The sequence below is a fragment of the Scyliorhinus canicula genome, chromosome 3 (assembly GCF_902713615.1).
Source record: "Scyliorhinus canicula chromosome 3, sScyCan1.1, whole genome shotgun sequence".
NCBI lineage: Eukaryota > Metazoa > Chordata > Chondrichthyes > Carcharhiniformes > Scyliorhinidae > Scyliorhinus > Scyliorhinus canicula.
In genome coordinates, this window is record NC_052148.1 from 194,030,426 (window position 1) to 195,029,723 (window position 999,298).

The 999,298-nt window shown below is 48.4% G+C and overlaps 2 protein-coding genes across 6 annotated transcripts; one reads left to right on the forward strand and one right to left on the reverse strand.

The window, feature by feature from the left end:
- The first annotated feature begins 204,103 nt into the window (after positions 1-204,103).
- On the forward strand, positions 204,104-207,030 carry pou4f2 (POU class 4 homeobox 2). The gene is made up of 2 exons (XM_038791949.1): positions 204,104-204,738; positions 205,026-207,030. The coding sequence occupies exons 1-2, from the start codon at positions 204,553-204,555 to the stop codon at positions 205,962-205,964; spliced, it is 1,125 nt and encodes a 374-aa protein (XP_038647877.1). The 5' UTR covers positions 204,104-204,552; the 3' UTR covers positions 205,965-207,030.
- A 53,323-nt stretch (positions 207,031-260,353) lies between these two features.
- Positions 260,354-926,511, reverse strand: ttc29 (tetratricopeptide repeat domain 29). 5 transcript variants are annotated; one of them, XM_038791952.1, is made up of 15 exons: positions 926,382-926,511; positions 910,891-911,048; positions 890,275-890,364; positions 835,019-835,242; positions 833,910-834,095; positions 761,200-761,412; positions 669,076-669,161; positions 584,819-584,910; positions 549,078-549,201; positions 532,048-532,279; positions 326,556-326,594; positions 304,129-304,176; positions 301,167-301,214; positions 297,858-297,905; positions 260,354-260,673 (listed from the first exon to the last, which is right to left on the reverse strand). In XM_038791952.1, exons 2-15 carry the CDS (start codon positions 910,998-911,000, stop codon positions 260,597-260,599), a joined length of 1,617 nt encoding a protein of 538 aa, XP_038647880.1. In that variant the 5' UTR covers positions 911,001-911,048; positions 926,382-926,511; the 3' UTR covers positions 260,354-260,596. The 5 variants fall into 5 exon arrangements, with proteins under 5 accessions (XP_038647880.1, XP_038647881.1, XP_038647879.1 ...); XM_038791953.1 differs by lacking the exon at positions 926,382-926,511 and adding an exon at positions 925,934-926,337; XM_038791951.1 differs by lacking the exon at positions 926,382-926,511 and adding an exon at positions 925,922-926,337.
- Positions 926,512-999,298: the final 72,787 nt, after the last annotated feature.

A 999,298-nucleotide genomic window follows, 5' to 3' on the forward strand; every position in this document is an offset into this window, starting at 1 on the left:
AAGTCTTACAACACCAGGTTAAAGTTCAACAGGTTTATTTGGAATCACTAGCTTTCGGAGCACAGCTCCTTCCTCAGGTGAGCGCTCCCACGTATTATTGATCTTGTATTCTAAGCATGTGTGCAGGCTTCTTTTGTCTTGTTGTTCCCAAAAGTTCAAAACAATCACGTGTCTTACACCCCAAAATGCTGGAACTTTCATCAAGTGTATTTCTGTGCATCCTTCCATGTGGCTAATGAGACATTAATACTGCACACACCAACAGTGGGTACAACTGAGAGGTACATTCTCACAAGTAGTCCCTAATTATTTAGAAATAATATAACAGCCCTCTTTAAAAATATACAATGCCTCTGTAAATATTACTGTTACAATGATTAACTTTTTTCTAAATTAAAGATTAACAATCAACTTCTGAACACATTAAAGATACTTTTATTGCATGTTTTCTTTTTTTATAAATATTATTCACTGTATCGCTGCAGTGGTAGGATGTTCTCAGGGTGACTGACTATCCCAGATTTTCTGGGATTGTCCCAGAATTTGGTTTGCTGTCCCATCACCCAGGCGTGGGTATCCCTGGATGCCATTTGGCCCAGATTCCTCCATTGAGACCATTCCAGGATTCTATGTGCACACACTGTGATGCTGCACCTGAGCAGTCCAGAGCCTGATGCCTAAGCTCCACCAAGCAATGAGATCATCTCACCAAGCTGCAAATTAATTAACTCGCCAGGGAATCAATTCCCCCTAAATCGGAACAAAATTGCATTAGCCCAAGCTTTTCCGATTGTTAATTGCACCTCAGGCTCCTAAAAGCTTTGCTGGCTTTCATACCAAGATTCTCTTAAAAACATGATTGCAGCAGTCAAACACACTTGAGCCATGGCTTTTAACCCTTACTTCTCCGAATACTTATACAATATATCTGAAATGTTTACATTCGTCACATTGCATTCTTGTCCAGCTTTGGCAGGCGGAGACTAGTTGGGGTGGGGGGGAAACCAGCTAGGGGTTCAGCAGGGGTAGCACTCAAACTGCATTCCGGGTGTCTGAACATTGGAGTCCAAAGTCTGGGTCCAACATAGGCCCAGGCACATATGTGGCATGTGGGGGGGGTAGAGAGGTTGCGATATGGGTGCGCCCAAGTTGGAAGATGCTCCAGGATGGCCTTTCCAGCCATCTCCTAGAATCCCCGACCGTGCAGAAGGAGGTCATTCAGCCCATCGAGCCTGCACCGACCCTCCAAAAGGGTCGCCTACCTAGGCCCAATTAAGAATCATTGATACATATCATAGAATTGACAAAGCAGAAGGATGCCATTCGGCCCATCGAGTCTGCATTGGCTTTTGGAAAGCCCAAACTCGTGTCTCCACCCTATCCCCGTAACCCTACCCAACCTTTTTGGACACCAAGGGCACTTTATCATGGCCAATCCCTCTAACCTGCACATCTTTGGACTGTGGGAGGAAACCCATGCAGACACAGGAAGAACGTGCAGACTCCGCACAAACAGTGACCCAAGGGAATTCGAACTTGGAACCCTGGAGCTGTGAAGCAACTGTGCTAACCACTATGCTACTGTGCTGCCCATCCCACCCCATCGCCATAACCCCACCTAGGAACAATTTTGAATCGCCAATCCACCTAAACTGCACATCGTTGGACTGTGGGAGGAAACCGGAGCACACGTAGGAAACCCATGCAGACATGGGAAGAATGTGCAAACTCCACACAGTCACCTGAAGTCTAATCAAGCCCAAGTCCCTGGCTTGTGAGGCATCAGTGCTAATTATCGTGCTGCCGTCTCACCAGAACCTCGCCCCCATTCGCTGGCCTTTTTCATAAAACCGCCACCTCACACTACTCCAGTTTTATCAACATCCCCACCCCCCATTCCTCCGCTTTTCCTTCACGAAGCGATCATTGATGGGGGAAGTGGCCCTCGGAGTGGGAGTGAAAATGAGGTTAGGGCGCAGGGCAAATGGGGATCACCAGCATGTGAGAGAAGGTTTGTGTGTGTGTAAAAGAGAGGGAAGTGAGTTTGTCAGTGTAGTGAGTGTGTCAGTGTATGTGTGAGAGAGAATTAGAACTGAAGAAATTGGAAAAGAAAGGAAAGCAGAGAATGGCTATGGCAGAAGAAAAGAACAGAGCTTTTTAGCAGGAAATGAAAATGAGGAACGTTGAGGTAGAAATGAAAAGATTGGCAAAAGAAGAAAGATATTAGATAAAGGAGAGATTGTCAATGGCAGAAGGAAAGGAAAAGGAGAGAGAATTTGAACTTCGGAAACTGGAACTGCAAAGAGAACATCAACAGAAATTGTTGATAATTGAGTTAAAGGTAGAAGCTGAGGAAAGTTTAGAGGAAGGAGAAACACTTCCTAGTCAAAAGCATAATAGGGCTACAACGGGTTTGATCTTGGATCGTAATAGCGTATCGAGGGAGATAAATGTGCGGGGAGACTTGGGTGTGTACGCAGAGGGGGGTGAGTGCGTGTGTATGCGGAGGGGGGGTGAGTGCGTCTGTATGCGGAGAGGGGTGTGAGTGCGTGTGTATGCGGAGGGGGGGTGAGTGCGTGCGTATGCGGAGGGGGGTGAGTGCGTGTGTATGCGGAGAGGGGTGTGAGTGCGTGTGTATGCGGAGAGGGGTGTGAGTGCATGTGTATGCGGAGGGGGGGTGAGTGTGTGTGTATGCGGAGAGGGGTGTGAGTGCGTGTGTATGCAGAGGGGGGGTGAGTGCGTGTGTATGTGGATGGGGGTAAGTGCGTGTATGCGGAGGGGGGTTGAGTGTGTGTGTATGCGGAGGGGGGTGAGTGCGTGTTTATGCGGAGGGGGGGTGAGTGCATGTCTTTGCGGAGGGAAGGTGAGCGCGTGTGCATGCGGAGGGGGGTGAGTGCTTGTGTATGCGGAGGGGGGGTGAGTGTGCGTGTATGCGGAGGGGGGGGTGTGTGTGTATGCGGAGGGGAGGTGAGTGTGTGTGTATGCGGAGGTGGGGTAAGTGTGTGTATGCGGAGGTGGGGGTGAATGCGTTGCATGCGGAGGGGGGGTGAGTGCGTGTGTATGTGGGGGGGTGAGTGCGTGTGTATGCGGAGGGGGGGGTGAGTGCGTTTGTATGCGGGGGGGTCAATGCGTTTGTATGCGGAGGGGGGGTGAATGCGTTTGTATGCGGAGGGGGGTGAGTGCATGTGTATGCGGGCGGGGGTGAGTGCGTGTGTATGCGGAGGGGGGTGTGTGGGGGTGTGTGCGTGTGGGAGGTATGGGGGAGAGTGCAAGTGGGGGGATAGGGGTTGAGTGCAAGTGGGGAGATAGGGGGTGAGTGTGTATGTTGGGCGTATGTTTGTGTGAGGGTTGAGTGTGTGTTTCATGGAGATGTACAACACCGAAAAGGCCCTTCGGTCCATTGCATTTGCACTGGTCAAAAACTGGGCGGCACAGTGTTTAGTCTGCTGCCTCACAACGCCATGACCCGGCTTCAATTCCGGCCTCGAGTTACTGTCTGTGGAATTTGCACTTCCTCCCCGTGTCTACGTGGGTTTCCTCCGGGTGATTTTTGGTTTCCTCCCACAGTTTGAAGATGTGCAGGTTAGTGGATTAGAACAAGAACATAGAACATACAGTGTAGAAGGAGGCCATTCGGCCCATCTAATCTGCACCGACCCACTTAAGCACTCACTTCCACCCTATCCCCACAACCCAATAATCCCTCCGAACCTTTTTGGCCACTAAGGGCAATTTATCATGGCCAATCCACCTAACCTGCACGTCTTTGGACAGTGGGAGGAAACCGGAGCTCCCGGAGGAAACCCACGCAGACACGGGGAGAACGTGCAAACTCCGCACAGACAGTGACCCAGCTGGGAATCGAACCTGGGACCCTGGCGCTGTGAAGCCACAGTGCTAGTCACTTGTGCTGCCCAGCAATTTAGCATTGGAAATGCTAAATTAGCCCTTGGTTCAGGGGATAAGGCATTGTTATGGGGATAGGGCAGGAGGAATGGGCCTCGGTAGGGTATTCGTTTGGCGGGTCGATGGGCCGAATGGCCTCTTTCTGAACTGTCAGGATTGTTTGATGAACAACCACCTAACTATTCTGATCCCATTTTCCAGCACTTGACCCATAACTTTGAATGCCTTGGCATCGTAAATGCATACCTTAATACTTAGTAAATGTTACAAGGGTTTCTGCCTTCACCACCCTCTTTAGGCAGCAGGTTCCAAACTCCCACCACCCTCTGGGCGAAAAAGTTTTTGTCACATCCTCACTAAACCTTCTGCACCTTACCTTAAATCTGGGCACCCTGGTAATTGATCCCTCCACCAAGGAGAAATGTTTCTTCCTGTCTACTCTATCTATGCCCCTCATACTTTTATGCATCTCAATCATGCCCCCCCAGTCTCCTCTGCTCCAAGGAAAACAACTATTCCAATATCCTTTCACAACTAAAACTCTCAAACCCAGGCAAATCTCCTTTGCACCTTTTACAATGCTATCACATCCCTTCTATAATGTGGATTCCAGAACTGCACACAATACTCTAGCTGTGGCCCAACTAACATTTTATACAGTTCCAGCACAGCCTCCCTGCTCTTAAACTCTTTGCTTCGACTAATAAAGGCAAATATACCATATGCTTTCTTTACCACTGTATCTACCTGCCCTGCTATCTTAAGGGATCGATGTACATACACACCAAGGTGCCTCTGATCCTCGGTGTTTCCCAGGATCTTGCTGTTCATCATGTGTTCCCTTGCCTTGTTTGTCCTGCCCAAGTGCATCACCTTACACTTATCCGCATTGAATTCCATTTGCCACTGATCAGCCCGTCTTTATCCTCCTATGATCTAAGGCTATCCTCCCCACTGTTTATCACCCCACCAATTTTCATATCATCCATGAACTTACAGATGTATCCTCCTACATCCTTGTCTAAATCATTTATATAAACCACAAGCAGCAAGGGCCCGAACTCTGATCCCTACATGACCCCACTGGACACAGGCTTCCAGTCAGACAAACTCCCCTCAACTATCACCCTATGATTAATGCCACTCAGCCAATTATGGATCCAATTTGCCAAATTTCCTTGGATCCCATGGGCTTTTACCTTCGCTATCCGTCTCCCATGTGGGACCTTATCAAAAGCCTTGCTGAAATCCAAATAGACTACATCAAATGCATTCCCCTCATCTTCACACCTAGTCACCTCTTCGAAAAATTCAATCAGGTTGTCCAGGCATGACTTCCCCTTAACAAAACCATGCTGACTGACCTGCCCTTCTACATACCTTTGTATCATCTGCAAACTCAGCAACAATGCATGGTAGAGGATTGGCAAAAGGCAGAGAATGGGAATAATGGTGTCCTTTTCAGGATGGCAGCTGGTGACTAGTGATGTTTCACAGGGGTCAGTTGGGACCACAGCTATTCATGATATACCTTAATGATCTGGAAGAAGGAACTATCTCCTGATTTATTTTCTGCCCCACATCCAGACTACTGCTAGGGGCCTGTACATAACACACATAAGGGACTTTTTTCTTTTGCGATCCCTCAACTCTACCCACACAGATTCTATGTCTTCCGACCCTGTATTGTTTCTTGCTATCGATTTAAGTTAATTTCTTACTAACGATGGAACTGTACCCCCTCTGCCCATCTGCCTTTCGATAGGACACATATCCTTGGATATTTAGATCCCAGCCTTGACCCCCTTGCAGCCACGTCTCTGTGATGCCCACAAAATCATACCCTCCTCCCGCCCCATCTCATAGATGTCTCCTTTTTTGCTGTGTCTGAAGTTAGATTCCTGCTGCTTTCTATACTCTGTTCTATTACATGTTCTGGAAACTAAACTATCCTGAGCCCTCGGCCCCTTTAACTTATCCTCATCATTAACCTGCACTCTCACCTCCTTTAACTTTGATTTTCTAATTTTCCATATAACTGAATCCTTCCCCCCCAATATTTAATTTAAAGCCCTATCTATAACCCTAGTTATGTAATTTGCCGGGACTCTGGTCCCAACTTGATTCAGGTGAAGATCGTCCCAACGGAACAGCTCCCTCCTTTCACATTACTGGTGCCAATGCCCCATGAATTCAAACCCATTTCTCCCACACCAACCTTTTGAGTCATGCATTTACCTCTTTAATTGAGCCAATTAGTTTGTGGCTCAAGTAGTAATCCAGAGATTATTAGCTTCTTGGTTCTGCTTTTTAATTTGGCCCCTAGCTGCTCATATTCCTTCAGCAGATTCTTGTTCTACCTGTGTCATTGGTACCTACATGGACCATGACAACTGTTACTTTACCCTCCCACTCCAGGTTCCTCTACAGCCCAGATGAAATATCCCGAACCTGAGCACCAGGCAGGCAACACAACCTTCGGGACTCTCGATCCTGGTCACAGAGAACAGTGTCTATGCCCCTAACTATACTAGCCCCAATTACGACTACATTTCTTTTCCCTCCCCCCACTTGAATGGCTCCCTGCACCATGGTGCTGTGGTCAGTTTGCTCATCCTCCCCACAGCCCCCGCTCCCATCTGTACAGGGAGCACAAACCTCAAACATGTTGGACAAGGGCTGAGGCTCTTGCAATCCTACCTCTACCTCACTCGCAGCCACACTCTCCTGTCTCTGACCACTGGCCAAGTTAACCTAAGGGGCATGACCGCCTCCTGAAACACAGTGTCCACGTAACTCTCTCCCTCCCTGATGTGTCGCAGCGTCCGAAGCTCAGACTCCAGCTCATCAACTCTGAGTTGAGGTCCTCAAGCAATCTACACTTGCTACGTCTGTGTTCACTAGGAACCACAATGGGGTCCACCAGCTCCCACATTATGCAGGAACAACACATCGCCCGGCGCTGATTCTCTATTTTGTTTAATTTGGTTCTTTAATTTAAATTTCCAGCCTTTTTTTAGTCTTTCTAACCTGTAAAATATTTCTTTTTTTTACCTCTAACTGAAAGTAAATCAAAATAGGTAATGCAAGTTAGCAGTTACTTACCAGCAATGAACGTACCTATTTTCCTATGATTCTACTTTTTGTTTTTCCCACTCTGTATGGTGAGCTCCTTCCCTTTTCCCGCTGTTTTAACTGGCCGGGTCCACCTCTGTCTGCACTGTTTCTCACACTGAAGTGAATTAAGCTTTAATTTGTGTATTTTCCTGAGATCTTTAACCTTTGACTGTTCCATTGAGTTACAGGCACCAGATTTAAAGTAAAACATTACCAAACTGTTTATTTAAAACAAGAATAAAAGATGGACATATAATGGATCAATGGTCTATGAGTCTAGCTATTCCCAAAACCCCACCCCACTCTCCACCCAGATACACACAAGACAGACACACTGCGAATGGGGTGGGAAAGGTTTTAAAAGAAAACAGGGATTAAGAGGTATGAGAGATTTGAGGATCTCCACTGTTGAGATTGTGGTTTTTTGTGGTCCACGATCTTCGAAGGAAACGAAGGGCTGAACTCAGGCTGATTTACTCTTCCTAATGGTTGACTTTGATTAGAACATGGAGACAGTAGAATTCCCTCCAGAGAGTCACTTTCATTTGTAGGACCTCTGCCAGTCTAATCCTCACTGAGAGAATTTAGAATTCTTCACCTGAGGATTTCACTAGATTTCTAAACAACCCCCTGGCGCTGGACTAGGTCCTTCCGCAGGTTGACCTGACTACAGAGAAAAAGGTCTTTAACCACATGCCATCAGTTGAGAAAAGTCAGTTTTAGTTCCCTGCGCTTTTACTCAGAAGTGGAACATTCATAGACCGGCTGGAGGGTACCTTAATTGCCAACCTCAGCTGATAGAAAGAGTATTTCATATCGCCAGCCTCCCAAATAGAGATTTAAAATTGCCACAGATCTGACAACTGCCTGCAAGCTTTTAAACAGGAGGGTCTTCCCAGGCTTGGCTAGAACCAATTTAAATCGATGAACTGATAGAGAGATTTACTTTAAGCTGCCTTCCAGCCTAAACCCCAAAAGTGAAAACTAAAGTAAAATGATTTGCCTGTGATCTCCAGTGGAAATAGGCAATGGTGAGGAATTCCAGTAGAGGTGATTGGCTGGTAGCCGAGTCCATCAAAATGACATCACAGGCTATGCCACTGAGCAGACTGAATCAGAGGGGATCTGCTGGATCAATCCACATAGCAGTTCAAAACGAAATGTCTGTGATTTTTAAAACCAACCAACTGGACAGGCATGAAATGAGAAACAGGAAACAGCAAGGATTTCAGCAAGTTCCTTTCAAGTGTAGTATTCTCTCAGTACTGTACTGAAATGTCGGTCTTGAAGTGGGACTTGAACCCAGAAACTTGTGACTCGTGCGATATTCTTGGAGTAACAATGCAACACTTTGGAAAAACATGCTGGTCAGTAGCAGATGGTGTACATTGTTGAAAGTATTTCTCAATTTATACTTTTTTGGAAAAATTGTGCAACCTGAAACTAATGATCAGTTGAAAGCTTTGATTGGAATTTAGAATCATGGAATCATTGAGGCATGGAAGGAGACCATTCAATCCATCAAATCCAAGCCAGCTTAGCAAGAGCAAAGCTCGGCTCACTTCCTACACCCTGCAATTTCATCATCTTTCAGTCCATACCCATTTCTCTATTGAAAACCTCAACTGAATTTGTCTACAACAGACTCAGGCAGTGCACACCAGACCACTCGGTGTGAAAAAATGTTTTCCGGTGCCACCTTTGAGCCTCCCCCAATCAACTAAAATCTGCGTCCTCTGATTTTCCACACCTTCTCCAAAGCAAACAGTTTCTCTATCCACTCTGCCTAGACTCCCCATGACCCTGGACACTTCCACTGAATCCCAGTTCAACCCTCTCTCCAAGGAGAACAGTCAAGCTTCCACAAAATATACAAAAGCAAAATAAAAATGCTGCAGATGTTTGAAGTCTGAAATAAGAACTGAAAATACCACTGGGCTAAATCGCTGGCTTTTAAAGCAGACCAAGGCAGGCCAGCAGCACGGTTCAATTCCCGTACCAGCTTCCCCGAACAGGCGGCGGAATGTGGCGACTAGGGGCTTTTCACAGTAACTTCATTGAAGCCTACTCGTGACAATAAGCGATTTTCATTCATTTTTCATTTTCATTTCAAACAGGTCTGGCATCATCTGTGTAGTGAGAAACAGACAGTGGGCCAGATTTTCCATTTCAGCGGCTAAGTGCCGGCTCAAACGGAGAATTTGTGGGTGTTTTACGACGCCAAAATCAGCGCTGAACCCTCAACGATTCCGTGACCAGTGAGGTGCTAGCAACCGCGTTACGTTACCTGCCGATACGGACATAGAGTGGGTGGGTCCATGGCCACGCATGCACACGGCGGCCGCGCCGTACAACATGGTGCCGGCCTCCCGTGGACCTGGCCTGCCAAAGGCTGTCCCCCCTGTAACACTCCCCCAGACTACCCTCCGCCAGGTTTACGAGAAGTGAGAGGTCATGTGTCCTATGCTGTCGGGAAGTCGGCCCTTTGGGGACAGAGCAACGGGGGAGGGCCTCAGGTGATGTCCTGAGGCTGTCCCGACGGTGTGCGGCATGCTCTTAGAGTATTCCATTTTTGAGGGACGGAGAATCGTCAAAACGGCACCGCCCGATTTTGGCATAAAAATGGATTCTCCGGCCAAACACAATTTGTCCGCCGGCGGTCAGAGAATCCTGTCCAGTGTTCCAAATCAGTGACTCCCCAAATCAGCCATTCTGATGAAAGATCACATAGTAACTCTGCACCTCTTCCCTCAAACTTGCCAACATCCACAGCAATCCTCACCTTTATCCCAGCTTCTCCAATCCATTCCAGTAACGTAAGTCCCTCATTGTCCAATTTGTTTTCAGTTAGTGAAAATCAGAAACAATACATTTTTAAAGAAATTAAGCTCAGAATGTTGAGTTTGATATGTAATGTAATGCATTGAAGTATCAGCTGATGAGCAGTGTATTGCCCACAAACAAAGCCCTTTCCTGAATAGTCTGTGCAGTGAGATCTTTATCTTGGTATTCCTGTAATATGCTCCACACTATCACTCGTGATAGCGTGAGCCTCTTTATATCTACAAAATTCTGCAGTGTTGCTATTTCTAAATGGGTTTCGAAATGTATTTGTCAACCTAATAGGGATAATACAAAGGGAACTTTGGTATCACAGCTGAGTTTTCTCAAAAGCATAAAATAACCCAGGCTTCAGGGACTACTGGGTATTAAGGACAGGATGGCTGCTCCTTGGAAAATTGGCAGTAATTTGCAATATTAAATTTCTGTGGTATAAAATCACCTATTCATTTATGTGGTAATTTTTAAAATTAATGCCCGAATTTGTAGTTGATGTGGAACCCCAGTGACCAGATATGTTCCATCTAAAGTGCCCTCAATTCTTTGGAAGTCTACTTGGCCATAATGGTTCTGTGTCCGCCCTATTGGTCATCTATTGGAAAAGTGATTATAAAGATGTTTCACCTGGCAATAACTTCCTTGGAGTGGCATCAGCGTCAGATTGCCACTCCATGCCCAATTCCCTCCACCAAATCTCTTCCGTGCTTGTTTTGCCCGACATCCCGACTCAGACTAGGCGACATCTAGGCACCGCAGAGTCGGATTGAAGAAGGACATGTTCCTTTTCATGGCACTAGCTGCTGTAAAGCTGGTAAGTTTAAAAGTCTAATTAAAGTTGACAGGCCAGGGGAAGGCACGTGTGTAAGGTAAGTGGATAGAATTTGGGGGATGGAGCGATTGGAGGCCGGTGGGAGGGTGAGCGGGTTGAACATCATAATCTTTATTGTTGTCACAAGCAGGCTTACATTAACACTTCAGTGAAGTATGAAAATCCCCTAGACACCGCACTCAAGCGCCTGTTCGGGTACACAGAGGGCGAATTCAGAATATCCATTTCACCTAACAGCATGTCTTTCAGGATTTGTGGGAAGAAACCGGAGCACCTGGAGTAAACCCACGCAGACATGGGGAGAACATGCAGACTTTGCAAACCTGGGACCCTGGTGCTGTGAAGCAACAGTGCTAATCACTGTGCTACCTGCCGAGAAGGAGGGGGTTGCACTTTGAGGGAGGGGTATGACATGGACCTCGGGGGCGGGGGTGAGTTCCGTTCAAGGATTTAGGTCAGGCCAGAAGTTGGGGGTCGGCTCAGAGGGGAAGGGGAGTCCAATTACGAAGTAGGGCAGGGGTTGGGCATCCAGTCACAGTTGAGAGATGCGAGTTGGGCCCACAATGGGGGAAACGGGTGGAGAGTCCTATGCGGATGGATGGAGTCCCCCCAGGGCGTCAGTTGTGGGGAATACCACGATGTGGCTAATTGGGTGGTGTGGGGGTGTTCCTTGGGGTGACCATCTCAGTGTTTGCAATAATTAGACATGAGAAGACGTTTTCATCTTCTAACTTTTCCTGAGTAACTATTTGTGCAACACAGTTGCAACCATCTGAATTTGCAATTTAAATCACATTTTCGGGTGGTTTGCAGCACCATTGCCTCAAAGAAGTTTGCACTTCTGGGCTATTACCATGCAAATGCTTACCTGTGAAGTTCCAAGAGGGATTCCTTAGCGCATCTTTGGGCTAAGCCTCTCAATTTGACACTGGGGCCACGGAGGTTACAGCTGATGGTATCAGCCACTTGCTGAATATTGGAAAGAATTATTGATTAGCACCCAGAAGTTTGCCTGGGAAGGTATTTTGCGTAAAGCATAATGTTCAATAGCTTCCACAGCTACAGCAGGAGACATCCAAATCGTTGAGATTTTGTGCAAATAAGCCTTCTGCAATGAAGCAGAATGTTGAAGAAAAGTCTCCTGTGACATTCAGGTAGGAGTGACATGGTGTGTAAACACAAGCCATTGGATATTAATTGCAGCAAACATAACCTCTTGAGTTATTGCAGCAATAATTGCCAACACTCGCAAAATGTGGCTTTGTAAACTGATGGCTGAAAAAAAGACAAAAATATAAAGGGACATAAAAATGCGCCAGGTGTTCAGTGCACATATAAATAAGTGTTGTTTAAAAAATGGATTTCAGCATTTCATGAGTAACAGCTTAAGAGACATTCTGCAGTGGACAAGGCCCATTTCCCTATTTTATTTTTTTATTTTAGAGTACCCAATTCATTTTTTCGAAGTAAGTGACAATTTAGCGTGGCCAATCCACCTACCCTGCACATCTTTGGGTTGTGGGGGCGAAACCCACACAGACATGGGGAGAATGTGCAAACTCCACATGGACAATGACCCAGAGCCGGGATCGAACCTGAGACCTTGGTGCCTTGAGGCAGCAGTGCTACTCACTGCCACCATGCTGCCCTCCATTTCCCTATTATTATATTCCCACTTTGCATGGATGAGTTGCATACTATGGCAGTTTCACTGCACTTATAATTCAGTCCAGAATCTGTTTTAAGTAAATTACAGAATTGTAAATGTGGGTCTTGCACTTGCTGGTGACAATGACACTTTGCTCTGCCCAAAATTGCAAATCAGAAATTGAGTGCACTGTGAATTGGTTGCAAAAGATCTGCGGCGAAATTCTCCCAGCGGGAGACTAAGTGCCGACGCCGGAGTGAAAACCAGAGTGTTTCACTCCGGCGTTGGAGGCCGCTCCTCGCCCCCTATTCTCCCACCCCCAGGGGGCGAGGAGCGGCGCCGCGTCAATTACCACGCCGGGCCTTGGCGGCGCGTAAATTACGCGGCCGGCGGCACATACATGACGTCACCCGCGCATACGCAGGTAGGCCGACGCCAACCCGCGCATGCGCGGTTGCCGTCCTCCCCACGTGAGCCCCGCAAGACATGGAGGATTGATCTTGCGGGGCGGCGGAGGAAAAGAGTGCGTCCTTTAGAGACGCTGGCCCGCCGATTGGAGGGCACCGATCGCGGGCCAGACCCCTACTGAGCCCCCCCTGGTGCTCGACCCCCCGCGCCCCCCCCCCCCCAGAGGCCGCACACGCAGCGTTCGCGCGCTGTTCACGCCGGCAGCGACCAGGTGTGGTTGGCGCCGGTGTGAACCCATCGAATTGGGCAGGCCGCTCGGCCCATCCGGGCCGGAGAATCGGCGCTCGACCGTTAGAAATGGCGAGCGGCGATTCTCCGAGCGGCCTGTCGTGAAACGCGCACGCTGTTTTGGGGGGGGTGGGAGAATCGCGTGCGGGTGCCAGGGCAGCGTGGTGGGAATCGCCCGGCACTCCCGCGATTATCCCACCCGGTGTGGGGGTCGGAGAATTGCGCCCCTGTTGTTCTGCTTCACAATTCATGCGACATACATGAGAACACAGGAAAATTTGGTCTTTTAAATTTCTAAAATGCAGAGACAGAAGATACAGCCAATCAGATTTTTTCCCAATTTATTGTAGCCAAATAAGTATGACTATAAATAAATCAAAAAGAGAAAAAATGTTGAGACAGAATATGACTTTAGTGGTTATATGAGTAAGAGGTTAAAAAATGTTCTGTCAGAATTAACACATTTATTTTCGTAAGAACAATCATTGACGAGTTGCCATGACAATCACCTTTTTGATATAAAAGGTTGTGGACAAAGTTTGGTTTGCACTCCCCTTAAATTCTTTGAATGATTTAATCTCCGAACAAAAATAACTATTCTCAGAATGGAGCATTGGAAGCATTTGAAAATGATTCAGAGATACGAACCACCAAAGAAAACTAAACACTAAAAATAACAGTAAATGTTTTCAAATGTCTTCAATTAATTGTATCTCTGGTATAAAATGGGATTAAATGGCACTACCTATTAAGAATTAATGTTTTGGAATCTGGGGGCAGTGGAGGCAGCCAGGGGGGAGTTGGGGGCCTCGGTGTGGACCCCGATACGGGGAAATCATTGGTTTGTCCCGGGGAGGGTAGATGGAGGGTTTGCGGGGTGGCACGGCAGGGATAAGGATGTTGGGGGACCTATTTGTGGATGGGAATTTTACGAGCCTGAGTGAGCTGGAGGAGAGGTACGGGCTCCCCCCGGGAAATGCCTTTAGGTACCTACAGGTAAGGGCGTTTGTTAGGCGGCAAGTGGTGGGATTTCCGCTGCTGCCGCGACGCACGGTACAGGATAGGGTGCTCTCGGGGGTGTGGGTTGGAGAGGGGAAGACCTCGGAAATATCCAGGTGATGCAGGAGGAGGAGGCCTCGGTGGAGGTGATCGAGCAGGGGACTTGGGCAGATGCCCTAGGGAGATTCAACTCTTCCTCTTCATGTGCGAGGCTCAGCCTCATACAGTGCAAGGTGTTGCATAGGGCATACATGACCGGGACAAGGATGAGCCAGTTTTTTGGGGGTGAGGACAGGTGTGTTAGGTGCTCAGGGAGCCCAGCAAACCACACCCATATGTTCTGGGCATGCCCAGCGCTGGAGGAATTTTGGAAGGACGTAGCGAGGACGGTGTCGAGGGTGGTAGGGTCCAGGGTCAAACCGGGCTGGGGGTTCGCAATATTTGGGGTTGCAGAGGAGCCGGGAGTGCAGGAGGCGAAAGAGGCCGGTATTCTGGCCTTTGCGTCCCTGGTAGCCCAGCAGAGGATTCTTCAGTGGAGGGATGCGAGGCCCCCAAACGTTGATGCCTGGATCAATGACATGGCAGGGTTTATCAAATTGGAAAGGGTGAAATTTGCTTTGAGGGGGGTCAGTGCAGGGGTTTTTCAAGCGGTGGCAACCGTTCCTAGACTTCCTGGCAGAACGGTAGACAACGATCAGAGGCGGCAGCAGCAACCCGGCGGGCGAGGGGAGGGGACTTTATTTCAGTTTTGTTTCTATATATTGGAGGTTTTGTCTGGGTGTGTATATATTTGCTATGTGTTTGGGCGGGTGTTAATTTATTATTTTTGTTACTGAGTTTCCTTTACTTTTTTTGCATTTTGTACTTTATAATTTTGTTGTTGATATTTTGTGAAAACTTTAATAAAAATTTTTTTTTTTTAAATTAATGTTTTGGGGCTTTATTTGCCACTATAAATAGTTTTTTTTTTCTCAGCTATTGGGACAATGGCAAGGCTGCATGTATTGCCTGGTTAGTTTCCCAAGAAGGTTCTTTATCAACCTCTAATCCCATTGTTGGTATGCTCACAATGGTATCAGGTGGAAATACGTAGTCACTAAAGGGATGAACAAAGAGGAAATTATACCATGGCATGGTGGCACAGTGGTTAGCACTGCTGCTTCAGTGCCAGGGACCTGGGTTCAATTTAGGCCTTGGGAGACAGTGTGGAGTTTGCACTTGCTCCCCTTGTCTGCGGGAATTTCCTCTGGGTGCTCCGATTTCCTCGCACAGTCCAACGATGTGGAGGTTAGGTGGATCGCCATGCTAAATTGCCCCTTACTGCCCAGGGATGTGCAGGTGAGGTGGATTCATGGGGTTACGTGGATAAGGAGTGGAAGTGGGCCTGAGGTGGCCACATCCCGATTCCAAAATGGATACTCGCAAAGAGTGCAGGGAAAAATGGACAGCACTAGAGAAACAAGCAGTTGCAAGGTTTCCTGTGTATTCGGACTTGCAGAACCCAGACAGAACTGAAACTACTAGCCATTAGAATAGTAATGAGCTATCTCCGGGGACAAAAAGAAACATTGAAACAATCGGTGCTAGGACAGACTTCCCGGCGCCAGTGGAAGCTAAAACAAAGGCAGGCCAACGGTTACATAGGGCCCGCCCAACGATCAAGGAACAACCCCGTTATTGGAGAAAATCAATACGAACGATTGGGACATGGTCCAATTAATTGGGACCAAGTCCAGGGTCCGCCCAGAAGGGCACAAAATTCCTGGGGGCTATAAAACAGAGTCCCCAAGGTCAGTTCGCTCTCTTAGAAGCTCTTGGAAGATCTCTTACTCCTCTTCGTCACCTTCACCTTGGCATTTGGCTCTCAGCAATGAGAGGCCGCCAAACACCAGCCAAGTAAGTCTAAGGTCAACGCACGCTACGAGATAGATGCTCCTAGCTGCTATTCTATACCAGTTCGAAGCCAGCAGTATCAGAACCGGACAACGGCCATTGTTCCTCTGACTGAGTGGGCCACTCGAAGCATAAGTATAGGCTTTTAGTAGTAGTTGTAGTTTAGCGAGTAGAGTTTATGCATGAGTAATAATTGACTGTGTGTGTAAGTAAACGTGTATTGATTTCAAACTTATTAACTGGTGTATCGAGTCATTGATCAGTATTCGGCTTTGAACCCTGTGGTGGTATCAGAAAGATACCTGGCGACTCTTGAGCAAAGGTAATTAAAATAGAGCAAATTAAGGGAAAGCATAACGAGCAACATTTACTGGCGACCTCTGACGGGACTCGACTTAGAAGTGGCCCCCCCACTCAGAGAGAACCCAAAATTTGAATTAGAAATCCAATTGGAAACAGAAGAACCACAAGAGTTTAAGCAGTACTGATCAATCCCCCAGAATTCGGAAGTGTGTTAATGCATGCGTACTAACAGGGATATAAGGTAAATCTAAGAGATTTTGTTGCGTAAAACTGTCAGGAGTTTTGTAGGCCGGAAATTAGAGTAAGCCGTACCCGTGTTTACATCACCGCTTTATCACCCCCCTGTTCCAAATTTAATAGAGAATCCACAGATATAGGAAAAATGACAATGGAACGCCTTATGAACCCCCAGGAATTCGAGGTCGCAGCGACCAACAGAGTTGGACAGTGTCCCGTTTGGGAAGATGAAATAAGGAAGTACCTCAAAGGGAAAGGATGGCCCCTTTGGAGCGAATTTTGCACGAATGAAGAAACAGGTCCCGGGAGTATAGGACATACTTGGTGGGAGAACCTGTCAGAGATTCACAAGAAGAGCTTGGAAAAAGCTCGCAAGCCGATGGCAATCGTGTCCTGTCTGACACAATTGCGAGGCACAGAGGAGGTCGTTAGGATGCTCCGTAGAGAGATAGAGGAGAGAGATAGAACGAGTAAGGTAGATGTGAGCGAGATAGAGAGAACAGAGAGTTAAGAGGGAAGTTAGCTGCAAAAGACAGAGATGTGGCTGATGCCAAGAGGGCACACCAGTCTTGTCTGGTGCACTTAAGCAGCTTCCACACCCAGTATGACAAGGCCTACCAAGACACACAACGTGCGGTTTTGGTAAGACAAGAAACATAACAGCAGGTAGAGGCATTGCAGAAACAGTGCAATGATTTAAAAGCAGCCCTACGAGCACTCCATGCTTCCACAACGGAACAAAGGCAGAGCTCCGTAGACCACGCAAAGTGCCAGAAGCAAATTGCAGAATTGCAATCCCTGCTTTCAGTTCAAAATGGCTTTCAGAGCACATTCAGACCCCAACTAGATCAGGAAAACAGCCCAGATTGGCAAGAATTAAACGAAACAGCCCACAGATACGTACATGGAGCATGTGTGCAGGAGAAGCCCCAGAAAAGGAGAGCACCCCAACCCCCCACTGAACAGGCAGAACACACCCCCATGAATCCAGTCACCACACACCGCAGGGCCACGGTGGAAGGAGACACGGATTTCCTGTATACAACCCCCTTAACCGTGACCCAATTACGGGACGCGTGCGAGAAAATCACACCGTTCCTCCCCACTTCAGACCCCCACCAATTCTTCACGAAAGTTAAACAGCAGGCCACTATGTACGGCCTGGACGAGAGAGAGCAGGTAAAGCTCACAGTTTTGAGTCTCGATCCTTCAGTCGTAGCAGCCCTTCCCGACCCACAGAATGTAGGAGGAGGCACCCTAGCAGAGATGCACACACGATCCTTGATGCGATCGGCTATAACAGAGGAGACCCGGTAGAAGGGAGAAAACAGCAAAGACAAAGGTATCCATAACTTTAAAAAATCAATAGAAAAATATTTGTGGCACAGGACTAGCAGAGAACAAAAGCCATTTTTATCTTCAAAATCCAGGGACAAATAGGCTAATTAACCTATTATTGATGGTTGGAAAGATGTCTTTGCAAAATATGAAGAATATAATTTTTAAAAGTTGGTTTGAATTTCTAAAAGGAATGGTCATGTTTAACCACTCTTACTCAATTTCTTCGGCGTACAGATTACAGAAAAGCATTATAGTGGATGTGATATACATAGGCTTTCAGAAGGAGTTCACTAGTGTGCCACAATACAATCTTGTTACACTGGTCCTCCCCCTGTGTGCGTGGGTTTCTTCCGGGTGCTCCGGTTTCCTCCCACAGTCCGAAGATGTGCGGGTTAGGTGGATTGGCCATGCTAAATTTCCCGTAGTATCCTAATAAAAGTGGGGTTGGGGTGGGGGGGGGGGGGGGGGGGGGGGTTGTTGGGTTGCGGGTGTGGGGTGGATACGTGGGTTTGAGTGGGGTGATCATGGCTCGGCACAACATTGAGGGCCGAAGGGCCTGTTCTGTGCTGTACTGTTCTATGTTCTATGGTCGCAGCATCTGCAGTTAGGAACCAGACAGCAGATTGGATCAAAGTGAGCAGAGAAGGCAGGAGATCAGTAACGTTTCTCAGATTGGGAACACTTATTTTTAGATCAATAAAAAATGGATTCAGGAATTGCAGGTTTTTGCAAATAGTCAAATTGGTGTGTATACCTGATAATGTAGAAGATTGTGCAAAACTCCAAAGGATAGAAACAGGCATGAATGGCAAATTAAATTCAATATGACCTGATTTATCTTAGTTGGAGGATTTACAAGGGCACTTATTTCTTGGAAGTTAAGAAACTAAATGGATTAAAGGAGCAAAGAGATCTGAGAATATAGATATTAAATAGTTAAGTGTAGCAACACAAGTTGATAAGACTGCAGAGAGTGCAAACAAAGTACTTGGGTTCAGTTATAGAAGAATAAGCTTACATTTACAAAGAATCCTGGTTAGACCACTATTGAGGTAGTGTGCTGGGTTCTGGGGCTCGATTTCCACGAAGGTCCACCTGAATACCGGGGTCCCGCAAGGTTGCATACTTAGCCCCCTACTATATTCCTTATACGTACAGGACTGTGTGGCAAAATTTTCTCGAACTTGATCTGCACGTTTGCTGATGACACAACCGTAGTGAGTCGGATGTCGAACAATGTACAGGAGGGAGATAGAGAGCCTAGTGAAGTGGTGTAACGATAACAATTATCCCTTAATGTCAGCAAAACTAAAGAGCCGGTCATTGACTTCAGGAAGCAAAGCATCATACACACCCCTATCTGCATCAATGGTGCCGAGGTAGGGATGGTTTACAGCTTCAAATTCCTAGGTGTGCACATAACCAACATTCTGTCCTGGTTCACCCACATCGACACTATGACCAAGAAAGCACAACAGCACACATACTTTCTCAGGATACTAAGGAAATTTGGCATATCAACATTGACTCTTACCAATTTTTACAGGTGCACCATAGAAAGCATTATGGGCTGGATTCACCATGCCACATTTCTGCCCCGACCCGCCGGCGGTATTCTCCGTTACGCCAGCTGGTCAATGGGGTTTCCCATTGTAGGGCAGCCCCAAGCCGTCGGGAAACCCCGGGCACTGGCAAAACGGAGAATTACGCCCCTATCTGGCTGCATTACAGCCTGGTATGGCAACTACTCAGCCCCAAGACCATAAGAAATTACAGAGAGTCATGAACACAGCCCAGTCCATCATGCGAACCCGCCTCCCATCCATTGACTTTGTCTACACCCCAGCTGCCTTGGGAAAGCAGGCAGCATAATCAAAGACCCATCCCACCGGGGTATTCACTCTTCCAACTTCTTCCATCAGACAGGAGATACAAAAGTCTGAGAACACGCACTAACATTCAAAAATAGCTTCTTCCCCGATTGTGGGAGGAAACCAAAGCACTCAGAGGAAACCCACGCAGACACGGGGAAAATATGCAGACGCCGCACATAGAATGACCCAAGCCAGGAATCAAACTTGGGACCTTGGGGCTGTGAAGCGTCGGTGTTACCCACTGTGCTATATTGTGTATTTATGTATGCCCGATGTTTTCTGTTTCCCCATGTATGGAATTATCTGGACTGTACGCAGAACAATAGTATTCACCACCTTGGTGCATGTGACAATAAAAAAAAATCCAATCCAATTTTCAGTATCAGTGGTAGTGCCTGATTTCCGTCAACTGATAGTTCTGGCTGTTTTAAAAACACTGCTTTTGAAAGTATAAAAAATCTTCTGCTCCTCTCCATTGATTCCTGAGGCATTCTGTTTTGAAATGGAAATGGAACACTCTTTTTGTGAGTTTCAGACAATGTAGCTGGAAACTTTTGTTATGACAGCTGTAGTCATTATGAATGCTTGGCTGGGTTTCAAAAACTAATAACATCAACTCAGCAGCTGGCTTGTTTATCCTAGAATGAGTCACACTTTTAAGAAATTGTACTAACAGAATATAATTTGATGTGGAGTTTTTTGTTTCTTAACAAACCTGATGGGCACTTAGGATTACAATTTTCTTTTACACTGGAGTATTTTTTTTCAATTGATTTCAGGGTTTTATAGATTGTTAGAGGTTTATTTTTTTAAATTCCCATTGCTATTGCATGCCTGCTGAGGTCTGGACATAGTTGATATTAGCAACTGTGGAGGGTGCACGGGGGACTTGTAAGTGGAAAACAAGTGATTTTTCAAAAGTGTTTTTCAAACTTTTTTTTTCCGGGACCCACTTTTACCAACCGGCCAACCTTCGCGGCCCACGCCGCCTGACATCCTCGGCCCACGCCAGCCGACCTCCGCGGCCCACACCAGCCGACCTTTGCGGCCCACACCGGCCGACCTTCGCAGCCCATCATTTTCTTTTACCTAATCTATTCTTAGCTGATCTGTTCTGTTGGAGAACTGAGACGAGCCTCTAACCACCCTTCCTCAACATTCACACTCTTCATGCACTCGCAAAATGAACTGTGAATCTGACCCCTGTGTAAAAAGACAAAATCCTATGAAAAGTCACACAAAGTGCATTTCACAAAGCAGAGAAATGTGCAGGTCAGGTTTTTCGAGGCCCATGGGAAAATCAGGCCTCTGGTCTTCGTAATACAAAAAGGATATTGAAGTACTGGAGAAAGGATTATGATCAGCATTGAGGGATTTCAACTATTAGGCGTAAAAAGGAACATACTGGGGCTTCTTACACTGGAAAAGGGAAGATTAAGTGGAGACCTACAAGTAACTTGCATTATCTACATATTACAACATATTGTGTGATGACATTATTCAAGCAAAATATGCACACATCACAGAGCACATTCTAAAATAACAAGTGATGACTTCTGGTTAGTTTAGCATTAGGCCAAATTCAAAATCAATAAATCATACTGGGAGAAATCAACTTACAGTCAGTTCCTTTCTATTTTTATTTAGACCTTTCAGGAAAATCCTGATGTATTCATTGCATTTAAAGCTACAATGAAAATTTGAGTTTATTGACAGCATTGGTACATGGAATAAAATAAGTTCACATTTAAGAAAAAAATCACCAAGTGTTGCAAAATGTTGTTTACTAAATTTAATTTAATTAATAGCAGGACATAATATTTGATGGGGTCCAGTGGGTCAAATATTTGCCTTGAATAAACTGTAATACATTAATTGTGAGGGTTGACAATGACACAGATGTGCATGGTGGGCAACCTCTGGGAAAAATATTTCTGTAAGATAATTCCATAGTGTCACTACTTAAGTTCACAACATAAATTAGGTCAAAGTTTCTGATAATGGAAGTCTTTAGCTTTCCTTTGCAAACAACATTTAGCTGTAAATAAAGTTTTATAAAATAAATTGCAGGAGAGCCTGAATTGTAACATCCATTAACTGAAGAAAATACAGTTCTGCACTAAACCTTACACGCCACGAATGATCAGCTACCTTTTAAAGGAATTCTAGCCTGGAACACAAACTACCTACAATTCCCAAGAGATAGTGTAGAACAAAAATTTCCATTCCAATCCATCTCCTTGAATAGCCAACATCTGTGGACCCAAAGAGATTCGAAGGAACCTGAAAATATTCTATGGATATACAAAAATCTTCAGTCTGGAGAATCAATTGTTTGTTGAGAGAATGTCTCTGCATGCACAGTAGTCTCAAACTGGGGGCAAGTTTTAAAAATTAGGAGTGACCCATTTAAGATTGATTTAAGTAAAACGTTCCCTCTCAGAGGCTGTTAGCCTTTGGAACTTTCCACCCAAAAGAGAGCAATGGAGGCTCGGTCATTGAATATCTTCAAGGCTGAGATAGATAGTTTTTTGGATTGACGAGGGAGTCGAGGGTTATGGGGACAAAACAAGAAAGTGGAGCTGAGGCCCCTGTCAGATCGGCTATGATTTTATTGAATGGCAGAGCAGGCTCAAGGGGCTTAATATCCTACTCCTGCTCCTAATTCTCATGTGTTCTTGTGTCGCTAAATTAATTGCTTTTGTCATAGAATCCCGACAGTGCAGAATAAGGCCATTCAGCCCATCAAGTCTGCACCGACCCTCCGAAAGAGCACCCCAAACTCTGCCCACTCCCCCACCCTATCCCCGTAACCCCATCTAAACTTTGAACACTAAGGGCAATTTAATATAGCCAATCCACCTAACCTGCACATCTTTGGACTGTGGAAGGAAACCGGGGAGCCCGGAGGAAACCCACACAGACACGGGGAGAACGTGCAAACCCCACACAAACAGTCACCCATGGTTGGAATCAAACCTGGGTCCCTGGCGCTGTGAGGCAGCTGTGCTAACCCCCTGTGCATTTGCTTCTGAGCTTTGGACTTTGGAAGCCCATTTCACTTCCATGAGTATTGAGACTGCATTTTCTTATGACAAATGGAAAGCTCTGGATGTCATATTTCTAGGTAATTTATCTTTTGCATCTTCTATCTTAAGATCAGTCTCCGAGGTGACTTCCATCTTCCAGTGTCATTGCATATGTCTTAACAACATGACTATTAAGATAAATTATTTGGTAATCCTGGGCAGTGAACTGAAAACTTAACTGTCAGTTCTTTTCAAACCACTAAAATGATTTTTCTTGCACATTTTCTGTCTTCAAAAAATGTGACATCATGTCCATCTCAATTTAGCTATAAACATATTAAATGAACAAGAAAATGCAAAATAACAATTTAACTTATATAATGGCCCATTTTGTATGGTTGCTGGAGAGTCAGAGACTGGATATACCTCGGAAGATGCACAAAGTGAGACTTGCAAGTCCCAACTCAAGGACTCCATAGAAATTGTCCAGGAACTTTGAACTTCTGATGGGCAATTCCCCTAGACTCCGGGGCCTGCCACAAATGTATCCAACTCTGAGTTAGGGTCAGAGAGTTTGGAGGTTCCAACTCAGTCACCTGAATAGTTTTGTGGAAAAAAAGCTGGTCTAGCCTGGGTAACTAAACAACTGACTGCCCCCCACGTCCCCCCCCCCCCCCCCCCCCCCCCCGAGCTGATTTCACTAGCCCAACCATTCAACTCCTTCCCCCACTCCCCTGCCGGACCCAACCTGACTAGCCCCCAACCCTGAGTCCCCACCTACACCCTACTCACCTACCTTAGCTGAGATAAATGTAGGAATTTCAGATGGGGCAGCACGGTAGCATGGTGGTTAGCATAAATGCTTCACAGCTCCAGGGTCCCAGGTTCGATTCCCGGCTGGGTCACTGTCTGTGTGGAGTCTGCACGTCCTCCCCGTGTGTGCGTGGGTTTCCTCCGGGTGCTCCGGTTTCCTCCCACAGTCCAAAGATGTGCGGGTTAGGTGGATTGGCCATGCTAAATTGCCCGTAGTGTCCTAAAAAGTAAGGTTAAGGGGGGGTTGTTGGGTTACGGGTATAGGGTGGATACGTGGGTTTGAGTAGGGTGATCATTGCTCGGCACAACATCGAGGGCCGAAGGGCCTGTTCTGTGCTGTACTGTTCTATGTTCTATATGTTGTATTTTATGTATGGTAAGGGTTAAAAGCTTGGTTAAGTGTGTGCCTGCTGCAGTCATGTTTTTAGAAATCCTGTTTTGAAAGACAGCTGGACCTTTGGAGACATAGGTGCAATTTAAGCATCATAAAAGTTTGGGCCAATGGACTTTTGTTTATATCAAGAGATTTCCACGGGAAGTAGATAATTAGAGACATTGTGCTCAGCTTAGAAGATTGGGGAGGTGGTATTGTCACTGCACTACTAAACCAGAGATCCAGGGTAATGTTCTGGGGACCCAGGTTCAAATTCCACCACTGCAGATGGTGAAATTTGAATTCAATAAAAATCTTGAATTAAAAGTCGAATGATGACCATGAAATCATTGTTGATTGTTGTAAAACCCCATTTGGTTCACTAATGTCCTTTAGAGAAGGAAATCTGTTGTCCTTAACTGGTCAGGCCTACATGTGTCATTGTGGTTGACTCTGAACGGGATCCCCTCAAGGACAATTAGGGATGGGCAATAAATGCTGGCATAGTCAGAGACGCCCATGTCCCATGAATAAAAATAATATATAGTTAATGGAAGATGCCGGGGTTGAAGCAGTTTCTCGAGTTTGAGTTTAGTTTTAGATTGATGTAACAGACAAGAAGCAATGCTCAATACAGTTCAGTTAAAGATTTGACTGGGGACAAACCAGTAGTAGCTGTTCTCAAGACAGTGAGTTAAAGATTTGCCTGTGAACAGGATAGGAGCTGGCAGTTTAAACAATAAGTTGAGATGAGCAAGAATCTGCAGCTAATTCCTGAAGGATCTCTCTTTCTCAAAGTGGTTTCTCCAAGTCATCTCTGCAGCAAGTATTCTTTTTTTAAAATTTAGAGTAACCAATTTTTTTTGGTCCAATTAAGAAACAATTTAGTGTGGCCAAATTGACCTACTCTGCACATCTTTAGGTTGTGGGAGTGATCCGGTGCCGGGATCGAACCCGGGTCCTCAGCGCCATGAGGCAATAGTGCTGACCATTGCGCCACCATGCCACCCTCACAGCAAGCATTCCTCAGTCTGCTAACTGTATTTAACAGTGGACTGTGACCTGGGATGGAGTTATTGATAGCAATTAGGATTGCTTCATTGCATTGGTAAGCGTAGTTTAACTGGTAATTGAAAACTATTTGTCTTCATGATGTTAAAGTTAATAATACTGTATCAGAAATCAAGTTTGTTTTAATATACCATCTCTATTTGTGCATGAAATCATTCCTGGAATGAATTATCCTTTCCTCATAGTCTTCGAAATTAAATGAAATACTGGGGTTTCTGTCAAATATCCTAGCAACTATTGAGGCCTGGTCCGGGATCATAATAACCCACCTTACCTCGCCCACTCTATTCCCTTACCCACTCTACTTCTTACACACTACTGTCCATAGCTGTTGTCAATGCAGCCATTCACTCTCTGGAATACGCCAGCTAGTGCCATAAAAATGGGCCTGGTTTCAATGGATTCTCTGCGTATCTCCCTCCAAAGTTTGTTGTACTGGGTCAGATGTGAAGGATCCTCCATTGAAAGACTCCTCAAATATTGGTGGAAGTTAAGTGTGCATCTGTATGATCAACATTGGAAATAAGGGGCAGAAAATTCTCCCATTCCACAGCAGGTTGGTGGCATGTGGAAGTGGAGAATCTAGCAGGAGCCTAATATTCAGGAACCCACTGGCATAAAAACATTTTGAAATTCTCCAAATGGTGGGTCGGTTTTCTCACTGACAGATGGCATGAATGCTATATGCATTAATTTGCATGAATGCTCATTAAAATACCTGCTCACCAATATCTCATCAGGCCTTCCAATCTTGTGTCACGCCCGTGGGAAATCACATCAGCCTCAACCCATTTGGAAAAGAATGACGTACACAAGGCAGAGCTCAGTTCACTGGAGACTTCAAGGTGAGTGTAAAATACAGAGCTAACCTGCCATGATGCTGCACTGAGTGTCACTACTGGGGCAGATGGTCCATGCCCTCTAGCTTTATGCCGAGCTCGTCCTTGTGGACAGCATTGTGCTGTGGGACCCTCCATTCTTACGGGCTGAAGTTCGACTGGAGGTGGGGTGTGGGGGGGGGGAATGGAAGGCTGATAAAGACAAGGGGGGGCAAAGTAGATGGAGGGCTGTCAAGAGCAGGGAAACGTCAAGGGGGCTTAATGACTGCTGCGAGGAGGTGTATGTGGATGAGAAACAATAGAAGCAGAGAGAAGACTGAGGGGAGGGAAGCCGCACCCTGACAAGGCTCCGTGAAACACTCTTTTTTAAAAAGGGGTCAAAGGGATACTGGAAGGGGATACACACTTGAGTTCAGTTGGGGTTGGTAAAGAACCATTTGGGACATGGGCACCTCACAGGTGATGGGTTCAGGGGGAGGGTGGAAATGTTCACCACAACGATGACTGGATCCAGAATGACTGCAGGGATGGTTGCTGGGAGATGAGGGCTGCTTACTTCAACATTGGCTGATGACTCCAGTGCATCGTCCTCACTCAGACAGAGGGGTAAAATGCTCCTCGAAACTTCATACTCCCCCTCTTAGAGCAGACCACAGGACTTCAGTTATCTGGACTGCTCAGATAGCTCTCTGTAATATGCAATGGAGATGGTTCCCTGCATGATCAGAGTTTGCTGTGCCCTTTACAATCTTGCTTTGGTAAGAGGTGAGCCCTTCCCAGCGGATGTTGTATGAGCAACTTGACAGATGGGATGGTGATGATGTGAGAGTGTTGGTGAGAGAATATGTCTCCATCAGGAATGGATGGTTGAGATCTGTGAAGAAAGTTGACCTTGAGTATATGATGTCACAATGAGAGTTTGATAGTGGAGGGAGCTGAGAGAGGACTTTCACGGGCAGAGCGGATAAGGTCTTTCATCTGCTTCCTGCACCGCACAGTACTTCTGGTGCCATTGCCAGGCATGCTGACCTCCTGGGCAACAGCCTCCCTGGCTGGAGAGGTGAGGTTTGTGTGCTTCCTGTCACCTTCCCTTTGATGGAGGACTTGTAACCACCTGGGTTGGCCACTTCCTCACACAAAATGGAAGAACGCAAAGATTGCAGGGTAAAATGAACATTGGCAAAGAAACCAGCAGTCTGCAGAATCCCCTGAATTCTAGCTGCCACAGAAACCCGACAGAATTGTAACAAGCTGCGCATATTAATGAAGCGATTTACGGTGATTCCCAGGCACAATGGACACAACAGTTAAACATTCTATGGAAGGCCAGACATTCCGGCACCAGTAGAGTCTAAGACAAAGGACACCAATAAGGTGTAAGGAACCGCCCGGTGATCGAGGAACGGCCCCGTTATTGGGGAAATTCAAATAAATCGATTGGGAAGAGACCCAATCGATTGCAGGCTTATAGAGGGTCCGCGCTGAAGGATGCGAAGCCCCTGGGACCTGTAAAAGTCAGGTCCCAGGACTGATTCGCTCTCTTGACCAGCTTCTCTTGACCAGCGCTCTTAGCCGGCCCTCCCAGCAGAACATCTTAGCAGCTCTCGAAGAACCTTGAGAAGGAGAGGCCTGTTCAGCAGCTGCCATCAAGTAAGTGTCATACAACGCACGCTACGAGAGTAGACACTCCTGACCCCTTTAGTCCACACCGACTGGAAGCCTGCGGGTGCAGGACAAAGCAAGAGGCCATTGTTCCCTGATCCGGCAGTTCCCTTATTCCAGATAAGTATTGGCTTGTTAGCGGTAGGATTAGCCTAGTCTTGTAGTTTTATATGCATAATAAGTAGAGAACTATTATAATAAACGTGTCTTGTTTGAACTTACTAACTGGTGTATTAAGTTATTGGTTTGAACTTGAAACTTGTGGCGGTATCTTAACGATACCTGGCGACTCTAGAGCTAAGGAACAAAACAGAGCCAAATTGAGTGTAAAGCACACTCACCCAGAACGAGCAACATTTAGTGGCAGACTCTGACGGGACGCGACTAGAAGTGGCCCCCCCACTCCGAGAGAACCCAGCAATTTGAATCAGAAATCCAATTGGGAAAAGGAAAAAAATCACAAGTGTTCAAGTAGTTCAAATCAATCCTCATAATTCGGAAGTGTGTTTTTGCATGCGTAACTAACAGGGTTATAAGGTAAAATCGAGAGATTTTTGTAGCGACAAACTGTCGGGAGTTTATAATTCGGAAAATAGCGAAAGCCGTACCCGAATTTTATAGTACTGCCTTATTATCCCCCGTTCCAAATTCAAAAGAGCATAAGATAGAAGAAATGGCCATGCAGGCGATGGAACGCCTCATGAACCCAGAGCAGTTCATAGTCGCCGCGACCAACAGCAGCAGAGTAGGTCAGTGTCCCGTTTGGGAGCTGGAACTCAGGAACTACCTCAAAGGGAAAGGATGGCCCCTTTGGAGTGAGTTTTGTTTGAATGAGGAGACAGGTCCCGGGAGTATAGGGCATACTTGGTGGGAGAACCTGTCTGAAATTCATAAGAAAAGTTTGAGTAAAGCACGTAAGCCGATGGCAATTGTGTCCTGCTTGGCAAAATTGCGAGGCACAGAGGAGGTCGTCAGGACGCTCCGAGCAGAGTTAGAGGAGAGAAATAGATGAGCAAAGTGGATGTCAGGGGCATCGAAAGAGAGAATTTAGAATTAAGGCAAAAGTTGGCAGATAAGGATAGACAGGTGGATGATGCCAAGAGGGCACACCAATCTTGTCTAGCCCATCTGAGCAGCTCCCAGGTACAATACGAAAAAGCCTATCAAGAGGTGTAGCGTGCAGTCTTGATAAGAGAAGAATCAGAGAAGCAGGTAGAGACACTGAAGAAGCAGTGCAGCGACCTGAAGGCAGCTTTAAGGGCACTCTATGCTGCCACCACTGAGCAAAGGCAAAGCACAGTGGACCATGCAAAATGTAGGAAGCAGATTGCGGAGCTGCAATCTCTCCTTTCTGTGCAGAATGGCTTCCAAGAAACCTTTGGAACGCAATTAGAGGAAGAGAATGCACCAGATTGGCAGGAGTTAAGCGAGACAGCGCAGCGATATGTTCAGGGAACATGTGCGCTAGCAACGCAGCAGAAAAGGAAAGCGCCCCAACCCCCCACAGATCAGATAGCACCCGCACCAATGAACCCAGTCACCACCCAACGAAAAGCAACCGCAGACGGCGCACCCAAGATCACTTACACCACCCCCTTAACCGTGACTCAACTAAGGGACGCGTGTGAGAAAATCACCCCGTTTCTCCCCACTTCAGACCCCCACCAATTCTTTGCAAGAGTTAAGCAACAGGCGACCATGTACGGCCTTGATGCACGAGAGCAGGTTAAGCTCACAGTTTTGAGTTTAGACTCATCGGTAGTAGCAGCCCTCCCCGACCCACAGAACGTTGGAGGAAGCACCCTCGAATAAGTGCATACAGCTATTTTGGATGCGATAGGGTATAACAGGGGAGCCAGTTGAAGGCCTAAACAAGTGTAGGCAGAAAAAGACCGAACACCCCACAGCATTTGCTGGAAGGTTGTGGATTCACTTCACTGCAGTTTTCGGTGAATTAGACCGCGCACAGATGCAGGACAGAAAGTCTGCTCTAATTACGGCCCTTCAGAAGAGGCCCATAATGAAAAGTGGGTCTTGAAAAGATTGTCCCGCGCTTGGGAGCAATCTGTGCACAACAAGACAGCATTTAAGAATCCAGAGGAGGCACAAACCGAGGTAGATATCCAAGCAGTAAGAACGCACCAAAACCCCGCATGGGTAAATGAGGGACAGAACAGCCCCCCACAGAAGTCACAGGAATGTTTTAACTGCGGACAGTTAGGGCATTTTGCTAGGGAATACAACGCCCCGCAGAAATCTCAGAGAGGCCAGCAGACAGGCACTCTTAACAGGAACAGAGCGAAGCCTATTCACAGTATAGGGATGCATTCAGGACAGACCAACGTGGACGGAACGGACTGATGGTGTTCGGACTCCCCCCACTTGGGTCTGTGACACCCTCTGGGACAGATCCGGAAGACCGGTAGTCACAACGAAAATTCGGGGAAAGCCAGTAGAATTACTCTGGAACACAGGAGGGTCATGCACGACCATTAATTCCTCCACTACACCACAGGCAAACACGTGGTCCACTACAGCCACAATAACACTCATCGGATTTACAGGACACTCACAGCAGGGAACCATTACAGCCCCTGTGCCAATTCAGCAGGGAATATCTCCACCAGACACCCCATTGTTTTAGTTAATCTGCCCCACTCAGCAGAACACATACTCGGCATTGATTTTATGAATGCACACAGCCTGTCGTTCGACCCAGTCAATCACTGTGTCTGGCGAATGGCAAAATCAGACAGAGCACCCGCAACGCTCACAGTAGGTGAATACGAACATAGGATTAGCGCAGTCGCCGACTATTGTTTTGACCCGAGCACGGACAAACAGGTTAGGGCAGTTTTAAACAAACATAGGACAGCATTTGCCAGTCACCGGCACGACTGCGGCAGAATGACTGGACAAGCTCAGATTACAGGACCTGACCCGAGACCACAAAGACAGTATAGATTTCCCCTGGAAGCGGAGGGAGAAATTGGAACGGTTATAGAGACCTTATTAGAGCAGGGCGTACTAAGGACAGTAGCCTCGACTAATAATGCCCCTATTTGGCCAGTGAGGAAGCCCGACGGATCATGGCGTCTGACCATTGATTATCGGGAACTCAACAAAGTTACCCCAGCAGTAACCCCCACGGTAGCAACAAGTCCCGAGACCATGCTCGAGCAGGGACTCACCTCCAAGTATTTCAAGGTATTGGACATTAGCAACGGCTTTTGGTCAATTCCATTGGCAAAGGCGTGCCAGTACAAATTTTCCTTCACTTTTAATGGTCAGCAGTACACGTGGACATGCCTCCCACAAGGATTCCACAACTCCCCCTCCATTTTCCACCGACAGCTGGCAAATGGACTAGCAAATGTTTCCCGACCTGAATGTCTGGTACAGTATGTGGACGACCTATTACTGCAGACAGACACCAAGGCAGAGCACATCACGCTTCTGTCTGAACTCCTACAACTCTTACAGTCAATCGGATGTAAAGTTAACCCCAGAAAGGCCCAACTATTGGAGAATAAAGTGATGTATTTGGGTACAATCATCACACACAGCAAACGCGAGATCTAGTTCAAAAGAATTGACTCGATCGTCAAATTGCTCCTTCCCCAAGATGTTTCAGCCCTCCGGTCGTTTTTAGGACTGGTTGCATATTGTCGGAACCATATCGATGGTTTTGCGACCAAGGCAGCCCCACTTTCAGACCTCCTTAAGAAGGGAATGGGAATGGCTTCCGCAGCATACAGAGGCTGTGGAAGATTTAAAGAAAGCCCTTAGCGCAGCACCTGCACTACAAGTTCCAGACCCGCTCTCCCCCTATGCAATTGAGGTAGCAAGCACAGATCTGACCCTCTTGGCCGTGCTCCTTCAGGAACGGCACGAGCAGCTACGACCAGTGGCTTATGCCTCCAGACTGTTGGACCCAGTAGAGCAAAGATTTTCAGCCTGCGAAAGGCACCTACTCGCAGTATTCTGGGCAGTACAGTACTTTTCGTACATTACCGGACTAAACCCCATAACGATTCTGACCGAACACACCCCCACACAGCTTCTACTGGACGGACGACTGAAGGACGGTTCAGTTAGCCAGATTAGAGCAGCTAGGTGGACACTTCTTTTACAAGGACGGGACATCACAGTGAACCGGACGAAGACACACACCTTTTTAGCAGACAACCTCCAATACCCAGGACAACCCCATGATTGCGAGATAGTAGCCCCCCTCCACAACACAGGACCCTTCATTGCAAAGACGCCCCCCAGGAACATAGGAAGTTCAACTCAAAGCCCCCAGCACACAGACACGTGTGCCCGCTTGAAGATTTATGTGGATGGTTCATCCACTGTTTTAAATGGTGAGTGCATTACGGGATGTGGCATCTATGTAGAGGATGCGCAGGGACGCGCATTAGAGGAGATATCGTTAAAGTTACCCGGTCACTTAGGCGCGCAGGCAGCAGAGCTCGCAGCCATAGCTTACATAGTGGACTACCCAGATTCGTTCCCCAGCCCAGCAGATATATATTCGGATAGTTTATATGTCTGCAACAGTTTAACGGATTTTCTACCCCTGTGGAAGACAAGAGGTTTTGTTTCCGCGGATGGAAAGCCCCTTCCATCAGCCCCGTTGTTCTGCAATATCCTAGAACAGGCAAAGGACAGGACTTATGGCATCATTAAAGTGAGAAGTCACCATCGGTCATCCCCCCCGGAAATGTGAAAGCCATCGCACTGGCAAAAGCAGGTTCCAGGCACGGACATTTTTGGACACCCCCAGCTAGCGCACCAGCTAGCGCCCCTGTGAGTTCAGTTCAGGTCCCGCAGACAGACATTGAGGACCTAGTACAGGCACAAAGACAGGACAGCAATCTCAGAGAGATTAATAGAGGAAAGTTTTTGGCCCTGTACGTCAAGTTTAAACACGCTCTGACCACACACGAGGGTGTGGTTATCAAAGATAAACTGTATGTGGTTCCTGAGAAAGGCAGGAATCAAATGATTGCCTTATTCCATGACAGTCATGGACATCAAGGGATAGACCCCACCACAGCCCACCTGAGACAGCTCTGTTGGTGGCCCAATTTGAGAGAGGATATAACGCACTACATCGAAAATTGTTTGATTTGTGCTCAGAATAACCCGGACAGGTATTCGAAGAAGGCACAGCTCAGTCACACTCACCCCGTTAATGGCCCCTGGACAAATCTCCAGATCGATTTTATAGGTCCATTGCCCCCTTGCAGGAATGGCTATAAATACATACTGGTGGTCATTGATACGTTCACGAAATGGGTAGAGGCATTCCCATCTCGAACAAACACAGCCAAAACAACCGCAAAGATCCTGACACACCACATCTTTACTAGATGGGGACTCCCCAGAAGTATTGAGTCGGACCAGGGATCTCATTTTACAGGACGGGTCATGAAGAACATCCTGACCATATTCGGCATTAAACAAAATTTCCACATTGCGTATAACCCCCAGTCAAGCGGAATAGTGGAACGCATGAATCGGACTCTAAAATCGACCCTTAGAAAGATGGTCCAGGAAAACAATACCACTTGGGATTTAGTGCTCCCATTCGCACTTATGTTTTTAAGAAATACTGTTTCAGCATCAACAGGTTTCACCCCACACACACTCATGACCGGACGCCCCATGAAAGGTTCTGAATTCCTTTTAGGACTCGACATGACCAGCCCAGAAGTGACGGCCCTCACACACGAGTAAGCAGTAAAGCAATTAGTGGAAACCGTAAGATCGGCTCAGTTAGCAGCCGCAGTTAAATTGGGAAAGAAAAGAAAACAGAGCAAGGCTTGTTTCGACAGAACAGTACATTCCACAGAGTTTCAGGTTGGACAACAGGTAATGTTATCTGTTTATAACCCCCGCATGTTTTTGGCCCCAAAATTTTCAGGCCCGTACTCAATTGCGGACAAAATCAGCCCTTCAGTTTATAAGATAAAATACCCCAATGGGAAGACTGCCTGGTTCCATATCAACCAGTTAAAGGCATATGGAACACAGTCCAACCACACACACCATGTCCTGCTAGACGCAGCAGAACACCACGCCCCGCCCACAAGAGACGCATTTCCACCCTCCCCCTCACAGACCAGCACCTCATCGGACTCAACCTCGACTCCGCCCATTGACTTCAGACCACGCCCCGAAACGCCCACAAGCTGCCACAGCAGAGACAGCGACTGTGACTTTGACGACAGCCACAGCACGCCTCTCTACTGCCCTGAAACACCAGACCCCACACACACCAACTACGACCCCGACTACAGTGATTTGGAGATCACTTATATTAAGGCACCAGACCCACCGCCCAACTATGACGACCCCGACAACATTCACACAAATTTGGACACGACCATTTGGCACCGAGACAACTCTTACAGGCTCGTCCGGAATGACGAGAGAGACCCTGGGTCACACAACGCACTCATAGCATGCCTGATCCATACAAGGGTATGGGATCCGGGAGAAGAGGATGACTTTAAGTCTGACTCCCGACACGGCAACCCCTTTGCGACCCTGTTCGCAGAGGATGAAGACAATTGAGGCGTCCAGATGATGTAAAAAGAGGAACCGCTTGAGAGATAAATGGTGTCCTTTTCTATTGGAACCTGCAGTATGTTTGTTTCATGTTTGTTTGTTTTCTGTTTGTTTTTTGGATCAGTTCAGACTAGGAGGATTGGCCACAAGACTTTCAGCTGAAAAGTTTGTGACCATCTCACATTTCGTCACTGTTCTTCTGTAGTGAAGATGTTTTGTTCCCGAGACCATTTCATAACTGCCCTTCTGATTCGACGGAAGTTTTGTCCGCCGATACGTTTGAGAACTTGTAAGACACCAGATCAGCTGAAATGTCTGAAGCCCAGCTAAAGGCTTCTCCCTTGAATCCACTGGGAGCTCCCTAGCTCCAGTTTCATAACTGCACTACTGTTTGGAGGATAGAAGAGGCAACCCCCATGATGACTACATTCTTGCCCGTTCGTTTCAGGTCGCTCAGGCAGTGGAGAAACGGCATTGAGGACCCGCCCTGTCTGAGGACCACCCCACTGGTCAACTAAGCTCGTGTACAGCACAGCATGCCCTACCCAGGGATTCCACCCAATTCTTACCCGTCGTGGCCCATACGCAACTCATTCGAAAGTCTTATTTCTAAAAAGTTTGTTTTTGTTTCCTTTGTTTAGGTAGCCCTTTGGTTGCCTTTCCAAATGCTATTTACATCCAGAAACAGTGGGATGGTAAACTGCAAAGCCTGCAAGACGGCTCGCAGTGATACAGTATTTTGAGTATATGCGTGGTCCTAAATTTCGTTTTGAAAAAAAAAAATGAGGGGAGTCACAGGGAGTGACTTGACCAATCATAAAGGGAAAATTGGCACAAGAGGACAGATATACTATCATTCAAGGTATTAAGCAGAACACTAACAGATACTATGCTTGATCCCCTAGCTTTCGGACGTTCGAAGGAGGGACCAAAGTAGGATCAGAGCAAGATCAACAAGAAAGAAAACAGAAGGAAGAGAAGAGAGAAGGAAGATGACCGCCGCGATTGTATTTTTCATCATCGCTTTTGTACATTTGCGCGCGACCGCAAATCCCCTTACCCCCACCCCGGCTGTTAATGTTTCCCAGACACAGACCACTCCAAGCCCAGTAGACGGCAACAGTACCCCGACCTGGTGTATCAGATTCATGACTTGGTACTCCGTGTCTTATGTGATAGAATCGCTTTTGGCACTAGCGATTGTCTGCATCCTAGTTCAGACCCTTAGGATGAGGAAATGGCGAAGGAGACCATACCGCTCCCGTACCTCGACGGTATATAGGATGAGATCCCCTATCTTCGGTTTCCATCAGTCCCCCGAACCCCTTGAAATGTGAATAAAGGATTTTCTTTTTGTTGCTGCCATGCCATGTAAATAAAGGAACTTTTAAATGTTTGTACCTCTGAGCTCGACTGCCGAGTCAGAGAAATGTACCATGAATGCTGCTGTAAGTTTGTATTGATAGGAAGTTTAGAATGATTGAATGTAAGTGAGTGTAGTTTATTTAAGGATAGTTAGAGGTTCCCGTTGTGATTTTGGTCATGCATGTCCCCTATGACATAGCGCCAAGTAGAGATTGTGGTTAAAATTTTTCTGCATAGTTGAGGAAAGTGCAGAGGCCATGGAACTCGCTGAGGTCAGGGAACAGAGACACCGTACTTAGGTGATCCTTCACGCTTTCGCGTTAAGATCACAAGGAGGGAGTGTAGCCACCTGGGTTGGCCACTTCCTCACACAAAATGGAAGAACGCAAAGATTGCAGGGTAAAATGGACATTGGCAAAGAAACCAGCAGTCTGCAGAATCCCCTGTATTCTAGCTGCCACAGAAACCCGACAGAATTGTAACTAACAAGCTGCGCATATTAATGAAGCGATTTACGGTGATTCCCAGGCACAATGGATACAACAGTTAAACATTCTATGGAAGGCCAGACATTCCGGCACCAGTAGAGTCTAAGACAAAGGACACCAATAAGGTGTAAGGAACCGCCCGGTGATCGAGGAACGGCCCCGTTATTGGGGAAATTCAAATTAATCGATTGGGAAGAGACCCAATCGATTGCAGGCTTATGGAGGGTCTGCCCTGAAGGATGCGAAGCCCCTGGGACCTATAAAAGTCAGGTCCCAGGACTGATTCGCTCTCTTGACCAGCGCTCTTAGCTGGCCCTCCCAGCAGAACATCTTAACAGCTCTCGAAGAACCTTGAGAAGGAGAGGCCTGTTCAGCAGCTGCCATCAAGTAAGTGTCATACAACGCACGCTACGAGAGTAGACACTCCTGACCCCTTTAGTCCACACCGACTGGAAGCCTGCGGGTGCAGGACAAAGCAAGAGGCCATTGTTCCCTGATCCGGCAGTTCCCTTATTCCAGATAAGTATTGGCCTGTTAGTGGTAGGATTAGCCTAGTCTTGTAGTTTTATATGCATAATAAGTAGAGAACTATTATAATAAACGTGTCTTGTTTGAACTTACTAACTGGTGTATTGAGTTATGGGTCTGAACTTGAAACTTGTGGCGGTATCTTAACGATACCTGGCGACTCTAGAGCTAAGGAACAAAACAGAGCCAAATTGAATGTAAAGCGCAGTCACCCAGAACGAGCAACAGACTCTGCGCCGAAGCTCCTTGAATCAAGGCCACGAGGGAATAGTGGTTGAATTGGGTTATTGACTTCTTGAGTTTGCTTTCCCTTTGTCTCTGGCTATCCTGCACAATCTCATTTGGACAGGTGGACTGGAGAGTGTGATGTGAGTGTGCTGGATTGGCATTTACATATGGCGCCCAGACTTTCAAAGCCGCTGGCCGATGGTGGCCGAACGAATCCCTTCTCAACCTACCAGGTTATCCTGAGAGATGCTCGCTCGTGCCCAATTAGTGAAGCTTTGAGTGTGGAATCAAGCATGTGTTCATGCTATTTTGGCCAGCGGGAATGATGCCGCTGGAACTGCCCGTTGCCCACTTTTTTTTAAAAATGGAGACTTTCGCCCAAGGTTTCTGATCCTGACCCAAAGATCTCCGGCGGGATTCTCCGTTCCTGAGACTAAGGCTTGATGCCAAAGCGGAATTTGTGGACTTTCATGTCAGCAAAAATGGCACCACACCTGGACCGATTCTGCTACGGTTAAGGGGCTAGCACCGGTGCCACGTGAACACAATCGATTCCAATGGAAAACGGTGTGGGATTCGCCGGGTCCATGATTGATACTCAGGAGCCACAAGCTGCAGCCACATATACACGTTACAATCGTCACACACACTCATCCCAGCCAACAAGATGGCACTGGTTGTGCTGGAGCACACCCGTACAGCCAATGGGTCGGCTGGAGCCAGAGGGCTGCCAGAGGGGTGGCCTGAGTGAACACCTATATTAACGTGGCCCTATGTTCACAGTGGGCTGCCAGCAACGTGCGCATCTGCATGGCTGTCATGCCGGCTGCAGCAATGGTTTTCCATGCCTGTCCACTCCGACCCCACAGCCCACCTCCTGGCCATTCCTCGCTACTCCCCCCGGCTCTGGCAGAAGCCCCCCCCCCCGGCCAGCGGCACAACTATCAGCAAACTATGATGATGTTGCATACTTTCTGTAACCTCGCTCTCTCCCTCAGCAGCCACCATGCTGGTTTACGATTTTTAAAAGCGCAAGTGAACTGCTCCATCGGGAACTTGGTCCATCGGAGGCGGAGCATTGTGCAGGCACCGGAGAATACCGGGTCAGTCCGCTAATGATATGCAAACAGTGTTCACTGTTCGTGCGTTCCAGTACGCATTGCCGCCTCTGTTGAGGTGATGGAGAATCTCGATTTGACATTAAATCAGCGCCCGCTGCGATTTTGGCATCAGAATCTATTCTCCGCCCAATCGCATTTTGCGATTATGAAGTCGGTAAATGGAGAATCTCATTCCTGGACTAATGGGATGAAATTTCAGCCTATGGGAAGGCAGTTGGATTAATGAGACAAAGTTGCATGGGCCATTTTAACTGCCCAATTGTCTGCCAGGGCAGACAGGCAGGGTTAAAATTGTCAATAGTATGTTCAGGAACATCACATAAAATATTCAGAAGACGGGGAATAAATTTCAGGTCCTGCACAGAAATTATGAGCAATCTCTGGATGTAGATAACCTGGCAATATGTTGGTGCAGCATAACATTTTATGTTGACTTTCCTGTAAATGATTATAAAGTAGTATTGTGGTAAATATGAAGGAGTTCTGTCTTGCTTTGGTCTGACAGCTGTATTTTGAATTCTAGCACAATACATCAAATTTCATAAAGCTATCCATAACCTGAACCTATTTCTGTACATATGTTGCCAATTTATTTATAATTTCTCTGTTGAAAACTTGAAAGGTTATCTAACATGATTTTCAAAGATATAGACCATGATTGATCCAGTTATAAACTGGTAGCTTGCTGCTTTTTGAATGAGGTTGGCAATTGTTAATTTTTAATGAGCTTTGGCAATAGATCAGGAGACACAAAAGGAAGGAATGGAGAACAGTCCTCTGAGTGTGTAGTTGATCGAACACTTAGATCAAACAAACTAAGCTACCACAGCTTGTAACAGGGCAAGGAAGAGGAGAGTTGTGTACAGAACAGTTTCTAGAAACACAGGCTAGTATTTAGATTCACAATATTTTATTATTTTCTCCATTAAGCAGATAGATCATAGTATTTCCACATTCTTACAAGCAGAGTAGAAGTCACCTACTGGTTGTAAATCAGGCTGCAATGACAGCAATTATGACCTCACTGCCAGACCATCTTGGCAGGAAGAGAAGCTTGGATCAATAAGGAAACATCAGGCTTCCTCTGACCTGGCCTTCCCTTCCTTGAATCCAAGAGCCTCCAAATCACCCATCCTAAACTATTTACCCAAGTGTTGGGGGCTGTGCTTGTGAGTCGTTGTTGGTAACCTGCTGACGACAATACCACACCTGCCTGCCAAATATCAAGGACTGGATTCTCGGTTCCTAAGACTAAGTGTTGACGCCGGGGCAGGATTGGTGGAGTTACATGACAGCAAATTTGCACTGCACCTGGACCAATTCACTGACTGTTAGGGGGCTAGCACCGACGCCACGTGGAACACGAATGATTCCAATGTGAAATGGTGCCGGATTCACTGGGTTCAGGATTGATACTCAGGCGGCTAACAAGCTGCAGCCGCATATACACACTTCAGTCCCACACACAACCATCCCAGCCAACAAGATGGCAGCTAGAAGAGCAGTACCACATTTCACGGTCACGCTGAACTCGGGTCCCTGTTGGAGGCCACTGGGAAACGTGTGATCCTGTACCCCAGGGTGGGAAGGGGGCTGCCAGCTACTGCCGTTAGCCATACCTGGACGCAGGTGACAAAGGTCATCAGCGACGTGGGCAACACTGCAAGAACCAGCCAGCAGAGCCGAAAAACAACCTCCTCAGGTCGGCCAGGGTGAGTGGACAGCACTGTTCTCCTAGCACCAACCCCTGTCCCACACAACCATAACAACCCCCCCTCCCCCCCCCCCCCCACCAGCAGGGCAGCCGAAACCCCTCCCCACCCACACATGCCAGCGCACAGACACTCCCCCCCCACACACACACACATGCCAGCACCCATACCAGCCACCATGACCACTGAAGCCACCAGCTACCCATCCCCTGGGCTGCATGAGTCGGACTGTCGAACACTGCGTTTTCTGTTTCACCCGCCCCAGGAAAAGGCTGCACACAATCGGCAAGAGAGGGAGAAGAATGGAGGGGGGCCGCCAGAGCTGCGGCCCATTACCCAACAGAACAGAGGGCACTGGACGTGGTCATTGGGCCCGAAGAATGGACAGTCACCGAGGCGGAAGTTGGCACCAGGCGAGGAAGTGAGATCCTGCTGAGTTGTGCACGTGTGTCATCCCTCCCACAACCACCCTCACCACCAGCTCTACACCTCTCCCCCCATATCCCTGCTCCACTTCCACACACCCTCTCCCTCACCACCCCAACCACCCCTCCCCCACTAGCCCCGCTCTCCCCTCCTCACACACTCCCCCACCGCCCCCATTCTGTCCCTGGACTGCAATGCTTGTGATGGCGTGAGGCCTTCTGGTGCCCCTGACCCCAACCACAACCTGAACCACAAGTGGAGAGCAGTGATGACGAGGACACAAACACGGACAGGAGTCATCGACCTGCACCCGTGACACCCCAGAACTCAAATCCGGAGAAGACACCAACTTTTCGTCACAGCTGTCTCCAACACCCTCCATCATCCCAGAGACACTCACCTCGGTTGGCCACTTTAGTGAAGAGACCCCTAGGACACTATCTGCTGCGCACCACATTCATGCTGCAGTACATCAGGTGGAGGTAGGAACCCCCGAGGGGGCGAACGGTTGGAGGGCGGGCTGACCCCAGGGACTAGCTGCCGCACAGACGGGTTTCGGGCTTCTGGAATGATCCCTCCATCAATTGTGGAGATGTAGTCACAGGGGTTGTCGACAAACATCCAGCACCTGCAGGTGCAAATCATACCCATTTGCGAGTGATCACTGCAATCTATCGAGTGGAACATCCTCATGGCAAATCATTCTTTCACCTTCTGTGACTTCAAACTCACTTTATACAGTAAAGTACCCTTTTAATGGAACGAGCATCTTCATGACAAACCAAAGTTTAAAAAGAAATATATCTTCCTTTCGTTTTATTGCATTTTCAACATACTAATAAACGCTGGACACAAATAATATAAAACTTTAACCTACAAAAAAAAATCTCCCAATATCTCCTGCCTCTGCTCGACTGAAATATTTTCATGTAAATAAAAAAGTGTAAAAACCCATTAAGCATCCAGGTACATGGCCCAAGTTAGCGCTGTGGCTGGATTTTCCATTCAGCTGCTCCAGCGCAGCGCAGAGCTTCAAGCTGTCAAAAATAACCGGGCGAGAGTTTAAAAGCCACGTCTTCCAGCACACATGCCTGAACACCCTCACTTCCAGGTCGCCACCCCGTGCTTTTGCGGCGCATCAGCGAATTAATTTGCGAATCAAGCAGCATGTTACAGGCCAAACAGTAAGGGTCTGAACACCGAGCCCTTTGGAGCACCACTTGAAACAACTTTCTATTGGCAAGGGCAGCCATCGGCCATTACCCTTTGTTTCCTGTTACTAAGCCAACATTTTATCCAGTTTGCCACATTGCCTTGACCCCATGGGCTTTTACTTTTTTGACCACACTGCCATATCGAATCTTGTCAAACGTCTTGCTAAAATCTACGTACACAACATCCACTGCACTACCTTCATCAACCTTTCTTATCACTTCCTCAAAGAATTCAATCAAATTTGTGAGGCAAGACCGTCCTTTAACAAATCCATGCTGATTATTCCTGACAAGTCCATGCCTTTCTATGTGACAGTTAATCCCATCTCTCAGGATTGATACTAATTTGCCCACCATTGACATAACTAACTGGCCTGTAATTGTTTGGCATTTCCTTCAATACCTTTTTAAACACTGGAACCACATTTGTATTTCTCCAGCCTTCCAGTACCTCCCTTGTATTTAGTGAAGGTTGGAAAATCATCTTCAGAGCATCGTCTGTCTCCAGCATGACCTCCTGCAGTAACCTTGGAAACAATCCATCTGGCACTGGCGACTTATCAACTTTCAAGGATTCCAACCCTTTGAGTACTTCCTCTCGCTTTATGATTATCCCATCTAATATCTCAGTGTTCCTCCTGGACTACTATATATGCATCATCCATTTCCTTTGTAAACACAGAAAGCATGTTAATTTAAAAGCACAGCCTCTGCATCTACACACAGGTTTTCTTAAAAAGAACATAAAGAAGCACCTGTACACTTCAGGCCTTCTGTAGCCGGTGAGCCGATTTCGGGGGCTTTGAGTCCCTCCAAGCTAATAATATCCGTCTCCGGGCTACCAGGGAAACAAAGACCAGAACTTCTGCCTCTTTCTCCTCCTGGAAGCCCGGGTCTTCCGACACTCTGAAAATCGCCACCTCTGGACTCGGCGCTACCCTTGTTTTCAATACTTTGGACATGACATCCGCAAACCCCTGCCAGAATCCCCGAAGCTTCGGGCATGTCCAGAACATATGAACATGGTTCGCTGGCCCCCCCCGCCCACCTTGTGCACCTGTCTTCCACCCCAAAGAACCTGCTCATCTGGGCCACTGTCATGTGAACCCGGTGAACGATCTTAAACTATATCAGGCTGTGCCTGGCACATGTTGTGGACACGTTGATTCTACTCAACGCGTCTCCCCACCCCCCGAGACCGTCCTCTAACTCTCCACCTAACTCCTCTTCCCATTTGTGTTTCAGCTCCTCAGTGTGCGTCTCCTCTGACCCCATAAGCTCCTTATAAATGTCAGAGACCCTCCCTTCTCCCACCCACCCTCTGGAAACTACCCTGTCCTGTATCCCCCTTGGTGGTAGGAGCGGGAAGGTTGAGATCTGCCTGCGTAGGATGTCTTGCGCCTACAGGTACCTAAATTCATTCCCTCCTGTCAGTTCAAATTTCACCTCCAGTTTCCTCAAGCTGGGAAAGCTCCCCTCTATAAACATGTCACCCATCCTCTCGATGCCTGCTCTCTGCCATCTCCAGAACCCTCCATCAAACGGGGCAACCGGAGATTATCGCAAATTGGGGACCAGACCGATGCTCCCTCTGCTCCCACATGTCTCCTCCATTGTCCCCAGACTCTCAGGGCCGCGACCACCACGGGGCTGGTGAAGTAGCATGCCGACGGGAACAGCAGAGACGCCGTTACCAATGCCCCCAAATTAGTGCCCTTACAAGATGCCGCCTCTACTCGCTCCCACCACCATCCACTTCCGAATCATGGCTATAGTCGCTGCCCAGTAATAATGACTAAAGTTCGGGAGTGCCAGCCGGCCCTCCCCCTGGCTGCTCCAACATCCGCTTTTTAACACGCAGGGTCTTACCCGCCCATGCAAAGCCCGAGACCACCTTGTTGACCCGTTTAAAAAAGGACCGAGGAATAAGGATGGGAGACACTGAAACACAAACAGGAATCTCGGGAGAACCGTCATTTTCACTGCCTGTACCCACCCAGCCAGTGACAACGGGAGGACGTTCCACCTCCGAATATCCTCCTTCGTTTGGTCTACTAATCGGGCCAGATTAAGCTTGTGCAGCCGTTCCCATTCCCGCGCCACCTGGATGCCTAGGTATCGGAAAGCTTCCCCCTACCATTCTAATCGGCAGCTCCTCGAATCGCCTCTCCTGCCCCCTTGCCTGGATCGTTGAACATCTCGCTGTTCCCCATATTCAATTTGTAACCCGAAAACTGTCTAAAATCCCCCAGAATCCCCATAATTTCTTCCATCCCTTCCAATGGGTCCGACACATATAGGAGCAGATCGTCCGCATACAGCGAGATTGTGTTCCACCCCCACCCCCCACATCCAGACCAGTCCCTTCCAGCCCTTTGAGTCTCTCAACGCAATTGCCAGCGGATCTATGGCCAGTGCGAACAACAGCGGGGAGTGGGGGAATCCCAGCCTTGTCCCCCGGTGCAGCCTAAAATAGCCCGATATCAGCCTGTTCGTCCGAACACTTGCCATGAGCACCTGATACAGCAGCCTGACCCAGTCAATGAAGCCCCGCCCAAATCCAAACCGCCCCACTACCTCCCACAGATAATCCCATTCCACCCGGTCAAATACCTTCTCTGTATCCATTACGACCACTACGTCCCTACCCTCTGGGGGCATCATGATAACATTCAACAGCCTTCTTACATTGGCCGCCAACTGCCTCCCCTTAACAAATCCCGTCTGGTCCTCCCCAATCACATCCGGAACACAGTCTTCAATCCTTGAGGACAAGATCTTAGCCAACAATTTGGCGTCTACATTTAGTAGGGAGATCGGTCCGTAGGACCTGCATAACTCCGGGTCCTTATCCCGCTTCAGGATCAATGAGTTAGTGGCCTGTGACATCCTCGGACGCAGTCCAACTCTCTCCCTTGCCTCATTGAATGTCCTCATCAGCAGTGGATCAGCATCCCAGAGAACTGTTTGTAAAACTCCACAGGGTATCCATCCGGTCCCGGGGCTTTACCCGACTGCATGGCCTTCAGCCCATCCGCTATCTCTTCCAACCCTATCGGGGCCCCCAGCCTTTCTACCAAGTCTTCATCAACCTTCGGGAACTTCAGCCTCCCTAACAATTGTCTCATCCCCTCCGGCCCAGCTGGGGGTTCCAGTCTGCTGTAGAATTCCATGAACGCCCAGCTGAATCCCTGACCAGGTTCCCATCTCTGTTCCTTACTTTCCCAATCTCCCTGGCTGCCACCCGCTTTCTCAGCTGCCGTGCAAGCATTCTACTGGCCTTCTCCCCTCGCCTTCCTCAGCTGCTCTACCGCCTTCCCTGTAGTTAACAAGCCAAACTCTGCCTGAAGTCTCTGTCGTTCCCTTAGAAACCCTGTCTCTGGGGTCTCCGCATACCTCCTGTCAACCTGTAGTATTTCCTTTATCAATCGGTCTGTCTCTGCTCTGTCTGCCTTCTCCCTGTGGGCCAGTATCGATATCAGCTCCCCTCTAACCACCGCCTTCAGTGCCTCCCAGACCACCGCAGCCGAAACTTCCCCTGTGTCGTTGACTTCCAGATAGTTCTGGAAACATTTAGTCAGCCGCCCACACATCTCCTCATCCGCTAAAAGTCTCACGTCCAGCCTCCAGTGCGGGCGCTGACTACTCTCCTTGCTCACCTGTCAGTTAACCCAGTGCGGGGCATGATCCGAGATTGTGATCGCTGAATACTCAGTGTCCACTAACCCCATCAGTAAAGCCCTGTTCAGGATAAAAAAAGTCAATCCGGGAGTACACTTTGTGCATGTGCGAGTAGAAGGAAAACTCCTTCACTCTTGGCCGCCCAAATCTCCATGGGTCCACACCCCCCATCTGCTCCATAAATCCCTTTAGCTCCTTTGCCATTGCCGGCACCCTGCCTGTCCTTGAGCTAGATCGGTCTAGACCTGGTTTAATGACTGTGTTGAAATGCCCCGCCACGACCAGCTTATGCGAATCCAGGTCCGGGATATTCCCCAACATCCTCCTTATGAACTTCACATCATCCCAATTCGGCATGTACATATTCACAAGTACCACCGGCAGCCCCTCCAGCTTCCCACTGACCATAATGTACCGACCCCCCACATCTGCAACTATTCCTCCCACTTCGAATGACATTTGCTTATTAATCAGGATCGCGACCCCTCTAGTCTTAGAGTCCAGCCTCGAGAGGAAAACCTGTCCGACCCATCCCTTCCTTAGTCTGACCTGGTCAGCTACTCTAAGGTGCATCTCCTGCAACATTGCAACGTCCGCCTTCAGTCCCCTCAAATGCGCAAACACGCATGCCCTCTTAACCGGCCCATTTAGCCCTCTTACGTTACATGTGATCAGCCTGGTTGGGGGGCTTCCCACCCCCCCCCAGCCGATCAGCCATCCCCTTTCTTGGGCCAGTCTCCAGCTCGTGCCCCTTCCATTCGTAGGCCCACCCCCAGGCAGGCTCCGTCCCCGACCTCTCTATTGTCCCACAGCAAAAGTCCCTCACCCATCAGCAGAACATTTCCCCCGCCCCCCTAGTAACAGCACTATACTCACAGCCCCCTCCAACAAGCATACCATCTGCTCACCCCCCACAGTGCTTCCGTGAGCTAGCCCGCTCAGCTATTTTGGTGGCCCCCGCCCATGACGCTAGACATTTTCCCACCTATTGATCCCTCCCCTCCCTCCTCCCCACACATATGCAAACGAAAACAATCTCAACCCAATTGCACAAAAGAAACAGGCAAAGAAAATCAAAAAGAAGATCAAACATCTAACATCTAACATTCACACCTCCATCCCCATCAGTGCAAATGCAAATTTTAACTCAAGCAGCTCGTCCACAGACCCTAACTCAATACAAAAGGCATTACAAGTAACGTCCAACGACCAAAACTTTTCTTTTTTTTTTAAATAACTGAAGAGAAAAAAGAAAAAAAAAACACATGAGCGCTGCAGCAAAGTTCAGTCCAAACACCTCAGTCCGATACCAGCCCTTTCCTTCTCACCAAGTCCATCGCTTCTTCGGGCGACTCGAAGTAGAAACGTTGCTCTTGGTGCGTAACCCAAAGACGGGCCGGGTACCGAAGTCCAAATTTTACCTTCTTCGATTTTATCTGGTTATTGATCTTTTCTTAATTTATTGATATGGCCACTGTGGGGACTGGGACATTTTATCAACCTGTCAATCAAATTTCCGTTTCATGTTTTAAGTTCCATTTGCAACATTTTTTTGTTTGATGCAATATCCCTTTAACTGGGCTGTTCTTTTGATTTGTCCCTTAGTTTGTTTAATTTAGATTAATTGGTTGAACCTAAAAGAATATAAAGAGGTACTTGCACAGTCAAGGCTTTCTGCAATCAGTGGGCACTGGGTGGACTGGAGTGTATTGTCAGCCAAGTAATAACATTTTAATTTGACTTTGTACGATTCCTTTGGACTTTTTGATTTTTTGTTACAATGTCCCACATGGGGCTGTCACCACTCTCATTTATTGATCTTTAGTTTAATTTATTGATTTTTGGTTTATTAAAAGAGAATATAAATTCGCTAATAATTGGTTGCACTCAAGCCCCTCCTGATCTTTGGGTACCTGCTGCGGAGATGGGCAGGCAGATGGGAGGTCCTCTTTATGGGTCTGCTCCTGGGCCATGTGACCATAATCAGGTCCAGGCAACGAGCTGTGGAGGGGGTCATTGCAGCCGACTGCATGCCTCTCTACTGGGGTTAAATCCATGCCTGAGTGTCCTTAGAGAGGGAGCAGAAGGTGTCCCCCAGCATGCTTGAGGCCTGACTGTCTGCCCCTCTTCCATGGCATTTTTAATGGCCGGGTTGCGCTGGAGAGGGAGAACACAGTGCGCGCTGGTACACTTGTAGCCATCTGCGACTGGTGGGCACCATCTGGCTGGAGTGCATCATCAGCGCCAGGAACACCATTTTGATTTAATTAGTTACCGTAAGTCTTTCTTAAATTTTATTTTGTTACCTCCTGGAGAGGGAGTACGCATTGTCTCCTGGTACGCTTGAGGCATTCCGTAATCGATTGGCACCCATGGGGACTGGAGTGTACCATCAGCACCAGGCACACCATTTTGATTTATTTCATTGTTTCCTTTTGCAACTTTTATTTTAGTTATAAAGAACAAAGAATAAGGAACAATACAGCGCAGGAACAGGCCCTTCAGCCCTTCAAGATACCGGTCATGATACCAACCATTGCAAAAAGCCTCAGCACTTCCTTGTGCCGTATTCCTCTATACCCATCCTATCCATGTGTTTGTCAAAATGCCTTATAGTTCCCCTTTAGGGAGCTGTCACCCCCATTAATTTGTTATTTATTGATTTTTGGTTTATTTAAAAGAGCATAGGAAGAGACACTTGAAGCCTTGAGCGATGGTCACAGCAAGGGCTGGGGTGCATCATCAGCCCAGGGAATTACATTTTTATTTGAATAGCTGAGTTTCCTTTCGAAGTTTGATTTTTGTTGCAATGCCCCACCAGGAGCTGTGACACCTTTGATTGGTTTATTTTACTGATTTACGTTTTTTTTAGATGAGCATAGAAAATAGACTCCTGTCCTCGGAATTTATCGTGAACATACAGAAGAAGCTCACCAAATTCTTCTGGAACAATTAGCACCCTGGACACTTTGTTTCAGGAGGCAGTCACACCTGGGAGATTAAGTAATTCACATTCAGTAAGTGATCAGGGACTTCAGAGTGTGACTGTTAGTGAGGCAGGCATGGGGAACCTGAGTTCAGGAGTGCAGGAGCCTCAGCCCTTGACCTTGTCCAACAGGTATGAGACTCTTGCTCCCTGTATGGATGAGGAAAAGGGCTCTGGACAGGATGAGCCAGCTGACCACGGTACCATGGTGCAGAAGGCCATTCAAGAGGGGGGAGTAAAAAGACAAGTAGTTGTTATAGGGGATTCTTTAATTAGGGGGACAGATAGTATCCTATGCAAGTCGGATCGGGAGTCTCGCATGGTGTGTTGCCTGCCCGGTGCCAGGGTGCGGGACATCTCTGACCGGCTTGAAAGGATATTGGAGCGGGAGGGGGAGGATCCAGTTGTTGTGGTCCACGTTGGGACTAACAACATAGGTAAAGCTAGGGTGGAGGACCTGTTCGGGGACTATCAAGCACTAGGAAGAAAATTGAAATACAGGTCCTCAAGGGTCATAATCTCCGGATTACTGCCCGAGCCACGTGCCAATTGGCATAGGGACAAGAAAATTAGGGAAGTAAACACGTGGCTAAGGGATTGGTGTGGGAAAGAGGGATTCCACTTCATGGGACATTGGCATCAGTTTTGGAACCGGGGGGATCTGTACCGTTGGGACGGTCTCCACCTGAACCGATCTGGAACCAGTGTTCTAGCGAAGAGGATAAATAGGGTGGTCAGTAGGACTTTAAACTTCTGAGTTGGGGGAAGGGAAAGTGAAAGCGACAGGGAGCATGGAGTTAAATGGCAAGATACGCAGGAGGATAACATGTAGGCAGGTGGATTTAAGCTTGAGGCAGACTAGGAATTCAACAAAAAGGAAGGATAACTTTGGACATCTTAGGACTTCCAATATCTGTAATGATAAGAAAGTTAGCATTAAGGTACTTTACCTGAATGCTCGTAGCATTTGTAACAAAGTAGACGAACTAATGGCACAGATCATCGTGAATGATTATGATGTGGTAGGCATCACAGAGACATGGCTGCAGGGGGTTCAGGACTGGCAGTTAAACATCCAAGGATATACAACCTATCGAAAAGACAGGGAGGTGGGCCGAGGGGGTGGGGTTGCCTTGTTAGTTAAGAACAAAATTAAATCTATGGCACTAAACGACATAGGGTCGGATGATGTGGAGTCTGTGTGGGTAGAATTGAGGAACCACAAAGGCAAAAAAACCATAATGGGAGTTATGTACAGACCTCCTAACAGTGGTCAAGACCAGGGGCGCAACATGTACCGGGAAATAGAAAAGGCATGTCAGAAAGGCAAGGTCACGGTGATCAGGGGGGACTTCAATATGCAGGTGGATTGGGTAAATAACGTAGCCAGTGGATCCAAAGAAAAGGAATTCATGGAATGCTTACAAGATGGCTTTTTGGAACAGCTTGTCATGGAGCCCACAAGGGAGCAGGCTATTCTGGACTTAGTGCTATGTAATGAACCAGACTTTATAAAAGATCTTAAAGTAAGGGAACACTTAGGAAGCAGTGATCATAATATGGTTGAGTTCAGTCTGCAGTTTGAAAGAGAGAAGGCAAAATCGGATGTAATGGTGTTACAGTTAAATAAAGGTAATTACGAGGGCATGAGAGAGGAACTGGCGAAAATCGACTGGAAGCAGACCCTAGTGGGGAAGACAGCAGAGCAAAAATGGCAGGAGTTTGTATGCATAATTGAGGACACTGTACAGAGGTTCATCCCCAAGAAAAGAAAGATTATCCGGGGAGGGATTAGACAGCCATGGCTGACAAAGGAGGTCAGGAAATGTATCAAAGAAAAAGAGAGATCCTATAAAGTGGCCAAAAGCACTGGGAAATCAGAAGATTGGGAAGGCTACAAAAACAAACAGTGGTTAACAAAGAGACAAATAAGGAAGGAGAGGATCAATTATGAAGGCAGGCTAGCCAGTAATATAAGAAATGATAGTAAAAGTTTCTTTCAATACATAAGAAACAAACGACAGGCCAAAGTAGACATTGGGCCAAATCAAACTGATTCCGGAAGGCTAGTGATGGGAGACAAGGAAATGGCTGGAGAATTTAATAAGTATTTTGCGTCTGTCTTCACAGTGGAAGACATGAGTAATATCCCCAAAATTATAGAGGGTCAGGGGGCTGAGTTGAGTATGGTTGCCACTACAAAACAGATGGTGCTAAAAAAGCTAAAAGGTCTTAAAATTGACAAATCTCCTGGCCCCGATGGGCTACACCCTAGAGTTCTGAGGGAGGTGGCTGAAGAAATAGCGGAAGCGTTGGTTGAGATCTTTCAAAAATCACTGGAGTCAGGGAAAGTCCCGAACGATTGGAAGATCGCTGTTGTAACCCCCTTGTTCAAGAAAGGATCAAGACAAAAGATGGAAAATTATAGGCCAATTAGCCTAACCTTGGTTGTTGGTAAAATTCTAGAATCGATCGTTAAGGATGAGATTTCTAAATTCTTGGAAGAGCAGGGTCGGATTAGAACAAGTCAACATGGATTTAGTAAGGGGAGGTCGTGCTTGACGAACCTGTTAGAATTCTTTGAGGAGGTGACAAGTAGGTTAGACCAGGGAAACCCAGTGGATGTGGTCTATCTGGATTTCCAAAAGGCCTTTGATAAGGTGCCACACAGGAGGCTGCTGAGTAAGGTGACGGCCCATGGTGTTCGAGGTGAGCTATTGGCATGGGTTGAGGATTGGCTGTCTGACAGAAGGCAGAGAGTTGGGATAAAAGGTTCTTTTTCGGAATGGCAGCCGGTGACCAGCGGTGTCCCACAGGGTTCAGTGTTGGGGCCGCAGCTGTTCACCATATATATTAATGATCTGGATGAAGGGACTGGGGGCATTCTAGTGAAGTTTGCCGATGATACAAAGTTAGGTGGTCAGGCAGGTAGTGCTGAGGAAGTGGGGAGGCTGCAGAAGGATCTAGACAGTTTAGGAGAGTGGTGCAGGAAATGGCTGATGCAATTCAACATGAGAAAATGTGAGGTCTTGCACTTTGGAAAAAAGAATCCAAGCATAGACTACTTTCTAAACGGTGAGAAAATTCATAATGCCAAAGTACAAAGGGATCTGGGAGTGCTAGTCGAGGATTCCCTAAAGGTAAACATGCAGGTTGAATCTGTGATTAAGAAAGCGAATGCAATGTTGTCATTTATCTCAAGAGGGTTGGAATATAAAAGCAGCGATGTGCTACTGAGCCTTTATAAGGCTCTGGTTAGGCCCCATTTGGAGTACTGTGTCCAGTTTTGGGCCCCACATCTCAGGAAGGACATACTGGCACTGGAGCGTGTCCAGCGGAGATTCACACGGATGATCCCTGGAATGGCGGGTCTAACATATGATGAACGGCTGAGGATCCTGGGATTGTATTCATTGGAGTTTAGAAGGTTAAGGGGAGATCTAATAGAAACTTACAAGATAATACATGGCTTAGAAAGGGTGGACGCAAAGAAACTGTTTCCGTTAGGCGAGGAGACGAGGACCCGTGGGCACAGCCTTAGAATTAGAGGGGGTAAATACAGAACAGAAATGCGGAGACATTTCTTCAGCCAGAGAGTGGTGGGCCTGTTGAATTCATTGCCGCGGAGTGCAGTGGAGGCCGGGACGCTAAACGGGCCTTACTTCCACTCCTATGTCTTATGGTCTTATGGTCTTAAAAGCATGCACTGGGTCACTGCTGAGGTTCTGAGTCTCCCATTTAAGGAAGGCAGTCAAGAACCTGTGTGTTTTCACACCCAGATGGTGATTTCCTACATTTAGAACCTGCACTGATACCTTTACATTGAGCCACCGTGGTGGTGTGCTCTGGCAGCGTATTTTTTCTTTTATTTAAAATATTTTTTTATTCTCCTCCTTTTTCACATTTTCTCCCAAACTTACACCCACCAACAATAAACAATAATCAGCAACAAATATGTCAATCCCAATAACACCGATCCCATCCTCCCACCAACCCCCAAACAGTAGCCCGCATGTTTACATAAAGAAATGACAAAAAGGAATCAGGGATTACCTTTAATACCTTTAATAATAGTCACCCTTAATACACACAGCCCCCCTCCCCCCAACCCTCCCATCCATCCCTCCCAACTAATGTTCAATGTTATCCAGTTCTTGAAAGTGCAGAATTAATAATGCCCATGACTTGTAGAACCCCTCCGTCCTTCCCCTCAGTTCAAACTTAACCTTCTCAAGGGTCAAGTATTCCAACAGGCCCCCCCCCCCCCGCCACGCCAGGGCACAGGGTGGAGAGGCTGCTCTCCATCCCAGCAGGATCCGCCTTTGGGCGATCAACGAGACGAAGGCTACGATATCTGCCTCCGCACCTGTTTCCAACCCTGGCTGGCCCGATACCCCGAATATGGCCTCCAGGGGACCCGGGTCCAGTTTCACGTGCACCACCTTGGAAATTACTCTAAAAACCTCCTTCCGGTAATCCTCCATCTTTGGACAGGACCAAAACATATGAACGTGATTAGCAGGACCGCCCCCCCCCCCCCCAGCAACGCTCACACACATCTTCTACTCCTTCAAAGAATCATCTCATCCTCGCCCTCGTGAGGTGCGCTCTTCAACCCCCGAACATTAGCCCGCATGTTTAAATAAAGAAATGGCAAAAAGGAATCTGGGATTACCCATAGTCACCCTTAATACACACAGCCCCCCTCCCCCCCAACCCTCCCACCGATCTCCCCCAACTAATGTTCAACTGAGGTACCACCTTCAGCTGTATCAGCCCCAACCTTGCACATGAGGTGGAGGCATTTACTCACACCTCACACCAGACCCCCTCCTCTATAACCTCTCCCAACTCTTCCTCCCACTTTGCTTTCATCCCTTCCAGTGGTGCCTTATCCTAGTCCAAAATAGCTCCGTACACCGCTGACACTACCCCCTTCTCCAGTCCCCTTGTCAGCACCTCCTACAGCAATGTGGAGGCCGGTTCCTTGGGGAAGCTCTGTATCTCCTTCCTAGCAAAATCTTGAACCTTCATGTATCTAAACATTTCTCCCTGCTCCAGCCCATACTTCTCTTCGAGCTCCCTCAATCCTGCAAACCTACCCCGAAGAAACAGATCTTTTAGCGTCTTAATCCCCTTCTCTTCCCATTTCTGAAAACTTCCATCCCACCTCCCTGGCTGAAATCTGTGGTTCCCCCGAATCGGCATTTCCCTTGACCCTGTCCCCAACCCGAAGTGTTGGCGAAACTGCCTCCAGATTTTCAATGCAGCTGTTATTACCTGGACTCCCTGAGTATTTCCCCGGAGATATCGGGAGCGGCGCTGTTGCTAGTGCTTTCAGTCTCGACACCCTGCACAAACTCTCCTCCATTCTGACCCACTGGGAATCAACCCCTCTGACCCAGCTCCACACCTTCTCCACATTCGCCGCCCAGTAGTAGTACATCAGGTTCGGGAGACCCAAACCCCCTGCCTGCCTTCCCCTCTGTAGCAGCACCTTTCTCACTCTGGCCACCTTCCCTCCCCATATGAACGACGTAATCCTTCCCTCAATCACCGTGAAAAAAGCCTTTGGCATGAAAATCGGTAGCCATTGAAAAATAAACAGAAACCGCGGCAACACATTCATTTTAACCGCCTGTACCCGACCCGCCAGTGACAGAGGGAGACCATCCCACCTTGCCAGATCGGCTTTCACTCTCCCCACCAAACTAGTGATATTGTACCTGTGAAGCTTCCCCCACTCCCGGGAAACCTGCACCCCCAGATACCTAAAGTGAGTCCCTGCCCTACGGAATGGCAACCACCCCGCCCCCCCCACCCCTGCCCCCACCCCTGGCCGAGACACCACAAAATACTCACTCTTGTCTAGGTTCAGCTTGTACCCCGAGAACGACCCAAATACTCGCAGTAGCTCCAACATTCCCCCTATCGACACACTCGGCTCTGACACATACAGCAGCAAGTCGTCAGCATATAAGGACGCCCTATGCTCTACCACCCCCCCCCCCCCCCCCCCCCCCCCACCGCACTATTCCTTTCCATGCTCGCGAACTTCTTAATGCGATGGCCAATGGCTCAATCGCAAGTGCAAACAGCAGGGGGAACATAGGACATACCTGCCTAGTCCCACGGTGGAGAGAAAAGTATCTCGAGCTGATGTTGTTTGTGCGGACACTCGCCCTCGGCTCCTTATATAGTAGCTTTACCCAGTTCACAAATCTTGGTCCAATCGCAGACTGCTCCAGAACTGCCATCAAGTACCCCCATTCTACCCGGTCAAACGCCTTCTCGGCGTCCAATGCCACAACCACCTCTGTTTCCTTCCCTTCCGCCGGTGCCATAACGACATTCAAAACTCTCCTAATGTTCAAAAAAGCTGCCTCCTTCTCACGAACCCCATCTGATCCTCGTCTATCACCCTCTCCTCCAGCCTATCTGCCAGTACCTTCGCCAATACTTTTGCGTCCACATTCAGAAGTGATATGGGCCTATACGACCCACATTCCGTCGGATCCTTATTTTTTTTAGCAACAGTGAAATCAATGCCTGCCCCAAGGTTTGTGGCAACACCCCCTTCCCTATCGCCTCTTCAACCATCTCCACCATCAGGGGTGCCAGCTTATCCTTGAATTTTTTATAATATTCCACCGGAAACCCATCTAGCCCTGCCACCTTCCCTGACTGCATCCTCCCAATCGTATCCTTTATCTCCTGCTCCACTATTGCTCCTTCTAATGTAGCCCTGTCCCCCTCCCCTAGCCTCGGGTACGCCAACCCATCTAGAAATTCCTGCATCTCACGGTCTCCCCTGCGTGGCTCTGACCTGTACAACCTCTCATAAAACTCCTCAAAAACCTTGTTAATCAGCTCCAGAGCCACCACCAACTTCTCTGCCCAATCCCCACCTGAAGAATTTCCCTTGCCGCTGCTTCCCTCTGGAGCTGACCTGCTAACATACACCTTATCTCCATGTTCATAAAGTGCATCCCTTGCTCGTCTCAGTAGGCGCACCACCTTCCTGGTAGACAGTCGGTCGAAGCTCGTCTGTCCTTCCTCCTTTCCAACTTCGCTGGTCCCCACCCTCTGCGTAACCCCTATCTACCTCCAACATCTCGTCTATTACCCTCTGCCGCTCCAACCTCTCCTCTTTGTCCACCCTGGCCTTAAACGATATTACCTCACCCCTCACCACCGCCTTTGGAGCCTCCCAGACCACTGCCCTCGACACCTCACCCATACAGTTGAAACCTACATATTCCTTAATTACCTTTTCAATTTTGTCACAGAACACTTGGTTCCCCAAAAGCCCCACATCCAGCTTCCACCCCGGCCTCTGCGCTACCCCTTTCTCCAGTACCATATCCACCCAATGCGGAGCATGATCTGACACTCCAATTGCCGAATATTCCAACCCCTTAACCCCAGCCAGCAAAGCCTTCCTCACCACAAAAAAGTTGATCCGCGAGCATACCTTATGGACTGCTGAGAAAAACGAGTACTCCCGTTCCCTTGGGTGCAGGACCCTCCAAGGGTCCACTCCTCCTATTTCCACCATTATTCCAGCCAGCACCCCCCCCCCCCCCCCCCCCCCCCCCGCCCGCGATGGGACCAGACCAGTGAGCGCGGCTGTGATCTATCCAACTTTGGCTCCTGCACCAAGTTCCAGTCGCCCCCCCCCCCCCCCCCCCCCCCACACAATCAGTTTGTGTGTCCAAGTCAGGGATGGTCCCAAACACCTTCGCGAATCCCACATTGTCCCAATTGGGACCCTATACACTTAACAGCGCCACTAATCTCCCCTCCAGCGCCCCTGTCACAATCACATATCTACCCCCCTGAGCTGCCACCACCTTCTCCATCTGGAAGCGTACCCTTTTGCTGACCAGCATCGCTACCCCTCGAGCCCTTCCATCAAATCCAGAGTGAAACACTTGACTAACCCAGCCCTTCTTAAGTCTCACCTGGTCCTTCACCCTCAAGTGAGTCTCCTGCATCATTGCCACATCGCCCCCACCCTTCTTATCCACCACCATCTTACCACCGGGCCCTATCCCATAAACCTGACCCGCCCCTGTCCATTGTTAACATCGAACCCCTTCCCCCCCTCTCAAGAACCCCCCCCCTACATTTCCCCTTGAAAAAACATCTCCCAGCGTCAACCCCTTCCCCCCTCTTGCTCGCCTCGTAGGCCATTGAAGCCTGCTATCCAGGCTCCAACGTCCGCAGCCCTCCTCTCACCTCACCTCCGTTCACTAGCTGACTTTAGTTAGCTAGCGCGGGTGGCTCCCCCCGCTAAGATATATCATCCCCTTCCACCCAGTCCTAGAGAAAGAAAAAACAAAACCAACAATCCAACCCATACAATTCACTAACATAAGATTTAACCGTCACAACACAGAACGCCAATCCACCCAACCATTAACTTGAACTCTGTTACAATGCAAAGAGAAGTAAATTACAATACACATCAGTAAAAAAAAAGTTGCAGCATTGAAACATTTTCCAACTGCCTAAACAGTCCACAGTCTCTCTTCCAGTTCCGCTCCTCACGTCTGTCCCAAGCCTTCTGCCCTCACGAAAGCCTCAGCTGCCTCCGATGTCTCAAAATAAAAGTCTTTGGCGTTACACGTTACCCTCAGCTTCGCCAGGTACACCATACCAAATCGCACCCCCTTCTTGTACAGTGCCGCTTTCACCCGCCCAAACGCCGCTTGTCTCTTTGCCAACTCAACCATCAAGTCCTGATAGATCCGAACTCCAGCACCGTCCCACTGCACCTCGCGCTTCTGCTTCACCCAGCTTAACACCTTCTCCTTCATGCAGTACTTATGGAAGCAGATAATTACTGCTCTTGGCAGCTCATTCACCTTGGGTTTCGGCCTTAATGATCGATGAGCTCGGTCCAGCTTGTACTGGGAGGAGTTCTCACCCTTCCCATCAGCTCCGCCAACTTCTTTGCAAAGTACTCTGTTGGCCCTCTGTACCTTCGGGCAAGCCCACAATTCTCAGATTGTGCCGTCTCGAGCGGTTTTCCAAGTCCTCGAGCTTTGCTCAGAGTTCTCTGTTGACCTCCACCGCTCTCCACAGCTCGTTCCCCATCGAGGTGAGCTGGTCGCTGTGCTGCAACACGGCTTCCTCCACTTCCTTCATCTTCTCGCCCTGCTCTCTCACCTCGGCCGATGTCTTTGCCACCTCCACCGAGGCGATTGCCTCCTCCACCAACGATTTCAATACGACCGCCGTCTCCTACCTCACAGCCTCCATATGCCTCGCAAACTGCTTTTCCAGCTCCACCTCCATCACCTCGGTCATCTTCTGCACCATAAGTAGTGCGGCCCCACCATGCGGTCCGGCTATCGCCATCTTGTCAGCGCTTTTGCTGGCCGCCTCATTCAACAGCGAACCCGGGTTTTCTTCCTTCTTATGACTTCTTATTTCTTCTTTCTTTCTTCAATCCGAAAATAACAAAGTAATTATGTTCATAAATTTATTTCCCCAAAATTTCCATAGTCAGGAAATCTCTTCCTCCGGGGACCGGACTTCAAACTCCTCAAAGATCCATTTGAAGTGGGAGCCACCCAGTGTGCTCTAGTCCCCCTCTACATTGCGTTCTCGACTCAGGCCTGCCACCTTGATTTCCTCGCCTCGTGTCACGCTCCGCCCACGCATTCGACCTCTGGGTCGATGCCTCCCTCCCCGACCGCTGGACAATCCTGCGGGGCTCCTCACCGGCTCCAAACCGGATCGACTCGACGCCCATCCCTCAGGCCTCAAAGGCCGAAGAAACTCTTCCCCTTTCGTGGGAAGAAAGAACCACGGGGAAACCCCGAAAAAGTCTGACAAATTGCGGACCGGCGGGAGCCTCTGCACGACGCAGCCACTCCACTCGCGAGCATCCGCAGTGTATTTTTTCTGACAAATACATGCCTTCAATTATGACCTGCAGCACTTTTTCATAAACCTGGGATGAGTCTCCTGTCTTTCTAAGGAACTGATCAAAGTCTGGAAAATGATTGCCTCGTGTCTCTCCAATCAAAGCCATTACACAGGAATCCACACCTCCACCATTACAGGTTCAGGTATCTGGTGGAAGAGAGGGCTGGGTGTTGGGTGTCCAGATTTTGGGACATACTGGATGGTGGAGTTATGGGCCCAATGATGCCACAGCAGTCCACAGCAGCCAAAGCCATCCACAACGCTAAATGTGGTGCTTGGATCTGACTGCACTCAAGGTGACAAGGCAGCTCAAGCGTGGGGTGGACTCTTGTCTGAATTGATCCCCATTTGGATGGAATTTCACCCCTCTCTTGGGAGCCGCAGCTCCACAATTTAAGCCACCTCACAGAAGCTCCTTCTGTGCCTCTTCATTCCGCACGGACGTGTTTCTTGTACGTGGGCTGCTATACACCCCTTGTCAACCATCCGGACACGCCATTGTGTTCTGTCCTGCCATCCAGTGGTGGCAGGTGTCCCCAATGGGCGACTCCCTACCTGAGAGTCTGCCCCTTTTCTATCAGGGAGCTGATGTGCAGGGAGTTACATGGACTAGTAGCGTGCAATAGGATGCCCAGTATTTTCTTTTTTTTTTTTAAATTTAGTGTATCCAATTATTTATTTTTTCAATTAAGGGGCAATTTAGAATGGCCAATCCACCTACCCTGCCCAGTATTTTCTGAGGACTTGAGGAATCTGTGCTCCATGTGTATGCAGATTGCCAGAGGTCACAGCCCCTAATCAACTGTTGGAGGGGGCTTCTCCTGAAATCTTGGTTGCACTTCAGCCCATACTGCTAATCTTTGGTCATTCAGTACGGAGGGGGCGAGGAAGGAGGAGGACCTCCTTGTATGCCTCATCCTGGAGCTGGCCAAGGTGACCAATAACAGGTCCAGGCATTGAGTGGTCATGGTTGCTATCCGGCATGACTGTCTGCCCCTCTCCCATGCTATGTTCACAGCCGTGTGTCCCAGATGAGGGAGCATCCAGTGTCAATTGGTATGGTTGAAGTTTTCTGCAATCAGTGGGTACCGCAGAGGTCGGGGTGCATTGTTAGCCCCGAGAACACCATTTTTCTTTAATATAAAAGCAGATTAAATTAGATTCAATTAGATTTATTGTTACGTGCACTGAGGTACAGTGAAAAATATGGTTCTGCATACAGTCCAGGCAGATTGCTCCATACATGAAAACATAGAATATATAATAAATGCATGAAGATACACAATGAAAATACAAAATACATAAACAGAAGGCACCGGGTGAAGTTTACGTTATATAGTGCTACAACTGTAGAGAGAGAGAATGTGTAGAGCATTCATTCAGTTCATAAGATCAGTTCAGTCCATAAGAGCGTCATTCAGGAATCTGGTAACAGCCGGGAAGAAGCTGTTTTTGAATCTAATGGTGCCTGTTCTCAAACTTTTGTACCTTTTCTACCTTCTTCTCAATGGTAGAGGTTGAAAGAGTGAATAACCCGGGTGGGAGGGGTCTTTGATTGTGCTTCCCACTTTCCCAAGGCAGCAGGAGGTGTAGACAGTCAATGGATGGGAGGCGGGTTCGCGTGATGGACTGGGCTGTGTTCACAGCTCTCTGTCATTTCTTACGGTCTTGGGCCAAACAGTTGCCATGCCAGGCTGTGATGCAGCCAGAGAGGATTTCCTTTAATTTCCTGAGGAAGTAGAGGTGCATTTTGCTTTTTGTCGTAGCATTAACGTGGGTGGACCAAGACAGATTGTTGATGATTTTTAACAGCTAGGAATTTGGAGCTGTCAACCACCTCCACCTCGGCACCTTTGATGCAGACAGGGGCATGGGCAACACTTTGCTTCCTGAAGTCAATGACCAGCACCTTAGTTTTGCTAACATTGAGGGAGAGATTGTTGTCGTTACACCATGCCATGGGGTTCTCTATCTCCCTCCTGTATTCTGACTCATCATTGTTTGAGATCTGACCCACAATGGTCATGTCACCAGCAAACTTGTAGATGGTGTTGGAGCCGAATATTGCCACACAGTCATGTGTTTAGAAGGGGGCTAAGTACGCATCCTTGCATGGCCATGGGTATTGAGGGCTATCGTGAAAGAGGTGTCATTGTTTATCCTTACAGATTACAGTCTGAGGGTAAGGAAGTCAAGGATCCAGTTGCAGAGGCAGGAGCCAAGTCCTAGGTTTCGGAGTTTGGTTATGAGCTTGGCTGGGATTATGGAGCTGTAGTGAATGAACAGAAGCCTGATGTAAGTATTCTTGTTGTCGAGATGCTCCAGAGTTGAGTGTAGGGAGTTTGCATCTTCTGTGAACTGGTTGTGGCGGTTAGTAAACTGCAGTGGAGCAAGGCAATCTGGAAGTTTGGAGCTGATGTGTTTCATGACTGACCTCTCAAAGCACTTAATAATAATAGATGTCAGGGCCATCGGTCGGTAATCATTGAGCTACTTTACCTGGTTCTTCTTTGGAACTTGTATGATGGTGGTCTTCTTGAAAAAGGTGGGAACCTTGGAACAGAGTAGGGAGAGGTTAAAGATGTCCGCGAACACACCCGCCAGTTGGTTCGCGCAGGATCTGAGTGCACAACCAGGGATTCCGTCGGGTCCCGTTGCTTTCGAGAAGCCGATCTAACTTCTGAGACTGCGAAGATGGATATGTCCGAGGCTATTGGGGCAGGTGACACCAATTCGTTGGCTTCCTGCTCAAAACTAGCATAGAATGCATTGAGTTCATCAGGGCGGGGTCCAGATTATTGCAGATGCTGAAATCTGAAAGAAAAACTGAAAATGCTGGAAATTCTCTAACAGCATCTGTGGAGAGAGAACAGAGCTAACATTTCGAGTCTGGATGACTCTTCATTAGAGCTAGAGAGATCTGGGAATAGGATGGGATTTATACTGTTGTGGGGCCAGGGGATGGGTGTACCAGTAGGGCTAGATAGAGGGCCAGCGATAGATGGAGGCTAGGGAGAGATTGACAAAGATGTCTTAGACAAAAACACAAAGGGAATGTAAATGGTGGTGATCATGGCTAAGAAGGGTGCTGATAGTGGCACATTAAGAGATCAGAATGTGTTAATGACAGAACAGTGTGGCAGAGGACAACCTAGAACAGGGAACACATGGGTGAGGTAGTGGGAGGAGAGACACTGGTAAGGAAAAACAAGGTGGGAAGATGGATAAGTAGGGGGATGGAAAAATGAATCAATGGGAGAAATTGAAATATGGACATTGATGAGGCGCACCAGAGCGTGGCCCAATCACAATGGGCAGTGGCTGCGGGCGTCGAGAGTATTGGTCCGACGCTGGCTGACCTGAGCCAGTCCCTGAGTAATGTGGCACCGTCCCTATACTCCATGACCCTGAACATGGTTCAGTCGAGAGCGGGCCTCCAGGACTAGCAGTGTTTGGTGACGGATGCACCTCAGCTTAGAGGTCTGGGAGATTCCGGAAAGGTCCCCGGATCAGCGCCTGGAACGACTCCATGGCATAAATGTTCAGGGCAACCGTCACCTTGACGGACACTGGGAGCGAGTGTCCTCCCCCACATTCCTGCGGTTCCAGATGTGCCATTATACTGCACAGATGTCGCATGGTCTGTCTGCTCAGCCCCAGTTGACAGAGGCACGTTCAGTCCGGGAGATCCTCATACAACAGATGCTGCCAGTATACACAAGGACTGATGCAACGCCTTCCTTCCTCCTCGGCCTGCTGGGTGGCCAGCTCTCCATTGTTACAGGCTGACTCCTGCTCCTCTGGGGCAAGCTTAACCGCTGCAGGGTCCACCCTGAGCAGCTCCTGCTCAGGCAGCCTCAGTAAGTCTGCCAGGCTGTGGCATATGTCAACCACATCCGAATGTACATCAAAACCCATTTTCTGCAGGGTGCAAAGGGGCAGACATGTTAACATAGTGCGTACTCCCATGCCCAACCAGGTCCAATGGCTGCAGGGTGGCTTCTCTGCCCCCGCATTTCCCCTCCCCCCATTGCCCCGACACTGCTCCCCGCACCGTGCCCCTGGACCTGCCGGTGCCTGTCACCGGGGGACCTCCTGCCCCGCCACTCGTCCCTGCAACTTGACAGCCAATGTCCTGCACATTCCTGTGGGGTCTACCATGGGTGCTCTTCTTGGGTGGGCCACATGTTACCCCACCAGCAGGGAGCCATCTGGTTGCAGGGAGGCACCGCGTGCCACTTTCCGGTGCTATGCGCATGAGCAGGGGCCACGGACAGGGCTGGGCAAGGGTGTCCTGGGCAAGGGGACCATAGCTGTAGTGTGCCGTGAGTCGTCTGTGTGACGCACGCGCGATTGTGCCTACCTATCCGGGGCAGGATGGATGAGGAACAGGGGCGCAGTGCACAGGACAGGCTTGGTACCGGCCGGTGTTCTTGCGGGTTGGGTTGGCTGATGTTGCCACTGGTAGGGCATCCGCCCTGGGAGGGGCAGTGTGCCAGGGAGGGTGGCAAGGGCCATGGTGCATGCATCCACTGTTCGGGGTGCGCTCTGTGCTGCTCCCTCTGCAGTAGTGCAGCAAGGGATGGGTGCACTGAGGAGTGCAAACACCTGGTGGGCCATATGTTGTGCTGGGCCTCGCACATCCTGCTGATGGGTCGGCTGGGGTCTGGGGGTTCCTGGGGGATGGCCTGGTTGGGGGGGAGGGACATCCACACAGCTGGTGCAATGTTCCAGGTGTGGTCTCGCCAAGACCCTATATATCTGCAGAAAGACACCCCTGCTCCTGTACTTGAATCCTCTCGCTATGAAGGCCAGCACTGCCTGCTTCACCTAAATACTTACTTTCAGTGACTGGTGCACATGATCACCCAGGTCTTGTTGCACATTCCCCCCCCCCCCCCCCCCCCCTCTTAATCTATAGCCATTTAGATAATAATCTGCCTTCATGTTTTTGCTACCAAAATGGATAACCTACCAACCTTTCCCATTTTATTTTTGCGCCAGACAAAAATGAACAATTGATGCAGTTCACTCATATTCTGTTTGAGTGTTTGCCACAGCCTATCTACCAGCATTCTATTTTTTTTAAATATTTTTCATTTTATATAACACATATTAAAAAACCCATACAAACTAAATACCATTTACAAACCCCTACTCTTGAAGAGAGAAATAATCCCAACCATAAACCCCTCCCTTGCTTCCGCCGCCCCCCGACCCACCGGCTGTGACTAATTCCTAAAGATAAAAGACAAAGGATCGCTACCTCCAGCAGGCCTGGGTCCAGGATCCACCCAAGGTGGCCCCCAACCCTGCCCCTTGGAGAATACACATAAAATCCCTTAGTCACAGTCAGATCCCCACCCCCAGACCCCCTCTCCCTCCCCCCCCCCCTCCATAACCCTGAAAAGAGCTTTCCAGAAAAACTACTCCATCCTCTCTCTCTCCCTGCTCCCCCAGCAAACAAATTAGCTAGGTTCAATGAATCTTACTCAAGCAGGTCCAACAAGTTGCAGCCCCTCCACCCATCTCACCCATTGGGGCAGCACGGTAGCATTGTGGATAGCACAATCGCTTCACAGGTCCAGGGTCCCAGGTTCGATTCCAGCTTGGGTCACTTTCTGTGCGGAGTCTGCACATCCTCCCCGTGTGTGCGTGGGTTTCCTCCTGGTGCTCCGGTTTCCTCCCACGGTCCAAAGATGTACAGGTTAGGTGGATTGGCCATGATAAATTGCCCTTAGTGTCCAAAATTGCCCTTAGTGTTGGGTGGGGTTACTGCATTATGGGGTTATGGGGTGGAGGTGTTGACCTTGGGTAGGGTGCTCTTTCCAAGAGCCGTTGCAGACTTGATGGGCCGAATGGCCTCCTTCTGCACTGTAAAAAAAAATCTCACTCATTCACCAGCTGAAACTTTACAGCTACCAAAGGTATCCCCCACCCAGGGTGTATGCTTGAAGAACAAAGAAAAATGATGCTCCCCAGCCCACACTGGCTACGGAAGAGTAACCAAATCTCAATACCCTTACAATAATTAAACCCCCCCCCCCCAGGGGACCATATATTCCCCATTCTGTTGCCCTGACCTTTACCCCCGACAACCGTAGCCCCCTCAATCCCAAATATACAACAAATAAAACCACAACTCCTCTCAAACCAATCCCTCCCAAAAATCCCCATTAAAGTCCAAATTGAATCCATTTAATCAAGCCCAAGTCCATGCTCCTCGACAAAAGCCTCTACCTCTTCCAATGTATTGAACAAGTGATCTTTCAAGCAAAAAGTCACTTTAAGCCTCGCTGGGTACTTCACTCCAAACCTGATTCCACTCCTGAACCGCGCTGACTTTGCCTTATTAAAAGCCGCTTGCCGCTACGCTCCAACATCTTGGTATATCCTGATGATGCTTCCTTCTCACCTTGAGTCACGATTTACTTTGGCTCATTGCCGAACCCGCTCCTTCTCCTGGAAACTGTGGAATCCAATAATCACCAGCCACGGCAGCTCATTCCCCCAGGTCTCCGCCGGAGCACTCAGTGGGTCCGATCCAACTCTGGAGAGGACAATCCCCACCAAAGGCTTGGCAAACATCTGAGAAAAGTACTCAGTTGGTTTTAGGCCCTCCATCCCCTCCGGCAACCCACAATTCTGAGGTTGTCTCCTTGGCATGTTCTCCAAGTCATTCACCTTGGTCCTCAGAGGCTTGTTCCTCTCCTCCAACACCAGCATCTCTGCTTCCAACGAGGTGATTTGATCATCATGCTGCGACAAGCCCACCTCCACACCCTTCAGCACCTCTAAATGCTCCTTCACCAGCCTCCGAGGTTTTTTCCAGGTTCTCCGGGATTGGGCCAAGTGACTCCTCAATTGACTGTTTAAGGGTTTCCATCATCACCCTGCCCTGCTCCTCAAAATGCTTCGCAAACTGTTTTTCAAACTCCTGCTCCATCACCTCAGTCAGCGTTTCTACCATGATATGAGCAGCCACACTTAAGGCCGGGTCCGCCACCTTCCCTCCTGCTGAACTTTGTGGACTTTCTGGCTTTGTCAAAGGATTACCCCCTGCAGTAATCTTGCCACCAACCTTCTTCATAGATTTCAACATATTTTCACCGACAAATACCGTACCGCATGCATGGCCTGGTTTTGGTAAGGTCCACCACATCAGGTACACATTTGGTAATATGTGTTGTGAACCCTGAGTATCAGTCAATACAAATGTAGCCTTTCAAAGTGTAGGACTTTGTGAAGGACAAGGGGGATAGATGTGTGATTGTCAAGGGATTTTTAGGTGTGGAATTTGGCTTGATAATGAATGTGTATGTTATTCTCCTGACTTTGTTACTAAAGTCTTCACGGACTTTGCTGATTTAGCATTGGTTAATTCCTTGATAGGTGGGGGACTTCAATTGTCACTTAAACCCACTGGTGAGCAAACGTCCAGTACCACAAAACCCCCACACAACTGGTAAGAACACTAGCATTGGTCTGCGAGAAGATGGGGTTCTGTGGATGTGTGGAGACCACTATATCATAAGGATAAAGAATTCATGTTTTTTTCTGTTCCTCATCAATATCATACTAGAATTGACTATTTCTTCATGCCAAGAGCAATCTTACACTTGGTGGCCTTCTGCTCTATAGGTAGTATTGTGATCTCCGACCATGCTCCTGTTTTTCTTGAGTTTTATTCAAGGGTCCTGCCCCCACGATCTAGGTCATGGCAATTTGATATGTCTTTGCTTAAGCATAATCCCTTAACTTCATACTTTAAGCCTAAATTTGATCTCTTCTACTCAGTCAATTCCCTCTCTGATGTAATCCCCTCTATCCTGTGGGAAACTTGTAAGCTTTCTGACAAGTATTTATTTCATATACGGTCGACAAAAGGCATAAAGTGCTGGAGCAGGAGCACAAGTTGGAAATGAAATTGGTTGAAGCAGGGAGGGAATATGGCAGAAGCCCTAACCTCTTGTTGCTGAAAGAAGTTAATGCAATTTATACGGCTCTGGACTCCTTGCTGAATCAGTGAGCTGAGAGGAGTTTAAAGTTTGTTCATCAAAATTTATGTGAGATTGGAAATAAACCGGGTCTTCCTTTCTTTAAATATATTTTTATTAGACTTTACATTTTTTACAAATAACACAAAATTTTCAATGCAGAACAGGTACATTACAGAACAAGAATTATTGCAAATATAAGAACCAACAAGATAGGATGACTTTAGAATAACAGACTTTATGAACTTGTACCTCCAGTTTTAATATTAGATCAATCAGAAAAAAATAAGATGGATAACACCTCCGGCCACACACCTTTGTGTATTGCAAGATCAAGACTTACGATATGTTCCAGGGAAACCTAACAGTAGGTCAGGCAACGCAAAGCCTATAAATTTGAGATAGAGGTCCCATACCCTATGGAATGCATCAGACTTAGAACAGATGACAGGCACAGGATTTCCATAGGAATACACTCCATGACTAATTTATGCCAACTTTGAATTGAAGGGTTCTTGTCACTAATCCAGGAGCAGAGGATATTTTTGTTTTTGAAAAACATTTTATTGAAAGTATTTTCCACACATACAAAATCACAAAAATACAAAAGCCAACCGCGGCAACAGGTAACCAACAACCCGTCCTCCCCACCCTTCAATCCCACTCACCCTCCCTGTCACCCCAGAGCCTTCCTATGTTTTTAAGTCCACCCCCCTCCCCCCAGCAAAACAATGTTGTAATCCTTCCCTTGCTGATGAAGCAATATTCCTTAAAGAAGTCAATAAACATTTTTGAACTCCTCCTCCACCCCACGAATGGTGAACTTAACTTTTTCCAGGTGCAGAAATTCTGCCAGGTCACTCAACCATACCCCTGCCTTTGGCACCCCGAGTCCGGCCAACCCAACAGTATCCGCCTCTGGGCAATCAGGGAGGCAAAGGCCAAGATGTTGGCCTCTGTCCCCACATGAAGTCCTGGATTTTCCGACACTCCAAATATTGTCACCTCCGGACTTGAAAACACCTCCATCTCCAGGCATCCGAAAATCCCTTCCAAAACTCCCTCAACCTCAACATGCCCAGAATATGTACACATGAGTCGCCGGCCCTCCTACACATCACCCACACCTATCCTCCACCCCCAAGAGGAACTGACTCACCCTGGATACTGTCATGTGGATTCTATGCACCACCTTAAATTGGATGAGGCTTAACCTCGCGAACGACGAGCAAGTATTCACCCTCTGCATGGCATCCCTCCACACTCAAGCCCCCAAGGCCGCCTCCAGCTCCTCCTCTCACTTGCGCCAAATTTCCTCCATGGGAGCCCCCTCCCTCTTCATCAACTCCCCATACACATCCGGCCCTCTACCCTCCCCAGTATTTTCCTCGGACAATAACCTATCCCGCAACACTGGGGCCGGCAGCGCCTGAAAGGACGACATCTCCTTCCGAACAAAGTCCCTAACCTGCAGATACCTGAACCTATTACCCTTTGGTAGCTGGAACGTCTCCTCGAGTTCCTCCAGGCCCGCAAAATTTTCTCCCACAAAATTCCCTGAATACTCTACCCCTGCCTGCTGCCACCCCTGGAACCTCGGATTCAACCCCGCTGGCCCAAACCTATGATTGTCGCAAATTGGCACCCAGAGCAACACACCTTCCAATCTAAAGTGCTGCCTACACTGGTTCCAAACTCTCAATGTTGATACCACCACCAGACTCATGGAGCACCGAACTAGCGAGAATGGAAGGGGCGCCAAAACAGTGTCCCCCAGCTGATCCCCCTACATGAGGCCACGTCCATCTGCCCTCAAACCGACCCCTCTACCACCATCTATTTCCTAACAATTGTGATCTTTGCTGCCCAGTAGTAATTCAATAAGCCCGGCAACCACACCGTTCCCCCCCCCCCCCCCCCCCCCCCCCTCATCGACCTCTCTCCAGAAACCCTCCTCCCTGTGGAGCCTTCCCCGCCCAAACAATACTCAAAATCAGCCCAATCACCTTTCATAAAAGGATTTCGGAACAAAGATGGGGAGGTTCTGCAATGTGAAACAGGAACTTGGCCAGCACCATCATCTTCACCGTCTGCATCCGCCCCACCAAAGACAATGGCAGCTCATCCCACCTCCTGAAATCCGTCTTCATTCCCTCCATCAGCTGCGTCATGTTCAGTTTATGCAGCTGGGCCCAACTCTGTGCCACCTGTATCGCAAGATAGCAAAAGCTCACCCCTACCACCCGAAATGGCAATTCCCCCAGCCTCCTTTCCTGTCCCCTAGCATTAACTGGGAACACCTCTCTTTTTTCACCGATATTCGATTTATAACCCGAAAAGCGGCCGAACTCACCCAGGATCCCCATGATCCTATCAAATATACAACGACCCCAATTAAAGCGGCCATGCTGAGAAAGTGGGCCCAGCTGAGACAACACTTCGGGATAACTAAAATGGCCCCCATCTGCGGCAATCACAGATTCCCCCAGCCATGTTAGGTATCACCTTCAAAGGATGGACGTGGGACGGGGGCACACTGACGATCGGGGACTTCTACGTAGGGCACATGTTGCTCTGTTTACTTGCTATAAATGTAGCAATCAATATGGTCGCCTTCCTTAATCCTAATTATGTTTGCTTTAGAGTCGCCAGGTATCTCTCGATACCGCCACAAGGTTCAAACCCGAATACTGATCAAAGAGCCGATACACCAGTTAGTTAGTTCAAAGTCAATACTATTTATTTACACACACAGTAAGATCTACACTTGCACAAGGTACTACAAACGAAACTATCTCTAACGCTAACTCCTATACTTAATTTCAGGTGCCCACTCAGTCAGAGGAACAATGGCCGTTTGGATCTGAGGCTGTTGGGTTTGAAGAGGTACAAGAGAGCAGCTGAGGTCGTCCGTCTGGTAGCGAGCGTTGACCTTGATCTTAATCGCACACCGGAGAATCCTGCTCGGCTGGCGATCTGCGGCACCACCCACAGCTGCAGACTGGCTCGCTGACCTTTCGGAATTTCTCCACCTGGAGAAGATTAAATACGCTATCCGAGGGTCAGAGGAAGGCTTCCTGGATACTTGGGGGCAGTTTGTCAGCCTGTTCCAAAACCTGTTCGAGGCCAGCAACAAGGAGTAAGTTAAGAATAAAAAACAAGATAGATGAGGAACCAAAGGACTGTGCAACCCAGGGGATGAGGCGGAATGAAAGTGGGGAAACCACAAAAGAAGAGAAGAGGAGGGAAGAACTATAGACCGATCCAGAGGGCGGAGAAATGTATATAGGGTCAATTAAATGAAAGACAAAATAAACCTCTCTGTACAATAAAGAAAATTAACGCGGGTAAGAAAAATGTGATGTATATATACAATTGTTTATAAATATGAGAAATGCCAATAAAAGATATTTTTTTAATGATCCGATCAAAACTCCCTGTCTCATGCAGGGTCCTGATGCAGCACCTTCCAAACCCATGACCACTATCATGTAAGATAAGAGAGCAGATTGGTAGCATGGTGGTTAGCACAATTGCTTCACAGCTCCAGGGTCCCAGGTTCGATTCCCGGCTTGGTTCACTGTCTGTGCGGAGTTTGAACATTCTCCCCATGTGTGCGTGGGTTTCCTCCGGGTGCTCCGGTTTCCTCCCGCAGTCCAAAGATGTGCAGGTTAGGTGGATTGGTCATGTTAAATTGCCCTCAGTGTCCAAAATTGCCCTTAGTGTTGGGTTGGGTTACTGCGTTATGGGGATAGGGTGGAGGTGTGGGCTTGGGTAGGGTGCTCTTTTAAAGAGCCGGTGCAGACTCGATGGGCCGAGTGGCCTCCTTCTGCACTGTAAATTCTATGATCTTGTAGCAGATACCTGGAAACACCGCCATCTGCAAGTTCCCCTCCAAGTCACTCACCATCCTTACTTGGAAATATATCACTGATAATTCACTGTCATTGAGAGTCCCTTTGTAACAGCACTGAGGGTCTACCTGCTCCACAAGGACTGCAGTAGTTCAAGAAGGCAACTCACCACCACCTTCTCAAGGGTATCTAAGGATGAGCAATTAAAGCTGGCCTAACCAATGATACCCATATTCCGTAAATGAATAAGAGATAAATTTGAATCCCCCATTATCAACATCCTGGGGTCACCATTGCTCAAAAGCTTAATTGGCACAGCCATATCAATGCTATTGACGCGATATACCCGAATGGGGAAAGAGTCCCGTAGCACAAGATTAGCCGGGAGTTTCCTGGTGCTCGGAGTGCCGAAAAACACCCCGCTATCTAACATCCACCTCGGTAGATTGGGGGCTTCAGTGGGGAACTCCACGACGAGGCTGCACCTCGCTCCATTTTCTGCACTGAGGAGCTCCTCAGTGCATCATTCTTGTCTCTCAACCCCCCCCCCCCTCCCTCAGCCCCAACTCACTGTAAGGAAGTCTCTGGGTACCTCGCACACCCCCACACCCATGCAGGTCACACCCCAGCCCTATCATCGCCGCACAAAAACTGCCAGCTTGGCAATGCCAGCCTTGCACACTGGCAGTGCCTCTGCCAGCTGGCTGCGCCATTTTGGCAGTGCCTGGCTAGCACACGGGGGCACTGCCAGGTTTCCAGGTTGGCAGTGCTAGGGTGCCCAGATGGCAGTAGCAGGGTACCATCCTGCCCAGAGGGCTTGCACTTGGGGGCCTCCAATCCCCTGGAAGACCCTCACAACCGCTATTCTGTCTGTTCCCTGTTTGTGAAGACCAATATTGAACGGCACTCGCACAAGGTCTCCAAGACAAGAGAGTTAGATCCCAAGCCTTGGTTAGATCATGGGAACGTATATTAGAGTAAGACTAGCTGTCTCACTCTAATATGCAGATTTGCCAGAAAGTGACCCCGCTCACAATGGACAGGATTCATACTGTGACGTCTCTCGAGATCTAACGTGATTTCACGAGGCATAGCGAGCTAGGTAGATCCAGGATCTCCCGGAATCTACTGGTCACGTTCTACCTCACCACGCTCCTTTTCAGCACAACGCAACCGGTATAAGCCCGCTCTATGGCTACAAAAGGAGGTAAGAGCCTGTGAATTCTGCAGTGAGTAACTCACCTCCCAGCTTCCCAAAGCCAGTCCATCCACAAGGCATAAGTCAGGAGTGTGGTGGAATACTGCCCACTTACCCAGTTGAGTGCAGCTCCAATAATACTCAACATCCCCAAACAAAACAGTCCTCTTGATTGGCACCCAACTGACGACCTTAAAAGTGCACACCCTCCACCTTTTGTTGTACCTTGGGGGCAATGTGCACCACCAGCTTGATGCACTGCAACAATTTATCAAGGTTCTTAGCACAGTATCTTCCAATCCCATGACTTCTATGACCTGGAAGAACAAGGGCAGCAGGTGTTTAGGAACAACACTATCTACAAGTTCCCCTTTAAGTCACCCAACATTCTGACTTGGAAATATATTGTCATTCATTCACTGTCGTGTCAAAATCCTGGAACTTCCTCACTAATGACATCATAAGGACTGCCGTAGTTCAAGAGCACAGCTCACTAACACCTTCAAAAGGGCAAAAAATGTTTGCGTTGCTAACAACAACTACATCTCAGGAATTGTCTGTTTCCACCACAGCTCTGAGGAAATTCACAGCCAATGTTTCTCCAATAGCTAAATTGAATGATATACAATTTAGTCACTTGGATTTAATCCCATTCAATTATATATATGTTAACAATTTTCTCATAAATTAGAAACATAGTTGGCCTTTCATCTCTCCAATCCTAAATTACTGAGGCCGACCATATTCCCTCATCGAAATTAAAAAATCTCTGGGCACAGATATTTATCTAATGTACCATGGGAAGAATTGAGTTGTTTTTCAATTTTAAAGTGGAGTATAGAGCTGTTAATATCCCATTGGAAGTCCCGGGATCAGACCATACAGGTTCCCATGACCTCTGCAGAATATGGACTTCCTCGTTTAGGGGGCGGAACATTCCCTTAGCTGGTATAAAAACCCTAGGCTGGTTACAGATTGGGAAGGAGACCCTTAGGGAATTGGAGGAATACTGGAATTGTGTTGTAGTATTGTATTGTAGTGTTGTTTTTATGGTTGGTATTGTATCTAATGAGCCTTGTTGGTTAATTTTTTACTATCGTCTATGCGTTCTACTTACTGCGGATTCACAAAAGCCTTTTTTTTTCTATTGCTTTGATGATAAGAATGTTTGCCTATGATATTGGGAATTCACAGACTAGGATGTAGACTGGCCTGTGTTGAATTCCAATTATTAAGTTAGGCAGCAACAGGAGTACTGTAGTTGAACTCCAGAGGCCCCTAGAACCTCTTTTTACTTATTGTTATTGCACACTCCTTGCGATAAATTCCATATGGGCACCAAGGATCGGTAGGATCAGCTTGGCTGTGATTTCCTTTATGGTTGAACAATTTGCTGCTGTACAGCATGTAGGCTCCTACCTCTAGCACAGCCACTTAATTAACATACAGGGGAACAGCAGCACTTATGAAACTGTAGTCTTGTCATGTATCAGTGCCTTCAGCTGAGGAGAGAAAGAAATTGTAATTTTTTTTTAGTCACATTAGACAAGACTTTCTAAGCATTCTGTGCAGAATAGTTAATGATTATGCTGAATTCATTCAATTGCCTGAGGGATACTGATTCTTCATAAAATAATCGGTTGCAACAACATCCCTGGCTGCAGATCCTGCACATGTCCAATACTGTGCTCAGATCTATCTAGAGTTCTGCAGATGCCTCCTCTTGTAGGCTCACAGGGAGCTCCTTGTAATGATTTAACCACAATCGCTTTGGCTTGTTGACTGAGGTTCTAGCTGGTGCTTCAAAATATCTGACAGAGATGTGTCCACTTTGGTGATTTAAGTGCCTCTGTTTTCTTCTTTTGTAAGGCTGAAACTACAAACCGTTTAAACTCAACTATTGTCAGAACTAATACTAATAGACAGTATTGATGCTGGAACTAGCATGAATTTGCACTGGTCCACCCTGAACAAGTTCCCAAGGCTTAATAAATGAAAGCTACGTGTCTTCCTTCTAGAGGGCTAAAATTGAAAAGTTATGTTAAATTTGTATTGAACACATTTGGAACATAGAATCCTTTTAACAGTTTTGGTCATGTGGTGAATGTATTGCAATAACCATTAACCATATCTGAACTGTACCATGCTGTTGCCCATGAGGGCTCCACCTATGGACCATTGTAAGGTATTACCTGTGATGTATCATGTTGGTGCCTTTGTGGGCTCCGCCCCGGCTCCTCCCCTTGAGGGGAGGTATAAAGCCACCTTGCAGACGGCTCTCAGTAGCAGAGCAGTCACAGGCAGGCACTGTTCTAGTCGATTAAAGCCACAGTTTACATCTACTCTCTGTCTGGCGGGGGCCGCCATCTTGGCTATCCTCGCCCACGCAGCCCACCATGTGCAACTCGTGGGGGCGCCATCTTTGTTGCCAGCTTCCTCGCCACCCAACACGTGCGACCGACGGGGGCAGCCATCTTGGGACTACCCCAGCACCTCCGACCACGCCGCTACCCGCAACTCAGCGCGGTGACCCTGGATCAGTCACGACCCAAACACCTCGGAGCTCCATGATGACCGTCTGGGTAAATGGACACGAAACACCTTAGCTCTTCGACTCCTGGAGCACGGAGAGCTTTATTCGTCCAGACATGGTAAGACGCTGCTCGCTCCCAATCTTCCCGGCGCACCAAACCATCTCCCTCACTTCTGGGTCGCACTTGGTGCAGATCTGGGGGTGCACAACCGCAACCCTAGCAATACAGGCGCCAAGTACGCCGATTTTAAGTTATATGTACTCCCCAACCTCTGCGCTCCTCTCCTGTTGGGACTGGATTTCCAGTGTAACCTCAAGAGCCTAACTGTGAAATTCGGCGGGCCCCTACCCTCACTCACCGTATGTAGCCTCGCAACACTAAATATCCACCCTCTCCCGCTCTTCACAAATCTCACCGCTGATTGTAAGCCAGTCGCCACCAGAAGCAGGCGGTATAGCATTCAGGACAGGACTTTTATCAGGTCCGAGGTCCAGCGACTCTTGTGGACCTGGAGAGCTCAGGTGGTGGTCGTCAGGACTGGGGAAAAGAACCGGATGGTTGTAGATTACAGCCAAACCATAAACCAGTACACGCACCTTGATGCGTATCCCCTTCCCTGGATCGCAGACATGGTTAACCAGATTGCACACTACCGGGTGTTCTCCACGGTGGATCTGAAGTCTGGGTACCACCAGCTCCCAATCCGCCAGGAGGACCGCCACGACACGGCCATTGAGGCAGACAGCCGCCTCTTCCACTTCCTCCAGGTCCCCTTCGGCGTCACAAACGGGGTTTTGGTCTTTCAAAGAACCATGGACCGAATGGTGGACCAGTATGGGATGCAGGCCACATTTCCGTACTTGGACGACGTCACCATCTGCGGCCATGATCAGCAGGACCACGATGCCAACAACCATAGATTTCTACTAAAACTGGCCCAACCCTAACCTCATTACAACAAGGAGAAATGCGTTTTCCCCGCACAACCAGACTAGCCATCCTCAGCTAATTCATGGAAACTGGGTCCTGGGACCCGACCCTGACCGTATGCGCCCCTCCTGCAACTCCCCCTTCCCCACTGCCCCAAGGCCCTGAAAGGTGCCTGGGGTTCCTTTCCTATTACGCCCAGTGGGTCCCCAACTGTGCGGACAAAGCCTGCCCACTAATCAAGGCCACCACCTTCCCACTGGCGGCCAAGGCCCGCCAAGCCTTCAGCTGCATTAAGGTGGACATCACCAAAGCCGCAATGTGCGCGGTGGATGAGTCCGTCCCCTTCCAGGTGGAGAGCGAGGTGTCAGAGGTCGCCCTTGCCGCTACCCTCAATCAGGCAGGCAGGCCACTAGCATTTTTTTTACGCACCCTCACCGCCTCTGAAATTCGACACTCCTCGGTCGAAAAAGAAGCCCAAGCCATCGTGGAAGCCATGCGGCACTGGAGACCTCGCTGGTATGAGGTTTACCCTCATCACCGACTAACGATCGGTAGCCTTCATGTTTGATAATATGCAGCGGGGCAAAATCAAGAATGATAAGATCTTGAGGTGGAGGATTGAACTCTCCACCTATAATTACGATATAGTATATCGTCCTGGGAAGCTCAACGAGCCCCCAGATGCCCTGTCCCGCGGCACGTGCACCAGCGCGCAAGATGACCAACTACGGGCCATCCACGATGATCTCTGCAACCCGGGGGTCACCCAGCTTCTCCACTACATCAAGGCCCACAACCTGCCCTACTCCACTGAGGAGGTCAGAGCCATGACCAGAACTGCCCGATCTGCGTGGCGTGCAAGCCGCACTTCTATCGACCGGATAAGGCCCACCTGGTAAAGCAATCCCGTCCCTTTGAGCGCCTCAGTATCGATTTCAAAGGGCCCCTCCCCTCCACCAACCCCAACCATATTTCCTCAACGTCATTGACGAATTCTCCCGCTTCCCCTTTGCAATCCCCTGCCCCAACATGACCGCTGCCACCGTCATTAAAGCCCTACATAGTGTCTTCACCCTGTTTGGTTTCCCGACGTACGTTCACAGTGACCGGGGCTCGTCGTTCATGAGCGACAAACTGCGTCAGTACCTGCTCGGTTAAGGGAATCGCCTCGAGCAGGACTACCAGTTAAAACCCACGGGGAAACGGGCAGGTGGAGAGGGAGAACGTGACGGTCTGGAAGGCCGTCTCCTGGCCCTACGGTCGAGGAATCTTCCAGTCTCCCACTGAAAGGAGGTGCTCCCCGATGCACTCCACTCTATTAAGTCCCTCCTTTGCATGGCCACAAACAAGACCCCTCATGACCGCCTGTTTGTTTTCCCCAGGAAATTCACCTCCGGGGCCTTGCTTCCGTCCTGGCTGAAGACACCGGGGCCCGTCTTACTCCGCAAACAAGCCAGGAGCCATAAGTCCGACCCCCTGGTCGAGAGGGTCCTACACACCAACCCCCAGTACGCATACATAGAACACCCCGACAGCCGACAGGATACGGTTTCCCTCTGGGACCTAGCGCCCGCAGGTTCCACTACCACCGCCACCCCAACTTACCCTGCTCAACATACGCTGACCAGCGCCCCCGCCCCTAGATGGCTCCTGCCCCCCCATTCCCCCTTCACCGATCCACAGGAACGAAGCTCCAGAAGACACGCTCCCAGAGTCCATGTCTGTACACTCTTTCGCGTGAATTGATGGTCACATCAGGTCATTATATTATAAAAAGGATACAGAAGCACTGGAGAAAATGCAAAGAAAGATTCATGAATCCTTCAATATATAAAAGGTAAGAAAGAGGCAAAAATAGACATTGGACAAATGTAAAATGTGGCTGCAGAAGGAATAATAGGAAACAAAGAAATGGCAGAGGAACTGAATAGTTACTTTGCATCAGTCTTCACAATGGAAGACACCAGTGGAATGCCAGAGCTTCAGGAGAATCAGGGGGCAAACGTGAGTGCAGTGGCCATCACTAAGGAGAAGGTTCTCGGGAAACTGAAAGGTCTGAAGGTGGATAAATTACCTGGACTGGATGGACTACACCCCAGGGTTCTAAAGAGATAGCTCAGGAGATTATGGAGGCATTGGTGGTGATCTTTCAGGGGTCACTGGAGACAGGAAGGGTCCCAGAGGACTGGAAAGTGGCTAACGTAACACCGCTGTTTAAGAAAGGAGGGAGGCAGAAGACGGAAAAAGTATAGGCCGGTTAGCTAACTTTGGTCATTGGCAAGATTTTAGAGTCCACTATTAAAGATGTAATGGCAGAGTACTTGGAAGTGCGCGATAAAATAGGACTGGGCACAGCTTCGTAAAGGGGAGGTTAGAGTCATTTGAAGAGCTAACAGGAAGTTAGACAAAGGACAACCAGTGGATGTGATTTATTTAGATTTCCAGAAGGCCTTTGACAAGGTGCCACATAGGAGGCTGTTAAATAAGGGTTGAGCCATGGTGTTAAGGGTAGATGCTGGCATGGATCGGCTGACTGGCAGAGGCAGAGAGTGGGGATAATGAGGTCTTTTTCAGGATGGCAACCGGTGACTAGTGGTGTGCCACAGGGGTCTGTGCTGGGGACACAACTTTTCACAATATACATTAATGATCTGGAGGAAGGAACTGAAGGCACTGTTGCTACGTTTACAGATGATACAAAGATCTGTGGAGGGACAGGTAGTATTGAGGAAGCAGGCAAGCTGCAGAAGGACTTGGACAGGCTAGGAGAGTGGGCAAAGAAGTGGCAGATGGAATACAATGTGGAAAAGTGTGAGGCTATGCACTTTGGAAGGAGGAATGGAGGCATGGACTATTTTCCAAATGGGGAAATGTTAGGAAATCAGAAGCACAAAGGGACTTGGTGAATCCTTGTTCATGATTCTCTTAATGTGCAGGTTCAGTTGGCAGCTCAGAAGGCAAATGAAATGTTAGCATTCATGTCGAGGGGGCTAGATTACAAAACCAGGGATGTACTTCTGAGGCTGTATAAGGCTCTGGTCTGACCCCATTTAGAGTATTGTGAGTGGTTTTGGGCCTTGTATCTAAGGAAAGATGTGCAGGCATTGGAAAGGTCGGGAAGAGTTCAGAAGAATGATCCCTGGAACGAAGAGCTCATTGTATGAGACACGGTTGAGGACTCTATGTCTGCACTCAATGAAGTTTAGAAGGATGAGGGGAGATCTTATTGAAACTTACAGGATACTGCGAGGCCTGGATAGAGTTGACGTGGAGAGGATGCTTCCACTTGTAGGAAAAAACAGAACCAGAGGACACAATCTCAGACGAAAGGGACAATCCTTTAAAACAGAGATGAAGAAGAATTTCTTCAGCCATTGGATGATGAATCTGTGGAACTCTTTGCTCCAGAAGGCTGTGGAGGCCAAATCACTGAGTCTTTAAGACAGAGATACATAAGTTCTTGATGAATAAGGGGATCATTGGTAATGGGGAGAAGGCAGGAGAATGGGCATGAGGAAAATATCAGCAATGATTGAATGGCGGAGCAGACTCAATGGGCCGAGTGCTCTATTCAGTTCTTATGTCTCCTGGTCTTATGAAGGATAATACCAGACCTGAGTGGATAGAATTACCAAAAAAGACTGAAGAGATTAGGGATCTTTTTTCTAGAAAAGAGATGACTGAGAGGGTGACCGAATCGAGCTTAAATTTGAATGCAATTTATGGGGTAGATATGGAGAATATGGCGCGATTCTCCCAAACAATTTCTAACTTAATTTGTGGCGGGTTTCCAGCGAGTTCCCACTGCTATCCAATGACACTTAATCACTTTTTTGGGCCCTGGGGAGTTTCTCATGGGTTTAGCAAACACTGGAATTTCTTTTAGCACTGGGGAGCTGAACTCCAAGATCAGGCCGCCATTTTGAAAGGGTGCCCCGATCTCTACATGAGCTTGTGGGTCCCCCACACTCCCCACACATGGGAAATGTCCTCCCCCCCCCATGCACATGGACACTACCCCACACCCCCAAGTGAGGACCCCCCACTATGGGGACACTGGGGGCATCCCCCCTTCTGCCCCCCCCCCCCCAAGCTCCCTTACAGCACCCCCTCCCTTTCAGGACCTCCACCGTTACTCTCCAACTTTCAGGAAGCCCCTACTTAACTGCCCTGCACGGCCCCACGCTTCAGACCCTGCGACCGCGTACACCAGTGTTCTTCAAAGTCGGGGGCGTGACCGCAGGTGGGTCACGGGCAGGTGTCGGGAGGGTCGCGGAGCCATTGTCCGCAGCACTCAGTACGCGCAAATCCCCGCGCAGCAGCCAGCTTTTCATAACGCCGGCTGCAAGCGGCCGTGAACATGTGAAAAAAAAATTTGGCCGCATTGCGCAGGCGCGCTCAATGATCGCGTCCATGTCGTATTCCGCGAACATGTTTTTAAAAATTTGGCCGCATTGTGCATGCGCGCTCAATGATCGGCGTCCATAGCGCATGCCGCGAACATGTTTTTAAAAAATTTGGCCGCATTGCACATGCACGCCGATGATCGGGTCGCATGTGCACCAATAATCGGGCACACGTGCACAGTGCGGCCGCTTTTTTTAACGTTTGCAGCTTTTTGTTTTTACAAGTTCTGTAGTGTTTTTTATTCATTATTTTATTCATTAATTTTTATTTTTTCAATTATTTTTTTTTACAAGTTTGGGGGGGGTTTTATTCATTTTTTCATTTATTTATCATTTTATTTTTTTACACAAGTTTTGGAGGGGTTTATTTCATTTTTATCATTTATTTAACTCATTTTATTTATTTTTTTTACAAATTCGGGGGGGGGGAGCAGTTTATTTGATAAAATTTTAGAGGAACAAAATTCAGAACTTTGGACAGATGGAGACTCCATACTTTCCGACACTGGAAGGCTTCACCTTCATCCAACAGGTTCCATTGGAGGAGCGTGTACAAGGGCCAAAGGGACCCAAAACCATTTCCTCCATTTTTGTCAGCAGGAAACAAGGTAAGAGAAAATGGTGGGTCGCGCAGGTCGGCCGGCGTGGGTCACAAAGGTCGGACTGCGTGGGTCGCGAAGTTCGGCCGGGTTGGGTCCCGAAGGTTGGCCGGTTGGTAGAAATGGGCCCACAGACAAAAAGTTTGAAGAACACTGGTGTACACTCCCGCCTAGCGTCTTCCCAATCTTTCACAACCCGAAAACATGTGTGCGTGATTTGGTGCCCCCCGCCCACACCTCTCACACTCATCTACTACCCCCTGAAAGAACCCACTCATTCTCACCCGAGTCATATGCACCCTGTGCACCACCTTAAACTGTATCAGGTTCATCCTTGCACACAAGAGGAGGTCCCATTTACCCCACGCAGTGCCTCACTCCATACTTCCCAATTGATCTCCCCTCCCAACTCAGCTTCCCGTTTCTCCTTGATCTTCACCACCTGCTCGCCTCACTACTCCCCCAGCCACTCGTATATATCCCCAATTGTTCCCTCCCCTTCCACATCCGGAAGCAGCAGTCGCTCCAGCATGGTGTATCCCGGAACCTAGGGAACCCCCTCCCAGACCTTTCGTGCAATGTCCCTAACCTGCAGATCCCTGAACTCACTCCCCCTCGGCAGCTCTACCCTCTCCCTTAGCTCCTCCAAACCCTTCCTCCAAATACAGATCCCTCACCTTGACCAACCCCACTTCCCTACACCTCCTGTATATGCTGTCCATCCACCCCCCCCCCCCCCACCCTCCAGCTCAAACTCATGATTCTCGCACAGCGGCGTGAACACCGACATCCATTCCACCCTAAAATGCCCCCTCAACTGATTCCATATCTTCACCGTGGACTGCACCACTGGGTTCCCTGGATACCTACTCAGAACCATTGGCAACACTCCCATCACCATAGCTCAAAAACTGGACCCCTTACAAGATTCCTCCTCCATACTAACCCACTCTACCCCTTCTCCTTCCCACCACCGCCGCACCTTGTCCACATTCGTCACCCAATAATAATGAAGCAAGTTTGGCAACGCCAACCCCCCCTGCTGCCTCTGCCTCTGTAGCTGGCTCCTCCTCACCCTCAGCACCTTCCCACTATTACAACGTCCAAAATGATCGTGTCCACTTTCTGAAAAAAGGACTTTGGCATAAAGGTCGGGAGAGCTTGAAAAATAAACAAGAATCTCGGCAAAATATTCATTTTCACCACTTGGACCCTCCCCGTCAATGTTAAGTGCAGTGTACCCCATCTCTTAAGATCCTCCCTGGCCTCCACCACTAGCTTCGTTAAGTTCCACTTTTGGAGCCCCGTGCATTCCCTCGCTACCTGAATCCCCAAATACCTAAACCTATCCCTCGCTACCGTAAATGGCACCCCCTCTAAATTAGCCTGCTGTCCCAGCTCATTCATGAGGAAAACCTCGCTTTTCTCTACATTCAATTTGAACCCTGAGAACCCTCCAAACCTCCCCAGCAGGTCCATAATCCTTCCCATACTCTCCAACAGACCCGAAACATACAGCAAGAGGTCATCGGCATAGAGCTCCCTCTGTCCCCTCAGAATCCCCCGCCACTACGCCAACCCCCTAAGAGCCATTGCCAACGGCTCTGTGGCCAGTGCAAACACCAACGGTGACAGCGGGCATCCCTGACTCGTATCCTGTGTAAGTCAAAGCTTTGTGAGCTCATATCATTCATCCTCACCCTCACCCTTGGTGCCACATACAGCAACCGCACCCATGCCACAAATCTCGGCCTAAACCCAAACCTTCCCAAAACCTCGAGCAAGTACCGTCACTCCACACGATTAAATGCCTTCTCCGCGTCCATGGACACCACCATCTCCAATACCAGAGCCCCTGACGGATTCAACACCACATTCAACAGCTATCTTATATTACTCGCAAGCTTATTGTCCTTTACAAAGCCTGTTTGATCTTCTGCAGCCACCCCTGGGACACAATCCTCTATCCTCACCGCCAACAACTTAGCCAATAATTTCACATCCGTGTTCAATAGTGATATGGGCCTACGCGACCCACATTCCACCTTTTTTGGAATTAGCGTGATCACTGCCTGGATCGTCGTCTCCGGCTATTCCCCCTTCTCCAGTACTTAATTAAACACCCGCAACAGATGTGGTGCCAAGTCCATCGCAAATTCCTTATACAATTACGCCGGGTACCCATCCAGCCCAGGGTCCTTCCCCGACTTCATATCCCTGATAGTATCCAGCACCTCCCTCAGCCCCAGGGGCTCCTCCAATGCCTGCCTCTTTGCTTCATCCACCTGCAGAAATTACAGCTCGTCCAGAAACCGCCCCATGTACCCCTCAGTTCCCCACGGGTCTGCCTCGTAAAGTCCATGGTAGCACTCCCTAAACGCCTCGTTTATCTTGCCTGACTTCAACGCTGCTGCAATTTCCAGGTGGCTCTGGCACATGGTTGCCTGTGAGGTGGCAACCTTGTCCTGGGCCTCAGCCAGTACCTGCACAGAATGCCCCAGACCTTGAACATGCTGATCCATAGCCAAAGCTCTTGCCCCAATTACTCCATCTCGGACGCCACCCATGTGGTATTGGCCTGGGTTGCACGCATGGTCAACACCTCCTCCTGCCTGCACGTGATTGGACTCCTCCAACTGCTGCAGCTGGGGGTGAGGGTGGAGTAGAGGTGAGGGTGGGAGTGAGGATGAGGATGGTGTGAGGCTGAGGTTGACGGTGGTGTGGGTGAGGGTTGTGTGGGGTTGGTGTTGGGGGGGTTTAGACACGTAGCATGGGGAACCGCAGATAAGCGGGGTCTCACTTCCTCGCCCGTGGCCGAACTGCAACCCGGTGACTTGTCTTATCTTGGGCCGCCGACCATGTCTACGGCACTCTGCTCAGCGGCGGAAAGGAACTGCAGCTCCAGCAGTCCCCCTCCAGCTTTCTCCCACTCCCAGCGGTTATGGATGGCCTTCTCCAGGGTTAGGGAGTAACTGAAAATGACAGTGTTAGACAGTCCGACGCAAGCAGCCCAGGGGTGGGTAGTTGGTGGCCTCAGTGGCCAGGGCACCCAGCCATGGCAGCCAGGATGGGTACCGGCATGTGATGCAGGCCTGCAGTGCCGTAAAAACTGAATGTTCCCCTCAGGGTGGCCAGGATGAGTAAGCAACACAGTAGCCCACTGTCAGGTTACGGGCGTGTGGGATGGGGTTAGTGCTCGGGACCTTTTGGACACTGAGGAGCAATTTTAGCATGGCCAATCCGCCTAACCTGCACATCTTTGGACTGTGGGAGGAAACCAGAGTACCCAGAAGAAATCCACGCAGACACTGGGAAAAAGTGCAAACTACACAGAGTCACCCAAGGCTGGAATTGAACCTGGGCCCCTGGAGTTGTGAGACAGCAGTGCTAACCACTGTGCCACCATGCCGCCCTGAAAATAGGTTAAAAGGTAGGACAGTGGATAAGCAGTGGCAGAAACTTAAGGAGATAATATAACTCTCAACAAAGACATATTTCACTCAGAATTTTGAGAAGGATGTACCATCCATGGATAACAGGAATTTAGCGATGATATAAAATTGAAAGGAAAGGTGTGCAATGATGCAAAAATTAATGGTAGGCCAAAATGTTGGGAGAATTTTAGAAACCAGCAAACAATTAGCAAACATTAATAAAAAGGGAGAAACTGGAATATGGGGTAATCTAACAAGAAATATAAAAACAGACAATAATATAAAAAAGAGAGTAGCAAAAGTAAGCATTGGTCTCTTGGAAGCTGAGGTTGGGGAATTAATAATGGGAAACAAAGAAATGTCAAACAGGTATTATGTATCCATCTACATGTAAAAGACCAAAAAGTATCCAAAGAATAGTATTAAAAAATCACGTGGAAAATGGGAGGAAGGAACTTAAAACAATCACTATTACTCAAGGAAAAAGTGCTAAGAAGCCAAATGGGACTAAGGTACGCATCCCAGGGTATTAAAGTAAGTAGGTGCACAGATAATGGATGCATGGGTTGCAATCTTCCAATCCCCAGATTCTTGAAAGATACCATTGGATTGTGTTGCACGTTTTACTTGAGTGTATTACGCGTTTATTGGAGTGTATTAACACGCCTCCGTTTAAAGGCCGTGTGCTTAACACTACTACAGCTCTGTGTATGTAATTCTGCTCGGAGTCGCCAGGTGCCGTATTTAGACACCTCACAAGTATATCAAGGTCAGGTTCAAAGTAATAAAACTATACACCGATTAGTAAGTTCAAACGATTGATATTTATTATACAAATATAATAAATACGCATGCATACGCTAAAGACTAATACTTATTTCTACTATTAAACGACTAAATACTTATCTAAGTAGGAACCAGCAAGGTCAGGGGACAAGGCCTTTGTTCCTTTCTGGACTGCACCTTCTGTTCACTAATAGTCGGATAGAGTATAAGCAATGCCGGGTTCACGTAGCGAGCGTCGTTTTGGCACTTACTGAACGATGGCTGGTGCTCAACGGCCGGTGATGAAAGACAGGATCTGGAGGCTGGAGTCGGAGTCAGAAGCGGAGCCGGAGCAAAACAGCAGATCTGGGCCGGAGTCAAAAACAGACAGAACCATGTGCGGGGTCTACCTTTATAGGTCCCCCAATGTCCGTGCCTCTTCGGGGCGGGCCTTTACCTGCCACGTATCGATTGGGTCATTTCCCAATCGATATTTTACAAATCCCCCAATCTGAGGGTTTCTTCTCAATGGGTGGGGCGGTCTCTATGGGTCTCTGTGATGGATACTTATGGCGCCGTTTCGTCTGGGCCTCTCTCAAAAGTATCTATTCATATCTAAATGTATCTATTGTGCTGGCCTGGATCTTGATCGCCTCTTTATTGCCTCATTACTATGCAAATCGTTGTTGCCATTTACACCTTTGGTTGAGATCTTGCACCTGGCCATAAACTGGTTTCGATACGTGCAGAATGCTAATTAGCCTTTTGCAAACTGCTTGTCCTGGCTAAAACTGTTTTCTCCCTACATCCCTTGAGACTGCTCCACCATTCAATACCATCATGACTGATCTCCCTCAGCTCCACTCCCCGTCCTCTTTCCAGATTCCTTGACTCCCTGAGAGACCAGAAATCTGTCTAGCTCAGCCTTAAACATACTCAATAATGAAGCATCTGCAAAGCCTTGGGATAGACAATTCCAAAGATTCACAATCTTTTCAGTGATGAAATTGGTCCTCAACTTCGACCTAAAAGGCCAATGACTACCATCTGGTGGCCTTGACATCTATCATTATGAAGTGCTTCAAGAGGTGGTCAGACGGCACATCAACGCCACATTACCACAATTTGCATACCACCGCAACCGGTCCACAGCAGATACCACCTCCCTGGCCCTACACTCATCCCCGGAGCATCTCGACAACAAGGACGCCTACATTAGGCTCCTACTTATTGACTACAGCTCCACCTTCATCACCATAATCCCAGCCTACCTCATAGCAAAGCTCCAAAAGCTAAGACTTCACTCTGCAACTAGATCCTTGACTTTCTGACCCACAGACCACAATCAGTAAGGATAAACAACAACACGTGCTACATGATAGTCCTCAATACCAGGGCCCCACAAAGCTATATACTTAGCTCACTATTATACTCACTATTCACACACGACTGCGCGGCAAAATATGGCGGCAACTCCATTTACAAGTTTGCTGACGACATGACTGTAGTGGGACGGATCTCGAACAACGATGAGTCAAAATACAGGAGGGAGATAGAGAACCTAGTGAGTGGTGTAACAACATTTGCTCCCTCAATGTCAGCAAAACTAAAGAGCTGGTCATTGACCTCAGGAAGCAAAGTATTGTACACACCCCTGTCTATCAATGGGACTAAGGTTGAGATAGTTGACAGCTTCAAATTCCGAGGTGTGCACATTACTAAAAATCTGTCCTGTTCCACCTACATTGACGGTGCGACCAAGAAAGCACAACAGCGCCTATACATCCTCAGGAAACGAAGGAAATTTGGCCATATTGACACTTGCCTTCTTTTACAGGTGCACCATAGAAAGTGTCCTATCGGGCTGCATCATAGCCTGGTATGGCAACTGCTCGTCCCAAGATCGCAAGAAACTTCAGAGAGTTGTGAACACCGGCCAGTCCATCACGCAACCCCATCCATTGATTCTGTCTACACCTCCTGCTGCCTGTGGAAAGTGGGCAGCATAATCAAAGACCCCTCCCACATGGCTTACTCACTCTTCCAACTTCTTCCATCAGGCAGGGGATACAAATGTCTGAAAACACACACTGACAGATTCAAAAGCAGCTTCTTCCCCACTGTTACCAGACTCCTGAATGACCCTCTTATGGCCTGATCTGATCTCTTCACACATCTTCTCTACTGAGTAGTACGGCACTCCTGTATGCTTCACCTGGTGCCTGTGTATATGTATTTACATTTTATGTTTGCCCTATTCTGTATTTTCTTTTCATGTACAGAATTATCTGTCTGAGCTGCACGCAGAACAATACTTTTCACTGTACCATCAATCCAATCCAATCCCTGACGCTGTGACTGTGTCCCTATGTTCTAGGTTCCCTTGTGAGGAGAAAAATCTGTCAAGACCCTTCAAAATCTTAATGTTTGAATGAGATCACCTATCATTTTTTTAGTCTCCAGAATATAGGCCCAATTAACTCAATCTCTCATCATAGGATAGCCCTCTTGTTATAACCTCCATGAGGATCATGAGACAACAATTGCTGATCTTCCAATGACACTTCTTGAATATGAGCTCCCAAGGTAGGGGCCGGAGACCCACTGCCTGGGATTAGTCAGACTAGAGGATAAAAGCAGGCCCCAGTAAGGGCCTGGTCAGATCTACCTTCCCGGTAGGGTCTATAGCGGGGGTGAGGTACAAGAATAACTTGTATATATGTAAATAGATTCAGTTAAGTTTCTGACAGTTTTCTTTGGAGTTACTACATTGGCTATGAGGAGATACAGAGGCTCTGGACTCGCCCGTTGTTTCGCCTTGGCCGCCTGAAGTTCATAATGGCTTCCATACATTGTATCGTAAAGATGCCATTGTCCGGTAACTTGGATGCGTTTGATCCAGGGCTGGAGGATTGGAATCATTACGCAGAGCGCGTGCAGAATACCTCTTCCAAGCAAATGGTATATGAACAGAGGACCAGCAGAAAGTTCTCCTTCTGACTGCCTGTGGGGCCCAGACATTTGGGATCATCAAAAGTTTGACCAACCAGTTGCACTGGATTCCAGGTCGTTTGATAGACTCGTGGCAATGGTTGCAGACCACTACAAACCCAAGCTGTCTGTGATATACTGGTTTGACATAGTGGTAGGCTCCTCTGGTGTGTCACGGGCAGCACAGTAGCATAGTGGTTAGCACAATTGCTTCACAGCTCCAGGGTCCCAGGTTCGATTCCGGCTTGGGTCACTGTCTGTGCAGAGTCTGCACATTCTCCCCGTGTGTGCGTGGGTTTCCTCCGGGTGCTCCAGTTTCCTCCCACAGTCCAAAGATGTGCATGTTAGATGGATTGGCTAAGCTAAATTGCCCTTAGTGTCCAAAATTGCCCTCAGTGTCAGGTGGGGTTAATGGGTTATGGGGGTAGGGTGGAGGTGTGGGCTTGGGTAGGGTGCTGTTTCCAAAGAGCCGGTGCAGACTCGATGGGCCGAACGGCCTCCTTCTGCACTGTAAATTCTCTGATTCTATGATCAGTGATGAACCTTTTGACTCATTTGCAGTGTTTGGCTGCACACTTCAAATTCGGGTCGTCCCTTCTGGAAATCCAGAACATTGCTGGATTTAAAGCGGCTCATTGAACTTACTCTTTCTCACAAACACGTGGCGAAGGTGTTCAGGAGCTACAAGGGTCCATTGATTATAACATGCATTGCTTGGGTTGCCTTTCCATTCAGGCTCCATATTAGTCATGGGATGGTGCGCGAGTGTCTAGAATTCCCTTGGAACAATCCCCGAGGCAAGCTTGTGGTGGAGTTTGGTTTTCGGATCCTGCTACATGCTGGAAGGATGCTTCTCCCGAGGATGATGGTCAGAGCCAGCCACTGTGCCACCATTGTGATTGTGGCTCTCCGGAAGGTGAGGGCTGCCCGGTGCAGCCTGACGACAACCGAGTTCGCCCTGGACTTATCCCAGAAACCAATCATGTGAACCTTCAGTGGACAACCTCCAAAGAAAATATATTCATCCTTAAATATAAAGACCAAAACTGTGCACAATACTCCACGTACTGGGTTCACCAAAGTCCTGTACAATTGTAGCAAGTCATCCTTATTTTTGTACACCTATCCTCTTGCAATGAAAGCCAACCTGCCACCTCTCTTCCTAATTGCTTGCAGTACCTGCACACTCACTTTCTGTGTTTGTGTTGCGAGCATACACAAGCATCTCTCAATATTAATAGTTAGAAGTGACTTTAAAAATATTTTTCTTTTCAGTTCTCCAGTCCATTTGCTACCATATTGCACACTCATTTAACCTGTATATCACTTTGCAGCATCACGGTTTACATCATACCTAGCTTAGTATCATCAGCAAACATGGATGTATTACCTTGCTTTTGGAATCATTACGCTTGGTCTCTCCATCTAAGCAATGAATATAGATTGCGAATATCTGAGGCCCCAGCACTGATCCTTGCAACATTCCAATTGTTGAAGCCTGCCAGCTTCAAAATGCCCCACTTATCCCGACTTTCTGCTTTTTGTCTATTGTCCAATTCACTATTTGTGTTAATATATTAGCTCCTAACTCCACGAGCCTTTTCTTGTGTATTAATCTTTTCTAGGGCAACTTATCAAATATATTTTGGAAATCCAAATATACTACACCTCTTGGTTCCCCTTTATTTACCCTACTAGTAATACCCTCAAAAAACTTCAAAATTTGTTGAAATTAATTTTGTTAAACCACATTGACTTTGTCTGATCATGCAATGATTTTCTAACTGCACTGTTAAGATTTCCTTCAGCGATTCCAGCATTTTCCCAGCTGGCCTGTAACTCCTAGTTTCCTCTTCCTCCTTTCTTGAATACCGTTATATTTGCTAACTCCAATCAGCTTGAATGTAGGGGATTTTGGAAAACCCAGTACATCCATTATCTCTAAGCTACCTCTTTGAAAACTCTAGGATATAAGCCATCAGGTCCTGAGGATTTGTTAAATGTTAGGCCCTTGTGTTTCTCCAGTACTTTTACTCTACTGGCATTTATTACATTAAATTCCTCATTCTTATTCGTCCCCTGGTTACCCTCTGTGGCTTGATGTAATTTGTATTTCTACTGGAAAAATGGACACAAAGGACAGGATATTTGGGCCCAAACCCTCCATCTAGTTCAAGAATTGGTGCCTACAAATACTGGGGCCAGTGCATTCAACGGTTTCCTGAAAATGTTCAGAACGTTGCATTTTGGGGGAGGTGAGTTCGGGGCCAACAAATCTGTTCACCCCCATGTGGAGGGTTGTCAATTAAGCTCATGAAGAATCTTGTTAACAGTAAGAGAAAGAGGCAGACTGGAATTTTCCAGTCAGCCTCCAGTTTCCTGATTCAACAGCAGGGGCATTTCAACTTCAGGAGTCAAGCGCCTAATATAAATTGCCCTCCCTCCCTGTTTCCCCGGTTGTGGCGTACAGCCAAAGGTCACCCTGATGTGGGCAAGGGATTACCCCCTTGCCCCAACCCCATCCCCATACCCTTCCCCACCACACTAGTGGCCTGGCCACTTTTTCTATTCATTAGTTCAATTTAAAAAAAAATCTTGCTGGACATCTTCATGTTTGTCTTGCTTATTGCTGCAGCCAGTTGCTTCTTTGGAGCTGGAAGGCCTCTGATGGTCCCAGCAGTTTTGACCCATTGCGCCCCGAATTTGACAGGGAAACTTTCTCCATGCCAATTAAGGGGCCACCCTGATTAAAATCTAAAAGAGTTTGGGACTCGGAAACAGTCCTGCCTTCTGCTCCCACCCCAAGTAAAAATTCTGTCCAGAGTATTTGCTCAATGTTCTTCAATCCAGACGATAACTTCTCCTCTCTCTGCCTCTAAATTACTGATTATTACTTTAGCTACTTTCTCTTTTCTCATACTTTGAAAAACTCTTACGATGTATTTTTAAGTTCTTGGTTAGTTTGCTCTCATGTACCATTTTTCCACTGTAATAAGCTTTTTGGTGGCGCTTTGCTGCTTTCTAAATCTCTCCCAATGCTTGGGCATACTATTATTCTTTGGAACATTATAAGCTCTTCTTTTAATCTAATACTAGCTAGTAAGCCACAGATTGATCTTTCCAATTAAATTATGTTTTTTTCTTAATAGAATGTATTTTTGACCTGTGTGATAGGCTTTGTTTAAGTCTAAGCATCTTGATTTAGACGGGGATATGTTGCTGTCAAATTTAGTATGGAATTAATTATATTTTGATCACTTTTTGAGCGCAGTTTTTTATGAGATTAAAAAATAAACCTGCCTCATTACATAACACTAGATCTCAAATATCTATTCCTATTCCATTCGGCAACGTATTGGGTTTGGGCAGCACGGTAGAACAAGTGGATAGCACTGTGGCTTCACAGCGGCAGGGTTCCAGGTTCAATTCCCCATTGGGTCACTGTCTGCATGTTCTCCACGTGTCTGCGTGGGTTTCCTCCAGGTGCTCCGGTTTCCTCCCCACAGTCCAAAGACGTGCAGGTTAGGTGGATTGTCCATGATAGAATTGTCCTCAGTGACCAAAAATGTCCGGCGGGGTTATTGGGTTATGGGGATAGGGTGGAAGGAGGCTTAAGTAGGTTGGTGCAGACACGATGGGCTGAATAGCCTCCTGCACTGTATGTCCTATGTTCCTATGTTCCTAAGGGGCCTCACGGTAGCATGGTGGTTAGCATCAATGCTTCACAGCTCCAGGGTCCCAGGTTCGATTCCCGGCTGGGTCACTGTCTGTGTGGAGTCTGCACGTCCTCCCCGTGTGTGCGTGGGTTTCCTCCGGGTGCTCCGGTTTCCTCCCACAGTCCAAAGATGTGCGGGTTAGGTGGATTGGCCATGCTAAATTGCCCGTAGTGTAAGGTTAATGGGGGGGATTGTTGGGTTACGGTATACGGGTTACGTGGGTTTAAGTGGGGTGATCATTGTTCGGCACAACATCGAGGGCTGAAGGGCCTGTTCTGTGCTGTACTGTTCTATGTTCTATGTTCTATTGTTGCTAGAAACTGTCACGAGAGCATTCTACTAATCATTATTCCAGACTACTTTTGCCAATTTGATTTGTCCATCCATGTGAAGATTAGAGTTCTCCAGGATTATTATATTTCTTTGGTGCAGCTCCAATAGCTTCCAGCTTAGTACGCTGTCAAAATCCGTAACTTCTGTTAAGGGGGCTAGAAACTACTCCCACTAGCATTTTCTGACCTTGTTATTCCTAAACTCCACCCATACTGATTCTACTTTATGATCAAAGAACTTTCTTACTACCAAACTTATTTATCCTTTATTATTAGGGCTACCCCAGCTCATTTTCCATTCTGCCTGCCCTTTCATATTGCTATATACCCAAGAATATTGATTTTGGGTGGCACAGTGGTAAGCACTACTGCACAGTGGTTAGCACGGCTGCCTCACGATGCCAGGGACCCAGGTTCAATCCGGCCTTGGGTGACTGTCTGTGTGGAGGTTGTACATTTTCCCCGTGTCTGTGTGGGATTTCTCCGGGTGCTCTGGTTTCCTCCCACAATCCAAAGATGTGCAGGTTAGGTGGATTGGCCATGCCAAAGTGCCCCTTAGTGTTCATAGGTTAGGTGGGGTTATGGGGATAGGATGGGGGAGTGGGCCTGGATGGGGAGCTCTTTCAGAGGGTCACTGCAGACATGATAGGCTAAATGGCCTCCTTCTGCACTTTAGGGATCCTATGAGTTCTATTACTTCTAGGCCATCGTCACCTTGTAACCATGGGCAGAATTTCTGTCTTTATACGGGGGGGGGGGGGGGGGGGGGGGGGGGGGGAGAACAGAGGTGGACGGGTTGGCAATTTTGCACCACTAGCAGGAGTGCTGGTTCGCCAGCGCCATCCTCCTTCTAGCCATTGTTCACAAGATTGCCTTGTACTGAGCTTGGGAACCGGCGGCTTTTCTGTGAGAGCTAATCCCATGGTGCAACACTGGCCATCTGCACTTCTTCCATCTCTCGCGTGCTGCAGTCGGCAAGGATACCCAAAACAATCCATAGAGAGCGCAGCAGTTTCAATCTGGCTCTGGGCACCACCATCTTTATCAGATGTAAAACCGGAGCTCTTCAACATCCAGTGACAGTCAACCCCACCAGACAGAAGTTCCAACTGCCTGCCAACCCCATCCACTCATTCACTTTATCAATATCCATTAACATTTCACATATCCTAAATCTCTCCGATTGCTTACAATGGTGTCTGGGAGATAGATGCCGATTCTGGTAGATTCCTATACAATCAGGGAGGCTTGGCAACCCTACAGATACATAGCAACACTCATGCCATGTATAGACTTCACCATCATACAAATATGGGAGCAGAAAACCTCTGGAAATTCTGACAGATATCTATAAAATTCACACTGCTGCTCTGATGTGTCTGCCACTTGTGATGGTCATATTATGCCCCTAAAAATAATTAGGGAGCTCACCCTCTTTTTAAAGATAAGAAAGCAACATGGAATGATGGATGTTGTAGCCTCACAAGATGAATTCCAGGAAGTCAGGTGATTTCTGTTTGTGGTTTCTGTACAGACAGGATTGGATTGGACTGGATTTGTTTATTGTCACGTGTACTGAGGTACAGTGAGGAGTAATTGTTCTGTGTGCAGCTCAAACAGATCATTCCGTACTTGGAAAAAAAATACATATAGGGCAGCATAAAATACACAATGTAATACATAGACACAGGCATCGGGTGAAGATGTATGAAGGAGATCAGATCAGTCCATAAGTCCATCAGTCCACAAGAGGGTCATTTAAGATTCATGGTAATAGCAGAGGAGAAGCTGTTTGAATCTGTTAGCGTGTGTCTTCAGACTTTTCTATCTACCTGCCCGATGGAAGAAGTTGCAAGAGTGAATAACCAGATGGGAGGGGCCTTTGCTTATGCTGCCCACTCTCCCAAGGCAGTAGGAGGTGGGTTCACATGATGGACTGTGCTGTGTTCACGACTCTGTAGTTTTTTACGGTCTTGGGCCGAGCAGTTGCCATACCAGCTGTGATGCAGCCGGATAAGATGCTTTCTGTGGTATGCCTGTAGAAGATGGTAAGAGTCAATGTGGACATGCCAAATTTCCTTAGTTTTCTGAGGATGTATAGGCGCTGTTGTGCTTTCTTGGTCGTAGCGTCGACGGGAGTGGACAGGATAGATTTTGAAGCTGTCAACCATCTCCATCTCCACCTCAGCCCCATTGATGCTGACAGGGGTGTGTACAGCGCTTTGCTTCTTGAAGTGAATGACCAGCTCTTTATTTTTCTGGCATTGAGGGAGAGATTGTTGTCGCTGCACCTCTCCCCTAGGTTCTCTATCTTCTCCCTCCTATTCTACCTCATCGTTGTTCGAGATCTGACTCACTACGGTCGTGTCGTCAGCAAACTTGTAGATGGAGCTGGAGCCAAATTTTGCAACGCAGTCATGTTTGTATGGGGAGTATAGTAGTGGCTAAGTATGTAGCCTTGCGGAAGCTCCGGTTTTGAGGAATATCGTGGAGGAGGGTTGTTGTTTATCCTTACTGATTGTGGTCTATGGTCAGAACGTCGAGGATCCAGCTGCAGAGTGAAGAGCTAAGTCCTACGTTTTGGAGCTTGAGCTTGGCTGGGATAATGATGTTGAAGATGGAGCTGTAGTCAGAGACAATGGGCAGCATATTATGGGGGTGCAAACAGATTTGCCTCCTCCACCCACCCCGGAAGCAAAGTCGGCATGGAGCTGACCCAATCAATGCCATCCCGCCCTGCAGCCATAGCACCCTATAGACCTAGCAGCATCCAAAACATGCTTTAGAGATGCGAGGCTGATGGAGCTCCCATGTTCAATAACGGTCGATCATAACCTGTTACTCCATCGTGTTCTGCGTATTTTTTTTCTGTGTGTCTTTCTTTATCCCTTCATGTTCCATTGAGGTGGGCCGTCATATAGACATTCACACCTCAATCTTTGCTTTTTTTTAAAAACTCATTACCACTCTCTTTGGCTTTTGCATCATTCAATCTTTTTATCAATTAATCTTTCCTGCCCTCCACCCTATCACAGACCCTCCCTTTTGTCCTTCCTGCCCCCTCCTCCCTTCTACTGGTTTAAAAACTCTTACATTCCTATCTTTCTTATGTTGTGAAAGATTATCGGCCAGAAATGTTAACACTGTTTCTCACCACATATGCTGCCTGCCCTGCTGGTATTTCCAGCAATTTTGTGTTTTGTTTTAGGAACTCACTACATGGGAATGGAGAACTACTGTCTTTCTATTCCATGAGAACAAGTAAATTCCTTCTTTTTCTATTTTATAATAATAATAATCGCGACTATCACAAGTAGGCTTCAATGAAGTTACTGTGAAAGTCCCTAGTCGCCAAATTCCAGCGCCTGTTCAGGGAGGACCGGTACAGGAATTGAACCCGCGTGCTTGCATTGTTCTGCATTACAAGCCGGACTATTTAGCCCACTGTGCTAAACCAGGATGTCCTTTGTCATGGCAATAATAGAGTCAAAAGTAACAGTGTGTAGTTGGTAAGTGTGGTTTGTATTCAAACTAGGTAATTCTCTTTGAATCCTTGCTACCACAAAGCTTTTGATTATACAGTGCAAGTAAAGCATAATTTTAAGTAGACAAATGACTGTAATTAGGGCTCTTAGCCTGAAAATTAAGATCCAGCAACAGATATCATCACTGTATTTTCAGTATGTTTTGATTTATTGCAAGTGATAGTCTAGGGGATTGAATGATGATGTAGTGGGTTAGCTTACTGTGCTTTCACTTCTGGGAGCCTGATTTGAATGCAGCCCATACCCATGGGATGAAAATCTTTTCACTCCTTAGATTGTGAAAGTGCTGTGTGAAATTAGATTGAACAGTCTCAACCCAGTTCCCAAGAGCTGTGGTCTCCAAGCACAAACTCCTATATGTGGGATCATTGAGCAGAAAACAAACCACCAACATCTTTTCATATTAAAAGAATTAGAATATAGTAATTAAATAAAGTAATCCTTCAATTACTACATGAATCACTAGTTGCATAAAATTACCCACAAGAATGAAAAGCAATACTGTCTGATTTGTTTCTGTAAAATTCTACTTTTCCTTTGTAACGGTTCTTCAAAAATGTAACTGCATTTAAATTTATTGCATGTAAAGTTTAATTTACCAGGTTACCTTCTGTCATTATCAGGGAGCGAGGTTTGAATTTATATGTTGTTCTGCCATTCCAAAATCTGTTTGGCTGAGTTTTGATGGCGAGGCAGGAATTCGTGGAATTCTACGAACAGCACCTGCGCCACATAGAACACAATTGATTCCAATGAGAAACGGTGCCAGATTTGCCGTGTCTGGGATTGGCACTCAGGAGGCTGACAGGCTGCAGCTGCGTTTACACACTTCACTCCCCCACCACACCATCCCAGCCAACAACATGGCAGCAAGGCATGTGGCCTCCAAGGTTCACCGGTGCGGAACTGGAAGACCCTGCTAGATGCCGTGGAAGAGAGGCGGGCAGCCATATACACCAGGAGGGAAGGAGGGCTGCCAGAACCTGCCGTTCGCCGTGCCTGGATGCAGATGGCAGAAAGTGGTCAGCGCCGTGGGCAAAACCGGCCAGCAATGCAGGAAAAAAAACTGCACAATCTCCTCAGGGCGGCCAGGATTGAGTACGCAGCATTATGCCCCAGGCTCCAACACCCGCCCCACATCTGTAACACCCCCACAGGATGGCGGGCCGTATCCCCACCCTGCACCACACGCCAGCCCCAATATCAGGTGCCCTGGCCACTGAAGCCACTAACTACCCACTCCCTAGGCTACATACTTTGGACTGTCTAACACTGCAATTCTGCATACCCCCCCAGGAGTAGGTCGGCTACTGCTGACAGCAGGCAAGATTGGAGGGGTACTGCCGGAATTGCGACCACTCGCTGCAACAGAGCAGAGGGAACTGGAGATAGTTGGTGGTTCCAAGGAAAGGGCAGTCGCCGTAATGGAGGTTGGGGGAGGAAGTGAGATCTTGCTGAATTGCCTGAGCTCTGTTCCCCATTGCATGTAGCCCTCACCCCCCCTGCAATCATGCGTCTTGTGTTGTGTCCAGCAGATGCTGCTGGTGATGGCTGGGGCCTTCTGGTGTCCCCTGACGCTAGCATAGCCAGAACCTCAGGTCCCGAGCTGTGATGAAGACGACACCAACACAGACAGGTGCCATCGACCACATCCCAGGAAAACTCCAGAACTCAAGTCCCTGGGATGACACTGATTTCCCATCACTCTGTCTCCAACACCCTCACCACCCCAGTGAAACTCTCCTAAGTGGGCACTTTAGTGAAGAGGCTCCTGGGTCACTATCTGGTGCGCACCACTACTACATGCTGTGGTACAGCAGATGGAGGTAGGAACTTACGAGGCGCATAGACAGTCGGTGGGAGGGCCGACCAGACGGGTTTTCAGGCTTCTGGAATGGATGGTCCCATCGATTGTGGAGATGCAGTCGCAGAACCAGGGACTGCATGGGGGATTGCCAGCGAGCATCCCAGCACCTGCAGACGCAGTTGGAGGAGTCCACCGCATACAGGAGGTGGTGCCGAACATGGGTGCCACTAGGCCAACAACTCACGGGTGGCTGTCTGCGGTGAGGATTGAGGGTGAAGGATTCTGCCATGGGTGAAGACATCCAAGGCCTGGGCGGGTGTTGCCCAAGGCCCAGGACGGGGTTGCCTCTCGAAGGCAGCCCATGTGCCAGGACCACCTGGACATTGCAGTAGCACTCCTGAGCGAGGCCCAGTCACAGCGGTCCATGGTTCAGAATGGCGGTGGCATTGCCCAGGTGCTGGCTGACTTGGCCCAGACACAGAGGGAGGTGGCCCAGTCCCAGAGGGAGATGGCACAGTCACTAGCTGATGTGGCACAGACCCAGAAGGTGGTGGCACAGTCACAGCGTGATGTGGCATGAGCATGCAGACCTTGGTCGAGATGGCAGCAAACCTGCAGAACTGGCAGCACCAGGTGGCGGGGTGCATCCAGGATTAGCTCCGCTCACACCCTTGTTTCATGGAGTACCCCAGGGGCTACTCGGCACCCCAAGGGAGTAGGTGGTGATAGGTCCTGTGTCGGTGAGGTGCCGGAACACAACAGCACCTCAAACTCTTTCTTCCCCCGTCCTGGCGTCAGCAGGCCGAACAGGGTGGCACCATGTCACCTGGGACAACCTAGCAGCAGCCTTACCCATCCAGGTCCAGTTGCCCCAGAAGACAGCCGCGAAAGAGGACCCGGGTTGTCATGATATGCACTCTTGTACATAATGAGATACAAACAGGCAGTGAAAGACACCTAGTACAGCCAATCAACACACTGGACAGAACACAACCAACCACCAGGCAGAACACTAGAGGGTGGTCTCCTACTATAAACACACGAGGCATCAGCACTCTGCCTCTCTCCACTGGTGACAACTATAGTGACAGTCAAGGTGTATATATCAGTTAGCACCTTCTACACATGGCTCAGAGCTAGGTCTTGTCTAGTTAGTTATAAACAAGCACGCTTAGATTAGTAGAGTGTCAAACCCACAGTTGAACTGTGTGCACTGCTGAACAAGTTCAGTAAAGCGTATTGAACCAAGATCACAGTTTGGAGTCTACTTTCAGGTAGAACTTCATCGAGTTGCAGTCTGTGTTACCCCAGGGTGAATAACACGACACAGGTTACAGGGGGGAATCACAGCAGTCTGTTACTACTACTGAAGTACCATCTAGGTACCCACCCAGGCGTACCAATAGGGCCCGTAAGGTCAGAAAAGTACACACAGTTGGCACGGGTGCAGGGCACAGTTTAGTGCAGAGGCTAGGGCACAAGTCTATAAATATGTTTGCACATTAAACACCTGTGCATCATGTCACAACTTGCCTCGGTGCTGTGTCGTGGGTGGTCTTGGCCCAGGGACGGTGGTTCAGCCAGCACACACCACTCCATGTCCCATCCTCTCCCCCGCCTCCCCCCCATTCCTCACCTCTGCCACCCCAGGGGTTCGGTGGGACTGAGTAATGGAATGGCCAGCTCGCAAGCAGGGATCACCCAGGTGGACGATGGGAGGTGCTAACTTGGGCTGGACATTGTCGAATGATGCGGAGCACCAGAGTTCATCCCAGAGTGGGTTGTCATTACCATGGACCATGCCCGTTGCTAGTGCCGGCCCTGGGCCAACACCCCATAGTCGACAGGTATGAATCATGGAGGGAGTTACAGGCAGTGGGGGGGTTAGAGGGTCCCTTGTGCGTCAGCCCAGGCGCATACGTTGTATGGCCTCCCATGTCCTACCCATCCATGTAGCCTCACCTTGGATGAGGACTGGTTTTCATCCTCCTCTTCTAGCACGTCGCCCCTCTGTTGTGCGATGTTGTGAAGGATGCAGCAGGCTGCCACAGTGCGGCCACCACTCCCAGCGCTACACCACGGCGGAATTCTCCGCAACGGCCGACGCCGTCGTGAAACCCGGAGTGTTTTACGACAGCGTCGGAGGGCAGCTCCTCGCCCCCCTAGTCGCCCCCCCCCAAGCCCCCCCCCCCGCCCCCCCCCCCCACCCCCCCAACGCAAAATGCGACACCCCATTTTGGGGGGGGGGGAGAATCGCGGGGGGTGCCAGAGCAGCCCTCCCGCGATTCTCCCACCCGGCCTGGGGAGCGGAGAATCGCGCCCCACATCTTCAGGATACCATTCCCTTTAGGTGAAAGAATTTCCCAGAGCGAGCTTGCTTTGAAGAAAAGTATATCTAACAGCACGGTTAGTCAGGAAGAGGACCGTAGCGACTATGATATGATACCAAGCGAGCGGCTGGTTGACCCACATCCATTTGAAGATTTACAGCGCCTCTTTGAGATAACTGAAGCAGATAACAAGGGAGGTGAAGTAATTGCCAATCAATCCCTTTCGAGAGTTAAGGGGATGGTGAATGGAGAAACCTCTCTCATCTCAGTGAGACTGATGGTTAATATGGTGGGGGCAAGTCAACATTAAACACACATGAGATGGATCTTCTGTGTGAAGGCTCAGGTGAAACAAATTGAAGTGACTCCCCAGAGGGTATCACACAGCCTGAGAGTCCTGCCTGAATGTTTCAGCCAGAAGAATTTTGTTAGCAATCCAACTGGTGGTTTCAACACTCCATGTTCTGGGAAGGTAGCCGGCTACAATGATTTCAATATCAGCAACAAGGATACTCATCTCTCTTTCTTACATTTAATCCATATTATTTTACCTCTTTCCCTCCACCTGTATGAGTCTGGGTAGAGTGTGGGACAGAAAAGGGGAGGGGTAAGAGGCTAGCTGGCTGATATTCTATTCTAAGTATTGCATGTCTTATCTCTCCTGTTATATACAGTTTTTGTTTGTGTTTCACTTACAACTCTGGTGCCTCTAAGTCATCGGAGCAGTCAAGGGTCAAGGATCTCAGAAATTATATACAAATTATTGGCTATTTTACTTGTGTTAGGACTCTGGGCCTGTGGTGCTCGAATTGACCGTGCACTCATCCAGAACGTTGTAACATAAATTCAAGGCTCGTATGGGATTTGAAGCATGAGATGACAAATTTGGGTTACAGAGTAAATTATAAAGAAACATCAAGTTTGTAGTGAAATAGCAGAATGGCTGTGGAAGCTGCTAAGCATTTCTTTCAGGTTAACTCTGGTTTATTTGGAGAAGCTTCAGAAAGACCCACTTGTTGAATTGGCAAGGCAATTAAAACTGGCTATACCAGCTAGTGCTAAGAAGGTGGACGTACTTGAAGCGATTTCTCCACATTTAGATATGAAGGAAATATAGGCAATACAACCTAGGTAAGATCAACAATCAGTAGAATTGGCTAAAATCCAGTTACAAATGAAACAGTTAGAGCATAAAACGTAATTAAAATAAATAGAAATACAGCAAAATCAGAAAGAGATGGAAATGCGGCAAAAGCAAAAAGAGAAATAAATGGAGATGTAAGTGATGAGGCTTGAAAGAAAGAGAGAAGGAAAAGAAAGGGTGAGAGATATCCAGCTTAGGGGACTGGAAATAGAAGGGAAGCTGCCAAAACATAGAGGGGAGCTTAGTCCTAGAATAGAACTCCATGGTGATATGTTTAAATTTATACAGGTTCTCCCAAAATTTGAAGAGAAGGAAGTAGAAACTTTCTTTAGACTTTTAAGAAAATAGCAACCCAAATGGACTGGCTTAAAGCAAAGTGGACATTACCCCTGCAGAGTAAATTGATGGGGTGGGCACAGGAGGTTTATGCTGCCTTGCCAGAGCAGAATCTCAGGATTATGAGACGGCAAAAAAGGCTATTCTGGGTGCATATGAATTGGTTCCTGAAGCATATAGGCAAAAATTTCAGAATTTGAGGAGACAGACGTATGCAGAATTTGAAGGGGTAAAGCAGAATAATTTTAATAGATTGGTACAAGCATTTGGGAGTCAACGCTACCTGTGAGACTCTGAGAGAGGTATTCCCTTCGAGGATTTTAAGAATTCCTTACCTTCTATCATAAGAACCCATGTTGAAGATCAGAGGGTACAAACTGCTAGGCAAGCAGAAATTATGGCTGACAGTTATGAGCTAATCCATAAATTTAAATCTTTGTTCCATTACCCCACAGTTTTGAAAAGGATAGGAAGTGGGATAAAAGAAGGAAGGCAGGTAGTGTTGCTCGTTATGCTCTCTCCTTAATTGCTCTGTTTTAATTATGCTAGCTCAAGAGTCGCCAGGTATCCTTTCGATACCCCCACAAGGTTCTAAACCGAATACTGATCAAAGACTCAATACACCAGTTAGTAAGTTTGAAATCAATGCATATTTATTTACACACACAGTCAATTATACTCATGCACAAACTCTACTCACTAAACTCCTACTAAAAGCCTATACTTAGCTTCAGGTGCCCACTCAGTCAGAGGAACAATGGCCGTTGTCCGGTTCTGAGGCTGCTGGCATCAAACTTGTATAGAATAGTAGTTAGGAGCGCCTATCTCGTAGCGTGCATTGACTTTAGACTTACTTGTCTGGTGCTTGGCGGGTCTCTCGTCGCTGAGAGCCAAGGCCAAGATGAAGAAGAAGAAGCAGAGAGATCTGTCTTGGGGGCTCCTCTTTATACACCAAAGGGGCTTTGCGCTCTTTTGGGCGGGCCTTGAACTTGGCCCCAATTAATTGGACCATGTCCTAATCACCTGTATTGATTTTCTCCAATAAAGGGGTGGTTGCTTGATCGCTGGGCGGGCCCTAGGTGACCGTTGGCCTGCCTTTGTTTTAGTCTCCACTGGCGCCGGGGAGTCTGATCTGGTATCGTTTGCTTAAATGTTTCTCTTTTGCCCCTGGAGATAGCTCATTACTATGCTAATGGCTTGTAGTATCGGTTTTGTCTGGGAGCTGCAAACTCCAGTCCACAGACAAACCTTGCACCTGCTTGTTTTCTTAGCATTATCCAATTTTCCCTTCATTCTCTGCAAGTGTCCATTTTGAAATCGGGACGTGGCCACCCCAGGTGGCTACAGTAGCCAAGGTAGAGAATGGACAGCTGGGAAGGCCCTGAGATCTCTTCCTCAGACCAGGAAGGAAGGTACTGCAGGTGGAGGTGAGACTTGGAAACCTAGGTGTTACCATTATAATAAGGTGGGACATGTTCACTCAGCATGTTGGAAGTTGCAGAGAAAGCCCATGGGACTTGTGGAGGTTCATTTGGAGGATTGCAAAAAGGGAATGAAAGTGGAGAATACTACAGTGCAGATTAGTGTTAACTGGACTTGGGAGATCTGAGGTAAACGCTGCCGCTGGAGCAGGCGTGAGAAATGAAGTGGTTGAGAGATATGCGGGTTTTGTGTCTATGGGGAAGGTCTCCCAATTTCCTCATCTGATGTAGCCAAACCCATAAAAATTTTAAGGGATATGGGCTACTGGAGAAGGATTTGTTTTTTCTTCCAGAGAGCTCGGTGAAAGCTGAGGTATTTGTGAATGGGATAGGTGGAAGTTGTATCCCAGTTCCATTGTATAAAGTATGATTTAGTATCAGGTCCGGCAGTTGTCGGAGTGGTTAAGGAATTTCCTGTGGAAGGAATAGACTTACTTTTGGGGACGGACTTAGTGGGAGTGAAGTTTGCAGCTTCACCCATGATTACAGACAGTTCAAAGGAAATACTGCAGTTAGCACCTGAGATCCTAACAGTTGGGCATGTGGGATTTAGGAAAACTCATTGGGCAGTAGACGACTCGGAGAAAGAGACATCAACAGCTGTTGATCACACATCAAATGGCAGTGATAGTAAACCAGATCCTTCCTCAGCATTTTCAGACCGAAAGTGACCATAAGCATAAAGAGTCAGATGCAGGCCTTGACTTTGATTTCAATTCTTATTATGAGGTACTGGTAAAAAATTGTTATAAGAGTGTCAGCAGGGAGGAAGAGTCAGACCAGAGTCATGTCTTTAATTTTGGGTCTCACTATGAAGTGATGATAAATAGTTGTTACCGAATAGATCATCACTATTTGAACTTAAACCATTGGCAACTAACTCTTCCAAAGCTAGTGAAGGTGATCACAACCTGGAAGAAGAAAGTGAATTGGACTTTTTTGAATGTAATTTTTTTACAGCTTCTTGAGGTAAACCCATTACCATTCCCTTTAGGTGAAAGAATTTCCCAGAGCGAGCTTGCTTTGAAGAAAAGTATATCTAACAGCACGGTTAGTCAGGAAGAGGACCGTAGCGACTATGATATGATACCAAGCGAGCGGCTGGTTGACCCACATCCATTTGAAGATTTACAGCGCCTCTTTGAGATAACTGAAGCAGATAACAAGGGAGGTGAAGTAATTGCCAATCAATCCCTTTCGAGAGTTAAGGGGATGGTGAATGGAGAAACCTTTACTGGTTCTGTGCCCACATATCTGAGCAAGAACCAAAAGGTTCATAGAGCCAATAATATACCATGCTTTGATTCTTGTCATTCTGTATTATTAATTGGAGTTAAAGGTAGTGATTATGAAAACTCCGATGAGGAGGTAAAAGCTGTCACTCAGGAAATAGGGCCTTTCAAGTCAACCAACCCTGAGAAGATTTAACCTTCCTCTGTACTTGTTGCTGAAGGTAGCCACGTGAAGGTCAAGTGAGAATGTAAAGCTGGAGGGGTTGAAAAAACTCTGTTGGTTAAAAGTGAACCCAATACTTCTCTCAACACTGACAATCCTACTTGTAGTTTAGTTGTAGGAGATCCTTGAAATTTGATTAAATGTTCCTTGAATAATCAGGAAAAACATGAGGGACAACAAGGGACAGGTAAAGATCAGGTACACAAGGAGCATAGATGGAGTTATAGGGAAGCATCGGGGTACTCTGATAACTACTCATGGTGTGGGCCTTAGAAACCTTGAACCATTAAAGCTACCCCTTCTCGACTGAAACCTAAACTGCAGAGAACGGCTCAGTTAGAGACTGAGGAACAATGCACGTTGGACATGTTGCAGAAACAAGCAAAACCGCTATGGTCCACGGAATGACAAGGAGATTCTGGGAGATCGATTGCCATGTTGGAGGACAACTGAGTGCCTGCTACCCAGAACATTTAGAAAACCTTTACCACTTGCGATTATAGAGACATTTAAACCACAGAATGCAAGATTGTTCTGTTGGAGTTTGATGTTGAAACTGTACATATTTTCTGGAAACTATTATGAGATTGCACGTACTTTATCATGTGCTTAAATGCTAACACATTACTAATGTTGAAACTGGGCAAGGGACTTGTATAATGGAGCTGGTTTAGATAGATATGTGTTGGGGTTGTATGTCTTACATACTTCATAACATTTGACATTTCATTCTTTTGGGGCAGTGGCGGGGGGTGGGGGGGGGGGCGCTCTGCCTTTAAGATGGATTTCTCCTCAATATAAAAAAAGGAATTCCCAGTAAGATGTGCTGCTTGGTCTGGCCTCAGTGATGATGCCTTTTGATGGACTTGGTTAGCAGCCAACAAGCTACTCTAAATTCCCTGTCTTATGATGCTGATTGGTGTTGGTGGTTCCAGAATGTTCTGCAAAGTCTTGTATTCTCAGGTGTTTTAGTTTTGCTTTGAACATATAGCTGAAGAAAGTTCTTTCAGAATCTCTCTCAGAGAGTAACTTCTCCAAAAACACCCCAGTTGGAGGCTTTGTTTTCCCCTCAGCCGAGCTGGTAGACATTCTAGGGAAACTGGACACCAAGTATGATTAAAAATTCAAGCTGAGAGTTGTGTTTGAGTGGAGGCAAGAATTTTAAGAATCTAACACAGCCACCAGCTGTAGACAGGATGGGTTGTTTGATCATCCTTTTTAGACACTCATGTGGAGAACTCTAATATCATCTCAGTGAGGCTTATAGTTAATCTGGTGGGGACAAGTCAGAATTAAACAGTCCTGAAGTGAATCTTCTGCATGAAGGCCCAGTGAATACAAGTTAAAGTGATTCCCTGGAGGGAATCCCACAGCCTGAGAATCCTGCTTGAATATTTAGCCAGCTGAACTTTGTTAGCAATCCAACTGGTGGTTTCAATACTCTGTGTCCTGGGGAGATAGCTGCCTGCAATAATTTCCATGCCAGCAACATGGAAACTCATCTCTCCATTTTAATCCCCATCATTTTACCTCTTTCCCTTCTCCTTGTGTGTGTCTGGGTTGAGGGTGGGTGTGCTGGTAAAAAGGGAGTAATGGTTTAGCTAGTCGGTATTCTATTATAATTATTGCATGTCTTATATCACTTGTTATTATCAATAAAGTTTCATTTACAAATCTAGGGCGGGATTCACCGCAGTCGGCAAATTGGCCCGACACCGGTGCCAAGCACGGCGCGAACCACTCTGGCGTTGGGCCAACCAAAAGTTGCGGAATTCTCCGCACTTCCAGGGGCTAGGCCAGCGCCGGTGCAGCGCCAGCCGGTGCTGAACGGACTGCGTGAGTTAGCACATGTTCAGAACCGCCGCATGGTTTAGCGCATGCGCAGACCAGCCGGCATACTCTGGCACATGCGTAGGGGGATGTCTTCTCTGCGCCGGCCATGGCGGAGCCCTACATGGGCCAGCGCGGAAGGAAGGAGTGACCCCACGGCACAGACCCGCCCGCATGATCGGTGGGCTCCGATCGCAGATCGGTGGGCCCCAATCGCGGGCCAGGCCACCGTGGGCCCCCCTCCCCCAGGATCCGGATCCCCCCGCCCCACCCCCCGCCCATAGGACCGCACCAGCCGACCTACCAGCCAGGTCCTGCCATGTGGGACCATGTCCAATCCACGCTGGCGGGAATGGCCAGAAACCAACGGGTGCTCGGCCCATCGGGGCCCGGAGAATTGCTGGGGGGGCTGCTGCCAACGGCCCCCGACTGACGTGGCGTGATCCCCGCCTCCGCCCAAAAACCGGCGCCAGAGAATACAGCAGCCGGCATCGGAGTGGCGGGGCGGGATTCGCGCCACCCCCCGGGGATTCTCCGACCCGGCGGTGAGTCGGAGAATCCTGCCCCTCGTGTCTATTGGAGCAGAAGCAATATACAAATTATTGGTTAATTAACATGTTGGGTATCTGGGGCCTGTGGGGCTGGAATTAACTGTCGTTAAATTGGAGTTTGCTCCCACAATTCAAAAATATGTAGTTTTGGATTGTAGGATTGACCATGCTGACTTGCCCCTTAGTGTCCAGCGATGTGCAGGTTAGGTGGGGTTATGGGGTGATGGGGATTGGGTGGGGGTGTGGGACTAGGCCTAGGTAAGGTGATCTTTCAGAAGGTTGTACAGACTTTATTGGCCCAAATGGCCTCCTTCTGCCCTGTAGGGACTCGATGGATTCTGATTCCACCACTTTTTCAGGAAGAGATTCAACCTTTCTGCTAACATGTCTATCTCCCCTGAAGACCTCTTGTTTTGGTTTAATCAGAAAATTTAGATATTTTGCTCCTTATGCCCAAATCAATAACATCAATATGTAGAGAACAAAAATGAACCTAGCAATGATTGTGGAAATCATCTCTTTCCAAATCTTCTCCAAGCTGAGTAACACATATTTAGATCAATGTTGCCTTCCTTGGCCTCCTGTTAATGAGGGGGTAGCAGTCTCAAAATGGGTTCTGTAATCTTGATGCTCCACTAACACTGATAAAGAGGCCAGCACATTTTAAAAGGGATCCACTGCAGGGCAGCTGAAGTGCTTACCTGGGAAAAAAAAATATGCGTCATTAATTATCAGAGTGCCTAATAATGTTAAAAGTTTGGTTACATTTTGAGGGGCAGAGCTTATGACATAAACACTTATTGCCCATCTCTATTTACCCTTTGGTGGTTGGTGCTGAGCTGCTTTCTTGAACTGTTGCAGTCGATGTGGTGTAGGTGCACCCACAGCACTGTTAGGAAGACAGCTCCAGGATTTTGACCGAGCGACGTGAAGGAATGGCAACATATTCCCAAATCAGGATGGCGGGTGGCTTAGAAGGGAACTTACAGGCAGTGGAGTTTGCACGTGCCTGTGCTGCCCTTGTCCTTCTCGATGGTAGTGGCCATGGGTTTGGAAGATACTGTCGAAAGAACCTTGGTGAGTTCCTGCAGTGCATCTTACAAATACACTGTTGCTACTGTCCGCCGGTGGTAGAGGGAGTAAATGCTTGTGGATGGGGTGCCCATCAAGCGGGTGGCTTTGTCCTGGATGATGGCACTAATGTGGCACACATGTTAATTGCTACTTGTCAGCCCAAGCCTGGATATTGTCCGTTTTTGCTGCATTTGGGCATGGACTGCTTCAGTACCTAATGAACTGCGAATGGTCCTGAGTAATGTGCAATCATCAGTGTGCATGTGTACTGGTATTATAATCCCCACAGAGGCCATGGGGGAGTATACCATTCATTTCCTCATGACCTTCAATGGATATGAAATTCCCCGGTAATGTGACAGGACTTCCCCTGTAATGAGGGGAGCCCTCACAGTAGGAGGGGAGGGACACTGTTGGGGGAGAAGATTTGTGTATTGTAATAAAAGTATCGTTTTGCATCCTACTTACCATTCATGCTTATTCTCTTGCCATGGATACTACAACTGGCATTTAAAAACAATACATTTTTTGTGATGCTAGCAGGAACGATTCCCCTGGCCCTACAGAAATGATGCAGGCTGCTGCTGGCCTGGACTTGAGCTGCTTCAGCATCGCAAATCCATCTGTACCTTCCTGTAGGCCTCCGTCAGAGTCACAGCTGGCCAACATTCCTGAGGCAGAGGTGACGTGAGCTGGATCAAGATTACCCATTCACATCCACAGCTTGCTGCCAAATTCAAACAAGACTGGTTCCTCCAAGTCGTCTCTGCATCAACGGAACTGGAAACTCCCCAAAAGTCAACATCAATCCTATTTACTCTAACCCTTTGTTATTTGTCATTCCAAAGTACTGCTAGACATTGAGGGCTTGATTTTCCCTCTGGAAAAAGGAAACAGAGTTTGGGATTCATCCTGGGTCCCTCTACCACATTCCCCACCCCCAGGCTCTCCAACCCCTTCCAGGGTAGCAGACATTAATTTGGATTTCCAAAGGGGGGGAACCCTCTCAATTGACTTGGAGATAGGTTCACTGTCTAATTAAGGGTGGTGGGCAGGATATCCAAGGTGGAGAGGAGCAGCATGCATAAGGTATCTTCAGAGGGTGTTTCAAAAATGCCCAATCTCCAATTTAAAAAAAAATATTAATTAAAAATTAGATTCAACAACCAGGACAAGGAAGGAGGGGCAGGCCCCTCTACAGGACAGCCTGTGTCTGCTTTTGCACCCAGATGGACAGGAAGGACATCCAGACCTACCTGTAGCATTGGCACTCCAGCTTGCCACCGGCTTCCCACTTCCAGGCAACTAAATAGGTGTGGGAACCTGGAGGCCAGCCAGAAATTTCAAATGGCTTCCTTTAATTGGACTGAATAAAATTGTTAATGAGCCTAATAATGATCAGCTATCAACTGTGTGTGGGAGAGTCATCCTGCTGACTCCCTATCCTGCCTCCGCTGAAATAGCTGGGAACCAGCATGCTGGCCAATGGGGCTAATTTTCACCCCCCCCCCCCCCCCCCCCCCCCCCCCCGTCCAACTCCATCTAAGCAGCCAAACATTCAGCCCCAAGTCCCCACCCTCAAACTGCCAGAACCCAAGCTCCTTTCCTTGGGCTCTCAGGTTGTAAGAATAACCCCATGCTGCCAAATTAGTATCACTGATAATACAACATGGTACCAACATTCCAGTTATTTTAAAACCTCTGCTTTATTCTTAGTGATGGCATAGGACATTGGCTAGTAGGTTGCAAGATAGCAGATCTGTAATGGAGCTCACATGGAAATCGAATGAGTTCATCATAACTAAGCTGAAGATAAAAGTTAATAAATTCAGTTAAAATTTTCATTCACTGTTGTGTGAAATTTGTTGAATTATGAAATGTGTTCAAAGCATAAATGGACTCTTACATTTTGTGATTAAATTTATTATTAAATGCTGGTAGGTTAACTAATTATTGAGGGAGCAGATAAATTAATTATTTATAGTGAGTAATTCTGAATTTCAGTGAGTAAGTTAATTCAATTTAGTATGTAATTTAGTCATTAAATGTGGTGAACTGTGTTGTGGATTATAACGCTTAGTTACCAATTTAATTACAAAAATGAGACTGTAACTTAATTATACATTTAAGTTTTAGATTCAGTGATGATAAGATGGGCTTCCAATTTCAGATGACTAGCAGCAGTAGTTTAAAATAGATGTATTTAAGAAATTTTTTTTTAAAAATGGTATCAAATAACTGAATTATAAATTGCATGAGTCATTTAATTATGAAATGGATTGAGTAAATTCCTGAATGGTAAGATCCCAATTGAACTGTTGCTGGATAAAGCTGTTGGAACTCAATGGCAATTATCTTACTGGGTTTGGCATTAGGGTCAGCATCTGATCTGTTGCTGCCTTCTGTTTGATTGTACATGTGAAAAATGCTGCTCGGTTTAATATGCCAGTGAAGAAGGAGTGGGATCACTGAGATGGGAAAATAAGTTTTTGATAGATCCCAAGAATAGATGTCAATTTGGCATCATCTTTTTGACTCATCTCTTGAGTACAAAGCTTGTGGGTTCAGCTCCCACTCAAGCAACTTCAGGTAAGTGACGCATGAAAGAAATTGAGCTGCAAAAATATCCAGAAAATTGACTGCGGAAGAAAATTACATGAACTCATTGGGTAGTGGATATGCTCGGACAGCATTTATGATCTAAACTAACAAATAGTAGCCTAATCTCTTCTCTCCAACTCATTATTCCTTTAAGTTTACTTTCTAGTGGTACTTACTTTTCTTGCTCAGAACAAAGTGCCAAACCATTCTGTTACCACCATCTGCATGCTGCAGATGCCCACCTTTCCAATACCTGAAGGCATTTTCACACATTGGGTTGAGCAATTCCTTGTCCTTTCTTTTGGAGAAGGAATCGGTGCACAACAGAAAACAACTATGTGCATCCCACTGAGGCCCCCGATCTACCCCGATGGGCGTTAGATAGCACAAGTGACAAAATCATAAATCAAAAAATCATCTTTATAATATCCATCTCAATACACTGTCCTTAACCATGCACTTTAATTTTACATGGCAATTTCTTCTGCAGAACTTTGTCAAAAGCCTTTTGAAAGGCCAAATATACCACATCCACTGCCTCCCATTCTTCAACTCTACTAAATTACATCCTCGAAGAATTCTAGTAGATTTGTCAAGCCTGATTTCCCCTTCATAAATCCATGCTGACTCTGTCTGATGCTGCCACTATTTTCTAACAGCTCTGCTATTAAATCTTTGATAATGGATTCTAGAATTTTCCCCACTACCAACATCAGGCTTTCTGGTCTATAATTCCCTGTTTTCTCTCTACCTCCCTTTTTAGATAGTGGAGTTACATTAGCTACCCTCCAATCTGCAGGAACTATTCCAGAGTCAATAGAATCATGGAAGATGACCACCAATGCATCCACTATTTCTAGAGCCACTTCCTTAAGTACTGTGGGACGTAGATTATCAGGCCCTGGGGATTTATCAGCCTTCAATCCCTTACATTTCCCCAATGCCATTTCTCTACTAATAACAATATCCTTCAGTTCCTCTCTCATTAAACCCTGCGTTCACCAACATTTCTGGTATTTGATTTGTGTCATTTGTGGAAACAGAACCAAAGTATGTATTCAGTTGTTCAGCCATTTCTTTGTGCCCAATTATACATTCCCCTGTTTCTGACTGTAAGAGACCTACATTTGTCTTCAATCTTTTTCTCGTCATGTATCTTTTTAAAATAAATTTAGAGTACCCAATTATTTTTTTGCAATTAAGGGGCAATTTAGCATGGCCAATCCACCTACCCTGCACATCTTTGAATTGTGGGGACAAAACCCACGCAAACACGAGGAGAATGTGCAAACTCTACACGGACAGTGACCCAGAGCCGGGATCAAACCTGGGACCTCGGCGCCGTGAGGCAGCAGCACTAACCATGTGCCACCGTGCCGCCCTTCTTGTCACGTATCTATAGTTTTTTACAGTCAATTTTTATGTTCCCTGCAAGTGCACACTCGAGCTCTATTTTCCCCTTCTTAATCAATCCATTGGTCCTTCTTTGCTGAATTCTAAACTGCTCCCATTCTTCAGACCTATTGTTTTTCTTGGCCAATTTCTATGCTTCTTCCTTGGATTGAATACTATCTCTAATTGCCCTGTAAAGCCATGGTATGGCCACCTTTCCCCTTTTACTTTTGTACCAGATAGGAATAAACAATTGTTGCAGTTCACCCATGCGCTCTTTGAATGTTTGCCATTGTCTATCCACTGTCATCTCCTTAAGTAACGTTCCCCAATTGATCAAAGCCAACTCACAACTCATATCATTGTAGTTTCCTTTGTTAAAATTCAGGAGCCTAGCCTCATGATCAACTACTTCACTGTCCATCGTGATGAAAAATTCTGTCATATTATGGTCCCTCATCCCCAAGGGTCTCACACAACTAGATTGCCAGTGAGTCTGTTTTTATAACACAGTGTCCAGTCTAGGATGGCCTGTTCTCTAGTTGGTTCCTCAACATATTAGACCAGAAAACTATCTCATATATACTCCAGGAATTCCTCGCTATGGTATTGTGACTAATTTGATTTGCCAAATTTATATGCAGATTAAAATCAGCCATAATTACAGATGTTCCTCAATCGCATGTGTCTCTAATTTCCTGCTTAATGCCATTCCCAACATCACCACTGCAGTTTGGGGTCGAAATACGACGCAAACTATCATTTTATACCCCTTGGTGTTTCTCAGCTCTACCCATACAGATTCCACATTATCAGAGCTAATATCCTTCCTCACTATTGCGTTAATTTCTTCTTTAACCAGCACTGCCACTCCACCGCCTTTTCCTTTTTGTCTGTTCTTTCTCAATACTGAATACTCCTGGACATTCAGTTCCCATCCCTGGTCACCCTGCAGCCATGTCTCCATAATCCCGACTATAGCATACCTGGTTATATCTATTTACACGATTAGTTCATCCACTTTATTGCAAATGCTCCGTGCGTTAAGGCGCAAAGCCTTTAAATTTAAATTATTAACCTTACTTGCCTCACTCCTAATATTTTTCACTGTGGCCCTTTTTGAATCTGGCCCTCGTTTTCTCCGCCTATCGCTTTTCTTATTCCCCTTTCAGTCTTTTGTTTTTTGCCCTTGTTTACTCCTCCTCTGACTCCTTGCATAGATTCCCATCCCCCTGCCATTTTAGTCATGGTCTTTGTCCTGCCAATGACATAGGCAGGACAAGGAAGCAAGTTCTGCATAGTCAGTATGAGGAGCTAGGTACCAAGTTAAGAAGCAGAACCTCAAAGGTAATAATCTCTGGATTATTACCTGAGCCATGTGCATATTGGCGAAGGGCAAATAAGATTAGAGAAACTAAAGACAGGTGTGGGAGAAATGGATTCCAGTTTGTGGGTCACTTGGTACTGGGAAATGTGAGAACTGTATCATTAGGACTGTCTACACCTGAACCGTGCTGGTGTCATTGTGAGCCACAAAACTAGGGAAGTAGAGAAGCTTTTAGACTAATTAGTGATGGCAAAGGATCAAATTTGGGAAGATGTATTAAACCAAAGAGTGGAGACAAGACAAGAGAAAAAGGTATTAATATGGGAAATGGTAAACAGCACATGAGAGGAAGGCACAGATGGTAGAAATCTAAGAGTAAAACATCAGTCAAAGCTGGAGGTTATAAAAATAATAAAAGGACAAAATGAATGCCTCTGTATTAGAATGCACGTAGCATTCATAACAAAACAGATAAACTGATAGGGCAAATAGAAATAAACAAATATGATCCGATAGCCATTGAAGAGACATGGCTGCAGGATGATATAGATTGGCACCTGAAAATTGAAGAGTAGATGACTTTTAGAAAGGGTAGAAACCAGGAAAAGGTGGAAGGGTGGCTCTGTTAATTAGTGATGGTATTAGCATGTTAGAGACGGATTATCTAAATTCAGGACATCAAGGTGTAGAAACTGTTTGGGTTCAGATGAGAAATGCTAAAGACAAAATGCCATTGTGGGACCAGCATACAGGCCCCCTAATTGTAACTACAAAGTAGGACAGATTATAAAGGAAGAGATAATGGGAGCTTGTTGGAATCACGGGGGAATTTAATCTACATGTAGGGCAGACTTTTACGGTCTCTCCCGCTGACAGGATTTTCCTTTCAATTAGGTCAATGGACCTTTGAATGGCTAGTCGAATTTTCTGGCCCTGCCCTGCAAGTCTAGAAAATCAGATGGTTAAAGATAGCCTAGATGTGGGGTTTTCGGAATAGTTTCTTAGAGCAGCACGCTCTGGAGCTCATCAGAATGCACGATATGTTAGACCTGGAATTGTGCCATGAGATTGGATTAATTAATTACTTCATAGTGAAGACACTCCTAGATAGCAACGATCATAATGATTGAATTTAACATTTAGTTTGAGGGAGAGAAGAGTGGGTCAAAGACTAGTATTTTAAAAGCAAAATTGGTGTTTCAGTCTGCGAGTAGTCTTCCTTCCTTGGTGAGCTGAGCTTGACAGTGCAGGAAATGTTGTAAACGCAGCCTCAACAGGACATTCCTCGCCGAGGCCAAAAAAGCAGCAAAGTGCCGTTAAATAATGGTGTCATTCTCGGCACTACAGGCGCTGAGAAATGCCCCACTAAATGCGCCCTAAACGGGAATCTGTTCCTCTCCTATTAAATCGCGGCCATTGAAATGAATTGATTTGAAGTCTACAAAGAGAATTTCAGGAATAAGGAGCTAAAGTGCTGGATCTTGAAGGTACTAATGTCAGGTTTAATCCTGATATCATGAGTTAGAGGGAAGAGGTTAAGCTAATATTGGTTAGCTCAGAGCATGAATAAGAAGTGATGCTGTCGCAGCAGACTCACCCAGTCATTTTCTTCTGCTGGCATATTTTTTGTGTATTACTGTAGTTTAATTTCTTTTAGACATCACCTACCATGTTCTTCTATTAACCAACTCTGAAATCTCATGATCTTAAGATGGTATAAAAAATGCTTCTCTGCTCTGTTCCACTTTCAGCAGCAAGAACTCTGTACTCGCATTCTCGATGTATTACAGTCCTGATATATCCCCTTTCCCTCCAATTCTGTCAGATATGACAAACTACTTCCTCAGCTTCAGAGTGCAGCTATAAAACAATGACTTCTTAAATTTGTACGACACAATAATCACAGTGTCATTGCATCTTTAAGGCATACTCAATTCTGTGTAGTCCTTCTTCTGTGTTGGAAGATGGAGGTAAATTAAAGGCAGACAGTTTTTGACATTGGTGTGGACATATACTACAGCATGGTCCCATGGGTTCAGAACACCCTCTGGTACCACACCCAATGAACTATTCTTAGCTGTGATGGTGAGTATCTGTGGAATATTCTTCAATGGGTGTCATCACAGCCAAACCTGATTCATTTCTCATCAGATATGCAGGGAGCAGCATTTTCAGTAGATGACAATCAGGTTCACTCGGGCTCATTTCTCAACCCCTTGCAATTCAGTATACCCGAGCTCTGAGGATCAACAAATGACTTGCTCAAGATGCTGTATTCAGATTTCTGGGGCATTGGGATCTGTTCCGGGACAGAAGCAGCCAGTCCTGAAAAGAAATACTTCAACAGAAGAGGACTTGCTTCTCCTTGTGAGACTAAGCTGTGCTGCACAACAGAGATTATGGGATAAAAATAGATAGTTCTTCAGAGAGCTGGTGCATAGCAGGATGGTAAGCACATGTATCAGGTTTAAGGCTTGACCTGGAGTTTCCACATGATTTCTGCCAAATTACAACAAAATATGGAGAGATGAAATGAGCCACTGCAGAAGATGGTGGAATTTTAAGTATAACTGAGTTTCACATTTAATCACTTTACATTTGGGTATCTGTGATCTTTTATGCTGATTTAAAGGTCCCTTCATCCAAAGCGTTCTGCCCCACAAAATTGGTCAGACCGCCAGCTCAGTAAAAAGAGGGTACATTGTTTATGAGCCACTTTCTTGAACTCCTTCTGTCCATTTGGTGGAAGTACTCCCACGGTATTGTTAGGTTGGGAATTCCAGGATGTTGACTCATCAACAATGAAGGAATGGTTATATGTTTCAAGGTCAGAATGCTCAGTGACTTGGAGGATAGACGATGTTATTGCTATATGCCTACTACCTTTGTCCTTCTGGTAGTAAAGGGCTCACGTTTAGCAGTCACTATTGAAGAAGTCTTGGTGAATTGCTGTGTCTACAGTGCACAGTTAGTGGAGGGAGTATATGTTTGTTGTGACAGTGGATGGATTTAAAATCAAATGTGTTTCAATGTCCTGAATGGTGTCATGTTTCTTGAGTGTTGTTGGATCTGCAGTCATCCTTGTATATGAAGAGTATTCCATCACATTCCTGACTTATACCTTGTAGATGGTGGAAAGGCTTTGTGGATTCAGAGGTGAGTTTCTTGCTGGAGAATACACAGGCTCTGACCTATAATCACAGTATTTATCTGGCTGGTTAAGTTTCTGATTAGTGGTGACCACCAAGAGGTTTTTTTTTTAAATAATTTTTATTGAAAATTTTTTTTACATGAAAATATTTACCCCAACTAACTATAGAATATTACAAAATATTCCCTCTTAACAAATATTCCCCCCCCCGCCCGAACTCGCGCGCGTTGTCCCTCCCCCCTCCCCAAAAACAAACAAAGCAACAATCAACATCAAACATGAACCGCGAACAAATTTGCCCGCCTTACAACCGTAAATAACCCACCCCACCCGTTGTTGCCACCTCCCCCCCCCCCCCCCCCCCCCCCCCCCCCCCCCCGGGTTGCTGCTGCTGCGACCTCTGTACCCTATCTCTGATCCAAAAAGTCGAGGAAAGGCTGCCACCGCCTGAAGAACCCTTGTACCGACCCTCTCAGGGCGAACTTGACCCTTTCCAACTGAATAAAGCTTGCCATGTCATTAATCCAAGTTTCCACGCTTGGAGGCCTCGCGTCCTTCCACTGTATTAATATCCTTCTTCGAGCAATTAGGGACGCAAAGGCCAGTACTCCGGCCTCTCTCGCCTCCTGTACCCCCGGCTCCACCCCAACCCCAAAGATCGCAAGTCCCCATCCTGGTTTGACCCTGGATCCCACCACCCTCGACACCGTCCTTGCCACCCCCTTCCAGAACTCCTCCAGTGCCGGACATGCCCAAAACATATGGACATGGTTCGCTGGACTTCCCGAACACCTGACACATTTGTCCTCACCCCCAAAGAACCGACTCATCCTTGTCCCCGTCATATGGGCTCTATGTAGCACCTTAAATTGAATGAGGCTAAGCCTCGCACACGAGGAGGAAGAATTAACCCTCTCCAGGGCATCAGCCCATGTCCCATCCTCTATCTGTTCTCCCAGCTCCCCCTCCCACTTGGCTTTCAGCTCCTCTACTGATGCCTCCTCCGCCTCCTGCATTACTTTGTAGATGTCCGATATCCTCCCCCCTCCGACCCAGACCCCCGAGAGCACCCTATCGCTCGCCCCCCTACTGGGGAGCAAGGGAAACCCTTCCACCTGGCGTCTAGCAAATGCCTTCACCTGCAAATGTCTAAACATGTTTCCCGGGGGGAGCCCGAATTTCTCCTCCAGCTCTCTCAGGCTCGCAAACCTCCCGTCTACAAACAGATCCTTCAGCTGCCTGATGCCCACCCTGTGCCAGCTCTGGAATCCCCCGTCCATGTTCCCCGGGATGAATCTATGGTTCCCTCTTAACGGTGCCTCCATCAGACCTCTCACTTCCCCCCTGTGTCGCCTCCACTGCCCCCAGATCTTGAGGGTGGCCGCCACCACCGGGCTCGTGGTGTACCTCGTGGGAGGGAGCGGCCATGGCGCCGTTACTAGGGCCCCCAGGCTTATGTTGCCACAGGACGCCCTCTCCATTCGTTTCCAAGCTGCCCCCTCACCTTCCATCATCCACTTGCGCACCATCGATACATTAGCCGCCCAGTAATACCCCGAAAGATTGGGTAATGCCAGCCCTCCACTATCCCTACTCCGCTCCAAGAAGACCCTCCTCACCCTTGGGGTGCCGTGCGCCCACACGTAGCTCATGATGCTGCTCGTTACCTTTTTAAAAAAGGCCCTAGGGAGGAAGATGGGCAAGCACTGAAATAAAAACAAAAACCTCGGGAGGACCGTCATCTTAACGGACTGCACTCTGCCCGCCAGCGACAGCGGCACCATGTCCCACCTTTTAAATTCCTCCTCCATCTGTTCCACCAGCCTGGAGAAGTTCAACTTGTGGAGAGTCCCCCAGTTCCTTGCCACCTGCACCCCTAAATATCTAAAACTCTTTCCTGCTCTCTTCAACGGGAGTCTCCCGATTCCCTCTTCCTGGTCCCCTGGGTGTATCACAAATACCTCACTCTTGCCCAAGTTTAGCTTGTACCCCGAAAAGTCCCCGAATTCTGCTAGCAGTTCCATCACCTCCGGCATTCCCCCTTCTGGGTCTGCCACGTATAGCAACAGGTCGTCCGCGTATAGCGATACCCGGTGCTCCTCCCCGCCCCTTGTCAGCCCTCTCCACCCCCCTGAGCCCCTTAGTGCCATCGCCAACGGTTCAATTGCCAGTGCGAAGAGCAGGGGGGACAAGGGGCACCCGTGTCTGGTCCCCCGGTGGAGCCCAAAATACTCCGATCTCCTACCATTCGTCACTACACTTGCCGTCGGGGCCGAATAGAGCAGCTTCACCCATTTAATAAACCCCTCCCCAAATCCAAACCGTTCCAGCGTCTCCCACAGGTACTTCCACTCCACCCTATCAAATGCTTTCTCCGCGTCCAATGCCACCACTATCTCCGCCTCCCCCTCCACTGCCGGCATCATGATGACGTTTAGCAGTCTCCGCATGTTCGTATTATGCTGCCGCCCTTTCACAAAACCCGTCTGGTCCTCGTGTATCACCCCTGGCACACAATCCTCTATCCTGGTAGCCAGGATCTTTGCCAGCAGCTTGGCGTCCACATTCAGGAGCGAGATAGGCCTACATGACCCACACTGCACGGGGTCCTTGTCCCGCTTCAAGATCAGAGAGATCAGTGCCTGCGACATTGTCGGGGGCAGAGCCACCCCCTCCCATGCCTCGTTGAAGGCTCGTACCAGCACAGGGCCCACCAAATCCGCATATTTTTTGTAAAATTCCACCGGGAACCCGTCTGGCCCCGGCGCCTTCCCCGACTGCATATGCCCAATCCCCTTGACTAGCTCCTCTAACCCTATCGGCGCCCCCAACCCCTCTACCAGCTCCTCTTGGACCTTGGGGAACCTCAATTTGTTCAAGAAGCCCTCCATCCCCCCTCCCCTCGTCGGCGGCTCTGACCGATACAGCTCCTTATAGAAGTCTCTGAAAACCCCATTTACTTCTGGCCCCTTCTGCACTACGTTCCCACCCCTCTCCCTCACTCCCCCAATTTCTCTAGCCGCATCCCGCTTGCGGAGCTGATGGGCCAACATCCTACTCGCCTTCTCCCCATACTCATAAATCACGCCCTGCGCCCTTCTCCACTGTGTCTCCGCCTTTCTGGTGGTCAACAGGTCAAACTTAGCCTGCAAACTGCGCCGTTCCCCCAACAGCCCCTCCTCTGGTGCCTCCGCATATTTCCTATCCACGTCCAGAAGCTCCCCCACCAGCCTCTCCCTCTCCTGTCTCTCCCTCCTTTCCCTATGTGCCCGTATGGAGATCAGCTCCCCCCGGATCACCGCCTTCAGGGCCTCCCATACCATCCCCACCTGCACCTCCCCCGTGTCATTAATGTCCAGATATCTTTCAATGCTCTTCCGGACCCTCTTACACACCTCCTCATCCGCCAGCAACCCCACATCCAGGCGCCACAGCGGACGCTGGTCTCGCGCCTCCCCCATTTCCAAATCTACCCAGTGTGGCGCGTGGTCTGAGACCGCTATGGCCGAGTACTCCACTTCCCGTACTTTCGGGATCAGTCCCCTGCTCAATACAAAAAAGTCAATTCTAGAATAGACTCTGTGGACATGGGAGAAAAAGGAATACTCCCTCGCCCTCGGCCTCCCAAACCTCCAGGGGTCCACCCCTCCCATCTGCTCCATAAACCCCTTTAACACTTCTGCCGCTGCTGGCCTCCTACTCGTCCTTGAGCTCGATCTGTCCAGCACGGGGTCCAGCACTGTGTTGAAGTCCCCCCCCATGATCAGGCCCCCTGCCTCCAGGTCCGGAATGAGGCCCAGTAGGCGCCTCATGAAGCCAGCGTCGTCCCAATTCGGGGCATACACATTAACCAGCACCACTTTCTCCCCCTGTAGCCTACCCTTCACCATGACATATCTACCCTCTTTATCCGCCACCACCTCCGCCGCCACGAACGACACCCTCTTCCCTACCAGGATCGCCACCCCCCCCCCGTTCTTTGCGTCCAGTCCTGAGTGGAACACCTGTACCACCCACCCCCTTCTCAGGCGGTCCTGGTCCGCCACCTTCAAATGGGTCTCTTGTAGCATTGCTACATCCGCCTTCAGTCCCTTCAAATGCGAGATTACTCTCGTTCTCTTGACCGGCCCATTCAGCCCCCTCACATTCCAAGTGATCAGCCGGGTCGAAGGGCAGCCCGCCCCTTTCCCCTGCCGACTAGCCATATCCTGTCACCTGCTCGCCCCGAGTCAGCCCTCCCTTTCTGACCCGCTCCCCATGGCGATGGCGCCCCCCCCCCCCCCCCCCCCCCCCACCCCCCCGGTCCTCAACTTCTCCTCCCTGGCCTTTTCACCAGCAACCCGGTCGCCCCCCCCTTCCCCCCTCCCCCTCCCCCCCCACCCCCCTCCCCCCCCAGGCTAGGACCCTTCCTAGCCGCGATGCACCCTCCATAGTACTTCCGTAAGTCAGCTGGTTTACGCTGACCCGGCTGCCCCTGCCACACTCCGACTCCTCCCGGCATGGGGGACATCCCCCCCCTTACAACCCCTCCTTGACCCGCTCCAGCACGGGAAAGGGAGCCATTGCTGACCACGCCCCTTACTCCCACCCCCCTCCCTCCTCTGCCCCGTGCGCGGGAAACCAGAGGAAAGCCCGCGCTTTCGCCCTGCCCCTCCCCGCCCCTCCATCTTCAGTTCCACCCCCGCCCCCGATCTCACACTGATAAATACAAAACAACCAACAACCCCACAAAAAACACATACCCCCGGCACTCCCCCCCCACCCCGCCCCCCCAACATAACATTATAAATAACAGAAAAAAGAAAGAAAAAACTGGTAGAGAGAAAAAAAAGGGTCCAAAAATACAGCCAAGTGAAAATCCAACCAAAAGAAAGCCACGTGTCCAGCTTAAAGTACCAGAGCGGCAACGACCGCCAAGTATCCCCTGGTTCTAGTTCGAGTCCAGCTTTTCTTCCTGGACAAAGGCCCACGCCTCCTCCGGGGACTCGAAATAGTAGTGCTGGTCCTTATAGGTCACCCACAAACGCGCTGGCTGCAGCATCCCGAATCTGATTCTCTTGGCATGCAGCACCGCCTTCGTCCGGTTGAACCGGGCCCGCCGCTTTGCCACCTCCGCACTCCAGTCCTGAAAGATCATCACCGTCGAGTTCTCCCATTTGCTGCTCCTCTCTCTCTTGGCCCACCTCAGCACCCTCTCCCGGTCACTGAATCGCTGGAACCGAACCAGCACCGCCCTCGGGGGTTCGTTTGCTCTTGGCTTCCTGGCCATTACTCTGTAGGCCTCCTCCAGTTCCAGGGGCGCAGGGACGGCCCCTGCCCCCATCAGTGAGCCCAGCATTTCTGCCACATACCTCGGGAGGTCCGACCCCTCCAGCCCTTCTGCCAGGCCCAGGATCCTCAGGTTTTTCCGCCTCATGCGGGTGTCCATCTCCTCCAGTCGGTTTTGCCATCTCAGGTGGAGTGCCTCGTGCACCTCCACCTTTCCCACGAGGACCGTGGCCTCCTCCTCCCTCACAGCCATCTCCTGCTGCAGCTCCCGAATTGACGCCTCTTGGGTCGCCTGTGCCCCCATCAGCCTGGTGGTCGTCGCGTTCATCGACTCCAGCAGCTCTACTTTCAGCTCCGTGAAGAGGCGCAGGAGAACGGCCTGCTGCTCCTCCGCCCATTTCCTCCAATCCTCGGGTGCGCCGCCGGCCGCCATTTTGGATTACTTCCCCCGCTTTTTTCGGGGAGCTGCTGCCGCTTTTTTTCCTGCCCCACTTCGGGTAACGACCATAAATGTTTCAGGGTTCTCCTCTGGGAACCTTCCCCCACCGGGAATCGCCGTTCCAGCGCCGTTAGGGGCCCTCCAATCGGCCCGAAAACACCTTCCTCGCAGGAGCAGCCAAACGTGCGACTTAGCTGGTCATAGCCGCAACCGGAAGTCATCGACCACCAAGAGGTTAATGGTGGAGCATAGTCCTGCTGTTGAAGTGATTAGATTCTCTCTTGAGCGTCTTGCCTGGCATTTGTGCGGAACTAATGTTACTTGCTACTTGTCCACACAAGGTACAGTATGTGGGCATGCATGGACTTACTGCATTATCTGGCGAGTTGTAAATGGAACTGAGCACAGCAACCGATAGTGAACATCTCCACTTCTGGCCTTATGTTGAAGAGAAAGTCATTGATGAAACAATTGAAATGTTTACATTTTGAATGCTGCCCTCAGAAACTCCTACATCAATATTCTGGAGCTGGGATGTGTTGTATCTTTGGACTAAAAATACAAAGAGATAGATTGCTGATGCACGTGGGTTGAATGCAAGATCAACAGAGATTTATTGGCTGGGTCTTCATTGTACAAGGATTGGTGATAGACTAAGGAAAAAAGCCCGCAAAGTAGCTAATGATGTCACACATGTCACGTGACTCCCTTCTTAAAAATATATTGCACACAACTAGAATAACTCACGTATATAACAGGGTGATTTACCTCCAATAACAGGAACCATCTTCCTTTGTTCTAGTAATGGTGGCCAGGTTGAGCCAGAGGAAATGGGTGAGGTGCTAAATGAGTAATTTGCCTTAGTGTTCACCAAAGGAAAGGACTTTGTGGAAGATGATTCTTTGGTAGGGTGTGTGGACAATCTGGGTCATGCTGACATCAAAAAGGAGGAGGTAGCAGCAGCAGGGTAGCATGGTGGTTAGCATAAATGCTTCACAGCTCCAGGGTCCCAGGTTCGATTCCCGGCTGGGTCACTGTCTGTGTGGAGTCTGCACGTCCTCCCCCTGTGTGCGTGGGTTTCCTCCGGGTGCTCCGGTTTCCTCCCACAGTCCAAAGATGTGCGGGTTAGGTGGATTGGCCATGCTAAATTGCCCGTAGTGTCCTAATAAAAGTAAGGTTAAGGGGGGGGTTGTTGGGTTACGGGTATAGGGTGGATACGTGGGTTTGTGTAGGGTGATCATGGCTCGGCACAACATTGAGGGCCGAAGGGCCTGTTCTGTGCTGTACTGTTCTATGCTCTATGTTCTATGTTCTAGGTATTGGGTGTTTTAAAAGATATTTAAAAGATATGTTCTATATTAAGGTAGATATTGGGCCAGATAGGATTTACCCCAGAATACTAAGGGAAGCAAGGGAGGAAATTGCTGGGGCCTTAACTGACATATTTGTATGCTCATTGACAGGTGAGATCCCAGAGGACTGGAGAACAGCTAATGTGGTACTGCTGTTTAAGAAAGGTAGCAGGGATAATCCAGGAAACTATAGATCGGTGTGCCTCTCGTCGGTAGCAGGTAAATTATTGGAGAGAATTCTCAAGGACAGGATTTATATTAATTTGGAAACAAATGGACTCATTAGCGATAGACAGCATGGTTTTGTGAAGGGGAGGTCGTGCCGCACTATCTTGATCGAGTTTTTTGAGGAGGTCACAAAGATATTTGATGGGGAGAAGGCGGTGGATGTTGTTTACATGGACTTCAGTAGACAAGGTGCCTCATGGCAGACTGGTAAAAAGGTGAAGTCACAGAGGTGAGGTGGCAAGATGGATACAGAACTGGCTTGGTCACAGAAGGCAAAGAGTAGCAGTAGAAGGGTGTTTTTCTGAATGGAAGGTATTCTTACGAGTGGTAATACGAGTGGTATTCCACAGGGATCTGTTTTTTTTTTAGAACAGTACAGCACAGAACAGGCCCTTCGGCCCTCGATGTTGTGCCGAGCAATGATCACCCTACTTAAACCCACGTAACCCGTATACCCGTAACCCAACAATCCCCCCATTAACCTTACACTACGGGCAATTTAGCATGGCCAATCCACCTAACCCGCACATCTTTGGACTGTGGGAGGAAACCGGAGCACCCGGAGGAAACCCACGCACACACAGGGAGGACGTGCAGACTCCACACAGACAGTAACCCAGCCGGGAATCGAACCTGGGACCCTGGAGCTGTGAAGCATTGATGCTAACCACCATGCTACCGTGAGGCCCCTGTTCTGGGGCCTCTGCTGTTTGTAGTAGACATAAACGATTTGGAGGAAAATGTAGCTGGTCTGATTAGTAAGTTCGCGGGTGACACCAAGGTTGGTGGAGTGGCAGATAGTGTTGAGGATTGTCAGAAGATACAGCAGGACAAAGATGGGTTCGAGGCTTGGGCAGAGAAATGGCAAATGGAGTTTAATCCTGTCAATTGTGAGGTAATGCATTTTGTAGGTCTAAAATAGAGAGGAAATATACAGTAAATCGTAAAACTCTTAGGAATATAGAAAATCAGAGAGATCTAGGCTTGCAGGTCCACAGATCTTTGAAAGTGGCAACTGATGCGCGATCAGTAACTACTGAAAAGAAGGAGTAGTCCGAATTGAAGGCTTTAATCGACAAGATGTTTCCCCAGCAGCTCGAGTACAGAAAGAAGGATGGCCGCTGGGAAACATGGGTTCTTATACCCCGCCTCATTGGGCGGAGCTACCTTACGTCTTGACCAATGAAAAGGCAAACACTTGGGCCAATGAGCAGCAAGCCTTCTCCACCAATGGTAGCTCACATTCCCAGGTACCGTAGTACCTCTAGTCATACTACCACAGCAACACAAGTGTGCAACGTAGTCAAGAAATCATAAGGAATGTTTGCCTTCATTGGATGGGGCAGTGAGTATAAAAGTGGCAAGTCATGCTACAGTTGTATAGAACATTGGTAAGGCCGCATTTGGAATATTGCGCACAATTCTAGTCACACTACCAGAAGGATGTGAAAACTTTGGAGAGGGTGCAGAGGAGGTTTACCAGGATGTTTGCCTGGGCTGGAGGCTGTTAGCTATATGGAGAGGCTGAATATAAAGATATTGAGAAGGAAAGGGGCAGCACGGTAGCATTGTGGCTAGCACAATTGCTTCACAGCTCCAGGGTCCCAGGTTCGATTCCAGCTTAGGTCACTGTCTGTGCGGAGTCTGCACGTCCTCCCCGTGTGTGCGTGGGTTTCCTCCGGGTGCTCCGGTTTCCTCCCACAGTCCAAAGATGTGTAGGTTAGGTAGATTGGCCAGGATAAATTGCCCTTAGTGTCCAAAATTGCCCTTAGTGTTGGGTGGGGTTACTGGGTTATGGGGATAGGGTGGAGGTATTGACCTTGGGTAGGGTGCTCTTTCCAAGAGCCGGTGCAGACTCGATGGGCCAAATGGCCTCCTTCTGCACTATAAATTTGATGATAATCTATGAAAGAGATGAAAGCATATGGGATGAGGCTAGCAAAAGACACAGAGTGGAATTTCACGGCCCTGCCATGACGTGGGCGGGATGGAAAATGCAGCGAGCATTTCAAAACTCCATTCACTACAGCGGGACCGGAATATACCGCCGGCCTGAGAGGTCATAAAATTTCAGCCTGAGAAACAAATTGTCAGCGTTTCAGTCGGTACTGTAAAAAGAGCAATAAATTAATGAGAGAAAACATGGGCCCATTACAGAAACAAGTGAAAGTACAATGGGAAATAAGGAAATGTTGGAGAAATTAAACAAAAAGCGAACCTATCTTCATGGTGTGAGACACAAACAGTGCTGGAAATAATAGGGTATCAGAGTTCTTGGTCAAATGAGGAACTTAAAGAAATCAATATAAGTAAAGACAAAGAGGCATCCAGACTCGAAATGTTAGCTCCCTTCTCTCTCCACAGATGCTGTCAGACCTGCTGAGGTTGTCCAGTTATTTTCTGTTTTTGTTTCGATGCCAGCATCTCATTAATTTGCTTTTATTAAAGTAAAGATACTTGGGAATGGAACTAATCATGGGATTTACAGTGCAGAAGGAGGCTTTTCGGCCCATCGAGTCTGCACCGGCCCTTGGAAAGCGCACTCCACTTAAGTCCGTGCCTCCACACTATCCCCATAACCCATCAACCCCACCTAACCTTTTAGAACATTAACGGCAATTTATCATGGCCAATCCACCTGACCTGCACATCTTTGGACTGTGGAAGGAAACCGGAGCACCCGGAGGAAACCCACACAGACACGGGGAGAAGGTGCAGACTCTGCACAGTCACCCAAGCCGGGAATTGAACCTGGGACCCAAGAGCTATGAAGCAACAGTGCTAACCACTGTGCTACTGTATCGCTCCTAAGTGACAATAAATCCCCAAGATTTGCCAACCTGCACCCTTGGGTTTTAAAAGTGGTAGCTGCAGTAATAGTGGGTGCATTGGTTTGGATCTTCTAGAATTTCTAAAATCATAGTACAAAGACTGGAAAGTGGCAAACATAATCCTGCTATTTAAGGAAGGAGGAAGAAAGAAAACAGAGAACTATAGACCAATTAGGGACAGCGGGCCCAACTTCTAATTTATCCACCCCGCCAGAATTAAAATCTGATCTTCCCAACCTCTTTTTCCCGGGTCAAGTTCGCAGAACTGGGAAACGTCCCATCTCTGGGAGTCAAAATCCAGGCCAGTGTGATGAAGTGTGAAGTTATTCACTTTCATAAGAAAACTAAAAACACAGAATATTTTTGAATAGTAAGATCTGGGAAATGTTTGCACTCAGAGGAGCCCGAGATCCTTGTACATAAATCACAGATGTGGAGATCCCGGCGTTGGACTGGGGTGGGCACAGTAAGATGTCTTACGACACCAGATTAATGTCCAACCGGTTATTTGGAATCACGAGCTTTCGGAGCGCAGCTCCTTCATCAGGTGAGTGACTCACCCGATGGGGCTGCTTTAGCTGACTGGGCTAAAACGCTGGCCTTTAAAGCAGACCAAGGCAGGCCAGCAGCACGGTTTGATTCCCGTACCAGCCTCCCCGGACAGGCGCCGGAATGTGGCGACTAGGGGCTTTTCACAGTAACTTCATTGAAGCCTACTTGTGACAATAAGCAATTTTCATTTTTCATGAAGGAGCTGCGCTTCGAAAGCTTGTGATTCCAAATAAACCTGTTGGACTTTACCCTAGTCTTGTAAGACTTCTCACTATAAACCACAGAAGGTTAACATGCAAGTACAACAAGCATTTAGGAAAGTAAATGGGGTGTCAGCGATTGTTGCAATGGAATTGTGGTGCGTGTAAAGAAATCTTACTACAATTATACAGGACATTTGTGGGACCACACCTGGAGAACTGTGTACAGTTCTGGTCTTACCTAAGGAAGGATATGCAACAAAGGTTCACTACACTGATTCCCAGGATGAAGGAATTGTTCTGTAAGGAGAGATTGAGTACATTAGGCCCATATTTGCCACAGTTCAAAAGAATAAGAGGTGATTTAACTGAAACATATAAAATTCTTTGGGGCTTTGGCAGGGTATATGCTAAGATGATTTTTCCCTTGGCTGTGGAATCTAGAACAGGGAGCACAGTGTCAGAACAAAGGGCGAGCCATTTGGGACTGAGTTGAGGAAAAATGTCTTAATTCAAGAAATTGTGAATCTTCTGAATTCTCCAGTCCCAAGAGCTGTGGATTCTCAGTTTTTGGGTAGCAGTTAATGGATTCTTTGGTACGAAGGGAATTAAGGCGTAGTATGGGAAGGTGAACTTCAGGTAGAAGATCAGCCAAGATCCTGTTGAATGGTGGAGCAAACTCAAAGGGCTAAGTGGGCTACTCCTGTTCCTATTACTTATGTTTTTATGATATCCAGAAGTTCAAAAATGGGCATCAATGAGGCACTGTTGGCCATCAGCAGTGGCAGATGAGAAAGGCACACCCAGAAAACATTGCAAAGTCCTCTGGAGATTTGTTCCAAACTTGAGAGAACTATCTGTAATCAAGTAACAAGAGAAAAATGCCTGCTTGGCCTCATCCTCATCAATTTATCTGCTGCAGATGTATCTGTCTGCAAAAATATTGATAAGAGAGAATACCTCAAAGTCCTTGTGGAGAACTCAACTTCATATTGAAGACACCCTGCAGATATTGTACAAAATAGTAAAGGGGATAGATTCAGACCAGACCAAGCAGCTGAAAACTGGACTTCCATGAGGCACTCTGGGCCATCAACTGCAGAAGAATTGTATTCCATCATAATCTGTTAGCTGAGTATATCCCTCATTCTACCATCATTATTAAGCCACATTCTCATTCAATAAGAAGTGTAGAACAGCATGTCAGGAACAGCAACATGATTATCGAAATATGAGGTATCAACGTAGTGAAACTACAACACAGGACTACACCCATGCTGAACAATGGAAACAGCGTACCATAGATGGAGCTAAATGATTCCAGAACCAATGGATCACATAAAGCTCTGCACATCTAGTTATACATTATGGTGGACATAAACAACTAACGGAAGGAGCATGCTCCATAAATATCCCATCCTCAATAGTGAGGAGCCAAGAGTGACAGTCCAAATGACATGGCTGAAACATTTGCAACCATTACCACTGCCTCACAGCGCCAGGGACCCAATTCCGGCCTCAGGTGACTGTGCGAAGTTTGCACTTTTTCCCCGCATCTGTGTGGGTTTCGTCCGGATGTCCAGTTTCCTCCCACAGTCCAAAGATGTGTAGGGTGTGGTGAATGTATAGTACTAGTAATTCACCAATGTATTAGTATCATGTTCTGCCATTGTGTTACAGCTATGTTATGTTGTTGACCTTGTGGGGTCCACCTATGGCCATTGTGTGGCTTCACCAACAGGGGGAATATGTTGGGGCATGTACGGGCTCCGCCCATGGCTCCTCCCCTTGACAGGAAGTATAAAGAGCAGTTGACCTGTAGGAGGTTCACAGTATTGTACTAGTTGCAGGCAGGCACTGTTCTAAGCTTATTAAAAATCGGTTTGCTTCTACTCGTGTCTTTGAGTGAATTGATGGGTGCATCATAGGGTAGGCGGATTTGCCATGCTAAATTGCACCTTAGTATCCGAAGGTTATGTGGGGTAACAGGGATAGGGTGTGGGCCTAGCGAGGTGTTCTTTCAGAGGGTTGGTGCAGACTCCTTTTTATAAATATTTTTTTAATTGGGTTTTTGAACTAAGCGTATTTACCGTTATGTACACAGAATAAGATATATATATATATATATAGGAGAAGGGCACACACAAACATACCACAAAAAAGTAATGAGAAAAAATAAAACAAAAGGGTAAAATAAAACAAAATAACTGGTAGGATATTATGCACCAGCTCAACAGCAGCAACTCTGTGCAACTGGCAAAATTATTTACAACACATAAGTAGGTAACTGTTTGTGTGTGGGGGAATGGGGGGGGGGGGGGGGGGGGGGTGGAGACTGGGGAGGTAGATATACATTTGGGTGCCGGAGAAACAATTACAGAGGGCAATTCTCAAATGGGTCTGGTGTTGGTGTTGTCAGTTGCTTCTCCCGGGCGGATTTCGCTGCCGTTGACGTCTCGCGCTCACCTCCGCTTCAGCCGTTCCTCCCGTCTTTCACCTGTATTCTCCTTGTTCTCTGTTTCTGTAGATGCCAAATTTGTTATCGTTTCCCGTGCCCTCCTTCCGGCTCTCATTTCCCTGCCACACACCCACCCCCCCCCCCCCCCCCCCAACCTCCCTGGTTCTCCTCTTTTGTTCCCTGTCTCTTCCCTCGTCCCCACGCCCTCCCACTTCTGCCCCCTACCCCCTCCTGTGGTTCGCCTTTTTTTCCTCTTATATTTAGCTCCCCCCCCCCCGCACTCTCCCGGTCTATCTCTCCCTTTCATGCTTTGGCTACTTTCCCCTGATTCTTGGCTACCTGGCTATTCTTTTGCTTGTTCGTTGGCCACAAACAGGTCCCGGAACAATTGGGTGAATGGCTCCCACGTTCTGTGGAAGCCGTCGTCTGACCCTCCGTGTGGGGCAGTGGGCCCTGCCCGTCTCCAGCCTCACGACCATGCAGTGTGGAGCGTGGTCTGATATAACAATTGTGGAGTATTCCAATTTGTCTATCCCCGGTAGCACCTTTTTCCCCCATCGCAAAGAAGTCAATTCTGGTGTATACGTTGTGCACTGGGGAGAAGAAGGAAAACTCCTTCTCCCCTGGGTGGGTGAACCTCCAGGGGGTCCACCACTCCCATCTGTTCCATAAAGTGGCTGAGTTCCCTTGCCATGATTGATGTTTTTCCCTTTTTGGGGTTTGATCTGTCAGTCGTTGGATCCTTAACACAGTTAAGGTCCCCCCCCCCCCCATGATTAGTTGGTGTGCCGCTATGTCAGGGATTTCTGCCATGGTCTTCTTGATGAAGCTCGTGTCATCCCAGTTGGGTGCGTACACATTAACTAGTGCTACTGGTGCCCCATCCAGGGTCCCGCTGACCATGACGTACCATCCCCCTAGGTCTGTTACCATCTTTTTCGCCCTCAAAAACGTCCTCTTGCTGATCAGTATTGCCATCCCCCGGCCCTCGTCCCATAGCAGGAATAGTAGGTTTGTCCCACCCAGCCCTTTCTTACCCGCAGTCGGTCCTGCTCTCTCAGGTGTGTCTCTTGGAGGAAGACTATGTCGGCCTTCATATTTCTTAGGTGGGTGAGGACATTGGATTTTTTCACTGGGCCGTTGAGTCCCCTTACGTTCCAGGTGACTATCCTGGTGGAGGGCTTCTGTCCCCTTGCTCCTGTGGGATTAACCATACTTACCTGGTGGGCGCGCTCCTGCCCTCCGGGGTTTCCCTTCGTTAGGAGGCCGTCCAGGATGGCCGCTGTCACTGCTCTCTCCATGCGGTCCGGTCCCTGTGCTCCGGGGTTTCCCTTTGTCCAGGGGGCACCCGACATGGCCACCCACTGTGTGTCCACCACGTGGGTAGTCCCCTGCACTCTGGGGTCTCCTTTCACCCAGAGACCATACTGGGTGGGTGCTTGCAGCGATTCCTTGTTTCAAGCCCTTGGTTGTGGCACTTTGTAGCCGTTTTGCTATTCCTTTTCTAACCTTGCCTGTCCCTCCTTCCCTGCTTCCCCCCCTGGTCTCTCCCACCCCGTGTCCTCCCCCCCCCCCAGTCCCTCCCTTTCCACCCCTTTTCCCCCCCTCTCCCATATACTTTGTCCCTCTTTCCCCTGTTCCTATCCCCGATTGCTCTCCCGCCTCTGTTGAGTGGTGTCCCCCCCCCCCCCCCCCCCCCCCCCCCCCGCCCCCCAACCCCCCAGCGGCGTGTTGTTGCCCCTTGCCTGGGGGCCCTTATTTCTACCCTAACTGTTCCTCAACAAACCTGTTTGCTTCGGCGGGGGCTGTGAAGAAGTATTCTCTTTCTTGGTATGTGACCCAGAGTTTCACTGGGTACAGCATACCAAAACACACTTTGTTCTTGTGAAGAGCTGCTTTCGCTCTATTGAATTCGGCCCGTCTCCTAGCTAGGTCTGCCCCAATGTCCTCGTAAACTCTAATGAAGCGTCCTTCCCATTTGCAGGTTCTGTTTTGCCTAGCTCAACGCAGGATTGTTTCCCTGTCTTGGTACCGGTGCAGTTTAGCTATGACTGCTCTCGGGTGGTCTCCTGCCTTGGGCTTCGGGCGCAGCGACCGGTGTGCTCTGTCCATTTCTGGTGGGTTGGGGAAAGTTTTCCTCCCCACTAAGTTGCCCAGCATCTCGGCCACGTATGCCGTGGGGTTTCTACCCTCGATCCCCTCTGCTAGGCCCACTATCCTGATATTTTGCCTTCTCGAGCGGTTTTCCTGATCGTCCACTCTGCCCTTCAGGCTCCCCTGTGTTGTGCCCAGTCTCGCCACCTCCTTCTCCAGGGCCGTGATCCGATCGCTCATGTCAGTCGCGGCTTTTTCCAGTTCCTTAATGGTTGCCTCTTGGGCTTCCAGTTTCTCCTCTTGGGCTTCCAGTTTCTCCTCTTGGGCTTCCAGTTTCTCCTCTGCTCTGGCCAGAGCGAGCTGCACCTCCGTCAGGGCCTTGGCCATTGCTGCCTGTACTGCGGCCTCTATGTCAGCTCTGGCCCCTGCCTTGTTTTCCTGCTGGTGTTCCCTCAGCGCCTTGGCAAAGGCTGCCTTCCAGTTCCAGTTCCCCCCGGCCCAGGGGGAAAATGCTCCTGTCTGCCCAATTCTTTCTGTTGCAGCGAACCTTCCGTTCCACCGCTTTGTGCGCTGATTGGCTTGTCTGAACGGGCTCACACATTGCCCTGAGCTTTTGGTGCCCTTTCTCCCACATCTTTGGCTCCCTTCAGTTTTTTTAAAAAAAGGGAAAGTCCTGTTTTCTTTTCCCTCACTCACCCAGGGTCGAGAGAGAGAGAGAGGCTTCTGGTCGGGCCAGGAGCACCTCTTTGTTCCGCGCGCCTGCCTCGTGGTGGTCACCGCTGGGGGGTCCCTGCTCAGTCCCTGCTGCTGGCTTGGTCCCCACTTTGGTCCGGGCCGCCGCTCGTCTTACCCCGCGCTCTCCTGCGGGGGGGTAATCAGTCGTTCCTGCTGGCTCGGTCCCCGCTTTGGTCCGGGCCGCCGCTCGTCCTGCCTTGCACTCTGCTGCCGTGCGTGGGGGGGGGGGGGGGGGGAGGAGGCTGGAGCTCCTCCACCCGCGACCCCTCTCCTGGTGCAGACTCAATGGGCCTAATGGCATCCTTTTGCGCTGTAGGGATTCTATGATTCCATGATCTTCAGCCAGATGCACTGAGTGCGAGATCAATCATGGCCTTCTCTCTCATCATCACAGATGCCAGTCTTCAGCCAATTCAATTCACACGACATGATGTGAAGCGGTAGTTGAGCGCACTAGATACAGCAAATGCTATGGGTCTCAACAGCATTCTGGTTGTAGTGCTGAAGATTGATGCTCTAGAAATAGCCACTCCCCTTGCCATGTTGTTCCAGTTCAGCTACAACATTGGCATTTACCTGACAAAGTGAAAAATTGGCCTGGTGTGTCCTGTCCACAAAAAGCAGGACAATTCAAATCCAATCAATTAATGCCTCTTCAGCCTACTGTCAATAATCAGCAAGATAATGGAACATTTTGTCAACAGTGCTATCAAACGTAACTTAAACGCCAAACTAATCTGCTCACTCATACTCAGCTTGGGTTCTTCCAGCACCACTTGGCCACAGGTCACATTTGCACATTGGCCCTAACGTGGACAAAAATAGCCGAATTTCAGAGAGGAGGTGAGATTGCTTTTGCACGAAGACAGAAATTCAAGTGTAGCATCAAGAAGTTTTAATAAAAAATTGAAGTCAATGGGGATCAGAGAAAGTGAAGTGTGAGATCATTTTTTTTCTCCAAAAGCTTTACTCTAACTTTTACACAGTTCTAAAACAGATTTAGTCTTGACAATCTGTACTCACTGCTCAGCTCTTGCTCATTAAAAACATCTTATGACATTTGTGTGTCTAAAGATTCTTCCTATTCAAATTTGAAACATGGTTTTATTTGCAGCAAGTTTAAGCCCAAGCTTTCATATGAAATGCAAACAGATTGTACCATCAAAAATAAAGAATTGTTATTTTATTCCATTTGTGAAGAAGTATAAAAATCACGTGAAGTTGTCACTCTCCGGTTAAGGAGCCTTCTTCACTTCTGCAATAAATTATATCCATTATGCATCTTCATTATTCTAAACCTGTGTATGTAGCAGTATTGCTATTGACTACTAAACTTACTATTAGATACCTTGTCAAAATCTCTCACAGGGGACTTTAGCAACAGAGGCAGTCTTTGAAATGGAAGGAGCTTCTCTTTTACAAGCAACAGCAGGAATAATTGACGAGAACCACAGACATACGTCAAAGAACTGTCTTCGATAATGAGGTGGGTGTTGTTTTTATATTTTAATCTGTATTTTTCACAAAATATATCTAAGACCTTTGAAAGAACATCAAATTGCTTATCTTATCAAGATATTCAATCAAAGTATGGATACAGTTAAACAGTAGCTGAACTTTACAGAATCCCATTATTGTATAGGGAAACACTAGGGACAGACTTGGGTCATCAAAGTGGGACAAGGGGTTCGTGTCCCAGTTCACGTTTTGGGATGACAAAAATATAGGCTTTATAGTAACTATGCTGGTGACTAAAGCCTCAAAAGAATATTTAATCTGGCCCCACACTGGCTTCCCTTTCCTTTATCATTAATAATGTTGTTCAACTATTAATATATGGTGATGTGTTGACTGCATGGTACATAAGTGTGAATATATTTCAATTATTTTTGCTTATGGTATTACTTTCTTGGCATTCTAATTAGTATATTTATTACTCTTTTGACTTTGCAAGACTTTTATGGCTAACTCAATTTCCCATATTATATCTTCCTTCTAATTTGCGATTTCACTTGTAACAATGAAAGTGGACAGAATAAGAACCTTTTATGGGGGCTGCAATGGTACTTCTACATTTGGAGGGAGAACAGCTCTTGAGGGTTCGAGAACAATAGGCATGAGTATATATTTCACACACCCTAGACACTCCCATGACCAGGAAACACAAGCTTCCTGGCTTTCATTTAAAAACAGAATTGCTACACCGCTGAAGCGAAAGCAACATACTCTGGATTCTGGAAATCTTAAATAAAAACAGAAAATGGTGAAAATACTCATCAGATCAGATGGCATCTCTGCAAAGAGAAATTAATTCCTAATGAAAAGTTATCACCTAAAATATCTACTCAGTTTTTCTCTCCACAGTTATCACCTAACCCATTGAGTGTATCCAGCATTTTCTGTTTGTATTTGCAACATAACCATGGTGTCTCCTGGAGACCACAGAGAAGATATTGCCTTTCTCCAATTCACAACCATGTTGAAATTTTAAGAAAGATACTGTTGTAATGCAGGGAAGCATGGTGGCCAATTTTCGCTAGGTCCCATCAACGGCAATTAAACAATGACTGGATAATCTGCAAACAATATTGGCTAGAACACCAGGGAATATCAAACCCACCTCATTTACAAATAATGCCATGGGATCTTTTGTATTTCCCTGAGAAGGCATACAATACCTTTGTTTGGTCTTTCATCCAAAAGATAAAGGGTGTGATTCAACCAAAAATCTTCTAAGGGCACGATTCAATGAAAAGGTTTCTAAGTGTGGTAACGAACGGGAACTGCCGTGTGCTTCCCGACACTCGGCCCAGCAAGGCTGTCACTGCAATCCAATGTTAATTGGTCCAATTAAGGAGGCTCCACGGGCTTCATGCCGCAAATCATGGCTCGCCAGCTGTTTTTCTGGGACCTCACTCACCAGCCCCCCGCTAACAAGGTCAAGCAGCACTTAACTCGCACTTGCACAGCCAACCCCATTCAGCTCACAGCCATGGCACCGAGACGATCGGCCCCACGATTCGGAGATGCAGACCTTGGGAGACCGCAAGAGGTGGTTGAGGCCAGAAGGGATGCCCTGTTCCCCGAGGGTCCTGGAGAGTCAGCCACAGGGCGGTCAGTGCCTCCTGGGAAGAAGTGGTAGTGGCCGTCAGCCCGGGCAGTGGCAGAGTCTGGCTGGGAATAACATCCCAAATCACACCCCACTTTTGTAGAGTGCTGATTTTGCTCTGTTGAACTCAGCCCTTCTTTTTGCCAGGTCCGCCCCAATGTCCTGGTACATCCTTATATTCTTCCCTTCCCACGTGCACGATTTCGCCTGGCAGGCCTACCTTAGGATTTTTTTCCGGTCCTGGGACTGGTGCAGCTTTGCGATAATCGCTCTGGGGTGCTCCCCGGCATTGGGCTTGGGTTGAAGCAACCTGTCCGCCATGTCCATTTCCGGGGGATTTGGAAATCCCTCCCTTCCCACTAGCTTGCCCAACATTTGGGCGATGTAGCCCATTGGATCTCTGCCTTCTATCCCCCCTGGTAGACCCACTATTCTGACGTTCTGACATTTGGACCTGTTTTCCTGGTCCTCTTAGTCTCCCCTGGGTCGTTACCAACCTTCTCACCTCGGTTTCCAGAGCTACAATCCTGTCGCTCTGTTCCGAGGCGGCCTTCTCCAACTCCAGGTTCGTTTTCTCCTGCGCCTCCACCTTCCTTCCCAGGCCTTTGATGGTTCGCTGCATTTTGTCTGTCGAACTCCGACAGCACCACCTTCATCATCGTGTGGAGCTCTGCCCTGATTGCCTCCTTTATGGCGTTTAGCTCCCTTTTCAGCATGGTTCACCACTCTTCCCCTTGTGTGGTGGGGTGATGGTCATTGCGTCCTGTTCTTGCTCCGCTGTTTGGTTCGCCAGCTTTTCCCCTTCCTGGTTCGCCTGAACCTCTGTCCTGTCTCTTGGGGCCGCCTCGTTGCTGCTCCTTACTTCTCACCGCCCCTTCGATTTGTTCACTGATAATCCTTTTATGTGCCTTTCGCCTCTGTCTGGATTTTGGTGGGCTATTTAAGCCGAAATTTGTGATAAATTGCCTCTGCTAGGTTTGTTTGGGAGGCCAGCCACCTGATGTGCGTCTGCTCAGCACATCGTCGTCACCAGAACAATGTGAATATATTTTAACTTGAAAAATTACTGCATCAAGCAGGAGCAATGTGGCGTCTGTGAGGAAAGTTAATTTACAAAAAAAATATTGAACAATGAAGTTTAATCATTCAAAAATCTTCAGAGAGGTGGTGTAGTGGTTAGAACTATTGTCTCATGGCGCCGTGGTCTCAGGTTCGATCGCGGCTCTGGGTCATTGTCCGTGTGGAGTTTGCACATTCTCCCCGTGTTTGGGTGGGTTTTGCCCCCACAACCCAAAAATGTGCAAGGTAGGTGGATTGGCCACACTAAAATTGCCCCTTAATTGGAAAAATGAACTGGGTACTCTAAATTGATTTTTAAAAAATCTTCAGAGTGTCATTTAAGTGCATTTCTTCCTGTTTACTGCACCTGCAAACAACAAGGTTTCATTTATGTCAATGTTCCTTTGGGGAGGCTGTCAATAAGGGAAGAAATTAGAATATCCAGAGCAAGCAGTTTTTACAGGAACGAGAGCTCACTTAGACCAGGGGAGGATAGAAGAGCAGCAACAGCACTGAGAGAAAGAGCTCAGCGAGGCTGGTGGTAGGATAACAGTGCAGGCAGAAACACTGCGAGTGAGAGCACAGCAAGACCGATGGGAGGATTGAAGAGCTAGGATATACGGATCGAGAGCTGACTGACTGCATTCAGAAAAAATGTGATGTCATAGGAAAACAGGTAATTGGTTATCTATATTCCTTTTTTTTGTCTCTCTAATTTAGGGCATTTGTTTAAATTAGAAGCTGGGAAATTAAAAACATCAATTGGGCTAAGTATATCAGTAAGTGAATTAATAAGAGTATTAGCACAGAGCCGGCCTAGAGGCATTAATTAAAATTAATAGTTTGTGCAAGGTACTAACTAGATTGTGAGATGGAATAAAGGTATTTTTTTAGATCTTGGATGGGAGGTCTTGTGCCTCATTCGGTAGAGTCCCTACTTCTGAGCTGGAAGCTCTGGGTTCAAGTTCCATTCCAAAACTTGTTGACCAGGGAAGAGGCATTTGTGATATGGTTCAACAGTTTTATAATCAGTCTAGTATCCTTCTAACACTTCCCAAAGGGAAAGAAGTGTGCGCGAAGAGACAAACATAGATGGGCATCTGAGACCTGTTGCTTTTAATTCCCATGTCACGTGGGAATGTTAGGATGCATCATGTGTCTTGGGAAACCATGTGTGTTGGAAGTCAAGTCAGCTTGAGCTCTGGATTTCTAAGCTTGAAGGGTAGCTGGAGTCACTACAGTGGGTAAGAGATGATGAGTATTTCCTGGCTTGTACATTCCAGGAATTGGCGACTCCAGTCAGAGTTCAGGACAGAAAGTTGTTGTCAGCCACAAAACTAGGAAGAGTAGGAAGTACAGGAGTCGTTGTGTACTGTTAAGAATTGGGGAAAATTAAAATTTCAAAAATGAATTTCAGATAAGAGGAAATATAACAGAGAGATGTCTTTCTGAAGAGATGTTGAGATACAAATTAGCACATCAGCTTGCACTTTTCAAGGAGACACAGCCGGAGTGAAGCACATCCAGAGTGGGAATTGCAACTTGGTAATTTGGTGCAGTGAGGTAATCAGGAAAGGTAAGTGGTAAATCTAATTCTGCAGTTTTTCAGTTAAAAGTGCAGTGTGTAGCTTAGTGTCTGATTGGCTGAAGCTGCCCCCACCCTAATTGCGGAGAGGCAGTTATCTGTCAGTCACCTGAGGCCTGTTTAGGGGCACAACGGGCACATTGTATTCTTCTCTTTGAAGTTTAGGTATTTTTTGAGTCATTGGTTAGCTGAGGTCTGCATAAAAGACAGACAGAAAGCGCACTCAGTAAGCTTGCGCTTTTCAAGGAGACACAGCCTGAGTGAGGCACATCCAGAGTGGGAATTGCAACTTGGTAATTTGGTGCAGTGAGGTAATTCGGAGCAGAGTGAGAGAAGGTGCTTTTTCGGAGGTGCTTTTTAACCCTGGTAAGTGACTGGTAAGTAGTTTTTGTTTTCATTGTCTAATTTATTTATTTTTATTTTGAAATTGTAGTTGCATAAGTTTACCTAAGGTTAAGACATGCCAGGAGATCCCAGACCCGTGTCATGCTCCTTGTGTGCGATGTGAGAGCTGAGGGACACGTCCACTGTCCCTGGCTCTTTCACATGCAGGAGGTGTGTTCAGTTGCAGCTCCTGTTAGACCGCTTGACGGCTCTGGAGCTGCGGATGGACTCACTATGGAGCATCCGCGATGCTGAGGAGGTCGTGGATAGCACGTTTAACGAGTTGGTCACACCGTAGGTGGAGGTTACTGAGGGAGATAGCAAATGGGTGACCAAAAGACAGAGCAAGATTAGGAAGGCAGTGAAGGTGTCCCCTGCGGTCATCTCCCTGCAAAACCGATATACCGCTTTGGATACTGATGGGGGAGATGGATCACCAGGGGAAGGCAGCAGCAAGGTTCATGGCACCGTGGCTGGCTCTGCTGCGCAGCAGGGCAGGAAGAAAAATGGCAGAGATAGAGTGATAGGGGACTTGATCGTAAGGGGAATAGACAGGTGGTTCTGTTGACGCAATCGAGACTCCAGGATGGTATGTTGCCTCCCTGGTGCAAGGGTCAAGGATGTCTCGGAGCGGCTGCAGGACATTCTGGGGGGGAGGGATCAGCCAGCTGTCGTGGTGCACATAGGCACCAACGATATAGGTACAAAATGGGATGAGGTCCTACAAGCGGAATTCAGGGAGTTAGGAGTTAAACTAAAAAGTAGGACCTCATAGGTAGTAATCTCAGGATTGCTACCAGTGTCACGAGCTAGTCAGAGTAGGAATGTCAGGATAGATAGGATGAATGCGTGGCTCGAGAGATGGTGCAAGAGGGAGGGATTCAAATTCCTGAGGCATTGGGACCGGTTCTGGGGGAGGTGGGACCAGTACAAACCGGACGGTCTGCACCTGGGCAGGACTGGAACCGTGTTTGCTAGAGCTGTTGGGGAGGGTTTAAACTAATGTGGCAGGGGGATGGGAATCGATGCAGGAAGTTGGAAGGTAGTAAAACAGGAACAGAAGCAAAAGGAAGTAAGGGGAAAAGTGCAAGGCAGAGAAGACATAGTCAAAAATAAAAAAGGGCGACAGTACAAGGTACAGTGACTGAGGGGAGCTCAGTGAATAGGCCCAGTAATACTAAAAGGAATAAAACTGGAGATGTTAAGATTCAAAACAGAGGTAAAAAAAACCCAACATAAGTGTACTTTACCTGAATGCTCGTAGTATTCAGAATAAAGTAAATGAGTTGATGGCACAAATCATCGTGAATGACTATGATTTAGTGGCCATTACTGAAACATGGTTAAAGGATGGTCACGACTGGGAGTTAAATATCCGAGGGTATCAAACTATTCGGAAGGACAGAGTGGATGGTAAGGGAGGTGGTGTTGCTCTGTTATTTAAGAATGACATCCGGGCAATAGTAAGGGATGACATCGGTGCTATGGAGGATAAGGTTGAATCCATTTGGGTGGAAATCAGGAATAGTAAGGCGAAAAAGTCACTGATAGGAGTAGTCTATCGGCCACCAAATAGTAACGTTATGGTGGGGCAGGCAATAAACAAAGAAATAACTGATGCATGTAAAAATGGTAACAGCAGTTATCATGGGGGATTTTAATCTACATGTCGATTGGTTTAACCAGGTCGGTCAAGGCAACCTTGAGGAGGAGTTTATAGAATGTATCCGCGATAGTTTCCTAGAACAGTATGTAATGGAACCTACGAGGGAACAAGCGGTCCTAGATCTTGTCCTGTGTAATGAGACAGGATTGATTCATGATCCCATAGTTAGGGATCCTCTTGGAAGGAGCGATCACAATATGGTGGAATTTAAAATACAGATGGAGGGTAAGAAAGTAAAATCAAATACTAGTGTTTTGTGTTTAAACAAAGGAGATTACAATGGGATGAGATAAGAACTAGCTAAGGTAGACTGGGAGCAAAGACTATATGGTGGAACAGTTGAGGAACAGTGGAGAACCTTCCAAGCGATTTTTCACAGTGCTCAGCAAAGGTTTATACCAACAAAAAGGAAGGATGGTAGAAAGAGGGAAAATCGACAGTGGATATCTAAGGAAATAAGGGAGAGTATCAAATTGAAGGAAAACGCATATAAAGTGGCAAAGATTGGTAGGAGACTAGAGGACTGGGAAATATTTAGGGGGCAACAGAAAGCTACTAAAAAAAGCTATAAAGAAGACTAAGATAGAGTATGAGAGTAAACTTGCTCAGAATATAAAAACAGACAGTAAAGGTTTTTACAAATATATAAAACAAAAAAGAGTGGCTAAGGTAAATATTGGTCCTTTAGAGGGTGAGAAGGGAGTTTTAATAATGGGAGATGAGGAAATGGCTGAGGAACAGAACAGGTTTTTTGGGTCAGTCTTCACAGTGGAAGACACAAATAACATGCCAGCGACTGATAGAAATGAGGCTATGACAGGTGAGGACCTTGAGAGGATTGTTATCACTAAGGAGGTAGTGATGGGCAAGCTAATGGGGCTGAAGGTAGACAAGTCTCCTGGCCCTGATGGAATGCATCCCAGAGTGCTAAAAGAGATGGCTAGGGAAATTGCAGATGCACTAGTGATGATTTACCAAAATTCACTAGACTCTGGGGTGGTCCCGGTAGATTGGAAATTAGCAAACGTGACACCACTGTTTAAAAAAGGGGATAGGCAGAGAGCAGGAAATTATAGGCCAGTGACCTTAACTTCGGTAGTAAGGAAGATGCTGGAATCTATCATCAAGGAAGAAATAGCGAGGCATCTGGATAGAAATTGTCCTATTGGGCAGACGCAGCATGGGTTCATAAAGGGCAGGTCGTGCCTAACTAATTTAGTGGAATTTTTTGAGGACATTACCAGTGCAGTAGATAATGGGGAGCCAATGGATGTGGTATATCTGGATTTCCAGAAAGCCTTTGACAAGGTGCCACACAAAAGGTTGCTGCATAAGATAAAGATGCATGGCATTAAGGGTAAAGTAGTAGCATGGATAGAGGATTGGTTAATTAATAGAAAGCAAAGAGTGGGGATTAATGGGTGTTTCTCTAGTTGGCAATCAGTAGCTAGTGGTGTCCCTCAGGATCCGTGTTGGGCCCACAATTGTTCACAATTTACATAGATGATTTGGAGTTGGGGACCAAGGGCAATGTGTCCGAGTTTGCAGATGACACTAAGATGAGTGGTAAAGCGAAAAGTGCAGAGGATACTGGAAGTCTGCAGAGGGATTTGGATAGGTTAAGTGAATGGGCTAGGGTCTGGCAGATGGAATACAATGTTGACAAATGTGAGGAGGTTTCCAGGCTTCCGGATATCAGAAGGCACAAATTTAAAAACAAATGTCATGCAGCGATCTGACACAGCCAATCAATTCATTGAGAGCTGAATATCATCAGACTTTGAATCTAGAGTGCAAAATATTTCTGTGTGAAAAGATTTTAATCATCAGTGACTGGAAAAGCACCGAGATACACACACACGCTCAAGCGAGAGTGTTCCAGTGAACTGACTGTGGAAAGAGCTTCAACCAGTTACACAGCCTGAAGAAACATCACACCATTCACAGCGAGGAGAAATCATACACATGTTCCATGTGTATACAATGCTACAACTGATTGTCAAACCTGGAGAGACACAAGGACACCCACATGATTGCGGGCAGCACGGTAGCATTGTGGATAGCACAATCACTTCACAGCTCCAGGGTCCCAGGTTCGATTCCAGCTTGGGGCACTGTCTGTGCGGCGTCTGCACATCCTCCCCGTGTGTGCGTGGGTTTCCTCCGGGTGCTCCGGTTTCCTCCCACAGTCCAAAGATGTGCAGGTTAGGTGGATTGGCCATGATAAATTGCCCTTAGTGTCCCAAATTTTCCCTTAGTGTTGGGTGGGGTTACTGGGTTATGGGGATAGGGTGGAGGTGTTAACCTTGGGTAGGGTGCTCTTTCCAGGAGCCGGTGCAGACTCGATGGGCCGAATGGCCTCCTTCTGCACTGTAAATTCTATGTTATCCATTTTGGTAGGAATAACAGCAAACGGGATTATTATTTAAACAATAAAATATTAAAGCATGCCGCTGTGCTAGTGCATGAGTCACAGAAAGTTGGTTTACAGGTGTAACAGGTGATTAAGAAGGCAAATGGAATTTTGTCCTTCATTGCTAGAGGGATGGAGTTTAAGACTAGGGAGGATATGTTGCAATTGTATAAGGTGTTAGTGAGGCCACACCTGGAGTATTGTGTTCAGTTTTGGTCTCCTTTCTTGCGAAAGGACATACTGGCACTGGAGGGTGTGCAGAGGAGATTCACTAGGTTAATCCCAGAGCTGAAGGGGTTGGATTATGAGGAGAGGTTGAGTAGACTGGGACTGTACTTGTTGGAATTTAGAAGGATGAGGGGGGATCTTATAGAAACATTTAAAAGTATGAAGGGAACAGATTGGATAGATGTGGGCAGGTTGTTTCCACTGCCGGGTGAAAGCAGAACTAGGGGACATAGCCTCAAAATAAGGGGAAGTAGATTTAGGACTGAGTTTAGAACATAGAACATAGAACAGTACAGCACAGAACAGGCCCTTCGGCCCTCAATGTTGTGCCGAGCCATGATCACCCTACTCAAACCCACATATCCACCCTATACCCGTAACCCAACAACCCCCCCCCCCTTAACCTTACATTTATTAGGACACTACGGGCAATTTATCACGGCCAATCCACCTAACCCGCACATCTTTGGACTGTGGGAGGAACCCGGAGCACCCGGAGGAAACCCACGCACACAGGGGGAGGACGTGCAGACTCCACACAGACAGTGACCCAGCCGGGAATCGAACCTGGGACCCTGGAGCTGTGAAGCATTTATGCTAACCACCATGCTACCCTGCTGCCCCAACTTCTTCATCAAAGGGTTGTGAATCTATGGAATTCCTTGCCCAGTGAAGCAGTTGAGGCTCCTTCATGTTTTTAAGGTAAAGATAGATAGTTTTTTGAAGAATAAAGGGATTAAGGGTTATGATGTTCAGGCCGGAAAGTGGAGCTGAGTCCACAAAAGATCAGCCATGATCTCATTGAATGGCGGAGCAGGCTCGAGGGGCCAGATGGCCTACTCCTGCTCCCAGTGGCGGACTGGGTCTAAAAATATTTGTTGCCAGGAGACAAAGGGGGCCCACCCACAACTACAATGCTATCATTTAATTTTCATAACGAATAAATAACATTTTCAAGAAATACATATGGAAAAAAGGGTACAATTAAATTTTTTGTGGAAAAAATGTGTATTTCTTAGTAATTACAGTGTACATGTACTGTACATATTATTGGCAGTAGATACCAAATGTAAATACAGAATGTTATAATTGAATTTTTTATTTATTTTTTTAAAAGTAATTGGTTGATATTTTTAAATAGTTTACTGCACAATTTACACATTAACAGATAGTTCAAAAGCACAATAGAGCATTACATGCAGTCCACTATATTAAGAGCAATCGTTTGTGTTCGCTAGATGATTGTGCGAATCTGCCAATAATTGCTTCTGCATCCAATTCATCTAACAATTCCTTTTCAATGGATAGCAACATGTATGATTCCAAATTCTCCTCAGACAGCGAATTTCTTAACCTTGTCTTTATGATCTTTAGCTTTGAAAATGTCCTCTCACATTGGACTTGAGTAACTGATAGTGTGCAGATGACTTTATAAAGTTCATAAAGGTTATCATATGCCTTGTCATGAAGTCTGTTGGATGCCAGAATTTTTAGTACACACGATGGGCAAGTGCTGTAAATTTTACAATTGTTGCAACTGGAATCCATATTCTCACCATCATTAAGCAATAGCTTTAATACATCAAAGTTTGAAGCAAAAGAAAACAATTCCAATATTACTTGAGCTTTGCTGATTTGTGGAAACAGCTTAATAATGCCTTCCAATGCTTCATCTTCAAGGCCCTACTCTGCAATAGTTTTAAACTTTGCTCGGTCCAAGCAGGACAAATCTTTATACAACTGGTTGTGTTGTACAAAGCGTGATTCTAGTGACTGGACAATGCGATCCATTATTAGGTTAAACACATTTACTCGAAAACCAGCTAGAGAATTTGAGGAATTTCTTTCATCATCAATAAGCTCATCTGCCATTCTTTTCTTCTTCTTCTGCCTCTTAACTGGCAATGCTGTTTCCAACGCATCAATTTCCAATGTTTGATTTTCATCCATATTCATCTGTGAAATCCTGTCATTACATTTATTTACAAATTCCAAAGCCTTGCTGTGAACGTTATCAAATGTTCTTGTCTGTTCCTTCAACTTTGTTGTAGCTGAATCTACCAAACTCCATGCAGTAAACATATCTAAACCACTTGTCTGTAGATAACTTAGACTTAGACTTAGAACAGTACAGCACAGAACAGGCCCTTCGGCCCTCGATGTTGTGCTGAGCAATGATCACCCTACTTAAACCCACGTAACCCGTAACCCAACAATCCCCCCATTAACCTTACACTACGGGCAATTTAGCATGGCCAATCCACCTAACCCGCACATCTTTGGACTGTGGGAGGAAACCGGAGCACCCGGAGGAAACCCACGCACTTGATAACGGGGTTGTAGTTTCAAATATATACAAGTAAGTAAATGCTGTCAATATGGTTTCAAAGTTTAGAAGACTTTGAAGTAAAACATTTGCTTCATGTTTTGTTTTTGCATCAAACTTTTCTGAATCTTGTATCATTGATAAGCATGTCAATAGATTTACGAAAGTACTGGCAGCGGCATCATCAAAACGTCCAAATATAGTTGTTGCTGCATTGGATTTTCCTGACCATCTGGTCTCACCAATTAGCTTTAATCGTTTAATTTTTTCTTGTCCTAGATGTTTTCCAACAACTTCTATCCATACAGCCATTCTCTTATAGACATAGAACAGTACAGCACAGAACAGGCCCTTCGGCCCTCGATGTTGTGCCGAGCAATGATCACCCTACTTAAACCCACGTAACCCATATACCCGTATCCCAACAATCCCCCATTAACCTTACACTACGGGCAATTTAGCATGGCCAATCCACCTAACCCGCACATCTTTGGACTGTGGGAGGAAACCAGAGCACCCGGAGGAAACCCACGCACACACGGGGAGGACGTGCAGACTCCACACAGACAGTGACCCAGCCGGGAATCGAACCTGGGACCCTGGAGCTGTGAAGCATTGATGCTAACCACCATGCTACCGGTCTTGTATGATGCTTTCACAAAAGTTGCTATATTCTGGAGCAAATTGAAAAAAGAAACTGCAGGCACACAACATTTTGTTGTTTCAGTTATCACCAAATTCAAGACATGGGCATAGCACCGTATATGAACATGTTGATCAGCCACATCAGCAATTTTACTTTGTAAACCATTATACTGGTCATGGTAGCTTGCAGCGTCATCTGTGCTATCAGATAAACATTTTTGGGGGTCAATTTTAAGATGCTGTAATGTTTCAATCAATAGATCAAAAAGTCCCTGTCCTGTACCATCATTACTTGGCACAACTGAAAGTAGTCGCTCACAGATAATACCTTTAAGCACATACCGAATAATAATGCTAAACTGATCGATGGATGAATTATCTTGTGCTGAATCAACCTGAATAGAATAATATTTTGCTTGAGAAACTTCATGACTAATTCTTTCTTGTATCATATTCTTCATAATTATGATTAACATGTTTATAGTTGTTTTACTCAGGTATGTAACAAGTCCACCACGGCCTTTACTTTGAGCCTTTCCTTGTTGCTCTAATCGTTTGATTCTTTGTTTAGACTTGTTTTGCACTGCAGAAACGTGAGCTGCCATAATGGGGTCATATTTTGCCATCAACTGCCCTGTAGCTAAAAAATTGCCATGATTCAGAACACTCATTATCTAGAGTGTAGGCCGATTCATTTCTGTGACCTCGAAAAGGAAGTGCTTGCTTGCCTAACATCTTTATGATGTCTATAATCCTCATGACAATACTTCTCTGCTTCAATACTTCTTCTTTCCTTTTAATTAGTGATGCTGCAAAAAATTTATCTAAGGTACCATCATTAACCACACTGATATATTGCTGAGCATTTCTGACATGTGTTGTTGTCGATTCGTGTAAAGTCAAGCTCTGGCTAATACGGCTGTAGTCACTAAAGCCACGTACAAAGGGTGATGGATTACAAGTGTTGGGAAACTCAAAGGCTAAGCAGTATGAACAATATAAGCATCTATTTTCTTCGTTATATGTTAGCCATTTTCTTGGGACTGAGTCATTCATAATTTTCCTCTCATACAAACGAGCATCAAATGGCAGATCATCAAGTGGCTGAAGTGAATGTTCAGCAAAAAACTGTTTTAGCTTTGCTCGTGATGGATATTGGAAGATTCCAGAAATTGATCTTTCATTTTCTTGCGTAGGTTCATTTACAGGATGTGCTTCAGAAACCAAGTCATTTATGCTTGAAGGAATATCTGATTCCCTGTCACTAGTTGAAGCTATGTGTTCAGATGTTGCAACTACAGGCAGTACAGATACCGGAACAAGGAATCTAGAAGAAATATTGGGCCTGGGTTGATTAGTAATGGATGCACTTGTATTTGTCTCTACATTCAAAGTAGCTCTTCTCTGTTCTTGTAACTCGCATGTCATTGCATCATCACCATGAGCATTGTTTCTTGCTTCTTGATTATTTGTTGCAGAACTGGATATTGATGTGGATTGTGCTTGTGGTATTATAAACTCTGTAATAGGCCTGCATCGCTTGGCTGATTCCTTCCTTTCTGCTTCTTTTTGTTCTTTGCGTTTTAGTGACCCAGATTTATGCTTTTTCTTTTCCATGCTGGTAGGGGTAATATTCCTGAAATAAAAACTTAATTAAAAATAGCCCACATTGGAAAAAATGAATATTGATGATTGCAAGAATAACTTGAAGGAATGCCAGATAAACCCCTACTTGATAAAAAATATAAAATAACTTACTTACACTTCAATAGGCTATGTTCATTAGTCAATACTACTGTGGCCTATGCAGCTTCAGAAGAGGAGACAATCCACTGTCCAGTGTTCACACCAGCAAGCAACTGAGACAACTGTTGAAACTTAGAAGTTTGTCCGACTATAGTAAGACATTAAGAATGGTCCCACGACCAAAGTTAATATGTCCAGTTTGATACCAGTGTAGTGTTACAAGTCGCAACCCTTTGAGTTTACCGATCATGGCTTATCACTTCAATATCTTTGGCCTCATGATTCACGGTCAAAGGTACCGCTTCTCCTTTTCGGTGACCTCATGACCCTATGTACTGCTTGAAATCCTTTCAAGTTGCCGACCATCTCAAATCACGAACTGTAACTTTATCTTTAAATTCACACACTCTTGCTGAAAACGTGGATTTCCAACTATGTCCGACCCGGGAGAACCAGCCCCCCCCCCCCCCCCCACTCCTTTTCACATCCGTTTAACACTGCTTCATTCCTTCATACACTGAGTGATTATTTGTTTGTTTCTTTATTGCATTTTTATTTGGTATTGCTCTTTTTAAAAACAATTATATTTTATTAAGTTAGAATACAAATCTCAGGAAAGAAGTTGGAGATTTATTTATCTAATTAATTATAATTTTTAAGGGCCCTTCAGAGATTCACGGGCCCCTTCTTGACTCTCCGGGCCCCGGGCCGATGTACTGGCTGAACCAAGACTACTGCTTGATATCCTTTGAAGTTGCCGACCATCTCAAATCACAAATTGTAACTTTATCTTTAAATTCACACACTCTTGCTGAAAACATGGAATTTCCTTAATTATGCCCGACCCGGGCCCCCCTATTCCACATCCTTCCACTACCTCCCCTGCTTCGTTCCTTTCCATGCACTGCTTATTTGTGTCCTGTTCTCTTTTTTTTTCTTATTCCTTTTTATTACTAAAACAGTTGTCTGTGTTTGTTTCTTTATTGCATTTTTATTTGATATAGGGGGCCCACTTCATCAGGGGCCCACTTTCCATCGGGCAAGCTGACACCCTGGCCAGTCTGCCACTGCCTGCTCCTAGTTCTTATGTTCTTATGTAAAACCAAGTGTTTACCTCGGTGACTAGAGGAAAACAATGGATAAAAGCAAATTACTGCGGATGCTGGAATCTGAAACGAAAGAGAAAATGCTGGAAAATCTCAGCAAGTCTGGCAGCATCTGTAGGGCGAGAAAAGAGCTAACGTTTCAAGTCCAATGACTCTTTGTCAAAGCTTCAACGTTATCTCTTTTCTCTCCCTACAGATGCTGTCAGACTTGCTGAGATTTTCCAGCATTTTCTCTTTTGTTAGAGGAAAACAATGGGGGCATGAAGATGTAACTTCAAAGTGGAGAGATTTGGGACGGCATGGTGGCTTGCACCTCAGTCCCCCAGCGCCACGGACCCAGGTTCATTTCCAGACTGTGTGTAGTTTGTACGTTCTCTTCGTGTCTGCGTGGGTTTCCTCTGGGTGCTCCAGTTTCCTCCCACAGTCCAAAGAAGTGCACATTTTGGCCATGCTAAACTGCCCCTTAGTGACCAAAGATGTGTGGGTTAGGTGGGGTTCTGGAGCTATGGGAATAGTGTGGGGAAGTGGGCCTCAGTGGGGTACCCGTTCAGAGGGTCAGTGCAGACTCGAGGGCCAAATGGCCTCCTTCTGTACTGTAGGACATCTATGATTCTATGATAAAGAAATTAACACATTTATGCAAAAAGCCAACTTCACAGGGTGGATAACATCAAAGGGAAAAATTGGTATATCATCATCATAATAATAATAATCGCTTATTGTCACAAGTAGGCTTCAATGAAGTTAAGAGCAGCTAGTCGCCACATTCCGGCGCCTGTTCGGGGAGACCGGTAAGGGAATTGAACCCACTGAACAATGACTGAGGAAAAAGCGAGACAGAGACAAACACAGGCACAGTGACCATCATCCACATCCAGCTGCAGAAAGTCTCCCAAAAATAAGTTATTGCTAAATAGGCAGCTGGTAAGATCAAATCTTGACCTGAGCAGATTTCAGTTTCGCTGAAACTGGACATGGTTTTCCCAAACGTGGCCACATAACCTGTGTGTGGTAATTATTTGCTGGATTTAGCTCATAGCATTACATAATATTGGATGCTGTTTGGAAGCAAAGGAGCATCTTAGAGTTCAGTGAACGTTGGTAGTTGCAACCAAGGGGTAATTTATTTTAATACTGTGCGTGTAACCATCAGTGTACTTACATGTTGAAGTGTATCATACTCTTTCTTGTAGTGTGTTTTTTTCTTTTTTGAGCTAATAAAAACTAAGCTAATTGTTCACACAGCGACTGGACTATTCCTACCTGGTTCACATATATCTCTCACAGTATACCAAATTGAAAACATACACCACTAAGAGCCGGTGTTCCAAGTTATCCTTCTGGGTTTTGGGATACGTTTGCATTTAACGTCAGAGGGACTCTTAACAGTATGCGGCATTCAACATTGCAGAATCCTGGGAATGACAATGCATTGAACATGTACAGTTCAGATCTTGACTTTAATGAGCAAGGGACTACGCAGGAAGCAACAGCAAAGAGTAGAAATGAAGTTTTTATTGAGATTCCATAGTCAAGGATTTTTATAACTTTTATCATGACAGTGTGTTGCCTACCTTCTGCCAGGTTAAAAAACATCATGGTGAAGGAGCTGAATCCCCTGTAAGGAAAGGGAATAAGCCAAATATTGTGGTACATGTTGGTAACTACGATATAGTGAGATCATGTATTGAGGCCCTAAAGTCAAAGTTTCAGGAGGTAGGGAGGAAGGTAAAAAATAGGACCTTGAGGATAGTAATCTCTGAATTGTTCCCAGTGTCACGTGCTGGTGAGAGTAGAAGCAGGAAAATAAGGAGGAGCAATGCATGGCTCAAGGCATGGTTCAGGAGCGAGGGTTGCAGATTCCTGGACACAGGGACCACTTCTGGGTCAGGAAACACCTATTCAAAAGGGATAGGCTGCACCTCAACAGGACAACCAGTATCTTTGCAGGGGGGTTCACTAGTGTGGTTTCGGAAGCTTTAAACTAAATTGACAGGTGGGGCTAGAACTGCTATAGAGTCACAGAAAAAGGCAGTTAGGCACTTCAAGTGGGAGTGTTGGACAGCACTAGAGAAAGTAACAGTACCATATTAGATCAGAGAGGGATATAAATAATACAAAGTCAAGTTTGTAATTGCACAAAGAGTGGTGAACAAGCATGGCACAAGCGCAACTAGCCATATGAAAATATGCTGCACTAGAAACAGTTAAAAATATTGAGGACTGGGTGCTTAATATTCAAGGCTATAAAGCCTATCCCCAGCCTACGGGTTTCCCGATGGCATAGGTTGCTTCAATGGGAAAGTCCCTGACAAGCGATGGAAATAGAGAATCCTACTACCAGTGAATCGTGCGTTGCCGCGAAACATGCCGCTGGGGAACTGGAGAATCCTGCTCTAAGAGTTTCGAAAAGGTAGGGAAGGAAGAATACGAGGTGGGGTAGCAGTGTATTATTGAATAGGAGGATATCCTGGAGGGGGAAAATACAGTTCTATTTGGTTAGTGTTGAAAAACAAAAGGAATATGATCATACTACTGTAGATATTCTCTAAGCTTCTAGAAAACGAGGCAGAGCTGGCAGAGCAAATCTATGGGGAAATCATAGAGATGTACAAGACCTATAGATGGCGATATTGGGGGAGTTTAAATACCCAAATATTGATTAGGATAGTGTTTGAATAAAGTTTAAGAATGCAGAGGAATTTATGAAATGAATTCAAGAGAATTTCCTTGTCCAGTATGATCTCGGTCCAGCTAGAAAGGAGATGCTGCTGGATCTGGTGCTAGAGAAGGAGGAGGGCCAAGTGGAGCATGTGTCAGTGGATGAGCACTTGGCCAAGAATGATCATCATGTCATAAGGTTTAGACTAGTAATGCAGAAGAGCAAGGACCAATCTAAAGTAGGATGTCTAAATTGGAGAAGGGCTAATTTCAATGGAATGAAAAAGGATAAAGCCCAGGTAAAATGGAATGACAGGAAAATCTAGAATGGAACAATAGGTGATCTTTATAGAGTAGATGCTTTTGTATACAGTTTAAGTAAATTCCAACAAGGGCAAAGGGTAGAGGAACCAAAGCTAAGGCACCTTGGATGACAGAGATAGAGAATATGATGAAACAATTGTGCAGGGTCATGGGGACCTTAAGGTAGGTTTGCATCAATCTATGAAAGTGGTATGACATAAATTAAGTGTGGAGTTAGCAAAGCATATGGGATTTTGGACTTCATAAATAGAGGTTAAGTTGGAGAAGCTGGGGTTGTTCTCTTTGAAGCAAAGGAGATCAAGGGGAGATTTGTTAGAGGTATAGAAGATTATGTCAGGTTTGGATAAAATAGGGAAGAAAAAATGTTCCCATTGACTGATGATACAAGGACCAGGCGACACTGATTTAAGGTTTTGGGCAAAGGATGCAGAGGGGAAATGTGAGGAAGACCTTTTTTATACAGTGAGTAGTAATTGCCTGTGATTTGTTGGCCACCAAGGTAGTGGAAACAATGACAATCAATAATTTCAAAAGGAAATTGGCGAATGCTTGAAGGAAATAAACTTGCAGGGCTGCGGGGAGTGGAACAGATTGATTTGTTCTACAGGGAACTAGCCGGATTCAAGTAGCTGAATGGCCTCCTTCTGTGCTGACTCTTCAAATCTAATCTAATAGGTAGTCCAGATTGCTGTTGGCTGTCCACTTCATTAGTGGAGGAAAATGTCAAGCAGTTTTTTTGTTGGTGTAAATTCAACACGAGGCCTCGCTGGCCCAGTTTCCTCTTGGAAATCGAACCCAGCAAATGTAAATATCACTTAATGTGCCTTAAATAATTATCTTATATTCTGTCAACAGGGAATACTTTCTATTAAACTAAAGTTTGGATTTGTGCACATGGAATGATAAATGACTGGAGGGGTAAATATTCAAGACTCAACAATATTTACATTAAATAAGAATAGGAAATATTATGAATTAAATCAGACTTTTTGCATTAATTCAAAATTGATACTCAGTTCTTTGGCAGAAATTTGTGGACATAATAAACGCTGGCTATCAAAAAATGTTCATTCAAGTCTCACTGCAAATTTTTAATAGGTGCCTGCCTCAGTTCAGTAGTGAACAAAGGATTGGAGTTCAATTTTCACAGTCCGAGGAAACTGGGTTGAAGGCAGGAAATTAAGGGAACCATGTCCAGAGGGTTTGCCGATATGTTGCTGCCTCTGGGGAGCTTTCCCAGGTGTTCACCGGCTTGGTTGTTGCTCAACTGAGGCAAAGAACCAATTAAGGCACATAAGACACTATTTTCTGAAGATGCTGTTCTGTTCCCAATGTTGCAGAGGTATCCTGCCAAAGTTTGCTACCTGGTGGCAGGTGGTTGGCCTTCAGAACCAGAGTCTCCATGTCCCAAAGATGAAATTGCAGGGGTAAAATGCTGAAACTGCATCTGTCTCTACTCTTATGTGAAGGCTTACCCTCCGACCCAATGGCGTTATCACCTTTAGGCCTCTTCATTTGTTGACTTCAATGCAGTCAACCAAAGGTGCCTCACCTGCCTGCCTCAGCACTGCCCACCTCTCCCAGTTAGGCTGCCATTACTGCAGGCCTTGTGAATGAGCCTCAAATCTCAGAAAACTAACCATCATCCTGAATAGGCTGGTGAGTGCAGAGGCAGCCAATTAAGAGGTCTTCTCCTGGAAGGCGTGGTGAATAATAGGTGGACTCAGGACTCTCATGCGGGCTTGAAATTGGGGTCATGCCACCCGGCAGAAAATCGAGCTGGTGAAGTTTTGTAGTATTGGAAATTTGGATGTTCATTATTATGGTCAATGGGCAATAAAATGTCAGATTGAGATTTGTCTGGCTAGGCTAACAGTCCTTTTGAGACACGGTATTCTAGTCAATCCCATCTGGCGTTGCATCAAGACCAAGTGCGGCATTGAATTGGATTGGATTTGTTTATTGTCACGTGTACCGAGGTACACTGAAAAGTAATTTTCTGCGAGCAGCTCAACAGATCACTAAGTACATGAAAAGAAAAGGAAATAAAAGAAAATACATAATAGGGCAACACATGGTACACAATGTAACTACATAAACACCGGCATCAGGTGAAGCATACAGAGGGGTAGTGTTAATGAGGACAGTCCATAAGAGAGTCATTTAGGAGTCTGGTAACAACGAGGAAGAAGCTGTTTTTGAGTCTGTTTGTCCGTGTTTTCAGACTTCTGTATCTCCTGCCCGATGGAAGAAGGTGAAAGAGTGAGTAAGCCGGGTGGCAGGGATCCTTGATTATGCTGCCCACTTTCGACAGGCAGCGGGAGGTGTAAATTAAGTCAATGGATGGGAGACAGGTTCGTGTGATGGACTCGGCTGTGTTCATGACTCTCTGAAGTTTCTTGCGGTCCTGGGCCGAGCAGTTGCCATACCAGGCTGTGATGCAGCCAGATAGGATGCTTTCTATGGTGCATCTGTAAAAGTTGGTAAGAGTTAATGTGGACATGCCGAATTTCCTTAGTTTCATGAGGAAGTATAGGCGCTGTTGTGCTTTTGTGGTGGTAGCGTCGACGTGGGTGGACCAGGACATATTTTTGGAGATGTGTACCCCTCGGAATTTGAAACTGCTAACCATCTCCACCTCAGCCCCATTGATGCTGACAGGGGTGTGTACAGTACTTTGCTTCCTGAAGTTAATGACCAGCTCTTTAGTTTTGCTGGCATTGAGGGAGAGATTGTTGTCGCGGCACCACTCCACTAGGTTCTCTATCTCCCTCCTGTATTCTGACTCGTCGTTATTCAAGATCCAGCCCACTATGCTCGTATCGTCAGCAAACTTGTAGATGCAGTTGGAACCAAATTTTTCCATGCAGTCGTGTGTGTACAGGGAGTAGAGTAGGGGGCTAAGTACGCAGCCTTGCGGGGCCCCGGTATTGAGGACTATTGTGGAGGAGATGTTGTTGTTTATTCTTACTGATTGTGATCTACAGGTCAGAAAGTCGAGGATCCAGTTGCAGAGTGAGGAGCCAAGTCCTAGGTTTGGAGCTTTGATATCAGCTTGGCTGGGATTATAGTGTTGAAAGCGGAGCTGTAGCCAATAAATAGGAGTCTGATGTAGGAGTCCTTGTTGTCGAGATGCTCTCGGGATGAATGTAGGGCCAGGGAGATGGCGTCTGCTGTGGACCGATTGTGACTATATGTGAACTGCAGTGGATCAAGACGTCTAGGAGCATGGAGGTGATGCACTACATGACCAACCTCTCAAAGCATTTAATTACAACTAAAGTCAGGGCCACTGGATGGTAGTCATTGAGACACATTGCCTGGTTCTTCTTTGGCACCAATATGATGGTGGGTGTGGTGATCACAAGTTAACCAGATGCAACACAACTGAGCGACCACTAGAGGGAGCACGGGAGAGCCATATAAATACATCAGGACAGGAAGTGAGGACACACTCTTCACAGCAGGGGGGCTGGTAAGCAGGACACAGCAAGCAAAGCTGGTAGTTAGCACTGGAAGGTAGTTCTAGGTCGAGCTCTGGAAACTGAACGAACCCACAATAAAGCATCTTCTCCACACTTGAGACTGCGAGCTTTATTAAGACACGAGGAACAACACATGGTACCCAGGAGTGATTTCAGACGCTTATGACAGGACAACTCAGCTGCAGATACAGAAAACAAAAGCTCAAAATGGCATGGAAATCTCCTACTGGACATTTGACTCAGGAAGACATCGCTAATGCGAGGAAGTGCCATGGATACCCACCTCAGCTGGACACGACTGGTAATGTAAGAAATGTCTGGAAAAGGTTTAAACAAATGTTCGATTTTTATCTCATAGCTAATGATGTTGCAGAAGCCTCAGACAAAATTAAAATAGCAATTCTCATCGAAGGGCCTGTCAATAGGAAAGTGTATAATGGATTTAAATACTCAAAAGGTGAAGACAGGAACAGCTTACAAACGTTACTAAACAAATTTGAAGAGTACTGTGAGAAATTTGAACAGCAAGGCATGCTCACAGTCCAACCTGCACAGAGACTGAGTGATGCAAAACTTAAAAAATCACAAAAAGATCAGGAAATCGCGAATGCACAGTACAGATCAAAAAGAAGAAATAACAGGAATTTTTCACAAAGCCAAAACGCTGAAATCCAGTCCAGATCGGAAAGAAAAGGTAACTTACAACTTTTAGAAAGAAAAAACGCTGAAATCCACGATAAAATGGCGTCGGAGCACATTTTGCAGTCTATGGTAAACAAAGAACTACAAATCGCGTCTGCGCATGCGCCGGAACCGGAAGTCGCGCATGCGCCGGAACCGGAAGTCGCGCATGCGCCGGAACCGGAAGTCGCGCATGCGCAGTTTACAAAAGATCGCGGCGCCGATCGTTATGCGCATGCGCAAGCCGCGCATGCGCAGTCAAAAAAAGTCTTCGTCGCGGACCGTCATGCGCATGCGCAAGCCGCGCATGCGCAATGGACACCAAACCGCACAAGGAAAGAAAGCCGATTTGCGCATGTGCAAGTCGTTCCTACGCGTGACGTCATGACGTCTCAGAATCCTGACCACGCCCACTTAAAAGAGAAATGCCCGAAAATTGAAACCAAGACACTTAAAGTGGTAAAACCAAATTTTCTTGCCTCAGAACACAGAAAAACGCCTGAACTTAAACCAACAGTGAAAAACAACTTGCACAAAACCTTGGAAAAAGCTGCCTTCACCACACACAGTGAAGCGAACAAAAAGAATTCCGAAACAACAAAAGATGATTTGTTTTTCGACGATTACCTCTCAGACCTGACTGGGTCAGTCGGATATGCTTATCACAGCATCAGCGACACGGTCGCAAAGTACAACACGAACCAACTCGTGGTAGATGAATCCAACCAAAATGCTTTGGTTTTCGAAGAATACTACTCAGACATGGCTGAGTCAGTCGGATATGCTTATCACAGCATCAGCGACACGGTCGCAAAGTTCAACACGAATCAACTCGTGGTAGAAGAATCCAACCAGGATGATTTGGTTTTCGGAGAATACTACTCAGACACAGCTGAGTCAGTCGGATATGCTTATCACAGCATCAGCGAAACGGTCGCAAAGTTCAACACGAATCAACTCGTGGTAGAAGAAGCCAACGAAGATGAAATGGGTTTCAAAGAATACTACTCAGACATGGAGGAGTTATTTGGACATGCTGATCACAGCATCAGCGACACCGTTGCAAAGCTCAACACGACTCTACTCATGGTGGATGAATCCAACACCATGGTGCCATGGCAGCTCGTCGATACATTGGATGACAGCAATACCCAAGACGAAGACGACGCCACACAGAGAGCACAGGAAGACTCCACGGAGCGAGCGATGACAGGCTCCACAGTGCGAGTGATGAAAGACGCCAACAGGGATGCAAGCAAACACTCCCGGGCGGACACCAAGCATGAACAAGACCATGAAGGTAAACCCGCTGTACCTGAGCAACCGCAAGCAGACTATGAAAGTCTACCAAGCTCACAGGAACAAGAAGAAAGAGCGGACTATGAAAGTCCAACACGCTCACAGGAACAAGAAGAAAAAGCAGACTATGAAAGTCCAACACGCTCACAGGAACAAGAAGAAAGAGCAGACTATGAAAGTCCAACACGCTCACAGGAACAAGAAGAAAGAGCGGACTATGAAAGTCCAACACGCTCACAGGAACAAGAAGAAGACAATGCACCTCTGCCCACTGCATGCGAAGACAGTGACAAGGTGCTCGCACTCGACGTACAAGATCACAGTGAGACTGACAGTTCTCAGCTTGTCTGTACAGAAGCACAGAGTCGGGCCACCCAACAGTCCAGAGAGACAACGCCAAAAGAAAACATGCAGATTTTGACTCCAGAAGAGGAGCACCTGGAGTCCACAGAGACAACGCCGAAAGAAACCATGCAGATTCTGACTCCAGAAGAGGAGCACCTGGAGTCCAGAGACATCAAACAAAAAGAAACCGTGCAGATTTTGACTCCAGAAGAGGAGCACCTGGAGTCCAGTGAGATAACATCAACAGAAATCATGAAGATTTTAACTCCAGAAGCGGAGCACCAAGAGTCTAGAGAAACCACGTCAACTGAAATCATGCAGATTTGGACTCCAGAAGAGGAGCGCCGAGAGTCCACAGACACCGCGTCAAATGTAATCAAGAAGACTTTGACTCCGGAAGACGAGCACCAAGAAAGCAAAGATGCGGAATCCAATTCTCCACAACTGATTGATGTCACCTGCACCGATGCAACATCAGATCATTCGCACCACTCGCGAGACGGAATGCTCAATGACTCAAATTATCCACTCGGGACACTCATAGAGTATAACAAAAAAAACAAAAGTCAAAAGAAACACAGCAAGAACAAAAACAACATGAAGCGCGACAAGACCAACAACAATAGCAAGAAGCACAGCAGAAACGAGAACGACAACAGCAAGAAGAAAAGCAACATGAAGCGCGACAAGACAAACAACAATAGCAAGAAGCACAGCAGAAACGAGAACGACAACAGCAAGAATAAAAGCAACATGACGCGCAACAAGACAAACAACAACGTCAGGCACAAAGATAGCGACAACGACAGAGGCAGAAACAACAAGAATGGCAACAAACACAACAAAGTCAGGAGCAAAGATAGCGACAACAACAAAGACGGAAACGACAAAAACAGCGACAAGTACGGCAACGGAAACAACAAAAACAGGAACGACAGAAACAACAGCAATGAAACAACGACTTGTACACAATGGCACTACTTGGCACATGATGGACGATGCCACAGCACACTGCAAAACGATAACAAGACTACAAACATGTCATGGGATGACAACGAATCGCACAAACTCACGTCTGCTCCAGAACAAGCAAGCACACCAGCATCCAAGGCGGATGAGACAATAAATCAACACCACAAGCACAAAAAAAAAGTCCATGCCAGTCAACATCAGTGATGTGACCATGCAAACACCTCGGGATGACGCATTGGGTACTTAAGATAACAAGGAACACCAACAACATTCACAGCGGACTTGCAATATCGATATCACCACGTCATCAACAACAAAAAGAAAAAAAAGCTCTGAACAAATTCATCAAGTTTGGACTCATAAATGTGTTTATTAAGTTTGGACATATAAATACATTGGCTTTGTTAACTAAGGCAATAGCATCATCACTTGTATAGATACGCATATCATAAGTTACTGTTTTGTATAATTTTCCTTAATGATGTACAGAAACTATGTAATGAGAAAGAGGGGGATGTGATGATCGTAGATTGACCAGATACAAAAACAACAGAGCAAACACGAGCGGGAGAGCTATAAATACACTGGGACAGGATATACAATTTTCTTTAACGATGTTCAGAAAATATGTTAAGAGAAAAAGGGGGATGTGGTGATCACAAGTTAACCAGATGCAACACAACTGAGCGACCACTAGAGGGAGCACGGGAGAGCCATATAAATACATCAGGACAGGAAGTGAGGACACACTCTTCACAGCAGGGGGGCTGGTAAGCAGGACACAGCAAGCAAAGCTGGTAGTTAGCACTGGAAGGTAGTTCTAGGTCGAGCTCTGGAAACTGAACGAACCCACAATAAAGCATCTTCTCCACACTTGAGACTGCGAGCTTTATTAAGACACGAGGAACAACACAGTGGGCTTCTTGAAGCAGGTGGGGACCTCGGAGCGGAGTTGGGGCAGGTTAAAGATGTCCGTGAACACATTTGCCAGCTGGTCCGTGCAGGCTCTGAGTGCACGACCAGGGATCCCGTCCAGACCGTCGCCTTCTGAGGGTTCATTTTGAGGAAGGCCGATCTGACTTTCGAAGCTGTGATGGTGGGTATGGGTTTGTTATGGGTTGCTGGGGTACTCGACAGCGGATCGTTGGTTTCCTGCTCGAACCGAGAATAGAATGCATTGAGTTCATCGGGGTGGGGTGTGCTGCTGCTGGAGATACTGCTCAGCTTCGCTTTGTAGCTCGTTATGTTATTTAGGCCTTGCAACATCTACCGAGAGTCTGTAACGCTAGTCTGTGACTCTAGCTTGGTCTGACAGTCCCTCTTGGCACCTCGGATGGCTTTGCGGAGGTTGTACCTGGATTTCTTGTCTAGGTCAGGGTCACCTAACTTGAACGCCTCAGATCTGTCCTTCAGTAGGGAGTCAATCTCGCGATTGAGCCGTGGTTTCCGGTTGGGGAATGTACGTACTGCTTTCTTTGGCACACAGTCGTCCGCACATTGAGATTAAATAAAGTGAGATGAGTGAAGTTACAAAGTAGAAAAAGGGTGAAAGCCTTCTATCCCTTCATTAGTGTTCTTTTTCTTCTAACAAACTCCTGAGACATGGAAACTCCCATTAGGAAACTTGTTTGCTGATGCTGTAAAAATTCTGGTGGATAATTAGGAGGGCAGACAATTTGAACATGCATAATAGAAATTCCACTGTAACACCAAAGTGAATACTGTATTTTAAAACAAAATTTGGTTTTCATTTTGATAGAGGCATGTGAAAAATAAAACGTTAGCCTTTATATATTTTATTAAATAGGCCCTGATATTCCACAAATGTTTTCTCTATCTTCCACAGTATCTTCAATGGGAGATTGTTGGAGCCTCCGGAGCAACTGCTGAAAATGACCTGATTGCAAATACAAAATGCTGATGTGATTCAGTGAAGTTATCAGAGGCAAATTTTTAGCTCACTCAAAACCCGTTCACTTACACGGAGTAAAAGCGGGAGCACTGTGTTGATTCAGGTTGTGAATCCTGGAACAAACTAATACAGGCTGGTTAGGTGCTGTTTGGTGCCTGAAAAAATCAGTTTATGTAACTGTGTTTCTGCTTGAGATCATGAATCATCCCACACCCATGCTAGACTCCTTACCTTGAACTTGATTAATTTGTATATTTAGTGTTTTCAAAAGCACTAAAGTTGGAAAGCTATTTTAAATTGACAGAATATTGACTTTGCCACAAGTTGTTCAGCAACCTTTTCTTCAGTAAAAGAGCCACAAGAACAATGCTGAAATTTCACTACAATGTACAAACAGTTGGATGATGCACTTTAATATATTAACGTAACTGCATTGCATAGGAGTAAACAAATGGCAGAAACACTATTTGATGCACATTGCCCACCTTAAAATGTCCTTTGTTCACAAATAACATTACTACTTCTTATAAAACAATGGAACCATCACATACTTCTACACTGTAAGATGAGGGTAGTAGAATCGCATCCTCAGTGTACTTTCCAGTGTGAAAGGAATGCAAAATCTATAGAAACAAATTAGAGATTAAATCAATGTCACAGGTTCTAAACAACACAGTTGATGTAGCAGTTTATTTTTTTTAATTGTGTTTCCGATTACAGAAATGTATACCTAGACTCCCTAGGCTCCAAGCAGAATTGGGTGTCACTTCATGTCAGTCTGCTTCATTTTTCAGCGCCACAACAGGCTGAAGGACAAAAGTAACATTGCAGTAAATCCTTGGGCCTGATAAACTCTACCCAAGAAATTAACATAATATAAGCTAAGTTTGTACTAATGATATTACTGTATTGTTACTAAGCTATAGTGGCACAGCTACATCATGTATCATTATTGTCATGTAACATTTTGAGGGGATGATATAATCAGTGACTCATGCCATTACCTAGACCATTATTGGCCGGGACCTTCGTGCAGCTCAATGGAAAGCCCAGCCGAATATGTTGAACAGCTAATTATCATAGCTCAACATCCTTCAATAAAATCAATGGTGAGAGCAAATTTGTTGAATTAGCACCAATGGTTGCCACAGGCAATTAGAGCATTCCAGAATGGAGCTGGAGAGTTGAAACAGTGAAGTATTTAATCGCTCAGCAGGTTTTGAAATAGTTTGAATGAAGTTCTTACTAAATAAAATTCCCTGCGTCTCAGATGTTGAAAGAAAGTTATGCCAAATGCAGCTACATCGGAATTACTTTACATGTCAAGAGAGTATACTGATATACTATTAGGAAATGCCTTCCTGACATTGTTCAGTGAGGTTTTTAGAGTAATCTTCTTTGACATTGGTCCATCTTTTAGCAGGAAAGGAAATGTAAACAGTTTCATTAAATATACTTAATCTTTTTTAAAAATGGAGTTTATGAACAATTGAACGTGTCACCCCTCTCCAGCATCAGACCAATAAAAGGTTCTTCTTCCATCGAACAGGAGAATACTCACGAACAGACTCAAAAACAGCTTCTTCCCCGCTGTCACCAGACTCCTAAACAACCCTCTTATGGACTAACCTGATTTACACTGCACCCCTGTATGCTTCACCCGATGCTCGTGTTTATGTAGTTACATTGTGTACTTTGTGTTTCCCTATTGTATATTTTCTTTTTATTTTTGTCCTTTTCATGTACTTAATGATCTGTTGAGCTGCTCGCTAGAAAATTACTTTTCACTGTACCTCCATACACGTGACAATAAACCTAACCAAACCAAACCAAAGGTCTGGCACAATATAGCCCAAGAGATAGGTCAATACAATAATCCCTGTATGGGATAGAATGGGAGTGAAATAATCTATGCAAGCATTTACAGAAAATTTATTAATGAATTGGAATCAAAAAGTAGGTATAAATGGAGCATTTTAAAGTTGGCGGGTTGTAATATTGAAGTGATGCATGGATCAGTGCTGGGGTCTCAACTATTTACAATTAAAATTAAAATGACTTTGACAAATACACAAAGGATAATGTATATAGGTTCATAGATGATACAAAGCCAGGTGGGAATGCAAGCTGTGAGGAGGATACACAAAGTCCTTGGGTGACTGTGGAGTTTGCACTTTCTCCCCGTGTCTGCATAGGTTTCCTCCGGGTGCTCCAGTTTCCTCCCACAATACAAAGGTGTGCAGCTTAGGTGGATTGGCCATGATCAAATTGTCCCTTAGTGTTCAAAGATGTGTAGGTTAGGTGGCATTACAGGGATAGGGCGGGTAAGTGGGTCAAGGTATTCTTTCAGAGGGTTGGTGCAGACTTGATGGGCCGAATGGCCTCCTTCTGCACTGTCGGGATTCTATGAATAAAGAAACCTTCCTGCAATTGAACAGGGGGTGGTCAAGATCACACCTGGAATATTGTGGGCAGTTTTGGACTCCATATTTAAAGAAGGATTGGAAGAGAAGAAGCAAACGTTCACTAAATTAGTCCTTGGAATGACAGAATTGTTTGATGATGAGATTGAATAAATTGGGTCTACGTTTTTTGGAGTTTAGAAGAATGATAGATGACCACATTGAAACATACAAGATCCTGAAGGGGTGTGACACAGAATACATTGAGAGGTTGTTTCCCTGGCTTAGGAATCTAGAACATGAGGGCACAGTCTTAGAATAAAGAATCGCTCATTTAGGACTGTAACAAAATGATGGACGCAGTCTTAGCAGAAATTGGCAGTGTCAGGTCAGGTGAGAAAAACAGTATTAACCATTTTGAACTTCTTAAACAAAAGTTATTTTCTCCACATGATTGAGAGACTGAACCCCAGTCCTGGCCCCGAGTCAAACTTATTTGTGTCCCCCAGGTCTTCTCTGGTACACCCTGGGCAGTGAAGACTCTGGAGATTCATGGCTGCCTGAGCGCTCATCTCCAAAATCCCCCCCATAAATTGCACCGACGTATATCATGCCGGTGACTGGTGAATATTCCGTGACGGGGAAGGTCTGGAGAGAGTGCTTGTTAATCACATGCTGTTGTATTAAAGTGAAGTTCCCGGATTCCCGCGACTTGATTCACACTACTCGACCGATGAGGGTGAAAATTGCAAATCCCAATCATGCTGGAGAGAATCTCGTTTTTCAAATCTCTCCGGAGAGTGGGGGCTCAAAATCGCCCTCAATATTTCTTCGCTCAAAGAGTTGTGAATCTTTGGAATTCTCTACCACAAGGGTTGAGGACGTTCCGTCATTGATTATGTTTAGTGCTGAGATAGGCAGATCTCAGGGAATCAGGAGGTATGGGGAGCAATTGGGAAAGTGAAGGCGAGATCCAGATCTGCATATTTAAATGACCCATTAAGCTAATTTAAATATGTATTCCCCGGATTCTTCCCGGGAACACCGGCTGCACCAAGGAGACCTCGCCAGAGCACAGTTTCGTACTGGTCCACACAAACGTGGAACAGCCAGAATGGCACCAGGGGGTATCTCCCAGGCCATTGGAGATGCCCAGATTGTCTGACATTGGGCAGTGCTGCATTCCTGCTGGCACCTGAGCATCTTGTCACTGCCAACCTGGAACCTTGGCACTGCCAACTGAGCACCCTGGCAATGGAACCCTGGCACGACCTGGGTGGCACTGCCATGCTGGTAGGGGCACTGCCAGGGTGCCACGCTGTCAAGGTATTGGGTCCTGAGGGAGGCCATGCCCGAGAAAGGGGGGGGTGAGGGGAGTATGAAGAGCAGGGGGTTGAAGGAGCCTCAGAAATGTATGAAGGGGCCTCATAAAGGTTAGGGAGTGAAGGGAGATCCTGAAAGGGGGGGAAAAGAATGGTGGAGGTGCCTGAAAAGGAGGGCCCTCAGTGACCCCATAGCAGGGTGTCCACACATGGGCAGGTAATACCCATGTCTGTGGCGAGTGGCATTGCCCATTGGTAGGGGGTGTAGGTGACCCTCAAGTGCACCTCAAAATGGCACCCTGATCTCTGAGCAGCCGGTCTCACCGGTGGGGTCAGCTCCTCACTGCTGAAAGAATGAGCTAGACTGGGGAGAAACTCCCCAAGGCCCAAAAAATGATTACATGTGGGTGAATACTGGTGTGGATCTCGCCCAAAAAGCCAGCAGGAAACACGCCGTCAAACTCTCCCAGAACTACACATCGGGCATGACTCTCCCAAAAAGTAAGTTAATTTGTGGCCGTTTTTCAGGGAGTTTCCCGTTGGCTCTGCTGGCGAGTTCCCCACAGCTACTCAATGACACAGCCATTTTGGGGGGGCCCTGGGGAGTTTCTCATTGGTTTAGCCCACACTTATTAGCCCTGGGGAGCTGAACAAAGAGATCGGGCCACCATTTTGATCTCTAAGTGAGCTTGACACCTTGGCAGTGTCAGGATGGCAGTGCCAAGGTGCCCATGTTCAAGGGGGAGGACCAGGGAGCCATCCTGAACTTACCATGACCACTCAATGGCCTGGGAGACCCCCAGGTGCCGTTCTGTCTGGGCCATGTTTGTTTGGAGCAGCACTGATCGGCACCTGGCTGCAGCCTCCCTGGGGAGGCCGGAGAATTGAGGGAAGCCGGTGGATCCTGGGCAGGTAAGTCGGAAATAGGTTTACGACCTACTTCTGTGAACGTCATTTGGTCCCGCACCTCTTGAGCAAGTTCCGACTCCAAAGTACTGCGGGACTTGGGTGAATCCCACAAGGAGCGAAGGCTGTCATGAGGTCCGCTGGAGGGCTCTGCCGGGATGCTCCAGGTGCGTTGTGCTCCCGCCTGAGCTCAACATGGCAAGAGAATCGCACCCTAGAAGTTTTCTTGTTGAATCCCGCCCCAAAACATTGGCCAGAATCCTCTGGTCATTGGGATTCTCTATTCCCGGCAGCAGCGCACTCACACATTCCCGGCGGCGTCGGGAAATCCTGTAGATAAGCAGCGGGAAGATAGAATCCAGCCTCCAGTGAATGGCGAGCAGCTGAGAAACACGTGGCTGGGGGTCTACAGAATCCAGCCCAATATCTCCACACCCTTCATGTGATAGTTTAAGAATCATATTCCAACCTAACCTTCTATATGGATTCACTAAAATGTAGCTTTAGCACCCCAAGTCCTTTATATTACCTTTATCTCCTCATGTCCAAGATTTCACTAAGTCCACATGGCTTGTTAAGAACATTAAAGAGGTTGTTTCTACATATCTTCTCTAACGCCCTCCTGTGAATAAATAGTGGCCCTTTTAAACATACATTGTCTGCTGCTTCAAAAATAATCATGTGGACTTCCGGCGGTGGCTACGAAGGAGTAAGTCGCACATTTGGTGGCTCCCGCTCTGGTTGGACATTTGGACCTTTTCCCCCGATTTTCTACTGGATTTGAATTGTAAAACTGATGACAGAGGCAATTGTGTACTGAATTCCCACATCGGTGCATGGAGAGAAGGATTAGAAGTGCTCGTAAAGGCAGAAACAGAAAGCCAGGGAAGGCTTGGCTGAAGCTGCAGCAGGAGACAGCATGGCGGAGGACCAGACCTCTGGTTAGTCATCCCAGCGGTCAACGGAGCAGCTGATGCAAGTTATTCAGGAAGGCTTTGCTGAGCAGAAACGGGACTGCTTAGACCTGTTTAAAGAGTCAACTGATTGGCTGGAGGTTAGATTGGATGCCCAAGATCGGGCGATCCAGAAGGTAGAGAAGGCGCTGGCCGAGCAGGAGGAACATCAAACTGCAGTGGAGTTGGAGGTGGGGATGCTGAGAGACCAGCAGAAGAAGCTCCTGTAGAAGGTGGAGAACCTAGAGAATAGGTCCCGCCGGCAAAACTTGAGAATCGTTGGGCTCCCGGAGGGTCCGAAGGGGCAGACGCTTGTTTATAGGTGGGCAGCACAGTAGCACAAGCGAATAGCACTGTGGCTTCACAGCGCCAGGTCGATTCCCCGCTGGATCACTGTCTGCGGAGTCTGCACATGCTCCCTGTGTCTGCATGGGTTTCCTTCGTGTGCTCGGTTTCCTCCCACTGTCCAAAGATGTGCAGGTTAGGTGGATTGGCCGTGCTAAATTGCTCTTAGTGACCAAAAAGGTTAGGAGGGGTTATTGGGTTACGGGAGTAGGGTGGAAGTAAGGGCTTAAGTGGGTCGGTGCAGACTCGATGGCCCGAATCGCCTCCTTCTGCACTGTATGTTCTATGTCTATGTCTATACATCGCAGACATGTTTGCAAAGCTGCTGGGGGATGGAGCATTTTCCCGGCCCTTGGAGGTGGATACGGCTCACAGAGCACTCGCGAGGAAGCCGTGAATGGGAAAGCCCCCGAGGGCAATGGTGGTGAGATTCCACAAGTACTTGGATAAGGAGCACATTCTACAGTTGGCCAAGCAGACACGGAGCTGTAAGTGGGGCAACCTGCGGGTTTACCAAGACCTTAGTGTGGACATGGCCAGGAGAAGAGCAGACTTCAACCAAATTAGGTCGATCCTTTTTAAGAAAAAGGTGAAGTTCAGACTGTTGTACCCAGCCTGTCTCTGGGTCATGCACGAGGAACAGCACTTTTATTTTGAGTTGCCTGAGGACGCGCTTGACTTCGTGAAAAGGAAAGAACTGGTGGTGGACTGAGAACTTTTGAACTTTGCTGCAACGTTCATGGTTTTTTTTTTTTCTGTGCAGCCCCCCAATGAACAAGCGTTCCTCGTTTTTAATTTTGTGGAAGCTGTTTGTAATGCCTTTTGCATTGATTTGGGACCAGCTGTAGAGCTGAGTGAGTTAAGGTTTTCATTTTCACTGTTGGGAGGTGGACGTGTGTTTGTTTAGATCTTGATGTTTTTCTGTCAGGCAATTGTGTGGGTTTGCTTGATGTTGGAGTATGTTTGTATGAGCGGGGGGAAACAATAGGTGGGAGACTATCCGGTGCCAGGGATGAGGGCCACCAGGTTAGCTGGGCGGGCTAGCTCTTGGAAGCGCAGTGGGGGGTGTACATATGTTCGATTTATTAAAGGGGTTGGGATACAGAGTGTTGTTACTGGGGGGGAGGGGGGGTAAATGTTCTGCTGACGAGGGAGGGACTTGGGCTAAGGGACAGAGAGGAGGTTGGGGGCGGAGGCTGCCTGGGAGCGGACTGGTGGAGCGCGGAGCATGGGCTGGAGGCGGGCCTAAAAAAAGGGATGGCTGATTGGGGGGGGGGGGGGGGCAATGAGCCTCCCAACTAGGCTGATCACCTGGAATGTTCGAGGGTTAAATGGGCCGGTCAAGAGTCCACGTGTGTTCACGCATCTAAGGGGACTGAAGGCAGACATGGTAATGTTGCAAGAGACGCACCTTAGAGTAACTGACCAGATTAGATTGAGGAAAGGCTGGGTCAGTCAGGTCTTTCACTCAGGACTAGACTCAAAGACTTAAGGGGTCGCGATCCTGATCAATAAGCGGGTGGTGTTTGAGGCGTGTAGAAGTTTCGGACGTGGGAGGTCGGTACATTATGGTCAGTGGGAAACTGGAGGGGGTACAGGTGGTATTAGTAAATGTGTATGCGCCAAATTGGTATGATGTGGAATTTATAAAGAGGATGCTGGGGAAGATTGCGGACCTGGATTCACAGTTATTGACCCTGGCTTGCACTGGTCAAGCTCGAAAACAGGCAGGGTGCCAGCAATGGCAAAGGAACTAAAAGGATTCATGGAGCAGATGGGGGGCGGATTCATGGAGATTTGGGCAGCCGAGGGTGAAGGAGTTCTCCTTCTACTCACACCTGCATAAAGTGTACTCCCTGATTGATTTCTTTATTTTGAGCAGGGCCTAACTGGCAGGGGTGGTGGACATGGGGTACTCGGCGATCACAATCTCAGACCATGCTCCGTACTGGGTTGACCTGCAGGTTAGTAAAGACAGTAACCAGCGCCCGCACTGGAGGTTGGATGTGGGACTTTTGGCGGATGAAGGGGTGTGCGAGCGGCTGAGGAAATGTATTCAGAGCTACTGCAGGTCAATGACACAGGGGAAATTTCAACAGCGGTGGTCTGTGAAGCACTAAAGGCGGTGGTCAGAGAGGAGCTTATCTCAATATGGGCCCATAGGGAGAAGGTGGACAGGGCAGAGACAGACCGAACGGTAAAGGAGATACTACAGATCGATAGGAGGTATGCGGAGACCCCAGAGGCAGGGCTTTTCAGGGAACTACGGAGGCTACAGGCGGATTTTGGCGTGTTAATCACAAGAAGGGTGGTGGAGCAGCTGCGAGAGGCGAGGGGGACGATCTATGAGCATGGAGAGAAGGCCAGCAGAATACTGGCACATCAGCTCAGAAAGAGGGAGGCAGCCAGGGAGATAGGGAAAGTAAATGATGGAGATGGGAACCTGGTTGGAGATTCAGCAGGGGTGAATAAGGCGTTTAGGGATTTCTAAAGTAGGCTGTACAGATCAGAACCCCCTACGGGGACGGAGGGGATGAGGCACTTCTTGGAGGGGCTGAATTTCCCTAAAGTAGACCAGGAGCTGGTAGGAGGGCTAGGGGCCCCGATCGGGTTGGAAGAGATAGTGGAGGGTCTGAAGACCATGCAGTCGGATAAAGCCCAGGGGCCGACGGGTACCCAGTGGAGTTTTATAAAACGTTCTCTGGGATACTGGGGCCAGTGTTGTTGAGGATGTTCAATGAGGCAAGGGAAAGAGGGGTGCTGCCCCCGACGATGTCACAGACCACGATTTCACTGATTCTGAAGTGGGACAAGAACACAGAGCTGTGTGGGTCCTACAGGCCAATATTCCTGTTGAATGTAGATGCCAAATTGCTGTCCAAAATTTTGTCCTCCACGATTGAGGATTGTGCTCCAGACTTATTGGGGAGGTCCAGACGGGGTTTGTTAAGGGTAGGCAGTTGGTGGCCAATGTAAGAAGGTTGTTAAACGTGATGATGATGCCCCTGGAAGGTAGGGAGGTGGAGGTAGTGATCGCAATGGATGCAGAAAAGGCTTTTGATCGGGTAGAGCCGTTGGCAGAGAACTTCATGGGGTTGGAAGGGGCTGGTTCAGAGGGTGGTGAAGGAGGGGGGGGGCGCGGTGGTGGAGCACAGAGTCTCGCTCTATGCAGATGACCTGCTTCTGTATGTATCGGACCCAATAGAGGTAATGGAAGAAATCATGAGGACTCTAGGGGAATTTGGCTGGTTTTCGGGGTATAAGCTCAATATGGGGAAAAGTGAGATGTTTGCGGCCCAGGCGAGGGGACAGGAGAGGCGATTGGGGGAGCTGCTGTTTAGATTAGTAGGGGGAAGATTTAGGTACCTAGGCATTCAAATGGCGCGGGAATGGGACCAGCTGCATAAATTAAATCTTGCCCGGCTAGTCGACCAAATGAAGGACGGAGATTGGAAGGCGCTTCTATTGTCACTGGCTGGGAGGGTGCAGACGACGGTCCTCCCGAGATTCCTGTTTGTATTTCAGTGTCTCCTCATCTTTATTCCCTGGTCCTTTTTTAAACGGGTCAACAAAGTGATCACTGGCTTCGTTTGGGTGGGCAAGACCCCGGGGAGAGGGCGGGCTGGCGCTGCCAAATTTTAGTAACTATTACTGGGCGGCGAATATAGCCATGATCAGGAAGTGGGTGATGGGGAGGGATCGGCATGGGAGCGTTTAGAGGCGGCTTCATGTAAGGACACCAGTCTGGGGGCGTTGGTAACTGCGCCTCTGCCGTTCCCGCAGGCAGGGTACTCCACCAGCCCCGTGGTGGTGGCGGCATTGAGAGTCTGGGGGCAACGGAGGAGACATGTGGGAGCATCGGTCTGGTCCCCAATCTGTAATAATCACCGGTTTGCCCCGGGAGGTATGGATGGGGGCTTCCGGATATGGCGGAGAGCAGGGATTAAGAGGATGGGGGATATGTTTATAGAGGGGAGCTTTCCGAGTATGAGGGTGCAGGAGGAGACGTTTGGGTTGGCGAGGGGAAATTAATTCAGGTATCTGCAGGTGCGGGACTTCCTACGTAAACAGGTGTCAACTTTCCTGTTCCTACTGCTAAGGAGGATTCAGGACAAGGTAGTTTCCAGAGCGTGGGTAGGAGAAGGGAGCGACTCTGACATTTACAAGGAACTTATGGGGTTGGAGGAGACGCAGACCGAGGAGCTGAAGCACAAGTGGGAAGAGGAGCTGGGAGGAGAGATAGAGGATGGTCTATGGGTGGACGCATTGAGTAGAGTCAACCCATCCGCAACATCTGCCAGGCTCAGCCTGGTACAATTCAAGGTCTTTCATCAGGCTCACATGACAGTGGCCCAGATGAGCAGATTCTTTGGGGTGGAAGACAGGTGCGCAAAATGTGCGGGAGAACCAGCGAACCATGTCCACGTGTTCTGGACATGCCCGAAGCTGAGGGGATTTTGGCAGGGATTTGCAGATGTCATGTCCACGGTGTTGAAAACAAGGATGGCGCTGAGTCCAGAGGTGGCGATTTTCGGGGTGTCGGAAGACCCGGGAACCTGGGAGGAGAAAGAGGCAGACGTTCTAGCCTTTGCTTCCCTGATAGCCCGGAGATGGATATTATTAGCTTGGAGGGACTCAAAGCCCCCAAAGTCGGAGACCTGGCTATCGGACATGGCTAGCTTTCTCTGTTTGGAGAAAATCAAGTTCGCCTTGAGAGGGTCACTGTTAGGGCTCGCCCGGAGGTGGCAACCGTTCGTCGATTTCTTCGCGGAAGATTGATCGTCAGCAGAAGGGGGGGGGGGGGGGGGGGTTTAGTTTAGCTTAGAATAGGGGGTTAATAAAGGTGGGACCTGTACATTGTTTATTTGTTGTTGTTACAATACCACAAATACCGCAATAAAATGTTTATTAAAAAAATAATCATGTGAAACACTTTTGAGATATTCCAACAGTGCTATTTAAATGCATAATGTGTAGTTATGTGTTTACTTAACTTTCAATGTTCCAGAAAGGTACTCTGAGCAGTTATCAGAGAATATGGACATTCTGCGCATTGGCAGTCAAACAGGTCTTGTGTGGCACTCTAGACATTGAAGAAATATGGATTATTTTGGTTCATATAAGTATGTTGGATGCAAGTGAGTACCAGTGATACAGAAGTGTTGAAAATTGAATGGATTTTGTTTTGCTGCTTCGCGATCGACTGAGTCCTTGGAAAACTTATTGAGTCCCTTTACATTCTGGTGTAGATTGCTAACACACTTGGATACATCTGGATACGTTTGCCAGAGGCACAATAAATAGTTGTCTATGCTCCCTGTAATGCCAGATACATAATACCCCAGGGCTATGAAAGGCCTGGATGTCCAACGAAAACAAACAGGTCCCACACAAAAAAATTAAAATTCCTGTCTAAAGTCCTCCAGGACTACCCCCAGGCAAAGCAAATTGGTGTTAGAGACTCCTAAAGGTTTTTTTTGTTCAAACGCACACACACGCACAAAGAATTAAATGTAGGTGTCGGATGCTAGTTCTTATTTTGTTTAGGGAATGTAGTGTCTAACAAGGTAAATGAAAAGTAGCACAGGTAAATTTATCACAGAGAGAATAGAAAGGACAGCAGTATAAATAAGCAGCAATAAACAATATGTTCAGGGCTCCATTTGAGGAATCAATAATAATGGCACAAATTGCACTTAAAATTGTTCTCGTTTTCCAAAGTAAAATTATGGCTCAAATCGCCCCTCAAACTCATCAGCATAACCATAAACTTAACTGAAACGGTGCAACCAGGAAGTTTAAAAGGATTTAATTGTTACTTTTTACCTTGTATTAAAAAAATCATTGATATATTTAAGAGTATTAACCTGGTACACCTTTGTCAATACAGCAGAAAATGGACATACCGTATCACAAAAGATAAGCATTATTAATCAGAGTGTCTAGTCTTACATAGTGAGTACCTGATTTTAAATAACTGAAAATAACTTTTAAAAATCTATGCCAATGATTTACTAGTTTCATTGGTCTCCACTAGTCAATATCTTATCAAATGAAATGTTTTTTCAAATATAATATGTTCTTAAAAGGTGCCTATTAATGTCTTTGTGCCTAAATAAAACAATTTCATTTGAAGAGACTCCAACGACTTGAAAGACTGCGGATGGTTGAAACTTGAAATGCTGTTTAAGTCAATCTGGGAACATGTCCAGTTTTCTAGGCGAGGCCAGCTTCCAGCGCAACTTTTAAAAATCAACTCAAAAACATCATGTCAATTCAATTTCCATCAGTTGTAACATCCATTTGAATTTTCTTGATCTTTTACACTTTAAAGTCAACTTTAGCTGAATTGCATTGCCTGACAGAAAGTCTGGGCTGTACTCTCCATAGCTAAAGGCCTTAAGGTAATTGGCAAAAGAACCTAGGAAGATGATAATTCTTTAATGCAGCAAGTTATGTTCTGGAATCCACTGCTCAAAATAATAGCGAAAGCAGATTTAATATCTGGTTTTAAAAGGGAATTTGATACATACATGAAAAGGAGAATTTGCAGAGCTATGACTAAAGAGCAGGGTAATGGGTCTAATTGGATCACTTTTTTAATAGCTGACACAGGCATGATGAGTCTAAGTAACTCCTTCAGTGTGATATGATTCTATGAATCCACACTGCCAGCAGCGGAATTACAATCATTTTTGCACAGTCTTATTTAAGAATAATACCTGCAATACTTTATATATACACGAATGATTGATTTTGTTTTATAGCTGAATATGATTTATTTTATCAAATCCTCTGAGTGATTAACTTAAAATGATGAAATACACCAATTTAAACCATTTGAATTATATTCTAAATTTCGGCTTGGACGCAATATTAATTCAAGGTAAATTTGTGGTTCCTCATCTGCGTATGTTTATAGCATTACTCAAAGGTAGAGGTATCTAATCTCCTGAGTTGTAATGAGGATAAACAGAGAACATCAACACCATGGAAAAATAAAACACCACAGATGCTGAAATTCTGAAGCAGAAAACCTCAAAATGCCCATCAAGCCAGGCAGCATCCGTGGAGAGAGAAAAAGAGATGACATTTCAGGTCAATGACATTCAGTATTGCTGAATATTTACAACATTTTCTGTTTTTTTACATCTACATTGTTCAGTATTTGAAAAGATATTGAGCTAAAATTAACACCTAACAATGGTGTAAATAGGATCTGTGGACTGTTAACCTCAAAAAGGAAGGTCTGTGTCTCCTTTACTTTAGGGTGATGTTAAGAGGTTAACTACTCTGAATAACATCCAACATCGAATAAGTATAAATCTCTAATTAATATTGGGAATACCATAGTCATCGTATTTGGTGCTCACCACAACCTTGGTTACTTTGCTATCAACTCCATCCCTCTCTCTGGCCAGTGTCTGAAGCTGAACCAGACCTTGATGTCCCGTTTGACAAAGTTGAGCTTCTGAAACCATATATCTTCTCCATCATGGGCAGCACGGTAGCATTGTGGATAGCACAAATGCTTCACAGCGCCAGGGTCCCAGGTTCGATTCCCTGCTGGGTCACTGTCTGTGTGGAGTCTGCACGTCCTCCCCGTGTGTGCGTGGGTTTCCTCCGGGTGCTCCGGTTTCCTCCCACAGTCCAAAGATGTGCAGGTTAGGTGGATTGGCCATGATAAAATGCCCTCAGGGTCCAAATTGCCCCTTAGTGTTAGGTGGGGTTTCTGGGTTATGGGGCTAGGGTGGAGGTATGGGCAGGTATGGGCTTTGGTAGGGTGCTCGTTCCAAGAGCCAGTGCAGACTCGATGGGCCGAATGGCCTCCTTCTGCACTGTAAATTCTATGAAACATCACGGGGCCTCACGGTAGCATGGTGGTTAGCATCAATGCTTCACAGCTCCAGGGTCCCAGGTTCGATTCCCGGCTGGGTCACTGTCTGTGTGGAGTCTGCACGTCCTCCCCGTGTGTGCGTGGGTTTCCTCCGGGTGCTCCAGTTTCCTCCCACAGTCCAAAGATGTGCGGGTTAGGTGGATTGGCCATGCTAAGTTGCCCGTAGTGTAAGGTTAATGGGTGGATTGTTTGGGTTATGGGTATGCGGGTTACGTGGGTTTAAGTAGGGTGATCATTGTTCGGCACAACATCGAGGGCCGAAGGGCCTGTTCTGTGCTGTACTGTTCTAAAACCACCTTCTTCCATCTCCATAACATTTTCCCTTCTCCGTCCCACAGCTTATCAGCTTATCTGTTGTTGAAAACCTCACAAAACGTTTGTTACCTATAGATTCAACTGTGCTAATGTTCTCTTGGTCGGCCCTCCAATTAGCACTCTCTTTAAATATGAACTCCTCCAAACCTTTATTACCATTATCCTAAACTTCACCAGTTCCCATTCATCTAATATCCAGTGTTTCTGACTTACACCAGCTGCACCTCCATTTTAAAGCTGTCATCCTTTTATCAAAAGATATCCATGGCTACCGCCCCACCCTATCTCTGTAACCTCTACCAACCTTACAACTCTCCGAGATCTCCACACTCCTCAAATTCTGGCCTCTTACACATCCTGCTTTCATCATTCCATTGTTATCATCGATACCTGCAGCTGCCTCGACAGTAAGTTCAGGGTTATCTTCCTAAACTTCTCCACCTCTCTACAATTTTAAGATGTTCCCTATCTATCTCTTTGACCAAGCTTTTGATAATTTGATCTAATGTCCGCTTATGAAGATTGAGGGGCGACCTGATAGAGGTCTACAAAATTATGAGGGCACAGACAGAGTGGATAGTCAGAGGCTTTTTCCCAGGGGAGAGGGGTCAATTACTAGGGGGCATAGGTCTAAGGTGCAAGGGGCAAGGTTTAGAGGAGATATACGAGACAAGTTTTTTACACAGAGCGTAGTGGGTGCCTGGAACTTGCTGCCGGAGGGGGTGGTGGAAGCAGGGACGATAGTGACGTTTAAGGGGTGTCTTGACAAATACATGAATAGGATGGGAATAGAGGGATACGGACCCCGGAAGAGTAGAAGATTTTAGTTTAGACGGGCAGCATGGTCGGCACAGGCTTAGCACCAAAGGGCCTGTTCCTGTGCTGTACTTTTCTTTGTTCTTTGTTCTTTGTTCTATGCTGTCTGCTGGTAAATTTTGTTTGGTAGCACTCCTGTGAATCACCTCGTGTCTGCTTACTATATTGGAAATGCTTTGTAAATGCAATTTATTGTTGTTTAACAACTTGAAACATGGTGCATAATGCTACTGAACAGTCCCTGTGAGCAAGCAAAGGATGTTTAATAATAATCTTTATTAGTGTCACAAGTAGGCTTACATTAACACTGCAATGAAGTTACTGTGAAAATCCCCCAGTCGCCACACTCCGATGCCTGTTCGGATACAGAGGGAGAATTCAGAATGTCCAATTCACCTAACAAGCATGTCACTCGGGACTTGTGGGAGGAAACTGGAGCACCCGGAGGAAACCCATGCAGACATGGGCCGAATGTGCAGACTCCGCACATATAGCCAACCAAGTGGGAATTGAACCCGGGACCCTGGCGCCGGAGTGGGTCACTGTGCCATTGACTAACCACTGTGCTACCGTGCCACCTCAAGTAGACTTAAGAGGCAGGGACATCAATAAGCAGATATTTGGAGTGACCAACATTGTTAACAATATTTAGTCAGCTCTGGGATTCTCTACAAAATGTCATGGAGAGCGTGAGCATTAAAGTTGGGATATACTGCTGTCTCAATACCACAACCTCAGTTTGTTGTTGAACTAACGTTTAGAGAGGATACCACCAAAAAAAGTATCCTTCTCTTCACTATTTTCTGCACCAGGACCTCCATGGATAGAAGGATGATTTTTATCATTGAGCTGGGGAAATTCTACTCTCTTGTATTGTGACTGGCCTTGAAGTACTGACACTCAGCAAAACTAGACAAAAATTGTTACTTTTTTGTTCCAAGCTCTTACATTTGGAATATGCTTCTTTGCTTCAAACACTCGGGAGTTTTTAGTTTGGATGACTCTGTAAACTGTATGGTATCAGCTCAGCCACTTCTTTAAGAATTGCTTCTAATTTTCATTTCCATGGACTTAAATCTAAACAACATTCGGGAGAGGTGTTTTTTTCTCTCTCACAGTCCCTCAGAGCAAGGAGGACACCTGCCGTGGAATATAGCCCATGGCAGGAGCTTTTATGTGGAGTATTTTAACATGGGGAAGTGTTGCAATGCAGCTATCACACATTTCTGACTGACCAGGAAACCCTCCCACACTTGCTGCCTGCCATGGGCATATTTATAGGTTGATAATCAACATGTTAAGCTGCATTATGAACACATCTTCCCTGGCCATCACGTCCCGGTGCAGAACTTGAATGTGGAGCTTCTGGCGAGGTGGGGACGCACCATTGCACCACAAGACTTCCCAGGAGAAGTGCTTAACAGACGACTGAGCCATCATTGCTTGTTTTAAACCAAAGACAAATATTTACCAGTCTGTGCTGAACCTCTAAAAGTAACTTTGTCAACTGTTTTGTTTAACTTTGTTGCTATTAATACAATATGATGCATGCAGTGGAGGGATGTTTTGAGAGCGGGGTAGTGAATGCGATTTTAAAAAAGCACCATTGTAACCCCCTAAATAGCTTAAGCCCACTTGATTCCCCTAACCGCAAATATGTAATGGATACTATCTATACGTCTTTGTTTTAAAACGCATTTTATTCAAACTTCTTTCAAAGTAGGTTACAACAAATAAACACCCCGGGAAACGTTCTTCCCAACAATCAACTATACAGTTTGTACAGATTTTTCTCCTTTTTCTCCCTCCCCATCACCCCCCCACCCCCCACGACAAACAGCCCCTCAAACACGGTAACAGACATCCCTCACCTTTTCTCGAACTCCCCTGCTGAGCCCTTTAACTCATACTTTATCTTCTCTAACCGCAGGAAGTCTACAGGTCACCCAACCATGCTGCTACCCACGATGGCAATGCCGACCGCCACTCCAGCAAAGTTTGTCGCCGTACAATCAGAGAGGCGAAGGCCATGACATCAGCCTTCCTCCTCTCCATGAGCTCCGGCTTCTCTGAAACCCCAAATATCGCTACCAAAGGGCCCTCCTCCTCCACTATCCTGGCTAAGACCGCAAACACACTCGCCCAGAATCTTCCCAATTTTTCACAACCCCAAAACATGTGGGCATGATTTGCTGGCCCCCGCCCACACCTCTCACACTGATCTGCTATCCCCTGCAAGAACCCACTCATTCTCGCCAGAGTCATATGCTTCCTGTGCACCACCTTGAACTGTATCAGGCTCATCCTTTACCCTTCGCAGTGCCTCACTCCATACTCCCCAATTGATCTCCATTCCTCACTCTGCTTCCCACTTCTCCTTGATCTTCACCACCCATCCGCCACCCTGCTCCCCCAGCCACTTATATATATCCCCAATTCTTCCCTCCCGTTCCACATCCAGAAGCAGCAGTCCCTTCCAGACCTTTTGTGCAAAGTCCCTAACCTGTAGATACCTGAACTCATTACCCCTCGGCAGCTCTACCCTCTCCCTTAGCTCCTCCAGATTGGCAAACCCTTCCTCCAAATACAAATCCTTCACCTTCACCAGTCCCACTTCCCTCCACCTCCTGTATACACTATCCATCCCCCCGGCTCAAACCCATGATTCTCGCAAGGCGGCGTTAGCACCGACATCCCTTCCACCCTAAAATGCCTCCTCAGCTGATTCCATATCTTCACTGTGGACTGCACCACTGGCAATGCTGCTGTCACCATAGCCCTCAAACTAGACCCCTTACAAGATTCCTCCTCCATCCTAACCCACTCTACCCCTTCTCCTTCCCACCACCGCCGCACCTTGTCCACATTCGCCGCCCAATAATAATGAAGCAAGTTTGTCAATGCCAACCCCCCCCCCCCCCCCCCCCCCCCCGCTGCCTCTGCCTCTGTAGCAGGGCCCTCCCCAACCTCGGCACCTTCCCCGCCCATACAAAGTCAGAAATGATTGTGTCGACTTTCTGAAAAAAGGCCTTTGGTATAAAGATCGGGAGAGCCTGAAAGATAAACAAGAACCTCGGCAGAATATTCATTTTCACCACTTGGACCCTCCCCGCCAACGTTAAGTGAGTGTATCCCACCTCTTAAGATCCTCCCTGGCCTCCTCCACCAGCTTCATTAAGTTCCACTTATGGAGCCCCGTCCATTCCCTCGCTACCTGAATCCCCAAGTACCTAAACCTATCCCTCGCTACTGTAAATGGCATCCCCCCTAAATTAGCCCGCTATGCCCTGCCACTTTGTCGACCCCCTGGGAGCCATCGCCAATGGCTCTATGGCCAGCGCAAACAGCAACAGCGACAGCGAGCACCCCTGCCTTGTACCCCTGTGTAGGTCAAAGCTTTGTGAGCTCATATCATTCATCCTCACCCTCGCTCTTGGCGCCATATACAGCAACCGTACCCATGCCACAAATCTCGGTCCAAACCCAAACCTTCCAAAAACTTCGAACAAGTACCGCCACTCCACCTGATCAAATGCTTTCTCTGCGTCCATGGACACCACCACCTCCAGTACCAGAGCTCTCGATGGATTCATTACCACATTCAACAGCCGTCTTATATTACCCGCAAATTGTCTGCCTTTCACGAAGCCTGTTTGATCTTCTGCAACCACTCCCGAGACACAATCCTCCATTCTTCACGCCAACAACTTAGCCAATACTTTCACATCCATGTTCAGTAGTGATATGGGTCTATACAACCCACATTCCACCGGATCCTTCCCTTTTTTGGGGATTAGTATGATTACTGCCTGCTTCATTGTCCCCGGCAACTCCCCCTTCTCCAGTGCTTCATTAAACGCACCCAACAGATGTGGTGCCAGGTCCGCTACAAATTCCTTATAAAATTCTGCCAGGTACCCGTTCGGCCCAGGGACCTTCTCCGACTCCGTAACCCTTATACTATCCAGCACCTCCCTCAGCCCTCGGGGCTCCTCCAAGGCCTGCCTCTTTGCTTCCACCACCTGGGGAAATTCCAGCTTGTCCAGAAACCATCCCATGTTACAGCACGGTAGCATGGTGGTTAGCATAAATGCTTCACAGCTCCAGGGCTCCCAGGTTCGATTCCCGGCTGGGTCACTGTCTGTGCGGAGTCTGCACGTCCTCCCCGTGTGTGCGTGGGTTTCCTCCGGGTGCTCCGGTTTCCTCCCACAGTCCAAAGATGTGTGGGTTAGGTGGATTGGCCATGCTAAATTGCCCGTAGTGTCCTTAAAAGTAAGGTTAAGGGGGGGGTTGTTGGGTTAGGGGTATAGGGTGGATACGTGGGTTTGAGTAGGATGATCATTGTTCGGCACAACATTGAGGGCCGAAGGGCCTGTTCTGCACTGTACTGTTCTATGTTCTATGTCCCCCTCTTCTCCTCCTGGGTCTGCCTCATAAAAGTCCCTGGTAATACTCTCTAACTGCCTCATTTATCTTCCCTGGCTCAGACACCACATCCCCAGCCCAGTGCGGATCTTCAATATTTCCCTGGACGCAGCCTGCCTCCGCAGTTGGTGTGCCAGCATGCGGCTCACCTTCTCCCCATACTCGTATTGCACCCCTCTTGCCCTACGCAGTTGCCCTACCGCCCTCCACATTGTCAGCCTGTCAAATTGCCCCTGCAACATTTTCCTCCTCGCCAATCCCTCCACGGTGGGCACCCCCGAATATTCCCTGTCCACCTCCACTATCTCGCTCACTAAACGGTCATGTTCTGCCCTCCTTTCCTTATTCGCACGAACCGTAAATGAGATAATTTCTCCCCGGACCACTGCCTTCAGTGCTTCCCAAAAAATGCCCGCCGACACCTCCCCATTTTGATTGAACTCCACATAATCCCTAATCGCCAACTGCACCTTATCACAAAAACCTCCATCCGCCAACAACCCCGAGTCAAACCTCCACCCCACCTCTGCTCTTGACCCGGACTGAACCGAATATCCAGCCAGTGGGGTGCATGGTCCGGGATAACTATCCCCGCATACTCTGACCCTTCCACCCCAACCAAAATCTCCCGACTCACTACAAAGTAATCAATCCTCGAATAGACCTTATAGACCTGTGAAAAGAAGGAATATGCCCTCCCCCGGGTTCTGAAAGCACATGGATCCACCATACCCATCCTCTCCATAAACCCCCCCAGCTCCCTTGCCCTACCCATCGATCTGGAGCTCGATCTATCCACCTCGGCTCCAGGACACAGTTAAAATCTCCTCCCATGATCAACTGGTATGTGGCCAAATCTGGGATTGCTGCCAGCAACCCCCTCATAAAACCCACAACATCCCAATTTGAGGCATACACATTTACCAAAACTACCAGTGACCCTTCCAATATCCCACTCACAATCACATATCTCCCACCTGGATCCCTCACCTCCTTCGCACTCACGAATCCCATTTTTTTGCTCATTAAAATTGCCACACCCCTCGATTTCGAATCAAACCCTGAGTGAAAAACCTGCCCAACCCACCCCTTCCTTAACCTAACCTGGTCCTTCACACGGAGGTCTGTCTCCTGCAAAAAGACCACCCCCGCTTTCAAGCTCCTGAGGTGCGTGAACACCCGCGACCTTTTAACCGGCCCATTCAGTCCCTGGACGTTCCACGTTACCACCTTTTCCGGAGGCTTGCGCCTCCAATCCCCTCTACCGTCCGTCATCTTCCCCACTTAACTCCTGCCCCTTTAATTCCACTCTGTACCTAGCCCATCCCAGATGGCCCCTTTCTTCGCCCTTGACCATGTCATCTCTCACCCCCTGCCGTGTCGCAAACCCCCCCCCCCCGCTTTTCCCCTTCCCCTTCTTCCCCCCCACTTCCCCTTTCACCCCTTCCCCGGCCACCCCTCTTGGCCTCCTCCCCCACCACCTCACTTCCGTTCACCAGCATAACCTGCTAGCGCAGCTGCCCCTGCCCAAAGGCACATCCTAATGACCTTCCCCTCCCTCTCCCTCTCCCCCACTCCTCAGCTCAAAGAAGAAGGCCTCCTGCTGACCTTACCCTCCCCCACCCAAACAAGGACTTCTCCTGAACTCCAGGTAGCCTTCTCCAAAAGCAAACAAACAGGTTAAACACAAACAGTCCCATAAAACAGGAGGGGGGTTGGGAACATCCATCCCCACATAAACGTTTCACCCCTATAACTCCTTACAATCTCAACATTGAACAGAACCCCTCCCCACAAAAAAAGGCGAAAATTCCCCAATCCCTACACCCACTTCAAACATGCTCCGGACCATTAAATAGTGCAAGCACCCAGCTGCCCAAGCATTGTCCACTCAGTTCTCTCCCAGTTTATGCTCCTTAAGAAAGTCTTCCGCCACTTTCGGGGTCTCAAAATAATACTCCTGGCCTCCGAACGTCACCCATAATTTCACTGGGTAGAGCACCCCAAACCCGATCTGCCGCCGGTACAGCACCGCCTTGGCCTTGTTGAAACCTGCCTGCCGTTTTGCCAACTCGGCTCCGATGTCCTGATAAATACGGACGTTATTTCCCTCCCAGTCGCAGCTACGCTTCTCCCTGGCCCACCATAGAATTTTCTCTTTCTCCACAAATTTATGGAGCCTCAGGATCACCGCCTACGGTGGGTCCCCAGCTCTAAGCTTCTGCCTGAGAGACCTATGCACTCAGTCCACTTCAGGTACCTTATCCAGCACCCCTTCTGCCACCAGCCCCGCCAGCATCCTCGAGACGTACCTCATAGCAGCCACACCTTACACTCCTTCAGGCAGGCCCACTATTCGCAGGTTCTGTCTTCTCGTGGTATTTTCCTGCTCCTCAACCTTTGCCCTCAACGTCTTACAAAGGTCTCCTAGGAGCCCCACCTCCACCTTCAGAGCCATCACACGATCGCTGTGGTCCGAGATCACTCCTTCAATCTCCCGAATCTGTGTCCGCTGCACCTCCAGACACCTCTCCATCCGCTCCAAAGTACTCTTCAGTGGTGCCACAGCTTCTGCAATGGCCTTTGCATGATCCTCACACATTTCTTTCCTCTGCTTATGTAATTTCTCCTTGATAAAAGTCATCAGTTCCTGTATCTGGGGCTTTCCAGCTTGCCCCTCCCCTGCCTGCATGCTGGAAGAGGCTGTTGCTGCAGCACCAGACTGTTTCAACTTTCCAGCCAAATTTCTCACTGTTTTCTGCCGGGTCTGGCGATCAGGAGACATACCATTCCAGGGGTAAACTACTCCTCTAACATTCACCTACGCTTTTTCATCAAAATTCCACCCGGATCTGTGTGAAAAGAGCCCTTTTCTGTGACTTTAAGCAGGAACAGCCCTGTATGTGACCACTCACTCCATGGTTACAACCGGAAGTCAGTATCTATATACCTGTGCAGGGGCCACAGTTAACGTGCAGTTGTTGTTGGGATGAAAAATACATTTTAAAATTTAACAAACAAGCATGTGTTTGAAATATGATACAAATATGTATGTGGCTGTTATTTTTATTCATTCATTGCCCAAATCATTTCTGCAATCACTGTGGAAGCTTTGTGCAGATTTTACATATAAGCAATGATGAAACTGCTGCATTACCCATGCAGACAGATATAGGGAAACTTCATTCACTCAGGGCATTTGGGGCCGTAATGATTTGGTAACTTACTGAAAAGTGTGGAGGAAGTGGGACCTTAGAGTACATATACACAGTTCCCTGAAGGTGGCAGGCCAGATAGGTAAGGTGCTTAAAGAGGCATACTGCGTGCTTTTCTTTATTAGCCAAGGCATAGAATGCAAGAGCAGGGAGATTATCTATGTACATAGCACAATTACAAAACAAACATTTTTTAGGAAGGATGTGGAAGCTTTGGAAAAGGTGCAAAGGTGATTTACCAGGATGTTGCCTGGAATGGAGAGTGGGTCTTACGAGGAAAGGTTGAGAGTGCTCGGCCTTTTCTCATCAGAGCGAAGAAGGATGAGGGGCGACTTGATAGAGGTTTATAAGATGATCAGCGGAATAGATAGACAGTCAGAGACTTTTTCCCCGGGTGGAACAAATCATTACAAGGGGACATAAATTTAAGGTGAATGGTGAAAGATATAGGGGGGATGTCAGAGGTAGGTTCTTTACCCAGAGAGTAGTGGGGGCATGGAATGCACTGCCTGTGGAAGTAGTTGAGTCGGAAACATTAGGGGCCTTCAAGCGGCTATTGGATAGGTACATGGATTATGGTAGAATGATGGGGTGTAGATTAATTTGTTCTTAATCTAGGACAAAAGTTCAGCATAACATCGTGGGCTGAAGGGCCTGCTCTGTGCTGTATTTTTCTATGTTCTATGTTCTAATTAAGGCCATAGCCACACTGTGTACAATTCTGGTCACCTCGTTACAGGAAGGATGTGATTTCACCGTGAAGATCTTTGTGAGGGGTTTCCAGGATGGAAGGCATAGTTATCACAAAGACATACAACGCTCTTTTGAAGAACTAAACTAATTTTATTAACACTACTAAATTTGAGTTTGACACTTATTCTGAATAGCAAACATACATGTAAGAATTAAACTATACTAACACTATCTCTATCTACTAATTATAACTATTATATCTTAACTAACTCTGCAATACATTATGAATCTTATCTTCTTGAGCTCTATCTAAACTCCTCCCCTTAGCTTAAGAGCCAGTGCAATTTATAGTACTATTCCTTACCTCCCTCTAATGGCTCGGCTTAACATAACATTTACTCTTCACACGGTATACATTTGTATAATGTCACTTTCACGAGAGAGAGTACAGCGGTTATCTATGAGGAATTTGCGAGGATTTGAGAATTTTGGATAAGAGGAAAGCATATTGTCTGGTCCACTGTTGAGGATTTGTTTTGGATTGCGCTTTGTCTGGTTCTGCCCACCAACCTTACCATCATAGGTAACCCTGCCACTATTCCAATACTCCATTATATATTTGCAGTCAGGGAAATCAAATGGGCCTAAGCTATTTAGGGTGTTACAACCATGCTGTTTTTTAAACCGCATTTACTATCCTGCAAGCAAAACATCCTTCTATTGCAAACATCATACTGTATTAATAGCACCAAAGTAAAATCCTTCCCTTGGTGTTATAACCCGCCTGTGGCCTCACCGCAGTATGATTTCCCTACATGAGGGGGGTGGAGCTACACCCGTAAGCCAAGGACCTCGGGGAGATAAATACCCCAGCCCTAATGTGGGCAGGGTGTGAGGGACCTTTTGGAGAATAGGAGGTGTAATATAATAGATAAAATAAACTTGTGTTTTTCTTACAGTCATGGCTTCCGCGTGATCACTCTCCTGAAACTTTACACTGGCGACGAGGGTAAACTGGAACTGCAGGAGATGCCATTTCCTCCAGGCCAAGCTCACCTTGACTAGGCCTCTGGAGGAATCCAGGCTGCAGGAATGCCACTAATTGGAAAGTTAGAGGTGTTCAACGCCAAGATGTGTGACTGGACCCAATATATTAAGTCAATGCACTCCTTCTTTCGGCTCAACAATATTATCAGCGACGGAAGACGAATGATGACCCTCATCATGGTCTGCGGGACAGACACCTATAGCATCATCAAAAGTTTAACTTTCCAGGATTCGCCCAACACCCGCCAGTTTGCAGAGTTGGTTTTCTTGGTAAACAACCATTTTGATCCTAACCTGCCACTGATAGTCTGCTGTTTTCATTTTCACATAGCCACCCAAAGCCAGGGAGAGAGTCCATGACTGACTTCTTGGCCCGTTTATAAAAATTCGCCGAGTTTTGCGGGTTCAGCCCAACCTTGTCCGAGACACCAGTTGGTCTGTGACATCTGTGCTTCAGTGACCCAAGAATGCTTGCTGGGGGAAACACATCTTGATTTACAAAAGGCGAGCAACATGGATTTGTCCTGGGAAGGTGCAGAGCGCAGTGTCCAGGAGCGTCGTGGAACGGCCATCCTCAGCCTAGGGTGCCGAGCTGGATACAGAGCACCCACTCCACATGCTGTAGTTCAGGACTCCCGCCATTGGGGATGCACTTCAAGGCCAGTACCAGTGTCAGCATTTTCCTGATGAAAGACACCGGCATACCCCCACACCGGAGACACCCGACCTGCGGGATGGATGCACCAGTACCCTGGGAAAACTACGGAGCAGGTGCCAGTGGGGAAGTCCACCTGCTCGTTACAATTGGCAGGAACACTCCAAAATATGACGTCCCAGACCCATCAGGGAGATTTTAGTAGCCGATGTGGTCTACGCCTGAAATCTCGGCAACGAGGCATTATGGATTCCAGGGACGGTGGTAAAACATATTCCATACAAGAACAGGAAAATAATTGAACAGGTGTGTGGATCACCTTCGCAGCCAAACCTTACGGGTCCTCAAGGAAAAATCAACGCCCCATGACTGGTGATGCCACTTCCTCCAGAACTCCGGAGCAGAAACCTTTGATACCCAGGGTGAGCCCCTCGACTTGGAAATGCAGGTGCTCAACTCATCTGACCCAGAATCGGACATGGAGACTTTTCCAACAGCAGTCGAAATGGATCCGGTGACAGCCGCCGGGCCAAGCATGGTGGAACCACCCAGTCGGTCGTCCACAAAAGTCGCTCCCCGGCACGTTACACCCCTCCGGACCCAGAACAGCGGATGTTAGAGAGACAGCCCCAAACAAAGCGGGCGAAGGAACTCCCCTCTCCTGCGATTGAGATGGAAGACGTGTCGATCATTGGGGGGAGGGGTGGAGGGATGTTATAACCCGTCCAGAGGCCACGGGAACTGCAACATCAAAATCCCTGTGGCCTCACCTGAATATGATCTCCCTGGATGATGGGGCGGAGCTACACCCTGAAGCCAAGGGCCTCATGAGATATAAATACCCCAGCCCTAGTGTAGGCCGGGCACTGGAGACCCTTCGAAGAGTAGGAGTTGTAACAAAATAGGTCAAATTAAACTTGAGTTTTTCTTACAGTCGTCGCTTCTGCGTGGCTGCTCGCCTGGAAATTTGCACTTGGATTGCCAACTTGCTGTGATGGAGAGACTTGAATGTTCCATTGATTCCAAGAGCAATGTGGTCAGGAGTCTTAAGCTTCTGGCAGAGTCACCCATGATGGTATGGTCGCAGGGGAGGAACCAGACAAAGCACAATCCAAAACAAGTCCTTAATGGTGAATAAGATAGAGGATATTCATATGATATTAACAGCTGCGATGGCAGCAGTGGGGAGATAGAACATAGAACAGTACAGCACAGAACAGGCCCTTCGGCCCTCAATGTTGTGCCGAGCAATGATTACCCTACTCAAACCCACGTATCCACCCTATACCCGTAACCCAACAACCCCCCCTCCCCTCCCTTAACCTTACTTTTTAGGACACTACGGGCAATTTAGCATGGCCAATCCACCTAACCCGCACATCTTTGGACTGTGGGAGGAAACTGGAGCACCCGGAGGAAACCCATGCACACACGGGGAGGACGTGCAGACTCCGCACAGACAGTGACCCAGCCGGGAATCGAACCTAGGACCCTGGAGCTGTGAAGCATTTATGCTAACCACCATGCTACCGTGCTGCCCTAATGGAGATGCTAAGTCATTGAGGTTCCCTTGCCACTGGAACTGATCCTACCCTCTGTCGAGGACTGTGTGTCTGCTGATGTGCAACAGCATACCCACGTTAAAAGATATTGCCACCATACGTCTACCGAGTGGAACCCTGTGGTGTTATAGCTATCAGCATTACAATAGTTAATGTAGTACCATGAATAGCCACTAGAGGGAGCTGCAGATACTTTGAAATAAAGCGGTAATGCTAGACCTTAGGGGAGGAGTGTAAAATGAAATGAAATGAAAATCGCTTATTATCACAAGTAGGCTTCAAATGAAGTTACTGTGAAAAGCCCCTAGTCGCCACATTCTGGTGCCTGTTCGGGGAGACCGGTACAGGAATTGAACCTGCGCTGCTTAGCCTGCTTGGTCTGCTTTAAAAGCCAGCTCTTTAGCCCTGTGCTAAACCAGCCCCTAGAGTTTATGCAGGAGACAGCTACTGAAGGTCATAAGAGCAGTTGGTGTGAGAAGGTTAGATTATGGTTTATACCAGTAGTGAGATTAGCAATAGATGAGTGTAGTGAGATGTTATTGATCAATTCTGTATTCTAAAGGACAAAGTGTTGAAACCCAGTTCAGTAGTGTAAATAAAATAATAGCTTTGTTTAAGTCAAAGCTTTTCTGTGGTCTTTGTGGAACATTATGCCAACCATCGTAAATAAGCAACCATCGTAAATAATCGTACAAAGAACACCACAAACCCCACATAGACAAGACCGGCGGCAATCAGCGAGAAGTGAATGCGACATGATCGTAAGATCTGGAAGTGACTGGCTTCGGACCAGCTTGTAGGTGGTGGAGTTTGATTCCATTGTTTTGCTCTTATAAGAACAGAAGCTTTTTGGCAGCTTTCTTCACTACTGAATAGCCCTCTTCAAGATCCACTCTGCTTACCTTGCTTGAGGAAAGGGCCAGGAAAATGCCCTAAAAATAGTTTGCTCCATCCCCAACCTGGCTGGGAAACTGTATCCAGCAGGCTCAACTACTTGCGGTCAGAAAATCAAAGTTTAACTTAATTTTGGAACCTGCAATGTACAAACCCTCATTGATAATGAGCAAAACACTTGACCAGAACAGAGAACTGCTCTCGTCGCCAGTGAACTCAGGCACTCCAACATTGATGTTGCTGTCTTATGAGAGACCCCAAGAGAAGGCAAAGGGCAGCTCAGGAAAGATGGCGGTGGTTATACCTTTCATGGAATTGATTTCGCTATCAAGAATTAACTCGTCAACCGACTCTCAGAGATTCCTGTCAATATCAAGCAGCGCCTCTACAACTTATCAAGAACCAGCAGGCAACAATCTTTTGATGCCAATTATGAGTCCAAAGAAGGCTTCTACACCACCCTGGAGTCCATACTCTCCCACATATCTAAGGGAGATAAGATCATTCTCTTGTGACTTCATCATTTGGGTTGGAAAGGACTCCAAAATCTGGAACAGAATCATCGGAAAGGAAAGAGTTGGGAATTGCAATTCAAATGGGGTTCTCCTGCTCGCCAAATGTGTAGAACACCAACTTGTTATCACTAACACACTGTTCCGCCAAAAAAGACAAGTTCAAGACTTCCTGCAGTCACCCACGATCAAAGAACTGGCACATGATTGACTTCATCGTCATCCGATCCCAAGACCAAAGGGATGCCTTCATCATCAAAGTGATGACCAGTGCAGATGACAGATGAGCAGACTACTGGCTCATCCACTCCTCTACATCCATCAAATCCCACCAGAAGCAGCGGAAGATGAAGAAACAGTTCAGGTAAAAGATCAATGTTGAACGGCTTCAAGGGCCAAGCATGGTAGTGAACTTCCAGCCATATCTCCTCCAAAATCTCTAAAGTGTCCATTCTAATGGAGTGGAGGAAAACTGGAACAGCTGAGGACAGCCATCATCTCAAGCTGTGAAGAAACTTTCGGCTACAAGACCGGGAAATATCAAGACCGGTTCGACGAGAATGACCACACCATCCAAGACCTCATCGACAGGAAGGGGAAAGCTCTCCGCACCTGTCAAAATGATATAACCAGCATGGCAAAGAGTACAGTTCATCAATTAGCCATGGTGGTGGTACAAAGAAGATCTAGGGAAATCAAGAACCAATGGTGAAAAGCTAAGGAGCTGCAACTTCTCGCTGACAAACATGACACTCGGGGATTCTTCAGTGTCACCAAGGCAATATATGGACTCAATACCCTGAGCCTCAATGGACTCAAAGGTGCAGAGTAAGCATGGAACCCTCTTGAGAGACAGATTGGCATTCGATGGAAAGAACACTTCAGAAAACTCCTAAACCATAATACAACCATTGATGAAGACGTGTTTCAGCAATTCCCCCAACTCCCCATCAAAGATGATCTGGGACTCGTATAAAGCATAGACGAAATCAAAGTTGTCATTAAACACATGAAGAATGGAAAAGCCGCAGGAGTGAACGGGATCTCTGTGGAGATTTGCAAACTTTGAGAAGAGATCATGCGTCATCCCCAACAGCTGTTGCTGAAAATCTGGGACAGGGAAGAAATTCTTGCTGACCTCATGGCTGCTGTCATTGCCACCATCTTCAAGAAAGGAGACAAGGCGGATTGTGGGAACTACCTTGGAATCTCCCTACTCTCCACCGCCGGGAAGATCATCTCCCGAATCCTTGCTAGCAGCCTTCTCCAATCACCAAGAAGATCATCGCCCGAATCCTCGCTGGCCGCCTTCTCCCATCGGCGGGATGATCATCACCCGAATCGTTGCTACCGCCTTCCCCCATCGGCGGGAAGATCATCACCTGAATCCTTGCTAGCCACCTTCTCTGAGTCGGTGAAGAAATCCTCCAGAAAGCCAGTGTGGTTTCTGACCAAATTGTGGAATGGTGGACATGATTTTTTTCTGCTCGGTAACTTCAAGACAAATGCCAGGAGCAACATCAATCACTCTATGATCTGACCAAGGCTTTTGACTCAGTCAATCGCAAAGTGTTAATGAAGAACCTGTCAAAGGCTTGCTGTCCAGAGAAATTCATCAACATCTTCCGAGTCCTCCACGACAAGCTGTGGCTGACAGTCCTCACCGGCGGAAATAAGACAGAAGCTATCAAGATCAAGAGTGGTGTTAAGCAGGGATGTGTCATCGCCCCCACCCTTTTTTCATCTCCATGTCCACCGACCTTCGCCCTGTCAAGAACAAGCTTCCCAGTGGAGTGGACACAGTCTACAGATGGACGGAAACCTCAACCGGTTGAAATGCAAGAAAACAACAACAGTGACATAGATCGTGGAATGTCAGTTTGCGGATTACATCGCTATTTCCACTCTCTCAGAATAGAATCTTCAAGCCATGCTTGCCACCTTTGCAGAAGCATAGCGAAGAATCGATCTCAGCCTCAACCTCAGGAAGACTCACGTCCTTTACCAACACGTCCCAGGGCAAGATCCGGTTTCTCTCTCCATTAAGATCAATGGAAGGAGTGGCGTAGTGGTTAGAACTGCTGCCTCATGGTGCCGAGGACCCGGGTTAGATACCGGCCCATGGTCACTGTCCGTGTGGTGTTTGCACATTCTCCCTGTGTCGGCGTGGGTCTCACCCCCACAGCAGACAATTTTGAGAACCATCAACATGCAGCCATGGTGCAAACCTAACGTGAATTAACTTTCTACCATAATTTATCCCCCATGATGCACTATTGCCATCTCACCTCCCTTGCAGATCAATCAGTCAACCAGTCCAGATCATCATTGTGCCCTCTAGACAGAACAGACCTGAGCATCTCCGAGGAAGACAACTCAGAGACAAGCATCTAGGAGGCATTACAGCAGTCACCCGCACCCTCCACCAGCACAGAGATTCATACCTTGGTGGAATTAACTAGTAGGCATTGACTGGTGAGTACCTTAGAGCTGAAGATCCGCAGCAGGCTGAGGAAGGGACGTGCCAGTGAACTGGCACTCGGAGGGAGAGCCCGTACTCAGCTGAGACCCAGGCCTATGACGTGCCTCTGGGCCAAGTCAGCCCAAAGCTGCTGCAACTACAGAGACAGAGTTATGAGCATCAGGAAGGGATGACAGCATTCTTCCTCGGACTACAAGGCCGAATGGAAGAGTCCCATCGGCTTCTGTCCAAGGAGATGTTGCAGTCGCTCCAACGCAAATATGCCAACATTGCGGTCTGCACTGAAGACCTTGGTGCAGCAAGTGTACTTCATGGTGGGGAATTTCCGCTCCATGGTTCAACTCATGACCGCTCATGGCTGAGGACATGAATGTCAGGCCTTCTGCATCTCACTTCAGTTGCCCCTCTATCCGATGGATGAACCCAGGGGCCACTGAGCATCCTAAGGGAAGAGGATGAGCAGGAGCGCAGCCTGGGCTCTCCACCCTTCAGACCCTAGGGATGTCCAGTCCACCAGACATCCCCTCCCTGTGAGAACACAGTATAGCTACGGACACCGAGGAGTCATCATTGTAACATCCATGCAGCCTGAAAGTTGGCCTGGAATCTCAAGATTCTGGTCCTCCAGGGGATGCCAGCCAAGGTCATCTCAAGAAACAGCCCATGGAAGGCAACAGACTGCCTCAACCTCAATTGTGGATCCTGGGGGTACACTGAGACATAGCGGGAGGGTGAGGAACAGTAAGTAACTGTAGGCACCTACTGGGCACAGGTGAACCTAGGCACTAGTAGAGATAATTCACCATTGTAATATTGCTCTTGTATTAAAGATCACTTTGTTCACCCACATAGACTCTCCATACTGCCATTTTATGGTGGCATGCTCTGTAAACCCCCAGCTCGCGCTCAACGCTTCATCCCTGTGGAGTGTGAGAATGGCAGTGCTATGTCCCTCATACCTCTCATACTGACAAGCCAGTAAAGACGCTCTGCTGCTGGCATGGGCCCACCCCAACAACCCACTCTCCCAACTTCCCAACATTGGAAGGTTAACCCCCCCACCCCCCTCCCCCCACCATTCCCTCCCCCACCCACCCCCACAACACCAACGCTCATGCATATAATGTCTGCCTCTTTTCTTTAGTGATGAGGATGTCAAGGATTGGCAAAGTGTTGACAGCCTCCACACCTTCTATATAAGGTGGAAAAAAACCACCAGGTCCCCTGACATCTAAGGGGGCAGTGGTAGCCCATGATATGCCTGTTCATTGTCAGCGTTCAGCTCTCTGTCAGACAGGAGTCAGACATATCACTGAGAATGAGAGGGGCATATCTCTGTACTCAATGCAAGTCATCATCATTCTCCTGCAGTGTGCGGTCAATGGCTTTAGAGCCCTGCCCATTAATGAAGGAACCATCATGAGAGCCTCCCGCAAGCACCACATTAGTCAGTTGATGTCAGACCTCAATTTGGGAGAGCTCTTCACTCCCTAATCCTTGTCGTCCCAAACCGAGATGCAATGAGGGCATCCTTAGTCCTATACACTATGTGCACCCAAACCATTGGCCAAGGTCCTCCCTCCTCCGTGTTTTGACCCTCGCCACCCTCCTTGACCTCCTCCTCATCCGAGGGGATGTGGTGCTCCTCCGGCTCCAACTGCTCCAGCTGCTCTCCCCACTTCAGTGCCAGATTGTGCAGAGAGTAGCAGACCACAATGATGCAGAACACCCTCTGGGGCTGTATTGAAGGGCTTCCCCTGACCAGTCCACCTACCAGAACTGCAAGTTGAGCAGACCAATTGCCTGCTCGACCAGCGTGCATGTTGACGCATGAGCCTAGTTGTAGCGAGTCTCAGTGGATGTTTATGACTTCCGCGCTGGCATCATCAGTCACCTCCTGAATGGAGACCTTTATCCCCGAGCTGCCAACCGTCCAGCCGCTGTTTTCCCGCACACTCGGCTGGGATCTGCCAAGTGCTGCAAGATGTAACTATCATCGGCACTCTCCGGGAAGTGGACACGCACCTGCATGATGCACATCACATGGTCACAGATGAGCTGGATATTGAGGGAATAGTATCCCTTGCGGTTGATACCATGGCAGTCCATGCTGCCTTGGAGACTGCAGATCCATGTTGGTGCAGTGGATTACACCTTGCACCTGGGGTATGCCTGCTATGTGGGTGAAGCCCATGGCCCTGACCCCCTGGCATGCCTGGTCCCAGTCCAAATTGATGTACATGTGGGCACCCGTGAATGGCGCATCTCTGACCTCCCTTATATACTTGTGCACGGTTGACTGGGATTTGCTGCACTGGTCACCCGCTTTGCCCTGAAATGAGCCGCTGGCATAGAGGTTCAGATTGACAGTAACTTGAAGGGCCAAGGCAATGTGTGACCTCCCAGTCCATGTGGTGCCAACTCTTGCATCAGCTGGCACAAGTGATCCACTGTACCCCAGGACAGACCACTAGAGCTCTGGCATCTTGAGGTACGGAGTTCAACATTGGAATACCCTTGGGCTGTAGTGTCTCCAGTGAGGATCCACCATATGTAGCCCTGCTCTCAGAAGCGCATCGGGCCCAGCATCCCTCTCCTCTGCAGGGAACTGTTCCTGGCTGCGTGCTGCAACATGTCGATGTTACTGATGCTGGTCCATCACAATCAATAGAATTGTCACCTCGACTGGCTCCATAATTCTCCAGAATCATAAACTGAAAGGAAGAGAACATCAAATTGAGCAATGAGGAATCCTGACAGTGCCCTGATCTTCTGCCCTCTCAGCACCTGGGACATGTTCCGATGTGCAGCCCTATGTGAGTGCCTTTCCACTAAACTTCACTCCCTCCCCTGACACACAATAGCCACTTCCTCACAGTTGTCCCCCTCAACTCCACTTGAATAAAGCACTTCGACCCGTGAGAGTCTTAGTGGTCCCTGACTGTGCCTCCCTGCCAAACCCCCCCCCCCCCCCCCACCCCCCCACCCCTGCACCCTCCAAATACACGTGAGGTGTAAGGACAGCTAAGTGTATTCAATGGACCAGTGTTCTAACCTCTCGGGGGACCTGGATGATGCTCCACATCAATACCTTGAATGAGGTGAGTGATGAGAGACTTGACCATAATGCCTTACATGGGGGCCCATTTATGTGTAACCTCTCTGTTATGTCAACATGATTATGAGTCTTAGAATTCAAAGTGGAATTGGGGAGTAGGAGTAGAATGTCTTAAAATGATAATCCTCTGTTTTTCCATTGCTCTGAAAATTGTTCCTCTGTGAGAATTAATTTGTAAAATACTGTATAACTTATTGCATCTTGCGAAAGGTCAATCATGAGCAACTGATGCAGAATTACATAGGATCATTGAAAAATGTGTGTTAAACAGTAGGTCTGCTAGCAGCTTAGATATATTTGAAATGTTAATATATCAACACAGCAGCAATAAAAGTGACCATTCTGAAAGCAAAGGCAATCAGTGTCCACTCCCAGTTATTCAGCTGTTTCAGACCCATACTTGCCTTCTAGATTGCATTTGTATTTATTGCACTTCAGGGGCACTATCACATTAAAATTATGTTTGGAACATAGGATGAAACCACTTATGTTAATAAAATTATAATATGAATTGATAAGTTTTTTAACTGAAGGAAGCAGGGAAAGCAGGACCATTCCAGAGTACAGGTATATTCTAGCCCTTGATTCAAGGCAGCACCTTAAGTGAAAATTCATCTTTCTGCCAAAGCACAAGATCACAAAAGACCAAAGATATCAATCTTACAAAATCGTCCAGCGGAACTATCCCCTGGAGGATATGCAAAATATAATAATAGTGAGGGCTATAATTGTCCTTAATCGTTTTTAACATTATTTGCTATGACAAGTTTTAAAGTGGAAATCTTGACCTAATGGTTAATTAAAAAACCCTCCCAATAACATCAATCAAATCTGCAAGAACTTAAAAATAATAAAACTTCCTTGCCGGCTAAATGTGCCATAATAATCTTTATTATTGTTGCAAGTAGGCTTACATTAACACTGCAATAAGTTATTGTGAAAATCCCCTAGTCGTCACATTTGGCGCCTCTTCGGGTAGACAGAGGGAGAATTCAGAATGTCCAACTCACCTAACAAGCATGTCTTTTGGGACTTGTGGGAGAAAACCGGAGCACCCACGCAGACACGGGAATAACGTGCAGATTCCACACAGTGACCCAAGTGGGAATTGAACCTGTGACCCTGGCACTGTGAAGCAACATTGTTAACCATTGTGTTACCGTGCCGCCCACATGGTGTGCACTGTGGGATTATCATACCAATGCTCTGTGTTGGGACATTGTAATGAAAAGTTTTCTTCCTCCTGATGTGCCCCAAGCCTGGTCCCAGATTCAGCTGAGTTGAGACGATTGGCATTGCCAACAGGAGAGCTGGGTCCTCATTGGCACATCTCAAAGCTGGACTCAGGAAGCAAGTTATCCCTCTCCACTGTGATGGAGAAAAGTATTTAAAGGTAAAAGAAAATCATAATTGCGGGTAAATTATACTTTACTTCCCGGTCAAAAATCATTGGGGCGGGAATAAAGACTGAAATGAACAATATTAAGGATCAGTGCCGGTTTGGGACTATACTTTTTTTGTTCACAGCTTGTTTTGGAAATCTCTTCTTTAGTGGCGAGAAAATTCAAAGGCAAGGGGTGTTTTCCCAAAAGTTTCATATCCATATCAACAAACTTCTCCAACATTCACCTTGCGATCATTTAGATTGGGGGGGGGGGGGGGTTCCGCCCCGATGCCAACTTAGTTAACTTGGATGGACAGAAATGCTGAATGGGCCTCTTTCTTTCATATAACATATAACACAATCTCGTGATTCCCTCCGCATCGAAAACTCGCTGTATCGCAGGTACTTTTCAAAAGACGTCCTACCTTTAGCTGAAAAGGGAAATACACCATTCCACAAACAACAATCTTTAAAACTCCTGTGTGTTGGAAAGTGGTCAGGGGCGAATAAATAAATATAAAACCAACATTAGAGCCAGGGTGGAAAGGTGTACAGTTTTGTCTTGGTGTACATCACGTCTTCGTTTTTCATAATGTAATTATCTTCGATCCAACTCTATCGTAGGACAAAGTGCATTCGTCCAATATTCGTCCAGAAATAGCAAGCTTGCAAAATGCTACCTTAAAGCACGACCTGTAATGGACAAAAGGTTACAGCTCTGAGATCAATATCATTTTTTTTGAACTGGGTTGTCTGGAACTCTGCTTAATAAATGTTGCTAGATCAAAATGCTGTTTTAATATTTGCTTTGTAATTTTGTGTTACAATATAAATTCATGTTTTTGCTGAAAATTTTGTTTAAACTGTTAGCTTTAATATTATTTTGTATATTGCGAACAATTTAAATATTAATGCTGAAGCCCATGGCCAACTTAACTCACCGAAAACAAGTGAATCAAAAGTGAATCGGAATTAATCAGGTCATAAACTTTCAACATTGAACCCAAAGTTCATGTTGACACATCTGTGTCCAATCTAAGAACCTAAAATATATCAACAAACTGGGTTTTAAAAGAGCCTGAACTTGGATATAAACTTGTTTGTAAATTTTGGTTGTGGCTTTACATTGTTGCTATAATTTCTAATCCATGATGTATCATCAAATGACAAAAGTATGTTGTTATTTTTATGTCAATGGCTGTCCTCAGATAGAACAACACTGGGATATATCTGGGATCTCAATTCTAGAACTATTCACAGACTGGAAAAACTTGACTTCACTATATGTCGCGAGACTGTTCTGTGGAATTGATAATAACTCCACATGTTAATTTTTTAAAATTTGTTCGCGGGATGTCGTGGCACTGGCATTTATTGTCCAATCTTAATTGCCCTTGAGAAGGTGATGGTGAGCTCCGTTTTTGAACCACTGCAGTCCATGCGCTGAAGGTGCACCCACAGTGCTGTTCAGAAGGGAGTTCCAACCTTTTGGCTCACGGACAGTTATGGAACAGTTCCAAGTCAGGATGTCGTGTGGCTTGGAGGTACATTTGCAGATGATGGTGTTCCCATGTATCTGCTGCCCTTGTCCTTCTGGATAGTAGAGGTCACAGGTTTGAAAGATGCTGTTGAAGTGAGTTGCTGCAGTGTATGCTGAATATGGTACATACTGCTGCCACTGTGCAGTTGTGGTGGAGGAACGGAATATTGAAAGTGGTGAATGAGATGCCAATCAAGCGGGCTGCTTTGTCGGGATGGTGTTGAGCTTCTTGAGTGTTGTTGGAGCTGCACTCGTTCATCAAGTGGAGAGTATTCAATCCCACTCCTGACTTGTGCCTTGGACAGACCTTGAGGTGTCAGGAAGTGAGTTCCCCACTGCAACATTCAAAGCATCTATGAAATGAAATGAATATCGCTTATTGTCAAAAGTAGGCTTCAAATGAAGTTACTGTAAAAAGCCCCTAATCGCCACATTCCGGCGTCTGTTCGGGGAGGCTGGTACGGGAATTGAACCGTGCTGCTGGCCTGCCTTGGTCTGCTTTCAAAGCCAGCAATTTAGCCCTGTGCTAAACCTGCTCTTGTAACCACAGTATTTATGCGGCTGGTTCATCTGATCAATGGTACCACTAGGATGTTAATAGTGGGGGGATTCAGCGATGGTAATGACATTGAAAGTGATGGGGAGATGGTTAGATTCTTCCTTGTTTGAGATGGTCATTGTCTGACACTTTTGTGGCACAAATGTTACTTTCCACTTTTCTGCCCAAGCTTGAATGATATCCAGGTCTTGCTGCAGATTGACACATACTGCTTCAGTAGCTGTGGAGCTTCAAATGGTGATGAACATTGTGCAATCTTTAGGAAATATCCCCACTTCTGACATTATGATGGAGGGAAGGTCATTGGTGAAACAGCTGAAGATGTTTGAGCCTCAGACACTACCATGAGGAACTCCTGCATTGATGCCCTGAACAGAGATGATTGACCTCCAGCCACCACAATCTTAATGTGTCTCCACCCAGTGGACAGTTTTCCCCTTAATTGAAAATGAAATGAAAATCGCTTATTGTCACGAGTAGGCTTCAATTAAGTTACTGTGAAAAGCCCCTAGTCACCACATTCCGGCGCCTGTTCAGGGAGGCTGGTACGGGAATTGAACTGTGCTGCTGGCCTGCCTTGGTCTGCTTTAAAAGCCAGCGATTTAGCCCAGTGTGCTAAACCAGTCCCTATTCCTATTGACTGCAGTTTTGCTCAGGCTGCTTGAGGCCACACCCAATCAAATGCTGCTTTGATATCAAGGGCAGTCATTTCCATCTCATCTCTTGAACTCAGCTCTTTTGCCCGTGGTTGGACCAAGGCTGCAATGGGGTCAAGAGCCAAGTGGATCCCAAACAGCATTAGTGAACAGGCAATTGCTGAGTAAGTGTTGCTTAATAGCACTGTTGATGACCCCTTCTATCACTTTGCTGCTGATCAGGAGTAGACTAATTGGCTAGTAGTATCTTGAGGAGGTGGCTCACTACCCAGAAAGCACAAGCCAGGTCTATAAAGTGGAGAAAACTAATGAATGTGACAGTCGAACTGTCCTTTTGTTTTGAGAAAATGAGATAGGGGTCCACTTGGACCAAAAATGGCTGCTCCTCAAGGTCAAATCCTGACCTAACTCCCAAGCACCCTAAAGGCAGTCGGTGCGATCCTCCATCCAGATGGTTATTTGCCATTAACTTGAGTTTGCGCCGGTTGTTTTAAAATAGTGTATACAGCACACAAGCAGCCATTTTTAAAAATAGAATCCCGACAGTGCACAAGGAGGCCATTTGGCCCATCAAGTCAGCATCGACCTTCCGAAAGAGCACCCTACCTTGGCACACTCCCCCGCCCTATCCCCATAGTCCCACTTAACTTGCACATATTTGGTAACTAAGGAGCAATTTAGCATGGCCAGTCCACCTAACCTGCACATCTTTGGATTATGGGAGGAAACTGGAGCACCCAGAAGAAGCCCATGCAGACATGGGGAGAATGTGCAAACTCCACATAGATAATCAGCCAAGGCCAGAATTGAAACCAGTTCCATGGCACAGTGAGGCAGCAGTGCTAACCACTGTGTCATTATGCCACCCCCACCGTTGGCCCAACCAGTCCATGCCTACACTTGTGCTTCACTTTCTATCATCATAACCCTGCATTCGTTCCCCACCCTATGCTTCTGTGGGCAGCACGGTAGCACAAGTGGATATCACTGTGGCTTCACAGGCAGGGTCTCAGGTTCGATTCCCCACTGGGTCACTGTCTGTGCGGAGTCTGCATGTTCTCCCTGTGTCTGCGTGGGTTTCTTCCGGGTGATCCGCTTTCCTCCCACAGTCCAAAGATGTGCAGGTTAGGTGGATTGGCCATGATAAATTGCCCTTAGTGACCAAAAAAAAGGTTAGAAGGGCTTATTGGGTTACGGGGATAGGGTGGAAGTGAGGGCTTAAGTGGGTCGGTGCAGACTCGATGGGCCGAATGGCCTCCTTCTGCACTGTATGCTCTATGTTCTCCAGCTTTCCCTTAAATGCATGAATACTATTCTCTTCACCTTCACTCTATGGTAACCAGTTTCATATTCTTTGGGAAAAGAAGATTGGCCTGAATTCCCTACTCTATGTCTGATGACTATCTTTTATTGGTGGCCTTTAGCTTTGCTCTTGCCCACAAGTGGAAACATTCTCTTTGCATCCATTCTCTTAAAAAGCTTTGATCATTTTAAAGATCTCTATTAGGTCTGCCCTCAGCCTTCCTTTTCTTTTTACAAGAGAAAGGAGAGTCAGCCTGTTCATCCTTTCAAATTGTTGTAGAATCCAGCCCAGAATTAAACCACTTTAGAAATGCTGAAATAGTCAACTGCTCGTTCAGGGCAGTTAATAAATTTATTTTTCAATGTGTCTAATATTTGGAGGAAGTGAATGTTGATGAAGAATGGAGGCATTTGGGGAGGGGGTATTGTAGTTGTATTGTAACTGGACTAGTAATCCAGAGACCAGGATAATGCTCCAGGGAAATGGGTTTGAATCCCGCCAGAGCAGATGGTGGAATTTCAATTCAATAAAAATCTGGAATTAAAAGTCTAATGAAACCATTGTCGATTGTTGTAAAAACCCTATAGGGAAGGAAATTTATCATTCTTACCTGGCCTGGCCTACATGTGACTCCAGACCCGCTGCAATGTGGTTGACTCTTAAATGCCTTCTGCGATGGGCAACAAATGCTGGCCCAGCCAGCGACGCCCACATCCCATGAGCGAATAAAGAGAAAAAATTTGGCCCATCATGTCTGTGAAAAGAGATATCCAAACCTCATCAGACTTTCCAACTCTTGATTCATAACCCTCTAGGTTACAACACTTCAAGTGCATTGACAATGTATTTTTACATGTGATTTCTATCTCTACTATTCATCCAGGCAATGAGTTCCAGACCCCATCCTGTGAGTGAAGAAAAATATTTTGAATCCTCCTCCAATTCTTCTACCAATTACATTAAAGTCATGCCCTCTGGTTATTGACCTCCCTGTCAATGGAAATAAAGTCCTTCCTATCCAATCTATTAATGCCCCTCGTAATTTTTACACCTCAATTAAATCTCTCCTCAGCCTCCTGCCTATCCAATCGTGCCTCGTAGCTAACATTTTCCGTTCCCGCCCGACAGCATCTGAGTAAATATTCTGTAACCTTCCTGTATTGTGGCAACCGAATCCGTGCAGTCCGGTGACCTAAGTACTGGTGCTAAAAATTAGCTTTAAGATTGGGAACTCTGCGCACCTATCTGAGAAGAGCTCTTTCACCGTTGGATCTGAGTGTGAGCCACAGTTAAGAGTATAATTCGGGTTCTGTCTGACCCCATTACACAGATACCAATCTGCATCCGCTGTCTGTATTGACGTGTGAAAAGTCAAGCTACTAATTGGCAGTAATCTAAGGAAAATAAAAATACTTGCGTGCACTCCTAAGACTTCCATCTCACCATGATTTAATGTTGCGAGGATGGACAGGTGGGATTCTTTAAATTAACACTTACGTGTGAATTGATAAAGTGCCCAGAAGACCCAGACAGACCAGATCAAGCTCGTATTGCAACAGGCTAGAATCATCCTGCACCCAGAACCGAACCCAGGCCATGCTGTATCCCCCAGTTCGGGTGATCTTACAGAGATTGGCGAGTGTGCTGGGAAGTAAGGCTGCAACAACAACACGTTATTCCGATGCCTTCAGGTCGAAGCGGCAAAATAACTGTGTGGGTGATGGCATCTTCAAGCTTCGTCTGCGTCACGAGATGTCTATCGCACCGGAATCCAACAATTCAGAGTACTTTAAAACCTTTACACTTCCCAAGATTAAATAAATCGCCTGCTTTCAGGGTTAGGTGTGGCACTTGACTGTCGCTGGGGATGGGTTGGGGTAGTTAACATCAGTGAACTGTTAGTAACAGAGAAAGGCGACTGACCATAGGATGATAGCATGGGTGCCAGATACAAGAATCCGGCGCAATGTGTTATTTTGAAGAGCAGGGTTTCCTGACATTGGTATTGTTGTCAGCCCAGTGAAAAGTCCATTAAAAGTACAACGAAGACATTTGAACGTTAAAATTGAGGGTGCTGTAGATTTTATAACTGGTAATTGAACATTAGCTGAGAACTATTCCGCGAGGTTTGAAATCTGCTTCAATGCTGCAGTTTTATTTGCTCTTGCATAAAATGTGGGGTTTTATCACGGAATCAAAACTTAAAAGCCAAGAGCAATCAATGGAGGTTGTTCGCAAATTTATTGCAACAATTACTTCTCGGCAGAAGAATAAACGCTGCAAATCGAAACTTAATTACTGGGAAGGAATCAAGAAATCACATCCCATCATTTGCCAGTCATTCGTGACTTCACTTGACCAAACCATATTTCAGCTCAAGGGAACTAAGCATCCCGCACATTGGAGTTTGCATTTGCATTTTATTCAACTGATAGAGACAAAGGTTGACATACGGAAACAACACAATATCAAGTCCTCACCACATGTAAGGTCAACCGAGTATTAATAATAGTACCATTTTCAGTCAATGGAGCACAGCATTTCTGAATTCCCAGCTCCATTGAAAAGGTCGACTTACACGAACATTTGGAAAAATCTACTTTTAATCGTTTGGTAGTACGGAACTTGAAAATTGTTGAAAAAAGACACATGTCGTTGAAGCTTTTTGGTCTTGCACTCATTGGGACAATTCGCAAGAATACCAAGTGTTAAAGAAACAACAATTTATCCCTGGAAATGCCTTTACCAAAGTCCACTTGCCAACCAATCAGCACTCTTTTCTCATGAAGTACACGTTGTTGTTCCCTTTACATTTGGTATTCCTGCGTGTACAAGACCAAATGTTTTGACAACATGACCTTTTTCAGCAATACTCAAAATCTACTTTGTTTTTGCATTTAGCCGTAAACTTAAAGCAATAGATTAATTTTGCGTTCGTGCAAAATTTTGCATGCTGAGTTGAATGTTTTATGCCCTTGTTATGTCCCTTGTTTTATGTTTTGTGCAAATAAATATCTATGCATTCTAAAGCAAATGTTTTTGGAATGTTACCTTCATGATAAAGATTATTATTATAATAATAATTATTAAGTGGATTTCAAACCCCTTAGCAATGTTATTTGTATAATTTGATGATGGAAAAGGTATATTTTCGTATAACATATATGTCATCGTGGATAAAATATTGATGTAGCGATTTAGACTCTCTGAAATATAAATGATTTCGTTAAACTTTTATAATAAATCAGAACATGCGTCTATGCGAGGAGACAGTGATTTCCCTCCTGGTGTCTATGGACCTAATTCCAAAGGCTGCTCAAATGTTAAGCAGTCCATTTGTGTGCTGAAGCTGGGTGAAGACTGATGGCATGTTGCATGATAGTGAATGCACTGCACTTTTACCAGCAGTTTGCCATTGCTTTGGGACATCTAAGAACGTCTCGGTGCATCCAGATATAGGGACGGTGACAAAAGCTATTATAAAATAAAGAGGTTGACTTGCCATCTTGAGTTGCTCTCCGGATCCCTTCTTCTCTTCGCTTTCTCCCCTCGCTGTCTCCTTCAGTCTGTTTTTAAATGCTAATTCACATGGGTGTGCTTTTCACTTCACTCTCACATTTATTTTCACCTCTCGAAACTACACGTACCCCCCCCCCCCCCCCCCCCCCCGGCCCGTCACTTTGCCCTGTGTTCTTTCTCGTTCCCACTTTCTGCACTCATTAAATCTGATAGAAGACCATCTCCTCCCCAATTCTCCATTACATGTTGTTTCTTATCATTCTTCGTTTTTCTTTCTGTTCGCTGTTACTTCCCCCCCCCCCCCCCCCCCCCCATACTTTCCGCGTGTGCGCGTTCAATTCCCCGTTACTGCTGCTGTCTCAATCATACGGTCCAAAAAAACTCATCCACTTTTGTTGATGTTTATTTTACCCTTTCCTTTCTCTACTCCCAGTGATCCTCTCTTCGGCGTCTAAACTGCTGCTCTGGGGGTGGGCTTAACAAACTACAATGAGGAGATTGAAACTGCTAAACATGTAGAGAATGCATTTGTATTGATCCTGTTGAATCAAACTAGTTCTTTGAAGCAGCAGTTAAATGCATTTGGATTTTTTTTTACACACTGCACATGTCAACATCGGCATTCACAAGATCCTGTTAAAATATTGAACTACGATTCATGATCACATCATATCATCACTTCAACCAACGTTGTTGTCACTCATTTTCATTTGAAGAATTGTTTGCATCTCTTTAATGAGTGTAAATATAGATCCAAGAGCCCGGTTACCCCGAGATACACTAGTTGCATGTTATTGATGTGTATAGAGCAGTGAGAGAAATTAACTCATAACAACTGACAGCTCGGTTCGATTTGCTTATTCCTACATAAAATTTTAATTTAATCGTTTATTTCAGGTTTAAAATGCAACAACCTACCTAGTCCGCAAACGATTTAAGTCACTTGGATACTTCAGCCTGGTGCCTATAACAAGAGAAATGGTTTTGTAGCGGCTTTCTACCATTCTTATTAAGCAGGTGTAACCTTAAAGTATACTTACTTGCCCCATTAACTTTGCATTTTCACAAGAATAAACTTCTTGTACCTGGGGGTTACCAGTTGTAAATGAACAGGCTTTAGAGGATTTTAAAAAGAAATTCTGCTGCTATATCGACTGAACTCATACAGCATGGACGTTTCAAAGTTTCGTGTCATATAACAGTTTTCCAAGTCCCAATCTTCTATGAATCTGAACGTTGAACTAAATATGCAAATTGATCTTGTACAGGAGGGAGCATTTGCGCGGGTAGGGAACAGTTTTGCTCCTATATATCACATTCTGAACAGTGACTGCTGAAATAAAACATGAGCTGGAATCACCATTCTGCAAGAACTTGTCCATATAAAAATATTGGTCTTTTATCGCCTACTAAAAATGAAAATCAAAGTAGATATCATAATTAAATAACAACAGATAGAAACTAATGAAGATCCAACTTTCAGAGACAGTTAGAGTAACTCGCCCGACTGTGTTGTTTTTCTCTTATATATCTTATACAGAAAATCGTTTCCTTCCAATAATTTAAGATCCTGAAGAAATGTTGTCAGCACATTATTTCGGACACACAGAAACCAATTTATAATTGTAACAACTCGAGGCACTGTAATGTTCTGCCATGCTGTACTATAAATATATCAGAATTTAGTCCTAAACTTTGATTCCAAGATCAGCCCTAGTTAGCCAGTATAATTACTGCCACTTTAAAGATCTAATGTAACATCTGTTCCTGGGAACTGATGCATTGCATACTGAAGGGCGCTGTGAACAGTCCCAAAGAAGAATAAATCAACCCTGTTGAAATTTTATAATAGATTAAACAAATTGGACAATCCTCGTTAATTAGTACATAATTCCAGTGTTTAATTACCTCTCTGATGAGGTATCAAAAGTAGTATTACGTTCGTGTTAATAACCTTCTGCGAGAGCTACCTTCTACATTGCACCGTTCTTTATCAGATACTAAAGGGGAGGGAATATCCACTTCAAATTGCCATAAGTATTAGACTTCATGTAGACAAGCTTTCATGAATGACACATGTACAATTTATAGAAACAAGATATTAGCCCGCTGCTTCTCAATTTTTTCACTATTATGAAAACTAATAAATTTGTCAACTGGAATTACGCATACAAATCAGATGAGGCACAGCAGATTACATATTGAAGTTCTGTGTCTCTCGAGCCTAAATGAAATTTCAATCTAATAATTCCTCTCTGCCCAGGTCATAATTTGCTTAGAGATGTTGCTCCACTTCTTTCCGGGTCCAATGAAAGCGCAATTCGCTCGATAATTAAATGATAGTCAGGCTTTTAAGTCTGATTTATTTTGTTTCGTCGTGCGTTAAGAGTGGTGGAGCAAGTGGTGCAATATCATTTCTTGATTCCCACTCAAATTGCATGGAGGAATGTTACAAAAAGTCAAAACCCTCAACAGCTTAACAGGCAACACGGAAGATAGATGCAAAATTTGGTAAATATTTTGCAAGGTTTGGAGTTCTGAGCATTTAAATATCAAACATTATATATATAAAATATATGCTATTTCCCTTATTTAAAAATGTTTTAGAGTCCATTCTGTTGCCATAAATTGGAAATTCAGCAATATTGAAAGATATTATTGAAGTCCCTGCACCACAGGTACATAAAACCAAAGCAACATCATGTCGTGAGCTTGCCAAAAAATAAAACAAAACATGAATGCTGCGGCTGATGTTACTTGCGATGAACATCTACGAGCTGATAATCCACTGACGGTATCTATAGATCGGCAATTCTGCAGGGAAAACAGAATTGGTGTGGGGCGATCATCAAGCTTTATTTAGGGGCTGCTAACCATCGTGCGCGTGCGGCTAATTGGGCGAGGAGGGAGGGAGAGCATCCTCCCGCATGCGTGTCATTCCGGAGGGGCAATGCTAATGGAGAGAGGTGCAGGCTCTGAGGGGGTTTGTTTCTTTTCTGGTTCCCACCAGGTGGGGAAAGCCGCGACAGGCTGGAGCGCGAGCGCCTTCCCGCCACTTGAGCCCCCAGTGCAGCCAAGGCGTCGCGCGGACCAATAGGCGCTCAGCATCGGCACAGGGCACCACGCGCACACTGACATATACACACACACCACACACACAGATACACACAGACACGCGCGCACACACACACACATAGCAAGAAGCAAAAGTCCCTTCATGTCTTTCCACGAGCTACCTGCTCAAGCAAGGTGTGCAGCAGCAGGGCCAGCGGCGCGAGACTCGCTCACCTCCGCGCCACATTCCAAACAGGCGCCCCGCGCCAGCCGGGTGGCAGCAGCAGCGACGGCGGCGGCGCGAACCTCGTCCCCGGTCCCCGCGCGAGCGCCCCGCGCCCAGCGAGCCGCCGCAAGATGATGATGATGATGCCGCTGAACGGGAAACAGGCGTTCGGCATGCCGCCGCCCCCCTCGTCCAGCCTGGCAGAGCCCAAGTACTCCAGCCTGCACGCCTCGCCTCCCTCCAACTCGTCCTCCACACCGACCAGCAACAGCGGCGGCTCCGAGACGATGTGCCGAGTGTGCCTGCCAACAGCACCGGTATGTATCTGCATAATCACCGCTTAAAGGCACAGTCTGACAGCCCCCCTCTCCCTCTCTGTCTGCTTGATGTTTTTTTCATGTCTGCACAGCAAATCACCCAACACCTCGGATACTTTCAACTTATGTATTCAAACTGTCTTGCCTTTCATATTAATTTTTATGACCTGGGTGGCGTGTGTGTGTGTGTGTGTGTGTGTGTTTTTAGCATTCTGGAAATGTTTTAATCCTGGAGTGGAGAGAATTCCCTGCTGACAGGAATGTCTGCATTCTATTTGCAATTGCAGAGCAATATATTCGGCGGGCTGGATGAAACTTTGGTGGGCCGAGCGGAGGCGCTGGCGGCTGTGGAGATTGGAGCTCAGAGCAGCAAGAACCAGCCGTTCAAGCCGGACGCCACCTACCACAACATGAACAGCATCCCGTGCAGCTCGAACTCGTCCTCGGGGCCCATCAGTCACCCTCCCCCCCATCACCATCACCACCATCACCACCACCACCATCACCCGCACCACCAGCACCCGCACCAGCCTCACCAGAACCTGGATGGCGAGCTGCTGGAGCATATCTCCCCCGGCCTGGGGCTGCCCACCATCACGGCTCCGGATGGCAGCGTGGTGTCTCCGCCGCCGCCCCCCGGCCCCCCTCACATGGCCGCCATCAACCACATGCACCAGGCCATGAGCATGGCGGCTCACGGCCACGGCCTGGCCGCCTCGCACCCGGGCCTGGGCTGCATGGGCGAGGTGGACGCCGACCCCCGCGACCTGGAGGCTTTCGCCGAGCGCTTCAAGCAGAGGAGGATCAAACTGGGGGTGACCCAGGCGGACGTGGGCTCGGCCCTGGCCAACCTGAAGATCCCCGGGGTGGGCTCGCTCAGCCAGAGCACCATCTGCAGGTTCGAGTCGCTCACCCTGTCCCACAACAACATGATCGCCCTCAAGCCCATCCTGCAAGCTTGGCTGGAAGAAGCCGAGAAGTCTCACCGGGAGAAGCTCAGTAAACCCGAGCTCTTCAACGGCACCGACAAGAAGAGGAAGCGCACGTCCATCGCCGCGCCGGAGAAGAGGTCCCTGGAAGCTTACTTCGCCATCCAGCCCCGGCCATCCTCCGAGAAGATCGCCGCCATCGCCGAGAAGCTGGACCTCAAAAAGAACGTGGTCAGAGTCTGGTTTTGTAACCAGAGGCAGAAACAGAAACGGATGAAATACTCTGCAGGTCACTAGTCTGACTTCAAGGGGCAAAAGAGCGAGAGACACAGACTGGAACTTTTCCCCCTACCTGATGTATAGTTCAACTGGACTTCCTGAATCTACAAGGACCTTGTTCTGGGCCGTGAACAAGTAAGATAATTTTCTTTCTTTCTTAATGCCACCCACTGCCACCGAAACAGGACAAGTCGAAGCCCGATTGTGAATGGGTGTAAACTGAGAATTGCAGTTTGCAGATGCGAACAAATGAAACAATTTCTTTTTTAATCGTAACTCACACCGTTTACAAACACAAAACTGAATGAGGACCCACTGAGCTGAAATGACAGTGTTTGCAGAATTGCTGTTACATTGATTTGAGCTTCATGTTTTGGATTGTGTTCGTTCTTTTATTCTTCCAACTATCACCTTTTCTACACCCACGTTCCCTCTGTGCCCTGAAACGAACGGGGGAAGACCAATCTGAGTGGTTAAGCTGCAGTACTGTTCCCCCTCGCATTTGATGGAGGATCTCGTGCAATCGATTGTTTAGGGATTGCACAAATGCTTTTTCCCCCACAGAGCTCTTCCATCATCATAGGAAACCTACAACCTTGTCACAATTTTGTTGGGAAATTGTATCTCTGTGCTCAGCATTCCTCAGCCTCCTACTGTATCATTGGGGGCGATCGCCCCCAAATTTCCCGTTAAATATCACTCTGAAACCCCTTTCCCACTCAACACAAATGCTCTCCGCCATACACGGAGATGGCTGTTGTGAGCAGCCAGGAAATCTCTCCGTGTCTGAAGGCTATTATTAGATTAGTGCCAAACAACCTAAGCCTGAATTATTCATTCAGACCGTCTACAAAGTTAATTTCGTGTTCACTTGAATTAATTCCGCCTGTTTAATTCAAGTTGTGATAACAGCAGGGTAAATAAAAGGATTATTTAATTATTTAATGTTTAATACAGTATGTTGGTTGATAGAGTGTAAGAAAAATCGATTGGAAAATAAGAAGTGTCCGTGTATCTTAAGGGCATACCGGTAATAAAGAATAATGAAACGCCATTCTATGATTTTTGGTTGAAAACGTGTCACACCCCCCCCCCCCCCCCCCCCAAAGAAGGCAAATAAAAATGATTCATCATGTATATATTTGTATAAAATTTAATATTATTTATTTCGTCAAATTTTTTGTTCCTGGGGATTCCCTCTTGCATTTCTGTGACAACGCACAAAAAAGGATCAAGTCTTGGCTGTAAAGATTTGATCAAAGTAACTAATCTTTGTCGATCGATCATTAAAAATGCAACATAGATGTAACCGTCGTGGGGTCTGTTTTGATTCTGAATGGGGTTTATTTTTAATTCATGCTTTTTGTTTTGTTTACTGGAGGGAAGAGGATGTAGAGGTGCATTTATAGAAGTTAAAATAAAACTGCACATTTTAATGACCATGGGCGATTGATGCACTGCTGAAATACCTTGTTGTTTGGTACTGGCCTATCTTTTTAAAATAAATATTAAATAAAGGTACATGTATATTGTAAATATCATTCGATGGACTTGATGCACATATAGATATATTCTTACAAATTTGGATGTGTTGCTGTTATAGCAGAAACATTTTTACGTGACGAGCGCACGATTTCTGTATGGCGTATGGCGTTTTAAACATTTTGTTTCTTTGTTTGCTCTATAGAGGTTTTTCCATTTCATTTATTGGTGTAATTTAATGTTAAGTTATTGACATTCCCGTTATTAAAATGACTTATTTCATTAAGCAATTCCTTTGACTATTCTTTCGAAGTTGAGTTATTTTAGTAAAATATGTTGTATGTTTTCATCGCAGATGTGTTCCTGAGTATTTGTTTAACTATCTTTTTGGATGTAGGTAGTTTTACCAGTAAAATAAATAAATTGACTTTTGATTTCTTCGCATGAAATAAACATCGTGTTTTTGAAATAAAACCCATAGGCTCCTAACTGTATTTTTAAAATAATATGCAGTTTTCATAGATTTAAAAAAAATCACTGTACCTTTTACTTTACATGTAAGATTCCGCACAGTCTTTAAAATAAAAAAAAGTGATCTATTGACTTTATTGTTGATTTTTATTGCTGAATAAGTGGCATAATAGAAAAGGTTAAAACCTTTACAGCAAACCCTGAATGTGATTTCATTCGATATTGTCCCTTCCATATGAATATTATATTTTATGATATGTAAAGTGGCGGTTCAAGGCACCAACTAAACTTTTGCTTTGACTAACGGATGTATTTGTATTGTGAAAATAACAAATAAAACGTGCTCCACTAATGCACGTGCATTATCTGATACAAGTTATTTTAACCCACAAACTAAAGCGTCTTTGCTTAGTAGTTATAGAGACATGATCCTGTTGTTAATGCTTTGGCAGTTAATGCTTGGATTGCCAGTGAGGGGTAAAAGGTACCTCGGAGAGATTGCAAATATTCTATTAGACTCCAATCAGAGAGTCTGTGGAGAGTAGGATCTGTCCCAGGAGCTCCAGGCTGCCAGATGTCAAAGCTCGGCGCTCTCAGACTGCCGGCAAGCGGGCCTCTTTCACAACGTCCACATAACCTGTTTTGCAACGGATCAGTTGTCCAAGAGAGGAATGCTTTAATGATAAAACAACACCTACAAAAATCTAACGCGTGTGGGTGAGTGCACGATTGGAATTTTTAGACAATGGCTGGTTGTTAACAGCAAAATACTGGGGACTGGGGAATTAATGCCACCTAGAGTCAGCTATGAAAAAGCCTTTGTGGTTTTAACTCAACGTGCAACATATTTCTAATAAACACACACACCAGTAGAAACCAAATGGTCTTCCAGTTTTGAGGATTAAACTCAATTCAGAATTATCCAGTGGGTAACTGGAGCCTTGTTGAAACTAGATGTTCACTATCGTTGGCAATCATTGGAATACCCACATTGGTCTTTTATAGAAATACAGCAGTTACTACAGTATTCATGTCGAAATGATAGCTAATAATAATAGGATTAGTGCCTTCAGTTCAGAGTTACTTTATTTATCCTTTCCCCCTGTAGACTAATTAAACAGTGACCCACATCAGAGTGCATAATTCCCCATAGCTGCATCACAAGACTCTATTAGCACCTGTAAATTTATTATTATCTGCATGGAATTAGTAGAAATATTGAACCCGCTCATCATTCAAGTCTAAATAAATTATGTCAAGTTATAGTTGTATTTGAAGGCAACAGAAAAGTTGCTCACTGAACAACAGAATTGTTCTGAAGGATTACAGACAGCGAGCGAGTTCACGGAGGCGGCTCCCCAAAGTCAATATTATTTCAAATGGAATGTGCCCCCAAAGCCTGTCAAAAATAGATCGTCCTTATTTTACAGCAGATTCCTTCGTTGTTTTTATTAAGCAAATCTGTAACGAAACGCAAGGTTGTTAACATTAAAGCCAGTAGCAATGTGGTATGCTCTCATTTGTTAGCTTGAGCTGTTTCATCGGCCATTTACACTGCATTGCTCAAATATGCTAATATTCGTACTGATATACGTTCAGTACCAACCCAACCTGATCTTACAGCTATAGCCATACAAGGTGATATATAAACGCAAACAGGTATAAGTCATTTCATAAACCCTAAACAAACGATGATTCATTTATTTTGCATTACCACTTACCATTCCTCCCTACCAGTTTTGGACTTGTGTATTCGGCTCACGTTTCCCTTGTTATGCCTTGTGCACATTGCTGCATTTGTTGATTGATGCGAGGCCAGCCATAAATACAAACACACACTGATCACGTTTTATGAGGTCAATGTTTTGTCCTGTTTGGGGAAAGCTTACGGCAGAGTTAGCAAACAATCGTCCAACTTTAACAGATCTTTATCAATTTCAGTTTTACGAACTCGGTTTTCTTCTGCTTATTCCATTATTTCATGTGCTTTGGAAATATTGGAGCATGGGTGGCGAACGATCATTTTTAATCGTCCACCTCCACGTAAACTCACCGTTCATCTCGTGACTGATATGATGTTGTCATCCCTCCTCCGGTCTCATAAATGTTGATATGGACGAGGCAAAATACAAACATGCACATCAGTTAATCTTTAAAGGACTATCTGATTTGGACTATCTGAGTTGGAAAGGAGGTGAAAAACATATTGAGTGTAAAACTACATCATTTGCTGGCTTTTATTAAGAGACCTAGACGCGATTATCAGCGAAATGTAATGATTCAAGCCTGAAATCCACGCAGATCTTAACAAGTGACAGCTGTTAGTATGAAGCAGACCATGCAACTGGACATTTGCACCCGGAGACAAGCACGTTTACTCAAAGCTGTAAAGTTGCCTATTTAAGGAATATGAATCGTAACTGCAGTTATCCTTCCGCGATTAATTACTGAAGAGATTACAGATCTCGTCAATTACCATAGAGGATCATAAATATCGCACATCACACATATCGGGAAATACTGAACAACAGTGGCCAGCTCACGTTATCACTATTTCTGAGTCTAGCTCTCTTTAGAGGGTACCTCGAGATTCTGAACTGTTAATAGTAATTACAAATACATTTTGCGATCGTGGGAACCGTATTCATTTTGAACCTTATGGTTTTAGGAAGATATCTTTCATAATGCCTCCTGTAGGTGATCCATTTTCTTATGATTTGATTTCCTAATACTGCACATAGCCGCATATAAGTACACGGCCTTCTGAGGCTTTTCGGCCAAGACAAACCCCTGGACTAAATGGACGGAGGATTTCTGAAGTTCTGATTATTAAGGTTCGAAGTTAAATATTATAACTTCTTTATGCCACCAACTATTTTGAGACGACACATGTTATTTACTCTCTCCGGTTACTGGTTTCTTAATTTACATTTGATTGTAATTATTGTATCGTGCCTCGTGCTTATGTTTAGCGAGGAAAGTAGGAGTAACCTGCGCTTTAACAATGAGCTGGTAGTACTTAGTAATTACTGTTCTAAAGACGTCTGAAAGGACAAGTCTGAATGTAGCAATGGTGCCAGTAAAATATTACAGATTAATCAGATCATTATAAGCATCACCAAGAGAGAGAGGAGTTTGTGTCAAATTAACCAATGTAACAAGGACCCGGAGAAGAATCTAAACTTTGCATCGCCCTCTAAATGAGTCATTCACTAAAAGGCTATTACGGGAATTAATAAATTACACAGCGAATTGCGGAATCCAGATAATTACAACGAATAAGTAAGTAATCATTAGTTATCTCAGCTAATTACTCTGGGTCACAGAGAGTTGGAATGTGAAATCCTCACCGGGAATTAAAATTAACTTTGCATAGTGCTCGTCTTTGCTTGACATCCCCAATCTAGTCACATGTCAGCTCCCGAGTGAGGAAATACTCCGTTAATTTAAGAGCGGAGGAAGGAATCTCAATGCGAAAATACGAATTGAGATTGACTTTATTGAATATTTCCATTTTTTTAACATTCAGGCACGTTTCCTTAATGTAAAACATTTCTAAACGTATTTTTAATAATGTACCGAGTTTTCAGTGTAATTATTTGCAAACTCTTCATTTTTAATGTAAACTCGTATAAATCCAACATCTATATGCTTAAAATGTTCAATTATCCCCCATTTGAGTAATTTCATTGTCCCACAGAAGGAATATCTTATACTTTCAATCTCCCTCATATCATAAAATATTCTTGAATACTTTCACACTAACAATTATAATACCGAATTCATATATTTACTCTTGTGTGAGTTTGTTTACCCTTAATTAGGCAAGGTACTTTTTTATGAACGAAGGATTTAAAAAAAAAAATACATTTCGTGCTATTCTTTGGTGCTGATAAAATTTTAATGAAGTCTGGGACCAGTGGAGCACTGCCTTGGGACTGGCAGAGAATATTTTAACTGTACATTTACAACAACTGTCTGCCGACAAAGACACGACTGCTTTTAATCTCGAATTAACAAAACTACAGAATAAAAGTTGAATTTTACAGACCCCTCCTATCCCAAAAAACGCATCATTTTGCAAATGAAACCAGATCCTATTTTCTCAATGTTTTTCTCAAACAGCTCTAAACCACGCATAGAGGTCTCCAATTACCTTTTCGTTAATAATAGATGGTTTTGGTATAGAGGTGGCATTATATTGTGCTTTTGGACGTTTTTTTAAAAATACGGTTAATGTAATATTAATCGGTTGTAGTGGTATAAGAATGCCTGGTGTTTTTTTTCCAACCAGAAATCAACGGAGACGGGACGTGAGTGAAGGCAAAAAAAAAATGCCGCGTGTGTAATTGTATTTCTAAACAATGCTTTAGGTGAGTAAATGAAAATATTCTGTATATGTTAAACCTGAGTTCGTGTGTGATCAGCTCAGTGGTATTTAATGTTAATGTATGCCTTCCATGCGCTCATTAAGATAGAGGATTTAACGTTCTGGGAATAAATACGGATCACCCTTCAAGATAAACTCATTTATAAATAGTGAATACGAATGGGTGAAAAGGCAACCAATATTGCAGCCGAATCAATGTATATTTAAACTGACAGGCTGCCCGCAATGAATGACTATGCAAACATATAAGGTAACATTGGTGGAGCATCATCTCAGCCATTCAATGTAAACACAAAATAGTCGAAGAGGGAGATACATTAAGGTGAAATTATAATAGCGAACCTTTTGAGATGCAAAATATAAAACAATATATTCCTAAATCGCAATATGTAGGAATGTTCCCAGTTGCTAACCTAAAAGAACGACATTCCCCACTAATTTTAATTGATAATTCAATGAATAGGTGATTGTAAATCACTGATTCCGCTATTTGTAGTACAGTTGTAAGGAAATAAAGTTGTAAAGCTACATTCTCCCCGTGTTTACATGGGTTTCGCCCACACAACCAAAAGATGTGCAGGGTAGGTGGATTGGCCATGCTAAATTGCCCCTTAATTGGAAAAAATGAATTGGATACTCTAAATTTGTTTTTTAAAAAGTTGTAACGCTGATACTTCTCCATCGTTATAGCGTTTTACGTTTCAAAAGAAAGCAACTGGATTCTTGTTGTTTTGGTTCGTATGGAAAGAATAAACAGAAAGTACACAATCCACGTTAATGTTAAATGCATATTTATATATCGTTCACAATACACGCAAGGGCGCTCTATTTCAGTTCTGAAAACCTACGATTTAGCAACCCAAGAATTTCACATATTATATTTTTTTCAACCTGTAGCCAAGAATAAGCTATATTAATGAACTAATCCAATGATTTCAGGCTCTTGCTCTATTTAGCTTGTCGATATTTAGAAGGACCCTGTTAGCATTTAGTTCTTGGGTTTCCCACAGTCCTAATGAGACCAGCATGTCCTCGGTATCTATCTATCTATCTATCTATCTATCTATCTATCTATCTATCTATCTATCTATCTATCTGTCTGTCTGTCTGTCTGTCTGTCTGTCTGTCTGTCTGTCTGTCTGTCTGTCTGTCTGTCTGTCTGTCTGTCTAACTATCTATCTATCTATCTATCTATCTATCTATCTATCTATCTATCTATCTATCTATCTATCTGTCTGTCTGTCTGTCTGTCTGTCTGTCTGTCTGTCTGTCTGTCTGTCTGTCTTTATCTATCTATCTATCTATCTGTCTTTATCTATCTATCTATCTATCTATCTATCTATCTATCTATCTATCTATCTATCTATCTATCTATCTATCTATCTATCTATCTATCTATCTATCTATCTATCTATCTATCTATCCATCTATCTTCAGTGTATCTTTGTATATTTCCCACCATTTCCCCTGTGTATTTTCCATACTGTGTCCACGTGCCCTTTATCTGATACCCTCCATGTAGTCTGCTGGTATTCTGTTTATGACAGAATAACATATTTCCACTTTTACAACACTGCTCACATCAGTTACTTTCATGTTAGCATTGCTTCCCCGAAATTATACGGAAGTAAACACATGGAGCAAAATATTTAAAAGCCACAGCAGAGACGCGCGCCTTTCCAATCTTTAACTGTAATGCTATCTGGTAGTATATCTGTAGGACCTATCGCACATTTGTCTTTTAAAGTTTCCATGTATTGGTTATTTATATTAAATGATCTGAATTAGTTATAGTAATGTAAAATGTAACCGTTGGCACCGAACAGAAAGAACATTTTCAAATTAGAGCAGCCGAATAAAGAATAAGAGGGAATCTATATCTGAGCGAATATAGTTTATTATAACAGGAGATAATGGTCGCTACATAGGCGCCATCAGATTTGTAACAATATAAAGAACAAATATCAGAGTTTTTACACTTAAACAATAACTGATGTTTATATCTAACACACATTAGATCTTAAGGCCCATAATAACGCTGTATGTCTTAACAGTGGGGAATAAAGATGATTTTTACAATTACGTTTAAAAGTAACACACCATTAATACAATCTGATCAATTTAAAAATGAAAATTAATCGGAAACATGGCATTAACAGCAGTAAAGAAGCGACATTAATTGTTGCAAACATATTTCATGATCTCATTAAATGTCACATTCAATATTTGGGGTATAAGCACCTTATCTAATCAACAAGTCCATTATAATTTTGGTAGCGAGAAACGCTATTTTTGATGTTAGGTTAAGCGAGGCAAGGCTGTCATCTCAGTACACAGGTACAATGTCATTCAAATCCTTCATCTGGAAAAGGCACCGTCAGACTTGAGTCCATGACGAATCCGAATTGGAATGTTAGAAGAGACAATGCATTGGGGCTACCTTTTAAAACGATACGTACCGAAATGCATGTCAAAACCAGCACCAACATCGACAAATAACAACGCATTCCCACATTTATACGTCAGAATGACTGAACAGAGCACATTTTCTCAAATGTCCCAATACATCATTGTAATAATTTGACAAATATTAATAATAAACAACCAACCAACGGAAAGCCTGTTATCCCCCACATTCATTTCTGAAGGGATGATATCCCCATGTTTTATTTCATATGATATGACCTTTCCACTAATGTGAATATATGTTTAATAGACCGTCACTTGAAAGATGAAAAGAATTATTTTGTAGATCATGGGTCTCCCTTTTGCATACCTCATTCACCAATGGGTAGCCCTTTATCTTCTACCTCAGACTGGACTGCAGCATTAATAACCACGAGCCTCGAAACATATTCTTGCTCATTAATATTATTTCGCACCAAAAATCTGAGCTGATACATAAGACTGTAATAGCATACATTCAGTGTAACAACTGCATCCATAAAGAATGCATGGAGTGATATGCAGACTTCAGTTTCAAAATAATAAGCAGACACCTCCGGGATTACCTCAGTGCTTCAGCAACATCCATGTTCAAAGCATGAGCTAGGCTGGGCTACTTAGGGCTGCATTTGAAAATAACATGGATGGGATCATCATAATTTGAATTAGGGTTTGATCTAAGAATAGATGCATATTCTATATTGGATGTATATTGTGCAGCCCCTTGTCAGCTACATTCTGCCGCAGATCTATTAATCATTTCCACAAGGAGTGCCAGTATGTCAGGGCTTTACTCGCTCCTCAGTTTATACAGAACGGAATCATTTACATAAAGTCCTTTAGGCAAATAACTGTTGGGGCTCTAATTTATATCTGATCGAAAATTAGCCGTCATTATGCGCTCCATTAGCACTGTCTTTAATGTGGTTCTAAGCACCATTTGTCAAGGCGCTTGTTAATATCCTTCAAGTCTTTAAACTTGAGAGCTCATTAAAGTGTGGGCCCCATTATTGATGTCATTTAGATGAGAGTTTGGAAGAAATACTCGAAACGCTGCCTCTTCTTGAACCTCCACTGCACATACAGGTCATACCCAGGAAAACAGCAGCGAAAATCGCTGCCAGATTATTAAAAAATGTAATTTAAAAACACATGAATGCGCATTTAGCTTTTTAATTTCCTTAGACGCCAACAATAATTTTAAACAACGACTCAGACTGCAGCAACAGGTATTAAAATCCAACCAGAATTCACTTGATATCCGCAAATAATTTGTTGACCGCCAGAATTCCTGATAAATTATAGCAGGACTTTAAGGTTTACTGAAGAGATTTCGGGGAAGGCTGAAAAAGAACAGAACTTTTTTTTGTGACACGCTTCATAGTGTCCAAAGGGTGCACTATATGATTCAGATCATGGATTATTTAAGCGAAAGACACTCATAGTACCTTCACAGATGATGCCAAATATTATTGGACGTTAATCTGTTCATTACAACACCACTGCCATTAAATTCTCAAAGCAAATAAACAATCCTCAAATTCATTTGATATGAATTTAATCTTCCCAGGTTGATCTGAATTTGCAGCCTATTTTCCAGTTGGGTCTATGTTCTTCATGAGTAAGTATTAATATTGGTGAAGACACAGCTCCCGCCTTCCCGGCCTCCCTTTGTTATTTCCAGGTGTTCCACCCATTTCTTTTTGTAATATGCCGCAGCGGGGCTGTTGCTGGCTGTAAGTGGGAAATTGTCCCTGGATGTTTGTTGGCTGCACAGCGATCACTCAACATGGATCAGCACAGAGAACTATGGGACAGACAGCAAAACTGCTCTCATTTCATGATTAAGTTGCGCTCGCTTAATTACGTGGATATTATTGCATTATCTATCAGTTTGTTCATATGGCAACACAAAGGACAATAAATTATCACTAAAATCTGGAACCAATCCATACATTAATTTGCATCTTGGTCCTACTATGCAGTATGCTGAATATACTGACATACACATTATCCCAATAGAACAATCTACACCCTTTCATCTGTAGCCGAAGGGACGCGTGACCACTTCCGTACAATCACTCAGAACAGTCAAGCATAGATGCGATAAACACCTCGTTAAGATAATACAATTAAAACTCGCATAGTAGAAAGATATTTTATAATCTAAAGATTAAACCTTCTGATCAAACATTAATTCATAAAACACCTTGCGGAAATATATATTCTGAGCAGAGATGCCTTTAATTTCTGGGGGTTGCTTAATTTTACAGATTTTTACACAGAGACGCATGTTTTCCAGTACATAGTTGGCACAACATAATTGTGTGGCGGCTCACAGTTACCAAACAGAATTAGAGAAATGAATGGAATTCTGCTAAATTCCGGGGTTGGTTAATTAATCCACCGTGCAAATTGAGCTGTTTCATTTTTTTGTTGCATTACTATTAAGACATTTAGAACAGAGCAAAAAAGCATGAGAGCGAATTCTCTTCGCCATACAACGACCACGTGGGTGCGATTTTCCTCTGTGAGCTGCAGGTAGCGAAACCATAACGGTATTCTTTATAAATGGGTTCAAGTTTTTGGTACATCTAGGATACAGGGGTAGCGCTCCACTGGAACACAGATACTCCTCATTAAATGAAACATTTCTGACGGTGTCATTAAGATGAAGTGAGCCACATTTAGTACAGAATTATCTCAATATATGGCCCCGTAGACCAACAGGAATCTTGACATTTTAACCTAAATTCTACTAAAAGCAATGTAATTTCACATAGAAAGAATGTGAAAGCCATAGAGATAAATCCCTAAGAAAGATAAAATTGCGGACACATCGGACACTCAGTTTCATGTTACTCCTTAGTTATTTTCAAAATACGACAATTCCTCTTAACCAGATTACGTATATAATATATTCCTTATATAATTCTATGCGTAGTCAATGACCTGACGGCACAATGTGACTTTTGATGGTTAATTTCTTGAAAGGACACCCATAGGTCATTACAGCAGCAAACACTGGAAATCAGCAAATATGAGATTCTTTATTGTTATGGAAATCTCCATTCGCCTTGTCTTTACGGGTTCCTTTAGGCTATAGTAATAAACAGAGTAATTAGAATGCTAAAGACAGATGTAAATAAAAGAAACGACACTGTGCTGATAGATGAGTCGCTGGGTCAGGCCCGCATCAAACAGCCCAGTTGGTAGCAAATGATTCTTTCCATGCCAGTGGCCTTGGGCAAAAACAGAGGACAGAGAGGAATACTGGGCAGAGCTTTCAGGCAATAATTACATCAAAATGTCACCGCATCTGAGCAGCAGGCAGAAGCGCAACCAGACGCGGTCACAAACGGGCTCTAAAGTGTTATTTATTATTTTGACAGGATTTTCACCTCTTGTAACTCACAGTCGCCTCTTACCCGCTCACTAATTGGTCCGGAAAATATCTCTGTATACGGCTTTCACTTATTGTCCTGAAACGTGTCGCCACTATTTATTGCTACCTTGACAATTCCATTCACTGGAACACCATTTGTTCTTGCGCTTATCTAATAAACAGATTTTGTACTATCTGCTACTTTTATTCAACACAGTGTGTTGATGGCCAATCATGCGTTATTGTCATGTTCTGGTCGGACCCATCTTAATGCAAATATTGATTATCTTTCTGGTTGATCGAGGTGATCAAACTACCCAAATCACCGCAGTGAGAAATGATCAGACTTGCTTAAAGATGACCCCCCCCCCCCCCCCCCCCACCCCCTCAAAGTATCTTCAGCGATTCTCTACGGATAAGTATTCCATTGGAACGTGGCCCCGATACTGGGGGCAATGTTAGGGGTGCACAATATAACATAATTAGACTGATTTACAAGGTTCAAGCTATTTTCAATCATCACTTGGGCTGGTTTAATAATTTTCAGCACGTAAGAAGTTGACAAGCTAATCAGCTTCAGTCAGACTTGTTCATACTGTATAAGTGCAACCACTTAAAACTTCCTTGAAAAGGTTGGAGAGAGTTCTGTTCTACGAGCTAAAGCATACCTAACGGTTCCAAGAAGTTGTGTGGACTCTGTAGAACCAGTCGCACGAACTTAATATCCTAACATCCAGCACGTATATATTGTCAGAAACTGTTACAGAAACGAACTCTATCGGGGCACTGAGCCTGTCAATTAAAACTTCCAAGGCCTTTTCCATGCTATTTGATTAATAGCCGGTGATAACGTTTTTCTTTAAACAGATCCATGTTTCTGTGCGAACAACCCACCTTACAATTCTAACCATTTGAAATTATATATTTTGAAGGATACATCATAGAGCATACTTTGAAAAAATTAACTTGAATTGCAACGTTAGTGTTAAAAAATACTGCTTCCATGATATGTGAACAAATTGATGGATTGATAATAATTTATTTTTGCTATGCTGGTCAATAGGATTACTCGTTTTAAGAGCAAATCTCAGCGTTATTTCTTCTTGTTCACATCACATGTAAAAAGTGCGTAACTTTAATTGAACCGGTTCTGACCTCCTATCTATACATCTAGAATGGCATTAGAACCATAAGCAATAAAGCAGTCCCAACCTTTCAGTAAAATAGTTGCAAATGAATATAAATAGATATGAACAGATACTATATTTTGAAGTACAGTGGATCTTCTACCAAAGTCTTTCTTAGTTTTGCGCACATCTCCAACACTTTCCTTTTCTTTTTATATCACACTAGAAAGGAATATAAAGTACGCAGCTAAAGTTTGCCACAAAGCTTTGAAATGACGACATAACAGTCGCGTGTTGCTGCAATTGTTACCAGATAGCAAACGGAGAAAGAATCAAAAACTGATGATGTGACGGCACAGAACTGGGTACCCAGTTCTGAAAACCCCATGGTGTCAATACTTTACCAAATCACCAGCTCACCCACAATTAGCGACTTTGTGTCAGTGGACTGTGAATTAATTCCTCCAATTATATGCGTAAATAAGATATGGGATCCCATTACTGGCATTCTCGATATATTAATAATGTACTTGCTATGAACTTAAAAAAAATACATTTACTGTACATCCACTTTTCTATCCCGAATGGATTTTTTTTGCCAGTCCTAATGTCAGAGCAAGTTTTATTCTTGGATATCCCAGAAGATAGGTCCACTGAAAGAATGGTCAACCTTTCGGTTGTAAAGGTATTCCAATGTTAGAATTGGTAATCCGCCTACAAACGCCCATTTAACCTATTTACACTGTCTTAGCTATCTATAAACCTCATTATTTTCATAAAACCACACAAGACTGTGCAGAATTCGCTATCGTGATTTAACATTTTGCTTTCAATTGACTCAATTTGGCAATACGTTAAATCCTTTTGCTGAAAAAGCGACATCATGTTCGGGTTTTGCACTCTATTTACACTGCAATATTCTACTCAGTTTATTAAGTTGAAGCAATTTTATCACAGTTATTTTAAAATTACACGTTGTAAAATCATGTTTATTACAAGTAATTGGACATCACGTCTCCGAAAATTCTAGAGTTGTTTTTTTAAAAAATTATGATTTCCTTTGGTGCGTTGTGCATTTGACAGGGTCAAAAGATCATGGCCAAAGGTCTTGGCTGGTCAATACTTTTTAAGTGAGCCGACTGCTGTGATGGGGCTACGTGACCTTGTAGGAATCAAGCACCTTGAAATTCATGAAGAAACTCATCAGTAAATGTTGAAAACACGTAGGTGGTTTTATCTTGTACTGAATCCACATAATCATGTATCCTCCAATTATATTGCAGAATTACAGTACAACATGGACAGGAAAGGCTATCAGTGGCAGCAACCTTTGCCTAGATTTGATGTAAACGGAGCAAGAAGCATTGCTGCAAATGTGTAATAATTCAAGTCGAAAAGTCAACTTCATGGTCAAAGGATGAAATGATGCGGAAGCTCATCAATATAACTTAAAATTATCTTTGGTGAACCTTATGTTCTAATGAGCACACTTGTTTGGCCAGCAACACAGCACCCGGTTTAAACCCTGACCAGCACTGAATAAAAGAAACAAACAATATAACAGATTTAACAAACCGAAAAATAAAGGTAAAATGCTAAAGCAATTAGAGGGAAGAACATGCAAGGAAATAAGACATTAAGTGAGGGGACATAAAGACCGAGGATGAAGGAAACGGAAAAGCAGAGAAATTGAGGTTGAAAGTTGAATACAAGTGAAAAAAGAATAACCAGGAGCAATGTGACAGTTTCTATGAAATTCATGTGAAACACTGCCTTTGCTTTCCAAATGAAAGCAGCTAGGGCTCCTCTTCCCATTTGTTTCATCACACCTGACTCTGATTCTGCGGGAAAAAACAAAGGACGTGCCAGCATTACAGAGACATAACTTCAAATTCAAAAAGATCTGAAGCCTCAGGTATTTGCCTAGGAATTTAAATGTTTGACTTCCCATCGCTTTGAATTTTGACTACACTCTGATGATTTCTGTTGTAGGCTGGGATTTTAGCGCCTCTGATAACAAGGCATCTGGCAATGAAACCGCGTTGGACAAGTGGGAGTGATTATGGAAGGCATGATGTTGCCATTGCAAGCTCCGAACTTTGGTCATTTCTGTCCGTTTTCAGGTATAGTTCCCTTTGTACTTACAAGTAGAAATACACGAAGATGTTCGGGCGACTGTGGCTGATTTTAGTCTTTTGCAGTTCTCCCGCCATTAACGATCTCCAAAGAAGAAATCCGTTTCGGAAAATCTGAAGTTCAGCAGATCCACCTAGTTATTCGGCCAGCTTCTTGGTCAATTCCAGAGGCACCATAACTGCTCCTGTGCACTACTCTTTGTCATCAGGATAGAAACACCAGCTGTACCCACCCATCTTCGGATCCACTGGCTGTGTCTGTCTGCTGTTAACAACGGCAGTAAAAATCTACAGGCAAATACAATGGGCCAAACCTGAACAGGAGTCATTCAGAGTGTTTGTAGGCTAGCATATCATTCGGGTTAAAATGATCCCATGAGCTTTGTGGCTGCAGGATGTGAGCCTCCATCTTTCACAAGCATCATGGACATGGGCAAAGTATGAGTTCATGGTTGTGAAACATCAGAGTTAGAGGTTATTATGGGCGAGCAAAATGTTGAGCTCCTTTGAGATGTCAGATTCTTGCATTCCGGAATCCCAACGGAAATGTTTCTTTCCCACAATGTTCATCCCTTTCGTTCAGTCTGTGTGTGTATCGGCCTTGGCAGAACTCCCGGTTCTGCGTCAGGATGTTAGGGGGGAAAGTCCCATTGCAGACATTTCATCCTATATTCTAGACTAGCACTTGTGTAGAAGTGAGATAATGTTGCAAAGTCGGAGGCGCTGTTCCTACATCGAAGGTCCACTGCCCTCTCACTGCCCCACTATTTCGAAGTTTTGCCAATGCCAGGGCCAACATTGATTTCACAACCAACGCTGCTAAAACCGCTATTATCATATTGCTGTTTGTGAGAGCGCCTTGTGCACACTTTGTGACCGGGATTTTTGTTTCGGAGACGAAGTGTTGACGCCAACGCAGGAGAATCCGTGGATATTTAGGACAGAAAAACCGACACGGCCCCTGGACCAATTCGGCTTCCGTGGAGGGGCTAGCCCCTGTGGCACGTGGAACACAATCCATCCCAATGAAAAATGGCGTGGCATTTGTCAGGTCTGTGATTGCCACTCAGGAGGCTGACAAGTTGCAGCTGCATATACACATTACAGTCCCCACAGACACCATTCCAGCCAAGGAGTCGTGCTGGAGCATGCCCATACCGCTGATGGGTCGGCTGGGGCCAGAGGGCACCTGGGGCTGCTCTGGAGGGACACCTATATGACCCGTGGCACTAAGTTCAAAGGGAGCTGTTAGTGGTGCGCATAGCTGCAGCCATGGTGTTCCCTGCCCATCCACCCCGACCCCACAGCCCACTTCCTGCCCCCCCCCCCCCACCCCCCCCAGTACTTCCCCTGGCCCTGGCAGAATCCCCCCGGCCAGCGGTACAACAGTCAGCAAACTACGGCAATATTGGACACTTTCCGGACCCCCTCTCTCTCCCCCAGAAGCCGCCACGCTGGTTTCACAATTTTTAAAAGCTGAAGTGAACCACACCATCTGCAACTCGGCCCATTGGAGGCAGGGAATGGCAGAAACCCGAGAGAATACAGGGTCAGGCCCTCTAATATATGCAAACGGTGTTCACTGTATGCGCGTTCCGGACTTCATTGACACTGCTGTCGAGGTGCTGGGGCATTGCGATTTGGCGTCCAATCGGTGCCTGCCACGATTTCAGTGTTAGAACCAATTCTCCGCCCAATAGCTTTTCCCAATTTCGGCATTGGCTAATGGAGAATTAGCGCCCTGGATGTTACATTTCCTGCATTACAAGAGTGAATCAACTTCAAAACTAAACTGGCTGTGAAGGACTTTTGGAAATCTTAAAATTAGTTCCATAAATTTAGGTTTTCCTTCGCTTGCATCAGCACAGCCACTGGTCTGCACTTGACTTCCTGTCATTTCACCCGCACTTTTTGGTCTTAACATTTTTCATGGTAAAGTCTGATGTCCACATTTTGAATTAAAAAGACTCTTGTATTTTCACGATTCTCAGGCAGGTTTTATGGACCAGCTCATCGATTTCCTGTGCGCCGTTGCTCATTTTTGGTTGCCTAACCTGCTCATTGGGTTGGGGTGGTTGATTTACAGGTCCAGACTCGGTGGTGCATGACCAGCACATGTCTGAAGCAGGGTCTCATTTGCAGACTTGGCATTGGGCCTATTTCAACTCGCAACTTAAAATCATCAATTGTAGGGCCATTTGCCTCCCTGATGGAGGCCCTCAGGATGGGGAATAGGAGTGGATGACAAGAACAGAGGCTTGACAATGAAGTCAGTGAAACACCACTGTGGAATATATCTGCCATTGACGGTTGCTGGGGCTGCCAAACTATTTTAAATGATGCAGGCCCCCGTGTCATTCGCCGTTGTTGGCCCATTATTCACACATTAAAAGGGTTGAATGCTTGTTTTTGCCACCTATGATGACCGGAAGTAGGGCCTCATGAATGTAACAATTGGACTAATGTCTGCACAGGTCGGCTGAAGGCTACCTGAAAAATCATCACAAAGCCTACCAATTCCTATCCCAGTGTTCCCACAATTCTCCGAACATGCTTCATTTTTCTTTCAGGGTCTCAAATTTATGGGGCGGGATTCTCCATTTCTGAGACCTAAGCGATCATCTGGAAAAGTTTCCCAGTGTTGTAGCGAGTGGGATTTGCCACGGATTTCCCGGTGCTCAGCCCAGCGAAACCGGAAACGCAATTCAATGTTAATTGGCCCACGTGAGGAGGCCTCACAGGCTTCTCGATGCCAATGATGCCTCACCAGCCGATTCACCAGGACCGCGCTCGCCAGACCCTCGCTAACAAGGTTGAGCAGCACTTAAACTACACTTGCTCAGCCAACCCCAGCCAGCTCGCAGTAATAGCACCGAGAAGACCAGCCCCAAGATTCGGGGGGTGCTGACTTGGGGAGGCTACTGGATGCGGTGGAGATCAGGAGGGATGTTTTGTTCTCTGGGACTCCTGGAGGGTGAGCCATAAGGCAGCCAGTGCTGCCTGGGATGAGGTGGCTGTAGCCATTAGTTCCAACAGTATGATCAGGAGGACTGGCCAGCAGTGCAGGAAGAAGGTCAAAGACCTACACCAGGCATGAGTGAGTAGGCACCAATGCTCCCATGGCCCCTAAGGGACCACCCACCTCCCAACTCTCCAAGTGACCCCCAGCACTCCCTCCCCCTTCCCCCCCAGCCATGCATTCACACCCCTTCTCCTGAACCATGCGTGTGGCTAATGATGCTCTCTCTTCAGGAAAAGCTCTCCCACAATTGGCGGGAGAGGTCTCAAACTGGCAGACGGGTGCCGGACTTGAGAATCCTCACTTCCTTGGAGGAGCGGGCCCTGGAGGTGACTGATGTGGCTGAGGACAGGGCGGTCAATGACAGGGAGGCTGGCAGACACCATAGAGATGAGAAACCACCAGGATCCACCCAGAGGATCTGTGAAACGTGATTGTTATTGCCTCACTGACTGACCCATCCATCCCACTGACCACATGTCAATTCTCTTGCAGGTACTCCAGCTGACAACGCTGGCTCTTCCCAAGTGGGCCCCCTACTCCTGACTCTGAGGAGAATATCTCTTAGCGGAACTCCGAGGATGCAGCTATTATAGTCGCGGCACCGCTGTCAACTCACCCTCCACCAGCGCTGACACACACATCTCGGTGGGACATCTTAGTGGTCAGGTTCCTGGGGTACAATCTGGTGATGGTGTACATCAGGTGGAGGAAGGAACTCCAAACAAGACAGCAGTCAGACATCTGCTGGATCCCAGGAGCCAGCTGTGTCCCAGCCTGCCGCTGAGCCTCTGGAAGTGGGTGATCCGGATCTGGCGAAGATGATAGGGAGCGGCAGGGACATTCAGAGGGAGATGTCAACGTCACTCCAGCAGATCCATAGCCACTTAGAGGAGTCCCAGAGACTACCAGTGCAGGAGATGGTGCAGGCAATGAGTGGCACTGAGGCCAACACTGCTAGGGTGGTGACCGCAATGTAGGACCACTCTTTGTCAATTCATCGTCTGAGCCTGCTTCTCAAACGTCAATGACTCATATCCTGGCCACCATATTGATGCGCAGTCCTTACTTCACATTCTGCTCTGGTAAGATCCCATACCAGCCTTATCCCAAGTGTCCGAGTGTCTACAGCGTAGGCGACTCTACTGCATCCTGAGCTCTCATCTCATGTTCAGGCATTATCCAATGCTTCATTCGAAGGCCTTGCACCCAACCTGGTCTATGAGGGCACTTGTCAATACACACCTCAGCATGCAGCCAAGGAATCATGAACACTCTCCTCAGGCAATGTACCATTGCCAACTCTCTAAGGGGATATAGTTGCTTGGCCAGTCAGCTATTGGTACAGGCACACCATGGCAGTCAGAGATTTTCGAAGTCACTGCACCAGTGGCTCGATGTGAAGAGCTGCAACGGGATAAAGATCACTGACATGTCTTTCCATTAGCCTTACCATCATCAACATCTGATCTCCAGCAGCCCCCCTTACCATCCCCCAGTTTGAATGGAACCAGCAATCCATGATGACTCCCACCTACCAACCCACAGCAATGCCTCAGGCTTCGCTTTCCTCTGTGAGGTCATTCCAAGATGCCTGTGGCACCCTCAGGAAATGCAATTTTTACACTTGACAGTCTTCCCCCGATATTCCCCCTGCTAGCCCAAATTCCCAGTACCCCCGAGTCTATCACCCAGGCTAATCCCCTGATCCCCTGGTACCGCCTGTGTCAAAACCCCACCCCACTCCCCGGTACATTGGACTAACACCGGGAGTCAACTCTCGAGACCCCAGTCGTCCCCGAGACAGGCCTGTAACCCCTGGATCAAAGTCAGGTCACCCCTAAATCAGAGCCGGTACCCTTGGGTCAAAAGCTAGTCACCCCGAGTCAAAGGTTGGTTCCCCCAAGTCAGAGCCATATCTCCGAGTCTAAATCGCAGAATAATAGTGTAGAAGTGGCCCTTCAGCCAATCAAATCTGCACTAAGGGCAGCACGGTAGCATGGTGGTTAGCATAAATGCTTCACAGCTCCAGGGTCCCAGGTTCGATTCCCGGCTGGGTCACTGCCTGTGCGGAGTCTGCACGTCCTCCCCGTGTGTGCGTGGGTTTCCTCCGGGTGCTCCGGTTTCCTCCCACAGTCCAAAGATGTGTGGGTTAGGTGGATTGGCTATGCTAAATTGCCCGTAGTGTCCTAAAAAGTAAGGTTAAGGGGGGGTTGTTGGGTTACGGGTATAGGGTGGATACGTGGGTTTGAGTAGGGTGATCATTGCTCGGCACAACATCGAGGGCCGAAGGGCCTGTTCTGTGCTGTACTGTTCTAGTCTAGTTAATGCCTGAAACGCTCCTGACTTGCCTACCATAATCCCATTTGCCAGCACTTGGCCCATACCTTTGAATGTTATGACATGCCAAGTGCTCATCCAGGTACTTTTTAAAGGATGTGAGGCAACCCCTCTCGATCACTCTCCCAGGCAGTGCATTCCAGACCGTCACCACCCTCTGGTAAAATAGTTTTTCCTCAAATCCAGCTTGAAACTCCTACCCTTCAGCTTGAAATTGTGTCCCCTCGTAAACAACCCTTCAACTAAGGGGAAGAGCTGCTCTCTATCCACCTTGTCCATGTCACTCGTAATCTTGTACACCTCGACCAGGTCGCCCCTCAGTCTTCTCTGTGCCAGCGAAAACAACCCAAGCCAATCCAACCACTCTTCATAACTTAAACACTCCATCCCAGGGAACCTCTTTTTTTTTTAGAACAGTACAGCACAGAACAGGCCCTTCGGCCCTCGATGTTGTGCCGAGCAATGATCACCCTACTTAAACCCACGTAACCCGTATACCCGTAACCCAACAATCCCCCCATTAACCTTACACTACGGGCAATTTAACATGGCCAATCCACCTAACCCGCACATCTTTGGACTGTGGGAGGAAACCGGAGCACCCGGAGGAAACCCACGCACACACGGGGAGGACGTGCAGACTCCACACAGACAGTGACCCAGCCGGGAATCGAACCTGGGACCCTGGAGCTGTGAAGCATTGATGCTAACCACCATGCTACCGTGAGGCCCCTCTTGGTGAATCGCCTCTGCACCTCCTCCTCTGCACCTCCTCCAGTGCAATCACATCCTTCCAATATTGTTGCGACCAGATTTGCCCACAGTACTCCATCTGTGGCTTTGTCAAAGTTCGATACAACTCCAACATGAGTCAGAGCCGGGAACCCTGGTGCCTGGTCACCCCCCAGGTCAGAGCCGGTACCCCTGGGTCAGAGCCGGTGCCCCCGAGTCAGAGCCGGTTCCCCCCCCGGGTCAGAGCCAGTAACCCCGGGTCAGAGCCGGTACCCCCGGGTCAGAGCCAGTAACCCCGGGTCAGAGCCGGTACCCCCGGGTCAGAGCCAGTACCCCCGGGTCAGAGCCAGTAACCCCAGGTCAGAGCCGGTTCCCCCGGGTCAGGGCCTGGTCACCCCCCGGGTCAGAGCCGGTACCCCCGGGTCAGAGCCGGTACCCCCCGAGTCGGAGCCGGTACCCCCGGGTCAGAGCCGATACCCCCGAGTCGGAGCCGGTACCCCCGGGTCAGAGCCGGTACCCCCGGGTCAGGGCCTGGTCACCCCCCGGGTCAGAGCCGGTACCCCCGGGTCAGAGCCAGTAACCCCAGGTCAGAGCCAGTTCCCCCGGGTCAGGGCCTGGTCACCCCCCGGGTCAGAGCCGGTACCCCCGGGTCAGAGCCGGTACCCCCGAGTCGGAGCCGGTACCCCCGGGTCAGAGCCGGTACCCCCGAGTCGGAGCCGGTACCCCCGGGTCAGAGCCGGTACCCCCGAGTCGGAGCCGGTACCCCCGGGTCAGAGCCAGTAACCCCGGGTCAGAGCCGGTACCCCCGGGTCAGGGCCAGTAACCCCGGGTCAGAGCCGGTGCCCCCGAGTCAGAGCCGGTACCACCGGGTCAGAGCCGGTTCCCCCGGGCCAGGGCCTGGTCACTCCCCGGGTCAGAGCCGGTACCACCGGGTCAGAGCCGGAACCCCCTGGTCAGAGCCGGTACCCCCGGGACAGAGCTGGTACCCCCGAGTCAGAGAGGTACCCCCGGGACAGAGCTGGTACCCCCGGGTCAGAGCCGGTACCCCCGAGTGAGAGCCGGTACCCCCGGGTCAGAGCCGGTACCCCCGGGTCAGAGAGGTACCCCCGGGACAGAGCCTGGTCACCCCCGGGTCAGAGCCGGTACCCCGGGTTACAGCCAGTTCCCCCATGGGTCAGGGCTTGGTCACCCCCGGGTCAGAGCCGGTACCCCCGAGTCAGGGCCGATACCCCCGGGTCAGGTCCTGATCACCCCCCCGGGACAGAGCTGGTACCCCCGGGTCAGAGCTGGTACCGCCGGGTCAGAGCCGGTACCCCCGGGTCAGAGCTGGTACCCCCGAGTCAGAGAGGTACCCCCGGGACAGAGCCTGGTCACCCCCGGGTCAGAGCCGGTACCCCCGGGTCAGAGCCGGTACCCCCGGAATCAAGCCTAGTAGACCCAGAGTGAATCTGTTTAATATGCAGAGCCGCTCTGAGAGTGCTGGATTCACCTGTAAGCTCATCTTCGAGGTGTCTTAATCAGGTACAAATTGTTTGAAATTTGTCATGATTCGTGCCGTTAAGACATCTTGACTTGAGCATTTGATTCTGGCATATGGGCCCGATAATGAAATGCAAATGTATTATAATGATATTCCTAATGTTGAATGGCATGAAACGCAGCCTGGCCCCGATGCGGGGAGGGCTCGATCATGGCAAGCTTTCATGCCAATATAAAACAAGACTTTGGACTTCTGGTGATATTTTCCGTTCTTGTCGCTGAGCCCACCTGCTGAGAATGGATGTGGAAAATCCCAGCCCGTGTTTCCTTTACTTGGTGAATCTGCAATAAATTTCCACCTATGGCGTCATCTGTGATTCTGCTTATGGGAGAGGGTTCAGATGGTCGATATGCAAACAAACAACTAGACTTCATGCACTAAACGTCATGAGCAGTCACTGCGGTTTGTGTTGGCTTGGGTCATGTTGGCTCGGATTGTGTTATCTCAGGTGAAGGACTTCCCGTGCTGAAGGTCCTGATGTTCAAAAGAAGAGTTGTTTTTGGTTGTGTTTGGTTTCACGGACAAAGGATATTTGACCTGTAAGGGTAGAGCACAAAAGCAAGGTGTTGAGGTTAAACTTGTATAAACCACTATTTTAGCCTCAAATGGATTATTGCATCCGATTCTGGGTACAACACTTCAGGAAAGTTGTGAAGGCATTTGAGAGATTACAGAAAGGACAGGGCACAGGTTTAAGGTCATTGTCAAAAGAAGCAATCGAGACACGAGGAGAAATGTTTTTAACGTAGCGAATGGTTAAGATCTGCAATGTGCTGCCTGAGAGTGTGGTGGCGGCACGTTCAATCAAGACATTCGAGAATGAATTGGATTATTTTCTGCAAAGGAAGATTGTGGAGGGTTATGGGGAGACCATGAGAAAATGACACTCGATGTACTGCTCATTCGGAGAGCTGGTGCAGATACAATGGACCAATGGCCTCCTTTTATGCTGCAACAATTTTGTGATTCAGTGATAATTACTCTTGACTTAGGGAGGCACAGTAGCACAGTTGCTTCACAGCTCCAGGGTCTCAGGTTTGATTCCCGGCTTGGGTCAGTGTCTGTGTAGAGTCTGCATGTTCTCCCCGTGTCTGCTGAGTTTCCTCCGGGTGCTCTGGTTTCCTCCCACAGTTCAAAGGTGCGCAGGATAGGTGGGGTTACAGGGATAGGGCAGGTGAGTGGGCCTAGGTAGGGTGTTCTTTTGCCTTATGGTTAGGAACATGGAATCCTTTGATCAAAATCTAATAGGGATGAAATTAGTCTTACTGAATTGGGTATACTGAATTTACTGTCACAAAAGACCAACTTTATCCCATTCTGTACATTTTAGGGGACTCATTCGGCAAAGATAAATGTTAAAGACCCTATGAAAATATATACTTGTAGGAAACCCTTGATTGTATCTACTTTTAACACAGGATCAGGTCATACATAATTGGAAGACCTGCAAGTTGGAGCTTTCTGAAATAGTGTTTTTCAACCTTTTTTTCCCAGGACTCACTTTTGCCAGTTGGTCGACCTTCAGGATCCACACTGGCCAATCTTCACGACACATTCCACATTCACTTACTTTTAATGTGACAGATGAACCTGCTTGGTCCTCACAATCTCACTCTAAACAGGTTCGCAGGAGGAGAGGGTAATGCACATATCAGGTGCAGAGTTCAACCGGTTCCTTTGTGCCGACTTCAACTTTGTGAGAACGGAAAATTCAACCTTGCACATGTAGGTCATCCTGAAGGGCAATTGCAACAAAATGCTTGTTTTACTCAGCACAGATACACCTGGGAGATGCAACTCCAGAATGCTGACAACCTCATGGACTTGTGGCATATTCTTAATCTGCTGTCACAAGTCAGGTGCAGCAACTCAGTCTCCATATTTGGAGTCAGCTGTAAATTAATAACTGACTCTGGGGTGTCAAATTTAAAGGGATTTATTTTTAACTTACCTCTTCTCTATCAAAATCTGAAACTTCTCCTCTGGAAAGTAGTGACAAGACTGTTATTTAACACAGCCAGATGTGACCGAATGCGTTTTGCCAGTCTATTGACAGTTCCTTTCCTAACACTATTTTCTTTGATGTAGCAGTGTGGGGAACATGTAGTAGTTTTAGTTTTGTACTCACATTTGCCAAACTTCTTTGTAGGTTGTTCACCAGAGGCCCTGGAGCTGGGTACACTCACAGAGCTAACACTAGCACTGCTCTGTCCTGCCATGGTCTCTCCTGTGCAGCTCTCCCCAGCAGGTTCAGATGAGAGATCCTGGCCAGTAAGTACTTTGCCTATTTCTGGCCATTTGTTTCATTTAACAAAATGGTCCATCTTCACAGTTGTCTTGCCAGCAGCTAGGAAATGGAAGCTCAACTCCATGATCCTGAGGCTAAGTGTTGACGCTGTCGTAAATGCCGTCGGGAAACGCGGCCTCAGGATCAGCAATTCTGGCCCCCACAGGAGGCCAGCACGGCACTGGAGCTGCCGATCCTGGCATCAACTGGGTGCCGCGGGGTCCACACATGTGCAGTGGCACCGGCACCAACGCTTGCATGTGCAGTGGCTCCCTTCTCCGCACCAGCCCAGACGCAACATAGCGTAGGGCTACGGGGTCCGGCGCGGAAGGGAGGAGGCCCCCAGCCCGAGAGGCCAGCCCACCAATCGGTGGGGCCCGATCACAGGCCAGGCCACAGTGGAGGCCCCTCCTGGGTTGGAATCCCTCTCCCCCCCACAGGCCGACCCGGACCCTTTCACGCCGAGGTCCCGCCGGGTAAGACCAGGTTAGAACAGCGCCAGCGGCACTCGGGTTTATTGGTACGGCTGCTCGGCCCATCCCAGGCCGAGAATCGCTGGGTGGGCCCCATAGAGCGGCTCCCGACCGGCGCCGCACTGACCATGCCGGTGCCAATGGCGCCGATTCTCTGCTCTGCGGAGAATCGCACCTCAGTGTCGGAGCAGCGTGGCGCAATTTGCGCCAGTCATGGCGAGTCTCCGGCCCAGCCTGGGCTGAGAGAATCCCGCCCCCTGAACCTACAGTGCACTTGGCATAAAGGGCGCATGACCTGCTCACTGTTGCCTTTTGGTTGGAAGACTGCATGGCTGATAATGCAACAATTTGAAATGCTAGTAGTGGCGGTTGGATGCTTCTTTTGGGACTGGGAACACCACAGCCAATTGGTCCGTGACCCTTCCGACTCCTGCCCGTGACCCACCCGTGGGTCGTGACCCCCATTTTGAAAAATCCTGATCTAAAACTACAAGGGATGGGAGGGGGAAAAAGTGAAACAGCAAGAAAATAAGGGAGGGAATACCAGGGAAAAAGTGAAACAAATAATTTGAAGATGGTCCACTCTCCCTTCGAACAAAAAAGTGTCATGAAACCAACATTTCAATCATGAATAATGGATTGGGGAAAATAATCTGGAGAGGGTCGGTAATGAAGGAAGGTCCTCAGATTGGAGCCTAGTAATATACATTCACACAGGTGATGATTTCTGGATTTAGCCCTTTTGACAAACAGTGTGTTTTATGAAAGATAATCCCGAGGGCATTGTAGCGCTGTAGATCACATACAAATACTCATATTTCTTTACCAGCTCCATGTTCTTATATTTAGGAAACCTAATTTCTTTACTGGCAAATTGTTTCCTTTTCTATTGATGATGAAAAAAGTATGCCAGAGAGAACATGAAATTAATAGATTTGACAGACATATTTTTCTGGGGATGTATGCTGTGTTATCAAACCTATGTTCACATTTTTTAAAGGATAATTTAGATGTGCCTAGCAATTTAGTAAAATGTATTTCCTGACCTGGGACATCGGTTCAAAGTCCTAACATATGGCCAGTATTCTGATATGAAAAATTAATAGGCACACAATAAATGTATAGTAACATTAAAAATATATGGCAGGCACAATACTTTAGGATACCAGATAATCCCCCAGAAACAAGAATTCAAATCCTATCACTGCATCTGGGGGAATTTAAATTCAATTAATTAATAAAATAGGGAATAAAAATGTTACTTTCATTCATAATGATCTTGAAGCTACCAGATTGTTATAATAGTTCACTAATGTTCTGCAGTGAAGGAAGCTTGCTGTATAATCTGGTCCTACATATGACCCAGAGCACTGTGGTTGATTCTTAACAGCCCTCTGAAATTTACTAGCAACTTACAGAAAAGTTTAAAAAGAATAAAATTGGACGGGCCATTAGGCAATCACATAGGCACCGGAAACAACAAATGCACACCCTGGCCAGCTGACTCTGCAACACTTTCCTCACTGACATCTGGCGACTTGTGTCATAATTGGGGGAGCTGTCCCACAGTCTAGTCAAGCCTGGAGACGGTCATATTGCAGAATATCATGCCCTCCCCCATGGTGAGTTTGGTGGCGGGGGGGCATATAATCAGGCACGAGGACAGCACCCGGGGACCCCGTTACTTCCCACGTTTACCCTGTTAAAGTCTGGGACAGGAAGGCCTGTTAATGATTTTTCCATCCCACTGTCAATCAATGCAAATGGTGTTTACTGTACGTGTGTTTCGGAATGCATTGAAGCCACTGTCGAGGTGCTGGAGCATTGCAACTTGGCGTCAATCAGTGCCTGCCGCGATTTTGGAGTCGGAACCGAATCTCCACCCAATCGCCTTTCCCGATTTTGGCACGGCAACGGAGAATCCTGCCCAAGGTGTTCAGCATTCTTTTTTTTTTTCTTCTCTTTTTTAGATAAATTTTAGTGTACCCAATTAATTTTTTTTCAATTAAGGGGCAATTTAATGCGGCCAATCCACCTACCCTGCACATCTTTTGGTTGTGGGGGTGAAACCTACGCAAACATGAGGAGAAGCCCGGATCGAACCTGGGACCTCGGCGCCACGAGGCAGCTGTGCTAACCACTGCACCACCGTGCTGCTCTGTGTTCAGCATTCTTGATGTGAAAAGTGAGTTTTCGCAGACCCTGTCAGATGAGGAATCCTCAAAACTAATGCCATTCATGTTTCCGGTCGGCATATATAGTTTTCTTCTTATGTCCTATGGGATCTCCACAGCCAGGATGATTTCCCAGTGGTGCATGGAGCAACTCTTTGCAGGGTAACCCTGAAAAATCGTTGTTGATGACATTCTAGTTCGGGGTCGTACTGTGCAAGAACATGATGTACGTTTTTGTTTCATCCTCGACAGAATCAGGACCATCCAATTAAAGGTTAACCCTGCAAAATGCAGCTTCCGGGTCAACCAGATCCCTTATGTGGTTCCATTTACTCACAGCTGATGATGTAAAGTCCAATCCAGACAAGACAAAGACTATACAATAGATGGCCATCCTCGTGGACAAGCACACCTTTCAGTGCTTTCTGGTATGAGAAATTATCTTTCTAAGTTTATAGTGAACCCATGACCTCTACCACCTATTGGGACAAGAGCAAAAGTTGCATGGAAAGACTATCACTTACAAGTTCTGCTCCAAGTTACTCACTTTCCTGACTTGAAACCATGGGGTTAATTTTACAAGGACTGGACCTCTTCATATACTTCTCCACCAGGACGTGAAATGGCATTGGCAAGAGCACTACACAATGGTCTTCAACAGACTCAAACAAGCGCTTGCAGCCCCACTGGTATGAAAATACTTTTACTTTCGAGCACACATACACATATCAGCAGATGCCTCCCAGCATGGACCGCATCTGCACCCAGAATGGCGGACCACTAGCCTTTGCATCAAGGGCCCTCTCTGACACCGAGATCCGTTAGGCTCAGATCGAAAAGGAACTCCTCGCTTGAGTCATAGAACATAGAACATAGAACAGTACAGCACAGAACAGGCCCTTCGGCCCTCAATGTTGTGCCGAGCCATGATCACCCTACTCAAACCCACGTATCCACCCTATACCTGTAACCCAACAACCCCCCCTCCCCTTAACCTTACTTTTTTATTAGGACACTACGGGCAATTTAGAATGGCCAATCCACCTAACCCGCACATCTTTGGACTGTGGGAGGAAACCGGAGCACCCGGAGGAAACCCACGCACACAGGGGGAGGACGTGCAGACTCCACACAGACAGTGACCCAGCCGGGAATCGAACCTGGGACCCTGGAGCTGTGAAGCATTTATGCTAACCACCATGCTACCCTGCTGCCCACTTTGTCAATAAATGTGATGTTGAAGCTACAATAAAATGACCTCTACCACCTACTGGGATAAGAGCAAAAGATGCATGGAAAGACTATCACTTACAAGTTCTGCTCCAAGTCACTCACTTTCCTGACTTGAAACTATAGGGTTAATTTTACAAAGGAATGGATTATCTGCTCCCCCAACTTCACTGTTCGAAAAGCTCGTCAGCAGCTCGCTGACTTTCAATGTATTGCCCTGCATCAATAATACACTGGGTGTGGCCTGGCCTTTATTAGTTGAGTGATGGACTTCTACCTCTCACAAACAGGAGGTCTGATTGGCTGGCAGCTCTGTAGACACAGCAGTGCCTGAAGACACTGCTGGCCACTGCGGAGACGAGAAGCAGTCCCCAGGAAGGAAGCTGTCTCCTGAACTTGAAGATAAGCCTGGAATCTTGGAATAGCAGGGATTGCAGACCCCAGCGAAAAGTGGGAGTGGGGTGGTGGGTCAGGTTTTTGAAGGGGGGTACCATCTTGAGGTGGGTGCCCCTCATGGGCAGAGGGCCATCCCAAAAGCGGTCAACTCCTTCCGTCCTGACAGCAGCCCATGCTGTCAAAGCTGCAAGCCTGCTCACAATTCCTTCACTGTCTCCAACCAGATGGAAAATTGGAGTGGCAGTTCACCATCACCTTCTGAAAGCAATTAGGAACGGGGAACATATTCTGGCCTTACCAATGATCTCACATAACAAGTAGGAATAAAACATGTCCAGTTTGATACCAGTGTAGTGTTACAAGTCGCAACCCTTTGAGTTTACCGATCATGGCTTATCACTTCAATATCTTTGACCTCATGATTCATGGTCAAAGGTACCGTAAGGGGCAGCACGGTAGCATTGTGGATAGCACAAATGCTTCACAGCTCCAGGGTCCCAGGTTCGATTCCGGCTTGGGTCACTGTCTGTGCGGAGTCTGCACATCCTCCCCGTGTGTGCGTGGGTTTCCTCCAGGTCCTCCGGTTTCCTCCCACAGTCCAAAGATGTGCAGGTTAGGTGGATTAGCCATGATAAATTGCCCTTAGTGTCCAAAATTGCCCTTAGTGTTGGGTGGGGTTACTGGGTTATGGGAATAGGGTGGAGGTGTTGACCTTGGGTAGGGTGCTCTTTCCAAGAGCCAGTGCAGACTCGATGGGCTGAATGGCCTCCTTCTGCACTGTAAATTCTATGAAAGCTTCTCCTTTTCGGTGACCTCACGACCCTATGTACTGTTTGATATCCTTTCAAGTTGCCGACCATCTCAAATCACGAACTGTAACTTTATCTTTAAATTCACACACTCTTGCTGAAAACGTGGATTTCCAACTATGTCCGACCCGGGTGAGCCAGCCCCCCCCCCCGCCCTCCACTCCTTTTCACATCCGTCTAACACTGCTTCGTTCCTTCATACACTGAGTGATTATTTGTTTGTTTCTTTATTGCATTTTTATTTGGTATTGCTCTTTTTAAAAACAATTATATTTTATTAAGTTAGAATACAAATCTCAGGAAAGAAGTTGGAGATTTATTTATCTAATTAATTATAATTTTTAAGGGCCCTTCAGAGATTCACGGGCCCCTTCTTGGCTCTCCGGGCCCCGGACCGATGTACCGGCTGAACCAAGACGACTGCCTGATATCCTTTGAAGTTGCCGACCATCTCAAATCACGAATTATAACTTTATCTTTAAATTCACACACTCTTGCTGAAAACATGGAATTTCCTTAATTATGCCCGACCCGGGCCCCCCTATTCCACATCCTTCCACTACCTCCCCTGCTTCGTTCCTTTTCATGCACAGCTTATTTGTGTCCTGTTCTCTTTTGTTTCTTATTCCTTTTTATTACTAAAACAGTTGTCTGTGTTTGTTTCTTTATTGCATTTTTATTTGATATAGGGGGCCCACTTCATCAGGGGCCCACTTGCCATCGGGCAAGCTGACACCCTGGCCAGTTCGCTACTGACTCTCACCAACTTTTACAGATGCACCATTGAAAGCATTCTTTCTAGTTTTAAAAAAAATGTTTTTTATTGAGTTTTCATATTTTATATCCAACAAATTACAAATTATTAGAAAAAAAAACATGTATATTTACAGGTAAGCATCTTCATAATAACAACTGTGGCCGCCTCCTTTAGCCGGCATACATATTTTACATTCCCCAATATGGCCGAGGCACATGATTATAGACATTTATTTACAGTTTGGTTTTGGGCCTTAGCTTGCCATCAAACCCTCATATCGAACCCGTAGCCCCCCCCCCCCCCCCCCACCTTCCCCCGATTCCCGTCCATTTTCCCCTGATTCTTTTTTTTTTTAAATAATTTTTATTGAAAGAGTTTTTCCATACAGACATTTACCCCTCCTAATTTTTAAATTATTTACAACACAATCCCTCTAGGCAAATGTCCCTCCCTCGCCCGCCCTCTCGCGCGCACCAGTCCTCCCCCCCCCCCCCCCCCCCAGGCAACCTTAACAACCAAGGCAGCCTACAGTTTCAGACATGAGCAGCGAGCAGACTTGCCCGCATTACAGTCGTGCATGTCCCCCCACGACCCTTGCTGCCCCCCCCCTCCCCTCCCCTCCCCCCCCTCCCTCCCCCCCCCTCCCTCCCCCCCCCCTCCCCCCCCTCCCTCCCCCCCCTCCCCCCCCCTCCCCCCCCCCCCCTCCCCCCCCTCCCCCCCCCCCCCCCCCCCCCCCCCCGGGTTGCTGCTGCCACGACCCCGAACGTCTATCTCTGATCTAAAAAGTCAAGGAAAGGTTGCCACCACCTGGCGAATCCCTGTACCGACCCTCTCAGGGCAAATTTGATCCTTTCTAGCTGAATATAGCTAGCCATATCGTTAATCCAAGTTTCAACGCTTGGAGGCCTCGCGTCCTTCCATTGAATTAATATCCTTCGTCGAGCCACTAGGGACGCAAAGGCCAGTATTCCGGCCTCCCTAGCCTCCTGTACCCCCGGTTCTACCCCGACCCCAAAGATCGCAAGCCCCCATCCTGGTTTGACCCTGGACCCCACCACCTTCGACACCGTCCTTGCCACCCCCTTCCAGAACCCTTCCAGCACCGGACATGCCCAGAACATATGCACATGGTTCGCTGGGCTTCCCAGACATCTGACACACCTGTCCTCACCCCCAAAGAACCGGCTCATCCTTGTCCCCGTCATGTGAGCTCTATGCAGCACCTTAAATTGAATGAGGCTCAGTCTCGCACACGAGGAGGAAGAGTTGACCTTCTCCAGTGCATCCGCCCACGTCCCGTCTTCTATCTGCTCTCCCAGCTCCCCTTCCCACTTGGCTTTCAGCTCCTCCCCTGATGCTGCTTCCGCCTCCTGCATTATCTTGTAGATGTCTGATATCTTCCCCCCTCCGACCCAGACCCCCGAGAGCACCCTATCACTCGCCCCCTTACTGGGGAGCAGGGGAAACCCCTCCACCTGCCGCCTAGCAAATGCCTTCACTTGTAAATATCTGAACATGTTTCCCGGGGGGAGCTCAAACTTCTCCTCCAGCCCTCCCAGGCTCGCAAACATTTTCCCCTGATTCTTGGCCACCCGACTATTCTTCCTCTTGTACGTTGGCCACAAACAGGTCCCGGAACATATATGAATGGCTCCCACGTTCTGTGGAAGCCGTCGTCTGACCCTCGGATGGCGAATTTGATTTTCTCCATTTGGAGAGATTCCGGACAGCTAGTCTGCAGCTCTGGGCGGTGCTGCTGACCGCCAGCCAAACAGGATTCTACGGCGGGCGATCAGGGAGGCAAAGGCAAGGGCGTCCGCCCTCCTCCCCAGGAATAGATCTGGCTGGTCTGAAACCCCGAAGACCGCCACTATCGGGCATGGCTCCACCCTCACCTCCACCACTTTGGACATAGCCTCGAAGAAGGCTGTCCAGTACTCCGCAAGTCTGGGGCAAGACCAGAACACGTGGGCGTGGTTGGCCGGGCCTCTTTGGCACCGTTCACATCAGTCCTCCACCTCCGGGAAGAACCTACTCATACGGTTTCTTGATAAGTGGGCTCTATGTACCACTTTTAGTTGCGTCAGGCTGAGCCTTGCACACGTGGAGTTGACCCTATGCAGTGCTTTGCTCCAGAGTCCCCACCCTATCTCAATCCCCAGGCCGTCCTCCCATTTCATTCTTGTTGCGTCCAGTACGGTGTCGTCCCTTTCTACCAGTTGGTCATACATGTCGCTACAGTTCCCTTTCTCTAGGATACTTGTGTCCAGTAGGACTTCCAGTAGTGTCTGTCGTGGCGGTTGTGGGTATGTCCTTGTCTCCTTTCGTAAGAAGTTTTTGAGCTGCAGGTACCATAGCTCGTTCCTCCCGGCTAGCCGAAATTTCTCTGTCAGTTCGTCCAGTGTTGCGATCCTGTCGTCCGTGTATAGGTCCCTGACTGTCAGTGTCCCCCCGTCCTGCCTCCACCTTTTGAAGGTGGCGTCAGTCAGTGCTGGTGTGAAGCATTCTTTCTAGTTGTACCACAGCTTGGTATGGAGCCTGCTCTGCCCAAGACTGCAGGAAACTCCAAAAGGTCGCGAATGTAGCCCAGTCCATCACGCAAACCAGCCTCCCATCCATTGACTCTATCTATAATTCCCGCTACCTCGGAAAGGCAACCAGCATAATAAAGGACCCCACGCACCCTGGACATACTCTCTTCCACCTTCTTCCGTCAGGAAAAAGATACAAAAGTTTGAGGTCACGTACAAACTGACTCAAGAACAGCTTCTTCCCTACTGCCATCAGACGTTTGAATGGACCTACCTTGTATTAAGTTGATCTTTTCTCTACATCCCAGTTATGACTGTAACATTATATTCTGCAGTCTCTCCTTCCTTCCCTATGTACGGGATGCGTTGTCTGTACAGCATGCAAGAAACAACACTTTTCAGTGTATACTTACACATGTGACAATAATAAATCAAATCAAATCAAAATATATCTTTTCTTATTTTTCAACAAGAGATACTTTTTTGTACTGTCACCATTGATGCTTTGGCAGAGAACATAGAGTTAAAACAGTGGAAAATCCATCAAAAATGCTTTTCACTTATAATATGGACGATAAGCACAGACCGTATAGCTGGTGAGTGTAATTATCACCCAAAATAAATATACATTGAGGTGGATTTTCTGTGACATTGCGCCAAAATCACGAAACGCGATCGGACGGAGAATTGGCTCCGACGCTGAAATTGGGTTTGATGCTGATTTCGCGCTGATTTTAGATTCTGTGGACCCCCCCAACACGATGAAATTGTGGCACCCACTGTGTGGCCAGGCAGGACAGTACGCACCTCATTATCTGCCTTGATGACCGATTCTTCAGCCTCATCGATTCTGCGGACTGGATGGGTCGATTTCCTGACGGCGTGGTTCTAACCACCTTTTAAAAATCGTGGAGCTGTCGTGTTGGTTGAGGCGGCTGCAAGAGGAGGTAGGAGTTGGCGTGGGAGGACCGCGGGTTCCCGTAGCGGACACCGGCCGTGCTTTCTGAAGGGTGGGGGGGGGGTGCTGCCAGGGTCCGGGGAGGGGAGGGGAAGGAGGGGGACAGGCCGAGCAGTCAGGGAGCCCCAAACATGAGAGGGCGGTGCTCACACACCGAGCCCCATTTCGGCGGCCATCTTGTTGGACACCCACCCGGGCCCCTGGGCGAACACAGGGTTAATGGCTGTATGGGTGGGTGCCGCACCCCCCTCTCCCCAGCCACCCCACTCAACCAGCAACAGCCACTGGGGAACCACCCAGGGCCACACCGACGGTAGCCCCCAGTGAGGGCAATGCCATCAAATGGTGACCCTGGCAGCAGAGACGGGTGCCAGGAGGGGGGCACCAAGAGGGCGGGGCTAGGGGGCATGCAGAGCTGGGGCACGCAGTACCAACCGGGGTGACCATGTAGCCCATGGTACGTAGTTAGGCACGGGTGTATGTGCCCTGGTGACATGTTTCCCCTCACCCCCTGCAGATTATCATGTTTGGTCACCAACCAGCGATGTTGGTCGCTGTGGTGGGGGCCGCTGCCCTGCATGCAGCCCCGTGGCAGCGTCAGCTGAGGCAGCGCAGAGAGGAGGCTGCAGCAGAGGAGCGGGCTTCAGAGGGGCAGGTGGCAGCTGCGCAAGCTGGAGGGTCGCCCGCCTGACAGACTGAGGAGGAGGAGGAGGGGGACAGGGTGAGGAGGAGGAGGAGGGGGACAGGGTGAGGAGGAGGAGGAGGGGGACAGGGTGAGGAGGAGGAGGAGGGGGACAGGGTGAGGAGGAGGAGGGGGACAGGGTGAGGAGGAGGTAGTGCCAAGGAGGCGCCGGGTGAGGCCCCGCATGTACCGGCGCCGCATATCCTTTGAGAAATTCTCGGACCGGGCATGCAGGTGGCATGTGGGTGAGCCGTGAGACTGCCAGACATATCTGCCACATGATGGCACACCTGGTACCGCGTGGGAATGGGGGAGGACACCTGTTTCCGGTCGCCGTCACAGTGACGGTCGTTTGAACCTTTATGTGACGGGGTTTTTCCAGTCACTGAGTGGGGACCCGTTCGGCATCTCACAGGTATCACAGGTGTACCCGTGCAGTCACTGACGCCCAGTATGCCCTTGTGGGCCGTGCCCACCAGGATGCCCGGGCAGCGGGCTTCACCCCCATCACCGGGATGCCCCGGGTGCAGGGGGTAATCGATGGAGTGCATTTTGCCCTGCGGCCACTGGCGGCTATCAGGCCGCTGTTCACCAAAGGTAGGGCTACCACTCCATGAACATTCAAGTGGTTTGTGACCATCAGATGAGGATCCTGCACGCCTGCGCCTGATACCCGGGCAGTGTACATGACTCCTTTATACTGGCGCTATCTGTGATCGCCGGCATATTCGAGGGACACCCCCCTGGCTGAGGGGCTGGTTGCTGGGCGCCGGGGTTACCCGTTGCGGTCGTGACTGATGACGCCTATACGGAGGCCATAGAGTGACGCGGAGACCCGCTACAAAGTTGCCCATTGTGCGACCAGGGGTGTGGTAGAGAGGTGCTTCAGGGTGCTGAAGATGCCCTTCAGATGCCTGGACCGCTCTGGAGGGGCCTTCCAGTACAAGGCAAGTAGGGTCGGCCGCATTGTGGTGGTCCGCTGCGTCCTCCACAATATAGCCCAGCAGAGGGGAGGCGTTCTGGAGGAGGATGAGGAGCAAGGGCAGGCCTCGTTAGACGAGGAGGATGAGGGGGGGTGGGTACAATGAGCGGGATATGGGGGCTGGCCAGGAACGGGAGGCCTCACTATGCTATCGCCAGGGCCAGAATGCACGGGACACATTAGTCGACACACGTTTCACCAATTAGGGAGTGGAGTTACTCGGCAGGGGCACGGCGACCAGAATACCACACCCCTTCATCAACGGGCACCCTCACCACCCACACCACCGAACACCCTCACCTCCAACACCACCAAACCACCCGCATACACACCCCACTCCATTATTTATACCTGCGGCACCAAGAGCCGGGGCACTGGGTTGGCAGTGACAGCGGGTTTGATCCATGGGATGGAGGATGGTGACAGCCCGCTCGGCGATGAGCTCCATGCTCCACATCATTACACAATGTCTGACTCATGCTCACAGTAGCACCTTCCACCTGTGTGATCCCCGCATGCGAGCTGGCCAGTCCACACGGCCACGTCGAATCGCTGGGGACAGGATGATATGGATGGTCGGGGGAGGGGGGTCTGCACGGTCCACCCACTGGAGGAGGGGGGTGGCTGCACGGTCCACCCACTGGAGAAGGGGGGTGGCTGCACGGTCCACCCACTGGAGAAGGGGGGGTGGCTGCACGGTCCACCCACTGGAGAAGGGGGGTGGCTGCACGATCCAACCACTGGGCCTCATTCATCCACCACCCCTCACTCCTAGTGGCCATCATTGACCGCCTCACCCCCCACACCCATCAGACAGAGCACAGAGGCAGGTTTCAAAGGTGTTAACAGGTGTTTAATGTGAAGAGGTACATACAGTCTGTGCCTGAGCCCCGATAACTATCCTGTGCCCTGCACCCGTGCCAACTTAACTGGTTTCTAACTTTCTGGCTTTACGGGCCCTACCATTACGTCTTTCTGGTTCCCCAGACGGTACAGCAGGCGTGGAGGCGGACTTCTGAGATTCCTGCCCTGCAACTAGGGTCCCCATTGGTGCATATCTCCATGGGCGCAAGAATCGGTGGGCCTGGCTGCTCCTTGGGCATCCCAGCCGGTGTGGTGCCGCCCTGTTCTGCCCACTGCCCACCAGATGCACCAGGACAGAAGGGCGGAGTCCAAGGTGCTGCGGTGTTCTGGGACCTCCCCCGCAGGAGTCACCGGCACGGGCCTCAGCACCTCCTCCTCTCTCGGGGTTCCCGATGGCCCCTGGGCTTCTCCATGGGACGGGGGTGCGAACGGAGCCAAACTCTGCAGCCCCCTCTGGTATCGACAAGGGTCTGAAAGTTAGCGGCCATGGAGCACAGGGAGTGGGCCACCTCCCTCTGGGACTGGGCCACCTCCCTCTAGGACTGGGCCATCTCCGTCTGGGACTGGGGCATCTCCCTCTGGGACTGGGCCACCTCCCTCTGGGACTGGGCCATCTCCGTCTGGGACTGGGGCATCTCCCTCTGGGACTGGGCCACCTCCCTCTGGGACTGGGCCATCTCCCTCTGGGACTGGGCCATCTCCCTCTGGGACTGGGGCATCTCCCTCTAGGACTGGGCCACCTCCCTCTGGGACTGGGCCACCTCCCTCTGGGACTGGGCCATCTCCCTCTGGGACTGTGGCATCTCCCTCTAGGACTGGGCCACCTCCCTCTGGGACTGGGCCATCTCCCTCTAGGACTGGGGCATCTCCCTCTGGGACTGGGCCACCTCTCTCTAGGACTGGACCATCTCCCTCTGGGACTGGGCCACCTCCCTCTAGGACTGGGCCACCTCTCTTTAGGACTGGACCATCCCTCTGGGACTGGGCCACCTCCCTCTAGGACTGGACCATCTCCCTCTGGGACTGAGCCATCTCCCTCTGGGACTGGGCCATCTCCCTCTGGGACTGGGCCATCTCCCTCTGGGACTGGGCCATCTCCCTCTAGGACTGGGCCATCTCCCTCTGGGACTGGGCCATCTCCCTCTGGGACTGGGCCATCTCCCTCTGGGACTGGGCTATCTCCCTCTGGGACTGGGCCATCTCCCTCTGGGACTGGGCCATCTCCCTCTGGCACCTGGGCAATGCCGCCGATGTTCTCAGCCATGGTGTGCCATGATTCGACCACACTGAGGAGTGCCGCTGCAATCTCCAGATGGCTCTGGCATCTGGTTGCCTGTGAATGGGCAGCCCTGCCCTGGGCCACGGCCCCCGCCTGCACAGAATGCCCCAGGCCTTGGATAACCTGATCCATGTCCGACATCGTCGCCCCCATTGCCTCCACTGCGGACGCCACCCGTGCGGTTTTGGCCTGGGTGGCACGTATGACCAGCACCACTCCCTGCTCCTGCAGGTTGACGGCTTCCTCCACCTGCCCCTGCAAGTTCTGGAAGCTGGCCCATCTCCTCCTCTAGTCCACGGGTCTCTGCCTGCAACTGCACTGTGGGTGGGACTGGATATTCCAGGAGCCCAGGATCATTCTGGGCGGCAGCTGGTTGCTGGGGCTGGGCTGCCCTCCACCCGTCCGACCCCTCGGCTGATTCTACCTCCACCTGCTGTACCGGAACGGCTGTGTGGTGCACACCAGTGAGTGTCCCAGAAGCCTCTTCACTAATTTGCACAACCGAGTCACAGAGGTGGTGCGTGTTTGTCCCGTGTGTCTGTCCCCTGTGTGTCTGTCCACTGTGTGTCTGTCCACTGTGTGTCTGTCCCCTGTGTGTCTGTCCACTGTGTGTCTGTCCACTGTGTGTCTGTCCCCTGTGTGTCTGTCCCCTGTGTGTCTGTCCCCTGTGTTTGTCCCTGTGTGTTTGTCCCGTGTGTCTGTCCCTGTGTGTCTGTCCCTGTGTATCTGTCCCCTGTGTGTCTGTCCCCTGTGTGTCTGTCCCGTGTGTCTGTCCCCTGTGTGTCTGTCCCTGCGTATCAGTCTCCTGTGTGTCTGTCCCTGTGTGTCGGTCTCCTGTGTCTGTCCCCTGTGTGTGTGTCCCCTGTGTGTCTGTCCCCTGTGTGTCTGTCCCGTGTGTGTCTGTCCCCTGTGTGTCTGTCCCCTGTGTGTCTGTCCACTGTGTGTCTGTCCCCTGTGTGTCTGTCCCCTGTGTTTGTCCCTGTGTGTTTGTCCCGTGTGTCTGTCCCTGTGTGTCTGTCCCCGTGTGTCTGTCCCCTGTGTTTGTCCCTGTGTGTTTGTCCCATGTGTCTGTCCCTGTGTGTCTGTCCCTGTGTATCTGTCCCCTGTGTGTCTGTCCCCTGTGTGTCTGTCCCGTGTGTCTGTCTCCTGTGTGTCTGTCCCTGCGTATCAGTCTCCTGTGTGTCTCTCCCTGTGTGTCGGTCTCCTGTGTCTGTCTCCTGTGTGTCTGTCCCCTGTGTGTGTGTCCCCTGTGTGTCTGTCCCCTATGTGTCTGTCCCGTGTGTGTCTGTCCCCTGTGTGTTTGTCTCCTGTGTGTCTGTCCCCTGTGTGTCTGTCCCCTGTGTGTCTGTCCCTGTGTGTCTGTCCCCTGTGTCTGTCCCCTGTGTGTCTGTCCCGTGTGTGTCTGTCCCCTGTGTGTTTGTCTCCTGTGTGTCTGTCCCCTGTTTGTCTGTCCCCTGTGTGTCTGTCCTGTGTGTCTGTCCCCTGTGTGTCTGTCCTGTGTGTTTGTCCCCTGTGTTTCTGTCCCCTGTGTGTCTGTCCCGTGTGTCTGTCCCCTGTGTGTCTGTCCCCCGTGTGTCTGTCCCTGCGTGTCAGTCCCCTGTGTGTCTGTCCCTGTGTGTCAGTCCCCTGTGTGTCTGTCCCCTGTGTGTCTGTCCCCTGTGTGTCTGTCCTGTGTGTCTGTCCCGTGTGTCTGTCCCCTGTGTGTCTGTCCCCTGTGTGTCTGTCCCCTGTGTGTCTGTCCCTGTGTGTCTGTCCCCTGTGTCTGTCTCCTGTGTGTCTGTCTCCTGTGTGTCTGTCCCCTGTGTCTGTCCCCTGTGTGTCTGTCCCCTGTGTGTCTGTCCCCTGTGTGTCTGTCCCCTGTGTGTCTGTCTCCTGTGTGTCTGTCTCCTGTGTGTCTGTCTCCTGTGTGTCTGTCCCCTGTGTGTCTGTCCCCTGTGTGTCTGTCCCTGTGTGTCTGTCCCTGTGTATCTGTCCCCTGTGTGTTTGTCTCCTGTGTGTCTGTCCCTGTGTGTCTGTCCCCTGTGTGTCTGTCCCTGTGTGTCGGTCTCCTGTGTGTCTGTCCCCTGTGTGTCTGTCCCTGTGTGTCTGTCCCCTGTGTGTCTTGTCCTGTGTGTCTGTCCCCTGTGTGTCTCTCCCTGTGTGTCTGTCCCCTGTGTGTCTGTCCCTGTGCGTCTGACTCCTGTGTGTCTGTCCCTGTGTGTCTGTCCCCTGTGTGTCTGTCCCTGTGTGTCTGTCCCCTGTGTGTCTCTCCCTGTGTGTCGGTCTCCTGTGTGTCTGTCCCGTGTGTTTGTCCGCTGTGTGTCTGTCCCTTGAGTGTTTACCCCTGTGTGTCTGTCCCTGTGTGTCTGTCCCCTGTTTGTCTGTCTCCTGTGTTTCTGTCCCCTGGGTTGTGGTCTCCTGTGTTGTCCCGGGCAGAGGGCTGGTGTTCCGACTGCTCTCCCCGTCAGTGCTTGGGTTCATGGGGGCCATCGGCCCTGGCACTGACTGGGGGCGGGGTGACCCGGATATGCCGAGCCCATCGCCGGCTGGTCCTGTAATACACAAGACAGTATGTATGGTTAGACAGCGGGCTGTTGGTGAGGCGTGAGGTTGTGAGGGCTGTTGGGGTGGGGTTGGCGTGGGCATATATTTGTTGTGAGGACCCGCAACCAGGCAGGCGTTCTCACTTTGTGGGGTACCTCCGACCTCTGCATCAGCGACCTCCCTCTCCTCTGGACCGCCGTCCATGTCTATGCCCTCTGCCCGGGCACGATGAGGGGACACAGGTCGCGTGGCCCCCATCCGGTATTCTCCTGCTCCCGGCGGTTATGCGCGGAACTGTCCTGGGGAGGGGGGGGGGGGGGGAAGCAAACACAATCGGCAACAGTGTTGGTCCGACGCATGCAGCCCAGGAGTTGGGTCTCTGATGGCATCAGTGGCCAGGACACACGCCCATTGCGTCTGGCATGGATGGGTGCAGCCATGAGGGCCAGGGTGGGGGTCCGACCATCCACCGGGAGGGGGTCACATATGTGTGAGGGAGTAGGTGGTTGGTGCCGGGGCACAGTGCTGAGTACTCACCCGGGCTGCCCTGAGGAGGTTGTGCAGTTTCTTCCTGCATTGGTCTGAAGTCTGGGCCACCTCCGCCCAAGCACAGCGAACGATGGCACCTGCTGACCTCTGTCCCGACGCGGGGGACGACACCAGCCTCCTCTCCTCCATGGCGTCCAGGAGGGTCTCCAGTTCGGTGTCCCGGAAGCGCAGCGCTGCCCTCTTTGCGGCCATCTTGCCTGTGACGCTGTGTGTGAGGGGGAGAATAATTAAGGGCAGCTGCAGCGTCGCGTCAATGGCGGAACCAGCGAATCGGCTGCCGGGCCATCGGGCCTTTCATGATCCGCCCGTGCTAGCCTCTTGGGAGCGGTTGAACACTTGTGGACCCGATCATACCGTCGTGAAACTCCCACGTTTTTACAAAGGCGTCAACACTTAGCCTCAGGAACGGAGAATTCAGGCCATTGTGCATTTTAATGGTGTATCTCAAAAAACACAATTAATAATACAAAATATTTGGAGTACATATCAATAAATATGGATGTTGACAGTTTAATGTATGTATCAAACTCCTGAAAAATGCTAGGGGCAATTTTAATTCCACCCAATTGGCTGAAACTGGGTTGCAGTTCTATTCACCCACAGGACAGATCTAATGAGGTTCTGCTGCCTTCTCGCAGGCCCCAATCTGAACCTGACCTTCTGAGCCAGTAAGAGGAGTGAGACAGTCACCAGGAGCAGGCAGGAGCCTTCTTTAAATATGCAGATCGGCTTCTGATTAATGTCATTGGGACCTGACTGTTATTTAATCCAGAGACCTGCACGGGGAAGCCTGTGAAGATTAGGAAATCTGTTGCTTGTTTTGTCCCTTGGCACTGGCCCACAACACTGCTGCCCCAGTTAAAACCAAGGCTGTTATTAATGGTGATAACATTGAACAAAAAATGTTATGAATATTTCAATTAGGAGGTTTGGATGGAGATAAAGAGATTCCTTCAATTTGATAAAATTCCATTAGTTCAAAGAAAAAACTTGTTCAGTTCAGTCACAACACAAATCGGACAAATTGCCAACTGGTGCATTAGAACTAATTTGCTCTAATATTTTTACTGATTTAAAGTGTAGTCTTGTCACTGCACTCACTCTGGGCACAGGTACAGATTCTAATAACAGATAGAACAATAACAGTTCAGTAGATAATACACTGACGTCAAATGGCAGTCGGAAATACTTTCCCCTGAGGGTAGAAAACCATTTTTTAAAACAATTGTATTTCCCTTTCTCTGTCCTTGGCAATTACTAAATGTGGTGATACTCATCAGACACTGTCAATATTGGTAAGAGAAACAGTCCATCCCTAAAACACTGGAGAGCAGGATGGCTGCACCGTGGCAGCATTGACATATAATCTGAGACAAGAAGGGCATTAAATTCAATTGTGTCGCAATACTAGAAGCAAACTTTAATTTCATTAATTTCATCAGGTGACAGGCAACACCATGGGCCACTACTTGTACGTTCTGCATAGCATCCATCATTAGGACCTTGCTGTGTGTGCGCAATATGTGAAAATGGCAGAATCCTCACGTGACATTACCCAACTGGCTGATGTGGTGCCAGGTTACCAGATTTGGACAATGAAAGCCCTGGCAACACCTGCATTGTTCAATCTTAAAATAAGCCGCATTGGGCTGGACACCCTGATTGCAGGTCAGTATAACTTATTGAATTTCTTCACTGGAATGTGTCTGAAAGTATTGGGGAATGTTTGTAGAGGAGGTTGATTTTTTTTTATTCATTCACGGCATGTGGGCATCATTGGCTGGGCAAGCATTTGCTGATTGCCTTGCTAGACCATTTAAGATTCAACCACATTGTTGTGGGAGTGGACTCACCTGCAGCCCAGACCAGGCAAGGGTGGCATATTTCCTCTGCTAAACGGCATTAGTGAATTGGATCAGGGGGTCTTTACAACAATGGTTTCATGGTCATCATCAGACCTTTAATTCTAGATTCTCATTGAATTCACATTTGATCCTCTTCCACAGTAGTATTCGAACATGGTCCCCTAGAATATTACCCTGAGTCTCTGGATTACGAGTCCAGTGACAATACCACTAGACCACTGCCTTCCCTGAGACTGCTGGGGACTATTACAGCATCCTCACAGGGTCAGCAGAGGGATAGGCGGCCCGTCCTCAAGGAGGCTGTAAAAGATTTGGGGGACAGCCTGAGATTTTCCAGTCCTGTTCACAGTGGGCAGGAATAGAAGGTATCGAGAGAAGGTCAAAAATTGGTTTTAGTTGCCTTAAAACCAGTTTGTGATTGTGGCCTTCGGCCATCAATGGCGGACTGAATTTCCCTCCACTGCATGTTGGGAATGTGATTTAAATACACTTGCATCTCATTATAAGGGCTCCTTGCTGGGGTCAACCCCACCCACACATTGGATCATGTGGGCATGTCAGCGGGCTATTAAGCGATGAGCACCTCATGACCTGCACTTTGCCTGTGACTTTGAGGTCAGTTCGCTACCATTCATCGCACAGCATATTGTGGTCGCAACATCATGCTTTCGGTCCATTGGGCTCCTGTCATCATAATGGGCTACAGCTGGCACACTCAGTCTGGTGAAGCAACTGCAGCCCTTCAGATGGGGAAAAGGCATTTTTGGGGTATCTGAGGGTATGCGGGATATATATTTAATTGCGTAAGTGGGCTCAAGGTGGGGAGTGACGAGGCCCAAAATGGGCAGAGGCACATCCACGCCGAATGTTCAAGGGCTAATAAATGGGCATGCTGCACAAACACAATGAGATCAAGGAATACAGGGGGAGAATCAGAGGTCCATTAGGGAGGGAAACCTAAGCATTAAGCTCATTTGGGATGAGGGGAGGGATTTCCACACTCACACAGCAAGGGTTTAAGCTGGTCTAGCAGTGAGAGCTCCGCGTCACCATCTTCCAAGTTGTAGAGGTAGCCCAGTACAAAATTATAATGCGGAGAAGCTCTTTTGAGGGCTCTGAGAGCAGACTTGTAAGCACCAGTTACAGTTTACAAAAATCCAACATCGGAGTTAGCCTCCTAACCTCAACTCCCGCTACTTCCCCGAGATCCCCTCCCCTATAGAGACGCCTAAGTTACATCATGGTAGGTTGTTCTTGTTTAGTTCCTTGTATTTACAAACTTTCGGTGCAGGGGAGGGGCGGTACGGGGTGTGGTCAGTTTATGTGCCTCCCTATTCTCTCCCCCTCCCTCCCTCTCCCTTTTTTGTTGGTGTTTGTGGTCCCGTTGTGGGCCCCACCTCTCCTTGGTCTATTGGCTATTGGCTGCAAACAGATCCTGGAACCTGGAACAGATTGGATTGGTGAATTGCCTCCACATCTTGTAGAAGCCCTCTTCCGACCCCCGGATGGTGAATTTGATTTTATTTAGTTAGAGAAATTCCGACAGGCCCGCCAGCCAGTCTGCACCTTTAGGTGGTGCTGCTGGTCGCCAGCTGAACAGAATTCTTGGGTGGGCGATTAGGGAGGCAAAGGCTAGGGAGTCAGCCCTCCTCTCCATGAAGTTATGGCTGGTCTGATACTCTGAAGACCACCACTTTCGGGCACAGCTCAATCCTCATCCCTACAACCTTGGACATTGCCTCAAAGAAGGTGATCCAGAATCTGACAAGTAACATGTTGTGGTTGGCTGGGCCTCCCTGGCACCTTTCACATTTGTCCTCCACCTCCGTGAAGAACCTGCTCATTTGGGTTCTGGTTAGGTGTGCTCTGTGCATCACTTTCAGCTACATTAGCAATCTCCTTGTTTTAACCCCTTGTTCACAGCTTGTGGAAGCCCTTCCTCAGAGTAATAACAAGCTCCAGGGCAACTGGGCGACAGGACGAGTTTCAGAAGCCTTTTAGAAAGTTTGCATGGCATAATCATATAAGAGAAGCTTCAAGACCCCTCAAACAATATAATTTTCTGACTAAACATTTACCCTCATATTTATTCCAAAGAGTGGTGTAGTATTAGAGTGCAGTGAATGAGGGTCACAGCATGTGGGCAGAATACAGCACTTCCAAATGCCTGGCCAAAGAAATGTCATAGCAGTCAGTAATGTCTGGAGAGACCTTGATACACAACCATTACTGACCATCCTTTCAAGGTTGTGTGCTTTCCAACTTGGGAAAAAAGCCCTTGAACCCACATTCACTGACAAGTCATTGACAGATCTATACCAAGGACATCACGCTTACTTGAAGTGGTGCGAATGAATGTGTCACAAGCCTCATTTTACCATCTCGCCATGGTTCTTGCCTCTGGCCTAATCTTTCTGCCCTGCCTCCTCTGCCCCTTCCACCGCATCCTCATCAGATGAGGAGTGAATTTCCTACAGATCCTCTCTGCTGCTGTGCTGGGTTGTGTAGAGGACAGCAGATGACTATGATTTGGGAAACTCTCACTTGGACTTATGGCAATGCACGACCAGGAAAGTCGAAGCAACAAATTCTTATCTCCAGCAGGCTAATCATCTGCTCAACTGTGGTCTGGGTTAACCCGTGGCAGGCATTATAATGTTACACATCTGCTGTGCAGGGGATCCCACCAATGTCATCAGCCATGTCTTGTGTGGGCATCCCTTGCTCCCCAATGATTCATTCCTGGAGGGGTGCATGGACTGGTACAGTTGCACACTTAATTTGCAAGACGCTATTAAAACCTATTCAATGGCAGAATGGTGGTGCAGGGGTTAGCATTGCTGCCTCACGACGCCGAGGTCCCAGGTTCGATCCCGGCTCTGGGTCACTGTCCGTGTGGAGTTTGCACATTCTCCTCATGTTTGCGTGGGTTTCGCCCCCACAACCCAAAAAATGTGTAGGGTAAGTTGATTGGCTAAATTTCCCCCTAATTGAAAAAAAAATTAATTGGGTACTCTGAAGTTAAAAATAAACCTATTCAATTACATGAAAAAGAGACATAAGTACGGTTATGATCCCAGTTGGTTTTATAAATGGATGGGAAGATCTGAGAATGGAACCCTGGTTCAAAAATTGTAACATTATATCTTGAAAGACTGGTGACCACCAAGCAGATTAATGAATTAATGGTTTATTAAAGCTAATACCTAGAGGAGGTGGTGGCGCAGTGGTATTGAGCCAGAGTTAGGCTCTGGCGATTCAGGTTCAAATCCCACCTCTGCAGATGGTGAAATTTGAATTCAATTAAAATCTGGAATTAAGAGTCTCATGGTGACCACAAAACCATTAATAAAGCTAATACTTATTTACAGAGAATGAGATAAAGGCTCCAAACACCTAACCAACCCTAAAATCTGTGCTCAGTTCATGATTTGTGTGCTCTGGCCTGATTGGCCCTATGGTTCACATGTCCTTCCAAGAACTCACTCCCTTAAAGGGCACGACATCCCTCCCCCTGTAGTCCCTGAATAACACTTTACAACTACAATGGATCTATTTACAATTTTATACAACAAATGGATCTCAACACATTATAAGGTCAGTTGGTCCAAGGACTTCCTGATCCTTTGGGAGCTCCAGCAGTATAGGTAACTTCGGTTTGACTCTCAATGGGTTGACTCTTAACTTGCGAAGGTGCATCCATGCCGATAACTTCCCCAGTTTCTCCTGGAACATTACTAGGCTCTTCCACGGGGTAGCTTGCTGCTGCATTACTTTCATCCGTAATGATATCATTGGCAGGCACACTGGGGGTGGGCTGCTGCACTGGTTCAATGGGCAATTCTTTCCTTCTCAAATGATCCAGGTGTTCCTTAACCCCTTTTTTTTGGACGTCTATCTCAAACAACACTGGTCTTTTTCTGGCCACAGCAGTTCCAGGGATTCAATTTGGACCAGCACCAAAATTCTTTAGGGATACCAAGTCGTCCACCTCACATGTATCTCAGGTTTTCTTGAGTTGTGATGTTTCTTCCGTGCGTTCTGTTTTACCGCCACCCTCCCCGCTAAAATTCTGAAATATCAGATTCACCCGTGTTTTAATGTTAGCAACTTGGTGGGTGTAAAACCTGCGGTGACATGAAGTGTTGTTCCACCAGTGAGTAGGAAACAACCCAGTCTGGTTTGCAGAGAGGTTGGTGACTGTGTTTCTTCATGGCGGGATTGAATGTTTGGATAGATACCTCAGTCAGTCCATTTGAAGTAAGGTGGCGGGGAGCGGATTGAATATATTGAATGCCGTTGGTTCTCATGAAATTTTTGAACTCTTCATTGTAAAAGCAGTCCCATTAACTGAGACCAGCACCTCTGGCAAACCGCGGGTGGCGAAGGTCTGTCTAAATTTTCCTGCCGTTGCTGATGAGGTCATAGTCTCCATTTCGCATCTGTCGAACCACTTGGAATGAGCATCTACAATGAGCAACAACTTGAAGCCCATGAATGGGCCTGAAAAACCGACGTGTCGTCACATCCATGATTGACCACTCCCAAAGCTGCATTAAGGTCACAGACAGCAGGTTTGGCTGCATTTGACACTGGCCACATTGTTTTACCAGATTCTCTATGTCGCTATCTATTCTGGGCCACCACACAGCATGTGAGCATTTTCATCTTTGTCATCCCAGGATGGGCACGGTGTAGCTCTAGTAATAACAGCTGTCCAGTGGGTGTGGGAACGGCCATCCTTGGTCCCCATAATAATATGCCATCTTCACATCTTAATTCGACTTTTCTTACCTGAAAGGATTGCAGCTGCTCAGACCTGTTATCATGATGCAAGCCTTGGAGGACCATATGCTTGACTTGAGATAATATGGGATCTTTTTGGGTCCAAAACTTGACCTGTCTTGGCGACACTGGCAACATATCGAGAGAGTTGAAAGCAAAAACGATTTCCGTTGGTACTGGCGAGGTGGTACACTTTTGGATAGGGAAAGGTTGCTTAAAGTGTCCGTACTTGAAATGTCTGTGCCCAGCCGCATAGGCTGCTAACAATAGTGCCCAGCATTGGACCCTAGCTGAAACTTTGGGGGCACTTGCCTCATCTTTCCTACATAAGCTCAATAGGAGTGTGTGGTCGGCATGAAATATCATCCATAGTTGTATTGATGGAACTTTTTCACTACAAAGTTAAGGGCTAGTCCCTCTTTTTTTATTTGCAAATAAGCTTGTTCAGCATCAGTCAAAGTCCTTGAGCATAGGCCACAGGCCTTTCTGCACCATCTTCAATCTTGTGTAATAAAGCCACTCCGATTGCATAAGGCGCCACATCACAGGTAAGAATGATCTCTTTTCAGGGGTCAAAATGAACCAAGAGACTCGATAACTGCAAAGCTAGTTTGACCTGTTCATAGGCTTCTTTCTGATGCTCTCTCCAAAGCCATATTTCTGGTGCTTCTTGAGTAGTGTTTGTAGTGGTGCCAACATTGTGGAAAGGTTAGGAATAAATCTGCTGCAATAGTTCAGCATGCCAAAAGAGAACTTCAATTCTGATTTATTTTTAGGGGATGGTGCTTCCTTAATCGCTTTGATCTTCTCCTCCATAGGTGCAGCCCTTGGGCGTCTACCCTAAATCCGAAGTACAACAGTTCATGAGCTTGGAGCATACAGTTTTCTCTTTTCAGCCCTACTCAGACTTCACAAATCTTTCAAAATTTTCTTTGAGATTTGTTAGGTGCTCCTCTTCAGAGGCTTGTGTTAGCAGTACATTGTCTAGATAGACAAGCGCCTTGGATAGGTCCTGTAATAGGCTTTCCATTGTGCGCTGGAAAATTGCACACGTTGACGAGACTCTGAGGGGCAGCCGGATATACTGGCACCGGTCTTTGTTGGTATTTATAGTAACAAATTCTCTAGGAGCCTTGTCTAATTCTAGTTGCTGGTATGAATGGCTCATACCAAGCTTAGTGTGAGTTAAACCTCCTGCTAATTTAAAGTTTAAATCTTCAATTCTTGGTACAGGGCATCAGTCCAATTTTGCTGCTGATTCACTGTTAATTTGTCGTCCCCATATATCCTGATGGTTCCATCTGACTTAATTACTGGCACACTGGAGACCACCCACTCTGGAAACTTGATGATGCCTAATTCTTCTAACCGCTTGAGTCCAGTACTAATTTTCTCATGTAAGGCATAGGAGCAGGTCGGGCTCTGTAAACTTGTGTATGGCCCCAGGATCCACATGATTCTTTGCTTTCAGGCCCTGTATTTTCCCAGCTCATCATGGAAAACCTGGGGAGGGGGGGGGATGGGGATTCTCCAACCCCGGGTTGGGTCAGAGAATCGCTGGGGGTGGGGGGGCACGATTCATGCAACGACACCCCGGTCACTGAGAGAGTCGGCACCGGCGTAGTCGGCACGGTGCAGGTCGGGGGCCGCTCTACGCGGCCCCACCCCCGCGGCGATTCTCCGCGCGTGATGGACTGAGTTCACCTGTGGTTCTACCCGGCGGGACCTCGAAGTTCATGTTGTGGGGGACTGCCTGGTGGGGGGTAGGGGGGATCCGACCCCGGGTGGGGGGGGGAGGGGGGGGGGGAGGGGGGGGGTCTCCATGGTGGCCTGGCCCGCAATCAGGGCCTACTGATTAGAGAGCGGGCTTCTCCTCATGGGGGCCTATGTTCCTCCGTGCCGGGTCCCTGTGGCTCTCCGCCATGTTGCGTCATTGCCAGCATGAAGAAGGCAACTAGCGAGCATGCGTGAATTTGTGCTGGCCGTAGCGCGCATGCCCGAATTTGCACTGGCCGTAGCGCGCATGCCCGAATTTGCACCGGCCGTAGCGCATGCGCGGACCTGCGGTGCCCATTCTGACGCCCGTATCAGCAGCTGGAGCAGCTCCAGTGTCGTGCTGGCCCCCCTGTGTGGTGCAGGATCGCAGCTCCTAGGGGCCTGTTTACGACGGCGTTTACAATGGCGTCAACACTTGGCCTCAGGATCAGAGAATCCTGCCCCTGGTATTTTTTTTAAGATGTTGCGAAAGTCTCCTTATCTAATTTTGAAGATTTCGCGCCAATTTAATATAATTTGGCACAGCCAATCGCAGCCCATCAGACTTGGCCCTTGGCCCCCCACCACTATTAGAGGCAGTTGAGCTGACTGGTGCCATTGGTTCACGGGCATTGTGGTTGTTCTCAGGATTCTTAAAGCTTCTCCAGTACACCTGATTAGCCTGGTTATCGTGCTTCATAACTTCAGGGGTGAGCCCCACCTTGTAAATAATGATACATTTGCTCACCTACAACTGTAGTGGAGGCACCGATGTCGACCTCCATTCTAAGTGGGCTGATCGTTTACCATTAACATATAATCGGGCTGTCTTGCCCACCTTAACGTTGTTTAAACTGTAGATCTGTTTTCAGGGTTATTCTCAACACTGTGTACTGGAGTTGGAGTTTTTTTTGTTGGCCCCTTGTAAGCTCTGCCTAGCCTTGCACTTTCTCTTAATGTGCGTCCTCCTACTGCATGTAGCTTCCCTGAATTTTCATCTCTCCTGGGGATGATCTCCCCAATTCCGGTTGCATTCTTCACAACTCTTGGTCTGTGGGCCAAACTCCCGATACCTCCGCAATCACTTTTCTCCGAGCCTCTTTGCTCATTATTTCTTGTGCCTTCATCCCTGGCATCACGACTGCCAGCAGCTTCCCACCAAAGTTGGTGGGCATCGGCTGCTTGCAAGCTTTGAATTTCCATTGTTCCCCCCCTTTCAGCACTTCCAAGGCCTGGGTGAGATCTAATGCCTTCTTTAAGGTAGTCTCTGCCTCTGCTACCAATTTATTTTGTATGGCTGTGTCATTAACACCACAGACTAGCCTGTCTCCTAATCTGGTGTTGAGTGTAGTCCTGAACCTGCAATGCTCATCTGTTTGTCTGAGGTGTGCCATCTCTTGTCATCGAATTAAATTTGTATCCTAGCATTATCACTGAGAGCTTTGGGTGATAATGTCCCTTGACTAATCCCACAAGCTCCTCAAATGTTTTGGAGTTGGGACATCTGGAGAAGTCAGTCTCCCACTCAGGTATAGGTCAGGGTCCCGCAGGTTATTAATAGGATTACCCGCTGCTTCGCTTTCCTTCCAATTTCATTGGCCTTTAAGAAATAGCTCAGGCTTTCAACATACAACACACTGCTCTGTGTTAGGATCGAATGGCTCAGGTTTCCCAAAAAAGGGCATTTTGTCACTCACAGACATCTCAATGAGATTGCTTCAAAGGAAAGGATTCCACATGAGGTCTGCTCTCCTGATTTCTGTAGCAGTAGGAAGGAAATCTGATTGATCATCGTCGGCAAATGTAGTATCTTGAAAGACTGGCGAACACCAAGTAGATTAATGAATATATGGTTTATTAAAGCAAATAACTGGCGGCACGGTTGCGCAGTGGTTAGCACTGCTGACTCATGGTGCCGAGGTTCCAGGTTCAATCACGGCCCTGGGTCACTGTCCGTGTGGAGTTTGCACATTCTCTCCATGACTGCCTGGGTTTCACCCCCACAACCCCCAAGATGTGCAGGTTAGGTGGATTGGCCACTCTAAATTGCCCCTTAATTGGAAAAAAAAAATTGGATACTCTAAATTTATTTTAAAAAATATTAAAGCAAAAAACTATTTACAGAGAGTGAGATAAAGGCGACCATGCTCCCCGACTCCAAACTCCTAACAGTAAAACCCGCGCTCAGCCCCAGGATTCACGCACTCCGGCCTGATTGGCTTTGCAGTGTCACATGACCCTCTGAGACCTCGCCCCCCCTTAAAGGGGCATGCTACCATAGTAACTTTTACTTTTTTTTTAGAAGATGTGGAAGAACAGAGTCACAGGACAACTAATTTGTTTTAATAAAGAAAAAAACATTTATCAGGACAAAAGTTGGATAATAATACAATACTCCTTTACTCCCCCTTATCTTAACAAAGATTAGCATGATTACAAAGTATATTTTAAGCTACAATGGTCTCAGTAACACAACGTCCCTTTAAGCACACAAGACAATTGTGGTCACACGCACTTTGTTCTGAACCCAAGTTAGAGTCTATGGATTTCTCAGAATCCCTCCAGATGATTATTAGGAGAAAACTTCCACCCCAAAAACACGCTTTCAAATTCTCTTTCACAAGAATACTTTCCATTAAAGGTTTGCATTCTGAAGTTAATAGTTCTTTTAAACAAAGCTTTTGCTGCACTTTTAACAACAAATCCAATATCCAGGTTTTACAGCTCCTCCTTCAGACTTTTTTTGTCTTGACTATGTTCAGAATTGCTTTAACTCTCGATTCCAAGACTGTACTAAGATGGTATAAAACGTTTAATTTACCTCACTTTAAATCTGGTTACTGCAATTGTCCCTTTAACTCATAACAATTTATTTACTCTTCCTTGAATTCTCCTGAACAATACCTTGGTCTCTGTTCTCTTTCCTTCAGTCATCTTTGGACATTATTTCCGTCCCAATTCCCTGGTTATCTGGACTGTAACTGGTTCTTCGGGAAGCATGCCTCTCTGCAGCAGCCACCCTGTCCAGTCTTTCTTCTGGCAGAGTTGAGAGACGTTCACTCCCAGGTGTCCTCCTTTAACTGCAATGTATCCAGCTAAAACTAAAAACTAATAGCTTCTCTAACTTACAAGGCCCATAGTTGCCAAGCAACCACTGAGTTTAATTTTTCTTCCAGCTGTAGCCCTCTCTAAACACAGTTGGATCTAACTATAGGTTTTACCCTTCCTTCCATTGAAACATTAAATTAAACCCACTTAAAATTATACAGTAGCCAGGATTCTCTGTTTGGGAGACTAAGGGGTGAATTCACCGCCTCCCCAGAACGTGTTCATCGACGGCGTGTTGTCGCCGGCAGCGGAATTCTCAGTTCCCACCGCTGGCAAATGTGAGCCATTGTAGCCACCCCATGTCACTGGGAAACCCACTGGCAGGGTGCGTTGCCGGCGGAACAGAGAATCCCGCTGATGGAGAATTCAGGGGTAAGTGTTCCCACCAAGAACGAACAGTGTACAATTCATATTTTCATTGGTGGTGCTACTTGGTAAGTGAGTCAGGACTTGCAAATTGGCCAGCACTCTGCACACATGAATTGAGAGCAATTCCCATTGTCACTGGTGTCTGGTTCGCTGGGGCCGGAATAAGCACTGGAGAGCCTGACAAGCTAGAGCTGCTTTTAATTGTTCCATGCCACACACTCATTCCAGCCAGGAATATGGCTCCAAAGAGACCTGCCCTCTGCTTTCTAGGAAAGAGATCCAACCTGGATGCTGGATGCAGTGGAAGACAAGAGGGCCACCATCTTCCCAGGAGGAGGCCACAAACTCATGCCAGCTGAATGGATTATGTTAAGAATGTAGAGGTCAGAACAACAATGGTGTATCTGGCAATATATTCACGTTTGTTTTCAGGACAAGAAGGCTCAAGCTCTACAGCACCAATTCAAAGCAGAGCTATTTTTATGGAGTTCTTAATTTATTTCTATTGAAAGCATGAAAACTCTTTTTCAGATCTATACTTATTGACTGAGGCATCAGCTGATTAACAGTACACATTATTTTCACTAACAACACCAGAGTAGTTCAAATTCTAAACTGATTTGAAAACAGATATTTTAACAGCATATGGCAAGAGAGAGCCACACACAACATATTGCAATTGGTTAGAAATACAGATAACTGTGGTTGAAAAATATCCAAGGAGGAACCGGTTCCTAAACTTATTCGTGCAACTCATTACTTTTGGTTGTGTAATCAATTTGAAGGTTCTCGTCTCAAAATTATTCTGGAGCAATTTGTTGACAATGATACATGATATTTAATTTATGATTCATACATGGAAAACATTTAAGATTGCTGCATTGATAAAAGTATATCTTCAACAATAATCTGTGCAAATTAGAACACCATAAGATATTAATTGAAAACAAATACATACACAGGCTTAAAACAGAAATATTTGGGTCTATCAATCATGATTTCACTTGGTAAAAACTTTGGAATATAAGACAACATTTGAGCACATTCATTACCATGAATACAATTGCTGGTAAAATTAAAGAATCCTTATAGTTGTTTCGGTTCTCCTAATGATACTTTAACTGATTCCTTATGAATTGTCTGAAAAAGAGTGTTGCTACTGAGAAGAACATGAATTTGTTTTATAGTTTTTGCAGGTTTTCCTTTATTTAGGGCTGATTTTCATCACTGTTTATCTCCACGTCCTCAATTGGTTCTTTGAAAATTTGCTTGACTGTTGCAACATCTGTTGAGAAAATCAATATAGTTCAGAAGCGCTTCACGGTGCTTGAACACAAACAAAGATTCTAACATTATACACATAAGAGGCAACTTCAACCTTTGAAAGCAGATCGGCTTGGGTTGGGTGGAATACAAGAATAGAAGGAAAACCTGAAACCGAATCCCAGCCTGCCTCATCCTGCCCACTTTCAGTTTCAACAGAGGCAGGGCGGGGTGTGGGCAGCCAGTCATATTCAGGAGGTGAGTTGGCCATTTAAATAGAAAAATGATGCAGCATGGCTCAGATTATGTCTCTTCAAAACCAGCAATTCTTGCCAGCTGGGTTTCCCAGGCCTCAGGAAATCTGGACCGAAAGGGAAGCCAGGCGGCCACACGGAAGAGATAAGTGCCTTCCTAGCACTGCTTATGGGGGCCGGGGAAGTAAGAGTGTTTCTCTGTGATCTACTACCTTAAGGGACTGGTGAACATGCACACCAAGGTTCCTCTGATCCTCAGTGCTTCCCAATATCTTGCCGATTATTGTGTATTCCCTTGTCTTGTTTATCCTGCCCAAGTGCATCACCTCACACTTATCCCGGTTGAATTCCATTTGCCACTGATCAGCCCATCTGACCAGTCCATCTAAATCCCCCTGTAATCTAAGGCTATCCTCCTCACTATTTATCACCCCACCAATTATTGTATCATCCACAAACTTGCTGATCAACCCTCCTGCATTCATGTCTAAATCATCTGTACGAAGCACAAGCAGCAAGGGCCCAGCACTGATCCCTGTGGGACCCCACTGGACATAGGCTTCCAGTCAGAAAAACACACCTTGACCCTCACCCTCTGCTTCCTGCCACTCAGCCAATTCTGCATCCAATTTGCCAAATTTCCTTGATCCCATGGGCTCTTACCTTTGCTATCCGTCTCTCATGTGGGACCTTATCAAAAGCCTTGCTGAAGTCTCAATAGAGTATGTCAAATGTATTGCCCTCATCTGCACACCTGGTCACCTCTTCGAAAAATTCAATCAGGTTGGTCAGTTATGACCTCCCCTTAACAAAACCAGGCTGCCTGTTCTTGATTAATCCCCGGCTCTTCAAATGCAGATTCATTCTGTCTCGCAGAATTGCTTCAAATAATTTCTCCACCAGTGAGGTTAGACTGACTGGCCTGTAGTTTCCTGGTTTATCCTTTCCTCCCTTCTTGAATAATGGTACCACATTGGCTACCCTCCAGTCCTCCAGCCCCTCCTGTGGCCAGAGAGGGATTGAAAATTACTGCCAGCACCCCTGCTATTTCCTCCCTTGCCTCACTCAACATCCTGGGATACATTTCATCTGGCCCTGGAAGCTTGTCTACTTTTAAGCAGAACAGATCATTCAGAACCTCCTCTCTGTCTATGTTAATTTCTTTAATTTTATTACAGCCCTTCTCCCTGATTATTATACCCACACTGTCCCTCTCGCTAGTGAACACTGACACAAAGTATTCATTTGAAATGAAAATGAAATGAAATGAAAATCGCTTATTGTCACGAGTAGGCTTCAATGAAGTTACTGTGAAAAGCCCCTAGTCGCCACATTCCGGCGCCTGTCCGGGGAGGCTGGTACGGGAATCGAACCGTGCTGCTGGCCTGCTTGGTCTGCTTTAAAAGCCAGCGATTTAGCTTTGTGAGCTAAACCAGCCCCATTTAGAACCCTACCTATGTCCTCCAGCTCCACACACAAATTTCCACTGTGGTCCTGAATGGGACCTACTCCTCTAGTTATCCTTTTATCCCTCACGTACTTGTAAAATAATTTAGGATTTTCCTTTATTTTGCCTGCCAGCATCCCTTCACGTCTCCTTTATTTTTTCTAATTTCCTTTTTGGGTTTCCTCTTGCATTTTCTCTGCGCCTCTAGGGCTTTTTGCTGTTTTGAGCCCTCGATATGTGCCACAAGTCTCCCTTTTTCTCCTTATCCAATGCTGTATATCCCTCGATATCCAGGGTTCACTGGATTTGTTAGTCCCAACCTTTTTCTTGATTGGAACATGTTGGCCCTGCACTCTCCCTATTTCCTTCTTGAATGAGTCTCACTGTTCCATCACAGGTTAACCTAAAAGTGGCTGTTTCCAGTCCACTCTGGCCAATTTATATCTGATCTTATTAAAATTAGCCTTCCCCCAGTTTAGAACTTGGATTTCAGGCCCATCCTTGCCGTTTCCCATAACAATCTTGAATCTAATGGTTATGATCACTGTCTGCAAATTGCTTCCCCACTGATATTTCAACCACCTGCCTGACTTTGTTAACTAAAATTAAGTCCAGGACCTCTTTTATAGGACCTTTTCCGTACTGGTTTAAAAATTTCTCCTGAATGCATTTTAAGAATTCCGCTCCCTCCAAACATTTCAGAGTATGATTACTCCAATTAATGTTGGAGAAGTTGAAATCCCCCACTATCACTTCCCTATTACTTTTACACTTCTCTGCAATTTGCCCACATACCTGCTGTTCTATTCTTCTCGGAATGTTAGAGGGCCTATAGAACACTCCCAGCAATGTGATTGCTCCTTTTTGATTTTTTAGTTCGATCCATATGACTTTATTTGAAGAGCCTTCAAAGATGTCGTCCCTCCTTACTGCTATAATTGATCCCTTGATCAAAATTGCAACACCCTTTTACCTCCTTCCCTGACGATCCTATATCCTGGAATATTGAGCTGCCAATCTTGCTCCTCTCTCAACCATGTCCCCAGTGACAGCAATGGCATCTTACTTCCATGTTTCAATTTGTGCCCTCAACTCATCTGCCTTGTTCGTCAGACTCCTTGCATTAAACTAAATACCATCCAATCTTCCCAAACTCCCTTGTGACTTAACGGGTCGAGAAATTCTATGCATTCCTGACTCACTTGATGTCTTCTAGTTTGACTGTGCATCTTTCCTTGCTGAACCTTCTTTCAGGATCTCAGCCCCCTGCCAAGTTAGTTTAAACCCTCCCCAACAGCACTAGCTGCAAGGACACTGATCCCATTTTGGTTCAGGTGTAAACTGTCCACCTTATACAGGTTCCACCGTCCCCAAAACTGGTCCCAGATATCTAAAGCCCTCCCTCCTGCACTATTTCTCCAGCCATGCACTCATCTGGACTAACCTCCTATTTCTGTACACACTAGCATGTGGAACCGGAAATAATCCAAAGATTACTAACTTCTGGGTCCTGTTTTTTTAATCTACTTCCTAGCTCCTTAAATTCTGCTTGCTGGACCTCATCCCTTTTTCTGCCGATATCGTTGGCACCAATGTGTACCACCAGCGGAAGCTACAGTGGGTATTTCGGTGGCCATTACTTCATTCATAACTACTACTACTATTTTATGGACCCACTTCAGGAACTGAAATCATGCCCTGCAGATAGGTATAAATGTGGCTCGAAACGTCATTGAATGCATCAGATTATCAGTTCCAAATACAACCATCACAGTCTTTGGATGGCTCACAAGCAATTTCATTGACAGAATCAACTGGTATTTTATGTAAAAACAACAATAATAGCAATAGAACCAAAGTCTTTAGCATGTTAATGCTGTATTTTAATTTATCAACAACTTATACTCGCGACATCGGCCTTCCTTCTCTCCATGAGCTCTGGCTTCTCTGAAACCGAGGGAACCTCCACCAGACTTTTCGCGCAAAGTCCCTGACCTGCAGATACCTGAACTCACTCCCCTTGGCAGCTCTACCTTAGATCCCCCAGACTGGCGAACCCTTCCTCCAAATACAGGTCACTCACCTTGACCGGCCCCACTTCCCTCCACCTCTTATAAGCACTGTCCATCCCCCCTGGCTCAAACCCATGATTCTCGCACAATGGAATTAGCACCGACATCCCTTCCACCTTAACATGCCTCCTCAACTGATTCCATGGGCTGGATTCTCCACACCCCGACGCCGAAATCTCATTCAGCGATGGAACGGAGAATCCAGTTTCCCACATGAAATTGGGACCGCCGCCGGTTCATTGATTCTCTGCCCCCCGAAAAGCTGCGTACGCAGCGATTATCCATCTCCTAAGGCCATTGCCGGAGGCCCGACCCGCTATTCTCCGCCCCTGACTGGGCGAATTCCCAACGGTGTAGATCATGGTCCCACCGTCTGTGCTACTCGCGTGGCGACTGCGGACTCAGTCCGGGGCCGCACAGCCAGGGGAGGGTCTATCGGAGGGTGGGGGGCTCATTCGGGACCGGGGTTTTTTCGTGCAGGCGGTCCGGATTGGGCAAGCGGCTGATCGAGGGCATGGCCTCTGACCTGGAGGTGCGGGGGGCCGTATCAGCAGCTGGAGCTGCGAGCTCCACGACAGCTGCCTGTTAGCCCCCTGCAAAAGGCCACAAAGGCTCTGAATTTGTGGCCTTTAGATGGCAGTTTTTCAGGTGTAAAAGACCGGATGTCACAACGGCATGGGGATGTAGCTCCTGAAACGGAGAATCCAGCCCCATATCTTCACCATGGACTGCACCACCGGGCTCCCTGAATACCTACTCGGAGCCATTGGCAATGCTGCCGTCACCATAGCCCTCAAACTAGACCCCTCACAAGATTCCTCCTCCATCCTAACACATCCTACCCGTCTCCTTCTCACCATCACCGCCCCTTGTCCACATTCGTCACCCAATAATAATGAAGCAAGTTCGGCAACGCCAACCCTCCCTGCTGCCTCTGCCGTGAAATAAGTATCTCAGTGGCGAGCTCACATTCTCTGATTTTGCCCACCCCTCTCAGGGGACATAACGAGGTTCCCTCCCAGAAAAGACGGGGGCCTCATTTAAATCCATTTAAATAAATTTCCATCTACTTAAGGGGCTTCCCTGCCATATGTTCGCCCCACATTAAGAATTCCCCTCTTGCCGAATGATGTCACATCGGTGAGGTTTACAACTGCTTTTGTAACACATGAAGCAGTTAAGTGGAACATGTCAGGGCGCAAAGGTAAGCATAGCCCCAGGGGAAGAGGGCCATGCCTGGGCAGTACTCTGGCACTGCTCCCTGGCACCCTAGTGCCAATCCAGCAGTGCCAACTTGGCACTGCTCTATGGAGAACTCCGTTCTGGGGTGGGTTCCCCTTATGTGTGTGTGGGAAGGTTGTTTATGGGGATGGGGCGGGGGGGTGTGGAAAATTGCCCTTGTGTTTCTGGGAATGGGGTTTCCTGGTGCTTTTAGGAGTATCAGTGAAGGGGGTGTTCTTTGAAAAGAGTACTCTGATCTCTATGAGGTCCCATCACGCCCCACCCCCGCCAGCATGAGTACCCGCCAGTACCGTACCAGCCTCCCCGGACAGGCGCCAGAATGTGGCGACTAGGGGCTTTTCACAGTAACTTCATTGAAGCCTACTCGTGACAATAAGCGATTTTCATTTCATTTCAGCATGACGGGAAAAAACATGCATCCAGATTTTCTCTGCAGAGTGCCAGAATATCTGGAGATAATACCCAGCTATGCAGCTGGAGAACTGCACGCAGGCTTTGTCGTCTCAGCCAGCGCTCTGTGCACAGAGTACAACATTCAGTCCAACAAGTTGAATGACCTCCATCTGTGCTCCAGCTATGCTACGATTTGACAAAACTTATGAGGGCCTCACAAAGAAGACTTATCTTCCCATGCAGCAGGCGACCTATACCTGCCATCTTTGATAAATCCTGTGCCCCATCCTCATCCCTACTGCTGGTGGCTAGCTGCAAAACCCCCTCTCACACCCCATCACCAATCCCTGCCAGGGTCTTCCATCCTCCACTGACTTTCCAGGAGCGTTCACACAGATCCTGCCACGGGATGCTCACACTCTCACTGGTCAGGCAGTTACTTGGATTCATTGTCGGGAGGTCTCTGTAAAGATTCATTTAAATTACGCCATTACTTTAAGATGGGTAGAGTAGTCCTGCTAGGTTTGCCATCCACTGCCATACATCCTTCCAGCCCCTGTCTGTAATATCAAGACCATTGATTCATTTTAGACACAACCACAACTGATATCTTATATATATCAGCACAAAGACAAAAAAGCATGGCATTGAAAGGGATAACCAATTTCTCTATTGATGATTTAGACCTGTCAATAATATTTACCCGCACATATATGCAAATAATATTTTAACTAAAGCATTAGAGTTAAATATAACAAATGAGATTTATAAAGAAAAGATTATTCCACATTCTATTCAACTTCCCCCTTTAGGGCCTCAGGCAGTATTTATTTGGTTTCTACTGTACTCTGCCTGAGGCATTGCGTGGAGAAATCCAATCTCACATTTCCCACGGGAGAAAGTGGCTAATAAGTGAGATAAGCTATATTCCCATTCATCAATGTACTTAGGACCTGCAGCTCAACACAATCTTTCTAAGTGCAAAAAACTTGAAAATATGACAGAACACCAGAAAGCACACATCCATTTTTTAAAGGACTGCATGCAAATTATTCTTAATGTCATAGCAGTACGCTGAACATTAATATAAAAATGTCAAATTAGGAAGTTCTCTTTAAAAATGTCGCCACAATTGTGAGTCTGAATCGTACAAAAAGTGGTAATAATTGTCGGATTGACACTCCACTCCTATTTTCTTATCTTGCACCAGACCTCTGCATTTCAGCCCCTGGACTTGCAAACTGGGCCTCTTCAGCAATGCCTGTTCTGAGAGTTCTTCCTTCATAATTGCAGGATCGTCGGGGAAAGATCAGGCACACCCCCTTTCTATGGCACGAGCTGCCTTATTCTGCTATGTAGAGTTTTATGGTCCCAAAGCCACTTTGAGAAGCTACAGGCAAAAGGTAAATAGATCCTGGACTTCCTGACCCATAGACGACAATCAGTAAAGATTTAACACACCTCCTCCACGATAATCTTCAACACGGGGCCCCGCAAGGCTGCGTACTTAGCCCCTTACTATACTTCCTATGCACACACAACTGTGTGGCAAATTTTGACTCCAACTCCATCGGGGCTGGTTTAGCTCACTGGGCTAAATCGCTGGCTTTTAAAGTAGACCAAGGCAGGCCAGCAGCACGGTTCAATTTCCATACCAGCCTCCCCGGACAGGCGCCGGAATGCGGCGACTAGGGGCTTTTCACAGTAACTTCATTGAAGTCTACTCGTGACAATAAGCGATTTTCATTTCATTTCATTTAATTTAATTTCATCAAAAAGTTTGCTGATGACACGACCATAATGGGTCGGATCTCGAACAACAGCGAGCACAGAAGAGAAGTAGAGAACCTAGTGGCATGGTGCAATGAAAACAATATTTCCCTTATTGTCAGCAAAACTAAGGAGCTGGTCATTGACTTCAGGAAGTGAAATGTCGTACACACCTCTGTCTGCAACAATGGTGCCATGGTGAAAGTGGTTGACAGCTTCAAATTCCGAGGTGCGCCAGCGATCTGTTCTGGTCCACCCACGTTGACACTCCGACCAAGAAAGCACAACAGTGCCTATTCTGCCTCAGGGAAACTAAGGAAATTGGGCATATCCACATTGACTCTTACCAATTTTTACAGATGGACTATAGAAAGTATCCTATCTGGCTGCATCACAGTTTGGTATGGCAACTGCTTGGCCCAAGACCATAAGAAACTACAGAGAGTAGCGACCATAACCCAGTCCATCACATGAACCCGCCTCCCATCCATTGACTCTGTCGATATCTCCCGCTGCCTTGGGAAAGCGGGCAGCATAATCAAAGACCCCTCCCATTCAGGTTACTATCTGACTGGACTGTACGCAAAACAATACTTTTCACGATACCTCAGTACACATGACAATAAATCTTAATTTGTATGGTGGGTGGATGAAACAGTAGGGTGGCAGGTGGATGAGGAGGTAGGGTAGAAGGTTGGTGGGTGCCAGTGGCAGATGGGTGGGAAAAACGGTAGGGTGGCAGATGGATGAGGGGGTAGGGCAGAAGGTGGGTGTGTGACATTGGCAGGTGGGTGGCTGGGGGGATAGAGAGGCAAATGGGTGTATGAGGGGATTGGATAGAAGGTGGATGGTTGAGGGGTTACTGTGGCAAATGGGTGGGTGAGGGGATGGGGTGGAAGGTGGGTGAAGGTGTAGGGTGGTGAGTGGGTGAGGGGATAGAGTAGAATATGGGTGGGTGAGGGGGTAGGCTGACAGTGGGTAGGGGGTGGGGTAAGGTGAGGATACAGTAGCTGGTGAGTGGGTCGTGACACAGATGGGTGGGTGAGGGGATAGAGTATCATAGAATCTCAGCATTGCAGAAGGAGGTCATTCAGCCCAACAAGTTTGTACCAAGTCTCTGAAAGAACACCTTACCTCGGCCCACCCCCTCCCTATTCCCATAACCCCACCTAACTTGCACATCTTTGGACACTAAGAGGCAATTTTGCATAGCCAATCCACCTAACCTTCACATCTTTTGACTGTGGGAGGAAACTGGAAGATCCAGAGGAAAACAAGTTCTTACTCCTAGGTAACTATTCTACTAAACTCCCAACTCCCCATTGCACCGTCCAACACCACCAACCAATCATCCCACGACTCACCCCACTCCCTCACCCATCCGTAGAATAGTTATCCAGAGGAAACCCATGGAGAAACGGAAAGAATGTGCAAACTCCACTTGGGTGAGACCCAAGGCCGGATTTGAACCCGAGTCCCTGCTTCTGTGAGGCAGCACTGTTAACCACTATGCCATCCAAGATGGCAGATGGGTGAGGGAGTGGGGGTGAGTCGGGGGGGGGGGGGGGGATGATCTGTGTTGGGAGGGGGGTGGGGGGTGTTGGACGGTGCAGTGGGGAGTTGGGGGTTTAAGAGAATAGTTACCCAGGAGTAAGAACTTGTTTTAATCTTTCTGACCTTTCCTGGATAACTATTCTGCTCAGTGAGTCAGAATCGATTCCTGGCTGGGTCACTATCTGTGCAGAGTCTGCATGTTCTCTCCGGGTCTGCGTGGGTTTCCTCCGGGTGCTCCGGTTTCCTCCCACTAGTCCCGAAAGTCCCGAAAGACGTGCTGTTAGGTAATTTGGACATTGTGAATTCTCCCTCTGTGTACCCGAACAGATGCCGGAATGTGGCGACTAGGGGCTTTTCACGCTAACTTCATTGCAATGTAAGCCTACTTGTTACAATGACAATTATTAAATTAAAAGTCTCCAACTGTAAATTAGAGTTTAAAAGATTCCAGACACATGTGAATTGTCTGTTGGAAGTTCAAACTTCCTGGGCAACTTCCGAGGGGTCTGCAATGCATTTGAAATGAAAATCGCTTATTGTCACGAGTAGACTTCAATGAAGTTACTGTGAAAAGCCCCTAGTCGCCACATTCCGGCGCCTGTCCGGGGAGGCTGGTACGGGAATCAAACCGTGCTGCTGGCCTGCTTGGTCTGCTTTAAAAGCCAGCGATTTAGCCAAGTGAGCTAAACCAGCCCCTTTTGAGGGGTATCTCCAAGATACAACCATCTGGGGATCAGAAGTTCTGGGCCAAAGTTCCAATACTTCCTCACTGAGAATTTAATGTGTTAGTGAGATCAATCTCCTACTATAACATCATTATGTGCCAATGTTATCCACTGAAAGCATGCTTGACGAATGGTTAGTGCAATGCTTCCATCGGCATAAAGGCTTTTAACATTATCTTCAAAGTCATCATGATTCCCCACTTTCCAACTATTTTGTACTCATGGGGCTGGAATTTTAGGCCCTAATGAGGATGAGCACAGAGGGGGGAAGACATGCAATTTTTTACCACCCACCGTTGTGCCAGTTTTCTGGCATCATCTCATCCATGGCAATTTTCTCAGCGGCAGGATGCAGGGTGTGCGTGTGTGGGGTGGGTGGTGGTGGTGGTGGTGTGGGGGGCGGGGGGGGGGGGGGGGATGCTAAGGGATGTTGGTGACAAATCTTTTAGATAGTAATACAAAAACCAGTTTTCCAAAACAGGACTGGAGTTAAGTTAAATGTCCAATACAGGCATTATATGACATTATTTTATACGGACTACCAGGACCTGGGGCGGGATTCTCCGACCCACCCCGCCGGGCCGGAGCATTGCCGGGGGGCGGCGTGAATCCCGCCCCCGCCGGCTGCCGAATTCTCCGGCACCGGGGGCGGGAAAGGCGCCATGCCGGTCGGCGGCTGCTGGCAGCACCCCCCCCCCCCCCCCCCCCCCCACCCCCCCAGTGATTCTACGGCCCGCGATGGGCCGAGCAGCCGCCCGTTTTAGGCCGCTCCCACCGACGTAAATTAGACCTGGTACTTATCGGCGGGACCTGGCTCTGCGGGCGGCCTCCGGGGTGTGGCACCGGGGGGGGGGTGCTCCCACGGTGGCTTGGCCGCAATCGGGGCCCATAGATCTGCCGGCGCGCCTGTGCCGTGGGGGCACTATTTCCCTCCGCACCGGCTGCTGTGGACCTCCACCATGGCCAGTACGGAGATGAACCCCCCTGCGCTTGCGCTGGGATGACGCCAGAACATGCTGGCGCTCCCATGCATGTGCCAACAGCACCAGCCAGCGGAGGCCCTTCGGTGCGGTTGGCGTGGTGCCAAGCCCCTTCCGCGCCGGTTGACGTGGCGCCAACCATGCCGCCGCCGGCCTAGCCCCTGAAGGTGCAGAGGATTCCGCACCTTCCAGGTGGCCCGACGCCGGAGTGGTTCACGTCACTACTTGGCACCGGGTCCGCCCACCCCGCCAGGTAGGGGAGAATCCCGCCCATGGTTCTCGAGAATTCAAATCTGTGAAAGGCTTCAAATCCCCTGACACCCTTTGAAATGCGAAACATTCACTCAATTTTGCAGAGCAATACCTTCTCCTGTGATTCCACACACCTGAGGAAGGAGCTGCGCTCCAAAAGCTAGTGATTCCAAACAAATCTGTTGGACTTTAACCTGGTGTTGTAACCCCAGTCCAACGCCGGCATCTCCACATCAGGTTCTCCTGTGATTGACAGCTTAATGGTTCAGACACAGCTGCTTAGTGGGATTGTGTATTATCTTTCTCTTCACATTTGAATGGATCTCAGGCACTCTACTTCGATGCCAACCACAATGTTTATAAACACTCTTGCTATGATTGACAGCTCCTGACCACATCAAGGCAGCTAAGTGCTTTCTTCTGTTAGAAAAGTGGAAGTGAAACCATGGACTGACCCCTTGACCCGCCTCGGCATCCACCATACCAAGCATGGGTGTTACTGCCTGGAAGCAGGTGCCATGGTGCTAGGGCCGTGCACCATTCGAAATGCCGGAGGTGGGGACTGAAGGGATGGCTGAAGGGGACGGGGCTGAAAGGGTGGCTGATGGGGTGGCTGAAGGCAATGCAGGTGGGAGGGCTGAGGGTGTGGTTGAGGCGGGACACTGGGGGGGGGGGGGGGGGCGAGTGGGCGGGCATCACCCTCATGTGTGCGTGGTGTATGTGGGGTGGTGACCTTGATTTCCCCTCCTAGTATAACTGTTCAATTTGATAATTGAGAACATCAATGAATGCCCCATACAGAATTGAATGCAATTTCGCCTTTAAGGTTGAAAAGATAGAGGTAGAGCTTCTAATTTCTACTGATGCTTGACCAGCAACATACAGCAACTATAACTAGCACTGCAATATATTGATAAAATCCTCAAGGAATTTAAAATCACCCTTTGGAATTAATATTTTGTTTAGGGAAATCCTCTTCAAATTGGCTCAATAATCCAGAAGATCTTTCATAATCCATTTGGAAAGTTTAAATGTACTTTATAGAAAAACGTTATTTCTCCAAATGTTCTTGTCTCTCTTCCTGATGATGCTGGGTCATGGGGGTAATCTTCAACTTTGCTGCCTGTGTGGTAATCTGGTCGAGCAGATCACCCACCCATTGTAAAGCCTGCCTTATTTTCATGCCATTGAAATCAATAGTGGGAAAACTGTATGCTCCATAAAGGCCATGTGGTATACTCCACCAGGTTATCGCACAAAGTTGAAATTACCTTTCATTGTTGGTACAGTTTCACAGCTGGCAAAAATACATATGTACATCTTCCAAGTGATCATTCTTCATGGGTTGTGAATCTATGGAATTCCTTGCCCAGTGAAACAGTTGAGGCTCCTTCATTAAATGTTTTTAAGGTAAAGATAGATAGTTTTTTGAAGAATAAAGGGATTAAGGGTTATGGTGTTCGGGCCGGAAAGTGGAGCTGAGTCCACAAAAGATCAGCCATGATCTCATTGAATGGTGGAGCAGGCTCGAGGGGCCAGATGGCCTACTCCTGCTCCTAGTTCTTATGTTCTTATGTGTAAACCTAAGCAGTGAGTGTTGGGAGTCTATTTGACTATGAAAGGATTCAAGGCAAAACACAATCCTATCCTCATTTGACGACCAGATATAAACAATTTGTATTTGTGTTGCAAACCATCCTATCTTACTTTTCCCTTCTTTGCTTTTAGTGATCCAATTGTTGCCTCTGTCTAAAACAGAAGAAAAAGGACATGGAATAGACCATTCGGCCCCTTGAACCAGCTCCTCTTTTCAATACGATCATGGCAGATCTGGTGTGGTCTTAACTCTATTTTCCTGCCTGGCCCATGTAACCTTTGACCCTCTTGTCAATCAAAAATCTATCTCAGCCTTGAATACCTTAGCAAAGATATTAGGTCAAACTTGATATTTTCTGGTTTGTATGTTTAATACAGATTCGATTCTGTATGGTATTTTTACTCAATAGGCTAATGAGGGAACTATTTACATCAATTTTAATGGTGTAGGTAATATACAGTATTCCAACCCCTGGAAATAAGATTTGTCAATAGCTCACTTTGTGCTGCAGCTGTAATGAATGAAAACAATAAAAGCAAGAGGCCAAATTATCTGCAGCTGACGCTCAATAAAACGCAATCAAGAGTCAGTCAGAATATCAGTATCGTGTACGAATATGGGGAGAAGGCGTGTAGGATGCTGGCGCATCAGCTTCGTAAGCGTGACGCGGTCAGGGAGATTGGTGGAGTGACGGATAGGGGAGGCAATGTGGTGCGAAGGGGGCTGGACATTAATGGGGTCTTCAGGGACTTTTATGGGGAACTGTACCGGGCCAAGCCCCCGGTGGAGACAGGGGGAATGGGGCGCTTTTTGGACAGGCTGAGATTTCCGAAGGTGGAGGAGGGACAGGTGGAGGGGCTGGGGGCGCCGATTGAGCTGGAGGAGCTGGCCAAAGGGATAGGTAGCATGCAGTCGGGGAAGGAGCCTGGGCCGGATGGGTTTCCGGTCAAATTTTACAATATGTATGCAGACCTGCTGGGCCCCCCTGTTGGTTAGGACCTTTAACGAGGCAAGGGAGGGGGGGGGGGGGCTTTGCCCCGACTATGTCACGGGCGCTGATTTCCTTGATCCTTAAACGGGACAAGGACCCCCTGCAGTGTGGATCATATAGGCCGATCTCGTTGTTAAATGTGGATGCCAAGCTGTTGGCGAAGATCTTGGCCACAAGGATAGAGGACTGTGTGCCGGGGGTCATTCATGAGGACCAGATGGGGTTTGTGAAGGGAAGGCAGCTGAACACCAATATACGTAGGCTTCTGAATGTCATCATGATGTCGGCGGTAGAAGGAGAGGCGGCGATAGTGGTAGCATTAGACGCGGAGAAGGCCTTTGATAGGGTTGAGTGGGGGTACTTGTGGGAGGTGCTGGAAAGGTTTGGGTTCGGGGAGGGGTTTGTCAGTTGGGTGAGGCTGTTATATGAGGCCCCGATGGAGAGCATAGCCACGAATAGGAGGAGATCGGAGTACTTTTGGTTGTACCGGGGGACGAGGCAGGGGTGTCCCCTTTGCTCTTTGCGTTGGCAATTGAGCCCCTGGCCATGGCGTTGAGGGAGTCGAGGAATTGGAGGGGTCTGGTGCGGGGTGGGGAGGAGCACCGAGTGTCATTATACGCAGATGACTTGTTTCTATATTGTGGCGGACCCAGTGGGGGGAATGCCGGAGGTGATGAAGATCCTTAGGGAATTTGGGGGCTTTTCTGGGTACAAGCTCGACCTGGGTAAGAGTGAGCTGTTCGTTGTGCACCCGGGGGATCAAGAGGAGGGGATTGGTAGGCTCCCACTGAAAAGGACAGGAGGAGCTTTCAGTACCTGGGAGTCCAGGTGGCTAGGCGCTGGGGGGGGGGGCCTTCACAAACTTAACTTCACTAGGCTGGTGGAACAAATGGAGGAGGAGTTTAAGAGATGGGACATGTTGCCGCTGTCACTGGCGGGCAGGGTGCAGTCAGTCAAGATGACGGTGCTCCCGAGGTTTTTGTTCCTGTTCCAGTGCCTCCCCATCCTTATCCCGAAGGCCTTTTTTAGGAGGGTCAATAGGAGTATTACGGGATTTGTATGGGCGCATGGGACTCCGAGGGTGAGAAGGGTGTTTTTGGAGTGGGGCAGGGATAGGTGGGGGCTGGCGTTGCCCAACCTCTGTGGGTACTATTGGGCTGCCAATGCAGTGATGGTGCGTAAGTGGGTAATGGACGGGGCAGGGGCAGCATGAAAGAGGATGGAGATGGCGTCCTGCGTGGACACGAGCCTGGAGGCGCTGGTAATGGCGCCGCTGCCGCTCCATCCAACGAGGTATACCATGGGCCCGGTGGTGGCGGCTACCCTCAAAATTTGGGGGCAATGGAGACGGCACAGGGGGGAGGTGGGAGCTGGGACGAGGATGAGTAGGTTTTTCGGGGGCGAAGACAGGTGTGCTAGGTGCTCGGGGAGCCCAGCGAACCACGGCCATATGTTTTGGGCATGCCCAGCGCTGGGGGAGTTCTGGAAGGGGGTAGCAAGGACGGTGTCGAGGCTGGTAGGATACAGGGTCAAGCCAGGCTGGGGACTCGCAATTTGTGGGGTTGCAGTGGAGCCGGGAGTGCAAGAGGCGAAAGAGGCCGGTGTTCTGGCCTTTGCGTCCCTAGTAGCCCGGCGGAGGATTTTGCTTCAATGGGAGGATGCGAGACCCCCAAGCGTGGAGGCCTGGATCAATGATATGGCGGGGGTCATCAAATTGGAGAAGGTGAAATTTGCCCTGAGGGGATCAGTACAGGGGTTCTTTAGGCGGTGGCAGCCTTTCCTGGACTTTCTGGCAGAACGGTAGGAGTGTAGGCCGGCAGCAGCAGCAACCGGGGGGGGGGGGGGAGGGAGGGAAGGAGGGGGGGGAGGGAGGGAGGAGGGGGGGGGGTTTGTTGCGGGGGAAGGGAGAAATGTGTATATGTGTTTATTGAATATGCCGGGTTTTATCTATTTCTTCTTTTTGTAGTTACTGGGGTGAGGGGCGGGTTTGGTTTTGGGGGTTATTGTGTTTTTTCTTTTTGTTGTTGTTACTACGGTTTTCTTGCTGTTATTTTATGTTTTTGATATGTTTTTGAAAATCTTAATAAAAATTATTTTAAAAAAAGAATATCAGTATCAACTTAGCCAACATTACACCATCAATATCTGTCACATAGCATAATATACTGCACAAAGACGAATGCTGTAAAACTTACTAAACACATTTTTGTTGAATACCAGAACACTGGGGTAATAAAAGTTAACATTAGACTATCAGTATCAATTCATAGAAACAGGAGATTTATTACATACAAATACTTCTTGTATTCAACATATTATCCTTAACTGTCAATTGCACATGTCCAGATTTTCTGTCACCAGCAGCTCAATAAGCAAAGGCCATGGGCAAATAATCTGTTGAAATAATTATTTCCCCTCTGGGCATTCATGAGAAAAGGGACATCTTGCAATACACAATAATGGCCCTGGAATTCACCATTCTCCGCTGCTGCGATTAGGAATCCCTATTGGGGGGGTGGGGGGAAGGGAATGGAGTGGCGGCAGAAAAACTGGATTGGCACCAGGCGTCAGATCCGTTCCTATTCACTGCTCATCTGCCGCTGGCCGAAGCAGGCTAATCACCCCGTGCCAACGGGAAAATGCGAAATGGTGATCTCAGGCAGCCTCCTGCCCAATAGCATCCTCTTGGTCTGACTTTCTAAACTCTGAAGTGACCTCCTCACCCTGAACTGCTCTGCCTGATAGCTGATGAGCAGTCCTGGCAGTTCAGTAAAGAGTCAATGCAGGAACACTTTCCTTTTCCTCACATCTGCTCCCTCAGACAAATGCCTTTAAATCTCCAGCTTTTACAAATGTCAGAGGCTTCCTCAGAAGCCCACGGGCGGGATTCTCTGACCCCCCCCCCCCCCCCCCCCCCCCCCCCCCGCTGGGCCGGAGAATTCTCGGCGGGGGCGGGAATCGTGCTGCGCCGGTCGGTGGCCGCTCGCAGCGCCCCCCCCCCCCCGGCGATTCTCCAGCCCGTGATGGGCCGAAGTCCCGTTGGTTCTTTGCCAGTCCCGCCGGCGTAAATTAGACGAGGTCCCTTACCAGCGGGACCAGGCGTTGTGGGCAGGCTCCGGGGTCCTGGGGGGGCGTGGGGCGATCTGGCCCTGGGGGGTGCTCCCACGGTGGCCTGGCCCGCGATCGGGGCCCACCGATCTGCAGGCGGGCCTGTGCCATGGGGACAATCTTTTCCTACGCCCGACACGTAGTGTCAGCCTCCGCGATGGCCAACGCGTAGGTGAAACCCCACCCTGCGCATGCGTGGGAATGATGTCAGCAGCTGCTGACGCTCCCGCGCATGAGCGGACTCGTGCCGCCGGCAGAGTCCCTTCGGCTTGGCTGGCATGGCGCCAAAGGCCTTCCACGCCGGAGGATTCCGCACCTTAGGGGCGAGCCGGCGCCAGAGTGGTTCACGCCACTCCATCCCGTCGGGACCCCCTACCCCGCCGGGTATGGGAGAATCCCGCCCCACAACACTGGGAAAGGCTCAAATCCCCTGCCACTCTTTGAAATGCGAAACATTCACTCAATTTTGCAGAGCAATACCTTCTCCTGTGATTCCACTCACCTGAGGAAGGAAGCTAGTGATTCCAAACACTTTAACCTGGTGTTGTAAGACTTCTTACTGTGCCCACCACAGTCCAACGCCGGCATCTCTACATCAGGTTCTCCTGTGATTGGCAGCTTAATGGTTCGGACACAGCTGATTAGGAGGGTTGTTTATTATCTTTCTCTTCACACTTGAATGGATCTCAGGCACTCTACTTTGATGCCAACCACAATGTTTATAAACACTCTTGTTATGATTGACAGCTCCTGACCACATCAAGGCAGCTAAGTGCTTTCTTCTGTTAGAAAAGAGGAAGTGAAACCATGGACTGATCCCCTTAACCCACCTCAGCATCCAGTATGCCAGGCATGGGTGTTACTGCCTGGCAGCAGGTGCCATGGTGCTCGAGGCGTGCGCCATTCGCAATGCCGGAGGTGGGGACTGAAGCGGGTGGCTAAGGGGGCCCTGGCTGAAAGGGTGGCTGATGGGGTTGCTGAAGGCGATGCTGATGGGATGGCTGAGGGTGTGGTTGAGGCGGGACACTGGGGGGGGGGGTCAGGTGGGGGGCACCACCCTCATGTGTGTGTGGTGTACGTGGGGGGTGGCCTTGATTTCCCTCCTTGATGAGGAGTTGGAGTTGCCTTTCTTGTCAGCAAGGGTTCAAAATTTGCAATGTGTGAGGTGGGGGGCTTGCTGCTGAATGCGGGGATCGGGCTGCCCACTCAAAATGGCGGCCCGATACCGGAATTTGAATAGACTCTGATGTAGTTTCCACCATGCATAAATATGCAAGGCCAAGGACTGTGACTCAGTCCTGTGTGCTGCTCCTAGCGCAAACGGAGACTGGTCCTGATTCTCCGCTGACAGGAGCACTTAGACTCTGGAATCCGAGTCCCCCCACTCACCCCCACCCTTGCCAGTGAGAACAGAGAATTTGATGCTCAGCCAAAACTCGATTCACTCCAACGGGACCAGAGAATCCTGTTGGCGTGAGTGGATGGAGAATTCCAGTCAACATCTATCGCAGTATTTTCTGTCTTTGGAACAAGAGCTTTTCACTATTTCTCTTTTCTGTAAGATGAATGTGCCATGTTTCTTGCAGTGCCCTCTCTCATTTTGTTCACATCAGTTTTTTCCTGCAGCTTTTGCAGCAAATGTTGGTGTCAAAAGCTGTTCTTTCTTCCTGTCTTTACTTGTTTTTTCCTTTATTGTGTAACACCTTTCCATTTGTTTTTACAAATGCCAAGAGCATAACTATCATTGTTAACAATGATAATAGATGCTGACCTCAAAATAGTCTGTCCCTGCTAGCACTATTTGATCAGCTAGCTATATTGCTGCCTTTGAGTGAAGTCCAGTGTTAAACTCAATTGCTCTGAGTTGTGATAGATTAAATCATTCTCTCTGCATACCTTTTTAACTTAGAATCCTTTGCAGGCATGCTATACAAATAGTTAGAACAGCGCTGCTAACCCGATCTTGAAGAATTAAGCAGCGTTACATATTCTGTACATGATTTATTTTAGTGGATCAGGAACAACTTCTCGAATGGGAAAAGGAAATCATTTAATTTAATGCTTTTAAGATCTCGATTGATACTTTAAACATGAGTGAACCAAGTTCAGATATTACTGATAGTTGTATCTTTATTTCTTTCTGCAGACTGATAAAAACAAAGATAAAATGTGCCTCATTTTTCACCATTCTCAACAACTATTAACTGGATGGACAATTATTGCTTTTATGGTTAGAATGATGCTAGAGTCGCAACATAAATGACATATAATCAGATAGTTGGGAAGTATTGTAAGATATCATATCGGGATAAAAATATGTTGGTTAGTGTAAGCAGTTTGGTTAAAATTTTATTAACTGATCAGATCTTGCTAGTTCAACTATGAGTGTTGCTCAAACTATTGCATTATGCATGGTATGAGAGCCTATTCTTGAGATGTACCTTTTCATTATTCAAAGGATTTGTATGCAATGACTGCCACTGTTTTCCTTTGCAGAAAAAAAGACTGCTAAACAAATGGGAGAGTCAAATGTGTTGACTGTGGCAAGCAGCAATTCAAAGTATTTACCAATTACAAAAATCTCCAGGAAAGGAGATCATAAAGAGCCGATGTCAGAGAGCTTGATGGTACCCCTAGTTTGTACAACTACCATAGTATGAGTGAGGCTAAATTAGCATGTTAAGCAGCTTGTAAAGTGTTTGTATAGCATCAAAATATAACACATAAACACGAGGTGGAAGAAATTGGAGCTTATTGTCTCCGGTTTCCAGGTGACAAACGGGGGAAAAAATAGACAGATTTGGCCTTGCACCCCGGACACCTGCAAGACATATGACTCCATATTGGATTAGGTCTCATGGGCTCATGGTGGCTGCCAAAACAGAGAAAAAAAGACTTGCATTTGCAGAGAGCTTTTCACAACAAAAGGACACTTCAAAGCACTTTACAGCCAATGGAGCACCTTTGAAGTGCAGTCAATGTTGTAATGTAGGAACACATCAGCCAATCTATGCACAGCAAGCTTCCGCAAACAGAAATGCGATAATGACATGGCCAGGTAATCTGTGATGTTGATTAAGGGATAAACATTGGCCAGGACATCAGTGATAGTGCCATTGGAGCTTCCACGTCCTTCTGAGAGGGCAGACAGGGCCTCAGTTTAATGCCTCATCTGAAAGATGGCAGCTTTGACTGTGGAACAGGGAGGGGCAAGCCCAATTTTGTCTAGCTTCTGTGCTGCCTTCTTCTGGCAGGTGCAGGAATTCAGCAGGGAGCAGGATCAAACAAATCTGTCTTCCAACATTCCATGGATACTCCAAACAGTAACCAAGTGTCACTTTTCACATTGCAAGTTACATGTAGTAAGTGTGAGCTCAGAGATACCCACTTCAAAGAAATGGAAGTGAGGGCTTTAAACTAAATAGAAGGGGGATGGTTCTGGAGAGGGAATACATAGGCTTACAAAGCAAAAGGATCTGGTAGATTTAAAAGGCAGTTATTTCGGTAATGACACCCAGAGTGTGATAGGAAGGGATTGAATGTACAAGCATTTTTTAAAAAAGTACAAAACAGGGTCAAGAAAGGAAAAAAATGTTAACAAGGCAAAATGAATGTCTCTTTACTTAAATACACTGTATTAAGCACAAAATAAATGAATTAACGGCACAAATTGAGGTTAGTAGGTTGATCTGATAGCCATTACAGAGACGTGGTCACAAGGACATCAAAACTGAGAATGTGACCTTTTTGTAAGGACAGGCAAGAAGGGAAGGGTGGTGGGGTACCTTTGTTAGTAAGAGATGGAGTAAGTACGATAGCAACAAATGAACTTGGATCGGAAGATGTAGTATACATATGGGTGGAGGTAAGAAATAAAAAGGGATAAAGTCCTTGGGAGGAATTGTCTATAGGCCCTGGCTGTAGCTATACTGTAGGACGGAGAATAAATCAGGAGATAATGATGGCATGTAAAAAAGGCAATATTTTAATCATGGGTGAGTTTAATTTTCTTATGGATTGGGAAAATCAAATTGGTAGAGGTAGCCATGAGGAAGAATTTGTAGAGTATGTTCAGGACAGTTTCCCAGAACAATATGTTGTTGATCCAACCGAGGAAGCAGTGGCCACAACATAGTAACATTTCACAATCAGTTTGAGAGTGAGAAACTTGGGTCAGAAACAATAGTACTAAACTTAAATAGGTTAATTATAAATGACTGAAGGTAGAGAAGGCAGTAGACAGGGAAAGGGGTTTAGAAGAAAAGATGGTTGATCAGCAATGGCAGACATTTAAGAAAACAGTTCATGACTCTCAAAAAAGATACATCCCAGTGAAGAATAAGGATTCTTGGAGGGGATAAATCAACAATGATTAACCAAAGAAGTTAAAGATAGTATTGAACTGAAATAAAAAAACATACAATGTGGCAAAGATTCGTAGTAAGCCAGAGGATTGGGAAAGTTTTTTAAAAACAACAAAAAATTACCAAAAGAAAGAGGAAGATAAACTCTGAGGATGAACTAGCAAATAATATAAAAATGGAGAGCAAGAGCTTCCTTAAATATAGAGACCAAAGTGAACATAGACCTCGTAGAGACTGAGACTGAGGAAATAATATTGGGGAACCAGGAAATGACAGGGGAGTTAAACAAAAACTTTGCATCACTTACTAATAACATTCCAGAAATACTATAAATAAGCAAGGGAAAAAATATACATCCCCTGGACCTGATGGGTTGCATCCTAGGATATTAAAGGAAGTAGTTACAGAGAAAGTAGATGCATTGGTAGTAATTTTATAAGAATCCTTACATTCTGGAAAAATCCCAGAAGATTGGAAAAATGCCAAAGTAGCACTCATTCAAAAAGGGAGGGAAACACACAAACAGGTAACTATAGGCCAATTAGCTTCAAAGGATGTAATAGCAGAGCATTTAGAAATACCTAATATAAGAAAGCAGAGTCAGCATAGCTTCATGAAGGAGAAACCATGCTTAACAAATGTATCAGAATTCTCTGAGCTGTAATGAGAAGGATAAAGGAGAACTAGTAAATGTAATGTACTTGGATTTCCAAAAAGCATTCGATAGGGTACCGCTCAAAAGGCTACTTAATAAGATAAGAGCCCATGGTGTTGGGGGTAGTATATTAGCATGGATAGAGGATTAGCTAACTAATAGAAGACAAAGCATTGGGATAAGAGGTGCATTTAAAATAGATGGCAACCTGTATCTAGTGGAGTGCCACAGGGATCACTGCTCGGGCCATTGTTATTTACAATATATGTTAATGACTTGGATTATAATAAATGTACTATTGCCAAGTTTGTGGATGACACAAAAATAGATGGGAAGGCAAGTGGTGAGGATGACACAGAGTCTATAGGGGATATAGACAGGTTAAATGAGTGGGCAAAAACTTGGCTCTACCTCCCGCTGCCTTGGGAAAACGGGCAGCATAATCAAAGACCCCTCTCACCCAGCTTACTCACTCTTCTAACTTCTTCCATCGGGCAGTAGATACAAAAGTCTGAGAACACGTACAGATTCAAAAACAGCTTCTTCCCGCTGTTACCAGATTCCTAAACGATCCTCTTATGGACTGACCTGATTAACACTACAACACTGTATGCTTCATCCGATGCCGGTGTCTATGTAGTTACATTGTGTACTTTGTGTTGCCCTATTATGTATTTTCTTTTCATATACTAAATGATCTATTTGAGCTGCTCGCAGAAAAATACTTCTCACTGTACCTTGGTACACGTGACGATAAACAAGTTCAATTAAGTACATTTAAGGTTGAGATATACATGTTTAATCACTAAGGGAATCCAGGGTAATGCAATAAGGTGAGAAAGTGGAATTGAGGATTATAATATTAGGTCAGTCATGATCTCATTGAATGGCAGAGCAGACTAGGTGGCCAAAGGCCTACTTCTGCTCCTACATCTTATGAACTTACATGGTGAGACACATCATGGGTGAGAAAAGGTTGAAACGGATGGTTAATGAAGGAGGAGTGTGCTGCTACGTAAAGGTAACATGCCAAATGACCCTGATGAATCTCTTTTGGATTTAGAACTCATGGGGGGGTGCGGTGGACAGGGTGGTGCTGCATGGTGGTGGCTGTTGCATGGTGGGGAGAGTGTTCTATTGTGCTGGTGGTGGGGGAGGGGAAGTTCTGTGTGGAAAGTGGTGGGTGCAAGGGAGGGTGGGTATTTATTGTGGGGGGTTTCCCTGGGTGGGGCTGGGGGGCTGTGGTGGCAGGGACCCTCCCATAATCCTTCCGGGCTGTGGGAGAGGTCGGGGATTATTTCGGGGGCCTCGGAGATCGGGACGCCACTTCTCGCTACAATGGTGAGTTTCGCCGAGCAGAACTTCCCACTGTACAAAACAGAGCTATGTACGGTCTCAGCTGTGCATTCCCCATTCAGGCCCCTTAGTCAACTCGATTCATGTTGAATAGCCATGTGTTTCCCTGCACTGCGAGCGCCCGGCTAAACGCGCTCGCTCGGGAACTTTGTTCCCTTTTGGGAGAATCGCACCCACTGTCCTCGAACCTTGTGTTTGATTTACTCATGCACCCTGAGCAAGTAATTGCGCCAGTTAGCAGTCCTCTCGGGTGAGTATCCTCAGTGTGGAAAGTAGCAGCATCCTTTTGGTGTACCCAGTGGCTGCAGGGCTTGCTGCGTTGGCCTCTGAAGAGACTCCATTTCCATTGGCGTGGGGACAGGATTGCAAGCTGGAGATATGGGGTACTGTGGTTGTTGATGGTGCTGGTTCAGATACCTGCAATAGGTGACGCCAGTTTCATATGTATAGATCATAAGACCATAAGGCCATAAGACATAGGAGCAGAATCAGGCCACTCGGCCCATCACATCTGCCCTGCCATTCAATCATGGCTGATATTTTCTCATCCCCAATATAGAACATAGAACGATACAGCGCAGTACAGGCCCTTCGGCCCACGATGTTGCACCGACATGGGAAGTCAAAAACTAAAGGCCATCTAACCTACACTATGCCATTATCATCCATATGCTTATCCAATAAACTTTTAAATGCCCTCAATGTTGGCGAGTTCACTACTGTTGCAGGTAGGGCATTCCACGGCCTCACAACTCTTTGCGTAAAAAAACCCACCTCTGACGTCTGTCCTATATCTATTACCCCTCAATTTAAGGCTATGTCCCCTCGTGCTAGCCACCTCCATCCGCGGGAGAAGGCTCTCACTGTCCACCCTATCTAACCCTCTGATCATTTTGTATGCCTCTATTAAGTCACCTCTTAACCTTCTTCTCTCTAACAAAAACAACCTCAAGTCCATCAGCCTTTCCTCATAAGATTTTCCCTCCATACCAGGCAACATCCTGGTAAATCTCCTCTGCACCCGTTCCAAAGCTTCCACGTCCTTCCTATAATGAGGCGACCAGAACTGTACGCAATACTCCAAATGCGGCCGTACCAGAGTTTTGTACAGCTGCAACATGACCTCATGGCTCCGGAACTCAATCCCTCTACCAATAAAGGCCAACACACCATAGGCCTTCTTCACACCCTATCAACCTGGGTGACAACTTTCAGGGATCTATGTACATGGACACCGAGATCCCTCTGCTCATCCACACTGCTAAGAATTTTACCATTAGCCAAATATTCCGCATTCCTGTTATTCTTTCCAAAGTGAATCACCTCACACTTCTCTACATTAAACTCCATTTGCCACCTCTCAGCCCAGCTCTGCAGCTTATCTATGTCCCTCTGTAACCTGCAACATCCTTCCACACTGTCTACAACTCCACCGACTTTAGTGTCGTCTGCAAATTTACTCACCCAACCTTCTGTGCCCTCCTCTAGGTCATTTATAAAAATGACAAACAGCAACGGCCCCAGAACAGATCCTTGTAGTACGCCACTCGTAACTGAACTCCATTCTGAACATTTGCCATCAACCACCACCCTCTGTCTTCTTTCAACTAGCCAATTTCTGATCCACATCTCTAAATCACCCTCAATCCCCAGCCTCCATATTTTCTGCAATAGACGACCGTGGGGAACCTTATCAAACGCTTTACTGAAATCCATATACATCACATCAACTGCTCTACCCTCGTCTACCTGTTCAGTCACCTTCTCAAAGAACTCGGTAAGGTTTGTGAGGCATGACCTACCCTTCACAAAACCATGCTGACTATCCCTAATCATATTATTCCTATCTAGATGATTATAAATCGTATCTCTTATAATCCTCTCCAAGACTTTACCCACAACAGACGTGAGGCTCACCGGCCTATAGTTACCGGGGTTATCTCTACTCCCCTTCTTGAACAAAGGGACCACATTTGCTATCCTCCAGTCCTCTTGCACTATTCCTGTAGCCAATAATGACATAAAAATCAAAGCCAAAGGCTCAGCAATCTCTTCCCTGGCTTCCCAGAGAATCCTAGGATAAATCCCATCAGGCCCCGGGGACTTATCTATTTTCACCTTGTCCAGAATTGCCAACACTTCTTCCCTACGCACCTCAATGCCATCTATTCTAATAGCCTGGGTCTCAGCATTCTCCTCCACAACATTATCTTTTTCCTGAGTGAATACTGACGAAAAGTATTCATTTAGTATCTCGCTTATCTCCTCAGCCTCCACACACAACTTCCCACCACTGTCCTTGACTGGCCCAACTCTTACCCTAGTCATTCTTTTATTCCTGACATACCTATAGAAAGCTTTTGGGTTTTCCTTGATCCTACCTGCCAAAGACTTCTCATGTACCCTCCTTGCTCGTCTTAGCTCTCTCTTTAGATCCTTCCTCGCTTCCTTGTAACTATCAAGCGCCCCAACTGAAACTTCACGCCTCCTTCTTCCTCTTAACAAGAGATTCCACTTCTTTGGTAAACCACGGTTCACTCGCTCGACCCCTTCCTCCCTGCCTGACTGGTACGTACTTATCAAGAACATGCAATAGCTGTTCCTTCAACAAGCGCCACATATCCAGTGTGCCCAACCCTTGCAGCCTACTTCTCCAACCTACACATCCTAAGTCATGTCTAATGGCATCATAATTGCCCTTCCCCCAGCTATAACTCTTGCCCTGCGGGGTATCCTTAACCCTTTCCATCACTAACGTAAAGGTCACCGAATTGTGGTCACTGTTTCCAAAGTGCTCACCTACCTCCAGATCTAACACCTGGCCTGGTTCATTACCCAAAACCAAATCCAATGTGGCCTCGCCTCTTGTTGGCCTGTCAACATATTGTGTCAGGAAACCCTCCTGCACACATTGTACAAAGAACGACCCATCTAATGTACTCGAACTATATTTTTTCCAGTCAATATTTGGAAAGTTAAAGTCTCCCATAACAACTACCCTGTTACTTTCGCTCTTTTCCAGAATCATCTTCGCCATCCTCTCCTCTACATCCCTAGAACTATTAGGTGGCCTATAGAAAACTCCCAACAGGGTGACCTCTCCTTTCCTGTTTCTAACCTCAGCCCATACTACCTTGGAAGAAGAGTCCCCATCTAGCATCCTTTCCGCCATCGTAATACTGTCCTTGACTAGCAGCGCCACACCTCCCCCTCTTTTGCCCCCTTCTCTGAGCTTACTAAAACACCTAAACCCCGGAACCTGCAACAACCATTCCTGTCCCTGCTCTATCCATGTCTCTGAAATGGCCACAACATCGAAGTCCAGGTACCAACCCATGCTGCCAGTTCCCCTACCTTATTTCGTATACTCCTGGCTTTGAAGTAGACACACTTCAAACCACCTACCTGAACACTGGCACCCTCCTGCGAAGTCAAATCTGTGCTCCTGACCTCTATACTCTCAATCTCCCGTACCCCAAAACTACAATCCAGGTTCCCATGCCCCTGCTGAATTAGTTTAAACCCCCCCAAAGAGCACTAACAAATCTCCCCCCCAGGATATTGGTGCCCCTCAGGTTCAGATGTAGACCATCCTGTCTATAGAGGTCCCACCTTCCCCAGAAAGAGCCCCAGTTATCAAGAAATCTGAATCCCTCCCGCCTGCACCATCCCTGTAGCCACGTGTTTAATTGCTCTCTCTCCCTATTCCTCATCTCACTATCACGTGGCACGGGCAACAACCCAGAGATAACAACTCTGTTTGTTCTCGCTCTGAGCTTCCATCCTAGCTCCCTAAAGGCCTGCCTGACATCCTTGTCCCCTTTCCTACCTATGTCGTTAGTGCCAATGTGGACTACGACTTGGGGCTGCTCCCCCTCCCCCTTAAGGACCCGGAAAACACGATCTGAGACACCACATACCCTTGCACCTGGGAGGCAACATACCAAACGTGAGTCTGTCTCGCTCCCACAAAATCTCCTATCTGTGCCCCTGACTATTGAGTCCCCAACTACTAATGTTCTACTCCTTTCCCCCCTTCCCTTCTGAGCAACAGGGACAGACTCCGTGCCAGAGGCCCGTACCCCATGGCTTACCCCTGGTAAGTCCCCCCCCCACAAGTATCCAAAACGGTATACTTGTTACTCAGGGGAACGACCGCAGGGGGTCCCTGCACTGACTGCTTCTTCCCAGTCCCTCTTACAGTTACCCATCTATCTGCAGTCTTTGGTGTAACTACTTCCCTGAAGCTCCTATCTATGACCCCCTCTGCCTCCCGAATGATCCGAAGTTCATCCAGCTCAAGCTCCAGGTCCCTAACACGGTTTTTGAGGAGCTGGAGTTTGGTGCACTTCCCACAGATGAAATCAGCAGGGACACTGACGGTGTCCCTCACCTCAAACATTCTGCAGGAGGAGCATTGTACTGCCTTCCCTGACATCACCTCTAGATTTTTAAAAAAACAAGAAAAATAAAAATAAAGGAAGAGCTTACCTGATATTCCCTCAAACCCTGCTCCCGCTGAAAGGTAAGCAAATTTAAAGGCACTCACTCACCTTCACGACAGGCCCCTGCTCCCGCTTCCCAACGACCGTGTCACTTGACGACAGCCCCTCCACAAACCACCTTCAAATTAGGCTGACCGTACTGCACGTGTGCAAATTTCCCCAGAACAGCTGATCAGTAGCTCTGCTCTGCTGCCCTCTGCTGGATTCTCCTGCCTTCTCCCCATAACCCCTGATCCACATATTAATCAAGAACCTATCTAACTCTGTCTTAAAGACACTCCATGATTTGGCCTCCACAGCCTTCTGCGGTAAAGAGTTCCACAGATTCACCACCCTCTGGCTGAAGAAATTTCTCCTCATCTCAATTTTAAAAGATCGTCCCTTTAGTCTGAGATGGTGTCCTCTGGTTCTAGTTTTTCCTACAAGTGGAAACATCCTCTCCACGTCCACTCTATTCAGACCTCGCAGTATCCTGTAAGTTTCAATAAGATCCCCCCTCATCCTTCTAAACTCAGAGTACAGACCCAGAGTCCTCAACCTTTCCTCATATGACAAGTTCTTCATTCCAGGGATCATTCTTGTGAACTTCCTCTGGACCCTTTCCAAGGCCAGCACTTCCTTCCTTAGATACGGGATCCAAATCAGCTCACAATGCTCCAAATGGGGTCCGACCAGAGCCTTATACAGCCTCAGACGTACATCCCTGGTCCTGTATTCTGGCCCTCTTGACATGAATGCTAAAATTGCATTTGCCTTCTTAACTGAAGACTGAACCTGCACATTAACCTTAAGAGAATCATGAACAAGGACTCCCAAATCCCTTTGTGCTTCTGATTTCCTAAGCATTTCCCCATTTAGAAAATAGTCCATACCTAAATTCCTCCTTCCAATGTGCATAACCTCACACTTTTCCACATTGTATTTCATTTGCCACTTCATTGCCCACTCTCCTAGCTTGTCCAAATCCTTCTGCAGCCCCCTTGCTTCCTCAATACTACCTGTCTCTCTACAGGGGCGGGATTCTCCCCGACCTGGCGGGGCGGGCGCTCCCGGCGCTGAGGAGTGGCATGAACCACTCTGGCGTCGGGCGCCCGGAAGGTGCGGAATCCTCCCAACCGGCGCGGAAGGGGCTTGGCGCCGTGCCAACTGGTGCAAAAGGGCCTCTGCTGGTCGGCGCGAGTTGGCACATTCGAGGGAGTGCCAGCGTGTGCTGCTGTCATCCAGCGCATGTGCAGGGAGGTTTCGCCTCCTCACCGGCCATGGCAGAGGTCCACAGCAACCGGTGCAGAGGGAAAGAGTGCCCCCATGGGGGGGGGGGGGGGGGGGGGGGGGGGGGTCGGAGAATCCCTCCCCAGATCTTTTGTATCATCTGCAAACTTAGCAACAGTACCTTCAGTTCCTTCTCAGATCATTAATATATATTGTGAAAAGTTGTGGTCCCAGCACAGATCCCTGAGGCACAGCACTAGTCACCGGCTGCCATCCTGAAAATGGCATATAGAGTGCGCATATAAACCACAGGCTGAGGCAACCATATAGATATTTAGCTTGCGGGATGGCTGTTGTGCCACTGCCAGTTTGCCATGGCTGTATGTGGTTTTGATCCTGCCCATTTGACCAAGTTCTAAAGGGCAGCGTGTCTGAGCATTTTGATCGTAATACCTCTTTCTCCTTTGTCACTGCCTCACAAGGGCACAACACATGTTGGTTTTGGCATCAGTTGCAAGAGGGCCTTGTCGATGGGCATTGTGGTCCTGGTGTGCCTGGAGAACAGCCGCTGTGCCAATGAGGGTAAACCATGTCTTGTCAAATTTTTCAGCCTGAGGAGTGCGGCACAGAACTTTTTGTGGTCTCTGGCACATTTCGCAAGTAGGTATTCAGCTGGGCATACTGCCCATTCAGCTAGGCCATTGGACTGTGGGTACAAGGGACCACTTGAAATGTGGTCCAAGGCTGTACTGGGACGCACGTACTGATAGGAACACAGGTGCTTGAACGCTGAAGTATTGTAGCCAGGGTGGGCTTATAGTGCTTGCTTGAGCTTGTTGAATGCAACAATATGGTGCCCTGCCAACACATTCAACATCTTGGTGGAGGAGCTGACAAAGGGACCTCACCGTAGAAAGGAATAAACTTGGGAACATAATTCGTCACCCCAAGGAAGCACTGTAAAGCGTGTTTGTCCTCGGGAATGGACATCTGTCATAAAGCCATTGTCTTGTCTGGATCAGGCTTCACACCATCGGCTGTGAGCAAGTGACCCATGTGGGGAATCTGGTTGACCCTGAATCTGCGTTGAGCAGGGCTGAGCTTTAACTGTATGCTAAACAAAGGCGTGCATCATGTTCTTGCATTGTACGATCCCGGACTAGGATGTCATTGACTACAATTTTGCAGGCTTATCCTGAAAAGAGTTATTCCATGCACCTTTGGAAGATTTTACTGCCAGTGAAGATCCTATAGGGCATGCGGAGGAAACTGTATCTGCCCACTGGAGACATGAATATAGTATATTTCAAGGATTCTTCATACAATGGGATACATCAGAACCCACACTCTGCATCCAAGATGCTGAAAACCTTGGCACTGAGCATGTCAGCTATAAACTGTTCAACCATCTTCATAGGGTGATGAGGTCTGAGCAGTGCCTTGTTTAAGTGAAGTAGGTTGAAGCAGGCTGTAACCATACCATCTTTCTTTACTGCAACCACCACTGCTGAAACCCGCTCTGTAGCCTCGTCTATGGGGACTAGGACACCAGTGTTGTCATCCATTCCAACTCATCAACCATTTTCTGCTTCATCGCTAGGAGTACTCTTCCCAAAGCACAGACTATTGGTGGTACCGAGTCATCTAGCCTTGTGTGGTATATTACAGGTAGCTTACCAATGATGTCACAGTTGACTAGGTCTTTATATTTGATTAGTTTGAGGGCCTGGTGCTGCAGAACGTGTAAATCTGGACCAAGATGGATTTGCCCCATTGTGATTAGCCTCTGACAACTACAACCATCTTCCTTTGTGCCAGGCATGACTCCAACCAGTGGAGAGTCTTCCCCTTGATTCTCATTGACTTCAATTTTGCTAGACTCCTTGATGCCATACGCATTCAAATGCTGCCTTGATGTCAAAGGAAGCATTTACCTCACATTTGCAATTCAGCTCTGTTGCCCATATTGTAACCAATGCCTCAATAAAGTCTACAGCTGAGAAGTTTGGAAGAAACCAAACTGATCATTTGTCTCTGATCAATTCTAGCAATCACAGTTCTTATTGCTACTAGACTTATTTCATCCTCAAATGTTCTGTGCGCTACTTTTGTCGTGGCCTCAACCTAATAACCTAGTCACCTAGCAATGCTAGATGGCAAGCAAATTTTACAGCAAGTAGTTCTGGGATTATAATTCAACATCATTTGGCTCAGGTGTCAGAAATGCAATCTTTGTTGGTTGGGTTCGGTTGGACTATAAGATGGTAAAATTGTCTTTTTTTTGCTCAAAATTTGATTTAACTCCAGCCACTCCTATGTAAACGTTGTTCATTAATTTCATTGTAATATGTTGATAAGCACCTCCAGTGGCAGTCATAGGAGGATTTTTTAATATCGTTTTTTCTTGTTAAAATATCTGCTGTGGTTGAATGCCAAAGGGATACTTTTGAATAGTCATCACAAAGGTTGATTATATTCGTATATCATTTAGTTTTTGCACTGAAGGTTATTATATTGTGTATTCAGGCATGTACTGTCAAATACTAGTCATGTGATTTTGTAATGACAGTTTTCTGTTAACCTCCACAAACTGATTCAAAAGGACATTTCAGCATGCAATGCCTATTTACAATATTTATTCCTGAGTGGGAAATCATTAAATACTGACAGCTAGGTGTATTTGCTTTTTTGCCAAAAATTAAAAATCTTCCTGTTTGTGAAATCTTACTCATCCAGGTATTGTGAAAATGCAAACTATATTTCATATTATTTTCTCATTTTAGATGCAGTGACTGGAATTCTACGATTTACGGCGGGATGCTGTTTGCTGGCTGTGGGAATCTCTCTTCCCACTGTTTATCAATGGGGTTTTCCATTGAAGCCACTCCACCCCGCCGGGAAACCCATGGGTGGGGGTGTGCTACCAGCAGGAAAAGTGAATCACAAAAGTGGCATGGTGGCGCAGTGGTTAGCACTGCTGTCTCACAGCTCCGAGGACCCGGGTTGGATCCTAACCCCGGCTCCCTGTCCGAGTGGAGTTTGCACATTCTCCCTGTGTCTGTGAGGGTCTCACCCCCACAACCCAAAGAGATGCAGGGTAGGTGAATTGGCCATGCTAAATTGTCCCTTAATTGAAAAAAAAAAGAATTGGGCACTCTAAATTTTAAAAACAAAAGAAAAACAAGGAAACGTGAATCCCAACAGCTGGAGAATTCTGGCCTTTATGTTTCCACTTTGCATAATAGTTGCAATTAAAGTATTATCAGTAAGATAACAACAAACTCAAAGTGGTGGATTTTCTGTCGCTGTTTTCAACGGAGGGCAATGGTGGCAGGGGTGGAGAATCGAGGAGGTGGTCCAAAGTGGCTTTCACGCCAGTGGGATTTCCCCGCTCGATTGTTCCCACCTCAGCCAATCATGTAATGGGGTTCCCGTCATGAAACCCAGGAACCTCATTACCATATATTTAAATTATTAGTGGGCTTTGCCGTTGTATTACCCCCCACATAAGGATTTCACCACTTCCTCCAGCGTGACATCATGTCAGCGAGGTTTACAACAGGGCTTGACAGACAGGGACCTGCCAAACAGCGGTCCCACCAGGAGCGCACACAGGTAAATATAGGGGTGGGGAGTGGGGGGGTTAGAGTCATGACCCAGCTGGCCATTTCTGGGGTCAGCGCCAGGGGGAATTGCTGGAGGGGGTGAGGGGGGGGGGTCAATTAGACAGGCTTGGGATGGGGAGGGTTCCCGAATGTGCGGGAGGTTCGGGGTGGAGAGAGTCGTGGGTTGGCCCTAAAAGGGGTATGGTTGATCGGCAGGTTAAGGGGGCCGGGGACCAGGCTAGTCACGTACAATGCGAGGAGTTGAATGGGCTGGTTAAACGGTCACGTGTGTTCACACATCTGAGGAGTCTGAAGGCGGACGTGGCCTTTTTGCAGGAGATGTACTTGAAGATAGGGGACCAGAGTAGGCTGAGAAAGGAATAGGTGGGGCCGGTGCTTCATTCGGGGCTGGATATGAAGAAGAGGGGGTGGCGGTGCTGGTGAATAAGCGGGTAGTGTTCGAAACGGGGGGTATTGTGGCCGATCCCAGGGGGTGATGGTGAGTGGAAAGTTGAAGGGAATGCCGGTGGTTCTGCCAAATGTCAATGCCTGAATTAGGATGACGTGGACTTTATGAGGTGGGTGTTAGGGAAGATTGCAGACTTGGACTCTTATCGGCTAGTTAATGGGGGGGATTTTAATACTGTCATAGATCTGAGCTTGGACCGGTTGAGTCCCAAGTCGTCAAATGTGTCGGCAGTGGCAAAGGAGCTGAGGGGGTTTATGGAGCGCATGGCGGGGGTGGGGGGGTAACCCGTGGAGGCTGTAGTCAAAGGAGTTTTCATAGCTCTGTCTTGTGCACGGGTGTACTCCTGCATTGATTCTTCGAGAAGGCGCTGCCGGACCAGGTGGCTGACTCGGAATATTCGGCGATTGTGGTTTCTGAAAAAGCACCACAATGGGTGGCTCTGTGGGTGGCCCGGGAGGGGGGTTCCCTTTGCCTGCAATGGAGGCTGGTTGTGGGGTTGTTGGCGGATGAGGAGGTGCGCGAGCGGTTGCGGGCTGCCATTCGGGGATATGTGGAGCTAAATTATGCGGGGAGGCCACAGCCACCACACTGTGGGAAGTACTCAAGGTGGTGGTTGGGTGAGAGTTTATATCACTTCGGGAGCATAGTCAGAAAATGAAGTGGGTAGAGAGGGCAAGGCTGGTGGACGAGATTTTGAGGGAGGACAGGAGGTACTTGGAGGCGCTGGAGGCAGGACTATTGAAGGAGAGGCAGAGGCTCCTGATGGAGTTTGGACTAGTTTCTATGAGAAAGGCAGTGGGGCCAGTTATGGGGGGCCAGAGGGACAGTGTATGAGGACAGGGAGAAGGTGAGTAGAATGTTGGCCCATCAGTTGAGAAAGCAAGAGTTAGCGAGGGAGATTGGCAGAGTGAGGGATGGCAAGGTAGTGATGCACCCTGAGGGGGTGAAATGGGTGTTTGAGATATTTGATAGAAGGTTATAACGAGTTGGATCCCCCAACCAGGGAGGAGGGAATGTAGCGGTTTCTGCATGAGTTGGAGTTTCCCAATGGAGAGGAGGAGCTGGTTCAGGGACTGGGGGCCCAATTGGGTTGAGGGAGGTGATGGAGAGTATGGGGGTGATGCAGGCAGGGAAGGCCCCGGTGCCGGATGGGTTCCTGGTAGAGGTCTATAAAATGTTTGGGGCGGACCTGGAAGCAAGGGAGAGGGGGGATTTCCCCCCTACTTTGTCGCAGGCTTCCATCCAACTAATATTAACGAGGGATAAGGATCCGGAGCAGTGCTGTCGTACCGCCCGATATAACTACTGAAAGGAGACGCCAAGCGGTTAACGAAGACGTTGGCTGCGCAAATCAAGGACTGCATCCCGGGGGTGATAGGTAAAAATCAAACGGATTTTATGAAGGGGAGGCAGTTGTCGGCAAACATGAGGAGGTTGATTAATGTATTCATGATGCCTTTGGAGGGGCAGGAGGATGAAGTACTGGTGGTGATGGATGCGGGGAAGGGGTTTGATCAGGTGGAGTGTGCGTATCTGCTGGAGTTGCAAGGGTGGTTTGGGTTCGGGCAGGAGTTTGTGGACTGGGTCCGGCTGCTTTATAAGATGCCGGTCACAAGCGTGCGGATGAATCGAGTGAGTTTGGGGTACTTCGGGCTGCATCATGGGGCGAGGCTTCGGTGCCCGTTCGCCCCGTTCCTCTGCGCCTTGGTGGCACATCATGGACATCTGCACCCGATACTCGGGCAGTGTGCATGATGCCTTCAACCTGGCACATTCAATGATTTCTGACATGTTCGAGATGCCCCCCAGGCTGGGGGGGTTTGACTCTTGGGTGACAAGGGTTACCTCTGCGGTCATGGCTGATGATGCCTATCCGGAGGCCAAAGACCGATGCGGAGACCCACTACAACGACGCCCATGCAGCGACCAGGTCCGTGATCAAGCGGTGCTTCAGCCTCCTGAAGATGAAGATGGGGGGAGCCTGAGGTGCTGTGGTGTTCAGGCACTTCCCCTGTGGGAGTCACCGGCACCATCACCTCTTGGGGTGCCTGATGGCCCCAGGGCTGCTCCATGGGATGGGGGTGCGAGCGAAGCCATCCCCTGAGGTTCCCCCGCCACCTGGCACTGCCAGCCCTGGAGGCCCGCTCTGGTCTCGACCAAGGTCTGCATGCTCACGGCCATGGGGCACAAGAGTGGACTATCTCCATCTGGGATTGCGCCACATCACCCATTGACTGTGCCACCACCTTCTGGGTCTGTGTCACATCAGCCAGTGACTGCGCCATCTCCTTTTGGGACTGGGCCATTTCCCTCTGTGTCTGCATCACATCAGCCAGAGCCTGGGCAATGCCGTCGACGTTCCCAGCCAAGGCCTGCTGTGACATGCTCAGGCGTGCTGCTGCAATATCCAGGTGGCTCTGGGACATGGTTGCCTGTAAGACGTCAACCCTGTCCTGGAACTCGGCCAGTGCCTGCACAGAATACCTCAGGCCTTGGACATGCTCTATAGTCACGATCGTTGCAACTAAGCGGGGTCTTACTTCCTTGCCCATGGCTTAGCTACACTTCGGCAATCTCCCTTTCCTCTGGGTCGCCAGCCATATCCGGGGACCTCTGCTCAGCCATGGTGAGGGGCCACAAGTGAAATCGCCACCACCTACTCTCTTCTCCAGCTCCTGTTGATTGTGCGTGGCCATCTCCTGGAGGGGGGGGGGGGGGGGGGGGGGGGGGGGGGGAGCAGGGGGAACAGCACAGAAGGCAACAAGGTTAGACAGTACGATGCATGCAGCCCAGGGGGTGGGTAGCTGGTGGCCTCAGTGGCCAGGGCCCCCAGCCACGGTAATCAGTGTGGGTACCGGCATGTGGTGCAGGATGAGGGATCGGCTTCCCTCCGGGTGGGGGGGGGCAGGGTTCGGATTACGGGTGTGTGGGACAGGGCAGCACAGACCTGCCTTCTCACCATGGCTGCCCTGAGGAGGTCATGCAGTTTTTTGTCTGCTGGCCGGTCCAAACAACATTGCCTACGGTACTGACCGGCTCTGCCACCTGCGCCCAGGCACGACTAACGGTGCCAACTGGCAGCCTCCTTCCCTGGCCAGCGTATAGGGTCACCCTCTTCTCCTACACAGCCTCCATAAGGGTCTCCAGCTTGGTTTTCTAGAGCTCTACCTGCAAAGACGAGATATGGCTGCATATCTCGCACCATAGGGTAATGGTGTCCTTGCTCTTTGTTCAATTTCCTGTTTAGTAACACCTCAAGCCACCCATTATAATCGCAACATTTTCTGGCCCAGTTTTTATGACTTGTTTTTGGTAGACCCTTCCTTGGTCACTATCAATCCCACCCATGCCCTGGTCATTCACCTTTGCTGATTAAGTTAACTGGTACTCGTCCTCTTGACACTCTGTCCCACTCACTGAACTGACAGCCTATGTTCTACAATTGCACCATGTCTGATCCATCTGCTTTAATTGAGCACTCTCTTGGCACTCTGTCTTCAAAGTGTTGCTTCGCAGTCACCAATTGTGTTTCTTCAAGTTACAACTTCAATGTGGTCTGACCAAAATGTCAAGGGTTTGCTGATGCATGCAGCATGATCTCAGGCTGTTCACCAGGTCATACCTGTAATTAATATTGCTGCCATTGGTCTTACCACCACTGATCACCATGTTGTGTTACTATAATGCTATGGGCACCAATTGCTCATACGGGATTGAGTGGACAGGTTGTGGGTTCATTTATTAAGGCGAGGCACAGAAGAACAGTTATACATAGATATATGGCTTGAAGATATCAGAGCTGTGGGTTGTGCCCTGCTCAAAGTAAAAGTGAAACTATGACTGAATCTTATGGCACATTTCCCTTCTCGTGATGTAATGCAGCTGTGTCTGAAAGGCATATGACAATTGTCACTACTTTAAAATACATGCTTATATGGATTGATTTTCACAATACATACTGGAGAATGCCGGCACTTGCTATTTAATGAACATCAGACAAAACTAAAAGGCTGTGACCTCTGAGCACCAGTGAAGTGTATCTGAGGGAACCGCAAAGATTCCCTTGGATTGTTCCAGGTATGAATTGCGCAGCAATTGCCCGGGAAGTTCACATTTCCTTTGGACAATTGCCCTGCCCCGGGAACCATCCGAAAATGTGATTTAAATCACAAGCTTCAGGTGGTTCCGACTGTCCTCCAGCAGGAGTTACCCAGAAAAAGTTAGAAGTATTAACCCACTTCTAGCTTCGAGGTAACCATAATACTGACCAGCACGGATTCCCCCTCTCCATGGGACATCCCCCACAAACCTCTCCACCACCCCCATTACCACCCTCACCCCTTCCACACCACGGGACTCATCCCATCCCCAGGACCTGCAAGTGACTCCAGCCACCTCCCCAAAGACTCCTCCACCCCCTCAATCCTCTCCCAATACTCTCCTCAATCCTCACTAACATGTCCTAAACACTACTCCTCAATATCCCAGAATACCCTCCACCCAGATCCAACTCGACCTGAATCCATCCCTCCCCCAGGGTCAACCCAACTAGTGCAACCCTCGGGCTTCAGCCAACATGACCCCACCCCCCTGTCCCAACCAAAACCCAGCCTAACGCAGCCCCACATACTCCCAATCTTACCCCAATCTTATCTTACCTTCTTCATGGCTTGTCAAAGTGGGAATATGCTGCACATGATGGCGTTCTGAAATAAAACAGAAAATACTGAAGAAACTTAAATAATGCACGCTCACAAATGCTTTAGAAACATGAAAGGTATTTATGAATAAGAGAACCTGTACGGAGGCCAGCAGCCACATGGCTGCCCTGGAGCAGCCACACCTCACTGCCCCAGTCTCTACAAGTCTTCTGCCGAAGAGAGGCCTCCAGCCCAACAGGTGACTATGCACTCTCAGTCCGTCAATGCCAGGTGACCCGCTTCTGCTGTGTTGCCCCTAAAGGGACAGTCAGCACAAACGTTTGCAGGGGGTGGGGGCGAGGGCGTCGCTGGGGGTGGGGGGGCTGCGGAGGCGAGGAGGGCAGTACAATGGTTAGCCAGAAGCTAGTAAGGTGGCATGGTGGCACAGTAGTTAGCACTGCTGTCCCACAGCACCAGGGACCAGGGTTTGATTCCAGCCTTGGGTGACTGTGTGGAATTTGCACATTCTCCCCGTGTCTCTGTGGGTTTTCTCCAGGTGCTCTGGTTTCTTCGCTCAGTCCAAAAATGTGCAGATTAGCTGGACTGACCATGATCAATGAGCAGGGTTACGGGATAATAATAATCATAACAATAATCGCTTATTGTCATAAGTAGGCTTCAATTAAGTTAATGTGAAAAGCCCCTAGTCGCCACATTCTGGCGCCTGTTCGGGAGGCTGGTACGGGAATTGAACCCGCGCTGCTGGCCTTGTTCTACATTACAAGCTAGCCGTTTAGCCCATTGTGCTAAATCAGACCCATAGGGCGGGGGAGTTGTCCTTGGTAGAGTGTTCTTTCAGAGGGTCAGTGCAGATTTGAAGAGTTAAATGGCCTCCTTCTGTACTGTAGGGATTCTATGGACTAATGGAAGGGGATTAAATTCTTCTACCTTTTGCTGCCCTGCTGGGCGGTCCGGTCTACATTGCCCACAGTGCTGACCGCCTCCGCCACCGGCGCCCAGTCATGACTAATGGCGCCCGCTGACAGCCTCCTTCCTGGGCCAGGGTACAGGGTCAACCTCCTCTCCTCCACGGCATCAAGAAGGGTCTCCAGCTCGGTGTCTGCCAAATGTGGGGCTGCGTGTCTTGCTGCCGTGTTGTTGACTGGCATGGTGTGTGTGGGGAGTGAGGTGTGTATATGTGGCTGCAGCTGGTCAACATCCTGACTGTCGATCGCAAAACCAGCGAATCCGGCACCGTTTCTCATTGGACCCCAGCCCCTTAACTGTACCAGAATCGGTCCAGGTGTGGCGCCAGTTTAGCTGTCGGGGAACTCCACGAATTCTGCATTGGCGTCAACACTAGTCTCAGAAATGGTGAATTCCGCCGCCCAGCTCTGTATGCTGTATAAACATTTTGACTGCATCCCAATTCAAATATGGGAATTTGTGGACATTCTGACAATATCTTTGATCTTGCTTCTTCTGTAGTGCCTGGAATGAGTGCCGCTGTAGCCTCTTTCGCATGCTTTTCTAAAGCTCTGCCTGCAAAGACGACATATGGTCGCATATCTCGCACCACAGGATAATGGTGTCCTTGCTCTTTTTTCAACTTCCCAGGTTCGATTCCCGGCTGGGTAACTGTCTGTGTGGAGTCTGAACGTCCTCCCCATTTGTGCGTGGGTTTCCTACGGGTGCTCCGGTTTCCTCCCACAGTCCAAAGATGTGCGGGTTAGGTGGATTGGCCATGCTAAATTGCCCGTAGTGTCCTAATAGTAATGTTAAGGGAGGGAGTTGTTGGGTTACGGGTATAGTGTGGATACGTGGGTTTGAGTAGGGTGATCATTGCTCGGCACAACATCGAGGGCCGAAGGGCCTGTTCTGTGCTGTACTGTTCTATGTTCTATGTTCCTGGTCAGTAACACCTCAAGCCACCCATTATAATCGCAACATTTTCTGGCCCAGTTTTTATGACTTGTTTTTGGTAGACCCTCCCTTGCTCACTATCAATCCCACCCATGCCCTGGTCATTCACCTTTGTTGATTAAGTTAACTGGTACTAGTCCTCTTGACACTCTGTCCCACTCACTGAACTGACAGCCTATGTTCTACAATTGCACCATGTCTGATCCATCCACTTTCTTTGATCACTCTCTTGGCACTCTGTCTTCAACGCGTTTCTTCGCAGTCACCAACTGTGTATCTCCAAGTTGCGACTTCAATGTGGTCTGATCAAAATGTCAAGGGTTTGCTGATGCATGCAGCATGATCTCAGGCTGTTCACCAGGTCATACCTGTAATTAATATTGCTACCATTGGTCTTACCACCACTGATCACCATGTTGTGTTACTATAATGCTATGGGCACCAATTGCTCATACGGGATTGAGTGGACAGGTTGTGGGTTCATTTATTAAGGCGAGGCACAGAAGAACAGTTATACATAGATATATGGCTTGAAGATATCAGAGCTGTGGGTTGTGCCCTGCTCAAAGTAAAAGTGAAACTATGACTGAATCTTATGGCACATTTCCCTTCTCGTGATGTAATGCAGCTGTGTCTGAAAGGCATATGACAATTGTCACTACTTTAAAATACATGCTTATATGGATTGATTTTCACAATACATACTGGAGAATGCCGGCACTTGCTATTTAATGAACATCAGACAAAACTAAAAGGCTGTGACCTCTGAGCACCAGTGAAGTGTATCTGAGGGAACCGCAAAGATTCCCTTGGATTGTTCCAGGTATGAATTGCGCAGCAATTGCCCGGGAAGTTCACATTTCCTTTGGACAATTGCCCTGCCCCGGGAACCATCCGAAAATGTGATTTAAATCACAAGCTTCAGGTGGTTCCGACTGTCCTCCAGCAGGGGTTACCCAGAAAAAGTTAGAAGTATTAACCCACTTCTAGCTTCGAGGTAACCATAATACTGACCAGCACGGATTCCCCCTCTCCATGGGACATCCCCCACAAACCTCTCCACCACCCCCATTACCACCCTCACCCCTTCCACACCACGGGACTCATCCCATCCCCAGGACCTGCAAGTGACTCCAGCCACCTCCCCGAAGACTCCTCCACCCCCTCAATCCTCTCCCAATACTCTCCTCAATCCTCACTAACATGTCCTAAACACTACTCCTCAATATCCCAGAATACCCTCCACCCAGATCCAACTCGACCTGAATCCATCCCTCCCCCAGGGTCAACCCAACTAGTGCAACCCTCGGGCTTCAGCCAACATGACCCCACCCCCCTGTCCCAACCAAAACCCAGCCTAACGCAGCCCCACATACTCCCAATCTTACCCCAATCTTATCTTACCTTCTTCATGGCTTGTCAAAGTGGGAATATGCTGCACATGATGGCGTTCTGAAATAAAACAGAAAATACTGAAGAAACTTAAAATAATGCACGCTCACAAATGCTTTAGAAACATGAAAGGTATTTATGAATAAGAGAACCTGTACGGAGGCCAGCAGCCACATGGCTGCCCTGGAGCAGCCACACCTCACTGCCCCAGTCTCTACAAGTCTTCTGCCTAAGAGAGGCCTCCAGCCCAACAGGTGACTATGCACTCTCAGTCCGTCAATGCCAGGTGACCTGCTTCTGCTGTGTTGCCCCTAAAGGGACAGTCAGCACAAACGTTTGTAGGGGAGTGGGGGCGAGGGCGTCGCTGGGGGTGGGGGGGCTGCGGAGGCGAGGAGGGCAGTACAATGGTTAGCCAGAAGCTAGTAAGGTGGCATGGTGGCACAGTAGTTAGCACTGCTGTCCCACAGCACCAGGGACCAGGGTTTGATTCCAGCCTTGGGTGACTGTGTGGAATTTGCACATTCTCCCCGTGTCTCTGTGGGTTTTCTCCAGGTGCTCTGGTTTCTTCGCTCAGTCCAAAAATGTGCAGATTAGCTGGACTGACCATGATCAATGAGCAGGGTTACGGGATAATAATAATCATAACAATAATCGCTTATTGTCATAAGTAGGCTTCAATTAAGTTAATGTGAAAAGCCCCTAGTCGCCACATTCTGGCGCCTGTTCGGGAGGCTGGTACGGGAATTGAACCCGCGCTGCTGGCCTTGTTCTACATTACAAGCTAGCCGTTTAGCCCATTGTGCTAAATCAGACCCATAGGGCGGGGGAGTTGTCCTTGGTAGAGTGTTCTTTCAGAGGGTCAGTGCAGATTTGAAGAGTTAAATGGCCTCCTTCTGTACTGTAGGGATTCTATGGACTAATGGAAGGGGATTAAATTCTTCTACCTTTTGCTGCCCTGCTGGGCGGTCCGGTCTACATTGCCCACAGTGCTGACCGCCTCCGCCACCGGCGCCCAGTCATGACTAATGGCGCCCGCTGACAGCCTCCTTCCTGGGCCAGGGTACAGGGTCACCCTCCTCTCCTCCACGGCATCAAGAAGGGTCTCCAGCTCGGTGTCTGCCAAATGTGGGGCTGCGTGTCTTGCTGCCGTGTTGTTGACTGGCATGGTGTGTGTGGGGAATGAGGTGTGTATATGTGGCTGCAGCTGGTCAACATCCTGACTGTCGATCGCAAAACCAGCGAATCCGGCACGTTTCTCATTGGACCCCAGCCCCTTAACTGTACCAGAATCGGTCCAGGTGTGGCGCCAGTTTAGCTGTCGGGGAACTCCACGAATTCTGCATTGGCGTCAACACTAGTCTCAGAAATGGTGAATTCCGCCGCCCAGCTCTGTATGCTGTATAAACATTTTGACTGCATCCCAATTCAAATATGGGAATTTGTGGACATTCTGACAATATCTTTGATCTTGCTTCTTCTGTAGTGCCTGGAATGAGTGCCGCTGTAGCCTCTTTCGCATGCTTTTCTAAAGCTCTGCCTGCAAAGACGACATATGGTCGCATATCTCGCACCACAGGATAATGGTGTCCTTGCTCTTTTTTCAACTTCCCAGGTTCGATTCCCGGCTGGGTAACTGTCTGTGTGGAGTCTGAACGTCCTCCCCATTTGTGCGTGGGTTTCCTACGGGTGCTCCGGTTTCCTCCCACAGTCCAAAGATTTGCGGGTTAGGTGGATTGGCCATGCTAAATTGCCCGTAGTGTCCTAATAGTAATGTTAAGGGGGGGAGTTGTTGGGTTACGGGTATAGTGTGGATACGTGGGTTTGAGTAGGGTGATCATTGCTCGGCACAACATCGAGGGCCGAAGGGCCTGTTCTGTGCTGTACTGTTCTATGTTCTATGTTCCTGGTCAGTAACACCTCAAGCCACCCATTATAATCGCAACATTTTCTGGCCCAGTTTTTATGACTTGTTTTTGGTAGACCCTCCCTTGCTCACTATCAATCCCACCCATGCCTGGTCATTCACCTTTGTTGATTAAGTTAACTGGTACTAGTCCTCTTGACACTCTGTCCCACTCACTGAACTGACAGCCTATGTCTACAATTGCACCATGTCTGATCCATCCACTTTCTTTGATCACTCTCTTGGCACTCTGTCTTCAACGCGTTTCTTCGCAGTCACCAACTGTGTTTCTCCAAGTTGCGACTTCAATGTGGTCTGATCAAAATGTCAAGGGTTTGCTGATGCATGCAGCATGATCTCAGGCTGTTCACCAGGTCATACCTGTAATTAATATTGCTACCATTGGTCTTACCACCACTGATCACCATGTTGTGTTACTATAATGCTATGGGCACCAATTGCTCATACGGGATTGAGTGGACAGGTTGTGGGTTCATTTATTAAGGCGAGGCACAGAAGAACAGTTATACATAGATATATGGCTTGAAGATATCAGAGATGTGGGTTGTGCCCTGCTCAAAGTAAAAGTGAAACTATGACTGAATCTTATGGCACATTTCCCTTCTCGTGATGTAATGCAGCTGTGTCTGAAAGGCATATGACAATTGTCACTACTTTAAAATACATGCTTATATGGATTGATTTTCACAATACATACTGGAGAATGCCGGCACTTGCTATTTAATGAACATCAGACAAAACTAAAAGGCTGTGACCTCTGAGCATCAGGAAAGTGTATCTGAGGGAACCTCAAAGATTCCCTTGGATTGTTCCAGGTATGAATTGCGCAGCAATTGCCCGGGAAGTTCACATTTCCTTTGGACAATTGCCCTGCCCCGGGAACCATCCGAAAATGTGATTTAAATCACAAGCTTCAGGTGGTTCCGACTGTCCTCCAGCAGGAGTTACCCAGAAAAACCCCACCCCCCTCATCCCGACCAAAACCCTTCCCAGGCCTAACGCAACCCCACATCCTCCCAATCGTATCACAATCTTATCTTATACACTTACCTCCGTCATGGCTTGTCAAAGAGGAAATATGTTGCAGAAGATGGAGATCTGAAATAAAACAGAAAATACTGAAGAAACTTAAAATGACGCACTCTCACAAACGCTTTAGAAACATGACAGGTATTTATGAATAAGAAAACCTGTACGGAGGCCAGCAGCCACACGTCGCTGCCCCCAGTCTCCTCAAATCTTCTAAAGTCTTCTGCCTAAGTGAGGCCTCCAGCCCAACAGGTGACTATGCACTCACAGTCCCTCAATGCCAAATGACATGCTTCTGCTGTGTTGCCCCGAAAGGGACAGTCAGCACAAACGTTTGCATGGGGAGTCGGGCTGGGGGTTGGGTGGAGCGGAGGCGAGGAGGCGAGTACAATGGTTAGCCAGAAACCAGAAAGGTGGCATGGTGTCACAGTAGTTAGCACTGCTGTCTCACAGCACCAGGGACCAGGGTTTGATTCCAGCCTCCGACAGAGCACTGAGCCACAGACAGAGCACTGAGCCTCAGACAGAGCACGGAGACTCCGACACAGCACTGAGCCTCAGACAGACACTGAGCCTCCGACAGAGCACCGAGCCTCCGACAGAGCACTGAGCCTCCGACAGGGAACGGAGCCTCCGACAGAGCACCGAGCCTCCAACAGAGCACTGAGCCTCCGACAGAGCACTGAGCCTCCGACAGAGCACTGAGCCTTCGACAGAGCACTGAGCCTCAGACAGAGCACTGAGCCTCCGACAGGGAACGGAGCCTCCGACAGAGCACTGAGCCTCTGACAGAGCACTGAGCCTCCGACAGAGCACTGAGCCTCCGACAGTGAACGGAGCCTCCGACAGAGCACTGAGCCTCAGACAGAGCACTGAGCCTCCAACAGAGCACCGAGCCTCCGACAGAGCACCGAGCCTCCGACAGAGCACTGAGCCTCCGACAGAGCACCGAGCCTCAGACAGAGCATCAAGCCTCAGACAGAGCACTGAGCCTCATACAGAGCACTGAGCCTCCGACAGAGCAGTGAGCCTCCGACAGAGCACTGAGCCTCCGACAGAGCACTGAGCCTCCGACAGAGCACTGAGCCTCAGACACAGCACTGAGCCTCAGACAGAGCACCAAGCCTCAGACAGAGCACTGAGCCTCCAACAGAGCACCGAGCCTCCGACAGAGCACCGAGCCTCCGACAGAGCACTGAGCCTCCGACAGAGCACCGAGCCTCAGACAGAGCATCAAGCCTCAGACAGAGCACTGAGCCTCATACAGAGCACTGAGCCTCCGACAGAGCACTGAGCCTCCGACAGAGCACTGAGCCTCCGACAGAGCACTGAGCCTCAGACAGAGCACTGAGCCTCCAACAGAGCACCGAGCCTCCGACAGAGCACCGAGCCTCCGACAGAGCACTGAGCCTCCGACAGAGCACCGAGCCTCAGACAGGGAACGGAGCCTCCGACAGAGCACTGAGCCTCCAACAGAGCACTGAGTCTCAGACAGAGCACCAAGCCTCCGACAGAGCACCAAGCCTCAGACAGAGCACTGAGCCTCAGACAGAGCACCAAGCCTCCGACAGAGCACCAAGCCTCAGACAGAGCACTGAGCCTCAGACAGAGCACTGAGCCTCCAACAGAGCACTGAGCCTCATACAGAGCACTGAGCCTCCGACAGAGCACTGAGCCTCCGGCAGAGCACTGAGCCTCAGACAGAGCACTGAGCCTCCAACAGGGCACCGAGCCTCCGACAGAGCACCGAGCCTCCGACAGAGCACTGAGCCACCGACAGAGCACCGAGTCTCAGACAGGGAACGGAGCCTCCGACAGAGCACTGAGCCTCCAACAGAGCACTGAGTCTCAGACAGAGCACTGAGCCTCAGACAGAGCACCAAGCCTCAGACAGAGCTCCAAGCCTCAGACAGAGCACTGAGCCTCCAACAGAGCACTGAGCCTCAGACAGAGCACTGAGCATCAGACAGAGCACTGAGCCTCCGACAGAGCAGTGAGCCTCCGACAGAGCACTGAGCCTCCGACAGGGAACGGAGCCTCCGACAGACCACCGAGCCTCCGACAGAGCACCGAGCCTCCGACAGAGCACTGAGCCTCAGACAGAGCACCGAGCCTCCAACAGAGCACTGAGCCTCCGACAGAGCACTGAGCATCGGACAGAGCACTGAGCCTCCAACAGAGCACTGAGCCTCCGACAGAGCACTGAGCCTTCGACAGAGCACTGAGCCCCCGACAGAGCACTGAGCCTCCGACAGAGCACTGAGCCTCAGACAGAGCACTGAGCCTCCGACAGGGAACGGAGCCTCCGACAGAGCACTGAGCCTCTGACAGAGCACTGAGCCACAGACAGAGCACCGAGCCTCCAACAGAGCACAGAGCCTCCGACAGAGCACTGAGCCCCCGACAGAGCACTGAGCCTCCGAAGAGCACCGAGACTCCGACAGAGCACTGAGCCTCCGACAGAGCACCGAGCCTCAGACAGAGCACTGAGCCTCCGACAGAGCACCAAGCCTCCGACAGAGCATCGAGCGTCAGACAGAGCACTGAGCCTCCGACAGAGCAGTGAGCCTCCGACAGAGCACTGAGCCTCCGACAGAGCAGTGAGCCTCCGACAGAGCACTGAGCCTTCGACAGAGCACCGAGGCTCCGACAGAGCACCGAGCCTCCGACAGAGCACCGAGCCTCCGACAGAGCACTGAGCCTCCGACAGAGCACCGAGCCTCAGACAGAGCACTGAGCCTCAGACAGAGCATCGAGCGTCAGACAGAGCACTGTGCCTCCGACAGAGCACTGAGCCTCCGACAGAGCATCGAGCCTCAGACAGAGCACTGAGCCTCAGACAGAGCACTGAGCCTCAGACAGAGCACTGAGCCTCCAACAGAGCACTGAGCCTCCGACAGAGCACTGAGCATCGGACAGAGCACTGAGCCTCCGACAGAGCAGTGAGCCTCAGACAGAGCACTGAGCCTCCGACAGGGAACGGAGCCTCCGACAGACCACCGAGCCTCCGACAGAGCACCGAGCCTCCGACAGAGCACCAAGCCTCAGACAGAGCACTGAGCCTCAGACAGAGTACTGAGCCTCCAACAGAGCACTGAGCCTCCGACAGAGCACTGAGCCTTCGACAGGGAACTGAGACTTAGACAGAGCACTGAGCCTCCGACAGAGCACTGAGGCTCAGACAGAGCACCGAGCCTCCGACAGAGCACCGAGCCTCAGACAGAGCACTGAGCCACCGACAGAGCACCGAGTCTCAGGCAGGGAACGGAGCCTCCGACAGAGCATCGAGCCTCAGACAGAGCACTGAGCCTCAGACAGAGCACTGAGCCTCCAACAGAGCACTGAGTCTCAGACAGAGCACTGAGCCTCAGACAGAGCACCAAGCCTCAGACAGAGCACTGAGCCTCCGACAGAGCACCGAGCCTCCGACAGAGCACCGAGCCTCCGACAGAGCACTGAGCCTCAGACAGAGTACTGAGCCTCCAACAGAGCACTGAGCCTCCGACAGAGCACTGAGCATCAGACAGAGCACTGAGCCTCCGACAGAGCAGTGAGCCTCCGACAGAGCACTGAGCCTCCGACAGGGAACGGAGCCTCCGACAGAGCACCGAGCCTCCGACAGAGCACCGAGCCTCCGACAGAGCACTGAACCTCAGACAGAGTACTGAGCCTCCAACAGAGCACTGAGCCTCCGACAGAGCACTGAGCCTCTGACAGAGCACTGAGCCTCCGACAGAGTACTGAGCCTCCAACAGAGCACTGAGCCTCCGACAGAGCACTGAGCCTCCGACAGAGTACTGAGCCTCCAACAGAGCACTGAGCCACAGACAGAGCACTGAGCCTCCGACAGAGCACTGAGCCTCCGACAGGGAACGGAGCCTCTGACAGAGCACTGAGCCTCCAACAGAGCACTGAGCATCAGACAGAGCACTGAGCCTCCGACAGAGCAGTGAGCCTCCGACAGAGCACTGAGCCTCCGACAGGGAACGGAGCCTCCGACAGAGCACCGAGCCTCCGACAGAGCACCGAGCCTCCGACAGAGCACTGAGCCTCTTACAGAGCTTCCAACTAGAGCACTGAGCCTCAGACAGAGTACTGAGCCTCCGACAGAGCACTGAGCCTCAGACAGAGCCTCCAACTAGAGCACTGAGCCTCAGACAGAGCCTCCGACAGAGCACTGAGCCTCCGACAGAGCACTGAGCATCAGACAGAGCACTGAGCCTCCGACAGAGCACTGAGCCTCAGACAGAGCACCGAGCCTCAGACAGAGCACTGAGCCTCAGACAGAGCCTCCAACTAGAGCACTGAGCCTCAGACAGAGCCTCCGACAGAGCACTGAGCCTCCGACAGAGCACTGAGCATCAGACAGAGCACTGAGCCTCCGACAGAGCACTGAGCCTCCGACAGAACACTGAGCCTCCGACAGAGCACTGAGCCTCAGACAGAGCACCGAGCCTCCGACAGAGCACGGAGCCTCAGACAGAGCACCGAGCCTCCGACAGAGCACTGAGCCTCAGACAGAGCACTGAGCCTCCGACAGAGCACGGAGCCTCAGACAGAGCACCGAGCCTCCGACAGAGCACTGAGCCTCAGACAGAGCACTGAGCCTCCGACAGAGCACTGAGCCTCAGACAGAGCACCGAGCCTCCGACAGAGCACGGAGCCTCAGACAGAGCACCGAGCCTCCGACAGAGCACTGAGCCTCAGACAGAGCACTGAGCCTCCGACAGAGCACGGAGCCTCAGACAGAGCACCGAGCCTCCGACAGAGCACTGAGCATCGGACAGAGCACCGAGCCTCCGACAGAGCACCGAACCTCCGACACGGAACGGAGCCTCCGACAGAGCACTGAGCCTCAGACAGAGCACTGAGCCTCCGTCAGAGCACTGAGCCTCAGACAGAATCTCCGACAGAGCACTGAGCCTCCATCAGGGAACTGAGCCTCAGACAGAGCAGCGAGCCTCAGACAGAGCACTGAGCATCGGACAGAGCACTGAGCCTCCGACAGAGCACCGAGCCTCCGACAGAGCACTGAGCCTCCGACAGAGCACTGGGCCTCAGATGGAGCCTCCGACAGAACACTGAGGCTCAGAGAGAGCACTGAGCCTCAGACAGAGCCCCCGACAGAGCACTGAGCCTCAGACAGAGCAGTGAGCCTCCGACAGAGCACTGAGCTCCGACAGAGCACCGAGCCTCAGACAGAACACTGAGCCTCCGACAGAGCAGTGAGCGTCAGACAGAGCACTGAGCCTCCGACAGAGCACTGAGCCTCAGACAGAGCACTGAGCCTCCGACAGGGAACGGAGCCTCCGACAGAGCACTGAGCCTCTGACAGAGCACTGAGCCTCCGACAGTGAACGGAGCCTCCGACAGAGCACCGAGCCTCAGACAGAGCACTGAGCCTCAGACAGAGCACTGAGCCTCCAACAGAGCACCGAGCCTCCGACAGAGCACCGAGCCTCCGACAGAGCACTGAGCCTCCGACAGAGCAGTGAGCCTCCGACAGAGCACTGAGCCTCCGACAGAGCACTGAGCCTCCGACAGAGCACTGAGCCTCAGACACAGCACTGAGCCTCAGACAGAGCACCAAGCCTCAGACGGAGCACTGAGCCTCCAACAGAGCACCGAGCCTCCGACAGAGCACTGAGCCTCCGACAGAGCACTGAGCCTCCGACAGAGCACCGAGCCTCAGACAGAGCATCAAGCCTCAGACAGAGCACTGAGCCTCATACAGAGCACTGAGCCTCCGACAGAGCACTGAGCCTCCGACAGAGCACTGAGCCTCAGACAGAGCACTGAGCCTCCAACAGAGCACCGAGCCTCCGACAGAGCACCGAGCCTCCGACAGAGCACTGAGCCTCCGACAGAGCACCGAGCCTCAGACAGGGAACGGAGCCTCCGACAGGGAACGGAGCCTCCGACAGAGCACTGAGCCTCTGACAGAGCACTGAGCCTCCGACAGAGCACTGAGCCTCCGACAGTGAACGGAGCCTCCGACAGAGCACTGAGCCTCAGACAGAGCACTGAGCCTCCGACAGAGCACCGAGCCTCCGACACAGCACTGAGCCTCAGACAGACACTGAGCCTCCGACAGAGCACCGAGCCTCCGACAGAGCACTGAGCCTCCGACAGGGAACGGAGCCTCCGACAGAGCACCGAGCCTCCGACAGAGCACTGAGCCTCCGACAGAGCACTGAGCCTCCGACAGAGCACTGAGCCTTCGACAGAGCACTGAGCCTCAGACAGAGCACTGAGCCTCCGACAGGGAACGGAGCCTCCGACAGAGCACTGAGCCTCTGACAGAGCACTGAGCCTCCGACAGAGCACTGAGCCTCCGACAGTGAACGGAGCCTCCGACAGAGCACTGAGCCTCAGACAGAGCACTGAGCCTCCAACAGAGCACCGAGCCTCCGACAGAGCACCGAGCCTCCGACAGAGCACTGAGCCTCCGACAGAGCACCGAGCCTCAGACAGAGCATCAAGCCTCAGACAGAGCACTGAGCCTCATACAGAGCACTGAGCCTCCGACAGAGCAGTGAGCCTCCGACAGAGCACTGAGCCTCCGACAGAGCACTGAGCCTCCGACAGAGCACTGAGCCTCAGACACAGCACTGAGCCTCAGACAGAGCACCAAGCCTCAGACAGAGCACTGAGCCTCCAACAGAGCACCGAGCCTCCGACAGAGCACCGAGCCTCCGACAGAGCACTGAGCCTCCGACAGAGCACCGAGCCTCAGACAGAGCATCAAGCCTCAGACAGAGCACTGAGCCTCATACAGAGCACTGAGCCTCCGACAGAGCACTGAGCCTCCGACAGAGCACTGAGCCTCAGACAGAGCACTGAGCCTCCAACAGAGCACCGAGCCTCCGACAGAGCACCGAGCCTCCGACAGAGCACTGAGCCTCCGACAGGGAACCGAGCCTCCGACAGAGCACTGAGCCTCCAACAGAGCACTGAGTCTCAGACAGAGCACTGAGCCTCAGACACAGCACTGAGCCTCAGACAGAGCACCAAGCCTCAGACAGAGCACTGAGCCTCAGACAGAGCACCAAGCCTCAGACAGAGCACTGAGCCTCCAACAGAGCACCGAGCCTCCGACAGAGCACTGAGCCTCATACAGAGCACTGAGCCTCCGACAGAGCACTGAGCCTCCGGCAGAGCACTGAGCCTCAGACAGAGCACTGAGCCTCCAACAGGGCACCGAGCCTCCGACAGAGCACCGAGCCTCCGACAGAGCACTGAGCCACCGACAGAGCACCGAGTCTCAGACAGGGAACGGAGCCCCCGACAGAGCACTGAGCCTCCAACAGAGCACTGAGTCTCAGACAGAGCACTGAGCCTCAGACAGAGCACCAAGCCTCAGACAGAGCACTGAGCATCAGACAGAGCACTGAGCCTCCGACAGAGCACTGAGCCTCCGACAGAGCACCGAGCCTCCGACAGAGCACCGAGCCTCCGACAGAGCACTGAGCCTCCGACAGGGAACAGAGCCTCCGACAGAGCACTGAGCCTCCAATAGAGCACTGAGTCTCAGACAGAGCACTGAGCCTCCGACAGGGAACGGAGCCTCCGACAGAGCACTGAGCCTCAGACAGAGCACTGAGCCTCCGACAGAGCACCGAGCCTCAGACAGAGCACTGAGCCTCCGACAGAGCACTGAGCCTCAGACAGAGCACTGAGCCTCCGACGGAGCAGTGAGCCTCCGACAGAGCACTGAGCCTCCGACAGGGAACGGAGCCTCCGACAGACCACCGAGCCTCCGACAGAGCACTGAGCCTCCGACAGGGAACGGAGCCTCCGACAGACCACCGAGCCTCCGACAGAGCACTGAGCCTCAGACAGAGTACTGAGCCTCCAACAGAGCACTGAGCCTCCGAGAGAGCACTGAGCCTTCGACAGAGCACTGAGCCCCCGACACAGCACTGAGCCTCCGACAGAGCACTGAGCCTCAGTCAGAGCACTGAGCCTCCGACAGGGAACGGAGCCTCCGACAGAGCACTGAGCCTCTGACAGAGCACTGAGCCACAGACAGAGCACCGAGCCTCCGACAGAGCACTGAGCCTCAGACAGAGTACTGAGCCTCCAACAGAGCACTGAGCCTCCGACAGAGCACTGAGCCCCCGACAGAGCACTGAGCCTCCGAAGAGCACCGAGACTCCGACAGAGCACTGAGCCTCCGACAGAGCACCGAGCCTCAGACAGAGCACTGAGCCTCCGACAGAGCACCAAGCCTCCGACAGAGCATCGAGCGTCAGACAGAGCACTGAGCCTCCGACAGAGCAGTGAGCCTCCGACAGAGCACTGAGCCTCCGACAGAGCAGTGAGCCTCCGACAGAGCACTGAGCCTTCGACAGAGCACCGAGGCTCCGACAGAGCACCGAGCCTCCGACAGAGCACCGAGCCTCCGACAGAGCACTGAGCCTCCGACAGAGCACCAAGCCTCCGACAGAGCATCGAGCGTCAGACAGAGCACTGTGCCTCCGACAGAGCACGGAGCCTCCGACAGAGCATCGAGCCTCAGACAGAGCACTGAGCCTCAGACAGAGCACTGAGCCTCCGACAGGGAACGGAGCCTCCGACAGGGAACTGAGACTTAGACAGAGCACTGAGCCTCCGACAGAACACTGAGCCTCCGACAGAGCACTGAGGCTCAGACAGAGCACCGAGCCTCCGACAGAGCACTGAGCCACCGACAGAGCACCGAGTCTCAGGCAGGGAACGGAGCCTCCGACAGAGCACTGAGCCTCCAACAGAGCACTGAGTCTCAGACAGAGCACTGAGCCTCAGACAGAGCACCAAGCCTCAGACAGAGCACTGAGCATCAGACAGAGCACTGAGCCTCCGACAGAGCAGTGAGCCTCCGACAGAGCACTGAGCCTCCGACAGGGAACGGAGCCTCCGACAGAGCACCGAGCCTCCGACAGAGCACCGAGCCTCCGACAGAGCACTGAGCCTCAGACAGAGTACTGAGCCTCCAACAGAGCACTGAGCCTCCGACAGAGCACTGAGCATCAGACAGAGCACCGAGCCTCAGACAGAGCACCGAGCCTCCGACAGAGCACCGAGCCTCCGACAGAGCACCGAGCATCTGACAGGGAACCGAGCCACCAACAGAGCACTGAGCCTCCGACAGAGCACTGAGCCTCCGACAGGGAACGGAGCCTCCGACAGAGCACTGAGCCTCTGACAGAGCACTGAGCCACAGACAGAGCACCGAGCCTCCGACAGAGAACGGAGCCTCCGACAGAGCACTGAGCCTCCGACAGAGCACTGAGCCTCAGACAGAGCACTGAGCCTCCAACAGAGCACCGAGCCTCCGAAGAGCACCGAGACTCCGACAGAGCACTGAGCCTCCGACAGAGCACCGAGCCTCAGACAGAGCACTGAGCCTCCGACAGAGCACCAAGCCTCCGACAGAGCATCGAGCGTCAGACAGAGCACTGTGCCTCCGACAGAGCACTGAGCCTCCGACAGAGCATCGAGCCTCAGACAGAGCACTGAGCCTCAGACAGAGCACTGAGCCTCAGACAGAGCACTGAGCCTCCGACAGAGCACTGAGCCTCCGACAGAGCACTGAGCCTCCAACAGAGCACTGAGCCTCCGACAGAGCACCGAGCCTCCGACAGAGCACCGAGCCTCCGACAGAGTACTGAGCCTCCGACAGAGCAGTGAGCCTCCGACAGAGCACTGAGCCTCAGACAGAGCACTGAGCCTCAGACAGAGCACTGTGCCTCCGACAGAGCACTGAGCCTCCGACAGAGCACTGAGCCTCCGACAGAGCACCGAGCCTCAGACAGAGCACTGAGCCTCCGACAGAGCAGTGAGCCTCCGACAGAGCACCGAGCCTCAGACAGAGCACTGAGCCTCCGACAGAGCACCGAGCCTCAGACAGAGCACTGAGCCTCCGACAGAGCACTGAGCCTCAGACAGAGCACTGAGCATCGGACAGAGCACTGAGCCTCCGACAGAGCACTGAGCCTCCGACAGAGCATCGAGCCTCAGACAGAGCACTGAGCCTCAGACAGAGCACTGAGCCTCCGACAGGGAACTGAGACTTAGACAGAGCACTGAGCCTCCGACAGAGCATTGAGCCTCCGACAGAGCACTGAGCCTCAGACAGAGCACTGAGCCTCCGACAGAGCACTGAGCCTCCGACAGGGAACGGAGCCTCTGACAGAGCTCCAAGCCTCAGACAGAGCACTGAGCATCAGACAGAGCACTGAGCCTCCGACAGAGCAGTGAGCCTCCGACAGAGCACTGAGCCTCCGACAGGGAACGGAGCCTCCGACAGAGCACCGAGCCTCCAACTAGAGCACTGAGCCTCAGACAGAGTACTGAGCCTCCGACAGAGCACTGAGCCTCAGACAGAGCCTCCAACTAGAGCACTGAGCCTCAGACAGAGCCTCCGACAGAGCACTGAGCCTCCGACAGAGCACTGAGCCTCCGACAGAGCACTGAGCCTCCGACAGAGCACTGAGCCTCAGACAGAGCACCGAGCCTCAGACAGAGCACTGAGCCTCAGACAGAGCCTCCAACTAGAGCAGTGAGCCTCAGACAGAGCCTCCGACAGAGCACTGAGCCTCCGACAGAGCACTGAGCCTCAGACAGAGCACTGAGCATCTGACAGAGCACTGAGCATCAGACAGAGCACTGAGCCTCCGACAGAGCACTGAGCCTCCGACAGAGCACTGAGCATCAGACAGAGCACTGAGCCTCAGACAGAGCCTCCAACTAGAGCACTGAGCCTCAGACAGAGCCTCCGACAGAGCACTGAGCCTCCGACAGAGCACTGAGCATCAGACAGAGCACTGAGCCTCCGACAGAGCACTGAGCCTCCGACAGAACACTGAGCCTCCGACAGAGCACTGAGCCTCAGACAGAGCACCGAGCCTCAGACAGAGCACTGAGCCTCAGACAGAGCACTGAGCCTCAGACAGAGCACTGAGCCTCCGACAGAGCACTGAGCCTCAGACAGAGCACTGAGCCTCAGACAGAGCACTGAGCCTCCATCAGGGAACTGAGCCTCCGACAGAGCACCGAGCCTCAGACAGAGCACCGAGCCTCAGACAGAGCACCGAGCCTCAGACAGAGCACTGAGCCTCCGACAGAGCACCGAGCCTCAGACAGAGCACGGAGCCTCAGACAGAGCACCGAGCCTCCGACAGAGCACTGAGCATCGGACAGAGCACCGAGCCTCCGACAGAGCACCGAGCCTCCGACAGAGCACTGAGCCTCCGACAGAGCACTGAGCCTCCGACACGGAACGGAGCCTCCGACAGAGCACTGAGCATCGGACAGAGCACCGAGCCTCCGACAGAGCACTGAGCCTCAGAAAGAGTACTGAGCCTCCGACAGAGCACCGAGCCTCCGACAGAGCACTGAGCATCGGACAGAGCACTGAGCCACCGACAGAGCACTGAGCCTCAGACAGAGCACCGAACCTCCGACACGGAACGGAGCCTCCGACAGAGCACTGAGCCTCAGACAGAGCACTGAGCCTCCGTCAGAGCACTGAGCCTCAGACAGAATCTCCGGCAGAGCACTGAGCCTCCATCAGGGAACTGAGCCTCAGACAGAGCAGCGAGCCTCAGACAGAGCACTGAGCATCGGACAGAGCACTGAGCCTCCGACAGAGCACCGAGCCTCCGACAGAGCACTGAGCCTCCGACAGAGCACTGGGCCTCAGATGGAGCCTCCGACAGAGCACTGAGGCTCAGAGAGAGCACTGAGCCTCAGACAGAGCCCCCGACAGAGCACTGAGCCTCAGACAGAGCAGTGAGCCTCCGACAGAGCACTGAGCTCCGACAGAGCACCGAGCCTCAGACAGAACACTGAGCCTCCGACAGAGCAGTGAGCGTCAGACAGAGCACTGAGCCTCCGACAGAGCACTGAGCCTCAGACAGAGCACTGAGCCTCCGACAGGGAACGGAGCCTCCGACAGAGCACTGAGCCTCTGACAGAGCACTGAGCCTCCGACAGAGCACTGAGCCTCCGACAGTGAACGGAGCCTCCGACAGAGCACTGAGCCTCAGACAGAGCACTGAGCCTCCAACAGAGCACCGAGCCTCCGACAGAGCACCGAGCCTCCGACAGAGCACTGAGCCTCCGACAGAGCACCGAGCCTCAGACAGAGCATCAAGCCTCAGACAGAGCACTGAGCCTCATACAGAGCACTGAGCCTCCGACAGAGCAGTGAGCCTCCGACAGAGCACTGAGCCTCCGACAGAGCACTGAGCCTCCGACAGAGCACTGAGCCTCCGACAGAGCACTGAGCCTCAGACACAGCACTGAGCCTCAGACAGAGCACCAAGCCTCAGACGGAGCACTGAGCCTCCAACAGAGCACCGAGCCTCCGACAGAGCACCGAGCCTCCGACAGAGCACTGAGCCTCCGACAGAGCACCGAGCCTCAGACAGAGCATCAAGCCTCAGACAGAGCACTGAGCCTCATACAGAGCACTGAGCCTCCGACAGAGCACTGAGCCTCCGACAGAGCACTGAGCCTCAGACAGAGCACTGAGCCTCCAACAGAGCACCGAGCCTCCGACAGAGCACCGAGCCTCCGACAGAGCACTGAGCCTCCGACAGAGCACCGAGCCTCAGACAGGGAACGGAGCCTCCGACAGGGAACGGAGCCTCCGACAGAGCACTGAGCCTCTGACAGAGCACTGAGCCTCCGACAGAGCACTGAGCCTCCGACAGTGAACGGAGCCTCCGACAGAGCACTGAGCCTCAGACAGAGCACTGAGCCTCCGACAGAGCACCGAGCCTCCGACAGAGCACTGAGCCTCCGACAGGGAACGGAGCCTCCGACAGAGCACCGAGCCTCCGACAGAGCACTGAGCCTCCGACAGAGCACTGAGCCTCCGACAGAGCACTGAGCCTCAGACAGAGCACTGAGCCTCCGACAGGGAACGGAGCCTCCGACAGAGCACTGAGCCTCTGACAGAGCACTGAGCCTCCGACAGAGCACTGAGCCTCCGACAGTGAACGGAGCCTCCGACAGAGCACTGAGCCTCAGACAGAGCACTGAGCCTCCAACAGAGCACCGAGCCTCCGACAGAGCACCGAGCCTCCGACAGAGCACTGAGCCTCCGACAGAGCACCGAGCCTCAGACAGAGCATCAAGCCTCAGACAGAGCACTGAGCCTCATACAGAGCACTGAGCCTCCGACAGAGCAGTGAGCCTCCGACAGAGCACTGAGCCTCCGACAGAGCACTGAGCCTCAGACACAGCACTGAGCCTCAGACAGAGCACCAAGCCTCAGACAGAGCACTGAGCCTCCAACAGAGCACCGAGCCTCCGACAGAGCACCGAGCCTCCGACAGAGCACCGAGCCTCAGACAGAGCATCAAGCCTCAGACAGAGCACTGAGCCTCATACAGAGCACTGAGCCTCCGACAGAGCACTGAGCCTCCGACAGAGCACTGAGCCTCAGACAGAGCACTGAGCCTCCAACAGAGCACCGAGCCTCCGACAGAGCACCGAGCCTCCGACAGAGCACTGAGCCTCCGACAGAGCACCGAGCCTCAGACAGGGAACGGAGCCTCCGACAGAGCACTGAGCCTCCAACAGAGCACTGAGTCTCAGACAGAGCACTGAGCCTCAGACACAGCACTGAGCCTCAGACAGAGCACCAACCCTCAGACAGAGCACTGAGCCTCAGACAGAGCACCAAGCCTCAGACAGAGCACTGAGCCTCCAACAGAGCACCGAGCCTCCGACAGAGCACTGAGCCACCGACAGAGCACCGAGTCTCAGACAGGGAACGGAGCCTCCGACAGAGCACTGAGCCTCCAACAGAGCACTGAGTCTCAGACAGAGCACTGAGCCTCAGACAGAGCACCAAGCCTTAGACAGAGCACTGAGCATCAGACAGAGCACTGAGCCTCCGACAGAGCAGTGAGCCTCCGACAGAGCACTGAGCCTCCGACAGGGAACGGAGCCTCCGACAGACCACCGAGCCTCCGACAGAGCACCGAGCCTCCGACAGAGCACTGAGCCTCAGACAGAGTACTGAGCCTCCAACAGAGCACTGAGCCTCCGACAGAGCACTGAGCCTTCGACAGAGCACTGAGCCCCCGACAGAGCACTGAGCCTCCGACAGAGCACTGAGCCTCAGACAGAGCACTGAGCCTCCGACAGGGAACGGAGCCTCCGACAGAGCACTGAGCCTCTGACAGAGCACTGAGCCACAGACAGAGCACCGAGCCTCCGACAGAGCACTGAGCCTCAGACAGAGTACTGAGCCTCCAACAGAGCACTGAGCCTCCGACAGAGCACTGAGCCCCCGACAGAGCACTGAGCCTCCGAAGAGCACCGAGACTCCGACAGAGCACTGAGCCTCCGACAGAGCACCGAGCCTCAGACAGAGCACTGAGCCTCCGACAGAGCACCAAGCCTCCGACAGAGCATCGAGCGTCAGACAGAGCACTGAGCCTCCGACAGAGCAGTGAGCCTCCGACAGAGCACTGAGCCTCCGACAGAGCAGTGAGCCTCCGACAGAGCACTGAGCCTTCGACAGAGCACCGAGGCTCCGACAGAGCACCGAGCCTCCGACAGAGCACCAAGCCTCCGACAGAGCATCGAGCGTCAGACAGAGCACTGTGCCTCCGACAGAGCACTGAGCCTCCGACAGAGCATCGAGCCTCAGACAGAGCACTGAGCCTCAGACAGAGCACTGAGCCTCAGACAGAGCACTGAGCCTCCAACAGAGCACTGAGCCTCCGACAGAGCACCGAGCCTCAGACAGAGCACTGAGCCTCCGACAGAGCACTGAGCCTCAGACAGAGCACTGAGCATCGGACAGAGCACTGAGCCTCCGACAGAGCAGTGAGCCTCAGACAGAGCACTGAGCCTCCGACAGGGAACTGAGACTTAGACAGAGCACTGAGCCTCCGACAGAACACTGAGCCTCCGACAGAGCACTGAGGCTCAGACAGAGCACCGAGCCTCCGACAGAGCACTGAGCCACCGACAGAGCACCGAGTCTCAGGCAGGGAACGGAGCCTCCGACAGAGCACTGAGCCTCCAACAGAGCACTGAGTCTCAGACAGAGCACTGAGCCTCAGACAGAGCACCAAGCCTCAGACAGAGCACTGAGCCTCCGACAGAGCAGTGAGCCTCCGACAGAGCACTGAGCCTCCGACAGGGAACGGAGCCTCCGACAGAGCACCGAGCCTCCGACAGAGCACCGAGCCTCCAACAGAGCACTGAGCCTCCGACAGAGCACTGAGCATCAGACAGAGCACTGAGCCTCCGACAGAGCAGTGAGCCTCCGACAGAGCACTGAGCCTCCGACAGGGAACGGAGCCTCCGACAGACCACCGAGCCTCCGACAGAGCACCGAGCCTCCGACAGAGCACTGAGCCTCAGACAGAGTACTGAGCCTCCAACAGAGCACTGAGCCTCCGACAGAGCACTGAGCCTTCGACAGAGCACTGAGCCCCCGACAGAGCACTGAGCCTCCGACAGAGCACTGAGCCTCAGACAGAGCACTGAGCCTCCGACAGGGAACGGAGCCTCCGACAGAGCACTGAGCCTCTGACAGAGCACTGAGCCACAGACAGAGCACCGAGCCTCCGACAGAGCACCGAGCCTCTGACAGAGCACTGAGCCCCCGACAGAGCACTGAGCCTCCGAAGAGCACCGAGACTCCGACAGAGCACTGAGCCTCCGACAGAGCACCGAGCCTCAGACAGAGCACTGAGCCTCCGACAGAGCACCAAGCCTCCGACAGAGCATCGAGCGTCAGACAGAGCACTGAGCCTCCGACAGAGCAGTGAGCCTCCGACAGAGCACTGAGCCTCCGACAGAGCAGTGAGCCTCCGACAGAGCACTGAGCCTTCGACAGAGCACCGAGGCTCCGACAGAGCACCGAGCCTCCGACAGAGCACCGAGCCTCCGACAGAGCACTGAGCCTCCGACAGAGCACCAAGCCTCCGACAGAGCATCGAGCGTCAGACAGAGCACTGAGCCTCAGACAGAGCACTGAGCCTCAGACAGAGCACTGAGCCTCCAACAGAGCACTGAGCCTCCGACAGAGCACCGAGCCTCAGACAGAGCACTGAGCCTCCGACAGAGCACTGAGCCTCAGACAGAGCACTGAGCATCGGACAGAGCACTGAGCCTCCGACAGAGCAGTGAGCCTCAGACAGAGCACTGAGCCTCCGACAGGGAACTGAGACTTAGACAGAGCACTGAGCCTCCGACAGAACACTGAGCCTCCGACAGAGCACCGAGTCTCAGGCAGGGAACGGAGCCTCCGACAGAGCACTGAGCCACCGACAGAGCACCGAGTCTCAGGCAGGGAACGGAGCCTCCGACAGAGCACTGAGCCTCCAACAGAGCACTGAGTCTCAGACAGAGCACTGAGCCTCAGACAGAGCACCAAGCCTCAGACAGAGCACCAAGCCTCAGACAGAGCACTGAGCCTCCGACAGAGCACTGAGCCTCCGACAGGGAACGGAGCCTCCGACAGAGCACCGAGCCTCCGACAGAGCACCGAGCCTCCGACAGAGCACTGAGCCTCAGACAGAGTACTGAGCCTCCAACAGAGCACTGAGCCTCCGACAGAGCACTGAGCATCAGACAGAGCACTGAGCCTCCGACAGAGCAGTGAGCCTCCGACAGAGCACTGAGCCTCCGACAGGGAACGGAGCCTCCGACAGAGCACCGAGCCTCCGACAGAGCACCGAGCCTCCGACAGAGCACTGAACCTCAGACAGAGTACTGAGCCTCCAACAGAGCACTGAGCCTCCGACAGGGAACGGAGCCTCCGACAGAGCACTGAGCCTCTGACAGAGCACTGAGCCACAGACAGAGCACTGAGCCTCCGACAGGGAACGGAGCCTCCGACAGAGCACTGAGCCTCCGACAGAGCACTGAGCCTCAGACAGAGCACTGAGCCTCCAACAGAGCACCGAGCCTCCGAAGAGCACCGAGACTCCGACAGAGCACTGAGCCTCCGACAGAGCACCGAGCCTCAGACAGAGCACTGAGCCTCCGACAGAGCACCAAGCCTCCGACAGAGCATCGAGCGTCAGACAGAGCACTGTGCCTCCGACAGAGCACTGAGCCTCCGACAGAGCATCGAGCCTCAGACAGAGCACTGAGCCTCAGACAGAGCACTGAGCCTCAGACAGAGCACTGAGCCTCCGACAGAGCACTGAGCCTCCGACAGAGCACTGAGCCTCCAACAGAGCACTGAGCCTCCGACAGAGCACCGAGCCTCCGACAGAGTACTGAGCCTCCGACAGAGCAGTGAGCCTCCGACAGAGCACTGAGCCTCAGACAGAGCACTGAGCCTCAGACAGAGCACTGTGCCTCCGACAGAGCACTGAGCCTCCGACAGAGCACTGAGCCTCCGACAGAGCACCGAGCCTCAGACAGAGCACTGAGCCTCCGACAGAGCAGTGAGCCTCCGACAGAGCACCGAGCCTCAGACAGAGCACTGAGCCTCCGACAGAGCACCGAGCCTCAGACAGAGCACTGAGCCTCCGACAGAGCACTGAGCCTCCGACAGAGCACTGAGCCTCCGACAGAGCATCGAGCCTCAGACAGAGCACTGAGCCTCAGACAGAGCAGTGAGCCTCAGACAGAGCACTGAGCCTCCGACAGGGAACTGAGACTTAGACAGAGCACTGAGCCTCCGACAGAGCACTGAGCCTCCGACAGAGCACTGAGCCTCAGACAGAGCACTGAGCCTCCGACAGAGCACTGAGCCTCCGACAGAGCAGTGAGCCTCCGACAGGGAACGGAGCCTCTGACAGAGCTCCAAGCCTCAGACAGAGCACTGAGCATCAGACAGAGCACTGAGCCTCCGACAGAGCAGTGAGCCTCCGACAGAGCACTGAGCCTCCGACAGGGAACGGAGCCTCCGACAGAGCACCGAGCCTCCGACAGAGCACTGAGCCTCTTACAGAGCCTCCAGCTAGAGCACTGAGCCTCAGACAGAGTACTGAGCCTCCGACAGAGCACTGAGCCTCAGACAGAGCCTCCGACAGAGCACTGAGCCTCCGACAGAGCACTGAGCCTCAGACAGAGCACCGAGCCTCAGACAGAGCACTGAGCCTCAGACAGAGCCTCCAACTAGAGCACTGAGCCTCAGACAGAGCCTCCGACAGAGCACTGAGCCTCCGACAGAGCACTGAGCATCAGACAGAGCACTGAGCCTCCGACAGAGCACTGAGCCTCCGACAGAGCACTGAGCCTCAGACAGAGCACTGAGCCTCCGACAGAGCACGGAGCCTCAGACAGAGCACCGAGCCTCCGACAGAGCACTGAGCATCGGACAGAGCACCGAGCCTCCGACAGAGCACCGAGCCACCGACAGAGCACTGAGCCTCAGACAGAGCACCGAACCTCCGACACGGAACGGAGCCTCCGACAGAGCACTGAGCCTCAGACAGAGCACTGAGCCTCCGTCAGAGCACTGAGCCTCAGACAGAATCTCCGACAGAGCACTGAGCCTCCATCAGGGAACTGAGCCTCAGACAGAGCAGCGAGCCTCAGACAGAGCACTGAGCATCGGACAGAGCACTGAGCCTCCGACAGAGCAGTGAGCCTCCGACAGAGCACCGAGCCTCCGACAGAGCACCGAGCCTCAGACAGAGCACCGAGCCTCCGACAGAGCACCGAGCCTCCGACAGAGCACTGAGCCTCCGACAGAGCACTGGGCCTCAGATGGAGCCTCCGACAGAGCACTGAGGCTCAGACAGAGCACTGAGCCTCAGACAGAGCCCCCGACAGAGCACTGAGCCTCAGACAGAGCAGTGAGCCTCCGACAGAGCACTGAGCTCCGACAGAGCACCGAGCCTCAGACAGAACACTGAGCCTCCGACAGAGCAGTGAGCGTCAGACAGAGCACTGAGCCTCCGACAGAGCACTGAGCCTCCGACAGAGCACCGAGCCTCAGACAGAGCACCGAGCCTCCGACAGAGCACCGAGCCTCAGACAGAGCACCGAGCCTCCGACAGGGAACCGAGCCTCCGACAGAGCACCGAGCCTCCGACAGAGCACTGAGCCTCCGACAGGGAACGGAGCCTCCGACAGAGCACCGAGCCTTCGACAGAGCACTGAGCCTCAGACAGAGCCTCCGACAGACCACTGAGCCTCCATCAGGGAACTGAGCCTCAAACAGAGCACCGAGCCTCAGACAGAGCACTGAGCCTCCGACAGAGCACCGAGCCTCCGACAGAGCACTGAGCCTCAGACAGAGCACTGAGTCTCAGACAGAGCACCGAGCCTCCGACAGAGCACTGAGCCTCCGACAGAGCACTGAGTCTCAGACAGAGCACTGAGTCTCAGACAGAGCACCGAGCCTCAGACAGAGCACCGAGCCTCCGACAGAGCACCGAGCCTCAGACAGAGCACTGAGCCTCCGACAGAGCACCGAGCCTCCGACAGAGCACTGAGCCTCCGACAGAGCACTGAGCCTTCGACAGAGCACTGAGCCTCAGACAGAGCAGTGAGCCTCAGACAGAGCACCGAGCCTCCATCAGGGAACTGAGCCTCAAACAGAGCACCGAGCCTCAGACAGAGCACTGAGTCTCAGACAGAGCACTGAGCCTCCGACAGAGCACTGAGCCTCCGACAGGGAACAGAGCCTCCGACAGAGCACTGAGCCTCCGACAGGGAACGGAGCCTCCAATAGAGCACCGAGCCTCAGACTGAGCACCGAGCCTCCGACAGAGCACTGAGCCTCAGACAGAGCACTGAGCCTCAGACAGAGCACTGAGCCTCAGACAGAGCACTGAGCCTCAGACAGAGCACTGAGCCTCAGACAGAGCACTGAGCCTCAAACAGAGCACCGAGCCTCAGACAGAGCACTGAGCATCGGACAGAGCACTGAGCCTCCGACAGAGCACCGAGCCTCAGACAGAGCACTGAGCCTCCGACAGAGCAGTGAGCCTCAGACAGAGCACTGAGCCTCAGACAGAGCACTGAGCCTCCGACAGAGCACTGAGCCTCCGACAGAGCACTGAGCATCGGACAGAGCACTGAGCCTCCGACAGAGCAGTGAGCCTCAGACAGAGCACTGAGCCTCAGACAGAGCACTGAGCCTCCGACAGAGCACTGAGCCTCCGACAGAGCACTGAGCCTCTGACAGAGCACTGAGCCTCCGACAGAGCACTGAGCCTCCGACAGAGCACCAAGCCTCCGACATAGCATCGAGCCTCAGACAGAGCACTGAGCCTCAGACAGAGCACTGAGCCTCCGACAGAGCACCGAGCCTCCGACAGAGCACTGAGCCTCCATCAGGGAACTGAGCCTCAGACAGAGCACCGAGCCTCCGACAGAGCACTGAGCCTCAGACAGAGCACTGAGCCTCAGACAGAGCACTGAGCCTCCGACAGAGCACCGAGCCTCCGACAGAGCACCGAGCCTCAGACAGAGCACTGAGCCTCCGACCGAGCACTGAGTCTCAGACAGAGCACCGAGCCTCAGACAGAGCACTGAGCCTCCGACAGAGCTCCAAGCCTCCGACAGAGCATCGAGCCTCCGACATAGCAGTGAGCCTCAGACAGAGCAGTGAGCCTCAGACAGAGCACCGAGCCTCCATCAGGGAACTGAGCCTCAAACAGAGCACCGAGCCTCAGACAGAGCACTGAGTCTCAGACAGAGCACTGAGCCTCCGACAGAGCACTGAGCCTCCGACAGGGAACAGAGCCTCCGACAGAGCACTGAGCCTCCAATAGAGCACTGAGTCTCAGACAGAGCACTGAGCCTCAGACAGAGCACTGAGCCTCAGACAGAGCACCAAGCCTCAGACAGAGCACTGAGCCTCCGACAGAGCACTGAGCCTCAGACAGAGCACTGAGCCTCCGACCGAGCACCGAGCCTCCGACAGAGCACCGAGCCTCAGACAGAGCACTGAGCCTCCGACAGAGCTCCAAGCCTCAGACAGAGCACTGAGCATCGGACAGAGCACTGAGCCTCCGACAGAGCAGTGAGCCTCAGACAGAGCACTGAGCCTCCGACAGAGCACCGAGCCTCAGACAGAGCACTGAGCCTCCGACAGAGCACCGAGCCTCAGATAGAGCACCGAGCCTCCGACAGAGCACCGAGCCTCCGACAGAGCACCGAGCCTCAGACAGAGCACTGAGCCTCCGACAGAGCACCGAGCCTCCGACAGAGCACTGAGCCTCCGACAGAGCACCGAGCCTCCGACAGAGCACCGAGCCTCCGACAGAGCACTGAGCCTCAGACAGAGCACTGAGCCTCTGACAGGGCACTGAGCCTCAGACAGAGTCTCCGACAGAGCACTGAGCCTCCATCAGGGAACTGAGCCTCAGACAGAGCACCGAGCCTCAGACAGAGCACTGAGCATCGGACAGAGCACCGAGCCTCAGACAGAGCACTGAGCATCGGACAGAGCACTGAGCCTCCGACAGAGCACCGAGCCTCCGACAGAGCACCGAGCATCTGACAGGGAACCGAGCCTCCAACAGAGCACTGAGCCTCAGACAGAGCACCGAGCCTCCGACAGAGCACCGAGCCTCAGACAGAGCACCGAGCCTCCGACAGAGCACCGAGCCTCAGACAGAGCACTGAGCTTCAGACAGAGCACCGAGCCTCAGACAGAGCACTGAGCCTCCGACACAGCACTGAGCCTCAGGCAGAGCACCGAGCCTCCGACAGAGCACCGAGCATCCGACAGGGAACCGAGCCTCCGACAGAGCACGAGCCTCCGACAGGGAAACGAGCCTCAGAGAGAACACCGAGCCTCCAACAGAGCACCGAGCCTCAGAGAGAACACCGAGCCTCCAACAGAGCACCGAGCCTCAGAGGGAACACCGAGCCTCCAACAGAGCTCTACATGATTTCTGTCGTCCTTTTTTGGTGTTTGCACTGTGGATCAACCACCTCATCGCCAGTTTCTGTGTGGTATTTTTAAAAGTAGGCTTGCAGACCACAAGGGCACAAATAAAGAAGAGCTTTATTGGAACGGTATCTTCTTTAGTGGCTGCTAGACTAGACTGACTGTTAGCCAGCCCAACTGTTGATGCACCGTCAGTACGTCATGCAATTAAACTCTGACACTGACCTTGCTCCAGCTTGGAACAATCATGAATACACAGCATTTATGTATTGTTATCCTGTTCAATCTGAATGTTATAAAATGGTTTGCACAGGTATTGTTCACGCATGCCTTTGCATCTTAGTACCACTAAGTACTTAGTAACACATCTTAGTCCAAACGTAAATGGGGAAGATGTAGACTGAGTGGTCATGGGATGATGTGGCTAGTTAAAGGGTTACTTGATGGAAGTGCGCAAAAGTTGCTCAGAGTACTGAATATTGTCCTTGGTCGTCAGTCATTGGACTCTAGAACTTCTACACAATCCATACCTAGAAACGTCTTATGTGACATGGCCCAATCCCAACACCCCCAACACTCCCCAGGCCCGACCTCACCTCCCCAAAATCTTATCTTATACACTTACCCTTCTCATGACTTGCCAAATACGACAGATGGTGTAAACCTGAAATAAAACAGAAAATACTGAAAAAGGGTAGTTCATGGGTAGTGCGGTTCACTGTCTGCACCTGTCTGTATTGCCCAGCCCTAATTTCCCTTGAATTGAGTGGCTTGACAGACCATTTCAGAGGGCATTTGCTGGAGATCTGGAGTCATGTGTAGGGAGACTAGGTAAAGATGGCAGATTTCCTTCCCTGAAGGACATCAGTGAACCAGATGGGTTTTCATGACAATCGACAATAGTTTCATTGTCATCATCAAACTTTTAATTGCAGATTTTGATTGAATACACATTTCACCATCTGCCATGGTGGGACTTGAACCCCAGTCCTTGGAGCACTACTCTGGGTCTCTGGATTACTAATCCAGTGACAATACCACTACACCATCACCTCCCCGTCTGGCAGCATCTGTGGAGAAAGAAACAGTCTGTTCTTCAGAGCCTACAGGACTTTTTAACTTACCTAGTTTACGTCAGTTAGTGCCATAATAAAGGGGCTTATCTTCCTTTGCTCCGATGCTGCAGCCCTGGAAAGAAGACTGTGGGAACTCACTGCACTACACAGATCTTGCCTGGTCTGAGTCAGAAGGTCCGGCAAGATAAGAGTGGCTGGCTTTCAAGGTAGGAAGCTATGAGCAGGATGGCAATCCAAGTCGTTTGTCACTCTACTGGAAGTTATAGGCCTTTACCATTCTCAGCTAGCAGGCAGCCCTTATGCAATTTACATTGCAGCTATAAATGAAGCATGTACATCATGCTGCAATGATACATTTTACTGATGCTAAAAGGAAGCAACATTCTTTCCATTAGTAAACTGTAGTGATTGGTAATTAAATATTCAATTGTCGTAAAAAATCATCTAGTTCACTGATGTGCTTTCAGGAAGGAGATCTGCCGTCCTCATCTGGTCTGTCCTACATGTGACTCCAGACCCACAGCATCGTGATAGAATTTTAACTGCCCTCTGATAATGTCAAGCCACACAATTCAAGGGAATTTAGGGATGGGCAACAAAATTGGAATTCCATGACATCCCAAGAAAGAATAAAGAAAACAAAATAAGGGCCAAACTTCAAATATGAAATAGCCCCAAGTTTGTTTTTGACACTCCAATCCTGTTAAATTGCCACAAATCATTGAACAAAATATTAATTTAGACAATTAACTTTTCTATTATATGACCATGAGTATGTCCCATCCAGGAGGCGTGAAGAAGAATATTTATTTTGTTATGACACCCTAGGCTAGTGTGCAGTCAATTCCAGACCCACTTGACCTGGAGTCACGAAGCAATTGAAATTAACTATTCATTTTTAAAACTGCCCAAAAGTCTTTGGTCTTTGCTTGCCCAATGACTACAGTTACAAGGTTTGTAAATTTAAACACAATAGATTTTTATTAATAACAATAAGTATAATTAAATACAACGGGTTAAGTATTATCTAATTCCTAACCTCCCTTCCTAAACTCACCCCACCATCTACACACACACACAAGACAAACACAGAATGGAAAGAGGAATGTAAAAATAAATATGAACCGTGAAAGGATAAAAGTCTCTCTTTCAATGGCCGTTTTCCAGTTTTATTTTTCTGCAGTCTACATTTTCAGTTGCATGAGGTCTTTGCTTTCAGTCTGTAATGGTTTCCACTGTAGATTCACCAAGATTCCATGACCTCGCTGAAATTCAGAAACAACAGGCAGGAAATCTTTTTGGGAGAGAGAGAGCAACCCACAGCTCCTTCTCTCAGCGTCCAGGCGCATTCTATCTCTCCAGGTTCTCTGAAAACATCCCACCAGACTGAACCCAATCACTGTCTGTCACCGGGCAGAATACAGTCTTTGGCTAATCCATTGGCCACAGCCAACCAATTGAAGCAAATACCGCTGATCTCTCGGGTGCCATAAAGTCTGAGTTCTTCTGTTCAAAATCTGAATCTTCATAGCACAGTGCACTATTTTGAAACTTTTGAGCTCCTCACTTCCTCCTTTTGACTTAAAGGTATATGTCCATTAACTATCCATGGATCAAAAATGTTCATGACAAAGTAAAATAAATGAAAATAAAGCAATCAACAGAAAGCGTCCTTACATGCTACCCTCCCTAAAAGGAATGAAACATCAGAGCAAGGATGTTTCATTAAGAGGTATGCAAAACCTAAATCGCAAACATGTATCCATTCATCCTTCCTCGTTATATAGGACCCCCCCCCCCAAAGGAGGGTCATTCTGTGAACTGTTAACTTCTTCTCCTACCTCAGTCTTCCTATCTCTGTCCTCTTCCACGACTTCTATCACCCGACACACTTGTTCCTTCCTATCCTCTTACCTACGTTGATATTACTTCAACATATTTATGTGGCATACTCAGACTGGTGTATCTATTAGCTAAGTAATCTCACTCATCCTACTAACTACCTTATAGGGACTGCCGAATTTTGCTTTCTGAGGTTCACCATGCAATGGCAACAATACCAGTACCTATAATAGTAATAACCTTTATTAGTTTCACAGGTAGGCTTACATTGACATTGCAATGAAGTTACTGTGAAAATCCCTGAGTCGCCACACTATGGCACCTGTTCGGGTACACAGAGGGAGAATTCAGAATGTCCAATTTACCTAACAAGCACGTCGTTTAGGACTTGTGGGAGGAAACCGGAGCACCTGAGGAAACGCGTGCAGATACAGGGAGACCGTGCAGATAGTGAACCAAGCCGGGAATTGAACCCGAATCCCTGGCATTGTGAAACAACAGTGCCAACCACGATGCCACCACTCATCTCCAGCTTGGAATGATCTGGACCTGGCACATTTGTCTGCCCACATTTTCATTCTTGCTCCTGAAATCTTTAAATGCTCTCGGGCTACTTGAAGATCTCTAGTGAGTTTTCCAGAAATATGGACACAAATTCAACATTGAGGATTTGTCTCGTTTTTTTAGAAACTTTTCTTTCATCAAGTTAAAATGGGGTAAACCAGTAGGTTTGTTCAGAGAATCGCTAGTGGCAAATAATAACAAATCCAATCCCTTGTCCGAATCTCTTGACTATTCATGGCAACGGACCCCAATCATGATTCTGATAGTCTGATATCTCTCCAAAGATTCCTGAGTTTGTGGGTGATAGGCAATCAATTTTAATTGTTTGATACAAATTAAGCCCTGGAAAATTTTATACGTACAGTTAAAACCCTGATCAGATTGTACTTCTAAGGGTAAGCCATAGCGTGTGAAAAACTGCATCAATGTTTTACGACTACCTTAGCTGTAACTGTTCACAAAGGTAAGGGCACGATTTAACCACCCCATCTGAGAGAAGGTGGGATACGTAAGGGTGTGGAAAGCTTGGGGGGATTTGAGGTTCCCAGGATGGAAGCCCTAACTGATTGCCAGACTCTCTCATTCTCCAATTGCTTCCAGCTCAAACATCGCTTCCTGGTGGCGATCCCGTGGAGGCTGCCCTCGCGTTGGTGGTGGCAGCCGAAGCAGGCAGACACCAAAGAAGGCAGCAGCAGCAATGCAGGAAGGGGTTCTCCTCTTTGAATGTTCAAATTGTTTGTGATCACTGCCTCTGTATTATGCATGTGTGTGCCCGCAACCCTGGGAGCGAGAATGGCAGCTACATTCTGGGGCACTCGGAGATTGCCGGTGGCTTTGAGGATCACCCCAGGTTGATGGGCTGGTTCATGGGGACAAGGGAAACCCACTGAGTTCATGGCGAACGATGCCGGTGTAGAGGCCTGAGACCGAGGCAGGGGCCCGATACAATGAGGCCAAGGTTGCCAGACATGCGGTTATTGAGCGGTGCATCGGACTGCTGAAAATATGGTTCTGATTTCTGGACCGCTCTGGTGGTGCCCTGCAGGACACCCCCCAGAGGGTCTCCAGCTTTTTGGTGGTCTGCTGTGCCCTCCGCAACCTGGCACAGTTATGGGTGACATGTTGGAGTAGGAGGAACATGGGGCCTTGTCTCAGGATCAGAAGAGGCTGGAGGAGGAGCCCTATGAAGAGCCAGAGGATGGAGGATAAGCGGCGGCAAGGATCCGACTTGCCAGGAGGAGCAAATATGGCCTCAGCGTCTCCAGAATCTCATAAGACAAGGCTGTGTTCATCAACTCAACTGCCGGGAGCAGAGGGCAACAGGGAGTGGGGGTGCAGGCAGGCCCGTTGTGAAGATTAACATGACAGAGGTCTCACAAGTATCAGGTTTCACGTGTTTCAATAGTGAATATTTTACATTTCCATTCCCCCCAGCTACAGATAATGAACCTCCCTGTGCCCATTCAGTGCTCCTTACTCTTCTTGATCTTTCATGGTCTAGTGCTACATCTAAGTGTGTCCCCAGAATGCATATCAGAAATAGAGGCAGCCTGCTTCTTTCCATGCCCTGTGGCCTTTGATGCCTCCTCTGGAGGGCCAGGAGCCAGAGGGCCCCAGCCAATTTACCGGTTTCACTGGCATCGCCATGCCACCCTGTTCTGCCCGCTGCCGGTGTCAGGAGGGGGGATTCAGAAGAACAAGACCCCTGTCATCTCTTTCGTGGCAGGCTCCATGTTGGCCTCCAGCGCTTCCTCCTCGCTGATGATGCCCATAGGGCTGAGGGAGATTCCATGGAAGGGTAGCTGGAGTGGGCTCCAAAAGCCTCTGAGTCACCTGGCTCTGCCAGTCCTGGAGGCTCCCCATAGACTGCACCATATGACAACGCCCTCAGTGATGAGCCTCAGTGACTGGGCCATGTTCTGCAGTATCTCGACAATGTCCACTTGCGTCTAGGATATGTCCCCCATAGCCTGGGACATGATGTAGAGGCCCTCAGCCATGGCTGACACAGACTGAACCATGTCTGCGGCATTACCACTTAAGGTGCGGTTGTTAAGTTCCAGGGGCGAAATTCTCCGCCCCCCACGACGGGTGGGAGAATAGCGGGAGGGCCTTCCCGACATTTTTCCCGCCCTCCCGCTATTCTCCCACCCCCCCCCGCCGAAGTCCCGACCCGAATCGCTGCCGCCGTTTTTTTACGGCCGGCAGCGATTCTCAGCTGTTGGATGGGCCGAAGTCCCAGCCCTTTCCGCCGTTTTCACGAACGGCAAACACACCTGGTCTTGCCGTTCGTAAAAACGGCGTCACCAACTCGCTTTTTATAACCATGGCACCGATTGGCATGGCAGTACCACGGCCGTGCCAAGGGTGCCATGGACCCGCGATCGGTGGGCACCGATCGCGGGCAGCGGGCCCGATGCCCGCGCACTACTTGTCCTTCCCCCGCCCCGCAGTATCCATTCGCGGGGCGGCTGAGGGGCAACCCGGCCCGCGCATGCGTGGGTTTCGCGCAAAAACGCGATGACGTCACCCGCGCATGCGCGGGTTGGAGTCTTCCAAACTGCGCATGCGCAGCTGACGTCATATGACGCGTCAGCCGGCGCTAACTCCGGTAAGCGGGCTTAACGATTTTCGTTAAGCCCGTCTTGCCGGAGCCTACGGCGTCGGGCTGCTAGCCCCGACCGGGGACCAGAATCGGTCCCCCGTCGGGAAGGGGCGCGCTGCCGTAAAACCCGCCCGGGTTTTACGGCAGCTTTACGATTTCTCCCGTTTTGGGAGAATCTCGCCCCAGGTTTTTCACTGCGGTTACCATCCTAATAGTGTTATCCATTTTGGCTGAAAAAATAGAAAGACAAATTATTATCTAAATGGAAAGCAGATTCAAGATGCGCCTGGGCAGAGGGATCTGGGTGTCTTTGTTCATGAATCACAGAAAGTCGGTATGCAGGTACACCATGTAATTAAAAAGGCAAATAGAAGTTAGCATGAATTGCAAAAGGAATGTAGTATAAAAGTAAGGAGGTGTTGTTGCAATTGTATACGGTGTTGGTGAGATCACATTTGGAGTATTGTGTCCAGTTTTGGTCTCCTTATTTGAGGAAGGATGTGTTGGAATTGGAGGCAGTTTAGAGGAGGTTAATTCCAGGGATGAAAGGTTGACGTATTGAAGAGAGATTAAACAGTTTGGGCTTAAATGCTCTGGAACTTAGAAGCGTGAGGGAGACCTAATCGAGGGGTATAAGATACTAAATGGGACTGATAAAGTAAATGTAGAGCAAATTTTCCCCCTTGTGGGGCAATCTAGAACGAGAGGTCATGGATATAGGTTGAGAGGCGGCGGATCCTGATGCTGCTCTCTGACTTCCCCCCACAAGTCCCGAAAGACATGCTGTTAGGTAATTTGGACATTCTGAATTCTCCCTCTGTGTATCCGAACAGGCGCCGGAATGTGGCGACTAGGGGCTTTTCACAGTAACAATATTGTAAGCCTACTTGTGACAATAAAAGATTATTATTATCAGGCAACATTGAATGTCAGGATTTCCATTATGTGATTGGTGGTTTTGGGGGGGGGGGGGGGGGGGGGGGGGTGGAGACAATTTGAATGGGAAATCGCACTGGCATAAACCACACTTTGGGACTCCTGCAGGACTTTCCACTCCTGCTGCTGATCCCGCCCCCATGAAAACGTAAGTGCACAATCCCCTCCCTTGCATTCTATAAACATTCCAGCCAAGCTAACACAATGCATTAACAGAAAGGATGCCTGCACTAGCCAGCGATGAACAAAGACAGAGCTATATGTGACACTTCATCTCCAATGTTGTGTTAATGGTTAGCTGCTCAAAGCACAATGGGTTTGAACAAGGGGCCTTGCTAGTTGACTGGCTCGACCTGAAACCACACTGTCACAAGAGCTGTTTGAAAATCTTTAAATACACAGCTTTTGAATTTCATCTTCAGTTGTGGTTTAATCTCCGAAGGGAACTTGATTCCAGGCTAACAGCTTGCCTTTGACCTCCATCTCCCTCCAAGTCTGATTTCATGGAACCATGACCCCATGAATAAGATTAAATACATTTAATACATGACAAATATTTCATAATGAGTTGTAGAAAATGCTTAATAATTTATATATTACTAGAACGATCATCAACTTTAAATAGTAAAAACAAAACAAATATTTGTAATTTGTACACAGACGCAGTGAATGACTCTCACAGTCAATGCTGTGTGCCATCAGCATGCACCTAACTTCACTTGCCCTGGCTGCACATGCGTCTCACTTTAGCCATACCGGTAGGAAAAAAAATTACACGGACAGAAATCAGCTGAATGTGTCAACCCTGCGCATGGGCAGCAGTCAACAAAATGTCTCATGAGCCACACTCAGAACCCAGATGAGCCGCATGTTGCCCCCGGGCAGTAGGTTGCCCACCACTGGCTTATAATATTTGGATTTCCCTATCTGCTGCTGAAGGTTAATTCCCCACTATTCAATGCAACAGTCAGAATTTTTCAAATCGATATAAATATGCCATAGGAAAGTTACCTAGACACAATGAACCAACTTGATTTTTTCTGCCTTTTTAAGGCAGCACGGTAGCACAGTGGTTAGCACAATTGCTTCACAGCTCCAGGGTCCCAGGTTCGATTCCCGGTTTGGGTCACTGTCTGTGCGGAGTCTGCATGTTCTCCCCGTGTGCGCGTGGGTTTCCTCCGGGTGCTCCGATTTCCTCCCACAGTCCAAAGATGTGCAGGTTAGGTGGATTGGCCATGCTAAATTGCCCTTAGTGTCCGAAATTGCCCTTAGTGTTGGGTGGGGTACTGAGTTATGGGGATAGGGTGGAGATGTGGGCTTGGGTAGGGTGATCTTTCCAAGAGCCGGTGCAGACTCGATGGGCTGAATGGCCTCCTTCTGCACTGTAAATTCTATGAAATTCTATGAAATTTGACTAGAACTTTCCCTTATGGAACACTGCATTGTGAACAGAGTGTAAAAGTTGGAAATTTGGTGCACAGGGGGAGAGAGGTGCTGCTTTTTGTTTTCAATATTCAGAGTGGTCTATGCATACAGTAAGCAGTCAAAATATTTTTGCATTGTTTTGGCACTGTGTGAAAGTTAGTGTGTCGCAAAAGAAAACTGACAACAAATTTAAAAATACCTATGAATGATAGCTAGATTAAGATTTGGCAGGACAGGTTCTGTGCCTGGATTGCAGGTTTGTGGGAGCTTAGGGATAATGAAACTGTCCAGAGTGAACACATTTACAGTGGATGCCTCTGTCTTTCATCTCTCTGCCTCAGAGCCATTGAGTTGGAGTGTAAGTCAGAGACATTCTGAAAGATGGGGATGGAGAAGTATCTGCACAGTTTACTCCAGACCTTTATCACATGTTGCGGAGAGGTTCAGGATCAGAATGGGGTTGGGGTGACCAAACATGTGCAGAGTAAGGGGAACATGGGTGTGATAGAGAATGAGTGAAGTGGTGGAAAGGAAGGCCCGTAATCAACCCGTCCCTCCACCCCAAGCAGCCGACATCTGACAGAAATCAAAGTGTGGTATCACAGGAAAGCAGATAAGTGGTTGATGGATATTTAACATTCTCCTTCGGGGAGCAGGGAGAACCAGACCTGCAGGAGACTTCTCTTCTTGGGAGCAGATAAGAGAGGGCAAGGCCTGGAGCCTTAGCTTACTTTTGGGGAGCAGAGTGAACCAGACATGACCTACTGAGGAGAGGGCTGAGTTAAAAAAAAATCAGTGATATCGCAGGAAACCCATAAGTTCATTGGCTGGTGAGAAATTGCTGTTCGGGAGTGTCTTTAAATGGCTGCAAATTAGAAAATTCATATTTCTTTAAAGAGATAACTACTTAGATTTAAGTAAGAAACACAGGCAAGAGGGAAGTTAAGTCAAGGCCAAATAAAATCAAGTGATACAAGTAAACTAAGGTAAAATAAGGTTAACGTAAGTGGAGTGAAGTTTAGGCATGGTAGGGCAGCTTGGTTATGTGGCAAGTGTGTCCTAGAGTATGGTAGATATCGTGGAATCTGTCGGTGGCCTAAATGACCACATATGCAGGAAGTATCTCCAGTTGCAGAAATCTGAGCTCCTGGTTTTGGAGCTGGTGCAGCGGCTGGAGTCACTGTGGCACATCGGTGAGGCTGACAGCTACGTGAATTAACATTAGGAGAGGTGGTGATCTGCAGCTTTGGAGCATGGAGGCAGAAACGGAATGGGTGACCACCAGGCAGTCCAACAGGACTTGGCAGGTAGTGCAGGAATCCCCTAGGCCCTGCTCACTAGTTAGTATTCCATTTTGGATACTGGTCTATTTGGATACTTTTCCATTTTGGTTCCTCAAAGGAGCGCAGTCAGAGACAAGTTTGTGGCACCATGGGTAGCTTAGCTGTACAAGAGGAGAGGAAGAAGAAAGGAAGAGCAGTAGTGATAGGGGGTTTATTAATAATAAGAATCTTTATTATTGCCACAAGTAGGCTTACATTGACACTGCAATGAGGTTACTGTGAAAAGTCCCTAGTCGCCACATTCCTGCGCCTGTTCCGGTGCACTGAAGGAGAATTCAGAATGTCCAAATTACCTAACAGCACATCTTTTGGGACTTGTGGGAGGAAACCAGAGCACCCGGAGGAACCAGGGAGAATGTGCAGACTCCATACAGACAGTGACCCAAGCCAGGAATCGAACCTGGGACCCTGGAGCTGTGAAGTGACAGTGCTAACCACTGTGCTACCTTGCCGCAGGCGGGTGTTTCTGTGGCAATAGATGTGACACCAGAATGGTATGTTGCCTCCCTGGTGCCAGGGTCAAGGATGTTATGGAGTGGCTGCAGCCTGCAGGCTATTCTTGTGGAGCAGGATGAACAGCCAGAGGTCATGGTTCACATTGCTACCAATGACTTAGGTAGGAAAGGAGACAAGGTCCTGAAAGCAGATTTTTAGGAGCTAGGAAGGGGGTTGAAAAGCAGGTCCTCTAAACCAGTAATCTCAGGATTACTCCCAGTCCCACATTTGAGTGAGCAGAACAATAGGACGACTGAGAATTGATCATCTGGCTGGAAAGCTGGTGCAGGAAGGAGGGCATATTCCTGAGGCATTGAGATTGGTCCTGGGGAAGGTAGGTGCGGTAATGCAGCCCCTTTACAGGAAAAGAGTAGAGCAACAATCGGAAATGGTCGGCTGAATCTTTCACTCCTGCCAGCAGGAGGAATCATTGTGAATAGGGCATCTTAATTTGGTGTGAATGAAAATAAGTTTCCCGTCAGCAGAAAATGTTTCGGATTTTGTTCTACCGACTTTCAAGGTGGGTGAAAGGTGGGTTGAGTGTCACACTGACCGATGTTTGGAAACACATATGAATACAAACACATATGAATCATGTATGTGACTTCTGCAGTCATGTTTTAAATAAATCCTGGTTTGCAAGGCAGTCAAGCTTTGTGACTACAAGTGATAATTAAAGCGTCGTAAAAGGTTGGTTAATGGAGTTTGTTTATAGAGAGAGTGTTCCCTGGGCAGTAGATAATTAGAGGCATGGGGCTGGATTCTCCAAAAATGGGGTTATGTCCCTACACCGGCGTAAAAATACTGGCGTTTCACACCAGACTTTCCTTAAAAACATTTACAGCTATTCGCCTACATTGAGGGGGCTGGCAGGGCCCCAGGGTGCTTCTCGCAACTTCAGCTGCAGATTTGGACCCCCGCACGTCTGGTTACAAGTCCGCGCATGCGCAGCCGGTGGCCTGCAGTGGCTGAGCCAAACGCGATGGCGGACTCAGCCAGCGGATCTGGACCAACAAAGAAGGCCCCAATGATCTGCCCCGCACCGCTCTATCAAACCTGCCCCGGCCACCCATAAGGTTCCCCCGAACTTGATCCCCCCCCCCCCCACCCATCCACCAGGACTTAATCCGCAGCTTCCGCGCAAGAGTCCCAACCGGCCAGAGCTGGTTAGAACCACGCCGTCGGGAATTTGGACGGTCGAGACCGGAGTATCGCTGGGAGGGCCTCTGGCAATGGCCCCCCAGCCACGCCGCATAATTCGCGCGTGAACGATTCTCCGGGGATTCTCGCGTAAAGGTCAATTCCCTGCGCCAAACGTGATTTTGGTGCGGGAGAGGAGAATCCAGCCCATTGTGATTTTGCTCAGTGAGATGATGTAGTTAATGGAAGGCCTATGGACAGAGCAGAGGTTTCTGAACAGGCTGGCAGTTTAATTGGTAGTTTGACTAAGGCACGAATCTGTAAGATGTTTCCTGGCTTATGTCTCTCGCAAAGTGGTTTATCCAAGACGTCTCAATAAACCATGTATTCCTGGGTTGGCTAATTGTGTTTAAAAGTGGATTTTGACCTAAGATGGGCTTTGCTTGAGTGGAAATAAAAGACAGAATTTTGGAGTTAATGTTTGTTATTGTTAAGCATAGTTTAACTGGAGATTGTAAGCTGCTTTTCTGTATGAGGTTAAAATTAGTAATACTATGTCAGCAGTAAAGTTTGTTTTAATATACCTATGCCTATTTGTGCATGGAATCATTCCTGGAGCAAAGTATTAACATAGAACATAGAACAGTACAGCACAGAACAGGCCCTTCGGCCCTCGATGTTGTGCCGAGCAATGATCACCCTACTTAAACCCACGTAACCCGTATACCCGTAACCCAACAATCCCCCCATTAACCTTACACTACGGGCAATTTAGCATGGCCAATCCACCTAACCCGCACATCTTTGGACTGTGGGAGGAAACCGGAGCACCCGAAGGAAACCCACGCACACACGGGGAGGACGTGCAGACTCCACACAGACAGTGACCCAGCCGGGAATCGAACCTGAGACCACTAGAGCTGTGAAGCATTGATGCTAACCACCATGCTACCGTGAGGCCCTCGCAGTCTTTCCTCACAGTCTTACAAGTCAAACAAAATATTGGGGTTTCAGTCTGGTATTCTTGCAAATGTTGGTATCTGGTTCAGGTTCTTAATATTCCTCTGCAAAAGTGGGTCCCAGGAAATAAAGTTTGAAAAATACTGCCATAGAGGATATGGGAGGAACATTGTGAGTGACAGGGTGAGGTTGGAAATGGGTGGTCGCGCTCACATAGGTAAGACGCATCATGTTCATCTTTAGTGATCAATGACCCAGGAGGAAAAACAAACTTGAAAATATTATAAGGGAGTTCTCAAGGCATTTAGGAGGAGTTCAGCTCTCCTATTTTGGGCCAATTGAAATGGTACCAATTAATTAACTGCTCAAGGCATGGAGAGCAAAGCTCAGATGAGTATTTGGTCAAAGGTCCACTGAAGGAACTTTGCTCCTATACTAGTGGTGTGCATTTATGTGAGAATACATTAAGTGAATCCATTTCATTTGGTCTGAATGGCCCTCTGTTCCTGACGGAAGCATATTAAAAGGGAAGGAGAATCAAACAACAAAGAACGACGCTGTTGGACAGAAGCTACGAGAACAATACAAACCTCAATATTCCCAAGGCATCATGTTTACCGTCATGACATTAGTACAGGCTATTGTGGCGATAGTGACTGTCTACATTAATGGAGCCAAGTTGACAATGGCCCGGCTGAGTATTCATCCTAATCAAAATTCTCGTTTTGAATGACTAGTCATGTTTGTACAGGAAACCCATAGTTAACAGTAGAAATGGCAATGAAGGCTTATGAACCCCCAGGAATTTGAGGTCGCAGTGACCAATAGAGCAGGGCAGTGTCCCATTGGGAAGAGGAAATTCGGAAATATGGAGCGAATTTTGTGCAAATGACGAAACAGGTCCCGGAAGTATAGGGCATACTTAGTGGGAGAACCTGACTGAGATTCATAAGAAAAGCTTAGGAAAAGCTTGTAAGCCGATGGCAATCGTGTCCTGCTTGGCACAATTGCGAGGCACTGAGGAGGTCATGAAGACGCTCCGTAGAGAGATCCAGGAGAAAGAGAAGAATAGTGAGAGAGACGTTAGTGAGTACGATAAAGTTAACAGGCAACTGAGAGAGCAGTTAGCGGCGAAGGACAAGGAGATGGCTGATGTCAAACGGGCACACCAATCTTGTCTCGCTCACCTAAGCAGCTTTCAGTCACAATATGATAAGGCCTACCAAGACACGCAACGCGCGGTGTTGGTACGAGAAGAGACAGAACACCAAGTCGAGCAATTAAAGAAACAATGTCATAATTTAAAAGCAATCATACGAGCACTCCACAGTTGTATGACGGAACAAAGGCAGACCACGCCAAATGCCGAAAGCAAATTGCAGACCTGCAATCCCTGCTTTCTATACAAAATGGTTTCCAGAATACATTTCATAGAATTTACAGTGCAGAAGGAGGCCATTCGGCCCATCGACTCTCCACCGGCTCCCGGAAAGAGCACCCCACCCAAGGTCAACACCTCCACCCTATCCCCACAACCCAGTAACCCCACCCAACACCAAGGGCAATTTTGGACACTAAGGGCAATTTATCATGGCCAATCCACCTAACCTGCACATCTTTGGACTGTGGGAGGAAACCGGAGCACCCGGAGGAAACCCACGCACACACGGGGAGAACGTGCAGACTCCGCACAGACAGTGACCCAAGCCGGAATCGAACATGGGACCCTGGAGCTGTGAAGCAATTGTGCTATCAACAATGCTACCTGGCTGCCCCCAGTTTGGACCCCAGTTAGATCAGGAAAATGGCCCCGATTGGCAGGAGTTAAATGAAACTGCCCATCGATATGTACATGGAACATGTACTCAGGATAAACCTCAGAAAAGAAAAGCACCCCCACCCCCGACTGCACAGGTAGAGCACAATCCTATGAACCCTGTCACCACACAGCGCAGGGCCAGAACAGACGGAGACCCCAATTTTCTGTACACCACCCCATTAACTGTCACTCAATTAAGAGACGCGTGTGATAAGATAACACAATTCCAACCCACATCGGACCCACACCATTACTTTGCAAGAGTCAAAAAACAGGCGACCATGTACGGCCTGGATGAAAGAGAGCAAGTGAAGCTCACAGTTTTGAGCCTCGATCCCTCAGTCGTGGCAGCCCTTCCCAACCCACAGAATGTAGGAGGAGGCACCCCCAAGAAATGCATGCTGCGATCCTAGATGCGATCAGCTACAATAAGGGAGATCCCGTAAAGGCCTCACTATATGTAGGCAGAAAATAACCGAGCACCCAACAGCGTTTGCTGGATGCCTTTGGACTCATTTCACAGCGGTATTTGGAGAGTTAGCCTGCGCCCATTTGACCCCAGAGAATATGGCTAAATGGACTCGAATCCTAGTCTCTCATGCGACCGAAGCAGGACAGAGCTTACGCCAATTATGACCCTTCAGACGAGACCCACAATGAGAAATGGGTACTAAAGTGATTATCCCGAACTTGGGAACAGTCCATTCAGGGAAAATCAGATTACGGCAAAGCAGAGAAAGAGCAGGCAGATGCTAACATGCATCCAGTCAGGACGCATCAGAAACAAGGGAAGAAATAGCCCACAGCAGCCTCAATCCCACGAGTGTTACAATTGCGGACAGTTAGGACATTACGCCCGAGAGTGCAATGCCCCCCAGAAACAGCAGCGAAACCAGCAGGCAAATACCCTGAATAAGAATAGAGCCAAGCCCATTCATAGTGTTAGTGCCTGTTGCGAGAATGCAGACATGAACGGCACCGATTGACGGTGTTCAGACTCCCCAACTTGGGTCTGCGGCACCCTTTGGGACAAGTTCGGAAGACCGGTAGTAGCAGGCGCAGTCCAGGGACACCCCGTAGAATTTCTTTGGGACACAGGAGGGTCCCATACCACGCTAAATTCCTCCACAATGTTCCAACGGGATACATGGCCCACCACGGACACCATTACTCTCAGCGGCTTCACAGGGCATTTGCAGTAGGGACACATTACAGCCCCTGTAGCGATTCAGATAGGAAACATTAAAACTAAACACCCCATCGTTCTCATAGATCTACCCCAGACAGCCAAACACATTTTGGGATAGGCTTTATGAGCTCCCACAATCTTTCGTTTGACCTCGTAAATAAATGTGTGTGGAGAATGACAAAGACAGCACGAGCCCTCGCCACGCTCACAGTTGGAGACTACGCACACAGGATTAGCGCAGTAGGAGACCTCTGGTTCGATCCATGAGCCATTAGTCAGGACAAAGACATTAGAGATGTTTTGCAGCGACACAAAGCTTCTTTTGCCCAGCACAAGCACGACCGCGGCAAGATAGCAGGTTTAGTAAACATTACAGGACCCGACCCCAAACCCCAAAAACAGTACGGTTTTCCCCAACAAGCAGAGGGAGAAATTGCAAAGCTTATCCATAGTTTGCTTGACAAAGGCATATTTTGTTCAGTAGCCTCAACTAACAATGCCCCAATTTGGCCTGTAAGGAAACCCAATGGCTCATGGTGACTGACCATCGATTATAGGGCACTAAACAAAGTAACCCCAGTAGCAGCCCACACCGTAGCCATGAGTCCCGAGACAATGCTGAAACAGGGACTCCAGTCAAAGTTTCTTTCGGTTTTGGACATCAGCAACGGCTTTTGGTCCATTCCATTGGATAAAGCGTGCCAATATAAATTTGCTTTCACCTTCCAGGGCCAGCAATACACGTGGACGTGCCTACCACAAGGCTTCCACAACTCCCCCTCCATTTTTCACCAACAGCTGGCGAATGGATTAGCTAAATGTTCCTGACCCGATTGCCTTGTCCAGTATGTAGATGACTTGCTTCTACAGACAGACACTAAGGGAGAGCACATTTCGCTTCTCACCAAATTATTAGGACTCCTTCACGAAATTGGATGTAAGGTAAACCCCAAAAAGGCCCAGATTCTCCAAGAAAAAGTAATTTATTTAGGCACAGTCATCACCCATGGAAAATGTGATATCAAGGACTGGTTGGCTGCTGCAGGAATCACATAGACGGTTTTGCCACAAAGGCAGCCCCTCTTTCTGAACTCCACAAAAAACAAGCCCCATGGGATTGGCTTCCACAGCACACAGATGCTGTGGATGCATTAAAACAAGCCCTCAGCACAGCTCCCACATTACAGGTCCCAGATCCACATCTCCCCATACGCAATTGAGGTTGCGACCATCGACCAAACCCTTTCGGCTGTGCTCCTCCAAGACAGACACGATCGTTAAGGCCCCGTAGCATACACCTCACGAGTTCGCGATCCAGTAGAGCAAGGATTTTCTGCCTGCAAAAGGCATTTGCTTGCAGTTTTTTGGGCTGTTCAGTACTTTGCGTACATAACAGGACTCAACCCCATAACCATTTTAACAGAGCACACCCCAACCCAACTTCTACTAGACGGTAGACTAAAGGACAGCACAGACCGTTAAATTTGCGCCACACGACGGACCCTACTCTTACAAGGATGGGCCATTACAGTAAAAAGAACTAAAACACACACGTTCCTCGCAGATAATTTACATTACGCAGGCACCCCACATGAGTGTGAAATCATCACCACCAGGCACAATACAGGACCCTTTGTTCCCAAATCAGCACCCCTGAAACCAGGCACTACACCCCAGAGACCCCAGCCCACAGACACAGACGCATCCCTTGAGATTTATGTGGATGGCTCCTCCACAGTTTTAGATGGTAAACACATCACTGGTTGTGGCATTTATTTAGAGGACGTGCAAGGATGCGCGTTAGAGGTGATATCATTGAAATTGCCTAGGTTCTCAGGCAGCAGAATTAGCAGCCATAGCATATATTGTAGAGCACCCCGACTCGTTCCCGACCCCAGCCGACATATACTCCGACTGCCTATATGTCTGCAATAGTTTAACGGAATTCCTTCCCCTGTGGGAATCTAGAGGTTTTGTTTCCACAGATGGAAAACCCCTACCCTCAGCCCCATTACTCCAGCATAGTCTCAGGGCAGCTAAAAACCGTAAATACGTATCATTGAAGTTCGTAGCCACCATCGTTCTTCCCCCTGGTAACGTAAAGGCAGACGCCCAAGCAAAGGCAGGTTCCAGACAGCGCCCCAGTACATGAGTACTGGTAGGAATAACAGCAAACGGGATTATTATTTAAACGATAAAATATTAAAGCATGCCGCTGTTCAGAGAGACTTGGGTGTGCTAGTGCATGAGTCACAGAAGGTTGGTTTACAAGTGCAACAGGTGATTAAGAAGGCAAATGGAATTTTGTCCTTCATTGCTAGAGGGATGGAGTTTAAGACTAGGGAGGTTATGTTGCAATTGTATAAGGTGTTAGTGCGGCCACACCTGGAGTATTGTGTTCAGTTTTGGTCTCCTTACTTGAGAAAGGACGTACTGGCGCTGGAGGGTGTGCAGAGGAGATTCACTAGGTTAATCTCAGAGCTGAAGGGGTTGGATTATGAGGAGAGGTTGAGTAGACTGGGACTGTACTCGTTGGAATTTAGAAGGATGAGGGGGGATCTTATAGAAACATTTAAAATTATGAAGGGAATAGATGCGGGCAGGTTGTTTCCACTGGCGGGTGACAGCAGAACTAGGGGGCATAGCCTCAAAATAAGGGGAAGTAGATTTAGGAGTGAGTTTAGGAGGAACTTCTTCACCCAAAGGGTTGTGAATCTATGGAATTCCTTGCCCAGTGAAGCAGTTGAGGCTCCTTCATTACATGTTTTTAAGGTAAAGATAGATAGTTTTTTGAAGAATAAAGGGATTAAGGGTTATGGTGTTCGGGCCGGAAAGTGGAGCTGAGTCCACAAAAGATCAGCCATGATCTAATTGAATGGCGGAGCAGGCTCGAGGGGCCAGATGGCCTACTCCTGCTCCTAGTTCTTATGTTCTTATGTTCTTATGAGGTCCAGGTCTCACAGACTAATATTCAAGATTTAGCTCAAGCCCAAAAGGAAGACGCACAGCTCAGGGAAGTTTTAAAAGGTAACTTCCCAGCCCCCTACATTAAGTACAGAAACACTTTAACGACATATGATGGCATAATTTTAAAGGATGGTATTTATGTGGTCCCCACCCAAGGCAGAAACCAAATTATCTGCCAATTCCACGACAACCATGGACACCAAGGGATAGATGCAACTCTTGCCGACCTCAGACCTCTCTGCTGGTGGCCCGATTTGAAATCCAATGTAATGCATTACATTGAAAATTGTTTAATTTGTGCCCAGAACAATCCAGACAGATATGCAAGGAAAGGTCAGCTCAATCACACCCGCCCTGTTAATGGGCCCCTGGACGAATTTGCAGATTGATTACATAGGACCCCTACCCCCCCTGCAAGAATGGTTTTAAGTATGTGTTGGGAAGGACATGTGGGGGGAAGGGAAAGTCAGGGAACCAAGAGGTGAAGGAATAAGTGGGAAGCGTAGCTGCTTAGGATTACAAAAAATCACGAAAAGACAGAGCTCAGGAGAGGTTACGATAGTCCCCATCTCACAAAATATGACACAGTGTATGGAAAGGCTCAGTAAACCAAGGTCCACCACACTAAGAAAACAAAAAGGGACAGTCAATAGGGAATTAAAGGTGCTATATTTAAATGCCCGCAGTGTACGGAACAAGGTAGATGAGCTTGTGGCCCAGATTGTGACTGGCAGGTATGATGTGGTAGGCATCACAGAGACGTGGTTGCAGGGGGTTCAGGACTGGCAGTTAAACATCCAGGGATTTACAACCTATCGAAAAGACAGAGAGGTGGGTAGAGGGGGCGGGGTTGCCTTGTTAATTAGAAATGAAATTAAATCAATAGCACTAAACGACATAGGGTCAGACGATGTGGAGTCTGTGTGGGTAGAGTTGAGGAACCACAAAGGCAAAAAAAACCATAATGGGAGTTATGTACAGGCCTCCTGACAGTGGTCAGGACCAGGGGCACAAAATGCACCACGAAATAGAAAGGGCATGTCAGAAAGGCAAGGTCACAGTGATCATGGGGGACTTCAATATGCAGGTGGACTGGGTAAATAATGTTGCCAGTGGACCCAAAGAAAGGGAATTCATTGAATATTTACAGGATGGCTTTTTGGAACAGCTTGTGATGGAGCCCACGAGGAAACAGGCTATTCTGGACTTAGTGTTATGTAATGAGTCAGAATTGATAAAAGACCTTAAAGTAAGGGAACACTTAGGAAACAGTGATCATAATATGGTAGAATTCAGTCTGCAATTTGAAAGAAAGAAGGTAGAATCAGATGTAAAGGTTTTACAGTTAAATAAAGGTAATTACAGGCGCATGAGGGAGGAACTGACGAAAATTGACTGGAAGCAGAGCCTAGTGGGAAAGACAGTAGAACAGCAATGGCAGGAGTTTCTGGGAGTAATTGAGGACACAGTGCAGAGGTTCATCCCAAAGAAAAGAAAGGTTATCAGAGGGAGGATTAGGCAGCCATGGCTGACAAAGGAAGTCAGGGAATGCATCAAGGCAAAAGAGAGAGCCTATAATGTGGCAAAGAGTAGTGGGAAGTCAGAAGATTGGGAAGGCTACAAAAACAAACAGAGGATAACAAAGAGAGAAATAAGGAAGGAGAGGATCAAATATGAAGGTAGGCTAGCCAGTAACATTAGGAATGATAGTAAAAGTTTCTTTAAATACATTAAAAACAAACGGGAGGCAAAAGTAGACATTGGGCCGCTCCAAAATGACGCTGGTAATCTAGTGATGGGAGACAAGGAAATAGCTGAGGAACTTAATAAGTACTTTGCGTCAGTCTTCACAGTAGAAGACATGAGTAATATCCCAACAATTTAGGAAAGTCAGGGGGCAGAGTTGAATATGGTTGCCATCACAAAGGAGAAGGTGCTAGAGAAACTAAAAGGTCTGAAAATTGATAAATCTCCGGGCCCAGATGGGCTACATCCTAGAGTTCTAAAGAAGATAGCTGAAGAAATAGTGGAGGCGTTAGTTATGATCTTTCAAAAGTCACTGGAATCAGGGAAAGTCCCAGAGGATTGGAAAATCGCTTTTGTAACCCCCCTGTTCAAGAAGGGAACAAGAAAAAAGATGGAAAATTATAGGCCAATTAGCCTAACCTCGGTTGTTGGCAAAATTCTAGAATCCATCGTTAAGGATGAGATTTCTAAATTCTTGGAAGTGCAGGGTTGGATTAGGACAAGTCAGCATGGATTTAGTAAGGGGAGGTCGTGCCTGACAAACCTGTTAGAGTTCTTTGAAGAGATAACAAATAGGTTAGACCAAGGAGAGCCAATGGATGTTATCTATCTTGACTTCCAAAAGGCCTTTGACAAGGTGCCTCACGGGAGACTGCTGAGTAAAATAAGGGCCCATGGTATTCGAGGCAAGGTACTAACATGGATTGACGATTGGCTGTCAGACAGAAGGCAGAGAGTTGGGATAAAAGGTTCTTTTTCGGAATGGCAACCGGTGACAAGTGGTGTCCCGCAGGGTTCAGTGTTGGGGCCACAGCTGTTCTCTTTATATATTAACGATCTAGATGACGGGACTGGGGGCATTCTGGCCAAGTTTGCCGATGATACAAAGATAGGTGGAGGGGCAGGTAGTATTGAGGAGGTGGGGAGGCTGCAGAAAGATTTAGACAGTTTAGGAGAATGGTCCAAGAAGTGGCTGATGAAATTCAACGTGGGCAAGTGCGAGGTCTTGCACTTTGGAAAAAAGAATAGAGGCATGGACTATTTTCTAAACGGTGACAAAATTCATAATGCTAAAGTGCAAAGGGACTTGGGACTCCTAGTCCAGGATTCTCTAAAGGTAAACTTGCAGGTTGAGTCCGTAATTAAGAAAGCAAATGTAATGTTGTCATTTATCTCAAGAGGCTTGGAATATAAAAGCAGGGATGTACTTCTGAGGCTTTATAAAGCGCTAGTTAGGCCCCATTTAGAATACTGTGAGCAATTTTGGGCCCCATACCTCAGGAAGGACATACTGGCACTGGAGCGGGTCCAGCGGAGATTCACACGGATGATCCCAGGAATGGTAGGCCTAACATACGATGAACGTCTGAGGATCGTGGGATTATATTCATTGGAGTTTAGGAGGTTGAGGGGAGATCTAATAGAAACGTACAAGATAATGAATGGCTTGGATAGGATGGACGTAGGGAAGTTGTTTCCATTAGCAGGGGAGACTAGGACGTGGGGGCACAGCCTTAGAATAAAAGGGAGTCACTTTAGAACAGAGATGAGGAGAAATTTCTTCAGCCAGAGAGTGGTAGGTCTGTGGAATTCATTGCCACAGAGGGCGGTGGAGGCCGGGACATTGAGTGTCTTTAAGACAGAAATTGATAAATTCTTGATTTCTCGAGGAATTAAGGGCTATGGGGAGAGAGCGGGTAAATGGAGTTGAAATCAACCATGATTGAATGGTGGAGTGGACTCGATGGGCCGAATGGCCTTACTTCCACTCCTATGTCTTATGGTCTTATGGTCATCGCCATCTTCATGAAATGGGTGGAAGCTTTTCCATCTAGAACTAACACGGCAAAAACAACAGCCAAGATCATAGCGCAGCACATCTTTACAAGATGGAGACTTCCCCGTAGTATAGAGTCCGACCAAGGCTCACATTTCACAGGACACGTCATGAAAAATGTCCTCAGAATTTTCAGCATCCGCCAAAAAATTTCACATTGCCTATCACCCCCAATCAAGCGGAATCGTAGACTGAATAAATAGAACCCTCAAAGCAACCCTCAGGAAAATGGTGCAACAGCACAATACCACATGGGACACAGTTCTCACCGTTGCACTAATGTTTATAAGGAACACGGTATCCACTTCGACCGGATACACACCAAACACCCTCATAACTGGACAACCCATGAAAGGGACAGAATACTTGTTAGGGCTTGATTTGGCCAGCCCCACAGTCACCGCCCTCACCCATGAGAAAGCAGTACAGCAGTTTATCGATAATGTTAAAGCAGCCCAGCTCGCCGCAGCTGTTAGGCTTGGTACACGAAAGAAGCAAAGTAAGGTATGTTTTGACAAAACGGTACATGCCACAGAATTTTCAGTAGGACAGCAGGTCATGCTCTCCCTATACAACCCCAGTTCATTTCTTTCCCCAAAATTCGCAGGACCCTACTCCATTTCAGATAAAGTCAGCCCCTCTGTTTACAAGATCACTTATCCCATATGCTATTTACATCCTCAAACACTTGGATGGAACTCTTTACTGCTGGATGGAGCCAGTTGGGGTGGCCACGTCCTGATTTCAAAATGGACACTTGCAAAGAGTATAGGGAACATTGGACAGTGCTAAGGAAACAAGCAGGTGCAAGGTTTGCCTGTGGATTGGAATTTGCAGCTCCCAGACAGAACTGATACTACAAGCCATTAGCATAGTAATGAGTTATCTCCGGGGATAAAAGAGAAACATTTAAGCAATCGGTACCAGGGCAGACTCCCTGGCACCAGAGGAGACTAAAACAAAGGCAGGCCAACGGTCACCTCGGACCCACCCAGTGATCAAGCATTGACCCCTTTATTGGAGAGAATCAATACAAATGATTGGGACATGGTCCAATTAATTGGGGCCAAGTTCAAGGCCCGCCCAGAAGGACGCGAAACCCTTTGAGGTATAAAGAGGATTCCCCAAGACAGGTCGCTCTCTTCTTCTTCACCTTCATCTTGGCCTTGGCTCTCAGCGACGAGAGACCCGCCAAGCACCAGCCAAGTAAGTCTAAAGTCAACGCACGCTATGGGATAGGCGCTCCTAGCTACTATTCTATATCAGTTCGAAGCCAGCAGCCCCAGAATCGGACAACGGCCATTGTTCCTCCTACTGAGTGGGCACCCGAAGCTAAGTATAGGCTTTTAATAGTAGTTGTAGTTTAGTAAGTAGAGTTTGTGCATGAGTAATAATTGACTGTGTGTGTAAATAAATGTGCATTGATTTCAAACTTACTAACTGTGTATCGAGTCTTTGATCAGCATTCGGTTTTGAACCCTGTGGTGGTGTCAGAAAGATACCTGGCGACTCTTGAGCAAAGGTAATTAAAACAGAGCAAATGAAGAAAAGCATAACGAGCAACACTGGTCCCCAAAATATTTGGTTTAAAAAAAAATGAGGGAGTCACATATGGTGACAATTCTAATGGGCAATTGATAATAAAAGGACAGACAGACAGACATACGAGATCTTAAACAAGGTAATAACAGATATTATGCTTGTGTCCACAGGAAATCCAGAAAAACAGAAGACAAACGAAGACCAAGAAGGAAAAAGAGAACATGAAGACAGACATCATGATCTACATTTGGATCTTCATGGGATCACTACAGTTGCGCGTGGACGCCTGACCCCTACCCCACAGGCCGAGAATGTTTCCCATCCTTGCCATACACCACACCCAGATACAGCCACTGATACACCAAACTGGTGTGACAAATTTATCAAATGGTATTCCCTGTCATCCATCGTGGAAGCACTGTTACTCATAGCGATACTCTGTAGTGTCATCGAGACACTGAGACTTCGGAAATGGCGAAGGAAAGCCTCCCGCACTCCGGTATATACACTCAGACCCCCTATTTTCAGACTTCAGCAAACCCCCCACTCCCTCTAAGTAAATAAAGTGCGTTGACTAATTTTTTTGTTTGTTCTAATAAAAGATGTAAAATTCTGTACTTGACTGCCAAGATACAGAGACATGTAATGCTGCTATTGTATAGTTTATACTGTTGTAAATTCTTTTAATTGACTAAGGATAGTTTAGAGATGAATAGTTAGAGGTTCCCGTGTTTTAAATGAAAAATAAATGCAATGCATGCCTGAATGTCCCTTAGGATGTTATAACAATGTGATGTACACAAAGCAATTTAGGTAAAAGTTCCAATCCATAGGGCAGAGTAGAGTAGAGCCTGTCCTTGATTGCGGGTGCTCGACTTAGGCAGAGAACAATGAACAATGAGGATCACATGGAGGGAGTGTAGTCATCTGGGATGGCCACTTCCAGTATATAAAATGGACACTCGCAGAGCCTATAGGGAAAAATGGACAATACAAAGCAACAAGTAGGCACAGAGCCTGAATGTATATTTGGAAGGCAACCGAAACTCTGGGCCGATTTACATATTGATGGCCCATCTCCGGGAAACAAAGAACGAGTTCTCAGGTAGCCGACACTGTTCCAGACAGTCCGGCGCCACTACCCCAACCAGAAGACACAAATAAAGCAACGCCAACGGCCACCTCGGACACGCCCAGCCATCAAGGCACCCGCCCCTTTATTGGTTTAGATCGATGACAATGATCAAGAATCATGATCAAGAATCTGCCCAATTAATTGGGACCAAGTTTAAGGCCCGCCTAAAAGCGCGCAAAGCCCCTCCAAGTATAAGAAGGAACCCCTGCCAAAGGTTCGGACTCTTGGATTCAGCTCTCAAGCGGAGAGACCCTTCCACCAGCACCACCAGAAGCAGTAACTTCAAGTTCAACGCTCGCTATCAGACGGACGACCTTAGCTGTACTCCTGTTACCTCTTCAAACCCAACAGTCTCAGATCCGAACAACGGCCATTGTTGCTCTGACCTAAGTGGGCACCCAAAGTTAAGTATAGGCGTTAGTGATAGATATAGTTTAGCCTGTAGAGTTATTGTGCATGAGTAGATCTTACAGTTTGTAAATAAAACAGTATTGACTTTGAACTAACTAACTGGTGTATTGGCTCTTGATCGGTATTCGGGTTGAACCTTGTGGCGGTATCGAGAGATACCTGGCGACTCTGAAAGCATATTCATAATTAGGATTAAGAAAGGCGACCTTATTAACTGCCACATTTATAGCAAATAAACAGAGCAGCACCTACCCCTGGCATTACCAATGGTGCACTGCCCCCAGCACCATGGCAGTGACACCCTACCCTTCCTGAGCATGAACCCTATTGCGTCAGCAGAAGGTGGGGGAGGAAGATCCCAAACCAAAATCCCACCAGCGCAATTACCATTTTGGGCCTCTTGTGAGATTTAGCGGCTTTTACAGGATTTGTGTCCACGGCTATCATGGCTGCGAGATCACCGCCCTGACTCTTTTTCTCTTGAGAAATGGCTGAGGGCTGACCTTATAGAGATCTTTAAAATTCTGAAAGGTTTTTGATAGAGAGGGTGCAGAGGGAATACTTTCTCTGGTAAGAAACAGCACCAACTAGAGGGTATCAATGTAAGATCAGCAGTAAGAAATCCAGCACGGAATTCAGAAGAAATATATTTCCCTAAAGAGTGGTGAGAATGTGAAACTTCGTATCACAGGGACTGTTTGAAGCGAATAGTATAATAGTATAATAGTATAATAGTTTAAGAGGACCCGAGACAAATATTTGTTGGAGATGAAAATGATAGATTTAGATGAGAAAAGATGGGCGGAGGCTTGAGTGCAAAAAAAGTCTGTGCTGCATTTACCCTATGTAAAAAATCATTACGCTACTGTATGCATTGGGGGCAGCTCTGCTCTTCCTGGCTCCACCAATTTTAAAAATCAAAATACACCTTTCTGAACAGGTTTCATCAGGATCAATAGTTAAGCCTCTCAATGCTCAATAAATTGGGACTGCCATGCCTTGCTCATTTCTCTTCGAAAGTTGCAATCATAATCTTACAAGTTTTGGACCTCAACCTGCACATGTAAATTACCTCCTGCCGAATTTGTTGGGAGTATCAGTTGCTGATCTACAAGAAATTGATTCAGGTTGTAGCCATCTGGGATGGCCACTTACAACTAGGTACAGAGAAACGCGCAAAGCCGAGCGGGTAAAATGGACAAGGCAAGACTCAGGCAGGCTCAGAGCCTGAAATGTATATTTGTCAGCAAGAAGTCCAGACGGTATCAAAACTCCGTTCCATTAGCATTTTAATGGGGCTGATTAGCATTTGATGGCCCATCTTCACCAAAACAAAGGACTAGTACTCGAGCGACTGGTACAGTCCCAGACATTTCGGTGCCACTCCCTGTTCAAGGGAAACGCAAACAACAGAGTCAGTGACCGCTTGGGACACACCCCAGCCATCCAGTTCCCCGCCTACTTATTGGTTAGGAATCGAACAGAGTGATCAGGGATCATCCAATTAGTAGGGCCCAAACCGGAGGACCGCCCAAAAGAGCACGAAAACCCCCAAGTATAAGAAGAAGAGTTCGCCACATGTTCGTCCTCTCTTGGACCTGGTACCTCGGTCACGGCCATCTCCAATTGCAGCAACACCAGAAGCAAGTCCAAGTTCAACTCTCGCTACCAGACGAATGAGCCTAGCTGAGCAGCAGTTACTCCTTCAGACTCGATAGATCCAGAATCGAACAGTGGCCACTGTTCCCCTGACCTAAGCCGGGTACAGGTTGAGTACAGGTTGTCTTAGTCGATAGGTGTAGTAAACTAGTAGCGTTTATGTTGCATGACTAATTATGTGTAAATAAAGTACCCTTGACCTTGAACTAACTAACTGGTGTTTGGCTCTTTGATCGATAGTCAGTTGGACCTTGTGGTGGTATCATCTGATACCTGGCGACTCTGAGCATGAGAACATAGATATCAAAAGAAATGAGAGCAAACTCACTGATTGCCATAATTGGAAGAGCCACAGAAAGGACAGAGTAAAAGAAGAAAAAGGCAACAAGGTGGACAGATGGGTGCACAAAGTCCCCATTAGATTTTCAAATGCTTATTATTCAGGTGAGGAACACCTGAAAGTCTCCTCCAAGTAAATTGAGAAAAAAGTATTTTTACAGAACTAGAACTATGGCCGATAAAAATTGGGATTGCCGTTGTGAAATCGGTCGAGCTTCATGCGGCCTCGGGGCCCGCTTCCCGCACCTAATTCACCCCCACCCAGGGGGCTAGGAGCGGGCCCCCGTCGTTCCTGGCTGCGACCTCGTCGCGCCGGAAATGATGCGGAAATGGCGCATGCGCGGGTTGCTAGTTCCAACCCGCGCATGCGCGGATGACATCAGCGCACAGACGGCACAAACCCGCGCATGCGCGGTGCCATCTTTCTCCACCGCCGTCCGGCAAGATGTGGCGGCTTGATCTTGCCGGGCGGCGGACGGGAAAGAGTGCGTCCGTTTTGGACGCTGGCCCGATGATCGGTGGGCACCGATCGCGGGCCCGTCCACTCCCGAGCACAGTCGCGGTACTCCCGTCCCAATCGGGCCCCTAGATGCCCCAAACGGGCATCTGGCGCCCATTTCACGAATGCAGCAACCAGGTGTGGTTGCTGCCGTGGTGAAACGGGCGTGAAGGGCCGGCCGCTCCGCGCATCGGGCTCGGAGAATCGCCATTCGCTGATTTTTCCGAGCCGGTGGGGGGGGGGGCGGGGTAAAAAATGTCGGTAGGCCCTCCCACAATTCTCCCACGCCACGTGGGGAGCAGAGAATTCCGCCCTATTTACTTTCCTTTACAATTGATTAGATTTAAATTGCCTTCTGCGCCATGGCTCTGGTGTGAAGATATAGGCTTCACAATTATATAGGTGTGTCAGTGGTGGCTCAGTTATGAGGCTCCAGGTTCGAGTTCCACATTAGGATTTGAGCACAAATAAATTAAGGCTGACATTCCAACGCGGTACTGAGGAAGCCCTATCCTGTCCGAGGTGCTGTCTTTCATATGAGATGTGAAACCAAGGCCCTGTCTACTCTCTCAACTGGATGTAAAAGATCCATAGCACTATTTCAAAGAAGAACAGGAGAATTATCCCAAGTCCCCATGTCAATATTTACCCCAGAATCAGAATCACACAAACGGATTATTTCGTCATTATAACATTGTTGTTGTGGGAGTTTGCTGCTGTATTTTTAAAATTGGAACAGTAACTACACTTCAACAAAAGAGAAAGCACTGAGGCACTTTAAAAGAGCAGACAAACTCTGACAATGGAGTAATCACCTGCTGACATTTGAGGCCCTATCCAAAATTAAATGCTGAGGCTGGATTATGGGAGTGGAAGCCTCTAATAGGTACTTTTGCCTGGATTTTCACCACCAAGGCATGAGGTGGAAACATTTTTAGCTTGGTCCATTCCTCCTTGTGAAGAAGTGCCTGCAAGGACATGATTTTCATTGTTGGGGGCTGGGTGCGAGCTGCAGGCAGGTAAGTCATCCCGAAAAAATGTTTGGAGGCAACCACAGGGGATGCCAAGTGCTGTTTAAAAGGCCTGCCTGAGTGCAGAAAGGCCTTCATCCCTCACACCCACACATTCCTTACACACCACCCAGACCAGGGTTTTACAAACTGTGGGTTGGGTTGCGGATGGGTTTTAGGAGAGTCGTGAGGTGATTGGTTGTGCTGTTCCCAATCGCGGGAGAAGTGCCGAATGACTCCGACAGGCTTTTAAATTGAAAATGCCGGCCGCGACCAGCTTTTAAATTGAGAATGTTGGCTGCAACTGGTATAGGCATGAAACAATGTAGTCTTCCGGCCAGAAGCGGCGCCAGAGAGCAGGTTTGCCTATTGACAGTTCCCTTGCCCGGCATGTATACTGATGTCAGTGCCTTGTGCATCCGTGCTTTTGCCGTGAAATCATGGAGGAGAGATTCCTTCATTTTCTAGCTGTGAGCAAACGAGGCAACAGGACTGTGACGAACTGAAGATGGATAGTTTTGTTATAAGGAAGAGAAGGTCAGAGACAAAAACAGGCCAGGATCTCACAACTGAATCTGCTGGAGTGAGCTGCACAGGAGAGTCCACGGCACGACAAAACTGTGCTAGTGTTAGCTCCGCACAGAGCTCCAGGACATAGAACATAGAACATAGAACAGTACAGCACAGAACAGGCCCTTCGGCCCTCGATGTTGTGCCGAGCAATGATCACCCTACTTAAACCCACGTAACCCGTATACCCGTAACCCAACAATCCCCCCATTAACCTTACACTACAGGCAATTTAGCATGGCCAATCCACCTAACCTGCACATCTTTGGACTGTGGGAGGAAACCGGAGCACCCGGAGGAAACCCACGCACACACGGGGAGGACGTGCAGACTCCACACAGACAGTGACCCAGCCGGGAATCGAACCTGGGACCCTGGAGCTGTGAAGCATTGATGCTAACCACCATGCTACCGTGAGGTAAACATCTGGTAAACAGCCAACAAAGAAAGAACTGAAATAGGAAACTAAGTACTATACAGATGATTTGTTGAGGAACGGCTTTATTATTTTTTTCAATTTGTTAATCTTTCAATTCTAAAAGAACTGAACCTCAAATTGCAAGGAAACGATGATGATTGCTTTCGGCACTGTGAAGAAACAGATGCTTTCCAAAAACAGATGCTTTCCAAAAGCTTTACAAAGCAAAAACTACTACATGTTCCCACACTGCTACGACACATCAAAGAAAACAGTGTTAGTAAGGAATGCGTCATTAGGCTGGCAAACCTTATTATTCCTCATACGGCTGCGCTGATCAACACTTTTTGTCGCTACTTTCCAGAGGAAATGTTTCAGATTTTGGAGAGGAGGTGGATTAAAAATCATTTTAAGTTTGAGACCCCAGAGTTAATTAACTTACAGCTAACTCCAAATGAAGAGACTGAACTTTTGCGCCTCACCTGTGACAACACATTAAAACACGCCACAAGTCCATGAGGCTGTCAACATTCTGGAGTAGCACCTCCGAGAATATCCAGTGCTGAATGAAACAAGTATTTGCAATTGCCCTTCAAAATGACCTACAAGAAGGCTGCACTCTGCGCCTGATATGCGCATTGCCCTCTCCTCCTATGAAACAGATTGGAGTGAGATTGCGAGGATTAAGCAGGCTCACCTGCTGTATTAGGGTAAGTGAAAATGGTATGTTGCCAAGGTCATTGGGCATGGGTCACAAAGGTTGGCAAGTATGGTTGGTTGGTTGGCCGGCTGGTTGGTAAAAATGGGTCCCGCAAAAACAGCTTGAAAAACACTGCTTCAGACTACACCCTGAATATAATGTCACCAAGAAACATTCAAGTGCTGGAAGTAATGCAGAAAAAAGACATAAGCCTGACCTCCTGTGTCATGGGTCTTTAATTTGAGAAAATACCAGAGACTTGTTGCATGATCCTCCCAAAAAGGAACAAAATCCCATAGTGAGCACGTTTAGCCACATGTTTCCCGGCACACGCAGTGCTGAGAAACACATGGCTATTCAACATGACTTGTATTGTTATCATGGACCGAGGCCGCACATAGCTCGTTTTGTAAAGAGGGGAACTCCGCTCGCCAAAACTCCCCATTTTTAAATGGTGCCACAATCTTCAAGGCCCCCGAAACAATCCCTGACCTCCCCCCTGTGGAGCACCCCCCCCCCCCCCCCCCCCCGTCACCCATGCTGGGCACCCCGGCTGATCATGCACAAAAACTGCCCGCTTGGCCCCCTCGCCTTGGAGATCTTGGGCGAACACTGTATAGCGCTGGTCCCCACGGAACTCCACTTGTCAGGATCCCCCGGGGGTTGGGGCTGGAGGGAGATTGGGGGGGGGTAGAGATCTGGACGCCATGTCTCCCTGCACTGAGGAGTTCCGCCGAGTGGAGCTCCTCAGGGCACAAACAGGACTAAGTGCGGCCTTGGCTGCATGTTCCCAGCTGAGGCCCCAGCAATAGTGCGTCACAGGACTCTGTTCCCATTCGGGTAGATCACGTCAAAGATTATTACAAATCAGTGCTATAAGATCACACACTGTTGGAGTCATTTTAATGGCTAAATAAACAAGCATGCTCCTTCCTTCAGAGGGGTCTGGGATAGTGATGGGACATAATCAAAAGAGCTAACATGTATTGTATGGTTGATGTAACCTTAGTCTCTTGGTACAGACCCTTGGGGCTATATCATAGAACCACTACAGTGCAGAAGGCCATTCAGCCCATCGAGTTGCACTGACCCTTCGAATGAACACTCTATCCATGCTCACTCCTGCATCCACCCTGTTCTATCCTTGTAACCCCTAATCTGCACATCCCTGGGCACTGAGGGCAACTTATGGCCAATCCACCTAAAATGCACATCTTTGGACTGTGGGAGCACTTGAAGGAAATCCACGCAGACATAGAGAGAACGGACAAACTCCACACCCAAGGCTTGAATTGAACCTGGGTCCCTGGCGCTGCAAGGTAGCAAAGCTAACCACTATGCCATCATGCTTTCCCAGTGTAACCAAGGTAAGCCACATGGCGGAACTGGTGACAGAATAATTTTTTCCTATTCTGACTATAAAATGTGTCTCTCAGGTGGCACACATTCAGTGGTTGATAATGTCTGATGATAGAACTTTCTCCTGCACCTCATCAGAATCATTCTCCAAAATTTATCATTAGATTTAGGTGCAGTAAAACTGGATGAATGTGTCTCATCTATTGAACATTCCATTCATGACTTTGGACGGCATTTGAACTGTAAACATCAAAGATACATTGAATAATTTCTTGGAGTTCATTACAGCTGAGGAATATGGAAAGAGAACTTTGTAAACTGGTATTAATAAGCTAATTAAGGTGGAGGTTGTAAATAATTCTCCTAAAGAACTTATACCATCCAGAGCGCTTGATTGAAATGGCTCTTGCATTTCATTTTTAGAGTATATTCTCAGTCTTCTCAATTAAATGACATTGCTTGTGATCAAGGGAAAGTTTTAATCCTTCCCATGACGGTGGGAGAGATGGTTAAATCTGTAAAAATGTGAAACCTGACCCCACCACAAACACATGGGGCGCGATTCTCCGCTCCCCACACCGGGTGGGAGAATCGCGGGAGGGCCCCCCGACTAATTTCACGACCCCCTGGCGTCCCCCACGATTCTCCCACCCCCTGCTCGGAAGAATCACCTGCCGTTCACGACCGTTTCACGACGGCGGTAACCACACCTGGTCGCTGCCATCGTGAAATCACCGTGAGATGCCCGTTTTCGGGGCTTGTAGGGGGCCTGGTGGGGAATGAGCACCACGACTGTGCTCGGGAGGGGACAGGCCCGCGATCGGTGCCCACCGACCGTCGGGCCGGCATCTCAATCGGACGCACTATTTCCCCTCCGCCGCCCCGCAAGATCAAGCCGCCACGTCTTGCGGGGCGGCTGAAGGGAAGACGGCCACCGCGCATGCGCGGGTTTGAGCTGTCAGCCGTCGTGACGTCAGCCGCGCATGCGCGGGTTGGAGCCGGCCAACCTGCGCATGCGCGGCTGACGTCACATAGGTGCTGCCGTCGCGTCACTCTTGGCGTGCTGCCCGGCGGCCGAGAGTTACGGAGCACTGCTCCTAGCCCCGCCGGGAGGAGAGAATAGGGGGCGAGGAGCGGCCTCCGAGGTCGTCGTGAAACTCGGCCGAGTTCACGACGGCCCTTTCGATTTTTCCCGGGAGCGGAGAATTCCGCCCACTTTCTTTCAGTGGCATGTGGCAGAAGCCCATGGTGTCAATGGCAGGATCCTGGCATGGATAGAGGATTGGCTGACTGACAGAAGGTCGAGAGTGGGGATTAAGGGGTCTTTTTCAGGATGGCAGCCGGTGACTAGTGGTGTGCCTCAGGGGTCTGTCCCAGGGCTAGGACCACAACTTTTCACAACATATATTAGTGAACTCGAAGAAGGAACTAAAGGCACTGTTACTAAGTAACAGCTCCGAAAGCTCGTGTTTGAATCAAACCTGTTGGACTTTAACCTGGTGTTGTAGGACTTCTTGCTGTGCTCACCCCAGTCCAATGTCGGCATCTCCACATCATTCTTTTACTTCTCACATAAGAGTAAAAAGCCTTGGGGTTTTCCTTGATCCGACCCGCCAAGGATTTCTCATGCTCCTCCCAGCTCTCCGAAGCCCTTTTTTTTAAGCTCATTCCTTGCTACCTTCTAACCCTCAAGCGACCCAACTGAACCTTGTTTTCTCATCCTTACATACCTTCCTTTTTCCTCTTGACAAGACATTTAACCTGTTTTGTGAATCATGTTTCCTCACACGGCCATTTCCTCCCTGCCTGACAGGGACATACCTATCAAGGATACGCAGGTTTTGTTCCTTGAACAGGCTCCACTTTTCATTTGTGCCTTTCCCTGACAGTTGCTGTTCCCATCTTATGCTCCCTAATTCTTGCTTAATCGCATCATAATTACCCCTCCCGCAATTAAGAACCTTGCCCTGCCGTATGGCCCAATCCCTCTTCATTGCAATAGTGAAAGACACCGAATTGTGGTCACTATCTCCAAAATGCTCTCCCACAAACAAATCTAACACTTGGCCCGATTCATTACCCAGTACCAAATCCAATGTGGCCCCACCTCTTGTCGGCCTAGCCACATATTGTGTCAGGAAACCCTCCTGTACACACTGTACAAAAACTGCCCCATCCGAACTGTTCGACCTATAGAGGTTCCAATCAATATTTGGAAAGTTAAAGTCATCCCTGACAACTACCCTGAGACCTCCACACCTATCCATAATCTGCTTTGCAATTTCTTCCTCCACATCTCTATTACTATTTGGGGGCCTACAGAAAACTCCTAACAACGTGACCGCTCCTTTCCTATTTCTAACTTCAGCCCAGATTACCTCAGTAGGCAGATCCCCCTCAAACTGCCTTTCTGCAGCTGTTAAACTATCCTTGATTAATAATGCTACTCCTCCACCTCTTTTACCATCTTCCCTACTCTTACTGAAACACCTATACCCCGGAACTTCCAACAACCATTCCTGTCCCTGTTCTAGCCATGTCTCCGTAATCGCCACAACATCATAGTCCCAAGTACCAATCCACGCTCCAAGTTCACCTACCTTATTCGAAATGCTCCATGCATTGAAGTAGACACACTTCAACCCACCTTCCTGCCTGCCGGTATACTCCTGCAACCTTGATACCCTCCTCAGTACTTCACTACTCTCAACACTGGCTTCTGGACTACAGCTCGTTTTCCCATCCCCGTCAAATTAGTTTAAACCGATTGGGGACTTCCGGTCGGCAAGCGGAGCGGTCGCACGGAGAGAGGCTCCCGCAGGGTAACAAAGTCAGGGCCTTTCCCTCCGCAGCGGCAAGGAGCAGGGAAGGGAAGACGCGCCGCCCCCCCCCCAACACCTCGGCGGCGGCAGCAGGAGCGGTTCGGCGGCGGAAGCAGCGGCGGCAGGTCCACCCCCCCCCCCCCCCCCCAACGCAGGCCAGGAGCGGTGCGGCAGCGGCCAGGACCGAAGCGGGGCACAGCCGGCGGCAGCGACCAGCGACCTAACCACCCCCCCACTGGGAGGACGCGGGGTGCGAAGTGAGGGAGCCCGAACGGAGCAGCGGGGACCGACCCAACCCCCCCCCCCCCCCCCCCCAAACCAGCAGCGACCACCACGAGGCAAGGCCAAAGAGACTGGGCAAAAGCCTCTCGCTCTCTCTCCTGGGTGAGTGGGGAAAGGAAGAAAAATAAAAAGGACTTTTATTAAAAAAAACAAAAGAAAACTGTTAAAGAGAGAGGAGGAGGGGGATATATACTATTTTCTCTCTTTTTACACTCTCTCCCATCCAAAGTAAGCCCACCTGAGAAGAGTTGCATGAAATAGGGGGGGAATTTTTAAAAAAAAATAAATAAATAAATAAATACAGTGGTAAAGGAAAGAAGGGAAGAGAGGAGGGGGGGGGGGGTTAAAAAAAAGAGACAAAAATAAATAAATAAATAAATATAGGGTGCGGAAAAGGGGGGAAAAGAAAAACAAGGGGAGAAGAAAAGATGAAAGTGAAGGGGGATAAAAAAACGCCAGAAGGGAGCCAAGGGAGAGGGGGCACCAGAAGCAGACGGGACAAGGGGCAAGCCAGCTCAGGTGAGCGAATCAGCGCACGAAGCAGCGGAACGGATGTATCGCCGCATCAAAAAGAGCTGGACAGACAGGTGCCCTCTCCCCCGGGGCTAGAGGGGGGCTGGAATTGGAAGGCAGCCTTTACCGAGGTGCTGAGGGAGCAGCTGCAGGCAATCAAGGCAGAGGGGAAAGCAGACACTGAGGCCGCAGCACAGGCAGCAGTGGCCAGGGCCATGTCAGGGGTGCAGCAGGCTCTGACCAGATTGGAGGTGAAATTGGATGCCCAAGGGGAGAAACTGGAAGCCCAGAAGGCGACCATTAAGGAGCTGGAGAAAGCAGCGACCGACATGAGCGACCGGATCACGGCCCTGGAGAGGGAAGTGGCGAGACTGGGCGCAACACAGGGGAGCCTGAAGGGCAGGGTAGATGACCAGGAAAACCACTCGAGAAGGCAAAATGTAAGGATAGTGGGCCTGCCAGAGGGGATCGAGGGTAGAAACCCCACAGCATACGTGGCTGTGATGCTGGGCAACTTAGTGGGGAGGAACACTTTCCCCATCCCACCGGAAATGGACAGAGCACATCGGTCGCTGCGCCCGAAGCCCAAGGCAGGGGAACAACCGAGAGCAGTCATAGCCAAACTGCACCGGTACCGGGATAGGGACACAATCCTGCGCTGGGCCAAGGAAAATAGAGCTTGCAATTGGGAAGGGCACGCCGTCCGAATCTATGAGGATCTTGGAGCGGACATAACTAAGAGACGGGCTGAGTTTAACAGAGCGAAAGCAGCTCTCCACAGGAGCAGAGTGCGTTTTGGTATGCTGTACCCAGCAAAACTCTGGGTCACATACCGAAACAGGGAATATTTCTTTACAGCCCCCGCTGAGGCGAATAGGTTCGTCGAGGAACACGGGCTGGAAAACAACCAGCGGGGGTAGGGACGAGGGGCCCCTGGTAAGGGGCAACGACACGTCGACGGGGGGGGGGGGGGGGTGGGGAAGGGCGAGGCAATGCCAGCCCCCCTCCCCCGGCAGGAACACCCAGAGCAAAAAGCAAACCACTGCCCAAGGGACCGCTCCAGGTGGGAGGCCAGGCCCCAGCACGAGGGAACGAGAGCAATGGAGAAGGGAGAGCAGGCAAGAGGGGTGCAGGGTAGGATGGGGGAAGAGCGGGCAGAAAACAGTAGAGGCCAGGCAGGGGAGAAGCGAGACAACAACCCCCGAGAGGGGAGCCACCGTACTAGCGGGCAAGCTAGCGCCGGGGGCACGGAACAAAGCAACGCCGCAGCGCACCCCCAACAGGGGGAAGGCGCCAGGCAGGGGAGGGGGGGACACCCGTCAAAGTCGGGAGAGCAAACGGGGACAGGAATAGGGGATAGAGGGGCAAAGGAGTGGTATACGGGGAGGAGGGAAAAGGGAGAGAGCCGGGGGGGGGGGGGGGGCACACAGGGAGCGAGAGACCGGGGAGGGGAAATGCAGGGACGAAGGGACAAAAGAGGCCACAAAAGGAACAGGGCCACAAAGTGCCACAACCAAGGGCTCGAAACAGGGAACCGCTGCAAGCACCCACCCAGTACGGTCTGTGGGTGAAGGGGCCCCCCGGAGTGCAGGGGACTACCCGCGTGGCGGACACACAGTGGACGGCCATGGCGGGTGCCCCCGGGACAAGGGGAAACCCCGGAGCGCAGAGACCCGACCGCATGGGGAGAGCAGTGATAGTGGCCATCCTGGACGGCCCCCTAACAAAGGGAAACCCCGGAGGGCAGGGGCGCGTCCACCAGATAAATATGGTTAATCCCACAGGAATGAGGGGGCAGAAGCCCCCCACCAGGATAATCACCTGGAACGTATGGGGACTTAACGGCCCAGTGAAGAGATCTAGAGTCCTCACCCACCTCAGAAACATGAGGGCCGACATAGTCTTCCTCCAAGAGACACACCTGAGGGAGCAGGACCAACTGCGGGTAAGAAAGGGCTGGGTGGGACAAACCTACCATTCCTGCTATGGGACAAGGGCCAGGGGGGTGGCGATCCTGATCGGCAAGAGGACAAGGTTTAGGGCGACAAAGACGGTCACAGACCCAGGGGGGGGCGGTATGTCATGGTCAGCGGGGCCCTAGATGGGGCACCAGTAGCTCTAGTCAACGTGTATGCGCCCAACTGGGACGACACGAGTTTCATCAAAAAGACCATGGCAGAAATCCCGGACATAGCGACGCATCGACTAATCATGGGGGGGGGGACTTCAACTGTGTACAGGATCCAAAGACGGACAGATCAAACCCCAAAACGGGAGAAAACCTCAAGCATGACAAGGGAACTCAGTCACTTTATGGAGCAGATGGGAGCAGTGGACCCTGGAGGTTCGCCCACCCGGGGGAGAAAGAATTCTCCTTCTTCACCCCAATACATAACGTGTTCACCAGAATTGACTTCTTTGTGGTGGGGAAAACGGTGCTTCCAGGGATAGACAAAGTGGAATACTCCGCAATTGTGATATCAGACCACGCTCCACACTACGTGGACGTGCGGCTGGAGACGGGAATGGCCCAGTGCCCCACATGGACGGTGCCTTGGACGGCCATAGCCGAGTACACGGAGAACAACCAAAACGGGGAAGGTCTCACCCTCCACGTTCTGGGAAGCGCTTAAGGCCGTACTAGGAGGGGAAATCATTGCCTTCAAGCACGAAGATAGGGAGGAAAGGGTGGCTAGGCAGAAGCTGGTCGACTCCATACTGGAGGTAGACCGTAAATACTCCGAGGCCCCGACCGTTAGAGCTCCTGGCAGGAGAGGAAAGAACTACAAAGGAACTTTGACCTGCTCTCCACCAGGAAAGCAGTGCACCAACTCCGCCAGGCGTGCGGGACCCTGTACGAACACGGAGACAAAGCCAGCCGCCTGTTGGCACACCAGCTGAGAAAGCAGGCAGCCACCAGAGAAATTGCGCAAATCAGGGGTACCGGAGGCACGTTGGAAACAGAACCAGAGAGGATTATCTAAACCTTCAAGGCCTTCTACCAAGAGCTGTACACCTCAGAGCCCCCAACGGGGAAGGCTGGGATGAACCGGTTTCCTTGATGGACTGGACATACCAGTCGTGGGAGAGGGCAGAAAACGGGATCTGGAAGCACCACTAGCACTGGGAGAGATCATGGAGAGCATTAGCTCCATGCAGGCGGGGAAGGCGCCGGGACCGGACGGATTCCCGGCGGACTTCTACAAATAATTTGCGACAGCGCTGGCCCCACACCTGCGGGAGATGTTCACAGACTCGCTAGCTAGGGGCACACTGCCACCCACGTTAGCACAGGCCTCAATCTCGCTGATACCTAAGAAAGACAAAGACCCAACGGAATGTGGGTCATACAGACCCATATCTCTGCTGAACGCAGACGCCAAAATACTGGCCAAAATCCTAGCCAAGAGGCTAGAAGACTGTGTACCTGAGGTGGTCACAGGGGACCAGACAGGCTTCGTCAAAGGTAGACAGCTTACCTCGAACATCAGGCGCCTGCTGAACGTGATAATGACCCCCTCCGGGGAGAGAACACAAGAGGTGATCGTCTCCCTGGACGCAGAAAAGGCCTTCGACAGAGTCGAATGGAAATACCTCATAGAGGTACTGGAGCGGTTCGAGCTTGGAACAGGGTTCACCGCTTGGGTAAAGCTCCTATACAACGCTCCCATGGCGAGTGTACGGACCAACAATACCAACTCCCAATACTTCCAGCTGCACAGGGGCACCAGACAAGGATGCCCACTGTCCCCGCTGCTGTTCGCACTAGCAATCGAACCGCTAGCAATCGCGCTCAGGGCAGCAAAAAATTGGAGGGGGATCCGAAGGGGAGGTAGAGAGCACAGAGTCTCACTCTATGCAGATGATCTGCTCCTCTACATCTCGGACCCACAAAGCAGCATGGACGGAATTATCGCACTTCTGAAAGAGTTTGGAGCCTTCTTGGGCTACAAACTCAACATGACCAAAGCGAGATCTTCCCAGTACATCCGCGAGGGGGGGGGCATCACTAAAGGAGCTGCCATTCAAACAAGCCCGACACAAATTCCGCTACCTGGGGATCCAAATAGCCCATGACTGGAAAGGGATCCATAAATGGAACCTCACCAGCCTGACGGAGGAAGTAAAAAAGGACCTGCAAAGATGGAACACACTCCCACTGTTCCAGACGATCAAAATGAACGTACTGCCCAGGTTCCTCTTCCTGTTTAGATCCATTCCGATCTACATCCCCAAGGCCTTTTTCAAAGCGCTGGACAAACTTATCATGGCGTTCGTATGGGGGGGGGGTAAAAATGCTAGGATCCCAAAGAAGGTCCTACAAAAAACAAAATCCAGGGGGGGCTAGCCCTCCCGAACCTACAATTCTACCACTGGGCAGCAACAGCCGAGCGAGTAAGTGGATGGATCCAGGAGCCAGAAGCCGAGTGGGTGCGTGCGGAGGAGGCCTCCTGCATGGGGACCTCCCTCCGGGCCCTCGCCACGGCAGCACTCCCATCCCCAGCCACAAAACACTCCAGCAGCCCAGTAGTGACAGCCACCCTCCAATCCTGGAACCAACTGCGGCAGCAATTTGGCCTGACCAAAATGTCGGACAAGGCTCCCATCTGCAACAACCATAGGTTCATACCAGCACTAACTGACGCCACCTTCAGAAGGTGGAGGCAGGACGGGGGGACACTGACAGTCAGGGACCTATACACGGACGACAGGATCGCAACACTGGACGAACTGACAGAGAAATTTAGGCTTGCCGGGGGGAACGAGCTACGGTATCTGCAGCTCAAAAACTTCTTACGAAAGGAGACAAGGACGGACCCACAACCGCCACGACAGACACTACTGGAAGACCTACTGGACGCAAGTATCCTAGAGAAAGGGAACTGTAGCGACATGTATGGCCGACTGGTAGAAAGGGACGACACCGTACTGGACGCAACAAGAATGAAATGGGAGGATGACCTGGGGATTGAGATAGGGTGGGGACTCTGGAGCGAAGCACTGCATAGGGTCAATTCCACCTCCACGAGCGCAAGGCTCAGCCTGACGCAACTAAAAGTGGTACATAGAGCCCACTCAACAAGAAACCGTATGAGTTGGTTCTTCCCGGAGGTGGAGGACAGATGTGAGCGGTGCCAGAGAGGCCCGGCCAACCACGCCCACATGTTCTAGTCTTGCCCCAGATTTGTGGAGTACTGGACAGCCTTCTTCGAGGCTATGTCGAAAGTGGTGGGGGTGAGGGTGGAGCCATGCCCGATAGTGGCGGTCTTCGGGGTTTCAGACCAGCCAGATCTATTCCTGGGGAGGAGGGCGGACGCCCTTGCCTTTGCCTCCCTGATCGCCCGCCGTAGAATCCTGTTTGACTGGCGGTCAGCAGCACCGCCCAGAGCTGCAGACTAGCTGTCCGGAATCTCTCCAAATGGAGAAAATCAAATTCGCCATCCGAGAGTCAGACGACGGCTTCCACAGAACGTGGGAGCCATTCATGCAATTGTTCCGGGACCTGTTTGTGGCCAACGAACAAGAGGAAGAATAGTCGGGTGGCCAAGAATCAGGGGAAAATGGACGGGAATCGGGGGATGGTAGCCGGGGGGGAGAGGGCTACGGGTTCTTTATGGGGGTTTGTTCGCATGGTTTTACGCTTATTTCTTTTTCTTGTTAATTTATTGTTTTTGTATTGGAGGGGAGGGGTTACTGTTTTTCTCTGTTGTGATAAAAATTTGTTGTTGAAAACTTGAATAAAAATTATTCCAAAAAAAATTAGTTTAAATCCCCCCCCTCCCCCCGAAGAGCCGTAGCAAATTTTCCCTCCCAGGATATTGGGGCCCCTCTGGTTCAGGTGCAAACCGTTCTGTTTGTACGGGTCCCACCTTCCCCAGAATGTGCTCCGATTATCCAAGTAACTGAAACCCTCCATCCTACACCATCCCTGCAGCCACGTGTTTATCTGCATTCTCTTCCTGTTCCTCAATTCACTAGCACGTGGCACCGGCAACACACCAGAGATGACAACATGGTTTGTCCTGGCTCTCAGCTTCCACCCTAGTTCCCTAAATTCCTGTTTTAAATCCCTGTCCCTACTCTTACCTATGTCATTGGTACTGATGTGTACCACGACTTGTGACTGTTCCCCCTCCCCCTTAAGGATTCTGAAAACACGGTCTGAGGCGTCACGGACCCTGGCACCCAGGAGGCAACATACCATCCATGAGTCTCTTTCGTTGCCACAGAACAGTCTATATGGCCCTCTAACCATCGAGTCCCCAATAACTATTGCTCTCCTGCTCTTCCCCCTTCCCTCTGGACAGACTCAGTGCTGGAGATCCAGTCACTTAGTGTTGTATTCTTTGGGGGTTGTATTTGAATTAATGGTTGCTGAGATGTTCACTGTATGTTTTAAAAGGTTAACTTAAGTTCATAGAAGAAACATTGTTTTGCTTTAAAAAATACTTTTCCACTTCTGCTGTACCACACCTGTAGAGTGGGCCGTGTGCTCCCCATACCACAATCTAGTAAACGTGGGTCAGATGAACTCCATAATACACTTTGCGGATCTCTAAACCCTGGCCCATAACACTACTCATTGGAGTTTAGAAGGATGAGGGGGGATCTTATTGAAACTTACAGGGTACTGCGAGGCCTGGATAGAGTGGATGTGGAGAGGATGTTTCCACTTATTGGAAAAACTAGAACCTGAGTACACAATCTCAGACTAAAGGGACGATCCTTTAAAACAGAGGGTGGTGAATCTGTGGAACTCTTTGCCGCAGAAGGCTGTGGAGGCCAAATCGCTGAGTGTTTTTAAGGCAGAGATAGATAGGTTCTTGATTAATAAAGGGATCAGGGGTTATGGGGAGAATGCAGGAGAATTGGGATGAGAAAAATATCAGCCATGATTGAATGGCGCAGCAGACTCAATGGGCCGAGTGGCCTAATTCTGCTCCTATGTCTTATGGTCTTAATGTCTAAGGGTGTCTGAATAAACTGCTTTTTTTTGTATTCATTGGATGTGGGCATTGCTGGCTGGGTCAGCATTTGTTGCCCTTGAACTGATTAGTTTGCTAGGCCATTTCAGAAGGCATTTAAGATGGTCTGGAGTCACATGTAGATCAGACTGGGTAAGGAAGGCAAATTTCCTTCCCTAAAGGACATTAGTGAACCAGATGGGTTTTTACAACAATTGACAATGGTTTCATGGTCATCAGCAGACTTTTAATTCCAGATTTTTATTGAATTCAAATATTACCATCTGCCATGGCGGGATTTGAACTTGTGTCGCCAGAGCATTACCTTGAGTCCCTGGATTACTAGCCCAGTTACAATACCACTGCACCACTGCCCTTTTCCCCAAATAGAAAACTGTGCCAAAATAGAGAACACAGGATGGGCGGCACACCCCTAGCTGAAACCGACATGGCTGCACCTACCCATGCAGGCTGCATTGGCAGGATGGGCTGTGGATCTATGCCAACATACACACACCGCTGGTCTGCAAGTATATGCCTGTCTAACACTGTTGCCCTTTATCTCTGTCACCCCTCTCTCCCCCCACCCCCCCTCAGAAGGGCGGCCATAACAACCGGGAGCATGACAGGACCGGATGGGGTCCACCTGAATTGCGCCCCCTCACCGTTCATGAAGAGAGGGCCATGGACCTTGCAGGCAGACCCGAGGGCCAGGAGGTTGTGGAAGCAGAGGTCGGGGGCGCAGCACCAAGTGAGACACCCCAATGCCTGACCCCCTTCCTCCTATCCCCCCATCCCCCCATGGGGTGCCTCACTTGGTGCTGCGCCCCCGAACTCTGCTTCCGCAACCTCCCGGTCCTTGTGTCAGCCTGCATCCCCCATCCCCCCCCCCCCCCCCCCCCCGCGTCTGCATGTCTAACCATGCATGCTGTATTGCGTATTGCAGGACCCAAACGTTGACCCACCAGTCCCTGCGGATGCCGACCGCCCCCAAGACGTACCAGGGCACCCACAAGACAGAGACCAACCTGGGTCATCAGGCATATGACGTCCCCACCCAGTGCCGAGGCGCCCACAAGATAGGGATAGACCCGGACCATCAGGTGTACGCTGCCCCCATCTGTTGTCAGTGCAGTGACGCCGTGGGCCACATCCAGCGACGGGGAGGGCAGCCACACCAACAGGCCCCCGTCCCGGTCGACCCAGGACACCCACACACAGGACACATCCACCCAGGACACCCAAAGGCAGGGGACGGACAGACAGGAAACACCACCCCAGGGGATCCCGGACTTCGGGTCCAATGAGGACCTCGACATGGTGCCACTGGTATCTCCTACACCCTCCACCATCGCAGAGACACTCACCTCGGTTGGTCACTTTAGCAATGAGGCTTCTGGTACACTCACTGGTGTGCACCATGCAGCCGTCCCAGTACAGGAGGTGGAGGTAGGAGCAGCTGAGGGGCCGAACGGTTGGAGGACAGCCCGGCCCCAGCAACCAGCTGCCGCCCAGACAGTCCCGGGTTCCTGGAGTTGCCACACCTACCCATAGACCCGATGCAGTCATGGACCCAGGAACGATGGAAGGGGGTGATGGCTGGCTTGCAGCACCTGCAGCCTCAGGTGGAGGAGTTCACCCGTTGTTGGAACCAACAATTCTATGGACACGTGCTTGAAGGATTAGAATAGCGGTTTTAATATACTCACAACAGAGCCAGCCTATTAGCCATTGAACTTTCTGTGAACTGGCCGGCTGACCATGTGGCACTGATCTTATACAGCAGCTTCCGGGGGAGGAGTCCTGGGCAGAGCCAAGGGAGAAGCCCCGTACAACTCGAGCATTCCCAGAGCTACTCCCCCTGGAGGACTGGTAGTGCAACTGCACTTACAATACAGACACATGTATATGCAGATTATAATCCGGTGTGAATCACATTCACCACATTCACCCCCTGTGAAAAAAATCGAGTCCAGCGGGGGTGGTGGCTCACAGAGTTAGTCTGTCCGGTGGATTAATTGTTCTTTTCGATCTGCGGAGCACCGGGGTTGCAGCCTCTTGCGGTGGCTGTGTGGGTGTTGAGAGCTGGGGTACGATGGCAGACTCCGGGGCGGGTCTCGTCCGAACTTTATACACCTTTGGCTCGACCGGAGACTGGGGGCGCTGGGGGCAGGCTGGTTCTGGCGCGTGGAACCGGTGGGGTAAGCTTGCGGAATCGGGGGCGCGAGGGGGCGGCAGCATAGGGAACGGGGTAAGGGGTTCCTCAGTGGGGGTAGGGGGGGGGCTGGATCCAGTGGGTGCCAGGTCCCGAAGGGATACTGTGTCCTGGCGACCGTCCGGGAACTCCACAAATGCGTACTGGGGGTTGGAATGGAGGAGGTGCACCTTTTCAACAAGGGGGTCAGTTTTGTGCCCCCTGACGAGCTTCCTCAGGAGGACTGGGCCTGGTGTCCTCAGCCACGGCGGAAGTGAGATTCCCGTGGTAGTGCCCCTAGAAAAAAATGAAGAGTCGCTCGTGAGGGGTTTGATTTGTAGCTGTACAGAGGAGGGATCTGATTGCGTGGAGCGCGTCTGGGAGGACTTCTTGCCATTGGGAGACTTGGAGTTTTCTAGACCGGAGGGTCAGTAGGACGGTCTTCCAGACCGTCGCGTTCTCCCTCTCCACCTGCCCGTTCCCCCTGGGGTTGTAACTGGTAGTCCTGCTCAAGGCAATGCCCTTGTCGAGCAGGTACTGACGCAGCTCGTCGCTCATAAAGGACGAACCCCGGTTCTGTGCACGTAGCTGGGGAAACCGAACAGGGTGAAGACACTATGCAGGGCCCTAATGACTGTGTGGGAGGTCATATCAGGGCATGGAATGGCAAAAGGGAATCGGGAGAACTCGTCGATGATGTTAAGGAAATAAATGTTCTTGTTAGTGGAGGGGAGTGGCCCTTTGAAATCGATCGCAAGGCGTTCAAAGGGCCTAGAAGCCTTGACCAGGTGGGCCCTGTCTGGTCTATAGAAGTGCGGTTTGCACTCTGCACAGATTGGGAAGTCCCTGGTGACCGCTTTTACCTCCTCGTTGGAGAAAGGCAGATTTCGGGCTCTGATGTAGTGGGCGAGCCGGGTAAGCCCTGGATGGCAGAGGTCAACGTGGATGGCTTTCAGACGGCTGATCTGCGCGCTGGCGCATGTCCTGCGGGATAGGGCATCCGAGGGCTCGTTGAGCTTCCCCGGTTGATATTTACATATCGTAACTATAGGTGGAGAGTTCGATCCTCCACCGAAGGATTTTATCATTTTTTATTTTGCCCCTTTGCGAGTTGTCAAACATAAAGGCAACCGATCGTTGGTCGGTGATGAGGGTGAACCTCCTACCTGCGAGGTAGTGCCTCCAGTGACGAACAGCCTCCACGATGGCTTGTGCTTCCTTCTCGACTGAGGAGTGTCGGAGTTCTGAAGCGGATAGGGTATGGGAGAAAAATGCAACGGGCCTCCCTGCCTGATTTAAAGTGGCTGCTAGAGCTACCTCTGAGGCGTCGCTCTCAACCTGAAAGGGAGTGGATTCATCCACCGCCCGCATGGCTGCTTTGGTGATGTCCTCCTTGATGCAGCTGAAGGCCTGGTGCGCCTCAGCTGACAGGGGAAATCGTGTGGCCTTAAAGAGTGGGCGGGCTTTGTCCGCCTATCGAGGGACCGACTGGGCGTAGTATGAGAAGAACCCCAAACACCGTTTGAGGGCCTTGGGGCAATGAGGGAGGGGGAGTTCTAAGAGGGGGCGCATGCGGTCCGGGTCTGGGCCCAGGACTCCGTTCTCCACGACAAATCCGAGGATGGCCAGTCTATTTGTGCGGAAAACGCATTTCTCCTTGTTATAAGTGAGATTTAATTTCTGTGCCGTTTGGAGAAAACGGTGGAGGTTGGCGTCGTGGTCCTGCTGTTCATAGCCGCAGATGGTAAAATTGTCCAGATACGGAAACGTGGCCCGCAGCCCGTACTGGTCTACCATTCGGTCCATTGCTCGTTGGAACACCGAAACCCCGTTAGTGACGCCGAAAGGGACCCGGAGGAAATGGAAGAGGCGGCCATTGGCCTCGAATGCCGTGTAGTGGCGGTCCTCCGGGCGGATTGGGAGCTGGTGGTATGCAGAATTCAGATCCACCGTGGAAAATAGCCGATATTGGGCAATCTGATTAACCATGTCTGCAATTCTGGGGAGGGGATACGCGTCTAGGAGCGTAAAGCGATTTATGGTCTGGCTATAGTCAACGACCATGCAAAATTTTCCCCCGGTCTTGATGACCACCACCTGAGCTCTCCAGGGACTATTACTGGCCTCTATGATCCCCTCACTGAGCAGCCGTCGGACCTCCGATCGGATAAAGACCCTATCCTGTAGGCTGTATCGCCTGCTGCGAGTAGCTACTGGCTTGCAATCTGGAGTGAGATTGGCGAAAAGCGGAGGGGGGTTGATGCGCAGCGTGGTTAGGCTGCAGATAGTGAGTGGGGGCAGGGGCCTGCCGAAGCTGAGGGTGAGGCTCTTGAGGTTGCACTGGAAATCCAGGCCTAATAAGAATGGCGCGCAGAGGTCGGGCAGGACATAATGTTTAAATTTAGAATAACTAGCGCCTCGAATTGTGAGCGTAGCAATGGTGCGTCCTTGGATTTGGACTGATTGGGAGCCCGAAGCGAGGGCGATAGTTTGGCTCACCGGAAAAATAGAAAGCGAACAGCGTCTTACCAGCTCTGGATGTATAAAGCTCTCGGTGCTCCCGGAGTCAAAGGGGCATGGCGTGCTGTACCCGTTGATCTGGACCTCCGCCATCGAACTTCGTAGGTGCTTGGGGCGGGATTGATCCAGGGTGACTGCGCTGAGTTGCAGGTAGTCGGCGGCTCGATCAGCTGTGCTGGAGTGGCCCCGTGATGACTGCCCTCTGAGTTCGTAGTCGTCGAGGTGAGTTTCAGAGTTTGAAGGGGATGGATCCCAAGATGGCCGCCCCCATGAGTCGCACATGGCCGGCCGCATGGAGGAGGATTGCCAAGATGGCTGCCCCCATGAGTCGCACATGGCCGGCCGCATAGAGGAGGATTGCCAAGATGGCCGCCCCCATAAGTCGCACATGTCGGGTGGGGGCGGAGTCGGCATACAGGCTGCAGCATTTCGGGGCCTGCAGGTCTGTGAATTCAGGGAACGAGTGCTTTGAGCTGTGGGAGGGTTAGAGGCTGGGGCTTTCTTCGCCAGACACACTCTGGCATAGTGTACTTTTCGCCCGCAGCTGCTGCAGGTCGCGTTATGGGCCGGGCAGTGTTGCTCGGCCCGTACTTCGTAGGTGCTTGGGGCGGGATTGGCCACAGAAATGGCAGGCTGGAGCAGCCGAGTAGCTGGCTGGGGCAGCAGAGTAACTGGCTGGGGCAGCAGAGTAACTGGCTTTGGCAGCGCGGTAGCTGGGGGGCCGTGCGGCACAGGCTTGGGGGGGACTGTTGGTCGGGGGTCGAAGATGAGGTCGCGGGGTCCGCGGGAAATGAGGTGAGGCTGCGGAAGGAAACTTCCATAGTGGTAGCAGCCTCCACAGTAGTGTCTAAGTCCTGGGCCCCTTTTTCTAGCAGTCTTTGGCGCACATAGTTAGACCTAAGGCCCGCCACGAAAACGTCCCGCACAGCAAGCTCCCTATGTTCAGCCGCGGTAATGGCTTGATAATTAGTCATTGGAAAGATTGTTCAATTCCCTTACAAACTCGGCTAGCGTTTCTGTAGGCCGCTGACGGCGGGTCGTAAACACGTGGCGTGCATAAACCTCGTTAATGGGCCTCACGTACATTTTGTCCAATATTGCCAGCGCTGCGGTGTAAGAACCAGCCGGATTCAGCTGTGTGGATATTCTGTGGCTTACCCTCGCGTGCAGTAGGCTGAGTTTTTGTTCCTCCATTGTTCCGGCGGTGCTGGCATCTGCCAGGTAGGCTTTAAAACATCTAAGCCAGTGGGAAAAAATTTCCTTAGCCTCTGCATCCTCTGGGTCAAGTTCTAGGCGCCCGGGCTTGAGGGCTGCTTCCATGATTTCTTCGACTGTTTCCTGAGTATATTAAATTGTTGGAACCAACAATTCTACGGACACGTGCTTGTAGGATTAGAATAGCGGTTTTAATATACTCACAACAGAGCCAGCCTATTAGCCATTGAACCTTCGGTGAACTGGCCGGCTGACCATGTGGCACTGATCTTTATACAGCAGCTTCCGGGGGAGGAGTCCTGGGCAGAGCCAAGGGATAAGCCCCATACAACAAGGGGCCTTGTTGCATGGTGGTTAGCATCAATGCTTCACAGCTCCAGGGTCCCAGGTTCGATTCCCGGCTGGGTCACTGTCTGTGTGGAGTCTGCACGTCCTCCCCGTGTGTGCGTGGGTTTCCTCCGGGTGCTCCGGTTTCCTCCCACAGTCCAAAGATTTGCGGGTTAGGTGGATTGGCCATGCTAAATTGCCCGTAGTGTAAGGTTAATGGGGGGATTGTTGGGTTACGGGTATACGGGTTACGTGGGTTTAAGTAGGGTGATCATTGCTCGGCACAACATCGAGGGCCGAAGGGCCTGTTCTGTGCTGTACTGTTCTATGTTCTATGTTCTAACTCGAGCATTCCCAGAGCTACTCCCCCTGGAGGACAGGTAGTGCAACTGCACTTACAATACAGACACATGTACATACAGATTATAATCCGGTGTGAATCACATTCACCACACCCGTGTCCAGGAGCAGGGAGTGGTGCCAGTCATGCGTGCACCCAGGCCGAATCCGCACGGGTGGCGTCCGCGGTGGAGGCAATGGGTGCGACGGTGTCAAACATGGGGAGCAGTGTGCAAGGCCTGGGGCTTTCCGTGCAGGCGCCGTCTGTGGCCCAGAACATGGCTGCCCTCTCACAGGAAGCCATGAGCCAGAGCCAGCTGCAGATCGCAGCGGCACTTAATGCCGTGGCCCAGTCTCAGCAGGCCATCGCTGAGGGCATCGCCGCCATTGCCCAGGTGCCGGGCGGCGTCACCCAGATTTAGACAAGGATGGCTAACTCCCTGAGCTCCATGGCTGCAAACTTGCAGAACCATGTCGATACCAGAGCGTGCCTCCAGGGCTGGCAGCGCCAGGAGCAGGGTGTGCGTCGGGTGCTGGATCCGTTCGCATCTCCGACCCATGGAGAGGCCCGGGGGCCATCGGGCACCTGAGGGAGGAGCAGGTGCTGGGGCCCGTGCCGGTGCCTCCTGCAGGGGAGGTCCCGGAACACTGCAACACCTCGGACACCCCTCCCCCCTTCCGTCCCAGGAGCATCTGGTGGACAATGTGCAGAACAGGCTGGCAGGTTGCCATCTCGCTTGCTCGAGGTGCAGCCTGGCCCATCTAGGCTGGGCCGCCCCAGGAAATGGCCGCCAAAGGGATCTTAGTCACAGGGCAGGAATCACAGGAGTCCGCCTCCAGTTCTGCTGTACCGTCTGGGGAAGCACCTAGACGTAGTCATAGGCCCATAAGGCCAAAAAATTAGACACTGAGTAAGTTGGCACGGTTGCAGGACACAGATTAGTTATGGAGGCTAGGGCACGTGTATGAACTTGTTTGTAATTAAAATCACTTTCACACCAACAGGAGCCGCCTCTGTGCTCTGTCCGATGCATGCGGGAATGGGGTGTGAGATGAGCGCCAGTGTGTGTGTGTGAGGTGTGATAGGATGTCAAGCTCAGATGAGTGTGCCCACCCCCCCACCCCTCCCCGGGCAGAGGATGGGACTGTGCGCTGCAGTGTCCAGGCCGATGCATGGTTGGTCCAGGTGGAGGGTGTTACTGTGGCCTTGAGTCAGACATTGTCTAACAATGTAGAGCCTAGAGCTCATCGCAGAGCAGGTTGTCATCATCCTTCATGGCCTGCAATAGACCCGCTTCCACTGGCGACCGTGTCAACCCGGCCCATTGTGCAATGGAGGGGTGGTGTACATGCGGGTGATGCCGTGGTGGGCGGGGTGAGGGTGGTGGGCTGGTGCCGTGGTGTGCAGTCTGTGCCCATACCCGGCGATTCCCATGCCCCCCCCTAGTCTGTGAACCGTGCGGCTATCAACCCGTCCCGTATGCACTGGCCCAGCTGGTGACGGTGGGCAGCCTCCAGTCCCTGTCCAGTCCATCTGCCCTGTATACTGCCACCATCCTCCTCATCTGGGGAGGCCTGCCCTTCGTTATGTTGCTCCTCCCCCTCCCCCTCCTCTGCCTCCAGCGCATCGCCCCTCTGCTGGGCTATATTGGTCTGGACGCAGCTGACCACAACGATGCGGCCGACCCTATCTGACGGGTGCTGGAGGGCCCCTCCAGAGTAGTCCAGGTACCTAAAGCGCATCTTTAGCAGCCCAAAGCACCTCTCGACCACACCCCTGGTCGCTGCATGGACATCGTTGTAGTGGGTCTCCGCGTCAGTCTGTGGCCTCCATATAGGCGCCATCAGCCACAACTGCAACGGGTAACCCTTGTTGCCCAGCAACCAGCCCCTCAGCCCGGGGCGTGGGGGGGGGGGGGGGGGGAGTTGTCCCTCAAACATGGCGGGGATGAAGGATTGTGCCAAGATGAACGAGTCATGCACACTGCTTGGGTACCAGGCGCAGACATGCAGGATCTTCATGTAGAGGTCACAGACCACCTGAATGTTCATGGAGTAATAACCCTTCCTGTTCATGAACACCGTCCTGTTATCCGCTGGTGGCCGCATGGCGTTTACCCCATCGATCGCCCCCTGGACCATGGGTCTCCTGGCAACGGCAGTAAAGTCTGCTGCCCGGGCATTCTGGTGGGCGCGGTCCACAGGATGCAGCGGTCCGCGATGTCGTACAGGGCATCCGTCACTGCACGGATGCACCTGTGCGCCGATGCCTGGGAGATACCGGACAGGTTAGATACCGAGATACCGGACAGGTCCCCACTCAGTGACTGGAACGAACCTGTCGTGTGAACCTTCAGGGCCACCAACACCTTGATGTCCACAGGTAGAGGGTGTCCACCCCCCAGTCCCACCCAGTGCCATCAGGTGTTAGATATGGACGAGTTTCCAGGCTCATCCTGAGTCTCCTCCTGCATGCCCGGTCTGTGAGGTCCTGGTAAGACGAGCGGCGCCGGTACACACGGGGCCTCATCGGGCGCCTCCGTCGCTGTGGCACCACCTCGTTCTGTCGGGCGGGCGGCTCTCCAGCCTGGGCAGCGGGCGGCTGCCACCTGCCCCTCTGCGGCAGCCTCTGCCGCCTCCCAGGCATGTCCCTGCTCCAGCTCCCATGGGGCAACATGTAGAAGAGTTGGCCCTGCTATGGCGGACATCGCTGGGTGATGCCCAAATATAACGGTCTGCAGGGGGTGGGGGTAGACGACATGTCATCATTGCCCATATCCCCCTCTGCAGCCTGGTGCTATGGGCTACATGGTCGCCACTGTTGCCAACTGGCCAGGCAAACCCCCCCCCCCCCCCCATAACCCTCAGCCACAGTCGTGCCGTCTCCTCTCCAGTGGCCGCCCCACGCCAACCCCTACCTCCTTGGTCTGGCTGACGCATGACTGATTGACGTAGTTTAAAACTTACTTTGATTTACACTGCCGTGACCTGTGGTCATGTAAGCGGGACTAGATTTGCAGCAGCCCTGGTGACCATCGCGTCGCGCCGATTCTCGTCAGTCTGCGAGGCACGCGTTGTGATTCCCGTCGGCGGGCTTTTTCGCGGGCCAGAGAATACAGCAGCCGGCGTCGGAGCGGGATTCGCGCCGCCCCCCGGGAATTCTCCAACCCGGCGGGGGGGTCGGAGAATCCCGCCTTACATCTGCATTCACCTAATTCTGGCTTCTCGAACTTTCTCGATTTTAATAACCCTGTCATGGTAGTCCTGCATTCAGTCGCTGCCCTAAGCAATGAAATCCCCTACTTAAATTGCTTACTCCTCTGAGATATTCCTTTAAACCTACCTCTTTGACACAGGTTATTGGTCATCTGCTCAATGTGGTTTGGGGTCAAATTTAGTTTAAAAATACTACTACTTTAAAATACTAATGAGAAGTTCCTTGAGATGTTTTATTACATGAAAGATGCTTTATAAATACAAGTAGTCATTGTTATTCAATGTTGATTTATCAGAAACCTGCCGGTTGCATAATATTTGTAAGTTTTAGGCTGTAGGCATAAGTAGGGATGCTAAAATCGGAGAATACAGATATTCTGATTTCCATATAGATTCCTTTGGAATATTCATGGCAAATTATTAGCTTTTTGTGAACAAAATAAATTGCTCTGGACAAGTTGTGGACACCAGACATAGGTTTCTAAAACTTCAGCAGGAAATCGTTCGAACACTGGGTGCAATCCATAAGCAGTGGGATGTGAGAGGTCCTATTGAAGTTCTGAATTACTGTCAATAAACACATATGGATAGATAGGCAGATAGATGTTCATTTTGATAGTCTTTTGTTTTGGAACTTCAATCAAAAAATTTTGCTGAACCAATTCATACATTCAGCAAAGTGAAATAAATGTTTCTTGGGACGACAAGAAAAAACACTGTATGGTATTTTTATGGACCTGTTTCATGAAGATAAAACATGGCTGATGAGCTAATGACATACTTGCTTTTAGAATCATAGAATCCCTACAGTGCATAAGGAGGTCATTCAACCCATCGAGTCGAGAGCGACCCCCCAAAAGAGCACTGCACTAGGTCTGTCCCCTTCATTCACCCTGCCCTATCCCTGTAACCCCTTAAACTAACCTGCACATCTCCAGACACTAAGGGGCAATTTAGCATGGCCAATCCACCTAATACGCACATCTTTGAACTGTGGGAGGAAACCAGAGCACCCGGAGGAAACCTACACAGACACGAAGAGAGCGTGTAAACGCCACACAAAGCCAGAATTGAATGCAGGCGCTGTGAGGCAACAATGCTAACCACTGTACCAACGCGCCACCCATGGAGAGATTTTGTAACTTAGGTTTTATTAAAAATAAATGAGAAATATTAAAACTCAACAACAACTTGCATGTTTAGCACAGTAAAATACCGTAATCGCAATGCTTGATTGCAACACTGCCCCGTTAAAACCTATGTTTCAATCTCTATCCTTGCAAGTTAAGTCTCACCTACTTTAAACACCATTCTGATCTTTCAGCTCAGTGTGGCCCAAAACGTATCCACAAGCCTTTGCCCATACTGCTGGAACTAGGCCAGGGAGTATTTTAGCAGTTTAATAGCCTGGCCTCCACCCTTTCCCTCAGGGAAAATATCTTTCTAACACTTCTCCAGATGAGATCAAGAACTTAATTGTGTAAGAAATAGTGAGATCCAACTAATGTTTTACAGCTCTGCAGTTCCACACATCAACTCTGTGCATATCGCATTATCAGGGCTAATTACATTGCAATTAACCTATCAAATTAGTATATTTTACAGCATTAGTTAAGCGATTACGCTGCAGGTCGCTTCCTTTTTGCGGTTGAGAAAATGCTTTACCAGTTTATCCTGTAATGTTCTGACATCTTTCATTATCACATGTTCAACATGAGCTTTATAGAGCTGCATTGGAGGCACTTTTGTGGTGGAACGAGTATGCTGTTAAGCATGTTATAGGCAGTTTGAACTGTTTCAATTTCAGCAATCTGTGCTACTTTTATTTAAATATTTCTTGCAACTCGGGAGATGTTTTCCATCCTAGCAGTGAGAATAGTATCCAGAGGCACTCAAGGCCTCCCAAAGGACCCTTAACTTGACACAGAGGCCATAATAGCTGAGCTCAGGCTGGTCTGAAAACTAATCCAGGGTTTCCATCATGTCAGTTATTGCCTTCATTTCATTACACACAGAGTTAGCCCCTAATGGATTCAGCTGTCTGCTGTCTGCTGTCTGCTATATAAAAAGAAAGAGAAAAAAAGCAATTTATTCACATTTTCACGAGAGCTGACTCTGGTCATGAAATTTCTCTGAAAATGCAAATCGCTTAGTGCCATACTATTGAGCCCAGTGGTTAATGCTCTCAGTGGCAGCTTTTTTCCCAGGGCTAATGTTTTTATACCCAATGATTGAATGAATCGATCACTATATCATATTATCTCTATCACTCCATTTCTTTTTCTGAAGAAGTACGACCCATGATACTAAAACAACCAGCTTTAGTCTCTGGACAATTGATTATCTGCAATAATTTGCTCCTTCTATTGAATATAACAGAAAAGGAATTATTTTTTCAATTATTCAGAATGAAAACATATGTACAGGAAATCAATCGGACCATGGATGATATCACATCACAATTAGAGAAAGATTTGGCAAGTACTATAGAAAGGAAGTAACATTATGGAGGTTAACATGTTCTCTGAAAGCTTCTGTATGTTTACATCTTTATTTAAGAATAACATTTTAAAAGATAAAACCTGCAGCTAGGAAATAAAACTGATTGTTTTAATACTTTTGATTATAGTTATTCATAAAGAGTAATGCAAAAACTGATACTGTACTGTTGTAGACCTGATTGCATCTGATGAAATTACAGACACTTGAAAATTCTATGCAATATCAAACATTCAAATATTGATACAATTTTGAGAGAATGTTGATTCAATTACACCTGCATAATTGTTTAATTTGCATTTTAAATCTCAGCAGAGACAATAAAATCGGCTGTAAAATTTACGTAACAGCAGCAATTATTTTTCAGAAGAATCATTTTATGATTTCCCAGTTGTGATTTTGGATATAACAGAAGTAGTTCCAATACAGTGAGCATTTAACAGTAACACTTTTTATGCACGAGTGCTTTTTACAATTCACAATACAAATACATGTCGGACCTCGAAATACATGAAAAAAAATCTGATTATTGAGACAGCTTTGTGTCTGAGATAAGTGTTCTGCTCAGCATCTAATAGATGGTTCATGGAGTTTAAATCTCAACAATTTGGGCAGCTTTTATTTAAATATTTCTTGCAATGTGGAATTTTATTTCCACGTTGACAGTGAGAATGGTATCCAGACATTACAAATGCAATTCACAGACGTACACATATACATACAGAAATATGTCATCCTGAATGATTCTTTTTAAAAACTGAATGCAGGTAAATCTTGTCACTGTCAGGAGGGTCACCTAGGCGATAAAAGAAAACTAGCCAGGAGCAGTAACGAGTGCACCATAGTAGTTCTTCAATAGCACTGACAGCATTAACAGCAACGGGAAAAACAAGCACATCTGTGAAACTGTTTGAAAGTTGCAATTATAGTTACCAGCTCAATGGCTGGGGAAGTTCTATATAGGCCAGAAAGCAAAAAAATGTATAGCTAACATGTAATAAGAGCTGAGTGATTCACCCATGATGGCCAGAAAAAAAAGGTTGACTACCAAAAGCATTGCTCATCTCACTGTTTTGTGTTGCCGCAGGGAAAACCTAGCATGTCCCAAACGGTAACAGATTTGGTATTCTTCTGTGTAACATCATGGGAAGCTTTTCTATGTTAATGGTACTAAATGGAATGAGAATAGTAACACTGAAATTGTGAGTTGGTATTTCACCGTGGTAAGTTCTGAAACTGAATTTAACAGCTTCAGAAAGTGACCAAGGTAACAATTGGCCTTTTACGAAAGTCCTTTAATCCCCCGTGAGGAAGAAAAACGACATAAACTTGATATCAATTCCAAATTATCCACTTGACTCTTAATACACTGAATGCAATGAGTGATAGACAATATCAGTTTGGGGTGTCGGCACAATCAAAGAATAAAATTGTGAAGCTTTCTGCATATTAACAATCTAACAAGAGTTATCACTGGCATCAAGTGAATAATGCAGCATTAGAAGTGAAAAGAAGGCAGAATGTGGGGGGTGCGGGGTGGGGGGGGGGGGGGGGGGGGGGGGGGGAGGGGAGAGAGGTTCATAGAGAAAACAAAAATTATCACAGCATTTCTCCCAAAGTGACAACAATTCTGATACTTAAGTGCAATAACAACAGAAAATTGTATTTATATGGTGCCATAGTATAATAAAATGCCCCAAGATGCTTTACGTTATTAAAAAAAATATGACATCGAGCCATATAGAAAGATAAAAGGGTGGTAAAGCAAAAGCTTGAATAAGGGGGTAAGTTTTAAACAGCGTTTTAAAGTAAGAAGCAAGGTACAAAGGCAGAGAGATTTGGAGTGACTTGGAGGGTACAGTACTGAGGCAACTGAAGACATGGCCACCAATGATGGAGTGATTAAAACTGGGGATACTCAAGATTTAGATGAGCATGCATATCTTAGAAGGTTGTGGGGTTGGAGGAGATTACAGGGAAAAGGAGCGGTGAAGACATAGAGAGATTAGAAAACAAGGATGAGAATCTTAAAATTGAGGCTTTGCTTGACCGGAACCCACTAAGCCCACTGTAGGTTAGTGAGGGATGAATGGGGTTTGGCTTTGTCTATGTTAAAGATACAATATAAATGCAAGTTGTTATTCCACAGATATCTGGTTATGGTCTTCAAAGGAAGTCCTCTTTGGACACAAAACTTTGTTGCAATTTTTCTTATTTGTTATGAAAGCAACAGTTCAGCTAACCTGTGAAACAAAAATGAAACAAGTGAAAAGCATGTCTCAACAGGAATACAGAAAACTTTACAGGAACCACAACTCTTTCCTGGATGTGGCTTGGGTAACAGATATCTGCTATCAGATTCCTATATCTACAACTCTATATAAAGGTATATTGCTAATATACTGGTTTGTAAATAACACATACACATATATAGAGAGAATGAGAGGCAGAAGCTTATATCATCTCAGCAAGTAGTAATTTTGGAAAGTCAGTAAAGGCTGATCCTTTATACAGATATCTGACTACCCTTCAAGTTTAAATCATAGTAGGGACAGACATAATCAAATGTACACCAAAGCAGCAACAACATAAATTATGTCCCTGTGTATAATGTTAACATGAATAAACCATGACCAGGTAAACAAACATTATTTACTGTATATCAAGTTCTTCTCAGTAATCAAAGCATACCCTTTGTCAGACCTTGTGATCTTAAAACAGAACTTGATCAAATCTTGTTCCCACTAGTCATTATTGGTAATTTTTCTAAAACAAACACAAGTACAGTCCTCTGAGGAAAGCTGCTCTCACACTTGTGCACTGCATGCATAATCAGTGTTTAACTCTGAGCTGCACATGGCTATCTGCTAATTCATGGATTATATTATTTAAACAGGGGTCAAAGCTACCTTGTATTCCTTTGGGTAAGATCTATGAGTTAGAGGGGTATTTCATTGAAGCATTATCCTGCATTGGCTTTCATAGACTTATATCTGTTGTTTCCCTTTCATTTACTTTACCATTGCTGTAGTTTAATATACATAATTTAAATAACAAGGGAATGTCTCTGGGCCAAAAACCACCTGCTGGTTTTTATTAGCTAATTAATGATAATTTATCTGAGTTACTCAATTGAGTAGAGCTATTAGCCTTTAGGAATCTCCGTACGTTGTAAGAATTTTGATTATAATCGTGCTGATTTCATAAAGAGAATCTTTAAAGAAAGTTCCTTGTCATAGATATCTGCAAGAAAAAAATTGATACTATCTTTTGACCTGATGTTGTTTTCCCGTTAAAAGCTTCTGTCTGAGCATTCCCCTAACTTAAATGTTAACCTATTTTCTCTGCCAGTTTCTAAAGCACAACAAAGGTTGAATTTTACATTACGCTGTATTCAGAAACATTACCAAAAGGTAAACTTAATAGCCCCAGGAAGTGGGCTTGAGCATCTCAATGATCATGCTGGCTAGTCTTTACCACAACTGTGGTGCACAGCCAGTGCTAAGCTTGCTGAGTGTCTGCATATTTCAGCAGGGGTTCCAAGTTTGTACAAGCCTAGCACCACTTAAATTTAGTCTGTACTTTTAAAGGGAATTGCATACTAGCTGGATCAGTTGATGGATGTGGTTGGAGAGGAGTTTCAGAGTTGAAAGAATCTGAATAATGGCACAAAATGGCAGAGATAATGCTCTAAGGTTCTCTAATGCAGCGTTGAAGGCCTTGGTTGAGGAGATGGAGAGTGGTCCTCTATTCACAGGAGAATAGAAGGCCCTCCAGACTGACACTGAGAGAGCAGGGGGAACAGACAGCTGTCACAGTTAATGTCAGTGTGTCGCCCTAGTGCCACAAAAAGTTCAATAATCTCACACAAGGGCTGAAGATCAGTGAATGCACATTCAAATTCTGTATCCTTACAACTGAACTATTGTTTCACCCACTGCTCAATTCACCACTCCCCTTCACTCACATACCAACCATTTTATCAACTATGACACACATGCGCCATTTCAACTCAGCCTTGCCCCTTCAAGCCTCCCATCCACATTTCACTCCTTACACATATTGCTAACTCTCTCTTCTTCTTTTGTATGGCTTTAGAAGCAGAAACTGTTGTCACAGTTTTAATGTCATGTTCCTGAACCAGTCCAATGCCCTGCTGAAGAGCAAGTACCAGCCTCCCCAAACAGGCACCGGAATGTGGCGACTAGGGGCTTTTCACAGTAACTTCATTGAAGCCTACTTGTGACAATAAGCGACTATTCTTATTATTATTAAGTATAACTCTCAGATGTTACCCTCAAACATGAGTTGGGCAAGATGCTATTTATGTGTCCCATGGTTTTGGTAGTGTTTCAATAATTGCAACCAGGTGTGGTATCAAAGTGCTACTTGTACATAAGTTGGTCACATCATTCATGTGTTGTCTGTGTTCTATTGAGGGCTGTCCACATTCTCGGAGGAAGATTGAAGTTCGGTTGCTGAGATGTTGGGTTGGAGACAAAGGGCGGGATTTTCAAACCGTGATACTAGTCGGCATTGTCCTTAAAACGTAAAAGTCACCGGCTCTCCAAATGATCCTGTCCCACCCGTGACGATGCCTGCTGGTGGTGGGAACAGAAAGTCTAGGCCAATGTGTTTATTTGTGAGGATGTTTTCTGCCCAAGATTTCCTCCAGGCTTTATCAGTATTATGCTGTTGGAGATGTTTGATTCATGTCCAAAGGGGGTTTCATAGAGCTATGTGACAATTTTGGGGGTCTTGGAGGTCTCTGTGAACAGGAGGGTCCAGGTTGCTGCTGATATGAGTTATTTCCCTGCATGTTGCTGCATCCTGTTGAATGGAGGGAGGGACATTTGAGAGGACTGGTAACCACTGAACTGGAGTTGATCTCAGAGTTCCAGAGATTATCCTCATTACTGAGGGAAACTGTAAATTAAGTTTGGTGTGATCCATACAGGTTCAAAAAAAGAAATACTGTCTGCTTTCAACCATGACAATCACAGCACAAACACAGATTGCACCACACTCTGACATACTTCCTTTTCTCTTGCCGGACCCATTGGTGCACAATCGCAGACAGCAGCACCAAAACGGCAGAGGACAGGCATGGATGCATTCCCTCAACACAATGGAAGAGACAGTGCTCTTCATCATTGGACCAGTTACATAGAGGCTGAGGCCAGTGGCAGGGCTGAGAGTTTTGAGAATGATGGTATGTTCATACCTAATCCATTTTACGTCCCACTTTCCCCTCATCCCACAATCCCTTCTAATTTACAAGCTGGATAGTCTATGCATGCATCATATGCCTCCCTTCCTATCCCATCTCTTTTCAGTTACCCAAAAAATGCAACCTGTCCAGGCAGTGGTGTAGGAGCAAGAAGTGGAAGAGCAAGAAGGTAATGATGGTGAAGAAACACTGTCAATCGCTTCCACACTTGCAACCACCAGCTCGGATACAGAGCGCACAATTACACGAGTTTTGATACAGAGATCTCAGATAAGGGGTATTAAATAGCATTGGTGGACGATCTTGCATTTTGAGCAATGCACCAGAAGTGGGTAGGCGGTGTGCACACCACTTTGGATGCAAAAGGACACCTTCAGAGCTTTAAATATGGGTAATATGAAACCAAATGTTATGGCCCAAGACTTTTCAGAAAAATAGACATGAATAAAGAATAATATCAGCAAAAAGTGCAAATGGGCTCTTCATGTTTGGCACCACTATAATTGTGTCTGACTCTTTACAAATGAACTAATCAAATTCGTGCTCATAAAGGGTTGTCAAGTTCGTTAATGATGAATTCATGCAGCGTTATGCTGCTGAACCGTTAAATCAAAAAATGAGTATTTTACTCCAGGTCAAACTTAACATTCATTAGTTTAAGAAATGAAATATTTTGAAACATCTCTTCAACAAAGTGAGGAGGGACTGTTTCAAATTAACTTCTTAAATTAAATATAGCTCATGTGGGAAAGAGGTGGTAGCCAACAGAGAAAGGTAGAAGGAACTAACCCATGCAAATATGTGCAATTGCGAACTTGGCAATCATGCTCCATCAGACTTACAGAATCTTTGAACTTGGCAATGTTCTGGAATTGAGGGAAGTTCACTAATTTCCTTCCCATTGCTGGGCTTTCCTGATATTATGGTCACCACTAGTATGTCTGTCATTAGGTAAATGCCAGAAAGACCGGTGGAGGCGTCTGAAACTTCCCCAGATGCTTCTTCAGTTACAAGTGTGTCTGGACAACCAGATGAGCTCTGTAGAATGCCTGGTCAAGAAACAACAATACTTCCCCAGGACCCATAAGGATAGCTTAGGGTCCCTTCCGATCTGAAAGTTAACTCAGTTGGAGGTAGCCCTGCAAGCTGATTGAATCAACTCTCTAGTTTTTCCCTGCTGCCCACCTATTCCAGGCGGGAGGCTTGACTGGATTTAAAGGGAGCTTGAGAGTGAAAATAATCCAGACTTCTCTTCTGTGCAAAAGGTGAGTTTCCAACTTCCCTCCAGAAACAACTGTCCAAAATCCTCTTTTAGTTATATCCAGATCATAAAATTAAAACCATGGCCGAGATTTACTGCTCCCGTTCGCGTTGGGTGGGTTTGGCAGCGAGAACGGAAAGTATTGTGAGAAAGCCAAAGTCGCGTTTCAGACTGCCACAAAAATAGGAAGCAATCGTCCCTTCCTCCCAACAGTGGTGCACTATGTTTCCTGCTGTTCAATGCCAGGAACCTTGGCCGAGATTCTCCCTTCTGGGGACTAAGTCCCCTCGCCGGTGGAAAAACCGGCGCTAACCACTCCGGCGTCAACAGCCCCCGAAAGTGAGGAATTCTCCGAACTTTCAGGGTCTGGGTGGATGCCGGAGGGGTTGGCGGCGCTCCAGCCAGCGGCAAGGGCCGGTGCGAGTTCACACATGCGTGGAACGGCCAGCGTGATCTCGCGCATGCGTGGACCAGCCGGTGTTTTTCCGCGCATGTGCAGACCAACCGCCGTATTTCCGCACATGTGCGGGGCTTCTCTTCTTTGCGCTGGCCCCCGGGCAATATGGCGGAGCCCTACAGGGGCCCGGCGTGGAGGTAAGAAGTTTCCCCACAGAACAAGCCCACCCGCAGATCGGCAGGCCCTGATCGTGGGCCAGGCCACCGTGGGGGCACCCCCCGTGGTCGGATCCCCCCCCGCACTTCTCCGAGGACCGCCCCCACACACTCACATGCCAGGTCCAGCCATGCGTGAGGTGAGTAATTCACGTCGGCGGGACTGGCCAAAACTGGACGGCCACTCGGCCCAACGGGTCCCGGAGAATCGCCGGGGGGACGCTGTCAACAGCCCCCGACCGGCATGGCGGGAATCCCGCCACCGCCTGAAAAAGGCGCCGGAGAATAGGGCAGCCGGCGTCGGGGCGGGACTCGCGGGGATTCTCTGACCCGACCCCGGTGGAGGGGTGGGTCGGAGAATCCCAGCCCTTATTGTAATATATTAGCATACCATTAACGAGCCCATATCCCGGTGTGAAAAAATGCAACCACGGTGGCGTGATGTCAGAACGGCGCGAAGCACAACTGGTTTCAAAAGGTGTGCACCTGGTGAGCATAACTGTGAGGGGTGCTTGGTGAGCTCAGTGCTCGCAGAGCAGCTTCACATTTCTGGGGGTGGGGACAGTAGTTGAATCAGAGGCCACATGGGTTAGATTGCGGGAGGACACGGACTGAGTCGGAGGACAGGGGCTTGAGTCAAAGGTTACGAGATTTTAATCAGGGGCCACATGGGTTGATTTGGGGAGGCAGGGGTTGAGTTAGGGGATACGGAGGTTGAGTCAGGGACTATGAAGATAGAGTCGGGGGACAGGGGTACACAGGCAATTCTGAACAGCAGTATTTTGTAGGATGCCTTCTGCTGCTGGGAGAAGGGTTTCTTGGGAGGGCTGTGCAGAGGGAAGGGAAAGGAAGTTGGGGCATGGGCTTCAATGCAATGGGAGGGTGGAGAGTATGCTCTGACTGATGGCTCCACACAATCAGGAGGGGGGGTGAGTGCTTCCAGAGGTGGGACAAGACAAGGCTAATGGAAAAACATGTCAATGATCAGTATCCCATTGCAGCTGAGGCTGTTCAGCTTGAATTCAATTGACATGCTTGGATTCAATCTAGTCACCCAATTATGTCCATTAAAGTAGCACTTATGTATGCGAGTGCTACTGATTTCTCCTCAGGATTTAACTCTTGGTGCACAGACTTCCAAAATCGATGACTACCATTGTGTGCCTGTACTATTGCCCGCCTATAGCAAGCAACTATATCCCCTTTGGAAGGTGACAATGGCACACTGGCCAAGGAGAACCTTTCTAATTCTTGGCTGTGTGCTGAAGTGCCTAATGACAAATGGTTCCCATTGACCAAGTTGAGTGCAATGTCTTGGAATGTGGCTTAGACCAATTCCTGTGTCTTGAGATGAGAGCTCAGAATGCAGGAAAGTGGCCAAATCTCTTGCCAATTGGCCATGCAGTGTGGGACAGTTATAATGTGGGGTCTTGCCCAACCAGCTTGCGAACTAAGGAGTGGGTATCAATGTTTTGGCCACAACATGAATCAGTGGGCCTTGAGAGGTAGCTGAAGATGATGAATGGACAAACACTGGCCCTTAGGATACAAATACGAACAGTCAAATCTCTCTCTTCGCTACTACAGTGTGGAAGCCATGAAGAACATGAAGACTGGTGATCTTGCTGTCATTCTTCTCTCTTATAGGCAGGAGAAAAGAAGATGTCAATAGCAGCGCTTGACTTGCCAAAGGCAGGAGCAGAACCATCATTTTTTTTTAAAATTTAGAGTACTCAATTATGTCCAGTTTTTCTGCAACCACACCAAATGCATCCTGCAGGTGTACCCTTGATTCCCATGGAGTGAGCATAACCCCTTAATTTTGAGCCACTCTCAGATCCGACATGTTTCAGGGTCCACAGCGGCTGCAGGGTTAGCTCCTTGTGCACAAGGGCTATCTACTGAGGATATGGCTGATGGTGACTGTGCAGAAGCCACACAGTGCAGCTGAGACAGGATACATTGTGATTCATGCTGTAGCTTGTATTTTAGTGGAGTAGATAGACCACACAGATGTTGAAGATAAGGTCAGGTGCCTGGATCAGTCTGATGAAGCCCTACAATATAATCCACAAAGGGGGTCAAGCATCATCATTGTCTGCTGTTTCCTTCACAATCTGGTGCTGCAACAGGGGGAGGAACTGCCTAAGGAGGAATTGGAATAATGCTATGTCTCCTCCGATGAGGAGGACGTAGAAGGGGATGAGGCTGAGGAGGCTCTCGAGGCAGAGGATGTTGGCAATGAGGAATAGGCAATGTCCACATGAGGCAGACATGCTTGGGACACGATCACTGCTGCTAGATTCATGGAAAGTGATGAAGACATCCAGTGACAACATCCCATTATCTTTACATGGCATCTGTGAGCATTACTCTCCCTTCTGATTGATGGCAGTGCACACTCTCTGTGAGAAGGCACATGTCATAGAGACACAGCGGATGCTGTGGATCGAACATTGTAAAGTGCTCACCAATTTGTGACCCCGAGGCTGCTCTAAACATTGGTCCCACCAAGGTATATGTCTATGCGCTGGTGGAGGCTATGGGTGTGCGCTTTGATGGGTCGGTCACTGAGGGCTCTGAAAAATCATTGTCAATGCTGCTTTCTGAGCTGGTGTCCAGCAGAACCCGGTCGGTGGATCCCTGAGGCTGTTGCCCAGATGAGCTGCAAGAAAAGGGGATGTCATTCAGGCATGGCAGTGGCCTGAGAAACAGGAGACATGACTCACAGTATGGTGGTCTGATGAATGTTGCGGTGCTGGACGTCACTGAGTTTATCGCCACCAACCTTACAGTTAGCAGACAAATGGTCTACGGCCTTGCTGGCCAGCTGAAGTATCGCTTCTCAAAGTTTATGAGGACCTTCAGTTCGGGCAGCCTATTACAAATCTGGGATCTCTCCCTCTTGCTGTGTGCCAGCTTGTCTTACATGAAGATCGATGGAGAGTGTAAGCAGGACACCTGCCAGACCAGATAATGTGTGGCACATGTGGGTGGTGAATGGGGCAATCGACAGGATAAGGGCACAACCCACAGGGGAGATAAAGGTGTATGCAGGAGAGCATGTGGTGGTGTCCCTTGAACTGGCAGATGTGTGATGGGCCTGTGATTTTAGAGTGATGAGAAGAGTGACTTACCCTGGCAGAAGTGAGGAGATGATTCATTCTCTTCTGCTACTGGATGGCTGTGCTCTTCTGAATGGAGTTGGCACTCACAATTTAGATTTAGAACAGTACAGCACAGAACAGGCCCTTCGGCCCTCGATGTTGTGCCGAGCAATGATCATCCCACTCAAACTCACGTATCCACCCTATACCCGTAACCCAATAACTCCCCCTTAACCTTACTTTTTAGGACACTACGGGCAATTTAGCATGGCCAATCCACCTAACCCGCACATCTTTGGACTGTGGGAGGAAACCGGAGCACCCGGAGGAAACCCATGCACACACGGGGAGGACGTGCAGACTCCGCACAGACAGTGACCCAGCCGGGAACCGAACCTGGGACCCTGGAGCTGTGAAGCATTGATGCTAACCACTATGCTACCGTGCTGCCCATAAATTGCTGCCATCATCTCCTCTTGCTGGGTTTGTGACTTTGCTGCTAGGTTTTCATCTGAAGTGCAGATAGATGCTATCATGGTGGCCCTCCACAACGTTGAGCAGGCTCTCTATGGGAGGCATTGGAGAACTTTGGGGTAGATTTCCTGGCAACCTGCGAGGTGTGGCTACTGTGCGGTGGGGAGGCCTTTAAATATGGCACCACGATCAGTAAAATGCTGAGGTGATGTCGGAGCGGGTAAATCAGAGATGACGTGCCTGCCATATGACATGGAACTTGGGCATGTAAATCTTTGGCACTAAGTACTGCACTATATAGTGGTGTAAAAAACTGTCACTGTCATTGGCTTACTCAATGCCACTTTTACCACCTGACATCGGCCTTTGCAGGTATGGGAGAAAGTCCCGCCCGATGACTGCAAAAACAAGACTCTATAAGACTTTTTAACAATACCCTTGAATTCTCACAGTAAAATGTGAATCTGTAAAAAATACACAGTGTTGAAAATAAATCGGGGATGCAAATCAGTGAGCTTTCTTGTTAATTAGCTTTTGTAACAAAACTTTGCCTGAACAAATTGGTTTATGCTTCTACAGCTTTGATCCTTTGATCTGATTAGGTGTTGTATATTAGGAACAGAAAATTTAAAAAAGTTTCAGAACAAAAAGTCAAGCCAGATCTCCAGCCACACAAAAAGACCAATCAAGACATAATTTATATTTTGGGGTATTTACTCCATGACCATGACTTTTCGGATGGCGGGGTTTCCCTTAGCTCCATCCAAGGAGTTGGCGGATAACATATTCCACTGATACTTCAATCCTCACAGTCATTTAATGCTTCAACAAGCCACTCCCTTGGAAGGAAGTTCCACCTCAGAGGGCTGACAGACAAATCTAATTGACCAGCAGCTCTTTCTCATCCTACTAGTGTTACAAGCTACAGGGGCCAGGGACTGGGATTGCAAGCAGACCCCAGGCCTACGTCCTGGGATTCCAGGACCAAGTTAGTTTTAGGGGTCTCAGGGAGAAGAGGAGAGGGTGAGGCACAGGAGGCAGGCAGAGGGGGCTAGAAATGTTGATGGAGAGGCCAGAGGTGGGGGGGAGGAACTGAAGCGGTCGGACGTTCCCGGCGTTGTTGGGAGGGTGTCCCGATATTAAAAGGAGGCTGCTTTTGTAGGTTTTCAGCACCCCCTTCCTGCCTGAGGCCTGAATATGATTGGCTTTTGGGCTTACTTCCTGCCCCTGAACTCCTTGCAGGCAGCAGAATGTTAAATTCTGCCAAAATATTTATTGAGGCTGAGCATTTCACTTCTTTGGTATCATTTCATCTGCTTAATACCTGGAAATGCCACAGTGAGCCCCAGCGATCAAACCCAAAATTAACATTACTGGTGCCTTCAAATTATCTTCCTTGACTTTGCAAGCAGTAGATAGGACTTCCCAAACTTTGGATCAGGGTGTCATGAGATTATATTTTGTGCTTTCAAGCTCTGAGGCAGCAATGGCTGTGGAGTTCTGACTAAATGAAAACTGCTGCAAGGCCCCTTTAAAAGATTATTGGTGGAATTCTCCTGTGTGGGGACAAATCCCCACGTTTGGCGGGAAAAACGGTGCAAACCACTTCGGCGTCAACAGCCCAAGAAAGTGCGGACTTCTCCGCACTTCCGGGGGCTAGGTGGACAAGCATCACGCCAGCCGGCACTGAAGGGACTGCGCGAGTTAGCACATGCACCAAAGGGCCGGTGTGATCTCACGCATGCGCAGACCGGCCGGCATATTCTGGCGCATGCACAGGGGGTTGTCTTCTCTGCGCTGGCCATGGCGGAGCTCTACAGGGGCCGGCACGGAAGAAAGGAGTCCCCCCACGGCACAGGCCGCCTGTAGATCAGTGGGCCCCGTTAGCGGGCCAGGCCACCTTGGGGGCCCCCCCGGTGTCGGATCCGCCCGCGCCCCCCCCGAGGACCCCACCAGCCGACTTACCTGCCAGGTCCCGCTGTGTGAGAGCATGTCTAAGAAACGGATGGCCGCTCGGCCCACCAGGGCCCGGAGAATTGCTTGGGGGGGGAGGGGGGGGGGCACTGTCAATGGCCCCCGACAGGTGTGGTGTGAGAACTGGCGCCGGAGAATATGGCAGCCGGCATTGGGACAGCGGAGCGGGGTTCACGCTGCACCCCGGGATTTTCCGACCCGGCAGGGGGTTGGAGAATCCCGCCCATTAAGGGATATGGGCCAAAGGCAGGGTGGAGTTGGGCCACAGCAACTGTGATCATTAAATGACAGGGCAGGCTCGAGGGCTGACTGGCCTTTTCCTGTTCCAATGTTTATAAATCCTGGTATTTATTTAATGGTAGGCATGGGCCAAGTCAGTGTTTTTCAAACTTTTTCCCGGGACCCACTTTTACCAACTGGATAACCTTCGCGACTCACGCCAGCTGACCTTTGAGGCCCACTACGGCTGGCCTTTGAGACCCATGACGACTGACCTTCAATTACCTTTAATGTGACAGGAGAGCCTGCTTGGTCCTCATGATATCACTCCAATTAGGTCACAGGAGAAGCGGTCAATGCACACATTAGGTACAGAGATCAGCGGGTTCCTTTGTGGTGTCTTTATCTTTGGGATGGAAAAATCCAACCTCGCACATGTAGGTCGTTGTGAGGGGCAAAAGAAACAAAATGCTTGTCTAACTCAGCACTGGATACTCCTCAGAGTTGCTACTCCAGAATGCTGACAGCCTCGTCTACTTTTGGTGTGTTTTTAATGTGCTGTCACAGGTGAGGCACAGTCTCTTCATTTGGAGTTAGCTGTAAGTTAATTGACTCTGGGGTCTCAAACTCAAAAGGATTTTTCACCTACCTCTTCTCTCTCAAAATCTGAAACTTGTCCTTTGGAAAGGAGCGAGAAAAACTGTTGGTCAGTGCAACCAGATGTGACTGAATAAAGCTTGCCAGCCTACTGACATTGCTAACCCTTACTAACACTGTTTTCTTCGAAGTGTCGTTACTGTGTGAAGAATATCTAGTAGTTTTGGTTTTGTACTCGCACTTGCCAAACTTTTAATGACTTTTGGAAAGCATCGATTTCTTCACAGTGCTGAAAGCAATCATGCTTCCCTTGCAATTTGAGGTTCAGTTCATTTAGAATTGAAAAGTTGTCTGCAAGGTAAGACATAATTAGCATCCAACTTTCATCACCAAATGAATCAGCCAGAGGGGACGATTTCTCAATGAGGAAGGCGTGGATTTCATACCACATTTCGTAAACTCTGACAAGCACCTGACCCCTTGACAGCCAACGTACCTCTGTGTGGAACAATAAACGTGTGTGTTCGGTCCCCATATCGGAACACAGCCTTAAAGGCCTAATATTGAGTGTGCTGCATTTAATAAAATTCAGAATTTACACAATTCCTTTCAACACCACTTCATGATCTAATGGAATTATTTTCAATACCAATACGTCATGGTGAATAAATGATTCCAAACAATGTTCTACCAGCTGCCTCCTTAATCCTTATAACTCCTCTGTTTTTCCTGTCCTTCCCTTGTGAATCCTCTGCAATGAATCCAGTCGTGCCCGCATTCTCCAATCACATAACTATTCAATGCTTCAAAAATGTTTGCGCTAGTCATGTTGGTTGCTAATGTCAGGCAACACAGCAATTCATTGTGCCAAACATATCTAACGTAAACTAGGAAGGTTGCACCATCTGAAATGTCTGTACTTTCATCAAGTTGTATCAAGAACTCCTGTTCTGACTTGAAAAAATAAATAAGCTGGGCTTCTAAATTCTCAGTAATATCACAAATTTGGCGAGCTACTGTGGGATGCATTTCAGTTTCTCAGCTGACCTCTCATCTAGGACCGTGCAAGCCATGTCTAATGCTGCAGTGAGAATTAATCTCTCTGCTACAGTGTGGGGCATTTTCACTTTAGCTGCATAGTAAGCTACTGTGCTTATTGAGGCTAATTGTGCTTGCCATTCAATATTACATTTCTGCTAAGGACTTCAGCTGACGATTTGAGTTCTCATTGCATCCTTTGAAAAAAGTCAAGAGGTTTGTCCTCGAACTTGCCATGCTTAGTCTTCAAATGCTTTTGAAGTTTTGAGGGTTTTAAACTTCCATTTGTAATAATAATAATAGTTCTTGCTGCACCCTTCGAAAAATATCGAGGTTTGTCCTCAAACTCACCATGCTTAGTCTTCAAATGCTTTTGAAGTTTCGAAGGTTTTAAACTTTCATTTGCCAGTACTTCCCTGCATATCACACACATGGGCTTTGCATCCTGATTTGCATTGGCATAATTAACAAAGCTATACCAGGAAATCATCTTTTTACTGCTTTGTTCCTGATTTCTTCTTAATGGATTGTTCCCCAGAGGCCCTGGAGCTCTGTATACAGCTCACTCCAGCCACAAGAGAGATGTGGGAAGAGACCAGATCAGGGGATCATCCAGGAATCTGGTAACAGCAGGGAAGAAACTGGGCTGGATTCTCCGTCCTGCCATGTGTTATGGGCCAGGGTTTAGAGAACCACAAAGTGTATCATGGTGTTCACCTGACCCACAACTTTTAATAGATTATGGTATTGGGAGCACACAGCCCACTCCACAGGTTGGTACAGCAGAAATGGAAAAGTATTTTTTAAAGCAAAACAATGTTTATTCTATGAACTCAAGTTAACCTTTTTAAAACAAACAGTGAACATCTTGGCAACCATTAATTCAAATACAATCCGCAAAGACTACAACTCTAAGTAAACCTTTAAGGTTTCCTTTTTAACATCTTAAAGTACAACTTAAAAACAAAACCTTTATCAGCAGCACATCAGGTTAAAGTCACTACTGAAAACATTTATAATTCTGAATTCACCAAATGATCAAGAGATAGTCTTTTGATGGCAGAGAAAACAGTAGTACACCTGTTTGGTCTGGCTTCAGCTCCAACACTGAAAATGAAACTAAAACACACCGTGCTGCCTGCTCAAAAACGAAAGTAAAAAGCTGACAGACAACCCAGCTCCACCCACACTCTGACATCATTGCAGTAGTAAACACCTATTTCTTAAAGGTACTCTCACATGACACCTCCCGCTAAGAAAAAAAAACATCAACTTCAAGATGGTTTCATTTTTCACCCGTTCACTATCCTTTAAGAAATGCACACAGTAAATACACTTTTGAGAAATCCTTCTCAATTGACAGTCTCTTTGAACAAGAAAGTCTCTGCACGATCCGTCCATTTCTCTATGCCTCGGCATTTCTCTTTAAAGTCAGATACTTTCGTTCAATCTGATCTCAGAGTCCCTTGTAATTCTCCAACATAGGAGCATTGGTTATCACAGCTTTCAGGCAGTCAAATGCCTGTTGACAGTCTGCTGACAACTGAAATTTTCGACATTTCGTGAACAAGTCCATCAGTGGAGCAATCACGCGACAAAACCTTTGCACAATTGTTCGATCAAATCCACTCATGCCAAAAAATCGCACTATTTCCCTTCGACTTGAGGGTATTGAAAACTCCTCAATAACTGTTGGTTTCACATCCCGTGTGACCATTCGACCCTGTCCGATGGTATGGCCAAGGAAAGTGACTTGGGCTTTTCCAACTTCATTTTTGGCTAGGTTTATCACCAAACCCGCCTCCTGAAGTCGATCGAATAACTCCATCGATGTTTCAAATGTTCTGTCCATGTCTGGCTGAAAATTACCAGATCATCGATGTATACTGCACAATTGGGTAATCCTGAAACAACTTTGTTAGTTAACCATTGAAATGTGACTGGGGCGTTTTTCATACCAAATGGCATAACGTTGAATTGTTATACCATCTGGAATCACAAAAGCTGAAATCTCCTTCGTCCTTTTGGATAAAGGTACCTGCCAGTAACCTTTAAGTAAATCCAATTTGTAAATAAAAGCTGATTGTCCCACTTTCTCAATGCAATCCTCCAAACGTGGGATAGGATAAGAGTCCATTCTTGTAACTGCATTAACCTTTCTATAGTCCACACACAATCATTGGGTACCATCTGGTTTAGGTACCATCACTATGGGTGAGCTCCATTGGCTGCAACCCATTTCAATTATGCCATTTTTAAGAATACTCTCAAACTCTTTGTTAACCTGTGCCAATTTTAAAGGGTTCAGTCCATATGGATGTTGTTTTATCGGAACAACATTTCCCACATCTACATCATGTATACCTATTTTAGTACTTCCCAATTTATCTCCACAAACTTGCCCATGTGATATCAATAACTCTTTCAGGTCAGTTTGTTTTTCCTCTGGAAAGTAACTCAACAATTCATCCCAATTTTGAAGAATATCCTAGTTTTCTAATTTAATTTGAGGTATGTCAAATTCCTAGCCATCTCGTGTTGGCTCGTCACTTTGAGTTAGAATCATTAAAACCTCCTCCTTTTTCTCTTCTGCCCTTTCAAAGTACCTTTGAAGCATATTCACTTGACAAACTCGGTGAGTTTTCCTTCTATCCGGCGTTTTTACCACATAATTCACCTCACTTAATTTCCTTCCAATCTGATAAGGTCCAAAAAGCCTTGCTTTTAAAGGTTCACCTACCACTGGTAACAATACTAAAACTTTATCTTCACTGGCAAAACAACGAACTTTGGATTTCTTGTCCGCTACTTGTTTCATCACATTTTGTGCAACTTTTAAATGTTGTCTCGTCAATTCACCTGCTCTATTTATTCGTTCCCTAAAATTTGACACGTAATCCAATAATGTAATTTCCGATTTTTCACTCATCAATTTTTCCTTAATCAATTTAAGTGGTCCTCTTACCTCATGACCAAACATTTAGTTCAAAAGGACTAGTTCATTAGGTGCATCCCCAATTGCAAACAGTACGAATGGAATTCCTTTATCCCAATCCTCTGGATAATCTTGACAATAAGCCCTCAACATTTAATGTCTGATGCCACCTTTCTAACGCTCCCTACGATCCTGGATGGTACACAGTTGATTTAAATTATTTCATTCCTGAGCTGTCCATAACTTCTTTGAATAACCTTGAGGTAAAATTTGATCCTTGATCCAATTGTATTTCTGTGGGTAGTCCATATCTAGTAAAGAATTGAAGTGACTCCTCCACAATCTTTTTAGCTGTAATATTACGTACTGGAATGGCCTCTGTAAACCTAGTAGATTATTCCATTACAGTCAAAAGATATTGATTCCGACTTTTTGTTTTAGGAAGCGGTCCTCCACAATCAATTAGGACCCTTGTAAAAGGTTCCTCAAATGCTGGAATGGGTATTAAGGGCGCTGATTTTATCACTGCTTGAGGTTTCCCTATCACTTGACACGTGTGTCATGATTGACAAAATTTAACTACATCATCTTTATGTAGTCCAGGCCAATAAAAATGTTTCTGGATTTTAGCTTGAGTTTTCCTTATTCCCAAATGACTCCCACTGGTATCTATGTGCAACTCGCAACACCTCCTTTCTATACCCTACCGGCACGGTAGCATTGTGGATAGCACAATCGCTTCACAGCTCCAGGGTCCCAGGTTCGATTCCGGCTTGGGTCACTGTCTGTGTGGAGTCTGCACATCCTCCCCGTGTGTGCGTGGGTTTCCTCCGGGTGCTCGGTTTCCTCCCACAGTCCAAAGATGTGCAGGTTAGGTGGATTGGCCATGATAAATTGCCCTTAGTGTCCAAAATTGCCCTTAGTGTTGGGTGGGGTTACTGGGTTATGGGGATGGGGTGGAGGTGTTGATCTTGGGTAGGGTGCTCTTTCCAAGAGCCAGTGCAGATTCGATGGGCCGAATGGCCTCCTTCTGCACTGTAAATTCTATGAATACTACTTGATGAACTTCTGCCCACTTTTCATCCGCCTGCATATGTAAAGATCTCCATTTTCTCATCAAGACATCACGTTTTAGGTAATAACACTCTGGTACATTCAGATTCCTCTTCTGTGTATGCTTTTTGATACATCCGTTTTATTTCTATATCTTTTTGTTGTAACTCCACCAATTTTCCTGAACTAAAAATATCTGCCTCATCCTCCACCTGTTGTTGTTCTTTTTCAACCATCTGATCAAAAATCATTTCTGATAATTGCACTTCAACTTCATCTTCACTCTTTGATTTCTCCTCTTGTCTTAACCTGTGACTTTGCGACCTTGTTGCTACACAATCTGGAAAAATCCCACGATATTCGTCCTTCAACACTTCAGTTGTCTGATTTTCTACTGGCTTATTAACCACAGCAGGCATCACTCCCACTTGTGATCCAGCTATATCATTACCCAAGATAAACTGTATTCATTGTCAAGATAGTTTCTCTATTACTCCTGCTACCACTTCACCACTCTTCACTGGACTTTCCAACCTTACCTTATATAATTGAACACTACTCTTCTCACCCTGAATTCCACATATACCACTTTTTCTGGCAATGTTCTTCCCAAACTACATAGATCCTCATCTCATACCATTAAAAACTGACTAGCTCCCGTATCTCTTAAAATTGTGACTTCTTTACCTGTTCCTCCTGATACAGATGAGTAAACTTTACCCACAGAAGTAAATTCTTTAAAGAGATCTGGCACCTTCTTATCAATCACCTCTTGATCAGGCTATACAATCTTTTTGCACCTCCTTTGCTTCACTTGGGCTTTCCTTTGCCACTTTATCAAACTCCACTGTCTTATCCTGTTTTGCCACATAAACCTTCCCAGTGCTTTTCTTCAACCACCAACACTATGACTTTACGTGGCCTAGTTTATTACAGTGAAAACATTTGAAACTTTTCATTTCTTTTCCACCCTCCTGGATTTATTTTTTAATCTGAGGTACACTCTCCTTATTATCTCCTATCAGATCACCTTTACCTTTACCACAAGTATTTCTCATGTTCCCAGTTTCTGACCCTCACAGGCTGAAACTGATGTTGAAACCAAGCTTTGATTTATGAACTAATTCATAATCATAGAACATAGAACATAGAACAGTACAGCACAGAACAGGCCCTTCGGCCCTCGATGTTGTGCCGAGCAATGATCACCCTACCTAAACCCACGTAACCCGTATACCCGTAACCCAACAATCCCCCCATTAACCTTACACTACGGGCAATTTAGCATGGCCAATCCACCTAACCCGCACATCTTTGGACTGTGGGAGGAAACCGGAGCACCCGGAGGAAACCCACGCACACACGGGGAGGACGTGCAGACTCCACACAGACAGTGACCCAGCCGGGAATCGAACCTGGGACCCTGGAGCTGTGAAGCATTGATGCTAACCACCATGCTACCGTGAGGCCCCATCTGCCATTTCTGCTGCTAACCTCTCAGTTTTAACCCTCTGCTCTTCCACATGAGTTCTCACTACATCAGGAATTGAATTTTTAAACTCCCCCAAACCATACTTTCTCGGGCAGCACGGTGGCCTAGTGGTTAGCACAACCGCCTCACGGCGCTGAGGTCCCAGGTTCGATCCCGGCTCTGGGTCACTGTCCGTGTGGAGTTTGCACATTCTCCCCGTGTCTGCGTGGGTTTCGCCCCCACAACCCAAAAATGTGCAGAGTAGGTGGATTGGCCACGCTAAATTGCCCCTTAATTGGAAAAAATAATTGGGTAATCTAAATTTATAAAAAAAAAGAAAAAAAAAAAAACCATACTTTCTCTGAGAGCTTCATACGTTTGATCTATTTTCAAAGCCCTTAGCCACCGATCAAAATTACTCTGTTTGAGCCTTTCAAACTCCATGTATGTTTGACCAAATTCTTTCCTTCAATTTCTAAACCTTTATCTGTAGGCTTCAGGCACTAGTTCATCTGCACCTAAGATGGATTTCTTCACCTCCTTATATGACCCAGATACCTCCTCCGATAGTGATGCAAACACTTCACTAGCCCTACCTACCAGCTTTGTTTGAATCAGTAATACCCACATGTCCTGTGGCCATTTAGTTTGTTTAGCTACCTTCTCAAATGAAATGAAAAAGGCTTCCACCTCCTCCTCATCAAACTTTGGCAGTGCTTGGACATATTTAAATAGATTCCCACCAAGCCTTCGACTATGACGCTCTTTCTCACTATCCTCATCATTATCATCCAACTGTATGCTTCCCTTTACGTCTGCCAATTCTAACTGACTGTCATGTTTCATGGCCAGTTTCCGAAGTTCAAACTCACTCTCTTTATCTTTTTCCCTGATCTGTATCTCCCTTTCTCTTTCTTTTTGTTCTACACGGGCAATTCTTAATTTTCTCTTTTCTTCAGCTCCTTTTATTTTTCCTCTCTCTCTCTTTCTTTTTTCTCTCTTTCATATTCAAGCTGCTTTAATTCTTTCTCGTGTTCCATTTGTATAATTTGTAACTGAATTTATGCCATTTCCAATGAGTCAAACTGTATCTCCGGCAACTTTAAATACTTAGCCACCACCATAATTATCTCACCTTTTCACATTTTGTCAGGTTTTGTCAATGTTTTTGCTAAATCTAACAGTCTGCTTTTAGTCTCTGTCCGTAAAGTACTGCGCGTGACCGTCTCCACCCCCAAAAACTTCTGAGCCTCTGAAAGAGCCATTGTCCACAACACACTCCCCACTTAAACTAAAATACCACATCTGAAAAGCAACCACAATATGCTCACCCCTCACTGTTTTTAAGTTCACTCAGCCAATCCAATAGATAGACTTTTATCCCGGACGAGCCACCAATTTGCTACTGGCCAGGGTTTAGAGAACCCCAAAGTGTATCAAGGAGTTCACCTGACCCACAACTTTTAATAGATTGTGGTATGGGGAACAAACGGCCCACTCCACAGGCATGGTACAGCAGAAATGGAAACATATTTTTAAAAGCAGAACAATGTTTATTCTATGAACTCAAGTTAACCTTTTTAAAACAAACAGTGAACAACTTAGCAACCATTAATTCAAGTACAATCCCCAAAGACTACAACACTAAGTAAAACTTTAAGCTTTCCTTTTTAACATCCATACGACTTAAAAACAAAACCTTTATCTTTTTTTTTTTTTTTTTTTTTTTTTTTTTTAGTTTTTTTTTTTATTTTTTAATTGGAATTTTTTGCAGAAAATATAACAAAAAGTATAGCAAAAAGCAGTAATATGCAACTAACAGCCCCATAACACCCACAATTCCCCCCATACCGTAACATCACATGTATCACATTCCCCCACCCCCCCCCCCCAAACAAGAGAACTTAACCATAAATTAAAATTAGATAAATCAAATTTAAATAAAATAAGCTAACATAATCAACGCCCCCCCCCCCCCTCCACCCACCCACCCCCCCCCCCCCCCCCCCCCCCCCCCCCCCGGGTTGCTGCTGCTACTGTCCCAGTACCCTATCGTTGAGCCAGAAAGTCGAGGAAAGGTTGCCACCGTTTAAAGAACCCTTGCACCGATCCTCTCAGGGCGAATTTAACCTTCTCAAGCTTAATAAAGCCCGCCATGTCATTGATCCAGGTCTCCAGGCTTGGGGGCCTCGCGTCCTTCCACTGTAGCAAAATCCTTCGCCGGGCTACTAGGGACGCAAAGGCCAGCACACCGGCCTCTTTCGCCTCCTGCACTCCCGGCTCTACCCCAACCCCAAAGATCGCGAGTCCCCATCCTGGCTTGACCCTGGATCCCACCACCCTTGACACCGTCCTCGCCACCCCCTTCCAGAACTCCTCCAATGCCGGGCATGCCCAGAGCATATGGGCATGGTTCGCTGGACTCCCCGAGCACCTGGCACACCTATCTTCACACCCAAAGAACCTATTCATCCTCGTCCCAGTCATGTGGGCCCTATGCAGCACCTTGAATTGGATGAGGCTAAGCCGCGCACACGAGGAGGAAGAATTTACCCTCTCCAGGGCATCAGCCCATGTACCGTCTTCGATCTGTTCCCCCAGTTCCCCCTCCCACTTCGTTTTCAGCTCCTCTACTGACGCCTCTTCCTTCTCCTGCATAAGCTTGTAGATATCGGATATCTTCCCCTCCCCGACCCAGACCCCCGAGAGCACCCTGTCACTCACCCCCTTCGCGGGGAGCGCAGGGAATCCCTCCACCTGCCGTCTAGCAAATGCCTTTACCTGCAGATATCTAAACATGTTTCCCGGCGGGAGCCCAAATTTCTCTTCCAACTCCCCCAGGCTCGCAAACCTTCCGTCGATAAACAGGTCCTTCAGCTGTCTAATGCCCGCTCTATACCATCCCCGAAATCCCCCATCCATGTTCCCCGGGACGAACCTATGGTTCCCCCTTAACGGAGCCTCCATCGAGCCCCCCACTTCTCCCCTATGTCGCCTCCACTGCCCCCAAATCTTGAGGGTAGCCGCCACCACCGGACTCGTGGTATACCTCGTGGGAGGGAGCGGCCACGGCGCCGTTACCAGGGCCCCCAGGCTTGTATCCCCACAGGACGCTCTCTCCATCCGTTTCCATGCTGCCCCCTCCCCCTCCATCACCCACTTACGCACCATCGACACGTTGGCCGCCCAGTAATACCCCGAGAGGTTGGGCAACGCCAGCCCCCCCCCATCCCTACTCCGCTCCAAGAAGACCCTCTTCACCCTTGGGGTGCCATGCGCCCAAACAAATCCCATGATGCTGCTGGTCACTCTCTTAAAAAAGGCCCTAGGGATAAAGATGGGCAAGCACTGGAAGAGGAACAAGAACCTCGGGAGAACCGTCATTTTGACGGATTGCACTCTGCCCGCCAGCGATAGCGGCACCATGTCCCACCTTTTAAATTCCTCCTCCATCTGTTCCACTAGTCTGGTGAAGTTAAGCTTATGAAGAGCCCCCCAACTCCTGGCCACCTGCACCCCCAGGTACCTGAAACTCTTCACTGCCCTCCTGAAGGGGAGCCTCCCAATTCCCTCCTCCTGATCTCCCGGGTGCACTACAAATACCTCGCTCTTTCCTAAGTTCAGCTTATAGCCCGAGAAGCCCCCAAATTCCGCTAACAGTTCCATCACCCCCGGCATTCCCCCCTCTGGGTCCGCCACATATAACAGCAGGTCGTCTGCAAAACAAAACCTTTATCAGTAGCACATCAGGTAAAGTCACTACTGAAAGCATTTATAATTCTGAATTCACCAAATGATCAAGTGATAGTCTTTTGATGGCAGAGAGAACAGCAGTACAGCTGCTTGCTCTGGCTTCTGCTCCAACAATGAAAACAAAAAACACACCCTGCAGCCTGCCCAAAAATGAAAGTAAAAAACTGACAGACAGCCCAGCTCCACCCACTCTCTGACATCACTGCAGTAGTAAACACCCATGTCTTAAAGGTACTCTCACTACAGATATTTATATTCACACCCATTTATAAACACACATTTACAAACACCCATTTCTTAAAGGTATTCACATGATACATGCCATATTTCTGGTTCAGCACACTGGCGGGTTGCTCCGTTTCGGCGGCTGGTCAATGGGGTTTCCCATTGTGGGGCAGCCCCATGCCATCGGGAAACGGGCTGCCAGCAAAACTGAGCATCCTGACAGCGGAGTATGAAGCCCGTTGTTTTTGAACCAGTTAATGCGTGTTCTCAGACTTTTGTATCTCCTGCCCAATGGAAGAAGTTGGAGAGAGAATAACCCGGATGGAAGGGGTCTTTAATTATACTGTCCACTTTTGGGAGGTGGATTCACGTGGTGGACTGGGCTGTGTTCATGACTCTGTAGTTTCTTACGGTCTTGGAGCTGAGGAGTTGCCATACCAGGCTGTGATGCAGCCAGATAGGACTCATTCTATGGTGCATCTGTAAAAATTTGAGAGTCAATGTGGACATGCTGAATTTCCTTCGTTTCCTGAGGAAGTATAGGCGCTGTTGTACTTTCTTGGTCGTAGCATCGACGAGAGTGGATCAGGACAGATTGTTGGTGATTTGCACTCTTCGGAATTTGAAGCTGTCAACCAATTCCATTTCGGCACCATTGATGCAGACAGGGGTGTGTATGATACTTTGCTCCCTGAAGTCAATGACCAGCTCTTTAGTTTTGCTGGCGGCGAGGGAGAGATTGTTGTTCTGCTCCAGCTTTCCTGAGGTTCTGGGTTTTTTCATTAGCTGCCACTATGTTGCATATTATATGTTTAGTCAATCTCATGAAGAGGTTTTGAGTCTTGTATGGTTGAACATTAAATGTTAATTGGTAACAGGTAACTATGTACATACCTGAAGGGTATAGCCCAAACTAGGAGATAACTCTTATTTCTGCACAGGTCTCTGTCCAGTCTGCAACTCTTTTTAATATTAGGTCATGTGTCCCTGTATATCACATTGTGGGCGGTACTGTTTCTCAGTCCCACATTAACCCTTGCTATGCCAGATTACCTTACACAAACATTTCTTTTCTTCATTTTATCCCAGCAGCACAATAGCACAGTTGCTTCACAGAGCCAGGGTCCCAGATTTGATTCCGGCTTGGGTCACTGTCTGTGCGGAGTCTGCACTTTCTCCCTGTGCTTGCGTGGGTTTCCTCCGGGTGCTCCGGTTTCCTCCCACTGACCAAAGATGTGCAGGTTAGGTGGATTGTCGTTAGTGTCCAAAAACGGTTAGGTGGAGTTACGGGGATAGGGTGGAAGTGTGGACTTCGGTAGGGTGCTCTTTCCAAGGGCTGGTGCAGACTCGATGGGCCGAATGGCCTCCTTCTGCACTGTAAATTCTATGATGACTTCATTCTGTGGCAGCCTGTTTTCTTAGCTGCAACTGAGCCACCACGGCAAACCAAAATATAATATTTGATCAACAAGGGCTAGCTGTTGGCTACATGACTGATGGCTCTAGTGCATACTGTAAGGGTCCTTCCGGTTTATTCCCTTATTTCCACTTTCTTTTATTATTGCCATTACATTTCATCCATGAATGATTAATGGACATCTCACTTTAAGGCAAGTAGCCTGTACCTTTAATTCAAACAGAAGAATCCAAAGGGATTTGCTGGTTTATACTGGAGATTTATCAGTGACAGAGGGATGGATGGCGTCTCAGCTTTATTGATTGGCTGATGGCCAGTAGATTGGCCCAAAAGGCTGAGCTCTGTCCAGTAACTGGTGATGATTGGACCCTATTTCACTGGGATATTTTCAGAGTACCGTGATTTCATTTTGGTTTCAGTTTGACTCCTGGCAGCCCCAGGGAAGGTCTGCGATCCTTTCCTCTCTGTTTCCCTCCAGAAAGGTGTGTTTCTGAACTGGCAGTGAGCCTGGATGAATCTATATACAGACAGAATACAGGACCGGCAAACCCTCTCACCTGAAAGTCAAAGGCAGAATCGACTAACTCTGTCTCTTAAAGGGCAAAAGCGGAATCAACAAACTCTCTCTACTGAAAGATAGAGGCCTGAATGTGAACCTCGAACTGAAAACAAAGTTGAACAGCAATAGGGTCTCTTACCAGAAGGCCTGATGCCTGTGTGTACTGCATTTTCTAAACTACAGAGACCCTGATTGATTAAATGAATCTACAACAAAGATCATTACAGACTGTAAAACAAAGACTTGCTGTGAAGAAAGTGTGCTAACGGCTCACCATCTGAAGCAAAGACTCTTAACTTTTGACTTTCATCCTTACTATTTTTCACCTCTTCCCCCCCACCCCCGTGTTTGTCTGTTTTGTGTGTATAGGTAGTAGGACAGGTAAAACAGGGTAGTAGTTATTGGCTTGTTGTTATCCAGTTGTATTTACCTCATATTTCACTAAAGTTCTTGGTATAAATAAACAATAATTGTGTTTAAACCTACAAACCTGGTGACTGTAATTATTGGCCAGCCAAGGGCCAAAGATTTTATAAGAATTATTGGTTAATTCACTTGTGTTGTTACTCCGGGATGGGTGGGGTTGGAATTGACTGCGCTCTAGCCCAGGGGTGTCGTAACAATACATACATGCAATGAAAGTCATGCTGCCACACACATGTAATATTTTAGGTGATAGGAAACAAACATGTATCAGTGAGGATGGGACTGATGGGTGATGTGAGATTCCGTATGAGACTGGATATAAGCACCTGAATTTCAAACAAATTGTGGTTTATGAAAAAGGTAGAGATTGGATGTTGGCAAGAGGGAAACTGGGGAAACAGGTCTGGAAGTAATAAAAGCTTGGTTAAAGGGTTTAATTGGCAGCAAGTTTAAGCAGGAGTGGAGATGGGTAATATTGGCTAGAAAAAAATAACTCATATTGGTGATGAATAGAATAAAAGCTCAGCAGATCATCAAGGCATTTCAGAGCCTGGTTCTGTCCCAGAAGATGCACAGAGAGAGTAGAGTCAGTAGAAGGGGAATGTAGGGTCAGCACGGTGGCACAGTGGGTTAGCCCTGCTGCCTCATGGCACTGAGGTCCCAGGTTCGATCCTGGCTCTGGGTCACTGTCCATGTGGAGTTTTCACATTCCAGCCATGTTTGTGTGGGTTCGCCCCCACAACCCAAAAGATGTGCAGGATGGGTGGATTGGCCATGCTAAATTGCCCCTTAATTGGAAAAAATGAATTGTGTGCTCTAAATTTATTTGATAAAAAAGAAAGGGGATGTAGGTAATGCTGCATTTATAATGGGGATTAAGATCTGACTGTAAGGATGTTAATAATTCTTGAGTTTGTAAATAATGGGTCAAGATTCCCTCTCCATGTAGCAAAAGAAAGATATAGCGAAATCACCAGCATCCTCACAAACATCTGTATGATATGTCTGCAGTTTTAAGACCATGGGAGCTATCCCCCAATATATTTATAACATATTTGTCAAATATTCTTTTTTTTTTAAAGTGACTTTCAACTCTTTACAATTTTAGCTCATGATCACTGGATTTAATTCTAAATTCACAATGAAAGGCGTAAACATAACTTTAATTATTCTGGTAAAAATGCTCCAGAAAATAAGGTAAACATTCTCAATCAATGGCCTGTACATTTATGCTGCAAAGGGTTTAGATATAATTTAATATTACACAAAAGCAAACACAAGTAACCATGTGAATGTACAGGTAGTGAGAGAAATATTTTGGTACTTAATTAATCTTATCATTGAAATTAATTAAACAACAATTAGTTGCCTCTTATATCAGATTCCGCCTTAGGTGAGATAGGTCACACAAGAAAGAATACAGCAAATGAGCCTGAATACTTGTGTAACATTTCAAATCAATCTTTGATATAAAACAGAAATGACCACCACACTCCATCTTCTGCTGATTACCGGGAGCTATTAAAAATGATGTTGGAAACAACGAATAAGTGGGAAAATTCACATTCATCTTGTTTATGATGAAATTACTGGGAAGAGCTCAACTGTGAAGTTGTTTATGGCTTAAAAATATTCAAACCATAGTGCTTTAAATATTGCCATTATCATTTTCAGTCTTCCTGTCTTCACATGCTCCAGGGATTTAAGAGATGAATAGGAGCAATAAGTTCACTTTGCAGAATTAATGCAGTAATTCTTTATCATAACAACAGAGCATTACCTTAGACTGAATTTTATGTGAAATGGTTTGAAGCCTCTTTTTTTAATGATGGGCCTAATTTGTTAACTCCTTCTAAATTATTAATTCCCTTTATATTCAAGTAGTTATTACATGTCATAACAGTATATCTATGAGGTGAAATTTAATAGCATCTACTGAACCTCAGGAATGGGTTTGGGAAGTGAAAAGCTATTAAAAAATTGATAATGAGCTAAATGTTTGCTTCAACAGATTCACAGAAATGACAATTTAAATCAGCTTGGGTCTTGTCTTAGCCACCGTTAAGGACACAAGGTTTAAATAAACATTTATTCTGTCAGATTTTTATCATGATTTCGCAAAAATGATTTGCAAAGTCTATGCAATTAGACTGTAAAAGCAAAATTTCAATTTGGACAACTTTACTTTTACTTTAGTTCAACAGCATTTCTTTGTCATATCAATTTGCAATTTTTAAAGCTGTGAGCAAAGTTTGAGTGATTTTGCTGCCTGTGCTTTATGGAAATAACATCATGCCTGATATTTTCATTGGTACATTTTTGCAGCTTGACTTGTTGTTGAAAACTGCCTTACAGATTGCCAATAAAAACAGAATATTACATTTATTTATGGCTTTAAATCACATTAATGTCTTTGCAGTAAGAATACTGCAGTCTGACTCCCATCCTTTGCCGTTCACTGTGAAAAAAGAACTCAGTTCTACAAAATCCTAATTTTGTTCTATATCAACCTTGAAACATAATGTATTATGCGAGATTTTTTTCAGACGTGCAAGAAAAGCTGTTAATATTTTAGAATCTTTCGTTTGATTGAGGAAGGTTTCAAAAGACAAATTAGCCCCATATCACAGATATCAAATTCCCTCTTTAACATGGTTACTCGCATATGATGATGAGACGTTTTCTCGTATTCTGTTGCAATTAAAGAGTGGGAAATCCTCAAGCACATAGACGATACATGTCTTGCAAATGCAAAACTCAGGGATATAATTAGGAATTTTCCAAACTGTCTACGGAACTGCTGAGCATGTTGCATTCCCAACCAAAATAATGTAAATATTTTGAATAATTGGCCCTGATATGAATGGAAAAATGGGTAGTGAATGGGGGTTGGGTGGGGGGCAGGGGCAGCTTGCAGACAGAAACTCAGGAGAATAGGTTTCCCTTGGGCCCTGCCAGACTTAATGACAGCACTTGATTACCATTTTTGAAATCTGTTTCTTGACTGCAGCCAGCTATATTCAGAAGCTGCTGGCACCTGGCTACAGCTGGAGAGCTGAGAGGAGGGGATGAGAAGGAATAAAAACAGAGAGTGCTAGAAAAACTCAGTAGGTCCGGCAGCATCTGTAGGGAGAGAAAACAGTGTTATCGTTTCAAGTCCAACATGACTTGAGTCCCTTATGGAGAAAGAAGAATGTGGCCCAGGAAGATCAAGAATCAGGGAAAAATGGACAAATCATGGGAGGTGGGGAGAAGATTGTGAAGAGACCGTGGATGTTGGCGGCAGGCGTTGGGGGAAGAGATTGTTAGCCATGGTGGAGAGCAGATGAGCATATGTACAATTCTGGAAGCTATATATAAACAATATAGGTACTGGACAGGTTGCAAAATAATTATACATGAATTATAACAGAAATGTTAATTCTACCTATCAGGAAAGAATGAAAATGCTGGGTCTCTTTTGTTTTAAAAATAAAAGGCTAAGGGCTGACCAAAAAGAGGTTTTTAAAAGTACAAAATATTTTGATAGACTAGACATGGAGAGCACAATTTTTCGATCCCGCTCATTTAAAGTCAGCACAGGAGTTCTCAATACAACTAGATGAAAGTACAGAATTTTTCAGATTGTGTAGCTTTGCTAGTTTACATTAGGTATGTTTGGCACAATGAATTTGTTGAGGATTTGCTACGCCACCTGACATTACCAACCAACACAACTGGTGCAGAGATTTTTGAAGCATTGAATAATTATGTGGTTGGAAAGTGCAGGCTCAACAGAGTTCATTGTAGAGGAATCACAAGCAATGGGGCAGCCAACATGATTAGAAAAAACAGTGGAGTTATGATAAGGATTAAGGAGGCAACTGGTCAGGACATTGTTTGGAATCATTGTTTTATTCACCGTGAAGCATTGGCATCAAAAGGAATTCCATCCGGTCTTGAAATGGTGTTGAAAGGAATTGTGAAAGTTGTAAATTTAATCAAATGCAGCCCACTCAATACCAGACTTTTTAAGCTCCGAAATGGGGGCCGAGCACACACATTTATTGGTCCACACAAGGGTACATTGGCTGTCAAGGGGTCGGGTGCTTGTCAGAGTATACAAACCGAGAGATGATTTTCTTGAGAAATCATCCGCTCTGGTTGGTTGTTTGATGATGAAACCTGGATGCTAACTATGTCATATCTTGCAGACATCTTTTCAATTCTAAACAAACTGAACTTCAAATGGCAAGGCAAGGATGATGATTGCTTTCGGTACTGTGAATAAATAGATGCTTTCCAAAAGTCATTGAAAGTTTGACAAGTGCAAGTACAAAGCTAAAACTACTAGATATTCCTCACTCTGCTATGAGTACAAACTAAATTTGGAAAAAGCAAATGTTTTCGGTTACTCCACTGGGGAAGGGGGTTAACTTGGGGGTACTGCTGTTTCGTTTGACGAGCTCTTATTTTAGATACTTAGGGGTGTAAATGGCTTGGAATTCGGGACGGCTCTGGAAATTAAATTTTCTGAGTTTAGTGAGCCAGGTTAAGGTGGATATACAGAGGTGGTACAGTCTCTCTCTGTCTCTTGCTGGGCGAGTGCAATTGACGAAGAAGAATATTTTGCCATGGTTTTTGTTTTTATTCCAGTACCTGCTGTGTTTCGACCAAAGGCATTTTTTGTGGGGGTGGAAGGTTTGAACTCGTTGTTTATATGGACGAGGGTTCAGAAACAGGTCCTACAGAAGGACCGGCAGTCTCAGCGCTGCCAAACCTTATGCACTATTACTGGGCGGCGAACATGGAGAAGGTATTGGGTTGGTGCAGGATCAGGAAGCAGTCTGGGTGAGGATGGAGGCTAGGTAATGTAAGGGGACAGACTGTGGGTGTTAGTCACGACTCTGCTGCTGTTTTCTCCAGAAAGAAATTCAGGCAATCCAGTTTAGAATATGGAAGCAATTACAGCTACATTTTAAGGCTGGGGGACTCTGATTCGGGACAATCACATTTTTGAACCAGCTAGATTGGATGCCAGGTTTGGAGGTTGGGAGGAGAACGGATGGCAGTAATGGGAGATTTATTCCTGGAGGGGCAGTTTGCGAGTCTGGAGGAATTAGCGAAGACGTATGGATTAGCACAGTCGGAGGGATTCTCATACTTGCAGGTTTGGAATTTTGCTTGGAAGATTTTTTCGAACTTCCCGGTGGTGTTGCCGTCGTTGTTGGTGGAGAGGGTGCTCTCATTGGTGGGGTCAGAGGGGGCAGTACTTCTGGAATTCATGGGAGGATTCTGGTGGAGAACACAGTGCCGCTGGAGGGGACAGGAGGAAGAATTGGGGGGAAGTGGAGGAGGCAGTTTGGTGTCAAGCTCTGCAGAGGGTGAATGGCTCAGGCTCATACAACTAAAGGTGATGCATCGGGCAAATTTCACAAGGGCTAGAATGGTTTGAATGTTTGAGGGGGTAGAAGATAGGTGTGGGCAGTGTGGGAGGGGCGCACCAAATCATGTACATATATTCTAGGCATATCTTAAACTAGCGAATCTTTGAATTTCCTTCTTCAGAACTATGTCGCCAATCTTACAAAGGGAATTGGATCCTGGTCCCTTAGAGCAGGCATTTGCGCAATTCAGGCGCAATAGCCGCAGCAGCCTGCTTTTAAAAATGCCGGCTGCGAGCGGCTTTAAAAATGACGGCAACGACCGACTTTAAAGACGTGGTTGCGCTGCGCATGCGTGCCCGCTCATCAGCGCGCATGCCCGGAGTCCAGAGAGAAAGACCGCCTCCTCCAGACGTCAGCGTGCTGACCCAGGAGAAGAGTTTTTTTAAAAATTCAATTCAGGCTTCCTGCATCTGTCTTAAATATGGTCAATGGCTGAGCCTGCAGAACTCTCTGTGATAGTGAATTTTAGAGATTAAAAAGATTCACAATACGTTGAGTTAAGTAATACCTCCTCATCTATGTCTAAAATCGTCGCATTGTAATTTGCAGACTATATCGCCAGGCTGTAAACCACACATCTGAGGAAAACCTACATTTTGCATCTGCACTGTAGAGTCCTGAGAGAATAATGCCTGTTTCAATGAGGTCATCTCTCATTCTTTGCTACTCGAGACTATAGAATATAAGCCCAGGCTCATCTCTCGCATTAAAGGTAAGAGAAAATGGTGGATTGCGAAGGTTGGCCGTCGTGGGTCCCAAAGGTTGGCCAGTCTGGGTCCCGAAGGATGGCTGGTTGGTAAAAATGGGTCCCGGGCAAAAAAGTTTGAAAAGCACTGCCCTAGAAGCTGAGCTTAGACAAAGAGTCATTGGACTCGAAACGTTAGCTCTCTTCTCTCCCTACAGATGCTGCCAGACCTGCTAAGATTTTCCCGCATTTTATCTTTCGCCCTAGAGGCATGTTGGACCTGCCGTTGCTGCAGACGGGGGCGGCGGCAGATGCCTTAGCCTTCTTGCTGACTGCTCGCAGGCATGTTCTGTTGGAGTGGAGGTCTGTTTCTCCACCCAGTGCCTTGGCGTGGCTGGGGGATCTCATAAAGTTTGGAGTTTTTGTACCTTGAGAAAATTAAATATATGCTGAGCGGATCGAGGTTTTATATAAGATGGCAGCCATTTGACATGCATTGCAAGGAACTGGTCACTGTCAAAAGCGAAGGAGGGATTGGGGGTTTGTTTTTTGGGGGTTCTTTATCTGTTTCAAATTTTTGTACTTATATATTAAAAAAATGTTCAATAAAAATATTTTTTTAAAGAAGGGAACCTTTAAATGGATTTTCAAAAGACATTTGAAGCTGTGCCATATCGCAGGTTACTTCACTAAGTAAGAGCTCATGGGAGGCGTAACATATCATGAATAGAGGATTGGTTGGCAACAGGAAGCTGAGAGTAGGGATAAATAAACAGATCGTTTTTGTGTTGGCAAGTTGTTAGGGCAAAAGGGATCTGCTTTGGGGCCTTAACTCTTTACAATCCATATCAATGACTTGGAAGAAGGGATTCAGTATATAGTAGCTAAATCTGCTGAGCACAAAGATAGATTGGAAAGTAGATTGTCAAGGGAACATAAAGAGCTGGACTTACCGGTAGTTCATGCAGGCGGGCAATTCCGGTCCCACACCGGCGCACGGGTTTCCCGGCAGCGAGGGGTGCTGCCAATGGGAAATCTAGTTGACAGTGGCGAGACCGGTTGATCCTGCTGGCAGGCCACCTCCTCCGGCGAGAAACACACAGCGGGGTAGTTGGTAATCCTGCCCGACTTGTCTTTGGAGGGATTTAGATAGGTTGAATGAATGGGCAACATTTTGGCAGATTGAGTATAATCTTGGGAAATGTGAATTTGTCCACTTTGACAGGGAGGAAACAAAAGGGGTGTATTATTTGAATGGACAGAAACTGCATAACTTTACAGTGCAGATCGATCCCGTTGTCCTGCTGCATGCAATACAAAACATTGGTATGCAGATGAAGCAAGATTAGGAAGGCAAATGGGATGTTCACACTTATTGCAAGGGCAATAAAGTATAAAAGAATGGAATTCATGCAATAGCTGTACAGTCATCAGTGAGCCCACGGGTGCAAGAGTCCCTAATCAGGCTCCACGCCCCACCGATTACAAGTCACCCAACTCACTCCGACTGGCGCGATCTGGATCTCCCCCTCGATGGGCGAGATCCAGATCAACACTTAAATGAGAAACTCCCTGAAGCAAAGTAAAATGGCAAAGTGCCACTGAATAGCGGTGTGATTCTCGGTGTTGCAGGCTCTGGGAAACACCCCGCCAAACACACCCAAAAGTGAACTTTAACTTCTGCTGAATCGTGCCCCATATCTGGATTCATGTGTACAGTTTTGGTCTGCTTATTTACGGAAGGGTATGACAGCATTAAAACAGTTCAAAGAAAGTTTACTTGGCTTATTCTATGACGTCTCATGAAAAAAGATTGAGCAGGTTTGGCCTTTTAACATTGTAATTTTGAAGAATGAGGGATGATCTGATTAAAACATACAGGGCGTGATTCTCTGGCCTTGTTACGCTGTTGCTCGAGCAAAGTGAAGCCGGTGAATAGCGGGAGAGGCTGAAAATTAGAAAGGCTCCGAACAGTTTGCGATGCAATCAGCCCGCTCCCTTAGGCGAAATCGGGATATCGCCGTTGCGTGGCATGAAGCCAATTATCATCACTTAAGTCCTATTTCCATACAATTAACGGGAGCCATCCAATATCCAACTGTCTCCTGTCATTCATCGGCATCCCCAGCAAGTGGACATGCTGCCGCCGATTAGGACTCCTTTTGGAAAAAATGTGAACCTGGCAGAAGGGCTCCTGTCGGGAGCAGAGTAGCCATCTTTGTTCACAGGCAAAGAGCCCAGTGCTTGGAGGGGAGTGGGTGACACCTCGGCTGGAGGTGGGCCGCCATGGGAGGGTGGAGGGGGCACTGGGGGGACAACCAGGGGGGCAACTGCTCGCGGCACCACCATGGCAACTCTTGGATTGTGTGTACCTGTTTTGGGGGCAACCCTTGTTCCTGCCCGTCTTCCCCACCGACCACCCATAACCCCCACAACAGACTGCCGAGGCCTCTGGCCGTGCGGCTGAAGGCTACTGCTAATCGGAAATTTGCAACCGTGGTTAGGTGAGCACTCTACACAACCCAAGTGGATTCCCGTAGGTACGCAGGCCATGTAGCATATGGAAGTCATTGCCTAGCATCCTAATCAGACCTTGATGCCTTGACACTGTGCCTGAAAATTGCGGGAGGCAATACCACACACGCAGCAGCCAACATCCGAACACCCTGGATGTTCGGATGGGATACAGCTCCGGGAACATGTCCACGGCCGGAGAGTGGGTGAGTGCCACGGGGAGGGGGGGATGCCTGGAGAGATGTGTCAAGGATTCGGAGGTTGGCCCGCATTGGGGAAGAAAATGACAGAGGCATCATACTGGTTGTGCACAAGGATGTTAATTGTATTCAACAATTCCCCAGTCTCCTGATGGTGTCGCCCCCTCCCCCTTCCCGTACCAGCCTCCCTGAACAGGTGCCAGAATGTGGCGACTAGGGGCTTTTCACAGTAACCTCATTGAAGCCTACTCGTGACAATAAGCGATTTTCATTTTTCATTTCATTTTTCCCTCCACGCCCTCCCCCTACACCCTACCTAAATCACCCCACCACCCCGCTCTCCCGGTGCCCTTAGTAACCCTCGATGTGCTTTGCACACCCAGCTCTACTGCTACATCTAGGTGTGTCCCCAGAATGCACATCAGAGGTGGAAGCAGCCAGCTGCTCACCATGTCCCGTGGCCTTCGATGCCCCTGGAGAGCGTCCTCTGAGGGCCCCAGCTCACTTGTTGGCGGCACATGCAGAGCCGTGCTGCCCTGTTCTGGTTGCTGGCTGCGAGATGCGGCCTCATCAGAGCGGTGGAATCCGGGGGAGCTGGTAGCTGCTGTGGCCATCTAAAATGGCCACCCGCAAAGGATATTGGGAATTGTGGTCAGGCTGGGACACAGACAAGACACATCTTGTGTGTATTGGCAATTGCAACCCATGACCTATACAGAAACTTGCACCTGCTAGAGGTCAATCACAGATCTCCCCAGGACAATGAGACTCAGATTGAAACATAACAGTAGTAACAGACTCGGGGCGCCTATTCACCTTATTTGGGAGTGCATATGTGCCTTGGGACAATAACAACCAGGATCCACCCAACTATCAAGGTACCCGTCCCTAATTGGCCAGAATCGATTAGAGTGATCAAAATCCTATCGATCTATTGGATCCCGAGTTGTGACCGCCCAAAAGAGCGCGAAAGATCGGAGGCTAAGAGGAACTGCGCGACCAACGCTCTGCCCCACCAACTACAGCATATTTACCAGCAAAGTTCAAGGACCCGCGATCGCTACCTGAAGGACGAACCTCAGCCCAGACGTACCTGACAACTTCCAGCCGCCACACGTGGGGAACTAGATAAAGGCCTTATCTAACCAGCACAGAGCCAGTCACTTGAAAGTTAAGTAAAGGTCATTTAAGCTGTTAGATATAGTCTAATGTGTACTAGCGTGTAAGTTATTAAGTATAGAACCAATGCTATGTTTAATAATAAACTAGAATTAAACTAATATACTCGTTTGGTCATTTGTCCAATATACGGAACGTACTCGCATCTTGTGGTATTAATAAAGATAGAAGTCAACATAATTGGCGACTCTGATGAGATTCGACTAGAAGTGACTTTGTTACTCGGAGGGATCCCACAACTTTGATTAAACTGGAAAAAGGAAAAAACGCACCACAAGCGCGAGTTCCATATTGGCCAAATAACCGAATTTTGGAAGTGTGCAATCACCCCATGAGAAGCTAACAGGGAAAGATAGGGTAAACTCTGGAGACTGGCACACAAATCCAGAGGGATTGTGAACCGGAATATCGCCATAAGCCATACCAGTTGTTCGATCGACTCCCTATTCCCTTGTTCCAAACTAAATAGTGAGGAAATGGCAGCGCAATTGAGAGAGAGGAAGATGAATCCACAGCAAACCAAGGTAGAAGTAGTCGACAAGTCAGAGAAGTGCCCCATATGGGAGGATGTACTAAGGAAATACTTAAAGGGGAAGGGATAGCCCCTATGGGCAAAGGTTTGTGCGAACACCAAGTCAGGTCCAGGGAAGATAGAACAAATGTGGTGGGAGGATTTATGTAAAATTTATAAGAAGAATGTAACAAAGTTTAAAAAGCCAATGACGTAGTGTGCTGCTTGGCTTAGTTAAGAGGAACCGAGGAGGTCTTGGAGACGCTCCACGGTCAATTAATAGAGAAGGAGGAGGAAAGTAAGAAAAACGATGAGGAACTCTGGGAGAAATTAGCCGCTAAGGACAGGGAAATCGCGGATATTAAACTTGCCCACTGGTCCAGTATGATCCACCTTAGCAGCTTCCAAAACCAGTATGACAAGGCCTACCAGGTCACACAACGTGCTATCTTGGTAAGAGAGGAGGCCGAACAGAAGGTCACACACTTAGAGAATAGGCAGCTTTAAGAGCGCTCCACCAGTCCACTAAGGAGCAAAGGCAAAGCCACACCAAGTGCCAGCGAGAAATAGAGAGATTACATGCATTACTTTCAATTCAAGACGGATTTATGTGTACCTTCGGGAATTAGGGACAGAGGAAGAAGAGATGGCTGATTGGGAAGAGTTACAGGAAAGCGTGTAGATGTATGTAATTAGAACTGAAAGTCAAAAGCAACCGCCACCATCCCCAATAATAAATGTACTAGCCGCACCAGCAGGCCCAGTTGCACAGGTCACATCAGCCCCATTGAGTATTGAAACTGCCCCGGCACCCATGAATCCGGTCACGACGGAAAGAAGGACAGGGAATACTCCAGATCCTCCTATTACCTACATCACCACACTCATGGTAACGCAGTTAAGGGACGCATGTAACAAAATTGCAACATTTGAGCCCACTGTGGACCCGCGTTACTTCTTTGAAGAGGTGCGGCAACAGAAAATCATGTATGGGTTGGATGAATGGGAAGAGATGAAATTAATAGTTATGAGCCTTGGCCAATCTGTACAATCAGCTCTACCTGAGCCCCAAAATGTAGAAGGGGGAACCCTAGACAAAATGAAAATGAAATGAAAATCGCTTATTGTCATGAATAGGCTTCAATGAAGTTACTGTGAAAAGCCTCTAGTCGCCACATTCTGGTGCCTGTCCGGGGAGGCTGTTACGGGAATCGAACCGTGCTGCTGGCCTGCTTGGTCTACTTTAAAAACCAGTGATTTAGCCCAGTGAGCTAAACCAGCCCGCCATATTAACTATCAGTTACAATAGAGGGAATCCCGTAGATGGTTTAACAGAGGAAAGGGGAACATCCGACTGCCTTTGCCGGTCACCTCTGGATATATTTTAAGGCAGTATTTGGAGACTTCAACCGTGCTAACTTAGATGATGCAGACACTACCAAATGGGCCCGCACTTTAGTTTCACATGCCACAGAAGCAGGTAGAAAGGCTTGAGCAAACTTTGACCAACAGAGCCGACACATAATGAAGCATGGGTACTCAGACGTCTATCTGGCATACGACAAGACGGCTTGGAAGGTGCCATGCACCCAGTTACGACTAGTCAGAGACCCACATGGACAAATGAGGGCAGAGGAGAGGTCCACTATCCAAGGGAACAATATCCCAGGGAACAATACCGCAAAGAGCAATACAACAGAGCACCGGGTCCACCTTAGGCGACCCGAGGGTCATGTTACAACTGTGGGCAATCGGGACACTTCCCCCCCGAATGTAGACAAAATCCGCCACCTTATAACCGATACCAAAGACCACAGGGACACACTAAACCTCCTGCCAAGAAACACTAGGCCTAACCGCGATTGCCCACCACGCCAGCTAGAAGGCAACATTTGCTCCATGCACACCGTAAACGCCCGCGTAGGTGGTGTTGCATATAATTCCCTCAATTGACGGTGTCCGGCCTTTTCCAACATGGGTCTGTGATACATGATAGGATAATGTTGGGAGGCCGGTAGTCACAAGCAAAGTCTGGGAACATTCAGTTGATTTTCTCTGGGACGCAGGAGGCTCCCGGACCACACTAAATTAATCCGCCCTGTTCCTCAAAACCCCATGGCCAATTCCAGACACCTATCACTGAGCGGATTTACTGGGCACATGCAGGAAAGTTACATTACAGCCCCTATACCTGTGCATGTTGGAACTATAGCCACTAATCACCCTGTCGTTCTGGTCGAAGTACCCCCCACCGCACAGCACATTTTAGGAATGGATTTCATGAACTCTAATAACCTCTCATGCGACGCCGTAATTAGATGTGTATGGCAGATGTCTACCACAACAAGGGCTTCTGTAACACTATCAGTAGGTGATTATGTAAATAGGATCAGTTCAGTGAGAAAATACTGGTTTAATCTCTTAACAATTAGCATTGACACAACCATTAGGGAGGCGATCACCAAACATAGAAGGGTCTTTGCCATGCATAAACACGATTGTCGGCAGATACCAGGAGAAGTCATGATCACAGGTCTAGACCCCAAACCATACAAACAATATGGCTTTCCCCAGCAGGCTGAGAACGAAATTTCAAAGGTGATCGACAGCCTAATATAGGAAGGTGTAATTCGACCCGTAGCATCCACCAACAATGCTCCGATTTGGCCAGTTAAGAAACCAGATGGCTCATGGCGGCTCACAATTGATTATCGGGAACTGAATAAAGTAACCCCTTTAACAGCCCCCATCATTGCCACAGGTCCCGCGACCATGCTTAAACAGGGACTGCAAGCAAAATATTTCACCGTGCTAGATATCAGCAATGGTTTCTGGTCCATTTCTTTAGACCGAGCTTGCCAATATAAATTTGCTTTTACGTTCCAAGGTCAGGAGTACACTTGGACATGTCACCCACCAGCCACAACTCTCCGTCCATTTTCCACAGACAGTTAGTGATGAGACCATCAATTCACAAGACACGTGATTGGAAGTGAACAGTGGTTTTAATAGTTTTACAACTGAGCCTGCCTGCGACGAGATGAACTGGCAGCAGGCTCACGACTGCAGAGATTTATACTTCCGGTTAGTGGGAGGAGCCATGGGCGGAGCCAAGGGTGGAGCCCAGTAAAAACTCCTCATCACCCCCTATGGGCAGAGCCGTGCAACGGCTCGTATACAGAGCCCACAAGGACACAATACATATAATACAACACAGTGTGAATTACTAGGTTTATAATTCACCACATTCACCCCCTGTAAAAAAATAAAGTCCGGCGGGGATGATGGGTCTACAAATTGAGCCGGTCCAGCGGCCGAGTCATCCTTTGGGATCGGCAGAGCACCGGGGTTGCAGCCTCTTCGGGTGGCTGGGTGGGGGCGGTCAGCGAGTGTACGATAGTGGACTCCGGGGGTAATTCGGTCCGAGCTTCGTAACTGACTGGTTCGATGGGCAGCGCCGGAAACCTATAGGCGCGGAGCACGGGCAGTGAACCTGTAGGTGCGGGGGCGCAGGGCGCGGAGGGTTGGGTGGGGTGTAGTGTGAGGGGTACCTCGGCGATAGTGGTGGTGGAGTTGGATCCTGCAGACGCCAGGTCCCGGAGGGAAACAGTGTCCTGACGGCTGTCAGGGTATTCGATGAAAACGTATTGGGGGTTCGAGTGGAGTAGGAGCACTCTTTCTACGAGTGAGTCAGTTTTGTGTGCCCGGACGTGCTTTCGGAGGAGAACTGGGCCCGGTGTCTTCAACCATGCTGGGAGCGAAACTCCCGTGGTAGTGCCCCTAGAAAAAACAAATAGCCGTTTGTGAGGGGTCTGGTTGGTAGCTGTGCATAGGAGGGACCTAATAGGATGGAGCGTGTCGGGGAGGACCTCCTGCCAATGGGAGGTCTGGAGATTCCTGGAGATTCGCATTCTCCCTCTCCACCTGCCCGTTCCCCCTGGGGTTGTAGCTGGTAGTCCTGCTCGAGGCGATGCCCTTGTCGAGCAGGTACTGACGCAGCTCGTCGCCCATAAAGGACGAACCCCGGTCGCTGTGCACGTAGCTGGGGAACCCGAACAGGGTGAAGATACTGCGCAGAGCTCTGATGACTGTGTGGGAGGTCATATCGGGACACGGGATAGCAAAGGGGAAGCGGGAGAACTCATCGATGACATTCAGGAAGTACACATTTCGATTGGTCGAGGGGAGTGGCCCCTTGAAATCGATGCTCAGGTGTTCAAAGGGCGGGGATGCCTTTACCAGGTGGGCCTTGTCTGGTCTATAGAAGTGTGGTTTGCAATCTGCGCAGATCGGGCAATCCCTGGTGATGGCTTTTACCTCCTCGGTGGAGAAAGGCAGATTTCGGGCTTTGATGGAGTGGGCGAGCCGGGTGACCCCTGTGCGGCGATAGCTTTCAGGCGGTCGTCTTGCGCGCTGGCGCACGTGCCGTGGGACAGGGCATCTGGGGGCTCATTGAGCTTCCCCGGTCGGTACATAATATCGTACATGTAGGTGGAGAGTTCGATCCTCCACCGCAGGATTTTATCATTTTTAATTTTGCCCCTTTGTGAGTTGTTTTTTGTGATCTTTGGTCGGTGATGAGGGTGAACCACCTACCTGCGAGGTAGTGCCTCCAGTGTCGTATAGCTTCCACGATGGGTTGTGCTTCTTTTTCGACTGAGGAGTGTCGAAGTTCCGAAGCGGAGAGGGTTCGGAAGAAAAAGGCGACTGGTCTCCCTGCCTGATTTAGAGTGGCTGTGAGAGCGACCACTGAGGCGTCGCTCTCCACCTGGAAGGGGACGAATTAATCCACCGCCCGCATGGCCGCTTTGGCGATGTCCTCCTTGATGCAGGTGAAGGCCTGGCGAGCCTCAGCTGACAGAGGAAAGAGTGTGGCCTTAAATAGTGGGCGGCTTTGTCCGCATACTGAGGGACCCACTGGGCATAATACGAGAAGAATCCCAGGCACCTCTTGAGGGCCCTGGGACAATGAGGGAGAGGGAGTTGTAAGAGTCCGGGGCGGGGCCCAGGACTCCGTTTTCCACGACATAGCCTGGTCGTGCGGAAAACGCATTTCTCTGTGTTTTACGTGAGGTTAAGTTTCTGGGCAGTTTGGAGAAATCGATGGAGGTTAGCGTCATGGTCCTGCTGATTATGGCCGCAGATGGTGACGTTATCCAAGTACGGAAACGTGGCCCGCAGCCCGTACTGGTCCACCATTCGGTCCATTGCTCGTTGGAACACCGAGACCCCATTCGTGACGCCAAAGGGAACCCGGAGGAAATGGAAGAGGCAGCCATCTGCCTCGAATGCTGTGTAGTGGCGGTCCTCCGGGCGAATTGGGAGCTGGTGGTATGCAGACTTCAGATCCACCGTGGAGAATATGCGGTACTGGGCGATCTGATTCACCATGTCTGCAATTCTGGGGAGGGGGTACGCATCAAGGAGCGTGAACTGATTAATGGTTTGGCTATGGTCCACTACCATTCGGAATTTTTCCCCAGTCTTGACGACCACCACCTGAGCTCTCCAGGGGCTGTTACTGGCCTCTATGACACCCTCACGTAGGAGCCTATGGTATGGACCTCGGTTCTGATAAACACCCTGTCCTGCAGGCTGTACCGCCTGCTCCGAGTGGCTACGGGTTAGCAAAGAGTGGAGGGGGGTCGATTTTTAGCGTCGCTAGACTGCAGATAGTGAGTGGGGGTAGAAGCCCGCCGAAGCTGAGTGTGAGGCTTTTGAGGTTACACTGGAAGTCGAGTCCCAGTAAGAGTGGGGCGCAGAGTTCGGGGAGTACGTACAGCTGGAAGTTCAAGTAGCTGGCGCCCTGAATCGTCAGTGTCGTGACGGTGCGCCCTTGGAGGTGAACAGAGTGTGAGCCTGAAGCGAGGGAGATAGTTTGCCGTGCAGGGAAAATAGGGAGCGAACAGCGTCTTACCAGATCAGGGTGTATGAAGCTCTCGGTGCTCCCGGAGTCGAAGAGACACGGTGTACTGTACCCGTTGATTTTAACGGTCATCATAGAGTTGCGGAGGTGTTTCGGACGCGACTGGTCCAACGTGACCGCGCTGAGTTGCGGGGAGTTGGCGGCTCGATCAGCTGTGCTGGAGTGGCCCCGTGATGACTGTCCGCTGAGGTCGTAGTCTTCGAGATGAGTTTCAGAGGTTGAAGAGGATGGATCCCAAAATGGCCACCCCCGTGGATCACACGTGGTGGGCGGCGAGGATGATGGCGTCCAAGATGACGACCCCATGAGTCGCACATGGCCGGCCGCGTGGAGGAGAATTGCCAAGATGGCGGCCCCCATGAGTCGCACGTGTCGGGTGGGGGCAGAGTCGGCATACAGGCTGCAGCATTACGGGGCTGTGAGTTTGGGAAGGAAGTGTTCTGGGCTGCGGGAGAGCTTGGGGTATGAGTTTTCTTCGCCACGCAGACCCGGGAATAGTGTCCTTTGCGACCGCAGCTGCTGCAAGACGTGTTGTGGGCTGGGCAGTGCTGCCGTGGGTGTTGGGGCTGCCCACAAAAATGGCACACTGGAGCTGCATAGTCGGTGGGTGGCCGCACGGCGCAGGCCTGGGGCAGTCGCTGGTCGGGGGCCCATGATGGGGTCGCTTGGTCCACGGGGAACGAGTTGAGGCTACGGAACGAGACCTCCATGGTTGTAGCTAACTCTACAGTGTCCTCCAAGTTTCTCAAGCAACTGCTGGCGCACATAGTTGGACCTGAGCCCTGCCACGTATACATCTCGGACAGAGAGCTCCATATGTTGGGCGGCTGATACCGCTTGATAATTGCAGTTCCGAGCTAAAGCTTTTAAATCACGCAGGAATTCGTCCAGTGACTCCACGGGGGGCTGGCGGTGGGTCGTAAAAATGTGACGCGCGTAGACCTCGTTGATGGGCCTCACGTACATTCGATCGAGCATGGCCAGGGCCTCCGTATACGAGGTAGTACTGTTAAGTTGAGTAGAGATACGGTGGCTCACCCTTGCGTTCAGTAGGCTGAGTTTCTGCTTCTCCGTAGTTTCTGAAGTGCTTGATTCAGCCTGGTAGGCCTTGAAACATCTGAGCCAGTGTAGAAATATTTCTTTCACCTCTGCAGCCTGCGGGTCGAGTTCTAGTCGGTCAGGTTTGAGGGCTGATTCCATAGTAGTTTTCTTCAAGTTTCCTAAGACTATTAAATTGATGAGACCATCAATTCACAAGACACGTGACTGGAAGTGAACAGTGGTTTTAATAGTCTTACAACTGAGCCTGTCTGCGACGAGATGAACTGGCAGCAGGCTCACGACTGCAGAGCGTTATACTTCCGGTTAGTGGGAGGAGCCATGGGCGGAGCCAAGGATGGAGCCCAGTACAAACTCCTCATCTCCCCCTATGGGCAGAGCCGCGCAACGGCTCGTATACAGAGCCCACAAGGACACAATGCATATAATACAACACAGTGTGAATTACTAGGTTTATAATTCACCACAGTTAGCTGCTGGTCTCTCCAAATTCTCCTGCCCTGAATGCCTAGTACAATATGTGGACAACCTGCTTTTGCAAACCGACACCAAGGAAGAGCATGTGGCTCTGCTAGCCAAACTGCTCGTCCTGTTCCACTCTATCGGATGTAAGGTCAACCCCAAGAAAGCTCAAGTAATGAAAGATAAAGTACTTTATGTTGTGTTATGCTGCTTCAGATAACACAGGCTGCTACTTGGTGCAGTCTTAACGAAAGGATGCTACAGACTCTGAAATGAGTTCAACGTGTTTATTGAACTATTAACACAGTTCTCAAATGAGTTAGACTCACTGCTAATCTAACTGTAGTAAGTCAGTCTAACTGTACCAGCTTGTTCTAAGCCACATGCTGGGGTGTGATGCGGCTGATCAACCCTGTCTAACTCTCTAGATGTCTGCCAGTGGCAAGAGGCAGGATGTGAGTGCCTCATCCCTTTTATAGTGTTTATGTCATTCCCCCCTTGTGGTGGTGCCACCTTTGAGTGTCCTGACTGCCCATTGGTTGTGTCCTATTCTGAGTGTTCATTGGTTGCATGTTTGCATATCATGACTCTTTATTTAGGGACAATCGTCACCCATGGCAAAAGGGAGATTGAGCAGAAGCGTATTGACATAATTGTAAAATTGCCCCAGCCCCGTAATGTAAATGCATTCCTTTCATTCTTAGGTTTGGTAGGATACTGCAGGAATCAAATTGATGGTTTTGCCACTAAAGCCGCCCCGCTCTCAGAACTTCTGAAAAAGAACGCCCCCTGGAATCACAGCACACAGACGCAGTAAACGATTTAAAGCGCACCTTAGCGACAGCCTCTGCTTTACAAGTTCCTGACCCTGACTTGCCATATGCCATAGAGGTAGTAGTAACTGAGCAAACCCTTTCAGCAGTACTCCTACAAGAACAACATGACAGATTAGGACGTGTAGCATATGCTTTAGACCCCGCAGAACAAGGATTTTCTGGCTGCGAACGGCACCTGCTTGCAGTCTTTTGGGCAGTTCAATACTTTGCATTCATTACGGGGCTCAACCCGGTCACAATCTTTACTGAGCACACCCCGACTCAACTTCTGTTACATGGCAGACTTAAGGACTGTTGAGTTAGCCAGGTTAGAGAGGCGCACTGGACACGACAGCTACAAAGCAGGGACATCTCTGAAAATTGCACCAAGGTCCCCACATTTTTAGTAGACAACCTACAATAGGCAGGAACCCCACATGAGTGCCAGATCATTACAGCCAAACAGCACACAGGACCCTTTATTCCCAAGTCACTACAGCCACGAGCAGGCAGCAAGAAACCAGATCCCCAACAATCAGGGGACACGTTTAAAATCTATGTAGATGGCTCCTTCACTATTGAGGACAGTATTAGGATAACTGGATGTGAAAATGAAATGAAAATCGCTTATTGTCACGAGTAAGCTTCAATGAAGTTACTGTGAAAAGCCCCTAGTCGCCACATTCCGGCGCCTGTCCGGGGAGGCTGGTACGGGAATCGAACCGTGTTGCTGGCCTGCTTGGTCTGCTTTAAAAGCCAGCGATTTAGCTCAGTGAGCTAAACCAGCCTGTATATATATATATATATATATATATGGTATATATATGGAGTATGTGGTATATATATGGTATATATGTGGTATAAATGTGGTATATATATGGAGGATTCACAGGGACGTTCACTGGAAGAAGTAGCTTTAAAATTGCCAGGACATCTTGGAGCCCAAGCAGCAGAACCTGCAGCCATAGCTTATGCAGTCGCCCACCCGGAGTCTTTCCCAATGCCTCCGGACATACACTCAAACAGCATGTATGTCTGCAATAGTTTGACCGAATTCCTCCCCCTATGGTTAGCTCGTGGTTTTGTGTGTGCCGACGGAAAACCCCTACCCTCAGCCCCTTTATTGAAAAACGTCCTCAAGGAAGCCACTGGCCGCACATACGGCATAATTAAAGATGAAAGCCATCACCGCACCTCCCCACCCGGCAACTGCAAGGCAGATGCCTTAGCTAAAGCTGGAGCCTGCAATGGTCACTTTTGGCAGCCACCCGAAGGTGAGCAAATACATGCAATCCAGGTGTCCCAAACAAACATCGCAGATCTATTTCAAGCCCAAAATTCAGACGAGTCCCTCAAACGAGTTTTAAACGGCACCTACCCAGCCCCTGATGATAAATGGAAGAACACACTCACTATTGAGGATGGCATAATTTTAAAGGAAGTAATTTATATGGTCCCCACCCAGGACAGAAACCAGCTGATATACCACGTCAAGTTCCATGACGGCTCGGACATCAGGGAATAGACACTACCGTTGCCTTTTAAAAACTTTGTACTGGTGGCCTGAATTGAAAAATGAAGTCACCCATTATGTTGAGAGCTGCCTCATTTGTGCTCAAAACAATCCCAAACTTTATGCAAAGAAGGGACAAATAAGACACACCTGTCCTGTAGAGCAGTGTTTTTCAAACTTTTTATCCAGGGTTCCATTTTTACCAACTGGCCAACCTTCGGGACCCACGCGGCTGACCTTTGGGACGCACGTGGACCGACCTTCGTGACTCACGCCGGCCGACCTTCGCGACCCACCGCAGCCGACCTTCGCGGCCCATGCCGGCCTTCGTGACCCACCATTTTCTCTTCCCTTGTTTGCTGCTGACAAAATGGAGGAATCGCAATTGCGGCCAAAGCACGTGATGGTGGCGTTTGGGGGCCGTGACCTGCTCTCTGCCTCCCTCAGGCAGGAAGATTACATAGTAATAAAAGAAAAAATCTCCTGCATCTCCGGTTGCGCAAATTCGCAGACTTCAGCCGCAGCAGCCGGCTTTTATATTCAATTGTTATTTATTTTTTGTAAATTGTAACAATGTTGTTGTACGGCACCTGTTTCTTCTCTTCCTTTTTCTCTTCAGCAGCAACAGGGGCAGCGGTGGAAACAACTGCTGCAGCAGCTGGGGCACTGCTACCAGCACTAACGTTGCAGATCAGATTATTGACGTCAATATTAGCCATTGCCTTGGTAAACAGACTAGGCCAGAAAGACTCAATGGTCACACCAGCTGTTTTAATCAGGCATTGAGTTTGTCTTCGGTGATAGTGATCTTGTTGTCGTGCAGGATGAGCGTACTGTAGATACAGGCGAGTTCCGAGGCGGAGGCCATGGCGCTGGATCTCTGCGGATGGGTCCGATGGTGCTAGTCACCGAGGGGAAACTCGGCCTTAGCTTCGTTCAGAAGAACCGAGCACTTCTGAACCGGGCAGTGCGAGCAGCAGCCAGCTCTTAACTATGCTGTCTGCGAGCGGCTTTTTTACCATATAAAAAAAATGCGACTGCACCGCGCATGCATGCCTGCTGTAGCCACCTGGGGTGGCCACTTCCCGATTCCAAAATGGATGCCCGCAAAGAATACAGGGAAAATTGGCCAGCCACAGAAAAACAAGCAGGTGCAAGGTTTCCTGTGTATTAAGATTTGCAGAACCCAGACAGAACCAAAACCAATAGCCATCTACATACTAATGAGCGATCCCCAGGAACAATTAGAAACATTGAATCAATCGGGACCAAACCAGACTTCCCGGCGCCAGCGGGAGCCAGGACAAAGGCAGGCCAACGGACACATAGGGCCCGCCCAACGATCAGGGAACAGCTCCAGTATTGGAGAAATCGATAGAAACGATTGGGACATGGTCCAATTAATTGGGACCAAGTCCGGGTTCCGCCCACAAAGGCGCAAAACCACTGGGGACTATAAAGTAGAGTCCCCAAGTTCAGTTCGCTCTCTTGGCCTTGGCTCTCAGTGAGGAGAGACCTGCCTAACAGCTCTTGGCAGTTCTCGAAGAACTCTTGACCGTGACTCTCAGCAAGGAGAGACCTGCCTAGCAGCTGCACCAACCAAGTAAGTCTCCAGTCAACGCACGCTACGAGATAGATGCTCCTAGCTACTATTCCATACCAGCTTGAAGCCAGCAGATTCAGAACCGGACAAAGGCCATTGTTCCTCTGACCTGGTGGGCCATTTGAAAGCTAAGTATAGGCCTTTAGTAGTAGTGATAGTTTAGTAAGTAGAGTTTTATGCATGAGTAGTGATCGACTGTGTGTATAATAAATGTGTTTTGATTTGAAACTTACTAACTGGTGTATTGAGTTATTGATCAGCACTTGGCTTTGAACCTCGTGGTGGTATCAGAAAGATACCTGGCGACTCTAGAGCAAAGGTTATTAAAACAGAGCAATTAAGTAAAAGCAACACTTAGCAACACCGCTCACCGGTGCGCACGCACAAAGCTCTGCGCATGCGCATCGATGAGCGGGCACGCACACACAGTGTGGCCGCATTTTTTTTAAATGGTAAAAAGGCCGCTCGCAGCCGGCATTGTTAAAAGCCAGCTGCTGCGGCTGGTGCGCGCGAATTTGCGCAATCGTGAGCGCCGCGACAGACGGCTCTGCGACCCTCCCGACACCCCGCCCATGACCCGCCCGCGGGTCGCGCCCCTGACTTTGAAGATCACTGCTGTAGAGAGCCCCTGGACAAATCTTCAAATCGATTACATTGGTCCCCTGCCACCCTGCCGAAATGGTTTCAAATATGTTCTGGTCGTTATTGATACGTTTACTAAATGGGTAGAAGCCTTTCTCACCCGCTCCAACACAGCCACAGCTACAGCTAAAATCCTGACCCATCAAATATTCACGCGCTGGGGTCTTCCACGCAGCATTGAGTCAGATCTTCACCGGCAGGAAAATGTAATGGCTATCTTTAATATCAAACAGAATTTCCACATAGCATACCACCCCAGTCCAGTGGCATCGTTGAGCGCATGAACCGCACTTTAAAATCAATTATCAGGAAGACAGTGTAGCAAAACAACTCTATTTGGGACACAGTAATTCCCTTCGCCCTCATGTTCATTCGGAACACGATTTCCAGCTCCACAGGCTTTACCCCTCACAACCCCGCAGTAACTGTCCTCACCCATGAAAAAGCAGTACAACAGATTACTGAGGCCATTAAAGCAGCACAACTGGCTGCTGTTGTCTGACTCGGCGCAAGGCAAAGGCAAAGCTGACTTTGACAAAAAGGACCACCCCACAGAATATACAGTTGGCCAGCAAGTTATGATCTTCCTGCATGAGAGTAGGTTAGCTTAGAAATGAACAGTTTTTAAAATGAATTTAAGTTAGAAATGCTTTAAATGAATGTAATTTAGAAATGAAAGGAATTAATTTTATGAACTGTATGTAATAATGAATTAGGTAAAACTGTGCAATACATTTAGGTTAGAGTAGAGTAGGACCTGAATTGACTGACAAGTGACTGGGGAAGACAGGGCAGGTATTGGTTCGAGTCTGTGATCCACCACGCTTCGCGTTCAGGATCAAGAGGATGGATATGTGGCCATCTAAAATGGCTGCCCGCAAAGGATAATGGGAATTGTGGTCTGGCTGGAACACAGACAAGACACAGCTTGTGTGTATTGGCAAACAGCAACCCAGACCTCTACAGAAACCTGCACCTGCTAGAGATCACAGATCCCCCCAGGACAATGGGACTCAGATTGAAACATAACAGTAGCTCAGGGGCACCTATTCTCCTTATTTGGGAGTGCATACGTGCCTTGGACAATAACATCCAGGACCCGCCCAGCTAACAACTCTGTAGTGATATGCAAATACTTTCTATGCCACTTCAAATCGGTGGAATTATTTGACTTTGAGTGGGTTGAAACATTAGTTTTCTTTTTGTTTACCATCACCTGCCATCAAGTATGTGGACTAATGTGCTTGCATCAAATCAGCAAAGTGACCTCAGCATTTCAGTATTCAATGCAGGTAGTGCATGTAATTCAGGATGAAGGCCATATGATCATGATCTTGCTGGATTATGTGAAGTGAAGTCAAGTACTACAGCAGTCATCTACTGCCCTTGCCTTTCTAAATGGTAGAGGTCACAAGTTTGCAAAGTGGTGTCGAAGGATCTTGGTGAGTTGCTGCAGTGCATATTTTAGGTGGTACACAAGGCTGTCAGTGTGCATTAGTGGTGGAGGGAATAAATGTTTAAGGTTGTGGATGAGGTGCCAATCAGCAGACTGCTTTGTTCTGCATAGTGTCAAGAGCATTGTTGGAGCTGCACTCATTCAGACAAGTGGAGATATTCCATCATACTCCTTACGCCTTGGAGATGGTGGACAGATTTTGGGGAGTCAAGAGGTGAGTTACTCTCCATAATTCGCAGCTTGCTCTTGTAGCCACAGTATTTATATGACTGATCAGCTCAGTTTCTGGTTTATGGTAACCCCCAATATTTTGATAGTGGAAGGTTTGGCAATGGTAAGGCCATTGAGTGTCAAGGGGAGATGATTAGAATCTCTCTTGTTGGAGATGGTCTTTGCCTGGCATTTGTGCCATTTGCCACTTATCAGCCCAAGCCTGAATATTGTCCAGATCTGGTGCTGAGCACAGTGCAATCATGAGTAAATATCCCCACTTGTTGTTTGGACTGGCCAGAAAAGACAGCTGTGAAACCAGTGAGTTTCACACAGCCTTTCATACCTTATCCAGCTCTCTGCAACTTTTGGAAAATTCCACCCAAAGTTAGGGTTTTGAGTTCAACCAGTTCCAAAGAAGAGTCATATAATACTTGAAATCTTAACACTGTTTTTCTCTCTCCACAGATGCTGCCAAACCTGCTGGGTTTTCCAGCACATTTTGTTTTTATTCAGATATTCAGCATCTACAGTATTTTGCTATTTTATTCAAGAAAGAAGACTGTTGGTTTCACCATGGAGGCTAGCATATTTCCTATAAAAATGGTGGTAGTCCAGCCATCCATGATAAGGGAACCCTGGTGCCTCCTGCATATGGTCAACTTTGACGGACCTTATGGTAGGTGCAGAAATGACAGATATGTCAGAGGCAGCAGGAGCATTTGGGGCAGCAGGGTAGCATGGTGGTTAGCATAAATGCTTCACAGCTCCAGGGTCCCAGGTTCGATTCCCGGCTGGGTCACTGTCTGTGTGGAGTCTGCACGTCCTCCCCCGTGTGCGTGGGTTTCCTCCGGGTGCTCCGGTTTCCTCCCACAGTCCAAAGATGTGTGGGTTAGGTGGATTGGCCATGCTAAATTGCCCGTAGTGTCCTAATAAAAGTAAGGTTAAGGGGGGGGCGTTGTTGGGTTATGGGTATAGGGTGGATACGTGGGTTTGAGTAGGGTGATCATGGCTCGGCACAACATTGAGGGCCGAAGGGCCTGTTCTGTGCTGTACTGTTCTATGTTCTATGTGCTGCACTATGATCCAGCAGCAGCAGTTGCTTCCTGACCCCTTTGTCACCAACTGGGTGGTTGCTTCCTCCTCACTAAACACAACCTCTCACATTGCTACATGGAAGTTCAAAGGGAAAGAGGAAAAAGTATTCACTTTTGGCGATTGATGTGCTTGTGACATTGGATCCAAGTTCTCTGGGTGACCTTGCAGCTGCTGATCTTTTTGGAAATCTCCTTGCAGATCTTTTTGGTCAGGCAGGCTAGTCTCCTCTTCCCATCCCTGGGAAGAGAATCTCTTGCCTTGTTCTTGTAGCCTAGAGGAAACTGCAGGAAGGCATTGTGGAATCGCATGGTCATCTGGGTCTTTCTTCTGCCGATATTAGTTCCTTGGTTGGATGCAGTAGTCAGGCAGAGGCTGAATTGAATGCAGGGCTGGAGGCAAAGTCCTCCTTACTAACATCTGGGGACTTTGCCATCTGTGCCAAAATTGGGAGAGCTGTCTCACAGACTAGCCGAGCAACAATCTGACATCGTCATGCTCACAGAATATCTTACAGATAACATTCCAGGCACCACTAACACCATTCCTGGGTATGTCCTACCCCACCAGTAGGACAGACCCAATAGAGGTGGCAGCACAGTGGTATACAGTCAGGAGGAATTTGCCTTGGGAGTCCTCAACATTGATTAAGGACGCCATAAAGTCTCATGGCTTTAGGTCAAATGTGGGCAAGGAAACCTAGATTCATGGAATTCTGATTCTATCTCCTGCAGATTACCAAGTACCATCACCATTAGCTGATTAATCAATATTCCTCCATGTTGAACACAATTTGGAGGACGCACTGAGAATACCAAAGGTACAGAATATACTCTGGGTGGGGGAATTCAATGTCCACCATCAAGAGTGGCTCTGTAGCATTGCTACTGATCGAGCTGCCTGAGTCCTAAAGGCCATAGCTGCTGGACTGGGTTTGTGAAAGGTGGTGAGGGAACCAACAAGAGGGAAAAACATACTCACCAACAAGCCCACCACAGACGCATCTGTCCATGACAGTATCGGTAGGAGTAACCACTGCACAGTTCTTTTGGGGATAAGTCCTGTCTTCACATTGAGGATACCCTACCTCGTGTTGCGTAGCGCTGCCATTGTACTAAATGGGTTGGATTCAGAAGAAATCTAGCAACTCAAAACTGGGCAAACATGAGGCGTTTTGGGCCATCAGCAGCAGCAGAATTGTACTCAGCCAAAATCTATAACCTCATGGCCTGGCATATCCCCCACTCTACCATTGCCACTAAGTCAGGGAATCAACTCTGGTTCAATGAAGAGTGCAAGTCAGCATGCCAGGAGCAGCACTAGGCATACCGGAAAAATGAGGTGTCAGCCTGCTGAAGCTAGAACACAGGATTACTTGCATGCCAAACAACATAAACAGCAAGTGATAGACAGAGCTAAACAATTCCGCAACTAATGGGTCAGATCTAAACCTGCAATCCTGTCACATCCAGCCGTGAATGGTGGTGGACAATTAAACAATTCACTGGAGGAGGAGGCTCCACAAATTTCTCCGGCCTCAATGATGGAGGAGACAAACACATCAGTGCAAAAGGCAATACTGAAGCATTCGCAATAATCTTCATCCAGAGCGCCGAGTGACTGATCTATCCTGGTCTCCACCAGAGGCCCAAGCATCGCAGATGCCAATATTCACCCAATTCAATTCACCTCACGTTATGAAGAAATGGCTGAAGGTATTGGATTCTGCAAAGGCTACATAGATTACATCGAACATACAGTGCAGAAGGAGGCCATTCGGCCCATCGAGTATGCACTGACCCACTTCCACCCTATCCCCATAACCCTCCTGAACGTTTTGGATACTAAGGGCAATTTAGCACGGCAAAACCACCTAACCTGCACATCTTTGGACTGTGGGAGGAAACCGGAGCACCCGGAGGAAACCCACGCAGACACGGGGAGAACGTGAAGACTCCTCACAGACAGTGACCCAGTGGGGAATCGAACCTGGGACCCTGGCGCTGTGAAGACACAATGCTATCCACTGTGCTACCGTACAGGCCCTGACAATATTCCGGCAATAATACTGAAGACTTGTGCTCGAGAACTTGCCGCAACCCAACTCTACTGTTCAATTAAATGGCCCCTGCACCTTCCCTGAATTCATTGGGCTTACTGCAGAATAGAACCCACAACCTTCATTTCCTTCCTTTGTAGGAACACATTTTCTTCATGGCACATCTTACAAAGGATTACATAAAATATAAGGCACAGAAACAAGTCATTCAGCTCAACCAGTCCACATGGGCATTTACTGAGTTTGGAAACTCATTGTGTGGTAATATAGTTTTTTGAGTACAATCAACAAAAGTTCAAGCTAACAAACTAAACAAATCAAATTGCGTTGATAGTCCCTTAAAGGGGGTCTGCAACAAGACAATTATCTCAAAGGAAACTTATCGAAATCAAAGTAAAATGTCATTTTTGTGGTCAATAACACACCCTGGCTAGGGCGGCAAGTGGTGCAGTGGTTAGCATTGCTGCTTCACGGCGCCGAGGACCTGGGTTCGATCCCGGCCATGGGTCAATGTCCGTGTGGAATTTACACATTCTGCCCGTGTCTGCATGGGTCTCACCCCCACAACCCAAAAGATGTGCAGGGTAGATGGATTGACCACACTAAATTGCCCCACAATTGGAAAAATTAGAAAAATAAAATAAAATAATGCACCCCAGTCCCTGCCATGCCGTCCAGCCACGAAAGGCCTCAAGCAGGTGGAGACTGTATACTCCTCTCCAAGGACTCCTAACTGCAAGCACAGCTGTGGAAGAGGAGCCGACAGTTGGGCTGGACAACGCTCTCGACTGCATGCTGCCTGGATCTGTTAATGGGCAGTTTGGGTAGGCCCAGGAGCAGGTTTACATTGAATTAGTATATAGTGTATCAGTGCCCTACTTATCCAGGCCAATAACAGTCAGCCAATTTGTATGTTAGTTCCCTCTAAATTTCCACATCCAGATCATGAAAGCTTGCAATGCAATAGCACAAATTAAATTATGCATTTTAACTAATAGTTTAAAAAAAGGATATGCTACAAATAAAGGGACTAATACTGATGATAGTATTGGTCACAACAAAATATATGTTGCTGTAATTCAGGAGTGTCAAACTCATATATTTAAGTATTATGATCAGTGATTACTCGGACAGCACCTTTCTTTGTCACACAGCCTGCTCTTTGAAGTATTTAATGCCCGTGAAGTGCACCATCTGAGTCAACCGTCTAAATTTCATGGGTGCTACAGAATCCTAGAAAGAACAAAGAGCTGCAAAAGCGATATATGCAAAACCTGTGAATATGTGGAATCATCTGGTAACATCATGCATTGCCTCAGGGGTCAATTGCATATTTGTTGCTAGTTTAGAGCTTAATTAGGTGATACGATTTTGAGCTTTATGTGCAAGGGGAACACTGTTAAATTCCAGGATTAGACAATATTTTGAGATTGTCTGCATCTACGAAGTAGGCAAAAATGCTGTCAATAAACCTGGTGTTATAAGCAAATAGGACAGCTAGTTAGCAGCTCACATTAGTTAGCTATGTACACAATAGGTAATTTTGGGAGGTGCAGATTTTAATTTGTGCTGCAATCATTTACTATCAAATACAGTAATTCTTCACTTAACATTGATTTGGTCAGTGTTGTTTTGTTATAATGTCGCTGATACAATTGGCAAAATATATCCTTTAAGGTTTGCTATTACATTGTTTGCCAGAAGCTCCTGGTCCATGGCTTGCGCATCCCAGGCTGAAGATCTGAAATTTACCTTCACCAGTAACCTCAGTGAATAAACAGCTCACAATTTCAGAGCTGATTAAAGGTGATTCCCCACTTCCTTGCAACACTATCATGTACCATGACTGTGATCATAAATCTCATGCCCTAACCGCCATCCACAACCCCACAAACCAGGTTGGGGTAAGGTGCAGCTCAGAGACCCAGACTCGAGGAGCTCACGTCCTGGGGGTGGCATGGAGATCACTGCCCACCCCCAGCTCCCCTCCCCTCCCTTCCCCCTCTACTCTCTCTGGTGTCTGCCACCATCATCACCACTGCTGTGAAATCCTTCAGCTGTATCAACACTGATGCCATCTTCTCCGACTAGGCAGTCGAGTCACATTCTGCCATGTTTCCAGCGGACGGATGGCTGAGTTTATTAGAAGGGTGGAGTGAGGCAGGAGTCTGTAGATGATTAGTCCTAGCCAATGAAATCCGGAACCAGGCAGCTGAGCAAACAAGCTCCATATCCACCACTGGTGAATGTTATCTCTCCAGGGTCCCAGGTTCGATTCCCAGCTTGGGTCACTGTCTGTGCGTTCTCCCCGTGTCTGCATGTGTTTCCTCCGGGTGTTAAGGTTTCCTCCCACAATCCAAAAATGTGCAGATTAGGTGGATTGGCCATTCTAAAGTGCCCTCAGTGTCCAAAAAGGTTGGGTGGGGTTAGTGAATTACGGGGATAGGGTGGAGACAGGGGCTTAAATGGGGTGCTCTTTCCAAGGGCTGGTGCAGACTCGATGGGCCAAATGGCCCCCTTCTGCACTGTAAATTCTATGATCTATGATCTTATTTACATTTTTTGTTCTTTTATATTTAGAAATTTATTTGATAGTAAATCTTCACTGAAAATTGTAGTTCATATCCTGAAAATAGCACTTTAAAATGAAGCAATGTTAAATGAATCACATTTTCCCCTAACAACCAATGCAAAAGCTGTAGTTAGGACTTTCTTATAAAAAAACAAACCTGTAAGTTGAAATACTTTACATTATTAAATTCCTATATATGTAAATGGAATAACGTTTGAAACAAAATATATTAAGAAATATAAGAAAAATGCTGACTCCCTCTAATTACCTTTAGCTTACACCTCTCCTGGTTACTGACTCACCAGTTTGCTGCCTCTCCAGCTTATCACTTCTTCTACCTCAAAACTCTCCCACCTTGTTGCCTCTCCCACTCCCCAATCCTCTTGTTTCACTGCCTCTCCCACTCCCCAATCCTCTGATTCACCACCTCTCCACATCACTATCTGTCTAGCTCCCTGAAGTGGAGGTGGTGTAGCATGGATTCTGCAAGAAGGCTGGCTGTAGCTGCAAAACGTATGAGGAATGTCTTCCCCTTGAATTTGAATAGGCCCATTCCAAGATAATCCTCAGATCTCGATGGAAATGATGATACCATGAAATGTCCCTTCCGTTCTTGGCAATGGATTGCACATGTGAAGCAGTACAAAACCTTGTCCTCTCGTGATTTTGTAATTCCTAGCCACCAAACCTAGTTTTATGCTCTGGCACCACATTGTAATAACTTGGTGTCCCTGGTATATTCTTTGGAGGATTTCGAGTCTGAGGACTCTTAATGTGACCAACCTCTAATTGTAGATTAATAGCCATGATGTGGAGATGCCGGTGTTGGACTGGGGTGAGCACAGTAAGAAGTCTTACAACATCAGGTTAAAGTCCAACATGTTTGTTTCAAATCAGCAGCTTTCAGAGCATCGCTCCTTCCTCAGGTGAATGAAGAGGTATGTTCCAGAAACATATATATAGACAAAGTCAAAGATGCAAGACAATGCTTTAAATGCGAGCATTTGCAGGTAATTAAGTCTTTACAGATCCAGAGATGGGGTAACCCCAAGTTAAAGAGGTGTGAATTGTCTCAAACCAGGACAGTTGGTAGGAGTTTGCAAGCCCAGGCCACATGGTGGGGGATGAACGTAATGCAACATGAATCCAAGGATCCGGTTGAGGCCATACTCACGTGCGTGGAACTTGGCTATAAGTTTCTGCTTGCTGATTTTGCGTTGTCGCGAGTCCTGAAGGCCGCCTTGGAGGACGCTTACCTGGACATGAATGCCCTTGACTGCTGAAGTGTTCTCCGGCTGGAAGGGAACATTCCTGCCTGGCAATTGTCGCACAATGTCCGTTCATCCGTTGTCGCAGCGTCTGCATGGTCTCGCCAATGTACCACGCTTCGGGACATCCTATCCTGCAGCGCATGAAGTAGACAACGTTGGCCGAGTCGCACGACTATGTACAGCAAACCTGATAGGTGGTGTTCTCACGTGTAAAGGGAGCAGGAGTTGCCCATTTGGCCTTTTGAGCATGCTCCGCTATTCATTGTGATCACTGCTGATTATCCAGCTCAATAGCCTTTGATGTTCTTCGCCCCAAGTGCTATATCTAACTGCTTCTTGAAAATATATGTTTTGGCCTCAACTGCTCTCTGTGGTAGTGAATTCCACAGGCTGACCACTCTCTGGGTGAAGAAATTACAGATCTGCACCCTGCTGCACTGAATTCAATATTTATGAATACATAGTAAGAAGTCTTACAACACCAGGTTAAAGTCCAACAGGTTTGTTTCAAACACGAGCTTTCGGAGCACGGCTCCTTCTTCAGGTGAATGAAGAAGGAGCCGTGCTCCGAAAGCTCGTGTTTGAAACAAACCTGTTGGACTTTAACCTGGTGTTGTAAGACTTCTTACTGTGCTCACCCCAGTCCAACGCCGGCATCTCCACATTATGAATACATAGCCATCTTTGTGTAGAATTTACAACATCATGATGTAGCCATCTGGGATGGCCCCTTATAAGGGAAATATGGCCACTTACAAAGGGAAATATGGCCACTTGCAAGGAATCACGGGAAATATGGCCAATGTAGGATCCAGACGAACTCAGAGGTTAAGTGTATATTTGCCACTAGATAACCAGACACTATCGAAACCCCCAGCCAATTTGCATTCTAATGGCCCGTTTCCCCAGAACAAAAGACTTGTACTCAGGTATCAGATATAGATACAGACTCATCGGTGCCACTCACTTCACTCAGGGAGCCCAAACAGCCAAGGTCAATGACCGCTCAGGACAAGCCCAGCCATCAAGGCACCCGCCCCTTTATTGGCTAAAATCGAAGGCAGTAATCGAAGCCTGCCAAATTATTGGGTCCAAAGCTAAGGACCGCCCAAAAGAACGCGAAACCCCCGAAGGATAAAAAGAGACACTGCCATGTGTTCAGTCTCTTTTGGCCCCGGCGCACTGGCACTCTCTTGGCCCCGGCTTGTGCCCAAAACCAATTGCAGCACCACGACCAGAAGCAAGTTCAAGACCAATGATCGCTACCAGACGGATGAGCCCAGCAGAAACAAAGTCACTTCTCCAGACCCAGCCATGCAAGTGCCAAACAAAGGCCTTGTTCCTCTGCATAAAGCCGGGTGCCTGAAGTTAAGTACAGGTTGTTGTAGTGTTAGGTGTAATTTAGCTTGTAGTGTTTTATGTTGCATGTCGAAGTAATTCTTGTGTGTAAATAAACTATCATTGAACTTGAACTACCTAACTGGTTGTTTGGTCTTTGATCGCTATCTGGTAAAGCCTTGTGGCTTTTCCTGGTGACTCTGAAAAGCAGTATCATCATTAATAACTGTCATATCCGAGCCAAATTGGCAACATTATTGGTGACTCTGGTGGGACTCGACCTCAAAGTGATTTTGTCACTCCGAGAGAACCCACAAAACATTGAATAGGGCAGCACGGTGGCCTAGTGGTTAGCACAACCGCCTCACGACGCTGAGGTCCCAGGTTCGATCCCGGCTCTGGGTCACTGTCCGTGTGGAGTTTGCACATTCTCCCCGTGTCTGCGTGGGTTTCGCCCCCACAACCCAAAAAATGTGCAGAGTAGGTGGATTGGCCACGCTAAATTGCCCCTTAATAGAAAAAATAATTGGGTAATCTAAATTTATTAAAAAAAAGAAAAAAAAAAAGAATTAGAAATCCATTGTGAAAAGTGAAAGAAATCACAAGTGTAAGGACCGTATCGATCAAATCTCCAAGATTCGGAAGTGTGTATTAACTTGCATGCGTACTAACAGGGATATAAGATAAACTCATTAGATTTTGTTGCGTAAAACTATTGGGAGAATTGTGAACCAGAAAATAGTCTGGGCCATAGCTGCTATTCGAATTGCCGCCTTATTCCCCCTGTCTCAAATTTACTGTAGAGAAACATAGATTATGGTAGGAAAAGAGATACGAGTAACAATGGTAGCAAAGGCAATGGAATGCCTAATGAACCCGCAGGAACCTGAGATCGCAGCGACCAATATAGCAGAGCAGTGCCCCATATGGGAAGAGGAATTATGGAAGTATTTGAAGGGGAAAGGATGGCCCCTTTCATCCAAATTTTGTTCGAATGAAGAGTCAGGTCCAGGTAGTATAGGACAAACCTGGTGGGATAACCTAACCAAGATACATAAAAAGGAGGTAGGAAAAGTTCGTAAGCCGATGGCAATCGTGTCCTGTCTGGCACAATTACAAGGCACAGAGGAGGTCATGAGGACGCTCCGCTGACAGATTGGAGAGAAAGAGGAGAAGCGTGAGAGAAATGTTCGTGAATGTGAGAAAGTTAATGAGCAACTCCGAGGGCAGCTCGCAGCTAAAGACAAGGAGATGGCTAATGTCAAACGGGCACATCAATCTTGTATAGTTCACCTAAGTAGCTTTCAGACACAATATGAGAAGGCCTACCAAGATACACAACGCGCAGTTTTGGTACGAGAAGAGACTGAGCAGCAGGTAGAACAGCTAAAGAAATAATGCGCAGATTTGAAGGCAGCTTTACGAGCACTCCATAGTTCCAGAACGGAACAAAGGTAAAGTTCAGTAGATCACGCCAAATGTAGACGACAAATAGAGAAGTTGCAGTCACTGCTCTCAGTGCACAACGGATTCAGAGACACCTTTGGACCGAATTTAGATCAGGAAAATGGCCCCGATTGGCAGGAACTCAATGAAACCGCCCATAGATATGTATGGCCCATAGATATAAGGCACTGAGAATCAGAATAGAGCCCCCCAGGCCCCGAAAGGGAAAGAGCCCGCACCACCGACTGCACAGGCAGCACACAACCACATGAATCCAGTCACCACGCAGCGCAAGTCACCGATTGACGATGAGCCCGATTTTGTGCTCACCACCCCACTAACAGTCACAGATTTGAGAGAGGTGTGCGACAAAATAGAACCTTCCAACCCACAGAAGACCCGCATCATTTCTTTGAGCGAGTAAGACAACAGACAGTTATGTACGGTCTGGACAAACCGGAGGACGTGAAGCTTATAGTAATGAGCCTTGACCCATCCGTTAGCTCAGCATTACCAGGACCCCAGAATGTAAAAGGAGGAAGACTCCAGGAGATGAAGGCAGCTATATTAGACGCGATTGGTTACAACAGAGGAGATTCTGTAGAAGGTCTAAACCATTAGAGACAAAAGAAGGGAGAGCATCCAACTGCATACAGATCGCCTTTGGATACACTTTAAAGCGGTATTTGGGGATTTAGTCCGCGCACACTTACATAACGACAACACAATCAACACTTTAGTCTCTCACACTACAGAAGCAGGTCAAAAAGCCTGTGTGAATTATGACCCCGCAGACGCCACACATAATGAAGTGTGGGTTTTAAAGAGACTCTCCAGAGTTTGGGAACAATCCCCACATAGAAAGGCAGATCAGAAGAAGGCAGAAGCCAATATGAACCCAGTAAGGACACATCAGCACCCCGCATGGGTAAATGAGGGTAGAAATGAATGACAGCACCTTGGAGCACAGGTACCACGAGGATTCTATAATTGTGGACAGCAGGGACATTACGCCCGCGAATGCAACACCGAACCAGCCACGGAGCCAGCAATCGAACACCCCACCTATGAACAATGTTAGGCCCATACATAGCATTAGCGCTCGATCAGGTAATGCCGCGACCAATAGCACAGATTGACGGTGCTCGGACTCCCCAACATGGGTCTGCGACACACTCTGGGACAACTCAGTCAGACCAGTAGTCACAGGCACAGTCCGAGGACATTCAGTAGAGTTCCTTTGGGACACAGGAGGGTCCCGCACCACTTTAAACTCCTCCACAATGTTTCAGCGTGACAAATGGCCCACCACAGACACCATCACTCTTAGTGGATTTACAGGACATGTACAGCAGGGTTACATTACGGCCCCCATAGATATTCAACTTGGAAACATGAATATCAAGCACCCCTTTGTTTTAGTGGATTTGCCCCAAACGACAGAGCACATTTTAGGGCTCGACTTCATGAGCTCACACAACCTTTCCTTTGACCCCGTGAATAAGTGTGTTTGGAAAATGGCCGAACAGCAAGAGCCCCCGCCACGCTTACAGCAGGAGACTACGAACACAGAATATACTCAGTGGGAGATTATTGGTGTGACCCACAAGTGATTACCACAGATAAGACGATTAGAGAGGTCCTAAGAAATCATAAAACATCCTTAGTCCAGCACAAGCACGATTGCAGAAAAATTCCGGGAACAGTCATCATTACAGGTCCCGATCCCAAGCCCCAGAATCAATACGGTTTCCCACAGCAAGCCGAGGGCGATATTGCAAAAGTAATACAAAGCTTGCTAGATCAAGGCATAATTCGGCCCGTAGCCTCAACAAACAATGCCTCAATTGGGCCTGTAAGAAAACCAGACGGTTCATGGAGAATAACCATAGATTACAGAGAAATCAATAAAGTAACTCCATTAGCACCCCCCACCATTGCCACGGGTACCGAAACAATGCTAAAGCAGGGACTACAGTCAAAGTATTCTACGGTACTGGACATTAGCAATGGCTTTTGGTCCATTCCTTTAAATAAGAACTGACGCCCTCCCGAATCTACAATTCTACCACTGGGCAGCAACAGCCGAGCGAGTAAGGGGATGGATCCAGGAGCCAGAAGCTGAGTGGGTGCGTGCGGAGGAGGCCTCCTGCATGGGAACCTCCCTCCGGGCCCTCGCCACGGCAGCACTCCCATCCCCACCCAAAAAACACTCCAGCAGCCCAGTGGTGACAGCCACCCTCCAATCCTGGAACCAACTGCGGCAGCAACTTGGCCTGACCAAAATGTCGAACAGGGCTCCCATCTGCAACAACCATAGGTTCAAACCAGCACTGACCGACGTCACCTTCAAAAGGTGGAGGCAGGACGGGGGGACACTGACAGTCAGGGACCTATACACGGACGACAGGATCGCAACACTGGACGAACTGACAGAGAAATTTCAGCTAGCTGGGGGGAACGAGCTACGGTACCTGCAGCTCAAAAACTTCCTACGAAAGGAGACAAGGACGTACCCACAACCGCCACGACAGACACTACTGGAAGACCTACTGGACGCAAGTATCCTAGAGAAAGGGAACTGTAGTGACATGTATGACCGACTGGTAGATAGGGACGACACCGTACTGGACGCAACAAGGAGGAAATGGGAGGACGACCTGGGGATGGAGATAGGGTGGGGACTCTGGAGCGAAGCACTGCATAGGGTCAACTCCACCTCCACGTGCGCAAGGCTCAGCCTGACGCAACTAAAAGTGGTACATAGAGCCCACTTAACAAGAACCCGTATGAGTAGGTTCTTCCCGGAGGTGGAAGACAGATGTGAACGGTGCCAAAGAGGCCCGGCCAACCACGCCCACATGTTCTGGTCTTGCCCCAGACTCGTGGAGTACTGGACAGCCTTCTTCGAGGTTATGTCCAAAGTGGTGGGAGTGAGGGTGGAGCCATGCCCGATAGTGGCGGTCTTCGGGGTTTCAGAACAGCCAGATCTATTCCTGGGGAGGAGGGCGGACGCCCTTGCCTTTGCCTCCCTGATCGCCCGCCGTAGAATCCTGTTTGGCTGGCGGTCAGCAGCACCGCCCAGAGCTGCGGACTGGCGGTCCGACCTCTCGGAATCTCTCCAAATGGAGAAAATCAAATTTGCCATCCGAGGGTCGGACGACGGCTTCCACAGAACGTGATGGCCATTCATGCAACTGTTCCAGGACCTATTTGTGGCCAATGTACAAGAGGAAGAATAGTCGGGGGAAGGTAGCGGGAGGGGGGGGGGGGGGCTACAGGTTCGTTACGGGGGTTCGATGGCTAGCTAAGGCCCAAAACCAAACTAAATAAACATGTTGAGGGGGGGGGGGGGGGGGGGGGGGGGGGGGGCGCAGTTACTACTACGAAGATGCTTACCTGTAAATATGTATGTTAATTTTTGCGTGTTTGTTTTTTTTTTCTCTCTCCTAACAATTTGTAATTTGTTCAATATAAAATATGAAAACTGAATAAAAACATTTATAAAAAAAAAAAATAAGAACTGACAATACAAATTTGCCTTCACGTTCCAAGGACAGCAATATACATGGACATCCCATCCGCAAGGTTTCCACAACTCCCCCTCCATTTTTCACCGCTAATTGGCAAACGGACTATCCAAAGTTTACCGACCTGAATGCCTCATTCAGTATTTGGACGACTTGCACCTACAAACTGACACGAAGGATGAGTACGTTAAGCTTCTATCCGAATTACTAGGTCAATTGGATGTAAAGTTAACCCGTAAAAAGCCCAGATCTTAAAAGATAAGGTCCTTTACTTCGGCACCATTATCACACATGGAAAAAGAGACAGAACAGAAACGGATTAGAACATAGAACAGTACAGCACAGAACAGGCCCTTCGGCCCTCAATGTTGTGCCGAGCCATGATCACCCCACTCAAACCCATGTATCCCCCCTATACCCATAACCCAACAACCTCCCCCTTAACCTTACTTTTATTAGGACACTACGGGCAATTTAGCATGGCCAATCCACCTAACCCGCACATCTTTGGACTGTGGGAGGAAACCGGAGCACCCGGAGGAAACCCACGCACACAGAGGGAGGACTTGCAGACTCCACACAGACAGTGACCCAGCCGGGAATCGAACCTGGGACCCTGGAGCTGTGAAGCATTTATGCTAACCACCATGCTACCCTGCTGCCCCTTGCTACCCTGCTGCCCCATTGAATCGATAGTTTTTTTTTTTTTAATAATTTTTATTGAAAGAGTTTTTCCATACAAACATTTACCCCTACTAATTTTTTTTAATTATTTACAACACAATCCCTCTAGGCAAATATCCCTCCCTCGCCCGCCCTCTCGCGCGCACCAGTCCTCCTCCCCCCCCCCCCCCCAAGCAACAACTTAACAAACAAGGCAGCCTACAGTTTCAGACATGAGCAGCGAGCAGACTTGCCCGCGTTACAGTCGTGCATGTCCCCCACGACCCTTGCTGCCCCCTCCCCTCCCCCCCCCTCCCCTCCCCCCCTCCCCCCCCTCCCTCCCCTCCCCCCCTCCCTCCCCTCCCCCCCCTCCCCTCCCTCCCCTCCCCCCACTCCCCTCCCCCCCCTCCCCCCCCCTCCCCTCCCCCCCCTCCCCTCCCCTCCCCCCCCCTCCCCTCCCCCCCTCCCCTCCCTCCCCTCCCCCTCCCCTCCCTCCCCTCCCCCCCCTCCCCCTCCCCTCCCCCCCCCCTCCCCTCCCCCCCCCTCCCTCCCCCCTCCCCTCCCTCCCCTCCCCCTCCCCTCCCTCCCCTCCCCCTCCCCTCCCTCCCCTCCCCCTCCCCTCCCCTCCCTCCCCTCCCCCTCCCCTCCCCTCCCTCCCTCCCCTCCCTCCCTCCCCTCCCCCTCCCCTCCCCTCCCTCCCCTCCCCCTCCCCTCCCCCTCCCCTCCCCCTCCCCTCCCTCCCCTCCCCCCCCCCCCGGGTTGCTGCTGCCACGACCCCGAACGTCTATCTCTGATCCAAAAAGTCAAGGAAAGGTTGCCACCGCCTGGAGAATCCCTGTACCGACCCTCTCAGGGCAAATTTGATCCTTTCTAGCTGAATATAGCTAGCCATATCGTTAATCCAAGTTTCAACGCTTGGAGGCCTCGCGTCCTTCCATTGAATTAATATCCTTCGTCGAGCCACTAGGGACGCAAAGGCCAGTATTCCGGCCTCCCTAGCCTCCTGTACCCCCGGTTCTACCCCGACCCCAAAGATCGCAAGCCCCCATCCTGGTTTGACCCTGGACCCCACCACCTTCGACACCGTCCTTGCCACCCCCTTCCAGAACCCTTCCAGCACCGGGCATGCCCAGAACATATGCACATGGTTCGCTGGGCTTCCCAGACATCTGACACACCTGTCCTCACCCCCAAAGAACCGGCTCATCCTTGTCCCCGTCATGTGAGCTCTATGCAGCACCTTAAATTGAATGAGGCTCAGCCTCGCACACGAGGAGGAAGAATTGACCTTCTCCAGTGCATCCGCCCACGTCCCGTCTTCTATCTGCTCTCCCAGCTCCCCTTCCCACTTGGCTTTCAGATCCTCCCCTGATGCTTCTTCCGCCTCCTGCATTATCTTGTAGATGTCTGATATCTTCCCCCCTCCGACCCAGACCCCCGAGAGCACCCTATCACTCGCCCCCTTACTGGGGAGCAGGGGGAACCCCTCCACCTGCCGCCTAGCAAATGCCTTCACTTGTAAATATCTGAACATGTTTCCCGGGGGGAGCTCAAACTTCTCCTCCAGCCCTCCCAGGCTCGCAAACCTCCCCTCTATAAACAGGTCCTTCAGCTGCCGTATGCCCACCCTGTACCAGCTCTGAAATCCCCCGTCGATGTTCCCCGGGATGAATCTATGGTTCCCTCTTATTGGCGCCGCCAACAGACCTCCCATTTCCCCCCTGTGTCGCCTCCACTGCCCCCATATCTTGAGGGTGGCCGCCACCACCGGGCTCGTGGTGTACCTCGTGGGGGGGAAGCGGCCATGGTGCCGTTACTAGGGCCCCCAGGCTTGTGTTGCCACAGGACGCCCTCTCCATTCGTTTCCAAGCTGCCCCCTCCCCTTCCATCATCCACTTGCGCACCATTGACACATTTGCCGCCCAGTAATACCCCGAGAGATTGGGTAGTGCCAGCCCTCCACTGTCCCTACTCCGCTCCAAAAAGACCCTCCTCACCCTTGGGGTGCCGTGCGCCCACACGTAGCTCATGATGCTACTCGTCACCTTTTTGAAGAAGGCCCTAGGGAGGAAGATGGGCAAGCACTGAAATAAAAACAGGAACCTTGGGAGGACCGTCATTTTGATTGACTGCACCCTCCCCGCCAGCGACAGCGGTACCATGTCCCACCTCTTAAATTCCTCCTCCATCTGTTCCACCAGCCTGGAAAAGTTCAACTTGTGGAGGGTCCCCCAGTTCCTTGCCACCTGCACCCCTAAGTACCTAAAGCTCTTTCCTGCTCGCTTGAAGGGGAGTCTCCCAATACCCTCTCCCTGGTCCCCCGGGTGTATCACAAAAACCTCGCTTTTGCCCAAATTTAGTTTTTACCCCGAAAAGTCCCCAAACTCTGCTAATAGTTCCATTATCTCCGGCATTCCCCCTTCTGGGTCTGCCACGTACAGCAGTAGATCATCCGCATACAGCGATACTCGATGTTCCTCCCCTCCCCTAGTCAGTCCTCTCCACCCCCCTGAACCCCTCAGTGCCATCGCCAACGGTTCAATCGCCAGTGCGAAAAGTAGGGGGGATAGGGGACATCCCTGCCTGGTCCCTCGGTGGAGCCCGAAATACTCCGACCTCCTCCCGTTTGTCACTACACTCGCCGTCGGGGCCGAGTAGAGCAACTTCACCCACTTAATAAACCCTTCCCCAAACCCAAACCGTTCCAACGTCTCCCACAGGTACTCCCACTCCACCCTATCGAATGCCTTCTCCGCGTCCAGCGCTACCACTATCTCAGCCTCCCCCTCCACTGCCGGCATCATAATTACATTCAGCAATCTCCGCACGTTCGTGTTGAGCTGCCGCCCCTTCACGAACCCCGTCTGGTCCTCATGGATTACCCCTGGCACACAATCCTCTATTCTAGCTGCCAGGATCTTTGCCAGCAACTTGGCATCCACGTTCAGAAGCGAGATAGGCCTGTAGGACCCGCACTGCACGGGGTCTTTATCCCGCTTCAATATCAGGGAGATCAGAGCCTGCGACATTGTCGGGGGCAGAACCCCCCCCTCTCGCGCCTCATTAAAGGCTCGTACCAGTACCGGTCCCACCAAGTCCACATTTTTCTTGTAGAATTCCACCGGGAACCCATCTGGCCCCGGCGCCTTCCCCGCTTGCATCTGACCTATTCCCTTGACTAGCTCCTCTAGCCCTATTGGCGCCCCCAGCCCTTCTACCAGCCCCTCCTGGACCCTTGGGAACCTCAATTTGTTTAGGAAGTCCTCCATTCCCCCTCTCCTCGTCGGCGGCTCAGACCGATACAACTCCTTGTAAAAAATCCCTGAAGACCCCATTCACTTCTTGCCCCTTCTGCACTACCTTCCCGCCCCTCTCCTTCACTCCCCCAATCTCCCTAGCCGCATCTCGTTTGCGAAGCTGGTGTGCCAGCATCCTGCTCGCCTTTTCCCCATACTCATAGACCGCGCCCTGTGCCCTTCTCCACTGCGTCTCTGCCTTCCTGGTGGTCAGCAGGTCGAACTTGACCTGCAGGCTGCGCCGTTCTCCCAGCAGCCCCTCCTCTGGTGCCTCCGCATATCTCCTATCCACTTCCAAAAGCTCCCCCACCAGCCTCTCCCTCTCCTGCCTCTCCTTTCTTTCTCTGTGTGCCCTTATGGAGATCAGCTCTCCCCTGATCACTGCCTTCAGGGCCTCCCAGACCATCCCCACCTGCACCTCACCCGTGTCATTCAAATCCAGATAGCTCTCAATGCTCTTCCGGACCCTTTTACACACCTCGTCGTCCGCTAACAGCCCCACATCCAGCCGCCACAGCGGGCGCTGGTCCCGCGCCTCCCCCATTTCCACATCCACCCAATGTGGTGCATGATCAGAGATCGCAATGGCCGAGTACTCAGCTTCCCGTACCCTCGGGATCAGCCCCCTGCTCAACACGAAGAAATCGATTCTGGAGTACACTCTATGGACGTGGGAGAAAAAGGAATACTCCCTCGCCCTCGGCCTACCAAACCTCCATGGGTCTACTCCTCCCATCTGCTCCATGTACCCCCTCAGCACTTCTGCCGCTGCCGGCCTCCTATTGGTCCTTGAGCTCGATCTGTCTAGCCCGGGGTCCAGCACTGTGTTAAAGTCCCCCCCCATGATCAAGCCCCCTGCCTCCAGTCCCGGAATGAGGCCCAATAGGCGCCTCATAAAACCCGCGTCATCCCAGTTCGGGGCATATACGTTGACCATCACCACTTTCTCCCCCTGCAGCTTACCCTTCACCATCACATACCTACCCTCCTTGTCCGCCACCACCTCCTCCGCCACGAATGACACCCTCTTTCCCACCAGAATCGCCACCCCCCGGTTCTTTGCGTCCAATCCAGAGTGGAACACCTGTCCCACCCACCCCCTTCTCAGGCGAACCTGGTCCACTACCTTCAAATGGGTCTCCTGTAACATTGCTACATCAGCCTTCAGTCCCTTCAGGTGTGAGAATACCCTTGATCTCTTGACCGGCCCATTCAGCCCCCTCACGTTCCAAGTGATCAGCCGGGTCGTGGGACGACCCGCCCCCTTCCCCTGCCGATTAGCCATGTCCTGTTCCCTGCTCGCCCCGGGTCGACCCTCCCCTTCTGAACCGCTCCCCATGGCGATGGCCCCCTCCCCCCACCTCTCCAGTCCTCCAATTCCCGTTTCTGGTCTTTCCAGCAGCAACCCGGTGTCCCTCCCTAACCCCCCTCCCCCCCCCCCCCCCCCCCCCGGCTAGGACCCCTCCTAGCCGCGATGTACCCTCCATCGTACTCCCGTAAGTCAGCTGGTTTACGCTGACCCGGCTGCTCCTGCCACACTCCGACTCCCCCCGGCTCGGGGGGGGGGGGGGGGGGGGGGGGGGCCTCCCCCCCCTTGCCACTCCTCCCTGGCCCCGCTCCAACGCGGGAAAGGTCGCCATTGCTAACCACGCCCCGCACTCCTCCCCTCCCCCCTCCTCTGCCCCGCGCGCGGGAAAACAGAGGAAAGCCCGCGCTTTCGCCCTGCCACACCCCACCCCGCCATCTTCAGTTCCACCCCCGTCCCCGTCCATGCCTGTAAAGAACCCTCCCTAGGAGCCCATATCCCTGATCTGCTCTCCCCTCCCGTCCCGCCTCCCCAACTTAACATTATAAATAACAGATAGATAACAAATAACAATGTACTTAACAGTCGCCCTCTACCAAACAGTATAAATAACCATAAATAACCATGAATAACCACAATAACAATAACTAAGGGAAGTTGGCAAAGGGGGGAAAAAACATCAGAAGAAAAACCCAAAGCAAGAGTTCAAGATCCAAACAAGGAAAGAAGAAAAAAAAAAGGAAACTGTTCCAATAAGAGTTGCCCAGTTCCGACCCAGCCGAAAAAAAAACCGCTTGTTCAGCTGAAAGTACCCGAGCGGCTACGGCCACCAAGTATCCCCTGGGTCTAATTCGAGTCCAGTTTCTCTTCCTGTACAAAGGCCCACGCCTCCTCTGGGGACTCAAAATAGTGGTGTTGGTTCCTGTAGGTGACCCACAAGCGCGCTGGCTGCAGCATTCCGAACCTGATCCGTTTTTCATGTAGCACCGCCTTCGTCCGGTTGTACCGGGCCCGCCGCTTAGCCACCTCCGCACTCCAGTCCTGGTAGACCCTCACCGTCGAATTCTCCCACTTGCTGCTCCTTTCCCTCTTGGCCCACTCCAGCACTCTCTCACGATCGCTGAGTCGCTGGAACCGCACCAGCACCGCCCTCGGGGTCTCATTTGCTCTTGGCTTCCTAGCCATGACCCTGTAGGCCTCTTCCAGCTCCAGGGGCGAAGGGACGGCCCCTGCCCCCATCAGGGAGCTCAGCATTTCTGCTACGTATCCCGGGAGGTCTGACCCCTCCAGGCCTTCTGCCAGGCCCAAGATCCTCAGGTTCTTCCGCCTCATTCGGGTATCCAGCTCCTCAAAACGGCTCTGCCATTTCAGGTGGAGTGCCTCGTGCACCTCTACCTTTCCCACGAGGACCGTGGCCTCCTCCTCCCTCACAGTCATCTCCTGCTGCAGCTCCCGAATCGACGCCTCTTGGGTCGCCTGGGCTCCCATCAGCCTGGTGGTCGTCGCATTCATTGACTCCAAGAGCTCCATTTTCAGCTCCGTAAAGAAGCGCAGGAGAGCGGCCTGCTGCTCCTCCGCCCATTTCCTTCATTCCTCGGGTGCGCCACCGGCCGCCATTTTGGTCTTCTTCCCCCGCTTTTTTTTGAGGAGCTGCTGTTGCTTTCTTTACCACCCCACTCCGGGTACCGACCATAAAGTTGGTCTGGTTCTCCTCAGGGAGCCTTCCCCCACCGGGATTTGTCCTTACAGCGCCGTTGGGGCCCTCCAATCGGCCCGAAAACACCTTTGTAGCAGGAGCCGCCAAACGTGCGACTTAGCTGGTCATAGCCGCAACCGGAAGTGTTGAATCGATAGTTAAATTGCCCTTGCCCCACAATGTCACTGCACTCCGGTCATTTTTAGGATTAGTTAGGTATTGTAGGAACCATATAGATGGTTTTGCCATGAAGGCAGCCCCACTTTCCGAACTCCTTAAAAAGAACGCCCCAAGGGAATGGCTTCCACAGTACACGGACGCCATTGATGCATTAAACCGCAGCCTAGGTACATGCCCAGCTTTGCAGCTACCAGACCCACACTCTCCATACACCCTAGCGGTAGTACTACTCCAAGAAGGACACGATCGTTTAGGACCTGTAGCCTACGCCTCACGAGTTTTAGATCCCGTGCAGCATGGATTTACAGCCTGCGAACGGCACTTGCTGGCAGTTTTTTGGGCAGTTTAATACTTCGCATATATCACCGGCCTCAACCCCGTAGCGATTTTAACTGAACAGACCCCAACGCAGCTACTGTTAGACAGAACATAGCAAAATACAGCACAGAACAGGCCCTTCGGCCCATGATGTTGTGCCGAACGTTTGTCCTAGATTAAGAACAAATTAATCTACACCCCATCATTCTACCGTAATCCATGTACCTATCCAATAGCCGCTTGAAGGTCCCTAATGTTTCTGACTCAACTGATGTGGAAGCTTTGGAAAAGGTGCAAAGGAGATTTACCAGGATGTTGCCTGGAACGGAGAGTAGGTCTTACGAGGAAAGGTTGAGGGTGCTCGGCCTTTTCTTATTAGAACGGAGAAGGATGAGGGGCGACTTGATAATGGTTTATAAGATGATCAGGGGAATAGATAGAGTAGACAGTCAGAGACTTTTTCCCCGGGTAGAACAAACCATTACAAGGGGACATAAATTTAAGGTGAATGGCGGGAGATATAGGGGGGATGCCAGAGGTAGGTTCTTTACCCAGAGAGTAGTGGGGGCATGGCATGCACTGCCTGATGGTAGGTTAAAAGACGGTTCAGTTAGCCAGATCAGAGCAGCTCGCTGGACCCTGCTCCTACAAGGAAGGTACAACACAGTTAAATAGACAAAGACCCACACATTTTTAGTGGGTAATTTACAGTATGAAGAAAGCCCACATGAGTGCCAGATCATTGCAGCCAAACACCACACAGGACCCTTTATTCCAAAATCGCTACACCCACGTGTAGGTAGTAAAGCACAGAATCCCCCGACAACATAAAACTCTTTAAGAATTTATGTAGATGGTTCCTCCACCATTGATAATGGAAAAAGAATAACAGGATACGGTATTTATGTGGAAGACGCACACGGACGTGCATTCGAGGAGATATCGCTAAAATTGCCAGGTCACTTAAGATCGCAGGCAGCCGAATTAGCCGCAATTGCACATGTAGTGCAGCACCCAAATTCTTTCCCGACCCCCGCAGATATTTATTCGGACAGTTTATATGTCTGTAACATTTGACGGAATTCCTGCCTCTATGGGAATCTCGAGGATTCATATCCAATGACGGTAAACCCCTACCCTCAGCCCCATTATTGAAGCACATTCTTGAGACAGCAAAAGACCGCACATATGTGTTGCTAGTGATCGACACCTTCACAAAATGGGTGGAAGCATTTCCCTCCAGGACAAACACGGCTAAGGCAACAGCCAAGATTTTAACGCAGCAGATATTTACACGATGGGGACTCCCCCGCAGCATTGAATCGGACCAAGGTTCTCAATTTTACAGGCAGAGTTATGCAGAATGTCATGAAAATTTTCGGCATAAAACAGAAGTTCCAAATTGATTATCACCCACAATCCAGTGGCATTGTAGAACGTATGAATCGGACCCTGAAAGCTACAATTTGGAAAATGGTGCAACAGCACAACACCACATGGGACACGGTTCTCCCATTCGCCCTTATGTTTATTAGGAACACAATGTCAAGCTCCACAGGATTCACTCCCACACCCTCATGACCGGACGACCCATGAAAGGAACTGAATATTTATTTGGACCTGATTTGGGCAGCCCCACAGCCCTCACGCACGAAAAAGTAGTCCAACAGGTCACGGAAAATATTAAAGCAGTCCAGCTCGCTGTAGCTGTCTGACTAGGCGCGAGGAAAAAGCAGAGTAAGGCCTGCTTTGATAAAACAGTCCACCCAGTAGAGTATACAGTCGGTCAGTAAGTGATGGATTCCCTGTACAATCCAAGTTCGTTCCTCTCCTTAAATTTGCAGAACCTTACTCCATTTCGGATAAAGTGAGCCCCTCTGTGTACAAAATAACGTACCCGAATGGAAAATCAGGTTGGTTCCATATCAACCAGCTGTCAAGATATGCAAACATGAAGCTAATGAACACTTAGAATAGGACACGACCAATGAAGAAGAAATCGCTTATTGTCACAAGTAGGATTCAAATGAAGTTACTGTGAAAAGCCCCTAGTCGCCACATTCCAGTGCCTGTTCAGGGAGGCTGGTACGGGAATTGAACCATGCTGATGGCCTGCCTTGGTCTGCTTTCAAGCCAGTGATTTAGCCCTGTGCTAAACCAGCCAGCAGTCAGGACACTCAGGGGTGGTATCTCACTATAAAAGGGATGAGGCACTCATACCCCACCTCTTTCCACAGACCAACATCTGCAGAGTGAGACAGGGTGTGTTTTCAGCATCACACGCCAGCACGTGGCGCTAGAGCAGGTTGGTTCAGTTAGACTGAGTTACTACAATTAGATTAGCAGAGAGTCAAACTCATTGAGAACTGTGCTAATAGTTCAATAAACACATTGAACTCATTTCAAAGTCTGGAGCATCTTTTACTTAAAACTGCACCAAGTGGCAGCCTGTGTTATTCCAAACTACATAACACAATATGGTACCAGAAGTCTGTTCAATCTAGTTAGTACAACTCAGCAAGATCTGTGACGACCAGTGACCACATACCGACACAATGGAAAAGATTCAGGCTCCTTACCATCTCAGGACCACCGCCAATCTCAGTGCCAACTGGCGGACATTCAAACAGAAATTTCAGCTTAACGTCGAAGCATCAGACCTCAATGGTGCGTCTGATACACGGAAGATAGCTCTTCTTCTCACCACAGCGGGTGATCATGCCATAGAAATATTCAACTCCTTTCACTTCACCGAAGACCAGGACAAGACAAAGTACGAGATCATCCTGGACAAATTTGACAGCCACTGGGGCACCAACAAAATCTTTGAGTGCTATATATTCAAGCAGCGATTGCAAGGTAAAGACAAACCCTTCAACTCCTAAATAACTAACCTTAAACTGCTAGCACAATCCTGCAACTTTGGTGATATCACTGATTCCATGATCAGACACCAAATCGTTTTTGGAGTTCACTCTGATCCTCTGCTGGAGCAGTTACTGAAGATCAAGCATATGGCCCTGCCAGTCGCGATTGAAACATGCACTGTGCATGAGCACGCTAAAAATCCCTATTCCCAGTACAAAACGGCAGAAAGTGAAAAACTAGCCTCCCACCAGGCGGAGTGTGTGCAGCCATCTCCCGGATGCAGCGCCTCAACATTGCCGAAAGCGGCCATTTTGCGCGCTCTTCCTGAGGCCCGACGCATGCGCGATGCAATCGGGATAACGAAGCGGCCGAAACACGCACTGCGCAGGTGCAGATGTCCGACAAACGTATTGCGCATGCGCAATGACGCACTGAGCATCATGCCGCCGACGTCATAACGTGTGCGAACTGTGGCACCGGCCATTTAAAGAAACACTGCCCTGCAAGAGGCAGATGCTGTTTAAACTGCAGGAAACCAAACCACTATGCAGCCTTGTGCAGATCTTCACCACCAGTCACGAGCCAGCGCTCCCAATTCCGACAACTGCGCATCCGGAGTGTGCAACACCGCCGACACAATTCTGATCCCGGCAGTGCATCGGATCCAGATGATGAATGCCTAGACAACATTTACCGTGTGGGCATTATTACAAAGTGTGAGTATGCCACACCAGACACCTCGCAAGTCCAATCAATCCTAGCTGTGGATTCCGAGGACGAATAGCATGCAGTGATGAAGGTCAACCACTGCCCCATCCAGTTCAAGCCGGACACAGGTGCCTCTGCCAACCTACTCTCACAGGCGGACTTTAAAAGAATCAAGAAGTTCCCCACGGTCCTTCCAGCTGCCTGTAAGCTCCCGGATTACAATGGGAATGCCATTACGGCACTGGGGTCCTGCCATCTGAAAGTATCCAACAAGCACGGTTAGGCTTCAAAATTGTTAAGCCAGACAGGGCATCCCTACTAGGTGTGCACGCCTGCAAGCAGCTGACCCTCATTCAAAGGGTTTACACTACGACGTCCTCCCATTTGGATTTTCAGGCCAGCATCGACAACATCCTCGCCCAGTATCCAGATGTGTTCAATGGGATGGGCACGCTGCCATATTGATACAAGATTCTGCTACAACCTGATGCCAAGCCAGTGGTCCACGCACCACGACGAATCCCTGCTCCACTGAGAGAGCGCCTGAAGGCAGAGCTCAAGAACCTTCAGCAAAAAGGCATCATATCCAAGGTCACCAAACCGACTGACTGGGTCAGCTCGATGGTGTGTGTAAAGAAGCCTTCGGGGGACCTGCGCATCTGCATTGATCCCAAGAATCTCAATAAGAACATGATGCGGGAACATTATCCCATCCCGAAGCAGGAGGAACTGACGAGTGAGATGGCACAAAATTGGACACATCCCAGGGATGCTGGCAAATCCAACTGGAAGAGTCCAGCAGAAGGCTCTGCACCTTCAACATGCCTTTTGGCAGATACTGCTACAATCTCATGCCATTTGGCATCATCCTGGCATCGGAGATATCCCATCGCATCATGGAACAGATGATGGAGGGCATTGAAGGGGTTCGTGTGTACGTGGACGATATCATCATCTGGTCCACGACCCCTGAAGAACATGTGTCCCGTCTCCAGAAGATATTCCGCCATATGCATGACTATGGCCTAATGTTAAACAGGTCCAAGTGCTGTTTCGGAACATCCACGCTCAAGTTCCTAGGCAACCAGATCTTGCAACATGGTGTGTGCCCGGACACAGACAAAATCAAAGCCATCGAGGCAATGAAAGTCCCTGAGGACAAGAAGGCGGTACTGCGCTTCCTGGGTATGGTCAATTGCCTTGGCAAGTTCATCCCGAACTTGGCCACACACACTACGGCAACCTGGGAAAACAATCAACTGCCTTTGAGTGGAAGGCGGAACACCAGACAGAGTGGCTGGTGCTGAAAGCCAAGCTCACCACTGCACCTGTCCCAGTATTCTTCGACCCAGACCGGGAGACACAGATATCCACAGATGCGAGTCAGGATGGCATTGGTGCGATGTTGCTTCAACGAGATGACACATCCACTGAAACCAGATATGCACAGATTGAGGAGTGTTTAGGTCTTCTCACCGGCATCCTCAAATTTCATGATTATGTCTACGGCCTGCTGACATTCACTGTCGAGATGGATCATAGGCCTCTGGTCCACATCATCCATAAGGACCTGAACGACATGACACCTCGGTTGCAGAGAATCATGCTTAAACTTAGGAGGTATGACTTCAACTTGGTGTACACACCTGGCAAGGAGCTCATCATCGCTGATGCATTGTCCTGCTCTGTCAACTCGCCCAGTGAGCCGCTGGAGATCATCCAGCACATCAATCGCAGGTGCAACTGTATGCAAGCACTCTCCCGGCGTCAGATGAGAAGATCGTTCTCATCCGTGATGAGACAGCCAAAGACCCCCTGTTGCAGAGTCATCCACAACCTCACCAATGGCTGGCAGAAAGGGCAATGCCCACAATTTTACAATGTTAAGGACAATCTGACGGTGATCGATGGCATCCTACTCAAGCTGGACAGGATTGTCATTCCACTCAGTCTCTAGAGCTTGGTGCTGCGCCAGATTCAGTAGGGACACCTGGGCGTTGAGAAGTGCAGACGCAGAGCCCGGCAAGCTGTCTACTGGCCTGGCATCAGCCAGGATATCACAAACATGGTCCTGAACTGTGCTACCTGTCAGCGGTTCCAGCCAGCGCAGAGCAAGGAGACACTCCAACCGCATGACCTAGAGACCTCTACAAGGTTGGCATCGACCTCTTCCATGCGAATGGTCGCGACTACATATTGATCATCGACTACTTCTCAAACTACCCTGAGGTGCTGAAGCTACCAGACCTCACCTCATGGACCGTCATTAAAGCCTTTAAGGAGACGTTCTCAAGGCATGGCATCCCATTCACCGTCATGAGCGACAATGGCCCCTGCTTTCACAATCGAGAATGATCCACGTTTGCCAGGTCATACAATTTCAAGCATGTCACCTCCAATCCACACTATCCGCAGTCCAATGGAAAAGTCGAGAAAGGGGTGCACATTGTTAAACAGCTCATCTGCAAAGCCGCGCACTCTGCTTCCGACGTACACCTCGCACTGCTCGCATACATGGCGACTCCATTGTCTCCTGGCATGTCGCTGGCTCAACTCTTGATGAACAGGGACCTGCGGACGACGCTTCTAGCCATACACCTGCCCAACCTAGATCACCTCCCGGTGCTGCAGACGATGCAGCAGCTTCAAGACTGTCAAAAGCAGGGCTATGATGCCCATGTTACCGATCTGGCCGTGCTATCCCCGGCAGACACTGTCAGGATCAAGATACCGGATGGTGTGTGGTCTGTTCCGGCTGTCGTTGTTCGACAGGCCGCGCCCCACTCTTATGTTGTACATATGGCTGATGGCTCCATCGTGCGAAGGAATCGATGGGCACTGCGCAAAGTTGCTTGCCCAGAGCTACTTTCCCCTCCATTTCCATATGTTGAATTGCCACCTCCAGTTACCTCGAACCACGAGGCCACCAGTCAGTCTTCCATCCCGCCTGTCAAGGCGCCGTCATCCCCTCCACCACCTCTCCGGCGGTTAACCAGGAAAAGACGCAAGCCTCACAGACTGGACTTATGAACATGTTTTGTTTGCTCTGTTCTGTATTCCTCAGTCAGACTCATTCATATGTACATACATTCACATGCACCAATAAAACAGAAAAAAGGGGAGATGTCATGCAAACATGCGGCCAATGAACACTTAGAATAGGACACGACCAATGAGCAGTCAGGACTGTCAAGGGTGGTATCTCACTATAAAAGGGATGAGGCACTCAAAGCCCGCCTATTTCCACAGACCAACATCTACAGAGTAAGACAGGGTGTAACTTCAGCATCACACCCCAGCACATGGCTTAGTGCAGGCTGGTTCAGTTAGACTGAATTACTACAATTAGATTAGCAGAGAGTCAAACTCATTGAGAACTGTGCTAATAGTTCAATAAACACATTGAACTCATTTCAAAGTCTGGAGCATCTTTTGCATCTTTTACTTAAAACTGCACCAAGTGGCAGCCTGTGTTATTCCAAACTACATAACACACCAGCTTAAAGTTTATGGAACCCAATGCAGCCACTCACACCACATCTCCCTGGCAATGGCAGATGAGTATGACCCGCCCACTGACAACCTAGACTGACCCTCCCCCAGCCAGGACAGCACGTCCACAGACCCGACCGTGCCTCTGCCCACAGGAACGACTTTCCACCTTGAACTTGATTCAGACGCTAGCGACAGCACTCTAGACTTATTTGAAATCAACGACCAATGGCACAACCGCCCAGGCTCCAGTCGCTCCAGCCCCTGGAACCACTACCAAGACATGTCTGGCCCCCTATACTCCCTTTCATTGCACAGCCAGAGCCACCGCCCAACGAGAGAAATTTGCCCTTTAGAGCTACTGCCCCTTATGACCAAAGAATTCCCCATTGGCACCGCGATAACTCGTATCGATTGATAAGGAGCAACGATTCGGATCCCAGAACGGCCCATGCGGCCATGGCAAGAAAATGCCAGATATGAGTTTGGCAACCCGGGAGACGGTGATGACTCAGAGTCTGACTCCCGTTACGGTAACCCTTTCGCGACGCTTTTTGATACTGAACCCTGAGGTGTCCAGATGATGAGCAAAAGGAACCGACTGAGATTTACGGTGTCCTATTTTCTGATGGAGCCTGCCCGCTTTCTTTCTTTCTTTCTGATCTTACATGGTTTTAGCCACTTCGACATGGAATTTCTTGATACAGTTTGTTCTTCCGGTCTCACATGTTTCAATTAATGTCGCCCATTTACTAAATTTCTTGATGCAGTCATGATTATTCTTCTGCACATTGTCGGAGTCCATATGTTACAAATTCTTTCCACTTGTGTAAGGTCATCCAGGCAGTGGAGTAACGGCACTAATCCCCGCCCTGCCTGAGGACCCCCTATGTATTTGGTCAGCCAAGCTCGGGTAGTGGAGCAACGGCACTGATCACCCTGCCGCGACTCACATGCACCCCATGTTCCCGTCATTGCGAGTAATTTGGAAAAGTTCTTAACACTCCTTTACTGTCCTTGGCAGGTCTTTGTTTCCCCTTATCTGTTCTTTTGAAAAATGAAAATAGCTTATTGTCACGAGTAGGCTTCAATGAAGTTACTGTGAAAAGCCCCTAGTCGCCACATTCTGGTGCCTGTCCGGGGAGGCTGGTACGGGAATCGAACCGTGCTGCTGGCCTGCTTGGTCTGCTTTAAAAGCCAGCGATTTAGCCCAGTGAGCTAAACCAGCCCTTTTTGTGTGTGGTTTAAAGAATGCTTTTTATCAGTTTCTGCACTCAACTCTTTACTTTCAGTCTCTTTGGTCGCTACCCCAACTGCTATTTACATGTTCAACGCACTTGGTTGTAACAAAATTTGCTGCTGTACGCATTGACCACAAGCTTTGAGATTCCTTGCACTTTAACAGAATTTTCTTTTCCGAATGTCTCATCTCCAAAATCGTTATTTCAAAACAAAATGAGGGAGTCACACATGGTGACGATTCTAATGGGCTAATGGTTCAGAAGAGAAAGACAAACAAAACGAGATATTAACCAAAGGTAATAACAGAGATTATGCTTGCACCCCCAGGAATATATGAAGAACCAAAAAGACAGAAAGTTGAAGACAGAACTGATGACCTCCATTATGATCATCGTTGGATCTCTACAGTTGCGCGCATTGTCAGTCTTTGTAACCTACACCATACCTGCTCCGAACATGACCACGCAACATGACACCCCTAGCCCGGGCACCACACCACACATAGAGATACACACTGATACCCCCACATGGTGCGAAAACATTGTAAAGTGGTATTCCCTCTCCTATACAGTAGAAGCCCTTTTGGTAATAGCAATACTCTGTAGTGTCGTTCAGACAATTAGACTCCGCAAATGGCTAAGGAGGGCCTCCCGCTCCTCGATATATACACTCCGAGCCCCTTTCCTTGGAATCCACCAAACCCCACAAAACCTTTGAAATCTTTTTTCTGACGAAATAAAGATTGTGGGCGGTATTCTCCGGTCCCGATAAAAATCGGGATGGCCGTCGTGAAAACGGCCTCGGGGCCCGCTCCCCACATTTAATTCACCCCTACCCGGGGGGGGCTAGGAGCGGGCCCCTGTTGTTCCCGGCCGCGACTTTGTCGCTCCGGAAATGACGCAGAAACGGCGCTTTTCTAATGTCATCCGCGCATGCGCGGGTTGCTGGTTCCAGCCCGCGCATGCGCGGATGACATCAGCGCGCAGACGGCACGAACCCGCGCATGCGCGGTGCCACCTTTCTCCACCGCCTCCCGGCAAGACGTGGTGGCTTGATCTTGCTGGGCGGCGGAGGGGAAAGAGTGCGTCCGTTTTGGACGCTGGCCCGACGATCGGTGGGCACTGATCGCGGGCCTGTGCCCTCCCGAGCACAGTCGCGGTGCTCCTATCCAAATCGGGCCCCTAGATGCCCCAAACGGGCATCTGGCGCCCGTTTCACGAATGCAGCGACCAGGTGTGGTTGCTGCCGTGGTGAAATGGGCGTGAAGGGCCGGTCGCTCGGTCCATCGGGCTCAGAGAATCGCCGTTCGCCGTGAAAAACGGCGAGCGGGGATTTTTCCGAGCCCCGGGGGGAGGGGGAAGAGAATCGCTGGGGGTGCCAGGGGGGCGTAAAAAATGTCAGGGGGCCCTCCCACGCCACGTGGGGAGCGGAGAAATCCGCCCTGTATTTTTCTGTGAATGTAATGACTTAAGTAGAAGTGTGATGCTGCTGTTGTTTACAATTTTTGTATTGTACGTAAGTTCCGTTTGATATTTGCCAGCAGCATAAGTGTAGCTTAGGTAATGATAGTTAGAGGTTCCCTTGTGTAAATAAATGTATATAGTGGCCCCTTAGAATTTATGAATGTGTGATGTATTAAAAACTTAGGTAAATGCTCCAAAAACATAGGACAGAGTAGTGTAGAAACTGCCCTTGATCAAGGGTATCCGGCACACCAAAGACGGATGAAGGACCAATCGTGTGATCCACCACGCTTCGCGTTCAGGATCAAAAGGATGGGATGTAGCCATCTTACAAAGGGAAATATGGCCACTTGCAAAGAATCACGGGAAATATGGCCAATGCAGGATCCAGACAAACTCAGAGCTTAAGTGTATATTTTCCACTAGATAACCAGACACTATCAAAACCCCCAGTCGATTTGCATTCTAATGGCCCATTTCCCCAGACCAAAAGACTTGTACTCAGGTATCAGATACAGACTCATCGGCGCCACTCGCTTCACCCAGGAAGCCCAAACAACCAAGGTCAATGACCGCTCAGGACACGCCCAGCCATCAAGGCACCCGCCCCTATATTGGCTAAAAGTGAAGGCAGTAATCGGAGCCTGCCGAATTATTGGGTCCAACACTAAGGACCGCCCAAAAGAGCGCGAAATCCCCGAAGGATAAAAAGAGACACTGCCATTTGTTCAGCCTCTCTTGGCCCCGGCTTGTGCCCAAAACCAATTGCAGCATCACGACCAGAAGCAAGTTCAAGACCAACGGTCGCTGCCAGACGGATGAGCCCAGCAGAAACGAAGTCACTTCTCCTGACCTAGCCACGCAAGATCCGAACAAAGGCCTTGTTCCTCTGCATAAAGCCAGGTGCCTGAAGTTAAGTACAGGTTGTTGTAGTGTAAGGTGTAATTTAGCTTGTAGTGTTTTATGTTGCATGTCGAAATAATTCTTGTGTGTAAATAAACTATCATTGAACTTGAACTAACTAACTGGTTGTTTGGTCTTTGATCGATATCCGGTAAAGCCTTGTGGTGGTATCATTTGATACCTGGCAACTCTGAAAAGCTATATCGTCATTAATAATTGTCATAGCAGTATCCAGTTAAAAAGAACACCATTATTGGCCTCACTGAGCCAAATTGGCAACAATGTTACTGTTGAAAAGATGTTATTTGCTGCTCATTTCCATGCTACTGTTGTATTTTGTTTGGCACTTCCACCACCTATCGATTTCTCCACCAGAAATGGGAGTTGTACATGAGGGAAAAGCCACTGTGACTGATCTCCACTATTTTCAAGCACCATCCAAACCCTTTGTTCCTGATTCTAGGTAGGATTGAGACTAAAATGAGTCCCACACTGTTTTGATACCCACTGAAGTGATGTGCTGAATGGGGAAAATTCTTATTCTCTTTCCTCTTTTCGAGCACATTGCATATCTTTTTCCATCTATGGTGGCAGCCAGGGGACCTACTAGTAAGCATTTCCCAATATACTCTAACTGATCTTTAGGAAATGCATAAGTGGACAGTGCTGGTCTCCCTTCCAGTTTTGCTTCACATTCTGTTGGTATGTCTTTGGCTATGGCATGGCATTGGTAATTTTCCAATTTCACGTTGCTGATGAGTGAAGTCCCCAACTGGGAGTAGAAAATTGTAAAATCACTCTCATCACCTCATTATAATATGGATTAAATCAAATATTCACAATTGAGCAATCACACATGAAAATTCACATTCCAAGACTAAATAGAGCATCAATGCATGAAAAAATAAGTGAGATCAACTCTTTAAGGTGACCTCACGTCTTTTAATTACAGAGCAGGGTGTTCAGGTGTAGACATTTTGCTTTTCATTACGTTTGAAAAGAAATATTTTCTAATAAGGAAATTGCCTGTCCTCCCTTCAAATATTTGAAAAAAATTAGGAAACAGTCTGTTTTAAAGTGGTTTCAGTATAGAGATAAAATGGAAATGATACAGTTAATTTTTCCAACACTTCACTGGAAAAATATGCAATGTTCCTCTGATCCTATGTTTGAATACTCGGTATGTTTCTGAATTACCTCAAAAATCAATAGTCTGGAACAAAGCAAGGTCTGTACCACACATTGCATTTGACATCAGAGACTGAAAGTCATAACTCAAGTCAATTAGCAGCACTCATGGTAGTGCCTGATGGCTCTGCTTTTAACCCATTATAGTGTCCGTCATCCTCCATGTAAGATGCTGTTTCGGTTTTAAAACTTCAGGGTTCCTTCTGTACATTTTATTGAAATGAAAGGTGACTTAAAATAACAGAACCATTAATCTTCACCTGCAATTTTCTTCTTACTATTGATAAAATGCAACAGTTATTGACCTCTCATTTCAGAAGTGTGCCATGTTCTTGACAGCTGTCAATACTCAGGATCTGATTTCTTCATTTCAGCTCGACTATACAAAGTGCGGCAATATTATCTCTGTATCAAAAGATCTTTTTTGTTGAGAGCTGTGCAGTTTTACTGCACCAACTCAATTACTGCATTCTTGAACTGCAGTGTATTTATTTGTGAACGCTGAGGCAGTCAGTGGGAGGCTATTGATTGGAGCATAATGTCATGTGCAGCGGTGATAGCAAGATGAAAAGCGTTTTTTGCTTAATGGCTTGGTTTTAAGTAGGTGGGAATAGCTTCTAATTAGCCAACAATTCCTAAGTAACCCAGTTTCCCTCCCTTAACCCCCCTCCTGCAGCCCCCCCTCCCCTCCACCAACCACCAGCTGCCAATCTGGCCTGTTCTGGAGTTTGTGCTTACAGCAGTGAAAGCCTTTGTAAAATAGGACTCCTGGGGTCTCAGCTGCCTGGGTGCAGTCTGCTGCCAGCACTGACTAGTAACTGTCAGTTTATTTTATCTCAACCTTTTCATCATACTGAAGAAACTGGTTGGCTGGAGCCACCTGAGAGGTCTTAAGATTCAGTACCTACATGTCATTAGCCAAGAATGCTTAGTGTCGCCCCGGTAACAACCAATCTGAATGTTTCCAAAAAATACAGCCTAATTTTAACCCTCTATATGCTGTATATATTGACAACTGTTTGCTTAGCTGACAAATAAGTCACAGTCATGAGATACTTTAAGCCATAATTGCACATTTAAGATCTGTGCACACATCATTTTTGAAGCCTCTCAACCAGCAATATGAACCAATGAATTACATAACCACCACATGCATAAATAACTTAAAGAAAAAAATATATGGAGCTGTGAGTAAGTTCCTATTTCATTAAAATGGTTGGACAACTTTTAAATTTTTTGAATAAGTAACAATAAGTAATAAGTCAGTATTAATACATTACATCAACACTGGTTGTTAAATATAATCCTGGCCTTTCTTGTGTATGGAAAATGGAGATCTATCAATCAAATCAATTCTTTCACAAATAGTATTCAAGCATATTTCATAGAATTTACAGTGCAGAAGGAGGCCATTCGGCCCATCGAGTCTGCACCGGCTCTTGGAAAGAGCACCCTACCCAAGGTCAACACCTCTACCCTATCCACCTAACCCAGTAACCCCACCCAACACTAAGGGCAATTTATCATGGCCAATCCACCTGACCTGCACATCTTTGGACTGTGGGAGGAAACCGGAGTACCCGGAGTGGGGAGGATGTGCAGACTCCGCACAGACAGTGACCCAAGCTGGAATCGAACCTGGGACCCTGGAGCTGTGAAGCATTTGTGCTATCCACAATGCTACCGTGCAGCCCTATTGAAATAGGCTAACTCACAGGTAAATAGGAACTTACTCACAGCTTTACTTTCTTGACACTTGCAACAGCAGGATTTGTCTAGACATTGATTTGGTATCTTTTTAAAATCATCCCATGGCGTTCCCCCTTCTACCAATCTACTGTGAGAAAATCCCATATCTGCATTTTTGTCAGTGGCATCCACTCCAACGTTCCCAACCCTCAGGACTCCTCACCCAGCATTACCATAGAGATTAATACCTTTCCCAATGTTTCCAACCTTTCTACTATTATTGCAGTTCTGCTACATCCAAGCCCATCATCCCACCAGGACAACACTTAGCATCTTTCCCACCTTGATACTCACTTGCCCATTACTGTCTTACTGCAATACTTCCTTTCAAGAGCTATCAAACAAAGAGAACTATTCCCGCTTTGACAAAGAGTCATTGGACTCAAAACATTAGCTCTTTTCTCTTCCGACAGATGCTGCCAGACCTTCTGAGATTTTCAAGCATTTTCTCTTTCGAACTATTCCCCATTGTTCTCATATTCACAACACTTATAATAGGAAAACCCAATTTTTAAAACATTCTCTCAGTTTGTTGATTGATTGCATGCAAAACCAAAGACAGTCAAGACTGAAGTTAGAGAATGCATGAATTCAAAGCAACAATGAGAAAACTTTGAGTGAGAATTGTAGCCACCTAAGATGGACACTGGGCTAACAAAATGGAGAACTGCTAAGGCTGTAGGGAGAAAACAGTCTTAGCCAGGACAAGCAGTTTGCAAAGGCTAATTAGCATTCTGCACGTATCGAAACTAGTTTATGGCCAGGTGCAAGATCTCAACCAAAGGTGTAAATAGCAAAACGCTTTGCATAGTAATGAGGCGATCCAGATCTGGGCCCACACAATAGCAACATTTGAGTTTGAATGGATACTTTGAGTGAACGCCCAGACGAAACGGCACCAGAAGTATCCATCACAAAAGACCCTAGAGACCGCCCCACCCATCGAGAAGAGACCCTCAGATTGGGGGGGGATTTGTAAGATATCGATTGGGAAATGACCCAATCGATACATGGCAGGTAGAGGCCCGCCCCGAAAAGGCACGGACATTGGGGGACCTATAAAGGTAGACACCGCACATGGTTCTGTCTGTTGTGCTCCGGCTCCGTTGCTGTTTTGCTCCGGCCTCGCTGTTGTTGTTGCTCCGGCTTGCTGTTCTGACTCCGACTCCAGCCTCCAGATCCTGTCTTCCATCACCAGCCGTTGAGCACCAGCCATCGTTCAGTAAGTGCCAAACGACGCTCGCTACGTGACCCCGGCATTGCTTATACATTATCCGACTATTAGAGAACAGAAGGTGCAGCCCAGAAAGGAACAAAGGCCTTGTCCCCTGACCTTGCTGGTTCCTACTTAGATAAGTATTTAGTCGTTTAAATAGTAGAAATAAGTATTAGTCTTTAGCGTATGCATGCATATTTATTATATTTGTATAATAAATATCAATCGTTTGAACTTACTAATCGGTGTATAGTTTTATTACTTTGAACCTGACCTTGAAATACTTGTGAGGTGTCTAAATACGGCACCTGGCGACTCCGAGCTGAAAATACATACACAGAGCTGTAGTAGTGTTAAGCACACAGCCTTTAAACGGAGGCGTGTTAATACACTCCAATAAACGCGTAATACACTCAAGTAAAACGTGCAACATTTAGTGGCGACATCCTGACGGGACGCGGTTACAAGTGGTACCCCCACTCCGACGAGGACCCTGAAATTTGAATTAGAAATCTGAGTAAAGAAAAAGGAAAGAAATCACAAGTATTCAAGGTGTTCAAACGAATAAACGTAATTCGGAAGTGTGTTTAGTGCATGCGTACTAACAGGGTTGTAAGGAAAACCTGAAAGCATTTTTGTTGTGACAAACTTTCGGGAGTTTTGTGAACGGAACATAGCGTAAGCCTTACCCGTTTCGTGAGACATAACCTCAACACCCCCTGTTACAAATTTAAGTGAGTCAGAGAAAATGGCCATGCAGGCAATGGAACGCCTCATGAATCCAGAACGGTTTGTGGTCGCAGCGACCAGCAGTAGCCGAGTAGGTCAGTGTCCCGTGTGGGAGCTGGAATTCCGCAAGTATCTGCAAGGAAAGGGATAGCCCCTTTGGAAAGAGTTCTGTATGAATGAGGAGACAGGTCCCGGAAGTATAGGACATACTTGGTGGGAGAACCTCTCTCAAATTCATAAGAAACCTTAGTAAAGCACGCAAGCCGATGGCAATCGTGTCCTGTTTGGCACAATTGCGAGGCACAGAGGAGGTCGTTCAGACGCTCCGGGCAGAATTAGAAGAAATAAATCGGATGAGTAAAGTGGATGTCAGGGACACCGAGAAAGAAAATATGGATCTTAGAGGGAAGCTGGCAGAGAAAGGTAGAGAGGTGGATGATGCCAAGAGGGCACATCAGTCTTGTCTAGCCCATCTCAGCAGTTCCCAGGCCCAGTACGAAAAGGCCTATCAGGACGTGCAACGTGCCGTCCTGATAAGAGAAGAATCAGAGAAGCAGGTAGAGGCTTTGCAGAGGCAATGCTCTGACCTAAAGGCAACTTTAAGAGCACTCCATGCTGCCACCACAGAACAAAGACAGAGTACAGTAGACCATGCAAAATGCAGGAAGCAGATTGCGGAGCTGCAATCGCTGCTTTCAGTGCAAAATGGGTTCCAAAGCACCTTTGGAACGCAGTTAGATGAGGAGAATGCCCCAGACTGGAAGGAATTAAGCGAGACAGCGCAGCGTTATGTTCAGGGAACATGTGCGCCAGCAGCGCAGCAGAAAAGACAAGCACCCCAACCCCCCACAGATCAGATAGTTACCGCACCAATGAACCCAGTCACCACACAAAGAAAGGCGACCACAGAAGGCGCACCCGATATTACCTACACCACCCCCTTAACTGTAACCCAACTCAGGGATGCGTGTGAGAAGATCACTCCGTTTCTCCCCACCGCAGACCCCCACCAATTTTTCGCAAAAGTAAAGCAACAGGCAACCATGTACGGCCTGGACGAGAGAGAGCAGGTTAAACTCACGGTTCTGAGTTTAGACCAATCGGTAGTAGCAGCCCTCCCCGACCCACAGAACGTTGGCGGAGGCAGCGCCGGCCCTAGGGTTGCTGGCGCCCCGGGCAAGCTGAACTTCGGCGCCCTTGGGGGGGGGGGGGCGGGGCCGCGGGGGGGGGGGCGGGGCCGAGGGGGGGGGCCGAGGGGGGGGCTTACCCGCGGGGGGGGGCGGACCCGAGGGGGGGGCGGGGCAGGGGGGCGGGGGGGCGGACCCGCGGGGGGGGGCGGACCCGCGGGGGGGGCGGACCCGAGGGGGGGGGACCGGACCGAGCGGGCGAGCGGACCGAGCGGGGGGGCGGACCGAGGGGACGGACCGGGGGGGGGGGGGGGGCGCCCTGGGGGAGTGCGGCCACACTGGGGAGTGCGGCCACCGCGCATGCGCTGGTTGGCGCCGGCCCAACTGCGCATGCGCGGGACCCGAGTCTGGCCCCCCCTAGCACATGGCGCCCCGGGCAACAGCCCGAGTTGCCGGTGCCTTGAGCCGGCCCTGGGCGGAGGCACCCTAGAGGAAATGCACACCTCCATTTTAGATGCCATAGGGTATAACCGAGGTGACCCAGTAGAAGGACTTAACAAGTGCCGACAAAAGAAAACCGAGCACCCCACAGCATTTGCAGGAAGGCTGTGGATCCATTTTAACGCAGTTTTCGGCGATTTAAATAGAGCCCATTTGAACCGTGAAAACATGGTTCAATGGACGCGCACCATAATTTCCCATGCCACAGATGCAGGACAGAGTGCTTGCAACAGTTATGACCCCTCAGAAGAGGCCCATAATGAGAAGTGGGTCCTGAGAAGATTGTCCCGCGCTTGGGAGCAATCAGTTCAGGGCAGAGGCAAAGTAAAGTCCCCAGAAGAAGCTCAGGCTGCAGCGGACATTCAGGCAGTGAGAGTGCACCAAAACCCCGCGTGGGTAAATGAAGGAAAGAACAGCCCTCCACAGAAGTCGCAGGAATGCTACAACTGTGGCCATTTAGGACATTGGGCTAAGGAATGCAATGCACCCCAGAGATCACAGAGAGGCCAGCAGACAGGCACTCTGAATAGGAATAAAGGCAAACCAATCCATAGTATAGGGATACATTCAGGACAGACCAATGTGGACGGAACGGACTGACGGTGTTCGGGCTCCCCCACTTGGGTCTGTGACACTCTTTGGGATCAATCCGGAAGACCGGTAGTCACAGCTAAGGTTAGAGGGAAGCCCATAGAGTTACTTTGGGACACAGGAGGGTCCCGCACCACGATTAATTCCACCACCACGGCACAGGCAGACACGTGGCCGACCACCTCCACCATCACACTTAGCGGTTTCACAGGACACTCGCAGCAGGGACACATTACAGCACCCGTAGCAATCCAGCCAGGGAACATTTCCACCAAACACCCCGTCGTTCTAGTAAATCTTCCCCGGACAGCAGAACACATCCTGGGGATAGATTTTATGACTGCCCATAGCCTGTCGTTCGGCCCAGTTAACCAGTGTGTCTGGCGAATGGCGAGATCGGACAGAGCACCCGCTACTCTCACAGTAGGAGAGTACGCTAATAGGATTAGCGCAGTAGGAGACTATTCATTTGACCTGACCACACTAAACACGGACAGACAAGTAAAGGCAGTATTACACAAACATAGGACAGCATTTGCCAGTCACCGGCACGACTGCGGCAGAATGACTGGACAAATTCACATTACCGGACCTGACCCCCGACCACAGAAACAATACAGATTTCCCCTAGAAACAGAGGGAGAAATAGAGAAGGTAATAGGTAGCTTATTGGAGCAAGGTGTGCTTAGAACAGTAGCCTCGACCAATAATGCCCCTTTTTGGCCAGTGAGAAAGCCCGACGGATCATGGCGTCTGACCATCGATTATCGGGAGCTCAATAAAGTAACCCCAGCAGTAGCCCCCACGGTAGCTACAAGTCCCGAGACCATGCTCAAACAGGGACTCAACTCCAAATTCTTCACGGTATTGGACATTAGCAACGGCTTCTGGTCAATCCCATTGGCAAAGGCGTGCCAGTACAAATTTGCCTTCACTTTCAAAGCACAACAGTATACGTGGACATGCCTTCCACAAGGATTCCACAATTCCCCCTCCATTTTCCACCGACAGCTGGCGAATGGTTTAGAAAAATTTTCCCGCCCCGAATGTCTGGTACAGTATGTGGACGACCTACTACTGCAGACAGACACAAAGGCAGAGCACATTACGCTTCTGGCCGAGCTCCTGGAACTTTTAACCTCAATTGGATGTAAAGTTAACCCCAGAAAGGCCCAGATTTTGGAAAATAAAGTGATGTATTTGGGTACAGTCATCACACACGGCAAACGCGAGATCGAATTCAAAAGAATTGATTCGATTGTCAAATTGCCCCTTCCCCAGAATGTTTCAGCCCTCCGGTCGTTCTTAGGACTGGTTGGTTATTGTCGGAACCACATCGACGGATTCGCGACAAAGGCAGCCCCACTCTCAGACCTCCTTAAGAAAGGAGCCCCCTGGGAATGGCTTCCGCAGCATACAGAGGCTGTGGAGGAGTTAAAGAGAGCCCTTAGCGCAGCACCCGCGCTGCAAGTCCCAGACCACCTTTCCCCCTATGCAATAGAGGTAGCGAGCACAGATCTGACCCTCTCGGCCGTGTTACTTCAGGAACGGCACGAGCAGCTAAGACCAGTGGCTTATGCCTCCCGACTTTTAGACCCAGTAGAACAGGGATTTTCAGCCTGCGAGAGGCACCTCCTAGCAGTTTTCTGGGCAGTTCGGTACTTCTCGTACATTACCGGACTCAACCCCATCACCATTTTGACCGAGCACACCCCCACACAGTTACTCCTAGACGGTCGACTGAAGGACGGTTCAGTTAGCCAGATTAGGGCAGCTAGGTGGACACTACTCTTACAAGGACGCGACATTACGGTAAAACGGACCCGGACACACACATTTTTAGCCGACAACCTCCAATATCCAGGACAGCCCCATGATTGTGAAATTGTAGCACCCCTACACAACACAGGACCCTTCATAGCGAAGACACCCCCCAGGGAGATAGGGAACCCAAGACAAAGCCCCCAACACACAGACACGTGTGGCCCACTACGGATATACGTGGACGGTTCATCCACGGTTTTAGAAGGTGAGCGTATCACGGGATGCGGCATCTATGTCGAGGACGCGCAGGGTCGCGCACTCGAAGAAATAGCTTTAAAATTGCCAGGTCACTTAGGCGCGCAGGCAGCAGAGCTCGCGGCCATAGCTTATATAGTGGACCACCCCGATTCTTTCCCCAGCCCGGCGGACATATATTCGGACAGTCTATATGCCTGCAACAGTCTGACAGATTTTCTACCCCTGTGGAGGACACGAGGTTTTGTCTCCGCAGACGGGAAACCCCTTCCATCAGCCCCTTTACTCCGCCACATTTTAGATAAAGCGAAGGACAGAACCTTCGGCAATATAAAAGTTAGAAGCCACCATAGGTCATCCCCCCCTGGGAATGTAAAAGCCGACGCACTGGCTAAGGCAGGTTCCAGGCGAGGACACTTGTGGACACCCCCAGCTAGCGCACCAGCTAGCGCCCCTGTGAGCGCAGTTCAAGTCTCACAGACCGATATTAAGGATTTAGCAGAAGCACAGAAGCAGGATGAGGATCTCAGGGAGATTTTTAAAGGCAACTTTGTGCCTCAGTTTGATAAGTTTAGACACGCTCTGACCACACATGAGGGTGTGATCATCAAGGACCAGCTTTATGTGGTCCCGCAGCAGGACAGAAATCAAATGATTGCCTTGTTCCATGACGGGCATGGACATCAAGGAATCGACACGACCACGAGGCACCTCAGGCAGCTCTGTTGGTGGCCTAATCTAAGGACCGATGTAACCCATTACATCGAAAATTGCCTTATTTGCGCCCAGAATAACCCGGAGAGGTATTCTAAAAAGGCACAGCTTCGGCATACTCGACCAGTTAATGGCCCCTGGACAAACCTCCAGATCGACTTTATAGGACCATTGGCCCCTTGTAGGAATGGCTATAAATACGTTCTGGTGGTAATCGATACCTTTACCAAATGGGTAGAGGCATTCCCCTCTAGAACAAATACAGCTAAGACAGCTGCAAAGATCCTGACCCACCACATCTTCACGAGATGGGGTTTACCTCGAAGTATTGATTCGGACCAGGGATCTCACTTCACAGGACGTGTCATGAAGAACGTCCTGACCATATTCGGCATCAAACAAAATTTTCATATTGCGTATCACCCACAGTCCAGCGGGATTGTAGAGCGCATGAATCGGACCCTAAAATCCACACATAGAAAAATGGTTCAAGAGAACAACTCAACATGGGATTCAGTGCTCCCATTTGCTCTCATGTTTATCAGAAATACAGTTTCAACTTCCACAGGATACACACCACACACACTTATGACCGGACGCCCTATGAAAGGTACAGAATTCCTTTTAGGACTGGACATGACTAGCCCCGAAGTTACGGCCCTCACACATGAAAAGGCAGTTAAAGACCTAGTTGAGACTGTGAGGTCTGCACAGATCGCAGCTGCAGTTCAGCTAGGGAAACGGCGCAGACAACGCACAGCCTGCTTTAACAAGAACGTACACCCCACAGAATTCCAGGTTGAGCAACAGGTAATGCTATCTGTATATAACCCCAGCAGTTTTTTGGCACCAAAATATTCCGGCCCGTATTCAATTTCGGACAAAATTAGCCCCTCAGTTTACAGGATAAAATACCCCAACGGAAAGACTGCGTGGTTCCATATTAACCAGCTAAAGGCATATGGAACACAGTCTAACCATGCACACCATGTCCTGCTAGACGCAGCAGAACACCTCGCCCCGCCCACTAGAGACACGTTTCCACCATCCCCCTCACAGACCAGTTCTTCATCGGACTCGCCCACGACTCCGCCCACTGACCACGACAGACCACGCCCCGAAACGCCCACAAGCTGCCGCAGCAGAGACAGCGATACAGACACTGACTCTGAGGACAGCCACAGCACACAACACTACAGCCCACACTGCAGCAACTATGACCCCGACTCCAGTGACCCCATGGAAGTCACTTATATTAAAAACCCAGACCCACCACCCGACCCCGACAATGCCCATTCAGTTTTAGACCCACTACTTTGGCACAGGGACAATTCGTACAGACTTGTCCGTAATGACGAAAGTGACCCCCGGTCACATAATTACAAAATTGTATGCCTGATCCACACAAGGGTGTGGGATCCGGGAGAGCAGGACGACACAGTGTCTGAATCCTGATACGGCAACCCCTTTGTGACCCTGTTCACAGAGGCAGAGAAAAAGTGAGGTGTCCAGATGATGTAAAATAGGAACCGCTTGAGGGAAGCGATCTCCTTTCTGATGGAACCTGCACGTATGTTTGTTTGTGAGTTTATGTTTGTTTCCTTGTTAATATGTTAAGGGTTTGATTGCAGATCTTTTCAGCTGAAAAGATTATGACCAGCTCACCTTATCGGCTACAATATCTGAAGCCCAGCTCAACTTTCAAAAGGAGCATCTTAGCTCCTCCCTTGTTTTTAGGTGCCCCTCTATTCGGTGAATAGAGGCTGCAAACCCACGGTAAACACATTCTTGCCCGTTTAATCCAGGTTACTCAGACAGTGGACAAACGGCACTGAGGACCCGCCCTGTCTGAGAACCCACTTTGGTCAGCCAAGCTCGGGTACGGCACAGCACGCCTTACCCGGGGATCCCATTCAATTCTTACCCGTAGCGGCCCATACGCAACCCATTCGACCTTTTGTTTCAAATTTGTTTTCATTTTTCGTTAGGTAGCCCTTAGGCCGCCATCCCACATGCTATTTACATCCAGGAACATTCGGATGGTAAATTAGCAAAGCCTGCGAGACGGCTCGCAGGAGGAAAGTTGTTAGGTGTATTCTGTTCCTAAAAATTCGCTTTTGAAAAAAAAAAATGAGGGGAGTCACAGGGTGTGACTTGGCCAGTCATTTTAATGGGTCAATTGGAATTAGAGGACAGATACACTAACAAGTACGGATATTAAACTGTGTATTGACAGATACTGTGCTTGATCCCATAGCTTTCGAAGGACGAAAGAGGGTTCACAGCAAGGATCGGCCATACAGGAGGAAGAGAAAGAGAACGAAGAGAAGACCATGATGGAAGCCTACCTATTACTGTTAAATGTTATATTTGTATGTGTGGAAGCGAGTCACGTTTCCCCCACAACCCCCGCCGTCAATGTTTCCCTCACACCAACTCCCCCGTGCTCAGCTCTGATCAGTGAAGTTCAGACCTGGTGCACAAAATTTATGACATGGTACTCCATGTCATACGTGATTGAATCACTGCTAGTGATTGCAATCCTCTGCATAATTGTACAGACCCTCAGGTTGAGGAAGTGGAAAAGGAGAGCCTCCCATTCCTGCCCCTCAACCGTCTATGGAGTTCGATCCCCTATTTTTCGGTTTCATCAATCCCCCTTGCCCCTTGATGAATAAAGCACTATGTGAATAAAAGATACCCATGTATTATATTGTTCTGAACTCGACTGCCGAGTCAGAAAATGTTATGTGATGTGGTATGAATGAATAAGGTTTAGACTGTAATAAAATGTTTAAGGTAAGATAAGGATAGTTGTGATAGGTAGAGGTTCCCAGTTTTGGTAATGCATGTCCCCTTTGACATAGCGCCAAGTAGAGATGTCAGATAAAATTATTTTCTTCCCATAGTCGAGGACAGAATAGACGCCCAGGAACTTGCCGAGGTCAGGGAACACAAAGAAGGCACCCAGAAGCACTCGAAGCAACGTGCATAGGTGATCCTTCACAATTTTATTGTGAGGATCACAAGGAGGGAATGTAGCCACCTAAGATGGACACTGGGCTAACAAAATGGAGAACTGCTAAGGCTGTAGGGAGAAAACAGTCTTAGCCAGGACAAGCAGTTTGCAAAGGCTAATTAGCATTCTGCACGTATCGAAACTAGTTTATGGCCAGGTGCAAGATCTCAACCAAAGGTGTAAATAGCAAAACGCTTTGCATAGTAATGAGGCGATCCAGATCTGGGCCCACACAATAGCAACATTTGAGTTTGAATGGATACTTTGAGTGGACGCCCAGACGAAACGGCACCAGAAGTATCCATCACAAAAGACCCTAGAGACCGCCCCACCCATCGAGAAGAGACCCTCAGATTGGGGGGGATTTGTAAGATATCGATTGGGAAATGACCCAATCGATACATGGCAGGTAGAGGCCCGCCCCGAAAAGGCACGGACATTGGGAGACCTATAAAGGTAGACACCGCACATGGTTCTGTCTGTTGTGCTCCGGCTCCGTTGCTGTTTTGCTCCGGCCTCGCTGTTGTTGTTGCTCCGGCTTGCTGTTCTGACTCCGACTCCAGCCTCCAGATCCTGTCTTCCATCACCAGCCGTTGAGCACCAGCCATCGTTCAGTAAGTGCCAAACGACGCTCGCTACGTGACCCCGGCATTGCTTATACATTATCTGACTATTAGAGAACAGAAGGTGCAGCCCAGAAAGGAACAAAGGCCTTGTCCCCTGACCTCGCTGGTTCCTACTTAGATAAGTATTTAGTCGTTTAAATAGTAGAAATAAGTATTAGTCTTTAGCGTATGCATGCGTATTTATTATATTTGTATAATAAATATCAATCGTTTGAACTTACTAATCGGTGTATAGTTTTATTACTTTGAACCTGACCTTGAAATACTTGTGAGGTGTCTAAATACGGCACCTGGCGACTCCGAGCTGAAAATACATACACAGAGCTGTAGTAGTGTTAAGCACACGGCCTTTAAACGGAGGCGTGTTAATACACTCCAATAAACGCGTAATACACTCAAGTAAAACGTGCAACAGAATCTATTAAGAACCTGAGATAGCATTGAATCTTAAATTAAAATAAAGTACTGCAGATGCTGAAAATCTGAAATAAAAACAGAAAATGCCGGATAAACTTAGCAGGTCTGGCAGTGTCTGTAGAAGAGCCAAGCTCAAAACTCTGGGCAGGATATACCGGCTGCATTACGCTCGAAAGGCAGTGGGTCAAGGTGCAATGTGGCCGTTAGATGCCAGGAGATTCCTCCTCCGGGATCAACCCAGCTTTCCACGTCTTGCGAGATCTAATCTTGCAAGACGTCACGTTGAGAATCCTGCCCATTGTGGGCAGATCACAATTAGAAAATCTGCATATTAGAGTGAGACAACTTGTCTCACTCTAATATGCACTCCCACGATCTAACCAATGTGTTGGGATCTAGCCCCTTTGCGTTGGAGACCGTGGGCGAGCGCTGTTCTGTGCTGGTCTCCACCAATGGGGACCAGCTGGAACAGAACTCACGGGGCTCTCCCAGGGTTTCGGAGTTCAGCCTGGCGCTGCCAAGGTGCCCAGATGGCCCTGCCAGCTGGCAGGGGCACTGCCAGGGTGCCAGGCTGGCAGGTGCCAAGGTGCGAAGCTGGTATTTTTCCTGCGACGGGGATCGGGCCCGGAGGTGCCCTGCATGGTGCAGTGGGGTGAATTGCGATTTGGGGGTTCAGATGTGCATCGAGGGTCAAGAGATAGGGATGCCATTTTTAGATCCCGATCTCCTGCACTGAGGAGTTCCGGCGAGCGGAGCTCCTCAGTGCAGAAATCGGGATTAAGTGCGGCCCATTGGTGAGTTCCCCGCTGAGGCCTCCAATCTACTTGAATGGAAACAGAGTCCCAATTGAGAGTGTGGGGTCTCTCAGCACTCCAAGCACCAGGAAACATCTTGCTAAACTCTCTCATTGTGGAACTTTGTTTCCATTCGGTTTCTCTCCCCACAGATGCTGCCAGACCTGGTGATTTTATCCAGGGTCATCCATTTTTATTATTGAATCTTTAAAGACTATCCAGAAGAAAAAAGGTGAACCAAACAAACAGCTTAATTTACTTATTGAAAAAACTTTGTCCATCATTTTATCTCAATAATTGAAATTTCAATATTTGAAATAAAATAAAAATGAACAGAATCACATTTCAGACAAAAGGAGCACCGGCACCCAAGAACTTAACAAAGATAATCACAAAGTATGGTCACAGATAAGTAGTCATGTGGGGTGAGTGTACTGGTAAGCTTTTAATTTAATTTAAATTAATCATTAGAAAGTAAGATAAGATCAATTAATTATTTTTTAAAACCCACAGTCAATTTGATAATTTATCATATAATTAAAATTAATAAAATTTAATAAAATTAGATCTCAGGGCATAAATGTTAAAAGAAATAACAAACAATAATATTTTAGTATTATTATTTATGAGTTTAAATTTTTCAGTAAATTAAAATATGAGAAGAGTTAAGTAAAAACATTAATTTAATCTCTCTATAATATAAAGTGACGTCAGTTCAGGAGAAGATGTTGATTGGTGGGTATAGGAATAGGAAGATAGAACAGATCAATGTCTGGCTGGAAAAATGATGCAGGAGGGAGAGCAATAGATTCTTGGGACATTGGGGTCAGTTCTGGGGAGGATAGGACCTGTACAAGCCAGATAGGTTGCACCTCAACAGGGCCAAGATCAATGTCATCCTGAGGCAGTTTGCTACTGCTATCGAGGAGAGTTTAAACCACTTGGCAGAGAGGTAGGAACCAGAATGTTACAATAGAAAGGACAAGCAAACTGCACAAAGGACTGAAAGAAACAAATAGCACTACTGTAAGAAATAGCAAGGTGTTAAGTGGGGTCAGAGTAAGAGCCAAAACAGTCCAATCTGCAGAGCACGTATGTGAACACACAGAGCTTAGTAAATAAGATTGGCAAGCTGCAGGCAAAGACATACATGGGAGAATTTGATGTGGCTCATACAAGGGCAGGACTGCGTATTATATATCCCTATATTGAAGGTGTTCAGGAAAAATTGGGAAGGAAAGAAAGGAGGAGGATTGGCAGTGTTAATTCAGCAGAATATTACAGTCCTTGAAATAGATATAAACAGACACTGGGAGAGAGGGGGAGGAGTGAAAGAGACTCTGTCAAGCAGGGTCCAGGAGAGAATCTATTTGGTTTGAAATAAGAAACAATAGAGGTTCCATTACACTAATGGGTGTATGTGAGAGGCAAACAACTAGTAGAAAGGAGAAGAACAAATTTTCAAGGAAATTATAGAGATAGAAAAACTAAAGAGTAATTGCAATGACTTTAACCTTCCTAATATAGATTGGGATAATCATAGTGTAGAGGCAGAGAGTGAGAGGAGTTTCTGATATTTGTTCAGGAAATCTTTTCATATCAGTTTTGGGGAATGAGGTGGAACATGGGGGTCAAATAGCAGTGTTTTCTTCTTCAGTTCTCTGTCTGAAGGTAAGTCAGACCCACAGCGCCACCATCTCCAACACAGGTAGGACAAGGAGACAGGTATTAAATCTACCCCAGCTAGAATGGCGGTTGAATTTATGTGCTGTTAGCACTAATTTGATCCACGCCAGCCGTCTAGTCAACTTGATCCATTTGGACCTCCAAGAATTAATCTTCGTTGGTCATCAAGTCCTTGAGTGAGAACTGAACCAGGAGCTTTTGACTCAGACGAAGGGATGCCATCCACTGTGCCACAAGACCTCCTAAAGTGGCAGGAGGGGAATATTTAGGGGACAGTGAGAAGAGATGAATTTAAACAGCTCTAGTTTCTCCTCTCACCACCTGTCCGTAAACAGAAAGATTTTTGATTTGTTTTGCTCTTTATAAGTATTCCCTTAGCCCTTTGTTTTGATGCAATCCAATTTTCTATTAATAATCTCACATCAAACTCGAGATAGGATGAACTCAAAGGGATAGTTTATTTGTACACACGCAAAATGTGAAATGAGAGTCGCAATGTTGCCTCCACGATGATACAGTAAAGAAAGGGCAAGATTTACAGTGCATATGCATAGAGAAAGGAAATATTTCATTTGGGATGCAGAGTCCAGAATCAAAGTTCAATGAGGTATTCCTTCAAGGATGTTGGTGCGTTGAAAACCAAAGCTGTACAATTCACTTTTCCAATGGTGCTGACATCACTCAAAGAGAAAGACACACAAAAATGGATCATTCTTGAAGGAGATGATACAGAATTTCCAGCAGAGCAGTGTAAATGGGGCCAGTTGCCCAACCTGGGATGAACTCCTTTTCTGAAGTTGACCATTAGATGGTGAACAGCAGCAGACTGAGATTTTCAGTTCAACAAGGCATTGTTACTGGTTCCACAAGCCAGAGGCCCATGTCACATGACTCCCACCTCTCCACACTGACTTTGATAGGGGATGTTTATTTTTTATTCATTTACGGGATGTGGGAGTTGCTGGTTAGGCCAGCGTTTATTGCCCATCCCTACAGGCCCTTCAGAAGGTGATGGTGAGTTGCTTTCATGAACTACTGCAGACCTTGAGGTGTATGTACAGCCATTGTGCTGTTAGGGAGGGAGTTCTAGATCTGTTGGACGTCTATCCCATTTAGCATGGTGGTAGTGCCACACAACATGATGAAGGGTATCCTCGATATGAAGACTTGGTCTCCACAAGGACTGTGTGGTGGTCACTTCTTTTTTTTTTATAAATTTAGATTAGCCAATTATTTTTTCCAATTAAGGGGCAATTTAGCGTGGCCAATCCACCTACTCTGCACATTTTTGGTTTGTGGGGGTGAAACCCACGCAGACACGGGGAGAACGTGCAAACTCCACACGGACAGTGACCCAGAGCCGGGATCGAACCTGGGACCTCAGCGCCGTGAGGCGGTTGTGCTAACCACTAGGCCACCATGCTGCCCTGTGGTGGTCACTTCTACTGATACTGTCATAGACAGATGCATCTGCAGCAGGCAGGTTGGTAAAGATGAGGGGCAGCACGGTGGCCTAGTGGTTAGCACAACTGTCCCAGGTTCGATCCAGGCTCTGGGTCACTGTCCGTGTGGAGTTTGCACATTCTCCCCGTGTCTGCGTGGGTTTCGCACCCACAACCCAAAAATGTGCAGAGTAGGTGGATTGGCCACGCTAAATTACCCACTTAATTGGAAAAAATAATTGGATGATCTAAATTGTTTTTTAAAAAGGTTGGTAAAGATGAGGTCAAGTATGTTTTTCCCTCTTGTTGGTTCCCTCACCACCTGCTGCAGTCCCAGTCTAGCAGCTATTCCTTTATAGAACATTGAACATTACAGCGCAGTACGGGCCCTTCGGCCCTCGATGTTGCGCCGACCCGTGAAGCCATCTGAAGCCTATCTGACCTACACTATTCTATTTTCATCCATATGTCTATCCAGTGACCACTTAAATGCCCTTAAAGTTGGCGAGTCTACTACTGTTGCAGGCAGGGCGTTCCACACCCCTACTACTCTCTGAGTAAAGAAACTGCCTCTGACATCTGTCCTATATCTACCACCCCTCAATTTAAAGCTATGTCCCTTCGTGTTGGTCATCACCATCCGGGGAAAAAGACTCTCACTGTCCACCCTATCTAACCCTCTGACTATCTTATATGTCTCTATTAAGTCACCTCTCAGCCTTCTCCTCTCTAAAGAAAACAACCTCAAGTCCCTGAGCCTTTCCTCGTAAGACCTTCCCTCCATACCAGGCAACATCCTAGGAAATCTCCTCTGAACCCTTTCCAAAGCTTCCACATCCTTCCTATAATGTGGTGACCAGAACTGCACGCAGTACTCCAGGTGCGGCCGCACCAGAGTTTTGCACAGCTGCAGCATGACCTCGTGGCTCCGAAACTCAATCCCCTACTGATAAAGGCTAGCACACCATATGGCTTCTTAACAGCCCTGTTAACCTGGGTGGCAACTTTCAGGGATTTATGTACCTGGATGCCGCGATCTCTCTGTTCATCTACACTACCAAGAATCTTGCCATTAGCCGAGTACTCTGCATTCCTGTTACTCCTTCCAAAGTGAACCACCTCACACTTTTCCGCATTAAACTCCATCTGCCACCTCTCAGCCCAGCTCTGCAGCTTATCTATGTCCCTCTGTAACCTATAACATCCTTCAGCACTATCCACAACTCCACCGACCTTCGTGTCATCTGCAAATTTACTAACCCATCCTTCTACACCCTCTTCCAGGTCATTTATAAAAATGACAAATAGCAGTGGCCCCAAAACAGATCCTTGCGGTACACCACTAGTAACTGAACTCCAGGATGAACATTTGCCATCAACCACCACCCTCTGTCTTCTTTCAGCTAGCCAATTACTGATCCAAACCGCTAAAACACCTTCAATCCCATACTTCCGTATTTTCTGCAATAGCCTACCGTGGGGAACCTTATCAAACGCCTTACTGAAATCCATATACACCACATCAACCGCTTTACCCTCATCCACCTGTTTGGTCACCTTCTCAAAAAACTCAATAAGGTTTGTGAGGCATGACCTACCCTTCACAAAACCGTGTTGACTATCGCTAATCAACTTGTTCTTTTCAAGATGATTATAAACCCTATCTCTTATAACCTTTTCCAACATTTTACCCACAACCGAAGTAAGGCTCACAGGTCTATAATTACCACTACTCCCATTACTACTTACCATTACTACTCCCCTTCTTGAACAAGGGGACAACATTTGCTATCCTCCAGTCTTCCGGCACTATTCCTGTCGACAAAGACGACATAAAGATCAAGGACAAGGCTCTGCAATCTCCTCCCTGACTTCCCAGAGAATCCTAGGATAAATCCCATCTGGGCCAGGGGCCTTATCTATTTTTACACTTTCCAAAATTGCTAACACCTCCTCGTGAACCTCAATCCCATCTAGACTGGTCGACTGTACCTGAGTATTCTCCTCGACAACATTGTCTTTCTCCAGTGTAAACACTGACGTAAAAAAATATCCATTTAACGCTTCCCCTATCTCCTCTGATTCCATACACAACTTTCCACTACTATCCTTGATTGGCCCTAATCTTACTCTAGTCATTCTTTTGTTCCTGATATACCTATAGAAAGCCTTAGGGTTTTCCTTGATCCTAACCGCCAACGACTTTTCGTGTCCTCTCCTCGCTCTTCTTAACTCTCCCTTTAGGTCCTTCCTGGCTAACTTGTAACTCTCAAGTGCCCTAACTGAGCCTTCATGTCTCATCCTAACATAAGCCTTCTTCTTCCTCTTGACAAGTGCTTCAACTTCCTTAGTAAACCACGGTTCCCTTGCTCGACAACTTCCTCCCTGCCCGACAGGTACATACTTATCAAGGACACGCAGTAGCTGTTCCTTGAAAAAGCTCCACATTTCGAATGTACCCATCCCCTGCAGTTTCCTTCCCCATCTTATACATCCTAAATCTTGCCGAATAGCATCATAATTGCCTTTCCCCCAGCTATAATTCTTGCCTTGCGGTATATACCTATCCCTGCCCATCGCTAAAGTAAACATAACCGAATTGGGATCACTATCACCAAAGTGCTCACCTACATCTAAATCTAACACCTGGCCGGGTTCATTACCCAGTACCAAATCCAATGTGGCATCGCCCCTTGTTGGCCTGTCTACATACTGTGTCAGAAAACCCTCCTGCACACACTGCACAAAAACTGACCCATCTATAGTACTCGAACTATAATATTTCCAGTCAATATTTGGAAAGTTAAAATCCCCCATAACAACTACCCTGTTACTCTCGCTCCTGTCGAGAATCATCTTTGCTATCCTTTCCTCTACATCTCTGGAACTATTCGGAGGTCTATAGACAACTCCCAACAGGGTGACCTCTCCTCTCCTGTTCCTAACCTCGGCCCATACTACCTCAGTAGACGAGTCCTCAAACGTCCTTTCTGCCGCCGTAATACTTTCCTTGATTAACAATGCCACACCCCCCCTTTTACCATCTTCTCTGTTCTTACAGAAACATCTAAATCCTGGAACCTGCAACAACATGGCCAATCCACCTAATCCGCACATCTTTGGACTGTGGGAAGAAACCAGAGCACCTGGAGGAAACCCCATGCACACACGAGGAGAATGTGCAGACTCTGCACAGACAGTGACCCAAGCCGGGAATCGAACCTGGGACCCTGGAGCTGTGAAGCAATTGTGCTAACTACCATGTTACCGTGCTGTCCAATGCTGAGGCCTCCCAGGGTCACTCCCTCCCACATGTATACCACTGTGCCACCGCCACCTCTGCTTGGTCTGTCCTGCTGGTGAGACAGGACATATGCAGGAATGGTGATGGTGCTGTCTAGGATATTGTCCGTAAAGTATGATTCTTTGAGTATGACTATGTCAGGCTGTTGCTTAACTAGCCTGTGAGACAACTCTCCCAACTTTGGCACAAGCCCCCAGATGTTAGTAAGGAGGACTTTGCAGGGTCAACAGGGCTGGGTCAGCCGTTGTTGATACTTGGTCGCCCGTCCGGTTTCATTTCTTTTTTGTGTTTTTGGAGATGTTGAATACAACTGAGTGGCTTGCCAGACCATATCAGAGGGCATTAAGGGTCAATCACATTGCTGTGGGTCTGGAGTCACATGTAGGCCAGACTAATAAGGATGGCAGATTTCCTTCCCTAAAGGACATTAGTGAACCAGATGGGTTTTTTCGACAATAAACAATGGTTTCATGGTCATCATTAGACTTTTAATTCCAGATAGTTTATTGAGTTTAAATTCCACCACCATGGTAAAATAAGGAAACAAAGTTTTATTTACAACATGATATATACACAGCCCAGTAGATCCCTATCGGGTTCCTCTCTGGTCGGTGCCTTATTGGCCGACCTTTTATATGGAGGTTAATAGAAATCCCCCGGCCCTATCGGGACAGCTCGTACTCCGCAAGATCCACGGGGAAGATAATAATTCCCACCCCGTGGGCTCCGTGCGTGCTATTAAACAGAGGTCATTGATCATTGGGCTGAGCGGCTCTGGTCCAGTTTAACTGCGCCCCGTCAAACTTGGTCACCTATGGTTTAGCTGTTCAAACCCAGGGACTGTGGTTAGGCTGATTGTGTGGAGATCGAGTATTTCAATGGGACTTTGGCCTATTTTGGGGATTCTGGGTGGGTGTCCGGCTGGGGCACTAGCACCACTGGAGTTTTCCAGTTACTATTGGTAGGTGCTCTGGGTTGGCATGGCAACAGTTGGGCAATCTGCTCCTGAACTCGAGCCAGACTTTCTGCGCCTGGATAATAGGAAGAGTGTCTTCTGCATGGGCATCTCTACATCGCTTTTGGGGTCAGCTGGTGGGCTGCTACGGATCATGTTAAATGTCATTAGCAGCCCTGTCAAGTTAGCGAGCAATTCTACACAAAGGTAGGTGGGTATGGGATCCAATCTGGTTGGAATTTCTCTGCTGGTCAATTGGGGGTAGGCTCCATGTCGTTTGGAATATTACTGCCCTTTGGTGAGTGGTCAGTTCTCACTGTACCGTCCTGCGGGTTTTCAACTAATTGAGGCATCACCCTCACTCTTTCTTGGCCAATTTGGAAACATTCCTCGTCCCCACTTAAATTTACAACAAAGCTGCTGGCTAAACCAGATGGCTAATTAGTTGATAACTTTGGAGTGAGCGCTGTCCTACCTTGTTAACTGTTCCCTGGAACACCACTGACCTCAAGTGGATGTGCAGCTCTGCAAACATTCCCTTCTGGCATTTCAACTGAGGGAAGTATATAAATCACAATCTACTCATCGGTTTGGGGACTCCCTTTGTCCCGGAAGGAAGGTTTCTGTCAGCCATACTTTAGGCAATTCTTTAACCTTGGTCGTTTCTGGTTGAATAACTTGCCTGTCTTTCGAGCTCCTCAACTACATGGGAAATCTCTCACTATCTCTTTTCCTGTTCTAGGGTTTCTTTGGTTCCTGTTTAATTCTTGGATTTTCTGTCAGTCCATTTTAGATTCTATCGGTACTTCCTTCTCCTCTTTTACCTTTACTGACTTGGCTTTTGCCTCGTTACAGTCAAGCAGCTCAATAGTCATTGGGTTGGATTCTCCCCAGCCCCGTGCCGAAGTCGTGTTTGGCGCGGGGGCGGAGAATCGACTTTTATGCGAGAATCGGGCCCGTGAATCACGACGCGCGGCTGGGGGGCCATTGCTAGAGGCACTCCCAGCGATACTCCGATCCTGACTGGCCGATTTGACGCCAAGGTTCTAACCACGTCTGGACGGTCTGGACACAGTCTGTGGCCGCCCTGGTGGGGGGAATCCATCACCGCCTTATGGGCGGCTGGGCAGCGATCGGGCGGGTCAGATGAAGCGGCAAGGGGCCAACCGCGGGGGGGGAGGTGCCTTCTTTCTTGCTATTGGTCCGCGGTCCGAGTCCGCCATGGCGCTCGATGAGGCTGCTGGAGGCCACCGCCGTGCGCATGCACGGGCTCGGAACCGGAAGTGCGGGGGCCCATATCCGCAGCCAAAGCTGCGTGAAGCACCCGGAGTCCCTGCTAGCCCCCGGCAAGTAAGTGAATTGGGGCGGGATTCTCCGACCCCCCCGTCGGGTCGGAGAATCGCTGGGGGTCGGTGTGAATCCCGCCCCGCAAGCCTCCGAATTCTCCCACCCACTAAAAGTCGCTGCGGCGATGGGCCGGGTTCCCGCCTGTTTCTGCCGGGTCCGCCCGGGGTAAATCAAGGTAGATCCCTACCGGCGGGACCCAGCTCTGTGGGCGGTCTCCGGGGTCCTGGGGGGCGCGGGGCGATCTGACCCTGGGGGGTGCCCTCCCGGTGGCCTGGCCTGCGGTCGGGGCCCACCGATCTGCGGGCGGGACTGTGCCGTGGGGGCAATCTTTTCTTACGCGCCGGTCGTGGAGGAGGCCTCTGCAATGGTCGGCACAAAGATGAACCCCCCTGCGCATATGTGGGGATGATGTCAGCAGACGCTGATGCTCTTGCACATGTGCGGACCTGCGCCGGCTGGCGGAGTCCCTTCGGCCCCAACTGGCGCGGTGCCAAAGGCCTTCCACTCCAGCCGGCGGGGCGCAAACCACTCCGGCGCCGTCCTAGCCCTTGAAGGTGCGGAGGATTCCGCACCTTTGGGGTGGCCCGAGGCCGGAGTGGTTCCCGACACTCCACTGCGCTGTTTCTGCCCGCTCCGCCAATTTCCAGAGAATCCCGCCCCAGAATCAAAGTCCAACGATGTTATTTTGGATTTGGTCTTGTGTAATGAGAAAGGACTGATTGATAACCTTGCTGTAAAGGAGACTTTGGTAAATAGTGGCCATAATATGAGAGAATTATGCATTAAGTTTGAAGTGGGTAATGGATGTCGCAAGGGCTGAACTGCTTTTTCAGCCCAGGAAGCATTATTTTAATTGAATAGTTATTTAGTTTCCTTTAAAATTTTGTTTTTTTTGTTGCAGTGGCCCTTTAAGGGGTGATCCATCGATTTACGGTGGCAGCCATGGAATGAGTGGTTGCTCATTTAGCAGCTCCTGCTCGAGGCAATTTGATCTTTTCCCCACTTGTAGTGTAGATGTTTTGCTGAAAAAAGGTGCCGATGTGAATGGACAAAGCTAAACTCCACTGGTATGGCTGGTGGATGGATCTATGGACCAGAGGTGAGGCGGAAAGAAGGGAGCAGTTGAAGCAAGAGAATCTTCATGCGCCACAGGTTAAGATGGTGGAGGGTAAAAGCCCTATCTTGCCTGTCCAGTGGTCAATAGAGCAACTGGTGGACTTCTTGAACGAGAAGTTCAGCCAGTAGAGGAGTGAAACTCAAGAGGACCTAGCCAAGGAGATGGAACCATTAAATGCGGGATTTGACCACGTGGAACAGAGGCTGGAGTCCCAGGGCCAGGCTATTCGGAATGTGAAGGGGACGGTGGGGGAGCATGAGGAGCAACTTGCCTCGTTGGCAGCCGAAGTAATGTGATGGTGGAGACTCAGAAACGGTTAAAGGAGAAGGTAGAGGACCTGGCGAATCGCTCCCAGAGACAGAATTAATGAATCGTGGAGATGCATGAAGGCATCAAGGGAACGGACGCTGGCACGTACGTTGCCAAGATGCTGGAGAAGTTGATGGAGAAGTGGGCCTTTGACCAGCCCCTGGAGGTTCACCGAGTGCACAGGGTGCTGATGAGGAAGCCGCAGGCGAACGAGCCGCCGAGGATGATGGTGATGCGTCTTCACCGATTCCTGGAGAAGATATTGAACTGCGCAAGGCAGACGAGGAGTGCACATGGGAAGGGAACGAGCTTCGGGTGTACCAGGACCTGGGTGCCGACCTGGTGAAGAGGAGAGTCGGGTTCAATCGGGTGAAGGCTTCCTTCTTTAAGAAGCTGGTGAAGTTTGGGATTTGGACCTGGCCTGCCTCTGGGTGACTTTTAGCAGCCGAGAACATTATTTGGGAACACCAAAGGAGGCGATGGAATTTTGAAGAGTCAATGGACTGGCAGGAGAAGGAAGACACTGAACTTTCGAGGAGGTGCGAGAAGATGTTTGTTTTTTCTGTCTTTTCGATTGATGGTTTACCTCTGAGATGTTTTGTTGGGTTAGGTGGGGGGATGCTTGGTGAGCATCGAGGGTGAGTGCACCTTTTTTCTTGTTCCTTTGTTGTTTATGCCGTGGAGATATGCAAGCGGGGCAGGTGGGGTGGGGAGGGAGGGGAATCAGTTGGGGGGGGGGGTGGTAGAAGGCTGATTTGACATCCAGGTTAATGCCTGAAGTGGCCCCTGAAGTGGTTACATCAGTTTACGGACTCCCAGGCGGCCTGTAGTTTTTGCGGACTTGAAGAGCCCATATTCCACATTTATGCAGGTTGTGTGAGGTCGCAAGACCCTGTTTTATTATTTGAGGGGATGTTCCTCAATGTCTGGTTTTATTCAGCCCCATGCCCTTAATATTTGGCTAACTGGTTCTGAGAGGGCTGGGCAGATAAGTGAACTTCCTCGGGGGTCTTCTCCTCAACTTGGCCAAGGTGGCCATTAGCAGGTCCAGGCAATTCAACCCATTCCTTGCATCACTTTCATGGGTATATCCATGCTCAAGAGTCCTTGGAGAGGGAACATGTGATGTCCTGCATTAAGCTTCGGCAGCCCAAGTCTGGGGTGCGGCATCATCACCCTAAACAACATCTTAATTTAAGACGTTTTCATTACCGAAGTTTTGTTTTAGTTACTGTCAAGTTATAATGTCCCTTTCCAAGGGGTTTTCCTTTGGTTAATTTGTTTAACATAATTCAAAAGTGTATCAGAACAAACTTTTGGGACACTGGGGATTGGTTAGGTGAGAGGCTGATATTCGTAATGCATTCGTAATAAACCTCGTATTATGGAGAATATTGGCATCAAGTTTCCAAATTCACCAACTGATATGGGTACAGTATTAGCAGAAGATAGTTGCTTAAAGGTGAAGTTTGGTGATTAAGAACTTTTTTTCTCAGAGAAAAGATTATAATCTGAGTTATTTTTGTGAAGCATGGCTGTAAGCGGGCGTAAATTACCATGCTATGATTCCCCACTAATGGTCTCTGAATGTGCACTTTATGATCACTGAAAAAAATGAAGTGAATATGTGGACACGGGTAAGTATGCTGTGACGAAAGGAAAAATGCTGGAAAATCTCAGCAAGTCTGGCAGCATCTGTAGGGAGAGAAAAGAGCTAACGTTTCGAGTCCGATGACTCTTTGTCAAAGCTAACAGATAGAGAGAGTGGGAAATATTTATACTGTGGAGTGAGAATGAAAGATGAGTCACAGCCAAAGAAACCCAGGGAAACCGGGTGCTAATGGCCACAGATACCAAGGGGAAAGAGTGTTAATGGCAGTCCCCAGAGAGGACAGAAGATGTGAAAGGTCAAACAGCAGGGAAACTAACATCAGAGGATGAACTGTCGGTGTGGGGAGAGGGGAAGGGGGAAGCAAAGAGGAGAAAGGTGCAGGAAAGGTGAATAAGATTGGGGGGGGAAAAATTAAATGTATATTAAGAAAGAAAGAAATGGTAAAAGACAGTTAAAATGAAATGAAAACAAATGGGTCGAGGTGGGGCTGATTATCTGAAGTTGTTGAATTCGATGTTCAGGCCGGAAGGCTGTAGCGTGCCTAACCGGAAGATGAGATGTTGTTCCTCCAGTTTGCGTTGCGCCTCACTGGAACATTGCAGCAGGCCAAGGACAGACATGTGGGCATGGGAGCAGGGTCTTTTGTTAAAATGGCAAGCAACCAGGAAGGTCAAGATCCTGAATGTGCACAGACCGAAGATTGCTCAGCAAAACGATCACCTAGTCTGGGTTTGGTCTCTCCGATATAGAGGAGACCACATTGGGAGCAGCGAATGCAGTAGATCAAATTGGAAGAGATGCAAGTGAAACGCTGTTTAACCTGGAATGAGTGTTTTGGGCCTGGAATGTTAAGCATGATAGAGGTAAAGGGGCAGGTGTTACACCTTCTGCGATTGCATGGGACGGTGCCATGGGTGATGGGAGAGGTACTGGGTATGGTGGAGGAGTGGACTAAATTGTCTCGGAGGGAACGGTCTCTGCGGAATGCTAACAGAGGGAGTGAAGGGAAGATGTGTTTGGTGGTGGCGTCACGCTGGAGTTGGCGAAAATGGCGGAGGATTCTGCTTTGCCTACGGAGGCTGGTGGGATAAATATGTGAATGAGGGGGCCTCTATCCTTGTTCTGGGAAGGAGTGGAGGGGGCGAGGGTAGTGGCGCGGGAGATGGACCGCACACTGTTGAGGGCCCTAATATGAAAATTGTATGCATTAAAACGTTATTCTTTCTGCTATTTTTAAAATTGATATTCTTGTTATCCCCTGCAGAGCTGTTAACAGACCATCTCACACTTTGGACTGTCCAGGTCCATTTCAAAAGAAGACCATTGAAGGGATTATGGACATCATCTGGACCTGGATAAATTTACCAATCCAGCAGAGTTAGAAGATCAGCTAAGACACTTGCTTCCTGAAACAAAAACCTCAATATGGATGGATGGCAACTCTTTCAAAAGTTAATGGCTGGGACATTATCAGTCCTGAAACCAAAGCCAGTTCCAGATACTAGATGAACATCCATTTTAAAATCATTTTGGAGAAATGTCAGCTGAGTTGAGTGACCGATTCAAAATTTCTATATTCCTTTGAAACGGAGAAACCCTCAGTCTGCTGATCCACAGTAAACTTCACACCAGTGAACACCAAGACGCAGGACTTGAGGCTGAAGAACACCCTGCTCTTTGAAGCCGGTCACTGCTGGAAGATCTCCTACCATTGCCTATAGAACTGACCCAGCTTCTGTGCGCCAACTTCATCTTGTGATATCAGCACCAACTGTAAAGAGAACTCTACAACTTCAGTCTGCTGAACTCAAGCTCCTACGTGGAAGAACTCCTCGTGAGGAGGGGGGTGAGGGTGTTGGGTGGGTGGGGTGGTGAGGGTGGTCGGCTGGCGCCGTGGTGTGCGGTCTGTGCCCATACTCGGCGATTCTCACGACCCCCTAGTCAGTGAACCAGACGGCTATCAGCCTGTCCCATGCCCGCTGGCCCAGCTGGTAACGGTGGGCAGCCTCCCGCCCATGTCCAGCCCGTCTGTCCTGACCATTGCCCCCATCCTCCTCATCTGGGGAGGACTGCGCCCTGTCCTGCTGCTCCTCCACTCACCCCTCCTGTGTCTGCAGCACATTGCCCCTCTGCTGGGCTATGTTGTGCAGGACACAGCACACCACAATGATGCTTTGGCAATCTTCCACATTGCTGGGTAGATGCCAGTCTTGTAGGTGTACTGGAACACTTTGACTAGGGGCATGGCCCGTGGGGGGGGGGGGTTCTGATCCCAGGCAGGGGCTCTGTAGTGGCCTGGCCCGCGATCGGGGCCCACCGGTCGGCGAGCCGGCCTCTCTGCCACCCCCGGCCTCCTTCCCTCCGCGCCGGCTCCTGTAGCCCAGCACCATTTGGTGTCGGGGCCGCCGCAGGGAAGAAGGCCACTGCGCATGCTCTAGTTGGCACAGGCCCAACTGCGCACACGCGCACCCCGTGGCGCCGGGGTCAGGCCGGAATCGGCAGCTGGAGCGGCATATGCCCTATCCCCCTGTGGGCCGCAGAATGGGGTCCCGGACTGGGCGCCGGAGTGAAACACTCCCATTTTTACTCCGGCGTTGGCACTTAGCCACCCGTTGGGAGAATCCCACCCCATATTCCTCATTCTATCATTACCGGGGGGGGGGGATAATCCTTGTTCAACAAATAGTTCGTCATAGACTCATAGAGTCATACAGCGCAGAAAAGCCATTTCGGCCCATGGCATTTGCGCAGGTCAAAAGCAACCACCAAACTATTCTAATCCCATTTTCCAGCATTTAGCCCATCGCCTTGTATGCCCTGGGATCGAAAGGGCATATCCAAATAGTTCTTAAATGTTATGAGGGTCTCTACCTCCACCATCCTTTCAGGCAGAGAATTCCAAACTCCCACGACCCTCTGGGTGAAAGAGTTTTTCTTCCTGCCCCTTACCATAAATCTATGCCCCCTGATCATTGACCCGTCCGCCAAGGGAAAAAGTTTGTTCCTGTCCACTCTATCTCTGCCGTGCATAATTTTATACATCTCAATCATGTTGCCCCTCAGTCTCCTCTGCAACAAGGGAAACAATTCAAGTCTATCCAAGCTTTCGCCATAACTAAATCTCTCCAGCCCAGACAACATGCTGATAAATCTCCTCCACACCCTTTCCAGTGCTATCACATGCCTCTGATAATGTCGATTCCAGAACTGGACACTCTAGCTGTGGCCTGTGGTTCAGGAGGGCATGCCAGGAGCAGCACCAAGCATAACCAAAAATGAGGGGCGGGATTCTGTGTCATCACGGCCTCAGGATCAGCAATTCTGGCCCCTACAGGGGGCCAGCACAGCACTGGAGCGGTTCACGCCGTTCCAGCTGTTGATCCTGTCGTGAACTGGGTGCCGCGGGATCCGCGCATGAACAGTGGCACCGGCACCAATGGCGCAGGGCTACAGGGGCCGGCGCGGAAGGAGGCCCCCAGCCAGAGAGGCCGGCCTGCCGATCAGTGGGCCCCGATCGCGGGCCAGGCCACATTGGAGCCCCCCCCCCCCCCTCCGGGGTCAGACTCCTCCCCCCCCCCCCCCCCCCCCCCCCCCCACTGCTGAGTGGATGATCGTCTCAGCCTCCTCCTGAAGTCCCCAGCACCCCAGCATTATAGATGCATCTTTAGGCAATTCAATTCACTCCACGTGGTATCAAGAAACAGCTGAAGATACTGGATACTGCAACGGCTATGTGCCCTGACAACATTCCAACAAGTATACTGAAGACATGTGCTGCAGAACTAGCCATGCCCCTAGTCAAAGTGTTCCAGTACACCTACAAGACTGGCATCTACCCAGCAATGTGGAAGATTGCCAAAGTATGTCCTGCACACAAAAAGCAGGACAACTCCAACCCAGCCACTTACTGCCCCATCAGTCTAATCTCGATCATCAGCAAAGTGATGAAAGGTTTTGTCGAAAGTACGATCAAATTACATTCATACAGCATTAACCTGCTCACTGATGCTCAGTTTGGATACCAAGGGCCACTCAACACCTGACTTCATTACAGCCTTTGTCCAAAATGTACAAAAAAGCTGAACTCAAGCTCTTGACATCAAGGCAGCAAGCATAAAGGAGCCCCAGGAAAACTGAAGTCAATGGGAATCAGCGGCAAAACTGTCCACTCACTGAAGTTATACCTAGCACAGAGGAAAATGGCTGTGGCTGTTGGAAGTAAATCATTTCTCCCCAAGATACTGCAGCAAGGGGTTTGTCAAGGCAGTGACTGAGGCCCAACCATTCCAGCTACTTCATCAATGACCTTGCCTCATCAGAAGGTCAGAAGTGGGAATTTTGTTCAGTATCATTCACGAATCCTCAGATACTGAAGCAATCATACAACAAGACCTCAGAAATATTCCAGATGGGCTGATATGTGGCAATTTGGGTCATACAAGTGCCAGGCAATGACCATCTCTAACAAGGGATGATTGCATTTTTGTGAGCTTCAGCCATGCTCATCTTTTAATTCTTTATTTTATCCTTTTCATATTTCTTTCTCTTGGGCTACATGGCTTGTACTCTGTCTCTGCAGGTTCCGCAGTGGCGTAGTTGTTGCTGAGTGGACTCTCACTTCAGCAGGGCTGTGAGTATCCTAATAGCCGCTATTGAAAATGTTGCCTTGGTTGAAGATCTCGGCTCTTCGGTGCAGATCATTACAGTTCACTTTGATGAATTGAGGTGTAACTTAGGAAAGCAATGTCATTTATCCTGATGGGTTTGGGAGGTCGGGGCCGGGCAAGGTGTGTTCAAGGGCCTGGTCCCTGGCAAGAGATGGGCGGTGAGTTTCCAATTGAGGTGAGGCCAGCAAATTAAAGAGCTGGTCATTGACTTCAGGAAGCAAAGTACTGTACACACCCCTGTCAGCATCCGACAGGGGTGGCCGAGGTGGAGATGGTTAGCAGTTTCAAATTCCTTAGTTTCCCGAGCAAGTATAGGCACTGTTGTGCTTTCTTGGTGGTAGCGTCGACATAGGTGGACCAGATTACATAGAATTTACAGTGCAGAAGGAGGCCATTCGGCCCATCGAGTCTGCACCGGCTCTTGGAAAGAGCACCCTACCCAAGGTTAACACCTCCACCCTATCCCAATAACCCAGTAACCCCACCCAACACTAAGGGCAATTTTGGACACTAAAGGCAATTTATCATGGCCAATCCACCTAACCTGCACATCTTTGGACTGTGGGAGGAAACCGGAGCACCCGGAGGAAACCCACGCACACACGGGGAGGATGTGCATACTCCACACAGACAGTGACCCAAGCCGGAATCGAACCTAGGACCCTGGAGCTGTGAAGCGATTGTGCTATCCACAATGCTACCGTGCTACCCAAAGGGGTATGGGTACACATCTCCAAAAATCTGTCCTGGTCCACCTATGTCGACGCTACCACCAAGAAAGCACAACAGTGCCTATACTTCCTCAGGAAACTAAGGAAATTAGGCATATCCACATTAACTCTTACCAACTTTTACAGATGCACCACAGAAAGCATCCTATCTGGCTGCATCACAGCCTGGTATGGCAAATGCTCGGCCCAAGACCACAAGAAACTTCAGAGAGTCGTGAACACAGTCCAGTCCATCACACAAACCTGCCTCCCATCCATTGACTCAATTTATATCTCCCGCTGCCTGGGGAAAGCGGGCAGCATAATCACAGATCCTTCCCACCCGGCTTACTCATTCTTCCAATTTCTTCCATCGGGCAGGAGATACAAAAGTCTGAGGACACGCACGAACAGACTCAAAAACAGCTTCCTCCCCGCTGTTACCAGACTCCTAGATGACCCTCTTATGGACTGACCACATTAACACTACACCCCTGTATGCTTCACCCGATGCCGGTGTTGTGTAGTTACATTGTGTACCATGTGTTGCCTATTATGTATTTTCTTTTATTTCCTTTTCCTTTCATGTACCAATGATCTGTTGAGATGCTCGCAGAAAAATACTTTCCACTCTACCTTGGTACACGTGACAATAAACAAAATCCATTCCAATTCAATCCAAATGAGTTCAAAAATTGGCTTCCAGGTTTTTGTAATCTTGATTTGGAGGCTGAGTGCATCAGATTCAATGGAGCACATCGAATCTAATCTTCAAGGCCAGGGGTTGGTTGGGCGCACCAGTCAATGGTCCTTTAATGTACTATTCTCAATGCTTGTCGTGAGGGGTTGAAGGTGGCCGAGAGGGTTGAGTCATCTCCTCCGACTGGGGGCCTAGGCTGTGGACTGCCTGAGCGTCGGAGAGATGGCATGATGGAAGTGCTGGTGCCTCATGCTTCGATCGTTGGAATCCTTGAGAAATCCTGAAGGGTTCTCGCTGATCCTGGTTTATTCTTTACTTTCTGGTGCAATAAGAATGGTGTCTTGGGGGTTTTCTTTCTTTTCCTTTTCATTCAACAATTTATCCTGAAATTCTTCTATAATCCTGGACATTACTCTCTTACTCTCTTGTAATTATGTTGTTGATTCTTTCATGTTGTCCTCTCTCCTGCAAGGGAGCGCAAGATGTGAGCATGAGGGCAGGTGTTGTTGATTATCCTGTTCTAGCAAAGTCATACCGAGTCGATTATGTAAAGTGTGATCTGTGTTATAGTGTGATCTCTTTTGTTATTATGTCTTATAATCCTTGTGGTTGTGGAAGATATGTGTCTTGTTTTTATCACCTCCCCCATCTTGTTTATAAGGAAGATGAGTGGAGCCGGAGTGGGGCGAAGAGTGGATGGTTGGGGTTAGTAAGGTTAATTCTGTCATAGATCATAGAATCCCTACTGTGCAAAAGGAGGCCAATCGGCCCATTGAGTCTGCACCAACTCTTCTAAAGAACACTCTCCCCATGTTTACTCTCTCATCTATCCTACCCTATCATGGTAACCTAACCTGACCACTAAGGGGCAATTTAGCATGGCCAATCCACGTAACTCGCACATCTTTGGAGTGTGGGAGGAGCACCTGGAAGAAACACACACAGCCATGGAGAGAACGTGCAAACTCCACACAGACAATCATCTAAGACTGGAATTGAACCAGTGTCACTGGAGCTGTGAGGCAGCAGTGCTAACAACTGTGCCACGGTGTCGCCCACCGCTCAATAACTGGGTTCCTCCCAACTCTTCCTTGAGGCTAAACCTTCTTTCACTTGGGTCTCTCTCTGCAGTCCTCCTTTGAGTTATTAAAACAAGACGATTTAACAATGTTGCAAGCTGAGATGAAATTGGTTAATTGTGGTTGGGTGGTTGAAGAACAGGATTGCTCTTGGTGTCCTTTCGGTGATGGCAGTCATTCTAAAATAATTTTTATTGAAAGAGTTTTTCCATACAAACATTTACCCCTACTAATTTTTAAATTATTTACAACACAATCCCTCTAGGCAAATATCCCTCCCTCGCCCGCCCCCTCGCGCGCACCAGTCCTCCCCCCCCCCCCCCAAGCAACAACTTAACAAACAAGGCAGCCTACAGTTTCAGACATGAGCAGCGAGCAGACTTGCCCGCGTTACAGTCGTGCATGTCCCCCCACGACCATTGCTGCCCCCCCCCTCCCCCCCCCCCCCCCCCCCCCCCGGGTTGCTGCTGCCACGACCCCGAACGTCTATCTCTGATCTAAAAAGTCAAGGAAAGGTTGCCACCGCCTGGAGAATCCCTGTACCGACCCTCAGGGCAAATTTGATCCTTTCTAGCTGAATATAGCTAGCCATATCGTTAATCCAAGTTTCAACGCTTGGAGGCCTCGCGTCCTTCCATTGAATTAATATCCTTCGTCGAGCCACTAGGGACGCAAAGGCCAGTATTCCGGCCTCCCTAGCCTCCTGTACCCCCGGTTCTACCCCGACCCCAAAGATCGCAAGCCCCCATCCTGGTTTGACCCTGGACCCCACCACCTTCGACACCGTCCTTGCCACCCCCTTCCAGAACCCTTCCAGCACCGGACATGCCCAGAACATATGCACATGGTTCGCTGGGCTTCCCAGACATCTGACACACCTGTCCTCACCCCCAAAGAACCGGCTCATCCTTGTCCCCGTCATGTGAGCTCTATGCAGCACCTTAAATTGAATGAGGCTCAGCCTCGCACACGAGGAGGAAGAATTGACCTTCTCCAGTGCATCCGCCCACGTCCCGTCTTCTATCTGCTCTCCCAGCTCCCCTTCCCACTTGGCTTTCAGCTCCTCCCCTGATGCTTCCTCCGCCTCCTGCATTATCTTGTAGATGTCCGATATCCTCCCCCCTCCGACCCAGACCCCCGAGAGCACCCTATCACTCGCCCCCTTACTGGGGAGCAGGGGGAACCCCTCCACCTGCCGCCTAGCAAATGCCTTCACTTGTAAATATCTGAACATGTTTCCCGGGGGGAGCTCAAACTTCTCCTCCAGCCCTCCCAGGCTCGCAAACCTCCCCTCTATAAACAGGTCCTTCAGCTGCCGTATGCCCACCCTGTACCAGCTCTGAAATCCCCCGTCGATGTTCCCCGGGATGAATCTATGGTTCCCTCTTATTGGCGCCGCCAACAGACCTCCCATTTCCCCCCTGTGTCGCCTCCACTGCCCCCATATCTTGAGGGTGGCCGCCACCACCGGGCTCGTGGTGTACCTCGTGGGGGGGGAAGCGGCCATGGTGCCGTTACTAGGGCCCCCAGGCTTGTGTTGCCACAGGACGCCCTCTCCATTTGTTTCCAAGCTGCCCCCTCCCCTTCCATCATCCACTTGCGCACCATTGACACATTTGCCGCCCAGTAATACCCCGAGAGATTGGGTAGTGCCAGCCCTCCACTGTCCCTACTCCGCTCCAAAAAGACCCTCCTCACCCTTGGGGTGCCGTGCGCCCACACGTAGCTCATGATGCTACTCGTCACCTTTTTGAAGAAGGCCCTAGGGAGGAAGATGGGCAAGCACTGAAATAAAAACAGGAACCTTGGGAGGACCGTCATTTTGATTGACTGCACCCTCCCCGCCAGCGACAGCGGTACCATGTCCCACCTCTTAAATTCCTCCTCCATCTGTTCCACCAGCCTGGAAAAGTTCAACTTGTGGAGGGTCCCCCAGTTCCTTGCCACCTGCACCCCTAAGTACCTAAAGCTCTTTCCTGCTCGCTTGAAGGGGAGTCTCCCAATACCCTCTCCATGGTCCCCCGGGTGTATCACAAAAACCTCGCTTTTGCCCAAATTTAGTTTGTACCCCGAAAAGTCCCCAAACTCTGCTAATAGTTCCATTATCTCCGGCATTCCCCCTTCTGGGTCTGCCACGTACAGCAGTAGATCATCCGCATACAGCGATACTCGATGTTCCTCCCCTCCCCTAGTCAGTCCTCTCCACCCCCCTGAACCCCTCAGTGCCATCGCCAACGGTTCAATCGCCAGTGCGAAAAGTAGGGGGGATAGGGGACATCCCTGCCTGGTCCCTCGGTGGAGCCCGAAATACTCCGACCTCCTCCCGTTTGTCACTACACTCGCCGTCGGGGCCGAGTAGAGCAACTTCACCCACTTAATAAACCCTTCCCCAAACCCAAACCGTTCCAACGTCTCCCACAGGTACTCCCACTCCACCCTATCGAATGCCTTCTCCGCGTCCAGCGCTACCACTATCTCAGCCTCCCCCTCCACTGCCGGCATCATAATTACATTCAGCAATCTCCGCACGTTCGTGTTGAGCTGCCGCCCCTTCACGAACCCCGTCTGGTCCTCATGGATTACCCCTGGCACACAATCCTCTATTCTAGCTGCCAGGATCTTTGCCAGCAACTTGGCATCCACGTTCAGAAGCGAGATAGGCCTGTAGGACCCGCACTCCACGGGGTCTTTATCCCGCTTCAGTATCAGAGAGATCAGAGCCTGCGACATTGTCGGGGGCAGAACCCCCCCCTCTCGCGCCTCATTAAAGGCTCGTACCAGTACCGGTCCCACCAAGTCCACATTTTTCTTGTAGAATTCCACCGGGAACCCATCTGGCCCCGGCGCCTTCCCCGCTTGCATCTGACCTATTCCCTTGACTAGCTCCTCTAGCCCTATTGGCGCCCCCAGCCCTTCTACCAGCCCCTCCTGGACCCTTGGGAACCTCAATTTGTTTAGGAAGTCCTCCATTCCCCCTCTCCTCGTCGGCGGCTCAGACCGATACAACTCCTTGTAAAAATCCCTGAAGACCCCATTCACTTCTTGCCCCTTCTGTACTACCTTCCCGCCCCTCTCCTTCACTCCCCCAATCTCCCTAGCCGCATCTCGTTTGCGAAGCTGGTGTGCCAGCATCCTGCTCGCCTTTTCCCCATACTCATAGACCGCGCCCTGTGCCCTTCTCCACTGCGTCTCTGCCTTCCTGGTGGTCAGCAGGTCGAACTTGACCTGCAGGCTGCGCCGTTCTCCCATTAGCCCCTCCTCTGGTGCCTCCGCATATCTCCTATCCACTTCCAATAGCTCCCCCACCAGCCTCTCCCTCTCCTGCCTCTCCTTTCTTTCTCTGTGTGCCCTTATGGAGATCAGCTCTCCCCTGATCACTGCCTTCAGGGCCTCCCAGACCATCCCCACCTGCACCTCCCCCGTGTCATTCAAGTCCAGATAGCTCTCAATGCTCTTCCGGACCCTTTTACACACCTCGTCGTCCGCTAACAGCCCCACATCCAGCCGCCACAGCGGGCGCTGGCCTCGCGCCTCCCCCATTTCCACATCCACCCAATGTGGTGCATGATCAGAGATCGCAATGGCCGAGTACTCAGCTTCCCGTACCCTCGGGATCAGCCCCCTGCTCAACACGAAGAAATCGATTCTGGAGTACACTCTATGGACGTGGGAGAAAAAGGAATACTCCCTCGCCCTCGGCCTACCAAACCTCCATGGGTCTACTCCTCCCATCTGCTCCATGTACCCCCTCAGCACTTCTGCCGCTGCCGGCCTCCTATTGGTCCTTGAGCTCGATCTGTCTAGCCCGGGGTCCAGCACTGTGTTGAAGTCCCCCCCCATGATCAAGCCCCCTGCCTCCAGTCCCGGAATGAGGCCCAATAGGCGCCTCATAAAACCCGCGTCATCCCAGTTCGGGGCATATACGTTGACCATCACCACTTTCTCCCCCTGCAGCTTACCCTTCACCATCACATACCTACCCTCCTTATCCGCCACCACCTCCTCCGCCACGAACGACACCCACTTTCCCACCAGAATCGCCACCCCCCGGTTCTTTGCGTCCAATCCAGAGTGGAACACCTGTCCCACCCACCCCCTTCTCAGGCGAACCTGGTCCACTACCTTCAAGTGGGTCTCCTGTAACATTGCTACATCAGCCTTCAGTCCCTTCAGGTGTGAGAATACCCTTGATCTCTTGACCGGCCCATTCAGCCCCCTCATGTTCCAAGTGATCAGCCGGGTCGCGGGACGACCCGCCCCCTTCCCCTGCCGATTAGCCATGTCCTGTTCCCTGCTTGCCCCGGGTCGACCCTCCCCTTCTGACCCGCTCCCCATGGCGATGGCCCCCTCCCCCCACCTCTCCAGTCCTCCACTTCCCGTTTCTGGTCTTTCCAGCAGCAACCCGGTGTCCCTCCCTAACCCCCCTTCCCCCCCCCCCCCCCCCCCCCCCCCCCCCCAGGCTAGGACCCCTCCTAGCCGCGATGTATCCTCCATCGTACTCCCGTAAGTCAGCTGGTTTGCGCTGACCCGGCTGCTCCTGCCACACTCCGACTCCCCCGGCTCGGGGGGGGGGGGGGGGGGGGGGGGGGGCCTCCCCCCCCTTGCCACTCCTCCCTGGCCCCGCTCCAACGCGGGAAAGGTCGCCATTGCTAGCCACGCCCCGCACTCCTCCCCTCCCCCCTCCTCTGCCCCGCGCGCGGGAAAACAGAGGAAAGCCCGCGCTTTCGCCCTGCCACACCCCACCCCGCCATCTTCAGTTCCACCCCCGTCCCCGTCCATGCCTGTAAAGAACCCCCCCTAGGAGCCCATATCCCCGATCTGCTCTCCCCCCAGTCCCGCCTCCCCAACTTAACATTATAAATAACAGATAGATAACAAATAACAATGTACTTAACAGTCGCCCTCTACCGAACAGTATAAATAACCATAAATAACCATGAATAACCACAATAACAATAACTAAGGGAAGTTGGCAAAGGGGGGAAAAAACATCAGAAGAAAAACCCAAAGCAAGAGTTCAAGATCCAAACAAGGAAAGAAGAAAAAAAAAGGAAACCGTTCCAATAAGAGTTGCCCAGTTCCGACCCAGCCGAAAAAAAAAAAGAACCGCTTGTTCAGCTGAAAGTACCCGAGCGGCTACGGCCGCCAAGTACCCCCTGGGTCTAATTCGAGTCCAGTTTCTCTTCCTGTACAAAGGCCCACGCCTCCTCTGGGGACTCAAAATAGTGGTGTTGGTTCCTGTAGGTGACCCACAAGCGCGCTGGCTGCAGCATTCCGAACCTGATCCGTTTTGCATGTAGCACCGCCTTCGTCCGGTTGTACCGGGCCCGCCGCTTAGCCACCTCCGCACTCCAGTCCTGGTAGACCCTCACCGTCGAATTCTCCCACTTGCTGCTCCTTTCCCTCTTGGCCCACTTCAGCACTCTCTCACGATCGCTGAGTCGCTGGAACCGCACCAGCACCGCCCTCGGGGGCTCATTTGCTCTTGGCTTCCTAGCCATGACCCTGTAGGCCTCTTCCAGCTCCAGGGGCGAAGGGACGGCCCCTGCCCCCATCAGGGAGCTCAGCATTTCTGCTACGTATCCCGGGAGGTCTGACCCCTCCAGGCCTTCTGCCAGGCCCAAGATCCTCAGGTTCTTCCGCCTCATTCGGGTATCCAGCTCCTCAAAACGGCTCTGCCATTTCAGGTGGAGTGCCTCGTACACCTCTACCTTTCCCACGAGGACCGTGGCCTCCTCCTCCCTCACAGTCATCTCCTGCTGCAGCTCCCGAATCGACACCTCTTGGGTCGCCTGGGCTCCCATCAGCCTGGTGGTCGTCGCATTCATTGACTCCAAGAGCTCCATTTTCAGCTCCGTAAAGAAGCGCAGGAGAGCGGCCTGCTGCTCCTCCGCCCATTTCCTCCATTCCTCGGGTGCGCCACCGGCCGCCATTTTGGTCTTCTTCCCCCGCTTTTTTTGGGGAGCTGCTGTTGCTTTTTTTACCACCCCACTCCGGGTACCGACCATAAAGTTGGTCTGGTTCTCCTCAGGGAGCCTTCCCCCACCGGGATTTGTCCTTACAGCGCCGTTGGGGCCCTCCAATCGGCCCGAAAACACCTTTGTAGCAGGAGCCGCCAAACGTGCGACTTAGCTGGTCATAGCCGCAACCGGAAGCCCCCCGGCAGTCATTCTAAGTCAGTTTGGGTTTCCTTCTCTTGGGTTATCTTTCTCTCTTCATCCAGGTTGCTAATCCTGGTCTGGTCGGTGGTTTGGGGGAAGCTCCCCTGGTTGTGCCGGGGAGGAGGTAATCGGCACTCCCAGGGTGCCAAATTGTTGGGTGCCTTAACGGTTCTTTTTCTCCTCGGGTTGGTGACGCCCCTCACTGGGGCTTGAGTGATTATCCAGTTTTTCTTCATATAAGTACGGATGATGCATTTCCCCGAATGGGGTGGAGAGGAAAGGTTCAGCTGGGGGTTTTGGGGTTGAAGTTTTGCTGGAAGTCCTGGGTATAATTTCCTCTGTGCCGGGTATTCTGGGCTAGACCAGGTCCAGTCCTGTGGCTAGAATACTGTTGGCCCTGGCTTGGGATGCCCCTTCTCAAGGGTGTCTGTTGAGAGCACCCTGAAAGGCTGGGTTTTGCTTCTTCGATGCACAGGGGCCTGGGGATGAGCCGAGTCCTATGTTTGCTGTATAGAAATCCTGTTAGCCCCCTGGGAGTGAGACGCCTTTTCGGTTGATTGAGCGACCTGTTCTCATAGATCATAGAATTTACAGTGCAGAAGGAGGCCATTCAGCCCATCGAGTCTGCACTGGACTTTGGAAAGAGCACCCTACTTAAGCCCCATGCCGCCACCCTATCCCCTTAACTCACCAAACCTGTTTTTGGACACTAAGGGCAATTTAGCATGGCCAATCCACCTAACCTGCACATCTTTGGACTGTGGGAGGAAACCGGAGCACTCGGAAGAAACCCGCACAGACACGGGGAGAACGTGCAGACTCCACACAGTAATCCAAGCCGCGAATCGAACCTGGGACCCGGGAGCTGCGAAACAACTGTGCTAACCACTATGCTGCCCTCTTCCTCATTGCTGGCTGCTCGGCATGCGCCAGGGAAATACGGAGCCTGGGTTTGGTCTTGATCCCTTATTACCCTGTGGGTTAGTTCTGGCAGTTCTAGCTTTTCCTTCTTTTTTCTTTTTCTTTCTTTTTGTGGGGGGCTCTGAAGGTTTGCTAATAATCCAAACATGTTGCTGCCAGTCCTAATAGAATGAAATGATCTTGATTCTCCAGTGGGCCTTAGTTTGGGATTAAGTTGTGTTGTGTGGTATATATGTAACTCTCCTTAGAACTGGGGTTTGTGCATATTTTCTTTACTTTTGTACGGGTAGGTATGAAAATCTGTGCTTGGCACCGACATGGGCATAGATGAGGCTGGTATTCATGAAGAAAAGGCTGTGGTGGGTTGTTGGTGTCTTTGGCGCTGCTGGAGTTGAGGGAGATGGAAATGACTCTTGCACTAAGAAATAATCACGTACTGGTAATAGAACCGCTAATAATGGTGTCGTGTTCAAGCATATTATGGATGTTAAGTCAAAATTTGAACACAAAAGAACTATTAAAATGGCCACTGCAAATCATGTGCCCTTGGCATTTCGAGATTCAGGCAGTTCCGAGTCTCAAGAAAATAGAAAATACTTAATTAAAGGTGGATATTCACTCAAGCCTTTATTTAAGGACGGATTATCAACAAAAAAAGTTATAACATTCCAGCTGGCTTGCCTTTCTGTTTCATCACGCACAAAACACTGAAACGTAATGGGCACGATCGAACGGCCACATTGCACCTGAAAAGCAGTACGCTGCGGCACAACATGGCCGATAGAAGCCAGGAGACACCGCTCCCGGGATCTGCCCGGCTTGCAATGCCTCGTGAGATCATGTTAGATTACACTGCGATGTCAAATCTGCATATTAGAGCGAGACAGTTAGTCTCACTCTAATATGCAGTTGCCCAAGGCATTGGGATCTATCCCTTTAGCCTCGGAGACCTCGGGCAAGCGCCGTTCAAGTCTGGTCTCCACCAGCGAGGAACAGAGGGAATGTCACTCGTGGGGGTCTCCCAGGGGATCAGTGGCCCCCAGTTGCTTGCCCTCTGCCAGTGTGGTGCCCTGTCACTGCTTATGCCACTCTGGCAGTGCCACCTTGGTGCCAGCCTGGGACTGCCAAGGTGCCCAGATGGCATTTTCCGTGTGCCGGCGATCGGGTCGGGGGTGTCCTGCGCTAGTATTGAGGGTTGAGGGGGATGGTCATGGGACCCCCTCATAGTGAGTTGGGGCTTGGGGGGTGGGGTAATGTAGAGAGCACCTGAGATCGGGACGCCATTTAAAAATGGCGTCATAATTTCTCACTACACTCAGGAGTTTTGGAGATCGGAGTTCCTCAGTGCAGAAAACGGGCTATGTGCGGCCTCGGCGGCGCGATCCCTGCTGAGGCCCGAGACTTCCGGTGGCGGCTATGAAGGAGTAGGTCGCACATTTGGTGGCTCCCGCTTGAGTCGGACCTTAGGACCTTTCCCCCTGATTTTTTGCCGGAATGGATTCGGTAAATTGATGGTGGAGGCAATTGTGGAGTGGATTCCTACATCAGTCCATGGAGAGGCGGACCAGAAGTGCTCGCAAAGGAAAAAATAGGCGAACAGAGAATGCTTGGGCTGAAGCTGCAGCGGGAGAAAGCATGGCAGACGACCGGGGTCCTGGCTTGACGACCCAGTGGTCGACAGATCAGCTGATGCAGTTCATTCAGGAGGGCTTTGCCAAGCAGAAACAGGAATGCTTGGACCCGATTAAGGAATCGATTGCGTGGCTGGAACTTAGATTGGATGCCCAAGACCGAGCGATCCAGAAAGTAGAGAAGGCGCTGGCTGAGCTGGAGGAATATCAAACAGCAGTGGAGCTGGAGGTGGGGATGCTGAGAAACCAGCGGAAAAGGCTCCTGGAGAAGGTGGTGGACCAAGAGAATAGGTCCTGCCGGCAGTACTTGAGAGTCGTTGGTCTCCTGGAGGGGTGCAAAGGAACGGACGCAGGGGCGTACATAGCGGGCATGTTCAAGAAATTACAGGGGGATGGGCGTTTTCCCGACCCTTGGAGGTGGACAGGGCTCACAGACAGCTTACGAGGAAGCCCCCCCTCCCCCCGAGGGCAATGCTGGTGAGATTCCACAGGTATTTAGACAAGGAGCGTATTTTACGGTGGGCCAGGCAAACACCGTAGTTGTAAATGGGAGAATAGTATCCTGCGGATCTATTAGGATCTGAGTGCGGAGGTGGCCAGGAGAAGAGCGGGGCTCAACCAGATAAAGTCGACTCTTTTCAAGAAAAAGGTTAAGTTTGGAATACGGTAACTGGCCCGTCTTTGGGTCACATATGAGGAGCAACATTTTTATTTTGAGTCGCTCGAGGAAGCGATGGACTTCGCTAGAAGGAAAGGATTGGTGGCGGACTGAGGTCTTTGAACTTTGCTGCAGAGTTCATGTTAAAAAAGTTTCTTGTTTTTCGGACATTATCTGTAATGCCTTCTGTATTGATTTGGGGCTTGTTGCAGAGCTGATTGAATTAAAGTTTACATTTGTACTGATGGGGAATGGGGGTGTGTTTGTTAGATGTTGGATCTTCTGCTTGATCTTTTCTTTGTTTTTCACGTTTTATTTTCGGACAATTGTGTTGGGATTGTTTTTCTTTTGCATATGTGTGTTCGAGCGGGGGGGGGAGGGGGAGAGAGAACAAAGGTGGGAGAATGTCTGGCACCATGGGCAGGGGTCACCAAGCTAGCTGGGCAGACTAGCTCACGGAAGCGCAGTGGAGGATGAGCAGATGTATGCTAGTTGAAGGGGTTGGTTTACATAGTGCTGTTACTAGGGGGGGAGGGGGGGGAAATGTTCTGCTGCTGGGGAGGGATTTTTGCTGTGGGACAGAAAGGAGGTTGGGGGCGGAGGCTGCCTGGGGGCGGGCCAGCGGATGGGTGGGACACGGGCTGGAGACTGGCCCAAGAAAGGTGATGGCTGATCAGCGAAGGGGCGGGGGGGGGGGGGGGGGGGGGTGTGCGATAAGCTGGAGGGGCTGCCGGTGGTACTAGTGAATGTGTACGCGCCAAATTGGGATGATGTGGAGTTGATAAAGAGGATGCTGGGGAAGATCCTTGCTGAGGTCCCCTATCTAACTGGGGACACATTAAATAGTGGAGTGCCTTTTTGGACAAAAAAGGACTTTGAACTTGTACAATAATATTGTAAGGAAGCCATTTTGTTATCTGTCTTTATAATAGCAAGAAGCTTTACTGTAGACAGAGTTCACCAGAAAGCCATTGATCCAGCTCCAAGTAATCTCAGCAGCCAAGGTAATAAACAGCAATGTTTTGAAAGTGGTAGAAGTGGTACTCAGTCCAAAGAAGTGCAGTTTAGGTGAGTTGGCCATGCTAAATTATACCAACCTATTCCAATTGTGAGTTACCTGTGACCCACCTTCTGGAAATTTTACAACAAGAACCATAGAATCCCTACAGTGTAGAAGGAGAACTTTGGCCGATCGAGTCTACGCCAACCCTCTGAAAGAGCACCCACCCTGGCCCACTCCCCCAATCTATCCCCACAACCCTAGGTAACCAGCACATCTTTGGACACTGAGGGGAAATTTAGCACGACCAATCCACCTAACCTGCACATCTTTGGACTGTGGGAGGAAACCGGAGCATCCACAGGAAACCCATGCAGACACGGGGAGAACGTACAAACTCTACACAGACAATTGAACCCAGGTCTCTTGCACTCTGAGGCATCAGTGCTAACCACTGTAGCACCATGCCGCACAGCATACTGCGCTTCCATGACCTTCACTTCAATGCAAGTGTTAACTCACATAAGAAACTACAGGCCTCTTTGTATGTGATGTTGTGTCTGAATCAAATGGCTGAGACAATCATAAACTGTAATTGGATGCTCTTATCTTCATCTGTATCTAATCTTTGTATGTGATGTTGTGTCTGAGTCAAATGACTGAGACATCACATTTTAAATGTCCGGGCCAAGTGTGAGATAATAAATAACTTTCTTTATTTTAAAATTCACAAAAAGCTTCTGCTGGAAATTATTTAAATTTGAACAATCACTTTGAGAGTAAGAAATCACACACCTTTTACATATTGATTCCGGACAATAAAAAGGAATACATAAATTCTGTTTGTGACAATGGGAAGCTGTAGCTAGATTAAGTTATTCTACTGAACAAAACATTCAGAACAAGCTAAAAATACTACTAGAAATGTAAGGCCTTTATGGCTGGGAAAGTTGCCAACAAGTTGGATGGTCAATTATAAGTGAGGTAAAACAAAAATAGTTGGTAACTAGAAGTACTAGATAGAGAACAACCAGCCTTATCAGACAGATGGTTACGTACAGTAAAAGTCCTCCCAGCTTGGACATAGAAGGCTAAGGTGAGACTCATGGCTCCCGAAATTGAGATCATGATCTAAGGTTGGACTTGCCCATGGTGGGAAAAGTAATATTGAAAGTTTTCTTAGCTTCATGGCCACATCTTTGTGGGAATGTAGGTCGATCAATACAAAAGCCGCATTTTTGCAGGGTGAAAAATTTCAGAGAAAAGTGTTTTTGAAACTGCTTAAAGAGGCAAGCGATGTAGAAGGGAAGCTAAACAAATGTGTTTATTGATTGAATGATGCACCGAGGGCATGGTATTTCTCAGTTAGGTCTGACTTGCTAAAAGTTACTGAACTCGACTGAAAGAAGATCCAGCAATGTTCTTCCGGTACCAAAAGGAAAACTCTCAGGCATTAACATTCCCAATGCCAGTTTTGATGTACTGAAACAAAGGGCAAATAAAGCATTAAATAAATTAAATACAGAGAAAGATGTTCTCAAGATTTCAGCCTTGCGTGACCCAAAAGACATTAAGACTTTTTTAGTGACGCTTTCTATGCCGATCTTCTGGATGGGTATTTGAGTACAGCTGGTTCCATATTATCCTTGGTGGGTGAAAATGGAAAATATTGCCCCTTGGCCTGGGAAGCTAAGAAAATGAAAAGGGTTGTTCAAAGCACTTTAGCTGTGGAAATACTGGCTCTAGTAGAAACAATAGACATGAGGTTTTACTTATAAAATGTTTTCAGGGAAATTCTTTACAAAGGAGGCTCTCACAATGCTTTGCCCATTGAATGCCATGTGGCGAGCCATTCCTTGTGGGATAATATATATTTTACAAAGAGTGAGACTGAAAAATAGGGAAAGGAATTACCTTAATAGCGTAAAAGAGAAATACTAGTGTTCTGGAAAAAGAAGTAATATTCAAAATAAAATGTGTCGATGCAAGTCATCAATTATTGATTGCTTACCAAAAAGGAATGCTCGCACAAAGAGACTATTGGAGGTCCTAGAAGAGGGGCGTCTTGCATTATGGTCTGATGTACAGAATATGGAAAATCATTTTTCTCTTTCTTATTTTTTCAATTTGTTTTAAAATATTGTGTATTATTAAGTTTTTTGACTTAAAGAAAAGAGGGGAATCTATTCATAGTGTAGTAATTGTTTTATTAAGAACAAAGAAAATTACAGCACAGGAACAGGCCCTTCGGCCATCCCAGCCTGCGCCGATCCAGATCATTTATCTAAACCTGTCTCCTATTTTCCAAGGTCTACTTCCCTCTGTTCCCGCCCGTTCATATACCTGTCCAGATGTATCTTAAATGATGCTATCGTGCCCGCCCCTACCACCTCCGCTGGCAAAGCATTCCAGGCACCCACCACCCTCTGCGTAAAAAACTTTCCACGCACATCTCCCTTAAACTTTCCCCCTCTCACTTTGAAATCGTGACCCCTTGTAATTGACACCCCCAATCGTGGAAAAAGCTTGTTGCTATCCACCCTGTCCATACCTCTCATAATTTTGTAGACCTCAATCAGGTCCCCCCTCAACCTCCGTCTTTCCAACGAAAACAATCCTAATATACTCAACCTTTCTTCATAGTTAGCACCCTCCATACCAGGCAACATCCTGGTGAACCTCCTCTGCACGCTCTCTAAAGCATCCACATCCTTCTGGTAATGTGGCGACCAGAACTGCACGCAGTATTCCAAATGTGGCCTAACCAAAGTCCTATACAACTGTAACATGACCTGCCGACTCTTGTACTCAATACCCCGTCCGATGAAGATTTATGAAAAATATACAGGGGATGGCATTGATTGATTAAGTATCTTAATCACCTATAAAGAGAGACTTCTGGGACACTGGGGGCGAAATTCTCCCTTACCCGGCAGGGCGGGGGGTTCCGGCGTAGCAGAGTGGCGCCAACCACTCCGGCGTCGGGCCTCCCCAAAGGGCGGAATTCTCTGCACCTTTAGGGGCTAGGCCCGTGCCGGAGTGGCTCCCGCTCCGCCGACTGGCGCCAACGGCCTTTGGCGCCACGCCGATCGGCGTCGGGGCTGACCGAAAGGCCTTCGCCGGTTGGCGTGAGTCTGCGCATGAGCCGTAGCGTCAGCGGCTGCTGACGTCAGCACTGGCGCATGCGCGGTGGAGCGGGTCTCTTCCGCCTCCGCCATGGTGGAGGCCATGGCGGCGGCGGAAGAAAAAGAGTGCCCCCACGGCACAGGCCCGCCTGCCGATTGGTGGGCCCCGATTGTGTGCCAGGTAACCGTGGGGGGCACCCCCCCCGGAGTCCGATCGGCCCGCGTCCCCCCCAGGACCTCGGGGCCCGCTCGCCTGCTCCCGCCGGCACAGAGGTGGTTCAAACCGGCGTCGGTGTCTACAGTGTGGCAAGCTTGGCCACACGAAGCCCTTTGCAGATCTGCTCCACTGCTCAGCAGCCAGCGGTCCCAGCTGCGGCGCAGATGCGTCCGCTCAATACAACAAGACATGCCAGATTCTGATCTTGACAGCCCAACAGACCCTGATGTTGAGTGCCTCAAGTCCCCATACCAGGTGGGCATCATAACTACACATGCGCTGCCTTCCACCGCAATGGCGAAACGCCTCTCGATCCTCAGTGTGGATCCCGACGACGAGTGGTGTGCTGTCCTCACAGTTAACAAGGTTTGCATCCGATTTAAACTGGACACCGGCACATCGGCGAACCTCATCTCAAAATCCGACCTCGACACCATTCGCGCCAGACCAAGCATTCTTCCACCGGCCTGCCAGCTCCATGACTACAATGGCAATGCCATAGCTGCCAGTGGCTCGTGTCACCTAGGGGTATCCAATAAGGCGATCAAGGCAACACTGCGGTTTGAAATCGTCGGGCCTGACAGAGCATCCCTGCTGGGTGCTCAAGCCTGCAAGCTCCTGAACCTGGTTCAGCAAGTCCACACCATGTCATCATCACCGGCAACGGCCTCGCCTGATGGAAACTTGCAAGCCGACATAGATGACATTATCACGCAGTACCGCAGCTTATTCGAAGGAATGGGAACACTCCCCTACTGCTCAAGCCGAATGCCACTCCTGTAATTCATGCACCACACCAGGTGCCGGCACCCCCACTGAGCAACAGTATGCTCAGATTGAGAAGGAGTGTCTGGGCCTCCCGACAGCGATAGTCAAGTTTCACGACTACGTTTATGGCCTGCCAAAATTCATGGTAGAAACGGACCACAGGCCTCTAGTCCATATAATCCAGAAGGATTTAAATGACATGACACCTCGGTTACAGCGAATTCTTCTTAAGCTATGCCGCTACGACTTTGAACTTGTCTACATGCCAGGCAAAGAGCTGATCGTTGGAGATGCCCTATCCAGGTCCATTACCACACCGTGTGAACAAAGTGACTTCATCTGTTACATAGAAGTGCAAGTGCAGTTGTGTGCCACCAACCTTCCGGCCTCTGACGAACGGGTGGTCCAAATTCGTGAGGAGACGGCCAAGGATCCTCTGTTGCAGCGTGTGGTGCAGCATTTTACCCATGGCTGGCAGAAGGGACAATGTCCCCAGTTCTATAACGTAAAAGACGACCTGACGGTGGTGGAGGGAATTATAGAATAGAACAGTACAGCACAGAACAGGCCCTTCGGCCCTCAATGTTGTGCCGAGCCATGATCACCCTACTCAAACCCACGTATCCACCCTATACCCGTAACCCAACAACCCTCCCCCCCTTAACCTTACTTTTTAGGACACTACGGGCAAATTTAGCATGGCCAATCCACCTAACCCGCACATCTTTGGACTGTGGGAGGAAACCGGAGCACCCGGAGGAAACCCACACACACACAGGGAGGACGTGCAGACTCCACACAGACAGTGACCCAGCCGGGAATCGAACCTGGGACCCTGGAGCTGTGAAGCATTTATGCTAACCACCATGCTACCGTGCTGCCCCTAAATTAATTAATTAATTGCTAGTCCAGTGCCATTACCATTATGCCACCATCTCCTCCTCCAATTCTTCTGGAACTCGACAGGATCGTAATTCCTCAGAGCATGCGGGCTATGGTGCTGGGCCAACTCCATGAGGGTCACCTTGGGATCGAGAAATGCCAACGCATAGCTCGGGAGGCGGTCTATTGGCAGGGCATCAGACAGGACATTGCCGACACAGTCCTCAACTGCCCCACCTGTCAGAAGTTTCAACCAGCTCAACCCAAGGAAACACTGCAGCAGCACGAGATCGTGACCTCCCCATGGTCCAAAGTAGGTGGAGACCTTTTCCACGCCAAGGGGCATGACTACGTCCTCCTGGTCGACTACTTCTCCAGTTACCCAGAAGTGGTGAAACTGTCCGACCTCATGTCGAAGGCGGTAATCAAAGCCTGCAAAGAAACGTTCGCCAGGCATGGGATACTGCTCACGATAATGAGCGACAACAGTCCTTGCTTTTACAGCCAGGAAAGGTCTGATTTTGCACAGTCCTCCAACATCCGTCACGTAACCTCCAGCCCCACTCCCCACAGTCAAACGGGAAGGCAGAGAAAGGGGTCCATATTGTAAAGCGGTTTCTGTGCAAAGCTGCAGACTCAAGCTCCGACTTCAACCTGGCGATGCTGGCATACAGGGCAACCCCACTGTCCACTGGGTTTTCTCCAGTGCAGATGCTCATGAATTGCACTCTGAGGACCACAGTTCCAACCATCCTTGTTCCAGACCTTGACCATCTCACGGTCCTACAGAAAATGCAGCAGTCATGGGCCCAACAGAAGGCCACATACGATGGTCATGCCACGGATCTACCCGAGCTGGCCCCAACTGATCATGTTCGTGTCCAGTTGCCTGAGGGCGGCTGGTCAGCCACAGCTGTTGTGATCAAATAAGTGGCCCCAAGATCGTTCCTTGTCCGCATGGCTGATGGCTCCCTGCTACGGCGCAACAGACAGGCACTGCGAAGAGTTCCACGCCCGCTACCTGAGCAAAGTGTCCCGCTGCCTACGATTCTTCCTCTGGACGTACCCTGCCACGAGACCACCGATCTACCAGCAATCCTGCCGGCCCCCGCGACCATCGCGATGGCAGCGATCCCGCCTATCCACGTGCAGGCGGCTCCTGATCCACCTCTGCGGTGATCGACAAGACTCGTCGCCCACCACAAAGACTGAATCTGTAGACTGAACGTTTGCACATTTTGTGACTTCATCGATTTAACCTCTGTAAATATTGTTTTGTTTGCAATGTATCTGCACTATCAACACGTTCCTATGTATATACGTTCATTTAGACACCTTTTGTATATAGTCAGGCATATGTATATATATATATATATATACGCACGCACATCTAAAAGAAAGGGGGAGATGACATAATATCCACTCATGTATATAATGAGGTGCAGACAGGCAATGATTGACACACAGGATGACCAGTAAGCACAGAACACAGTGCAGCCAATCACCAGACAGGACACTACCACTATAAAGCCAGAGAGCACTAGGTTTCTTGCTCTCTCGGGACCCAGCTACTGAGACAGTCGGAATCCACGAGCTAGCCAGCGCAAACACCATGCGGTAGCTAGTAAGTCTGGTCAGGCTACTACTAGATCTCCAGTCAGTTCAGTACAGTGTCGACCCACAGCTGAATATGTTTATCAGTTCTATAGGTGAATAAAACAGTGTTGGATCTTCTCCAGTGTTAGACATCTGTTTCCAGCTTCCCTGCATCGAATGCAGTCCACATCGAACCAACCTGCCGAACACATCACTTAGTTTTCAGGGCAGTATCATTCTTTGGGGGGGGGTCCAGGAATGTTGTTCTATGTTCTGGATGGTACCCAATCCTACTAGAGCTACACAATGGCCACCCTGGGGTCTCTAAATTGATAATGCTTGCCAGGAGCTATGTCTGATGGCCCGGTTTTGACTCAGACATCATGGACTTGGTGAAGCAGTGCGATTCATGTCATGAAAACCAGAAATTTCCTCCTTAGGCCTCCCTACACACTAGGGAGTAGACAGACAGGTCATGGGTGTGAGTACACGTCAACTTTGCCAGGCCCTTTTTGGGTTCTACATTTCTGATCCTGGTGGATGCACACTCCAAATGGTTGGAGGTACACTGCATGGTCTCCACGACCTCCCACGCTACGGTTAAGAAACTACAACAGAGTATGTTGCACACATGGCATACCAGAAGTCCTGGTTTCTGACAATGGCACGGCCTTCATCAGTGGGGAGTTACAGACCTTCATGAAATCAAATGGCATCAGACTTATTAGAACAATACCATATCACCCATTGTCCAATGGATTAGCAGAACAGACAGTACAGACCTTTAAAGTCAGCATGAGAAAGCAACCGGTGGTATCCATGAAGATCAAGTTGGTACTGTTTTTATTCAATTCTACGACCACTCCTCATACTATGACAGGAATCACCCCGGCGGAACTGTTAATGCAACAGCAGCTCCGCACAAGATTAAGCCAACTGTTCCCAAACCTGGCAGGGAGGGTGGAGTCCCAACATGAGAATCAGAAAAGAAATTATGATTCCATGAGATTCGAAAGAATATTCAAGACAGACGACTTGGTCTATGTGAGGAACTTTGGAGATGTTTCCATTTGGTTGTCAGAGTCACATTGGAGAAAATGGGATCCAGGATAATATCCAGGTTAAGTTGAGGAAACACGTAGACTATCTTAGAATCAGATAACAAGGTCTCGGCTTCCGAAATTGAAGCAGATGAATCAAGTGCTCCAAATGTAGCAGAGGAAGAATCCACATTGGTAAATCTTTGATGCACCCTCCGGAAACAAAGATCACCAATCTGGTTCACACCTCTAGATGAAGTTCCACCCTCGAAGTAACTCAGGCCATTCAGAAGAGGCCGAAGAGACCTCCTTGCCACGGGAGTACTAATGGGGGAAATGGACTTAAGTGGTGAGGGATTTTATGGTGACCACAAAGGACACAGGGGATCGTCAATAGATCTCCTCATGGGTTTCGTGGAATACGAATTCCCCTATTGAACGGACAGAGGCTCATGCAGTAGGAGATGCATGGCAGGAGTTTAAAACCCGTAATTCTGACCCGGGCCGTCAACTCTGTAGGCCCTCGGGCTGGGACGTAAGTGTTGTATGCCACAGCAGTGGCTCGTTTTATTACTTTAATAAAGGGAGTTATTGTTAGAAGACTGGCCTTGGCGAAGTTATGAACCTGAGAAAGCCCCTATGCTTACTCCGCCTGCTCATATCTGGCTACAGGAATGAAAGAAAACTGTTTCTTGTTGTGTAAAGAGCATTAGTGACCTTCGTCATGTAACAGTGTACTGCAAACTGCAATGTGTCACTTATATCTCCAATTACCTGGAAGCAGCCAGGTGAATATAAGTTAAATCCAGTCACCTAGATAGCAAAGTGTAATGTGGTCTTTGCCCTGCTTTGTGGTTGCTGTTATGGCTGCAGCTGTTGGCAGATTTTGGTCATGATCTCATTCATGAAATGAAGCTGTCTGAAGCATTAGGCCTCACTGAAGTCCCTCAAGACCATAACACTTTCTCCTGGGAGTCCTTCTCCCCTCCCCCCTCCTCCCTCTTCTACAATTTTGTCCATTCTACATGGTCTGTTTTCATTCTCCCTGTCATGGTCAATTCCAAGAGGAAGGCTCATATAGCCACACATATAGGGCAGCAACTTCTTTCAGCACACAACTTTAAATCGTCACAATGGAAGCATTATTAATTGCTATTCTTTAATATTGGAATTGCTGTGGAATTTAATTAATTAATTTTTAAAATTGTTCATGGGACATGGGCATTGCAGCCTGTGCCAGCATTTTTTGCCCATCCCTAATTGCCCTTGAGGGGTCTGGGTCTGGAGTTACATGTAGACCAGGCAAGGACAATGGGCGTAATTCTCTGTTCCCCACGCGGCTTGGGAGAAACGCGGGAGGGCCCCCCGACATTTTTTACGCCCCCCCAGGCGCCCCCCGTGATTCTCCCCCCCACCCCCGCTCGGAAAAATCGCCGCTCGCCGTTTTTCACGCCGAACGGCGATTCTCCGAGCCCGATGGGCCAAGCGGCCGGCCCTTCACGCCCGTTTCAACACGGCAGCAACCACACCTGGTCGCTGCATTCGTGAAACGGGTGCCAGATGCCCGTTTGGGGCATCTAGGGGCCCGATTGGGACGGGAGCACCACGACTGTGCTCGGGAGGGGACAGGCCTGCGATCGGTGCCCACCGATCGTCGGGCCAGCGTCCAAAACGGACGCACTCTTTCCCCTCCGCCGCCCTGCAAGATCAAGCCGCCACGTCTTGCCGGGCGGCTGAGGAGAAAGACGGCCACCGTGCATGCGCGGGTTCGTGCCGTCTGCGCGATGAAGTCATCCGCGCATGCGCGGGTTGGAACCGGCAACCCGTGCATGCGCGGATGACTTCGGAAATACGCCGGACGCACGTCATTCTCGGCACGATGAGGTCACTGCCGAGAAAGACGGAGACCCGCTCCTAGCCCCCCGGGTGTGGGTGAATTAGGTGCGGGGAGCGGGCTCCGAGGCCGTCGTTAACCTCGGCCGAGTTCACAACGGCCTTCACGAATTCGGTCCTCTGCGGAGAATTCCGCCCAACAGATTTCCTTCCCTTAGGACATTTGTGAATCAGATGGGTTTTATGACAATCGACAATAGCTTTATGGCCACCATTAGACTTTAATTCCAGATTTGTATTGAATTTAAATTTCACCATCTGCAGTGGTTGGATTTGAACCTGGGTTCTCAGAGCATTACTCTGGATCTCTGGTTTACTAGTCCAGTGACAATACAACTATGCCACAGCCTCCCCACTAGAGTTACTCAGGTCTCAACAAATTAGAGAGGGATTTTTAAATCATAGTGCTTCATTAACAATTCCCAGTTTTGACAATTTAAAAACAAATGATAGGTTTGCATTGGGATATTATATTTAACCATATTCTATAAAACTGTGGCTCAGGGGTTAGCACTGACGCCTCACAGCACCAGGGACCTGGGTTCAATTCCGACCTCAGGTGATTGTGTGGAGCTTGCACGTTCTCCCCGTGTCTGCATGGGTTTCCTCTGGGTGCCCTGGTTTCCACCGACAGTCCAAAGACGTATGGGTTAGAGGGATAGGCCATCCTAAATTGTCCTTTAGTGTCCAAAGGTTGGGTGGGGTTACGTGGATAGGGCAGAGGTATGGGCCGAACTAGAGTGCTCTTTCGGAGGCTTGATTCAGACTCAATGGGCCGAATGGCCTTCTTCTGCACTGTAGGGATTCTATGATTCTATGAAAATAGGAGTGCAGTGGTTCAATATCCAAGAATATCCATTTATAAATTTGCCCATTTAAAATATTACATTAAAAGGTCAATTCACTAGTTCCACACTGTCAGTAAGGAGCTATGCTTCATGCAAGGGAGAATTGACATCACAGTCTTGTCGCCCTATTTTCAAATCAAGCTTCCTTCACACATGGCTACACACTTGGAGCATGAGATTGGAGATTTACCCTAAGTTTTGAATTGAACAAACTGTTTCAGACAATAAATTTGTAAATAGCAGCAGTCAGCACATTCCCTGTCGACTAGTGGAACTTTAATCAAGTATAGAAAAACTCCAACAATGCGTAGAATTGCACTAGCAGTCAGAATAAATAATCCAGCTACTAACCTATAAGCAATCCATGATTCCTTTAAATAGATCTGGTGGGGTACTTCAAGCCAATTAATGTCATGCTTAGCTGTTTGAGGTTAAGACAGGTGTAGGCTGGAATGTGGCCTTTGAAAATGGCAGGGATGCCATCAAATCAGTATTGTACGTCAACTGATGTCATGATCTATCTGTTTGCTATGCTTGAGGGTTAGGAGCCCAATTAACACCCAAATAAAAGGGAATACAGAGCTCGATTTCTCCCCCTCCCGCACCTGCTCCAATGCCAGATGCAAATGATGGTGGTAAGTACTATCATGAACACTTTTTAGAACACATTTTACAACCTTCTCTGATCTCAGATAAGATTTTTACATCCCATATGTATTAATCACTCCAGGACTACTTTAGATAATAGAATATGCAGGGGCGGGCAGCATGGTGGAGCAGTGGTTAGCACTGCCACTTCACGTCGCCAAGGTCCCAGGTTCGATTCCGGCTCTGGGTCACTGTCAGTGTGGAGTTTGCACATTCTCCCCGTGTTTGTGTGGGTTTCGCCCCCACAGTGCAAAAAGTGCAGGATACGTGAATTGGCCACGCTAAATTGCCCCTTAATTGAAAGAAAAATATGCTGTTCATCACTCTTTTAAAATTTATTTTAAATCTGGACTTGCTTAAATGCTAAATAAAAATTTAAAGTGTTTATTTTAAATAATTGTGGCAGGGCAGCTCCTTTAAGAGGTAAACCATCCTGGTCCACATGACTAGCTCAGAGCCAATTGCGCGAAAGCGCGCGAACACCGACCAATGGGGAAATAGCGCAGGACCCTAGGAGCGGGGTCCCGGGCAGAGTGGGCCCTGGAGCTGGAGAGTGAAGACCTGCTTAGTGACTCTGTCCCTGTGTATAGTTTACCTTTACTTGTTATCAATAAGGGGCGCAGTAGCACAGTGGGTAGCACTGTCACTGTCTGTGCGGAGTCTGCACGCTCTCCCTGTGTCTGCGTCGCTTTCCTCCGGGTGCTCCAGTTTCCTCCCACAAGTCTCAAAAGACGTGCTGTTAATTTGGACATTGTGATTTCTCTCTTTGCGTACATGACCAGCCGCCAGAATGTGGTAACTAGGGGCTTTTCACAGTAACTTCATTGTAATGTTAATGTAAGCCTACTTGTGACAATAAAGATTATTATTATTACCCGTACTCAGTTATACTGGAAGTTTTCCTAGTATTGCCTCGAGCCACCACATTGGCGATGAGTGTAAACTGGATCGATCGCACGTCCTCAGTAGTTCAGAATTCGAGGCGGAAGGGAGAAACCTCCAAAACGAAGAGAAATCAAAAAGCGTCAATAGCATTGTAGAGCAGTGAGTAAAAAATGTCCATGTTTGGGAAGCTTACCCATTCGACGAGGGGGATGAAGACTGGAGCCAGTATATAGAGCGGCTCCATTATTTTTTTACAGCAAACAAATTAACGGGGGAGGATAAAAAGAAAGTTATTCTATTAATGGTTTGAGGGCCCCAGACCTACAACCTCATAAGAAATGTGATGACCCTGGAGGCTCCTGCACCAAGTCATTCAACCAGTTGGTGACATTGGTCAGGGAGAATTTCGACCCCAGTCCATCAATCACACTAATGCGATATAAGTTTAATTTGGCTGTCAGGTACCCAGGAGAAATGATCTCTGCCTTTGTTGTCAGATTCTGCCAAATGGCCGAGCATTGTGAGTTCAACACAGCGCTCAGTGACATGCTGTGTTCCCATTTAGAATGTGGCATTAACAACCTAAGTGTGCAAAAGGAGCTTTTGGCTAAAACAAAGAAAACCCTAGACAGGCGATCGAAATTGCGGGGTGCGTCAGAGCTTCATATCTTGCCAAATGGCGAGGTGAACCAGCTGTAGGATGGTATGGCTGCAAGGCGTGCCACCACATCGGCAGGCACAGAGGAATTTCAGTCACGGTCCCAGGAATAGGATCCTAGTCAATGGTCAGGAAAGAAAACAAGTCGTCAGCCCAGAAGTCAAGATGATTGCTATTGATGTGGGGGAGACCATCCCCAAGAAGGATGACACTGTTTCTTTTTTTTGGTGCAACTTGAAGGGCCATATCCAGGTATGTTCAGGTGCCATGAGTATGCGCCAAATCAAAATCAACAAGTGATGAGTCAAAAGAACAAAGTGGCGACGAATTCAAATGAAGAACTTGAAACATACAGATTAACCATGGAGAAATGAACAAAACAGCCCCAACTGAGATAGTCTTCACAGTAAATGGAAGACGACTATAGTTGGAAGTTGACACTGGGCCATCGGCCATGGTTGTGGGCGAGCAAACATTCAAATGTCTTTGAGAAGGAGTTCAGTCTTTGAGTCACACAACTTCCAATTGGCGACATATACGGGGGAAACATTTTGGGGACAGCCAGTGTCAACGGGGATGCCCAGCTACCCATGATCACTGTCGAGAGACAGTGTCAAAGTCTCTTAGGATAAGATTGGTTGCGCCAAATCAAGTTGAACTGGTTGGAGATCGTCAAAATTTTAGATAGTGTTTTCCAGCAGTTTTATGTTAATATAGAGATGTATTCCAGAACGAGTTGGGCAAAATAAATGGAGCAAGGGCCAAGATCTACATCAACCCCGATTGCACACTGATGTTTTTCAAGGTGAGACTAGTGCTTTATGCTTTACACCAAAAAATGGAAGCCGAACTCAAATGCCTGGAAGAACTGCAGGCATGAGGTGGCACAGTACCACAGTGGTTAGCACTGTTGCCTCACAGAGCCATGGCCCCAGGTTTGATTCCCGGCTTGGGTCACCGTCTGTGCTGAGTCTGCACATTCTCTCTGTGTCTACGTGGGTTTCCTCTGGGTGCTCCGGTTTACTCCCACAAGTCCCGTGCAGTTAGGTTAATGTGGACATTCTGAATTCTCCCTGTGTCTTCCCAAACAGGCGCCGGAGTGTGGCGACTAGGGGCTTTTCACAGTAACTTCATTGCAGTGTTAATGTAAGACGACTTGTGACAATAAAGATTATTACTATTATTAACTGGGAATTATCAGACTAGCGCAGTTTTAAGAATGGGTAGCCCCCATTGCACCTGTGTTAAAACTGGATCGCTCAGTTAGAATATGCAGGGCTTATAAGTTTACGATAAACCAAGCATCCCAAGTAGACAGTACCCAATTCCACCAATTGAAGATCTTCATGCAAAGTTGGCAGGAGGCCTCACCAGCACCAAACCCGACCTCAGTCATGCCTATTTGCAGTTTGAACTGGCTGAAGATTCCTGAAGGTTTGTGACAATTAACATGCATAAAGGCCTGTTTCAATACACCAGATTATCATTTGGCATCTCCACAGCCTGTACAATATTCCACAGCATTCCAAAGGTTGCGGTCTACCTGGATGACATTCTAGTAACTGGAACATCACATGAAGAGGACCGAACCAGCCTGGAAGAGTACGGAGAAGATTTAGAGATTCAGGAATACAAATGAAACGCAATAAGTGCACTTTTCAAGCTGGTGAGATCACTGAGTATTCAATTTGGATTCAAAAGGCCTGCTGCACACATTTGAAGACAAGGCGAGAGCCGTAAGAGACGTCTTGGCACTCAAGAGTGTAGCAGCATTAAAGTCCTTCCTTGGTCGGTTTATTCCCAACCTAGCAACGATGTTGGTGCCACTTCACTTGCTCTTAAGGAAGCTCCAGCTATGGCAATGGAAGGAACGGCAGTAGCGGACTTCCCAGCATGCCAAGCAGGTTTTAAAATCATTGAGTCTATGGGTTCCCTTTGACTTGGGTAAGCCAATTATCTTTACTTGCGATGCATTGCGATATGGAATAAGGGCAATCCTATGCTAAGGCGCAGTGGTTAGCACTGCAGCCTCACAGTGCCAGGCACTTGTGTTCAATAGCAACCTCAGGTGACTGTGTGGAGTTTGTATGTTCTCCTCGTGTCTGTGTGGGTTTCCTCCGGGTGCTCCTATTTCCTCCCACAGTGCAAAGATGTGCAGGTCAGGTGGATTGGCCATGCTAAATTGTCCCTAAGTGTCCAAAGGTTAGGTGGGGTTACAGGGATAGGGCCGGGGATTGGGCCTAGGTAGTGTGTTTTTTCGGAGGGTTGGTGCAGACTTCTGCACTCTAGGGATTCTGTGATTCTATGATAAAATGGAAGATGGCTCACAGACACCAATTGCCTTTGCCTCCAGAGCACTTTCTGATGCAGAGTGGAAGTGCACACAGGTCGAGAAAGAAGGCCTTGCCATAATGAAATGAAATGAAAAATGAAAATCGCTTATTGTCACGAGTAGGCTTCAATGAGGTTACTGTGAAAAGCCCCGAGTTGCCACATTTCGGCGCCTGTTCGGGGAGGCTGGTCCGGGAACTGAACCGTGCTGCTGGCCTGCCTTGGTCTGCTTTAAAAGCCAGTAATTTAGCCCAGTATGCTAAACCAGCCCCTATAATCTATGGTGTCAAGAAATTTCATCAATATGTTTATGAGTGATGTTTCACAATAATAACTGACCATAAATCTCTGTTAGGGCTCCTCCGGAAGGACAAGCCAATACCTCCAATCACCTCCGCCAGGGTACAATGCTGGGCTTTGTTGCTGGCAGCCTACAATTACATCTTTCAGCACCAGGCACACAAATTCCAAATGCTGATGTGCTGACACTACTCCCATTTTAAAAGAACCTGGCACCATCACCTCAAGAAATCATTATGGCACTAAACGTTATTGACACTTTGCCAGTATGGTCAGGCCATGTAAAGAACTGGATGCAACACGACCCAGTCCAGTCCAAAATGAATTGCATGATCTTAACCGGATGGCATCATGATGAATCTAACCAGTTAAGGCAAAGACACACTCGCAAAGACAAACACAGTTGCAAGGATGGAGTCACACTCTGGGGTTACCGAGTGGTGGCACCACTCCCAGCAAGAGAACCACTGTTGTAGGAATTGCACAGTGCCCACCTGAACTAAATGAAAAAGAAAATGCTTGTTCAAAGCTACATTTGGTGACCCATCATTGATACGGATATTGAACACATGGCGTTCCAGTGAGATCCCTGATATGGACAGCAGACATTTCCACGCACAGCCAATTTCCACCCATGGGAATGGCCTGTTTGTGCATGGACAAGGGTACATGAGGACATGTAGAATGTTTCTCAGCTTGGTGGACACCCACTCAAAGTGGTTGGATGTTCAAGAGATGGGGACGACGACCTCGGCAGCCATGAAAGAGGCCCCTCGGCGAATTTTTGTTACGGATGGATTCCCTGAATGAATAGTGTCTGACACCGGCTCTGCATTCACTGGAAAAGAGTTTCAGCACTTGGTCCAAACAAATGGGGTGGGATTCTCTGAGCCCGGGGCCGGGTTGGGGAATCGGCAGGCCGGGCGTGATTCATGCGATGCCGCCCCGACACCGGTCTGCCGATTCTCTAGTCACCGGAGAATCGGCGCCACTGGCGCCAGCGTGGCGCTGGTCAGGGGCCGGCTCTATGCGCCGCCCCCTCCCCCCCGGGCGATTGTCCGCGCAGGATGAGCCGAGTGGCCGCAAGATAGCCTGAGTCTGGCGGATGCCGTTCTCATGGGGTCTTACCCGGCGGGACCTCGGCGTCCATCCTGCGGGGGGCGGCCTGGTTGGGTGGGGGGGGGGGGGGGGGGGAATCCGACCCCAGGGGGTGCCTCCACCATGGCCTGGACCACGATCGGGGCCTATTGATCGGCTTGCCGGCTTATCCTGGTGGGGGCTTCTTTTACTCCCTGCTGGCCCCTGTAGTTCTCCGCCATGTTGCATCAGGGCCGCGCGGAGAAGGAAGCTAGCGTACATGTGCGGGTTCACGCCGGCCGCAGCGCGCATGCGCAGACCCGTGGCGCCCGTTTGACGCCGGTATCGGTAGCTGGAGCTGCATGAGTTGCTCCAGTGCCATGCTGGTCCCCTGTAGAGCACAGGAACGGTGCTCCTGGGGACCTGTTGACGCCGTCGTAAAACGCGACGCCATTTACGACGGCGTCAACACTTAGCCTCAGGATCAGAGAATCCCATCCTGGTATTCGCCATGCTAGAACTACCCCATATCACCCCGTACCAAACGGGTTAGCGGAGAGAGCTGAGCAGATGTTCAAAATAGCCATGAGTAGGTGACTTCCGGTGGCGGCCATGGATAGGAGGTCGCTTATTTGGTAGCTCTCACTCGTGGTGGACTTTTACGACTTTTTCTCCTGACTTTTGTGGGATTTGATCGGTAAAATTGGAGGCAGGTGAAGTAGAGAGGAGGAATCCCCCACCAGTTTATGGAGATATGGACCAGAAGTGGTCTGAAAAGAAGAAATTGCTGGGCAAAAAAGAAAGGTGTGAAATCTACAGCACAGGCGAATATGGCGGAGGTATAGGAGCTGGGATTGATGGCCCAGCGGTCAATGGAGCAGCTGGTGAAATTTATACGGAAGAGTTTTGCCAAGCAAAAGCAGGAATGTTTAGACCCGATTAAGACAAGGATTGATCGGGTGGAACAAAGTCTAAAAGCCCAGGGACTGCCGATCCAGAAGGTGGAAGAGAAGGTGGCATAGCTAACCGCGATGGAGGCGGAGATGGGTCTGATGAGGGACCACCAGAAAAGGCTGCAGGAGAAGGTGGAGCATCTGAAGAACAGGTCCCGCAGGCAGAATCTGAGGATCATTGGCCACCGGGAGGGCATTGAGGGATCGGACGCAGGAGCATATGTGGCGCACATGTTTGAAAAGCTGCTGGGCGATGGGGCGTTTGCTCGACCCTTGGAAGTGGACAGGGCGCATAGAGCACTTGCGAGGAAGCTGTGCCTGAATGAGCCGCCGAGGACGATGGTGGTGCAAATGCACCGCTTCCTGGATAAGGAACAGATTTTGCGGTGGGACAAGCAGACACGGAGCTGCAAATGGAATAACAACGAGCTGTGCATCTATCAGGACTTGGATCCGAAACTGGCCAAAAGAAGAGTGAGCTTTAATAGGGTAAAATCTGCCCTCTTGAAGAAGGGGATGAAGTTCGGTATGTTGTATCCAGCTCGATTGTGTGTCACCTACGATGGTCAAGAACATTACTTTGGATCGCCGGACAAGGCGATGGACTGTGTTAAGGACAGAAGACTGGCAGGTGATTGAGGACATTGAATTTGAGGGGCGAGTAATGCTATGCCTGTGCTGTTGAATTTATTTTTGTTTTGGGCTGTAGATGGAGTGTTTTTTGTATCAATTTTTGGGCCGATGCTCAGCTTTGTTTGTGGGTTAACTTTGTTCTTGTGGGGGGATGGTGGGTTGAGTTTTCTTTGTGTTTTTTGGGATTGTGATGTTTTGAATATATATGTTCGAGCGGGGGTGGGGAGGGAGAACAACAGGGGACAGGATATTCGGCGCCATGGACTAACATGGACTTAATAGTTAGCCTATTAAGCTAACTGGGCAGGCTAACAGGGGAGGCACTGTTGGGAGACAAATTGGAGGTCGAGGTTGGTGGGCGCCCGAAGGCGGGCCTCAGGAGGTGTGGGACGCGAGCTGGAGGGTGGCCCAAGAAGGGTGATGGTTGATCGGCGGGTGGGGGGGGGGAAGATACCCCACCGACCAGGCTGATCGCATGGAACATTAGAATGGGCCTGTCAAGAAGGCTCGCGTGTTCGCGCATTTGAGGAGGTTGAAGGCGGACGTGGCAATGCTACAAGAGACACACCTGAGGGTTGTGGATCAGATTAGACTGAGGGAGGGGTGGGTTGGGCAAGTATTTCACTCGGGGCTAGAGGGGTTGTGATCCTCATCAATAAGCAGGTGTCATTTGAGGTAGGGAATATAGTTGCGGACTCGGGGGTAGGTATATCATGCTGAGCGGGAAGTTGGAGGGGATGCTGGTGGTTTAAGTAAATATTTACGCACCAAATTGGAATGACGTGGAGTTTATGAGGCGGGTGTTAGGGAAGATTCCTGACCTGGACTCGCATAAGCTGATCATGGGGAGGGTGTCTTCAATACGGTCATTGATCCGAGGTTGGATCGGTCGAGTCCAAGGACAGGGAGGGTGCCAGCAACAGCGAAGGAACTAAAGGGGTTTGTGGAGCAGATGGAGGGGGGGGGCTGTGGTAGACATGGTGGTTCATACAGTCAAGAGCGAAGGAGTTTTCTTTCTTTTCCCACCTGCATAAAGTATACTCCCAGATTGAATTATTCATTCTGAACAGGGCTCTACTGGCGGGGGTGGTGGATATTGAGTATTCGGCGATTGCTATGTCGGACCATGCCCCACACTGGGTGAATCTACGGGTGAGCAAGGAGGGGAGTCAGCGCCCACAATGGAGATTGGAGGTAGGACTGTTAGCGAATGAGGGAGTGTGCGGGCGTGTGAGGGAGGCCATCCAGTACTACTTGGAAATAAACGATATGGGGAAGACTCGGCAGCAACGGTGTGGGAAACACTGAAGGTAGTGGTGAGGGGGGAGCTAATTTCGATATGATGAGAAGGTGAAGCGAGCAGAGATAGATAGGCTGGTTAGGGAAATACTCCAGGTGGACAGGAGATATTTGGAGGCACCGGAGGCAGGGTTATTGAAGGAGCGGCAGAAGCTACAGATGGAGTTTGGTCCATTATCTACAGGGAAGGCGGTGGAGCAGCTGAGGAAGGCGAGGGGGCGATATATGAGTATGGGGAGAAGGCCAGCAGGATGCTTGCACACCAGCTAAGGAAAAGGGAGGCTGCCAGTGAGATAAAAAGAGTGAAGAACGGAGGAGGAAATACGGTCTTGGACCCAGCAGGGGTGAATGGGGTGTTTAAGGAGTTTTACAGTCGGCTGTATGAGTCGGAACCCCCAGCTGGGGTGGAGGGAATGAGGCAATTCTTGAAGGGTTTGGAGTTTCCGAAAGTGGATGAAGGGTTGGTGGAGGGGTTGGGAGCCCCGATCGGGATTACAGAAGTAGTAGGGGAATTGGAGGCCATGCAGTCAGGTAAGGCCCCGGACCCGAACGGATACCCTGTGGAATTTTATAAGAAGTTTTCTGGGATGGTGGGCCCGATGCTGGTGAGGGCATTTAATGAGGCCAGGGAACGGTGTGTCCTTCCCCTAACAATGTCACAGGCTTCGATATCATTGATCCTGAAGCGGGAGAAGGACCCAGAGCAATGCGGGTCATACAGGCCTATCTCCTTACTGAATGTTGATGCCAAACTGCTGGCTAATATTTTGGCCTCAAGGATAGAAGATTGTGTCCCGGAGGTGATAGGGGAAGGCCAGATGGGGTTCGTTAAATGCAGGCAGCTAACGGCCAATGTTAGAAGTCTCTTAAATGTGATCATGGTGCCCTCCGGGGGGGGGGGGGGGGGGGGGGGGGGATGTGGAAATAGTGATCACTATGGATGCAGAAAAGACCTTCGACCGGGTGGAGTGGAATTATTTTTGGGAGGTGTTGGGACAGTTTGGGTTTGGGCAGGGCTTTATTGACTGGGTTTGGTTGCTGTACCAGGCACCGGCGGCGAGCTTACGGACAAATCAGCTGACGTCGGACTAATTTAAAATGCACCGGGGACAAGGCAAGGATGTCCTCTCTCCCCACTTTTGTTTGATTTGGCCATAGAGCCACTGGCGATGGCACTAAGAGCATCAAAGGAATGGAAGGGGATAGTCCAAGGGGAGTGGAACATAGGGTCTCGCTATACGCAGTTGACCTGCTCTTATATGAAGCCAGCAGGCAGCAACAGTGTTGGTAAGGTGGAGCCAGAACAGAGGGAATCGAGAAGTTCTGAGGAGGCCCGGTCGATATCCCAGGAGGGAGGTGGAGAAGGGAAAGTCTCTGCTGTAGTGAACAAAGAAAATTACAGCACAGGAACAGGCCCTTTGGCCCTCCCAGCCTGTGCCGATCCAGATCCTTTATCTAAACCCGTCACCTATTTTCCAAGGATCTGTTCGCTGCCCGTTCATATATCTGTCTAGATGCATCTTAAATGATGCTATCGTACCCGCCTCCACCACCTCCGCTGGCAAAGCGTTCCAGGCACCCACCACCCTCTGCGTAAAAAACTTTCCACGCACATCTCCCTTAAACTTTCCCCCTCTCACCTTGAAATCGTGACCCCTTGTAATTGACGCCCCCACTGTTGGAAAAAGCTTGTTGCTATCCACCCTGTCCATACCTCTCATAATTTTGTAGACCTCAATCAGGTCCCCTCTCAACCTCTGTCTTTGCAATGAAAACAATCCTAATCTACTCAACCTTTCTTCATAGCTAGCACCCTCCATACCAGGCAACATCCTGGTGAACCTCCTCTGCACCCTCTCTTAAGCATCCACATCCTTCTGGTAATGTGGCGACCAGAACTGTACGCGGTATTCCAAATGTGTCCGAACCAAAGTCCTATACAACTGTAACATGACCAGCCGACTCTTGTACTCAATACCCCGTCCGATGAAGGCAAGCATGCTATATGCCTTCTTGACTACTCTATCGACCTGCGTTGCCACCTTCAGGGTACAATGGACCTGAACTCCCAGATCTCTCTGTACATCAATTTTCCCCAGGACTCTTCCATTGACCATATAGTTCGCTCTTGAATTAGAGCTTCCAAAATGCATAACCTCGCATTTGCCCGGATTGAACTCCATCTGCCATTTCTCTGCCCAACTCTCCAATCCATCTATATTTAGCTGTATTCTCTGACAGTCCTCCTCGCTATCTGCAACTCCACCAATCTTAGTATCATCTGCAAACCTCCTAATCAGACCACCTATACCTTCGTCCAGATCATTTATGTATATCACAAACAACAGTGATCCGAGCACGGATCCCTGTGGAACACCACTAATCACCTTTCTCCATTTTGAGACACTCCCTTCCACCACTTGTCTCTGTCTCCTGTTGCCCAGCCAGTTCTTTATCCATCTAGCTAGTACACCCTGAACTCCATAAGACTTCTTTTTCCATCCTGCCATTTGAAACTTTATCAAACGCCTTACTGAAGTCCATGTACATGACATCTACAGCCCTTCCCTCATCAATTAACTTTGTCACTTCCTCAAAGAATTCTATTAGGTTTGTAAGACTTGACCTTCCCTGCACAAAACCATGCTGCCTATCACTGATAAGTCTATTTTCTTCCAAATGTAAATAGATCCTATCCCTCAGTATCTTCTCCAACACTTTGTCTATCACTGGCGCCAAGCTCACTGGTCTATAATTCCCTGGATTATCCCTGCTACCCTTCTTAAACAAAGGGACAACATTAGCAATTCTCCAGTCCTCCAGGATCTCACCCATGCTCAAGGTTGCTGCAAAGATATCTGTTAAGGCCCCAGCTATTTCGTCCCTCGCTTCCTTCAATAACCTGGGATAGATCCCATCCGGACCTGGGGGCTTGTCCACCTTAATGCCTTTTAGAATACCCAAAACTTCCCCCTTCCTTTTGCCGACTTGACCTAGAGTATTTAAACATCCATCCCTAGCCTCAACATCCATCATGTCCCTCTCCTTGGTGAATACCGATGCAAAGTACTCATTAAGAATCTCACCCATTTCCTCTGACTCTACGCATAAATTCCCACTTTTGTCTTTGAGTGGGCCAATCCTTTCTCTAGTTACCCTCTTGCTCCTTATATACGAATAAAAGGCTTTGGGATTTTCCTTAACCCTGTTAGCCAAAGATATTTCTTGACCCCTTTTAGCCCTCTTTATTGCGCGTTTGAGATTTGTCCTACTTTCCCGATATTCCTCCAAAGCTTCATCAGTTTTAAGTCTCCGAGATCTTATGTATGCTTCCTTTTTCATTTTAGCTAGTCTCACAATTCCACCCGTCATCCATGGTTCCCTAATCTTGCAATTTCTGTCCCTCATTTTCACAGGGACATGTTTGTCCTGCACTCTAATCAACTTTTCCTTAAAAGACTCCCACATTTCAAATGTGAATTTACCCTTAAACAGCTGCTGCCAAACCACATTCCCTAGCTCCTGCCGAATTTTGTTATACTTGGTCTTTCCCCAATTTAGCACTCTTCCTTTAGGACCACTCTCGTCTTTGTCCATGAGTATTCTAAAACTTACGGAATTGTGATTGCTATTCCCAAAGTAATCACTGACTGAAACTTCAACCACCTGGCCGGGATCATTCCCCAATACCAGGTCCAGTATGGCCCCTTTCCGAGTTGGGCTATTTACATACATCTCTAAAAAAACTCTCCTTACAAATTCTGCTCCAACTACGCCTCCAATACTACATGAGTCCCATTCAATGTTGGGGAAGTTAAAATCTCCCATCACGACCACCCTATTGCTCCTACATTTTTCTATAATCTGTCTACATATTTGTACCTCTACTTCACGCTCGCTTTTGGGAGGCCTGTAGTAAAGTCCTAACAATGTTACTGCACCTTCCTATTTCTTAGCTCTACCCATATTGCCTCAGTGCTCGAATCCTCCTTTGTGCCCTCCTTAATCATAGCTGTGATATCATCTCTGACCAGTAATGCAACTCATTCACCCCTTTTACCTCCCTCTCTATCCCTCCTGAAGCATCTATACCCTGGGATATTTAGTTGCCAATCTTGCCCTTCCCTCAACCAAGTCTCATTAATACCAATAACATCATATTCCCAGGTACTCATCCAAGCCCTAAGTTCATCTGCCTTACCTACTATACTTCTCGCATTAAAACAAGTGCACCTCAGACCACCTATCCCTTTGCGTTCATCATCTCTTTCCTGTCTACTCTTCCCCTTAGTCACATTGCGTTTATTATCTAGTACCTTACTGGCTTTAGTTGCTGCCTCTTTTTTGACCTCTAACTTCCTAATCTGGTTCCCATCCCCCTGCCACATTAGTTTAAAACCTCCCCAACAGTGTTAGCAAAAGTACCCCCTAGGACAATGGTTCCAGTCCTGCCCAGGTGTAGACCATCCGATTGTAATGGTCCCACCACCCCAGAACCAGTTCCAATGTCCCAAAAATCTGAACCCTTCCCTCCTGCACCATCTCTCAAGCCACATATTCATTCTGACTATTCTTGAACTTCTACTCTGACTGTCACGTGGCACTGGTAGCAATCCTGAGATTATTACCTTTGAGGTCCGCCTTTTTAATTTATCTCCTAACTCCCTAAATTCTGATTGTAGGACCTCAACCCGTTTTAATTCTATATCGTTGGTGCCTATATGCACCACGACAACTGGCTGTTCATCCTCCCCCTTCAGTATGTCCTGCAGCCGATCTGAGACAGCCCTGACCCGTGCACCCGGGAGGCAACATACCTTTCGGGAGTCTCGTTTTCGACCACAGAAACACCTGTCTATTCCCCTTATGGTTGAATCCCCTATGACTATAGCCCTGCCAGTCTTTTTCCGCCCTTCTGTGCCCTAGTGGTTGAATCTCAGAGACAATCGTCCATGGATGACAATGTTTCTACCTCAGAGTTGGAGGAGCTAGTTGGGGGACTAAGGTAGTCTATGAGACCCAGAAAATCCCCGATAGATTGACATTATGACGAGCTGTTATGGACTCTCTCCCCTTGTATTTTTCAAACTTTTTATTGTATATAGTAACAGTACATAGCTCATTTTGTAAATATGTTATTGAGGGACTAAAGTGGGAAGGGATGTGGTAGCATCGTCCTTTTAAGCAGTGGGCCCTTGCTGTCCACATGACTGGTTCGAGGCCTATTGCCCCAGAGTGCGTGAACTCTAACCACTGTGGAAAAAGCAGGGGGTCCTGGGAGCAGTGTCGCAGGCAGAGTGGACCCTGGAGCTGGAGAATGAAGACCTGTTTAGTGACCTGGTGCCTGTATGTAGTTTACCTTTACCTGTCATCAATAAACCTTTGTTCAGTTATACTGGAAGTCTCCCTAGTCTTGCCTCGAGCTACCACAATCAACTTAAATAAATTTCCACCTTCTGCTTGTGTTGAATGGTTTTGAATAGTTTTTGTTGAAATTACAAGGTTTAAATGATGTAATTGGAGGAAATTGGCTTGGATGATTTTGCTGAGCCAGGTACACAACATACAGTGACTGTCAGTTTGATAGTGTTGATTAGTTCAGTTACCTCATACCGGATCAATAACTTCCATTTCAGCTCCGCAAATAATGTCACTAACAATGTTGAATCAAAACATTCACTGAAAAACTAATTTGAGATTAAAATTGGTACAGCTGGAATTACTGAGGTCTTAGCTAATTAGAGAAGGTTTTTTAATTGTAGTGTTTCATTATAGAATCCCCATACTTTTAACAATTTAAAACATATGATGGATTTGCATTAGAAGGTAATGCTTAACCATATTCTATAAAATACAATGCCTCAATACGAAAGAAAATTCATTTGTAATTTTGCCCCAAAATAAGCTTCCTTCACTTGTGGCTACATGCCAGAAGTATGGGAGTGGTGAATTTTCCCTAAGTTTTGAATTGAATAAGCTGTTTTAAACAATATATTTTTCAAGCAGAAATTTTACTTTTAATTTGATATTTCACTGTATCTTATTGCACACATAACAATTATGCAATGTTAGTATAATATTAAATACATTCTTGTGAATGTTATTGTTCGGTTTGTTTCAATCATTGCTTAATGTCAGCCAGTATTCATAATCAGCATAAACATAATAACCAAAATATATCGCATTAGTGAAGATTAACCATCATTCTCTTTGAATCTCCTACTGAGATGACAATAGAATATTTTCAAGTATACTCAAGCTGTCAATATCAATTAGTAAAAGTTAACTCTGCAACCAGTCATTTTGGGCAATAAATTAACAGTTTCACATTTAGAAACATCTAACCATATTTTGTATTAGAAGGAATGTAGTCTCAAAAATAACCAACTTCAGTTGGGTAATAAAGCAGCAATTGATGAGCAAAATATTAATCTAAATTCAACACGACTAAGCTTTAACAATGCTAAAGCACTAACATGTTCTCTGACCAACAACGTACCTTCCATAGTTAGGGCACTGAACGTGTCTTTTCTACTATCCTTCCATGTAACCAGATGCTCAAGATTTTCACGTCCAGCAGCTTCTACGTGGTGACAATATGTGGTCATCATTGAATGAGCTTTGAAGATGCCAAAATTAACCTGCATGGTCTCTAGTAGACGTAGATCCCCCAAAGTCATGGCAATCTCATATCCTCGCCAAATGTACTTGCAAGCTACATCATATTGACTCTGTTACGGAGAAACAAGTTCAGAAAGGCAAATAAGTTTTTGGATTATAAAATAGCATTTAGTTTACTGATATTTACATTGTGGAATAAGGGCAGTCACTGTAAGAGGTTGCTTCTTAATGCACAGTTACTGAGGTGACACAAAAGTTATGGCAAAGACATTTGTCTTATGCTTAAATAACAAGAACATAACAGTAACATTTATGTGTTAAAATTAAGTCATAATAGTGGAATTTGGAATTCTAGGCTTGGACTGAAATGCTTACATTAAGTCAACAGTGAAACGTGAGGATAGAACATAGAACATAGAAAAATACAGCACAGCACAGGCCCTTCGACCCACGATATTGTGCCGAACCTTTGTCCTAGATTAATCATAGATTATCATAGAATTTACAGTGCAGAAGGAGGCCATTCGGCCCATCGAGTCCGCACCGGCCCCTGGAAAGAGCACCTTACCCAAGGCCAACACCTCCACCCCATACCCATAACCCAGTAACCCCACCCAACACTAAGGACAATTTTGGACACAGGGCAATTTATCATGGCCAGTCCACCTAACCTGCACATCTTTGGACCGTGGGAGAAAACCGGAGCACCCGGAGGAAACCCACGCACACATGGGGAGGACGTGCAGACTCCGCACAGACAGTGACCCAAGCCAGAATCGAACCTGGGACCCTGGAGCTGTGAAGCAATTGTGTTATCCACAATGCTACCGTGCTGCCCTTAAGAACAAATTAATCTACACTCCATTATTCTCCCGTAATCCATGTACCTATCCAATAGCCGCTTGAAGGTCCCTAATGTTCCTGACTCAACTACTTTCACAGGCAGTGCATTCCATGCCCCCACTACTCTCTGAGTAAAGAACCTACCTCTGACATCCCCCCTATATCTTCCACCATTCACCTTCAATTTATGTCCCCTTGTAATGGTTTGTTCCACCCGGGGAAAAAGTCTCTGACTGTCTACTCCATCTATTCCCCTTATAAACCTCTTATATTCATCTTATAAACCTCTATCAAGTCGCCCCTCATCCTTCTCCGTTCTAATGAGAAAAGGCCCAGCACCCTCAATCTTTCCTCGTAAGACCTACTCTCCATTCCAGGCAACATCCTGGTAAATCTCCTTTGCACCTTTTCCAAAGCTTCCACATCCTTCCTAAAATGAGGCGACCAGAACTGCACACAGTACTCCAAATATGGCCTGATCAAGGTTTTGTACAGCTGCATCATCACCTCACGGCTCTTAAATTCAATCCCTCTGCTAATAAACGCTAGAACACCAGAGGCCTTCTTCACAGCTCTAACCACTTGAGTGGCAACTTTAGACCCCAAGATCTCTCTGCTTCTCCACATTGCCAAGAACCCTACCGTTAACCCTGCATTCCGCATTCATATTTGTCCTTCCAAAATGGACAACCTCACACTTTTCAGGGTTAAACTCCATCTGCTACTTCTCAGCCCAGCTCTGCATCCTATCTATGTCTCTTTGCAGCCGACAACAACCCTCCTCACTATCCACAACTCCACCAATCTTCGTATCGTCTGCAAATTTACTGACCCACCCTTCAACTCCCTCATCCAAATCAATAATGAAAATCACAAACAGCAAAACTGAAATCCATGCGGTACGCCACTGGTAACTGGGCTCCAGGCTGAATATTTGCCACTCTCTGACTTCTATTCGTTAGCCAGTTTGTTATCCAACTGGCCAAATTTCCCACTATCTTATGCCTCCTTACTTTCTGCATAAGCCTACCATGGGGAACCTTATCAAATGCCTTACTAAAATCCATGTACACTCCATCCACTGCTTTACCTTCATCCACATGCTTGGTCACCTCCTCAAAGAATTCAATAAGACTTGTAAGGCAAGACCTACCCCTCACAAATCCGTGCTGACTATCCCTAATCAAGCAGTGTCTTTCCAGATGCTCAGAAATCCAATCCCTCAGTACCCTTTCCATGACTTTGCCTACCACCGAAGTAAGACTAACTGGCCTGTAATTCCCGGGGTTATCCCTATTCCCTTTTTTGAACAGCGGCACGTCATTTGCCACTCTCCAATCCCCTGGTACCACCCCTGTTGACAGTGAGGATGTGTAAGGTTTTTCCGTTGAACCTAAAGTGTGAAGTAGAATGATGTTTTCACATTTTTGTTCTCTATTTTTGCAAGTAACACATGCAATGTTTCCTGATATCAGCGATATGCTTGCTTTCAGTACTGAATAAGTCCAAAATTGCTGGCTCTGGCCAGGGATGGGGCTGCTGTACAATCCACAATCAGGTTCACTGTGTGGACTCACTCCTCCTGTCCACTGACCGGGTGAGTACATCTGCCTGCATGACACGTAACAGGTAACCGCTTTGTTGATGACCCGAATATTATAAAGCAAACTGGTAAATTCAAATTCCCTTTCAGTTAAAATTCTGAACCTGACCAAACTTCAGTGGTGCAACCAACTATTATTTGTTTGCAAGTGAAAACAGCAAATGCGGGAAATACGCGGCATGTGAGGCAGCAGGTGTGAGAGAGCAAGAGTGTCAGGTCTGTGGTGATATGCATTACTGTAAATACGCAAGGGGTTAATTTAGATACACTAAGGCACTGTAAATACACATGGGGTTAATGTAAATACACTGGGACTAAATAAACACTAGAGGGAGCACCAGAGACATGATACACAGACATTCAACCAATAGGTCAGTAAGATAGGACACGACCAATGGGCATTCACGACACACTCAGAGATGACACTACCACAAGGGGGCTACCCATATAAAAGGACAGGGCACACATGCTCTTTCTCTTTCCTTCGGCGACACTCAGAGAGACAAGGGTAGATCAGGGAAGCATCACACCCACCGCATGGATTAGAGCAGACTGGTTAGTTAGATTGAGTTACTATAGATAGATTAGCAGGAGAGTCAAACCCAAGTAGGAGAATTGTTAACTGTTCAATAAATGTGTTAAATCTAGCTCCAAGTCTGAACTTTCCTTTGTCAGAGCATACATCAAGGAAGCAGCTTATGCTACATGAAGAAGCAAACCCAACAAGGTCTGTGTGTTGATCAGGACTCGAAGAAATTAACAATGTAACAAGTTTAAAGCAAGAACGGTGGGAGTGGTGAGGGGAGAACAAAATGGAGGGTTGCAAAAAGGGTGGGAAACAAGTGCTGTGCATGAAAGAAATGTGGGGAAAATATCGCAATTCCACCCTTTACCAATCCTGCTTCCCACTCCCTCAGCCCCACCCCAGTCTAGTTGCAAATTGCGCTAGTTTTCAAGCTGTTCTTTCCTCATTTCGAGAAAAGATAACATTTGCTGTGAGGCAGCAATTTGGCAGTTATGGAATTAAATTAAAATAAATGGATAGCACAGTTGCTTCACAGCTCCAGGGTCCCAGGCTTGACTCCCGGCTTGGGACACTGTGCGGAGTCTGCACGTTCTCCCCGTGTCTGCGTGGATTTCTTCCGGGTGCTCCGGTTTCCTCCCACAGTCCAAAGATGTGCAAATTAGGTGGATTGGCCATGCTAAATTGCCCTTAGTGTCCAAAAAGGTTAGGTGGGGTTACGGGGACAGGGTGGAGGCATGGGCTTAAGTAGGGTGCTATTTCCAAGAGCCAGTGCAGAATGGCCTCCTTCTGCACTGTAAATTCTATGATTCTATGAAAATTAATCTTCAAACAGAAAATATTGTCGAAAATGATTTTTAATAAATATACATTTAATACACATTGGAGTCTGAATAATCACTGATCTTGCTCCTTGACTATATAATGATTTATAGCTTCTTAAAATTACTTAAGTGTCATGCTGCTGTGATCATATCAAACTAATTGCCACAATCTATAGTTTGTGCAATTAGCAAACCATTTTACCGTTGTTGATACGATTTTCATTTTATTATAATTATCTATTTTTGAAAATATTTTTTCAAAATTATTTCAGAGAAGGAAGTACAGCAGTTAAAAAGCTGTGATTGAATGTTGAGCACAAAAAAGTCACTAAAATAGCAGTGCAGTGCATTTTAAATCCATTTCTATTTAATATCATACAAATAGCATCTTAATGAATGTTTAAGGGACAAGGAGCTTGTACAAAATTTTTTTTTAACAAGAGCATTGTCAATGTCATTATTACTGCCAAAAAAATGTAACTCAAATGTCTATTATGTTTGTTAATAAAGTCCCATTTGTGAAGATGACTTTTTAAGCGAAGGGCATCTCTGCAGCCCCGAGCACACTGCCATTTGTGAGAGTGAAATGCTCAACTGAGATCTGTGTTGGCAGTGAAACTGTCCACTAACCAATATGGAGACAAGCACAGTTTTAGTTTCTGCATACTGACTGGAAGCTCAAATTGGTCTCCTGAAAAATGAAATGAAAATTGCTTATTGTCACGAGTAGGCTTCAATGAAGTTACTGTGAAAAGCCCCCAGTCGCCACATTCCTGCGCCTGTTCGGGGAGGCTGGTACGGGAATTAAACCGCGCTGCTGGCCTGCCTGGGTCTGCTTTAAAAGCCAGCGATTTAGCCCAGTGTGCTAAACCAGCCCCGGAAACATTCAGCCATATTTTGCAGGCACTCTTTGCCACACAATTTAAATTCACCTTACAAAGTTCCTCAGTTTTCCTTTATTGTTCATTCTCTCCAAGATGCCGAAAGTACTGAAAAGCACTAGGATTACCACCAACACACATCTTCACTTCACTGATATACTTTGACTTCACTGTGGTAATTTTACTGGAGGGACATCTCAGCAGAGAACAGGGCTACAAGGGAACTCACATTAAAAACACAGGGCGCGATTTAATGCACAAAAGCAGAGTCCCATTTTGGGCGCCGAGAACAACCCTGCTATCAAACGGGACTCAGATTATTTTGGTCTTGGCGAGGAACTCTCTGCCAGAACCGTCACTCAGCTCGTCAGTGCAGAAAGAAATTGCAGTGCCATTTTAAAATGCCACCCTGATTTCTCGATCCCTCACCACAGCCGCCAGACACCCCCCCCTTGCTCTAACTTGACTCTTAGGGAGATCTCGAGCCCCTCCTCACCCCATTTCTTAAAGACAGGGTACCCCACTCATCCCATTTCTTAAGGGCAGGGTACACCGCCCCGGGGTTGATCCATGATGGGCTACCTGGCACCGAGCACCTCGGCACTGCCAGCCTAGCACCTTGGCAGTGCCTTTGCCAGCCTGTTAGTGCCACAAAGGAACCCTGTAAGTGCCAAGGTGGCACTGCCAGGGTGTCCTGGTGGCAGTGCCAAGGTGCCAGGTGCCAAGGTTCCTCAGTGGCAGCAGGAATGCCAGAGCCTGACCGCCTGGGGACTTTGATGGCCTAGATTATCCTCCCAGGTGCCGTTACGCCTTTGTGTGGACCAGTGCTAAATGGCACCATGGCGAGGTCTCCCAAGTGTGGGCGTTCGTTCCTGGGCTTGGGAAAATTGGACGGCGACATATTTAATTGAGCTGAATGGCTCATTTAGATAATTTTTCACAAGATTAGTGATGCTCGGAAAGCCTCGCGAGATATAATGAGCTCGCGAGGCATTCCGAGCATCACTAATCTTGTGAGAGGCCTGTCATGAGATTTAATGGCCTTGTTGCCTCACCAAGTCAGGTGTGACATAGTTGTTTGATCGCGCTCATATGCACATAAGAACAGGAGTAGGCCATTTGGCCCCTCAAGCCTGCTCCGCCAATCAATTTGATGATGGATTATCTTCCACCTAAATACCATTTTCCTGCACTATTCTCATATCTCTTAATATTATCTCTTTAATATCTAGACATCTTTCATCTTTGTTTTGAACATACTCAATGACTGGGCCTCCACAGGCTTCTGGGGTAGAGAATTCAAAAAACTCACCATCCTCCTCATCTCAGTCCTAAATGGCCGACCTCTCATTCTGTGACTGTGAAAATGATCATCAATGCATCCACTATCTCTACAGCCACCTCTTTCAACACTCTGGACTATAGATTATCAGGGTCCAGGGTATTTAATAACTTTTAGTCGCATTAATTTCTCCAACAGTACATTATTTTTATGTTCAACTTTCTATCGCTAACCGCACCATTTGTGGCTTATGGAAGATCTCAATGATGAAGCCAATTGAGCATGTTATTGTATTTATGATTAAAAAACTGAATATTGAAAATCTGAACTGGTAGTTGAAAACACTGGAAATGCATAGCAGGTCTGTCAATATCTAAAAAGAGGGATAAGAGGAAACTTGTAAAATTCAAGTGCACAGAAATACTGTGTGGAAGTTTTCCAAAAATTGACTAAGGCAGGATATACTGTTCTGGAGACCAAGGGCGGATTCTTTGTTGGCCGATGCCGAAATTGGGAAAGGCAATTGGGCGGAGAATCAGTTCTGACGCCAAAATCATGGCACGCGCCGATTTGATGCCAAATTGCGATTCGCCGTCACCTTGACAGCGGCATCAATGCGTATTTGAACATACAGTAAACACCATTTGCATTTCATTAGTGGGCCGAGTTCCTGATGGTGTGGTTCTCTTGTGCTTTTAAAAATCATGAAACCAGCGTCCAAGCCGGCACTGGGAGAGAGAGAGGAGCGACTGCGGGCTGCCGGCTTGAACACTGGCGTGTTGGCTTGGGTGGGGGGGCCTTGCCAGGGTAGTGGGGGGATGGGGGGAGCAGGCCAAGTGGCCGGAGTGATTCCCCCCCCCCCCCCGCTACGGGACTGGGGCAGTGTCCAGGCACAGGCCGCCATTACTGTGGCCATCTGGCTGCACACCCACTGACCACCCACCTTGACTCCTGGTTCTGCAGTGTGACACCAGCCACATGGGTGCCACACCCATGCACCCCAGCCCCTCACATGCACCCCAACCCCCACTCTCATCACCACCCATCCCCCTCGCACCCCACCCCCTACTCACCTGGTTGCCACCCACAGGCGGCCCACCCACTGCAACACCCACAGTAGCCCCTGGAGACGGCAGTGCTAGCCAACAGTCCCCCTGGCATCAGCGGCGGGCACCAGGGCCAGAGGCCCCCACGGTGCTCGTCACCGACGGGGTCAGGGGTGCGGGGATGGGGGGGGGACACGGAATATGCGGATCTCACAGTGTCAACCGTGGTGACCATATAGCCCGGTGGACCTGGGTGGGCACGGGGGTATCCACAACGCTAACAGGTCGACCTTTCGCCCCCTGCAGACAATGGACATTGATGACCTTCCTGCTCGTTGCTGCAGCCCTGGGGAATCCCCTGCGGCTGTACGAGTGGGTGCTGCTCAAGGAGGTGGACATGATGTGGAGATGCCGGCGTTGGACTGGGGTGAGCACAGTAAGAAGTCTTACAACACCAGGTTAAAGTCCAACATGTTTATTTCAAACACTAGCTTTTGGAGCACTGCTCCTTCCTCAGGTGAATGAGGTATGAGGAGGTGGAGGAAGCTGCAGCCGCAGAGCGTGCATCAGTGGAGCATGCCACAGAGGTGCGCGCAGCAGAGGGGTAGATGGCAGCCACGCAGAATGGAGAGCGAGCCACCGAACAGGCTGAGGAGGAGGAGGAGGTTCCAGGGAGGTACCGCATGAGGCCTTGTGAGTACCGACTCTGCCTGTCATTCGAGGACCTGCCGGACCGGGCATGCTGTCGAAGACTCCGGCTGAGCAGAGAGAGAGTGTGACATATCTGCCAGATGGTGACACAATTGGCACCGCTGGGGTATGGGGGAGGACACCCGCTCCCGGTGGCCATCAAGGTTTTGGTCGCTCTGAACCTTTAGGTGACAGGGTCCTTCCAGGCACCGAGTGGAGACCTGTCAGGGATCTCACAGACCTCGGTGCACAGGTGCAACAGCACCATCACGTAGGCCCTATATGCCCAGGCAGATCAATATATCTATTTCAATGTGGACCAAACCCATCAGGACGCCCGGGCAGCGGGGTTCGTCGCCATCGATGGGATTCCCCGGGTCCAGGGGTGATCAATGGGATGCATCCCCCCTACGGGTACCTGCAGATGACAGGCCACTCGACACCAACCGAAAGCGGTTCCACTCAATGAACTTGCAGCTGTTATGTGACCATCAGCTGCGGATCATTCACCTCTGCACCCGATATGCGACGCCTTCACCCTGGCACACTCGATGATTCCTGATATGTTCAAGACACCCCCGGGGTGAGGGGTTGGCTCCTGGGTGATGTTGTGTTAGGCACACTGAGATAACACGAGCTGCAATTGGATGCAGCTATAACTGAAATATACTCCAGACCTTGAGGTTAGTTCAATTTGATTTGTTGAACCTGTCACACAGTTAGCTCAGTTTTCTGTGAGTTCGACTCTGCTAATCTAAGTGTGATTACTATGTCTGACTGAACCAGACTAGCTCTTAGCCACGTGCTGAAGGTGTTATGTGATATATACAACTGACTCCTCTGTAGATGTCCCCAGTAGAAAGAGGCGGAGTGTGAGCGCCTCATGCCTTTTATAGTGGAAAACCACCCCCAAGTGTTCAGCCTGCTGATTGTCCTGTTCTCTGTGTTCATTAGCTGCCTGTCTGTATCTCATTATGTACATGCCTGCATATCATGACATCTCCCCTTTTGAAATGTTTTTCTGCAGCATATGTGAAAGTATTTACATGTGTAGGCTGAAAAACTAACGTACTTACATACAATGGCAGATGGGATCATATGTACATGTGAAAACAGGTGTCTAATGTGTGAAAACAGAACATAGCAAACAAAACAAATGTTCATAAGTCCAGTCTCTGAGGCTTGCGTCTGATCCTGGTTGACCGCCGGAGAGGTGGTGGTGGGAACGAGAGCACCTTGATGGGCGGGATTCAAGCCGGACTGATGGCCTCGTGATTCGAGGTATCAGGAGGTGGCACAATAACAGATGGAAACAACGAAGAATGTGGTTGCGGGCGGCAACTGTGCGCAGTGCCCGTCTGCTTCACCGCACAACAGAGCCATCATACGATCGGGGAGCAGCCTGCCGAACAACAACAGCTGAAGCTGACCAGCCTCCATCAGGTAGCTGGATCCGAACAGCATCCGCCGGGGATAGCACAGGCAAATCAGTGGCATGAGCATCATAGCCCTGCTTTTGCCGGTCCCTGAGTTTCTGTACCTTCTGCAGCACCGGGAAGTGATCCAGATCAGGCGTGTATGGCTGGAAGAGTCGTCCGCAGGTCCCTGTTCATCAGGAGTTGAGCCGGTGACATGCCGGTAGACAGAGGGGTTGCCCTGTATGCAAGCAGTGCAAGGTTGACGTCAGAAGCAGAATCCGCGGCCTTGCAGATGAGCTGCTTCACTATGTGCATCCTTTTCTCAACCTTACGTTGGACTGCGGGTAACGTGGGCTGGAAGTGATGTGATGAAACTGATATAACTGGGCAAATCTTGACCACTCTTGGCTGCTGATTTGCAGTGAGTGGAATACCATGCCTGGAGAACGCCTCCTTACAGGCCTTGATGACGGTCTTGAATGTGAGGTCTGAGAGCTTCACGACTTCTGAGTAGTTGGAAAAATAATCAATGATAAACACATAATCACGACCATTGGCGTGAAAGAGGTTGATGCCCACCTTGGACCACGGGCACGTCACGATTTCGTGCTGCTGAAGCGTCTCCTTGTTCTGTGCTGGCTGGAAGCATTGATAGGTCAGACAGTTGAGGACCAAATTTGAGATGTCCTGACTAATCCCAGGCCAGGAGAAAGCTTGCCTGGGTCTGTGCCGGCACTTCTCGACACCCAGATGTCCCTCGTGGATTTGCCGGAGCACCAAGCTCTGGAGACTGAGTGGAATGACAATGCGGTCCAGCTTGAGGAGGATACCATCAACCACTGTCAGGTCGTCCTTCACATTGAAGAATTGAGGGGCAATCCCTTTTTGCCAGCCATTGGCGAGGTGGAGCATGACATGCTGCAGAAGAGGGTCTTTGCGTGTCTCATCGCGAATGCAGATCACCTTTTCATCCGATGCCAGGAGGTTGCTGGCCCACAGCTGCACCTGTGATTCGATCTATTGGATGAATGCCGGCGGGTCAGCAGGCAAGGTTATGGAGCGGGACAAGGCATCCACAATAATGAGCTCCTTGCCAGGCGTGTATACAAGCTCAAAATCGTACCTTCTGAGTCTGAGGAGGATGCGCTGCAGCCGGGGCGTCATGTCATTCAGGTCCTTGTGGATCATGTGGACCAGAGTCCTGTGGTCCGTCTCGACAGTGAACGTCGGCAGGCCGTAGACTTAATTGTGGAACTTGAGAATTCCATTGAGAAGGTCCAGGCATTCTTTTTCAATTTGGGCGTACTGCTGCTCAGTGGGTGTCATCGCCGTGATGCGTAGGCAACTGGTGCCCGGGATGAGGTGTCATCGCGCTGGAGCAACACTGCGCCGATGCTGTCCTGGCTCACATCAGTCAAGATTTTTGTTTCCCTATCAGGATCAAAAAATGCCAATGCAAGGGCAGTGGTGAGCTTGGCTTTCAGCTCCAACCACTCTGCTTGATGAGCTGCCTGCCACTCAAAGGCAGCAGACTTTTTCACCAGGTGTCTGAGGGCTGTGGTGTGTGAGGCCAGGTTTGGGATAAACGTGCCCAAAAAGTTTACCATGCCTAGGCAGCGCAGCACTGCCTTCTTGTCTTCAGGATTCTTCATGGCTTTGATGGCCTTGACCTTGTTTGTGTCCGGGCGCACACCCTGCTGAGATATCTGGTCACCTAAGAACTTAAGTGTCGACATGCCAAAGCAACACTTGGCCCTGTTCAGCTTGAGGCCATTGGCATGGACACAGTGGAATACCTTCTGGAATCGAGAGATGTGCTCTTCGGGGGTTGTGGACCATATGATAACGTCGTCCACATACACACGAACCCCTTCAATGCCCTCCATCATCTGCTCCATGATTCTACCGAAGATCTCCGAGACTGAGACAATGCCGAATGGCATACGGTTACAGCAGTAACTGCCAAACAGTGTGTTGAAGGTGCAGAGCCTTCTGCTGGACTCATCCAGCTGGATTTGCCAGAATCCATGTGACTTATCTAACTTTGTGAAAAACCAGCCGTGTGCCATCTCACATGTGAGTTCCTTCCGCTTCAGGATGGGGTAGTGTTCCCGCATTATATTCCGGTTGAGATCCTTGGGATCAATGCAGATGCGCAGCTCCCCCAAAGGCTTTTTTACACATACCATCGAGCTGACCCAGTCAGTCGGTTCTATAACTTTGGAAATGATGCCCTGGTCCTGAAGATCCTTCAGCTGCGCCTTCAGGCGCTCCTTCATGGAGCCTGGACCCGGCGTGGTGCGTGGACCACAGGCATGGCATCAGGCCATAGCAGGTTCTTGTACCGATATGGCAGAGTGCCATCCTGTGAAACACATCCTGATACTAAGCGAGGATATCGTCAATGCCGGCTTGAAGATCCACATTGGGGGAGGTCATTGTGTAGACCCGCTGCACATGGTTTAGCTGCTTACATGCATGTGCGCCGAGCAGGGAGGCGCTCTCTGGCTTGACGATTTCAAACCATTGCCTTGTGCGAATGGCTCCTGTTGGAGACGAGCAGATGGCAAGATCCCAGTGCTGTGATGGCATTGCCGTTATTGTCCAGGAGCTCGGGTGGCTTCTTGATGCGATTGAAATCTGCCTGTGAAAGGAGATTGGTGAGAAGCATCCGTCTCCAGCTTGAACTGGATAGAGCATTGATTTACTTGCATCACCGCACGCCATTCGTCTTCAGAATCCACAGTGAAGATGGGCAGGCTCCGTGAGGATGTCGGTGAGGCTTGTTCACGTGTGGTAATGATGCCCACATGGTAGGGGGACTCCAGGCAATTGTCCTCTGGATCCGTTGTACTGCCAGGATCAGAATCCAGTAAACCTTGTTGGACACTCCGAATGAGCCAGCGTTGGAATTGGGAGCGCTGGCCCTTGACTGGTGGTGCAGATCTGCACAAGGCTTCACAGTGTCCAGGCTTTCTGCAATTTAAACATCGCCTGCCTCTTGCAGGGCAATGTTTCTTTAAGTGGGCGGTGCCGCAGTTCGGGCACGTCATGACGTTGTTACGCTCCGTGCGTCGTCGCACATTCGCAGTGCGGTCGGCAGACGTTCGCACCTGCGTAGTGTGGTAATCGGCCGCTCCGTTATCCCATTCGCATCACGCATGTGTGGGGCTTGGGAAGAGCGTGCAAAATGGCCACTTTCATCAATGCTGAGGCGCTGCATCCGGGCGATGGCCTTCACACTCTCTGCCTCGTGGGAGGCACGTTTCTCATTTTCAGCTGATTTGAATGGTGAATACCGATTTTTGGCGTGCTCATGCACTGTACTTGTTTCAATCGCGACTGACAGGGTCATATGCTTGATTTTTAAAAGCTGCTCTCACAGAGGACCAGAGTGAACTCCAAAAACGATTTGGTTTCTGATCATGGAGTCAGCAATATCACCAAAGTTGCAGGACAGTGCTAGTAGACGGAGATTAGTTAAGAAGGAGTTGAAAGATTCATCTTTACCTTGTGTACGTTGTTTGAATATATAGCGCTCGAAGATTTCATTGGTGTTCACTTGACAATGATTATCAAACTTGTCCAGGGTGGTCTGAAACTTTGTCTTGTCCTGGCCTTCGGTGAAGTTAGACGAGTTGAACGGCTTGATCCCCCGCATTTGAGAGGAGAAGCGCAATCTTTCTTGCATCAGGCGCACCCTCGAGGTCTGAGGCTTTGATGTACAGCAGAAACCTTTGCTTGAAAGTCTGCCAGTTGGCACTGAGATTGCCGGAGGTCTGCAGCTGTTGAGGAGCCTGGATCTTCTCCATGGTGCCGGGATACATTTGCTGGTCATCACGGAATAGATTGAGGCAAACCACCTAGGGTTAGCAGCCTTCTGGTACCATGTCGTGTTAGGCACACTGAGATAACACGGGCTGGAACTGGATGCAGCTATAACTGAAATATACTCCAGATCTTGTGGTTAGTTCAATTTGATTTATTGAACCTGTCACACAGTTAGCTCAGTTCTCTGTGAGTTTGACTCTCTGCTAATCTAAGTGTGATTAATCTGTCTGACTGAACCAGACTAGCTCTTAGCCACGTGCTGTAGCTGTTATGTGATATATACAACTGACTCACTCTGTAGATGTCCCCAGTGGAAAGAGGCGGAGTGTGAGAGCCTCATGCCTTTTATAGTGGGAAACCACCCCCAAGTGTTCAGCCTGCTGATTGTCCTGTTCTCTGTGTTCATCAGCTGTCTGTCTGTATCTCATTATGCGCATGTCTGCATATCATGACAGGTGACAGGGGTTATCCGCTGCAGTCGTAGCTGTTGATGCCTATCTGGAGGCCACAGACCGATGCGGAGATCCATGACAGCAATGCCCATACAGAGACCGGGGCATGCTCGAGCGGTGCTTCGACCTCCTGAAGATGCAGTTCAGGTGCCTGGACCGCTCTGGAGGGGCCGTCCAGTATGATGCTGAGAGGGTTGGCTGCATCATGGGAGCTTGCAACGTCCTTCACAATATCGGACAGCAAAGGGGGTTTTGTTGGAGGAGATGGAATGCCGGGCCTCGTCCGATGAGGAGGATGCGGAGGAAGGCGAGAGTGGGCATAACATGGACCCCAGGCAGGCATGGTAGGCCACATGACGTGTGTGCCAGGGTCAACGCACATAGGCCACTCTGATTGCCTCCAGGTTCACTGACTAAGAGATGGGGGTAGAGGGGAGGGGGACTGGCCAGGGGCATGGACACCGCATCCCATTCCCCCCTCCAGCCAGGCCTCACCTGAAAACCCCTCTGTGATACCCACCGGCCGCACTATGGGTTGGGGGCCCTCGGTTGGCAGTAACACCGGATCAGGTCCATGGGATGGAGGATGATGACAACCCGCTTTGCGATGAGCTTTGGTGATCCGCATTGTACGTCGACATTTGATTCCTCCCCATGGTAGCACTTTCCACTGTCCACCTGGGTGATCCCTGCATGCGAGCTGGCCATTCCATCACACTGTCCCATCGGACCCCTGGGGTTGCGGTGGTGGGGACGGTTGGGGGGCACCGCGAGGTGGGTGGGAAGCACAGGCCACCCAGATTCCGCCCATTCCCCACCCACCAACATCCGCCCATTCCCGCCCGACCCCTGGCCAGCCCAGGCCAGCCCACTCATCACGTCCATCAGACAGAACACCAAGGCAGTTTGTCACAGTAGTCACGGCTGTTTATTGTGAACAAATATAGACAGGTTTGTGCCCTAGCCCTTATAACTAAACTGTGCCCTGCACCCATGCCAACTTAACTGATGTCTACTTTTACAACACCTGCCCTCCAAAAGACAGCCCCAGTGCTGCACAAGACCCACCAATTGCCCCCCATCATACCCCCAGCAAAGACCTCCCACCAGACTTCCCCAATAGCGACCCCTTCATCAGAGGCACCATATCAAAGACAGCTAAGTGCTTCCTGCTGTGAAAAAGAGGAAGTCTAAGCACTTAACTGCTTTTTATGTGGTGAGGAACTGTCCATCACAGCATGTGTCTATAAATATAGTGGTTAGCACAAAGCAGGGTAATGAAGATGCATTCAAGCATGAAGGGAAAGATCAATGAACAATTCACCAAGCAGTTGTCTCTGGAGTAATAAAACTGCCAATCTCTGGCAAATGCAATGTATTGCTGTGTGAAATTGAATGGACGATCTGCATTTCAAAGGCTGTCAAGGTATTTTGAGCCCATTGTGCTGTGCAGGGAGTTTGAGGAAGCCACTCATACTTATAACAGTTGCTGCTTTGAACACTTCTATAGTCAGGGGCACAGATAGGTGCTTTCTGCTGGGGGAATAGCTTATCAGGGGAAATCCCTATGGTTGTCCCCCTCTCGAACAGGTATACCCCTTTGGATATTTCTGCTGGGGGAATAGCTTATTAGGGGAAAACAGCAGCAGTCAGAGCAGTCGCACCATAGCTGGCTCTGATGTTCAGCAGGGAGGGTCAAAGCGCAGAAGAGCAATAGTCATAGGGGACTCTATAGTCAGGGGCACAGATAGGCGCTTCCGTGGACGTGAAAGAGACTCCAAGATGGTATGTTGCCTCCCTATGGTATGGTGCCAGGGTCCAGGATGTCTCCAAACGGGTAGCGGGCATCCTGAAGGGGGAGGGCAAACAGGCAGAGTCGTTGTACATATTGGTACTAACGACATAGGCAGGAAGGGGCATGAGGTCCTGCAGCAGGAGGTCAGGGAGCTAGGCAGAAAGTTAAAAGACAGGACCTCTAGGGCTGTAATCTCAGGATTACTCCCTGTGCCATGTGCCAGTGAGGCGAGAAAAAGGAAGATAGCGCAGCTAAACACGTGGCTAAACAGCTGGTGCAGGAGGGAGGGTTTCGGTAATCTGGACCACTGGGAGCTCTTCCGGGGCACGTGTCACCTGTATAAGAAGGACGGGTTGCATCTCAACTGGAGAGGCATAAATATCCTGACCGCGAGGTTTGCTAGTGTCACACAGGAGAGTTTAAACTAGTATGGTGGGGGGTAGGTACCGGAGCAATAGGTCAGAAGGTGAATAAATTGGGGGAGAACTAGGGAATAGGGCCAGTATAGCTCTGAGGAAGAGCAGACAGGGAGATGTTGCTGAAAACGGCGGGTCTGGTGGCCTGAAGTGCATATGTTTTAATGCAAGAAGTATAACAGGTAAGGCAGATGGACTTAGAGCTTGGATCAGTCCTTGGAACAATGATGTTGTTGCCAATACAGAGACCTGGTTGAGGGAAGAACAGGATTGGCAGCTAAACGTTCCAGGATTTAGGGGCGGGATTCTGTGGGAATCGGCGAGGCGGGCTAGACCGGCGCCGGAGTGGTTTGCGCCACGCCAACGAAGGGTCTCCGCAGGCCAGCGCGATTTAGTGCATGCGCGGGAGTGCCAGCGTGTGCTGGCATCGTCCCAGCACATGTGCAGGGGGGGTTCATCTCCGCGTCGGCCATCGCGGAGGACCACAGCGGCCGACACGGATGTGCCCCCATGACACAGGCTCGCCCGTGGATCGGTGGGCCCCGATCGTGGCCCAGGCCACCATGGGGACACCTCCCGGGACCAGATCCCCCCGCGCCCCCTCGAGGACCCCGGAGGCCGCCTGCGCAGCCAGGTCCCCCCGGCAAATACCTGGTGTAATATACGCTGGCCGAAAATGGGTGGCCACTCGGCCCATCACGGGCCGGAGAATCGAACCTGGGACGCTGGAGCTGTGAAGCAACAGTGCTACCGTGCCGCCCTCTGCCTTTCTGAAGTTATGTACTGGTGGTCATTACTTAGTTTGCAATGTCAGCTGAAGAATCCAGAAGTCTGATTTCTGTTTTAAAAATTACACAATTAGACAATTACTCAGGGACCTAATGTTTGTTTTAGACAACTGTTAAGGAACCCTGAAAAATGACATGACCCAATTTCAGGTCATATGTTCCTCTGGCACCCTTGGATCTCAAAGATTATCACTGTGATTTTTTCACCTGTAAAATGGGATGAGGTCTAATTTCTTTTTTTTTTCTTTTTTTTTTGTAAATTTAGAGTACCCAATTATTTTTTCCAATTAAGGGGCAATTTAGCATAGCCAATCCACCTACCCTGCACATCTTTGGGTTGTGGGGGTGAAACCCATGCAGACATGGGGAGAACGTGCATACTCCTCACGGACAGTGACCCAGGGCCGGGATTCGAACCCGGGTCCTCAGTGCCGTAGGCAGCAATGCTAACCACTGTGCCACCGTGCCGCCCCCGAGGTCTAATTTCTACCCCCAAATATGTAGACTGGTACCTACCAGATTATTATACATAATTCCAATAAAGCGGCAGGCATCCACCAGACTCCGTTTATCATCACTTTTCTCTGCCAGGGCCAGAAACTGTTTCAGATATTCAAGAGCTTCAGCAGAATGTCCTGTACTAAGGGGAACAAAATGTTCGAATGGTATTGATTCAATGTGAATTTGATGTAGAAATCAGTAGGATAAACTGAAATATTTCAAAAAGAAAATTGAAAAAATTTAAAATGAGGAAAATTTACACAAGTATACTTAAGAGCAATTTACAAACTTCAGTATATTCTTTGTTTTCCAACCTGGCATTCTCTGTATCTTTGTGATACCATTCAACTAATATCAACTGTGGTTTAATAGTAACACTTCCTCCTCTAGAGATTTGAACACTTAAACTAGGTTGACATTTCAGTGTGGTGAGGTGAGACTGTTGTACAATTTGAGGTGCCATCTTTAGGAAGATATGTTAAACCAAGGCTTTACCCCCGAGACACATATAAAATTTCCTATGACATTAGTCAAAGAAGAGCACAAGAGTTCTCCTGGCGTCCTGGCCAATGTTTATCCCTCAACCAATATCATTAAAATAAATTACCTGCTGCCCAACCTATGTGGGTACTATTGGGCTGCCAACGCAGCGCTGGTGCGGAAGTGGGTACTGGACGGGGAAGGGGCAGCATGGAAGAGGATGGAGGTAGCGTCCTGTGTGGGCACGAGCCTGGAGGCGCTGGTAACGGCGCCGTTGCTGGGCTGGATTTCTGGGCTGGCACAGGGTAGGGGTTAGGAGGTTGAGGGACCTGTTTGTGGAGGGGCGGTTCGCGAGCTTGGGGGAGTTAGAGGGGAAGTTTGGGCTCCCCCCGGGGAACATGTTTCGGTACATGCAGGTTAGGGCGTTTGCCAGGCGGCAGGTGGAGAGGTTCCCCTTGTTGCCCCCATGTGGGGTACGGGACAGGGTGCTCTCGGGGGTGTGGTTGGAGGAGGGAGGATTTTGGACATATGCCGGGTAATGCAGGAGGTAGACGAGGCCTCGGTGGAGGAACTGAAGGGTAAATGGGAAGAGGAGCTGGGTGAGGAGATTGAGGAGGGGACGTGGGCGGATGCCCTGGAGAGAGTGAATTCCTCCTCTTCCTGTGCGAGGCTTAGCCTCATACAGTCCAAGGTGCTGCATAGGGCCCACATGACTGGGACAAGGATGAGTAGGTTTTTCGGGGGAGAAGGCAGGTGTGCTAGGTGCTCGGGGAGCCCAGCGAACCACGCCCATATGTTTTGGGCGGTGCTATGTCTTTTCGTCCGACGTCATTTCGTCCAACGACACTTCGTCCACGTCTTTTGGTCCATAAGACCATAAGACCATAAGACATAGGAGCGGAAGTAAGGCCATTTGGCCCATCGAGTCCACTCCACCATTCAATCATGGTTGATTTCAACTCCATTTACCCGCTCTCTCCCCATAGCCCTTAATTCCTCGAGAAATCAAGAATTTATCAATTTCTGTCTTAAAGACACTCAATGTCCCGGCCTCCACCGCCCTCTGTGGCAATGAATTCCACAGACCTACCACTCTCTGGCTGAAGAAATTTCTCCTCATCTCTGTTCTAAAGTGACTCCCTTTTATTCTAAGGCTGTGCCCCCGCGTCCTAGTCTCCCCTGCTAATGGAAACAACTTCCCTACGTCCATCCTATCCAAGCCATTCATTATCTTGTAAGTTTCTATTAGATCTCCCCTCAACCTCCTAAACTCCAATGAATATAATCCCACGATCCTCAGACGTTCATCGTATGTTAGGCCTACCATTCCTGGGATCATCCGTGTGAATCTCCGCTGGACCCGCTCCAGTGCCAACGTCTTTTTGTCCGCCCGTCTTTTGGTCCAACGTCACTTCGTCCAATTATCCAATTACAAATAGTTTAATTTAGTTTTTCAATGTTACTGCTCAAGGATCCTCTCCACCTATTTCGCCTCTTGAGGTTGAGTTCTGCATTTGTGCTGCTTGATCTCCAGACATTATTAAGATAAGCTGCAGGATATTCACCCATGTATGCTCCAGCGTGATGAGAGCCATTGTATCTGATGGAATATTTGATCATTTCAGACCTGTAATGTCAGAACCCACTGCCAACCAGAGGTTTTAATCACTCGACGAAAATCGAGTTTAAATCTGCTTCTTTCAGAACTGCACTCATTGTCTAAATCCAATTAACTTTTAGGGAATTTCGGGAATTTACAATTTACATCAATTTTAAGTAATTTCGGTATATTCTACAATATATCCGAAGAGCTTTAAACCTGAAAAAGACTAGGCATCAGATAAACAAAGAATGGAGACATTTCGAGAATGTGGGGCATACATTGCAGGTATTATTAACTTTTAGGGAATTTCGGGAATTTACAATTTACATCAATTTTAAGTAATTTCGGGAATTTTAAGTAATTAGTAAACTTTTAGATTTTTTAACTGCATTTTTAGATTTTTTTACTTTTTAACTGCATTTTTCAACTTGCATTTTACTTGCATTTTAGCAATTAAATTCACTTGCTGTATTGTACTTGCATTTTATCAATTAAATGGTTTTATACGGAGTTAATTTGTAATTGGATAATTGGACGAAGTGACGTTGGACCAAAAGACGGGCGGACAAAAAGACGTTGGACCAAAAGACGTGGACGAAGTGTCGTTGGACGAAGTGACGTCGGACGAAAAGACACGACACAGTTTTGGGCGCGCCTAGTGCTGGGGGAGTTTTGGAAGGGGGTAGCAAGGACGGTGTCGAGGGTGGTGGGATCCAGGGTCAAGCCAGGCTGGGGACTCGCAATTTTTGGGGTTGCAGTGGAGCCGGGAGTGCAGGAGGCGAAAGAGGCCGGTGTCCTGGCCTTTGTGTCCCTAGTAGCCCGGCGGAGAATTCTTCTTCAGTGGAAGGATGTGAGGCCCCCAAGCGTGGAGGCCTGGATCAATGATATGGCGGGGTTCATCAAATTGGAGAAGGTGAAATTTACCCTGAGGGGATCAGTACAAGGGTTCTTTAGGCGGTGGCAGCCTTTCCTGGACTTCCTGGCGGAACGGTAGGGAAATAGGCCGGCAGCAGCAGCAACCCGGGGGGGGGGGGGGGGGGGGGGGGGGTTTGGTTCGGTGGTAGGGAGAACTGTGTACATGGGATGTGGCGGGTGTTATCTCTTTCCCTTTTGTTGTTTGCTTTTTTCCCCCATTTTTTTCTTTGTTTGCAGTTGCTTTTGTAGTTGGGTGGGTGTTGTTCTTGGGTTTTTACCATGGTTGTTTTGTTAATATTGTTTTGTTGTTTATATTTTGTGAAAATCTTAATAAAAATTATTTTTAAAAAAAAATTACCTGGCTATTAATTTCATTGTTATTTGTTCAATCTTACTATGCTCAAATAGCCTTAATTGTAACCACGGACCAGCCCCCAGCTGTTGCTAAGACACCGGTCAGAAACCTCAATATTTTATTTAATCTGTAAGACTGTGAGGAAAGGATTTTTCGCCCCAAGCACAAATAGGGATATGGTATATTAAAACAAACTTTATTACGAACACAGTGTTACTAACTTTAACCTCATAAAGAAAATAGCTTACAATTAATTACCAGTTAAACAATGCTTGATAATAACGTGAAACACTAACTCCAAAATGCTATCTTTTATTGCCACTCAAGCAAAGCCCATCTCAGGTCAAAATCCACTTGTAAATACAGTTAGCCAATCCAGGTATACTTGCTGTAAAGAGATGTCTTGGATAAACTACTTCGAGAAAGATATCCTTCAGGAACCAGCTGTAAATTGTTGCCTGTGTCAACTAATGTTTAACCTGTCAGTCTTTTCAGAAACCGCTGTTATGTTCACAGGGAAAATCTTTTTAACTAAACTGTTTTGAGAATAACTGCTGGTCTATACATGATCAAATCCTTAACTGAACTGAAACCCAAAACTGAAACTCAACACCTGACTGCTTCAACCCCTGGCTCCTCCTATTACCTACATAATCTTACTAAGGCAAAACACAATCTGCGGCATTCTCCAACAGCGGGATCCTCCGCTTCGCTGACTGTGCACCCATGCCCACAGGTTTCCCGATGGTGTGGGGTAGCCACAATGGGAAACCCCATTGTGATTTTGGATCATTCTCCACATTTTGTGGATTTGGCCTGAGAGTCAGGTCCCTCCCAACACCTGCCATGGAGATTAGATACGGCGTTGTTGGCGGACAAAAGATTTTGTGAACGTATGTGATCCGCCATTGGGAAGTATATCAAATTCAATAAAAGTGAGGCTATCTCGCCTTCGACTCTGTGGGAGCCTGTTCAGATGGTCAATGGGGGGGGGGGGGGGGGGGGGGGGGTGGTACATGGAAAGGACTGTGAGGGCAGAGTGGCAGAAGCTGGTGGATTCCATCTTTGAGTTGGACCATCAATGCTTGCTTGCTCCCACTCCTGAGTTGTTTGCAGTAGGAAAAAGCTACAGATGCAATTTAGAACATAGAACATTACAGCGCAGTACGGGCCCTTCGGCCCTCGATGTTGCGCCGACCTGTGAAACCATCTGAAGCCTATCTGACCTAGACTATTCTATTTTCATCCATATGTCTATCCAGTGACCACTTAAATGCCCTTAAAGTTGGCGAGTCTACTACTGTTGCAGGCAGGGCGTTCCACACCCCTACTACTCTCTGAGTAAAGAAACTGCCTCTGACATCTGTCCTATATCTACTACCCCTCAATTTAAAGCTATGTCCCTTCGTGTTGGTCATCACCATCCGAGGAAAGAGACTCTCACTGTCCACCCTATCTAACCCTCTGACTATCTTATATGTCTCTATTAAGTCACCTCTCAGCCTTCTCCTCTCTAACGAAAACAACCTCAAGTCCCTGAGCCTTTCCTCGTAAGACCTTCCCTCCATACCAGGCAACATCCTGGTAAATCTCCTCTGAACCCTTTCCAAAGCTTCCACATCCTTCCTATAATGTGGTGACCAGAACTGCACGCAGTACTCCAGGAGTGGCCGCACCAGAGTTATGTACAATTGCAGCATGACCTTGTGGCTCCGAAACTCAATCCCCCTACTGATAAAGGCTAGCACACCATATGCCTTCTTAACAGCACTATTAACCTGGGTGGCAACTTTCAGGGATTTATGTACCTGGATGCCGAGATCTCTCTGTTCATCTACACTACCAAGAATCTTGCCATTAGCCCAGTACTCTGCATTCCTGTTACTCCTTCCAAAGTGAACCACCTCACACTTTTCCGCATTAAACTCCATCTGCCACCTCTCAGCCCACCTCTGCAGCTTATCTATGTCCCTCTGTATCCTATAACATCCTTCAGCACTATCCACAACTCCACCGACCTTCGTGTCATCTGCAAATTTACTAACCCATCCTTCTACACCCTCTTCCAGGTCATTTATAAAAATGACAAACAGCAGTGGCCCCAAAACAGATCCTTGCCGTACACCACTAGTAACTGAACTCCAGGATGAACATTTGCCATCAACCACCACCCTCTGTCTTCTTTCAGCTAGCCAATTACTGATCCAAACCGCTAAATCACCTTCAATCCCATACTTCCTTATTTTCTGCAATAGCCTACTGTGTGGAACCTTATCAAACGCCTTACTGAAATCCATACACCACATCAACCGCTTTACCCTCGTCCACCTGTTTGGTCACCTTCTCAAAAAACTCAATAAGGTTTGTGAGGCATGACCTACCCTTCACAAAACCGTGTTGACTATCGCTAATCAACTTGTTCTTTTCAAGATGATTATAAACCCTATCTCTTATAACCTTTTCCAACATTTTACTCACAACTGAAGTAAGGCTCACAGGTCTATAATTACCAGGGTTGTCTCTACTCCCCTTCTTGAACAAGGGGACAACATTTGCTATCCTCCAGTCTTCCAGCACTATTCCTGTCGACAAAGACGACATAAAGATCAAGGACAAAGGCTCTGCAATCTCCTCCCTGGCTTCCCAGAGAATCCTAGGATAAATCCCATCTGGCCCAAGGGACTTATCTATCTTTACACTTTCCAAAATTGCTAACACCTCCTCCTTGTGAACCTCAATTCCATCTAGCCTGGTCGACTGAACCTGAGTATTCTCCTCGACAACATTGTCTTTCTCCAGTGTAAACACTGACGAAAAATATCCATTTAACGCTTCCCCTATCTCCTCTGATTCCACACACAACTTTCCACTACTATCCTTGATTGGCCCTAATCTTACTCTAGTCATTCTTTTGTTCCTGATTTGAATTTGAATTACTATCAAGAGGTAAGGCAGCGGTCCTGCGCCGACGCTCGAGAGAGGGCATTTCATGAACATGGGGAGAAGGCCAGTCGTCTTTTAGCTCATCAGCTGAGGCGGCAGGCTGCTTCCTGGGAAATTGTTGCAGATAAGGGTCTCAGGTGGCATTTTTGCTTCCACCCCATCTAAAGTCAATGAGGCTTTTGAAACATTCCAGAGATCTCTATAGTTCGTAGCCCCTGGGGGACGGTTCTGCCATGATGGCATTTTTGGATGAGTGAGCCTTCCCATCGGTGGAGAGAGAAAGGTGGGAGGAGTTGGAATCCCCATTGGGCCCTGAGGAAATGATGAAATACATTGGGTAACTGCAGACGTGCATAGCTCCGACTCTGATGGATTCCCCATTGAGTTTTACAAGAGGTTTGCAGTTCAGTTGTTCCTATTAATACTGGACATGTTCAATGACTCCATGACAAGGGTTCTTTGCCCTTTACACTTGCGCAGACCTTGATTTCCCTGATCCTGAAGAAGGACAAGGACCCTAGGAATGTGGATCGTTTCGACCTATTCCGCTTTTGAATGTAGACGCTAAACTACTCGCAAAGGTGTGGGCACTGCAGTTGGAACCCTGCCTCCCAGAGGCGATCATGGAAGACCATACAGGCTTCGTTAAGGGTCGGCCAATATACTTCGGCTGCTAAATATTGTCCTTTCCCCCTCTCTTGTGCCCGAACCACAGGTGGTCGTGTTCATGGATGCTGAAAAGCATTTGATATGGTGGAGTGGGGATATCTCTTGTGATCCTTGGGAGATTTGTGGCAAACGTTCATACCTTGGATTTGTCTACTCACCAAAGTTCTATACAACTCCAACGTGTCCTCCCTGCTTTTGTAATCTATGCCTCAATTGATAACTGTCCCATATGCCTTTTTCACCACCCTATTAACCTGCCCATCTACCTTCAGAGATATAAGGACAAACACTCCAAGGTCCCTTTGTTCCTCGGAACTTCCCTGTGTCAGGCCATTCATTGAATACTTCCTTGTCACATTACTCCTTCCAAAATGTATCACCACATTTATCAAGGTTAAATTACATCTGTCACTTTTCTGCCCATTTGACCATCCCGTCTGTATCTTCCTGTAACCCAAGACACTCAACCTCACTGTTCACCACCCGGCCAACCTTTGTGTCATCCTCAAACGTATTGATCCCCACATAGTCATCTATGTCGTTTATATAAATTACAAACAATGGAGGACCCAGAACAGACCCCTGTGGTACACCACTGAACAAATGCTAAAGCCTGTCATCACCCTCTGTCTCTTACAACTAAGCCAACTTTGAACCCACCTTATCAAGTTCCCCTGTATCCCATGTGCGTTTGCCTTCTTTCTAAGTCTCCTATGTGGGACTTGTCAAAAGCTTTGCTGAAATCCATGTAAACTACACCAACTGCACTACCCTCATCTACACACCTGGTCACATGCTCAAAAAATTCAATCAAACTTGTTCGGCATGGCTTCCATCTGACAAAACAATGCTGACTATCCCAGATCAAACCTCCATGTGGAGATAGATTTTCTCCTTCAAAATTTTCTCCAATAGTTTCCTTGCCACTGACATGAGATGATGTGGAAATGCCGGCATTGGACTGGGGTGAGCACAGTGAGAAGTCTTACAACACCAGGTTAAAGTCCAACAGGTTTGTTTCAAATCACTAGCTTTTGGAGCACTGCTCCTTCCTCAGGAATTCACCTGTTGGATTTTAACCTGGTGTTCTAAGACTTCTTACTGACATGAGACTCACTGGTCTTTAGTTCCCTGGCTTTTCCCTACAACCTTTCTTCAATAGTAGAGCCACATTAGTTGATCGCCAGTTCACTGGCACCTCCCCCAAGGCCAGAGTGGAATTAAAAATTTGGGTCAGAGCCACTGCAATCTCCTCCCTCGCTTCCAACAGCTTCCTGGGACGCAATTCATCCAGACCTGGAGACTTGTCCACTTATAAGCCTGCCAATGCCTCCAGCACCTTGTCACTCACTCTGATAATTTGCTCAAGAACCTCACAGTTTCTCTCCCCGAGTTCTATAAGTACTTCGACATTATCTTGGATGATGACAGATATGAAGTATTCATTCAACACCTTACCAATGTCCTTGGCTCCACCCACAGATTTTCTCATTGGTCCCTAATGGGCCCTACTCTTTCCCTGGTTAACCTCTTCCTATTGATATACTTATAGAATGTCTTGGGATTTTCTCTACTTTTACCAGCCAGAGCTTTCTCATATCCCCTCTTTGCTCTCCTCATTGCTTTCTTAAGCTCCATTGTGCACTTTGTGTACTCCACTAATGCCTCCATTGATTTTCTCCCTTTCTACTTGCTAAAAGCCTCTCTTGTCTTCTTTATCATATCCTGAATGTCTCTGGTCATCCATGGTTCTCTGGGCTTGTTACTCCTTCGGATTACCATAGAGAGAACATGTTGGGCCTGTACCTCCTCCATTTCCTTTTTGTACGTCTCCCACTGCTCTTCTGTAGATTTCCCCACAAGTAACTCCTTGCAGTCTCGTCTAATCCATTCCAGTCGAGTTTAGTTCAGCTCCTCGGCTGCACTAAAGAACCCTGAATTTAAAGTAAAGTGAACTGGGGCTAGAGAAACCAGATTCAACCTGTTAGTTAATTAACTATTCATCTCTCTTAGCATAATGTGTTTACATGCCTAAAGCTCAAAGAAAGAAATAAACTTGGCCCACTTCATCTACTTAGGCAGTACTTTCCAGTTATTGCCAATTACAGACCAGACTAGATTTTACACAAAGAAGATTAACACTTCATACACACCACTCGCAAAACTCTCAGGTACGCACTCAGTTCCTAAACTGCACTGTTTGCCTGTGGCAAAGCTGTCAGGAAGTGTCATAGAACTGCTGCAGGGTAAAGGTAGTGGGAGTCTGTGGGGGGAAGGGGGAGAGGAGGGGGAGGGTTAAAGGGATGTTTTATATTCTATTATTTATTTACTTAAGTGTCATCCAGGAGCACAGAGGTAGTCTTTGCACCCAGCTCCACCTTAGAACATAGAACATAGAACGATACAGCGCAGTACAGGCCCTTCGGCCCTCGATGTTGCACCGACATGGAAAAAAAACTAAAGGCCATCTAACCTACACTATGCCCTTATCATCCATATGCTTATCCAATAAATTTTTAAATGCCCTCAATGTTGGTGAGTTCACTACTGTTGCAGGTAGGGCATTCCACGGCCTCACCACTCTTTGCGTAAAAAACCCACCTCTGACCTCTGTCCTATATCTATTACCCCTCAATTTAAGGCTATGTCCCCTCGTGCTAGCCACCTCCATCCGCGGGAGAAGGCTCTCGCTGTCCACCCTATCTAACCCTCTGATCATTTTGTATGCCTCTATTAAGTCACCTCTTAACCTTCTTCTCTCTAACGAAAACAACCTCAAGTCCATCAGCCTTTCCTCATAAGATTTTCCCTCCCTACCAGGCAACATCCTGGTAAATCTCCTCTGCACCCGTTCCAAAGCTTCCACGTCCTTCCTATAATGAGGCGACCAGAACTGTACGCAATACTCCAAATGCGGCCGTACTAGAGTTTTGTACAACTGCAACATGACCTCATGGCTCCGGAACTCAATCCCTCTACCAATAAAGGCCAACACACCATAGGCCTTCTTCACAACCCTATCAACCTGGGTGGCAACTTTCAGGGATCTATGTACATGGACACCAAGATCCCTCTGCTCATCCACACTACCAAGAATTTTACCATTAGCCAAATATTCCGCATTCCTGTTATTCTTTCCAAAGTGAATCACCTCACACTTCTCCACATTAAACTCCATTTGCCACCTCTCAGCCCAGCTCTGCAGCTTATCTATGTCCCTCTGTAACCTGCAACATCCTTCCGCACTGTCTACAACTCCACCGACTTTAGTGTCGTCTGCAAATTTACTCACCCATCCTTCTGCGCCCTCCTCTAGGTCATTTATAAAAATGACAAACAGCAACGGCCCCAGAACAGATCCTTGTGGTACGCCACTCGTAACTGAACTCCATTCTGAACATTTCCCATCAACTACCACTCTCTGTCTTCTTTCAACTAGCCAATTTCTGATCCACATCTCTAAATCACCCTCAATCCCCAGCCTCCGTATTTTCTGCAATAGCCGACCGTGGGGAACCTTATCAAACGCTTTACTGAAATCCATATACACCACATCAACTGCTCTACCCTCGTCTACCTGTTCAGTCACCTTCTCAAAGAACTCGATAAGGTTTGTGAGGCATGACCTACCCTTCACAAAACCATGCTGACTATCCCTAATCATATTATTCCTATCTAGATGATTATAAATCGTATCTTTTATAATCCTCTCCAAGACCTTACCCACCACAGACGTTAGGCTCACCGGCCTATAGTTACCGGGGTTATCTCTACTCCCCTTCTTGAACAAAGGGGCCACATTTGCTATCCTCCAGTCCTCTGGCACTATTCCTGTAGCCAATGATGACCTAAAAATCAAAGCCAAAGGCTCAGCAATCTCTTCCCTGGCTTCCCAGAGAATCCTAGGATAAATCCCATCCGGCCCCGGGGACTTATCTATTTTCACCTTGTCCAGAATTGCCAACACTTCTTCCCTACGCACCTCAATGCCATCTATTCTAATAGCCTGGGTCTCAGCATTCTCCTCCACAATATTATCTTTTTCTTGAGTGAATACTGACCTTCATACTCGACAGTCTCCGCAACCGTTCTCGGATCACCTACCTAACTTCTATTTCAGCCCACTCTCCGGGCTGAAAATCCGACCTGCGGGCAGCCATTTTTCAATGCTGGGCCCACTGAGCCTGACATGAGGATGAAAACCTTGACCAATATTTTGTTGTTCTATTCTTCAAACCAAAGTAGATAATCTCACATTTTCCAACATTATACTGCATATGCCAGTTTTTCTTTCCCACTCATTTAACGTATCGATGTCACTTTGTGCTGACTCTTAGCAGAATCTTTGGGTTTAATTTTCACTCCTTTTTAAAAATAAATTTAGAGCATCCAATTATTTTTTTTTCCAATTAAGGGGCAATTTAGAATGGCCAATCGACCTATCCTGCACATCTTTTTGGGTTGTAGGGGTGAGATCCCCGCAGACACGGGAGAATGTGTAAACTCCACACGGACAGTGACCCTGGGCCGGGATGGAACCCTTGTCCTCAGCGCCATGATGCAGCAGTGCTAACCATTGTGCCACCCTAACTTTCACTCCTGAGTTGGGGAAGTGCAGAGTCAGGAAAATTCCCGACACCACAACCCTGACTCGGGAGAAACTGCCATGAATCTTCAGATTTGTCAATGGTGTAGAGGGTGCTAACAGGAATCTGGCACACTGACTCTGGAAAGCGTTTGGAGCCAGCCATAAGAATTGCTGGGTGCCAAAGGAGTATTGTTTAAATGGCTGCCTTGGAGCTCTAAATAAAAAAAAGTCCTTGCATGCCTTCAATCCCCACACACTCTCCATGCCTCAACAATACCAGTTCATGCTACATCTTGCCCACCCTCCCCCAACTCCCATGGACCTTTAAAGCCTCTACGCCAACTTTGTGAAAACACATAGAAACCCATGACCCCCCCCCCCCCACTCATCCTTATCGGCCTTTATAGCCCATAAGCCAACTTAGTATCAAACCCGGCCCCACATTCTCCACCCCGGCCACCATCACCAGATGGACATGTAGGTAGATAGAAAGCGATTTTTACGTGTGTGTCTGCCTTCAAACCTGCCAGCAGGGGAGCATAAAATCTAGCACTTTGGTCCTTGTGTGTTAGCCAAATCTCTATCCATGCACTCACCCCAAAACCATGAATTCTTAGCTTGTGTAGTAGCCTTTATGTGGCACATCTCCTTACAGCAGAAAGGTTTGAGGGTGTACCTGATTGAGACAATCCAAATACATTGCATATACTGGCATATAGGGGCTGGTTTAGCTCACTGGGCTAAATCGCTGGCTTTTAAAGCAGACCAAGCAGGCCAGCAGCATGGTTCGATTCCCGTACCAGCCTCCCCGGACAGGCGCCGGAATGTGGCGACTAGGGGCTTTTCACAGTAACTTCATTGAAGCCTACTTGTGACAATAAGCGATTTTCATTTCATTTTCCTCTTTTCAATCCTGATTGTCACATCTGCAAAGAATTCTAATAAATTCGTCAATCATGATTTTCCTCTCATAAAACTATGTTGACTTTGTTTGATTGCATAATTATTTTCTAAATCTTTTGCTGTTATGCTCTTAGTAATGGATTCCAACATTTTCCCAATGACAGATGTCAGGATAACTGCCTCCCTACTTTCTTGAATTAGAAGCACTTCCAATCCACTTGAACCAGAACCTAATGAAATTACAAGCAATCCTCACTATGTCTGCAGCCACTTTTAAGATCCAAGGAGGCAGGCGAACTGGTACAGTAGACTTGTCAGCCTTTAGTCATACAGTCATAGATTATCATAGATTATCATAGAATTTACAGTGCAGAAGGAGGCCATTCGGCCCATCGAGTCTGCACCGGCTCTTGGAAAGAGCACCCTACCCAAGGCCAACACCTCCACCCTATCCCCATAACCCAGTAACCCCACCCAACACTAAGGACAATTTTGGACACTTGGCCAATCCACCTAACCTGCACATCTTTGGACTGTGGGAGGAAACCGGAGCACCCGGAGGAAACCCACGCACACACGGGGAGGATGTGCAGACTCCGCACAGACAGTGACCCAAGCCGGAATCGAACTTGGGACCCTGGAGCTGTGAAGCGATTGTGCTACCCACAATGCTACCGTGCTGCCCTACAGCACAGAAATAGGCCCCTTGGCCCATCATGTCTGTGCCTGCCATCAAGCACCGATCGATTCTAATTCCATTTTCCAGCACTTGGTGCGCAGTCTTGCATGCCATTTTATTTCAAGTGCTCATCAAATGCTTCTTAAATATTGTTCCCACAAATACCACCCTTTCAGGCAGTGAGTTCCAGATTCCCGCCACCATCTAGGTGAAACGGTTTTTCCTCAAATCATCCTTAAATCTCCTGTCCATTACCTTAAATCTATGCCCCTGGTTATTGACCCCTCAACTAAGGGGGAAAATGTCTTCATATCTACCCTATATATGTCCTTTATAATTTTGAACTCCTCAATCCGGTCCCCCTTCAGCCTTCTCTGCTCGAAGGAGAACATCTCCAGCCTACCCAGCCTCTCTTTATAGCTGAAATACCTCTGCACCCTTTCTAGTGCAATCATATCCTTCTTATAGTGTGGCAACCAGAACTACACACAGTGCTCTTGGTGTGACATTACGAGAGCTTCATACAGCTCCATCATAACCTCCCTGCTCTCCTATTCTATACCTCAGAAAATTAAGGCAAGTATCCCACATACCTTATTAACCACCTTCAACACCAGTCCTGCTGCCGCTGGAACCTAGGGACATGCACAGGAAGATCCCTACGGTCGTCTGTATTTCCCAACATCGTGCCATTTATGATGTATTCCCTTGTCTTGTTAGTCCTCCCAAAATGCATCACCTCACTTTTCAGGCTTAAATTCCATTTGCCACTGTTCTGTCCATCTGACCATCCTGCCTATATCACGCTGTAATCTAAGGATTTCCTCCACGCTATATACCACACCACCAATTTTTGTATCATCTGCGGTGTACACTACAAACAGCAAGGACCCAGCAACGATCCCTGCGGTGCACAAGTGGACACAGACTTCGTCACAAAAGCAACCTTTGACCAACACCCTCTCTCTCAAGCCACTAAGCTAATTGTAAGGGTCCTTTATTTCCCCTTCCTTTATTTTTTTGCCATTTTCATTTTGATCCATGAATGCTTAATGGATACATACTTTTAAGTTAAGTAGGGGAAGAAGGAATTCAAAAGTTACAAAAGAGAACCCTCTGCTAGTTTTTGAGCAGCAAAACTTAGATTTTGTATCACCTGAGAGATGGGGTGGGAATTGGTTCGATTGATTGACTGCTGGCCAATGAATTAGCCAAAAGGCTGTATTCTGTCTGCTAACAGATAGTGATTACATCCTGGCCTGAGTGGGATGATTTCCAGAGGCCTAAAGAATGCAGAGCTGGGTCTCTGGACCCTCAGGGGGAAATAATCTATTCTCTCACTTGTGTTTTTCCCCAGAAAAGGTGCTGTATTTCTGAAACTACAGGGACCTGAATGAATCTACAGTGAAAACCATTACAGACTGGAAAACAGAGGCGGAATTCTCTGATAATGGGGCTATGACCCCACGCCTGGAAGAAAATGGGTGCGGATCATTAATGACTTTCTTGGAGAAAGTCCAGAGTGATTCTCCGTTTTACAGGGGATTAACAGGGCCCCGGAGTGTTCCTTGCAGCTCCGGCTGCCGATGCGGGGCCCTGCACGTTCGGCCGCGGCGGCCCTGCACACATGGTCAGTGGGTATGAGGAAAGGGCAGTTGCCAGGGCGGAGGTGGACCATGCACGAGGAAGTGAGACCCCGCAGAGGTGTAGTTTCCTGTGTGTCAAACCCACCCCAACACCACCCTCACCCCCACACCACCATCACAGCATTCCCACACCCCCAGGCCCGCGGTCTAATTGTGCATTTTGTCTTGTGTCTTGCATCACCTGCTGGTGATGGGGCTGGTCCATCTGGTACCTCCCGACCCCAGCCACAGCCACAACTAGAACTCCCTCATGTGCCGAGCAGCGATGTTGACACTGGCACTGTGGGGGGGGGGGGGGGGGGGGGGGGGGGGGGGGGGGGGTTCCGGGCTTCTGGAACAGACAGTCCCATCGATCATGGAGATGCAGTTGCAGAGCCAGGGACTACATGAGGAGCTATCAGCAAGCATCCAGCACCTGCAGGCATAGGAGTCTGACTGCGTGCAGGAGCAGGAGGTGCTGCTGGCCACGCGTGCCACCCAGGCCAACACTGCACGGGTGGCATCCATGGTGAAGGCACTGGGGTGAGGGTTTCAGCCATGGATCAGCATGGCTAAGGCCTGGGGCACTTTGTGCAGGCACTGGCCGAGGCTCAGGTTAGGGTTGCCCTCTCACAGACAGCCATATGTCAGAGCCACCTGGACATTTCAGCGGCGCTTCTGAGCATGGCTCAGTCACAGCTGACCATGGCTGAGAGCGTTGGCGGCATTACCCAGTCACTGGCCGACATGGCACAGCTGCAGAGCGAGGTGCCAGTACCAGAGGGAGATGGCGCAGTCACTGGCTGATGTGGCAAAGAGCCAGAAGCTGGAGGCACAGTCGCAGCGTGATGTGGCGCAGTCCCAGAACGGAAGTAGTCCACTCCTGGTGCTCCATGGCCACGAGCATGCAGACCCTGGCCGAGTCAGCATCGGGCCTCCAGGACTGGCACTGCCAGGTGGCGGGGAATCCTCAGGGGTTAGCTCCGCTTGCACTCCCCGTCCCATGGAGTAGCCCGAGGCCATCGGGCACCCCAAGGGAGGAGGAGGTGATGCAGCCCGTACCGGTGACTCCCACAGGGGAGGTGCCAGAACACCGCAGTGCCTCCAACTCCCCTCACTCTCCTGTCCCTGGCGCATCTGGTGGGCAGAGGGCAAAACAGGGTGGCACCACGCCACCTGAGCAAAAGCCAGGCCCATCCAGGCCCGGTCGCCCCAGAAGACGGCCGCCAAAGGGGACTCAAATCACAGGGCAGGAATCAGAGCAGGCCTCCTCCACCTAGATGTAGAATTAGGGACAGTAAGGTCAGAAAAGTAGACACCAGTTAAGTTGCCACAGGTGCAGGGCACAGTTTAGTTATAGGGGCTAGGGCACGAATCTGTATATATGTTGTCATATTAAACACCTGTTCACAATGCTACAACCTGCCTCAGTGCTCTGTCAGAAGGATGTGAGGTGTGGGCTGATCTGGGCCGGCGCAAAGGGGAGGGTTGGCCGGGTAGAATTCTCAGACTTTTGGGGTGGGCTTGGGTCAGGGACCACAGTTCAGCCGCCGCTCACCGCACTGGCATCCTACCCCCCCCCCCCCCCCCCCCAACCACACTGTCCACACCTCTGGCATCCCAGGGGATTCGATGGATGGTGCGATGGTATGGCCAGCTCGCATGAAGGGATCACCCTGGTGAACGGTTGGAAGTGCTACTGTGGATAGGAGTCAGACGTTGTCAAATGATCCGGAGCATGAGAGCTTATCCTACAGCGGACAGCGGGTTGTCGTCATCTTCCATCCCATGGACCATACCCGCTGTTACTGCCAACCCAGGGTCCACATCCCCGTTGTGCAGCAGGTAGGTATCACAACGGAGGTTGCAGGCGGGGGGAGGGGGTGGTGGTCAGCTGGATGGCGGAATGGTGTGATAGGGTCATTGGGCCTGGCCCCCACACCAGTCGGTGAACCCGGAGGCAATCAGAACGTCCCGTGCGCGTTGGCCCTGACGCACATGGCACATGTTGTGATGCCTCCCGCGCCTGCCTGGGCTCCATGTCACGCCCATCCTCGCCCTCCCCAGAATTCTCATCGGACGAGGCCAGGGTTTAGCCTCCTCCAGCACTTCGCCCCTCTGTTGCGCAATGTTGTGGAGGATGCAGCAGGCCGTCATGATACGGGCAACCCTCTCAGCTTCGTAATGGAGGTCCTCTCCAGCGCGGTCCAGGCACCTGAACTGCATCTTCAGGATGCTGAAGTATCACTTGACCACGTCCCTAGTTGCTGCATGGACGTTATTGAAGCAGGTCTCCGTGTCGGTCTGTGGCCTCCGGTTAGGCATCATCAGCCACAACCGCAGCGGTTAACCATGTCGCCCAGGAGCCAACCCCCAACCAGAGGGTGGCATCTCGAAGAGGCCAGAGATCATCGGGTGTGCTAGGTTGAAGGCCTTGTGCACACTGCCCGGGTGTCGGTTGCAGACGTGCATGATGCACATCTGATGGTCACACACCAGCTGCACTTCATCGGGTGGAGCCCCTTTCAGTTTGTGTAGAGAAGCCTGTTATCTACAGGTGCTTGTGGGGCTACATGCATCCCATTATCACCCCCTGGACCCGGGGAATCTCGGCGATGGTGGTGAACCCCTCTACCCGGGCATCCTGGCGGGCTCGGTTCACATTGAAATGGATGTATTGTGCCGACTGGGCATATAAGGCTTCCATGACAACATGGATGGACCTATGCACCGAGGTCTGTAAGATCACAGACTGAACCCCAATCGGCACCTGGAAGGACCCCGTGGAGTAGAAGTTGAGAGCGACCGTCACCTTGACGGCCACCGGGAGTGGGTGTCCTCCCTCATTCCCCCGCAGTACCAGGTGCACCATGATCTGGCAGAAATATCGCACTGTCCCCCTGCTCAGTTGGAGTCTTCGACGGCATGTCCGGTCTGGAAGGTCTTCAAATGACAGGTGCTGCCAGTACACACAAGGTCTCATGTTGCGCCTCCTCTGAAACTCCTCCTCCTCCCTTGTTGGGCGGCCGGCTCTCCATCCTCACCAGCTGCCTCCTGCAGTACTGGTGCACGCTATGCTGCTGCAGCTTCCTCCTGCTCGAGCAGCTCTAGCTCGTGCAGCCACAGGTCATCCCCCAGGAATGCTGTGACTAGAAGGAAGGCCACCATTGCTGGTGAATTCCAATGGTGGATTCCAATATCCATTGTCTGCAGGGGGTGAAAGGCAGTCATGCTAGCATGCTGCATACCCCTGTGCGCAACCAGGTCCAATGGGGTGCGCAGTGGCCCTGGTTGGCAATGCGGACTCTGCACCCGCATGTTCCCCCTTCCACCCTCCTCTCCGCAATGTGGGGGCCTCTGTCGCTGATGCCCGTCCCTGCTGCCAGGGATACTGTTGGCTTCCGTCATCCTTTCCAGCAATACGCTTCCCGGCTGTGTGGGCTACAGTGGGCATTGCCCTGGGTGGGCTGCGTGAAGCCCCACCAGATGGTGCCGGCCCTTTGTTGGGGGGGAGGTGGAGGGTCCTGATATGGTGGAGGGTGAGGTGTTCGGGAGGTGGGATGGGGGCACCCACTTGACTGGCAGCACTCTGCAGAACTAGGGGCCAGGGTGGGTGGTCAGTGGGGTGCGCAGCAAGATGGCAACCTTCCAGTCCGTGGCAATGTCAACCCATGCCTGGCACTGCCCAGTCCCGTGGGCTGTATCCCAGCCCCACAGCCCTTCCCCCGTCACCCCCTGCCCCCCCCCCCCCCCCCCCCCCCCCCCCCCCCTCTCTCCCACGCCCCTGGCAGGGCCTGGACCCCAGCCAAGCCAGTGTCAGGACCGGCACTCCATGGTCACACCTCTACGCGTCTTACCTCTTATCTCTCCCTCATCAGCCATGGCATTTGTTTCATGATTTTTAAAAGCACAAGTGAACCTCACCGTCGGGAATTCGGCCCTGTGGAGGCGGAGAATCGTGGAGGGCCTAGAGAATACCGGATCAGGCCCACTAATGATATGCTGACGACGTTTATTGTATGTGTGGGGTGAAACACATTGATGTTGCTGTCGAGATACCGGAAAATAGCGATTTGCTGTGAAACCAGCACCTGCCACAATTTCGGCATCAAAACCGATTCTCCGCTCAATTGCCGATGGCGAATCCTGCCCCTTATCTCTCTTCCCTTCTGTGCTTGTTTGTCTTGTGTATGTGTCTGCGTAGAGGGTGGAGGGGGGGTGGGCAAGTTAAAGTGGGGGATTAGGAATTAGATAATAGTTAACCAGTTTTATTTGATGCCTATTTTATTATAATTCTTGTTATAAAAAAAGTAATTGTGTTTAAATTTACAAACCTGGTGGCTGTAATTACTGGGCAGCCAAGGGCCAAAGACTTCAGGCATTTTTCTCAGAATTATTTATTAATTTCAATTGTGTTGCGACTTTGGGTCAAGTGTATTGGTGATGATCTTTCAGGAATCACTGGAGGCAGGAAGGGTGCCAAAGGACTGGAAAGTGGCTAATGTAACACCACTGTTTAAGAAGGGAGGGAGGCAGAAGATGGGAAATTATAGGCTGGTTAGCCTGACTTCGGTCGTTGTTCACGATCCCCTTAAGGTTAATGTGCAGGTTCAGTCGGCAGTTAAGAAGGCAAATGCAATGTTAGTACTCATATCAAGAGAAAACAGAGAACAGGAGGAATTTCTTCAGCCAGAGGGTGGTGAATCTGTGGAACTCTTTGTCGCAGAAGGTTGTGGAGGCCAAATCACTGAGTGTCTTTAAGACAGAGATAGATAAGTTCTTGTTTAATAAGGGGATCAGGGGTTATGGGGGAAGATAGGAGAATATGAATGAGAAAATATCAGCCATGATTGAATGGCGGAGCAGACTCGATGGGCCGAATGGCCTAATTCTACTCCTATGTCTTATGGTCTTATGGACTAAGTGGGGCTGGAAATAGACCGCGCACGAGCACAGGGGGTCGTAACACAATTTTTTATCCAATTTGCCAAGTTGCCCTGGATCCCATGGACTCTTATTTTCTTGAGGAGTCCCCCATGAGGGACCTTATCAAAAGTCTTACTGAAGTCCATGTGGACTACATCATACAGACCTAGTCACCCCCTTGAAAAATTCAATCAGATTTGTTGGACATGGGGCTGGATGCTCCGTCGGCGGGCTGCTCCGTTTTGCCAGCAGCCTGGGGGTTTCCCGACGGTATGGGGTGGCCCCACAATGGGAAACCCCATTGACCAGCCGGGGCAACGGATCATCCCACCGGGGTGAAACAGAAATATGGCACGGTGGGGCGGAGAATCCAGCCTATGATTTCCCCTTGACAAAGCCATGCTGACGATCCTTGATTAATCCTTGCCACTCCAAGTGATAGTTAATTTTGTCCCTCAGAATTTGTTTCCAATACTTTCCCTACCTCTGATGTTAGACTTACTGTCCTGTAATTATCTGGTGTTTCCATACCTCTCTTCTGAATACTGGTGCCACATTAGCTATTCTCTAGTTCTCTGGCACCTCACCTGTGGCCAGAGAGGATTTGAAAATGAACAACAGCGCCCCTGCAATCTCCTCTCTTGTCTCGCACAGCAGCCAGGATACTTCTCATCTGGGCCTAGGTATTAATCCACTTTTAAGCCTGCTAAAATTGCCAACACTCCTCCCTCTCAATATTAATCTGTTCAATTATATCACAGTCTGCCTCTCTGCTTTCATCCTTCTCCATCATGAACACAGATGCACAATACTCATTTAATGCCTTACCTACGTGTTTCGACTCCACATACAGGTTACCATTTTAGTCCCTAATAGGTCCTACTCTTACCTGGTTACCCTCTTGCCCTTAATATATTCATAAAACACCTTGGGATTCTCCTTATTTTCCCTGCCAGTGTTTTTCATGCCCCCCCCCCCCCCCCCCCCCCCCATCTTCACTTTCATGAATTATTTTCCCACTGCACTTTCAATACTCCTCCAAGTTATCCATTGTTTTCAGTCCTCTGTATCTGTCATAAATTCCCTTTTTATCTCGGTCCAATCCTGATTTCCCTTGATGCCGAGGGTTGTCTTGACTTTTGATCCTACTCTTTACCTTGACAGGAACATGATGGCTTCGTACTCTCTCTATTTCCCTTTAGAATGACTCCCACTATTCTGATGTGGATTTCCCAGCTGCCGAGGCCGTTTTGGCCAGATCCTGTCTTATCCTATTAAAATCAGCCTCCCCCCAATCCAGAACCTATATTTCCGGTCCATCTTTATCCTTTTCCATAACTGCCTTAAATCTTACTGAATTATGGTCACTATCACCAAAAAGCTCCCCCACTGGCACTTCTACCACCTTCCCAGCTTCATTCCCTAAAAGTAGGTCACTTATCGCCACCCACATTTTGTCTGTAAAGGTCCAATAAGACGCATGGGTATCGTGTGCACTCATTCCATGTCAAGAAGTGTGCTATCTGCTATCTTGAATAGATTTTCTCCAATGATGTTGATAGCAAGTGCTAAAAAAGGTATTAGACCTACTGCACATGCAATTCAGTGGTCTAACACTTGTCGCCCTTAACAAATTCGATTGCAAATGACAGCAGCATGTCCCAGTGCACTTGTTGCTCATTTTCTTCAGGCACTTATCAGTCAGATCACCAGTCATCAAAGGGATAGCTGGTGATAGGAAGGGTTGGGGGTCACTAGTGAGGCCTCTTCCCTGAGAGGGGCAGAGAACCTGAGAGGGCTCCAAAGGCCACAGTATAGGTGCCTTTGGTTGAGGTGAGCTCTGCTGATCACCTGCTTCCTCTGAAGTTGGACAGCGCTCCTGAGGAGTGCCAACACCTGGTGGACCCTTGATTGAGCTTGGCCATGCTCATCACCTTGATGATACAGCTGGATGGCGGCTCCCAGATGACCAGATGCCTTCTGAGCATTCAAAGGATACAGGCAGCACTCAGCAATTGAGCAACCAGGAGCCAGAAAGAAGCACCAAAGGGCTTGCTGGGAGGATTCGGCACCAAGTTGTTCGCTGCTACTGTCTTTGACCCAGGCAGCCACCTCCCAGCAAGCCCGACAGTTTTCTTTTTAAAAAATAAATTGAGAGTACCCAATTGTTTTTTTTCCAATAAGGGGCAATTTAGCGTGGCCAATTGACCTACCCTGCACATCTTTTTGGGTTGTGGGGGTGAGACCCACGTAAACATGGGGAGAATGTACAAACTCCACTCAGACAGTGACTCGGGCCGGGATCGAACCTGGATCCTCAGCGCCGTGTGGCAGCAGTGCTAACCATTGTGCTACCATGCTGTCCTTAGCCAGACAGTTTTCAACGTTTTTCTCAGAGCTTTTTTAGCCTTCCACTCCCTCTCTGTAGTCATGACACACAGTCCCTGTTTTTAAATACTTGTAGTAATGTGTGCCCGCGTGACTTTCACCTGAGAGGTTAGCAGGATTGTGGAAGCATGGAGCATACTGGGTCCAACATGGTAAGTACATTCAAATGAATGCCAATGCTGGTTTTGCATGCCCCCACTAGCATGGGTGCAAACAACGTTTTCGCCGCCAGGGATGGACCGGAGAATGGCGTCCAAATAAGCGCTGGGCATGAACCTGGATTTTTGTCGGACGCCCAGTTCTCCATACGCATTTCTGGTGTCACGAGGCGAAGAATCCAACTCAAGATTTTAAGCTTGAAGATTTGTGAAAATTTGAATAATGACTACTGAAGCTTTAAATAATTTTTAATTACATTTAAGATGGACAGCCCTGGATATTCTTTTCATTGTCTGCAGAAGTGTGAGATTTTCAATCCCCAGATCCAGAGTAAAGGCTTATTAGAAACACGTATTGCATTGCCCACGGGCATATTGCTAAATGAAAGAGCAGCAGAAAAGGTTAGAGGGAAGGAGAGTGAAGCAGCAATTAAAGCGCTTGCGGGGGCAATTTTCCAGCCATGTTATGTCCAACGCAAATCCTGTTATGTCGGTAAAATCTGGCATGGGGTCCAAAACGGGATTTGCATGGTGGCAAATCAGTTTGCAATCTTTCCAGGCCCTTCACGCTGGCGTGATCCAGATCTCGCCCAGGTCAAGAACCAGATTAGCATGAATTTGACTTTATTGTAATGTCATTAGCGAGATTACAGTCAGATGTTCCAGCCTCACTGAAACTTCCAGCCCATGAGCGGGATGTTATGGAGGCACTAATTACTACTTGTCTTTAAAAATGGGTCCAGGCGCCATGGATTCCGAGAGGGAGAAAGGAGATGAGTACCCCTCTCTACTTCATGCTAGAGTGCACCAGGACAAAGTAACCACTGGCCAGATGTCGTGGTGGGTGGGTCCTTCAAGGGAACTGGGTGTTGGTGTCTTGGGCTATGGTGGAGGGGACCAGGTCTGGGGCATCCCCTGGCTTGGGGGTCAGGTCAGTGTGTGAAGCTTTGAAGCCTGATTTCTTTCATATTTAACTCCCTTTAACAGCACACAGCATAGCTGCAGTCTGTCTGTCCTAGAATCCTCTCACTGGATAGAGCCATTCTGCAGCTCATCTCTTGGATTTCGCTCCTCTTGAAGTTTCAATAGGCTCTGTGGTTTCACTGTTGCAGTCGGCATTCTTTATTCCTTTGTAATTGCTTGTTTATATTCCATTTCATGTTCCATTAACTTTTACGAGCCTCTGCAGTTTAGACAGCTGCTTACTGCTTCATAGGATCTATGGAAATAGTTTGTTTACACTGCATTTGACACTCCCAATAACTCACAAGAGCTTCCTCAATCTGGGGCCTAGTTAAACTGCTTTTTTCTTCATTCTCCATTAAGACACCTCAGTGCTGTTCCAATTGTTGCCGTGGATCTATTCCTACTGATCAGTTGGTTTATTTTGAAATTAGTCGCTATAATATTCTTAAAGCCCTGAGAGACAGTGACATCTTAACATCCCAGTCACTAGGAACCGCAAGCTGCTACACCAGGTACTCTTCATTCTAATCCCAGCTGCTACCAGGAACTGTGGTCTGTGTATCCATGCAAGAGTACTCATTGAGTGGTCTATGGTTGCTTCCTGGTTTGGGGACTACAACAGATTTTAGTGAAACTGCCACATATCTCATTGATATTTGCAACAAAATAAATCTTGCCTAAAGTTGCTACAAATAAGGGGGGGGCGATTCTCCGATCACAGGACTAAATGCCCGCGCCGTCGTGAATGCTGTCGCGCTGTGCAAAAGGAAGTGCGTGGATCGGCGCACAAACACAGAGGTTGAAGATGGATGAGCCCCGTCGCGGGTTCCCCGCTTCCGGGATAACGACCTGGAGGCACTCCTCAATGCTGTGGAGGAGCGCCGGGCCATCCTCTTCCCCAGACCGTGGACACCAGCAGCCGTGCAGCACCATGAGGCGGGGATGGCAAGAGGTCGGGATGGCGGTCAGCGCTGTAGGGCACATCCCCCGCACGGGATTATAAATCGTATCTTTTATAATCCTCTCCAAGACCTTACCCACCACAGACGTTAGGCTCACCGGCCTATAGTTACCGGGGTTATCTCTACTCCCCTTCTTCAACAAAGGGACCACATTTGCTATCCTCCAGTCCTCTGGCACTATTCCTGTAGCCAATGATGACCTAAAAATCAAAGCCAAAGGCTCAGCAATCTCTTTTCTGGCTTCCCAGAGAATCCTAGGATAAATCCCATCCGGCCCCGGGGACTTATCTATTTTCACCTTGTCCAGAATTACCAACACTTCTTCCCTACGCACCTCAATGCCATCTATTCTAATAGCCTGGGTCTCAGCATTCTCCTCCACAATATTATCTTTTTCTTGAGTGAATACTGACGAAAAGTATTCATTTAGTATCTCGCTTATCTCCTCAGCCTCCACACACAACTTCCCACCACTGTCCTTGACTGGCCCTACTCTTACCCTAGTCATTCTTTTATTCCTGACATACCTATAGAAAGCTTTTGGGTTTTCCTTGATCCTACCTGCCAAAGACTTCTCATGTCCCCTCCTTGCTCGTCTCAGCTCTCTCTTTAGATCCTTCCTCGCTTTCTTGTAACTATCAAGCGCCCCAACTGAAACTTCATGCCTCATCTTCACATAGGCCTCCTTCTTCCTCTTAACAAGAGATTCCACTTCTTTGGTAAACCACGGTTCCCTCGCTCGACCCCTTCCTCCCTGCCTGACTGGTACGTACTTATCAAGAACATGCAATAGCTGTTCCTTGAACAAGTTCCACATATCCAGTGTGCCCAACCCTTGCAGCCTACTTCTCCAACCAACACATCCTAAGTCATGTCTAATGGCATCATAATTGCCCTTTCCCCAGCTATAACTCTTGCCCTGCGGGGTATACTTATCCCTTTCCATCACTAACGTAAAGGTCACCGAATTGTGGTCACTGTTTCCAAAGTGCTCACCTACCTCCAGATCTAACACCTGGCCTGGTTCATTACCCAAAACCAAATCCAATGTGGCCTCGCCTCTTGTTGGCCTGTCAACATATTGTGTCAGGAAACCCTCCTGAACACATTGTACAAAGAACGACCCATCTAATGTACTCGAACTATATCTTTTCCAGTCAATATTTGGAAAGTTAAAGTCTCCCATAACAACTACCCTGTTACTTTCGCTCTTTTCCAGAATCATCTTCGCCATCCTTTCCTCTACATCCCTAGAACTATTAGGTGGCCTATAGAAAACTCCCAACAGGGTGACCTCTCCTTTCCTGTTTCTAACCTCAGCCCATACTACCTCAGAAGAAGAGTCCCCATCTAGCATCCTTTCCGCCACCGTAATACTGTCCTTGACTAGCAGCGCCACACCTCCCCCTCTTTTGCCCCCTTCTCTGAGCTTACTAAAACACCTAAACCCCGGAACCTGCAACAACCATTCCTGTCCCTGCTCTATCCATGTCTCTGAAATGGCCACAACGTCGAAGTCCCAGGTACCCACCCATGCTGCCAGTTCCCCAACCTTATTTCGTATACTCCTGGCATTGAAGTAGACACACTTCAAACCACCTACCTGAACACTGGCACCCTCCTGCGAAGTCAAATCTGTGCTCCTGACCTCTATACTCTCAATCTCCCGTACCCCAAAACTACAATCCAGGTTCCCATGCCCCTGCTGAATTAGTTTAAACCCCCCCAAAGAGCACTAACAAATCTCCCCCCCAGGATATTGGTGCCCCTCAGGTTCAGATGTAGACCATCCTGTCTATAGAGGTCCCACCTTCCCCAGAAAGAGCCCCAGTTATCCAGAAATCTGAATCCCTCCCGCCTGCACCATCCCTGTAGCCACGTGTTTAATTGCTCTCTCTCCCTATTCCTCATCTCACTATCACGTGGCACGGGCAACAACCCAGAGATAACAACTCTGTTTGTTCTCGCTCTGAGCTTCCATCCTAGCTCCCTAAAGGCTTGCCTGACATCCTTGTCCCCTTTCCTACCTATGTCGTTAGTGCCAATGTGGACTACGACTTGGGGCTGCTCCCCCTCCCCCTTAAGGACTCGGAAAACACGATCCGAGACATCACTTACCCTTGCACCTGGGAGGCAACATACCAAACGTGAGTCTCTCTCGCTCCCACAAAATCTCCTATCTGTGCCCCTGACTATTGAGTCCCCAATTACTAATGTTCTACTCCTTTGCCCCCTTCCCTTCTGAGCAACAGGGACAGACTCCGTGCCAGAGGCCCGTACCCCATGGCTTACCCCTGGTAAGTCGTCCCCCCCACAAGTATCCAAAACGGTATACTTTTTACTCAGGGGAATGACCGCAGGGGGTCCCTGCACTGACTGCTTCTTCCCAGTCCTTCTTACAGTTACCCATCTATCTCCAGTCTTTGGTGTAACTACTTCCCTGAAGCTCCTTTCTATGACCCCCTCTGCCTCCCGAATGATCCGAAGTTCATCCAGCTCAAGCTCCAGGTACCTAACATCCCGGGCAAGGAGCTCATTGTGGCCGATGCGCTCTCTCGCTCCATCACCACGCCGTGCGAGCAGTCGGACTTCGTCTGCCAGATCGACGCCCATGTTGAGTTCTGCGCATCCAATTTTCCGGCCACTGATGAAAGGGCTGTGCAGATTTGTCAGCAAAACGGCCAGGGATCCTTTACTCCAACGGGTCATGCACCACCTCACAGGTGGTTGGCAAAAGGGCCAGTGTCCACAGTTCTATAATATAAAAGACGATCTGGCAGTATGCCATATACTTATGAAACTGGACAGGATAGTAATACCACAGAGTATGCGAGAGCTCGTCCTCGGCCAACTCCACGAGGGTCACCTGGGGGTCGAAAAGTGTCGCCGGCGTGCCCAAGACGCAGTGTATTGGCCTGGCATCAATCCAGACATCGCCAACACTGTCCTCAATTTCCCTATGTGCCAACAGTTCCAGCTGGATCAGCCGAAAGAGACTTTGCAGCCGTATGAACTGGTGTCGTTCCCATGGACCAAGGTTGGCATTGATCTCGTTCATGCAAAAGGCATCTACATCCTCCTCGTGGACTATTTTTCTAACTACCCCGAGGTGGTCAGACTGAATGACCTCACATCAGCAACAGTCATCAGGGCGTGCAAAGAGACCGTTGCCCGTCATGGCATTCCACTTACGGTCATGACTGATAATGGCCTGTGCTTCGTCAGTCAGGAGTGGACGGATTTTGCCCGACAGTACAATTTCACGCACGTCACTTCAAGCACCCACTACCCCCAGTTGAATGGGAAAGCTGAAAAGGGGGTACACATTATTAAAGGTTGTGCAAGGCTGCTGATTCGGGCTCAGATTTTAACCTGGCGCTGCTAGCCTACAGGGCCATTCCTTTGTCCGCTGGCCTGTCCCCATCACAGCTGCTAATGAACCGCACACTACGGATGACGGTGCCAGCTATCCACATCCCGGACCTTGACAATTTTCCGGACCTGCAAAGAATGCAACTGTCTCGGGCCCAATGCAAGTCGGCATATGACGCCCACGCCGCAGATCTCCCTGCTCTGGTCCCTGCTGACCGAGTTCGTGTTCAGCTACCCGACGGTGGCTGGTCTGCCACAGCTGTGGTGGTCAAGCAAGTGGCCCCCAGATCATTTCTCGTTCGCATGCATGATGGCTCTTTTCTTCGGCGTAACAGGCGGGCACTGCGGCTGCTTCCACGCTCACCACCTGAACATGATGTCCCGCCTGGCCTGCTGATTCCTCAGTTCGCGCCCTTCCACGAGGTCACCGGTCTTCCACTTATTTTGCCACCCTCTACATTGGAGGCAACTCCGCCCATTCCAGTGCAGGCGGCCCCTGACCCATCCTTGAGGAGGTCAGCCAGAATTCGTCGCCCGCCACAGAGACTGAACTTATAGACTGAAGGCATTGCCTTGAGCTTCGTTTACACATCTGTACATATTGTTTCTTCCTAATTTGTTGTATGCACTCTATCTGCACTAGACACCTTCCCATGTAAATACATTCACGTATTTGTACATAGTCAGGCTCATACACACACTCACTATTTATTGACCTATACACATTTTTTAAAAAGGAGCGAGGTGTCATTATATACACACAAGTATATGATGGTGCACAGACAGGCATTGATTGAAACACAGGATGACCAATGAACACACAGAACACAGCAGCCAATCACCAGACAGGGCACGGCCACTATAAAGCCAGAGGGCACTAGTTTTCCCGCTCTCTTGGGATGCAACCTCTGAGACAGTCAGAGCCCGTGAGCAACAACTAGAACATCCACCATGTGGTAGTGAGACAGTCTGGTCAGGTCAGCCTCAGGTCTCCAGTCAACTCAGCATAGTGTCAACCCACGGTTAAAGTTTGTATAATAGTAAACGCAGTCTTCGCAGACCCAGCATACCCAACACATCAAAAACTTCCTGGGTAATTCCCTGGAGTAATTGCATTGGGACTTCTGAGGGGTCCATTCAAGTTCTATATTGAAATTTGCAGATGATGCTGAGTTAAGAGGTACAGTAAAGAGTTTAGAAGGAGGCAGGAAATTGCAAAAGGACAAAGACTGATTAACTGAGTGAACAAAAGAAACTCAATGTGGAAACGTGTGAAGTCATCCACTTTGGACCCAACAAAGATAAAATGGATTCTTTCCGGAATGCTGAGAAAACTGGATTGCAGAGAAGCTAAGAGATTTGAAAGTCTAAGTACTTGATCATTAAAACTTAGTGGACTGGTACAAAAATGAACTTAATGGAATGTTGGCCTTTATTTCAAGGGAGCCCGATTACAAAGATGAAGAAGTTATTCTTCAGTTGGTCTGACCCTTTGGGGTATATTGCATTTTGTTTTCAGCATTTCACATTGGAAAGGATATATTGGCCTTCAAGGAGTTATAACGCAGATTCACCAGACTGTAGAAAGCTTACAGGGTTAAATTCTGAGCACAAGTGACAGAAACTTGGTTTATATCACCTTCAATATGAAAGATATACTGGTAGTCTGATTGAGGTGTTTAAATAATATAAATTTTTGATAGTTTAGATAGACAAACTTTTCCTGGTGGGGGAATGAACAAGGGACATAATCTTTTGGAGGAGCTGAAAAGCCTACTCCTCTTTCTAATGTTACTGCTTTCTAAAATTGCTATGGTGGCAGAGGGGCCATATAAATTTTAAAAGGCCAGAAGATATTTTATTTTGTTCCTTTTCATATTGATGTGTGGGTATGCTGGGTCTGCGAAGACTGCGTTTACCATAGCAGTGAGAGAGACAGGCTTGACCAGACCTGACCAGACTATCCTGCTCGCACATGGTGGATGTTCGTGTAGCTGATCACGGGCTCTGGCTGTCTCAGAGGCTGCATCCCAAGAGAGCGGGAAAACTAATGCCCTCTGGCTTTAAAGTGGCCGTGTCCTGTCTGGTGATTGGCTGCTGTGTTCTGTGTATTGATTGGTCATTCAGTGTGTCAGTCAGTGTCTGTCTGTGCACCATCATATACTTGTGTGTATATTATGACATCTCCCCCTTTTGAAAAAAATGTGTATATGGCAATAAATAGTGTGGTATGTGAATGTGCCTGACTATATACAGAGTATGTGAGCATATTTACATGACCAGGAACCTGACTACATACAAAGATCCGAACGCATTTACACGGGAAGGTGTCTAGTGCAGATAGAATGCATATAACAAATCATGGAATATAAAAAAAGAGTATCTACAAACGAGCAAACGAAGAACCAAGGTAACAAAACAATCAGTTCATAAATTCAGTGTCTGTGGTGGGCGACGAATTCTGGTTGACCGCCTCAAGGGTGGGTCGGGTTCCGTCTGCTCTGGAATGGGCGGGGCTGTATCAGCCTCAGAGGGTGGCAACAGAAGAGGTAGATCGGCGAGATCTTGGAAGGGCGTGTCCTGAGGGCGAGGCAGGGTATCATGATCTGGTGGCGAGCGTGGAAGCAGCTGTAGTGCCCGGCTATTATGCCGAAGAAAAGAGCCATCCTGCATACGAACCAGAAATGATCTGGGTACCACTTGCTTGATCACCACAGCAGCGGCAGACCAGCCACCTTCAGGTAGCTAAACACTAACCTGGTCATCAGGGATGAGAGCAGGGAGATCCGTGGTGCAGGCGTCATACGCCGACTTGTGTTGGGCCCGAGACAGTTGCATTCTTTGCAGGACTGGAAAATTGTCAAGGTACGGGATGTGTATTGCAGGCACCGTTGTCCGTAATGTGCGGTTCATTAGCAATTGTGCTGGGGACAGGCCAATGGACAAAGGAGTCAACCTGTAGGCTAGTAGAGAGGTAAAAGTCTGAACCCACATCAGCCGCTTTGCACAGGAGCCGTTTGACAATGCGTACCCACTTTTCTGCTTTGCCATTTGACTGGGGGTAGTGGGGACTCGAGGTGACGTGCGTGAAATTATACCGCCGGGCAAACTTGGTCCACTCCTGACTGGCAAAACACAGGCTATTATCTGTCATAACCGTGAGTGGAATGCCATGACGAGCAAAGGTCTCCTTGCATGCACTGATGTCCGCTGCTGATGTGAGGTCATGCAGCCTAACCACCTCTGGGTAGTTAGAGAAGTAATCCACAATGAGGACATAGTCCCGGCCTTGTGCGTGGAAGAGATCAATGCCAACCTTAGTCCATGCGCACGATGCGTATGCAACTGGAGCCCATGAGGAGGAGTCGTTGCGTTGGAGGAGCACTGCCCGAATGCCAGACTGGCTCGCACCTGTGGAGATCTTCGTCTCCTTGGCAGGGTCAAAAATCGCCAATACCGGGGCCTTGGTGAGTTTCACCCCGAGTTCACGCCACTCTTGCTCGTGAGCGGGGAGCCACTGGAAGTTGGTGGTTTTCTTCACCAGATTGCGGAAAGCTGTGGTGTGAGATGCAAGGTTGGGGATAAACTTCCCAAGGAAGTTGATCATTCCTAGGAAGCGAAGGACCGCCTTCTTGTCCTCCGGTCTCTTTATGGCATTGATCGCCGACACCTTGTCTGCATCCGGCTGCACACCAAACTGCGAAATGTGGTCGGTGAGGAACTTTATATCTGCTTGACCAAAGGAGCATTTGGCTCTGTTGAGTCGGAGGCCATGCTCATGGATCCTCTGGAACAAGCGTTGGAGTCGATCGATGTGTTCCTGCGGTGTGGTGGACCAGACAATGATGTCATCTACGTACACCCGCACCCCCTCGATGCCCTCCATCATTTGCTCCATTATTCGGTGGAACACCTCGGAGGAGGAGATGATGCCAAACAGCATCCGGTTGTAACAATACCAGCCAAATGGGGTGTTAAAGGTGCAGAGCTTCCGACTGGATGCGTCGAGTTGTATCTGCCAGAACCCCTTGGATGCGTCCAACTTGTGAAAACTTTGGCGCGAGCCATTTCGCAGGTGAGTTCTTCGCGCTTTGGGATACGGTAGTGTTCCCTCACGATGTTACGGTTCAAATCTTTGGGGTCGATGCAAATGCGTAGTTCCCCTGATGGTTTCTTAACACCCACCATGGAGCTGACCCAGTCGGTGGGTTCCGTTACCTTAGAAATGACACCCTGGTCCTGGAGGTCCTGCAGCTGCTGCTTGAAGCGGTCCTTAAGGGGCGCCGGCACCCGGCGGGGTGCATGAACCACAGGCGTGGCACTTGGTTTTAAAATAATTTTGTACATGTATGGGAGTGTGCCCATACCCTCGAAGACGCTGTGGTATCGAGCAATGATGCCCTTCAGTTGTGTCTGAAAGTCGGCGTCTGGCGAGGCTGATGCCTCAGCGGGCGACATGGAGTAAACCCTTTGTACGAGATTCAGGATCTTACATGCCTGAGCACCGAGCAGGGAAGCTTTGGTAGACCCTACAATCCCGAAGCGCAGGGTGGCCTTTAAGGAATGGTGCGACACCACAAGCTGGCATGAGCCACTGGCAGCAGTAGCATTGCCATTGTAGTCGAGAAGCTGGCAGGCAGATGGAAGGATGGTCGACTTGACGTGGAGGTGTCCAGGTCAGTGTGCAAAATGAGGTTGGCTGAAGCGACGGTGTCCAGCCTGAATCGGATGCGAGATTTGTTGACCGTAAGGGTGGCACACCACTCGTCGTCCGGATCAATGCTCATCACTGAGAAGGGCTTAGCCTTTTTTTTGGAAAACATCGTATGCTTGGTGATGATGCCCACCCTGAATGGGGATGTGAGATCCTCGGTGTCAGGGTCTGGAACCGTGTCAGATTTGGAATCTGTAACTGGTTGTTGCACGGACCGGACATTCCTGCGCTGCTGCTGGGAGCGATGGGATGCAGGTAGTTGAGCAGATCTGCACAGGGCTGGGTAGTGCCCAAGTTGCCACACTGGAGACAGCATCGAGATGTCGCGGGACATTGCCGCATTAAGTGGGAGGAGCCACAGTTGTTGCACGCCGTGATACCGACATCAGGAAGCTCCGTGCGCCACCGCGCATGCATGGTGCGGTCGTACATTATGCGCACCTGCGCAGTTCAGTCCTTGGCGTCCCCTTGGTCGTTGCGCGCATGCGCAGGAGCCCGGGAAAAGCATGCAAAATGGCTGCCCTCATCCAGACTCAGGCCCTGGAGCTGTTTTACGGCCTGCACCAGCTCCGCATCGTGGGGCCTTGCCGCGCCGTCTCTGCCGCTTTAATGTGCGAGTACCGGTTAGTAGCGTGCTCATGCAGAACACGGGTTTTGATGGCTACAGCGAGGGTGAGCTGCTTCACTTTAAGGAGCTGCTGGCGTATGGGGTCCGAGTGCATGCTGAAAACTATCTGGTCGCAGATTATGGAGTCGGAGGTGGAGCCGCAATTACAGGATTGCGCAAGGATGCGAAGATGGATGAGGAAAGATTGAAAAGGTTCATCCTTACCCTGCAAACGCTGTTGTAAGACATAGCGTTCAAAACTCTCGTTGACTTCGATCTCACAGTAGCTGTCGAACTTGAGCAGGACTGTTTTGAACTTGGACTTGTCCTCACCTTCAGCAAATGTGAGGGAGTTAAAAATGTGGATGGCGTGGTCCCCGGCCGTGGAGAGAAAATGAGCAATCTTTCTGGCATCCGATCGGCTTCGAGGTCGGTGGCTTCGAGATACAGCTCAAACTTCTGCTTAAAAATCTTCCAGTTGGCACCGAGGTTGCCGGCGACGTGGAGCGGCGGGGGAGGGCGGGCGCTGTCCATATTACCGGATGGCTGATCGCTGGTCAAAGGCAGACTATCTCAGGGTAGGTCTGTCAAACTCTAACATCACGCACTGATACCATGATGTGTTGGGTATGCTGGGTCTGCGAAGACTGCGTTTACCATAGCAGTGAGAGAGACTGGTTTCCAACACTTGTACAAGTACAACTCTATTTTATTGAACTATGAGCTGTTAAACATACTTGAACTGTGGGTTGACACTATGCTGAGTTGACTGGAGACCTGAGGCTAACCTGACCAGACTATCCTGGTAGCACATGGTGGATGCTCGTGTTGCTGCTCACGGGCTCTTGCTGTCTCAGAGGCTGCATCCCAAGAGAGCAAGAAAATTAGTGCCCTCTGGCTTTAAAGTGGCCGTTTCCTGTCTGCTGATTGGCTGCTGTGTTCTGTGTGTTGATTGGTCATTCAGTGTGTCAGTCATTGTCTGTCTATGCACCATCATATACTTGTGTGTATATTATGACACATATGGCTGAGGATTCTGGGAAGTATTATTGCTAATTTTTCCCCCTTAGCATTTCAGTGAGTCCACCCAAATATACAAAGGACCTTGGCCACAAAATACTGGCCAAAGTCATGCGTTTATGGTTATGGCAAGCAGATGTTTCTTCCCAGTGAAAATGCAGATTGCACCAAATCAGAAAATCCCAGCCATTCTTCAAAGTTTAAGGTATATTTTGCTGCAACCGATAACAACAACCTGGAAAATACAATGACTATTTTAACTGTATGAATGCTTAGCATAAATCAGTTCTCTCTCTGTTATTTTAATGGAGACTTTAACCATTTAAGTTCAATATTTCCTTTGAAATTGGAGAGACAAACTTCCAAGGAGTGCATAAGCTTTCATTCGTTAGCAACGTTCACAGTAATTTTCAAGGTAATGCAACCAGCACCACGATGTGTTTGCTATTAGAACACAAACTTCAATATAGCTGTGAAAGTGTGCAAATATTTGCCCAAGAAATGGTCTCTATTGTGCTTTGGGTAATTTTAAGGCAAGACAATTCCTTTAAGCATGGTTTTGGCTGTTTTGTATTTCATGAGTGAGGAAGTTACTTACCATCCTCTCTCATAGATTGAACGAGAGATCCTAATTTTTTGTTCATGTTGCATCCATATAGGATGCAAAAACATACATGCATTTCACACATTGTCCACACTCCACAGGGCCGATTCTTAATTCAGTTTCTTGTGTAATTTGCAGAAAATCTTAACACTATAATAATAAACATGGCTCAACCCCGCAGCATGGAGAACTTGTGCACTGATTCTTAAAATTTCATTTGAGAAAAATATCATATACTTTAAGAAACTTCGATTGGAGGCTTTAAAGAGTTAATTTATTTTCTCAGAAAACAGGCTTTCTTAGTCTCAAGGTTGAGAGGAGCTAGCACATACTATTTGTATATCAAGGTGATTCCAATTTCCAGCTGGGGAACCAGGACTCTTAACACCCTCATCCCCTGACAACTGTCCAATTATGTACATCACACACAGCTTACTGTTTGCAGTAGAAGTAATCAATAAAGGATGTGGTTGAGTGAACACAGATTTTGGCTGAACCAATGCATGAAAACTTAATCATTTGTTCAGTGTGGAGAAATCAAATATAGCAGAGATGAAAACAGTCACTCAGGGGGGTTGCCAATTGTGCCACCAAGTTTAAGGACCAGAGCTTTTAGCAAGACGAAAATGGGACTGGTGACAGGTGGAAATTTAAACGACTTTCTTCATTTCATGAATTAATGTAAACACTTCCAATTAATTTTTTTCTCTCTGGTCATTTCCAAAATTTCATCTCAGAAAGAGCCAGTTTAATTTAATAAATTGTGATGCTTACTGGACTGTTGAATTGCATTTAATATAAATGCAGTATGTATAATGTTTGAGTATAGTATTGTGGAAACATTTGTAACTAAAAAACATTTTTACCCAGTGGGAAAACACTTAATCATCTCCGACTGACCAAAACAAAATGAATAGATAGAATGTTAAGCGCATGGAAAATAATTTTGAAGGAATAATATGTGTATTTCTAAAACTGAAATCGAAATCTAAAATATTTTAAAGATTTGAAACATTTTGTTATGTAACCTTAAACATTAAATGTAATGGCAGGAACTAATGTATCATCTCAATGTTTGCAATGATAAAATATCTAACATTTGCCAACTTTATGCTGTCTTTGAAATGTGTCTTGAAAATAACTGGATAACTTTCATGCAAGGGTCATTCAAGAAGGGCAAAGCTTCACATTTAAGTATGCTGGTAATGCTTGGCAACATACCTCAAACAATTTAGTTTTTCACAGTTGAATGAATTCCCAGTGACAAAACGCAACTTACCTTATCAAGGCCTTAGCCAGTGCTTCGTAGGTTTTGCCTAAGCCAATATCATCATCCATGGAATTGGACAGTTCCAAATACATTTGCAAGTACTAAATAAGAGAGGAAGAGACAGAAATTGTGCATAATACAGTGAAGAAGGAAATAGCAAAAATAATGAATTACTTTTGAGCACATTCTATTTTTCACTTATTTTCTGGGGTCTGTAAATATTATCTGAAAAAAAATGATATTGAACAGGAATAGATAACTTTTAAAGTAAATCTTTGATACTGATTAATAAAATTGCTACAAATGGCCAATGCAATTGATGAAGATTTCAGATCCACAATGATCCAGCTCATCTTCTTTCATCCCAATTTTTCAGTGCTTCTGTCATCGAGTCCGAAAGATGCTAGTTAAATATGATGTAATTTAAGATATATTAAAGACATTTCAGAGGGAACTGATTAATAAGATTTATATTCACAGTTGACAGTTTCAGTTAAATGATCTCCTTGAGATAGTTTAGTTATTTTTCACTTCAAATATTGTGAGATTGAAATAAATAGTAACATTAATAAAATGGCTCCAATATTAGCATTAACTGTATGACTGAACATCAATGAAACCTATAGAACTAAAACACATAGGTCTAGAAACAAGGGGTAGGAAACAAACTACCTGACCAACGAATATAAGTGCTGTTCGCTGATTATAATAATTTATAGATGAAACCAGTGCCACCCATGATATTCATTAACTTCATACCTAACTGGGCAGGGTGGTGGAAATGCAATATTCGGAGTTCATGACACTTCTTAAAGGCGGACAGCATCTCTTGAAGAGATTGTGTATGCCGGCTTCAAAATGTTGTGGAATAGGTGAAGGAAGAACCAATTGATAGAGGGAGTGAGTAGGTACCAAAAGCCTCTCATCCTATTCTAGAGGCTTTTTTTGCAGGCACTGGAGAGTGTTCCTTTCCCCTGATCCTTCAGCAATCTACTCAGGAATTAACAGGGAGATTACAGAATGTATCAATGCGGGGAGCATTATCTCAAGAGCAAGAGAGATAAATCAATGATTTGACAGTATGTAAGAAGACTGGGAGAATACTTTCTGATCAAAGCTGCACCATCCACAGTTTCTGTACCTACAACACTCACAACTTTCAAAACTGCCCTGCTCGCTACTCTGATCTGCCTCACAATCACAGCATCACACTTGACTAAACCTCCTTTTCCTTATATTCACACACTTATCACTGTCACAACCTTCACTTAGCCATAACTCCAACATCATCAGCTATTCCACCATGACAGCCACATTCTTGAAATAAGTTACATGATGATCACAAAAACACATTCCTCTTTCTCACCGGAAAGGAGTGCACACAGTACAAGGCTGCTCCTGGTGGAGGAAGACTTCTCTGTACACCATCTCCTTGCTCAAAGAGTGAATCTGGGCTCAGATAGGAAGGACTAGATAGAGGTCATAGTCACTGCCGATGTTGAAGGTGTCGTCTCAAAAGGTTTCTTCAAACCTAATGCTCTTTGTCTCTTCTGGATTCTTGCTTACCCCATTCCGCTTGACAAGCTGCAGATGTTTTCAACATTTACTTCTCTCCTCTGTTCCTTTCTAAAATGTATTTGTTCACAAAATATGGGGATATATTGCATATATTCTATAAGCTAGAATTTATTGGCCATCTCTGTGATGTGATTTTCAAAAGCTAACAGTGTATTTGGCAGCCAAAAGAGAAAATGCTGGAAAATCTCAGCAGGGCTGGCAGCATCTGTAGGGAGAGAAAAGAGATATGTTTTGTGTCAAGATGACCCTTTGTCAAAGCTGGACTTGATCGCTTTTATCCAGTGTATTTGGTAGACTCTAAAAATTAGTGTGGAGCGGGCAGCACGGTGGTGCAGTGGGTAGCTGCAGCCTCACGGCGCCGAGGACCCAGGTTCAATCCCAACTCTGTGGAGTTTGTCATTCTCCCCGTGTTTGCGTGGGTTTCGTCCCCACAACCCAATGATGTGCAGGGTAGGTGGATTGGCCACGTTAAATTGTCCCTTAATTGGAAAAATGAATTGGGTACTCTAAATTTATTTTTTTAAAATTAGTGTTGAGCAACCACAGCCCCAGTGAGCAGACTGTTCCGCCAGGGTAAGTAACTCTTCTCATCATTCTGAGCCCACACCTCCACAGGGATCTCACTCAATGTCAGCTCAAGGGACACCACAACCCGCTCTCCCACACGCACCATCATCTCCCCTACGGTTGTATCCGCATCCAGTCCATGGCCCTACTCACCATCCACATGTGTCATGCATCCTTATCATCTGGCCTGGCAGGTGTCCTGCTGACACTCTCTCCAACTGTCTTCATGCAGGACAAACTGGGACACAACAAGAGGGAAAGATCCCAGACTGGTGGAGAGATGCCTGCACTGAAAGTTCTTATGGACTTTGAACACAGAGTGCATCAACTTGCCGGAGGGGACAGGGACCGGTCCTGTGCTGCTCAACCAAGTGAAGATCCAGCACTGTATCATCCATCAGGCTACCATGTTGTGAAACATATCTCTTGCTTCTCAGGCTGCTCAACACCAGCTCTGATAGCAGCATCGACCATGAACTCTCAGAGACTGAAATAGAACTGTCACAGCGCTTATCCACACCTTCCACCAGCACAAAGAAAACAACCCAGTGAGATCTAGTTTTAAAGCAATCTCAGGGTCACAAACTGTTGAGCACATCACACTGTCTGATCCACAGTAGCAGAGGCAGGGACATCCCAAGGTGTCAGCACTTAGAGGTTTGCTGGAGGCCAGGAATCTGCTGAGTCTCAATTAAATGGCCAGCCTCTGCACTTGCTTATACCTCAGTTGCTGGAGCTCCAAAGGAAAGGTAAGGAAAATCAGGACAGACGTCTGTTGTACTCCTCAGATTGCAACACTCCATGGAGGGGTCCATCTGATTTCAAACTGAGGTGATTGCACCGACAGGTCAATGCACTGACATCAACACTGGTATGGTGGCAGTATAGACCATGGTGCAAGACTGTCCTGCGTTGCTGCAAAACATGGGCTCCATGGTAGAGGCACTTGCTGGCATCTTTGAGTGCCAACCCAGAGGACAACGACGTTCTCAAGCTCACTTCAGGTGCCGCTCTATCTCAAAGAGACATATAGGGGGCCTCGTGCACCAAAATGGATGAGGATCAACTGGTGCACACACAGGGGCAATCCACTCAGGAGAGTCTGGGAATGTCCCACCCATCTGAATCCTCTCTTCTTGTGACTACATCAGCTCAAAATTCACAGGTCAAGGAGGGTGGCACTGCAACACAGCAGGATCCCTAAAGCAGACCAGGGGGCCCCAGGTCTCAATCCTCGAGGGGATTCCTGTGAAGGTTGTCATAGACAACAGGGTGTGGCAGACTGCAGGTTGCCTCCAACTCTGCTGTGGATGTTGGGGATACACCAAGATGTAGTGGTGGCGACAGGAAGTTTAAGAAATGAAATGAAAATGAAAATCGCTTATTGTCACGAGTAGGCTTCAATGAAGTTACTGTGAAAAGCCCCTAGTCGCCACATTCCGGCGCCTGTCCGGGGAGGCTGGTACGGGAAGTTGTAGTTTCACAGCATGGGCATGTGTGTAAATCACCTGTCCGTAATATTCACTTTGGAAATAAACTCACAATAATTTCATCCTTTCCATGTCTCCTTCTTGTCACCCTGAAGTGAAAACCTCATTCCTGCACAAGATAAAGGCAGGGCTCTCAGTCCAGGGCTTCCTCCATATGCTTTGTGAAAACTTCCCAGCACATGGATGGTGTTCCTTCACAGTGACTGAACACATCATTCATGCTTGTATCTCGATGGGAATTAGGATGTCTGCCACAATGTACAGGGCGAGCATCACAGATTGTAGTCATTCTTCATGTCTTGAGATCTTCTGCCTCGTCTGGACATTGTCTCATGGCTGACATCCTCACCCTTGAGGATCGCTTCAGCCTCCTTCCCTCTGGCATCCTTCTCATCAGAGGAGACGTTCCGCTCCTCCATCTCCTCCCCTGGCATTTCTTTCCCCCGCTTCAAAGCTGGGTTGTGCAGGGCACAAAAGGTGACGACGATGCATGATCCCCTCTGTGGATTGCATTGCAGGGCATCACCGGTAACAGAACCTCATCTTCAGCATCGCTATGGCCTATTTCATCAATATGCAAGCTGCAGCATGAACCTCATTGTACCTTGTCCCACTTGCACTATGTGGCCTTCGCATAGACGTCATCAGCCACGTCCTCAGTGGGGAGCCCTTATCAGCCTCTGTGGATCTTGAAAGATTTTTTCATAGAATTTACAGTGCAGAAGGAGGCCATTCGGCCCATCGAGTCTGCACCGGCTCGTGGAAAGAGCATCCTACCCAAGCCCACACCTCCACCCTATCCTCATGACCCAGTTACCCCACCCAACACTAAGGGCAATTTTGGACACTAAGGTCAATTTATCCTGGCCAATCCACCTAACCTGCACATCTTTGGACTGTGGGAGGAAACCGGAGTGCCCGGAGGAAACCCACGCACACACGGGGAGAACGTGCAGACTCCGCCCAGACAGTGACCCAATCTGGGAATCGAACCTGGGACCCTGGAGCTGTGAAGCAATTGTGCTAACCACTATGCTACCGTGCTGCCCTCTAAAGATGTCAGGGATCTGAGAATGGCTGAGAATGTAGAAGTCATGTACACTCCCTGGGAATCAAGCTCACACCTGCAGAATGCATTTGATATGGTCGCAGAACAGCTGAACATTTAGCAAGTGGATTCCCTTGTGTTTCACCCATGTGACAGCTTGATGCCATGGAGCTCTGAGTGCCATGTGAGTACAGACAATGGCACCTTGTACCTGTGGAAAATCGGAGATCTGTGTAAATCCTATTGCTCTTGCTTCCTAGCCTGTCTGATCCTGATCGAAATGAACAAAGTTGTGTGCCCTCATAAAAAATGCATCCATGACCTCCTGGGTGCAGTTCTGTGGAGGCTTGCAAAATCCCACAGAGGTCAAATGTGGAGCCCTGGAAGGTTTCACTGGCCTAAAAATTGAGCACTGTTATAACTTTCAGTGACACTGCCGGAGGATGGACTCCAAGTCACCTGGCGTCAAATCCTGCAGCAAGTGATGCAACCAGCCAGTTCCTTGGTCATGCGGAATCTTTGGCAATGCTGTTCTCGGACATCTAAAATGTTAGGTGCCATCTGTAGACCTTGGATGTCGTGATGCACTGACAAAAAGATGGCACTCTGGGGATCGCCCTTTGCATGTGGAGTGGGCCCTGCCATCCCTTCCACTTCACGGTTCTGCTCCTACCTTTGGTGGGACAAGCGTTGCCGTTGATGTCTTCTTCTCTCCTGTCTATAAGCAAGAAGAATGATAGCGTGATCACCAGGTTCCATGATCCTGACGATCTCCGCACTGCAGTATCAAAAGGAGAGACTTGACAGTCAGCATTTGTCTATTCATTGTCTGAAGCCGCCTCTCAAAGCCCATTGACTCATGTCCTGGCCACACTATTGATGTCTAATCTTTAGTTTGCATGCTTGTTGGGCAAGATCTCACACTACCCCTGCCCCAGATCACATGACAGCTTTGGCCACTCTACTGCCTCCTCAGAAATCTCATGCGCAGACATTGCCTTAATTTTGACTCCAAGGCCTTGCAATTAGCTTGGTCCGTGGCGGCACTTATCAATAGGCACTTCAGCAAAGAGCCAAGGATTAGGTTCTATCCTTGAGCAGTGTGCCATGGCCACCTCTGAGGGGATATAGTTGCTTGCCCAGTCAGGCAATGGTACAGCCACACCATAGTAGTCATTGATTTTGAAAGCTGGTTCACCAGGGGTGCGCAGCAATCATTGGCATTCTCACACATGAGTGCTGCTTGAGTGGGCACAATTACTCTAAATTTGACTCTAAATATGGCAACTGAGCTCAAGCTGAATGGCTCAGCTGCAACGGGGTACTGATCACTGACATGTTTTTGTATTAGCTTTGCCCTTATCAACATCTCACCTCCAGAAGAGCAACTCCTCCTCCCCTGTGATTGTGTAGTGTGCAAAGTCCATGATGTCCATCCACTGTCCCCCTCCACATTGAGGCATGTGCCCGAGGCTTCCCTTCCTGTTGTGCAGCCCTGCCAAGAAATCTGTGCCCCAGGTTTCCCTTCCCTTCTCACTGTGCAGATCCTCCAAGAAATCTGTGCCCCAGGCTTCCCTTCCCTCTTCTCTTTGCAGATCCTCCAAGAAATCTGTGCCCCAAGTTTCCCTTCCCTTCTCACTGTGCAGATCCTCCAAGAAATCTGTGCCCCAAGACTTCCCTTCCCTCTTCTCTGTGCAGATCCTCGAAGAAATCTGTGCCCCAGGCTTCCCTTCCCTCTTCTCTGTGCAGATCCTCCAGGAAATCTGTGCCCCAGGTTTCCCTCCCTTTCCCTCTTTGCAGCCCTTCAAAGAATCTCGTGACCTGGTGCCAGAAGGCAGTTTTGACTATGCTGCTGTTTAGACTTGCCCATGAATACTGTTATAACCTGCCTGCTTACCACTGGCTGGGGACTAATGGCAATCCCACAATCCTCAGGGGGTATGAACTTCCCCAATGAATGGGGGCGAAGAAATCATTAGCAGAGTCCCTGCATAAATAGAGCTGGCCAGTATGGAACCAGCTAGAGAGAAGTGAGCAGGAAGGGAGTACTGCTGCTACTGTTGTATATAATATGTGATTGTAAATAAATGTTATTTCTTTCTATTCTAGAAACTCGTGCTGGATTCTTCGTGGCCCTCACAAAACTGATGACGAGGGTTAAAGTTGATAGCTGTCTATGCTGCTGAAGCCACCTCCCTCGATTTTTGTTGGATACAGGTTGGAAGTTTTTCTTCTGTTACACCATGCCTCTGTATGGACGTTTGGATGTCTTTGATGCTGCGCTGGAAAGTTGTAACCAGTACGCACAACGGATGCGTTACTATTCCCGGGCAAACAACATCACCAAAAATGAGCGCCAGGTGGTCATTTTGCTCAACACCTGTGGCCCGCATACGTTTGGGGTGATTAGGAGCCTTACATGCCCAGTTGCGCCGGACACCAAGACGTTTGATGAACTTGTGACCTTAGTGGAGCAACATTTTAACCCAACCCGGTTCACGATAGTCTATCGTTAAAGGTTTAATACTGCTGAGAGAACCCCAGGAGAATCCCTTGCAGAGTTTCTATCCAGGCTACGCAGGATTGTGGAGTACTGTGACTATGGTGAGACCTTGTCAGAAATGTTACGTGACTGTTTGGTTTGCGGTATTAACAACGCAGCCACCCAAAGAAAGTTGTTAGCCGAGCCAACATTGACTTTTCAACAGGCCATTCAAATAGTATTGGCCCGAGAGAGCGCAGAATGGGAAGCGCAGGAGCGATAGGGAATGGAGGTGTATGCCTTGGGGCGCAACCCCTTCCGTCCAAAAGTGTCTCCCCGCACCCCTGCCGTACCTTGCACGGGGCGGCATCCGGATTGACACCAGTGGCCGCCGGATGTTCCTCCCCGAAGGGAGCCTTCTCCAGAACCGATGGATGAGGAGCTATGTCAGTGTTGGACTTGTGGGCGCCGACCCATCGTGGACTCCGGCCCTGAGGGCACCAGAGGTGCCGTCGTTCCGACAGAAACTGGGGCCGGGCCAGCCCAGGGGCCATACCTTCCATTTGGATGAACCTGCGGCAACTACTCCCGAGGACGTGGAGACGGAGGACGACTGCCTGCAGCTGCATTGTGTGGCAGCTCCCTGTGTGGCCCCCATTAAAGTGACAGTACGGGTCAACGGTCACCCGCTTGGGATGGAGTTGGACACTGGCACAGCGGTCTCTGTGATCGGCCAGAGGACATTTGACCATATCAAGCAGGGTATACAGACCCTTACATTAACCGATACACAGGCCAGGTTGGCCACCTACACGGGGGAACCATTGGACATTGCAGGGACTACGATGACCCCTGTTGTTTATGGACGCCAAGAAGGGTGTTTCACACTTACAGTGGTGCGCGGCCACGGGCCCAGCCTGTTGGGTCGGGACTGGTTACGCCATTTGCGGCTGTATTGGCAGCACAACCTCCAAACAGTTTCTGGAGGGTTGACTGAAGTGCCAGGACGGTTCCCAGATGTTTTCCAGCCCGGTTTGGGGAAAATAAAAGGGGCCGTAGCCCGTATCCAAGTCGAACCAGGAGCCACGCCGCGCTATTTCTGGGCGCGCCCGGTGCCTTACGCCTTGCTCGAGAAGGTAGAAGGGGAGCTCACTCATTTGGAATCCTTGGGTATTATCAGGCTCGTCTTTTTCACTGACTGGGCAGCGCCAATTGTTCCTATAATGAAGCCAGATGCCACAGTTCGCTTGTGCGGCAACTATAAACTTACAGTGAATACGGCTTCCCGACTCGACCGATATCCAATGCGTCGCATAGAGGATCTCTACGCAAAGCTTGAAGGCGGACTCTCTTTCACAAAATTAGATGTGAGTCACGCCTAGCTACAGTTGGAGCTGGACCCTGCCTCCCGGCCATATGTAACTTAATACACACCGGGGCCTATATGAATATACACGGTTGCCCTTTGGAGTATCCTCTGCCTGCGCTATCTTTCAACGCGTCATGGAGGGCATCTTGAGAGATTTACCGTGTGTCGCTGTCTACTTCGACGACGTTTTGATTACAGGGACGTCGGAGCAGGAACATTTGGAAAATTTGGAGGCTGTCCTTAAGATGCTTTTCAGAGGCTGGAGTCCGTTTACGTCGTACAAAGTGCATCTTTCAGGTGAAGGAAGTAGTCTACCTGGGTTATCGGGTGGACCGCAAAGTTTTGCACCCCGTCGCAGAGAAGGTGCGCGGAATTCAACAGGCCCCCGTCTCGACTGACACTTCGCATCTTCGTTCTTTTTGTGGCCTCATAAAATATTACAGGAAGTTCCTCCCCAATCTGGCAACTACATTGGCCCTGTTGCATCTTCTGCTAAAGAAGAATCACACCTGAGTTTGGGGTCAGCCGCAAGAAACCGGTGGGTAAAACAGCAATTGTCGTTGTCTGGGTTACTAGCCCACTATGATCTTGGAAAGCCTTTGCTCATCACATGTGATGCATCCCCGTATGGTATTGGTCCTGTCCCACAAGACGGCGAACGGGCCGAGCGGCCGATAGCTTTCGCCTTCCGCACATTGACTGCAGCGGAAAAGAAGTACGCGCAGATCGAGAAGGAGGGCCTGGCAGTGGTCTTTGCGGTGAAACGCTTCCACCAGTACGTATATGGCTGCCACTTCACTATCGAAATTGATCATTAGCCTCTGCTGGGACTTTTCAGAGAGGATAAGCCAATACCACCCATTGCTTCCGCACAGATCCAGCGCTGGGCTTTGTTGCTCGCTGCCTACGAGTATTCTCTGGAGCATAAACCAGGGACCCAGATAGCGAATGCCAACGCACTGAGCCGATTGCCTCTATCGACCCCCACGACCGGTGAGGTGGTCGCATCACAGATCCGTGAGTGGACCCAGACGGAACCAGTCCTGTCAAAGGTTCGGCACATAATCCTGTATGGTGGGCAGCATAGACAGCTCCCAGGTGAGTTGCGGGCATTTTCCCCCAAGCTGTCAGAATTTAGCGCGGAAGACGGTATTTTCTTGTTGGGGATGCATGTGATTGTCCCGGAAAAAGGACAGGAGCTGATACTAGAGGACTTGCACAATGGGTATCCGGGTGTGACCAAAATGAAAATGTTGGCCTGGAGGTATGTCTGGTGGCCAGGCCTCAACACCGACATTGAGAAGGTGGCCCAAAACTGCTCGATTTGCTAGGAGCATCAGAAGCTTCCGCCGGCCACGCCCCTACATCACTGGGAATGGCCAAGGCGGCCTTAGGCGCGCTTGCATGCGGATTTTGCCGGCCCTTTTCAAGAATCCATGTTCCTTCTATTAACCAATGCCCAGTATAAATGGCTAGCGGTGCATAAGATGGTCGGCACAACGTCCTGCGCAACAATCGAGAAGATGCGTTTGTCTTTCAGTACGCATGGCCTCCCCGAGGTGCTGGTCACAGACAACGGCACTCCGTTCACAAGTGAGGAGTTTGTGAGGCTCATGAAGATGAACGGCATACACCATATCCGCACCGCTTCTTACCACCCGGATTCCAATGGGTTGGAGGAGTGTGCAGTGCAGACACTCTTCCGGGTCTATGGACATGAGACTGGCTCATTTTTTGTTTTCATACAGGACCACTCCACATGCGGTGACTGGGGTAGCTCCCGCGGAACTCCTAATGGGCCGGAGACTTCGCATCCGCCTTAGCATGGGTTTCCCGGACATTGGCGCAAAAGTACACCGCACTCAAGAACGGCAGAGGCATGGCTATTCTCGGCATCGGCCGATTCGGCAGTTCGCGCCCGGTGACCCAGTGTTCGTTCGAAATTTTGCTGGTGGTGCCCGGTGGGTCCTTGGAGTTATCTTTCGATGAATCAGGTATCTCTTACCAGGTGCAAGCCCAGGGTCATCTCCAGCACAAGCACGTAGACCGCGTTTGGTCCATAAGGCTGTTTCTTCCAAAGATTCCCTGCCCCCGGAGCTCACGTCCACAGCTGCATAGACCAGACACAGTGGAGAGTTTTCCTCACGATCTTTCTCTGGCGCCGCACTAAAAGCCTGCGCAGGTCATTGCAGAACTGCGTGGAGATAGGAACGCCGAGTTGACAGAGGCAGTGGACTCCGACTCCGAGATGGAGACGCAGGACGCCTGAGAGGGAGTCCTCGGACCCATGGGCCATGGATGTACAACCGATACGCCGTTCATCACGGAAGCATTGTTCTCCATCTCATTACACGCCGCCCGATCCAGCGCCTCGTGCAAATGATATCCGGTCTGCGGCAAAACGAGTCCGACGTCCTCCTTCGCAAGAGTCTTCGATGGATTCCTTGGACTTTGGGGGGGGAGGGATGTTATAACCTGCCTGCTTACCACTGGCTGGGGACTAATGGCAATCCCACAATCCTTAGGGAGTATGAGCTTCCCCAATGAGGGAGGTGGATAAATCATTAGCAGAGTCCCCGCATAAATAGAGCTGGCCAGTACGGAACCAGCTAGAGAGGAGTGATCAGCAAGGGAGTACTGCTGCTGTTGTGTGTTTATATATGTAATTGTAAATAAATGTTATTTCTTTCTACTCTAAAAACTTGTGCTGGATTCTTCGTGGCCCTCACAAAAATCACCCTGCTGCTTGTTCCTTGCTGCTCAACCCATTTCACCACTTACCCCTATAGCCCCAATGACCCCATCTCCCCCCCCCCCCCAATGACTCTTGTCTTCCATGCTTAATTCTTGTCACCTCCTGCCCCCCGACTCACCCTCTGTTTCCCTACTCACTCCCTCTTCCCCTGACTCAACCCTTGTCCAACTCCTTCGCCCCTGGAGACTCAGAGACGCTCCGCAAGTGCAGTGCCAGCACTCGCCTCTCAGCTCACCTCAAAAGTTCTACTTGTCAGGTGCACGCCTTTTGAAACCTGCCAGACTTCACCCTGTTTTGACTATGCTGCTGTGGATGCATTATTGGATGTGGGGTATGATCCTGGCAAATGGGCCCAATAAAGCTATGCTAATGTATTATAATGAATTTCCCAATGTTGAATGATGCGAAAGAGGCCCGCCAGGGGAAATCCAGATGACCCTTTGTCAAAGCTTTTTTCTCTCCCTACAGATGCTGCCAGACCTGCTGAGAATTTCCAGCATTTTCTCTTTGGTTTCAGATTATAGCATCCGCAGTAATTTGCTTTTATCCAGTACAAAGATGATTTCTTGAAGTATGGTTTTGGCAATTATGCCAATGCAAATCAGGATGTAAAGCCCATGTGTGTTACATGCAAGGAAGTACTGCTGAATGAAAGGAGAAGCTTCAGATTTTGAAAGAGAAGTGGTCAGTGAAAACTTCCTTTTGAGATTGAGACCCCAGAGTCAGTTATTAAGATACAACTGACTCCATAATAGAAAGACTGCACTGCTGTAACTGACCTGTGACAGCACAGTAAAAACATGCCAGACAGGGGCGGCATGTGGCGCAGTGGTTAGCACTGGGGCTGCGGCGCTGAGGACCCAGGTTCGAATCCTAGCCCTGGGTCACTGTCCGTGTGGAGTTTGCACATCCTCCCCATGTCACCCCACAACCCAAAAAAGATGTGCTGGTTAGGTGGATTGGCCACGCTAAATTGCCCCTTAATTGGAAAAGAAAAATTATTGCACTCTAAATTTAAAAATAAAATACATGCCAGACGTCTATGAGGCTGTTAGCATTCTAGAGTAGCATCTCCCAGGAATCTCCAATGCTGAGTAAAACAAGCATTTTATTGCGACTGCCATTCACAACGACCTACATGTGTGAGGTTGGATTTTCTGTTCTCACAGAGATGAAGACTGCACGAAGAACTCGTTGAGCTCTGCACCTGATATGTGCATTGCCCTCTCCTCCTATGAACCTGATTGCAGTGAGAGCATTAGGACCAAGCAGGCTCTCCTTTCTCATGAAAGGTAAGCAAACATGGCATGTGTCATGAAGGTCTGTGGTGTGTGTTGTGAAAGTCAGCCGGCATGTGCCGCGAAGTTCAGCCAGCGTGGGTCCCAAAGGTCGGCTGTTTGTCAAAACTGGGTCCCAGGAAAGAAAGTTTGAAAAACATTTCAGTAGAACACATACCTCTGTGGCGATATGCATATACACATTAAGGTATGTAGTTATCTATACGACCTCCAACCAGCAGGTGGCGATAGAGATACACCACGTAGTAGCAGAGATACGGCAGTTAGCAGTAAGACGTACTAGAGGACAGTCGCATTAGATGTAGCTTCAGGAGAATGCACTTATTCGTTACCGTTTGTATTATAGTTCGTAAGTTATCTTTCCAGTGATGATTACGATGATGATTATTACGATTAGGAAAGTAAAGAAGCAGATGATGAGCCAGATAAGGAAGCCATTGAGGTTTACTGAGTTTATTTGGCATTGCTGCCGAGGTTGAAAGCGAGATTGCAACAGCAGACAAATTGGCTCAGAGCAAATCAACTGCTAACAGCCAACTGGTAACTGAAGAAATAATCATCACTTGGGAGAAGTTGGCTCCAGAGAAGCACAGTGATTTACCAATAGTTCCTGCATTGAATTACCCAGTACTCGAGGCCAATCCATCAAAAAACGTGCAGCTAGATGGATACATTTTTGTGCAGTTCTACAACAGACAAAGCATATATGATTATATCAGATGAGGATGAGCCACTAATTAAGACTAAAACATAAAGAGAAGCAGTAATGCATAATGTTGAGGACTTTGAAGTTGCAGACTTGCCTGTAACTGAGAAAGTGTCCCGAAGTATGCTGACATTGGATGCTTCACCAGGTGATGGGCAAGCATTGCGTTCGACTGCAAGCACCATGGATCAACCAAAACTCCTCAATCCAGCAAAGGCTCCAGAACCAGCTTTTGTGGCAGAAGAGCCAGAAACAACTTTCACACCAGCAGCTCCAGAAACTGCTACTACAGCCGACGTTCCAGAAGCAGCTACCATAGCAAAAGATCCATTGCAGCAAAGGATCTAGAAATAGCCAAACCCTTGGCCGAGACCAGTAGTAAGAAGGATGCTCCAGGTACACAGGCAGATGTGCATGTGAACCGCACCAACTTCACGGATGATGCCACTAAAGCTAAGACGAAAAGAAAGAACGACCTGATTATAAAAAAAAGGAAGGGTAAGAGTCGAGGACACAGTTGGTCGACAGGGTGGTAGCCGCGACAGTGAAGACAGAAGCATCGGCAATAAGGCCAATCTCCAAGAACACACACAGAGTAGGAAGCATTGCTTCAAAAGGCTGAAAGAGTTGGGGCAGGATTCTCCCGTACCCGGCAGGACAGAGTGACGTAAACCACTCCAGCGTCGGCCCATCCAAAAGGTGCAGAATCCTCCACACCTTCAGGGGCTAGGCCGGCACTGGAGTGGTTTGCGCCCCGCCGGCCGGCGTGGAAGGTTTTTGTCGTCACGCCAGCCGGGGCTGAAGGGACTCCGCCGGCCGGTGTGGGTCCGCCCATGCGCGGGAGCGTCAGCAGCTGCTGCCGTCATCCCCGCGCATGCACTGGGGGGGGGGTGTTCACCTTCGCGTTGGTCATTGCGGAGGCTCACACGGCCGACTCGTAGGAAAAGAGTGCCCCCACGGCACAGGCCCGCCTGCGGATCGGCGGGCCCCAATCGCGAGCCAGACGACCTTGGGGGCACCAGATCACCCCGCGCCTCCCCAAGACCCCGGAGCCCGCCCGTGCCGCCAGGTCCCGCCGGTAAGAAACCTAGTTTAATTTGCGCCGGCGGGACTGGCAAAGAACCAGTGGGACTTCGGCCCATCGCAGGCTGGAGATTCGCCGGGGGGTGGGGCTGCTGTGAGCAGCCGCCGGCCGGCGTGGCGTGTTTCCCGCCCCCGCCGAATCTCCGGTGCTGGAGAATTCGGCGGCCGGTGGGATTGGGATTCACGCCACCCCCCGGCGATTCTCCGATCCGGTGGGGGGTCGGAGAATCCCGCCCTTGGTCTTTCGAAAGATGAAACAAGATCACATAGTCAGTAAAGGTGCAGGAGAGCAACAAGAAGTTGTCGTTAATCTGAAAGACTGAACGTGTAATGAACTGTGTACAAGGGACGTGTTTGAAATTGTTATGCCTATTATACTTTGGAAAGCACAGTTAGATTTGCATATATGACATGTTTGAGATTGTTATGCACATCATGCTTTGTAGGGCACAGGTATATTTGTTAAACACTCACATTTACAAAGGAAAGGGGATGTGGTGATATGCATATTTAGATTAATGTATATAGTTATCTATGTGACCTCCGACCAGCAGGTGGTGATAGAGATACACCATGTGGTGCCAGAGATACGGCAGTAGGCAATAAGCTGTACACGAGGTCAGTCGCATTAGAAGTAGTTCCAGGAGAGTTCAATTATTCGTTAGTGTCTGTATGATGGTTCGTTAGTTATCTTTCCATGGGCTCACTTTGTTAATAAATTATATTACTAGTCAAAGAACTAAATGTTCTTTGTGTATCTTTACCACGTCCACAACACAGAATATAACAACCTCCCCAAAATTGTATTAATTCAATACCGTCACATAATTCTTCCCTTAGGCTTTCCCCTGCCTGATTGATCTTCTACAACTGCAAAACAGAAAAAGAAATATTTCTATTAAGAACTTTCATCTCACTAAAAAGATTTCAGGACAATCTACATCCAACAGTCTGCTCTGAAAACTCTGCTCACATTTTGACAGCTGTGGCAAATTGTACCTTAGTAGCCAAGACAATCGAGAATAATGTAAAACAATCAACAACATTTTAAATAAATCAACACATAATATGCCAAATTGGTCAATTTTCCCTTTCTCCCAATGCTAATAGATCATTTAAAGATTCCAGGAACTGGATCCGGATCCACCTCTTCATCCCTAATGCTGACCTTTCAGAATGTGCAAGTTCAATGGAAAAGGGCTTCATTTGAATGAGTCGAACATATACCTGCACCATTATGAGCACCTGTTAGGTGACCCTCGGAAAGCTTTGACTCCAAAATTATATCAATGGTGGTTGAGTGGGCAAAGAAGTGGCAAATGAAACTCCATCTGGAAAAGTGTGAGCTCATGCTTTTGAGGAGGGAAAACAAAGCAAGGGAATACTCAATAAATGGGAAGATATTGAGAGGGGCTGAGGAAATGCAAGACCTTGGAGTGCATATCCACAGGTCCTTGAAGGTGGCAGGAGAGGTGGACAAGGTGATCAAGAAAGCATACGGAATATTTTCTTTCATTGGGAAAGTTAATGAATACAAAAGGAAGTGTGTAATGATGGAACTGTATAAAACACTGGTTAAGCAACATCTGACGCTTTGTGTACAGTTCTGGTCACCACGTTACAGGAAGGACATAATTGCCCTGGAAAGAGTAGAGAAGGGATTTACAAAATGAGGAGAGATTGGACATGCGAGGGTTTTTTTCCTTGGAACAGAGGAGGCTAAGGGGAGACCTAATTGAGGCATACAAAATTTTGAGGAGCCTGGACAGAATAAAAATGAGATTAAAATGAGTAGCTTATTTCTTTTTTTGGCTGGTGCAGACATGGTGGACTTAATGGCTTATTTCTGCACCATAACCTTCTCCTGGTTCTATGGAACCTTGATTGCTGCATGCAGGGAAACCATGACTCCATGGAACTGTGGGAATTCAGCCACAACGGTAATTTGTGAGGTCCTTTCACTCGGACTGGCCTCCCCAGTAGTGAAGTAGACAGAATTGCCGGTGCTGGCAAACATGGCATCAATGACCTAAGAAATTAACTTGTCGTCTGTAGATGTTGAGATAACCTGTAGATCCCTGAAAGGAACTAGAAATGATGACACTTAGGGATGCAGTGGCCTTGAGGACCACTGGTAATGCATGTCCACCTGGTCCACTTGGAAGGCAAACTGCTTACAGGACGCTACTTATGTCAGAAACCAAGTGACAGGAAATTCTGAGCCGCCTTAAGTGCTGGTGCTCAGCCATGTCCAGAATGCTAATCCTCTGTTTGTGTTGGGTCATCGCCTCTTGTAAGCTGGAGCTTCATACTCATCCCCTCAATCCTATGGAGTGCAATGTAGTTGAGGGCAAGGTTGTTGCTGCTCCTGCTGTTGTTGGCATTGCTACTCCTGCTGCTCTTGCTCCTCATTGCCGTACCAGTCTCCCCGAACAGGTGCCGGAATGTGGCAGCTAGGGGCTTTTCACAGTAACTTAATTTGAAGTCTACTTGTGACAATAAGCGATTTTCATTTCATTTTCATTAGAGGTCCAAGGTAGATCTGTAGAAGTAGCTCTAATATGTTGAGAAGGCTGAGAACTGGGCAGTGGCAAAATCTCCAAATCAGAAACAAAACCAGAAATTACCGCAAAAGTATCGGAAATCACCTCCAAAGCAGTGAAAGGACACCCTGAGAACAAGTGCTATGAGGAAGGCATGTAAGCAGCTCTTGTATCTCACTCCTCACAGATTTTATTGCCTGTAAACTTCTCAGTCCCATCAATCATCACTGTCCTCACATGCCTTGTTCAACCTCGCACATTTCAGATAATTTGGGAAATCCCTTCGATAGATGATCGCTCACCATCCCGAGAGTTGGTGCCCACCGCGTGGCCAACGACTCTCGAATTCCCACTGCCATTTAATGCTCACTTGAACATTGATTGACAGTGGGAAGGACTTCAATCCACCCTTGGAAGGATGTCTCGCCTGTTGGTCAGATTGGCCGGCAACTCTTCAACTTGGCCAGGCACGGCGCTGCAGCGGTTAGAATTGGTACTACAGTGCTCTGCCTGTCCTAGGCCCTTTGTAAAATTAAGTCCCGAGGATCCTGGGGGCAGGAAGGTAGCTGGGGGGGTTGGGAGGGGGCGCTAAGTGGCAGGGGGAGGTGGTCCCAGAATTCCAACATCCACAAGGGGAGGCCGCTTCAACTCTGAGGAGGCTTTCAGAGTGAGGTGTCCCTTCACTTCCGGTCCAAGATGGGAAATTAGTAAATATGACTTTCCCACCTTACCCACCAGTCCAATAAAAAAAGCTGGATGTGATAAGGCTCATAAATGGCCATTAAGTGGTCACTTGCTAGGCAAAGGGGAGGGTGCCCCCCCCCCCCCCCCCCCCCCGCCTCCTTAGAGGCATGGCTCATCCATGCATGAAATTGCGTCTGGGTTTGAGTAGGCAGGTTCCCAGGGGGAATCCTTTTCATTCAATTTTAATGGGAGTATAAAAGTTCCCCCAATGTGCTCAGGGTTAGAGACAGAATCCTGGGTTAAAACTGTAGTTAATTAGCCACACAATATATTTAAATCTGTGATTCACATGTCTATGGAGGATCCCACAGACTAACAGGCACAATTGAGTTAAATTCAGAAGTTACTAGGTTCCACCAGCAGTTGATGTTCTTTTAGCTCACTGTCTCAACAGAAACCCACCATTGAAGCAGGTTTACATTCCTTGCATAATTCCTCTTTCACTACCTGCTTTGACTTTAATTCACCCTGTGCGGGATTCATTGATCCTGAGGCTAAGTGTTGACGCCATCGTAACTGCCGTTGCGTTTCTCGACGGCAACAACATGCCTTAGAAGCAGCGATTCTGATCCCTACAAGGGGCCAGCACGGCACTGGAACAACCCACGCCGCTCCAGCTGCCGATCCCGGCGTCAGATGTGCGCGGCAGGTCTGTGCATGCTCAGGGGGACCGGCGCGACTGTGCGCATGCATGGCGCTCCCTTCTCTGTGGCGGTACTGGCGCAACATGGCGTAGGACTAAGGGTAGGCGCGGAACAAAAGAGGCCCCCAGCCCGAGAGGCCGGCCCACCGATCGGTAGGCCCCGAATGCGAGCCAGGCCACAGCGGAGGCCCCCCCACAGGGCAGCCGCCCCTCCCGGATGCATGCACGCCGGGTAAGACCACACTTGGATGGTGCCGGTGGCACTTGGATTTTTTGCGCGGCCGCTCGGCCCAACCCAGGGGGAGAATCGCCGGGGGTGCTGCATAGAACGGCCGCTGACCGGTGCCGCGCCAACGCCAATGCCGATTCTCCGCTCTCCAGAGAATCGGCGGACCGGCGTCGGGGTGGCGTTGCGGGATTTGTGCCCTTCCTGGCGATTCTCTGGCCCCGCCTGGGCTGAGAGAATCCCGCCCCCTACTTCCTATTTCTCCATCCTTAGGTCTGGGATGCACTGTTAGTCTATTGTTCACTGAGGTCGCATTGCTCGCTCAATGTTATCAGCCTGTACTTCAAGCAACCTGCTGTGCAAAATATTTTGAGCTGAAGCATGAATGAATAAGTCTAACTAATATAACAAATAACCAGGGGCGGGTTCTCCGGGACGGGCAGAAATGGCGCAGTGGAGTGGCGGGAACCACTCCAGCGTCGGGCCGCACCAAAGGTGCGGAATCCTCCGCACCTTCAGGGGCTAGGCCGGCGCCAAAGTGATTTGCACCCAGCCAGTCGGCGTCGAAGGCCTTTGGCGCCGCGCCTGCCGGGGCCGAAAGGACTCTGCCAGCCGGTGCGGGTCCGCCCATGCGCGAGAGCATTAGCGATTGCTGACAGCATGCCCGCGCATGCACGGGGGGGTTTCAGCTTCGCACCGGCCATCGCGGAGGCTTACACGGCCGGCGCGTAGGAATAGAGTGCCCCCACGGCACAGGCCCGCCCGCGGATCGGTGGGCCCTGATCGCAGGCCAGGCCACCGTGGGAGCACCCCCCCCCCCCCCCCCCCCGGGGCCAGATTGGCCCGAGCCCACCCGCGCTGCCAGGTCCCGCCGGTAAGGGGCCAACTCCAAGTTACGCAGGCGGGACCTGCATAGAACGGGCTGACTTCGGCCCATGCGGACACGAGAATCGCCGTGGAGAGCCCGCCGACCGGCGCAGCGTGGTTCCCGCCCCCACCAAATCTCTGGCACCGGAGAATTCAACAGCCGGCGGGTGCGGGATTCATGCCAACCCCCCCCGGTGATTCTCCGACCCGGCGGGGGATCGGAGAAATCGACCTAGATGTCCCCACTCCAGGGAATTCTGGCACATTATTTTTGGATCCTGAAATTTACATCAAAATTATGATCACTTTATTTGTCAGGTTAATGTATGTTTCTCTAAATTATACAAATGTGAAATGGTTGTGAAGTTTGCAATCCAACACAATTGAAATTACATTATAAAGCACAATCTTAAGCAGTTTTAAAGTATCACGTAAACTCTACGTTAGGGGCTGGTTTAGCTCACAGGGCTAATCGCTGGCTTTTAAAGCAGACCAAGCAGGCCAGCAGCACGGTTCGAATCCCGTACCAGCCTCCCCGGACAGGCGCCGGAATGTGGCGACTAGGGGCTTTTCACAGTAACTTCATTGAAGCCTACTCGTGACAATAGGCGATTTTCATTTCATTTTTTCATTTTCATTAAAAATCATCTCGACTTCCGGTGATGGCCATGAGCTAAGCGGCCGCACAAAGGAGACTCCCACTGAAAAAACTGTTTTTGGACCTTTTTAACCCAATGAACGGGCACCAAAATTGAAAAAAAAGCAGACAACCCTGATCCTCATCAATAGCACTGCTGGTTGGGAATACCAGTGGGCTACTAAACGAGATGTAAAATGAATAAAAATAAACAGAGCAAAACACCCACATCAGAGTCAGTGGACCCCTATGGCAGTGCAAAGTCAAACATGGAGGACCCTGCAGGGTTGCCAACGCTATTCTAGTCCTTGACGGAGAGGCTGATGGAGTTCATCATGATAGAACTCCAAAAAGACAGAAAAGCAGTGAAGGAGGACCTGTTGTTGGCAATGGAAACGGCTATTGATCCAGCGGTGGCCCCCCTCCGTAGGTTGATAGACAGGTGGAGTGGCGCATAGAGTCGCAGGGAGCGACGATCTTGGACATGGAGAGGATGATCATGAAACACGACTGACTAATTGCCTCATTAGAGGGCGAAATAACAATGTTAGCGGCGAGCCAAAAAAATGTTGAAGTCCAGAGGTGCTGACCAGGAGAACCGGTCTTGGCCCCAGAACCATTGGATCATCGGACTACCAGAGGGCACAGATTGTAAGAGCCCAACCAAATACATCTCAAAGATTCTCGGGAAGTTGGTCAGGGAGGGGGGGTCTTCACTAAATCCCCCCCCCCCCCACCCAAGTGGACCGGGCCCACAGGTCGCTTCGCCAGAAGCCACAACACCGGGAATGACCGTGGGCTGTGGTCATCAGACTCCATAACTTCCAGGACAAGGAACATATCTTAATATGAGTGATGACCACGTGGTGGAGATGTGACTGGGAGGGACACTCAATTCGTATATACCAGGACATTGGAGCCGACCTGATTAAACACCGAGTGGAATTTAATAAGGCCAAAACGTCATTAATCAAAAGAAAGGTACGATTGGCATGTTGTACCCAGTCCACTTTCAAGGACAGGGACCATTTCTTTAATATGCTGGAGGACGCAAACGACTTGGTACAGAAGAATGGACTGGGAAAGAACTGAGCACGGGGGCACGATGTCTCGGATTTTACTTATTTGAGAATTTCCACATGTGGTAGTTTTGTTATTTCTCTTATTGGTCTTGTTGGTTTTGCTGTTAGGGGTTACAGGGCTGAGCCCTACAGGCTTTGGGATTAATCCATCTGCACGAAGGGGAGTTTGAGTGACTGGGGCCTTGGAGGGTGCTCCGATGGTGCTGGTGAACATGTACACATCGAACTGGAATGATGCAGACTTTATCAAGAAAATATTGGCGGCGCTCCCTGACCTCGACTCCCACCAACTGATGATGGGGGGTGACTTCAACTGTGTCCTGGACCCAAGGGTGGACTGGACAAGTCCCAGGTCATGTTCAAGGTCGGGAATGGTGAAAGAGCTGACTGTTTTCATGGAACAGATGGGGAAGGTTAGACCCTGAGAGGTTCAGTCACCTGAGGCAGAGGGAGTTTTCTTTCTTCTCACATGGTCACAGTGCGGACTCCTGAATAGACTTATTTGTAGTGGGGAAATCGGTGCTTCCAGGGATAGTGGGGGATGAATATTCAACAATAGTTATCTCAAACCACACACCACATTATGTTGATGTGAGGTTGGTGGCAGATTGCGCCTAGTGCCCCCTGTTGTGGTGGTTGGACATGGCTCTCCTCGCCAATGAGGCTTTTTGTGAAAAGGTGGCACTGGCCATCGGTAATTATGTGAGCTGCAACCAAAATGGGGAAGTCTCACCCTCCACATTCTGGGAGGTACTGGTGATCAGGGGGGAAATAATATCATACAGGACACCCAGGGATAGGGGAGAGAGGGCAGTTAGACAGTGGTTGATCGACTCCATATTGGAAGTGGATTGGCAGTGCTCTGCAGCTCCGACATTGGAGATGTTAGCAGATAAAGAAAGACTGCAAATGGAGTTCGAGCTGACTTCAACTAGGAAGGCGGTGAGCCAGTTCTGCTATTCACGTGGGACCTTCTATGAGCATGGTGGCAAGGCCAGCTGCCTGTTGGCCTACCAGTTGAGGAAGCAGGCGGCTGCACAGAGATAGCACTGATCAGGGATGAGGGGTCAGCTGGTCACGGCTCCAAAAGAGATCAATGGTGCCTTTGGAGCCTTCTGTTGAGGCTGTACACATCTGAGCCCCTGGAGGGGGACTCGGAGATTAAACAATTTCTGGACGGACTTGACTTCCCGATGGTGGAGGAGGGAAGGGGACCGGGTCTGGGAGCACCGTTGGGTCTAGAGGTGGAGTGCATCAACTCCATGCAATCCAGGAAGGTGTCAGGACCCGATGGGTTCCTGGTGGACTTCTCCAAAAGGTTTACAGCGACACTAATTCCACATTCACTGGGGATGCTCAACAACTCACTGTCAAGGAGGGCCTTGACACCCACATTGGCACAGGCTTCGATCTCATTGATTCTGAAGAAAGACAAAGATCCGGTGGAGTGTAGGTCATAGAGACCTATCTCACTTATGAACACCCATACAAAGGTTTTAGTTAAGGTTCTGGCAAGCCTACTGGAGAGTCATCAGAAGTGATTGCGGAGGACCAGAGCGGGTTTGTCAAAGGCAGACAGTTGTCGGCTAACATCAGCGGACTGTTGAATGTTGTCATGTCCCCACCCAGGGAGGAGACACCTGGAGTGATCATCTCCATGGATGCAGAGAAGGCCTTTGACCGTTGGAGTGGAAGTACCTCTTTGAGGTACTGCAACAGTTTGGGTTTGGGCCAGTATTCACTTTGTGGGCGAAACTGGTGTACAATACTCCCATGGTGAGCGTCCGAACAAACGGCATGAGCTCAGATGACGTCCAGTTGTACAGGGCCTTGAGGCAGGGATGCCCATTGTCCCCATTGCTGTTAGCTCTGGCAATTAAGCCATTGGCAATTGCATTCATGTCATCGGGTGAGTGGAGAGACATTAAGAGAGGAGGCACGGAGCACAGAATTTCCCTCTATGCGGACAATCTGCTGCTCTATGTCTTAGACCCCTTAGCCCATGTGGGCAAGATAATGGAACTCCTGAGGGAGTTTGCAGCCTTCTCAGGATACAAACTAAACATGAGTAAGAGTAAAATCTTCTCGGTTAACACCCGGGGAGGGGAGTCGGAGCTGGAGCGTTGCCATTCAAGTTGACCCAAACTAAGTTCAGGTACTTGGGGATCCACTTGACACATGGCTGGGCCCGGCTCCACAAATTGAACCTGGCTAGTTCGATGGAAGGGGTGAAAGGGGACTTGCAAAGGTGGGACTCATTGCTGCTCTCCTTGACAGGGTGTGCACAGACGATTAAAATTAACGTCCTACCAAGGTTACTGTTTGTGTTTCGGTCGCTACCGATTTTCGTCGCCAAATTTTTCTTCGCCAAGGTGGGTAAACGTCGGCCTTCGGGTGGTCAGAGAAGAATACCAGGATCCGTAGAATTGTCCTGCAGAGGGGACAATGCTCAGAAGGTCTGACACTGCCAAATCTCATGTATTACTGCTGGGCAGCGAACGTGGGAAGGGTGCAGGGTTGGCTTGGGGAGCCGGGGGTGGAGTGGGTGCAGATGGAGGAAGCATAGTGTGTCGGGGTGTTCTTGCAACCGTGCTGCTCCTCTCCCTGTCCCCCAGCCAGGTTCTCAACAAGCCCGGCGGTGGTAGCACCATTGAAAATCTGGAACCAATTCAGGTTGAGTGGCATGTCCGACTCGGCATTAATTTGTGACCAGTGGCGGACTGGCCAGGGTGTCAGCTTGCCCGATGGCAAGTGGGCCCCTGATGAAGTGGGCCCCCTATATCAAATAAAAATGCAATAAAGAAACAAACACAGCCAACTGTAAGAAAAAAAAGAGAACAGGACACAAATAAGCAGTGCATGAAAAGGAACGAAGCAGGGGAGGTAGTGGAAGAATGTGGAATAGGAGGGCCCGGGTCGGGCATAATTAAGGAAATTCCATGTTTTCAGCAAGAGTGTGTGAATTTAAAGATAAAGTTACAATTCGTGATTTGAGATGGTCGGCAACTTCAAAGGATATCAAGCAGTAGTCTTGGTTCAGCCGGTACATCGGTCCGGGGCCTGGAGAGCCAAGAAGGGGCCCGTGAATCTCTGGAGGGCCCTTAAAAATTATAATTAATTAGATAAATAAATCTCCAACTTCTTTCCTGAGATTTGTATTCTAACTTAATAAAATATAATTGTTTTTAAAAAGAGCAATACTAAATAAAAATGCAATAAAGAAACAAACAAATAATCACTCAGTGTATGAAGGAACGAAGCAGTGTTAAACGGATGTGAAAAGGAGTGGAGGGGGGGGGGGGTGCTGGTTCACCCGGGTCGGACATAGTTGGAAATCCACGTTTTCAGCAAGAGTGTGTGAATTTAAAGATAAAGTTACAGTTCGTGATTTGAGATGGTCGGCAACTTGAAAGGATATCAAGCAGTACATAGGGCCGTGAGGTCACCGAAAAGGAGAAGCGGTACCTTTGACCGTGAATCATGAGGTCAAAGATATTGAAGTGATAAGCCATGATCGGTAAACTCAAAGGGTTGCGACTTGTAACACTACACTGGTATCAAACTGGACATGTTAACTTTGTTCGTGGGACCATTCTTAATGTCTTACTATAGTCGGACCAAACTTCTAAGTTTCAACAGTTGTCTCAGTTGCTTGCTGGTGTGAACACTGGACAGTGGATTGTCTCCTCTTCTGAAGCTGCATAGGCCACAGTAGTATTGACTAATGAACATAGCCTATTGAAGTGTAAGTAAGTTATTTTATATTTTTTATCAAGTAGGGGTTTATCTGGCATTCCTTCAAGTTATTCTTGCAATCATCAATATTCATTTTTCCCAATGGGCTATTATTAATTTAAGTTTTTATTTCAGGAATATTACCCCTACCAGCATGGAAAAGAAAAAGCATAAATCTGGGTCAGTAAAACGCAAAGAACAAAAAGAAGCAGACAAGAAGGAATCAGCCAAGCGATGCAGGCCTATTACAGAGTTTATAATACCACAAGCACAATCCACATCAATATCCAGTTCTGCAACAAATAATCAAGAAGCAAGAAACAATGCTCATGGTGATGATGCAATGACATGTGAGCTACAAGAACAGAGAAGAGCTACTTTGAATGTAGAGACAAATACAAGTGCATCCATTACTAATCAACCCAGGCCCAATATTTCTTCTGGCTTCCTTGTTCCAGTATCTGTACTGCCTGTAGTTGCAACATCTGAACACATAGCTTCAACTAGTGACAGGGAATCAGATATTCTTTCAAGCATAAATGACTTGGTTTCTGAAGCACATCCTGTAAATGAACCTACACAAGAAAATGAAAGATCAATTACTGGAATCTTCCAATATCCATCTCGAGCAAAGCTAAAACAGTTTTTTGCTGAACATCCACTTCAGCCACTTGATGATCTGCCATTTGATGCTCGTTTGTATGAGAGGGAAATTATGAATGACTCAGTCCCAAGAAAATGGCTAACATATAACAGAGAAAATAGATGCTTATATTGTTCATACTGCTTAGTCTTTGAGTTTCCCAACACTTGTAATCCATCACCCTTTGTACGTGGCTTTAGTGACTACAGCCGTATTAGCCAGAGCTTGACTTTACATGAATCGACAACAACACATGTCAGAAATGCTCAGCAATATATCAGTGGGGTTAATGATGGCACCTTAGCATCACTAATTAAAAGAAAAGAAGAAGTATTGTCATTAGGATTATAGACATCATAAAGATGTTAGGCAAGCAAGCACTTCCTTTTCGAGGTCACAGAAATGATTTGGCCTACACTCTAGGTAATGTGGTTCTGAATGATGGCAATTTTTCAGCTACAGTGCAGTTGATGGCAAAATATGACCCCATTATGACAGCTTACGTTTCTGCAGTGCAAAACAAGTCTAAACAAAGAACCAAACGATTAGAGCAACAAGGAAAGGCTCAAAGTAAAGACCGTGGTGGACTTGTTACATACCTGAGTAAAACAACTATAAACATGTTAATCAAAATTATGAAGAATATGATACAAGAAAGAATTAGTCATGAAGTTTCTCAAGCTAAATATTATTCTATTCAGGTTGATTCAACACAAGATAATTCATCCATCGATCAGTTTAGCATTATTATTCGGTATGTGCTTAAAGGTATTATCTGTGAGCGACTACTTTCAGTTGTGCCAAGTAATGATGGTACAGGACAGGGACTTTTTGATCTATTGATTGAAACATTACAGCATCTTAAAATTGACCCCCAAAAATGTTTATCTGAAGAACAGATGGCGCTGCAAGCTACCATGGCCAGTATAATGGTTTACAAAGTAAAATTGCTGATGTGGCTGATCAACATGTTCATATATGGTGCTATGCCCATGTCTTGAATTTGGTGATAACTGAAACAACAAAATGTTGTGTGCCTGCAGTTTCTTTTTTCGATTTGCTCCAGAATATAGCAACTTTTGTGAAAGCATCATACAAGAGAATGGCTGTATGGAAAGAAGTTGTTGGAAAACATCTAGGACGAGAAAAAATGAAACGATTATAGCTAATTGGTGAGACCAGATGGTCAGGAAAATCCAATGCAGCAACAACTATATTTGGACGTTTTGATGATGCCGCTGCCAGTACTTTCGTAAATCTATTGACATGCTTATCAATGATACAAGATTCAGAAAAGTTTGATGCAGAAACAAAACATGAAGCAAATGTTTTACTTCAAAGTCTTCTAAAGTTTGAAACCATATTGACAGCATTTACTTACTTGTATATATTTGAAACTACAACCCCGTTATCAAGTTATTTACAGACAAGTGGTTTAGATATGTTTACTGCATGGAGTTTGGTAGATTCAGCTACAACAAAGTTGAAGGAACAGACAAGAACATTTGATAACGTTCACAGCAAGGCTTTGGAATTTGTAAATAAATGTAATGACAGGATTCCACAGATGAATATGGATGAAAATCAAACATTGGGAATTGATGCGTTGGAAACAGCATTGCCAGTTAAGAGGCAGAGGAAGAAGAAAAGAATGGCAGATGAGCTCATTGATGATGAAAGAAATTCCTGATTCCCTAGCTGATTTTCGAGTAAACGTGTTTAACCTAACAATGGATCGCATTGTCCAGTCACTAGAATCACGCTTTGTACAACACAAACAGTTGTATAAAGATTTGTCCTGCTTGGACCCAGCAAAGTTTAAAACTATTGCAGAGAAGGGCCTTGAAGATTAAGCATTGGAAGGTATTATTAAGCTGTTTCCACAAATCAGCAAAGATCAAGTAATATTGGAATTGTTTTCTTTTGCTTCAAACTTTGATGTATTAAAGCTATTGCTTAATGATGGTGAGAATATGGATTCCAGTTGCAACAATTGTAAAATTTGCAGCACTTGCCCATCGTGTGTCCTAAAAATTCTGGCATCCAACAGACTTCATGACAAGGCATATGATAACCTTTATGAACTTTATAAAGTCATCTGCACACTATCAGTTACTCAAGTCCAATGTGAGAGGACATTTTCAAAGCTAAAGATCATAAAGACAAGGTTAAGAAATTCGCTGTCTGAGGAGAATTTGGAATCATACATGTTGCTATCCATTGAAAAGGAATTGTTAGATGATTATTGAAGCAATTATTGGCAGATTCGCACAAACATCTAGCGAACACAAACGATTGCTCTTAATATAGTGGACTGCATGCAACGCTCTATTGTGATTTTGAACTATCTGTCAATGTGTAAATTGTGCAGTAAACTATTTAAAAAATATCAACCAATTACTTAAAATTAAAAAAAATAAATAAAAAATTCAATTATAACATTCTGTATTTACATTTGGTATCTACTGCCAGTAATATGTACAGTGCATGTACACTGTAATTACTAAGAAATACACATTTGTTCCACAAAAATTTTAATTGTACCCTTTTTTCCATAAGTATTTTTTGAAAATTTTATTTATTCGTTATGAAAATTAAATGATAGCATTGTAGTTGTGGGTGGGCCCCCTTTGTCTCCTGGCAACCAATATTTTTAGACCCAGTCCGCCACTGTTTGTGACAACTGTAGATTAATTCTGGCGGGGATGGACGCCAACTACAAAACGTGGAAGAGGGAGGAGGGTTGGTGATATTTAGGGACATGTATGTGGACAATTGGTTTGCAAGTCTTGAGCAGATGGAGAAATTTCAACTCCCGAAAGGGAGCGAGTTTAGATACCTCCAGATACAGGACTTTCTCCGCAAGGAGGCCCTCTCGTTCCCTCAGTTGTCAAAGCACACCTTGCTGGACAGAATGTTATCACAGGATGAGTTGGGAGAGGAAAGATATCAGACATATACGACGGTGGCTGCTGGTAAAAGTATTGTTTACACTGTTAAACCACAAAGTGACAAACTGTTGCACTACATTTGTTGTTCCTGGGCTTGATTGCCTTTGCTTTGTTTTTGCTACGTTTGAAATAAAATTGTATTGAAAAAATATATAGAAATCATCTGTCTACCACCTGCTATTTTCAATAACTGGCAACCGTACCTGTGTCCGGCACAATGACAAGATAGATACTTTGGGCTGGATTTTCATCCAAGAGCAGATAGCAGGAGTTGGGAAATTTCAGCATGCCCACCTCGGGAGAAAAAGTGTGCAAACATGGAATTTACATTCCAGGGTAATAGGTAGGGGATAACTGGAGTTGGGCCCGCCACCCACCTCCATTTCTCCCCATACCCTCAATGCCAAGCTATGGCACTTCATGCATATTCATCAGGTATAAATGTTGCACAGAAACCCAATAGTAACAATAAGGGGCTGGTTTAGCTCACTGGGCTAAATAGCTGGCTTGTAATGCAGAATAAGGCAGCAGTACGGGTTCAATTTCCGTACCAGCCTCCCCGAACAGGCGCCGGAATGTGGTGACTAGGGGCTTTTCACAGTAACTTCATTGAGGCCTACTTGTGTATTAGCTTGTGTGAAAATATTTTTTTAAAATCCTTCATTTTTAACTTTTTATTTTCTTTTTGAAAAACTGCTTTAAAATACTATAAAAAGTATCAATCATCCAGACACTTGTTATAAATTCTTGCCTGAGAGTCCAGGCATCCATTAGTCTGTTGAAATCGCAGTGTGTCAGGGAAAACTTCATTTTATTGACAGCTCTTTCTCTATATTAATAATAATCTTTATTGTCACAAGTAGGCTCACATTAACACTGCAATGAAGTTATTGTGAAAATCCCCCAGTCACCACATTCCGGCACCTATTCAGATACACAGAGGGAGAATTCAGAATATCCAATTCACCTAACAGCACGTCTTTCAGGACTTGTGGGAGGAAACTGGAGCATCCGGAGGAAACCCACGCAGCCACAGGGAGAACATGCAGACTCCACACAGATAGTGACCCAAGACGGGAATCGAACCTGGGGCCCAGAATCTGTGAAGCAACAGTGCTACCCACTGTGCTACCGTGATCCATTCTGACCATTGCACAATGCTGATTTACTCAAAGTAAAGAGGTATCAAGTGCCTGCAGTTTCAGCTATTGATACTTAAAGGATCGGGGTTTGGATTTGGATTGGATTTGTTTATTGTCACGTGTGCCAATGTACAATAAAAAGTATTTTTCTGAGGGCAGCTCAAACAGATCATTTGTGCATGAGAAGAAAATACGTAATAGGGCAACACAAGGGGTGATTGACACATTATTGGGTTATAGTTTTAATGACCAAGAAACCAGCAGTAGGAAGACCAAAAGGGTTTATTTTAAAATAATAAAGTCTGCCCACGGCGGTTAATATTTACACGCCACAGTCCCCATTGGGACAACCAACATGCCGATCCCTGCTCGGGCCGGTTTTTATGTTTGATCTTACGAGCCCTAGCTGGGTGCTCATCTGCCCACTACCAGGGAAGCTTGAATTCCATGAGCCCCACACGTTTCCCCATGGAGCGTGTAGGGTTTATTACACCCTCCCCCACCCCCCAAGTCTGAAATCTCCCCCCCGACAACCATCTGAGGAGACCTTCTGTGCCACTTCGCAAGGGGCTGTGCTCCTACTTAGTGGTTTGGGTCGGATGGCATGTAACGGTTGGTAGACCGGCTTTTTCTAGACCATCTCCAGAGGGATTTTGCTGGGATTTCAGCCCCGGACATGACATCGTCTGTCTGTGTGGATGCCTTGATCCATTTCTGAGCCAGAGTAATCTTCGTCTTGATGGTCCGGACGTTGGGCCACAGTTGGATGCACACCCTGGCTAAGAACTGGCTATTGGTTAGGTGGAAGTATCGATGTCCCTGGTTGGGTGTTCTCTCGTGCAGGCTCTCGCTTCTTTAGGTGGTCCACACGTTTACACAAGTCTTTCCTTGGAACTTAACCCTGTATGGTATGGGCCCAGTTTTCTCCACTATGACTCCTGGTAACCTGAGTGCACCAACTCTGAAATTGCAAGCATAATCCATTCATGATACATTTGTTGCAATTCCTGCTGCAGCTCTACTTTCCTGCACAGGTTTGGGAAAGTCAGCCTTAACCGGGTTCTGAGGCATTGGCCCATCAGCAGCTCCACTGATGCCACTCCTACTGTAACATGCGGCATGGTCCTATAGTTCAGAAGGAATCTTGCAAGTCGTATGTCCAGGAAGCCCGTGATCTACATCCTCATGCCTCTCTTAAATGTCTGGACTGCCTGTTCGGCCATGTTATTCGATAATGGATGGTACGGGGCGTTCGGATGTGTCTGATCCCATTCATTCATGCAAACGTGGAAAATTCATCACTTGTGAATGATGTTCCATTGTCGGTGACCAGGACTTCAGGAAGCTGTGAGTGCTGAATAAGCACCTTAATTTTTCGATGGTTGCCCTCAATGCGGCAGAGGCCACCTTATACATATTCAACCATTTGGAATGGGCTACCACATGGATAAGAAAGATGGACCATATAAAAGGCCCAGCAGAATCGGCTTGCAGCCGTACTCAGGGACACACTGGACATTCTCAGGGTTGGAGCAAAGGTGGGAGTTTTGGTGCTCCTGACACAACGGGCAACTACGTACAACTCGTTCTATGTCTCCATCGATCTCAGGTCACCAGACATAGCTTTGTGTCAGCATCTTCATTTTCAAAGTCCCCAGGTGACCACTGTGTGAGTCCTTCAGGATGAGTTCCTGGCCTGGCAGTGGGATGACCAAGTGTGCTCCTCACAGGAGGATGCCATCTTCAACACTCAATTCTTGTTGTTTTTAGGCAGGGTAGGGCTGTTGGAGGTTTACCTGCAATCCACCATATAACATGTAGCAGAGCTTCGGCAGTTTGGGATCTTTTGGTGGCCATGCACGTATCTGTAAGCCGTCACCGGCAGTGTCCATAAAATTTGAAAGTTGCCAGGACTTCATCCGCCATTAGTGGAGACAGGGGACACACAGGCAGTGGGAGATGATTGAGAGCGTCAGCTTGGGCTATCTGGACCCCTGGGTGATGCTGAAAAGTATATTCATATGCTGCGAGCAAGAGTGTGCAGTGCTGAATACAGGCTGAGGCTATGGGGGAATCCTCTTGTCCTCCTTAAAGAGGCCCAGAAGAGGCTTGTGATTGGTGATTTTGAAGAAGTATCACCCATAAACATGTTTATGAAATTTCTTTACAGTGAACACCACCACCAAGCCTTCTTTTTCTGTCAGGGCATAGTGGCGCTCCGCGTCTTCCAGAGTTCCGGATGCGAATGTTATGGCGTGCTCTGTGACATTGTCTCATCTATGGCACAGAACCGCCCGGATGCCATAGGGGAAGGTGTTGCAAGTGAGGACGAGCAGCTGGGATGGATCATAGTGGGTGAGTAGTTGGGAGGATGACATCCGCCTCTTCACACCAGTGAATGCCTCCTCCTGTGGAGTACATCTGGCTCACTTTTGGTTCTTCTTTAACAGAATCATAGAATTTACAGTGCAGAAGGGGGACATTCGGCCCATCGAGTCTGCACCGGCCCTTTAAAAGCGCACCCCACTTAAGTCCACACCTCCACCCTATCCCTGTAACCCAACCTAACCTAAAATAGAGAAATTGAACTTCCGAAGACTTGCCCAATCCTGGGCCACCCGCCCCCAGATACCTAAAGTGAGACTGAATGGCAGCCCTCACCACAGCTCCCACCCCGGAGTGGAAACCACATTCATTTTTCCCCAAATTCAGCTTTTACCCAGAGAACATGCTAAATCTTTGAAGCAAGCCCATTATGTCCCCCACCGAGGAACCTGGCTCTGAAATATACAACAACAAATCATCCGCATACAAGGACACCTTGGGCTGGATTCTCTGATTTTGAGGTTATGTCCTGATGCCGGCATGGGAACGGTGGCATTTTACAACCAAAAATTCGGCACAAAACAGCCACCACCAATCCTCTGTTTGACTGGGGGCTAGTGGCCGAGCAGTGTAGAGCACGCGGCTCTAGCTGCCGATATGGCGCGGAAAATTGTCGGGTCTGTGGCCACGCATGTGCATGGTGGCGGCCTGCAGAGGCTGCGCAATGCAACATGGCGCCGGCAACGCGCAGACCTAGCCTGCAAAATAGTGGCAGCCCTTTGGCTGGCCCGTGAGCCGCGGATCGGCCCCAAATAGTACCCCCAGCTCCTGACAAAGTCCCCCCTGCCGCGGATCGGCCCTCCCCCGACTGTGGCAGTGCTGGACTGAGGTCGCAGCCGCTACGCCAAGTTCTCAACGGATGAGACAATGAGAGACCCACGCCGTCGGGACTCAGTCGGGCAGGAGCGGAGCCTCGTGGGGTGGGCCTGAGATAACGTCCTGAGGCCGTCAATACGGCGTGCGACGCACTCCTAGAGTACGCAGCTTTGGACGGGGCAAACATTTCGAAAGTGCCACCGTCCCAGATTTCATTGGGTATTCTCCGGCCCTTCGCGATTTCACCGTCGGCGACTGGAGAAGCCCAGCTCCTATGTTCCAACCCCTTCTCACTATCCGCTTCCACAACTCAACTCAAGCTCCTCAGCGCAATGCTCCTCAGCGCAATGACCAAGGGCTTTTTAGCCAATGCAAACAGAAAGGGAGACATGGGGCATTCCTCTCTCGTTCTCCGGTGCAATGAAAACTACCCTGAATTGCTATCATTCGAGCGCACGCACGCTGTCGGCTCCTTATACAGCAACTGCGCCCGTGCCACAAACCTCGGCCCAATCCCAAATTTCTCTAACACCGACATCAACTAACTCCACTCCACCCAATCAAGCGCCTTCTCCGCATCTAATGCCACCACTACCTCCAACTCCCTTCTCTCTGCTGGAGAAAGCACCACATTCAGCAGCCGCCTCATATTCAATGACAACGGTCTGCCCTTAACGCACCCCATCCGATCCTCCCCAATCACCCTCAGGAGGCACCCCTCCAACCTAAACAGCAGCATCTTTGCCAATATCTTGGTGTCCACATTCAGCAGGATATAGGCCTGTACGACCCACACTCCACCGGATCCTTATCCTTCTTAAGCAGCAATGAAATGGAGGCCTGCCCCACCATTTTTGGCAAGACCGTCTTGACCATCGCGTCCTCAAACATTTCCACCAGCAGCGGTGTCAGCTTGTCCTTAAGTCTCTTGCAAAATTCAACCGGGAACCCATCCGGCCCCACCGCCTTCCCCGCTTGCAACTTTCCGATTGGCGTCTTTACTTCCTCTACCCCGCACCCCCCGGCTCCTCCAGCCCCACCTTCTCCACTTCACCTAGCCCCAGGCATTCTAACCCCCCAAAAAACCGTCATCTCCCAAGCATCATTTGGTGGCTCCGACTTATGAAAGGAGTATTTCCAACATGGTGGAAAATAATGAATGAATTTTTAAGGTTTAAGATGAAGATAATAATTTAAATAAGATTAACTTCATTGAAAGGAATAAATGTCTGGGGACTTTCTGAAATCCCGGCCAGGTGTTGACGCCGGCGTCAAAACCGACGCGAGCGACGTCGGTGTCAACAGGCCTCCAGGCACAGGCATTCACCCCTATCTAGGGTACTAGAACGGTGCCGGACTGCTGTCCTCTGTTCCAGCGCCGAAAGCCGGCGCGGGTCCTAATCTCACCGTGGTGTTAATTTGTTCCATTCAGTGTATAACGGGTAAATGGGCATGAAAGTGCCATAACTTGGCAAAGAGGGCATAAGGGGCCTTGGGAGTTGGGTAGAGTGCCGTAGCTTGGCATAGGGGGCACAAGGGACCAAGAGATGTGAGTGGAGGGGCCTTAGCTTGGCTTGGCATAAGGTGTAACATTTGAACTCACTTTTTAAATGCTTCCTTTATGCTTCATGATTTTTCTGATGCTATTCATCATAACTCTATAAAAACATGCTCTAATTACATGAAACCTGCGGATGAATAGAACATGCCTATCTCCGCAATGGGGCTCGTCAGGTCTGGAGTGCCAGGTGTGGGCTACTGACATGAACCAGCCTGCACCTTTTAAAGGTACTCCGGAAAATTAGAGAGCCCGAGAATGGGGTCAGGCATCCTGGAATGAGGACCCACCAGCCATTTTTAAAGAGCTCCTGAGTCATTCCAACTTGGTGAAAATCTTGGGCCGGGATTCTCAGCCAGGGAGAGTGGTGCGCGAATCCCGCCACGCTACTGGGCCGCCGATTGGAGAATCGGTGGCAATTGCGCCGGCGCGTTTGCGGCAGCGCTGGTTCAGGGCTGTTGAAAGCGCCCCCCCCCCACCGGCGATTCTTCGCGCTCGACAGTCCGAGTGCCCCCAAGTCCTGCCGATCGTTTGCGCATGGTCCTACCCGGCGGGAACTCGCCGTTCTGGCTGCGGGGGCTGTCCTGGTTGGCGGGGGGGAGCAGACTCCAGCGGGGCCTCCACGGTGGCCAGCTGGCGATCAGGGGCAACCAATCGGCAGGCAGTGTAATTCCAGGGGGGCCTATGTTCCTCCGCGCCGGGCTCCTGTAGGGCTCCGCCATATTGCCTGGGGGCCGGCACGGAGATGGCTGTGGTGCGCATGCGTGGACCCGCACCGGCCGTGGCGTGCATGTGCGGACCCGCGCCGACTTTCGCGCTGGTGCAGCGGACAGCACACCAGCGCTGTTTTAGTCCCCTAGGAAGAGGTGAATGCAGGTTCCTGGGGGCCCATTGACGCCGGCGTCGCTCGCGCCGGTTTTGACACCGGCGTCAACACATGGCCGGCATTTCAGAGAATCCCCATTAATTCCTTTCAATGAAGTTAATCTTATTTAAATTATTATCTTCATCTTGTACTATGTATTATACATTTATTTTGCTTTTGACATGCTAATACTGATTATCTTTTGAGTCTGTGGGCAGGGTGGATATTCATGACTAATTGAAATGGCTTGGACATGACTGAGCCAATCAATCACCAGGTAAATCAAACAGATCATTGCCTAACAATTTGTGACAAGTTGGACAGTAACAAGGACTAGAACCAATCTGGGCTCCAGCATGTCATGATATAGTGGAGTCAGCTCACTGGGGTTTGAAGCGCAGGTGGTGACATGCTGAATTAGTAGCTAGACACCTTTAGATGCAGCACTTAACGTCACAAAACATTTCTCCTGTGATTCTCGCAGTATAAGAAACCATTTGAAGTGTAACGATTAGCAGTAAATTATACATATGTTGGTTAACTCTTTCAAATATCTAACTCACGATAAAAATAACAAGTGTATATTCAACACATGTGAATTTACCATGACATTTCTCACAGCGAGTCCAAGGTACCTGAGGCTGTATTCTCCATTTTTGGAATTATGTCCTCACGCCATCATGAAAACTGTGGTCTTTTACGGTAGGAAAACTGGCGTCAAAAGGCCATCGATTTTCTGTCTTGCAGGGGGCTAGCAGGCAGCTGTCGTGGAGCTCGTAGCTCCAGCTGCTGATATGGCTCCCCGCACTTCCGGGTCAGAGGCCATGCTTGGGCACGGCGGCAGCCTCCAGCTCGTGCACCATGGCGGACTCAGCCCGCGGACCTGGACCGTGGACATAGTGCCCCGATCAGCGCTCGTGCGACCTGGACTGCCCGCACAAAAAACAATTGCTGAATGAGGCCCCTCCTGCCCTCCAATCAGCCCTCCCCCGACTGTGGCGGCCCTGGACGGAGTCCACAGCCACCACGCGTGAATCGTGGACGGTGGGACCATGTGTGGTCCACGTCATCGGGTATTCGGACGGTCGGGGATGGTGAATAGCGGGGCGAGCCTCAGGCTATGGCCTCAGCTGGTGGATAATCAGCGTGGCATACTCCCCGAGTACACCGCTTTTCAGGGGGCGGAGAATTGCGGAACCGCGCTGGGCCCGATTTCATGTGGGAAACTGGATTCTCCGCTCATCGCCGCACGCGATTTCGGCATCAGGGTGTGCAGAATCCAGCCCCTTATATTGTCCTCCAGATTTAAATGATAGAACATAATATTGGGCAGTTGATTGATGGTGATTGAATCAGTCAAATTGAATGTTTATTACATGGCAAATACATTTGTATTATTTTCAGATTTGAATCTCACTTTGTGAACAGGGCGGCAAGGCAGCACAGTGGTTAGTGCTGTTGCTTCACAGCTCCAGGGTCCCAGGTTCGATTCACGCTTGGGTCACTGTCTGTGCGGAGTCTGCACGTTCTCGCCGTGTATGCGTGGATTTCCTCCGGGTACTCAGGTTTCCTCCACAGTCCAAAGATGTGCAGGTTAGGTGGATTGGCCATGCTAAATATAAGCCGGTCATTTGGCCAGTCATGTCCATGCTGGAAAATCTAATCCCAGCTTCTGGTCCTTAGCCCTGTAGGTTACAACACTCTTTACTAATCTGCACGTAGCAAGTAATTTTCTAAGCTTGTTGTGCTGATGGAAGCCTTGCCCACTGGCTGGAAATGATGGCTTAAAATTTCCAATAAAATCAATGCTCGAATAATCATGGGTACATGTGATTTCCTATGTAACATTGATGGTGGGTAAGGCTGCTAACGGGCAGCACGTATTTCAAGAAAGCTGGTTTAATGAGATGATTATATAATTTAATGGGTAATATTTAGTTATGCTGGTACATTTTAGGTATTGTCGGAAATGAAAGGAATTTTGTTTAAAAATAAATAATTGTTTAAAATGAAATAAATGATATTGAAAGGGTCTGAGCAAGACTTCCATCTACTGGCCAGTATTACCCGGACCCTACTCAAGTTTCTGGACTGGTAGATTAGTTTGAAATTCACATGTTCTTGCTTCAATAGCAGTGTATTTGAATGCCTGCCACATGGGATGGGGTTATGATCATTTCAGAATTACCATGCTGCTGCGAGTGTCCTCAAAGTGTCCTGCTGCCCTGACTTTTCACGTTTTTTAAAGCACCCAATGCACGCGAGACATCAAATTCCTTTCATAGAGCCTGGACTTTGGCAGGGGATTCTGGCAGGGGTTTGCAGTTGTCACGTCCACGGTGTTAAAAACAAGGGCGGCACCGAGTCCAGAGGTGACGATCTTCGGGGTGTCGGAAGATCTGGGAATCCAGGAGGAGAAAGAGGCAGACGTTTTAATACGAGAAGTGTAGCAGATAAGGCAGATGAATTTAGGGCTTGGATCAGTACCTGGGAATATGATGTTATTGGTATTACTGAGACTTGGTTGAGGGAAGGGCAGGACTGGCAACTGAATATCCCAGGGTATAGATGCTTCAGGAGGGATAGAGAGGGAGGTAGAAGGGGTGGAGGAGTTGCATTAGTCGTCAGAGATGATATCACAGCTGTGATTAAGGAGGGCACGATGGAGGATTCGAGCACTGAGGCAATATGGGTGGAGCTGAGAAATAGGAAGGGTGCAGTAACATTGTTGGTACTTTCCTACAGGCCTCCCAAAAGCGAGCATGAAGTAGAGGTACAAATATGCAGACAGATTATAGAAAAATGTAGGAGCAATAGGGTGGTTGTGATGGGAGATTTTAACTTCCCCAACATTGAATGGGATTCGTGTAGTGTTGGAGGCGTAGATGGAGCAGAGTTTGTAAGGAGCATCCAGTAGAGTTTTTTAGAGCAGTATGTAAATAGTTCAACTCGGGAAGGGGCCATACTGGACCTGGTATTGGGGAATGATCCCGGCCAGGTGGTTGATGTTTCAGTCGGTGATTACTTTGGGAATAGCGATCACAATTCCGTAAGTTTTAGAATACTCATGGACAAGGACAAGAGTGGTCCGAAAGGAAGAGTACTAAATTGGGGAAAGGCAGAGTATAACAAAATTCGGCAGAAGCTAGGGAATGTGGATTGGGAGCAGCTGTTTAAGGGTAAATCCACATTTGAAATGTGGGAGTCTTTTAAGGAAAGGTTGATTAGAGTGCAGGACAGACATGTTCCTGTGAAAATGAAAGATAGAAATGGCAAGATTAGAGAACAATGGATGACGGGTGAAATTGTGAGACTAGCTAAGATGAAAAAGGAAGCATACATAGGATCGAGGCAACTCAAAACTATTGAAGCTTTAGAGGAATATTGGAAAAGACGAATCTCAAACACGCAATAAAGAGGGCTAAAAGGGGTCATGAAATATCTTTGGCTAACAGGGTTAAGGAAAATCCCAAAGCCTTTTATTCGTATGTAAGGAGCAAGAGGGTAACTAGAGAAAGGATTGGCCCAATCAAAGACAAAAGAGGAAATTTATGCGTGGACTCAGAGGAAATGGGTGAAATTCTTAATGAGTACTTTGCATCGGTATTCACAAAGGAGAGGGACATGACGGATGTTGAGGCTAGGGATGGATGTTTAAATACTCTAGGTCAAGTTGTCATACGGAAGGGGGAAGTTTTGGGTATGCTGAAAGACATTAAGGTGGACAAGTCCTCAGGACTGGATGGGATCTATCCCAGGTTGCTGAGGGAAGCGAGGGTCGAAATAGCTGGTGCCTTAACAGATATCTTTGCAGCATCCTTGAGCACGGGTGAGGTCCCGGAGGACTGGAGAATTGCTAATGTTGTCCCTTTGTTTAAGAAGGGTAGCAGGGATAATCCAGGGAATTATAGACCTGTGAGCTTGACGTCAGTGGTAGGCAAACTGTGGAGAAGATACTGAGGGATAGGATCTATTCACATCTGGAAGAAAATAGACTTATCAGTGATAGGCAGCATGGTTTTGTGCAGGGAAGGTCATGTCTTACAAACCTAATAGAATTCTTTGAGGAAGTGACAAAGTTAATTGATGAGGGAAGGGCTGTAGATGTCGTATACATGGACTTTAGTAAGGCGTTTGATAAGGTTTCCCATGGCAGGTTGATGGAAAAAGTGAAGTCGTATGGGGTCAGGGTGTACTAGCTAGATGGATAAAGAACTGGCTGGGCAACAGGAGACAGAGAGTAGTGGTGGAAGGGAGAGTCTCAAAATGGAGAAGGGTGACTAGTGGTGTTCCACAGGGATCCGTGCTCGGACCACTGATGTTTGTGATCTACATAAATGACCTGGAGGAAGGTATAGGTGGTCTGATTAGCAAGTTTGCAGATGATACTAAGATTGGTGGAGTTGCAGATAGCGAGGAGGACTGTCAGAGAATACAACAAAATATAGATAGATTGGAGAGTTGGGCAGAGAAATGGCAGATGGAGTTCAATCCAGGCAAATGCGAGGTGATGCATTTTGGAAGATCAAATTCAAGAGCGGACTATATGGTCAATGGAAGGGTCTTGGGGAAAATTGATGTGCAGAGACCATGTACTAGGATGGCGCTCCCGCACATGCGCCAACTCGCGCTGGCCAGCGGAGGCCAGAAAATACCTCAATAAAATGCTTATTAAAAAAAAGGGGACACGATGCTTCCCGTCAGCATGGATCTCCCTATAGCAGAGCTTTTCAAACTTTTTTCCCGGGACCCACTTTTACCAACCGGCAGACCTTCGGGACCCATGCTGGCCGACGTTTGCAAGACACGCCGGCCGACCTTCGCACCATTATTGCTTACTTTTAATGTGGTAGGTGGGCCTGCTTGGTCCTCATGATGTCTCTCACTTGGTCATTCAATGTTACATTTCTGCTGAGGACTTCAGCTGGGGATTTAAGTTCTTGCTGCATGCTTTGAAAAAAATCATGAGGTTTGTCCTCGAACTCTCCATGCTTAGTCTTCAAATGCATTTGAAGGCATCCCCCCCCCACTGCTCTGTGTGTGGTGACCAGCACATAGCGCAGCCTCGCGCTGCCCCCTCCCCCCCAAACGCTGCAACCAATCGGGGACTGTCCGCGGCCGGCATTCTTAAAAGCTGGTTGCAGCAGTTGGGAACTTCTCCCCGCGATCTGGAACACCACAACCGATCACTCCACAATCCTCCTGACAACCCCCACGACCAACCTGCGGGTCACAACCCTGAGTTTGAAAAACGCTCTGCCCTATAGGCTATCCTATGCACGCCTGTTCAAAATTGTGCAAAAGGTACAGAAATCAGATGCTCAGGCTGAGGAGAGCAAGCAGCTGCAACCAAGTTGGCCAGAAACTGAGTGTGGTGTTGCACAAATCTTTCTTCAGAGAAATGGTGGTGCAGTGGCAGTCCTTCTGTGCAAGGAATCTAGAGGATTGGATTTGTGCTTTAGAGACATGTGGCGGGATTCTCCACGAACCGGCGCGACGGGCCACTCTGGCACCGAGGAGTGGCGTGAACCACTCTGGCATCGGGCCGCCCCCAAGGTGCGGAATCCTCATCACATTCAGGGGCTAGACCGGTACGGGGTGTTTGGCCCCGCGCCAGCTGGCGCGGAAGGGCTTGGCACCACGCCAACTGGCGCCGAATGGCCTCCGCTGGCCAGCGCGAGTTGGCGCATGTGCGGGAGCGCCATCCTAGTACATGCGCAGGGGGGTTCTTCTCCACACCGGCCACGGCGGAGGTTGACAATGGCCGGTGCGGAGGGAAAGAGTGCCCCATGGCACAGGTCCGCCCGCGGATCGGTGGGCCCTGATCGTGGGCCAGGCCACCGTGGGACATCCCCTGGGGCCAGATCCCCCCCCCCCCCCCCCCCCCCCCCCGAGGACTCTGCAGGCCGCCCGTGGAGCCAGGTCCCGTCGGTAAGGACCTGTTGTGATTTACGCTGGCGGGACCGACCGCAAACGTGCGGCCACTCGGCTCATCGCAGGCAGGAGAATTGCGGGGGGGGGGGGGGGGGTCCGCTGCTAGCAGCCACCGACCGGCACGCCACGATTCCTGCCCCCGCCAAAATCCCAGCGCCGGGAGAGATTCACGCCGTCCCCCGGTGATTCCCTGACCCGGCGGGGGGTCGGAGAAACCCAGTCCATGAATTCAAATCCCATCATGGCAACTAGTAGAATTTACATTAAATGAATCAATAAATGTGGAATTAACATCTAGTTGTAGTAATGGTGACCATGAAACTGCCAGATTGTTGTAAAAGCTCATCTGGTTCACTGATATTCTTTAGGAACGGAAATTTGCCATCCTTACACTGTCTGGCTAACATGAGATTCCAGATCCGTGGCAATGTGATTGGCCCTTAACTACCCTCTGAAATGGCTTAGCAAATCTCTCAGTTATATTAAAAGGCGACAAAATGTGGCCCAGAAAAAGCAAGGGTCATACTATATTAGATTTAGGAATGAATAATGAGTCAGATTTAGTGTACAGTCTAATAGTGCATGAACAGTGATCTAGTACCAGCCATAACAAGATGCAATGTATTGTTTGACAGAAATGTTAAAGATACTAAGATTCTATAGTATGAAATGTATGTGCAAAGGATATTAAAATGAACACATAATTACATGAGGGAAAAGAAGGTTGTCAGAAGCAACATGGGCCCCTTAAAAATAATAAGTGATATTGTCAACAAAAATAAGAAAATGGTGGACAATGTTGAATAAATACTTCACTGCAGACAATGAGGTCAGAATGCCTGACATTGTAAGGAAACTAATATTGAATCAGGGTGAAGGACTCAAGAGTAATGAAGAAAATAATCGCACTATAGAGTGACAAATTACCAGGACCAGATAGTTAACATCCCAGGGCATTAAAGGAAGTAGGTGAGATGACTGCAGATGCCCTAACTATAATCTTCCAAATTCCTGTCAATTCAGGAACTGTTACTTTAGATTGAAAAATTGTGTCCAACACTCGGCTATTTAAGACAGGTGAAAGAGGAAAACCAAAGCAATTAAAAGGTAAAGGTGAAGTTGCCACAGTCCCAGATGACCATAGGCTGCTTTCCCCTTTGAGGAGGAGAGCTGACTGGTGGTGATGGAACCTGAGGGTTACCACACCTCAGGTGAAGGGCGAGGTTGAGAAGGTGGGCCTTCATGAATAACCTGCATGAATAACTAAAGAATTTATAGGCCAGTTAGAATATCTAATATTGGGAAATTACAAGGGTCTAACATTAAAAACAGGGGGCAGGATTCTCCGTTTCAGAGACTAAGGGCGGGATCGTAATCGGCGATCAGGCGGGGAAAATCCTTGTTTGCGACCAAATCGGGGGCGGCGCCTGTTTTTGTGTGATCAGCCCCTCCAAAACGCCATCATCGAGGAGTATGCTGTACGCCATTGGGATGGCCTCAAGACGTTACCTGAAGGCCCTCCCCGATGATCCGCCCCGGAAGAGTCGGGTTCCCGACTGCGCAGATGATGTGTGAACCCGGCGTGGCGGCTGCAGTCGGGTGGGAGTCGTGCGGCTGGCTGGGGGGGCATCAGCGAGGGTTGGGGGAACTGGTGGGGGGTGGCGTGGGAGTGTCCACGGGGACACTATCTGACAGACTGGTCCGCGCGTGGCCAGCGCCATGTTGTACAGTGCGACCGCTGCAAGTCGTCGCCGTGCACATGCACGGCCAGAGATCTGGGAATTCTCCAGGTGTTTAGATCAGGAAGGCCGTGTATTTTACGTGGCGTGGCTGCTCGCCCCTCACCGGTTGGAGGATGCGGGGGTGACACCAACTTTTTTGTTGTAAAGCCAGATATATCCTCCGGACATTGCCTCAAAACCAGAGAATCGAGCCCGAAGTGTTGACGCCAACGCAGAAGTCTTGGAGTTCCACGACAGCTAAATTGCCGCCGCACCTGGACCAATTCCGCTACTGTTAAGGGGCTAGCACTGGCGCCACATGTGACACAATCAATTCCAATGAGAAACGGTGCCGGATTTGCCAGTTTCCTGATTGACACTCAGGAGACTGACAAGCTGTAGCCACATATACACACATCACTCCCCACACACCATCCCAGCCAAAAAAATGGCAGCGAGACGCATGGCCCGAAGATTCACCAAAGCTGAGCTGGAGACCACCCTGGATGATGTGGAGGAGAGTAGGGTGATCCTGTACCCCAGCCCGGGAAGGAGGTTGCCAGCCGTCGCCGTTCATCATGCCTGGATGCAGGTGGCAGAGGTGGTCGGCAACATTGTCTGGACCGGCTCGCAGTGCCGAACAAAACTGTACAACCACTTCAGGGTGGCCAGGGTGAGTAGGCAGCACTGTGCCCCGGCACTAACCCCTGTCCCACATACCCATAACCCTACCCACCCCTGCCCCACCGGGAAGGCGGCAGAACACCCACCCTGCACCACATGTTGACACCCATGCCGGCCGCCATGGCCGGGTGCTCTGGCCACTGAGGCCACCAGCTACCTACCCCCTGGGTTTCATGCGTCAGACTGTCTTACACAGTTGTATTCTGTTTCCCCCCCCACAGAAGGGCGGCCACAACCGCTGGGAGCAGAAGACAGGAAGGGAACCCCCAGACCTGCAGCCCCTAACTGTGGCAAAGCAGAGGGTCCTGAATGTGGTCAGCAGCCCAGAGGAAAGGGGCATTGCTGAGGTGGAGTTCAGCCACGGGCGAGGAAGTGAGATGCCACTGAGTTGCGATTCCACCTAACATGTGTGTCAACCATTCCCATCCCCAACACCGCCCCACACCACTTTGAACCCCACATCACCCTCACCCTTGACTATCCCCATCTCTTACACCATGCCCCCTCACCAAACTCCACCCCCACCCACACACTCACCCCCACCACCCCCCGGCCCGCGGTCTAATCATGTGTCTCATTTTGTGTCTTGCAGGAGCTGCTGGAGAAGGGGCGGGCCCATCTGCTATCACCCTGCCGCATGATCCCCCCTCTCACTGAATATTCAAACCTTGCGAGCTTACATCACGTTGGCGAGCTTCACATCAGGTTTGGAAAGATGAGATTCAGTCGGGGGTTCAAAGGAAAGTATCGCCCCCGAAAGGAGAGGGACATGCCCAGGCAGTGCCAACTTGGCAGTGCCAACCTGCGCCAAGGCGCAATGCCAGGATGCGCCCTTTTGGGAGTCTCACAAGGGTGTTTCCAGTTATGTGTTGTGGGGGGAGGTGGAGGGCAGGCAGTGAGGAGGGATCTTGCAGGAATGGGGGGAGCGGGCAGTGATGGAGGAAATGTGGGTGATGCTTCTGCTGTGGTGGAGGGGAGCGACCAATACCTCCCTGGTTGGTTTCGGGGGGGGGGGGAGGTTGGAGTTCCACTTCAATGAAGTGCTGATCTTACTGGAGGCAGCCTCACTGGCTCTATCAGGCCCCGCCCCACCAGAATGATGGTGTAAATTCTGCACACTCTTTTTTATTACTCTGAGAAGCTCACTATCTGGACAGAAAATAGTCTGTGCAGCTGCAAAGTAACATGCTGGTTTTAAGTCTAAGCCTGACACTTTGAAAGAATATGGTAAGATTTCATTCTGAATTTTTAAACATCTATTGGAAGGCTTTAACCATTTACAATTCCAAGGTCTGGTCATGCATGCTTGTGCTCCACCATGCAGGTTCACTGCTTTAATCACAAAGTGTTTCGATTAGACTGTTTCCTGAAAGTCTCTGACCATATACATCGCACAGTGGGTAATGCCACTTTCCAGTCCCATGTTAACTCTTGCTCTGCCGAGCACCATTACGTTATAAGGCAAGCAGGCATATATCACACAGGGTCCAGGTACATGGATCATTAAAATGCCGTAAACAGGTACAGAAAATAATTAAAAAGGCTAACAGAATGCGAAGGGCTGGAATACAAGGCAGTGGAAATCATGCTACTGCTATTGAAAATCCGGTGTTGTGAGCAGTCCTGGAGACCTTAGGAAGGATCTTTGGACTTTGAGGGAGTGCAACATAGAGAAGATAGCTAGACTTAGAAAAATACAGTACAGAACAGGCCCTTCGGCCCATGATGTTGTGCCGAACTTTTGTCCTAAATGAAGAACAAATTAATCTACAACCCATCATTCTACTGTAATCCATGTGCCTATCCAATAGCCACTTGAAGTTCCCCAATGTTTCCGACTCAACTACTTCCACAGGCAGTGCATTCCATGCCCCCACTACTCTCTGGGTAAAGAACCTACCTCTGACATCCCCCTATATCTTCCACCATTCACCTTCAATTTATGTCCCCTTGTAAAGGTTTGTTCCACCCGGGGAAAAAGTCTCTGACTGTCTACTCTATCTATTTCCCTGATCATCTTATAAACCTGTATCAAGTCGCCCCTCATCCTTCTCCGTTCTAATAAGAAAAGGCCGAGCACCCTCAACCTTTCCTTGTAAGACCCACTCTCCATTCCAGGCAACATCCTGGTAAATCTCCTTTGCACGTTTTCCAAAGCTTTCACATCCTTCCTAAAATGAGGTGACCAGAACTGCACACAGTACTCCAAATGTGGCCTTACCAAGGTTTTGTACAGCTGCATCATCACCTCAAGGCTCTTAAATTCAATCCCTCTGCTAATGAACGCTAGCACGCCACAGGCCTTCTTCATAGCTCTATTCACTTGAGTGGCAACTTTCAAAGATCTATGAACATAGACCCCAAGACCTCTCTGCTCCTCCACATTGCCAAGAATCCTACCGTTAACCCTGCATTCCCCATTCATATTTGTCCTTCCAAAATGGACAACCTCACACTTTTCAGGGTTAAACTCCATCTGCCACTTCTCAGCCCAGCTCTGCATCCAATCTATGTCTCTTTGCAGCCGACAACAGCTCTCTTCACTATCCACAACTCCACCAATCTTCATATCGTCTGCAAAGTTACTGACCTACCCTTCAACTCCCTCATCCAAGTCATTAATGAAAATCACAAACAGCAGAGGACCCAGAATGGATCCCTGCGGTACACCACTGGTAACTGGGCTCCAGGCTGAATATTTGCCATCCACCACCACTCTCTAACTTCTATCGGTTAGCCAGTTCGTTATCCAACTGGCCAAATTTCCCACTATCCCATGCCTCCTTACTTTCTGCATAAGCCTACCATGGGGAACCTTATCAAATGCCTTACTAAAATCCATGTACACTACATCCACTGCTTTACCTTCATCCACGTGCTTGGTCACTTCCTCAAATAATTCAATAAGACTTGTGAGGGAAGACCTACCCCTCACAAATCCGTGCTGACTATCCCTAATCAAGCAGTGTCGTTCCAGATGCTCAGAAATCCTACCCCTCAGTACCCTCTCCATTACTTTGCCTACCACGAAGTAAGACTAACTTACCTGTAAATCCCAGGGTTATCCCTATTCCCTTTTTTAAATAGGGGCATGACATTCGCCACTCTCCAATCCCCTGGTACCACCCCTGTTGACAGTGAGGACAAAAAGATCATTGCCAATGGCTCTGCAATTTCATCTCTTGCTTCCCATAGAATCCTTGGATATATCCCTTCAGGCCCGGGGGACTTGTCTATCCTCAAGTTTTTCAAAGTGCCCAACACATCTTCCTTCCCAACAAGTATCTCCTCGAGCTTACCAGTCTGTTTCACACTGCCCTCTCCAACAATATGGCCCCTCTCATTTGTAAATACTGAAGAAAAGTACTCGTTCAAGACCTCTCCTATCTCATCTGACTCAATACATAATCTCCAACTCCTGTCCTTGATCAGACCCACCCTCGCTCTAGTCATTCTGATATTTCTCACATACGTGTAAAAGGCCTTGGGGTTTTCCTTGATTCTACCCGCTAAAGATTTTTTGTGCCCTCTCTTAGCTCTCCTAATCCTTTTCTTCAGTTCCCTCCTGGCTATCTTGTATCCCTCAAGCGCCCTGTCTGAACCTTGTTTCCTCAGCTTTACATAAGTATCATTCTTCCTCTTAACAAGACATTCAACCTCTCTTGTCAACCATGGTTCCCTCAGTCGACCATCTCTTCCTTGCCTGACAGGGATATACATATCAAGGACATGTAGTATCTGTTCCTTGAACAAGTTCCGCATTTCAATTGTGTCCTTCCCTGACAGCCTATGTTCCCAACTTATGCACTTCAGTTCTTGTCTGACAGCATCGTATTTACCCTTCCCCTAATTGTAAACCTTGCCCTGTTGCACGCACCTATCCCTCTCCATAACTAAAGTGAAAGTCACAGAATTGTGGTCACTACCTCCAAAATGCTCTCCCACTAACAAATCTATCACTTGCCCTGGTTCATTACCAAGTACCAAATCCAATATGGCCTCCCCTCTGGTCGGACAATCAACATACTGTGTTAGAAAAGCTTCCTGGACACACTGCACAAACACCATCCCATCTAAACTATTTGATCTAAAGAGTTTCCACTCAATATTTGGGAAGCTGAAGTCACTCATGACTACGACCCTGTGACTTCTGCACCTTTCCAAAATGTTTCCCAATCTGTTCCGCCACATCTCTGCTGCTATTGGGGGGCCTATAGAAAACTCTCAACAAGGTGACTATTCTTTTCCTATTTCTGTCTTCAACCCACAGTACCTCAGTATGCAGATCCTCCTCAAACTTTCTGCAGCTGTTATACTATCTCTAATTAATAATGCAACCCCCCCCCCCCACCTCTTTTGCCACCCTCCCTAATCTTATTGAAACATCTATAACCATGTACACCAACCATTTCTGCCCCTCTTCTATCCAAGTTTCCGTGATGGCCAAGTACCGATCCATGCCTTAAGTTCACCCACCTTATTCCTGATGCTTCTTGCGTTGAAGTATACACACTTCAACCCATCTCCGTGCCTGCAAGTACTCTCCTTTGTCAGTGTTACCTTCCCCACTTCCTGACTACACACTTTGACATCCTGAACGTCGGCTACCTTAGTTGCTGGACAACAAGTCCGGTTCCCATTCCCCTGCCAAATTAGTTTAAACCCTCCCGAAGAGTACGAGAAAACCTCCCTCCCAGGATATTGGTGCCCCTCTGGTTCGGATGCAACCCGTTCTGCTTGTACAGGGCCCACCTTCCCCAGAATGTGCTCCAGTTATCCAAATACCTGAAGCCCTCCCTCCTACACCATTCCTGCAGTCACGTGTTCAATTGCACTCTCTCTCTATTCCTAGCCTCGTTATCACGTGGCACCGGCAACAAACCAGAGATGACAACTCTGTCTGTCCTGGCCTTTAACTTCCAGCCTAACTCCCTAAACTCGTTTATTACATCCACACCCCTTTTCCTACCTACGTCGTTGGTACCAATGTGCACCACGACTTCTGGCTGCTCACCCTCCCCTTAAGGATCCTGAAGACATGATCCGAGACATCCCTGGCCCTGGCACCCGGGAGGCAACATACCTTCCGGGAGTCTCGCTCGCGACCACAGAATCTTCTATCTATTCCCCTAACCATTGAGTCTTCTATCACTATTGGTTTTCTATTCTCCCCCCTTCCCTTCTGAGCCCCAGAGCCAGACTCAGTACCAGAGACCTGGCCGCTAGGAGCTTCGCCCGGTAGGTGATCTCCCCAACAGCATCCAAAACGGTATACTTGTTTTGAAGGGGAACGGCCACGAAGGATCACTGCACTGTCTGCCCGTTTGTTTTCTTTCCCCTGACTGTAACCCAGCTACTCTTGTCCTGTACCTTGGGTGTGACTACCTCCCTGTAACTCTTCTCTGTTACCCCCTCTGCCTCCGAGATGATCCAAAGTTCATCCAGCTCCAACTCCAGTTCCCTAACATGGGGCGGGATTCTCCGACCCCCCGCCGGGTCGGAGAATTGCCCGGGGCTGGCGTCAATCCCGCCCCCGCCGTCTCCCGAATTCTCTGCCACCCAAGATTCGGCGGGGGCGGGAATCGCGCTGCGCCGGTCGGCGGGCCCCCTGCGGCGATTCTCCGGTCCGCTGACAAACCTCTCCCGCCAGCTTGGATTAAACCACCTACCTGACCGGCTGGATTGGCGGCGCGAGTGGGCGCCAGGGTCCTGGGGGGTGGGGGACGTGCTGGGCGATCTGACCCCAGGGGGTGCCCCCACAGTAGCCTGGCCCGCAATTGGGGCCCACCGATCAGCGGGTGGGCCTGTGCCGTGGGGGCACTCTTTTTCTTCCACCTTTGCCATGGTCTTCACCATGGCAGAGGCAGAAGAGACCCCCTCCCCTGCGCATGCGCCGGGATGACGTCAGCAGCCACTGACGCTCAGGCGCATGCGCGGACTTACCTGGCCGGCGATGTCCTTTCGGCCCCGACTGGCGTGGCGCCAAAGGCCGTTCACGCCAGCCGGCGGAGCAGGGACCACTCCGGTGTGGGCCTAGCCCCTCAATGTGAGGGCTTGGCCCCTAAATGTGCGGAGACGTCCGCACCTTTGGGGCGGCCCGACACCGGAGTGGTTCACGCCACTCCAACACGTCAGGACACTCCGCCCTGCCGGGTAGGGGAGAATCCCGGCCATGGTCTCTGAGGAGCTGGAGTTGAGTGCGCTTCCCACAGGTATAGTCAGCTGGTATCCAGTGGTATCCCTCACCACCCATATCCTGCAGGAGGAGCATGCAACTGCCCTAGCCTCCATCCCCTCTTACCTTACAGAATACAGCTGCACTGTGGACCAACGGGAACTCCGCCCTCCGACTCTGCTTCCAGTCAGCTGTACTCTCGGTAAATTCCCGGCTCCCCACGCTCTTTCAGCAAATGTAGGAAATGATATGAAAAGGAGCACCTTACTCCCTCCTCACCTAACTTCCCCAGTCACCAAACTCTCACTATAGCACTCAAATGCACCCAAATTCAGCACTCCCTCAGTCACCAAACTCTTACTATAGCACTTAAATGCACCCAAATTCAGCACTCAGTGCAAACAAAGTCTGCCCTGTAACTAGCTTAGATCTATACTGTGACTCTAGCCTCTGAAAACTGGCCTAATCCAATTAACTAATTAACAAGCTCCAGCTGCAAGTAGTTACAAGTAGAACCTTTGTTTAAAGCTGATTGAAAATTCACCTTCCTCTCTCCCAAACAGCAACTTTTAAGTTAATTAACTAAATAAAAGACTAGACTTTAGATAAAAATTAAAAATAAACACTTAATATCCCTCAGTCACCAAACCCTCACTATAGCACTCAAATGCACCCAAATTCCGCACCCAGTGCAAAACTTAAAGCAGTAAATTTCAAAGAAAGATTATACAAACTACAACTGTATTTGTGGAATTTAGAATGCTAAGTGGTGATTTAATCAAAGTTGTCAAGGTATGGGGCAGCACAGTGGTGCAGTGGTTCGCTCTGCTGCCTCACGGCGCCAAGGTCCCAGGTTCAATCCCACATTCTCCCCGTGTTTGCGTCGATTTGGACCACACAATCCAAAAAATGTGCAGGGTAGGTGGATTGGCCATGCTAAATAGCCCCTTAATTGGAGAAAATGAATTGGGTACTCTAAATTTATTTTATAAAAAGTTGTCAATGTATTAGAACTAGACCTTTCAGGCATGTAATTCCGGGAAATCTTTGTACAAAGCGTGGTGGAAGATTGGAATTCTTTTCCACAAACAACAATTTAATGCCAAATCAGTTCTTAAATTTAAACAGACAAACATAATAATTTATGAATTAGGAGTAGACCATTCAGTCCCTTTCGCCTAATCCGCCGTTTGATAATGTCATAGCTGATCTGAATGTGACCTCAACTCTTCTTTCCTGCCAACCACCTGGACCCTTTTATTCCCTTGTCAATCAAGAATCTATCTAACTCGACCTTAAAAATATTCAATGACCCAAGCCTTCACTGCTCTCTGAGAAATATTTCTCTGAATCTACGTCTCTAACTTTTAAACTGTGTCCCCTAGTTCTAGCTTCTCCAAGAGAGGGAAACATCTTTTCAGCATCCACCTTATCAAGTCTCTTCAGTATCTTAAATGTTTCAAGAAGATTACCTCACATTCTATTTTTTTCTTCAAAATTTTAACAGATACAAGCCCAACCTGTCCAATCTTTCCTCAAACAACAATGCCTTCATCCCAAGAATTAGTTGGGTAAACCTTTTTTGAACTGCTTCTAATACAATTAAAACCTTTCTTAAGTAAGGAGACAAAATGTGTACACATTACTCTAGATTTCACATCAACAACGCCCAATTCAACTGCAGCAAAACACATTTTCTATTCTATCCCCCGAGAACCAGTGACAGGGAATCGCCAATGGAGGGTCTGGAAGATCCTACTGGCGGGAACAGCCAGAAAATCCCGCCTATTGCATTTGTCTTCTGAATCGCTTGCTGTACTTCGTGGTTTTGTAGTTTATGTTCGAGTACATCCAGATCCAGTTGTACCACAAGAGTTTTGCAATCCCTCTTCATTTAACTAATACACTGCTGTTTTATTTTGTTCTGCCAAAGTGGACAACCCCACATTTTCCTACATATATTTATGCCCACTCATCTAACCTATCTCTATCCCTTTAGGATAATTTTGCCCTCTTTACAACTTACTCCCGTTACTATCTTTGCTTCATCAGTAAATGTAGCAATCATAAATTTGCTCTTTTCATCAAAGTTATTGATAGGGATTATAAATAGTTGAAGCAGTCGGTTACAGCTTGCCAATTCAAAACTGAACCATTTATCCCTAATGTCTGACAAATCATCTAACCATGCTAAAATGTCACCCCTCTACCAAAAGCCTTTGGTGATTTGGTGTGGCACTTTATCATTTGTCTTTTGGAATTCCAAGTACACCATAGCTGCAATTTCCCCATTATCCATGTTGCTTGTTACTACCTCAAAGAGCAATAGGAACTAATACAATAGGAAAATTTGCAAAAGCATGTTGGCTCCACCTGATTGCATTAAAGTGCTCTGCTATAACCACTTTAAAATGGATTCTGGCATTTGCCCTATGACAGATGTTAGACTAACTGACCTGTAGTTTCCTGCTTTATGCTTCCTCCCTTTCCTCCTTTCTTTAATAGACTAGTTATATTCACTATATTTCCAGGCTGATGGAATCTTTCAAGAATCTAGGGAATTTTGGAAATTTACAAACAATGCATCTACTATTTAAGACCCTAGGAGCAGGCCATCACGTTCTGGGGACTGGTCAGCTTTTAGTTCTAATAGATTTCCGGTAGCCTTTCCATGGTGATTGTAATTGTTTTAAGTTCATCCCTCCCTTTGAAATACTTGATTTACAAGCATTAGTGAAGACAGACACAAAATATCTGTTCAACGATTACATCATTACTTTATTTCCATTATTAATTCTTCACTCATGCTTGTCATGAAATAATTTATTTTGTCCCTGTGTTTTGCCAGCTAGCCTATGTGGAGATTGTAACACAGTTACAACATTTGTTACATTTGATCCTGCCTGTTAATAAAGGTGGGACCCCCTTGGATAGTTTTGATAGGTCATTGAGATCAGTTCAAGGGTCAATCAAGGTCAGTCAGTTTTAGTCACACACAGAATAAGATCAGGAGAAGAAGCTCCATGCAGTGAAAATCCTTTTAGTTCTGAAGGGGCTGAGTTAACAGTCTCCAGGCTGTCACGGCCCAGGAGGAGTCCAGATGAGTTGAGAAGGAGGCAGAAGGCTGTTGGTTCTGAGCTCAAGAGGGTCAAGGCTCTAGAAGTCAGTCTGTAGCTCTGTCCAGTTGGGACTCAGCAGAAACCCTGAAAGCCGTTTACTGGTTCCTTGATACTAAGAGATTTCAAACTTAGAAGCCCTATACTGTAAATATGTATATAGTTCAGTAATATTAGTAAAGACTTCTTGATAACTTCTTCGAGACTGTCTAAGCAATACACGTTACAGGTAGCAACAACCCAAGAAAGTCCACATGACTGGTTGTGTTCCACAAAGAAAAGGCTTCAGGCAGTAGGAGTACTGCTGTTAGTAGACTTAAGGCAGTTAGGGCTCTGAGAAGTCCAGATGAGCAAAGAAAGTGGTAGAAGGTCCCTAGGGCTCCAGCTGAAAATAATTAGGGTCAGGAGAAGCCCTGGAGCCATATATCGCTGGGTACAACTAGGAGACTGGAGTTCAGAGAAATCCAGGGGCAGCAGCTCAGTGAAGCTGGATGTCTGTATTACCTGAAATTTCAGCAGTAAATAGAATTTTGAGTGCAGGTTCAGGAATCCAAGGGATTGTAGTCATGGGAGATGAGATTGAAACCCTGGGAGGCGTGTAGTCATTGAGGCATTCGAATTGGAGCAACATTTGGAGAGAATTCCCAGGCTTGATCTTTGAATGGGAAGAGTAAAAGTCTGGAATTCTGCACAAGAGAGGCAGAATTTTTGTTCAATATAAATTTTGTGTACCCAATTCATTTTTTCCAATCTAAACGTGATACTGAATCATTCTTAATCAATCTGAATGTGAATCTGAATCAACCTGAACAAGGATCTGAATCAACATACGGGCAGCATGGTAGCATGGTGGTTAGCATAAATGCTTCACAGCTCCAGGGTCCCAGGTCGATTCCCAGCTTGGTCACTGTCTGTGCGGAGTCTGGATGTCCTCCCCGTGTGTGCGTGGGTTTTCTCCGGGTGCTCCGGTTTCCTCCCACAGTCCAAAGATGTGCGGGTTAGGTGGATTGGCCATGATAAATTGCCCGTAGTATCCTAAAAAGTAAGGTTAATGGGTGGTTGTTGGCTTACGGGTATAGGGTGGATACGTGGGTTTGAGTAGGGTGATCATTGCTCGGCACAACATCGAGGGCCGAAGGGCCTGTTCTGTGCTGTACTGTTCTATTCTATTCTAACATGATTCAGAATCAGAATCAATCTGAAAATGAATGTGCTTCAACCAGAATGTGAATCATTTTTTAAATATAAATTTCGAGTACCCAATTAATTTTTTTCCAAGGGGCAATTTGGCCTGCACATCTTTAGGTTGTGGGGACGAAACCCACGCAAACACGGGGAGAATGTGCAAACGCCACACGGACAGTGACCCAGAGCCGGGATCGAACCTGGGACCTCGGCGCCGTGGGCCAGCATTGCTTGAGAGACAGAATTTTAATGAAACTCTGTAACTCACAGTGAATACCGACATTTTGATGGATTGCTGAGAAATCCATGGGATATGCCTTGATTTCTTGCCTGCCATTTATTGTGCAGCATAATGTCTTTGACTACAGTTTGTCTATTATTTCATATTTACCTAATCTTAATTCTTAATGTAGAGAAGAGGAGCGATATTATAAATTGTTTTACTTCTCAGACATTACACAGTAGATTTTATTATTCAAAGGCTTTGGAATCTGGTGGCTTTACACTGTTAGCAAATAGCTGGTATCTGAAATGTTGTCCACTTTAAACAATAAGTTACTGATCCCTAAACAGATCGCCAGATTTAGGACCTAGTTCAGGATCATAACATAAATTGGGGGCTCTTGCGGAATTTTGAATCTAAGTGAGATTTACTGAGGTTAGAGCTGATAAGATTTCATGGTGAATTTTACTGTACTAACTGAAAAGCAGGATGGCTTTTTCAATCACTACTACCTTTGTGGAGAGGGAAGATTTATTTCTGAGTGAAATGCGGCAATTAACCAAGGTTAGGTTAATTACATCAGCCGAAATGTTGAAGTTAGAGTTAAATGTCAGGGCTAAGAAAGCCAGACTATTCAGGAGAGACGTTAGGAAGCACTTTTTCAGTGTTTGAATCCGCAGTAAGCAGAACACATAGATAATAATAATAATCGCTTATTTATAGAATTTACAGTGCAGGAGGCCATTTGGCCCATTGAGTCTGCACCGGCCCTTAGGAAAGAGCACCCCACTTAAGCCCACACATCCATCCTATCCCTGCAACCCAGCAACCCCACCTAACTTTTTTGGACACTAAGGGCAATTTATCATCGTCAATCAACCTAACCTTGCATTTTTGGACTGTGGGAGGAAACTGGAGCACCCAGAGGAAACCCACGCACACACGAGGAGAACGTGCAGACTCCACACAGACAGTGACCCAAGCCGGGAATCGAACATGGGACCCTGGAGCTGTGAAGCAATTGTGCTAACCAGTATGCTACCGTGCTGCCCAAGTAGGCTTCAGTGAAGTTACTGTGAAAAGCCCCCAGTTGCCACATTCCGGCACCTCTTCGGGGAAACCGGTACGTGAATTGAACCCACGTTGTTGGCATTGTTCTGCATTATAAGCCAGCTGTGTAACCCACTGTGCTAAACCAGCCCCTAGATGACAGTAGAAATCAAAGAAACAAGGTTTAATACAATACAATTCCAATACTCCTCCATTCCCCTAAGGGTCTCCTTCCCTGACAAGAACCCGATCCGGTGCTGGGGCTCTCCTTGTTAAGAGGAATCCACGCCCCTTCAAGGGAAAGTCCCTCCCCCTTAAAAGGGAAGTTCATATTCTGGAGAGGTCATGGGAGCTCTCTAGTCCTGATCCCGGAACTTCCATTGATTTGATTTGATTTGATTTAGATTATTGTCACGTGTACCGAAGTACAGTGAAAAGTATTGTTCAGCGATAGATTGTTCCACACATGAAAAACATAGGACAAATGAAAAATACACAATGTAAATACACAGACATAGACATCAGGTGAAGCTTACGGAGTGTAGTGCTACTGAGTAGAAAAGACGCGTGGAGAGATCATTTCAGTCCATAAGAGGGTCATTCAGGAGTATGGTAACAGCGGGGAAGAAGTTGTTTTTAAATCTGTTAGTGTTTGTTCTCAGACTTTTGTATCACTTGCCCAATGGAAGAGGTTGGAAGAGAGAATAAGCTGGGTGGAAGGGGTCTTTGTTTATGTTGCCCACTTTCCCAAGGCAGCGGGAGGTGCAGATAAGAGTCAACGGACAGGAGGGAGGTTCACATGATGGACAGGGCTATGTTCATGACTCAGTAGTTTCTTACGGGCTTGGGCCAATCAGTTGCCATACCAGGCTGCAGTGCAACCTGATAGGATGCTTTCTATGGTGCATCCATAACAATTGGCAAGAGTCAATGGACACATGTCGAATTTCCTTAGTTTCCTGAGGAAATATAGGCACTGTTGTGCTTTCTTGGTCATAGCATTGATGTGGGTGGACCAGGACAGATTGTTAGTGATGTGCATACCTAGGAATTTAAAGCTTTCAAACATCTCCACTTCAGCACCATTGATGTAGACAGGGGTGTGTACAATACTTTGCTTCCTGGAGTCAAGGACCTGCTCCTTAACTTTGCTGACATTGAGGAAGAGATTGTGTTGTTTCACCACGCCACTAGGTTCTCGATCTCCCTCCTGTATTCTGACGTTGTTTGAGATTCGACCCATTAGTCAAGTCATCAGCAAACTTGTAGGTGGAGTTGGAGCCATATTTTGCCACACAGTCATGTGTATACAGGGAGTATAATAGGGGGCTAAGTAAGCAGCATTGAGGACTATTGTGGAGGAGGTGTTGTGTTTCCTCACAGATTGTGGCTCTGGGTCGGGAAGCCGAGGATCCATTTACTGGAGGAGACCGGAACCAAGTCCTAGGTTTTGGAGTTTTGATATGAGCTTCGCTGGGATTGGGGTTATCACAGTAGCTCCCCTTGCGCCCCCCCCTCCCCCCACACAGTCCAGAGCAATGTCCACATCCATGGGTATGTGTGCCGGGCCTTTTGACCGTTTGGCCTGTGGGCGGTGTTCAGGGGCAGATCTTGCAACGTCTGGAGGAGTATATCGGATCAGGGAGCGGCATTTGCGTGATGAGCGTCTCAGCGGCACCGGCATTGTTGGTGCAGTCATGAGAGCCGGCACAGGTGCCTCTGGCAGTAGCAGAACATCCATCTTGGTTTCCAAGTTGGAACTAGGCGGTTCTTCATCCGCGATTTCAGTGTCCTCAAAAATGACTTCATGATCCTTGACAACTGGAAGAGCCAGGGGCAGCGAGGCAGTGGTTAAGATGGTAAAGCTGGGACAACCGAATCATGGCCGGTATGGCTGGAGCATCTAGCACCTGGCTTCGGACGTGGTTCACATGGCGATTAGGCTCGCTGCCCCGTGTCCGTATTTGGTAGGAAACCGGACCCGTTTTTGCCAACACAACACCCAGGATCCAAGCGGCCCCATCGCCGAAGGTCCGGACTTATACCGCGTTTCCTGGGGCAAATTTGTGCAATGGCCTGCATCCACCTTGGTTCAGTCCTGAACACGGCGACTTTCCCGCCAATATGTGGAGCCTCACCTTGCCGAAAGCCACCTGCTGTTTTCGGGCCCACTCACAATGTGAGGGCAGCACGGTAGCATAGTGGTTAGCACAAATGCTTCACAGCTCCAGGGTCCCAGGTTCAATTCCCGGCTTGGGTCACTGTCTGTGTGGAGTCTGCACGTTCTCCTCGTGTGTGTGTGGGTTTCCTCCGGGTGCTCCGGTTTCCTCCCACAGTCCAAAGATGTGCAGGTTAGGTGGATTGGCCATGCTAAATTGCCCTTAGGGTCCAAATTGCCCTTAGTGTTAGGTGGGGTTACTGGGTTATGGGGATAGGGTGGTGTGGGCTTGGGTAGGGTGCTCTTTCAAAGAGCTGGTGCAGACTCGATGGGCCGAATGGCCTCCTTCTGCACTGTAAATTCTATGAAATCTATGAATGTTGCCCCTTTTTTAACAAACGGTGGAGGGGAGCTAAAGTGGTGGCCAGGTTTGCGAGGAACTTGTCAGAGTAATTTACCAGGCCTAGGAATGATCGAAGTTCTGTTGGGCCACCTGGTACGGGAGACTGCTGAATTACCTGTCCCTTTTCTTACATCGGGTATGGCGGTTGACACTGTAGCGTTGAAGAAACATTTCTTCTGCCGGAGGCGGACACTGGCTTCCTCAAAACACCTCAGCACCTCGACTAGGATTTGTGGGTGCTTCTGGACAGACGAGACGATAGTCAGGACGTCGTCGAGATAGACCGGCACACGAGGTAGGCCTCACACGATGTTCTCCATTACATGCTGGAATGTTGCGCACATGGAAGAAATCCCAAAGGCCAGGTGGGGGTATTAATATAGCCCCGTGTGTGTATGCTCACAGTTACAAAGCATCTGGATTTGGGGGTGAGGGGGTGCAGGACCAACTGGAGGTGAGGGTGACTCATGTCGAGTTTCATAAACACGTGACCACCACTGAGCTTCGCGTAAAGGTTCTCGATCTTAGGAATCAGATAACAGTCCAGTCGAGACATACAGTTGACCGTCATCTTATAGTCACCACACAAACGTAATAGATTTCATGACCGGGACGACTGGCGCCGTCCAGTCGGAGAATTGCACCAGGCGTATGATGCCCAAATTCTCCATCCGGTCCAATTCAGCGTCCACCTTGGGTTGTAAGGCGTACAGGATAGGTCGGACACAGAAGTAGCGTGATTGAGCCATCAGATGCACATTTATTTTGGCCACAACCGCTTTGATGGTACCCAGGCCATCCTAGAACACCTATAGAAACCTTATCAGAACCCCTTCAGACCATGTGGGCGCATGCGACACACCTGTTGCCAATGTAACAGCAGGTGGAGTAACCAGTCACTCCGCAACAAACTCGAACTGCTCCCGTGGACCAGCACCAGAGGGAGGTTTGCAGATTGTTGACCATACTCGACCGGAACAGTTCAAGTGCCTGCTATTACAAGGGGTTTCCCCTGCATAAGTGGCCAGCCCTGCATTGGTGTCCAACAGGGTCAGTGATTGAAGGCCAGACCGATTGCGGTCGAACGCATGATGACTGACTACCGACACTGCCGTCCAAGTGTTGGATTTGTACAGATAATGGCCAGGATTCTCCCCTACCCGGCGGGGCAGGGGGTCCCGGCGGGACGGAGTGGCGTGAACTACTCCAGCGTCGGGCCACCCAAAGGTGCGGAAATCTCCGCCCCTTTAGGGGCTAGGCCTGCGCCGGAGTGGCTCCCGCTCCACCAGCCGGCACGAACGGCCTTTGGTGCCCCGCCAGCCGGGGCCGAAAGGCCTTCGCCGCCCGGCGGAAGTCCGCGCATGCGCCGGTGCGTCAGCGGCTGCTGACGTCATACAGGCGCATGCGCAGGGGAGGGGGCCTCTTCCACCCCCGCCATGGTGAAGGCCATGCCGGGCGGAAGAAAAAGAGTGCCCCCACGGCACAGGCCCGCCCACCGATCGGTGGACCCCGATTGCGGGCCAGGCCACCGTGGTGGCACCCCCACGATAGTGTCGGCATGGGGGGACCAGGACAGGCTGTTGGTGATCTGTACACCTAAAAAATTGAAGCTCTCGACCTTTTCTACTTCATTCTCATTGATGTAGACAGGGGCACGTTCTCCACTACGCTTTCTGAAGTTGATGATAATCTCCTTCATTTTGTTGACATTGAGGGAGAGATTATTGTCTTCGCAACAGTTCACCAGATTCTCTATCTCATTCCTATACTCTGTCTCATCATTGTTTGAAATCCGACCCACTACAGTGGTGTCATCAGCAAATTTGAAAATCGAGTTGGAGGGGAAGTTGGCCACACAGTCATAGGTGTATAAGGAGTATAGTAGGGGGCTGAGGACACAGGCTCGTGGGGCACCGGTGTTGAGGATGATCGTGGAGGAGGTATTATTGCCTATCTTTACTGATTGTGGTCTGTGGGTTAGAAAGTTCAGGATCCAGTCGCAGAGGGAGGAGCCGACGCCAAGGCCACGGAGTTTGGAGATGAGCTTCGTAGGAATGATGGTGTTGAAGGTGTCCCACTGTTAGGGGCCAGCATCCTCAGTTCTAGCCGAATGTGATTGGCGCATGCTTTGGCATCACAGACTGAGCACGCCAGTCCCTGGAGTTCCTGGACCCCTCCTCTGGCGCTTTTTCTGCAGATTGCTAACTCCACCGCTTGCAGATCCAGGTGGGTCTCAGGTAGTAATTCCGTTGCATGGCCACATCGCGGAATCCACGCATCCAGCGGTCCCGGACTGTCTCATGCAATGTAGCTCCGAATTCGCAAGTTTCAGCTAGTTTTCGGAGGCCAGGAAATTACTCAGTGATTCCACCTGGGCCTAAGCAGCCATGTGGAACCGGAACCATCGTATGATGAGCGGGCGTTTCAGGTTGAAATGTTCCCCACAAGGGCCACTAGGACGGTGAACGATCGTGTATCTGGGAGGTCCAGGTGGGTGAGGCTCTTTATTAGCAATACCACAGTTTGTCTCTTAACATTAACAATTGCATTTGTTTCAAAAGAATAATTAAAGCATTCCACATATTGCCCCCAATTGTCTGTACCTGCATTAAAAGGCAGCCATGATGTGGAGTTGCCGGCTTTGGACTGGGGTGAGCACAGTAAGAAGTCTTACAACACTGGGTTAAAGTCCAACAGCTGTGTTTCAAACACTAGCTTTCGGAGCAATGCATTCACCTGAGGAAGGCGCAGTGCTCCGAAAGCTAGCGTTTGAAACAAACCTGTTGGACTTTAAACCGGTATTGTAAGACTTCTTACTGTGCGTTAAAAGGTTCCACCTTTTCTACAGGCGGCATTTCGGCAGTTAGTAGTGGTGCTTCCCGAAGCCTAGATGAGGTAGAGTGGTCATGTAGCAACCGGTGTCGACGGCGGCTCCACTGAATCCTCAACAACAGTGTTGAATCCGCGGTGTGGTAGTATGACGAGGGTGATTACGGTACCCTAGAACCAAGCTGACATTGGTGCAGAAGACTCGCTGTCCATTTGGCTGAGGCTAGTCATGTGACTCCCCGCCGATTGGCTGAGAGGTAGGTAGCTCCGCCTACGAGGCGGGGTATAAGAACCTGTACCGTCTGGCAGACGGCCTTTCTCTGTACGTCTACTGCCGGGCACACATCTAGTGTATTAAAGCCTGTCGTTTGGAACTACCTCTCGCCTCGTGTCCGATTGATGGTGCATCACGCGGCAAGCAGAACGCATAGACGAACAAGGTTTATTACAATATAATTCCAAGACTCTTCCACTCTCCAAAAGGTCTCCTTCCATGACCTGCATCCAGGCCATGGTTTTTGTACGGCTGGGGCTCTCTTTGTCAAGGGGAAGTCCCTCCCTCTTAAAGGGGAAGTTCATATATCGGGGTTGTCAAGGGAAATGATATGATCCTGATCCCGGGACCTCCATCGGGGTTATAACTAGTTGTTAGAGGTTTGGAACTCTCTCCCACCAATAGCAGTTGAAGCTAGAACAGTTGTTAATTTTAAATCTGAGATGATGGATCTTTGTTGAACAAGATAATCAGGGATATGGGCAAAAGGCAGGTATATGGAGTTAGGCCACAGATCAGCCACAATCTCATTAAATGGTAGGACAGGCTAAATGGCCTACTCTTTTTCCTATGTTCCAATAGACTTGCTATTCTCTTGAGTTTGTATGTTTCCATTGTAATCGTAGAGGCCATATTCTAGCACGTTGCCACACATGACACAGCGCATCAATGCAAAGAAAAAACAGTATCAGCAGTCCACAATGCCAAGGAACAAAGTGGAGAGGAGCTCTGAAGAAGTGCACGCAATGTACTAATGTAATTTAGGTAAACAAGACAGCCCCCATTGAAATCATTCTAAGTGTGAATGGTAAGCCCTTGAAAATGGAAGTTGACACTGGGGCCTCAGTGACATTTGTGGGGGAACAGACATTAAAAGTCTATTAATGATGGAGTGCAAACTTTAAATTTGAACAGCACCACAGCCAAACTTTCCACTTACACTGGGGAAACCCTGAAGCTCCTTGGGTCTTTACAAAGAGCAAGAAGCCCATCTACCCCTGGTTGTGGAGGGGCACAGACCCAGCCTAATGGAAAGGGACTGGTTACAACAAATCATACTCAATTGGCTGGAAATATTTAACATTTCCAATAGTGTCTTTCAAGGCGTTCTGAGAAGATAAATTTTACATGGTGAACAAGGCCGGATCAAAAGTGTGAAAGCCAAGTTTTTTAGAACCAGCCCAGCCCTCTGTGCCCTGCATCAGAAGGTTGAAACTGAGCTTAAGAAATTAGAAGAACTCGGCATAGTCAGGCTGGTTCAGTTTTTCGAGTGGGCAGCCCCCGCGCCCTCTGTCCTCAAGCTGGATTGGTCCATAAGAATCTGTTTGGACTATAAATTAACCATAAATCAAGCTGCCCAGGTGGATAAGTACCCAATCCCCAGAATCGAAGGCCTCCACACCAAGCTGACAGGAGGCCTTAACTACACTAAATTAGATCTCAGCCACACATACCTATAATTGGAATTGGATGAAGAGTCCCAGATGTTCGCCACAATAAATACACATAAGGGCCTATTTCAGTACAAGAGGTTGTCATTTGGCATATCGCCCAGCTGCACTATTTCCCAGGGATGGAAACCTTCCTTCAAGGAATTCCCAAAGTGATGGTTTAACTTGACGACATTTTAGTCAACAGGACTACTCCTGAAGTGCCATATTGAGCCTGAAGGAGGTGCTAAAAGGGTTTTGGGACACGGGTGTCTGCTTCAAAACACAGAAAATGTACATTCCAGCCCTCAGAAGTGACGTATTTACAATTCCGTGTAGATGCAACAGATTTACGTCTCCTCGATGGGTAGGTCAAGGCTACCTCTGAGGCCCCAGCACCCAAGAATGTTGCTGAGCTCAAATCCTTCTGTGGCATGGTAAATTATTATGGCAGGTTATTCCAAATTCAGCCACAACATTGGCAACACTACACCAGCTACTAAAGAAACATCAACAGTGGCAATTGAGCGAGCCACAAGCTTTGGAATTCTCAAACCTTTTAGTTCACTTCGACCCTGGGAAACGATGGCTCCCACATGCGATACGTCTCCATAGGGGAAAAGGGCAGTATTGTCCCGCAAGATGGGGGATAGTTCCGAGTGGCCAATCGCCTTAGCCTCAAGGAGCCTTTCGGAAGTGGAATGAAACTATGCTCAAATAGAGACCCCTTGTAACTGACACCCCCACTCTTGGGAAAAGCTTGTTGCTATCCACCCTGTCCATACCTCTCATAATTTTGTAGACCTCAATCAGGTTCCCCCCTCAACCTCCGTCTTTCCAATGAAAACAATCCTAATCTACTCAACCTTTCTTCATAGCTAGCACCTTCCATACCAGGCAACATCCTGGTGAACCTCCTCTACACCCTGGTAATGTGGCGACCAGTATTTTGAAAGAGTAATCCTGACACTTTCATATTTCATACTGTATGTGAATAGGTTTTGTACTTCACAAGTCTAGTTATATAATAAACCAATAGCTTTGTTATTTATTGAAGAAACCTTGGCATGATTGGTCATTGAGTGGTCATTCTGATATTAATAGGTAAAGCACATATTTGGCCGTAAAGCTGACTGTAAAAAATCATTTAAACGTATGTTGCGAATTGTGGCGTAATTGAACTAGAGATGTCAGGGCACGTCTCCCATCCCAGTTCCAACACTAGGGAGGATTTTCAGCTTGTCTTCACCAGGGGCAAAAATGGCGACGCCGGTGGAAATTCCTGTGAGACCGAGGGAATACGAATCTCGGTGGTGAGGTCTTATTCTCAGATTTTCCTTATCCTTCGCTGGTGACACAATGAGGTTCCCGCCATAAAGGGCAGGAACCTCATTTCAATACATTTAAGTACATAAATATGCATTTAAAGGGATTCACCATCATATGTTTCTCTCAGGTGGGGAATTCCCCCCTTGCTGTGTGTTCACCACAGCTATTGCAAATCAGGAAGTTATTATATAGAATCTCTGCAGTACAGAAGGAGACCACCCGGACCATTGAGTCACCATCGACCCTCCGAAAAGGCGCCCTATCCAGGGTCAGGCCCCCACCCCGGCCTCACAACCCAATCCAACTTTTGAGGGGAACCCACTGGGGGTGAAAAGTAAGTAAAACCCCGGGGAGGGAGTGGAAGATGTCTAACCCTTCTGCACTGTAAATTTTATGATTCTATGAGTGCTGGGGTGGTGCTCAGGGGAGCCCCATTGAGGGAATATCCCTTATGTTTGTGGGAGGGGGAGTTGCCTGGTGCTTGTGGCGGGGGCTGGGAAGAGGGTGTCCCGTTGCTTGTGTCGGGAGATCGGGGGTTGCCGTGTTGCTTGTAGGGGATTGCCATGGTGCTTGTGTGGAGGGGGCGGTTTCCCCGAAGCTTGTGTTGGGAAAATCTGTGAGGGAGAGTTTCTTTTTAATGCAGGTTGGGACGTCTTTAAATATGGCGCCCAATCTCTGCGGCAACAACGTTGCTGGCTCCATCAGGCCCAGCCACACCAGAGTGAGGGCAGAAACCATGCCCCCAGACTCTCTGTGCACGGAGAATACGGAGAGAAATCTCGGCTGTGCAGCTGGAGAGCTACACGTTGGTGTTTGCGCTGAATCTGACACTGAAAAAATACTGTAAGAATCTGACCACTGTCTTAAAAGGTAACCCCTTAATTTTGAACAATGACCAATAGGGAAATATCCTTTCCACGTTCAGCCTGTCAAGACCCCTCAGAATCTTATGTTTCAATCAATTCACTCCTTACTCTTCCAAACTCCAATGGTACAAGCTTAGCCCATCCAACCTTTCCTCATAAAACAATTCACCCATTCTTGGTATTAATCTAATAAACCTTCTCTGAACTGCTTCCAATGTATTTACATCATTCTTTAAATAAGGAAACCAATACTGTGCACAATGCTCCAGATGTAGTCTCCCCAATGTCCAATGTACAATACATGTATAACTTTCCCACTTTTGTATTCAGTTCCCTTTGGAATAAATGATAAACATTCTGTTAGCTTTCTTAATAACTTGCTGTTCCTGCATTCTAACGTTTTGCGATTCATGCAACTAGGACACTGAAATCCCTCTGTGTTTCATCGCTCAATAATCTGTCAGATAATCTCTTAGATAATGGGCTGGATTCTCCCAAAATGAGACTACGTCCCTACGCCGGCGTAAAAACGATGGAGTTTTACTCCAGAAATTCCTGACAAAAAGCTGAACAAATTCAATGCCCTGCAGGGCAAGCAGGGACCCAGAGTGAATCTCGCAGCTTTTGCTGCGGATACGGCCCCTGCACTTCTGGTTCAGAGTCCGCGCATGTGTACGGCGGCGACCTCCAGCGGCCGGGCCGAGTTCCATGATGGAGATGGACTTGGGCTGCGGAACAACACAGCGAAAAGAGCTGCCCCCCCCCGATCAGCCGGGCACCCGAGCCTGAAACTGCGCAGATTTAACCCCCCCCCCCCCGGGCCTCCGATCCTCCCGTCCCCGACCAGGGCAGCTGCGGACTAAGTCCGCAGCTGACACGCCAGCATCCCGACCGGCAATAAGTGGTTAATTCCACACCATTGGGAAGTCGGCCAGTTGGGAGTGGAGGATTGCTGGGCGAACCACTGGCAATGGCCCCCCGACGGCGTGGTGTACTCCACAGGAACGCCGATTTTCGGGGCCCGGAGAATTGCGGACTGGCACAGGCCCAATTACGGCACAAAAGTGGATTCTCTGCCCCTGTGCCGACTACGATTTCTGCGTGGAACTGCGGAGAATCAAGCCCAATATGTTTTTCTTTTATTCCTCCTGTCAAAATGGACATGTATTTGTACACAGTGAAAAGTATTGTTTCTTGCATGCTATACAGACAACGCATACTGTACATAGGAAGGAAGCAGAGATTGCAGGATGTAATGTTACAGCCATAGCTAGGGTGTGGAGAAAAGATCAATTGAATACAAGGAAAAGTCAGATGGTAGCAGGGAAGAAGCGGTTCCTGAGTCGGTTGGTATGTGACCTCGAACTTTTGTATCTTACATACCCTTAGAGAGGGCAACAGAGTGGTTGTGAATGGGGGCATGTTGGTCCCTCGCCACACCTTGTCCTTCATCCTCTGGCTCCTCCTTGGGCTCATTCTCCTCCTGATCAATCTTCTTCTAAGACGAGGCCACATGTTCCTCTGTCTCCTTCTCCTGCTCCAGCATGTAATCCCAGTACTGTGCCAGAATGTGGAGGGCACAGCAGACCACCACAAAGTGGAAGACCCTCTGGGGGTGTACTGCAGGGCACCACAGTACACCCCCTGTCGCTTCCATACACGCTCCCAGGGTATTGGGCAGACAAATGCATGATTCTGAGGTGGTGGTTGCACACGATCTGAGCATTCAGGGAGTGGAACCCCTTCCTATTAACATAGGGCACTCCCTGATGCCCCAGGGCTCGCAGGCACCATGCAGACCATTGATCACCTCCTGGACCTGGGGCATCCCGGCAATGGCAGAAAACCCTGCAGCCCGGGCATCTTGGTGTGCGTGGTCCAGGTTGAAGGTGATATAGTCTGATGCCTAGGCATACAGAGCATCCGTCAGCTCCCAGATACATCTGTGAACGGATTACTGCCACACAGACCCCCGCTCGAGCCCTGGAATGACCCGGTGGCATCGAAGTTTAGGGTTGCAGTGACCTTCACGGCTACTGGGAGTGGGTGTGCTCCTCCGCCACAGGGTGCCTTGTTCATGAGGATCTGGTACAGGTACTGCACTGTCTCTATGCTAAGATGGGGTCTTCTGCGGCATACGGTGTCTGTCAGCTCAAGGAATGACCAACAAACTGTCTGTGTTCCTCCTCAGCCTGATGGGCGGCCAGATCCTCAGGTTGTGTGGCGGCCCCCTGCACATGGCATGGCGCCTCCAGCCTGTGTTGTTGTTGCTGCCTTCTACGGCGTCTGCCTGCCTCGGCTGCCATAAGCAATGCGAGGGCAGTCTCCGTGGGATCGGCACCAGCAACATAGTTTTATCTGGAAGGAATTAGAGAAGACAAGAGACCGACAATCAGTTGGGGCTTCCATCCCGGGATCCTCAAATCCCCCACACGCTTCGCATGGCTGTCCCGCCTTCTCTCCAAGTGCTGTCCAGTGAACCAGTTGTGCTGGCAAACCTTGCTCTGCACACACACTTCTGGCCACATCAGGAGATCCTAGACCTTAGACCGCTGCCCAGAACAGAAGATCCTCTGTGGTGAAGCCCTGTTCTTTAATGTTTGATTGTTGGCAGCTACCTCTATGGTGCTCATGCTCCAAGAGTACAGGCACATTGTTCAGGTATCAAAGTTGTTGGTATTGTAGTGCACAAATTACCCTCTGAGACATGGCACATGTGCATTCGAGGAGGCATTTGACAGTTCCGGAGCGGCAAGTATTATCACAACTAACAAGGCTAATTCCTCATTTGAAATAGCCTTCAGCTGTGAAGCTAGAGGCTGATCACAGTCAAAAGGGGTGGAATTGACTTTCAGGAGAGAAGGTTCAGCAGGGTTCTGTTCCACAGGAGTTTCGTACAACAGACAGGCTGCAGCTGTGGTTGCACCTGTAATGGGTCGCCACAATATTTAAAGATGACTTGAAAGCCTCACAGGTGCAAAGCCCCTCACCGTTCCCGCCCCCCTACTGGGGCGACCCCGATCTAGAACACATCAGTCCCCTGACCAAGACTAATCCCCCTGAGGGTTCTCCACCTCCCAAGAGCACTGGGGCAGAAGCTCCGGTGCCCTTGAGCTGCATGCTGGATATGGCAACTCACCTCCTCAGTTCCCCTCAGAAAGCATTGCGCCAGCTCCACATTTTTGAGAAGGATGCTGTGGTGAACCACTGTGCACCTGTATTAGTGGTTGTAAGGTAGGAACTGCACTACAGGTTCGCCGGTAGCCCCTGCCGGCTAGCTCCGCCCACAAGGAGCCGTATAAATATGCGTGACCTCCTCCTGATCAGCCATTTCGCCAGCTGCGGCAGGAGGCCACCCATCTGACTGTAATAAAGTCACAGTTGTACCAATCTGAGTCTTTCGTGCAATTGATCGTGCATCAATTTATTACAGTCAGATTTTTCTACATTATGGACATCAGGATTAAACCAGATCGCCTGCAGCTGGATCCTCACTCGCCAGACGCCAGAAAGGACATTAATCACTGGCTGACTTGTTTTGAGGCCTACATCAACGCTGCGACCCCCACGCCGATGGAAGCTCAGAAGATCCAAGTTCTATACTCCAGGTTGAGCGTGTTCCCGTTGATCCAAGACGTCCCGAGTTACGCGGAAGCGATGGCACTCCTAAAAGAGAACTACGCTCAGAAGACAAACACACTCTTCACAAGGCACGTACTCGCCACTCGCGTACAACTACCTGGTGAGTCAAACGAAGACTTCTGGCGGGCTCTTATTCCACTCGTACGGGACTGTGACTGTCAGGCCATCATGGCCACTGAACATTCCAATCTCCTCATGCGTGACGCATTCGTAACGGGGATTGCGTCAGACCCCATCCGAAAACGACTGCTGGAAGGGGCCACGCTCAACCTAACGGAGACGAAAACTTTAGCGCTCTCCATGACAGTCTCATCTCGAAACGTCCAGGCCTACCCCTCTCGCCACGCGGCCCACCCCTCCTGGACCCCGCAAACGACCCCCCCCGGCTGGGGCCCCATCTAATCAATACGCCTGTGCCGCCCGCCACGCCACGTACCCTGGGGGTCCCCGCTGCTACTTCTGCAGCCAGCAGAAGCACCCTCGCCAATGATGCCCAGCCCGCACTGCCACTTGCAAATCCTGCGGTAAAAAGGGCCACTTCGCAGCTGTGTGCCAGGCCCACGCAGTCGCTGCTATCGCACCCGCAATCGCCCACTCCCCCCAGCCGAACGCAAAATGGGCGCCGCCATCTTCTCCTCCCGGGGCCACGTGCGACCAGTGGGCGCCATCTTCTCCCCCCAGGTCCACGTGCGACCCGTGGGCGCTGCCATCTTGCCCCGCCCCCACAACGTGCACTCCATGGACGTCGCCATCTTGCCCCGCCTCCACAACGTGCGCTCCATGGATGCCGCCATCTTGTTCCCAACAGGTCCTCCGGATGCCGCCATTTTGTCTCCCCACGGGACTGGAACGCTGGACCCGGGTCGCCGACGCTCCCCATCTGAATCCTTGGATGACCACCCACAGCTCGCTTCGATGACACTGGACCAGTCCCGACCTCACAACCTGGCCACCGCTTCGACGACAGTGAAATTCAACGGCCACGCGACCTCTTGCCTGCTGGACTCCGGGAGCACCGAAAGCTTAATTCACCCAGACACGGTAAGGCGCTGCTCCCTTGCGGTCCACCCCGCCAACCAACGGATCTCCCTGGCCTCCGGATCCCACTCTGTCTCGGTCCGAGGGATCTGTGTGGTCAATCTTACTGTCCAGGGCATAGAATTCAGTGGTTTCCGCCTCTACGTCCTCCCCAACCTCTGCGCTGCACTATTGCTGGGTCTGGATTTTTAGTGTAAACTCCAGAGCCTCACCCTCAAATTCGGCGGGCCCCTACCTCCACTCACCGTTTGTGGCCTCACAACCCTCAAGGTTGACCCCCCCTCCCTCTTTGCCAATCTAACTGCGGATTGCAAGCCCATCGCCACCAGGAGCAGACTGTACAGCGCCCAGGACAAGGCCTTCATCATGTCCGGGGTCCAGCGGCTGCTTCGGGAGGGTATTATCGAGGCCAGCAATAGCCCCTGGAGAGCCCAAGTGGTAGTGGTTAAAACTGGGGAGAAACACAGAATGGTCGTGGACTACAGCCAGACCATCAATCGGTACACGCAGCTCGACACGTACCCCCTCCCACGCATATCTGATATGGTCAATCAAATTGCACAGTACCGGGTCCTCTCAAAAATTGACCTGAAATCCGCCTACCACCAGCTCTCCATCCGTAAATCGGACCGTCCATACACTGCCTTCGAGGCGGACGGTCAGCTCTATCAATTTCTTAGGCTTCCCTTCGGCGTCACTAATGGGGTCTCGGTCTTCCAAAGGGAGATGGGCTGAATGGTTGACCGGTACGGTGTGCGGGCCACGTTTCCGTACCTGGACAACGTCACCATCTGCGGCCATGACCAGCAGGACCACAACGCCAACCTCTCCTCAATCTTACATACAAGGAGAAGTGTGTGTTCTGCACAACCCGTCTAGCCATCCTCGGCTATGTAGTCCAAAACGGACTCCTGGGGCCTGATCCCAACCGCATGCGGCCCCTCATGGAGTTCCCCCTCCCCCACTCACTGCCCCAAGGCCCTCAAACGCTGCCTTGGGTTCTTTTCCAACTACGCCCAGTGGGTCCCAAACTACGCGGACAAAGCCCGCCCACTCATACAGTCCACCCAATTTCCCCTCACAGCTGAGGCACAACATGCATTCACCCGTATTAGAGCAGACATAGCCAAGGCCGGATGCACGCAGTAGATGAGACACTGCCCTTTCAAGTAGAAAGCGACGCTTCAGATGTCGCCCTCGCCGCCACTCTAAACCAGGCAGGCAGACCTGTGGCATTCTTTTCCCGCACCCTTCATGCCTCTGAAATTCGGCACTCATCCGTTGAAAAAGAGGCCCAGGCTATCGTTGAAGCGGTGCGGCACTGGAGGCATTTTCTGGCCGGCAGGAGATTCATCCTCCTCACTGACCAACGGTCGGTAGCCTTCATGTTCAACAACACGCAGCGGGGCAAGATCAAAAATGATAAAATCTTGCGGTGGAGAATCGAGCTCTCCACCTATAATTATGAGATTTTGTTTCGACCCGGCAAGCTCAACGAGCCCCCAGACGCCCTCTCCCGAGGTACATGTGCCAGCGCATAAGTAGACCAACTCCGGGCCCTGCACGACAGCCTTTGTCACCCAGGGGTCACTCGATTGTACCACCTCATCAAAGCCCGCAATCTGCCCTACTCCGTCGAGGACGTACGGACAGTCACCAGAGACTGCCAGGTCTGTGCGGAGTGCAAGCCGCACTTCTATCGGCCGGACCGCGCGCGCCTGCTGAAAGCATCCCGCCCCTTTGAACGCCCCAGCGTGGATTTCAAAAGGCCCCTCCCCTCTACCGACCGCAACACATATATCCGCAGTGTGGTCGATGAATTCTCCAGGTTCCCCTTCGCCATCCCATGCCCCGATATGACGTCTGCCACCGTCATCAATCCCCTCAACACCATCTTCGCTCTGTTCGGTTTCCCCGACTACATCCACAGTGACAGGGGATCTTCATTCATGAGCGATGAGCTGCGTCAGTTCCTGCTCAGCAGGGGTATCGCCTCCAGCAGGACGACCAGCTACAACCCCCAGGGAAACGGGCAGGTAGAGAGGGAGAATGGGACGGTTTGGAGGGCCGTCCAGCTGGCCCTATGGTCCAGAAACCTCCCAGCCTCTCGCTGGCAGCAGGTCCTCCCTGATGCACTACACTCCATACGGTCTCTACTGCGCGCCACCACAAATAACACACCCCATGAACGTGTTTTTACCTTCCCCAGGAAGTCCACATCCGGGGTGTCTCTCCCGACTTGGCTCGAAGCTCGAGGACCGGTCCTTTTACGTAGGCATGTCCGACTCCACAAGGCAGACCCCTTGGTGGACAGGGTACACTTGCTTCATGCCAACCCCCAGTATGCCGATGTGGAGTTCCCCGACGGCTGCCAGGATACGGTCTCACTCAGGGACCTGGCTCCCTCAGGTTCCACACCCACACACTTCCCCACCCACGCGCCACCCTCCCCTTCCCCGGCACTCCCAACATTAGTCCCACCAGGTCCATCCCTCCTTCCCCTGTCCACGCTAGAGGACGAGGAAGATTTCGGCACGCTCCCGGAGTCATCCGAACTACTGCCAGCACCAACACCGCCAGCACCGATGTCGGTGACGGCAGCACCGACATCGCCACCACAGTTACGTCGCTCTCAGCGAACCGTCAAACCATTGGACCGACTTAACCTCTGACGGGCACCGGACTACCAAAACGGACATATTTTGTTCACCTCCCCACTGTAAATTATTTGTAAATCTGTATATAGTTCCACGCCACCCCCGCCGGACTCATTTTTAACAGGGGGTGAATGTGGTGAACCGCTGTGCACCTGTATTAGGGGATGTACGGTAGGACCTGCACTACAGGTTTGCCGGTAGCCCCTGCTGGCTAGCTCCACCCACAAGGAGCCATATAAATATGCGTGACCTCCTCCTGATCAGCCATTTTGCCAGCTGCAGCAGGAGGCCACGCATCTGACTGTAATAAAGCCACAGTTGTACCAATCTGAGTCTTTTGTGCAATTGATCGTGCATCAGATGCCTGTGTGACTTTCCGTTTGGGAGTTGGGTAACTCCCGGGAGGCTGCTGCTTTTGACTTCAATGAGATTGAAATTGATATAAATTAGGGTTAATGATATTCTCGCCATTTTGATATTCTTCGCCATTTCCAGAACATCGGGAGTGGGCCAGGTGGATCGTGAAATGATTCATCTAAGTTATTGAAATAAATTGTAAAGCGTTGAGGCCCCAGAGCTGATTTCTTGTGACACAACACTCTTTACATCTTGCCAACAAGAAAATTACCTTCTGTTGACTAGCCAACTTTCTATCCATGCCACTATGGTACCCCATACACTATGAGCTTTTATTTTCAACAATAATCGTTGACAAGACACTTTATCAAATACCTTCCGGAAATCTAAGTATAGGACATCCTCTGATTCCCCTTTATCTAAAGCACATATTATTTCTAAACGTGATTTCCCTTTTAGCAAACTGCATTACTGCTCTTTGATTACCTTGATTTTTCCCAAATGCACTTCTATAACGCCCTTCATAATAGCTTCTAACATTTTCCAAAAGGCAGATGTTAAGCTAACTCAGCTTTAATTTCCTGATTTCTGTCTCCCTCTCTTTTTGAATGAAAGAATTGCATCTGTAATTTTCCAATCAAATGGAATCTTCCACAAATCCAGGGAATTTTTATCATTGTCAGTGAAGGAAGAATTATGTTGCTGTAACTTGGCATTCCTACTTTGCAGAAACAGTTTTAAATATTTATACACTGTGTAAAACATCATGTAGTGCCAATGAATAAGTTAGATAGGCAGAACAAAAGTAAAAAGATTCATTCTGAAAATGACTGTCATGGTTGTTTGCTTAATCTTCTACTGGCCTATAGATGCAAATCCATCTGGCTATATTTATCCACACCAATGACTTCAGAGTTTATTGATCAGACAATCTGTTCCTCCCTGGAGAAGGGCCGCTGCTACACTGATGCTTTTCAACCTGTAGCTCTGGCACTCCTGACAACCAACCCAGCTTATCTTTGGCTTGTCTCTTCAGGTCATTGCACTTCTTTTAAATACCCTCTACTGTCCTTGAGTGTCGAGAACAAAATTGAAGTTTGAGCAATTGCTAGATTATTTCTGTTATGTAGTTTAACAGTATTTTTATTCCAATAGTCCTTAAATTATCTATTGGTCTCGGGATAAATCTTAATATTTTGTTATTGGCATTTTACAATTTTAACTGCTAAACATTTTACTGTGTCACTCGGAAGATGTAACCTTTATAATGAATTATAATATACCAATTGCAGCACTAAATTTTCATTGTGGTTTTACACATCATAGGAACAGTCGTGAACAAGAGTGAACTGTGCATCACCAGAAATGGTTAAAGAGGCCTCATGTGGCCTACAATGAATGCTATTTCAGTTTGAGGGACAGAGATTTGCATTAATAAATGATTTCAATAAGTCCTGCATTGGGCTCTGGGCCAGCTGGGGCCAGTAATGCAACATACGTACGTACTCACTACATACACAGAGAGAATTCTACATCCGTCTGGGGTTCATTTTTATATACCAGTATTAGAAAAGATTCTTTCATTGTGATATTTTCCAAGAAAAGAATTATTTAGAACATTATGCGACATAAATGGTGAATGCAGTGGTATAGATTTTCTGTATATATTCTAATATTAATTCATTTTTAACAATCTTCATTTTTAATAGTACAATTTATGCCCCACATGAAAGAGCTTCATATCCAATTAATCAAACACACTGAGACAAACATTCATGGTCAACACTTATATATATGACCACAATTCTTATGGCATTCCACCTCAGTGACATTTACCAATATGTAGCCTCAAGGATGATCTAATTTTGTGAATGAAAATTATCCTTGCAAATTTAGTTCCTCTTTCAAGATACAGGAGAAAATAGTTTAATTTTTGTTGTTAAATTTGGAATAAATATCCTTTATATATGAAAGTCATTGGTCCAAACCCACATATGCTTAGTAAGCTCATATTTTTAAATGTAATTTTGATCCTGCATTCATTAAAGTGTGTAACAGCTCTAACTACAATTGTATTGGTAAATTTTATTTTCAATTGTGGCAACCAGATCAAATCGTTACGCGATCAAGTCATCTTCTAATAAGACAAACCTAACTGCGACATTATGGACTTTTGAAATGGTAAGGCTGGAATAAAAATGCACAAAACCTGCTGGTACTCAAACTCAAGTAATGTGCAAAACGTTGACAGCACTGGAGTTCTCCACTTTTAACATGTACAATTTAAAAAAAGTTAACTTCTGAGGTGTCATCTGCATGACCTATTTCAGAGTTTCAGAGCATGGAGTTTAAAAAATAATTATTGGCAGCCCAACCACCACCTTGAACATTCACTCCAATCCACCACTGACAGAGCAGCAGTAGTATGTATCATCTACAAAATGCACTGTAGCAACTCACCAAAGCTTCTTCAACAGTACTTTCCAAACGCGAAGCTCTACCAACTTGAAGGATATGGGCAGCAGATGCATGGAAACACCACCATCTGTTTGGGTGACGATGTCGAGAGAGATTGGGGTATGGTTGTCTGTGCAAGGGTCAGGTAGTGCCTGTCTAGGGAGGTTGAGACATATCTGTCTGCGGAAGGGTCAGGTGATAGTTGTTTAAAAATGTCTGCCCATAGGAGGGGTCATGTTGTGACAGCCCTAGGAAGAGTCTGGGGAACAGAGGGAGGGAGCTGGGCGACGGAAGAAAGGTCAATTTCTACCGAAGGCAGCTCATACATGAGAGAGGCGATCAAGGATGATTAAAGACAGGCTAACAGTGAGATTGGAGAGTTGATGGTAAGTGAAGACAGGTCAATGGTAATAGAGGAAGGGTCTAGGTTACCGGGTTGGCAGGTTGATGGTGATGGAGCAGGTTCAGGGTGCCGTGGGGCTGCATAATGGTGCCGGGGGGGGGATAACGGCAACAGGGGAAGCTCTTGATTAAGGGTAGGTGGCTCGAGAGTCACAGAATGTGCGGTTAAATTGATGGAGTGAAGATCAAAGATGACTGGGGGAGAGTGCAGGCTGATGGGTTTGTAGATGTAGATGATACAGTGTCAGCGTGGGAATGTCCAGGTACTTGGCTCAAACAGCAGGATGAGGTGGCCAGAGAACAGGTGGAGGAGAGAGTTAGTCACGGTCGGGTTAGTGGAGGCCAGGGTATGGTCAAAGGTTAGTGGGCTTCCCATTGGTCCACAGATATCAAGTCAGAAAGGACAGCCAAATAGACTATGCTGACCAGATCTTTGCTGACCTGCCTTTCACTTCAAACAGACATTGTGCACCCAATGCTTTTGATGCTTCGGCCGTGGAGGGCAGTTTACCAGGCAGAGGATGGCTCAGGGCCAGGCATGGCAATGACCAGAAGGAGAATAAGGGCAGCAGCAGATGGTCAGCCAGCTCAGAATGCTGGCAGGCAGAGGCCAGTGCAATGTCAAGAAATGGCACATAATCAAATATGCTACACGTGGACTAACTACCTGCAAATGTCAGAAAGGCAATGTCAAAGAAGGCTGAGGATGTCATGGCAGTCATCCATTGAGTTATGGCAGCTCCTGTAGGGGTTAACACTGCTGCCTCACAGTTCCAGGATCTCGGGTTCAATTCCGGCCTCGACTATCTGTGTGGAGTTTGCATTTTCTCCCTGTGTCTGCGTAGGTTTCCTCCGGGTGCTCTGGTTTCTTCTCACAGTCCAAAGATGTGCAGGTCAGGTGGATTGGCCATACTAAATTGCCCCTTAGTGTCTAAAGGTGAGGCGTAGTTACTGGGTTACGGAGATATGGTGGAGGTGTAGGTTTAAGTAGGGTGCCCTTTCCAAGGGCCTATATAGACTCAATGGGCCAAATGGCCTCCTTCTGCACTGTATATTCTGTGACTCTAAGGCCATGAAATGGGAGGAAAGCCTTACAGGAGCCTTACAAGTCACCAGGTTGGCAAACATAGGGCAGAATCTTATGTTTCCACCAGCAGCAGGAATGCTGGTGGGCTGAAACACTTAATTTGGCATGAATGAAAAAAGTCAAGGGCGGGATTCTGCGACTCCGCGCCGGGTCGGAGAATTGCCGGGGCGGGGGGGGGGGGGCAATTCATGCGACGCCGCCCTGACTTCGGTCCGCTGATTCTCTGGTGACCGGAGAATCATTGCCCGATCGGCGCGGTGCCGGTCGGGGCCCCCCGGTGATTCTTCGCGCAGGATGGGCCGAGTGCTCGCCGAGATAGGCTGAGTCCCGCTGGTGCCCTCTGCCCGGCAATCCTCGACGTTCATGTTGCGGGGGGGGCGGCCTGGTGGGGGAGAGGGGGGATCCGACCCGGGGTGGGGGGGCCTCCACGGTGGCCTCGCCTGCGATCGGGGCCTACCGATCAGCGGGCAGGCTTATCCTGGTGGGAGCCTATGTTCCTCCGCGCCAGGGCCCCAGTAGCGTCGGGGCCGGCACGGAGAAGGCAACCCATGCGCATGCGCAAATTTGCGTCGGCCGTAGCACGCATGCGCAGACCCGCGACACCCGTTCTGACGCCGGTATCGGCAGCTGGAGCAGCGCGAGGCCCTCCAGTGCCATGCTGGCCCCCTATGCTGCGCAGGATCGCTGCTCCTAGGGGCCTGTTGACGCCGGCGTAAAACGCTCCGGGTCTACAACGGAGTTAATACTTAGCCCTAGGATCAGAAAATCCCACCCACGTTTCCTGCCAGTGGAAAATTGGTTTGGAATTTTGCTCTCCCGGCTTTCAAGATGAGTCAAAGGTGGGTCAATTTGCCTGCTATGCAACATTGGGAACCATGGCTGGGATTCTCCCCTACCCGGCGGGGCAGGGGGTCCCGGCGTGTTGGAGTGGCGTGAACAACTCCGGCGTCGGGCCACCCCAAAGGTGCGGAGACTCCGCACCTTTAGGGGCCACGCCCTCACATTGAGGGGCTAGGCCCGCGCCGGAGTATTTCCCACTCCACAGGCTGGCGTGAACAACCTTTGGCGCCATGCCAGCCGGGGCTGAAAGGACTTCGCCGGCCGGTGTAAGTCCGCGCATGCGCTGGAGCGTCAGCGGCTGCTGACGACATACCGGCGCATGCACAGGGGAGGGGGTCTCTTCCGCCTCCACCTTGGTGAATACCATGGCGAAGGCAAAAGAAAAAGACTGCCCCCACGGCACAGGCCCGCCTGGCGATCGGTGGGCCCTGATCACGGGCCAGGCCACCGTGGGGGCACCCCCGAGGGCCAGATCGCCCCGCGCACCCCCCCAGGACCCCGGCGCCCGCCCACGCCGCCAATCCCGCCGGTCAGGTAGGTGGTTTAATCCATGCCGGCGGGAGAGGCCTGTCAGCGGCGGGACCTCGGCCCATCGCGGGCCGGGCAATCGCCGTGGGGGGGCCCGCCGACCGGCGCAGCGCGATTCCCGCCCCCGCCGAATCTCGGAGGGCGGAGAATTCGGGACAAGGCGGGGGCGGGATTGACGCTGGCCCTGGGCGATTCTCCGACCCGGCAGGGGGTCGGAGAATCCCGACCCATATTTGATTCATTAACATCTCATTAAGCCTTATTAATAGGTTAATTTGCTAAAATCATGCTTCCCCTCCAAATTAAGTACCTGTAAATGGCTAATTAGGACATTCTGGTTTACAACTTTAGAAAACAATTTGCACGTCCTTTTGAGTACATGCTGCACCAAGGCTTGGCACGACCAGCAGGGAGAAGTGACACGGAAGCATTACTGGGGTGGAAGGGGATGTGAGAGGGGGCACCTGGATGGGAAGGACCATAGAGGGGGTATGAGATAGAGGCAGAACTGTGGATGGGAAGAGGACTAGATGGGAGGTGTGAGACACGAGATTCATGGCGCTCAAAATGCTTTGCGAGATTCAATGGAATCTCGCGAAGTGTCGTGAAGTGGATCTCGCCCTTCGTGGGCGAGATTCAGGTATGCATATTTAAATGGCTTGTTTAAATTTGTGTCCGCCAGATTCTTCCGGGGCCCAAGATTCATCGGCCACACCTAGGAGACCTCACCAGGGTACAAAAACGTGGACCAGTAATAATGGCATTTGGGGGGATGTCTGGCTCGTTTATTATCATTTCTATGCATTTCTACATAATGTAAAGAGCTCCAATATCACTTACATCCTCTCATAATTAAAGTTCCTGGTGTCATTCCTGTACTTTTTAACCTCTTAATATTATCTTGCACCCATAAAGACTCATAGCAACATGGGTGCAATTTAACCAAATGGGAACTGAGTCCCATAACAAGTGTGCTTCGCTGCGTGTTTCTCGGCGCTCGCAGCCCGAGAAACACAATGCTATCTAATGTGATTCGGGTTAAATACGGGGCCTCAGTAGAGGACGCGCGGCTGAGGCCGCATTTAGTGCTGTTTCTTGCACTGAGGAGCCCCGATCACTGAAACCTCTCAGTGCAGGGAGAGTTTGGGACGCCATTTTAAAATGGCATCCCGATCACTCAAGCCCCCGACTTGACCCCCGAACAGACCCCCCCCCCCCCCCAGCTCACTGTGAGGGGGTGCCCAGATGGCCGGGTCCCCCCTCACAGCACCCCCTACCCCATCACTGCCACGCAATAAATGCCAGCTTGGGACCCTGGCAGTGCTGCTATCAGCTGGCAGTGCCACCCAGACACCTTGGCAGTGCCAGGCTGGTACTCAGGTGGTACTGGTAGTGCCAGGGGGCCAAGGTGGCACCAGCAGTGCCAGTATACCACCCTGCCCAGAAGACATGCACCTGGGGGTCTCCAATCACCTGGGAGACCCCCACGAGTGTGGTCGTGTCTGGTCCCCATTTGTGGAGACCAGTACTGAATGGTGCTCACCCAAGGTCTCTAAGGCAAAGGGGACAGATTCCAATGCTTTGGTTGCCTCAGGGAACTGCATATTAAAGTGAAACTAGCTGTCTCACTATAATATACAGGTTTGGCAAAAAATATCCTGCCCACAATGGGCGGGCTTCACACTGTGACTTCTCGCAAAATCATGTTAGATCTCGTGAGGCTTGGCGAGCCGGGTGGATCCCGGGAGCGGAGATCCACTGTCATTTACCGGCCACATTGCACCGCAGCATGCTGCTTTTTGGGCGCAGTGTGGCCGATAGATCGCGTCTGTTATTTTTTCTCTGCCATGTTTAGTCATTACCATGCACATGTGTACAAACAAACAGAACCAGTCACAGGACCTAGGGTCCTGCCAGGGTCGGCACAAGCAAGCAATTAAAACCCTACCAAAATGAAAATAGACAAAAACGCCAAGGGAACACCTAAACAGGGGTGGGGGGGGGGAGAGAGAGGGTGGGGGGGGGGGGCTACCTGGCAGGAGGATGTGAGGAGAAGGGGGGGGAGGAACTATACATATGCAAATACACAATGATCATAGAGTATTAGAATTTACAGTGCAGAAGGAGGCCATTCGGCCCATCGAGTCTGTACCGGCACTTGGAAAGAGCACCCTACGTAAGCCCACACCTCCACCATATCCCTGTAATCCAACCCAACCTTTTCGGAACTAAGGGCAATTTAGCATGGCCAATCCACCTAACCTGCACATCTTTGAACTATGGGAGGAAACCGAGGCACCCAGGGGAAACCCACGCAGACACGGGGCGAAAGTGCAAACTCCGCACAGACAGTGACCGAAGCTGGGAATTGAACCTGGGACCCTGGAGCTGTGATGCAACTGTGCTAACCACTGTGCTACCGTGCCCTCCCTAACCTTGTTCTGGCACAAGACCATAGCTTGCCTTCAATCTCAACTCAATACTTTCCCACCCAATCTCCATATAACCTTAATTCCCTTTGAGTCTGAAAATCTATGAATCTCAGCCTTGAATTTACGCAATATCTGAGTATCCACAGCCCTCTGATAAATAACTCCAAAATTTTCTTCTTCGTCTGAAATAGCCAACCCTTTTTCTTGGACTTTTCCCCTTAGTTCCAGACTCTCAAGACTATGTAAAAACTGCAAAATTCCATTAAAAATATTTAAAGAAAAACATGGACATGTATCATAGGAGGGAGAGCTGTGAAAATTGAGAATTAGGTGAAAATGCTGTTTGTTTTCAGAAGGTAGTTTTGTCTGATCCAAAAGGTGAGTTGACGTGGAAGTGAGTAGGGTGACTTTCTCAAACTTCAACTCACAAGTTAATGTGTATTTCATTTTGTTACCAATTAGTTTTTTTTGCCATACAAGATGCAATAGTCCGATTGTTACAATTCAGTGCCTTATGTGCTAGAGTTGATTTTAATGGAAATGCTACACACTAGAGCACATAATAAGGTTAAATAAACAAACTTTAAGCAGTCAGTACTGCACAGCAGTGGCTTCAAACAATTGTAAGTGCCTGCTGATGAGTTTTCTGTTCCTTAAATTCCTCAAGAATTTGATCTGACAAAAAAGCCAGAGTTTATCTAATCCTAAACAGAAGGTGGTTCTAACTGTAAGCTTTTGCAGATGTTCATATCCAATAATCTATCCATAATTGATGAAACAGGGAGGTCAGATGTAATGGCTGCTGCTATTCAGCAACAAATAAATGGTTATTGACAAAACAAGCCAGTGTGCTGCTGAATGCAGTGCTTTGACATATATGAATCAAACAGCAACACAAGTAATGGGAATGGGTGTACAGCACTTAATTTGGAGATTCTTGGATGTTCTTTTTTTGGCATGGAGGGCCACGATGACATGGAGGAAAAGTGAGTCCCAGGGAACATGAATGATACAAGGAGTATTGCAGGCCCAGGAGAAAATGACAGAGCTGCAAAGCAAGAGACCGGTGATTGCAAGTGCATAAAATGTTCAGAGCCGTCTTTTGAAAATAGTGCTCTGGTCCAGATGTCTGCCTTACTTTTATCTCACAGCTATGTCGACGGCAATATACCTGGTTGTCAAGTTCCAGTATCCTCCCAAGACTCTGAATCATAGTATATGCATGTGCATGCTTCAGCACTATAAAGTACCTACATCTAAGGCTGAACATTAGCGAATACCTTTATTCTAACATATCAAAAATCTTTTTTAATGCTGATAGAATTTTTCATGAAGAATTGAAAAATCATATTTTTTGAGCACATTATATACTAGAATTAAATACCTTGGACATCTTCTGAAAACCTACTCTGTTTGAAAAGCTTTCAACCTGAAAATAATTGGCAAATCATTTTTTAAAACCTTTATTAGGATACAGCCAAATAAGGGCAGCATGGTGGTGCCGTGGTTAGCATTGCTACCTCACGGCGCCGAGGAACCGGGTTCGAACCCGGCCCTGGTCACTGTCCGTGTGGAGTTTGCACATTTTCCCCGCGTTTGCGTGGGTTTCGCCCCTACAACACAAAGATGTGCAGGGTAGGTGGATTGGCCATCCTAAATTGCCCCTTAATTGGAAAAAATGAATTGGGTACTTTAATTTTTTTTTAAAAGGATACAACCAAGTGTTGCATAATAATTTATTTTGAAGTCAGTTCATTTATAATTATTGCGTTGAGATTTTCAGAATTGAGAAGACCTCACACAAAACAACTATTATCATTAGCATAGTAAATAAACTCTTAAAATACTTTTTTTATTTCTGAAAACCTGAATTCAAACATCAAACAGCATGCTGTGTTATCTTTGCGACTTGTTAAACTAGGTTTATTATATTCAACATTAAAAAGAAGCAACTATTACACAAATACATGTCATAGTAGAATTCAGCCTAATGGTTATGACATCTGTCTCAACAGTACATGTTCCCTCTATAGTTCTAAATATTTTTCAACATGTTTCTCTTTTTCCCCCATTTAGTTTTTTGTGGTGTATTTTGTTCCTCCTGACATAACTGACATTGTTGCGTTTTAAATATTTGGTTTTCTCAGCTTGTTTCTGGTGAAATAATGTCCTTGTCAATTAATGTAGCAAAAAGTCAAATGTATCATAAAAGGTCATTCCTTAGGACGATGTAATAAGTTAACTAACTATAGAACAAACAATTAAATATTAGCTCATGTAGCATAGCTTTTGATCTGCAGCTGCCAAAAGTTTATAATTGTTTAATCCTGTAAGTGTAATTCAATACAGCTGATGCTATGAAATATCGGAACAATAAAAGTTACTCAACTATTGAAATTAAGTACCTAACACAAATGTTCAGGATAGAACAAAGCTAAATGTAAAAATGTAAATATTTTTATGTAGCTGAAATGGTGAGATGTTTCCTATTATTTTTTGTTTGTCAGATGCAAATTATGGGGTTAATTACAGACATTTTTATATGTCAGGTAGTTGGTTTGAATGGAGTTAAATAATGGATTTAATAGCACAGGCATATTGCTATCTGATTTAATGCTTTTGGCTACAAATCAAAATAATGGTTCATAACAGAGAAATATTACAATAATTAAAAAACAAACCTCAAATTGCATACCATAATTTTAAGCAAACTGTGAACTAAAGTACTCTAAGCATTATGTTCATAGGTATGTATTTTAAATAAATGTTCCTTCCCAGATGTCCAAGAGTAGCCATAAGTTTATTTGTACTTGAATGAGCAAACACTAATGAGGTAACAGTGGGAGGAAATTGTTGTCTTTTACAGCAGCTGTTGCTGTTAGATCCCAGTGATAGTCTTCCGTAGAAAGAGAGCCTGAGGTGGCACACTACAACAGGATAAAGGAGATGAAAACTCTGATGGAAAAGCTGGGAAACAACCACTGAGACCCCAGAGCACAGACCCCAGGAGTCTTGAGCTGTGTGGCAGGACCTCTTTAGCATGTCTCTGAGGCTTGTCCTGGCAATGAACAGCATATTACCACAAGGCAAAGCAGAAAGCTAGCAAGCTCAGTATAATGATAAGCAGGCGTCCTAAGGGAGGGAGAAACTATGATCTGAGGCCTGTATACATCTGAGCTCCACTCAGATGGAGAGATAATAAAACGTAATAAAACATAAATGTAAATTGTATGCAATGGCTCTTAAAAAGTAAAACAAACATTAGCTTATATTTATTTTAACCACATTGACAGAAATCAGTTAGCTTTTATCTATACTTTGATTATTTGTTAAATGTACATGAGCAACTCTGGGCAATACAATTTTAGCAAGATTGTAATAAAATAACAAAATGGAGCATACTAATACTGACAGGTCGGTTCCTAGTTTTATCTTTCTGATAAGAAGAGATGATCAAAAATAGTTGCACATGAACACCATTTTAGGTGGAGGAAATTTTCTTGCTCCATAATATGTATACAATGCTGATCTTTAACCTTAAATTCTTTACTAAGAAAATACATTTTTCCCCCATTGTTGAGTTATTCTCAAATAAACGAAAAAGCGATATTTTTTATAAATTAGAAACTAAATAAAATGTGATTTAAGAAATGTATTTGATCTTAGTATTTGCTACTGATACTTTATTGAATGGGAAATTTTAAAAAGCATGAAAACATGTTTTGATGTAGTAATTGGTCCCTTACTCTATTGTTCAGACAAAAATAATACCGTGTTTTGTTTGTCTTCCTGAAACCTCCTCTGCTTTTCTTCCTCACTAATCTTTTCTGTCTCTCTCCCTGTTTTTCTATTTGTTTTCCATCATGTTTATCTTTCTTTCTTTTTATGGATTCGACTTTCTCTATCTCTAATTGCTTATTTCTTATGCTTTAATTTTTGCCTTCACTCTTTCTGTAGATTTCTCATTTCCTCTGTCTCTTTTTTCTACTCTTTATTTTCCACACTCTATGTTTGTCACACTTTCACATTCCTTTAATGACTTACTTGTTTTGTGCCTGTATTAAAAAGCCAGGAAACACATAAAGATTGTAATCATCAAGTTGGCGAGGGTACATGTTGGGATTACACAGTAATGTTTCCAAAGTATCAAAACCAGTTCACCATTCAAAGTGGTTCATGCATTGAATCAAAACAACATAGAAAAAACAAACGATTAAACATGAACATCATACTTACACCGATAGCTATGTCTGGATCTCCAGAACTAAGGTAACCTAAAGCCACACGATACAGAGCTGCGAGTTCCATCTTCTTATCGCCCCCTGGTGGAAACAATTATTTTAAATATGTACTCAGTTAATCATACAATTCTAAAAATTCTATATCCACAATTTGGTTTGGTTTGGTTTGAAATCAAATGCATTTAAACAACAGGTTTGTAATGATTTACTACAAATGTACTGTGGCGAATAAGTGACAGTTCATTAATTTTTGTTTTACTTCAACAACAAATGGCTAGAAATTCAAAGCACTGAAACATCTATTTTATTGTAGTACTGTAGCAAGATCAACCATTCTATCCAGCCAAATATATATTAATGAAGTCAACAGGTGGCAGGGCAGTACAGCATAATGAAGCATGAATGCATGTTGCCACAGCAATAGAGAGGTATGTCAAGGTCTCAGAATAGGTTCATTGCCTATCTACCTTATCCTTTGTCTGCAGGATGCAGACAAAGGATTCCAAGGCACTGTGAGAAAATACAAGGCTCGTAAAAACAAATCAGAATATCCAGGTAGATTAACATGTTTCTAGTACACTACTATACCAGAACTTATTTGTAGCATCAATGTAGAAAAGGTCTTGAATATAGATTTAAATAGGGACAACTTATATCTTGGAATGTGCGAGAACAAATGCAATTTTTAAGAACTATGGAAGCTCCTTTTGGCTTGGGACCTCGACATATGTGTAATTTTGCAGGTTTCACATGAGTGCAAGCTATACAGTTTGCAAACTTGCAAGGCAAAATGAAAGAATTGCATCAGAAAAAACACAGTGGGGGGTCACATGGTGGGAGCAGTTGTATTTTCACCAGCTCTGGCTCTGCTCTTCTTTTAATCCTTTTTTTCATTCTTGTGCACATTTCTTTTTTGTCTTTTCTTGGTTTACATAGTTTACAGTATGTCCTGAGAATTGGTTGATGTTTCTACATGATAGAGCCAAGTTAGAATGTTTAAATTCCTGCTTGTTTGTCGGGGCTGGAAGTAGTTGGGTTTGGGCCTTAACTGCCTTTATTTGCGCAGTTATTTCGAGCGGGATCCCGCCCTGACAGTGTGGTGTGCATCAACGGATGATTGCTGCCAAAAAAGATGCTGTTCCAGCTGAATATCTCGGTTCGGAGATTTAGGTTGTCAAGCCCAATTCCAAGAGTTGCGGGGTGTTTTTATGGAGGCATACGGAGGGGCACAAGGAGGTTTTTGTAATAAAGACAGCACTGTCCCTGGTGGAAACCTACCTCCATAAGGTTGAGTTCCTGCTGCATGGCCTGTCGTCCATCCTGATGGAGTCGTGTCACTGAGCCCGGTCACTGAGGTGAGGTGGTGGAGAGATTCCCAGCTGAGCTTGAGAATTGATGCCATGTTTCGTAAATTTTGATCTGGAGTCTGGGCAAATTAAATCCAATGGAGCATATCTAATCCTGTTACCAAGTCCTTGGGTTAGTGTGGCCTTCCAACTACTGATCCTTTGTTATCCTGTTGCAGATATTGATCGTGAGCAGTTGGGGGTTGCTGGGACAGGTGAAATAGCCCATAATAAGAGGGAAAGGGTGAAGATGGAAGATGGGGGGTGGAGGGGGTATGGAATCCCAAAGATCCGAGTCTGCACCCTTGTGAGGAACAGGCTTGGAGATCGCGAGGTTGCCCGAGGGAAGAGCAGTGATCGGCAGCAAGGTAACCTTTGCCAGAGAGGTAAGGATCCACTGCCCCTCCATCTAGATGACCTGTCTCAAGTGAGTTCATATCAGACAAAATGATCCTTCCCTCTCATTGACCCCATGTTCATTGTCTTACAGGATCACCATCGAATGAGGCCAAGCCATTTAGAGTCGTACCCCACTGCGACCCAAGAGTAAACCTCGGATTTTGTATCATTTAAATAATAGTCCATTTTATTGTTATTCCGACCAAAATGGATGACCTCACATTTACCAACATTGTACTCCATCTGCCAGACCCTTGCCCACTCACTTAAACTGTCTATATCCCTCTGCAGACTGTCAGTGTCCTCTGCAAACTTTACTCTACCACTCATCTTAGTGTCATCTGCAGACTCTTCTCCATTTTGGAATGCTTTGGGCAGTAGTTCAGATAGGTCTGTTATGTCCAAGCGATTAGCTCTGCTAGTTCTTGCTCTTTCGCTTTATCCTTTTTCTTCCTTCTAAAAAACCTTGGAGACCTTGGCTTCCGTTGAGTCCTCACTGTGTACTTTTTCTCTCGAGCTACTTGTGGTTATGCTAAGATGGTCTCGGTACCGTGGTGAAGTGAGTGGGCCTATTTGCTAAGTGGTCTTTTGGTAGCCCTACCCCTTTTTCCTGAGTGGTCTGGTTACCGGGGTGTGTTACCTGGTGCTGGGCTGGTTCTCCCTCCTAGGATTCTCCCCCTCCCCTACTCCTTAATTAAAAGAGGGCTGTTAATTGAAGTGTTTTAAATCGGGGGAGCCAATCGCATAGTGCTTTTGTCATTGGACAGGTTAATGCTATGGGGATCTGGGTTCAAATCCCACCATTGCAAATGGTAATTTGAATTCAATAACAAATCTTGAAGTAAAGGGCTAATGGTGACCATGAAATAATTGCAGATTTTCATAAAAAACCCAAATGTAAGAGGAGGATCTCTGATCTTTACCACATCTTGCCTACATGTAACTACAGGTCCACAGCAATGTGGTTGATTTGATTTGATTTGATTTATTGTCACATGTACCAAAGTACAGTGAAAAGTATTTTTCTGCGACCGAGGGAATGTACATAGTAGACAAAAGAATAATCAACAGAGAACATTGACAAATGGTACATCGACAGTGATTGGTTACTGTGCAGAACAAGGGGCCAAACAAAGCAAATACAAAGCAAGAGCAGCATAGGGCGTCATGTATAGTGTTCTTACAGGGAACAGATCAGTCCAAGGGGGAGTCGTTGAGGAGTCTTGTAGCTGTGGGGAAGAAGCTGTTCCTATGTCTGGATGTGTGGGTCTTCAGATTTCTGTACCTTCTGCCTGATGGAAGGGTCTGGAAGAAGGCAATGCCTGGGTGGGAGGGGACTCTGATAATGTTGTCTGCCTTCCTGAGGCAGTGGGAGGTGTATACAGAATCAATGTGAGGGTGACAAGCTTGTGTGATGCGTTGGGCTGAGTTCATCACACTCTGCAATTTGTTTGCGATCTTGGACTGAGCAGTTGCCATACCAGGCTGTAATGCAGCTGGATAGGATGCTCTCTATCGCACATCTGTAGAAGTTTGTGAGAGTCGATGCAGACATGCTAAATTTCTTTAGCTGTCTTGACTCTTAAATTCCCTCTGAAATGGCCCAGCAAATCACTCAGTTCAAATGCAATTAGGGGCAATAAATGCTGTGGCCCAACCAGCGATGCCCACATCCCATGAATTCATTTTTAAAATGAAATGAAAATCGCTTATTGTCACAAGTAGGCTTCGAATGAAGTTACTATGAATAACCCCTAGTCGCATGCGCCTGTTTGGGGAGGCCGGTACGGGAATTGAACCCGCGCTGCTGAGATTGTTCTGCTTTACAAGTCAGCTGTTTAGCCCACTGTGCTAGGAGTTGGGGCTGGGGAGGTTTAAAAGCCTAATGAGAGAGGGCAAGGCAGGGCCGAAATATCGGAAATAATAACCAGAGTCTGATTGGAAAATACAGAGCCATATAAGATGGAACTAACAAATAGGGTCAGAGTTGAGGAAAAATGAGAAAAAGACAGAATGAAAGCTCTTTAACTATGTATATGTAACATTCATAACAAGATGGCTGAATTGACAGCACAAATAGAACTAAATGCATATGATATGATAATAATTGCAGACATGTGCTTGCAAAATGACTCGGGCTAGGGACTGTATAAACAAAGGTATTTGACATGTAGGAAGGATAAGAAGAAAGTAAAAGGATGTGGAGTGGCTATGATAATAAAGGATGAGATTGGTTTGGGTGGAGGTAAGAAATACCAAGGGAAACACGTCACTGGTGGGAGTATTTTATAGGTCCCCTAATAGCAATAATAATAATCTTTATTGTCACAAGTAGGTTTACATTAACACTGCAATGAAGTTACAGTGAAAAGTAGCTATACTGTAGGATAGAATACATATCAAGAAACTAGGAAGGCTTTTTAGCAAAGTACTGCAAGAATCGTGGGCGACTTCAATCTTCATACAGATTGTAAAAATCAAATTGGCAAAGGTAGTCTTGAGGATGGGTTCCTAGAGTGTATTTGAGACATTTTCTTAAACACTACATTCTGGAACCAACCAGGTAAAAGGCTATTTTAGATCTGTAACGTGAAATGAAAGAGGATTAATTAACCATCTCCCCTCAGCAAGTGTAATCATAAAATTATAGAATTTCACATTCAGTTTGAGGGAGAGAAACTTGGGAGTTAAACTAATGTCTTAAACTTAAATAAAGATAACTACAAAGGTATGAAGATAGACTTGGCTACAGTGGACTGGAAAAGAGGTAAGACAGTAGATTCGTAGCGGCAGACATTTAAAGAATTATTTCACAACTCTCAACAAAGATAAATTTCATTGAGAAAGAAAGGGCTGAACTTCATGGATTGTGATGGGGTCATGACCACCCCAGGCTCATTACCTCAACGAACAATGAATAAAAGTAACTAGCCACAATTCTCTTCTCCACTGCACACCTGTTAACCAGCATCTATGCTAGCAGGGTGACCCCCTGGGGAAAAATGCAAGTTGTACATTCAGTAATTCCACAAACAGCCCTCCTACGCAAACGCAAGTTTCATATTGAACCTTTGTACAAACCTCATCCCACAATCACCACGTCGCCCCTCAACATTTCCAACAATACTTTTAAGACATCTGGGGCGGATTTCTCTGCTCCCGGAAAAAATCGGGAGGGCCGTCGTGAACTCGGCCGAGTTTCACGACTGCCTCGGAGGCCACTCCTCGCCCCCTATTCTCCCCTCCTGGCGGGGCAAGGAGCGGCGCTCTGTAAATTTTGGCAGCGGGGGCGTCGCGCCGAGAATGACATGGCCGGCGCACCTAATGACGTCAGCCGCGTATGCGCAGGTTGGCCGGCTCCAACCTGCGCATGCGCGGCCGACGTCATGACGCTGATGGCACGAACCCGCGCATGCGCGGTGGCCGTCTTTCCCCTCAGCTGTCCCACAAGACGTGGCGGCTTGATCTTGCGGGGCAGAGGAGGGGAAATAGTGCGTCCGATTTGAACGCCGGCCCGACGATCGGTGGTCACCGAATGCTGATAGCAGGTAGCAGGACAAACTTTTAAGCCTGCTTAACTGCGATGCTGATAGCAGGACACACTTTCCAGCCGGCTTCACTGTGATGCTGATAGCAGGACACACTTTCCAGCCGGCTTCACTGTGATGCTGATAGCAGGACACACTTTCCAGCCTGCTTCACTGTGATGCTGATGGCAGGACACACTTTCCAGTCTGCCTCACAGTGATGCTGATGGCAGGACACACTTTCCAGCCTGCTTCACTGTGATGCTGATGGCAGGACACACTTTCCAGTCTGCCTCACTGTGATGCTGATGGCACAACACACTTTCCAGTCTGCCTCACTGTGATGCTGATGGCAGGACACACTTTCCAGTCTGCTTCACTGCGATGCTGATAGCAGGACACACTTTCCAGCCTGCTTCACTACGATGCTGATAGCAGGACACACTTTCCAGCCTGCTTCACTGTGATGCTTATGGCAGATTCACTTTGCAGTCAGCCTCACTGTGATGCTGATGGCAGGACACACTTTCCAGCCGGCTTCACTGTGATGCTGATAGCAGGGCACACTTTCCAGTCTGCCTCACTGCGATGTTGATGGCACGACACACTTTCCAGCCGGCTTCACTGTGATGCTGATAGCAGGACACACTTTCCAGTCTGCCTCACTGTGATGTTGATAGCAGGACACACTTTCCAGTCTGCCTCACTGTGATGCTTATGGCAGGACACACTTTCCAGCCTGCTTCACTGCGATGCTGATAGCAGGACACACTTTTCAGCCTGCTTCACTGCGATGTTGATGGCACGACACACTTTCCAGTCTGCCTCACTGTGATGCTGATGGCACAACACACTTTCCAGTCTGCTTCACTGTGATGCTGATAGCAGGACACACTTTCCAGTCTGCCTCACTGTGATGATGATGGCTGGACACACTTTCCAGTCTGCCTCACTGTGATGCTGATGGCAGGACACACTTTCCAGTCTGCCTCACTGTGATGCTGATGGCAGGACACACTTTCCAGTCTGCCTCACTGTGATGCTGACGGCACAACACCCTTTCCAGCCTGCCTCACTGTGATGCTGATGGCAGGACACACTTTCCAGTCTGCCTCACTGTGATGCTGATAGCAGGACACGCTTTCCAGTCTGCCTCACTGTGATGATGATGGCTGGACACACTTTCCAGTCTGCCTCACTGTGATGCTGATGGCAGGACACACTTTCCAGTCTGCCTCACTGTGATGCTGATGGCAGGACACACTTTCCAGTCTGCCTCACTGTGATGCTGACGGCACAACACCCTTTCCAGCCTGCCTCACTGTGATGCTGATGGCAGGACACACTTTCCAGTCTGCCTCACTGTGATGCTGATGGCACAACACACTTTCCAGTCTGCCTCACTGTGATGCTGATGGCACAACACACTTTCCAGTCTGCTTCACTGTGATGCTGATAGCAGGACACACTTTCCAGTCTGCCTCACTGTGATGATGATGGCTGGACACACTTTACAGTCTGCCTCACTGTGATGCTGATGGCAGGACACACTTTCCAGTCTGCCTCACTGTGATGCTGATGGCACAACACACTTTCCAGTCTGCTTCACTGTGATGCTGATGGCACAACACACTTTCCAGTCTGCTTCACTGTGATACTGATGGCAGGACACACTTTCCAGTCTGCCTCATTGCGATGATGATGGCAGGACACACTTTCCAGTCTGCTCACTGTGATGCTGATGGCAGGACACACTTTCCAGCCTGTCTCACTGTGATGCTGATGGCAGGACACACTTTCCAGTTTGTGTCACTTGTGATGCTGATGGCAGGACACACTTTCCAGTCTGTCTCACTGTGATGCTGATGGCAGGACACACTTTCCAGTCTGCCTCACTGTGATGCTGATGGCAGGACACACTTTCCAGTCTGCCTCACTGTGATGCTGATGGCACAACACACTTTCCAGTCTGCCTCACTGTGATGCTGATGGCACAACACACTTTCCAGCCTGCCTCACTGTGATGCTGATGGCAGGACACACTTTCCAGCCTGTCTCACTGTGATGCTGATGGCAGGACACACTTTCCAGTCTGCCTCACTGCGATGATGATGGCAAGACACAATTTCCAGTCTGCCTCACTGTGATGCTGATGGCAGGACACACTTTCCAGTCTGCCTCTCTGTGATGCTGATGGCAGGACACACTTTCCAGTCTGCCTCACAGTGATGATGATGGCAGGACACACTTTCCAGTCTGCCTCTCTGTGATGCTGATGGCAGGACACACTTTCCAGTCTGCCTCTCTGTGATGCTGATGGCAGGACACACTTTCCAGCCTGCCTCACTGTGATGCTGATGGCAGGACACACTTTCCAGTCTGCCTCACTGTGATGCTGATAGCAGGACACACTTTCCAGTCTGCCTCACAGTGATGATGATGGCAGGACACACTTTCCAGTCTGCCTCACTGTGATGCTGATGGCAGGACATGCTTATCAGACTGCCTCACTGTGATGCTGATGGCAGGACACACTTTCCAGTCTGCCTCTCTGTGATGCTGATGGCACAACACACTTTCCAGTCTGCCCTCACTGTGATGCTGATAGCAGGACACACTTTCCAGTCTGCTCACTGTGATGCTGATAGCAGGACAACACTTTCCAGTCTGCCTCACTGTGATGCTGATGGCAGGACACACTTTCCAGCCGGCTTCACTGTGATGTTGATAGCAGGACACACTTTCCAGCCTGCTTCACTGCGATGCTGATAGCAGGACACATTTCCAGTCTGCCTCACTGTGATGCTTATGGCAGACTCACTTTGCAGTCTGCCTCACTGTGATGCTGATGGCAGGACACACTTTCCAGCCTGCTTCACTGTGATGCTGATGGCACAAATTTTCCAGCCTGCTTCACTGTGATGCTGATAGCAGGACACACTTTCCAGTCTGCCTCACTGTGATGCTTATGGCAGACCACTTGCAGTCTGCCTCAAACACACTTCCCAGTCTGCCTCACAGTGAAGCGATGGCACAACACACTTCCAGTCTGCCTCACTGTGATCTGATGGCAGGACACACTTTCCAGTCTGCCTCACTGTGATGCTGATGGCAGGACACACTTTCCAGCTGTCTCACTGTGATGCTGATGGCACAGACACACTTTCCAGTTGCTTCACTGTGATGCTGATAGCAGGACACACTTTCCAGTCTGCCTCACTGCGATGCTGATGGCAGGACAACACTTTCCAGTTTGTTCACTGTGATGCCTGATGGCTACAACACACTTTCCAGTCTGCCTCTCGGTGATGCTGATGGCACAACACACTTTCCATTCTGCTTCACTGTGATGCTTGATAGCCAGACACACTTTCCAGTCTGCCTCACTGTGATGATGATGCAGGACACACTTTCAGTCTGCCTCACTGTGATGATGAAGCTGAAACCTTTCCAGTCTGCCTCACTGTGAGGCTGATGGCAGGAAACACTTTCCAGTCTGCCTCACTGTGATGCTGATAGGCAGAACACACTTCCAGTCTGCCTCACTGTGATGGCTGATGGCAGGACACACTTTTCCAGTCTGGCCTCACTGTGATGCTAGATGGCAGCAACACACTTTCCAGTCTGCCTCACTGTGATGCTATGGCAGGCAACCCACTTCCAGTCTGCCTCAACTGTGATGCTGATAGCAGGGACACACTTTCCAGTCTGCCTCCACTGTGATGCTGATAGCAGGACACACTTTCCAGTCTGCCTCACTGTGATGCTGATGGCAGGACACACTTTCCAGTCTGCCTCTCACTGTTGATGCTGATAGGCAGGACACACTTTCCAGTCTGCCTCACTTGTGATGCTGATGGCAGGACACACTTTCCAGTCTGCCTTCACTGTGATGCTGATAGCAGGGACCACACTTTCCAGTCCTGCCTCACTGTGATGCTGATGGCAGGACACACTTTCCAGTCTGCCTCACTGTGATGCTGATGGCAGGACACACTTTCCAGCCTGTCTCACTGTGATGCTGATGGCACAACACACTTTCCAGTCTGCTTCACTGTGATGCTGATAGCAGGACACACTTTCCAGTCTGCCTCACTGTGATGCTGATGGCAGGACACACTTCCAGCCTGTCTCACTGTGATGCTGATGGCACAACACACTTTCCAGTCTGCCTCACTGTGATGCTGATGGCACAACACACTTTCCAGTCTGCTTCACTGTGATGCTGATAGCAGGACACACTTTCCAGTCTGCCTCACTGCGATGATGATAGCAGGACACACTTTCCAGTCTGCCTCACTGTGATGATGATAGCTGAACACACTTTCCAGTCTGCCTCACTGTGATGCTGGCACAACACACTTTCCAGTCTGCTTCACTGTGATGCTGATAGCAGGACACACTTTCCAGTCTGCCTCACTGCGATGATGATGCAGGACACATTTCCAAACTGCTTCACTGCGATGCTGATAGCAGGACACACTTTCCAGTCTGCCTCACTGCGATGCTGATAGGCAGGACACAACTTCCAGTCTGCCTCACTGTGATGCTGATGCAGGACACACCTTCCAGTCTGCCTCACTGTGATGCTGATGGCAGGAAACACTTTCCAGCCTGTCCTCACTGTGATGCTGATGGCAAGGACACACTTTTCCAGTCTGCCTCACTGTGATGCTGATGGCAGACACACTTTCCAGTCTGCCTCACTGTGATGCTGATGGCAGGACACACTTTCCAGTCTGCTTCACTGTGATGCTGATGGCAGGACACACTTTCCAGGTCTGCCTCACTGTGATGCTGATGGCACAGACACACTTTCCAGTCCTGCCTCACTGTGATGCTAATGGCACAACACACTTTACAGTCTGCTTCACTGTGATGCTGATAGCAGGACACACTTTCCAGTCTGCCTCACTGTGATGCTGATGGCAGGACACACTTTCCAGTCTGCCTCACTGTGATGCTGATGGCACAACACACTTTCCAGTCTGCCTCACTGTGATGCTGATAGCAGGACACACTTTCCAGTCTGCCTCACTGTGATGCTGATGGCAGGAACACACCTTTCCAGCCTGCCTCACTGTGATGCTGATGGCGCAACACACTTTCCAGTCTGCCTCACTGTGATGCTGATGCGCCGACAACACTTTCCAGTCTGCCTCACTGTGATGCTGATAGCAGGACACACTTTCAGTCTGCCTCACTGTGATGCTGATGGCAGGACACACACTTTGCAGTCTGTCTCACTGTGATGCTGATGGCCCAACACACTTTCCAGTCTGCCTCCTGTGATGCTGATGCACAACACACTTCAGTCTGCTTCACTGTGATGCTGATGCAAGGACACACTTTCCAGTCTGCCTCACTGTGATGCTGATGGCAGGAACACACTTTCCAGTCTGCCTCACTGTGATGATGATGGCAGAACACACTTTCCAGTCTGCTCTCACTGTGATGCTGATGGCGGACCACACTTTCCAGTCTGCCTCACTGTGATGCTGATGGCACGACACACTTTCCAGTCTGCTCACCTGTGATGCTGATGGCAGGACACACTTTCCAGTCTGCCTCACTGTGATGCTGATGGCTGGACACACACTTTCCAGTCTGCCTCACTGTGATTGCTGATGGCAAGGAACACCCTTTGCAGCCTTGATCTCCACTGTGATGCTGATGGCCAGACACACTTTCCCAGTCTGCCTCACTCGTGATGTGATGCTGGACAACACACTTTCCAGTTCGCTTCACTGTGATGCTGATAGGCAGGCACAACTTTTCCAGTTCCTGTCTCACTGTGATGCTGCTCGGCACAACACCCTTTCCAGTCTGCCTCACTGTGTTATGCTGATGGCAGGACACACTTCCAGTCTGCCTCATCTGTGCTGCTGATGGCACAAGACACCACTTTCCCTGTCTGCCTCACTGCTGATGATGTATGCAAGACCACTTTCCAGTCTGCTCACTGTGATGCTGATAGGCATGGACACATCTTTCCAAGTTCTGCCTCACTTGCTGATGCTGATGGCAGGACACCACTTTCGCCGTCTGCCTCACTTGTGATGCTGATAGCAGGACACACTTTCCAGTCTGCCTCACTGCGATGATCATGGCAGGACACACTTTCCACCTGTTTCACTGTGATGCTGATGGCAGGACACACTTTCCAGCCTGTCTCACTGTGATGCTGATGGCAAACACACTTTCCAGTCTGCCTCACTGTGATGCTGATGCCAGGACACACTTTCCAGTCTGCCTCACTGTGATGCTGATGGCACAACACACTTTCCAGTCTGCCTCACTGTGATGCTGATGGCCAACACACTTTCCAGTCTGCTCACTGTGATGCTGATAGCAGGACACACTTTCCAGCCTGCCTCACTGTGATGCTGATGGCAGGACACACTTTCCAGTCTGCCTCACTGTGATGCTGATGGCAGGACACACTTTCCAGCCTGTCTCACTGTGATGCTGATGGCACAGCACACTTTCCAGTCTGCCTCACTGTGATGCTGATGACACAACACACTTTCCAGTCTGCCTCACTGTGATGCTGATAGCAGGACACGCTTTCCAGTCTGCCTCACTGTGATGCTGATGGTAGGACACACTTTCCAGTCTGCCTCACTGTGATGCTGATGGCAGGACCACTTCCGCCTGTCTCACTGCGATGCTGATGGCAGGACATACTTTCCAGTCTGCCTCACTGCGATGATGATGGCAGGACACACTTTCCAGTCTGCCAACTGTGATGCTGATGGCACAACACTTTCCAGTCTGCCTCACTGTGATGCTGATGGCACAACACACTTTCCAGTCTGCTTCACTGTGATGCTGATTAGCAGGACACACTTTCCAGTCTGCCTCACTGCGAGATGATGGCAGGACACACTTTCCAAACTGCTTCACTGCGATGCTGATAGCAGGACACACTTTCCAGTCTGCCTCACTGCGATGATGATGGCAGGATACACTTTCCAGTCTGCCTCACTGTGATGCTGATGGCAGGACACACTTTCCAGTCTGCCTCACTGTGATGCTGATGGCAGGACACACTTTCCAGTCTGCCTCACTGTGATGCTGATGGCACAACACACTTTCCAGTCTGCTTCACTGTGATGCTGATAGCAGGACACACTTTCCAGTCTGCCTCACTGTGATGCTGATGGCACAACACCCTTTCCAGTCTGCCTCACTGTGATACTGATAGCAGGACACGCTTTCCAGTCTGCCTCACTGTGATGCTGATGGCAGGACACACTTTCCAGTCTGCCTCACTGCGATGCTGATGGCACAACACACTTTCCAGTCTGCTTCACTGTGATGCTGATAGCAGGACACACTTTCCAGTCTGCCTCACTGTGATGCTGATGGCAGGACACACTTTCCAGTTTGTGTCACTTGTGATGCTGATGGCAGGACACACTTTCCAGTCTGCCTCACTGTGATGCTGATGGCAGGACACACTTTCCAGTCTGCCTCACTGTGATGCTGATGGCAGGACACACTTTCCAGTCTGCCTCACTGTGATGCTGATGGCAGCAACACACTTCCAGTCTGCCTCACTGTGATGCTGATAGCAGGACACACTTTCCAGTCTGCCTCACTGCGATGATGATGGCAGGACACACTTTCCAGTGTGTGTCACTTGTGATGCTGATGGCACAACACACTTTCCAGTCTGCCTCACTGTGATGCTGATGGCACAACACACTTTCCAGTCTGCCTCACTGTGATGCTGATGGCACAACACACTTCCAGTCTGCTTCACTGTGATGATGATAGCAGGACACACTTTCCAGTCTGCCTCACTGTGATGATGATGGCTGAACACACTTTCCAGTCTGCCTCACTGTGATGCTGATGGCAGGACACACTTTCCAGTCTGCCTCACTGTGATGCTGATGGCGCAACACACTTCCCAGTCTGCCTCACTGTGATGCTGATAGCAGGACACACTTTCCAGTCTGCCTCACATGTGATGCTGATGGCAGGACACACTTTCCAGTCTGCCTCACTGTGATGCTGATGGCAGGACACACTTTGCAGCCTGCCTCACTGTGATGCTGATGGCACAACACACTTTCCAGTCTGCCTCACTGTGATGCTGATGGCAGGACACACTTTCCAGTCTGCCTCACTGTGATGCTGATGGCAGGACACACTTTCCAGTCTGCCTCACTGTGATGCTGATGGCAGGACACGCTTTCCAGACTGCCTCACTGCGATGATGATGGCAGGACACACTTTCCAGTCTGCCTCACTGTGATGCTGAAGGCAGGACACAATTTGCAGTCTGCCTCACTGTGATGCTGATGGCAGGACACGCTTTCCAGTCTGCCTCACTGTGATGCTGATGGCAGGACACACTTTCCAGTCTGCCTCACTGTGATGCTGATGGCAGGACACACTTTCCAGCCTGTCTCACTGTGATGCTGATGGCACAACACACTTTCCAGTCTGCCTCACAGTGATGCTGATGGCACAACACTTTCCAGTCTGCTTCACTGTGATGCTGATAGCAGGAACACTTTCCAGTCTGCCTCACTGTGATGCTGATGGCAGGACACACTTTCCAGTCTGCTCACTGTGATGCTGATGGCAGGACACACTTTCCAGTCTGCTCACTGTGATGCTGATGGCAGGACACACTTTCCAGCCTGTCTCATTGTGATGCTGATGGCACAACACACTTTCCAGTCTGCCTCACTGTGATGCTGATGGCACAACACACTTTCAGTCTGCTTCACTGTGATGCTGATAGCAGGACACACTTTCCAGTCTGCCTCACTGCGATGCGGATGGCAGGACACACTTTCCAGCGTGCTTCACTGTGATGCTGATGGCACGACGCACTTTCCAGTCTGCTCACTGTGATGCTGATGGCAGGACACACTTTCCAGCCTGTCTCACTGTGATGCTGAGGCACAACACACTTTCCAGTCTGCCTCACTGTGATGCTGATGGCACAACACACTTTCCAGTCTGCTTCACTGTGATGCTGATAGCAGGACACACTTTCCAGTCTGCCTCACTGCGATGATGATGGCAGGACACACTTTCCAGCCTGCTTCACTGTGATGCTGATAGCAGGACACACTTTCCAGTCTGCCTCACTGCGATGATCATGGCAGGACACACTTTCCAGCCTGTTTCACTGTGATGCTGATGGCAGGACACACTTTCCAGCCTGTCTCACTGTGATGCTGATGGCACAACACACTTTCCAGTCTGCCTCACTGTGATGCTGATGGCACAACACACTTTCCAGTCTGCCTCACTGTGATGCTGATGGCACAACACACTTTCCAGTCTGCCTCACTGTGATGCTGATGGCAAAACACTTTCCAGTCTGCTCACTGTGATGCTGATAGCAGGACACACTTCCAGTCTGCCTCACTGTGATGCTGATGGCAGGACACACTTTCCAGTCTGCTCACTGTGATGCTGATGGCAGGACACACTTTCCAGCCTGTCTCACTGTGATGCTGATGGCACAAGCACACTTTCCAGTCTGCCTCACTGTGATGCTGATGGCACAACACACTTTCCAGTCTGCTCACTGTGATGCTGATAGCAGGACACACTTTCCAGTCTGCCTCACTGTGATGCTGATGGCAGGACACACTTTCCAGCCTGTTTCACTGTGATGCTGATGGCAGGACACACTTTCCAGCCTGTCTCACTGCGATGCTGATGGCAGGAATACTTTCCAGTCTGCCTCACTGCGATGATGATGGCAGGACACACTTTCCAGTCTGCCTCACTGTGATGCTGATGGCACAACACACTTTCCAGTCTGCCTCACTGTGATGCTGATGGCACAACACACTTTCCAGTCTGCTTCACTGTGATGCTGATAGCAGGACACACTTTCCAGTCTGCCTCACTGCGATGATGATGGCAGGACACACTTTCCAGACTGCTTCACTGCGATGCTGATAGCAGGACACACTTTCCAGTCTGCCTCACTGCGATGATGATGGCAGGACACACTTTCCAGTCTGCCTCACTGTGATGCTGATGGCAGGACACACTTTCCAGTCTGCCTCACTGTGATGCTGATGGCAGGACACACTTTCCAGTCTGCCTCACTGTGATGCTGATGGCACAACACACTTTCCAGTCTGCCTCACTGTGATGCTGATGGCAGGACACACTTTCCAGTCTGCCTCACTGTGATGCTGATGGCACGACACACTTTCCAGTCTGCTTCACTGTGATGCTGATGGCAGGACACACTTTCCAGTCTGCCTCACTGCGATGATGATGGCAGGACACACTTTCCAGTTTGTGTCACTTGTGATGCTGATGGCACAACACACTTTCCAGTCTGCCTCACTGTGATGCTGATGGCAGGACACACTTTCCAGTCTGCTTCACTGTGATGCTGATGGCAGGACACACTTTCCAGTCTGTCTCACTGTGATGCTGATGGCAGGACACACTTTCCAGCCTGCCTCACTGTGATGCTGATGGCACAACACACTTTCCAGCCTGTCTCACTGTGATGCTGATGGCAGGACACACTTTCCAGTCTGCCTCACTGTGATGCTGATGGCACAACACACTTTCCAGTCTGCCTCACTGTGATGCTGATGGCACAACACACTTTCCAGTCTGCCTCACTGTGATGCTGATGGCAGGACACACTTTCCAGTCTGCCTCACTGCGATGATGATGGCAGGACACACTTTCCAGTCTGCCTCACTGTGATGCTGATGGCAGGACACACTTTCCAGTCTGCCTCACTGTGATGCTGATGGCAGGACACACTTTCCAGTCTGCCTCACTGTGATGCTGATGGCAGGACACGCTTTCCAGACTGCCTCACTGTGATGCTGATGGCAGGACACACTTTCCAGTCTGCCTCACTGTGATGCTGATGGCAGGACACACTTTGCAGCCTGTCTCACTGTGATGCTGATGGCACAACACACTTTCCAGTCTGCCTCACAGTGATGCTGATGGCACAACACACTTTCCAGTCTGCTTCACTGTGATGCTGATAGCAGGACACACTTTCCAGTCTGCCTCACTGTGATGCTGATGGCAGGAATACTTTCCAGTCTGACTCACTGTGATGCTGATGGCAGGACACACTTTCCAGCCTGTCTCATTGTGATGCTGATGGCACAACACACTTTCCAGTCTGCCTCACTGTGATGCTGATGGCACAACACACTTTCCAGTCTGCTTCACTGTGATGCTGATGGCAGGACACACTTCCCAGCTGCCTCACTGTGATGCTGATGGCACGACGCACTTTCCAGTCTGCTCACTGTGATGCTGATGGCAGGACACACTTTCCAGCCTGTCTCACTGTGAGCTGATGGCACAACACACTTTCCAGTCTGCTTCACTGTGATGCTGATAGCAGGACACACTTCCAGTCTGCTTCACTGTGATGCTGATGGCACAACACATTTCCAGTCTGCTTCACTGTGATGCTGATAGCAGGACACACTTTCCAGTCTGCCTCACTGTGATGCTGATGGCAGGACACACTTTCCAGCCTGCTTCACTGTGATGCTGATAGCAGGACACACTTTCCAGTCTGCCTCACTGCGATGATCATGGCAGGACACACTTTCCAGCCTGTTTCACTGTGATGCTGATGGCAGGACACACTTTCCAGCCTGTCTCACTGCGATGCTGATGGCACAACACACTTTCCAGTCTGCCTCACTGTGATGCTGATGGCAGGACACACTTTCCAGTCTGCCTCACTGTGATGCTGATGGCAGGACACACTTTCCAGTCTGCCTCACTGTGATGCTGATGGCAGGACACACTTTCCAGCCTGTCTCACTGTGATGCTGATGGCACAACACACTTTCCAGTCTGCCTCACAGTGATGCTGATGGCACAACACACTTTCCAGTCTGCTTCACTGTGATGCTGATAGCAGGACACACTTTCCAGTCTGCCTCACTGTGATGCTGATGGCAGGACACACTTTCCAGTCTGCCTCACTGTGATGCTGATGGCAGGACACACTTTCCAGCCTGTCTCACTGTGATGCTGATGGCACAGCACACTTTCCAGTCTGCCTCACTGTGATGCTGATGGCACAACACACTTTCCAGTCTGCCTCACTGTGATGCTGATGGCAGGACACACTTTCCAGTCTGCCTCACTGCGATGATGATGGCAGGAAACACTTCCAGTTTGTGTCACATGTGATGCTGATGGCACAACACACTTTCCAGTCAGCCTCACTGTGCTGCTGATGGCAGGACACACTTTCCAGTCTGTCTCACTGTGATGCTGATGCACAACACACTTTCCAGTCTGCTTCACTGTGATGCTGATAGCAGGACACACTTTCCAGTCTGCCTCACTGTGATGCTGATGGCAGGACACACTTTCCAGCCTGCTTCACTGTGATGTTGATAGCAGGACACACTTTCCAGCCTGCTTCACTGCGATGCTGATAGCAGGACACACTTTCCAGTCTGCCTCACTGTGATGCTTATGGCAGACTACTTTGCAGTCTGCCTCACTGTGATGCTGATGGCAGGACACACTTTCCAGCCTGCTTCACTGTGATGCTGATGGCACAACAGATTTTCCAGCCTGCCTTCACTGTGATGCTGATGGCAGGACACACTTTCCAGTCTGCCTCACTGTGATGCTGATAGCAGGGACACACATCCAGTCTGCCTCACTGTGATGATGATAGGCAGGACACACTTTCCAGTCTGGCCTCACTGTGATGGCTGATGGCAGGACACACTTTCCATGTCTGCCTCATCTGTGATGCTGATGGCAGGACCACACTTTCCAGTCTCCTGCTTAACCTGTGATTCTGATAGCAAACACACTGTTCCCAGTCTGCCTCAACATGTGAATGCTGATGCAGGACCAAACACAACTTTCCAGTCTGCCTCACTGTGATGCCTGATGGCATGGACCACTTTCCAGTCTGCTCAGCACTGTGATGCTTGATAGGCAGGACAACCAGTTCCAAGCCTCAGCCTCACTGTGATGCTGATGGCAGGACAACAAACACTTTCCAGGCTGCTCTCACTGTGATGCTGATAGGCAGGACACACTTTCCAGTCCTGCCCTACACTGTGATGCTGATAGGCAGGACCCACACTTTCCAGTCTGCCTCACAGTGATGCTGATGGCAGGACACACTTTCCAGTCTGCCTCACTGTGATGCTGATGGCAGGACACACTTTGCAGCCTGTCTCACTGTGATGCTGATGGCACAACACACTTTCCAGTCTGCCTCACAGTGATGCTGATGGCACAACACACTTTCCAGTCTGCTTCACTGTGATGCTGATAGCAGGACACACTTTCCAGTCTGCCTCACTGTGATGCTGATGGCAGGACACACTTTCCAGTCTGCCTCACTGTGATGCTGATGGCAGGACACACTTTCCAGCCTGTCTCACTGTGATGCTGATGGCACAACACACTTTCCAGTCTGCCTCACTGTGATGCTGATGGCACAACACACTTTCCAGTCTGCTTCACTGTGATGCTAGCAGGACACACTTTCCAGTCTGCCTCACTGCGATGATGATGGCAGGACACACTTTCCAGCCTGCCTCACTGTGATGCTGATAGCAGGACACACTTTCCAGTCTGCCTCACTGTGATGCTGATGGCAGGACACACTTTCCAGTCTGCCTCACTGTGATGCTGATGGCAGGACACACTTTCCAGTCTGCCTCACTGTGATGCTGATGGCACAACACACTTTCCAGTCTGCCTCACTGTGATGCTGATGGCACAACACACTTTCCAGTCTGCTTCACTGTGATGCTGATGGCACAACACAATTTCCAGTCTGCCTCACTGATGCTGATGGCAGGACACACTTTCCAGTCTGCCTCACTGCGATGATGATGGCACAAACACTTTCCAGTCTGCTTCACTGTGATGCTGATGGCAGGGCACACTTTCCAGTCTGCCTCACTGTGATGCTGATGGCACAACACACTTTCCAGTCTGCCTCACTGTGATGCTGATGGCACAACACACTTTCCAGTCTGCTTCACTGTGATGCTGATAGCAGGACACACTTTCCAGTCTGCCTCACTGCGATGATGATGGCAGGACACACTTTCCAGTTTGTGTCACTTGTGATGCTGATGGCACAACACACTTTCCAGCCTGTCCTCACTGTTGATGCTGATGGCCTGGAACACCCTTTCCAGTCTGCCTCACTGTGAGTGCGATGCACGACAGACACTTCCAGTCCTGTCTTCACTGTGATGCTACGATGTGCAGACACCCTTTCCAGTCTGCCTCACTGCTGATGATGATAGCACAACACACTTCCAGTCTGCCTCACTGTGATGATGATAGCAGGACACCTTTCCAGTCCTGCCTCACTGGAGATGATGGCAGGAAACTTCAGGGTGTGTCACTTGTGATGGATGGCACAACACACTTTCCAGTCTGCCCTCACTGTGATGCTGATGGCAGGACCCACTTTCCAGTCTGCCTCATCTGTGATGCTGATGGCGCCACAACAACTTTCCAGTCTGCCTACACTGTGATGCTGATAGCAGGACCACTTTCCAGTCTGCCTCAACTGTGATGCTGATGGCTAGGACACACTTTTCCAGTCTGCCTCACTGTGATGCTGATGGCAGGACACACTTTCCAGTCTGCCTCACTGTGATGCTGATGGCGACAACACACTTTCCAGTCTGCCTCACATGTGATGCTGATGGCAGGACACACCTTTCCAGTCTGCCTCACTGTGATGCTGGATGGCAGGACACACTTTCCAGTCTTGCCTCACTGTGATGCTGATGGCAGAACACACTTTCCAGTCCTGCCTCACTGTGATGCTGATGGCAGGCAACACACTTTCCAGTCTGCCTCACTGTGATGCTGATGGCACAACACACTTTCCAAGTCTGCTTCACTGTGATGATGATAGCAGGACACACTTTCCAGTCTGCCTCACTGTGATGCTGATGGCTAGGACACACTTTCCAGTCCTGCCTCACTGTGATGCTGATGGCAGGACACACTTTCCAGTCTGCCTCACTGTGATGCTGATGGCAGGACACACTTTCCAGTCTGCCTCACTGTGATGCTGATAGCAGGACACACTTTCCAGTCTGCCTCACAGTGATGCTGATGGCAGGACACACTTTCCAGTCTGCCTCACTGTGATGCTGATGGCAGGACACACTTTGCAGCCTGTCTCACTGTGATGCTGATGGCACAACACACTTTCCAGCCTGCCTCACTGTGATGCTGATGGCACAACACACTTTCCAGTCTGCCTCACTGTGATGCTGATAGCAGGACCACTTTCCAGTCTGCCTCACTGTGATGATGATGGCAGGACACACTTTCCAGTCTGCTTCACTGTGATGCTGATGGCACAACACACTTTCCAGTCTGCCTCACTGTGATGCTGATGGCAGGAACACACTTTCCAGTCTGCCTCCACTGTGATGCTGATGGCACAGGACACACTTTCCAGTCTGCCTCACTGTGATGCTGTATGGCAGACACACTTCCAGTCGCCTCACTGTGATGCTGATGGCAGGACACACTTTCCAGTCTGCCTCACTGTGATGCTGATGGCAGGACACACTTTCCAGCTGCCTCACTGTGATGCTGATGGCAGCAACACACTTTCCAGTCTGCCTCACTGTGATGCTGATGGCAGACACACTTCCAGTCTGCCTCACTGTGATGCTGATAGGCAGGACACACTTTCCAGTCTGCCTCACTGTGATGCTGATGGCAGGACACACTTTCCAGTCTGCCTCACTGTGATGCTGATGGCAGGACGCACTTTCCAGTCTCCCTCACTGTGATGCTGATGGCAGGACACACTTTCCAGCCTGCCTCACTGTGATGCTGATGGCAGGACACACTTTCCAGTCTGCCTCACTGTGATGCTGATGGCAGGACACACTTTCCAGTCTGCCTCACTGTGATGCTGATGGCGCAACACACTTTCCAGTCTGCCTCACTGCAATGCTGATGGCACAACACACTTTCCAGTCTGCTTCACTGTGATGCTGATAGCAGGACACACTTTCCAGTCTGCCTCACTGCGATGCTGATGGCAGGACACACTTTCCAGCCTGTCTCACTATGATGCTGATGGCACAACACACTTTTCAGTCTGTCTCACTGTGATGCTGATGGCGCAACACACTTTCCAGCGTGCCTCACTGTGATGCTGATGGCGCAACACACTTTCCAGTCTGCCTCACTGCGATGCTGATAGCAGGACACACTTTCCAGTCTGCCTCACTGTGATGCTGATGGCAGGACACACTTTCCAGTCTGCCTCACTGTGATGCTGATGGCAGGACACACTTTCCAGTCTGCCTCACTGTGATGCTGATGCGCAACACACTTTCCAGTCTGCCTCACTGCAATGCTGATGGCACAACACACTTTCCAGTCTGCTTCACTGTGATGCTGATAGCAGGACACACTTTCCAGCCTGTCTCACTGCGATGCTGATGGCAGGACACACTTTCCAGCCTGCCTCACTGTGATGCTGATGGCACAACACACTTTCCAGCCTGTCTCACTGTGATGCTGATGGCGCAACACACTTTCCAGTCTGCCTCACTGCGATGCTGACAGCAGGACACACTTTCCAGTCTGCCTCACTGTGATGCTGATGGCAGGACACACTTTCCAGTCTGCCTCACTGTGATGCTGATGGCGCAACACACTTTCCAGTCTGCCTCACTGTGATGCTGATGGCAGGACACACTTCCCAGCCTGCCTCACTGTGATGCTGATGGCAGGACACACATTCCAGTCTGCCTCACTGTGATGCTGATGGCAGGACACACTTCCCAGTCTGCCTCACTGTGATGCTGATGGCAAGACACACTTTCCAGTCTGCCTCACTGTGATGCTGATGGCAGGACACACTTTCCAGTCTGCCTCACTGTGATGCTGATGGCAGGACACACTGATGGCAGACCCGTGGCCTTCTTCTCACGAACCCTCCACGCTTCCGAAATCCGCCATTCCTCGGTGGAAAAGGAGGCACAGGCCATAGTCGAAGCTGTGCGATATTGGAGGCACTATCTGGCCGGCAGGAGGTTTACCCTCCTCACAGACCAACGGTCAGTAGCTTTCATGTTCGATAATGCACAGAGGGGCAAGATCAAGAACGACAAGATCTTGCGGTGGCGGATCGAGTTGTCCACGTACAACTACGATATCTTGTATCGTCCTGGGAAGCTCAACGAGCCTCCCGATGCCCTATCCCGCGGTACTTGCGCCAGCACGCAGATCGACCGCCTCCGCTCCCTGCACACAGACGTCTGTCATCCAGGGGTCACCCTTTTATACCATTTTATTAAGACCCGCAACCTGCCCTACTCCGTTGAGGAGGTCAGGACCGTCACCAGGGACTGCCACGTCTGCGCCGTGTGCAAACCGCACTTCTACCGCCGCGAACGAGGGCATCTGATCAAGGCATCCCGCCCCTTTGAACGTCTCAGCATAGACTTCAAGGGTCCCCTCCCCTCCAACAACCGTAACACATATTTCTTGAGTGTTATCGACGAATACTCCCGCTTCCCTTTCGCCACTCCCTGTCCCGACATGACCACAACAACCGTCATAAAGGCCCTCCTATCCATCTTCTCCCTGTTCGGTTACATCCACAGCGACCGACGGTCCTCCTTTATGAGTGACGAAATGCATCAATTCCTGCTCAGCAGGGGCATAGCCTCTAGCAGGACGACCAGCTATAACTCCTGGGGTAACGGTCAGGTCGAGCGCGAGAATGGCACCATTTGGAAGACCATCCTGCTGGCCCTACGGTCCAGAGATCTCCCTATCCCCCGTTGGCAAGAGGTCATCCCCGACGCCCTGCATTCAATCCGGTCTTTCCTCTGTACTACCACTAATCAAACACCTCATGAACGTCTTCTGGTTTTCCCCAGGAAGTCGGCCTCAGGATCCCCTCTCTGACCTGGCTGGCCACACCAGGGCCCATCTTGCCGGAAGCATGTGCGGGTGCTCAAGTCCGACTCGTTGGTTGAGCGAGTCCAGTTACTCCACGCCAACCCGCAGTATGCGTACGGTCGGCAGGATACGGTCTCGCTTCAGGACCTGGCACCCGCCGGCGTGCGGCCTTCTCCCCCTACATCAACACCTCCCCCCCAACCCCAATTCCCCCCAGCGCCCCCCGCGCCCCCACGAGCCAGCGCACATGCCCCTCTCCCCGATTACAGCGTCTCCACCACCGGCCCGGGGTACGGAGACACATCTACGACCGACGCTCCCGGAGGCAAGGACGACCATCGGCCCGACGTCACCGGATCCACTGTGACGGTCCTCCAGAACACCACGGGCACCCGGCAGGCTGATCGTGTCCATCTGATGCGACCATGGGACATTTTTTTTTGGACTTTGTTGTTATTCTGTTGCACCTTAAGTTAGTAGTAGTAGTATTGTTTTTTTGCCACGAGCCAGTGGGCAGCCCACCTTTCTCGATTTTCGCTGCTCATACCACCAGTCCTCGGACCCTCCCCTCCCTCTTCCACTTACACACCCCCCCCGTCTTCTTTCTCCACATGGGGTGAATGTGGTGGTATGAATGTGAGCACTGCCATTGGTGCAGAGCATTGGTTTCCCACTGGCTCTGGCTGGTCATGTGCCTCTCGTCCAATTGGCGGGGACTAGTCATGAGACTGCTCACCAATTGGTCGAGAGGCAAGTAGACCCCACCTCCGAGGCGGGGTATAAGTACCCAGCGTTCCCGGAGGTCGGCCTTTCTCTGTAGTCGACCACCAGGATAACAACTAGCTGATTAAAGCCACAGTTTGGATCTTCATCGTGTCTCGAGTCCAATTGATGGTACATCAGGCTGCAGAACATTCTTCCCAGACTGTTTCACTGCGATGTTGACTGCCGGACACACTTTCCAGCCTGCCTCACTGTGATGCTGATGGCACAACACATTTTCCAGACTGCCTCACTGTGATGATGATAGCAGGACACACTTTCCAGTCTGCCTCACTGTGATGCTGATGGCAGGACACACTTTCCAGTCTGCCTCACTGTGATGCTGATGGCAGGACACACTTTCCAGTCTGCCTCACTGTGATGCTGATGGCAGGACACACTTGCCAGACTGCCTCACTGTGATGCTGATGGCAGGACACGCTTTCCAGTCTGCCTCACTGTGATGCTGATGGCAGGACACACTTTCCAGTCTGCCTCACTGTGATGCTGATAGCAGGACACACTTTCCAGTCTGCCTCACTGCGATGCTGACAGCAGGACACACTTCCCAGTCTGCCTCACTGTGATGCTGATGGCAGGACACACTTTCCAGTCTGCCTCACTGTGATGCTGATGGCAGGACACACTTTCCAGCCTGTCTCACTGTGATGCTGATGGCAGGACACACTTTCCAGTCTGCCTCACTGTGATGCTGATGGCAGGACACACTTTCCAGTCTGCCTCACTGTGATGCTGATGGCAGGACACACTTTCCAGTCTGCCTCACTGTGATGCTGATGGCAGGACACACTTTCCAGTCTGCCTCACTGTGATGCTGATGGCTGGACACACTTTCCAGTCTGCCTCACTGTGATGCTGATGGCAGGACACACTTTCCAGTCTGCCTCACTGTGATGCTGATGGTAGGACACACTTTCCAGACTGCCTCACTGCAATGCTGAAGGCAGGACACACTTTCCAGTCTGCCTCACTGTGATTCTGACTGCAGGACTGTCTTGCCAGACTTTAGTGTCCATTACTATGAGTGGCTCGTAGTACCATCAAAGACCGTGCTGGCCTGATCCTGTGGTGAATGTGTAACCACTATAATTCACACTGTACATTACCATGTCCCTGTGGGCTCCATCTGTGAGCCGTTGCGCGGCTCTGCCCACAGGGGGAGATGAGGTGCATGTACAGGGCTCCGCCCTCGGCTCCACCCCTTTCAGGAAGTATAAGTGCTGCGGTCCTGTGAGTCCGCCTTCAGTTCAGCATAGTTGCAGCCAGGCCAGGGGATCAATCCTGGTTCAATTAAGAATTCCAGAAACAACATCAGGCATACCTAAAAATGAAGTATCAACCTGGTGAAACTACAACACAGGACTACTTGTATGTGAAACAGAATAAGCAGCAAGCATTGGACTGAGTTAAGCAATTCCACAACCCATACAGCAGGTCTAAATTCTGCAGTCCTGCTACATCCAGTCATGAATGAACCCATTGAGGAGGAGGCTCAACAAATATTCCCATCCTCAATGATGTGGGAACCGAGCTCATCAGTTCAAACGATAAGGCTGAAGCAGCCACAATAATCTTCAGCCAGAAGCACTGACAGATAATCCATCTTGGCCTCCTCGGGTGGTCTCCAGCATCACGTATATTAATCAAGAAATGGTTAAAGACATTGGATACTGCAAAGGCTATGGGCCATGTCAATTTTCCAGCAACAGTGCTGAAGATTTGTGCTCCAAAATTTGCCACGCCCCGAGCCAAGCTGCAACACTAGCATCTAGCTGACAATGTGGAAACAGGTATGTCCTTTACACAAAAACTAGACAAATCCAAGCTGGCAAATTCCTGCCGCAACGTTCTATGCTCGATCATCAATAAAGTAATGGAAGGGGTCATCAACAGCGCTATCAAGCAGTACTTACTCAGTTACTCAGCAATAACCTGTTCACTGATGCTCAGTTTGTATTCCTTCAGGGTCATTCAGCTCCTGACCTTGGTTCAAACATGGACAAAAGATCTGAATTCCAAAAATGACACAAGAGCGACTGCCCTTGACATCAAGGTGTTATGGGCCAGGGTTTAGAGAACCCCAAAGTGTATGTCGTGGAGTTCACCTGACCCACAACTTTGAATAGATTGTGGTATGGGGAGCACACGGCCCACTCTACAGGTGTGGTACAGCAGAAACGGAAAAGTATTCTTTAAAGGAAAACAATGTTTATTCTATGAACTCAAGTTAACCAGGGGAAGGCAGTAGTAGCCAGGCTCATGGCACCGTGACTGGCTCTGCTGCACGGAAGGGCGGGAAAAAGACTGGCAGGGCTATAGTCATAGGGGATTCAATTGTAAGGGGAGTAGACAAGCGTTTCTGTGGTCGAAAACGAGACTCCCGAATGGTATGTTGCCTCCCGGGTGCTCGGGTCAGGGATGTCTCCGATCGGCTGCAGGACATACTGAAGGGGGGGGTGAACAGCCAGTTGTCGTGGTGCATATAGGCACCAATGATATAGGTAAAAAAAGGGATGAGGTCCTACAATCAGAATTTAGGGAGTTAGGAGATAAGTTAAAAGTAGGTCCTCAAATGTAGTAATCTCAGGATTGCTACCAGTGCCACGGGACAGTCAGAGTAGAAATTCAAGAATAGTCAGAATGAATACGTGGCTTGAGAGATGGTGCAGGAGGGAGGGGTTCAGATTTTTGGGACATTGGAACCGGTTCTGGGAGCGGTGGGACCATTACAAACCGGATGGTCTACACCTGGCAGGACTGGAACCAATGTCCTAGGGGTGCTTTTGCTAACACTGTTGGGGAGGTTTTAAACTAATGTGGCGGGGGGTGGAACCAGTTTAGGAAATTAGAGGTCAGTAAAGAGGCAGCAACTAAAGCCAGTAAGGTACTAGATAATAAACTCATTGTGACTCAGGGGAAGAGTAGACAGGAAGAGATGATGAACGCAAAGGGACAGGTGGTCTGAGGTGCATTTGTTTTAATGCAAGAAGTGTAGCAGGTAGGCAGATGAACTTAGAGCTTGGATTAGTACCTGGGAATATGATGTTATTGGTATTACTGAGACTTGGTTGAGGGAAGGGCAGGACTGGCAACTGAATTCCCAGGTATAGATGCTTCAAGAGGGATAGAGAGGAGGTAGAAGGGGTGGAGGAGTTGCATTAGTCGTCAGAGATGATATCACAGCTGTGATTAAGGAGGGCACGATGGAGGATTCGAGCACTGAGGCAATAGGGTGGAGCTGAGAAATAGGAAGGGTGCAGTAACATTGTTGGGACTTTACTACAGGCCTCCCAAAGTGAGCATGAAGTAGAGGTACAAATATGCAGACAGATTATAGAAAAATGTAGGAGCAATAGGGTGGTTGTGATGGGAGATTTTAACTTCCCCAACTTCAATGGGATTCGTAGTGTTGGAGGCGTAGATGGAGCAGAGTTTTTAAGGAGCATCCAGGAGAGTTTTTTAGAGCAGTATGTAAATAGTTCAACTCGGGAAGGGGCCATACTGGACCTGGTATTGGGGAATGATCCCGGCCAGGTGGTTGATGTTTCAGTCGGTGATTACTTTGGGAATAGCGATCACAATTCCGTAAGTTTTAGAATACTCATGGACAAGGACAAGAGTGGTCCGAAAGGAAGAGTACTAAATTGGGGAAAGGCAGAGTATAACAAAATTCGGCAGGAGCTAGGGAATGTGGATTGGGAGCAGCTGTTTAAGGGTAAATCCACATTTGAAATGTGGGAGTCTTTTAAGGAAAGGTTGATTAGAGTGCAGGACAGACATGTTCCTGTGAAAATGAAAGATAGAAATGGCAAGATTAGAGAACAATGGATGACGGGTGAAATTGTGAGACTAGCTAAGATGAAAAAGGAAGCATACATAGGATCGAGGCAACTCAAAACTATTGAAGCTTTAGAGGAATATTGGGAAAGACGAATCTCAAACGCGCAATAAAGAGGGCTAAAAGGGGTCATGAAATATCTTTGGCTAACAGGGTTAAGGAAAATCCCAAAGCCTTTTATTCATATGTAAGGAGCAAGAGGGTAACTAGAGAAAGGATTGGCCCAATCAAAGACAAAAGAGGAAATTTATGCGTGGACTCAGAGGAAATGGGTGAAATTCTTAATGAGTACTTTGCATCGGTATTCACAAAGGAGAGGGACATGATGGATGTTGAGGCTAGGGATGGATGTTTAAATACTCTACGTCAAGTTGTCATACAGAAGGGGGAAATTTTGGGTATTCTGAAAGACATTAAGGTGGACAAGTCCCCAGGACCGGATGGGATCTATCCCAGGTTGTTCAGGGAAGCGAGGGTCGAAATAGCTGGGGCTTTAACAGATATCTTTGCAGCATCCTTGAGAACGGGTGAGATCCCGGAGGACTGGAGAATTGCTAATGTTGTCCCTTTGTTTAAGAAGGGTAGCAGGGATAATCCAGGGAATTATAGACCTGTGAGCTTGGTGTCAGTGGTAGGCAAACTGTTGGAGAAGATACTGAGGGATAGGATCTATTCATATCTGGAAGAAAATAGACTTATCAGTGATAGGCAGCATGGTTTTGTGCAGGGAAGGTCATGTCTTACAAACCTAATAGAATTCTTTGAGGAAGTGACAAAGTTAATTGATGAGGGAAGGGCTGTAGATGTCATATACATGGACTTTAGTAAGGCGTTTGATAAGGTTTCCCATGGCAGGTTGATGGAAAAAGTGAAGTCATATGGGGTTCAGGGTGTACTAGCTAGATGGATAAAGAACTGGCTGGGCAACAGGAGACAGAGAGTAGTGGTGGAAGGGAGTGCCTCAAAATGGAGAAGGGTGACCAGTGGTGTTCCACAGGGATCCGTGTTCGGACCACTGTTGTTTGTGATCTACATAAATGACCTGGAGGAAGGTATAGGTGGTCTGATTAACAAGTTTGCAGATGATACTAAGATTGGTGGAGTTACAGATAGCGAGGAGGACTGTCAGAGAATACAACAAAATATAGATAGATTGGAGAGTTGGGCAGAGAAATGGCAGATGGAGTTCAATCCAGACAAATGCGAGGTGATGCATTTTGGAAGATCAAATTCAAGAGTGGACTATATGGTCAATGGAAGGGTCTTGGGGAAAATTGATGTACAGAGAGATCTGGGAGTTCATGTCCATTGTACCCTGAAGGTGGCAACGCAGGTGGATGGAGTGGTCAAGAAGGCATACAGCATGCTTGCCTTCATCGGAAGGGGTATTGAGTACAAGAGTTGGCAGGTCATGTTACAGTTGTATAGGACTTTGGTTCGACCACATCTGGAATACTGCGTGCAGCTCTGGTCGCCACATTACCAGAAGGATGTGGATGCTTTGGAGAGGGTCCAGAGGAGGTTCACCAGGATGTTGCCTGGTATGGAGGGTGCTAGCTATGAAGAAAGGTTGAGTAGATTAGGATTGTTTTCGTTGGAAAGACGGAGGTTGAGGGGGACCTGATTGAGGTCTAAAAATTATGAGAGGTATGGACAGGGTGGATAGCAACAAGCTTTTCCCAAGAGTGGGGCTGTCAGTTACAAGGGGTCACGATTTCAAGGTGAGAGGGGGAAAGTTTAAGGGAGATGTGCGTGGAAAGTTTTTTTACGCAGAGGGTGGTGGGTGCCTGGAACGCTTTACCAGCGGAGGTGGTAGAGGCGGGCACGATAGCATCATTTAAGATACATCTGGACAGGTATATGAACGGGCGGGAACAGAGGGAAGTAGACCTTGGAAAATAGGAGACAGGTTTAGATAAAAGATCTGGATCAGCGCAGGCTGGGAGGGCCGAAGGGCCTGTTCCTGTGCTGCAAATTTCTTTGTTCTTTGTTCTATTAATTCAAATATAACCCCCAAAGAATACAACCCTAAATAATCCTTTAAGCTTTCCTTTTAACATCCATAAGACTGAAAACACCTTTTACAAGAAGCACATCAGGTTAAAGTTGCTACTGTTATTAGTTTTAAATCACCAGGATCGATTTACAGTCTTTAGATTAGAGAAAGAGACTCTAATAAAACTTCTGGCTGTGACTGCAGCTATCCAGTTCTGAAAACAAAACTAAAACACACCCTGCAGCAAACAGCCTAAAACAAAAGTAAAAAGCTGGCAGACAGCCCAGCTCCACCCACTCTCTGACATCATTGCAGTAATAAACACCCATTTCTTGAAGGTACTCTCACTACATATATTTGTATACACACCCATTTATAAACACCCATTTCTTGAGGGTACTCTCACAGGACAAAGGCAGCATTTAACCGAGTATGGCATCAAGAAGCCCTAGCAAAACTGGAGTCAAAGGGAATCAGGGAGAAACCCCTCTGGTGGTTAGAGTCATACCAAGGAAGATGATTGTGGTTGAAAGTCAATCATCTCAGTTCCAGGACATCACTGCAAGTGTTCCTTGGGGTAGTGTCCTGGACCCAACTTCTTCAGCTGCTTCATTAATGATCTTCCTTCCATCACAAGGTGGGAATATTCAGCACCATTTTTAACTCCTCAGATACTGAAGCAGCCCATGCCAAAATGCAGCAAGACCTGGACAATATCCAGGCTTGGGCTGACAAGTGGTAAGTAACATTCACGCCACACGGGTGCCAGCAAATGGCCTTCTCCCACAAGAGAAAATCTAACCATTGCCCATTACTTTCAATGGCATTGCCATTGCTGATTCCCCTACAGTCCACATCCTTGGGGTTACCGTTGACCAGAAACTGAACTGGAATAGCTAGTCTAGGCTACGAGAGCAGGTTAGCGTCTTGGAATTCTGTGGTGAGTAACTCACCTCCTGTCTCCCAAAGCTTGTCCACCATATGCAAGGCATAAATCAGGATTGTGAGGCGCCTGAATGAGTGAATTAGCGCAACTTCAACTACACTTAAAAGCCCAACACCATCCGGGACAAAGCTGGCCACTTGATTGGTATCCATTCCACAAACATTCACTCCCTCCGCCATCAATGAACAGTGGCTGCTGTGTGTACCGATTACAAGATGCACTGCAAGAACTCAAGGTCCTTAGGCAGCATCTTCCAAACCCAGGACTCCTGCCATCTATACCAACAAGAGCAGCAGATACCTTGGCACTCCATCACCTGGAGGTTCCCCTCCAAGTCACACACCACCCTGACTTGGAAATATATCACCGTTTCTTCACGTTCTTTGCATCAAAATCCTGGAAACTTACTCCCTAAGAGCATTGTGGGTGTGTCTACACCTCAGGAACTGTAGCAGTTCAAGAAGGCAGCTCACAGCCACCTTCTACAGTTATGTAGAAAGGTCATACAGACTAGAAACATTCAGTGTGTTTCTCTCACCACAGTTGCTGCCAGGCCTGCTAAATTTATCCAACATTTTCTGTTTTTACTTCAGACTACATCCACAGTATTTTGATTTTATTAGAATGAGATAAATGCAGTTCGGCTCATTTTTGGACTCTAACAGTAAGCTTATCTGGCCAAGATGCTTACTCTTCAGTACCTCATTATAAAAGAACAGAATACTAACCATACCAAAGTATCGTGATGAAAGCTGGCTGTGCCATCTTCACTCGATAGCTACCAAGAATATCAACCATAGCAGTTGAATACTATCTGTACATGGAAATTCATAGCTATTAAAACAAAACAGGGCAGGATGGCACCCCGGCTTTCCATCTGACACTCCGGCACCTTGGCATTGCCAGCCTGGCTCCTTGGCATTGCCACACTGGCACTGCCAGGGTACCCAGGTGTCACTGCCAGGATGCTGGGACGTTGCCATGGTGCCAAGGGTGGCAGTGTCAGGGTGTCCAGGGTGACACTGCCAAGGATCTGAGGCTGTGGGGAGGCTATGCCCGTGAAAGGGGGTGAGGGAGTATAAAGGGTGGGGGAGTGAAGGGAGAGTATGAATGGGCCTCATGAAGGTGGGGTCCTGAAAGGGGGGATGTGGCCCAAAAGGGGGTTGGGGGTCTGAAAAAGGGGGGCCCCCAGCGACCCCATAGTGGGTGTCCTCACTTGGGGGTGTATAGAATAATGCCCATGTGTATGGGGGGGGGGTGATATTGCCCATGGGTGGGGGTGCGGGGGACCCTCAAGCTCATTTAGAATCAGGGCACCCTTTCAAATGGTGGCCCGATTTCTGAGGAGCTGGTCTCACCGGCGGGTTCAGCTTCCCAGTGATGAAAACTTCCCAGTGAGTTAGACTGGAAGGAAACTTCACAAGGTGCAAAAAAAAAATGACAAAGTGTGGTTGAATACTGGTGTGGATCTCACTCCAAAAACCGATGGGACACACTTTGCCAAATTCGTCCAAAATGACACTTAAGAAATGTTTTGGTTAAACTAGTGCTGACTGGCTTGCATTTGAGTGTTAAAGTGAGAGTTTGGTGACTGAGGGAGTTAGGTGAAGAGGGAGCAAGGTGCTCCTTTCATTTCATTTCCTACATTTACTCAAGGGAGCCAAGAGTTTACAGAGAGTACAGCTGTCAGGACAGGGCAGCTACATTCTGTAGGGTAAGAGTTGTTTGTTCTGGGGTTCTTTTTATTCATTTTTAAAATTTTTGTGTTTGTTTTGTTTTGGGGGCAGTAAGCTATCTTTGTATCATTTAGCAGAAACACTAATTTTAGAGGACTCACTTGACAGAGTAGCAGCAGTATATATATATATTTTTTAAGGGCCGAACGGGTGTTTAATCTTTTCTTTTTTTTCCTTTGAAATCTCTTTGGGAATTCAGATCGGAGGGGATGGAGGCTACAGCAGTTGCATGCTCCACCGGTGTCCCCGCTGACTACACGTGCGGGAAGTGCACGCAACTCCAGCTCCTCAGAGACCACGTTAGGGAGCTGGAGCTGGATGAACTTTGGATCATCCGGGAGGCAGAGGGAGTGATAAAGAGTTACAGAGGGGTAGCCACACGCAAGGTACAGGACAAGAGTAGCAGGGTTACAGTCAGGGGAAGGAAAATGAATGGGCAGATAGTGCAGGGATCCCTCATGGCCGTTCCCCTTCAAAACAAGTATACCGTTTTGGATGCTGCTGGGTGGGGATGACCTGCCGGGGGAAGGCCCTAGCGGCCAGGTCTCTGGCACTGAGTCTGGCTCTGTGGCTCATAAGGGAAGGGGGGAGAATAGAAAAGCAGTAGTGATAGATGACTCAATGGTTAGGGGAACAGATAGGAGATTCTGTGATCGCGAACAAGACTCCCGAAAGGTATGTTGCCTCCCGGGAGCTAGGGTCAGGGATGTCTCGGATCGAGTATACAAAATTCTTAAGGAGGAGTGTGAGAAACCAGAAGTCGTGTTGCACATAGGCACCAACGACATAGCGAAGAAAAGGGATGAGGTTCTAAAAAGTGATTTTAGGGAGTTAGGTTGGAAGCTAAAGAGCAGGACAAGCAGAGTAGTGATCTCAGGATTGTTACTGGTGCCACGTGCAAGTGAGGCAAGGAACAGAGAACGAGTGCAGCTCAACACGTGGCTACAGGGCTAGTGCAGGAGGGAAGGCTTCAGATATGTAGATCATTGGGATATATTCTGGGGAAGGTGGGACCTGTACCTGAAGGATGGATTGCACCTAAACTGGAGGGGCAGCAATATCCTAGGTGGGGGGTTTGCGTGAGCTCTTCGGGAGGGTTAAACTAGTTTGGTTGGGGGATGGAAACCAGAGCTATGGATCAGAGGGTAGGGTAGCTGTTGAACAGGCAGAAATATTATGCAGCATTCTGTGAGGAAGGATAGACAGTTGATAGGGCAAAGCTGCACTCAGTGGAATGGGTTAAAGTGTGTCTGTTTCACTACAAAGAGTGTCAGGAATAAGGGAGATGAGCTGAGAGCATGGATCAGTGCTTGGAACTACGATGTTGCGGCCATTACGGAGACATTGATTTCGCAGGAATGTTTGTTTGATGTTCCGGGGTTTAGATGTTTTCAGAAGAATAGGGAGGGAGGTAAAAGAGGAGGGGGAGTAGCACTGTTAATTAGGGAGTGCATCACAGCTGCAGAAAAGGAGGTAGTCGAGGAGGGTTTGTCGACTGACAAATGGGTGGAAGTCAGAAACAAGAAAGGAGCAGTCACTTTATTGGGAGTTTTCTATGGACTCCAATAGCAACAGAGAGATAGAGGAACAGATTGGGCAGCAGATCTTGGAAAGGTGCAGAAGTAACAGAGTTATTGTCATGGATGACTTCAACTTCCCTAATATTGACTGGAACTTCCTTGCTGCAAATGGTTTGGATAGAGTAGATTTCGTCAGGTGTGTACAGGAAGGATTCCTGACTCAATATATAGATGGGATGACTGTGCGTGGGAGGCCATATTGGACTTGGTGCTCGGCAATGAACCAGGCCAGGTGTCAGATGTCTCGATGGGAGTGCATTTCGGTGACAGTGACCACAACTCCTTGACCTTTACCGTAGTCATGGAGAAGGATAGGAATAGACAGTATTTAATTGGGGGAGGGGAAATTATACTGCTATTGGAAAGGAGCTGAGGAGTATAAAGTGGGAACAATTGTTCTTGGGGAAATGCACAACAGTAATGTGGGGGTTGCTCAAGGAGCACTTGCTGCGAGTGCTGGGTAGTTTTGTCCCACTGAGACGAGGAAGGAATGGTAAGGTGAAGGAGTCTTCAATGACAGGAGAAGTGGAGCATCTCGTCAAGAGAAAGAAGGAAGCTTACGTAAGGTTGAGGAAGCAAGGATCTGGCACGGCTCTAGGGGGTTACAAGATAGCCAGGAAGGAACTCAAAAATGGACTTAGGAGAGCTAGAAGAGGGTATGAAAAAGCACTGGTGGGAAGGATTAGGAAAAACCCCAAGGCGTTCTACACTTATGTGAGAAATAAGAGGGTGATCAGAGTAGGGCCGATCAGGGACAGTGGAGGGAACGTGTGCCTAGAATCTGAGGAGATGGGGGAGGCCCTAAATGAATATTCAGTATTCACTAGAAAGAGGGACCTTGTTGCTCATGAGAACAGTGTGAACCAGGTTAATAGACTCGAACAGGTTGATAGTAAGGAGGATGTGCTGGAAATTTTGAAAAGCATCAGGTTAGATAAGTTCCCTGGGCCTGACGGGGTATACCCAAGGTTACTACGGGAAGTGAGGGAGGAGATTACTGTGCCGTTGGCGATGATCTTTGCATCCTCACTCTCCTCTGGAGTAGTACCGGATGATTGGAAGGAGGCGAATGTTGTTCCATTGTTCAAGAAAGGGAATAGGGAAATCCCGGGAAATTACAGACCCATTCAGTCGTACGTCTGTGGTGAGCAAAATATTGGAAAGAATTCTGAGAGATAGGATTTATGATTATTTAGAAAAACATGGTTTGATTAAAGATAGTCAGCATGGCTTGTGATGGGCAGGTCATGCCTCACAAGCCTCATTGAATTCTTTGAGGATGTGACGAGACACATTGATGAAGGTTGGGCAGTGGATGTGGTGTCCATGGATTTCAGTAAGGCATTTGATAAGGTTCCCCATGGTAGGCTCATTCAGAAAGTTAGGGGGCATGGGATGCAGGGAAATTTGGCTGTCTGGATACAGAATTGGCTGGCCGAAAGAAGACAGCGAGTGGTAGGGGATGGAAAGTATTCCACCTGGAGGTCGGTGACCAGTGGTGTCCCGCAGGGATCTGTTCTGGGACCTCTGCTCTTTGTAGTTTTTATAAATGACTTGGATGAGGAAGTGGAAGGGTGGGTTAGTAATTTGCCAATGACACAAAGGTTGGTGGAGTTGTAGATAGTGTTGAGGGCTGTTGCAGGTTGCAGGACATTGACAGGATGCAGAGCTAGGCTGAGAAGTGGCAGATGAAGTTCAACCTAGATAAGTGCGAAGTGATTCATTTTGGAAGGTCGAATTTGAATGTTGAATACAGGGTTAAAGGCAGGATTCTTGGAAGAGTGGAGGGACAGAGGGATCTTGCGGTCCATGTACATAGATTCCTCAAAGTTGCCACCCAGGTTGATAGGGTTGTTAAGAAGGCGTGTGGGATGTTGGCTTTCATTAACAGGGGGATTGAGTTTAAGAGCCGCGAGGTTTTGCTGCAGCATTATAAAACCCTAGTTAGACCATACTTGGAATATTGTGTCCAGTTCCGGTCACCTCATTATAGGAAGGATCTGGAATGTGGATGCTTTGGAGAGGGCACAGAGGAGATTTACCAAGATGCTGCCTGGACTGGAGGGCATGTCTTATGAAGAAAGGTTGAGGGAGCTAGGGCTTTTCTCACTAGAGCGAAGAAGGCAGAGAGGTGACTTGATAGAGGTGCACAAGTTGATGAGAGGCATTGATAGAGTGGATAGCCAGAGACTTTTCCCCAGGGCGGAAATGGCTGTCATGAGGGGACATAATTTTAGGGTGATTGGAGGAAGGTATAGGGGAGATGTCAGAGGTAGGTTCTTTACACAGAGAGTGGTGGGTGTGTGGAATGCACTGCCAGCAGAGGTGGTGGAGTCTGAGTCATTAGGGACATTTAAGCGACTCTTGGACAGGCACATGGACAGCAGTAAATTGAAGGGATGTAGGTTAGGTTGATCTTAGAATAGGATAAATAGTCGGCACAACATCGTGGGCTGAAAGGCCTGTACTGTGCTGTACTGTTCTATGTTCTAAGCTCTAAATCGAGCCCTGGTTCTCGCCCTCATTGGGCTTGACCCAGATCTGCATTCACCAGATTCACCCGGCGCCTGAAACTCAATGGCTGCACCTGGGTGACCTCATTAGGGAACTGTTTAGTATTAGTCCACACAAACGTGGACCAGTTGTAATGGCGCCTGGGGGGTCTCACAGGCCATTGGTGACCCCCGGGTGTTCGGGGACTGGACATGGTGGCACCCTGGCTCTCCCGATAGCACCTGTACACCTTGGTAGTCCCATGCTAGCAGTGCCAGGTTTCCCAGGTAGCACTGTAGGGTGCTCAGGGTCTAGATTGACATTGCCAGGGATCGGGCCTGGGGGAGCCTACCAGGAAGAGGGAAATGAGGGGGCTTCCCAGGGCCCTCCCCATGGTTGAGGCGGGTTAGGGGCAGGTCAAAAACATAGGGGGTCCTGAAAAGGGGAGGGGGGAGAAAAAGATGGGGCAGCCTTCCAAAATGGCGCCCCAATCTTCGAGGAGAGGCGCAGCCTTGACGGAAAGAATCTCCCAGAAGCCAAAAAAACCTGACATTGAATAGCAAGATACTTCTCTGCGCTGCAGCCGCTGAGAGACACCCCTCTAATCACACCCGAAAGTGGACATAGAAGATTTTCATGTGAATCGTGCCCATAACTTCTATTCAAGAGTGGCACGAGTAGTGCAAATACCAGGACTAAACTACAGGACTAACAGAGACAGATGAGCAGTGTGATGGCTTTAATTCACAGTTGGCTGTCTGCTTGCCTGCCCCTTTAATTATCCATACAAAATCAAGCCATTCTGTTTTAAGTCCTGGTCTTAAGTAGGTCACAAAGGCAAAATACAGATTTGGATGTCCAAGGTGTTGGGAGGGTAGGGACCAAGTTTGGAACATTCCCAGGAACTTAGGGCGCGATTCTCCCAAAACGGGAGAAATCGTAAGGCTGGCGTCAAACCCGGGCGGGTTTGACGCCAGCGCGCCCCTTCCCGACCGGGAACCGATTCTGGTCCCCGGTCGGGGCTAGCAGCCCGACGCCGCAAGCTCCGGCATCACGGGCTTAACGAATTTCGTTAAGCCCGCTTGCCGGAGTTAGCGCCGGCTGACGCATCATATGATGTCAGCCGCGCATGTGCGGATTGGAAGACTCCAACCCGCGCATGCGCGGATGACGTCATCGCGTATTTGCGCGAAACCCGCGCATGCGCGGGCCGGGATGCCCCTCAACCGCCCCGCGAATGGATACTGCGGGGCGGCGGAAGGACAAATAGTGCGCGGGCATCGGGCCCGCTGCCCGCGATCGGTGCCCACCGATCGCGGGCCCATGGCACCCTTGGCACGGCCGTGGTACTGCCGTGCCAATCGGTGCCATGGTTATAAAAAGCGAGTTGTTCCCGCCGTTTTTATGAGCGGCCAGACCAGGTCTGTTTGCCGTTCGTAAAAACAGCGTAAAGGGCTGGGACTTCGGCCCATCGAACAGCTGTGAATCGCTGCCGGCCGTAAAAAAACGGCGGCAGCGATTCGTGTCGGGAGTTGGGCGGGGAGAATAGCGGGAGGGCAGGAAAAATGTCGGGAAGGCCCTCCCGCTATTCTCTGACCCGTCGTGGGGGTCGGAGAATTTCGCCCTTAGCATAAGAAATGAGAGGACTCAGCCATATAACCCCTCAAGCTCACTCTGCCATTCATTACTATCATGGCTGATTTTCGGTTTGAATTCCACTTTCCTGCCCGTTCCCCATACCCCTTGATTCCTCAAGAGACCAAAAATGTGTAAATTAGCCTTAAATATATTCAATGGTGGGACATCCACAACCATATGAAGTAGAGAATTCCAAAGATTCACAACCATTGTGTGAAAAAGTTTCTCCTCATCTCAATCCTAAATGTTCAGTCCCTTAGCCTGAGTGCATGCCCCGATGTTTTAGGTTCCTCAGCCAGGAGAAATAATCTATCTGTATCTATGCTGTCAAACCCCTTCAGAATCCTGTATGCTTCAATGAGATCACTTCTTCTAAACTTCAGATAGCATAGGTTCAATTTACTCGCCTCTCATCATAGAACAACTCTCTCATCCCAGGGACCAATCTAGTGAATCTCTGCTGTACTGCTTTCAATGCAAGTATGTCCTTCCTTGGCTATGGAGAGCAAGACTGACTTAGTACTCGTGTTGTAGCTACAAAGTCCTGTACAACTGTAGCAAGATTGCTTTGTTCTTGTGCTACAATCCCCATACAATAAAGGCCAACGTGCTAGTTACCTTCCTAATTGCCTGCTGTACCTGCATGCTAACTGTATGCATTCCTTGTATGAGAAAACTCAACTCCCATTGAACATCAATATTTATAAGTTTTATACTATTTTAAAAATATTCTGTTTTGCTATTCTTACAACCAAAGTGAATAATCTCATACATTCCCAAATCGTACTTCATCTACCATCTTGTTACCTCTTACTTAACCTGTTTAAATCTCTGCAACCTGTGTCCTTCTCATAGCTTACTGCATTTTGCATACGTTCTAGCATAGTCTCTGTGCTGATATGCTCTAGGCCATGACCATTAAAGGAAAATATCCTATATGCCTTCTCGACCAACTTGTCTACCTGTCTTGCTATCACCCAGAAGTTATGGACATAAACACTTGTTCCTCTGCATTTTTCTGAATCCTGCCATATATTCTGCGGGATTCTCCATTAGCGGGATCCTCTGCTTCGCTGGCAGTGCACCCGCACTGCGGATTTCCCGACGGCGTGGGATGGCCACAATGGGGAATCCCATTGAAGTTACTGGGGCTGGCAGGATGGAGAATCCCACCTATTAATAACAATAATAATCTTTATTGTCACAAGTAGGCTTACATTAACACTGCAATGAAGTTACTGTGAAAAGCCCCTAGTCGCCACATTCCGGCGCCTGTTCGGGTACACAGAGGGAGAATTCAGAATGTCCAAATTACCTAACAGCACGTCTTTCAGGACTTGTGGGAGGAAACCCACACAGACACAGGGAGAATGTGCAGACTCTGCACAGACAGTGACCCAAGCCGGGAATCAAACCTGGGACGCTGGAGCTGTGAAGTAACAGTGCTACCCACTGTGCTACCATGCTGCCTATTATGTTTGCTCTTATCTTGAAAGGGGTCTTGACAGGGTGGATGTGGAGACAATGTTTCCTCTTGTGGGAGAATTTAAAAATAAGTGGTTGCCCATTTATACAGAGGTGAGGCAAAATGTTTCTCTCAGAGGTGTCTTTTCCTGAGGTCTCTTCCTGAATATTTTTAAGGCAGAGGTGGATAGATTCTTGGTAAGTAAGATGGTGACAGGTCACCAGGGGTGGGCGGATGCTGATTTGAGGTTAATATCAGATAAGCAACGATCTTATTAATTGACAGACCAGGCTCCAGGAGCCAAATTACCTATTCCTTGTCCATATGCCTTGTCATCCCCATTACTTCATACTTTGGATTAAACATTTTATGCCCAAAACAAATGTGCAACAAAACATAATTTTCTGCCTGCATGTTTAAATCCACACTGGAATCAATATGCTGCAGTCCATGTACAACTGAATGCATTGACAACAGTGTGGTCAATAATCAGGAGAATATCAAAATTCACTGATTTACTTGAAAATTACACCAAAACAAAAATCATGGAACATTTTTTAAATAGATCTCAGTAATCTTTTTACTTTTATCAAAAGAGATGCACAGCATGTTATTGCCCATGCACACACACACAAAACAAAAGCTTCACTGTACAAAACAAAATGCAGAATGATTACATTTAACTCCTTGTAGGTTTACACAGGAACCAAGAAAGCATTCCAGTAATGAGGGGAAAAGAGCGAAAATAGAATCTGTCAGTGCTCTTTCATTTCGGCTTTTTCTTTTTCTGATATGAGTGATATGCAAGATCAGTGGAATTCCCAAGCGTGGTTGTGAAAAAGACACTGAGACTAGCATACTTGGGTGGAGACTGTTTATTGCTTGCCACAGAGCTTGCTTCCCTACTTTTAACTCTCAACCCAGTGCGGGCTGACTCTTCTTTATATCCAAACTGAGTATAATTAACTCGTCAATACCCAACAGCTGATATTACCGTATACCTTATTACCTTAAACGACTAAGTACTTAACATCCATCAACAGAGACTATTTTCGTGAAATTCAATTGATGTACAAACCAAAACTATTCGTTAGAAAATAGATAAAATGAGAATACAGGTAATCTTCTTATACAATCAATCTTTAACATGCTTCACTCCCCACATCTTGAAAGCAAAAGAAATGAATAAGGTTACGACATGAAAATTTCCGTGTTCTCATAATCCATTATATCACAAAAAAGCCGGCCCTCTTCAAGCTTATCCAACAATTGCTTTGGACAAGCAGTTCTTTTTATGTAACAATCCAACAACTGGTGATCTGCATCAGCCCATTGTATTTTTGAAATCTCATTCTTTTCCAACATCTCTTTTATACTCATAAGATGAATCCTCAACCTCTTTTCTGTAACACAGGGGCAGAACAGTGGTACAGTGGTTCGCACTACTGCCTGCCAAATATCGGCACCAAAGTGCCCGGCCCTCCTCCCCCACAATCCTCGTTAGTGCCACAAACATTCCCACCCAGAATCTCTCTAGCTTCTCGCAGCCGCAGAACATATGGTTTGATGATCCCTGCTCACACCTCGCATTGGTCTGCCACTCCCTGGAAGAACCCATTCATTCTTGCCCGAGTCATATGCACCCTATGTACCACCTTGAACTGTATCAGGCTCATCCTCGCGCACAAGTCACATTTACCCTGCGTAGTGCCTCAGTCCATACTCCCCGGTTTATCTCCCCTCCCAGCTCCCCCTCCCACTTCTTCTTAATCTTCACCACCTGCTCGCCTTCCTGCTCTCCCAGCCACTATGTCTCCAACACCTCACTAAACGTCCCCAACAGATACGGTGCCAGTTCCGTCGCAAACTCCTTATAAAATTCCGCTGGCTAACCATCTGGCCCCAGAGCCTTTCCCGACTTTATATCCTTTCTGCTGTCCAAAATCTCCCTCAGCCCCAAAGGCTCCTCTAGCGCCTGCCTCTTCTCTTCCTCCAACTGCAGAAACTCCAGCCTTTCCAAAAACTGGCCCATGTCCCCTTTTTCAACCCCCAGGTCCATCCTGTACAGCTCCTTATGGTGTTCCCTAATATCCTCCCTGGTTCCGTCACCACTTCCCCAGTCTCTGTCCATATCCTCAATATTTCCCTGGACTTTGAAAATGGCAATAAAAACATTTTTTTTTTAAATTCCCTGGGCACGGCCTGCTTCTATAGTTGATGTACTAGCATACTGTTTGCCTTCTCCCCGCACTCATACTGCAACCCCCCTTGCTGCCCCACCGCCCTCCCTGTCATCAACCTATCAAATTGTCCCTGAAACTTTTCCCTTCTCGACAATCCCTCCTTGGTGGATGTCTTGTTCATTAAACACCCCTACTCCTCCTTCCTTTTCCTATCCTCATGTACCTTGAACGACATAATCTCCCCTCGGACCACTGCCTTCAGTACCTCCCAAGATGTGTCCGCTGACAATTCACTGTTCTGGTTCAACTCTACATGATATAATCATCTTTATTGTTACAAGTAGGCTTGCACTGCAATGAAGTTACTGTGAAATGCCCCTAGTCGCCACATTCCGGCGCTTGTTTGGGTACACTGAGGGAGATTCAGGACCCCACGCATCCTGGACATACTCTCTTCCACCTCCTTCCGTCAGGAAAAAGATACAAAAGTTTGAGGTCACGTACCAACCGGCTTAGGAACCGCTTCTTCCCTGCTACCATCAGACTTTTGAATGGACCTACCTCGTATTAAGTTGATCTTTTCTCTACATCCCTGTTATGACTGTAACATTACATTCTGTAGTCTCTCCTTCCTTCCCTATGTACGGTATGCGTTGTCTGTATAGCATGCAAGAAACAACACTTTTCACTGTGTACTAATATAAGTGACAATAATAAATCAAATCAAATCAGATTGTCCAGTTCACAAAACAGCACATCTTTCGGGACTTGGGGAAGGAAACCGAAGCACCCTCTCCGAGGAAACCCACACAGACACAGGGAGAACGTGCAGACTACTCACCAACAGTGACCCAAGCAGAGAATCGAACCCGGGACCCTGACGTTGTGAAGCAGCAATGCTAACCACTGTGTTACCGTTTTAATCATCGGCAGCACCTTATCATAGAACCCTCTGTCGGCCAACAACCCCAAATCGAGCCTCCATCCCGGCCTCTGCTCCCGTCCAAATCTCAAGCCAGGGGGCTGCATGGTCCAAGATTACTATCCACGCGTAATCTACCCCCTCCACCCCTTCCAACACCTCCCAGCTCACCACAAAAAGGTTGATTCTATAGTACACCCTGTAAACATGTGAGAAAAAGTACTCCCTTCCCCCTGGGTTCTTAAAGCACCATGGGTCCACCATACCCATCTTTTCCATGAACCCTCCCAGCTCCTTTTCCATTCATATGCGTCCCATTGATCTGAGACGCGACCTATCCATTTTCGCCTCTAGGACACAATTAAAATCTACTCCGACGATCAACTGGTTCATGGCCAAGTCTGGGATCGCTGCCAGATCGCTCCAACCCCACTCTGCCGGTATTTTCCATTACTCCAAAGTGTCAGCACCTCCGTCTCCCAATAAAGTTCAGTTCTCCCCCAGTTTGTGCTCCTTGATAAAGTCATTGGCCGCTTCTGGGGTCTCAAAATAATATTTCTAGCCCTCATAACTCACCCATAGTTTGACCGGGTAGAGCACCCCAAACCTGTTTTGTGTTGATACAGCACCGCCTTGACCCTTTTGAACCCAGCATACCATTTTGCCAATTCTGCTCCAATGTCCTGGCATGTTTGGAACTTGTTCCTCTCCCATTCACAGTTCCACTGTTCCCTGGCCCACTTCAGGATCTTCTCTTTTTCCACAAACTTGTGGAGTCTTACGATCATCCCCCATGATGGCTTCACAGCTCTTGGCATCTGCCTCAGAGGCCTGTGCGCTCTGTCCACCTCAGGGGCCTTGTCCAGCACCCTCTCCACTACCAAACCTGCCAGCATCCTCGAGACATACCTCGTGGCATTCGTGCCACCCATCTTTTGGCAGGCCAATGATGTGCAGGTTCTGCCTTCTGGACCTGTTCTCTTGCTCTTCCGTCTTTGCTCTCAGCGTCTTGCAAAGGTCTCCTAAGAACATAGACTATAGAACATAGAACATACAGTGCAGAAAGAGGCCATTCGGCCCATCGGGTCTGCACCGACCCACTTAAGCCCTCACTTCCACCGGATCCCCGTAACCCAATAATCCCTCCTAACCTTTTTGGTCACTAAGGGCAATTTATCAAAAGGGCAACCTGATGTGACCATCAATTCACAAGACACGTGGTTGGAAGTGAACAGTGGTTTTAATAGTCTTCCAACTGAGCCTGCCTGCGACGAGATGAACTTACAGCAGGCTCACAACTGCAGATATTTATACTTCCAGTTAGTGGGAGGAGCCATGGGCGGAGCCAAGGGTGGAGCCCAGTACGAACTCCTCATCTCCCCCTATGGGCAGAGCCGCGCAACTGCTCATATACCGAGCTTACAGAGACACAACACATACAATATAACACAGTGTGAATTACTAGGATTGTGATTCACCACATTCACCCCCTGTAAAAAAATCAAGTCCAGCGGGGGTGATTGGTTTACAAATTGAGTCGGTCCGGCGGTCGAGTCGTCCTCTGAGATCTACGAAGCACCGGGGTTGCATCCTCTTCTGGTGGCTGGGTGGTGGCGGTCGGCGAGGGTACCATGGCGGACTCCGGGGGTGATTCGGTCCGAGCTTCGTACCCGACTGGTTCGACTGGTGGCGGGGAGCGCCGGAAACCCATAGGCGCGGGGACCCGGAGCACGGGCAGTGAACCTGTAGGCGTGGGGGCGCCGGGGGTTGGGTGGGGTGTTGTGTGAGGGGCGCCTCGGCGGTAGTAGTGTCGGAGTTGGATCCTGCAGGCGCCAGGTCCCGGAGGGAAACAATGTCCTGACGGCCGGCAGGGTATTCGATGAACGTGTATTGGGGTTTTGAGTGGAGTAGGAGCACTCTCTCCACGAGTGGGTCGATTTTTAGCGTAGCGAGGCTGCAGATAGTGAGTGGGGGCAAGGGCCCGCCGAAGCGGAGTGTGATGCTTTTGAGGTTGCACTGGAAGTCGAGTCCCAGTAAGAGTGGGGCGCAGAGTTCGGGGAGTACGTATAGCTGGAAGTTCGAGTAGCTAGAGCCCTGGATCGCTAGGGTCGCGGCGGTGCGACCTTGGAGGTGAACGGAGTGTGAGCCCGAAGCGAGGGAGATAGTTTGCCGTGCAGGGAAAATAGGGAGCAAACAGCGTCTTACCAGATCTGGGTGTACGAAGCTCTCGGTGCTCCCGGAGTCAAAGAGGCACGGAGTCCTGTACCCGTTGCTTTTAACGGTCATCATTGAGTTGCGGAGGTGTTTCGGATGCGACTAGTCCAACGTGACCGCGCTGAGTTGCGGATAGTCGGCGGCTCGATCAGCTGTGCTGGAGTGGCCCCGTGATGACTGCCCTCTGAGTTCGTAGTCTTCGAGGTGAGTTTCAGAGTTTGAAGAGGATGGATCCCAAGATGGCCGCCCCATGGATCGCACATGGCGGGCGGCGAGGAAGATGGCGCCCAAGATGGCGGCCCCCATCAGTCGCACGTGGCCGGCCGCGTGGAGGTGGGTTGCCAAGATGGCGGCCCCCATGAGTCGCACATGTCGGGTGGGGGCAGAGTCGGAGTACAGGCCACAGCATTTCGGGGCCTGCGGGTTTTGGAAACGAATGCTCTGGGCTGCGGGAGAGTTTGGAGAGGGGGCTTTCTTCGCCAGGCAGACCCGGGCATAGTGTCCTTTGCGACCGCAGCTGCTGCAGGTCGCGTTGCGGGCCGGGCAGTACTGCCGTGGGTGCTGGGGCTGTCCACAAAAATGGCACACTGGGGCTGCGTAGTGAGTGGGTGGCCGCGTGGTGCAGGCCTGCGGCAGTCGCTGGTCGGGGGCCCAGGATGGGGTTACTTGGTCCGCGGGGAACGAGGTGAGGCTGCGGAACGAGACCTCCATGGTAGTAGCCAATTCTACAGAGTCCTCCAGGTTCTGGGCCCCTTTTTTAAGCAACCGCTGGCACATATAGTTTGACCTGAGCCCTGCCACGTCCACATCTCTGACAGTGAGCTCCATATGCTGTTTGGCTGATACAGCTTGGTAATTATAGTCCCGAGCTAAAGCTTTTAAATCCCTCAGGAATTCATCCAATGACTCCGCGGGGCGCTGATGGGCCTCACGTACATTTGATCTAACATGGCTAGAGCCTCCGTATATGAGGTAATACTGTTAGGTTGAGTAGAGATACGGTGGCTCACCCTTGCGTGCAGTAAACTGAGTTTCTGCTCCTCTGTAGTTTCGGATGTGCTTGATTCAGCCAGGTAGGCCTTGAAACATCTGAGCCAGTGTTGAAAGATTTATTTTGCCTCTGCAGCCTGCGGGTCGAGTTCTATTCGATCAGGTTTGAGGGCTGATTCCATAGTCGTTTTCTTCAAGTTTCCTAAGACTATTAAATTGATGTGACCATCAATTCACAAGACACGTGATTGGAAGTGAACAGTGGTTTTAATAGTCTTCCAACTGAGCCTGCCTGCGGCGAGATGAACTGGCAGCAGGCTCACAACTGCAGATCTTTATACTTCCAGTTAGTGGGAGGAGCCATGGGATGAGCCAAGGGTGGAGCCCAGTACAAACTCCTCATCTCCCCATATGGGCAGAGCCGCGCAACTGCTCGTATACCGAGCTTAGAGACACAACACATACAATATAACACAGTGTGAATTACTAGGATTGTGATTCACTGCACAACCTGCGGTCTTTGGACTGTGGGAAGAAACCGGAGCACCCGGAGGAAACGCACGCAGACACAGGGAGAACGTGCAGACTCCACACAGACAGTGACCCAGTGAGGATTCGAACCTGGGACCCTGGCGCTGTGAAGCCACAGTGCTATCCACTTGTGCTACCATGCTGCCCTACCTCTGCCTCCAATGCCACCACCCGATAACTGTAGTGCGACATCACCCTCTCCATCTTTCGGATCTGCAACCCCTGTGCCTCCAAACACTTTTTGATCCTTTCCATCGAGCCCTTCAGGGGTGCCATAGCCCCTTCGATGGCCTTCAATCTGTTCTCCTGCATCCTCTTCCTTTGCTGACGGAACTCTTCCTTGATGAAGGCCAAGAACTGTTTTATCTGGGGCCTTCCAACTTGTACTGACCCTTCCCCCTCCGCCACCTTTCCAATAGCTGCTGCACCACAGGTTTCTTCCAACTCCTTTGGCTAGGTCTTGGCACTGCCAAGTAAGGTGGTTGAGTCAGAAACGTTAGCGATCTTTAAGACTTATCTGGATAGGCACATAAACAGACAGGGTTATAGGAAGGACGTGGAAGCTTTGGAACGGGTGCAGAGGAGATTTACCAGGATGTTGCCTGGTATGGAGGGAAAATCTTATGAGGAAAGGCTGATGGACTTGAGGTTGTTTTCGTTAGAGAGAAGAAGGTTAAGAGGTGACTTAATAGAGGCATACAAAATGATCAGAGGGTTAGATAGGGTGGACAGCGAGAGCCTTCTCCCGCGGATGGAGGTGGCTAGCACGAGGGGACATAGCCTTAAATTGAGGGGTAATAGATATAGGACAGAGGTCAGAGGTGGGTTTTTTATGGAAAGAGTGGTGAGGCCGTGGAATGCCCTACCTGCAACAGTAGTGAACTCGCCAACATTGAGGGCATTTAAAAGTTTATTGGATAAGCATATGGATGATAAGGGCATAGTGTAGGTTAGATGGCCATTAGTTTTTTTCCATGTCGGTGCAACATCGAGGGCCGAAGGGCCTGTACTGCGCTGTATCGTTCTATGTTCTATGTTCTATGATACACGCAGTTGGTCTAGATAGGACATGTGATCAGCGCAGGCTTGGGGGGCAGAAGGGCCTGTTCCTGTGCTGTATTGTTCTTTGTTCTTCTTCCGGGTTTGGTAACCAGAAGATGTGCCCCACACGGGGGAGGGGAACGTCTCCTCCACACCTTCAACTGCACTTTTCTGTCAAAGTTACTCCTGTTTTCGGGTAAAAAGAGTGATTTTCTATGGCTTCAAGCAGGAGCTGCCCTGTGTGCGACCACTCACACCATAGCTGGCATTGGAAGTTCGGTCTTCTCTCGGTTAGCTCATTATCTGTTACAATGTGGATGGTGCATCTTCAGTTTCCATCCTCTGTGAATGTGTAATCATGTCAGTAAGCTGTGCTGAATATAATCTAAAGTTTTGTTACATGTTGCAAGATTATCATTTTGCCATTAGTGCCAGTAACGTTTCCTGAGCCTCTCTATTCTTTCTGCACTTCTGTTTTATAATACATGATGCCCCCGGACTTAAAATTCATTTCTGATGGCCTGATTCAATACCTAAAGCTTTCCCGATGTTTTCTGAAACCTCTGCCTTAATAAATAATCTCCTCCCTCCATGAATGGTATTCAAATGTTCTGCAAAATTGAACTAATTGTAGTCCCGTCCAAAGCCGGGGATGGCCCCATATTATTGAAGAAATGTTTGGATTCCTCCCGTAAACTAACTGATAGAGGCTGTAGCCCCCAACTACCTGGAGCGTGGTTTTGGCATGTACTTTCCACATTAGAACAATTGTCAATTTACAATTCAGTTGGTCAGATCAAATTTTTCAGAATATTTCATCAATCATGGCATGATTTCTTTCACATATCCCAATACTAAAAGGACTTTTGGCTGCCATGTGCCTTGCTAAAATATTGACATTTTCATGCATACTCCTGAATTCATCATGGACAGATTGTTTTCCATTGTCCATTAAGAATTAGCTAAATTCTTAATGGACAATGGAAGAGAATTTGCCCCAGCCCCATTCCTATCCTGCTTTCCATTATTTTATCACTAATTACTATTTTATTCTTAACTAAAATTTGCCATTGAAGGCTAAATCTAGTCACTAAGGCTGCAAAATGTAGATTTTTTTTTCCTTATTCCATACTTTGAGGTCCAGCTATGGTTTCATTAACATTTCTCGCAAATAGACTTACTACTGGTCGCGATGGCATTCTCCTGCATTTTTTTAACAAATATCAATTTTACATTTTTCTCTATACCTCTGCATCCTTTAACAGAAACTTCAAACAGGTTGTGCAAATTGTGCAAACTGTCGGCGTAGTTTGGCATTGATTTGCTTTTTATCCTTTAATTTCATATCCCAAGCTGTCATTAACGGTTCTTTAACATTATGTCCAGAGATGACAGGTCTTAATTCAATGCTATAATGTCCCGACTACGTAAATGGCAAATCTACAGATCTGCCGAAAACAATTGTCTTATCATGCTTCGTGTCCAACTTCAGTTGGGCCTTTTTATTGAAGGCTTACTTAACAATAAAGGTATTTCATTCAAAACCACAACAGCACCAATAAAATGTTCCACCACTGCTACTTTGCAAGGAATTACTATTCTTTTTAGTGATTTCAATGTGTTAACCTGAAACCCAACCTGTAACAAGAACTATATCCTTAGAGTCCATTATTAAGGATGAGATTGCCGAGTGCTTGGAAGTGCATGATAAAATAGGGCTGAGTCAGCATTGCTTCGTCAAGGGGAGGTCATGCCTGACAAATCTGTTAGAACTGAGGAGGTAATGAGAAAGTTAGACAAGGGAGAGCCAGTGGATATGATCTGTTTGGATATTCAGGCCTTTGACAAGGTGCCGTACAGGAAACTGCTAAATAAGATCCCACGGTGTTAGGGGCAAGGTATTGGCTGACTGGAGTGGGAATAATGAGGTATTTTTCAGGATGGAAGCCAGTGACTAGTGGTGTTCTGCAGGGGTCAGTGTTGGGACCACAACTATTCACGGTATACATTAATGATCTGGAAGAAGGAACTGAGGGCATTTCTGCTACGTTTGCAGGTGATATAAAGATATGTAGAGTGACAGAGTGTTGAGGAAGCGGGGAGGCTTCAGAAGGACTTGGACAGGCTAGGAGAGAGGGCAATGAAGTGGTAGGGATACAATGTGGAAAAGTGTGAAGTTATGCACTTTAAAAAATGAAAATCGTTTATTGTCATGAGTAGGCTTCAATGAAGTTATGGCGAAAAGCCCCCACTCGCCACATTCCGGCGCCTGTCCAGGGAGGATGGTACGGGAATTGAACCGTGCTGCTGGCCTGCTTTAAAAGCCAGCGATTTAGCCCAGTGAGCGAAACCAACCCCTTTGGTGGGAAATAGAGAGGCATAGACTATTTTCTAAATACGGAAAGGCTTCCGAAATCTGAAGCACAAAGGGTCTTAGAAGTCCAATTTCAGGATTCTCAAGGTTAACATTCCTCATTTGTGGTGGCACGGTAGCACAGTGGTTGATACTGCTGCCTCACAGCTCCATGGACTCGGATTCAATTCTGGCCTCGGGTAACTGTGTGGAGTTTGCACTTCCTCCCCGTATGTGCGTGGGTTTCCTTCAGGGGTTCTGTTTCCTCCCACAGTTCAAAGATGTGTAGGTTAGATGGATTGGACATGCTAAATTGCTCCTCAGGGTGAGGTTATAGGGTGGGGGATAAGGCCTAACATACCCACTATCTAGAACTTTTTTAAAAAGGCTGTTGCTTTGTTCTGAGTCCTTCCTTGCAAGACCAGCTGCTCTGTCTGAGTGCTGTCCCCAGGACCCTGACAGTGCCAAGTAGGACAGGGTGCACTGCCAGGGTGTCGGGGCAGTGCCAGGGAGAGGCACTCAGACAGAGCGCCTGGTCTTTCAAGGAAGCACTTCAGAACTGAGGAAACCCCATCAGAAGAGAATGCTCTCAGACAGTGCACTTGGTCTTTCTAGAACATTCTTCAGAACAAAGAAAAAGTCTCTGTGAAAAAGAAATGCAGATAAAAATAACACCTGCTCGGGGTGACGCAGTGGTTAGCACTGCTGCCTCTCGGCACCGAGGTCCCGGATTTGATCCCGACTCCGGGTCACTGTCCTTATGGAGTTTGCACATTCTCCCCGTGTCTGCGTGGGTTTCACTCCCACAAACCAAAGATGTGCAGGGTAGGTGGATTGGCCACGCTAAATTGCCCCTTATTGGGATCAACAGAATTGGGTACTCTAAATTTATATTAAAAAAAGGAAACAACACCTGCTCAAAGAGAAAGCATTTCAGAGTCAATGGGCTGTTAAGAGCCATAAAAACAAAGTTAATCCCTCCTTTGAAATAGCCTGGACCTGTAAATCAAAAGGCTTCGAAAAGGTAATGCCCTGTAAAATTTTATGTAAACAATGCAGTTCAAAACATTTAGACTTCTCAGCAAGCCCAGATGCTTGCAAAGATTACAAGGGAATGAAATTGAATATGAAAAAAGCACTTAAAAGGCTTCCAACACATGAAAGGAAATACCTTCACAAAATCTGTAGAATCCCGACAGTGGAGCAAGAGGCCATTTGGCCCATCGAGTTTGCGCCGACCCTCTAAAAGAGTATTCCACCAAATCTTACTTCCCCGCCCTAACCCAATAACCTCTTACCCTAACCTACACATCTTTTTGAACACTGAGGGGCAATTTAGCATAGCCAATCAAAGACGGGCAGATTAGGTGGATTGGCCATGCTAAATTGCCTTTAGTGACCAAAAAGGTTAGGGGTTATTGGGTTACGGGGATAGGGTGGAAGTGAGGACTTAAGTGGGCCGGTGCAGACTTGATGGGCCGAATGGCCTCCTTCTGCACTGTATGGTCTATGTTCTATGTTCAATCCCCCTAACCTGCACATTTTTGGACTGTGGGAGGAAACCCACACAGAAACAGGCAGAATGCACAAACTCCACCTGAGAAGCATGCATGACAGCTACATCCTGGGGCACTAAGAAGTCTTACAACACCAGGTTAAAGTCCAACAGGTTTATTTGGAATCACAAGCTTTCGGAGTGTAGCTCCTTCATCAGGTGAGTGAAGAGGTAGGTTACACAAACACAGCTTATAAAGACAAGGCCAATGACATATGCTGTGTTTATGTAACCTACCTCTTCACTCACCTGATGAAGGGGCTACAATGAAAAATGAAAAAAAAATGAAAATCGCTTATTGTCACGAATAGGCTTCAATGAAGTTACTGTGAAAAGCCCCTAGTCGCCACATTCCAGCGCCTGTCCGGGGAGGCTGGTACGGGAATCGTACCAGTTGGAGCATCCAGAATCCAGAGACCTGTACATTTCAACGGTGTACCTTCTCAACCTTCCAATGACCTCTGTGCAGCAGGTTCCATGCTCGGACCACCACCTGCTGTGGACGGGGCGTGCTCAGACAAGTACTGACATTTTAACAACTTGCTGCTGGAGGACGAGCAATTCCTAAGTCTTGTTTTGTTGCTCCTGGGCCATCTGGAAAAAGGAGCCATGAGGCTTTCCCTCCTTAGGCTACAGTGGAACGTGCTGGAACTCACGCCTGTGCCTTCTGTTAAGGGTACGCAAAGGGGTCGACAGCGATGCGGAGATGTAGGATCGAGGACTTGGTAAAAGAAGTGATCGACCTGGAGTCATGCCTCGCTCAGCTTGATGAGGGCCCGGCCCGGCTGGTGTACAAGTAGAAGGGCGCATAGAAGGACCTGCAACTGGGGGTACCTGTCAAGTTTTGTGGCACTTACGTGAGGTCTGGATCCGGATCCATATGGATATGGACCATGGCTCGCCGTTCTTCTGCTCGCTGGAAAAAGGATATGGGGTACGTAAAGGTCACCGCAGCCCTGAACTTCTATGCAACCAGCTCATTCCAGGGCTCGAGCAGGGACCTGTGTGGTATTTCTCAAGCTACAGCTCACAAGTGCATCCATGAGGTCATGGTTACCCTGTATGCCCCAGCATCCAATTACATCACCTCCAACCTGGACCAAACTCACCAAGATGCCCAGACACCAGGATTTTCCATCATCACTGGGATGCCCCAAGTCCAGGAGGAAATAGGTGGCATGCATGTCGCCTTGCGCACACTGGGGCATCAGGGAGTACTCTCCATTAACAGGAAGGGGTTCCACTCCCTGAATGTTCACACTGTGTGTGACAACTGTCTCCGTATCATGCACGTGTGTGCACGCCACCTGAGAAGCATGCATGACAGCTACATCCTTGGGCACTCAGAGATCCCCGGCGTCTTCGAGCACCAACCCAAGATGACAGGGGTGGAGAAACAAGGGGCAGCTGCTCAGGTCCTAGCCGATGACATGGTGCGGAGGCCTGAGACCAGGGTGGAGACTCGATATAATGAGGCACATGGTGCCACCTGCGCTGTCATTGAGCAGTGCAACGGACTGCTCAAATTGTGGTTCCAATGGGTGGACCATTCTGGTGGTGCCCAGTAGTACACCCTCCAGTGCATCTCCCATTTTGTGGTGGTCTGCCTTACCCTCCATATCTTAGCACAGCAGCACGGCGACATGCTGGAGGAACAGAAGGAGGGTCATGCAGCTTAATCGGAGGAGGAGGAGGCAGACGGGAGCTGGAGAATGACCTACAGAGGAGCCACAGGAGGTGCTAGAGGATGGAGGACAGGCACGGCTAGGGTCCGGCATGCGTGGAGGATCAGGGAAGCCTCATCCACATCGGACAAGGTTATTTCTATCAGCTCTAGGGCGCCGGAATGTGGCGACTAGGGGCTTTTCACAGTAACTTCATTTGAAGCCTACTCGTGACAATAAGCGATTTTCATTTTTTTTTTCATTTCAACCCCTCCCACCAGGGTGATGAGCCTGTGTCACCACTGTCAGCACGTCAATATACAAGGCAGAAAAGTGATGATAACTCGCTGTGAGGAAAGTTCTGGTGACCCTCAGTTAATGCCAAAGCCTGACACCTGTCTTTCTGCTTACAGCATGCTCACATCCATCCTCTGAATGGGATCTGGATCGGGGGTGTTTGATTTTGGTCGTGGGGGGAGAGCGGTGGAGGGCAACAGGAGGTGGAGGTACAAGCAGACCCCTGTGAATATTAACGTGACAAAAACTTCACGGGCGAAATTCTCCGACCCCCACGACGGGTCGGAGAATAGCGGGAGGGCCTTCCCGACATTTTTCCCGCCCTCCCGCTATTCTCCCACCCCCCCGCCCAACTCCCGACACGAATCGCTGCCGCCGATTTTTTACGGCCGGCAGCGATTCACAGCTGTTCGATGGGCCGAAGTCCCAGCCCTTTACGCTGTTTTTACGAACGGCAAACAGACCTGGTCTGGCCGCTCATAAAAACGGCGGGAACAACTCGCTTTTTATAACCATGGCACCGATTGGCACGGCAGTACCACGGCCGTGCCAAGGGTGCCATGGGCCCGCGATCGGTGCCCACCGATCGCGGGCAGCGGGCCCGATGCCCGCGCACTATTTGTCCTTCCGCCGCCCCGCAGTATCCATTCGCGGGGCGACTGAGGGGCATCCCGGCCCGCGCATGCGCGGGTTTCGCGCAAATACGCGATGACGTCATCCGCGCATGCGTGGGTTGGAGTCTTCCAATCCGCGCATGCGCGGCTGACGTCATATGACGCGTCAGCCGGCGCTAACTCCGGCAAGCGGGCTTAACGAAATTCGTTAAGCCCGTGATGCCGGAGCTTGCGGCGTCGGGCTGCTAGCCCCGACCGGGGACCAGAATCGGTTCCCGGTCGGGAAGGGGCGCGCTGGCGTCAAACCCGCCCGGGTTTGACGCCAGCCTTACGATTTCTCCCGTTTTGGGAGAATCGCGCCCCACATGTTTCAAGTGTAACATATTTTAAGAGTGAACTATTGACATTTCCATTTTCCCTAGCTCCAGATAGTGATCCCAGCTCACCAGTGTCACAGGTGTTGCCAGGCCACCCTGTTCTGCCACTGCCCTTGAGATGCACCAGTGTCAAGAGGAGGTAATCGGGGAACTGGAAACTGCTGTCGTCTCCTTGGTGGAAGGCCCTGGGTTGGCCTCCAGTGCTCCCTCCTCCCTGAAGGTGCCCGTAGGGCCCTGGGAGTCTCCATGGCACAGAGGGGCAGCTGGAATGAGCTTCAGAGGCATCCGAGTCATCTGGCTTTGGCTGTCCATGGTCTGTACATGGTGTCGACGCCCTCATCGATGCTCCTTTGTGACTGAGCTACGCTCTGGAGTGCCTTGACGGTGTTCTTCTGGGTCTGGAATACGTCCCTCAGCTACTGGGCCATGCACTGCAGTGCCTCAGCAATGTCCACCTGTGTCTGGGACATGTCCCTCAGCGACTGGGACATGATGCTGAGTCCCTTAACCATGGTCGTGCTCCAGGATTTCCATTGCATTCACCACACTAGCAGCGTTGACATCAATGCTCTGCATGGTCGGCAAAACCTTCTGTCAAGGTGCGACTCTTCCAATCGGCAATCCAGTTGCGAGAATGTACCTGACATCCCCTCACGCCAGTGCTCTAGCATCTGCATCAGCTCTGGGGGAACCTTGTCCAGAGTCTTGGCATCTAACTGGACCTAGTGAGTGCTGGGATCCAGCAGACCTCAGACTGCTATCTCCCATGGATGTTCCTTCCACCTGATCTGCATCAGCAACTCTGATGTTCACCACATTGTGTCCCAGAAACCTGTCCACTAATGTCGTCCACTGAGGTGTGTGTGTCTCTGCATCGTGGAAGGTGGGGGTGATAGTTCTGATGCCTTGCTAGTGTTCTCCTTTGAGGTGGTCTCTTAGGTGTTACCTGGCGGAGGTGGGGGTAGAGAGAGGTGGGGCGGGGAATGGCCTCATGGCCCGGCCTCACCAGATGGAGATCCTGAAAGACAATGGGCGTGTGGCCAGTGAGAGGCTAGGATCATTTTCTCTAACATGAACTACTCACTTGAAATGGAACAATGGATGATCTGGGTGAAGCCGCTGCGGGTCCTCACTTCTGTGCCATAGGCCAACCTCGCTGTCGGTGATTGCTCCCTCCTCGGTCAACCCTGCAAACTCCAGAGCCCGTTCCCCATCGGGGGTAAGGACTCGGATCTCCAGTACTACGCCCCCCACCCCCTTAGCCCTTTCCCATTCATTATGGGCTATCTTCTCCTGAGGGACAAAGAGTCTATAGTAGGTGGCATGCATGGGAACCAGACCGGACATGAAGGGTACCAGGGAGTGCTGATGACCAAGCGCAAAGATCACTATGGAGAGGGTGCGAGGTGTCAGCCAGTGATCTGTGCGTGTGAAGGTTTGGGAATCTGAGGGGTAGCAGGGTGAGGGAGGTGGTAACTTACCCTTGCATCTCGGTGGAGGTCATTAGTCTTCTTGTGACATTGGACAGCGGTCCGCCTGGTAATGCTGCCTGCACTGACAGCCGCTGCCACAGACTTCCAGGCACCATTGCTGATCCTGATGCTGGGTCTCTGGCCCCCTAGGGCGAACAGGATGTCCCATCTTGTATCCTCAGCGTTGAGAAGCCTGGCCACATCGGCACTGCCAGAGTGGCGAGGTCTATGCACTGCCATGCTTGTGTGCTGACTGGGGGTAAGTAGTGAGGAAGCGTTTAAAAGCAGCTCCCCCTTATGAACGGCAAGATGCTGCGGCGACAGCATGGTGAAACAGACAGTGGGACAGCCAGTAATGGTGAGACTCATGTGAAGGCTCATTTTCATGCTGTTGAATACAACCAGCAAATTTGCCAATACGGCCGTCAAGGAACACTCCGCTTAACTTGCCCAAAATGACATAGACATTTTTCCATTGAATCATGCCTTTAGTCAGTTTTTTGAGTCTTGGGGAGTTTCTCCCTAGCCCAGCCGACAAGAAATGTTTTCATTGGTGGGAAGCTGAATTCGCCAGAGTGAACAGCTCCCCAGAAATCGAGACGCCATTTTGAAAGCGTGCCCGGATCTCTAACTAAGATTTAGAGTCCCCAAACCCCGAGGCAATGCCATCCCCTGCAGAGAATGGTATTACCCCCAACCCCTTGAGGACAGCCCACTGTCGCTGAGGACTGCCCTGTTTTCAGCTGACCCTCCAACCTTTCTAGGCCCCCCTTTTAGGACCCCCCTTCATCCCCTCAATTTTAGTGGACCCCTTCATACCGCCCTCAGCCCACCCTCCATATTCACCATCAACCCACCTTTCATGGGCATGCCCCCCCTCATGCCAACCTGGATTCCAGGCACACTGGCAATTGCACCCTGGCAGTGCCAAACAGGTACCAAAAACTATGCCCAGATGCTAGGGGAAGTGCCAGGGTACTGCCTAACCCTGTCGCCGACCACCCGGGGGCTCCATTGGCCTCCGAGCCCCCCCCGAGTGGCCATTACAACTGGTCTCCACAAGACCAGTACTAATTGGCACCTGGTTGAGGCCACGCCGATGCGATCAGCGACTCCCGGATGTTGGGTGAAAGCAGCGTCCAGATGATCACGGATATTTAAATTAGCTTAATGGCTCATTTAAATACGATTATTTGGATCATGCCCAGCAATGGCATGATCCAGATCGCGCTGAGTGTAGCGAGTCAAGTGACTCTTGATTGGACAGCGCCCAGGATCTGGGATTCACCAGCGCCGGGTGCAACATGGTGGCTGAATTGCAACCGTGCTTTCAGTCATCATTCTTCTAAGAGACTCTAATTAAAGTTTCCTCTGAAAAAAGACTCAGTGGCTAGCCTTCTGTCTCAAAGTAAATATTTGTCTCCAATCTTCACTTTCAGGCAACCATCATCTGCTCCCAAATCTCAGTGGAATTCCCAAGCCTGGTTGTGAAAAAGACACTAATGTTTTGAGAATGTCTATTGCTTGTCACAGTGCTTGCTTCTCCACTCTAACAAGGGCCTGTTCTGTGCTGTACTGCTCTATGTTCTAACACAGGGGTGGGCAAACTTTTCCGTGCAAGGGCCACATTCAGAAATTCACAATTTTAAAGGGCCGCATAGTATATTAAGTAAAATAATTAATATTTTAAATAGCCAAAATAAAAGTTCTTTAAAGGAAAAAAAGCACATTTATTTGAAAAACAAAGTAACTCAGTAAGTAACAGAACAATGTCAATGAGAATGATGCATCTGACTGCAGTCATTTACCAGTTTGTTGAAATCAGGTGTCAAGTTGCTTGTGCTGATCCTTAACACTGACAGAAGCACAGCCTGGCCGAGTCAACGATAAAAACGCGCGTAATGGGGTGGATGAGTGGGGCTGCCTTATTGGTCGGTTTAGTTGGGTGTGCGACCAATAGGAGTCCAGATTACAAACAATAATAAGGCTTATTGTTTGTAACCTGGACTCCTATTGGTCGCACACCCAACTAAACCGACCAATGAGACAGCCCCACTCATCCACCCCACTATGCGCGTTTTTATGCGGCCCGCCAATGAGGTGCCCGGAATCATAACCGGCATTTTTGAAAAGCCACCGGGGAAAAGCCCCTGAAGTAAATGCGCTTATTGAATAAGCGCATTTACTTCAGCGGCTTTTCCCCAGCGGCTTTTCAAAAATGCCGGTTATGATTCCGGGCACCTTATTGGCGGGCCGCATAAAAACCTTTGTCGGGCCGCATGCGGCCCCCGGGCCGTAGTTTGCCCACCTCTGTTCTAACACCTATTGCTCCCCCTCCACCAACAGAACCTATTAGATATTAACACAACACAATTTGTTTTAAAGGAAAGGTTCAACATAAATCTCAGTGCCTCACTCACTCTCTGACCTCCATGTTCACTCATAGAATTTACAGTTCTTTTGTGGGAATCTTGTAGATGAACCTCAAAATGCTGAAGAGCCCACAGAAGTGAACTTTGGCCCAGATGTCACAGTGCTATCAGTTGTGTCCAGTAGGGAAACATAATTTGAGCCCTTTTGTCTATTTGTTTCTAAATTCAAAAAGTAGCTAGCTTCACCACAAAGGAAAAGTGGACTTATGTTGCATTCACCAATGTTTCCGACTGCCAGCTGAGTAGACGGAGAGCAATTACAGCTGCCGTCTTATTTCAAAAGCAGTTTTATGATTGCACTTAACGTTTCCACAAACATTTAAAACCTCCACCACCGATAAACAAACAGTGGCAGCCATGTGTACCATCTACAAGATGCACTGCAGGAACTCGCCAAGGTTGCCATCTAGAAGGACAAGAGCAGAAGATACCTGGAAACCCCACCACCTGGAGGTTCCCCTCCAAGTCACTCACCATCCCGACTTGGAAATATATTGCTGTTCATTCACTGTCGTTGGGGCCAAATCATGGAACTCCCTCCCTAACAGCACAGGTTTACCTCCACCTCAGGGACTGCAGCGGTTCATGAAGGCAACTCGCTGCCATCTTCTGAAAGGCAACTAGAGATGGGCAATAAATGCTGGCCTAACCAGCTACACCCACATCCCAGAAATAACGTTTTTAAAAAACCAGCAGTGGAAATCTTTGATTGGCTGTCCCTAATTACCCTCGAGAGGGTGGCGTTCTTGACCACTCCAGTCCATGCGCTGTAGGTACACCGACAGCATTGTTAGGAAGGACTTTGCCCCAGTGACAGTGCAGAAAAGACCATGTAGTGCCAAGTCAAGATGGTTTGGGGTTTGGAGGGAAACTTGCAGGTGATGTTCCTATATATCTGCTGCTCTTCTTCTTTTAGGTGGTCGAGGTCACAGTTTTCATTGGTGCTGTCACAGGAGCCTTGTTGAATTGCTGCAATGTATCTTGTAGATACTAATTCCACTGCATCAGTGGTGGAGGGAGTTGATGTTGGAAGTTGTGGATGTGGTGCAAATTATGTGGCCAGCTTTGTCCTGGATGATGTTGAGTTTCTTGAGTGTTGTTGGAGATGCATTCTTCCAGGTATGTGGAGAATATTCCATTACACTCCAGACTTGTGTCACTTTTGGTGAGTCAGAAGATAAGTTACTCTCCATGGAATTTCCAGCCACTAACTTGCTCTTGTAGCCATAATATTTATATAGCTGGTTCAGTTAAGTTTCTGCCCAATGGTAACCCCCAGGATGTTGATAGTGGAGGATTCAGTAATGGTATTGAATGTCAAGGAGCAATGGTTAGATTCTGTCTTGTTGCCTGGCACTTGTGTGGCATGAATGTTAGTTGTCACATCAACCCAAGCTTGAATATTGTCCAGGTCTTACTCCATTTGGGCACGGTCTGCTTCTGTATCCGAGTAGTTATAAATGGTACTGAACATTGTGGAATCATCAGCAAACATCCCCACTTCTGAACGCATGATGGAGGGGATGTCATCGATGAAGCAGCTGAAGATGGTTTGGCCGAAGACTCCGCCATGAGGAACTCCTGCAGTGATTTCCTGAGACTGGAATGATTGACCAACAACCATACTCATTTTCCTTTGTGCTGTGTACAACATCAACCAATTGAGTTTCCCCCTCTGCTTCCCATTGGTTCTAATTTTGCTAAAGTTCCTTGATTCCACACTTGGCCGAGTGCTGCCTTGATGCCAAGGGCAGTCATTCCCACCGCATCTCTTGAGTTCAATGAGGTCAGTAGCTGAGTGGCCCTGACAGAACCTCAAGTAAGTGTCCAGTCAACGCACGCTACGAGATAGATGCTCCTGACCCCTTAGTCCATACCAGCTGGAAGCCTGCAGACTCAGGATCGAGCAAGAGGCCATTGTTCCCTGACCCAGCGGGTTCCCTTATCCAGATAAGTATTGGCCTGTTAGTGGTAGGAATAGCCTAGTCTTTTAGTATTGTATGCATGAGTAGCGATTAACTGTGTATTAATAAACGTGTTTTGATTTGAACCTTACTAATTGGTGTAGTGAGTCATTGATCTGAACTTGAACTTGAACCCCGTGGTGGTATCAGAAGGATACCTGGCGACTCTAGAGCTAAGTAATAAAACAGAGGCAATTGAGTGCAAAGCGCACTCATCAGAACGAGCAACATTTAGTGGTGACTCCGCCGGGATCCGACTAGAAGTGCCCCCCCCCCCCACTCCGAGAGAACCCAGAAATTTGAATCAGAAACCCAATTGGGAAAAGGAAAAACCACAAGTGCTCAAGCAGTTCTAATCAATCCTCATAATTCGGAAGTGTGTTTTTGCATGCGTAACTAACAGGGTTATAAGGTAAAACAGATTGATTTTGTTGTGAAAAACTGTCGGGAGTTTATACTTCGGAAATTAGCGAAAGCCGTACCCGTATTTATAGCACCGCCTTTGTACCCCTCGTTCTAAATTTAAGAGAGAGCATTAAGATAGGACAGATGGACATGCAGGAACGCCTCATGAACCCCCAGGAATTTGTGGTCGCAGCAACCAGCAGCAGAGTAGGACAGTGTCCCGTTTGGGAAGTCGAAATCAGAAAGTACCTCAAAGGGAAGGGATGGTCCCTTTGGAGCGAATTCTGTTCAAATGAGGAAACTGGTCCCGGGAGTATAGGACATACTTGGTGGGAGAACCTGAGCGAAATACACAAGAAGAGTTTAGGAAAAGCTCGTAAGCCGATGGCAATCGTGTCCTGTTTGGCACAATTGCGAGGCACAAAGGAGATCATTCGGACGCTCCGCGCAGATTTAGAGGAAAGAAATAGGATGAGTAAGGTTGACGTCAGCGATGTAGAGAGAGAGAATATCGAATTGAGACGGAGTCGCCACTAAATGTTGCTCGTTCTGGTGAGTGTGCTTTACACTCACTTGGCTCTGTTTTATTACTTAGCTCTAGAGTCGCCAGGTATCCTTATACCACCACGAGGTTCAAGTTCAGATCAATGACTCAATACACCAATTAGTAAGGTTCAAAACAAGACACTTTTATTAATACACAGTTATTCGCTACTCATGCATATAATACTAAAAGACTAAACTATTCCTACCACTAATAGGCCAATACTTATCTGGATAAGGGAACCTGCCGGATCAGGGAACAATGGCCTATGCTCTGTACTGGATCTGCAGGGTTCCAGCTGGTATGGACTAAGGGGTCAGGAGTGTCTATCTCGTAGCGTGCGTTGTATGACACTTACTTGGTGGTGCAGCAATTGGCCAGGCCTCTCCTTCTGACGGTCAAGTTCTTCGAAAGCTGCTAAGGTGTTCTGCTGGGTGGGCCGGCTAAGAAAGTGAACTGAACTTGGGACCTGTCTTTTACAGGTCTCAGGGGCTTCGCGCCCTTTTGGACGGACCCCAAGCTTACTTTCAATCGATTGGATCCCATACCAATCGATTGGTTTGAATTCCCCAATACTGGGGCTGTTTCTCGATCACTGGGCGGTTCTTCCTGGCTTGTTTGTCTCCTTTGTTTCGGACTCCCGTTGGCGCCGAGGAGTCTGACTTGCTATTGAGTGTCTTAAATATAGCTAATCGTAGCTATTGTTCCCGGGGATCGGTCATCAATATGTATAACTGCTGGTTTCAGTGCTGTCTTTCTTTGCAGGCAGAATACACAGGAAAAGTCTGCAAACTGCTTGTTTCTCTAGGATTGTCCAATTTCCCTGCTGTCTTTGCGTTTCTCCATTTTGTGTGGCTACAGTTTCCTTTGGGTGCGGCGGTTTACTTCCACAGCCTTAGCTGATAAGAGTCAAAATTGTGTCCCTGCTCATCCTGGACTAAGCAAAACTAACTCAAAATGGGGTGTGCCCTTCTTCGAAAATCTTCTAGAGCTCCCTACCAATGGAAATAAGGAACCACACATGTTCCGGGATTCCAAAAGTTGATTGGCTGCCAGCGAAGTCCATCAAAATGTGACATCACTGGACCATGCCAAATAGCACGCTGTACTGAGGAAAGACCTTGGATTAGTCCAAGTAGCACATTAGACTAGGTTAGTCCAGTTTAAAAGCAGAGGCTTTTTCCCCACAGGGAAGCAGAAGACCCACAGAGGTTACAGGAGAGGATGGAAGCTGAGTGTCACCTTGTACCCAAAGGTGAACCAGAAAGCAAGGGCCGTTATACGTACTTCTGTTCGCTGCCCAGCCTGCTTTGTTAAGTATTAATTCATATCTTAAGTAAAGTGGCCTGAGTTACTTCACCGGACTGTCTTCTGTTGCCTTTTTGATCGAAGTCTCAAATGAACGAAATTGAATTTAAGTTCAAATAATACCTTGAACTTATAGTGGAGTGATTCAAATTGGCTGATGACTGGCATCTGTGATGTTGCGGACCTCAGGAGGCCACATGGATCATCCACTCGACACTTCTGGCTGAAGACTATTATAAATGCCGCAGCTTTGTCTTTTACAATAATGTGCTGGGCTTCCCCATTATTGAGGATGGGGATATTTGGAGCCTCCTTCTCCAGTTAGATGTTTAAATGTCCACCACTATTCATGACTGGACGTGGTAGGACTGCAGAGCTTAGCTCTGATCTGTTGGTTGTGGGATTGCTTATCTTTACTACTTGCTGCTTTCATTATTTGCCATGAAAATATTCCTGTGTTGTAGCTTCACCAGGTTGACACCTCATTTTTAGGTATAACTAGTACTGCTCCTGGCATGCCCTCCTGCAATTGTGAAGTTGATCTTGACTGGAGGTTATGGTGGAGTGAAGGATATATTGCACTATGAGGTTACAGATTGTGGTTGTATACAATTTTGCTGCTGATAGCGCAGTGCCTCATATATACCTTATTTTGAGTTGCTTTTTGTTTGAAACCTGGAGGGTATGCTCAATGTGAAGATGTTTTTTTTTCTCCATTATAACTGTGTGGTGGTTACTCTTACCAACTGGACAGATGCAGCTGCAGATTGGAGCGGACAAGTCAAGTAGTTTTTGCCTTCTTCTTGGTTCCCTCACCACCTGCGTAAACAGAGTCTGGCAGCTACGCCCTGCAGGACCTGGCCTTCTCAGTCAGTAGTTATGCCATGATGTAGAGATGCCGGCGTTGGACTGGGGTGAAGAAGTCTTACAACACCAGGTTAAAGTCCAACAAGTTTGTTTCAAACACGAGCTTTCGGAGCACTGCTCCTTCCTTAGGTGTTATGCTACTGGGCCACCCTTGGTCATGGACATTGATGATCCTACGCAGCATTTATTCTGTATTCTGTCCCCTAGCCACTCTCTGTGCTTCCTCTAAATGGTGTTCAAGATGGAACACCATTTAGAGGAATTCATCAGCTAAGGGGGGGGGGGGGGGGGGGAGTGGTGTACATGATAATATGCAGGTCGTTTCCTCACCTATGTTTGATCTGATGGCATGAGACTTCAAGGGGTCGAGTCGATGTTGACAACTCTCAGGCAACATCCTCCCAATTGTATATCATTGTGCTGCACCACCTCTGGTGAGCCTGCCCTGTTGGTGATGTTTTCTCTTGCCAAGACTAGCTTTTTAATTTCAGATTTATTCATTTAATTAAAATACCACAAGCTGTAGTGGTATTATTTGAAGCCACTCCCCCAGAACACTGGTCGGGGACTCTGGATTTACGAGTCCAGTCCAATGACATTACCACTATATCAATGTCTCCCCCTATGGTAGTTGAGTTTCAAATTTTAGAGTTTTGTTGTTGAAATTCAGCTTATTTTAATACTTTTATTAATTAGCACACATTGATTTATGCACCTCTTCATAAAGCGCTGCTAAATGGTCACAAGTACAAAACCTATTTCGCCGCGTGGGATCTCTGAAGCTGGGCTCGCCCAACGCATTGATCAATAAACATGAGACTATCCGGTTGTTTTGTGGAAAAGAGAAAAATGGCCATTGGAGCTCTGAGCAGGGTACCCGTATCGGATCATCAGAAAGGCTCTGCAAAGAGGGCGAGTATAATTATGTACCATCCGTAGTTAAAGCAGTGGGCCTGTCTGAAAGAATCTGGATAAGTTATTTTTTAAAAACCCTGTGGGAGGACGTCTGAGCGCAGCGAGAGGCCCCAGGGTAGTGTTGCAGCTGTGCAGGTGGGTCAAAGCTGCATGAGAGTTACCGAGTGTCGGGGCGGGATGTTGAGAGGGGCGTTATAGTCGTGTTTACACTTGCCCAGGCGTCAGCGAAGCCACGCAGGCCGAACCGCAGCAAGCAGGAGTCGCGCGGGCGCAGTCAGCTCTCGTCGGAGAGTTCGTTTGGAAGTCGTTGAAGCTGTCACCCGAGTGAAGGAAGGTAGGTGACGGAGTTGAAGGCGCGCGGGCGGGCTGAAGGCCATGCAGGCGCGATTCGCGCTCATGGAGTTTTTTAATCCCACTGCGCAGGCGTGGCCAATGTCATCGGAGGTGCGCGCGTACATCAGCTTTCCGAGTAGATTGCTGTCGAGGTAAATTTAAAGTTACTTTAACAATCATGTCTATTTTGTTTTATTCTATATTGTAAATAAAGGAGTCTTAGGAATTTAACTACTGTTGGTATTAGAACACAGTTCGTGTGTGCAAATTATCTATTTTGTTTAATTGGGATATTGTTTTTTTTTCTTTTTGTAAAGATAAAAAAATGCCTAATAAAAAGAAAACTGAAGAGATTATTAATTGGGGAGCTGAAAGCTCCATCACAAGGTTCATAGTTGACAGTCAAAATTAAGAAAATGCAGAAGGATGCAATAACCCAAAAGGGAACTTCAAGGGATAGGGAAGCTGATGGGTAGGTCAGAAGAAGGACAAATAGCAGAAACAGCAGTTTATATTCACAAATAATTAGACAAATGAATGACAAAATCCAGAACAGCTGGTGGCTGTAGTTGGCAGCGACCTGGTTGGGCATATAAGGATGGGGCTACCCTTTTACAATAAAACGCAATCACCAACTGCCTTGGGCCAGGGACATTCATTCCATGTCCCTAGGCTATAATCAATAAACATTGAAAATTAAAGGAGAAAAGGTTGGGATTTAACTGGAAAAAAATCTATGTCTGGGATTTTGGCAGGGTTTCTCCTATTTGCCCTTCCCACCACTATTTAACGGCACTTTGCTGTTTTTTTTTGGCCTCGGAGTTTCTCTCCGCCGAGGCCGCACTTGAGAGTAATTTCTTGCTGGCTCCTTGCAGATCAGGATGCCATTTTGTCTGGCTACCCTGATCTCTCTTTCTCATTCCCCCAACCTCGTGGAGACCCCTGGAAGCACCCCCCGCCCCCCCTCCATCTGATAAGGCCCCCTGGGTCTGATCCCTGCCAGTCCAGTGCTGACCTGCCACCTGGTCACCTTGGTATTGCCACCTTGGTAGTGCCTCTGCCACTCTGGCAGTGGCAAGGTGCCCAGGTGCAACAGGGAGTGCCAAGACGCCACCCTTTCCTTTTCCCGACTAATGGCCAGGTAGACCTCCTCAGTGCCATTATGTCTGGTCCATGTTTATGGAAACCAGTACTGAATGGCACTCTGGTGAGGTCTCCCAGGCACAGCAGTTAAGTCTGAGCGCTGGGAGAATTCCGCAGACATACATTTAAGTGAAATATGCTGATCAGGGTCACGCCCAGTGAGAGCAAGATCCAGATCACACGTCTCGTGAGACTCCTTTAAATCTTGCGAGGTCTCGAGCATCGCAAATCACATTGCAAGAGGCCTCTCGCGAAATTCAATGGCCTCGTACCGACACCAAGTTGGGTGCGACGAGGCCGTTATATCGCACCCTTTGTGAACCTTAAAAGGATAAGACTAATCCTGAAGGAACATGATTTTGCTGAGGAGTGGGAAAGTGAGGAGTCGGGTCACTTTACCTTGCATGAAGGCATAGGAAACTGATTAATAAAATGAAACAATTTGGCTGGCCAAGCTGTAAAATCAAATGCAGGCTTGTGTATCAAAGTGGAAAAAAGCATTTCTTTACAAACTTTAAACCAAGGCCATTCGGAGCAAGTTTATAAGAAAAGTATAGCTCCATTGTTCCTCACGAAATAGGAACTGTTCAAGAAAAATGTGAATTTACTGTTCTGTTACCAGATAGAGTTAGAGGTTGGTCATTGTTGTGTTTAGTTCTAAAAACATGTGTAATTAGTTTGGATAGAAAACTAGACTCCATCTAATATGAAACTCTGTTTAACAAGAAATTCAAACTGCACCAGGATTTACAAGACAGGTTTGAAAGCAAGCAATCTATGTTTAAGGACATTGTTGTTGCCTGTTCCGAAACAAAGGTAAGACCCATTTGGCAGCGATTTAACTTCCCAGTATATTTGAGTTATAAAAAACAATTCAGATTCAGTTAACGACCCGTTTCACAAAATATCTCTTGTAACTTTGGTTATAAAAGGATAGACAAAGAGATAAAATTTGAGCAAAACTGAAGCAATATAATAAAATAATTACATAAAGGGACACAATTGTGTGCCAAGTTCCTCTGCCCACTTCCCGCTTCACGTTCTGTAGGAAAATGAACTATTTCAGCAGACAGCTGATTTCTTTCTAAATCCCTGAGAAATTGTGTCTATGATTATGTTTTAATTGTGGATTTGTGGGAACTCAACACACTAGTTAAATGTGAAAATTGTAAGCATAGTCCAGAGGAATTTGGAATAAGTGTGATGATATTATGTTTGTCACATCTCCCAGATAAGGAACAAGCATTGTTGCATATTTGGCTGAGATTTTCAATCAACAAAGAATAGATAATGCCTATAAAATCAGGCATTGAAAATTTACTTAAATGGAATAAAATAATTTTAAATCATAATGAAATTATAAAGGGAATTGGGAAAACAGATCCCACCTAGTCACAAGTAATGTTAAGATAATTAAGAAAGGGTGAGCAATTAAGTTCATAGCCCCCATTATAGTTCATAATGTGTGAAAAGGCAACAAGAAAAAAAGAAGAAAGTTAATACAAATCTTTTTCTGTATGAATGATCCTTTGTGTGTCTGTAAGTGCTGTCGGTCGGTGAACAAATTACTTATTAACATCCTGCAGTCTGGTAGTGTATGTCGTTTAAGTTTATTCCTTGTTTGTTTAATGTGCTTTTAAGGAATTATGAAAGCGTAAAAGTGATTACTGCATGTACCTAAATTTGTCGTAAGTTGTAGTGAGTTTACAGTGTTATGTTTAAGGTCCTATAGCTGCGATTTCCGGTGGCGGCAATGCGGAGCTAAGCCGCACGTTTGGCAGCTCCCGCTAATTTAGGACTTTTGGGCTCTTTTAAGAGCCCACAACGGCGTTTTTTCAACTTTCCCCCCGGGGGGGGGGGAACACAGCCAGTGTGCCCAGCAGCCGGTGGATGGACTGGACTCGCAGTGGAGCGGTCCAAAGGTCGATTCCTCCAAAGAGAAAGGCGAGAGGCAGGAAAAAGAAAATGGCGGGGGGCGGGGAAGCAGCGTGGCAGCAGTGGGCGCGGGAGCAGCAGGAGCTGCTTCAGCGCACCTTCAGGGAGCTCAAAGCTGAGATTTTGGAGCCATTTAAGGCCTCGTTGGACAAGCTGGCAGCGACTCAGACAGCTCAGGCCGTGGCGTTTCGGAAGCAGCAGCACAAGGTCTCAGAGAATGAGGATGAGCTTCTGGGCCTGGCAGTGAAAGTGGAGACACACGAGGGACTGCATATGAAATGGCAAGATAGGATGGAGGAGATGGAGAACCGCTCCCGCCGGAAGATTCTGCGGATTCTGGGCCTCGCAGAGGGGCTAGAGGGCTCTGATCTGGTGGCCTACGTGGTCCTCATGTTAAACACATTGATGGATGCGGGGTCATTTAACGGGCCCCTGGAGCTGGAGGGCGCCTACCGAGTGTCGCAGCGGAAACCTAAACCGAACGAGCCGCCCAGGGTGGTGCTGGTCCGTTTTCTCCGCATGGTTGACCGGGAGTGCGTGTTGAGGTGGGCGAAGGAGAGGAGTAGCAGGTGGGAGAACACGGACGTTCGGATCTTTCAGGACTGGAGCGCGGAGGTGGCGAAGAGAAGAGCTGGCTTCAACCGAGCGAAGGGAGTGCTCCATAGGAAGGGGGTAAAGTTTGGCCTTCTACAGCCGGCTCGCCTCTGGGTCACGTACAAGGACCGCCAGCTCTATTTTGACTCTCCGGTGGAGGCCTGGACTTTTGTCCAGGCTGAGAATTTGGACTCAAACTGAGGATTGGGGGGGCCGAAGAGAAATGTACTTTGATTGAAGGCTTTGCCTTCCTGGGTATCCTTTTGCCAATTTTGGCTGTGTTTACTAATGGTTGTTTCATGTTTGTTTTTGCTGTTTTCACTATTTTGGCTATTGTCATCTGTGTTCTTTTGGGGTTTTTTTTTCTGGTTTTGGGGCTGTTGGTTATTTATCGGGGTGCTTTTCTTTGTTTTTTCCACTGGTGGGTTGGGGAGTAGGCTGGGGCCCCGATGGGTCATGTGCACGCCTCTTTCCCGCGTGTCGGGCCGAGGGGCGGGCTCGGAGGAATTGGGGGCGGGGCTGGCACTGATAGGGAGGGATTGGTGGTGATGTTTCACCGGGGGGGAGGGTTATGGTTACGACGGGAGAGGCCGGGGTCAGCAGAAGTCAGCTGACTCACGGAAGCATAATGTTGGGGGTGAAGCAGCTAGGGGAGGCCCTAGCTTGGGGGGGTTTGGGGGGGGAGAGGCGGGGGGGGGGAGGCGGGGGGGGGGGGGGGTTGTTGCTGCAGGGACTGTGAGGGAAGGGATGGTGAGGGGGGGATTGGGTGGGGGGTCTGCCACCATGGGAAGCGGGCCTGGGGGTTTCCCTGGGCACGTGGTGGGTTGAGGAAGGGGTATGGCTGACAGGCGCAGAGGGAAGGGGACAGCCCCCCGGGTTCGGTTGGTTACATGGAATGTGAGGGGGCTGAATGGTCCAGTGAAGCGGTCTCAGGTGTTGGCTCACTTGAGGGGGCTGGGAGCGGGTGTGGCTATGCTCCAGGAGACGCACCTCAGGGTTACGGATCAGGTGAGGTTACGAAAAAGTTGGGTGGGACAGGTGTTCCACTCGGGGCTTGATGCAAAGAACCGTGGGGTGGCAATCTTGGAGGGCAAGAGCCTATCGTTCGTCGCATCCAAAGTGGTGGCAGACTCTTCAGGGTGATATGTGATGGTGAGTGGGAGACTTCAGGGGGAGCAAGTGGTCTTGGTCAATGTCTACGCCCCCAACTGGGACGATGCGGGCTTCATGCGGCGTATGCTGCGCCTGATCCCGGACCTGGAGACAGGAGGATTGATTATGGGTGGGGAATTTAACACGGTGCTGGATCCGGCTCTGGATCGTTCGAAGTCCAGGACGGGCAGGAGGCCGGCAGCGGCCTCGGTGCTGAGGGGGTTTATGGACCAGATGGGGGGTGGACCCTTGGAGATTGTTGGAACCGGGGGGGTAGTAAGTTCTCCTTTTTCTCCCATGTTCATAGGGTGTACTCCCGGATTGACTTCTTCGTGCTTAGCAGGGCGTTGATCCCGAGAGTGGTGGGGGCGGAGTATTCGGTGATGGCTATCTCTGATCATGCCCCACATTCGGTAGACTTGGAGCTGGGTGAGGGGAAGGATCAGCGACCGATGTGGAGGTTGGATGTGGGGCTGCTGGCAGAAGAGGAAGTGTGTGAACGGATCCGTAGGGGTTTAGAGAGGTATTTGGAAACTAATGATAACGGGGAGGTACAGGTTGGGATGGTTTGGGAAGCACTAAAGGCAGTAGTCAGAGGGGAGTTGATATCCGTCCGGGCGCACAGGGAGAGGAGGGAGAGGGTCGAGAGGGAGAGACTGGTGGCAGAGATGGTCAGGGTGGATAGGAGATATGCAGACAACCCGGAGGAGGGGCTTTTGAGGAAGCGGCGCAGTCCCCAGGCGGAATTTGATGTTTTGACCACCCGTAAGGCGGAGGCGCAGTGGAGGAGGGCACAGGGGGCGGCGTACGAACACGGGGAGAAGGCGAGTCGGATGTTGGCCCACCAGCTCCGGAAGCGGGAGGCGGCTAGGGAAATTGGGCGAGCCACGGATGTAGATGGGAACCTAGTGCGGGGTGGAAAAGACATCAACAGGGTGTTCAGATCCTTCTACGAGGGGCTGTACCGGGCAGTTCCCCCCGGGGAAGCATGCGGGATGGATTGCTTTTTGGATAAGCTGGAGTTCCCAAGAGTAGGGGACGAGCGGGTGGAGGGTTTGGGGGCCCCAATTGAGCTGGAGGAGCTGGTGGCGGCATTGGGCAGCATGCAGACAGGGAAAGCGCCGGGGCCGGATGGGTTCCCGGTGGAATTTTACTAGAAATTTATAGATCTGCTGGACCCGCTGCTGGTGAGAACCCTGAATGAGGCTAAGGAGGGGGGGTGCTCTGCCCCCGACGACGTCCAGGGCGATTATTTCTTTGCTCCTGAAGCGGGACAAGGACCCCCTTCAGTGCGGTTCCTATCGGCCGATTTCGCTCCTCAACGTAGATGTCAAGTTGTTGGCAAAAGTGCTGTCCAGAAGGGTGGAGGATGTAGCCCCGACGGTGATTCATGAGGATCAAACGGGGTTTGTAAAGGGGAGACAATTGAACGCCAACGTGCGGAGGCTCCTGAATGTCATGATGATGGCACCGGTGGCTGTGGAGTCAGAAATAGTGGCGTCTATGGATGTGGAGAAAGCTTTTGAGAGGGTGGAGTGGAGTTACCTGTGGGAGGTCTTGCGTCGTCAGCAAACTTGGAAATATCAAATTTGGTTCCCTCATCCAGGTCACTAATATGTATCATGAACAGTTGGGGCCCAAGATCCTTGCGGTATCCCAATCGTCACTGCCTGCCACTCAGAAAAATATGATTTAATCCTACTTTTTCCTCTCTGTCAAACAATTTATCAATCCATGCCAATAATTTTGCCCAATAACTTCTTACGAGGGACCTTATCAAAAGCCTTCAGACATCCCAAATACATCCACTGGTTCTCTCTTCTCCAGAAACTAGCTACATCCTCAAAAAAACTCCAGTAGGTTTCTTAAGCATCCAGCAATGCTTGGCTTTGTCCAATCCCATTAATGCTTTCCAAATGATCTTTTATCATGTATTTTATAATAGTGTTTTTCAAACTTTTTCTCCCAGGACTCATTTTTGGCAAGGCTGACCTTCGTGACCCACACTGCCCAAACATTGTGACACACGCTGACTGACGTTAGCGACATATGCCATGTTCGCATAACTTTTAATGCAAAAGGGGAGCCTGTTTGGTCTTCACGATCTCACTTGAATCAGGTTCACGGGAGGAGAGGGCAATATGCACATCAGGTGCAGACTTCAGCCAGTTCCTTTGTGCCGTCTTCATCTTTATGAAAATGGAAAATCCAACATTGCACATCTATATCATTGTGATGGGCAATCGCAACAAAATTTGTGTTTAACTCATCAGTGGATACCCTTGGAAGATACTACACCAGAATGCTGACAGCCACAAGGGATTTTGGCATACAGGTACACTGCCGCAGCTTAGTCTTTTAATTTGGAGTTAGCTGTAAGTTATTAACTGACGCTGGGTCTCAAACTCAAAAGGTATATTTCAACCACCACTTCTCTAATTTGCCAGTACTTCCCTGCCTATAACATACATGGGCTTTGCCTCCTTATTTGCATTGTCACAACTGACATAATTATACCCAAAGAAATCGGGCGGAATTCTCCGCTCCCCACGTGGCGTGGGAGAATCGTGGGAGGGCCTCCCAACATTTTTTACGCCCCCCCCTGGCGCCCCCAGCGATTCTCTCCACCCCCGCTCGGAAAAATCGTCGCTCGCCGTTTTTCACGGCGAACGGTGACTCTCCGAGCCCGATGGGCGGAGCGGCCGGCCCTTCACGCCCGTTTCACCACGGCAGCAACCACACCTGGTCGCTGCCATCGTGAAACGGACGGCAGATGCCCATTTGGGGCATCTAGGGGCCCGATTTGGACGGGAGCACCGCGACTGTGCTCGGGAGGGGACAGGCCCGCGATCGGTGCTCACCAATCGTCGGGCCAGCGTCCAAAACGGACGCACTCTTTCGCCTCTGCCGCCCGGCAAGATCAAGCCGCCACGTCTTGCCAGGCGGCGGTGGAGAAAGACGGCACCGCGCATGCGCGGGTTCGTGCCGTCTGCACGCTGATGACATCAGAAAAGCGCCGTTTCCTTGTCATTTCCGGCGCGACAAGATCACAGCCAGGAACGCTCGTAGCCCCCCGGGTGGGGGTGAATTAGGTGCGGGGAGCGGGCCCCAAGGCCGTCGTGAAGCTCGGCCGATTTCACGACGGCCATCCCGATTTTTATCTGGAGCGGAGAATACTGCCCATCATCTTTATACTTCTTTGCTCGAAGTTGAGTTATTTTTTTCAGGACGTTAACCAGAGGCCCAGGAGCTTTACCACTGCTCTGCCCTGCCCTGGGCTCCTGAGCAGCTCTTTCTGGCAAATTCTATGTCAGATCCTTTCCAATCCCCAGATTAGGAGCCCCCCCAAGATGAGCAGCCCCCCCAAGATGAGGAGCCCCCCCATGACCCCCCCCCAGACGAGGAGCCCCCCACCCAGATAAGGAACCCCCCAGATGAGGCCCCTCCAAATAAGAAACCCCCCCATATGTGGAGCCCACCCCCGATGAGGCTCCCCCAGATGAGGAGCCCCCCCCAGATGAGGAGCCCCCCCCAAAAGCCCCCCAGACGGCGGCTTAGTCGGGCCACCTCCTTCGGGACTGGGGCTGGTGCCTCCTGCAGGGCTGGGGCTGGGGCCTCCTGCTTCGGGGCTGGGCCTGGAGCCTCCTGGTCTGGGCATATTTGGGGCTTGTGACCAGGCTGGGGTATCGGCGGGCCTCTGGGGCTGAGGCCCCAGCCGCAGATAAGGCCCCAGCCCATGCCTATCCTGCGGTCGATGCCCGTATCTGGGGCTCGGGCCTCCGTATCTGGAGCTGGTGCCATCTGTGGCTGGGGCCTTCGTAGGGGGTTGGGGCCTTATATGGGCAGGGGCCACCTTATTGGGCAGGGTCTCCATTGGCTGGCAGCATCTGTGGCCTTGGGCTGGGGCCTCTTCCGGGGCTGCGGCCTCCTTCTCTGGGGCTGGGCCTCGGGCTGGGGCTGGGTCCTCCTCTGGCTGTGGCTGGGGCCTCCTCAGGTTGTGGCTGGGACCTCAGGGGCTGTGGCTGGGGCTTCCTCTGGGCTGGGGCCTCCCCCTGGGCTGTGGCTGGGCTGCTGGGCCACCGGGGCTGGGGTTGGGGCCTCCTCTGGAGCTGGTGTCATGTGAGAGTATATTTAAGAAATGGATGTTTAAGCAATGTACCTTTAAGAAATGAGGCAGCTCATATTACTGGTGATGTCAGGGTGGGGGGGAGCTGAGCTGAGCTCACTTCTGCTTTTGGTTTCAGGTTTGAGGAGAAAGCTGGGAGTGTTTGTGTGTTTTGCAAAAAGCTGCAAGAAAACACAGAACTGGTCTGCTGATGTCTGAAAATCCAAAGACTATAAGTATTGAATGTAACCTCATGTCTGTTGTTAAAGGCAAAGTCTTTTGGAGGTTTGAAGGAACATTTTGAGGGATTATTTAGTGTTGTATTATTTTCAGTATTATCTTTGAAGTGAGGGGTGTTAAGTGATCCAATGTTTATTTAAAAGGTTAAGTTGAATTCATTGAATAAACATTGTTTTGTGTTTAAAAACCCACGTGTCCATAATTGTAATACCACACCTGGAGTACAAGCCGTGTGCTTCAAAAGCAACAATACATTAAAGGGGGAGTTTGGTTGAACCCAATGATACATTTCGGGGTTCTGAAAATGTCTCTCCCATAACAACTGGGGGCTCGAGGGGGATAAAAGTCTATCTATTGGATTGGCTTTTGTGAACTTAAAGACAGTGAAGGATTGTGGCTTTTCTGATGTGGTATTTTAGTTTAAGTGGGGAGAGTGTGGTGAACAATGGCTCTTCCGGAGGCTCAAAAGTTTTTGGGGGTGGATGCGGTAACAGGTGATACTTTACGGACAGAGTCTAAAAACAGACTGTTAGGTTTGGCAAAAGCATTGCAGTTAACATTTCCTGAAAAAATATGAAAAGATGAGGTACTTAACGCGGTATCTGCGCATTTACGTTTGCCTGTGATACATTTTGGCTCATTAGATATGGCAAAGCTCCAGTTGCAGATTAAGCAATTTGAACATGAAAAAAAATTAAAGCGGCTTGAATATGCAATGAAAGAAAAATAAAGAGATAGAGAGGAAAAAGAAAAGGAGAGAGAAGAAAGAAACAAAGAAAGAGATAGAGAGGAAAGGGAAAAAGAGAGTTTGAAGTTCGGATAATGGCTCTGAAACATGAAAATCAGTTAAAATTGGCAGACGCAAAGGGACACGTGCACTTGGAGGAGATGGATGAGGATAATGAGACAGAGCGTCATAGTCGAAGAAGTGGTGGGGATCTATTTAAATATGTCCAAGCATTGCCAAGGTTTGACGAGAAGGAGGTAGAAGCCTTTTTTATTTAATTTGAGAAGTTAGCTAAACAGGACATGTGGGTATTACTGATTCAAACAAAGCTGGTAGGTAGGGCTAGTGAAGTGTTTGCATCACTACTGGAGGAGGTAACTGGAACGTATGAGGAGGTGACGAAATCCATCTTAAGTGCATATGAGCTAGTGCCTGAAGCTTACAGACAAAGGTTTAGAAATTTAATGAAGGAATTTTGTCAAACATGCATGGAGTTTGAAAGGCTCAAACAGAGTAATTTTGATAGGTGGATAAGAGCTTTGAAAATAGACCAAACGTATGAAGCTCTCAAAGAAATTATACTTTTGGAGGAATTTAAAAATTCAATTCCTGATGTAGTGAGAACTCATGTGGAAGAGCAGGGGGTTAAAACTGTGAGATTAGCAGCAGAAATGGCAGATGATTGTGAATTAGTTCAAAAATTAAAGATTGGTTTCCGACATCAGTTTCAGCCGGTGAAGGATAGAAACTGGGGACAGGAGAAATACTCAAGTGGTAAAGGTAAAGGTGATCTGATAGGAGACAATAAAGAGAGTGTACCTCAGCTTAAAAAAGAAATCCAGGATGGTGGAAAAGAGATGAAAAGTTTCAAATGTTTTCACTGTAATAAACTAGGCCATGAAAAGTCAGTGTTGCTGGTTGAAGAAAAGCACTGGGATGGTTGATGTGGTAAAACAGGATAAGACAGTGGGATTTGTTAGAGTGGTAAAGGAAAGCCCAAAGGAAATGAAGGAGGTGCAAACGATTGTACAGCCTGTTCAAGAAGTAATTGTTAAGAAGGTGCCAGATGTCTTTAAAGAATTTACTTGTGTGGGTAACGTTTACTCATGTGTATCAGGAGGGGCAGGTAAAGAAGTCACAATTTTAAGAGATACAGGGGCTAGTCAATCTTTAATGGTAAGAGATGAGGAATTATGTAGTTTGGGACGAATGTTGCCAGAAAAGGTGGTGATATGTGGAATTCAGGGTGAGAGGAGTAGCGTTCCATTATATAAGGTAAGGTTGGAAAGTCCAGTGAAGAGTGGTGAAGTGGTAGGAGGAGTAATAGATAAACTATCTTGTCCAGGAATACAGTTTATCTTGAGTAATGATATAGCTGGATCGCAGGTGGGAGCGATGCCTACTGTGGTTGATAAGCCAGTGGAAAATCAGACAACTGAAGTATTGAAGGACGAATATCCTGGGATTTTTCCGGATTGTGTAGTAACAAGGTCGCAAAGTCACAGGTTGACAAGAGGAGAAATCAAAGAGTGAAGATGAAGTTGAAGTGCAATTATCAGAGACTATTTTTGATCAGGTGGTTGAAAAAGAACAAGGACAGGTGGAGGATGAGGCGGATATTTTTAGTTCAGGAAAATTGGTTGAGTTACAACAGTCCTACAACAGACCCTCCTTCAGGGCTGGGCCTGGGGCCTCCTCCTTCAGGGCTGGGGCCTCCCCCTCTAGGGGTGGGGCTGGGATCTGGGGCTGGGCCATCCGGGGCTGGGGCCTATCCTATCCTGGGGTCGATGGCTCCTTATCGTGCTGGGGCCTCCGTATCTGGGGCTGGGGAGGCTGTTGCCGTATGGGTCTGGGGTCTTATATGGACAGGGGCCACATTGGGCAGGGCATCCATATCTGGCTGTGGCAGAATCTGGGGCCTCGGGCTGGGGCCTCCTTATCTGGGCTGGGGCCCATTTCTGGGACAGGCGCCTTATCGGGCTGGGGCCTTGAGGCTGGGGCCTCTTCCGGGGCTCGGGCCTCCTGCTATGGGGCTGGGCCTCGGGCTGGGCTGGACCCTCCACTGGCTGCGGCTGGAGCTGGGGCCTCCTCGGGTTGCGGCTGGAGCCTCAGGAGCTGTGGCTGGGGCCTCCTCTGGGGCTGGGGCCTCCTCCTTCGGGGCTGGCCTGGGACCTCATCCTTCGGGGCTGCGCCTGGGGCCTCCTCCTTCGGGGATGGGGCCTCCTCCTTCGGGGCTGGGGCCTCCGGGGTGGGCTGGGGCCTCCTTTGGGGCTGCGGGCTCCTCCTTCGGGGCTGTGCCTGGGGCCTCCTCCTTCGGGGCTGGGGCTGGGGCTTCCTCCTTTGGGGCTGAGGCCTCCTTTGGGGCTGGGGCCTCCTCCTTCGGGGCTGGGGCCTCCTCCTTTGGGGCTGGGGCCTCCTCCTTCGAGGTTGGGGCTAGGGCCTCCCCCTCTGGGGCTGGGGCTAGGCCCTCCTCTGGGGCTGGGCCCTCCTCCTCTGGGGCTGGGGCCCTTCTCATCCAGGGCTGGGGCCCTTCTCATCCAGGGCTGGGGCCGGGGCCCTCCTCCTCCAGGGCTGAGGCTGGGTCTGGGGCCTCCTTCTCCCGACGTACCTATGCCCTGGATAAATGCAGCAACATCCCTAATTCACAACTCAAATCCTCTTGCAAAGAAGGCCAACATTAGGTTATTATTATTACATTCTCACTGCCTGCTCCTTTCTAGTTTTTCCACACCAAAATGTATAATTTCACATTTAGCCATGTACCGCACCTGCCGACTCACTCAATCACCTTGAAGCCTCCTTGCATCAACCTCAGAATTCACAATTCCACCCAGTCTTGCATCGTCAGCAAACTTGGAAATGTCACATTTGGTTCCATCATCCAGGTCACTGATATATATCTTGAACAGTTGGGGCCCAAGATCCTTGCGGTATCCCAATAGCCTCTGCCTGCCACTCATAAAAATATGATTTAATCCTATTTTTTCCTCTCTGTCAAACAATTTATCGATCCGTGCCAGTAGTTTTGCCCGATAACTTCTCATGACGGACCTTATCAAAAGCCTTCAGAAATCCCAAATACACCACATCCACAGATTCTCTCTTCTCTAGAAACTAGCTACATCCTCAAAAAAACTCCAGTAGGTTTCTTAAGCATGTATCAATGCTTGGCTTTGTCCAATCCCATTAATGCTTTCCAAATAATCTTTTATCATGTATTTTCTAATAGTGTTTTTTGTCAAGGCTGACCTTCGTGACCCACACTGCCCAAACATTGTGACACACGCTGACTGACGTTCGCAACATATGCCATGTTCGCAGACCTTTTAATGCAAAAGGGGAGCCTGTTTGGTCTTCACGATCTCACTTGAATCAGGTTCACAGGAGGAGAGGGCAATACGCATATCAGGTGCAGACTTCAGCCAGTCCCTTTGTGCCGTCTTCATCTTTATGGACAAAAATGGACCCATCTGAAGTACTCGAACTATAGTGTTTCCAGTCAATATTTGGAAAGTTACAGTCCCCCATAACAACTACCCTGTTATTTTCGCTCCTATCCAGAATCACCTTTGCAATCCTTTCCTCTACATCTCTGGAACTTTTCGGAGGCCTATAGAAAACCCCTAACAGGGTGACCTCCTTTCCTGTTTCTTAACTCAGCCCATACTACCTCAGTATTCGACTCCTCATCAAATGTCCTCTCAGCCACCGTAATACTGTCCTTGACTAACAATGCCACCCCTCCCCCTCTCTTACCACCTTCCCTGAGCTTACTGAAATATCTAAACCCCGGCACCTGCAACAACCATTCCTCGCCCTGCTCTATCCATGTCTCCGAAATGGCCACAACATCGAAGTCCCAGGTACCAACCCATGCCGCAAGCTCACCCACCTTATTCCGGATACTCCTGGCATTGAAGTAGACGCACTTTAAACCACCTTCCTTCCTGCCGGTACACTCCTGCAACTTTGACACCTTACTCATGACGTCACTACTCTCAGCTTCTTGTATACTGGAGCTACAATTCAGGTTCCTAATCCCCTGCTGAACTAGTTTAAACCCTCCCGAAGAGCATTAGCAAACCTCCCCCCCAGGATATTAGTACCTCTCTGGTCCAGGTGTAGACCATCCCATTTGTAGAGGTCCCACCTACCCCAGAATGAGCCCCAATTGTCCAGGAATCTGAAACCCTCCCTCCTGCACCATCCCTGCAGCCATGTGTTCAACTGCTCTCTCTCCCTATTCCTCGACTCGCTAGCACATGGCACGGGTAACAACCCAGAGATAATAACTCTTTGTCCTGGATCTAAGTTTCCACCCTAGCTCCCTGAATTCCTGCCTTACATCCCTATCCTTTTCCTACCTATGTCGCTGGTGTTGCCTCCCCCTTAAGGATCCCGAAAACACGATCCGAGACATTGCGGACCCTGGCACCTGGGAGGCAACACACCAACCTCGAGTCTCTCTCGTTCCCACAGAATCTCCTATCTATCCCCCTAACTATGGAGTCTCCAATGACTAATGTTCTTCTCTCCCCCCTTTCCTTCTGAGCAACAGGGACAGACTCTGTGCCAGAGACCTGTAGCCCATAGCTGACCCCTGGTAAGTTCCCCCCTCCAACAGTATCCAAAGCGGTATACCTGTTACTAAGGGGAATGCCCACAGGGGATCCCTGTACTGACTGCTTCCCCCCAGCCCCTCTCACTGTCACCCATCTATCTTTATTCTTTGGCGTAACTACCTCCCTGAAGCTTCTTTCTATGACCACCTCTGACTCCCGAATGATCCGAAGTTCATCCAGCTCCAGTTCCCCAACACAGTTTTTGAGGAGCTGGATTTGGGTGCACTTCCCACAGATGAAATCAGCAGGGTTACTGACGGCGTCCCTCACCTCAAACATTCTGCAGGAGGAGCATTGTACTGTGTGGAGTCTGCACGTTCTCCCCGTGTGTGAGTGGGTTTCCTCCGGGTGCTCCGGTTTACTCCCACAGTCCAAAGATGTGCAGGTTAGGTGGATTGGCCATGATAAATTGCCCTTAGGGTCCAAATTGCCCTTAGTGTTAGGTGGGGTTACTGGGTTATGGGGATAGGGTGGAGGTATGGGCTTGGGTAGGGTGCTCTTTCCAAGAGCCGGTGCAGAATGGCCTCCTTCTGTACTGTAAATTCTGTAAATTCCCTGCCATCCTCTCTAGATAAAAAACAAGAAAAAAGAAAGGAAGAGCTTACCTGATATTCCCTCAACCCCTTAGGTTAGAGGAGGTGGAAGGGTGGGGGACACTACAAGTGTAGTGCCTCGGGTTTAGCAACCGCACAACTTATATACAAGTACTCACCTTCCCGACAGGCCCCTGCTCCCACCGAAAATCCGGAGGCTGCTCCCGCTGAAAGGTAAGCAAATTTAAAGGCACTCACTCACCTTCCTGACAGGCCCCTGCTCCCGCAGAAAATCCGGAGGCCGCTCCCACTGAAAGGTAAGCAAATTTAAAGGCACTCACTCACCTTCCTGACAGGCCCCTGCTCCCGCCAAAAATCCAGAAGCCGTTCCCGCTGAAAGGTAAGCAAATTTAAAGGCACTCACTCACCTTCCTGACAGGCCCCTGCTCCCGCCAAAAATCCAGAGGCTGCTCCCGCTTCCCAACGACCGCGGTCGTTTTTTTTGTGGTTAGAGGACGGGGTGGGGGGGAAACACTGAGGAAGTGTTTCGGGTTTAACTGTCACTTGACAACAGCCCCTCCACAAACCACCTTCAAATTACGCTGACAGCCAATCAGTAGCTCCGCTCTACTGCTCTCTGCTGGATACTTGCCTTCACTTGAACACTTCGGGTACCTTGCACAGGTACACCTTCAAATTACGCTGACCGCATTGCACGTATGCAAATTTCCCCGGAACAGCCAATCAGTAGCTCCGCTCTACTACCCTCTGCTGGATGCTTGCCTTCACTTGAACACCTCGGGTCTCTTGCACAGGTACACGTTCAAATTACGCTGACCGCACTGCACGTATGTAAATTTCCCCGGAACAGCCAATCAGTAGCTCCGCTCTACTGCCCTCTGCCGGATGCTTGCCTTCACTTGAACACCTCGGGTCTCTTGCACAGGTACACCTTCAAATTACGCTGACCGCACTGCACGTATGTAAATTTCCCCGGAACAGCCAATCAGTAGCTCCGCTCTACTGCCCTCTGCTGGATCAAATCCACCAGCGGCTGCTAGAAAAAGAGACACTAGGCCTCAAGGAGGCACGGGCCCTTGCTCGCTCCCTCGATGTGGCCTCCCGAAAAGCGTACGCGGACGTCCCCGACCGCACGGCAGCCCCTTGGGCAGCGTGGAATCCCCCTGCGGCCGACTTCGATGTATCCCCCATCCCCCCACAAGTTTGTGCTTCGCGACTACCAGGCAACCTCGGGGTGGCCTGCTGCCATTTTTGCGGGCAAGCCAAGCACCCCCGGCAGCGCTGCCCGGCCCGCTCCTCCACCTGCAAAGGGTGGGGAAAAAAGGGCCATTTTGTGGCGGTATGCCAGGCCCGGGCAGTCTCCGGGGGCGAACCGGGACCGCCACCCCAACCCTCTCCACTAGCCATGTGCGGCCAGCGGGCGCCACCGTCTTCCTTTTGCAGAGCCATGTGCGCCGCCATTTTGTCCCCCAGAGACCACGTGCGATGGATGGGCGCCGCCATCTTGCACACCCCCAGCCATGTGCGACCAGTGGGCGCCGCCATCTTGGCTGGAGTCTCAGGACCCCGATTCGGTTGACCACACATCGCCCGAAGACAACCTCCAGCTTTTGTCACGACTTGCCTCGGTGACCCTGGACCAGTCTCGGCCCCGAACGCTCTCGACCGCGACGACGACCGTGCTCATCAATGGGCACAAAACATCCTGCCTGATTGACTCCGGGAGCATAGAGAGCTTCATACACCCCAACACAGTAAGGCGCTGTTCTTTTCCCATCCACCCAGTTAATCAAAAATTCTCCCTGGCCTCTGGGCCTCACTCTGTAGAGATCAAAGGGTTCTGCATAGCTAACCTCACAGTTCAGGGAAGGGAATTAAAACATTTCCGCCTCTACGTCCTCCCTCACCTCTGCGCTGCCACGCTCCGAGGGTTAGAGTTCCAATGTAACCTCCAGAGTTTAATTTTTTAATTCGGCAGCCTTATACCCCCCTCACTGTCTGCAGCCTCGCGACCCTCCAGGTCGATTCGCCTTCCCTTTTTGCGAACCTCACCCCAGATTGCAAACCTGTCGCCACCAGGAGCAGACAGTACAGTGCCCAGGACCGGACCTTTATTAGGTCGGAAGTACAGCGGTTACTGAAGGAAGGTATTATCGAGGCTAGCAACACTCCCTGGAGAGCTCAAGTAGTGGTTGTAAAAACCGGGGAGAAGCATAGGATGGTCATCGATTATGACCATCAACAGGTATACGCAGCTCGACGCGTACCCACCCTCTCCCCCGCATATCTGATTTGGTCAATCAGATTGCACAAAACAAGGTCTTTTCCACGGTGGATCTAAAATCCGCCTACCACAGGCTCCCCATCCACCCTAGCGACCGCAAATACACTGCATTTGAAGCAGATGGGCGGCTCTACCGCTTCCTAACGGTTCCCTTCGGTGTCACAAATGGAGTCTCGGTCTTCAAACGGGAGATGGACCGAATGGTTGACTGGTACGGTTTGCGGACCACGTTTCTGTACCTCGATAATGTCACCATCTGCGTCCACGACCAGCAGGACCACGACACCAACCTCCGAAAATTCCTCCATACCGCAAAAATCCTTAATCAAACCTTCAACAAGGACAAATGCGTGTTCAGTACCGATCGTCTCGCCATCCTCGGCTACGTAGTGCATGATGGAGTTATAGGCCCAGATCCCGAACGCACGCGCCCCCTCATGGAGTTTCCCCTCCCACACTGATCCAAGGCCCTGAAACGCTGCCTGGAATTTTTTTCATATTATGCCCAGTGGGTCCCCAACTATGCGGACAAGAAATCCGCCATTCCTCAGTTGAAAATGAGGCCCAGGCACTGGAGGCATCACCTGGCTGGCAGGAGATTACCTGCCCTCCACGAGGACCTCTGCCACCCGGGGGTCACTCGATTCTTCCATTTCATCAAGACCCGCAACCTGCCCTACTCCATTGAGGAGGTCAGGACCGCCACCAGGAACTGCCAAATCTGCGCGGAGTGCAAGCCGCACTTCTACAGGCCAGAGAAAGCGCACCTGGTAAAGGCTTCCCGTCCCTTTGAACGCCTCAGTATGGACTTCAGAGGGCCCCTCCCCTCCACCGACCGCAACATGTACTTCTTGAACGTGATTAACGAGTACTCCTGGTTCCCATTTGCCATCCCCTGCCCCGACATGACGGCAGCCACCGTCATAAGCCCTCCACAGTATCTTTACACTGTTCGGTTTCCCCGCCTACTTACACAGCGATCGGGGGTCCTCCTTTATGAGCGACGAACTGCATCAATTCCTGCTCAGCAAGGGCATTGCCTCGAGCAGGACAACCAGTTACAACCCCCGGGGAGAACGGAACGGTCTGTAAGACCATCCTGCTGGCCCTACGGTCCACTAATAGGTCCCACTCGCAGAAGGTCCTTTCGGATGCTCTCCACTCCATCCGATCACTGCTGTGTACCACGACCAACCAAACACCTCACAAATGTCTCCTTGTCTTCCCTAGGAAGTCCTCCTCCAGGACCTCGCTCCCAACCTGGCTGGCAGCTCCTGGACCCATCCTGCTCTGCAAATACGTGCGGGCGCACAAGTCAGACCCATTGGTCGAAAGGGCCCACCTCCTTCATGCTCACCCTCAATACATCTATGTGGTGTACCCCGACGGCCAACAGGATATGGTCTCCCTACGGGACCTGGCGCCCACTGGATCCCCACCCACACCCCCCACCATCAACCCCACCCTCCCACCGGCGCACCCCACAGCCACCCCCTTCCCAGGTGGATCGGTCCTCCCACCGGTCCCACCTAGGCTGCCGAAGAAGCCGAAGCCATGCTCCCGGAGCCACGGATGCCCGAGCCGGCGCCTGCATCACTGCCAAAACTGCGACAATCGCAGAGGACGACCAGGGCCCCGATCGAATAATTCCTTCATTTTGAATGTAAATAAATACTGTAAATAGCTGCGACATGTAACGAGGCAAAACACTGTCCTAATGTATACCGGGTACCACCATAAACTCAACCTCTACCACTGTATAACGCGAGACCACCACCCCCGCCGGACTCTTTTTTAACGGGGTGAATGTGGTAGTCGGTATTAGGGGTATTACGGTACCCAGGTTGATGCTGTAAGACCAATGGTGTGGGAGGTACCTGAGACAGCATCATTGGTGAAGCCTGCCTGCTGGTTCCGCCCAGTAAGGCGGAATATAAGAGCCTGTGTCTCCCCAGCAGCTGCATTCTGTACCTGCGCTGCTGGGGGAAACATCTAGTCCAATAAAGCCTTCAATTGTCATCCAATCTGGCTTCTGGAGTCATTGATCGAGCATCACACCCTATCTCAGCCCAATCCCACCCTATCCCTTTGACCCCAGCTAACCTTTGGACACTAAGGAGCAATTTTAGCATGGCCAATCCACTGTTGGAGGAAACACACGCGAACACGGGGAGAAAGTGCAAACTCCACACAAACAGTCGCCCAATATCGGATTTGAACCCAGGTACCAGGCGCTGTGCCACCGTGCTGCTCTTTCTTAGGTAAGGAGGCAAAAACTGTACATAATACTCCAGGTGTGGTCTCAGAAAGAGCATGTATAGCTGCAGTAAGATATCCTTGCTCCTGGATTCATATCTTCTTTCTGAAGTTTGAGAGTTTTGAGGTTTAAAACCATTCTAATTAGGAAAATCTCTTTAAGTTCTAAGTTTTACATTTTTAACACTAGTTGTGCTTGACCTACTAGGTAAAAATTACAAATATTAGTGAACTTAGCTAAATTTAGTAACTAAAATATTCTTAACAATTAGCTAAAATATTCTTAACAATTAATGAGGCATTTTCCTTATCTGGGGGGGGGGATCTCCTTATCTCGGGGGGTTTCTTATCAAGAGGGCTCCTTATCTGAGGTCATATTCGGGGGGGGGGGTCCTTATCGGGGGAGAAGGGGACCCCCCAGATAAGGAGACCACCCCCCCAAGATAAGGACTCCCCTCCCCCCCCACCCCCCAGATAGGATCCCCACAGCCACTAAATACCTAGATTCCCCACGCCCCCAACAGCTTTCCATTGATATCCCTTCAGTTTAGTGGTGGTCAGCTGTGAAACTAACAGCTCATACAGCAGGAACAGTTTGGTGAGTCCAGGAGCTGTCAATCAAAGCTTCATCATTGCAGATTAGTTTCACAACTGACCACCTCAAAGTTACTCTTCTGTGAAGGGAGATGAATGGAACAATGTTCACAGGTGGGGGTAGTGTGAAAGCTGTCAATCACAGCCCAGTAAAATCAATATCATAGATATCATAGAATTTACAGTGCAGAAGGAGGCCATTCGGCCCATCGAGACTGCACCGGCTCTTGGAAAGAGCACCCTACCCAAGGTCAACACCACCTTATCCCCATAACCCAGTAACCCTACCCAACACTAAGGGCAATTTTGGACACTAAGGGCAATTTATCATGGCCAATCCACCTAACCTGCACATCTTTGGACTGTGGGAGGAAACCAGAGCACCCGGAGGAAACCCACGGACACACGGGGAGGATGTGCAGACTCCGCACAGACAGTGACCCAAGCCGGAATCGAACCTGGGACCCTGGAGCTGTGAAGCAATTGTGCTATCCACAAAGTTACCGTGGAAGAGAACAAAGATCTGAGGGGGTTTAAACCCAGCTGACTGGTTTACTCTTTCTGGGAATTGAAAGGTGCTGCTTCTTGTGCCTGACCCAGCCGGTGCATTGCACAGGTGTGATTTCTCTTCACTGCCTCTATCTGGACTGTTCTCTAGCATCCCGACAGACGTCTCTTCTGGGGGTCTGTGAGAGTTTTCTATTTAGGGGTCTCTGGGGGGTGTCTCTTTATTTTGGGGTTCTCTAGGGGGTGGTCTCTTAATTAAGAGGGTCTGTGGCTATCTATTTATTTGAGGATCTGGGGGGCATCTTTATTTAAGTGGTCTGTGGTGGGTTCTCTGTATTTAAGGAGTCTCAAGGAGGTATCTTTCATAAGGGCTCAATAATTAGGGAGTCTGTGGGGCCTCTTTATTTAGAGGTCTCTTTAATTTGTGGGGCTCTGGGGGAGGTCTGGTGGGAGTGGGGAGGGCAGGTCTTGCATTGTAGTGGGGGATGGCCTTCCGATGGATTTCGGGGGCAACTCCCTTAGAGTCACCCCTTGGCCTCCTGTAAGGTCCAGAGCATCAGGCACATGCTTGTGAAATGAAATGAAAAAACAAAAATCGCTTATTGTCATGAGTAGGCTTCAATGAAGTTACTGTGAAAAGCCCCTAGTCACCACATTCCTGCGCCTGTCCGGGGAGGCTGGTACGGGAATCGAACCGTGCTGCTGGCCTGCTTGGTCTGCTTTAAAAGCCAGCGATTTAGCCTGGTGAGCTAAACCAGCCCCTTGTCAGGCCCAGCACTAATTCTCGCCCACAATTCCCGCTCCAGAGGACCAGAGAAGCATGAGGACCCAGAGAATATTGTGTCTCGCCCATTAATAGGATGTGAATGGCTCTTAATGACCCATTTGTATCCTCCCGCTGGCATGCGGGATAAACCTTGTTGTCGACATCAGCGGGGGCTAGAGCATCAGAAACGGATTGATGTTTTCTCTTTGATGCTGGATTCTCCACCTCACCGGGAACTATGCTATCAGCGGCACGAGGTAGAGAATCCAGCCCAGTATTAAGTTATTAGCACTTGCTTTGTTTAACTCTTGTACTGTAAAGATTTTTGTTTAACGCATAAAATCTTGTGGTATAGTTATCTCAGACTGAATGCACTTTTAAAGGTTAGGGTTAGGATCATAACATTCGAAATACTGTGCATGAATGATGCAACGCATACTTTCTCTCTAACATGATACAAGCGACAGCAAAGTAGCAAATTTAAAGAGAAAGCAAATTTAAAGTTTTGAGGAGGGTGTCTGGATATCTAACTGAATGAAATAGCTTTTCCCAGCAACTCCATGTGGAAGTTTTAATGATGTGAAGTCCCCGAATAAACAAAGTCCTGAGAACAGCTAATTGCACACAATCCCATGGGAGGAAAGAGTTCACGAGGTCAACCACTTATAAACCTTGCCACACAGCAGGAAGCCATATAACGTTGCCAGAAAAAGCAGCAAGCCTGAGGACTGGGAGAAATTTAAAATTCGGCAGAGGAGGACAAAGGGTTTAATTCGGAAGGGGAATACGCGAGTAATCTTGTAGAAAACCTAAAAACTGACGGCAAAAGCTTCTGTAGATATGTGAAGAGAAAAAGACTGGTGAAGACAAATGTAGGTCCCTTACAGTTAGAATCAGGTGAATTCACCATGAGCAACAAAGACTAGTTGAACAATTAACTTGGACCTGTCTTCACTAAGGAGGACAAATAAACTTCCGGAAATACTAGGGGTCAGAGGCTTAGCATGAAGGAGGAACTGAAGGAAATCCTTATTAGTCAGAAAATTAATGGGATTAAAACCTGATAAGTCCCCAGGGGCAGATGCTCTCCATCCCAGAGTACTTAACAAAGCGGTCCTAGAAATAGTGGACGCACTGGTGATAATTTTCCAGCATTCTATAGAGTTCCAATGGATTGGAGGGTAGCTAATGTAACCCCATTTTTTAAAAAAGGAGGGAGAGAGAAAATGGGGAATGATAGACCGATTAGCCTGACATCAATGGTGGGGAAAATGCTGGAGGCAATTATTAAGGATGAAATAGCTGCACATTTGGGTCTGGGCTGCATCAACGTTCCCAACGTTGGGTGCTGAGAGTCAATTAGCATCTCATCCTTATCTGATAAAATGATATATATTTCACCGGGCATTGTACAACTGCACGCAGATGTATCCATCACGTCTTTCGGTGGAGTGGCCTCGTGTACTGGGGAGTGGGCTGCAGGAACCATTTCTTGGGCATGAAATGATGTACCGTTTGCCTCTGGAGACAGTTTCTCCAAAATGGGGATTATCTCTTCAGTTATCAGTCTGTTTGCAGTTGAGTTGCTGTCATCGGATATGTCTGCTGCTGTAATCTCACTTTCAGCCTCTGCATATGCCATCTTAGCACTTTCACACTATTGTTGTGCTGTGCGGACCAGGCAATCCTTGTCACTCGCGCCAAACCATCCTCATCTAGTTCACCACCTGAGTTTCACTTTCTTCATTGTACTCATGGTCGTAACCATGGGATACTGAATTTGCATGATCAGTCATGATCATATTGAATGGTGGTGCAGGCTCGAAGGGCCGAATGGCCTACTCCTGCACCTATTTTCTAGGATTCTATGATGGCTGCACACATTAACAATGAGCCAACCATTTTTTTACAAATAAGGCACCCTATAATCGACTAGTTTCTCACATTCCTGCACTGTTTCCTTGTTGATGCTATATGTGGCATAAAACAGAAACACATTTGACTTCCGTAACACTTCCAGTCTTATGTCAGGATGTTATAGCAGTTCAACAGCCAGGAGAGCCAAGATAAGGGCTACCTCCAGATTTTCAGATGCCGACCTCCAAGCACCCATGGACACAGTAAGGGAAATGAGAGACATACTCTTCCCAGGGAGAGGAAAAATGCCCTCAGGCAGAACCAAGAGGCTTGGCTGAAAATTGTCAACTAGCTCAGTGCCACTGGAGCCGTTTGGTGAACCTGGCTTCAGTGCCATGAGTGCTTTTGAGTTTATTCAGTCTTGAAAGGTGAGAGAAACCTCCACCAAATTTGCCAAGCTCTTGGGCATAGACCCTACAATACTCACAGCAGATGAAGAGACAAAGGGCATACACTAATATTAAATTTTGGAGGAATGTGTGCTCTAGGTACTCACTCAGTCAGCAAAAAAGTTCTGATGCATAGTGAGATTTTGGACATGTAATTATGGCATCATGCTGTGTACCATTTTAGAGGTGTCCTTCTCTATCTGGTCCTTACAGGATCTCCCTTTCTGTCTGGTCCTTACAAGCAAAAAGGGTACATACCACCCGAAAATAATCAAAGCAAGTGATGGGACACTCCTCATGATTCCTCTCAGGGCACCAAAGGAGACAGCCAAGAACATTGCAAGGCAAGACTATTATTCCAGGTAAATATGGTAATTGTAGAAGCCCGTGTGCACATTTCGTAGGTGTGGTTAGTTTGAGTGAGTTTGTGCAAATGCATGCCAACTACTGGGTTGTGTAGAGGGACTCAGTGCAGTAGATTCTTGAGGATTGAAGGCTAACTCTCATGGACTCTTCTTATGTTTCACAGCATCATCCAGGTCCAGCAGCATCCCAAGGCCCTGTTTCCCAATCATCCCCACCCTGGTGCAGGAGGAAACAATATTCGGATCTGCAACGTCACATCTGATAGCAAACCATCCACCAGCACAGATGTTTTCACCACTGGGAGTCATTCTGCATGGGTAGAAGGGTGGCACTGGGTGAGGAGCAAAGCACCAGTTTGCGAGAGGCAGAGGGGCATGCTCCTTGAATAACTTGTACGGTAAATTTCTTTTGAGGGTTAGTCAGTAAATTTGGTCCTGCTTTTTTTGAGCTGGACATGCCTTGGTAGAAGCCAGTGTTATAGCTGGGTTAGCCTAATGCATCAGCAGGGAGCCAATACAATGGCTAGCATGAGATAAACTAGCCTGCCCTGCTTAAAGATAACTTTCAGCTCTTAAGAGAGGGGGTACATTGTGGCTGATGCAGGTGCTGAATACCTTTTGAGAGCTTAATTTGAACAGAAAAAGACAGAAGAATGGCACACCATAAGAGAGAGTGGCTCCAAGGCTTTCTGCCACTGTACTGGAAGCTTTGGAAGAGCAGATATAAAGCAGGAGAGATACCTTGGACTAACATGGGGCCAGGAGACCCTCAAGGAACATGTTCAGAACATGGATGGTCATTTGTGGTCAATGCCAGGACCAAAATCTTGAGGATCTGGATGCAGGAGAAGTTCAAAGACCTTACAGAAGCGGTCATGGTTAGTAAATTCACCTTCAAAAGCTATATCTTATCAACTGCAACACTTGGCTCAGACATTGTTCAATTTACCACACATCTATCACTCAGCTAACAATCAGGATAAATACTGGATGTGATTAACAAAAAAACTACAGGCGTCCAGTTTAGGATGGATTTAGCGGGGTCATAAGCCCTGGGAATGATCCCGCTATCTAACGACAGTGTTTTCAGGCCCCAGTGGGGAACACCCCTCGGGCCCGAACTTGTGTCATTTCTTCACTCAAGCAGGGCTTCTCAGTGCGGGTAGAGATGCGCCCCAAACTCTTGACCCCCCCCCCGATGCTGCCCCCACACTCCACCAATATTCCAATTCACCTATGTGGGTCTTCAAGCCCACCCACCCCCCACCTCAAATGGGCAGGGCACCCCCCGGGCCCGATTCCCGGCACAGGCAAAATGCTAGTTTGGCACTGCCAGCCTGGCACCGACCGTGGCAGTGCCTTTACCATGTGCCCACGTGGCACTGCTAGAGTGCCAGGCTGTCAATGCCAAGATGCCTGGGTGGCATCAGCAGTGTCAGGGTGCCACCCTGCCCAGATACCAGCCACCTATAAGCCTCCAATCCTAGGAGCCCCAGCAGAGGTGCTGTTCCACCTGGTCCCTGTTTGTGCGGACTAGTGCTAAACAGCACCTGGCTGGCCTCTCCTCAGCCTGGCCATTAGATCTCGGGCACTGGTCCGATCTGGCATCGATAGAGTTAAGCTCATTAACTATGCAAGTCCGGATCCTGCCATTTGTGACCGATTGTTGGGAATCCCGGAGGAGGCCCCTCACGGGATTTATCGGCCGCCTCCCCTCCCAAATCCGGCGGTATATGGCTGGTAAATCGCACCCACTTCATATTCATACAGTGCACCACAATGTCACAAACCTTGCTGCTAGTCTCACACCCACAACTAACAATTTCTACAAACCTCACACTGGGGTGGCACAGTAGCACAATGGTTAGCACTGTTGCTTCACAACACCAGGGTCCCAGGTTCGATTCCCGGCTTGGGTCACTGTTTGTGCAGAGTCTGCACATTCTCCCAATGTCTGCATGTGTTTCCTCCGGCTATTCCAGAGTTTCCTCCCAAATGTCCTGAAAGACATTCTTGTTAGGTGAATTGTACATTCTGAATTCTCCTTCAGTGTACCTGAACGGTGCTGGAGTGTGGCAACTGGGGGATTTTCACAGTAACTTCATTGCAGTGTTAATGTCAGCCTACTTGTGACAATAATAAAGGTTATTATTATTATTACACTGTACAAGCAGCCAGATCAACAAATTAAATTGCATGAACCTCACTAACTCTCTCCTGCAAAGACAACATAGTACATGTCCAGAAACATCGGGTTCTAACTGGCAGAGGACAGGCGCATTTGCATGTTCTTCCTCTTATGGAGAAACAGTGCTTGCCATTATTTCAATGTCTATTGCCAGGCCATTGCCAGCAACCATCGAAGATGATGGCAATCTCAAATCTAATACTGTTTTTTACACGAAACGTCCTCATCACCCCACACTCTTCTGGTTGCAAGGTGCAGATGGTGTAAGCCTGCACCTTTAGCTTTCTCCCCCTCCACACTATACCTAATATTTTAGATATCCAAGAAGTGCTGCCTGCCCAGACTGTACAGGAACAAGGAGACAGTGATGAGACACATCACTTTGTTTTGTACTCATAACTACACAGTGGCTCACACAGTGTGGGGTTTATCGCACAACCCGCCGTGTTTCGTGGCGGTAGGGGGCAGCACGCCATTGGCTGCCAGTGGATCTTCCAGTCCGACAGTTGTCAATGGGATTTCCCATTGAATGCTTCCCTCACCACCGGGAAACCCGCGGCAGCGGTGTGCCATCGGTGGGACCAGAAGATCCCGCCGGTGCAAACAGCCGGAAAGTTCCAACCCCAGTGTGTAATTTAAAGGACAGCAAAGAACTGCAATTTGCATGTGGTGAGATACAAGTCCTAAGCAGTTCCAATGAAGTTTGACATAAACTCAAGAAAAAGCTTTTGATTAAGCACTTTATGACTTTCCTGACCTGAAGCAGGAATTATGCCCCAAATGCAAACGTTCTTCTATCTTTATGCAACATGGCTATCTGATGCCATAGGAAGCCACACATCTCTAAATAATGTGGCTCAATTTAGCCATAATGCCCATAAAACCATTTTTAGAAAAAAGATAAATTTTCATTCGGAAAACTTAAATCTTGAAAAAATTCACTCTCAGACATTCAAGAGCAAGTTAAGTATTTTCAAAAACACTACAGTTGTTACGTGTCTGGCATTATCTATGCAGGTACAAAGTTATTACCATGTGTTTTTAAAGCCAATTAAATTTCATTTTACTCTGAGTCTTACTACATTAAACACAGGAACTATGAATGTCATTTGTACTTACCTTCCTTAGCTATGTCAAACGCTTTTTTAAGACTTTTGTTTGCCTCTTTGTATTGTTCATTTTCAAGATATTTATCGGCTAGCGATGTGTAAATCCTCCAGAGATTCGCACAGGCCTGTGCAAAGTGACAGCAACCATTCTCATCCTGCCATGTCGTTCCCACAGCGAGTTGGTGGAATATCTCATAATGCTCAGCAGCTTTATCCAGATGACCTGCAACATCCAAGTCATTCACAAATATGTCAATCCAGTGACTAATTTTTAGCTTTGTTTTCTGTAGAACTTAGGTGAGCAAAATACGAATCAGAAAATACAGGCTTAAAAACAATATTTTAGTTTTTCTCAAAAAACTTACATTATATCTCGAAGAATTTAGCTTATCTTTTTATGACATTTTTAAAACTGTTTCGTTTTTAGTCCATATATTTTTTTCAACAATATTTTAAAGCAATGTTTTATTCCTAAATGTACCGCAGAACACAAATTCAGTAACAGTTTGCTCCCTAATTCACCTGTGGCTTTTAATGTAGTGAAATTAACTATGATCTTCACCTGGACTTCATTTTGTTTGAATATTTTGTGCACATTTTGAATTTTGTTAAGATAATATTTATGCTTTAGGGTTTAGGGTTCATTCCATACCTAAGGTTTAAAATACTATTGGAACTGTTCTTTTGTATGTTGAAAATATATTTAAAAAACCATAAGTAAGTAAATAATTTAATTAAATAATTATTTAAAAAACATGAATGATGGCAAGACAGATAAAGTGTCAAGGCTGCAGTAGGTGGGTCACTTCTGGTGGCGGCCATGGATTGAATGGTTGAACATTTGGTGGCTCTTGCTTGAGGCGGAATTGTTTGGTCCTTGTTACCCATTCATAGGGCTGTTTGCTGGTGCAAAGTACAGGAACAGATAAAGCTAAAGATTCTCCGTTGGGTGGGCATGTCTCAACCCTATCAAACAAGGAGTGCAATTGCAAAAGGGCAACAGTCAGAGCAGGAGCTTTCGAGGAGTGTGATAGAAGGAAAGATGGCGGACAGCTTGGTGGCCCACTAAGTGGTCTGCGGAACAGTTGGTGAAGTTTTTGATGGTCAAGTTCCGGCAGCAAAGACAGGAGGCCTCGGATGACCTGGCTAAGGTGGCTGACCCGATTCGGGCAGCCATTGAGAGAGTGGAGCAGAGATTGGAGACACGCAGTGTGTCACTCCTGTTATGGGCCAGGGCTTACAAACTCTAAAGTGTATTATGAAGTTCACCTGACCTACATTTATGTTGAATTTGGCTAGGATGAGCACAAAAGCCTTCACTGCAGGTGTGATTCATCAGATTTCTGAGACACTTTAATCAAAACAAGGTTTATTCTAAGAATGTAGTTAACATATATATATCTAGCTGGTGCTGTAAGACTTCTTACTCAAACACAGCAAGAATTTTTATCAATTACAAACATAAAGACACCACACAGCTACTGTAATCTATGTGCATAAAACTTAATGAATTATCCCTTAGTGTTCCAATTCAATACCAAAATCCAATTAAACCAAAACCCCTTTTCAAGGGCATGGCCCAGCACACTGTATTCGCACTTGAATGGGACTGGTCCTCTTCCTGAAATTCTGATCCAGTTCCAACCAGCAGATTCAAACTGCTTGCGTAAAGCAACTCTAATCTTTAAAGTTACCAAGGCAGTTAGCCACAATCAATGTGCTTTTACTGGAACAGCTTTTAAAATGAAAAACAGGGAAAACACTTATTTCTCCTTCTGCAGTCCAAAGCAGTCAAACTGAAACTGAAACCTAAAAAAACATTCTCACCTGACAGCTACAGCCCAATGTGCTACAAGGCACATGATAAGAGACTAAACCTTTCTTAAAGTGTCACTCACACGACAGTCCAAAAGTGGAGTCACTTGTGGACCATGAGGACTGTTTGACTTCGTTGGAGGCAGCGATTATTCTTGTGGTGGACGGCCAAAGAAGGCGGAGGGAGAAAGTGGACGATTTGGAGAATCGGTCAAGGAGGTAGAATCTCTGGATTGTGGGATTGCCGGAAGGCATTGAGGGAATGCAGGCCACACAGTATGTTGCGAACATGCTTGGGAAGCTGGTGGGAGGAGCAAGTCTTTGACCAACTTCCGGAGGCGGATCGAGCGCATAGGTTGCTGAGGAAGAGGCGAAAAGTGAGTGAGCAGCTGAGGGCGATGGTGGTACATCTGCAAAGATATCTAGACAAGGGTATCTTGTCCAGTGGTGGTGAAGGAGACACACCTGAAGGTGGTAGGCGAAGGAGATGAAGTGCACGGGAAGGGAATGTGATTCGGATCTACCAGGATCTGGGTGAGGAGCTGGCAAAGCACCTGGCTGGGTTTAACAGGGTCAAAGCAGTCCTGTTCAAGGAAAGAATAAAGTTTGGAGTGATGTACCAGCCCAATTGTGCGTCACGTACCAGGGCCAGCAGTTTAACATGGAAACGCCCGAGGAAGCGAGCAGGTTTTTACGAGACCATAGATTTGTGGACTTTTATGAACTTTGGACTATAGTGATACCAGTATGTGCATCACGCACCTACCGACGGTCTCGTACCACCCAGCCTCCAATGAGCTAGCCGAATGGGTGGTAGAAATGTTCAAGAGATCCATGAGGAAGATGACCTCGGGGTCATGGAAATGCAATTGGCGTGGTTTCTTTTCAGTTGTCATACAACGCCTCATGACACAACCGGCATCTCACCGGCAGAGTTACTCATGGGGCGCAGACTCCAAACGCATCTCAGCCTTGTCCTACCCGAGTCCGTCATTGGCAGGACCGCTCAGATAGACTCTCACGGGCGCGCACCTTCACAACAGATAGATAGAGAAATACAGCACAGAACAGGCCCTTCGGCCCACGATGTTGCGCCGAACTTTTGACCTAGGTTAATCATAGAATTTTGGAAAATTTTTCATGGCCAATCCACCCAACCTGCACATCTTTCGACTGTGGGAGGAAACCGGAGTACCCGGAGGAAACCCACGCAGTCACGGGGAGGATGTGCAGACTCCACACAGACAGTGACCCAAGTCGAAATCGAACTTGGGACCCTGGAGCTGTGAAGCAATTGTGCTATCCACAATGCTACCGTGCTGCCCTTAAGAAGTTAACCTACACTCCATTATTCTACCCTAATCCAAGTACCTATCCAATAGCCGCTTGAAGGTCCCTAACTTTTCCGACTCAACTACTAGCACAGGCAGTGCATTCCATGCCCCCACTACTCTCTGGGTAAAGAACCTACCTCTGACATCCCCTCTATATCTTCCACCATTTATCTTAAATTTATGTCCCCTTGTAATGGTGTGCTCCACCCGGGGAAAAAGTTTCTGTCTACTCTATCTATTCCCCTGATCATCTTATAAACCTCTATCAAGTCGCCCCTCATCCTTCTCCGTTCTAATGAGAAAAGGCCTAGCACCCTCAACCTTTCCTCGTATGACCTACTCTCCATTCCAGGCAACATCCTGGTAAATCTCCTTTGCACCTTTTCCAAAGCTTCCACATCCTTCCTAAAACGAGGTGACCAGAACTGCACACAGTACTCCAAATGTGGCCTGACCAAGGTTTTGTACAGCTGCATCATCACCTCACGGCTCTTAAATTCAATCCCTCTGCTAATGAACGCTAGCACACCATAGGCCTTCTTCACAGCTCTATCCACTTGAGTGGCAACTTTCAAAGAACTATGAACATAGACCCCAAGATCTCTCTGCTCCTCCACATTGCCAAGAACCCTACCATTAACCCTGTATTCCGCATTCAGATTTGTCCTTCCAAAATGGACAACCTCACACTTGTCAGGGTTAAACTCCATCTGCCACTTCTCAGCCCAGCTCTGCATTCTATCTATGTCTCTTTGAAGCCGACAACAGCCCTCCTCACTATCCACAACTCCACCAATCTTCGTGTCATCTGCAAATTTACTGACCCACCCTTCAACTCCCTCATCCAAGTCGTTAATGAAAATCACAAACAGCAGAGGACCCAGAACTGATCCCTGCGGTACGCCACTGATAACTGGGCTCCAGGCTGAATATTTGCCATCCACCACCACTCTCTGTCTTCTATCGGTTAGCCAGTTTGTTATCCAACTGGCCAAATTTCCCACTATCCCATGCCTCCTTACTTTCTGCATAAGCCTACCATGGGGAACCTTATCAAATGCCTTACTAAAATCCATGTACACTACATCCACTGCTTTACCTTCATCCACATGCTTGGTCACCTCCTCAAAGAATTCAATAAGACTTGTAAGGCAAGACCTACCCCTCACAAATCCGTGCTGACTATCCCTAATCAAGCAATGCCTTTCCAGATGCTCAGAAATCCTATCCCTCAGTACCCTTTCCATTACTTTGCCTACCACCGAAGTAAGACTTCGGCCTGTAATTCCCAGGGTTATCCCTATTCCCTTTTTTGAACAGGGGCACGACATTCGCCACTCTCCAATCCTCTGGTACCACCCCTGTTGACAGCGAGGACGAAAAGATCATTGCCAACGGCTCTGCAATTTCATTTCTTGCTTCCCATAGAATCCTTGGATATATCCCGTCAGGCCCGGGGGACTTGTCTATCCTCAAGGTTTTCAAAACGCGCAACACATCTTCCTTCCTGACAAGTATCTCCTCAAGCTTATCAGTCTGCTTCACGCTGTCCTCTCCAACAATATGGCCCCTCTCGTTTGTAAATACTGAAGAAAAATACTTGTTCAAGACCTCTCCTATCTCTTCAGACTCAATACACAATCTCCCGCTACTGTCCTTAATCGGACCTACCCTCGCTCTAGTCATTCTCATATTTCTCACATATGTGTAAAAGGCCTTGGGGTTTTCCTTGATCCTACCCGCCAAAGATTTTTCATGCCCTCTCTTAGCTCTCCTAATCCCTTTCTTCAGTTCCCTCCTGGCTATCTTGTATCCCTCCAGCGCCCTGTCTGAACCTTGTTTCTTCAGCCTTACATAAGTCTCCTTCTTCCTCTTAACAAGACATTCAACCTCTCTTGTCAACCATGGTTCCCTCACTCGACCATCTTTTCCCTGCCTGACAGGGACATACATATCAAAGACACGCAGTATCTGTTCCTTGAAAAAGTTCCACATTTCACTTGTGTCCTTCCCTGACAGCCTATGTTCCCAACTTCTGCACTTCAATTCTTGTCTGACAGCATTGTATTTACCCTTCCCCCAATTATAAACCTTGCCCTGTTGCTCGCACCTATCCCTCTCCATTACTAAAGTGAAAGTCACAGAATTGTGGTCACTACCTCCAAAATGCTCCCCCACTAACAAATCTATCACCTGCCCTGGTTCATTACCAAGTACTAAATCCAATATGGCCTCCCCTCTGGTCGGACAATCTACATACTGTGTTAGAAAAGCTTCCTGGACACACTGCACAAACACTACCCCATCCAAACTATTTGATCTGAAGAGTTTCCACTCAATGTTTGGGAAGTTGAAGTCGCCCATGACTACTACCCTGTGTCTTCTGCACCTTTCCAAAATCTGTTTCCCAATCTGTTCCTCCACATCTCTGCTGCTATTGGGGGGCCTATAGAAAACTCCCAACAAGGTGACTGCTCCTTTCCTATTTCTAACTTCAACCCATATTACCTCAGTAGGCAGATCCCCCTCGAACTGCCTTTCTGCAGCTGTTATACTATCTCTAATTAACAATGCCACCCCCCCCCCCCCCACCTCTTTTACCATCCTCCCTAATCTTGTTGAAACATCTATAACCAGGGACCTCCAACAACCATTTCTGCCCCTCTTCTATCCAAGTTTCCGTGATGACCACCACATCGTAGTCCCAAGTACAGATCCATGCCTTAAGTTCACCCACCTTATTCCTGATGCTTCTTGCATTAAAGTATACACATTTCAACCCATCTCCTTGCCTGCAAGTACTCTCCTTTGTCATTGTTACCTTCCCCACTGCATCACTACGTGCTTTGGCGTTCTGACTATCGTCTACCTTAGTTGCTGGACTACAGATCCGGTTCCCATTCCCCTGCCAAATTAGTTTAAACCCTCCCGAAGAGTACTAGAAAACCTCCCCCCCAGGATATTGGTGCCCCTCTGGTTCAGATGCAACCCGTCCTGCTTGTACAGGTCCCACCTTCCCCAGAATGCGCTCCAATTATCCAAATACCTGAAGCCCTCCCTCCTACACCATTCCTGCAGCCACGTGTTCAACTGCACTCTCTCCCTATTCCTAGCCTCGCTTTCACGTGGCACCGGCAACAAACCAGAGATGACAACTCTGTCTGTCCTGGCCTTTAACTTCCAGCCTAACTCCCTAAACTTGTTTATTACCTCCACACCCTTTTTCCTACCTACATCGTTGGTACCAATGTGCACCACGACTTCTGGCTGCTCCCCCTCCCCCTTCAGGATCCTGAAGACACGATCAGAGACATCCCTGGCCCTGGCACCCGGGAGGCAACATACCTTTCGGGAGTCTCGCTCGCGACCACAGAATCTCCTATCTATTCCCCTAACCATTGAATCTCCTATTACTATTGCTTTTCTATGCTCCCCCCTTCCCTTCTGATCCCCAGAGCCAGACTCAGTGCCAGAGACCTGGACACAGATGACACAGTTTATGTGAGCAACTTCGGGTCCAGAGTCAGTTCTGCCTCCTGTTGACCGTTGAGACCCCAGGAGACCTGTGGCACTCGTGGACCTGGTCAGTGACTGTGTAGACAGCGAGTCGGATTCCGATATGACATTGGACCGTCTGGCGACAATATGCCAGCGCCACTTGTACCAGCAGCCTTACTGGGCCATGCTGACTGTGACATTCTTTGCGGAAGCAGCGATCCCAGGTATATTACACACTTCCAGGCCCAGCTGTACCGCCCCTGGAACTCCGCCCGCAACCCAAGCTGCCACAGGACCTTCCGCCTGAGGGCATGAACATTTCTCTGGGCTTAGGATGGGGGAGGGGTGTGGCGACCCCCTACAAGGATAGAGCTGTATAGCATCCGTTTTCCTTCCTACACACCTGGGAATGAGCTACTCAGATGACTATGGGGCAGAGTTCCCTCCTAATTGGAGGAGTTCCCCACAGAATATAAACCCTGACCTGGAAGCAGTTCAGGGAAGGAGACCCTGCAAGAGTGGAGAGGAGTGATTATTGTGACTAGAGTGGAATAAAGTGAGTTGGACCCTATCAGTCTGGCCTCTCATGGAATCTTTGCCTCTGTCTACAACAAAGATAGATCTAGAGGAGATGTAAGGTGGAAAAAACAGAACCACCGTCAATAGTTGCGACACTGAAATTGTGTAAGAGGCTGAACACACTTCTATTCTCACCCCTTCACCCCTCCTAGAACTATGATGTGGTTTCCCCTTGTCTTCACTTTCCAACTTCAGCCTTCAACTAAACACCCCTGATTATTTCTGCCATTTTCAGCTGGTTACATCACTAAACACATTGTTCTTTCACCTCCTTTTCAGCACTTTGACAGTACCATTCCCTATATGACACCTTGGTCCACACTGCAATCACTACCAATTCACTCTCCCCTTCCCACAGCACCTCTCCTTGCAAGTTCAGGAGATGCAGCCACTGACCTTTTATCTCCTCATGCCTCACTGTCCAAGACTACAAATAATCCCATCATGTGAAACAGCAGTTTACTTCTGCTTCTTTCAACTTAATATATTGGATTCATTGTTCACAAGGTGGTCTGCTCTGAAGTGGGGAGACTACACATAGATTGGTAGCAGGATTCTCCGTTCCTGAGACTAAAAAGGTGTTGATGGCGGGGCAGGATTCGTGGACTTCTACGACAGAAAATCTGGCACCGCACCTGGACCGATTCAATGACCGTTAAGGGGCCAGCACTGATGCCACGTGAAACACAATTGTTATGGGCCAGGGCTTAGACACTCCAAAGTGTATTATGGAGTTCACCTGACCTACAACCTTTTTGTTGAATTTGGCTAGGAGGAGCACAAAAGCCTTCACCTCAGGTGTGATTTATCAGACTCCCTAGACACTTTAATCAAAACAAGGTTAATTCTAAGAATATGGTTAATTTAAATATATATATATATATATATATATAAATACACAGCAAGAATTTTATCAATTACAAACATGAAGACACCACACTACAGTAATCGATGTATAACACTTAATGAATTCCCCCTTAGCTGTTCCAATTCAATAACAAAATCCAATAAACCAAAAACAACCTTTCAAGGGCATGGCCCAGCACACTGTATTCTCACTTGAATTGGACTGGTCTTTTTCCTGAAATTCTGATCCTGTCTCAACCAGCAAATTCAAACTCCTTCCGGAAAGCAAACTATTCCAAGGCAGGTAGCCACAACCAATGTTTTCCCTGGAACAGTTTTTTAAATGAAAATAGCGATAAACAGACAAAACACTTCTTTTCTCTTTTTGAATCCGAACTGAAACTGAATCCAAAACACCTCACAGCCACAGCCCAGCTCCACCCACACAATGACATCACTGAAGCCATGCGATAAGACAAAAACATTTCTTAAAGGGACACTCTGACACCTTCAGGTATAAAAAGTCCATAAGGTCACCCACCAGGCCTGGGCATTCGGCGGAGCGGACACTCTCCATCCCAGAAGAACTCGCCTTTTGGCTATCAGTGAGGCAAAGGCTCGAGCATCTGTCCTCGCCCCAGTCCGCAGAACCTGAGTCTGACAACCCAAAAGTGGCCACCAACGGACAAAGCTTCAGATTGATGTTAAGAACACTGATATAGTTTGAAAGAAGACCCAAAAGCTCAACATCTTTAGACAAGACTAGAACATGTAGGTATGGTTGGTGGACCCACGAGAACACCGCTCTCACTTGTCCTCCACTCCATCAAAGAACCTGCTCATCCTACTTTTGGTTAGATGAGCTCTATGAACCACCTTGAGTTGGATGAGGCTTAGCCGCATTCAGGATGACGTGGAATTAACCCTGCAGAGGGCGTCATTCCACACATCCTCATCTAAGATAGATCCCAAATCCTCCTCCCATGTCACCTTCACCCGATCAAGCGACGGAGATTCCAGTGAGATGATATGCTCATAGATGTTCAAAATCCTCCCCCCCCCCCCCCCCCCCCCCCCCCCCCCCCCCCTCCAGTTCTTGCCAACCAAAAGATTTCCTCCAAAAGGGAAGGCTGTGGAACCAAGAGAAATGCAGGGAAAGCCCTGCGGACTAAGTCGCGCAATGAAAATACCAAAATAGGTGTGACCCTGATAGTTGCAACTTCACCCAGAACTCCTCCCAACAAGCGAACAGTCCATCTATAAACAGGTCTCTGAAGCACTCTATTACTCTATCTTGCTCAATTACTTAATCCCTTGACTCCCTAAGAGTACAAAAATCTGTTGACCTCAGACTTGAAATTACTCAATGACTCCGTATCCACTATAGCCTTGTACATTTATAGAAAAATTACCTTATGATCGAGCCACTTCGCTTCATAATTGCGTGTTGTACTTTCATGCTAACTTTCTGTGTTACTTGTATGTGGACAATCAAATCTTTCTGAACATTAACATTTAAATGTTTCTCGCCATTTAACATGCTCTGCTTTTCTATTATATTTATCAAAGTGAATAATCTAATTTTTCCCCACATACTCCATCTCCACCATTGTCCATTCACTTAAACCTATCCTTTTGTAACTTGTTCTGTCCTTCTTGCAGTGGTCCCTGTTGTAATATGTCTTTTAGGGATATCAGCATGACATCAATAGAAGGAAAATGTGTCATATGATCAGTCTTAGTTTCACTTTTGCTTTGAGCAGAGAACACAACTCCAAATGTTATATAACTATGTGTGACTGTTCTCATGTGCCTAATCTTAATAGATGAACCCACAATGTGTATTCAATCCCTTATGAGTGCCTTGTGTTTATACAGTGTTAGGATTTGTCTGTCCTGTGTTCCCTTTTTAATCCCCGTTCTGCTGCCTATTTTGACACACATGTCTGTTTAAATTGGAATCTTTGGACACTGGGAAAATCTCCCCTTTCAGATGGGCAGGTCTGAAATATCCACTTTAGGTTCTGTGGCAGAATCCGGGACGTCGTTTGTTAGACTTGGCAAGCACCCAATCAGTGTATAGAAGATTCTCAACTTTCTGCTATTGCGGCCTGTGGTTGGTGAAGCCAGTCAGAAACTTTCAGGGAAGAAGGCGGGTCTTCTAGAGAGTGCCATCTTTTGTTCAGTTCTGTTAAGCAGCCAGCGAACATAGACCCTGAAGTCTCCCTCTCTCCTTCTCCCTCTCTGTATTGGACAATGTTAAGAAGCATTGTAATCAAATATGTGAAGATTTTCTTGTGTTAAAGGAGCACAGATATCAAAAGATCTGGAAAAGAGACCTTGAGTGTTAAAGTGCAAGTTTTCCAAAAGGTGAGTAACCTTCGAACTGTATGAGATAAGGGCTGGGAAGAGCTGAAGAATGAAGGCTTAAAGTGGAAGCATTTGTGATAAAACCGCCAGTGTTGTACAGGAATCAGGCAAGGAAAAACAGCTAAACTTCAGGAGCAGAGCTGTATTGTTCCCAGGGAGAGGTGAAAGCTCCATCTGATGGTAGAAAGGATTAAGTACACCGACCTGAGCATCCTGTGTCCAGCACCATCTGGTGGCCGGGGACAAGACTTCACTGAGTTGGAATTCTTAGGTGTACCACCATCTGGTGATCAAAGGACAGAATTGCGGCAACATGAACCTCGAGTAACCCTGGGCTGGAATATCCACCGCGCCACATTTCTGTTTCATCCTGCCGGCGGGATACTCCGTTACACCGGCTGGTCAGTGGGGTTCCCATTGTGGGGCAGCTCCACGCCATCGGGAAACCCCAGGGCTGCCGGCAAAATGGAGCATCCCTCCGGCGGCGAATCTGGCCCCCTATTTCCCAGAGACTACAACCACAGAGTGAACACTCAGCTCAGATCTATCTCTTTAATCCCTGTTTTATTTTATTCCTCGGTGCTGACCCTTACCTGGTGTTTGTCTTGTATGTGTTTGGGCAGAGGGTGGGATGGGATTTTGGGATTAGGTAGTCTGGTAGACAGTTATCCTGTTATTTCCGTATATGTTCATCTTTTCTTTTTATTAATAGTTTGTTAATGTTTTATAAATCTGGTGTCTGTAACTCATTGGAGCAGTCAAGGGTTAAAGATCTTCAGAAAATACCAATTATTGGTTAATTCACTTACGTTGAGACTCCGGGGTCTGTGGGGCTGGAATTGACCACGCACTCACCCAGGATGTCGTTACAACAGCAAATAAACTCAAGGATTTATATAATTATAAGAACACAACATGGTGATCAGCGGTGGTGGCACATGTGGAAGCAAGATTAAGAACAGATATGATATGATGAACAGCCTTAGATTGTGTCATATAGCATGAGACAACGACATTCAATGTTTTGGTCAGACTGCAACAAAGTTGCAGTGTTGGAAAATGTTGAGAATGCAGCAGTATGATTGTGATGGAAAGCATTGGTGACACAATGCCAATCTAATGCTCAAATAAAGAACACTGAATAGTAAGCAGGCAGATTTCTAGTGGGACTGTGTATTGAGAGGATGAGCACTGAGTTAGCTCGGTTGGGAAAGGTGAGTGACCAGCGTGTTGTTGTGTTTGGTCCCTTGTACTTTTAAGATTAACTCACCAAACACTTTAATCTGTACAAGCAAGATCCTTTTATTGTGTCTTGTGCAATAGGATGGCAATCTGATACAAAGCACATTATCATGTGTTACTCCTCTGGAATTTACAACTTCTGCTGACCTGTTAAATGTTCATATTATCACTCTCTACCTCATGTTCTTCTGGATATGGTCAATGAGCCTCTCTTTATATACAGGTCCCCAGGTCGCATGACCTTGGTCTTGAGACCACATGGTGTATCTGTACAGCCACCTGCTGGTTGGAGGTCTCACACCATCCAGCTGTGATATAGACCATTGGCATAACACTACAGGTGTGATCCAGGTAATGAGCAAAGGAGAGTCAAAAACAAAATTAAAATCAGGATTAATATTATAACCAGTGGCATCAGGAATTGCTGAGCAATAAATTAAATAAAAAGCAAAGACGCATGACTCCATGGTGCTTTCCTTCCACAACATATCTTCACAGATGGAGCTTTGGAAAAGCATATGAAAACAGCTGCAGTGACACTCATCTCAAATACAACAGTATACTGGGATGTAGCTAACATACTATTTAAATTCAAAATATTTAAACAAGGTACAGAGCTAAATTCATATGTGTCTGAACCAGAAAAGCAAGCCATAAAAATTTGTGTTGCAATTGGAAATAATGGTCAACTCAGGCTCAACGTATCAGGATTAACAGCAAAGCTAAAGGAGCCTGAAAATATATGAACTACATTGAAAGACCAGTTCAAAATTAGGTTACACTTCCACTTGTCATTTCCACAACAACCTGCACAATCCATAGACCACTTTGTCAGCAGAGAAGGGGACTGTGATTTTTCAAACACAGAGCTAGCAGAAAGAATTGTTGAGCTGGTGACCGCAACTACTCACATAGAAGCATTCCAAAAAGATCTGCTGGACAAGGGAAGAATGTATTGTAAGCGACCTTCCTGTTTATTCCCTTATTTCCCCTTTTATTTTGCTGTTGCATTTTTAATCTGTGGATGATTGATTGCCATCTTACTTTAAGGCAAGCAGCCGATAAGAAGACTATACCTTTAATTCAAATGCAAGAATACAGAAGGGTGTGCTAGTTCAAACTGGTTATTGCAGACTGGCCCGGATCATTGAGGACTCGGTTCTATGAATTGGCCCAAAAAGCTGTGGTCTGCCCTGTAACAGGTGGTGATTGGATCCAATGTCACTGATATGTTTCTCAGAATCCCAAGGCTTCAGTTTAGTTTCAGTTTTGATCTTGGCATCAGTTGTCAAGGGGTTTAGTTTAATGTCGGGGGGGTTAAGTTAATTTGTGCCTTTGATTGTTTGTCATGTTCTTCGTCATTGTAACTTGAATTAATTGTTTTATATTATTTTGTCATAATGAAAAATTTTCAATAAACATTTTTTTTAAAGTTTTGATTCTGGCAGCCCGGTGACGAGGTCCAACTAACTCTCTTCAAAAGATCCAGCTAAATCTCTCCAGAAGGCCCCTGTGAAGGCTGACTCCATCTCCAGAAAGCCTCTGTGAGCTGTCCTCGTAAGACTGCAGAGGCCTGAAGACAAATCATGAGCTGAAAGCAAAGCTTCATGTAAAATGAAGTGTCTTTCCAGTAAGACAGAGGCTTGAATGTGAACCTCGAGCTGAAGGAAGGACTTGATGAGAAATAAGTGGTCTCTACAGAAAGCCTGCCTGTACGCCCACTGCATTTTTTAAACTACAAGGTCCTTGAACGAATGAATCTACAAAGAAGACCTTTACTGGCAGAAAACCAAAGACTCTAATCTGCAAGTTTTCTGTGAAGGAAGTGTGCTGAAAGATCCACCATCTGAAGCAAAGACTCTTATCTTTTGACTTCCATCCTTATTAGTTTTCAGCCCGTTCCCTCCTCTGTGTTTGTTTGTCTTGTGTGTGTGGGTAGAGGGTGGGACAGTTAAAATGGGTAGTAGGTATTAGTTTGTCGTTAGCCAGTTGTATATACTGCATATTTCATGATAGTTCTTGGTCTAAATAAACAGGAATCATGATTTCTTTACAAACCTGGTGACTGCAATTATTGGGTGGCCAAAGACTTTGGGTATTTTTATAAGAATTACTGGTTAATTCACTTGCTAGCACTATTGCTTCACAGCACCAGGGACGCTTTAGAGCTCCAGGGACCTGGGTTCGATTCCCGCTTGGGGATCACACAGTGAGTCTGTGTGGAGTCTACATATTCTCCCCGTGTCTGCGTGAGTTTCCTCCGGGTGCTCTGGTTTCTCCCCACAAAGTCCCGAAAAAGGTGCTTGTTAGGTGAATTGGAAATTCTGAATTTTCCCTCCGTGTACCCAAACATGCACCAGCGTGTGGCGCTAGGGGATTTTCACAGTACTTCATTGCAGTGTTAATGTAAGTCGACTTGTGACACTAATAAAGATTATTGTTAATATTATTGCGTTGTGACTCCAGGGCACATGGGGCTGGAATTGACCATGCACTAGCTCAGGTGTTGTAACAGTATAGCATCGAAGAGCTACTCAAGGATGGATATAAATATGAATCAATCCTCGCATGTCAACAAAGCTTACAAAGCTTACTGATGCATTACCCCAATTTTTGACTCATTCACTCGAACATCCAAACCTAGTAAGACATGTGGAAAATGTGGTCTTCGACAGTAACCAAGGACATGCCCAGCTTTGCATTTACACTTTGCTATTGGCATTGGCAGTGCACCAGAATAAATGAAAAGAGCTGAGCACTGATTTGAATAGGCCAGACACAATGGGTACCTTCAAACAATAAGAATGGCCATCCAGTATTCCATCAGAAATATAAACATGAAGTGGTTGACAAGCCAGAAAGCTATGATGTGCACAACAAGACGAAGAGCTGTGACTATGTTTCACACTGTCAATCCCGAAGAAAACGCAGATGCAGTCACATGTCTTAAGTGTTTGCCAAGATTCAAATTATCTGTCCTACGAAAAGTTGGTAACTATTTGTTATTGGTCAAGATTGACACAGCGGCTAATGCCAACATATTGGTCGGAATTTTCTGCTTGTTCTCACTGATGGGATCTTCCGGTCCAGCCAACAACAAACCCCCACCACGAGTATCCTGGTGGCAGGAGGTGCATCGAATGGGAAGCCCCATTGACAGCTGTGGGATCAGAAGATCCCGTCGCCAGATAATGGTGGGCCGTCTCTGCTGCCGGGAAACACGCTGTGGGGGCGCATGGAAAATCCAGCCCATTACCTCTTCACATTGTAAAAGGCACATAGCCACAGACATCGAAGGCCAAGATGAAATTTGCTGCAGTGAAAATTACAGTGTAAAATGATTCACTAATTCCATGTGCAAGATCCATAGTCCTGAAGTGGAAGTACAATCAAACCTTTTGGGTATCACAGATGTTCTACATCATGAAACTAAACGCCTAGCAATTGCAGGTCTACTGGCATATCGGAACCTCACAATCCATGGAATCAGTCAGGCACCGCAAGGCAGATCAACCTCAGATAACACCCGTTGTTCGTATCTGGTTATAAATAGTCTGATACGTATGCAGCATGGATTATTAATATCAACATATTAATAGCAACAATATAATGCAGTGTTAATCTGTGTGTATCCTATAGGTGATCCTACCATGACTATTAAATAAAACAGAGAGCACAAATTTTACATTAACAGCCTCATACAATGTTATAAATCTGCCAGAAAAATAGCCCATTTCTATAACACTGTGCAGATAACTCTGATTTTGGTGACTGCCTCAGCCTCCATTGACATTGTCTGTATATAGCACCAAACAGACAAGTTAACAGTAAAATCATATTTTGGGGAAAGATTGCAACCCAGATAGACTCCACATGATCTTTTCTATTCTGTTGAAGAAGTAGAACATTTTCTTCTGCCTGGGTGCATGACACCTCAACCCTTAACACCCCTTGCAACCCTCCTCTCCTCACCACCTCCTTCCAACACTCCCCTTCCAACCCTCTCCCTACCATCCTCCCCCATAACTCCCAGTTATAGTTGAGACAAATTATAGTATGAGCCCCAAGTCGCCACATTCCGGCGCCTGTTCGGGGAGGCTGGTACGGGAATTGAACCGTGCTGCTGGCCTGCCTTGGTCTGTTTTAAAAGCCAGTGATTTAGCCCAGTCTGCTAAACCAGCCCCTCATCGCTTTGCTCGATAGCAATGGTAAGAGTGAAGGAGTTGCTGCTAATGGCCCAAGCACCTTGTGGATACACAATTTTAAACTGCTAGATCTGTTCTGAATATATCCCATTTAAAAGATGGTAGTGCTACACCATGATAGGTGGTAACTCAGTGAACTCTACGGGTAGTCATTCCTACCAATACTGCTGATGCATCTGCGACAGGTAGATTGGTGAGGGTGAGGTCAATAGGCTTTTCCCTCTTGTTGGTTTCCTCACCACTTGCTTCAAGCCCAGTCAGGAAGATACCTCCTTCAGGACTTGGCCTGCTCAGTCAGTAGAGTCACTCTTGATGATGGGCATTTAAGTCACTCACAAGGAGTATATTCTGTGCCTTTGCTATCCTCAGTGTCTCTTGCAAGTGGTGGTCAATGTGGAGGAAATCTGATTCACAGCTGAAGGAGGGCAGTGGTGATCAGATGGAAGTTTTCCTGCCATTGTTTGACCTGATCTCACAAGACTTCATGGGGTCCAGTCATTGTTAGGACTTCAGGACTCTATACCACTGTGTTGCCACCTCTGCTAGGACTGTCCTGCCATTGGTGCAGCGATGGTGATAGAGATGTTTGAGACATTGTACGGTTTGATTCGGTGAGTATGATTATGTCAGGGTATTGCTTGACTTATTTGTGAGACAGCTCTCCCACGTTTTCCACCAGCCCCCAGATGTTAGTACGGAGGACTTTGCAGGGTCGACTGGGCAATGTTGTTGTGCATATGTCGAAGTTGGGTGTCCATAAGACCATAAGACATAGGAGCAGAATTAGGCCACTCGGCCCATCGAGTGTGCTCCGCTATTCAATCATAGAACAAAGAACAAAGAAAATTACAGCACAGGAACAGGCCCTTCGGCCCTCCCAGCCTGCGCCGATCCAGATCCTTTAAACCTGTTGCCTATTTTCCAAGGACCTACTTCCCTCTGTTCCCCGCCCGTTCATATATCTGTCCAGATGCATCTTAAATGATGCTATCATGCCCACCTCTACCACCTCCGCTGGCAAAGCGTTCCAGGCACCCACCACCCTCTGCGTAAAAAACTTTCCACGCACATCTCCCTTAAACTTTCCCCCTCTCACCTTGAAATCGTGACCCCTTGTAATTGACACTCATGGAAAAAGCTTGTTGCTGTCCACCCTGTCCATACCTCTCATAATTTTGTAGACCTCAATCAGGTCCCCCTCAACCTCCATCTTTCCAATGAAAACAATCCTAATCTACTCAACCTTTCTTCATAGCTAGCAACCTCCACACCAGGCAACATCCTGATGAACCTCCTCTGCACGCTCTCTAAAGCATCCACATCCTTCTGGTAATGTGGCGACCAGAACTGCACGCAGTATTCCAAATATGGCCTATCCAAAGTCCTATACAACTGTAACATGACCTGCTGACTCTTGTACCCAATACCCCGTCCGATGAAGGCAAGCATGCTGTGTGCCTTCGTGACCACTCTATCGACCTGCGTTGCCACCTTCAGGGTACAATGGACCTGAACTCCCAGATCTCTCTGTACATCAATTTTCCCCAGGACTCTTACATTGACCATACAGTCCGCTCTTAAATTAGATCTTCCAAAATGCATCACCTCGCATTTGCCTGGATTTAACTCCATCTGCCATTTCTCTGCCCAACTCTCCAATCTATCTATATTTTGCTGTATTCTTTGACAGTCTTCCTTGCTATCTGCAACTCCACCAATCTTAGTATCATCTGCAAACTTGCTCATCAGACCACCTATACCTTCGTCCAGATCATTTATGTATATCACAAACAACAGTGGTCCGAGCACGGATCCCTGTGGAACACCACTAGTCACCTTTCTCCATTTTGAGACACTCCCTTCCACCACTACTCTCTGTCTCCTGTTGCCCAGCCAGTTCTTAATCCATCTAGCTAGTACACCCTGAACCCCACATGACTTCACTTTTTCCATCAACCTGCCATGGGAAACTTTATCAAATGCCTTACTGAAGTCCATGAATATGACATCTACAGCCCTTCCCTCATCAATTAACTTTGTCACTTCCTCAAAGAATTCTATTAGGTTTGTAAGACATGACCTTCCCTGCACAAAACCATGCTGCCTATCACTGATAAGTCTATTTTCTTCCAAATGTGAATAGATCCTATCCCTCAGTATCTTCTCCAACAGTTTGCCTACCACTAATGTCAAGCGCACCGGTCTATAATTCCCTGGATTATCCCAGCTACCCTTCTTAAACAAAGGGACAACATTAGCAATTCTCCAGTCCACCTGGACCTCACCCGTACTCAAGGATGCTGCAAAGATATATGTTAAGGCCCCAGCTATTTCGTCCCTCGTTTCCCTCAGCAACCTGGGATAGATCCCAACCGGTCCTGTGGACTTGACCACCTTAATGCCTTTTAGAATACCCAAAACCTCCCCCTTCCTTATGCAGACATGACTTAGAATATTTAGACATCCATCCCTAGCCTCAACATCCATCATGTCCCTCTCCTTGGTGAATACCGATGCAAAGTACTCATTAAGAATCTCACTCATTTCCTCTGACTCCACGCATAAATTCCCTCTTTTGTCTTTGAGTGGGCCAATCCTTTCTCTAGTTACCCTCTTGCTCCTTATATACGAATAAAAGGCTTTGGGATTTTCCTTAACCCTGTTAGCCAAAGATATTCATGACCCCCTTTAGCCCTCTTTATTGCGTGTTTGAGATTTGACCTACTTTCCCGATATTACTCCAAAGCTTCATCGGTTTTGAGTCGCATCGATCTTATGCATGCTTCCTTTTTCATCTTAGCTAGTCTCACAAGTCCACCCGTCATCCATGGTTCCCTAATCTTGCCATTTCTATCTCTCATTTTCACAGGGACATGTCTATCCTGCACTCTAATCAACCTTTCCATAAAAGACTCCCACATTTCAAATGCGGATTTACCCTTAAACAGCTGCTCCCAATCCACATTCCCTAGCTCCTGTCGAATTTTGTTATACTTGACCTTTCCCCAATTTAGCACTCTTCCTATAGGACCACTCTCGTCTCTGTCCATGAGTATTCTAAAACTTACGGAATTTTGATCGCTATTCCCAAAGTAATCACCAACTGAAACCTGGCCGGGATCATTCCCCAATACCAGGTCCAGTATGGCCCCTTCCCGGGTTGGACTATTTACATACTGCTCTAAAAAACTCTCCTGGATGCTCCTTACAAATTCTGCTCCATCTACACCTCCAACACTGCACGAGTCCCATTCAATGTTGGGGAAGTTAAAATCTCCCATCACAACCACCCTATTGCTTCTACATTGTTCTATAATCTGTCTGCATATTTGTACCTCTACTTCACACTCGCTTTTGGGAGGCCTGTAAAGTCCCAACAATGTTACTGCATTCCTATTTCTTAGCTCTATCCATTTTGCCTCAGTGCTCGAATCCTCCATTGTGCCCTCCTTAATCACAGCTGTGATATCATCTCTGACTAGTAATGCAACTTCTCCACCCCTTTTACCTCCCTCTCTATCCCTCCTGAAGCATCTATACCCTGGGATATTTAGTTGCAAGTCTTGCCCTTCCCTCAACCAAGTCTCAGTAATACCAATAACATCATATTCACAGGGACTAATCCAAGCCCTAAATTCATCTGCCTTACCTGCTACACTTCTTGCATTAAAACAAATGCACCTCAGACCACCTGTCCCTTTGCGTTCAACATCTCTTCCCTGTCTACTCTTCCCCTAGTCACATTGAGTTTATTATCTAGTACCTTACTGGCTTTAGTTGCTGCCTCTTTACTGACCTCTAACTTCTAATCTGGTTCCCGTCCCCCTGCCACATTAGTTTCAAACCTCCCCAACAGTGTTAGCAAAAGCACCCCCATGGACATTGGTTTCAGTCCTGCCCAGGTGTAGACCATCCGATTTGTAATGGTCCCACCGCCCCCAGAACCGGTTTCAATGTCCCAAAAATCTGAACCCCTCCCTCCTGCACCATCTCTCAAGCCACGTATTCATTCTGACTATTCTTGAATTTCTACTCTGACTGTCTCGTGGCACTGGTAGCAATCCTGAGATTACTATCTTGGAGGTCCTACTTTTTAACTTATCTCCCAACTCCCTAAATTCTGATTGTAGGACTTCATCCCGTTTTTTTACCTATATCGTTGGTGCCTATATGCACCACGACAACTGGCTGTTCACCCTCCCCCTTCAGTGTGTCCTGCAGTCGATCTGAGACATCCCTGACCCGTGCACCCGGGAGGCAACATACCATTCGGGAGTCTCGTTTTCGACCACAGAAACGCCTGTCTAGTCCCCTTACGATTGAATCCCCTATGACTATAGCCCTGCCAGTCTTTTTCCCGCCCTTCTGTGCAGCAGAGCCAGCCACGGTGCCATGAGCCTGGCTACTACTGCCTTCCCCCCGGTGAGTCATCTCCCCAACAATATCCAAAACGGCATACCTGTTTTGGAGGGAGATGACCGCAGGGGACACCTGCACTGCCTTCCTGCTCTTTCTCTGCCTTTTGGTCACCCATTCCCTGTCTTCTTCACCAATCTTAATCTGCGGTGTAGCCAACTCACTGAATGTGCTATCCACGACCTCCTCAGCATCGCGGGTGCTCCAAAGTGAGTCCATCTGTAGCTCCAGAGCCGTCATGCGGTCTAACAGGAGCTGCAGCTGGACACACTTCCCGCACATGAAGGAGTCAGGGGCATCGGCATGGCTTATATTTTCTCATCCCCATTCACCTGCCTTCTCCCCATAACCCCTGATCCCCTTATTAATCATGTCTGTTTAGTACAACTGAGGGGCCATTTAAGAGGCCAATTAAAAACAATTGTATGTGTGGATTTGGAGTCACTTGTTGGCTAGACCAAATAAGGACAGCAGATTTCCTTCCCTAAATGACAATAGAGAACCAGATGGGTTTTTATCACAATCCAATACTTTTTTGGTTATCACCATCAAGATTAGCTTTTAATAGCAGATTTATTAATTAATTGAATTCAAATTCCACTAGTTGCCATGGCGGGATTTTACCCTGTGTCCAAAGAGCATTAGCCTGGGTCCGTGGATTCCATGTCTACTAACATCACCACTATGCCACCATCCCTATCACTATCGTGAAGAACTTAATAATTTATTTTCCATGTTGACTCCGTCTAGCCGTATTATGATTTTTTTAAGCGCCTTGTTAAAACCTCCTTAACAATAGATTCCAGTATTTTCCCAACAACATATGTCAGGCTAATTGGCCTGCTATTTCTGTCTCTCCATTCTTAAATAGCCACCCTGCATTCTCTACATTTCAGTCTACTGGAATCATTCTGGAACCTGGGGAATTTTGGAAGATTATAACCTCATTTTTTGATCGCACAATTTAAACCTTTTGGCAACACTGTTTCAACAATTTCAGATCATGATCTGTGTCCCCAATGTTTGTTTCCGTTTTGTTTTTGTATGGCAGACCACTTACACTCCTTCAGACACATCTTTTGTTAATTTCTTGTCTCATCCATCCCTTTTTCATCTTATTTCTCCTGTCCTCCACCCTATGAGAGACTTTCCCTTAAATTCTGTCGCTCCCTTTCCCTGCCTCTGCACGTGCTTAATGCCTGTTCTATCTATGATTTTTCCAGGTTTCATGAAAGGTCATTGACCTGAAGCATTGGTTGGAGTTTTCCCATCCTGCCTGTGGAAGGTTTCATGGCGGGTGGGAGCAGAAAATCCACTAGGAGACAACAAATGGCTAACGATGCCTTCTCTCGGAGCTATGTTGGAAAACGATAAGGCACCACTGAAGGGGATCAAAGCAAAGTGGGAGGAAGAGTTGGGAGAGGTTATAGAGGAGGGGGTCTGGTGTGAGGTGCTCCGGAGAGTGAATGCCTCCACCTCGTGTGCGAGGTTGGGGCTGATACAGCTGAAGGTGGTGTACAGGGCACGCCTCACGAGGGCGAGGATGAGCCAATTCTTTGAAGGGGTAGAAAATGTGTGTGAACGTTGCGGGGGGCCCCCCGCTAATCACGTTCATATGTTTTGGTCCTGTCCAAAGCTTGGGGAGTACTGGAAGGAGGTGTTAGGGTAATTTCCAAGGTGGTGCATGTGAAACTGGACCCGGGTCCCCGGGAGGCCATATTCGGGGTGTCGGACCAGCCAGGGTTGGAAACGGGTGAAGAGGCAGATACCATAGCCTTCGCCTCGTTGATCGCCCGAAGGCGGATCCTGCTGGGATGGAGAGCGGCCTCTCCACCCTGTGCCCTGGCATGGCGAGGGGACCTGTTGGAATACGTGACCCTTGAGAAGGTTAAGTTCGAACTGAGGGGAAGCTTGGAGGGGTTCTACAAGTCATGGGCACTATTTATTATGCACTTCAAGAACTGGATAACATCGAACATTAGTTGGGGGAATGGGTGGGTGGGTTGAGGGGGAGGGGGGCTATGTATGTTAAAGATGGCTATGGGTCATCCCTGATTCTTTTTTTTTGTCATTTGTTTATGTTAACATGCGGGCTGATGTCTGGGCATGGTGGGAGGATGGGATCGTTGTTACTGTTATGGGGTTTGAGATATTTGTTGTTGGTTATTGATTGTTGTTGGGTGTAAATTCGGGAGAAAAATTGTAAAAAAGGAGAATAAAAACATTTTTTAAAAAAACGATGCCTTCTCTGTGTCTCCGCAGGAAAATCTCTCCCACAATCGCCCAGACTGACGGAGGGGTGCCAGACATAAGAATCCTCACCTCCTTCAAGGAGCGGGCCCTGGAGGTGAGTGATGTGACCGAGAATAGATTGGTCACCCACGCGGAGGGGGCAGATGACACAGAGGTGAAGAACCATTGGTCAGGCTTCTGGAACACATTGTGGTGAGCACCACACTGTTGCTGATGGACATCAGGTGGAGGCAGGAACCCCCAGGCGAGACAACAGTCGGAGGTCTGCTGGATCCCAGGACCCAGCTGGGTTCCAGCCTGATGCTAAGCCTCTGGAAGTGGGTTATCTAGAGCTGATGGAGACGATAGGGAGCAGCCGGTATGTTCAGAGGGAGATGTCAGCATAACTCCAGCAAATCCATAGCCGCTTGGAGGAGTCCCACACCGTCTTCAATGATTCATTTCAGAGAGAAGGTAAAAGGAAAAACGGAATGCTGCCTTGTTGAGTGTCCTAATGCAATCGAGGAGGTGAAGGAAGGAGATGTGACACCAAGCACAGTTCCAAGAGAGGCCCAGCCTGAGATCCAGCGTCAAGGGGAGCCAAAGCAAGTACAAGATGGTGAGGAGGAGAGACCCAGACAATGAAGGCAACTCGTCAGACCGAGGATACACTGACTCTCCTAATTACAAATGATTGAGAGACAATCCGCACATATCTGCATGAGTCCCAAACAAAAAAGAAAATACTGGAAAATCTCAGCAGGTCTGGCATCATCTGTAGGGAGATAAAAGAGCTAAAGTTTTGAGTCCAAATGACTCTTTGGGTCCCTTTGGGGTCATCTGGACTCAAAACATTAGCTCTTTTATCTCCCTACAGATGCTGCCAGACCTGCTGAGATTTTCCAGCATTTTCTTTTTGGTTTCAGATTCCAGCATCCGCAGTAATTTGCTTTTATCCACTTTTCTGCACTTGTCCCAAATAGATTACATCTGCCACATTTTTCATGAAGACATGACAGCCCGCGGAGTTACAGGCTATCTCTGTCAGTGGTTTTAAAGTTGACTGCTGAGCTCAATTTCTTTGCCTGTGGGTTGTCCCAGGGGTCCACAGGAGACCTTTGCAGCACCTCACAATCTGCAACACATCCATGCATAAAGGAGGTAACAGATGTCTTTTACAGCAAGGCACATCAGCATATGAGGTTTCCTATGGAATAATATAGCCAGGCTGTGGGTTTCACTGGTATTGTGGCCATCACAGGCTTTCCTAGAGTGCAGTTTGCAGTCAAATATATCCATGTGGCTTTAAGGGCTCCATGGCAGCAGCCCCTAATATTTATCAACTGCAGAGACTATCTTTCCACCAATGTTCACCTGGTGTGTGATGATCGGAAGTACACCAGAAGGGGAACAACCAGGCATTTCTGCATCCGCGAAAGAGACTCCAGGATTGCATGTTGCCTCCCTGCGTCAGGACCTGCATGGGGTGAAGGGTTAGGGCATCCTCTTTGCATCTCGGTTTGGGACGAGGTAGCAAAGAAGCTCTCCCACCAGGGGGTCCAACATCAATTAACTAATGTGCCTGCGGGAAGTCATGATGGTTCCTACGTTCATATGTAGGGTCCTAAAGCCATTTGCCACATGCTGCAGGAGAATTATGATGAGTTCCATTGAGTACAGAGTGATGCTCCTCACATTCTCAGCGATATGTCTGACTCCTGTCTGACAGAGAGCTGGACGTGTTCTGCCAATGAATGAGCTTATCGTGGTATTCAGAGATGCTGGATCACAAATCTTATGTACGACTGCCTCCTCTGAGGTTAGTGGTCCTGGTGTTTTTCTCTACATACAAGGTGGGCAGGTTGTTAACACTTTGTCAGCACTTGGCATCCTAAGAGAAGAGTGGCAGACTTGAGGGACAGCATTAATGTTATGGGTGGGGCAGGGTGGCCCGCCCCAGCAGTGGTGCGTCTTTACTGCATCATCAGTGTGGGAGATGGGAGACATAGCGCTGCGATTCTCACACTCCACAGGGATGAAGTGATGAGTGTGCTCGGGATATTGGGGAGCATGGTGCCATGATGTGACAGCGTGGAGGGTCTGAATGGGTGAACAATGTGATGTTTTATACAAGAGCGATATTACAATGGTGATTTATCTCCACCAGTGCCTAGGTTCTCCCGTGCTCACTCAATGCCTGTAGTTTCTTCATCTTCCTCTTTATCAAGGTGTTTCTCCAGGATCCACAGCTGAGCTTGAGGCAGCCTGCTGCCTTCTACACCCTGTTGCCGCAGATGACCTTGGTGTGTGTCGGCTGGAGGCCTGGACCTTGAGGGTCCAGGCCTATTTCGGGCTGCATGGGTGTTACTGTGCTGCCTTCCTCGGTGTGCGGGGCTGGAGGTGTGTCACTCACAGGGAGGGAGGTGTCAGATGGGCTGGACACACCCAACGTCTGCTGGGTGGAAGGCCCCGAGCTACGATCTTTTCGGCTGACCAGTGTCCCCTTGGCTCCTCCATGGAGAGGCACAGTAGCACAGTGGTTAGCACAGTTACTTCACAGCTCCAGGGTCCCAGGTTCGATGCCGGCTCGGGATACTGTCTGTGTGGAGTTTGCACTTTCCGTGATGCATGGGTTTCCTCCGGGTGCTCCGGTTTCCTCCCACAGTCCAAAGATGTGCAGGTTAGGTGGATTGGCCATGCTAAATTGCCCTGAGTGTCCAAAAAGATTAAGTGGGGTTACTGGGTTACCGGGATAGGATTGGCGTGTGGCCTTAGGTAAGGTGATCTTTCCAAGAGCTGGTGCAGACTCGATGAGCCAAATAGTCTCCTTCTGCACTGCAAATTCTATGTAAATTCTATGAATCTGTGGGATAGAGGGGCAGCTGGAGTGAGATGCAGAAGCCCAATCGTCCTCTGAAACTGACACTTGTAGATTCCCACTAGAACCTGCACCGTGCAGTCGAAGCCCATGGAGATCTTGACCTCAGCCATGGAGCTCATTAGCTGAACCATAGAGTGGACATCCCCCGCCGTTAAATACACATCCTGCGCCAAGGTCTCCACAGCGAACGCCACCCTCGTAGTATTGGCCTCGTTCATTGCAGTGATGGCACCATCTCCTCAGACAGAAGGCGATGGGACTCCTCCATTCGGCCTTGCAATCTGAGGGATGATGTTATCCCTTCCTGATGTTTGCGACTCTGCCTTTGCAGTTCCAGCAGCTCTGGGATGACTGGAGCCAAAGGCACGACATCAGCTAAGGGCTCAACTGAGTCCTGGGCTCCAGCATCCCTCCGAGTGCCGATTTCCTGGGACTTTCCTTCCTCCACCTGCTGTGGATCTCCAGTTGTGAGGTGCTCACCAATCAGTGACCCAGAAGCCTGCCCACTAGTTTATCCCACCTAGGTGTGAGTATACATGCTGGTGGAGGGTGCGGATGACAACTGTCATATCTCCCCGATGCCTGCCTCTGGGATGTCTTTCTCAGAGCTGTTCAGGTCTGTGGTGTTCAGAAAGTGCAAGGATGGTTGGGGCTGGTCGACTGATTACCTTCAAGGGAAACAAGATGTCATTCATGCATCACGAGAAAAAAATGATGGGAGAAAGTTAACTCAGGTGAGGCATCCCTTGATGGTTCTCACTTTTGTCTGTTGCCTCCATTTCATCCTCTGCACATGTGCGGTCCTGCTCTTCAACTGTCAGGTGGCTGAGTGGGAGAACGCCGTAGCTGTGCGTGTGAAGGTGTGCAGTGGCATACATCAGGAGGCAGACTTACTCTGGCTGCGTGACGATGATCATTCATCTTTTTCAGACTGTTTCCCCGTCCTGTTATGCAGCGAGCTGGCACTCTATCTCGGCGCACAGATGCATCCGCGCCATCAATTCTGGCCTCAGGTGACTGTGTGGAGTTTGCACGTTCTTCCCATATATGCGTGAGTTTCCTCCAGGTGCTCCGGTTTCCTCCCACAGTTCAAAGATGTGCTAAAACATTTACCCCTTAGTATCCAAAGGGTAGATGAGATTACGAGGTAACGAGGATGGGACGGGGGAGCGGGCCTAGGTAGGGTGCTCTTTCAGAGGGTCAGTGCAGACTCAATGGGCCGAATGGCCTCCTTAAGCACTATAGGGATTCTATGATTCTAACATGTAGCTGATATATGTGACTTAATAAAGTTCAATGTATGTTTTAGGTAATGTCTAAATAATATTTTCATTTTCTTTATTATGAACAGAAACTGTCATTTTGTTGCAATTAATCCCTTTTACTGCTTGGTATTTTTCTAGATATAAAGAATCTGCAAATAATTTAAATATATGCTTCTGCTACAGACCCTATTAAGATTATATTTAGGTGAGGATGCTTTGTGAGCAAATGTAATCTCCCATTATTTCTGCTAAAAATCAATTATATGCATAATATTAAAATGCTACCTTATACAAATGTTTTCACACATCGTGGGAGACTCAAGCCAATATTACTCAAATTATCTTACTTTCCAACAAAGGAAAATACCAGCGTCAAAATATTGCCCCTGGTTTTAGCCTGGTTGGTGGCAGTCATTATTCTAAACTTTATTATATACACTGTTTATACTTCATCATTTAATACACAATGTGAACAGGGCTTTAAGGGTGCAGTTACACTGCCAATTCACATGGATGTGAAGCTTTTATGGTGCATATTAATGCAAAAGTGGCAGTATAACTCAGAAGACTAGCAACTGTACTAAAACCCTGAAGGGTCAGGAGGCCATCTCACATTAGCTCGTGCTGAGCACATTACAATTGGAGCCTTGATGTTCAATATGTTAAATTCTTTTACGTGATAGGAAAAAATATATTTTTGGATTTCATCAATAGGGGAAAGTTAAAAATAAAAATACAGTATACAAGACTATTATTTAACAAAAGAAGCATTTTCTTTTAACCATCATAGATAACCAAGTCAAATGTGTCATTAGCTTTTAATATAATTTCCGACACTACAACAATGACTACACTTCTAAAACTTCTTCATTTGTTTTAAACCACGTTGAGATGTCTGCTGGTCATGAAACGTGCTTTATAAATGCAAGTTTTTCTTTTTATCAGTGTGATTCTTTGGTTTATTTTTACTGTTCAGTAACTAGTATATTATTTGTCACACTAAGAATTCCTAAGCTTGAATATTTAAATTTCTTGCTAATATCACAATGGCAATGATAATTTATACTTATATTGACTTCCCGCAAAAAAAAGAGTTGACAAAATTTCATAAACAAGGCTAAATATAGAATGGCAAGGGTTTTGTGCTTCTACAAATCCTGTCCATTTAATTGTAATAGGCAGAACATCATAGTAGTAAGCTGAACCAGCATATTTAAGCTTGTACACTGTAGACTTGGAGGAAATCATCTGATTCTGTTACACAGCAGGTGCACTTCCTGAAAAAAGTATAATGCACAGTAAATGTAAAACATTGACTGTGGACAAACACAAATGTGAAGTAAATAAACATTGACCATGGAAAGACTAAATTCAGATGTGAAGCAGCGAAACAATATATCATCAAAAACGTACCAGAAAGGACATGAATATAATTCAAAGGCTGCCAGAACCTTCATTTAAAAGGTTTACTTAATTGGAATTGAAAGAATGTGGCCATCATTTGCCTGCTTATCTTCCTTTTGATACTGAATCAACTCTTTAATATAAGATTATATACTTTAATAACATGTAAAATAAAGGTTATATGCAGTTTAATTTTGAATTGTTAAAAAATATCTTCAAATTATTGACACTGACATGGAATGTTCTACTGCCACAACATCAGCCACATAAATGTAATTCACCCAGCCTCTATTTTGATGCACATTTTTGATTCCATGAATATTTTATGAAATGGCCCAAACTGAAGCCATATAACATTCCTGCATTACTGATGCCTACACCCGTAAGCTATGAACATTAGAGGCATGATTGAGTGCATTAAAATGAACTCATTCAGCAATGCATTGATTACTTGATGGAAAAAAAAACTTACTCTGCTCTGACAAAAATACCAGAAGACACTACAATTTTGCATAAGAAACCAGACAACAATGCTAGTCTGGAAAAAAGCTCAAAATAAGCTGTTTCCAGCTCCTTTAGACAGGTTGTAGATTTAGATCCAGCCGTAATTGCATGGGATGTTAATTAGGTCTGGAGATTGCTGCAGGTATTATTCAGGTAATTTAAAATGTCAGAAACTAGGGGATGCACTGACTGACCTGCCTTGCTTTGCTGCGGACTTCAGCAAAACCGGGAACAGCTAATTTTTTTTAAGTTAGAATATTTCATCCATAGAAAAGTAAGAGAAGAAATTACCGAACAATTTCAGTTGGCATTTTTCAAAAACAAAATCACTTCAAAAGCAAGATTTACATCCAAATTATGCACACAAATAAAGATCAAGAGTACAATAATAAGGTATTTAAAATTTAAGTGATGTCACACATACACAAAAAAGATGTTTCAGCAAATATTATACAAGTACTGTATCTGATTTGAAAATAATAGATCATGTTTATAATGTTAAAGAGAATCTTGGCCACAGGGTTGTGTTATACTTACAATTTTTTTTTAGTTTTGCAGAAAGAACTAGGCTTTGGTTCTGTCCAAAAGCTCAAACAGAATTACTCTGAATATATGAATACTTTAGCACAAGACACTTCATTACATTCCTAACTTTCAGTCTCATTATGACCATATATGTAGTCAAAGGAGTTTTTACATTACCTACAAAATAAGGATCGATTTGCATCGATTCTCAGAATATCGCATTATGCAATATACCGAAGTTTATGAAGTATCTTTGAGAACTTCAAAATCATATATCATGTTGAGTATTTCTATAAAATATATAATTAAATTCTGTGAAACAAATCTTTAATGACAGCCTTTGGGACTGCCTTGAGGTGATTTCTACAGAGACTTGGTATTCAAAAACAGGTTTAAAGGATCATGGTCATCAGAAATTGTATACTATGAATAACTGGAAGGGCTGGATCGGCGACCGGCCTGAGAATCCAAGTTTCCGACGAAATTGCCGCGCCATGTATCGATCCCTCGATGCTCCGCCCCCGACTGGTCGAGTTCCCGACGGCATGGGTCTCTCATGGCCTCACCCGTCGGGAACTCGGCGTGGCGGCTGCGGAGTCAGTCCATTGCTGCCACAGTCGGGGATGGGCTGATCCACGGGCAGGGGGGCACTTTATCTGGGCCTGGGGTAAAACGCCACCGTTCCCAAGCTGGTGTGGGGACATTGTCCCAGATCGGAGAATCCAGCCCTAGATTTTGGAATTAGGCCTTTACACTGGATTATTAACAAAGTAGTAAGTATCTTTCTTACAGTATCTTTCTTCGCAGATTTTTCGGTCGTAAAAGACCACACATGCTCTGCTGGCACTCTTATCAGCCCAGGATGTCTGGTACACCTCCCCTCATCGTGGCACTTTCTGCTTATTATGGACTATCTTTTCCAGCGGGGATAAAGAGAGGGCTTTTTGAGCAGTGCGCTTGATGGATCGGGGTATCTATAGCAGGTTGCATGTGTGGACAATGCAAGTGGACATTAAAGGATGTGCTGATGGTGCTGAGGAACATGCATGAAGATTGGATGTGGGGGATGGTGTGAAGTGTCAGCCAGTGATTTGTGGGGGTGGCGGCGGGGTGGTTGGAAATTTGAGGGGTGGCAGCTGGAACTAATGTCAAAAGTGATGTGTTAACTTACCTTTGCAGCTTGGTGGAGGTCATTAATCATCTTCGGACATTGGTCCTCCTGGTCATGCTGACCGCACTGACAGCCGCTGCCACTGCCCTCTCAGGCCCTCCAAACCACTCGGGGGGGGGGGGGGGGGGGGGGGGGGGGGGGGGGGGGGGAGAAATATGATACCTGTCTCTTAATCACAGCATCGAGAAGCCTGTCCAGGTCAGCATTCCCAAAGTGAGTAGCAGGTCTGCGCGCTGCCATACTTATGAACTGATTGGGAGTGAGTGGTGAGGGAGCACATTTAAAAAATGCTCCTGCTTGTGCGCGTCAAGACACTGAGACATGAGTCTGACGGATCAGATGGTTGAGACAGCCAGTCATGGCAAGAAGCATGTTGGGGCTCCTTTTTGGCATGAAGTGCCGTTAAATACAGGCCGGGGTCTCGCCAGCATGGCCATTGCCAAATATTCCACCAATCACGCACAAAATAACACTGCTGCTACCTCCACTTGCTGTACCAGGGCAGCTGTTTGGTGCGCGCGAGGAAGTGTCCCAGAAGCCTCCTCACTAAAGAGCCCAACCGAGGTGATAGTCTCTCCTTTGCGGAGGGTATAAGAGGCAGTAGTGGAGGAAAGTCTATGTCAGCATCGGACCTTAACTCCGGGGTCTCCTGTGTCGTGTTGTGCTCTGTGTCTGTCCCCTGTGTGTCTGTCCCGTATCGTTGTGTGCCTGTCCCGTGTGTCGGTTTCCTATGTTTCCTATGTGCCTGTCCCCTGTGTGTGGGTCCCCTGTGTCGTTGTGTGCTGTGTCCATCCCCTGTGTGTCCGTCCCCTGTGTTTCCCTCCCCTGGGGCGCAGTGTCCTGGCTCGTTTTGGGCGGAGGGCTGTTATTACAGCTGCCCTCCCCGTCAGTGCTTGCATCCCTGGGGGGCCCGGCCCGGGCACTGGCTGGGGGCGGTGGACGCCACATGGGCCGGGACCATCGCTGGCTGGTCCTGCATGACACAAGACAGCATGTATGGTTAGACAGACGGACGGGGGTGAGGTGTGATGTGGTGGGGGTGGGTGAGGGGTGAACAGATGTGTTGTGAGGGGCCGCAACCAGGAAGGGGGTTCTCACTTGGTGGCGCGCCTCCGACCTTGGCATCGGCAAACTCCCGCTCCTCCGATCCACCAACAATGTCCAGTGCCCTCTGCTCGAGCATCAGGCACGTTGAGGGGGTGCAGTTCTGGTGTTCCCCCTCCCGTCTTCTCGTTCGGCCGGTGGTTATACACGGACTTCTCCTGGGGATGGGGGGGCAAACACAAACAGCAACAGTGTTGGACGGTCCGACGCATGCAGCCCAGCGCTGGGTCTCTGATGGCATCAGTGCACAGGACACCCAGTCACTGTGTCATGGGAATGTCACTTTAAGAAATGTTTGTCTGCTCAAGTGGCTGCAGTGATGTCAGAGTGTGGGTGGAGCTGAGCTCTGGCTCTGCTTTTTAGTTTAGCTTTGAGGAAAAGCTTTGGTGTGCCTGTGTTCTTTTGTTTCATTTTAGTGTTGGAGTTGCAGCCAGCCAAAGAACGTGCAATTTTGATCTATCTGCCATTTAAAGACTATCTCTAGATCATTTGGTGAATTCAGAGTGATAACTGCTCTCGGTAGAGAATTTAAACCTGATATGTTTCTGTAAAGAGGGTTCTTTTTGTCTTATGGATGTTGCAAGGAAAGATTAAGAGTTACTTAGAGAGTACTGTATTCTTTGGGGGATTTATTGGTGTTGATAGTTGTTAAGATGTTTACAGTGGGTTTATAAAGTGTCAACTGGTTTCATAAATAAACATTGTTTTAATATAAAAGTACTGGAGATTTCTGGTGGATCACACCTGCAGAGTAGACCTGTGTGTTTCCCCATAACCACAATCTATTAAAAGTTGCGAGTTAGGTTAACTCCATTATACACTTTGGGGCTCTCTAAACCCTGGCTCATAACAAATTGGGGCTCGAGGAGGATAAAAGTCTATCTATTGGGTTGGCTTTGTGAACTTAAAGACAGCGAGGGCTGGGCATATTGTAGTTGCTTTTCAGGTGTGGTATTTCAGTTTCAGTGTGTTGTGGACAATGGCTCTTTCAGAGGCTCTGAAATTTTTGGGGGTGGAGATGGTCACACACAGTACCTTCCTTACGGGCTTTTAAAGTTGGCAAAAAGATTGCAGTTAACATTATCTGACAAAATGCGAAAAGATGAGGTAATGATGGCAGTGGCTAAGAATTTAAAATTGCCTGAGATACAGTCTGACTCATTGGAAATGGCAAAAATTCAGTTACAAATTCAACAAATGGTACATGAGAAAGGATTAAAGCAGCTTGAATACAAAAGAGATAGAGAGGAAAAAGAGAGAGTTTGAACTTCAGAAAATGGTCATGAAACATGGGCAGTTAAAATTGGAGGGCGTAAAGGGAAACGTACAGTTGGATGATCGTGAAGAGGATAGTGAGAAAGAGCATCATAGAAGTCTTGGTGGGGATCTATTTAAATATGTCCAAACATTGCCAAGGTTTGACGAGAAGGAGGTAGAAGCCTTTTTCATTTCATTTGAGAAGGTAGGTAAACAAATGCAAGGGCCACAGGACATGTCGGTATTACTGAGTCAAACAAAGCTGGTAGGTAGGGCTAGTGAAGTGTTTGCATCACTACCGAAGGAGGTATCTGGGTCGTATGAGTAGGTGAAAAAATCCATCTTGGGTGCGCCTGAAGCCTACTGACAAAGTTTAGAAATTTAAGGAAAGAATTTGGTCAAACATACATGGAGTTTGAAAGGATCAAACAGAGTAATGTTGATAGGTGGATAAGGACTTCGAAAATAGATGAAACGTCTGAAGCTATCAGAGAAATTATACTTTTGGAGGAGTTTAAAAATTCAATTATTGATGTAGTGAGAACTCATGTGGAAGGGCAGAGGGTTAAAACTGTGAGGTTAACAGCAGAAATGGCAGATGATTAGGAATGAGTCTATAAATCAAAGCTTGATTTCCAACATTAGTTTCAGCCTGTGAGGGATAGAAACTGGGGACATGAGAAATACTCAAGTGGTAAAGGTAAAGAAGATCTGATGGGAGAAATTAAGGAGAAATTAAGCAGACTAAAAAGGAAATCCAGGAGGATGGAAGAGACATGAAAAGTTTCAAATGTTTTCACTGTAATAAACTAGGCCATGTAAAGGGGATGGTAACCTCGTGGTCAGAAGGAATCAAAGATGCTGGGGTTACAATGCAAAGTGACCAATTAGGATATAGGGCCAGGTCAGGAGGTGTATAGAATGACCAATGGGAAGCTTATATGTGAATCTTACTGTGATTTTGAATATATCAGCAGAAGCTTCTTTGTATTCTGTCTCTCTTTATTCTGGGCTCTCAGAAGACAGTGTGTGTGTCCTGAGGTCCTATGGATTAAGTCAGCCTTGCAAGTTGGTTATTATTAAATGATATGATACCTGCAAATCCATCTCAGATTTTATTGAATCTAGACTGACAGCAAATTAACCAGGGATCCACATTTGGTGCACGAAACCCGGGATTTCTCAAGACGGACATACCGGCCAGCTGCGAACTCAGAATTAGGCCGGTCTGGACTGGGAGGGTGGAAATGGGCCCACAACGTGAGTAGCTTAAAATTGCCACGTTGATCTCCCCTTTCCCATGGACTGATTGGCCTGGTCAATCGCGGCTGACACGGAGTGACTGTCTCGACGAAATCAAAGGTCAGTCTGATGGATTTAAAGATTTTCTTTCAGTCATTGCAGGTGTGGTTAAGTTTTGGTATGAGGCAAACAGTTCAGATGGGAAATCTGATGAGATGTGGTCTGGTGCCTCAGTTGTATGAAGCAAACAGTTCAGATGGAATTCTGATGGGATGTAGGTCTGGTTAAGTTTTGGTATTTTAGCGAACAGTTCAGATGGAATTCTGATGGGATGTTCGGTTGCATGTGAGTAGCAAATTAAAAATTGGCTCTATTAAATTATATTTTGATTCGGTTAAGGTCTTTAACGGATTGATGTGCTAGCGCGAAACAGTTCAGTAAAAGACCGCTGATGGAATGTTGGCGCACACTTCAATCCCGTTCTATTCTAATTTGATTTTTAAAAAATTGGTTAAGGTCCGTACTGGGTTGATGTGATGTCCGAAACAGTTCAGTAGAGGAAGGATCGCTGATGGAATGTTTGCGGACAGTTCAATGCCGTTCAACTATAGCTTCGCGAAGATATGGGTTGTTTGAATGAAACAGAATTGGGTTATAAATGACTTGTGTGTTGATGAATGCATGTGTACGGATGTGAATTCCTTTGTCTGAATGGAGATCTCCAATGAATGAATGAGTCTGTTTGATAAGAATGTGATAACCTCTGTTCCTAGTTTTGTGAAATGTTGTGTTTTAGGAGGTATTAAAGTGAGAGTTAAAACGGAGTAAGTATTTGAAAGTTCTTCAGAACCTTAGTAATAATGATGTTAATTAAACATAATTCTCAGGAAGAAAACAAAAATTGAAATCAAACTGTATAAATTGGGATTCGTAAATGATTAGTTGCAACTCGGCATAGTCTTGGCTGGAAAAAAATAAATAAATAAAATGAGGGAGATAAATACAAAAGTTTCAAATCAATTAGAAGTAAAATAAATGGCCGGCACAGCAATGTGCTTGGGACAAAGATTTCAAGCAGTCAGCTTTGTGTAAGCTGTACTGCATGGCTCCGCAGGGTCCTAGTGCCCGACGAGCACGAAAAGTCACTTGCAGAAATAATGATGTTTAGCATGTTATAGACATTGAAGAAGGAGATTTGGAGAATAAAGATATTGGACCAGAAGTTAGATTAAGAGAATTAATTGCAGTATCAGGAAATGAGAATCTGATTGCAGGGAAATATTTAATGAAAAAATTGATGCAGAAAAATTAAGATATTAAAACCAATTGCTAATTTAGAGGAAGTTTGGGTGAAGCTACCAACTAAGACTTCAGGGAACATCATCCGTGAAGCTGTAAGATGTGAAGACAAGATTAGTTCAGATTCTGAGTACACATACAGTTGAATTAGGGCAGCATGGTGTCTGGAGCAAATGAAATTGTATCACATTTAAAACAAATGATCCGATGGGGGAGGAGACAGTGAATTAAAACCTGTTAGCAGCATTGATTGGACAGCTGATAAAGTTCAAATGTCATGTTTGGATCTTACTTTCATACAAATCCGGTCGTCATCAACATAAAGTAATTAAAGTAAATGCAGTAGCACTATCAGGAATGTATCAAAGGAAGGTTTTACCAGATTGGATCACTGGGTGAGCAAAAGGGGAGGAGTTTGAGATTCTTCGCATCTCACTCAGGGGTGCAATATCAGAAGGAGGAGGCTTAACAGGCCACAAGGGCGGTGATTAATGGCCCTCAGTTTAAAATGGTTCACAGTGAGTATCAGGAAACCACAAGTCTGGATTGTGGGGCATTCTGTAGCCCGATTGTTTGGACTGGTAGTAGTCATATGAAACCCAGGAGACGGTCAGATACTGAGTATTCAGGAGAATGGATAATGCATTTGCAAAGACAGCGATGGGATGCTGCAGCCCCCAGGGAGATTTGGGGCATTCAGGTTTGTCCTGATTGTTTTGTGGAATATCAGGCAACTTTAATGATTGAGGTTTGTGACCACAGAGGGGATTTTGAATCCAAGAGCATGGAGCAGTGCAGCACAGGGCAGGCCCTTCGGCCCTCGATGTTGTGCCGAGCAATGATCGCCCCGCTCGGACCCACGTATCCACCCTATACCCGTGGCCCAACAGCTTCCCCTCCCCCTTGCCTTGCTATTGGGACACTGCGGGCAATTTGGCGTGGCCGGTCCACGTAACCCCGCACATCTTTGGACTGTGGGAGGAAACCCACGCACACCGGGGGGGGGGACGTACGGACTCCGCACAGACAATGACCCAGCCGGGAGTCGAGCCTGGGATCCTGGAGCTGTGAAGCATTTGTGCTAACCACCATGCTACATAAGTGTCAGTGTAAGTGGGATAGATTAATGACAACGTGCAATTACTGCAAGGATAATCTGGCCGACAACAATGTGACTTTAAAAGGCTGTGCAATCTTGTAGACAAGTGACAGACTTATGGTATCGATTTGTGAGGCAGTACATGGGCTATGCTAGATGGTACTTCTGGGATATCCAAGCACGGATAGGAAGATACAAATTAAGAAATAGGACCCTCTCCGCCTTTGACCTGTTCGTTTTAGTTTCAGATGAAGCAACGATCATACCGATGAAGAACCTGAACAACACTCTGCAGAAGAATGTTTCAGACAGTATGGGAAAAAACTAATGATACAATTGGCTACATGTTTGAGGGAATTGAATGATAGAGCCCGGAAGAAAAATCTTACGGGTTAGCAACAAATCAAAATATCAAATTATTACTGAATACTGAAACCTCCGGTCAGATATCTCTAACGGGACGTTAGCTGATGGGTGATCTGTGGTCTCCAGGAGGGACGTATTACGCGGAGGAGTTATTAAGGGTCTCGGCAGACAGCAGTGACTGACGAGGAACCCCCATATTTTAAATGACAGTAGTCTGGAACAGTGCATCTCAAACTATCTGATGTGGCGTACCGGCAGTTTTTCCAATGTGCCAGGGACCGGTGAGCGAAACAAGCCAATCCAGGATTACTGTCTCTTTCTTTTCTGTAAACACTCCACGTACCGGTGCGTACACGTACCACACTTTGAGAGGCACTGGTCTAGAATATTAGCAGCTTGCTGCCGCGAGGGGAAATTTGTAACCAATATAGCATTGGAGAGTATAACAGTTGTTACAGACTAAATGTCCTGTAAGTTGTTAGGGACTGTTATGTATAAATTCAAATGGGCTGTAACCACAAGAAGTTACCTGTACTAAGTGCGTGAGTGGTGTTTAAGAAAAAACAAATAATGGCAAGTATACACTCCATGCGGTAAGGAAAATGAGAATAGACAACAGGGGGTTGAAGAAAACGGAGCTATTGTCTCAAGTAAGCCAGGGCTGGCGGGCTACATGATTCAGTACAATGTTTGACGTCAGAGTCAGGAAGTCAGAAGGAGAGAAACATGATTGGTTGACGCTCCTGCAATTAATAAAGCAAGATAATCAGTGCATGATATAAAATATCAGCAATTACCATTCCTATGGGAAACGGAAAGCACTTCCTACAAAAAAAATCCCAGTGAGGGATAAGGACCTTTTGGTCGCTGATGGACTGAGCTGTGGGCTGCTTCTAAGGGACATGAGGACGCTTTTATGGTGCTACTGCCCCGAGGTAGTCAGATGCCTTGGAGGTAGTGGGACACCGGAATGGCTATTGTGTTACCTTCCTGAGTGGTGCCAGCTACGGTTCACGGTGATTGGACTTGAGGAAAGCACCTCACAAAGGGTCTATTGACACTGGTCTGCGAGATGGATGCATTTACCATTGATTTTCCTGCACAGTTTACAAATTATGACATGTAAACACGAATGACAAGGCTGAGGGATAGTTGCTAGTCAGTATAACTATAAGAAGGATATAAATCCTAAGGGAAACACAGTAGTACTGAGGATGGCTATCTATCTAGTCAGATTCAGTTCGGGGTAATCTCTCATAGCTTGGTCAAGGGGATTTACCTGCTGCATGGATTGATAATACTTGTTATTATAATTGTAGACTGCACAATCATTGGATGCTGCCGATAGGCTTGGCCCATCATTATTCACCAAAGATGACATCTCGTCACTGGTGACCATCACACCAGACGGAAGAGGACGGAGAGCCAAAGGCTGTAAAAATGTGATGAGGTGTTTATGTACGGAATACTGGCTCAGTTAAGTTCTGTTAACGGGCCTCATATTTTATTGGATAGGTTAACAAGGAGTTCTGCTCCCAGTTGGGGCAGACGCCAGCAGTTAGACTGTGCGGATAGACCGCAGGCAGCCGGGTTGGTTGAGAGACACAATCAGACCCTCAAAACTAAATTGGCTAAATTAAGAGCGGACACGGGGCCGACATGGCTTAAGTTGCTCTCCGGTGTCCTCATTCAGCTGTAGGTCACACCTGCAGGATCGGCCTGGCTCTCTCCTGCCGAGTCTTTTCCGGCAGGCCCATTAGAACTCCCGGGAACCTGCCTGTTCCCAGATTGGTCCAGTTTCACCATCTGACTAAAGAAAGGACTAACTATGTTCTAGCCCTCACTAACGCCCTCAAGGAGCTCCATGGCCAGTACCGTGCAGCTCACTCGTCACCGTCCCTATTACATAGCTCGCTCTCAGTGCAGCCTGGTCGTTATGTCATGGTCAAGAATTGGACTCGGAAAGGGTCAGAGCCACGATGGGAGGGGCCTTTCCAAGTTCTCCTTACCACCCCCACTGCAGTTAAAGTGGAGGGGTGGAGTGTTTGGGCCCACCTCCACCACTGTAAAAGGTCGGTCACTAACCTGCCTCCCTTCCCCAGCGCTATTTTACAGGTGTGAAGCATGATGGGGTGGCTACACGCCGCCTGTGTGATCTTCGGCAACGCCTCGCTTAGAGTGACATCGGCGGCGGTAATGGAACAGGGGAATATCATCTACATCTGTAACCCCAACCGAAGTACCCGGACATTCCACCTCTGCAAAGATGACGTTCTTTGCTGCCCCCATATACGAGGACGTGGTATCGACTCATGGAAGGTCATCCGGTTAACGGACCATTCAGGACTTATGACGCAATTGCACCGGTCCCAACGATGGGAAGGGAAGACTGCATGGACATTGCCTTGTTTTTGGAGCATATGTAAATTTGATTTTGGATGTGTTAACCTTGATGCCTTACAGGTAAAATCAGACTATGAGGAGGGGGTAGGAAGAGGTTGTGAGAGAGAAAGAGGGACTAGACAGAGGAAGGGCTGTGTAAGAGGGGAGGTACAACCAGACGTAGATTATCAGGAGATGTACTTAATTTATTTAGGATCCGGAATGAGGGAAACCTGGACGGTATGAATCTCTTCTAGATTTACCACCGCTTGTATGGCCAGGGGAGGGTTGTCTGCTACCCAAACCCCACATCGGTGTCTAGGTTATGTTCTGTTTCACCGCTTTGGGGCACTCCCCCAACTGTGGTTCATTGTCAGAGTTCCGAGCCACCGCCCGCGCATGTTACTCTTCCTTCCGATCCAGGTTCGGCCCACCGGCTATTCGCCTTCCCCTTCCTGGGGATAATTCCCACTCTCACTAGGATAAGCTTCAACGGTGGAGGGCATATATATCTAGCCCCTTCACTCCCAATAGAGATTCCCGGTCATATGAGAATTGTTTCAGCAGTGAGAGGTACGGCTGTTTGCTGGTAGAGATGAAAATGAATATAACATGTCTGTCCTCCACTTGTACTGATCCAAAGTGTTGCATAACCCTGACATCAGGTCAATGTGCCTGTTACAATGCCACTTGTGTCCCGTTGACGCTAGGCATCCAGCTCCTTTGTAGCTGGGCGAATGTCTCTCATATCACTGTTGAGTCTAGGGCGTTCCGCATTGCTATGAGGCCCGAATGGGCGTTCCAAAGCTGGATGAAATGGGCTACTGGGGGTTCCCTGCTCAATCAATATACTGATTGTGATGCCAGCCGGTACACGGAGCAAGGATACTACTTTTTCTTTAATGGTACAGCGGCCAATGTTTAGTCACTCCCATTTCCCCGCCAAATTGCTATCGGGACTCTAGTCCCCACCACAGTCCCCTGCCCCACTGAGTGGATACTGCGGCCCCCTGCCCCACTGAGTGGATACTGCACCATAAATTGGCGCGTCGGTCAGTCTCAGACGAATTTTTCGAAGGTTGGAAGAAACCTCAGGTTCCAGCACCCAACCGGGGCCACTCAGCCGGATGGGGAATTCTGAGCGCCTAGACACTGGGGGGGTGTGGGGGGTTCCTTGGCGGTCAACGATAGGAAGTATTTTATTTGCGGCCTTACCATCCTGGGAAACGAGACCTTAGGGGCCCTTGGGGCACTAACCAGGGAATTATCTCAACTCAGGTTGTTTGCCATGCAGAACCGTTATGCTCTTGACTATCTTGCCTGCATCTTTGTGGGCACGATCATCCTTAAATGCGTGATGGGTAAAATGCAGGATGCCGTGGAACAAATAGCCGCCGCCAGAGTCTTGACTGTTAGGATCCACGAGCATGCAGCGGCCGATGAGGTGCTGCAGTAGGATTTAGAAATGCAGCAACAAGTTTTCCTAGATGAGGGGCCGTGACTGCGGCTTGGACCGATAGTTTATCATGAAATGATAAAAGGAGGGAATGAGGAAATGAATAAATGAATGTGATAAAATTAGGCACTAGGACCCTGAGGGCACTGTGGTCACAGACAGAACAAAGGAAAGCAGAAGTTTCATGGCTCGCGGGGGATGGTAACCTCGTGGTCAGAAGGAATCAAAGATGCTGGGGTTACAATGCAAAGTGACCAATTAGGATATAGGGCCAGGTCAGGAGGTGTATAGAATGACCAATGGGAAGCTTATATGTGAATCTTACTGTGATTTTGAATATATCAGCAGAAGCTTCTTTGTATTCTGTCTCTCTTTATTCTGGGCTCTCAGAAGACAGTGTGTGTGTCCTGAGGTCCTATGGATTAAGTCAGCCTTGCAAGTTGGTTATTATTAAATGATATACCTGCAAATCCATCTCAGATTTTATTGAATCTAGACTGACAGCAAATTAACCAGGGATCCACAAAGTCACAGTGTTGGTGGTTGAAGAAAGGCACTGGGAAGGCTGATATGGGATAACAGGATAAGACAGTGGGGTTTGATAAAGTGGCAAAGGAAAGTTCAAATGAAGCAAATGAGGTGCAAAAGGTTGTACAGCCTGATCAAGAGGTGATTGATAAGAAGGTGCCAGATGTCTTTAAAGAATTTACTTGTGTGGAAAAAGTTTACTCATATGTACCAAAAGGAGCAGGTAAAGAAGTCACAATTTTAAGAGATACAGGAGCTAGTCAATCTTTAATGGTAAGAGATGAGGAGTTATGTAGTTTGGGAAGAATATTGCCAGAAAAGGTGGTAATATGTGGAATTCAGGGTGAGAAGAGTAGTGTGCCATTATATAAGGTTAGGTTGGAAAGTCCAGTGAAGAATGGTGAAATGGTAGTAGGAGTAATAGAGAAATTATCTTGTCCAGGGATATAATTTATCTTGGGTAATGATATAGCTGGATCACAGGTGGGAGTCATGTGGTTGATAGGCCAGTGGAAAATCAGACAACTGAAGTGTTTAAGGACGAGTATTCTGGGATTTTTCCGGATTGTGCAGTAATCAAGGTCGTAAAGTCACAGATTAAGACAAGAGGAGAAATCAAAGAGTGAAGATAAAGTTGAAGTGCAATTATCAGAAACAATTTTTGATCAGATGGTTGAAAAAGAACAAGAACAGGTGGAGGATGAGGCGGATATTTTTAGTTCAGGAAAATTGGCAGAGTTACAACAGAAAGATATTGAAATAAAATGGATGTATCAGAAAGCAGACACAGAAGAGGAACCTGAGTGTATACCAGAGTGTTATTACCGTAAAAATGATGTCTTAATGAGAAAATGGAGACCTTTACATATGCAGGCGGATGAAAAGTGGGCAGAAGTTCATCAAGTAGTATTGCCAGTAGGGTATAGAAAGGAGGTGTTGCGAGTTGCACATGAGGTACCAGTGGCAGGTCATTTGTGAGTAAGGAAAACTCAAACTAAAATACAAAAACATTTTTATTCGCCTGGACTACATAAAGATGTACTTAAATTTTGTCGATCACGTCACACATGTCAAGTGATAGGGAAACCTCAAGCAGCGATAAAACCAGCGCCCTTAATACCCATTCCAGCCTTTTAGGAACCTTTTACAAGGGTCTTAATTGATTGCGTTGGACCGCTTCCTAAAATGAAAAGTGGGAATCAATATCTTTTGACTATAATGGACTATAAAGAAATTGTGGAGGAGCTACTTAAATTCTTTACTAGACATGGACTACCCTCAGAAATACAATCGGATCAAGGATCAAATTTTACCTCAAGGTTATTCAAAGATATTATGGATAGCTGAGGACTAAAACAATTTAAATCAACTGCGTACCATCCAGAATCACAGGGAGCATTTGAAAGGTGGCATCAGACATTAAAGACAATGTTGAAGGCTTATTGTCACGATTATCCAGAGGATTGGGATAAAGGAATTCCATTCGTACTGTTTGCAATTAGGGATGCATCTAATGAGTCAACCAAATTCAATCCTTTTGAACTAATTTTTGATCATGAGGTAAGAGGACCACTTAAATTGATTAAGGAAAAATTGGTGCGTGAGAAATCAGAACTTACATTATTGGATTACGTGTCAAATTTTAGGGAACGATTAAATAGAGTGGGTGAATTGGCTAGACAGCATTTAAAAGTTGCACAAAATGTGATGAAATGGGTAGGGGACAAGAAATCCAAAGTTCGTAGTTTTGCCAGTGGAGATAAAGGTTTAGTATTGTTACCAGTGGTAGGTGAGCCTTTAAAAGCAAGGTTTTGTGGACCTTATCAGATTGAAAGGAAATTAAGTGAGGTGAATTATGTGGTAAGAACGCCAGATAGGAAAACTCACTGAGTGTGTCATGTGAATATGCTTAAAAGGTACTTTGAAAGGGAAGGACAGCAAAAGGGGGAGGCTTTAATGAAGGGACAAACCAAATCCAGATGATTTTGAATTTGACATACCTCAAATTAAATTAGAAAACGAGGATGTTCTTAAAAATTGGGATAAATTGTTGAGTTACAGTCCAGAGGAAAAACGGACTGACCTGAAAGAATTATTGATATCAAGATATATGGGCAAGTTTGAGGAGATAAGTTGGGAAGCACTAAAATGGCTCTACGTGATGTAGATGTGGGAAATGCTGTTCCAATCAAACAATATGCATTTTGATATAACCCTTTAAAATTGGCACAGATTAACAAAGAAATTGAAAGTATGCTTAAATATGGCACTAAAATTGGGTTACAGAAAATGGAGCTCACCCATAGTGATGGTACCTAAACCAGACGGTACCCAACGGTTGTGTGTGGACTACAGAAAGGTTAATGCAGTTACAAGAACGGACTCTTATCCTATCCCACGTTTGGAGGATTGCATTAAGAAAGTGGAACAATCAGGTTTTATTTCCAAACTGGATTTACTTAAAGGTGACTGGCAGGTACCTTTTATCTGGAAGGGTGAAGGAAATCTCAGCTTTTGTGACTCCAGATGGTAGACACCAATTCAAAGTTATGCCATTTGGCATGAAAAACGCCTCAGCCACATTTCAACGGTTAACTGACAAAGTTGTTTCAGGATTACCCAATTGTGCAGTATACATTGACGATCTGGTAATATTCAGCCAGACATGGAAAGAACATTTAAAGATGGAGTTATTCGATCGACTTCAGGAGGCAGGTTTGGTGGTAAACCTAGCCAAAAGTAAATTTGGAAAAGCACAAGTCACTTTTCTTGGCCATACAATCGGACAGGGACAAATGGTCCCACGGGATGTGAAAACAAAAGTTATTGAGGAGTTTTCAATACCCTCGACACAACGGGAACTAATGCGATTTCTTGGGATGAGTGGATTTGATCGAAACATTTATGCCACATTTTTGCAGCATGGTTGCTCCACTGATGAACTTGCTAAAGAAACGTCGAAAATTTCAGTGAACAGCGGAGTTTCAACAGGCATTTGAAGACCTGAAAGCTGTGATAACCAATGCTCCCGTGTTGGAGAGTTACAAGGGAATCTGTGATCAGATTGAACTAAAGTATCTGACTTTAAAGAGAAATGCAGAGGCTTAGAGAAATGGATGATTGTGCAGAGTCCTTCTTGTCTAAAGAAACTGTCAATTGAGAAGGATTCCAGTTGGAGGAAGGAGAACAAAAATAGACTATGTCATTATACCTGTTTGCGTGTGTTGTTTTTTGAAGCAAAAACGTATATTTACTGTCTGCATTTCTTAAAGGATAGTGAAAAGGTGAAAAATGAAATCATCTTGAAGTTGATGGTTTATTTCTTTTCTTGGGGGTAGGTGTCATGGGAATGTCACTTTAAGAAATGTTTTTCTGCTCAAGTGGCTGCAGTGATGTCAGAGTATGGGTGGAGCTGAGCTCTGGCTCTGCTTTTTAGTTTTGCTTTGAGGAAAAGTTTGGTGTGTCTGGGTTTTTTAGTTTCATTTTAGTGTTGGAGCTGCAGCCAAAGGTGTAATTTTGATCTCTCTGCCATCAAAAGACTATATCTAGATAATTTGGTGAATTCAGGGTGATAACTGCTCTCAGTAGAGAATTTAAACCTGATGTGTTTCTGTAATGAGGGTTCTTTTTGTCTTATGGATGTTGCAAGGAAAGATTAAGAGGTACTTGTGTTGTTCCTCGTGTCTTAATAAAGCTCGCAGTCTCAAATGTGGAGAAGATGCTTTATTGTGAGTTCGTTCATTCTTCAGAGCTCTACGTACGGCTACCTTCAGTGCTATCCTAGCTGCTGTGTGTCCAGCTATTAGCTCTGCCTGCTGTGTGTGTTTCTCACTTCCTGTCCTGATCTATTTATATGGCTCTCCCGTGCTCCCTCTAGTGGTCGCTCAGTTGTGTTGCATCTGGTTAACTTGTGATCACCACAGTACTTAGAGAGTACTGTATTCTTTGTGCAATTTATTGGTGTTGATAGTTGTTAAGATGTTTATAGTGGGTTTATAAAGTGTTAACTGGTTCCATAAATAAACGTTGTTTTAATTTAAAAGTAATGTAGATTTCTGATGGATCACATATGCAGAGTAGGCCCGTGTGTTTCCCCATAACCACAATCTATTCAAAGTTGTTGGTCAGGTGAACTCCACGATACACTTTTGGGCTCTCAGAACCCTGGCCCATAACAATGGCATGGGTGGGTGCAGCCATGTGGGTCAGGGCAGGATGGGACCGTCACATGTGTGTGGGGGGGTATAGGGGTTGGGTATTCACCCTCGATGCCCTGAGGAGGTCGTGCAGCTTCTTCCTGTACTGGTCCACGGTTTTGGCCACTGGCCCGACGGGGCTGAGTGAGTCTGCCACCTCCGCCCACACACGGCGAACAATGGCACCTGCTGTCCTGCAACCCAGCTTGGGGTACAGAACCAGCCTCCGCTCCTCCATGGTGTCCAGGAGTGTGTCCAATTCGCTGTCCCTGAATCTCAGGGCTGCTCGTCTGGCGGCCATCTTGCCTGCGACAGCTGCCGCGGCGTCGTGTCAATGACGCAACCCACGTATCGGCGGGCCACTCCCTCGGGCGCTTCACATTGCGCCCGTGCTAGCTGCACCTGGAGGTTCAATGACGCCTTCATGAAATGCCACTATTTTCACGGTAGTGTCAGCACTTAGCCCCTTTATTGGAGAATCTAGCCCACTACCTTCGGCGTGGATTCGCCGCCATCACCGAGGTATAAAACCCAGGTTTAAGCAAGAATTGGTAAAACTGAGTTATTTGATATTCATAAATGAAAACAAGAGCGAATTGACGTCACAGAGGACATTAGATCTGAATTTAAGGATTAATGGGAAAAATTTGTGACAAATATACACTTGCCATAAATTATCTTGCAATGCTTCGAGTGGCTAGTCATGAGATGGATCAACGCCAGCCTCCCAGATAGTCTCGATCCATTGCAGTTCGTCTACCGGGGCAACCCATCCACAACAGATGCTATCACCCTGGCTCTACAATCAACACTTGAACATATTGACAACAAGGACACCTATGTCAGACTGCTGCTCATAGACTACAGCTCCGCTTTCAACACCATTATCCCGACAAGACTAATAACCAAACTCTGCAACCTTGGACTTGACCCCTCCCTGTTCAGCTGGATCCTTGACTTCCTCACCAACAGATTGCAATCTGTCAGGATAGGTAACAGCACTTTCTTCACAATAGTCCTCAACACTGGGGCCCCCGCAAGGATGTGTGCTCAGTCCTCTACTCCCTATACACACATGACAATGTGGCAAGATTCAACTCCAATTCAATCTATAAGTTTGCAGATGATACGACTGTGATGAGTCGTACCTCAAACAACGACGAATCAGACTACAGAGGGGATTGCATGGAGTACCAAAAACAACCTCTCTCTAAATGGCGGAAAGACCAAGGAACTGATTATCGACTTCAGGAAGAGTAGTACATCATCTCTCCCCCCACCCCCCCCCCCCCCCCCCCCTAACCTGTCTACATCAATGGCTCCGAAGTGGAGATGGTTGATAGCTTTAAGTTCCTGGGTCACCGTCACCAACAGCCTTTCCTGGTCCACTCACATTGATGCAACAGTCAAGAAAGCCCAACAACATCTCTACTTCCTACTGAAACTAAAGAAATTTGGCATGTCTGCATTAACTCTCACAAACTTCTACAGATGTGTCATAGAGAGAATTCTAACTGGCTGCATTACAAAGAATTTACAGTGCAAAGGAGGCCATTCGGCCCATTGAGTCTGCACCGGCTTTGAAAGAGCACCCTACCCAAGCCCACACCTCCACCCTATCCCCATAACCCAGTAATCCCGCCCAACACTAAGGGCAATTTTGGACACTAAGGGCAATTTAGCTTGGCCAATCCACCTAACCCGCACATCTCTGGACCGTGGGAGGAAACTGGAGCACCCGGAGGAAACCCGCGCACACACGGGGAGAACGTGCAGACTCCACACAGACAGTGACCCAAGCCGGAAATCGAACCTGGGACCATGCAGCTGTGAAGCAATTGTGCTAACCACTATGCTACCGTGCATACAAATTAGGATAGAATCTCCACTTATCCTATTCACCAATACCTTTCCTTTCATTGAGCTCTCTGGAGGGAAAACAGAATCCTTCTCCAGTAAGAGAATTTGAGTGGCACCTGTGTGCCTTAAGATAGTTATTGGTTTGTCTACATCAGTTGAGGAAAAGGGGGTGATCTTTTCCTTCGACGCAATCCTGGCATATCTCCCATCTACCTCATTCCTCACGCCTGCTCCCACAGCAGTGTTTACCCAAGGTCTCCTTAGTCCAGTTAAAGCTGCACCCGGCCGTGTTGCATTCTCCACTTTGTTCCCTTTTCCAAATTCTCCTTATGAACTCCCACTAGTCCCACGGGCTTTCCTTGCAACTTACAACATGCTGAACTAATGTGTCCCATCTTATTACAATGTTAAGACCTCGGCTTCTGAGTCTCACCTCCACCCTCAGTACCTTTCTTCCTGGTCTGAGAAGGATATCTCGGAGCCTTCCCAGCTATCCATCCTTTACCTTGGCGACCTGCCTTCCTTTACAAAATTATGCAGGTTTAATTATGAAGATTTAAATTTACGGATTAGCTCATAATCGCCAGCCATAATTACTGCTTGCCAAGCAGTTTGCACTCTCTAGACTTCAACATGGATTCTTATTATAGAAGGTAGAGAATTCTTAAATTCCTCTTTGGGAATGACCTCACTCTCTCAAAGCCTAATAGGTAGTTCTAATTCCCAATTGCTCGCATCCATCTAATGACCCTTTCGAACTCTTATGCAAGTCTGTCCCAGCTATCTCCTTAAATTCCAAAACTTTCGCCCATATACTTCAGGGACCAATTCATATGCATCCAGAACCGGCTTTTTTAACTGTATCATAATTCGTAGACTCTAGCGACATGGTGGCGCAGTGGTTAGCATTGCTACCTCACAATGCTGAGGACCTTCTGGTGTGTGCGTGGGTCTCACCTCGATAACTCCAATGATGTGCAGGGTAGGTGGATTGGTTATGCTAAATTGCCCCTTAATTGGAAAAAAAAAATTCTCAGACTCAAGCCCAGACAGGGAAGCATAAACTTCTTGTGCCCTCCCCGTCAAATTACTCTGCAAGGTTAATGTTCAATTTTCTCTTGGTCACTCCATTTGGGTTGCTATTTTCTTAAAATCCCCAAGAAACATTTCTACCTCCATGTCTTCAAATTTTGGAAGGGCCTGTATAAATTTAAACATATCGCCACTGGTTCCGTACTAAGATCAGGCTCCCTCCTAATTTCTGGCAGCTCCCCAATAATTTCTAGTGCCTTCATCTGGAACACTTTTTTAATTCTTTTTCCTCTCACTCCAATTTCATCCTCCCCATTTCCATTTCTTTTTTCTCCCACTTTTCTTTATGCTTCATTTCCATGTCCCTTTGCTGCATCTCCATTTCTTTTTCTTTTTGCCTCAGCTCTATTTCTATTCTTTCTAATTCCCTTTCATGTACTGACTGCAACCAAACTCTCTCCAGCTCAACGTCCCCACCAGAAAATGTCTTTGCTGCTACATTACTTTGTGGGCTCACCTGTATTCCTAAATCTCTTTCAAATGTAAATGTTGAGTAATTGCATCAATTATCTCCAAAGTCCTAGCTCTAGCTAGTCCTTCCATTTCTTAATGACCTACCAATTCAACCAGCATGTCTTTAAATAAACCAGAGGTAAGTCAAGCACCTGAAGAAAATCCTTAGCAGCTTCCAGAGCCATCCTGTTATTTCGCTACAAACCTGGGCCGGGATGACTTCCGGTGTGCACCGTGGAGTGAGTGGTCACACACACGGCAGCTCCTGCTAAGAGCACAGAAAAGAGCTCTTTTTTAAGAAATATGGAGTGGAATTTTTATGAAAAAGTATAGATGAATGTTGGAGGCGTACTTTCTCCCAGGAATGATATGTTTCTTGGTTTCCAGTCCCGCAGAAACAGTGTAGGATTTGGCTGGGGCTGCAGCAGAGAGACAAAAGCCTATTCAGCATGCAGGCGGGGGAAGGGCTGTGTTAGAGGCTTCAAGCTGACCTGAGGGCCCTTGTGAAAGCTGGATTCTAGCAGCAGAGGGAACAACTGGAAAAGATCTCACCAAGGGCTCTTTTAGGGGCCCACAGCGGCACTGATTTGATTTTGCCTCAGGTGGGAACGCAGCCTCAGCGTTTGGCGGCCGGTGGATGGGCTGGACTAGAAGTGGAGCGACCAGAAAATCAACTTTGCAGCAGAAGAAGGTGCGAGGCAAAAAGGACAAGGTGGCGGCGGACGGGGAACCGGCAGCGTGGCAGCAGTGGGCGAGGGAGCAGCAGGAGCTGCTGCTACGCTCCTTCCAGGAACTAAAAGCTGAGATCCTGGAGCCGTTGAGGGCATCGCTGGACAGGCTCGGGGCGACTCAAACTACGGAGATTCGGGAGCTGCAGCAAAAGGCTTCGGAGAACGAGGACGAACTCCTCACCCTGGCGGTGAAGGTGGAGTCGCACGAGGCGCTTCACAAGAAATGGTTGGCAAGGATGGACGAGATGGAAAACCGCTCCCGCCGGAAGAATCTGCGGATTTTGGGCCTCCCGGAGGGGCTGGAAGGTTCGGATTTGGGGGCCTACGTGGTCCTGATGCTGAACTCGCTGATGGGCGCAGGGTCGTTTCAGGGACCCCTGGAGCTGGAGACTGCCCATCGGGTGCGGCTGTGGAAGCCCGGGCCGAACGAGCCACCCAGGGCGGTGCTGGTCCGATTTCAACGCTTGGTCGACCGTGAGTGTGTGCTTCGTTGGGCGAAGAGGGAGAGGAGTAGTAAGTGGGAGAATACGGAGATCAGGATCTACCAGGACTGGAGTGCGGAGGTGGCGAAGAGAAGGGCTGGGTTTAACCGGGCGAAGGCAGTGCTCCACAAGAAGGGGGTCAAGTTTGGCCGGTTACAGCCGGCACGCCTGTGTGTCACTTATAAAGACCGCCAACTTTATTTTGACTCCCCGGAGGAGGCCTGGACTTTTGTCCAGGCAGAGAAGCTGAACTTGAACTGAGGACTGGGGGTTGGGGAACGTTGTACGCAGCCCGGTGGCTTTGTCCTCCTTGATATCCTTTTGCTCTTTTTGGTTCTATTGGACGATGTTTTTATTTTTGCTGTCTTGCCTTTTCTTATCTGCTTTTCGGGACTGTTATCTGTTTACTTGGGTGTTTTACCATATCATGTTCGGATTTTTATTATTTCACTGGTTACGGGTTTGGGTGGGGTTCATGGCCCTGTTGGGACATGTGCATGTCTTCCTGCGTTTTGGGTCGGGGGGGCGGGGCTTGGGATGGGGGTCGCGGGCCTCCCTCCAGCGCTGGTGAAGCAGGGGGCGGGGTCGGCATTGGGGGAATGGTTGGGGGACACTGGGGAGGGTAATTGGGGTGGCGGGAGCAGCCGGGGTCAGCAGGAGTCGGCTGACTTACGGAAGTACAATGACCGGAGTTACGCAGCTAGGGGGGCCCTAGCTTTGGGGGGGGGGGGGGGGGCGGTGGGGGGGGTTGTGGGGGGGGGGGGGGGGAGGGAGAGGTGGGGGATACCGGGTTGCTGCTGGAATATCCAAGAAGGAGCTGGAGCGTGCAGAGGGGTTCAGGATGGCGGTCTGTCGCTGTGGGGAACGGGCTGAGCGGGGGGCGCGGGCACGTGGCGGACTACGGTAGGGTGATGGCTAGTCGACGGGGGAGGGGGGTAGGTGGCCCTCCGATCCGGCTGATCACCTGGAATGTGAGGGGACGGAATGGGCCGGTCAAACGGTCTAACGTATTTGGGCACCTGAGGGGGCTGAAGGCGGACGTGGCTATGCTTCAGGAGACGCACCTGAAGGTGGCAGATCAGGTCAGGTTGAGGAAGGGGTGGGTGGGCCAAGTGTTTCATTCGGGGCTGGATGCAAAAAACCGGGAGGTGGCGATCCTGGTGGGGAAGAGGGTGTCGTTTGAGGCGTTGAGTGTGGTGGCAGACAGCGGCGGGAGGTACGTGATGGTGAGCGGCAAGCTGCAAGGGGAGCAGGTGGTGCTGGTCAATGTATAAGCCCCGAATTGGGATGATGTGGGTTTCATGCGGCACATGTTGGGCCGGATTCCAGATTTGGAGGTGGGGGCCTTGATAATGGGGGGGGATTTCAACACGGTGGTGGATCCGCTTCTGGATCGATCCAGTTCCAGGACGGGTAGGTAACCTAAGGTGCTGAGGGGGTTTATGGACCAGATGGGAGTGGTGGATCCTTGGAGGTTCGCGAGGCCGACGGCCAGGGAATTGTCATACTTTTCCCATGTGCATAATGCCTACTCCCGGATCGACTTCTTTGTTTTGAGTAGGGCGCTGATTGCGGGGGTAGTAGGGGGTAGTGCTTCCATCACACTCGACCAGTCGCGACCACGCACGCTCGCCAAGACTACGACAACGATCCAGCTCAACGGGCATGAGACGAAATGCCTACTGGACTCCGGGAGCACGGAAAGTTTTACTCCACTACGACACGGTAAGACGCTGCGCGTTCCCCATCCACCCAGTCAAGCATAAGATCGAGTTAGCTTTGGGTTCGCACTCCGTCCAGATCACCGGGCGCTGCAATGCGGACCTCACGGTGCAGGGGAGGTTTTCAAAAACTATGCGCTCCGGCATTCTTGGGCCTGGATTTCCAGTGCAACCTGCAGAGCTTGACCTTCCAATTCGGCGGTCCTATTCCCCCCCTTACTGTCTGCAGCCTCCCGTCCCTCAAAGTGGACCCCCCTTCCTTGTTTGCTAATCTCACCCCAGATTGTAAACCTGTCGCCACTAGGAGCAGACGATACAGTGACCAGGACCGGACCTTCATCGGGTCCGAGGTCCAGAGGTTCATTAAGGAAGGAGTCATCGAGGCCAGCAACAGTCCCTGGCGAGCCCAAGTGCTGGTAGTTCGGACTGGAGAGAAAAACCGGATGGTCATTGATTACAGTCAGACCATCAACAGGTTTACGCAACTGGACGCGTATCGTCTCCCCCGTATTTCCGACCTGGTTAACAGGATCGCGAAGTACAACGTTTTTTCCACGTTGGACCTTAAGTCTGCCTACCATCATCTCCCCATCCGTGCGAGTGACCGCAAGTACACCGCATTTGAGGCAGATGGGCGCCTCTACAACTTCCTCAGGGTTCCATTCGGTGTCACAAATGGGGTCTCGGTCTTCCAACGGGAGATGGACCGAATAGTCGAAAAGTACGGTTTACAGGCTACCTTCCCGTATCTCGATAATGTCACCATCTGCGGCCACGACCAGCAGGACTATGACATCAAACTTCAAAAATTCCTCCGAACCGCGAAACTCCTTAATTTAACTTACAATAAGGATAAGTGCGTGTTTAGCACCAACCGTCTAGCCATCCTTGGCTACGTAGTGCGTAACGGAGTGATAGGCACCGATCCCGAACGCATGCGCCTCCTGATGGAACTCCCTCTCCCCAACATCCTCAAATCCCTCAAACGCTGCCTGGGCTTCTTCTCCTATTACGCCCAGTGGGTCCCCAACTATGCCGACAAAGCCCGCCCCCTCATCCAGTCCACCTCCTTTCCCCTGTCGATGGAGGCCCGCCAGGCCTTTCGCCGCATCAAAGCATCTCACGCACCCTCCACGCTTCCGAAATCCGCCATTCCTCGGTGGAAAAGGAGGCACAGGCCATAGTTAAAGCTGTGCGATATTGGAGGCACTATCTGGCCGGCAGGAGGTTTACCCTCCTCACAGACCAACGGTCAGTAGCTTTCATGTTCGATAATGCACAGAGGGGCAAGATCAAAAACGACAAGATCTTGCGGTAGCGGATCAAGTTGTCCACGAACAACTATGATATCTTGTATCGTCCTGGGAAGCTCAATGAGCCTCCCGATGCGGTACCTGCGCCAGCGCGCAGATTGACCGTCTCCGTTCCCTCCACATGGACCTCTGCCATCCAGGGGTCACCCATTTTTACCACTTTATCAAGACCCGCAACCTGCCCTACTCCGTTGAGGAAGTCAGGACCATCACCAGGGACTGCCACGTCTGCGCCGAGTGTAAACCGCAATTCTACCGCCCTGAACGAGCGCATCTGATCAAGGCGTCCCGCCCCTTCGAACGTCTCGGTATAGACTTCAAGGGTCCCCTCCCCTCCAACAACCGCAACATATATTTCTTGAGTGTTATTGATGAGTACTCCCGCTTCCCTTTCGCCATCCCCTGTCCCGACATGACCACAACAACCGTCATAAAGGCCCTACTATCCATTTTCTCCCTGTTAGGTTATCCCGCGTACATCCACAGCGACCGGGGGTCCTCCTTTTTGAGCGACGAACTGCGTCAATTCCTGCTCAGCAGGGGCATAGCCTCTAGCAGGATGACCAGTTATAACCCTCGGGGTAACGGTCAGGTCAAGCGGGAGAATGGCACCATCTGGAAGACCATCCTGCTGGCCCTACGGTTCAGAGATCTCCCTATGTCCCGTTGGCAAGAGGTTATCCCCGACGCACTCCATTCAATCCGATCTCTCCTCTGTACCACCACTAATCAAACACCTCATGAACGTCTTGTTTTCCCGAGGAAGTCGTCCTCAGGATCCCCTCTCCCGACCTGGCTGGCCACCCCCGGGCCCATCTTGCTCCGGAAGCATGTGCAGGTGCACAAGTCCGACCCGTTGGTTGAGCGAGTCCAGTTACTCCATGCCAACCCGCAGTATGCGTACGTGGAGGATCCCGACGGTCGGCAGGATACGGTCTCGCTTCGGGACCTGGCACCCGCCGGCGTGCGGCCTTCTCCCCCTACATCAACACCTCCCCCCAACCCCAATTCCCCCCAGCGCCCCCACGACCCAGCGCACAGACCCCCTCTTCCCCGATCACAGCGTCTCCACCACCGGCCCAGGGTATGGAGACACATCTACAACCGACACTCCCGGAGGCAAGGACGACCACCAGCCCGACGTCACTGGCTCCACTGCGACGGTCCACCAGAACACCACGGGCACCCAACAGGCTGATCGTGTCCATCTGATGCAACCATGGGACTTTATTGGACTCTATTGTAATTTTTTTGCAACCTACTGTATTCATTTATGTTCATTTTGCCACTAGCCAGTGGGCAGCCCCCATCTTCTCGATTGTCTCTACTCATACCACCAATCCTCGCCCCCTCCCCCTCTCTCTCTTCCCCTTACAACAGCCCCCCCCCGCCTTCTTTCTCCACAAGGGGTGAATGTGGTGGTATGAATGGGAGCACTGCCATTGGTGCAGTGCACTGGTTTCCCATTGGCTCTGGCTGGTCATGTGCCTCTCGTCTGATTGGCTGGGACTAGTCATGCGACTGCTCACCAATTGGTCGAGAGGCAAGTAGACCCCGCCTCCGAGGCGGGGTAGAAGTACCCAGAGTTCCCGGCGGTCGGCCTTTCTCTGTAGTCGACCATCAGGCTAACATCTAGCTGATTAAAGCCTAAGTTTGGACCTTCGTCGTGCCTCGCGTCCAATTGATGGTACATCAGTGAAGCTGTTATATGAGGCCCCGATGGCGAGTGTGGCCACGAATAAGAGGAGGTCGAGGTATTTTCGACTATACCGAGGGACGAGGCAGGTGTGTGCCCTGTACCCCTACTTTTTGCGCTGGCAATTGAACCCCTGGCTATGGCGCTGAGGGAGTCGGAGGATTGGAGGGGGCTGGTCCGGGGTGGGGGGGAGCACCGAGTGTCGCTCTATGCGGATTACCTATTGTTGTATGTGGCGGACCCGGTGGGGGGAATGCCGGTGGTGATGGGGATTTTCCGGGAATTTGGGGATTTCTCAGGGTATAAGCTTAACTTTGGGAAAAGCGAGCTGTTTGTGGTACACCCGGGGGACCAGAAGGGAGGGATTGGGAGGCTCCCACTGAAAAGGGCGGAGAGGAGCTTCAGGTACTTGGGGGTTCAGGTGGCCAGGAACTCGGGGGCCTTGCATAAGCTAAACCTCACAAGGCTGGTGGAGCAAATGGAGGAGGAGTTTAAGAAGTGGGACATGCTGCTGCTGTCTCTGGCGGGTAGGGTGCAGTCAGTAAAGGTGACGGTGCTCCCGAGGTTTCTGTTCCTGTTCCAGTGCCTCCCCATCCTTATCCCGAAGGCCTTTTTCAGGCGGGTTAACAGGAGCATTACGGGGTTTGTGTGGGCACACGGGACTCCAAGGGTGAGACGCGTATTCTTGGAGCGGGGCAGAGATTGGGGGGGGGGGCTGGCGTTGCCCAACCTCTGTGGGTATTATTGGGCTGCCAACGCAGCGATGGTGCGTAAGTGGGTAATGGACGGGGAGGGGGCGGCATGGAAGATGCTGGAGATGGCATTGTGTGTGGGAACGAGCCTGTAAGCGCTTGCAACGGCGCCGCTGCCGCTCCCTCCGACGAGGTATACCACGAGCACGGTGGTGGCAGCTACCCTCAATATTTGGGGGCAATGGAGGCGGCACAGGGGGGACGTGGGGGCCTCGATGGGGTCCCCGATACGGGGGAACCACCGGTTTGTTCCGGGGAGAATTGATGGCGGGTTCCTGAGTTGGCACAAGGCAAGTGTCAGGAGGCTGGGGGAGCTGTTCATAGACGGGAAGTTTGCGAGCCTGTGTGAGCTGGAAGGGAAGTTCAGGCTCCCCCGGGGAACACCTTTAGGTACATGCAAGTAAGGGCGTTTGTCAGGCGACAGGTGGCGGGGTTCCCCCTGCTGCCGCCGCGTGGGGTCCAGGACAGAGTGCTCTCGGGGGTATGGGTTGGCGAGGGGAGGATCTCGGAAATGTACCAGGTGATGCAGGAGGTAGACGAGGCCTCGGTGGAGGAGCTGAAAGATAAATGGGAGGAGGAGCTGGGTGAGGAGATTGAGGAGGGGATGTGGGCGGATGCCCTAGAAAGGGTGAACTCCTCCTCTTCGTGTGCGAGGCTTACCCTCGTACAGTTTAAGGTACTGCATAGGGCTCATATGACCGGGACAAGGATGAGCTGGTTTTTTGGGACCAAGGACAGGTGTATTAGATGCTCAGGGAGCCCAGCAAACCATTTCCACATGTTCTGTGCATGCCCAGCGCTGGGGGAATTTTGGAAGGGTGTAGCAAGGACGGTATCGAGGGTGGCAGGATCCAGGGTCAATCCAGGCTGGGGACTCGCAATATTTGGGGTTGCAGTGGAGCCGGGAGTGCAGGAGGCGAAAGAGGCCGGTGTTCTGGCCTTTGCGTCCCTCGTAGCCCTGCGGAGGATTCATCTTCAGTGGAAGGATGCGAGGCCCCCAAGCGTGGAGGCCTGGGTCAACGATATGGCGGGGTTTATTAAATTGGAGAGGGTGAAATTTGCCCTAAGGGGGTCAGTGCAGGGGATTTTCAGATGGCAACCATTCCTAGATCTCCTGGCAGAACGGTAAAAACAAAAGGTCAGCAGCAGCAACCCGGGGGGGGGGGGGGGGGGGGGGAGAGGGGGGTTGTCTCTTTGTTTTTGTTTTGGGTTGAATATCTTTTTTTGCCAACGACGGGCATTAATTTATTGTTTCTCTTTTGTATTTACCGGGGGGGGGGGGGGGGTGTTCTGTTTTTTTTTTGTTCTTAGAATTTTCTGTTATTGTTTTCTTTTTTGTGAAAATGTGAAAATTTGAATAAAAATTATTTTTTTTTAAAAACCTGGGCCGGGATTCTCCCCTACCCGGCGGGGCGGGGGGTCCTGGCGGGACGGAGTGGCGTGAACCACTCCAGCGTCGGGCCTCCCCAAAAGGTGCGGAATTCTCCTTTAGGGGCTAGGCCCGCGCCAGAGTGGTTTCCGCTCCACTGGCCAGCGTGAACAGCCTTTGGTGCCCCGCCAGCCGGGGCTGAAAGGCCTTCGCGACCGACGGAAGTCCGCGCATGCGCCACAGCTTCAGCGGCAGCTGACGTCATACCGGCGCATGCGCAGGGGAGGGGGTCTCTTCCGCCTCCGCCATGGTGAAGGCCATGGCGGGGGCGGAAGAAAAAGAGTGCCCCCACGGAACAGGCCCGCCCGCCGATCGGTGAGCCCTGATCGCGGGCCAGGCCACCGTGGTGGCTCCCCCCAGGGCCAGATCGCCCCCTCCCCAGGACCCGCCCGCGCCGCCAATCCCGCTGGTACCAGAGGTGGTTTAAACCACGGCGGCGGGAAAGGCCTGTCAGCGGCGGGACTTTGGCCCATCGCAGGCCGGAGAATCACTGCGGGGGGCCCGCCGACCGGCGCAGCGCGATTCCCGACCCCGCCCAATCTTGGGGGGTGGAGAATTTGGGACACGGTGGGGGTGGGATTGACACTGGCCCCGGATGTCTCTTTTTAATTTATTCTGGAAGCAAAACTTTGCCATCAACCGTTCCAAAGATCTCGAACCCCAGCCCCCAAATTACGTTACTACACCTTGGGCTAGAGCGTGGGCAATTCGAGCCCCGCATGCATGGAATCACAACACAAGTGAATTAACCAATCATTCTTATAAAAATACCCAAAGGTTTGGGCCCTTGGCTGCCCAAAACCACAGTCACCATGTTTATTTATAACAAGAACTATCATGAAATTTGAAGTAAATAAAACTGGTTAAGGACAAGCTAATTCCTAGTACCCAGTTTAACTCACCCCACACTCTCCACGTGCACACAAGACAGACAAAGACAGAGGGGGGAAAGTGGAGGGAAAAGAGTCTTTGTTTCAGATTATGGTCTTTACCACACGTTTCCTTACAGCAAACTGGCAGATTAAAGTCTTTGGTTTATAGCCTGTAATCATTTTCTTTGTAGATTCATTCATTCCGGTACTCTGGAGGTTAGAAATGCATTACTCACAGTTTTCCCTGCAGAGGCACCTTGGGGCTGAATTCTCCGTTTCTATGACTAAGTGTTGACGTCATTGGAGAACCGTGGACTTTTATGTCAGGAAATTTGGCGCCACACTTGCACCATTTCCGCTACCGACGTGGACACCATTAATTTGCATGAAAAACTGTGCAGGATTCACCAGGTCCATGATCGACATTCTCAGGGCTGACAAGCTGCAGCCGTGCATAAATGTACACTCCCCCCACACACACTTATCAAAACCAAAAAGGTGGGACAGGTTGTGCTGAAACGCCGTGCTGCCAAAATCAAAACTGTAACCAAACTCATACCTTGAAATTCTGAAAAGCATATCAGTGGGATCAGGTCCAATCACCACCTGTTACCGGGCAAAGCAGAGCCTTTTGGGCCAATTAATTGATCACCAGCCAAATCAATCTAACTGAGCCCCCAACCCATCTCTCTGTCACTGATGCCGGCCATCACCACTTAGGCCACTGAACCATGGCAGGATATGAATGGATGCAAATGGTTTATGGAAGTGTCAATCACAGACCTCTACTAGAAAGCCATGAATTGCTTGCAGCTAATGGATCTATGAATCAGACACAGGCACAGTTGCTCCCCTTCCAGGAATGAACATATGAAGCTACAAGGTAAGTGTTACATCTATAATGCTTCCCACAGCCCCTGTCTGGACTGCTCTCTAGCTTTCAGACAGGGGTCTCTTCTGGGGGGGAGGGGGGGGAAGAGAGATGTGCGTGTGTGTAGGGCGGGGTCTATGGAATGGTCCTTTTAGGCAGGAGCTATTACAGTGGCCCCTGGGAGGGTCCCCCTATTACAGGGGTCTATGGTGGTACCCTATTACTTGGGGGGGGGGGGGGGAGTGTTTGCCTCATTACAGGAGACCCTGGGGGTACCCCTATTCCAGAGGTCCCTGTGAGGTCCTATTCCCAGGGTCGCTGTGGGGGTCCCTTTATTACAGTTCCCTGTGGGTGTCCACCTATTAGAGGGGTCCCTGTGGGGTCCTATTCCCAGGGTCCCTTTATTACAGTTCCCTGTGGGTGTCCACCTATTAGAGGGGTCCCTGTGGGGTCCATCTATTACTCGGGTCCCTGTCGGAGTTCCCACTATTACAGAGGTCCCTGGGGATCCTGCTTGGTCCGTGCGGAGGGCCCCCTAATACAGGGGTCCCTGAGAGAGGCCTGATTACAGGGATTGTGGGAGGGATCCTCTTATGACAGTAGTCGCTGTGGAGTCCACCTATTATAGGAGTCCTGCTATTACTGAGGTCCCTATGGGCTCCTGCTATTACAGGAGCCCCTGGCAGGTGCAGGTCAGGTCAACTCCATGCTTGGGGGTAGGAGGGATACCTCAGCAATTCGGTGGTGGGATGCTGCTGTGCAGTGGGAAGGGGGGATGTTGGGGCCGATTCGCAGTGCAGGGGGTTGGCTGACCGTGGGAACTCACTATCAGGACGCCTGCTCAAGATACCGGCTCAGTAGAGGGATTCCCTGGGAATCACTCGAATTCTACGCCATGAATAAATTTGCATTGCGTGCAACAATGAATAGGATCCCGCTCTATGACCCCAAGGGGTGGCAAGGTAGCACAGTGGTTGGCACTGTTGTTTCATGGTGCCAGGGACCCAGGTTCGATTCCCGCTTGGGTCACTGTCTGTGCGGAGTTTGCACATTACCGTGTCTACGTGGGTTTCCTCCGGGTGCTCCGGTTTCCTCCCACAAGTCCCGAAAGCCATGCTTGTTAGGTGAATTGGACATTCTGAATTCTTCCTGTGTACCTGAACAGGCGCCTGAGTGTGGCGATTTTCACAGTAACTTCATTTCAGTGTTAATGTAAGCCAACTTGTGCAATTCAGCTCAGGCAGGAGAACAGTCTCCCAAACGGAGCATCCTGCCCAATGGCTTTCATTATGCAGAACTACTTTAGTCGCCCTGTCTTGGTTTTATATGTTGACTGTAACCAAGTTCTGCCATTTAGTACAAAGAGGTTACCATTTTTTATCAAGATCGCACTTCAATCACGTATTCAAGTTCAATGATTTGTGCTCATTCTAGCATAGCCCTGGAGATTTCTAAAGATTTGGAATCCAGAGTATCATTGTTCATCCAAAAACAAGTTGCATTTATCAAGCCCCTTTGATACAGCATGACATCCCAAGTCAAACCATCAGCCAAAATTTGAATCATAGACACTTAAGGAATTATTAGGACAAGTGACTGAAAGCTTGATCAAAGGTCAGTACTAAGGAGCATCTTGGAGGAATAAGTGAAGTCGAAACACAGGTAGCTTTAGGGAGCTAAAACCGTTGGACAGCTGGTGCCAATCATGGGGTGAAGGAAATTGGAGATGTGAAAGATGCATAATTGGAGGTACACAGAATGCTCATAGGGATTATGGGTGTGGAGGAGGCTACAGAAATAGGGAGGATGTAGAAATGGAAGGATTGACATGCAAGGATGAAAATTTCAAATTCAGGGCTCTGCTGGACTAGAAATATCTTTTGGTTGCAGGTATGCAGGTGATGGGTGAATGGAACTTGGAGCAAGATAGGATACAGGCAGCATAATTTTGATGAGCTCAAATTTACAGATCATAGAAAATGTAAGGCTAGTTAGAAGAGTCGTGGAAAATCTGATTTCACAAGTAAAAAATGTATCCATGAAGAAGGACCCAAAACCTTCCCTTCTCTATTGCAACATTTATTTCCTTAAATATTCTGGGGTTCATGCCAATACCATTCTTCTCAGAGATCCATTTATGTACTGACCACTTTTTGGTCAGGAAAACCTTTTAATAACCGTCCACAATTTGACTTTCTCGGGAATCAGTTGCAACGTTCAAATTGAAGTAATATTCTGAATTCAGCTTCTCCGAATCTATTTTATCTAGAACTATAGAAATTATGTACCAAAAAAATAGTGAGTAGAATTCTCCAATCTGGGACGATGTCTTGTGGTGGGAGCAGGGCCGGGGAGTGTTTCCTGTTGTAGAGGGCAATGGAAAACCATGCCAGATCTTCTGACCCTGGCGTAATTAATTATGCACCCAGGGGTTTTGCATTGACTTTTGGGGTGGGATGAATTTCATGGCGCACGTCCCACCGATTATTTGGGTGGCAAATTTAAAAGGTACCTTACATCACAACCCACCAATACCAGGCTGCGTAATTAGCTCCTTACGAAACACCCTATAAACACACAACTGTGACAAAATTTGGCTCCAACTCCATCTACAAGTTTACTGATGACATGACATAACCATAATAGGTCGGATCTTGAACAACAATGAGTCAGAGTAAAGAGGGAGATAGAGAACCTAATGGCGTGGTGTGACAACAACAATCTCTCCCTCAACGTCAACAAAACTAAGGAGCTGGTCATTGACTTCAGGAAGCAAAGTGTCATACACATCCCTGTCTGCAACAATGGTGCCGAGGTGGAGATGGTTGACAGCTTCAAATTCCTAGGAGTGCACAACACCAACAATCTGTTCTGGTCCACCCACGTTGATTCTATAAGCAAGAAAGCACAACAGTGCCTATATTTCTTCAGGAAACTAAGGACATTTTGCATACGTTGACTCTTACTAATTTTTACAGATGCACCATAGAAAGCATCCTATCTGAGTACATCACAGTCTGGTATGGCAACTGCTCGGCCCAAGACTGTAAGATACTACAAAGTCGTGACGCTGCCCAGTCCATCATGCAAAAACCGCCTCTCATCCATTGACTCTGTCTACATCTCACGCTACCTTGGGAAAGCGGGCAGCATAATCAATGACCCCTCCCACCTGGGTTATTCTCTCTTCCAACCTCGTTCGTCAGGCAGGAGATACAAAAATCTGAAAACACACACTAAGAGATTCAAAAACAGTTTCTTCCCCACTGTTACCCGACTCCTGAATGGCCCTCTTATACACTGAACTGATCTCTCCACACATCTTACTGAGTAGCACTACACTCCATATGCTTCACCCGATGTCTGTGTCTATGTAGGTATATTGTGTATTTATCATACGTCCTATGTTTTTTCATGTATGGAACAATCTTTCTGGATTGTACGAGAACAATACTTTTCCCTGTACCTCAGTACACATGACAATAAATCAAATCCAGATCCATTGATGAAAGAAGATCTCCTGAAGAAAGAAGGTGGACCTTCAGGAATATTCTGAGGCTGGAAGATGGACTTCCTCAATGACACTGAAGCTGGTAGATCCACATCATGGATGTATCCCCCTCCCATTGCTCTGGTGTTCCAGGGTCCAGAGTCACTTGCAGCCTCCATACTGAGTTCCAGAGACAGCCCCAGGTCTTCTTCAAGTAAGGGGAGGAAGATTCTGGTCAGGTCTTCATCTGCATGCCATTAGTGGAATGCAAGTTTCACACCAACCTTCAGCAGTATTCTCAATCTGCTATGGCAGGCTGTATCAGAAGATCCAAATGTAATTTCAGGCTGGGTTGAAACCAATTTTTGAGCCCCCTCAATCTCCCCAACAAACAAGCCCCCAACAAATAAACCACCAAATGTTACAGCACCACATACTTCCAAAAGCAGCAATGGGTTTTGTTGGCTGCACATAACTGTTTCACTTTCCAAAATGTTACCTTTACACCAATATTTACGTTATTTGTCCCACGTTTCCTGTTTATGTTATTTATACCACGTTTCCGGATATATGATTCCACAATTATTTAAATAAATAAATTTTCTTTCCATGCTTATTAAAATATTTGTAATATTGTACATTGTACTGAGCTGAAACAATTAATCCTATTGCTCTGCTGAGGTGGTGGCAGGATCAATTGAAATGTGATCACTCAATGCCACTAAAAGCTTCATTATCTGATCAGGCGTTGCCAGATACACTGAGTTGTGCCAGCAATTTCGGTTTTCATTTAAGGCATATCATAGAATCCCAACAATACAGAAGGTGGCCATTCAGGCCATCGAGTCTACACTGACCCTCTGAAAGAGCACAATACCCAGGCCAATCCTCCACCCTATCCCCGTAACCCTATCTAGGGACAATTTAGCATATTCAATCCACCCAAACTGCAAATCCTGTGGAAGGAAACCAGAGCATCTGGAGGAAATTCACGCAGATACGGGAAGAATGTGCAAACTCCACACAGACAGTCATCCAAGGTCGGAATCGAACCCGAGTCCCTGGCACTGTGCCACCGTGCCGCCCCAATGTTAGCTTTTGTTGCAAATTGATTGGAATATAAGAGTACAGAAATCTTACTACAATTATATAAGGCACTGGTGAGTCTACACCGGAGTACAGTTTTGTGCTCCTTACCTAAGGAAGGACATACATTCCCCAGCAACAAAGGTTCACTAGATTGGTTCCTGGTATGACAGGATGATCGAATTCAAGCATAAAATTCTTCAGGGGCTTTATGGGGTAGATGCCAATACAAATGGATTCCCCTCGATGAGAAATCTGGAACATGTGATCACAGTCTCAGAATAAGAATACGGATTCACCTGAGGAAGGAGCAGCGCTCCGAAAGCTCGTGATTCGAAACAAACCTGTTGGACTCTAACCTGGTGTTATTAGACTTCTTACTCAGAATAAGAAGTCAGTCATTTAGGACTGAGACTAGGAAAACTTTCTTCGCTCAGTCGGTAAAGAGCCATTAATGCTCAATAGCTAATTACCTATGGTTGTTTGATGCATTTAGGCATGATCCAGAGGTATTTGTGATACTTTTGAGGCATGATGGCTGGGATTCTCCGAGCCTGCGACGAGTCGGAGAGTTCGCCGGGGGTGCAGGAAATTCCCGCCACACCGCTCTGACGCCGGGCTGCCGACCGGAGAATCGGCACCAATCGCGCCCGCACGGTCGCCGCGACACCAGTCGGGGGGTGCTGAAATAGGCCCCCATGGCGATTCTCCGTGGACAACTGGCCGAACACCCGCCGGCATGGTTTACATCTGGTACCACCCGGCAGGAGCTCGGACCCGCTGCCGTGGTGGCGGTCCTGGGGGGGGGGCGGGATCTGACTCCAGGGAGAACCTCAGCGGTGGCCAGGTCCGCGTCTGGGTGCCACTGATCGGCGGGCCATCGCGATCTGGGGGGACCTACCTTACTCCGCACGGGCCCACTGTGTGGCTCTGCCATGTCGGCGGCGCCCGCGCCGAGGTGGGCCGCTGCGCGCATGAGTGGACCTGTGGCCACGCGGTCTGGACAGCAGGGCCCCGCCGGCAGCCAGGGCTGCGGGACGCAGGCCGGGTCTCTGCTAGCCCCCTGGAAAACGGAGAATTATCCCGGACTTTCAAGGAAAAATTCCAGAGTGATTCTCGCCCGTTTTCCGGCGGGCGTGTGGACATAGTCCCCAAAAGGGAGAATGCCGACTGTTGTCTTTGAAGGTTGCAACATGACAAATAGGCTGGTATGGGTCAGGAACTGCTGTGCAGGCTGCAGAACACTGAGTAGAATGTAATTAGTAATTTTTACTCTTGAACCAATCACAAATTACTTATTCACGATTTTAAGATTTCATTAACTGAAGAGGCAAAGTCTCTGGTTCTGCAATCTTAATGGTTGAAGAGACTCTGGGTTATATCACACAGCTTAAAAATGTTTCATAATGTGAAGATTATATATGTTTTAAAAAATTGATCTGCTGGCAATATTCAAATCAGAACTACAACAATTCACTTATGTTGTAGAATCTCAATGTTGTAGGTGCCCTCACCTTTATATGAACAAAGACTGTTGTTTAAATATCTGACAGATAAGAGTAGAAGGTTGTGTACTTAATCCAATCATTTAGATCAGAAACCGAATTTGGTTCAAGTGCTGTTTTGCTCTAAAATAACATATGACAAAGTAGATTTTGCTGTACTCAAAGAACGATAAATAGAAAGAGGGCTTTTGTTTCTGAAAATTTGAAAAAAATCTGTTTTAAAATACTGAGCATGAAGAGTCTGAAATATTATCAGATCAAATCACTGACAGATAATGGACTCAGAGACGTGGCTTCAAGGGGATCAAGGCTGTGATCTAAATGTCCAAGGATATATGCCCTATCGAAAGGACAGGCAGATGGGCAAAGTGGGCAGGGTTGCATTGTTAGTAAGGAATGAAGTTAAATCGATAGTGGGTAGAGTTGAGGAATCGCAAAGGTAAAAAGACCCTGATGGGAGTTACCTACAGGCCCACTAGCAGTAGTCAGGATGTGGGGCAGAAAATAAATCAGGAGATAGAAAAGGCATGTAAAAAAGGCAATATTACAATAATCATGGGGGACTTCAATATGCAGGTGGACTGGGAAAATCAGGTTGGTAGTGGATCCCAAGAAATGGAATTTGTGGAATGTCTAAGATGTTTTTTTCGAGCAGCTTGTGACAGAGCCTACTAGGGAACAGGCAGTTCTGGATTTGGTGATATGTAATGAGGCAGACTTGATTAGGGAACTTAAGGTGAAGGAACCCTTAGGGAGCAGTGACCACAATATGATATAATTTACCCTGCAGTTTGAGAGGGAGAAGCTGTAATCAGATGTAACGGTATTACAATTAAATAAGGGTAACTACAAAGACATGAGAGAGGAACTGGCCAGAGTTGATTGGAAAAGGAGCCTAGCAGGGAAGACAGTGGAACAGCAATAGGCTGAGTAGGGAGGCACAACAGAAATTCATCCCAAGGAGGAGGAAACATGCTACGGGGAGGACAAGGCAGCCATCGCTGACGAGGGATGACAAGGACAGCATAAAGGCTGAGGAAAAAGCATGCAAAGTGGCAAGGATTTGTGGGAAACCAGAGATTGGGAAGCCTTTCAAAGCGAGCAGGGGGCAACTAAAAAAGCAATAAGGGGGGAGAAGATGAAGTATGAGTGCAAACTAGCTAGTAATTTAAAGGAAGATAGGAAGAGATTTTTTCAATATATAAAAGATGAGAGGCAAAAGTAGACATTGGACCACTAGAAAACGTGGCTGGAGAAGTAATAATAGGAAACAAAGAAATGGCAGATGAACTGAATAGTTACTTTGCATCAGTCTTCGCGATGGAAGACACCAGGGGGATGCCAGAGTTCCAGGAGAATCAGGGAGCCGAGGTGTGTGCAGTGAAGGTTCCGGGGAAACTGAAAGGTCTGAAGGTGGATAAGTCACCTGGACCGGATGGACTACACCCCAGGGTCCTAAAAGAGATAGCTGAGGAAATTGTGGAGGCATTAGTGATGATCTTTCAGCAAGCACTGGAGGCAGGAAGGGTCCCAGAGGACTGGTGGCTAATGAAACACCACTGTTTTAAAAAGGGAGGGAGGCAGAAGACGGGAAATTATAGGCCAGTTAGCCTGACTTCGGTCATTGGTAAGATTTTAGAGTCTGTTATTAAAGATGAGATCGCAAAGCACTTGGAAGTGCATGGTAAAATAGGACCGAGTCAGCCTGGCTTTGTCAAAGGCAATTCGTGTCTAACAAATCTGTTAGAGCTCTTTAAGTGGACGCGATTTATTTAGATTTCCAGAAGGCCTTTGACAAGGTGCCGCACAGGAGACTGTTAAATAAGTTCAGAGCTCATGGTGTTCAGGGTAAGATCCTGGCATGGATAGAGGATTGGCTGACTGGCAGAAGGCAGAGAGTGGAGATGAAGGGGTCTTTTTCAGGAAGGCAGCCGGTGACTAGTGGTGTGCCTCAGGGGTCTGTGCTGGGACCACAGCTTTTTACAATATACTTAATGATCTGGAAGAAGGTACTGAAGGCACTGTTGCTAAGTTTGCAGATGGTACAAAGATCTGTCGAGAGACAGGTAGTATTGGGGAAGCAAGGGGGCTGCAGAAGGACTTGGACAAGCTAGGAAAGGGGGCAATGAAGTGGCAAATGAAATACAATGTTGAAAAGTGTGAGGTTATGCACTTGGAAGGAGGAATTTAGGTCTAGACTATTTTCTATATGGGGAAATGCTTCGGAAAGCCAAAGCACAAAGGGACTTTGGGAGTCCTTGTTTACGATTCTCTTAAAGTTAATGTGCAGGTTCAGTCGGCAGTTAAGAAGGCAAATGCAATGTTATCATTCATGTCAAGAGGGCTAGAATACAAGACGAAGGATGTACTTCTGAGGCTGTATAAGGCTTTGGTCAGACCCCATGTGGAGTATTGTGAGCAGTTTTGGGCCCCATATCTAAGGAAGGATGAGCTGGCCTTGGAAAGAGTCCAGAGGAGGTTCTCAAGAATGATCCCTGGAATGAAGAACTTGTCGTATGAGGAACATTTGAGGACTCTGGGTCTGTACTCGTTGGAGTTTAGAAGGACGAGGGGATCTTATTGAAACAAGATACTGCGAGGCCTGGATAGAGTGGACATGGAGAGGATGTTTCCACTTGTAGAAAAAACTAGAACCAGAGGACACGGTCTCAGAATAAAGGGACGAGCCTTTAAAACAGAGATGAGAGGTATTTCTTCAGCCAGAGGGAGATGAATCGGTAGAACTCCTTGCCGCAGAAGGCTGTGGAGGCCAATTCACTGAGTATCTTTAAGACAGAGATAGATAGGTTCTTGATTAATAAGGGGATCAGGGGTTATGGGGAGAAACAGGAGAATATAGATGAGAAAATATCAGCCATGATTGAATGGCGGAGCAGACTCGATGGGCCAAGTGGTCTAGTTCTGCTCGTATGTCTTATGGTCTTATATTGAAAACCAGGAAGATAAACACTATTCATTGTTAATTTATAGTAAGAAGTCTTACAACGCCAGGTTAAAGTCCAACTGGTTTGTTTCAAACACTAGCTTTCGGAGCACTGCTCCTTCCTCAGGTGAATGAAGAGGTATGTTCCAGAAAGATATATATAGACAAATTCAAAGATGCCAGACAATGCTTAGAATGCGAGCATTTGCAGATAATCAAGTCTTGACAGATCCAGAGATCGGGGTAACCCGAGGTTAAAGAGGTGTGAATTGTCTCAAGCCATGACAGTTGGTAGGATTTTGCAAGCCCAGGCCAGATGGTGGCGGGTGACTGTAATGCGACATGAATCCCAGGTCCCGGTTGAGGCCACACTCATGTGTGCGGAACTTGGCTATAAGTTTATTGGTTTCCAGGTTGCGTCGTCTGCTGTAGATCTGGCGTACGAGGTGGTTGAGGAGTGTGAGAGAGGTGCGACAGCAGAGTCTCTCAGCGTAGTCTGTGTTGTAGGTCGACTTGAATGGGTTTGTGATCTGTAGCCCTTTTGGAATCTTGTCTGCTTTCTTGCATCTTTGTAGAAACTTTTTTTTTTTTAAATAATTTTTATTGAAGAAATTTTTCAAAATACAAACATTTTAACCCCCCCTACATTTACATTTAAATTATAACAAAACAAAGTCAAACCCCCCTACTTAACAAAAAGGGTCCCCCCCACCCCCTACTCGCGCGTCCCCCCCCACCCCCCCCCGCCGGCAAACCGGCAGTCAGACCAACTTATCATTTCTGGCAGTGTCCTCGGGCAGGCCTTGCCCGTGCCACCACCGCTACCGTACTTCCTTCGTCGTTGTCCCCCCTCCCCCCCCCCCCCCCCCCCCCCCCCTCCCCCCCTCCCGCCCTCCCCTCCCCTCCCGGGTTGCTGCTGTCACGGCCTCAGTTTCTATCTCTGATCTAAGAGGTCTAGGAAGGGTTGCCATCGCCTGAAAAACCCCTGCACCGACCCTCTCAGGGCGAATTTGATCCTTTCCAATTGGATAAAGTTTGCCATGTCGTTTAACCAGGTGTTAACACTCGGAGGCCTTTCGTCCCTCCACTGAATCAAGATCCTCCTCCGAGCCACCAAGGACGCAAAGGCTAGTATTCCAGCCTCCCTCGCCTCCTGTACCCCCGGTTCCACCCCAACCCCGAAGATCGCAAGTCCCCATCCTGGCTTGACCCTGGACCCCACCACTCTCGACACCGTCCCTGCCACCCCCTTCCAGAACTCCTCCAGTGCCGGACATGCCCAAAACATATGTGCATGATTCGCAGGGCTTCCCGAACATCTAATACACCTGTCTTCACCCCCGAAAAACCGACTCATCCTTGTCCCCGTCATGTGGGCTCTATGCAGTACCTTAAATTGAATGAGACTTAATCTCGCACATGACGACGACGAGTTGACCCTCTCCAGGGCGTCTGCCCATGTCCCGTCCTCTATCTGTTCCCCCAGCTCTAACTCCCACTTATCTTTCAGCTCCACTACTGGTACCTCCTCCACCTCCTGCATAATCTTATAGATGTCCGAGATCTTCCCCTCCCCGACCCAGACCCCTGATAGCACCCTGTCACTCACCCCCCTGTCGGGAAGCGCGGGGAACCCCTCTACCTGTCGTCTGGCAAATGCCTTCACTTGGAGGTACCTGAACGTGTTCCCCGGGGGGAGCCCAAATTTCTCCTCCAGCTCTCCCAAGCTCGCAAACCTCCCCTCTATAAACAAGTCCCTCAGTTGTCTAATACCCGCCCTCTTCCAGCTCTGGAATCCCCCTCCTGTATTTCCCGGCGCAAATCTGTGGTTCCCTCTTAGTGGTGCCCCTATCAGACCTCCCACTTCCCCCCTGTGTCGCCTCCACTGCCCCAAGATCTTGAGGGTGGCCGCCACCACCGGGCTCGTGGTATACCTCGTGGGAGGGAGCGGCCATGGTGCCGTTACCAGTGCCCCTAAGCTTATGTTGCCGCAGGACGCCCTCTCCATGCACTTCCAGGCTGCCCCCTCCCCTTCCATCATCCACTTTCGTACCATCGATGTATTTGCCGCCCAGTAATATCCTGAAAGGTTGGGTAACGCCAGCCCTCCACTATCCCTACTCCACTCCAAAAAGACCCTTCTAACTCTCGGGGTGCCATGTGCCCACACATACCCCATGATACTACTCGTTACCTTCTTGAAAAAGGCCCTGGGGAGGAAGATGGGCAGACACTGGAACAAAAACAAGAACCTCGGGAGGACCGTCATTTTAACTGACTGCACCCTCCCTGCCAGCGACAGCGGCACCATGTCCCACCTCTTAAACTCCTCCTCCATCTGTTCCACCAGTCTGGAAAAGTTCAACTTGTGGAGTTCTTTGCCACCTGCACCCCCAAGTACCTAAAACTTTTAACTGCTCTTTTGAAGGGGAGCCTCCCAATTCCCTCCCCTTGGTCTCCCGGGTGTATTACAAAGACCTCACTTTTCCCCAGATTTAATTTATACCCCGAAAAGTCCCCGAACTCCGCTAGTATCCCCATTACCTCCGGCATTCCCCCCTCCGGGTCTGCCACATACAACAACAAATCATCCGCATAAAGCGAGACCCGATGTTCCTCCCCTCCCCTTGTCAGTCCTCTCCACCCCCCTGAACCCCTCAGTGCCATCGCCAACGGCTCAATCGCTAATGCAAAGAGTAAGGGGGATAGGGGACATCCCTGCCTAGTACCTCGATGGAGCCCAAAATATTCTGACCTCCTCCCGTTTGTTACCACACTTGCCATCGGAGCTGAATAGAGCAGTTTTACCCACTTGATAAATCCCTCCCCAAACCCAAACCTTTCCAACGTCTCCCACAAGTATTCCCACTCCACCCTGTCAAATGCCTTCTCCGCGTCCAGCGCTACCACTATCTCCGCCTCCCCTTCCACTGCTGGCATCATAATCACATTTAACAATCTCCGGACATTTGTGTTAAGTTGGCGTCCCTTCACGAACCCCGTCTGGTCTTCATGGACTACCCCTGGCACACAGTCCTCTATCCTGGTTGCCAGGACCTTTGCTAACAGCTTGGCGTCAACATTTAGGAGGGAGATGGGCCTGTAGGACCCGCACTGGACCGGGTCCTTGTCCCGCTTCAAAATCAAGGAGATCAGGGCCTGCGACATTGTTGGGGGCAGAACCCCCCCCTCGCGCGCCTCATTAAAGGCTCTCACCAGCACTGGACCCACCAAGTCCACAAATTTCCTGTAAAACTCCAGCGGGAACCCATCCGGCCCCGGCGCCTTCCCCGCCTGCATCTGGCCTATCCCTTTAATTAGCTCCTGCAGCTCTATCGGCGCCCCCAACCCTTCTACCAGCTCCTCCTGTATCTTTGTACAAACTTAATGTCAGTGTCTATATGCGCGATCTTCCTGCAGATCCTCTCCACTTTGAGCCGGCAGTTTGCGGTGTCGATAGTAGCCATGATGTGGAGATGCCGGCGCTGAACCGGGGCAAGCACAGCAAGAAGTCCCACAACACCAGGTCAAAGTCCAATAGGCTCACCTCAAACACTCGCCTTCGGAGCACTGCTCCTTCCTCAGGTGAATGAAGAGGCATGTTCCAGAAACACATATATATATATACAAATTCAAAGATGCCAGACAATGCTTAAAATGCGAGCATTTGCAGGTAATCAAGTGTTTACAGATCCAGAGATAGGGGTAACCCTAGGTTAAAGAGGTGTGAATTGTCTCAAGCCAGGACAGTTTGTAGGATTTTGCAAGCCCAGGCCAGATGGTGGCGGGTGACTGTAATGCGACATGAATACCAGGTCCTGGTTGAGGCCGCACTCATGTGTGCGGAACTTGGCTATACGTTTCTTGGTTTCCAGGTTGCGTCGTCTGCTGTAGATCTGGCGTACGAGGTGGTTGAGGAGTGTGAGAGAGGTGCGACAGCAGAGTCTCTCAGCGTAGTCTGTGTTGTAGGTCGACTTGAATGGGTTTGTGATCTGTAGCCCTTTTGGAATCTTGTCTGCTTTCTTGCATCTTTGTAGAAACTTAATGTCAGTGTCTATATGCGCGATCTTCCTGCAGATCCTCTCCACTTTGAGCCGGCAGTTTGCGGTGTCGATAGTAGCCATGATGTGGAGATGCCGGCGCTGAACCGGGGCAAGCACAGCAAGAAGTCCCACAACACCAGGTCAAAGTCCAATAGGCTCACCTCAAACACTCGCCTTCGGAGCACTGCTCCGTCCTCAGGTGAATGAAGAGGTATGTTCCAGAAACACATATATATATATACAAATTCAAAGATGCCAGACAATGCTTAAAATGCGAGCATTTGCAGGTAATCAAGTGTTTACAGATCCAGAGATAGGGGTAACCCTAGGTTAAAGAGGTGTGAATTGTCTCAAGCCAGGACAGTTTGTAGGATTTCGCAAGCCTAGGCCAGATGGTGGCGGGTGACTGTAATGCGACATGAATACCAGGTCCTGGTTGAGGCCGCACTCATGTGTGCGGAACTTGGCTATAAGTTTCTTGGTTTCCAGGTTGCGTTGTCTGCTGTAGAGCTGGTGTACGAGGTGGTTGAGGAGTGTGAGAGAGTTGCGACGGCAGAGTCTCTCAGCGTAGTCTGTGTTGTAGGTCGACTTGAGTGGGTTTGTGATCTGTAGCCCTTTCGGGATCTTGTCTGCTTTCTTGCAGCTTTGTAGAAATTTAATGTCAGTGTCTCTATGCGCGATCTCCCTGGAGATCCTCTCCACTTCGAGCCGGCAGTTTGCGGTGTCGATGGTAGCCATGACGTGGAGATAATCATGGCTACCATCGACACCGCAAACTGCCGGCTCAAAGTGGAGAGAATCTCCAGGAAGATCCTGTCCTAGCTTGATCCTATCTCTGGATCTGTAAAGACTTTATTACCTGCAAATGCTCGTATTCTAAGCATTGCCTGGCATCTTTGAATTTGTCTATATATATCTTTCTGGAACATATCTCTTCATTCACCTGAGGAAGGAGCAGTGCTCCGAAAGCTAGTGTTTGAAACAAACCTGTTGGACTTTAACCTGGTGTTGTAAGACTTCTTACTTTGCTCACCCCAGTCCAACACCGGCATCTCCACATCATTGTTAACTTATAACATTGCCTCCAAAGGGAAATTGCAATACATATTATAATGTTTTGAAACTTCTTCAAATTAATATAAAACCTGAGAAAATATGATTTACCTTTCTCCTCAAAGGCCAATCCCATATTAGCATTTGCTTCTGCTACTTTCTGTCCCCCAGCTGGGGTGATCATTTCAGCTGTGGTGAGGCATGATTGAAAGAAATGATCTGAAAGCAGTTTGTCCTCGACTGCTTTGAAGTAGCATGCCAGTGAAAGTTGATTATTATAGACTTCCTCAAAGTGTGCTTAAGAAAGAAGAGAAGAGATGGTATTACTTTTAGAAATGTCTATGGCAAACATATCAGAAGTACATTTATTCACATAATCTATGTTGCAATATCAGGACAGGAGCACACAATAATTGAGTCATTTCTAGAAAGAAAATGACTAACATGTTTCAATACTTAAATCTATGATGTTAATAAAGTGCAGCACAGATAACAGTAATTATTGCTTCACCAAAATTCAAATGTTCAAATATAAATTCAGTTTGTTCTGACTGATCTAGTGGAATGTAGCCTTCAGTTTCTTGATTTTTTTTGTAAATATCACCAACTTTAGCATCAATCATTCGATAGATCAAATAATTCAACCCCATGTGTTTTGTACTAATTACTGATTTTAGAAACTAATGAGGCAAGTATTTGCATGCTCATTGGGCAGTTCACTTTCTCCTCTACACACCCTAACACAAATGCAAAAACACCACTTTACACATTCTTAGATTGTTTCTAATTATAGCAGTTCATAGTTAACATGAAATAACATCATTGTAACTACAGCTTTAATATTTTCTTTCTTAAGATGTCTATACACATATTTTGACAACTATTGTCACTACAGATGCTATACATGTATAAACTGTAAGCTAAATAACTCATAAACATGAAATAAAAAATATCTCCAGGAAGCTTTCAGAGGCATGGCTTCTTTCGATCTTAGTTCATTTTATTAATGATACTGAACGAAGGCCATGTAAATGGTTAGGTATAATGTCCATACTTCAAAAGCATATAATTTATCCTGCATTAGATCATATTTAGGAGCTTTGTGGAGTGAGGTTTCCATGTGCAATTTTCAGAGATGTAGTAACTTGTTACCTGAATCCAGTTTCATTCCCCTTCAGGCAAGCACCACTACTGCCAATACCTGTGACTACTTAATTTACCTGCTCTGCGAGCTGCCTCAGCCCTGATCAGGAAATACTGAAGATGATCCAATTTATTGTGCTGTTTGTCCAGGGGTTCTTCCATCCATATGTCTGACCCAGGTCCTGCGGCCTCCCTTACATTATTCCAAGTCAGGATCAGATTGGTGAATTCTGAAAAGGACTTGTGATAACCTTGTCGCAGCATGTCTAAACAGATGTTGTGTTTGTATGTATTTCTGTAACTGGAATAGGAAAAGGAAAAACATGTTCAAAGGTTTCTTAATTTTAAGTGCAATTGCTTTGCTTTGCTGACCCTTTATATTCTTTGAATGCATTAACCAGTCATACCTTTGCAATCACCACAGAAAATTCTACTTCGCTTTAGGTTGTTATGATATTCCAAAACCTGGTTTGACACCGATAGGTGTAGATTGCAATACATGTTTATAGGTCAGAGAGTCAGGAGACAATTCTCTGCCTGGAAGATGTTAATGTTTTGAAAATTATGCAATTCACAGTAAAAAGCCAGAAAAGTATGTAATTGGCCACAGTCTCCACTGTTAAGGAGGATAAATATTCTGCAAAAGTGCAACAAACTACCAGTATTATGTTGTACTTTTTCAATTAAGCACAAAACGTGTGCAGGAGCCAAAACTGACAAAAGATCTTGGGCGGGATTCTCCGAGCCCCCACCGGGCCACAGAATCGCCGGCGGGGGGGGGGGGAGAGAGAGAGAGACGTGAATCCCGCACCTGCCGGATTTTCCAGCGCCGGTTTTTCGGCAGGGGCGGGAATCGCACCGCGCAGGTCAGGGGCTGTTGGCAGCCCCTCTCCCCGGCGATTCTCCGGCACGTAATGGGCTGAGTGGCCACCCGTTTTTGGCCGGTCCCACCGGCGTAAATCACAACAGGTTCTTACCGGCGAGACCTGGCTCCACTGGTGGGCTGCAGAGTCCTTGGAGGGGGGGGGGGGGGGGGGGGGGGGGGGTGGCGTGGGGGGGATCAGCCCTAGGGCGTGCCCCCATGGTGACCTGGCCCGCGATCGGGGCCCACAGATCCGTGGGCGGGCCTGTGCTGTGCAGGCACTCTCTCCCTCCGCACCGGCTGCTGTCAACCTCCGCAATGGCCGGTGCGGAGAAGAACCCGCATGCGCTGGGATGGCGCCAGCACATGCTGGCGCTCCCACACATGCACCAACTCACACCGGCCAGCGGGGGCCCTTCGGCGCCCGTTGGCGCAGCGCCATGCCCCTTCTGCGGTTGGCGCAGCGTCAAACACTCCAGCGCCGACCTAGCCCCTGAAAGTGCAGAGGATTCTGCATCTTTGGGCGGCCCGACGCCGGAGTGGTTCACGCCACTCCTGGAGCCGGAGTGGCCCGTGCCGCCGGTTCACGGAGAATCCCGCCACTTGTATATCGTTGTTTTTTTTAAAAAATATTTTTATTATCCTCCTTTTTCAAATTTTCTCACAAATTTACACCTAACAATAAACAATAATCAGTAACGAATGCAATATCAATTCCCATATCATTAACAGTGATCCCATCCTCCCACCAAACCCCCAAACATTAGCCCACATGTTAACATAAACAAATGACAAAAAGGAATTAGGAATCACCCATAGTCACCATTAACACATACAGTCCCCCTCCCCCCCCCCACCCTCCCAATGTTCAAATTAATCCAATTCTCAAAAGTGCATAATGAATAACGCCCATCCATCCATCCTCTCAATTCAAATCTGACCTACTCAAGCGTCAGGAATTCCAGCAGGTCCCCCCACCATGCCAGGGCACAGGTTGGAGAGGTAGATCTCCACCCGAACAAGATCCGCCTTCGGCGATCAACGAGGCAAAGGCTACAACATCTGCCTCCGTGCCCGTTTCCAACCCTGACTGGTCCGGCGCCGCCCCCCCCCCCAACCACAATACTCACACACATCTTCTACCCCCTCAAAGAGCCGGCTCATCCTCACCCTCGTAAGGTATATGCTATACACCACCTTCAGCTGTATCAGCCCCAACCTCGCACATGAGGTGGAGGTGTTCACTCTGCAGAGCACCTCACACCATAACCCCTCCTCCATACCCACGCCCAACTCTTCTTACCACTTTGCCTTGATTCATTCCAGTGGCGCCTTCTCCTCTTCCGCCGATACTACCCCCTTTCTTCAGTCCCCCTGTCGTCAGCACCTCTTCCAGCAATGTGGAAGCCGGCTCTAATGAGAAGCTCTGTATCTCCTTTCTGGCAAAGTCTCGAACCTACATGTAGCTAAATATTTCCTCTTGCTCCAGCCCATACTTTGCTCCCAGCTCCTTCAATCCTGCAAACCGACCCCTAAGAAACAAATCTTTTAGTGTCCTAATTCCTTTCACCTCCCATCTCCAAAAATTTCCATCCCACTTCCCTGGCTCAAATCTATGGGGCGGGATTCTCTCAGCCCAGGCCGGGCCGGAGAATTGCTGGGACAGGCACAAATCGTGCGACGCCGCCCCGACGCCAGTCCACTGATGCTCCGGAGAGAGGAGAATCAGCGCCAATGTCAGGGGCCACTCTATGGGACCGCCCCACAGCGAATTCCGGCCCGAAATGGGCTGAGCGGCTGTAAAAAAAAACCCGAGTCCTGCCGGCGCCGTTCACACCTGGTCTTACCCGGTGGGGACCTCAGCGTTAATGGATCTGGGGGCGGCCTGGTGGGGTGGGGGAGGAGGGGGGTGTCCGACCTCAGGGGGGGCCTCCGCTGTGGCCTGGCCCACGATCAGGGCCTACCAATCGGCGGCCGTCCTCTCGGGCTGGGGTCCTCTTTTGTTCCATGCCGGCCCCTGTAGCCCTACGCCATGTTGCATCGGGGCCGGAACGGAAAAGGGAGCCACCGCGCATGCGTGGCAATCGCGCCGGTCCCACTGCGCATGCGCACACTGGCGCCAGCCCCACTGCGCATGCGCACACTGGCACCGGCCCCACTGCGCATGCGCAGACCCATGGCACCCACCTGACGCCGGGATTGACAGCTGGAGCGGCGTGGGTCGCTCCAGTGCCGTGCTGGCCCCCTGTAGGGATATGAATTGCTGCTCCCGAGGCCATATTCACGTCACGTCTTGGCGTTTACGGTGGCGTCAACACTTAGCTTCAGGATCAGAGAATCCCTCCCATGGTTCCCCCAAATCAACATTTCACTTGACCCTGCCCCCAACTCGAAGTGCTGGCGAAACTCCTCCAAATTCTCAACGAAGCTATTACTACCGGACTCCCTGAGTATCTCCCTGGGGCTGTCGGGAGCGGCGCTGTTGCTAGCGCCTTCAATCCCGACCCCCTACACAAACTCTCCTCCATTCTGACCCCTTGGGAGACAACCCCTCTGACCCAGCTCCAGATCGTCTCCACATACGCCGCCCAGTAATAATACACCCGGTTCGGAAGATCCAAACCCCTTGCCTGACTTCCTCTCTGTAGTAACACCTTTCTAATTCTGTCCACCTTCCCTCCCCATATTTTTAATCATTGTTAATAATAAAATATTACGATTACAATATTACAATTACAATGCATTGCTTTTACTGAAGGTACTCAATTTTATGGATTTCATTCCATGAGATCAATTGTCTGTTATCTATATTAAAATGAGAATGCAGATCACACATACCATTGAAAATTTCTGTAGATATTTCCAGATTAAATTATTACGCTTAACTACGATGTTTTCCTGTGCTACTTTTGGTGGTACTTGGAAAGATATTTCAATAATGGTCCGGATTTTGTGGTTAGTGGAAGTAAAGGTGCTCACCATTGACCTTCAGGAAAGCTGTGCGAAGAAATCTAGTGACTTCTGTAGAGGAAATTTTAATTCTCTCAATGTACAATTGATTGTTGTATCGTCTAATAGGGATTCCCTATGCTGAACTGCAGTGGTGGCATTAAGATGGCGAAGCAGCATATCACATGAAAGAATTTTCACAGAAAGCTAACAAGGAAATCTCCTCAAGACTTATTATCACCTGGATACATGAAGTCTGCAGGTGTAATAATTGTTATTTATGTTATTATAATCTCCTTAGCAGGGTCTATATGTAGCAGACCCGGTGGGGGGAATGCCGGAGGTGATGGAGATTCTTGCTGAGTTCGGGAGTTTCTCGGGATATAAATTGAACCTGGGCAAGAGTGAACTGTTTGTCATGCACCCGGGAGATCAGGAGGAGGGGATTGGTAGGCTCCCGCTAAAGAGGGCAGTGAGGAGTTTTAGGTACCTGGGGGTTCAGGTGGCTAGGAGCTGGGGGACTCTGCACAAGCTCAATTTTGCTAGGGTGGTGGAGCAGATGGAGGAGGAATTTAAAAGGTGGGACATGCTGCCGTTGTCGTTGGCGGGTAGAGTACAGTCCGTTAAAATGACGGTGCTCCCGAGGTTTTTGTTTTTGTTTCAGTGCCTCCCCATTTTCGTTCCGAGGGCCTTTTTTAGGAGGGTGAACAGCAGCATTCTGGGATTTGTTTGGGCGCATGGGACTCCGAGGGTAAGGAGGGTCTTTTTGGAACGGGGCAGGGATAGAGGGGGGCTGGTGCTGCCAAACCTTTCTGGGTACTATTGAGCGGCTAATGTCTCGATGGTACGCAAGTGGGTAATGGAGGGGGAGGGGGCAGCATGGAAAAGGATGGAGATGGCGTCCTGCGGAGGCACGAGCCTGAAGGCACTGGTAACGGCTCCGTTGCCGCTCCCTCCAGCGAGGTACACCACGAGCCCGGTGGTGGCGGCCACCCTCAAAATTTGGGGGCAGTGGAGGCGACACGGGGGAAGTGGGGGGCTCAGTGGAGGCCCCGCTGCGGGGGAACCACCGGTTTGTCCCAGGGAACATGGATGGTGGGTTCCTGGGGTGGCACAGGGCGGGCATTAGGAAGTTGGGAGACCTGTTTATTGACGGGAGGTTCGCGAGCCTTGGTGAACTGGAGGAGAAGTTTGAGCTCCCCCCGGGGAATATGTTCAGGTACCTTCAGGTCAAGGCGTTTGCTAGGCGACAGGTGGAGGGGTTCCCTTTGCTGCCCCCGCGGGGGTAAGGGATAGGGTGCTTTCGGGGGTGTGGGTTGGGGATGGGAAAGTGTCTGAAATCTATCAGGTAATGCAGGAGATGGGGGAGGCATCGGTAGAGGAGCTGAAGGCTAAGTGGGAGGTGGAGCTGGGGGAGCAGATTGAGGAGGGGACATGGGCGGACGCCCTGGAGAGGGTGAATTCCTCCTCTTCATGTGCGAGGCTTAGTCTCATCCAGTTCAAGGTGCTGCACCGGGCCCACATGTCCGGATCTAGGATGAGTAGGTTCTTTGGGGGCGAAGACAGGTGCGTCAGGTGTTCGGGGAGTCCAGCGAACCATGCCCATATGTTCTATGCATGCCCGGCACTGGAGGAGTTCTAGAAGGGGGTGGCGAGGACAGTGTCGAGGGTGGTGGGATCCAGGGTCAAGCCAGGCTGGGGACTCGTGATATTTGGGGATGGGGTGGAGCCGGGAGTGCAGGAGGCGAAAGAGGCCGATGTCTTGGCCTTTGCGTCCCTAGTAGCCCGGCGGAGGATCTTGCTGCAGTGGAAAGATGCGAGACCTTTTGAGTGTGGAGACCTGGATTAATGACATGGCGGGAATCATTAAGTTGGAAAGGGTCAAGTTCGCCCTGAGGGGGTCGATACAAGGTTCTTTAGGAGGTGGCAGCCTCTCCTCGACTTTCTGGCTCAACGATAAGGTACTAGGTCAGCAGCAGCAGCAACCCGGGGGGGGGGGGGGGGGGGTTTAGAGGATAGTGTTTAAGTTAATTTGCTTATTGTTCATTTATTCTGTTGTTTATTGGGGTTGGGGGGGTGGGGGGTTTGTTATATGCGTTGTTATGGGTGCCGGGGGTGTTTATTATTATTATTGTTATTGTTATTATTGTATTGTTTTGTTGATATATATTTTTCAAAAAATTTCAATAAAAATTATTTAAAAAAAAATAAAATCTAAGATCGGAAGACAATATAGGTCAGGAAGCACAGGGAAGATGTAGGGTTAAATTTAGTACAGGCAAGTTTACAGACTGAAGAGTTTTGGATAAATTCAGCATTATGAAGCATTTTAGGTGGGAACGCAGCTGGAAGAGCATTAGAATAGTCAAATCTAGGGTTACCAAAGGCATAGGTGAGGGTTTTAGTAATAAAAAGCCAAGATAGGAACATAGATTTTGGATATTACAGAGGTCGATGTAATCTTGTTGATGGAGAGGAAATGAAGATCATAATTACAGCTCACGGTCATATACGATTCTGTGAATGCAAAAGCTATGTTTCAGCCTCAGTGACCTGGAAGGAGTTGGAGGGAATGGTGTTTGTGGCAGGCCTGAGGGGAACATAGGAACAAGAGTAGGCCAATCATCCCCTTGGCTGTTCTGCCATATGTTTACATTATGATTAACCTGTACCCTAACTACAGCTATCCCCATTAGTTTTATCACCCTCTATACCCTATAAGGGTCAATCTCAGTTTTGTAATTTCCAATTGATGTATCTTCAACAGTTTTGGGGGGGAAATGGACCTAGTTCTTTGTGAAAAACTGCTTTTAGATATCAGTCTTTAATGGGCCCAGGGTTACACCCCTTTGTTGTACACAATCTTACCATGGAAAATTGTTTTTCTCCATCTATACTTACCTTTAATCATCTTTATCCTGGCCTTGAACATCTCAACTAATTCTCCCCATAAACTTCTATATCCAAGGAAATACAAACTGAATCCATGGAACTTGTTCTCATAATTTAAAGCTTTTAGTTCCACTGTCATACTGTGCTGCATACTTTCCAATACCATTACATCCTCCTGATGTGTGGAGCCCTGAACTAAATGTAATATTCCAGATGGAGTCTAATCAATGTTCTGTACAGCTGTAAGCCTTTGTATTCCAGTCCTCAAGGTGAAGGCCAAAATTCCACAATCCTTGTTAATTATTCTTTATACCTGTACAGATGCTTCCAATGATTTTCGTACTTGGACCACAAATGCAGCACAGTTGACCCCTTTCAGTTATCATGTGTGTGGTGGTGCAAAAAATAATTATTGGGGCCACGCAGTTAAACAAATTGTCTATGCATTAAAAACAAATTAGACAATACATTACTTGGACTCCTAAATCTCTCTACTCATCCACAATTCCTAGCTTGAGACAACAAGAGCAATGTGTATTTAAATGGTGGCAATATTGTAATAAACTAAGATATTTCACTGGCAGCCCGGTGGCACAGTGGTTAGTACTGCTGCTTCAAAGCGCCAGGGACCTGGGTTCGATTCTGACCCTGGGTGAGTGTGTGGAGTTTGCATGTTCACCCTGTGTCTGTGTGGGTTTCCTCCGGGTGCTACTGTTTCCTCCTGCAGTCCAAAGATGTGTAGGTTAGGTGGATTGATCATGCTAAAGTGCGCCTCGATGGGCTTATGGGGATAGAGTGGGGGATTGAACCTAGGTGGGGTGCTCTTTTAGAGGGCTGGTACAGACCCGATGGGCCAAATGGCCTCCTTCTGTACTGTAGGGATTCGATGATTGTTATAAAGCAAAATTTGACATCAAGGCATCTACAGTGATTTTAAGGTTACTTAAAAAGGTAGGTTTTAAGAAGCATCTTCAAGGAGAAAAGAAATGGAGAGAGGAAGAAAGGTTTTGGGAGGGAATTCAAGAACTTAGAACTGAGGCAACTGAAGCCATAGCCACTAATGGTGGAGCATGCTCAAAAGGCTAGACTTAGAGGAGTCTATATATCTCAGTGTTTTGGGACTGGTGGAGATTACAGAGATCAGGAGTGGCAAGGCCATAGAGGGATTTGAAAACAATTTGAGAAGATTAAAACAAGGCATTGTTAACCAGAAACCAATGAACGCTAACAATCATGAGTGATGAGTGAACTCATCTTGGAGCAAAGAAGGACACAGGCAGCAGAGTTCTGGATGATGTCTGGATTACAGATTGTGGGGGGGGGGGGGGGGGGGTCAGCCAGGAGTGCATTGGAATAGACCAGTCCAGAGGTAACAAAGGCATGGAGGGTTTTAACATCAATTAGCTGGGCAATGTTGCCCAACTGGAAATAGGCATCTGTCTTAGTAAATGTAGTGAAAAACTATGGTCCCAGTACACATCTTTGGGAGGTACCTTGGGTCACATTCTGCCAATTTGTTTATAAATCTATTATCTACTCATTCAGTACTGGATGTCAAACAAACAGCATGACAAATCAGAGGTCATGGAAGGGTCAAGAGAGATGCTGGTCAGATAGAGCTCCTTGTCTTCAGCAAAAGGAACTTCTGGGGTTATTGCCAAGGTTTTCCCTGGAGAGATGAAGCGCCCCTTTCCCCATTCCAGAACCAGAACAGTACTGCTAATTTAAGAATTAAAACGACAACTGAACTTTCACAATGAACTTTTGATGGTATGGACACTAGCGATCTCACCTAAGTGACACACAGTATGCAAAATCTAACAGTGTCAGCACAAGATGTGATCCTGACACAATTGATGGTTTTCAGGGTCAAACATTTCCCCTAATTTTTCAGTATATGTAAAAAACTGAATTTTGAACATAAAAAGCCTTTAATTTTCATACATTTGTATTGTTGTTAGTTATAAACACTCAAATTCATGACATAACTGAAACTGAGAGAAAAACAGACAAAAATGCTGAGGTCAGAAATTTATCAGCAGAACCAAGATGAGGTTACTGGAGCCGGAATTGGGTGCGGTGCTGGCGCTCCCGGGTTTCACTGTTATCTTGCACTGGCTGGTCAGCCAGCTAACCACCAGCAGATGGGGGAGCTGACTATCCCAGGATGGAGGCAAACATTAAGGTCATTGCCACGGCAGCAGCAGATGCTAATTGATGGGCAAGTGTCACCTTTAAAGGGTTGCCAGCATCAGAATGCAGCTGACACCTTCCATCCTTGAAGCCTTCTATATTCGAAGCTTTCTTTATCTGGAACCTTCCTTGCTTGAAATATTTGTGAACTGGGGCCTGCATTGGCTGAAGGATGCCTTCCTTGTAATCAGCTTTCCCTAAAGCAAGACTTCCCTGGGGCCAACTTTTATTAAAGACCCAGCCAACTGGACAATTATGGAGGCATTGCAAAAGCCAGCAGAAGGGAGATGACTGATGGCTCTACAGTTCAGTGACTATTTTCCTGCATGTTCTCCTCCAGGCTACTTGGGAAAGACAAGAAGTACTCATTGAAAGGAACAATAGGAAGAGACCTCTGCCTAACCAAGCGACCCTGGAGAGATACTGCAAAGGTCAATATTTCTGAGGTCATCTGCAGAATCTGGCTACAGTGCTGTAAGCATGTGAATGCTGTTTTCCATTTCGCCAAGGTGTGTACCCACACCTCAGTTTGTTTAGGGGTTAACAAATGGGTAAGTGTGAGTGTGGCGATGTTAGGGAGGGAGAGTCCACCCGGTCTGTGACAATGGGGTCAGGCCGCAGCATCTCCTATGAAAGGAATGGACGAACCTCACTCAAGGGGTGCAAATCTTGCTTGGTTGCTTTAGAATAGACTAATGTATTCTGTCCAGTGCCAGATCATTCTCCTACACCCTTCAAGTACAGATACTCTGACATCAGTGGGTATGTATTTGTGCTCATATTCAGTGTCATAACCTGGTGAGAATCCACACAAGTGCCTGGTCAGTTTTTGGAGGGTGTGATAGCTGAGGCCACTGATCTTTGGAGTACTGTGGGAGGCCACGCAATATTGAGCCCTCGGCTGATGACATATCTTTTTTGTCATTAGTGAGGCAACAGATGTCAGATGAGATGAGCATTCAAATCCGCTGGAGAGCCAAAGGGCTATGCATATCCTAGCTTAGGCAGTGAAGAAGTTCATCCCAGGCCAGGAATAGAACATAGAACAGTACAGCACAGAACAGGCCCTTCGGCCCTCGATGTTGTGCCGAGCCATGATCACCCTACTCAAACCCACGTATCCACCCTATACCCGTAACCCAACAACCCCCCCCTTAACCTTACTATTTAGGACACTACGGGCAATTTAGCATGGCCAATCCACCTAACCCGCACACCTTTGGACTGTGGGAGGAAACCGGAGCACCCGGAGGAAACCCACGCACACACGGGGAGGACGTGCAGACTCCGCACAGACAGTGACCCAGCCGGGAATCGAACCTGGGACCCTGGAGCTGTGAAGCATTTATGCTAACCATCATGCTACCATGCTGCCCTACTTCTATGCTTCTATTTCCAAGAGATTGGTGACTCTCATAGAGAGTCAGGTCCAGCAGACCAGTCACTGAATCTGCATGCCATTGCTTTGTCCATTAGATCAATAGAGAAGTGACAAGGCAAGAGATGGATGAGGCACTTAGAATTTCCTCTGCTCCTTGCCCATCTCAAGTTAGTGGGAGGTATGTGTGCCTTTTGAGGGAGGAGGAGTGGCTGGTTTCTGCTTGTGGAGACTCCTCTCAGGGCATTCCAAATGTGAACAGTGGCTCTTCAGCCCCTCTGTAGTGCCACCAGTACCTCGAGGTGCTGATCCTGCAGCTGACACCATGGAGGAGCATTCATAAGAGAATTAAGAAAATGCATTTCATAAAATCATAGAATTTACAGTGCAGAAGGAGGCCATTCGGTCCATCGAGTCTGAACCAGCCTTTGCAAAGAGCACCCTACTTAAGCCCACACCTCCACCCTATCCCCGTAACCCAGTAACCCCACCTAATCTTTTGGACAATAGGGGACAATTTAGCATGGTCAATCCACCTTACCTGCACATCTTTGGACTGTGTGAGGAAACCGGAGCACCCGGAGGAAACCCACACAGACACGGGAAGAACGTGCAGATTTCACACAGTGACCCAAGCCGGAATCGAATCTGGGACCCTGGAGCTGTGAAGCAACAGTGCTAACCACTGTGCGACCGTGCCGCCCCTTGCATTTGGACATACAATGATAAAGAGTTACTGCTTATTTGTGCCAATGTTAAAATTGTCATTCATTTTCTTGACATTTCCATCTCAAAATATAACAATATAAGAAATAGGAGTAGAAAGTAGACCATATGCATACCTGAACCTGCTTTGCCATCCAATACGAACATGGCTGATCATCAACCTTAGCTCCACTTTCTCACCTGCTGCCCATATCCCATGATTCACTGAGGCTGGAAATCTGTCTATTACAGCCTTAAATACATTTACAACCTTCTGTGGAAGAGAATTCCTTCAATATGGTGACCCTTCTATCATTTATCGTATTTGGAGGCCATCTAAGGAATACGATGGTTCATTGCAATGGCTGTCGAGGAGGGATCATAGTTATTGTAGTCACCACTGGACCATGCAGAAGATAGTGGCTGCAGGAGCAGAATCTTGTAACTGAGGTAAACAGCAATAGTGGAGAGAAAGCGCGTTGTTATTTGATGGGAAGGATGATATGGGAATAACTATCTCAAAGATGTATGCATGAGCACCTCCCAAAGCCTCCCTAGCGCCTATGCCATTGTGCTTTCATACTGTCCTTCATGTCTGTCAGGATGTTACAGCTGGTCATCAGCTTCCTCATTATTCTCCTATTCTGAGGCTGCTTTGCACTCCACTTCATCATTATTTTACAGAATCCTCTGCAGCACCAAGTTGTGCAAAGCCTAGCAGACCACCACAATCCTGAATATCCTTGCTGAATCATAATGAAGTGCCCCACTGGAATGAACCAGGCACTTGCTCAATGAGGGCTTGGGTCACTACTTGGCTGTTTTTCTCCTCTGCTTCCACCCTGGGGTTCCTCACTGGAAACAGAAGCCTCTAACCGGTAGGATAGCCCTTGTCACAATGAATCCAATCTTACAACAAACGGGGAGACTGAGAAGTTCGAGCACCCAGGAGTGCCTGGGAATGTAGACAATGGCACAATTCCCAGGTACTGTGCACACGCCTGCAGGATACATTGGTGGTGGCTGCAGTCCAGTTAGTCATTGAATAAATGGAATCACTTCCTATTAATGAAGGCTGCTAGCTGGAATGTGTGTGCCGAGGTGGCCACATACATGGAGTTTATTACACCTTGCACCTCGTTATGATCTGGCAGGCGGTAATTGTTATGCTAACCAAATCCCAAAGGGATAAGTTTCAATTTGTACGTTACTATAAGGAAATTCAGGGATCACAAATCCTGTAAATGTTTGGAGATTTTAAGTACTAAATTATATTAATTACATTTATTAAGAATAGAAAACGCAAACAAACAAGATTACATTTGCATAGTTAAAATTAGTCTTACAGAACATTTCCCCAAAAGATTATTACTTGGTTAAATTCACAAATAAACACCCCTTTCCTCACAGAAACGTAATCTATAAAATAAATTCTTTAATTACCACAAGGCACAACCCCCTGTTGCTTTAGAGGAGATATTTCACTGGGCTTCTTCCTGTCACTCAATTGTGGAAATCCTGCTTTCTGAAACAGACACTTCTCTCGGGTAACTGAAAGCTGCTCACTTTACCTCTTCACAGTTCTATCCCAGCACAGCACTCGCTTTAGGATCTCACATAGCCACACTTAGCAGAGCTTCCAAAATCTCTTTAAATATATTTTTCCTGCTTCATCTTTTCCCTTATCTCCCTTTGAAATTTACATTTCCCAGAATATAAACACCTTTTATGTTCTCCTTATGGCCACTATTTGCGGGTAAAATAAAATTCAATACATTTACTTATTATGACCTTTGTTAGGTTGTAAAGTTCTTCTGACCTCCTTTTGAAATGTAACAGCTAAAAGTCAAAATCCTCACTTATCTTCAAATGTAAATTTCTACTCATGTTGTGCATACTTGCAGAATATCCAACTTTACTTCAAATGCCTGATTTTCATTCCTAGCCTCTTTGCTGTTCTTAATTCCATGGACACTCAGTCCCCAGCTTAATTAAATTAGTCATATACGACACACACAGCATTTCCACAGATCAACATAATATCCTCAAAAACATTAAAATAACATTTCCATCATAACCTGGAGAATATAGTAATGGTCCTGCATCCTTTGGATCTCTGTTTGGATCAGTGCAATAATGGATGTATTGGCTGGCTCTCCTGAACAGGATAGCAATCACAATCTTGATGCAATGATGTGCCACACATACCTCCAGTGAGCCCTTAGAATAAACTGGTGCCAGAGAAAATAAGATCTATGGTGACCTTCACTGGCAATAGCCTCAGGTGATCACTAATACCTATTCAGCTCATCTGTGACAGCCTTCTGGAAGAGGCACAGTCTTTGGAGACACTGTCGTCCTGACAACTAGAGATAGTTCATCCTCTGTCTCTACATCGCAGTGCACCTTGATCTCTATATTGGAACCTGCTCGAGGTTCCCTCTGCTGCTTTCAGATGCTTTCTACCTGACGCTGCATCTGCAAGTGACCATGGGGTTGCTGCTGTCTTGATCCCAATGGTTGTAAGATCTTCCATCTTAAGTGTCATTTCTCTCTGGGGGGGACCTGCCTCCTAAATGAACCATGTCCATGGCAGGTGGACAATCCCAGGCCGGAATTTACTGGCTGTTTTCGCCGGCAGGATCCTCCAGTCCTACAAAAGGTGCACCCCTGTCTCGGGCTTCCCGACGCGAGGGGTGAATTCAACAGAAAATCCAGTTGTCAATGGTGGGACCAGAAGATCTGCCGCCGAAAAACACGCGGCGGGTTGCGCAGAAAAATCCCAACCCCTGGTCTTGAGGACCACCTCCAGATGCTTCCCCTAACCTACCCGCCTCCTTACAATGCATGCAGGTGCCAGGCCAGCAGTTCAGCGGGAACCATGGAGGTTTGTCCAGAAAACCTTGGCACTTGAACCTCTCCCCCTACTTTTCACTGCAATATGCTATGTTTGCAGTGCTTTGGCCTTCCTATGAAGGCACACCATATTACACGATAGTTGCATTGAATGCAGCACTGATCTGAACTGCCACCTCATTGCCACCCTGATCTACCCTGACCCACGCTTGAGATCTGCAATCAGTAATTTTTGCAATTTTATATTTTTGCATTTTATTTCTGCTTTGCTCTAAATTTTAAGAGAACCTGTGTTAAGTCTTCCTAGAATTTTTAAAAGTTAATTTGTAACCATGCAGCTGTTGTTTTTATGAACTTGTGTTTTCTGTTTCTGGCTAATTTTGATAAAAATAAAAGAGGTGGGATTTTCCATTTCTGATACTAAATGCTGACACCAATGCAGGATTCGTGTACACGACAGAAAAACCGGAGCCACAGTTGGACCGATTCCGCTACTGTTAAGGGGCAAGCACTGGCGCCACATGGAACACAATCGTTTCCAATGAGAAACGATGCCGGATTCATCGGTTTAGCGATTGACACCCAAAGGCTGACAAGCTGCAGCCACATATAAACAATTCTCCCCTTACACACACCATCCCAGCCAACAAGATGGCAGCGAGGAGAGCATCCCTGAGGTTCACAGACGCCAAGCTGGAAGCAGTGGCTGAGCGGCGAATGACCCTGTACCCCAGCTCGGGAAGGAGGCTGCCAGCCACCGCCATTCATTGTGCCTGGATGCAGCTGGAAGAGGCCCGGAGCGCCATGGGCAACACCATCCGGAAAGCCAACAGTGGCTGCAAAAACTGCATGACCTCCTCAGGGTGAGTAAGCAGCAGTGCCCCTGGTGCTAACCATGTCCCACATACCCGTAAGCCTCCCCCCACCTTTCCGGAGGGCAGCCAAACTCCCATCCTGCACCACACAACCACCATGGCTGGATGCCCTAGCCATTGAGGCTATCGCCTACCCACCCCCTGGGCTGCATGTGTTGTATTGACTAACACTGTCGCTTTATGTCAGATAAAGCCCCCATCTGCAAAAAACACAGATTCACACCGGCAACTACAAAAGGTGGAGAGAGAACGGGGGGATGCTGACAGTTAGGGATTTTCATACCAACAACAGGCTAACAACGCCCAAAGAGTTGACAGAAAGATGCCAGCTGATGGGGCGAAACAAACTTAGGTACCTACAACCCAAAAACTTCCTACGAAGGGAAACAAGGATATACCCACGACCACCACGAAAATAGGACCAGCTGTACGTAGACATCTTAGGGAAAGGGAACTATGGTGACATCTACGGGCAACTGCTAAGAAGGGCCAACACCCAATTGGACAAGACAAGGGAGCAGTGGGAGGAAGACGTGGGGTTTGAAATAGGATGGGGTCTCTGGAGTGAAGCACTGCACAGGGTCAACTCCACCTCCACCCGCACAAGGCGAAGCATAATGCGGTTAAAATTGGTACACAGAGCCCACTTAACCAGAACCCGAATGAGCAGGTTCTTCCCGGAGTGGAGGATAGATGTGAACAGTGCCAAGGCGGCATGGCCAACCATGCAAACATGTTCTGGTCTTTCCCTGGATTCGCTGGGTTTTGGACAGCCTTCTTTGAGGCAATGTCCAAGGTGATGGGGATGAGGGTGGAGCTATGCCCAAGGGTGGCAGTCTTTAGGGAGTCAGAATGACCAGATCTACGGGGGGGGGGGGGGGGGGGGGGGGTGAGGGCCGATGACCTTGGCTTTATCTCCTATCGCCCGCCAGAGAATCCTGCTCGGCTGGCAGTCAGCAGCAACACCGGCTGTCCGAACTGTTGGAATTTCTCCAAATGGAGAAACTTAAATTTGCTACCCGAAGGTCGGAAGCTATTCACTTGGTTGTTCCAAAACCTGTTTGTAGCCAACAACTAGGAAGCCAAATATCATAGAAATTTGAATCAGAAATTACAGTGCAGAAGGAGGCCATTCGACCCATCGATTCTGTACCGGCTCTTGGAAAGAGCACCCTACCCAAGCCCACACCTCCACCCTATCCCCATAACCCAGCAACCCCACCCAACACTAAGGGCAATTTTGGACACTAGATAGATAGATAGAGAAATACAGCACAGAACAGGCCCTTCGGCCCACGATGTTGCGCCGAACTTTTGTCCTAGGTTAATCATAGAATTTTGGACAATTTGTCATGGCCAATCCACCCAACCTGCACATCTTTGGACTGTGGGAGGAAACCGGAGCACCCGGAGGAAACCCACGCAGTCACGGGGAGGATGTGCAGACTCCACACAGACAGTGACCCAAGTCGAAATCGAACTTGGGGCCCTGGAGCTGTGAAGCAATTGTGCTATCCACAATGCTACCGTGCTGCCCTTAAGAAGTTAACCTACACTCCCTTATTCTACCCTAATCCAAGTACCTATCCAATAGCCGCTTGAAGGTCCATAAATTTTCCGACTCAACTACTACCACAGGCAGTGCATTCCATGCCCCCACTACTCTCTGGGTAAAGAACCTACCTCTGACATCCCCTCTATATCTTCCACCATTTATCTTAAATTTATGTCCCCTTGTAATGGTGTGTTCCACCCGGGGAAAAAGTCTCTGACTGTCTACTCTATCTATTCCCCTGATCATCTTATAAACCTCTATCAAGTCGCCCCTCATCCTTCTCCGTTCTAATGAGAAAAGGCCTAACACCCTCAATCTTTCCTCGTATGACCTACTCTCCATTCCAGGCAACATCCTGGTAAATCTCCTTTGCACCTTTTCCAAAGCTTCCACATCCTTCCTAAAATGAGGTGACCAGAACTGCACACAGTACTCCAAATGTGGCCTGACCAAGGTTTTGTACAGCTGCATCATCACCTCACGGCTCTTAAATTCAATCCCTCTGCTAATGAACGCTAGCACACCATAGGCCTTCTTCACAGCTCTATCCACTTGAGTGGCAACTTTCAAAGAACAATGAACATAGACCCCAAGATCTCTCTGCTCCTCCACATTGCCAAGAACCCTACCATTAACCCTGTATTCCGCATTCAGATTTGTCCTTCCAAAATGGACAACCTCACACTTGTCAGGGTTAAACTCCATCTGCCACTTCTCAGCCCAGCTCTGCATTCTATCTATGTCTCTTTGAAGCCGACAACAGCCCTCCTCACTATCCACAACTCCACCAATCTTCGTATCATCTGCAAATTTACTGACCCACCCTTCAACTCCCTCATCCAAGTCGTTAATGAAAATCACAAATAGCAGAGGACCCAGAACTGATCCCTGCGGTACGCCACTGATAACTGGGCTCCAGGCTGAATATTTGCCATCCACCACAACTCTCTGTCTTCTATCGGTTAGCCAGTTTGTTATCCAACTGGCCAAATTTCCCACTATCCCATGCCTCCTTACTTTCTGCATAAGCCTACCATGGGGAACCTTATCAAATGCCTTACTAAAATCCATGTACACTACATCCACTGCTTTACCTTCATCCACATGCTTGGTCACCTCCTCAAAGAATTCAATAAGACTTGTAAGGCAAGACCTACCCCTCACAAATCCGTGCTGACTATCCCTAATCAAGCAATGCCTTTCCAGATGCTCAGAAATCCTATCCCTCAGTACCCTTTCCATTACTTTGCCTACCACCGAAGTAAGACTAACTGGCCTGTAATTCCCAGGGTTATCCCTATTCCCTTTTTTGAACAGGGGCACGACATTCGCCACTCTCCAATCCTCTGGTACCACCCCTGTTGACAGCGAGGACGAAAAGATCATTGCCAACGGCTCTGCAATTTCATTTCTTGCTTCCCAGAGAATCCTTGGATATATCCCGTCAGGCCCGGGGGACTTGTCTATCCTCAAGTTTTTCAAAACGCGCAACACATCTTCCTTCCTGACAAGTATCTCCTCAAGCTTATCAGTCTGCTTCACGCTGTCCTCTCCAACAATATGGCCCCTCTCATTTGTAAATACTGAAGAAAAATACTTGTTCAAGACCTCTCCTATCTCTTCAGACTCAATACACAATCTCCCGCTACTGTCCTTAATCGGACCTACTCTCACTCTAGTCATTCTCATATTTCTCACGTATGTGTAAAAGGCCTTGGGGTTTTCCTTGATCCTACCCGCCAAAGATTTTTCATGCCCTCTCTTAGCTCTCCTAATCCCTTTCTTCAGTTCCCTCCTGGCTATCTTGTATCCCTCCAGCGCACTGTCTGAACCTTGTTTCTTCAGCCTTACATAAGTCTCCTTCTTCCTCTTAACAAGACATTCAACCTCTCTTGTCAACCATGGTTCCCTCACTCGACCATCTCTTCCCTGCCTGACAGGGACATACATATCAAAGACACGCAGTACCTGATCCTTGAACAAGTTCCACATTTCACTTGTGTCCTTCCCTGACAGCCTATGTTCCCAACTTCTGCACTTCAATTCTTGTCTGACAGCATTGTATTTACCCTTCCCCCAATTATAAACCTTGCCCTGTTGCTCGCACCTATCCCTCTCCATTACTAAAGTGAAAGTCAGAGAATTGTGGTCACTACCTCCAAAATGCTCCCCCACTAACAAATCTATCACCTGGGCAATTTTAGCATGGCCAATCCACTTAACCTGCACGTCTTTGGACTGTGGGAGGAAACCGGAGCACCCGGAGGAAACCCACGCACACACGGGGAGAATGTGCAGACTCCGCACAGTGACCCAAGCTGGGAATCGAACCTGGGACCCTGGGGCTGTGAAGAAATTGTGCTAACCACAATGCTACAATGCTGCCCTCAGGAGGGAATAGCCATGGCACAGGAAGGAAGTTTGGGGGGGGGGGGGGAGTTTAAGAGGGCACATGAAACTCTACCAAGCCCAGCAAGAGACCAAGACACACAAGGGGGAGGGAGGTAGGTGCAACAACAACCTGAACCAAAGGGAAGAAAAGCAAAGGGACAACCAGTGGGAAGCGAAACACAGGGGAACACAGTTGCCACTGGAAACTCTGTAAGGGAGAAATTTTTAAAAAGGGAAACTGATTATCTATGTAAATAGTTGAAGCCGATCTATGTTTAAATAGTTTAAGTTTTACTTATTTTCTTTCTTTTAACTCTCATATTTGTTCATATTTATACTGTATACCAAAAGCTCAAAAACATTTTTTAAAATGACACTGGGTGGTTTAATTGCCTGGGGATGGGTATCCAGTGGCAAGCTGGGGGATGGCATGGTGGTGGTGGGGAGGGTGAAATGGGTGGCCGTTTTCCAGGGAGGCCCATAGAGCCCTCTCTGCTTGACTGTGTGTGGTGCAGCCAAAATGCTGGCTTAGTTGCTTTTATGGCTTTTATGACTTTTAATTAAACAATTTTTTAAAAGTTGGTGAAAGGGAGTCTTCATGTTGAAGTACCCACTGTTATGGGTCAGGTGTTTTCAGAACCCCAAAATGTATCATGGAGTTCAACCAACCCCCACCTTTAATGGATTGTTGCTTTTGAAGCACACGGCTTGTCCCCCAAGTGTAGTATTACAATTATGGACACGTGGTTTTTAAAACAAAACAATGTTTATTCCATGAACTCAAATTAACCTTTTAAATAAACATTGGATCTCTTAACACCCCTTACTTCAAAGATAACCCTGAAAATAATATAACACTACCCAATCCTGCAAACTGTTCCTTTACATATCCAAAAGACTTAACAAATCCTTCAAACAGAAGCACATTAGATTTATATTCAATCCTGAGACCTTTTTACAATTCCGATTTCACCAAAGGATTAAGAGTTAGTCCGTCATGGCAGAGATCACCAGCAATGCAGCTCACAGCCACACCCAAGCTTTCTTCAAACTGAAACTAAAACTCCCAAAAAGCAGAAGTGAGCTCAGCACCCCCACTGTGACATCACTTCAGTAATATGATCAGCTTCATTTCTTAAAGGTACATTTCTTAAATATCCAATTCTTAAAGGCACTCTCACATGACAGCACTCAGTTATTTAACTTTATTGCAGCCTGCTGCTGCTCTTAAGCTGGAAAGCCTCTCATTGATCCTCCAGTTTTTGTGACTTTTGTCCCCCTAGGGCTAGATTTGGGACAGGGAATGAACATAAGAAATAGGAGCAGGAATAGACCAAATGGTCTGTCAAGCTTGCTCTGCCATTCAATATGATCATGGCTAATCTTCAGCTTCAATTCCACTTTCCAACCTACTTCCCATATTGCTTAACTCCCTGGGAGACTAAAAATCCGTCTATCTTGACACATTACCATAGCATTAATGGGATTACCTTCATTGTTATGTGCACCTATTTACTTGCCAGAAGCCGATCCCAGCTGAAGTGGGTTGGAGATATTTCCAAAGACTGAATTTCCTACAACTGATTAAAGAAAGCAGCAAATTTAAATTAAGAATTTTTAAATGTTTCCCAATATCCTGCTGCAAAGTAACTCCTCCCCACTCTCCCTTGAAGGCAATGCTCCAGTGGGCAGGCACCTGTCCAAACTATGTTAATATCCATGGCTTGTGATATGACATGAGGTAAGGATGAAAAGTGAGGGAGTTGGTAATCAGTATCAGTGGTGGTTCCTCTGCACGTGGCAAGACATGAGGCAGATACAAATAGCCAAAAATATTCCAATCAAATGTTAAGGTTCATACTTTTTGAATGAGTAAAGCTGCATGTTTAGCAGTTAAATATGTAGTCCAATACAGATTAAACCACCAATAGTTAGATAATTTAATACCCAGCAAGCCATCTTCACCTTTGACATTGGAACCCTCATGCAGAAGCTTGGTAATGGTTGAATTATTTATTCCTTGTCAAACAAAAGTTAATCTGCAAAATCTTTAATCTCTGGGGGCACCTGCTGGAAATTTAGGACAATTGCAGTGACTAATTGCACATGAAACATTTGAGTTGTTTTGTGATTTGTTACCAAGTGAAGAATGATTATCGAATGTTGAACTTGTGATGAAAGGAACATTCCATAAATTAATACTATTTTGCAAAGGAAACAAAAAAATTAAAATGTGTTGTGGGATTAGTATATCGAAGTATATAAGATCTTGAATGGTATTAACAAGGTGGATGTTGAGAGGATGTTTCCTCTTGTCGGTGCGTCCAGAACTAGGAAATACGGGTTCCCCTTATCGGACAGAGATAAGGAGAAATCTTTTCTCTGAGATGGATGTGCGACTTTGGAATTCTCCACCTCAGATGTCGGTGGAAGTGGGGTCAGTGAATATTTTTAAAGTGGAGGTACATTTATTCTCTTGTCTAATAAGAATATAAAGTTATGAGAGGCAGATGGGGAATGTGGACCCCAACGCAAACTGATCAGCCATGATCTTATTGAATGTTGGAGCAGGCCTGAAGGGCCAAATGGTCCACTTCTGCTCCTATTTCGAATGTTCGTAATTCAACAATGCTGTTGCATTCCACTGAGCTGAAAACAATCGTCTGGACAGCTTTTGCCCATTTTTTGCAACAGTTTTGGCCCACGATTCACATTGAATTTGTGCTTATAAAAATAAAGAAGCATAGTCTAGGCAAATGCAAATGAATGACACAGAAGACTTTTATTTTCAAATTAAGTTCTGAGTTCAGTGGGCTAGACAGCTGGTTTGTAATGCAGAACAAGGCCAGCAGCATGGGTTCAATTCCCATACCAGCTTACCCGAACAGGCATCGGAATGTGGTGACTAGGGGCTTTTCACAGTAACTTTATACTTGCGATAATAAAATATTATTAATTTGTTTTTTGAAGTAGTTATTCATTTAGAATGAAAAATTGTAACATGCCACTTTTTGCGATAAAAATACCAGTTGTTTCTCTGTGATGGTAGCATGAGACAATAATTGATACAAATGTTGGTACAATGGCTATCAATGCAATGTGTGGCTTTGTCCCATTGCACCTGGGTCCTGGCTTGGGGTCAGTGCCCTAGGCAATGTAATCTCATCTCCAAAATGCATTGGAATGATATGATGAGGGGGTCGCTGAAGGCCTGGCATGTATTGTTGCCCTGGAAGTGAAGGAGTTGGTAATTGGCATCAGTGCTAGCCCTTTCCAGATGGCATAAGTGACAGTGCCACATAAATCCAGAAATATGTTCATCCAGCCCCATAAACGGGTGAATGGCATGGAGGGGAAACAGGTGCCCATGGCTGCACAGGTGGTAAGCAGAGTGGGCAGCAAATGATTAAACAGTATATCGGATCATCATCCTTCTGGCATCATGGGAGTATATAATTGCAGTGGGAAAATCTGCTAAGGACAAATTGACAGCCATCTAATGAAAAGGAAGTCCGCAATGAAAGCATGACCTTTTGGGCCCAGTGTTGATGACTAACAACACCCTCCACAGGAAGCCATGATGTGGAGTTGCCGGCGTTGGACTGGGGTGAGCACAGTAAGAAGTCTTACAACACCAGGTTAAAGTCCAACAGGTTTGTTTCGAATCACTAGCTTTCGGAGCACAGCTCCTTCCTCAGGTGAATGAAGAGGTTCCCTCCACAAGAAGGATAGAGCTTTGGACATCAAAAGGGCAGGAGAGAGGGACGAATGGGAGCAAGGACACAGAGGCACACCCTGAGTATAGGAAGAAAGCTTCTCCACCATCACAGGATTCCCTCACATGCAGGGGATTATTATTTAGAAACAAAGAAAATACAAGCAGGAGGAGGCCATTTGGCCCTTCATTGTGATCATGGCTGATCATCAAGTTCAATACCCTGATCCCGCCTTCCCCCCATATCCCTTGATCCCTTTAGCCCCAAAAGCTATATCTAATTCCTTCTTAAAATTACACAACGTTTTGACCTCAATCACTTTCTGTGGTAGCGAATTCCACAGATTCACCAATCTCTGGGTGAAGAAATTTCTCCTCACCTCAGTCCTAAAAGGCTTACCCCTTATCCTCAAACTATGACCCCTAGTTCTGGACTCCCCCACCACCAGGAACATTCTTTCTGAATCTACCCTGTCTAATCCTGTTAGAATTTGATAAGTTTTTATGAGAACCCTTCTCACTCTTCCAAACCCCAATGAATATAATCCTAACCGATTTAGTCTCTCCTCAGATGACAGTCCCACTATCCTAAGAATCAGCCTGGTAAACCTTCGCTACACTCCCTCCATTACAAGAACATCTTTCCTCAGATATGGACACCAAAACTGCACACGATACTCCAGGTGTGGCCTCACCAAAGCCCCATACAATTGCAGTAAAACATCTCTATTCCTCTACTCAAAGCCACTTGCTATGAATGCTAACGAACCATTTGCCTTCTTTATTGCCTGCTGTTTCTGCACATCTACGTTCAGCGACTGATGCACGAAGACACCAAGGTCTCGCTGAGTATCCACCTCTCTTAATTTACTCCCATTCAAATAATAATCTGCTTTCCTATTTTTGCTACCCAAGCGGATAACCTCATATTTATCCACATTATACTGCATCTGCCATGCATGTGCCCACTCACTCTGCTTGTCTAAATACCAGCTCAGCCTCCCACCCAACTTTGTATCATCTGCAAATTTGGAGATCATGCGCTGGATTCTCCACTGAAATTGTGTTCAGCGACGGGGCGGAGAATCCGTTTTGACACAAATATCGGGAGCTGCGCCGGTTTTTATATTCTCCGTCCCCTGAAAAGCGGCGTAGTCTAGGAGTACGCTGCGCCGATTATCCACGGCCTCAGGCCATTGCATGAGGCCCGCCCCACGAAGCTCTGTCCCCAACCGGCCGAGTTCCCGATGGCATGTGCTCACACTGAAAGGGAACCTCACGTGGTGGCTGTGGACGTATTCCGGCGCTGCCACAGTCGGAGGAGAGCTGATCCGCGGGCGGGGGAGGCTTCATTCGGGGCTGGGGGAACTGTGGGCGGACGCTCCAGGGCACGCGAGCGGCCGAGGAGGGGCACTACTTTTGCGGTCCAGATCCGTGGGCTGAGTCCGCTATGAAGCACGGCGCAGCCACTGCAGGCCACCGCCGTGCGCATGCGCGGCTACAGAATCGGAAATGCATTTAGTTCCCTCGTCCAAATCATTAATATATAATGTGAACCGTTGGGGTCCCAGCACCGATCCCTGCAGTACCAAACTAGTCATGCATGCCAATCAGAAAAAGACCCATTTATTCCAACATTCTGAATCCTGTCTGCTGACCAACTTATTATCCATCTCAAGATACTACCCGTAATCCCATGCACTTTACATATTAATCTGCTATGTGAGACCTTGTCGAAAGTCTTCTGAAAGTCTAAATAAACTACATCCACCGGTTCTCTCTGGTCAACTCTACTAGTTACATCTTCAAAGAATTCTAGCAGATTTGTCAAGCATGATTTTCCTTTCATAAATCCTTGCTGACTTTGTCTGATTACTGATGCACTATCAATTACGATGAGACGAGAGTAGAATGTAATCGAGGCTTTATTACACAGAGATGTGTGGCCTCCTACAGCAGCTGATGAAATGGCTGCTGTTCGGAGAGCGCACACATTTATACTCCGCCTACTGGGTGGAGCCAGCAGGCAGTGATCTACCACCCGTACCTGTAGTACAGGGGCGTTACCGTAATACCCATATATACAGTATAATACAACAGTGGTGACTACCACATTCACCACCTGTTAAAAATGAGTCCAGCGGGGGTGGTGGAAAACTATATACATACAGACTGGTTTTAAAATTACAGAGAAGGTTACAAATTTAGATGATCAGGCGCCTTGATCTGTCTTTGAGAGCGCCGCAGTGCTGGTGGCAATTCAGGTGTCGGCTTGGTCTTCGGTGACTCCGGGAACGTGTTAAAATCCTCTTCATCCCCGGGTGGGAGCAAGGGGAGGACGGGTTGTCCTGGAGCGGGGGCTGCGGTGGGGTGAGCTGGGGGGAGGGAGGGTGGCGCCAGGGCAGAGGGGGGGAGGGGGTGTGGGGACCCAGCTGATGCCATGTCCCTGAGAGAGACTGTGACTTGGCGGCCGTCGGGGTACGCTAGGTAGGCGTACTGCGGGTCTGCGTGGGGTAGCTGTACCCTCTCAATCAACGGGTCCACCTTGTGGAGCCGCACGTGCTTGAGGAGGAGAATGGGTCCTGGAGCTGCCAGCCACGTTGGGAGCGAAACCCAACGTAGACTTCCTGGAGAAGGCAAAGAGACATTCATGGGGTGGGGGGGGGGGGGGGGTTTCATTAGTCGCAGTGCAAAGGAGCGACCGAATGGAGTGAAGGGCGTCGAGGAGGATCTCCTGCCAGCGGGAGGCCTTGAGATTTCTGGACTGTCGGGCCAGCTGTACAGCCCTCCAGACCGTCCCATTTTCCCGCTCCAGCTGCCCGTTTCCCCTAGGGTTGCAGCTGGTCGTCCTGCTCGAGACAATGCCCCTGTTGAGCAGGTACAGGTGCAGCTCATCGCTCATAAATGAGGATCCCTGGTCTCTGTGGACGTAGGCGGGGAAACCGAACAGAGCGAAGATGGTGTTGAGGGCTTTGATGATGGTGGCAGACATCATATCGGGGCATGGGATGGGGAAGGGGAATCGGGAATACTTGTGGACCACATTAAGAAAGTACATGTTGTGGTTGGTGGAGGGGAGGGGCCCTTTGAAGTCCTTGTTTAGGCGTTCATAGAGCAGGAGACCTTCACCAGGCGCGCATGATCTGGCCGGTAGAAGTGCGGTTTACACTCCGCACAAACCTGGCAGTCTCTGGTGATAGCCCTGACTTCCTCGATGGAGTAGGGCAGATTACAGGCCTTAATGAAGTGGTACAAGCGGGTGACTCCTCCTGGGTGACAGAGATCGTCGTGCAGGGTCCAGGGTCGGTCCACTTGTGCGCTGGCACATGTACCTCGGGACAGGGCATCGGGGGCTCGTTGAGCTTACCGGGGCGATACAAAATCTTGTAATTGTAGGTGGAGAGCTCGATCCTCCACCTCAAGATTTTATCATTTTTGATCTTACCCCGCTGTGTGTTGTTAAACATGAAGGCAACCGACCGTTGGTCAGTGAGGAGAGTGAATCTCCTGCAGGCCAGGTAATGCCCCCAATGTCGCGCAGCTTCAACGATCGCTTGGGCCTCCTTTTCGACGGAGGACTGCCGAATTTCGGAGGCATGGAGGGTGCGGGAAAAGAATGTCACGGGCCTGCCTGCCTGGTTGACGTCCGATGCATCGCTCTCGACTTGGAAGGGGAGCATCTCGTCGACTGCGTGTATCGCGGCCTTAGCGATGTTGGCCTTGATACGGTTGAAGGCCTGGTGAGCCTCGGCATCAGTGGGAAAGTGGTGGATTGAATGAGTGGGCGGGCCTTGTCCGCATAGTTTGAGACCCACTGGGCGTAGTACGAAAAGAACCCTAGGCATCATTTCAGGGCATTGGGGAAGTGGGGGATGGGGAGTTCCATGAGGGGGCGCATGCAGTTGGAGTCGGGCCCTAGAACTCCGTTCTGAACCACATAGCCAAGGATGGCTAATCGGTTTGTGCTGAACACACACTTCTCCTTGTTGTAAGTTAGGTTGAGGAGTGTGGCGGTGTGGAGAAATTTGGAACGGTTAGCATCATGGTCCTGCTGGTCGTGGCCACAGATGGTGACGTTGTCCAGGTACAGGAAAGTGGCCTGCAGCCCGTACCGGTCAACCATTCGGTCCATCTCCCATTGGAAGACAGAGACCCCGTTGGTGACGCCAAAGAGAACCCTAAGGAAATGGTAACGGCAGCCGTCTGCTTCAAACGCAGTGTATGGCCGATCAGCCTTACGGATGGGGAGCTGGTGGTAGGCAGATTTCAAGTCCACTGTCGAGAAGACCCGGTACTGTGCAATCTGATTGACCATATCAGATATGCGTGGGAGGGGGTACGCATCGAGCTGCGTGTACCGATTGATGGTCTGACTGTAGTCAATGACCATCCTGTTTTTCTCCCCTGCTTTCACCACGACCATTTGGGCTCTCCAGGGACTGTTGCTGGCCTCGATGATACCTTCCCGCAACAGCTGCTGGACCTCAGACCTGAAGAAGGTCCTGTCCTGGACGCTGTACCGTCTGCTCCTGGTGCCGACGGGTTTGCAATCCGGGTTGAGGTTTGCAAAAACGGACGGCGGGTCGACCTTAAGGTTCGCGAGGCTGCACACAGTAAGGGGTGGTAGGGGCCCGCCAAATTTCAGGGTAAGGTTCTGGAGGTTGCACTGGAAGTCCAGGCCGAGTAGCAAGGCAGCACAGAGGTTGGGGGACGGGGACGTAGAGCAGGAAGCCACTGAACTCTATGCCCTGGACGGTGAGGGTGGCGATGCAGTACCCCTGGATCACCACGGAGTAGGATCTAGAGGCCAAGAAGATTCTTTGGTTAGTGTGGAATACCGCGAGGGAGCAGCGCCTTACCGTATCGGGGTGGATGAAGTTCTCAGTGCTCCCGGAGTCCAGAAAGAAGGATATCTCGTGCCCGTCGACCTTCACCTTTGTCGAAGCGGTCGCGAGGTTGTGCGGTCGAGACTGGTTGATCGTGACCGAGGAGAGACGCGGCTGGTCATCAGCGGTTGCAGACAATTAGTGGCCCGATGAGGTGCCCGACGGGCAGGGGTCCTGAGGTGGGTAAGATGGCGCGTCCACGGGCCCACGTGACTTGGGGCAGGCAAGATGGCGGCACCCTCGGGCCACACGTGTCCTGGGGCAGGCAAGGTGGTGGCGCCCACGGGCCGCACGTGTTGTGAGTGGAGCTAGATGGCGGCACCCACGGGCCGCACGTGGTCTGAGGAGAGGAAGATGGTGGCGCCCACTGGCTGCACGTGGGGGGTGCCGGGACAATAGCGGCAATTGAGCAGGCCTGGCACACTGTAGCGAAATGTCCCTTCTTGCCACAGACCTTGCAGAGCGCTGGGTGTTTTGTCTGTCCGCAGAAGGAGCACTTGGGTCCCCCGGGGCTGGCTGGCTGCCGCGCGGCGCAGGCGTGAGGTTGGCTGAGGGCGGTCCCTGATGGGGTCCACGATGGGATGGCCACTGGCGGGGTCCACGATGCACAAAGTGGGTGGGCCGTCCGGTCAGGGGCATAAGCCTGTCCGTTGCATGAGGCGACCGTGAGCGAGTGCTGGTTTCTTGGTCGCCGCGAGGTCAAACGTGGCCCCTTCTAAGAGGCACTGGCAGATGTAGTCAAACCCTATGCCCGTAACGAACACGTCTCTCATTAGCAGGTTCGAATGTTCAGTGGCCAAAACGGCCTGGCAGTCACAGTCTCTCACCAGGGCGAGCAGGGTACCCCAGAAATCTTCCAAAGACTCACCGGGAAGTTGGTGCCATGTGGAGAGGAGGTGCCTGGCGTAGATCTTGTTGGTCCGCTGAGCGTAATTCTCCTTCAGTAGCGCCATGGCCTCTGCGTAGGTAGGCACGTCCTGGACGAGAGGAAAAACATTGGAGCTCAGCCGCGTTTACAGAATCTGGAGCTTCTGTGCTTCTGAGATTGATGTATGCTTCAAAGCAAGCTAGCCAATGTTCGAAGTCCTTTTTGGCATTGTCTGCTTGAGGATGTAGCTGCAGGTGATCCGGTTAGATGCAGAGGTCCATCTCTGAAAAATCTCTGTGTAATAAATTGATGTACTATCAATTACGACGAGACGAGAGTAGAATGTAATCGATGCCTTAATATACAGAGATATGTGGCCTCCTACAGCAGCTGACGAAATGGCTACTGTTCGGAGAGCACACACATTTATATTCCGCTTACTGGGCGGAGCCAGCAGGCAGGGATCTACCCCCGTACCTGTAGTACAGGGGCCTTACCGTAATACCCATATATACAATATAATACAACAGGGGTGACTACCACAATTACACCACTGCTTTCCTAATGCTGTGCTATGAGATCCTTGATAATGGACTCCAGCAACTTCCCCACTACCGACGTTAGGATCATTGGTCTATACTTTCCCGTTTTCTTTTCTTTTCTCCCTCTTCTTTTGAATAGCGAGGTTACATTTGCTACCTTCCAATCTGTAAGAACTATTCCAGAGTCCAAAGAATTTTAGAACATGACCACCAATGGATCTATTTCTAAGGCCATTTCCTTAGGTACTCAGCGATGAAGATTATCAGGCCCAGGAGATTTGTCTGCCTTCAATCCTATTAATTTCCACATTTCTTTACTAATACTAACTTCCTTCAGCTCCTCACTAAAAGTTGTGCTTCTCAGAATTTCCGATACATTATTCATGGCTTCCTTTGTGAAGCAATGTCGCAGAGTACGAATTTAGCAAAAGTACGAATTTAGTTCCTCAGCCATTTCTTTGTTCCATGTTATGCATTCCCCCTTTTCTTGACTGTAAGAGGCCTACGTTAATTTTTATTAATCTTTTTCTCTTTACATACCTGAAGAAACGTTTACAGTCAGTTTCTATGTAAAATGGTGTGTGATTCGTCGGGATTGAAATTCGCAAGACTGTCAAGTTGCAGCCGCATCAGCACTCCACTTCCCACGCACACTCATCTCAGCCAACATGATGGCTGCACGGAGGGTGGCTCCCAGGTTTGTACCCTGGGGTAGGAAGGAGGTTGCCACCTGCCGCCTTACATAGGGCCTAAGTACAGGTGGCAGAGGTCATGAGCGCTGTGGGCCCCACTGCCAAGGATGTCGCAAAAAGCTGCACAACCTTAGGGCGGCCCAGGTGAGTAGATAGCGCTGTGCCTCTGGCACTAACCCCTGTCCCACACACCCAAAGCCACCCCTCTCCCTCACCTGGAGGGCGACCGGGCCCAACCCACTGGTTATGTGCATGCTCCCCACTCTACGCCACATGCCAGCATCCATACTGGCTGCCATGTCCGAATTCCCTGACCATGAAGGCCACCAGCTGCCCACCCCCCGTTGCTGCACGCATCCGACTGCCCAATACTATGTCCTTTCTGTCATCTCCCCCCATCCCCAGGGATTCGATGGGATTGTGTGAAGGAATGGCCAGATCGCATGCAAAGATCACCAAGGCGAGCAGTTGAAGGTACTACTGTGAGCAGGACTCAGCTGTTGTCAAATGATGCGGAGCACCATCGCTCACCACATAGCGGGTCATCATCACCACCATCATCATCATCCTCAATCCCATGGACCAGACTCGCTGTTGCTGCCAACCCAGGGCCTATACCCCTTGGTGAGGCAGGTAAGAATCACGAAGGAGGTTGCAAGGGGATTGGGAGGGGGGGAAGGCGACACAGGGGGCAGTCATGGGAGCAGGTGATCAGCTGGGTGGGCTGTAGGAGGGGGTGTCGGTGGCACTGGCTAGGCCCCCTATTCGGTAAACCTGGAGGTGATCAGAGCATCCCGTGCGCTTCGGCCCAGGTGCACATGTTTTGCAACGTCCTCTGACTGCCCATCCTGGACCTCTCCCGTTGTCAGACGAGGCCTGGTGTTCATCCTCCTCTTCCAGACGTCGCCCCTCTGCTGTGTGATGTTGTGGAGGACACAGCAGGCCACCACATTGTGGGAGACTTTCCTAGCACTATACTGGAGGGCCCCTCCAGAGCTTTCCAGACATCTGAGCTACATCTTCAGGATGCCGTAGCATCACTTGATCACCCTCCCTAGTCACGGCATGGACATCGTTGAAGCAGATCTCCATGTCAGTCTGTGGCCTCCGGATAGGCGTCATCAGCCACGATCACAGTGGATAACCCCCATCACCCAAGGGCCAACCCCTCACCCGGGGGTGCGCCTCGAAGGTTTCAGGAACCGTCAAGTGTGCCAGGATGAAGCCATCGTGCACACTGCCTGGTATCAGGCGCAGGCATGCATGATGTGTTCCTCATGATCATACACCAGTTGCATGTCCATCAAGTGGAACCCCTTTCTGTTTGTGAAGGCAAGCCCTCCTTGGCCGGTGCACGTAGGGGGACATGCATCCCATCGATCAACCCCTGGACCTGGGGAACCCGGCCTGACGACAAACCTCACTACCCAAGCATCCTGCAGGCACCCACGCAGACGCGGGGAGAACATGCAGACTCCGCACAGACAGGGACCCAGTGGGGAATCGAACCTGGGACCCTGGCGCTGTGAAGCCACAGTGCTAGTCACTTGTGCTACCGTGCTGCCAAGTTTTCAGAATGCCCAGTCTGGCAGGTCCTCGAATGACAGGAGGCCTCAAGCGATGCCTTCTTCCCAACTCCTCCTCAGCCTGTTGGGCAGCCAGGTTTCCATCCTCACCAACTGCCTCCCGTTCCTCTGGGGCAAGCTCCTGTTCTGCATGGTCCCCCTCGAGCAGATCCTGCTCGTACAGCTTTAGTGCATCCTCCAGAGCTACGGTGGCTAGGATGAAGGCCACTATTCCTGATGGGATTCCGATAGCCGTTGTCTGCAGGGGGTGAAGGCAGACATGTTAGCATGGTGCGTACCTTTGTGCCCTACCAGGTCTATCGGGCTGTAAGGTGGTCCCAGCCTGCACTGCAGCCCCGGCCCCCGAATGTCCTTTTCCTGCCCTCTGCACTGCACCCGTGGGGGCGTTTCGCCCTGGCACCTGCCCTGCGCCAATGAGTGCGGCTATGGTAGTGTGGAGAGTGGGGCGGCGAGTGGCTAGGTGGAGGGTGGGGGGTGGAAAGTGGGTTGGTGGGGTGTGAGCACCTCTACGGTCGGTGTCACTCTGCCACAGTGGGTGGTTAGTGGGATGGGCAGCAAGGTGGCTGCCTTGCAGGCCGCAGCAGTGGCGGTCCGTGCCTGGACGCCCCGCTTCCAGAAAATCACCCTGACCTCACGATCAATCCCCTGGTCCCCCCTGTCCCCCCACCTCCCCAAGGCAGCCCAGGGTCACACCGCTGCATGTCCTACTTCCTCTCTCTCCCTCAGCACCACGGCTCCTGTTTCCCGATTAACCACAAGTGAAACTCAGCGTCAGTAATTCTTGGCGGAGGCGGAGCATCGTGGAAGTCCCAGAGAATACCGGGTCAAGCCCGCTAATGATATGCCAACAGCGTTTAACGTACATGTGGTGTAGAGCGCATTGATGCTGCTGTCGAGGCACCGGAGCATTACATTCTGTCGAGCGGCCAGCGCTGGCCATGATTTTCACCTCACGCCCAATCGGTTTCCCGATTCCGACATCAACTGACGGAGAATCCCGCCCTTTGTTTCAGATGGATGTCTTCCTATTACGTTTCATCTTCTGTCTAGGCTTTCAGGTGGATGTTATCTTTTCTTTCAGCTTGTAATTATTTTCACTGTAGACTCATAGAAATAGCAAGCAGCCATCATTTGAGAGACAGCTTCTTCTTTCAGGGTCTAGAAGCTTCTGCCTTCAGACAATAGGCAGCTCGCAGAGAGGCAGAGCTGCTTCCACCTTGAGGTTTCAGTGGCTTCTCTCTGGCTCTCTACAAAAAACTCCACTTGACAGGAACATAAGAACTAGGAGCAGGAGTAGGCCATCTGGTCCCTCGAGCCTACTCCGTCATTCAATAAGATTAAGGCTGATCTTTTTGTGGACTCAGCTCCACTTACCTGCCCGCTCACCGTAACCTTTTATTCCTTTACTGTTCAAAAATCTATCTATCTTTGCCTTAAAAACATTCAACGAGATAGCCTCAACTGCTTCACTGGGCAGGGAATTTCACAGATTTAGAATCCTTTGAGTGAAGTTCCTCCTCAACTCAGTCGTAAATCTGCTCCCCTTTATTTTGAGGCCATACCCTCTAGTTCTAGTTTCACCCACCAGTGGAAAAAACCTTCCTTCATAATTTTATATGTTTCTATCAGATTCCCCCATCATTCTTCTAAATTACTCTCAACTCCAGAATCAACCAAGTGAATCTCCTCTACACCCCTTCCAGTGCTAGTACATCCGTTCTCAAGTAAGAAGACCAAAACTGTACACAGTATTCCAAGTGTGGCCTCAACAGTAGCCTATACAGCTGCATCACAACCTCCTTGTTTTTAAATTCCACCCCTCTAGCAATGAAAGACAGAATTCCATTTACCTTCCTAATCACCTGCTGCACCTGGAAACCAACTGTTTGCGATGAACAAGGGCACCAGGTACCTCTGCACAGTAGCATGCTGCAATTTTTACCATTTAAATAATGGTCCATTTTCCTGTTATTCCTACTAAAATGGATGCCTGACATTTACCAACATTAAACTCCATCTGCCAAACCATTGCCCACTCAAACTATCTATATCCCTCTGCAGACATTCAGTGTCCTCTGCACACTTTCCTCTACCACTCATCTTATTGTCATCTGCAAACTTTGACATGTTACACTTGGTCCCCAACTCCAAATCATCTATGTAAATTGTAAACAATTGCGGTTCCAACACTGATCCCTGAGGCACACCAGCCACTGATCGCCAACCAGAAAAACACCCATTTATCTCAACTATTTGCTTTCTGTTAGTTACCAATCCTCTATCCATGCTAATACATTACCTGTAATGCCATGCACCTTTATCTTCTGCAACAACCTTTCTGCGACACCTTGTCAAATGCCTTCTGGAAATCCAGATACATCACATCCACTGGTTCCCCGTTGTCCACCGCACTCAATGTCCTCAAAGAATTCCAATCAATTCGTTAAACATGACCTTCCTTTCTTGATGATAGATTTAAGCATCTTCCCCACTACAGAAGTTAAGCATATAGTTACCTGCCTTTTGTTTACCCCCCTTTTTAAACAGTGTTGTGACATTTGCTGTTTTCCAATCTTCCGGAAGCGACTCAGAGTCCAGCGAATTTTGGTAAATTACCACGAGCGCATTGGCTATTTCACCTGCCATCTCTTTTAGTACCCTGGGATGCATTCCATCAGGGCCAGAAAATTTGGCTACCTTTAGCCCCATTTGCTTGCCCAGCACTATCTCCTTAGTGATGATAGTTTTTAGATCCTCATCTGCCATAGCCTCCTAATTGGCATGTTATTTATGGTCTGTGAAGACTGCTGACTCTCGCTGTTGGTTACTACGCAGGCAGAATACTGTTCCTGGCCAATCCATTGACCAAATATTAACCACTCCAAATTCTTGGGTGCCATAAAGTTTGGTTCCTCTAGGGCAACACAGTGGCGCGGTGGCTAGCATTGCGACTACGGCGCTGAGGACCCGGGTTCGAATCCCGGCCCTGGGTCACTGTCTGTGTGGAGTTTGCACATTCAACACGGGTCTGCGTGGGTTTCACCCCCACAACTCAAAAGATGTACAGGTTGGGTGGATTGGGCACGCTAAATTGCCCTTGGTTGGAAAAAAATAATTGTGTACACTAAATTTAAATTTTAAAAATTGTTTTAAAAAAAGTTTGGTTCTTCTGCCCAAAATACAAAACTTTATAACACCATGTACTATTTTGACACCTTGAGTTCCTTACTTCCTCTGCTCGACTTAAAAGGTATGTCTCAATTGACGATTCATGGGCAAAAAACAATAAAAATAAGAGTATCAACAGGAAGGGCCTTTGAAGGAAACTAAGTGCAATGGCGGGCAGGAGAAGCAGCACATTTACCCCTTTACATCCAGCAGCCAACTCTGGAAGCACCGCAGGTCTTCAAGTATCTCTGGTACCCTAAAGTGACTTAGGAATCATAGGAACTCCAAGGGTACCTTGGAGGTACTGTACCTCCAAGGTACAGTCGCAGTATCTGCTACTGATGATTGCAGAGCAGCTGAACATTGATGGAGTGGAACCCTTTCCCGTTAATGAAGGTCAGGAGCTGCTGCCAAAGAGCTCCTAAAGCAACATGCGTGAAATTGATCACTCCCCGGACCCTTTGGAAGCTGGAGAACACCACAGTCCCAGAAATCTAGCAGCCTGCCTCGCTTCACCCATTGTGAACTTTATATATCACCTCCTTCATTGATTTATGTGTGAGGCCTGAAAGAGCTGCATTGGCCTCCTGTGGATTCCTGGAATGAGCTGCTTTCAAAGAAATTGAGTGCGGTGGTGACATTAAGGGACACTACGAGAAATTGTCTCCTAATCCATGCAGTGTCAGATTTTCCTGATGAATGTGGCAGATATGAGCCACCACATCTCTTGACAAATGTAGATGCATGGCACAGTCTCTCGCTCAGCTCCAAATAGAAGAGGTGCATTCTGTATACCCTTGGTCATGCCAGTCGGCTCCATGGGATGGGTCTGACATCCTCAGCCTCTGGATCTTCCTGGTGCACTCCTGGACCATAACTGTTCTCTAAATTGTACCACATTGTACCAGGACCTCCTTCTCCTCTTCTATCTGAGCACTGCATCAGGAAGGCAGCACTGACCACAACCTCTTATGCAACTCCCTACTTCCTGTGGACAGATAGATCCAAGAGATGAATGGATCAAACAATTACAGACCTCCCACTCCAAGCCTGAAAGCCACTATGCCCTTGGGCTGTATTTGAGCCACATGCCTTTCCCTGTTCTGCCCTTGTAGCTGAGATACTCCCTCACAGGTCACAGGTATCTAAGAAGCCACCACAACAACTTGACATCTCATCAGACCCTCCTGTGGTGATTCTTGTCTAGTTTCAGTTTTAAACTGCATCATTGATTCAGGGTTTCAACATGGTGGTGCTGTACCGCTGCTTCCAAACCAGCTTCGACCATTCCACCATTATTGTTCACTCTGAATTGTCCACTTCCACCCGATTCGGCTGCTGTCACTGGCAGGACCAGAAAATTGCGCCCAAGTGGCAGGAGCCGTATCGGGTGGAAGTGGACCTCCACCACAGTATTTGAAAACCAGGGCACCCTCTCCCTTGGTCCCTCCAGCAACACTCAAACATTTCAGAACACTTTAAGATAGACACAGGTCTAAAAATTACGATACCTGCAATTGAGTGCCCAACCCTTTAAATAACACTACTGCAAAGCGTATCTTGCAGCTTCATGCTTGTTTTTTTCTTGGGTAAACAATGAAGAGGTGACATGGACATTCACTGCTGAAATTTGGTATCCTGGTGTTACCAGTTAGTTGGGCTGTGTGATTTCATGATGCGGCATGTCAAAGCCTTCTGATGTATGAGGGGACACATCCACATGAGTCGTTTCACTCTCAGAACACCCCACAGTGCATATGGTACAACAAGTAATAGCAAAACATTGTGAATGCTGGAAATCTGAAGCCAAAACAGAAAATGCTGGAAAAACGCAGCAGGTCTGGCTGCATCTGAGGAGTTTGTGCTCGAAAGAGTCTTTCGAGTATTGGGTCTTTTTCAGAGTTTGGGTGCAAGAAGTGATAGGCACTCAAACATCAACAACCATGTGAAATTCCTGGACAGTGAGGCCACAGTAGGTTTTCGAGATCCAGGAGCAGGAGAGCACCAAGCAGTTGCAGGTTCATGACAGCATTCTGCCTGGCTTAAAAGCACCTTCTGTGCTGTGCCTGAAGAGGAAACCACGGTGGTAAAAAATGTTACAGTGCATTTATTGGTCCAGATCTTCTGGTCTTCGGATCGTTGGAGATTCTCGTGACCCCTCAGAAGTCCCAATGCACTGACTCTGTGGGAACTGCCCAGGAACTTTGAACTTCTATTGATAGTTCCCCATACTCTCTTGGACCCTCAGAAAAGTCTCCAATTCTTAATTATATTAGGAGATTTCAGAATGTTCCACCTTACTTACCTGAATAGTTACCCAGGGAATGTGTAACTGAAAAATTGAAGTCTAATTCCTGGATAACTAACATCCACCAAACTCTCCCCTTGACACCTCAGCCCAACTAATTCCCCTGACCTCCGATCCCCCAACCAGACCCGACTACATCTCACGAAGCTACCTCCAAACTCCACCACCACCCCATCCCCACCAATGATACCCCTGACTCCCCAACCCAACCTTACTAGTTACATCACCCCTGACCCTCTGGCTATCCCTCACTACCTCAAATGACCAGAATAGTCCTGTCACCCAACTCTCAAGGACCCCTATGCCTGACCTCCCAAACGCCTCTCTGACCTGATCAGACCTGACCTCACCATCCTACTCAACTGCCATGCTATTTTGCTGCTAACCTACCCCTTTAACTTACTTACCCCACTCTATTACTTAGCAAATCCACTCTTCCCCATTACCCAGTTACCTCACCCACCCTGTAACCTTACCCACCTGCCTCACCCACCCAACAACACCCTGCTATGAAAACAGTTTATGGATTCTGGGCAGATTCCCTTTGCTGATATCTCTGAGGTTTCTTGCACAGACTGATTTCTGTAGGAATGTTCATTGGAAGATTAACCAGAAAAATTGGACAAAGGTAAATGGAACCTTTCTATCTCACCAGGGTCAGAAATGGGGGCTCTGATAGGAAGATTTTCTATCAATTGCTCTAAAATTAAAGCATTTGTGGGAACTCCTAAGGGAGTGACATTGACCTGTATTACACAACATGCTGCCCATTGAGTAGGAGAAGGCAAAATATTTTCTTTGTGTATACTTGATAACTCAAACAAAACTTTTGTACTTCTTGATTAACAAAGTGGGATGAGACATCTTCAGAGTTCACCAATGAAAATATGTGAATCAGTATAGTTTTACTATCTTCTTAAAAATGCATTTTTCCTAATAGTATTCTGCTGAATCTCTCATTCAAATCAGTTAATTGAAAGAACAGAGTACTGCAAATAGAATAATTCATGATGTGCGATAAAAATATGAAGTTTTGTGCACTTGAGTTGAAATATTTAAATTCCTCTATAATGTAGTTGGTCACACGTTTTTCTTCGCTATGAAAAATGAAGATTCCACAATTGATCGCATCAAAACTTTTGAATTATTTTGGAGCAGTCAATCATATTTTCCAACAACTGCCTGCATTTATATAGTGCCTTTAAGACAGAAATACATGCCAAAGTGCTTCACAGAGAGATAGTCAGAAAGAAATGATGTAAGCCAAAGAAAGAGATATTGGTCACCTAAAGCTTGGTCAAAGAGTGGAGGTTTTAAGGAAGGTTTAAGAGAAATAGAGGGAGGTGGAAGTGGAACAATTTATTCAGGAACATCCAGAACATGGGCTGGGTGAATGAAAGAATGACAAATGATGAGGGATGTACTCAGTGACCAAGGACCCTTCTTTATCTCACCCTGAGGGTGAGACTGGCAGCCATTTTCGATGGGCCTGGGAACCCAGGAATTTGTCCACCAGTAAATTAAGTGTATTTGCGTATTTTTTTTGCGTTCTGGGTAGGATCTTGCGACCTGGGATGAAGAGTGTGAATTACTCGGTGGTGGTTATTTCAACCACGTGCCACATTTGGTGGGTTTAAAGTTGGAGGGGGCCAAGCACAGCAAGTGGGTTGGAGGCTAGACATGGGTTCTGGTGCAAATATTTCCGGGCCATTAAGAAATACATTGAATGGAACAATAAGGGGATGGTCTCACCGTCTATGGTGTGGGAGGCATTAAAAGCGGCGATTAGGGGGGTGATCTTCTTTTACAAGTCACATGTGGGTAGGATCATCAGGCAGGTGTCAGGAGGTAGTGGATGAAATTTTATGTGGATAGGGAGTGACCCAACACCAGAGCTCTTAGCGCATAGGATGAAGCTGCAAATGCAGTTTGACCTACTGTCCACGGGTAAAGTGGTGCGACAGCTGCGGCCTTTAAAGGGGGTGATCTATGAGAATCGGGAGAAGGCCAGCCGACAGTTTGCTCATCAGCTAAGGTGGAAAGAGGCTGCCAGGGAGATTGTGCAAATACGGGAATCGGTTGGGGGGGGGGGGGATCTATATCCCCTTTTATGAGGGGCTTACAAGTGATTTAATGGAATTCTTGTACCTCGGGGGTCAAGTTCACGAAAAGGGGGTCGATCAATGGGTTCTATCATAGACAGCTGCCATTTATTTCACACTTTAAAGAGTTTGAGCTGGTCACTGTTAGCTGTTGGTCGTGGGTGGTGAGGAGGGGGAGAGAAAGGTCAGAAAGTTGCAGGGGGGCATTATTCAGGGTAGTATTACTGTTATTGGGCTTCCCATTACTGTTGCTTCTATTTTCTGATAATGTTGGTATTGTGGTGTATTGTAAACCTTTTGACATAAAATGTTAAAAGTTTAATAAAAATATTGTTAAAAGAAAGCCTAAAGATATAGAAGGTTCAAGGGTAAAATTAACAATATAAAAGGGAAATTACAAAAGCAAAGAAAGGACACAAAAAATATTGGCAAGTAACATCAAGAAAAATATAAAAAATTTTATATAAATAGATAAACAGCAAGATGATAATTAAGGAAAGAGTAGGACCAATTAGGGATCAAAAAGGGAACCTATGCATGAAGGCAGGAGATATGGGCATGGTTCATGAATAGTTTATGTCTGTCTTTGCAAAACACAGGGAATGATAGACATTGTAATTAAGGAGGAAGAGTATGAAATATTGGATTTATTAAACATAATAAGAGGGGAAATATTAAGGAGTGTAGCATCTACGAAACTAAATAAATGCACCCCAGGTTGCTAAGAGAGGCCAGGGAAGAAATAGCAGGAGGTCTGGCCATTATTTTGTAATCCTCTCTGGTTGCAGGTATGGATACTAGAAGAGTGCTAATATTGTTTAAAATGGTAGAAAGGTTAGACGGAACAATTACAAGCCAGACAGCTTGACCTAATAGTGGATAAATGATTGGAAGAAATTAAGAGAGAGAGTACAAGGCCGAGTTTCCCCAATCCGAGTTGGCCCCGCCACCGCTACCAGCGAGAATGGAGAATTTGGAACTCAGCCAAAACTTTTGGCACTCAGCCAAAACTCCATTCACTGCAGCAGGACCGGAGAATCCCACCAGTGTGAACAGGCAGAGAATTCTGGCTTGAGTTTTCATTTAGAGAGGCACAAATTAGTCAAAGACAATCAGTGTGGAACTGTTAAGGAAGGATTTGTCTCACTAACTTGATTGAATATTTTGAGGAAATAACAAGGAAAGTTGGTGAGTGTATAACATTTGATGTAGTCTACTTTGATTTCAGCAAGGAATTTGATGAGGTATCACATGGTAGACTTGTCAAAAAAGTAAATGTCCATGGTATCCCACAAGGGAAAGAAGTAAGTTGGTTGCAAAATTGGCTCAGTGACCAGAAGCAAAGGTTAATTGCCAATTGGTGTTTTTGTGACTGCTTTTTCCAGTGGGATTCCGTACTAGATTCATGTTTTCATGTTAGTTTTCAAAACAAGGCCCGTAATCAAGAAGCTTGCACATGATGCAAAAATTTCTGGTGTTAATAGTGAGAAAGAAAGCTAGAGATTGGAGGAAAATGTCAATGGGTTAGCAAGGTGGGTAAAAATGACAATTGGAACCTAATTTAGAGAAGTGAAAGGTCATGCAGTTATGGAGTGCAAACAAGAGAAGAGAATAGACAATAAATATTAGCATACTGAAAACTGTAGATGAATAGAGGGACTTTGAGGTGTATGTCTTTAGGTCCCTGAAGCTGGCAAGACAGATAGATAACATGATTAAGAAGGCAATGCTTTTCTTTATTTGCCAAAGCGTGGAATTTAAGAATAGAGATGTTATGCTTGAACTGTATAAAACATTAGTTAGGCAACAGCTAGAATACCGAGAAGTATTCTGGGCTACGCATTACGGAAAGGATTTGATTGCTCTCCAGGGGTACAGTGGAGATTTAAAGGATGCTTGCAGGAATGCAGAATCTTAGCTAAGAAGAAGGATTTGATCGGCTAGCGTTGTTTTCTTTGGAACAGCGGAAGTCGAGGGGAAATCTAATTGAGGTGGGGCTGAGATAGTGGATAGGAAGGGAGGTTTAAAGTAGGGTTTCCCAAACTTTTCAAGCTGCAGGGCCCCTGGTGGCCTTCCGAGAGCATCAGGGAACCCGAGCATTCTCATAATGTCAATGCCCTTTTTTTTGCCCTGAAACAGATGCAAACACAGAAATCAAATGGAAACAAGTCTTTTCTAGCTATATCTATGCATACATTAATCTGGTAATAAATAAAAAGTTCTGTGATTAAAAATACAAGAGTTTTACCCTTTGTCATTTTTATTGAGAGGAATCATGCTGAAATACTGATTCTAATGTTGGACACACATTTCTCTCTCCCTCCCTCACACACACACACACACACACAGTCACGTCTCTCTCTCACATTTGCACACACACAAACTCGTTCGCATCCTCAAATACACAAACACATTCACATCCTTACATGCACACACAAATTCACTCACATCCTCACACACACAAACCCACTCGCATCCTCACACACAAACCCACTCTCATCCTCACACACACACAAACCCACTCGCATCCTCACACACACACAAACCCACTCGCATCCTCACACACAAACCCACTCTCATCCTCACACACACACAAACCCACTCACATCGTCACACATACACAAACCCGCTCGCATCCTCACACACACAAACCCGCTCGCATCCTCACACACACAAACCCGCTCGCATCCTCACACACACAAACCCGCTCGCATCCTCACACACACAAACCCGCTCGCATCCTCACACACACAAACCCACTCGCATCCTCACACACACAAACCCACTCGCATCCTCACACACACAAACCCACTCGCATCCTCACACACACACAAACCCACTTGCATCCTCACACACACACAAACCCACTCGCATCCTCACACACACAAACCCACTCGCATCCTCACACACACACAAACACACTCGCAACCTCACACGCAAGCACATTCACATCCTCACATGCATCTTCACACATTTTCACACACACACACACACACTCGCATCCACACACACAATCAAAGCTCGCATCCTCATACACACACAAACACACTTGCATCCTCATGCGCACACACTGAAACACACTTACATCCTCACACTCAAACACACATGCATCCCCACACACAAACAAACATGCATCCTCACACACAAACACACATGTATCCTCACACACACAAACACGTCACACACATATTTGCATCTATACACACACAAACACACTGGCATCCTCAGACACACACCAACAACTGGCATCCTCACACACCAAATCACTTGCATCCTCACACACACATTCTCGCATTCTCACACTCACTCTCGCATTCTCACACACACACACAAACACTTGTGTCCTCACACACACAGACATTCGCGTCCTCATACACACCAACAAACTTGCATCCTCACACACACACCAACACAACTCACAACCACACACAACACACTCACATCCACACAACACACTCACATCCACACACAACACACTCACATCCACACACCAGCACACTCACATCCACACACCAGCACACTCACATCCACACACCAGCACACTCACATCCTCACACCAGCACACTCACATCCACACACCAGCACACTCACATCCACACACCAGCACGCTCACATCCACACACCAGCACGCTCGCATCCACACATCAACACTACTCATATCCACACACCAACGCAACTCACATCCACACACCAGCACACTCACATCCACACATCAGCACACTCACATCCACACACCAACACTACTCATATCCACACATCAACACTACTCATATCCACACACCAACGCAACTCACATCCACACACCAACACATCCCAACACAACTCACATCCACACACCGATACACTCACATCCACAAACCAACACACTCAAATCTTCAGACACACACACACTCTCATCCTCACATACACAGACAAACACCAACATACTCAGACAAACACCAACACACTCACTCACATCCTCACATACACAGACAAACACCAACATACTCAGACAAACACCAACACACTCACTCGCATCCTCACATATGCACACAGACTCTCATCCTCACATACGCACAAAACATATTAGCATCCGCACGCATGCACATCGTCACATTTGCAGAAGAATAGCTTTACTTTACAGACTTTGTAGTGCAAGTTTATTTGTCAGTTTAAAGCCGTAAAATCTTGTGGCTTTATTCTCTTCGTGGAGAACTGGGATTTGAAACTTTGTCTACTTTAAACCAAATGTTTCCAAACCGAATCCGATCTTAACAACAGTACGTGTTATTCATATTGGTAATTAATGCAAGATCAGAATATGGGTCAAGAAATGGAAAGGAAAATGGCACGATTCCACTTATTAATTAAGCAACCTTGGTTAACAAAGGGATGAGAAATAGTGCACGACACCATATAGGGCATTCGGCTAAAATCGAGATCTATGTAAGGCACCGATTAGGGCTCCATGCTCTGGTCCCTCGCTGGTGGCAATAACAAGGTTTGCGCCCCACTCCGTAGGCGGAATGCAAAACCGAAATTTGCACCTGCTCTCACAGAGGCTCTATCGGGCCAGGCGGCACAATATATCAATTTCTACGTAGACAGAGCCCACCAGGATGCCTGGGCAGAGGGGTTTGCCACCATCAGAGAGATACCCCGGGTTCAGGGATGATCGAGGGGATGCATGTTGCCCTATGATCACCTGCAGATGACAGACCGGTACCTAGACCATTCTGAAGGGGCCTCCAGTCTCGTACTAGGAGAGTCTCCCACATCGTGGTGGCCTTCTGCATCGTCCACAACATCACATAGCAGAAGGGCGATGTGCTGTATTGTTCTTTAAGGTTTTGGCCAAGGTTGGTATCATGACCGTACAGGCTTGGCTGGCCGAAAGGCCTGTTCCTCTGCTGTATTGTTCTTTGTTCTTTGAGGAGGATGAACATCAGTCCTCATCCGACGAGAAGGATGCAGGGGAGGGCGAGGATGGGAAAGACATGGGGCCCGGGCAGGCACCGGAGGCCACACAATCTGTGCGCCTGCTGCCTCACAGTGTCAGGGACCCGGGTTCAATTCGGGCCTTGGGTCGCTGTCTGTGTAGAGTTTGTACATTCTCCCCGTGTCTGTGTGGGTTTCCTCCGAGTGCTTCGGTTTCCTCCCAAAGTCCAAAGATGTATGGGGTAGGTAGATTGGCCATGATAAATCGCCCCTTAGTGTCCAGGGATGTGAAGGTTAGGTTGTGGGGTTTTGGGATAGGGTGGGATATGGATTGGTGCAGACTCGATGGGTCAAATGGCCTCCTTTGCACTGTAGGGATTCTATGATTCTGTGATATTGGAGGTGCTCAAAGTCATGAAAGGCTTTGATTCAGTGTCTAAGAAGAAACTATTTCCACTGGCAGGAGGGTCAGTAAACAGAGACGATTTAAGATAACCAGCAAAGAAGCCAAAGAAAATATGCAGAGAAATTTCTTTCTTCTGCAAGTTGTTTAGAGTCGGGAATACACTGCCTCAAAGAGTGCAGTAGATTTAACAGTAACTTGCAAAAATTAATTGGATATATTGGCAAAATTAAATAAATTGTAAGGCGATGGGGAAAGAGCGTTGGAGTAGAATTTGCTGCTCTTTTGAGAATTGGCAGGCACAATGGGCCATTTGGCCTGCTTTTGTGGGTTATGATATCAGGCCTTTCGTGGGAGACTTCAATCATCCTAATATAAACTAGAAAAATTCAAGTAATAAATATGGATTAATTAATTAATCAATCTCAGACTAAAGGGACGATCCTTTAAAACAGAGATGAGGAGGAATGTCTTCAGCCAGAGGGTGGTGAATCTGTGGAACTCTTTGCCGCAGAAGGCTGTGGAGGCCAAATCATTTAAGACAGAGACAGATAGGTTCTTGATTAATAAGAGGATCAGGGGTTAAGGGGAGAAGGCAGGAGGATGGGGATGAGAAAAATATCAGCCATGATTGAATGGCTGAGCAGACTCGATGGGCTGAGTGGCCTAATTCTACTCCTTGGTCTTATAGAACATAGAACATAGAACAGTACAGCACAGAACAGGCCCTTCGGCCCTCAATGTTGTGCCGAACGATGATCACCCTACTCAAACCCACGTATCCACCCTATACCTGTAACCCAACAACCCCCCCCCCCTCCCCCCAACAACCTTTACTTTTTAGGACACTACGGGCAATTTAGCATAGCCAATCCACCTAACCCGCACATCTTTGGACTGTGGGAGGAAACCGGAGCACCCGGAGGAAACCCACGCACACACGGGGAGGACGTGCAGACTCCGCACAGACAGTGACCCAGTCGGGCATCGAACCTGGGACCCTGGAGCTGTGAAGCATTTATGCTAACCACCATGCTACCGTGTTGCCAAATGGTCTATGGTCTGATAGCCATTACAGAGACATGGCTACAGGATGACATAATTAGGGCCTGAATATTGAAGGGTATGTGACACTTCGGAGGGACAGGAATTTGGGACTTGGTGAAAGAGTATTAACACATTAGAGAGGGTGACCCAAGTTCAAAAAACCAGGATGTAGAAGCAGTTTGGGTTGAAATGAGAAACTATAAAGGCAAGAAGTCACTTGTGGGAGTGGTGTACATCCCTCTAATTGTAATTACACGTTAGAACAGAGCGTAAAAGAAGAGATCATGGGAGCTCATCAGATAGGTAGTGCAATAATGATGCTGGATTTTAATCTACATATAGATTAGAAAAATCAGATGGACAAACCTAGCGTAGATGATGACTTCATAGAATATTTTCGGGATAGTTTCTTGGAACAGCACATTCTGGAGCCAACCAGAAGGCAGGCTATGCCTAACCTGGCATTGTGCAATGAGATAGGATTAATTGGTAACATCATAATGAGGCACCCCTAGGTAGCAACGGTCATGATTGAATTTTATATTCAGCTTGAGAGAGACTAGAACAGGGGTGGGCAAACTTTTCCGTGCAAGGGCCACATTCAGAAATTCACAATTTTAAAGGGCCGCATAGTATATTAAGTAAAATAATTACTTCACCCGGTTATGATTCTGGGCGCCTCATACAGAACATAGAACAGTACAGCACAGAACAGGCCCTTCGGCCCTCGACGTTGTGCCGAGCAATGATCACCCTACTCAAGTCAACGTATCCACCCTATACCAGTAAGTAACCCAACAGCCCCCCCCCCCCCCCATTAACTTTAAAAAAAAAATTTAAAATTTTTTTTTTTTAAATTTGTTTTTTTTTTTTTAAATTTTTTTAATGACTTGGTGGGCCGCATAAAGACCTTTGGCGGGCCCCATGCGGCCCGCGGGCCGTAGTTTGCCCACCCCTGGACTAGAACATCTAAGACTAGTATTTTAAACTTAAATAAGGGTAAATATGAGGGCATGAAAGCAGAGTTTGCTAAAATGAACAGGCAAATGTGTTTAAGGGATAGATCAACAGATGTTCAGTGGCAGACATTTAAAAGAATATTTCAGAATACGCAGAATAGACACATTCTAATAAGAAAGAAAAATTCAAAGATGAGGGCCCATCATCCAAAAAAGTTAAAGACAGTATTAAACTTAAAGGAAAAACGTAGAATTGTGCAAAAACACGTGGCAGATCAGAAGATTGGACAGAATATAAAGAATATCAAAGAATGATAAAAAGATTGATAAGGCGGGAAACACTAGAGTATGAGAGAAAGCTAGCCAGTAATATCAAGACAGACAATAAGAGTTTCTATAGATATTTAAATACAAAAGGAGTTAACAAAGTGAGCATTTCCCCGATAGAAAGTGCGCCTTGGGAACTGGAAATGGAAAGAAGGGATATGGCAGATGAATTAAACAGGTATTTTGCATCTGTCTTCGCTGTAGTGGACACAAATAACATCCCAGAAATAGCTGCAAATCAGGAAACGGAGGGGGGAACTCAGGAAAATTAGATTCAACAGGGAAGTGGTATTGAGCCATGCGCTGGGTGTCAAGGCTGGCAAATCTCCTGATCCGGATGGACTTCACGCTAAGGTCTGAAAGAAGAGGCTAATGAGATAGCAGATGCATTGGTTTTAATTTTCCAAATTTCCCAAGATTCAGGGAAGGTTCCATGAGATAGACGGATAGCAAATATAAATCCTTTATTCAAAAAGGGATGAAGACAGAAAGCAGGGAACTCCAGGCCAGTTAGCTTAACATCTGTCATAGGGAAAATGTTAGAAGCCATTATTAAAGATGTTATTGAAAGGCACTCGGAAAAATTGAAGTCAATCAGGCAGAATCAACATGTGACAGGGAAATCATGTTAACCGAATTACTGGAGTTCTTTGAAGGAGTCATATGTGCTGTGGGTAAAGGATGAATCGATGGATAAACTGTACTTAGATTTCCAGAAGCCATTTCATAAGGTGCCACATCAAAGGTTATTGTGTAAAGTAAAAGCTCATGGTACAGAGGATAACATATTGGCATGGATTGAAGATTGACTAGCTAACAGGAAATAGAGTTGGCATTAATATTTTTTTGTTCACAGAATGTGGCAAATGGTGTGCTACAGAGATCAGTGCTGGGGCCTCAACTTTTTATAATTTATATAAATGACTTGGATGAGGGAACTGAAGGTATAGCTGTTAAACTTGCTGATGACATAAAGATAGGTAGGAAAGTAATTTGTGAAGAGGACATAATGAGGCTACAAATGGACGTTAGGGGAGGTGGTAGCGTAGTGGTATTGTCACTGGACTAGTAAACCATAAACCAAGTTAATGCTCTGGGGACCTGAGTTCGCATCCCGCCACTGCAGATGGTGAAATTTGAATTCAATAAAAATCTGGGGTGGGATTCTCCGACCCCCCCGCGGGGGCGGGAATCGTGCCGTGCCTGCTGGTGGGCCCCCCCGGCGATTCTCCAGCCCGCCAAAGTCCCGCTGCTGTCATACCGGTCCTGCCGGCAGGAATCAAACCACCTACCTTACCGGCAGGACCAGGCGGCGCGGGCGGGCTCCGGGGTCCTGGGGGAGGGGCGCGCGGGGCGATTGGTAAGGTTGGAGAGGTTAGGTGTGTATCCACTTGAGTTTAGAGCAAGTAAGAGGCAACTTGATCAAAACGTTTAAGGTCCTGAGAGGTATTAACAGGGTGGACCTGGAAAGGATGTTTCCTCTTGTTGGAGAATTGAGAACTAGAGGTCACTTTTTAAAAATAAATGGTCACTCATTTAAGACAGAGATGAAGAGAATTATTTCTCAGAGGATTGTGAGTTTCTAGAACTCTCTTCCTCAATACGCAATGGAAACAGAGTATTTTAATATTTCTAAGGGATAGTTGCACTTGATTTTTGATTAACAAGGGGGTGAAAGGTAATCAGGGGTAGGCAGGAATGGTGGATTGAGGTTACAATTAGATCAGCCATGATCTTATTGAATGGGGGAGCAGACTCAGGAGCCTACCCAAATTTGTATTTTTGTATGTATGCAATCAATTTAGAGACCTACATAGCTGAGTGCTGAAGGAAGTCAAAGTTTAAATTATGTGCACAAAACTGTACAGCACAAGTCAGAGATAGCCCTGATAAAACTGTACAGTGCTCTGTTCAGAATATTTCACAAGTACTGTCCATATCAAGCCTTGGAAGCAGTGTAGGGAAGAGCCAGAAGGATGACCCTCATGCTTTGGATAGGTACCTCCTTGGAGGTCCGAACGGATATGATCAGAAAAAGAAGGGAAATAATGTTCCGCAGCACTCACTGGCATATCTACAGGGTGAATATGCAGGAGGGGTGGAAAGAAATGCCTGAGGGAATCAGTATAGTAGCATTACCCCCAAAAATTGAGTTCAGTTTTGGAAAAGGTTAAATTACCTCCTAAGGAAAGCAAGATTCAATGCAATCATCTCTTTATGAATCTCAACACTTGTGACACATCTCTCTCCCATGTCTCATCTCTCAATAAAGCCCCCTTCACATCATTTAGCTTACAATCACAAGGCTTACTACAATAGCACTTATTCTAATTGTTTTTTAAATTTAATTTTTCCAATTAAGGGGAAATTTAACATGGCCAATCCACCTACCCTGCACATCTTTGGGTTTGGGGCGGTGTGACCCATGCAGAGAACATGCAAACTTCACATGGACAGTGACCCGGGACCAAGATCGACCCCAGGTCCTTGGCACCATGAGGCAATGGTGCTAACCACTGCGCCACCATTCTTATTCTCATTTTAATTCCTTTGCTCTCTTCATGCCGCACACCAATAATATTTTCTTCTTGAATTCTAGTACAAGCAGAACCAGCAACTCTTTCTAGTGTTCCTTCCTCACATCACTTTAAAAATGTATTCAAGGGATGTGAGCTTCTCTGGCTAAGTCAGCATTCATTGGCTATCATTCCACACAAATGGCCTTGTATTCATCACCTTCCAATCTTGTTATATATTGCTTTTTCTCCAGCTCACAGCATATTTACTTTACACATGAACCTTATTTCCATTTAACTTTTTAACAACCATTATTGCAGGACAAAATAGCATATGATGTCAGAGAGCAGGGCAAGGTCAGGAAAGGAGTAGCTGGTGCTAGGGTTCCTAACAAGAACTCAACTAGTTTCACAAGGACCAACTACTTGCAATTTGTAAAACTGTGAGGAAATGTTACTGCACCACAGAAATGATAACACTGACCAATAGGTATTTTTTATGTTAAAACAAACTTTAATTTAATCACAAAATTAACCAGATTAGTAACAAAGAAATAACTTTATAGTTAACCGTTACAACAGTTCTTAAGTAAACAAAGAAACTCTAACTTACTTTCTAAACCATTCAGTATATTCCAATAAAGCAAACTAATGTATATTAAATACCACTCATTAATAAAGTTAACAACCAGAGTTTTACTTGCTTTTCTCTGCAGAATCTTTGTAGAGAGAACATTTCAGGACCAAACTGAAACACCTCTTGTTCATATCAGAGTTTGAGGACCTACTAACTCTTTAGACAGAGCTGGATCCTCCCATTAACTACATCATCTGTACCCAAAGCACAAGGCCTTCTTTTGTCTTTTCTTACAAGGTGTCCCTTGACTTATTTAGACAGGACCAAACACAATACCCCACAAAAATTATCTCTATCCAAGGGTCTTCAAACCTAAACAATATTCCATTAGTTAGCTTTCTGTAAACAAGTTAATGGTTCTCATGATGTATTCGCAGAACATACCACCTCAATGATTATCTCAGTGATACGACACCTTAATCACCACTCTAGCAGTCATACTGTCTGTATACATCTTAACCAAGGTTTTAATAACATTACTGTAAAAAAATATATAATATGACAATATCTTACATTCCTCATTATTTCACCCAAACGAAACAACAAGCCCTAAAGATAGTGACCCAAGTAAAGCCATGGGGCGGAATTCTCCGCTCTCCACGTGGCATGGGAGAATCGTGGAAGGGCCTCCCGACATTTTTTACGCCCCCCTGGCGCCCCCAGCAATTCTCCCCCCCCCCCCCTCGGAAAAATCGCGCTCACCATTTTTCACGGCAAACGCCGATTCTCCGAGCCCGATGGGCCGAGCGTCCGGCCCTTCACGCCCGTTTCACCACGGCTGCAACCACACCTGGTCGCTGCATTCGTGAAATGGGCGCCAGATTTGGATGGGAGCACCGCGACTGTGCTCGGGAGGGGACAGGCCCGCGATCGGTGCCCACCGATCGTCGGGCCAGCGTCCAAAACGGACGCACTCTTTCCCCTCTGCTGCCCGGCAAGATCAAACCGCCACGTCTTGCCGGGCGGCGGTGGAGAAAGACGGCACCACGCATGCGCGGGTTTGTGCCGTCTGTGCGCTGATGTCATCCACGCATGTGCGGGTTGGAACCGGCAACCCGTGCATGTGCGGATGACATCAGAAAAGCACCGTTTCCGCGTCATTTCCGGAGTGACGAGGCCGTGGCTGGAAACAACTGGGGCCCGCTCCTAGCCCCCCGGGTGGGGGTGAATTAGGTGTGGGGAGCGGGCCCCGAGGCCGTCGTGAAGCTCGACCGATTTCACGACGGCCATCCCGATTCTTATCGGGAGCGGAGAATACCGCCCATGGACATCAAGTAATGTGAGACTGGCAGCTTAATTGAGGAGGATGCCTGCATATTACTTCCAATCCTTCTTTCAGCTCAGCAGATATGTTTCACAATTTTAACATGCATTCTGAAGATTACCAGATATTAAAGTCCAGATTCTCAGTGCCAACCTAACACTTGTTCCTCTTTTCTTTCCTTCAGGTCTTATTAGGAAATGGAGGCTGCAGAAGACACCTTGGAAGAACCATATAATCCCTACAGTGCAGAAGGAGGCCATTAGGACCATCGAGTCTGCACCAACCCTCTGAAAGGACCCCTCAACTAGGGTCAGGACCCCTTAACTAGGGTCAGGACCCCATCCTGTCCTCGTAACCCCACTTAACCTGTTGGACACTAAGGGACAATTCAGCAAGGTCAATCCACCTAGCCTGCACATCTTTGGACTGTGGGAGGAAACCGGAGAGCACTCAGAGAACTCCACGCAGACAGTCACCCGAGACCGGAATTGAACCTGGGTCCCTGGTGCCACAAGGCAGCAGTGCTAACCACTGTGCCATTGTGTTGCCCTTAGGACACATCTTCTGCGTCAAGCACATTGGTGTTCCATGTAGGTAGACTCGTGAAGTAGAGGAGAGCAGTAGGTAGGAGTGGTATCAGCAAAGAAAATGCTGAAATGCAGGTACAAGAGGAGCGGCAGGTCTTGGTGGCAGGAACATCCAAGGAGCATATTCCTCACCGAGGGGTGAGATCCTCCTCTAGCTATTCTAAACATGATGGAAATGAGGGCTTCAGGGGCAGAGCCATGAAAAGAAAACTGCTTGCCTGTCCAGATATCTGAACAGTCCCTGAGCAACTGAGCCTTTTTCAGGACCATATTGCTCACTTCCATAGTAGGAGGAAGGGATAGAAAAGATGTGTTAAGCATTGTCTGCTTCACTTACCTGGCTAGCTGGTGGTGATCCAACAAATGCAATTGATTGAAAAAAAGAAAGCTGACACCTGTCACTATCGGGGCATGGAATGTGTGCATTCTCGTACACATCGCAGTACTACTCTTGTCAGCAAAGAGCAGGCTAGGTACAATGTCCAGGTTGTTGCCCCAACATGACTCATCTATTTGAAAAGGGTCAGCTTGAGACTTCTGCTCCTATGTCTTATAGGAGAATGGGGATGAGAAAATATCAGCCATGATCGAATGACGGAGCAGACTCAATGGGCCAAGTGGCCTAATTCTGCTCCAATGTCTTATGGTCGATGGTCTTATGGCAGCATGAAATATTGACCGCATCTCTTGTAGCTCCCATGCAGGTTCTGGCATTTTAGTCTTATCTGCCCAATGGAAAGAATTTAAATAAAAAGCGGACTTTCTTGGCAGTGAAATTGACCACAAAGAGTGTTCTGTCAAAATTGACATAGAAGAGGGGCAGAGGAGTGAAATTACAAATGTTGAGCCCAAGAAAACAAGGCATCAAAGCTGGCAGAAGAAGCAACCATGCCTATCACCCCAACATGACGACATGGGTGGTAGCTAGAGAATGAAAGAAATTTGGTGAGAAATAGATGAATGCTTCAAGCAAAATAGTCAGGAGTTGAAGGCTTCATTTAAAACCACAGTGGAGGAAGCTTTGGGCCCAGGAAGGGAGAAACTGAGCAAAGCAATTAAAGTGGTAGGCATGCAGGTGGAGAAATATAAAAATGTGGGGAAGGCCACATCCCAGCTCGAAGATAGACTTGCGTCCTTGGAGGCTAAAATGGTGATCGTTGAAGATCGGAACAAGGGCTTTAAGGCAAAGCTGGATGATTTAAAAAATAGGTCCAGGAATGAGACTGGTGGGTCTTCCCGCAGGAGTTATGCACACAAGGCCAACCCAATACTTTGCTGTGAAGTTTTCCCAATTCATGAGTGGTGATGAGCTATTTGCTGCACCAGTGCTTGACTGGACACACAGGGTCTTGAGGCAGAAACTGCAAATGAATAAGCAACCTCAAGCAATGATCATTTGGTTTCATTGTTTTCAGAGAAAGGAGCGGGTCCCGGAATAGGCTATGAAAGCCTGGAACATCAACTATGACGGAAATATGGTAGGATTCACCAGAACATTGGCACGGATCTGGCAAAACTATGGCGGCCTTCAACCTGGCGGAGATGGTCCAGTTTAATCTGAGTACTCGGCAGTGATCGTTTCTGACCATATCCCACATTGGATGAGTTGCGGGTAGATAAAGAGCATTGAAAGGAGTGGCAGCTGGATTTTGGTCAGCGAGCAGACATTGGATTCTGTGCAAGGATCTCAGGGGCGATCCAGGATTAGATTTTGAATATTGACACAGTGTGGTCTTTCTCTCAACACTATGGGAAGCATTGAAGGTTGTAATTGGAGAAGAAATTATGGGCGGGATTCTCCGGTTCGTCAGCCACATTTTCCTGCCGCCCCAGCCAGCAGCGGGATTCTCCATTCCCGCAGCCTGCCAATGGGATTTCCTAGTGTGGCCACCCCACGTCATCGGGAAATCCGCGGGCGTGAGAGTGCTGATGAAAACCAGAGGATCCCGGCAACTGAGAATTCCTCAGTGTATCTTTGAAGACCCATGTGGAGCTGGAGGCAAGGAGTGAGCGAGAAAATCTAGTAGACGGTATTATAGAGGTAGATCGTAAGCATGTTGGCACCCCATCCCAACAACGATTAACGGAGAGGAGAAAACTGCAAACGGAGGTTAATCTGATCACTACAGATAGGGCGGTACAACAGCTGAGGTGAGCTAAAGGGGCGATTTATGAATATGGGAAGGAGGCACGTCGGCTCCTGGCATATTATCTGAAGAAACAAGAGGCTGAGAGGGAGAATGCCCAGATTAAGACACGGGATGAGCAGGCTGGTCTCGAATCAGAAGGTAAATGAGGTATTTAAGACTTTTTAGCAAAATTTATACGGGTCAGACCCTCCGTGGGATGGGAAAGCTATGGTGGAATTCTTCGGTGAGTTGGAGTTTCCCAAGGTGGAGGAGGAGTTACGAGAGGTCCTTGAAGCTGGTTTAGCACAGTGGGCTAAACAGCTGGCTTGTAATGCAGAACAATGCCAGCAGTGCGGGTTCAATTCCTGTACCGGCCTCCCCGAACAGGCGCCGGAAGGTGACTTTTCACATTAACTTCATTGAAGCCTACTTGTGACAATAAGCGATTATTATTAAGCTCCGCTGAAGTTGGATGAGATCAAGCAGGCGACAAAACTGATGTAGTCGAGGAAGGCACCAGGATTGACAGGTTCCCGGTGGAATTTTATAAAAATTTCATAGACTTTATTAGCCCCTCTATTGTTTGGGATGTTTCGGGACTCCTTGGAGAAAGGCGCTTTGCCACAAATGCTGAGACAGGCTTCGATTTCCCCTGCTCTTAAAAAAAGACAAGGAACCCTAGACTGTGGGTCATATCCAATCCCCCAATTAAATATGGACGCACAGCTGTTAGCTAAGGTGTTGGCATCAGAGTGAAACCTTGTCTGCCAGAAGTGGTGGGGAAAGACCAAACTGATTTTGTGAAGGGTTGGAGATGACAGTGAACGTTAGATGACCATTAAACGTGGTGCTTGCTCCAGGGGAGGGTCGGGTCCCGGTGATCATAATCTCGCTCGAAGCAGAGAATGTGTTTGACCGGGTAGAGTGGTATTATCTGTTTGCTGTTTTAGAAAAATTTGTGCCGGGCTTTGTAGAGTAGTGCAGCTGTTATAATTGACCCTATTTGCCAGTTTTTGCACGAACAAAATGATCTCTGACCCATTTCATCTTTATCGGGGTACCAGGCAGGGATGTTCATTGTCATCTTTGCTGTTTTCAATTGCAATAGAGCCACTAGCCATAGCCCTGAGGTCCTCGAATACATGGGGAAGGATTAGAGGTGGGGTGGAACATCTCCCTTACTATTATGTGAGGGATCCGGAGGCGTCAATAGATAACATTATAGGAATCTTGCAGCGTTTTGGGGCCTTTTCTGGTTACAAGAGTGGTTCAGAGATTCGAATGAGCTTTGCATTCAGGTGGAAGCAGATCTGTGAGGGGAGCATGGCTAGTGGCGCTGGTATCAGCTCCGTTACCAGTGGTACCAGAGAAACACTCATCTAACTCGATAGCAGTAGCCATGTTAAAAATCTGGAGACAACTCCACAACATTTTAACTTGAGGGCAACCTCTAGGCTGACTCAGTTATTCAAACCTGCATTTGAATTCGCATATCTGTGCGAATCAGTTATTCAAACCTGCTAGTTCAGATACGAAATCAGGGAATGGAAGGATGAAGGTTTAGAGAAAGTGAGAGACTTATTTTTAGAAGGTCGGTTCACTAGCTTAGGGAAACTGAAAGTAAAATATGGGCTCACAGATGTTGATGGGTTCAGGTATCTCCAGTGTGCAGCTGGGTCGCTAGACCATGCACTAGCCCAGGGGGTTGTCACAATATGTCAATGATGATTCTTAGGATTGAGTGAGCAGACTGTAGGAAGAAAAATGCAAGGGAACTAGGTAAGGACAGTGTTATGGTGGGGAGCTGGTGGAAACTTTTGCTAAATTCTCTTGTCACAAAAAATCTATTTGACACATTTCTCCACTGAAAATATGCTGAAACATAAAGGAAATTTAGCCCTATTACATTTAAATTTGATTGCTACTCCATACTACTCAACACACATCTTCACTGCTGAAATTTAAAAACACTGTTGAAGATATCTTAAAAGCCAGGTTGCATTAATTAGAATGCATATACTTACATATTAATGTCAGTTTTGGAAAGTTTCAAATGTTCACCCAACGTGTCTAAGCGCTTTGCTTCTGCTAATCGTCCCTTCTTTGGTGGTATCCTATCAACAAATTATTTATATTAGACATGTAGAAAAAAATAACTTGTATTTTGTTTTAACTAAGCACTGATGATGGCAGTGTAAATGTACCACAGTAATGTCACCAGGATATTTATTCCATACGCATTTGGTTAAAAATAACTAATCCATGGCTTTGATTGATAACTGTCCTATGAAATATCTTGTCATGTTTCATTACATTAAAGGTACCATACAAATGCAATTGTTGGACTTTTGCATGCAGTTAACACAGGCATAAAAACAGCAAAAACAAATCAAGTAGAATTATACTTTCACTCTTTAACAATTATTGTTCAACTGTATAGTGTCAAAAATATTAAATTATAAGCACAAGGTGAAGCAATTAATGTTGAAAAGGTGATGACTTTTTGTGGCTGCAATATAATTTGTTTCAATCCTCCTAACAATCAGTTCTACAGGTCAGTATGAAAATGCAATTGGAGCAATTTTCCTCAGCCAAGGACGTGAAGGACAAAAATGATCCTGAATTATGCAAAATTGTGGTAGTGTTTTTAAATTTACAGTTCTATGCCTTTTGCATCCATTCCTACATTTATTAGCTTTGTTGATAAGTTTCATGGAAACTTTACATAATCGGATCCCAAACCCATCTTCTTTTGCTCAGGAACATCCTTGACCCATTATGTTTCACCTTATATATACCTTAATTAAAGTTCATCCCCCATTTCTCATGTACCTAGTTAAATGGTGAATATTTCTTTAAATACTCTTCCCTAGAAACATTGTTTCGTATCACCAAAGGAATCATACAATATAACAAGAAATACTGGTATCTAAAGTTGACATTCAAGAATAAATGGGAAATAGTCATCGTGCTGAAGACATGTGACAGCGGAGGTCTTTTTCACTACTTGCAGGCATTGCCCCACTTTTTACCAAGTCTGAAATGTAGTCGGCTCAGCTGTCACCCATCTGGAGTAGCGGCTATCGTCAGGGATAGTCACTGCTCAGGAATCATATCTCCACCAATACCATTTTAGGTGGCTGGCAGAGGGATGGACAGTGGCCGCTGGGGTGACCAGGATCAGGCATGTGCTGGCTGGTAGATGACACCTCGCGAATTAGCACATGGCTCAATGGTGGGTGTCCAGCCCACGTCCAAAGCCACCCGTGACCTCAAAACGGTTGAGCTCGGCCCAGATGCACACTCGAGGATGCCCAGGTGTGCGGTGGACTATTGCCTGAGCGCATACCACTCAGGTGTAATTTCACATTGGCCCCAAGCCCTCAGCGTTCCATTGGGAGCTAGTGTACCACAGCCGAGGCGCCTCGCAGAAATACCCTACATGCCATTTCACACTGCACTGAAGGGTTTCCTGTTTTGGCTGCTGCTGCACACCCTTCATTTCTTTGCGCTCGCTCGATGCCAGGACATGCCTTGGCACGCCTCGTTGCCGTTCAGTAGAGGAGGACCCTCTACGGAAGAGTACTCCCCCCTTAACATCAGGGACCTGAGGTGGAGGTGTTACACACAGCAGTCCCATACAACAGTAGGTTCCATATTTTCATGAACTCCCAATATGCCTGTCCTTTTAACGACCTTGTGAAGTTTGTGGACCATGCGAATATAGGTTGCTTTATACTGCAATCACTTTTGAGTTATTTAAAAATCTATTGTTACAATTTTTGCTTGCACTTCAGCCCGATGCTCCTGATTTACAGGCATCCAGTGTGGAGGAGGAGGAGGAGGAGGAGGGCCTCCACGTAAACCAGCTCCTGGGCCTGGCCAAACCCATCATCAACAGGTCCAGGCAGCTGACGGTCGAGGGGGTCGTCCAATCAAAATGTATGCCCTTCTATCACAGCTACATTTTCAGCCAAGCATCCCTACAGAGGAAGCAGGCGGAGTTCACCAACACCAGCGAGGTCTTCTGTGCCCAGTGGGCACTGTGAAGACTGATGTGCCTTATCGATCCTCTTACTCATGTTTTGGTTTAATGTTTTAAGTTTCATTTGTGATTTGCTTTTTGGTTCGGGAAGTTTCTCTGTAAGTGGCTACCCCTTTAATTTGGCCCACAGCTTATTTGATTTAGTTTAATTAGTTATTTGATTTAGGAAAAATACATTTTCCGTGGCAGGCATGGGAGAGCTGAATGTTGTCAAGCCTCCAGAGTAATTTTAACTGGCATCAGAAAGCATCGCTCGCCATCACCAGCTCCCCAGAGTTGCAGGTCATATGAGCTTTGCACTTTTTACACCCAACCACCCACGCGCCCAGCCCAGATAACCAGGCTTCCCCATCCAGTATAAGGGTCCCTCGTCGCTGCTCAGGCTCTATAGCTGTTGATTGCAGCCTGAGGATGGCTGAGATACGCTGGTGACGTCGTTCCCCTCTCATCTCCCTGTGGCAGTCACCACTGTTGTACATTTATTGCATATGAAGTGTATTACGGTAAGGCCCCTGTACTACAGGTACGGGGGTAAATCCCTGCCTGCTGGCTCCACCCAGTAGGCGGAGTATAAATGTGTGGGCTCTCCGAGCTGCAGCCATTTTGGCCGCAGCTGCGGGAGGCTACACATCTCTGCGTAATAAAGCCTCGATTACACTCTCTCGTCGCGTCGTAATTGATAGTGCATCAATTTATTACACAGAGCTTTTACAGCGATGGACCTCCGCATCAAGCCTGATCGACTGCAGCTGAACCGTCCTCCCCAACCTCTGCGCTGCCTTGCTACTCAGCCTGGACTTCCGGTGCAACCTCCAGAGTCTAACCCTGAAATTTGGCAGGCCCCTACCACCCCTTACTGTCTGCGGTCTCACAATCCTTAAAGTCGACCCGCCTTCTCTGTTTGCAAACCCGTCGCCACCAGGAGCAGACAGTACAGTGCCCAGGACAGGACCTTCATCAGGTCTGAGGCCAGCAATAGCCCCTGGAGAGCCCAAGTGGCAGTTGTGAAAACTGGGGAGAAAAACAGAATGGTCGTTGACTACAGCCAGACCATCAACAGATACACGCAGCTCAACGCGTTCCCCCCTCCCATGCATATCTGATATGATCAATCAGATTGTACAGTACCGGGTCTTCTCAACAGTGGATCTGAAATCTGCCTACCACCAGCTCCCCATTCGCAATGCGGACCACCCATACACCGCGTTTGAAGTGGACGGCCGCCTTTACCACTTTCTTAGGGTGCCCTTCGGCGACACCAACGGGAGATGGACCGAATGGTTGACCGGTACGAGCAGGCCACTTTCCCGTACCTGGATAACATCACCATCACCGCCAGTCTCCTCTGCCTGGCTGGACTAATTCTATCTCTCAACAATTTCTCCTTTAACTCATCTCACTTTCTCCAAATCAAAAGCGTAGCAGTGGGTACCCGCATGGGTCCTAGCTACGCTTGCCTTTTTATGGAGTCTGTGGAACATTCCTTGTTCGAGGCTTATCCAGGCTCATTTTCCGACACATTGATGACTATTTTGGTGCTGCGTCATGCTCTCGTCCCAGACCTAGAAAAATTCATCAATTTCGCTTCCAGTTTCCAGCCCTCCATCACTTTCACCTGGTCCATCTCAGACACTTCACTTCCCTTCCTTGATCTTTCGGTCTCCATTTCCGGCAACAGACTATCCACTCATATCCACTACAAGCCCACTGACTCCCACAGATATCTAGACTACAGCTCTTTGCACCCTACACCCTGTGAGGACTCCAACCCTTTTTCTCAACTCTTTCGAAGGAGCTTTGGCGGAGAGTCGTCGGACTCGGGCGTTAGCTCTTTTCTCTCCCTGCAGATGCTGCCGGACCTGCTGAGATTTTCCAGCATTTTCTCTTTCGTTTCAGATTCCAGCATTCGCAGTAATTTGCTTTTATTCATGGATGTGAAATGGAAACTGTCCTCCGAGAAGCTGTTCACCCACTTTGACCTTGCCAAGCCATTTCTGTTAATGTGCGATACTTCCCCTTACGGGGTGGGGGTCTGTCCTCACACACTGCACGCATGATAGTTCAGAACGACTCATAGCATTTTTACCCTAAACACTCACTGGCATGTAGTGCAATTACGCGCTAATTGAGAAGGAAGGCTTGGCTGTTGTTTTTGGGATTCACAAATTCCACCAGTACGTCTACGGGCATTAATTCATTGGCTACACCGACCACAAGCCACTGCTTGGGTTGTTTAAAAAGGATCGAGTGATTCCCCTGATCACATCAGCCGGGGTCCATCAGTGTGCTTCGCTATTAGCCACGTACAAATATACCTTGGAACACAGCCCTGGCACAAGGATGCCACCTGCCGACATGCTGAGCAGCCTCACCCTCTCCATGAGGCCACCGGCAACCACATCAGCTGAAGAGGTCATCGCTGCCCTCCATTTCATGGACTCTCTGCACAACACAGTGGCTTGCATGAAGGAATGGACCTAAATGGATGCACAGTTATCCATGCCACATCATCCTATATGGAGACCAATACCGAGCTTTGCCAAATGACCTGAGGGCCCAAACAACAAAACTCCAGGAGCTCAGTGTAGAAGATGGCATCTTACTGTGGGGGATGTGGGGTTTGTTCCAGAACACAAAGTGCCCCCCCCGCTGCAAGATCTCCTCAACGGACACCCCGGGGTGTCGAAGATGAAAATGCTCGCCCACAGTTACATCTGGTGGTGGGGAATCGGTTCTGGCATAGAAGATGGTTCAGCACTGTAGTTCATGCCAAGAACATCAAAAAGCTCCACTGGCAGCGCCGATGCACCCATGGGAATGGCCAGGCAGTCCTTCATGCATATCGACTTCACCAGCCCATTTCAGAGGGCAATGTTCCTGATCATTGTGGACACCCACACCAAGTGGCTCCAAGTCTATATGGTAGCACAGTGGTGAGCACATTTGCTTCACAGCTCCAGGGTCAAAGGTTCGAATCCCGGCTTGGGTCACTGTCTTTCTCCCCGTATCTGCGTGGGTTTCCTCCGGCTGCTCCGGTTTCCTCCCACATTCCAAAGATGTGCAGGTTAGGTGGATTGGCCATTATTGGCCATAAATTGCTCTTAGGTTGGGTGGGGTTACTGGGTTACAGGGTTAGGGTGGTGGTTTGGGCTTAGGTAGGGTGCTCTTTCCATGGGTCGGTGCAGACTCGATGGGCTGAATAGCCCCCTTCTGCACTGTAAATTCTATGATTCTAAGATTCTATGATCTGCAGCCACGACCAGCAGGACCACGGCGCTAACCTTTCCAAATTCCTCCACACCGCCAAACTCCTCAACCTAACGTACAACAAGGAGACGTGCATGTTCAGCGCTAACCGGTTAGCCATCCTCGGCTATGTGGTTCAAAATGGAGGGCCCGACCCCGATCGCATGCGCCCCCTCATGGAACTCCCCCTTCCCTACTGCCCCAAGGCCCTCAAACGATGCCTGTGGTTCTTCTCGTACTATGCCCAGTGGGTCCCTAACTATGCGGACAAGGCCCGCCCACTCATTCACTCCACCGTTTTCCCACTGAGAGCCGAGGCTCACCAGGCCTTCAACCGTATCAAGGCGGACATCGCCAAAGCCGCGATGCACGCGGTCAACGAGACGCTCCCTTTCCGAGTCGAGGGCGATGCATCAGACGTCGCTCTGGCTGCCACCCTCAACCAGGCAGGCAGGCCCATGGCATTCTTTTCACGCACCCTCCATGCCTCCGAAATTCGGCACTCCTCCGTCATTAAGGAGGCCCAAGTCATTGTAGAAGCTGTGCAACATTGGAGGCATTACCTGGCCTGCAGGAGATTCACTCCTCACTGACCAATGGTCAGGTGCCTTCATGTTCAACAACACACAGCGGGGCAAGATCAAAAATGATAAGATCTTGAGGTGGAGGATCGAGCTCTGCACCTACAATTGAGAGATTTTGTATCGCCCCGGTAAGCTCAACAAGCCCCCCGATGCCCTATCCCGAGGTACATGTGCCAGCGCGCAAGTGGACCGACTCCGGACCCTGCACGACGATCTCTGTCACCCAGGGGTCACCCGTTTTTTTCACTTCATAAAGGCTCGCAATGTGCCCTACTCCATCGAGGTGGTCAGGGCTATCACCAGAGACTGCCAGGTCTGCGCTGAGTGTAAACCGCACTTCTACTGGACAGACCGAGTGCATCTGGTGAAGGCCTCCCGCCCCTTTGAATGCCTCAGCGTGGATTTGAAAGGGCCTCTCCCCTCCACCGACTGAAACACGTACTTTCTTAACATGGTCGACGAATACTCCAGATTCCTCTTCGTCGTCTGCCACCGTCTTCAAAGCCCTCAACACCACCTTCGCTCTGTTCGGTCTCCCCGCCTACGTCCACAGCGACCGGGGATCCTCATTTCAGCCTTCCCGAACAGGCGCCGGAATGTGGCGACTAGGGGCTTTTCGCAGTAACTTCATTGAAGCCTACTCGTGACAATAAGTGATTTTCATTTCATGAGTGATGAGCTGTGCCAGTACCTGCTCAGCAAGGGCATCACCTTGAGCAGGACGACCAGATACAACCCCCGGGGAAACGGGCAGGTGGAGCGGGAGAATGGGACGGTCTGGAAGGCAGTCCAGCTGGCCCTACGGTCCAGGAATCTCCCGGCCTCCCGCTGGCAAGAGGTCCTCCCCAACGCCCTTCACTCCATTTGGTCTCTCCTCAGCACTGCGACTAACGAAACCCCCCATGAACGTCTTCACCAGGAAGTCCACCTCCGGGGTTTCGCTCCCAATGTGGCTGGAAGCTCCAGGACCCGTTCTCCTCCGCAAGCATGTGCGGCTCCACAAGGGTGAACCCGTTGGTCGAGAGGGGACAGCTGCTCCATGCGAACCCTCAGTACACCTACGTGGTGTACCCTGACGGCTGCCATGACATAGTCTCCCGCAGGGACCTGGCGCCAGCTGCGTCCCCCCCCCCCTCTGCCCCGGTGCCACCATTCCTCCCCCCAGTGCACCTCACCACAGCCCCCACTCCAGGACGATCCGCCCTCCCCTTGGTCCCACCCGGGGATGAAGATGAGGTGAATGCGCTCCCGGAGTCACCGGCGATCAAACCAACGCCTGCATCACCACCGGGACAGCGGCGCTCGCAACGAAGGATCAAGGTGCCCCATCGTCTGAATTTTTTAACTTTTCCTAAAATGTTAACAGATACATGTAAATAGTCTTCCACTACCCCCGCTGGACTCTTTTTTTAATGGGGGTGAATTTGGTAGTCACCACTGTTGTGTATATATATTGCATATGAGGTGTATTATGGTAATGCTCCTGTACTACAGGTACGGGGGTAGATCCCTGCCTGCTGGCTCTGCCCAGTAGGCGGAGTATAAATATGTGGGCTCTCCGAGCTGCAGCCATTTCGGCAGCAGCTTCGGGAGGCTACACATCTGCGTAATAAAGCCTCAATTACACTCTACACTCGTCTCGACATAATTGATATTGCATCACTCCCCTTGTGTTCTTCTCCCCTCATGGATGCAAAGCATAACCTTCTGTCAAAGTCCTCCCAATGGCGGCCTGTCTAAGAATGGATCCCAGCCCCGCCTAGGAACATCATCTTCGACCCCTGGGCTGACCCAGTGACTTCCCACCCCCGTGCACTCTGTTCAAGCAACCACCCAGGATCACTATTCGTTCTCAGGACTCAAGCGCAAGCAAAGGTGCCCTGCTCTGGGGGAGGCAACACTCAAGCACTCTTCAATCCCCAGATGCTACACTCTTGCCCGCACCATATCATTCTTACCTCCATAGAGATGCCACACACTTGCCCTCTCAGACACCACATGGTTTTTCCCTGATGCCACATTCTTGCCCGTGTTATTGGCCAGAGCTTAGATACAAAGTGCATTATGAAGCTCACTTGACCTATAACTTTTATGTTGAATTTGGCTAGGATGATGTAGCCATCTAAAATGGACACCAGTATACAAAATGGAGAACTGCAAAGACTGCAGGGAAAAACGGACATGTCCAGGACAAACAGCTTGCAGAAGCTTTCAACAGTGTGACACTCGTAAAAACCGGTTTCCCCACATCTGCAGAGTCCAGGCAGCGATGTTAATGGGAAAACGATCTGCATACTAATGAGGTGATACCGGGACAGTCCCAGATACAATAGATACATTTAAGTATCAATCGATACTTTTCAATAGCTAAGCAGACAGGATGGCGCCAACGAAACCAGGACAATAAGCCCCAAGAACCGCCCCAGCCATCAAGGAACGACCCTAGGATAGGGGGGTTCGAATCACATCGATTGGGAAAGACCCAATCGATCCCCAGCAGGTGAGAGAGCCCGCCCCAAGGGGCACGGACCTCTGGGGACCTATAAAAAGAAGGTCCCGCACATGGTTCGGCCTGCTGTCTCCTGTTGCCTCCTGTCTCCGGCCTCCAACTCCAGCCTCCTGTCTTTCATCACCGGCCGTTGAGCAGCAGCCATCTATAAGTAAGTGCCAAAACAACGATCGCTACGTGACCCAGGCATTGCTTGTACTCTTGCCGACTATTAGCGAACAGAAGTTGCAGACCAGAAAGGACCAAAGGCCTTGTTCCCTGACCTTGCTTGTTCCTACTTAGATAAGTATTAGTCTTTAAGCGTGTGCATGAGTATTTATTATAATTGTTATAATAAACTCTAATTGTTTTGGACTTACCAATCGGTGTATGACTTTATTGACTTGAACTTGACCTTAGCACTTGTGACGGTGTCTCTTACGGCACCTGGCGACTCCAGAGCATAGAAATAAGAAACAGAGCCAAACGAGTGTTAAGCACACTGCCTCTATTGGAGGAGTGTTAAACACACTAACTTAGAACGACCAACTTTTAGTGGCGACTCCGCCGGGACTCGATTAGAAGTGGCACCCCTACTCCGAGAGAACCCAGAAATTTGAATTGGAAATCTAATAGGGAAAAAGGAAAAATCACAAGTGTTCAAGAAGTTCAAATCAATAACGATAATTCGGAAGTGTGTTTTGTGCATGCGTAACTAACAGGGTTGTAAGGTTAACCTGAGAGATTGTTTGTTGCGACAAACTGTCCGGAGTTTTTAAGCGGAACATAGCGAAAGCCTTACCCATCTTTTAAAACATTACCTGAATATCCCCTGTTCCAAATTAAGACAGAAGGAGGAAATGGCCATGCAGGCAATGGAATGCCTCATGAACCCGGAGCAGTTCTTGGTCGCAGCGAGCAGCAGTAGCAGAGTAGGTCAGTGTCCCGTGTGGGAGCTGGAACTCCGCAAGTATCTAAAAGGGAAAGGATGGCCCCTTTGGAATGAGTTCTGTATGAATGAGGAGACAGGCCCCGGGAGTATAGGACATACTTGGTGGGAGAACCTCTCTCAAATTCATAAGAAAATTCTTAGTAAAGCACGCAAGCCGATGGCAATCGTGTCCTGTTTGGCACAATTGCGAGGCACTGAGGAGGTCGTTCGGACGCTCCGAGCAGAGTTAGAAGAACAAAATAGAATGAGTAAAGTGGATGTCAGGGACATCGAGAAGGAAAACCTGGAACTAAGAGGGAAGCTGGTAGAGAGGTGGATGATGCCAAGAGAGCACATCAGTCGTGTCTAGCCCATCTGAGCAGTTCCCAGACCCAATATGAAAAAGCCTATCAGGATGTGCAACGTGCAGTCCTGATACGAGATGAATCAGAAAAGCAGGTAGAGGCATTGCAGAGGCAATGCTCTGACCTAAAAGCAGCTTTAAGAGCACTCCATGCTGCCACCACTGAGCAAAGACAGAGCACAGTAGATCATGCAAAATGTAGGAAGCAGATTGCGGAGCTGCAATCGCTGTTTTCAGTGCAGAATGGGTTCCAAAACACCTTTGGAACACAGTTAGATGAGGAGAATGCCACAGATTGGCAGGAATTAAGCGAGACAGCGCAGTGCTATGTTCAGGGACCTGCAGGGTCTGTCCTGGGACATCAACTTTTTACAATTTATATTAATGACTTAGAAGACGGGAGCGAAGGCGATGACGGATACTTCGGAAAGTATATTGTGGAAAGGACATAAGCAGGTTGTAGATGGACATGGAAGGCTGCATGAATGGGAAAAAAATCTGGCAGATGGAGTATAAATGCGGGAAAATGTAAATTTGTTCATGTTGGCAGGGAGAATACAAATAGCAGAGTATTACTTAAATGGAGAACGACCTTAGGATTCCAAGCTGCAGAGATGTAGGTGTTCCACTGCGTAATCACAAAAGGTTTGTATGCAGGTACAGTAAGTAATTAAGAAGGCTAATAGAATGCTAACCTTTATTTCAAGAGGAATTGAACATAGTAGAAAGGATATTACGTTTCAATTATACCGGGCATTGTTGAGACTACAAATTGAATATTGTGTGCAGTTTTTGGTCTCCTTATTTACGGAAAGATAAGCGTAGCACGCATTTCAGAGGAGGTTTACTAGGTAGTTACCGAGAATGAGTAGGTTACCTTGTGAGAAAGGTTGAATAGGCTGGGCTTGTTTCCACTGGAGTGTAGAAGTGTTAGGGGGTGACTTGTTTGAAATATATAAGATCATGAACAGTCTCGACAAGGTGGATGTGGAAAGAATGTTTCTTCTTGTGGAATAGTCCAGAAATAAGGGGCTCTGTTTTAAAATTAGGGGCAATCCTTTTAGGATAGAGATGAGGTAACTGTTGTGCAACTTTGGAACTCTGCCTCAGAAGGCAGTCATTGAATATTTTTAAGACAGAGATACTGGATTCCTTTGCTCAACAAGAACCTAAGATTATCGGGGATAGATTATTTTAAAAATTATTTACGACTTCCGGTGGCGGCGATGACGTAGGAAGCCACACATTTGGGAGCTCCCGTTTTAAACGGACTTTTCGGCTCTTTTTAGAGCCCAAAACGGAAATTTTCCGACGTCTCCCGGTGGGAGAAGGTGTGCTGATCGACTTTCCCCGCAGTCCATGACTCGAACACGGAGTGGAAAGGGGGAAAAAAACGGCAGCCGCTCCCCAGAAAAAATGGGGGAAGGAATCCAAGATGGTGGCCGGCGGAGCTCCAGAGGAGTGGAAGTAGTGGGCCCTGGAGCAACAAGCTGCTCTCCTGCGCTGTTTTGCAGACTTCAAGGCTGAGGTACTGAGCTCTCTGCAGGAAACGAACAGAAGGCTCTCAGAGATTCAGACGACCCAGGGTGCTGCCATCAAGGAGTTGCAGACGCAGGCCACTGAACGAGAGGAGGAGGCCGGGATCCTCGTGAGTAAGGTGGAGGGATACGAGGCACTCCACAAGAAGTGGCAGGAACGCTTCAAGGAACTTGATCACCGCATGAGGCGGAAAAATCTGCGGATCTTGGGCCTTGCGGAGGGGCTGGAGGGGTCGGATCTGACAACCTACGTGGCTACGATGCTGAACTCGCTAGTGGGGGCCGGGTCTTTCCATCTGCCCTTGGAGCTGGAGGGAGCACACAGAGTACTGGCCAGGAGGCCTAAGGAGAATGAACCCCCGCGTGCGGTGCTGGTGAGGTTCCATCGGTTCAGTGATCGGGAGTGTGTGCTGCGCTGGGCCAAGAAGCTGAAGAGCAGCGATTGGGAGAATAGGGTAGTACGGATCTACCAGGATTGGAGTGTGGAGGTGGCTAAGCGGCGATCCGGATTTAACCGGACGAAAGAGGTGCTTTACAGGAAAAAGATAAAGTTCGGAATGTTGCAGCCCGCGCGCCTGTGGGTAACTTATTCGGACCAACATTATTATTTTGATTCCCCGGAGGAGGCGTGGGCGGACGGAGAAACTGGACTTGAACTAGGGGTTGGGGGTTGCGGGGTCGGTTGTAATGCTTTATTGCTGGTTTCTGCTGTTGCTGTGTTCTCTTTTTTTTTGTACTTTTGCAATTTTGATATGGTTATTTATGGGGGTGTTGTTCTGTTATGTTTTTTTGCTGTGGGGCATTGTTTGAGTTTTGTATCTTGCAGGGAGGGTTGGGGGGGTTTGTTGTATTCTATGTCGGGTTGGGGGTATGGAGTGGGGCTGGTATTTGGGAGCTGCGTCAGAAGGGTGTGGTGGGTCAGTGCGAAAGCTTTCCTCTGGTTTCCCGTGCTGCGAGGCTGGGGGGTGGAGACGATGACGGGGGGAGGCGGGGCCTTAACTGGTTCTTCCCCACGCTGGAGCGGTGCCTGGAGGAGGGATAGATTGGGGGATGATCCCACTTTGGGAGGGGTCGGGTTATTGGCGGGAGTTTCCGGGGTCAGCAGAAGTTTGCTGACCCACGGAAGTACAATGGGGGACGGTTCGCGGCTAGGAGGGTTCCTAGCCTGGGGGGGAAGGGAGGAAAGGGGAATACCGGGCTGCTGCTGGCAGGGTCAGGAAGGAGCTGGTGGGAGCTGGGAGGACAGAGGTGAGGTGTTGTCGCTGTGGGGACTGGGTCGGGCAGGGGGTGCTGGCCTGGGGCGGGCAGTCGATGGGCTATGGCTAGTTGACGGGGGAGGGGGGGGCGGGACGCCCTCTGATTCGGTTGGTCACCTGGAATGCGAGAGGATTGAATGGGCCGGTGAAGCGGTCTAGGGTACTTGCTCATCTGAAGGGGCTAAAGGCAGATGGAGCTAAAGGCAGATGTGGCAATGCTTCAGGACACCCACCTGAAGGTGGCGGACCAGGTCCGTCTGAGGAAGGGATGGGTGGGTCAGGTTTTCCACTCTGGGTTGGATGTGAAGAACCGGGGAGTGGCGATTCTGGTGGGGAAAAATGTGTTGTTTGAGGCACCGGAGGTGGTGGCGGATAAGGGGGGTAGGTATGTTATGGTTAGGGGCAGGCTACAAGGCGAGAAGGTGGTACTTGTTAGTGTGTATGCCCCAAATTGGGACGATGCGGGCTTTATGAGGCATATGTTGGGACGGGTCCCGGATCTGGAGGCGGGAGGTCTGATCATGGGGGGGACTTCAATACGGTGTTGGATCCTTCATTAGATCGGTCCAGCTCTAGGACGGGTAGGAGGCCGGCGGCGGCCAAGGTACTGAGAGGGTTTATGGACCAGATAGGTGGGGTGGATCCATGGAGGTTTGTGAGGCCGAGGGCACGCGAGTACTCTTTCTTCACCCACGTACATAGGGTCTACTCTCGGATAGACTTCTTCGTGGTGAGTAGGGGACTGATTCCGAGAGTGGAGGAGGCCGAGTATTCGGCCATTGCAATCTCCGACCACGCTCCGCATTGGATAGAGTTAGAGATGGGGGAGGTGCGGGACCTGCGCCCGTTGTGGCGGTTGGATGTGGGGTTGTTGGCGGAGGAGGAGGTGTGTAGGAGGGTCCGGGCAAGTATTGAGGGGTACCTCGAGGTGAATGATACGGGGGAGGTTCAGGTGGGGGTAGTCTGGGAAGCCCTGAAGGCAGTGATTCGTGGGGAGCTGATATCCATCCGGGCACATAGGGAGAGGAGCGAGAGGAGTGAGAGGGATAGACTAGTGGGAAAGATGCTGGAGGTAGACAGGAGGTACGCAGAGGCACCAGAGGAGGGACTGTTGGGGGAGAGGCACAGCCTGCAGGCTAAATTTGATTTGCTGACCACTAGAAAGGCAGAAGCACAGTGGAGGAAGGCACAAGGGGCAGCGTACGAACATGGTGAAAAGGCGAGTAGGATGCTGGCTCATCAGCTCCGCAAGCGGGATGCAGCTAAGGAAATTGCTGGAGTGAGAGACAAGAGTGGGAATGTAGTGCGGAAGGGGGTAGAGGTGAATGAGGTCTTCAAGGACTTTTACAGGGAACTGTACCGATCGGAGCCAACGGGGGAGAGGAGGGGAATGGAGAGGTTCCTCGACGGGCTTTCTTTCCCGAAGGTGCAGGAGGAGCAGGTGGAGGGGGTGGGTGCGCCGATTGAGCTGGAGGAGCTAGTTAAGGGGATCGGGCAGATGCAGTCAGGGAAGGCACCGGGGCCGGATGGGTTCCCGGTGAAATTTTATAAAAAGTTTGTGGACCTAGTGGGCCCCTTGCTGGTGCGGACACTTAATGAAGCATGGGAAGGGGGGACTTTGCCCCCGACGATGTCGCGGGCGCAGATCTCGTTAATTTTAAAGAGGGACAAGGACCCCAGCAGTGTGGTTCATAGAGGCCCATATCTCTCCTCAACGTAGATGCCAAGGTGCTGGCAAAAATCCTGGCCACCAGAATAGAGGACTGTGTGCCAGGGGTTGTGCACGAGGACCAGACAGGTTTTGTGAAGGGAAGGCAGCTGAACACGAATGTGCGGAGATTGTTGAATGTCATCATGATGCCGGCGATTGAGGGGGAGGCAGAGATAGTGGTGGCACTGGATTCAGAGAAGGCCTTCGATAGAGTGGAGTGGTGGTACTTATGGGAGGTGTTGGGGAGGTTTGGATTTGGTGAAGGGTTCATTAGATGGGTAAGGCTACTATATGAAGCCCCGATGGCGTGTGTGGCCACGAATAGGAGGAGGTCGGAGTACTTCCGGCTTTACTGAGGGACCAGGCAGGGTTTCCCCTTGTTGTTTGCACTGGCAATCGAGCCGCTGACGATGACGTTGAGGGATTCAGAGAGGTGGAGAGGTTTGGTGCGAGGTGGGGAGGAACATAGGGTGTCGTTGTATGCCGATGACCTGTTACTGTATGTGGCGGACCCGGTGGGAGGGATGCCGGGGGTGATGGAGCTGCTAGCTGAGTTTGGGACCTTTTCAGGTTATAAACTAAATTTAGGCAAGAGTGAGGTGTTTGTGGTGCACCCTGGAGACCAGGAGGAAGGAATTGGTAGGCTCCCGCTTAGGCGGGCAGGGGAGAGCTTCAGGTACCTGGGGGTGCAGGTGGCCAAGGACTGGGGGACTATTCACAAACATAATTTCACCAGACTTGTAGATCAGATGGAGGAGGTGTTCAAGAGGTGGGATATGCTGCCATTGTCGTTGGCGGGGAGGGTGCAGTCCGTCAAAATGACGGTGCTTCCGAGGTTCTTGTTCCTCTTTCAGTGCCTGCCCATCTTTATCCCCAGGGCCTTCTTTAGGAGAGTGACTAGCAGTATTTTGAGCTTTGTGTGGGCACATGGGACTCCGATAGTGAAGAGGTTGTTCCTGGAGCGAGGGAGGGATAGAGGCGGGCTGGCGCTGCCCAACCTTCTGGGGTACTATTGGGCAGCCAATGTGTCAATGGTGCGTAAATGGGTGATGGAAGGGGGAGGGGCGGCGTGGAAAAGAATGGAGATGGCGTCATGTAGAGGTACGAGCCTAGGTGCCATGGTAACGGCGCCGTTGCCGCTCTCCCCTAAGAGGTTTACCACGAGCCCAGTGGTGGCGGCGACCCTAAGAATCTGGGGACAGTGGAGACGGCATCGGGGGGAAACAGGGGGCTCGATGGAGGCTCCATTGGGTGGCAATCATCAGTTCATCCCAGGGAACAGGGATAGGGGATTTAGGGGGTGGCAGAGGGTGGGCATCAGTAAATTGAGGGACCTGTTTATTGGCGGGAGGTTTGCGGGCCTGGGGGAACTGGAAGATAAATTTGGGCTTCCCTAAGGGGACATGTTCAGATACTTGCAGGTAAAGGCATTTGCTAGGCGACAGGTAGAGGGATTCCCTTTGCTGCCCTCGCGGGGGACGATGGACAGAGTGCTTTCGGGGGTGTGGTCGGAGAGGGGAAGGTGTCTGACATCTATAAGGTAATGCAGGAGGTGGAGGAGTAGTCAGTGGAGGAGCTCAAGGCTAAATGGGAGGGGGAACTTGGGGAGCAGATAGAGGACGGGACTTGGGCGGATGCCTTGGAGAAAGTCAACTCTTCCTCTTCATGTGCGAGGCTTAGTCTAATCCAATTTAAGGTGCTGCACCGGGCCCACATGTCCGGGACTAGGATGAGTAGGTTCTTTGGGGGTGAGGACAGGTGCACCAGATGTTCGGGGAGTCCAGCGAACTACGCCCATATGTTCTGGGCATGCCCAGCACTGGAAGAATTCTGGAAGGGGGTGGCGGGGACGGTGTCAAGGGTGGTTGGATCCAGGGTCAAACCAGGGTGGGGACTCGTGATTTTTGGAGTTGCGGTAGAGCCGGGAGTGCAGGAGGCGAAAGAGGCCGGTGTCCTGGCCTTTGCGTCCCTAGTAGCCCGACGAAGGATCTTGCTGCAGTGGAAGGATGCGAGGCCCCCAAGTGTGGAGACCTGGATCAGTGACATGGCGGGATCTATAAAATTGGAAAGGGTCAAATTTGCCCTGAGAGGATCAATACAAGGGTTCTATAAACGATTGCAGCCTTTTCTGGACTTCCTGGCTCAAAGATAGGTATCTTGGTCAATAGCAGCAGCAACCGGGGGGAAATTCAAAATTTTTCAATAAAAATTATTTTTTAAAAAAAATTATTTACAGGATGTGGGCATTGCTGACAAGGGCGCCATTTATTCCCAACCCCTAGTTGCCCTTGAGTAGGTGGTGGTGAGATGCCATCTTGAACTGCTGCAGTCCCTGAGGTGTAGGTACAGGATTCCAGGATTGTGACCCAACATCAGTGAAGGAACTGCAACATGTTTCCAAGTCAGGATGGTGAATGATTTGGAGGGGATCCGCCAGGTGATGGTGTTCTCACGTATCTGCTGCCCTTGTCCTTCTAGAAGGTATTGGATACATAGATACATAGAAGATTGGAGCAGGAGGAGGCCTTTTGGCCCTTCGGGTCTGCTCTGCCATTCATCACAATCATGGCTGATCATCCAACTCAATAGCCTAATCCTGCTTTTTCCTCATAGCCTTTGATCCCATTGTCCCCAAGTGCTATATCCAGCCGCCTTTGAATATATTCAAAGTTTTAGCATCAGCTACTTCATGTGGTAATGAATTCCACTGGCTCACCACTCTTTGTGTGAAGAAATGTCTCCTTATCTCTGCCCAAAATGGTTCACCCTGAATCCTCAGGCTGTGAGCCCTGGTTTTGGACACACTTATCATTGGTAACATCTTCCCTGCATCTACCCTGTCTAGTCCTGTTAGAATTTTATTTGTCTCTATGAGATTCCCCATTCATTCTTCTGAACTCCAGCGAGAACAATCCCAACCTAGTCAATCTCTCCTCATATGACAGTCCCGCCATCCCTGGAATCAGTCTGGTAAACTTTCGCTGCACTCCCTCAAGAGCAAGAACATCCTTTCTCAGAGAAGGAGACCAAAACGGCACACAGTACTCCAGGTGTGGCCTGACCAAGGCACTGTACAATTGCAGCAACACATCTCTGCTTCTATACTCGAAGCCTCGTGCAATGAAGGCCAACATACCATTAGCTTTCTTTACCGCCTGCTGCACCTGCATGCTTATCTTCAGCGAATGGTGCACAAGGACACCCAGATCCCGCTGCACACTCCCCTCTCCCAATTTACAACCATTCAGGTAGTAATCTGCCTTCCTGTTTTTGCTTCCAAAATGAATAACCTCACACTTATCTAAATAGTGTTTCATCTGCCATTGGTTTGCCCACTCACTCAACCTGTCCAGAATTTTGCTGCAGGATACCTGCATCCTCGTCACAATTCATCCTCCCACCTAATTTGGTATCATCTGCAAACTTAGAGATGTTAAATTTTGTTCCCTCATCCAAATCATTTATATATATTGTGAATAGCTGGGGTCCCAGCACCGATCCCTGTGGTACCCCACTGGTCACTGCCTGCCAATTTGAAAAGGACCCATTAATCCCTACTCTTTGTTCCCTCTCTGCCAACCAGTTTTCTGTTTTGACTTTGCACAATAATACTTATGCAGGACTTTGTCAAACGCGTTCTGAAAATCCAAATATACCACATCTACTGGCTCACCCTTGTCGACTGTACTGGTTACCTCTTCAAAGTCAAATAATTCCAACAGATTTGTCAAGCATGAATTTCCCTTCATAAATCCATGCTGACTCTGACTGATCTTGCCACTGCTTTCTAAATGTTCCGCTATGAAGTCCTTGATAATGGATTCAAGCATTTTCCCCACTACCGATGTTAGGCTTACTGGTCTATACCACCCTTTCTCTCTACCACCCTTTTTGAATATCGGAGTGACACGAGCTACCCTCCAATCTGCAGGGACAGTTCCAGAGTCTATAGAATCCCAGAAGTGACCACCAATGCATCCACTATTTCCAGATGGTCCTGGGTTCGTTTCCAAAGGAACGTCGTCAAATTCTTTCAGTGCTTCTTGTAGATTGTACACTTTGCTGCTACCGATCGTTGGTGGTGGAGGGTTCGAATGTTTGTGGAAGAGGGAGCAATCAAGTGGCTGCTTTGTCCTGGATGGTGTCAAGCATCTTGTGTGTTGTTGGAGCTGCACGCATCCAGGCAAGTGGATGATGGACAGGCACTGGGGAATCATGAGGTGAGTTACGGATTCTTAGCCTTTGACCTGTTCTTCGAGCCACAGTATTTATATGGCTAGTCCAGTTGAATTTCTGGTCAACAGTAACCCACAGGATGTTGATAGAGGCTGATTCAGTGATGATAATGCCATTAAATGTCAAGGGGTGATGGTTAGATTTTCTCTTGTTGGAGATGGTCATTGCTTGGCATTTCTGTAGCATGAATGTTACTTGTCACTTTTAGCCGAAGCCCGAATATTGTCCAGGTCTTTCTGCATTTGGACATGGACTGCTTCATTATCTGAGGAGTTGCGCCTGGTGCGGAACAATGTGCAGTCATCAGCGAACATCTCCACTTCTGACCTTATGATGGAAGGAAAGTCATTAATGAAGCAACTGATGATGGTGGGACCTAGGATCCTGAAGAATTCTGCAGTAATGTCCTGGAGTTAAGATGGCTCACTTCCAACCACCACAACTATCTTCCTTTGTGCCAGGTATGACTCCAACCATTGGCTGGCTTTTCTCCATGATTCCCATTGACTCCAGTTTTGTTAGGGCTCCTTGATGCCATACTTAGTCAAATACTGCCTTGATGTCAAGGGAAGTCACTCTCAACACATCTCTAGATTTCAGCTCTTTTGTCAATGTTTGAATCAAGGCTGAGTGACCCTGGCGGAACCCAAACTGCACTGTGGGCCAGTCTGCACCACCCTTCCCCATTTACCTCCCCCCAGCCCCAGCCCCCTCGTTCCCTGCCTCCCCCCCCCCCCCCCGCCCTCCCCACCCCACCCCAAGGCATACCATGTGCTGGAGATGGATGTGAGCACGCAGTCAGCAAACGGACAGGAGTCAGACTATGGCAAACATCGAGGAGCACCAGAGTTCAGCTCACAGGGGTTATTATCACCCTCCTGCCTTGTATGTTGACGACTGACAGTGCCGACACAAGCCTATCACCCTCGAGTGTGTGGTGAATGTATTGCTGTAACAATTCACCATGTGCTTATCTGTATTACGCCGTTGCCCATGTGGGCTCCACCTATGGACTATTGTATGGTATTACCTATAATGCTAGCATGCTGGGCCCTGTGTGGGCTCCGCCCCTGACTCCACCCCTTGAGGGGAGGTATAAAGAGCAGTCGCCCTGTAGGCGGCTCCCACTAACAGACAGACCAATCGAGGCAGGCACTATTCTAGTTGATCAAAGCCACAGTTTACTTCTACTCCTGGTTTCGTGTGAATTGATGGTCGCATCAGAGTGATGCAACACAGATCCTGGAAGGGCGGAACAGGGTGAAGGGGTGGGGTTGTGAGATGGGTGGCTGGATAGTGGAACTGTCAGGGGGGGGAAACGGTAGGGGGGAGGGGGAGGAGGATCAGTTTGGGGGGCACTGGGTGGGGGGGGGGGGAGGGGACAGCAGGAGAGATTACGGATGAAGCCATTTCACGACAAAATCAGGCTCGGCGCCGGTTTGCAATTCTCCGGGCCCCGAGAATCGGCGTGATGGCGATGGGGAGCCATTCCCTGAGGCCCGCCCAGCAATCCTCCGCTCCTAAATGGCCGAGTTCCCGACGGTGTAGTTCTAACTACCTATTGCCGTTTGGGAACCTCTCGTGGCGGCTGTGGACTTCCACGGTCGCCCTGGTGGGGGCGGGGGACTTATAGGTGGCCAGGGGGGCCTACATTTTGAAGCTGCCTCCGCGGTGCAAGATCGCCATGGTGCTGGGCGGGGCCACTGGAGGCCAGCACCATGTGCATGCACGGACTTGAAACCGAAGTGTCAGTGCCCGTATCCCCAGCTAAAGCTGCGTGAATCACTCCAGGTCCTTGCTAGCCCCCTTAAAGTGAGTGAATTAGCTTATTTTTGTTTGAGGAAACTCCGGAGTGAAACGCCAGGGACATAGTCCCATTTGGGAGAATCCAGCCCTACATGTGTGCAGCTGCTTTTATCGCAATTTAACCTGTTTTCACATATATAGGGGCTAGTTTAGCTCACAAGGCTAAATCGCTGGCTTTTAAAGCAGACCAAGCAGGCCAGCAGCACGGTTCAATTCCCGCACCAGCCTCCCCGGACAGGCGCCGGAATGTGGCGACTAGGGGCTTTTCACAGTAACTTCATTGAAGTCTACTCGTGACAATAAGTGATTTTCTTTCATTTTAATTTCATTTCATATATTTCAGGGATGGATGCAGGTTTGTTTTGTACGCATTCTGACAGTATTGTAAAAGAAAATATAACATTCAACCAACATGTAATTACAACAAATACCTACCTAGATGTGGGCCTCTGAAATTGCCTACTGAGTGGTAAATCGCAATTTTGCAGTTGATCCTGCAGATTAGCTTGTGGCTTGCCTGAATATTGCTTTCCAACTGTTGACATTTTAACTTTGTGATAGGGAAGCCAGAATATTCTGCCAGTATTAAATGCCTGCAAACATAAAATATTGCACATAAATCTCAATTTGTGGAAAAGTAACCATTGTCTCTTTATCACTGTCTCAATTAAGAATGCTTTAATCCTTGGTGAAAAAACCCCTTTTGGTCCTCTAACTTCCACACATTTGCTTGTTATTGAATGATATACGGCACAGAAACAGGCCATTCGAGAACAGAATACAAGCTGTATCAAAAATATGGGGCAGAATTTCCACCTCATGGAAGATCAAGAAATGACACAAATCTCACCAGAATAGAATTGTGGTTATTGCAATCAACATGAAGCCATAGAATTGCACACAAGTGTTGAAAAATTGTATGTAGGTTAAATTTAGAAAAACTGGAACAATTAGAGGGAAATGTTGAAGGGGAGGTCAAAAATATTCAGACATTAGGAAAAACTAAAAAATAATTTCAATATTAGGGATAGCAAATAAATGCTGGCCTATCCATGAATGAATGAATTAAAAAACTTAAAAAGTTAAGAACATAAGGGGCTGGTTTGGCACAGTGGTCTAAACAGCTGGCTTGTAATGCAGAACAAGGCGAAATGCGCAGGTTCAATTCCTGTACTGGCCTCCCTGAACAGGTGCCGGAATGTGGCGACTGCACGCTTTTCACAGTAACTTCATTGAAGCCTACTTGTGACGATAAGCGATTCTTATTATTAAGAAATAGGAACACAATTTGGCTATAAGATCCATGAGCCTGCCCTGCCATTCAACAAGATCACAGCAGATCTAAATGTGGTTTTAAATCCACTTTACTGACAGCCCCTCTTACTCCCCAGCTTCCTTGATTGTGTCCTCTTTCAGCTTTGCCCATATTACATGGGGTCACCGCCTTCAAATCAACCATCATGTTTGGATTTGAGAAGATGTTTCACAGCCTTATGTCCTTCTTGCTGTAAACCCTCCCCATTTTTCTGGGATTTCAACTGGCAACCAATACATGCTAGCTTGCCTGCACCAGTGGTTCATAACCCTAGACTCCCTTGCAGATCAAAGATCTGTGACATAGCACTGAATACATTCAATGATTCAGCTTCCACTAGTTTCCAGGGAGGAGAATTCCAAAGACTAACAACTCTGAGGAAAGAAATTCCACTTCACTTCCATCTCAAATTGTAAACCATTTATTTTGAAACTATTCCCCCAAGCATAGATGAAAGTGGCTGAAGACAAATATTCTGAAAATTAGTGGACAAAGACAAAAGCTCCGAAAATGTTTTGTGAAAAGGAAACATGTAATTATCGGACTTTTTAAAAATCTGTAGAATGCAAATGCTTGTAAGCACTTCAAATAGGTGAAATTACTAGACTTCAAGTGGGTACAAACACTGTTTTTTTCCTTTGGTCCACAATGTTGATAGTAATAGAAGGTAAACAGTGGTATTTGCATCAAGTCACAAAAGTGATGTGATTGCACCAGAAAGGATGCAGAGGAGATTCACCAGGATGTTGCCTGGAGAGGCTGGATAGGCTGAGGTTGTTTTCCTTAGAGCAGAGAAGTCTGAGTGGGGACCTCATCTAGGTGTACAGAATTATGAGGAATGGAGATAGAATGAAATTTTTCCGCTCAGAGAGGAGTCAATAACCAAGGGGCATAGATTTCAGATAAAGAGCACAAGATTTAGAGGGGATTTGAAGAAACACGTTTTCACCCAGAGGGTGGAAATCACTGTCTGAAAGAGTGTAGAGGTGGGAATCCTCACAACAGTTAAAAAAAACTTAAATGAGCACTTGAAACACCATAGCATACAAGCCCCTATGGACCAAAGGCTAGTAAATGGGATTAGGATAGATAGGTGCTTGATGGTTGGCACAGAAACGATTAGTCGAATGACCTCTTTCTGTGCTGTAAAACTCTGACTCTATTTCAGCATTCAATGCAACTAGTGTATTTAATATAGGATGAAGACCATACAAACAACATAACATGGCCTTTACAGTTGATGTTCATAAGAAGCAAATCAAAGGATTAAGACAGTGCTTCACAAACTATTTTCCAATGTGAACCCATTTAAGTCACCATCACTTTCTCAAGGACAATTACATAAGTTAACAATTGCAAGCCTTGCCAATGATACCCACATCCCATTAACGAATATAGAAAAAAAACTCTTGAAAATTAATATGATGCCAGACACCAGCAAAAACACACAGCGATAAAGCCGGATAGCAACATGCAGTACATAATTAAGTTTACATATCAACATGTTCAATGTTCATTCTTTATGATACATTGTATTTTTAAATTACTTTGTAAAAATATTTTCTCTCCTCGTCTTGTTTGTGTCAAACTCTCCGTACTCCCTTGTGACAGGAGCTCAGGGAAGACCACCTCCCAAGACAGACAGACCCCTCTTCCCATTAACCCTCCCTCCACATTGCAGTCTGGCTCCCAACACCTCTGCCCCACTCAGCACTCCTCTTTCCACTCACTTAATGAACAGCCCATCTGGTGGCTCCACAGCTGTGTACCCCTACCTGCTTGCTGAAAGTTTGTCTTTACTGCTCCTCACTCTCCCCAAACCTGCACCAAATCAACAGAGTATGTCAGAGCAGAGAAGGTGGGGTGAGTGACGGGAGCTAGATCTGAACTGGCACGTGGCTGCATGATGGTTCTCGTTGGTCCTGCTCCTCACCACATTACTAGCAGAGATGTTCCAGGTCGAGACTCTCTCCTCCTAGCTTTGACCATTTTGGAGATGGTGGCTTGCAAAATCAGCTTTTGTGGTGAAATTGAGGCAAACAGCTGAACAATGTCAATTTGGGTCTGCCCCTAATGCTATGTTGAGAGACCATCTAGTGTGTGGGGTAATTATTACTGACATACAGATTTCTGAGGCAGAAATAACGATAAAGAAGGTGCTAGAAATTATCCTTGCTATGGAAAGCACAGAATAGGGCCCTATGCAGCTTCAAGGTGAGGCGGTGAGATCCAAGGTTGGACGGAAGTCAGTAGTGACAGCAGTGCCAAGGATGAGGGCACAGGGTTTGGCGAGGGGAGAAATGCAGAGCCTGAGAGAGAGCAGAGGTAGAAGAGATTCGGCCAAGAAACTAAGATTTGTGAAGAGTGCTATTGGCGGCGGGGGGGGGGGGGGGGGGGGGGGGGGGGGGGGCGGGGACCACCCTCAGGAGAAGTGTAGGTTCAAGGAAGCTGTGTGTTGTGCTGATGGCAGAAAGGCATATAAGAAGCAACTGGTACTAGCAGGGTCAAGATTCTGGCTCCAGTGCACAGCATGGAAAATAATTCTGAAGGGGGACTGAATGTATACGAGTTGAATAATATTAAGATTGGAAAAGTAGCCTTCTTCCAGACCCTTCCATCAGGCAGAAGGTACAGAAGTCTGAAAACCCGCCCATCCAGACATAGGAACAGCTTCTTCCCGCAGAGCGACAAGACTCTTCAATGACTCACCCTCGGACTGATCTGTTCCCTGTAAAAACATTATTCACGTCTCCATATGCTGCTCTTGCTCATGTATTTGCTTTGTTTGGCCCCTTGTTCCGCACTGTAAACACTCACTGTTTGTCGATGTGCCATTTGTCAATGTTCTCTGTTAATTATACTCTTTGTCTACTTTGTATGTACTATGTACGTTCCCTCGGCCACAGAAAATACTTTTCACTGTTCTTCGGTACATGTGACAATAAATCAAATCAAATCAAATATATACAGGATGGTTTTCTGGACCAATACGTTGAGGAACCAACTCGACAGCAGGCCATCCTAGACTGGCTACTGTGTAATGAGAGTGAAATCATTGGCAATCTATTTGTGCGAAACCCCTTTGGGATGAGCGACGATAACATGACAGAATTTTTCATCAAGGTGGAGAGTGAAGTAATTGATTCTGAGACGAGGGGCATAATTCTCCGATCCCCTGCAGGGTCAGGGAATCGCCCGGGGCCTTCGTAAATCCCGCCCCCCCGTGGCCGGAATTCTCCGCCACCCGGGAATCGGCAGGGGCGGGAATCACGCCCCGCCGGTCCGTGGGCCCCCCGCGGCGATTCTCCGGCCCGCAATGGGCCGAAGTCCCGCCGCTGTCAGGCCTCTCCTGCCGACGTGGTTTAAACCACCTCTGGTGCCAGCGGGAGCAGGCAGCGCAAGCGGGCCCCGGGGTCCTGGGGGGGGGGCAGGGACGATCGGACCCCGGGGGGGTGCCCTTACGGTGGCCTGGCCCGCGATCGGGGTCCACCGATCGGCAGGCGGGCCTATGCCCTGGGGGCACTCTTTTTCTTCCGCCGCCGCCATGGACTCCACCATGGCGGAGGCAGAAGAGACCCCCTCCACCGCGCATGCGCCGGTGGTGATGTAAGCGGCCGCTGACGCTCCGGCGCATGCGCGGACTCACGCCGACCGGGAAGGCCTTTCGGCCAGCCCCGACACCAGTCAGCGTGGCACCAAAGGCCGTTGGCGCCAGTCGGTGGAGTGGGAGCCACTCCGGCGCGGACCGAGCCCCTAAAGGTGCGGAGAATTCCGCACCTTTGGGGAGGCTCGACGCCGGAGTGGTTGGCGCCACTCCGCTATGCCGGGACCGTCCACCCCGCCGGGTAGGGGAGAATACCGCCCTAGGTCTTGAATCTTAATAAAAGAAATGACAATGGGGATGAGGTGCAAGTTGGCTATGATAGATTGGGAAACATTATTGAAAGGGATGACAGTGGATAGGCAATGGCAAACCTTCAAGCAGTACATTCTGAGGATACATGGTGGACCATATGGTGCTTCCAGGTAGAACAGAGACAAGGAGAAATTTCTTCACCCAGAGCGTGGTCGGCCTGTGGAATTTGTTATCACAGGAAGTAGTTGAGGCCAAACCTTTGCATGTATTCAAGAAGCAGTTAGGGCGAAAGGGTCAAAAGATGTGGGGGGAAAAAGAGGGATTAGACTATTGAGTTGGATGATCAGCATGATCATAATGAATGGCGGAGCAGTCTTGAAGGACCGAATGTCCTCCTCCTGCTCTTATTTTCTGTTTCCATGATATTCTGAATACCGGTACCAATGAACAGGAACACTTGGATAATTTAGGAGCAACATTAAAATTCCTTCAGATGCATGCTTTTCATGTCAGAAAAGACAAATGTAACTTATTTCAAACTTCAGTACAATATGTGATCTATAGGAAGGGTTTACACAAAGCACCGAAGAAGATGGAGGCTATTATGTAGGTCCCACGACTAAGAATATAACATAGTTAAGATCATTCCTAGGGTTAATGAGCTACAATGGGGAATCTGTCCATAATCTCGCAACCCTACTTAAACCGTTACAAACTTTGTTCTGTGTAAAACAGCATGGCAATGGACACCAGATTGCGAAAAAGTATATCAATCAGTTAATGAAGCACTGAAGTAGTTAGAAGTGGTGGTACATTTCAACTCAAACTTACCAATACAACTTGCCTGTGATGCCTTGCCATATGGAGTTGGAGTGGTGGTGACATACATATTTATTTCAGGGTGAGAAAGACCAATAGATTTTATGTCATTCAGCTTAACGAGTGCTGAATCAAATTATGGAAAGGAGGTTTGGTGTGTTTGGTGTGAGAACCAATACCTCTTGTATGATGGCCACCTGCAAAGGATCATGGGAATGATGGCCAACCCAGGACTCAGACAGATACACAGCCTATGTGCATCTAAAACACAGGTAACCAGACCTGACCGAAACCCCCGCTTGTTTACATTTTAATGACCCATTTTCCTAGGACAATAGAACTCCAATCAAGCAATCGGTATAGCCACAGACTGATCGGCGCCTTATAAAAGGTGCTCAGAAAGCACAACTGCCAAGGTCAATGACCACTAAGGACCTGCCCAACTACCAAGCGATCCGTCCCTTTATTGGCCGAAATTGAAGAGAGTGATCATAGCCCTGTCGAACTATTGGGTCCAAGGTTAAGGACCGCCCCAAAGAGGGCTAAATCCCAAGGGGATAAAAGAGAGCGCAGCCATGTGTTCTGTCTCTCTTGGATCCAGCCTGTGCAACCCAATTGCAGCAGAAACAGCCAGCTAAGTTCAAGACCAACGATCGCTACCTGACGGATGAGCCCAGTAGAAACAGAGCCACTTTCTTCGAACCAGCTAAGTGAAATCCAGATAAAGGCCTTTATCCATTTGAAATGAAATGAAATGAAAATCGCTTATTGTCACGAGTAGGCTTCAATGAAGTTACTGTGAAAAGCCCCTAGTCGCCACATTCCGGCGCCTGTCCGGGGAGACTGGTACGGGAATTGAACCGTGCTGCTGGCCTGCTTGGTCTGCTTTAAAAGCCAGCGATTTAGCCCAGTGATTCGCACTGTGCCAGTCGCCCTGAAGTTAAGTATAGGTTATTGTAGCCAATAGGTGTAGTTTAACTCGTAATAGATATTGTGTTTGCATTTTGAGATAAGTCTTGTGTATGTAAATATACCATCTTTTGAACTAACTAACTGGTTGTGTGGTCATTTCATCGATATAAGGGAAAGGCTTGTGGTTCATCAAGATAAATAGAGCAACACTCAATGGTAGTCACTTCACATGGTTGATGGACCACAGGCTCTTCAGCCCTATGGAAGCCCTATTCCAACCCTGGAAGGCAAATTTTATTTTCTCCAGCCTGAGAAATTCCGCCAGGTTGGACAGCCAGTCTGCAGCTTTGGATGGTGCGGCCGATCGCCAGCAGAGCAGGGTTCTCTGGCGGGCGATCAGGGGGGCAAAGGCTAGGGCATCGGCCTCCCTCCTCACAAAGTGCTCTGGCTGATCTAAAACATCAAAGACTACCACTTTTGGGCATAGCTCTACCCTCATTCTCACAACCCTGGACATCGCTTAAAAAAGGTCATCTGTACTCAACAAGTCTGGAGCAAGCCCAGAACATGTGGGAGTGGTTGGCCAGACCTCCCTGGCACCGTTCACATTTGTTCTCCACCTCCAGAAAGAAACCACTCATTTGGGTTCTGGTGAGGTGCGCTCTGTGCACCACCTTCCGTTGTGTTAGGCTCAGCCCTGCGCATATGGAGCTGACGTTCGCCCTGTGTAGTGCTTTGATCCAGAGTCCTCCCCCTATTTCTATGCTTAGTTCCTCCTCTGATCTTTTCCTTTTCTCATCCAGGGGGAAGTACACCTCCTCCAACAGTCACCTGTACCGGTCTGCACAATTTCCCTTCCCTAGGTCGCCCATGTCCAGCAGTTCTTCTACTAACAAGTGTCCTGGTATTAGGGGGTATGTCGTTGTTTCCATACGGAGGACGCTTTTGATCTGAATGTATCTCAGGTCATTTCCTCATGGTAATTGGAATCTCTCCATGTGTCCCCCCCCCCCCCCCCCCCCAAGGTCGCTACTCTATCCTCCTCGTACATGTCCCTAACGTCAGTGTCCCCTCGTCCTGTCTCCACCTTTTGAAGATGATGTCCATTATTGCGGGAGTAAATCTGTAGTTGCTGCAGATGGGGGCCATGATGGACATTTCGGTTAGGTCAAAGTGTTGCCTCACTGCCTCATTTGGTACCACGTCCAAAGCGTGGCTGCCACCACTGGTCTCCTCAACTGTTTCCCCCCACCCCATATACACACACACACAAACACCATGATTAGTCTGTCGACTGCGTTGAAAAAGGTTCTTGGGGGATGTAAATCGGGAGGGATCTAAACAGGAAGAGGAACCTGGGCAATGCGTTCATTTTGATTGTCTGTATTCTCCGTGAGAGGGAGAGTGGGCCCCACCTCAGCATTCCCTTTTGACTTCCTCCACCAGATTCATCAGTTCCATTTGTGGATCCGTGACCATTTGTGGGCCATTTGGATACTCAGGTAGCGGAATTTGGTTTGGGCTTGCTTGAATGGCAGTCCCCCCACATCTGTCGGAGGGAAGATCTCGCTCTTGCTCAGGTTAAGCTTGTAACCCGAGAAGGCTCCAATCTGCTTCAGGAGTTTCATTATCTTTCCCATGCTGGTCTGGGGATTCAAGATGTAGAGGAGCAGGTCATCTACATAGAGTGAAACTCCATGCCCTCTGTCCCCCACCTTTGGATACCTCTCAACCACCTTGCCATTCTAAGTAGATTGGCAGTGGCTCGATTACCAGAGCAAACAACAGTGGGGATAGCGGGCATCCTTGTCTCGTGCCTCCGTGGTGCTGGATGCATTTAGAGCTGGTGGTGTTTGTTCATACGCTCTCCATGGGTGCGCTGTACAGTAGTTTCACCCAGGATGTAAACCTTGGTCCGAACCCAAATTATTCCAGTACCTCTATGAAGTAATTCCACTCGACTCGGTCAACAGCCTTTTCTGCGTCCAGGGAGATGATCACTTCTACTGTTATCTCCCCAGATGGGGTCATTATCATGTTCAGCAAGGGCCTGATGTTCATTGTTAGCTGTCTGCCCTTGACAAAGCCAATCATGTCTTCCACAACTACCTCTGGCAGGTAGCTCTCCAGCCACCTCGCCAGGACCTTTGTGTCTGCGTTGAGTAGTGAGATGAGCCTGTACGACCACCACTCAGTTGGGTCTTTGTCCTTTTTGCATATCAGTGACATATAGGTTTATGCCAGTTCTGGTAGCAGGGCACTCATTACTAGTGAGTCTGTGAACATCGCCTGCAGGTGCGGAATCAGTGCTGGCACAAATATTTTGTAGAAGTCTGCCAGGAACACGTCTTCCCTGCCTGCATGGAGTTGATACTCTTCATGACTTATCCCAGTTCTAATGGTGCTTCCAGGCCCCGTCTCTTTTCTTCCCCCACAACCGGCATATCCAGTCCGTTGAGGAACTGCTTCATCTCCAAGTCCCTCCTCGGAGGTGTACGGCCCCCGGTAGAAGGTTGGGAAGGCTCCCGTCCCTAATCTGGGCTATTTTCCTGGTGGCTGCCTACTTTCTCAACTGGTAAGCCAGCAGGCGGCTGGCTTTGTCTCCATGTTGAGAAAAGGTCCCCTGCATCTGGTGGAGCTGGTGCACCGTGGAGAGTAGGCTAAAGTTCATCTGTAGCTTTTTTCTCTCCACCAGTAGTTCCATGGTCAGAGTCGAGGAGTACAACCTATCCACTTCCAGTATAGAGTTGACCAGCTACTACCTGGCCGCTCTCTTTGTGCGCTTTTCACGCAATAATTTCCCCTCTTTATCTCCGCATTCAGTGCCTCCCAGATCATGGAGGGTGCGACCACCTCATTCTGGTTGTTGGTAACGTGCCTATCTGTGGCCTGTGATATCTATTCACAGAATGCCAAATCGGCCAAGAGGACAGGGTCCAGCCTCCATGGGGAGGCGTTGTGCCCAGCCTGTCTCAAGCCTCACATTCAGATAGTATGGAGCGTGGTCAGAGATTACAATTGCTAAGAACTCCGCCCCGACTACCCCACGGAATCACCCCTTTCCCCACTACAAAAAAGTTGATCCTAGTGTATACCCTGTGCACCTGGAGAAAAAGGTGCCCCTATCTGTTCCATGACTTTGATATGTTTGATTTTTTTTCTCCGACTTGAGGCTTGAGCTGTCTGTCCGTGGGTCCTGTACATAGTTAAAGTACCCCCCTATGATGACTCAGTGTGTATCCATTTCAGAGATTTCCACCATGGTTTTCTTCATGAATTCCACGTCGTTCCAGTTGGGAGCGTACACGTTTACAAGGACCACTGGTGCCCATTCCAGGACAGCACTCACCATGACGTACAGTCCCCCTTTGTCCGGAACCATCCTCTTTGCAGTAAATGCTGTTGTCTTATTAAGCAGTATGGCCAACTCCCTAGGTGACCCACCCACCCGTAGTCGGCACTTCTCCCTCAAGTGGGTCTCCTGGAGGAAGACTATGTTGACTTTTCAGATGGGCGATGACACTGGATCTATTCACTGGATCGTTAAGACGCCTAATGTTCCAGGTGACAATTCTGATGGGGGAATTTCTGTCCGTTCCCTCTTGCGGGATCAACCATACGTACTGTGTGGATGCACCCTACACTCCAGGGTTCCGCTTTGTTTGGGGGCCGTCCAAGATGGCCGTGATCACCATACTCCTCATGGGGCTGTGCCCCTGCACTCCAGGGTTTCCCTTTGTCCAGCAGTCAACCAAAATTCTGCCTGGCACTTGACCAAGTCTGCCCCAATGTCCTGGTACACATGGATCGAGTGTCCCTCCCATTTACAGAACCACGTGTGCCTTGCCCAGTTTTAGGATTGTTTCCAGGTCTTGGTACTGGTGTAGTTTTGCATTGATAGCTCACAGCTGCTCCGTGGGTTTGGTCTACTTCTGGGGGCATGGAGAAGCTTTCGCTCCCAACAGGTTTGCCCAGCATCTGTGACATGTACTCCGTAGGGTTCTTGTCCACAATGAGAAGGTTTTTGTGACGTGATGTATTCTCTTGGTCTTTGACCTGCCCTTTAGCATCCCCTGCGTTGCCAATCTTGCCGGAGGCAATCCGATCACTCTGGTTGGTCACGGCCTGCGCCAGCTCTCTGAACGTTGCCTCTTGTGTCTCTTGATGCTACTCCATCTTTACCAGTGCTGCTTGAAGGGGATTTAGTGCCTCCGCTACCGCCACTTTCACCGTCGCCATCATTTTGAGTTTAATGGCATCTTTGAGTGCTTGGAGCTCCTGTGCCAGGAAGTCCCTCCATTCATTTATCGGAGAGAGAGCCCAGCATATGTTCTTGCAGCTGGCCCAGCCTCTTCGGGTGTGACCAGATCTTTGGCGGCCCATGTGTACACCATCGCCTCAATCTTCCTCTCCAGGTTTTTATTGGCTCTGCCGCCTTTTCAGCTCCTCAGTTGTTACCTGGAATGTCTCATTCATTGTGGTGGCATTGGAGGAGGGTAAGGGAATTTTCCCCGGGTTTTAGACAAGTTTAGAATAGTGGGAAGCATTCAAGAAGGAAATAAGGAGAGTACAGGCCAAACATGTTCCAAGACCAACAAATCTAGTGAACCCTGGATATCGAGGGGTATACAGCATTGGAGCAGGAGAAAAGGGGAGGCTTGTGGCACACATCGAGGGCTCAAAATAGCAAAAGCCCTAGAAGCATTTAAAATGTGCAAGAGGGAACTTAAAAAGGAAATTAGGAGAGCAAAACAGGGACATAAAAGATAATAGCACTTTGTTTAACAAGTACATCAAGGGCAAAAGGATAACTAGGGAAAGAGTTGGGTCCATTAAGGACCACCACGATAATTTGTGTGTGGAGCCAGAGGACGCATATAGGATTCTAAATAAATACTTTATGTCGGTGTTCACGAGTAAGAGGGCCGATGTGGGTACAGAAATCAGGGAGAAGGATTGCAATAAAATTAAAGAAATTAACATAGACAGAGAGGAGGTTCTGAGTGGCCTGTCATACTTAAAAGTAGATGAAATGTATCTATCCCAGATTGTGAAGTAAGGCAAGGAAGGAAATAGGGCCACTAGCAATAATTTTCAATTCCTCTCTGGCCACAGGAGAGTGCCGGAGGACTGGAGGATAGCCAATGTGGTACCATTATTCAAGAAGGGACAAAAGGATAAACCAGGAAACGACAGGCCAGTCAGTCTAACCTCACTGGTGGGGAAACCACGAGATGCAATTCTGAGAGACAGAATTGTAGCCACCTGGGGTGACCACTGCCCAAACACAAAATGGAAGATTGCAAGGAATGCAGGGAAAATGGACAGGTTGTAAAAAGCAAGCAGCTTACAGAGCGCTTGTATATTTGGACTGCTGCAGAAACCAGTTTTGGCTGTTGCCGAAACCAGACAACACTATGAAAAGAAACAGTTAGAATATTAATGAGGCGATACCGGGCAATCCCCAGGCACAAAAGAAACAAGTTAACACTAATCGATACATTCAATGGAAGGCCAGACTTTTCGGCGCCAAAGAAGCCCAAAACAATGAGTCCCAAGAACCGCCCCAGTGATCGAGATATTGCCCCGCTACTGGGGAATTCAAATCAATCGATTGGGAAGAGACCCAATCGATTGCGAGAGTATAGAGGGTCCGCCTAGGTGGGCGCAAGACCCTGAGAGGAGTATAAGACAGAGTCCGCGACCCCAGCTCACTCTCTCTGCTAGCCTCTCCTTGACCAGCTAGCCCTCCCAGCAGAACACCGTTGCAGCAGAAGAACCTTGTGGAGGAGAGGTCTGCACAGCAGCCGCCAACAAATAAGTGTCACAACGCCGCTACGGGAATAGACATTCCTGACCCCTTTAGACCATAACTACTGGAAGCCTGCGGACCCAGGACAAAGCTAGAAGCTGTTGTTCCCTGATCCGGCAGTCCCCTTGTCCAGATAAGTATTTGGCCTATTAGTGGTAGGACTAGACTAGTCTTATCGTTTTATATGCATGATTAGTGGATTACTGTAATATAATAAATGTGTCTTGTTTGAACTTACTAATTGGTGTATGGTTTTATTGCTTTGAACTTGACCTTGAAACTTGTGGCGGTATCTTAACGATACCTTTCGACTCCAAAGCTAAGTAACGAAACAGAGCCAAATTGAGTGTTAAGCACACTCACCCAGAACGAGCAACAGAATGAATCTGCATTTAGAGAGCCGGGGATTAATCAAGAATAGTCAGCGTGATTTTGTTAAGGGGAGAACATGGCAGACCAACTTTATTCAATTTTTCGAAGAGGTGACCAGGTGTGTAGATGAGGGCAAGGTATTTGACGTAGTCTACTTGAACGGATTTTGAAGTCCCAAATGGGAGGTTGATAGCCCATGCAATCCAAGGAAATTTGACAAATTTGACAAATTGGATCCAGGATTGGCTGAGTAGCAGAAAGCAGAGGGTGATGGTCAAGGGGTGTTTTTCTGAATGGAAGCCTGTGTCCATTGTTGGGGCCCTTGCCATTTGTGGTTTATATAAATGATTTAGATCTGAAAGTAGGAGGGTTGATCAGTAAATCCACGGATGACATGAAAATTGTTGGGGTGGTAAATGGTGAGGATAGCCTTTGATTACAGAAGGATATAGATGAGCTGGTCAGATGGGCTGATCAGTGGCAAATGGAATTCAACCCGGATAAGTGTGAGTTGATGCACTTGGGCAGGACAAACAAGACAAGGAAATACGTAATTAACGGCAGGACCCTGGAAAGTACTGAGGGTCAGAGAGACCTTGGTGTGCATGTGCACTAAATCCTCAAGGTAGCAGGACAGGTAGAATTATCATATAATTTACAGTGCAGAAGGAGGTCATTTGGCCCATCAAGTCTGCACCAGCTCTTTGAAAGAGCACCCTACCCAAGCCCACACCACCCTATCCCCATAACCCAGTAACCCCACCTAACACTAAGGGCAATTTTGGACACTAAGGGCAATTTAGCATGACCAATCCACCTAGCCTGCACATCTTTGGACTGTGGGAGGAAACCGGAACACCCGGAGGAAACCCATGCACACACGGGGAGAACGTGCAGACTCCGCACAGTGAACCAAGGCAGGAATCGAACCTGAGACCCTGGAGCTGTAAAGCAATTGTGCTAACCACCATGCTACTGTGGTGACCATAGATACAGTGGTGAAGAAGGCATGTGGCATATTTGGCTTTATTAGCCGAGGCATAGAGATTAAGAGCTGGAAAAGTATAAAACGTTGGCTAAGCCACAGCTAGAGTATTATGTGCAGTTCTGGAATCCACATTATAGGAGCGATGTGATAGCACTAAAAACTGTGCAGAGGAGATTTACTGGAATGTTGCCTGGGCTGGAGAGCTTTGCGATAAAAGGGAGATTGGATAGACTTGGGTTGTTTTCCTTGGAGCAGAGGGGCGGCATGATTGAGATGTATAAAATTATGAGCGTCATAGAAAGCCAGGAAGAAACATATCCCCTTGGTGGAAGGATCAATGATTAGGGGCATGGATTTAAGGTAAGGGACAGGAGGTTTAGAGGGATGTGAGGAAAGGCTTTTTCACCCAGAGGGTTGTGGGAGTCTCAAACTTGCTGCCTGAAAGGGGATGGAGGCAGAGACCCTCATAACATTTAAGAAGCATTTAAATGTGTACTTGCGCTGCCAAGGCATACAAGGCTATGGGCCAAGTGTTGGAATATAGGGCGAGATTCTCCCACCGGGAGACTAAGTCCCGACGCCGGAGTGAAAACCGGAGTGTTTCACTCCGGCGTCAGAGGCCGCTCCTCGCCCCCTATTCTCCCACCCCCGGGGGGCTAGGAGCGGCGCCGCGTAATGCGCAGTTGCTGTCCTCCCCTCGGGCGCCCCGCAAGAAATGTCAGAGTGATCTTGCGGGGCGGCGGAGGAAAGGAGGTCCTCCTTCAGAGAGGCCGGCCCGCCGATCGGTGGACACCGATCGCAGGCTAGATCCCTTTTGAGTCTCCCCCCCGCGCCGGTGCTGTATAAAATTATCGCCCGGTACAAACGGCGAGCGGCGATTGTCCGAGCGGCCAGTCGTAAATCTCTCTGTACCGGTTCGGGGGGAGGGAGAATTGCGTGCGGGTGCCGGGGCGGTGTTGCAGGACTCGCCCAGCGCCCCCGCGATTCTCCCATCCGGCGTTGGGGGGGAGGGGGGGGGGGGGAGTTGCGCCCATAGGATTGGAATACTTGGGTGGGTTGTTTTTTTGACTGGCACAGATGATGGGCCGAAATACCCTCTCTGTGCTGCCGACATTTGCATGTGCAACATCGCAGTTAAAAAGTAGAAAATTCAGATCCCTCAGCCACAGAATATGGTTCCAGAATTGGTTTCGGGAGGCACATTTATGATTATTTTTGGAAAAAAGCCTGCAGCCGCCTTATAATTATATTTGATCGTTTCCTGGGTAATAGTAATTGACTTAAGAACGGTACAATAATATAAATTAGATGCATAAGTGTTTGCAGCAACAGTTAGTTAAGCAACTTGACGATTAAGCATTAAAATTCAAAGAAGGAATGGTAAAAAGTTACCAAACACGGAACTCAGCAATGCCGCGCTCTGAAGTCGTTTGGGAGACAGCAGGTAGTCTGCCCCGCTACAGTCCGGATATTGCTCTGGAGACCCACAAACAAAACAGAAACACAACTATGGTCGGTCCCGGGCTGGACGAGGGGGTGAAGAAATTGGCACAGTGTTGAGATTTCCCAATTGGGCGAGCAGCAACCACTGCCTGAGCCGGACTCTCTCCTCCTCCTCCGCCACCTGCCGCTGTGAATCACGTCTCCACGGCAACGGGCGCGTTCTCGGGACAAAAGCGGCCCACGCGGGGCGGCTGACGGGTTGGGAGGAGAAGCGGTTACAAAAACGGCGGTAATCCGGCACCGAAAGGAAGGCCGAGATCGTGCCTGCAACGTAGTCTGAGAGCGAGTGCTGCAGTTTGGGACAGCGTTTACAATTTTAACAATGGCGAATAATTCCGTAATTATTTACTTTAAATGTGCTGAGCCCATCAATAAAGCGGTCAGTGCTGGCATCTGTTCAAACCGACTTTCCTATTTTAAAATGTCGACCGAGCGAGAAAGCATGATGGAGAAAAAAAATAAAGGTAATGGGCGGGATTTCTGTGATCCTGAGGCTAAGTGTCGCCGTCTGTCAACACGGCCTCAGGATCAGCAATTCTGCTGGGGGGGCAGCAAGGCACTGGAGCGGTTCACGCCGCTCTAGCTGCTGATTCCGGCATCAACTGTGCGCCGCGGGATCCACACAGTGGCACCAGCACCAACGCGCGCATGTTTAGTGTCTTCCTTCGATGCGCCAACCCCGACGCAACATGGCGCAGGACAACAGGGGCCGGCGCGGATGAAAGGAGGCCCCCAGCCAGAGAGGCCAGCCTGCCAATTGGTGGACCCCCTCACAGGCCAGGCCACATTGGAGCCCCCCCCCTGGGGTCGGAGCCCCCCCTCACCCCACACAGGCCGCCCCCGACCCTTCCACGCCGAGCTGCCGCCGGCTGAGAGCAGATGTGGACGACGCCGGCAGGACTCGGCTTTTTTACGACGGCCGCTCGGCCCATCCCGGGCCGAGAATTGGCGGGACAGCTGCATAGATCAGCCCCCGACCGGCGGCGCGCCAAACACGCCGGCGCCAATGGTGCCGATTCGCCGCTCTGCAGAGAATCTCGGTGCGGCGTGGCATGATTCGCGCTGGTCGCGGGGATTCTCCAGCCCAGCCATGGGCTGAGAGAATCCCGCCCAATATTCACAAACAGCTGCATTGCCTTACAGGAAATGTGTGGGTTCACTTGAATTTGAGATTGGCCAAGGAAATGCTGTCGGTGCGGCGCCCATTACCGTGAGAACCACTCACTCCTGGGGCAGCATTCTCCCTACCCGGTGTGACGGAGGGTGCCGGCGTAGGGGAGTAGCGCCAACCACTCAGGGGTCGGGCCTCCCCAAAGGTGGGGAATTCTCCCCACCTTTGGGGGCCAGCCCCGCGCCGGAGCGGTTTGCCCCAGAAGACTGGCGCAAAAAACCGGCGCCCCCGGCAGTGGGGCTGGCCGAAAGGCTTTCGCCGGTCGGCGCATGCGCCGACAGTGACGTCAGCGGCAGCTGGCCGCTGACGTCACTGCCGGCGCATGCGCGATGTCGGGTTCTCTTCCGCTTCCGCCATGGCGGACGTGGAAGGAGAAAGAGTGCCGCCAGGGCACTGGCCCGGAGTCTGAGCGGGGGGCCCCGATCGTGCGACAGGCCACCGTGGGGGCACTCCCCGGGGTTCAATCGTCCCCCGCCCCCCCCCCCCGGACCCCGGGGGCCCGCTCGCGCCGCTGATCCCGCCGTTCCAGAGGTGGTTTAAACCTCAGCGGCGGGAGAGGCCTCCCAGCGGCGGGACTTCGGCCCATCCGGGCCGGAGAATCACCGCAGGGGCCTCTCCGATCGGAGTGGCGAGATTTCTGCCGCCGCCACTTCCCGGGTGGCGGAGAATCTCTGCCACGGCGGGGGCGGGATTTTCGGCGGCCCCAGGCGATTCTCCGACCCTGCTGGGGGTCGGAGAATTTCGCCCCTGATCAGCCAGGTGTAATGAAAACAATTATTTACACAAGCAGGAGGTAAAGTTAAAAAAATCCAATCCAGGTTTCCAACAGCTAATTAGCTGGACGCATCAGACTTCACTTGCATTGCATGGATCAAAAAAAAGTGATGTACTTTGTGTACTATAATATCCCACAGGGGACTTACGGGTGGGAATACTTATCTTGTCGTAGGTTAGTGAAGTTGATGTAGTTTACATGGATTTCAACAAAGTCTTTGACAAGGTCCCACCTGGGAGCCTGTAAACAAGGCAAATTCACATGGGATACAGGGTAACTTGATAAAGTGGATTCAGAATTGGCGTATGCGAGATGGAGGATAATGTCCAAAGATGTGCAGATTGGGTGGATTGGCCATGCTAAATTGTCCTTAGTGTCCAAAAAGCTTAGGTGGGGTTATCGGGTTACGAGGATAGGGTGGAGGAGTGGGCTTCAGTGAGGTGCTCTTTCCAAGAGCCGTTGCAGACTCGATGGGCCAAATAGCTGCCTTTGGCACTGTAAATTCTATGAATTTGATGCTCCGTGATTGTTTGGTCTGTAGTTTGAATACATTAATCATTCAGTATGTACAAAGGACAGAAAAATAATTTGAATGGAAACTGACGAAAACTTTGGGAGAAGTTTCCCTAACTTTTCAGCAGGTGCTGCAGATCTCCCTGTCCCAAGATAGCGCAGATGTTGCATCTAGGAGATAAAGGGATATAGGTGAACATTTTCGGGCATCACCCCTCACGTGGTACCCCCGCGGCCCGGACCAAACATTGCAGCAATTCTGGCCTCTGGGTGTAGAGCCAGTCACCATGTTGTCCAATGTCCCCGGAATCGGCTGAAGGCGATTCCGGCCCGTGTGCGACGTGTCAATGTCTGTCTAGGCACACCAGCATGGAGCAGGGGGGCCAGCGATCCAGGCGCCCCAGTCAAGGTAGACGTGATCCATAAGAACATAAGAACTAGGAGCAGGAGTAGGCCATCTGGCCCCTCGAGCCTGCTCCGCCATTCAATTAGATCATGGCTGATCTTTTGTGGACTCAGCTCCACTTTCCGGCCCGAACACCATAACCCTTAATCCCTTTATTCTTCAAAAAACTATCTATCTTTACCTTAAAAACATGTAATGAAGGAGCCTCAACTGCTTCACTGGGCAAGGAATTCCATAGATTCACAACCCTTTGGGTGAAGAAGTTCCTCCTAAACTCAGTCCTAAATCTACTTCCCCTTATTTTGAGGCTATGCCCCCTAGTTCTGCTGTCACCCGCCAGTGGAAACAACCTGCCCGCATCTATCCTATCTATTCCCTTCATAATTTTAAATGTTTCTATAAGATCCCCCCTCATCCTTCTAAATTCCAACGAGTACAGTCCCAGTCTACTCAACCTCTCCTCATAATCCAACCCCTTCAGCTCTGGGATTAACCTAGTGAATCTCCTCTGCACACCCTCCAGCGCCAGTACGTCCTTTCTCAAGTAAGGAGACCAAAACTGAACACAATACTCCAGGTGTGGCCGCACTAACACCTTATACAATTGCAACATAACCTCCCTAGTCTTAAACTCCATCCCTCTAGCAATGAAGGACAAAATTCCATTTGCCTTCTTAATCACCTGTTGCACTTGTAAACCAACCTTCTGTGACTCATGCACTAGCACACCCAAGTCTCTCTGAACAGCGGCATGCTTTAATATTTTATCGTTTAAATAATAATCCCGTTTGCTGTTATTCCTACCAAAATGGATAACCTCACATTTGTCAACATTGTATTCCATCTGCCAGACCCGAGCCCATTCACTTAACCTATCCAAATCCCTCTGCAGACTTCCAGTATCCTCTGCACTTTTCGCTTTACCGCTCATCTTAGTGTCATCTGCAAACTTGGACACATTGCCCTTGGTCCCCAACTCCAAATCATCAATGTAAATTGTGGGCCCAACATGGATCCCTGAGGGACACCACTAGCTACTGATTGCCAACCAGAGAAACACCCATTTATCCCAACTCTTTGCTTTCTATTAATTAACCAATCCTCTATCCATGCTACTACTTTACCCTTAATGCCATGCATCTTTATCTTATGCAGCAACCTTTTGTGTGGCACCTTGTCAAAGGCTTTCTGGAAATCCAGATATACCACATCCATCGGCTCCCCGTTATCTACTGCACTGGTAATGTCCTCAAAAAATTCCACTAAATTAGTTAGGCATGACCTGCCTTTAACGAACCCATGCTGCGTCTGCCCAATGGGACAATTTCTATCCAGATGCCTCGTAATTTCTTCCTTGATGATAGATTCCAGCATCTTCCCTATTACCGAAGTTAAACTCACTGGCCTATAATTTCCTGCTTTCTGCCTACCTCCTTTTTTAAACAGTGGCGTCACGTTTGCTAATTTCCAATCCACCGGGACCACCCCAGAGTCTAGTGAATTTCGGTAAATTATCACTAGTGCATCTGCAATTTCCCTAGCCATCTCTTTTAGCACTCTGGGATGCATTCCATCAGGGCCAGGAGACTTGTCTACCTTTAGCCCCATTAGCTTGCCCATCACTCCCTCCTTAGTGATAACAATCCTCTCAAGGTCCTCACCTGTCATAGCCTCATTTCTATCAGTCGCTGGCATGTTATTTGTGTCTTCCACTGTGAAGACCGACCCAAAAAACCTGTTCAGTTCCTCAGCCATTTCCTCATTTCCCATTATTAAAACTCCCTTCTCATCCTCTAAAGGACCAATATTTACCTTAGCCACTCTTTTTTGTCTTATATATTTGTAAAAACTTTTACTGTCTGTTTTTATATTCTGAGCAAGTTTACTCTCATACTCTATCTTACTCTTCTTTATAGCTTTTTTAGTAGCTTTCTGTTGCCCCCTAAAGATTTCCCAGTCCTCTAATCTCCCAGCAATCTTTGCCACTTTATATGCTTTTTCCTTCAATTTGATACTCTCCCTTATTTCCTTAGATATCCACGGTCGATTTTCCCTCTTTCTTCCGTCCTTCCTTTTTGTTGGTATAAACCTTTGCTGAGCACTGTGAAAAATCGCTTGGAAGGTTCTCCACTGTTCCTCAACTGTTCCACCATAAAGTCTTAGCTCCCAGTCTACCTTAGCTAGTTCTTCTCTCATCCCCTTGTAATCTCCTTTGTTTAAACACAAAACACTAGTATTTGATTTTACTTTCTCACCCTCCATCTGTATTTTAAATTCCACCATATTGTGATCGCTCCTTCCGAGAGGATCCCTAACTATGAGATCATGAATCAATCCTGTCTCATTACACAGGACAAGATCTAGGACCGCTTGTTCCCTCGTGGCTGAGATTCAGCTGAACTGTTTGACAGCGCCCCTTGTGGTCCCTATTCGTGTTCCAATATGAGTAAATGGACATATGCTCCAAATGAAGCTGGATATGGGAGCGGCTGTTTCTGTGATTATATCAAACGAGGAGTGCATACTTTGTCTTTGGCTGACACGGCGGCTCGTTTGACCACTTATACAGGGAACAACTAAATATCATGGGATCCACCCTCCGGTGGTTTAAGAGCACCAATCAGCACATCTTCCCTTCATTGTTTTGCAAGGAAATGACCCTACCCTATTGAGCTATGATTGGCTACTCCAGATGTAGTTAGATTGGCAGTATATCTTCCAAGTGGGGTCTGGCTGTCTGTGTACAATGCTGAGCAAATTCCCAGAGGTTTTCCAGCCTGGTTTGGGTACCATAAAAGGGGCCATGGCAAAAATGCAGATGGACTCGGAAGCCCAGCCCAGATAGTTTTGTGCCCGCCCATTTCCCTATGCTAGAGTAAAGAAGGTTGAGACCAAACATTGGCATTTAGATAGTTTGGGCATCATGAAGCCTGAGTGCTTCACTGATTGGGAAGCACTTGTGGTTCACGTAATGAAGCCAGATAAGACTGTCTCAGTGAAGACCATAAATTGACAGTGAACATGACTTTGAGATTGGACCGTTACTCTTTACAGCACATCGAGGGTCTGTGTACAAACATTGGCTGTACATTCATGAAGTTGAGCAACATTTATTGAAGAAGACTGCCTTTGTGTTAATGCATTTACCTATACACTTAACTAGACAGAAATTTGCACTAGACTTCTCGGATTCAAAATTAATTTTTATTGGTATCTATTAATTATAAAGAAAGTTCTCTTCTGGTTACAAAATCAAAATGTTCTCAATTCAGGCCACCGCAGAAGGCTTTACTTGAGATGATTATACTTAGTAATTTACAATTGACTTGGAATTCAAAATACAGTAATAGTTTCTTTGCTTGAAGCAAACAGCTGTGCAGAAATAGAATGGGAAATATGAAACAAAGATAGTAGATAGCTTCTAGGCAAAAAGTATAAGATGATTCATGAATAGAAATAATAGCTTAACACCACTACCTTTAAGGAATTTGTTATCAGTCTAAGTCAATCTATTCCTGTCCCTGTAACATGCTAATTCGTTTGGATGAGTCTTCAGTACGTTTGATTTGATAATTAGGTTGTCAGTCTTCCATATGCAACATTAGTTTAGAATTATCAACCATGTTGCTTCTGTAAATTCTTTCATGGTGGTTTCCAAACACTTCTTTTGGACCAAGGATAATCCATATATGACAAAAGAAGTGTTCATATGGATTCTAGTGTTAGCCTGATTTGAAACAAATGTTGCTGATGCTTTAGCTCGTTTGCAAACTGTTGCAAATGCTGTGTTTTGCCTTGACTTCTTTCTGCAAGCTATGTATTTTGTAAACTGATGTTAAATTTCTACTGATTTGCAGTGTCATGATGGAATCCATTTTAAAATAACTTTTGAACTGAGCTTTTGAAATCTATAACCAAAGGATCATTAATTAGCCTTTTTACCTAGAAGAAATAGTTGGTTTACTTCACTTATATACAGCTGGAGCACGATAAACCTCACGGAAATACATTACCATTAATACACACAAGGAGCTCTCCTTTTGGAGTATCCTTGGCATGAGCAGTATTCCAGTGCATCATGGAGAACATCCCATGTGGTTTGCCGCGTGTTGCGATTTACTTATATGACGTCTTTTGACAGGGGCCACGGACGAAGAACATTTTCAGAACCTCAAAGTGGTTTTGAAGCGGTTTTGCGAAAATGGGCCCGCCTGCGCCTCGCGAAGTGCATATTTCATGCGAAAGAAATAGATTTGGGATATTTGGTCCGAGACGGCCGATACCCGGTTGCCAAGTACGTAAGTGCAATTAAAATGGCCCCATTCCACAAGACCCCACATAACCTAGCTCTTGGAATAGTAATGTACTATGGGCAATTTATTCCAAATTTTGCTACCTTCCCAACCCTTCCTCTATTTGCTCTTAGAGAAGCGCCAACTTTGGGCTTGAGGCAAGGCCGAGGATCCAACAATTAAAAAGGTGTGGCGGCAGTTGTCCCCTTTGGGGGTATTGACACATTTTGACTCTTCAAAACCATTGTATGTCACATGCGATACTTCACCATATGGCATTGGGGCAGTTCTGCCCCAATTTGGTTGAATTTGGTGGAAAGTGGTTTCACCAGTATGTCTATGGCTGCCATTTTCTATCTTCACTGATTGCAAGCCATTGCTAAGCCTCCTCCGTGAAGACAAGCGGATCCCTCCAAAACGTCTGTGAGGATGCAGCACTGGGCTTTGTTATTGGTTGCTTCAAGCAGCAGCCAGCGACCCGGTGGTGCGTGCTGATGCGTTGAGCAGCCTTCCCCTGCAGATCGAATCCGCAAACCCCCCTACAGCGGACAAAATGATTGCTGTCCTGAATTTCATGGACTCTTTGCCCGTCAGTGCCTTGTGTGTTCATGACTGGGTGCAAACCAAACCTGTCCTTGCCAAGGTGCAGCATCTGGTGCTATACAGTGGGAAGCAGCAACAGCTACCAGATAAGTTGAAGGCTTTCTCTGCCAAATTGTCGAAGCTGAACATGGAAAACGATCCCCTCCTGTGTGTCACGAAGGTTGTTGTCCCGGCAAAGGAACAGACTATCACCTCGAAGGACCTTCACAAAGGATATCCCAGAGTGTCCTAAATAAAGATGCTGGTGAGAAGCCAGGTCTGATGGGCGGATTTGGACACAGGCATCAAGACATTTGCCCAGCAGTGCTCCATCTGCCAAGAGCACCAGAAGGCCTCCACAGCGGCACTCCTACATCCTTGGGAGTGGCCGTGGCGCTTTTGGGGTCGCGTATACGCCAAATTCACCAGTCCATTCTTGGGTTTGATGTTTCTCATTCTGGTGGATGCCCCTCCTGTGTGTCACGAAGGTTGTTGTCCCGGCAAAGGAACAGACTATCACCTCGAAGGACCTTCACAAAGGATATCCCAGAGTGTCCTAAATAAAGATGCTGGTGAGAAGCCAGGTCTGATGGGCGGATTTGGACACAGGCATCAAGACATTTGCCCAGCAGTGCTCCATCTGCCAAGAGCACCAGAAGGCCTCCACAGCGGCACTCCTACATCCTTGGGAGTGGCCGTGGCGCTTTTGGGGTCGCGTATACGCCAAATTCACCAGTCCATTCTTGGGTTTGATGTTTCTCATTCTGGTGGATGCCCTTTCAAAGTGGCTGGAGGTCCGCAAGATTGCGCTGATCACTTCCTGGACGACCATTGAGCGATTATGCATTTCTTCTTCTACCAACGGAATCCCTGTGGTATTCGTGACCGATAACAGGGCCTTTTTCGTGAAAAATTCGCCGCTTTTGTGAAAAGCAACAGGATTTGCCATGTCCGCACCCCCCCCCCCCCCCAATAGCATCCGACCTCAAATGGTTTGGCAGAGAGGACCATACAGACAGTTAAATGGGGGCTCAAGAACAGATGTCTGGCTCAATGGGCAAGATATTTATTCTCGTACAGGACCACGCTGCACGCAGTAACTATGGTAACCCCTGCTGAGATGTTAATCGGTCGTAGGCTTCGTACACGACTGAGTTTGATTCTACCAGTCATCGGCGCAATGGTGCGTCGCAACCAAGATTTGCAAGGGTGTTGGCCAGTTTCACGTCAACATCTAAGGCACTTTGCACCTGACTTTGCGGTTTTCATTCATAACTTCAACGATGGTTCTCGCTGGCTCTCTAGGATTGTTGTTCGTCAACAGAACCAGTCGGACCAGTCTTTTACCAAGTTCGGGTCTGGGGCAACTAATGAGATGGCACCTGGATCACATTCGCTCATGGAAACTGCTCCCTCGTGAAGTGCATCAAAAGAAGCCTGCCCTGGATCTTCCAGCTCCATTGCCGAACCAGCTTGCTGCGGCACTTCCAGTCTCGAAGCCGACATTTGGGTGTTATATCTTCCGAGTCCGAAATTGAGATGCAGACCTTTGAGATCTTGAACGCTGACTCCATAGTTCAGCCACCTCCTGACGATCGTCCGCCATAAGTTCCTGCCGCATACGCCATTCACCAGCAAGGTATAAGCCGACGGATCCGGTGCAACAGCTCTATGATAACTTACCGGAGCCAAAGAGACTCAACGTCCTCCACTGCTCCTCCTTCTTCTGAACCTCATCGCTCATTAAGAGGGCCTTTGGACTTTGGGGTGGGAGGAATGTAGTATCCTGCACGGGACCTACGGGGTGGGGATGCTCATCTTCCCCGTGTTCCTTGCGGAGTATGAGCTCCCCACTAGGGGAGGGGTATCTCAATGAGCCAATGTATAAGAGGTCAGCCAGTAATGCACCCACCAGAACAGGAACAGTCAGGATCTACCGGGTAGTGTAGTTATCGGTTGTGCAAATAAAACATTATTTCTTATTTTGCTCGGTGTGGTATCCCCGTGTCAAATGTACTGTTTGAAAAATAGACAGTTGCAGATATTGAAAAACATAGATTTTTGGGCGGGCAGAATCATTGAACTATCCTTTCCAGAAACATTTTGGCTGCCTTAAGCTTGATGTGCCCCGGTGGAAGCCATTCCTGATGTGGGACAAACCCACAGAGGAGAAGAGGGTGTTGTCAGTGGGGTCCAGATTTTGGAGACAAAGTCTTGTTGCGGCATCAAAGGTCTCACCTGCCAGTTGGAGAGCCAGCAAGAGACCTGCTGCTGAACCACAGGACAATTGAACAAAGAAAAGTACAGCACAGGAACAGGCCCTTCGGCCCTCCAAGCCCGTGTCAACCATTCTGCCCGACTAAACTACAATCTTCTACACTTCCTGGGTCCGTATCCCTCTATTCGCATCCTATTCATGTATTTGTCAAGATGCCCCTTAAATGTCACTGTCGGTCCTGCTTCCACCACCTCCTCCGGCAGCGAGTTCCAGGCACCCACTACCCTCTGTGTAAAAAAACTTGCCTCGTATATCTACTCTAAACCTTGCCCCTTGCACCTTAAACCTATGCCCCCCAGTAATTGACCCCTCTACCCTGGGGAAAAGCCTCTGACTATCCACTCTGTCTATGCCCCTCATCATTTTATAGACCTCCATCAGGTCGCCCCCCCCAACCTCCGTCGTTCCAGTGAGAACAAACCGAGTTTATTCAACCGCTCCTCATAGCTAATGCCCTCCATACCAGGCAACATCCTGGTAAATCTCTTCAAACCCTCTCCAAAGCCTCCACATCCTTCTGGTAGTGCGGCGACCAGAATTGAACACTATACTCCAAGTGTGGCCTAACTAAGGTTCTATACAGCTGCAACATGACTTGCCAATTCTTATACTCAATGCCCCGGCCAATGAAGGCAAGCATGCCATATGCCTTCTTGACTACCTTCTCCACCTGTGTTGCCCCTTTCAGTGACTTGTGGACCTGTACACCTAGATCTCTCTGACTTTCAATGCTCTTGAGGGTTCTACCATTCACTGTATATTCCCTACCTGCATTAGACCTTCCAAAATGCATTACCTCACATTTGTCTGGATTAAACTCCATCTGCCACCTCTCCGCCCAAGTCTCCAAACAATCTAAATCCTGCTGTATCCTCTGACAGTCCTCATCATCGCTATCCGCAATTCCACCAACCTTTGTGTCGTCTGCAAACTTACTAATCAGACCAGTTACATTTTCCTCCAAATCATTAATATATACTATGAATAGCAACGGTCCCAGCACTGATCCCTGCGGAACACCACTAGTCACAGCCCTCCAATTAGAAAAGCACCCTTCCATTGCTACTCTCTGCCTTCTATGACCTAGCCAGTTCTGTATCTACCTTGCCAGCTCACCCCTGATCCCGTGTGACTTCACCTTTTGTACCAATCTGCCATGAGGGACCTTGTCAAAGGCCTTACTGAAGTCCATATAGACAACATCCACTGCCCTACCTGCATCAATCATCTTTGTGACCTCTATCGAAAAACTCTATCAAGTTAGTGAGACACGACCTCCCCTTCACAAAACCATGCTGCCTCTCACTAATACGTCCATTTGCTTACAAATATGAGTACATCCTGTCTCAAAGAATTCTCTCCAGTAATTTCCCTACCACTGACGTAAGGCTCACCGGCCTGTAGATCCCTGGATTATCCTTGCTACCCTTCTTAAACAATTGGGTAATGGTGAGGGTACCCTGGAATTAAGAACCTGGAGAAAAAGTCTCGCCTACCAAGAGCTTCCGGCCAATCAGAGCTCCTATGCTCAGCAGCAGCACCAGGGAAGACATGCTGCTACTGGAAGGATCACGGAGAGAACTAGGCCACAGGTAAGTAATGTTGTGGTGGTGATCACGGGGAGAGGGTTGCAGCAAGGGTCAGTCTCAGTGGGATCCCCTTTTCCAATTCCTCAATCAGACACTTTAAATGAGGGACCATCCTTAAAATGTAAGGGACCATTAAATTTACTAGAATTCTGAAAGTATTCAGATGCATAAGAATATTTTAGCCTACGCTTTGATCTTTACATTGATTGAGAGTCAAGCCATCTGTCCATAGGACCATAAGATATAGGGGCAGCATTAGGTCATTTGGCTCATCTAGCCTCCAACATAGTAGAATGGATTTGTTAACACATTTGTGCTATGGAACCTTGCTATGAATGCTTGGCTGAGCTTCACACCCCACAAATGGATTCAGCTTCACAGTTGTTGTCAACACTATCACCAACAGAACAGCTAGTCATTCTTTCAATGGGTGTGCATGGAACCTTGCGTGCACAAATGTCATGATGCCTTGAAAGGTGCGACATAAATGCAATATTTCATTTCTTAGTTTCAGGCTTATCTATAGTTTCTTATAAGTTAGAAAGTTAATAGTCAGAGCGATCTTCTTGTGTTAAACTGCAATGTAAACCTGACCACATGTAAGGACTCTGATTATTATCCTTTTTGTGGCTTGTTGATAACCATGCGACATAGGGGCAGAATTAGGCCACTCAGCCCATCAAGTCTACTCCACCATTCAATCGTGGCTGATATTTTTCTCATCCCCATTCTCCTGCCCCATAACCCCTGATCCCCTTATTAATCAAGAACCTATCGAACTCTGTCTTAAAGACACTCAGTGATTTGGCCTCCACAACCCTCTGCGGAAAAGAGTTCCACAGATTCACCACTCTGGCTGAAGCAATTCCTCCTCATCTCTGTTTTAAAGGATCGTCGTTGTAGTCTAAGATTGTGCCCTCTGGTTCTAGTTTTTCCTACAAGTGGAAACATCCTCTCCACGCCCACTCTATCTCGGCGTCTCATATTTCTGTAAGTTTCAATAAGATCCCCCTCATCAAAGAAACTTAGGTTTATTTACAAGGCTCCCAGTAGTTCCCAACTGGGTTTAAACAGGTCAAGCCGAACTGGCCAACCTTATATACAACATAGATGGAGATCCCCCCCCACCCCCCCCCTCCCCCCCCATGGGGGATCTCGTACTCTACAAGGGATATGGGGAAGACAATCATTCACACCCCGTAATCCCATGTGGGTTATGACATCCCGAACTCCGAAGCAACCTCCAACGGCCATGGGTGAGGAGGAGGATGCCGGTCCCTCTTTGGTTGAGGCGGAGTGTTGTATTCCGGATGCGCCGGGTCTAGTGGTGTGTACTGCGAAGGGAAACACCTTTCCTGCAGGAACATCGTGGTCAGTCAGCCGGAGGTGGCTGCACAGTGGAATCCGCATCAGAGACTTGAAGTCTACGTTTCCATGTTGGTATCTGAAGAGACAGAATCCTACATTTCAGTGTTGAGACATCCGTAGGGTCCAACAATGGGCTGAGCCGGCATTGTGTTTGAACGATCCAGGACAGGTTGTACAAGGAACAGCCTCCACAACCGAAGGTGATCCAGAAGCCTTTTCATCATCTGGCTGTGGATTTGAACCTGGGAGGAGACTGGCCCCGTCCAGTGGAAGACAGTCACTGAGAGCCAGCGAGCAGCGTCTGCGATGTGGATGAATACCACGTCACCAAGTGCAAAATGCTGGGACAGTCGACGTTGAACAGAACAACGCCATTGCAGATCCTGGTTTTTACATAGAATTTACAGTGCAGAAGGAGGCCATTTGGCCCATCGAGTCTGCACCGGCTCTTGGAAAGAGTATCCTACCCAACCGCACACCTCCACCCTATCCCCATAACCCAGGAACCCCACCCTACACTAAGGGAAATCTTGGACACGAAGGACAATTTAGCATGGCCAATCCACCTAACCTGCGCATCTTTGGACTGTGGGAGGAAACCTACGCACCCGGAGGAAACCTACGCACACACGGGGAGAACGTGCAGACTCCGCACAGAGAGTGACCCAAGCCGGGAATCGAACCTGGGACCCTGGAGCTGTAAAGCAATTGTGCTAATCACTATGCTACCGTGGTTATGGCGCACCTTCACACTGATCTCAGCCAGGGCAATTCCAGTCACCACATGTGACATGATCCAATAGGAGAAGAGGTGATTCAGCCCAGCAAGAGAACATCGGACTCCTCTGTCCAGCAACGTTGTAATCGCGAACGGGCGGAGAATCGGGTGTCAACCGAAAATCAAAGTCGGCGTTGGGCGCCCAACAGTGCGCCATACTCCGGCGCCTCAACAACGGTGTGGATGCATTCCGTGCCGACGTGGGCATGCAAGTCGTACCGTAACACTAGTTAACATATCATTAATGGGCCAAACCCTGTAGTGTCTGGCCTCCCACATACCTCCGCCTTCCCCAGGTGGAAATGACGCCGGCATGGTTCATTTGTGGCATTTAAAATGAAGACCGGTCACCATGGCTGTTGAGGGAGAGAGAGGAGGTAAAAAAAGTTTCCAAAGGTGCAACAGTGGGCTGACAATTGTGCCGCTGGATGGGGCCATGGGGAGTTTGGGGCACGACCAGGAGATGGGCTGCGAGCTCGAGGTGTGCCCCCAGGACCAGGGTGACTGGGCACGGGCCGCCATTGTCACGACCTGCAGGGCAACCATCTCGCTGCACACTCTGCTGACTGTCCACTGTGTAATGCAAATGTACAGAGTGCCACCGGCCGTATGAGTGCCCCCTGCCCCCAGGCTACCTCCTGAGGAACTCCCAGATACCAGCTGACCCATCAACAAGATGGGCATGGGCCAGCGCAGCCAGTGCCCACCAGAGCTGGCACTCCTCAGTGCACCCAACCGAGGTGCTGCCCCACTGCCGGAGGAGCATGGGAAAAGCAGAGCTTACTCGAACAGCGGACACATGACTTTGGCCTTCACAACCACCCTGGCACACTGTGTCTCTCTGAGCAGATACCCCACCAGTGGCACTCAGCTAAAGCACCGCGCAGGAGCACCACATTAACAAGCCCCTCCTGCCCACGGTGCCACTGCCCCATGCAGAACAGGAGCTTGCCCCAGAAGAGCAAGGTGTAGCTGGTGAAACTGGAGAGCTGGCCATCCAACAGGCCGAGGGTGAGGTGGGAATGAGGCATTGCATCAGACCCCGTATACACGGGCAGCGGCTGTCTTTCGAGGACCTGCCGGACCCGCCGACAACTAGGGCTGAGCAGGGAGACAATGCACCATCTTTGCTGGATAATGGTGCACCCAGAACCGCGGGTGTTTGAAGGACACCTGCTCCTGGTAGCCATAAAGATGGCGATCACCCTGCACTTTTAAATGACGGGTTCCTTCCAGGCACCAAGTGGGGACCTGTCTGGGATCTCGCAGATCTCTGTGTCCAGGAACAGCTGCGGTGTAATGGATGCCCTATAGCCCGGGCGACACAATATATTACCTTCAACCTGGACCGGGCCCACCAGGTTGCCTGGGCAGCGGGATTCGCCACCATCACAGGCATGCCCTAGGACCAAGGCATGATCAATGCGACGCATATCCCCCTACGAGCACAGCTGCATGAGGGAGTGTTCTTCATCAATAGGAAGGGATTCCACTCCCTGAATGTGCAGCTAGTGTGCAACCACCGGATGCACATTGTATAACTTGTTTGCATTTGGTAATGAGGAGGATCGCAAGAAATATGATGAAGTGATGAGGCACTTTGATAAACATTGTTCTTCTAAAAAGTGGTGAGCTTGTGGAATTCATTACCACAGGAAGTAGTTGATGCTAAAACTTCGAATATATTCAGGAGACGGCTGGATATAGCACTTGGGAAGAATGGGATAAAAGGCTATGGGGAGAAAGCAGGATTAGGCTATTGAGTTGGATGATCAGCCATGATCATGATGAATGGCGGAGCAGGCTCGAAGGGCCAAGAGGCCTCCTCCTGCTCCTATCTTCTATGTATCTATGTAACAGATGTCTCTTTACCATACGTGACTCAAAAAAGATCCTGGTTTGGACAAGTCAAGGTATTTGGTGGATTCCTTTGCAAGATACAGAAGACCACACACAACATGGTATCACGAGTGCTGAAGATTTAGAGATAGCAACGGCAGTGACGTTAGGCATTCGGCTTGAAGACTGATCTGGTGAACTGCAGCCTGAGGTGACCCAATGCGCTAGAACACGCTAAAGCTTGAGATGGACGGACTGAGAGCCCCCCACCAGCTTCAGATGTCCGGTAACGTAGATGCAAACTGGTGGCTGTTCAAACAGCTGTTCAAACTTTATGTTTCAGCCTTGGGCCTATAAGCCCAGCCTGATGAAAAGCGAATTGTGTTGCTGCTAACAACAAGCAGGTCCACAAGCAGTTGAACTGTATAATTCGTTTGCATTTGGTAATGAGGAGGATCGCAAGAAATATGATGAAGTGATGAGGCACTTTGATAAACATTGTTCTTCTAAAAATAATTGACTACTACATGTTCCGTATGCATTCCCAAAGACCTGGTGAATCATTTGATAATGTTATCATAGACTTGAGGCTAAAGGCCCAGTCATGCAACTTCAGCGATCTGAAATCTTCGTACATCCATGGCCTTCGGGAAAGATTATTGCGGGAAGAAGATTTGATGCTGAAACAGGCAGTGAAGATTTTCCAGGCAAGCGAGATAACTGCACAGAGAATAGGCGTGAAAAACGTTGGCGCCAACTCAGAAGAGGAAGCCTGCACCATTAGTGCTGTGACATATGTCATGAAGAAATATGGCCAAACTGCGGGCGGCCATTTTAAGCAGCCGACTGGAGCCGCAGCCGCCATCCTGTGCCAAAAATGTGACACTCCACATGCCCCAATACAATGTACAGGCCTTTGGAAAAGGTTGTTTCAGGTGCGGCCATATTGGGCATTTTGCAAAACAATGGGCTGGATTCTCCGTGACATCACAGCAAAATCGCAACACATGATCAGCCGGAGAATAGGCTCTGACACCGAAATCGGGCTTGACGCCGGTTTAACGCAGATTCAGATTTCTCAGGAACCCTTAGCCAGACGAAATCATGGCACCCACCACGCGGCCCGGAAGTACAGCACGCATCTCATTATCAGTCCTGATTACTGATTCTCCGAGGCCTCAGCGATTCTGCGCCCCTGATGGGTCGATTTCCCGACAACGTACTTCTAATATCCTTTAAAAAATCAACAGGTGCTAGGAGGTGGCGTGGGGGGACTGCGGGCTCCTGGATCGGACACCTGCCGTGCTTTCTGCGGGGGGGGGCTTGTCAAGGCCAGGAGAGGGGCAGGCAAGGCGGGGGGGGGGGGAGGGGGGCAGGCCAAGCAGCCGGGGAGCCCCCTGACATGACAGGGGCAGTGCCCACGCACCGAGCCCCATTACGGCAGCCGCCATCTTGTTGGCCACCCACCCTGGCCCCTAGGTGGACGCCGGGAAAACAGGCGCATGGGCCATCCCGGATACCCCCCCCCCCCCCCCCTTCCCCACCACTGACACCTCATTCAGCCGGCGATGCCGACCGGAGGACCACCCAGGGCCACACCGACGGCAGCCCCCAGTGAGGGCAATGCCATCAAATGGTGGCCCTGGCACCCGCTCATATAGTCCCTGGCTCCGTGCCTGCATTTCCAACATTGATTACACCGTACTTTCCAGAAGTACTGGACCAGTCGGGATGGCAGCTGGTCACTGGGGTTGGCCGCCCCCTTGGGAGTTTCTACCTCCACCTACTATACCAGAGCATGTGTGTGGTGCGCGCCAGATAGTACACCAGCAGCCTCTCCACTAAAATGCCCAATGAGGTGAGTATCTCTGGGATGGTGGAGGGTGTTGGTGACAGCAGTGACAGAAAGTCGGTGATGTCCCTGGACATGTGCTGAGGGCTGTTACTGGGTTGCGGCTGAGGGCGAGGGAACTTGGGCAGTCCTGTCACGTTGCCAGGTGAATCACGGGGTTCTGGGTGAGGCGGGGGGGCACGGGAGAGGGGAGAGGGACACCAGCCAGTCCTGCATCATTGGGTGGTGACTCTGCAAGACACAGGTCAAGACGCAGGCATGGTGGGGGGGACCAGTGATGACTCGTGTGCCATAGGGACATCGCAACTCATTGAGGGTTTACTTGCTTGTCCCATCCCGACCTCTTCCTCTGCAACTGTCCGCTCTGCCAACCCGCCAACCAGGTCCAACACCCTCTGCTCCGCGATGTTGAGGGGCCACAAGTCCGACAGGCCATCTCCGGTCTTCTCCTGCTCTTGGTGTTTGTGGGCCCACTTCTCCTGGGGCGACAGATAATGTACAGTGTGAACCATTCAGATGTGGACAGCACAGGGGGTCCTCAGCTACTGGCTTTGTGTGCGGAGTACCAGCCAAGATGAGTGGTATGGGTGTTGCCATGTGGTGCAAACTACGGTGCGGGTTCGGTCAGCCTATTGCAGGGGGAAGGGATGGGTTATGGGAGTGTGGGACAGGGGTGGTGCTGACTCACCCTGGCTGGCCGGGGGGGGTTACCCATCCTCACGTAGCCAACTGGTCCACCTGATGGATCCACATGGGGGCACAGGCGGCGGTGGTGAGGGGTGTAGGGGCGAGGATGTCTGGGACAGGGATGGTGTCGGGCACGGTGGCGGTGACTCACCTGGGTCGCCCTGAGGATGTTGTGCAGCTTCTTTCTACACTGCTGTCTGGTCCTCGCGGTGGTGCCCACAGCCTCTATCACCTGTGCCCAGGCCCGGTTGATGTCAGTGGTGGCAGCCTCCTTCCCACTCCGGGGAACAGGGTATTCCTCCTCTCCTATGTCATCCAGCAGAATCTCGAGCTCTGCGTCGACGAACCTCAAAACCATTCTTCATTGGTCCATCTTGTTGGCTGGAATGAGTGCATGTGGGGGGTAGAATGCTAAAATGCACCTCCAGCTTGTCAAGCTCTCCAATGCCAATCCCAACCCCAGCGAATCCAACGGCAGCATCAGTTGGAATTGCACTAGTTCCACATGGCACAAGTACTGGCCTATTTGCATGTCCTGAATGGCTCCGGCAGTTTCACCCCCATCAGGACCGTGGAACACCCCCTCCAATCAAACGGAGAAGCCTGTCCAGTGTTTTTGAAAATTGATTGATTTCAATCATTTTTCAGCTTACCGGTATTTTTATTTGTTTAACAAAATAGTTTAATTTATTTTTACATTCTAAAGAAATGTGTGCAACTTACTTGGTACCGTAATTCCATATCATAGAGTACTTGATTTTAATTAGATGATGGTCCTTTATTATCTGATAATGCTTCTGTGAAGCACATTGAGACATTTTACAATGTTAAGCGTGATATATAAATGCCGATTGTTTTTGTGGTTTATTGTGGAATTGTTATTTTTAATCATTAAAGTTGTAAAATTGTATTGAGTCCATCAAACTACAGTTCATGGTCAGTCTTGGCTAGTTGAAGCTGCTCTACATGATAAATGATTTTAGTCCAATAATTAAGAATTTGCTTCACGGAATAAGTCTGGTATTCACTTTCATGAAGGAAGCCTACATTACATGGTTTCTTTACACTAAAGCTGGACAATCAGCTTTAATAAAAGTATAGAAAAATGCCACAAATCTGTAGTAACCACATAAAGCAGAATTCTCCAAGAGACTGATTAACATCAACTTTGACTGAGTTTTCAATAATTAGAGGATGTGCTGGTTTGGAACATTACAGTACTAGCATTGATAGCATTTCCCAGGGCTGACAGCAATTATTATAGCCCACACTTTATACCTCCTGCGCCTGCAGCCACTAAAAATCTTTTCAGATGAAAAGTCTATTAATTTCACACAATCTTGCCACAAAGTTGAAGACACAAAGATTATTGCATACAAAGGAGACTTCTCAGATATTTCTCAAAATCACAATTGTGTGCTAGTTTTGTTTTCATTTTAAAAACTGATATAACTGAGATATAACAGGGGCTGGTTTAGCACCGTGAACTAAACAGCTGGCTTGTAATGCAGACCATCAATTCCCGTACCGGCCTCCCCGAACAGGCGCCGGAATGTGGCGACTAGGCTTTTCACCGTAACTTCATTGAAGCCTACTTGTGACGATAAACGATTATTATTATTATTTTAGTGATCATATTGTTAGCACGATGAATAAAAGAATGATAACATCTTTCAGAGAATAGTTGTGACTAAAGTGTATGGTTTCTTATACAAAAACATAAGTCAAACGGGGGTAGTTCTGTTATTAGCTAGTTTACAAGAGATTTAGATTTTGACACATAATGATCATATCACGTTACAAATCGTATTTGCTGAGCTGTCTGACAAATATTTCATGGTGTCAGAGGACGTACCATTTTATAACAATAGGATTGCTGTCAACAAAGCACTTTAAAGAAATAATTTTGAACTGTATGGCATCTTTCATGTCCTCAGAATTTTCCCAAGTACTTTAGATCCAATGAGGTAGATTTGAAATACAGTACCTATTGTGATTTGGGGAAAGCCGGAAGCAAATTTGTGCCCAGCAAGAGCCCATGATCATCAAATGTTCCAGTTGGTGGCAAGGCCGAGAGCAGGTGTTGTTAATATATTTTAACAGACCACAGCATGGAGTATCGACAACAAGGCTGAAACTAGAGTCAATAGTGCTAGTCAGGCAAAATATAATTAGCATAACTGGGTTACATTTTAAATGTGGATGTGGAATTATATTCAGTGGCAGTTAGATTGCAGAACACTCAAAAACAGATACAGGGATCACAATGTGAAATTAATTTGTGCCAGTTGACTACTGCAGATGGAAAGCCAACTTCATGCTACTTGCTCATTTCCATGATTTCTGCATGTAGCAAGGTTCACTCTGCTGGCGTGTTAGGAGGGGGCCCAATATTGTTAGAGTCTAGCACTACTTAAAGTGAGAAGTGCACCTCCTAAAGGCAAGGTACATTGTAGATGGTGGGGATGCTGAAATCATTTTGAATATTGTGCTAAGAATCATCAGTGGCTGAACTTCTTAGAAAGTGTACATCAATATTTTTGGTTGCTGCACTGAAGCGGTGAAAGGAGATGTATCCAGAGCGACCAGATGCCCACCAGACACATGCTCAGAAGGCAGTGGCATTGATATCAATGTCAGAGTTTAGCCCAGAAGATCTGGGTGGCATGGTAGCACAGTGGTTATCACTGTTGCTTCACAACGCCACGGTCCCAGGTTCATTTCTCGCTTGGGTCACTGTCTGTCCGGAGTCTGCACGTTCTTCCCATGTTTGTATGGGTTTCCTCTGGGTGCTCCGATTTCCTCCCACAAGTCCCGAAAGACGTGCTTGTTAGGTGAATTGGACATTCTCAATTCTCCCTCTGTGTACCCAAAAGGCGCCGGAGTGTGGCGACTGGGGGATTTTCACAGTAACTTCATTTCAGTGTTAATGTAAGCCTACTTGTGACAATAATAAAGATTTTTTTTTCAAAAAGAAGTTCGGTGATCTCACACAAGTTGTCAAGGTCAGTTAGAACATCCTCAAAAGCCATATCCATTAGCCTTATTCATTACTCAATTCACAGCATCTCCATCATTCACCTACAAACAATCTGTTCCAATCAGGATGCGTGTCAAAATTCCTATGCTTTACTTCACTCTCACACGTTTAACACCATTTCAAAATTTACACCCGTATCTTTAACTTTGCTCACAATGTCGGCTATTCAAACATAAATACTAATGCTGCATGTAATTTAGAGAATAGCATGTAGATGGAATTTGCATGTTGCGTAACATGGGATACATGTACACTCAAACCAAGACAAAGGGAAAGATTTGTTCAGAACATACAGTGCAGAAGGAGGCCATTCGGCCCATCGAGTCTGCACCGACCCGCTTAAGCCCTCACTTCCACACTATCCCTGTAACCCAATGACCCTTCCTAACCTTTTTGGTTACTAACGGCAGTTTATCATGGCCAATCCACCTAACCTGCACATCTTTTTAAGTTGATTTGAATTACTATTTTTAAAAATAAATTTAGAGTATCCAAATAATTTTTTCCAATTATGGGGCAATTTAGCGTGGGCAATTTAGCATGGCCAATCCACCTACCCTGCACATCTTTGGGTTGTGGGGGCGAAACCCACGCAAACACAGGGAGAATGTGCAAACTCCACACGGACAGTTCAGTTGCCAGCTGTCTTGTGGGCGAGGTCGTACAGAACCTCTGCAGCTGAGGACTCAGATACGGACTTCAGTGGACCAAGCTATAACAAAAAGGTTGATGGGGGTCCACGCAAAAATTCTTGTTCGGCTGGAAAGTTTGCTAGAAAGCTACATTCAATATCAGGGAGCCTAACCAATATGGCACAGGGCTTGGCGCAGAGTTTGGAGCCCATTCTTTCCAACATTGACAGGTGGCCAATTGCACACCTGTGGAGCTAACCATGGTGTAGCATCTGATGGCCAATGTTTTAGCTTCCAAAACGGAACAAGCAGCATCCACCCACCATCTCAGTGCTACAGTGAAACTCAGATTGTTGCCTTGCAATCTCACATTGCTACCATTGGAACCTTTGACTGCTGCCAGCGTGGCTCTGGGTAGCAATGTGCAAAGGAACATCCAGGACATCACAACACTCCGATAATCTGTTCATCAGTGCTGAGAGTGGCAGTGGACCGAGCATGTAGCTGCTGCCTCTCAACCTGGGCTGATGCAAAGAGGTGAATGGAACAAGAAGTTAAAAGATTGGAGTTCTGAAAAGTTGCAAATATCATTGTTATAGCCCAGGTATGTTTAAAAAAACAGGTTCATAGGAAGGTTCATGTTTTTAAAAAATCAATAAAGACAGTGATGCCAAATCAAAAATCATATCAAATCTTTTACGGGGAAAATGCAGGTAAATCCATGAGTGAAGGAACACTTTTCGATGAAGGATGGAATTGTAAAGGGACAACCTCTTGTTATTTATTTTAAATAATTGAAGCAACGAGTGGTCAGTGGTACTCCTGCTCCTAATTTTTATATATATGCTTCTACCACCTTTTAAAGCTGTACATTACATATAGCAACTCGCCTGCATAAAAAGACCTCTCTTCATCTCGCCCTTGGTTCTTTGGCAATTTCCAAAAATCTGTGTTTTTTGATTACAGCACTTCTGTCACTGGAAAGAGCTTCTCTTTATTCACTTGCTGAAAACCTTTTATGATTTTGAACACTTCTATAACATCTGTTGGAAGGAGGACAAACCTGGCTTCCCTGTACAATTTTAGTAAATCTCTTCTGCACCCTCCAAGGCCTTGAAATCCTTCCTGTGGTGCCCAGAACTAGTCACACTAGTGCAGCTGGGGCAGAACCAGTGACTTCTAAAGGGTTAACATAACTTTTCTGCTTTTGTACTGTATGCCTCTGCTTATTAAACAGCAAAAACACAAATTTTGAAGTTGAGAGCTGCCTTGTTCTTTATTTAGTTCTCTGTGGTAACGGAGATCTTGAGACTCATGAGGGTGTCCAAAAATAAATGTATGCTGTACAGAGCTACAGACCAGAAAGCACTTTTTTTCGACTGAAGAAAACATATTTAAGCTGAGGAATAAAATACCGTAAAATTTGGAATTATTTATGGGGATGCCTCCGTTTAGGAGTTGGCAATCAGTCCAAAAGTGTTGATGTGAGTACTACAGCGTCACTGATGGAGAAAGTGCACATTAGAGTTATTACCTATTAATAAATTTCAATTAGCATTCCCTAACAACCTCAGCATGCACCCACCACTCTGCCCAACCTAGTTTAGGAGCTTCTGAGATTAAACTGACTCCTGAACTGAGAGGTAGTGCTGACTATATTCAGCAATTATGGGGAACAAGGACAAAAGGCCATAGGTAACAATTTTAAATGTCAAAAATGAAAACGAGAAGAGAAAAGTTTCCAGACAGTTTTGCGAGGCTGTGGTCTTCTTGGGTTATTGGGTTGAGACAGAAACTGTGGCAACATTGGATAGACGAATGAAGGAAAATGTGTTGATGTGATATGGGAAAAAGGTAGGTAAATGTGATTAGAATTATTCACTTGGAAAGGAAGTCAATGCTGAACATGGATTAGTTGGGCATATTTGTCGAAAGTCATTTTCTTTACATAGGGATTTCCATTGAGAAATCTATTTTCCCAGTCTAAAATGTTACTTTCTGCAGAACTGACTAAATATGTCTGACTATCCAGAGCATCAGATACCTAAAGTTGATATGCAGGCAGATTAACCCCAACAAAATATTCTCATCAATACAGTATCTTCAGGGATATTGACATGTGGCTCAGACCTGCAGTCTCACAAATGTAAAAGGGGAGAGATATTTGAGGCAAAGATTGAAAGAGAATGGTATTTTATTGGCGAACCCTGATAACATTTTTTGAGGTGATAAAGTATGTTGTTCTATTTTATTATTTCTAAGCACAAAATTTTGGAATTAATTTGTAATTTGCTTGATTGGATTTTCTATAATAATCTTTTGAAATGTTTTTGCCAGACACGAAGCCACAAATTACTTCAGCAACCAAATAATCTCAAAATATTAAAGATAGCTCTCACAATATTCTAGTGCAGTAGCTAGTAGTATAATATAGTCACTTCTTTTTTAACCTTTGAAGTTTCATCATCAATGGACAGAATCTTCGAGGTTCTCTCTCTGACTTTAGACAAGGAATTTAAATTGTGACCAAAGGGAAATGATATAACTGAAGATGCGGAGTGGGGGTTTGAGGAAGATCACAGCTGGCAGAAGCAGAAGTGGGTAGACAGCAGCTTCAAAGATGAATTTTCAGCAGTGAAGCCCAGAAGAATGAACAAAGCCTAAAGGCTTTGAGATTTATAGCATACCTACCTGTAACCTCTGTCCACAAAGTATTTTTTAACCCTTTGAAGACCTGCAGCAATGTTGCTGTTTCAAAATTAAAGAACAGAACAAGATTAAAACTGTAGCAATGTTGCAGAACTTCAAAGCTTTACCTGTTCCTTTTGGATTTGGATAAAATGCCTGATTTAAAGCATCCGTTCCATGAATCTTTTCCTGATCTATCCAAATTTGATTTCAAGTTTAAAATAAAAATAAAATGCTGGAAATACTTGGCAGGTGAGACAGCATCGATTGAGGGACAAACAGAGGCCTGAGCTTTTTTGGGAGTCGGGAATGCCCCCCAGTTTAGCCAAAATGGTGCCAGAGTACAAATCCTGGAAGTCCCGCTCCCAAACCCACTACCCACCATTTTCACTGGAGAGTGGGGATGTGGAACAGGAACGGGTTGTACTTTGAACATCCAAAGTTCATGGAGGCAGCTGAACATTGAAAAGTGCAACTGCTTCAAACAGACCCAATTTTCATTGGTGCAATGTCCAAATCATGACACTTTATGTTGCCCTTTGGAAAATATAAGCTGCCCTTTGGGAGAGGTAAGGAGCCTTTGGGATTTGTAAGAGTAGACATGAATACATGTAAAAACATGATAACTTCTGTAGAACTCTTGAGCTCTTGAGGGATTTAAATTAGATTAAGAAACTGTCTTTTAAAAATCAGTGCTTGCAATTTCACTCAATCTGTTGACATATGCTTGAGGCATATCATTGTGTGATTAATGTTGCATGACTGATTTCACAACCTATCATCACAGTGGGATGCCTGTCAGTTCACAATTTGAATGATAGCTTTAAGTGGTTCTGAAGTCTTCGATGTGATGTAGGAATACAAATCTGCATCTTCACAGGGGATTAATTGCTTGAATTAAATATTTGTTTTTATAAGGGTAGGTATTTAAATGTATTTAATGTATTTTTACGAATGATGTTTTTAAAAATTAAAGTGTGAAATGCACACTTAGACTGGAATTTTCCACCCCACCCCCACCACCTCCATGGGACCAGCGAACTATTTAACTCTCCATTCACATCAGCAGGATCGGCGTGAAGTGCTGGAAAAGTTCAGCCTTTTCCTCCCATCATGGCTCCTGAGGTCTGCCCATAGTGGATCTGGATGACTTGGCATGGAGGGTGTAAGCATATGGGTGTAAGCATATAAAAATCTAGATGATATAGGTGGAAGAACATTGGGATATGAAGCACCATGCATGTTGAGTAGGTGGACATAGAATGGCACAGAGGTTATGAAGGGCTTTGGCAGTGCGAGGGTGGTATGGAGTAGCTTGGAGCGGATGAGGAGCTATTGGGGGTAAGTGGGGAATGAGGTGGCCAAAATTTGCATCAATGGGGCATTGGGGGTGTTAGAGAGAGTGAGGGCTCGGGGTATTTTGTTTTATTTTTTACCTTAAAGGTCCAAGCGGAGGACTTTTCATGCAGCACACTTCCACACCCAGCTTCCAAAACCTTTAGCCACTTTACCAAAATGAGTGGGTGAAGCACATGATACAGAACTGCAAGTCCTCTCGTGTGGTCAGTCTTGCGAGTGACTGAACTGAGTTCCGAAGAAGATACATATTGGACCGCAACCTTTACTCTTGTTTCTCTCTCCACAGATGCAGCCAGACCTGATGAACTTTTCCAGCATTTTCTGTTTTATTTCATATTTCTGCAGTATTTTTCTTTTACGGTAATGTAATAATATTGGCAAACAATAAGCAAATGGCATTTGACTAAATCTGCAGAAATGTGACAAACTAGGGGCAGCACAGTGGCTCAGCGGTAGCACTGCAGTCTCACGGCACTGAGGTCCCAGGTTTGATCCCGGCTCTGGGTCACTGTCCGTGTGGGTTTGCATATTCTCCCCGTGTCTGCATGGGTTTCGCCCTCACAATCCAAAGATGTGCAGAGTAGGTGGATTGGCCACACTAAATTGCCCCTTAATTGGAAAAAATGAATTGGGTACTCTAAATTTATATTAAAAAAAAGAAATGTGACAAACTAGAGCTGGCAACCTTACATATGAGTCAACACTGATTTGTTCCTTGCAGCTCCTCAGTGTGTTGCTGATGGAGACCCAGATTGGTCACATAACTCCTTGATCTCATAATGTGGATTACTTTGCCCTTCTCATTCTATTCTATGAGCTATTTTGCTAAGATAGAGCAAAACCTAGTTGGGTTTGGAATTAATTTGGAATTAAAAACTTCCTTTGCATCAACCTCCCCAACATATACCCCAGCTTCACAGGGCCATTTAACTTTTTTTTAACCTGATATAACCTCCTCTTGATGCTCCATTTGCAACGCTAAGCTATACAAGCATTATTCAATTGTCTTAGTACCCTAATCAACTAAAAGACTGTTTCTTGGTTTGCTTTCTCAGAAAGAACACTGTGCCTTTCATGAATGACATGGGGCGGAATTCTCCGATCCGTGGCCGGCGTCAGTCCCGCCCCGCCTTGTCCCGAATTCTCCGCCCCACCGAGATTCGGTGGGGGCAGGAATCGCGCCGTGGCGGTCGGCGGGCCCCCCACGGCGATTCTTCGGCCCGCAATGGGCCGAAGTCCCGCCGCTGACAGGTCTTTCCCACCGACAGGAATCAAAACACCTCTGGTGCCGGCAGGATTGGCGGCGTGGGCGGGCTCTGGGGTGCTGGGGGGGGAGGGGGGCGCGGGGCGATCTGACCCCGGGGGTGCCCCCATGCTGGCCTGGCCCGCGATCGGGGCCCACTGATCGGCGGGCGGGCCTGTTGCGTGGGGGCACTCTTTTTCTTCCGCCCCGCCATGGTCTTCACCATGGTGGGGGTGGAAGAGACCCCCTCCCCTGCGCATGCGCCGGTATGACATCAGCAGCCAGAGCATGCGTGGACTTCCGCCGGCCGGCGAAGGCCTTTCGGCCCCGGCTGGTGTGGCGCCAAAGGCCGTTCGCGCTGGCCGGCGGAGCGGGAGCCACTCTGGCACAGGCCTAGCCCCTCAATGTGAGAGCTTGGCCCCTAAAGGTGCGGAGAATTCGCCGGAGTGGTTCACGCCACTCCGTCCCGCTGGAACCGTCTGCCCCGCCGGGTAGGGGAGAATCCTGGCCATGGTTCTGGACAGAAGACATTGTTGTTTACTTCCTTAAAAAAAAACTATTTCAGAACTACTTATAAACTGAAGATTGGAGGCCATGGGATTTTGTGCACATTTTCGCTCCTACATTCACGAACATCACATTCGCATCTGCAATTAAAAAACATCATTGTCTCTGAAGCACTTGATTTGATTTGATTTTTATTTATTTGATTTGATTTATTTATTGTCACGTGTACCGAGGTACAGCGAAAATTGTTTGTTCTGTGTACAGTCCAGGCAGATCGTTCCATACATGAGTCCGCTCTTGGGATCAAATCTTCCTCTGGGCTTGAATAAGACTTTTGCAGCTTGCAAACTGCACACCTGACCCATGTTTGACTTCACGCACCATCTTAGTCTTTTCTCGCCAGTGTAAGGTTTGCAGTGCAGGTGGAAGCTGCACATCAGTGCAGGAGAGTGTGGGTGCAGAGGCAGGCTGATGTTTCCCAACACAGTATCCAAACTCGGCTCACCCCTCACCTCCCATATCCTCACCACCTATCACCCATGCCAGATCATAACCCATCAGATTTCCCGTGCCATCCCACGCCAGCTCCATGTATCCCCCTCAGATTCTTCCATACCATCTCTATGCCCCATGTATCCTCCATGCCCCCTCAGATCACCCATGCCAATTCTATTCTCCCATGTTACCTTTAAGGCCACTCACTCTATGTACATATAGTCCAGTCCTCAGATTACATACAATATAAATGGAAAATATTTTACATACCTTGGGGAAAAAATGGACCTCTCACCATCTGATAAAAGCTTCTATATCATTGATACTAGGGGGAAAGTGCATTTAGCCATGTGAAAATAACCTTGTAATACTTGTAATGCTATTAGCTCATTTCAAAAAACTGTAAACCACATCAAAGGGACAACCTGTTTTTAAAACTTCTCAAAACACATTAATTCTCAGATGAATGGGAAACAGACAGTACTGAAAACCATTATCACTGGAAAAACAGTGAAGTACTGATAATGGCCACAGCTGTCCAAACAATGCACTGCTCTCAATGAAGGAAAGATGAGGTGCCCATTTCAATTTCAAAGTATAATGTCTGTCAATAAACCGATATTAGATTTTTTCCAAGTGTCAGCAAGCTTTTTTTAAATTCTGGAAGAGCCATTTAAATGGCAGTGGGAAAGATGACAGTACAGGCTGGCAGGACATTATGATATATTTTTCACGTCATTAAGTTCCTTTTTCCAAAGGATCGTATGAACAAATGCAGAAGGCTGGTCAATGAAAGGGTCAACTTACCGTAAAAGATAGATACTAATGATGAATCACTACATTAAAAACACATTCATATTAGAATATAACAGTCAATGGTGATATTTGAAGTGTAAAAACCCTTTACATTTACCTTTCAGAATGTTCCAGACTCTTCAGCAGGCTTTCCATTTTCTTCACAAAGTCTCAAACCTCGCAGGCTTTTGATGATCTTCAAAAATCCCGCACCACCAGATGAAAATGGTCAGCGGGAGGAAATCCAATTTTTGTCCCACCTTTAAAATGGGGAACCGAACCCCATCAGTGGCAGATGTGTGTTTTAGATTTAGATTTTTTTTTTAACAAACAATTTTATTGAGGTAGTTTTTGGCTTTGTAAATAGTTACAGACATCAACAGAAAGAAAGCAAAAGCAAAAATGTGCTAACATCCATGTACTTTCAATACTTCAATTGTAACATACTGCACAAGCCCGCTCCTCTCCCACCGGTACCACCCGCCATTTTGTCCCTCCTACTCTACTCTACCCCCCCTGCCCACCCCCTGCTGATGCTCACTCTCCCGCAAAGAAGTCAATAAATGGTTGCCACCTCCAGGCGAACCCCTGTACAGATCCCCTCAAGGCAAACTTAATTTTTTCCATACCCAGGAAACTCGACATGTCCGCAAGCCACAACTGTCTTCGGGGGCTTTGAGTCCCTTCACGCCAATAGTATTCGTCGCCGGGCTATCAGGGAAGTAAAGGCCAAAACATCGGCCTCTTTCCCCCCCTGGACTCCCGGGTCTTCCGAAACCCCAAAAATTGCCACCCCTCGACCCATCGCCACCCTTGTTTTTAGCACCCGGGACATGACGCCCGCAAATCCCTCCCAGTACCCCCTAAGCTTAGGGCATGCCCAAAACATGTGAACGTGGTTCGCCGGTCCTCCCGCGCACCTAGCGCATTTGTCCTCTATCCCGAAGAATTTGCTCATCTGAGCCACTATCATATGGGCCCGGTGAATGACCTTAAATTGAATCAGCCTGAGCCTGGCACATGTCGCGGTCGAATTTACCCTACTCAGGGCCTCTGCCCACAGCCCGTCCTCCATTTCCCCGCCTAGCTCCTCCTCCCATTTAAGTTTCAGCTCCTCCGTCTGGGACCCTTCCTCCCTCATGAGCACCTTATAAATACCCGAGACTCTACCCTCCCCTTCTTCCCCCCTAGAGACTATTCTGTCTTGGATCCCCATTGGCGGGAGGCGTGGGAAAGATGGGACCTGTCTACGAACAAAGTCCCGCAACTGTAGGTACCTAAAATTATTTCCCCTTACCAGCCAAATTTCTCCTCCAAGCTCCTCAAACTCGCAAAGCTCCCTTCCAGGAACATATCGCCCACCCTTCCCACCCCCGCGCGCCGCCATACTCGAAACCCCCCATCCATACTCCCGGGGGCAAACCGATGGTTATCGCAGATTGGCGTCCAAACCGACGCCTCCGTCTCCCCTACATGCCTCCTCCACTGGCCCCATATCCGCAGGGTCGCCACCACTACCGGGCTGGTGGAGTACTTGGCCGGCGGCAGCGGTAGAAGAGCCGTGACCAGGGCTGCCAAGCTGGAGCCCCTGCACGAAGCCGCCTCCACCCGCTCCCAGATAGACCCCGTACTCACCATCCACTTCCTTATCATAGCGATGTTGGCCGCCCAGTAATAATTAATCAGACTCGGCAAAGCCAGCTCTCCCTCGCTGCGGTTCTTCTCCAGCATCGCCTTCTTCACCCGCGGAGACTTTCCCGCCCAGACAAAGCTCATGATCAGCCCGTTAACTCTTTTGAAGAAGGACTGTGGGACAAAGATCGGGAGGCACTGAAAAACAAACAGAAATCTAGGAAGGATTGTCATCTTTACAGTCTGCACCCTCCCTGCCAGCGACAATGGGAGTGCATCCCATCTCCGAAACTCTCCCTTCATTTGCTCCACCACCCTGGCCAAATTTAACTTGTGCAGCCTGCCCCAGTCTCGTGCCACCTGGATTCCCAAATACCGGAAATTTTCCTCAACCAGCCTAAACGGTAGCCCTCTCAATCTGTTCTCCTGGCTCCTTGCCTGTACCACAAACATTTCACTCTTGGCCGTATTTAACTTGTATCCTGAAAACTGGCCGAACTTCCTCAACATTCCCAGTATACTTCCCATCCCGGCCACTGGGTCCGACACGTACAGGAGCAGGTCGTCTGCGTAAAGAGAGACCCTATGTTCTACCCCGCCCCTCACCATCCCCTTCCATCCCTCTGCAGCTCTCAGCGCAATCGCCAGCGGCTCTATGGCCAGCGCTAACAGCAGCGGGGAGAGCGGGCAGCCCTGTCTGGTCCCTCGGTACAGCCTAAAGTACTCCGACACTTCTCTGTTAGTCCTGACGCTGGCCCTCGGGGCCTGATATAATACTTTGATCCAATCCACCAGTCCCTCCCCGAACCCAAACCGTCCGAGCACCTCCCATAGATAGTCCCACTCCACCCGGTCAAAGGCCTTCTCGGCGTCCATTGCCACCACTACCTCCACCTCCCTACCCACCGGGGGCATCATTATCACATTAAGTAATCTTCTCAGGTTGGCTGCCAGCTGCCTACCTTTCACGAACCCAGTTTAATCCTCCCCAATCACCTCCGGTACGCAGTCCTCCATTCTACCCGCCAGTACCTTTGCCAGGAGCTTGGCGTCTACATTAATCAGGGAGATTGGCCTGTAGGACCCGCACACCTCCGGGTCTTTACCCCGCTTCAATATCAGAGATATGGTGGCTTGTGACATTGTCGGCGGCAGGGTCCCTCTGTCCCTTGCCTCATTGAAAACCCTCGCCAAGACCGGGCCCACCAGCTCAGAGAACTTCCTATAAAACTCTACTGGGTATCCATCCGGCCCCGGGGCTTTCCCCGACTGCATGGCCTTTAGGCCCCGCAATACCTCCTCTACTCTAATCGGGGCCCCCAGCTCATCCACTCGCCCCCCACCTACTGTTGGGAATGTTAATCCGTCCAGAAAGATTTTCATCTCCTCCGGTTCTTCCGACGGCTCCGCAGTATACAGCTTGCGATAGAAGTCCCGGAATACCTTATTCAATCCTGCCGGGTCCTCCACTTTGCGCCCCTCCCCATCCATCACTCTACCTATTTCCCTGGCCGCCTCCCTTCTCCTGAGTTGCTGCGCTAACAGTCTGCTAGCCTTTTCCCCATGCTCGTACACCACTCCCCTCGCCTTCCTAAGCTATTCCACGGCCCTACTCGTGGATAGTGCCCCCAGTTCCGCCTGTAGTCTCTGCCTCTCCCTGAGGAAAACCTACCCCGGGGACTCCGCGTGCTCTTCATCTATCCGACCCATTTCCCTGACCAATCTATCCATCTCTGCCCTGTCTGCCTTGGCTCTGTGGGCCCCAATTGAAATCAGCTCCCCCCGCACTACTGCCTTTAGCGCCTCCCACAGGGTCGCCGCTGAGACCTCCCCCGTATCATTCACCTGCAAGTAATTTTGCATACACCTCCGAAGCCTCTCACAGATCCCCTCCTCCGACAGCAGTGCCACGTCTAGCCTCCATTGCGGGCGTTGGTAGCTCGCTCCCCCGATCTGCAGGTCTACCCAGTGCGGGGCATGGTCTGAGATAGTAATTGCCGAGTATTCCGTGTTCTTTACCTCCCCTATACAATCCCTGCTTAGTATGAAGAAATCTATCCTAGAATATACTTTATGGACGTGCGAGTAGAACGAGTAGCCCCTTCCTATCGGCTGTCTATCTCTCCAGGGGTCCACTGCCCCCATTTGTTCCATAAACCCTTTCCCATTACTGGGAGTCTACCCGTTCTGGGACACGACCGATCCAAAGCCGGGTCAAGGACCATGTTAAAGTCCCCCCCCATTATTAGCCTGCGAGAGTCCAGGTCTGGGATCGTCCCCAGCACTCTTTTAATGAAGTCCACGTCATCCTAGTTCGGGGCATATATATTCACCAGCACCACTCTTCTCCCCTCCAATCTGCCCCGTACCATCAGGTATCTGCCCCCCCTGTCTGCGGATATGCCCACTGCCTCAAATTGCAGGCGCTTGTTGATCATGATTGCCACCCCTCTGGACTTCGAGTCCAAGTCCTAGTGGAAGACCTGGCTAATCCAGCCCTTCCTTAGCCTGGTCTGGTCAGACACTTTCAGATGTGTCTCCTGCAACATAATTACGTCCGCCCTCAGAGCCCGCAAGTGCGCGAACACCCGCGCCCTCTTAACCGGCCCATTCAGTCCCCTGACGTTCCAGGTGATCAGCCTGGTCGGGGGGCACAACCCACCCCCTCCCCCACCACGCTGGTCAGCCATAGCCTTTCTCGGCCCGTGCGTTGCGCCATTCCTGGCCCGCCCGTTGGCTGCCTCCACCCTCGACCTCCTTTCCAGTGCCTATTTCAAGTCCCTCCCACGTCAGCAGAACAACCCCCCCCCCTCCTAAACACATCCCCCGATACCCCCACCCCTGCCATCCACTAGCTGTGATCTCTCTCCCCCCCCCCCCCCCCCCCCCCCACCTGACTCCCTTGACTAGCCACTCTGCTAGCCCGGTGACTCAACACTCCGGCGCCTTCCTGTCTCATTCCCATTGTTTCCCCATCCTCCTCCCACTCCCCATCCCCCTCTCAAACCCACTGGAGCAAACTCACTGGCACAGGAAAGCATGGACATCAACAAAACAGAAAAAACCCCCCAAAGACAAAAAAACCCCCAACCCACTTCCTTTGCCCCCCTTGCTGACAGGCCCCCCTTCATTACCGTGCCGGCTCCAGTGTCCTCCGCGAGCTGCACAAAATGTACAAATCTGCCCAAAAAGGAAAAAACAGAAAAAAGAGAAAAAAACAAAAACATGAGAAAAAAAAAACCCCAAACCAATGTCCCTGAACAAAGGAAAGAGTCCCAAATGTTCCGCTTGACACCTTTGACCCAGCAAACCATTGAACAGCAGTCCAGGCCCATTCGGCGTACCTTCCCACGGTAGTCCTCGGGCCCTAAGTCGCGTCCGTGGGACCTCTTTTCGGGACCAGCCCCTGATCCCTCGCAAAATCCATCGCTTCTTCAGGCTCGGAGAAGTAGTGGTGTTGACCCTGGTGCGTGACCCATAGGCGAGCCGGGAACAGCAGACCAAACTTCACGTGCTTCTTGAACAGTGTGGCACTAACAATTATACTCAAAGCCGAGAGACTAGTACAATAGAGGCTTTATTGCTGTACGAAGTTGTCCCTCCATCCGCAACTGTAGACTGAGGGTCTGAGCAGCTCTCATACATATTTATACACAAGCTCCCTGTGGGTGGAGCTAGCCGGCAGGGGCTGACCGGAGGAACCTGTATTACAGGTACAGGCATACATCCCCCTACTGCAGTACACATAACTACAGTGGTTATCTCACCACATTCACCCCCTGTAAAAAATGAGTCCGGCGGGGGTGACATGTAACTCTAATACAAAGGATGCTATTTACAAGAGGGTCCAACAAGGAAAATCAAGAGTCCATCCGGTTAGCAGGTTACAGGTTGAGCCGAATCGGTGGTCGGATGTTCCGCTGTGATCGGCGTAGCTGTGGTGGTGACGTCGGCACAGGCGGTGATGGCCCCGATGGTGCAGGTGCTGGCGGTGTTGGTGCTGGCTGCTGGCGGAATGACTCCGAGAGCAAGCCGAAATCTTCCATGTCCTCCAGGGTGGGCAGGGGGATGAGGGATGGACCTGATGGGGACGAATAGGGGGGCGCTGGGGTTGGCGCAGGAAGGGGTGTGGGCATGGGATCGGCACCTGAGGGAGCCAGGTCCCGGAGCGAGACTGTGTCCTGGCGGCCATCGGGGAACTCCACGTAGGCATACTGAGGGTTGGCGTGGAGAAGGCGTACTTTGTCCACCAGGGGTTCCGCCTTGTGGTGCCGTACATGCCTACGGAGAAGGACTGGGCCCGGAGTCGTGAGCCAAGTCGGGAGCGACACTCCGGATGTGGACTTCCTCGGGAAGGCAAAAACACGTTCATGGGGTGTACTGTTAGTTGCGGTGCACAGTAGCGACCGAATGGAATGGAGCGCGTCAGGGAGGACCTGCTGCCAGCGAGCGGCTGGGATGTTCCTGGACCGTAGGGCCAGCTGGACGGCCCTCCATACCGTCCTGTTCTCCCTCTCTACCTGCCCGTTTCCCCGGGGGTTGTAGCTGGTCGTCCTGCTGCAGGCGATACCCCTGCTGAGCAGGAACTGACGCAGCTCATCGCTCATGAATGAGGATCCCCTGTCACTGTGGATATAGTCGGGGAAACCGAACAGGGCGAAAATGGAATCCAGGGCCTTGATGACGGTGGCAGACGTCATATCTGGGCATGGGATGGCAAAGGGGAACCTAGAAAATGCATCGACCACACTAAGGATGTAGGTGTTGCGGTCGGTAGAGGGAAGGGGCCCTTTGAAGTCCACGCTGAGACGTTCAAAGGGGCGGGATGCTTTCACCAGGCGCGCGCAATCTGGCCGGTAGAAGTGCGGCTTGCACTCCACACAGATCTGGCAGTCTCTGGTGACTGTCCGTACTTCCTCGACGGAGTAGGGCAGATTGCGGGCTTTGATCAGATGGTACAAGCGGGTGACCCCCGGATGGCAAAGGCTGTCGTGCAAGGCACGGAGCTGGTTCACTTGTGCACTGGCACATGTACCTCAGGAGAGGGCGTCTGGGGGCTCGTTGAGCTTGCCGGGGCGATACAAGATCTCGTAGTTAAAGGAGGAGAGCTCGATTCTCCACCGCAAGATTTTGTCATTCTTGATCTTGCCCCGCTGCGTGTTGTTGAACATGAAGGCTACCGACCGTTGGTCAGTGAGGAGAGTGAATCTCCTGCCGGCCAGGTAATGCCTCCAGTGCCGCACCGCTTCAACAATTGCCTGGGCTTCCTTTTCGACAGAGGAATGCCGAATTTCGGAGGCGTGGAGGGTGCGTGAAAAGAATGCCACGGGTCTGCCGGCCTGATTCAGCGTGGCGGCAAGGGCGACATCTGAAGCGTCGCTCTCTACTTGGAAAGGCAGAGTCTCGTCTACGGCGTGCATCCCCGCCCTGGCTATGTCAGATCGAATGCAGGCGAAGGCCTGTTGTGCCTCGGCCGAGAGGGGAAAATGTGTGGACTGGATAAGTGGCCGGGCCTTGTCTGCGTATTGCGGGACCCACTGGGCGTAATAAGAGAAAAACCCAAGGCAGCGATTGAGGGCCTTGGGGCAGTGGGGGAGGGGGAGCTCCATGAGGGGGCGCATGCGGTCGGGATCGGGTCCCAGTAGTCCGTTTGGGACTACGTAGCCAGGGCCGGCTCAAGGCACCGGCAACTCGGGCTGTCGCCCGGGGCGCCATGTGCTCGGGGGCGCCAGAGACTCGGGTCCCGCGCATGCGCAGTTGGGCCGGTGCCAACCAGCGCATGCGCGGTGGCCGCCCGCCCCCAGGGCGGCCCCCCGGCTCGGTCCGCCCCCCGCTCGGTCCCCCCCGCCCCCCCCGGGTCCGCCCCCCTCGGGTCCGCCCCCCCCGCCCCGCCCTCGGGTCGGCCACCCCCCCCGCCCCGCCCTCGGGTCCGCCCGCCCCCCCGCCCCCCCTCGGGTCCGCCCCTCCTCGGACCCGCCCCCCCTCAGGTCCGCCCCTCCTCGGCCTCGCCCACCCACCCCCCCCTCGCCCCCCCCACGCCCCCCCCCCCTCGCCCCCCCCCCCCGGCCCCCCCCCTCGGCTCCCCCCCTCGGCCCCGCCCCCCCCTCAGCCCCGCCCCCCCAAGGGCGCCGAAGTTCAACTTGCCCGGGGCGCCAGCAACCCTAGAGCCGGCGCTGTACGTAGCCAAGGATGGCTAAGCGGTCTGTGCGGAACACGCATTTCTCCTTGTTGTACGTGAGATTAAGGAGAGATGCGGTGTGGAGGAATTTATAAAGGTTGGCATCATGGTCCTGCTGGTCATGGCCGCAGATGGTGACATTGTCGAGGTACGGGAAGGTGGCCTGCAATCCGTACCGGTCAACCATTCGGTCCATTTCTCGCTGAAAGACCGAGACCCCATTCGTGACGCCGAAGGGAACCCTCAGAAATTGGTACAAACGACCGTCCGCCTCGAAGGCAGTGTAGGGACGGTCCGATTTACGGATGGGGAGCTGGTGGTAGGCGGATTTCAGGTCAATAGTAGAGAAGACCCGGTACTGTGCAATCTGATTGACCATATCAGAAATGCGGGGGAGGGGGTACGCGTCGAGCTGCGTGTACCGGTTGATGGTCTGGCTGTAGTCCACGACCATCCTGTGCTTCTCCCCGGTCTTAACCACTACCACCTGGGCTCTCCAAGGGCTGTTGCTGGCCTCGATGATACCCTCCCGAAGCAGCCGCTGGACTTCGGACCTGATGAAGGCCTTGTCCTGGGTGCTGTACCGTCTGCTCCTGGTGGCGACGGGCTTGCAATCCACAGTCAGATTGGCAAAGAGGGAGGGGGGCTCGACCTTGAGGGTCGCGAGGCCGCAAACGGTGAGGGGAGGTAGGGGTCCACCGAATTTGAGGGTGAGGCTCTGGAGATTGCACTGGAAATCCAGGCCTAGTAGGAGTGAAGTGCAGAGGTCGGGGAGAATGTACAGATGGAAACGGTCGAATTCCACACCCTGTACAGTGAGTTTAACCAGGCAGAAACCCCGGATCGGGACAGAGTGGGAACCGGAGGCAAGGGAGATCTGCCGGTCGGCGTGATGGATCGCAAGGGAATAGCGCCTTACCGTGTCCGGGTGGACGAAGCTCTCGGTGCTCCCGGAGTCGATGAGGCAGGAGGTCACATGGCCGTTGACCAGCACCGATGTGGAAGAGGGTGCCAGGTTGCGAGGACGGGACTGGTCGAGCGTAACGGAGGCGAGCAGTGGTTGGTCGGCGGTTGAGTCAGATGAGTCCGACGAGGAGCGGTAGCGACCCGTGTCCCGTGATGGCGGCCCCTGGAGACGAGATGGCGGCATCCGCAGTACCTGTGGGTAAAATGGCGGCGTCCATGGCGCGCACGTTATGGGGTCGGAACAAAATGGCGGCGCCCATGGAACGCACATGGCTGTGGTTGGTGAAGATGGCGGCGCCCATGGGGCGCACATGGCGGGGGCGGCAAAAGATGGCGGCGCCCACTGATCGCACGTGGGGTCAGGGGAAGCGGACGGCGGGGCCCATTGAGGGAGCGGCTGAGGCGTGGGGACCGGCGGCGCGATAGCGGCGACCGTCCGGGACTGACACACCGCTGCAAAGTGGCCTTTCTTTCCACAAGCTTTGCAGGTCGCTGTGCGGGCCGGGCAGCATTGGCGAGGGTGCTTCTGTTGGCCGCAGAAGTAACAGTGGGGACCCCCAGGGGGTGCGGTGCGGCGGGCAGCGCAGGCATAGTGCGCGGGGGCGGCTGCTGGGGGGGCTGTTTGCGGGGTCCACGAGGGGTGGGACGGATGGGCCTGGGGAGCCGTTTGCGGGGTCCACGAGGGGTAGGACGGGTGGGCCGAGTGGCTAGCGGAGTAAGTGTGCGCACTACGGGAGGCGGCCGTCATGGAGAGCGCCAGGGCCTTTGCGGCCGCGAGGTCGGGGGCGACCCCTTCCAGCAGTCGTTGCCGGATGGGGTCCGATGCAATGCCTGTAACGAAGGCATCGCGCATGAGTAAGTCCGAATGTTCCGCGGCTGTGAGGGCCCGGCAATCGCAGTCTCGTACCAGAGGTATAAGGGCCCTCCAGAAATCCTCAATCGACTCACCCGGCTGCTGGATGCGAGTAGAAAGTTGATGCCTCGCAAACAGGGTGTTCGTCGATGGTGCATAATTCTCCTTGAACAGTTCCATAGCTGCGGTGTAGTCGGTCGCATCTCGATTGAGCGGAAAGACGCTGGAGCTAAGTCTGGAGTACAGGAGTTGCTTTTTCTGAGCCTCCGTCGGGGGAGGGTGTGCTGAAGAGATGTAGGCCTCTAAGACTGCGAGCCAGTGATCAAAGTCTTTTCTGGCGTGAGGCGAATGTGGATCCAGCTGCAGACGGTCAGGCTTGACTCTGATGTCCATGGTGACTGGGAAATCGTACAGCAATAAATTGTGGCGCTAACAATTATACTCAAAGCCGAGAGACTAGTACAATAGAGGCTTTATTGCTGTACGAAGTTGTCCCTCCATCCGCAACTGTAGACTGAGGGTCTGAGCAGCTCTCATACATTTATACATAAGCTCCCTGTGGGCGGAGCTAGCCGGCAGGGGCTGACCGGAGGAACCTGTATTACAGGTACAGGCATACATCCCCCTACTGCAGTACACATAACTACAGTGGTTATCTCACCACAAACAGCACCTCCTTGACATTCTTAAAGGCTGCTCGCCGCCGAGCCACCTCCTGCCTTAGGTCCTGGTAAATGCGGAGGACACTGTTGTTCCACGTGCTGCTCCTGGCGCTCTTTGCCCACCGCAGCACCCGCTCCTTGTCCACGAACCTGTGGAACGTAATCACCATCGGGCGGGGGGGTCTGCCCAGCCGCCCCTGCCTCGCCTGCACTCTGTATGCCCGCTCCAGCTCTGGCGGTCGCAGAAAGGCTTCGGCCCCCATCAGCTGCATCAATAGGTCTGCTACAAACGCTGCAGCATCAGCTCCTTCAGCCCCCTCCGGGAGGCTGACCATCCTCAGGTTGTTCCTGCGGGCTCTATTCTCCAGCTCCTCCACTCTGTCCAGCAGTCTTCTCTGCCGCTCCTTCATCCCGTCAACTTCTAGCGCCGCAACCGTCTGCGCATCCGCCTGCTCCTCCACCGCCTCTCCCAGCTCCTTAACTTTAACATCTTGCGCATCCAGCCTCTGGTTCAGCTGATCCACCGCTTTCTGGATTGGGTCCAAGCTGTCCCGCTTCAGCGCTTTAAAACTGGACTTCATTACCTGGAGCATGTTATCCAGCGCCTGCTGGATTGCTGAGTCCGGGGTCCGTGTGTCCGCCATCTTAGGTTCCAGGTAAGTTTCTTCAGGTCCTTGCCTCTGTCCCTTTTTCTCTCTTTCCTTCTGTCTCCTAGATTCCCGCTGTTCCATGTGCCGCAGCCCGCTCCTCAGCACTTTCGCTGCCGCCTTCCTTCAGGTCCGTGGTCCCGCTATCGCGGGGAATCAGCCCCTAATCGACAGCCGGAGTAAGAGCCCGCCGAATGTGCGGCTCACTCGGACATCGCCGCCCTAGATTTTGATTTATTGTCACGTATCCAGAGGTACAGTGAAAAACATTGTTCTGCAGATCGCGCCATACATGAAAACAGATGTCTGATTTAGATTTGTTGTCACGTGTACCGAAGTACAGTGAAACGTATTGTTCTGCATACAGTCCAGGCAGATCGCTTCATGCATGAAAGCATAGAACATATGATAAATACACAAGGATACATAATGAAAATACATAAAGATAAACAGCGGGTAAAGTATATGGCATATACTCCAGAACACCACTTCAGAAACTCAACACCATTCAAGGAAAAGCAGCCTGCTTGATAGCAAATCCTTTGACAAAAATTCAAACCCTTCATCACTGACGAATAGTGGCAGCTATGTGGACCATCTACAAGATGCACAACAGTAACTCACCAAGGATCCTTTGACAGCACATTCCACACCCACGACCAGCATCTAGAAAGACAAGAACATCAGGGGCGAAATTCTCCGCCCCCCACGACGGGTGGGAGAATAGCGGGAGGGCCTTCCCGACTTTTTTGACGCCCTCCCGCTATTCTCCCACCCCCCCGCCGAAATCCCGACACGAATCGCTGCCGCCGTTTTTTTACGGCCGGCAGCGATTCACAGCTGTTAGAAGGGCCGAAGTCCCAGCCCTTTACGACCTTTTTACGAACGGCAAACACACCTGGTCCTGCCGTTCGTAAAAACGTCGTGACCACCTGGAAAAAAATAACCATGGCACCGATTGGCACGGCAGTACCACGGCCGTGCCAAGGGTGCCATGGGCCCGCGATCGGTGCCCACCGATCGCGGGCAGCGGGCCCGATGCCCGCGCACTGTTTGTCCTTCCGCCGCCCCGCAGTATCAATACGCGGGGCGGCTGAGGGGCAACCCGGACCGCGCATGCGCGGGTTTCGCGCAAAAACGCGATGACGTCACCCGCGCATGCGCGGGTGGCGTCTTCCCACCTGCGCATGCGCGGCTGACGTCATATGACGCGTCAGCCGGCGCTAAGTCCGACAAGCGGGTTTAACGATTTTCGTTAAGCCCGACTTGTCGGAGCCTCCGACGTCGGGCTGCTAGCCCCGACGGGGGACCAGAATCGGTCCCCCGTCGGGAAGGGGCGCGATGCCGTAAAACCCGCCCGGGTTTTACGGCGGTTTGACGATTTTTCCCGTTTTGGGAGAATTTCGCCCCAGATACCTGGGAAACTCACCGCCTGGAAGTTCCCTTCCAAGTCTCACCACCTTGATTTTGAAGTATATCGCCGTTCCTTCGCTGTCGCTGGGACAAAATCCTGGAATTCCCTCCCTAACAGCACAGTGGGTGTACCCACATGTGAAGGATTGCAGCAGTTCAAGAAGGAAACTCACCACCACCTTAAAGGCAACCAAAGATGGGCAATAAATGCTGGCCTAACCAGCGACACCCACATCCCGTAAATGAATTTTTAAAAAATATACAGCGTTGGATTCTCCAATTCTGAGACTAAGTGTAGACGCCGGCGTGAGAATGGTGGCCTTTTACTAATGGAAAAACGGCCACCGATCCTCCATTTGGCTGGGGACTAGCAGGCATGCAGTGTAGAAACCCAGGCTCTAGCTGCTGATACAGCCGGAGAATTGATGGGTCCATGGCCAGGCATACGCACGGCGGTGGCCTGTAGAGCTGCGCGTGCAATATGGCGCCGGCCACGCATGAACCCGGCCTGCAAACAGTGCCCCCTTTGGCCAAGCTCACCACTCCCGGACCACCACCCACCAATGTTCCGATCCCCTACCAAAGCCCCCATGCACGCTGATCGACACCCCCACACCCCGACTGTGGTGGTACTGGACTCAGTCCACAGCCGGCACGCAGAGTTCCTGCCAAAATATAGCATGAGAGACCCACGCCGTTGGGAACTCGGCCTGATGGGGCGGAGCATCAGGGGGAGGACCTCGGGTAACGACCTGAGGACGTCCGTGCAGAATGCGGCATACTCCAAGAGTACGGCGTTTTGGAGGGGGCAGAGCATCGCAAAAGCAGCGCGCCCCGATTTCAGCACCAACGTGGATTCTCCAGCCGAACACAATTTTGGCGTCGGAGACTGGAGACTCCTGCCCATAGTGTTCCAACTGTGGAGAAGATACATAGAAAGATCAGTTCAGTCCTTAAGATCAATTCAGACCCTAAGAGGGTAAACAGGGCTCCAGTAACAGTGGGGAAGAAACTGTTTTTGAATCAATTGGTGCATGTTCTCAAACGTTTGTACCTTCTGCCCGTGGAAGAGTTTGGAAGAAAGAATAGCCTGGGTGGGACTTCAATTATGCTGACCGCTTTCCCTCGGCAGCGGGAGGTGTAGACCAAGTCAATAGGTGGGAGGTGGGCTTGCGTGGTGGACTGGCTGTGTCATGACTCTCTGTAGTTTCTTACGGTCTTGGGCCCAGCAGTTGCCATACCAAGCTGTGATGCAGTCAGATAGGAAGCTTTCTATGGTACATCTATGGTAAGAGTCGTTGTGGACATGCCGAATTTCCTGAGGAAGTATAGACTCTGTTGTGTCTTCTTGGTTGTAGCGTTGACGTGGGTAGACCAGGATAGATTATTGGTTATGTTTACACTTACGAATTTGAAGCTGTCAACCATCTCCACCTTGGCACCATTAATACAGACCTTCGCAAATCTTTTACCATTTCTTCCACTCAAATCTTTTTATTAAAATACTTTATTCAAAGCATTTTCAGATTATATACAAAACACACAACATAAAACACTTTGTACAAGTCTTTCTCAACAAAGCCCAGCTGTCTTAAACTCTTCCTGCTCCACTTTTTAACTATACTTTAAAATATAGGTTAAAAATCCTTAACCATTCACTCACCGCCAACACGTTCGCTGACAATAACCAGTGCCAACTACCCCTGCCTCTTTTATTTCATTCTATTGGCAACTTGCGGGGAGACTGCCTCATGAGCCCTTGTGGCTTCCCTGTGGGCTCGAAGAAGCACCCTGCTATTTGGGTGCTTTGTTGTCCATGGACGGGCCCTCAAGTGGCAATGTCTCTCCTTGTAGCAAATCCCCCTGCCATTTCCATTCCCCCCTTCACTGAGGTCTATCTGACGGACCCCAGTGCCCTCAAGCCTCACTTGGCTGGTTGGGAGGGTTTACAGCTTCTATGGCCTCTCTTCCAGCACAGTTCCAGCAATGGCCACTGCTCTTGGTGACCTGCTGGCCCTCCATCTTAAAGAGACAGGAACCCAGAAAGCGACTGCTAGACAGCTGAAAAAGGCAGCATGAGTCCCAAAAAAGGCACATACCCACATAATGCATTATTTGCTGAAAGTCTAGATATCATTCAACTGTTGAAATAGCTATGCTCCAGGGAACACATTGATAATTGACAGCTCTCTGATCGATTCTGTCAATTGCACAATGTTTATTAAAACACGATAAAATGTTTTAAATGCTAAGTTTCAACTATTGATACTTCAAAAGGTTTGGATGATCGACATTTTTATCAAGATATGATGAACAGACTTTTAAGAAAGGAGGAACTTATGAATGAATTACTTTTTAAATACCTTTTCACACATTCTATTATTATAGGATTCACTGGTTCTATATAGAGTATGTCGTGGGTAAATAAGCATAGAAAAGTCATAGCTTGGCATGGGGTGTATCAGAGGCCATGGCAGGTGGGTGGAGGACTATAGCTTGGCATGGAGTGTAGAAAGGGCCTTGGGGGATGGTTGGGGGCATGAGTTGGCATAGAGGGATCATGGGTTTGGTATGCAGTGTGATGGGTGATGGCTAGAGGACAGTTCTTTGTTTTGTTATTGTTATTACAACTGGCACGAAGTCCCAGAGCACTGAGGCGGGCCATTTAAACAGCCTACCATTGCACTCAGCTGTCCCTGTAGCTGTGCCTGTACACTTCCTGCATCCAATCAGTCCGACACCAATTAACATCCATTCCCCGGAACAAAAATTCCCTCTTTGGTGGTGACGGAGCTGGAAAATTTCCTGACTCCCGCTAGCCACCTCTGGAATGAATATCCAGCTCTTTTTTGTTCAAGGTCTGGGTGCTCATTCAACTGAGGGTAGTACCCTCCTTGGGGTAAACAGCACCTTTTTCCACTCTCGCTTAGTACCTCACCTAGTGAAACCTCTTCGAACTAACTATGTAATGTAGGTGTCTGTGAGGGCAGCACGGTGGCGCAGTGGTTAGCACTGCAGTCTCACGGCGCTGAGGTCCCGGGTTCGATCCCGGCTCTTGGTCACTGTCCGTGTGGAGTTTGCACATTCTCCCTGTGTCTGCGTGGGTTTCGCCCCCACAACCCAAAGATGTGCAGGTTAGGTGGATTGAACACGCTAAATTGCCCCTTAATTGGAAAAAAATGAATTGGGTACTCTAAATTTATATTTAAAAATGTAGGTGTCTGTGTTGGCAATTACGCAATTAATATGCCCTGACAGGGCAATTAATGTGCCCTAACAGGTGGCACAGTGGTTAACACTGCTGCCTCCCAGGGCCAGAGATCCAGCTTCAATTTCGGCTTTTGGTGATTGTGTGGAGTTTGCATGTTCTCCCTATGCCTGCGTGGGTTTCCTCCGGGTGCTCCGGTTTCCTCCCATAGTCCAAAGATGTGCAGGTTCGGTGGATTGGTCATGTTAAGTTGCCCCTTAGTGTCCAACAAAGTCAGGTTATGGGGGTAGGGTGGGGAAATTGGGTGCTTTTTCAGAAAGTCGGTGCAGACTCAATCGGCCAAATGGCCTCCTGCTGCACTGTAGGGATTCTATGGATAACAGAATTGGTGAGGAATTGGCTGTGGAATTGTATCAAATGCCCCAGTGGAAGTATTTAGATAGTCACTGTCAAGGCAGATCTCTTCCTACAAGGTTGTATAATATATAACATAGAAGTGCTGGTTTTGCTGCCGACATGGTTGAATTCACTCTTGAAGAAATATTTTGAAGAAATGTGAAGAAGAAATCACATTTAAGGCATTACAATGTTTTGAGATAGAACATAAAGTTACGACTACTTATGATGAGCATTTCCAAGTTATTACCTAGCTGCTCTTGCCACCATTCACTCAATCTGTCTTGTGGCTCCACAGGTTCCCCAAATTGCCTGCCTCTACTTGGCAGTTGCTTCTCTTCATGGATGTGCAGGATTTTCGGCATCTTTGCTTTCTCCCCGGATGTATGTCCTCGGCACCAATTGTAGACCACGTTTTTCTTTGGAAAGAAAGAAGAAAATAAGGGCACTTGAATTGAATGGATAGTTTAAGCTTATAAATGCATGATGTTGAGATACGGATTTTCCCTTCAAATGATGTACCTTTGAAGACTCTCAGTAGCCCTTGTCACAAATAGTGGGATTTGGCAGAGTATTTTTGAGTAAAAGAATCTGAAGTGTCTGGATCAATTCACTTTGCAGAAATGATTTCCCTGGATGCTCAGAAGTTGAGAGGCAAGGAAGTGAGAGAAGACTGTCAGAGTGTCAGAGAATGATACATGTTCCATTTGTTATTCTTGGTGTTTTTCTTAGCTCGGGTTACTCTGTTCCATGATGTTTACACAGAGAATGTGCTGAAAACTTCTCTAGCTTCTCTGCCATAGCTTCAGTGGAAGTTTAGCAGAAACTCTTTAACTGTGAAACTACATGAATAAAGTAATTGAAATTTACTCTTGAACTGGTTTTTGTATCAGTTGGAAGTTCACAGGAACTGAGAGGTTATGTTACACAAATCACTTATTGTCACGAGTAGACTTCAATGAAGTTACTGTGAAAAGCCCCTAGTCGCCACATTCCGGCGCCTGTTCGGGGAGCTGTTACGGGAATTGAACCGTGCTGCTGGCCTGCTTGGTCTGCTTTCAAAGCCAGCGATTTAGCCCAGTGTGCACAATATAAAAGGAGTAGAAATTGGGATGCATTTTGACCATTTATGGGCCTGAAACTGTTGATAAATTTAGCAATTGAATGGTGCACACGTAATTGCCTATGTATTCAGGCCACTGATAAGTTCAATTTGTGCATTTATAGGCATCCATTGGCTGCCTGTGTCATGTATTAAATCCTTGGATATGTTAGTGAGGGCCCAAACTCCTTCTTGACACTTCAGCAATTTATGGGCGTGATTCTCCGCACCCGGGAGAAATCGTGAGGCTGGCGTCAAAAACGGGCGGGTTTGATGCCAGCCTCCGCCCCCCCCCCCCCCGACCGGGATCCGATTCTGGTCCCCGGTCGGGGCTAGCATCCCGCGGCCGTGAACTCCGGCATCGCGGGCTTAACGAATTTTGTTAAGCCCGCTAGCCAGAGTTTGCGACGGCTGACGCGTCAGATGATGTCAGCCGCGCATGCGCGGAACGGACGACTCCAAACTGCGTATGCGCGGATGACGTTATCACGCATTTGCGTGAAACCCGCGCATGCGCGGGCCGGTATGCCCCTCAGCCGCCTCGCGAATGGATACAGCGGGGCAGCGGAAGGATAAAGAGTGCGCGGGGTAAGTACCCGCTGTGGGCACCGATCGCGGGCCCATGGCACCCTTGGCACGGCCGTGGTACGGCCGTGCCAATCGGTGCCATGGTTCCCCAGATCGGAGTTTACGGCCGTTTGTACGAACGGTCAGACCAGGTGTGTTTGACGTTCATAAAAACGGTCGTAAAGGCCTTGGAATGTGGCCCACCGTAAAAAAACGGCGGGCAGCGATTCGTGTCGGGAGGCGGGCGTGGGGGGGGGGGAGAATAGCGGGAGGGCGTCAGACCAGCGTGGCCGTAAAAATTTACGCCGCCCGCTATTCTCCGCAACGTCGTGAGTGTGGAGAATTGCGCCCTATAATTTCCCTTGCTTATCTGCCCACTTGTCTCCTAGTTCTTCCGCTCACACTCACCCAGCTTTACCTTTATGCTCCACTTGTCAGGTCTTTCATCTGTAACCTTTTTCAATGGCCTACGCAGCAACAAAGTAATATCACTGGTCCACTCCCGGTTCTCTGAAAACATTGCTTTACTTTTCCCTTTGCAGCACAGAACACCCTCCCCCCCCCCCACCTTACATTGTTTTGTAGATGACATTCTAAAACTCCTGTCTAAGACGCTTTCTCCCCGGATGTATGTCCTAGGCACCAATTGTAGACCACCTTTTTCTTTGGAAAGAAAGAAGAAAATAAGGGCACACATTAACCCTATATGTGCCAGACCCTTATACTACAAGTTGTATTTTGCCCCATCCCTGCGCAATAAGCAACAGGACGTGTAAAGCACCATCTTAGCTCCTTCTGTTTAGCAGGACCCTTATCCTGAATTCCACCTCTCCAAACAATAAGAACTTACATTTATATCAAGCATTTAGATAGTTTCATGTATGAAGACATTTCACTGGAGAGTTAACAAACAAAATTTGACACCAAGCCACAGAAAGCAGGTGACCAAAGGCTTGTTCAAAGAGCTAGGTTTCAAGGAGTGTCTTAAAAGACTAAAAAGAGATTTGGGGAGAGAACTCTCGAGTTTAGATTCTTGGCAGTTGAAGACACAGCTGCCAGTGATGGAGCATTTAAAATCAGGGACACACAACAAGCCAGAATTGGAGGCGCATAGATATCTTGGATGATTGCGTAGCTGGAGAAGGTTACAGAAGTAGAATGGGGTGTGACCATGGAGGGATTTGAAAACACATGAGAATTGTTTGAATAATTGGGGTGATGGGCGGATGGGACTTGGGTGAGAGTTAGAATTTAGATTAATCTAATTTTATGGATAGTGGAATATGGGATTGTGTTGACCTTCTCTCCGTCATATGGTCAGACGTGAGATGTTCCCTGATGATTGCTCAATTTTCAGCACATTTTGCAATTTCTCAGATACTGGAGCAGTCTGTGATCATATGCAGCAAGACCTGGAAAACATTTAGGTTTGTACAGGTAACTGGCAAATAGTTTTCGTGACACACAACTGCCAGGTAATGATCATCTCCAACAAGAGAGAATCTAACCATTGCCTGTTGACATGCAATGGCATAACCATCACTGAATACTACACTATCAACTATCAGGTTGTAGATGGGAGTGGAAAATGAGAGGGAAAGATGAGATTTCTGAAGTGTTTGGGATTGGGAAGATGCTATCAGGTAAACGAGCGGGGTGGGGGGGAGGAAAAAAGAACATGGAATGAAGTGGAAGTGAAGAATATTCGAATTTATTAATTAGTGTTAGAAAATGTCAGTAAGAGGGGTGAAGTACTTCACCTGTGATATGTGGGCGGTCCATGAAGCTTCCAGCATTCTGGACAACTACATCTGCAGGAAGTGTACCCAATTGCAGCTCATCACAAACTGCATGGATTGGTTGAAGCAGCAGTTGGATGCAGTTAGGAACATGCAGATGGCAGAAAGCATCTTAGACAGGAGTTTTAGAAAAGTGGTTACACCCAATGTGCATGTAGATAAATGGGTGACTGCTAGAAGGGGCAGGCAGTCAGTGCAAGAATCCCTGTGGATATCCCCATACCTAATAAGTATACCATTTTGGAAACTGTTGAGGGGAGTGGCCTATCAAGGGAAAACAACATCAGCAGCAAGAGCAGTGGCAGCATGGCTGGCTCTGTTGTTCAGCAGGGAGCTTCAAAGCACAGAAGAGCAATAGTTATAGGGGACTTTACAGTCAGAGGCATAGATAGGCGCTTCTGCGGATGTGAAAGAGACTCCAGGATAGTATGTTGCCTCCCTGGTGCCAAGGTCCAGATGTTTCTGAACAGTGGACATTCTGAAGGGGGAGGGTGAATAGCCAGAGGTCGTGGTACACACTGGTACTAATGACATGGCAGGAAAAGTGAAGAGGTCCTGTAGGGCGAGTTCAGGGAGTTAGGTAGTATATTAAAGAAATAGGACCTCTAGGATTATGATCTTGGGGTTACTCCCTGTGCCATGTGCCAGTAAAGCTAGAAATGGGAAGATAGTGCCTCTAAACATGTGGCTGAACAGCTGGTATAGGAAGGAGGGTTTTAGATATCTGGATCATTGGGATCTCTACCAGGGAAGATGGGCCCTGCACAAGAAGGTTGGGTTGCATCTCAACTGGAGGGGCACAAATATCCTGGCTGTGAGGTTTGCTAGCATCACTCAGAAGGGTTTAAACTAATGTGACACGGGGTGGGAAAGCAGTAGGTCAACAGGTGAAATAACTGAGGGGGAACTAGTGAATAAAGCCAGTCAGAGAGAGAATGAGTAGGCAGGGAGATGTTGCTGAACACAGTGGAACTGGTGGTCTGAAGTGCATTTGTTTCAATGCGAGAAGTATCACAGATAAGGCAGATTCATTTAGAACTTGGATTAGTACTTGGAACTATGAAATAGTTGCTATTACAGGGACTTGTTTGAGGGACGGATAGGAATGACAGCTAAAGATGCTTCAGGTGGGGTAGAAGGGGTAAAAGGGGTGGCGGAGTAGCATTACTAGTTAAGGAGAATACCACAGCTGTAGTGCTGGAGGAGACCTCGGAGGGCTCATGGAGCAAGGCAATATGGGTAGAGATCAGGAATAGGAAAGGTGTAATCACAATGTTGGGAGTTTACTACAGGCCTCCCAACAACTAGCGGGAGATAGAGGAGCAGCTATGTAGACAGATTTTGGAAAGATGTGAAAGCAACAGGGTTGTGGTGGATGATTTTAACTTCCCCTGTACCGACTGGGACTCATTTAGTGCCAGGGGCTTGGATGGGGCAGAATTTGTAAGGAACATCCAGGAGGGCTTCTTGAAACAATATGTAGATAGGATCGAAAAGTCAATGACTAGGAGACATAGGTTTAAGATGCGAGGGGCAAAGTTGAGAGGAAATGTGAGGCACTTTTTTTTAATACAGTGGATGGTGAGTGCCTGGAGCTCGCTGCTGGGGGAGGTGGTGGAAGCAGGTACGATAGTGACATTTAAGAGGCATGTTGACAAGTACGTGAATAGCTTGGGAATAGAGGGATACGGACCCAGGAAGTGTAGAAAGTTTTGGTTTAGACAGGGATCATAATCGGTGCAGGCTCGGATGGCCGAATGGCTTGGCCCTGTGCTGTACTATTCTTTGTTCTTTGATGATTTGGGGGGGGGGGGGAGTGAGACAGATTCTCAGGGATCATTTCAATGTTTTGTGAAAGAGGGTTAGTAATTCAGATGTGATTTCTCCACTCAATGATAACAAGGGGATAGTATGTGCTGGAATGGTTTCACTGTCCTGTTCATTGGAAAAAGACAGGAACTAAAATACTTAGGTGCAGAAAGACTAATCAATAATTTGGCAGGAAGGCCAAAAGAGGAAAAGGAAGTGGCCAAAATGCTGCCCAGGGGTTAAAATATTGTCCAGTGTGAGAACGCCCAAATAGCAGTGGTTAAAACAGGAGAATAATGACTAGCAACGAGAACGATACCGACATGGACGGGAACTATTGGCACAAACCTGAAGACACCCTGAAGCTCGAGTTCGGGGATGACACAGATTTCCTGTCACAGCTGTCTCCAACATACTCCACCATCCCAGAGACACTCACCTCAGTTGGACAATTTAGTGAAGAGGCTCCTCGGGCACTATCTGGTACACACCATATACATGCTACGGTACAGCAGGTGGAGGTAATAACCCCCAAGGGGCGGGCTGACCCTAGGGACTAGCTGCCACCCAGATGGATTTTGGGCTTTTGGAACAGACAGTCCAATCGATTGTGGAGATGCAATCACAGAGCCAGGGACTACATGAGGGTTGTCGGTGAGCATCCAGCACCTGACTGTGCAGTTGGAAGAGTCCAACAGCGTGCAAGAGCAGGAAGTGGTGCTGGCCATGTGTGCCGTCCAGGTCAACACTGCACGGGTGTCGTCCGCGGTGGAGGGTCAAGGGTTTCGGCAATGGATCAGCATGACTCCCCCCACCACGCCACCTGGGGAACCTGAGCAGCAGCCGGGCCATCCAGGCCCCGTCACCGCAGATGACGAAGAAAGAAACAGAGTTATCATTTTGAATCCATATTGCCTTTCTATAGAACTAAATCAATTTTAATATTCATGTTCTAAAATCCCTCATGGCCTTTCCCACCATATATTTCACCTCCTCCACCTCTGCAACCCCTCCGCGGTAACACAGTGGTTAGCACTGTTGCTTCATAGCGCCAGGGACCCGGGTTCGACTCCCAGCTTGGGTCACTGTCTGTGTGGAGTCTGCATGTTCTCCCCGTCTCTGCGTGGGTTTCCTCCGAGTGCTCCAGTTTCCTCCCACAAGTCCCAAAAGACATGCTTGTCAGGTGAATTGGACATTCTGAATTCACCCTCAGTGCACCCGAACAGGCGCCGTTGTGTGGCAACTAGGGGATTTTCACAGTAACGTCATTGCAGTGTTAATGTAAGCCTACTTGTGACAATAATAAGATTATTATTTTTGATTATTACATTCAACTTCCAGTCCCAGTCCTCCTGCAACCATGTTTGAGTAATCCCCACCAAATCATACCCATTTATCTCTATTTGTGCTGTCTGCTCATTGAGCTTATTCCGAATACTAAATTTGCATTTAGACACAAGCTTTTGAAATATGTCCTATTTATTTGTCGTTCCCTTGCAGGATTTTCTTGTGCATGATGCTTTTAACACATTCTGACCTCCTTTATTAATCTCTGATAACACTCAGCCTCATCCCCAACTTTCACTCCCAGAGTCACCTTACATTTTAATTTTTTACGTTGCCTTTCCCGTCCGTAGTCGTTAGACCGGCCCTGCCTGTTCATCCTATTAACCTCGATCTTCTCACATGCTGACTTACTGCTTTGGTTCCCATTAACCATTGTACTTCTTGTAATTTTAATCTCCCCCCCCCCCCCCCCCCCCCCCCATTTGCTAGTTTAAAGTCCTTGTGACTACCCTATTTGTCATTTACTCCAGAACATTGGTCCCAGATCGATTCAGGAAGAGACCATCCCAATGGTACACATCCCTCCTGTCCCAGTATCCCAGACAATGAAACCACTGTGTCCCCCACCACTCCTTTAGCCACGTGTTTACTTCCTTGATTTACACATCCCTGTGCCAATTTGCAAGTGGTTTGGGTAGTATTCCAGAGATTATAACCTCCTCTTTCCTTGACTTGCTTATGTTGTTTGTCCCAATGTGGACCATAACATCTGGATCCTCCCCCTCCCACTCCAATATATTTTCAAGCCGGTTAGAGATGTCTCTCACCCTGGCACCGGGCAGGCTACAGATCATGCAGGGCTCTTGGTCCTGCTTGCAAAGGATGCTATGAGTTCCCCCAATTATAGAATCCCCTACAATACCACTTGTCATTTTGCTCCCCCTCCTTGAATGGCCTCCTGTACCATGGTGCAGTGGTCAGCTAGCTCATCCACCCTCCAGTCCTTTTACTCATCTACACAGGGGCATGTTGGTCAAGGTCACGAGCTGAAGCTCCTCCATTTTTGAATTCAGGATCCCTCTACCTGTCTCACTCGCAGTCACACCCTGCTGTCTCTGACCACTGGCTGAGCTTGAGATACTTAATCTACGGACTGCCTCCTGAAACTGAGTGCCGCAGTATCTGAAGCTCAGACTCCAGCTCATCAATTCTGAGCCTGTGTTCCTTCAGCAACAAACACTGGCTACAGATGTGGTCACTGCAGCTCGCAATGGGGTCTACCAGCTCCCACTTCATGCAGCTACAGAACATCGCCTGGCCAGCCGTCTCCACTTAGTTAATTAATTATTTAATTAGTTTTGCAGTGGTTTCTTTTTTCAAATTTAGCGGAGATTCCTTACCAGCCCATCATTCACAGCTTTCCTGTGACAACAAGGAGCATCACAGTTCCAAATTGGTACCAATTCAAACTTTCTCAGCTCATTTTCACAAAAAAACAAATTCACAGTATTCCTCGCAGGTTCCTCAACAGAAATGCTAGATAAGAACTTTGTTGTAGAAATGATCTGTTCATCAATGTGTTACTTGCTCCACATATCAGTGCCATTCTTCATCCAGGAACTGTAGCTGTGCAGGCCCTCCCATATGACCCAATCTCAGCGGAACCAAATCCTGGCATCCACATATTCCTCTGACGCTCAAGGTGCAGTTGAACATCCTTCACTTCCGGCATGCTTAACCCATGGTGATGTGCCAGTTACATGCAGCACTCACCGCAGCAGCAACAAAAGCATTAGCAATCTGTGTGTGCATTTCTTCAATGGCATCATCAGGTGGCCCATTTGGATCAATGTCACACACCAGGTCCCGCAATGCCTTTGTGAAGTGTTCTCACAACTAACAAGGCTATTTCCTCATTTGAAATAGAACATAGGACAGTACAGCACAGAACAGGCCCTTCGGCCCTCGATGTTGTGCCGAGCAATGATCACCCTACTCAAACCCACATATCCACCCTATACCCGTAACCCAACAACCTTACCCTTAACCTTACTTTTTAGGACACCAAGGGCAATTTGGCATGGCCAATCCACCTAACCCGCACATCTTTGGACTGTGGGAGGAAACCGGAGCACCCGGAGGAAACCCACGCACACACGGGGAGGACGTGCAGACTCCGCACAGACAGTGACCCAGCCGGGAATCGAACCTGGGACCCTGGAGCTGTGAAGCATTTATGCTAACCACCATGCTACCGTGCTGCCACAGCCTTCAACTGTGATGCTAAAGGGGTGAAATTGACTTTCAGGATTGAAGCCACAGCAGGGGGTTTGGGGTTGTTCAAGGGGCTGGAGCATTCCAGGTCGCTGAGCGGAGGGGGGTGGGGGTGAGGGGATTTGCGTCTATGAGGCATTCAAACCATCTTTAAATATTGCGGAGATCCATAACAGGGACAACCACAACTGCAGCCTGTCTGTCATACCAAACTCTTCCAGGACAGGGACCTGCTGTCGCTTCTCTTCTGAAAGTCAATTTCACCCTCTTTGACTGTGAGCAGCTTTTAGCATCACAGCTGAAGGCTATTTCAAATGAAGAATTCGTCTTGTTAATTATTAGAGCACTTCCCACTCCTTAACTCTCAAGGGTCTCCTTGAATGCCCTCGTGCCATGTCTCAGAGGATGAGTAGTGCACTGCATGCCCAGCAACCTTTGTTGCCTGCACAATGTGCCTGTACTCTCGGAGCATCAGCATTATAGGGGCAGCTGCCAACAATCAAGTAGTAAAGAGCAGAACTGAAGATTCTCTCATGGCCAAAGGATAAGTGTTTGGATGATTGCAGCGCAGCCGCATACGGCCTCCTGAATCTTTCTGGCAGAGATCTGGAGTCTAGGGGCTGCTGATGTGGTTGGGGTTGGGTGTGCAGAGCGAGGTTAGCAAGCACAACTGGCTCACTGGATGGTACTCTGAGAGAAGGTGGGACAGTCAAGGTAAAGGTGGGGGAGGCTTGAGGGGTTTGAGGGTCCTGGGGTGGAAGTCCTAACTGGTTGTCAGTCTCTCTCCTTCTCCAATTCCTTCCAGATCAAAATATGTTTGCTGGTGTGGACTCCTGTGTGCTTATGGGAGCCGAAGCGGGCAGATGCCGGAGATGGCAGCAACACCACCTGGAGATGTCACACATTGCTACTGATGCCTGGCCAGCTCTCAGCAGTGGCTAAGATTCTGGAACATAGCCATAATATTTCTTAACTTTTAAGACAGTGCGGAGAGATCGATTCGTTCCAGGAGTGATAATATAAGAAATAGGGCTTGGTTATTTAATAAATAAACTTTAATAAAACAACGAAATGAAAACAATATTTAAACTTTTAAACTTCAATCCTAACAATCCAGATTACATGTAGTTCTTAACCTTAACACACTAGTTCCCATTGAACAGCAATTTACACGATCAGGCAGCTCTCGTTCCACTTATCCAGACAAGCAAAGGCAATACTTGCATTTACGAAGCAATTTTTCTTCTGTTCGGGACATTCTTTCAGAACCTATTTCTAAAGCCTGCTTCGTTGGCAACTTTCATGACCTCACTTGGTCGATGTACAAAGCCTTCTCCCTGTACCTTCAAAACAGCATCCTTTCCCTCTCTCTCTCCAAGCTCTGCCTAGCCCCTCAAACAAAGATTCTCGGTGATTTCCAGACTTTAACCTATCATCATTCTTCTTGGTTGTATGATTGCCCATCCCCGTTTATACAAAAGAAGAGAACCAAGTTATTGATATGCAACTAATCTTCTCTTCCATTGACGGACAAGGAGGCCATCAGACTTCGTAATGGGCTGGTCAGAGAGGATGGTCCCAAAGGACAATGGATCTAGAGCATCCTCATGTATTCTCACTAAGAGTTTATGTCTGACTGGGACAATGTAACTTGGTCACTGTGGCGCATACCTCTGACTCGGTGTTGGCAGGTTTTTTTCCTCAGTCTATTTAACTCCTAAATTGTCTGTTCCACTGGGGGTCAATTTCCTAATTTCTCCCTTGAGTAACATGTGAGGGAGCTGCCGCACACCCTGAAGAACCGGTCATCCATCAGCTTGAGGAGGGACCCAGAAAGGAAGGCTGGTGACGACCCAAGGCGTACAAATGTTGTTGGTCTTTCAATGAATTAACGGACAGCCTATGTCTCAGAAATCTTGTCTCAACATAGAAACAATGTGGCATCTGTGACACAACTTCAGAGACATGGCACCCGATGGAGGAGGAGGACTCCCGTTCCCAGTAGCTGTGCATGTCACTGCAGCCCTAAACCTTTATGCCACCAGGTCATTTCAGGGCTCGAGCAGGAATCTGTGTGGCATCTCGCAGACATCCACCCACACGTGCACCAGGAGGTGACAGATGCTCTGTCTGCCCGGGCATCAGACTATATCACTTTCGACCTGGACCAGGCCCATCACTGGCATGCCCAGGTCCAGAGGGCGATCGATGTCATGTATGTCACCCTGCGAGCCCCAGGGCATGAGCGAGTGCCCTATTTTAAAAGGAAGTGGTTCCACTCCTTGAATGTTCAGATCATGTGCGACCACTACCTCAGAATTATGCATGTGTGTGCCCGCTACCCTGGGAGCGTGCATGACAGTTGCATCCTGGGGCACTCCAAGATCCCCGGTGTCTTTGAAGACCACCTCAGGATGACGGGTTGGCTTGTAGGGGATGAGGGATATCCACTGAGGTCATGGCTGATAATTTGGTGCAGAGGCCTGAGACTGAGATGGAGACCCGATACAATGAGGCCCACCTTGCCACCCGGCTGCCATGGAGCGGTGCAATGGGCATTGAAAATATGGTTCCAATGTTTTGACAGCTCTGGCGGTGCCCTGAAGTACACCCCCCAGGACGTCTTTCTCTTTGTGGGGACATGCTAGAGGAGGAGGAGGGACATGCGGCCTAGACTGAGGAGGAGGATGCGGACCATGGGGGCTGGAAGACGACCCTGAGGAGGAGCAGGAGGATGGAGGACAGGCTGCGGTAAGGATCCATCATGCCAGGAAAACTAGCGAGGCCCTCGTCATCTCCAAATTCTACTAGGACGAGGCTGTATCTGTCAGTTCATACCAGTGTCACAGGCATCATAGTTCCACCCTGCTCTGCCTGCTGAGATGATACAGTGTCATGGGGTGGGAGGGGGGAGATTCGTAAGAAATGGAAAACGTCGTAATTTCCTCGGTGGCAGGCCCCGAGTAGGCCTCCAGTGCTTCCTCCTCCGTGAGGATGCCCATAGGGCTCTGAAGGGCTCCCTGGGATGGAGGGGAAGCTGGGGTGAGCTCCAGAAACCTCTGTGTCCTGGAAGCTCCCATTTGCCTGCACCATAGTGTCTACGCCCTCAGCGATGGGCCTCAGTGACTGGGTCACGCTCTGGAGTGCCGAGCTATGTGCACCTGCATCTGAAACATGCCCTTCAGCGAGTGGGACATGATGTCAAGACCCTCAGCCATAGTTGTTCCAGACTGAGCCATTTCTTAAACATTACTAGTTTCCCACTCTAGCAGTGTTGCCCTGGGTGCCATGAATTACGTCACCGTCTCTTGTGCCTGAAGGCTTTGGGACTACTCCTATTTCAGTTGGTGGAATGTCACTGACACTCCTCCTGAATCTTATAACTCTGGCTTATCATCTGCATCAGCTCTAGGAGAGAGACTTAGCATCCTGGAGATCCTGGATGACAATGGTCAGTGAAAGTGAAAGGATAATTTTGTGGGACATCAACAACTCATTTGAGACCCCTTCATCTGGGTGAAGGGGCAGTGGATCCTCACCTCTGTAGTACAGGCCAACCTCACTGTCAGTCACTACTCCCTCCTCGGGCAACCGTTCTCCAGGACCCGTTCCTCAAAGGGGGTGTGGACTCAGATCTCTGGTATATGAATGGAATCAAAGCTACAGATATTTTAAAAATTCATTTAGGGGATGTGGGCGTCGCTGGTAAGGCCAGAATTTATTGCCCATCCCTGGTTGCCATTCAAAAGGTGGTGGTGAGTTGTCTTCTTGAACTGCTGTTACCCTTCAGGTGTATGTACACCCACTGTGCTGTTAGGGAGGGAGTTCCAAGATTTTGCCCCAGTGACAGTTAAGGAACGACGATATATTTCCAAACAAGAGTGGTGAGTGGTGGGGTTCCCAGGTATCTGCTGCAACTGTCCTTCTAGATGGTAGTGGTCGTGGGTTTGAAAGGTACTGTCTAAGGAACCTTGGTGAGTTATAGCAGGACATCTTGCAGATGGCACACACGGCTGCCACTGTTCATCGGTGTTGGAGGGTTTGAATTTTGTGGGGAAGGAGGAGGAATCAAGCAGGTTACTTTGTCCTGGATGGTGTCGAGCGTCTTCAGTGTAGTTGGAGCTGCACTCATCCAGGCAAGTGGAGAATATTCCATTACACTCCTGACCTGTGTCTTGTAGATGGTGGACAGGCTTTGTGGGGTCCGGAGGTGAATTACTCACCGGAGGATTCCTAGCCTTTGACTTGCCCTGGTAGCCACAGTATTGATATGGCTATTCCAGTTCAGTTTCTGATCAATGGTAAGCCCCAGGGTGATGATTACGGGGGATTCAGTGATAATAAAAACCATTGGATGTCAATGGGCGATGGTTAAATCCTCTCTTGTAGATGGTCATTGCCTGGCACTTAAGTGCCGCAAATGTAACTTGCCACTTGCCAGCCCAAGCCTGGATTTTGTCCAGGTCTTGCTGCATTTGGACGTGACTGCTTCATTATCTGAGGAGTCGCAAATGGTGCTGAACATTATGCAGTCATCCGTAAAAGTCCCCACTTCTGACCTTATGAAGGGAGGTCATTGATGAAACAGCTGAAGATGTTTGGGTCTCAGACGCTACCCTGAGGAACTCCTGCAGTGATGTCCTGGAGCTGAGATGATTGACCTCAAACCACCACAACCATCTTCCTTTGTGCTATGTATGACTCCAAACAGCAGAGTTTTTCTCTTGATTCCTATTGACTCCAGTTTAGCTAGGGCACCTTGATGCCATACTCGGTCAAATGCTGCCCTGATGTCAAGGGCAGTCACTCTCACCTCACCTCTTGTAAACAGCTCTTTTCTCCATGTTTGAACCAAGGCTGCAATGAGGTCAGCAGCTGAGTGACCCGGCAGAACCCAAACTGAGCATCCGTGAGCAGGCTATTGCAAAGTAAGTACCGCTTGATAGTACTGTTGATGACTCCTTCCATCACTTTGCTGATGATGGAGAGTAAACTGATAGGGCAGTAATTGGCTACGTTGCATTTGTCCTGTTTCTTGTGTACAGGACACACCTGGGCAATTTTCCACATTGTCGGGTAGATGTCAGTGTTGTAGCTGTACTGGAACAGCCTGGCTAGGGAACAGCAAGTTCTAGAACACAAGTCTATTGCCGGAATATTGTGAGGGCTCTTTGCCTTTGCATATTGAGTGCCTTCAGCCATTTCTTGATATCACGCAGAATGAATCGTATTGGCTGATGACTGACATCTGTAATGCTGGGCACCTCCAGAAGAGACCGAGATGGATCATCGACTTGGCACTCCTAGCTAAAGATTGTCACAAATGCTTCAGCCTTGTCTTTTGCACATATACGCTGGGCTCCTCCATCATTGCGGATGGGGATGTTTGTGGAGTCTCCTCCTCCAGTGAGTTGTTTAATTGTCCACCACCATTCACGGCTGGATGTGGCAAGACTGCAGAGCTTAGATCTGATGCATTCATTGTGCAATCTCTTCGCTCTGTCTATTACTTGCTGCTTATGCTGTTTGGCACACAAGTAGTTCTGTGTTGCAGCTTCACCAGGTTTTTTGGTATGCCTGATGTTGCTCCTGGCATGCTCTCCTGCACACTTCATTGAACCAGGGTTGATTCACTGGCTTGGCGGTGATGGGGGATATGCCGGTCCATGAGGTTGCAGATTGTGGTTGAATACGATTCTGCAGCTGCTGATGGCCCACAGCGCCTCATGGATGCCCAGTCTTGAGTTGCTAGATCTGTTCAAAGTTTACACCATTTAGCATTTTGGTAGTGCCACACAACACGATGGAAGATATCCTCAATGTGAAGATGGGACTTTGTCTCCACAAGGACTGTGTGGTGACCACTTCTACCGATAATGCCATGGACAAATGCACCTGCAGCAGGCAGATTGGTGTGGATGAGGTCAAGTGTGTTTATCCCTCTTCTTGGTACCCTCACCTGTCAATCACAAACCACTACTCGGAAACCATGAATGGATTGCAAACAATGGAACTGTGGGAACCAGACCCAGGCACAGCTGTTCTCCTTCAAGGAATGGACATGTGGAGCTGCAAGGTAAGTGTTACAGATATAATGCTTCCCACAGCCCTAGTCTGGGCTGCTCTCTAACTTCCAAACAGGAATCCCTTTCTGGGGGAGAGGGAGGGTATGTGTGGGTGGGGGGTCTGTGGAGGGGGTTCCTTTAGGCAGGGGACCCTTGGGGAGGTCCCCCATTACAGGGGTCCCTGTAAGGTGTCTCCCCAACACAGGGGTTCTTCTGGAGGTCCTCCTATCACAGGGATCCCTGTGGGGTGTCTTGCTATTACAGGGGTTCCTGTGGGGGGGTTCCCTCTATTACAGGGTCCCTATGGGGGGGGGGGGGGGTCTCCTATTACAGGTGGGTGAGTTGGGTCACCCCCATACTTGGGGGTGGGGTGCACCCAGGCAATACGGGTGTTGGGGTTGCTGTGCTGTGCGGGGATGTGTCGGGGGTCAGGGATGATTTGTGACCCTGGCGTGGTGGATCTTGCGGTGGGCCAAGGGGGTAACGGTTGCCCTTTGCCCACCGCGAGGTCCATCACATCAGGTTCATGATTGCTGAGATCACAAGTGAACCGCGCTCACATGATTCCCAGCCAAGGGGATCTGAGGATCATGAGTAGACGGAGCATAGGGTGCCGTGCCCGCTAAATAAATGTAGTGTATTTATTTCCATGCTTCTGCTGGCGTGCGGCATGGAACATGTTCACGCCGCCAGTGGGGGGCGGGGGGGGGGGGGGGGGGGGGGGGGGGGGGGGGTCAAAGCATGGCATTCAGGTTGGCGCCCGACGCCGATCCTGATTATCTATACTATCAGGGAACACATTCTGTGCATCTTTTTTATAGAACAGTACAGCACAGAACAGGCCCTTCGGCCCTCAATGTTGTGCCGAGCCATGATCACCCTACTCAAACCCACATATCCACCCTATACCCGTAACCCAACAACCCCCCCCTTAACCTTACTTTTATTAGGACACTACGGGCAATTTAGCATGGCCAATCCACCTAACCCGCACATCTTTGGACTGTGGGAGGAAACCGGAGCACCCGGAGGAAACCCACGCACACAGGGGGAGGACGTGCAGACTCCACACAGACAGTGACCCAGCTGGGAATCGAACCTGGGACCCTGGAGCTGTGAAGCATTTATGCTAACCACCATGCTACCCTGCTGCCCCAACTTGGGGACAGAAAATCCTACCCTAGACCCTTAGGGCAGCATGGTGACACAGATAGTATTGCTGGCTCACAGTGCCAGGTGCCCGAGTTCAATTCCCATCTTGGGTGACTATCGTGTGGAGTTTGCACGTTATTCCCCAGTCCACGTGGATTTCCTCCGGGTGCTCCGGTTCCCTCCCACAAACCAAAGATGTGCAGGTTTGGTGGATTGGCCATGCTAAACATGTCCTTTAGTGTGCAAAGGTTAGGTGGGGTTACGGAGATAGTGCAGGGAAATGGGCCCACATAGGGTGCTCTTTCAGAGGGCAGTACACTCGATGAGCCAAATTACCTCCTTCTGCACTGTAGGGATTCTATGATTCCATGTACATTTCACTAAATAGAAACAATTAAATGTATTATTTTAGTGAATTAATTTTAGGTGTAATACTTAATATACTGATTAAATTCAACTGTGTAATCACCATGACCATGTCCTGTCACACCCAGACTAGAATCTAACTGAAACTAAGTTCCCCATGGCAATCCCCAGGCATTTAGTGACGAACTTCAGTGACTCAGCCCTAAAATACTTACACATGGAATCATAAAATTTATAGTGCAGAAGGAGGCCATTCGGCCCATTGAGTCTGCACTGGCCCTTGGAAAGAGCACGCTACCTAAGTCCACACCTCCACCCCATCCGCCACTCTATCCCTGTAACCCCACCAAACCTTTTTTGGACACTAAGGGTAATTTATCATGGCGAATCCACCAGCCTGCACATCTTTGGACTGGGAGGAAACCAGAGCACCCGGAGGAAATCCACGCAGACACGGGGAGAACGTGCAGACTCCCCGCACAGACAGTGATCCAGCAGAGAATCGAACTTGGGACTCTGTAGCTGTGAAGCAACTGTGTTACCGTGCTGCCCAGAATACTATATTGTACAACTATGTTGTATTCTGCAAAACATGTGTCACAAAAGAGTTCATTTTGTTTTCCTTGTGGGATGTGGGTATCGCTGCCATTTGTTACCCATCTCTAATTGCACTTCAATGGAGTGGCTTGCTTGGCCATTTCAGAGGGCAGTTAAAGGTCATCCATATTGTTATGGATCTGGAATCACATATAGGCCAGACCAGGTATGGACGACAGATTTCTATTTAAAATGCATGATTGAACCAAATGGGTTTTCACAATAATCACTGATACATGTTATAGTCACCTTAACTGAGACAAACTTTGTATTAAAAATGTATTAATTGAATTGAAATTCCACCAGCTGCCATTAGTTCAGTAATATTACCACCACAACACCATTTTGCCATTATGTTTTTATTTTAAAATAGGATCTATATTTAAAGGGCAGTAGATTTTGGCCATATTTGATAACTTTTTTAAAAAAAAAACAATCAAATAAGTCATATTTCTCACAAATCGTTCAGGACAGGAATTACATTTGAGGTTGATACCTGAAAGCTTGGAAGTTCTTGATATTAAAAGCATTTTTATGACATCGATATCTTAAAATGTAAAAAACACTGGCTGCCTTACACTCCATTTTACACCCAGCAGAAAAATCGCACGTAAGTTGCCTTCTGATGGGCCTGTCTTTCAGATGAAGCATTATATACCCAGTTGGTCGACAAATCAAAGCGTATCTCTTTGGCAACTTAAAAATTCTTTTTTTATTATCTAAAGCTGATTGTGCCTTCATGGTAATTTCATGCCATCAATCATTTCCCCATTTCCAGTCTCATGGTCCAGTAGTTTCCCAATAGATCTCATTCATGCCATCTCATTATAATTCTCTAGGTAAGAAAAGAACTAAAAAAAAATCTAAAATAAAATGAATACATGATGCAGTTTTTTTTTACAGAAAAGTCAAGTCCACTGAAGAAAAAGGCCACTGAATGTTTTTGATCTTTCAGCTAGAAATATATGTATAAAGAGGAAAAAAACTGAGCAGCCAGAATGATAAACGAGTTCGCTGAATGCAACATAAAGCTGCATTTTTTACAAGTAGCTCCTAGTTTTAATTTTCATCTACGCTGTTATTTAAAGCTGTAAAATAATTCACAAGAATTGAGAAAATGTACAGAAATAATCCAATTTAGTATTCTTACATATTACTGAAATATGCTTGTAGGTAGCAGTATCAATAACTAAAGCCATCTTATTAGTGGGGATCTGCAAATCATGCCCATTCATCTCAGATCTTTTTCAAACCCAGGTCAGACCAATGCAACTAAATTTTCAATCTCTCCCCAGCTCCCAACTTCACTGTCCAATCTTAGGTGATGTGAATTTGAAGAATTTTGTCTTATTTCTGGCAGCCATGGGATCACAATGAGAAACTGCTGAAACATTACATTCTAATTCAGATCTGTTGTATGTTTTACGTTTTAGAAAGAAAAAAATGAATTTTCTCTGCACATCCTAATCACCATTGTTTTAAATGTACATGCATTCTACCAAACAATGTTATAATTAAACTGCTTTACAAATTCATTTGGGACCAGAAATATTACTATTCTAGCCACAGGTTATTTTTTCCAAGGTTTCATCACCCCTATTAACTCTCATGAACTTGCTCAGTAGAAATAGGAAAAAATGTTTGTTCTTAATGAAGCACAGAAATTTATAGAAGAGAGGGAAACCATTGAGGCCACCATGTCTGTGTCGGCCAACCTGGAGCCTCCAGCTTAATCTCACTTTCCAGTAGTCTTGTAAATTCATAACCTTACAGGGTGTGACATTAAAAATGTACATCCAAGTACTTTTTTTTAATGTAATGAGGGTTTCTGCCTCTACCACCCTTTCAGGCAGTAACTTCTAGATCCTCAGCCTCAAGTTTCCTCGAAATCTCCTAAATCAAGTTTCCTCTAAATCTCGTTAACTAAGGGGATTAGAACATTCCTATCCACTATATCCAGATCCCTCATAATTTTGTACACTTCAATTAGGTCTCCCCTCAGTCTCCTAAGTTCCAAACAAAATAACCGACCGGCAGAGTTCCTGACGGCGTGGGTCTCTGATGGTCTCATCAATTGGACGCGAGACAATATGAAGATCGTGAGTAATCGCTGGCAGGGCATTCTGTGTTGGCCCAAGATGGCGGCTCCCAGGACCCGCATGTGGAGCCGGGGCCCCAAGATGGCGGTGCCCATGACCCACACGTGGCATCCGGGACCCAAGATGGCGGCGCCCGTGGGATCCTTGTGGCAGCTGGGGGCAGTGTCAGTGGCGTCTGCGGGCCGGTCGGGGCAGCCGGGAGCGGGGTTTGAAGGGACCGTGGGCCTGTTGCGGGGGTCGGTGCACGGGCCAGAGAGGTCGGTGTGTGGCGCGGAGCCTTGGGGAGGGGCCCGGGGGGGATGCGCGGTCGCTGCGCGGAACTGCAGCGACCGACTTGGTCTGGCAGACCACCGCGTAGTGGCCCTTCTTCCCTCAGCTCTTGCACAGAGTGGAGCGGGCCGGGCAGCTCGGGCGGAGGTGTTTGGAGAGGCCACAAAAATAGCAGCGGGGCCCCGTTAGCTTATTGGAGCGTCCCGCAGCGCAGGCCTGGGGGGGGTCGGGGTCAGCGGAGGACGGGGGTGGCGCATGCCACGATGTCCTGGGGGTTGCCGCGCGGCCAGGGGCGTATGCGTGGGCGTTCAGGTCAGCGACCTCCAGGGAGGTTGCAAGGGTCCGTGCCTCAGCTAGGCTGAGGGCATTCTTCTCCAGCAATCGTTGGCAGATAGAGGAGGATTGCATGCCGGCAACATAAGCGTCCCTAATTAAAAGTTCCACGTGCTCAGTCGCAGAAACTTGGGGACAGGCGCACATTCTCCCTAGAGCTGTGAGGGCCTGGTAGAATTCGTCGAGTGACTCACCAGGGAACTGCTGTCTAGTTGTCAGGAGATGCCGTGCGTATACTTTGTTGCTCGGCCGGAGAAAGTGTCCTTTCAGGATATCCGTGGCCGCATCATAATCGCTTTCATTCTCAATCACGCACGAGTGGATGATGTGGAGTTTCTGCTCCTTGGTGGGTTTGCTGGCTGCCGTTGTCAGGTAACTGTTGAAACACACCTGCCAATTTTTAAAGATTGCAGGCGCATTTGAGGCATGCGGGCTGGTGCGGAGGCAGTCAGGCTTGATACGTAGCTCCATTCCAAAATTTTACCTGATTGCCTCTCGACCAATTGATGAGCAGTCACAGTCACATGAGTAGTCCCAGCCAATCAGACGAGAGGCACATGACCAGCCAGAGCCAATGGGAAACCAATGCTTTGCACCAATGGCAGTGCTCCCACTCATATCACCACAACCTGTTAGGAACCCGGCCTGGTGACTGTGGACTCAGTCCAGTGTCACCACAGTCGGGGAAGAGTCGATCCGCGGGCAGGGGGGGATTTCATCAGGGGCTGAGAGCGCTGTGGGCGGGCTGGCCCAGGGCGCGCGAGCCAGCCAAAGGGGGAAATATTTTGCGGGCCAGGTCCGCAAGCGGCCACCGCCGTGCGTATGCATGGCCATGGGCCTGGCAATTCTCCGGGCCATATTGGCAGCTAAAGCCGGGTGCTCTGCCTTGTCGGCATGCTAACCCCCAGCAATACAGGGAATCGGTGGCCATTTTATGCCATTTTGCCTGTTGTAAAACGCCACTGTTCCCACACTGGCGTGGGGATATAGCCCCAAAATCGGAGAATCCAGCCTATTGTGTGCAGCTCTGGGGCGAAATTCTCCGACCCCACGCAGGGTCGGAGAATCGGCCGGCAGCGGCGTTAATCCCGCTCCCGCAGGGTTTTAATTCTCTGACCGGCCAAAAACCGGCGTTGTGCAAATCCCGCCGGCAGCCTCTGAAAACAGCTGGCGCCGGCGGGATTTCATTATATTTTTGTTTCCACAAATCTCCGGCCCGCATGGGCCGAAGTCCCGCCGACGTGGCCACGGGTCACGTCGGCGAAAATCACAGTACCTTTAAAACGGCGTCAACCATTGATGATGGTTGACGCCGTTCAGTGTCGGGGGTGGGGGGGGGTTGCGGCATCGGGGGGGGTTTGCGGCATCGGGGGGGGGTTGCGGCATCGGGGGGGGTTGCGGCATCGGGGGGGGTTGCGGCATCGGGGGGGGGTTTGCGGCATCGGGGGGGGGGTTGCAGCATCGGGGGGGTTGCGGCATCGGGGGGGGGGTTGCGGCATGGGGGGGGTTTGGGGGCAGCGGCGTGCAGAGAGGGGGGGCGACGGATGCCCGGGGCCAACGCACCGTCGCCCCCCCTCTGTACGCCGCTGCCCCTACCCCAACCACCCCCCCCTCACCACCCTACCTCCCTCCAACGCCCTACCCCCCCTCACCACCCCTACCCCCCTCCAACGCCGCCCCCCTCCAACGCCACCCCCCTCTCTCAACTCAACACCGCAACCCCCCCCCTCTCAACTCAACGCCGCAAACCCCCCCCTCCTCTCACTCAACACCGCAAACCCCCCAACGCCGGGTCTGTCTCTCTCTCTCTCCCCCCCCCCCCCAAATGCCGGGGTCTGTCTCTCTCCTCCTCCTCCCCCCCCCCCCCCCCCCCCCAATGCCGGTCTGTCTCTCTCCTCCTCCTCCCCCCCCCAAATGTCGGTTCTGTCTCTCTCCTCCTCCCCCCCCCCAAAATGCCGGTTTGTCTCTCTCCTCCTCCCCCCCAAACGCCGGGTCTGTCTCTCTCCTCCTCCCCCCCAAACGCCGGGTCTGTCTCTCTCCTCCTCCCCCCCCCCCAAACGCCGGGTCTGTCTCTCTCCTCCTCCCCCCCCCCCCCAAAACGCCGGGTCTGTCTCTCTCTCTCTCACCCCCCCCCCCCCCCCAAATGCCGGGTCTGTTTCTCTCCTCCTCCTCCCCCCCCCCCCCAATGCCGGTTGTCTCTCTCTCTCCCCCCCCCCCCCCCCAAATGCCGGTCTGTCTCTCTCTCTCCCCCCCCCCCCCCCCAATGCCGGTCTGTCTCTCTCCTCCTCCTCCCACCCCCCCAAACGCCGGGTCAGTCTCTCTCCTCCTCCTCCTCCACCCCCCCCCCCAAAAACGCCTGGAAGAGTGAGTAAGCCAGGTGGGAGGAGATTGTGCTGCCCGCTTTCCCAAGGCAGCGGGCAGTGTAGACAGAATCAATATTTGAGAGGTGGGTTTATGTAATGGACTGGCTGGTGTTCACGACTCTGTAGTTTCTTGCGATCTTGGGCTGAGCAGTTGCCATACCAGGCTACGATGCAGCCAGATAGGATGCTTTCTAATGTGCACCTGTAAAGGTTGGCAAGAGTCAATGTGGACAAGCCAAATTTTCTTAGTTTCCTGAGGAAGTATAGGCGCTGTTGTACTTTCTTGGTCGTAGTATCGATGTGGGTGGACCAGGACATATCTTTGGTAAATTGCACACCTAAGTTTGATGTTGAACACCCTCTGTGTTATACTGGAGAGCTCCACTTGATCATTCCAAACATTTGAAATGCATCATTAACAGGTCAATATTCTGCTCTGTTACGACCTTGTGGCTACATTGTTCTCTCCTTAAATGTGTTCTGTGGACAGCAAATGTGCATCGTTAACATGTCTTTAAGGGTTTCACTGAGGAGCCAACCATTTCACTGAGGAGCCAACCATCCATGAACCGATGGCCCTCAAAATTCTGAAGCACCTGCAAGTGACTCAAGATCTAAGAATTGTGAGATCTCCGAGCACAAACATGCACGATCTGCTTTGTGTGACCACAGATCAGCTGGATGTTGAAAGAGTGAAATTCTTTTCTGTGAATGAATCACACTGGCTGTTACCAAGCAGTCGATGGCGCACTACACTTGCGGGAAGCTTGGGAGCACAGCAAACCCCACAACCCTGGCAGCCTCACTCGCTTCATCCATTTTGAACTGCACATAACAATAATAATAATAATCGCTTACTGTCACAAGTCGGCTTCAATGAAGTTACTGTGAAAGGCCCGAGTCGCCAGATTCCGCCGCCTGTTCGGGGAGGCCCGTACGGGAATAGAACCCACGCTGCTGGCGTTGTTCTGCAATGTAAGCCAGCTATTTAGCCCACTGTGCTAAAGCAATCCCAGTAACGGGGGTTGTCACCTCCCTAATTCCTGAGACCATCTGTGAATGGAAATTTAACCATCTGCCTTTAAAACCAGCAGATGTGATCTTGAGGACCGATACTGAAGAGATAGTACCATTGAGAGGTTACATTATATCAGTGAAGATTGAGCTAAGTGGAAAAACTGCAGAGTTCATAGTATGTTCTATGGATTCATGTATAGAGCGATCTATCTGAACTGCACGCAGAGCAATACATTTTCACTGTCCCTCGGTAGACATGATAATAAATAAATCAAATCAAATAAAATCACTTAACACCCCATGTGGTGCAAGGAAGTTTTCCAGGTCTCTTTGACCACTCTTGGTTGGAAAGGACTACATTTAATTGGAACTCTGTCTACAGCTTAGTTGATTCAAAGTCAGACTTACAGACCATAATGGAAAAATACAGCAGTGTTTTTGAAGACACACTGGGGTCCATGAAAGGTGTGCAAGTGTCCTGGAGATTAAGGAAAATAGCCAGTCGAAATGTCTGAAGGCTAGAGCTTCACTCTATGCAATACGTCCAAAGGTTGAATCCAAACTTGTGAGACTTGCGGAAGCAGTCTTAGAACCCGTCACGACTAGTGACGGGACAACCTCTACTGTACCTATTATGAAATAGAATGGTACAATTTTATCTGTGGAGATTTTAAGACCACAATCAATCTGGTACTACATGTGGATCAATACCCACTCCCATTGATAGAAGATTTGACTGCAGGGCTAACAGGAGGACAGAAGTTCAGCAAGATTGACCTATCGCAGGCTTACCTACAAATGAATGTGGCAGCTGAATCTCAACATCTATTCATCATCGTCAATCACAAAGGCCTATTCCGCTATTGAGATTGCCTTTTGGAATAACATCTGCAACAGCTTTATTTTAATGCTCAATTGACCCGATCCTTAGTGGCTTACAGGGGGCACAGTGTTACCTAAATGATATATTGATCACCGGCACAAACAAGCAGAAACATTTACAACACTTAGAAGTTACACTGAAACAACTTCAAATGCATGGTCTTCGTGTCAGGTAGGATAAATGTGATTTCTTCCAGAAAATTATACAATATCTTGGAGATGTAACTGATAGTAAGGGTCTGCAAAAAGCACCTAAAAAGATAGAAGCCATTATGAAGGCTCCAAGACCAACAAAAGTTACCCACCTTCGGTCATTCCTCGGGTTAATCAACTACTATGGTCAATTCATCCAAAATCTGGCAACCCTCTCGAAACCCTTACATAGACTGTTGTCCTCAAACCAGGCATGGCAATGGACACCAGAATGTGTAAAAACATATCAATCTGCAAAAGAAGCACTGAAAAATTCAGTGCATTGAAGAAATTTGTACATTTCAATCCAAAGTTACTATTACAACCTGTTTGTGAAGCATTGCCGCACGGTGTTGGAGCGATGGTGTTACATATTCTGGGGATGGGACAATTGGGCGCGGCCGTTTTGGCGCGGCCGTTTGGACGCAGCCATTTGGGCGCCATGGGACAATTGGGCGCAGCCAATTTGGCGCGGCCGTTTGGGCGCAGACGACAGAAATTCTTTTAGTTTTTGTGGCTAGTAAATTGTTGCAAATTGTTGCAAGTAAATTTAAAAACCTTAAATTAGTTCATTTAGTTTAGTTCATTTGGTGATTATGAGCAAGGCTCCTCAAGTACTCAAATTTTCAAATTTAAGAACACTTTCATGTATTCTTTTATCTTTATTCTAAATTAAAACCTTAAATTAGTTCATTTAGTTAAAAACCTTAAATTAGTTCATTTAGTTAAAAACTAAAGTTAAAAAACCTTTAGTTTAGTTCATTTGGTAATTATGAGCAAGGCTCCTCAAGTACTCGATAGCATCCATGTTTTCAAATTTAAGAACAGTTTCATGTATTCTTTTATCTGCATCTCTATACTTTTTTAGTTTTTGTGGCGGTTCATGGCCGGCTAGTAACCTTTCATAATATGCATCTCTACCTTTCTGTACTTTACGCAGGCCATCAATTAGTTTCCATATGGTGGGATGATGCATGCCAAGTTCATATTTCAATCGACGGTGGGCTGCCTCCGCATTATTGTTTGTGCGGTCTTCCCCGTTTAATGTTCTCTGATAAAGGTTCCAAATCTCAGGGCGAAATAAAGGTGTTCGTCTACCATTTCCTCGTCTGTTCAGACGACCAACATATGTATCTTCAAACCAGTTGAGTAAATCTTGAAGTTCTTGCGGCAGTTGGGTCGCTAAAGCATCCAGATATTCATCGATTTTGTTCAAAGGTACAAAGGCAATGGCAATAATCATTTTAGCTTTTAACGCAAAATCTGGATCAGTGTTATACAAACTACGGAACCCCATACTAGCTAGATGTTTTTGCATATTTTGAGCTAAATGAAAAAATCATCCTTTTATTTGAACATCAGGGAATATGTCTTTCATAGCACTGTGCGCAGCTTGTTCATAATCACAGACGATTGAACTGGGTTTCAAGTTGGGTTCGATTTCTTTCAATAATGCGAACATTCTCGTATATGTGGTGCGTTGCTTGTTGGGCAAAAGAGCATAAACCGTAGGAGTAACTCCTCCGTGTTTTTTTACCATAATTACATATATCTGAGATATATGTTTGCAGCTTTAGTATGGAGACGTGCTTTGCACCGGTTTTTTTTCTCACAACGCCAAAATTTCACTTCGCTGTCACCTTTGCTTGTTTTGTCAAAGGCGTAAAGGAATCCGTTATGAACAAATTTTTCTTTACCACGTTTCGTTGATACTGCCTCAGCCATCATATGGGTATGCGAATTGGTTTAGTTACAAAATATATAAAAAGATGGTGATAGAACGCACCAGCACCCAACTCAACGCACCTGCACCAGCAGCCAACTCAACTGAGGCTAATTCACAAATAAAGAAATGTTATTTTGGTGCCAAAACGTCAATAATGCCAATATATAACGCCAATATATAAACAGATGGTGATAGAACGCACCAGCACCCAACTCAACGCACCCGCACCAGCAGCCAACTCACCTGAGGCTAATTCACAAATAAAGAAATGTTATTTTGGCGCCAAAACGTCCGGCGCCAAAACAGCCGGCGCCAAAACGGTTGGCACCAAAACGGCCGCGCCAAAACGGCCACGCCCAAATGGCTGCGCCAAAACGTACCTAACCCACATATTCTACCTTCAGGGGAAGAAAGGCCAATATCTTTTGCATCTCGTACGTTAACAAGTGCAGAATCTAACTACACTCAGTTGGAGAAGGAAGCACTGAATATTTGGTGTATGGAAACTTCACCAATACTTATTTAGTCATCACTTCACATTGCTGATGGACCACAGGCCCTTAACAGCTATTTTTGGGCCACACAAAGGTATCCCTTTATTGGCTGTAAGTAGACTCCAACAATGGTCGTTCATCCCATCGGTACATTCTTATGAGATCAAATGCCGTCAATCCAAAAATGATGTCAATGCTGATGCATTATCACGCTTACCTTTGCCAGCTGGTCAAATACCACCTAGTCATGATAATATTTTTTAAGGATCTCATTGAGAACGTTCCAGTGACTGCAGCTCAAGTCCGTGGACAAACCAGAAACGATCCTGTGATAGGGAATGTACTGGAGATCGTGTTAAAGGGAAGGATAGCAGGAAAACATCCTGAATTGAAAACATAAATTTCCGAAAGACTTGAATTAACAGCACAAGGCGGATGTCTGTTGTGGGGATGAAAGTAATTATTCCACAAAATATACGACAAAATGTTTTGGAACAATTACATGAAGACTACCCGGGCATAATGTGAATGAAGAGACCAACACAAAGCTACTTTTGGTGGGCAGGAATTGATGTCCAAATATAAGAAAAAGCAGGACTGAGCAAGTTATGTGCACGGATAAGGAACACACCGCCATTGTCCATATTGCATCCATCGGAGTGGCCCAAAATGCTGTGGCAACATCTGCATGTCGACTTTACTGGTCCAGTTGGTGGGCACATCTTCATGATCGTTGTAGATGATGTGTTATCTGTGTTGGTCCAACATCGACTGCAACTGGATGCAGTAAAATGAGAAACAGGCTTCCGACACAGGAGATGGTCCAACACTGTTTTATTGAACCTGTTGATTGCTGTAGATAATCTGCTGTGGGTTGACAATCTATTAACCTAACTGATAACCTCCTAGTAGCTTGACCAGACTAGCTCTCTATCACATGGTGATGATGCTCATTGGCCTGTGCACTGCGACTATCTCCCTAGCCGTGTCCTGTGAGAGAGAGAGAGTCTTAATGCCCTGTGGGCTTTATAGTGGTGGTGTCCTGTCTGGTAATTGGTTGTTTTGTGTCATGTGTGTTCATTGGTGGGGCAGCACGGTGGCCTAGTGGTTAGCACAGCTGCCTCACGGCGCTGAGGTCCCAGGTTCGATCCCGGCTCTGGGTCACTGTCCGTGTGAAGTTTGCACATTCTCCCCGTGTCTGCGTGGGTTTCGCCCCCACAACCCAAAAATGTGCAGAGTAGGTGGATTGGCCACGCTAAATTGCCCCTTAATTGGAAAAAATAATTGGGTAATCTAAATTTATAAAAAAAAAACGTGTGTTCATTGGTTATTCTGTGTGTCAATCACTGCCTGTCTGCATCTCATGATATACATGAGTGGATATTATGACATCTCCCCCTTTTAAAATAAATTTTGGAACATGGCTGTATATTCATGCATAACTATGTACAAGTGGGGAATGAATGAACATATGTACATGGGAAGGTGTCTATTGTGCAGATACAGAGCAAACTGAACACAATTTACAAGATTTATGTCTATAGATTCAGTCTTTGTGGTGGGCGATGAATTCTTGTCGATCGCCGCAGAGGTGGAGGGGGGGACTCCGGCACCTGGACAGGCGGGATGGCTGTCATCTCGGTGGCCTTGTGGACAGGTGGGATCGCTGCCAGATCGATGGCCTCGTGGTGCAGTACGTCCGGAGGAGGCATGATGACATGCGGAGAGATGCAGTCGGGTGATGGGCAGGGAACTTTACGCAGCGCCCTCCTGTTGCGCCGTAAAATGGAGCCATCAGCCATTTGGGCGACGAAAGACCTGGGAGCAGCCTGTCCGACGACCATAGCTGGGGCTGACCAACCTCCCTCAGGCAGCTGAATGTGAACAACATCATCTGGAGCCAGCGCTGGCAGATCCGTGGCATGAGCATCATACGTGATCTTTTGCTGGTCCCTGAATCGCTGCACCTTCTGCAGCACCGTGAGGTGGTCAAGGTCTGGAACGTGGATGACTGGAACAGTCGTCCTC

Coding starts and splice junctions, on each gene's coding strand:
- pou4f2 (XM_038791949.1), top strand. CDS start 204,553: ATGATGATGATGATGCCGCTGAACGGGAAACAGGCGTTCGGCATGCCG. Junction 204,739..205,025: donor TGTGCCTGCCAACAGCACCG/GTATGTATCTGC, acceptor TTGCAATTGCAG/AGCAATATATTCGGCGGGCT.
- ttc29 (XM_038791952.1), bottom strand. CDS start 911,000: ATGTCAACAGTTGGAAAGCAATATTCAGGCAAGCCACAAGCTAATCTG. Junction 890,365..910,890: donor TTTCAGAGGCCCACATCTAG/GTAGGTATTTGT, acceptor ATTTGTTGATAG/GATACCACCAAAGAAGGGAC. Junction 835,243..890,274: donor TCCAAAACTGACATTAATAT/GTAAGTATATGC, acceptor TTCCTATTCCAG/TTACAGAAATACATACAAAC.